Source organism: Triturus cristatus, chromosome 2_2 (assembly GCF_964204655.1).
Source record: "Triturus cristatus chromosome 2_2, aTriCri1.1, whole genome shotgun sequence".
Lineage (NCBI taxonomy): Eukaryota > Metazoa > Chordata > Amphibia > Caudata > Salamandridae > Triturus > Triturus cristatus.
Genome location: NC_140582.1, coordinates 661,690,295 through 662,843,727, shown reverse-complemented (window position 1 = coordinate 662,843,727; position 1,153,433 = coordinate 661,690,295). Strand labels below are relative to the sequence as shown.

At 43.8% G+C, this 1,153,433-nt stretch overlaps 1 protein-coding gene across 2 annotated transcripts; it reads left to right on the top strand.

The window, feature by feature from the left end:
* The first annotated feature begins 246,262 nt into the window (after nt 1-246,262).
* GLRA3 (glycine receptor alpha 3) lies at nt 246,263-940,108 on the top strand. 2 transcript variants are annotated; one of them, XM_085641854.1, is made up of 9 exons: nt 246,263-246,650; nt 463,244-463,371; nt 553,271-553,338; nt 745,815-746,038; nt 802,301-802,383; nt 835,413-835,550; nt 878,415-878,629; nt 893,752-893,898; nt 931,952-940,108. In XM_085641854.1, the coding sequence occupies exons 1-9, from the start codon at nt 246,580-246,582 to the stop codon at nt 932,228-932,230; spliced, it is 1,353 nt and encodes a 450-aa protein (XP_085497980.1). In that variant the 5' UTR covers nt 246,263-246,579; the 3' UTR covers nt 932,231-940,108. The 2 variants fall into 2 exon arrangements, with proteins under 2 accessions (XP_085497980.1, XP_085497981.1); XM_085641855.1 differs by lacking the exons at nt 246,263-246,650; nt 463,244-463,371; nt 553,271-553,338 and adding an exon at nt 734,477-734,603.
* Nucleotides 940,109-1,153,433: the final 213,325 nt, after the last annotated feature.

Sequence of the window (1,153,433 nt, the reverse complement as noted above, 5' to 3'; positions counted from 1 at the left end):
GGTAGATGCATATTTACCGCTACTAATAATCCCCTTTCCAACAGCCTGCACTTTGGTGTGCCTACCATGGTCTGTTATTGAGGTCTTGACAATCCATTCTTTGCTGCTGGCGTCAAGATGCCCCTCTGAAGGTGGTGGCACCTCATGGAACCAAAGCTCAACCGCTGTGGTCTGAAGCAGCAGTTGAAACAAAAGAGGGTACTGTAATGTATTGTCACACATTGAATACATATCAGCTCTATATTCATAATTGAGGCAGACTTTATATTATTCCAGTTGTAATCTCCCCAGTACAACGTGTATCATGTATTTACTGTGTGGCAGTGGCTGAGTGGGTACCGGGTTATGTAGGATGAAGCTGAGTGGTTGCAGGTTGTCTCCTATTTAAGTCTCTTTATAACATTGTGCAGGAGTTTCGTAACAGATGTGCTTTGTTAAATGTTGTACAATAATCAGCACACACTTATTATCAAGATATGTAGGATCAGAAGGTATATTTAGGTATAAGCCACAGATTTAGGATACAGGCTAGTCTTTGTCTCAGTCACACATTTGATGGCAGTTGTCATGAGCATCACCAATGTAGTTATTGGGTCAGTCAATGGAAAATGAGATTTTTTTTATGGGAGGTGGTCACTGGTCCTCCTCCAACTGTGTCACTGTGACCGGAGGGTCCTCCCACCATAGCAGCCCTGCAGCTCTGTTGTACTGATGTGAGAAATTGGGTTGTCTGTTGACTGAGGTGTGAGCCCTAGTTAAGCAGCAACCACAATTCTTCTCAGGGTGAAGTCACAAGCAACCCTAAAATTAGCCTTTTCTCAACCCTTGCGTAGCTTGGCACAGAACAGTCAGGCTTAACTCAGAGGCAAGTATTTGTGCAACACCTATAACAGTAACACAGTGAAATCACATCACAAAAAGATTCCATACCAATAATGAGATATATAGAGCAACTCTTAATACATAAAACAATATCAAAACTATAAAACTCCAATCAGTAGAACCAGATTTATGAATTTTGCAATATTTAAGTGTAAAATAGCAGCAAATAGCACAAAGCGCCAACTGCACCTATCCGGTTGTGTGGGACCAGAAGAAAATCACAAGTTCAGGCCAACTGCGATGGAGTGTGGTACGAATACAGAGACATGTTAGTCCCACTGAAAAAATATCTTCTCAGTCGAGCACCAACAGTCCCGTACATGGTGGAGGGAGCCATAAAGAGAAGGGAAACATCATGGATGATTGTTGATGCAACACGAAGATCTGGCCTGGCATTACGTTGGGTCTTCGCTGTAGTGTGAAGATCCAGTTGGCGTCACAGAAGATCAGGCCAGAGATTTGTGGTGCCGCTCAATGCAAACAGTTGATACTGTAGCATTAAGGGTTGGGCTGACAGAACTTTGCATTGCCGGCTGTGCAAGTGACAAGCATTTGGCACCACAGGGTCTGTGGCTCAGAACAGGAAGTCAGCAGATTAGCCATTAGAGTAACTCTGAGTTCTGGGATCAAGAGATGCATGTGCAGTACTTCTCTCTTAGACAAGAAGGCAACAGGTCAGAATAGCAAGACAGCAGTCCAGCAAGGCAGTAGTCCAGGAGGGCAGCAGTCCAGCAGAGTGGCAGTCCTTCAGCAGCACAGCAGTCTTTCTTCCTGGCAGAGAATACAAGGTCTAGAAGTGTACTGCAGGGTTGGTGCTTCGAGGTCCAATATTTATGCCCAGTTGTACTTTTTGAAGTGGGGGAGAAGCTTCCTGAGGTTTCCCTTTGAATTCCTGCCTTCCCTGTCCAGGTTTCCAGACAAACTGCTGGGGGGCATGCAGCCCTTTGTGCGGAGGCAGTAAACAGCCTATTCAGGTGTAGGTGGGGCTATGCCCAGCTTTTCCCTCCCATCCTGACAGTGATGGTCCATTCAGGCCCACCTCAGCTTCTTATTGTATGTGGTTGTCTAAGAGGATTACTCAAAGCTCAACTCTCAACTGCACCAAGTCAAGTGACCCAGGGACAGGTTACAGGAACTAAACGGCTAAGGAAGGAAAATGCCAACTTTCTAAAAATGTTTATCAAAATGTTTTTCTAGCTGTCAGTTAACAACATTCTGCACTTCTAAGAATGAGGACCAATCACTCAATTACCTTGGCCTTGCTTTTATTTGCTATGATTCTTTCATTAATTTTCATGAAGTCGCAATACATTTTTGTCAGAAAAGGGACCACAATCAACATTTCAGATTCATACACAAACATTTTCAGTGCATCAAACCGAAATTCTAAAGAAATTGTATCACAAAACAAACACAAAACCATGAAAAACGAATTTGACAGATTAAAAACAGTGTATGTATACAATCTCACAAATACTTCATCCAGTCCTATATTTATATTATCAAACAGCGGAGGCCAGAGTTCCCTTAATCCAGAATGGTTCTGTTCTGCTGTTAATAACTCTTTGGAACTGTTTGCTCAATTCTTGGGGTTGAGAAATTGTAACTAATCCCCCAGATAGTCCTATTCATGCAGATGTATTCCCAAGAGCTTATGCCATGCCGACGTGTTTGGTACCCTCTTGACATTATTGGGATTCTCCTCGGGACAACAACTGGATTTATTCTGTGAATAATAATAAATGAATTTCAATTTTTTTACTTTTTCACTAACCGTCTATCCACACTTGTATGGTTAGTTCTAGTTACTGGTCAACAGTACCTTATTTATACTGGTACTCTTCGGCCGATCGTAACAACTAGATTTTCAAAACGTTTTTTCAAAAAGTTTCATGTATTTCTCAAGTGGTTGGTTGAAGAACTTCTTACTTAAGACCAAATTCTCTTTGTGTTTAATTGTCTGTAAGGGCAAACACATTAAATTATGTTCATTTTGGAGTTTATACAATGTAGAAGATAATATTATGCTCCTTTATGCGGTGTTTACAAGCCATTCAGCTGTTTACTACTGTGTCACAAAGGCCTATGGTGTGACCCATCAATTCTAAAATTTGCGAACCGAGGCGTGAATGAGTGGTATTTCAATGAGTAAAATTGTATTGAGGCCTGCGACTGGACTTGAAACATTAGTTCTTACTGGGGTAAAGTCAACTAATGCCGTGGTTACTTTCAGACTGGCTGAAGTTTTGTAACGTACAAGAAATTTATGATTTTTGTGTGTTGCTTCACTTTTAGGATGTTGCTCTAACGGTTACTGCGCACGTCAGTTCTCAACTCCGACAGAAAATCTGTTCAGAGCGTCTTCCAGTTGTAATGGAATCTGAACCTGCCGAGTGTGAACCTCTTCTTGTATGCTGGGATATGTAGTTTTCAGAATCATGACAGGTCCTTCTCGTTGGAGCTAGCCCAATTCAGACAGTTCAATTATAGAATTATAGAATTTCAGAATATGCCTATCTCCTGCATTTCATTCAAGCTGTTTATTGTACTGTTAAATATGAGAGGCAAGTAGGTTTCTGTTTTGGTGAGGGCAGCCTCTAGGTCGCCCCCTCTTGTGTTCGATTTGATCAAGCTCAATAGCGTCCATTTTAAATCCTTTTCAGAGTAGTTCTTTTCTATTTAATGGTTAACCATTGGCGCAGATACAATCTTAGGGGCAATATCAGCAACAACCGGCGATAATTATCGCTAAGCGCACTTAGCGCTAGGATAATTATCGCCGGCTAGTGTGGATTTTTATCGCTGAGATAGCGTGCTATTAGCAACGCTTATCTCAAAAGCGATAAAATCCTCTCGCTAACTGCCTAACGTGAGATTATCGCTGGAAATCCAGCGATAATCTCACGCAATGTGGTGTTAGCTTGATGATAGGGACTCACAAACTTAGCCATGATATCCACCTTCCATAGGATATCATGGCTAAGCCAGTCCTGAAGCAGGCGTAAGGAAAGTAGTGATAACAGGGGTTATCGCTAATTTTCTTGCCGCTATGCTTCATAGCGTGGGGCTTGATGATAGGAGAAATGTCGCTTAGCGACATTTCTCCTGTCATGTCAGGTCAGGAACGCCCACTTTTCATCTCATTAGAGATGCAAAGCTGGGCGTTAGGAATTCCTACGCTAACGCAAGTTTTCACGCGTTAGCGTGAGCTTGCTAATTAGGCGATAAAATTATCGCCGCTTTCCGGCCAAAAACGGCCACAAAAGCGGCGATATTTCTATCGCCTCGCCTTGCTGATATGCCCCTTAGTTTTTATACAGGACCGATGTTGCACCACATGCTGTTTGACCTCTTGATTGGTTTTACCAATGTACAATTTTTGACATCAGCAAATGAATGAATACACCACAATGTTTGTTTTGCAGTTTGTAAATTCATTATCATTCCATGTGACATTGCTATTCATGAATGAAGAACATTCGATCGTGAGGCTGCAAACTGAATAATTTCCACAGTTATGGTGACCTTCAATGGGTTTGAAATTCCATTATGACCTTAAGTTGTTAGGTTTATTTTCCTGGAAGACGTTAGCCCTTATGATCTGTTGTCCAATACTAGCATTTTTAGTCAAAGCAAATAATGGTGCTTCTAGGGACATTCTGAAGTTTTTTATAAGGTGCCAGTTGTTGTGGATGATTTGTCGGAATTTATTCGAATGGGAACTATAGGTGGAACACAAACTAGTTTGTCCACTGACTGTTTTTCTGTTTTTTACAAGAAGGTGTTTCCTTGGTGTGTACTAGGCCCTTTTCATAGAATGTTTCAGTATTTTTTTGAGATATCCTCTCTCTTTTAGTTTATACCTCCATGTCAATGCATGTAACTCGAATCTTCTTTCTGAGAACAATTGCGCCTTATTCCTAGGAATTGTCCATAGGGCAAATTATCTTTCAGATTGCGAGGATGAAAGCTCTTATAATGAAGTACGTTATTCTTGTCTGTGGGCTTTTTATACAATGTAGTAACCAATTCATCTTCAAAAGGTCTGACTTCAATGTCTAGGAATGTAAGATTTGTTTTGCTTTTTGTGAGACTGAATTGAATGTCAGGATGTCTGTTGTTTAACCAGTCATGAAATGTCCCAAGGTCTTCTTCAGTACCATTCCATAGTCACCATATATCGTCAATGTACCGGTTCCACTGTACCACGTATTATCCAAATGGATTATCCCGGAGACTAAATTTAAGGTGTTATTTCGATGTTAGAGGACACTCCAGTGATGCATGTCCCGCCTGCTGTACTTAGAATTAATAAAGCACTTGTAATACAGCAGTCGGGACACCGTAAACGTTTTGGACAGAGTACCTTACCCACAAAACTCTTAGTAAGGCCCTTATTATGCATTGCCCAGTAAACTGGCATACTAGGGGCCTCATTTATGGAATTTTGGCATAGGGCAGTGCAGCAAGGCACCTTGCTGTGATGTCCGATGTCAAACTGAAAGGGCAACAATGCACGTTACTTAAGCAATATGTTTCATTTTGCAGCCTAGTGTCAACGTTGGCACCCTTGCACCAAGGGTGCCTCTATTGCAGATAGGATTATTTTTGGCAGGAAGGGGCACCTTAATTTCCTGCATAAAAACAATCCCAATGAGGAAAAAGTTTCTCCTCGTTTCACCTCACCTCGGGAGGCATACGTATTTGATGCATCCCCAGATTTACATCACTTTGAAAATCTGGAGCAGCATCAAATTCCATGGGTGTTGCATGAGAAAACCCACTGCAAGACCCAAAGAATGCCTCCCCAGCGCAGAGAAAGGTCACCCAGTGATTTACGCTGCATCGCATTACTCATGCTTTATGAGGCCACTCAAAGCCACACAGTGTGGCTTTGTGTGGCTTCATAAATCTTTATGAAACCCCTGCTTCATGCATTTTCCACATTACATGTTGCAAAAGTGATGCAGGGCTCTCATAAATAGGCACATAAATCTAAGGTTGGTAAATCCGATACCGGCCAGTATGTCTGGGAGAGTTATAAAGATTTAGAAAGTGTTTTTGGGCTTCTGGCTTAGTTCATTCATAAATTCCAGATGTCATAACTTGTACAAAAACATCGTACTCGGTGTTTGCGGACCAGAATGCCTATGCATTGGCATGAAACAGTAAATCATGTCTGGAAACACCACACCCAGTATTTACTGACCCAAATTTACCACGTAAGCACACAAAATGAGTGAAATAGGAAATGCAACTTTTAAATGTGACGACAGATTGCACATCCTGCTGAAGCATTGGGTGCTTTCATAGCACATGTGCTGAGTCACCTGCGGAAAAACCCCTCTACAAGACCATTTAATTACCTGAGGAGACATATTTGTCTTTTAAAAGAAATAATGATCAAAACACTTACCATTGCCATCCACCTAATGTTTCCAGCACCTACCTCCATACAGGTGAACACAACAACATGAATAGATATGTCAGATAGCATAAACTTACATTTTCTGAAAGTGAACTCCAGGAATTAGAGAATAAGTCAGAAAACAAGGAGGCACATGTGGCAGAATTTCACAGATCATACAAATGCAGTCTCTAGTATTCCACATATGGTGAAAGATTTCAAAATACATTTCATTGACTTTCAGAGGAAGGCAAGGTGGCTCCTTTTCAGGCACGATGGACACTCTGTACCCTGGTGAAGATCTTGCACTTCAATTGAAACTGGAGTTCTGAAAAGAGACTTTGGGGACAATCATAAGTTAAAAAGGCCTGGAAAGGCTTAACATTGGTGTTGGACCTGACCCTCTCTGCAGGCTCACCCTAAAATGCTTTCCCTTCACCCCTTATGCGTTGCAAAATTCATTTTTGTTGGCTTTAGGACTCTGCAAACTTTACTACTGCTAACCCTTGTTAAAGTGCTTGTAGTCTTTCTCCTTTAAACATGGTATTATTGGCTTTCACCCAAGTGCACATTTAATTTACTTGAAGTACCTAGTAAAATGGTCCTACATGTACCCTGGGTCAGTAAACTAAAAAGCTACAGGTAATACTTGTAGTTTGTACACAAAGAACTTCATACTAGCCTATTGTGACTGCAGACAGACTGGTACCAGGACAAGGACGCAGAAAATCCCATTCAACTTTAGAGGGCGAAAAGTCCAGAAGTTTCTCCCACTTCAAAGATAGAACCAGGTATATAGATAGGACCCTCAGGCCCACTATTCAAGTACTCTCCTGGAACTGTGGATACTTCAGAAGGACTGCCCTGCTGCCTGAGGTCTGCCCTGCTGTCTGAGAAGGAAGATTGGATCTGCACCCTTCAAGACTGGACCTGTACCCTGAGGGACTGCAAGGACTTGTTAGCTGGCCTCCCATTCTGAGCTACAGGGACACAGCAAGCTCCGAAGGACTCCGTTAAACTGCCCGATTGACCTGCTGCGCAGGACCTGAAACTGGACCTGCCTGAGCCCTGCTTGCCTCTGCTGGTCTGGGTTCCTGATCCTCAAGAGGTGCTTCCTATGCCCCTGGTGCGGCATTCATTGATCTCTTAGAAAAAAGAATAAATCCTGACGTTTTAGCCTCTTTGCAACATGACCATGCCAGTTCACGCCAAGATCTTGCCGCTTGCTCTGACCACCAACACAAAGCTTTGGTAAACGCGACTTTTTTTGCTACAACGACCATCAGCGACTACCAGCACACAAGATCTTCACTTTGTGCTATAGCCTGCAGTGACTTCCAACACAAAGCTCCAGCTCTAGCAACAACCATACACAACATCCTATAGGATCTTTGCACTACAGCGACAACCATCTGTGATGCCCAGCCTGCTTTTCACACTACAACGACAACCATCCACAAAGCTTTCCCTGCTCTACACAGCCTCCTCCACCACAAACTGCACCTTTTGTGCTAGACTTTAAAAGGCAATTTTTTTGTTGCACCATTCTGGTGAATATGTCTGGCCCCCAGTCTATCATGGTTGGCCTGAACTTTTTACTTTCACCCGTTTTCATCTGACCAGATACCCGTGGGTGACATTTGGTGCTTTTTGGTACAATATTTACCCTAAATCTTTGAAATTGCATATCTCCAGTACTACTGATAGGATTTTTGCCATTTTGCTGTCATACAATTATTAAATGGTATCCTATTCCTCTAAATTGGAGTGGTATTTTTCTTGTGTTGGGTTTTTACTTTATTACTGTTTAAGTGCTTCATAAATATTCTTAGCATGGATATGTTTGAACGTGAGCAAGGTCCCCAATATGAATATCTTTCTTCTGTTCCTGACGTTACTAGATGTTACTGGCTCCTCAGAATTTTGAGGGTTGCAGGAGAACAGCACATCTATTTCTATGTACATGGAGATCTTGGCTGCTGAAACTTTGTGTAAAAATAATGAATTACGAAGGAAATTGGGCCGGGTATTATTGATCTGCAGTAATGCCTCAATTTGAAGGGGGACCACAGAGTGCTACTACTAATAACCCCATAAATATGGTATTGTCAATAGATCAATTGGTGTTGGTAAAGTTCAACTACTCACACGTCAGGGTCTCTTGGCGCTGGAGGAGGAGAGGGGCATCTCCGTTTGGTGCTGAGGTCATCTGAAGAGCCAGGTCTTGAGGTCCTTCCTGAACAGGGGCAAGGTGGAAGATTGCTGGAAGTGGAGGGGGAGGGTGTTCTAGGCTTTGCCTGTGAGGTAGGAAAAGGACTTTCCTTTCATTCTAGTCTTGTTGATATGTGGGACGGTGGTCAGAGAGAACTGGGATGTTTGGAGGTGTCCTTTTGGTGCGAGGAAGGAGAGGCGGCTGTTCAGGTATGCGGGTTCCGTGTTGTGAAGGGCCTTGTATACGTGTGTGAGGAGTTTAAAGGTTATTCTTCTTTCGACTGGAAGCCAGTGGAGATCGCTGAGGTGTTTGGTGATGTGACTGCGACAGGGGATGTCGAGGATCAGGCTGGCTGAGGTGTTCCGCACCGTCTGGAATTTGTGAAGGAGTTTCCTGTTGATTCCAGCATAGAGAGCCTTGCCGTAGTCCAGTCTGTTGCTGGGGAGTGCGTGTATGACAGTTTTTCATGATTCGGTTGAGATCCATCTGAAAGTCTTTCGAAGCATATGGAGGGTGTTGAAGACGGTCGAGGAAACTGCATTGATCTGGCGGTTCACTGTGAGCCATGAGTCTAGTATGATACCGAAATTTGGTGTGTGGTCCGCCTGGGTATGGGGATTTCCGAGGGCTGAGAGCCACCAGGAGTCATTCAATGTGGAGTGGGTGGAGATAGGGATGAGGACTTGTGTCTTTTTTTAGTTGAGTTTCAGGCATCTGTTCTTTATCCAGGTGGTGACGGCTTTCATCCTTTCTTGGAAGATGTGTTTGGTGATGCTGGGTTCATTGGTGTGAGAGAGGATCAGCTGAGTGTCGTCGGCATAAGAGATGATGTTGAGGCCATGGTTCCTGATGATAGTTGCGAGGGGGGCCGTGTAGATGTTGAAGACGGTGGGGCTGAGGGAGGAGCCCTTGGGCACTCCACAGTTGGTATCTGTCAGTCTCGAGAGGTTGGGAGGGAGTCTGACCCACTAAGTTCTGCTGGTGAGGAAGGAGCATATTCAGTTGAGGGCTGTGTCGTGGATGCCAGCGTAGTGGAGTCTGGTGGCTAGGGTGCGATGGGAGATGGTGTCAAATGCAGCTGAGAGGTACAGGAGGATGATGGCTGCCATTTTGCCCTGCTCGAGGAGGAATCGGATGTCATCGGTGGCAGTGAGTAGGGCAGTCTTAATATTGCGGTTGCTTCAGAATTCAGATTGGGAGCTGTCCAAGACGTTGTTAGCTTTGTTGAAGTTTGCTAGCTGGGTGTTGACGGCCTTTTCAATTACCTAAGGCTGCGAATGAAAGCAGGGAGATGGGGCTGAAGTTCTTGAGGTCCATCAGGCCAATACATGGTTTCTTCAAGAGGGGGTTGACTCCAGAATATTTCCTTCATCGGGGAAGGTGGCGGTCTCGAAAGAGCAATTGATCATCCAACGTAATTCGGCTGCAATGGCAGAGGTGGCTCTGTGGAGGATGTGGTTTGGGCAGGGTCCGAGGGTGCTCCAGAGTGGATGCTTTTCATGGTCTTCAAGGAGTTTTCTGCTGTGAGCAGGATATGTTGGGTGGCTCCGCATGAGGGAGGAGCTGGAATGGTGAGGTAGTCTTGGTAGTCGAAGTTGTCATAGATCATCTTAATCTTGTGGTGGAAGAAGGTGCTGAGTCTGTTGCAGAGGTCATGGGAGGGTGGGACGTGTGTTGTTTTGCTGCAGGGTTTGGCAAATTCCTTGATTATGGAGAATAGCTCATTGGTGTTGTGTGCATTGGTTATTGTTATTGTTTAGCATACTTGTAAAGCACACTGTAACCCTGCGGGCATCCTGGTTCTGAGAAACATATATACTACCATCATTGGTGAGGATTAGGTCTTGCAAGGATTTCTTCCTTGTGGATTTGATGTATTGGTGGTTTGCAGTGGGGGCTGTTTTGTAAGCGGCATGTGTTTCCAGGGTTTGTTGTTCTTCCATGTCTTTTTGAGTTGTCTGCAGGAGCGTTTGGATTCTTGGTGCTTTCTTGTTTTGTCTTGCGTAGCTTTCATGAGGGCGGCGAGTGTGTCGGCGCAGTTCATGATTAACGGTGGAGGTTGCATGCTGAGGTGTTTGTGTCTGATGTAGTCAGTGGTGAGGTGCTGACGAGGGTGGAGATGACCTTGTCTTCGGTGACTTTGTTCCAGCTTCTGCAAGGGAGGCGGTGTGCATGCTTGTGTACGCAGGTTTTTTTTTAGGAGAAGTGGATGCAGTGGTGATCTTTCAAGAGGAGTTCCATAGTGTGGCTGGAGGAGATGCTGTGGCTGGAGGAGATGCTGTTTCCTCTGGTAAAGACGGTAAACAGCGCTTACAATTAATCCTTTTCTCTGCATGTAATTACAATGACTGCGATGTAACAACGCATACCATGACCTCGCATGTTGCAACAACGACTTGAGGAGGGGGCAGAAGGTGTTGGATTTAAGATCCAACACCTTCCTTACTGTTGCACAGACTGGAGTTCGAATAGTAAAATAATACATCCTGCGCCACCCCTAGAGCAAGTTGTTGTTAAGACTTGCAGGGTAATTTTATGCGTTGTTACAAAACGGTCATTGTAATGACCGCATTGTAATTGCATGCGGAGAAAAGGCATGCATTCTAATAAGGAATAGGGTCAAGTGTGTGTCCTGCTGTGTGCATGGGGACAGTGACTAGTTTTTTTCAGTCCTATGTTGATGAGGTTCCGTAGGAGGGAAGCACTGTTTGATTTGTTGTGGTTATCCAGGTGGATGTTTAGGTCTACGAGTAGGATGTAGTCTGTTGATGCAAGGGCATGGGGGCGATCAGGTCAGTGATGGCATCGGTAAAGGGAGCATGGGGACGGGCAGCCTGTAGATGAGGGCTCCACGGAGAGTCGTTTTGGGGTTGGTCTGGATCGGGAAGTGGAGGTTGTTGTGTTGTCCGGGAGGGTGGTAATGCGGAGGGTGGTTTTGTGAATGATGATGATGCCTCCTCCTGGACGGGGGTGCGGTCCTTGCGTAAGATCTTTTATCCGTTGGCAATGGAGGTGGGGATGTCGTGTGCAGAGGTGGCGTTGGTCCAGGTTTCCGTGAGGAAGGCAACGTCAGGCGAGTAGGTGTTGAGGAGGTCCCAGTTTTCTATGGCATGTTTGTGTAGGTAATATACAATGAAGAAGATGCAGTTGAGTGGTTTGTGAGCGGTGATGTCAGGTAGGTTGGGAAATGCTGCTTGGGTACAGATTTGGCTGAAGGTGCGGCGACAGTGTCGACAAGAGAGAGAGCCGTGGGTGTTGGTCGACGTCGAGAGCTGGCAGATGTTGTTGTGTCCAGAGTTGAGATCGTGGATGGTGCTGGAGTTGTAGTGGATGCAGGTCAGAGAACCAGGGTCCCTGGTGCAGATCGCGGTTGGGTCACAGATGGGCACAGATGGGCTTGCCTTTGGCATGCCTGCAGACTACCAGTGGCACAACAGCAATCGAGTAGGGATTGGGGAAAGGCAGGTCAGCTAGGAGGTGGGAGCGGGAAGGATACAGTGGAGGGGGAGGAGCACGTGGAAAGAAGTGGCGGGGAAAACAAAGCAAAGATTGAGAAGTGAAAAGGAGAAAAGTGGCAGAAGGGAAAAATGAAGGAAAGAAAACTAGAGTCACAAAAGGAAACAGGCAAGAGAGGCAGAGCAGCAGAAGAGCAGAGTGCTCTCCCACTAGACCACCAGGGATAAGGATCAGGAAGGAGGCTGCTGGTGGAGGAGGGCCTCGAACATCCCGCAACAGAGCTCAGGGAGCTCAGGGGGTGCCACTTAGTGGTGGAGCTGTGCAGAGGAGAGCAGTCAGACTGACTAGGTCAGTGGTCTTGCTCTTCTTGCCACGCAGCGGCTGCCATTATGTAGGGATTGGGGGACGGTGGGTCAGCTGGGAGTGGAAGCGAAACACTGGAAGGGGGAGGGGCTGTTGGGGCAGCAGCGACAGTGGAAAACAGTGAGAAGTGAAAATGAAGAAAACCGAAGGAGAGAGTGAGGAGTGAAAAAGAGGAAAGTGACAGTGAAGCAGAATGAAGGAAAAGGGGCACAAATTGACAGAGGCACGAGAGGCACAGTCAGAGCAGCAGAAAAGCAGAGTGCTCTCCCACTGGACCACCAGGAATGAGGCACAGGCATGAGCCTGCGGGTGGAGGAGGGCTTTAAACACCCTGCAATAGAGCTCAGGGGGCAGCACTTAGTGGTGGAGCTGCACGGGGAAAGCAGTCATACCAACCAGGTTATTAGCTCTTAAATGAGGAAGTTACTGAAGGATTAACCAGCTGCTCACAAAGAGTAACTTAAAAAGTAAAAATCAGGAAGTCAATCAATCAGGATTTGTAGAGCATGCAAATCACCGGAAAGGGTGTTCAGGTGCCTGCAAGTTGCAAAGGCTCATTTGAACAGCCAGGTATTGCGGGCCCTTTAGAGTTCCAAAAGTGAGCAGATGGTCTGGAGGTTTGTGGGGAGGCTGCACAAAAAATGGGGATAAAAGAAGAAGGCACACAAAAATAGGGGGAAAAGCAGGAGAGAGCAGTGAAAATGAGGGAAAAGTAAGAAGACATACAAAAAACTGAGGAAAAAGCAGTAAAAGCAAGGAAAATGCACACAAAAACAGGGGGAAATGCAAGGATAAAGCATTGAGAACAAGAGAAAAGCAAGGAGAAGGCATTCAAAAACAGGGGGGAAAGCAAGGAGAAGACAGAAGCAAGAGTGATGCAGCAGTACCATGAGAGCTGGGTCTTGAACCTGCTCAATGGTGTCACACTGTGGTCTCCATTATGTAGGTCCAGGGAGGAGAGAGGGGCACCGGAAAGTGGTGGGTGGGGCTAGGAGGATGGCAGGAAATACTAGGTACATTAAGCGAGTGGCAATAAAGTAAAAAGAAAGAAGAAACTGTGAAAACGAGGGAAAAGCAAGGAGGAGGTGCACAAAAATGGGGGGAAAGGCAGACATAGCATTGAAAACGAGGGAAACCAAGGAGAAGCATACAAAAAAATGTGAGAAAAGTCAGAGAAAGCATTGAAAATAAGGGAGAAGCAAGGAGAAGGCATGCAAAGAATGGAGGAAAAACAAGGAGAAAGCAGTGGGAATGAGGTAAAAGCAAAGAGAAGGCATTAAAAATGGAGAAAAAAGCAAGGAGAAGAAAGGAGCAAGAGCAATTAAGCAAGGGGAGAGCTTGGCCTGGGACCTGCTTAATGGGGTCGGGCTGCGACCTCCATAAAGTAGATCCTACGATGAGGGAGGGATGCTGGGAGGTGATGTGCGGGGCTAGGCGCGAGGCAGGAAATAATAGGTAGTATCTGCAAGTGGCAATTAGGGAAATAAAAAGGAGAAAGCAATGAAAATGAGGAAAAAGCAAGAAGGAGGCGCACGAAAAATGGGGGGAAAGCAGAGAAAACAGTAAAAACAAGGGAAAAGCAAGGAGAAGGCACACAAAAACTGTGGAAAAAGCAGGAGAAAGCAGCAAGAACGAGGGACATCAAGGAGAAGCCACGCAAACAGTGGAAAACACAAAGAGAAAGCAGTGAAAATAAGGGAAAAGCAAGGATAAGGCACTCGAAAAACATGAGGTAAAAGCTAGGAGAAAGCAATGAAAAACAAGGGAAAAGGAAGGAGAAAGCAGTGAAAAGAGGGTGAAAGCAAGGAAAAGGTACTCAAATAATGGGCCTAAAATTAAGTAGAACACAGGAGCAAGAGTGATGTAGCAGCATCGGGAGAGCTGGGCCTGGGATCTGCTCAGTGGGGTCATGCTACAGCCTCCATTAAGTAGGTCCTGGGAGGAGTGCTGGGAGGTGGGGGACAGAGCTGGGCGGGAAATAATGGGCAGTGCGTGCAAGCGGCAATGAGGGAAACAGAATGGAGAAAGCAGGAAAATGGGGACTGCGGAGGCTAATGTTACATCACTTGCCTCTCCCGTAAGTGAGATGGCCTTTAATAGACAGCTAACAACAGCGGACAGGATATCCGCCATGTTTTTGATGGAAAATCCCATCCTCCAAAATTTAAATAAGGACTTAAGGCTGCTTTGGAGGTTTTTCTTAATTAGCCATCTCACGGCCAGTAAGTCATTGTCCTCTTTATGCCACAATTTTCTAAAAATGTAAAAAAAATCTAATTGTAATTCAGGTCAACTGTGTGTGGTCAGTAATCAAACTGAACAATATTTCTGCTTTAGTCGATATCTTATTTCAGAATAAAACAATGTAGAACTTCATGAAAAGATCGACATATCTTCCACTTACCCGTTTTTAAGAATTCTTCTATTTTTTAAGATGCCAAAATCTATTTCTGCATATGAAAGTACTGCACAGTTAGCCACCAAGAGGTGCTCTATTGGGACAGATGACTTAATAAGAAATATTAAGACAGCTTTTAGTTCACAAATTTGTATATGTCAACATTTTGTTTAAACACACAGTGAGATATAAACAGTAAGATTTTGAGTCTTTTCAAGTAAACCTGCCATTTTCTTTAATTGATACACCAAGACAAATGAACAATTACGATGTGTTAAGTATGTCAGACAGTTGCACTTTCTGTCCTTTCCCTTATGATGCAGTGAAACCATTAAACTGAGTGCTGGGATGTTTCGAGAATGTTCGAAGAACATCCTCTCCTGAATGCCAATAGAAGAATAAAATGCACTTCTCTCTGTTTGGTATTCAGCACCACTCTGAGCAGTAATTCATAAAACCATCACTGTGACAAAAACGGCATTTCTCTTTTAAGAGGAACTCTAAAACTGAGCCAGCCATTAGGAACTCTATTGCATCTCTTCACCTTGACAAAGGTTATCTCCGAGCTCAAGGTTAGAACTGGTCATCATTACTCCTTATCTTTGCAAATGAAGGGAGGAATCTGTTCAGATCAAAATGAACGATGGTGCATGCACTTTCATCAGTGAATGTATGGAAGACTTTTTAAATGTGTGTCTTGCAAAGTTATTTTATTTCATTTTATGATCGTTATCATAGTGTTAATTGTTGCATGCTGTTTAAACTCTGTTCTAAAACAGTAGCAAAAAAAAATAACAAAACTAGTATTGTCTTCTTCCCTCCAACTAGCTTGGGATCCCTTTTGGCTCATATGCAAATTTAGAGGTTCTGGAGGAGAAGCAGACACTCGTTTACTAATAAATCGAATGTTAAACACACCTAGGGGCATATTATCAAGAAACGGCTTTAAAATTATCGCTAAAAGCGGCAGAAAACTGCCGCTAAAGCGGCGATAATGGGCTTGATAATATGCCCTTGAGAATTCCCATAGAAGGTTCTGGTGTCAACATGGGCTTCTATGGGAATTCTCTGCGGCATATTATCAAGCCCATTATCGCCGCTTTAGCGGCAGTTTTCTGCCGCTAAAGCAGCGATAATTTTAACGCCGTGCTTGATAATATGCCCCTTGGTACCTTTGGTATATGGAAAGGTAGAGTGAAACTTATTATACAGAATATAGACGTAAAAGATGAAACAACTGTGAGCCATGTTGACAGAGTCAGCTTTAGCGCTGGTGCGTCCCAGTGTGATAATGTTTGTTGGCGCCCTCCATTGACCACCTCTGCCACGGATTCCATCACTGCCACCCTTTAACAGTGCCCCTCAAATCTGCACAACCACTCTCTCTCAGATGCATTTAATTCATTTTATAGCGCCGCCGCCACTCATACCAGTGTAGGCTGTCAGAGCACTGTACATCACACACACTACACTGAGACAATCAATCATACAGTAGCGGCCAGTGCAGGTAAGCGCGGTGGAGCGGAGGGGAGCGGGGCGTGAAAGTGTCCAACAACGGGATAGGGAATGTAAGATAAATAAATAAATAAATAAATATAACCGCTTACCTTCCACTCTCCACATTGTGAGCACAAGGTTAGTTGTTTCAATTTTTTTTACATTCTCTATCCTGTCGTTTGTCACTTTAACCCTCCCCCATGCCCACTCTACTCCCGCCCCACCCCACTGCACTTTCTGCACAGGCTGCTACTCCAATCATACGATGTAAATCAGTGAATAGGAAATGTTACATAAGACAGAGGACTACAAGGTGCTCCTGAGTCACATGTCAACCATAATGGTAGGTAGGATAGTTTAAGAGTGCTGGGTCTGGAGAAGCACAAACAAAGAATTTAAAACATAACACTATGGTTGGCAGTTCTCTTTAATATTCAGAATTGATTTCTATTCAAATGAAGCCTTTTTCCAAAAATTAGGATAACTACAGACTGGGGAAAAAATCACAATGCTTGCAGTTTGCATGCAGCTCTTTGATGACTGTTAATAGCTCACTGTTCTATGTTAGAATTGTACCTTATATATAAACTGCAAGTAACAAAGGATCTCTCAGACAAAAGCAGTAACTCACTGACCTATTTACATTAGATGCACTTTGTGATCTGAATTTTACATGTTCTTTGCAGCAGGCATATTAACCTTCTGCGCTACCTTGACATGAGTCAAAACCTCCACTAGACAAAACTCCTATCTCTCGCTAGGAAGAACATTAATTACTGGAGTTATCTTGACATTTTTATTGTTGCCTGAAAATTGCTGGCAGCCAGGAATGCAGCAGCAAGTGCTTTTAAAACCATAATACTTCAAACATGACACCCCCACCTGAAGTCAGCGCCCGGTCATGCCACCTTAGAGCCAGCCCTGCACGTTAATATGATTACACTAAAATTTGCTATAGTGCATCTGAACATGGAATGCCCTTATTACCCAATCAAAGGGTTAACAATACAGACACTAACAAATGATAAGTGACGTGAAGGCAACGTAAAGTTTCTAAGTGGTCACCCCAGATTTTTGTGTTTTTATGTGCCATACATTTGAATTTTGATTCAATACACTGTGACACTGCTAATCAACATGACAGTGTGTTAGAAATCGGGGTCTCTAGTTGGCAGAGGTAGGTACCTTTGTCCAAATTGGGACCCTTGCTTTTAGTCATGGTAAGGGGGCTACACACTTTAGATAACCCCTGATCACCCCCTTGGTAGCTTGGCACGAGCAGACAGGCTTATCCCAAAGGCATTGTGTAAAGTATTAGTACCAACACTCACAGTAACACAGTGAAGACACCACAAATGGACACCATACCAGTTTAGAAAAATACAATATCTTTATTTAAACTTAACAAGACCAAAACGACAAAAATCCAAACATACACAGTTAAAAATAAGACTTTCAAAAGGTTTCAAGAACTTGTACCATAAAAAACCATGGATGCGTGATTTTTACAAAAAGTACCTGCAGATGTGTCAAACTTCACAAGGCCAAACAGCCGCAGAGGAAGAAAGCGTTGGAAAACACAGTGATGCATCAGTTCTGAGTCCTTGGGGAGGCGAGGCGATAGTTCTGCTGCACACAGGAGTGATGCATCGAATCCGGACGGTAGGGGGAAGTGAAGCATCGAAATCCAAGATGGTTTGGTCTGCAGGTGATGCGTGAAAAATGTGGTGCACAGGTAGGATGCGTGACACACCGGAGGTGATGCATCACTTTGCAAGGCTATGCGCCATCTGGCGTCGGTGCTGGGGGCTGTGCGGCAAGACTTTTTGTCACCCCTTGAGAATCAGCGAGGCTGCTCGTCGTCCGCTGCCAGTTCTGAGAGACTTTGCATGGCTTAGCGATGCTTCGCGCCAGTTCTTGCAGAGATCAGCTACAAAACCCAGCTCTGAGGTCCTGTAACTGGAAGGAGGCACCTCAGGCAAGGGTAGGACTCACAGATGGCAGGAGCCAGCAGCACCAGCAGATTTTCAGGAAGTCTTTTGTGTCCCTGAGACTTCAGAACAGGAGGCCAGGACACTTAAGGCCCTTGGAGATCTCCTTCAGTTTCAAGAACTTGTACCATAAAAAACCATGGATGCGTGATTTTTACAAAAAGTACCTGCAGATGTGTCAAACTTCACAAGGCCAAACAGCCGCAGAGGAAGAAAGCGTTGGAAAACACAGTGATGCATCAGTTCTGAGTCCTTGGGGAGGCGAGGCGATAGTTCTGTTGCACACAGGAGTGATGCATCGAATCCGGACGGTAGGGGGAAGTGAAGCATCGAAATCCAAGATGGTTTGGTCTGCAGGTGATGCGTGAAAAATGTGGTGCACAGGTACGATGCGTGACACACCGGAGGTGATGCATCACTTTGCAAGGCTATGCGCCATCTGGTGTCGGTGCTGGGGGCTGTGCGGCAAGACTTTTTGTCACCCCTTGAGAATCAGCGAGGCTGCTCGTCGTCCGCTGCCAGTTCTGAGAGACTTTGCATGGCTTAGCGATGCTTCGCGCCAGTTCTTGCAGAGATCAGCTACAAAACCCAGCTCTGAGGTCCTGTAACTGGAAGGAGGCACCTCAGGCAAGGGTAGGACTCACAGATGGCAGGAGCCAGCAGCACCAGCAGATTTTCAGGAAGTCTTTTGTGTCCCTGAGACTTCAGAACAGGAGGCCAGGACACTTAAGGCCCTTGGAGATCTCCTTCAAGCAGGGGACACATCACACATCAAAGACCTTCTTCTTTCCTTGGCAGGAACAGCAACTACAGGCTAACCCCAGATACACAGCAAGGGCAGTATTTCTCCTCAGTCTCTCCAGCTCTTCTCCTTGGCAAGGGTTTCTCTTCAATTCCAGGAATGATCTAAAGTCTGGGGTTTTGGGTCTGATTTATACCCCAAAATGTCTTTGTTCTCTTCGTGCAGGGGGCTCTGAGCCCAGTTCAGACCAGTTCTGGGGTCTCTCTGCAAGTTCACAACAAAATCCATTGTCAGTGTGAGCCTTGGCTCCAGACACACCACAGGGGGGCAGAGCCAGCATTGTGGAAGGCAGGCACAGCCCTATTCAGGTACGGGTGCAGACACAGCCCTATTCAGGAACAGGTGCTACTCCTCCCACCACTTCAAATGCAGATCAAGCCTATTCAGCATAGTAGTGACTCATCCAGACTCCTGGAGCCATTGCACCTCTCCAGCCCCTGTCACGCCAAAGCCAGACAGTCAATCCACAAACAGGGAGAGGAACACAGGATGGTTGAACAAGAAAATAGCCCCTTTCTAAAAAGTGGTATTTTCAAACACACAATTTAAAAACCATCTTGACTAAAAGATGTGTTATTAAATCCTGAGTTCAGGGATACTAAACTCATTTTTTCTATCTTATCCCTACGGGAAGATATGCTTGTAAAATGTTACAAAGCATTCTCCATTCAGTCCTATGGGGCAAGATAGCCTTTCAATAGTGAAAAATGAAATTGGCAGTGTTTCACTATCAGGACATGTAACACACACCAGTACATGTCCTACCTTTCACATACACTGTACCCTGCCCAGAGGGGTACCTTGGGCCTACCATAGGGGTGTCCTATGTGTAAGAAAAGGGAAGGGTAGGGCCTGGCAAATGGGTGCACTTGCCAAGTCGACATGGCAGTTAACAAACCGCGGTGGCAGGCCTGAGTCCTCTTTTCAGGGCTACTCATGTGGGTGGCACAATCTGCCCTGCAAGCCCACTAGCAGCATTTGATTTACCAGCCCTACCATTATTTAGACCAATAACCCGACACTTCAAACTCAAAAAGCCTGGCTGTGCTTCCAAACTCACACTCTTTTTTATCACCGCCCAATGAAGACAGCTTTCTTTCCATCCTGGTTCTGCTCACAGCACAAGCTTGATAACACAGTGAGTCTCACACAAGACTAAGGCCAATCCATGGATTTAATCTTCTCATTTCTCGACCATCATGAGGCCAGCTAAAGTACCTCCATTCCAACAAAGGATGACCCAGCATCACAAAGATATGACATTTTGCCACTAGAATAGCCATATCCGAATGCGCCCAATCTCCAGCTAGCAAACTGCTTTAGCCCTAACTTACAGTGACAATCATTCCCCACTTACAACTGGGTCTCATCAGCACCAACTCTAATCAAGTATTGGAAAAAAAATGCTCATTCATATTTCTGATCTTCAACTCGGCCCGGAAACACACCATGGACGCCTATGGCCCTAAAATGCATAATAATTCAAGATGTGTTGCACAAAATGGTATAACGTTTTCATGATTTCCACAAAAATGTATGGAAATTATGTGAAAGAATACTTTCAGAGTGAAATATGGCTTGCGTTACTTATTTTTTTTTTAGCAAGGGCATAATTTGAATTTAAAAGATACCAGCAGGAGAGTGGATTCAAGCAGAAATTTTTGTTGGTGAGACATATTTTGTGGAGTTTCCCACTGGCATCTAGGAAGACAGACGTGCAAACTCACATGTTACCACTTTGTGATACACAACATCAACGCCCATTACACTGTCACCTGGTGAGGAGCCGATATCACTCAGTTGCAGGGAAGCAGTGGGTTTTCTGCTTGTTTTCACATGCTTTGAACTACCAACATCCATGAAGGGGTGTGAAAACACCCCAGGACAGCTGCAACAGCCTTGGAAAGCATATTTCTTTTTGGAGGAGAGGGTTACAGAGTGGTTTGGGGGCACAAGGTCTGCTTAGGTACCTGTCAGCACGAGGCCCTGCTTCTGCCCCATCCTCACAAAGTATGATTTTTAATTTAGTTGACAGATCTAGGAAGACATTTTATGTGAGGTGTGCTCTCACTTCGCACATTTTATGTAACACAAAATTCACATATTTCGCCAGTGTAATTAAATTTTACATAGGCCTAGCTATAACCCAACGTACTATGTCACTACCCCACAATATATTGCCCTTAGTCATAACATCCATTTCTCATAAATATTTTCATGACATACAGACCACATTCACTGGAATTTCTTGACCACATGCTGGCTATGGGCTTTCACGAAGTAGAAAGATATACTTTTTGTTAGTTGTCCAAGTGAAAATTGTATACGAGCACAGACCTTGGTAACAAAAAGCACATGAGATACTAGTGGGAGACTGGTTCTTACTAATAATGTCTTGCAGCGGCGGAACTCATCAGTTTCACAGCTCCTGTGAGACATTTTCTGCACAATCCAGCCTCTTGTGGGTGAAATTTATGCAAAAACTTGGGGTTGCAGAATGTTTTATTCTGCGCAGGAAATTGGTGGAAATTGGTAACTAATTTCACCCAAATTCCACCAATTGCCATGTGCCGAATTTTTCAAGTGATTGTTCGGAAATGCAAGGGAGATTTGGCATCCCCTGGCACCATTTTTAAGAAGGGTGGTCGCAGGAGGCCACAAGCAGTTGCGCTCAGAGGGTTGCTTCTCAAGTAGATTTGCTGCCGCTCAAGTTTATTTTTTAATGGAGTGGCAGCAAAATAAACTCAAGAGGCTACGCCCTCTTGTGAGTTGCACGGTGCTGTTCACACTAATTTTTCAGCGCTGCTTGCACTACTGGCGCTAAGTTGCAGTGCGCCGTGCACATTTCCGCCTGTTGGCAGAACTCAGTAGAATCTTTCATAGTTTTTATTTAACTCCGTGGAATTCTGCAGAGTGAAACTCTGCGAGTTCTGCCGACCCATAGCAAAAATGTGTAAACAGGAAGTGAAGACACCTAAAATATTGCAAGATTTTAATCGTGTAATAACATTTTTGTCCCAACCTTCTTTCACCTCATATTTCCTGTTTCTTTTTTGTTCATGTTATATCATGCTTTCAAGCAAACTAGCCCATGCCTGTGCACATACCTGTGTGTTTTCCATAGCTGGCAACTCAAAATCCCGATATCTGAACATAAGCAATATCCAACTTTAGTGTGTAGTACCGAGATAACATATGAGCAACTTGAATTAAAATTAATTAGCAGCGCTAGGATAACTCATTTGTGAATGCAATTTAAATATACTGAGATGAAAGGTGTGGAGAGAATGAAACAGTGACTCACGCAATAACTCCCATTTGTGACTGCTCAATAGAAGACTATAATTAACAGGAAGTGCAAACATCCTAATAGCCACAGCATCATGTGGCACGCACCCCACTTGCCCCTAAATCGTCAAAACTCAGATTTGCCTGGTACTAACATCATGCCAAGTTCTGTGAGCTACACAGGCAACATCTTTGTTATAGGACCTTTCTTTAAAAAAGCCAAGGATCTTGACTTTGGGAGGCATGATCACGAGAGAGGCGCTAGTAATTCCCTCTTTTTTTTTTGCAGAACATGAAGAAATTTGGAGAGAGCGAGATCTCACGAGAATGGGCCAAATCTTGGCTGCCATTTTGAAAAACAGAGAAATATTTTAGGTGACCACGGGGCATATCATCAATAGACGGTGATAAATATCGCAAAGCGTGCTTAGCGCTTTTTTATTTCTCGCCATCTATCGCTGGAATTTATCGCCCAGTTAGCGCATTATTAAGAACGCGTATCACCGAGGCGATAAAAATTCCAGCGATAGCGGGGATATCACCGTTTTCCATGGAACAACTCTGGCTTTCCAGCGATGTTCCGTGGAAAACGGCGATATGGTTGATGATTGGGCCCTGTGGTCTTAGCCCCACAATCCACCTCCCATGTTAGGTATACCTTAGTGAGGAATTTAACAGATGTTAAATTCCTGCGTTAAGGCATAGTTAACGCAATTTCAAATATCGCTACCCCTCGTTGATGATATCATGAAGCTGGGTTAGCAATATTTTCCCATGGAGTTTTGTCAGGCACGCCTCCTTTGCATCTCATTAACGATGCGATGCGAGGCATGCTGACAACAGCATGTCCTTGTTGATAATGCAATAAAATTATTGCCGCTTTCTGCCCGAAAACGGACGCTAAAGCGGCGATAATGTTATCGCCAGCCCTTGATAATATGCCCCCACATTCGAGCTGCTTGCTTGTTATTCACGCGAGGTGTACAGGTTGTCAAAAGTGTGCTTTTTTGTGGCAAGTCTAAATCATTTAATCAATACAACAGGCCAATGTAGCATTTGGGAGAGTAAAGAACCATAAGTGTTCTGAATTACAATAAGATGCCTCTTTTATAAAGTGAGAATATTTGAAGTGATAAGTATGCTATAACTAAATCACAGAATAATTTGAGCAGTCATGAATGGAAATTTTAAACGTTATGTTGTAACGTGACCAGGTCTTTGAAGAACCTCATTTAAAGACACACAAACTTTCTTGGTCATTAACAAAAACTAAGCTGATTTATGTTTTTGGAAAAAGACTGCTTGTGAATAGTGAATAGACTATTTACACCAGAACTGACCACTGAAAGTACGAACACTATGAAATTAACAGAAACTTGAATATGATATTAGACTCACCAGTGTTTTTTCCCTCAAGTAACAATTTATTAAAGAAACTTTTTGTGAGATTATTGATGTGCTATTGTCGCAAGAATACCCAACAGTGTCATTACTGATTGTTCCAGGTCTCACTCCACACAGTAACCTCACTAATTCAGTTCTCCTGATTCCACAACTATGAGCCTGTGTTAACTGCAGAGTCAGTGCTGCTGGAAGTTGGGTACATTGAGCGTACGGCCCCTGAGGAACCTAGGGTCCTTGTCAAATGGGTAAAGAAACTCTGGGAATCATGCAGCTCTTGATTAAGCAAATGTTGCAACCACTATGCATATTGATTCTTCTATTTCCTTTGAATTATGCATTTAAACTCATTTATTTCTACAGTTTTAAGTCTTCTGTTTCTACTGTTTAAACTCTTCTGTATCTCTCATAGAAAGCGTGAAGATTTTGACATGCATATAAATGCTTGTATCTCTTGCATCCACTTTATAGGATTGTTTGCTATTACTAGAATATATCCGCTAAAGGTGATAATGGAGATGATGTGTTTATCTCCATCCTCCATGATCGTTTGTACTCTTTTGAACTGTGTTCATTATAAGAAATAAACATAACTAAGATAAGGATTTTTCAACAAATCTTTTGATTACATCCTATATAAACTCAGGTATTAGTCTATAGGTTGGAGTAGAGCTTCAGCAGGAACATTGCAGATGAGGTTATGCCAGATTGCAGTACCTGCTTTAACCAAAATCGACAAATAACAGAGTGGCCTTCATGGGTTGCTATTTGTGTTCCAGAGCTGCTAAAAGGTGATAGGAAATAACTACTCTCCTATTTCAGAATGACACAACAGCTCCTTGCTGTTTTGAAAACAGGGATGCTGTGCACACCATCTCTGAAACTCAGAAGTAGGCTTATTATTTGCTAATTTAGCTAAAGCTAGCATAGTGCCTAGAAGTAGCAGCACAATGGTGTTAGGACTATGGGCTTCATTGAACATGTTAGAATATGACCGCAGTTCTCCCCATTGAGGTAGCAGCGTATGAACAGGCGGTCATCCTTCAAGAACCTCACTAAACATGAAAAGGAAGCTTTGTACCAACTAAGGAATAACCCTGACATCGTGATAAAACCAGCAGATAAAGGGTGAGCCATTGTTATCCAGACGAAAAGAACCTATGAAGCAGAGTGCTTCAGACCGCTCTCAGACGCGAGGAATTACAGTGTCCTCCCAAGAGACCCTACCCCAGACATCAAGATGGAAATAGCCTCTGTGGTAGAGAAAGGAGTGAACAACGACTAGATTACTGAAAAGGTAGGGAAATTCCTATGTCAAGAAGACCCAGTGACCCCGTATTTTTATACTATACCAAAAGTGCACAACCCAACCAGACCACCACCAGGCAGACCGATCATGTCTGGGATTGGCTCAATCCTTGAACTCCTTTCACAGTTTTGTGAATTTTTTCGAAAACCCCTGGTACAGAACAGAACGGGCTACCTAAAGGACACTACGGATATTCTCAACCTTCTGAAGGACCTCACATTTGACCCTGCAAATGAGATTTTGGTGGGAATAGACATTGAATCACTCAACATGAATATACCCCAGAGGGTAACACTACAAGTGGTAGAAGAGTTTCTATTTGACCAAGAGTTGTCTTTCTGCACACTGAGACCGTTTATTCTGCATCTCGCAGAAATTGCACTTATGAAGAACTTTTTTGAATTTCTGGGCACCTTTTACATCCAGACCCATGGTACTTCTATGGGTAGTACGTTTGCTCCCAGCCTTGTGGGACTTTACGTGCCATCTTTTGAAGAACAGTTCATCTTCACCCCCACCAGCGCCTGTAGTGGAAATATTGAATTGTGGAAGCGATTCATCGATGATGTGCTCTTGATTTCGGAGGGTAATATCCAGTCTATCACGGATTTTCTCGACTGGCTCAACAGCCGAAATCCCCTCCTGCACTTCACATCAACAGTGACAACGGAATGTCTGCCCTTCTTGGACCTGGAAATTGTCCAGATGGAAGGCAAACTACAAACACAGGTGTTTCACAAACCAACAGATAGGAATAGCCTCCTTTTGTTTGACAGTTTCTACCCTAAATTGATAAGGGACAACCTCCCAGTGGGCCAATTCTTACACCTCCGGAGAAACCGCTCACTCACGGGGGACTTCGGGAAGAAGCTAACAATCTAGCTGGTAAACAGCAGAACAGGAAATACCCAAAGAGAATCATCAGATGGGCACAGAAGAGGGCACTTAACCGCCAAGAGTCTGCCCTGCCAAGTGTGTGCGCTAGACACTCCCAATTGTGATCTGTTCGCCGGCTATATTACTGGAGAGAACCGTATAACAGCCTTCGGGGTCTGACCAATGCTGTGTAACCTGGAGTGGCACTCTGCGATGAACAAGAACTGCCATGCCCCATGTTCCCCTAGTAAAGCCCGAATGATACACTGTGGCGAAACCATAACGGGAGAAGCAAGGGGCCGTGGTGCTTAGGAGATGTTTCTCCTGCAATAGCAGGACATCGGCCGAGTAAAGCTTTGCCAACTGGAGTACCGCCCCCCGTTTAACCTTATTCAGTAAGCCTCACACGTTCCAGGCTAAGATGTTGAGTTCCCCCAGCAGAGAATTAACTGTTGTGTGGGCCATTTCTAGGAGTTACCGTGCATAGTGTTGGACGAAGTGAAGGTGACAATGTAATGGTTTGCGTGCATGGTGCGTAAAACTTAGAACAAACAACAAGTAGCCCCTAAGACCCTCCTACCTTCCCCTACCCCCATACTTCCAAGAACAAGGAGTATATGTTGCGGTGGAATTCCGTCCCAGGCCCCAAACACGATGGCCCATCGGGTTCCTCCAATGAATCCCCCCACCCAACATTACCCAACATTACCCAAAACAGTCAGTGCGTGCTATGTCCGACTCCTTTCAGGGCTGGAATGAGACCCCAACCATAGGATTGGGATCAACCCAATACGGGGCCATCACCACCATCTGCAACCAACGATTGAAGAGGAATAGAATACTGTAGGTCTGGAAGCCCAGGCTGCTCAGTCTCCGGGGCCTCCGGGGCCTGCCTGGCTCTGAGCACACCAGTTGGATCGAGCTCGATCGCGCCTTGTAGCTGTGTCCCTGCCCTGCCGACCACTCCGGTGCGAGCCCTGGGAGGAGTCAGAGTCTACAGGGGTGGCGAGTGCGACTTGAGGTTTCATCTCTCATCAGTCCACACGAAAACCTCCTCCGGCGTGTCAAAGAAAAATGTCTTGGCGTTATACATGACTTTTATCCGGGTGGGAAACATCAGCGCGTAGGATAAATTCAATTCTCGAAGTCGTCGCCTGGCCACCACGAAAGACTGCTGCTGGACCAACCTAGTATAGTCCGGAAAGACCATGATGGGCTGAGAGTCAAAGATCATCTTGTCCTTGTGGAGCAGGGCAAACCAAAGGATGGCATCTCGATCGGTATAATTGAGGAGCCGAGCGATTACCGGCCTTGGATGCTCCCCTGGAGGCAGCTTCTTGGTCAGAGCCCGATGGGCCCTCTCGATCACAAAGCAGGGGGACATGTCTTCAGGTGGCAACAGCGCCCTGAGCCAACCCGAGAGGAAGTTGTCCATCGACATCCCCTCGCAACCTTCCGGAAAACCCACCAAACGAATATTGTTGCTGCGGGCCCTACCTTCTGCATCCTCGACCCAACAGCTCCCGAAAACCATGGTGAGCTTATCCACTTTCTGCTGGAGGATGGATACAGTGTTCTTCACAGTAGAGACCCTTGTCTCTGCTTCGGTGATCCGGTCCACCGCCTTCCGGAGGTCCTGACAAAAAAAACACACCTCTGAGCCCACAGCCCCGGGCAAGGATAAGGGCACTTAACCGCCAAGAGCTTGCATTTGATTGCATTTAAACACAATACTTTTCTGGACATCATATTTTTTATGGACAGGAGGCATGCTGCCAGATATTTATTAATACTTTAACCGTCACAAAAGTTAACTAAAATTTGATAAATCAATTGATTAGGGCACACTGCTGCCACGTTAGCTCCCATTCTAGCGTGCCATTAGTCTGCTCCCTCAGAGCAATATATGGAAGCCCTTCAGAAACCGAAGGTCATAACCTGATGTAATCTTTACAAGAGGAACCATGTAGATATTACATATAAGCAGTGATTGAGGTTATCCCTGGGTATGCCACATCCCAGGAAATAGACTTTAAGCATAAACAAATCTAGATGTATCTGCTTATGGCTATTTGTAAGAAAAGATTGATTTCAGTTTAAAGTTGCTCCACATGCCCCAAAGCAATGTTTCAATTAGACCAGAAGTAGCTCGTGATCAACAGAGTCAAAGGCTGCTAACAGATTGTAAGGTATCAAAGCAGCAGCATGACTCTTGTCCCCAATCTCAATCAATTGTTCCCTAATGCGGGTTACCAGTCTTGGTGCCCCACATGGGACTAAAACACGAATGGAAATATGAAACTAGGCAATTTGGCTGGAAACAGTCAGCAGGGTGACCACCACTAGTGTGATTGTTTTGGCAATATAGAAATCAGTCTATAATTCTTTAGGACATTTTACTTTATATCAAAAGGAAGGCTGTCAAACCATGATACAATCTAATAGCTCATTATTACCCTTTTTGTAAAAATGCAATTTTTCCATTTACCAACCACCACCATAACTCATCCACAACATTAAATATTCAAACACAATCTCAGCAAATGCACACTACTCATTCACAAGAAACACACTCAATCCAGAATTCTGTCTTTAAAAAAACAGTACACAACACCACAAGACATAGCTATATACCTTTCTACACAAACTGCCACGCAACAGCACCTTTACTCTCACACATACCACTTTCAAACACACATATCACCAACACAACACAAAATCGCATTACACATAATCTTAAGACCCTCAAACACACCCTCCCTTTTCATTATCAAAAACACCTCTGCCCTTCTCCTAACAGACCCCATTCCAGCACCAACAACCCTTTACTCAACCCTCTCTCATATTATCCTTCTACAATGACGAATCCTATCTTTAAAAAAAATAAAGAAACAAACACTTCAGACCCTATTCCAGCAACCCTTTACTCAACCCTTGCTCATATTATCCTTCTACGACTCCTATTTTTTTACCAGCAATGAAGAAACAACCCTTCCTTACACTCCACTTCACCACAAATATTGCCACCAAATCAAATAAAAACACTCATAACCCCTGTTTATCTCCTCTCAACCCTCACATACACTCTCCTCCAACACACATCACCACCGCCTTTCCACTTCAACATCCATTCCCCACCAGTACTTTAGAACCAAATCCTACACACAAACTAACTACACCAATATCACATGACTACTCAACAAAAACCGAACACCACACACACGCACAATTTCCTACTACCTTCCATCACAAAATACAAACACTGACTCATTCCTCATGCCATACATTTAATACACATCCTACACCTACTGTGCACTCAGATTTTCAATCAATTACACCAAACACAAACTACCCAAATACACAACAATACTTTCCCACTCATATTTTATTAAGTGCACACCTTAGAGCCATAAAACATGACCCACATGCTCTACCACCACCTCTCACACATCTTTCATGCTCTGCATACGCAAACGCATAAACAACACACCTCTGTTCTCATCCTTGCATCTCCTTAGGCATTACACAGGAAGACTACACCACAAAAACAACTGCATAGCCCACCACCTCACCCTCAACCACTATCCCCACCACTTGCACACACGGACTAACCAAATACCTTCTAAGCCTGTTGGATGAGGATAACAACATTGAAAAACCCTATTTATATTTCAGTACAGTTAATATCAGCAATAGTCCACCTACCACAAGCCTAATGGATACTACTTGCTCTTCCAGAAAATAAATCCACACAACCATCAAAATACAATCTCTAAACTGCCTACTAATAAATGCATGATTCCTTTCCAAAAAGAAGCATCATATCTACCACCTACCCACAGACACACAGACGGACTTGTTCGTCATAAACAAATCATGGTTTGGGATGACATGGCATCAGTAATACATGAAGCTGGTCCTCCAGCATACCAACCTTTCACACATAATTGCATAGGCAAAAGAGGAAGCAGACTAGCTGTCAAATTATACAAAATAATAAATCACACCAAAGCTGCGGACGTTTCCATACAAGCGTGTAATGCCCTCATCACTAGATGCAACCCTACACTAACTTTCGCTGGTAACTTCCTCCTCCTTTACAGACCACTACCTAGCAATGCAACATTCCCAGACACATTTCTAGACAACATTAGTAACCTTCTGACACTACACTCCAACCTATGCATCCTAGTTGACCTAAACATGTGGTTTGATTACCCTAATATTACCCATCCCAGAACTATCATCACTAACCTAGATACACCACACCTACATCAAACCCACACACACACACACATCGCTGACACATCCTAGATGTAATTTGTGTCAATCAAGAATGAATCACTTTCCAAAGAATTAATCCACTCACTTGGTCAGAACACTATCTGGTAGCTTCCCAACACCAGACAGCACAACTCTCTGCACCTAAGGCCACCTTACCAGCAAGCACTTATCAACCTTGGAACAAACTGAATTTTGAGGTCCTAGAAAAAAAACTAGCATCCAGCACAGATCTGGACACAATATATTCATTTAAACAACTCTATAGGTTAGCTTTTGATATTCAACTTCCACTAAAATAAAAAAAAATGTCAAAAGGAATCAGGCACTTTATATGAATCTGTAACTAAAATAGGTAAAATAACAAATTGCAAAGCTGCAATGAACGTGGCTCAAAACAAACAACACTCAAGACAAGCTTTGCCTACACAAACACAACAGAACGTACAAGTCATCTAGCAATAAAAACATTTTTTTAAAAAGCTACTATTTATACAGAATTCAGAATGCAAAATGCAGAAATAAAGAATTTTATAAAATTCTCACTGAATTTCATAAACCTAAATGCACTGAAGAAAACCATCCTCTATCCCAAACATTTCCAGACAAACTGGCAAATGATGACACAACAAACACAAAATGTTGCATTCCTATTAAACCAAAAGCAAACCATCACCATCAGCCCTTTTCCAAAAATTCCCCAAGGTTAATTAACATAGCCTCTGACTTCCTTCAAGCAACTATTAGAAACTGAATGTAAGGATCTTGTCAAAACAAGCAGGCCATCTGGCTGTCCCTCTAACTCTTATCTACCACAGATGTTCAAGAATATCCTTTTAACAAGCTCTCCTGCCACCCAGTGACAACACCCCACACACTGGTTCCCCCCCACTCACACTGGCTTACCCCTGCAGTGGCATTCTCAACACGCACGGGCGAGATGACGCTCTCTCCCTAGCCCTCTACCAGGACCCCCTACTAATTTGGCTACCTATCCACCCTATATTCTTATGGGCGCCTTTAATCGCTGCCTACTACGTTCCTCAGTCAACATGTCACAAAATATCTATCATGCCTCTAACCCATTTGTCCAATCTGGCGTAAACTCAGTTAATATTATCTACCCCCCAACCTATCGTTAAAGGATAAGAAGAACTTTAAGCACAATATCCTCACGAGATGGCCCGAAACACTGATATCGGACACATATGTCTCAAATAAGGACACCACAGTGACCAATCTCATCTTCCACACAAACAGAAGAGCGCAGTGGAGAAAGGCCCTCACCTCTATGCTGTGCTCAAACAGACCAAAACTCCACATGTCTTTCGTTTAAACAAGCTTCCATCCACTGCCCTTATGGCGGAGCTGACTATCTCCCTTTACAGTAATAGTAATGTCCTTATCCAAGCATCAGTCCTGAACCTCAAGCAATTCGATCATGCCTTTTAAGGTTTAAGAACACTCTAACGAACTCCAACACCTCCACCGGCAGTCATAATATGCCACTCACTGGCTCTGATCCCGAGGCGATTGACGGACCCTCCTCCCTACTGCCCACACACCTGTCTGTTAAGACGTTCCCCACAGCTCGACCCAAATTAACAGATGCTATCCCAACCCCCCACACCATGAACCCGAAAAACCCACGTCTGTCTCGTGCTGAGGAACGTTTGACTGACCAGAGTACCTCCCACCTTGTTGCTATCCACACCAATGCTCCTCCTCTACCTTGCCTCACCTCCTATGCTCAATCCCCTGTATCACACACTACTCATCCCAATAACAGGAGTGATGAGTGATGACCCCTCTACCAACCCTAAGAGTCAGGTAGGATTGGATACTTGCCCCTTAGGCCCTGTATCTCCAATCTCAGGGCCAGGAACCTTGTTGATGTCGCCTATATGTTGACCTATAACAGACACTCACCCACACTATCACTACACGCTTCACCACCCTCCACTCCTCCTAATTCTACTCCGCCTCTCCCCATTCCCACTCCAAGCTCTGATCCCTATCTCGAGTATGACCCTATCTCCCTATGTAACTGTGCCAATGGTCCTACCCAACCATCTACGAACCCTACAACAGCGGAACTTATCCAACCTGCGCGGGCTACTCCTGCGAATAAGTGCTTGAACAATCATGGCCTTGAGAAGAAGATTGAGGACCTCAAGCATGATATTTCGGTAGTCAAAGAGTTGGTGCAAAGCATTCTGCAGTTCTCCTAGAAGAGGGAGAAGCATAGGGTTTCACCCCCCGTTCAGAGGAATGATATCCACAATTCACAGAAGTTGTACTCTACCAAAGACATTGACTCCTTCTGCTCCTATCTTAGCTCTAGCTGGAGCTCGAGGCCTCTAACTAACCACCACTCTCGGCCCCACAGACCCCTACCTCAGCTTTCTGATGAAGACATTCTCGCCCTGCTTGGGTCCTACACTGACTCTAAGACGGTCTCCCAACCCAACACTACTCTCAACATCCCCTCAATCATTGCAGACCCTGACAGGGAACCGAGCCTTAATCTCAGAAAGTTGAACTTAGAGAACCTATGTCACATAAACACCTTGACTCAAGAAGTGGTCCCTTCCAACCTGCACATCAACGCGATGCTTCTCAATTGTAGATCAGCTGTGAAACATGCAACTGATATTTCTGATCTCATCATGGCATATAACTTGGACCTTCTGATTGTCACTGAAACCTGGCTCAATGATACTTCCTCCCCAATTCCTGACACCTTAACCCCTCTCAAATACTCTATTCTCAGAAGTGATCGACTGGAAAAAACAGGAGGGGGCGTTGCCTGCATTCATAGCTCCAACCTCACAGTAAAACAATCTTCTTGTACTGTCTTATCCGCCTGTGAACAGCTAGTCTCTGAAATCTGGAAAAAAGGCAAGAAGATTTGTGTGCTGCACTCGATCTATCACCCTCCTGGTGACAATCTAGTCTTCACAGAGCAAATCATGGAGGTCATTAGCTCGTGCTCGGATCAACTCTGCCACATATTCCTCGGAGACTTCAACCTTCATTGGAATGACACAAATGATCCAATTGTCTATTCCTTTAAGACTTTCCTCTCTGACCTCAATTTCTCACAGCTCTGTAAAGGCCATACTCACATTAAAGGTGTCACTCTAGACCTCATCATTGCCAAAGACAACTTCGTACAAATTGTAGAAATCCTACCCTGTGACTGGTCTGATAATTTTCAAATTCCCTTCCTCTTCCTACACAAGGGCCTGGGTCGACAGGGTCAACCCCTTATAGTGAAACAAATGACTCGCAAAATGAGAGACCTCGACATTAACATGATAACCTCAATCACCACAAATAGACTACAGCCCCCCCTAATTTGACCAACATTGCCCATCTTTCCGAGCATTACATTAACACTTTTTCTTGACTCGGTTGCTCCAAAACAGCTCAAAAGGATCCCAGTCAAACTTTCTAAACCATGGTTTAATGGTGCCCTAAATGATGAAAGGCGCATTCTAAGACTCGCTGAGAGACTATGGAGAAACTCGCCTTCCACCACAAATCTCTCTCAACTGAGGAAAATGAGAAGCATTTACAACAAACACATACGTTTGGCGAAAATCGAACACTTCAGATTTCAACTGGATTGTTAGAATTGGGGGTCTCTAGTTGGCACAGGTAGGTACTTGTGACAAATAGGGACCCTCGCCTCTAGTCAGGGTAAGGGGGTACACTTCCAAAATAACCCCTGCTCACCCCCTTGGTAGCTTGCCACGAGCAGACAGGCTTATCGCAGAGGCAGTGTGTAAAGCATTTGTGAACACATACAGTAATCAAGTGACAACACTACAAATGGACACCACACAGGTGTCCTCCTGAGGCGGAAGCCGGGAGCTTACAGCAATTTTTAAACATTTGGTGTGACTGATTGCATTTTGTTTATTTTAAATCTGCACTCACCCCACGGCTTGACGTGGACACAGCGACCTCCAGCTCAGCTGATACTCGCTACCGCTGGTTGTGGTGGGACACGCCTATAGGCGCTGGACACGCCCCCCCTCCCTTACTTAAACGCGCGCTGTTCCTAGCCCCGTGTTCTTCGAACTCCTCCTGAGGCGGAAGCCGGGAGCTTACAGCAATTTTTAAACATTTGGTGTGACTGATTGCATTTTGTTTATTTTAAATCTGCACTCACCCCACGGCTTGACGTGGACACAGCGACCTCCAGCTCAGCTGATACTCGCTACCGCTGGTTGTGGTGGGACACGCCTACTGGCGCTGGACACGCCCCCCCCCTCCCTTACTTAAACGCGCGCTGTTCCTAGCCCCGTGTTCTTCTAACTCCTCCTGAGGCGGAAGCCGGGAGCTTACAGCAATTTGTAAACATTTGGTGTGACTGATTGCATTTTGTTTATTTTAAATCTGCACTCACCCCACGGCTTGATGTGGACACAGCGACCTCCAGCTCAGCTGATACTCGCTACCGCTGGTTTGTGGTGGGACACGCCTATTGGCGCTGGACACGCCCCCCCCTCCCTTACTTAAACGCGCGCTGTTCCTAGCCCCGTGTTCTTCGAACTCCTCCTGAGGCGGAAGCCGGGAGCTTACAGCAATTTTTAAACATTTGGTGTGACTGATTGCATTTTGTTTATTTTAAATCTGCACTCACCCCACGGCTTGACGTGGACACAGCGACCTCCAGCTCAGCTGATACTCGCTACCGCTGGTTGTGGTGGGACACGCCTATTGGCGCTGGACACGACCCCCCCTCCCTTACTTAAACGCTCGCTGTTCCTAGCCCCGTGTTCTTCGAACTCCTCCTGAGGCGGAAGCCGGGAGCTTACAGCAATTTTTAAACATTTGGTGTGACTGATTGCATTTTGTTTATTTTAAATCTGCACTCACCCCACGGCTTGACGTGGACACAGCGACCTCCAGCTCAGCTGATACTCGCTACCGCTGGTTGTGGTGGGACACGCCTATTGGCGCTGGACACGCCCCCCCCCTCCCTTACTTAAACGCACGCTGTTCCTAGCCCCGTGTTCTTCGAACTCCTCCTGAGGCGGAAGCCGGGAGCTTACAGCAATTTTTAAACATTTGGTGTGACTGATTGCATTTTGTTTATTTTAAATCTGCACTCACCCCACGGCTCGACGTGGACACAGCGACCTCCAGCTCAGCTGATACTCGCTACCGCTGGTTGTGGTGGGACACGCCTACTGGCGCTGGACACGCCCCCCCCCCCCACCCTTACTTAAACGCACGCTGTTCCTAGCCCTGTGTTCTTCGAACTCCTCCTGAGGCGGAAGCCGGGAGCTTACAGCAATTTTTAAACATTTGGTGTGACTGATTGCATTTTGTCTATTTTAAATCTGCACTCACCCCACGGCTTGACGTGGACACAGCGACCTCCAGCTCAGCTGATACTCGCTACCGCTGGTTGTGGTGGGACACGCCTATTGGCGCTGGACATGCCCCCCCCCTCCCTTACTTAAACGCGCGCTGTTCCTAGCCCCGTGTTCTTCGAACTCCTCCTGAGGCGGAAGCCGGGAGCTTACAGCAATTTTTAAACATTTGGTTTGACTGATTGCATTTTGTTTATTTTAAATCTGCACTCACCCCACGGCTTGACGTGGACACAGCGACCTCCAGCTCAGCTGATACTCGCTACCGCTGGTTGTGGTGGGACACGCCTACTGGCGCTGGACACGCCCCCTCCCCCACCATCCAGGATATAATATGCTTCGCTACCGGAGGCGCAGCGGACGAGCGCAGCGGGCGCGCCGATTGCGCGCCGAAGGCGCGCTTAAGGCAAGCTCGTCTGCGCTCGTCCGCGTCGAGACCGGGGCGAGGCTCATTCCCCCGGCCCCGGAGAGGCCAGAAACCGCCCAAAATGTAAGCACATACAAATATACTACCAACCAACTTTGTGCAATAAATATGTCGACAGATGCACCTCATTGTGTACCTCATTTCTTATATTCTAACCCTATTATCGGTCCTCACAAATGTTCTCTTTGCATCGCTACTACCATCTCTATTGCTTCCTCCCCTCATGTTCTAGCAGCACTTACCAATGTGCGTTCAGTTTCTAAGCACAAATTCGAAATTCTAGAACTTATAGAGACTCACAATTTAGACTTGTTATTCATCACTGAAACCTGGGGTGACGACTCTTCAGGCCCAGACTTCAAAGCAGCCATCCCGGAAAACTATTGCGTCTACAAGCTTGACAGAACTAATAAAAAGGGTGGTGGAATAGCCATTATCTACAAAAATCTGTACAAAGTTAAAGCAACAGACGCTAATCACACTGACTGCGATGCATTTTCCTTTACCATTAGTCTATCAGTTAAACAATCACTTACAGGTATTCTACTCTACCGCCCTCCAGGGTCCAGACCCAAATTCCTTAACAACCTAAATAACCTAATTGAAGCCTCAGCAGGAGCCCCTCACTTTACCATACTGGGCGATTTTAATTTCCATCTGGAATCCATCTCTGATCCTGATACCTTGGCATTAATTAACGACCTAGCAGCGGCCGGCCTCCATCAATTAGTTAATCAGCCAACTCACAAAGCGGGGCATACTCTAGATGGGTTATTTACCAGCAACCCTCACATTTCTGTTTCCAAATTGATTCCGCTTATATGGACTGACCATGCGGCTGTCATTTTTTCTATAAAATTAACTTCCCCTCCATCCTCGTCTACTTCTTTTTCTCCTATCACTTACCGAAATTGGAAAAATGTTAACCCTTCCCTTCTTGCGGCTTCACCGTCCGATAATATCATTACCACTGACAATGATCCCTCACTAGCCTCCATTAATTATCTGAACAGTTTAAATACGGCTTGCCACAACTAAGCTCCCCTAAAAACCTTTAACCGTAACAGAAAATGCCCCTCGGCTCCTTGGTTTACGGAATCTCTGCGTTTGCAGAGACAACACTGCAGAAATTTGGAAAGGCACTGGCGCCGTCATTACAATCTTACTGACAAATTAATGTACAAATGCGCCCTCTCCAAATACAAAGAGCTGATAGGTGCCGAAAAAACGCTCTATTTTACTTCTCAAATCAACCTAGCCAAAAATTCATCAAAAAAACTGTTTCAGGTAGTTACCCACCTCTCCAACCCTTCAGTCTCTCACTTCGAAGGAACCCAATCACTTTGTGATTCCCTTGCTAACTTTTTTACAGATAAAGTTATGGCCATTTCTTCAGCCTTCACTCACGCTTCTTCCACAACCACTATGAGTTCACCCTCAAATATCCTTACACCTAGCTTCCCGGTTTTTGAAGCTGTTACGGAGGAACAAGTCCATCGGCTTGTCTTGGGTACCAAATCAGGATCACCCCTAGACCCCTGCCCCCCTGCTGTCCTCAATTTAATCCCGGAAGCTGTTTCGCCTGCCTTGACAAACATCTGTAACGCTATGTTTACGACGGGCGTCTATCCGTCAGTCTGGAAAAGGGCCATTATCAAACCACTACTTAAAAAGCCCACCCTTGATCCCCTCCTTCCTGCTAGCTACCGACCCATTGCATGTCTTCCATTCCCTGCAAAAAATTTTGAAAATATTATGAACACTCAACTATCAAAATTCATTGACAATAACAACCTACTGGACGACACCCAATTTGGGTTTCGACAGGGTCATGGTACAGAGACTGCATTATTAAAAGCTGCAGATGAAATTAGAATGACACTTGACACTGGAGGAGCGGCTGTACTGATTCTATTGGATCTTTCTGCAGCTTTCGACACGGTCAGTCATGCAATCCTGATTGACCGTGTCTCAGCCTTTGGAATTCAAAATAAAGCTAAACAACTTCTTACAGCTTTCCTCGCCGATCGTTCGCAAAAAGTAAAAATGGGCCATTTCATCTCCCACTCCTTCACCCTCCCATGTGGTGTTCCACAAGGATCATCGCTAAGTCCGACACTATTTAACATTTATGTTTCGGACTTGGCGAGGGTAATAAAATCTTACGGAATTGCTCTTACCACATACGCGGACGACACTCAACTTGTGTTGTCTATACATAACGACGGCCAAGCGGTTGCTGCAAACTTTCAAGAGGGTATGCGGGCCATCAGTTCCTGGATGTCATCAAACTCTCTCAAATTAAATTCTGATAAAACAGAGGTGATGACATTCGGGAAACTGCAGCCTGTCTGGTCCCCTCAATGGTGGCCACCAGAGATGGGAGCCCCCCCTGAACCAGTTACTAGGGTTCGCAACCTTGGGGTTATTTTTGTCAACAAACTGACGTTTGTCCACCACGTCAACTCTGTGGTTTCTTCATCCTTCTTCATTTTAAAAATGATCAAAAAGCTACTGCCATACCTCCCACCTTCAGCTGGCAAAACTTTAATCAGTATCTTGGTTTTTTCGAAAACGGATTACTGTAATGCCCTCTTGATGAATGCCCAGGAAAAGGTCCTAAACAAACTACAATTAGTTCAAAACGCGTCAGCCCGAATTTTACTGGGAATCCCGAAGTTCAAATCTATCACACCATACATCAGACAGCTACACTGGCTCCCAGTCAGAAGCCGGACAAAGTTTAAGGCACTATGCATCGCGTACAAAGCAGTTAATAACGTTGGCCCACAGTTTCTCAGAAGTGCTTTTCGCCCTCTTGAACACTCCAGAACACTCCGTTCCTCGTCAGCTCACCTACTCAAAGTGGCACGAACCAGGAAGGTCAACTGGGGTGACAGATGCTTTACGGTCTCCACAGCAAAAATCTGGAACACACTGCCTAGTCATGTCAAAACTGCTCCTACTCTCTTGAGTTTTAGGAAGAAAGTGAAAACATGGCTATTTTCACCTTGATTTACTTGCTGTAGCACCATTTCCGTCCCTTGAGCGCCGAGACACCTTTGGGTAGTTGCGCGCTTTAAAAATTGCATTAACATAAACATACCAAAAATAAGTATCTTTTATATAGAGTTACCACAAGACCATAAACGACAAAAATAATCCACAATACTATTAGAAATCAAGAGTTCTTGTTAAAAAGGCTTAAATAAAAGTTCTGTGTGAGTCGGTAGCCCTGTCTGGCTACAGCGTTGCTGAAATAACACAGAGTCTAACAAATCCAGCGGACCGCGTCGGTCCGGGCCCACTCAAATGTTGACAGACTCAGTTACAGTACCATTACTTGAGGCGTTCGTCGCGATGCAGAAAAGAAAGCGTTGCAGGACGCGTTGTCCCTCGATGCGGTGCAGGCAACGGCCCGTTGACGGAGTCGGTGGGTCCGAGGCGTACGTTGCAGGGTGAGACAGTGCTTCGATGCGATGCTTGCAGCTTGTGGTGTGGCGACAGAGCCGGATTGCGGGAGCTGGCCTCGATCAGTCCTGACAGCGGTACGAGTCGGGTGGTGATTCGCGAAGGGTGCGAGCGGTGCCCAACTCCGATGTGTTCACAGGACTCGAAGTCAGCAAAAGTGATCATGTCGGTCAGACCAGTTCGATTTGGTGTAGCGAGATGTTGCACGTCGCGGTGTCCACAGGTTACGGTGCAGGCAACAGCTCGGTGATGGCATCAGGATGGTGACGGTGAGCACAGGGCTTGCGTTGTTCGATGTGGACGTTGTTCGATGCAGTGCCTACAGGACATCGGGCCGATCATGAGAGTCGGTCACAGCTCCCTGCCTCTGTAGCCACTGAAACAGCGTTTCCAGCAGCAATCCACAAAGGCTGGTGAAGTCTACTGGTCCTGAGACTTCGGTCAGGGGCAAGCTCTCTTCCTAGCCCTTGGAGATCTTTGCACAAGTTGATGAGGGTAAACACACAGTTCTCCTGCCTCTCTTAGGCAGTAAGACAACCACTGCAGGCCAATTTCCCAAAACAGCAACCAGGTGGGGATAGCCTCTCCTTCAGTCTTCGCGGGTTCCTTCCTCAGCAGAGGTTTCTTCTTGTCTTCCCAAAAGTGATCTAATTTCTTTAGATCAGGGTCCCAATATTTATACCCCAAAATCCTTTGTCTTCTGAGGGCAGAGGGGCCTTTGCCCAGTCCAAACCAGTTCTGGACCACTCTGTTTACATGACTCCTTCTTTCCTTTCACAGTGCAGGGCAGAAACATCAGACACCCCACAGGAGGTGGAGCCAGCCTTGTGGAGGGAAAGCACAGCCCTGGAGCAATTTGTTGACATGATTCCTTCTCTCCTTTCACAGTTTAGGGCAGAGACATCAGACGCACCACAGGGGGTGGAGCCAGCACAGTGGGGGGCAGGCACTGTCCTATTCAGGTCCCAGGTGCAACTCCTCCCTCCCATCTAGATACCGATCTCTCTATTCAGCCCTGTGCTGACTCACCCTGTCCCTGGGAATTCCCCAGCCCCGTGGACTTCCCCAGCCCCTGTCACTCAAACTCCAGACAAGGAATACACAGCCTAGCAAAGACAGGCCTGGATAGTTAGACAAGAAAATACCTACTTTCTAAAAGTGGTATTTTCAAACACAGAATGTTAAAACCAACTTCACTAAAAGATGTATTTTATCAGTCTGAGTTCAGGCATACTAAACTTGGATTTCTACCATGTTCCCTGAGTCAGTTAGGATTATAACATGTAATAATCTAACTGCCCATTCTGGCCTATGGAGAGCAGGTAGCCTTGCAATAGTGAAAAACAAAAATGGCTGTAATTCACTATTAGGACATGCCACAGACACCAGGGCATCTCCTCCCTTATACTTACAATGCACCCTGCCCTTGGGCCTACCATAGGGGTGTCTGATATGAAGAAAAGGGAAGGTTTAGGGACTGGCAAGTGGGTGCACTTGCCCAGTCACCATGGCAGTACCAGACTGCACACAGGCTCTGCAATGGCAGGCCTTAGACACATTTTACAAGGCTGCTTCTGTGGGTGGCACAACCGGTGCTGCAAGCCCACCAGCAGCATTTGGATTTACAAGCCCTGGGCATACTCAGTGCACTGTACTAGGGTCTGCCAAGTAAACCAAACAAGCCAATCATGGAATCAATAATCCATACATCAATTTACAATAGGGAACACTTGCACTGTGGCACTGAACAGCAGTGGCACAGTGCCCAAAGCATCTAACACCAGCAAAAACACATGAGGCAAAAGCAAAAAATGGAAGGGACACCCACGCCAATGGTGCCAGGTCTAACATGGATGGAGCCAAAAATGGACCAAAAGAACTCTTCAAAATCATTAAGGAACAATCTGACCAATCTTCTAACCAGATCTCTACTCTGTTAACCCTGCTCCCTAGTGGTGATGATTTTACATTTCACTTCGCTGAAAAACCAATGAAAATAGAGCTGAAGCTATTACCCACCCCCCCAACTTAGTTATCCAAGATACCGCCTGCAGGACCAGGGGAGACGGCAGAATCCATGACAATACACTCGCCTTTGAGCCTCAAAAACAACTCCCCTTGGAGCAGTTTTCTCCTACCAGACTGCACTGAGATAATTCGCAACATGACATCCATCAAACCCTCCAACCACTTTGATGATCCTCTACCCGCCAAGCTCTATAAAGATTTAATCTCAGCCGTTATCCCTCTTTGGTCCAGGATCATTCATGAATCCCTCTTACAGGGAAAGATTCCGGACTGCCTAAAAGTTGGAAAAGTTACTCCCATTCCTAAGAAGCCCAATGCGGACATATCAGATCAAAACATCTTCCGACCTATCACCAGTAGCATGACTCTAGCGAACATGCTTGAAAAATGCTTTCATTCGCAGCTCTGCAAACATATTGAGAAATATCAACTCCTGGATCCTCATCAGTCAGGATTCAGAGCAGGGCACAGCACTGAAATGGCACTAACTCACATTGTTGATGACGCCGTGAGAGCCCTTGACTAAAATGTCCCTTGCCTCCTGATCCTTCTAGACGTGTCCTCAGCCTTCGATACCATCAAACACGAAAACTTGATAGATCTCCTACAACACAGGATGGGATTGGCCGCCCGGTCCTAAATTGGTTTGCCTCCTTCCTTCACAAACGCACGCAAAGGATCAAAGTTAATCATGCCCTCGCTTCCAGTACCCCTGTCCTGATTGGAGTCCCCCAAGGCTCTACGCTCTTGCCCACTCGATTTACGGAGCACCTTGCAGTCATTCTGAACAGATCCAGCATTCAATACCACATGTATGTGGATGACACGCAATTGTACCTGAAGATCTCCTCGCAAGAAGACATAAAAACAATAAATGCTGCACTTGCTCAAACTCAACAATGGCTAGCTCAGAACCATCTCCTACTAAATACTCTCAAAACGGAATTTCTTTTGATCACCCCACCTAATCACTCAGCTCCTACCCTTGACTGGATTAAACTCCTAACTGCTCTGAACTGCACTCCTCACGTTGTAGACTCTGCCAAATCTTTAGGTATCACCTTAGGTAAACACCTAAACATGCAAGCACACATCAGTGCTACAACTAGGGGAGCGAATATTCAACTCAACACACTGAAGAAAATCAAACATTTCCTACCCCCCAAAGATCTCAGGCCGGCGGTTTAATCCCTGATTATCCCTAGATTGGAATATGGGCTGGCGAACCTCGCAGGACTTGTCAAAACTAGCTTGGCCCCACTCAGAGCTACCTTAAATGCATCTGCCAGGCTTTGAACAGGTTCTAGGAAATTTGATCACATTTCACCCAACGTTTTGCAGCTAAACCGGTTATCTATTGAAGCTAGAATCCGACTCAAGATAGCCATACGCCACAATATCCCATACTACCTAGCAAATAAACTTGAGCTATCGGGCTCCAGCCGGAATCTCAGAAGTACGTCCACCATTCTCTTGAAACCTCCAAGATTCAAAAAGAAAAGTTCGTACAACCATGCGTTCACCGGTCTTGCTCCAAGAATCTGGAACTCCTTGCCATCCGAGAACAGATCAAATCCTTCCACTAATTCCTTTAAAAAACTGGTCAAAAGAATACTAATGAACGAACATTAACGTGTTGATCATACTCGTGTGTTTTGTTAATAACCAAAATCTTGAAGTATTTTAACTGATGTTCTATAATATGTTTTTACATTCTTTTTGTTCTAGTCCTCGATACCTCCTTTAACTGCATCAACTGTTGATTTTTGCTTGTTCCCTTTTTGTTAATATTCCTTGATGCAGACCACACATCTTTGTTCTTTCTATTGTATGAAGTTTTACTTGGAGCGCTCTATGGCACTTCTGATACACCCTACTCTTTATTAGTGTAGGGTGACGACTGCTGACGACAACGCCGTACAGCACTCTGATACCCCTTTGGGTCTTGTTCGCGCTCTATAAAACCTTTCAAATAATAAATAAATAAACATCCATCAATCATTCCTGATGGTTGGAGATTTCCAAAAGAATTAAAAGAGACATGCATATACCTTTATTAAAGAAACCAAACCTGGACCCCAAAGACCCAAACAACTACAGACCTATTGCAAATGAACCATCATCGGCAAGCTGATCGAAAGAGCAGCATTCTACCAGATGTCTAAATGTATTGAATATAACTCCATTCTTTCGGACTTTGAAAAAGGTTTCCATCCAGGAAGAGACACAGAATCTGCCCTAATCGCCTACTGGGATAACCTTAAAAACCAAGTAGACTACGACAGGGTCACTGCACTACTTCGCTTGGACTTTCCAGCTGCCTACGACACAGTTGATCATGACACTGTAATCCAAAGACTTCGCAAAGCCAGCAAAAAAGGGACTGCTCTCGACTGGTTCACTCCCTACATTCAAAACAGAACCAATGGCATCCACACTCCTTCTTTCATATCCAAAGCCTACGTCATAATTGCAGGTGATATGATAGACCCTTGAGGGTATATAATCTCACCCATGCTTTTTAATATCTGCATGAAGTCATTTAGGGCAGCGATCAATGAATTTCAGCTCACCTGTTATTTGTGTTTGTAGCATTTATAGAATGCATTAGAAGAATCAAGGCATCAAAGCTCAATGCAGGAGGGAGAACTGATATACTTCTTAAACCGGAAAGTACCAAACCCATTAGTAACTCAAAAATGTTTAGTTGTCTCTGAGCCATTGATCAGTGGATAACATGGTGCCATCTAAAATTGAATGCATTCAAAACTGGAATAATCACCTGTGGGGATTGGAAAAATGCTGACTCACTCTCTGGCTGACTATCTGGGACTACATCATAAAATATCCAAGGAAGTAAGAAAACTTAGAATTTCCATGGCCTCTAAGCTATCAATGAATGCCCAAGTGGATAAGTTAGCAAGATCATGCTTCAATACTATGAAAACTATGCGACACATCTTCCCCCACCTGTGATTTCCACATATATTCCAAGCCACTATCTCTCTTGTATTGTCTAAACTTGATTACACCAATGGCCTCTACCATGGATCATTTCTATCAAATATGAAAAGACCGCAATGAATTTGAAACTCTGCGGCCAGGCGACTCCTACAAGGCAGAAGCCCCCATCTCCCATGCCTTAAGGGCCCTAAATTAGTTACAGGGTGCCAGGAGATCGACTTTCAGGCTGTTTTGTATCACCCACAATGCAATACATGGAACAGGACCACATTTCATCAGAAAGAAAATCCCAAAATACATACAACAAAGAAACCTCAGCTCCAGATTGGTGCCCTGCCTCAAAATCCCAGCATACAAGAATAAACCACTAATTTCTCTGTTCAAGCAGCCACACTTGGGAATTCATTACCCCCAAACATAAGATGCACAGATAATCAATAATATATATACTCTCATATTTATGTTTAACAAATGTATATACTGCTTATGGTTAAAATATATACATTATTTATATCTATGCTTAAATGCATATAGGCCATTACATTTTAACATATACGTATTTGACTAAATACTTATGGTTTTCTATTTATTATGATCATTCATATCTCAACATATAAATATGATTATACAGCTAGTATGTCTAAATGTTGACTATTCAATATACTTATTAACTAAAAATATCATTAATACATACATGGAAATAATTAAATAATACAAAATACTAATTATTTAATAGAAAACAAACTAAAAATGTATGAGTATGTGATCTATATATATTTATATCTACTACAGGAAGGATAATAAATAAATAAATATATTTAAAAAATATTATCTACAAATTATTATATACATACATACATACATAAATCCAAAAAAACATGTACCGAAAAGTACTCGCTCTGCTCCACCAAGAACGAACGTATCTTGTGATTTTTTTTAAATTAATTATGGCAATAGCGGTACACAATTTATTATCATAAAACTATCGCTATCAAGTAAACTAACATGCTGTTTGGCAAAAGAAGCAAATATGGTGTCAGTTATGGGGCCATAAATGTGAATAGAAATACTATGGCACAATCGTGAATGAAATACAATCAAAACCTGAAATCTGGAGTTTAAAATTATGTATTTTAATTTCCTAATGATCAACATAACTGTTGTGTTTTCGTTCTGAGGGCTGCATTTTTCAATGGATAATATCGCATCATAGGATACAAGATCATTGCGGGATGTGATTTGATGGCTCGACACAATCTTGTGCTATTAGCTTCCAATATATTTTCAACAGCTCTGACGAATAATTGTGAGTCCTTTTGGCTGCAAAATGAATTTCTTAGTAAGTTCCTAATAGATTTTACGGTAATTTTGTGTCGTAGTCTCATATAGCTTTGGGGACTTTGCTTTGCTCTATTTCTCATAAGCAGATAGTCTTCGAAAGGGAGAAGTTCCCATATTTCTTCTGTTCTTATAAACATGAAAATGTTTGCATTTTCAACAGCAATTCATTAAAGTGGCGCAGATTTTGCTATTTAATGTGGCATTGAGATATTTAAACTTGATTTTGGAGGTTATTGCATGGCAAGCAAACCATTCACCCACTGAAAAACAAATTAATTATGTAACATTATCTTCAGCTAAAGTTGAAAAGATGGGGCCATTAGGGTTTAATTTGCCTGGAGAAAATCAGGTTTATTCCAGGCATGCCTGGATGAAGGTATGCTGCCAATCAATCATCAGCATCACTAATTACCAAATGTTCAGTAGAACGAGAGACTGTAAATACCATCATATACTGTACATTGCAGTCCATAGATTCAGGAACATGCTATCCGATGGAACAGAAGTGTATTAATAAAAGATGGGGTGAAAGCTAGAAAAACAGAGCAAGAAACACACTTACTGAATTATCCGGTAGTGAGAACAATACACACAAACATGCAGCCATGGAACCAGCAACAAAGGGTGAAGCAAATCCATAACAGTATGTAACCCGCCTTTGTGTCGCATGTGCACCTCAAAGGTTTAAAGATATATGTGTGACACACTGGAAAATCAAAGGACAGCATTACCGAGCACCGAAAACCCCAGCTTGGAAGGAAATGTCAGGAGTACAGTAGAAGCAGGCTACGTGAAGATGGAGACAAATCAATAGCGAAGTACATTTGGGAGGAGAAAAGGTCAGCCTCTGTAGGAAACCGGAAATTACATATTAAAACGTTGGCACTCGCAGTCTGGTTGGATTAATGAGGTTGTTACACTAGAAAAGTGGAATTCATTAACCCGATAACCTAATACCAATTAGAAGTGAGTTCAGCATTTTAAATACTGCTTCGTTTGAAGTATTGAAATGTTGCTTATTTAGCAGTGTTTTATTTATATGTTCAAAATGTAATTAATTTTACAATGTGACAACTAAATTGAAAACATCGCATAAATACATCCGTTTGTTTAGGTGGCACTCTCATTTTCTTTCTAGTGAAAATGTAGTTAAAATCTCAGGCCTGTTCAATCATGTCTGTCTAATGCCAACAAGGGAATCACTGTTAATGTTTTATCGATGTCATCTGAACGCCCGAGGAACTAATGATGGTTGGGAAGAGTCAGTTCCTTTTCAACACATTAGTTGAAGGAAAGAGGCATGTCTGGGGGTCACTCTATGATTCTCAAGGGCATTTCCGCGGTCTTGAAGGACATCTTGGCGAGCCCAAGAGTTGCGCCACTCTACACACATGCTGCCCTTACCTGCTCCACTTCACTCGCCAGTGTCGCCACCAATACTCGTGGGGCTTTGAGCCTAAAGTTAGTTATTGCGTCTCACCATTCTCGTGTGGTGACAGGAGCGTGCTTATGTCAGCACGTCTCTGACTCCCTCCACCCACGTGAGGGATACACGTGAAGTACAGAGGACATACTTAGAAGTGTGTTACATTTCTCCACCTCAAACTTGGGAGTAAAATCTGTGTAGATACCTTCATGTAGTGCATTAGCTTAGCAGGCTGTGCAAGTCAGACAGGGGTCGCCTGTGACTCAAGCCTTGTGTTTTCCTATGCGAAAAAGGAGAAACACATTCCTCGATGGAAATTGGGATGTGCACACAAATGCATGGGATACTCTCGTTGGACTGGCTCAGTCATGCGTATATACGCAGTCACCTTTTTACAAGGCCTGGTGTTAGCTTCATGTTTTATGGACACAAAATTGCCTTGAGAAAATTGAGCTTGCACATGCCTGGGAATCTAGAAATACCCTGCATTAAGTTTGGAAGCCTTTTTCCAGTGAAGTAAGATTGGTAATTTCTTGAAGCCTAATGCCCAGATTTAGTAGGGGCTTGCATTGCCCAAGGTAAGTAAGATTTACTTTGCCAAGCAGAACCACTTTGCGTAGCTCTGTATGGCATAATGCAATCTAGTGTACTACAAGGCAGTCACAAGTTGCTGCCGTGTTTTACTTTGCCCTGAGAAGGCGTTCCATGGGTGGAGCATTGGTGTTCCCACATTAACTCATATTCACAAAAAATGTGTAAATATATGCTGACATTTACATCTCTGCCTGAATGTACTTTTATGTCTTTCTCAAATCCAGAAGACCTGGGAAGCAGCACCATTTGTAGGGTTCCACACATACTTCTGGAACCAGCCTCCTTGTCCCCCTTGGTGCGACTGTATATAATGTAGTTTTAAACGTGGAATGGAGCCAACTGTGCAAATGAACTTTTTTGTCCACTTTATTCTGCCAAATCCTGGGTGATCCTTTTCCCTTCACATCCTAAAATGAGAATTGCTGAGCCCCTTGGCTGGGGTAAATTTCCACGGTAGAAAATGGCGGGACTGAGTTTGAGAATAGCCACAAATAGACAAGTCTGTTGGCGTGCCCAAACGAACAAAGCTAGTCATGCCTTGTAACACTCACTTCCCACCACTTTTGTGGAATTTAGTGCCATAGATTTCTCTGGACTGTGACGGAGGAATCCACATTAGTATATCTATTTACACCTGCTAGTACTCCAGTTGTGATCTCTTTGCAGGCATAACTGGATTATTTTCAGCTGCAAATGTACATTTATGGCTGAAAAGACCGTTGTCGATAGGACCCTTTAATCTTGCTTAATGTGATCCATACATGGTTAAAACCACTCTAATTTTTTATTTGCCTATTTTTATGTTTTCCTTTTTTGACCTGACTTAGTAGCTGAGCTGTTGTCAGATCTTATATGATCAAACAAAATGGTGTGTGAAGAAGCACTACTGAGAGATGGAGTTTCGTTCAAACCACTTTTTGGTTACCTGGAGCACAGCATTTGATCTGGCAAAAGGTGTGGGCTTACACAAAAGGGTACCGGTATTGCACTCCAATTTGTTATTGAAGAGAGGTTTCCCTCAACTTACATGACTTCGCTGTTGAAATGTGATGGCAAGGCAGTGTGAAAGGGTACTATTCAACAAGCGGCACTACTATTATCTGTATTACTGTTGGTATCTCCTGACCTAAGTGCTGGGAATTGTATCTGTGCATGTGGTTGAAAATGGGCACTTGTATAATATTTGCATAATCAGTATATATATTTAGACTGCCTATTGTTCACTATTGATCTTGTAATCGATTATGTTTATCAGTAATGCGAGTATTTCCAGGTTTCTAGGCAGTCATTCCCATGTTAGACATTTTCTGGGAGTGGGAGGGAGAGTAACTCGTAATGTGCAAAGCAGACTATGGCTACAAAAGAAAGGCCGGAGATATCAGGTAAAGTAATCAATATAGTCTGCCGAGTAGCCGGCACTGCTGGAGTGGCCACCGACCCGCTCAGTTTCTGGTTCTCATGTTCTGCCTCCTGCACCACCATCTCCTTCGCTATGTCTTTGTTATTGCATGGCTTGGAAGAAATGCTTGACAAGTCTTGGTAAGTACCCTCCTGCCACAAAGCATCAAACACCCCAGGGCCTGACTCAGCTCCTTCACAGGTGGCATTCTTCAATACAAGATTTTGCAATGTTTGAGCCCATTTTACACGCACCCAGATAGTTGAAAAAAGTCAGAAAGAGTATTTTGTGTAGGCTCGGAAGCAGGAGTGGGCCCACCCAGATGAATAGCAGAAATGCCATGTATGAAATGTATTCTGCTTGCAGGTAACTGAGGCTAAGAAGTGCTGCTAAACAATGATTGTGGCAGGAGCAGCATGGGCAAATAAATATCTGCAAAGAAATGTCAACACCAATAATATTAGAAGGAGCAGAATTTACCTCTCTCTATGCTGGTCTCTCAGCTGTCCATTCTGCTCCATTCTGTACATCAACCACTTCTGCCTGCATGATATTGTTGATTGTACAAACACATCGGGTTCCACCTCTTCTGTGGGAGGATGGGCCCCCTCAATTGAGTTTCTTGCACCATTTGTGCAGACGGATCACTGGAAACCACAGTCACCAAGCTGAACCAAAGATCTCTCTGTGGCTAAAGGCGCGACAGCATGCTTAATCACTCCGCCCCTCTGCTCATCTGCTTTCCGGGTAAGCGGTCAGGCTGCCCATCCTCTTGCAGTCCTACTGTCTCACCGCTCTGCCATGGAGGAAAGTAGAAACTACGCTCAGCACCCTCTGCATCTGCAAAAGTAGCTTCTCAAATGAACAGCCCATGCTGAGGGAAGTGAGCAAACGTAGACCTCAGAATGAAATATGCTAACAGGCCATGAGCTGGTTGCAGCCATCCAGTGAGTGCTGCCAAAGATGCATGTTGTTGTACCACGTCTCTGCCTTATGGGTCTCAGTGATCTGCCTGCATGCTGGCAAAGCTGGTCAAGTTCTTACAAGTTCCTGCTATTATCTTCTCACATGTCCAATTATAAAAATCAGTGAATGGGAGACTGGACCCTGGAGATGGTAGGGCGATCAGCTATGCGCTGTCATCTTGCACCAATACCTCCTGGGTGCACTGCGGGATGGCGCCATGGCATTTGATTTTCAAGAGGGCTCTTCCTCTGGCTCTGATGCTTGTTCTGCTCAGAGTAATGATTGGGCCTCCCTGACTTTTTTAGTGAACTCAGTGCTAATTAAAGAATTAAGAAGCTGGTTTGGGCCACAAAAAAATGGAGAAGTGGGCCAAGGAGAGGTCTGTTCAGGTGCACCACCGAGATTATGAGCATTCTGTCAAAAGAACTGTTTTGGGAACAGGGCAAGTAGGGAAACTTGTTAATAAAACAAAAGAGGATCTTATCTGGGGCCTTTTTTACATGGCATTGATGTCCACTAATGCCTCTAGAGCTGGGTTCAAGAAGAATGACGGTGGTGGCTCTATGAGTAAGTTTGAGATGTCTAGAGGCACCGCAGTTGCTGCATCTATACTACAAGATGTTGGCTTAGAGGCCAGTGCTAACATGGAAACTTTGTTAGCAACTAATCCCACTCAGAGTAGGGATTCTTCCTCATCATCCACTCGGGCTACCATCTATGAGTAGCTACAGGTACATCCGCAAGAATGCATGAAGGACTCTGTCTCTCTAAAAACTCCACCTATTAAGACACAAGTGGTTCTGCGTAAAATGTCAGAGAACATGGACATACTTCAGGGCAGGTCAAAGGATATGGAATGCTGCTCAACTCAAGTGCATACAATAGTACAGCAAACCCAGGCCCGAGTGGGAGAAAACGAGTCAAAGCTTAAAAGTACTGAGTATAAGACGGAGGACATGGAAAATGTTATGCGCTGTAATAACTTACGGGTGTTTGGTATACCTGACGTCGAGGAGGGTATATATTCAAGCAACCATTCCCACAACTTAATGACTGAGACATTGACAGTCAGGTACGGAGGGCACACCAGTTCCCCTTTAGGAAACTGACCAAGGGGAGAGCATCCCAATTTCCTCAGGCAGGTTTTGATTTATAAGGTCAATTACATTTTGAATCAACTCATTTACCATCATGCATGCCCCCACAGCCCAATTAATCCTGTGGGCTGGAGTTCTATGTGTGTTTAAACATGTCATGAGACGGTAGAGCATAGAAAGAAGTTCTGAGAATTGATTCCTGTCTTTAATCTGGGGTCCTTCACCTATTTGGCTCTCATATTAGGGATAAACATGATTTTGCCAGGATACTGAAAAAGCTCAGGATCTTTTGAAACCTTGGGGCACTGGCACCACAACATTAAGATTATAAAAAGCAGTTTAGGTGCCTGTTTCTAAAAAAACATTTTTTCTTATCCATTTTTCTTATGCTGGGTCTGTCCGGATGCATCCTTAATCTGCATTATATATTGCTTGTCAATTGGGATGGGTGTTAATGGTGTATGATAACTGCTGTAAGGTTTCTCCTTTCACTGTTTCTATTAGCATTTTTGCTTCTCTTCTTTTCTCTCGTTCTCGTAGGCAGGCTCTAGTATTATTAGGTAGTGGTCAGGATCTTTGGATTGCCAGGGATGGCTTTCTGATCAGTGACTATCCAAAATAGTACTGCCATCATATGGAGGGCTAGGGCAGGGTTGGGCAGAGGGGTAAATTTCCCTATTTCCTTTGGAAACCTGAGATAGGTGAAGGTTCATGCTGTAGAGAGAGGGCAATGGGTGGCTGTGGTTGGGGGGAGGGTTTCTTAGGGGGGAGCTTGTTTTTACTGAGTTTGGTCATGCATAGGTTTCGCAAATATCAGAAAATGTGAAAGTTTCAGATGTATGATGTTAAATATTTTGTCATACATAGAAATCTGATTTATTAGAATGGCTGAGAGCTGTAGCTAGGGTACCCAGGATATTTATATTCTCAATTGGAATGCGAATAATTTGCGAACTGCTGCTAAATTTAGATATGTTAAGGAAGAGCTGATTATGCTGAAACCACAGCTCCTATGCTTACAGGAGATGCATTTAAGTTTACAGGAGACCAAGAAAATGGAGTCTGGGCTAAAAGATACTTGCTACTTATGGCTATGTAAGGTCACAGAGAGGAGCTGCACTGCTAGAAAGTAGCAGTGGGTGGTTGGCTACTAAAGCCAATATTGACAAAGGTGGCCACTGGTTTAGAATGCATATCATGAAAACCAATTTTCAGGTCACTATTTATGGGCTGCATGCACTAATACGGATGAGCCCTCATTTTAGCCCTCTTTCCATTTATAATTGAGTCAATTGGAGGACCCAATTATAATTTGTGGGGACTTTAATCTGATATGAGTGCCAGGGTTAGATTATATGTCTCAGATAGGATGCGTGGCAGGTTTGGTGAGGGTTTGAGTCGGGCTTTGCTTTTTATTCTGCTCTGCATGATATGATGTCCTGAATTTACATATTTTTATCTGGTTGCTCAATTATTATTTCACTTAGAATTACACAGCACCTGTGGATTGTCTCAGGTCACAGAACCCTTTCACTGTTTGCCAGTCACAAACTTGTTGCTGGAGGGACCATGCACTCCTGGTGGCCATTTGACTGCAAATTATTAAGGGATCTGCCATACATTACCATTATGATTTGCTGTTTGAAAGAATTCTTTGTTTTTAATGACAAGCTAACCACTCCTCTTGTTATATGGAATGCACTGAATGCTACAATTTAGGAACATGTTTTAGTGTTACGATACAGTGGGACTGCACATAGCGAAATCTGGATTCCCGACTTTGGAATGAGCTTCTGAACCTGGAAATAGTGTACTCTCAATGTTTTGTCAGTCTACATGTTGCTAAAGCAAGTTGATTTTTGAGCAGCTAATGTCCATGCGCATGGTGATCCAGAAAAGGATTTGGGAGAGGACAAAAATGGTGGTCCAGTCAGGCATCCTTTATTGCTCACATACTTGCTTACCAGCTATGGGCTCACAATTCTATGAATGCTATCTCTAGTATTAGGAGCTCTTCGGGCCAGGTTGTGTCTGGTATAGTCGAGTTTTTAGATGTTTTTCATGACTTCTATATAGCTTTATACTCTGGGGATATTCAGACCTACTCACCAGGGGTGAGTGAGTATTTGCAGGCAGTCAGACTGCCCACGGTGACCGCCACCCAGCAACAAGTACTGGGTGCACCAATTACAATAGCAAAAATTAGGAAAGCTCTATTCCATTTGGCTCACTGTTAAGCACCTGGTCCAGACTCCATTCTGACTGAGTTTTAGAAGATCTTCTTCAATATAGACATCCCTTGCTTTGTGGAGCTAGTTAATTCTCCCTTCGTTTATCTTCCATACCTTCCTCTTGGAGGGAAGTGCATACTGTACTGTTTTTTAAAAAGGTTAAAGAGCCCCTCAATTGTGGCTCGTATTGCCCCATCTCATTGACATACTTGTGTGCTTGGTAATCAGCTCTAATCTATCAATTCAGCATGGTGGATCCCATATAGCATGGATTTATTCCCTCATGGAACACTTCCTCCCATATTTATCTTGCTATATCTCCCTTAGAGGTTGAGGAAGAACTAAGTACACCTGCCTGGATAATCCTGTTGAACACTGAGCAAGCATTCAACAGGGCCTCTGGTACGTCTTGTGGGCAGCGATGACCCAGATGGGGCTAGGTGAAAACTCTGTAACTGCTGTTAAATCCCTTTATCATGCATTGGCGCCCTGTATTGTGTGTATGGGGGAAGTTTCTGACAAAATTAACATTGATAGGGGTACGAGACAGGGATGTCACCTGACTTCCCAGCTTTTTTCTTTATATTTAAAACCATGTATTCAAAAACATAAAGATGCGGATTTCATATCTCACATTTAGTGCCAAAGTCCTTGCATATGCTGATGACATTGTCATTCTGACTTCCCCCATCTAAGGACATCCCCAATATTGAAAGTCTTGATAGTCCATTCAACAAGGTCTCTGGTTATGAACTGAATGTGGAAAAAAACGGTCATTGTAAGCCTTAAGCAATATCCCCTGTGTTATTGATATGTTAAAAAGGCTACAAACCTAGGGTTTCAATTTACTTCTGTTATTTGGGATACAGTGAATCTTAATTATGATACACTGTTCCAAGAATCCTTAGCCATGTATAGAAAATGGGATCAACTCCATTTGGGGATTGTAGGAAGATGTAACATAATCAAAATGCTTATTTTGCCAAGATTACTTTATCTATTTCAAGCTTCTCCATTGTTCATCGCAAAAGCATATTTCAAAAAGTTTGAAGACTTCTGGCAGCAATTTGTATGGTGCTATAAAAAAAACTTGTTATGCTATTCATTATTTGCAGCTTCCACAGGATATTGGTGGTATTGCACTCCCATTGCTTTAACTTTATTTTTTTTATCTCGTTCTGTTTTTTTAACTCTCTGTTGTAATGAGTTTACATGAGTGACAACTCTTGCATCTTTATCCATGTTATCTTCTTTTTCAGCACGTGAGCCAGCCCTTGCCAAGAGTTATCGGCACTGTTGGAGATTAGGTTACTGGTTGAAGGGGGTTTAACCCTACCCAACTAGGACCCACAATCTCTGACCGGGTGAAACACAAGCAAACACTAAATTAACCTGTTCTTAACCCTCTGGTAGCCTGGCACAAAAGCGGAAAGGATTAATTTGGAGGCAATGCATAAAGTATTTAGGCGGCACACAAACAGTATTAAACTGAAAAATCAACACAAGAAAAAACCCACACAAATTTAGTAACATTTACTAAATCTTTAGAGAGTAAAATGATAAAAAATCCAGTCAGTACAACCAGAGATTTGCGATTTTAAGTATTTAAGTGAAAATAGCGCAGAATAAGCACAAAGCACCAATTGCACTTATTTGATTGCATTGGACCGAGGCAAACTTACAGGTTCAGGCTGACTGTGTTGGAATGCAAGCCAGATACAGTGGCCAAGTGAGACCTGAAGAACAGGAGTACCTCAAATCAGGGATGCGAAGCATTGCAATATCTCGTGTTGAGGATGTGTCTCACAGTGGGAGATGATGCAAGGTCCTGGTGGGGAGATGCAGTGGCAGTCCAGAGGTGCTGCGAGGGTGCTACATGAAGCCCTGCATCATCGTTGAGGATGCCATCAATGAGGAGGTGGCGATGCGCAGTCCCGAGGAGCTTCCAATGGTCTACATTGGGAATACGTATACAGTGGTGGTTCCGATGAAGCTGCGGGATACGAAGTGAAGTTTTGTGTTGGAAATGCATTGCACAGCAGTTCTGATGCAGATTTCTGTGTGGAGATGCGTCATGCTGCATCGGTCCTGTCAGGACCATAGCTGGGATGTCAGAGCACCTTCGGCCCATTTCCAAGGGCCATGGCCGGGTGTGGCACCACTTGGGAGAGTAGGACTTGCAAAAGACCAAATCCAGGTGCTGGGTTTATGGTGGTTCAAGCCTTGTGTCCCTGAGGCTCTTGTCAGGAGGCCAATACACTGGCCCTTGAAGTCAATCTAGTAATCCATGGTTCAAGATGCAGGTCCAGTCCTGCACTCAGGCAGTGGGGCAGCAGAGCATCACAGAATCAGAGCATCAGGGCAACAGAGTAGCAGTCCTTCTGACAGAGCTGCACAACAGTCCTAAGTCTTCCACAGGTCCACAGTTGGTCTGAAGAGGTGGGTCTGAGAGTCAATATGTATACCTGGTAAGCACTTTGATGTAGGAGAAGGTTCTGTAGGTTTCTGCCCCCAGAAATGCTTGGAATTTCCTGCCTCCCAGCCCTTACCCAGATTTTCTGGGGTCACAATAGATTAGTGTCAAACTATTTGTGAATGTGCTCAGGCAGAGCTTAAATGATGTGCAAGTGTGGTAGGTGACATTACCTCTCCCTCGTCAAGTCAGAGATGACCCCTACTGCCAACACCTATGGCCCTTTGTTTCACTGTCTGGGAGCAATTCACAAAGACCAACTGTCAGCTATACCTAGCCATGTGACCCAGTAAACAGGCTGCAGGCACCAAATGGTTAGGACAGGAAAATTCTGACTTTCTAAAAGTGGCATTTTCAGAATTGTGAATAAAAATCCAACTTCACCAAAACGTGGCATTCCAACTAGCTCCCAATTGAAAGTATTCACTTATTTAATGTAATAAGGAAACGCAATATTATCCTATGGGCAAGATAAGCCATACAGTAGTGAAAAATGGATTTAGGAGTTTTTCACTAACAGGACATGAAAAACTTAAATGTACCTGTCTAACTTTTTAAATACACTGCACCTGTCCTCTGGGCTGTTCAGGGCCTATCCTAGAGCTGACTTATATGAAATAAAAAGGGAGGTTTGGGCTGTCAAGCTGTTTACTAGGTCAAAATGGCAGCATAAAACTGCACACAAGCTGCAATGACAGGCACAAGACATGTTTAAAGGGCTAGTTAAGTGGGTGGCACAATTAGTGCTGCAGGCCCACTTGTAGCATTAATTCACAAGCCCTAGGTACATGTTATACCACTGAACTAGGGACTTACAGTAAGTTAAATGTATCAATTGGGGCTATGTTACCATGTTTGAGGGAGAGATCACACACACTTTAGCACTGGTTAGTAGTGGTAAAGAGTGCGGAGTCCTAAAGCCAGCAACAATGAAGTCAGCAAAAATAGGTGGCTGGAAGGCAAAGTGTTGGGGGAAAACCACACCAAAAAGGATGTCAAGTCCAACAGGCACTATCTATTTCAAAAGTACTACATTTAGATTTTGTATGTTTTTGAGATTGTCTGGTTGGACATTCGCACTCGCTGTGAAATGTTCAGGTTTTATTGTCCTATGCTTTAGGGGTTACCCCCAATATTCCATCGATTATTAATTATAGATATATTCAGCTCTGTGTGCCCATGGGCATAGAAAGTCTCGGTCGGAATTTCAGCGAGGGCAGTCTCATCTCATTTGAAGCGCTCCAGAGGTCTTTTGGAGGGCATAGACGGATATTTTTTCAATTATCTTTAGCTGAGAGGCTATTTTATTCACCTCCTTGTTAATGAGCTCTGTACACAGTAGTAACTGTTCTTGCATTGTCTTTGCAGAGAGTCTAAAATGGGTGGCACTGGCACCTTTTATCATTTTTTTTTAAATGATAAGCTGCATGAGCATTATTTTGATCTTTGGGTGACTAAGTGGGCAAGAAAAATTGAGCTTCATGTCTATTTGAAAGGCATTAGGATTTGTAATCTGTTGGCTCAAAAGTCCCTCAGTGTATCTCGTGTAAAGATTCATTCATTTAAAATTCTCTATGATCTATATCATACACCCTATCATTTATTTAAAAGGGGCTGCAGGGAGACCTCTAACTGTTTTTGGTGCACAGGTTCAGATGCGGATAACACCCCTCCTTGTTACCTGCACTGATCTCATCATTTTGGGCAACCCTTGCCAATAAAGTGAACAACTTGTTGCAGGTAGATGTTACTTGGGAACTGAAGTTGACTTTGCTGGGCCACTCTCATAATATACATGTCAACCTTTTTTCGAAACTAGGATCGCAGGGTTGGGCATCGCTAGGGCTTAGCTTCAGAGTGAACCCACGGATCCTAAGCTTGCTGTAAGGACTCTATCTTTGCCTGTGGGCTGGAGTTTAAATTGCTCAAAAACACCCAAAAAGATGTCAATTGCATCAACTGTGGCATCCAGTCAGGGAACGGCTGTGTACTTTCATGTCTGGCTACCAACATGACATTTTATGAATTTCATATTTCTGTTTCAGATTTTACTTTCACTCATAATATTCATGTCTGTTCTAGGTGTATGACAAAAGATGTTTTTTAAGATAATCATTTAATCTTGCTTATTTATATATGGAGCTGTGTTCCTAACTTTCCCTGTCATTTTTATCTTTTGAAACTCCCCCCCCCCCCCAAAAAAAAAACAACTAGGACTGGCACATTAGCAGAGCCTCTGTCAATCCTTGTGTGTGAAGTGCTTCTTGACTTCAGAGTCATTGCCCATTTAGTAAACTAGAGGTAGCCTGTGACAATCACTGTCCACAGGTCAGCCCTCACTATGGCTTCCACTTACATTAGCAGTGTGAGGACACATGGATGAAGGAAAATAGGGTGGTGCAGTGGCAGCTTGGAGTTGGGATGGCCACTATGGGAAGAGTGAGTGATAGGAAACGTAGGGTACGTGGTCCCCGCGGAGACTAATCAAGTGGAAAATGGACCACAGCCCCAGATTGGCTGTGCACTGCCTGCCAGCTGCTGCTGGTCGTAGTGCTCAAGCTTCCGTGGCACAGGCTAGTGCAGAGATTGAGATAGAAGGTCTGACTGGTGACAGGCAGAATATAGTAGGCAGTTCTCTTAGACATGTGCACGGGCCTGTCATTTGGAGTGACATTTATGGTGGAACCCCCCACCTAATAGTTTGCTGACATGCCTGTCTATCAGCGCCAGGTCTGGTCACCAACGAACGTTGTCAGAGGTGGGGCACAGTGCTGCAGGCCTGAACTTCCATGGCTACCAATGTGCGTTGTCTCCATCAACAGTCAATGTAGTGCATGCAGTAAGAGTAGCCCTTCCAGCCCCTTTGTTGCTGCCAGGCCTGGGACAGGCTCCATCTTCCTTCAACAACAGCTCACTTCTCACAGATGTCATTTGCAGGCAGCTTCAGATTGACTAATTTATGATTTAGAAAATAAGATCTGCATGGTGGTGAATAGAATGGCCAGGACAGATGAACAGTTTGTCTTCCTTTTTACATCTAAGTCTAAGTCTAAAGTGAGATGTGTGTTAATGAAGGATGAGCAGTATAGGAAGGTACAGTGAGTAATGTGTTAGTGTTGGGTATGTGAGTGCAGAGTGAGCAGTTCGAGAGGGCAGTGTGAGCTAGGTGCCTGTCTAAATGCAGGGGTGGGTCCAAATAAGGCCAGGGTGAGATTTGTACCTATTTGAGTGCAGGGTGAGCGGTGCTTGAGCGCATTGTAAGCGTTTGAGTGAAGTGTCCGTGTGAGTGTATGTTAAGTGGTGTGTAACATGATGTTATGTTTCCATTTAGATGTCCGTACATAGGTTATCCTAAATCATGTCCTTATATAGGCACAATTCGCATTGCCCTTACTTAGGCATAGAATCTCAGTCTGTATTTAGGCATTAGCTATGCTATCCAAATACAGGCATGGTCACCTACATCCGTCCATCCCCACGTCACAACGAGTTCTTAGAAACCAGACCCTTAAGCCATTGGGACTTTCCCTAGCTTGGATTATTGATTTCTCCAAGAACTCATCTATTATGCATGAACTAATATTCCTTAGGGGTTCATTCATGATGTCGTCCTCTGCCTGACTTTACGTCAATGCTAACATTCCTAAGCACCTTCCAAGTATAAATATACCTTCCCTTACCATGGCAAACCACGGCTCGGCTACACAGCTCGATATGGTTCACCACGGCAAGTTCGGAAGAATTCGAGTCCCCGCCTGATGCACTCACCAGACGCTGTCATCCCTGCTCGCAGAGAATCCAGCTTCCAGTGTTCTGACTCCCTTCGCGGTGTGTATGAGTTTGACACCCGGAACGAGATTCCCACCTCTCTCATTCTAAGGTATGGAGCTGACTAGAACCTAGAGGGACTCTTGGCATACAAACTTGGCATAAAAATTTGGCATATGAAATACTATAGCATACAGCACCTACTTCTTACCTTGCGCTACACTTAGCTTAGGTTAGGTACACTGGGGTAGAACGATTTAGAAGTATCAAATGGGTATCCACTTTTTAGCCTATGTTATTTATGTATATGTATATGAATATATGTCATAGTTAGAAGACAATGCTATTGCAGTATTATTTCTTCTTACTGCTTACGCTGTGCGTATTTTATCTCGCATATTGTCTTGCGGTTGTAACAGCTCATGTCTCTTACATGAGAAACAAGACTGTTCAATAAATTCTTTTATCGAAACGCCCATCTATCTGTTTCTGTGTAACTCTGAAGAAACTAAGCATGCACGATTGACTGAGTGAAACTGTTATCTGTTGTGTCCACGATTCTGAGACATGTTCCGATTCTAGGGAAACAAAGTTGTCATGTTTATGCGGTTGCCAGAAACTACTCCCTTCTTGTTTATTCAAGGAGTTTCTAGTGGCCTCTGAGTTAGCTGCCACACAAAGTAATTAAGTTTAATGTACTCGATAGAGGCATACTGACCTCAGTCCTATGCTACAACAATAGTGTATATTAGTCCAATGGGCAGAGCCTATAAGGTAAATAGGAACTACACTTTATGGCGCCCAACGGGATTGGTAAGGCACTAATTTAATGCTAGATACTGAAGTAACTCAGTCGCGCTTTTCTCAGAGACCCCTATTCACAAACTCCATAAGACGTCTGGAGTGGCTAGGGTTAATATCCACCATCGCTGAGTAGGACGAAAATCCTATGAATTAGCTGTTTGGTTTGTTCAATGTTGAAGGATACAGTATTCCAAAATATTGTGCCCCTTATCTTTGTTTCCTTGAAACTTGTTCTACATTTTTCAAAAAACAATGTCCCAAAACAGGAATAATAATACCGTGACCGGTGAGGCTGCGACTAACCAAGTTGTAACAGCTTTTAATCTTACAAGTTTAAATGAAACCGATGAGGGTGTTATAAACATCCATCCAAATTTAAGGAGAGCCATCACCATAAAACTTAGAAAACATGACCTAACACCAAGAGGTGGTAGAGCAGTTTTTGTGATAGAGGCACACAAATCTTTTCAGAAAGAGGTTTTCTATTCATGGATTGTATTCCCAGACTCAAATCCAGTAACAAAAGTGTTTCAAGAAGATGAACCACCTGAGGAATATATTCCTTTCGAGGATGTTGAAATTCCACTCACATACCAGGAACATAATCTCTGGTTTATAGGTGCCCTAAAATATTACAATCGCATTACCAGGCTCGGTCCACTAGGTAGACCAGGAGAAACATGGCCGATTTTTAGCCGCCTACACACCTCATCCTGACATTGAAGTAATGTCAGACAAGGAATTACTTAATAGAATTACACAGTTAAACCACAACTGTCTGAAGGTCCTGAGAAGGACACTATTAAACAAAATCCTACATATTCTAAAAAGAAGTGGGAAAATAACAAACAACATTCAAAAGAGAAACATTCTCAATCCTGATGTAGGTCTCCTCAAAAGGAGCCCTCTGAAAGGAGGTATACCTCAGGAATAGGGATAATTTGAGGAAACCTGACGGGTATCAAGATACTGATACACGTTCCTCTCGTACCTTTCAGATATCGTCACAGACATCTGAAACAAGAGGACGGTCAGATCACAAAGAAGAACGCGAGAAGTCCAAAGACGTTCAACACGTTGAGAAAAACAAACCAAAACCTCATTTCACTAAGAAGAAGGTAGCAGGTCTGAAGGAACTTCTGGAGATAGTGGACTTGAAGGAGCACATCACAGTTGAGACTGTAGACACCAGGGTTAGTACTCCACAAAGGCTATATGAAATAACACTCCGTATGGAGGGAGACATACCAAGAAAAGTGAGAGCACTCCTTTGGGAAAAACTTTCAAGGGGTTATGATATTCTTCTAGCAGAACAGGAATGGCCACTAGAATTTGTCAGGGAATGCCAACATGGCGAAGACATCTTTATGCCAGCCTTCTCCAACCATGTTCCAATACATTTAAAATATACATATGCCAAGAAATGGGCTGTTGCCCAGGCCCCAGCATTATACAAAAATCATGTAGGATGGGATGAGGACTAATCTCACAACAAGATACAGTTAAAAAATCAACCTACTGCACAAAGGCAGTACCCACTTAAGCAAGAAGCTAAAAAACAGGTCAGGGAGATCTTAGATCAACTTGAATACCAAGGGGTGATTGAAACATGCACCTCATCAATGAACAATCCTTTGTTTCCTATCTCCAAACCAGACAATACATATCGTCTAGTTTTGGATTACAGACACCTGAACACTTGTTCTAAGACATTTGCTGTGCAAAATGCACACAGTACATCATTAATGAATAACATTGTGCATAAAAAATATTAAACCACATTAGACATTTCAAATGGTTTCTTTTGTCAAAACATAGCACCTGAAAGTAGGTACTTGACAGCTTTCTCAATAATGGGGACCCAGAGTCACTTTTGTCGACTCCCTCAGGGGTTAAAGAACAGCCAGGGGTTATTCTCAGCAAGAGTAACAGAGTTACTACAAATTTATGATGACGAGGCATTGTCATATGTCGATGATATCTATCTGACAGACAATGACCTGGATAGGCATTTGAAAAGGGTGAATACCATTATACTGGGCTTCGCCTCTGAGGGCTATAAATGTAACTTTAAAAAATCCAGAATTGCACATGTCAATGTCCTTTTCCTAGGATATGACCTTTCAAGTGAAGGCAAAAGCCTGGCAGCTAACTTTTTAGAAAAGTGTATGCTGCTCCAACCTCTAAAAACGCTGAAAATCTTACAGTCGATTCTAGGTTTCCTGAATTTTGGAAGAACTTACATTCTAAATTACGCAGAAAGGGTTAAACCTCTCTACGAATTTATCAAACCTGATTTCAAAATCGAAAATTGGACATAGGAACACACAGATATCCTGCGTTCACTTCAAGCTGACATGTTATCAACAAATCACTTACAAATACGCGTAAATACACGCAATTTAGTGATCCGAATAATTTCAGGTCAAAGCGGATTCACCTACTTAACTTTTAATGAAGGTGAAAAAGTACCAATTGCATAAAAATCACATTTGTATACATAAGCGGAAATGCGCTTCACTTCGACAGAAAAAATTCTGACAGCAGTTCAAACCGCTGTAGCAAAAGAAAGAGCTTTAGCTCAGGGGAAACGCATCATTGTCGTGACTCCGGTACCAGCCTTAGAGGCAGTTACCAAAGCAAGCATTCCAAATACAAAAGCTTTACATCCATGATGGATACAATGGGTTAAGTCTCTTGCTGCAACGGATGTTGAATATGTTTTTGATCCTTATTTAAAAACACAAGCATTCCTACAATATGAACATGAATGTACTCTGCCTATTGAGATTCTCCCTCTTGATCAGTACGAATTTATAATTTATACTGACGGATCAGCACAACCCGTAACGGAGAGTAAGCAAGCTTACAGTGCAGCGCACGCAATCGTTAAAGGTCGCATGTGCGATGGTAAAATCCAACCAATGGTCACTAAAACACAATCTCTAGGAGATTTTACAGTTCAGCGAGCTGAACTACAAGCATTCAAATTGGCACTAGAAAATATGGATCGCGAATTCCCCACATTCATAGTGTGCGATTCTTTTTACTGTGTTCAATCATATAATTAATATTTATAGAATTGGCTTCTAAATGGTTTCAAAGATGCAAAAGTTGGCACAATCAAGCATAAAACGCTTTGGGAACAAGTAGTTCTGTTGCGAAACGGACTACAAAACACTCACGTGATACACACGCTGAGTCTTCAACGTGATGGCGTTCACGTTGCAGGGAATTCAATGGCTGACGAAGCCGTGAAGGGGCTGTGCAAACGGCTTCCGTAGCTGCGATCACTCGTTCAAAAGTGAGAATAGACAGGGAGATATTATAGGCTGTCAATGCTTCAAGCAAAGGCAGTGGTACAGCGTTACCTAAAAAGTTTCCACTCAAAAACTCGAATATAATTGATGAGAACAACGTTCCGTTTGCTTGAATCCCTGGAGTGGGGGATAGCGTAATTCCAAACATGGAATGTAGAGCAGCTTTGTTTTATGAAGCACATCTGGGAGAGGGTCTGGCACATCAGGGGATCTCTAAAACCATATTAACATTAAAAGAGATGTACTGGTGGCCTGGAATGAATACACTGATTCACATCTTCATCAATAACTGCATAGACTGCAATAGAGATCGCATTGCAGAATGCCACCAGATACCAGGCTGCGAAATAGCCTGCCCAGTACAGAAACCATTGTTAGACAGCATTAGACTATCTACACACAGGCATCCGTTTGGACAAATGCAATCCCAAAAACACTAAATCAAGGTTCCTATGGATGTGGCCTCAGCTCACGGCGGATGCTCGAACTGTTATAAAAGATTTGCAAGTCTTTATCGGCACATACACAATTAGAACACTACATTCTGACCAGGGCCCTGCTTTTAGCTCTCGAGCTTACAAAGAAGCCATGGCCAGTTTGGGCATTGCATTGCGGTGCTGCTCTCCATTCCATCCTGAGGGAAATTCCGTTGTGGAAAGGAAAAACCGGGACATAAAGCAGTCTATAACAGCTAGGGTATTAGGTTCGGGTGATGGGTGGGTCAAACATCTTTATGGGGTCCAATGCTCATTAAACAATTTTCCAAGAAGTTCTCGGGGGGTCACTCCATATGAGGTCCTATTTGGGACAAGAATGTGGGTTCTAGATCTCGAATGTAAAGTCACAGTGGTGGAAAATAAACCATTTGATATCAAATATTGTTTGGCTTTTTTACAGGACTTAAATGGACTAAGATCGAAACAAAGCAACGTGTTCCTGAATCCAACCACCACTGGGTAAAATCCAGTTGTCTCAGCAAGGCCTGTCTGGATCCCAAAGCTTGGGGATCTAGTCAGAGAGAAGATCGCGGACAAGAAGGAATTTGGGCCTTCTTACAGACAACCAGTACCTGTCCTAGCCATCCACGGAACAAGAAGAGTTCTTCTGCCGCCCCTTGCTGGAAAAAAGGAGAAAAGATCAACCTCATCAAAGCACACTATGTGGCAAATACTAAGCAGTAGGCCTTGTGGACTCCGGCCAAGTAGCAGACGCCCTCCTCTAGCTACCATTCCAGAGGTTCAAACTGAAAGACTCATCACCATTGAGGAGTCAGTAGTAAGAAATGAAGGACTAAGCAACAATGCTATGGAACTCATTCCTCTTGAAACCCAAATATGAGTTCTGTCTACACCAACGTAACACATGATCAACTGGTGCCAGCGATTTCAACAAATTTTGATGCAATTTCAACCATTGACAGAACGGCCTCTGGCCATTTCATTAACTTTGATACGTTTTCTGAGGGTGCAAGCAAGCCTAAAACGACGCCAGCCAATAGAACTTTCAAAGAACAAGCCCAAAACTTTTTTCATGTCTTGTAAAAGACTTATCTGGCTTCACCATGGATTGAACTATGGATTATTTCTGGAATACTTTTCTTTCTGCTTTGGCTAGCTTTAGTAATGACTCTGAGCATGCTGATAAATGGAAGATATATTCACTTGGACACAGAAAGTAAAAATGTGAACTTACTTTTGAAACCACACAAGTCATCATAGTGAAGCGAGAGACTTGTCAGCAGTGAACATCACAGCCGTTCCTATACAAGATGGCACCGTTTGGGACAAAACGGATTATGATATATTCGGCCCGTCTGAACTTTTGAAGATTTCACACTTATTTAAGATTTCATTAAGTGACTTTATTACCTCCAGTACCTATTCTGATGACTGGGACTTTGAGACTGTTAATAACATGATGTCTGATCTAGAAAGGTCTGCTGCATTCTCTAACCATGAATACTTAGAGGGTTCAACAGACTATGAACAGCTTTATTGTTACAACCACTATGGTCATCCTTTCTTGCATAGATCTGCAATATCTAGAAATGTATTATGTATAACCAATGGGAACATTGTCCTACACCACAAAGGGGTAGCTCAAAAACGTTTGCAATGAAGTTTCCATATTTTTCAGGGTACAATACATCCAATCCGGAAACGTTTCACTTTAAAAATGTGAACAAAACTGGAACGAAAAATATGTTAACTAATACAAAGCAGATTTATTCTGCAGCCTTTATTGCCCAACTGTCTAGACAAGGTTTAGACTTTTTGAAAGACACAAGTGACACAAAATCTGTCTGGGGTACAAAAGATTGGCAAGTGCAGGGGATAGAAGCTTTGTTTAGAGCCTGCATCATCCCACCGCAAATAATCTTTTTGAATGACACTGTCCAACAAACAACTTGCCTTGGGTTAGCCAAGATCAAAGACATGAACACACCGTCCATACCTACACCTGCAAGTAATAGTACTACACATAGGGAGGTCGATGTAGATACAATTTTACAAAATAACAGATCAGATTCTGAATGGAAAACTGGTTGCTCTGGCCCACAGACACAAACATCTGTCAAGAAAGATTCCTGAACAGAATACAAGGTTTTACAATCAATAGGCCAGACCCACGTTATGTTCAAAGACAACATCCAGGGGTAGTAACAACATACAGTGTAGGGAAATTATGCCTTGATTGTCTACAGACATCTACACTAGAGGATGTGAAACAACACTTATCTTTACTTAAAGAAGGCACAGACCTTAGGGATTTCTTGCTAGGTCCAAGGAAACTGTGTCAAAAACGTTTCATATATGCCGGCATCTATGCTGCTTATAATGAAATATGGAAGGTTACCCAAGCAGACACCACAAAATAATATGAGAAATTGATCGTATTAATTTAGAGAAATCTCTCGCTGTGGTCGACAGTGGGTTGACGACTCTGTCATCCAAGAAATATTCACTGGGCAACATTGTATCCTCTGCTATAGACATTGCAGAACAAGATTTGGTCCTGCTGCGTCAAGGCCAGTCTCAATTACATTCTATTCTGTCATTAGGCTGGACGCAACAAAACTTGCGTGCAGGCTATGTGCCTTGGTATTTCATCAACACATCGTCTCTGTTTTCAGAATCTCACTGATAAACAGATCGACTGGCAAACAGGGGAGCAAAGTATACAGTGTTGAGCATTGAAAAACTAGAAAAATTGCCATTTACAGTAGCAGAAAAACCAGCTACCAAATGGATCATTCATGGCAAAATAAATCTGCCTGTTACAACTTTCCATTTTCAGTATTGCCTCAAACAAATGCAAGCATGGAAATATGAAAGGTTGGGTAAAGAATACATTGGGATTTACCTTACACACACAGATGTTGGAGTGGGGGGCGTGAAGTGTTTCTTAGCAGTACACACTGTGAAAATGCACTGAGCGATTCACTCATATTTTGGGATATTAGTTTACACAGGGCCTGTTGCGGTTCCACTGCAAATTTATCCTGCCACCTGTAAGGGTGACCAGCTGCTGTGATTAATCCATTTGGCCAACTTTCAAATGGGAGTTACCTCATGTTGAATGATCAGAGCTGTTGTGGCATGTTGCCAGGTATCCCATATCTAGTAACGGTTGGCTCCAGGGTCACTTGCTGTATGCAAGTAGCCTAGGAGCCCCACACTCCCTCCTGTCTACATCTGTCACACTTATCATTATCACGCAGTTGGAGCGTGTGCATTTTTACAGTGGTGTAATACATCCTATGGAGAAATTTAAAATGTATAATCCGAAATCTGCTGCTCGCTGTGATGATCTCCATTTCCTAGCAGTAGTATGCCCAGATCCCATCCGCCAACTAATATCCTAATTCTAGTAAAAGTCCAATTGGTCGCACACTGCTCTACCTACCAGCGTGTTGCCCCAAAGAATTGTGGTCCCTGAAGTCAGCGTCGGCGGGTACGCCTATGCCAGAGTCATGAGTGCAAGTAAGTGTAGCGTTAGCCATCCCTGGACACGTGTTTTGAGGTAGTTGCCTCTCGTCAGCAGGGAGTAGGTGAGTGTGTAGGGTTGCTGTGTAGGCTGCTAAAATAAGTGTTCTCAGGTAAAGTACCTCTCGTAGCGCGCAGGTGCGTAACCATGAGCTCGTCAGCTCCACCGGCTCAAGGAGCCTGAATATTAACAAAAGTCCAATTGGTCGCACACTGCTCTACCTACCAGCGTGTTGCCCCAAAGAATTGTGGTCCCTGAAGTCAGCGTCGGCGGGTACGCCTATGCCAGAGTCATGAGTGCAAGTAAGTGTAGCGTTAGCCATCCCTGGACACGTGTTTCGAGGTAGTTGCCTCTCGTCAGCAGGGAGTAGGTGAGTGTGTAGGGTTGCTGTGTAAGCTGCTAAAATAAGTGTTCTCAGGTAAAGTACCTCTCGTAGCGCGCAGGTGCGTAACCATGAGCTCGTCAGCTCCACCGGCTCAAGGAGCCTGAATATTAACAAAAGTCCAATTGGTCACACACTGCTCTACCTACCAGCGTGTTGCCCCAAAGAATTGTGGTCCCTGAAGTCAGCGTCGGCGGGTACGCTTATGCCAGAGTCATGAGTGCAAGTAAGTGTAGCGTTAGCCATCCCTGGACACGTGTTTCGAGGTAGTTGCCTCTCGTCAGCAGGGAGTAGGTGAGTGTGTAGGGTTGCTGTGTAGGCTGCTAAAATAAGTGTTCTCAGGTAAAGTACCTCTCGTAGCGCGCAGGTGCGTAACCATGAGCTCGTCAGCTCCACCGGCTCAAGGAGCCTGAATATTAACAAAAGTCCAATTGGTCGCACACTGCTCTACCTACCAGCGTGTTGCCCCAAAGAATTGTGGTCCCTGAAGTCAGCGTCGGCGGGTACGCCTATGCCAGAGTCATGAGTGCAAGTAAGTGTAGCGTTAGCCATCCCTGGACACGTGTTTCGAGGTAGTTGCCTCTCGTCAGCAGGGAGTAGGTGAGTGTGTAGGGTTGCTGTGTAGGCTGCTAAAATAAGTGTTCTCAGGTAAAGTACCTCTCGTAGCGCGCAGGTGCGTAACCATGAGCTCGTCAGCTCCACCGGCTCAAGGAGCCTGAATATTAACAAAAGTCCAATTGGTCGCACACTGCTCTACCTACCAGCGTGTTGCCCCAAAGAATTGTGGTCCCTGAAGTCAGCGTCGGCGGGTACGCCTATGCCAGAGTCATGAGTGCAAGTAAGTGTAGCGTTAGCCATCCCTGGACACGTGTTTCGAGGTAGTTGCCTCTCGTCAGCAGGGAGTAGGTGAGTGTGTAGGGTTGCTGTGTAGGCTGCTAAAATAAGTGTTCTCAGGTAAAGTACCTCTCGTAGCGCACAGGTGCGTAACCATGAGCTCGTCAGCTCCACCGGCTCAAGGAGCCTGAATATTAACAAAAGTCCAATTGGTCGCACACTGCTCTACCTACCAGCGTGTTGCCCCAAAGAATTGTGGTCCCTGAAGTCAGCGTCGGCGGGTACGCCTATGCCAGAGTCATGAGTGCAAGTAAGTGTAGCGTTAGCCATCCCTGGACACGTGTTTCGAGGTAGTTGCCTCTCGTCAGCAGGGAGTAGGTGAGTGTGTAGGGTTGCTGTGTAGGCTGCTAAAATAAGTGTTCTCAGGTAAAGTACCTCTCGTAGCGCGCAGGTGCGTAACCATGAGCTCGTCATCTCCACCGGCTCAAGGAGCCTGATTATTAACAAAAGTCAAATTGGTCGCACACTGCTCTACCTACCAGCGTGTTGCCCCAAAGAATTGTGGTCCCTGAAGTCAGCGTCGGCGGGTACGCCTATGCCAGAGTCATGAGTGCAAGTAAGTGTAGGGTTAGCCATCCCTGGACACGTGTTTCGAGGTAGTTGCCTCTCATCAGCAGGGAGTAGGTGAGTGTGTAGGGTTGCTGTGTAGGCTGCTAAAATGAGTGTTCTCAGGTAAAGTACCTCTCGTAGCGCGCAGGTGCGTAACCATGAGCTCGTCAGCTCCACCGGCTCAAGGAGCCTGAATATTAACAAAAGTCCAATTGGTCGCACACTGCTCTACCTACCAGCGTGTTGCCCCAAAGAATTGTGGTCCCTGAAGTCAGCGTCGGCGGGTACGGTTATGCCAGAGTCATGAGTGCAAGTAAGTGTAGCGTTAGCCATCCCTGGACACGTGTTTCGAGGTAGTTGCCTCTCGTCAGCAGGGAGTAGGTAAGTGTGTAGGGTTGCTGTGTAGGCTGCTAAAATAAGTGTTCTCAGGTAAAGTACCTCTCGTAGCGCGCAGGTGCGTAACCATGAGCTCGTCAGCTCCACCGGCTCAAGGAGCCTGAATATTAAAAGTCCAATTGGTCGCACACTGCTCTACCTACCAGCGTGTTGCCCCAAAGAATTGTGGTCCCTGAAGTCAGCGTCGGCGGGTACGCCTATGCCAGAGTCATGAGTGCAAGTAAGTGTAGCGTTAGCCATCCCTGGACACGTGTTTCGAGGTAGTTGCCTCTCGTCAGCAGGGAGTAGGTGAGTGTGTAGGGTTGCTGTGTAGGCTGCTAAAATAAGTGTTCTCAGGTAAAGTACCTCTCGTAGCGCGCAGGTGCGTAACCATGAGCTCGTCAGCTCCACCGGCTCAAGGAGCCTGAATATTAACAAAAGTCCAATTGGTCGCACACTGCTCTACCTACCAGCGTGTTGCCCCAAAGAATTGTGGTCCCTGAAGTCAGCGTCGGCGGGTACGCTTATGCCAGAGTCATGAGTGTAAGTAAGTGTAGCGTTAGCCATCCCTGGACACGTGTTTCGAGGTAGTTGCCTCTCGTCAGCAGGGAGTAGGTGAGTGTGTAGGGTTGCTGTGTAGGCTGCTAAAATAAGTGTTCTCAGGTAAAGTACCTCTCGTAGCGCGCAGGTGCGTAACCATGAGCTCGTCAGCTCCACCGGCTCAAGGAGCCTGAATATTAACAAAAGTCCAATTGGTCGCACACTGCTCTACCTACCAGCGTGTTGCCCCAAAGAATTGTGGTCCCTGAAGTCAGCGTCGGCGGGTACGCCTATGCCACAGTCATGAGTGCAAATAAGTGTAGCGTTAGCCATCCCTGGACACGTGTTTCGAGGTAGTTGCCTCTCGTCAGCAGGGAGTAGGTGAGTGTGTAGGGTTGCTGTGTAGGCTGCTAAAATAAGTGTTCTCAGGTAAAGTACCTCTCGTAGCGCGCAGGTGCGTAACCATGAGCTCGTCAGCTCCACCGGCTCAAGGAGCCTGAATATTAGCAAAAGTCCAATTGGTCGCACACTGCTCTACCTACCAGCGTGTTGCCCCAAAGAATTGTGGTCCCTGAAGTCAGCGTCGGCGGGTACGTCTATGCCAGAGTCATGAGTGCAAGTAAGTGTAGCGTTAGCCATCCCTGGACACGTGTTTCGAGGTAGTTGCCTCTCATCAGCAGGGAGTAGGTGAGTGTGTAGGGTTGCTGTGTAGGCTGCTAAAATAAGTGTTCTCAGGTAAAGTACCTCTCGTAGCGCGCAGGTGCGTAACCATGAGCTCGAAACACGTGTCCAGGGATGGCTAACGCTATTCACACTTGCACTCACGACACGAGCATAGGTGTATCCGCCGACGCTAACTACAGGGACCACAGTTCTTTGGGGTAACACGCAGGTAGGTCAGCAGTGTGCGACCATTTTGTTGTAACTATTTAGTGGCTCTCTGAGCCGGGGAGTCGACGGACTCAGGTTACGCACCTGCGTTGCTACGAGAGGTACTAGACGTGATAATGATTTTAGCAGCTTACATTGCAACCCTACACTCTTTCCTACTCCCTGCTGACGAGCGGCAACTACCTCGAAACACGTGTCCAGGGATGGCTAACGCTATTCACACTTGCACTCACGACACGAGCATAGATGTATCCGCCGACGCTAACTACAGGGACCACAGTTCTTTGGGGTAACACGCAGGTAGGTCAGCAGTGTGCGACCATTTTGTTGTAACTATTTAGTGGCTCTCTGAGCCGGGGAGTCGACGGACTCAGGTTACGCACCTGCGTTGCTACGAGAGGTACTAGACTTGATAATGATTTTAGCAGCTTACATTGCAACCCTACACTCTTTCCTACTCCCTGCTGACGAGAGGCAACTACCTCGAAACACGTGTCCAGGGATGGCTAACGCTGTTCACACTTGCACTCACGACACGAGCATAGGTGTATCCGCCGACGCTAACTACAGGGACCACAATTCTTTGGGGTAACACGCAGGTAGGTCAGCAGTGTGTGACCATTTTGTTGTAACTATTTAGTGGCTCTCTGAGCCGGGGAGTCGACGGACTCAGGTTACGCACCTGCGTTGCTACGAGAGGTACTAGACCTGATAATGATTTTAGCAGCTTACATTGCAACCCTACACTCTTTCCTACTCCCTGCTGACGAGAGGCAACTACCTCGAAACACGTGTCCAGGGATGGCTAACGCTATAAACACTTGCACTCACGACACGAGCATAGGTGTATCCGCCGACGCTAACTACAGGGACCACAGTTGTTTGGGGTAACACGCAGGTAGGTCAGCAGTGTGCGACCACTTTGTTGTAACTATTTAGTGGCTCTCTGAGCCGGGGAGTCGACGGACTCAGGTTACGCACCTGCGTTGCTACGAGAGGTACTAGACCTGATAATGATTTTAGCAGCTTACATTGCAACCCTACACTCTTTCCTACTCCCTGCTGACGAGAGGCAACTACCTCGAAACACGTGTCCAGGGATGGCTAACGCTATTCACACTTGCACTCACGACACGAGCATAGGTGTATCCGCCGATGCTAACTACAGGGACCACAGTTCTTTGGGGTAACACGCAGGTAGGTCAGCAGTGTGCGACCATTTTGTTGTAACTATTTAGTGGCTCTCTGAGCCGGGGAGTCGACGGACTCAGGTTACGCACCTGCGTTTCTACGAGAGGTACTAGACCTGATCATGATTTTAGCAGCTTACATTGCAACCCTACACTCTTTCCTACTCCCTGCTGACGAGAGGCAACTACCTCGAAACACGTGTCCAGGGATGGCTAACGCTATTCACACTTGCACTCACGACACGAGCATAGGTGTATCCGCCGACGCTAACTACAGGGACCACAGTTCTTTGGGGTAACACGCAGGTAGGTCAGCAGTGTGCGACCATTTTGTTGTAACTATTTAGTGGCTCTCTGAGCTGGGGAGTCGACGGACTCTGGTTACGCACCTGCGTTGCTACGAGAGGTACTAGACCTGATAATGATTTTAGCAGCTTACATTGCAACCCTACACTCTTTCCTACTCCCTGCTGACGAGAGGCAACTACCTCGAAACACGTGTCCAGGGATGGCTAACGCTATTCACACTTGCACTCACGACACGGGCATAGGTGTATCCGCCGACGCTAACTACAGGGACCACAGTTCTTTGGGGTAACACGCAGGTAGGTCAGCAGTGTGCGACCATTTTGTTGTAACTATTTAGTGGCTCTCTGAGCCGGGGAGTCGACGGACTCAGGTTACGCACCTGCGTTGCTACGAGAGGTACTAGACCTGATAATGATTTTAGCAGCTTACATTGCAACCCTACACTCTTTCCTACTCCCTGCTGACGAGAGGCAACTACCTCGAAACACGTGTCCAGGGATGGCTAACGCTATTCACACTTGCACTCACGACACGAGCATAGGTGTATCCGCCGACGCTAACTACAGGGACCACAGTTCTTTGGGGTAACACGCAGGTAGGTCAGCAGTGTGCGACCATTTTGTTGTAACTATTTAGTGGCTCTCTGAGCCGGGGAGTCGACGGACTCAGGTTACGCACCTGCGTTGCTACGAGAGGTACTAGACCTGATAATGATTTTAGCAGCTTACTTTGCAACCCTACACTCTTTCCTACTCCCTGCTGACGAGAGGCAACTACCTCGAAACACGTGTCCAGGGATGGCTAACGCTATTCACACTTGCACTCACGACACGAGCATAGGTGTATCCGCCGACGCTAACTACAGGGACCACAGTTCTTTGGGGTAACACGCAGGTAGGTCAGCAGTGTGCGACCATTTTGTTGTAACTATTTAGTGGCTCTCTGAGCCGGGGAGTCGACGGACTCAGGTTACGCACCTGCGTTGCTACGAGACGTACTAGACCTGATAATGATTTTAGCAGCTTACATTGCAACCCTACACTCTTTCCTACTCCCTGCTGACGAGAGGCAACTACCTCGAAACACGTGTCCAGGGATGGCTAACGCTATGCACACTTGCACTCACGACACGAGCATAGGTGTATCCGCCGACGCTAACTACAGGGACCACAGTTCTTTGGGGTAACACGCAGGTAGGTCAGCAGTGTGCGACCATTTTGTTGTAACTATTTAGTGGCTCTCTGAGCCGGGGAGTCGACGGACTCAGGTTACGCACCTGCGTTGCTACGAGAGGTACTAGACCTGATAATGATTTTAGCAGCTTACATTGCAACCCTACACTCTTTCCTACTCCCTGCTGACGAGAGGCAACTACCTCGAAACACGTGTCCAGAGATGGCTAACGCTTTTCACACTTGCACTCACGACACGAGCATAGGTGTATCCGCCGACGCTAACTACAGGGACCACAGTTCTTTGGGGTAACACGCAGGTAGGTCAGTAGTGTGCGACCATTTTGTTGTAACTATTTAGTGGCTCTCTGAGCCGGGGAGTCGACGGACTCAGGTTACGCACCTGCGTTGCTACAAGAGGTACTAGACCTGATAATGATTTTAGCAGTTTACATTGCAACCCTACACTCTTTCCTACTCACTGCTGATGAGAGGCAACTACCTCGAAACACGTGTCCAGGGATGGCTAACGCTATTCACACTTGCACTCACGACACGAGCATAGGTGTATCCGCCGACGCTAACTACAGGGACCACAGTTCTTTGGGGTAACACGCAGGTAGGTCAGCAGTGTGCGACCATTTTTTTGTAACTATTTAGTGGCTCTCTGAGCCGGGGAGTCGACGGACTCAGGTTACGCACCTGCGTTGCTACGAGAGGTACTAGACCTGATAATGATTTTAGCAGCTTACATTGCAGCCCTACACTCTTTCCTACTCCCTGCTGACGAGAGGCAACTACCTCGAAACACGTGTCCAGGGATGGCTAACGCTATTCACACTTGCACTCACGACACGAGCATAGGTGTATCCGCCGACGCTAACTACAGGGACCACAGTTCTTTGGGGTAACACGCAGGTAGGTCAGCAGTGTGCGACCATTTTGTTGTAACTATTTAGTGGCTCTCTGAGCCGGGGAGTCGACGGACTCAGGTTACGCACCTGCGTTGCTACGAGAGGTACTAGACCTGATAATGATTTTAGCAGCTTACATTGCAACCCTACACTCTTTCCTACTCCCTGCTGACGAGAGGCAACTACCTCGAAACACGTGTCCAGAGATGGCTAACGCTATTCACACTTGCACTCACGACACGAGCATAGGTGTATCCGCCGACGCTAACTACAGGGACCACAGTTGTTTGGGGTAACACGCAGGTAGGTCAGCAGTGTGCGACCATTTTGTTGTAACTATTTAGTGGCTCTCTTAGCCGGGGAGTCGACGGACTCAGGTTACGCACCTGCGTTGCTACGAGAGGTACTAGACCTGATAATGATTTTAGCAGCTTACATTGCAACCCTACACTCTTTCCTACTCCCTGCTGACGAGAGGCAACTACCTCGAAACACGTGTCCAGGGATGGCTAACGCTTTTCACACTTGCACTCACGACACGAGCATAGGTGTATCCGCCGACGCTAACTACAGGGACCACAGTTCTTTGGGGTAACACGCAGGTAGGTCAGTAGTGTGCGACCATTTTGTTGTAACTATTTAGTGGCTCTCTGAGCCGGGGAGTCGACGGACTCAGGTTACGCACCTGCGTTGCTACAAGAGGTACTAGACCTGATAATGATTTTAGCAGTTTACATTGCAACCCTACACTCTTTCCTACTCACTGCTGATGAGAGGCAACTACCTCGAAACACGTGTCCAGGGATGGCTAACGCTATTCACACTTGCACTCACGACACGAGCATAGGTGTATCCGCCGACGCTAACTACAGGGACCACAGTTCTTTGGGGTAACACGCAGGTAGGTCAGTAGTGTGCGACCATTTTGTTGTAACTATTTAGTGGCTCTCTGAGCCGGGGAGTCGACGGACTCAGGTTACGCACCTGCGTTGCTACAAGAGGTACTAGACCTGATAATGATTTTAGCAGTTTACATTGCAACCCTACACTCTTTCCTACTCACTGCTGATGAGAGGCAACTACCTCGAAACACGTGTCCAGGGATGGCTAACGCTATTCACACTTGCACTCACGACACGAGCATAGGTGTATCCGCCGACGCTAACTACAGGGACCACAGTTCTTTGGGGTAACACGCAGGTAGGTCAGCAGTGTGCGACCATTTTTTTGTAACTATTTAGTGGCTCTCTGAGCCGGGGAGTCGACGGACTCAGGTTACGCACCTGCGTTGCTACGAGAGGTACTAGACCTGATAATGATTTTAGCAGCTTACATTGCAGCCCTACACTCTTTCCTACTCCCTGCTGACGAGAGGCAACTACCTCGAAACACGTGTCCAGGGATGGCTAACGCTATTCACACTTGCACTCACGACACGAGCATAGGTGTATCCGCCGACGCTAACTACAGGGACCACAGTTCTTTGGGGTAACACGCAGGTAGGTCAGCAGTGTGCGACCATTTTGTTGTAACTATTTAGTGGCTCTCTGAGCCGGGGAGTCGACGGACTCAGGTTACGCACCTGCGTTGCTACGAGAGGTACTAGACCTGATAATGATTTTAGCAGCTTACATTGCAACCCTACACTCTTTCCTACTCCCTGCTGACGAGAGGCAACTACCTCGAAACACGTGTCCAGGGATGGCTAACGCTATTCACACTTGCACTCACGACACGAGCATAGGTGTATCCGCCGACGCTAACTACAGGGACCACAGTTGTTTGGGGTAACACGCAGGTAGGTCAGCAGTGTGCGACCATTTTGTTGTAACTATTTAGTGGCTCTCTTAGCCGGGGAGTCGACGGACTCAGGTTACGCACCTGCGTTGCTACGAGAGGTACTAGACCTGATAATGATTTTAGCAGCTTACATTGCAACCCTACACTCTTTCCTACTCCTTGCTGACGAGAGGCATCTACCTCGAAACACGTGTCCAGGGATGGCTAACGCTATTCACACTTGCACTCACGACACGAGCATAGGTGTATCCGCCGACGCTAATTACAGGGACCACAGTTCTTTGGGGTAACATGCAGGTAGGTCAGCAGTGTGCGACCATTTTGTTGTAACTATTTAGTGGCTCTCTGAACCGGGGAGTCGACGGACTCAGGTTACGCACCTGCATTGCTACGAGAGGTACTAGACCTGATAATGATTTTAGCAGCTTACATTGCAACCCTACACTCTTTCCTACTCCCTGCTGACGAGAGGCAACTACCTCGAAACACGTGTCCAGGGATGGCTAACGCTATTCACACTTGCACTCACGACACGAGCATAGGTGTATCCGCCGACGCTAACTACAGGGACCACAGTTCTTTGGGGTAACACGCAGGTAGGTCAGCAGTGTGCGACCATTTTGTTGTAACTATTTAGTGGCTCTCTGAGCCGGGGAGTCGACGGACTCAGGTTACGCACCTGCGTTGCTACGAGAGGTACTAGACCTGATAATGATTTTAGCAGCTTACATTGCAACCCTACACTCTTTCCTACTCCCTGCTGACGAGAGGCAACTACCTCGAAACACGTGTCCAGGGATGGCTAACGCTATTCACACTTGCACTCACGACACAAGCATAGGTGTATCCGCCGACGCTAACTACAGGGACCACAGTTCTTTGGGGTAACACGCAGGTAGGTCAGCAGTGTGCGACCATTTTTTTGTAACTATTTAGTGGCTCTCTGAGCTGGGGAGTCGACGGACTCAGGTTACGCACCTGCGTTGCTACGAGAGGTACTAGACCTGATAATGATTTTAGCAGCTTACATTGCAACCCTACACTCTTTCCTACTCCCTGCTGACGAGAGGCAACTACCTCGAAACACGTGTCCAGGGATGGCTAACGCTATTCACACTTGCACTCACGACACGAGCATAGGTGTATCCGCCAACGCTAACTACAGGGACCACAGTTCTTTGGGGTAACACGCAGGTAGGTCAGCAGTGTGCGACCATTTTGTTGTAACTATTTAGTGGCTCTCTGAGCCGGGGAGTCGACGGACTCAGGTTACGCACCTGCATTGCTACGAGAGGTACTAGACCTGATAATGATTTTAGCAGCTTACATTGCAACCCTACACTCTTTCCTACTCCCTGCTGACGAGAGGCAACTACCTCGAAACACGTGTCCAGGGATGTCTAATGCTATTCACACTTGCACTCACGACACGAGCATAGGTGTATCCGCCGACGCTAACTACAGGGACCACAGTTCTTTGGGGTAACACGCAGGTAGGTCAGCAGTGTGCGACCATTTTGTTGTAACTATTTAGTGGCTCTCTGAGCCGGGGAGTCGACGGACTCGGGTTACGCACCTGCGTTGCTACAAGAGGTACTAGACCTGATAATGATTTTAGCAGCTTACATTGCAACCCTACACTCTTTCCTACTCCCTGCTGACGAGAGGCAACTACCTCGAAACACGTGTCCAGGGATGGCTAACGCTATTCACACTTGCACTCACGACACGAGCATAGGTGTATCCGCCAACGCTAACTACAGGGACCACAGTTCTTTGGGGTAACACGCAGGTAGGTCAGCAGTGTGCGACCATTTTGTTGTAACTATTTAGTGGCTCTCTGAGCCGGGGAGTCGACGGACTCAGGTTACGCACCTGCATTGCTACGAGAGGTACTAGACCTGATAATGATTTTAGCAGCTTACATTGCAACCCTACACTCTTTCCTACTCCCTGCTGACGAGAGGCAACTACCTCGAAACACGTGTCCAGGGATGGCTAATGCTATTCACACTTGCACTCACGACACGAGCATAGGTGTATCCGCCGACGCTAACTACAGGGACCACAGTTCTTTGGGGTAACACGCAGGTAGGTCAGCAGTGTGCGACCATTTTGTTGTAACTATTTAGTGGCTCTCTGAGCCGGGGAGTCGACGGACTCGGGTTACGCACCTGCGTTGCTACAAGAGGTACTAGACCTGATAATGATTTTAGCAGCTTACATTGCAACCCTACACTCTTTCCTACTCCCTGCTGACGAGAGGCAACTACCTCGAAACACGTGTCCAGGGATGGCTAACGCTATTCACACTTGCACTCACGACACGAGCATAGGTGTATCCGCCGACGCTAACTACAGGGACCACAGTTCTTTGGGGTAACATGCAGGTAGGTAAGCAGTGTGCGACCATTTTGTTGTAACTATTTAGTGGCTCTCTGAGCCGGGGAGTCGACGGACTCAGGTTACGCACCTGCATTGCTACGAGAGGTACTAGACCTGATAATGATTTTAGCAGCTTACATTGCAACCCTACACTCTTTCCTACTCCCTGCTGACGAGAGGCAACTACCTTGAAACACGTGTCCAGGGATGGCTAACGCTATTCACACTTGCACTCACGACACGAGCATAGGTGTATCCGCCGACGCTAATTACAGGGACCACAGTTCTTTGGGGTAACATGCAGGTAGGTCAGCAGTGTGCGACCATTTTGTTGTAACTATTTAGTGGCTCTCTGAACCGGGGAGTCGACGGACTCAGGTTACGCACCTGCATTGCTACGAGAGGTACTAGACCTGATAATGATTTTAGCAGCTTACATTGCAACCCTACACTCTTTCCTACTCCCTGCTGACGAGAGGCAACTACCTCGAAACACGTGTCCAGGGATGGCTAACGCTATTCACACTTGCACTCACGACACGAGCATAGGTGTATCCGCCGACGCTAACTACAGGGACCACAGTTCTTTGGGGTAACACGCAGGTAGGTCAGCAGTGTGCGACCATTTTGTTGAAACTATTTAGTGGCTCTCTGAGCCGGGGAGTCGACGGACTCAGGTTACGCACCTGCGTTGCTACGAGAGGTACTAGACCTGATAATGATTTTAGCAGCTTACATTGCAACCCTACACTCTTTCCTACTCCCTGCTGACGAGAGGCAACTACCTTGAAACACGTGTCCAGGGATGGCTAACGCTATTCACACTTGCACTCACGACACAAGCATAGGTGTATCCGCCGACGCTAACTACAGGGACCACAGTTCTTTGGGGTAACACGCAGGTAGGTCAGCAGTGTGCGACCATTTTTTTGTAACTATTTAGTGGCTCTCTGAGCTGGGGAGTCGACGGACTCAGGTTACGCACCTGCGTTGCTACGAGAGGTACTAGACCTGATAATGATTTTAGCAGCTTACATTGCAACCCTACACTCTTTCCTACTCCCTGCTGACGAGAGGCAACTACCTCGAAACACGTGTCCAGGGATGGCTAACGCTATTCACACTTGCACTCACGACACGAGCATAGGTGTATCCGCCAACGCTAACTACAGGGACCACAGTTCTTTGGGGTAACACGCAGGTAGGTCAGCAGTGTGCGACCATTTTGTTGTAACTATTTAGTGGCTCTCTGAGCCGGGGAGTCGACGGACTCAGGTTACGCACCTGCATTGCTACGAGAGGTACTAGACCTGATAATGATTTTAGCAGCTTACATTGCAACCCTACACTCTTTCCTACTCCCTGCTGACGAGAGGCAACTACCTCGAAACACGTGTCCAGGGATGGCTAATGCTATTCACACTTGCACTCACGACACGAGCATAGGTGTATCCGCCGACGCTAACTACAGGGACCACAGTTCTTTGGGGTAACACGCAGGTAGGTCAGCAGTGTGCGACCATTTTGTTGTAACTATTTAGTGGCTCTCTGAGCCGGGGAGTCGACGGACTCGGGTTACGCACCTGCGTTGCTACAAGAGGTACTAGACCTGATAATGATTTTAGCAGCTTACATTGCAACCCTACACTCTTTCCTACTCCCTGCTGACGAGAGGCAACTACCTCGAAACACGTGTCCAGGGATGGCTAACGCTATTCACACTTGCACTCACGACACGAGCATAGGTGTATCCGCCGACGCTAACTACAGGGACCACAGTTCTTTGGGGTAACATGCAGGTAGGTAAGCAGTGTGCGACCATTTTGTTGTAACTATTTAGTGGCTCTCTGAGCCGGGGAGTCGACGGACTCAGGTTACGCACCTGCATTGCTACGAGAGGTACTAGACCTGATAATGATTTTAGCAGCTTACATTGCAACCCTACACTCTTTCCTACTCCCTGCTGACGAGAGGCAACTACCTTGAAACACGTGTCCAGGGATGGCTAACGCTATTCACACTTGCACTCACGACACGAGCATAGGTGTATCCGCCGACGCTAACTACAGGGACCACAGTTCTTTGGGGTAACATGCAGGTAGGTCAGCAGTGTGCGACCATTTTGTTGTAACTATTTAGTGGCTCTCTGAACCGGGGAGTCGACGGACTCAGGTTACGCACCTGCGTTGCTACGAGAGGTACTAGACCTGATAATGATTTTAGCAGCTTACATTGCAACCCTACACTCTTTCCTACTCCCTGCTGACGAGAGGCAACTACCTCGAAACACGTGTCCAGGGATGGCTAACGCTATTCACACTTGCACTCACGACACGAGCATCGGTGTATCCGCCGACGCTAACTACAGGGACCACAGTTCTTTGGGGTAACACGCAGATAGGTCAGCAGTGTGCGACCATTTTTTTGTAACTATTTAGTGGCTCTCTGAGCCGGGGAGTCGACGGTCTCAGGTTACGCACCTGCGTTGCTACGAGAGGTACTAGACCTGATAATGATTTTAGCAGCTTACATTGCAACCCTACACTCTTTCCTACTCCCTGCTGACGAGAGGCAACTACCTCGAAACACGTGTCCAGGGATGGCTAACGCTATTCACACTTGCACTCACAACACGAGCATAGGTGTATCCGCCAACGCTAACTACAGGGACCACAGTTCTTTGGGGTAACACGCAGGTAGGTCAGCAGTGTGCGACCATTTTAGTTGTAACTATTTAGTGGCTCTCTGAGCCGGGGAGTCGACGGACTCAGGTTACGCACCTGCATTGCTACGAGAGGTACTAGACCTGATAATGATTTTAGCAGCTTTTATTGCAACCCTACACTCTTTCCTACTCCCTGCTGACGAGAGGCAACTACCTCGAAACACGTGTCCAGGGATGGCTAACGCTATTCACACTTGCACTCACGACACGAGCATGGGTGTATCCGCCGACGCTAACTACAGGGACCACAGTTCTTTGGGGTAACACGCAGGTAGGTCAGCAGTGTGCGACCATTTTGTTGTAACTATTTAGTGGCTCTCTTAGCCAGGGAGTCGACGGACTCAGGTTACGCACCTGCGTTGCTACGAGAGGTACTAGACCTGATAATGATTTTAGCAGCTTACATTGCAACCCTACACTCTTTCCTACTCCTTGCTGACGAGAGGCATCTACCTCGAAACACGTGTCCAGGGATGGCTAACGCTATTCACACTTGCACTCACGACACGAGCATAGGTGTATCCGCCGACGCTAACTACAGGGACCACAGTTCTTTGGGGTAACATGCAGGTAGGTCAGCAGTGTGCGACCATTTTGTTGTAACTATTTAGTGGCTCTCTGAACCGGGGAGTCGACGGACTCAGGTTACGCACCTGCATTGCTACGAGAGGTACTAGACCTGATAATGATTTTAGCAGCTTACATTGCAACCCTACACTCTTTCCTACTCCCTGCTGACGAGAGGCAACTACCTCGAAACACGTGTCCAGGGATGGCTAACGCTATTCACACTTGCACTCACGACACGAGCATAGGTGTATCCGCCGACGCTAACTACAGGGACCACAGTTCTTTGGGGTAACACGCAGGTAGGTCAGCAGTGTGCGACCATTTTGTTGTAACTATTTAGTGGCTCTCTGAGCCGGGGAGTCGACGGACTCAGGTTACGCACCTGCATTGCTACGAGAGGTACTAGACCTGATAATGATTTTAGCAGCTTACATTGCAACCCTACACTCTTTCCTACTCCCTGCTGACGAGAGGCAACTACCTCGAAACACGTGTCCAGGGATGGCTAACGTTATTCACACTTGCACTCACGACACAAGCATAGGTGTATCCGCCGACGCTAACTACAGGGACCACAGTTCTTTGGGGTAACAGGCAGGTAGGTCAGCAGTGTGCGACCATTTTTTTGTAACTATTTAGTGGCTCTCTGAGCCGGGGAGTCGACGGACTCAGGTTACGCACCTGCGTTGCTACGAGAGGTACTAGACCTGATAATGATTTTAGCAGCTTACATTGCAACCCTACACTCTTTCCTACTCCCTGCTGACGAGAGGCAACTACCTCGAAACACGTGTCCAGGGATGGCTAACGCTATTCACACTTGCACTCACGACACGAGCATAGGTGTATCCGCCAACGCTAACTACAGGGACCACAGTTCTTTGGGGTAACACGCAGGTAGGTCAGCAGTGTGCGACCATTTTGTTGTAACTATTTAGTGGCTCTCTGAGCCGGGGAGTCGACGGACTCAGGTTACGCACCTGCATTGCTACGAGAGGTACTAGACCTGATAATGATTTTAGCAGCTTACATTGCAACCCTACACTCTTTCCTACTCCCTGCTGACGAGAGGCAACTACCTCGAAACACGTGTCCAGGGATGGCTAACGCTATTCACACTTGCACTCACGACACGAGCATAGGTGTATCCGCCGACGCTAACTACAGGGACCACAGTTCTTTGGGGTAACACGCAGGTAGGTCAGCAGTGTGCGACCATTTTGTTGTAACTATTTAGTGGCTCTCTGAACCGGGGAGTCGACGGACTCAGGTTACGCACCTGCGTTGCTACGAGAGGTACTAGACCTGATAATGATTTTAGCAGCTTACATTGCAACCCTACACTCTTTCCTACTCCCTGCTGACGAGAGGCAACTACCTCGAAACACGTGTCCAGGGATGGCTAACGCTATTCACACTTGCACTCACGACACGAGCATAGGTGTATCCGCCGACGCTAACTACAGGGACCACAGTTCTTTGGGGTAACACGCAGGTAGGTCAGCAGTGTGCGACCATTTTTTTGTAACTATTTAGTGGCTCTCTGAGCCGGGGAGTCGACGGACTCAGGTTACGCACCTGCGTTGCTACGAGAGGTACTAGACCTGATAATGATTTTAGCAGCTTACATTGCAACCCTACACTCTTTCCTACTCCCTGCTGACGAGAGGCAACTACCTCGAAACACGTGTCCAGGGATGGCTAACGCTATTCACACTTGCACTCACAACACGAGCATAGGTGTATCCGCCAATGCTAACTACAGGGACCACTGTTCTTTGGGGTAACACGCAGGTAGGTCAGCAGTGTGCGACCATTTTTTTGTAACTATTTAGTGGCTCTCTGAGCCGGGGAGTCGACAGACTCAGGTTACGCACCTGCGTTGCTACGAGAGGTACTAGACCTGATAATGATTTTAGCAGCTTACATTGCAACCCTACACTCTTTCCTACTCCCTGCTGACGAGAGGCAACTACCTCGAAACACATGTCCAGGGATGGCTAACGCTATTCACACTTGCACTCACGACACGAGCATAGGTGTATCCGCCAACGCTAACTACAGGGACCACAGTTCTTTGGGGTAACACGCAGGTAGGTCAGCAGTGTGCGACCATTTTGTTGTAACTATTTAGTGGCTCTCTGAGCCGGGGAGTCGACGGACTCAGGTTACGCACCTGCATTGCTACGAGAGGTACTAGACCTGATAATGATTTTAGCAGCTTACATTGCAACCCTACACTCTTTCCTACTCCCTGCTGACGAGAGGCAACTACCTCGAAACACGTGTCCAGGGATGGCTAACGCTATTCACACTTGCACTCACGACACGAGCATAGGTGTATCCGCCGACGCTAACTACAGGGACCACAGTTCTTTGGGGTAACACGCAGGTAGGTCAGCAGTGTGCGACCATTTTGTTGTAACTATTTAGTGGCTCTCTGAACCGGGGAGTCGACGGACTCAGGTTACGCACCTGCGTTGCTACGAGAGGTACTAGACCTGATAATGATTTTAGCAGCTTACATTGCAACCCTACACTCTTTCCTACTCCCTGCTGACGAGAGGCAACTACCTCGAAACACGTGTCCAGGGATGGCTAACGCTATTCACACTTGCACTCACGACACGAGCATAGGTGTATCCGCCGACGCTAACTACAGGGACCACAGTTCTTTGGGGTAACACGCAGGTAGGTCAGCAGTGTGCGACCATTTTTTTGTAACTATTTAGTGGCTCTCTGAGCCGGGGAGTCAACGGACTCAGGTTACGCACCTGCGTTGCTACGAGAGGTACTAGACCTGATAATGATTTTAGCAGCTTACATTGCAACCCTACACTCTTTCCTACTCCCTGCTGACGAGAGGCAACTACCTCGAAACACGTGTCCAGGGATGGCTAACGCTATTCACACTTGCACTCACGACACGAGCATAGGTGTATCCGCCAACGCTAACTACAGGGACCACAGTTCTTTGGGGTAACACGCAGGTAGGTCAGCAGTGTGCGACCATTTTGTTGTAACTATTTAGTGGCTCTCTGAGCCGGGGAGTCGACGGACTCAGGTTACGCACCTGCATTGCTACGAGAGGTACTAGACCTGATAATGATTTTAGCAGCTTACATTGCAACCCTACACTCTTTCCTACTCCCTGCTGACGAGAGGCAACTACCTCGAAACACGTGTCCAGGGATGGCTAACGCTATTCACACTTGCACTCACGACACGAGCATAGGTGTATCCGCCGACGCTAACTACAGGGACCACAGTTCTTTGGGGTAACACGCAGGTAGGTCAGCAGTGTGCGACCATTTTGTTGTAACTATTTAGTGGCTCTCTGAACCGGGGAGTCGACGGACTCAGGTTACGCACCTGCGTTGCTACGAGAGGTACTAGACCTGATAATGATTTTAGCAGCTTACATTGCAACCCTACACTCTTTCCTACTCCCTGCTGACGAGAGGCAACTACCTCGAAACACGTGTCCAGGGATGGCTAACGCTATTCACACTTGCACTCACGACACGAGCATAGGTGTATCCGCCGACGCTAACTACAGGGACCACAGTTCTTTGGGGTAACACGCAGGTAGGTCAGCAGTGTGCGACCATTTTTTTGTAACTATTTAGTGGCTCTCTGAGCCGGGGAGTCGACGGACTCAGGTTACGCACCTGCGTTGCTACGAGAGGTACTAGACCTGATAATGATTTTAGCAGCTTACATTGCAACCCTACACTCTTTCCTACTCCCTGCTGACGAGAGGCAACTACCTCGAAACACGTGTCCAGGGATGGCTAACGCTATTCACACTTGCACTCACAACACGAGCATAGGTGTATCCGCCAATGCTAACTACAGGGACCACTGTTCTTTGGGGTAACACGCAGGTAGGTCAGCAGTGTGCGACCATTTTTTTGTAACTATTTAGTGGCTCTCTGAGCCGGGGAGTCGACAGACTCAGGTTACGCACCTGCGTTGCTACGAGAGGTACTAGACCTGATAATGATTTTAGCAGCTTACATTGCAACCCTACACTCTTTCCTACTCCCTGCTGACGAGAGGCAACTACCTCGAAACACATGTCCAGGGATGGCTAACGCTATTCACACTTGCACTCACGACACGAGCATAGGTGTATCCGCCAACGCTAACTACAGGGACCACAGTTCTTTGGGGTAACACGCAGGTAGGTCAGCAGTGTGCGACCATTTTGTTGTAACTATTTAGTGGCTCTCTGAGCCGGGGAGTCGACGGACTCAGGTTACGCACCTGCATTGCTACGAGAGGTACTAGACCTGATAATGATTTTAGCAGCTTACATTGCAACCCTACACTCTTTCCTACTCCCTGCTGACGAGAGGCAACTACCTCGAAACACGTGTCCAGGGATGGCTAACGCTATTCACACTTGCACTCACGACACGAGCATAGGTGTATCCGCCGACGCTAACTACAGGGACCACAGTTCTTTGGGGTAACACGCAGGTAGGTCAGCAGTGTGCGACCATTTTGTTGTAACTATTTAGTGGCTCTCTGAACCGGGGAGTCGACGGACTCAGGTTACGCACCTGCGTTGCTACGAGAGGTACTAGACCTGATAATGATTTTAGCAGCTTACATTGCAACCCTACACTCTTTCCTACTCCCTGCTGACGAGAGGCAACTACCTCGAAACACGTGTCCAGGGATGGCTAACGCTATTCACACTTGCACTCACGACACGAGCATAGGTGTATCCGCCGACGCTAACTACAGGGACCACAGTTCTTTGGGGTAACACGCAGGTAGGTCAGCAGTGTGCGACCATTTTTTTGTAACTATTTAGTGGCTCTCTGAGCCGGGGAGTCAACGGACTCAGGTTACGCACCTGCGTTGCTACGAGAGGTACTAGACCTGATAATGATTTTAGCAGCTTACATTGCAACCCTACACTCTTTCCTACTCCCTGCTGACGAGAGGCAACTACCTCGAAACACGTGTCCAGGGATGGCTAACGCTATTCACACTTGCACTCACAACACGAGCATAGGTGTATCCGCCAATGCTAACTACAGGGACCACTGTTCTTTGGGGTAACACGCAGGTAGGTCAGCAGTGTGCGACCATTTTAGTTGTAACTATTTAGTGGCTCTCTGAGCCGGGGAGTCGACGGACGCAGGTTACGCACCTGCATTGCTACGAGAGGTACTAGACCTGATAATGATTTTAGCAGCTTACATTGCAACCCTACACTCTTTCCTACTCCCTGCTGACGAGAGGCAACTACCTCGAAACACGTGTCCAGGGATGGCTAACGCTATTCACACTTGCACTCACGACACGAGCATAGGTGTATCCGCCGACGCTAACTACAGGGACCACAGTTCTTTGGGGTAACACGCAGGTAGGTCAGCAGTGTGCGACCATTTTGTTGTAACTATTTAGTGGCTCTCTGAGCCGGGGAGTCGACGGACTCAGGTTACGCACCTGCGTTGCTACGAGAGGTACTAGACCTGATAATGATTTTAGCAGCTTACATTGCAACCCTACACTCTTTCCTACTCCCTGCTGACGAGAGGCAACTACCTCGAAACACGTGTCCAGGGATGGCTAACGCTATTCACACTTGCACTCACGACACGAGCATAGGTGTATCCGCCGACGCTAACTACAGGGACCACAGTTCTTTGGGGTAACACGCAGGTAGGTCAGCAGTGTGCGACCATTTTGTTGTAACTATTTAGTGGCTCTCCGAGCCGGGGAGTCGACGGACTCAGGTTACGCACCTGCGTTGCTACGAGAGGTACTAGACCTGATAATGATTTTAGCAGCTTACATTGCAACCCTACACTCTTTCCTACTCCCTGCTGACGAGAGGCAACTACCTCGAAACACGTGTCCAGGGATGGCTAACGCTATTCACACTTGCACTCACGACACGAGCATAGGTGTATCCGCCAACGCTAACTACAGGGACCACAGTTCTTTGGGGTAACACGCAGGTAGGTCAGCAGTGTGCGACCATTTTGTTGTAACTATTTAGTGGCTCTCTGAGCCGGGGAGTCGACGGACTCAGGTTACGCACCTGCGTTGCTACGAGAGGTACTAGACCTGATAATGATTTTAGCAGCTTACATTGCAACCCTACACTCTTTCCTACTCCCTGCTGACGAGAGGCAACTACCTCGAAACACGTGTCCAGGGATGGCTAACGCTATTCACACTTGCACTCACGACACGAGCATAGGTGTATCCGCCGACGCTAACTACAGGGACCACAGTTCTTTGGGGTAACACGCAGGTAGGTCAGCAGTGTGCGACCATTTTGTTGTAACTATTTAGTGGCTCTCTGAGCCGGGGAGTCGACGGACTCGGGTTACGCACCTGCGTTGCTACAAGAGGTACTAGACCTGATAATGATTTTAGCAGCTTACATTGCAACCCTACACTCTTTCCTACTCCCTGCTGACGAGAGGCAACTACCTCGAAACACGTGTCCAGGGATGGCTAACGCTATTCACACTTGCACTCACGACACGAGCATAGGTGTATCCGCCGACGCTAACTACAGGGACCACAGTTCTTTGGGGTAACATGCAGGTAGGTAAGCAGTGTGCGACCATTTTGTTGTAACTATTTAGTGGCTCTCTGAGCCGGGGAGTCGACGGACTCAGGTTACGCACCTGCATTGCTACGAGAGGTACTAGACCTGATAATGATTTTAGCAGCTTACATTGCAACCCTACACTCTTTCCTACTCCCTGCTGACGAGAGGCAACTACCTTGAAACACGTGTCCAGGGATGGCTAACGCTATTCACACTTGCACTCACGACACGAGCATAGGTGTATCCGCCGACGCTAACTACAGGGACCACAGTTCTTTGGGGTAACATGCAGGTAGGTCAGCAGTGTGCGACCATTTTGTTGTAACTATTTAGTGGCTCTCTGAACCGGGGAGTCGACGGACTCAGGTTACGCACCTGCGTTGCTACGAGAGGTACTAGACCTGATAATGATTTTAGCAGCTTACATTGCAACCCTACACTCTTTCCTACTCCCTGCTGACGAGAGGCAACTACCTCGAAACACGTGTCCAGGGATGGCTAACGCTATTCACACTTGCACTCACGACACGAGCATCGGTGTATCCGCCGACGCTAACTACAGGGACCACAGTTCTTTGGGGTAACACGCAGATAGGTCAGCAGTGTGCGACCATTTTTTTGTAACTATTTAGTGGCTCTCTGAGCCGGGGAGTCGACGGTCTCAGGTTACGCACCTGCGTTGCTACGAGAGGTACTAGACCTGATAATGATTTTAGCAGCTTACATTGCAACCCTACACTCTTTCTTACTCCCTGCTGACGAGAGGCAACTACCTCGAAACACGTGTCCAGGGATGGCTAACGCTATTCACACTTGCACTCACAACACGAGCATAGGTGTATCCGCCAACGCTAACTACAGGGACCACAGTTCTTTGGGGTAACACGCAGGTAGGTCAGCAGTGTGCGACCATTTTAGTTGTAACTATTTAGTGGCTCTCTGGGCCGGGGAGTCGACGGACTCAGTTTACGCACCTGCATTGCTACGAGAGGTACTAGACCTGATAATGATTTTAGCAGCTTACATTGCAACCCTACACTCTTTCCTACTCCCTGCTGACGAGAGGCAACTACCTCGAAACACGTGTCCAGGGATGGCTAACGCTATTCACACTTGCACTCACGACACGAGCATGGGTGTATCCGCTGACGCTAACTACAGGGACCACAGTTCTTTGGGGTAACACGCAGGTAGGTCAGCAGTGTGCGACCATTTTGTTGTAACTATTTAGTGGCTCTCTTAGCCAGGGAGTCGACGGACTCAGGTTACGCACCTGCGTTGCTACGAGAGGTACTAGACCTGATAATGATTTTAGCAGCTTACATTGCAACCCTACACTCTTTCCTACTCCTTGCTGACGAGAGGCATCTACCTCGAAACACGTGTCCAGGGATGGCTAACGCTATTCACACTTGCACTCACGACACGAGCATAGGTGTATCCGCCGACGCTAACTACAGGGACCACAGTTCTTTGGGGTAACATGCAGGTAGGTCAGCAGTGTGCGACCATTTTGTTGTAACTATTTAGTGGCTCTCTGAACCGGGGAGTCGACGGACTCAGGTTACGCACCTGCATTGCTACGAGAGGTACTAGACCTGATAATGATTTTAGCAGCTTACATTGCAACCCTACACTCTTTCCTACTCCCTGCTGACGAGAGGCAACTACCTCGAAACACGTGTCCAGGGATGGCTAACGCTATTCACACTTGCACTCACGACACGAGCATAGGTGTATCCGCCGACGCTAACTACAGGGACCACAGTTCTTTGGGGTAACACGCAGGTAGGTCAGCAGTGTGCGACCATTTTGTTGTAACTATTTAGTGGCTCTCTGAGCCGGGGAGTCGACGGACTCAGGTTACGCACCTGCATTGCTACGAGAGGTACTAGACCTGATAATGATTTTAGCAGCTTACATTGCAACCCTACACTCTTTCCTACTCCCTGCTGACGAGAGGCAACTACCTCGAAACACGTGTCCAGGGATGGCTAACGTTATTCACACTTGCACTCACGACACACGCATAGGTGTATCCGCCGACGCTAACTACAGGGACCACAGTTCTTTGGGGTAACAGGCAGGTAGGTCAGCAGTGTGCGACCATTTTTTTGTAACTATTTAGTGGCTCTCTGAGCCGGGGAGTCGACGGACTCAGGTTACGCACCTGCGTTGCTACGAGAGGTACTAGACCTGATAATGATTTTAGCAGCTTACATTGCAACCCTACACTCTTTCCTACTCCCTGCTGACGAGAGGCAACTACCTCGAAACACGTGTCCAGGGATGGCTAACGCTATTCACACTTGCACTCACGACACGAGCATAGGTGTATCCGCCAACGCTAACTACAGGGACCACAGTTCTTTGGGGTAACACGCAGGTAGGTCAGCAGTGTGCGACCATTTTGTTGTAACTATTTAGTGGCTCTCTGAGCCGGGGAGTCGACGGACTCAGGTTACGCACCTGCATTGCTACGAGAGGTACTAGACCTGATAATGATTTTAGCAGCTTACATTGCAACCCTACACTCTTTCCTACTCCCTGCTGACGAGAGGCAACTACCTCGAAACACGTGTCCAGGGATGGCTAACGCTATTCACACTTGCACTCACGACACGAGCATAGGTGTATCCGCCGACGCTAACTACAGGGACCACAGTTCTTTGGGGTAACACGCAGGTAGGTCAGCAGTGTGCGACCATTTTGTTGTAACTATTTAGTGGCTCTCTGAACCGGGGAGTCGACGGACTCAGGTTACGCACCTGCGTTGCTACGAGAGGTACTAGACCTGATAATGATTTTAGCAGCTTACATTGCAACCCTACACTCTTTCCTACTCCCTGCTGACGAGAGGCATCTACCTCGAAACACGTGTCCAGGGATGGCTAACGCTATTCACACTTGCACTCACGACACGAGCATAGGTGTATCCGCCGACGCTAACTACAGGGACCACAGTTCTTTGGGGTAACACGCAGGTAGGTCAGCAGTGTGCGACCATTTTTTTGTAACTATTTAGTGGCTCTCTGAGCCGGGGAGTCGACGGACTCAGGTTACGCACCTGCGTTGCTACGAGAGGTACTAGACCTGATAATGATTTTAGCAGCTTACATTGCAACCCTACACTCTTTCCTACTCCCTGCTGACGAGAGGCAACTACCTCGAAACACGTGTCCAGGGATGGCTAACGCTATTCACACTTGCACTCACAACACGAGCATAGGTGTATCCGCCAATGCTAACTACAGGGACCACTGTTCTTTGGGGTAACACGCAGGTAGGTCAGCAGTGTGCGACCATTTTTTTGTAACTATTTAGTGGCTCTCTGAGCCGGGGAGTCGACAGACTCAGGTTACGCACCTGCGTTGCTACGAGAGGTACTAGACCTGATAATGATTTTAGCAGCTTACATTGCAACCCTACACTCTTTCCTACTCCCTGCTGACGAGAGGCAACTACCTCGAAACACATGTCCAGGGATGGCTAACGCTATTCACACTTGCACTCACGACACGAGCATAGGTGTATCCGCCAACGCTAACTACAGGGACCACAGTTCTTTGGGGTAACACGCAGGTAGGTCAGCAGTGTGCGACCATTTTGTTGTAACTATTTAGTGGCTCTCTGAGCCGGGGAGTCGACGGACTCAGGTTACGCACCTGCATTGCTACGAGAGGTACTAGACCTGATAATGATTTTAGCAGCTTACATTGCAACCCTACACTCTTTCCTACTCCCTGCTGACGAGAGGCAACTACCTCGAAACACGTGTCCAGGGATGGCTAACGCTATTCACACTTGCACTCACGACACGAGCATAGGTGTATCCGCCGACGCTAACTACAGGGACCACAGTTCTTTGGGGTAACACGCAGGTAGGTCAGCAGTGTGCGACCATTTTGTTGTAACTATTTAGTGGCTCTCTGAACCGGGGAGTCGACGGACTCAGGTTACGCACCTGCGTTGCTACGAGAGGTACTAGACCTGATAATGATTTTAGCAGCTTACATTGCAACCCTACACTCTTTCCTACTCCCTGCTGACGAGAGGCAACTACCTCGAAACACGTGTCCAGGGATGGCTAACGCTATTCACACTTGCACTCACGACACGAGCATAGGTGTATCCGCCGACGCTAACTACAGGGACCACAGTTCTTTGGGGTAACACGCAGGTAGGTCAGCAGTGTGCGACCATTTTTTTGTAACTATTTAGTGGCTCTCTGAGCCGGGGAGTCAACGGACTCAGGTTACGCACCTGCGTTGCTACGAGAGGTACTAGACCTGATAATGATTTTAGCAGCTTACATTGCAACCCTACACTCTTTCCTACTCCCTGCTGACGAGAGGCAACTACCTCGAAACACGTGTCCAGGGATGGCTAACGCTATTCACACTTGCACTCACAACACGAGCATAGGTGTATCCGCCAATGCTAACTACAGGGACCACTGTTCTTTGGGGTAACACGCAGGTAGGTCAGCAGTGTGCGACCATTTTAGTTGTAACTATTTAGTGGCTCTCTGAGCCGGGGAGTCGACGGACGCAGGTTACGCACCTGCATTGCTACGAGAGGTACTAGACCTGATAATGATTTTAGCAGCTTACATTGCAACCCTACACTCTTTCCTACTCCCTGCTGACGAGAGGCAACTACCTCGAAACACGTGTCCAGGGATGGCTAACGCTATTCACACTTGCACTCACGACACGAGCATAGGTGTATCCGCCGACGCTAACTACAGGGACCACAGTTCTTTGGGGTAACACGCAGGTAGGTCAGCAGTGTGCGACCATTTTGTTGTAACTATTTAGTGGCTCTCTGAGCCGGGGAGTCGACGGACTCAGGTTACGCACCTGCGTTGCTACGAGAGGTACTAGACCTGATAATGATTTTAGCAGCTTACATTGCAACCCTACACTCTTTCCTACTCCCTGCTGACGAGAGGCAACTACCTCGAAACACGTGTCCAGGGATGGCTAACGCTATTCACACTTGCACTCACGACACGAGCATAGGTGTATCCGCCGACGCTAACTACAGGGACCACAGTTCTTTGGGGTAACACGCAGGTAGGTCAGCAGTGTGCGACCATTTTGTTGTAACTATTTAGTGGCTCTCTGAGCCGGGGAGTCGACGGACTCAGGTTACGCACCTGCGTTGCTACGAGAGGTACTAGACCTGATAATGATTTTAGCAGCTTACATTGCAACCCTACACTCTTTCCTACTCCCTGCTGACGAGAGGCAACTACCTCGAAACACGTGTCCAGGGATGGCTAACGCTATTCACACTTGCACTCACGACACGAGCATAGGTGTATCCGCCAACGCTAACTACAGGGACCACAGTTCTTTGGGGTAACACGCAGGTAGGTCAGCAGTGTGCGACCATTTTGTTGTAACTATTTAGTGGCTCTCTGAGCCGGGGAGTCGACGGACTCAGGTTACGCACCTGCGTTGCTACGAGAGGTACTAGACCTGATAATGATTTTAGCAGCTTACATTGCAACCCTACACTCTTTCCTACTCCCTGCTGACGAGAGGCAACTACCTCGAAACACGTGTCCAGGGATGGCTAACGCTATTCACACTTGCACTCACGACACGAGCATAGGTGTATCCGCCGACGCTAACTACAGGGACCACAGTTCTTTGGGGTAACACGCAGGTAGGTCAGCAGTGTGCGACCATTTTGTTGTAATATCCTAATTCTGTTTCCCACCCTGTTTTGGCCTTCAATGGGTTGTGTGTCCCTGCTCCTATTGTCGCCTTGTATGTACGGGACATTGCATGAGATGCCCAGCCAGCAACAGTTGGTGCAATGGAAGCAATGTGGGGGATTCCTCAGGGAACTTGGTAGTAGCGGCTTTAACATCTTGGCACCGTCTAATATATAGGAATCGTTCCATGGTAGTGGGAGTGTTTTCCCCAAAAAAACTATCTGCCCCTTTGAATTGCCCATGGGCATACATGTCCCCTCCTGTGTTCATGCCATATTTGAGGAGCATGCGCTTATAAATACCTTCTTGTGTAACTGGTAGTCCCTGCATATCCCTGAGGGGAAGCAATGGAGGGTATAGCATGGGAACTTGTGACCGTTTTGCGAGAGCTCGCCATCACTGGTAGTGCAAGCTACCGTGGATCTTCGCCCTCCTGCCGTCTTCTCATCAGCTCACAAAAACCCTGTTAGCGGGATGGGTGCCATATACCCCTGTTCCACCACTAAGTGCGTCATGGACGGTCGGAGGCCCAAACCAGTATGCGGCATAATGTGCTTGAGCGCTCAGATAGTAAAGTTTGGGATCCGGCACCTCAAACCCACCTTGCACAAAAGGCAGCGTGAGAATGCTCCATTTAATCCGGGGCTGTTTCCCACCCCACGCTAGCCGTATGAGGTGGCTCTTGAGTCATGTGAAAAAAGACCGGCCTGGGGAGAGGGGAATGTTTTTGAATAGGTATAAGAATTTGGGCATGATGACCATTTTTATTAAGACAATCCGGCCAGCAAATGAGAGCGGTAGGGCGATCGACCTGGTGATTGATTCCTCCACTTTATTGAGGACCGTCCCATAGTTTGCCCTTATGAGTTCCTCCTTATCTTTTACTATGTTGATGCCAAGGTACCGGACCTCGTCATCGCACCATTATAGCGGGTAGTCCAATGGGAAGGGGATTGTGCATCGAGTAAGGAGCATGATCTGAGATTTGCACCAGTTGATGGTGATCCCTGAGAATTCCCCAAATTGTATTATTTTGTGAATCATGGCAATTATCCCATTTGCAGGATCTCTCACATAGAGCCTAATATCGTCCGCGTACATCGAAATTAAAACTGGCCTTGTTGGGTATTCCAGCATATACCTCTTGTGGTGCTGTCGAAGCATGGGGGCCAGCGGCTCCATTGGTATCGCAAACAGCAGGGGTGAGAGGGGACACCCCTGCCATGCACCTCTGAATATGCTAAAGGCCGGGGAGTGTTCCCCATTCAAGAGCAAGGTGATAATATAGCAACTTAAACCGGGTGGGAAACCCATATGTGTTAAAACTGCAATTAAATATTCCCATTCCAAGGAATCGAAGGCTTTGGTGGCGTCCAGAAAGACCACCACTGCCTGCTCCTCATGGTCAATGTCGTGCATGATGGAGAATAGTGTCTGTAAATTGAGAGAAGTGGATCTCCTGGGTATAAAACCCGCTTGGTCTGGTCGAATCAGGTTGCCCATCAAGAGCGTAAGCCTATTGGCCATGACTTTGGCCAATATCTTGACATCACAGTTGATTAAGGACATGGGCCTGTATGAATCCATAGAAGCGGGGGTTATCCTCGGCTTTAACAGCGAGACTATTATTGCCTTACTCATGTTTGGTGGAAGCATCCCTGCTTGGCCCGCGTCTTTATATACCAGTTTTAGAAATGGTGCAAGTGTGTCGATGTAAGTCTTGTAAAATTCAATGGTGAGGCCATCAGGCCCCGGCGCCTTTCCATTCCCTATCAGCATAATGGTCCCCTTATTTCTTCCACTGTGATATCGGCTGCAAGGAATTCCCACTGCCCGTTACTGAGCCAAGCGAGTTCTATCTGCTGCAAATATCGCCATGTTTCAGCTTGCCTTGTCGTGCGGGTCGAATGAAGCACTTTATAGTGTGTGGTAAAAACCGCCATAATGGCGGAGGTGTCCCTGTGTGTCTCGCCTTCCCCATTGCGCATGACCAGAACATGGTTCTCTGTCTTAGGCGGTCTAATGGTCTCTGTGTGCGCTTTGCCGGGGCGTTCCCCTTCTCCGTACCTCCGCGCAGTGTGATATTTGCTACGAAATAGGCACTCCCTCTCTGCTTTGGCTTGATATTCCGTAAGCAGTTCTTGTACCTTGGCTAGCGCGGGGCCTTCATGCACTGTGCGCGTGCTTGTTTCCTGTTGTTTAAGCTGAAGTTCTAGGCGAGTAAGGGTCACACGGATATCTTTAAGTATGCCCCCCGTTTTAGCAATACACAACCCCCGGACAGTAACCTTCAGCGCAACCCAGACAGTGGTTAAGGAGGGGACAGAGTCTGTGTTGAGCCACAGGAATTCTTCTAATGCTTCCCCTAGTTCTGCCCTAAACGCTGTGTCCAAGAGTGCTATGTGCTGCAATTGCCATGCCATGGGTTGGGGCAGCATACCCGGGGGGTCCAGCAGCATAAACAATGGGGAGTGGTTGGAGTAGGTATGTGCTAAGTGGTGGGTGCAAAGGGTTTGTAGTGCTATATCTTGAGAGGTGAGCCACATGTCTAACCTAGACCAATTATTGTGCACTGCAGAGTAAAACATCTCTTCCCTTTTTGTGGGGGGGGGGTGATGCCGCCAGACGTCTACAAGCAGATTGTCTTGTATGATTTTCTGAAGTTGGAGCTGTGCTTTAGTGAAGTTGTGTGGCAGGGGATGCAAGCGGTCAGTAGGCGGGTGAAGCGTTAGGTTAAAATCTCCCCCCAGATTAGGTGTGTCGAGCCTATGCTCGCTATTTGTGCCCATAATTTAATGAAGTACTCTTCATCATCCAGGCTGCATACTAGCGTAACGAATGCTGCCGCTAGCCTGCCCCAGGTCATGCAGAACCTCCCCTGCGGGTCAATTGCAGAGCCTTCCTCAACATAAGGCAGTGTTTTTTTAATGATGATTGCCGTGCCTCTCGAGTAAGCTGAATAAGAGGAGAAGTATCTGTGGGAGGCCCAACGCGCCGCGAACTGGGTCCCCGTAGAAGGGAGGGTATGTGTTTCCTGCAGCATAGCTATGCTCATGTGATGTCTGTCCAGATAGGCCAGTATATGTCTTTTTTTCCTTGGGTCTCCCAGCCCTCTAACGTTCCAGGTCAGAAATCCCATACACGCAGCATGTTTGTCTTGATGTTCCTCACCTGCCATCAACTAATGCTGAGGAGTGCATATTCCCTGCCCACATTTGTCTGTGTCCATGCGGTACCTGTACGAGTGCAACCTAAGTTTGTGGTATATCTATTAATGCCTACTTTGTTGCCCCACTGTCCCCCCACTGTCCCCCCCACAGCAGTGACCCCAACTTGCCGTGTATATTCCCCACCCTCCTACACCCTCACAATAGAACTAAGGAAACCACTTTAGCCTTTATCGCACCCACCCCATCCTTTTGGTACATGCCCTGTGTAGCAGATCTGAAGCATTCAGTCATCTTACAAATATACTGTTGAACAGGTATGATGGCGTTTACAATGTGAAAAACAGAGTGTGGCTTGGTAACGATTCGGTAGGCTAACAATATGCTCAACATTCCCACAACATAAAAGTAAACATAACAGCCAATAAGGACATGCCCCACTACTGGAGGAAAGGGGATCTCCCTTGTAGGTGTGTGACCCAGGGGGCATGGCATCACCTCCTGCACAGTTGTGGCGTACAGGAGGGGGCCCTAGAATGCGAGTTCATTGTCCGGAGGTATCTCGCTGTCTCTAGTCAATATGGTGATGTGACGGGAGGCCATACATTTGGGACAAACGGGTTCCCTGTCAGTAGCGTAATAACTTGTTGAAGGGAAGGTCTATAAGCAAGTAGGTGTCTCTTCATACTCCGTCCGCAGTTCTCACTCCCCTTCGTAATGTGTTGATTCCCCTCTGCTGCCTGAAGGGGAGTGTTCTGCTCTCTTGGAAGCTTTCACCATCTTTTTGAAAAAGTCCGCTGCCTTTTGTGGAGTGTTGCAGATGTGGTGTTTACCGGCATAGGTGAGCCGCAGCCGTGCAGGGTAGAGCATGGCATAGCCTATTCCACTCCCTCTTGCTGCAATGTTTTCTTTATTGCAATGTTTTTTCCGCACATCTTGGACATTGAGCGTGAAGTCAGGATATAATGAGATGGCATTGTTTTTGAAGACTACTTCTTTAATTTCCCTCGCCCTGCGAAGATCCATATCGCGATCTCTATAATTTAGATGTCTTGCGACTATGGGTCGAGGTGGCGCTCCTGGTGGGGCCTTGGTGCAAGTGTTCGGTGTGCCCTTTCCACGATAAGCATTTTGGAGAAGGCTTTCTGGCTGAAACACATGATGTGCAGCTTCTCCACGTAATCTTCCAGCATTCCTGTGTTGGTGGCCTCTGGGATACCGGTAATTCGGATATTATTACGTGTCGAGCAGGCTTCGAGATCTTCATTTTTCGCCGCTATCACCTTGAGCAGTTTGTCCATATCCGTGAGTTGCCCCGCCGATTGTGCATGGTGGTCTTTGAGTGTAGAAATTCTGGTTTCAGCTTCCTAGATTCTACCATCTTGTCTCTTGAGCTTCTGGGTGATTTGGTCCATTCTGGCACACATTGAGTCAATTTTCCCTTTGATGGATGCTAGGCTGTTCTTTATCATGAGAAGAAGCATTTTCATGTCCTCGTCGTCAGTGCCTTGGACTGCCGGACCTGTCCCGTTCTGCTCTGCCTCAGGCGGTTGCCCTCTAGGTCTTCTGCGAGTGGCGAATGATAATTTGGCTTGTTTTCCATCTGGTTTCCCCATTACGACGAATGTCTTGTCAGGCGTGCTGGTAAATTGTGGGTATGCTGGTGTTTGTAGAAGAGCAGGGCATCCGCCGCTGCCTCACACTGCCATCCAGGCCGGGGCACGTGCGCTGCATTGTGTAACATTTGAGTGAGTGGTCTGTACCTTCCCAGATGCCTGCCATTGTGCGTATTTCACGCAATGTATGCACTGCGCCTTCCTGCTTGGCGGAGGAGACCCCACGGGACCGTGCAGTCAATTATGCCAGTTTATGCTGATGCGCTCCTCGGCCTCTCCCCACACCCAGCAGCGTGCTTCGATTTGGTGGCACAGTATCTGTGTGTCGGAATCAATAGCACCCCGTGTTATGTACAGGATGTACTTGGGCTTCCTTGTGGGTTTCACGCACTTGCTTCCATGATGCTCCTCCAACGGAAGCCCGGGACGTTCACACCACCGAAGTGCGGTGTGGCGGTCACTGTCGACAGAGGGTGTGGAGGAGCCTCCTCTCTTGACTGGTCCAGCTCCACAATGAGTGGGTTGGCGCTTCAATGCCCGTGCTGCTCAGTCCCGAGGCAAATGTGAGGTGAGGCACAAGTTATGGAGTTAGCCTGCTGCGTAGCTTCAGCCCAGTGACAGGGTTTGGGCAGAGCACCCATGCGCACTTCAGTAATCGGGTACGTATACCAGGCAACTTCAGCTGTGGCACCTCAGCAGCCGGGGGTGAGAGCTCCGCGAAAGAGGAACCAGGAAATGCACCCCGCTGTGAGCGCTAGGTGAGCATTAATAGGGTTTGCGGGCCTGCACTGCCTCATCGCGAGGCGCTCACGGCTCTCCGAGATGCGCCGCCGCAGCCTCCCGGCTCCGTTGGGATAGCGATGGAACAGTCGTCGATACTGGGCTCGAGGCCCAGCCGCTGCCTGCCCTCCTTACAGGTGTTGTGGCATGGGTGAACCTCAAAGTATGTCTGGCGCCAGGATCGATGGCAGAGTCTTAACCCAGCCTGGTCTCAGCAACGTTTAAGGCGGTGCTTGGAAGGTCCGAATCCCCCAGCCTTGCGCAGTGGCAACCTGCATTTGGGCCGTTTCAGGGTTTCACGCAGCCTATGTTCGCAGGCACACGCCCGACCAGGTCGCTGTTTTCCCTCCTTACGTGATTATTCACAGTCAAGTCTCGGGTTCTCCCTTCTGGAGAATGCCGTCAGCTCCCCGCCAACACTGGCGCACTTGCACAATGGGTGACGGCGGGCCCTCGCCTCCCTCGGCCCGATCGTTGGCACCTTGTTTCTGAAGCCTCAACCAGACCCGGCTCACGGCAGGCTCACAGCTGTTATGGGTGTGCTGTGAGTGGGTGATGCCGATTCTCCGGATCTTCCGTCACTATATTCTACAGGTTGCAGCACAATTACCTCTGCCAAGTCAGGATTTTTATGGGTATTTGTCTCCAGGGCTGACGGAGCCTCACTACAGTGCGGCCATCTTGTGAGCCCGCCCTCTAGCAAACCCCAGGTTGATCTGTGTGATTGATTGAGTGCAGGTTATGGGAGATGTGCCTGTGTGAGTTTAGGCTGAAAGGAATGCAGTCTGAGCGGCTTCCCTTTAAAAGTGCACCAGAAGGGTTGCGATTGTCCAAATGCAGGATGAAGGTGTGCCCATGTGCAGGGCGAGCTGTGTGAATGTGTGATTGCAGGGTGAGCACTACTTCTTGTGACTGCAGGGCAGTGGTGTGCCCCTTAAAGCCAGACCTATTGCTTAATTTAAATTTAAAACAAGGGCAAAACTAAACATCTGTCATTTTGTTTTTGGAAATTACATTGAGGTTCAGCATCTTAATGGCATATAATGTCATCTACCTTCCATCATAACAACCGATGTTTTTGGGTGGTACACAATATGCATGGAAGCCTGATATTTTGATGCAGCTTTAATGCATAATGTAGTTTATGCTCTATCCCTATTTCTGAGATGCATGACACAAATACTAATCTGCATATTATTCAAATATACTCAAAGTGTGATTCTCAAGTTAAGTTAGCCATAGTTAATGTAGGTCTCAGTTTAAATGACTCACCGTTGCCTGAAAATGAATTTTTGGCTGCTGTGTTTTTCTCTCTTTCTCTCATATCAGGAGCTAGAATGCAGTAGTTAGAGGTAATTAAGTATTGCAAATGTTTTGGTTTATGTGAGAAATATTATCCATATGTGTTCTGTAGACACCTGTGTCTGGACAAGCTGACCACGATGTACTCTTCTGCCACAAGATACCTCTTGAAAGTTGTGCAGCTGAAACAATCCATTGCGCAATGCCTCGGGAGACTGAAAGAGCCATATTGAAACTGTTCGATTTTGATTGGTCCATTCTCCCTGAGAACGATGAGGAGGGCTTCATGTTGTTGAGAATTGTATTTTTATATTGTGCACTGCTGAGCAAGTTATATTTAGATGTCCCTTTCCTCTCTCTTAAGACTAGGGGGCATATGTATCAAAATCTCTTTTTGCGAATCTCAAATAGCGAGTTTTTGAGAATCGCTATTTGAGAATTGCAAAACGGGATGTATTTAAAATTTCGCACAGATTTTGCGAATTCTTTATATTCCTTAATTGTGATTAGCAAATTGCGAAATCACAATTAAGGAATACCTTCCCATTCATTCCTATGGGCCAGGAGGCCCATAGCAATGAATGGGAAGTGATTCCAAATTGCGAATCGCAATTTTCTAATCGCAAATTGAGAATAATTTCAAAGTTGCACGGGTGTCATGATGACACCCTGATGCACCCCTGAAATTAGCATGTGTGCGCATACTTGCCCTATGTATGTGCGCCACATGGCACTTTGAAAAATGCCAAAAAGTGCATTTTTCAAAGAAATCGAAAATTACCACCAACTTAAAGTTGGTGGTAATTGGCGATTTCTTAAGGAGAAATCGCACAACTTGGGTGCGTGTTACATAGCATTTAAGGAATCGCAATTTGCGATTCCTTAAATGCTTACACAAAATTAAGGAATCGCAAAATTAGCGATTCCTTAATAATGCGATGCGAAAATGGCTCATACATATACCCCTTGATGTCTTAATTTGCTCCTGCTCAAAGCGTTGGACTCCTGAAAGAATCTTTTCTTTTACCTGACTGAATCTTCTTTTGATTCTGCCTTTTAGTTGCTTCTTTCACTGAAATCTTCATCATTCCCCACATTCTTTCAGCTTCTTAGCTTTAGTATGTTAAGGAATTTCCCTTCCAGGGAAACTGAAACTTGCTCGATTTGCTTATGACAACTTTAAATACTCTGTCTTTGTATTTGCTGCTTGAATTGTTTGAATTATACTGACCAATATACTTATACTATAATCACCAACTTCTGACAAACTGAATTATTTGAGTTTGTAACTTTGCTAATCTGCTAATAAACCTTAATGTTTTGCAAATCTTTTACTCCTGGTCATCCTTGTGGGACCCAATGTGTTTCACTGTTATTGATATGTTGTTGAATTGTTAAAATTAAACCTCAGCCTGGGACTACTGGTCCTTCCAATTGAATGAACCTTGTACTTAAATTTGCTCCATGGATCTGCAAAAATCCTGTCATGCTGCAACAATATCACAAGGTAAAAATGCAATACAGCATGCCCCATTCTCTACCCTCAAATGCGGGTGGTAAAAGCAGAGCTACACATTTAACTGTGTATGATAAGGGATTGCCACATGCCATATGTATTTTTTTAATCCCTTGCATGCGTGGGACAGATGGGAGCAGTCCCACACCACAGTGCTCATGTGCGTCAAATGGCTCCCTACCGTCCTCGCACATGGCACAGGAAATCCCTCTGGTGCGGGCACCAGAGGGATTTCCTTTCAGTTGAAACCCCCTTGGGACCTGGGGAAGAGCTTCCCCAGTTCCCAAGATGGTTCTGATAATTTGTCCGAAATGATGATCGGCGAGCATGTTGCGCTGATGTCATTTAGGAGAAATCGAAACTGAAACTCAGTTTCAGTTCACTGCCTCAGTGCTGAGAGGCTCTCTCAGGCCTCTGAGCACCGAGGCAGATAGCAGAGGTATCATTAGAAAGGGTAGGATCTCCTCTTTCCAATGGTACCCCTCCCTAGTGGATTGCTGTTTGGGCATTACCTCCGGAGGGCAATCCCCTAGCAGGGATCCACCACTAGACACCAGGGAGGGAGGAGCAGCTCCTTGGGCAAGGGTCTTTGCTTCCCCCAAAATAATTTGGCCAAATTCAATCTTTCGGCCCCACTAGGTGGCAGTAGCCACCAATCTGCCACCCTAGGGGTGCAAAAAGCGCACTAGATAACAGGGATTATTTTTATAGTGTTTAGGGGTGGGGTCTACCCTAAATCAGCATGCCAATGCCCCCCAATCAACCTCCAAAGACTTTCTGCCCCTAAGGGGGCTAATGAGGGGTATTATCATCAATCTCTCCCCGGGGGGGGCAGAAAGCCCACTAGACACCAGGGTTTTTTTTAAATATAAAAGTGGGGTGGGGGCTGCCCACAAAGGGCAAGTCCATGCCCCCACCCAAATATATTTGGGAACTGCCCCCCCCCTCATGGGGGGCAGTAGCCCCTTCTTCCCCCCCAGGGGTCAGAAAGCAAACTAGATACCAGAGATGATTTTTTTATGGTATTTAGGGTCTGGGACTGCTCTAAATGGTGTGCCTAGATTGGCGCTTGCCTGGAGGTGTGCGTGGAGTGGCGCTAGGCTTGCCTAGTATGCTGATTGGCGCTTGGCTGATGGCGTGCATGGATGGTGGTTGGCTGCAGGGCAGGACTGGCAATAGTGAGAATCGGGCATTTCCCCAGTGGGCCGGAGGGGTGAGGGCTGGTTTACTGGCCGTGGCGGGTGGTTTTGTCACTGGTGGCCAGTTTTGCAGCAGTGCTGTAATACCGCCCCCCAGTAAATAAAAGCGGTAGCAGTGCTTTTTACTAGTACACCCCCCTCCCAGGGCCGGTCGACCAGCAATCTGCCAGGGCTGTTTGCTGTCCCCAGTCTGGCCCTGCTTGGCTCGCAGTGTGCGGGGATGGTGCTTGGCTGGTGGAGTGCATGGATGGCATTTGGCTGGTGGTGTACATGGATGGCACTTTGCTGGCAGTGTGCATGGCTGGCGATTGGCTACCAGTATATGTGGATTGTGCTTGTCTGGCGGTGTGCGTGGATGGTTCTTTGCTAGTGGTGTGCATGGATGGTGGTGTGCGTGTACTGACTCTTGGCTGGCGGTGTGGCTTGCATCGATCCCCCAGCGTTTTCTTACCCAGAATTCCCTGCACACCTCAAAATTTACTTACAAAGTCACATTTCCCTCACATTTCTGTGTGGGTAAGTTGTAGGACCAATGCACAGGCACAAATGTTCTACCAGCCAGCATTCCCGTTGGTCTCCAAAGAAAATGATACCTCACTTGTGAGAGTGCCAAAAGTAACATCAACCCAAACATTTATAAACAAATTGCCCTTTTTGACCCACTTTGGACCCCCCTCAAGCTCTACACGTTCATGGCCCTTCCATGTCATAGGCACGTGGCCCATCCACACAAGTAAGGTATCTTTTTTATTGGAAGACTGAGGGGAACGCTGAGAAGTAGGAAATTTGTGCTGTGTGGTGATCCCATAACTTTCCCACACAGATATTAGAGGAAAAGTGCCTTTCAGCTAAATTTGAGGTTTGCAGAGGATTCTGAGAAGGAAAATGTTGCGGAAGCAACACAAACCACACCTCCCTGGACTCCCACGGGTAGTAGGACATTTGTGACGGTACGGTGATCCCACACACAAATGTAAGTAAAATGTGATTTTTTTCCAGTTAAATTAGAGGTTTGCAGAGGATTCTGGGTCAGAAAACATTGGGGGATCTATGCAAGCCACACATCTTTTGACTCCCCCCAGTGTCTAGATTTTCATAACTGTGTGGGTTTGGTAGGGTTCCCTGAATGGCCACCAAGCCCAGGGCCAAAAAACCCAGGTGACTCCCTTTGCAAAACCAGGTCGTTTTGTGATTGGTAATTGTGATGTCTTCACAGTACGTTTTAAGCCCTTCCCTGCCGCAGGTGCTTGGCCCACCCACACAAGTGAGGTGCTATTTTTATTGAGAGACCTTGTGGAAAGCTGGGTGGTGGGAAATTTGTGTCAGCCCCACAACTTGCCCACAAAGAAACATGAGAAAAATAGGATTTTTTCAGCTAAATTTGAGGTTTGCAGGGGATTCTGGGAAGTGAAATGTTGGGGGATCAATGCAAGTCATACCTCCCTAGACTCCCCAGGGTATCTAGTTTTCAGAAATGTCTTGGATTGATAGGTTCACCTAGATGGCCGCCGAGCCCGGGGCCAAAAACCCAAGTGACCCTCACTTCCTAAACCAGGTTGTTTTGTGATTGGCAAATTTGATGTCTCCACAATACGTTTTGGGCCCTTCTCTGCTGCGGGCACTTGGCCCACCCACACAAGTGAGGAACCATTTTTATTGGGAGACTTCGGGGAATGCAACCTGCGTGGAAGTATGAGGAACCACACAGATTCCAGAACTTTCCATCACAGAAATGTGAGGAAAATGTGTCTTTTTTGACAAAGTTTGAGGTTTGCAAGGGATTCTGGGTAACTGAACCTGGTGAGAGCCACACAAGTCACCTCATCCTTGATTTGCCTTAGTGTCTAGTTTAAACAAGTGTATAGGTTTGCTAGGTTTCCCTATGTGCCAGCTGAGCTAGGGTTCAAAATCCACAGCTAAGCAGATTGCAACAAAAGGGTCAGTTCTCACTGGAAAAATTTGATGTGTCCATGTTGAGTTTTGGGCCGTTTCCTGTCACGGGCACTAGGCCTACCTACACAAGTGAGATACCATTTTTATAGGGAGGCTTTGGGACATACGGTTGGGTGGAAGTTTGTGGATTCACGCAGATTTCAAAACTTTCATCACAGAAATTTTAGAAAAATGTGGGTTTTGTAAAGAAAGTTTGCGGTTTGGAAGGGATTCTGGGTAACAGAACCTGTTGAGAGCCACACAAGTCACACCATCATGGATTCACCTGGGTCTCTAGTTTTGAAAAATATACAGGTTTGCTAGGTTTTCCGAGGTGCTGACTGAGCTTGGGTCCAAAATCCAAAGCTAGGCACATAGCGAAAAATGGTCAGTTTTCCCTAGAAAAAATGTGATATGGCCATGTTGCGTTCCGGGACATTTCCTGTCGCAGGCACTAGGCCAACCCCCACAAGTCAGGTACCATATTTATCAAAAAACTTATGGGAACACAGAATTGTTGAACAACTGTTATTACCTATTGGCTTTCTATGCATTTCTGCCTTCCAAATGTAAGACAATGTGTAAAAAAGAAGTCACTTTGAAAAATGTCCTACAATTCACATGCTAGTATGGGTACCCACAATTTCTGAGGCGTGCAAATAACTACTGCATCTAAACTCTATATTGTATCCCCATTTCAGAAGTACATATATGTCCTTGAAACCTATTTTTTACTCTTTATGTTTTACCAAATGAATTGCTTTATACCCTGCTTTATACCCTGTACACATTAGAAACCCACTGCAAGGCACAGCTTGGTTATTTGCTCTGGGTACCTCGGGGTCTTGGTGAACCTACAAGTCCTATATATCAGCACAACCACAAGGGTCCAGCGGATGTAATGCTATATTGCTTTAAAAAATCTGCCATACTTAGAAGAAGTTACTGGTGAAAATGTTGGCAAATATGGCAAATGACCACTTGCTAAATTCAGAATTTTGTCAAATGGTATGGCATGTATAGCTTTCCATGATCCTTTATTCCTTGTATAGCCATTTCTACCACTAACTGAAAGGAGGTTGAAAGCCCCCAAAAAATAGTAAAAATAGGCTATGTCCCAGTAAAATGCCAAAACTGTGTAGAACATTTTGGTTTTCTGACAAAGGTCTGCTTGTCCCTGAAAGCTGGGAAGATGGTGATTTCAGCACCACAACCCCTTTGTTGATATCATTTGCAGGGGAAAAACAGATGCTTTGTTCTGCAGCACTTTTTCCTGATTTTCCCCCTCAAAAACAAAATGTTGCCCTTTTTTGCCTAATTTCTCGGTCCCCTCAAAGGGAATATAAAAACCGTGGGTACCTTTAAAGTCCTCAGGATGTTGGGAGAAAAGGACGCAAATTTGGCATGGATACCTTATGTGGACAAAGAATTACAGGGGCTTAAGCGTGACCTAACCCAAATAGCCTAAAAAAGGCTTATCAGAGGGGAAGGCCTAGCAGTGAAGGGATTAAAGAAAATACTGATTCGAGAGCTAACATCCAGTGAACTGTTATGTCTGATGTAGGTTCATTTCTGGATTTAGCACTGTGCTCCAAATGAGCACCTTTAGGATTCTTTTAACTTTGAAATCTTAAATGATGTGTTTCAGTGTGACATGTGTCACGCCTTATTTTGACTTATGGCATTTTTCTGTCTTTTAAATATTCTGACATCTTTACAGGAGGTTCAATAACCCAACACATTACATGCAAATATTTTTCCCTAATCCACTGGTTAAGACTTTTTTCCTGATACTTTACTCTTATGTTTTGATTTTCTGAGTTCTTTGTTGTTAGGGGGATATCAGATGTACAGTGCCTCCTAAACTCTGCACATTGTTAATTGCAACAACGAATAACCTAATCCAAATCAGAATCTGTATTATAAATGTTGCTTATGGAAGGTTAATGAAATACTTCTTTAAATGATACTTTTAAAAGCTAGTGAAGTCTCACATTAAATATTGGATGACACTAGCTTATGAGTAAATGGACTACCTCAAGCATTGTTACTATCTGACAGAAAGTTACATTAATCAAATAATGTACAATTAACCACATCTTACCTGGAAGATGGTAAGGCTTGGAAGGTGACAAGGCTGAGTGAGTTGGTAAGTGACAGACTCGGTGCAGCTCACATTACAAGTACGAGATTAGACATACGCCATGACTGTTGCAGATATCAAGCTATAATTGCCTAAAGTGAGGGAATTAAGCGATTATACTGCACAACATAGAGCCTATGCTGCAAATGCCTTAAAAGGCAACAGTCTGTACACTGTTAGGGATGGGGTGCCATGTCACTGTACATTGTCCCTTAAGAAAGCAGTGCATTTTATGAGTTTTCTTCCTCATTGGAGTTCAATGTACCCTTGGGGCTGACTAACCGGTTAACAATGATTTATACAAAGACAAGTGCGGTAGCAGTGGCCCTCGTACCGATATTTATATCCAGATCAGTTTGTCAGTGAGAATACTTCTAGTAAAATTGTATATATACAGAGGTGCACTCGCAGTTGGGTTACCCTACTACCAAAGGTAGCCTCTGTACATTTAAAAAACCAATGTAAAACATATAAACGTTTAATGGCACTGCACCCAGCACCCTCCTAAGCAGTTGTTTTATCCAAATCAGTAATGGATATTGATAAACACAAGCACATAGCTAGTATAGATCATAAGTCCTTGTACAATAACAAGCAGGAATTTCTTCACAAATAACAGTAATAGAATCCAGTTTCTATTTCAAGTTTTCAATGTTGATTTATTCTGTGCAACAACTCTTCCAGCAAGACATCAACCAACATGTGTTTCGCCTCTTTAGACTTTTTCAAGGCTGGAAATACAGATATAGTACATATTGTTAGTGCTTATATACAAATTGTAACTAAACCTAAAATACAAATTACTGTTGTTATATATTTTAGTGTTTCAAATATACATGGAGATAATCCCCAAAATTTCTAGCATTTTATTTAAAAAAAGGGATTAAACAGATGGTAGAGAGAATATGCAGAAAAATTGGAGATAAAGAAGAAATATTCAAGTGACCGATGCTTATACAAAAAAGTCAGTGACTAAGTAAAACCAAGCCTTTACCAAGAGTACTGTCCGTATCTTATTTGTTACCTATATGTGATATCAAATACAATCACTGTCACCCAGTTGTGAGAGGTGTAGTAGTACTTATATACAATCCACCGGAGCGGTATTCTTGATCCTTATGTTATATAGTCCTTTGCCCAAATCGTAGCACAAAGGTTTTCAAGAAAATTTCAAAAGGTTGCAAATGCCCAAAAGTAAAGTAAAGTAAAGTTTGGAGCTGTACAGCTCTCCAACATATCTGTAATAATGAAAAAGACAATATCCAAAAATGGTAACAAGTAGTTCCCTGTTCTTACGTGCGATAATTTTGGATTTGAGTTACACTTACTACAGATTAGAAATAAAATATAGTATTTGAGGTACACTAACTCCAGATTAGAAAACAAAGGGCCCGATTCACAGAATTAACTTAAGACAAAATCCTAAACTGGATTCCGGAAGTCCCACCTCCAGGCCGGAATCTCCGCCTCCAGGCCAGAATCTCTGGCCCGAGGGCGGACGTGAAGTTAGTAGTCGTAAATACATTCTGTGAATACCAGAAGTAGTAAGTGCATTCTGTGAATACCAAAAGTAGTAAGTTTACGATCTTGTCTTAAATTAGTTCTGTGAATCAGGCCCAATAATCCTGGTTCCAATGAATGATAAAGTCCAAGAATAGGCATTCAATATGTTGAGCTGCTGTCTAGAAACGCAAAATAAAAATTATGCCTAGTCTAGAGAATGACAACGGGTACACCAATTTCACACAGTGACTCCTGCTGTCACACCATAAATCAGTGTCTCATGAGCGTTGACCCCAATAATCAAACCATAAAGCATGACAGTGCCATGTGCTCAATCCAAACAAACAACTTATAACCCAACTCTTATGCTGACCCAACCTGTATATGCACAAAATATAAACCAGTAGACACATAGTGATCATCTGTGTGGCAAAACGAAAGTGATCAAAGTCAAATAGGAATGGAGAAAAAAGGCAAAATAAAAGTTTTTCTTTTTGCTTCGATACAACCCAGAAATAAGTGATGTATAATTACCAAAATTCAAGTCGATTCACATACTATTTTGTATGTAATGACTGGTCACTCTATTTAGCAACTGAAGGAGTATTGTGCTTAATGGGTAAGTTACAAGCCAATATTAGAATTGTACTAACAATCTAGAATTATAGAATAGTCTTAAGTGGTTAGAATTCTCTTGGCTGTCATTACTGCTGGGAGACGGTTCGTGTTGGATGTTCCTGTATACGGGGGCTGGAAATAAAGAATCCTACCTAAATCTACTCTACTGGACTTGAGTCTCCTGTGAGATACTACATTGTTTTGGCGACTACTGATGGTCCAACCCCTTCCAACTGCTCACAATAAAATCTTCCACAATGAAGATTCTTCTTTCTGCATTTTATTCTACGTGTGTATTCATTTGAAACCCACACACAACTACCAGAATAAAAACCTTGCTGAAACTCCACTAATTCGTGAGTTTTAAATATTATATTTTGTTCCTCCTTCTGCAACTGTAAACGCGACGCTGGCTTACTTTCAACTTGCGATCAACTGCTATTCCACGCGCTGCTTTCTTGAACGCGAGGACGTGCATTCTACAGATCTCCTCCTGCGTTTAACCGATTGTTTTTCCTGGCTTACTGTACTCCACAACTTTCAGCGTCACAGCTTTTAATTGCGAGGTCACGTTGCATGACCCCAGCTGCCAGCTTTCATTCCTGTTCCCCAAAAAAACACTGAGTGCTACATTATTCATTTACTCCAACGTACCCAGTGATTTTCTACCGCTCTCTGAAGAAAATTCAGCAGTTGGTGCTAGCAGTTTGCGTGCTACTCAGATATTGCAGTAAGATTTTTTTTACATTTACTTATAATTCCTTTGCTCAGTATTTATTATTGTACAACTCCTTGATACCTAATGGAAGGTAATTCCAACACAACGTCTACAGCAACCAACTCTACACAAAGGGTTAGTATCAATCTTAATAATCTCAAAGAATTCTTAACTGGTCCAGAAGAGCCTAATGTAAAATGGCAAGAGTGGAAAGAGTATTTTGTTAATTACATTGTCACTCTTGAAGACAATGGAAGTGTCATGTCTCCTGAAAGGAAAAAAAGAATTTTAATGCATTGTTTAGGACCTGAAGGTCTCAGAGTTTATAATCAAATGCAGAAAATAAAAGAAGCGGTGACTTAGATGTTCTCAAATGCGCATTTGCAGATCTTGATGACCATTATTCACCAGTTGTATGTGTGGCTGTATCTAGACACACATTCTATAAACGTAAACAAAACACCAATGAGTCAATCGAAGATTATGTATATGCATTAAAGAATTTAGCTATTAAATGTAAATTCGGCACTTTACACAATGACATGATCAGGTATCAAGTTGTTATGTGCACCATAAACAAAAGTATCCAAGACAGACTATGGATTGAAGGTGAAGCGAGCCTCAAGGATGTCATTAATTTGGTTAAAAAAGCGGAACATTCTGAAAGATGTGCTAAAGCGGTAACGCTTTCCAATGAAGCTGTATATGTTAACTAGATCAGTGACAATAGAAAAGAAAAAAACTCCTACTTACAAACAGCAAAGGCCATAGCAAAATACCAACCTGAGATCATATCAAAACACCAACTTTAGAAAGGAAGAGAATATTACTCAATCAGGTTTCGTGTGTTATAGATGTGGTAGCACATCTCACACTGCAACATTTGACAGATGTCCCGCAAAATTAGCTAAATGTCTTGAATGTGGAATTATAGGTCATTTCTCTAAAGTTTGCCGAAGGAAACGTTCCAAAAAACCTTGTGTTACCTGCATTACGAACAATGGTTCAGATGAATCTCCGGAGAACTCTGACATTATTTCCGCCGGTACTGTGAGACATGTTGTTGTAAATATTACAAGTAACAAACCATTATGCATTATATCTTTTGGTGGTATAATTTTGCAGGTTGCAGCTGATTCGGGATCTCCTTTCACCATCATTGCTCAATACATTTGCGATTAAAAATTTGCTAACACTATTGGCTCTTATTTACAGCCTAATGATGTGAATCCAGATAGTTTTACAGGACAGAAAATTGAAATGCTAAGCTTTAGGTCTCTAATGTTTGAATTTAAAGGTAGAAGAGCATTATGCAAATTGTATGTAGCTACTGATGGACCTTCTGTTCTAGGGTGGAAGGATCAACGTTCACTCAATATTATTTTAGATCCTAACAGTCCTCAACAAGTTTTAGTTATGTGTGATGCTGAAAATACAAAAAAGTGGGTTCTGGAGGAATTTCCTAAAGTTTTTGCTGGTGGCATTGGGAAACTTGATGGTTTTTCACACAAGTTTTGGATCAATCCTAAAGCTATTTCCAAAATTTACAAAGAACGTCATATTCCTGTAATTGTGCGAGATGAAGTAAAAAAGGATCTCAAAAAATTACAGGATGCTGATGTAATTGAACTAGTAGAGGCTTCTGACTGGATTTCTCCCATCGCGATAGCCAGACGTGCCAATGGGAAAATTCACATGTGTATTGACTTAAGATATTTAAATGATTATATCATTATTGATCAATTTCCTCTTCCAAGGATTGATGAAATGTTTTCATTAACTAAAGGTGCTAAATGTTTTTCAACCATCGATCTTTCCTGTGCATATCGCCAGATCTCTTTGCATCCCATGAGTCAACATTTCACAGCTTTCTGTACCCCCTTTGGTTGTTTTCAGTTTCTTCGCATGCCATTCGGGTAGGCATGCTGCGGTATTCCAAAGACTCATGTATTAATTGTTTGGTGATGTTTGGTGATATGCAAGGGGTAGTGTTTTTCCAGGATGATATCCTGGTTATGGGAGCTAATAAGAACATCCACGATGAGCGTTTATGAGAAGTAATGAGCATATTACAGGACAAAGGAGTGACAGCAGAACTCTCTAATTGCAAATATGCAGAAAAAAAGTTACTTACTTGGGACATGAAGTCAGTGCTTTGGGCATCAGACCTAAATCCAGTTTGGTGAATGCCATCATTAATGCTCCAATCAAGATACTAACAACAGCTGTAGTGCACTCAAATGTAACCTCTTCAACTGAAATACCTAGTATTCAAAATGTAATCTCACTTGGTGTGCACTTCCTGAGGTGGTTCCACCCTGCCACCAATTCTGAAAGAAGAACAAAACTAGAGCAAAATGTTCTAGACAGAGTGCGCACTACCTTATATACTCATGAATGAGTGCGTATAACAAATCTTCAATGGTAATTTTCACTAGAAGTAAACAATTTTAAACACAATTATCAACACAATTATGCAATAATTAATCTCAATAAATCATGAACTATATCTGTCATGCTGTGTGCTTCTTTTTATTTTTCATGAAGTGTAATCAAAATTGGTTTCAAAAGTCCATTCAGTAGAATATGAAAAACATAGATTGACTCATTCCCCAATCCCAATGCATTTCGGGTGTATCCAACACCCTTCGTCAGGGGGTATCTACAAACAAATAGATCCAATTATAAACCAATATTTCATCATTCAAAACATATATATAACTGGGTAATGGACCCATATTATCCGGAAAGGTTTGTAAAGTCCAACGTGAAATGAAATGATCAGTAGGTAGCAGTGTTCGTGGTAAGTGGGGCATAAAGCGATACTGGAACATCAAAGCCCATAGAAAGTAATCAAGAAACGAAAAGAAAAAATAAATAAAGATCCCAAATCCACCAGTGCACCATCAATGAATGTGCGGCTGCTGCCATAACTGTCTAAGTTGAATAAGACACGAATCAGTGAAAGTGACTGTACCAACAATAATAAATAGTGAGAGAATCTACCTTTCCAAAATCCGCCTGAGTTCTGAAACCAGATTCAGAGGAAAACCGCGGTGCGGTAGTGCCTGTAAATGTAAATGTATTAAGGCCTTAATTCTGGGTAACACTGTGTATTAAAGAAAGGTGCAAAAAAGAAAAGGGCAAATGTATGATGGTGACACAGGTGTGTGATAAAAAATAAATACAAACAAAACTCACCAGGCGTCCAAATACGCCGCAAACAACCAAGATCCTTCATTATAAATAGTTCAATAAAACTTGCCAGGTCGGTGCGGAGCGTTATTCTGTGAATAATACACGCCGGTAAATGGAGGCCGTAGTGCAAAGGTTACAAGAATGTGTGTTGAATAAATGGGACTAAACTCACCAGGCGTCCGGTTATGCTGAAAACAGCCTAAATCCTTCCTTATTGATAGTTCATAGAAACGTGCCAAACCGGCCCTTAACATGGTTCTGTGAACAATACACATGAATAAATAGAGGCATAATAGTAGCAACTCACCCATTAAGTCAACTTGTCCCCCATAAGTGATACTCGCAGAAACCGCCTTTTCAATCGGACTACATCAATTGCAGCCGCTCGTCATTTAACTCCAAACGCCAAAGAACCGAAGACTGACAGCCACGCAACTCTCGAGTCACCGACTCGAGTTCTCCCTATCACAACCTACATGAAGCACGTAACGTGCTAATACGAGAAATAAAAAAAGGACTCATGTCTACTTAAATCGCTCCAGAATAAAGGTGGCCATATTTAAGAAGTGAACGATGAGATGATCAGTAACTACTCGAAATAGTAGTACGCAAGTGCTCACCGAAACAAAGTGAGATTAGTGTAAAAAAGGAATGTAAAAAGAAAAAAAGAATGTAAAAAGGAAAAAATAATATTTTGCAGAATCATTAGGAAATTGCAATCATAATCGGTGACTAATAGAATCACAGTAAATACATAAGTCAATTAATGGGCAACTAACAGTGATGCCATTCAACAAGACTAATAACATGATACTCAAAGGATGGTTGAAACAATAATGACACCTAAATCCATCTTAAATAACATCAAACCATATTACATGCAAGATAATGTTGACACATGTTTTTGCTTATATTGCATCATAGATTTTCACAGCATGTCCTATACATGAATGTTACATAAATCATTCACATTACAACCATTACCCGTGGTGAACATTACAATGATTGACTGTTCAGGATGCATTAAAGGTTATATATACATACAAAACTGTTAATGTTCATGTTATTCAAATCAAGCAGGTGAGTATTGTCAATGTACTCAAAACTAAACTTCAAAGTGTCAAAAAATATCTTGTTTTGTACATAAATATTACATAGATCACTCACATTACAACCGTACACCGTGGTGAACATTACAATAATCGACTGTTCAAAGTGGCATTAGAGGTTGCACAAATATGCGCAAGCTGTTTCTGCTCATGTTATTCAAATCAAGCAGGTAAATATTACCAATGTGCTCAAAACTGAATTTCAAAGTGTCAAGAAAAGAATATTTACTTGAAAACTTATGTGCTTGTGTAACAAGTATCGCCTTACTGCAAAATATATCTATTGGTCACAATACAAAGTAACAGAATCCCAATGCATACTCAATGTATATCCTTACAGAAAGCAGGATAGCTCCAGCTTGTCATTCAAACCCTTAGGGTTCATGGTGTCTTAATATCTGATCCAAAATGTCTCCGTCTGAGTGATGTATTTAGACATATCTCTGTCATTACGATTCTCCACAGTTTCTAGTACAGTAAACCTCAGTTGTGCAATTGTGTGATGTGCATCAACCTAATGACTTGCTAAAGGTGAACTCAACGTTCTCGTTCTGATCCTGCTTTTGTGCTCTGTTAGGCGAATCCGCGATGCTCTTTCAGTTTTCCCCACATAATACATGCCACATGGACATCGTATTATGTAAATAACATTTTGCGTGTTACAGTTAGATGTGATATGCAATTTGATGGGTTTACCTGACCAAGGGTGTGAGATAGATGTGCCTATGATCACATTATTACAATGGGAGCAATTGTGACATTTCAACATCCCCTTGTGTTGATGTGTTCCATGTGCTTCTTTCTTCTCAATAGCTCTCTGAGGTTATTGGATCGTTTGTAGGCAAAGATCGGCCAATCCTTATAAATATTACCAAAATCGGGTTCTGTTTGTAACAGATCCCATCTATTCAAGATCACTTACTTGATAGCAGGTGATAGGGTTGAGAATGTGGAAACAAATACTTCTCTTTTCTCTGTGACTTTCAATTTATTTTCCAATAGCATTGGTCTAGAGAACTCTTCTAGTCTATCTGCTGATGCTTCCACTACTTCACTAGGGTATCCCCGTTCAAGAAAATTCTGTTTTGCGACTTCCAAAGTCTCTTTTAATTGTGCTGGGTTCAATGTGATGTGTTTAATCCTCAGAATTTGAGAGAAAGGAAGATGTCTTTTTAAAGACTCAGGATGGAAACTATCAAAGAGTAGTGTGTTTTTGCGATCTGTATCATCATTGATGCTCCGGCACCAAAGTCCAAAGAAGCTCTCAGATCTTTCTTGGGACTTGTGGAATTTTACTCTAAGTTTGTGGATAACTTTTCAGAAAAAACTCATGTCATGAGATCCTTACTTAAAAATAAGGTACAATTTATGTGGTGTGCTTCCTGTCAATGATCCTTTGAAGAGATAAAGAAGGCTATTGCTCAGACACCTAATCTTCAGGGTTTTGACCCTTTTGCAAATACTATTGTAACTACTGATACTAGTAGCAAAGGCTTAGAAAGTGTTTTAACCCAATTAGATGACAATAAGAAGGAGGTCATTATCCCCTTTGCATCACGTTCTCTAACTCCCACTGACAAATGTTATTCAGTAATAGAATGTGAGACATTAGCATGTGTGTGGGCCCTAGAACATTTCAGCAAATTTCTATGGGGCAGGAAATTTGTCTTGCGTTGTGACCACAAGCCCCTTACTAAGCTGCTTACCACTGCTTACCACTGAGGGTATGACTAATGCCATTGCTAGAATTGCTAGACTCTCTATGAGATTACAAGATTTCATGTATGATATACAATATGTACCTGGTGTCAAAAACATTAGTGCTGATTTTTTAAGCCGTATGACTCTCCCATTAACTGAAGTGGATAATAATTCTTGGAATGATTTTGCTGTTACCTCATTTTCATTTGACAAAACACGAAGTATTTTTAGTAAAGAAGAGTGGCTTCTTGAATTCTGATCAAAATCCTACTGGAATTTAAACAATTGATTGTGAAAGGTTGGAGTGGTGTGGAAAAAAAGTTTGTCAATGATAAACTTAGAGGTTTCTTGGAGGTGCATGATGAACTCAGCTTATGTGATTCATTAGTCTTACGAGGTGATAAGGTAATTCCGCTGAAGGGTTTAAGAAACAGAATACTTGATTTATGTCACGAAAGTCATTCTGGTATTACACGCACCAAATTCCGCTTAAAAGAGCTATATTGGTGGCCTTGAATTGACATTGATGTAGAGAGATGTGTGAGGTCTTGCATCAAATGTGAAATGTCTGATGACACTCTTAAAACGTTCAATCCACCATTGGCTTCTCTTCATTGCCCAAAATGTCCCTGGGAATTAGTCGCTATAGACTTCATGGTACCAGTCTCCTGGCAAGATGGTTCTCAGAAGTACATTTTAGTTCTTGCAGACACCTTTTCCAAATGGTGAGAAGTATGTGTAGTGAATGTTATAAAAACTGTAATCTCATTCTTAGATGATATTTTCTTGAGGGAAGTGTTTACTAAGTTTATATTAACTTATAATGGTGTACAATTTAAATCTTTTGAAATGAACAATTATTTAGCCTTTTCTGGTATTCAACAAAGGTTCACTGCTTTATATCATCCCAGCAGAAATGGTATTGTTGAAAGGGCCAACCGCTATATTAAAGGGGTTCTTCAACTTGCCACTAAAATTAATTTATCTTGGGAGGAGGAGTTAAAGAAGTTACTTTGGGCCTACAGAAGCACTATCCATAGTGCTATTGGCAAAAGCCCTTTCTCCTTAATGAGAGGCAGGATTCCGCATTCTAAAATTAATCCTGATTGGTTGGATAGGAATTGTATGATTCAGTGTGATATATCGGCGGTGAGAGAATGTATCAAAGAATCTCAATTGAAAAACAAAATCTATTATGACCAAAAGCATGGCACCAAGCAACTAAATTTGTGTGAGGGTCAATGGGTCCGTGTAAAGAATGCTAAAAAGTTCCCAAAAGAGATAGTAAATTTAGCGAGTCCAAACTTGCTGTAAAGGTCATGAATAACACTGCTTTGTTACAGAATGGTGAAGTTTGGCACTTTAGCCGCCTGGCACCAGTTACATCTAATAGTAATATAGAAAATGTGTGTGAAAATAAAAAAAATGGTGTTTGGCTATCTTAGACACCACTCAGAATATTGAAAATTCAAATTTTACTTATGTTGTTCCTGAACTTGCTGACACACAAGATGTTTTTTCCAATCTCGGGGGTGCTAGGTGGCGAGCGACCAAGATGGCCGCACACCAGTGAGGCTCTCACCAAGCGGGCGGATAAATATCCTTTAGTCCCATCCTGAGATGAATTCAGTGTTTTAATTCCAGCTGAATCGCTGCTGGAATCCCCTGAGGTCACATCGGTGAAGTGTGCTTTGCACCAGTGCGGTGATTCGAGCAGCTGAGAGCCGTAGATCCCCACGCCTGATCCTGCGATTGGGGCCTGGAGCTGGAGCGTAAGCCCGAGCCCGGTGATGCCTGCGGCGCGAGAGGCGGCCAGCGGCGCCACTGCGACCTCAGAGGCCACAGCGATCCACAGGAGTCCAGCAAGCTCACGGCCTGAGGTGAGGTATTGCGGAGGGGGATAGTGACATGCGCCTGCTGGGATTATTCCATCAGATGACCACCCCAGCGAACCTGCCCCCGAGCTAAGCTGATCTATTGTGTGGGCTGGAGCCAGAACCTCGCGGAGCCTTGTCGGGTGCCCAGTGGCTTTGTGGCAGAGAGTGGGTGGTGTAAAGCCTCCCGCCTTTACTGTGACGGCTGCAGCGCTGGGGGCCCGGTGTGGGGGAAAGGAGCCAAACCTGTGTGCATACTGAAGCCCAGGGTGCTGGAGCGGGCCCTGCTACCTCAGGAGCACTCGGTTTTGCCGCATATTTGGCCCAGAGGAGGGTGTATATTTTGCCTGTCAACATACCCCAGAGGTGCGGAGCTGCGGGGCGCCATTTTCCCTACTTCTGCAGGACCAGCAATCACTGCCTGCACACGGTGAGGCCGGGTCTGGCACGGGGAATGGGAGCAGACTTCAAAGCCCATCTCCATACTGTCTGGTCGCCTGGTTCTACTACACGACTGCCCAATCTACCGCAGGCGCTAGTGACAGCTGCCGGGCCCTTTACTGCCAAAAAGATGAGTTTGTGAGGTACAGATCTTGGTGGCAAGTAGGTGTGACAAAGGAGGGGAGACAGCAAGTCGTGTGCCCCTAGTATCTTCCCCGTGTGGGTGAACCCCCATACGACTTTTTCTGAGCTTTATTGAAAGTTTTTTTTTTAGGTTGTGTCTGCTCAGGGAGGGTGATAATGTCCAACAAGTTGAGGATGTTGGTGTGGGAGGGGGGAGGTGGGCCTTGCCCTGTAATGTCTGATTTAGTTCAACATTCCAGTCTTCACAGTGTGAGAGTAATACAAACCAATTTATGGTGGGGAAATGACAGATACTCCAGACACCAATAACAAGTTCCTCATCCTATCATGGAACGTCCGGGATTAAATAACCCACGGAAGAAGAGGCAGGACATAGGATACCTTGAGAGGCACCACATTCACATAGCCCTACTGCAGGAAACCCACCTTGACCCTGCGACCACACCTCTGTTTGCTCCAAGATGGGCTTCCCACCGCTGCTTTTTATCCTATTCCACGTACTCCAGGGGGGTTGCCATCCTTATCAGACGTAATGTGGCTTTTCTGCTGGGAGGGACTGAGGTGGACCCTCAGGGTAGATATTGCTTGATCTGGGGGCGACTAGCTTCACAAGACATTACAATTGCTAAATATTATGGTCCCAATGTAGATGACCCACAGACTCTAAATCTGCTATGGAGTAAGATCCATACTCTTGGCTCCACTTACTTGCTATGGGGGGACTTTAATATGACTGTGTGCCCAATGATGGACAGATCCCAAGCTACTGCATCACATTATACGGCCACTCAGAAACTGTTAGCACACCTAGTGACCACCAACTATCTCCTTGACACATGGCGTTACAAGCATCCTGCACAGAAAGAAGGTACACACTTCTCTGCAGTCCACTCTACATGGTCCAGGCTTGACTACCTGTTTGTCTCAGTGGGTATGGCGCACTGGGTAGATACAGTCACCCACCTAGCGCGTACATACTTGGACCACTCGCCCGTCAAATTGGTGTTAACACCCCCAGTGGACCGGGCCCCTTATGCCAGATGGCGTCTGAACCCCATGCACCTCCTAGATATGGTCTTTAGGACTGAGCTTGAACAGGAAATTCAGGACTTTTTCGTGTGCAACGTCGAGTCAGTGCCTAGCCGTACTACGGTCTGGGAACCTTTTAAGGTTGCTGTCAGGGGATGGTGTATTTCTAAAGGCGGGGAGATACTTAAGGATGTCTGGAGGGAACTCGGCTGGAGGGTGACATCAAAGAGATCTTACTACCATGGGGCAGGGGGAGGAGAGCCGTGCCAAACTTGGTGACAAGTTGACAGAGTATACAACTGCAGCGGAACGAGAATGTAAATTCTGAGGGAAATATCATGAAGCGAGAGTATACTGGGAAGGGGATGGCCCGGGGAAGGTCCTGGCAAATTTAGTTCGCCCACCCAAGTTCTCCAACTATATAGCCGAGATCCAGGACTCAGGGGGAGATTCACAGGAACCTCCCTGATCAATTGCATACATTTGTGAAGTTCTACAAAGCATTATACACCTCACAGAGGGGGTAGCCACTTGACCTCCCACAGTACTTTGAGGATACGGCCTCATGATTGGCTTGGTAATACCCAGCGGGAATTCTTCAGTACCGAGTTAGGGATAGACGCAATTACTGAGGCCATAATGCAAATGAAGTCAGGGCGAGCACCAGGGTCGGACGGCCTCCCTATAGAATTTTACAAAGCCTACATGACACAATTGTCCCCCATATTGATAGAGGTCTTTTATGAAGCTCGAGAAGAGGGTTCCCTCCCGAGAACCATGAGAGAAGCGCAGATAGTCTCACTACTCAAACCAGACAAGCCCCCACTCCACTCTGAATCCTATCGCCCCCTTTTGCTGCTAAATTGCGATACAAAAATACTTGCGAAGGTACTCTCTAACCGCCTTAACCTCCTGATGGAGCGGCTAGTCCTGCCGGACCAATCTGGGTTCATCCCTAATCGTGCAACATCACACAACCTTAGAACGCTATTAGCCGTCCTGCTGGACATAGATCCCAATAGCTCTGCGGTGGCGGTGTTTCTTGATGCCACCAAGGCCTTTGATTCTGTGGCGTGGGACTACCTTGTTGGCACCCTACGGTATATGGGAATGCCCCCTGCTTTTCTGGGCTGGGTGGAGTTGTTGTACAGGCCCTCCCCACCAGATCAGTATAAACACTCTGCCTTTCTCATTACCGCTGATTGCCAGTTTGTGTACGTTACGGTCCTGAGGTGGAAGCCGGGACCTTATGCTCCGTGACATTGCCGTTGTATGTGATATTTTGCTTTTACATATTGCTGCTTGTTTTTAAAATACTCGTTTTAATCTCTACTGCTCGTTTTTATTTAACCTGCACACTTTGTAGATTTGCACTCTTTGCACATTTGGGGCTCGAACCCGTGTCTTGTAGCCCTTGTCCCGCCCTCTTCTCAGACGAGCTGGGCGATCAGACTAGTACTCCGCCCCTCCCCACCAGATCAGTATAAGATGGCCACCTTTTCCAGGAAGCGCAGCCTACCTGGTGGAAGGACGCTCCGCTGCGCACTCTGCATTGCCCAGGGGTCGGAGGTCGCTGAGAACGCGCTGAGACCGCGCTGGACGCCGTGAAAGGGACTACAGCCCCCAGAGTCCCTAGCGGTATCTTCCGCTTCCGCTGCCCTGCGTGCCCTGAGGCGCTTATAACTGTGAGGCTCCCTCCGCGTCGCGGGACGCGCGCGGGCGGCGCGGGGCTAAGCCCGGGCAAAGGGCGGGCCCTCTGTGGCCCTCAGAGGCCTGAGGAGACTGGGCTGGGCCTGAGAGGCTGGTCCTGTTTAAAGAGCTGTAAGAAGCAGCGGGGGAGATATTGAGTATTTGCTATTATTTGTTTGTGATGAAAAAATGTGTTATATAAGTAATTTTTAGCGGCCAAAACGTTATATCAATTCAGCAGGCTTTTGACGAGGGTGTGACTGCTTACAATATGTCTAGATCTAAACCCTCTTCGGGGCCACGTACAATGGATAACTATTTGGTTCAGAGGGTCAACAAGATAAATTCAGAAAGACGACAGTCGTTGGGGAAAAATAGTACCCCGCCTCAAGAGAGCCTTTCAGGAGGGTTATCAACATCCGGTATGGAGGATGCAAACAATCACTCTGATACTATTACCCCAGATGTGATCGAGTTAACTGAGCTGGGACACCTTGAATCTGTACAAATTAGCCCCAATGAGTTAATAGTAGATGACTGCCATGACACGGTGGAACAATGTCTACCTCCCCCGAAAAAACGAACAGTTAGAACATGTAGGAAAATTACGACTAAAAAAGGGACATCACGTAGCGGACAGAAACCTGCAGTTTCACCAGATAAAGACATGGGGAATACTGCTTTGAGCAAAATTAATAAGGTGGGAGAAGAGGATAATTTTGTTAGTAACATTGAGGAGATTATTGGTACCAAGATTAAGGACATAATAGATCCACTGGTTTTAAAAATAGAGGAGTTAACGGAAGAAGTTGTCAGATTGGGTGGCTTGCTAAATAAGGCCTTAGGCAAATTGGGAGAAGTGTCTGCTGCTACTTCTGTTACAGATGCGGTAACCAACACTACTAACACCCAAAATAAGATACAAGGACAGGGAGACCCTGCTAAGAAAGCCACAGGGAATAAAGGGAAGGATAGTGCTACCATGGCAATACCACAAATGAGCACCGACCCACCAGGCATTGATTTGCCTGATAAAGATAACATAAACAGATGGGAGGGAAACATAATAAAGGGCGCTGTTAATCTCCCACCTGAGTGTGCTCCTTATGTGGTGGTACTTACAAATGTGCCACCGCTGGATAATAAGGGTCTTCAAGAAACTCATGATTCCTTAAAAAACAAATGTTTGTCGTGGTTGAACAGACAATGTGGTTTCCCATTGAATTTTTCTGACAATATTTTGACAACCAGGAGAGCCAACTGGATTGGGAGTGACAGAAAAAGATTAAAGGGGGATTGTGTAATTATTAACTTTAAATATCCACAGCATGTTAATACCGTCCTTTTAAGAGCGGCATCTCTCCCAATCTTAGATGGCAATGTATGTGCTCGAGCACTAGGATACTTTTATAATCACCTTAATGATAAAGGGAGGGCTAACACTAGAAATCCCACTTATCCACTTACTTGCAAACCTCATTTTGATATCCCTTCACAGAATAGATTTCTGGCACTTAGTACTCTGGACTCTAATGACTGACGCATAAAGGAGACGGAGATAGGTACAGGAAGGGAAGAGGAACCGGATTTAGAGGACCAGAGAGATGATTGTATATCCGTAACATCTGGTTTAACAACTTTGGTCCCCAGATTGGTGCCTGAACAGGATGAGGCTGAGATCATACCAGATGGTTGTATGAACACTGGTGATTTGGGCCAAATTATTGAGGATGATACTACGGAGGGAGATACCCGAGGTACCATTAGTGGGAGTACGATCAGAGCAGGTATATGTTCCAGGATGGTATGCTGGAACGTGGCCGGTCTGAAATCTAAAAGTAGGGACCCGGGCTGGAACTCCTTTATTAATAGATATGATATCCTATGTTTTCAGGAAACCTGGTGCAAAGATAATATTGATTATGAGGGGTTCGTTTCATACAACCTGCCAGCATATGGAGAGGGACCGGGAAGAGCTAAGGGGGGTTTACTCACTCTTGTATCGGTACACCGCCAGATGACGGTGATAAAATATGTGCCGGTAGGTGACCTAATACAGATGATTTGGATCCGAGAAGGTAAAAGTCGTAATATCCTTCTCATCAATTACTATAACAACATTTTTGATAGTACCAGGGGCAGAATTGTTACCGAATTGACCAATGCTATTGAGAACCTAAGTTCGAATTCTCATGAAGTATTTGATATCATTTGGTGTGGGGATTTTAATGTCTCATTATGTGAATTACTATCCACAAAAGCATGTGGGGTTACAAATAATGCTGGATGGGAGGCCCCACATTTTGGGCATGATACGTATGGGGAAAAAGTGAATACATTAATGGGGTGCCTTGACCTGGAAATTTTGGACTGTTGCAGGGATAGTAATGGTTCACCTATCCCCACATTTAGGAATTGGCGCGCCAATTCTATAATTGATCATGTGTTGGTATCCTCCAGTATTGCTGATTGTTTTGGTCCACTGGAAATTGAAATAATGGATACCAGCGATCATAATTGTATTATTGTGCCCATGACTCTGTGGGAGGAGAATGATGTAGAGTTAGGGGCTACGGTTGAGAACATTGAAGCGCACCGGGCTAATGGGGAAGGTTGAGGTGGATAGGTGCTAAAGCATCTGAATTAACCAAGTCTATTATCATGAAGAATTTAGCAGACATTGTCTTTATTTTAGAAAATAGATTAGATCATGAGCGGGTCTTATCTAGTTTTAAAGATATCAACATTGCCATTAACGACAAGTTCACAAGTGGTAGTAGGGGCAGTAAAAAATCTGGCTTTGCTTGGTTTGATAAAACTTGTTCTGCTGCCCTGACCGACCTTAAGCAAGCCCTAGCAATAAGACCTAGGGACAAAAAACTAGTAACTACTCTGAGGCTAGAATACAAAAAGGCTATTAAAGCACGGAAGAAGGTTCTGCAGCAACAAGCGTGGGAATCTCTTAACCAGGCTTCAGAACTTTCGAATTCTGGATTATTTTGGACAACAGTCAATTCCCCGTTCCTCAAGGAGACAAATATGCCTGAGATAACAGCAAATGTCTCCTGTGAAGGATGGATTACCCATTTTTCAAGTATTTTTGACTCAAATAAAAATAATAATGTCGGGTCAGATAGCTGGCCTATTATACCACTAGATATCACTGTGGAAGAAGTGGAAAGAGGGATAAGGGCAAGTAAGGGAGGAAAGGCCCAAGGCCCGGATGGGGTTCCAAGTGATGTATATAAGGAGACGCCAGAAGTATGGGGCCCTTTGTTGGCTGTTGTTTTTAACGCCGCGGTTTGTATAGACCCCCCGCTAACTTGGGAGGAGTCTATAATTGTACCTATATACAAGAAAGGATCCAGGTCCGATGCAAAAAATTACCGCCCAGTTTCTTTATTGGATGCTTCAGTAAAAGTCATGAGTAGGATTATGCTGGTTAGACTGGAAGAATGGGTAGAACAGGATCATATTCTGACAGATAGCCAATATGGCTTTAGGAAAGGTAGGGGCACACTCGATCAATGCATTAATTTAGAATTATTGATCGGGAAATACAGCGAAGCCAAATCTGGCCATATTTATATGTGCTTTGCTGATTTAAGTAGCGCATTCGACATGGTCGACCACTCTATTTTGTGGCCGACCCTGTTGGAATTAGGGGCGCCAAAGAGCATAATTTATTTTCTTGCCAGAATGTACGAGAGATTAAAAACATGCGTACGTTTTGGTAGAAAGGGTGAATGCACCAGGAACTTTAGCGTTAAACGCGGTATAAGGCAGGGTTGTGTTTTAGCTCCTCTTTTATTCATTTTATTTATAAATAATGTTGATGCAATTTTAAAGGGAGTACCCGCAGATGCTCCAATGATTAATGGTACCCCCGTTCCGGTGTTACTATACGCCGACGATGCTGTATTGCTGTCAAGAACACCGATAGGGTTACAACGATTAATGGATAGCTTTGCTTCTTTTATTGAAGCTAAAAAACTAGTCATTAATGAAAGCAAAACTTATACAATGATCTGTGGCCCAAAGAAAATCAAACATGCAGCAAAAGGGTATTTTATAGACAAGTTAAAAGTACAGCAGGTGGACAAATTCTGTTATTTAGGCATAACTTTTGCTGAGGATAAAAAGTGGACACATGAATTTAATAATATACGCAATAAAATGGCTAGAAATGCACACAGAATTTTTAGATTTGCCCAGAAAATTGGGGATCGTAGGACCAGAGATATGGTAAAAATTGATCAGGCTAGATGTGTTTCGATTGCATTATATGGGGCAGGAATTTGGGGTTACAGTGGCGTACATGAACTGCAACTGGAACAGAATTCTTTCCTTAAAAAAGTTTTGTGTTTACCCACTTCGGCCTCCAATGCATTATGTCATCATGAATTAAATGTTAATTATTTATCCGATCTTTTGTCACTTAGACCTCTGATGTTGTGGAGATCAATTTGGCTGAATGAAGAAAAATCTTTCACTAGGTCTATAATCCAGGATTGTATGCGATTAGATAAAGTTATAGCAATACCCTGGATTAAATACATTATTATGTGTTTTTCGGATATTTTTAACCTGAATATTGTAACTGATCCGAACGCTGTTTTATCGATCCCCAAGATTGAGTTGAAAAGGGTTTTTCTGGCCTATGCGGAGAGGAAAAGAATAGTAATTGCAGGTTCTTTGTCCACTGTTATGTTTTACAACAGATATTTGTCCATGGATGGATTTCCCGTCTATCTAACTCTTGTCACCAGACCAACACATAAATTTGTACTAACCAGATTGAGATTTGGAATAGTGCATCATCTGGTGGCACATCCTGTAATGAGAAAATACCCTATAGGCCCTTGTAGATGTGACGGTTTTTCCAAGCAGAGCACAATGCACTTTATATTATTTTGTAAGCTGTACTCTAACTTTCGTGTTATCCTGCTAAAGCCTATGTTTGTTAAATATGGTACACGTACGGTTGAGCAGGCTATGAAACTGATTTTTAACCTACAATCTGCTGATATTTGTTTTTATACTGCTTCCTTTTTAAACAAATGCATTAACTTGAGGAAAAGTATGTGTTTTTCAGATGTAGATATGTAATTTTAAGGTGTAATTAATGTTTTTAATTATTAATATTGTCTATGAAGTGAGATTATGTCTGCTATAAGTGTTCATGTTTTGTATTCGTGATTGTGATTGTGTTTGCTTTTATGGACATTAACTTGTTCCGAATAAAGCTGAATTGAATTGAATTGGCAAGCCCGTCTGCGCCCGTCCGCGCCGGTCCCGCGCCCAGTGCCGGAACCCCTGGTCCAGGGTCAAGGAACAACTCAAACGGTCACATTTACAGCCGTGACACTCTTCTGGCACTGCGGCGCAAATGCAGGAGGCCGGGTTGCGTGATCCTGGAACTGCGGGAGGATTTGCTGCCCCCTCAGCGTTGCATCAATTGTAGGCAGGCCCTCCCCTTGTCTGGTGGGCAAACCAGTAATTCTCTCACGGCCCTATCTATTCCTAGGAAGAGGAAAGAATACGCTGCAATTAAATTCATACTATTGAACGCCAGATCTCTGGTGAAACACAGTTCAGAGTTAGCGGAGCTCATAGTTGAAACCAAATCTCTGATAGCATTCGTTACTGAGTCCTGGACAGATGCAGCCTCAGGTCCAGATGTTGTTAAAGCCACCCCCCCTGAGTACCAGTGCTTTGTCCAAAACAGAGATAGTAAAAGGGGAGGAGGTCTTGTTGTTATCTATCATAACTCGATCAGAGGATCCTTCCAGTCGGCCACCACGGACCTAGTCGAATCACTTATCTACAACTTTACCCTGTCCAACCATCAAACTCTCAAGGGTGGCCTAATCTACAGGCCCCCAGGACCCAAAGCCCCGTTCCTCCCTGCACTCAGTTGTCTGCTAGAAGAAGCGCTTTGCGCTAAGACATTCACTATGCTGGGAGACTTTAACTTCCATCTGGAGTGCGATTCAGACTCGGACACGAGAGACCTTATAGAACTGATGCATGGGGTAGAGTTAAACCAAAGGGTCATTGGCCCGACCCATAGGGCAGGACACACCCTAGACGGGATCTTTTCCAATCTTCCCAACTGAGAAATCATTGCAGTTCAACCGGTCTCTTGGTCTGACCATGCGGTGGTGCAATTTGAAATTACCTTGGTCACGCTTCCCAGACTTAGTAAAGTCTTGAACCCACCCAGAATGATCAGGAGGTGGAAAAATATAGATGGAGAGGCCCTAGAGAACTTGCTTAAAACCTCCATGGGGCCCCTCCCAGTCAACGTGGAAGATGCTGCCACTGCCTATACGAACTGGCTGGAGGCAGCCTGCCTTAATCTAGCCCCTCCTAAAACGTATCACTTTACACGCTCTAACCCCTCGGCACCCTGGTTCTCTGAACATATCAGGGACCACAAAATGCTCTGCAAAAAACAGGAAAGGCTCTGGCGGAAAAACTATAAAGAGGAGGATAGGAAGCTTCTCAACGCAGAGTTGAAAAGGTATAAACTCGCGATTCAAGAGGCTAAATATGAGTTTTTCTCAAAACGCATTAGGGAGGCTAGTAATTCCTCCAAGGAACTTTTTCGCACAGTATCGTCCCTGGCTGCCCCCAAACCAGTGGAGATACCTCCCAGTCGCAAACTATGTGAAGACCTGGAGAAATTCTTCCAGGATAAGGTAGAAAACATTTTCCTTCCATTAGACACTCGTGCCAAGATGGCCACTCCAGAAACCAACTTAGAGGCAGACAACAACTCACCAAGGCTACTCAACTTCTTCCCCATCAGGGAGGAGGAGGTGAAAAACCGACTTCAACGGATAAAATCAGGCTCCCCTAATGACCCCTGCCCGGCCAGTGTGGCCAAATTAGCCTCATCGACTGTGGCCGCAGGACTCACCCCACTGTTCAATGCCATGCTGGACAGTGGGGAGTTCCCTTCACGCTGGAAACAAGCTTCCATTCTTCCCTTGCTGAAGAAACCGAATCTGGAGCTGACCGACTTGAACAACTATCGGCCAATTGCCAGGCTGCCACTTCCGGCAAAAGTCCTAGAGGGTATTCTAAATTCACAGCTGAGCGCCTTTTTGGGGGCAGGCCAGAGCCTGGATCCATCTCAACATGGATTTCGGGCGGGCCACAGTACCAAATCTGCACTGATTAAATCAGCAGAGGACGTGAGAACAGTGATGGATGCAGGTGGCAGAGCCGCCTTGATCCTGTTGGACTTCTCCGCGGCCTTTGATACGGTCCACCACAAGATACTAGTGGATCGGCTCAGGGCTAGCGGCATTCAAGGAAATGCGCTTAAAATCTTGAATGCCTTTCTGTCCAGCAGGACTCAAAAGGTGGCACTTGGGGATTATGAATCTGACCCGTTCGTGCTTCCCTGCGGAGTCCCTCAGGGGTCCTCCTTGAGCCCCACCCTTTTTAATGTATATGTCTCCACCCTGGCACCAGTCATCAGATCCTTTGGCTTCAAGTTAACATCATATGCTGATGACACTCAGATAGTGGTGTCATTACTTCCGGGGGAAACAGACAGCACCGCGGAAAGGTTCAGAGGCTGTATGCGGGAAGTCAGTAATTGGATGGCTGAAAACTGTCTCAAGCTTAATTCAGCTAAAACCGAAGTGTTGCTTTTTGGGTCCAGAGATAACTTCTGGTCCCCACGTTGGTGGCCGGAGGAAATGGGCACCCCCCCAGCTCCGGTCTTGAAGGCTAAAAATCTGGGCGTTCTGATGGACGACTTGTTGTCCTTCAGGCCTCAAATCAATGCACTCTCCTCAGCAACTCACTTCGTCCTAAAAACGATTCGGAAAGTTTTGCCTTTTCTTGCGGACGAATACAAGAAGACTCTGGTCATAGGTCTAGTGATGTCCCGACTAGACTACTGCAACATCCTACTGTTGAATGCCCAACAGGGGCTCCTCAACAAACTCCAAATTTTGCAGAATGCGGCAGCCCGACTGATTACAGGCACACCTAAATTTGCCTCAGTGTCACAGGATCTGGTGAAGTTACACTGGCTACCAGTTCGCAAAAGAATTATTTTTAAATCTCTTTGCATAGCTTTTAAGGCCCTGCATGGCCTGGGACCTCACTGCATTTCTCAACTTTTTCAATGGCACAGACCGATAAGACTGCCGAGGTCAGCGGAGCAGGGTCTGGTAGTCATCCCCTGAGTCAGGAAAGCTCGTTGGGGAGGGAGGAGTTTCTCCCTAGGTGCAGCTAAGGCATGGAATACGCTGCTGCTGCACCTTAGGCAAATGCCGGACCTCCTGTCCTTTAGGAGGGCTTTAAAGACGTGGCTCTTTACACACTAATCTCTTATTCATACACTCTCTGTCAATCAGCACCAGGACACCTCTGGGTAACAGTGTGCTCTACAAATGTGAAAAATAAATAAATAAACAAACCGATTGCGACAATGCTGCTGAACGGGGCCAGATCCACTAGTTTTGCCATCTCTAGAGGCACGAGACAGGGCTGTCCCCTCTCCCCATCTTGTTTGCCCTAGCACTAGAACCCCTTGCTGCGAAAATTAGACAGCATCATAAAGAAAAGGCACTGGTGTATCCCTCTAGGCAGCTTATTGTCTCCCTCTACGCAGACGATATTACATTATACATCAAAAACCCCAAGGACAATCTTAATCCTGTTCTGCAAGAAACAACCAAATTTGGCACCATCTCAGGTATCCATATTAACTGGGCCAAATCTGCGGTATTCCCATTAACAGATTCAATCAATCAATCAGTAAAGCGCACTACTCACCCGTTAGGGTCTCAAGGCACTGGAAGGAGGGGGGCAACCACTATTGCTCGAACAGCCAGGTCTTGAGTTGCTTCCTGAAGGAGAGGTGGTCCTGGTTCGTCTGTGGGTGGGTGGGGAGGGAGTTCCATGTCTTGGCTGCTAGGTAGGAGAAGGAGTATTCGACTAAGCCGCACCAATTAGACTATCCTTTAGTCTGGAAATGTGATGAAGTTAAATATCTGGGCATCCGCTTTACCATAGATAAGGAGGTACTGATGCGCAACAATTATGGAGCTACAATAGATAAAGTGACGGACACCATCACCCGGTGACTGACCTTGCCCCTTTCGATGGCCAGGAGAATCTCGCTAGTTAAAATGGTTCTCTTACCAATATTTCTATATCTTTTTATTAATATCCCGCAAAACCCCGTTTTTTTTTTATAAGACACTAAAAATGCAAGTCACCCGGCTTAATTGGGGGGGGAAGGCAGGCGCGGCTTAGCCTCACCACGCTGATGCTACCCTACTCCCTAGGGGGGTTTGATGTCCCCAATTTTGAATACTATTACTACTGTGCCCAGGCACACTTCGCAGTGTATTGTTTTCACCTGCCTCCCTTTATGCCGCATTTAGTGGTAGAAGATGGCCATATGACCCCTGTCCCACCCTTGGGCTACCTGTTCACGTTAGGAGGGGGCCGTGAACATGATCCGTCCACGGTTGACTGTACCAATATGGCCTGGAGAAAGATTACAGCCAAGCTAGAGGTCCCAATGATGTACTCCCCCAAAATGCCCTTGGTATACCACCCATCATTACAGGTCACTTATGAGGGGTTATGCCGTTCGCTGTTAGAAAAACTCAAATACACTACATGGGGAGACCTCTATATAGAAGGCACCTTCCGAACCAGGCAACAATTTTTTAGCACTTATGATCCTACTACTATGGACCTATTCATGTATATTAGGCTTCAGCAAAGTGTGAAGGTTGCCACCCCAACATTACCCTTAGAACCACCCCCCTTGCCACCCCTACACGCGATTTTACAACCAAGACCCCTAGACATGTCATCTCGTTTCCGTATAAACACACACAAAAGGCACCATTACCTTACACCCCAATTGCCCGGGCAGAATGGGACAAAGACCTAGAGACACCCATAACGGATGAGCAGTGGGAATTCAGCTGCTAGCAGTCGGCTGCGACTTATTCATTATAAGTTCCTGCATAGATTATACTACACCTCTACTAAACTCCACAAATTTAAATTACGGGAGGAGGACAGGTGTGCACGGTGTGGAAGGGGAGGGGCAAACTTTTATCACTTAGCATGGCAATGCCAACAGATATATGACTACTGGTTACAGGTGTTCGAGGTGGATGTCACGTATGCTAGATATACAACTACAGCCGACCCCATTGATCGCACTGCTGGGCTGCACCCAAGACATAGTTATGATACATAAAAAGTTTCTTGCGCTGGGATTCCTCATAGCTAAGCACAGGGTAGCTTGCAAATGGGGAGGGGACGTGCCCCTAAATTTAAGGACTGGATACAGGATTTGACTACCTGGCAGGAACAATTGTTATGTTATGCCAAGTTGCTTCAGTTATCGTCACGTCCGAAAGACATATGGGCCCACTAACCGCATACCTCCTCTCTCAGAGGGCTGCTGTGGATGAGGAACAGGATGGGTATGTGACCGACTGCGGTCTGAGAGGTAAAGCATCCTACTCTCCTCTCCCCCCCCCTGGATGTGACGGGGAGTATGCAATCTTGGAGACTGGCATATGGGAGATGTGTGATGATAACGTAGGGAAGTGTGGTTTCTATCTTATATGTGCAGTGCTCCAGTGGGTCCTATCCCTCTCTGGTGGGACGTTCCTTGAGAGTGCTGGGTGTTACATTTCTCTGGACTGAGGACTTGGTTGTGATGTAACTCATGCTTTTTAAGATATTAAAGGCTTACGGGGTTGGGTGGGGGGGGGGGTTCTGGTTGTTTTTGAGTTCATTTGTTACCCCTGTGGGGGCGGTTCGATAAATACTGAAACTTTATTGTCCACATAATAATAACTCTGTGTTGTAAAACTTGACAATACAATAAAGACATTTATTAAAAAAATAAAATTAAAAAAAATAGGTTTTTTTTCCAATCTCGATCCTGTGTTAGATGAAAATGTACAATATTCTCCAAACTCTGTTGCACCCTCCTGTGATAAGAGTGTTATTAAAACTTCTAGTGGGAGGATCGTTAAGAAACCCAAATGTCTAGAAATGTTCGATTGCAATTAAATGTATTTTCCTTTTTAAGGGGGGGATTGTGTAGTATTGAGCTGAATGGGTAAATTGCAAGCCAATATTAGAATTGTACTAACAATCTAGAATAATAGAATAGTCTTACGTGGTTAGAATTCTCTTGGCTGTCATCAAGGCTGGGAGACTGTTCGTGTTGGATGTTCCTGTATGCGGGGGCTGGAAATAAAAATTCCTTCCTAAATCCACTCTACTGGACTTGAGTCTTCTTCTGTGACACACTAAAGGAGTCCATAATAACCCACCCCCCCACCCCACCTCCCACCCCCCCACCCCACCTCCCACCCCCGCTGAGAAAAGAGATACATACTATATAATGGAATAATCTTGCTAGCAAATTACATATATGTACTTCATCTCACTAAAATCAGCAACCGAGCTACCCGGTATCACTCAAAGGTGCCCAAAACGCCAGTCAGTTCAGAGCAGTAAACCCGAGCATTCGTCATCATACGTGTTTATAGAGCGTCGCAGTCATGTGACCTAATCAGTGCTAGAAAGCGCTAAAAAGAAAGGGGAAGATTATCAGGCCCATGCGCCACTTTTGCGTCACTTTTCCCATGTGAAAAGTGACGCAAGGGGCTTGTAAATTTGCCCCAAAGTATCTAAAGGTATGGTACTGGAGCCCGCACCATATTAGAAAGGCCAAAGTCTTGTATGTCCTCAAGAGAAATTTCCATAGTACACATAATTGTTACACCTTGTTATGTCTTCAGGCATAGTGCAATGCAGTATAACCATTTGGCTACGCAAAGAAAACTCATCCAATCGTATTCAAACAACTTTGTATCCACCCAATTTTGAGGCGGCTTGATCACTTCCGTAAGGGACAAGAACAATGATTTATAAAAAAGGAAAGGACTTAACCTACGGTAATTTTGCTAACATAGAGTAATTTAGCAATCCTGGCACGGGGCATGAGATAGTGTAGGCTACCAGACTATCCTTGGAAAGTACCTACGTCCGACAGAATATTTGTTTATGCTTAGTCTTGGCCGGTATTCCACGAGGCACGCTACCAGTTGGAGAGTTGTACAATGGGACATTATTTAATCTGAGTGAGTAGTGCTTCTGATAGCAGTATTTCTCTGGCAAACGAAGCTTTATACTTTTTTTTTAAACAACCCAGCATTTGTGATGGCCAGCATTTCCCCTGGTATGGTATTTCTTCAGTGGGTCAGTGTTTCAGAAGGACACAATTTCTGGAGTTACACGAATTGGGCACAACATATTTGAAATGTAAATATACGAGCATTGAAGCCATAGGGGAGCAATGCTAATTTCTTGTGGTCACTATCACTTTTTGTCTTTTTTCAGAATTGGAGGAGGGGTTGTGTTTGGACTGGGCAGAGCCCAGATACAATTGAGAGCTATTACACATCTACAAATAGACGTATACAAATCTTTTTCCACAAATCATTACCCTAATGGCTATAGTAAATATCCCTTTTTCATTATATTCACTATGCCTTATTGTAAATAGTGAGCCTTCTTTATAGGGTTCAGAGAGACAGAGAGAGAGAGAGAGAGAGAGGGAGAGAGAGAGAGAGAGGGAGGGAGAGAGAGGAGAGAGAGAGGGAGAGAGTGAAAGATAGAAAGTAGGAAAGAAAAAATAGGAAACTTTTTTACAGTTTTAATGTTGCCTACCCTTTTCTCTGAGTTGCAAAACAATAATTTTCTGCATGTGACAAGCTGGTGAGGAGCATTTTTTAATGGGGTGTATTAGCACCCCAAAAAATAAAGCCTACCAACCGATCCATTTAAAATATTTGCATGGACCAAATACTGGTTCAGGTGGGAATGGACCCTTTGCATCTGATTGAGGAAGGTTTACAGCACAGTGCCTGTTCGGATCCCCCATGTCTCCATGTTGGTCTTAAAACAGAACAACCTCACGGCAAAGCAGTTCAGGTCTTCTTCATCCACCGTAAAACTACATTTCGCCAGTGGTTGTGTCTAGTACTTTAGATGCAGGAACAGGCCATTTTGATGGAGCACATGCTACGTCTAAATAGAAAATGCCGCCAACAAAATATTTACCCACATATTTGTGAAAATGCAGTTCAAATAGTACCAATGGCCACTCCATTGCAGATGGAGGTGCATTTGTTGTCCTCTCCCTCTTTAAGAAGCAGGTCAAAGTTTAAAACCCCTAATTGTTTCACTAGGTGACTTTAGGGCCTGCTTCCTTCTCTCAAAGTTGTTTCAGCACTACTGAATATACATGGTGCACCAGTGTGTTAATATGGGATTAAAGATTGGGCAGCAGACACTTCTGTAATATGTATGATGCTTGCTCTAAATGTGTATCACCATGATTCCAATGCAGCATGCCCTCCTACGCATGGGATTGACTTCATGCAAATGAGGAAATATTTCGCCTTTGCAACCCGCGCAATGATACAGACGGGGTGCAGTGGCAAAGAGGCTGTCATGTGGCGCACTGACTGTGCACGACATAGGGTCTTTCGCCAAAGGTGCCCATTGTGATAACAGTGGGGGTCAAAGAGGCCACCAAATCATCCCTCTGTATGAGAGGGCAGTCACTCACTGCACCCGTTTACAAGGGATCTCTTTCATTTTGAAATGGAGACCTGGCCACTGACTTCAAACAGCAAATCTGTCTTTTATTGATGCACTGTTCCAAGGCGCTGCTTGGCACCTGCACTGGTGCATTGTCCCAGTCTCTGCCTGGTGAACACACATGAGGTTGCACTGTACAACAGAGAGGGACAGAGCATCACTATATGTGTAATGAGGCTCCTGGTTGTGATCCATGTACTGATTTATGTCTTGGTTTGTATGTTATTTTCATATTAAACATTGTGCCTGATAATTATACCACCACTGCATTCAAGCTTCAAATGCAAATCTAGTCTCTTTTGTATCTTGAGATTAATCGCTTACATGTACAGCTAGATAGTTTCCTACTAACGAGGAAGTGTCCTCATTTGCTGGAAGGTGTCGTTAAAATAAGTGGAATACATTAAAGCAGGTTTTAAGATTTAAAAAATGCAGGTGTTGTTTTTTAGTGTTTATTGTGACAGTGCCAAATATTTTAATGAAATGTGAACACAGTAACAAAAAATAAATCACAAAAAGCACAAGTTATTCTATATATTACCTTGAAGAGGCATTCCTGAATGCAAATTGTTGGGCTTACTGCATTTGTGTGCCATTAGACATGAATGTGTACACTAATGATGTCTTGTCACGCTCTTCAAATAGGCATTCTCATTATTTGATGGAGGAGTTTGACAGTTATTTTTGAATAATCTCTGTATTTCATAGATCTTCTCCTCCTTTTTTTCCACACCCTTCTTTCATCTCTTGGCCCCTGATGACAAATGCAGGTGGGCCAAAACCTTGAGTGGACACAACGGGGGCTCGTGGGTAACATGTCCAGATGTCCGGCAAGAGGGGCACATGATTACTGTACTGGGCGTGCTGTGTTCTGATTGGCTATGTGTTCCTAACTTCATGTGGCATCTGACTTTATGATGTTTTGGGATTGTGCAAACCCCTCTGGTCATGTGTGCTTTATTGGGGCAAATATCCTTGGACCATTGTGGTGTTGCGGCACTTATCTGGGGGATTGACCTGAGTGTCCTGTTGGCACGTTTGTCTGCCAGATGCATCCCAACCCACCTGTGATCTGTTAATCAGTAACCTCCAGCTGAGGTCACAGAGCCTGCCTGACCACATATTTCTGAGTCGGGTTGATGGAGAGTTCATGACAGCCGAGTTTGATAATAGTGGTGTGACTTTGCCTGTATATGTTAGTGTATCATTCTAAACATTGGCGTCAATTGTATCAGTATTAACAAGGTTCTCAGTAAATCACACATAAATGAATTAAAATATCATGCATGTGTAGCTGAGTATGTTTCTCACTAAGGTTAGGAAAGTGCAGAAACCCATTGCACGTAATCATAACTGTTTTATTTTACAAAGGTTTTATTCATGCGAAGGCATGACTTACTTCTAAAAATTCCGAAGTACGTAAGGAGTATGTCATGTCTAACCACAGAAATAAACTTTGTGAATTTGATGTCATAATTTTCCAGTATTGAATCTTTCATAGATTCACAAGCTTGAATCTTTGCCGTCGTCATGGTGGGAGCCCCACGGTATTGAAAATAAGTAGTACCGACAAAGTACATTCGTTGAAAGAACATAGAAAAAGCTAGTGACATTGTTAACCAATTCACATTGTTCTAATAGACTCAATTTTCAGCCAATTAGAAGCTGGACCCTCTCCACTGCAGAGCCACCATACCCCAGATTTCTAACCTCACTACAGTTGGTGAACTTTTGACCCCTTTTTCCTCTCAAGGATTTCTTTGGATTCAGCTTTAAAGTACTGTGTTTTACCTTTAATATGACAGAAGATTCTAAGACATGGCTCTTGAGGACATGCAGGTCTTGTGGAAAGGCAAGACTATTTTCTGAGGATCCTCATAATGGGTGCCTATATTGTTTACATCCTAACCATACATCTAAGGATAGTAAGCACTGCAGAACCTTTTCTGCAAAAACTCTTAAGGACAAGAAAGCCAGACTACTTCTATGGCTCCAAAAGACAACATCCAGATCCCAATCTGGTTCAGACAAGGAAGAGGTTCCTAGTCGCTCTACACCAAAGCAAAACTGCAATAATGAAGGCTCTACCTCAAATGTGAAAGACTCTAAAAGACTGAAGGCTGTAGAAACATCTAAATAGGACAAATTTGACTCTAAGGACTCCTCTACAGGCTCTGGGCAGAAGAAACCATCCACCTCATCTTCTTTTGGGCCTGTCACTCCTCAGAAAAAAGCCCAGTCAACAACAATGGGACCATCTATGGACCCTCCGTGGAAGACGTCGACATCGACGAAGTTCTATTTCTTCTACATCTGTGAAGACAGTCACTTCAATGATGATGTCTTCCTCAACAAGGGGCATGACGACCACCACTTCGTTGACGATGGCCATTCCATCGTCGACTGCTCCATCGACAACCACATTGACGACCACTCCGTTGATGACTGTTTTCAAGTCACCTACAATTACCAAACCAGATGCACCACTTTTAGAACTATAAATTAAATCCAAATCAAATTCATAAACAGTTTTTATGTTTTTACAAAAGATTCACTTTTATTCTTCGATAAATTTCACACTTTAAAACTCAAGGTTATCCAAAACAGCCGGAACAGCCGACGCGTTTCGTCCACCAAAGGACTTCTTCAGGGCTGTAATAGATATATACAAAGACGTTTTTTTAAAAACCTTATTTTAACAAAAGGACAAGACACAAGAAGACATTAAAACAAAACAATTATTATGCTTAGAGTTCTAGCTAATCATTTTAAGACGTCTCTATAAGTGTTCACTTAAAAGGGTTGTGCACTCCAACATCAATGCAGTCATAACATATTAGGTGTTAAACCATTGCATTTCGAAGTTTATACTTGTACAAAATGACACAATCAAAGACATTCATAAATAAGTACATAAAGTCAGTATACATATAGCCATCTATGTGAGGCTTTTTGTCAATGGACATTTTTTGCGTTGGAGCACTCCTCTCGAGATATTACAAAATTAGCATGGTTAAGGGAACTCCCAACCCGAGATGGGATGACAAAGGGAAGGAAAAAGAAAACCCAAGTAAGATCAGAAAAGTCTGAAATTGGGGGAGGACGGGGAAGGGGGAGAGGGGAGGGAACGCAAGTAAGGATCAAATATCAACATCACGTTTAATTATCTCAAAGCCTGAAGTGGGCATGAAGGAAATGTAAAATGTATACACACCAAAAAAAGATTGTTCACTGTGATGTACAAGGTATTTTTCATAAATTGATCTTGATCTTGTAAAACCTCACAATTGCCAACGTCCACAGTATTGAGGTTCAAGGTAAATATATCTAAGAAGAAAAATATAATATATATGTGTCCGCAATTATGTCAAAGGCCTAATAGAAAATAAAGAGTCAGCGTATAAGCATGTAAGTCAAGTGAACGGTACTTACTTTATATCAGAAATACAAGTATCGCAAACGTTAATGCCAATTTAAGTGTAGTAAAAAACACTTCCAACAGAGAACGGGCAGTGAAGGCCTGTCAGATTCGATATTCGTCCATTAGGTAAAGCATATGTAGAAGGATAAAGATACCTATAATAGAGAAGTGAACAACATGTATATATCCCAAGTGACCTTGGTTGTGAGTTTTCAAGCATAGAAAACTTAACAATTTTATCAATTGATAATGGTGCGTATAATCTAAATGGATTACTGTGATAAAGGAAACATTTGCCTCAAAATAAGAGGGTGGAAAAAGAAAAAGATAAACAAATGATCAAAGAGCGATCCCTAATAATGGGATTCCCGTCATAATACAATCTGGGGGTTTTGATACACGAAAAAGTACGGTTCTTTGCGCAACGGCCGCCATCTTGGCATATTCTGCAGCGCATTCTCAGTAATTGCCTATCCCATAATATGCTTGCATCTAGCTACACCTTAGCGCCTCTGTTCTGAAGAGTTCAGCAACAGTTGATGGAGGCCCAATATAGAAGCCAAAGGCCACAACAAAAGATGAAAAATTGAAGAAATAAACCATCTCCTAACCCACCAAGTATCCAGAAACAGAAATGAACACTATGGGGCTACTCTCTATCCAGTTAGTAAAGATAATAAGTGTCAATTGACACTCCAGCGCTTACCAAAAATTCGTATCTCCAGGGAGGGTCAGAAATCCACCCATCCCATCAGGCAGCCGTGGGACCTCCAATGGGAGAGTCCCATATATATAGTACATCTAATTTGGCGAACAAGGTTGCACCTGGTTAAGCCAAGTCCCACCCAAAATAGCGCGATGAAGGAAAAGGTAGCAAGATACCGCAAACATGGGCGCCATCTTTAAAAGAGACGACCGTCAGTAGTTGGTGGTTTGTATGTGTAGGGAATGTATTGTGGGTCTAAATTATGCACGAGTCCCCCCTCCCACGTGGGACATTTCTTTTAAACGATAATTGAAAGACATTCGCGAGCCCCCAGCGTTTATACCAGACATATGTTAAGAACCCCGTTTAAAAAAATAAACACTACGCGGTATGATGAGTATATTTTGATAAAATAATGAGAATAGAAAAAAAGGGTGTATAGGCGGAGAAAGAACGAAAAGGAAAGGGGTGGTGAAGATAAATATATACACCACCTCAGTGAGCGCGATCCCCGGAACCCAGGAGGTGTATTCCTTATTCGAGAATCGCCATATTGGAATGGTTAAAGGGTATTGTGATAAACATGAATTCGTAAGACAGCGCCGTCATTCCATGCGGAAAACGACCTCTGTCAAATAAACAGCATCGCGCAGTGCTGGGAATATATATAACGACACAAGAGAACCAGTAAAGAATCATATAAGCACCGATATTAAAGGAAATGAAATTGGATAGACCCTAGCATAGGAACCGCCTGATATAACGGCCGCCATATTGGAATAGTCAAATGTGTCATAAGGGTGTGTATATAACCCGTGCTATGTAACCCCTCCTACACCCCTCAATAAGGCAATGTCCATTTAAAAGGGGATCCATTCAATCAATTCGTAATATATCCCTAAGAGAGGTGTGTTTGTAGGTCTATATTTAAGTATATTGATTTAAACCATGATTATAAAAATACTATTGTGCCATGGTATACGGGCCAATACTTAGAGCTGTTAAAAGGAATAATCTCAACAAAGATCACAGAAGGATAGAAGGAATCCCAAGGTATGTGCAAAAAGCATTCATAGGGATCGGAATGTTACCTCTTAACAAAGAGTGAGGGCCCTACCATATGGGGGACACAAATGAATTCGTGTTGGGAAGAATGAAAAATCGATGAGATCACCAAAATGCTCCCGGGATGGAAGTTAGGACGAAATAGGACACTATAAAAGGGTTTGAGTATACGCGCCCCAGCGGTGGAGAGGGGTAATAAAGATATATATGAGGGGGTAAAATTAAGGTAGCAAATAAAACCCCAAAGACAGCCAAATTGTAAGTACAATCTGGATCGGAGAATGTAACATATAAAGAGGGGTGCCCCTTGACACTGTAACTTAGATCCAGATTTTCGAAACACATACACAAAACCCCTATAGTGAAACATATGGATATACATTAATCATAAGAGGGGAAATATAACCAGTCTAATAATACCCAAGTGTGTGTTCCATAGTCATAAGTAATGCTGGGTTGGGAGTGTCCCAAGACTATATAAAAGAGGTCTGAGGGCATTAGAGAAAATAGTGCATCTCTGATTCACTATTATGTCCCATCTCGACACAGCGGAGTTTACAAATCCAGCTGGCCTCGTTCCTTCTTAAGGCAAGTTCCCTGTTTCCTCCTCGGGGTGACATTGATATATGGTCTATGCCAAAGAACCATAGTTCATTGGGCTTGTGTAGTTTCTCTTGGAAATGGAGAGTAAGGGGGTATCTGGAGTCACCGTTGTTTATTGCTCTTTGGTGTTCCTGTATTCGGATCCTAAGTTCCCTTTTGGTGCTGCCCACATATATTTTGTTACAGGGACATCCTAGGATGTATGTCACAAATGTGGTTCTACATGTTATGATGTGTCTGATCTCGTATGTCCTTTCAGTGTTAAATTGGAAAGTACGCATTCTGTTTTTTCCTATTTTGCAGACACAACATTTAGTACAAGTATAGAAACCCCCTTGGCCCTCTCTCATCCAGTTAGAATTATTCGACGACCTAATCAAGCTAGGGCAGAGCGTGTTTCTCAGGCTTTGACCGCGTCTGTAAGTGATTCTGGGGTTTCGTGTGATCGAGTCCCTGAGGCCCGGGACATCCTCTAGGAGTCTCCAATGTTTGCGGAGGATATTATAAATCCTGCTGCTGTCTCTGTTATACCCTGTAACCAAAGCCACGGGTAAGTTTTCCCCCCTCCTTGTGCGTGGGGTTCTCTCTTCTAGTGTCCTCTCGCGTTTGATGTTCAGTGCCCTCTTTTCTGTTCTGTTCATCAGGGTCACGGGATAACCCCTAGCCAGGAATCTTTTCTTGGTTTCTGTAATGTGGTGTGTGAAAGAGTCTTGGGTGCTACAAATCCTTCTCATTCTTACCATCTCCCCGAAAGGGATATTATTTACCACGTGTCGGGGGTGGGCACTTTCGTAGTGTAAAACACTATTACAGGCGGTGTTTTTTCGATGGACTGTGCTGTGGATCACACTGTTCTTCACGAAAAATTGGATGTCTAAGAAATCTATTTTCTCCTTATTCCAATTTAAAGTGAACTTCACATTGTATGGGTTATCATTAAGATAGGTGAAATATTCCAAGAGGTCTGGGACAGGTCCATTCCAGATGATGATAACATCGTCGATGTACCTGCCCCAGAACAAAACATGTTCAGTCCATGTAGCAGAGTGTCTACCCCAGGCATGCACCCGCTCATACCAGCCCATGAAGAGGCCGGCATAAGCGGGCGCAAACCTGGACCCCATGGCTGTGCCCTGTACCTGCTGATACCACCTGTTGTCATGGAGAAAAAAGTTTTTGGACAGAATTATATCTGTCATCTCCATGAGCATGTCATTGTGAGCCAGGTGGTCAGCCGTCCTCTGACCCAAATAAAATTCCAAGGCCCTGATACCAAACTCCTTCTTTATGCAGGTATAGAGGCTGGTTACGTCCAATGTGACAAAAGTCATGGAATCCTGCCACTCCAATCCCTCAAATTTGGAAAGAATATCTTTGCTGTCCTTGATGTAAGCTGGAAGTCTCTGTACCAAGGGTTGCAGAAAGCCATCCACATATTGCGACAGCCTCTCAGTAGGGGAGTTGATCCCAGCGATTATGGGTCGCCCTGGTGGAAAAGGACCACCCTTGTGAACCTTCCTACCGAAGGTTCACAAGGGTGGTCCTTTTCCACCAGGGCGACCCATAATCGCTGGGATCAACTCCCCTACTGAGAGGCTGTCGCAATATGTGGATGGCTTTCTGCAACCCTTGGTACAGAGACTTCCAGCTTACATCAAGGACAGCAAAGATATTCTTTCCAAATTTGAGGGATTGGAGTGGCAGGATTCCATGACTTTTGTCACATTGGACGTAACCAGCCTCTATACCTGCATAAAGAAGGAGTTTGGTATCAGGGCCTTGGAATTTTATTTGGGTCAGAGGACGGCTGACCACCTGGCTCACAATGACATGCTCATGGAGATGACAGATATAATTCTGTCCAAAAACTTTTTTCTCCATGACAACAGGTGGTATCAGCAGGTACAGGGCACAGCCATGGGGTCCAGGTTTGCGCCCGCTTATGCCGGCCTCTTCATGGGCTGGTATGAGCGGGTGCATGCCTGGGGTAGACACTCTGCTACATGGACTGAACATGTTTTGTTCTGGGGCAGGTACATCGACGATGTTATCATCATCTGGAATGGACCTGTCCCAGACCTCTTGGAATATTTCACCTATCTTAATGATAACCCATACAATGTGAAGTTCACTTTAAATTGGAATAAGGAGAAAATAGATTTCTTAGACATCCAATTTTTCGTGAAGAACAGTGTGATCCACAGCACAGTCCATCGAAAAAACACCGCCTGTAATAGTGTTTTACACTACGAAAGTGCCCACCCCCGACACGTGGTAAATAATATCCCTTTCGGGGAGATGGTAAGAATGAGAAGGATTTGTAGCACCCAAGACTCTTTCACACACCACATTACAGAAACCAAGAAAAGATTCCTGGCTAGGGGTTATCCCGTGACCCTGATGAACAGAACAGAAAAGAGGGCACTGAACATCAAACGCGAGAGGACACTAGAAGAGAGAACCCCACGCACAAGGAGGGGGGAAAACTTACCCGTGGCTTTGGTTACAGGGTATAACAGAGACAGCAGCAGGATTTATAATATCCTCCGCAAACATTGGAGACTCCTAGAGGATGTCCCGGGCCTCAGGGACTCGATCACACGAAACCCCAGAATCACTTACAGACGCGGTCAAAGCCTGAGAAACACGCTCTGCCCTAGCTTGATTAGGTCGTCGAATAATTCTAACTGGATGAGAGAGGGCCAAGGGGGTTTCTATACTTGTACTAAATGTTGTGTCTGCAAAATAGGAAAAAACAGAATGCGTACTTTCCAATTTAACACTGAAAGGACATACGAGATCAGACACATCATAACATGTAGAACCACATTTGTGACATACATCCTAGGATGTCCCTGTAACAAAATATATGTGGGCAGCACCAAAAGGGAACTTAGGATCCGAATACAGGAACACCAAAGAGCAATAAACAACGGTGACTCCAGATACCCCCTTACTCTCCATTTCCAAGAGAAACTACACAAGCCCAATGAACTATGGTTCTTTGGCATAGACCATATATCAATGTCACCCCGAGGAGGAAACAGGGAACTTGCCTTAAGAAGGAACGAGGCCAGCTGGATTTGTAAACTCCGCTGTGTCGAGATGGGACATAATAGTGAATCAGAGATGCACTATTTTCTCTAATGCCCTCAGACCTCTTTTATATAGTCTTGGGACACTCCCAACCCAGCATTACTTATGACTATGGAACACACACTTGGGTATTATTAGACTGGTTATATTTCCCCTCTTATGATTAATGTATATCCATATGTTTCACTATAGGGGTTTTGTGTATGTGTTTCGAAAATCTGGATCTAAGTTACAGTGTCAAGGGGCACCCCTCTTTATATGTTACATTCTCCGATCCAGATTGTACTTACAATTTGGCTGTCTTTGGGGTTTTATTTGCTACCTTAATTTTACCCCCTCATATATATCTTTATTACCCCTCTCCACCGCTGGGGCGCGTATACTCAAACCCTTTTATAGTGTCCTATTTCGTCCTAACTTCCATCCCGGGAGCATTTTGGTGATCTCATCGATTTTTCATTCTTCCCAACACGAATTCATTTGTGTCCCCCATATGGTAGGGCCCTCACTCTTTGTTAAGAGGTAACATTCCGATCCCTATGAATGCTTTTTGCACATACCTTGGGATTCCTTCTATCCTTCTGTGATCTTTGTTGAGATTATTCCTTTTAACAGCTCTAAGTATTGGCCCGTATACCATGGCACAATAGTATTTTTATAATCATGGTTTAAATCAATATACTTAAATATAGACCTACAAACACACCTCTCTTAGGGATATATTACGAATTGATTGAATGGATCCCCTTTTAAATGGACATTGCCTTATTGAGGGGTGTAGGAGGGGTTACATAGCACGGGTTATATACACACCCTTATGACACATTTGACTATTCCAATATGGCGGCCGTTATATCAGGCGGTTCCTATGCTAGGGTCTATCCAATTTCATTTCCTTTAATATCGGTGCTTATATGATTCTTTACTGGTTCTCTTGTGTCGTTATATATATTCCCAGCACTGCGCGATGCTGTTTATTTGACAGAGGTCGTTTTCCGCATGGAATGACGGCGCTGTCTTACGAATTCATGTTTATCACAATACCCTTTAACCATTCCAATATGGCGATTCTCGAATAAGGAATACACCTCCTGGGTTCCGGGGATCGCGCTCACTGAGGTGGTGTATATATTTATCTTCACCACCCCTTTCCTTTTCGTTCTTTCTCCGCCTATACACCCTTTTTTTCTATTCTCATTATTTTATCAAAATATACTCATCATACCGCGTAGTGTTTATTTTTTTAAACGGGGTTCTTAACATATGTCTGGTATAAACGCTGGGGGCTCGCGAATGTCTTTCAATTATCGTTTAAAAGAAATGTCCCACGTGGGAGGGGGGACTCGTGCATAATTTAGACCCACAATACATTCCCTACACATACAAACCACCAACTACTGACGGTCGTCTCTTTTAAAGATGGCGCCCATGTTTGCGGTATCTTGCTACCTTTTCCTTCATCGCGCTATTTTGGGTGGGACTTGGCTTAACCAGGTGCAACCTTGTTCGCCAAATTAGATGTACTATATATATGGGACTCTCCCATTGGAGGTCCCACGGCTGCCTGATGGGATGGGTGGATTTCTGACCCTCCCTGGAGATACGAATTTTTGGTAAGCGCTGGAGTGTCAATTGACACTTATTATCTTTACTAACTGGATAGAGAGTAGCCCCATAGTGTTCATTTCTGTTTCTGGATACTTGGTGGGTTAGGAGATGGTTTATTTCTTCAATTTTTCATCTTTTGTTGTGGCCTTTGGCTTCTATATTGGGCCTCCATCAACTGTTGCTGAACTCTTCAGAACAGAGGCGCTAAGGTGTAGCTAGATGCAAGCATATTATGGGATAGGCAATTACTGAGAATGCGCTGCAGAATATGCCAAGATGGCGGCCGTTGCGCAAAGAACCGTACTTTTTCGTGTATCAAAACCCCCAGATTGTATTATGACGGGAATCCCATTATTAGGGATCGCTCTTTGATCATTTGTTTATCTTTTTCTTTTTCCACCCTCTTATTTTGAGGCAAATGTTTCCTTTATCACAGTAATCCATTTAGATTATACGCACCATTATCAATTGATAAAATTGTTAAGTTTTCTATGCTTGAAAACTCACAACCAAGGTCACTTGGGATATATACATGTTGTTCACTTCTCTATTATAGGTATCTTTATCCTTCTACATATGCTTTACCTAATGGACGAATATCGAATCTGACAGGCCTTCACTGCCCGTTCTCTGTTGGAAGTGTTTTTTACTACACTTAAATTGGCATTAACGTTTGCGATACTTGTATTTCTGATATAAAGTAAGTACCGTTCACTTGACTTACATGCTTATACGCTGACTCTTTATTTTCTATTAGGCCTTTGACATAATTGCGGACACATATATATTATATTTTTCTTCTTAGATATATTTACCTTGAACCTCAATACTGTGGACGTTGGCAATTGTGAGGTTTTACAAGATCAAGATCAATTTATGAAAAATACCTTGTACATCACAGTGAACAATCTTTTTTTGGTGTGTATACATTTTACATTTCCTTCATGCCCACTTCAGGCTTTGAGATAATTAAACGTGATGTTGATATTTGATCCTTACTTGCGTTCCCTCCCCTCTCCCCCTTCCCCGTCCTCCCCCAATTTCAGACTTTTCTGATCTTACTTGGGTTTTCTTTTTCCTTCCCTTTGTCATCCCATCTCGGGTTGGGAGTTCCCTTAACCATGCTAATTTTGTAATATCTCGAGAGGAGTGCTCCAACGCAAAAAATGTCCATTGACAAAAAGCCTCACATAGATGGCTATATGTATACTGACTTTATGTACTTATTTATGAATGTCTTTGATTGTGTCATTTTGTACAAGTATAAACTTCGAAATGCAATGGTTTAACACCTAATATGTTATGACTGCATTGATGTTGGAGTGCACAACCCTTTTAAGTGAACACTTATAGAGACGTCTTAAAATGATTAGCTAGAACTCTAAGCATAATAATTGTTTTGTTTTAATGTCTTCTTGTGTCTTGTCCTTTTGTTAAAATAAGGTTTTTAAAAAAACGTCTTTGTATATATCTATTACAGCCCTGAAGAAGTCCTTTGGTGGACGAAACGCGTCGGCTGTTCCGGCTGTTTTGGATAACCTTGAGTTTTAAAGTGTGAAATTTATCGAAGAATAAAAGTGAATCTTTTGTAAAAACATAAAAACTGTTTATGAATTTGATTTGGATTTAATTTATAGTTCTAAAAGTGGTGCATCTGGTTTGGTAATTGTACATGTATTTTCCAGCTTCTGGAACGACATTGTGCTGGCGGGTGTCCACCAAGTTTGCACACTTGCGGTGATTAGATTATTTCACCATAACCGACATTGGGTAATTTTCAAATCCGGTGCTGTCCTAGAGGGCCACCGCTAGCTTTGGTTTGGATGATATATATGTTTTCAAGTCACCGTCGACTAGACCAGTGTCAGTGTCTGTGACTTTTATCAAGATTTCTTAATCGACGAGTCACAAAACGTCAGCATTCTTTGCTGAAAAATGTCTCTGCTCAGCTTAGACTGGATTTGACATCACCAAGCAAGGTGTTCACCCTGCCTCTGGCCCACCTTCTCGACACAGAGGAATCAGCAGACAAAGGGATTTTCGAGCCTGCATACAGCCCTTCACAATTGTGAGTTAAATGTCAGGAATCAGAGAATGATGATGAGGATCCTGACAAGAACACTTCCAGTTACTTGAAAGGGGAATATTAGTTCACGGCCTGCCTTCAGCCCATATCCCACCAACACGACTCCTTTCAGGAGCGCTTTCCGTGCGAAGAGGCTGAAGAAGAACAACAAGCTTCAGGGGTTGATACCGTAGCAGTTCCAATATCTTCTGTCATTGACTTAAGGCACATGCTAAATGATTATTATCAGTGCTTTCCAAAACACATGAGTCAGTCCCTTTCACTATGGGACACACAGAGGTACTTGCCCAGGTACCTTTGTCTATAAGTCCTATATCATACCGGACACAGGAAATCAGACCTGTACCTCCCACCATCAGGGATGGGTATATACAAAGCGATCCAGATGATCAGCCTGAGGAAGGAGAATTACTCCAAGACCCAGATACACCAGGTCAGGAATGGGATGACTACATTGCTCCATCATCTCCGTCACCTATTCCTTCTCTGGCATGTTCTCTCCTGAGATATTAGACAATTTGATGAGATACTGGAACCTGCTTCCAAGAGATTTGATCTGTCTATCCCGCTCAAGCAACACAAATGTTTTCTGTATGATTTTAAGGACTTGGCAAGGAAATCTGTCCGATCTATCCCTATTGCTGCTTAGACATGGGAGGAAGGTTTGAAGTTGATAAAGAATCCAGCATCAGTCACTGCTGTGGTTCCTCGCATGGGCAAAATTTATAAGTCACCAGGGGGCATATTTACAAGGAAGTGGTAGACCGCAGCGTTAGCCTCCTTGGCTTAACACCATGATCCACCACTTCTGAAATGCAGGGCTGCACCCTTGTAACACAAATATGGTGCAGTCTTGCATTTCCCCCTGTGCTGGTGCTAATTTAGCTGCCAAGGGCCAACGCAGGCACCGTTGAACCATAGTGCAAGGGTGCCTGCGTTGAGGGAAATGATTGTGTATGTGTAGGGAGGTGTCCCTTCCTGCACATTAACAATCTGAAATGGTGCTTTGAAACTTCTATGTGTGCTGCCTAATGCAGCACACATAGAAGTTGCAAAACATCATTTTTTATGATTGTTTGTGTTATAAACAATCCATTTTTTTTTTGCTGTTTCCATGTGTACTGCATAACGCAGCACACATGGAAACAGGAAAAACTAGCAGAAATAAAGCATTTCTTCTTTTTGTTTCCAGGATAAGACCAGGTTTTCCCTGGTCTTAATTGTGGTCCTGCCCCATATTTATTGCACCTTGTAAATATGGGGCAGCATCAAAATCAATGGGTGTTGTGGTGCAACACCCACCACAACACTGATTGCCAGCCCCTATCACACTAAGTATACAGTGAAAGGGTGCCTTTTTTATAAGGCAGCATTAAGCCACGTTAAGTGGCTTAAGGCGGCCTTGAAAATAAGGCAAAGTGCATATCGCCACAGGCAGCATTAAGCCACGTTAGGTGGCTTAAGGCAGCCTTGAAAATAAGGCAAAGTGCATATCGCCACAGGAACGTCACTTATGCCCCCAGGTTTCCTCACCGGCATATGTGATGGGGCATTCTCATTCAGATTCAAGGATCATGCAAGTGGCAAAAAGACACTCCAGGACCCCGTCTGCCCCTTTTTCAGCTCCACTGGACAAGGAAGGTCGAAGACCTGACAACATTGGCAAACACTTTGCAGTGATGGTAGCCACCTCCTTCAGTACCTCGAATTAAATGACCATCCTGGGTCCCTACGATTGGCAAATGTGGTCAGATTTTGCATCTCTTCTCGACCACCTTCCCGAAGACAAAAAGAAGGAGGTGAAAGTCATTCTGCAGGAGGGTGCCAGTGTCATCAGAGATCATTGATACTGCAATGGACATATCTTCCATTGCATTTAGGCAGATGGCGGGCGCAGCAGTCCCATGCTGACAGGGCTGGTTAAAGGCGACCTTGTTTCGCCCTGAGGTCCAAGCCAAGATATTGGATATGCCCTTTGATAGGGAGAATTTATTCGGCAAGCATATGAATGATGCCCTTCAGGCCATCAAGGCTGACATGGACACAGCTGGTCCCTTGGAACGCTGCAACAGAAGCATTTTCAGTCCTTTTGTGGGGGAAGAGGACAGTGCACAGAGAGATCCTCTAACCAGTCACACAGGTACAAACTATGCACAGCAAGGATATCAACCCCAGTACACCAGCCAACAGCAGCATTACAGAGGCTCCAACACCTTTAACTGCAGGCAGCCAGGTCAAAGGAGACCTTTGCTGGGAGGAAAATCCCAAGATTATGCAAGACGTCAGTCACGTTTCTCCGGCACCAGTCACCTCGTACAACCACTGACAACATTTGAACATCACCTCTCCACTTTTTGCAATCAATGGGAGAGAATCACCACAGACAAATGGGTGCTAGACATCATTCATCAGGGCCACACCCTGGAATTTGTTTAAAACTCCCCATCATCCTCCTCTCAAGAGAGTACATCAACACCTCACTCTCTGAAAGCATGACATTTCTGTACTTCTCATGAAGGGAGATGTAGACGAAGCTTTCTATCTTCTGGATAAAGAAAAAGTCAGGGAAATGGAGACAGGTCATTAATGTCAGACAACTGAATAAGTACATAAAGAAGCAGCCCTTCTGAATACTGTCATTGCAGGAGATTCTGCTGATACCCAACAGAGGAGGTTTTTATGATTACTCTCGATCTCTTAGATGCATATTTCCACATCCCCATCCACATAAACCATTGTTAGTTCTTAACGTTCGAGGTTGTGGGGTGCTACAATCAATTCATGGTTCTCCTTTTTGGGCTACTGTTGGTTCCCAGGGTCTTTACAAAGTGCATGGCGCCAGTAGCTGCTTTCCTGAGAAGACACAGTCACCAGGTATCCCCCTACCAGGACAACAGGTTAGTCAAGAGATTCACATTCTGATTTGCGAAAGAATCTACCATGGCTTGTCAGCAGCTTCATCAATATATGGAAAAGTCTTCTCTCATTCCAACCCAGATGTTGGCATTTCTGGGGGCCATAGAAGACTCCACAGTCACCAGAGCTTACCCGACTGCAGAGAGAGTGCAGAATAATGTGGACTGCTGCTTTCCTTCTAAGAAGAAAGTCCACTTCAGTGAGGATGTACAAATCAATGTTGGGCATGTTATCCTCATGCATCTCATTAATTCCAAACTGTCACCTTTGAATAAGACCTCTACAGGAGCAGCTAGGTGCTCAGTGGATTCAAATTCACGGCTTCTTCAAGGATATCATTGGCATCACTCCTACGATGAGGAAAGCTGTGTCATGGTGGGAAAAGGAAGGCAATATATCTCCAGGTCTCTCCTTCAAAATGGAACAACCAAGTTTCATAATAAGAACGTATGCTTCATTGGAACGTTGGGAAGCACATCTCCAGAGGCTAGAAATCATTGGAAAATGGCCTGTCCTGGAAGTGCACATGCACATTAAGATACTAGAACTGAAGACCGTTTTCTTAGGGCTACAGTCATTTCTACCTCTGTCCTCATATGAACGCACAACACCACCACAGTGTTTTACCTTGCCAAGCAAGGCGGTGCGAGGTGAAAGAACCTCTCATCTCATGCCCAGAAAATGTAGGAGTGGTCACTGTAGGGGGCTGGCTTAGTATATGGTGCTCACTTATTTAAGTGATGTACTTTGCACTAATCCAGATAACCCTTATGGTGATATTAGTGGTCTTTGATAATCATAGAAAACTCTCAAATGGCAGCTGTGGAAAGCAGCCTTCAGGTTTATCTTGAAGGAGTGGTAAGTAGCTTATTTTACCACTTTAATCTATTTGTGTAGGTTAAATGAAACCACTCAGTGTTTATATAAAAAATACTTTTATTCATTACACAATACTCACTAACACATTGTTATATCTCCTACCCGGAGCTATCAACACAATACACAAGAATACTTCAAATGCAATCAGGTAAGTAGCACAAAATACATTGGTCTGCAGGGGGAGACCAAACTATATACTAAGAAATTGGAATGTGAACATTCAAATGAGTACGGGACTTGGACCAAAGGACCTAGAGGGGCCAGGGACACAAGGAACCACTCAAGGTAAGTACCCAGGAACCCCGTGGAGGCTGTGTGCAGAGTGGGAACACAGCCGTGTTATAATGAAAGTCAATGGAGACATAGCGGTTGCAGTTTTACAGAAGAAGGACCTTTCCCAGAGGGCCCCAAAGAATGCCGTTGGAGGACGTAAGGTTGGAGAGCCACCCCACCTGTGGATTGCCCGTAAGCTAGGTTACATATACCAGGGAAGCCAGGTATATAGGGGTGAACAGCTGTCAGAAACCTCCATAGGTGACAATGGAAGACTGGGAAGAAAATGACTCTGGAGAAGATGGTGAAGAAGTCCGATGGAATCCAAGGGTGGATTCTGGAAGTGAGGAGCCTGCAAGCAGAAAGGACAGAGTCTATGTCACTCAGACATGACCAGGAGTCACGAAGACACAATGCCCACCGATGTCGGGAGGTTCAGAAGAGCCAACAGTCACCGTGTCGCTGCAGCTGTGAGGACCAGGCGATGTTGAGGAAGTCTGAAGGCATGCACAAGCTGTCCTACATTGGATGTCAGTGACTAGGTGTCCGGTGTCCAGTGGGAGCATCAACAAGCCTTGGAAGCAGCAACTGGCGTGGAGAATGAAGAAGGGGCAACATTGGGACCAGCAAGGTCCAAGAGACTCACCAGCTGCAGAAGAGTCAGAGCAGGCACTGAGCGAACAGGGGAGCCTACTGAAGCAGAAGAAGACCCTCAGAAGGACTCACAGGCCAAAGGCACAGGAGTCACAAGAGGGCCTGGAGCAGCTAAAAAACAAGGAATGCCCACGGTGCAGAGGAAGTAGGGAGGACACTGAGCTTGGAGCGAAGAGATGCTGGAGGACAGAACTTCTTGTAGTCTGACTCCAACAAGCCTTGGCAACGGTACGTTGACACAGAGCACAGTGGTTCTGACGAGGGATACAGGCCCCAAAATTACCTTGAGGACAGGTCAGGCCCTGAGGGAGATGCATAACCCCCACCTGTGTTGCTGAGCAGCAGGAAGTACATAGGACTACAGGAGCAGCAGACTGGTCACCTTCGTTGCGGTGCCTACAGATGCAGGGGAGTGACTCTTTTATTCCAAGTGAGATTACTTCAGGTGTATTTGATGCCCATAGGTCTGTTGAAGAACCTGACAGTGTCACAGATACAAATGATGAAGAAGACTTGAAGACCAGTGAGACCAGGAGCAGTAGGAGTCTTCCTTGAAACAGTATTGGTTCCGTTCAAAGTCCAGTGAAGTCCAAGTGTCCAGATGGTCAAAGAGCAACATAGTTTTAGGCTTGAGTCTTGTCCCACAACAAATCTGAGGACCCACGAACAGGTAAGTCTTTAAGTACCCTAAGGGAAGGGTTGTAATAACTCAGGGGTCCATTCCAAAGGAGATGCTGGAGAGAGGGTGAGGATACTCCCATGTCCTTTGTCCAGTTTAGTGCCAGAGCAGTAGCCAAAGGCTCCTTAAACGGGCTCAAACTTGAGTAAACAAGGAGGGCACTAAATGTGCCGTCCAAAGCAGTCTGGTGGTATTGACAAGCGCCCCCACACCAGTCCAATACACTAAACCCTGTCTGGGAGGTGGTCACACCTCCCTGTTACCTATTGCTCTACCTTCCCCTGCTTGGTCTTGGCTCTGCAGCAGGAGGCCAGAATCGTGTCTCGGGTCAGCAGACATGATTCTGTGCTCTCACTGTTACCGGGAGTACAGGGGAGTACCACAAGGGGGCCCCCAGTACATGGGATGATACTTCCAACACTAGGTTCAATGTTGGAGTATGATTCCAACATGTTTGATACCAAACATGACTGGGTTTAGTGCAGCCTCTATATAGTTAGAGATCTTGTAATGACTGATGTCCACTATATGTATTAAAATGGCTGACTGCTGTTAAAAAGCCTGGATAATCGACTTTTAGGGGTGTTCTGCTCATACAGGCCCCCTCCCCACACTTATAACCAAGCACTCTGCCATCAGGACTGGAGAGCCTGCCACAGGGGTGACGTGTAGGTTTTAGGTGCAGTGACCTCAGATATAAGGAAACCTATATCTGTTGTGAGAGGTGCAAACACCCACTCACACTGGCTGCAATGGAAAGCCTGTAGTCTGTGTGGACTCCCATGGATTGGCACATTAAATGCTGCTGCCCATGGGAGACTCCTAGTGTACCTATGCCCTGGGTACCTTAGCACCATATATCAGGGACTTTAAAGGGTACACCAGTAGTCACTTGTGGATGTACAAAAGTACTTACCATGGTCAATTTAGGGAGAAAACTGAGGTCCTAATTAGCAGGATTCAAGTCATACTAGGTCAAAAACATACTGACACCAAGCAGAAAGTGGGGGTAACCATGAAAGGAGATCCTACTTTCCTACAGTTACTAAAATATAACATCTCATTGCAAGTCGAACATTTACCAGGCATAGACAATGTATGGGCGGATTCTCTCTGCAGGGTAACCAGTCAATGCCATGAATGGGAAATGCATTACAAACAACTGTCTCATGTCTTCAAAAAATGGGGTACCCCAAAATTCAACCTCTTCGCGACTCTATCCAACAAAAAGTGCAAAAGGTTTATGTAGCAATGTCTAGTTGTACCATGTCATAGCTCTGGTTGCTGAGTGACATATAGAATAGGAGTCAATGAGGATTCCAGGGAGAGCAGTTGATAGAGAGCATTTTATGTGAAAGATGCTGTACTCTGCTGGGATGCTGTATGATCAATAAACTTCAAAGAAGATACCAAAGAAACCTATGAAGGCTCTTCTTTTTATGGTGACGATGACCTGCGCAAGGGGCAGATATCAGCATTCCACCCTTGGATTAACAAGAAAAGATTAAGGCTACACCTGAGTGAGTACAAAGTATTTACTCAACTGAATGGAACTATATTTTATTAATCACTCTTTTGTCCAACAATATAAAGAGTGTATTTCTTTTAAACATCAAGCGATAAGAAAAATATTTTAATTTAGCCAAGAGTGAAACTGAATCCGCTCGTGAGCTTGTGAGATGCGGCCTGCTCGAACGTGTAAGTGACAAGCAATGCCTAGCAACGCACGAGATGCGGCCTACTCCTAGTAAGACACGCATGAAGCCAAGCATGTAAAAGAATAAACATAAATTGAAAGCTGTGTTTAAAACAAATATATCCATGTCTGCCAAGCGTGTATAAAACCAAGCGCGAGAGCTTTATTTCAACAAAGCCTGCTGTGCGCGTGAGAGTTTTATTTCAATAAAGCCTGCTGTGCGCGTGAAGAAAGAATTAGCTAAGCGTGAAGCGTGTATCAGCCTTGAAAAGGTAACTTTCCAACGGTATGCGGTATTTATTTCTTCTAAAGTGAAAATAAGCTCCGTACCTTGCTGGAGTGTCCTCGATTCCTCGATCCTCTCGAGAGTTGTTTTCTGTGCTGCACGCCGCATTGCTGGAGTGTCCTTAGTTCCTCTCAGCAATTGTATTTCTATGCTGTACGCTGGACTGCCTCACGTCTGCCAACGTATTTTCCAGATTGTTTCCTATTGAAAAACGATAAACATGGAAAAAGGACCAAGCTATTGACAAGTATAGTGTGGGAATAAACACTATAAAAGGACTAGTAGAGTAAAACACAAGAAATAGAAGAAACATTTCTGCTTTAAACAACTTACTGAAAACTATTGAAAGTTTTACAGCTAAAATAGAATTTAAAAGAAATAAACATACCTTAACATATCACAACAAAGGATTTTCATGATTTTAACTTATTATTTTAAATTTTTACTTAACATTTTTATTTTAAATGTTTATTTTTATTTTGCATTACAGGTACTATGTTGGATCAATCTATGTCATCCCTACCACCTTTTTTAACATCTCGAGGAGAACAATCCATACCCTGGATACAATAGAAAAAACTATTCATGACTTATCTTTTAGCCATTGGAGGTGATAAGTATGGTCCAGTTAGACGTCATGCGATTATTTAAATCATTTGGGAGTTGAAGGGAGAAGATTATATGAAGAACTACCAGAAATTTCTTTAGGAATGGGTGATGGGCAACCTTGCAACATTTATGATATATCAATGCAAATGTTGGAACTACACTTTACACCCAAAACTAATGTTGTACTTGAACGTCATACATTTTTTACTAGGAATCAAAAGGAAGGTGGAGACATTAAATCTTATGTTTCTACATTAAGAGGTTTAGCTCTGACATGTACATTTGAGAAATTAAATGATTCATTAATAAGGGATCAAATAGTACGCTGTACTAACAATAAAAAGATAAAGGAAAAGTTGTTAACAAAAGAGTATACCTTAGATGAAGCAATCCAAATTGCAAAAGGAATGGAACATACTGACATGTGGATAAAAGAAATAGAAGGTTCTGTTACAAATTTGAATCAAGAAAAAGTTGAAGTTATTGAAAAAAAATATGATAGAAAAACAGAAGTGAAATTAAATGTAGATGTTAAAAGGCATCAATCTCAAATTGAAAAAGGAAGATATCAACCTAGAGAAGTTAGATGTTTTAGATGTGGTGCTCCAGGGCATGTAGCCTCAATTGTATGGCAAGAGGAACCTTATGTAGAAGTAGTGGGAAAAGGGGACATTTTTCCAAAATGTGCGGTACGAAAGTGATTGGGAGAATAAGGTTCAAGAAGTAAAAGATATTTGTGAATATGTTGATGATGTTCTATTAATGTTTGAAGGAGATCAAAAGAATTTGAGATTGAACAAACTGAAGAGTTATGTTCCCATAATGTGAAGATGGAAAGCACGGATAAATTAGAAAAGCACCATTGCAATATCTTGATTGATGAGAGGGAGATAAGAGTATTGGCGGATTCTGGTAGTTTTTATACTCTTCTATCCAACAAGTCTTTTGAAGATAATTGGTCCTAGGAATGTGGTCCAATTGTATACAATCCTGATATTCGTGCTGTGGGGTATGCAGGAAAAAGAATAGAAATGTTGGGAATGTGTTGTATGACTTTAAAATTTAAAGGTGAAGCAATTAGAGGTAGAGTATATATCACAGATTTTGGTTTTGATCTCCTTGGGTGGCGTCATCAGAGAGATTTAAACATAAAATTCATCTTTGTATAGACTTGCGTGCTCTTAACATATTTTTACATATTTGGGTAGATAGAGAACCTCTGCCTAATATATCAGAAATGTTGTCAACTATGGGTGATGGGCATATTTTCAGTGTTTTATATATGTCCACAGCATATCATCAAATTAAATTACATGAGTCATCCAGACACTTGACTTCCTTTGCCACCCCTCCTGGTGCGTTTAGGTACAAAACGATGCCTTTTGGTTTGGCGTCGGCTTTGGCCGTTTTCCAAAGAGCAATGAAAAATATTTTTGGGGACATAAGAAGGGTTTGGTGTTTCCAAGACAATATTTTAATTGCTGGGAATGATTATTCTGATCATGATATGTTGCTTGAAGAAGTGATGACTAGACTTGAGAAACATAATTTAACAATAAAAAAAGAAAAGTGTCAATTGAGGAAAACAAAAGTTGATTATTTGGGACATGAAATAAGTTCAGACGGTATACGACCTAAGAAAAGCTTTGAATTTGGAGCCCTGCTGAATGCGTTTGACCTGCTGCTGGTCGGGGGTCGTAATCCGTGCTCTCCTTACCTCATCGGAATCCTGCTGTTCCTCTCCTGGGCTGCCACGCTGACATCGCCGCAACGAAACGCCATCTCGCGGCCTGGAAAGCGGAGCGTACTACAGCTCCCAGCTGCCCTAGCGACCCGTGACGCTACCTGCGTGCCCAGAGGCGCTTAAAAGGACGCTGATCTCCCGCGCCGCGGGATGCGCGCGGGCGGTCGCCGGGCTAAGCCCGGGCAAAGGGCGGGCCCTCTTAGGCCCTCAGAGGCCAATAGAGGTTGGGTTGGGACTGCCCCCTGTAAAGTGACTGTAAACTGCTGTTGGAGTGCCCACCCAACCTCGGGACTGTACAGGTGATTGTGAGGGGGAGTTTATAGCACGAGTTATCGTGCCAATTACTAGTTGGTTGGATATTGCTTTGTACTGCTTGGTGGAAGCATGTTGAAAGGGTCTTCTAAAGCATGCACTAGGGTTGCGGGTATGGGGACTTTGGACAGTTATTTAAAACAGGCAGAATCTGCCATTGTGAAAGAGATCGCTTCGGTCGAACGAAGACTATCTTTGGACCCCATTAGATTATCTGTTCCTTTATCACACGCTGAGGTCTGTTCATCAGATAACGTCCCTTTGGATGATGTGCATCTGCTTGAGAATATGAATGGCTCTTGTATTAATGTTAGTCCTACAATCGTGTCACCCCCCTCAACCATAGTGAGTCCTGTACAACCCTCACCGGTTGTTCGCACCAGACAATTAAGGATTAGGTCTAATCTGAATGTTGGTGGTGGTAAAATTTTATGAATTTAAACACCTAGGCAGTCTAAATACAAAACACTATAATATTCAATAAAAAGACATTAATATTGTTGAAGGAAACACAACATACATAATATTAAAAAAATATATCTGAAATTTATTATAGCCAAATTGCACAATGATGAAAGTAAATTGATAATGAAAGAATATGCAATTTAAGAATATGGTTCAGAAAAATGTCACTAAAATAGACAGTACATTACACAGCATGAAACAAATCACATATGTAATCCATCAAATAACAAAGTGCAAATACAAGAAAATATAAACAGGAGTGGCTAAGGCCGAGATGTTCTCAACGCGCGTTTCGACGCTAGTAAAGCGTCTTCATCAGGAGAGCCACAGTGTCTTTAATCTGTTTCGATAATCGAGCAAGACGATAGATAAATGCGTAAGGTCCAACCAGAGTAAGCAAGCATGAAGAATACTTCCTAATAATAAAAAGCGCGGCTTACAGCAAAGAATAAGCCAAGGTAGTCAAAATGCGTCAAGGGAGAAATACCAGAACGGTCCATTCAAGGCCATGAAGTTCACGAAGGGTTCTGCAGTGCAAATCCAGTGGATATGTATACTGATGTAAGAATTCAAAAAGTTAGCGGAATTTCGAATCCCAAATGACAGAAGTCAAGCAGAGCTAGCAGCTTCATAGCGAGTCAAGGATAATTGCGTGTATTCAACTGGTGACCGTGGATTGAGTCACGCATCAGAAGTATCGGCGCCGATACTTCTGATGCGTGACTCAATCCACGGTCACTAGTTGAATACACGCAATTATCCTTGACTCGCTATGAAGCTGCTAGCTCTGCTTGACTTCTGTCATTTGGGATTCGAAATTCCGCTAACTTTTTGAATTCTTACATCAGTATACATATCCACTGGATTTGCACTGCAGAACCCTTCGTGAACTTCATGGCCTTGAATGGACCGTTCTGGTATTTCTCCCTTGACGCATTTTGACTACCTTGGCTTATTCTTTGCTGTAAGCCGCGCTTTTCATTATTAGGAAGTATTCTTCATGCTTGCTTACTCTGGTTGGACCTTACGCATTTATCTATCGTCTTGCTCGATTATCGAAACAGATTAAAGACACTGTGGCTCTCCTGATGAAGACGCTTTACTAGCGTCGAAACGCGCGTTGAGAACATCTCGGCCTTAGCCACTCCTGTTTATATTTTCTTGTATTTGCACTTTGTTATTTGATGGATTACATATGTGATTTGTTTCATGCTGTGTAATGTACTGTCTATTTTAGTGACATTTTTCTGAACCATATTCTTAAATTGCATATTCTTTCATTATCAATTTACTTTCATCATTGTGCAATTTGGATATAATAAATTTCAGATATATTTTTTTAATATTATGTATGTTGTGTCTCCTTCAACAATATTAATGTCTTTTTATTGAATATTATAGTGTTTTGTATTTAGACTGCCTGGGTGTTTAAATTCATAATGTTATTTACCCTGCCCTAGGAGTACTGTTAGTCCCTGCAGGGGGTCCCTATTTTGAGCATTAGGTGGTGGTAAAATTGCCACGGGGAAAAGAAAGGCGAAGGATAACCCTCAGGGTAGTAGAAAACCGGCAAAATTATCTAAAGCTAGTAATCCCGCTCCTGGATTGAACAAAGTCAATATTGAGGCCCCCCGTTCAGTTAGCGAGACTCTGGGAGTGGTAGGGAATGTTGGCACTAAATCAGCAACTGATATTATTACCGATAGAAATAGCGAAAAATCTATGTTAGATCTTATAAATATTCTCGATGAGCACCTTAAATCATTTACTGCTCCTTTATTGGTCACCTTGAGGCGCATTGAGGAGCGGCTGAATATAATTGAGTCACACCTCACTCCTAAGGCTCCTATTCCCGGCCCTAGTACCCGGGCAATTAACTCTCTTAGTTCAGTCACTGCCTCGGTTAATAACCTGCTGGATACTATAATCACTGTACCCCAACAACCAGTACTTCACGGTACCACCTCGGCCACTGGTGTAAACCCACCAACCCTACCTTTAAATCCTACGGGTACAACTCAAGCGGTGGTTTCGGGTTCTCAGAATTTTGAAGGGAGGCCCGGCTTTTTAGCTAATTATGACAAGAGGGACTCCCTACACTTACCCGTTGAGGCCTGTCCATACACCATTATTTTAGCTAATGTCCCAAAATTGGAAGGGGATAAAAGAGAACACTGGACTTCCATGAAAAACAAGTCCATCCACTTCTTATCTAATAAAACTGTCTTGGGACAACATCTTGCCAACAACTTTATGATGATCAGAAGGGTCCCGTGGGTGGGCAGGACAAACAAGAGTCTGACGGGTGATTGCATTGTTGTAAGTTTCAGATCTCCAAGGTTGGTTGAGGATATACTGAAACAGGCGGGGACAGTGAGAATTCAGACGGATTTTGTTAACGTTCTTCCCTTGGGCTTCTTTTATCCTCCATTTCATGTTGGGCCGTTATTTAGTGACCCCACTAGGGGTATTGGTTTAAACAACTATGCTGTCCCTATTTCTAATAGATTTGACGCTCTTTCAAACCTAGATGATAATGAATGACTAGGGACATTGGTAGAGCGCAATACTCTAGATAGTTGGGTAGCTGGCTGTGATGAAAACATATTGCAGCCATTGGATGACAGTCATGCCGCATCTACTTCTGGTTTATTGGGCAATCTATTTAGATTGGTCAGTTGGAACATATCTGGCCTGAAAAACAAAATTGATGACCCAGCTTGGCGAACACTTATAGGTTCAGGACACATTATTAGTTTACAAGAAACCTGGGACATAGAGAATACCCTGTCCATTGATGGGTACAGGAGTTTTTTTGTTCCAGCCGTACCTTCAAATGCGGGGAGGGCAAAGGGTGGGCTGGCTACCTTAATCTCCGCTAGTATATCGGGTCAACAGACCCAAATAGACACAGGTTCACGGAACAGTTTGGCTGTACAAATTTCCCTGTTAGAAGGAGGTGTTCTTTTAATCGTAAATTTTTACAATTCCTTTGAAAGAGTCACCACAACTGATCATCTCTTAGCTTTAACACGCTTTTTGGCGGCTTACAAGGACGCTAACCAAAATGACTGTTTTATTATAATTTTGGGTGATTTTAATATCCACGGCTGTCCAGACAATTGTCTGTCTTTTGATCCTCTAGGTTCGTCTGCACAAGGTGATGCTCATTTTGAGCATTCTGCTCAGGGAGACTGTCTTGAGTCAATCTTAGCAGATTTTGGTCTTATACTCCCTTCTTTGACGTCTGAGGAAATTCCTACTTTTAAAGGGAATGGCAAACATTCTGTCATTGATTACATTTTTATTAGCTTTGCACTTGGTGATCTGATTCACGGTTACAAGGCGATTTGGTCACATTTCAGTGACCATAACCCTGTGGTCCTTAGCATTTCGGAAACTTTTATCATCCCTACTAAAACTTTGGGCAGGACGGACAAATCTAATATCCGCCCCTCTGATCAGAATCGCAGGATTAGATGGAACAAAATAATTCCGGAGGACTTTCATTTTAATCTAAAAAGGAAGGTGGGTCCTGAGATAAATACTTGTTTGGATTTGGATGCCGGTAATAAGGAAGTACTAGACGCTTACTCGGCAATTTGTTCCCAAATCTCTGCAGACCTTAGTTGCCCAGCCAAGGGTAATGATAATATTGATTTAGGTTGGTTTGATAGAAATTGCTCTTTGGCTAACAGAAGGCTGAAGGCTGCTCTATGCTGCAAACCTATCAATAGGCCGATTATTGCTATGCTTAGGAAAGAATATGACAAAGCCTTGAAAACGAGAAAGCAAAAGATTAGAGAGGATGCATGGGTGGAATTAGCTTCCGTGGATGTTCTTAGAAATAGTGCAAAGTTCTGGTCTGTGGTGAATAAACCCTATTTTCGCGACGCTTGTAATGGCCAATTAGATTGTGGCATAGGGGAAGACTTGTGGTGTACCCATTTTAAGTCAGTCTATGAAGGGGTAAGAAACGGGGCGTTGACCCCGTTGTCCCCTATTGCAAACCAATATACTTTATCGGTTACTAAGACCGAGGTAGTCGAGGCCATTGAAAAGATGACAAGTAATAAGGCCCCGGGCACGGACGGTGTTCCGGTTGACCTTTATAAATCTGACCTTGAGACTTGGTCTGTGGTTTTAATGAATGTTTTTAATAGGGTTTGTGTTTCAGGCATCCCGGACACCTGGTCCGAATCCGTGATTATACCCATTTTTAAAAAAGGTTGCAGGGGGGACCCCAGCTGTTACCGCCCTATCTCCCTTATTGATTCTGCAGTCAAAGTCCTAGGGCGTGTAGTTTTGGGGAAACTAACAGCGTGGTTGGAGGTTAACGAGACCCTTTCTTGTTTACAATATGGGTTCAGAGCAGGTCGAGGTACTATAGACCAAAGTCTGAACCTATATTTATTAATAGGCAAATACACTATTGCCAAAAAAGGGAAGTTATATCTTGCCTTTATGGACCTGTCCTCGGCATTCGACCGAGTGAACCGGTCAAAGCTGTGGGATTTGCTCCTTAAGTGCGGCATTGATGAAAATATTGTATTTTTCCTGGCTGATTTACATAGGGACCTCTCCGCCACCGTCAGATACGATCGCCTGGGTAATTGTACCGGTAGGATTGGAATTTCGAATGGTGTTAGACAGGGCTGTATTTTAGCCCCCCTGCTTTTTACTTTATACATCAATGATTTAGGTGCTGTTTTAACTAGGTCGTGCAAGGACATTCCAAGAGCTGGCAAATTTTCTATTCCGGCACTATTATATGCCCATGATGCCGCCTTGTTAGCACGTACACCTGTGGGTTTGCAACGTTTGCTGGACTCATTTGCAAATTTTATGAAAGCACTCGATCTTAGTGTGAATTTTTCTAAATCACATGTCATGATTATGGGTTGTAAAGCAAAAAAAGTTAAGACCTTGTACTGCGAAGGGCATGTTTTATCCCGCGTTAGTAGATTTCCCTATTTGGGTGTTATCTTTGATGATAAGTTCAATTGGTCTCCGCAATTGGGAGCTAAGCGTAATGTATTTGTTAGGTCCACTTTAGCTGTCTTGGACTTTGCCCGCAAATTGGGGGTGAAGCCCATACAGGCCATTTTGAACATTTATGTTGCTAAATGCCTTTCTATAGCAATGTATGGGGCTGATTTATGGGGAATTAAAGATGTTAAAATTCTTCAAATAGTTGAAGATAAATTTTTAAAATCCATCTTATGTTTACCTCTGTCAACCCCTGCTTTTATTGTTCATCAGGAATGCGGGATAGATTATTTAGTGGACCGTATTGCTCTAGCTCCATTGTTAAAATGGATTACAATTTGGTTAAACCCTGATTTGGAATTAAATCATGTGATTTTAAAGGATTGTTTATCTCTTGAGTATGGCAGCTCCATTCCTTGGATAAATTATATTAAGAACTTATCCAGGGAATTAGGTCGTCCAGAATTATTCGATCTACCTGGCAACTTAACTAAGGGGGACCTAAAATGGGTGAAAGCTGAATATAAACAGCGGATAATTTTAGAAAGAGAAGATAAGGAGCTACTTAAACCTTCAGTCAGGGCCCATCAGCTGGTAATTACTTCCAACAGTATTGAACCCTACTTGGTCACTGATAACAATATGAACCATCGTTTTTTACTGACCAAGTTTAGACTGAACAAATTCCATCTTTTGCTCACCGATTCCCCAGGGTGGTCTAGGGAGAGGGACTTGGGAATCTGTTCTTGTGACGGATTTTCCCTCAAAGACACAGTGCACTTTATCTTCTTTTGTAAACACCTGTCTCCTATTCGCAAAAAAATTATTATCCCCCTTATTAAGGAGAAAGGTTTTAGGCAGGTTAAACCTGCCCTTTTATAATTACAATTGCTGGGATCTACGTGGGAGATTTTTAAGATTGCCAATTTTTTAGCAATCTCAATGAGACAAAGGAAGAACATTTCTTGGATATAATAATTATTTGGGTAACTCATGAATTGAAACCAAGTGTCTTGTATGCCTTTTTAACTCAATTGTAGTGTTTATTGTCAATGTTATTTATGTTGTATGTTTTTCATATTTATATGCTTTTATGGTTTTTGTTATGAACCGAATAAAGTAATTTTGACTGACTGACCTAAGAAAAGTATTGTGATGGCGATTACAATGGCTCCTGAACCATCGAATAAGGATGAACTTCGATCCTTTTTAGGATTAGCAGAGTATTGTGCTAAATATGTAGACAGTTTTACTGAACTTGTTGAGCCCTTAGGGAAAATGATTAAAACAAATGTTTTGTTTGAATGGTCTAATAAGTGCAAGTAGGCTTTCGATCTTATATAAAAAAAAATCTCCGAAGCACCTACATTAGGACGTTTTGAGGTTACTGAAAAAGTTTATTTGACTACTGATGCCAGCGGTGTTGGTGTTGGAGCAGTATTGTCACAAGTGGATAATGGTGCAGAACGAATTATTGGTTTTGCCTCAAGGAGACTGCAAAGGCCAGAGAGGTCTTATTCGGTTATCAAAAGAGAAGCTCTGGCTTGTTGTTGGGGAATGTGTCATTTTAAGTTTTATTTAGGGGGTCTTCCTTTCAAGGTTCGTACAGACCATAAACCTTTATTGTACATTTTCAAAGGTGGAAGGGGATTGGAAGGCAGTATAACACCAAGAATTTCTAGATGGTTGCTATCCGTTATGGAGTTCAATTATGAAACTGAATATGTTAAAAGAAAAAAAAAAATCATTGATGATTTATTTATCAAGAATTCCTCTAGATATAGATTGTAATGAAGTTTGTGGTGATATAAATGGTGACATTGATGTTAACAAAGGAGCCATTGCCTTGTCGTCGGAGGAGTGGAGTAGGGCCAAGGAAGGTGATTCTGTATTGATGAAAGTGGAATCTAAGATCGTTCAAGGTTGGAATTTTAATGATAGCAAGGATATGGAACTGAAGGAATTCTTTAAAGTGAAAGAGGAATTGAGTTTAAGAAATGGAAATGCTATGAGGAGATGGCAAATTGTACCTCCTGAAGGGGTAAGAAAACGTATTCTTGAGATTATTCATGAAGGTCATCAGGGTCAAGGTATGTCAAAACGGAGAGTTAGAGAGTCATTCTGGTGGCCTGGAGTTTATAGTGAAGTTGAAGCTTTAGGGAAGGACTGTTAATTTTGCTTAAACAGTGATACATCTAAAGTTGTGCGTCAACCTCCTTTAGAGTGCACAAAATTTCCATCAAGACCTTGGGAAAAATTGTCTATGGATTTTATTGGCCCAGTCAACAAGTTAGGAACGAGAGATAGGTTTATTCTTGTACTGGTTGACTATCATTCCAAATGGTATGTGGTGGAAACCATGGGAGAAATTAACACTAACAACGTTATGAAAATTTGTTGAAAAGATTTTCCTTGAAGAAGGAATACCTGCTAGTATTGTGACTGATAGTAGAGTACAATTTGTTTCAAGGGAGATGGTAGATTATCTCATAAGGATGGGTATTACTCATGAAAGAGTAGCTCTTTTTCGACCCCAAGCGAATGGTTTGGTAGAAAGAGTTAATCAAATTATAATGGATAATATACAGTTGTCTCTCGCAAACGGTCTATCTTGGAGACAAGAATGAAGGAAAATGATGTGGATGCATAGGATCACTCCACATTCTACTACTCGTGTAGCTCCTTTTGTATCTCTTAAGGGAAGAGAACCAGGAAAAAAAGAATGTCCTGTTTGGTTGTGTAAAAAAGAGAAAATCTGGATTGATCGTGATCAAATGTTGAAGAAAGTTGAGAAAGGTCAAGAAAGGATGACGAGTGTTTACAACTTTCGAAAAGGAGTAAAACAGTTATCTGTTCAAGTGGGTGATTGGGTTGTGGTACGGAACAATGAATGGGTTCGTAAGGGTGAAAGGAAATATATGGGACCTTTTCAAGTTAAAAATGTGAAGTCTAATGTTGTAATTTTGGAAGATGATACAACTTGGAGTTTAGGAAATGTTTGCAAAGTATGTAAGCTGTAGAGTCTAATTTTGGAAATATCTGCAAAATATTAAGATGTAGACTCTTATTGGTTACTCATTATATTCATTATATCTTTATAAGAACAAATTAGTTATTAAGTTGTTAAATGTTATTTTTTTTTATTATTCTCTATGTAATATTTAATTTCCTTATATTGTATAAAAGGGAGATATGTAGAGATGTCTAGTTGTACCATGTCATAGCTCTGGTTGCTTAGTGACATATAGAATGGGAGTCAGTGAGGATTCCAAGGAGAGCAGTTGATAGAGAGCATTTTATGTGAAAGATGCTGTACTCTGCTGGGATGCTGTATGATCAATAAACTTCAAAGAAGATACCAAAGAAACCTGTGAAGGCTCTTCTTTTCAGTTTGCAAGCAGGATTCCCCAGAAAAGCTCTTCAGATACAGTAGACAGGAATGTTTGCCTATGTGTTTCCATACTTCTCTCTAATTCTCAGGCTGTTATGCATTTCATTTCATTCTAATATCCTTGGCATGGCTGAGATAGTTTTGGTATACAGAACTTTTCCTACTGCTGGTGTGTCCATCCATCCAATTTCAGCAGATGGACAACCTGATTTCCATGAGCAAAAGCCAGACATTGCATCCACAATTAAATCTCTCAATTTGTTAGCATATCACCTCATGAACACGAGTTTGGATCTTTATTTATAACAGTCAACAGCTTTTTCCACAAATAAATCTTACATGGCAAAATGTAAGAGATTCTGTTGTTGGTGTATCGAAAATGACCTACATCCTTATCACTGTTCTCCAGAGCAGCTGCTGCCATATCTACTTCACTTGGCAGAGTGAGGCTTGGTACACACTTCCATCAAGGCGCATTTAGCAGCAAACTCCAAATTTGGCAGAAATGCTAGGGAAATGTCTCTATGGTCCACTAGGCTGATAAAGGAATTCATTAAGGGCATGTTTAGGGCCTTCCCATTAATCAAACCCCTGGCTAACCCCTGCAGTTGAATACGTTTTTTTACCAGCTCATGAAGCCACCTTTCAAACCTATTCATAAGGCAGACATAAAGTATGTTTCATGGAAGACAGCCCTACTATCGGCTCTCACATTGGCCAGGAGGGTTAGCAATATTCAGGCCTTTACAATCTCTGAGCCTTTTCTGCAATTCAAAGATGGTAAAGTATTGGTAAGAACCAACCCAATATTCATTCCTAAGGTTCCTACCTCTTTTCACTTGAATGGACCTATAATTTTGACACCATACTCATTCTGCATAGAGAAGGCTCTCCATTCTCTAGCTGTTAAACGGTGCTTGAAAATCTTCATTCAAAGGACGAAACCTTTCAGAAAATCTGATCAGCTTCTTATCTCTTCTGCACCTCCTAGAAAGGGCTATGAACTCTCAAGAAGCATCATAGCTCGCTAGGTATCGACAGTTATTACTTTTTGCCCCAACAAAGCAGGAAGACCACTGTCCAGAAAAGTGGCTCTACACTCGAAAGATGGCTACATCCATAGCCTTATTTACGTGAGTGTCACTACCAGACATATGCAGGGCAGCTACATGGTCGAATGCCCATACTTTCACCAGGCTTTACTGTTTGGATTCAGCTTGAAAAGCAGTTGCAGCTGTCAGGCAGGCAGTGTTGCGGCACTTTTTAAATTAAAGTACAGAGTATCTTTTAGTTTGTTTTCTTGTTCATATGCTCTATGTTAAGGTATTATTGTGATTGATTGCATATGCTCCAGCTGTTTTTGCTAGCTGATAGCTCTATGTTACAATGCTTCATATCTTTTTTCAGGTATACCTTGTTAAGAGTGGTTCTGCCTTTGCGCTTTATGTTTACTTGCTGCTTGCTTCTCTCATTCAAGCATCTGAATCAATGAAAGATTCAATACTGGAGAAATAACAAGTTACTTACCTGTACACTGTGGTTTTCCAGTATTGATATCTTTCATAGATTCACATGTGATCCACCCACCTGCCAGTTTAGGCCTACCACTCTTATACCTTGTGTATGTATATATATATATCTTTATATTCACACTTGTGCTCAAAATCTGTGGTATGGTGGCTCTGCAAGGCAGAATTTTCCTGAGTCCAGCATCTGATTAGCTGAAGTTTTGGACTATTAAAACACTGTGAACTGGTTAACAATATCACTTGCTTTTTCTATGTTCCTCCAATGTACTTTTTAGTACTGCTTATATTGATTACCGTGGGGCTTCCACCATGACAATGGGGAAGATTCAAGCATGTGAATCTATGAAAGATATCAGTACTGGAGAACCACAATGTAGAGGTCATCAACTTGTTTTTTACCTTTTAATCCTCATGTTTTAACTCTATTGATGGTGTTTACAGTAAGTAAATGACTTTAGCATTTTGAAAAACTACCGGGCCTGTCTTTTGAAACACCCCTTCAATTACAGCATAAGAGGCCACCATATCCTGCTCTCTCCTAGCACTTTCAGAACTGCATGCACTACTCAAATATTCACAAAAAGATGCACCCATCCAAGACAGATGAAGATTTTATATTGACAGAATATGAAATAAATACTATACTTTGCTCGGTGTGGAAAGGAAGTGCTATGCAAAGGCGACATTGTAGAATTTACAGATCTGGACAACAGAAAATAAAATAACTCCACCATAACAGATTAGATACCATGCATACTGCAGCCTTTAGGACAAATTAACCACTCTTGCTAAGCTAATGAATAGATCCTTCAGTGCAATAAGTTCACTCCTATATACAGCCTTTATTGATTTCAGTGTTGTATTAAAAACTGGAAGATTTCATATTCTGTATTAGGCCTAATTATTGCCCTATACACAAACATGTGGACAAAAATTTAAATTATCTAAGGAACCACTATATACACAAACAAAGGTCTCAAGCAAACGATTTCTCCTAGCGCCCTTGTTTTTTAAATTATATCTCCTTAGAACAGAATATATAAGTCCACTAAAACCAGGAGAACCAGCCTTCAGTACGGAGATGATACCGTTTTACTTGTTGAGACATGGAAAAACCTCCTGAAATCGCTGAGACGAGCCATTATATATTCCAAAAACCACTGTTTGATAGTGAATACAGATACGTCGGAAATTGAGATTTTTTTATCTTAAATGTAAGAAAAACAGAGATTTTTTTTTATGAATAATGTTCTTGTAGAGTGAGTTATAGCCTACAAATATGTGGGTAGGAAAGAACACCACGTCGGACACCATCACCCTCTGGCCTCATTGAAAACAAAATCAGCTGTTTTAAATGCAGCATCACTAATGAGTATTTATCTAGTCATTCATTATTGCCAATGCTTCATATCATGCTTGCAAAATAGAAGCCCACATGAAACTATGGAGAAATTGTTTTCCTGCCATTGCGGGTGAAATGGATCATTAAAACCCAATGAGCCCAAACTTTTGAATGGAGTCTCTCGAACCGTGCCGGTTTTAGGGCAGTGTGACCGGTGCAGCCACATCAAGCGCTAACCTTGGTGAGGGGCAGGGGGTGGGGCCGCTGTGTTTATAAATAATTTTTGGATTGTTAAAGCACCAGCTGCAGCGTTCCTTGTGTGTCCAGCAGTTTTAATGGAACAATAAAAATGTCAAGATTGCTCTGGTGAGAATGTTGCTGCTGGAGAGAGATCACAGTTTGTCTGGTGGAAGTTTAATCTCATCATAAAGTACCACAAAGAACGTGTACCATGCAGATCACATAACTGTAATTTATGTGGTTAGCTCAGTATGTTATTGCTTCTATCATAGAGAACCTGTTGTTACTTGCTGTTCAGAAGTTACAATCCTAATATTGCACATTGACCTATGAACTGTCCCCAAAAAGCTGCATGCAAACGACATGATATAAATGATATAGGTTAAATATGATGTTTTCCCCAGTCTTTTTTTATCTCAATGTTGCTAAAAAGCGTTAGTTTATGCAGAATTACATTCTTATTAGCAAAGCCAACCACTGTGGTAAATTTTAAATTCTGAGTTTGTGGAGCAGATTGATTAATAACCTGCTGGTGCAGGGGTCACCACTTCGCCACGGGTTCTTATCAAGTAAGGAGGAATCGACAGGTGAGCAAAGTCAAACCATGGATAGTTTATTCAATCATTCATGAATGGGTTTCCATCCAACAAGTACCATCAAGATACCCAAGGATAGAACACACTGAACAATGGTTACATGGATTTATATAGGGAAATTCACAGACTAGGAATGCCCAGAGGTAAATAGAGCTTTGGAAAGAACACACAAATGAGACCATCGGTAAGAATCAACAACCTTGGTGCCTTGTGTAACTGTCGCGTCTTGAAGCTGCATACCAAGATTGGCTTATCTGAACAAACTTTGTCTAAGGCTTTATCATGGTTTAAAATACACACAAAACCCACAGTGTAGACATCAGCTGTTCTTTTGTGCTGACTTTTCATGTTTACGCAGCCTACAATGTCTCAACTTAGATTCGTGACCTAATGTTTATGCAAGTGTGGTGTCAAGGATAGAGTCAGGCTGAAAATGGGACAAAAGTGAGCATGAATGAAGCACAGCTAAATTAGTAAACGAGAGATTCAGATTTTAAGGTTTCACAGTCCTTCCTTTTCAGCTGTACAGAATACATTCTAGAAAGTACATATATTAATCGTGTACATTAATATTCATTAGTTCATGAATTTCGGTGTGCATAATCATTTCTCTATTTAATTCATGAACATTGACTGGGGAAGTTTAAACACTATTACAAATGGCTATACAGGCTGTACATATTGTGGGGGCACATTGTCGCTCCACAAAACTCTACACACCTCAAAATGGGGGAAGAACTCTTTTAATAGAACTTTAGCTGTTGTCAAGGCTGTGTTATCTTTGGTGGGATAGGCTTCAATCCACTTCCTGAAGGAACAAACCACAACTAGTACGTATTTCAATTTTTGTTACAGCGTTCTAGTTGAATATAATCCATTTGGAGTGCTTCAAAGGGAACCTGAGGTGGAGAAAATCCACCAGTAGGGGTTTATACTCCCTTCCCAGGATTGTGCTGTAAGAAGATTATGCAATATTTAATCAAATGCTCAGCCGTTTTCCGGATGAGTGGACTATCCCAGACTGGATTCAATTGGGAAATTATGTTTTTGGCACAAACGTGAGCAGGTCCATGAGCCATAGTCATAAAAGGCAATACATAGGCATAGGGTAATTTCCATTTTAACATGTCTTTTGACCTCCAACATCCCTCATCATCTAATTCTCCTTCCTTTTGCCATTCTGCCCTTAACTGTTCAGTGGCTGACTGCTGTATGTCCTTAATCTCTGTATACATGTTTTCCCATCTTTCAGCTTGGGATTGTAGTACATACATCTTACTTGCTAGTGCACTTGGGGTTTCTCGTGCAACTTCGTCAACAAAAGCATTTCCTTGTCCCACTCTGTCTGTAACTTTCTTGTGGGCACTACATTTGATAATGGCTATACTCTTTGGCAATGTCAAAGCAGTAAGAAGACTGTTTACCAATTCACCATGTTGTATTTTAGATAACCCCAGGCGTAGTACTCCGCTTCGCCCACGGAGTGTACATAGCGCTGCCTGCTTCGCGGTTTATGAAGTAGGCGTAGCAGGCAGCACTACGCACATGCCAGGGCGAAGCAGAGTTGCCTGCCGCCGGCCGCTCGCCCGCCCTCATTATAAAATAAGGTAAACTATGATAAAAAATAAGATAAAATGCCTTACCTGCAGTGTGGCGTCCCGGGGGCTCCCTCTTCCTCATTGACGGCAACTTCATTTCACAAATGCGCATGCGCGGACACCCGCGCATGCTCATTTCTCACGAGAAATGCGCATGCGCGGGCGTCCGCCCTTGCGCATTTGTGAAAAGAAGTTGCCGTCAACGAGGAAGAGGGAGCCCCGGGACGCCGCACTGCAGGTAAGGCATTTTATCTTATATTTTATCATAGTTCAACTTATTTTAAAAGGAGGGCGGGCGGGAGGTGGGCGGCGCATAGTGGGGCTACGCGGAGCGCGCTTTTGTGCGTAGATTTGGCCACACTACGCGATGCTCCACGTAGCCCCACTACGCCCACTACGCCCAGGGTTAATTTTAGAGCCATGGGAGGTTAGGAATCCCCGTTCCTTCCAGAGCTTGCCAAAATTGTGTGCCACACAAAATGCATACTGACTGTTTGTATAAATATTCACTCTTAATCCTTCACTAAGTTCACAAGCCCTCAAAAGCGCAATGAGTTCAGCTGCTTGGGCAGATTTTTGTGGGAAATGGGCTGTCTCTACCACAGTCTGTAAAGTGGTAATGGCATAGGATGCAGAGGTGGTACCATCAGGTAATCTTAAACAAGAGCCATCTACCCTTAGTTCTCCCTCAGGGTCTAACAAAGGTGTATCCTTTAGATCTATTCTTCCCTTAGTCTGTTCTTCTGTTAGGAAAATGCAATCATGCAAATCATGCGCCTGTTCAGCTGTGCAAGGTAGCAATGTAGCTGGGTTCAATGTTAAACATCTCTTAAGTGTGATATGAGGTGCCAAAAGTGTAAGTTCGTAGCCTGTAAGTCTAGCGCTAGTCAATTGCTGGGTTTTAGTCTGATTCAGGAGTGCATCTACCGAATGGGGTACCAAAACCATAAGCTTGTTGCTCAACACTATCCCCTGAGATTGGCGTATAGAAATCGCTGTGGCAGCAACCGCTCTGAGACAACCTGGGAGTCCTCTGGCCACTGGGTCTAATACAGCTGAAAAATAAACACAGGGACGATGCTTATTACCATCTGGTTGTGCCAAAACTGACAATGCACATCCTTCTCTCTCGTGTACATATAGCATGAAAGGTTTTGCATAATCTGGAGTGCCTAACACTGGAGCAGAACAAAGGGATGCACGGAGCTGCTGATATGCTTCCTGACATTCAGATGTCCATGGTAGAGGAGAGGGACTGTCTTTGGTAACAAGGGACAAAAGAGGTTTGATAATAAGGGAGAAATTTGAAATCCACTGTCTACCGTAGGAAGTAATACCAATAAGTGCCCTGACTTCTTTTTGGGTACTTGGAACAGGAATTTTTAGGATAGTTTGAATCCTGTCTTTAGTGAGCGTGCAACCTTCCTTAGACAAGAGGTGCCCTAAATAGGTGACCTCAGATTGATAATATTGTAACTTATTCTTAGAGACCTTATGTCCCTTGACAGCAAGATGATGCAATAGAGAGAGCATGGCTTCTTTACAATGCTCAACTGTGTCTTCGGCTAGCAAAATGTCATCCACATATTGCACCAGTGTTACTCCTGGTGGCAAAAGAAGTTCATCCGACTGTAGTTTAAGTGCTTGACTGTAAATGCTTGGGCTTTCTGTATAGCCTTGTGGAGCCCTACAAAATCTGAATGAGCGGCCCGTAATGAAAATCCAAAAAGATATCGGCTCACTTGATGTATATGAATAGAGAAGAAGGCATTCTTAAGGTCAATGACAGAGAATACAGTAGCTGTAGATGGAATTAATGTCAACAAAGTTGTAATATCTGAGACAACAGGATATTGAGGGATAACTATTTTATTGACTTCTCTCAAGTCAATCACAAATCTGTAAATCTTATCCCCTGTTCCATCGCCCCGTTTTAGAATGGAGAGAATGGGGCTATTGCATACATTAGAGGAAACTTCCTCAACAACTCCTGTACGTATCATATCATCAATGATAGACATCAATTCATCTTCACCTTCTTTTGATATTTTATATTGTGGGACCCTTGGTAAGGAAGCATCCTCCTGAACCTGTATATGTACTGGGGAAATATCCATTCTTCCCACATCTGTATCAGTAGTAGCCCAAACACATGAAGGGACGGAATCAAGGTCCGGACATAAAGAAAAATTATATTGTTTAGGCAAGGCCTTTTCCCCAAAAATGACACGTACTCCAGATGGGGAACAATGTATAGTAGCATGGAAATATTTCAAAAGATCAAGTCCCGTCAGATTATCTGGAGCATGTGGGGGAAGTAAAAAGGGGGCTACAGTGATAACATTCTCAACCTGCAAAGGTAGTTTTTGGGACACAGGGCTAGGAGTTGGTGTTCCATCAAACCCTATCGATGTGATCACTTGGCCAGACAAGGGTGTCCCAGGTACCAGTTTCTGAGATAACGCACTACGTGTTGCCCCTGTATCCACTGAAAATTTCTGATCCTGCCCAAGTATGGTGGCTGTTATATAGGGCCCTGACTTATCTACAGGTATCTCAACTGGTCCTCCTTGTCCTACGCTGTCCTAGGCAAAATGTGTTCCCACAGATTCCTCTGATTCCCAGTCCTCCATAGAATATTGATTATTTTGCAGATCAAAATAATTTCCTGCCCCATTCCTCTCTGAAGCTTGAACCTGCTGTGACTGTTGTCAGGGAGCTGAAGTACCTCAACTACTAGTCACTTGTCCCCTTCCTCTCCCACCAGCATCTAAAACAGGGCATTCAGAACGCCAATGTCCCTTCTCTTTGCAATAAGCACATTGATACAGTCCCAGTGGAGTTTGTCTACGCGGTGGCAGTACTGGAGGCATTTGTCTATAATTTGGACCATAATTTTGGCCACGGCCTCGACCTTGGGGTCCATAGGCCTGAACCACCATCACCTTAGTTTTCAATTCTTTTAATTTTCCTTCTTTTCGTTCTTGCTCAGTGGTAACCTGATTCTGATAATACTGAGCCATATCTAATATAGCTTTTGGAGTCACTGAAGCCCATGTGCTTTTAGAGTTGTTTAAGCGAACTGATATCTCAGGAAGCAAATTTCCCACAAATCTATCTACAAATAAATGTGCACCTGTAGGTGTAGCTGTAGCTTGTCCACTAATATCATGGAACACTTCCCCACGGGAGTAAAGAAATCAGGGACGGCCTCTCCCTGTTTTTGTTTACAAGCAGTAAGGAGTGTCCAATCTATTTTTCTGGCTGGCACTATCGTTTTTATGTAAGTAAGTATGTTACCAGGCAGATCCAGTATAAGCTGACTAGGTTTCTGACCAGGTTTCCTATCCCTATCAGCTGCTAAGATGGCAGTCCAATCTCCTCCCAAATCGACAGCATGATCCTGTTTCCGGGTAAGTCGCCACATATCAGGTGGTAGGATCATACCAAAAAACATATCACTATCTGCTAAGGTCATGATACAAGAATCAATGGCTGCCTGTACATCTTCATAAAATCCCCTAGGATTTTTCCGTATATCAGGTAAAGAGGCTTTTAAAGTGAGTACATCCGTCCTTTTCCAGGGCGTATATAATCAATTTTGCAAAAAATGGGCTCTAGCATTAGCACTATTTGGGTCATCATCGTCTGCATTCCCTTTTCCAGGAATGAACTGTGGTGCAGCTTCCCTCATAGGTCTTATTCGGAGAGAGGAAGAGAGCTCATTACGGTATCCAATTATCATTGCTATGGCAGTGTTAATTCCTTTTTACAGGGAAGGCCCCTATCTGACACTGTCTATTAATTGCTCTAACATCATCTGGGCCATTTCGCCCCGTAGTCATCTCCCATTGAACCATAAGTTGATGAGAAAGCTTACTTATAAGACAAAGTAGCTCACCCTCAGAGAAATCCTGTATCTGATCTATCATTTCTTCTACTTCCATTTCTAGATCACTTAACCAATTTAATACCATCAACCTTATCACATCCTGACGAAACTGAGGTACAGTAGAGCGAAGAACTCGAGGGGTCAGGACAGATGCAGGAACCATAGAATCATTAGTCATTTCAAATGCAGTGGCCTGAGGTGGAGGCGCAGAGGCTTGGGGTGGGGGTGCAGTGGCCTGGGTTGGAGGGGGTAAAGAATGTACCTATACTGGTTGAACATTAGGGAGCTGGACAACCACGGGCAAAGGAGGGGGGGCCGGGGGTACAAGGGGATCAATATTTAGGGGTCCAGGGGGAAGAGGTGTTAAGGGTACATATGGAGGCGGGGGTCGTTCTATCAACAATCCATCAATATCTGAGTCCACATCTTATGGTGGACCTCTACTGCTACTGTTGGTCTAACTATATATTATTTAGATATTAATAATCTATGCTCTCTATCTAAACATTCCTTTTTCTCCTGAACTTCCTTATCCTTCAATTCCTTATACTTCTGATACTCTGTCTTCCTTTCCTGTTTCCTTTGTACCTTCTCTGCCTTGAGCTGCCGCTCCCTCACTTCTTTTCTCCACATACGCAAACTGTCAAACAATGCCTGCCTAACTTTCTTCAAAAACTATTGATTCTCTAAATACTCGAGTTTGTGAGGGTCCATAGTTCCCTCTAATGGCCATCTCAGCTGGGGATCCCCTTTTGTGTATTTGTTCCACAATGTATTAATCATGATGGGACAAATGCCATATTTGATGTACATCTCAAAATTTGGCGTACCTTCAGGTGGCGCCGGCTGATTTGCTTCATAAATGCTCTGCTTATCGCAGCAGCAACAACAAAACTTCCAAAGGGTTCTAAACACAGGCATGTTATATAAGATTAAAAACTTATAAACAGAGAGAAATAAAAAATATTCTCACATTACAGGTAAGAACAAATGTTAGTCAAAACAAACAGCAAGTCTCAAAACAAATCTTAGATCTCTAAATACCAAACAGAACCTAGGTTTCAAAAATCAAAACAGAGTCCGAACGGATTACCCAATTCCAAACAGATTACCAATCAAATACCAAGTCAAGTCAAATACCAAGTCAAGCAAAGATCAAACAGATCCAAACCAAATGAACAAATGAACCGGTTCAATACAGATTTACCTCATGCGTTGTCTTCGCCTCCCACCTGTCGATCCTCCCTGATCCAAAGAAAATCACCAACCTAAGGCCCCAGTCAAGGCTAGCAGCCGCCAGGAAGATCAGAGTTGGAGAGCAGAAAAATCACCTCGGACCACGAGCAACACTAATCTCATCAGGTGGGGCGCTTCCTCAGCGAATTTTGTCTTACCGACCTGATCTCCTGCCCTGGTCCAACTGCAAGCGCTTGATTGGGACCCACGTTTGAGCGCCAATTTGTGGAGCAGATTAATTAATGACCTGCTGGTGCAGGGATCACCACTTCGCCACAGGTTCTTATCAAGTAAGGAGGAATCGACAGGAGAGCAAAGTCAAATCATGGATAGTTTATTCAATCATTCATGAATGGGTTTCCATCCAACAAGTACCATCAAGATACCCAAGGATAGAACACACTGAACAATGGTTACATGGGTTTATATAGGGAAAATCACAGACTAGGAACACCCAGAGGTAAATAGAGCTTTGGGAAGAACACACAAATGAGACCATCGGTAAGAATCAAGAACCTCGTTGCCTTGTGCAACTGTCGCGTCTTGAAGCTGCATAACAAGATAGGCTTATCTGAACAAACTTTGTCTAAGGCTTTATCATTGTTTAAAATACACACAAAACCCACAGTGTAGACATCAGCCGTTCTTTTGTGCTGACTTTGCATGTTTACACAGCCTACAATGTCTCAACTTAGATTCGTGACCTAATGTTTATGCAAGTGTGGTGTCAAGGATAGAGTCAGGCTGAAAACGGGTCAAAGGTGAGCATGAATGAAGCACAGCTAAATTAAAAAACGAGAGATTCAGATTTTAAGGTTTCACAAGTTTGTGCTTCTCCAGACCACACACTCTTAAAACATACTGCCTACTAGTACGCATGACGGATGACGTGATTCCTACACCTTGTAATTTGCATTGTCTTATGTAACATTTCCTATAGACTGATTTACACAAATATGATTTGTTCTCTGTATAATGTGTGTGTTTGATGTTAAGTGCTCAAACCCCTTACACTGGTATGAGTATCTCTATAAAACAAATGAAATGTATGTGAGAGAGGCGCTATAGAGAGATGAGGGCACCATTGGAGGGTGGCAGTGGGGAAATTCGGGAAGAAGGAGGTCATGGAGGGGTGCTAAAGTAGATTATTGCACCAGGTGCTTCCAGTGATAAAGCCCGTCCTGCTCTCGAGTGTCACAGCACATGCATTAATCTGTCTTATTTTTGTTCTATTGATGCATGAAAGTGTTTTTAGAAGTAGGTTCCACATTTATTGTGCCTGAGGGATCATTAAGACACATGATTTGGCAAGAATCAAAAGCTCTTTACTTATAAGCCCTGGAGATTTTATTCAGGGGCTTTCTTTCATAAGTTTCAAATATGCTTAGTGTTAGCAATTGGGTCTCTGATTGGCAGTGGTTCATACCCTGTCCACTCTAATCAGTTTAAGTAAAGTACACACGAAGAATAACCCGTGCTCACCCCCTTGGTAGCTTGGCAAGGGCAGTCAGAGGCAATGGGTAAAGTATTTGCAAACACACATACACACACATTAGTACAGTGAAAACACCACAAAAGTACTCCACACCAGTTTAGAAGAATAGCCAATATTAATCTGAGTACAACAAGACCAAAATGACAAAAGTAATCTAACATACACAAATCAAAATACGGACTTTCCAAGATTAAATCAAGTATGACTTTTATTAAAAAAACAATAGCTCCAACAAGGCTATCTGGTCACGCTTGATGCTTGAGGACTCCACAAAGTCAGTCCGATCTCGTGGAGCGAGGACCAGTATTGGGGGTCATGCATACTCTAGGACAGTACCTTATAGGTGCCGGATAATGAAGCTGGTGCAAGACGAAGGGGAAGTTGAGGCGACATGGAGGCAAGAGTTGCGTTGGTTCCTTACTGCTATGCAGGTCGTTGGAATGTTAGTATTCAAGGACAGTGCATTGTACGAAGGAGGCAAGGTGGCAAGGTGTCACTGAAGCAAGTGAGGTGCCAGTTCATGGCAGCAGTGCAGAGGTGTGGAGTCACTGAATCCCAGGGGCATTGTGGGGCACGTCGGAGTTGGTACAGTGGTTGCCAAGATGACCCTCAGCTCCTTACTGCTATGTGGTGACAATGATGCTGTGGGAGGTCAAGCTGCAAGGATTCAGTCATGCAGCATCAAGGTTGAACCACTGGGCCACTGCTGTGTGTGGCCCAGAAGTCAGGGCGGTGCATCACGGATGTCAGAGGTCCAGTACGTATACCCACTTTGGCCTTTGAAGTAGGGAGACTTCAAACAAAGGTCTTTGTAGGGCCAGGACCCTTCCTTTCCTGGCCCTGGCTCTGGACACACTACATGGGGTGGCGACTTCTTTGCGTGACAACAGGCACAGCCCCATTCAGGTGCCAGTGTCAGCTCCTCCCCTCTCTATAGCTCAGAAAGGTTTATCAGCCTGGTCAGGGCCAATAGGATATGCAGGGTACACCTCAGCTCCCTTGGTGTGTGACTGTCTAAAGTGAATTCACAAAGCCCTACTGTCATCCAACCCAGGCGTGTATTCTAGGGACAAGCAGAGGTACTGAATAGTTAAGTAAAAAAAGCCAACTTTCTAAAAGTAGTGACACCAAGGGGTTGGACCAATTAAATGTTAGTATGGCTAGGCTGCTACCAAATGTTTGGCAGGATACACAAATGCCAGCACTGACCTAATTTCACCTATACCATAGTTTCAATTACTGCGATCACCATTTCATTTAATTGTTATACATAATGATCCTTCAAACAAAGACAACGTTCTACATGTCCTGGTAGTGGAAAGCTTCTAAAGTCGTGTTTCACAACTTTAAGGCCTATCTCTTGTATAGGATAACATTGTGTCACATAATTATACTTAATAAGTTTGGGAGCATATAGGAACGTTATGTTTATAATCAAATGAATTGCAATGTAAAATCCTCTGTCATTGTCAAATTGGATTTTAAGTCACATTTCTGAAAATACTACTTTTAGAAAGTTGACATTTTCTTATCCTATTCATTTGGTGTCTACTGCCTGTGTCCTGGGTCACATGACTTTAAATAGATTGGCAATTGGCCTTTGTGTATTGCTCCTAGACAATAAGACAAAGGGGGACTAAGTGTTGGCAGGATGGGCAATCTTGTCAGGATGGGTGGGGCAGAGTTGTTCCCTGCCACACTTAAATTTCAAAGGACTGCCTCCAGCACATACACAAAGAACCCTGACACCAGCCTTTTATCACCCTAGACTACTTGGGTCCTTGAAAGGGGATGGCAGGAACTTCCCATAAACAGATGTGTGGGTAGTGTAGGGAGTCCCCCAATTCATAGGCTTGCAACACGTATAAATATTGGACCTATTGAACCACTCATCAGCTCACTTCTGGACCTGCGTCAGACTCAGTAGAAGGACTCCCTTGCTGCTGCTTGAAGACCTGCCCTGCTGCCTATAAAAGGAAGCCTGGAACTGCTTCTTGAACCCAGGACCACCAAAGTGACTCTAAGGGGTAGCTGGCTGGCCTTCTGTGTAAGATACAGGAACAAAACAAACTCAGAGGCCTGCTCTGCATCTGTCCAGCTGCCAGACCTGCAAATTGACCTGCTTGAGCCCTGCTAGCCTCTGCTAGAGTGACATGTTGCGGGGTGTTTAAATAGGAACTTAAATCGGTGCTGAGTAATAATGACTCTAACAGATATTCTTTGTTGTTATTTTGAATTTATTTTGATCTGATTATTATACAAGATGGGCAGCAGATATTCAATATTAAATATCCACTGGTTGTTCTGTTGAACTTCAATTCCTAATGATAACAAGATTAGGGAGTGTAGAGGGAAGGCCCAACACGGGCTCTAGAGATGGATATGTCCTCCACTCAGAATTAGTTACTAAACATAAGAATCCATCTCTGTGAGGGGAACAGAAAAACAAAAAACCTGGGCCCAAAAAACTAAGATGAATGGGTTTATGTGTCCCACAATGGTTGGACACACACAAAGTTGTTTAAATACCCCTCACACACCAAGAATGACCCATGGTGTCATGCTTCATCATAGGGGTCTTCCCGCCCGCTGCGGGACGGGGCTTGCTGCAACCTGCAAGTACGCGGGAGCACTGATGATAAAGTGCTATGTGTAATGCAGAGGGAGGGTCTGGGGTAGATGTGAATGTGAGATTAAAAAGGACCTGGCCCCTTCGGACAAAAAAACTTTAATAAGTCTTTGGGGGCTGGTACTAATAAAAAAGTGGTGCGGAGATTCCCTGTTCCCCTCACAGAGATGGATTCTTATGTTTAGGAACTTCAATTCCTGACAGAATATTTTTCTTGTGTTCATTGTAAGCTAGCAATTCCTTTCTAAGTGACATTGAACTTTTGTTCAGAAAATTGGTGGCTTCCCCGTAGAACTGCAGCATAGACGATTTACAAGGAAAACTTGTTTAAACCAGGCATCTACAATGAGTAGCTGTAGCTCTCCAAATGTGCAACCTAGTCTACTAAAGCTTTTGCTTGGTTGATTTAATCTATGTGGTACAAAGCAGTTTAGTGCTTCAGGCACTTATGGATCTTAATTTCACATTTTTTATAGCAATGCTACCATGTGTGCATTGTATGAATCTATAAATGTTAAGTGGCTGCATTTACATATATTAAGTGTTATATATATAACAGTATTATAATTAGGGGTGGGCGGAATTTGCGGAATTAACCTTCGCAAATTATCGCGAGAATGTTTAAAATTATCGCAAACAAGCAGAAATATCGCGAAGATGCGGATGTTTTTTTCCGGCATGTTCGCGAGATTTTCTGCATGGTTGCGGGTCGCCAACTTACCCATGTGGTTGCTTGCGGGCGCGGCCATCTTGTTTTGAGTTGTTCTCGCGGTGCATGATCGCGAGAAGAAAGACGTGATCGCGCGACGCATGACGTCACTGCGGGCGCGAACTGTCGCGAGACAGCGCAAATGGCTAAAAACAATACAACATCTCATGGAGAACGCGACCGGATCAAGAAAACTTGTCGGCGAACGCAGGGATTCAGGTAAGGCGATCGCGCGCGCGCGAGAATGTATCATTTTACAGCGCGAGCAAGAAACAAATTATCGCCAAGCTGCGGAAACCGGAATTTTTGACATTTTCGCGCTCTCCGCGGAACGCAAAAATGTCAAATTATCACAATTTCCGCGAACGGAACGAAATTTTTGCCCAGGCCTAATTATAATCATTGAATTCTCTCATGCTAACTGTATTCATAGGTTGCAATATTTTCTCCTGTGGATGACATTACTTGGGCCTCAGTCACTTGCAAGTTTCATGTTTTTCTCTCCTCTGCAGGTGCCTTATCGAGGAGTGCTTGTTAATAAAAATAAAATCAATGTTTATTGTAGAGAACTGTGAAATTCAGCTTGCTCTATTACATTTTGGCTGTTGATATGTAGCAAGTAGGGATGGGAAAGAGCCAAGGCTCCTGTACGAGGCAGACCAAAATGTTCCTAACCTCAAAGCCAGACGGCTGTACATTCTTTTTGTTTTTACGCTCGGAACCTGGGAATATACCGCCTCCAAGAGAACCTTGCCTTCTCATTGGATGGGAGTCGTGTTTTGGAGAGTCTAGAACCTTCTACTATAGCCTTATAGCCCGCCGTAGCGGGCTATAATATAGCCTTATAGCCCGCCGTAGCGGGCAATACCGGCTGTTAAAGGCCCGCTGCAGCGTTAAAGGCCCGAGCCGAAGGCGAGGGACTTTAACAAAGCAGAGGGACTTTAAAAGCCGGTATAGCCCTGCTACGAAGGGCTATAAGGCTATTAGAACATTCTGCCACTAGAGGGCAGGATGTTCTAACAAAACAAAGCCTTCAGGGAGCGCGAGGGGATTGAAATCCCCTCAGGCTCCCTGAAGTCTTTGTTCACAGCCAGAGCTGTGAACAAAGACACATTGGAATGTTGGTGCTCCGGGCTTATACCAACCATTATAAGCCCGGAGCACTCCATTGTTTTCAATGGAGCTTCCAACATTCCAATGTTCTAATGTTTATTAATTGTTTCTCTTAGAATAGTTTAGCAGATCCTGCCCTGGCTTCATTGACATACATTTCTAATTTCTGAAGATTCCCCCTGCCCAGTGTGTTTTGCTTCATACTTGAATGCACATTTCTTCCCCAAAAACATTCCGTGCCGTTTTTAATGCTTTATTTAGATGAGGGAAGTACCTTTATGAAACCTGTCTATTTTATATTCTCTGCTTTGCACCTTGTCATATTTTTCATTTTCTTCTTGATAATATACACATTCAGATTGCATATTTAACTGGATATGTACTTGTTAGACCTGGCTTTTTTGCAGGTGTATCCCCCAAATGTTATCCTTTTGCCTCCTCTTGTTCTGGCCTTGTTTTGTTGGCTAAATGACTCGGGGCACTTTACCACTGCTAATAAGTGCTGCTAAAGTGCATATGCTTTCTGTGTAAATTGTGATTATGATTGGTTATCCATGATTAGCATATTTAATTTACTGGTAAGTCCCAAGAAAAATGCACTGAGTGTGCCAGGGCCTGTAAATCAAATGCTACTAGTGGACTTGCAGCACTGGTTGTGCTACCCACATGAGTAGCCCTGTAAATATGTCTCAGAACTGTCACTGCAGTGTTTCCAAGCACAGTTCTTTTTTTTTGAGGGGGGGAGTTGTATATAGCGAGCACTAGACCCTAAGGTATCAGAGCGCCTTGCATGAGCACCAGTTGTGTTACAGATGGACACATTCATTTTTGTTAGGCACGAAAAGATTACATGATTTACCAAGAATCACAGGATTGTGAGCGCCCCTGCAGAGACTCGAACCTGGTTCCCCAGCTTTGAGGTCGACAGCTCTAGCCATTAGGCCACATAAACTGCCCTGTTGACCTGGCAGTGCACTCACTTGCCAGGCCCTAACTTTCCCTTTGCTTACATGTAAGGCACCCCTAAGGTAGGCCCAAGGTACCCCCATGGGCAGGGTGCAGTGTAGGCATAAGGTAGGACATGTACTGATGTGTGTTAAATGTCCTGATTGTGAAATACTGTGCATTTCATTTTTCAATATTGAAAGGCTGTCTGTCCCATAGGTTGACATGGAAGCTGCCTTTTGACATCTTACAAGTGTAACTTTCTACTAGGACACAATAGACATTTGGAGATTAGGCTCTCTGAATCCAGAATTTAATACCACACCTTTTAGTGAAGGTAGTTTTTAAACTGTGTGTTTCAAAATGCCACTTTTAGAAAGTGAAGAAAAATGATGTGAGCATAGAAACAATATCGTCCCTACGAGTGTTTGCAGGCCATAGATTACTTGGTTGAACTTTAAAGAAAAGACAGTGAACCTTTACCGGACCGGAGACAGTGAAAAACACAGAACATCTTGGGTCGATTTCATGAAAGGAAGGTGGAACTTAACTGACAAAAATATCTAAAATGTGGGACAGTTCTTTCAAAAATATGTACTTTTAGCTGTTTTTTATAGGTGTAGCACACATATAATTTTCATGATTTTGATATTTCGTTTTTACACTGCAGACAATGTCACATATATTATTTAGGATGTTGGGGAGGGTGGTTGATTTCATGAATGAAAATGTGTTTATGGTTTGTCTTTTACAGTAGATATTGCATTGTGGAATTTTGAGTTTAATTAACATTCTTTCAAGATTCGTAGTCTGAGGAGGGATAGGTCATGGGGTCAGAGCTGAACTTTGAAGATAATAGACTGATTGAGTGCATGTGGTTCAATCTTTATTAGCAATGGTCGTAAAGGCAGTCTGAACACATGCGTTTATAACTATGAAGTTAAGCGAACGTGGAGACTACACTGCCGTTCGTGGCTCCATAAGGTAATCGGCAAGGTTTAGATTCCAAGGATTATGGGGATTTTTTGGCATTAATAGGAAGTAGGTTTTTACCAACAGTGAATCCTGGGGATTGTGACAGAGGTTTGAGGAATTAGTAGAACAGGTGTAGTAGAAGAATTTTTGATGAGCTTTTGTATTTTGCACGTAGTGGGTAAGATTTGGGGAGGTTGTAGCAGAATGGGTGCAACACTAGAGATTTTCATATTAGTTTAGTAATATGCACGGAGAGGATTAATATTGCATCTTGACATGGGGTGGGAGGTTCACGTTAAGGGTAGGGATTTTTTTTTTCCATTGGAGTTTTCATGTCTTCAGGGATTTTTTTAAAGCTGGGTGATGATAGGGTAGAAGACAGGGGGTGAGGGTTGATAAGGTTGGAGGGTCTGGTCAAAGCAACAGAATGGTATAAACTTTGTTAATTTACAGGGAGTGCATATTAAGCAGTTGGTTGAGCTGTTTCTTTCATTTTGTTTCAGAGACCCCTGACGAAGAGCCATAGGGCTCAAAATGCATTGGGTACATTATCATGAGTCTACTTGATGAATTATTTCTCTGCACGTGTCACTGTTCAAGGCCTGGATGGGCATGCAGTGGACATTTGAAACTGTTTAATAAAGCATCTTGGTGGAACTACGCTGTCTCCGCAGTGTTCATAAAACGTTTTGATTAACTGTGAAATAATCAGCATGATCATCGGTATACTATTGACAAACATTGGACAACGCAGCAAGTATGAGTTTATAGTAAGGAAAATTTCTGTATCCAGCAGTGCGACAGATTGGTGCTCAAGTCACGTGCCTTTTTGGATACTTTTAGAAAGTGGGCATTTTCTTGTTTAACCAGCCTATGTGCCTCTGCCTGTTTGTGTACTCACCGTCTGCTTTGGAGTGACAGGTGCTGGGGATGTGCATTCAATTTAGACAGTAACAAGGGTGGGTTGAGGTGTGTCCTGCCTTTCCTGAGTGACTCATAGCCAGGCTGAATAGACCTTTATGCATTTAGAATGGTGGACGGAGTTTTCACTAGCACCTGAATAGGCTGTAGTTACTCTGCGCAATGCTGTCTCCACCCTTATAGTGAAGCCGGACCACGGAGAGACAGAACTGCCTTTTTCTGAGCCCAGAGACTTTTGCAACAAAGACTACAAAGACAAAATGGGGTATAAATATTGAAACTAAAACCCCAGAACTTTAGATTACTTCTGGAATCAAGAGGAGCCTCTGCCAAGGTAGAACAGCTGAAGAGCTGTGAGAAGGAGACTGCCCCTTTGCTGTGTGTTGATTTGCTGGGTTGGCCTGCCATTTCTGCTTCTGCCAAGGAGAAGACGAAGTCTGGAGCTTTGCTGTAAACCTGCCTGTGAAGAATCTGCAAGGGCTTGTGTGTGCTTGCCTCCTGCTCTTAAGTCTCAGGGACACAGAGACTTCACCACCAGCTTCCTTGAACTCCACTGCTATCTTCAATATTTGAGCAAGAAAATCACACAACAGGCTGTGAAGGCTAACCCTGGGCGTAGCTGGCATAGCGGGACTATGTGGAGGTCCACGGAGTTGGGACCGAACTCCGCTCCGCTCCATCACCCGCCTCCATCCCCCCATTAAAAATTAATTAGACATTACATAAAACAACAACAAAAAACACTTACCTGAACTGCGGCGTCCCCCGGCTGCCCTCCTCCTCTACCTCGCCTTCTCTCTCTCGAAACTTGGGTGATCATTTCGAAAACTGCACATGCACGCATGCCCGTGCAAGTGCATTTCTTGCCTGACGGTCACACTATGAAGGACTCTTTGTCAGAGATCTTTTGTCCCAAGCCATTTGGTGCAGTATGGGTAAGGGGCCTAGAGGTTTAGATATGTGAGTGCAGATGTGCAGTGTATGTGTGGGGGTATAAGATTAAAAAGGGTGGACTATAGTACTCCAGAGTAACAATTTTATTCAGATGAGTCCACTGGTTCCTGTTAAAACCAGGTAGTGAGAGCCACTTTTAGGAATAATGTCCAATAGTGGCTATGAGGTCTACATGTTTCTTGCCTGTTGTACCTTAATAAACGTAGAATTGGTGGGGGACGAGGTAGGTGCCAGCTGTCTCAGCAACTGCTGAAAACTGATGCAATAATTAAGCATTATCCCTCCACCATTGACTCGAGAGAGCAAGTCATTCGCCCACAGGTCTACGTTTATTAAGGTACCTCACTGCTAGGTTATTATAAAACTGTTGGATCAACACTGTGATACTACAAGTGATCTAACCAAAGTGTAGATAGAAAATTCTCAATTGGTCCTGAAGAATTGCCATGCGATCATTCTGACACAACAGGCAAGAAACATGTCGACTTCATAGCCACTATTGGACATTATTCCTAAAAGTGGCTCTCACCATCTGGTTTTTCAGTTTTTTATGACGGGCATTAGCCAAGACCTTTTGATTTTACTTACATTTGTATAATATACTTACATATAGGGGCTTTAAGCCTCCTCTCCTTAACCATTGGTCTATTGTTGTGTAATTCATATTTTGCTTCCACCCTCTATATCACATAGCATGGGGCAGTAGGGAAGCCTACTTAAGCCACTGGTTAACTTCACTTTGAGTTACAGAATTTTGCTCTCTCACAAGGATCACATCTGCACACAAGCTAGTTCCCTTCAGTGCAAGTGTATTTGCTTTTACTTTCTAATTACTTTAGTGTTGCCTTTGTGTTTAGAGCCTGATATGACAGCAGGATGTTTCTAATGCATATTCCATCTTTTTCAGATCCCATCTCCTGCCAATGCAGTTGTAAATTCCTTTGGATTATTTTGCTTTTGTGACTGCTGCTATTTCCCTCTTTCTTTCTCTTTATTTCTTTCATTCCTTCTTTCTTTCCTTCTCTTTCCTTCCCTCTTTTTTTTCTCATTTTGTTTCTTTCTTCCTTTCTTTTTTCTTTCTTTCCTTCTTTTCTGTTCTTTTTCATCCTTTTTTTCCCATCTTCCCTTCCCTGTTTTATTCCTTCTCTTTCATTCCTTCTCTCTTTTGTCTTCCCGCTTTATGACCTTCTCTACTTCTTTCCTTCTTTCATTCTTTCTCTTTTCCTCTTCTTTCTTCTTTCTTTCACTCCTTTCCCCCTTTCTTTCTTATTTCTTTCTTTCTTTCTTGCCTTCTATTCCATTTTTTTCCTTCTTTCTTTTCCCATCTTCCCTTTGATCTTTCATTCATTCATTCTCTCTTTTATTCCTTATCTCTTTCTTTCCTTCTCTCTTTCTTTTCTTCACTTCTTCTTTGCTTCTCTTTTCTTCTTTCTTTCTTTCTCTTTTCCTCTTGTTTTTTCTTTCTTTCTCTCCTTCCTCTTTTCCACCTTTCTTTCTTACTTTCATTCATGTCTTTCTATTTTTCTTTCTGTATTTGTTCTTTCTTTCTTCCTCTTTTCGTTCTCTTGCTATTTCTTCTTTCCTTCTTTTCCCTTTTCTTTCCTGCTCTCCATCATCCATCCTTCTTTCTTTCTTTTTGTTTCCTTCCTTCTTTCTGTCTTTCCTGCTCTCTTTCATCCTTTTTCTGTCTTTCTTCCTTTCAATCAATCAATCAATCAATCAATCAATCAATCAATCAATCAATCAATCAATCAGTATTCTTATAAAGTGCAAAGGCTCACCCCTGAGGGTTTCAATAGACTTTCTTTCCTTCTCTCTTTAACCATTTCTGTGCCGAGTACATAATGGTTACGTCCTCGGCAGCAATGTCATCTAGTCCATGGGTGAAGTGCTGGCGCTCCCCCCGTGGGCTGCCCACCTACTTGCCCCACTGGGGACGGCAGTGTAAGTGCTTCCGATGCCACCCCCAAACCCCCCCCTCGGCAATATGATGATGTTGTCTTGCTCACAGAATGCCAACGTCATCATTGGCTGCTGGGGCCGCGCTGGAAGCCATTTGCTTCCAGCATGTCCAGAGAGAGGATGGATTTTGGATAAGTCCTCTTCTTGGGGGTGTTTGTTTGGGGAAAACAGACACAGGAGGAAAGGAAAGAGTTCTTACTTTCCCCATGTGCCTGTTTTGAATGAATTCCTACTCCACGATAGCGGGTGATGCTCACAATAATCCATCCACTGGACCACCAGGGATGTTGCTTTTTGTTGTTGGGGAAGTGACCCCTTAGGCAAGTGTTTCTTCCTTTGGGGGCATGTGTAGCTGTGTTTTGCCTCCACCATGGGCTGTTTTGTAGGCCCTGGGAGGCCAAAACCTACTAGGTGCCAGGAATTAAAATTTTTAGAATTTTGCTCAAGTCACGTGCCTTTTTGGATACTTTTAGAAAGTGGGCATTTTCTTGTTTAACCAGCCTATGTGCCTCTGCCTGTTTGTGTACTCACCGTCTGCTTTGGAGTGACAGGTGCTGGGGATGTGCATTCAATTTAGACAGTAACAAGGGTGGGTTGAGGTGTGTCCTGCCTTTCCTGAGTGACTCATAGCCAGGCTGAATAGACCTTTATGCATTTAGAATGGTGGACGGAGTTTTCACTAGCACCTGAATAGGCTGTAGTTACTCTGCGCAATGCTGTCTCCACCCTTATAGTGAAGCCGGACCACGGAGAGACAGAACTGCCTTTTTCTGAGCCCAGAGACTTTTGCAACAAAGACTACAAAGACAAAATGGGGTATAAATATTGAAACTAAAACCCCAGAACTTTAGATTACTTCTGGAATCAAGAGGAGCCTCTGCCAAGGTAGAACAGCTGAAGAGCTGTGAGAAGGAGACTGCCCCTTTGCTGTGTGTTGATTTGCTGGGTTGGCCTGCCATTTCTGCTTCTGCCAAGGAGAAGACGAAGACTGGAGCTTTGCTGTAAACCTGCCTGTGAAGAATCTGCAAGGGCTTGTGTGTGCTTGCCTCCTGCTCTTAAGTCTCAGGGACACAGAGACTTCACCACCAGCTTCCTTGAACTCCACTGCTATCTTCAATATTTGAGCAAGAAAATCACACAACAGGCTGTGAAGGCTAACCCTGGGCATAGCTGGCATAGCGGGACTATGTGGAGGTCCACGGAGTTGGGACTGAACTCCGCTCCGCTCCATCACCCGCCTCCATCCCCCCATTAAAAATTAATTAGACATTACATAAAACAACAACAAAAAACACTTACCTGAACTGCGGCGTCCCCCGGCTGCCCTCCTCCTCTACCTCGCCTTCTCTCTCTCGAAACTTGGGTGATCATTTCGAAAACTGCACATGCACGCATGCCCGTGCAAGTGCATTTCTTGCCTGACGGTCACACTATGAAGGACTCTTTGTCAGAGATCTTTTGTCCCAAGCCATTTGGTGCAGTATGGGTAAGGGGCCTAGAGGTTTAGATATGTGAGTGCAGATGTGCAGTGTATGTGTGGGCGTATAAGATTAAAAAGGGTGGACTATAGTACTCCAGAGTAACAATTTTATTCAGATGAGTCCACTGGTTCCTGTTAAAACCAGGTAGTGAGAGCCACTTTTAGGAATAATGTCCAATAGTGGCTATGAGGTCTACATGTTTCTTGCCTGTTGTACCTTAATAAACGTAGAATTGGTGGGGGACGAGGTAGGTGCCAGCTGTCTCAGCAACTGCTGAAAACTGATGCAATAATTAAGCATTATCCCTCCACCATTGACTCGAGAGAGCAAGTCATTCGCCCACAGGTCTACGTTTATTAAGGTACCTCACTGCTAGGTTATTATAAAACTGTTGGATCAACACTGTGATACTACAAGTGATCTAACCAAAGTGTAGATAGAAAATTCTCAATTGGTCCTGAAGAATTGCCATGCGATCATTCTGACACAACAGGCAAGAAACATGTCGACTTCATAGCCACTATTGGACATTATTCCTAAAAGTGGCTCTCACCATCTGGTTTTTCAGTTTTTTATGACGGGCATTAGCCAAGACCTTTTGATTTTACTTACATTTGTATAATATACTTACATATAGGGGCTTTAAGCCTCCTCTCTTTAACCATTGGTCTATTGTTGTGTAATTCATATTTTGCTTCCACCCTCTATATCACATAGCATGGGGCAGTAGGGAAGCCTACTTAAGCCACTGGTTAACTTCACTTTGAGTTACAGAATTTTGCTCTCTCACAAGGATCACATCTGCACACAAGCTAGTTCCCTTCAGTGCAAGTGTATTTGCTTTTACTTTCTAATTACTTTAGTGTTGCCTTTGTGTTTAGAGCCTGATATGACAGCAGGATGTTTCTAATGCATATTCCATCTTTTTCAGATCCCATCTCCTGCCAATGCAGTTGTAAATTCCTTTGGATTATTTTGCTTTTGTGACTGCTGCTATTTCCCTCTTTCTTTCTCTTTATTTCTTTCATTCCTTCTTTCTTTCCTTCTCTTTCCTTCCCTCTTTTGTTTCTCATTTTGTTTCTTTCTTCCTTTCTTTTTTCTTTCTTTCCTTCTTTTCTGTTCTTTTTCATCCTTTTTTTCCCATCTTCCCTTCCCTGTTTTATTCCTTCTCTTTCATTCCTTCTCTCTTTTGTCTTCCCGCTTTATGACCTTCTCTACTTCTTTCCTTCTTTCATTCTTTCTCTTTTCCTCTTCTTTCTTCTTTCTTTCACTCCTTTCCCCCTTTCTTTCTTATTTCTTTCTTTCTTTCTTGCCTTCTATTCCATTTTTTTCCTTCTTTCTTTTCCCATCTTCCCTTTGATCTTTCATTCATTCATTCTCTCTTTTATTCCTTATCTCTTTCTTTCCTTCTCTCTTTCTTTTCTTCACTTCTTCTTTGCTTCTCTTTTCTTCTTTCTTTCTTTCTCTTTTCCTCTTGTTTTTTCTTTCTTTCTCTCCTTCCTCTTTTCCACCTTTCTTTCTTACTTTCATTCATGTCTTTCTATTTTTCTTTCTGTATTTGTTCTTTCTTTCTTCCTCTTTTCGTTCTCTTGCTATTTCTTCTTTCCTTCTTTTCCCTTTTCGTTCCTGCTCTCCATCATCCATCCTTCTTTCTTTCTTTTTGTTTCCTTCCTTCTTTCTGTCTTTCCTTCTCTCTTTCATCCTTTTTCTGTCTTTCTTCCTTTCAATCAATCAATCAATCAATCAATCAATCAATCAATCAATCAATCAATCAATCAATCAATCAATCAATCAGTATTCTTATAAAGTGCAAAGGCTCACCCCTGAGGGTTTCAATAGACTTTCTTTCCTTCTCTCTTTAACCATTTCTGTGCCGAGTACATAATGGTTACGTCCTCGGCAGCAATGTCATCTAGTCCATGGGTGAAGTGCTGGCGCTCCCCTCGTGGGCTGCCCACCTACTTGCCCCACTGGGGACGGCAGTGTAAGTGCTTCCGATGCCACCCCCAAAACCCCCCCTCGGCAATATGATGATGTTGTCTTGCTCACAGAATGCCAACGTCATCATTGGCTGCTGGGGCCGCGCTGGAAGCCATTTGCTTCCAGCATGTCCAGAGAGAGGATGGATTTTGGATAAGTCCTCTTCTTGGGGGTGTTTGTTTGGGGAAAACAGACACAGGAGGAAAGGAAAGAGTTCTTACTTTCCCCATGTGCCTGTTTTGAATGAATTCCTACTCCACGATAGCGGGTGATGCTCACAATAATCCATCCACTGGACCACCAGGGATGTTGCTTTTTGTTGTTGGGGCAGTGACCCCTTAGGCAAGTGTTTCTTCCTTTGGGGGCATGTGTAGCTGTGTTTTGCCTCCACCATGGGCTGTTTTGTAGGCCCTGGGAGGCCAAAACCTACTAGGTGCCAGGAATTAAAATTTTTAGAATTTTGGAAGCAACCCCTTGGGCAATGGTCATTCTCCAGGGGGCAATTTTCTTTTTCTGTGATTCTGCCTCCCTCCCCCAGGGCGAAATAGGCTGTTTTTTTAGCTGATCAAGCCCCTGGGGGGTTCAACGCCCACTAGAAGCCATGGATGAATTGTTAATCATTACGGGGAGTGAGCCCTTGTGCAAGGATCACTCCCCTTTTGGGGATAAATGATTTGGCCATTTTCTGCCCCCACTGGGGGCAAATCGGCCTAATATTTTTACGCCCATCTGCCCCCACAGAAACCACTAGACTACCAGAGATTTTTTTGTGTGCAGTGAAAAATGTTTTGGTAAGTGACTCCTTGGGCAAGGTTCACGCCCCTTTTGGGGGTTAATATTTTGGCCATTTCAGCACCTTTTGGGGGCAGGTCGGCCTTATATTTTAGGCCCATCTCCCTCCTTTTCATTTTAGTGCAACACTTTTGTTTTACTTTGGTGTAACTTGTGCTTCTGGCTTTGGCACTGGTAGAGCTGCAGTTTGTGTTGTTGCAAGTGTTTGGTATGGAAAAGTTTTTTCTATATTGTTTACTCCAAATGAGTCTTAGTGACCTGCATAAATGTGTTTTTTGGAAATGTTGCAATAAAAACAGCCGATCTAGCTTCTGTTTGAATGTGTGTGACATTTTCCTTGTATTTGTGCACAATGTGTATTGTGTTGCCTTGTATGTCTGTGCAGAGTAGGTGCTGGTGAATCTAGCAGTCTCTGGCAAGTGAGTGGAATTACTTTACGTGTATAACGGTCTTTGTGTGCTTTGTATTGATTGACTCTACCTTCTAAATGCTATATGGCAGTAGTTTTTCTTTTAGTTTTATAAATTTACACTTTGTTTATTAGTTTTTTTACACAGTGTTGGGTACCATTGACATGTATGTCAAGTTACTTGTATAACTAAGGATTGTGGCTAGCTGCAGGATGATTGTTCAGCAGGTTGTTGGTATGCTTTTCGAGCATCCTTCTGACCATGATTATGAGACTGACTCTGCATCTGGGGCAGAGGAGGAAGGACAGAATTCTAGCAGTGAATTTCTGTCCAAGAGGAATCATCTGATGATGAAGCTACTCTCAGTGCGGATCAAGTGCTGTTTTTAGAGGAAGATAATGGTGTGCCAATAGTGCAGCAAGAGACATGTGAATTGGAGCCTGAGGCTGCAAGGCTTCCCATTGGATGTGCTGGACTCTGGGTTGACCCAAACATGGTGCAGTTGGTGTTGCCTGCCTTTAGTGGTGTTGCAGATTGTAGAGTGAATTGTGAAACTTTTTTGCCTATACATTTTCTTCAGTTGTTTATGAACTATGTATTTTTAGATGAGATTGCTGAACAGACTAATTTGTACGCTGAACAGTATTTGAGGGACAACAGTGCCAGACTTAAGCCCTACTCTAGAGCTACTCGGTGGACTCACACAAATCTGGATGAGTTGAAGAATTTCTTGGGTCTAACTTTTTTGATGGGCCTGATAAGGAAGCCATCAATGTCTTGATATTGGTCTACTAATCCCTTGATGTCAACAGCTAAAGTTTCTGCAGCCATGAGTCATAATCATTATTTGCTTCTTCCTCGGATGTTGCATTTTGTTGATAATGATTTAGCGTTGCCACCAGATCACGCTGATCATGACCTTCTTTTTAAGGTTTGGCCTGCCCTTGATCTCTTGGTAGACTGATTTTCAGAGATCTATCTGCTAGGGAAAGAAACAGCTGTTCAAGGGCCATTTGGTTTTAGGCAGTACATTCCTAGCAAGGGGGCATGTTATTGAATTAAGATGTATATGCCGTCTATGAGTGGTACTGGATATGTCTATAATTTCAGGGTCTACCCTAGTAGGGATTCCAGTATTGACCCCCTGGTTGTCCGTCCACTTTTGGAGTTACAGAGAAAATTGTATGGGAACTTGGGAAAGGACTTTTTAACAAAGGTCAACATTTACACATAGATAACTTTTACACTGGTGTGCCATTGTTCAGGGAATTGTTCAAAGTAGACACTGGGGCTTGTGGCACAATCCGCTCTAGTTGTAAATATTACCCAGAAGCACTTGTTTTTAAAAAAAACTTTTGGAGGGACGGTGCAGTGCCTTGCATAGTGATGAACTTATGGCTCTGAAATATTCTGACAGGAGAGATGTCTATTTGCTGTCTACCATCAATGATGAAAGTACTTCTCCTGAGACTGTTTGGGGTCAGGATACTGAAGTGCGCAAACCTGTGTACATTTTAGACTGCAATAAGCACCTGGGTGGTATAGATCGAGTAGATCAGAGGTTGAAACCTTACAGTGCTGTTCGTAAGGAGTACTTTGGTATAAGAAGTTGGCTATCCATTTATTCCATTTATCAACCTTCAATGCTTTTGTTGTATTTAAGGTTGTTCTCCAGAGTCAAAGATTACATTTGCTCAAATTCAGCAGTCTCTGACAGGCAACCTAGTTGTAGTGTAACATGCAAGAGAGCCTAGAGAAGGAGTGGTGGAGGATGTGACTTGATTGAAAGATCCCCACTTTCCTGATCACATTCCTCCCACAGTAAAAAAAAACGTTCCTGGTAAGAAATGTAGAGTCTGTGCCCAAAGAGGTATCTGGAAGGAGAGTCCTATGTACTGCCCTGATTGTTCTTCTAGTCCTGGGCTGTGTGTGCCTGTTGGACTTGACCCTTCTGGCAGGTTCACCCCTGAAACTTTTTGCTTTTCATTGTGACCTGGTGTTAGTGATTTTTGGCTTCTGCGCACTTTACCACTGTGTCCCAGGGTAAAGTGCGTGCGTGTAGTGAGGTTGGCCTGCCCTCCCACAGGAATGCATGGGGAAATGTATGTGTCCCTGGTAGTTCCTGATGCGTGGGGAGTGCAGGTGCGAGTTTGGTATGTGCGGACTCGTGTGATTAAATGTTGCGCGATGATGTGTGCGGTGTCCATGTAGCTAGTGTGGAAGTGCCACTTCTAGACGCTGGCATAAATGTGCAGTGACTGCCTGGCGCGTGATTGGCTGGCTGAGGTCAAGTGATGGGCTAGGGAATCCCCAGAGTCAGGAGGAGTCACCCAGTGGTGAATGGGGAGATCAGCAGCCAGATGGGTGGGAGGAGTACACCTAGGACCTGAATAGGGCTGGGCTTTCCCCACACAATGCTGGCTCCGCCCCCTGTGGTGTGACTGATGACCCTGGCCTGCTCTGTGAATAGGGAGAGCGACTGAGCAAAACAAAGTGCTCAAGAACCAGTTGCATCTGGTTCGCCCCTCCCCTGCACCTTGAGACAAAGGTAAACCTGTGTATAAGAAGGGGCTGTGACCCTATGTACAATGTTCTCGGCTGATCCTAACTGGGGGGGCCTGCTACTGCTGCTGGGCGCCAGGAGAGACCACCACTGGAGACTGCCTCCCTGCCTGGAGGGCCCTGTGAGCTGGCCCCCGGGCCCAGCCCTTGCCCCCCTGCCTTCCTACAAAGACTTTCTCTGGACCTTGCCTTATGAGGAGGAGCGCCCTGTCTTCCCTTCCCAAGGAGGGCTTTATTTTTATGGCTGAAGGAGCGTCTGTCCGTCCTGAGGAGCAGCGCTTCCAATTTTAGCTGCAGCATGAAGCTGCACCGTGTGGGATTCCTCCCCCCCCAGTGGCGAATTTTCGAGCAGGTGCCCAGCCTGCATCTCGGCGCTAGGAAAACCGAGCGGGAGCCCACCCCACATCGGTACCTTGGAAGCGGGTGCCCACCCCGCCTCCTGCCGCTTTCTTGTAATTTCGGCGGGTGCCCACCCCGCGTTTATGCACCCAAGCGGGAGCCTACCCCGCTACTGAAATGGTTTTATAGAACGCAGGAGCCTACCCCGCAATTGCCGATACCTTTAGCGGGTGCCCACCCCGCGAGTACTTTTATCTAGACCGGGAGCCTACCCCGTATCAAATTCACTGCCGCCAGCCCGAGAGTTCGCTGACGTCACCACCCCCGCGCTGGGATTGGCCCAGTCGTCGCAGTTGCCCAGCAACGTGCGGAAACGACCCCGAGGATCACCGCGTCGGCCCGGGTGAGAGCAGGCGAAGCCGGAAGCCGACGGGAGCCCACCCCGTGCTCCGGTGAACGAAAGGAGGCTGCCGGGTAAGAGAGAGAGCCCCCGAGGAGCGGGAGCTCTCTGGTGCCGGCCGTTCTGACCCCGTCGAGTCCTGCGTGCCTGGAGCCTCGGAGGCTCCACAGGAGAAGCGCCGCATGGACCAAAACAGAGGAGACCGGAAGAGCCGCCCGAGCTGGTGAGTGAGGGATGGGGCGGGATACTTTGGCTGGTAGTTACCTCCCCCATGCGAGCAAGCCCCACGATGGTGTAGTAGTGGTCCTGAGGGCCCGGGGTGCCCAAGCTGACTGAGCGGTCCCGCACCTGACAGCGGATCGCTCCACCGTTGCCCCAGATTGTTCCGAGAGCCCCAAGAAGGCTCCAACGTTACGGGGGCAGATTATTTGTTTAAGAGCCTAGGGAGGCTCCAACGACGGGCAAATTGTTTGTTAACGAGTCCCCCGAGCGGGACTCCAACGAGGCGGGCATTCTGTGTAAAGAGCCTAGAGGGCCCCAACGTGCACCACAGTGTTTGTTTAAGAGCGCGAGTACGCTCCAACACTTGGGGGCATTAGGCATGTCCAGAGCCCTTTGAGGCTCCAACATTGGCCCCCTCACTTGTTTAGAGCCCACGAGGCTCCCCCATTGTCGTGGGGCATTCCAAAGCCCAGAGAGGGCTCCAAAGGCACAGTGGTGCCCAAGCATTTTTCCAGCTGCCCAGCACTTAGTGGGCAGCTGCAATGTTCAGGCTGTGCCCTTTACGCTTTGGCTTGCGCAGCCTGCGCAGTCTTGCCCTGACTCTGCTGGACAAAGGGCGTTTGAGCCCCTGAAAGGCCAAGTTGGCCTGGGGACAGTTTTCTTGTGTTGTGCCCTCTCCTAGGGTACATGGTTATGTTTACCTGTGTACTTTTGCGCAATGTGCCTTTCTTTTATGCTATGTTGATTTCTAACTGTGCCTATGCGTAGGAGAGGGTTTTTCCTAGTATAGGTTACAACTAGTAAGTTCATGTTTCCCTGCGTAATATTTTCCTAAGGTGGTTAGGGTTGCGTAGGTGGTACTTACCTGTTACCAGTGGTTACTGGTTGTGCGCTACATTTTCTAATTGGTGCTACAGTGATTGTATGTGCTATGTTCTAAAGTGTTATTCCTACCAAGTGTTAGTTCTAAAAGTGCTTATTCCTGACAGTGGTCCATGAGGCCCTGTCGCATGTAGATAATCCCCCTGTAAATTCTGCCCGTGCCAGTTGGCACAGTGTATATTGTGTGAATATTATCTAATGTGTTTTGGTATAATACAAAGGCTATTTTTATATAATACCTTGTGTGGAGTTTCTTTTGTGGTGGGCCTTGGGTGTTGTTGCTGGGTGCGCGCGCAAACGCTTTACACATTGCCTCCAGGATAAGCCTGACTGCTCGTGCCAAGCTACCAAGGGGGTGAGCAGGGGTTATCTTTGGCGTGTAACTCCCCAGCCCTGACTTAGAGTGGTGGTTTCTGCCTGACTTTGGTGCAAGCCCTAGCCAACCAGAAATCCCATTTCTAACATTGGTGATCAGCGGTGGGATAGGACTTGCGTTTGCGCTGTACCGCAGCAGCAACTGGCTGCACTACAAAACTCTGCATTTTAGATAATCACATGTTGGGGATTATTGTTCTGAGTTTTTTAATTCTTCTCCTAAAAAGTGTCATTTGAAAATTGTGTACTCTTGCTTCAGCTCAGACGCCTAGGTCTCTTGTGTTGCACCTGTGTTTTAAAAACCTTGCCAGAATGGAACCTACCTTTAGTGCTTATAATCTGTTGGAATACAGTATGTGGGAATTAAGGGAGTTCTGTGAGGAGAGAAGCTTAGCAGTGGGTGAGTAAGACACTCGGTTATCCCTTAGGACAGCCCTGCTACACTGGCAACAGGATAGATGGAGACAGATAGGCAGGGACCAGGCCGCACTCCAAGAGGGTGGTGGGTCTGAGGGGAGCCCTGAAGAGTCTGAAGAGGAGGAGGAAAATGACAGGACAGGGACGCCAGTAGATAGTGAGGACCCTATAGATAGGGAGTCCCTTGCTGGGTCCAGTGTCGGGGGCAGCACCCCATCCCTTTCCCTGTCCCCAGAGGAGTGGGTAGATAGGAGGGAAGAAAGGGAGCATCAGCTGGCCATGGAGAAGCTCAGGTTAGAGCATGCCAAGGAGATAGCGCAGCTGGGTGCGGAGGAGAAAAAGTTTGAGACCGAGAGGGTCTTAGCACAGGAAAGGATGGCAGAGGCAGAGAGGGCCTTTGCCAGAGAGAAATTAGCTCTGGAGGGTAAGTTGTCCCCTGGAGGGTAAGTTATCCAGTGGTAGTTTTCTGGATTCCCCAGGGAGGGTAGAGTCCAGTGGTGGCAGCGAGATAAAGTCCAGTGCAGGAAGTCCCATTTCCAGTTCCCAAAGTATGGTGCCTGTTTCCCAAGAAGAGGAGTCTAGGTTGAAATTCTGGGGCAGTAGGAAGCTGTCTCACCAGTCTTGGGAGGAGTTTGTGGATGAATGTGATGATGCACTGGATGATTGGATAAAGGTTAACACGAAACGGGACTTTGGCGGACTGTATGATCTGGTTATCAAAGAGCAGCTAGTCAGTAGTTGTTATCCCGGGTTGCGCCAACACCTGTTTGGGTGTATCTCCTTGAGTCCTTGGGACCTTGCAGAGGAAGCAGACCGTTGGTAAAGGGCCCAAGGTTCTGATGAGGAATGGGAGAGTACTTCTAACAGTAGTGGCTCAGGTATCTTCCCGACCAGTATTGGGGAAGAGGTTCAGAGTAGCCCAGCTAGGTCCCAGAGTAGTGAGAGGGGTGTAGGGGCTCACGACCTATCTCAGTGGAGTAGGAGTGAGTGTGTGACTTCGAGTCCCCAGATGCCCGAAACCCAGTCTCAGAGCCTGGATGGTTTCTTCAGGGAACACCAGGTTGGGGGCCTAGGCTGTCCTGTTAGTCCCTTTGAGGAGGATCACCTAGTATATGGAGAACCTGGAGCATCTGTAAGTAGAGCTCCAGTGGTTCTGGTGTCTGGCAGTGCCGCTCCAGTAGGGAGGGTACAGAAGTCCAGCGAGAGGAGTGGCATGGGGCTGTGTTCCCCGGTGGAGGAGCCAGTGGGTCAGGGACCAGCCGGGAGGGCTGAGTCTCCTAGAGGTGACCATGGTGACCACACGTCTGTCCTGGGGGATCTTCGCGCACTGTCAGGGGGACTGGGGACGGGAGATCTGCGCCAGGCAGACTGTCACGCAACATATGAGGCATATGTTACTCTCGGGGGATGGTGTGTAAGTCCCCAGAAGTCCTGGAGTGCCAGGCAAGTACTCAGCCACAGGGTTTAGACCCCTGGTTGGGAAGCCAGGTTCAGGATCAGCCTGACCTGGAGGGAAGGACGACTGTAAGTTGGGAGGGTGCCAGACTCTGGAAGGGGGTGCAGAGGGAGGGAGTCCTCGCCTCTGACCCCGGTGCAACCTGAGGGGTTAAACCCTAGGTTGCGAGACCAGTTCTCAGGAAGAGGTCCTGGACTGGTGGGAAAATTGTGTTACGAGGTCGCCTCTCAGAGGAAGAGAGGACGGAACTCTAGAAGAAGAGGTAGGGGGAGGAGAGCCTCGCCCGTGACTGTTGGTCAGCTTGAGGGTACAGACCCTAGGCTGGAGGATCAGTGGCAGTTTAGAACTGCCCTGTTGAGGGGTAGAGTGGAGAATGGTTGCTATGTGCCAGGGGTTACCACCCCCCACTCTGTGGTTAGGCAAGGACCACTGGCCCTTGGATGGCCTAGGGCCTGGTCCTGGCCGCGGACAGCTAAGGAGTACCAGTGGGGTAGCCCAGTTGGTCCGCCGAGTTTTTTCAGATGGAATCACGTGGGTTCAGAGTGGCGTAAAACCGGAGAGTGTCCCTGCCGTTGCGGGCCTGCGTCCGTGTTTTATCGCCCCAAGCAGGGAAGACCATCACGGTGGTGATTGGTCTACCCTGCGTTTTGGCTGGAAGGGGGTTGTGTTGGACTTGGCCCTTCTGGCAGGTTCACCCCTGAAACTTTTTGCTTTTCATTGTGACCTGGTGTTAGTTATTTTTGGCTTCTGCGCACTTTACCACTGTGTCCCAGGGTAAAGTGCGTGCGTGTAGTGAGGTTGGCCTGCCCTCCCATAGGAATGCATGGGGGAATGTATGTGTCCCTGGTAGTTCCTGATGTGTGGGGAGTGCAGGTGCGAGTTTGGTATGTGCGGACTCGTATGATTAAATGCTGCGCGATGATGTGTGCGGTGTCCATGTAGCTAGTGTGGAAGTGCCACTTCTAGACGCTGGCATAAATGTGCAGTGACTGCCTGGCGCGTGATTGGCTGGCTGAGGTCATGTGATGGGCTAGGGAATCCCCAGAGTCAGGAGGAGTCACCCAGTGGTGAATGGGGAGATCAGCAGCCAGATGGGTGGGAGGAGTACACCTAGGACCTGAATAGGGCTGGGCTTTCCCCACACAATGCTGGCTCCGCACCCTGTGGTGTGACTGATGACCCTGGCCTGCTCTGTGAATTGGGAGAGGGGATGAGCAAAACAAAGTGCTCAAGAACCAGTTACATCTGGTTCGCCCCTCCCCTGCACCTTGAGACAAAGGTAAACCTGTGTATAAGAAGGGGCTGTGACCCCATGTACAATGTTCTCGGCTGATCCTAACTGGGGGGGCCTGCTGCTGCTGCTGGGCGCCAGCCCTTGCCCCCCTGCCTTCCTACAAAGACTTACTCTGGACCTTGCCTTATGAGGAGGAGCGCCCTGTCTTCCCTTACCAAGGAGGGCTTTATTTTTATGGCTGAAGGAGTGCTTGTCCGTCCTGAGGAGCAGCGCTTCCAATTTAAGCTACAGCACAAAGCTGCACCGTGTGGGATTCCTCCCCCCCCCCAGTGACTAATTATCGAGCAGGTGCCCACCCTGCATCTCGGCGCTAGGAAAACCGAGCGGGAGCCCATCCCACATCGGTACCTTGGAAGCGGGTGCCCACCCCGCCTCCTGCCGCTTTCTTGTAATTTCGGCGGGTGCCCACCCCGCGTTTATGCGCCCAAGCGGGAGCCTACCCCGCTACTGAAATGGTTTTATAGAACGCGGGAGCCTACCCCACAATTGCCGATACCTTTAGCGGGTACCCACCCCACGAGTACTTTTATCTAGACCGGGAGCCTACCCCGTATCAAATTCACCGCCGCCAGTCGGAGAGTTCGCTGACGTCACCACCCCCGTGCTGGGATTGGCCCAGTCATCGCGGTTGCCCGGCAACGTGAGGAAACGACCCCGAGGATCACTGCGTCGGCCCGGGTGAGAGCAGGCGAAGCCGGAAGCCGACGGGAGCCCACCCCGTGCTCCGGTGAACGAAAGGAGGCCGCCGGGTAAGAGAGAGAGAGCCCCCGAGGAGCAGGAGCTCTCTGGTGCCGGCCGTTCTGACCCCGACGAGTCCTGCGTGCCTGGAGCCTCGGAGGCTCCACAGGAGAAGTGCCGCCCAGACCAAAACAGAGGAGACCGGAAGAGCCGCCCGAGTTGGTGAGTGACGGCTGGGGCGGGATACTCTGGACTCTGGCCGGTAGCTACCTCCCCCATGCGAGCCTGTCCCACGATGGTGTAGTAGTGGTCCTGAGTGCCCGGGTGCCCAAGCTGACTGAGCGGTCCCGCACCTGACAGCGGACCGCTCCACTGGTGCCCCAGATTGTTCCGAGAGCCCCGAGAAGGCTCCAACGTTACGGGGGCAGATTATTTGTTTAAGAGCCTAGGGAGGCTCCAACGACGGGGCAAATTGTTTGTTAACGAGTCCCCCGAGCGGGGCTCCAACGAGGCGGGCATTCTTTGTAAAGAGCCTAGAGGGCCCCAACGTGCACCGCAGTGTTTGTTTAAGAGCGCGAGTACGCTCGGGGGCATTAGGCATGTCCAGAGCCCTTTGAGGCTCCAACGTTGGCCCCCTCACTTGTTTAGAGCCCACGAGGCTCCCCCATTGTCGTGGGGCATTCCAGAGCCCAGAGAGGGCTCCAAAGGCACAGTGGTGCCCAAGCCTTTTCCCAGCTGCCCAGAATTTAGTGGACAACTGCAACGTTTTGGCTGTGACCTTTATGCTTTGGCTTGCGCAGCCTGCGCAGTCTTGCCCTGACTCTGCTGGACAAAGGGCGTTTGAGCCCCTGAAAGGCCAAGTTGGCCTGGGGACAGTTTTCTTGTGTTGTGCCCTCTCCTAGGGTACATGGTTATGTTTACCTGTGTACTTTTGCGCAATGTGCCTTTCTTTTATGCTATGTTGATTTCTAACTGTGCCTATGCGTAGGAGAGGGTTTTTCCTAGTATAGGTTACAACTAGTAAGTTCATGTTTCCCTGCGTAATATTTTCCTAAGGTGGTTAGGGTTGCGTAGGTGGTACTTACCTGTTACCAGTGGTTACTGGTTGTGCGCTACATTTTCTAATTGGTGCTACAGTGATTGTATGTGCTATGTTCTAAAGTGTTATTCCTACCAAGTGTTAGTTCTAAAAGTGCTTATTCCTGACAGTGGTCCATGAGGCCCTGTCGCATGTATATAATCCCCCTGTAAATTCTGCCCGTGCCAGTTGGCACAGTGTATATTGTGTGAATATTTTCTAATGTGTTTTGGTATAATACAAAGGCTATTTTTATGTAATAACTTGTGTGGAGTTTCTTTTGTGGTGGGCCTTGGGTGTTGTTGCCTGGTGCGCGCGCAAACGCTTTACACATTGCCTCCAGGATAAGCCTGACTGCTCGTGCCAAGCTACCAAGGGGGTGAGCAGGGGTTATCTTTGGCGTGTAACTCCCCAGCCCTGACTTAGAGTGGTGGTTTCTGCCTGGCTTTGGCGCAAGCCCTAGCCAACCAGAAATCCCATTTCTAACAGTGCCCATATGTTTTAAACTGTACCACTCGGAACAGAGTTTTTAGTTGCCACCCTGAGCGTAAAAGTAAACTGACTGCTCTGTCGTTTTATAATTTTTGTTCAGAGTTCATGGTTGGCATAAGTGTGATGTATTTAGTTCTTCTCACTTTGAGCATGTCCTCATTGGTACCTTATATGTGGGGATGTTTGAAACCCAATTAAACCCAAGTTAACTCATAGTTGCAGTCCCTCCTGCTCAGTGGTTTATGTTTATAATTATTTCATTTGCATATACAATCATTGTAGGGAGAAAGGCACGGTACAACCTCCCTTCCCATGAATCAGATCTAATTATTGCCTAAAGCTCAGCCAAGGTAAAATATCTTGGTCTCGTCTCCAGGAACCGGGCGGTGGTAGGTGTGAAAAGTTCCTGATACTGGAAGAGGATGCCTTAGTCGAGGATATCATTTTGGTAAGGTGAGAGCAGAACACGCAACAGCCGATGCTCTAAAATGGTGTCAGATTTTCTCAAACATTAGTTCAAGGGAAAACGCTTGTTGTCTGCATCCTAGAAAGCGCCTGCCTTAATTGTGATGGATGTGCAATCTGGTAAAGTGCTTTGGATTCACTCCGCTTGGGAACATGAGGCCAGATGTTGCGATCTCAGGATTACAACAGCGTCCGTGCCGTTTGGAGAAACAGAGACGATCGCAGTGAAATGAAAACATATGATGATCGCGATTTTTATGCAACGAGTGTCTACAATTGTGCGAGTCTCCAGTTGTTTTGAGAAAAATGTACACTGTGGAATCATGACAATGTTAAAAGCAAAATGGCAGACAGCTTATCGCAATATGCTGTTGGATGAAAAACTCGCGTATTGACACACATTTGGCGGCGGTGTAAAACGCAAAATAAAATGTGGTTTGTTTGTTTCTTGCTTTATGTTCTCGAAACAACAACGGTTAAACAGTTAAGTACGGGAGAGTGTAGAGAAGGAATCTAAGTGCACATAGGAGCTTCCACAACTAAATGGCAAACAAATGCATGTATCTTAAACAGTGGTCGACGTCCATTAATAAAAGCATGGGAAATGTGAAACTGTGCGCAATGGGGGCAGGGTGAGTGCCCGTGGGGACCGGGTCAAAGGCGTGGGTAAAAAAAATGTTCTTTAACTTGTTTCCATCTTTCACTTCAAGTAGCTACCTACATGTAAAATAAGGGACAGCTTACATGAAAAATAAATGCAAGTTAAGTTAATCACCTGGAAATGGACTATCCTACATCATGGAACCTATATTTGTTAATGCACTGCACAGATCTAGGTAACCAGAGAACCACAGAATTTAATCCTGTTTAGTGTAGTGGTGAATAGTTACTGGTGTATGTTTAATGCTACGAGTTTCCAGTCTTTGATAGAAAGAACTGTTAATATGTTAATCATAATTTTAAACTTGGATTACACAGTATGTGATAAGCTGCTGCAAAATGTGCTAAATGTTTCGAGATTAAAAAAACATGCTTGCAAAATATAGATTTCAGTAATACCTGCACTGTAAATAGTACATTTATTTTCATAAATACCCTTTAAAAGCACACTTTTTACAGCGTCCCAGTTGGCTCCCTTGCAATACCACTCAAAGAGAATAAATCGATGTCATCAGGATACTTCAAGCGATTCCATCAATTAAAGCTAATACCGGCTTCCAAGCACCCTTTACATTTGCAGATTAACCAGTTGTTCACATTTACATTTCTTTCAGGCAATTAGGGACTACATGCGCTTTGAGATAATTGGACAAGGTCTCACCAGCCACTTTCATGACTCCGTGATTATGTTTTGAAGTAGCACCAGCTACACATGTATGAGGGGTCATGAGAAAAAAAGGTTATTAGGTATGGTATTTATATTTCCAAAGCACTCATACCTTGTAGACTCGAATGCTAGAAGGAAATAAAAGCAAAGCACTAGTTAAGGTGATCATTTCTGATTACAAAGACAGGCTTCAAACTGTTTCTAAAATTTTGAAAGTTTGACTCTGCACTTAAAGTAACAGGAATCCATTTACTTTCCAACATTGCAGACTGACATAGCTGGATGGGTGGACGGCCCAACATTTATATCCATGCCACAGAGCTCTAGGCTGAGATGTCTGAGGAGGTGAGCAGTAGCTGGACTACGTTTAAGGAAATTTGTGGACATCCATTACTGGGTGAAAGATAGGCATTTAACAATGGCATCTGCATTCTACATCATTTCATCTCTTTTGGTTCATGTCTACATGGACATTACTGGCCCTCGATGCAGTAACGTGGTCAGGAGCCACATCTACAGATTGAATTAAAATAGAGATTATTTTAACCAATTTAACAATCTCCACATAATTCCAGCTTCAGATTGTACTCTGATCAAATTACCATTCTGGACAATGTTAAGGGCTGTCAACAAATTTAAAAGAAGCATCACTCTGACGCCACCATCATTTACTAGCCTCGATATATCCTAAAAATCCCTAAGCACCATAATTCTAGTGCAGCAGCCAGGGCAAAAGCTAGACTAGAACGAGACAAGATGCCAAATTGTATTTCCAAATTGTTAGTTGCCCGGAGAGTATTGCGGAGAGGATGTGGCCTTACAGCTAGAGCTGTCGACCTCGACGGTGGGGAACTGGATTCGAGTCTCAGCAGGGATGCTCGACATCCTGTGATTCTGGACAAATCACTTAGGGCCTCATGTAGGTAAATAAATTTTACCGGTTCTTAAATACCGAGCCGTACCGAATCGGTAAATTAGAATCGGTAAGTTATATGTAGGAAAAAATTCGGTAACAGTTACCGATTCGGTAACATTCGGTAAATACGAATCGGAATTCACCGATTCGGTAAATACCGAGGTGATAATTACCGAATCGGAAAATACCGAGGTGGTATCTACCGAATCGGAAAATACCGAGGTGGTATCTACCGAATCGGAAAATACCGAATCTGTATGTACGGATTCGGTAAATAACATCACATGACTTGACGAAACAGCTAATCCTGTGCAACGACAGCCCACCCAACCAGGAACTGCCCACACCCAGGCAGGTGTACACAATTAGCCGACGCTGGAGAGGCTTGGAGTGCAGAGGAGAGGCAGGGAGCAGTTGCATGTGCGAGCGGGAAACGAACAGCATGTCCAGCCAGAGAACACAGAAAGACGGAGGGGAAAGGAGGAGGAAGCTCAAATTCAGCCCCAAGGAACTCCAGGTGCTGGTGGAGGAGGTGGTGAAGCAGCACCAGAAGCTGTTTGGGAGGCAATCCCTGCAAGTGCCTGAGGCCGAAAAGCGCAACATATGGCTGGCCATCCAGGCGCAGGCCAATGCTGTGGGAGTGACCCACAGGGACATTGAGGTCCTCAAAAAGCGCTGGTATGACCTGAGGATTGTGACCAAGAGGAAGATGGGCGACATCCAGAAGGAGGCCAGCCAGACCGGAGGTGGAACCAACAGGGCACCTGCCCTCACCGAACTGGAGGAGCTGGTGGCGGCCACAATCGAGCAAGAGAGCGTCGTGGGTCTTGGGGACGCCGACAGCTCTGCCAGAGCCGCAACACACCAAGGTAAGACGAAAGCACAGCAATGTAGCCTCCCCTACCCCTATCCCACATCCCCCATTGTGAAACGAGAATCACACTGCAGTCCACACGTGTCAGTGCAGACAGGCAATGCATTCCGGGAGATGTAGTCAGGGCAACACTAACCATGACGTAAATGTTACAGGGCAACAAGGCATGTCACGCACTCGAGGCACAAGGAGACAGAGGACAGATTGGAATGTGAAATGATTTATTGTGACGCTTGCAATGCAGCCCTTCGGGAAAACTGAGCCAATGTTGTTTTTCTGTCCACAGATGTGACATCATGCAGTACAGGGCATGCTGCAGGGGAGACGGCACACCGGCCACAAAAATCACCTCTAGCCAGCACGAGTTCAGACCAGGGAGCAGGCCCACTGGCAGCCGCACCACCAACACAGCCAGCCTTGCCGCACACAGAGCCAGCATCACCTCACCGAGAGCCAGCATCACCACAACCACAGCCAGCATCGCCACTCTTGTTCGAATCACCGGCCACATCTCCGCTTGCAGGTGTGAGAATGAGGAGGCGTCCAGCAGCCAGGCTACGAGCCTTCGACACCTCGTCAGACGACAGCATGGGCCCAGAAGACCGCACCGGGCCCCAGGAAGGGAGCCATCCCACTGTGCCCCACACCTCACAGGCAGCACAGACGGGAGCAAGAGGGCGCCGCAGGTCGCGTGTCCAGAGTCCACCAGCACCCACTGACGGCCATGGTGTCTTCTTGGGGCTCGAGGGCCAAATGTTGAAGCAACAGCGCCTGCAATCAAAGGCAGTTATGTCAGTCCAGAGGCACATGCGGGTGATGAAGACAAGCTTAGTCAACATGGACACAAACATTGGCGGCATGGCTGCGGGCATTCGGGACATGTCCCAGTCAATCCAGCAGTTGTGCAGCAAATTAGATGCTGACATCGAAGCACGGCGCCGGGAACGCCAGAGAAGGAACACTACCAGCAGGGCACTCAACCGTCTGGCAACTGCGACTTCCCTACTTTGCCGGCGCTCTGTGACGATGCAGGAGGGCCTAACACAGTGCTGCAGCGACCTGTCTCGGGGGATGGTGCAGGTGACAAGTGCACTAGGGGTGCTATTGACTAGTCAGGCGTCGACAACTGCTGCAGGGGATGCTGCGGAGAGCATCGACACCAGCAGCAGCATCACACCCCCCGTCCCCGAAGCACGCAGGAGCAGCAGGCGGCTTGGGGTTGGCTCTAGTGAGGATGCACAGTCCGTGCAATCCACCACTGCAGCGCGTATGCGCAAACATTGATGTGGCCCTGCTTAGCCACTTCCCCATTGGGTGACGTAACCCTGGACATACTCCTTGTATAGATGGTATATTGCCAGATTGGCCTGTTCATGTGTTCATGGCGTGGTGCCACATTAAACTACGTCATGACTTCTCACAAATCGCTGTGTCCCCTCACTTACTCAGAAATAGTTGCATGTGATCTCTGCCCGTCTCTCTCTCCCATCGATTGCAGTTGGCACTCTAGCTGCGCTGCCCTCTGGCTGGCCTGACTCATCCTCGTTGTCCTCAAAATATGTTAGTTCCACATCTGTACCTTTTTTCGTGGCAAGGTTGTGCAGCATTGCACAAGTGGCAATAATCTTGCAGCAGGTGATGGGTTTGTACTGGCGTGCGCCTCCGCTCTTGTGGAGGCAGCGGAACCTGCTCTTCAGTAGTCCAAACGTGCGCTCCACCACATTGCGTGTTGTTTTGTGGGCCACGTTGTATCGTCTCTCACTCTGGGTTGCTGGGTGTAGGTAGGGAGTGAGGATGAATGAACGGCATGCATATGCACTGTCGCCTGGATGTGTAAAAGGGAACCATCAGTTACATGCCTCTATACACTCTGATTTGCAGGTTTCAAGGGGCGTCACTGTTACTTACCCAGCAGGTATCCCTCTCCGAATTCGCCGGCACTCAGTCGTGTGTAGATCCCACTATTCTGGAAGATGTAAGAGTCGTGGGTGCTCCCAGGAAACTTTGCAACAATATCTGTGATGATGTTCCCTGCATCACAGATCACCTGCACATTGATGGAGTGGGTGGACTTCCTGTTCCTGTAGATGTGCTCTGTATCAGCTGGTGGACAGATTGGGATGTGTGTACCATCAATACAGCCGATGACATGGGGGAACTGTGCCATGTGATAAAAGTCTGTTTTTGTTTTCTGCAGTGCAGCCTGTGTGTTTGGGAAGCTTATGTAGTGGTGCATTCTCTGCATCATGGCATCCAGGAACTTCCTGAAGAAACGGGACAGGCAACTCTGGGATACACCACCCACCGCAGCTATCACCACCTGATAACTGCCGGATGCCAGTAGATGTAGGCTGCAGAGCACCTGCACATGTGGTGGTATGGCGTGCGCCCTTCTTGTTGGCTGGTCCAGGAGTGGGTGCAGGTCCCTTATCAGGTCCATGATGGTTTCGGGGTGTAGCCTGTACCTCTCATGTATCTCTGCATCAGTCAGCTGTAATAGTGTGATGCGCTGTCTGTAGATTTGTTCCTCCCGTCGCCACACCCTCAGTCCTGCTGCCTGTAGACGTAGGCGCCTTGCAATGACGTACATGGCGGCCATGTTGTCCACGCTGTTGCATTTTGGGATTGCTTATGTGCATTGTTGATGGTTACCACCTGCTTTCAATCCGTGTTAATTACCGACTCTTATTTACCGATTTTCCTGGATTTCTTAATTACCGACTGCTCCTACATGTCATTTTACATTTTTACCACTTCATATTTACCACTTCATATTTACCGATTCGTTAATTATGTATTCGGTAAATATGAATCGGTATTTTAGAATTCGGTAACTATGAATCGGTATTTACCGCCTCATATTTACCGAAAAGTGGTTTTTGGACTCCTACATCTCACTTGTCTGAATACCGGTCGGTAACGGCATATTTACCGAAAATCGGCCGTTACCGACCGGTATTTCGCTACCTACATGAGGCCCTTAATCTCCACGTGCCTAAAAAATAAAAAATGAATTTGTCCATCTGTAACGCAACTGGTGCTCATGTAAAGGGCTATGCTACCTTCAGGGTCAAGTTCGAGCTACATAAAACTCTGGGGGAAAAAAATAATTGAAAGAATGTTGCCAAAATATTCTGGGAAGGAAATAGAGCTTAAATTGTCCAAGTCAACTGGTCTTCGAAAAGGTTTTCCAAAAAGCAGCTTTAGCACTTCTAGCTTCAATTCTTGAGGATAAACTGCTTAACAGCAAGAGTCATTCATTCTTGAGTGCCAGGCCCTATTCGTGGTTCTGTTTGAACTTTAGTCGTTTCGAAAGTCAATCATGTCTATGATATTGAATACCAGTTGTAGTTCAAGGATGGATTCAACATTTTCCATATAACTGGAGGACCTACCTAAAGGTAAGTCAATAGAAAACTGGTCAGAAGGGATAGTTTTCCCCTAAATGAGATTTGCTCTAATTTTAGAGATCTTTACGGAAAAAGTCTGAGAGACTTTCTAAGAGTTGCAGTCAATTCACCAGTGGTGACTGACTGTAGCCCAAGGGAGCTCAGTAATTACACAAAGCAATTCTCTGAAACATTAGGGGACTGGCTGATACACTCAGAGACAATGGATTTTTGCCTCTCTAATTTTACTTTTATAGAGTATTGCTAAGGCTACATTGTCCTGTCCTTATTCTAGGGAATAACATGTCATCGTTTCTTTCCACCTGGCTAGCCTCGAAAGTGGAATTGGACATCTCAAAATTAAACCATGTCTGTCTGTGAGCCAGATTCCAAAGGGGCTTTCCACTTCTGTAATGAAATAGCTCTTACTCAGACATATAGGAACACCTTTAATAAAAATGTTGAGCAAGTAGGCAGAGGCAGATTGAAGGCACATACCTCTCATGTAGTGTTTGGTGGTGAAGATGAATGTCTGTAAATCCAGATCCTTTAAACGTGTATTTTTCACGCTCAGTTTTGACTAAGGAGAAACACCAGGTTCACAGTAATGGAGCCTCTGCTACAAACAATGTATAATTATCTCACTAATACCTCATCTTCCAAAGGTTTGTCAGGTCACAGTGACAGTCGACCACCCTTTGAGGCCAGGACAACCAACACTCATTTCCCCTGCCCATGTCCATCCACTATGTGTGATAGAAATAAATATTTTCTGTATTGAGAAAACAAACACCATGTTTTGGGGTTTATTTTCTTAATACATAAACGTTCTCTCAGGGGACTAGGGACTCTGTCCAGTCAGTATATCTAAACTGCTGTGAAAGGAGACGCCATAGCTGTAGCTTCTTTCACAACACAGAGATCATGACCAGGCATATCGACATCTCTCAAAAGTGCAGATGGTAACTGTTAGACCTGGCTTTTACAGCGGGTTAATCCCCGGATTTTTGCTTTGTGGCCTTCTGTTTCTGACCGGTTTTTGTTGGTTTTATGCCTCTGGGCACTTTACCACTGCTGATCAGTGCTAAAGTGCATATGCTGTCCCTGCAAATTGTATGTATGGATTGGTGTTTCCGTAATTGGCATATTTGATTTACTAGTCAGTCCCTAGTACAGTTCGCTGTGTGTGCCCAGGGCCTGTAAATCAAACGATGCTAGTGGGTCTGCAGCACTGATTGTGCCACCCACATAAGCAGCCTGTAAATGTGACCCGGATCTGCCACTGCAGTATCTGTGGGCAGTCCAGTGCAGCCATGTTGACTTGGCAAGTGGACCCTCTTGCCAGGCCTTACCCTTCCCATTTCTTATGTTAGTCACCCCTAAGGTAGTCCCAATGTACCCCTGTGGGCAGGGTGCAGTGTATGTGAAAGGTAGGTCATGCCTTTGTGTGTGTGGCATGTCCTGATAGTGAAATACTGCCAATTTAATTTTTCTCTATTTTAAGGCTACCAGGTTCCCTTAGGATAGAATGGGGAGTTTGCTTATAACATCTTATAATCATAACTACCCCTGGGAATAAGGTAGGAAAATAAAGTTTAGTATACCTGAACTCAGAATGTTAAATGCATCTTTTAGTGTGGGTGCTTTTAACATTCTGTGTTTAAAAATACCACTTTTAGAAAGTAGGTATTTTCTGGCTTAGCCATCCAGTGTGCCTCTGCTAGGATTTATATTGACTGTCTGGCTTTGGAGTGACAGGGGCTGGGGATGTGCAGTGGCTCCAGAGAGAATGGATCAGTCAGGGCTAGGCTGAATAGGCCTGGTCTGCATTTGGAGTGGAGGGAGAAGTAGCACCTGCACCTGAATACGGCTGTGTTTGCCTTCCACAATGATGGCTCTGCCCCCCTGTGGTGTGTCTGGAGCCAGGGCTCACACTGACAATGGAGGTTGTTTTGCACTTGCAAAGTGCCCCCCAGAACTGGTTTTGGCTGGGTAAGAGCTTCTCTGCCACCAGAAAACAAAGGATTTTTCTATATAAATATTGGGGCCCAGACTCCAGAACTTAGGATCACTTCTGAGAATCAAGAGGAACCTTTGCCAAGGAGAAGAGCCGGAGTAGCTGAGGAGGAATACTGCCCCTTTGCTGTTTGCTGTCTGGGGTTGGCCTGCAGTGGCTACTTTCTGGCAATGAAAGGGAAAAGGACTGTGCTGTTTGCAGTGTCCTCTGCTTGAGGAAGATCTCCAATGGCATGAAACTGAGCTTGCCTCCTGTTCTGAAGTCTCAGGGACACAAAGACTTCACCACCAGCTCCCCTGAACTTTCTTGCTGTGTGTTCTGCCCTGCTAAGAGGTGCATGCTGATATCCTAAGCCCAAGATCACCGCACCAATTCCAACGCTAGGCCTGCTGTGCGGCTGCAAGAACCCACGCATCATCCTGGATCGTCGCATCACATCGAGGCGCCAAGAATGTCACATCGTTGGGGGACACAGTAAGAAACCGATGAACCACCTCACCATGCAGTAAGAAACCGACGCATCACCTCCTCTCCAGTAAGGAACAGACACATCACCTCCCCTGAGGAGCAGTAAGGAACCAATGCATCACCTCCCCCAGAGCAAGGAACTGATGCATCACCTTCCCTGAGTGTAAGGAACCAACGCATCACCTACCCTGCGACCCTTATTGTTTGTGTGCGCAATGCATCCAAGGTATTTAGTGTAAAAAGTTTTGCATCTGCAATTCGCTTTCAACTGAACTATTTCTACCATTTGAAAGTCATATTTTTATTACTGGATTGTGGATTTTTGTCGTTTGATCTTGTTTGGTTTAGATAAAGACTACTTATTTTTCTAAAATGGTGTGGTGTCCATATATAGTGTTTTCACTGTATTACAGTATGTGTTCACAAATGCTTTGCACACTGCCTCTAAGACTGGCCTGTCTGCTCGTGCCAAGCTACCAAGAGGGTAAGCAGGGGTTGTTTTAGAGCTGTATCCCCTTACCCTGACTAAGAAGCAAGGGTCCCTATTTGGACAAAGGTACCTACGTCTGCCAACCAGAGACCCCCATTTCTAACAGTAACTCAACCGGGTGATGGAGGGTGTTAGACCTGGCACCTTGACGTGAGTTTCCCTTCCACTTTTTTACTGATGTGCCTCATGTGTTTTGTTGGTGTTGGCTGCACAGAGCACTGTGCCACTGCCAAGCAGTGCCACAGTGCAAGTGCTCCCTTATGAAAAATGTATACATTGATTGGTGTCCATGTTTGGCTTATTTGGTTTACTATCAGCCCCTAGTAAAGTGCACCAGGAGTGCCAGGGCTTGTAAATACAAATGCTGCTGGTGGGCTTGCAGCACTGGTTGTGCCACCCACAGAAGCGGCCTAGCAAAATATGTCTAAGGTCTGCCACTGCAGAACCTGCGGGCAGTCTGGTACTGTTGCGCTGAATGCGCAAGTGCACCCACTTGCCAGTCCCTAAACCTTCCCTTAACTACATATTAGTCACCCCTCTGGTAGGCCCAAGGGCAGGGTGCATTGTAGGCATAAGTTAGGACATGCCCTGATGTGTGTGGCATGTCTTACTAGTGAATTACAGCCATTTTCGTTTTTCACTATTGAAGGCTACCTGCTCTCCATAGGCCAGAATGGGCTGCTGGAATTACTACAAGCTGTAATCCCAGTGGACTCATAGAGCATGGTAGAAAGTCGAGTTTAGTATGCCTGAACTCAGAATAATAAAATACTTCTTTTAGTAAAGTTTATTTTAATATCCTGTGTTTGTAAATACTACTTTTAGAAAGTTAGTATTTACTGACCTGGCCATTTCAGTCCGCCTCTGCTGTGGGTGTGTGTGCTGCCTAGTTTCAGTGGGGAGCAGGGCTGGGGAATTCCAGGAGACAGGCTGGCTGCCTGATGGTGGGTAGAGAGATTACACCAGGATGGATGGGAGGAGTACACCTTGACTCTGAATAGACCTGTGCTCTGCCACCACAATGCTGGCTCCGCCCCCTGTGGAGCGGCTGATGTCTCTGCCCTGCTGCTGAAAGGAAAGAGCAGAGTCACTACAACAAAGTGCTCCAAAACCGGACTGAGCTAGGCCCAGGCCCCCTGGCGACAAAGAACAAAAGAATTGCCGTATAAAAGAAGGATCCCTGCTCCCAAGAAATTAGATCAGATCCTGCTGAAACAAGAAGAACCTCTGCCAGAAGAGAAGGAACTGGGAAAGCTGTAGGAGGAGTAACTGTCCCTGACCTGGGGGAATGGCCTGCAGTGGTTGCCTTGCTGCTGAAGGAGAGGAGAAAAGACTACAAAGACTTTTATTTCAACTTGTGCTTAAAGATCTCCAAGGGCTTGAACTAGGTTTGCCCCCTGAACAAAGTCCCAGGACCAGTGGACTTCATCCCCAGCTCCCAAGTCTTTTGGAAGTGCCTGCTGCTGTTGTTGGGCCTTCTGAGGGACTGTGTGTCGCAAGGAGCTGGAAGCGCGACGCAAGGGAGAGAAGCGTGCCGCCGTCGGAGCTGTTGCCGTCGCATCTCGCAGAGAGTGTCGCTGCTGCAGCATCGCATCGAGCAGAAGCGCCTCGCATCGTTCCAGAAGCATCTCGCAACGCCGAAGAAGCGTGTCGCCATCGCAGCCATCGCAGCTGTCGCATTGCACCGCATCGAGAGGAGAGTCTCGCATCGAGGAGGAAGCGTGTCGCCATCGCAGCCATCGTAGTTGTCGCATTGCACCGCATCCAGAAAAGCTCCTCGCATCCACGGAGAAGCGTGCCGCTGTCGGAGCCGCTGCCGTCGCATCTCGCAGAAGGAGTGTCGCCGCTGTAGCATCGCATCGAGCGGAAGCGTCTCGCAACGTCGGAGAAGAGTGCCGCTGCCAAGGCCGCTGCCGTCGCATCTTGCCAATGATGACGCCGCTGTAGCTGCCGCATCGAGTCGAGCCTTCTCGCAACATCGGAGAAGCGTAACGCATCTGGAAGATCCCGTCTTTATTTCTTTTGCACCAAGAACTTCAATGCAACTGCATCGCTGCAACACTTTCGTTGCCCTGCGTGTTGCAGCTAAGGTACATTGACTTAAAGTGTCGCATTTAAGAACTTAAGAGAAACTAAGCAATCTTCTACCAACTAAGCAACTGTATTGTGTATTTTTAATCGTTTAATGGTCTTGTGATAATCCTATATAAAGATTCCTTATTTTTAATATAACTACCTGTGTGGTGTCCATTTGTAGTGTTGTCACTTGGTTACTGTATGTGTTCACAAATGCTTAACCTATAACGCACTGAGATAAGCCTTGTCTGCTCGCGCCAAGCTACCTAGAGGTTGAGCAATGGGTTGTTTTAGTAGTGTAACCCCTCATCCTGACTAGAGGAACGGTTCCCTGCTTGTCACAAGTACTTACCTGTGCCAACCAGAGAACCCGGATTCTAACATTGGTGGTCAGCGGTGAGGATTCTGGACTTGAATTTGTGACTCATGTACAGTAATTGGTGAACACTACTTAGTGAGTGCAGACCTTAAACGCAACCAATACTTGTTGGTAGATTTCTTTTGGGACTGTCTATTTTTGAGCACTGCCAAGCTTTACCATGGTGGAAAAAGCAGCATCCATAGTCTCTGTTGATACGGAACTCGAATGGGAAGAAGAGGAAATGGATAATTACACTGCCAAGCAGCTAAAGTTCTTTTGCAAAAAGTTTTATGTGTCTACAACAGGATGTAAACACAAGACACAGCTCTACAAGGCGCTGAGGGCCTGGGTAGAAGCAAGGAAAGCCACTGAGGATGAGAATGCAGATGAACAACTGGTTGGGCCAGTGGGCTCAGAAGGAAGGAGAAGCCCTTCCTCTGCTGGTAGCAGTGTTTCTAGGAAAAGTATATCTCCAGAGGAGCTGGCAGACAGACAGGCCACCAAGAATCATGAGATAACATTGGCAAAGCTGAAAGTAAAAAGCCAATTGGAGCTAGAAAGCAAGAAACTGGCTCTGGAAGAAAAGAAAGATTCAGATGGAGCATGACGCAAGAATGAGGGAGTTGGTAATAAAGGAGAAAAGTTTGGAAAACCCTCCCTCTCGTGGCAGCGCAACGCCGGTGCAGGTAGAGTCAAGGGTGTACATGCCAAAAGATGTAGTTAAGGAATACTTTAAGAATGACGACATAGGGCAATGGTTTAAGGCCTATGAGGTAGCCATGTCTTCCCACCGGGTCCCTGAGAGAGATTGGGGAGCGGGGTTGTGGGGGCGGTTCCTCAGTGAGGGGCGGTACACACTTTTAGATTTGCCCTCTGATATCTACAATTCTTACCCCCACATGAAGGAAGCTTTAATGAATAGATTTGGGCTCACTCCTGAATTATATAGACAGAGGTTCAGGGGGTGCACCAAGATTGCAGGGAGTATGTATGTGGAGTATGTAACCTTTTTCTGCAGAGCACTGGATGGCTGGGTGAAGGGTAGCAAAGTGGATGATTACCAAGTTCTCTTTGATTTAATTGCATGGGAGCACTTGTCGCTTAATTGTTTTCCTGAGCTACGCCAACACCTGATAGATTGCAAGCTGACTAACCCTAGGAAGCTTGCTGAAGAGGCGGACTGCTGGGTCAGCACCAGGGTCCACAAGGGTCAAGTGGGAGACTCTGCCAAGGGTGGGCAGGGTCCCCAGCAGAAGAGTGGGGGGGACAGGGGAAAACAGAAAGGGTTTCCAAAAGGCCCCCAAAGTAATACCCAAGGGAACCAGCAGAAAGGTTCTCAGCCTCCCCCATCCCCGAAGCCGACAGGGGCCCCGGCAGGTAAACCTGTTCCCAAGGGGCCCCCTCAATGTTATAAATGTGGTGAACTAGGTCACTTTGCCAGTGATCCCAAGTGTCGCCAGTATGTGAAACCAGCACCCACTGGTGCTCTACCGAAGCAAGTGGCTACAGTAGCCTTTGGGGAGGACGTAGAAGTCCCAGGTGGGTGGGACCCCGTCCAGCTGACCTTAGTTTCACTAGGAGACAGTGAGATGGTCTCTAACGCCGACTTGCCCTCTAAGAAATATGGGCAAGTGGTGACCGTCAATGGGAAGAAGGTAGAGGCTCTTCGAGACACAGGGCCAGCGTGACTGCAGTGCGGCAGCACCTGGTATCTCAAGAGCAGGTTGTACCCCATGCCTATTGTCGGGTTGTCAATGCTGACAACACAGTGAGTCATTGTCCAATGGCTCAAGTTCCCTTTGAGTGGGGGGGGGGTCTCTAGTACTCTGCAAGTCGCTGTGAGAACTGCCATGCCTGTAGACTGTCTCCTAGGGAATGATTTGGAGAGATCCCCTTGGGAAAAGGTGGAGAAGACAGCTCACCTGCGGATGGTGGGTTTACCTCATTGGGCGTGCGTGACCACCCAGTCGATGTCAGCCAGTAGGGGTGTTGAAGGGTCCCTGGAGCCTGAGGGAGAGGCCCAGGAACCGGCCTTAGGGAGAGGGCGCAGGAGGCATGGGAAACCAGCCCCTAAAGTTCCCACGGCCCAGGAGGAAGCAGACCTTGAGGGGGATGCCCTGGAGCCTACCGGGGAACAGATAGCCAAACTGGGGGACCTGCCTGAGCTGACCCATTGGCAGCAAGAAGGAGGCCCCACCAGGGAGGAATTCTGCAGGGAGCAGAAAGAGTGCCCCTCTCTCGTGGGTATGCGGCAGCAGGCTGCAGCCCAGGCCAATGGTGATCAGTCAGGTACTCACTTAATCTACTGGGAGAACGACCTCCTGTACTCAGAGCCTTAGGTTGCTGAACCTGGGTCAGCCCGTGCGCTGGTGATACCCCAGAAGTTGAGAGCCTTCCTACTGGGGCTGGCTCACGATGTTCCATTAGCAGGGCATTTGGGGCAGGACAAGACCTTTGAAAGGCTTGTCACCCACTTTTATTGGCCTCAAATGCGCAGGAGTTCAGACACTCACTGCAGGACCTGCCAGACTTGCCAGATAAGTGGTAAGAGTGGAAGGAAGCTAAAGGCTCCACTCCAACCTTTCCCTGTGGTCAGTACCTCATTCCAGCGAGTGGGGATTGACATTGTGGGGCCACTGGACCCCAAGACGGCCATGGGCAACAGGTTTATCCTGGTCATGGTGGACCATGCCACCCGGTACCCTGAAGCCATCCCTCTGAGGACAGTGACGGCCCCCGTGGTGGGACGGGCACTGATGGGAATTTTCTCACGAGTAGGATTCCCTCTAGAGGTGGTGTCTGACAGGGGGACCAATTTCATATCGAAATATATGAAATCCCTTTGGCAGGAGTGTGGTGTGACATACAAGTTCACCACCCCTTACCATCCCCAAGGAAACGGGTTGGTTGAGAGATTCAACCAAACCCTAAAGGGCATGATTATGGGTCTTGAGGTACCCATAAGGCGTAAGTGGGACGTCCTCTTACCATGCCTTCTGTTTGCGTACCGTGAGGTGCCACAGAAGTCTCTGGGGTTCAGTCCCTTTGAGCTTCTGTACGGCCACCCAGTACGAGGACATCTTAGTCTGGTCAAGGAAGGCTGGGAGCAATCTCCCAGGAAACCTCCCCAGAATGTATATAGTTACATGCTGGCCTTTCGGAACCAGACTAGGCGTTTCAAGCAACTTGCTGAGGCAAATCTGGAAGCCAGCCAGGAGGAAATGAAGCGGTGGTACGACCAGAACGCCACTCTGGTTGAACTTCAACCTGGTCAAAAGGTATGGGTCCTGGCCCCTGTGGAGCCTTGTGCACTCCAGGACAAGTGGACAGGACCCTTTGAGATTGTGGAGCGCAAGAGTTCTGTCACCTAATTGGTGGACTTGCAGTCTCCTAGGAACCCCTTGAGGGTCCTCCATGTCAATCGACTGAAGCCCCACTTGGAGAGGTCCGAAGTGGGCATGCTCTTGGCCACAGATGATGGGACGGAGGAGGAGTCTGAGCCTCTTCCTGACCTCCTGGTAGCCTCAGAGCAAGACGGGTCAGTTGATGGAGTTAACCTCTCACCCACCCTGACCCCTGAGCAACACGATGACTGCCGCCAGCTGCTGGGGCAGTTTCCTGACCTGTCCTCCCTGGTTCCTGGTGTCACAGATTGGAGCGTCCATGATGTGGACACAGGAGACAGCTTGATTGTGAAGCATAAGGCTTACAGGGTAGCTGACAGGGTCAGAGCCTGCATCAAAGAGGAAGTCTCAAAGATGCTTGCTCTTGGGGTGGTTGAGTCCTCCAGCAGTCCTTGGGCCAGCCCAGTGGTCTTGGTCCCAAAGGCTGCAACGCCGAGTGCTACACCCGAACTCCGGTTCTGTGTGGACTACAGAGGACTCAATTCGGTCACCAAGACCGACACGCACCCCATCCCCAGAGCTGATGAGCTCATCGATCGGTTAGGGGCTGCAAGGTACCTCAGCACGTTTGATTTAACGTCTGGGTACTGGCAGATCGCCTTGACTGATGGGGCCAAAGAGAGGTCCGCATTCTCCACACCAGATGGGCATTTCCAGTTCCGGGTTATGCCATTTGGGATAAAGAATGCCCCTGCCACCTTCCAGAGGTTGGTCAACCAGGTGTTGGCTGGGCTGACCGAGTTCAGCGCCGCCTACCTGGATGACATTGCAGTGTTCAGTCGCACATGGAAAGAATACCTGCAACATCTCTGGGAAGTGTTGATGGCACTGCTCAAGGCAGGCCTCACGATCAAGGCAAGCAAGTGTCAGATCGGGCAGGGTTCCGTGGTGTACTTGGGACACCAAGTGGGGAGCGGACAGGTGGCGCCCCTACAACCCAAGATTGATACCGTCCTGGCTTGGGAGCCCCCAAAGACCCAGACAGAGGTGAGGGCCTTTTTAGGACTCACAGGGTACTACAGGAGGTTTGTCAAGGGGTATGGCAGCATCGTTGCCCCCTTGACAGAGCTGACTTCGAAGAAGCAGCCCAGAAAAGTGATGTGGACTGACACCTGTCAGAAGGCTTTTGACACCCTGAAGACTGCCATGTGCACGGCGCCTGTGCTCTTGGCTCCTGACTTCTCCAAAGAATTCCTAGTGCAGACAGACGCATCAGAGCATGGTGTAGGGGCTGTTCTCTCACAGATGACTGAGGAGGGCTGGGACTAACTTGTAGCCTTCATTAGTAGGAGGTTACTGCCACGGGAACAAAGGTGGAGTGCAATCGAGCGAGAAGCATTTGCTGTGGTCTGGGCGCTGAAGAAGCTAAGACTCTACTTGTTTGGGTCTCACTTCTGGGTTCAGACCGACCACAGGCCCCTCAGATGGTTGATTCAAATGAGGGGTGAGAACCCAAAACTGTTGTGGTGGTCCATCTCCCTACAGGGTATGGACTTTACGGTGGAGCATCGCCCTGGCAAGGATCACGCCAATGCTGATGGTCTGTCCAGGTTTTTCCGCCTTAGTGAAGAGGAACTCCCTGGGGTAGGGTAGTTCCCCCCACATTTCAGCTGGAGGGGACACGTGTTAGACCTGGCACCTTGATGTGAGTTTCTCTTCCACTTTTTTACTGATGTGCCTCATGTGTTTTGTTGGTGTTGGCTGCTCAGAGCACTGTGCCATGCCAACCAGTGCCACAGTGCAAGTGCTTCCTTATGAAAAATGTATACATTGATTGGTGTCCATGTTTGGCTTATTTGGTTTACTATCAGCCCCTAGTAAAGTGCACCAGGAGTGCCAGGGCTTGTAAATACAAATGCTGCTGGTGGGCTTGCAGCACTGGTTGTGCCACCCACAGAAGCGGCCTAGCAAAATATGTCTAAGGTCTGCCACTGCAGAACCTGCGTGCAGTCTGGTACTGTTGCGCTGACTGCGCAAGTGCACCCACTTGCCAGTACCTAAACCTTCCCTTAACTACATATTAGTCACCCCTTTGGTAGGCCCAAGGGCAGGGTGCATTGTAGGCATAAGTTAGGACATGCCCTGATGTGTGTGGCATGTCTTAATAGTGAATTACAGCCATTTTCGTTTTTCACTATTGAAGGCTAACTGCTCTCCATAGGCCAGAATGGGCTGCTGGAATTACTACAAGCTGTAATCCCAGTGGACTCATAGAGCATGGTAGAAAGTCAAGTTTAGTATGCCTGAACTCAGAATAATAAAATACTTCTTTTAGTAAAGTTTATTTTAATATCCTGTGTTTGTAAATACTACTTTTAGAAAGTTAGTATTTACTGACCTGGCCATTTCAGTCCGCCTCTGCTGTGGGTGTGTGTGCTGCCTAGTTTCAGTGGGGAGCAGGGCTGGGGAATTCCAGGAGACAGGCTGGCTGTCAGGTGGTGGGTAGAGAGATTACACCAGGATGGGTGGGAGGAGTACACCTTGACTCTGAATAGACCTGTGCTCTGCCACCACAATGCCGGCTCCGCCCCCTGTGAAGCGGCTGATGTCTCTGCCCTGCTGCTGAAAGGAAAGAGCAGAGTCACCACAACAAAGTGCTCCAAAACCGGACTGAGCTATGCCCAGGCCCCCTGGCGAGAAAGAACAAAAGAATTGCCGTATAAAAGAAGGAGCCCTGCTCCCAAGAAATTAGATCAGATCCTGCTGAAACAAGAAGAACCTCTGCCAGAAGAGAAGGAACTGGGAAAGCTGTAGGAGGAGTAACTGTCCCTGACCTGGGGGATTGGCCTGCAGTGGTTGCCTTGCTGCTGAAGGAGAGGAGAAAAGACTACAAAGACTTTTATTTCAACTTGTGCTTAAAGATCTCCAAGGGCTTGAACTGAGCTTGCCCCCTGAACGAATCCCAGGACCAGTGGACTTCATCCCTAGCTCCCCAAAGTCTTTTGGAAGTGCCTGCTGCTGTTGTTGGGCCTTCTGAGGGACTGCGTGTCGCAAGGAGCTGGAAGCGCGACGCAAGGGAGAGAAGCGTGCCGCCGTCGGAGCTGTTGCTGTTGCATCTCGCAGAGAGTGTCGCCGCTGCAGCATCGCATCGAGCGGAAGCGTCTCGCATCGTTCCGGAAGTGTCTCGCAACACCAAAGAAGCGTGTCGCCATCGCAGCCATCGCAGCTGTCGCATTGCACCGCATCGAGAGGAGAGTCTCGCATCGAGGAGGAAGCGTGTCGCCATCGCAGCCATCGTAGTTGTCGCATTGCACCGCATCCAGAAAAGCGCCTCCCATCCACAGAGAAGCGTGCCGCCGTCGGAGCTACTGCCGTCGCATCTCACAGAAGGGGTGTCGCCGCTGTAGCATCGCATCGAGCGGAAGCGTCTCGCGACGTCGGAGAAGAGTGCCGCTGCCAAGGCCGCTGCCGTCGCATCTTGCCAAAGGTGACGCCGCTGTAGATGACGCATCGAGTCGAGCCTTCTCGCAACATCGGAGAAGCGTAATGCATCTGGAAGATCCCGTCTTTATTTCTTTTGCACCAAGAACTTCAACGCAACTGCATCGCTGCAACACTTTCGTTGCCCTGCGTGTCGCATCTAAGCTACATTGACTTAAAGTGTCGCATTTAAGAACTTAAGAGAAACTAAGCAATCTTCTATCAACTAAGCAACCGTATTGTGTATTTTTAATCGTTTAATGGTCTTGTGATAATCCTATATAAAGATTACTTATTTTTAATATAACTACCTGTGTGGTGTCCATTTGTAGTGTTGTCACTTGGTTACTGTATGTGTTCACAAATGCTTAACCTATAACGCTCTGAGAAAAGCCTTGTCTGCTCGCGTCAAGCTACCTAGAGGGTGAGCAAGGGGTTGTTTTAGTAGTGTAACCCCTCATCCTGACTAGAGGAACGGTTCCCTGCTTGCCACAAGTACTTACCTGTGCCAACCAGAGAACCCGGATTCTAACAGAGGGTATGCCCTCCACCATCCCTGGGCCTGAGGCCAATCTGACATATCTAAATGACCTTCATATCCTGCATTCAAAGAAGTTGTTAACCATACATGAATCCATAGCCCTTGAAAGAAAATTCTTTCACCTTCACTCAGAATAAATTATTGATGATCGCTTGAACTTTCAGCAAACAACTGGGTGGCTACTTTAAAATGATCAGTCCATGTAGACTTTGACATAGGCTCCCACAGAATGTTAACTTTCTGAGTAGAGAAAATAGGATAAACAAGTTTGACACTCAAGTGTGCAGGTTTTGTACAAAGCACCTTAAAATGAAATGCCAATAAACAATTTAAAATCTTCATGTTGCTCCTTGAGGTGCCTATTTCCTGAGTTTTATGTGCCAGTTTCCTGGCAGCACTCTTTAATTTGCTGCACTGACGGTGCCTCCATGAAATAGAAACTTGGCTGATGTAGGCTGGTTTTATGTTATGGAGGGACTTGAACGCGTGGGTGAAAATGTTGAAATGGCATCTTTTCTTGATAGGGAGCCAGTGTAGGTCTCTGAGTGTGGGATTATACTTGCACATTTTGGGAGATCCAGTATGAGTCTTGTTGCTGTGTTTTGGATGGTCTGGAGATGCGTCAACAGTTGATTTGTGATTCTGGCATAAAGTGTATTGCCGTAGTCCAATCTACTGGTGAGGAGGGCCTGTGTTACTGTTTTCCTGGTGCTGGGTGGGAGAAACCTGAAGATCTTACAGAGAATTCAGAGGATGTGAAAGCTTGATGAAGTAACTGCGTTCATCTGATGCTTTATTGAGAGCTCGCTGTCCAGTTTGATACCTGGGTTCCTGGCGTAGGTGGTGAGGGTTGATGCAGGTCCGAAGGGGGAAGGCCACCAGGAGATGTCTCAGGGGGTACATCCAAAGATGAGCACTTTTGTCCATGTTCAATTTCAGGCAGTTTGACTTCATCCAGTCTGTGACGTTGGTTATGGCGTTCTGGAAGTTAGCTCTGGTGGTGGAGCTGTCTTTGGTGAGTGAGAAGATAAGTTGAGTGTCATCTGTGTAGGAGTTGATGTTGAGTTCATCGCTGTGGACGATGTTGGCCAGTGGACTCACATAGATGTTGAAGAGGGTGTGGCTGAGTGAAGAACCTTGGGGAATGCCAAAGATGGTGATTTTGGGTTCTAAGGTGAACGATGAGAGGGGTATTCTTTGAGTGCATCCAGAGAAGAATGATATTATGAGTTTGAGTGTGTTTCCACTGATGCCGATGTGATGTGGTCTGTTAATCATGATGTGATGGGATATGGTGTCGAAAGTTGCGGAGAGGTCAAGGAGGATAAGGGAATCTGAATCTCTGCAGTCGAGGACATTCCTGATGTTTTCTGTTACGGCTATGAGGGCTGTTTCGGTGCAGTGGTTAGAGCGGAAGCCTGATTGGGAGGTGTCCAGCAGGTTGTTTATCTTAAGGTGGTCTGTGAGCTAGTGGTTGATGGCTTCTCAAGGACCTTGACTGGGAATGGGAGGAGAAAGATGGGGTGTTAGTTTTTGAAGTCGTTGGGCTCTGCGGTGGGTTTCTTTATTAGGGGTCTTACTTCAACATCTTTCCAGATTTCTGTGAAGGTGGCAGGATTGATGGCCGAGTTGAGGATGTGCATGAGTGGAGGGCAGATCTCTTGTCCTAGGTTGAAGATGTGGTGTGGGCAGGGGTCTGTCGGGGCACCAGAGTGTATGGAGAACATGATAGTCACAGTGGTCTCAGTGTTGAGGGGTGTCCAGTCAGTGAGGTGGTTGCTCTGGGTTTTCATGGTGGATGTGGGTGGAGTGAGCTCACCGGGTTGAGGGTCAAAGATGTCATATATGTCTGCCCTCTTCTTGTGGAAGTAATTCAAGAGGGTGTCACAGAGATCCTGGGATGGAGGGGTAGTATTTTTAAAAGAGGTCGGGCTGACAATTCCCTTATGATGTTAAAAGGTTCCATTGCATGGTTGCTGCTGTTCTCGAGGCATGTGGACAGGGTGGCTTTTTTGCCTTCTTGGAGGAGTGGTATTAGTTTCTGAGGGTGGACTATAGCGCAGAGTGCTCTGTAGGGTTTCTGCTGGAATGCCAATGTCTTTCTAGTTGTGTTCATTGTCTTTTTAATGCTAGGTATTCTGGGGTAAACCAGGAGGAATGTTTGTTGGATTTCCTGGTGTTGAGTTGTTTGATTAGGGTGACGCTATCAGCGCTGGGGGTGATCCAGTTGGTGAGATATTGGGCAACCTGGTTCATGTTGTTCCTGGTGTGGAGGGTTGTGGTGCTGAGGGTGGTTGTTCACTGGACTTGCATAACTTTCTTCCAGCTGTGTTGCGCTGGGGCATGTGGGGTGACTGTGTGTTGAAGGCTTTCTGCTATGGTGAAATGGCTGATGATGTGGTATGAGCTGGTGACTTCTGAGGTGTGGTTGAAATGGATTCTGTTGCTGGTGGTAAAGATGGGGTCGAGGGTGTGTCTGGCCCTGTGGGTGGGGCTCCTAGAGATTTGCGTCAGGCTGATGTTGTGCATGTTGTCTAGGAGGTTGGCAGCGTGGGTGTCGTACGGGTCATCAAGGTGGACGTTGAGGTCACCCAGGAAGAGGTATTGATTGGAATGGCCAGGTGGGGTTGTGGAAATTTAGCTTGTAACTGAACATTATCTGCGCCATCTTGCCTCTCCCCAGCGCCACGCACAGCGACCGCACGGCCGCCATTTTAGGCACCCCACTCTCTCCCCCGTTCATTGTCGATCGCCAGCGCGTTCCCCTGGCGCTGCAAGCATCCCCCGCGTGCCGGTCACCCCCGCTCTCTCATACACGGGCCATAAACCCTCTCCTTCTGCGCGACCCGACCATGGAACCACATCCTACGCCTGACCGACATCCCATACATGGTCATGCATCTCTTTTGATAACCCCCTTCCTCTGCGCCCCATTGTCCGAATCGATCCCAGGCCATCACCTAGCCCTGCGGATGCAGTTTATTGCCCCTACTGTAAGGGAAACACCCCACATCAAAGGGATTACAGTAGATCAAAGCCCCTACCCCCTGAGACCCGGCCGGTCGCACACACCCCCGGGAATTGGCGGAATGTCCAGCTGTGTGATAGCCATCTCCTACTGTGGATGGGGTGGGAACTTCCACTGTAGATATGTGTGGGAACAAGCTCGAAGTGGGGATTCCGAGGATGTTCTTTCATGTTCCAAGACAGTCTCAAGAATGTGCCATGTATGATAACCCTGCAATAAAGTCATAAACCTATGTATAAGAGGCCAGGCCTCAGAGATGCAGTTAGAGCACCTCGTGACGATACCTTGCTGTCTGATCTGATGTGTTCTGCTCCGACGGAATAAAAACTTTGTTTCCTGCCTTCCAGTCTCCGGCGCCTGCCTCTTTCATTGGTAAATTATCGAATGGTATGAGAGGCGATTACCGCCGGGCAATACTTGAAGGGTTATCGACTGAAACTGCCGCTACCATTTAACAATTGGCGTCCCAAACGTGGGGCCCATCAGTGACACGTGGATCCAGTGGGAGAGGTCCTGACGACAGAGTGAACGACTGCAACGATCGGGAGAGCTCCTGCCCGATAGACCCTCGTCTGGCAGCCGATCATCCGAACTTCACTGGTTCCGAGCAGACCTCTCTCGAGTGATCTACGGTCCTGACTGGGAACCATCAGGAGTGCCGCGGCAAATACGGAAAGTAGAGGACGATCGGGCGCTGGAGGCGGAAGACGAGAAACTGTCCATGCGGTCCGGGTAAGGTCGTGAAACACGACAAATTGCGAAATAATTGATTGATTATTTGAAATACTAGTATTGCTCATTGATTGTTCTCTTTGAGATATTCGCTGTCTACAAACGGGGAGGAGTAGAAATACTCTCTCTCTCTCTCTCCCTTTGCAGATAGTGAAGGGTAGGTAACGCAGACTTTTGTCCCCGTTGTAACCCGTCGTGCCTATCTTTATCTCCCCACTGATTGATTGTCCGAACATTGATTGTTTTGAAGAATAGTGCTCTTTGAGATATTCTCTGTTTGCAAATAACGTAGAATAGAAATATTCTGTCTAGTCTTTGCAAATAGTGAAGGGTAGGTAACGCAGACTTTTGTCCCTGTTGAAACCCGTCGTGCCTATCTTTATCTCCCCATTGATTGATTGATTGATTGGTTGTCCGAACACTAGTTGTTGGATATTGGTTCTTTGGAGGTATTCTCTGCTTACAAATAACGAGGAATAGAGATATTCTGTCTAGTCTTTGCAAGCAGTGAAAAGATAGGTAGTGCTGACTTTTGTCCCCGTTGAAACCCGTCATGCCTATCTTCTCCCCACTGATTGGTAGTTGGTTCTGCCCGGACCGCTTATTAGAGGTGAACCATCCGGCTCCTCTGGAAGGCACCCCTAATAAGGACATGTTCACTAAAATACGAACTAATCGCCGTAGTTTATAGCAAGCTATGGCATAAAATATACAAAGGGGGACCCCGAGAGTCAGTGGCCACTGGTAGGATCCTTTTTGACCCTACAAAACTAAAGAAACGCTAGGAAATAGCCCTTTGTAGGATATATGGAACTAGGGGAAGGAACCAAGCTCACGGTCAAGATGGCCACGAGGTAGCCCGGCCCCATCGCTCTCACTGCCTAAACATGTCTGCCCTACCACCCACCCCACCCAATAGACACAACCGGAAGTCTGTTGATACCCACCATCAACGTCGCCGAACTTGACTAGGATCACGCGCAATTGGACAATGCCATTTTCCGATTACACTAACTAGATTGCAAATATGTACAACACTCCAACAGAGTAGTATGGTTAAACATTTTAATAACTTATAGGTATAACAACATTCCGACAAGATGAACAGGTTAAAACACGTTTTAAACAACTATTTACATGACAGTCTGCTGCGACCTGCATCCCAAAGCATTTACGTCCACGTGACACCGTCCTCGCCTCTCCTTCCTCGAAGTTGCAACATTGGCCTGTTTTGGGCGGTCCTTTTAGTCGGTTTTGGGCTATAAAAGCCATGCAAAAATCCATTGACATCAGTGGCGGACGACTGTGCGAATAGGCCGGAGGCTGCACGAAGCGCCGAAGCTCTGGCAGCGCCAAGGCGGAGTCTGCCACGCCGTGCGGATCTTCCCATTTTCTTCTTCTTCCTTCAATAACGAAGGGTGCCCTGGCGGGGGGAAGCGATGCGGACGGGCTTCCCCCGCCTCCCCAGGTGGAGGCTCACCAGCAGATGAGGGCACCCCAACCATTCATTCGCCATTCGGCTGAGTTGCCGCCCCTGCACTCGACCGCCGGACAACCACCCAAGCACGGGTTCACCAGGATTGCCGTTAGCGCTCGACGCGAGGAGTGGGCCCCCGCAGCCGAGTAATCGGGGACCCACCCCGGTGGCGATACCATCCAAACTGCTGCTGTCGCTGCTACTGGACCGACCCCGGTGGCGATACCATCCGAACTGCTGCTGTCGCTGCTACTGGTCCCACCCCGGTGGCTGTACCGAAGAGCTGCTGCTGCTGCTGCCTTTGGACTCCGGCGGTCAGTTCTTCGGATCCAGGCCTAGCCCACCGTGAGACGATTCTGGACTCGAAAGCTTGTCTGCTTGGGCGTGGGCCCCACCCTTGACGAAACGCCCCCTCAGCTTTGCAGAGTCTGTGGGAGTCATTGGCACTCGACTCCCGCGGACTTCCGGTAGGGACAAACCGCCGCCATTGTTCTTTGCCCCGGGCGGCAGCCACCTTGCCTCCGCTTGGTGCAGTGAGACAGACTGATTCAAGACGTCGGCGGAAGAACCCGCCTGCTGCCCCGCCCCAAGAATGGACCACGGCATTGCTACAAGATCGCGGTGACGCCATGCTGACGCAAGCTGACGCTAACGAAAGTTCTCGAACTACCGAAAGGAATTCTGGTCCAACAGCTAATTCATGGAAAGACTTAGACTGTACACTGGCCCGACCTCGCCCCAAAATGGCGCCGATGTAGGAGAGGCCTACAACTCCTTGTGGCGTTCCAGTCACGTGGCATTTGTGTTAAAAGGATATGTATGTGATGTTTCCACACATGATGAGCAGAGGGACGGGAAGGGTACTGACCGAGCATACGTACAACCTTACTGATTGCTGACCTACCCATCTTTATTTAGCTAAGATAGTGTTGCTCATGATATTCGACGCCTCTCACGCCGTGGCCGGCCTGAACGGTTGTAGGCCCGTATTTGTATACTGACATTGTTTTAAATAAAGGGCTTCTTGAAAGGATTACTGAATCAGTGTCATGACAAATCATATAGGTTGATAAAGATTTTTCTTTTGAATAAATGATTGTTACTCCCAATCAATAGGAAACAGATAATGCAGACCCCATTTACATGGATCTTTTTGATTAACGGAATTTGTGCCCGTCACACCTGTCTTTTCCAAGAGTTGTCAGAAAATGGTCAACCATAGCTTAAGGTATATGCCGAATGCAAGGTATGGTATCTTGCACCATAATACACGACCGATTGAGAAATGCATGTACGACCAGAGAACCCGAATTTAGGAGATGAATGAAATAGAGCATCTTTGTCTCGGAAGAAAAGAATAATAGGTCTGTGGTATTACCCACTCCTGCGGCTAGTCTGGTACGTGGTAAGTAGAACTTTTTCGTGTCTACGCACGCTAAGGTACTTTGAATACCGCACATCCCCTCCCCTCTTTTTCCCCTCTATAGGTCACGACGAAGTTCCGACTGAAGAATGGAGTGGACATGGACCGCACCGTGTTCAATATCAGGAAAAACATAGACAAACGTTGTGGGATAGTGCGTAATGTGCAGACCACCATTGGGAACATGAGAAACTGTATGGTATGATTGTGCGTGTGTGCTACGATTATACAGTATGAATGTGTATGCATTTCATGCTTGGGTCACTTGAAGAGGGCGTCACCGTGCGATTGAAGTGCTCGTCCATCGATCAAAGGGAGGAGAGTAAAAGGTCCGACACCCCCCCCCAAGATAAACTACAAAATACTGAAAATACGCAGCATGCATAGGAAAGAGGACAGGAAAGGAGAGGTCCCCATACTCAACGTAGCCCTGAGTCTCCGTCTTAAGTTTCTGCGCTTCATGCATGTACTGTCACACCCTATCCGGTATTTGTGTGTACGTGATCACCGAATTTATGTCTTTTCCCTGCTTGTGTTTTCTTACATAGAACAGACCCATGCCACTCCATGTTGTGTGTGCACCAAGTGGCCTATTATCGTACCCATGTCTCTCTCTCTCTCTCTCGTTTTGTGTCGTACATATGCCAAATAGCCTACTTGATGCACACGTCTCACTCTCACTCTCTCTCTCTCTCTCTCTCTCTCTCTCTCTCTCTCTCTCTCTCTCTCTCTCACTCTCACTCTCCCTCCCTCTCTAAAGGCTTTCTTACCCTCTTTCTTTTTTTGAAATAAATTAACGACACATACCTCTTCGGTAAGTGTATAATTGGCCTGAAACACGGTGGTGTTCGAACAAATTGACAGAAACAAAACGACCATACTTTACCACGTTACTACCTCTCCTTTCTGCAAATGTTGAGCTTAATTGGCTGAGAAAGAAAGGACAGGTAAGACGACTGAGGTCTCCCAATCTGGCCCTCATCACGGGGACTATATGTCAGTGGTTTTCGTTTTTAGAGCTTTAACAACACCATCTCCACCGCCCAGAATTGCCCCCGAAATAGAATGTCTAAAGCACCCCGTTCTCCCAAAATAACCCCAGCCCTATACTAGCCGTCTCAGAGTATTTCGAACGAAACAGCTGATGACCTTATTCTCTAAAAAAAAAAAAAAATACATCGCCTAAACTGATAAGGGTTACCTATTGTCTCCAGCAAGAAAAATGTTTAGCTTATGTCCCTCCCCGAAATAGATACCTATGAACCCATGACAGTAGCACCTCGCACTTTTTTTTTTCATAAACTTAGCAGTCCTCGGAGGAAAAATGTGTATTAACAGAACTTGTGTTGAAATGAACGAGTCTCTACCGGAGAAGCCGGTTCGAATTTTTTAATAGATCAGAAGGTTGACAGATGTCAGGCTTCCTGCAACGATTATAGGGCGCAGGAATCGACACCTAGCAGGCCAGACGATGGACAGGGACACCCACAGAAACCTGCACCACAGCAATGATTAATAGATTAGTAACACGCACACTAACATCAGAGTTAATAGACATCAATCTTACAGCAACCGATAAAAGCATTTCCGCAACTACTCGGTGGTTGGGAGAGAGGATGAAGTGTGTAAATGTCTTCCCTGCCAACTCTCTAAGATTTTGTTTCTTGTACTCATTTAAAGATAACGTGCTGCCATCGGAAGAAAGGGGTCGGACGCGACGCACAGCCTGGCTGCAGACCATGGAACATCTATGACATCGACCAAGGGGGAAGCAACGAAGCAAAAAGGGCGTGAGACGAGGCACCATTATCAGGATGATAAGCGATAGAACGAAGGGCTACATCGAGGCCCCCTGCTCACTGACCAGCGTGCCTGAAGTCCTAACCCGTCGGGCCCGATTGATGGGCCCAGTGCTGGAAGATTCTGCTCTCCTTGGTCCGCATTTTTGATCCGATCCCACTCCACCCCCTCTTCCCTCGGCATCCCGAAGCACGTCACACCCTTCTCTCTCTCTCCCTCTTTTATATGGATTATGAATTTGACCTAACTACAGAAGAACAAAAAGCGGGTACCCTGTCTCAAAGTACCTATGATGAACTGTGTTAGGGAACAGGACTGTGATCGGAGAACAGCGAATGGTCACACCCTGCCACGTGAAAAATTGGATTTGAGCTGGACCTTAGCTCCACCGCCGGTGCTCAACAGTGCCAACGAAAGAAGAACAACAATAAGAGCTTACCAGTGATGGCTCTTTATAATAGGACTCTGGAAAGAAGAACCCATGTTAAGTTGAAAATCCTCTCCCAACCACCTTTTTATATTAACTATCTTCCTATCGAGTTTTCATGATGTTGCGTCAGTCACTTCCGACTGTACACTGAGAAGTTAAGAAAATCTAACTTTGTATAATGACGTTCATACAACACCAGCCATGCACACGACTGCACTGACTATTTTTGATCCACACGAAGTCTGGGCCTTAAGTAATGTACGAAATATCCCTTGTTTTTACAGTATCCTGTTTGTGCTCAAACAAGTTCCCCTCCTCCTATCCCTGGGCCTGACATGCGGCGCAGCTGATGTAATTTTGTATGTACCACCTCCTCGCCTACTTTATCAACTGTATGTAACTATGTACAAATGTGTCAGATTACTCCTGCCTGCCCTAAAAACTCTGTATCTTTAAGAAATGTATGAAAAACATTAACGGTATTATAACTGAAGGGTTAACGAAGGTGAATGTCGGCCAGGCAAGCTGGCGAGATATGTTAAAAGGGAGGACTGTGGAAATTTAGCTTGTAACTGAACATTATCTGCGCCATCTTGCCTCTCCCCAGCGCCACGCACAGCGAACGCACGGCCGCCATTTTAGGCACCTCACTCTCTCCCCCGTTCATTGTCGATCGCCAGCGCGTTCCCCTGGCGCTGCAAGCATCCCCCGCGCGCCGGCCACACCCGCTCTCTCATACACGGGCCATAAACCCTCTCCTTCTGCGCGACCCGACCATGGAACCACATCCTACGCCTGACCGACATCCCATACATGGTCATGCATCTCTTTTGATAACCCCCTTCCTCTGCGCCCCATTGTCCGAATCGATCCCAGGCCATCACCTAGCCCTGCGGATGCAGTTTATTGCCCCTACTGTAAGGGAAACACCCCACATCAAAGGGATTACAGTAGATCAAAGCCCCTACCCCCTGAGACCCGGCCGGTCGCACACACCCCCGGGAATTGGCGGAATGTCCAGCTGTGTGATAGCCATCTCCTACTGTGGATGGGGTGGGAACTTCCACTGTAGATATGTGTGGGAACAAGCTCGAAGTGGGGATTCCGAGGATGTTCTTTCATGTTCCAAGACAATCTCAAGAATGTGCCATGTATGATAACCCTGCAATAAAGTCATAAACCTGTGTATAAGAGGCCAGGCCTCAGAGATGCAGTTAGAGCACCTCGTGACGATACCTTGCTGTCTGATCTGATGTGTTCTGCTCCGACGGAATAAAAACTTTGTTTCCTGCCTTCCAGTCTCCGGCGCCTGCCTCTTTCATTGGTAAATTATCGAATGGTATGAGAGGCGATTACCGCCGGGCAATACTTGAAGGGTTATCGACTGAAACTGCCGCTACCATTTAACAGGGTGATAGTTTCTGAGGAGGCATTGCAGAATTCTGGACGGGCCTGGAGGTCTGTTGGCGAGGGTACCCCTGACAGTTGTGTAGTCATTCACATGCATGTGGAAGTTGAGATATTCCATAATGAGGTTCAGGGCATCCTCGGTGGTGGTGATTCTGATGGAGTCTTCATGGATGATGGTGATCCCTCCTCCGGGTTTGAGTGGATGGTCTTTGTGGATCATTTTGTAGCCATTGGGTAATGCTGTGGCTATGTCCGGGGCACAGCCTTTCACACAATTGTGTCATATCCCATTTTGTTGTTCACTATGTTGCCCAAAGGGAACTAAATATTAATTGGCATGCAATCGGAATTAGACTACCATCGAAAAAATGGCAAATTTGCCAAATGACATGGGTGCATGTTTTGCACCACCATAAGCTCGACACAGCATTCCGTCATGTGTTTGGGAGATGCGTGACTTGCTCCATGCATGTGTCTCACTACTTATGAATTTTAGTTGGTTTCATAAAATCAAGTGACAGTTTAAATGTATACATTTGACACCAATTCACAAAAAATGTCTGTAAAATGTTGTTGGTCTTTTGACCCAGACTATCACTATTAGGATGATGCCCTCATTAGTAAAAATGGTGAGAGCTTTTGCAAGTTGTAGCAGTGTTGTTAATAATTAGGGGGAATGAAGCTTATAAAACGGGAAGCACACTCTCGGGATATCTAGATTAACATTGATGAGTGAGGTCTGTGGAGAGTTACAAATGGGTGGTATTCCACTCACCCACAGTTCTACCATCCTGATGATGACCCTGTCTCAATTGTGACACTGGAGAATAACGCAGTAATTACATTTTACCTGATTGGATACACGTGCAAGGACGATAAAATACTAGCCTAAACCAGTTGAAAGTGTCACATTGCATGTACAAAATTTTAATTGCACTGATGAAATTTGCCAAATAAATTGAATTTTATGGGCACAAAATTTCATGGATCGCTGACAGAATATTGGAACCAAACATACTGTGTGGACAGAATATTGTGTCAAAAATATCGAGGACCAAAATACCGAGAAGGAAGTACAAATAGGTAAGTATAGATTTGCTATTCCTAACTCAACATCTACATATCTTGAAGATATATATATCATCAAGGTACATATATGTGGAGTTATATATTGTAAAACTTTGCTTACTTATCGCAGGTACTTTGTGCTAAAAAGTGACACATCCATAGTTTTATATAGACTGAACTGGTTAAACCTTTTTAAAGTGATATCTTGATTTATGTATTTTAGATTTTTGTCATTTTGGTCTTGTTTTGGTTAGATAAAGATTGGTTATTTTAATAAACTGGTGTGGTGTCCATTTGTGGTGTTTTCACTGTGTTAGTAGGTGTTTATGTGCAAATACTTCACAGATTGCCTCTGAGATAGGCCTGACTACTGGTGTCAAGCTATCAAGGGGGTCAGTATGGGTTATATTGGGTGTGGAACTTCCTTACCCTTACTAGAAGGAAGGGTCTCTACTAGGACAGGGTGCAAACCACTGCCAACTAGAGACCCCCATTTCTAACATTTGTGGTCAGCGGTGAAGATAGGACTTGTGTTTGTACTTGACATGCAGTGATTGGTGAACACTACAACAAGAGCTCACACCATTACGCAACCACATACTGTTTTTGATTTTTTATCTTCATTGCAACTCCTGAGATTATCTACAAATCATGTCTCAGTCTGGGGAGCCATCAGTTTTGCCTGCAGATTTTGATTTTCAGGAGGATTTACTGGAGTTTTATACCGTGCCTCAACTTAAAAGTTTTTGCAAATGTTTTAAGTGTTCCATTCGAGGCCTCACGAGAAAGAAAGAGCAGCAAAATGCACTGAGGGCCTAGTTGGCAGCCAGAAAAGCTGAGAGGGCACCCAGAGGATGAGAATGATGATGGGGGGTGGTGGAGCAGAGCTTGCAAGGAGATGTTATGGATTAGATTCCGCCTTGGAGGAGGGCACCCTCCAGGGCAAGCAGCAATGTTTCCTCCAAGAGTCTGTCTCCAGTGAAGCTGAAGGATAGGCGGGAAGAGAGACCTTTTTAGTTGGGGCTTGTTAAAAGTTGGATGGAAGAAGATAACCTTTGCTCAGGAGGTGAGCTTAGAGGAGTTGGACTTGTAGGGCAAGTCCAGTACAGACAGTGGCAGTGGTAATTCAGTGCAGATGGAGCGAAAAGTTCACATCCCTAAGAGCTTGACACAGGATTACAGCAAGGAGATAGACATACATCTGTGGTTTAGAGGTTGTGAGGGAGCCTTACACACGCACCTGGTCCCTGAGAGAGATTGGAGGGCTGGCCTGTGGAAGCATGTTTTAGCAGAGGCTCAGAGCACTTTGTTGGCATTAGGGTCACCAGAGGCAATTACTTACCCAGAGATTAAGGAAGCCATGATCAATAGGTATGGCCTTACTGCTGAAAGGTACGTGGTCATGCTTGGGGAGAATAAGAAGCTGGAGTCCCAGACATGATTGGAATGTACTGACACTTTTTGCAGAGCACTGGATGGTTGGGTGAAGGGCAGCAGTCACAGGTTTTGAAGGGCTTTATAATTTGATTGCATAGAAGGACTTGACTAGCCTGTGTTCTCCAGAGCTGTCAGAGCACCTTATTGACAGTAAGTTTACTGGCCAAAGGAAGCTTGCTATGGAGGCTGACCACAGGCTCAGCATCCAGGTCAAAAAGAGGTTTGGCCAAGAATGGGCATGGCCCCCAGCAGAAGACTGAGAGGGAGAAGGGTAAACTGCAGGAGTTCTCTAACAGGCCCCAAACTAGTTACCCGAATAAAGATTATCATACCCCAGGTGGGAAGAAACCATGGAACTCTTCAAGGAATCCTGGAGATAGAGCCCCAGGATGTGTTATGCTTGTGATCATGAGGATTAAATTAGAGGGCACCCAAAGTGTCCCAAGCAGGCACAGCCCCCCACCAGTGGGCCGTCACAGGAGTTGGTCATTATCACGTTTGGTGGGGTGTTGGTTCCAAGAGAAGGTGGGAGCCAGCTGAGATGACCTTTGCCTTATTAGGGGACAGTGAGATGAACCAGAGGACCCTTGTGCCTGAGAACACTAAGAAAGTACAGGCAGTGGGTGACCATTAATGGACAGAAGGTGGAGGCTCTGAGAGACACAGGAGCCAGTGCTACTACTGTCAGGTGTCACTTGGTGTCTGACATGCAGGTGGTCCCTAATGTGTTTGACCAAGTAATTGCAGTGGACAACTCTGAGCACCAGTACAAGGTGGCCCATGTTTATTTTGAATTGGGGTTGTCTCCGTTTCGTTAAGGGTAGCTGTGAGTCCATCCATGTCCATTGATTGTCTGCTTGGTAATGACCTGAATGATTTATCTTGGGTTGAAGTGAAACACCGATCAAACTCAAAGATGGTGGGTTTGCCTTAGTGGACATGCGCAACCACTCAGTCTATGGCTGCCGACAAGGATGATCAGAAGGACCAGGAGCCTGAAAGAGTTTTCCAGGATCCTGTCTGAAAGGGGAGAGGCAGGTGACATAGGAAGCCCACCCCAGACGCTCCCATGTTCTGGCAGGAGGTTGACCATGAGGGGAATACCTCAGAACCTACCGGGGATCAAATGACTGAACTGGGAGAGAGCCATTTTAGGTCTAATTGGTTGTTACAGGAGTTTTGTCAAGGTCTATGGCACCATGGTTGCCCCCTTGACCGAGCTGACTTCCAGGATGCAGCCCAAGAAAGTGATCTGGACTGAGGCTTGTTAGATCGCTTTTGATGCCCTGAAGGCAGCCATGCGCCCAGTGCCCATGCTCAAGGCATCCGACTTCTCCAAGGAACTTGTTCTGCAGACAGATGCTTCAGAGCATGGTGTAGGGTTGGTACTCTCTCAGAGGAATGAAGAGGGCCTGGACCAACCTGTAGCCTCAATTAGCAGGAGGTTAATTACCAGGGAACAGAGGTGGAGCACAATTGAAAGGGAAGCTTTTGCTATGGTCTGGGCATGGAAGAAGCAAAGGCCCTACTTGCTTGGGACTCACTTCTGGGTTAAGACAGACCACAGACCCTCTCAGATGGTTAATTCAGATGAGGGGTGAAAACCCAAAACTGTTGAGGTGGTCCATCTCCCTACATAGTATGGTCTTTCTGTTGGAACACTTCCCTGGTACAGAACACACAAATGCTGATGGTCTGTTCAGGTTCTTCCACCTTAGTAAGGAGAACTCTAAGGAGATTGGGTAGTTATCCCTACTGTCAGCTGGAGGGGACACATGTTAGACCTGGCATACTTGGTGTTAGAAATGGAGGTCTCTAGTTGGCAGGCTGTTACCCTGTCCAGGTAGGGACCCTTCTTCCTAGTCCGGATAAGAGGGATCCACTGCTGAAATAACCCCTGCTCACCCCCTTGGTAGCTTGGCACAAGCAGTCAGGCTTATCTCATAGGCATTGTGTGAAGCATTTGCACATAACCAACAGTAATACAGTAAGAACACTATGAAAGGACACCACACCAGTTTTAGAAAAATAAGCAATATTTATCTGTGGAAAACAAGACCAAAACGATAAAAATCCAACATGCAATAATCAGAATCTGCGCTTTGCAAAAATAACCTTAAAAAGGCAGTTACTTGAAGTCGGTAGCTCTGTTTGGTGCTACTGCGGTGCTGAATATAACTAATTCCAACAGTTTCAGCCGACCACGTCGGTGTGGACCGTTGTCAGTGTCAGAAGACTTGTGAACAGTACCTTTTTGTTCCGGCCAATCGCTGCAGTGTAGGCCAGATGGTGGTGGTCGTCGAGGTTGCTATGTTAAGCAATGAGGTGTGGCGTGCGGTGCTCTCAGGGAGCGGTGCAGGTAACAACTCGGTGGTGGTCATCCAGCGGCGTCGGTGAGACCAGGGCTGCATTGTGAAGCAGGGCAGTGCATGTCACGGTGATGATGGTCACAGTACAAGCAGCAGCATCTGTCAAAGATCGGCAGTCGATGGGCCTGACGTTGGTGGCCCACGGCTGTGGTGTGGGATGGGGTGGTGCTTCATGTAGCTTACAAGATGTGTCCCCAGACCACAATACAGACCACGGCAGCAATGTCAGCTGGCAACGGCATTGTCGGTGAGATCAGCATGGGGCAGTGAAGCGTGGAACTACAGAGTGGGGTGCAAGTAGTACCCTGGTGGTGGCGGCGGTCGTCGTCGTCGGTGACACCAGGGTTGCGGTGCGAAGTGTGGCAGTGCCCTCTGCGGTGCCTGCAGGTCACAGAACCTCCAGTGGTATTGGTGGCAGCATCAGGTTGCAGTTTCCCACTGTGGCAACTGAGACAAGCGGTCCTAGAGGTGGTACCCAGAGGAAGGTGAAGTCTTTGCTGTTCCTGAGACTTCTTGAACGGGGGGCAAGCTCTATCTCTAGCCCTTGGAGAAACTCAAACAAAGAAGTTGCAGAAAGTTCAGTCCAGTCATTTCTCTTCCCAAGAAAGAAGCAGCTACTGCAGGCCAACACAGCAAAGCACACTGCAAAGTGGTACTTCCTCTTCAAAGCTTCTCCAGCTCTTCTTCTTGTTAGGTTTATGAGTCCGAAAGAGTTCTAAAATCCTGGGGTCTGGGCCCCAATACTTATCCCACATTTCCCTTTGTTCTCTTGTGGCAGAGAGTGTATGGGCTCAGTGCAAATCAGTTCTGTCCTCTCCGGCCCAGCTTCCTGGCAGGAGGTGAAGACAGCATTGCCCAAGGCAGACCAGGCCCATTCAGGTGAAAGAGAATCTCCTCCCACTACTCTAAATGCAGCCCAGGTCAATTCAGCCCAGCCCTGACTCATCCAGGAGAGGTAGGACACACCTCAACCCTTCCAGTGGCTATCTGAAGAGAATGTGCATCCTCAGTCCCTGTCACTGCAAAGACAGACAGTCAATCCACACCCCAGCAGAGGCACATAGGATGGCTAAGTAAGAAATTACTCACTTTCTAAAAGTGGTATTTTCAAACACACATCATAAAAATTATCTTTACTAAAAGATGCCAATTTACATTCTGAGTTCAGGCATACAAAACTCCATGTCTCTATCTTGTCCCAATGGGAAGTTATACTTATAAGATGTTACAAAGTATATCCCATTCTATACTATGGGACAGATAGCCTTTCAATAATTAAAAACGAATTACACTGTATTTCGCTTTCAGGACATGTCACACACACCCGTATATGTTCTACCTTTCACATACACTGCAGCCTGCCCATAGGGGTACCTCGGGCCTACCTTGGGGGTGACTTTCATGTCATAAAAGGGAAGGTTATGATTTGGCAAGTAGGTGCAAGTGCCAAGTCCACATGGCAGTAAAAACTGTGTGCAGACACTGAAGTGGCAGGTCCGAGAAAGCTTTACAAGGCTACTTCTGTTGGTGGCACAACCAGTGATGCAGGCCCACTAGTAGCATTTGATTTGCAAGCCCTGGCACTCTCAGTGCACTTTACTATGGACTTACTAGTAAATCAAACATGCCAATCATGGAAGTACCAATCCATAACATAATTTACAGTAGGAACACTTGCACTTTAACACTGAACAGCAGTGAGAATGTGTGCAGAGACACTAAACCAGCAAAAACAGATTTGAAACCAGGAGGTCAGAAATCAAAAATACATGCCAAAATATGCCAGGTCTATCACTTGGCATGGTTTTCCCTGTAGTTTTGCTTCTGCCTCCTGTATTTGTGACTCTATGCTGAATTTTGTTTTTAAATCTGGCCATTTTGCCACTGCTGATCAGTGCTAAGGTGTAAGTGCTCCCGGTGTAAATTGTGATTATGATTGGTTATCCATGATTGGCATACTTGATTTACTATAAGTCCCAAGTAAATTGCACTGTGTGTGCTCATTGCCTGTAAATCAAAGGCTACTAGTAGGCCTCTAGCACTGGTTGTACCACCCACATGAGTAGCCCTGCAAACATGAATCAGGCCTGCCTCTGCTGTGTCTGTGAGTGCAGTTTTAAACTGCCATGTCGACCTGCAAAGTGCCCCCACTTGCCAAGTCCAAACCTTCAATTTTACTACATGTAAGTCACCCCTAAGGTAGGTCCAAGTCAGCCCCATGTGCCGGGTGCAGTGTATTTTAAAGGTAGGAAACATACTGGTGTGTTTTACATATCCTGATAGTGAAATACTGCCAATTTTGTTTTTCACAATTGCAAGGACTATCTCTCCTACAGGTTATCATTGGAGCTGCCTTTGTTACATCTTACAAATGTAACTATCAATTGGGAACAGATAAAGATTTGCAGCTTGGGCTCTCATAACTAAGAATTTTAAAATACATATTTTATTGAAGTTGCTTTTAAATGGTGGGTTTGAAAATGCTTCTTTTTTAAGGTGCAAAAAAACAATTGATGGATAGAATGCTGAACAAAGTCAAACATTCACCCCAGTACAGAGATCTGGGCCTACATCGATTTTTTTGCTCCCTATGCCATTCCAGTTTAAATCCCAGCCATATACAAATCAGTCTTGACCCTATTTGCCATGGAAACAGTCCGGCCCGAGATTTCTGGCCAGTTCCTCCCTGGACTGGAAACAAGCCTCCTGGGACCGGTTTCATGGCATTACCCCTCATCAGCCAGGCTACCTTGACTCCAGTGGCATAGAGAGCACCAGACCAACATCTGGGTATACCTGTCCCACTCAGGGTAACAAATGCAAAAAGAACAATTGATGGACAGAATGCTTATCAATGTCAAACATTCACCCCAGTAAAGAGATCTGGGACTAAGTCTTTTGTTTGTTTGCTACCCATGCCATTCCAGTTTAAACTCAGCCATATGCAAATCAGTCTTGACCCTATTCTCCATGAGAATAGTCCAGCCCAAACTGCCTGGCCAGGTCCACCCTGGACTGGAAACAAGCATCCTGGGATCGGTTTCATGGCATTACCCCTCATCAGCCAGGCTACCTTGACTCCAGTGGCATGGAGAGCACCAGACCAACATCTGGGTATAGCTGTCCCACTCAGGGTAACAAATGCAAAAAGAACAATTGATGGACAGAATGCTTATCAATGTCAAAACATTCACCCCAGTAAAGAGATCTGGGCCTAAATCTTTTGTTTCGTTTTCTCCCCATGCCATTCCAGTTTAAACCGAGCCATATGCAAATCAGTCTTGACCCTATTCTCCATGAGAACAGTCCAGCCCAAACTGCCTTACCAGGTCCTCCCTGGACTGGAAACAAGCATCCTGGGACCGGTTTCGTGGTATCACCCCTCTTCGACCAGGCTACCTTGACTCCAGTGGAATGGAGAGCACGAGACCCATGTCTGGGCATACCCATCCCACTCGGGGTGACAAATGCAAAAAGAACAATTGATGGAAAGAATGCTGATCAATGTTAAACATTTACCCCAGTACAGAGATCTGGACCTAAATCCATCGTTTTTGCTCCTCATGAGATTCCAGTTTAAACCCAGCCATATACAAATTAGTCTTGACCCTATTCTCCATTGGAACAGTCCAGCCCGAACTACCTGGCCAAGTCCTCCCTGTACTGGAAACAAGAATCCTAGGACCGGTTTAGGGGCATCACCCCTCATCAGCCAGTCTACCTTGACTCCAGTGGCATGGAGAGCACAAGACCCCCGTCTGGGCCTACCCGTTATGTTATTTTATGGTGATTTTTAAAGTGCGCGATTACCCGATAGGTGACCCGTCCCACTTGGGATGACAAATGGAAAAAGAACAATTGATGGACAGAATGCTAATCAATGTCAAACATTCGCTCCAGTACAGAGATATGGACCTAATTCTATCATTTTTTTGCTCACCATGCCATTCCAGTTTAATACCAGCCATGTGCACATCAGTCTTGACCCTATTCTCCATAGGAACAGTCCAGCCCGAACTGCCTGGCCAGGTCTTCCTTGGACTGGAAACAAGCATCCAGGCACTGGTTTCGGGGCATCACCCCTCCTCAGCGAGGCTACCTTGACTCCAGTGGCAAGGTATGCCCAGACATGGGTCCCCTGCTCACTTTGCCACTGGATTCAAGGTATCCTGGCTGATAAGGGGTGTTAACCCAAAACCGGTCCCAGGATGCCTGTGTCTGGTCCAGGGAGGACCTGGCCTGGCAATTCGGGCTGGACTGTTTTCATGAGGCACAGGGTCAAGGCTGATATGCATATGGCTGGGTCCAAACTGGGGTGGCGAAGTGAACTAAAGAACGATGATGGATTCAACCCAGATCTGTGACTGGAGGTGAGTGTCTGAAAAGTTTCAGCACTCCATCCATCATCTTCTTGTGTTTGCTTTGTTTGCCCTTAGTTGGCAGGGTATGCCCAGACACGGGTCCCTTGCTTACTTTGCCACTGGATTCAAGCTAGCCTGGCTTATGAGGGGTGTTACCCCAAAACCAGTCCTAGGATGCGTGTTTACGGTACAGGAAGGACCTGGCCTGGCAGTTAAGGCTGGACTGTTTCTGTGAGGCACATGGTCAAGGCTGATATAGTTTTATATGAACTGAACTGTTTAAACATTTTCAAAGTGATATCTTGATTTCTGTATATTGGATTTTTGTTGTTTTGGTCTTATTTCGCTTAGGTAAAGATTGGGTAGTTTTCTAAACTAGTATGGTGTTCATGTGTATTGTTTTCACTGTGTTGCTGGTACTTTACATGTTGCCTCTGAGATAGGCCTGACTGCTCATGCCTAGCTACCAAAGGGATGAGCAGGGATTATCTTGGGTGTGTAACTTCCTTACCCTGACTAAATGGAGGGTCCCTACTTGGACAGGGTGCAAGCCACTGCCAACTTGAGACCCCCATTTTTAACAGTATCATAGAGATTATTTGCAGTAATGTTAGTGAGCAATATGGAAAACACATGTCCCTATCACTGACTATTAAATGCAAACACATTTGGAATTTGGATGATTGTGCCTGTGCACTGTCGGTGACTTGGCCAAAGAGGGAATGAAAGAGCTGAAACTGGATCATAAATTCAAAGCTGTTCTGAAGACAGGCCCATAAAATACCTTTAGCCCAGGGGCCTAAAATCCTTAGGATGACTTTTAATGTGATAGCCAACAAATGTCAGTGCACCTTGTAGCCTGCAAAGAATAGAAAGAGAGTTTAAATATTCACAAACCATGGGTACTGGCTGTAGAAAAGTCAGCCACCCTCATGGGTTTGGAGAAGGTGGTTCTAATTGCACAAAATTATGATATTTCACTCCCTTGGATCCCAGTGGTTTGGGTGTCCTACATATCTGCCAGAGGAATAAGAGGCTGTTGGCTCCCGGACTAATGCCCTTATTTGCCCATTTCACGTTGTTAGTTGTCCTCAACCAAGGATAGGTCCATTGCTCTGGGCCAAGAATTTAGCTGTTGACAGTCTCCGAAGACCGTGCAACAAGGAAGTATTGCTCAGAATGCTGAAATTAGTGACTCGTGAGCAGATTAAATATGAGGTTTGTGTATTAAAGAGTGTATGTTAATGATAGAACGCCGCAAAAGCAGACACTAGATAACTGAAACATCACATGTTTCATAACTTGCCAGAGTGTGAATAAAATAACACGTATTTGTTAAGTGCCTGTTCCACGCAAGTGGTTTCTTGGCACTTTTTAACAGCTGTTTAGTGTTACCCAACTCAATGGTGCTCCTTTCATCAACCTCAGAAGAATGTACAGCTGAGTGATTCTTTCACGAACTTCTGGCCATAGGTCAAACACAAAACCCTGCAATAAGTGCACTAGTCCGCCAATCCAGCAGACTCGATATGATGCTTCTTGAAAAAAAAAGAAATTATCCTTGTCTGCATTTTTCAAACACGGGATAGCAAGCTACAAAACCTGTAGAAGGTAAGGATAACGAAAAAGACCATTCGCCGGAGCGCAGCCCTTTCCTGCATCATACTTATACTGTTCATGTAAACACGACTGGTGGGAGTAATGTCTGACTGATACTTCGGCGTTCTCTGTATATCTCCAAGGCTCAGGGTCTGGATTGTTTCTGCCACCAGAAACCCTGACCTTCCTAATCCCTAGAGGATGAAATCAAGTAATTTGACTTCCCTGTGGTGAGTTCGGGGTTTTGTTGAACTCTTACCATTCGGGGTCATATTGTTGGCCTAGGGCGGAAGACTGTACAGCACATAATGACAGAGGTTGCCTCCAGGCTATGGCGGGAAAGCCTTGCCCGGGAAGAAGGCTCTGAAGAAACTCATCTTCCGCTGCTGCATTCCATAACACCGTGTTGACACAAAGCGGCAGCTCGCGCACCGTCCGCCGTCCAGAGCGGTTTCACGGTTCGCCATCCCTGCGCGACTTGCGTTTCCCTGCCAGACCGGACCCTCAGCTGTTAATGGGATGGGGGAGGGGTCGTCTGCAGGGTCCCAGCGCTGCATGTGACTGGCTAGAGTGGAAGTGCAGGGGCGGGTTTTCGTCCCCCTCCCGCTAGCCCCAGCACAACCCCCCACCCCAACGCTGTGGGATTGCGGAGCTGCAACTCTGAGCTCCGGCTGGAATGTGACAAGTGGCACCGAGAAGAGCAGGTCCGGTTGCAGCCCTGGAATTTGCTGGACTTCTCGCCCAGAGCGGGGCTATCGGCCACCTGCATCTGCGGACCGCTCTTCAGGGAAGCTTAAGCCTCCTTCATTGCCTCGTGGCCATGCTGCCCTGTCTGGAAGCAACAGCCTGCTGAGAGGAGCCGTGGCCGCCTCGGACTGCAGCGGGCGCTGTCCGCGGTGCTGAAGTGCAGCAGCTCTCCTGCACGCACTCCCCACAGTGCACAGCAACTCCTCGGGGCACACATGAAACGGTGACCTGGAATTCATGCTTTGCACTCTTGGACCATGGCCCAGCTTAGGAGTTTGCTGTCCGCTCTCTCTGGGTTGTATTTCTGGGAAGCCGCGCTGTTACTCAGGTATGTTTACAACCAAGACAGGCAGGATTTGTATCTCCTTGCCCTGCACAAAATGTGCCCTGCTGGAAGGCTGTGCGTACACGTACGGGTGCATATCCCTCCAGCATCGTGTGAGCGTGCGGTTATTCCGTCTGACACACCTTTGTAGTGTAATGTTTATTCCAGAACATTCGTGCACGTTGGTTGATCTTATTTTCCATGCCTTGTCCCCTGATGCCGTGCCGCCTGTCATAGACCCATACACAAGTACGTTACAGTGGTTAACTTACCACGAACCTTTTAAGCTTTGCTGTGTGTTCAAGTTATGTAAAAACTCACCCACCCAGTCCCCGATTGTATCAAATATGCATGATTGAAAATCCCCGATCAATGTTGCAGAGACAACCCTGCTTGATGAAGTTCACAGAGGTTACATGTCTGTCCTTCGCACCTCATTCCATTAACGATTTAAAAGTAGAACAAGAGCAAGCTCGGCCGCAAATCACAATATAAATGGAGTAACAGGCACATTTCGTCCAATCATAGGTTCCTGGCACTGTACATGCCTTTAATGCAGACTGCGAGGGGTAAACACGTGTGCACTGGACGGGCGATGTTTAGGGGTGTGCGCGCAGTCTGGCGGCGAGGCGCAGCCTAGACTGACACGTCGCCGCTGACAGCGCGTTCTAGAACAACATTGCAGCTCCCAGAGGATCCACACTGCCACTGTCAGGGAACTCTAGAACAGCCCCCCCCCTCCACAGAGAGCCAGCGGATTCTAGAACCTCGCCTCGCAACTGTGGGGGGACTCTAGAACAGCCCCACACCCTCCACAGAGTGCCAGCGGATTCTAGAACCTCGCCTCGCAACTGTGGGGGGACTCTAGAACAGCCCCACCCCTCCACAGAGTGCCTGCGGATTCTAGAACCTCACCTCGCAACTGTGGGGGGACTCTAGAACAGCCCCACCCCTCCACAGAGTGCATGCGGATTCTAGAACCTCGCCTCGCAACTGCGGGGGGACTCTAGAACAGCCCCACCCCCCCTCCACAGAGAGCCAGCGGATTCTAGAACCTCGCCTCGCAACTGTGGGGGGACTCTAGAACAGCCCCACACCCTCCACAGAGTGCCAGCGGATTCTAGAATCTCGCCTCGCAACCGAGGGATGGGGGGTGGGGGGGCTCTAGAACAATGTACTGCAACTGCAAGGAGTATCTAGTATGGCATTCATTAACTGCATGGAGAGTACAACACAACACATTGTCAGGGAATATAGCACAACAATACACTCCCACTGCCCCACTACCAAGCGATTATAAAACAACACTCCCACATGATCAATGAATTCCCAGAACCCACTGCGTTTGACAGAGATTCCACTTCAACACATTGCTAGGATTGTGCAGAATATCACAATTCAAAAACATATTCTTCTCAGGGGGTTCTAGAACAACATACTGCCAGTGCTTTGGCGTTCTAGATCAACGCACTGTCGCTAAGCAGATATTCTTAGACAGCATGGTCCCAGGAGAGACACCCTAAACAAGAAAGCTTGCCCTTGCAAACATTTTTTGGAAGCAAAAGACACACAAATGATAGACGTAATGAGGAACAAATCAAATATAAACCCCCAGTCAAGAGATCTGGGTTAAATTCATTGTTCTTTTGCTCACTATGCCTCCCCAGTTTAGACCCAACCATATTCAAATCACTCTTGACTCTGCTCCTCATGGGAACAGTCCAGTCCGAACTGCCAGGCCAGGTCCTCCCTGGACAAGGAAAAGCATCCTGGGACTGGTTTCGGGTTATCAGCCCTCATCAGCCAGGCTAGCTTGAATCCAGTGGCACAGTGAGCCCTGGATGCAGGTATAGGCATACCCTTGCTCACTGTGCCACTTGATTCAAGTTAGCCTGGCTGATGAGGGGTGATACCCCAAAACCAGTTCCAGGATGCTTGTTTCCAGCCCAGGGAGGTCCCGGGTTGGCAGTTCGGGCTGGACTGTTCCCATGAGGAGCAGGGTCAAGACTGCTTTGCAAATGGCTGGGCCCAAACCGGGGTGTCATAGTCAGCAATAGAACCATGGTTTTCGCTCAGATATCTTGACTGGGGGTGAATGTTTGATTTATTCAGTATTCCCTCCATCATTTGTTGCCACAACATTTTTTGTAAAATAACAATGCACTGTAACCCTGAACTTAGTTTAGATATGGGGTTGGAGTAAAGAGAAATGTTTCAAAAAGTATTGGCTTCATTTGACATACTAATTGTATGGGTCACACACGTATCATTAGATTGGTTGGTTTGCGTCTCGTTTGTGATGCATGCAACAAAGACTAGACAGTGGTTCAGCACGTGGCGATAACGCGGTGCACTGTGATGCTGAATAGTTTCCAACCCAGATATAATACACAATCAATATTGTTTTTTTAATGAAATTAAACTTTTCCTTCTGCGTCCTTCTCAAATTATCCCTTCACACCCATCGCCACTGTATGTCCTTTTCCACACAAATGTTACAGTTTACATTTTAAGACAGCAACTCGAGCTGTTAGGATATTTTTAATAGGAAAGCTACTGAAACAAAGAACCCCCCTATTCGAGCAGCGTTATCGCGAGCGCGCCAGCCCGGGTTCATTTGCGTCCGGGACTCGGTGATGGATTGGCCGCGCGTGCCTTGTTTCTCAAATTCAATCGTGAAAAGTAGCCTTGCAGATTTTCATTCGTTTGGAAAATGCTTCTTGTTGCCCGAGAGAATAGTGTTCAAATCGATGCTATAATTTAACTTGCTTAACAGTGATAGACACCATGTTTGCATTGATCGATTTTAATCGATGGTTCACCAAATACATTAAAAAAGGGGAGTCAAAAAATGGGAAGTGAGCCGTATTGAAACGACCTGAGGAGCCTTTGTTATTGAATTTTCCAAGTACTTACACCTGGGAGGTGGGGGTTGGGACGGGGAAAGTACTTGTTTATAGAGAGACGTCAGAGGTCTTAAAGTGGCTAGGTCGCGAGAAGGAATGATGCCCTGAACATGGTGACGTGGCGATGCGCCGCTCTACTCCAGTCTGAAATTCGTTCGTCGTTGATCTTGTTTCCCTCCTGAATGTAGTTACTGTGCAGTGATTGAAGCCTCTGTGTTCTGATTTGAAGGGGAAAGTTCTGTAAAAGTGTGTCTTCTACCTGTTACTCATCAGGTACATGGCAAGCTGTCTCCGCTACTACCAGTACCGCCCCACGCATTTAGGCCTAAACTGACATTTTCCTGCTGAGCATCACTGATTTTAAACTTAAGAGGGGTACTCCACGTTTTGGAAGGCATAAGTTAAAAGTGCATCTAGCTTCTCAGTGGTTTACTGACTTGTAAGCATCCATGTAACACAAATTCACCTTTTGCATTGCTTTGTACTGTTCATTGTGCAAATAACTCTGATGGCATGATTAGGATGTTGGTGGGACCGCCACCGACAGGCCGTCGGTCCCACCGACATCCAGCTGAGTGGTCCAACCGCCGCATTATGATGCGGTCGGCTGCACTGTGTCAGTCGGATGGATCGACCGATGCGCCATTGGTCGGATTGTAGTTCCTACAATAGGGGGGATGCCTGCTCAGGCACCGCTGTAGGGATTACGATGTCCCTTTCCATGGCAGTTCGACTGTCATAGAAAGGCTGTCGAAGAGGGACTTTGGGGGCCTCTAGCAGGGCCGCCTTTCCACCTGGACCTCCACTATGAGGCCCGGGAGACACCTGTCGTGTCCACCCCCAACAACCATGGCCCATGTGCCAGACACCATGTGGTGCCTGGCAAACAGTGCAGGGATGTTTGTAAACATGCCTTTTGCCATTGAGGGTTGTGCTGTGGTCCATTTGCCTCAATGGCAAAAGGCATGTTTCCGACCACTTTCACTGTGGTCAGATCGTAATTTGTAAGGTGGGACCGGCCACTACCTGTCGACCAGTCCTGTTCCTGCAATGATAGTGGTCGGACGCTCATCCGACCACTATGGTAATCAGCCCCTAAGTGTTTGGCGCTCCATTTGGTAGATTCCTTTGGCTTCCAAAAGTTTATGAATATCTCATTAGCCAGTGTGTTAACAATCACTTTGTAATTTTAGTCATTCAGTTGATTGTCGTCTGATGTGCAGGTGTATAAATGAATAATGTGCCTGGAAAAGCAAAGAAGATGCATTGCTCTAGATTGTTTCAACAACTAGGTAGCCAGTGTTAACTAACTAGAGTTTTCAGATTGGTCAGATCATCCTTGCCCCCCTTAAATTGGTCATTTTTTCCTCTAATACCTTCCTGCTTGGTTCAGCTTTAGGCCCAAGGCTGCAATGGGATTTGTGGATTCTACAATTTCCAGGAATCCGTGAATTTGGCTGAAAAAACAGGATAGGCATGACGATGCTTCTGAGTAGACATGTTCACGCATTGCGCTGTAGATATCGTTGGAGTAAAAAATGGCAGAATAGTATGGCCCTATCGCTCCCTGGATGAGTGCCATATCAAGCAGTGGTGGTTTGTAGAGGCTGACAAAGGAATATTTTCCCTTAAAAGGGGACCAGTCTTTCAAAAGGGGAAAATAAAATGATGTTCTAGTAGGAGGGTGTCAGTTAACATGCAACATCTAGTTAATGTAAGCACATAAACAGGACTTTAATTTTCAGTTCTTTATGACTTCTGAAAATAATTTGCTAGAGTCCTGTGATAGAATGTGAAAGGAGAGTGAGGTAGAAGCACATGTTACTTTTTATAATCTCAGGTCCATGTAGGGAGATGGTGAGGTACAGGTCTTAAATTGGTCAATCTGGAACTAGGAGACAGTTTTTATTTTCAGCCTCTGATCTTTCTGCATTGGTTGATGGTGGACTATTCACTAACTCTTATGTGCATTGATTCCCATATCTTCAAAAACTGTGAGTACTTAGAAACAGGTTAAGGCTGATATGGCTATGTGAAAAGGTACCTTTGCATGTAGCATTTTGTATGGCATGCATCGAATTGGAAGTGGAAAATAACCCTGGAGCAAATAAACCAATTAGATCTGCATACAAAAAGCAGCAACAGGGTGAACGTTTTTCATGAGTACCCCATTAACGTTTGCATATGTGAGAAAGTGGATTATTTTTTGGTGTGATGGTAGTCTATCAAAAACAGTAATGTCCTTATTCCTGGTAGGCCCAGTAAAGTATTCAGTATTTAAACCTGTGCTGAACCCCCGTTAGCTATGGCACACAGCAGACAGGCTTAACTTAAGGAAAGGAGTAAAGCATTTAGAATTATTAAACCAGATAAAAAGTCAAAAACACATCAGAATAAAAATCCCACCCTAGTTTCTGCAAATAGAGAATAATTTAATCAACAAAATGCCACCAGTGTGACAAAAATCCTACAAGGAAATCGGAGATATAAACGTACAGTTTTTAAAATAAAAATAGTGCCAAAAAGCATTAGGAGCCAACTACGGTCATCTAGATGCTCTTGACCAGTATCTAGGTAGAATTTGAGGCCAACAACGATGGAGTGTGGATTGAAAACGGAAACCAGAGTCCCTGTCACAAGTTTTACCTTTTGACTTAGTCTCTGAACTGAAAGTCAAAAAACCTGAGTGGGGCAAGGTAGCAGACTGTGGCTAAGAAGGGATCCACAATGCCTGCTAGCCATCGGATGAGGTCCCAGCTAAGCTGTTACATTTGGATGGCAAAGCTCAGAGCAGGAGAAATTCAAAATTCATGACCAAAGAAGGTCCCTTGCTCAAGTTTGTGCCTTCACCAGGTGAAGTTTGGACTTCATCACTTTTTCAGAGCTCGGTTTCTCCAGTGGGTAACGCTACAAGCTGTAACTGAATATAGTTTCAGGAAGCCTGAAACCCTCTCTGTGACATCAAAATGGATTTGCTGCTGTGGAAAAGTTCTGAGCGGGAGGAACCTGAATTTTTGGCCCAGTGGCAATCCACCTTTGTTGGATTGAATTGGCAGGTTTGGCCCAGTCTCAAAGAGGTCTTTGGAGACAATAAGTTACTAAATCCCAGGTTTTTCCAGATGTTAGAAGGAGTGTACTTTTACCCAGCTAAGGGTCCTATGACCAGATAAAAGCATTTGGGAATGAAGACTCTTTCCAGGCCATATGAAATGTCCAGCGCTGGTTCAGAAGGAACTGGTTAGTTGAGCTCTTCGGAAAAAAAGGTTTCTTGCAACCTTTTGTAGCCCAGTAGCTTAACAGGAGGTCATACAATTGACCTTTGGAGTCCATCTTTGTCCTGGATACAAGTGGGAGCAAGTGCAGCACTTCATGTCTACTCAATATGTCTTAACAACTGGTGCAGCCATTCTTCTGTCTTCCACAGGTCCAGCAGTGTTCAGAGGAGGGTACTGTAGATGCCCAATTAATGCCTGGTGTCAGCCTGTGGGTGAAGATGACTCATGGTCCCTCCCCAACCAACAGGGTAAAAGTTCTCGGGGAAACCCTATCCACCTTTGCTGCACTTCCTGTTTGCCTTCCAGCAAACAATGCCCCTTTCTGCTGACATCCAAGATGGTGAAACCCCTCTCCTATTGTGCAGAGGTTTGGCCAGGGAAATTAGCAACTCTCTCCTCTGTGGTCACTTCAAACCCGATCTAGGGACAACCTCTCTTCCAACAAAATTGATGCCTGCCTTGCTGCACAAACAAAGAAGGACCCTGCCCAGGTGTTAGTTAACATTTGCCTGTGACAGGGTAAACCTCTTCAAAGTTAATAATGTTCCCGGGAACAGCCTAGATGGTCCTCCTGCCGTAGAAACAGAAACACCTCCCCACACCCAAGACCTTTGTCTTGTTCTGTGAGTAGTTTACAGCCTAATCAATGGGGTTGTTCAGCTGTTAGGTGACAGCTGGAACTCATGCAAATAAGCCTCCAGATGCTTTCGGCAGGGAAAGGTACATTTCTAAAAGCACCTGTTCTTTAATAGGTATCCCAAATTCGATTTTGCAATTTAATTGGGTAAGAAATAACTATTAAAAATAGTCTGAGTTATATTTCTAATGGTTTCCTAACCAAAAGTAGCAGTATTAAATGTAATAATATAATCCAGTGCTTTCCTATGGAACAGCCCACCTTGCTACAGTGAAAGTAGCTGTTGGGGCGTTTCACTGTAAGGACATATTTGACAATATACTTGTACATGTCATACTTTTAAATAGTATGCACTCTGCTTTATGGGCAAAAAGGTCTTCTAGAGATGACTTAATACTATTCAGAAGGAAGAGGTTATTTTGACAGGCCAAATTTGCAGTTTAAATCTACAACAGTCAGGCTACAATAATAGGCCTGCAGTCATGTTTGCTCTGTCTCTGTGGTGTGTGGCACAATGGGTGCTGCAGTCTATTAGTGACATTTAACTTACAGACCTTGAGCACACTGTGTAATGTGTACTAGGGGCATATAGTTAAGTTAAATATGACAATTAGAAGTATAACACATTTTCAACATCTTTTAGGGGGTCCAAACACATGCACTAGGGCAGGGTGAGCAAAGTCCAAGTGCACAGATTAAAAAAGACAGCAGCACGAGTCCCCAATAAAATGGGGTGATCCTTCAAAAAGAGGCATGTCCCTAAAGCATATATTTATATCTTTTTAATATTTTGTTTTGTTTTCTATTATCTATGCCACAAATAGACAGCTTTAGAGACTTTGAGTTTTTGGAATAGTGTGGCAGAGATGAGTGAGTAAAATTATGAATGTAGAATGGCGCTGCTAGCTAAATCATTACTGTACACTCCCTGGCTGTTTGTGGATAGGATGGGTTCTTTTGGCAAGATAACTATTGAGTCTGAGTTGGGGAGACATTAGCTGCAAGTTAACATTGAGATAGATACACTCATTAGACCTATATACCGTAAGAGAGTTTCAAAGTAATGGTAGGTACCTCTTAAGAGACAACCTGTTTTTGAAGTGTTGCAAATTCTTGGTAAACATGTTTATAAATACAGAACGTAAGTAAATGATATGAGGAAGAATTCCTAGACTTGCAGCAGCACAGACTGCAGGCCTATCAGACATTATTTTGTACGTTAGAGCTGTAGGTTTAGTGTGCATTCTGCCACAGCTCTTCCCTCTAAGATCTAGCAGACTCTATGTACCTTCCAGACATGGTTTTGAGAGTTCCATCACGGCTGTGTCATCAATGCTGTATTTGTGATTCTGGTATTCTTTACAGCAGTAATGTCTTAATGCTTTGTATTGAGGTCCAATGTAGTGTGTAGTGGGTGTGTTCCAAGGTCTTCCAATTGAGTTGGGTGCACTTGGGTTGTTTGGATTGTGCATTGCCTGGCATGTGGTCTGCGAGTGAGGTAAAGAAGGCAGTATGTGCTGTTGGGAAACAACACCAATCTATTGGCCTGTTGAGACTTTGGTGGGTGGACGTTAAGTGCTCTGTCTGATATTTTCTGTTGGTGATAGGTGTTTGGCTTGACGAGAAGGTGATAGCATTCGAGAGGAAGGTGGCATCCACCTTGAGAGCACACATGTTTTATTGAATGTATGATCTGTCTGATATGTTCTGAAGATGCTGTGAGCATTGTTTCTTTGTGGTTAGGTCTGTTGTCAGTATCGTTGCTACACCAAATTTGATGAGATGTTTTTACCCATATTTAATTCTACCATACAGTCTTGCTGTTATACTATTTAAGACATAGCAGCATACGCTTGGGGTGGACAGAAGATTTAACCAGGGCATCGCCTGTTACTGGTGGTGTTTCACAGAGCGGAGCGGTTTGTGTAGGGAGAGCTTTGGTGCTTCCATTGAGATTTTCAGAAACAAGTTATTCTATCAATGTCCTGAGTTACTTTTATTTATTGTTGTATAGCACATTACCTTTAACACCAGCAGTGCATTTATGACCGTGCACCATGCCCTCTTCATAGCCCCACCTCCTGGGAGTTTTTTTTTTAGGCTCATTCCAGTTTTTAGAGGAGAGCTCAGACTCTGCCTGCCCTGAGTGAGACTAAGCAGCCTCTATCCTTTCTGAAAAGGAGCAGGCATTCTTTCCTCAAAACAGGCAATCCTCAACGTAGTAATATGCATATATCAAATCATATCCTCCACCTCAAATATTAGAACTAAAACAACACTGTGTCTAATTAATATTAAACTGCCCCGCAATTCTTATTCTTTACTCAGTTTGTACATTGTCCAATCCACACAGGGCAGAAATAAATTGTTGAGCCATGCGCTTACATTTCACCGGCAATAGTTTATCAATTTAAATAGTATTGCATGCTGCCACAGTCAGAGCCATATGACAGGAAACACGTAAACTGATGAAATGTGGAACAGACAGAGGTCAGTGGAAGGATAAACAGATATTGGTATTTTTTCCAGAGATTTAGATGTAAGTGAAACCCTGAAATGAAGTGTGCGACTAATAAAGTACACAAATGAAGTAAAGGGAACCCTGACTTCCAGGGCCCGATGCACACACCGCATCCGCATTGGGGCGGAGGCCCCACACTCCAGTGTCTCATTGCCGAGGTCACACACGAGCGCAGGCCCTTTGTGAAGTGGGCCGGATGTATGACGTTACAACGCATGCTGTTACAACGCATGCTGTTACAACGAAAGTTTTACAACGCGAGTGCATTGACAACGCAGGACATTACAACGCAAGTCTTTACATCGACTTGCACTAGATGGCGTGCTAACATTAAAAAAGTGTAATTTACTATTCCAACTCCAGTCCACGTAACAGTAGGGAAGGTGTTGGGATAGTAAACTACACTATTTTTAATATTTTTAATGTTAGCACGCCATCTAGTGCAAGTCGATGTAAAGACTTGCGTTGTAATGTCCTGCGTTGTCAATGCACTCGCGTTGTAACAGTTTCGTTGTAATGGTAGTGCGTTGTAAAAGTTGCGTTGTAAAGGTTGTTCCCCAAGTGGGCCCACAGTGTTTTTCTTATCAATGTCGCCAGAGTCTTGCCAAGCAACACCCTCAAATGGAGTTCCTTAGTTTTATCCAAGGATGTTTACAGATATATGTATGGAGCAACTGTACAATCATTTGGGAACCCCACTGCACGATTAATTCTCTCCACGGCATTGTTCATATAGTATGGCAGGTTGACAAAACAAAGCTGTAAATGATGTATCTATGTGGACACACTATCTGAGGCAAACACATCCATCGCTTGCTAATTTAGGCAGGAGTAACTTATAGTATTTTATTATAAGGATAACTGAACAGCGAAATAAAATAGAGATGGTATGGCAGGCATCAATTGAGAAGCACGTTTAAGTCCTCCTCAAGCAGAGGTTCGGCATGCATCTTGAGAATAACCGAGATTTTTTGGAGAAAAAAAATAGAACAAACATGGAGATCAATGGACACCTCATGGTCAAGTCTCTCTCTTGATCTCTTAGCTCTAGCCCAGTGACAATATTAATAGATGAAGGAAGGTCAGCCTTGCAGTGATAGCATCTAATGTGGTTGCCTTCATTGTGTTTCTATCATCTTGGTGCAATAAACAACATTGAATTAGTACTCTATAGCACTGCATACTTTAACATAAGGTAGCTAAAAATCATCAGTAGATGTTTGAAATAGATAGTCTATTGATCTTTTCAAAGGCTCAGTTCACATCAAAACATGACAATTTACAGGGCACAGTTCCACGACTCCATCTGAACCTATTTCACATATTGCTCAAATCCACCAAATAGGTATAAAAGTGCACCTGATAAACTGCACCTGACACTTTTTCCAGACATATTTTTGCAACTGTCATAGGACTTTTTTTAGGTAACTTACTGTTAGAACTGGGGGTCTCTAGCTGGCTGAGGTAGGTACCTTAGTTCAAATGGGGACCCTTGCTTCTAGTCAGGGAAAGGAGTGACACACTCTTAGATAACCTCTGCTCCCCCTCCGGTAGCTTGGCACGAGCAGCCAGGCTTATCTCCAAGGCAATGTGTAAAGTATTTGCAACCACACTCCCAGTAACACAGTGATAACATCACAAATGGACACCGCACTGATTTAGGAAAATAGCGGCATCTTTATCAAGAAGAAATACGATGAGACCAAACAAAAAAAATATCCAGCATATGTGTATTCGTAATATTTCACTGGGCCGGTAATTAGACCAACAACCACTTGTAGGTTCTTGCGGTATTAATGAGCATTTCACGATGATCTAATGCAGTTCTTATACAATGCTATGCAGTTCATAATGTAGAAATAAGACAGTCCTTAATGCAAGTACTAATGCGGTTCATAAAGCAAGTAATAATGCAGTTCGTAATGCAAGAACTAATGCGGATCGTAAAAGCAAGTAACAATGCAGTTCATAATGCAAGTACTAATGCGGATCGTAAAAGCAAGTAATAATGCAGTTCGTAATGCAAGTACTAATGTGGATCGTAAAGGTAAGTAATAATGCAGTTCGTAGTGCAAGTACTAATGCGGATCGTAAAAGCAATTTGGCACTGATTGCAGTGCTAGTGAAGGTCTCTATGCTACTCTTGGCTGACTTGCGGTCAGCTACTGCCAAAATATGCCCCCAATACTGTTATGAAGTAAACAACGTGCTGCTCCGCAATCCAACCCCAGTACGGGCCGCGATACTGATTTGAGCGTGGGCTCGCTCTGCAAAGATGGAAAAGGCAGAGAGCAGTCTCTCGTAGCCCGCACTCTGCCCCAGGTGGTGACACACGCACACTCGCTGAGCATTACCTGGGGGGGTGCAGTCTCTCTCTCCTCTCCGCGTGGCTTGGATATCATGCTGGGTGGCTTTGGGTTGGCGGCGGCTGCTCCTCACATTGAGAGTCGGGCTACCAGGTGACGGCCTTGCAGCTGATCAGCTCCCGGCGTGACTCCGTTGATTTTGGACAAAAGACCTCAGACCCATGATGGTGAAGGTTCACAGGTCTCTCCTTGGCAAAGGCAGGCTCGGGCCGGCGGCGGTGATTTCTCACAGCTCTCCCTTGGGACGACTGTCCAGTCCGATGGCGATAATGATCACAGCACTTCTGGTAATGCTGTTGATCGAAGCAGAGCACAAGACTGCACCGGGGCAAACGGTCACGGGGCAATTCTCATGAAGGTCTCAGGCAGCAAAAAGCACACTCACACAGCGTTGCTGAGACACTCTTGGAAACTTTGATATTCCTGAGTTTCCACAACAGGGAGCCAGCTCCTCTTGGGCCCTTGGAGACAAGTTACATCAGGACACAGCACACAGTAAAGTCCTTTCAAGCAGGGGGACACAGCACACAGCAAAGTCCCTTGTTGTCTCCTTAGTCAAATCAGCATACTGCAGGCCAGCCCCACAACTCACAGCCAGGGCAGTCCTTCTCTTCAGTCTCTTCAGCTGTTCTTCTTTGGCAGAGGTTCCTCTTGATCACAAAGTAGTTTCAATCCTTTTTCAGGCTTGAGTTCAGTCTTGAGTTCAGGGGTTTCAGCTCTCACATGTATACCCCTAAATACCTTTGAAGTCTTTTTGCTCAGGGGGCTCTGATCCCGGTCCAAACCAGTTCTGGGTTTCTTCCTGCCAGTGCAAACCTTCTTTCTTTGATAGTGGGGGTCTGGGCCTCAGACACTCTGCAGGAGGTGGAGCCATTCTTTTGTGGCAGCAGCACAGCCCTCTTTGCATCAAAGGAGCTACTCCTCCCACCACACCAAATGCAGGCCCGACTGTTGCTGTCTCACCTATTCCTCCCTGGCATCAGGACACCTTCCCAGACCCTATCACATCCAAACTCAGACAGTCAATACACAACCAGGCAGCGACACACAAGATGGTTAGGACAAGAAACCAGCCACTTCTAAAAGCGTGGTTTCTAAACACACAATTTAAAAACCATCTTCACAAAAAGATGTGCTATTAAATTCTGAGTTCAGACACACTAAACTCCATCCCTCCATCTTATGCCTATGGGAAGATATGCTTGAAACCTGTGACACAGCACTCCCCATTCTGTCCTATAGGCAAGATGGCCTTGCAACTGTGAAAAACGAGTTTGGCAGTATTTCACTGTCAGGACATGGTACACACCTCAGTACATGTCCTACCTTTCACATACACTGTACCCTGCCCAGGGGGGTACCTTGGGACTACTATAGGGGTGTCTGATGTGCATTAATGGGAAGGGCAAGGCCTGGCAAGTGGGTGCACTTGTCAGGACAACAAGGCAGTTAACAAACTGCGTGCAGGCACTACAGTGGCAGGCCTGAGATCTCTTTTTAGGGCTACTTGTGTGGGTGGCACAATTAGTGCTGCAGACCCACTAGTAGCATTTGCCTTACCAGCCCGGGCACACATAGTGCACTTTACTAGGGACTTTACTAGTAAGACAAACATACCAATACAGACAACCAATTACCACAACACTTTATACAGGAAGCCCTTGCACTTTGACACTGATCAGCGGTGGCAAAGTGCCAAAAGTATCTAAATCGACAACACAATGTCAGAAAAAGGTCTAGGAGGAAGGTAAAAAGTTTAAGGAACTTTAGCCAAAAAGGGCCAAGTCAAACACTTACCCCTGTGAGAATTGTGTAGATACCATATAATTCTGTGAACCTTGAAGGACAATCGGTTATGCAAAACCTTTTTTGTTTTCCTTAAGGATTTTTTTTTCCTCATTAAGAAAGCCCTTCTTCTTCACCCCCTCCAAACCTGGGTGTGATCTGTTCCCTTTTGTATCCATAAGATGGATAGGAAAGAATCTGTCGAGTCAATCTCTAACTATTTACAGAGAGAGAAGGGAGGAGGGGGGTTTACAGAGTTTATATTGTCCATAAATGTACACATTTGTGGGCGTTCACAAATGTACATGTTTATCCATTTCTTATTCCGTCCTCTACCCGGCTCTTACATGAGATTTACTACTGCAGGTTTTTCCCCATAGTTGATGGATAAGTTTGCAATTGCAAGACCATTTGCACCTGTCAGGAATTCTTCCTTCTGTAAGTTCCTGACAGGCATAAACATAGTCATTGGTGTCACAAATGTATGTTTGTGGCTGAAATAGGCTTTGTGAATCAGGCCCTATGTAGTTTTTATCAAAAGGGGGACCGAGCAGTACACCTTAGAGCTACACGAGAAGATCAAGAATCAACGGAATAACAATATCATCTCGTAATAGCTTGATGTGAAGTAATACGCTGGTAGTCCTGGTCAGATAACAAAGACTGCTCCCTCCACTTTCCCACTGCCTGACAATTAACTTGATACTGTGGACATCCAAACCTACAATTTAAGGCTTTTCTACCAGCTTCATGCAGCTAAATAGTTCACAATGCACTCTGTCCTTCCACCTGGCACCTACCTGGTACCTCCCACCCCTCATGGACTCGGGGACATACAAAATATGGCATGCAACATTTTGCAAAATTACTTAATGAATTATAAACATGAATATACATTATGTCAAATGCAGCAGAGTTATCAGACAAAAATGGCTGCATATCTCCACCCAAGGCCTTCAAGGGATCCTCTTTAATACAGACCACCTTAGTCTCAGTTGTCTGTGTTTTGGTGACCACAGAGGATAGATATATAGTCAAGCTAGTGTTTACACCGGTTGAAGACATCACTCTTGTGATCAAAACAACATGTTAAATTGGATTGTTCACCAAGGGGCGAATGAAATGGCATCTCCATGTTATTTCTTTTTGCGAAGGGTGATTTTTCATGGTATAATAACTTGGGTACTGAGGCTTACTGCATTAGTCAGCAACTGTACAGGGTTCCGGCTGTTAAGTGAACTTAGTGATTCCAATTAAGTAAACACTCAATGTGTAAACAATCAACCAGGCAATATTGTAACATTGGAACCTTACATAAACTAATTGGACACATATCTGAGTTTTCGAATAAATATATTGTTTCACAATTATTCATTTGGCATTTATTCATGAAGAAGAAGCCTCAAAACAAGTATTTCCAGAATACCATGCAGTTGAAGACACAAAAACAATGCATGATTACCCAGAAGCACCCCTTGGCTCATTAACTCACTAGCCTTTTTATCACTCTCTCATGTTGCTCTGTTCGTAGAACCTGGTGTCCGTTATCATCCTTTTAATCACACTTTTCTGTTATTCTTCTAAATTGTACAGACAGCAGAGCTTAGTCTTTCAAGGAGGAAATTCCCTTTTTGTGTACTTACTTAAAACCATTAAAAAATAAACAAAACCATAACACGTATCACATTTCTGTATTACCACACACTATTTTTGTAAAAGTCTAAAACAAATTTAGATATCTAAGAATGGTAAAAACAGAATGAGAGTACACACATTATGATTAAAACTTCCTAAAGAAAACAAAATGTAGTTTTTCCACAACCTGGTGAGCAGAAAATCTGGATTATATTAAAGACAAAGGCTAATTATATGTGATCTCATTTATAGCTACTACAAATAGCAGCCCCTTTAAAGAATGTAGACACAGAAAAAATCCAGGGCAAACAACAGCCCAGCACACAAATACATCTTCTTACTTTTATGATAACTGTAAACATGCAAAATAAATCATAAACTCAACATTATCTGCAGAACATGAACATTTTTAAAATTCAAAGTTCAGAAAAGAAATCCCATGCAAAATCCAACATCACACCTTGATACTAAAGGTGACTAAAGACCTCCAGATAGGTTAACCATTAGCTTGAGCTAGAAGATAATGAACACATTTACTCAATTCGCAAAAATATAAAGAACAAATTATCAAGTTCTAACATAAAGAGCAAACTATGCTCGTTCTAAAGTGTGGGAAATAATGGGAGGGATAATATTATCTTCTATGTCCTTAATGAAATGTATGTTTTCTGCCCACCCGGCTGAGGAAAATGTACATTCTATGACAAGACCCAGAGGCTAACATTTTGCAAGCCCAAGGCTTGTTAAACAAACAACTTGTCACACTCTCAACAGGCTTAAGATAAAACTTTCTGTACAACAAATCATTAGACCAATCAGTACACCTTAAAATGTCCTGTAAACACCCTCCCATCACAAGAGCCTTCGAAGCAGTAGCCCCTCTAACAGAATGAGCATCAAACATGCTTACATCCAACCCTGCTCTCATCCTACCTTCTGCAGCCCATCTTGCAAGGTGGAGGTGACACAGCTTTAAAGGTTTCCTAACAGAAAGAAGAACCTGAGTTACCCCAATAGGTCTGACCTTTCTTGATCTTTCCTCATAAACCTTCTCACAACATATCACACACAATCTCTAATTTTCATTAAAATACCTATAGAAAAAATTAGCAGAATTAGTTTTGGTCCTTTTTAATAAATAGAATGATATTCCTTAAGGAGTAAATATCCCAATGGAAACATCTATAGCCACCACAGCAGAAGCCCTCTTAAAAGATACTAAATATAGTAACAAAGACATCTAAAATGTCAAGTCTTTTACAGACAAATCCTCATTACATTACAAGTAGTCAAATATTCAAATCTCACGAAATATCGCAAACCACATTATATCTAGAAAGTGAAGGATTAGAAATAATAAAACTCTTCAATAAACTTCTTATAAAAACATCCTGTCCCCCAGATAATCCACTTACTAACTAATGGCTAGCTGAAATAGCCGGCATGTGCACATTAATGGTCCTCTAGGACAAATTCTTCTCAAATAACTCATGCAAATAATTAACCACAATGACCATATCAACTGAAAGGGGATCAAAATCATTTCCACACACCAGGATATCCATCTCTGCCAATCTTATACTTTCCTGGTTCCCGGGGGCCATAATGCTTTGATAAGTCTACTAGCCTCTTGTGAAAGACATGGCATCTCTCATGCTCTCTGGAAAAGTCTACTGACAATTCTATCATTATCAGAAACCATGCTCGGGATGCCCAATGAGAAGTTAATGTACAGTCATCTCCTTCCATATGAGAACTATAAAAGTCACCCAGGCAATTATTGCAAATGGCAGAAATGCATAAGAACAAACTCCCTTCCAATACTGAAGAAAGGTGTTACCTGAATATTCCGATCCAGATGCCATATGAAGAACTTCCTCACCTAGGAATTCAATCTGTCTGCAAAGAGATATACCTTGAACGGACCCTAAACATGTTTGACACAAAAAAAAACAATCACTCCAGTCTCCAATCGCTTGAATCAATTAGGATAGCAGACCTATAACACAAGCCAACATTCTCAAAGAAATCTGATCTGCCCTTAAATTATTTTGAATATCCTTCCTGATCTTCTTCAACTTGTCCCTGGGAAGTCTCAGCATTCCCCCATCTGTATCAACCATAAAACATACAAAATTAGTTTTTTGCTAAAAACCTAAAAGTAGAGTTTGCTTACTTGGAATCAAATTCGATTTTGTCAGATTAATACAATAGCTAAACCTTCCAACTGCCAACCTTGAGTATTGCTCCTCCATCTCTTTCGCTTTATCAATCAATCTTCCATGTTGGAGCTGGCCCTTTTGCAGGATCAAACCCCAAATTAAGGCTGTCTGTTGCTGAACCAGTTTTTGGTGGGATTGAGACTCTGTGCACTTTTTTCTTGCTAATTAGTGGTAAAGGGCTTTTGCTCTCTCCCTAAAACATGGTAGAATTGGCATATACCTGATTGGTACATTTAATTTACATATTATCAGTCCCTAGTAAATGGTACTACAGAGCCTGTAGATATAATGTGACTAGTGGACAGAAACACCCATTGTGTTACCCACTAAAGTAGCTTTTTAACACATGTCTCAGGCCTACCACCGCAGACAATCGTGCACTTCTAAAATGTCATTTTAACCTGGCAAGATAAATATTTTGCTAGGAATAAAGGAATAACCCGTCCCTTTTTAATACTTATAGGTCATCCCTAAGGAAGGCCCTAAAGATTCATAGGGGAGGGTGGATTGTGTTTAAAAAGTTGAATATGTGTTCTACATTTCCTGTCAGTGAAAAACATCTAAAGTCGTTTTTCATTGTTGTAAGGCCTATCTCTCAGATTGACTTACATTGGGTTACTTTGCTACACTTGATAATTGATAGTTTCAGATCGGGAGAAGATAGAGATATGCTGGTTAAATTGCAATTAATTGTCATCTGAAATCCTTTCTAATGGTGAACTCGAAATGTAAGTTACAATTCTGAAAATGCCTCTTTTGGAAAGTTGGCACTTTCCTGTCCCAAGCAACTGTGCCTTCCAGCTAGTGTCCTGGGGCATATGACTGTGAATGGCCCTGCTAATGGGGTTTGTTTTTTGCCTCCAGACAGGGAGACAAAGGTGGTTTAGATGTGGACAGGATGGGTCATCCTGACAGGATAACTTGGGAGGAGCTGTACTCGGGTATTGCTCGGCAATGAATTTACCTTGAAAAGATGAAAAGACAAGAGGCGTTTGGCAAAACAGGAACAAGTTGGTTTAATTAAATGCAGCGGTTGGGAGAGCATCAACAGAGTTGTGTCTCAAGACAGTTTTAATGTACATAAATTTTAGCCAGTAATATATACATTTCTTGAGCTACAATAAAATGATTACACATTCCTGTAAAGCATGTAGCTCCGGTACTAGTCATGAACCATAAATACAACCATCTTATAAGGTGGACACAGATGGCTCTCAACCTCCTGGGGAGCTAGTGTGGGCCAGTATGTATGTGTCCAGATGTCCAGCATGGGACGCTCGTGATCACTGCGTGTGGTGTGCATGCTGTGTTCTGATTGGTTAAATGTTCCTAATTACATGTGGCATCTGACTTTGTGGTATATTCGGAAAATGTGTTTCATTGAGGCTAGTCTTCTCAGGGCTGTTTGAGATATAACTGCCTCTCTGGGGGATCGATCAGGGTTTTCCATGTTTGCGTGTTTGTCTTTGAGCTAAGTGTAACTCAATGTGTGACCTATAAATTGATAAACTTGGTTTCGGTTGCAGGGCCTGTCTGACCACATATCTCTGACTAGGGGTTGATGGGAAAGTCATCTTGGTTGAATTCAACAGCAATGATGTGAGTTTGTTATTACTTGTACATATAACATGGAGTCACTGATATCATTTTTACAGACAGTCTCATTATTATACATACATTTGTCATAGCATACATAAACATAATTTTTACTGGTATTGCCATTGCTATGTGTGCATAGATTATGGTGTACACTGACATTGCATTTACTGGTTTTGAAGTTGTTATGTGTGCATATATCTGGGCGCACATTGACGTCACATAAACCAATATTAACACAGGCTTACTTACACCTCAAAGGGCTTTGCGCACAGCACACAAAATAGAACTTTACACCAGACCTGGCCTACTTTTATCACCCCAGACACTTCGAAGCATTGACATGGGGAAGGTGAGGAACTTTCCAGAACCAGTATTGGGGATTGGACCGGGAGACTCTGCACACAAAGGCTGGTGCCAGGTATAAATATTGGACCCCCAGAGCCACTTATCAGAGCACTCTTGAAGCTGTGGAAGATTTAGAAGAAGGACTGCCCTGCTGCCAGAGGGCTACCCTGCTGCTTGAAGGACTGCCTTACTCTCTGAAAAGGAAGATTGGATCCTGCATGCCATCATCCCAGGCCCCTCTGAGTTCCTTAAAGGATCAGTTGGCTGACATCCTGTGTGAGCTACAGGGACACTACAATCTTTGGAGGATCCCCTTCAACTGGCCTGCTGACCTTCGGCAAATGAACTAGGTGGGGCCTGCAACTGGACCTGCCTGAGCCCTCTGGTGGCCAATGCTGGAGTGAGTCCTGATCTCTAAGAAGTGCCCCCAAGTTCCTGGACCCTTAGATGGTATCAGTGGAAGCTCCTCTTGAAAGAAAAAGTAAAAATCCTGAAATCTGAGCTCCTTGCCACTGTGAACAGGCCTGTTCGCAGTAAGACTCTGATGACTTTCAATGCAAAGCTCTGGTGAATTTTGCTCTTTGGACTGATAACAACTGTTCACAGTGACTTGCAATGCAAGAACTGCACTTTGTGCTACAGCAGCGATAGTCTGCAACAACTGCCAACGTGATGCTTCACCAACAACAATCTGCGATGGTGGAGCAGCTCCTCAGGCTACAGTGACAACCATCCACAACGCTCAGCTTCATTTTAGGGCTGGGCAATAAATTTCGCTCAGCCAACGCAGTTTGTGGAGTTTTGCCTACTCCACATTACATCTGTAACAAGGAGTTCCAGCAAAACACCACAAACCCCCGTGTGTCGAAGTTTTATCTTTTGCACAACTCACCAATGTTAAATTGGAGAGCGTTAACGAGAATTTGCGTCCCCTAGTGCAGTTTTAGGCTGCTAGACTGCCCCAGCAAGATTTTCTCCATACGGGCAGTCGTGGCAGGTCGCAACTGTTCTCAATGAGAAAGCTGCCGCTCCACTAGGAAATCTACTCAAGTGACAGAAAGAAGCAGTGCCTTCTGGCATAACTCGTGGTGTGGTTCACACTGATTTTACAGCACTAAACATGCTCCTGGCTCTAAAAATCAGTGAGCAGCACTACATGCCAAATTCCCCTGCTTGCAGAACTCAGTGGAGTCTTGCTGAGTTTTTAGGTAATTCCGTAAAATTCTGTAGAATGAGACTCCGCGCATTCCACCCACCCCTACTCCCTTCTCACTACTTCCTCCAAATCCAACATAAATGGAACTCTTCATGCTGGACTTAAGAAGGTAACTTTTCAGTAGGATTAATCTGGTCCCTACAACCGACCCGTATTCCGTCATGTCAGTCTGAACTTTGCCCCGGTTTTGTTCGACCACATTACCGTGAGTGGCGCTTTGAAAATGTAGGTGCTATTTTCACTTAAAATTTTACATTTGAATATCTCCAGCTTTACTGACTGGATTTTTGTCATTGAGGTATAATTTAATATCACTTACTCTATTTTTCTAATTTGGTATGGGATTTTTCTTGTGTTGTGTTTTCACTTCATTACTGTTTGTGTGTTGCAAAAATACTTCATACATTGCTGTTAAAGGTAAGCCTGACTGCTTTTTTGTGGAGCTGCCAGTGGGTAAAGCACAGTTGCTTTTAGTGACTTTTGTGATCTACACTGACAAGGATTGTGGTTGTTGCCAGAGTGGGACTTCCACCCCACGATGTCTTGCAGTTTGTCTTGCTTTACATTCCCAAATAAAAGAAAGTCAGCACTCCCCAGCAGAGGCATACGGTAAAGCAAGAAAACATCTGAAAAGTTGTTCCACCCTCACCAAATGAGGCACATCAAGAGACAGTTTTCAGAATAAAGCATGGGGGTTTTATGAGTGCAACACTCTCTAACAGAAAGGCTTTCCCAGATCTCAAATGAAAACAACATACACATGTAAATATACTTTTATATATGTGTGCAAGCAAATAATATAAAACACAAGCAGGAAATTATGGTAAACATTAACAAGTGAAATTCATGGGAGAAAACCTAAGCAGATAATAATAATGGATGTCCAATGCAAGAAACAAGCGCTGTCAATTGCAAGTAATCAAATGTAAGAAATACACACTATCGTATGAAAGACTCAAATATAAAGAGCATGTATTCATAGAATGGAAGCAAATAAAATATATACACAGAATGCATCAGATAATGCCATCAAACAAAAACCAATGAATAAAGATATTTCACAGACTGGTCACTCAGCACACAAACAAAGACACATGTATACACATATATCTCACTACCAATGATCAGAATAAATACCTCACCGGCTACAATATCTTCATCTCAACCCACTTAAGACTGAGTGATCCCTAATGACAATCCTGGGGTCAAGAGACTACTCAAGCTGGGGAATGCAGCACTGAGCAGACACGTCCATCTCTTAAGAGAGAAACCTGGTTTCCGTGTTAAGAAATCCCAGTTTTTATAAAATTCTCAATGCACGAGATGACACCATCTACAGCAGGGAAACTTACTGGTGCTGGTCAAGCTCCTGCAAGCCCTCTCACACTACATGGTTCAGTCCCTAATCTCAGTGAAGCTTAAAAGTAGAAAACATCTCAAAGAGTATAAAAAACACCCTCAAAGAGGAAAACAGTCTTGAACGTGAATAACCTTAGTAACTGGGAGTAACCTCGGGGCCAGCTTGTGTGTGCAGAACTCAACCCAAATATCTATTACTTTTTTTAGTAATTACGTTTATACACGAGTATGAAATTGCCTTTTTGTAATGGTATCAACAGTAATTGTAAGACATATCAATTTAAATATCACAGCTCTATAACACCTGTTTTCTTCAAGTCCTCTACTTGACTCTAGCCAGACTACTACAGACAGAATTATAGACAAAATTACCGACTGCATTGAGACCTCTACGACTCTGCTAACCGACATGCACTGGAAGCGAGTCAGGCTACAATTCACTAATAAACAAGGTAAGACCAACCATAATTGTCATACCTGGAGCTTCACAATTTTGACATCTTAAATAAACTGCACTGTAACTCTTTCTTATCCATGTGTTTCCTCCCAGACTGACTCAATCTGCTAAATTCTAAATTTGAGGTACACATAATTTTGTGGATTTGTAGTGCTTTAGGTATAAGACATAGAAGGTTATTCAGAAAAGTAAACTTACAAGTGATGAGCAAATCTAGACATGTAAATTTACTTTTACCATTCCATTCCAACAAACTTTATTTCGGTCGAAATAGACCACAAAAAGTAGAAAATATAAACAGTAGCAGTAATAACACATAACAAAAGCCAATGCGTACCAATAAAATAAAACACAACTTGAATGTTTGACATTAAAATTCATCAGAGGGTGGGGGGTTCGTAAAATTCAAAGCTTGCTCTTGACCTCCACCTACTACCACATCAAGTACCCTGAGCATGGCCAGAGCCATCATAAAAAAAAATGCACATATCATTTTGTAAGTTCAAATTTCAGTTCATCATTATTATAGGTTGTTGGAATGTAGAAAAGGGTTCAAAGTAGGTTAACAAGATTAAAATAAATAAAATGTGACAAAGTATGCACTATGGAAGTTTATAATTGCGGTGGTGACTTTAGCAGCAGCCTACGTCGATGCCACATGGAGTTTAAAAATCGGGACACGGCAAAAACAATGGGTGGGTTCGTATCAGTTCTAAAAATTCTAAATGCCTCCATACTCTGCTTGCACCCCAAATTCCTGCAAAGTGGGACGAGCCGTCGCCGTCTGGCTATTTTATAGCCAGGACAAAAGAAAAAAATCTGAAGCTCAGTCTCATTCACACAATTGCAAGCGGGGCACCCACGGGGAGTCGCTTTTAGCCATTTGTTGGTGAAGACACAAAGCAGTAAGGTCCCTACTCTAAACTGGATGTATAGCTTCCTTACCATAGTGGGTTGGATATCATCCAGAAAAGACTCAATCTGATACTCAGCTTTAATATTTAAGAAATTGGCTGTTAGATGACCAAGTCCAGTGTTCCCCTGGGTGTCGGCTAGTTTGAGCGATCTGCAGGCTCTTACTCTTTCGAGGCGTGAGATTGTCGGGCACACTACCTCGGGGTTACTCCATAAATTTGGATACCTAATCTACAGCATACATCCCTTATGTACAAAAACGATGGTAATTTGCCCACACCCAGGAGGCCCAAAATCTCTTTTAACTCTGACTGATAGACTGCTACACAGCACTGACCGCACCAACAAGGGTGAAAAACTAAAGTCTGAAACCGAATTAAGTGTTATCATGCACTGCATTTACTATGATGCATCAGGGCAAACTGAGTGGTGGGATGTGAGGCAGTGTGTGCCCACACTCCTACTGGTTGAAAAGGCTCCCTTGAGCTAATGAGCTGACGAGCTCTGGTTGATGCACCTGCGCCCAGTGAGTGGTACAGAGACCTGGGTAGACTTTAGGCAGCATTTCCAGCACTCCCAAAAAGAATGTGTTGCTCTCTACTGAAGAAGGACAATTATCCTGAAACACGTGTCTAGAGATACACAGCACTGGCTGCACCAACAAGGCTGAAAAACTAAAGCCTGACACTGAATTAAGTGTTATCATGTACCACATTTATTATGATGCATTGGGGCAATCTGAGTGCTGGGATGTGAGGCAGTGTGTGCCTACCCTCCTTCCGTTTGGAAAGAATAGCAATGTTCGTTAAAATGAATATAATCTTTAGGTATGTTCCCCCCTTCACGTAGCATTAGGCTTCGGAGGCCCATTTCAAAAATTGGAACCCAGAGAAATATATGTACAGCTGCGAGGGAATTAGCAGAAGGTGTATGAGTTCTGTCAATGCAAAAGTGGTGTTGGAATTTTAGAAGGAGGAATTCTCCCATGAAGGAGTTCCCACAACCATCATAACAAATAATGGGGTGCAATGTGTGTTTACAACCAGGACTCAGATTTATTGGATGGGCATTTTGCCAGGTCCCTTTCAGGCCCTAGGGCATCTGTAATGTTCTGGTGGAAACTACCATTGCTTGTTGTGGGAAGGATCACCATTGCTGAAATGGTCTTTATGCTGTGTTTCCTTTATCTGGCCCTGTTTGTCTCCCAGCCATCTTTTCTTCAGAACTGAATATACTCTTGAGAGATCTGATTTAGAGGAGCCCGAGACATAAATGAGCCCTGAGGTCTGTGCTCCATTCAGGTAGGTGGCCTCGCCCTCCCAAACTTAAAAACTATTTAGCAGCTCAGTTGTAGCGGGTAGCACAGGGCAGCTCCTTCACTAAGGGGGAGGAGCATCGCACCACTGAGCATGTCATAAAGGAAAAAATAAATTGAACTCATTCATTGATTTTATCATTTTATTTTTCCGCTGTTGCTCAGCTGGGTTGGGACGGGCTGGGCTCTCACAGAGGAGCTGGAGAAGAAGTTGTTCACACTCTCTTAAGTGCACGTGACAGTTTGGCTGGCCATCTCGGGCCAGCCAAACCGTCATGCGCCACTTTGCATGTTTTCCACCCATGCCCAGGCTCCATATCCCCATCTGAGCACCGAACCACTGCTTTAAGACCAATCACAATGCTGCATTGCAGCATTGTGATTGGCTTAGGGAAGCCTAAAAGCCTGGACGGTTCCTGCTTCCTGCCCTGGAGTCCTGGCAGCAGGCAAAGAGGACCAAGTGGCAGCCGCGGCACACAGGTAAGTAATCGTTTAATTTTTTTTTTTATTCCCTCCCTGCCCTTCCTCCCTGATATGTACACTGCTTTAACACAGATGACCAAACTCGATTTATGTGATTTAAGATCTACTTGCAATTTCACCTTGAACATGGAAATATCAGGACAGAGATGGGACAACATTTTAGCTTGCCATAAAATAATATCAACAATTGACCGGTTTAAATGAATACTACATAACCTCACCCACTGAACGTGCCTAAATCCAACCAAACCAAATCAAATATTTTGCACCGCTCCAGACAGCTTCCCAAGATGTCATGCTAGCAACACAGCTCTTCTATGCATCTTTTGGATGTGTATCAAAATACAACAATTCAGGTAGCACAATAAAAGCAAAAATGCAAAGTGTAACAACATACAGGTAGAGAGATCCATATAATTGCTCTTGTGTGGTTTAAAGTCACACTCCAATAAATGCAATTACAAGACCAGGTTTATTGACTAGTCTCTGGTACTTGGCAAAATTCTTCTGGCTCAGAAGTGGAAGGCTGCTGTTGATCCTTCTATGCAAAAAATATTGGAATAGGAAATTACTCAAAACAATGGAACCCTACCCTTCAACAGTCAGGGTGCTCCTACATGGAGGCCCCTGAGCACAGAGAGATGGGAGAGCAATGACAGTGTGGTTAACTCAATCAATCAATCAGTAGATTTGTAGAGCGTCAGACACTGACAGGGTTCAGGTGATTAGCAAATATCCAGGTCTTCAGGGACTTTTGGGACTCTGGAAGAGATGGGGAGGTCCAAAGATGAAAAGGTAGCTTGTTTCATGTCTTCACTGCTAGGTAGGAGAAGGAGTAACCTCCGCATCAGCTACGTTGGATGTGGGGGTCAGGGTTAGGTTAGAGAAAGAAACGTGGACCAGAGGTGTTTGGTGGGTTGATCAAAGTTCAGGCAGTGGTTCAAGTTGGCGGGTGTACAGTTGTGTTGAGCCTTGTATTTTTATTTTTTTATTTATAAAGTTTTATATAGCGTGGACTTGACCCTAGTAGGGTATCAGAGTGCTTTACAATTGGTTAGGCAAAAGCAAAAATATGACACCCAAGGAACACAGATGCTATCAATACCCTTTGCAAATCAGGAGGAGGTCAATGAGTTAACCACGCAGATAACGAACAGTGAATGTGAGCCCAAGTTTGACATTGTGTCAGTTACATTCCATATGCTGGGTCAGAGAGTTCTAGTGTAGATATTTGTTTATAAGAAACAGTTTGACTTCTTTTTTGAATGAGTTGATTGACGGATTCATTCTAATATCACGGTAAAGGATGTTCCAGATGCTAGGGTGCATTCTGGAGAAAGCTCCATTGTAGGTTTTTTTCCCTGAAATTTCTGTGGTTTTTACAGTAAAGTGCTGGCACTCCTAGAGGATCTGCAGTCGTCGGACAGTTCCAGTTTGTCAGCTATGTACTTCTGTGCATTAAAATATTGCTTTATGTGTCAAGCAAGCAATTTTCAGATGTATCCTTGCCTCATAAGGGAAACAGTTTTGTGTCTTCAGATTGACAGTAATGTGTTTTTTTTTTCTTGGATCCAGTGAGAAGTCTTGCAGCAGAATTAAGAGACACCTTTTGTGGAGCCAGTTTGGATCTAGGCAGGCCACATAAGGTAGTACTTCCATATTCCATATTGCACAGCAGTTTTGAGATCGTTGAAAGGGAGGAAGGGTTTTATTTTTCTTAGTATGTTGACTCCTTTAGTGGCTGTGTTGAGGTGTTCATGCATGTTGAGATTCTTGTTGAGTGTTATTCCCAGTAATATTGTGGAATCATGACTTTTGGAAGGCAATTGAAGGCTGTTAGATGTTTCATCCAATCTTTGATGTTGAGGGATTCTTTTGGTGGTGTGAGTAAGAGGAATTCCGTTTTGAGTGATTTCAGTTTTAGGTGGTTTCTTATCATCCAGATTTGGGTTTTGAAGAGTTGTGTTGAGTGGACAGCTATCTTGCGGGGAGGAGATATTTAGGTGTAGTTGGGTGTCATTTGCATGCATGCGGTATTTGACATTTGATGTTATGTTATGTTAACCCTGATTTATAGAGCGCTCGTTCACCTGTTGGTTTATTGGCGCTAGGAGACCAGTGGATTGCCAGCCCGAGGCAGATCATTTGTAAGCAAGTGTGAATAACCATGTCTTGAGAGACATGAGAGATTTGATAATTTCAGTATGTCTGTTAGGGGCTCCATGAAAGGTTGTAGAGAGTAGGTGATGTATCCATGGGTCAGGAGCTTGAACTGGCATCTTTTCTGTACAGGGAGCTAGTGGAGTTACCTGAGGTAGGGGGTGATGTTTTTTTTAGGGTGATGAAGAACGAGTCTGGCTGTGACATTCTGTAACGTCTGTAGTTAGAGGAGGAGGTGAGCTGCAATCCCTGTGTAGGGAGCATTGCCGTAGTCTAGTCAGCTAGAGATGAGGTCCTAGGTGATGGTTTGTCTTAAGCTTTGGGGTAGTCATTTGAATATCTTATGAAGTATGTAGAGTATGAAAAAGCAGAGGAAGGAGACGAAGTTTACCTGAATTGTCATGGTTAGCTTGTTGTCCAGAATGATGCCTAGGTTCCTAGCATAGTCAGTGAAGGTTGGAGTGGGTCCAAGTTCTGAAGGCCACCAAGATGCACTCCATGGAGAGTAGCTCTGCCTTGTCCACACTTCAGGCAGTTGTGTCAGTTTGTGATATCTGTTATGCAGTGGTGGAAGTTGGTCTTGGTGGTGTCTTTGGAAAGGGAGAGGATGAGTCGTGTGTCATTGGTGTAGAATATGATATTGAGTCTGTGAGTTTTGCCGGTGCTGGCCAGAGGTGTCATATATGTTTTTAAGAGGGTGGGGCTGAGAGAGGATCCTTTGGGTACCCCACACATGATTTACCTGGATTGGGAGGTGATGGGGGTGAAGGTGAACTTTTTGCATTTTACAGAGAGGAAAGAGGCGATCCATCGAATCATACAGCCTTGTGATGAGTGTGTGGTGGGAGACCCTATTGAAGGGTGCCAAGAGGTCAAGGAAGATAAGAGCCACAGTGTTACATCGGTTGAATAAGGCTTGGATGTTGTTGGTAGCTGCAATTAGGTTTGCCTCCTGTTGTGGTTGTTGCGAAATTCAAATTTGGAGGAATCGAGTAGGAGGTTCCATTCCAGATGTGAGGAGAATTTTCGATGATGGCTTTTTTAATACTTTGGACGTGAGCAGGGAGATCGGTCGGTAGTTGTTGAGTTTTCTGGTATCTGCCGATGGTTTCTTTAGTAGGGTGTTGACTTCTGAGTGTTTCCAGTCCTCAGTCAAGGTGGCATTGCAATTGAGGTGTTGAACAAGGTGGTGAGAATGTGGCTGAATCTGGATTCGCCTAGGTTGAAGATGTAGTGAGGGCATGGGTCGGAGTTCATGATGGAGGTGGCATACTGTGGGGCGAGCTGACTCTATTTGGTTAGTCAGATGTCTGTGGTGGTAGCAGCGTTGTTGTGTTGCTTGAAGAAGCTGGTGGCCTTGGTCTAGGAGTTGAAGTTTATGTAGATGTTAGCGATCTTGTCATGGAAAACGTTTACAAGGCTGTCACAGAGTTCCTGTGAGAGGGTAATTTTGTTTGTTGCAGCAGTGGAATTTGAAGGGGTCTTTGCAGTTCTTGGAGCTTGATTCAATGCATCAGGCTAAGCTTTTTTCTCTGATTCTCCTAAATTTCTGTGGTAAAGGTTGAGGGCTGTCTTGAAGGCAGTCTTATCAGCCGTGTCCTGGCTGGTTCACCATCTCATTTCCAGTTGTTTACTGTGTTGTTTAGCAGTTCTGAGGTCAACAGTGTACCAGCTAGCCTGTGTCTAGAGTGACCTGTGATGTGTGTGGGGTCATGGACCATTTAGGTGAGTCCGATGTTATTCATGCTGTTGAAGAGGTTAGTGGAGTTGATATATTTGTAATCGTTGAGATGGAAGCTGAGGTTACAGAGGAACATTTAGTTGTTGTAGGCTATGGTGAGGGGGTCGATTAAGTTAAGAAGGCTGGATGTGGTCTTTAAAGATGGTAGGCAAACGTGCCCCCAATGGTTGTTTTGCTGTCTGCTTGGATTTGGTATGTGAGGTGTTCTAGGGTTGTGCTGCTGGGTGGTTTCTTGGAGCAGATGAGGGCAGATGGGCTTGCCTTTGGTGTGCCCGATGCGCATATCCACTGCGTATTCATGCTGCTGCCTGCATTAAGTAGGTCCTAGGGAGGGCGGGGCTTCTGATGGCGGGAAGAACAGTGACCAGGAAAATCCAGGTGTGATAACCCGGGCAGCAGCAGTGTCACTGGATCGGGCTTGAAGATGCAGGAACTACAGGCCACAGGCAAGTGTCAGTCTAGGTGTCCAGGTTCTGACTGAACAGACAGCACTTCTGCACTTTCTCCTTCCCCGTTATCTCCGTCCTGGCTTAACACATCAATTAATCTGTAGGTATAGCTCTTCTGGGCTCATGTTCTACCCCTGTCAGTTGTCACATTCACACTACCTAAAAAGGATGCCATATCTAAAATTACACAATATGTTATATTAGCATCACTTAGCATAGTGCAGCAAACCATACCCAAAGGAATATCTCGGTGCTTAGCTTAGCTAACATGAAATTCAAAGTTAAAGGCATCCTGTAGTTATCATATACCAAAAGCAAAATTGCCGTGCAAACTGAATGTCTTCAACCCTTTTCGCCTTCTTTTTTCTTTTCTCTGTACTATTTGTTGGCTTGCGTATTTATGTTGCAGTATTAGGTCTAATGGAAGCCTGGTCCCTCACCATGGATATGGCTCAGTGGGGATTTCATCACCGTGGCGTTTCAAGGGACTAAATACCTGGGCCAGGTGCAAAAATTGCTCAGTGACCCCCTGCAATCTGTGCCACAAGGAAACATCTCTTCAAAATTCGAATTCTAAAGACTGTTAGAGATGGGCTGAGCACTTCTGCACTTGAACTAATATCAACACAAACTCAAGGGCATATGTACAATGCCCCTGTGGCACTTTTTTACTCCACCAGAGCGTCACTCTGGAGGCACAGTGGGCCGGACCATATTTATAAGGGCACGCAAAGCCTTGAAAATATGGAGTAAGGCAATACCTTACTCTACGTGGAAGGGGCTTTCCATGGGGGTTGCTGTGGGTGTTCCCAAGCAAAACACCCATGATTTTAACACTGCCCCAGATTCACAACATAGCGTAAATCTGGGGCAGGGCTAAAACTAAAATGCTCACAAAGCAGGCGTAACGAGGAGAAATGTTTACATTCTCCTTGTTGTTTCCTCTTTCCACATGTGCTGCTTTCTCCAGCAAACATAGAATACGGAAAATGTCTCCTTTGATTGTTTTTGTGCAGATAGATGACCCTTCTTGCACAAAAACAATCATGCCAACAACACAACACCCTTGCACTATGGTGCAAGGGTGCCTGCATTGGCGCTCAGTTGCAGTTTGTGGGCCGGGGCTGGCAGAAAGGACAGGAATGTGCCACATCTTGAAGATGCGGCGAATTCCTGTCCTTTTCTTTTGATGTAGATGATGCAGCTAGAAGGCTTACGGCGCTGCCCTACACTAAAATATTGTAAATATGCCCCTCAGTTTCGCAGGTCTCAATGTTTATAAGATTTTAGACAAATGTTGGGGAAATTTTAAAAGTAAAGTTGGATTTATCATTTTATATGCCCAATGAACATGCACTTTGGCTTTTATACAATTTAATAGATGTATGCTTTTCGAAGTAATGCACTTCTAATGTTTGTAAAATTTAAATGCTTTAATTAGTTAATCTATAAAGCATCTAATTACTTACATGTCATAGTTAGCATTCAGTTAATCAGTAGCTATTTCTTACATGTATACTTTGTATTGTGCTGTAATTTAACTGTTTTCCCGCTATGTTTACCAAGTCCTTCACCAAAACTTAAAACTAAATAAATAAGACTAACACAGTAACTACTAAAGACCGTGATGCTAATATGGTGCAGAAAACGATTGAAGTACTAAAGGAAACACATGAGCTGAAAGTAAGGTCTGCTAGTATGCGGCAGTGACGCTTTCTGAGAAAGAAAAATGAACCACAATTGAATCGCTTGAAATGACCATCTGGAAATTGTGGATGGGATTACCACATGGTACACCAGCATTTGCCTTGGGGCTAGAGCTGCGTTTGAACAGTACAGCATTTAGTTAATATAAGAATGTACTGAAGGGCTGGATTAGTGCTACAAAAGCAAGACAGAGCACTCTTCGCTGTGCAGTAAAAACATATATCGAGTATCAGCTATGGGTTGTCAATATCAACGAATTTAGTAAAGTCTGTCTTTAACTTAAAAAAATAATAATATGGTATTTGATGTACTACATCTCGTGAAATAATGATCCATTAAATCGAACCAAAGCCTGTGCATGAGTTTCTTTACTTTTGATCAGATATTTCACAAAGAAATAACCGGCCACGCCCCTTTAATCCAGAGCAATCTGGAGATGGATGGTGAAATTAAGAATGGGTCCATTACACCCCAGGGAAGATCATGACGGAGGGAATGGATGAAAAGTCCGGAATCTGCTGTAAATGCCGCTTTTGCCAGTCCCTTGACATATCTTTGATTCATGTGTTCCTGTTTGGTGAAGCAATGAAAGACCATAGTGGAGTATGGTCACTCCCAGCTCTTAGAAAGGTTCGGCTGCATAAGGTACAAGAGCTTACAGTTAATGTGTAGCATTGTGAAAATATTGGTCCGACTGGATTATTTTTATTGCCTACAAAAACACGATGTAAAAGGTGCTTTTTTCATAAGAGAGGCATCGGGCATGCTGAATATACTATATGCAGAATTTCGAACAAATAAATCTGAAACACCACCACCAATCCTCTAATTCTCTCCTCCTCAAATATCTGATTTTCAAGCATAATTTTTAGGCATACAATTAGCCCATCTGCATTAACGCTGAGTTAAAATAAATTACTACAATCGTCAGAGCAGACTCGCCAGACTAATTCACAGGTTCTGGCAACAAGAGCCAATTCGCAAACATTCTTGCAAGTTGGAGAAATGTGAATTTTCAGTCGGCCCACTAAGAGTCAACATCGTCCTCTATCTCGGCGCCTTTTGAAAGCATTACATTGACCTCATATAGAATATATGCAATATGCCCACTTTACAGACGAGTAATTGGTAACATTAATTTACACAACTAATATTCTTTTCACTTCATATTATCTATTCGAAGGAAAACGTGTTTTTAATAAGCCTTTTGTAACTAAACCTATCGATTGAACACAATTCAAAAGCACATGGTTTAGGTGTAGGTGACAAAATGATTTCCTTTGTTCTGGTACCTATTTATTTTACTATGAGTATCTGAACAGGAGCCTTGCACATAGACCATACATATAGACCAAACACATAGACAGTTGTCTTACCCGAGAGTGTGTAATATTAATGGTGGCACAAGGCACGTTTAGGAGGATATTACCACTGCAGAGGTCCAAACAGAAGATGTCCTGTGAAAAAAATATGGAGGGACATGGCAAAAAGTTGGATTTGCTCCCTGCATTTGGCTAATAAACGGCTTGGTTTGGGAATTCACTGAAATAGGTCTATGCATGCCAAATGTCCACCTAGTGTAAGCTTGAGCAGGCATACATGAATGGATTTGCATGTTTATTGTTTATTTTGTTTCACAAGAGACAATAGGTTTCCAAAGGTGAAACAACCTCTCCAAGACCCATATATTGAGCGTGAAAGCCCCTGCTCATTCCCAAGCTGGAAATGCAATTACTCCTGACTTACACTGAAGTCAATTTGAATGTGTTACCATAGTAGAAAATTGCCTGTAAGAGGTACATCAATACTCACAATTGTGCAGTATTGTGATTTTTCTCCTGCATCTCCAGGTCACCCACAAACATACCCAAAACCCATTGATTTCTCTGAAATTACAAATGCAGGAATTCCAGACTACTGGTGGAATGTTTGCATTTGCAATTATGCTTTTCTCACATACAGTTCAGCCATTTCTAGTTCTATAAATTAGGAATGAGAATTTATGTGTATAAAGAGGACATCTTGTGCATTTAAATTCACCTTAGGTGTGCAAAAGGCTTGTGAATCAGGCAATGTCTTGCTAGACCACCAGGCACAAGGCAACAGTGTACACTGAAAATTGAATCACTAGGGGAGAGGATGTGTTCTCATGGTTAGACTGCCGACCTTGGAGCTGGGAAACCAAGGTTCGAGCCTCGGGGTCTACTCCATATCCTGTGATTCAGGGCAAATCACTTAATCTCCCCGTGCCTACCAAAAATTATTGAGTCCTTGTGTAACATAACTAGTGCTCATGTAAAGTGCTCCAATACCTTCGGGTCGAGTTTGTGCTATATAAATCCGCAAAAGAAAAAAATCAGTAAAATGATTCCCTTTCCAGGATAATTTTCAGGCTTTCATGCCCTTTATCTCGATGACATGAGATCTAATTTTCCCTCAAGCAAGATGAGTATATGCCCTGTTGGAAGCTGTACATCACTTTACTTTATAATAACTTTATCTATTTTGCTTTCTTGCTTACATATTATAAAGCATATTTTTTGGTGACATGATGCAACGTTGGGAGCATGAACTCAGTACCATCTGACTGGTCCAGTCTATTATGCCATCTTTCAAAATAAGCTGCTATTTCTCTGTGTACCTGTCAACTGTTTTCTAAGTAGGTGTATCTTGAGGAATTAGAGGTGTGTATGGACACAGTAACAATCAATCATGTCCCCAAGAGCCTTTATACAATGTCTGGACGCTCCACAGTGTTTGCTTTGCAGACCGCACAAAGGAGTGAAACCCAATGACTATCACTGGGCACACTAAAGTAGAACCAAATATACTTCCTTCTAGTCATTGCAGACATGCACATCCAAAACCATTGTCCGCATCCAACACTGTACTTTTTAACTTCAAGAATTAGGCATCATCTACATTTGCTGCAGATCGGAGTATATCAATTCTCCCTACTTCCACGGACAGAGTAATTCCACAGTCATACGCACATACACTCATCATACGCTAGGGCCCATCACACAAACATTCATTCTATTACTCTATCCACACTGAATATACGAGAGAAATCCTATACAATCTGCATCTAAACCGAGGTCAATGCGACCTAATAGATCTGTCTTGAGTCATGATTTTAAACATTGAATACGCATTTGGAAATTCAATAAATGACAAAGAAATAACCACCCGACACTGTGATTCAAACAAAAGGTTATTTTATCTAAATTAGTTCAAATGAAAGTCAATCAAAAGCAAAATCATTATTCTCATAGTTACCTATTCTAGCTAAATGCCGTAAATGGGTCAGGACAGGTCTCTCAGTAAAGTCTCCCGAGTCGCCGTCCTCTCAATCAGTGTCGATCCTCTCGAGCATAGGTTCGGGAAGAAGTGGCCTTAGACCCTCTCTAGTCTAACAGTATTTATACTTAAACTTACATATTGAAAGTTACAAACAAACTCTAAACGTCCGTTGAGCCATTGAGCAGAGCTAGCAGGAAAGGATGTTGACTTGCAACATTTAGAAAACCTCCGCTCTCGAAATCTCAAAAATAAAAACACGGAAGAAGGAAGCTCCAACTAAAAAATGTTACATCCATGAATGCTCTTCCTCGGAATCATAGTGAAGCCACCGCAAGTTTATCAGAGTTCATTGTGGCTTTATTCTTCTCCAAGGGCAACTGGCAGCAAGCCCAGAGCTGCTGTCCTCACGGAAACTTTTAATACAGTCAGAGGCCGAGGTCAGGTGGTTTCCAACCATATTCTGCGAGGCCTCTCTTCATATTTCATCTACTCAAATGCAGGCTGTAAATATCGTCCATCTTTGATTAGGCCAAAACGGACCATCTTAATTAAAAGAAACACAAAACAGCGTTACCACATCGTAATGATTATACAGTGTTAATTCCCACTAATACCCTTATGTGTATGTAATTATCTAGCCATCTGCAACACAAAGAAGCATTAAAGCACGTTATTTTAAAGCGCAAACACATTACAAAAAGCACTTTAGCCACACATATCTAATTAATCTGCTCACCGACTTAGTTCACGTATTAATAAAGCAACATAAATGCATTCCCACGTGTAATTCTTTCATTAGTAAAGTTGGTTAATCAGAAACTTCAACAAAATTAATATTTAATAATTAATTATCAGTAATTTTAATTATGACATATAAACATAAACTGGAGTTTAAATTTCAATACATTTTCAATAGAAAACCCTGCTCCAGCAATCCCCCCTTTGGTGATATATTATCACCACAAAAACCAACCCAAAAAAAAAAATTTTGTCCCCATTTCTTAGGAGAAATTCAAATGTCTTTTCGAACAACATGAACATGTTACACACCAGTCTCTCTTTCATCCTCTTCTCTCGATTCTAGGTACACACTCTCCCTAAATTTCTCTAATTCAATTTCTTGTGGGTCTCTCTTTGACCTCTTTTGTTTCTTCTCAGTATTCTGTCTTATTATTTTCTTTTTCCCTCCCCTGTTTTTACAACACAAACACCCTAATCTTAGTGTCAATAAAGCAACAATCACACATGTCAAAGGAAATAATATCTTACCAATTATGGTACTACCTATCTTAGCAATAAAGTTCTTAACAGCAACTATCTTATTAGCCAATTTGGTCCAGATACTTTCAGCTTCCAGTGGTACTAATTCTTCATGCAAATCAGTAATATTTTTGATATAGACCTTTAGATCTCTGCTTTCGTCAGGAATGTAAGTGCAACAATGTTGAACTTTCAGTATTCCACAGACTCCACCCTCTTTGGCCAATAGAATATCAAGGGCAAGTTGATTTTGCATAGACATGGCGCGTAAGGCAACCATCTCCGTATCTACCAAAAGAAACCCTCCAGCGGTGCTTGTCGATAAGCAATCCACCACTGTTGACAGTTTCCGAATTCCATATGCATTTAATGAAATTCCCACTGCTGGAATTAAAGCTCCAAAAATATCACCTACAATTTCTGACCAAGCTTCTCTTTTAAAGCGTGTTAGTAAATTAATCTGTTCTGCATCTTCTATCTTATCTATATGGAAAATCTTTGGAAAGACCAGGCCAACGTAACACGTGCCATACCAATGGTCAGGCAACCTGTAATAAGCCTTATTCCCACAAATATAATACACTCCCGGGAAAACTGGATCTTCTCCCCCCTTGAATCCCCATCCTGTTGCAATAAAGTATGTATCATGACACTCACTAGTCCCAACAAAAAAATTATCATATTGAGATTTCCTCCTGGTAAGGCATAGTTTACCCTTCTGTGGTGTATCTAAAGCCAAAGTTGGACTGGCCCCATTCTTCAACTACTTTCTCATCTCAATATCCCATATTGTCTCACTCATTTTATATTTCCCTGCCTTTTCATGCATGCTCACTCTTCTTTTCTCTACCATGTCTAGGAAAACCTTTTCCTCTTCTTTCAAACTGCAAGTTAAATTGTTTCTAAAAATGTAATCTAATGTTAATTCTTCTGTCTCAATAAAAATCTCACCAAAAATGTTAGCTTCTTTAGCTGGATTCAGCTTTCTATTCATAGGCAATTGCCCAAAAATGTTATCTTTGTTAGACATCTCATAATCTATTTTCCCTAACAAATAAAAAACACTACTTAACACACTACATGAAATCCCATACGTAGCTGGAAGATGGTGATAAGTAACTCCTTCTGAAACGGATGCAGGCAATTGCATACAAACGTAGCAATCCCTTACTTCCATTGTCTTTACGTATTCGTACAACAACTTTGAAAAAACATTGCTAGAAAAATCATTAATTGACCTATCTTTATGTATGTAAATGAAACTAATTCTGGTTGGAACTACTTTCTGTGAACTCTTCTCTATATTAGTCACATTCTCAGTATGTATTCCAAAAGTGTCTATTGTAACTCTAAAAGTAACCAGTAAAGCAAGTACACCCCATAGTAGCATTAATAATCCTGTACAGCAGCAGCACATTCTACACCATCTTTTCAAGAAGGTACATTTACTTTGATTATTTTCTGTGTTAACCATGTTATTACTCTGGCAGTGTCTTTTGACTTAGCCTCTACTACTCCACTACTGAATTTCTAGAACTCTAGATTATTTCAAACAGCTAATTTTAGATTTTCTTCTTTTCACTCTTCTCCAAGTGACTCCTTCAGTTCACTCAATTTGGATTTTCATCACTTTTCACTTCTTCTTCAGCAACATCAAATTGTATCAGATCTTCAATATCCTGAGCATCTGACTCTTCTCCAATGTCAGTCAAGATAACTTTCAGGATTCCAACAGTTTTCTCCTCCTCAACCACTTCTCGTAAGGTCCCCTCTGGATTTCCTTGACTTTCTGCCTCTTCTTCTTCAGACAGTGCCACGTACATCCATTCCGGTGACCTATACTTCTGGTTGGGCTTTCTGATTCTTTTAATCTCCTCTGGTTCTTTTGAGACCTTTTGTTTTTCACCTTTTGCTTGATTCTGACTCGACACCTCGTTCACCTGTTCAGCTTTCGATGAATTTGCTCGTGTCAATCTGTACCTTAGCCTCTTTATCTTGTTAGGCCAAAGATCTCCTCTTACACTCCTTTTTGGTCTCACTTCTTTATTATTTCTTTCTCCGATCCAAGTTCTCTTTCTCAGAACTCGACCCTCTGATTTCTCATTCTCACTTTCATCCGATTCTGTTTCATTTGCCTCTGGTCCATGAACAATTTTCTTTTGCTCCACAGTCTTTTCCTCCACCAATTGAGATTTCCCTATTTCTGTCCCTCCTCGGGTCTCCGACACACAATCTTCTTGCTGTCTACTTGTCCCTTCACCTAGCTTATCAGGAATGTTCCCTACACCTCCTCGGGGGTCTTCCGCAATCTGTCCCTCTCTATCTTCTTCTGACCCTACTTCTTCAGGAGTAATCTCAAGTGGATTTTCAATCTCTTCATCTGACTCAGGTGTAGTCTCTGTGGAATTGCTCTTTTCTCCTCTTTCTTCTCCACTGCTTGTTGGAACTTCAGGCACTCTTACAGAATCCGATCTCTCCTCTGAGGCTCTCAATGTTTCTCTTGAAGTCTCTCTCGGGAAGAAAAAAAAATCACCTGACTCTCTTTCTCCTTCCCCCCTTTCAGGATTCTTTTTTCTTCTCACTGGTTCAGTCTCTGCATCATCACTGGAATCTGACTCTTCAAAATACTCTTTACCAGTCCCATCCTTTGGATTCGGAACTCTCAGAGTATGACTTGCATGAACCCAGTTCTTCACACCAGCACACTTTACTGCAGTTGTCGTAGTCCGAATAACTTGTCTTGGCCTTCCCCACCTTGGAACCAAGCAATTTCTTCTTCTGTGCACTTTTATCCTCACCCAGTCCCCTGGACTCAGATCATGGGCTTGCTTCTTTTCAAGTGTGGTGGCGTCTTCTCCAACCTGGTGAAACACAGAATGAACTGCGTCAGCCAGGCCTTTACAGTAATCCAAAATCATGTCATCAGTTATTGTCATCAACTTGTTGACAGGCACGAAAGCATGTCTCATCGCTTGTCCCATCAATATTTCATGTGGACTCAACCCTGTGGTTCTATCTGGAGTAGACCTAATAGTCATTAGTACTAGAGGCAAGACATCAGGCCATTTCATTCCAGTGGCTAAACACATCTTACCAATTCTGTTTTTGATTGTGCCATTCATCTGTTCAACAACACCAGAAGCCTCTGGTCTGTATGCACAATGTAGCTTCTGCTGTATGCTCAATGCTTCACAAATTAAACCCATGAGCTCATTGTAGAAGTGTCCACCTCTGTCTGACTCAATTGTCACTGGGAACCCGTACCTAGGAATCAACTCTCTTAACAGTAACTTTGCCACTGTTATTCCATCATTTCTCCTAGTCGGATAGGCCTCCACCCATCTTGAGAACAAACAGACTACCACTAGAACATACCTCAATCTATTCACTTGGGGCATTTCAATGAAATCTATTTGCATTCTGGTAAAAGGACCTCCTTCTCTGCCTATTGTTCCTAGGCTCACCACTGTCTTCTTTCCAGTATTAAACTGCTGACAAATCAAACATCTTTGACAGATGCTTTCTGCAATCAACCTGAACTTTGCATTGTACCAGGTTTGTTTAAAGGACCTAATCATAGCGTCCCTCCCCAGATGTCCCTGGCCATGATACATTCTTGCCATTGTTGCTAGCATTGAATTTGGCATAACTGGTCTTCCATATCTATAGATCCAAACATGATCTTTCCCTCTTGGGGCACAACCTGCCTTGATCCAATCTCTCATTTCCTCATCTCCTGCTTCATCCTGCAACTGTTTCACCTCATCCCATGTTTCCAGGACATTAGTAAACATCACAGAACAAAAAGACATTTCCCTTTCTCTTCCCCAGTTAATCGAATGATTGTTCTTTGCACAATACTGTGCTATGTCATTAGCAAAACGATTACCAAGAGTAACAAAATCATCTCCTTGTCCATGAGCAGCACATTTTACAACTGCTAGTTCTTTAGGCAGCTGTATCGCCTCAAGCAACTTCCCAATCACTTCAGCATTCTTTAAGGGAGTTCCACTCGACGTCAAGAAACCTCTCTGTAGCCAAAGTTGGCCAAAATCATGAACCACTCCAAATCCATACTGACTATCAGTCATCACAGTCACTCTCAAATTCTTCCCAATCTTGCAAGCTTTTGTCAATGCCACCAATTCAGCCACTTGAGCAGATCTAACTCCCTTCAAAGGCGAAGCTTCCATAACTTCTGAAACCTTGCACACCGCATATGCTGTACTCAGCACACCATCATCAGTTCTCAGACATGATCCATCCACAAACAACACATGATCACTCTCCGGTAGTGGCAGATCTCTTATGTCTGGTCTAGGTTTTGTGCAGTAATCAAGCACATCCAAACAATCATGATCAACATCATCTCCCACATTCACATTTTCAGCATCTGGCAACAGAGTTGCTGGATTCACATTCACACATCTCTCAAGAGTCACATTTGATGCTCCCAGAATGATTTTCTCATATTTAGTCAGCCGACTATGTGACATATATTGAGTTCTGCTTCTTGTCAAAAGAATAGCCACATCATGAGGTACGAATACCCTTACAGGATATCCCATTATTATACCCTCACTCTGTTCCAAGCTTCTGCATGTAGCAGCTACTGCTTTCAGACAACCTGGCAAACCCACAGCTACGGGGTCAAGTGTTGATGAGAAGTACGCAATTGGCCTTCTCAGTCGTCCATGCTTCTGGATTAACACTGAAAGTGCACATCCATTTCTCTCACTACAGTACAACTCAAACTCCTTTTCATAATCTGGCATTCCCAAAGCAGGAGCTTCACACATTCTGCTCTTTAATTCTTCAAATGCTGCCATTTTTTCTGCATTCAGTTCCAATGGGTCTCTCACCTCACTTTTAGTCAATTTAATCAGTGGCTTTGCTATAAGGGAGAAATTACTTATCCACTGACGACAATAACCCACCATCCCCAGAAACATCCTCACTTCTCTCTGGGTCATTGGTTCTCTCATTCCTCTGATAATTTTGATCCTGTCATCGGTCACCTTTCTCAGACCTTTTTCAATATTGTATCCAAGATAATGCACCTCTTTCTTGCAAAATTGCAATTTGGCCGGAGATACTTTTAACCCTCCATCTGCCAGATGATTCAGAAAAGCTATGGTATCTACTTCACAAGCTTCACGTGTCTTCGATGCCACAAGTAGGTCATCGATATACTGCACTAGTACTGAGCTTTCAGGCATGATCAAACTCTCCAAAGATTTCTTCAGTAACTGATTAAATATTGAAGGACTCTCTGTATACCCCTGTGGGATACGGCACCATGCCAAAATACGCTGTCCAAACTGAAATGCAAAAATCAGCTGGCTGTCATGATGTAATGGAATTGAAAAGAAAGCATGACACAAATCAATTACTGTGTACCATTCAGCATCATGAGGAATCTGATACAAAATCACTGACGGATTTGGCACAATGGGACAACATGCTACCACAATTTTGTTAACTTTTCTCAAATCTTGTACAATCCTGAACTTTCCATTGGGTTTCTTTAGCCCCATTATCGGTGAATTACATGGGCTACTCAGTAACTCTCTCAAAACACCCTGTTGAATCATCTTATCAATTATAGGGGTTATTCCCTCAATTATCTCTGGTGTCAATCTGTACTGTGGGATATTAGGATAAGTGATTCCTTCTTTCACTGAAATATTCACTGGATCTACATTATTCATCAATCCCACATCTTCTCCAGTAAAATCCCAAATCGTTGCTTTTACTGTGTCTCAACTCTTGAGGCAAATCATCTGGATTAAACACAGCATATGTTCCAACAATCTCACTTTCTCTATTATCTAGAGTCATCCTGTACAGAACATCCTCATCTGGTGTCTCAAAAGCTATTCCATCCGGAGTACAGAAAATTGTGCAATTCATCTTACACAATAAGTCCCTACCTAACAAGTTCACCGGACTAGTGTCACAGACTACAAATCTGTGCATGTCTGAAAATTTCCCTATTCTTACCCTTACTGGTTCGGTAAGACGAGTCTTAATCTGTGTATTAGCTACACCAACCACTTGGATTGCTTCATCCGAGAGAGGAAGATTTCTTATATCTGCTGACCTGACAGTTGATCTCGTCGCTCCTGTGTCTACCAAAAAAGTAACACTCTCCCCATTTATTTTCCCATCTACAAACGGTCCTGCCTGGTCTATTTCTAGAGTTGCACCAAGTATGCACTCTTCCTCCTCTCTACGGCACCGTCAATAGTCCCCTTCAGACTCACTCCCCTCATTCTTTAGCCAGTACTGTTGTACCGGGTTTGAACGTCTCTGTTTGTTTACCTGCTCATCATTGTAGAATCCTGAGTCCTGGTTATACTTCTGGGACCCTCTATTCTGCGGCAAGGGCGGTTTTGGCTCTTGACTCTGGTGTCTGACAACCTTCTGCTGTTGCTGCTGATGATTACACCCCTCGTTCTGCATCTGTTGATTCAATGATTTATTCTCATTACTCACTAATGGTGGATTGGTACACTCGGATCTCCAATGCCCCAATTGTCCACAGTTGTGACATGGGAACTTCTTCTTGGCTTTTTCTAGATTTCCCTTTCCTTTTCCTGTACCGTATCTAGGCCTATTTCCTGGATTATTTGCCTGTTCCACCAGCTGTGCTTCTTGTCTCTCTGCAACTTTCACCTGTGCCCACATTGCTTTTTCTTTCAGCTTTCTCTGTTTTGCCTCAATCTCATCACTGAAGTACTTTGCATGTCTCAAGATTTCATCAATCTTTTTACTCTGCCAATCAACTGTGTGCTCACGAATCCTTTCACTGATTTCAGGTCTCAAGCCATATACAAACCTGTACACAAAATGACTCAAATCCTTATCACCCAAGTGTTCATCTCCACAAAACTGTTTAAAAGCCAGTATCAGCCTTTCATAAAAAGCATGAACTGATTCTTTTGCTTCCTGATGTGTTCGATCTATCTTAACCCAGTCTGTCTCTTTCGGTGGTACCTTATTTTTCAGGAACACAATAACCTGCTCGTACTTCTTCATGACCTCCGGGTCTGGAGCTCCCGTTTTCTGATCTCTTGGGTACTCCTTAGCAGGCCAATCTACAACTATTTTACACTCTGCCCACAAGTCTGCTGGAACAATTATATCAAACAGACTATTCAGGTCAATCCACAGCACTTTTGACAATTTCACAAACCTGTCTACCTGCCTATACCACTCGACGGGCTTTTCTCTCAGTCGAGGGAAATCATTCGAAATGACAAAATATCCTGTCTAGTCCATGGGACATGTACATATCCTCCTCCAGGAATCTCTCTCATAGGATAAGCATCCACTGTTTTTTCTTTTTCTCTCATAGGAAAAGCTGAGTAAGTCCTGTCCACTGAATCTTCCCTTTTCTTGTACCACCTATCCTTCCACTTTTCCACATCACCCCATTTTCGCAATAAGGAAATCATTTCCTTAATCTGCCCTGTTCTGCCAACATCATTTAGATTCTCGATGTCTTTGTCAGAGAAATCCACCCTGTAAGGCTTCTGCAAAGCTTTCACCTTATCTATGTCAACTCCTAGTTCACTCGCTATTCCTTTTCACCTGTCATGTGTACTCTTAGCCCTCCAGGTGATACTCTTGCACATAAATAACAACTCTCCATCATGATGATTTTTCAACATTTCTGTAGGAATTGTTCCCGCAATAAGCTCCTCCAATTCTATGCGCAACCTGGCTACATCAATTGCCTGTGAATCTTTATCCTTCTTTTGAAGAACTTTCAACCAATCATTCAAATCCTCAGCTGTTATTTCTGTAGACCTTTTCACTGCACCCACTTGTTCTGCCATCCTCTGTGGTTCCAAAATCGATCCTCCTAAACAACCAGTATTCAATCCTGAATTAGGCTGTACATCTGATCCTCCACTACATGTGTCATGTCTCAACTGTCTCAAATGTTTTTCTCCCGTCCTCATTCCTGATTCCTCCAAAGAACAAGAACCAACCAAACCATTTCCTACATAGGGAACTGTCAAACCATTTTCACCCATTCTTTGCTTATCAAAAATAGGCATAACCGGACCTATGGTTACAGGCACTGTAACAGCTTCTAGATTATTTGTTAGCTCTCTAATTTTCTCAGTCAACTCAGATGTCGTTCTGGCTAATTCTCTTGTTTTTTCGTTCCCAATTTGATTCTCTCTCTCTCGCTCTCTCTCTCTCTCTCTTTCCGTGAAAGAGCTACCACTTTTCAGATCAGGTGTCACAATTTCTGTTTTAACAATTCGCAAAGTATCTCTTATGGGAGTAGCAACTGGCCTTCTCTCTTCTGGTTCTGGTCTATATGGAGGTGGTCTCTTGTAAATCATGTCATCCAAGACCTCATCCTCATAATCATTAGCCCCATACCTTCTCAATTCTGTATCAGGCACCATTTCCGTACCCTTCCTCCCTTCCTTCTCTACAACAGTTCTCATAGGATATAGTCCCTCTGACATACTAGCATCTCGCCATCTCCTCATTCGATCATGATGAGTTTCACGATCATATTTCCTCCCAAAAATATACCTATAATTGCCTCCACTCCTCTGCTTTTCTCGCTCATGCACCTCATCTTCCCATTCCACCAACGCCTCAAACTGTGTCGGCCTCGGTCTAGGCTCTAGACACATCATCTTTTCCCGTAAATTTCTCAACACGGCCAGATTAAATGAACCATGTTCCGGGAACGCTAAAACACCATCTTCCTTAGTGTACTTAGCCCAGTTGTCTAACCATATACAGGTATGATACCCATATTTCGCAACCATGAAGGATGCAGGAGTTCTTGTCGGAGGTAGCAATTCACCTTCTCTAGTTATTATGTCCTTATCCTTGTCGAACCACCTTTTAATTTTACCGAACAAGGATTTCTTTTTCTTTTCCTCCGTTTGGTAATACATTTTCACGTTTACTGCAACCTTTTTAGTCCCTTCCGCAACTGTACGATCTCTTATCCAATAACAGCGCGATTCACACCAACGCACCAATCCTGGAGCGTCTACGTCACCCTGTACTCCTTCCAATCCCTGCGCGGCTCACACCAACACACCAATCCCAGCGCGAGCACTGTTCTAATCCACTGTCCAATCACAGCGCGGTCTGTCTCTGACGTCAGTAGTCGCTGCAGTCGCTTCTACTCTTGTCTCCTGTCACTCGTCTACCCCTCCTTTACAAAACCTTCTCAGTAGAATTCGTTTCAGATTCTACAAAATCTATTAGTTACAACATATAAACATCTCCATTGTCTGCTTCGCTAAACACAGAATAGTAAAGAAAGGTCTTTCTCACAAGAATCCCGCTTCTCTCTAGAACAGCGCTTACCTCTGTTCTACTACGGAATTATTACTTTCGTTGACACAGTAGCACATCCCTCTACTCTGCCCTTCTAACATGCATCCATTAACTGTTTCCTCCAGGAATGCTCCAAAGAGTCTCACAATCAACTAAATGCTCATACATTCACGCACTTTCACACCAGAAAAATGTAGCACATCCACACAGAATCCTGCCTTTCCCGAGAACAGCGAACAGTCTGTCCCACTACAGAATTATAACACACGTTAACCAAGCAGCGCTTACCTCTGCCCAGTCCTTCAAACAAGCTCAGAGAATACCTATTACTTCTCCAGCAGTAAGCTTTAACGGCAAACCTTACGGATCCCTGGGACTTAAAACCAGAGTTTCACAGATAACCTTTGCTACCATACGCACTCCTTTTATACTGAAAATATGTCTCTAATAGTAACACACGACGATGTCACTGATTCCGAACCCAGACAATGTGGCGCGCAACTTCAATTATCACGCGTTTTTCCCCGCATACGTACAGGGCCAAGAATCCCGTCTTTCCCGAGAGCAGCACTCACTTCCCTCTGCCCTACTACGGAACCGTCACCAGCTCCCTACATTCTAGAAGCCGTACACACTACATATAACTCAATACGACGACTTCAACATATAGTATTAGTACATATATCAACATCAATCAATAAATCAATGAATCCAAAAGCCTATATATAAGCAATCTATCAGATCAAGACAATAATCTAACCATCATACTGCTACCAGGAAACTGCAGCGGAAGCGTGCTGGGCCCATAACCCAGAGGTCGATGAATCGAAACCATCCTCTGCTACCAGAAAACTGCTGCAGATCCGAGTATATAAATTCTCCCTACTTCCACGGACAGAGTAATTCCACAGTCATACGCACATACACTCATCATACGCTAGGGCCCATCACACAAACATTCATTCTATTACTCTATCCACACTGAATATACAAGAGAAATCCTATACAATCTGCATCTAAACCGAGGTCAATGCGACCTAATAGATCTGTCTTGAGTCATGATTTTAAACATTGAATACGCATTTGGAAATTCAATAAATGACAAAGAAATAACCACCCGACACTGTGATTCAAACAAAAGGTTATTTTATCTAAATTAGTTCAAATTAAAGTCAATCAAAAGCAAAATCATTATTCTCATAGTTACCTATTCTAGCTAAATGCCGTAAATGGGTCAGGACAGGTCTCTCAGTAAAGTCTCCCGAGTCGCCGTTCTCTCAATCAGCGTCGATCCTCTCGAGCATAGGTTCGGGAAGAAGTGGCCTTAGACCCTCTCTAGTCTAACAGTATTTATACTTAAACTTACATATTGAAAGTTACAAACAAACTCTAAACGTCCGTTGAGCCATTGAGCAGAGCTAGCAGGAAAGGATGTTGACTTGCAACATTTAGAAAACCTCCGCTCTCAAAAATATCAAAAAATAAATAAAAGAAGGAAGCTCAAACTAAAACATTTTACATCCATGAATGCTCTTCCTCGGAATCATAGTGAAGCCACCGCAAGTTTATCAGAGTTCATTGTGGCTTTATTTTTCTCCAAGGGCAACTGACAGCAAGCCCAGAGCTGCTGTCCTCACGGAAACTTTTAATACAGTCAGAGGCCGAGGTCAGGTGGTTTCCAACCATATTCAGTGAGGCCTCTCTTCGTATTTCATCTACTCAAATGCAGGCTGTAAATATCGGCCATCTTTGATTAGGCCAAAACGGACCATCTTAATTAAAAGAAACACAAAACAGCGTTACCACATCGTAATGATTATACAGTGTTAATTCCCACTAATACCCTTATGTGTATGTAATTATCTAGCCATCTGCAACACAAAGAAGCATTAAAGCACGTTATTTTAAAGCGCAAACACATTACAAAAAGCACTTTAGCCACACATATCTAATTAATCTGCTCACCGACTTAGTTCACGTATTAATAAAGCAACATAAATGCATTCCCACGTGTAATTCTTTCATTAGTAAAGTTGGTTAATCAGAAACTTCAACAAAATTAATATTTAATAATTAATTATCAGTAATTTTAATTATGACATATAAACATAAACTGGAGTTTAAATTTCAATACATTTTCAATAGAAAACCCTGCTCCAGCACATTCACAGAGCAAACAATAAAAATAACTATTTGCATGCTACCCCCTGCAAGGACTGGTGGACGTTACCTGGCTGCTGTTTCAGCCGAAGCCTCAAGCAATTTAATTGGTTGGATTTTTGGACCATTAAAGTTGGGTCTGGTGCTCTCACACCTGAAAACATCAGGTCAGTCTGATCAGTCAGTGCAGTATCCCACCCAGCGATGCACTTCCACCTGACTTGTAATCAGACCCCCATGTGCTTTAAAACTCACACTCTGATGTTTACCAACCAATCTGTAGAAAATGTATTTAAGAGGATTCACAAAATGTGAATTTATTTCAAATGATAAAAGCATTTCAAGTTGTAAACCACTGAATTGTTTTCAAATGCATAGCAGGAATGGCGCCTGTATGGAAGCAATGTGCTGCCTGTCACCAAATTACTATTCATTTAAAAAAAGATATATATAGCACATAGCTTTCTAAGGCAAATATAGAAAGAAAAACATGACATCGTTAAGCTGTACAGCACATTAAAAAAATCAATTATTGATATTGACATATGGATGAAAGTAGCAAAGGAATGCTCTGCAAGAATCCCTATTGCAAACATGAAGTCTACCTTCTCTTATTCCAGATTCTGTTTAGCAAAGCCCTGTGGAATACACCCCGGAGTGCGTCCAGGAGGCATGAAAAAGAGAAAATAGGACAAGAAATGCAACTATGGAAATACGAAACACTTTTGATGGAATAATTAAACCATCTTTCTGTTGGAAGAAGCCGCATTTGCTGCTGTTACTGCGGATACTCTGCAGTTGTATTCATCCTCCACAACGTGATGCGTTTAGCAAAACATTGGATTCCCCTTCTCAAATGTTTTTTTTTAAAGTGGAACTGAAAAGCTGACTTTGGGTGAAATGGGGTGAAATGGGGTGCACCAAATATAATGGACTCCTTGTATGTGTGGAAAAGCCTGCTTTATTGAAACAGGTGCCTATCACATAAAACAACCTCTGCCTAACGCCTTTCAGAACGAAACCTCACTATACATTTCATAACCTACGCTCCTTACCCCTAACCCTAAATCCTAAATTCCCATGCTTGTCTTACTTTAAATTTCCCCTGCGTTTAACAATGATCCAATTAACATGTGGTCAACTTGATATTCCTATGACATAACCTTTAACTCCATGACTTCTGTTGTGTGCTTGTTGACCGTCTCCCTTTCAGCTTGATTAGTCTATGGTAACCACAATAACCTTAAGTAAAGGCCTGCAAACTTGTGGGCCAGCTGCCACCAGAAAAAGGCACTTTTCTGCTCACCCCCTCCAGTTCCGTTAACGTACTCCTGTCTTTTCAAAGTCCTGACCAAGAACTCCCTCAAATCCATCAGGTAGAGTTCCATTCCTTATTTAGATAAATGGACTCTGTCATCCGTGAAAAATTCAGCATCTTCATAGCACAGGACAGCATGTTCAATTATGCCCATTCCTTCATATCAACAGAAACGGCTCATCTCCCTTTGGACCTTCCTCCTAGACTTATCTACGACGTATGGCTTGGCTGCACCTCTCCAACATCTCCTGGAAAAAAACGCAGTCCAGGCAACAAAACATCCTCACCATTGGGATGTCACGTCCCTTCAATCTTTTTTCATATTGCGCAATAATGCCAGAACCTTCTTAATGACCATGTCATTCTCCCCTAGATGTATGATCCAAATATCCAGGCTAGTATCCCTGACCATGATTCTGTTCAGTTTGGATAAAAGCTCTCACCATCTCATTCCTCCCTTACCGTATAACTCTACTGACAATGTGCAGCTGTGGAAACCAAGATTCCGTCCACATGAACGCTTCCCTCCTGACTGATCTGCCCATTTTATGAAGGAATGATCAACAATCCATCAGCCAATGGACCTGGAACCTAAACTGAAAAGAGAAATTAGTGTACACAAAATAGCACTAGCTAAGAATCAAACCCCTCCCCTTCCTCGGTCTAAACATACCTTTTAAAGTAGTTGGACGACCACCTACCCAGCCGCATTATTTTCACCATTGACCACCCTCTCCTGCCTGCCTCAGTCGATGTCCCAATTCAAAAGGAATGAGCACCAAAATCCGTAGCCACCAGACCCTACATCATTACCGCTTTTCTCAGGACTACCAGCAATAGGAGGCTGTAGCCCTATCTCATTGTTGGTGTGAAAAACCCACAGCTTATGACCCTTTACTTGTGTTCTTAGTCTTTTGGCCACAGGTTACACTGTCCCCCCCCCTTTGAGACTGCATTATTACAGTCGTTGCATTTGACGCTGATAAGTTTAGATCTATGCAGTCACACTACCACACCATCAGACCTAAGGCTAACATCCTTTTTAGACCTGGCACCTTTGCGTGGGTTTCCCTTACATTTTTGCTGTTGCCGCATGTATTTTTGCTAGTGTTAGATGCTTTGGGAACTGTGCCACTGCTGTCCAGTGCCACAGTTCAAGTGCTCCCTATCATAAATTGATGTATGGATTGGTGATTCCATGACTGGCTGATTTGGTTTACTTGTCAGACCCTAGTACAGTGCACAGGAACTGCCCAGGGCTTGTAAATCCAAATGCTGCTAGTGGGCTTGCAGCACTGGTTGTGCCACCCACAGAAGCAGCTTGTAAAAGTGTGTTTAAGGCCTGCGTGCAGTCTGGTACTGTCATGCTGACTGGGCAAGTGCACCCACTTGCCAGTCCCTAAACCTTCCCTTTTCTTCATATCAGACACCCCTATGGGAGGCCCAAGGGCAAGGTGCATTGTAAGTATAAGGTAGGATATGCCCTGGTGTGTGTGGCATGTTCTAATAGTGAATTACAGCCATTGTCGTTTTTCACTATTGCAAGGCTACCTGTTCTCCATAGGCCAGAATGGGCAGTTTGATTATTACATTTTATAATCCTAACTGACTCAGGGAACATTGTAGAAATTCAAATTTAGTATGCCTGAACTCAGAATGATAAAATACATATTTTAGTGAAGTTGGTTTTAATATTCTGTGTTTGAAAATACCACTTTTAGAAAGTAGGTATTTTCTTGTCTAACCACCCAAACCTACCTCTGCTAGGCTGTGTATTCCTTGTCTGGAGTTTGAGTGACAGGGGCTGGGGGATTCCAGGAGACAGGGTGAGTCAGCACAGAGCTGAATAGAGAGATCTGCATATAGATGGGTGGGAGGAGTTGCACCTGGGACCTGAATAGGGCTGTGCCTTCCCTCCACAATGCTGGCTCCACCTCCTGTGGTGCGTCTGATGTCTCTGCCCTGCACTCTGAAAGGAAAGAAGGAGTCATGTAAACAAAGTGCTCCAGGACTGACCCGAACTGGTTTGGACTAGGCAAAGGCCTCTCTGCCTTCAGAGAACAAAGAGAAACTTGATATAAATATTGAGACCCAAACCCAAGAACTTTAGATCACTTTGGGTACAAGAAGAAACCTTTGCTGAGGAGTGGAACCAGAAGAAACTGAGGAGAGACTATCCCTCAGCTGAAGTGCTGCTTGGGGGATTGGCCTGACTGCCAAAGAAAGGAGAAAGGACTTTGTGTGCACTTTTTTTCAACTTGTGAAGGATCTCCAAGGGCCTGGAAAAGAGCTTGCCTCCTGCTGAAGTCTCAGGGCCAACAGACTTCACCCACCAGCTCCCCAAGAGTTCTCTTGAAGTGCCTGCAGTTGTGCTGGACTTTTTGTGGACTTGCGTGTCGAAGGGGCTGGAAGCGCGACTCAAGAACAAGAAGCATGTCGTCGAACTGCCGCTGCCGCTTCACAACACAAAGCTCCTCGCATCGCTGGAGAAGAGGATCGACATTGGAGCAGAGGCCGCCGCATCACTGGGAAGCGTGTCGTAGGACCTGTCGCGGCTCATCACAGGAGACGAGGATCAACGTTGCATCAGACGCCGCCGCATCTCCGGGAAGCGTGTCGCAGAAGAATCGTTGAGTCAACGCAGGTCCACCAAAGCACCTCGCATCGCGAGGGGAAGAGGATTGACGTCACAGCAGATGCCGCATCACTGGGAAGCGTGTCGTAGGGCCTGTCGCGGCTCATCGCAAGAGACGAGGATCGAAGTTGCATCAGACGCCGCCGCATCTCCGAGAAGCGTATCGCGGCTCATCGCCGGAGAAGAGGATCGACGTCGCAGCAGACGCCGCCGTATCACCGGGAAGAGTGTTGCAGGGCCTGTCGCGGCTTGCATCGTTGTGGAAGCAACTCGCATTGCCAGGGGAGAGGATCGAGATCGCCACAGACGCCGCTGCATCACTGGGAAGCGCATCGCAGGGCCTGTCGCGGCTCGCATCGTGAGGAAACATCTCACATCACCGGAGAAGAGGATCGACGTCGCATCAGGTGCCGCCGCATCACCGGGAAGAGTGTCACATCAAGAAGAAAGCTCCATCTTTGTTTATTTGCACCGGATCTTCAACGCATCACCGTCCTTGCAACACCTTCGTTGCCCTGCGTGTTGCATCTTAAGGTACATTGAACTCTGAGTGTCGCATTTACCATTTTAAGAAACCTAAGCTAAATTCTACCATTTTAAAGTAACAGTATTGTGAATTTTTGTCGTTTATGGTCTTGTGTTAAATCTATATAAAGAATACTTATTTTTTATATAAAACTTGTGTGCTGTCCATCTGTAGTGTTGTCACTTGATTACTGTATGTGTTCACAAATGCTTTACACACTGCCTCTGAGATAAGCCTGCCTGCTCGTGCCAAGCTACCAAGGGTGTGAGCAGGTGTTATTTTAGGAGTGTACCCCCTTGCCCTGACTAGACTCAAGGGTCCCTATCTGTCACAGGTACCTACCTATGCCAACTAGAGACCCCCAAATCTAACAATCCTTCCATAGTATACCCATGTAACCCCGATCCCCCAGTAATTCTGAACCCAAAAGGCTCCAAAAACATCCATTTCATCAATGTGGAAAAAAGAACAGTTGCGCTCAGAGATGGTCAAATATCTGGTAATCAAAAAAACAGACACAAAATGGGCCTCCTCTTCTGTCTGACCCGACCTAGTTCCCTAACCCATCCCTCCAAAATTCATTAACCTACCTCCCCTGCTGAAGGTGCATACCCCCACAACAGCTTCCCATGAATGCTATACTCACCAGTTTACCTGTGATCGGGATCCTAAATAAACCTTTTTTGTCAGCCTTATCATGAACTGCACTACATCCTCTTCTCTCTCCCATTACCCTGAACAGCGACAAGCTCCTGAGTCCAGGAACTCACGCCAAACTAGGTAATAGGCCTTACATGTAGAGGCAGTCAATGACCCACTGGCAGCCGAAACATCCGCTGTCTCCCACTGTTCTTAAGTCTGGTGGCATTTTAGTCGTATGCCATGTCTGCCTCCATGGCTAGTGCATGGAACCTCTCCCACTGTGAACGAGACAAAGTGTCTGCATGTCATCTTCCACACCTGGCACCTGGATTTAGACAGAATATCCTGTCTCAAGCATTCAAGGACATACACTCTCAGTAACTTCAGGTCTTGCATGTTTCTTGCTGACTGCCTGTTGACCACTTCTCTACTCTAAAAAGTACTTTTCTGTGTTGCAATAAACCGCCCCCACCAAGTGACTGCCACTGCTATTGGGTACAATTCAAGAAATGCTATACTTCGTCCTCCATTCTTCCAATATTCTGGAAATGTTTCCGCACACCAGCGTCCCTGCCAATACAAGCCAAAGCCTATGCCACTTGAGGCATGGGGTTGAATCAGAACATCCCAGTCAAACTCCTGTTGTGTCGTGAGTGGGATGGCTTTAAAGGAATCCAAAAAGCAATGCCACATTCTCAAGGTTTCCCTCGACCCCGTAAACAACCTGACATGATGATGTGTCAGGAACAATTCCAAGAGTGTGAAACCCAACTTTCTGCAAAATGTCCTTCTGGCCCTTCTGGCCCATAGAAGCAAAGTTAAGTGGCCTAAGAGCACCTGCACTTCCTGAACTATGACTTTGGTTGTGGATCAGCATTGTGTATTTGTATCCCCAACTGTTTTTCAATTGAAAGGTGAGCCAACATCCCCTCAGCATCCAGTTCAATTCGCAATAATGAAATGCTGGTCATCAGTACTACAGTATTTTCCAACACCAGTAGAACACCTACGTCCTCCATGGGCTCTTGAAAATTTACCTCTTTGCTCTTCTCCCCCCCACCTAAATCCCCTGTATTGTGTACTCCAGACCCTGCTGAATTATGTTCCCATTGGGAATTGTGGCCACCAGACTGAGTTCCTGACTTGCCACCCGCATTCTCATAGCAGTTAATGAGGGGATGGCTCCTGAGCACACGGATCATTCATGTCTGAATCTACAATGCTCCCTCATACACAGCCCTTAGTTGAAATCCCAACAGACCCCTTAAATGTTACCCTGTTTCTTACCTGCGGTCCCTACTCCTCCCTGGGTGGGACGGGACTGAAAGTGTTAATATAATATTTTGCTGACCAATCGTTGTGTCTATGGTCTTCCCAAATTTTGCGGGACCCATTGTTTGTTGCCAAAGGTCAGTGTCCAGCTCTCCCCACATTGCATCTGGATCCCAAAGCATGCGCCCCCTGATCTCCTCATTATACTGCACCCAGTTGTTACAGCCAAAAAACATCTGGGCCTTGTGTATGACATCCATGTATCTAAACAGAGCTTCACTCCTCTCCGGTATTTTTCACATTATACGCTGGCATATATAAGAAATGTCGCCATCCAATTTTGAAAGGTCATTGGGACTCGTGGCAGTTTTACCAGCTCATACTCCTCCTCTTTTGAGCTGTCCTTAACCCTCAGTTCCGTGTGCAAGAGTGTAAACATTTCAACATACTCCCCTTTCCAAATTTTCTTCATGGTAGACAACATCAAATGTGTCCTCATTGGACTTCGTAATCCCCATATATGGGAGTTTCTGTTTCTTAAGTTGCTTACTCTCCTTCCCTTCCACTTCTTCTACTTTTTTCTTATTCTCCTGCTTCTCCCCTTCCACTACACCTTGTGCCGTAAACTTGGCAGTCACCTGCCCGAGGTGTGTCACTTTGTGCTTATGTTCTTGGCCATGGTCAGCCACCAACTTCTGTAGTGCCTCTGGCGTCTCTATCTTCATCTCATCTCTCCTCACCCCAGTGTCCCTGATGTACCTACCATGCTGCAATCATGACCCTTCTTGCTCCCACTCACATCCAGCATGCACTGCCGGCGACACCATCACCGGACCATCCACATTATTTGCCTTTGTACTCTTACCTGGCCTTAAGGTTGGCGCTCGCTCCGAAGTCTGTCGCCTTGCCAGACAAAGTTGCCTCCATGCCCTGTGTGTATTTTCTGACCAGTCTGATGTCATCCGTGTAACCTACATACCAGCACTAGAAGTGGATTTAGGTCATGCGCTGTCCCTGTGCCCCCCTGCTGTGCTAGGAGGCCCAGCCTCTCATCCTCAATGAGGCGTCATAGTCCACTTCCACCACCTCTGGACAATTTGTCCCCTCAGGACCAAGCATCAAATCAACCACACCTTGTGGCATCGGTTGTCCTAATATAGGGCTACCTTCTACCTCACCTTGAGGGGCCATACCAAACCCCTCAACCATTCGGCTTGTGCAGGCTGTCGAGACCCGGTTGCTCTGAACCATAGCTGCTCCACACTGGACCTGTGATCTCCATGGTGGGGCCTCCCTGGACCATCTTGCGCCATATTCCACCTGGTCTCACGATGAGGTCCGGCTAACCATTCTGGTCCATGCCTTCTCTTCCCCCCGGGGTGTACGAGACACACTGTGCTCTCCTGAGTCCAAAACCTGTTGAAAGTTTGATACCTGCAATGAAGAATGTAGGCCCAGTGTACAGTGCCATGACATCCCCTCGCAGGGCCCAAATCCCCTTCATTGATCAAAAACTGCCCACCGGATTGCTGCACCCTCCTAGACACTCTCTAACCTGCCTACCACATACTTTTTGTGGTTTTCGTGGAGAGACTTCTCCTCCCTCCCTGCCTCATCCTCCTCACTACATTCGAGCATGGCAGCAATAGTCACCGATGCCCCACCACTCTGAGGTTCATGCGTGTCGTGCACTACTGCAATAATAACATTGGGTTTCCTGAAACCCTCTGCAGACTTGTCCCCTGACTCATCAGTTGATTGAACCTGCGCTTACAATCCCCCTCATCCGGGGCCTCTCCTAACCAATCCCCTTCAGCCACTGCTCCCTTGCTGGGGACCCAGCCCAGCTGTCTTTCTTCACTGTCCTCGGCCTCATACCTGATGTGCCCAGGACTCTCATCACTCATTCAATTGACGCCCTGAGGCCCTGGGCCCTAGTCACACCATTAGGGGTAGAGTCAGAGGCAAGACGTCCTCAAACTCTGTCCCCAGGTTCCCTAACCTATCTGTCTTTTGATCTTGCCCCGTTACTCGCTCAAATCTGGACTCCCTCACCTGCTCCTTCGCTGCATTCCTTAAAGGCATTGCCCCCTCCCTACTCAGTCTTGTGGCACTCCCCGAAGCCCTTCTTCTCCCTGCCTGTCCTACACATAGGTTTTGCCAGACCCCGGCCAGCTGCCTTTGACTCATGTTCATCCCTCCCCAGTCCTTTTTTTACCATGCCCACGGCTCGACCTGCCCTTAAATGAGGATGTGCTCCGCATGTCTTCAAGTGGCCTTTTTGACTCACCTCGGCCTGACTCACACCTCGTTCTCAGGCCCTTGGCAGAGACCAGGCCAATATAGCACCTGCCACTTCCCAAGCCACCCACCTTGCTGGATGCCTTACCAGAGCGGGTACACAACCCTCGGCAAGAAGGTCAAGCTCCTGGCCTCCGACAACAGCTGAAACGCCTGCTCGATGCAATCGTAGCCCATAGCTTTCAAGTATGCAAATGTACAACCGGCTAAACGAAATGCACAACTGCTGTCAACCTTCCCTATCAAGCCTCTGCTAATGCTAGAATCTAATCTTGCTATTAACAGAAAAATGTATGCACCACTATTCACCTAATACCCTTGGGGGACAGACCTCCATTCCCTCGGCTGTCCCCCAAAGCCCTATTAAATCATTCATTTTTACAGTAACTTTATAGAACACAGTCCTTCATATGTAGATACTGTGTGATGTACAGAAAGAACAGATAGCTCTTTGATGTAGTATTTATTTTACAGAAAATAGCCGATCATAAAGATAAAATAACACAAACAAATAAATAAAATCAGCATCATACATTGATTGTAGCAGGTTAGTACTGGAAATTAAGAGCAACAACAACAGTTATAATGATATATTCAATACAATTGGACAGAAAAAACATAACATGCATTTAATTTTGCTATTCACATGAACTAAAAGAATAGTCTTTGGTGTAGGTACGCCCATAACATACCAAAGGTTGTTACCCACTAAGGGCCTCTCCAGGATTTAATACTGATATATAAAGGTCAAACTGTAGGATCCAAATTGCCACACATATAAAAATACAAGTTTATTTTTTAGCCCCTACAAATCAGATAATGTCAATTACCTTGTAAGCAACATGAATTATCAGCCTCAAAGCTTTTTGAAATCAACAAACTATTGAGCAGGCTTTTAAAGAGGGCTTTAAATGAGTGACATTTAAATCTATTTCTTTGAAAGCCCAATGTGTCTATTACATTTGTGGCCATTCTAAAAAAATCTATAACATTTATTATTGACATTAAATTCTGTAAAAAAACATAACGGCTCACAAACATCGTTGCTCATCCAACTTGATACTAGACCATGACTAGATAATCTGTACTTAGCCTCTATAAACACTATCTGCCTTTCCTAATTCAAGTCAAATGTCTACGTTAGGCAGGGAATTTCTTACTGTGAAATAAGATTTCCATTAATATTACAGGAGACACAATCAATTGAAGCTGTCTCCTGTAATGCAAGACACTCAGCGCTATAGGAAAGTACAGATGGCATGAACAGGAGACTCTAGAAGCAGGACCCATCCTGCATCCTTGCATATCTAAACATTAGCCTCTCTCAGGAAGAAATAATCAGTAGCAAAATTACTTTCACCTAAGGAATCCATTTCATCCCAACTTTATTGCTTTATTGGCAGAGTAGTTGTCTCTTTCAAATTAATGAGGCAGAAGAAATGTGTCAGTACCAGTTTCAAAGGGCCATGGGGCACACAGGGGCTACTGGGACTAACCATAGGGTTTAAGGCCTTTTACTCCTGATGTTCTGGGGCCTGACTTACTATGCCTACTACGTAACTGGTCCAAGTACCCCTTCTACACTTGACTCTCAAAGTTGTGTGGTGGGAGAAGTCCAAGAGTCCCCTGGGGAGAAGGGGAGGAGGTGTGAATATAGGATAGTGAACACAGGCTCACAACTCAACATACATGCAGCAGCACAAGTAAATCATTGTCTAGCCCAATACTAACCTTTATGACAAAAGAAAAGTATTTTATGTCTATTGCTATCCACACTAAGGATAACCACAGCATCCACAAACAATTACACAGCCCTCCCCAGAAGCCAGGACTCTTTGGCGGGGCCTGTCCCCCTCATTCCTCGCATTAGCAATCATGGTTATTCCTCTATTGGTAACATTCATGGTATGCCCACACAAGTCCGAGTCTCAAGATTCCACTATGACTCTATCTTCAAGTCAATAGTGTTCCAGAGATATTGTGCTAAATTTGCAGAAAGTTCCTCCCAGGGCTAACATGCCCGAAACCAATCTTACCCACACTGGCAGTGTGAAGCTTTAGAAGTTCCTAAGTGCGCCGCATCCGTGGGCACTCACAATGGCTGTAGCCAAGTTTAAGTAAGCCAGCAGCATGCGATCCAGGCAGCTGCACTCAGTGGGATCAGAGTCTTGCACTTGCAGATGAGCTCCTGAAGTGACAAGAGATCTTCTGCAGCTTCTCCAACAGGGTAAGTGTTCATTCAGCTCCAGATGAGGGCTGGCTACAACGATCCTGTCTTGGGTCCCTCACCTGGTTAAGGGTACAAATGTACTCCTATGGCATCTTCACCACTCTGGCGGGGAGTAGAGAAAAAGTTGTAGTCCTTGGCTGATCCTGGTGATCGCCGCCAACAAATGGGGCAATCACAACTCACTGTTCATGGACTCCGGCCCAATGAACACAATGAAATTCTCCATGGTGGCCCCCTTGTCAAAAAGGGTTGCAACCTCGCTACCACATAGGGCTATGGCCCTTACTGCATTGTCTTTTCCTTGTTGGTGTCTCTTTTGACCACATGGCAGTCTTCTTCCCTCCTGGCACAAGGGGTCACCGACATGCTACTGCATAAAGCTTTGGGCCCTTACTGCATGGCAGTCTTTTCCATGGCAGCCCCTTCTGGCACATAGGGGTTTTACCTCGCTACTATGCAGTGGCTCTGGCCCGATTGGCACACCACAACAAAAAGCTAATTTCACAGTGGCACTCTCCTTGCATATGGAGGTCACCGACTCTGTCCTCCACAAGGGCAAGGAACAGAGAGGTGAAGCAGCCTTTTCCCGACACCTTGCACAGGGAGTTCACTTGACAAGGCTCCCCACTTCACCTCTTTCCCTCCAACGCTCTCCTCTTCCTCTCAGGGCAAACTGGTCATGGCAAACAGGCAGGTGCTGGTGCTTGAGGCTCCAAGGCAGGTGGTCTTGGATTCCCTGAATTATGTCCTCTCACCAAGCAGGCAGACTAGCATGCCTTGACCCCCAGTCATTATCAGAGGCATAAATCTTGCAGAGCTTCCCTTCCTCACATTGCCTTTCTGACTGCTTGGCATATGACAATTTTTGGGATCTCAACTTCCCCTTCTTATAGTCCACTTCCAGACACCAAACATGTTTTAGTATATGAATTTTTGCGTTTTCCGTTGGCCTTCTGCTTTCTTTGAAGTGTCACCTCCTCTGCTCTCTATTCCTCTTCAAAAGCAGAATGTCCCAGCAGGAGTGTCTCCAAAGCAAATAGGCCCACAATATAGGCCACGGGAGCGGCTAGAGTTCACAATTGTATATCAGCCCCAGTGAAATGCGTATTAAAAGGTTAACCAAGGGCCCCCAGCACTATTTATTTATTTTTATTTTGAAAGTTTTATATAGATCTCAAGCAAGACTCTTGCGAGTAACAGAGCGCTTTACAGGTCAAAGGTGCAGTTCTGAAAGTCATAAAGATTAAGCTAAACAGAGGGACAAACTGCAGATATGAAAACATCATACGTCAAACACAAAATACAAAAAGAAAACCGTTACAGAGTTCATGTGAATTTAGCCATGAGGATCGCTTTCACTTCTTTTTTGAATGCGGCAGAAGAAGGGTTCATTCTTGTTTCACTGGGTAAGGCATTCCAGATCCTAGGAGCCATACCAGAAAAGGATCGGTTATAGGTTTTTTTTGTGGCAAATCTTTGAGGTTTCAGAAGGAGAGTCTTGGCACTCCTAGAGGCTCTGTTGCCCGGAGATAGCACCAATTTCTGAGCTAGGTAGTGGGGGGCATTGTGGTGGAGGGCCTTGTGAGTCATACAAGCGATTTTCAGATGAATTCTGGCTTCAAACGGAAGCCAGTTGAGTGTTCTCAAGTCTGGAGAAATGTGGGAGTTTCTCTTTGAGCCAGTGATGAGTCTCGCAGCAGAGTTGATCGTGGCTCTTAGTGGGGCTGTCAATGCCCTCGGAAGGCTGTAAAGGGTAACCGCCCCATATTCCACACGAGGGATTACTAGTGCTTGGACCGCTAGTTTGAAATCTTTTTGTAGCGTGGAGTTGAGTGATTTGATGTCTTCCAGAGAATGAATCTTGATGTATATTTGGGTATCGTCAGCGTACATGTGAAAGTGAATTTTGGCGTGGCTGAGAAGATCGGTGAGTGGTTCCATAAAGAGGTTGAAAAGGGTGGGAGAGAGAGAAGAGCCTTGAGGAATTCCTAACGTGACTGGCATGGGGTTGGACAGAGTTTGGTTGACCTTGAAGCTTTGGGATCTATTTTGCAGGAGAGAGGTGAACCAGTTAAGAACAGAACCAGAAATTCCCATTCTGTTTTTCAGGAGAATGAGCAGGTTGTCATGTTTGACGGTGTCAAAAGCTGAGGATAGATCGAGTAGAATTAGTAAACAGGCTTCGTTTTGGTCTAGGATTTTTAGCGCGTCGTCTAGAATATGTGTCATAGCAGATTCAGTGCTATGATCTGCTCGGAAGCCTGATTGAAACTGGTTAAGTAGGCTGAATTGAACAATGTGGTTGTTCAGCTGTGAGTTAACGCATTTTTCCAGGAGTTTAGCCAGCATAGGGATGTTGGAGATTGGGCAAAAGTTGTTTGGGTCTAAAGGGTCAGCTGTAGGTTTCTTAAGGATCGGTGATACCTGACCTGTTTTCAGGCTGTCCGGGATGGATCCTTGAAAAAGGGACGAGTTGATGATCTTAGTCCAGAGGGGTAGAACTAGGGGAATGAAGTCTTTTAGGTAATTAGCCGGTAACGGGTCTATGAAATGGTTGGAGGGTTTCAGAGAAGTTAGCGTCTTTAATATGTGATCTTCACTGTAAGTGTTAAAATGGGACCAAATTGCGTTGATTTTTAGTTTAAATTTTGGGAGGTCATTTTCTTGAGCCTCTGCCATGGGCAGAGCTGGGTTCTTTTTCCGGTCTGCAATGTCTAAGAGGTCTTTTCTTAGGTCTGATTTAATGGATTCCGTCTTGGTCGCGAAGAAGGTGGCAAATTTGTCATAGTTGGGAAGAGAGGGTGGGATCATGTTAGGGAGATTGGGAGGGTTATTGGTCTGAGCTTTGATAAGATCGAAAAGCTTTTTGGGGTGGTTCCTGGCCCGGTCTAGTTGTGATCTGAAGAAGAAGGTTTTCACTTTTCTGATCTTCTTAAAGTAAGCGTTTCTGGAGAATCTAAGAAGCTTGACGTGATGAGTAGAGGGGTCAGCTCTCCAGCGACGTTGCAATAATCTGAGAGAGCGTCTGTCATCATTTAGTCTCCCATCGTACCAGGGTTTTGACTCTTTTGTAGAAGTACTTTTCAGTTGAAGCGGGGCAATATTGTCAAGTAGGTTGTTCATGGAATGGAAGTAGTGACTGGTCAGCTCATGAACATCCTTGAGGTCTTCGTGGGGGTGGAGATGGTTAGAATTAACTAATGAAATAAGGTTAGAGCCAGCGTTTTTCAGGTTTCTCTTCCAGGTCTTAGTTCTCAAGGGTTGTGTTGGGCGTCGTTTAATCATTTCCAAGATTTGGAAAGAAATGAGATGATGGTCAGACCAGTCGCAAGGGAGAATCGAGACAAGTTGAGTGGCGCCAGCTTTGGAAATGATTAGGTCTAGAGTGGCACCTTTGTCGTCCCTAATCTTTGTGATTCTCTTATTAGCTCCATCTACTTCTAAAATGTGCCCAGGGCCCTTGTGACTTCTCACTGAAAAGCACCTTTTGAATTTTTCAGGGGAGGTCTGGTCCTCCTCTACCCAATGTGTGTCTCAGCCAACTTACAGGAATAGAGCAATACACAAATCTGTCTGGGGGTTCCTTCTACCTCCTCTCCATGTTTCGCCATGCAGGCCTGGATCTCTCAAAATGAAACCCAGGCCCTTCCATTTATTGTACCATTTACAGGCACAAACACACCCAGTGCATGTATACGAAATACATGCACTGCATGATACTGTATTCTCCATGTACTGTACAACTCAGAGGCACACATACATCTATCCAATGTATTTAACATGCACGCACTGCACCCTTCATGTATTGTATCACTCCAAGGTACACATACACCCAACATACATTTTCTCTGCATATACTGCACAACACGATATTCTTCAGTTACTGTTTCACTCTCAAGCACTTATATATCCAGGACATGCCTTCAGCATGCATTCACTGCTCAGTACTGTCTTATCCCTGTACTGTACTCTTACCAGGCACACATACACCCAGCGCAAATACACAACCTCTGCACCGTGCAGAAATTCACACTAATCTGATGTAGGTCAAGGGTGAGTTAAGCACACATCAGCAGAACTTTAAATATGAGTGAGCGTGTAGGCACAGGTTAAAAGGGACCCGTTCAATCCTACTGATCACTACACTGTACTTTGTAACCACAGGGATTGTTCTGCTTAACTCCTGGTGAAGGGAGTCGCCTTCCAACACTATAGGGGAATCTTTTTGATTGCCCTATCCCAGTCCAACAAGACCACAGTCCGTGATACATACCTATTTCATGGCACACACATGATCCTTGTTTGCCTATGACAACAGAAACCAGTATTAGGGATCCAGACATTAGTGCAATAGGGCACTCAAGGCAGGGGTGCACATCTATTACCATGTAGAGGACTTTTATGCCCAACTGAATGTAACCCTACCCTTGAACAAGAGAAACCTTGAGAATATAAGAAGAAAGGTTCATGCGCTGGAATCTTTTAAAAACTGACAAAAACCAAAAACCCTATAGTTACATTTAAGAGATCTCCCATGCTTTAAAGTATTTTAGGATCCAGCAACACAAACTAGTAGAAACCCATCTTGCGAAAAGAGGTGAATTCACAAAACTGCTGGATATTATAACTGCTATAGTTGCTTTTTGCTAATAATGTGAGTCAGATAAAACCATTCCTTTACAGATTGTAAACTGACAAAAATGTTTGAAAAGTAAAACTAACAAACTGTAACAAAATATACTTTTTATGCAATAACTTATTATTCTAAGTAACAGGATGAAGGCTGTACCATCAAACCAGTAAAAGAAAGATGGAAATAGCTCCTCACAGTTCTAAAGAACATAGATGTGAAATCTCCTATGACAACACATTTTATTTTCACCATGAACAAAAATAAATCAGAAATATTAAACTTCAGTGATTTGTATCTGTTAAACTAAAAAGAAGGGGAGGCAATGAAGAGCAGAAATGGTGGGAATGTGAATCTTACTATATATATATACACTAAGAACCATAGATTTGGAGTGAACACAGTTCCCAAACTATAAACTTGTCTACGATAATTGTGGATGCATATTTTCCTTATAAGTTCGAATCTCAAGGAAAAATGCCACAGGGAACTTTCAACCCACCTAATTAGACTATTCTGAATGGACTTTATCTGTGCCACAATATCTTTGCTGTATGTGTTTGACATCATAAACACCATATATCACATAAAAGCAGCTGTACTTTGATAAAGTAATTTGAATATTACAAAACATTTGTTGACTGACGTTTTTTCAGAGTTGTTGCGTGCAACATTTTGAACTATTCTGTCCAAATTGGATTGGAACTGTCCTGGATATTTATTTAGATTAATGACTGAATCCTGAGAACAAATAAATAAAATATTACAGATTATATGAATATGTAATATCTAATTTATTTAATTTTTTACATTTGAACTGAATAGTCACTTTTGATTTTTAGGAGCTTCCCAGACTTTTGTGTCCTGATTGTTATACGTTAAAGTACTGGAGATGCACATATCCTTAAGAGTGCAATATAAAAATTGGGTCATTTTCCAATCTCACTGAGATTCTTTTAAAAACCTAAAAAATCACCTTTCAATGAAGCCATTTCTCAACAATAATTACCCCTACATCCGAGGTCCCTATAACTACACAGCTGTATCCAAAAGATATCTCCAAATCATTCAGCAATATCTACTATATCTGAGTCAATGGAACATATGTTACTTCTTTACATCACCCCATCCTCTCCCACTTCTATCAGGTCTTACGTCTTGATACCACTATTTATACTATTCAACCTTCAGTTTACAATCTTCAACCATAACAGTGCACCCACAGTCCATAACTGAGCTTCCTCTCCTATTATTCAGTGTAAGAAATTGGGTTGTTGATTGACTGGGGTGTGAGCCATGGTCAAGCACCAATCCCAATCCTTGTCAGTGTGAGGCACAAGCCACCCCAAAGGATAAAGCTCCCTCACGACCTAGTCATCTTTTCCTATACTTTCAAACTAATAGTTTTGTAAACAAAGAACATGGGTTAGAATATTCAATTTACCAATACCATTTTTATTTCTTTGTTTTTGCTTAATCTTTTTTTATATATATTATTCTTTGTCATCATTATTCGTTTATAACATTATCAAAATTATACATTTCTGTTGTTTACAATACATCTCCAATACAAAAATATTTTTCTTTAAATAAACCCAGGTAGAGAAAAAACAATTTTTTCATGCACACCACTCATTCATACATCCACACTCCATACATATCTCATAAATCCTAATTAACGCATTTAGATTGATTATAGTCTCAATGACCCTGAAAGAGGGCTACTACTGAAATAGTAGGATTAAAGAGGACTTGGTCGACGCATTTCGGTGGCATAAAGAACCATGGAAGCCACCTTCATCAGGACCCGCCACTTATCACATCAATAGTTCTCAAATCCTGGGATTTCTAGATGAAAGTCTGATACTGGTATAAAGAACTTCCTTATATAAAATAAGGCAGCCACAATAGTACCATGTGTGAGGATATGCCCGTGTCCCCTTTTATCCTAATATATCGGAGTCACTGTCCATTCACTAATTGGTTATACATGTATTCCGTATGCCTCAATATTATGTCCTTTTCCGAAGTCACAATAAGATTCTTGTCTCCTAAATATCGATGGTCAACTCTGCTGCCCCAATGCACGACAACCGGTAAAATGCCAGGGCTTCAAAATTCATCACGATAACACTTCTCTAATCAGCGTGTCCATCCTCCATTTACATGCCTCGATCAACAGGTATCTCTGTAGGAACAAGCCAACCCCAACATTTACCTTTGCTCAATCCTCCGGAAGACTGGCACAGAGCAGTCATGCTTAACTTAGAGGCACTGTGTAAAATATTTTTGAAACACTACAAACATATGTGTATTAAAAGATTAGCTGGGGCCCCCCAGCCCTACTCTTCACGATTCTCCTATCAGCACCATCTCCTTCTGAGGTGTGCCCAGGGCCCTTGTGACTTGTAACTGAAGAGCACCCTTTGAAGTGTACTTAGGAGGCCTTGTGCTCCTCTACCCCGTGTGTGTCTCACCCAACTTACAGGAATGCACCAAATAAAAAGGATCCCACACTACGTTAGAAAAATAGAACTTTCTTTAATAAATAAAACAAGACCAAAATGACAAACATCCAATCAGTAGAACCGGAGATATGCAATTTTAAACATTTTAGTAAAAATAGCTCAAAAAAGCAGAAAGCTCTGCCTGAGGATAGCTGGTCACTCTGGACCGGGACAAAGTAACAAGTTTGGGCCAACCACAATGGAAAATGAGCCAACTGCAGGGACCCAGTTAGGTCAGCTGAGCACAATACCTTGAATCCTGGTTTACGGAGCCTTGTGAGGATCCACATCAGAGGGTTTGTGCAGCCCAAGTGATGCATTGGTTCCGGTTCCGAGATGCGACAAGGCTGTGGTGCAAGAGGTGCATTATTGCTGAGGATCCCATCAACAACGGCTTCAGATAGAAAGCCCAGTGTTGTGGATGCATCATGCAGTCTAGGTGATGCATCGGTTCCGAGGATCTGCGAGGCTGCGATACCTTTGAAGTGTACAGGTGCCCTCCCTTTCTGGCCCTGGTTGAAGACTAACTACAGAGGATTTTCAGCCCTTTGTGTGAAGGCAGGACTCAGCCTATTCAAGTGTAATTGGGGCTAGATCCAGCTTGTCTCCCATCCAGCCATTGGTGACTCATCCAGTCACACATAAGCTCCACATTTAGTCTGGCTGTCTAGGAGGAATACACAAAGCCAGACTGTCAACTACACCCAGGCATGTGACCTAGAGACAGGCTGTGTGCACTAAATGGCTAAGGCAGGACAATGCCAACTTTCTGAATGTGGCAGTTTCAAAATTGTCGATTACCATTCCAGAGACACAAAACATGAACTGGTTTCTTGTTACCATTTGGAAGTTACACTTATAAAATGTAATGAGGTAATCCCAGTATTATCCTTTGGGAGAGGTAGACCTTGCAAGAGTGAAGAATGAATTTAAGAGTTTTTCATTACCATGACATGTAAAACCTAACAGTACATTTCCAACCTATTAAGTACACTGCACACTTCGCTCTGGACTGTCCAGGGCCTGCCCTGAGGGTGACATATATATTATAAAGGAAGGTTTGGGCCAGGCAAAAGGTTTTTCTTCCAGGTTGAAATGGCAGGTTTAACTGCACACACACAAGCTGAATTGGCAGGCCCGAGACATGTTTAAAGTGCTACTTAAGTGGGTGGCACAATCAGTGCTGCAGCCCACTAGCAGCATTTAATGTGCAGACCCGGGCACAGGTACTGCCACTTTCTGAGGGACTTACAAGTAAATTAAATATTTCAATTTGGTATAAGCCAATCTAACATATTTTAAGGAGAGAGCACAAGCAATTTAGCACTTGTTAGCAGTGGTAAAGTGCACAGAATCCTAAAGCCAGCAAAAATTAAGTCAACAAAAACAGGAGACCTGTAAGTAACAACTTAGGGGGGAAACCACGTCAAGGATGCCAGGTCTGACACTCGCCATCTGTAAGCTTGCCTTTGACCACGTACAGCCCTCCACTGCCTTTCGGCTAGGTTTGCGGTATGGTTTTACCATATATATGCATACAGTAATGCAGATTGAGCTATGACATCTTCTGTACAAAACAAGGTATCCTACTTTGCCCTACGTATATTACCTAAAGCCTCACATGTCTCTGTACAAACATATCCCCCCTAACCCTGTGTCTGTCTCTCGTATCACGCATTCATACAGATGCCTTTTAAGCACTCCTATATCTCTGTGGACAACATCTGATTTGTATGAAAACAGTGCAAGTCAAAAATGTTGTTTTTACCTTTTAAAATAAAATCCAAGGAGCATGATAAATTTTCATCCTACTTTGTAATCTGCGTAAAGCCTCTGAACCTGTTATATTTGATCGTTATTGTTGCAGTGTTTGGTCGAATGTTTGTTAGCATGCCAAAAGCACCTAAATGAGTGTTGTTGACCAATGGTTCCTCTGGAAAACCTGAAGGTGTCGTCACACTATGAGTGACTGAGAACCATGTGACCTACCTCGGAGTGAGCGCCTGCCTCCATAGCACAATGGTAATATCTTTACAGCAGCCCTGTGCTTTTTATCAGATTTTTTTGTTCGAAGGCAGTCAAAGAAGGTGCTCATTTATCTCATGATATTTTTTCAAAGATGACTACAATTTGGCCCCATGGGTCCAAGTCTGATGAGCAATGCCCTGCCTCTTCTCTTCAGAATGATCTCTCAGAAGCTGTCAGAGTGACGGTCATTTATTTCAATACTCTATTATAGCACCACATGCTGTCCACAGGGAAACTCGAATTCCAGTAGCAACAGCGAGGAGCATGGTACCAAACACTTTGCAAAGGTATAAGTAAAAAATAGCAAGGAAAGGTTGATTTGATTTGTTCAGACGGGATACCATTTTGTTTTAAAATAAAGTTATAATTAAAGCCTAGTGTGAAAAGGCTGACTGCTCTACCACCTTATCTTTCTGCATTAAAAAACTAAACTTCATAATGGTGAAATTCACATAGTTATAATTCTTTAGAAGATCGAGCGCGCGGTTTCATTGTACACACGCTGGACACGGTTCTGTAATTCCATAGATTTGCCTATAAAAAGGACAAGCTAAAAGTGTAATTGTAATCGCATTACACAACATGATGTTTGATGTGGCATAGTGGGCAAAATATGATGGACGGGAATGCGGCTGTAGGGATTGTTGGTGGGGAAACTTTTTGGAGGCATTCCAACAATCACCTTTGTGTTTTCCTCAGCACCGCAAAGTGAACCAAGTCAACTTGTTATGTTTTGCCTGCACAGTGCTTGCACTTGCAAAATCTTTTGTAACTAAAAAAGAAGACTACAATCTGGCTTTGAGCCCCCCCATTACTTACCTTTACTTACCATTAGTTGACACTGACATCACTCTCTTTTTCTTGCTTCTCATTGGGCAGTGCCTCCTCCTTCCTCTTTCTCTTCAGCTCTTCCTCAGCACTGGGACACTCTTGTAGTAGCCGAGCGCTCTAGATATCCTTTCATTAATTCATTCATTCTTCCTGTCTTCCTTTTCAATTCGTCTGGTCTTCCTTGGAGCTAGGACGAAGTACAGTGTACTGCCTGGGACCAGTGTCCTTCCACTGGCCACTCAATTGCAGTGGTACTTCTATTTATAATTTTAAACTAGCACTTCATAGAAGTGCTTGTGTTTTAAGGCCCTCTCTGTAGCACTATCCACCTCCATTCCGAAAAAAACATCAACACATCCCAGGAGATTTCTTATCTGTGTCTCTTTCACATCATCAGAACCCAAGTGAAGATTGGTGTCTTGCTGGCTTTATTAGGAGACTGTAACTGCACTACAGCTGTAAATGCCGCACCCCTGCTTTGGAGGGCTGTGGATAGATATGGTTGTTTGTCGTTAAGTGTCTTTTACAGGGACGGTCCAGACACACCTCTTTTGTTTCATTTACCACAGATGACCGTTGCCTTCCTCATCACAGGTTTGTCAACACTGGACAGAGCCCTGATCGAGTTCACTGAAAGACATCACAGGTGCTTTTCAAAACACGATTTGATTCCCTTAGATTATCTACTGTGTGATTTGTTCAGTGTGTAACTCCTGGTTTATAAAATGCATATCCGCATGCTTCAGTGCGTGTCCTCAGTCCCAGGGCAGAAAATTGGATTCATCGAATTATCTTCAGCTGAAAGTAGACAGTAATCACATAAAAAAGTTTAGGGCACAATCACCAAACATGTATCTCTACTGTACATGGTGTTTCATGTTTTCTTGCAATCTTATATGGCGCAAACTCGACATGAAGTTCTTGGAGTGCCTTACATAGGTACCATTTAAATTACACAAACTCTCTTTTTAACATATAAGGCAAGGTGAAATTAGGAGATTTGCCTAGAATTATAGGATGTTGAGTAGAGACCGAAAGAAACCTGGTTCCCAGTTTTAACATTAACAGCTCTAATCTTAATACCCCCTCCCACTTGTAATGTTGTGATAGCATTACTTGTAGAGCACCAGACACTGTAGAGAAAGAGAAGGCAGAGTTGGAAAGGGGAAGCCAGGGAACCGGAAACATAGGTGTTAGACAGATAGGATTGGGGGGATAGAGAAGTAAAAGAGCGAGATGATGGCCGTGGCATCCCTCCAACCCCCACCGACCATGCCAAAAACCTCGGCATCATACTCGACTTCTCCCTCTCCATGAACCGACTGGTCAACACCGTCACCTCCAGCTGCTACAACACCCTCCGCATCCTCCGCAAGACCTTCAAATGGATCCCCCCGAGACAAGGAAGACTGTCACTCACGGAGTCATCACCAGCAGGTTGGACTACGGAAACGCCCTCTACGCCGGTATCAACAAGCCTCTACTCCGTAAGCTCCAGATGATACAGAACACTATTGCCACACTCGTCCTCGGTATGCCTCGACACGAACACATCAGTCAACACCTACGCAGGCTCCACTGGCTCTCCGTCGAGAAAAGCATCACCTTCAAGATACTCACCCATGCCTACAAATGCTTACACAACACCGGACCCCAATACCTCAACGAGCCAGAGCAGGTGGACGATCCTTCTCCTACATCGTGGCCAAGACCTGCAACACGCTCCCCACCGACATCAGACGCGCCCCTTCCCTGAGCTTCTTCAGGAAGGCTCAGAAGACCTGGCTTTTCGACTGAACGAGACTGCTCCCCCCCACCCCCCAGCACCTTGCGACACTTACATGTGGGTAGCACACTTACAATTCCCCTGATTGATTGATTGATTGACCGTCGTATGAGAATGAATAATATTAAAATGCATACTTTTTTTCAAGTTGTGTGATTATTTCGTGGGCACTTCAAACACGACAACTGCCGACTAAGGCGGTAATGGCTCCCTTCAACCGTGCACCTGTTTGTGCCCTCCAGTCGTCTCTACTGTGCCGTGTAGTGTGTTTGACGAGGAACGCGGCGTGAGCACTCAGCCTGTGAAGGTGGCCATGGAGAGTCGGGAGCCCACCCTGATCGTGCATCTCACATCTGGAGCTAGGCGCAACTTTGGGAGCCCACCCCTGTCACGTGCACCTTCTGTGGAAATGCAGGAGAGTACTGCTGTGACATGCCTTTGGGGGCCCACCCGGGTGCACGCACATTTTGAAGACTAGGACAGTCCCACAACGTGACTTTGGGAGCCAACCCTGGTGGCATAAATCCCTGGAGGTCACCTGCCTGCGTGTCTTCTTGGCGGTGAGTGGAGCCCTGCTTGCCAGTTGTTTCCCCTGGGAGTCTCTGCTCTTCCCTGAAACCAGCTCCTCTCTGCGGCCATCTTGGAGTCAGGCAGCTCCTCCAAAGAGCATTGGGAAATTAATGGCAGCCATTTTGAAGTCAGGCACCATTGGAATACTGCTCTTTTCTGTGCATCTGGTGCATTTTGTACCATCTACAACTACTGACAGTGACACATCCTCACTCTAAAGGTCTTCTATACGTTGTACAACTTCGTGTTTCAGTGCTGTTACGGCACCACCTCAAACTGCATTGACTGTACCTGGTGACTTGCTTCCCAATTTTCGCCTCCAGGACATCGGTTCTCCTACCGCCCAGTAATTATTATTTTTCTTTTGCAGAGTTTTATATAGCGCGAACTTGACCCGAATCCAATCAGGTATCAGAGCGCTTTACATAGCACCAGTTACTTTACATGAGGACACACATTCAATTTTTAATTTTTTTTTGTTAGGCACGGAGAGATTAAGTGATTTGCCCAGAATCACAGGATGTTTTAGCGTCGTTACCGAGACTCAAACCCAGTTCCCCCAGGTCCGAGGTTGAGCGCCCTAACCGTTAGGCCAACTCCTCTCCCCTTGATTGTCTACGTCTACTAAAGACATGTCTACATTACCGCCCTTGACAAGACGCAGTGGTCATAATGCAGAAGGGGCCATATTGGAGTCCCCAGGCTCTTTGTCGCAGGTGGGTCACAGATCTGCCATGCTAGGAGCTCCTTTCCTGTGCCCGTCAGAACCTCTAGCTCTCATATCTGGTAGTGGTATGGGGCTTTGCTGCCAGGAATGGCTGGAAGATATTGATGAATTCCTGAAAGGGTCACAGGTCTCTGACCCAGATCAACAACTAATCGGCTTGCTCGATCTCATTGCAAAAGAAGTTGGTCAGTTCATCAAGGAACGTCCGGCAGATGTCACGTCCTCCAATTGAGATGTTCATGAGGCACTTAACAGAAAATTCCTTCACAAAAGGAGCTTCGATTATGAATGCTACACCTTCAATTTGGCCTCCCAGGATAAAGATGAATCCATGGGATAGATCATTTCCCAACTCAAGCGGCTAACAAGCTACTGTGCTTTTGACACCTTCATGACTGAAGATGCCATTGGTTAATGAATCATTGAAGGATGTCATTCAGAATCCCTGCGCAGACATCTTCTAAAGTAAAGCTACTCTCTGTATGGAATAGAAGAAATGACGGGAGTCAACGATCAAGCGGAAGAACATGTACAGAAAATGGAGGCTGGAAAAATTAGGAAATGTGAACAGCTTTCCGGCTTCAATCTCGTCATAAAGACCGTCACTCCTCCGAAGGCCTGCAGCCATCCAAATTAATGGATTATCCTCAATGAGCAAGTCTCTGTCGCAGTCCCAAACATGATAAGAGATGAGAGCGCCAGCTGAAATGCTATCACTGTGGACAAAACTTCCCACACACCAAGTCATGCCCTCCTATAGATTAGAAATGTCGGCGGTGTGGCAAAGATATTCACTTTGAGAAGGTATGCTGAGTATCACAAAAAGACATTTATAGAAAGCTGAGGGAATACAGCTGTCATCATCATGTAAAAGCTGTACGCGGCCGACGAGAGCGCTCCACCAGTTCATTGCAATCAAGCCTCTATTTGCATGTCACCTACAGGTTGCGACGCTCCGAATCCCAGGAGTGAAGATCCCTCACGCCAATATCTCAAGACAGCGAGGGGTACACCTGCATGGTGGCAGATTATGACAGACTAAAGAAATACCCAAGATTATATCTCCGGATGGGAGAACACCATGCTTAATTTGTGTTGGACAGTGGAGCGTCTCCTAAATACATCTCCGTCACAGAATACAACAAAGTGACTCCGCAACTTCAACTGCACAAAGCCTCTGTGCGAGTTTACACATGGATGTCTAAAGAACCTCTTCCCTGTCTCGGACAACTTCAGACATCTCTCACTTACAAAGGCAGAACTATTCCAGCCTGCATTCACGTTATTGAGGGATTGTCTCCTCAGCTTGCCTATTGCTGAATGGCTCCAACTGGTAAAATATACTGTACTGTGGTGAACCTGATATTATCCTGAAGCTATTCACAAGAGATGGTAAAATGGCTCATTTTCAAGTTCATTTGCACATCAATGAACAAGGGACATAACAGGACGGTGTCTTTTCATCTCCAACAAACGCGGAGGATGAGTCACGGGGTCTCCACTGGGCGGACATCATTGAGAGAACATCTGGTCCTACCCTCTGGGTGTTCCCAGTGGTCGTGGTGCCCAAAACAGAATCCAAGGGTAAAATACATCTACTTGTAAACATGAGAGCCCCAAATGCTGCCATTGAAAGAGAAAGGCACCCGGGACCCCACATCAGTGATATGATCAAGCTTGTGAGTGGGGCAAAAATCTTTTCCAAGTTGGACCTTAACAAGGGCTATCACCAGCACGAACTCCATGAAAGTTCACAATATACCACCACTTTATCGACTCATCAAGGCCCATTCAGATACAAACAGCTCAGCTTTGGGATTTCATCAGCCGCTGTGATTTTCTAAGAAGCGATCATGAGAGTCATTTATCATATTTCCTACACCCTTAATTACAGTGGTGACATCTTTGTGTTTGGCAGTACTGTATAGGAACACAACAAAGCACTGGATCCGGTATGTCATGCTCTCTTGGAAGGAAACCTGACACTCAACAAAGACAATTGTGGATTCCACAGATCCACATTAAAATTTTATGGATACATCTTTTCGGGTGAAGTAAAAGATCACAGCTCTCAGTGACACCCCTTGTCATCTAGATGCCAGAGATATTAAGACATTTCTAGGAATGGCCAGCTACTGAGCGCACTATATTAAGGACTATGACACTATCAGTTATCCTCTTTGTGAATTGACAAAACAAGGTCACACATTCAAATGCACATCAAGATGTGCTTAAGCGTTCCACACAATCAAGATCTCCATTGAGTCGGCCAGCAATCTGGCTTACTTCAACCCTCGTCGGAAGACCAAAATCACTGTGGATGTTAATCCTCTGGGACTTGGAGCCATATCATACTAGCACAACACGACTAGGAACGTGATCAAAGACACATAGTGGCCTACGACAACCGCAGCCTGACAGATACTGAGAGGGCATATTCACAGCCAGAGAAGGAAAGCCTTGCAGTGGTCTGGGCTTGCATGCATTTTCACATCTTCATCTACGGGAACACCTTTGCATTCATTATAGATCATCAACCTCTAATAACCATATTTGGAAACTCCTGGGCAAAGATGCCACCCAGGATCGAGCAATGGGTCATCCTTCTCCAAGAATACACATTTACAATAATTCACGAGCCTGGAAAAGCAGCACATTGGCTGACTATATGCCAAGACACCCTAGGACATCCTAAATTATCAAACAATCTCTAGCAGAGGAATACATTCACTTTGCCTTTGCTCAAGCAAAATGGCCTGCAGTTCGCCTTGAGGCCATTCTTGATGCCACTGCAGCAGATGCCACCTTACAGGTGGAGACACTTGTAAGAGCCCAGACGCAACCAACACATTGACATTCAAGAACTAACTATCTTTTGAGGCGTAAAGGATGAATTGTCCATTGCTAAAGATGGACTCCTACTAAGGGACAAAAGGATCGTCATTCCAAAACATCTGTGTCGAGGAGTCATTAATCTGGCACACGAAGGGCACAGGGGTATCCTGGTTACAAAAAGGGCATTGCCTGAACATGTTTGGTTCCCCTCTCTTGATCAGATGGTCGAAGTCACGCTGAAAGACTGTCCACAATGTCAGCTTGTCAGTCGAGAAGAGCCACCTTCACCTCTGCAAAAGTCAGAACTGCTGGATGGCTTTTGGCAACATGTTGCAGTAGACTACTTTTGTCCTTTACAATCAAGCAAATACATTCTTGCCATAATCAGCGAGTATTCCTGATTCCTAATTGCTCACCTGGTATCATCCACCAAAGCAGCTTCCATACTAATATTGGATTAAGTCTTTGCAGCATGGGGAATAACTAAAGTGGATAAACAGACAATAGTCCTCTGTGCAACGGGCATGAGTTTGCTGAATTTGCTAATCACCTCAACTTTCAAAATCGGAAAAACACTCCCATGTGGCCACACGCCAATGGGTTGGTGGAGAGGTTTATGGCTACCTTGAAGAAGGCTATACAACTAGCTGAACTGTCAAGGAGAGAAGTCCAGACGGCTCTGAATGAGGTACTACAAGCATACCGAACTATGCCACTCAGCACCAGGGACAAATGTCAAGCTATCCTGATGCTGGGCTGCACTGTTCGCAAGAGAATACCCACATGGGAAGCTCAGATAGCTGTGTCTGTTAAGCTCCTGATCATGAAGAGTTGGCAGAGGTAGACAGAACTAGGAAGTCCAAAATGAAGGAAGGTTGGGCCATCAACTCTCCAGGAAGAAGTTTGGGTATTTGTCCAGCAAGAACACAAAAAAAAGACTGACAGTCGATATCTTGCACATCCACTGCAAGTAACAAATCAAAAAGGTACCATGATCACAACTGCCTCTGATGACAAGAGGATAACTCGGATAACCACCCACTTTTGCAAGTTTACTCTAACAATCAGAGAGCCATCAGCTGTATCAGAAAGTGATGTCATTGAGGACACTCAAGTACCGGTCAGTGAGTCAGTTTTTCCTTCCTCCTCGGCTGAAGGGGAGCGGTCCAACCAAGACTTAATAGGCAGGCCTAAGCGTGGTTGTCAAAGGCCTGCATATCTCATTGAAGAACTTTAAATGATGTTTTCCTGAAATGAGATCGATTTGTGTAAATGGGGGGAGATATAATGTTGTGAGAGCATTACTTGTGGGGCACCAGGACCCTGTAGACAAGGAGAAGGCAGGATAGGATACTTGATTTCAAGGTGTGTGATTCTTTCGTGGGCACTTAAAACACAACACCTCTTCGTCCATACATTGTGAGTTTAGGCAAATGGGCAGAAGATCAGACACGTCTGGATTGGGGAACAACAAGCCTTGGCAAAGCCAATATGTTTCGCCTATGCAGAATCTATTAGCTTTGTCAATGTTTTTTTTACATATTGCACAGCATTTGAGCTGCTGTGGAACATGGCTTAAAGTAAATAAAAAACACTATAATGTTGTAAAAGCTGGCCAAGTCATAGAACGTTTTTTTTTACTTTAAGAAGCAGCAGCCCCTCTTCTATGGTGGATGAGTATCCCTCCGACCCCCTTGCTGGCCAGCTGAGGGAAAGGAAAAATAAAATGATAATGAAATAAGTGTTATTATCATTTTATTTTTCCTCTGGATGGAGCCAAGTCTTTGGGGGCGGGGCCATGCCATGACAGGCACCTAAAGGAAGTACTGCTGTTGGTGTGCATGACAGTTCGGTCGGCTGTCTCAGGATGGACAAACTGTCATACACATTGACATCTCCTTGAACCCGAGCTTCATTGCTGGGTGGAGAGAACAGCAGGCATAGGGTCCCAGTTCCCTTTGGAGCTGAAAAAAGGGTCGCTTAGGCCAATCCCAGTGCTTCTCTCATGCTGGCTAGCATGAGAGAAGCACTGGGATTGGCCGTGGGGATTCTGGGAGCCTCAGCATGTACACAGCAGGAAAGAGAAGAGCAGCAGGGTGGCGATTTACAAGGAGCAGGTAAGGTTTTTATTTTTTATTTTTTTATTTTGCCGTCCCTCCTCCATCCCATACCCCTCGCCCACCCTGCCACTCTGCCACGAGACCAACCGCTAGTGACTTTAAGCTATGTTACACAGCAGGTCAACTGCTGTCGGCAATGTATAAAAAAAATGTATGACGTTTCAATACATACATTCACCACACATGGCTTTGCAACGCGGTCGTTACAATGACTGCGTTGTTTCCACGAGTGGCATTACATCGCAAGCCGTAACAACGACTGGCTGTAGGGGACACGCTGGGCTTAGGAATAGTATTCATTACTATTCCTACTCCAGTTTATGCAACAGCAGGGAAGGTGTTGGATTTAAAATGCAACACATTCCCTGGTGTTGCATGCCCCTACAGCAAGCCGTTGTTACGACTTGCGATGTAATGGCATGCGTGGTAACAATGCGGTCATTGTAACGACCTCGTTGAAAGGCCATGCGTTGTGGAAACAGCGTTGTAAATGCTGTTTCCGGTATAAAAACATCAACAAAGACAATAGATTTTGAATAAGCGCAATCAATTGGCTTTGCCAAAGCTTTTATGCAAAAGATATGGGAGTGGGAGGGATTCAGCGTGACAACTGCTGATGTTTTCTTCGATCCTTCACTCGTACCATTGGCTTTACTGCTGTATCACTCTCGAACATAACACTAATACAACAAAATGTCTACTGTGGCGTCGACGTGTCTCAAAGATTGTAAGTGTGGAGAGTGAGAATCAGGCGGCATGCACGTAAAAAAATGATATAAATACATTTTACAGTTAACAAAATGTGGAACAAACGTGATAACCTTACCTCTCGACCCACCACTTCCTCTCACCAACTCTCGGCAAGCCCTTAAAATGACATTAATGGAGGTATTTCAATGTGGATTTGTGTGCATGTATTTATATTTAGAAAAGCCAAACTGTCCTTTTTTATTGAGAAAACTGAGTGACCGCCATGTTTTCCGCAATCTTATGTCTTCTAGAAATGATAATGCAAGCTAACTATGACAAGCGGTTGCATCACAGCGAGCAGAACGCATCGCACTCTTGAAACGTTTATCTTCCTGTCCTCCTGCACTTCGCCTTCTCCTGTGGAACTAATGTCACAGTTTCCCCTCAGCCAGTTAGCTACCTGTCGCTTTGCCGAATTAACGGTAGCTGATGCTTAAAACAGCCCCGCGGTACACACAGATGTGCAGCCATTTGTGGAAAACACCACGCAGTGCGATAAATGAGAAAAAACCCATTTTAATGGTTGTTGGAAAAGAAATCTTTGGTGCTCATACATCTGTTTGAAAAACATTTCTTTAATGGGCGTTCCATTTTTGAGGCAGTTAAAATCATACTGTCAGCTGTGAAATTGCATTCCCCCGACCCGCTGAAGTTGTTTACTTCTGCCAGTATTCTTTGCTGCAGACAGTGCACATTTCATTTATTTGTTCTTTGGCGCACTACAATTTCCTGCCTTTGCATACAGAGCAACAGAATTATTCCAAAACTAAGAATAAAGTTCAATCTGTCAGTGCACATTTAAAGTGATGAGCATTTATGAACCATAATATATGAAGTATGCATGAACCAGTAAGACACGAAAAACTCTTTCATTATTCAGGCAAGGAATGTACCTTAAGAAAAAAAAACGAGGGATCTCGAATGGAATATCTATGATACTCTCACTTTGAACAAGATAATCCGTGGGACACTAGCCTTAAATCTACACAATCTCAGGTACAATCATAACAGTTCTCCTCCTTGACACTGCAGTTAAGTTATGCCATTATAAGAGCTCCCAGTTTTATGGTATTTATTTTTTTAACATTTCCTTCTGTATTTATCCATATTTCTTTTTTAGCCATCTTACTTTTATAAATCCATATTTATTTTGTGTTTTGAGAATAAATGGAGTCATAAAAAGTTATACTTCTACATTTATTTAACTGATAAACATGCACTCATATTTGCGCTACATGTCACATTTTAGCGGATTAAGCAGGCAAATATAGCGAAACATTACACCCACAGGTACATATAGGCAGTATACTACCAATACATGGTAACATGTGCCTGTATTTAGGGAAATCTGAACCTGTTTTTTAACTTCCCATGCTGTCTATCTGCTCATCTGTTGTATGGAAATCATCAAAGGCTGCATGGAGTGTCACACGCAAGAGGTAACATTTTCTGTATATTTCCACTTCTCAAAGTAAATACAGAGAGAAAACACGTTTTCTGTCTGTTTTAATCTGTAAAAACGGAAATCGCTTTTGTAAAGTCGTTCTTACACAAAGGTAGTCACACTGAGGGGCATATTATCAAGCACGGCGTTAAAATTATCGCCGCTTTAGCGGCAGGTAACTGCCGCTAAGGCGGCGATAATGTGCTTGATAATATGCCGCAGAGAATTCCCATAGAAGTCCATGTTGACACATACACCGAGCGCACGCACTTTACACTGGACCCCAGTGCTAAAGTGCTCAGAGGCCAAAAATCACCAACACCAGGTTACAGAGAAAGGCTAGGAGAACGCAAAAAGTTTCTGGGTGAACCTGCCAAAAGGGCCAAGTCCAACAATGGGCTTCTATGGGAATTCTCAAGGGCATATTTTCAAGCCCATTATCGCTGCTTTAGCCGCAGTTTTCTGCCGCTAAAGCGGCGATCATTTTAACGCAGTTTCTTGATAATATGCCCCTGAGTTCTTTAATATTGGCCTATCTTGATTTTATGTAGTTTGTCATGTTCTATGCCAGGGTTCTCCAAACTCAGTCCTAGAGGGCCTGATCCATGCCAGGTTTTCAGCATATTCCCATTTAAATAAATGTAGTTATCTTAAAAATCTGGCGTGGATCCAGCCCTCCAGGATCGACTTAGAGAACTCTGTTGTACTCTCCTACACACTCAAGTTATTTTTTCTAGAGTGTTAATCTGTGCTTGTATCTCACTAGTATTTTGTATGTGTATGCCTATCTAGCTCAGGTTTTCTCTCAAGTACTCCGATACTGCAATGAGCCTGTAATACACAAGCATTTGTATGGAAGGGTCTCTTTTTACTTGCGAGAACTTTGATAACTGAGTAACTTTGATGTGGTACTCCGGTAACTATTTACCATTGTTTTGTGAATGCATACTTAGGTTCGCTTTTTCTCAAAAGTGGCTCAATAAAAAGTATAATTTTGTACAGTATAATTGGAAAAGTCCAGTTTTTCATGTGAAAGTCCAAATTGAGTGAAACCTTCCTATATTTTTGTATTTGTCGCAAGAAATAAAAAACGTTTGTGAGCATAAAACTTTGCAGATTTGCATACGCCATATTACACTTATAGTTCTTGCAGTTCAGGACAAAGTTTATTTGGACTCCACAGTCCTTAAACATATAAAATCAGCATAAATACAATTCCTACAAACATAACATTTTTACTTAGACTCATCATCTTAAAATTCATGATTTCAAATCCTGTACCATGTTTCGGACCTAGTAATTCACTTTACATACCATGAGTCAAGCATTTCATTACTAACTCTGATCGGGTTTCTTTAGATTTTATATTAACTCCCCCCAGGCACAGGTAATAAATACATCAGTTTACAATTCTGGATGAACATCCTTAAACCTTTATTTGAATCATATATCTTATCTCAAAATGTGCAAACTGGAGGGCATATTGATACTAGACACATTTCAAGTTTTCCTTTGCTCTTTGGATAAACCTCCCCAGGGCACAGACTGTATCGAAATTCTTCATTTCATTTAAAAGTTCTGCTGCCTGTGTCCTATTAGTTATACTACACTTTAAAAAAAATTGGACATAAAATCTCCTTCCATAACTCTAAAACCATATAACAATCCAATAAAATATGTAAAATATCACATGTTGTCCCCAGGATACAGTTGCACTTCCCATTACTACCAATCATACACTTTTTGTCTCATTATTCTGATAGCAAGGGTTGACACCGATTCTCAGCCTTAATACTTCTCTTCTCAGGCGTTGACAGGGCAACCTATCAATGTCGGGATAATGAGCAGCATTTTGCCACGACAAGGCCATAAAGCATACCGATTTTTTCCCCATGAGGTAGTCCTGGTCCTGGGCAGGAGATAATTCTTTTCCCAGGCACCTAAGTTCACTCCTCTCAACTTCAATTTGTTATGTCAAGGGGCTAATTTTGAGTCTCAACAATGTACCTGCTTTAATATTACAGTCTGTAACCCCTATGGCCCATGATAAATCACTCTTCAAGATCTCGTTTCTGTACCATTGGGAAACTTTATAGTCATCTTCTAATCCCTGACGCTGCCAAAATCTTACTAGAGCTATACAGACTGTTATGCTCCATGAAGTAATGCCTGTTTCGAGCCTCACTGCCTGCACCATTGAGGTGAAAATAGGTTTTTCAGGGCTTTTCCTTCCTCAACATCCCAGCCACATCTTCCACTCAAATATAATAGTTCAGCCCCATAAAGGAATTGGGGTGGGATCATGGCTACATAAGCTTTTAAAACTGGTCTTTCTGACTTTTCCACATAGACTCCATTGAATTTCTTTAGGCCACTGACCGAAGCTGATGTGTGTACTTTTAATGCTTTGAGGTGGGTGGCCCGGTTCAGATTTTTCTGAAACCACATGCCCAGGTTCTTGTATTCATCCACTACTTCCAACTTTGTGGAGCGCAAAAACCAGTTAAACCTTAATTTTCTTCTTCCCATCTTTAGAATCTTTGTTTTATCCATGTTAACTACTAGTTTTTTAAGCACGCAGTATTCATTAAATCTATTCAACTTTCTTTGTAACCCAATCTCGGTTTGGTCTATTATTACCGAATCATCCGCATATAAAAGGCATGAAATGTGTCTCCCATTGACCTTTGGGCTGGCCCCCCTTTCTTTCCTTAGAACCAAAGGTAGGTCCGCAATAAATAATGAAAAAAGGAGAGGGGCCAATACACACCCCTGTCGCAATCCATTGTCAATTTCGATCTTCTGGGATAGACATCCCTCTGTGTCCAAGATTATCTGCGCCCAGTTACGAGTATGTAACACTTGTAATAATCTAAGTAAATCTCTAGGGATGTCGTAGCCAATCAACGTCTCCCACAGTGTCCCATGGTCCACCAAATCAAATGCTGCACGGAAGTCCACAAAGCAGCAAAACAAACATCATCTCTGCTCAATGGCATTCCGCGCGATGGACCAGAGCGCAAAACAGTGGTCGATCGTTGAGTGACCCTCCTTGAATCCCCCATGTTCTGGAGGCACCACATGTTTATCTTCTGTCCACTCTTTCAGTCTCTCCAGAATTATTTTGGCAAAAACTTTATCGCCTACATCTAAGAGATTAATTATTCTATAATTTTTCCAGTTTGTTATGTCTCCTTTCTTATGGATGGGTCTTATAACTGCACCTCTCCAGTTTTCTGGAATTATGCCTGTGTTTAGTACCACCCAGAACATTTTTGAGAGGAAATCTGCCCACCACTCTGGCCTATTTTTTATAATCACTGCAGGGAGATTATCTGGGCCCACAGCTTGCGTCAGAGTTAAGTTCGATATTATTTTTTTCACATAGCTAGCGAAAAGTGTACCTTATTTCTTCTCCCAATCCTGGCCGTAGTTTTGAGTTTTAACTCTCTATATCTTTCCAGCTTCCAAAAATGTCACCCAGGTATGAGATCCAATCTGCTTCTGGTACCACACAGGACATAGAGCCCAAAGATTTACCTGAGCTTTCTTGAACCAATTTCCAGAAGCATTTCATATCTTTGGAGTCTATTGCAGTTAACAGTTTAACCCAGCAGCTCTCTTTATAAGATCTTTTTTTGTTCCTTACTAACGTTTTGTAAATTCTCCTTTGCTTTTGAAGTTTAAAGGACAGTTCAACATTAAACTTAACCTTGAGTCTTCTTTCCCATTGTCTAATGCTCACTTTAGATTTACGACATTCTTCGTCAAACCAGTTCTTCTAATTTCTTTGTGGACGGCCTTTCTTCCCACACCCTGGTTTGCAATCTTTAATATTTACTCCTAGACATTCTACTAATTTGCTAATAGAATTTTCAAACCAGGTGATGTCATATATTGGTGAGATGTTCTCTACCGGGAGCATCTGCTGGACCGCTAATAATTTTTCAATACTTTCCTCCGATAAACGGGTTGTGAGGCGCCTTGGGTAATTTACCTGTACCTGTGGCATGGTGTCTCTACATTTTTCCTCTAACCCAGAAATTTCTGTTCTCAGAGGATAATGATCACTTCCTTCCGCACTTACCACTTCAAAGTGCTTGACTAGGTCAAAATTGCAGGCATGTAAAAACACATAATCTATTGGGCAGGGTTGGTGGCCTTGCGTAAAAGTACACGTTGTTGTGTCTGTGTCCATTCTTCCATTCACACAGACCAAACCCATGGCACCCAGAAGTTGTCCAAGGGCCAAGTCTTTTGCTGACTATTTTGTGTGAGGCCAGCAATTCCTTTCACCATGAGTCGATCCTATAAGGGTTTAACTTGTGGTTGAAATCCCCCAACACAAACAAAAAATCATTCTGATACTTGTCGGATACAGATGACAGATTCTCTTTTAGTTTTTCTTAAACTTAAGTTTATAGTACTTGCACAAACTGCCCCCTGCTATATTGTTTGCATTTGCACAGACTGCAACTGCTACGGCTTTCCTATGCTGTGGGTGTCTGAAATGTGTGTTGTTGAACTGCTCGAGATTCCTTCAGATGTGCTTTGCCAGATGACTGTGAGTTCACTGGAATTTCTAATTCTGCACCTGTAGGCGGTACTCTCACAAGATGTGTTCTCAAGAAGTAATATCAAGTGCAAAATTGGTATGGAGTGTTATATTGATGATGTTAGCATATTGCCTCAAAGCTAGGGCAACAAGAACAATTATTAAAACTAAGAAGCATTAATAATATGTGGTATTCTATAAAAAAAAACGATGAAATTAAGCGTCATCTGTGTACCCTGGAACTGTGGGGGCACACGATTAAAAAGAAGAAGCAAAATTGATCTGGACAATGTATACCTGGGATTTAAAATACAAAATGGAAACATCTAAACCAGCATAATGTTGCAATAGAATCTTTATGTCACCCACTATAGTCAAGGAACTGTTCAGTGTAGTTTATGCACTCCAAAGATGCCTGTCAGTGCAAACTGCCTTTCTCTGAAAATTTATCACCTTTTGAAGAACCTAGGGGCCGATTACGATGGCCAGCGTAGAGGGTACGGGACCGCCTGACTTTAATGTGGCGGTCCTGCATTCCAAATCACGATGCGACTGCCACTGTGGCTGTCGTATACAGCGATTTACATTGCAGATGGTGCTGCTGGCTGAAGCACCGCTGAAGTGTTGGAAATCGCGTTTTGTGCATTTCCATGCACATTGTGGCAAGCACCACGCGGTACCTGCCACCTTGTACATGGTAATGTAAGGAGTACCATGGGTACCCCCAGTGCACATACACCCTCTCCCCACACAGGTGGGGGCCAGCAACGGGCCACTGAACCCAGCCTCCACCAGCCTTTTGATGGAGGTTCCACTGACATGGAAAGGCTGGCTGACGCCAGCATTGTGTAATCTGGCGGGCGGTGCCTGCTAGGCACGCCGCCATTTTACCCATGCTGACCGCTCCACCAGGCAATCGTGACGATTGCCTTTGGCGGAAGCGTGGAGGGCAGTCTTTGCAACCGCCGTGGTCACAATGCGAGTCCCCCGGCATACTAATGTGGCAGGGGGAAATGGGAGTCAGATGGCGGAGGGACTGCCACAGCCGGCCCAGCGGTCGTGGTCCCTCCGCCATCATAAAGTGCCACTAAGACTTAACATCCAACCACACTGATTTCTAGCCAATATAGTGGTATTCAAAAATTGATTTACCCGAATTTTCAAAGTTAGATTACCTTATTTGCCTCTCAAGAGCTTGCCCATCAGGTTTAACTCAAGAGAGACCATACCCCTGTTAAAAACTTCAACTCCATAACCTCTACTAACAAGGATACTTACACCCTCAGGTTTTTCCCGTTGTAGCACAGTACACTATTATTAGTCTTAAAGCACATTATTGTGGCTCCTCTGGTAAAAGAAAACACAAAAAAACTGCAACATACCTTTGCTTAGGCCTTGTGGCACTATTGTCCCATCCTACAGCCCACCTACATTGCTAATCTCCTAAAAAGACTGTATATGTACAAATTTGGGAGTTTATTGAATCTAGTATTAGGCTACACCTCAGTCAGGATTATTTACTCTAAATCGAAGTACAGAATGTGTAGCAGTGACTGCTTTAGATTGATCTAAAGTGATCTTTCATACGAGTGGTGTTGCCGTCCTGTTCCTACTTGACTTATCTGTGGCATTATAAACAGTGGTCCATTTTCTGCATATTGGCTTGTTGCTTTCAATTGATTTTAGAGGTCATGTTTGGACAAGGCACCAGGATTTTTCCCCAACCTGTTACTACAGGTTTCTCTCCCCCTTTGTCTTGTAGCTCTGGTAAGTATAAATGGGATTGTGGTGTACCCAATTTTATTTGCTACCTGAGTCTCCTGGCACTCTTAATGTCATCCTTCTGATTACTTTGTTAGTACATACAGATGACAACTAGCTGCTGTTAAAGATGAATTCAAAGATTGAGGTTAACCATTTTCCACTTGTCAGCACTGCCGAAAGCAGTGGATGGCTGGATGTTTCATAATGGGTTTGGGACTAAATGGAGGAAAGCCAGAAATCCTATTCTCAGAGAAAGTAATTCCTCTTTATTCTAATATTTTTGGGCCAGGAGAATTGACTCGGACCCCTACCACCTTTAAGGTGGTAAAACTTTAATCAATTTTTAGAAAGGAGTAGTATTATCATCCCAAATCAGTTATTTAATCTAGTTGTTTTATTTTCAACAACAGCTGCCAAGGTGCATACGACATCTATGTATGTGAAATTACATTTCCAACACTTCTTGTTCTGAGATCTCATGTACAGGGCATTGCAAAATTCCTCACTAATGTGGTAAGCATCATGTCTAAGCATTAATACACATGTAAAATATTATCACCTTGCACCCATCAGGCATATACATATTATCCTCTCCAGTGCCCCTAATACCCTATGAACCTATGTTGGAAAACGGACCTCTCTGAAGGGTCAGCCCAAACATCCTGCCTTCCTCCTCCTCTTTTTGCTGAAATATTTCAGGACCCTGAGATCTTTACCACTGCTGACCAATGCTTAAGTCTACATGCTTCTCCCCCAAACATGGTAACATTGGTGTATACACAATTGACATAATTAATTGACTTGTACATCCCTTGTAAAGTGGTATTCCATATACCTAGGGCCTGTAAATTAAATTCTAATAGTATGCTTGCAGCACTGATTGTGCCACCCACGGACATAGCCCTTTAAAAATGTCTCAGGCCTGCCACTGCATATCCTGTGTGTGCAGTTGTATTGCCACATTGACTTGGCATTCAAAACCCTTTGCCAAGTCATAAGCTTCCCTTTTATTACACATACAACACCCCTAAGGTAGGCCCTAGGTAGCCCATACAGTAGGGTGCTAGGTTGGTAAAAGGTAGGACGTGCACTTTTAAGTTTTACATGTCCTGGTAGTGAAAAACACCCACATTCATTTTTCACTACTGTGAGGCCTACTCCTCTCATATTTAACATTGGGAATTGCTTAATACCCTTTTAAGCTCTAATTCCTGATTAGAAAGGAGTAGTAGTATCATGTTTTATATATTTGGAATAGTATAGATAAATCCTCTCAACTGTTAAAGTTCAATTTACCATTTCTATTTTAGAAATGCCACTTTTAGGAAGTGGACACTTCTCTGCTCTCACTGCTCTGTGTGCCTACAGTCTTCAATCCACATCTAGGGTAGGTGACAGGTACACTTTATGTATTCCCTTTAGACAGCCACAAACACAGCAAGGGTGAGTGTGTCTGAGTACATATCTTCATTCTGGTGGCTCTGATTGAGCAGGAAGGGACTGACACTCACACCAGAATAGGCAAAGCCCTGGCCACACCCAAAAGGCTAATTAGTCCCTATTGATAGTCTCGATCCAGGGCTGTGAAGAAAGGACCTCTGTGCCCTTCAAAGGTGCTTCTTTGAAGTCACCCCCACAACTGGGTAGGAGTACTAGATCTCTGCCCCCACCAAATCAGACACTTCTGGACCTGTGATGAACTATGCCAAGACTGCTGTGCTGTTACAAGGACCTCCACTCTGCTGGGCAGGTGCTCTGGAAGAGCTGCTTTTTTTCTCTGCTGTGCTACCATGCTGCCTGATACCCTCTACCCTGCTGAGGAAAGGACTGTACCCATCTCACTTGAACCAAGAGTGACTCCAATGGCATGCTGGATTGCCCCCTGTTCTGAAGTCTCATGTACATCAAAGACTTCCTACAACCCTGCAACTGCACCTGGGCTGTGCCATCTGTGAGTAATTGCTTTCAATCCAGTGCCGGGCCCTTGGAATTGTGATTTTATGTGCTGCAACTCTCGTCGACAACTCATCGTGTCCGTTGTGCTGATCGGAAATGGATCATTTCACCCGATGACTCATCACCCATTTTCAGCGCTGCTCGATGCCAAAGCTTCACCAAGTTTATCTATAGTGCTGCTCCACAACAAAACTTTGCACAAGTGTGCAGCTAAATGACTATGCACTGCATATGAATCCCTCGGTTCGAAGATGAGGCATCACCTCCCTGCTCTTCGCATCTCGCCCTCAAAGCAGCCTCCATCCAAAGGTACTGTTTCAGGGAGCCCAGACTGGTCCCTGAATCCGTCCCAAACTCCACTGCAATTATCCTGAACTTTTGGCTGTATCCCGGTCAAGAGCGACCACATATCCTCAGTTGGCGCTTTAAAACTCTAAGCACTATATTTTCAAATATTCTTTAAAAATTCAGAACTCCGGTTCTACTTTTCGTGTTTTTGTAGTTTTAGTCTTGTTTTACTCATAACATTTTTGTCTATATTTCTCATCCAGTTTGGAGTCTTTTGGTGCTGTTTTCACTGTGTGTGTGTGTGTGTGTGTGTGTGTTGCACAAATACTTTACACATTGACTCTTTAGCTAAACTTGACTGCTCTGTGCCAAGCTACCAGAGGGTGAGCACAGGTTATCTTTTATTGTGCATCTAGCTTGCCCTGACTAGGATTGTGGTTCCTGCTTGACATGGTGCCTACCTCTGTCAACCAGAAATCCAGTTGCTAACAACCTGTAACAGGATTAAAAGATTTCTAAACATTACCTCAAGCCCACTGACCTTTTCTAACGTGTCTTCTAAGTCAGTGGCTAAACCTACTTTTTTCTGTGCAACAAATACCTGCCACAGAATCGTAGCTCATTTATGATTACATGTTTAAAAGTGGAATGAAGAACCCAGTAGCCAGACAGAGACTAATGGAGGCAATTATAAAATTCTAATAGAGATGACCATTTGAGATGTATATCTTTCCCGTATGCACCTAGGTCAGATTATGGCTGTGGCCTACTTACAGAAATAACCACTGGACTATGCCTAGGCAGAAATTTAAGAGATGCAAAGGTATTCAGAAATATATAACCAATATGTCAGTAGATTCACATAGCATGAGGTAAGCACATTTTGTGCACTTACTAATATTAATTACAAAAAAGACAGAACATTAAACTTTTTGGTAAGCACTTTAATTAGGTGCATGGGCCTACTCCAGAGGAAATCATTATGTGTAACCTGCTGGCCAAATCGAGGCAAGGATCACTCAAACTGTCTTTATTGTTTTAAAGTGGTCAATGAAACAAGTGTAGTTAGAATGGATAAATGAGATTTCAACTTTGGCCTGCACCTATGTGGGATTATATTATTACAATATGCCTGTTTACAATATAAAATGTCCAAACATGTTGCCAAAAACTCCCACCTGACCACCAACATGTAGCTTAGTAAGAGCTAATACATTGAATAACTACATTCTCCTACCAACTGAGCATTAGAATCACTTCAGGGAAGTGTAGGTTTGCTGTAGACTGGAGAGTGATCTAAAACCCCTGTTATGTCCAAAGGGGGGCACCAGACTCACATAGAGGACCCGAAATGTCATGGAGGTAATATTAAGTCAGAACTAGGGTGATTCTATAGTGGAAAAAGCTAACTCCCACAAACTAGTGGAAGGGATGCAATAACAACAAAGGGGGGCTGAGCAGTGAACTAGAAGCAGAAACCTTATCACTTGTCATGGTACAGAATAAATAACTTTATCAGAAATCGTATTGACAATCGCTAGACAAAAGTCTTGACAAATATCAGCAACATGCATGATTTACAGCATGTCTATTCATATTAAACATAGAAAATCCAATGCTTACAGCCTTGCACGTGGCCCCTCTAAATCTAGCAATGTAGAAATCCAATTAAAGCAGGTTTACTCCCTTTTCACACTAAAGAAAGGTTACAATCATCACTATTTTCAGTAGATATATTTCATGCTGAATGCGCACATGCCCTGCAATACTCAACTTGACAATCTCATACAGTAGACTTACAGATGACCTCAACCCCGATAACAAAACATAGAATCTAGGTATCATCAATGACATGAGTTCAATGGCACTGAGCTGAAGTATCTCAAAATTAACAACTCTTTCCCTGAGTTTTCTAGGAGGAAAATCACAGCACAGAATGGATAAGCACCTGAAAGATATTAAAGATGACATGCCGTGAGTCTTTCGATACTCACAAAATAAGAGCCTTCTATACTCAGATCTAATTCTTTCTACAATTAATGTCATTATTTAAAATAGATGACACCCACAGCAAACAATCATTCTACAATCCTACATCAAACATTCCCTGAACTCCAACAAGAAATCCTCCATGCCACACACAATAAAATTGTGAATGTAATTACACACTTCTTTTAAAGACTTGAGGATCCAAGTGGAATTCACTTCCATGCAATTTGAGGATTCCACTTCGGTCTTTCAATGTTTCACCAAAACATGGTAGTTGATAAAAATACTGATCATCAATTAGGCCATCAACAAAGCCTTATGACGCTTTTGTAAACTGCCAAACACAGGCATCTGAATAGTTGCTCCTCTCCTCCTACCATTATGAACATATGAGATCTTGAAAAGGCAGGTCCCCACCCAACAACTTTAAAATCCAGGCAAATGACCCTGATGCTAAAGAAATATAATGTCGACAAGGCAAATTTGAAAAACCACTGTCTCATCCAAAACATAACTATTGTGTATGTTGAATGTTACAGAAAAGACAAGCACAATCGTTTATCGATAAACCACAATGTCATAATTTACTTTCAATCTAGACTGATACCAGAATGGCAAATATAACCCACTACTCTTCAGGCACTGTGAGACATTTTCCATATTCTGGATGATGGTGAAACATTCCTTCTGATAATCATGATCATGCAGTACCTTCTTTTTTAGTGTCTAAAAATGATGATCTTGACCTAATGATCTACATACGAATGATTGCTAGTGATACCGCTAGCGCCAAGGATTGGTCGGTGAAGTTAAATAAATGATTCAGCCCACATACTTACAAATGCACCTCGATTCCTGCTGTGCTTTCTCATCAGGTCAATGGACCTTTGCCACTGTAGTTGAATGAAGCTGTGAACAAATGCATTCCAGGTATCATCAACTTTCAGGCCTTTAATGTTCAGTCAATTATGAAAGGATTGAAATTGTTTTAAACCTTTATTTCTCATTAAGAAATTAGTAATTCTTTTTGCCTTTTTTTCAGATTAGTCTAATTACACAAATATCAAGAAAAGGTTAGTTAGAGACATCATGTAAAATAACAGCATTTTCCATAAGGGAAAAAGTCTTTATCTTAATCTAAAATTACCTAATATATCCGAATGAACACCCATAAAGAGTTTGTTCTGGAAATGAATGAGATTCTGGAGCATAGTCAAGAAAATGAACAGCGGTCCTGGAAACTCAACCGAGTTCCCTCAACAGTTGAAATGTTAACCATTAAATCCAATCAAAGAAAGATGGTAACAGCATTAGCTTTGACCAGTACAAGGAAAAGGTCTCACTGCAAAAAAGGGTCAGGCAAGGGGAAATTATAGTTAGCAGAAGCTTACAGCAATTTAAAGAAATGAAGGACAGAGATGTTGGTGAGCACACATAGCTGGATGGAGATGAAACATGAAGCCTGTAGCCTGAAGCAGAATTGCACAAAAAGCATTGCCCCCTAAATAGGAGCACACATATATACTAAAACATACAATTCATGTTGCGAGCTCAGTAGGCTAAGTCATCTTCGTCCAGGAGCCAGTCATTCGATGGTTTCATCGTCATCTGTCGCATCTCCTCTTAATTCCCACGGTAAACACTCCCGCCAGTGTATAGCTAACCTAAATGTTTCTAATATGTTGTATGTTAGATACTTGGGAGAAAATTCTCATGAGAACCTACATACATACAGCTGCTTTCAGTGTCCCATTGGGAACGCAAAGGGCTAGTCTAATGCAATGAAACATTTCTGCCGACAATGTCCTGGTCACAGCATACACATAATATTTCCAATATGCTGGTTATGATAAAGGCAACAGCAAAGCAGATTGTCTAAGCAAATATGAGCTCTAATGGTGCAATGATGCAAAATATACATTTTGTGAGTCAGCACATTCTGCAGTCAAATGCTGGTGGTGGGGCAAACATTTCTAAAGAGTCTTTTATTAAGAAAAAAAAAGAAGCAAGATTCGAAATAAATCTGGGCCTTGTTATAGATGTACACTGTCTATGGAAGCTTTCTGAATATACATTTTCACATTTTATTGTACATGTTTAAGCAAGCACATTACTTTACGCGTTTTGTATTTATACAATTTTCTACATCAGGTTTAAAAAGAATTTCCTACGGTTCAGGGCACATTTCTAACGTGATTATTTAGGTCTTTTTGGTCTAAAATTTAAAACTCTATCAAAACCTCCCTTCTGATGATTTCAAATCATCACATAATCATGTTTCACAAGCAAATTCAAATCAGAATGCACTTTTGTCCTCAAATGGGTCTCATCTCTTCCTTTTTATCCCCCTAAATTTTAGAGATTTCATAGAGTCATCGTTCATGATGACTTGTAATCCATTGTCTCTTTCAAATAATTTATTTTGTAAGTTTTCCCGTCTCTCGTGAAATATGTATCTGCAGATCAACAGTAGAGCACATAAAGGGTTATTAAACAAAGCCCTACTATTTCTATTGACATCAATATTGCTTTCAGTATACCTTTCCCTGCTGTTGAAAACCTGTTTCCTATTTGAGAGATCACTTTCCCAAAGTTTTCATATAAGATTGGTGTTTGCAAATCATGCACTTCAGGTTCTAATCCTGAAATATTCCTTGCAAAAATCCCTTTATTGTTTTACTTTCGTCCTTTATGGATGAGCAGCAGTGAGTCTATGCCTTTTTTGGCAAGCAATATGTCTAAAGCAAGACAGTCCTTCGAAACCATGGACCATATAGCAACTAGCTCTGTATTAATTTCAAGCAAAGCTCCAGATGATGTGCTGGTTGCCATTTTATTGACAACTGTTGCTGGCTTTCTAATCTTTTCATCATTTAGGATGACTCCTATGGGTGGTATCACTGCTCCAAATATGTCTCCCACTGATCTAGTTCCTTTCTCTGTACCACGTTTCTGTCTGTGTTCTGGTGTTAATGTAAGTGCATCTAAACTTGTTACATGGTACTGTTTCTGAATTAGTATGCCTAAATAGCAACTACCTTCCCAATCTGTATGCAATCGGACGAAAGTGATCTGGCCACAAATTTATTAAGCCCTTGACATTGCATTTCTGTCTCCCTGTAATATTTGCAAAGATCCCCAGTCAACTCAAAAGTGTGTTTGCAACTACTAATTCCCACATGACTGGTTCTTTTTGATGTCCGTCTTTCTGTATATGCAAACTTTCCCTTTGTGTCGGCTGTGTTTGGGGTAAATCTTTTAAACAACATGGTAACTGGGTGGTTGGCCAATGTTTCCCTGTAATTGGACTCTTACGAAAAGTTTTTCTAATATTACCGGACTCCACCAGAAAAACTCTGGTACAGGCAATAGTATTGAGTCGCCTGGATTATTGCAATGGACTCCTGTTGTCAGCCTATGAGGGTGTCCTAGCAAAACTCCAGGTGATACAAAATACTGCAGCGAGGCTAGTGTTGAATGCCCCTCCAAGAACGCCATCGAAACCCCTCCTTTATAAATTACATTGGCTCTCAGTCCGTAAGAGGATCAATTTTAAGATTTGCCGCCTGATCCATAAGAGCCTACATGGATGTGGGCCCTCCTATTGGAAGGATAAATTTGTCCCATATAATCCCACACGATCTCTCAGGTCAAGCAGACAACTTTTATTGAGAGTACCAACCACAAAGAAGGCCAGACAAGGTGGCAAAGCTTTGTCGGTTGTCGGACCAATTTCTTGGAATAAACTTCCTCTCGAGCTTAGGCAATGTCCAGAACATCTTAATTTTAGAAAAAAACTTAAAACATTTTTATTTTAGATTTAATTCATGTACCCTATGTCCATACTGAACTGAACTATAAGCTAAACTGTTGCTGCTGGTATCCTTCTTTCTCTCTCTCTCTTCGCTTTCTGTGCGCAGAGATACTTTGTATAGAGTCGATTCTAGCGCGTTACAAACCATAAATAATAATAATAATAAATCATCTTCTTTCTAAATTCATATTCTTCCTTCTCCTAAACATTTCTAAAACCTCACTCCTTTTGTCTGCTGTCCGTGTTATGTTAGTATATCATTTTTCTAAAGATAATATATAAGCCTTTTCCGCAGGTCACATTAGAAAGGCTTGATTAGTTTTGTAAGCCTTTATACGTGTATGTGGAAAGAATACAAAGATGTGCCCATCTGTTTAGCTTACGGGTGTAAATTCATGCTTTCTATTAGTCACACTCTAGAAAGTACTACATCATAGTTAGAATAGAATTATTCATAATGTCCTTGCCCTTTAACCATCAACAATTAAATGCTACAAGAAACAGCATCAGATAGGGGTATGTGGTAGTATGGAAACAGAAGTGGGCAAGTGTGCACATACATAGCAGTACGTAGCATCCATAGCTTCAGTGTATTCTTGGACTAGTCTAGATTAAACGTTTGTGGAATATTTCTCCTTTTTATAACTCACAAAAGAGTGACTAAATAAGCGTTCTTTAGTATACATGTGTGTAACTCTATCAGTACTATTGTGAATTTTAATATTTAAATACATCAAGTTTTTAAATGCAGTGGCCTCTAAATATGCTGATAGGTGGTATTGTGCAAAACTCTATCATTGCCTCCACTGCCTTCAACTGACAGTCGCTGCTTCACTAGTTGATAGGATAAGCAACATCACCATTTACTTATTTGCAAATGATATTCAGCTCTACATAAGAGTCACTCCCTTCAGGTAAAAGGGTATTTGAATGCTCCACTTACAGATTTGAAAAAAGGATGAATTCATTCTCTTTGAATCACACCCCTTCCACAATTACATTTATCTGCCTATGTATCAAAAGGACCCTTTTCAATGATTTCGCAGGCCCCAAAATCTGTCACTACTTGGAATCTCACCTAGCATGGGTAGGCATGCAAAATCCATTGGCTTCTTCTTAGATGCCCAGAAAATGAGCCAGGATTACCAAATCAGATCTCTATAAGCTTCACCATCTAAAAAATTGGAAAGTATAAACCACAAGCGAAGACATTAAAAAATTATAAAATTCATTAGAGATTTCAAAAATGCTTCACAGACTATAATTGTCTGACCTCTAGATAAAATTAAAATAAAATCAGGGAGAGTTTAAAAAATATTCTTCATTCACAACAAATGCTATTGTGTACTCTGTTGTGTGCCAACAGACAGGAAAAAAGATAATGTTTCCCCTTAAAAATCCTGTTCGCTGTCGACCCCTTGATGCCAAGAGTACCTGTAGGAGTTGCAATATAAACAACTTTGTCGAATAGTGAGGGTCATCACTCTTTGAGAGAAACAATTTCTCCATTACTATTGGCCTCCGGAACACCAGAATCTAGTCTTGCTCCATTCTAGAAGTAAAATGAAGAAAATAATCAAAGGGTCTCTCACGTGTATTCGCATAACTCATACCAAGTACATACAAATGTCTCCCAGATGAATTGTACCTTCAGAAAAGCCTACTTAACATCTGTAGTTTTAAGAATCCCTTGCACAGTAACCCCTTACTGCCTTAACATCAATGGTAAAATTTATGGTGGACCTGGGATGTTTCACTGCACACGAAACTCACATGCCAAGTCTACTGATTTGCATGTTCTGTGATTACTGTATAACTTGCTCATCAGCGGAATGTAACAAAGTAAATTGTGCTCAAAGAAGGGATCAACCAACGCTTAACTCCTTTCAACCAGACTGCCTACTCGCTCTCCCTATAAAATGTCATGGTCTATCGGGACTGAGGCTCCCTACCTACGCCTACATTGTTAAATGTATAATAACAGTGTATTGCGGTGTACATGAGGGTATGGGGTTCAAATGCCTGGGGTTTCAGCCATATATCATTGACCCCAAGAAGGTGGGTTAACATGATAAGAGAGATTTTGAGATAGCTACCTCCTTTGCCAAACTTGATTATCCTTGGCTGCTCAATCTCTCTCCCTTCACTGGACGGATCATTGTGGGAAGCTATTAGTCCTCTGACTTTGGATTAACAATTTAGCAATGGAAAAGTGAACAATCCTTTCTGCTTAATTCATTGGATCAGACCAGTTTAGGCAGATAAGCTTGGGGTCTAAAAAGAGACAATTCCTTGACACTGCTAGTACATAATCAAAGGCGATGAACCCAACGTGTTCCCTTCCCTTCTGTAGTAGCCCTTGGAGGAAGAGAACTGAACATCACTGAAGTACACAATTGGTGAAAATATCATGGGCTGTTGGTTACTAAGAAACTGAATAGTATATTGTTTATAATGTACTTTAACCTAATTGAAGCTTCCTCAAAAAATAAAGGTTGTACCAGTCCTGGGTGTCATGTTGGCCATCAGTCATTACTATTTTAGAATATAAGCTGGATCTGTGAGCTACATTTTATCTTATGACTTTCACTGTAACCTGTGGGCCCAACCAAAGAAAGCATGCTTTTTCTGACTGGAAGCAGAGACATTTTACAGTGGCTGTTCCAGAAAATAACATAGAGGGACTTTATTTATTTATTTAGAGTGTTTTATAAAGCGCGCACGTGACCCAACGGTATCAGGCGCTGTACATAGGGTTAAATGAACAAAGTGATCGGTATAGACAGGTACATCAAAAGTAAAGAGCCACAGTAGGCTGTTGCAACAGATATCACATAAAACACCCGTCAGTCCATTGATATTGCCTCAGTCTGCATTGCTCTAGCATCTTCATAGTGGTTATTTTGCTGCTCCTCTGAAACTATTCAGATCTAGGTACCCAGGGAAGCAACGTTTAAAGCGTTCACTTGTAAACGACGTGCTTCTGACTGATTTAGAGAATGCTGCCATTGTGACAACCCTTGTGCCCTGGGGAGGGGCTCTACGAGTCTATGCAAGGAATCTATTCAGTAGGATATTTTTCACCTCTTTTTTGAAAAAGTGGGATGATGGGTTTGAGCACACCTCTGGTGGTAAGGAGTTTCAGATCCTTGGCGCCACCCCAGAGATGGAGCGTGTGTACGTTTTTTTGGGGGGAATCCAGGGGGTTCAAGCCTGAGGGAGTTAGAACTTGTCAAATAGTGAGGGTCATCACTTCTTGAGAACTGCCAGGTAACTTGGCTCATTACAATGTAATGCTTTGTGTGTGAGGCAGGCAATTTTCAGATGGGTTCTTGCGTCGAGGGGCAGCCAGTTTAGATACCTGAGTGAAGGTGTGATGTAGTCAAAGTGTTGAGTTTCTGTTGCAAGTCTTGCTGCAGCATTAAGAGTCGATTTGAGTTGAGCCGTTCTTGCTTTGGGTAGACCTGACAGGGTCGCTGAACCATATTTTAGTCTGGAGACCACATGTGATTGTCCTACTTGTTTGAAGTCTGAAGGTGTCAGAAATGGTTTCAGTTTCTTCAGTAATCAGAGTTGGAATGTTGCACTGCGTTTGGTAGCCCTGATGTGAGCTCTCACGTTTAAATTCTTGTCTAGTGTTATTCCAAAGGATTTTGTGGCGTCAATTATGGTAGGTTTGCAATTGAGGGCATCTATGTGCTTTAGCCAGTCTTGGATGAATGTGGAGCTGTTTTGCGGGAGAAAGGAAGGAATTCAGGTTTTTCAGAGAGTTCAGCTTGAAGTTGTTTTGAGAAAGCCAGGACTAACTTTTGACAAGCGTATTATTTAGTTGAATGGCGTCGTCTAGGGAGGAAATCTTTAAATATAGTTGTGTGTCATCCACGTACATGTGGTATGCAATGTTCAATTGATTTAGGATTTCAGTTAGTGGTTTCATATATAGGTTAAAGAGTGTGGGGGGAACGGTTGACCCTTGGGGGACTCCGCACCTCACTGGTAAGTCGCCTGAGAATGAGTTGCCTAGTTTGATACATTGTGAGCGATTTGGCAGGAAGGAAACTAACCAAGAAAGCACTTTCCCAGACAATTCCATTCTGTGTTCTAGTACTTTTATTAGGATATTGTGATTGACTGTGCCAAACGCTGAGGAGAGGTCTAGGAGGATGAGTAGGTATGAGTCATCATTGTCTAGTATCTTAAGGGTGTCATCCATTATGTGCACAATGGCTGATTCAGTGCTGTGTCCTGTTCTAAATCCTGACTGAAATTTGTTAAGTAGATTGAATTGGTCAATGTGCTTGCTCAGTTGGTTGTGCACACACTTTTCCAGCAATTTTGCTAGAAAGGGGATATTTGACACCGGGCGAAAGTTGCTCAGGATTGTAGGGTTATCACCCACTTTTTCAAGAGGTGTGTCAGTTGTCCAATCTTCAGGCATTCTGGGATATTGCCTTGTTTTAGCGATGAGTTTACAATTTTTGTTAATATAGGTGAGAAGAGGTGACTTAGTTCCTTTAGTGTTGTTGAGGGGATGGGGTCATTGAAATGTGGAGTTGGTTTAATGGATAGTAAGACCTTGCGTACTTCTTCCTCTGTTATTGTTTTGAACTCACTACAGATGGGACTAAGGAACATGTTTTTTGATCTGAAGGAGATGCACTACCTAGTGAGGTGATATTCTGCCTCACATCAGGTCAAGTACTCAAGGCTCAGCTGCCCGGGTGCTACTGTGAGAGTCACTGAGTAATAGGTGCAAAAACTAGCCTTGCTGTGGCTGCCTATTTCAACATGGAAGATTACATCTGGACAGCAGAAGACTTGTCATCTGCTGAGAGTGAAGAAAATATCTAAAGCTCTCTTGTGCATTACATGCATGGGCCTGCTTCCAAAAGTAAGAGGAAAAATATCAAGAATCTCTAAGGCTAACCACTGTGCTGTGTGGCTTTCCATAATCTTGTTAGCTCTTACTAAAATCAGCATTTGCCTAAGTTTGCCAACCAATTTCTTTTTCTTTTTTTTTTTTTATTATTTTAGGACTTGGTCCCATTTGCAGGGTCTTCCCAGAACGTGTTGCCTTCCTTCTGTATTTTTTCTGACCTGATGTTTGTGGTTTTGTGGTTTTATGACTCTGGGCACCTTACCACTGCTGATCAGTGCTAAAGTGCATGTGCTCTCTCTTATAAACCTGGTAAAGTTGGTCTACAGTTGTTTGGCATATTTAATGTACCTGTAAGTCCCTTGTACAGTGGTATCCTATACACCCAGGGCCTGTAAATTAATTGTTACTAGCGGGCTTGCAGCGCTGCTTGTGTCACCCACCAAAGCAGCATTTGAAACCTGTCTCAGGCCTCTGCCACTGCAGGGTCTGTGTGCACAGTTCACTACCGCAGTGACGTGGCATGTAAAGTGGTTGCCCCACCCAGACGCCCCTTTTACTACATATAAGACACTCTATAAGGTAGGCCCTAGCTAGCCCTATGGGAATGGTGCTATGTAGATAAAAAGTAGGACATGTGCCTTAACTGTGAGGCATGTCCTGGGAGTGGCAAACAGTCTATTTGGTTTCTCACTACTGTGAGGCTGCCCTCTCATATGGTTGCATTGGGAATTTTCTGATATGTGCTTCAGTGGTAATTCCTGACATGAGAGGGGCAGCGTGCCCATGTTTGGTATGTTTGGAATGGTAGTGATAAATCCTGATTATTGGTGAAAGCGGATTTATTATTACTATGTAAGGGATGCCACTTTTAGAAGTGGGCAATTCTATGTGCTTATGTGTCTTTATGCCCTGCCTGAATGTGTATTGACCATTTGGTTTTGACTGACTGGAGAAAGTCGATGTGCAGTCACTCGAGCCAATCACAAGGGGCCCGATTCACATAACTAACTTAAGACAAGATCCTAAACTTACTACAATTTTGGTATTCACAGAAGGCACTTACTCATTTTGGTATTCACAGAAGGCACTTACTCATTGATGAGTAAGTGCCTTCTGTGAATACCAAAATGAGTGGGTGCCTTCTGTGAATACCAAAATGAGTAAGTGCCTCAGAAGGCACTTACTCATTGATGAGTAAGTGCCTTCTGTGAATACCAAAATGAGTGGGTGCCTTCTGTGAATACCAAAATGAGTAAGTGCCTTCTCTGAATACCAAAATGGGGATGTATGACGTTACAACGCATGCTTTTACAACGCATGCTGTTACAACGAAAGTTTTACAACGCATGCGATGTTACAACGTATGCTTTTACAACGCAAGTCTTTACATCGACATACACTAGATGGCGTGCTGACATTAGAAATGTGTAATTTACTATTCTAACTCCAGTCCACGTTGCAGTAGGGAAGGTGTTTGGATAGTAAACTACACTATTTCTAATGTTAGCACGCCATCTAGTGCAAGTCGATGTAAAGACTTGCGTTGTAAAAGCATGCGTTGTAACATCGCATGCGTTGTAAAAATTTTGTTGTAATGGTAGTGCGGTGTAAAAGTTGCGTTGTAAAGGTTGTTCCCCCCAAAATGGTAGTAATTTAGGATTTTGTTTTAAGTTAGTTCTGTGAATCGGGCCCATGGGGTTGAGGTGTGTCCTGCCTTTCCTGGGTGACTCAGCGCTAGGCTCAATAGACCGTGGCTGAATTTAGAGTAGCAGGAGGAGTTTCCCTTGCACCTGAATAGGGCTTGTCTGTATTTGGAGTGGTAGGAGGAGTTGCACCTGCACCTGAATAGGGCTGTGCCTGGCTTCTACAATGCTGTCTCTGCCCCCCTGTGGTGTGTCTGGGGCCAGGACTCACAATGTAAATGGGGTGTGTTGTGCACTTCTACAATGTGTCTGAAGTGTCCCCAGAACAAAGACGTTGGCACTATAAGTACAGGGGCAGTGATCCACTGAAAATGAGAAGACACTGCGTGGGGCTTGTCGCCACAGCACCGCTGTGTGCCAGTTAGAACCCCTATTTGGGACTAACCACTCCCTGCTGGGTGGCTTAAGCGACTGACATTCTTTTGGGTGACCCTGTGTGTTGCCTGCCTGTGTCCTAGTTTTCTCTAGGGACTAAGTGGCGAGTCCCCCTTATACAGCTCACAAGGAGCACTTAACTTATGTTTGCTGCGCTTGGTGAGCGCTTTCTGGTGCTTCCACTTTAAGGGAAAACCTCCCTGTTCAGGACCTTGAGATCCAAGGGAGTCTACGCTCTGTGGGACATTCTGGGATGAGACCCACCCCTTTGTATGCAGAGCCCAAGGGAGATCTGCCTGTGTCAGTGCGGCTGCTTGTCAGCAAGACCAGCAAAAGGGAGTCACTAGCGTTGCTGAGCAACCGGCATGGCTGACCGGAGTTCTCGGCATTTCCCTGCAATGCCCTCAGAAGCCAGCGAGGATGGCGTCAGCCAGATAGTGCACCGACAGAGAACTGTGTGCCCAGTCGGGGATGGGTGAGTGTCTTCCCCCATCTCCTCTTTGGAAACAGGCTCCCCTGCACAGTCCGAACGCAGGCCTCTGCGGGCTTTTGCCTCCTGTTGGGGGAAAGCATGAAGATGGCAGGCATACGGGGAGAGGGGGCACGACTAGCCATGTTGGCCTGAAGTAGATTGCCCAACCCCACTCCAGTGTTATTGGCAGCTGTGCACCGGGTCGTAGGCAGTTTCCCCATAACTTCTTGGGGTATAAAGGAGACATCACGACAGAGGCCCCCTCTCCTCATTGTGAAAGAAGAGTAGTATTCGAGAATCCTGAGTGGGAAGGAACCCTCCCGAATAACCACATTTCATGGCTTAGACATGCATGTAGCTGCATGATGGTTACTGCTTACTGTGTCGTAGGAGCACAGGTGCCACTTTTACTGTTGTTCAAACACATGATAATGAGTACACTGGTAATTTATAATTGTTGTGCCCTAATATTATGAGTTATATGTTTTCCCTCATCACATGTTTCATGTGTTTATGCCCATATTAGGGGATGAGATGTGTCATGACGTATTGGTGCTTTCATAATGTGTGCAACTTACAAGTGTTTACCTGCTTGCACTCAACTGTAATGTTGTGACAGTGGCCCGATTGGCCAAGTGATTTATGAATCTATGTGATGCCATGACAAGTGCCTAGAGGCACAGTGATTTATGTGATTAAGATCTAATGCATTTTTATGAATAATACTAAGGATATTTTTATATCACCTTGTGTGGAGTCTCTTTTTGTGGTGTGCCTAGTGTGTCACTGGTGTGTATGTGTGTGTTGTGTAAACACTTTGCACATTGCGTCTGGTATAAGCCTGACTGCTCTGCCAAGCTACCAAGTGGGTGAGCAGGGGTTATCTTCAGTGTGTAACTCCCTTACCCTGACTAGAGTGGTGGGTTCTGCCTGGATTAGGTGCATACCCTAGCCAACCAGAGACCCCATTTCTAACAATAATTATTGACTTCTCAGTTTTGAAAAGCACTGCTTGCCTCCTTGCTTGCTCCGGGCACTTGCAAAAGGAAAAGTATACTTTGTTGATAGGAGGAAAGGCCCGATTCCATTCTTATATGATAAGTTCAGGTAATGGCCAGTCTCAGAATTTCAGATTTCAGATGTTTCCCCAGGTGCATGTGGTTGGTTTAGATCCAATATGTGGATTTAATGCATTCCGGACTCAGCCCTTGATTGGCCAGCAATCTGCCTCTGTGTTTCAGCAATTTGAGTGATGTTTCCATGATTAAATGGGCAGACAATGAACTGAGAATTCTGGCGAAGAGTGTATTGTGGGGTCAGTTTCTGCAAGTACGCCGGGCTTACCCCATTGTAAGTTGTAGAAACATAACCAGGATCATTTGTTTCACCCTTACAATAACTGGGTGTAAGGGAGTAGCCAGAAAATAAAAATACCCCCTACTTTGAACCAAAGCTCTTACAGCAACAAGCAAGTGAAGCAAGTCATCACAACCCTTCCCAGAAGTGGTTGCTTGTCTCTTCAGTCCCAGCATCTATCTATTCATCCTTACATCTACCCGCTGATATCCACCATTTGAGCTTTACATTCTGTCACCCATTCAATATTTCACCCATCATTCAGTCTGTCACCATTCTGTCAATCCATCCATCCACCCTTCCATATCCAAACCTATCTATCTATCTCAGTCAATCAGGACTTGTAAAGTGCTGCAAATCACCAGTGAAGGTCTCAAAGCTCTGGAGTTTCTAGGTGCTTCGTGGTTCTCTGTTCAGTCAAACAGCCAGGTCTTGATTCCCTTCATAAATTCCTGGAGTGATGAGAAGGCCCTCAGGTGTAGAGGAAGGTCATTCCAGGACTTGGCCGCCACGTGAGAGAAGGAGCTTCCTCCACTGTTGCTTCGGTGGGTCTGGGGGTGGCTGCAAGGAAGAGGGAGGCGGATTTCAGGTGTCTGGTCAGTTGACAGAAGGTCATTTGTTTGATAATGTATGCTGGTCCTTTGTTGTGCAGGGCTTTGTATGCACGGGTCAGGATTTTGAAATGGCATTTCTTCTGGATTGGGAGTCATTGTAACTTCTTGAGGTGTGGTGTGATGTGGGTCTGTCTGGGGAGGTCGAGGGTTAGTCTTGCCACGTAGAGTGTGACAAGAAACTGAACAGGCAGCAAGAGGACAAGTCATTAAAGTTTAAACACTAAAATAAAGATACAAGCTAAATAGTTAAAACTGAGCAAATAAAGATATCAGGGAAAAACACTGACTACATTTAAAAAGAATGCATAAATAGTTAAATCGAAAACAATACATGATAGACTGCTGCAGTAAACAAAATAAGAAAGGAATAGGAGTGAATGATAGTCTAAAACCCAAGAAGAGCATATTCTAGACCACTAACATATAAAGAGAAACTAGTCTCCAGAAGAGATAGGGTAATTGATCTAAACAGGGGTTTAATAGCTGAAAATGGAAGGAAAGTTTGCATTATCGACACACAAAAGGAAACAGGAGAGTAGTAGTTTAATGGCATCATGAGACGGTGCACATAACTGAGTGGTGTGCTCCACTGGTGATTTCCTTTTTCTGACTTGACAAATCATTTTGCTGCACCTGGTATTTTGTGCTACATTAGCACATGTTAATCTTAATGCAAAAGCATACCAACTGTCTCATTCTGCACAGAAGAAGACTACCTACGAAAGAAGAATCCCTGTACCATCACAAACCCATGGAGGAGGTGTGTGTTTCTACTGCCATTAGGAGTTGAGATATCTACCATAATTCTACCCTAAAGGAGTAATGTGAGATTTACTTTTTTTTCATAAAACACAGCAAAACAACCGAATATGTTGTTCTGCATTCCACAATGGGGGAAAACATAGTGCAGAGCCATTGGGCAAATACAAGGGCTACTCTGTCTGTCACTAAAGGTGCTTTCTAAGGTGGTAATTGCCAACTACCACCAGCAAATTAGAAATCAAGAAATAAATCTAGGAGGCACTTTGGAAAAGATCAACTATATATGACACATCCTTCTTATACAATGCTCACAAAGAGGACCAGCACAGATCACATACTCATTTAATTGTGTGAAAAAGGCTGCTTTATTGAAGACAAGTGGAAATCGCAACAATAAACCCTAGGCCTACGCCTTACAAAACAAAACCTTACTATACAACAAGTCACCTACAGTCACTTACCTCCACCCATAAGATTCCTGTCCCCTTACATATTTATCTTGCAAATGTCTAACTCCTACCCTGGTGTTGGATTGATGAACTTTAACTCCCATAACATTTAACCTACATCTACTAACATATATCTTTCAAAATACCCTAAATCTTAACTTTAAATTTCTTGCTTCATACAGGTGTAACTTCATTGCCACCCCCCAATTTCCTGATTCACCTATGTTCACAACTATACCCTTAATATAGAACCATGACAACTTATCTGCCAACCACCCCTCAGAAAATGCACCATTGACTTTTCTGAACCCCCAGGACCTGCTGTCTCACCTGTGAACATTCACTGTCCTAGCCAGAACTTCCTTCAACTGCCACAAGTATAGTGCCATCCCTTAGCGAGACAAATGAACCCAGTCCCACTGCAAAATTCTGTGATGTGATATTTCAAATCAGTGTGTTCCACCCGACCAAAACCTTCCTCCCTGCAAAAAACATGCACGTCCGTGTTAATTTTACATCCGCGCTTAATCAATGGTAAATGATTTAATTGCCCTCTTCACTCTTCTTGGAATTAATGTTGTCCACAGGACGAAACATCCTGCTCATTGCAGCTTGATTTCCATCATATCATTCTTCATCTCCTTTAACAACTTTTTGCCTATGAGAATCAGTAAAACATCTGGGCATCTATGTCTTCTCAACAGATTGTTTAAACATTACAACACATGTTGACATCTCATACCCCCTTTAGCATGTCAGGTTACTTTAAACAAACTTTAGCGGACCCCAAGGTTAGCACCTTGACCTTTTTGAAGTTCGTGCCTTTCCGCCCACTTAATAAAGAAATGTCCTACAATCCGAATAGACAGCTTAACTGCCTCTGGACCAGCAACTGCACCTGAAAATCAACATATGTGAGACACAACAGAATATTACTGACCATCAACAATTCCCCCCACCGCATTTACAAGTGAAAATACTGAGAAGACATCTACCCACTTGCCTGTCCCAACCATGTTTTGCTGCCTTGGTGGACTCCCAAATCCAGAATAAATGAGTTCCGAATTAGCTGGGGCTTCCCCCATGGTTGCCAACGCTGTCTGCAACACACAAAGCAGCTGAAAAGAAGTCGCCAGCACCCCAGTAGCATGTCAAAAAACCGCTCTCTGGCGTCCCCGCTGATCACCTGAAAGTTTTTGCCCCAGCTCACCGGGCACAGACCCTGCATAGGGAATTCCTGCATCTCGAGCAGCCACTGTTTCCTACCTGTGCCTGCATTGCCTCCTTAGACAGACCCCGCAGTGATGAACGCGTAATGACCACTGCAGCAACTCCACTTGCCACCTGACATGCCGGGCATGCCACAACACCCTCCGTGCGACCTGCCATTCATTCAGTCGCATCGCCTCCCGAACATGTGCGTCTTCCATGAGCCTAAATAAATGCACCAACAATGCTGAAGGTAAGTGATACGATTTTACCGTGCTAGCATTCCGGCCACAGTCTCACCTTCCCGAAATGGTGACAAATTACCCAAAATGGCTGCATTTATGCAGGCTTCAAATAAAAGGCTCTAGCCCAAATATAGCCCAAAAGGAAATGGGCTGGTCCATTTCCAAAATACTCCTGGGGGCAAACCACCCTACGGTCGGCTGATCCCCAAAACCTATTCCATCGTGTTTTATGTGGTCACCTTATAGATCCTACATATAATTTACCATGAGAGCAGAATACTCTATATACTGAAAAACATTGATTGCCAATTCATAAAGGTACTTCTGTGTCACACATCTGTGGGAAACAGAAAGAAATGGCAAAAACATTGATTTGATGGGCAGAGAGACATTCTTTGCTTTCAAACTAGGGAATATCTATGAAGCTTATTGTGATGATTTAGTAAGCATTTAATATATTGTTTTTTCTCTCTTCAATCTATAGAAACATGGGTATCATAAAGTAATAGCCTTCAGACATGTTAGAGAATGTTGTTAATGTGTTAATGTGCCACTGTTCGATCTAAGGTAGTTTTTCTGGGTACAAGAGGTCGTAAGCGACATGTTTTTCAATTTTGTATTCGCTAGTAGTGAGTAATAACATGAAATCTGTCTTTAGGATTTACTGGTGATGTGTACTGATGAAGTCTATAGCGAATAAACTGTTATCTTTTATTTGATTATGTAGTCTCTTTTAGTATCATGTCATTGCAGCCTAGAGAAAGAGACAAGAGCCGGGAAATAAGTGTTGGCTGTACCATTAGTTGAATTGAATGTGTTACAATTCTATATTGATCCATTGATTTTATGGAATTATTTTGTAATTGATTTCTTTCTGTAATGTAGTCTCTTTTTTTGGTTATGTCAGATATATTTATGGTCTGAGAAGATCATGTGTATCTGTTTTGAAATGAACTGTTGCTAAAAATAAAAATGTACAAATGGAACTCAAAAGCAGTTGCTTTTTTTTCTCAAGCGTCTCCTACATTTCTTTATTGATCTCTATTAGTGTAGTGTCATAGTTTCTAAGACGGGCCTATTGCTTCCATCATCCTCTGGACTGGCAGTCTAACAAGGCTGTTTTGCATAACGCACAGTCTTGCACCATGATGCAGAGATGAGTGTTCACCACCTAACATCGGACTAGTACTAGAAGTCTACTCTTTCAATAAAATTGCACTACTATAAAAAAAAACTTTTCTCCCGGCCGGGCAGCTGGCCGGCCGCTGCCTCTCCCACGTCCTCTTCCTGCCTCCTTGTGAGTAGCAGGAAGTACCAGGGCTCCCACGCTCCCTGCAGTCAATCACAATGCTGCAATGCAGTGTTGTGATGTACATGGGACTAACACCCAAGACAACACACTCTGTGAAGGACGAACGTGCGGTACCTGGTGGCTTATGCACACAAGGAACAAGATCTTGCAACAAATGGAACTAAAAACCTATTCTCTGTGTAAAAAAAAAAACCCTGTAGGATAACCCTCATGTAAGGGTGCAGTGACGGAATGTATGGACATGGGACTAAAACCCATTCCTAGAGTGAAAGGGAACAGACCCCTTAAGCCAACCCTCAAGTAAGGGTACCATGGCTTACAGCAAAGAAATAGGACTAATGACCCATCCCTGCGTGAACTGGAAACAAATTTGAAAGGGAAACAAAACCCTCAATCCAACCCTCCTGTGAGGGTACAGTGTTTTAAAGTGAGGCTATGGGACTAAACCCCATTCCCATCCCAAAGTAAGGGGTACATAAATTGTAAAAGTGAGGATATGGGACAAAACAGTGACTGCCACCCACTAGAAGACTAGGACCTCCCGTGCGCTGAAAAAGATAATAATTCTCCAGCTTAAAATCTAGACAGCGCAAACTCTTATGTTTTCATTTTGTAAGGAAACGCTCAAACCAAGTAAAATACAAACTGTTGTAATTTGTAAAATCTGTATAACTATGCCGGTGAGCAGACTCTCACCAAGCAGTAGCTGTGGCATCGTCAAAAGTTTCTCCAGCATAAACTTTAAATAATGCGCAATACATCCAAATCAATTACTGATGAAATTTGTAAAACCAGTAACCACGCCGGTAAGCGAACCCTCACCGGAGTAGAACTCACTTTTTAAAAAAAACACACGACAGAACTGTACTGTCAATGCATAAACTTAAGAGAAAATGCAACATTGTAGAAATTGACACATAACGCAATAGCGCACAGGCAGCTACTCCAAAAACAACACATTGGAAGTAGTGTTGAGTCTCAGCAGACGCATGTAGAGTGTCTTGTAGGCCAGTTGTTGATGTAGAAGAGAACACAACTAAAGCTAACATCACAGCGCTCAGCCAGGGGCTGTAGGTGTGTGCATGTTGTCCATGCATGGAGAAGGGGGAACGTGTGCATTACTAGTTTGTGAGTCCCGAGAGGGCCGACTAAACAGTCATTGCACACTTTGGAGGGTTGCACCACTCCTCCCCTACTCTTCAGCCCTGCCCCCTCCCAGTCACCATCAGATGCTTCACCACTCTGAACACGTTCAGGAAAAGCCTCAAGACCTGGCTGTTTGACTGATCTGGAGCTGCACCACTCCCCCCCCAGTGCCTTTAGATCCTCACGGGTGAGTAGCACGCTTAATAAACCCCTGATTGATTGATTGAAAAGCTGCCGCAGCAGGGGGAGAAAATAAATTGATAATAACATTAGTTACTATCATTTTACTTTTTCCTTTATTTTGCTGCTCCGAGGCAGTGGGGCGATGTTCCTCTGCCTTAGCAGAGGAGACGTCACTGTCCTTAAAGGGACTATGGGGCATATTATCAAGACAGGCGATAAAATTATCGCCGCTTTAGCGGCAGAAAACTGCCGCTAAAACGGCAATAATGGGCTTGATAATATGCCGCAGAGAATTCCAATAGAAGCCCATGTTAGATGTGAAGGACGTCTAACCTGAGCTTCAATTGGAATTCCATAGAGCATATTATCAAGCCCATTATCGCCGCTTTGGCGGCAGTTTTCTGCCTCTAAAGAGGCGATAATTTTATCGCCGGTCTTGATAATATGCCCCCATATTCTTTTACTCTGGGAAGCCACTGACATCTATTAAGGCCGCACTATGAGTCCACGATCAAGACTCTGGGACTGAACTTAATATTCAACGGTGGTTCCGTGCTTGGTGCTCGGGCAAGGATATATCAAGCTGCTTCCTGAAAATCATCTGTTCTGCCGTAGAAGAGAATGAATAAAGGACAAATGAACGTCTGACCCGTCCCCGCTTCTTTTTGTTGAATCTGAGCTCGTGCTTATTAAAACAATGCGTGCTGTGCCTCTTAGTAAACATTTTTTTTAGAAATGGCCTTTGGGTTTTCGGACTCAGCAGCAAAGTTATTGATGGACGTTGCATGTCCCTAATGATCAGTCTGCAGTAATGTTCCAGGAAAGGCCGCAAGCGCCCGTTAATATTCGCAGGCTTATTTTCTGCTATTTTTTGTTCGCATGTTTCTCGCTCTTGTAATGATTTCAAGCCGCGATACTGCCCTAGAAGCTTTAGCAAACCCACGTTATTATGTTTGCTAGAGTCCTCCCGTTATACTGTAGCACACATCACATGGTGACGCCAAGAATGCATTTCTTGTGATATATGAAAAGAATGTAATTAGTTTCTGAGTTGCATGATATCCCATGTTGGTTGTTACTGCTCTGAAATACCCTGCAGGTATTTAACCAGTGATTAATGGAACATATACTGTGTGATTGATTTCTAGCCCAGGTCCATGGCGAAAACTAAAGATTGGAGACTGAGTTGAGACTTTTCTTTATTATGGTTTGTACAAATTAAAGTGTATCCCACTGAGTTAATACCAGAATGTAGCCCGAGTCATGATTCTGTGTGAGGTATCTTGGTTAGTACAGGATTTGTTTGTGAATCTTGTGAGTGTAGTCTACTCATAAAAGCAGACTCTTCGTGCAAGGCCATTTGAGTCTTTTGCCTGTGACACTAAACTCAAGTATTAGCCACTTCACTGTGTATGCTGCCAGTTGCCCCCGGCCAGGGACCTCGTTGCAGTCTGCTTGTGCAATATTTCTCTGTATAAAATCTTCCTCTATCTTTCTCACCTTCTTTCCAAAAGTGATTCGTCTCTTCCACACATTATACTCAACGATTTTGCTTATCTTTATGCTTCCCCTACATAGCCCAATATTTATCTCTCTCTCAAAGTGACTCTCTCTCCACCTTTTTACTTGTTCCCCTCCTTGGTCCCAATGCCAGAGAATACACAGTCGTAACATTATTCTGCTGCTCTGTGACTCCTTGTCTCAATTGTTTGATCATCGTTCATACACTGCTCCAAGGCTTCACTGCTTACTGCCACTCCCCTCTCCCACTGCTCCCCGCCTCTACAGCTGCGGTCACGGTATGATCTTTTAGGCCTTCTTGGACCTACTACTCTGGTCAGGACTTGTTAACTAACGCCCACTGAAGGCAGTTCGGCTGCCGGGTGTCCTCTGCTGGGCCTTTCGGGCTTGATTTCTGTGGCCCCAAGGCAGCAGCAGTCGGGGATGTGTTGCTGTCCATGCTGTTTAAGCAAACGCACATTGAGGTTTTGCCCCTATGGAGAGCATCGGGGTGGGCCTGTGGAGGCGCAGAGGAATGTGCGCAAGGCTGAAAGTCCTGAAATTGCAAAGCTGTAAATTGGCAACTGTAGAGTAGGAGGAGTGAGATCTCCAACATAATAAAACAGAGTTGCACTAAATAGAAAGTGATAAGCACATCAAGGGTCACCGTAGAATTGAATGGAGTAACCTGAGGTTATGTGATTTAAACTTAGAAGAACAATCGGAGCACATAAACAAAGAGGTGAGGCAGCACTATTAAAACCTTCCTTTTGTAATGGCACGTAAAAATGGCAAGAGGGAAAGCATTAACTTACTGACACATCGAAATAAAACAAGCCATTAGAAGATGCCGGAAGCGCCCATTTAACCATGGTGTAGAAAGCCACCCAGCACCTGATAAAAGCTTTTTAAGCTTTGGAATTGGGAAGCAGGTTGGCCACACTGCTGTTTTTCGATTATAAACTGGAAAGAGAAATACAATCAACCTGGATCACAATAAAAATATTACTTGGGCCCATATTTATCATTTTGTCATGCAATGCAACACAACGAGAACATCCACGCTCCACCCATGTAACGCCTTCCCGGCGCAGTGTAAAGCAAATGCAGCAACTTGCACTGTCTTGCTTACACCAGATTTACCAAGCCACACAGGGCCACGTGAGATTTATCTTTGAGCTACATTCACAATTAATATGAAGCTATGGGAGAGCTATCTCATTTAGTGAATCTGCAACATTGGCAAATATGAATTGCTGCATAGGATATGGTGACACAAGCAAAATATTTTAACTCAGTAAATATCATTTTTATGAATATTTTTGGTACTAGCATTTATTACAGAATCACTGCTAGCATATTAGACAGTGGCAACTAGTTCAAGTCACAACATTTTAAATATTAACAAGGGATTCAGCATGTGGCAAATCCATTTGAGAGCAAAGATCCAAAAGGCAAACATGAAATTAGGAAGCCAACCAGGAGGAAGGGAGAATCTAGTATTATTTCAAAAACACTGTCCTCAACAAGCAATGGTAATTAAGTCTTCGAAGTTACAGTTACCTACAAATTAATCTTTAAAAACTTCTATGTTAAATGTTTATAAGTCATCCTAAATAAGCCGTACTACACATAAGGTAGGGTGCATGCTATGTAAAAGTAGGAAATGTAAAAGTTTAATGTAAAACATGTCCTGATAGTGAAAAGGTCCTAAAAGCTATTTTCACTGTAGCAGGAATCACTGTTCCAAAGGAAATCCTTGGGATACAATATTAAAGTTAATAATGTTATCTGGGGCTAAGAAACACCTGCAAAATATTTTCTTGGACTTTTTGAATTATTTAGAACAAGCCCATTTCACTGGTGAAGTAAAATTTGTAATAAATATTTTGGGAAATGTACTTTTAGAAAGTTCCCTTTCACCTGCCTAAAGCCATTGGAGGCTCATTTGCATGATCTCCAACAGTCATCTGGCAGCTTAATAGCCCCCTTAAAGAGGTAGAACTTACTCCCAAAATTGAGAAAAAGGCCTTGGGTGTGAAGAGGTATTCTGATCCTCTGGCTGGATGACCGTCTGGGCTGTGCGCAAGAAATTAATTAACTTCAGATGGACCTACACTGTCACAGGTAAATCCTAGCAGAGATCTGGCCATGGCCCTTCCTTTTTCCTTCAGTCAGGCAGGCATGAATCCCAAGGGAAGAAGAGCTGTACCCTGAACTGGTTAATAGTGATCACAGAGGAGGTGTGGCTCATTTCCTTTGCCAAACCTCTGGTAATAGGGCACACAGGCTCTGCACAAGGGGAGAAGGGTTTCCCTGTCATGGAATTAGACAGAGAAGGGCACTGCGGTATTTTTGTAGTAGGGCATATAGAAAGGGCTGCAAAAGAGAGTAGCGTTCGTCCTAAGAACGTTTACTCTGTTGGTTAGGAAGGAACCGGGAGAGCTTGCTCCTACCCACAGTCTGGTGCTAGGCATTAATGTGGCATCCACTGAAGCCTTGTCAGGCAAATTTCTAGGCATTTAGAAGAACAGAAGAGGACCTGCTGTCTGGGACCTGCTCTCCCTCTTGCACCCAGGACATAGAAGTGAACACCAAGTAACATAAGGCTGATCTGCAGCTCATGCTTTTGGGACACAACAAGCTACAAGAGGCTTTTTTTGCAACTGTCCAGCTGACCAGTTCCACCTGGAACTGACCTGGACAATGCTGCTAGGCTCTGCTGGGGTGTGTCTTGACCCCATAGAGCTCTGCCCAAGGTCCTGGACTCTTATCTAGTGGCAATTGTACCCTAACTAACTTTCCTTAAACTTAGAAACATTTTGGCTCCAAAGATCTTTGGAAGACTGTGACCAACCTGCAAAACCAATCCAAAAAAGGTGCACTGCTCCTGGGTCAAACATTCAGATTGCTCAAACTTGGAGCTTTTTCAGCAGGACCTCGCAGAGGAGGTATCTAGTCTTGTATTCCCTCTTCAGCTACAACCTGAAGCCTCGCCATGATGAAAGAATCTAAACGTCAAAAATGTGGCTAAATCTGAAGGTAAGAATCTTCACCTAACGAAGGAGTTCAAAGTGTCTGGCCGGTGAGAGACGTTCCCTGTGTGCAAAGTTCAAATTTCTCCCACTCAGAGCTTTCCCTGCAAAAGTCAGTGGCTTCATTAGAACCTCATCCAGTGGCAATCAGATGATGTAGATCCCTCTTCAGCCACAGCCTGCAGCCTTGCCTCGCTGAGGATTTTGGCTTTCATTTCAGAGACTTTGTGGCTGATTATAAGTTTGGCGGTGTGGGAGTTGGCCGCCATGCCACAATCCCACTCCCAAACTGCCCAGATTACAAGTTATAGCGTGGTCTGGTGGGCTGTCCTTTGGCGTTCCCACAACGGTGCCTGTCAAAAAGGCATCGCAATGAGAGCACCAAAGCCTGTTGCTGCACGGCATGGACTGTTCAGTCAATGCTGTGCAGGAAAAGTGGTACATTCTGACTGGGGGGCTCACCATGTGCCCCCCTGTGTACATCCCATGGCCCTGAGGCAACAGGTGGCCCTGTTTCCTCCCTGCCACATTTTCATGGCGAACAGGTGGTCAGGAACCTTGTAATATGCTTGGCAGTGCTACAGCATATTACGGCCTCAGACTGCCACACCACAACCAGGGATCTTGGATCCCTTTAGGTTGCAGTGATCCTATGGGGTTCTGACATCTGAAGTTGTAATATGGCGGTCGGACCACCGGTGCAACAGTCCCCGAATGCCACCGCATCTCCACCGTGGGTTTAGAAATCCTATGGACCACCAAACTCGTAATTGAGCCCTAAGTATGAATGTAAACCTTTCTACCAGGTCAAACCTTGTTTCTGTAAGCAATCTGCACTCTATTGCAATCAGCTTTAATGTGTGCTTAGGTATCAGTCACAAGCAATCAGATGACCATTGTTGGCACTTAACAGTTTTTGGCACTTAAAAATGAATAGATCAGGTCTCCCTTATTTGATTTTTGTTGTTTTATTGACATTTATTTATTCCAATGAACTATGTATTTGTAATTTGGTTTTGGATTGTTCTTGCATTGTCTTTTGACTCTATTACTGTTTTGGTACTGCATGCATTCTTTAGACATTACCTCTCAGTTAAGTCTGTCTGCTGTGGGTCCTAGCTATTGGGGGTTGAGCTCAGATTAATTTAGTTACTTTAAGGGTTCACACTCACAAGTGTTGTAGTTATTCCTTCAGGTGTGTACTCACCCTTCTCAACTAATACCCCGGTTTCTTGCAATGTGCTTTCCAGTAGGTTAAATTTGTGCCATGACAGATTAAAAGCACATTCACAAAGTGGGGAAATAGTCTGTTAGAAATTGTATCTGTGAGCTATACTGTTCCTCCAAGGAGGCAGTCGTTAAATGAAAAAAGCAAAGAGAAAATGGATTGAAGGAAAAAACTTCTATATTTAAAATGCTCAAGGTCTGTGATATAATAAAGATCACATGGAGAACATTGAGTGAGTTATTCAACTGTAGGAAGAAGAATCTGCAAAACTATCCGAACCTAAAATAAGACAATTCAAAAAAAGAAGATTGGTCATAGATAGTGAGTGCACTAATAATCTCCATATTAAGACTGTAACTACAGAAGCCTTGTCAATTGATAAATACAGTCCTAAAAAATGAAACACTGTGTACATCTGCAACCATCTCGTGTTTACGTTTGTCAAAGAATGTAGTGGGATATGTATATTAGCTCAAAGCAAATTAACAAAATTGCTTATTTAAATGTTTGAACTGTTGTCTTCAAGAGATGTGGTCCAAAGATCAGATTGTACTTTAACAGTACAACTCATGGATCGAGCCTGCCGTAACATTAGATGAAAATGGCAGACACTCTGCAAGACCAGAACATTTAATATCAACAAATTATAAATATATTGATCATTTAATAATATCCATCGATTCAGATTGCATCATGACACTGAAAAGAAAAATATCATGAAATGTATTGTCTATACCATCTATCTATAGTACTCCAGACAAAGTACTTAAATTGCTAATTCAAACAACCTTATTGAAACTCATTAAAAAACAACTAGTAAGTTAAGAAAAGTCTTAACCTGGCTGTGACAGGTGACTTTATTAAAACGTTGGACCTAAGTGACAACCCTGTAGATCTTTTTGAAGAACATTTAACTGAGTGGGACATCCCACAAATGAGTCAATATTCACAGCAAAACCAAAGAAAAGGTAGAACTTTGGACCAAATTGCTCTTAGCCCTATTAATAAAGCAAATGTTTAGATTTCCCCAGATATCACACATTGTGTAGAATCTAAATGATACCTTCTGGATTAAACCTTTGCTACACTATCTTTGTTACAACAAATTGCTTTCAGATTATTAGGAGAGTGACCATCATTCTTTAGAGGTTAATTGTAAGTGGAAGTAAATCAACTTCAACCATATAAAGCTAAACATCAGGAGGAAGACTCAATTGTAATGAGGAAGCTTAAATGGTCAAAGGCCTCTTGGAAATAATATGCAAGACAAATCAAAGTGTATTGCTCACCTACTCACTTTTGATTAGTGAAACTTTAATTAATAAATTGCATATGTGGGAAAAAATATTAACATCACTATTGAATGTTTCTGTAAAATAAACCGTTAAGAAAAAAATTATGAATAAACAATCTCAATGAGGTTGTAATAACTCAATGGCATATGCCAGAATTGAAACTGAAGAAGAAAAATGTAAAGCAATCACTATGGAGAAGGTGGAAAATATATAATCCAGAGGACTTAAATCGAGATGTTATCAAATGTAAGATGTTCTATACAAAAAGAATGCTGGGAGGAAAAAACATTTTTGAATTAAAATGATTGGAAGATATAAGAAGGTGGCAAAACGTCATGATTCAAAGAACTTCTAGCATTCAACAGCAAAATCGTACAATTTGAAAGCAATTATGATATGAATACAATACAAGTAGAGACACGAATAGAGTATACGATGGGTCTGTACCGTCATGTGTAAGCAGATACTGGGAAACTCCCTAAGAATACTAGCACAACCATTTGAATATTGGAAAATATGCTTTTTCTTTGAAAAATTAACACTGTCACAAACCACCAGGTCACCAGGCCCGAACGGAATCCACTGAATAGTAATAAACGCAGAATCAGATTTTTTGGGCAAAACCTCTTTCATCATTGTTCTCTACCTGCCTACAATCTGAACTGATACCAGAATTCTAGAAAAAGTATTTTCTACATCCAGTCTTCAAAATGAAACAAGAAAAGAACCAAAAACTAGAACTATAGCTGTACCGGACATTGGGGCTAAATTATTTGCTAACATTTCCCTTGACATCCAGAGCAATGGGTATGTCAAAATATGAAGTATCAAATTCTCAAAGAGGTTATAGAAGAGCATACATAACCAAGAAGTGGCAGGGTAAAATCTGTGCACAATTGTGTGTGTCAGTGTTTCAGATTATCTATTCCTAAATGGTGCTCCAAGGACTGGAAGCGGCCACTCAACTCTTCCAACGGTGAAGACCAAACTGCCTCCAAATAACAATCAATAATATCGTGAGCACCAAATCAGTGTCCAAAATTCAAAAGCCCATCAGATTTCGTAGTTATTGTTTCCACTTTATTTTTGGTCTTCACATATATCTGACGGAATTACAACATGAACTCATAGCCAACACGTTTCATATCAAGGTAAATATACCATTGACTTCATCAGGGCTACAAAATAAATAATAACCAACTTAAGTTACACTCTTTCATTGTTCTAACTACTCCTAAAATACCACCGCGGTGATTGGTAGTTACTGCAAAACAGCGTCAGATTGGTAACGAGGGCACTCGGGCCATGCCCGAGGGGCCGGTATCCGAATTCTAGCTGTGGGCTGCTTTTTTTAGCAGTCTGGGGGCTGATTTGGTCGGTTTCTGTATTGTTGATGCTGCCAGCGGCCCAGTGGGTGCCTGAGTGACCTTTCTGGAGGCAGATGGACGTCCATTACCTGCCTTTTATCAAGGGGCAGAGGTGTCACTCCCTTTCTGTGGCTTGGCCATCCCATTAATGTATGCAGATTGTGCGGGGGCCTGAACAGAAGTGCCTCACTTGTTTTCAGGTGTGTTTCATCAGTGTAAACTATTCCCTGCATTTTTTTTTACCCCCCTCCACCCCCTTTTTAAATAAAATTTCGCCGAAGCAGTGTTTTGCAGAAAGGCAATATGCAAATGTGGCCCACTTTTTTTAATATTGCCCGGGCCGATTTTTAATCCCAATCCAACCCTGCTGTGAAAACCTGGTGTTCATCATGATTTCTACACATCCAAAATAGCGAGCCCCCAACTGAAATGAAAAGTAAAACATAGGTGCAAGGTGTTTTCCCAATTGAACGGTAATATTGTATCTCAGTCCATCCAATAATATCATTTTAACTCCAATGTGAGAAAAAATGTGAAACAGAGGAAAGAATAAAAGTAATTCTGAAATAACACAAACCAGATCCTCATCCTGTGAGTGCAACAAATTTCCTATTGCAAAATATTGACCTCATCTCTCAATGCCATCCAGCACTCAAAATAAATCCCCATGTAACTTGTGCTACTCACCCCAAAAAAATCCAGACAAAAGTGTATATTGTTTTCGTCTTAATTTTCCTATACAGACAAAAAGAAATGTAGGCTATATTAACCAGTTCCTGCAAAGATGCCAAACACACCATAAATGTTAAATTAATACCAAGAAACCTTACCGAATCACTTTATGTGACCGCCAACCCATAACTGGCCAGGTTCCAACTCCCAGTTTTATTTTAAAAAATCTGTAACAAAATATTAGATTTAGCTATCTAATTGCCTTGTAGAGAGTCATGTTTAAACTTGAGAGATCTCTGCCATGCAGTGCCTCACTTCCATAGGCAATACTCTGCAATAGCTTTGCAGACATCACTTTTAGCAATGGTAAATAGCTTGGACCATCTAATCATCTCTGTAGTGTGTGAAACGTGGGGGGCAGCATGTTTCCCTTACTCTGCAGGTCATATTTATACTGCTGGAAGGAGCCCCTGTCATCAAATAGTACTCCCAGGTATCTGTATGTTCTGACCTTGTCCAATTGTTGGCCTTGTAGATACCATTTGTGCTTTTACTGTAATCTACTGCTCACTTCCATGATATTGATTTCTGTTCATTAATTGTCATGCTGGCATTGTAAGCCTATTTTAGTTTGACTTAAAAGGATCACGTCATCTGCATAGAGGAGATTCGATATCTGCTTATCTCACAGCTTAGGGGGATGCACGTTTACTTCCTCCAGTGCTTGAGTCAAATCGGCCAGAAATAGGTTAATCAAGTATGGTGCTAGAATGCATCCTTGCTTCAGACTCTGGGAGGACTGCATTTACCTAGAGAGGAATGAGCCATCCCCTATTTTCACCCTTACCCACGTGTCTGAATACAGCAGCTGAATTGCTTTTAGAAGACAGGAGAGACAACTGCGTTAACCAGCTTTTGCCAGAGAATATTGAATTGTACACAGTCAAACACCAACTTAAAGTCCACAAAGCACAAGTATATTGGTTGCTTGTTCAACTTGTATTTACCAATAAGTACAGAGAGCGCTAGAATATTTGTCACCATCCCTGGTCCGCAGATGAACCCTGTTTGGTAGGGGGGGATAATTTGTTTTTATTCTACCCAGCATGAGAGTTCCACTAGGAGAAGACTTGCAGAGAGTTTTGCGTCAGTGTCTTGTAACAGGATTAGGTGGTCATTTTCTGGTCGATGCCAGCCTTTCGCATTAAAAATAGGTATTTTTGATGATTCACAAGCCCACTGATTAGAAGTAAAGTATTTTATTTGGCAGAAAGACGCTTTTCGACCACAGCCATGGTCTTGATCACATGACCCCCACAGGGGCCACGGAGTTCTTAAAGGTAAAGAAATCAGTTTCACTTACGATGTAACAATTAATAAACGCAAAATGTGGTATTAAACATCAATACCTACAGCAAATCTTAATAAGAATCGCACTTACAGAAATGATATTTGATCAAACTGGGAATATCCCACACCAAGTTGACATATTGAAGTATTCACTAGTGTTCATGTACACAATCGGTGTCATCATGCATCGCTGCACCCAATAAAGTTGCGACCTTTTGAATAAAACTTTATACAAACTGAGCAGGAGACAAAGTGACAGAGCAACCAAACACATCACTACTGGTACTCTCGATATGTTATTATATCTAGTGTTAAAGAAGTATGCACTCATAATGTAGTTATTGTATCCATTTTAGAAAAAAATGCATACAATCAGGGTGTAAAAGCCTCAATGTTTCAACTTTGTATTCTTTGTCACTCGGGATGACTCCCCAGTAATGCTGGTAAAATACCTCATTCTATTCAGGATATATTACCTAGAATCAATGAACCGTGTGACTACTAGTTATCCAAATGATTGCATCCACAATTACGGTATAGTACCCAAGGTCTCCCATGGTAGCAGGACTCAAAACATATGCATTGTAAATACTGACCAAATGGCGTACAAATCTTTGCATTGATTTTGAAACTCATGGGGCGAAAAGCGAATGGCAAATAATAGTCAAAGTAAAAAATGAAACAAGGAAGAAATATTTCCCTAGTTGACTATGATTACTAGAAGCAGTGGTTGTTCACTGGAACATCTTTCCACTTTATTATCGACAACACTAATACCGTACAACAAAAATTGTGTGTAAAAAATATTGATTTACAATATTTATAATGTGAGTGACAAAAATATCAAAAGGAAATCTCACTGTCACTAATAATATCATTGTCAAAAATATAGTTTTTTTCTATGTATATATAAACATAAATAGTAAACATTACATATGTTAAAACATAACAGTAATATAATATACATTAACTATATTTTATCAATTTGAAAATATATACAACTATTATAATTATTTGAAAAAACTATACAACATATATATTAATATATACATTAACTTACATATACTTACTTTAAAAATATTACAAACTGATATGTTTGTATATATATATATTCACTGAAAAAACCATAGGTTTCACACATGTTATAGTTAGCTGGACATTTTACTGATAAAAAACCAATGAAATTCCCCCGTTATAGTTACTGTAGGCAACTATAACTCACGCGACCGCAATCCTCTGCTGATGCTAATACTGTATTTAGACACTTATTTGCCCATATCTTCTTCCATTAAATTTTAGCTATACATATATTACAAATATTTTTTTTTCATAAAGACACATATGTCATCAGCAGAGGATTACGGTCGCGTGAGTTATAGTTGCCTACAGTAACTATAACGGGGGAATTTCATTGGTTTTTTATCAGTAAAATGTCCAGCTAACTATAACATGTGTGAAACCTATGGTTTTTTCAGTGAATTAGCAAGGTTTTTTAAATGCTATTTCCTAACTATAACGTGTGTGAAACCTATGGTTTTTTCAGTGAATTTGTACGGTTTTTTAAATGCTAAGTTACTTTACGCCATTTGTGGCGTGCGCGCCCACTTAACGCAGTTCGTTCCGTGCACGGTTTTTATCAACTTTAATAAGCCCTGTCCATTTGGTGGCCTTCGGCCACCAAAAGCACAGGGGGTGAGGTCAATGTGGATAGTGTTTTTTTTATTTCGATTTTATAATTTCATGTTGCCAAAATTACGTTTTTTTTCTCTATTAATAAGCCCTGCACATTTGGTGGCCTGCGGCCACCAAAAGCACAGGGGGTGGGGTAAGTGTGGATAGTGTTTTTTTTATTTTTATTTTTTTACCGTAAGCGTACGGTAAGCTTACGGTAAGCGTACGGTAAGCGTACGGTAAGCGTACCCCGCGAAATTGCCGAAAAAAAAATAAAACCGTTTTTGCTCTTGGGGGATGTTTGGGGACTCCCTCAACATGACTATGTGGGAGGGAGTTGTCAAAACAGCCCCGTAACATGTTTTTGGCCATCATGTTTGATAAACAACACTCAGTGCGAGAGACAAAATGGCGGACGCCGCTTCCTGGTTTCGGCCGATTCGAATGTTTACTAAGATCTAAGAGCCAATCAGAATCGCGCTCGCGCACGCCACCGTAAGCTTACGGTAAGCGTACGGTAAGCGTACGGTAAGCGTACCGTAAGCGGGCTCAGATATATATATTGATTTAAAGGCTATTTTCTCAGAATCTACTGAACAGATTTACACCAAACCTACAAAAGGCACTTCCTTGACCTAGGGACTACCTCTCTGCCAAATTTCTAGTAATTCTGTTCAGCCGTTCGGGCTGTAGCTCGTTCTAAAGGTCCTATGGAAAAATGCATGGGAAAAACGCGTTTTGGGACCCCCCTTTTATCTCAGCCCCCGCTTGACGAATCCCCCCGAGACTTTCAGGGTAGGAGCGTAGCGTAGCGCCCCACCTATTTTGAGAAATTCGCGAGGATTCGTCGACCGGCGCCAAAGTTATTCAAAATAGAATGTTGAGGTTTTCCTATGGAAACGTGGTCCTAACTATAACTACCTACTGGCGACCGCCAGTAGGTAATATATATATATATATATAAAATATATATATATATATATATATATATATGTATATATATATATATATCTTCCACCAAACGCCCAAGCTTTCAGAGGCGCACACTCAGCAAATTTTACCATCCGGTATATTTCAAAAGGAAGGAGCTTGCATCGTTGTTCCTTGGTAGCAGTGTTGAGACCTGACGCGTTTCGAGGCTGCCGCCTCTTTTTCAAAGGTCGCTTATGCGATGACACTGTCGCAGAGAGTTCTGATTTATTTAATTATCTGCATGCTCCACCCTCAGTGCTTTTGAAATATACCGGATGGTAAAATTTGCTGAGTGTGCGCCTCTGAAAGCTTGGGCGTTTGGTGGAAGATGAACGGCACGGCAGCCCTGCCGTGAGGGGCAGCAACATCCTAGAAATACAAAGGAGGCCGCGGGTTGGAACTGGATCCAAACCCTTGAAGCGGCACAGCGAATTAAGGCTAAATTGAACTTGCACTCTGTTCTGGGGCCCACTGAGGGTAAAATAACAGGCTTTTAATAAATTAACATGTACGCAGAACTTACTACAAGTGGACAATTGTTTCTAATGGGACCACAAGTCCCAGCATGCAATCGGCATTATCGAGCACTAAGCAAGTCCCACTGAGGGTGGAGCATGCAGATAATTAAATAAATCAGAACTCTCTGCGACAGTGTCATCGCATAAGCGACCTTTGAAAAAGACGCGGCAGCCTCGAAACAGGTCAGGTCTCAACACTGCTACCAAGGAACAACGAGGCAAGCTCCTTCCTTTGGAAATATACCGGATGGTAAAATTTGCTGAGTGTGCGCCTCTGAAAGCTTGGGCGTTTGGTGGAATATATATCGACTGGATTGAAAAGCAGCAGGCAGTTGTCAGTACGTACTGAAAATAAAGGCTTGCCACCTTTCGCCGGTGTCCGAGTGCAACTCAATCGTGGGGGCAATCAGAGCTTGAATATTTGGCGGCTGCCCAGTCGCCGAGTTTGCACCACCCCTAGAACGGAGGGGGCCACGCGTACGGATATACGCCGAATCGCCTTGTGGGACATTGGCCTGGGATTAGCGCTGACACTGCTGGTTGGGGGCCCATCTGAGGGCGCGGACTGTGTTTTCCCCAGTAACAAGTGCGTCCATCTATGGATTTTAATTCAGGACCATGTAGACCACAATGCCATCTGGTTATGGAACCCGCCCATCTGGGGGCGTGTCAAGTAGCATTGAATAAGAAGCAACATGGTTCGGTGAGCACAAATCTTACCTGCAACATCTCATAGCCTCAGAAGAAGGAAGCAAATTTCCGAAACGCGTCAGGCATGCTGCGGGAGAGACTGGATTGAAAAGCAGCAGGCAGTTGTCAGCACGTACTGAAAATAAAGGCTTGCCACCTTTCGCCGGTGTCCGAGTGCAACTCAATCGTGGGGGCAATCAGAGCTTGAATATTTGGCGGCGGCCCAGTCGCCGAGTTTGCACCACCCCTAGAACGGAGGGGGCCACGCGTACGGATATACGCCGAATCGCCTTGTGGGACATTGGCTTGGGATTAGCGCTGACACTGCTGGTTGGGGGCCCATCTGAGGGCGCGGACTGTGTTTTCCCCAGTAACAAGTGCGTCCATCTATGGATTTTAATTCAGGACCATGTAGACCACAATGCCATCTGGTTATGGAACCCGCCCATCTGGGGGCGTGTCAAGTAGCATTGAATAAGAAGCAACATGGTTCGGTGAGCACAAATCTTACCTGCAACATCTCATAGCCTCAGAAGAAGGAAGCAAATTTCCGAAACGCGTCAGGCATGCTGCGGGAGAGACTGGATTGAAAAGCAGCAGGCAGTTGTCAGCACGTACTGAAAATAAAGGCTTGCCACCTTTCGCCGGTGTCCGAGTGCAACTCAATCGTGGGGGCAATCAGAGCTTGAATATTTGGCGGCGGCCCAGTCGCCGAGTTTGCACTACCCCTAGAACGGAGGGGGCCACGCGTACGGATATACGCCGAATCGCCTTGTGGGACATTGGCTTGGCATTAGCGCTGACACTGCTGGTTGGGGGCCCATCTGAGGGCGCGGACTGTGTTTTCCCCAGTAACAAGTGCGTCCATCTATGGATTTTAATTCAGGACCATGTAGACCACAATGCCATCTGGTTATGGAACCCGCCCATCTGGGGGCGTGTCAAGTAGCATTGAATAAGAAGCAACATGGTTCGGTGAGCACAAATCTTACCTGCAACATCTCATAGCCTCAGAAGAAGGAAGCAAATTTCCGAAACGCGTCAGGCATGCTGCGGGAGAGACTGGATTGAAAAGCAGCAGGCAGTTGTCAGCACGTACTGAAAATAAAGGCTTGCCACCTTTCGCCGGTGTCCGAGTGCAACTCAATCGTGGGGGCAATCAGAGCTTGAATATTTGGCGGCGGCCCAGTCGCCGAGTTTGCACCACCCCTAGATCGGAGAGGGCCACGCGTACGGATATACGCCGAATCGCCTTGTGGGACATTGGCTTGGGATTAGCGCTGACACTGCTGGTTGGGGGCCCATCTGAGGGCGCGGACTGTGTTTTCCCCAGTAACAAGTGCGTCCATCTATGGATTTTAATTCAGGACCATGTAGACCACAATGCCATCTGGTTATGGAACCCGCCCATCTGGGGGCGTGTCAAGTAGCATTGAATAAGAAGCAACATTGTTCGGTGAGCACAAATCTTACCTGCAACATCTCATAGCCTCAGAAGAAGGAAGCAAATTTCCGAAACGCGTCAGGCATTCTGCGGGAGAGACTGGATTGAAAAGCAGCAGGCAGTTGTCAGCAGGTACTGAAAATAAAGGCTTGCCACCTTTCGCCGGTGTCCGAGTGCAACTCAATCGTGGGGGCAATCAGAGCTTGAATATTTGGCGGCGGCCCAGTCGCCGAGTTTGCACCACCCCTAGAACGGAGGGGGCCACGCGTACGGATATACGCCGAATCGCCTTGTGGGACATTGGCTTGGGATTAGCGCTGACACTGCTGGTTGGGGGCCCATCTGAGGGCGCGGACTGTGTTTTCCCCAGTAACAAGTGCGTCCATCTATGGATTTTAATTCAGGACCATGTAGACCACAATGCCATCTGGTTATGGAACCCGCCCATCTGGGGGCGTGTCAAGTAGCATTGAATAAGAAGCAACATGGTTCGGTGAGCACAAATCTTACCTGCAACATCTCATAGCCTCAGAAGAAGGAAGCAAATTTCCGAAACGCGTCAGGCATGCTGCGGGAGAGACTGGATTGAAAAGCAGCAGGCAGTTGTCAGCACGTACTGAAAATAAAGGCTTGCCACCTTTCGCCGGTGTCCGAGTGCAACTCAATCGTGGGGGCAATCAGAGCTTGAATATATATATACATATATATAAATCCACCGGTTGCGCTCCTTCCGTCTTCCTTCGCCCTACGCAGCAGATCGCATGTAGCCGGCGAAGCAAACCGGACATCAATATTCCCAAAAGGTTCAAATAAAGCGATCACTCAGATTTCTTGCAAATACCAGAAAGTTGGTTTATTCCAGGTAACGCACATGTGACCAAGCTTGCTGTGCAAGCGAAACGCGTTACCTGGAATAAACCAACTTTCCGGTATTTGCAAGAATTCTGAGTGATCGCTTTATTTGAACCTTGTGGGAATATATATATATATATATATATATATATATATATATATATATATATATATATATATATATATATATATATATATATATATATATTATCTACTGGCAGTCGCCAGCAGATAGTTATAGTTACAACCTAGTTTCCATAGGAAATCTCAAAATTATATTTTGAATAACTTTGGCGCCGGTTGACTAATCCTCGCGAAATTTTCAAAACTAATGGGGCGCTCCGTTCAGCTCCTACCATGAAAGTCTCGGGGTGATTTGTCAAGCGGGGGCCGAGAAAAAAGGGGGGTCCCAAAACGCGTTTTCCACATGCGTTTTTCCATAGGACCTTTAGACACAGCTACAGCCAGAACGGCTGAACAGAATTACTTGAAATTTGGCAAAGAGGTAGTCCTCAGGTCAGGCATGTGCCTTTTGCATATATAGTGTAAATCCATTCAGTAGTTCCTGAGAAAATCAAAAGTAAAATCATATACATATCTGGGCGGAGCCTAACCACACATCTCATTGTGAGATCTGATTGGCTGTCAGCACTTCATCCAAGAAGTGTTGGCAGCCATCTTGGGATCAATATACATGATAGCACCTCATTAAAAAGCATTGCAGTTAATAGAAGGTTTTAAGACCTTAGTTACATTATAAATCATTTGTTGATGGTACCATACTCATTTTAGGAATTGTAGTATGTTCTAAGGTGATTTTACCATGTGAAAAAGCCTTCTGCTGGGATATCATGAATCATGTTTGAGAGAAAACTATTTTCACATGCTTTTCCCACAGAGGTTTGGAAGGTGATCTATAAGCTAAACTGAGAGCATATTTTCTGTAAATTCACATTATCTTTCTCAGTCATGTGAGAATGAAGTCTGACATTCTCAGTAAAACATGTACATCCAACAAGGGCAGAGACTGTCAGTTGATTCCTTTGTGTTCTACTGCAGCTTCCCAGAGTGTTCCGAAGAACAACTAGAGCGCTAACAGTCTTACTTATGACAAAGGTATGGCACACCTGAAGCCATCTTGATTGGAATAAAGTGGTAACATTTAAAACATTTAATTTAAAAAGGAACAACATGAGAGGGTTCATTTTGCCATAGAATGTATGATTAGTGCTGCAGAAAGAAAAATTAGGGCACATTTTGAGTGACTTCTCAAATCCTCTTCTATTTCATTAAAGAATTCTGACATGCAGACTGAAACATGCACTTTCAATACCAGCAGCAGACTTCCCTGGTGAGCAGTAGCTTTACTACAGTGATCTAATGAGCAACTAGAGTGCTAACATTCTGAATTTATGGCAAATGTGTGACACATCTGAATGCCTTATTCATTGAATCAAAGTAAAAAACTGACAGTATGCCTACTGAGGAGACTGCAGTAAATGAGGAAATTAGGAAACTTCATAACAAGTCTCCCAAGATGGCCACCAGAGACAAAAGAGCCCAAATGTAGCACAAATATCACCGAGATGTAGCCCAAGTATAGCCCAATGACAGAAATCCCAGAGTGTTTCAAAGAACAACTAGAGCGCTAACAGTCTTACTTATGACCAAAGTATGGCACACCTGCAGCCATCTTGATTGGAATAAAGTGGTAACATTTAAAACATTTAATTTGCAAAGGAACAAATTGAGGGGGTTCATTTTGCCATAGAAATTATGACTAGTGCTGCAGAAAGAAAACTTAGGGCACATTTTGACTTCTCAAATCCTCTTCTATTTGATTAAAAAGTTCTGACATGCAGACTGAAACATGCACTTTGAATACCAGCAGCAGACTTCCCTGGTGAGCAGTAGCTTTACTACAGTGATCTAATGAGGAACTAGAGTGCTACCATTCAGAATTTATGGCAAATGTGTCACATCTGAATGCCTTCTTGATGGAACCAAAGTAAACAAGCACTGAAAATGCAATAGGTCTCGCCCTCGTTTAAGTTAAAGCAATTCTGTTTGTAATTAGGTGGCTTTTTAGCTTTGCTTTTATTAGTGTTTTTCAAAATTTCATGTAAATAAGATGCATATCTGTATATGTATGCATGCATTTATATTTGTATTTATATAGATATGCAGATTATATATATGTTTATATATGTATGTATATACATATATATACACATATATATATATATAAAGGCATATATGTGCATATGTGTGCGTGTAGAGAGAGGTAGAGAGGAAGAGATGTAGAGGTAGAGACGTAGAGGTAGAGAGGTAGAGGTAGAGAGGTAGAGGTAAAGAGGTAGAGGTAGAGAGGTAGAGGTAGAGAGGTAGAGAGTAGTAGAGAGAGAGGTAGAGAAAGGTAGAGAGGTAGAGAGTAGAGGATGAGTAATAGAGAGTAGAGAGTAGAGAGAGAGTAGTAGAGAGAGTAGTACAGAGTAGTAGAGAGAGTAGCAGAGAGTGAGTAGGAGAGAGTAGTAGTGAGTAGTAGAGAGTGAGTAGTGGAGAGTAGTAGTGAGTGAGAAGTAGAGAGTAGTAGAGAGTAGTAGAGAGTGAGTAGTAGAGGGAGTAGTAGAGAGTGAGTAGTAGAGGGAGTAGTAGAGAGTGAGTATTAGAGAGTGAGTAGTAGAGAGTAGTAGAGAGTGAGTAGTGGAGACTGAGTAGAAGAGAGAGAGTAGTAGAGAATGAGTAGTAGAGAATGAGTAGTAGAGTGAGTAGTAGAGAGTAGTAGAGAGTGAGTAGTAGAGAGTAGTAGAGAGTGAGTAGTAGAGAGTAGTAGAGAGAGAGTAGTAGAGAGTGAGTAGTAGAGAGTGAGTAGTAGAGAGTGAGTAGTAGAGAGAGAGTAGTAGAGAGTAGTACAGAGTGAGTAGTAGAGAGTGATTAGTAGAGAGTAGTGGAGAAGTAGAGAGTGAGTAGTAGAGAGTAGTAGAGAGTGAGTAGTAGAGAGTGTGTAGTAGAGAGAGAGTAGTAGAGAGTAGTAGAGGGTGAGTAGTAGAGAGTGAGTAGTAGAGAGAGTAGTAGAGAGTAGTAGAGTAGTAGAGAGTGAGTAGTAGAGAGTGAGTAGTAGAGAGTGAGTAGTAGAGAGTAGTAGAAAGTGAGTAGCAGAGAGAGTAGTAGAGAGTAGTAGAGAGTAGTAGAGTGAGTAGTGGAGAGTGAGTAGTAGAGAGAGAGAGTAGTAGAGAGTGAGTGGTAGAGAGTAGTAGAGTGAGTAGTAGAGTGAGTAGTAGAGAGAGTAGTAGAGTGAGTAGTTGAGAGTGAGTAGTAGAGAGTAGTAGAGAGTGAGTAGTAGAGAGTGAGTAGTAGAGAGAGTAGTAGAGAGGGAGTAGCAGAGAGAGAGAGTAGTAGAGAGAGAGTAGTAGAGAGTAGTAGAGAGTGAGTAGTAGAGTAGTAGAGAGTGAGTGGTAGAGAGTAGTAGAGAGTAGTAGAGAGTGAGTAGTAGAGAGTGAGTAGTAGAGAGTAGTAGAGTAGTAGAGAGTAGTAGAAAGTGAGTAGTAGAGAGTGAGTAGTAGAAAGTAGTAGCGAGTGAGTAGTTTAATTTAAAAGGAACACAACGAGGAGGTTCATTTTGCCATAGAAATTATGATTAGTGAGGAAAAAAGAAAAATTAGGGCACATTTTGAGTGACTTATCAAATCCTCTTCTATTTCATTAAAAAATTCTGACATGCAGACTGAAACATGCACTTTCAATACCAGCAGCAGACTTCCCTGGTGAGCAGTAGCTTTACTACAGTGATCTAATGAGCAACTAGAGTGCTACCATTCAGAATTTATGGAAAATGTGGGACACATCTGAATGCTTTCTTGATGGAATCAAAGTAAACAAGCATTTTAAATGCAATAGGTCTCGCCCTCGTTTAAGTTAAAGCAATTCTGTTTGTAATTAGGTGGCTTTTTAGCTTTGCTTGTATTAGAGTTTTTCAAACTTTCATGTACATACCATGCATATGTATGCATATATGTATATGTTTGCATGAATTTATATTTATATAGATATGCAGATTATATTTATATGTTTATATATTCACTGAAAAAACCATAGGTTTCACACACGTTATAGTTACGAATTAGCATTTAAAAAACATTGCAAATTCACTTAAAAAACCATAGGTTTCACACATGTTATAGTTAGCTGGACATTTCACTCGTAAAAAACCAATGAAATTCCCCCGTTTTAGTTAGTGCAGGCAACTATAACTCACGCGACCGCAATCCTCTGCTGATGACGTCAGATATTACATCACTGTATTTAGACACTTATTTACCCATGTCTTCTTCCATTAATCTTTAGCTATACATATATTACAAATATTTATTTTTCATAAAGACACATATGTCATCAGTGATGTAATATCTGACGTCATCAGCAGAGGATTGCGGCCGCGTGAGTTATAGTTGCCTGCACTAACTATAACGGGGGAATTTCATTGGTTTTTTACGAGTGAAATGTCCAGCTAACTATAACATGTGTGAAACCTATGGTTTTTTAAGTGAATATATATATATATATATATTCACTGAAATACTATAGGTTTCAGAGACGTTATAGTTAGAAATTAGCATTTAAAAAAACCATAGAAATTAACAGAAAAAACATAGGTTTCAGGGGTGTTATAGTTAGCTGGACATTTCACTTGTACAAAACCATAGAAATTCTTCCATCATAGTTAGTTCTGCTAACTATAACTTGCCCGCAATGCACTGCTGATGATGTCACATATTACATCATTCATGAAATGGTCAGTGACATCACTGATGACATCACTGATGACATCTCAAATTACATCACTGATGACATCATCCAGTGAATGTTGTTTAGTTTGAAATTTAAATATGTATTATATATATACCAATCTGTATTGAAGATTGAGTGGATGGATGGAGGATTTAGTAGCTGTCTGACTGTCTGTTTAAGTGTGTAAACAAAATGTCTCACTTAATACATGGATTAGTAACTAAACTATGTGAATGTGTGCATCACTGTCTCTGTTGTTGTATAACATGCTGCATCAGTTGGTCAATAACTACATGAGTGGAATATTAGTTATTGATTAGTTGGGTGACTATTTGTATGGGACACTGAGTTTGTGTGTGGTTGGATGGGGTGTGTTTAACTCTATGCATAGTTGTGTGAATGGTTGATTGACTAGCTGTATAGGTTTAAGAGTACATGTGGAAACAGTTGTTTGGGTGACTGAGTGCATTTATTTGTGTGTTGGTGAGCGAATATATGTTTTAGTTGTAAATCTTCAACAAAGTAAAAAAACTAAAAGGCATTGTATGTGAGAGTTGGTGTATATAAATAAGTATATATGAGAGTCAGTGATTGTGAGAGTAACTAATGAATGAGTGTAGAATTGTAATGGTGATTTTTTAACATATTAACTATGAGTTACTATGTGTTTGAATGAATGAGGTGTTGTGTATATAATTGTGTAAGTGAGTAAATGTAACTGTGATTAATTTTTTTCATGAGTGAGTAGGATGACTGCATAACCGACTAAGATGAATGCTGATGTGTCAATGTCTATATATGTGTATAAGTGCATTTGATAGTGTTCTATTAATTAGTGACTGCATGTATAAGTGATTCTGTTGTTGAATGGGCAGTTGTGTGTGTAGACTTAGGAATCAGTGAGTGGGTATGTAGTAACTGGCATTGGTGTGTCAGTGGTTTCAAATATGGTACTCTCTATTTTACAGTGAGTGATGAAAGGTTATACTAGTGTATGAGGAGGTGTATCAGATTGTCACGTGGATGATATCATCAGTGATGTCATCAGTGATGTAATTTGAGATGTCATCAGTGATGTCATCAGTGATGTCACTGACCATGTCATGAATGTTGTAATATGTGACATCATCAGCTGTGCATTGCGGGCGCGCAAGTTATAGTTAGCAGAACTAACTATAATGGAGGGATTTCTATGGTTTTGTACGAGTGAAGTGTCCAGCTAGCTATAACACCCCTGAAACCTATGTTTTTTCTGTGAATTTCTAAGGTTTTTTTAAATGCTAATTTCTAACTATAACATCTCTGAAACCTATTTTTTTCAGTGAATTTTAAAGCTTTTTTAAACGCTAACTTCTAACTATAACGTCTCTGAAACCTATGGTTTTTTTCAGTGAATTTCAAAGCTTTTTTAAATGCTAATTTTGAAGTGTAATAGTAGTTATACCTATTTTTTTGTACTGATTTTCTACAGTTTTTCAACTGTTTATTTATAAATATTTTATTCATTAAATAACATTATATATTTTTCTGAAAATTGCACAAAAAAATAAAAAAATTAAAACTGAAATATTTGTTAATTTTTATTTTATTTTTTATTTTAATATATTTATATTAGTTTCTTTTTTAATTATTTTTTTTCAAAAATGTTTTTGGAGTCGCCCACCCAAAGCGTACACATCACGGTGGGTGTGCGGATTCTAGCCGCCATTTTAGAAACGTTGTGAAAGATCCCATATGGTGTGCGACGGCTGCGTGTTTTTCAGTTACATCATATACATTTAATATTATGTGATGTGTGCGATTTTTATGCAACCAGTCTGCGACTCCAGCTCCCGCGCATTCACGAACATGCGCATTACGGTACGTGACGCTTGCGCGGTGGCGGGTCCCGCGTGACTTCATATATGTGCTGGGGCGCGCTGGGTGCGTGACTCCCGCAAACACTTTTTTAATGTTCTAAAATGATATGTATTTGTGTTCAATATACCTATTAGGTCAAGAGACTATCTAAGATATTCATAAAAATAATATATTTGTACTTATAATAAACTTATATTATTTTTAAATATAGTTTCGCGAAGTCGTGTCGGGTGCGTGCTTCGTGAGCGCAGAGTGCGCGGATCCCATGTGCCCTAAAAAAAAAGATTTCATTGGTTCATAACGTTTTCCACTGTAACTATTGAAGGACCCCACCTATTTAAATCATTCTTGTTGGAGCATCTTTAGAGAGACATCTCTTTTCCTACAAGAACCCTTTTTGCTTGTTTTATTTTGGTTTTTCAAAAATATCAAACAAAATGGCATCTGGACAGCAGTAGCAGCAAGAGGAAGTATGTTCTGAAGAAGAATTCTTGCAGGAGGCACCACATCCACAGAGGCCGGAATCTGTCGTGTGGAAATTCTTCATTTTTGCACCTGGAGAGAAGAAAGTAAATGCGAGAAAGGTGACGTGCAAAATTTGTGACCGAGTCCTGTCAAGAGGCAGTGAAAAAAAATACTCTTGTGGCACTGCTTCTATGTACAAGCATCTCCGGACCACACATCCTCTCAAACTTGCTCGGGAGGAAATGAGGCGAGCTGCTTTGAACCCCTCACCTGGTGTGGCAAGTACGTCTGGAGCGTCCTCAGGAACACCTGCAATGGACATTAGACCAGAATTCGCCTTTCTCGAGCAACACTGCATGAAGTGTAAGAAACTTATATGCTTCGGTGAGCAGTCGGTGGATGCATTTTGTGCTGCGCAACGCAACCATCGTTTATTGATTTTTTATTTTTTTTTGGAATGATAAGTAATTCCAAATGTTTCCTGTTGTATTCGTTCTGTTTATTGTTCATTTTTTGAAAAAGCACCAAAAAAATACAAAATTGTTAAAAAAAAATACAAAAGAAAAAAGAAGAAAAAAGTAAGAACTACAATTGCAAGGTAATGTGTGAAAGTTTGGTTGAATATATGTATACAGCATGATTGACTGAAAGAATGCATTAGTAGTGTATAGTGAATTTATAGTTGAAGATTTATGAGGAAGTACTGCAGCGTGACACTGCAAGCTCTTTAGCTGCACTGTGGCACTTCCGAAAAACAGGGATGTGACATATGTACATGAATATGTTGCAACTCTGTGCTTCCCTCTGCACTGCTGCACAAACTGCAGCCATGCGGTGACACAGGCACCCTTGCAACATGGTGCAAGGATGTCTGTGTCGTGTGTAGATTGTTTTTGTGCAGGAAGGGACACCAGTAAAGGCATTTTCCTCTTTCAATGTATGCTGTGGAATGCAGCATGCATTGAAAGAGGAAAAAATGAGGAGAAATGAAAACAATTCTCCATGTTGCGCCTTGCTACACCAACTCTAGGATGGCACAGCATTCACACACATCTTCAGATTTACGATTTCTCATAAATCTGGAGATGTGTCTTGTTCTATGGGTGTTACATGGGAACACCCACAGCAACACCTATGGGACGGCCCTTCAACGCAAAGTTCTGTGTATGAAGGGGTCGTATTTACAAGGATGGCTTTTCCTCTCCTTGTAAATATGAAGGAGTACCTGGCGCCATCACTACGTTACAAAAAGTAATGTACTGGTGGCGCAGGGTGCTTGTAAGTCTGCCCCATAAATGCTTAGGTATTGGCAGACTGATACAATAAGAAGATAGTGCTGGATCGGTGATTGAAGAATTGCATGAGACTGACAGGAGGTATCCTATGCTGCATGGGTACTACTTCAGTATTTAATGGAGTAGACCAATAGTATGTATCTGCTTAGAGATTTGTAGGGATTATGCACACAATATTTTATGTGTACTTGTGTTGGTGCCTAGGTCATTTTATAAGAATACCACTAGTAACTGGAATGATGACAGTGCTGCAAACAGAGTGAACACTTAATTTATATGTGCTTACGTATTGGTGGAGTGATAGGTTAAGTAGATAGTGGTAGATAAGTGATTAAAGAAGAGCTTGGCACAGACTGGACGATTCCTACACTGCATGAGTACTAACTGGGTATTTAGAAGAGTGTATCAATGGTATGTAGCTAGTTAGAGGTCTGCTTGGATAGTGCACAAAATATTATAGATGTACTTGTGTTAGTAGCTAGGCCATTCCATAAGTTCATGACTAGTAACTAGAATAATTACAGTATTACAAACAGAGTGTATAGTAAATTTATAAGTGCTTAGGTATTGGTGGAGTAATAGGATAAGTCGATAGGGCTGGATGGGTGATTGGAGAAATGCATGGGACAGACTGGAGGATTCCTACACTATATATATATATATATATATATGTATATTGAAATTCCTCCAAAGCTCCTTTCCACTCCTGGAACTTGGCGAAGGATCACAGTACAACAGCCGATAAACAATTCAAAGTGCTTTATTAAACTATTGTGCAATCACGAACGGTAGAGGGCTGTGTACGTGTTTCGGCTCCCAGCCTTCTACTGGACCATAGAGTCCTAGAGCCCAGAGTGTCTCTTTTAAAGTGCTAGTGCAATTACCCACGTGTTTTTTAGAAGACAGACTAGACAAAAGGTCAATCCAGAATTTAAAATTGCTAAATTCAATAATCCATAATTTTTTATTTAAAACAATATTCTAAATTCATTAGATTTAAAGTGCGAGCTATTAATCAAGTGGGGAGGGGAGAGTGCGATCTTTTAAACAATGGTGAGCATCATGGATTTGATCATGTGCTGTCTTGTTGTTTACTCTCTTTTCTCTCTAATTGTTACCATGTGTCTTGTGGTGTCCCTTATTCGGAAGATACACAAGTCTGATTTTAGTTATCAGTTATTTTGTTTTTTAAACGGTACATGGTTGAAATAAGATCATATTTCACAACGGCCAATCATTGTAAAGCACATTTGTGGGATATTTGTGTGCCCAACAATTATTGAATCATTATTAAAGTGCGGTTTTGCCCATGCGTTAATGAGATGACTAGTACATTAATTATTATTTGGATATGATAAGTGAGCAATAGTGAGGTACAATTTTGCTCTCCAACATTCAATATAAAACAAATCCTCCTAAATAAATAAAGTGACTAATGCATTCATTGTTGATCATATTTGTTGACTGGACAGAGGTAAAGTACACATTGCTCTTTAAAATTAATTATAAGTCGGATTCATAATTCATTAATATTTGTGAATTCACTAAATGTCCAGTTTAAAAATTGCTTAATGTATCTAAAATCAGTAACAAAAACTCATTTCATAGTATAATTTGGAAAAAAGGGGGGACAGTGTTCCATGTGTTCATCTCTCATTGTCTCCCCAATTGTTAAAAGAATTCTCAGCAGCAGATACATAATGTCAGTGGTGGTATGCCAGATGTTGACTCTCCCATGTTTCTCTGTCTTTGTGCACCCATTGCAGTTTTTGTCATGAATAGTCCAGCTATTATATCCCTGATGTTTCTCACTGATGTAAGTAATGACAAGTCCACTCCCGATTTTCATCCTCTTTTTTCATTCCATTTTATAGATGAATGTGTAGTTCGGCATCTGGGTTGTGGCCAAATGGATTCTCTGTGTCAATGGCTAGAATTAATCTAGACTCTGCTCAATGTAAATTGAGGGTTCTGTCTCCACCTCTTTCTTTTTGTTTCACTATTTTGATTCCAGAGTATTTCAACTGTTGAGAATCACTTGAATGGAATTCATGAAAGTGCTTCATGAATGGGATAGGTGAAATCATTGTTTTTTATGGCTCGCAGGTGTAGTAATATTTGTAACTTGAGTTTGTTGATGGTGCTGCCTATATATTGTTTTTTACATGGGCATTCCAATAAGTATACCACAAATTTTGATTCACATGTGATGTGATTGTCAATTCTTTCAGTCTGGCCATTTTGAAGTCGATATGAAGTTATGTTTGTGCCATGTTCACATGCTCTACACTTGGAGCATTTCCAAAATCCTGGAGTGTTAAGCCATGACGTTGTAACTGTTTTCTTCAGTTCAAAGTGGCTCTGGGTGAGGATGTCTCCCAGGGATGATGTTTTCCTGTACGGGATGTTAGGGTGGGGAGACAGTACCCTTTGGAGTGTTTCATGTAACATCAGTATGCCCCAGTTTTTTTTAATGATCTTTTTTAGTTCTTTGCTTTGGTTTTTGAAATCCATGATTAAACTAATTATTATTTCTTCTTTTTTGCCTGTTTCTGACTTTTCTTTATTCGATCGCAATAGATCTTCTCTTGTTTTCAAGGCGACTTTGGCTTTTGCAGTTGTGATCACATCAGTGGGATATCCTTGTTCTAGAAAGAAGTCAATCATTTCTTTTATTTGGAGATTCAGGTCTGTTGTTTCAGAGCAGTTCCTCTTTGCTCACAGCATTTCCCCATAGGCGATGTTCCATTTCATGATTTTTGGGTGCCCACTATTGGCATGCAAGATACTGTTGCATGAGGTGGGTTTCCTGTGCATTTTTGTGCACAGTCTTTGATCTTGTATGAAAACTTCTATGTCTAGAAAGATGATATTTGTTGTACTTATTGTAGACGTGAAAGATAAATTGTACTTGTTTTCATTGAGTGTATTTATGAAGTTCTGAAGGTTATTCTGGTCACCCTCCCATACATTGAAAAGGTCATTGATGAATCTTGATCAAAACTTGATACTACTAGATTTTTCATTTTTCAGTACCTCTGTCTCCCAAACCGCCATCAGTAGATTGGCCTAAGTTGGCACAAAAGATGTCCCCATAGCGGTCCCTTGCTTTTGTAAGAAAAGATCACCTTTGAATAAAAAGATGTTGTGTGTTAAACAGTAAGTGAGCATTTCTATTAACATTTCAGAATGATCAAGGTAGCTAATAGATCTTGTCTGTAGAAACTGTCTTACTGCTGCTATCCCATCTGAGTAAAGGATATATATGTATATATATATATATATATCATGACAAATCAATCCTTTCTTCTTTCAAAGACTGCGCCGAGCCCCAATTTTACTTTCAAAAGCGTGCTTTATTGATTAAAGCAAGGACAAACAATATCCCCGACGCGTTTCAGAACCTCAGTTCCTTGGTCACGGGTCGTAAGACATTCTACGTGCATCATGTGATATAGTGCAAATCATAATGGCAAAACAAACAAAGGACTACGGTATCGCCTAGGTTTGCAGTCAAATACAGCACCATATTGGAATGGTTGATAATTCACATTTGAAAGTGTAACTTATTTCGAAATTAATCACATCAATAAACAAAGGTTGCCAACCAAAAAACATGATTTAAGCATTCATATATACAATTCAATAAATTTAAACGTTTTACAAAAGTGTAGATCATTTCTGAAACAAACACTGAAATTGAAACGTGGTTTCCTGTTTCACCAAAAACTGTAACCCCAGTGGGTTAAATGAATATAATATGGTGCCCAATTGGTAACCACACTCAACTGCATTCGAATGCAATGAATTGTAGACTGGCCATCTGTTTGACTGTGAGTCCAATGTGTTCAAAACTCATTCAAGTGATAACACAGTATTACCCTAGTGGGTCTACATGATAAAGATAGAAATCGTGCCCAAGTGGGCTGGTTTTTCAATCCATAATTGTTACAAAAATATCAATTAGTGGTGTATAACGCTGCAAGTCATCACCATAAGGCATACTCTCCGTCTCCTATAAAAAATAAACCAAAATGCACTAATCAATACAATGGTTCTAAATAACCTGTTAAAAGCACAACAAACATCATACCAGCAGAATGACACAGCGAGGTTTAAGAGTTAAAAAATTAGTTAAAATTCACATCCAAGATGATCAGATCAAAGCTACTTATTCAGTGTTTTTCAATTGCAATGTAGATATTGGAAACTTACTTCAACCAAGATGGACTGATAATTCTTCGTCTTTATTAATCCCTCCTGGGGACCTTGTTCCATATTTGATTATCAGTCGTGATTCTAGTCTACGCAATTCTTGCGTTCTATTTCCTCCTCCTTCAGAAATACCAATTCTATCCAGAGCACAATATCTCAATAAACTAATATCCTTATTGTGACATTCTTTAAAGTGTCTAGCAATAGGATATTGCTTATCTTCGTTTGTTATCGCACGCATATGTTCCAGAATGCGTAGTTTTACTTGGTTAATGGTACTGCCTATGTAAACAAGCTCACAAGGGCATACCAAGGCATATACACAAAAATCTGACTTGCAACCCAGATGTTTAGTGATAATAAATGGTTTCATGCTTTTTGATAAAATTATTTGTTTACAATTGACACTGTTTCTACATGCTTTGCATGAGGTGCAGGTATAGAATCCTTGAATACTGGGTCTGCTGTCTACTTCCGGCAAAGTGTTTTTACAAAGGACATCTTTTAAGTCAGGACATCTACGAAAAGTAATTTTCGGAAATTCATCAATGTGCTGTCTTAAAGTTTGATCGATTCTTAACACATTCCAAAATTTATTCAGGCATTTTCTTACATCATTTGCCTGATTACTGAAAGTCGTAATGAATCGTATTGCATCATTTTCCACTTCTGTGATGGCCTTGGTTTCAAATAGATCTTCTCTGTTAATTTTTATAACTTTCTCACAAGCTTTTCTAATTACTTTTTGGGAATAACCCCTTTCTTCAAATCTTTGTTTCATCGTGTTCATTTCCTGTGTGAAAGCTATACCTGAGCTACAATTTCTTCTCGCCCTTAAAAGTTCTCCGTAAGGTATACTGTTGACAAGATTAACCGGATGACAGCTTGCCGCATGCAAGATGCTGTTCCCGGCCGTAGCTTTACGGAAAAGTTTACTTTCCAACCGGTTTCCAACTGCCAACACTTCCACATCTAAGAACTCAATCATGTTCTCACTCATAGTACTAGTAAACTTGAGGTTCAAGTTATTGTCATTAAGAGAGTCTACAAACACCTCTGCCTCTTTTTCGTCACCTTGCCAAATGCAAAAAATATCATCGATATATCTAGCCCAGAGGACGACATGACGGTTGAAGGCAATGATGTTCTTAGCCACCTGCTCCTCCCACCAGCCAAGATACAATCCTGCATAACTAGGGGCGAAGCAGGTCCCCATCGCCGGCCCCCGGGCTTGGCGATATATCACATGATTAAAAATGAAAAAATTGTTTTTCAAACACGTTGACATCATGCACAATAACATCTCAGTGTGCAAGAGATAGCAAATTGGACGATCTTTTCAGTAATAGCTACACGCTTCTAGTCCCAAATCATGTGGTATGCAGGTGTACAGACTGTTAACGTCTAATGTTAGCAAAAGGTAATTTGATTCCCATGTAACTTTGTCAATTAATTTCAAAAAGTGCCCTGTATCTTTGACGTACGAGGGCAAAGCCTGTACATATGGTCTCAAGAAATAATCAATGTATTTGGAAGTGTTTTCAAACATACTTCCAATAGAAGAAACGATAGGGCGTCCAGGAGGAACATCTTTGTTTTACTTTTTATGCACTTTTGGTAATAAGTACATAGCTGCTAATTTGGGAAATTTGCAACATAAAAATTTATACTCATCAGAGGAAATCAAATTATCATTTTTCCACTTGTCTGATTCATTAGTATAAATTTCATTACTTGTTTCATAACATTTCCTGTCACTTTTAATGTAACTGTTCTCATCATCAAGTTGGCGTCTACCTTCTTCCAAATACATAGTTACCGGCCATACAACAACATTCCCACCTTTATCTGCTTTTTTAATTACTATCTGTCTGTTGTTTTGCAGATCCATGATAGCTCTTTGTTGTCTCCTGGTTAGATTGCTGTTGTATCGAATTTTACTTTTGGCTAGTTTTTTGAATTCATTAAGTACACCCTTTTCAAATACCTCTATTGAATCATTGTAAATCTGAGGCAAAAAAACAGATTTAGGTTTGAAACCACTTTTACAAGAATGATCAATCTTTACTTCTTCTTGTGCTAAACTGTGTAGTGGATCGTCTACCCAATTATCATCCACTAATTCTCTCAGTGTGTGCAGATCTTCTATGTCACCAATAGATAATATGGGTTCCTTGACCTGGGATGTATGCAACATGGGTTTTACTTTATTTTCATGCCATTTTTTTAGTTTTAATTTCCGTGTGAAATAGAATAAGTCAATCCTACTTGTAGTATAGTTAAAACTTAATGTTGGGCAAAAAGTCAATCCTAATGAAAGTACATCAATTTGTTCATTAGTTAGCAAACAATTAGAAAGGTTCAGTACCGTGAGGGTGTTCTTCATGGTGTGGCTGTTTTGCCCCTTGTCACCATTCCCAAAAGGCTTTGTATATTTCCTTGCTGCTTTGCGCCCCGCTTGCCTCCTCTGGTGCCGCGACCTCGACCTCGACCTCTTAATGCCTGGGGACTTGCTGCTTCCTGTCTTCCCTTGGCAATGATGTCGTACTCCTTTAAAATGCTGGATTTTACTCCCTCCGGGGTTTTGCTTTTTGCCATTTCCGGGAGTTCTAATTCTTGTGGTCGTGACGTTACTGCCGCATCTGTCTGAACTTCATTACCAATAGCTTCGGTAGTGGCAATATCTTGTATTTGAACACTATTTGACGTAGTTTTCTCAAGTAGATGATCGAATTTCTTGCCAAAAGTAAGAATTTGACTTAATTTATAATCCATTTCATCACGGTAAAATTTTCGCTGTTTTTTTATTTTAATTTCATCTTCCGCTTTTGCCAAACGTGTTTTCAATTTTCCCATTTCTGTTTCCAATTCACTTGTTGTGCATTTGTTTTTTAACACTTCAGAAAGCTTTTCTATTTCCAATGCCAGACGTTCTGTATCTCTTAGTGCATATTTAATCAACAGTTTAGCATAACTGTGGAACATTCATGATTATTTGTCATCCATTCTTCAATTAAGTTGGGATCAGGGTCTTGGAAAGTGGGGGTGATGAAAATTCGTAACCCTCTTGGCACTCTTCCAAAATCGACATATTTTTGGAGGGCAGTTGCCTCCCACCATTTTGCCTGTTCCATTTTGGCTGCCTTCCATAGTTTGTCCCACAATTCTTTCTTGTTCCGCGATTCATTCGTGATTGCACTACCCACATAGTTCGCTCCATCTTGATCATCTTTGGTAGGTATAAATAGCAGCTCCGCCGCTTCTCGTCGTGTCACATCCCTGTTTGTCAACATCTTGCTTGAATAGAGTGGAACGTGTCATACAACCAGTTCCCTTAAGATGTAATTTCTTTGCACGCTTGAAAACCGTGACGCGCCCGTCACGGTTTATTCCACCAGCTTGAACTCACGCAGTGCACGCGATCCGTCGGGAAGTGACGGGTTTCAAACAGCTACTCACGGAAGGGTTGCAATCCACCGTTAGAGAGGTCAGCCGACCTCCCCTGCGTGTTCGTCGCAAAATCCTTCACTTCGCTTGAGCTTCACCCTTCCCTAAGTGGATACGCAGCGTAACGTTCAGCAGGCAGAGAAGTAATGCAAACCATGGTTTGAATATATATATATATATACATATATATTACCTACTGGCGGTCGCCAGTAGGTAGTTATAGTTAGGACCACGTTTCCATAGGAAAACCTCAACATTCTATTTTGAATTACTTTGGCGCCGGTCGACGAATCGTCGCGAATTTCTCAAAATAGGTGGGGCGCTACGCTCCGCTCCTACCCTGAAAGTCTCGGGGGGATTCGTCAAGCGGGGGCTGAGATAAAAGGGGGGTCCCAAAACGCGTTTTTCCCATGCATTTTTCCATAGGACCTTTAGAACGAGCTACAGCCCGAACGGCTGAACAGAATTACTAGAAATTTGGCAGAGAGGTAGTCCCTAGGTCAAGGAAGTGCCTTTTGTAGGTTTGGTGTAAATCTGTTCAGTAGATTCTGAGAAAATAGCCTTTAAATCAATATATATATCTGAGCCCGCTTACGGTACGCTTACCGTACGCTTACCGTACGCTTACCGTAAGCTTACGGTGGCGTGCGCGAGCGCGATTCTGATTGGCTCTTAGATCTTAGTAAACATTCGAATCGGCCGAAACCAGGAAGCGGCGTCCGCCATTTTGTCTCTCGCACTGAGTGTTGTTTATCAAACATGATGGCCAAAAACATGTTACGGGGCTGTTTTGACAACTCCCTCCCACATAGTCATGTTGAGGGAGTCCCCAAACATCCCCCAAGAGCAAAAACGGTTTTATTTTTTTTTCGGCAATTTCGCGGGGTACGCTTACCGTACGCTTACCGTACGCTTACCGTAAGCTTACCGTACGCTTACGGTAAAAAAATAAAAATAAAAAAAACACTATCCACACTTACCCCACCCCCTGTGCTTTTGGTGGCCGCAGGCCACCAAATGTGCAGGGCTTATTAATAGAGAAAAAAAACGTAATTTTGGCAACATGAAATTATAAAATCGAAATAAAAAAAACACTATCCACATTGACCTCACCCTCTGTGCTTTTGGTGGCCGAAGGCCACCAAATGTACAGGGCTTATTAAAGTTGATAAAAACCGTGCACGGAACGAACTGCGTTAAGTGGGCGCGCACGCCACAAATGGCGTAAAGTAACTTAGCATTTAAAAAACCGTACAAATTCACTGAAAAAACCATAGGTTTCACACACGTTATAGTTAGGAAATAGCATTTAAAAAACCTTGCTAATTCACTGAAAAAACCATAGGTTTCACACATGTTATAGTTAGCTGGACATTTTACTGATAAAAAAACCAATGAAATTCCCCCGTTATAGTTACTGTAGGCAACTATAACTCACGCGACCGTAATCCTCTGCTGATGACATATGTGTCTTTATGAAAAAAAAATATTTGTAATATATGTATAGCTAAAATTTAATGGAAGAAGATATGGGCAAATAAGTGTCTAAATACAGTATTAGCATCAGCAGAGGATTGCGGTCGCGTGAGTTATAGTTGCCTACAGTAACTATAACGGGGGAATTTCATTGGTTTTTTATCAGTAAAATGTCCAGCTAACTATAACATGTGTGAAACCTATGGTTTTTTCAGTGAATATATATATGTATATATATATATATATATTTTTTTTTTTACATATATACACATACATACATGCACACATATACCCACTAACAAACATTTTTAGAAACATACCTATTTAATTACAAATAAAAAATAAACAATATAAAAATGTAGATCTACAAAAAATATATTACATATGAAAATCATTACTAATCAAAAATATATATTCAACTAGACAAAAACATATTATAAATGTAATTAATATAAACTAAACTATACAATTCTACAAATAATACATACAGCATACCCACTCCAATTTATGAAAACAGTAGAGAATTCATTGGACTCAGGAAAAGTACAAATGACTATTCTCACTACAATAAATGCAGCAGTAGAAAAAGTGTTGGATTCTGCAGGGGTAAGATCTACTATTCCCCGCCAGTTTGTGCAACAGTAGGGAAGGTGTTGGATAGCGGATGGTTACAATTTACTACTACTACTCCAGTCAGTGCAACAGTATGGAAAGTGTTGGATTATGGTGGGGTAAAATGTACTATTCACACTCCACTCTTTACAACAGAAGGGAAAGTGTTGGATTCTAAAGGGATAAAATGTACTATTCCCACTTCAGTCACTGCAACAGTAGGGAAAGTGTTGGTTTGCGGAGGGATAACATTTACTATTCCCACTCCACTTAGTGGAACAGAAGGGAAAGTGTTGGATTGCAGAGGGGTGACATTGACTAATTTACTCTTCCTGTTCCAATAAGTGCAACAGTAGGGAAAGTGTTGGATTGGTGTGGTTGTGTTATTTGTAACTCTGTAATTCTTGGCTTCCTCAATCCCAGGACAACAGATTCCCTCCAGGTCAGAAATTCCCAAGTCATCTGCTATTCTCTTCTTTGGTGGTCGTAGTGCTCTGTCTTTCTAGGTTCCTGCATTTTTCAGCCTGTGATGTTTCCTACCATTGCCTTATGTGTTGCCCTCATCCTGTTTCAGCTGGAGGTGTCTTTGCTCCGGCGTGCTCCATGGTGACTTTTGCTTTTTGCTCTGGGAAAATCTTGGTCTATGTATGACTATGTATTACTTCTCTCTACCAGTGGCTTCTCTTGCTGTTGCAGGTCTTTCAGGATTTCAGGTCTTACGGGCCCTGTGACTGCCTTCTCTTTGATCCTTATTCAGGCATTTGTGCTCAATCTATGCATTTCACCATTTGGGATGTTCTCTTCCTGGCCCTGGGTTCATTCTTATCTGTTTGCCATCATTGGTTTGTATTGTCTTGATTTGCTGTCTGGGCTATGTTGGTTTGGTTGACCATCCTATTGTCTTCTTGTTTAGGTTTGGGTCCCCTGCAGTTAATGTCAGGGGTGCTTGACTTGGATACTCTTGCAAGACATTGTTTAGCTGTGGATTTGGTGTTAAAAGGCATAATTGACTTTCTCTCAACCTGAAAGCTTTAGGTCCCTGGCACTCTACTTTTGGGGGCTTTGCTTGTGTATTTTCCCTGCACTGAAACCTTTAGGCCTTCATACAGCCTTCTTTGTCATGTTGATTGTGATGCTTGGAGTCAGGCTGGTGGCTTGGTACATCCCCATGCATGTATGAACTGTGGTGAGGAATATGAATTAAGTGTTCATGGCATGATTACTTGCTAGTAATCTCCTTTAGTCTGAGCCCTAATTTTCCTTGCCACAGTATCCATTATCGGATGCCCTCAACTACTTTTCCTAAATTGTAATTTCTTATTTGGAAAATGCTATTTTGCAATTTGCAAATTATTGATTTCCTAATTGCGGTTGCGAATTTGTAGAAATCGCAATTAGTAGAATGCACACCTGCGTACAGTTAATTTTACAATTCCCTAATAGTGATTTCTACAAATTCACTATTTGAAAATCGCAAAACCTTTCTTATGTACCTATAGCCCTTAATATCACTGAGTCTAAAAAAAAAAATGTGCCCTTGTGTAATGTTACTCGTGCTCATGTAACGTGCTCCAATCAGTACCATCTGGAGTTTGCAGGTCAGCGTTTATTTTGTATAACAATTGCTGGAAAGCTGTGAGGGCCACCAGTTCTTGAGAGATTTAGGAATGTATTAGTTCCCTTTATTACAATTTCAGTAAACAGTGTAAAGATCTCTTCTCCACAGACATTTCTGTCTGTGGCTCAGTGTACCCATTGCTATACAATTCTTCCAAATAATGCATCCAGGATTCGTCAAGGATCGTACATATCACAGTGGGACTTTGTCCCCTCATAACTTGCAGTACTAACCTCCAGAATATTTTTTTATGTTTTTGTAGGTTATAGCTGCCAACTTATTATTCCAGCACGTTTTATAAAACAATAAATTTGTATATACATATCAAAATGAACAAGCATGTTATAAGACTTCTTACTTTTGTTCAATTGTTTCCTTAATTACCTTTTTGCCACTTGACAGTCAAGATCAAACCACCCACATTTTCTTTGGGTACTTCTTACCCTCATTTGACCACATTACTATAATTTTCCAGTTGGTTAAATAGAAATGCATTGCTTTTTTATCTTTCAGTTGTATTTATGAATTCAATAGTGGCTAGAGCATATTCTCAACCTGCTAGCATACTGTGAGAAAGATTTTGAAAAGGCAAAGCCCGAGCTTATTCAGAACGTTAGCAAGTGTGATCTAAAGTTGAGTATTGCCACCGCAAAGGAACATGATAGAATGGAAAATATAAGTCACAAACAAAGTGTAACTAATTATTGTGAAATCCCCTCCACATTGGGCACCCAAATATATCTGTCTATTGTAAGTAAGACTCAACACAGATTTTACTTAACAAGACTTAGACTTGGTACCCTGCATTATATAGTAGCGTTTCCAAGTAGGGAAAAGTGGTTGTACAAATTCCCTAACTGTCCATGCGATGGAAAAACTCCACAGACTACTTTGCATTTCTTACTGTTCTGTAATTTCTATACTGAGATCAGGAAAAAAAAATTTAAACCACTATTCATGACTAATAGACTTTATCAGTACAAATACGCTTTTTTCTATCTATGCAAACTTGAAAATGTAAAAACTGTATATTCTGTAATCTCTTTAATACAAAGGGAAATCAAGATTAGAAATGAACTGTCTTATCTAGATGCCTTACTATATGAAGATTTTAATGATTGAATTTAATGATACTTTAAAAATGTATATAATATACCGCTCTGCTTATGTGGAATTTTAAGAATGCGTATTTTTAACTTGAGCATGAGAAAGAAATGAATTTTTGACATTTTTAACACTGTATAGGTTTAAAGTATTTTTTCTTATTTTAAATGATTAGATATATTTGTCGAATGCTTTTATGGCTGTAAAATTACTCCGAATAAAGCGGTTTTGACTTGACTTGACTTGAATTCAATAGTTATCATTATCATCTAGCCTGGTCAGCGTAAACATATCCTGGAAATAAGATAACAATTCTATCAGTTTTCCACCAATACAAATTGTCAATTGCTTGATGAATCCCATATTTAAGTATTATTTTTTCTCAAGTAACCTCAGTATGATGTGGAGTGATTCTTAAAGGTTAAAACTATTTAGAAGGGCGGTTGTCATCGCTCTTGCACCACGCAACATGGTGCAAGAGCAACACAAACCTTAAGACAGGTTTTTCAAGACACACAAAGCCACTTAGCTTGGCTCTGAGTGGCTCCAAAATCTGGAGTGAGGCAATGCAGTGCAAATCGTTGCATTGGGTTACTCTGCCCTGGGAAGGCATTCAATGGGCATTACTTGGGTGTTGCGAGCAACTCCAATAGATTTTGGTGAATCCCCAGATTTACAAGGGCTTGTAAACCTGGCGTTAAATCAAAATTTACACCTTCCTAGGAGAGGCGAATTGAGGAAAAACATCTCCATTTCTCCTTCTTTCTTCCTCTTTCTAACTGTGGTTGGTTCTGCAGCACACACAGAAAGAGGAATATGTCGCCCAAGATTGTTTTTGTGCAGGAAGGTCCCTTCCTACACAAAATGGGGCAAGGGTGCCTGCATTGGCACTAGGCTTCCAAAAAGGCGCAAGTACAAAGAAAAGGACAGGTTTCTGCTGTCTGCTGATTTGCCTTAAATATGGCTCATCACTACTATTCCTCTGTCATGCAATGCTGCAGAGCAGAGCACAGCACTGCATGAATTTACAATAAAGGAGCCACTTAGTCTATTGAACATCTCTGGGTACCATTACAGACAGGTTGGCAGCAGGTGTATCTGAACTAAGGCAACCATTCAAACCGACTATGACGCAGGAGGTTAGAGCTTTCGGCAGATCTTGTGTATATTTAGAACAAATGACATCTGGAAAAACTGCTGGTGGTATTTTAAAAGCTATATAGTAAGTCATCATGTTTTTCATTGCATTTCCTAAGATCTAAACAAAGGTTAATATCACCCATCCGTAGCGGTCTGTGGAGGGAGTTCGGTGGGGCAGTAAGGTGGGGCGGGGGAGGGGCAGTGTGGGGAAATGTAAACACCGGAATATGGATGAACGGAGGTAAGTAAACATTTAAATAAATAAAACAAATTTCGTTGCGCGCGCTGCATCACATTTTGCGATGCAGCGCGCGCAAAGGAATTCGTTTTATTTATTTAAATGTGTACTTACCTCCGTTCATCCATATTCCGGTGTTTACATTTCCCCACCCTGCACCTCCCCCGCCCCGCCTCTCTGCCCCACCGAACTCCCTCCACGGACCGCTATTGTCACCCATTATAATTACTGCACTCATACTAAACTTATTAGTTAGCAGTGAAAAGTCTTCGATGAAATGCGTTCGTTATTTCTTGCGAGATGCTTTATCTGAAGCATTTATATTTACTTTAATGGCAGCTAGTGCATCTACACGTGGTAAAGCAGTATGCATTTTGACTATAAAGGTCCACAAACAATCACATTAAGGGCCTTATTATGATAAGCCTCGGAAAGCCTCCGACTGCAGGTCAGAGGCTTTCCAAGTCACATCGATGGTTTCATTTTCGACCGCCACATTACAATGCAGGCGGTCGAAAGTGAAACCAGCCGGTAATTCCGGCTGGATTTTGTCCGGCTTAAGGAGCCAGTCGGCCAGTCAGAGTCCTCACCGTAATCCATATGCACAGTGTTTCCGCCACAGGGGTTACGATGTCGGTTTCTGACAGGCTTTCCATGTTGGGCTTTCCAACATTGAAAGCCTGTCAGAAAGCGACTTTGGGGTCCCCTAGCAGGGCGCCCTTCTCCATGTGGCCTCCTCCTGTTAATCCCTGCATCACGTGGCAGGCACCTTAGGGTGCCTGCCACGCGTTACAGGGGCAACAGTTTCTCCCATTTCTCTATGAGAGCTTGTGCTACAACCTGTTCACGGCTGCAGCACAAGCTCCCATAGAAAAATGGAAGTATGCGACCACACCATGTGCGGTCACAATGTAATGCTGCGGAAGGCACCGCCCACCGGAGGTTAGTCGGTCCTGACAACTGTGACTCACATCGTAATAAGGCCCCTAGTGTTTATAGCACGTACATATTTAGCAATTTTTAAAGAAATTATTTTTTGCCTCATGGAGGGTGGCCGAAATTATAAGTTTTGCATGCCCATTTATTTCCGTCAAACCTTTACACAAGGAATCCTCCTCACGCAACCATGTCTCTTGTAAAAAGATAATGTTGTTTTGATTGAGCAGATCTTCCAAATATTTAGCTTTTAATAGTCTATTTAAACCCCTGGCATTTCATGAAATAACAGGTAGGTTTTGCTAAGGGCTTCTATCCTTCTCTAGAATACTTACACAGGAGTTATTTCCTACCACTTCCTAATCGAAACTCAAAGTGATAAAAAAGACTACCTAGAATGGCGAAACAATGGCTCCTGCAGCCCCCTAGCACAGGGGGGCCCAAGCTCCAGGGTCCCCCTCCGGCACTGTGCATGGGCAGGCCTGAGAGTTCCTGAATGGGTCTGGAGTGTGGGGGGCCCTCCATTTACTTTGCAGGGGGCCCCCACTATCTACCAATTATATGATACTTTCTTGACTTGCCTTTGATTTCACACTCGTTTCTATCCCTAGGCGGGGTTATTCTTGATTTGATCTTTCCTGTGCCGCCTTTGGTTTGTCATTTTACTTTAATTTAAATATTAAGTCCTTTATAAAGTTGGAATATAGAAAGATTTTTGTCACTTCTCTGTCTTTCAGATTCCCTACCTATCCCACTTGTTTCACATCCTCTTTGGAGATAGTGATAAAAAACCCTGCAGTAAATATAAATGTGAATGATTCTGTGGTTTTAGGTTTGGTTTCCTTGTTCCAGTAGTAAAACCAGTGGTTAGATCCAAGATTGCTATTCTTTGTCTTTGCATTATCAAGGTTGCTTTTTCTCTTTCCACTTAAGTCCATATTTGATAAGCTGTTTTTCCAAGTATTAGAATTGAAAGGAAGCTCGGTATTCCCGTAACATCATGTCCTTCTGAGGAGTTTTACTTTTACTCTTTTTAATTCTCATTTGATCCTTTTCTATATTTGCTACAGAATCCTCATCAATTGATTTTTTTATTTTTATGTTAGCTACATCTGCTTTCTGTCTATCTGGTGTCAACTATTTCACTGTTTTTTACACATCACATTCTGGGCAAGCACTTCAGCTGGTCACTTGCTTCATCTTACTAGATCCTTGATTTTCCTTTCCCCTTATGAATTCCATTTGTGTTTAACTGAGATTGAATGCCAATAATAAACCCTATCTCCTAGTTTTCTACCCAACATCAATATATGGAAAAAATATAAAGTAAAGATTCTGGGCCTGCTTTTAATGTGGACATTTGAGGTATGTTGGACGTGGCCTTCTCTGCAGGGTCATGCCCAAACATTTTGCCTTAACCCTCCAGTTTTCTGAACCCAATTTTTGTTGACCATAGAACTCTGTACACTTTATCACTGCTAATCAGTGCCAAAGTGTTTGTTCTCTCTCCTTCAAACATGATGAGATTAGCTTACAGCCAATTAGCACAATTGATTTACTTGTAAATCGCTCGTAAAGTGGTACTACAGGTACCCAGGGCCTGTAAATGAAATGGTACTAGTGGGCCTGCAGCTCATATTTTGCCACCCGCTTAAGTAGCCTTTTCAAACACGTCAATTTGACTTGACAAAATAACCCCTTGCCAGGCTTAAATCTCCCTTTTTATGTCATGTAAGTCACTCCAAAGATAGGCCCTAGAAAGCCTACAAAGCAGTGTGCATTGTAATTAAAACCTTTGACATGTACTTTTAAGTTTTACATATCCAGGTATTGAAAAGACTCACAAATCTATTTTTCATTACTGTTAGGCCTACCTCTCCCATAGGATTTCATTGGGTTACCTTATTACATTTAATACGTGCTAACTTTTGATTGGGAGCAGATGGAAACATCATGTTGGGTGCCTGATGAATTATAATTTAAAATTCTCTTTAATGGTAAAGTTGGATTGTAAGCCATAATTATAAACGTGGCACTTTTAGAAGTTGGCATTTTCCTACCTTATCTATTTGGTGCCTGCAGCCTGATCCTGGATCACATGCCTATGCGTGAATGGCAGTTGGTATTTGCATTTCCTCTCTGACAGCCACACAATAGAGAGGCTAGGTGCCTCAATGGCCCATCTTGAGCTGGATGGGGAAGCAGAGCTGCGCCGAGCCCCACTAAAACTTCAATAGCTATGCCCTGCTCTAACACAAAGAAATTCACACTACCCTTGTGTGCCTGCAGATGGGCTGAGGGCAGGGAGGCATGATTTTCCAGACACTTCTGTGGAAGGAAGCCTCCAGAAGGTTCTTCTACTTCAAAGTAGGCACCAGTTATAAAAATGGGACCCTCAAACCCACTCTTCAGAGCACACCTAAACCTGTGGATACTACAGAAGAAACTGCTTGAGGCCTGTCCTGCTTGTTGAAAAGGAAGACTGGACCTACATCCTTCATCCCAGGCTGAAGTGACTCCATGGGTCAGCTGATTGACCTCTTGTTCTGAACTACAGGGACATAACAAGCTCCTGAGGTCTCCCTAAATCTGTCCAGCTGAGCTGCTGCTGGGCCTGCAACTGTAACAACCGAAGCCCAGCTGGCCTCTTCTGGAATTAATTCCTGATCCCCAAGAGGTGCCCTCAGCTTATAGACCCTTCGTGTGGCATCAGTTGATTTCCACTGTGAGAAAGGATAGCAACCTGAAGTTTTGGACTCCTTGCAAAAGTGAATGTGCATGTATGCTGGAAGACCTTGCTGTCCTTGCCGACCTCCAAGGCAAAGAGTCAGTGAACCTGACTTTTCTCACTACATCAACCACCAGTAACAACTGGAAAGTCGAGATCTGCACTTTGTGCTACAGCATCGGCAGCCCACGGTGACTGCCAATGCAAATCTCCAGCAAAGACTGTACCCAATAGAATCTTCACACTACAACAACAACTGTCCACAATGCCAGGCCTGCTCTTTGTGCTACAGCGATGACCATCCACAGCGCTGTCCCTGCTAATCTCGGCCACCTCCACCAGTTACTGGACTCTTTGCTCTAGACTTTAGAAGATAACTCTTTCAGCTGGACTAAATTGGTCTCTGTACCTGGCCCGTGCTCCATCACTGTTGGCCTGAACTTGTGAACTTCACCTGGTCTCACACTACCAGGTGAGCACAAGTGGTGCTTTGTGCTTACCTTAAATATTTGAAATTGCATATCTTTGGTTCTACTGATTGGATTTTTGTCATTTGGGTGACAAATAATTTATAAAATTGTACTCTATTTTTTGTGTTTTCACTTTATTAATGTTTGTGTGCTGCATATATTGCCTCTAAGGTAATCCTAACTGCTTCTCTGACAACCTACCTGGGGGTTAAGCACTGGCTAATTTAATTACTTTTGTTGTTCACCCTGACCAAGGATTGTCACTGTTGCTTAAGAAGGGCTCACCAGAAACCCTATTTCTCACAAGGTACATTTTCAATTAGGAGGTGGAGTATCTGTGACCAAACTTATTTGTGAGAGCATTCAAGTATTTATTTTCTTTAATTGAGTCGCTATGGATTTTAGATATCCTGTACGTCAAAGTGTTTTTATTCAGCACTAATCTCTCAAACATTCTCTGAAGAGTATTTTTCATTAGAAGAAAAACATCCAGCATTGACGACAATGCTGCAGTCAAGATGTCGCTGTTGCTAAACATTGATGTATTTCAGTTTGTTCATCCGATCCAATTATGCACAGTCTCTTCCACTGTTTGAAAATCTAGTTCTGAGGCGTATCGACCAATACAAGAGAGGGGCCTCAGAATATATATTAGGTGACACAAAATCATGAGGTGAGGCGACAATGAGAGGTGAGGTTCCAAATACTCAACTCCTACCTGAGGGGCACAGGGAGAGAAAAAGTCGTACTTGATCTATTAGTTCATCTAAAACTTCCTTCTCATTTCTGACACCATGTTGGGTTCCCCTTATGGGGAATTTTATTTTATGCAAAGCTAACTCCCTAGTGGGCCAGCTTTTCTAATGGTATAAGATGAATAGTTGTAAGAACTAAGCAGAAGTGCTATTAATGCTCAATTTCACACTGGTTACATAATTTCTAGGATTCTAGACCACCACAGTTTTGCACCTCTTCCAGGAGTTAAGGCCACAATTGCAAGAAACTAGGGGTAAAACTAAGGCATGGCAAGACTAAGGGGCATATTCTCAAAGAGCTATCGCCGAGTTATTGGCACTTTATCGCAGCCAAAGTGGCGATAAATTTGCCGCTACATTCACAAGCCGCTGCTAACAGCCCATACCAACAGTTTTCCGGCAATAGCAGCCTCAAAAAACATCGCTAGGGATGACCCCGGCAACTATCGCTAATGAGATGCAGAGTAGGCATTCCCGAGCAAAAAGCCATGACAGCACCACTCCACAACATTCTCAACGACTAGCCACATTGGCAATAAGATCACAAAACAGGCGAAAAGGCACGGTAGCAGCAGGAAATGAACACCTGCTCTTACCTGGTGTAAAGTCGGACAAAAACCGGCAGCAGCCAAGGGACCAAAGCCCATAGCCAAACATGAAGAACAACAGATGCCCCCGAGCAACTGAACATGCAGCCCGGAGCACCAATAGGGCAACAACACCCACCGCCACCACCCCCAGGACCCCCACCACCCGCCCCCTCCCTCCCTTTGGACAAAGAGAATGCACATCAACACCACGAAACCATGAACCAAACAAATCGCCTGAAGTCACACAATCACAACACCTAACATACAGGTGCGGCCAGAAAAATGGAAATCATACATTTAAATCATATAATCCCAATAAAAACTTTCTTTCAGATTCAACAAAAAACAACAATCTTGAGGAGCCATGGCGGGTCTTCTCTGGGCATTCTGTAAGTCACAGCCTGCAAGACAGAAATCCAGATAAGAAGGTGTGTCATGCACCCATCAAAGTACAGAGAGAGCACAAGAGAGAGAGAGAGAGGGGGGGGAGAGGGGGAGAGAGAAGGAGAGGGAGAGAGAAAGAGAGGGAGAGAAAGAGAAAGAGAAAGAGAGAAAAAGAGGGAGAGAGAAACAGAGGGAGGGAGAAAGAGAGAGAGAGAGAGAGAGAGAGAAAGAGAGGGAAAGAAAGAGAAGGAGAGGGAGAGAAAGAGAGGGAGAGAGAATGAGCAGGAGAGAGAAAGAGAGGGAGAGAGAAAGAGAGGGAGAGAGAGTTCCGACACTGCAGACCCAGGCCTCACTGCTCACCTGCAGCCACCTGTGTGTCTCCAACCACGTGCCGGTACACACTGCAGTCCCCCAGGTCCCTCATCTGAAACAGAGACATGAATGGCAGAGTCCATACAGTAGCACACGCCATCCGCGCTTGCCTGCCCCTGCGCACACAGGCTGCTGCACCCCAGCCCCTCCGGCTGCCCTGCAGTGATTGCCCGCCCCTGTGCAACCAGGCCTCCCTGCTCACTTTCTGCCACTGGCGTGTCTCCGAGAGGGCCCACCACGTGACGCTGGGAGCACCAAGCCCGGGGCCCATGACCATGGCACCCTCCACATCATGCAGCCCCACACCGCGGGCCACCAGGTCACACACTTGATTCTGGGTCTTGATTTTGCTATGGCAGAGAACATATCAGTGCACCTGACCTCATCGCAGGCTGCACACCCGCTCAGCACTAGAGGTGCCACTAACTCTGTGAACTGAGAGGCGATGCCACATGGCAGTAGGCCCGTACTACCCGCTGGCTCAGGCCTACACTGCGGTCCAGCAGGGCTCACACTAATGCCACCATTTCGGACCGCCTGGACGGCGTATCATCTCGGGCTGTACACCCGCTCAGCACTTTAGGTGCCCCTACCTCAGTTCACTGAAAGACACCGTCCCGTGGCGGTGTGCCTGTGCCTGCCGCAGTGTATTCGGCGCCACCAAGTCTGTGCACCACAAGCCATGGACCCTTTATGATTGAGTCTCGTGGTGCGGACGCCATCATGTCACCACTGGCACCAGGCAATATGCTGTGCCCGGGCCCTCGGCCCTCAGGCAGAAATGATACCCACACAGAGAAAGCCAGTTACAGAGTGGAAACGGCGTCCAGCACGTGCGCCAGACCCTTTTTATTGGCAGGGTCACATGTCCTGTGATGCCAGTGCTGAATGGGTGTGGTGTGGGTGTGAACGAGCCGTGAGGGAGTGGCTGTGCCATGCTGACAACTAGACCTGTGAGCAGCAGATCCCTACAGGGAAGACCTGGGACATGTAGCGTTGTTGTCGTCCCTGTGAGTGTAAGCGGAGTGGGCTGGCCTGGCGAATGCCAGTCCAGCGTAAGTGTGTGAACAATGACCTCAGGGCTCTGGGCGTGCTTTCGTTCTGGGCTGGACAGGGAAGTGACTAATGTGTGTGTGTCTCCGTTCTAGTGTCAGTGCCACCCGGAACGCAATCAGCAATGTGTCACCCTGTGGCCCAAGTCCCATAACATGAGCAACATGGACATAAGGGGGAATCATTGACCCTACATTCATCCATACCTCCACACTTGCAAGATCATAGACATGACACAGCGGTGTGATAATGAATGTTTAATGCACATTCAATGGAGTGTCATAGCTGGAGCAGTACAGGGCCATGCAAACCCCACGTTACATTGATAGCCCGTGGAGGGACAGCCAGAGTCCTTCAGGGAATGACAAGTACATCATAAGAGGAGGAGTCCAGTCCGCAGTCTGATAGCTGCGTTATTGGTGACCAAACAGAATATGGCAGTCCATGTCGAGGTCCAAGGTGAGTGTCGCAGAGTGCATCGGGGGACAGTGGAAGGTAATGATGCAAAGGACAGAACCAAGCAGAAACAAGCCATATGGCAGAGATGAATGCTACCGCTTCCTTCTGACCACGAGTGCAGATTCAACCGCATCTTCGCCCTCTACTGTTTCAGGTGCCTCATATGTGGGTGGTGGTGTTCTGTCTCCAGCACTGTGTGGCACTGACACATCAGGGGCCGGGGATGTGGATGGGGTGGTAGCAGCAGCATGCATCAGTGCCAGGGCTTGTGGCAGCAATGCCATGAGGAGGTTCTTTATGGCATTGAGCGACCCAGCTACCTCTCGCTTGTGTGCAGCCATGGCAGCCGATCTTTCCGCCCGCGTCCGCTCCATGAGCCTCCGCATGAGTCCCAACTCCCGTGCAAGCTCGCTGGAGCCACTCTGACTAGACAGTCGTTCTTGTCACAGAGTCAGAACTCTGACGATGTTAGCCATGGTCCAATGGAGGGCATGGAGAGGACTGTCGGTGTCTGTTAGGGACTGTGAGTGGTCCCTGATGGGACTTAGACACCCAAGTATGGTGTCTAGTTTGTCTGCCATGCAATCGAACCCCACCTGCACCTGTTCAGTCAGCTTCTCCTGGCACCCCAACAGACGGTGTTGGAAGGCCATGTGTTCGTCTTGGGCGTCCTGGGAGGCAGCCGTGGTGGTGGGTGCTGCCTGCTGTGTGTTCTGTGCAGGGGGTGGGTTCTCCTCGTAGCAGCTGGGCTGCCCTGCTCCTGGAAGTGGGCTGCGGAAGCCATCCACGAGCTGTTGGAGGGCGTCGGAGTCAAAGGTGTCGTGGTCCTCTTCGTCATCAAAGAAGAGAGGTTGGGACTGCTCTGCAGAAGGTGTTGAATTTCCCTCTGCAATGTGAAGGAGAGATGCAGTTTAACATTGTGTTCACATGTATGTTGTTGCATTGTACATGTTTACATTCAGACTGCATGACAGTGTACATTGTGACTGTTTGTGGGGAGCTGCCTATATGATGCGGGACAGTGGACCTTCCGATAACATCACAGATGTGTGTTTGTATTTGTACATTGTCAACTCACATTTCCCTGCTATGTGATTGACCAGTTTCTGCACACAAGCGACACCACTTGTGTTCTCTGTTCTGTGGTGGAGGTGTTGCGGATTGTGCCACATTGTTGTCAATGTTGATGTGCTCTGCAAGTGATGTGTGTGTGCCACATTTTGGCAGCGACGTCCCTGCAGCTCTGATTTGGCTGCCCCTTATCCCTTACATGCGGTGTGCCTCTGACTTCTGTGCTTATACTGTGCTGAGATGTTGCATACTTGGATGCATTGGTCTCTTAGTGGGAGTTTGGGGTCTGTGGCATGGTTTGTCCGCAGATGTGCTATGTTTACTTGTGCATGTGTGACATTGTGGACAGCTCCCCCGTCCCCCCAGTCCCTGGTCGTTACTCACTCTTTTGCTGTTGTGTCCGGTCATGTTGAGCAGTGTCCTGGCCCCCAACTCCTGCCACCGTCTCCCCACTGATGACTGTGGACACCATTTCCTCCATCTCCTCCAGCTCCTCCTGTGGCAATAGGCTCCCACCTCCAGTCTGCATTGCTGCCTTCCGGTTGTTTGCGAGTTTCTGCTTGGTTTTGCGCTTGACATCATTCCAGCGACTCTTGACCTCTTCAATTGACTACTTCAGCACTCTGACTGCATTCACCTTGTCCACAATGGTCAGCCATATTCCATTTTTAGTTTCCAGTGACACAGTGGAGGTGACGAACAGTAGTTGATGGTGTTCTATCACCTCCGTTATCAGGATACTGTTTTCCTGTGGACTGAACCTTTTCGTCCTACTCTTCTTCTCCTTGCTCTTCCCTGACCCCAAGGTCCCAGGCTGGTCCTCCGGGGGGCTTGTGGGGTTCTGGTTGTCCTCTACACTTGCTACGGCTGGCTCCATTGTGCGTTGCCGTTGTTTGGCTTTTGTATGTGTTTTTTTTTACATTTATAGTGCATTTTCCCGCATGTCGCGTGGGGATTGCAGGCCTAGGGCAGGTTTTCGCTGATTTCTGTATCTCGATTTGCATCATCGCCACTTTTTTCATGTTGGTGTTTTGCATTTTTGCGGCGTCGCTTTGATTTTAACTTGTTCATTTGCCGTGTTGTGGTGGGTCTATAGCATGGTGCCGCCGTGTTGACAATAGCACGTTAACACAGAGTTATTTTCCAATGATAGACTGCGATGTGAAGAGTTGCGTTAAGCTACTTTTGTGGCAGTTATCACACGTTCTTCAGAATATCCCCCTAAAAGTTTGTAAACAATAAATGATGTGAAAAAAGACACACAGGCTATACTAATACTACAAAAGCACAATATGCATACACACATCAACTGCTCTGTTGCTGCCTCTACCCTTTTTTGTTCATCTCTCTTCCTTCCATTTAATATCAAAAAAAGAATAATAAATAATGTTTCACAATTATTTAAGGCTAGTGCCCACTTTAAAGTACTGTATGGTAGTGGGAAGGCAAACTTTAACATTAGCAGCTCAACTTTTCAGACCTGCAGAGCCTACACACTGCCTGTTGAAGCCCCAATGTAGAGGATGTGGGCACAGTGAGGACCATCAGTCCCATGAGAGGGGAGGCACAATTTGGGTGAAGGGTTAATCTGAACTCTGATAAAGAGCTAGTCAAACCCTGCTTCCAGGATAGTCAGATAAAAATGGCGTTGGCTTCTTCTTCTTCCTCAAGCAGCCTTGCCGTCCTCCGGCAGTAAGAAATTGGGTTTTTGGTTGAGGGCAGGTGGAAGCCCCACTTAGGCAACAACCACAATCCTTGTCAGGGTGAATCCCAAAAGTCACTAAATTAACCTGTACTTAACGCTAAAGTAGCTTGCTACAAAAGTAGTCCGGCAGGGGTGTGACACAGGCCACTGCTGCCCCTGTGGTCCAGGTGGCCCCCAGCCCACCAGAGCGCCCAACCTTTCAAGGGGGCCCCTATTCACCCAAAGGCCAATGAATATCTCTACAATATAGGAGACTCTGGGCACCCTCATCAGTCTCCCCAGGGAGACCCCATCATTTATTGTTACAGCACTGCAGTCAGGTTGAATTTGGGGCAACGTGTAAAATATTTATGCAGCACACAAATAGCCATAAAGTGAAAACACAGCACAGGTAGAATTCCAAACCAATGTAGAAAACAAAAGTACATGAAGTTAATTAATTGTTTTAGGGTTTTAGTGAAAATTGCACAAAGAGCCACTCATGGTCATTTGGTTGTGCTAGATTAAGGTAACGTAACAAATTTATGCCGGCCGCAATGGACCATGAATCGAATACAAGAACCTGATTAGTCCTGCTGAAACATGAACTTTTAAGTCTGGCACGCAGAGTTCTTTTAGCATTGGAGGAGCCACAAGGAGCAGGTAGAGCAACTCAGATGGTCATCACTGTTGCATGAAGAGCAGGATGGACATTGTGTACTGTCATAGTTGTAGAGCAAAAAAACAGGAAGGGTATCATGAATGGTCATTGCTGTAGCTTCACATTGAAAGTGACTGTCGTTGTAGTGCAAAGTGCAGCTCTCATGCTGCTGGTCGTCACTGAAGCTCTCTGTATTGCGAGAAGCATGTCTCACTGGACCTATGTGTTAGCGGTCTTCATGGGTGGCAGAGTCTTGGCATGAATGGGCCTGTTCATGGTTGCAAGCATCTCAGACTTCAGTGTTTTTACCTTTTCATCAAGAGGAGTACACTCTGATGCCAGCAAAGGGTAAGGGACCTGGGGATCAGGGACTCATTCCAGCAGAAGCCAGCAGGGCTCAGGCAGGCTCGGTTGAAGGTCCAGGGAAGGTCCAGTTCCAGTTGCAAAGAGACCTCTTAAGCGTGTTGTATCCATCGAGCTCACACAGGAGGTCAGCGACTCTGGTTAGCCTGGGATGATGGCAAGCAGGTCCAGTCTTCCTTTTCAGAGAGCAAAGAAATCATGTAAGTAGTAGGGAAGTCCTCTGGTAGCAGGCGGTCCTTCTTCGGTAACTTCCACAGGTCCAGGAGGGTTCCAGTGAGTGGCTCTTTAGGTTCAATATATATTCCATGTGCAACCCCACATCCGGTTCGGGAATGTTCTCCCCTTCCCCTGTCAAGGCTCCAAACTGTCTGGGGTGGCAAAAGGCCGTGCGGCTTAGTGTCAGATTCCTTTGTGTGTGAAAAGTCCATTGAAGTGTAAGTGGGGCTAGGTACAGATCCTCCCAGTTACCCTGCCAGGATGGCTTATCCTGTCCACACCTAAGCCCCCTTTGTGTTACTATCTTGTAGTAATACATAACCCCCTACTATAGAGCCATTCATAGTCATGTGAGCCAGGGGACTGACAAAAAGAAAAGCACAAATGGCTAGCACAATAAAATGCCAACTTTTAAAAGTGACATTTTCAGAATTGAGACTTAAAATCTAACTTTACTATTAAAAGGGATTTTAAATTACAATTCAGCTGACTGCAAACAGCATATCTCTACCTTCTCCCAATTCAAAGTTATCATTTATTAAATGCAATAAGGTAACAGTGTTAGTCAGTGGGAAAGATGGGCCTTGCAGCAGTGAATAATGACTTTAGGAGTTCTTACCCTGCCAATACATGTAAAACTTAACCACACTTGTCTTTTATTTTGCCAGGTTGAAATGGCAGTTTAAAACTGCTCTACATGCTGCAGTGGCAGGCCTGAGACCTGATTTAAAAAGGCCACTTTGGTGTGTGGCACAATGAGTGCTGCAGGCCCACTAGTAGTAAATTTAATGTGCCAATTAGGTTTAAGCCAATTTTATCCTGTTTGAAGGAGAGAGTACAAGAACTTTACTTCTACGCTGGTTAGCAGCGGTAGAGAGTACAGAGTCCTGAAGCCAACAAAAACTAAATCAGCAAAACAGGAGGAGTGAAGGCAAAACGTTTGGAGGTACCATAACAAGGATGCCAGGTCGAACATGGACTACCTGCAATCCTCATGACTCCACCACCTTCTGCATCTTTAGGGGAGGCACCGCACTATCAAAGTTCCAGAGCTGAGAAAAATGGAAAGCTGAGTCACCATTGCAGGGATTCAATCTTCTGACTTTCAGATCGATCACCATATGTTGCAGTACTGAATACTCAGCCCTGTAAGTCATCCAACATAAATTGTTACAGTTGGTATAATCAGTTTTGGGCAGGTGTTCCTGACATCCAGCTCCTCCCACAATCAGTGATATCCTTAAGCACAGTTGTTTTCACTTTTCAAAACCAATCGGCCTCATTTACGAGGTTTTGGTGCAGGGCAGTGCCTGCAAGGAATTTTGTGGCACAGCCGTGCATTAAAAGAAAAGGGCAGGAATGCACCGTATCTAATAAATACGGCGAATTACTGTCCTTTTCACCTGCGCTGGCACGCAATGGGCTTCCATGCACCAATGCAGGCACCCTTGTACCATGGTGCATGCGTGTCTGCGTTGTAGGAGTGATGGTTTTTGTGCAGGAAGGGGCACCTTCCTGCACAAAAACAATCACAAGAGGTGCTTTCCTCTTTCTTTGTGTAGTGCAGAATGTAGCACTATAGAAATAGGAGAAAAGTTATGAGAATTAAGGATATTTCTCCTCGGTGCGCCTCCTTAATGTCACCCCTGGGTAGCGGTAGAATGTGATGTATTCCCAGGTTTACGATAGGAACACCCACAGCAACACCCATTGAATGCCCCTTTCACGCAGTGTTCTGAGTAAAAAGGGCACATATTTACAAGGCCATGAAAAGCTATGTAAAGTGGCTTTGTCTGGCTTGTAAATATGCTTCGGCACATTGCGCCACCGGACAGGACCGGACTGGCCATAGCGGGCACCGGTTGCTTTCCCGGTGCGCAGCTAGGGTGGGGACTGGTTTTGGGCCTCTGGGGGCCATTTCTGTTACAGGGACCTTTTTGCAGCATAGCTGTAATATCAGCCCTGTAACAAAAAGGCCGAAACCGGCCCTGGCAAACAGCTCGGTCGCACCCCCACGTGACCCCCTCCCCCCTGGGGGGGCCGGCCGAGCACTTTGCCAGGGCCGGTTTTGGTTCCCAGTCTGGCACTGCCACCGAAGCATCAATAAAGTGACGTTCTGGTGGCGCAAAAGTGCCGCTAGGGGTCTCGTGCATGATGCCCAGTGTGTGCAGCCATACTTTGAATCTCCATTACGGGATCTATAGCAACAGTAGTTGGCTATGCAGAGAACTACTTACTGAATGAGTTGAAAAGCTGCAGTTTGCGCATGCTTGCACATAGCACCAACTAGTTTCTGTATATTGTTGAAAAGAAACATTACGCTATAGAATTCTTGGGGTTGCTGCGCATTCATATGCTATCTTGGGAGTTGGGCCGATGAGCTAAGAATAATATTGATTTTAAGAAGCTTGTTCACTTTTTGTTAAATGATTGGTGGCTATTTTGTCATCTCAAAGACATGGAACATTACTGAAGCACCTTCACACATGAAGTGAACCCGTATTTAAAACAGAGGGCTGAATATCAATGTGTTGTATTACCTGTTCACAAAAACATGCTGCAAACATATTTTGTAAGTTTAGTGTTTGATCGCTGGGTAGAAGGAACAGCTAGAGAAAAAGAAATGAATGGAAATGTGTTTTGCTGCATGTGGAAATAATGTTATGGATTGTATTGTGAGCCTCAAGGAAATAAAAACATTCTAAACAGATTACAAAAAAATGCTCCAGGTGGCAGGCCGCTTTCTAACCTGCAAGTGACGCAAACGTGGCGCAAGTGGCTTGTAAATCTGCCCCATAGTGTTCGGTTTTTGGCGAAGCAAATAGACCCTGCACGAGCTAAAATCATAGACAAGTGCACAGCGCAAAAAGAAGCATAATCCACTGCTATCACAAACAAACGCAACCACCAGGGAATACTCACTGCCAGAATGAGAAAACGCATCAAAGGTAATCGTGTTTGTCCGACAATATTTGTTTTTCTCTGAAACGCTTACTGTTTATCCACAAAACAATATTTTGGGCTGACAAAAGGATAAGATACGCCACTGCCAATAACAATTACTGTGTGACATTGCCAGCCCATTTTCATTTGAGAGGCTCCTTATTTCAGTGATATGTAGATCAGGTGAAAAGGGAACAGACTGTGCAGGTGGCTGAGCTGCACAAAATGCTTCTCTGAAAATAAAACCTATTTGTAGCTTTCTGCTGATGAAAATGCTAGGTCTCGCCTGGCATGCGGAGACTGAAAATATCTGTTGTAATGCGCATGTTTAAGACACTCAATCACTCCCATAACATCGGGGATGTTTTTTTCTGCAATCAATGGGCCAGTGTGCTTTACCATCCTACCTCATGTAAATATTAAGCCAATGTGTTTTCCGGGGCTGCTATAAATTGTACTATCATCCGAAGCAGAAGGTTGGGAGTTAGCCAACCTTCCTTTGTGGACTACAAGTGCCACATACAAATACATACAAGAAGCGCTCCCCTGAAATATCAGCTTCTTAGCCCAAGGCACTCCCGATGCTCTCTCCACACCAGTGACGAGGGAAGGTGCTGGTTCCACCATGTGGCTGATACGAGACCAGTAGGAATAAATAAACAAACATGGAAGGTTTTTTTTTTCAACTTCTTATGGAACTCAGTTGGGATTTTCCTCATCAAAAACAGTGGTGAAGCAGGGATATAATGTCGGCAGCCGAAGATAAGGCTCGTGTCTGTGCAGCATTTTCCGTGTGCTGCTGGTGGGCCGCAGCTCCTGCTCACTAATGTTTTGAGGCGCTAATAGGGTTCCTGCTCTTAGATGCAGGGCAATAATTACTGTAAATTGCCAGCTTCCTCTTTATGTGTAATCATGGGGCCTGGTAATTAACAGCAGGTGATGCCAACAATGCTTAATTATATTTGTGTTCATTTTAGAGAGGTAATTAACCTAAAGAGTTTGTATACATTATTGAGAAGGCGACAACAGTAATTTGATTATGTTCTGAGAATTAATTTAATTGGGTGAACTGGATTACCTGAAATATTTTTAGTTAGATTTGAAGGCAGTATACATATTCTCAATATATTGTGGGTCCGGTTTTCAGAGGCTTGCTAATGGCATGATTTCTGAAAGATTCCGACTAAAGAGTGATAATCATCTCAGATCTCTTTTGTTATCATCTTATATCACTTAGGGGTATGTTTACTAGTGTTTGCATGGACTCTTGTGCAGCGTAATGCACTTTGACCCGTACTCACAGGCCTTCATAATGTATAGTAAATGGGCATGTTGAACTTGGCCCTTTGCAGGGTCATCCCTAAAATGTTTGCCTTTCTTATAGCCTTTTTTAGGTCTCGGCTGGCGTTGGAGCGCGCATGCGCTCCTCGTCTCGAGACTTATAGTGATCAAGTCAGTTTTAGAAAAGGGCTTCAAGCCCCGCCCCTTATTCCCATTGGCTTGAATCACCGTTTATGTTAAATGGTGCTCCGCCATTGGAAATAAGGTGCCCAGGGTGCCTCCTTTTGGCTTTTTAGTCCGTCCCCTCCGGACACGGTCGCCTGCTTTACGTGTGCCGTGAAGACTTTTCTTATCTGCTTGTTTATTTAACAAGCAGATAAGAAATGTCTTTACAACAGGCACGGAGCTCAGAGGCGCACGGGGAGGACAAGGCAATGCTTCAGTTAGGTCCACCCCATCCCATCTTTTCAGATCTGGTTATAAATGTTTTAAGTCCCCGATATCACAAAGCCGTTGTTATTTTATTAAAGTGATACAAGACAAGAAAATCTGCATTCCAGACACACATCACATCCCTTCACATGCAGGCTTTCAAAATAAAACTCACTTTCGCAGTTGTCGCTCTAGAGGTAGGTCTCGCAAGAGCAGGATCACAACACAGAGCTCCTCCTTCACCCCTCTCCCAATGCCTGGACTGTGTAACATCAGGAGCATGGGGTCTGGATCCAGTTAGTAAGGGAGCCCGGAGTCTGCACCACATGCGCACAGCATGGAGTCCACCACCCACACCGACGTGCAGACACGGAAACACGAAGGACGGCCTCTCTCGGCCACAAGACTAAACCACAGTGCACGTGGACTCACTAATGAGCAGCAAGTGCAAATCAAAGCCACACGGTGTGGGTGTGTGGCGAGAGCAAGCCAACCCACGTTTATGCACCGACTGGTGCCACAGGGGGGCACAAGACAGATGGTGACCCACAGAGGCGAGAGAGACATCACTGCTCGTGCCTGCACCCACTGGTACAACAGCAAACCACAGGGAGGATGGTAACCCACTCAGATGCACAAGAGAGTCACTGCTCGTGTCTGCACAAACTGGTGCCACAGCAAACCACAGGACAGATGGCAAACCCACTGAGAGGCGAGAGAGAGAGTCACTGCTCTTGCCTGCACCGACTGGTGCCACAGAACTACACAGGACAGATGGTGACCCACTGAGAGGCGGGAGAGAGAGTCACTACTCTCTACTACTCTCTACTACTCACTCCCTACTACTCACTCTCTACTACTCTCTCTCTCTACTACTCTCTACTACTCACTCACTACTACTCACTCTCTACTATTCTCTACTACTGTCTACTCTCTACTACTCTCTCTCTACTACTCTCTACTATTCATTCACTACTACTAACTCTCTGCTACTCTCTACTACTCACTCTCTACTACTCACTCTCTATCTCTACTACTCTGTACTACTCTACTACTCTCTACTACTCTCTCTCTACTACTCACTCTCTACTACTCTCTACTCCCCTCTACTACTCTCTACTCTCTACTACTCTCTACTACTCTCTCTCTACTACTCTCTACTACTCACTCACTACTGCTCATTCTCTACTGCTCTCTACTATCTCTACTTCTCTCTACTACTCTCTACTACTCTCTCTCTACTACTCTCTACTACTCTCTACTACTCACTCACTACTACTCACTCTCTACTACTCACTCTCTACTACTCTCTCTCTACTACTCTCTCTCTACTACTCACTCTCTACTACTAATCATTCTCTACTACTCACTCTCTACTACTATCTACTACTCACTCTCTACTACTCAACTACACTACTCTCTACTGCTCACTCACTACTACTCACTCTCTACTACTCACTCTCTACTACTCTCTACTACTCTCTACTACTCACTCTCCACTACTCCTTTCACTCTCTACTACTCTACTACTCTCTACTCTCTACTACTCTACTACTCTGTACTACTCTTTACTCTCTGCTACTCACTCTCTACTCTCTACTACTCTACTACTCTGTACTACTCTTTACTCTCTGCTACTCACTCTCTACTCTCTACTCACTCTCTACTCTCTCTACTACTCACTCTCTACTACTCTCTACTACTCCCTACTACTCTAATCACTCTCTACTCACTCGCTACTACTCACTCTCTACTACTCACTCTACTACGCTCTACTACTCTTTACTACTCACTCTCTACCACTCACTTTCTGCTACTCACTCTCTACTACTCACTCTATACTACTCTCTACTACTCTCTACTACTCACTCTCTACTACTCACTCTCTACTACTCTCTACTACTCTCTACTACTCTACTCTCTACTACTCTCTACTACTCTCTACTACTCACTCTCTACTACTCTCCACTACTCACTCTCTACTACTCACTCTCTACTACTCACTCTCTACTACTCATCACTCTCTACTACTCACTCTCTACTACTCTCTACTACTCACTCTCTACCACTCTCCACTACTCACTCTCTACTACTCACTCTCTACTACTCACTCTCTACTACTCATCACTCTCTACTACTCACTCTCTACCACTCTCTACTACTCACTCTCTACTACTCTCTACTCTTTACTCACTCTCTACTCTCTCTACTACTCACTCTCTACTACTCTCTACTACTCACTCTCTACTACTCACTCTACCACTCTCTACTGCTCTCTACTACTCTCTTCTCTCTAATCACTCTCTACTCACTCTCTACTACTCACTCTACTACTCTCTACTACTCTTTACTACTCACTCTCTACCACTCTCTACTACTCACTCTCTACTACTCACTCTACTACTCTCTACTACTTTTTACTACTTACTCTCTACTACTCACTCTCTACTACTCACTCTCTACTACTCTCTACTACTCTCTACTACTCACTCTCCACTACTCACTCTCTACTACTCACTCTCTACTACTCACTCTCTACTACTCATCACTCTCTACTACTCACTCTCTACTACTCTCTACTACTCACTCTCTACCACTCTCCACTACTCACTCTCTACTACTCACTCTCTACTACTCACTCTCTACTACTCATCACTCTCTACTACTCACTCTCTACCACTCTCTACTACTCACTCTCTACTACTCTCTACTCTTTACTCACTCTCTACTCTCTCTACTACTCACTCTCTACTACTCTCTAGTACTCACTCTCTACTACTCACTCTACCACTCTCTACTGCTCTCTACTACTCTCTTCTCTCTAATCACTCTCTACTCACTCTCTACTACTCACTCTACTACTCTCTACTACTCTTTACTACTCACTCTCTACCACTCTCTACTACTCACTCTCTACTACTCACTCTACTACTCTCTACTACTTTTTACTACTTACTCTCTACTACTCACTCTCTACTACTCACTCTCTACTACTCTCTACTACTCTCTACTACTCACTCTCTACTACTCACTCTACTACTCTCTACTACACTCTAATACTCACTCTCTACTACTCACTCTACCACTCTTTACTCTCTACTACTCTCTACTATTCACTCTCTACTGCTCTCTACTCTCTACTCACTCTCTACTACTCTCTACTCTCTAATCACTCTCTACCCACTCTCTACTACTCACTCTACTACTCTCTACTACTCACTCTCTACCACTCACTCTCTACTACTCACTATCTACTACTCTCTACTCTCTACTCACTTTCTACTACTCACTCTCTTCTACTCCCTCTACTACTCTCTTCTACTCACTCTCTACTCTCTACTACTCACTCTCTACTACTCACTCTCTACTCTCTACTCTCTACCTCGCTACCTCTCTCTCTACCTCTCTCTCTACTACTCTCTACCTCTCTACCACTCTCTACCCCTCTCTACCCCTCTCTACCACTCTCTACCTCTCTCTACCGCTCTCTACCTCTCTACCACTCTCTACCACTTTACCTCTTAACTCTACCTCTCTACCTCTCTACCTCTACCTCTCTACCACTACCTCTCTACCTCTCTACCTCTACCTCTCTCTACCTCTCTACACGCACACATATGCACACATATATATATGTATATATATGCATATGCATTTATATATATGTGTGTGTATATATTTACATACATACATAGATAAACATATATATACATCTGCATATCTATATAAATACAAATATAAATGCATGCATACATATACATACTTCCACACTGTTTGCGAACAGCCACCGCGCTCCTAATCAGCAGGTGCGTCGTCGAGTAGACCTCGCAAACCAAGTCCAAAATATGAATGAATACTCCTCTCACACCAGGAATGACAGCGTAAATACGCACAAAAGAACAGTGCTGCTTGTTATGTTTCTCACATACGGTAAACCCTGAATAAAGCCCTTGTGGGCATACGCAATGATTCTTACTGTTGTCTAACTAATTAACAAGCAGCACTGTTCTTTTGTGCGTATTTACGCTGAAATATCTGTGATATTAGTTAAATTTGAATTGAGATTAATTCCGCAAATGTCTGCTTTTGTTTTCACATTAACCTAAATGAACTACGAGTCTGTCTTTCAATGCACTTTATTTGTAGTTCATCATGTGATTTATCATGTGCACGGCTTTAAAATGGTGTTTTTTTGACAAAACTTTGTTGGTGAACAAGCCTGCTGGTTCAGGCGAAACGCGTCCGACATTGCCGTTGATTAAAATCTGAGCGATATTGTCAAGACATGGCGTCGTCATTCCTGGTGTGAGAGGAGTATTCATTCATATTTTGGACTTGGTTTGCGAGGTCTACTCGACGACGCACCTGCTGATTAGGAGCGTGGTGACTGTTCGCAAACAGTGTGGAAGTATTGTTTGCCACCGCCCCCCCCTTCACGTGCAGAAATTGGAGAAAAATAACCTGAGGAAACCAGCTTGTGTGGCACGGTGGTCCGGTCGAGTCGGAGGGCCCGCGGAAACACCGTAACCCCAGGTGAGTGATCCTCTTGGTGTATAAGAAAACGCGAAGGGAAGCAGGGAAGCCAGCGAAGATACAGTGTATCCGCATTCAGAAAGTTTTGCGGACGCCGGCGGTTCTTGACGGTGTTAAATTTGGGATTTAATCATGTCGGCCACAGAGATGCAAGAAAGAGAAGCAGCAGCATTATCGATTTTTGACGATAGTCAACAAGTCAGAAAGAAAGGCAAACATATAGGAGGCCTGACTAACAGTGACAAAGTATCGGATGTAATGGCCAGACTGAAACGCCTAGAAAAATTAAAACGTGGGGAATTATCGAAATGGTGGGAATCGAAATCCCTTCAAAGATACCTGGAAGTTAAAAGAATTCCGAGAGGATTGAGAATCCTGGTGGCTCCAACCTACGAGGACCCTAATCCCAACATGCTGGCCGAGTGGGCGGAAAACAATCAGGAATCATCGCGCAGAATGCTTGCGATATTAATTAAATATGCTGACATAGACCGCACCAAGATTGTGGAAGAAATTGGTCAAATAACTGAAATGTTGGATAAGGAAGCTGACCAAGAAACTATTTTGAAATACAAGAAGGATATGATGGAACGGTTGCAGAAACTTGAAATCTCCATCAGAGAGCGTAAAGCGGAAAAGTTTTTGCGAGAAAAGGCGACTACGAGAGAGGTCAAATTTACACGTTCGCCAAAAAATTTGAGAATGTCCGCAGACAAAAACTGAATCCGGAACCTGGGTTTGCAAACGAAATACAATCAGGCGTGAGCAGCCTTTTAAGTTCAGAGGTGGAGACATCAGCAGACGAAGGTGCAAGCAGCGTTCTCGGTAACAAAATACCCTCGGTTATAGAAGAGTTTGGTTTTTTACAAGACGAACGGAGGTTCAACCTCCGACCAAGAACCACAACGAATTATGGAGGTCAAAGAAGGGGAAAAGGCAGAGGAAACAGAGGCGGAAAGGGGCCAAACAACGCCAATTCAGATGGGAAGAGAAAGTAATGAATGATTCACAGAATATGAACCAAGCAGCTGTGATTAATCTAACAACTATTCCGCTCTCCGAAAAAGAACAGAAGATCCTACAATTGGGTCTTTCCTTTTGCCCACCACAAGAATTTGATTATGTGTCAACGAGAATCGACACATTTAAATACACCCGTATGCTAAAATTGAAAAAACATTTTGCGTTAGACTTTGGTAAATACAAAACAACGGGTATTCAGAGAAGAGTGGCTACACAAAGTGATCTGTGTAATTTACAAGTTCATGATATGGATTTAATGTGTGATTTGGAACATATGGGATCTGTGAATATCAATGATGAAGTTCTGCCATTGAATGAAAGACATTCCAACATAGAAGAAATTGCCAACGAACAGGGTATTGATATTGGCGCAAGTGAAACCACGCCCTTTCGGCCACGATCCAAATTCGTTCCGATATCTGCTAGAGACTCGATAGATGTTTTCAATGAACTGGTAGTAAATGACTTAAAAAATCTGGAAAAATGTACTGGCGCAAAATACATAAAATGGTCACAGCAGCAAAAATATTGTATGGATTTGATTAAAAAATTGTCCATGAATAGCAATTGTGTTGTACAAAATGCTGATAAAGGGGGCAATATAGTCCTGTGGGGTAGACAACAATACCTGGACGAAGCATATAAGCAATTAAACAACAAAGCTAATTATGTGAGAGTTCCCTCTAATGTTATGCTAACACAACATCAGCTGTATAACACGCAATTACAACAATGGTTTGAACAAAATTTGCTGACACGGGAAGAATTTTTATATTTAAAGATTAGCAATCCAGTTGTACCGGTTTTCTATTTAATACCTAAGGTACACAAAAGTCTTACTAACCCGCCAGGAAGGCCCATTATTTCAGCTATCAGGAGTGCCTTTGAGAACACCTCCAAGTTCATTGATTCTTTTCTATGCCCAATGGTAAAATTGTTGCCCTCTTATATACAAGATACGGGTGACTTCTTGAAAAGCATTTACGATATACCATGGGAGGAGGACATGCTTTTAATAACTATCGATGTCACTACATTATACACTAGCATTAGACATGCAGATGGCCTGAATGCCGTGAAACACTTTCTAGGCACACGGCATATTTCATTATAGGCCCATACACAAATGTTGATCTCCATGACAGAAACTTGTTTAAAAAATATTTTTTTTCTTTTTAATGGTGAATTATTTCACCAGCAATGCAGGACTGCTATGGGCACCTGCTTCGCCCCCAAGCTATGCGAATTTGCATATGGGCTGGTGGGAGGAGCAGGTGCTACTGCTAGAACATCAGGAGATTTGGCATAACAACATATTGCAATGGAGTCGGTATATAGACGACTTGTTTGTCGTCTGGAAAGGTCCCGAGACACTAGCCAGGCAATTTGTGAATCAACTGCAAACCAATAATCTAAATTTGAAATTCACTAGTAACATCAGTGATTCTGAAGTCAATTTCCTTGATCTTACAGTTTATGTAAAAAATGCCAAGCTACAAACTAAAATTTATCGAAAACCGACGGCAGGCAACACGTTGCTTCATGCAACTAGTTTCCATCCGTACAGCTTGATTAGAAGCATTCCCTATGGGGAATGCTTGAGAACTAAACGTAACTGTAGTGATCCTGAAGTCAGGGAGATTGAATTAATAAACTTACAATCTCGCTTCAAATCCCGAGGCTATGGAGATGATTGTATTGATGCAGCGATTCACAAGATCAAGAACAAAACGAGGGAAGATATTTTGTTTAAAAACACAAGGCCCAACAAGAAAGTAAAGAATAGGGAAATTATATCGAACGATTGCAGAATGATAACAACATATAATAAACAGCATGGACAAGTAAGGAATATATTGTCGAGACATTGGCATTTAATTCGTAATGACGCTATTCTGAACAAAATAGTATCGGCCAGACCCTTAATAACTTTCCGTAGGGCCAGATCATTCAAGCAAATGTTAGTGAGTAACATGGCACCCAAACCCATTGTTGTATCTTCCAAAGCTGCTTGGCTGCAACGTAAAAATGGTTTTATCAAATGCACTAAGTGCAAAGCGTGTCATCATGGCAAGAACACCTCTAAATATGTAACGGGCTGCTCGAAAAAAGAAAAGAACATCAAAGGACAATATGACTGTAAAACTGATTTTGCCGTCTATGTACTTAATTGTCCATGCAATCTATCTTACGTGGGCAGTACTATTTTACCTGTCCACAAAAGAATTTTGCAGCATCTTCGAGCTATCAAGAATGGGGCCAAGACGTACCCTGTGGCTCGTCATTTTGCAAAATACCATGAAAATAATGATGCAGGCCTCACGTACTTTGTCATTGATGCGATTGCGCCCAATATTAGAGGGGGCAATAGGGAGAAAGATCTTAGAAAATTGGAGTCCCGCTATATCCTAGAGCTTAATAGCAGAGCCCCGACAGGCCTCAACATGGAAGAGGACCTGTTTACACACCTATGAAGGCTTGAAACCCAAGTCATTAGGATTATGTTGTTGCTGCTCTCTTTCTGCATTCTCTTTTTATGTCAATTTTAAATGTAGGTATTGTATAAATTGTATGTTTTGTGAGGTTACACGGGGCAGCACTTTACTCTATATAATAAGAAAAGTCATGATGTGCTTTTAAGAGGTTGGAAAATCATGTAGTGTATGCCCACTGGGGCTTAATTAGTTAGACAACAGTAAGAATCATTGCGCATGCCCACAAGGGCTTTATTCAGGGTTTACCGTATGTGAGAAACATAACAAGCAGCACTGTTCTTTTGTGCGTATTTACGCTGAAATATCTGTGATATTAGTTAAATTTGAATTGAGATTAATTCCGCAAATGTCTGCTTTTGTTTTCACATTAACCTAAATGAACAACGAGTCTGTCTTTCAATGCACTTTATTTGTAGTTCATCATGTGATTGATCATGTGCACGGCTTTAAAATGGTGTTTTTTTGACAAAACTTTGTTGGTGAACAAGCCTGCTGGTTCAGGCGAAACGCGTCCGACATTGCCGTTGATTAAAATCTGAGCGATATTGTCAAGACATGGCGTCGTCATTCCTGGTGTGAGAGGAGTATTCATGCATACATATACATATACATATATGCCCCGAGTGACCTGCTGCATTTTCCGCGTCTGCCAGAGGCGCGTCAAGAGGCCCCGCTCAAGTTGGCTAGCTCCAATTCTGGTTCCTGCTTCTGCAGTTTCTTGACGTCCGAGGTATTGGACCGGCACCAGCCCACCTCGGAGTGTGAGTTTTACATGGGCCGCCGCCAGCGGTGGCTTGTGACTGCACATGGAGTTTTGACTAATTTATAGTCATCTCACGGCCCGGCAAACTTGCTCCTTCGGGGTTGGAGCGTATGCGGGGACGCAAGGCGCCTTAAGGAGTGTAGCTTGGTACACAGCGCTTCGCCTTGCAAGACGCCTGCCCACATGGATTTATCTCTTTTCCCCACACAACACCGTCCCAACAGTGAAGCATCTTGGGACTTGTAGTGCCTACAGCGCTGCTAATGGTGTGTGATCACATGATTGGGGGATGGTGTTTGTTCTCACCAATGAGAGGGCTGCAAGATCAATTTAAGCGAGGGTGAGACTGTGTTCCTTCTCAAAACCGGCATCTGAGGAAGGCCCCAGCGGCCAAAATGCATCATGCTTACCTGTTGCTTCAATAAAGTCTCAAAACCGGATTCCCCGTGTGGCCTCTTCCTTTCTCTCTGAGGGAGGTTCCTGCTGCATTTTCCGCGTCTGCCAGAGGCGCGTCAAGAGGCCCCGCTCTTTCAAGTTGGCTGGCTGCAATTCTGGTTCCTGCTTCTGCAGTTTCTTGTCGTCCGAGGTATTGGACCGGCACCAGCCCACCTCGGAGTGTGAGTTTTGCATGGGCCGCCGCCAGCGGTGGCTTGTGACTGCACATGGAGTTTTGATTAATTTATAGTCATCTCACGGACCGGCAAACTTGCTCCTTCGGGGTTGGAGCATATGCGGGGACGCAAGGAGCCTTAAGGAGTGTAGCTTGGTACACAGCGCTTCGCCTTGCAAGACGCCTGCCCACATGGATTTATCTCTTTTCCCCACCCAACACACTCCCAACAGTGAAGCATCTTGGGACTTGTAGTGCCTACAGCGCTGCTTATGGTGTGTGATCAAATGATTGAGGGATGGTGTTTGTTCTCACCAATGAGAGGACTGCAAGATCAATTTAAGCGAGGGTGAGACTGTGTTCCTTCTCAAAAGCGGCATCTGAGGAAGGCCCCACCGGCCGAAATGCATCATGCTTACCTGTTGCTTGAATAAAGTCTCCAAACCTGATTCCCCGTGCGGCCTCTTCCTTTCTCTCTGAGGGAGGTTCCTGCTGCTATATATGCATACATATGCATGTTATGTACATAAAAGTTTAAAAACCACTAATAATAGCAAAGCGAGAAAGCCACCTAATTACAAACAGAATTGCTTTAACTTAAACGAGGCCGAGACCTATTGCATTTTCAATGCTTGTTCTGACATTGTGTTGGTGGTTTTAGGACTCTGGGCACTTTAGTACTGCTGTTGAGTGTAAAGTGGGTGCGCTTTCTGTGCTACATTTGATAAGATTGGTCTACACCTGTTTGGCATATTTGATTTACCTGCCAGTCCCTTGTAAGATTGTATCTCATATACCCAGGGCTGGTAAATTAAATGCTACTGGTGGGCTTGCAGCACTGTTTGTGATACCCACCAAAGTAGCCTTTCAAACCTATCCCAGGCCTCTGCCATTGCAGGGCCTGTGCACGCAGTGTCACTCTGTCACGTGGCACCTAAAGTGTGTTCCATGTCCGTGACCCCCCTTTTACTACATGTCAGTCACCCCTAAGGTAGACCTTGCATTGTAGGTAAAACATAGGACATGCACATTAAATAATAATAATAATAATACAGCATTTTCATTTTCTAGAGCGCGAACAGCTACCTCACAAGGAGGTGTCCCGGCGCTAAACGCAGGCATAGATACAGATACCAATTTAAGCAATTAGCGTGGTTGGGTGAAGAGCCAAGTCTTTAACATCTGCTTAAAGCAGGGTTCGGAGGGGGCCTGCTAAAGCTCTGGGGGCAGTGCATTCCATAACGCCGCCACGTTGGCCGAGAAGGTTCTCCCTCCCAGCCGAGCCCTATTTATTCGAGGGACTGCTAACTGAACACGGCAGTTGGAGCGAAGGGAGCGGGCCTGAGAGTATCGCGGTAGCCGAACTCTCAGGTAGTTAGGACAGGTACCATACAAAGATCTAAAGGCCAGCGTAAGTGCCTTAAATTTGATCCTATTGGCTACTGGTAACCAGTGAAGTGAGCGAAGATGCAGAGAGACTGAATGCTTGAATGGAATACGCATTAACAGTCTCGCAGCCGCATTCTGGACCATTTGTAAATGCTGAATTAGGTACTTTGGCAAGCCCAGATAGAGGCCGTTAGCGTAATCCAGTCTTGATGTTACTGTCGCATGGATTACTGTTTTTCGGCAACTCTCTGGAAGCAGTCGCAGAATCTTCCGAAGATTCCTCAACTTACCTAGACAGCACCCAACTAGCTGTTGGGTATGCGAGGCGAAGGACAAATTATTGTCCCAATGCACCCCCAGGTTTTTTGCCGTTTGGCTGGGAGAAGGGGCCCGTCTCATTGCCGTCGGCCACCAAAACTCGGAGGGGGGAGGGGAGCCTTTACCGAAGAAAATAACCTCCGTCTTATCCGCGTTAAGTTTTAATTTGTTGGTGTTCATCCAACACGCAATGTCTTGAAGACAGCCCTTGAAGCTTGACAAGGCCGCCTCTGACACCTCCGAATATGGAAACACCAGTTGGGTATCATCGGCATAGGATATTGCCTTGATCCCCCAATTGGCAATCAACGTAAAGAGCGAAGCCAGGTAAATATTGAATAGTAATGGGCTGAGTGCCGATCCCTGAGGAACACCACAACTGAGAACCTTAGGTGCAGACGAAACGGTCCCCAGTGCCACCTTCTGGGTTCTCTGAGACAGATACGACTGAATCCAGCCCAGCGCTTGATCCTGGAGGCCAACCTCTGCCAGTCGCTTTAACAGCCTTGCGTGGTCGACTGTATCGAAAGCTGCCGATAGATCCAGGAGCACCAGCATAGCTGAGTCTCCCGAATCCATCGACCACCTTACTGACTCTGCCACCTCGATCAGCGCTGTCTCGGTACTAAAGCCAGGTCTAAAACCTGACTGCGTCTCATGCAGAATCCTGTTTTCCTCTATAAATTTACTTAGCTGCCGCTGGATTACTTTCTCAAGCATTTTACCCGGGGCAGCCAGCAGAGAAATTGGACAAAGGTTACTGAGGTCCGTGGGATCCCCATTAGGCTTTTTCTTTAATGGGAGGAGGGTGGCGTGTTTCCATATCTCCGGTAACGTATTCCGGGGACGTATTCCAGATGTGGTGTAAAGTGGGAGCCACAAAATCAGTCATTGTGCTCCAAAGCTTTGGGGGACATGGGTCGTCAGGTGAACCTGACTTACAGCGTCTTAATTCCTGCTTGACAGAGGACAGAGCTATAGGCTGAAAATGGGTCATAGAGTTACCGGTCATCTCTTTGATAGTCCAATCTGTCTTTACCGTCCTCCTCTCTGGGCCAAATGACTCATAAACTCGCCTAATTTTTTTGTCAAAAAAGTCAGAGATGCTATCACACAGCGTAACCGACGGAGGTATCTCCCTCTCAATGCACCTGGGTTTAAAAAAGGACTGGACCACCTTAAAGATTTCCTTACTTGAGTGTTCTGCCTGCTGAATCGAAGCCGCAAAGAACTGTTTTTTAGCCTTTCTAACAGTCTTCTTCAATTTATGGGAGGCTTCCTTGTATTGTGCTTTTTCCAGAGTCCCGTAATTTACCCTCCATTGCCTCTCTAGCCTCTTACACGCTGCTTTCTCTACTCTAAGGTCCTGCGAGAACCAGGGAGCAGAGGGGGATTCCCTCTTGGACAATGTGCGTTTTGCTGGGGCAATGGATGACACCATATTCCCAATCCAGTCATTAAACCGCTGTGCATCAGTATTGGCATTCAAGGTTAAAATAGGTTTATTCTGAGCCAATACTGGGCCCATGTTGGCAGGGACTAGCTTCTTTTAGTGTCTCCTCATAAAAACGCGCTTGCTTGGCGCAGGTCTATCAGCCGCTAAGTTTATTATAAATGGAATAAGCAAGTGGTCTGACCAGAGTAAAGGCAGTGCCACTTCCATCGTCACATTTTCAATATTAGAAAGAATTAAATCAAGCGTATGACCCGCTCTATGTGTGGGGCCATCATTGATTAATCTCAGATTGGCCGCCTTCAGAGCGGCCCTCAATGTCTCTGCAGGGGCGCAGCCCTCCTTATCCATATGGATGTTAAAATCCCCTACTACGAGGAAATAAGGATGAAGAAGGGAACTCTGCACTATCACATCCAGCAGAGCTATCAGGTTGGGCTCATCCCCGCCGGGAGGGCGGTATATGACTAGTCCCGCTAGTGATAGCTGCGGTCCCACCTGAAAGCAAAAGTGTAATCCCTCCAGTCCTGGAATCAAGGTAGGGGCAGAGGATGTGTGTGACATGTCCTGGTAGTGACAATCAGTCATTTTGGTTTCTCAGTACTGTGGGTCTGCCCTCCCATAGGAATGCATTGGGGGTTTCCTGATAAGTGTTTCAGTGATAATCCCTGATATGAGAGGCGCAGGGGGTCAAGTTTGGTATGGTTGGAATAGTGATAATAAATGCTACGCAATGGTGTGCGCTGATTTATTATAACTATTTTAGAAATGCCACTTTTAGAAGTTGGCATTTCTGTGTGCTATGTGTCTGCCTGCCTGATGTGAATTGCATGTTTGGCTTGTGAGTGACAGGGGGTGGGAGGTGTGTGTGGCTCCAGGAAAGCCAGTGTGAGTCAACATTAGGCTGAATGGGACATCTGCATTGGGAGTAGTGGGAGGAGTAATCAACCCTGACTCTGAATAGGACTGTGCCCAGCTGTACAATGCTGGCTCCGCACCCTGTGGTGAGTCTGATCACCTAGCCCCCACCTGACAAAGGGGAAGAGGAGCTTAACAAACAAAGTGCTCCAAATCCCCCCTGAACCAGATGCATCTGATTCCCTCATGCCCTGTACTGCAGACAAAGGAAAATGTGGTATAAATGTAGGGGCTGTGACCCCATGAAATTGTTCTGTGCTTATGCTTACTTGGGGGGGACCTTCTGCCAGGAGGAACTGCCGTGGGACCCAGCTGATGTCTCCTGGGGGTCCCTGCGTGCTGGCCTGCCTGGCTGAGCTGTGATCTACCCAGCACCAAGGACTCTTTTTTTCTGCCTGCTTTTTAGCGCCTTGCGAGTGCTATATTTTGACTATCTGGGGAAAAGGAGCGTGGTGGCCTTGCACCACTGAGCTGCGTCCTCTACCGATGGAATCCCGACGTGGAAGGAGAGCGGGAGCCTACCCCGCTTTGTGCGTCTTTGCACCTGAGGAGCGGCTGGTGCCCACCCCGCACTGGTGCTTATCTGGCGGGTGCCTACCCCACTTGTGTGTGTTGTAATAGGCGGGAGCCCACCTCACACTGCACCGTAAGAGAGAATCACCGCCGCGGCCTGGGGAGCACCAAAAGTGGAAGACAGGCGTCCACGCCTGTCTGTGCGTGGGGTCTGCTACGGCAACTGGACTGAGTCTCGCGGGCTCCATTTCTGCCTCCCCCTGCCTTGGGGAAGCAATCCGGAGCCTCGTGGGCTCCGCATCGAAAGCCCAGGTAAAGTGAGGAGAGGCCCGGTGGGGGCCCTTCGTCGAAGCCCAGAGATGACTGCAGGGACCGCCCGCGGCAGCCGGAGGAGACCGGAGTCAATTTGGAGAGGTCCGGTGGGAGACCAAAGGAGTTCCCCCCGCAGCCCCGGTGAGTGGGTCTTCTTCATTATTTAAGGTCCTGAGGCACTACGAGTGCTAGTCTTTGTTTGTTTTCTACAGCTGCACCACAATCACTGGCAGCTGCATCTTGGGGGCATTTCTCGGCACTCGGCTGATAGTGTCAGTCAATGCACAGTGCCTGAGCGATCCCGCCGTTGCGGGCCGCTCCAACGTTGGAGGCATTTGTTTTGCAAAGTACTGGAGTGGGGCTTCACAAGGGCACAGTGGTACAGATCGGGGCACATTGTCGGTGCCCATTGGACTACATTTATTGGGAGAGCCCCAGAGCGGAAGCCCAGCGCCGTTTTCCCAGTGCCCACATTTTTGCCTGCACAGCTGCACCGCAATTAGCAGCAGCTGCTATGTTTAAGCCAGTGCATTGCACACTTTTTTATTATTGCTGCATTGGCAGCTGAGCCCTGACTTTGCTGGACATAGGGCATTGGAGCCCTAGAAAAGGCCGGTTGCCCTGGGGTTCATGTCAGGGTGTGATTGGGGTATACTGGGTTTATGCTGGTTATGCTTATCCCCTAATGTGATTTATACGCCCTGATTTATGCCTAATGTGATTTCTGGTTATGAGGCCTATTGCGTAATGTGTTTATGCTTAGGAGGTTTGGGTCTAATGTGTTTTATGCCTGACGTAATAATGCTGAGGTCATTATTGTACCAGTAGTTACTGGTTGTGTTATGCAGTTACTTACCTGTTCTGATGGTTCTAACAGTGGCCCGATTGGCCTGGTTTTGTATATAGTCCCCTGTGAATATTGCCTGTGCCAGATGGCACAGTGTAAATGTGTAATTAGGTTTCTAATGTGTTTATGATAATACAAAGGCTATTTTTTATATAACCTTGTGTGGAATTTCTTTTGTGGTGTACCTAGTTTGTTGCTGCTGTGTGTGTGTGTTGCGCAAACGCTTTACACATTGCCTCTGGGATAAGCCTGACTGCTCGTGCCAAGCTACCAAGGAGGTGAGCAGGGGTTATCTTCAGCGTGTAACTCCCTTGCCGTGACTAGAGTGGTGGTTTCTGCCTGGCTTTGGCGCAAGCCTTAGCCAACCAGAAATCCCATTTCTAACAGTGCACAATATAGTATTTCACAATTTGGCACCCAAGTCCCTATACACATTCTTTTATTAAGTATACCAACTGCTGTTGGAACATCTTGTTTGATATATAAGACAAGAAGACAGATTGCATGAAATTAAGTGGGAAAAAACATATTGGAAGATAGGGCATTGAAATCCTCTATGAACAATGTTGGCATGTTGCTCTTAATTACCAAACCAGAAGCATTGTGTGATGCCATACTTGATGTGACTCCTGCTGTTGGGTGCATTTTGAGGCGGAAGATTAATTGTGATAAATCAGAGGTCAAATGCTGAACACTTATTTTCAACAGCACTTTAATGGATGTGCCATTGGGTAGTTGAAAGATGGTGAAGATTATTTAGGGATTCAAATGTTAAGAGAAATGCATTACTATAAAGAGTTTAGTTTTAGGCTTCATCATAGATAAGGGATGAAATAATATGGCTGATGGGAGTGATTGTATTTGAATTTGTAGTTTAAATAAAGACAGTAATCTATTATCCATGGTGCATTTCAACATCTGCCTTGACCCTATTATCAACTTAACAAATATTCTAAAGAATGACAATGCTATTTGGACAACAACAAACTTTATATGAGTGTTTTGAGGTCAGAAGATGATTTTTCCCAACTGCAAAATGAGAGTAGTTGTCCTGTCACTATTTTGCAACTGTTTCTCTAGGTGAAAATGTTGCCTATCCTGTGTTTCCAGCATGAAGCCATCACAGCCCACAGATGAATTGTATGGAAGCCTGTTGCAAAGTCACCCTGTGCCCTGGGCACCCCCCAACCTTTTGCGGACTGGTACTGGTGGTAACTGACTCTGACTGACCCTGGGCTCTACAGAATCAGGCCCAAGTCCAGTGCTATGCTGAAAGAGAGAATTAGAATACAGTGAACATACCTACATACACTAGGGTACACTATGGGTTGGGTTACCCCTGTGGTTGGCATTACCTACCCTACTAGGCCCTAGTACATAATAGGGTAGGGGAATTGGAACTACCTCAAAGTCCCTAGTATATAATAGGGCATGGCAGTTTAGAGGCCAGCAGCCCTTTCTGCACTTGCATGTGTGCACTGCTTAAGTCTGAGGTCAGTTTAAAAGTAGCTCTGTGTTGCAGGACTGCTTTTAAAAAGTCAATTGTGCCTAAACTCGACTTTGGCATTTGGGGCACTTATAAATGGATAACCTAAAATGTTGTGGCATATTAGGTACCCCAAGGGTCTCCCCTAGGTGTCCCATGGGTGGGGGCCGGTATTTATAAGGAGGGTTAAGTGAAATTGCACATTTCACTCCCTACATTGTGATAAAGTGCTGCACAAAATTGACTTTGGTGCTAGGAGCACTGTGGAGGGAGGTTCTGCAATGTTTCTACATATTAAGAACCCCTAAAGTCTCCCCTAGGTGTTCCAGGGGTGGGGGTCCTGTAGATATAGGCAGAGTACTTATAAAATGTGTTTTATGAGCCCAGGTGCTGGAAAAATTACCCAAGTCATAGTTCGTATTGCAAATCCCCTACCACATAGGTTAACATGGCCAGAAGTTATTAACTAATAAGTCCTGATAGGAGAATGATAAAAATAGCATTCAAAGACTTCCAAGAATGGTATGGATAAATCCAACAATGTGATATTGTTGAATTTCTCCTAAAATGTAGAGACAAGAGGTTATAAAACTTTCTTGTCTGTAAGCCCAGATTCAGCCTTCCTGTGGTCTGTCCTGATTGGTCAGAGATAAGTGGATTAGCCAGGCTCCTTTGAAGAGGTGATAAAGAGCCCCTGGGGTTAACAAGCTCTGCTGGGAGGGCAGTGTTCTGTTACACAATTATGCCAGAGCAGGGGGAGGAGTCATAAACAATGGACTTCAATGGAAGGGGAAGACACCAGTGTCATTTACAACTTTACTCTTTTGAACCCAGTCAGATGCTAGGCTTAAGGAAGGAATGAGCAGATGCAAGAGGGAGAAACTATGGAGATCGCCATCCTAGGGGTGTGTTTAGCCAGCTCTTCTCTCCTTGCTGGAAAATCAGCATTGATGACTTTGGAAGAATTGCTGCACTCTGTGACAAAATAGTACCACACTCTGAAGGATATTGTCATATCTTGGGGCATTACCCTGCCTTTATGCTTGACCCAGAGAACTTGCAATAAGTATCTGAGAGAGGTAGAGCCTCTCAGATCTGCTGCTTGAAAACTAACAAAGCAAGAAGGGCCCTGCTGAGAAGTTTGATGTGCAATCACTAAGGCCTGCAATCTGAAGATTGCGCCTTCTGCACCATCTGGAACTACAGTCTGTGGACTACGTTTCTGTAAAAGGACTAAAGAGTGGACTCCCTGCAAGCTACAGGTTAACAGAGCTCACCTGGAACATCACCATCAAGAATCCTCAACCTGGAGCTTTACCATTGGATTTCTAAGGGTTTTGTCCAAGTGGATTGGGGGAACTGAAGTCCTCAACTTTCAAGGACCATCTTGGAACTTCCAGACCCTTGGAGCAAGTTTGAGACACTTTGGGACCCTTTGGGGAACTTCAGGAAGAAGTTCTAGAAGTTTGGAGAACTTTGGAGCAACTTTGGGAAAAAGCTCCATAAGTGGATCGACACAACCTGGCCAGCCAAGCTGCCTGCCTGCAACCTCGAGTCGGCCTGCCATCTGGGTTCCTCCCGTTGAAAAGCTCCATAGGTCCAACTTCCAGAGTTTGAACAGGAGTAGGTGAAATCCGAGGCTGGCAAACCCTCACCAAATCCGGCCTGGTGGAGAGCATCGAGGGACCCCGCAAGAAAATGTTTGTTAAAAGTTTCCAAGTCCAAACAAATAAAAGGTGAAAGAGTTGGCCTTCAACCGCGAGTTGGCATGGATCCCTGGTTTGTCCCGCTAGAATGCTATGGAGGTTGGACTTCCATAAGTTTGACCAGGAGATTGTCGCAAGGCAATCTGGCGAACCGTCACCGAATCCGGACTGATTGAGAGCTTCGAGAGACCCCGGGAAGAAAAGCTCCAGAAATGTTTCTAAGTCAGAAGGTAAAACCTTTGACCAAGACCTACTGCGAGGGATAGCAGAGCAGCGCTCCATCGTGGTCAGCCTGATACTTTGACTTTGACCTAGTCTATTGCGATCAGATGTCCCGATAAGGCGCTGTAGGTTTCTATGTGCTTATAATCCTAAATCTTTAAAAATTCATATCTCCGGTTACCTACATTGGCATTTTGTTGTTTTGGTTTCATTCTAAAGATAAAAATATTTCCTATTTTTATAAATTGGTGTTTGATTTTTATTGTGCATTGTGGCTTAATCGTTTACAGAATTGGTGTTTTTACATGCTTTACATGTCTTTGAAGTTAAGCCTGTGTGCTCGCAGCAAAGATTTCAAGGGTGGAGCATGGGAATATTTTTCTAAGACCTATTCTGAGCCCTACACTGTGTTAGTGGCCTTGTTGCCAGCAACAGATATATATTTGCCCCACTTTCCAACAATGCCCTTCATCAATAAACTGAGGAAACTCAACTTGATTTTAAAGTCTCCTCTGCTTCAGACATCAATGTTCAAACACTGCCTGCACATCATCCAGATCTGAATTTCCAGTGCCTAACTGAAGCTTATCTTAACCAAGATATATTTTATGTTATTTTCCAAGAACAACAATCAAGAAACAGTACAAACCCTGCTCAATGACATGCAATTTGACGGCTTTGAATACAGACTTTCACTGAATGCTAAGTCACTTGAATTCACCCTGGACATCAACCTCACCCTCAAGGAACACATTGCCAAAATCGAAGACGGCTTGGCACCAGCTCTCTTTGCCAAAGAAAGTGAAATAATTTCTTCCAGAAAGTAACATCAGAACTGCTGATAAAGCCCTTGTATTCTCACATCTGGTTGACGGTTAAGTCATACTCCATGGCCTCCTGACTCCACAGTGGCATCTCTTAATTGCACCCTACACTACACAGCACATCTCATCCAGGGCCTGAAGAAATACGATCACAACACCCTCATCTTGATGGGCCTTCATTGGATTTCTTCGCTAGCCAGCACCATCTTTAATCCAGCAACATCATTTACAAAGCCATCACAATGTGCACCCCTGCTTACCTTGAGGACTATTTTACCATCTCTGGTGGTTCTTGGCACATCTCAGCCAGGACATCAAAGTGAAGACTTAGAAGTGTAAAAAGCAAAAAAAACAAGGCAGCAGGGCTTTTCCAGCTGTGCAGCTAGGATCTGGAACAGTCTTGCCATATCCATCACGACTACTAAAAATGCAGCTGCACTTTATGAAAGAGTTGAAGATTCATCTCTTTAAAGAGCACTACGTCGCCACCCACTAGCAGTCCTTTGAGGTTACCATTAATGTCCAACAAGAACTTCTGAAATATAGAAGCTATCATTGTGTTTATTTAGCGAAGTTTTCCTCTGGTGGAAACCAGCTTGTAGATGAGTAACAGGAAGTTGGTTTGGAAGAGGTAGGTATGCATAAAAATGTTTGGACCACGTGATCAATACTTTTCTTTTGGATACCTTAAGTTCAGATATAGGTTGTCAGTTAAAGAACTCCGCCTGATGTGATTACGTGGAGGATCCATTGAACTCTTTGTCTCAGCTGATTCTGAGCTGCCCTGTTTGTACAAGATCTATATTCTCCTGTCAGCAATTTTGGTCTTCGTCCATCCAGCCTACTTAGATTTCTGCACACAGGCTCAGGCACATGCTCAAAGCAATGTGTGAATAGTAACATCTTGAAATGAATACAAATCTATTGGTCAGCAGATGCATCTACCATGCATTATGGAGTGTTACAAGTAAAGAATAGCCTTGCAAGTTAGTCTCCAACTATTCACATAAGCCAGCAAAAACCAAATTTGTAGGACCTAATATCTCACAGGAATAATTACGGAGCCTGGTTTGATTTTGCATTGTTTCTGTTAGCCATGTCAATATGTGAATGGGCCTTTGGGCCTCCGGATTTGAAATTCTATGGGAGGTTCCATTATTCGCCAAAATGGTTCCCACCTTTGAGACTTAGCCACTTTGGAAAGAAACCAGGTGTCTTTTCCAACCACAAGCTTTTGTGAGTCTGTGCCTTCACCACACCTGCAGACGGGGTGGGGAGGGGGGGTGGGGGCAGCCTGTCAAACTAATGATGCCACCGAATTACGTAAGATCATGCTATTCTGTATGCTCTGTTATTAACTTCGTTTTCTTGATTAGTTTAAAAAAAATTAAAGACTTTAACAAATACGTCCGTTGTGTTTGAACCGCTAAAATATTATTTCTGTGAGACACCCAAGTCATTCTCAACAATAAAGCTCTGAATCAGTGTACTGGCCCAATATCTTTTTTTGTAAACCTTGTTCACCCATCACCATTGACACTTAATCAAGTAAAATGATTTGATCGGAATCCGCTCCAACCATCAATCGGTCCCGTGCCACTTTGAGATACAACGCGCTCTTCAGTTTTTCGCTGGCTTTCTGCAGTGTATTTACAGGGCAGCTAAACAAGTGTGGCCCTTTAACCTGGCTCAAGCGTCCAGCAGCGCACAGTCGCTTTTTAAACAAAATGCAGTAATTCTAACTATGCTAACTTCTCTAAGACAATCATTCACTCCCAGATGTGTGGGATAAAAACATTTCAAAGCACTTCAGAGCGCTAATTGCATAATTTTAAAGTAACAAGTAACCTCATTTCGCGTCATCATGAGAGTATGAAGGCAGAGACAGAGACAACGCACACATACACTGTCTTCTCTGTCAGCTGTTTCGTATTTTGCAATATGTTTGAAATTGTAGAACTATAAATACTGCTTCTCTTTTGAAGGCGGCAGTCAGAGGCAGGGATGCTATTTAAAGACACCGCGTCATCCAATCTACGACCAATCCAAGAAGTGGCACATCATGCTGTCCTTGGACACTGAAAGACACGCGCATGGGAGAGCGCACTGGTACAGGGATGCGTCTGTCTGCAGATGTGTGTGTGCTCTGTCCCTGTGATTCAGTGCTGGTGCCCAACAGAAATAAACTCTCGGCATCAAGATAAACTCGCAGAAGGATGCGGGAATGTGATTAAAGCCTGGAACGCATCGGGAACTTGGAAGAGTGGCGACGCTAAATAATTCACAGCCAGGCTTGCTTCTGCTCATCCTGCTTCATGTTGCATGCTACTTTAAATGCACTTATTGCCACGAATTCTATTTCCGGTGCAGCGTGACTCTCCATTCACAGACTGCCCAGCATTATGCATGGACATGATTGTGCTATTGAAAAGATGGGCGGCATGTTCTGCAATACATCCTGCTGACACTTGGACAGAGATGACAAAAAGTATGATTAATGAGGCTCGGTAATATGAGGAACAATAGGAACACTCCATTCAGTGCTGGTATTTCGATCCCGCGTCAGGCTTTTATTCAAATTAGTCATCCCAGTGTCAATAATGTAAGTCAAAAATTGTGCCCCAATTAAGGAAAGTTTTTATTTTTTTACATTGTTACAAAAACTTACAATTTTCATCAGAACTTTTTTAACATGTACATGCAATTCCTATACAAGTCAAATGAAGAAAGCAGTGCATTGATTTCCAATAATGTAGGAAGTAGTTGCGATTTCTGGGAAATATCTAGGATCACGTGAATAAAATGGGACAGTAGAGGAGACATGGACAGTCATAAAGTTCAGGCTCATGGTGTCGAGCAAACATCTTGTAGGGCTGTGCCCATGCCAAGAAGCATGGGGTGCAGGTGTGAGTATCAGTTCATGGGAGGGAGTCTGTGTAGGCTGGACCCACTCAAGCAGCATGGCATCCAAAGTGAGACGTAGCCATGAATTTACAAAGGCCTGCCTTCTTCCATGAAGCTGTGAAAGAGATGAGTAGGAACAAGCCAGGTTTGTTATTGTTGCAGATAGAGGATTTTATGAGAAGAAGGTGAGCAGAACTTGCAAGGACTATAGACAGTCTTATTTTTACATCGCATTTGTATCATGATAAACAGACCCCCAGGTCCACTTAGACGGCTGGAGTGCGATCACATACAGTGTACCACTGTACACACCCACAGTCACAAAGTGAACAGCCATTGTATACACATATCCTTCATGTTGTCTGAGGGCTAAAGATTCATTCTTTCATGGGCCAGGCAGTGTATCATTTCCATCCCCCACGGACACCCTATCTGTGATGTCGTGACACTGACGCGATACGCTGGGGCGTACGCATCAGGTCACATGTGCATGTATAATAAAAGTCGGGCACGCACACACGTACGCCAGAACGGCTGCGGCGGCGGACCAAGAAACATATACCGCTGTCCCCGTGTCTCATTGTCAGGGTAGACCGTGAGCCAGCGTTACCTACCGCCTAGCGCTCATGAGCTTAGGCACCCCCAACGACACTACACCTATCCAGTATGATGTCATGAACTCTAATGGGACATATATTGAACCTCCCAAGGTTGATCAGACATGCATCTTGCATGTGTATACAGTCATAGCTTTATTTGTCGTGATACCACTTAGAAAAATAAACTTGCCATCCTCCTTATTGACATACAATTGTAATCTTCACAGCTAAAAGCGTGAAGAAAATTGAGATTTTATTAGACACAGGGCTCAGGTTCGATCCCCCTGAATAACCCTCCCTTGTTGAGGACATTCAGATTGACATTTAGTTGGATAATTTTGTTTACACAAATGTTTTGTACTTCTCTGGTAGGTTTTGAAAACTATTCATCTTGGGTGTTCCAATAGATTTTTTCATTTTGGGTAAAGCTTGGAGGTTAACTCCCCAGTTCTTCATTCTTCAATGCAGGCGACATATCCGGATTTAAAATGACAAATGACCTCAGATTGCAAGTTAAAGAAAGTCGTGACTTTAGAAGACCCGGTAAAGAGGGTGGCACATAGAGCTGCGGAATGTTCTAAAATGATCTTCAGTGTCGATGGATCTGTGCTGCTCCAAGGAGCAAGCAGTAAAGGAAACTGCACATAATTAGAGCCTCCCTTCTGAACACAACTAGTCATTTTCTGTGTCTGTGGCAAACACCTAGTAGAAGAAAGTCAGGCAGCCTCGATGTAGAGCTTCACATCTGAAGCCAGGCCTTTCTGAACTCTAGTGCACAGAAAAGTGCTGCATGTCGAGTAGCTTCAAGAACCTATAGTTCTTTTATTTAGGTTGATTGTGATTGCAATCTGCTTCCATGCCTGCTTTCCTCAGTTGATAATGTGTGCGAAATATTTTCATATAATGGCTTTTTAGCAGAGAACAATTTGAGTCTGTGTGGGTGTAACAGTCCGGTCCACTTGTAAACCGGTCTGTTGCCTTGGGGCTGGTTCATGTTTTACATAACAGCTAAACGTCCCAATTCTTTCATTGATGTGTACTCAAGCCAGCCCGTCACGCTTACAAGGAATTCTAGTGGTAGTGTGACGGGAACGGTGATGGAGGACATGCAGAGACAAAAACCATGTTACTGTTAAACCCCTACAACTTTTGGAATTGTATACATCTTGGGTGCCTCCGCCACCCACCTCATGCATCCAAACCCTACACTCGGCAGAATCCGAGGTGCAGTCGTGATACCCGATTAATCACAGGTTGCAAGTAAACACCGCAACCCACTCTCTACCCCAAGAACCGAAAGTGAAGGAAAGTCCTGGCAATGAGAATCACCAAAATGTCTCACGTTAATGACAACACTAGGGGGCTTATTTAGGAGCCCTTGAGCCACTTTTGTGCCACTGGTGCGTCACTTTTTGTGATGCTTTAGCGGCATAAAAAATGCACTATGTTGCGTCATATTTACAAAGTGACACATCTTGGTAGATGCGTCACTTTGTAAACTCCTGCGCCACATTATACCTCCGTCAGGTATAATGTATGCAGGGTGGGCGATCCGACGCAAGTAAGCTTCGTAGAAGTGACTCAATGAAATCTATGAGATTTCACTGCACAACTTCTAGGATGCAAATGCGTCAATATCTTACGCCTGCCTCGCAGCAGGCGTAAGACTGATGCAGGCACATTTGAAATGGGACTTCCCCATGTGAAATTACCCATTGCTGAAGTTGCGTCACTTTTGTGACACACTCCAGCAATGCGTCATTTTTGCGCCTACAGATACGTCAGAAATAATGATGTATCTGTAACTCCTTGCGACATGATGCATCATACTGTAAACATGATGCATCCAGCATGTCTCAAGGAGGGCGCAATGAAAAGTGAAGCGTCACTTTTCATAAATGAGACCCTAGATTTTTTCATTCTATGTACTAAGTCAATTACATTTTCAGCCCACTCTGAGCCTCGAGCGGAGACTACACCGCTCACTCCCATCAGGAGGGCACCTGGGCGCCTGCACAAGACCGGCATGAGAATGGCACCGCCAGAGAGCACGAGACTGGCAACTTGTGGGCATTGACATGCATGTCCCGGCACTGGAATCATGTCAGGGGGCCCTCGTCATATGAAGGGCCCGCAGATGGGACGGAACTCCTCCTCCCCTCGCTATAAGCAGAGCAGCAGATGTCAAGAGTGATGGAATATGTAAGGTCCTTATCAGGGCATGGCCGGTAGTTGTTGCTTCAGTTAACTGAAACAGGTACATTTCAGAATGTTGGTGTTTGTTATTTCAACATCCAGCTATAACCTCACTTGCCTGTGGTTTTATTGCTGGAGCGGGTAATTCAAAAACATTTTGTATACCCTCCCCATTTTGCATGTTTATGCTAATTAAATTAATTACTCAATTATAATCGAACTAATGGATTGAAGTGGAAATTATTAATCAATCTTATTAATAACTGAAATACACGTGGGATTGCTTTGCATGACTTTAATAATTCGTAAACTAAATTATGTACGCATACTAATGATAGACAATTAGAATATTGCATGATACATGTTGCTTTTGTGATGTATTTGTGATTTGTGCTTTATGTAGTAAGTATAAACCGCTTGAGTGTTGCTTATTGCTAGATAAATACATACACATATGGGTATTGGCGAAGGAATAACATTTTATTAGTTATTTCTATGTATTAATTGCGTTTTGTGTTTCTTTTGCTTAAGTTGACCATTTGGGCCTGCCACAAAATGGCTGCCTCCGGTATCTAACTTGACCGTCGACGCTACACGAGGTTTTGGGTGAAGTGCGCCTGCGCTAAGGCCAGCTACAGTGGCCTCGTCATGACCCTAACCAGACTGTACCCACCAAGGTCGCCCTGGGAACCAAGCCAACTTTTCAGAAGAACAATAAGACGCCTCTTAAAACCGGAACAAGCAAGACTGATGATCTAAGAGACATTATTTCGTGAGAACCCTGTCAGACGATCTTCGATTGTCCAATCAGAGGAGCTGGAAACCAATACTTGTTACATTTTGTCAATGATTTTTACTATAAATTATGGTAGAATAGAGAGGTTGGGGCGGGTTCGATTTTGGCTTTTCTCGATTTCCTGACGTTATGCTGACGGAGAGGACGGTGACGCTGCAGGACAGCTGTTTCCCTGAATCTTTGACGGACTGAATTAATGCCTAAAGTCCTGATGAACTGAAATTACTAAATTTGATGGGCATAGATTTGCGAGACTACCAGATTTGACTTAGAGGACGACAATTAGCCAGAATAGGTAAATATGATTGGCGACTTGATCAAATGAATGATTTAATTTGCATTAATTAGATAAAGATTGAATTGATTAACTACAGAATGAGTCGGGTTATTTATTCATTGAAAATGTATTAATTTAAAGGTAAATTAGAGAATTGGATGTCAACCTAAACCTGCAACTAACTGATCCACCCCAATTTATGAGAGGAATACTAAAGGTGAAGTTCAGGGCCTAATGAGTATCAGAAGGTTGCGTAGATTTGTTGCTCATTAGGGTAAAGAGGTAATTCCTTTCATGTCAGCGTCTGGAAGATAATCGCCTCCCGAGAAACACAGATTGCTGGTGAGTGAATGTTGGTGTTATGGGCCCCACCAGCGAATGTATGGATAGTGTATGTTTGTGAGATCTTTGGTCTGTGGCGGAGGGAGGGATTTTGTACTCCACGCTGCAGCAGTTTTATCACTGTATTAGCAAGTTAAAATTAAGTTATTTCAGTCTATTAAAAATAATTTACCTAGAAAGTAAAGACCTGTTCAGTAATGAGATGTATACATACACACAGTGACCCTAAATATGTTCAGTGTAGTCCTTTTGCTACCTTCATCCAGGCCCGACCAAGACATAGCCTGATTTCTATGTCTATAGCCGCCCCCGGTTTTTCATTCTGAAAATCTGGTCACCCTAGTCTGGCACAAACTGTCCTGTCGCGGGGGGGAATCGGAGAGGGGAGCAGGGCTTGCAAATGGGCAATCTCCAATGTCAGTCACACAGCAGGGACCCTACACTTAAGCAGCCTCATCATAGAGGGAGGGGCGTCTCCCCCAAAGGCAGGTACCTAACCTTCTAGGAGTGGTAATCAATTACCCCAATCTACACTGTTACCGGAGTTGTGGCTACTTCAATCTGCACCTACACTCCACCTTTGGCACCTCTCACTGCCAAGAGAGACCCGCAGACCACCGTTTAATATGTAACATATTTCACAGTTCCCTATGGAATGTGGGTTTCATCGTTGTAAGGATGAACCCCCACCCTTTCCCATTCGGCCAGGCTTTACCACTGCCTGCAGGGCCGGCTCTAGGGCGGTGCGACCGGTGCCACCGCACCGGGTGCTTGCTTCACAAGGGGGCGCCTGTTTGCTTAAAAGCAGCTGCTGCCTCGTTCCAGGCGTCCAGCACTTTTCAGTCGACAATTAAAATGTCAAGGAAACGCCAGTAATTAATGTTCTTCCTGGCAAGATCGGAGTTTTTTTCTAGTAGAAGTTTTAACTTGTGGAAGTTTTGAAAGTAGTGCAGAGGGTTAATTTGCTTGCTGCAAGAACATGTACCATGCAGATCAAAAAATGACTGTAATGTAAACAGGTCAGTGGGTTACTGCTTTTGTCAGAGGCTTCCTTTTGTTAGTTGCAGTTTTCAGTGAGCTCTTAACTGTCATCAAAGAACTGCGTGCAGACTTTAAGGTATAGATTAGAGCGTATGGTTCTTTTTGGCTAGACTTTTATCATTGTAATGTTGCAAAAAGGGTTCATTTGGGTACAAAATCAGTTCTTGTTATTAAAGAGAGCCCCAATCCATGGTGTTACATTTTAAATTCAGAGTGGGTGCTTCTCCATACCAAGGACTCGTCATCTGTACTGCCCACCTGTATGGATCACATGTGAATCCACCCCTTGCTGTCATCTGTCTTATGTAACATTTACTATACACTGATTTACACACCTATGGTTGAATGTCTCTGTGTAATGCGTGTGTTATCCAAAGTGCTCTGACACCATTCACTTTTATGAGTGACGCTATAAAATTAATTAAATGCATCTGCGAGAGAGGTTATAGAGAGTGTTAAAGGGTGGTAGTGAGGGTATCCGTGACTGAGGGGGTCTTTGGGGGCACCAAAAAACATTGTCGCACTGGGCGCCACAAGTGCTAAAGCCGGCCCTGACTGCCTGGGTCACCAGGAGGCACTAGAGTACCGAATTATCTCCATTATACAATGTAGCACATTCTGGAAGCATTTTTTTGCTCTGAGCTAGAAAGGTAATTTGTTGAAATCTATACATCAATGCAGCAAATGCATAATTATATAGTAAACCCCGAATCCGCCGCAGAATCAATTCCACTGGCGCCGCCCACCGTACAATCTTTTACCTGCAGATCTATTTGTGAAAGGTAAACAAAAAGTAAACATAATTCCAGTCAACCTGCGCCTCTGAAAATTTCAAATTCTATTTTTAAATGCAGGTCACTTTGGAAATGTTCTTCACAGGAGGTAGCAGTCCCAAAATAAACAAAATTACAGAGCAGGAAACAGTTGCAATCTCCTGTCATTTGCAAACCAGGTGGCCTGTTGGATCGAAGGCGCATTTGCTTCAGAAATAACGTGTTCATTATATCATCAGGCAGCAGGTGCTGTGCAGGGAAGGCAGGGGAGTGCTAGACACTGCACTGTCCCAGCCATTTCATTCTCTCAGTGCCTTAGGCAGACAAAGGAATCGGCCATAGATCGCTCATGGCGCTCTCCCTGACCTCAACCTGTGCCGGGAGGCACGGGAGCAAGCCTTTCCTGCCCCAATATCCCCCTTCACCCACCTCGACAATAACATTGATTGCTCAAGCGCCTAGAGGCAGGTCGCAATGAGGCGCTATCAATGGCATTTCAAAATTTGTTAAGTCACACCCTTTAGTGAAAGCATCTCAGATTCGACCACACCCTTCGGGCTTGTATTATGCCTCTGCCTCGCCGCAGGTCCAGTCCTGAGACTTTTTTTGACCAGTCATTATTCACAGTGCTGCGAGACGAGGTGGGGGTTGCCAGCGCAACATACAAACATAATATTCTTACATTAAAGACCCAGACTGGAAATGGTATCCCGTTGACACATTGCGAGGACTCAACATTTTTGGGTACACGAAGCATGAATTCCCAACTCGTATCATCTTAAAGCAGAATCTACAGTGGATTAGAAGGCAAGGAAGACCGTATTCAGCAAAAAAAAAAACAAGCAATTGCAATGCAATAAGACTCCCATTTACGCGAGACCTATTGCATTGCAAACGGGAGTGCGGGCGGGCAGGCGTGGGTCAGGGGGCGAGAAGGCACGAACAACAGGCGTGTGGGCAGGTGGGGGGCAGTAAGCAATAGGAAGAAAATAGTGCTCACAATCTAAATAACACATACCATGTAACACTCGAAGTAAAGGGGGCAGTAGCCATGGAAGGATACAAATGACGACATGGCCGTCATAAGAAAGGACTAGCAGCCTATAAACCAATGGGAAGGCAGCATTTAGAAAGGACAAAGACACAATGCAATGAAAAAGATGGGCGGGGGAGTTGCCGGAGCTTCCACTCCATACTCCATTACTGCATGCGCGCTGCCGCTATAGGCTCGACCTAAAAAAGGTGTTGGCAAGGCTTGCACGGGGCTACTAAAGATGTTTAAAATTTTCTTTTTAATTCTGCCACTGTTTGATTGATCATTATCAGACGCGGTTTCTTGGAAAATTACCAGAAACACATAATAAAAGTAAACGGATATTTCAGTGCAGTAAAGTCAAGGGCCTCAGTGTTTGGAGAAAAATGATCTGAACTTGAACCGTGCTTTGTCTCTTGGTTGATGATTATGGTTTGAGAGTGCATCTAATATGCATGACACGCGATCCAAATATTATAGTAACAACAAGGCAATGGCTCCACAAGCATGTGCAAGGTGCATATTTGTAAACAAACAAGTGTATTCTACTATAGAATGAAATATTTTTTAATGGGCACAATATATTTTGTTTTTCATTAAGAAAAAATAGCAAAGTGGGAAAACCACCATTCTATGACCATTGTAGGGTTTAAGGCAGATCAAATGTTGTTCTTTTTGTTGAATTGTATTTGAAGAAGCTTTGCCTGGAGTATTTGTTCTCAGTCTCAGTGCAAGGGATGTATCTGAAAATAAATATTCATTTTTTGTCTGCGCAAAGAAGTGTTCATGTTTCTCAAGCGGTCCAATGATGAAACACTGCATTAGAGGTGTGTTTGCAACTGTTATGCTAGGATCGTGGCTTTTTAATAGGTCAGGGTCTGAAAGGCCCTCCTATGAAACCCCCCTCAGGCAAGCACACATATGACCAAAATCGCATACAGATCCCACACGTTCACGTCTTCACCACACTTTGCAAATGTTCCCTGAATGATTCAGCACCGCCAGGGGAACATTTGTTTCCTTATCTCTTCAGCAGGACATCGCGTGCGATATTAAATCTCCCATTGGCTCTTATCGGTAACACAGCATCAAAAATAGTCAGTAACTCTGCTTTTTTAGTAAATGTCACCAGCGAGCGGCACATGTTGCTGCTTCTCTGATAATTTTTCTGTGACCTTTAGATTCAGGATGATATCTGGCAATACAACTCACCTCACTGTGTCTGATGAGTTCCATCTTGGGTGTAAACATCTACAAGAGGCTGGTATTGCTGTTGCCTTCACACCCTCTGAGCCTGATGCAATATTTTTTCCTTCTTCAAAAGCATAATCTCCCATCAGGCTTTGCCCGCCAGAGCAGGGACGTACAATGTGCTGCACAAATTATTACATGTCCAGGCTCGGCCAGATTCAGTGACTGACGAATGCCAACGAAAGAGGAAGTAAATAATGCAACCGAGCTAATGAGTTACTATAACACTCTCTGACCACATGTGAATCACATGTAATTTGGATAACCATGGATGCGGTTGGTGGTGCGTTCACTATGGTAGTCTGTGATGAGCCTAAACTTTCTTGAGTCAGTGTCTCGGCGCTGCCAGAGTACCTGTCAAGGGTCTATATAATGACAGAAAGTGATATCACATGACCTTTGACCCGATGACAACATAAGAAGTTATGGGATCTTTGACCTTGATGACATTACACGATGTGAACAAACTGAAGTAAAATTTACAACAGTAAGTGCAGGAGTAATTAAATCACAAACATAGTACTACAACAGACACGCGGATATTTTTGGTGGTGACTAGAAAATAACTATCGCACTACCATGGTATGCCCGGAGCAGAGACTTGATATGTTAGGTCATAGCCATCATGTACGCTAGTACAGGCATAATATGCTTAACAAATTCATAGGAAATTACAAACTAAAATGACGAAGTCAACATCAAACAAACTTGCATAAACATCATATGCCCATTCTTAACCAACACATGCACAGGTAAAGCCTCATCTCGTCACATGTAGCTGCACACGTCATGCACCACCACGCAAGTGACAGTGCAACTTTGAATGCTCCAGTTTAGCCACATTAGGTTTCCACTATCTCAGTATGTTTAGACATGGCCTCAAATGCCCACTGTATCCACTTCATGAATAAACCTGTCCTTGAGCTGGGTACTTATAGTCTGAAATAAACAGTGCCACCCCCACATGCACCAGTCTAGCCCGAAATGCTCAGTGCAGCTCGCATGTAGGTATAAAGTATGCCCAGCACATTGTGAATAAATTCACTTCAAATGACCAGTGCCTTAATGCATATGTTTGGTGTCTCTAATACTGCGCTTCATTCCCTCTTGCATGGGTTTGGTTTCAAATGGCCAGTGAAGTACACTCATCGCACATGGAATTTTGTGGGAATTTAGGCAAATGGTGGCAGGACATCATTTTTGAAGCTTGCTTTCTTTTCCAAATCATTTTTAGCAGGTGTGCTAGTTCAGTTCGCTCAATTGAAGCACACCAACAATATAACACCCTGTTGGACTTGGCCCTTCTGGCAGGTTCACCCCGAAACTTTTTGCGTTCTCCTAGCCTTTTTCTGTAACCTGGTGTTTGTGATTTTAGGCCTCTGAGCACTTTAGCACTGGGGTCCAGTGTAAAGTGCATGCGCTCTGTGTATGTTTTAGTGAGTCTGACCTGCCCTCCCATAGGAATGCATGGGGATCTGGGTGACCGTGTTAAGTCCTGATGTGAGAGGAGTGCAGGGTCGAGTTTGGTATGTGCGAACTCGTGAGATTGAATGCTGCGCGATGATGTGTGTCTCGTGTAGAAGTGCCACTTCTAGAAGCTGGCATGTCTGTGTAATAAATGTGCAGTGACTGTCTGGCTTGTGATTGGCTGGTGTGTCTGGCTCCAGGAGTCAGGATGGGTCTGCCCCGGTGGTGAGTGGAGAGATCTGCATGTTGATGGCAGGGAGGAGTACACCTGGGACCTGAATGTTATGTTATGTTATGTTATTCTTCATTTATATGGCGCACAGATGCCACAGCCAAGCGGCGTCCTGGCGCTACAAAGGACAAGCAACACAACCAACACATGTAACAAGCTAACCAAGATTGCTAGACCAAAGGAAACAAGAATGTTTTCACCGCTTTCCGAAAGGGAAGCAAGTCCGGAATGGATCTAACACTGAACGGCAGTGTGTTCCAAAGGCTGGCCGCCAAGACACCAAATGAGCGTCCGCCCATTCTGGCTTTTTTAAAGCGAGGGACTGTGGCCAAAAATTGACCGGTAGAACGAAGTGTTCTAGCCGGTGTGTAGTAGGAGATGGTCTGAGACAGAATAGGAGGGGAGGCCAGTTTCAGAATCTTAAAAACCAGGCACAGTACTTTAAATTTTATCCTCTGCCTAACGGGCAGCCAGTGAAGATCTAAAATGGCGCTCCTAACTGAGCAAAATTTAGGCAAACCTATCAGCATACGGGCAGCCGCGTTTTGTACGCGCTGAAGGCGTGTGAGTTCTGCTTGATTGGTGCCCAATAAGAGTGCACTGGCATAATCCAGTCTGGAAAGGATCGTGGCCTGCACTATAAGTTGCCTGGTAGAGGCGTCAAAAAATTTAAGGATAGGCCTGAGGCTCTGAAGAACGCCATAGCAGGTGCCCGCAACTTTCTTTGTGTGGGGGGTGAATGAAAGATTAGCATCAAGCAGAATTCCAAGATTCTTCACCTGGGTGACTGGTGTGGGAGTTGGACCGAGCTCTGAAGGCCACCAGTCGTCTCCCCAAAGATGGATTTCCTTGCCAAGCACTAAGACTTCTGTTTTTGTGGCGTTAAGTTAAAGACGATTGTCGGTCATCCAACTTGCCACCTCTCTAAGAGCTTGTTGAAAATTAGAGGAATTCAGCGTGGTAGTGCCATTGAGGGCTGGGCTTTCCCTACACAATGCTGGCTCCACCCCATGTGGTGCGTCTGATGTCCCTGGCCTGTCCTGTGAATAGGCAGAGGGGCTGAGCAAAACAAAGTGCTCAGGAACCAGTTGCATCTGGATTGCCACTTCCCTGCACCTTTGGAGACAAAGCATTTGGTGCATAAAAGAGGGGCTGTGACCCCATGAAAATGTTCAGTGTGCTGATCCTACGGGGGCGTGCTGCTGCTGGGGCCCAGGGGAAGGCTGTCCTCCCTGGGCCCTGCATTGCCCCTTCCTTCCTAGGGACTTGCTCTCTTTGTTCCTGGACTTTTGTTTCAGCTAGCGCCTGGGAGCGCTATCTTTTGATTTGCCTAGCTGATGGAAAGCGCATAGCTGCAGCCCCTTTTGGGAGACAATCCCCAGCGCAGGGATCCCCCTGCCTTGTGCCTGCTGCGGGTGCCCACCCCACTTATTTCTTTGTTTGCGGGCAGGTGCCCACCCCGCACTTTGCTAATATCGCGGGTGCCCACCCCGCTCATGCTTTTCTTTAAATAGAGGGTGCCTACCCCTCCTGGTCCACGTTTTGGCCACCTCCTGCATGCTTATTTTCAGAAGAACGGGTGCCCACCCCACTTCCGTGTTATTTCCTTAGCGGGTGCCCACCCCGCATGGCCACAAGAGGAGGAGAAAAGAGAAACAGCCGCCGCAATCGCACGGCGACCCAGCAGCCCGTCGCGTTTGCTTGCTGGTGGGCGGGGCCTGCTCTCGCCTTGGAGCTTCGAGGGCTCCACTTCCGCATTTGTCCCATGGTGAGAGGGACCGGCCGAGTGAGGTGCGCGCAGTCCGGGGCTCCTGTGAAGCAGAAGAGAGCCCCGGCGAAGAACAGTGGAGGGGAGCCTACCCCACCTCCACCGAAAACCGCTGTAGAGTCCCGGGTCACAGGAGGGGGCCCGGGTGAAGAGAAAATGCGGCTGAGGCCGCCAACGGCAGAGCGGGGCTCCCAGGAGAAAAGGGAAGCCCCACGAGAGAAGTGCTGCCACCGCTGCTAAGGGGAGAATCCTGCCTCTGCCCCAGCCGGTGAGTGGAGCTCGAGGGAGTTCGGGTTGGGAGAGACAGAGCGGCCCCATCTGGCAGCGGGCCGCTCCAACGTTGTTGAACCGCTTCTTGGGTGCAAGGAAGAGCCCCAGTGGGCCCCACAGTTCATTGGGGGCAAGTTTGTTTTGGACCTGGTGAGTGCCCCACTAGATCTTCCCAGCTGCGCCACAAAAAAACGTGGGCAGCTGCAACAAGGGCACAAGTTGGATTCCCTGAGTCCCAGGGGGGCCCACAAGGCACGGTCAGTGCCAGTGTTTCATTTGTTTCACCCTACACAACTGCCCCACCTGATAGCGGGCAGCTGCGCTGTTTGGGCAATTTAGTATTCCAGAGTCCCCAGGGGGGGCTCCTACAGCACGTATAGTGCCAGTGCTAGTCCTCATGGCTGACCCCAGCTGTCCTGCGAGAGCGCAGCCAGCTGCAACGTTGGGGCAAGTTTTATTTGGTCCCTGAGGGGGGGGACAGAAGGAGCACAGTGGTGCCATGCTTTGCTTTGAGATACACAGCTGCCCAGCAAGTAGTGGGCAGCTGCACCGTTTAGGTTTGCGCAGTGGCGCAATTGGATTCCGCTGCTAGGCAGCGCGCCCTGACTTTGGGGACAAGGGCATTTGAGCCCCTTTTTAGATGGCCAGTTGGCCAAGGGAGATGGGGAGGTTTGTAGTGCGCCAGGCCCTAATGTAATGTATGCCTCTACTATGGTCTTTGTAGGAGACCCTGTGCTAATGTGATGTGGTGCTAGGAAATGTAATTCATGTAGTATGTTTTATGCACCCTGTGTTATACCTCTAAATGTGGTCTTTTATGATTATGAGGTTGTTTCGCATATCATGGTTTATGCTAGTGATATTATGTCTCTGTGTGATTTATGCCCCTAATGTGAGTTGCGCTTAGGAGGTTAGGGTCTAATGTGTTTAGACTTGTGAGAGGACTGCATAATGTGTTTATGCTGGTGAGGTTGGCGCAGAATGTAATTTGCGCCTGATGTGATGTTGTGCATAATGTAGATTATGTTACAGGCTGATGCTAAGTACAGTGATTACTAGTGTTTACTGGTTGTATGTTTATGATCTGTTTTACTTTTACTAAGTTCACTTTGTGATGGTACTGTTAGGTGTAAATAATCCCTTGTAAATATTGCCCGTTGCCAATTGGCACAGTGTATATTGTGTGATTACTATTCTAATGTGTTATGAGAATACAAAGGCTATTTTTGATATAACCTTGTGTGGAGTTCCTTTTGTGGTGTGCCTGGGATGTTGTTGCTGTGTGCGTGCGCAAATGCTTTACACATTACCACCGGGATAAGCCTGACTGGTCGTGCCAAGCTACCAAGGGGGTGAGCAGGGGTTATCTTTGGCGTGTAACTCCCTTGCCCTGACTAGAGTGGTGGTTTCTGCCTGGCTTTGGGGCAAGCCTTAGCCAACCAGAAATCCCATTTCTAACACACCCACAATGCATTGATTAGTTAAATGAAAACCCAGGAATGGAGTAAATCTCATTCCTTAGTGGATCATTCCCTGATTTAGTGGGGGTGTTGAGGAAGAGGCTTCTCCATGGGGAAAATATTTTCCCCTCAGAGAAGGAAATGTGTGTTTCCCATAGTGATTTCTAGTCCCCTTCTTAGAATTCCACAGATTGGAAACAAAAGCCTGCTGGAAAAATCGCCTGACATTGCCTGACCTTCCCAGGGGTACTCCTGGAAACTAGTACCTGGTGCAGATTTTCAGGCACACTGCTTGTAATGTTGATCAATAGCAAGAAGTCAGAAAACTATGTTAAGACGCAGACATAGAGCGTTGACAGAATATCCCGTAGTTTTGGTGAAAACAGCTCTTGTGTTGCGGATCCGTACAAGACATACCAACGAAGTAAACTTCATTGATCGCACTCTGACTCTCCTGAGTGGACATTTCCCAATAGTCCTACTATTTGACGTCCGCCCTCAGCCCTTATGTCACCTCTGTGGAGGGAAACAGGTATACGGTTCAACAATGTTATCCCCAAACCACATTTCACTGAGGGTGCATTTTTAATAATACAAAATATTTGCTTTGCATCCATACTCATAAACGCCGTCCACTGTTTATCTCTGGGCACTCAATAGTTGCCATACTGTATTAAGCACACTCAAACGCACCAATATGGCTGTGCAAAATGTGCCCAATCAGCAGACCTCATTCTATCCTCCACTGTCCCACCTTAGACAAAGGCGACCAGTGCAATGAAAAAAACGGGCGCTGATCCTGCAGTTCTCAGCAACTATCGTCCCATCTCTCTGCTACCCTATCTGGGCAAGGTCCTAGAGACCCATGTAGCCAACTGCTTGAGCTCCTTTGTTGAACAGTCCCAGATCCTGGACCCCCACCAGGCCGGATTCAGACCTGCTCATTCTGCCGAGTCAGTCATCCTCTCTGTTATGGATGTACTCAGGGAAGGGGCAGACTCTAGCACTCCCCAAGCCCTGATTCTTTTGGACTTGTCAGCAGCATTTGACACGATCGATCATGACGTTTTGATCGACCGTGTCGCCAATGCTGGAATTCGGGGTTTGGCCTTGGGGTGGCTCTCCTCCTTTCTGAGAAATCGGTCTCAAGCGGTGTACCTCGACGGTTTTCTTCTAAAAAAAGGGATATCACCTGTGGGGTCCCCCAAGGCTCCTCCCTTTCCCTGCTCCTCTTCAACCTCTATCTTCTTCCCCTAATCCACTCACTGAGGAAAAAAAATGTTGAAATTTTTAATTATGCAGATGATCTCCAATTGGTGTTTAATATTAATACCTCTGCCTCATCCGAAGCCAACGTCCAAGATACAATGGTTTTCATTAGTGACTGGATGAATAACAATCAGCTGAAGCTGAATCCCGATAAAACGGAGCTGATCCTGGCAGGAGGTGCTGCAAACCCCTGGCACTCTAATTTTTGGCCCCCTAAACTTGGTAATCCTCCTATGCCTACTGCCTCCGCCAAGAGCCTGGGGATCATTATCAGTAATGATCTCTCGATGAAGGCTCAGATCGGCTCGGTGGTTTCAGCTGGCTTCTTTCAGTTACGTAGACTGAAGAAGATTTGTAAATTCTTGAGCAGGGAGGCTCTGACCCTGGCCACCCTTGCCCTTGTGATCTCCCGCCTGGATTATGCCAACTCATTGTATGTTGGCATTCCAGCCTATCAACTCAGGCATCTCCAACTGGTTCAGAATCAGGCAGCTAGGCTGATTTTCTCTCAGCCTAAATGGCATCATGTCAGTCCCCTCATGAAAAGCCTACATTGGCTCCCAGTGAGTATGCGCGGCCTCTTTAAGATGGGTTGTACCATTTTCAAAGCTCTACAAGGCACTGGTCCGATTTTTATCTCAGTGCGTCTGTATCGCTATACCCCCTCCCGTAATCTTAGATCCTCCCATCTGAATTTGTTGAAAGTCCCCACAGCCAAGCGAAAGAAGCATGGTGGACTAAGATTCTCTGTTCTCGCTCCTCAATTCTGGAACTCCCTTCCGGTTGAGCTTAGGTCTTTGACTTCCTTGGCCCAATTCAGAAAACAGCTTAAGACTTGGTTGTTCACGCAGGCCTACACCGATTGAAGCTACCCTTCTGTTCTCTGCTATGACCTCTCCCTGAGCGCCAAGAAACCGTTGGTGTATGTGCGCTTAACAAATATTTTTAACATAACATAACATAACAGTGCAGTGGCTGACATAGGCACTGAAACTCACCTCATTTGCATATCTATTACTCCAATGAGCATTGAGCATGTGTTTCTATTTACAGTCAGCAGCAGCCTGGTATTTATATTTCTCTGTAAGAGATCTGTCCTCAGACCCTCCTGGGGTTCTAATCCAGATGTTTTTGGACATTTAAATTATGTGCCTATGGCTGATCTACTCTGACTGGTATTGCATATTTATGTTGCCCTGCAAACCAGGTGCCCTGAACTGTGAAGCTGTAAAGTGAAACTGAATTTCAGTGGATTGGGAGTAGTTTTAGTTCAAAGTCCGACAGAGTAAATAAATGACTCTAATTAATTCTCAAGATTTGTTGAGTTCATAACAAAATAAACACACAGTATTTTACCCACACAGACTCTCTCACTCTTAAAAATGAAACCTTTGTCAAGGCCATAATACTATGTAGCTGTGTCAGGTGCAGCCAAAGGGGAGCTTCCTGGAGCCTGGGGCCAGAAAGTGGGTTGCTGGGTGAAGAAACATATTATACCATATTCAGTCTGGAAACTATTCACGGTCTACAGTGAGCCCAGCCTGGGGATGCTGTTATTTTAAAAGAAGTCGATGCACAGTGTGAAAAGGTTTGTCGTTTGCTCTTCATGTGACTCCATAAGTGAGGGGTCTCATGAACAGTGCCACGACTGCATGTGGCAAGCCAAGGGTCGCAACTGCAATCCCTGGTCACCCGTAAATGCTGTCCATCACGGAGCACCAATCGTATCAATGGCAATCTTTTGCCTAGTGTGTCATGGGGAGTCCATACCGTGGACCCAAAATCCGCGGACCAAGTACGAGGTAGAGCCTTCCAAGGCTAACTCAGGATGCCTTGCTGGTTAGAAACTCAAAACTCAGCAGCACACAACAATACTCCACAAATCAATGTTCAGTCGATGGTTTTGCATTTAGAATGGAAAAGTACTTTAATGCACACCTAGCTAAAGAGTACATACACAATTACAATGGTATACATGATTTCAGATGGAATAACAGTTTGGCAATCCTGGTGGGCCTCTAAAAATAACCAAAGTGAAAATCACCTAATAATTTGTCACATAGGGTAACTATCACTGAACACCATGTCTGTTATCTATGACATTTCATTTGACAATTCGTGTACCCTCATAAAAACATTTTGTATTGCCATGTAGTTTTTCACATTCACACATTTAGACATACAGGCTTGGTAAAGGTATTCTTGATTTAAATAAAAGCCTACAGTATTTTGGTGTGTTCTGTGATCTCTTAGTTCATTGCTGCTCAGCCTGTGCGAATGTGATGTAATCGAATATTCATGAGTGCATGGTTTGGATGAGTGGTCAGTTGGAATGAGTGGAGCTGAGCAGCAGGATACTGCTCCCGGTGGGGCAGCCTCCCTACCATCTTACTTGTAACTGAATAATCCTACATATATGATCTACACTACTGGCTATTGGATTGATTACCTACAAGGGCCGTACTTCGTTTACAAAAGGGGCAATGATTGTAAAAGAAGAACCACGTGTGAAATGCCAAAAAATTACGCAAGAAACAACCCCGCCCTGCCTCACCGCCCCGCAGCACTCCCACCACGAGCCGCTACTGCGTGTGGGTGATGTCAGGTTACACTTTAACCCGTTCAGCGCGGCGCGGATTTCCGCGCTGCGCTGAAGATTCCGTGCGCGGGCGGGGCCATGACGGAGCGGTTCCGTCATGCGCACAGCGCAACCGACGCACGTGACGGAACCGCTCCGTCACAAGCGTCGAAGGGGTTAATGGGTTGATGTGCTACCATTCAGAGCTCGGGTTTGAACCTCGGTAACACGCATGTAAGCATCCATGTTATGTTTTGAATTGATGCTGCACGTCTCTTACCATAGTGGAGTGCATTCTGATGTACATGCAGGAGCTTATGGCAGGTACCAATGCATTATTTTCTTTGAACCCAGTAGGGGCTCGTGGTGGGAGTGCTGCGGGGCAGTGGGGCGGGGCAGGGAAGAACAGGGTGGGGGGTAGTAAAATACGGAATACGGCCCATCGGAGGTAATTGGCAATACAGCGAGCGCAATTAAATTTATTTTATTTATTTATTTGTTTACTTACCTCTGTTTGGCCGTATGCCAAAGTTTACTTCCCCCCACCCTGCTCCTCCCCCGCCGCCCGCAGCATTCCCACTACGAGCCGCTACTGTTCGAGCCTCCACTATTTGGGTTGTAAACATGCTGCGTGGGTGTTTGGTCAGCCAGAAGTCATTATCTATGTTATGAGGACGTTACGGCAAGCAGAGGATTGTAGTGAAGCCAGAGAGCCGTGCTCCAGTCACTGACAAGAACATCGTGTTTTGAAGGAACGTGGGAAAAGTGGAATTAGCTTTCCCGTGCACAGCCAAGGATGAATGAGCTATTAGCTGGGGATTCCACGGTGACTGTATATTTTCTTTATGTGTTTTGTTGTTGTTGTTTTGCATTAACTTAACAGGCACTTCCTGCATACAAATATGATCGGCGGTGACTACATTATTTATTTCAGTTTGCTTGGTTGCAGAGCCACTAATTCACAATTGTATTTATTATTGTTAGCAAGCATGTGCATTGGTGATACACATTAGTTGGTAACAGGAAAGGTACAAATGTATAACAGATACCACTGTGTTAACTCTGATTGAAGGCAGTTTCTCTTATATGGACATGTCATCAATAATAGGATCTCAAAATTCTTACAGAACCCTGTGGTGCCTGCCACAGTGTGCGAGTATTTATTGTGTGCCATGCTTAATGAGCTCTTTGCAGTTGTGAGAGTTACACTTTTGGATGAGCGCATGTGTTTTTTCTTTGCAGTATGGGTGCATTTTACTTTTTGAGGTGCACAGTGAAATTTCTTAATATGTAGGTGTGTGTTTGGATTAAGTACTACTTTGTGACCGTGGGTGGTTAGTGGGTTGAAATATACCCTGTATACCCTGCATAATACCCTGTACACTATACATAATTCCCTGTGTGTGGGGATGGGTTGGGTTGGATGATTATTATTATTATTATTATTTGGAATTTTATATTGCGCACGGTTACCATTGAGCATCCCAGCGCTATCCAGAGACCAACCACAGCCAACCGTGACACACTAGACTGGGAAAAGATGAGTTTTTAATAGTTTGCGAAAACGCAGAGTACTGATCTCTGCCCGCAATACAAGTGGAAGCGCATTCCAAGCGGAGGCCGTATTCACTGAGAACCTTCTCCCTCCAGTGCGGGCTCGTCTTACTCTAGGAGACTGGAGGAGGAACTTATGATCCGAACGGAGAGGCCTTGCTGCTTTATAGGGTTTGATCATGTTTCTTAAGACCCTGAGCATGCAAAGAGTTCCTTTTATGTTGAAATGTCTATGGTTGCAAGATACCTATAATTTGCAGTAGTGGGAATGTGAGGGTTCCTTTGTCCTGCAGTGACGTGTGAGTTCCTTTGTCCTGCAAGGTGCGAGATGGATATATGTACAACTTGTATCCTGCTATATTTATATATCTGGTGTTCTCTTCCTTTACAGTTTAAGGAGGCTAATGATTTATGTAATGCAATCATATGTGATCTTACTTTACAATTCAAGGAGTGTAATCATTCATACAATATGATTGAGGTGATTTTATTTTACAATATGATCTTTCTTTACAATCTAAGGAGTGGACTAATTAATTAAATGTGATCTTTCTTGTAAATGACGATTGGTTAAATTTTTACAGGACGTACATTTTCTTCCACTCTGCATCCTGTTGTTTATTTGGTTTTCTGAAGAAAGGAGATATGTTGTATTCTGTTATCTCTTAGTTCCTTGTTGCTCAGCCTATGTGAATGTGATGTAATGGAATGCTCATCAGTGCATGATTTGGATAAGTGGAATGAGTGGGGTTGAGCAGCAGGATGCTGCTCCCGGTGGGGCAACTTTCTTACCATCTTACTTGTAACTGAATAAACCTACTTATATGATCTACACTACTGGCTACATGAGCCTTAAGTCGTGCACAAAACCTTTGACAGTGTTTATAATAAGCATTAGAACCAAGACTAAAAGCCTTAACCTAATCATGAACAAAAGGTTTCTTTCTCAAATACCATTTAACTTTAAAGCCGATCTAAAACATAAGCGTGCAAAAATTAATCTGCCGTCTGGGGACACCATATTTCAAATAGCCAGACCTTACAGAAGAATCTGAAAATTATTTGGCAGCCTCTAACTAAAGAGACCTCCTAAACCTTTAGCCAGATGTATTCTTCTTAATGAAGCTTAAATAACTCAGCCCGCCATAAAGCAGGAATCTGTCAATGAGGTGCACTCTACTGCAGTTTGAAGCTGCTACATACCTTTTCCATCATATTTCTCAGCTGTCCCAGACGTTTTGTATGTCTTTCATTCGTCCCTCTGAATTCTTGATGCACACGTCACAAACATGAAATACCAACTAACCTCACAGAGGAAAAGCAGCAAGCAATTCTGGGTCCAGCACAAGGTGTGCAAGGCAACAACACTGATCTTGGTACCATCTGTCAACCCAAAGTTCCAGTTTAACCTTTCAGTGCACAAACTGAAAATAAAACTACTCATCATGCACACTTTCCAAAAGGGATGGTGCTGCTTCTTTCCACACCCAATTCATTTATAGCAATTTAGAATGGTAGTGGCAGGCTAGGTCTGCCAATAGTTTGTCTTGTTCAGCCTTCTTGTGCTCACAAGCATGTGGGAGCCTGTCATGTGTAACCTGCTTATGGCCATAGTAGTGCACAGAAACTGACCCTACTTTGAAACTTTGGTACTGGAGGTTGCAGCTGAAAACCATTTTAAACAGAGTAGTGCACTGACTGAAACTCCATTAATGGTCACACACCTCAGCACAGGCCCAATAAATAGATGTGTAAAAGTGAGAACAGGGGCCATATAAGACAATGGGGCATATTATCAAGAAACGGCATTAAAATTGTTGCCGCTTTAGTGGCAGAAAACTGCCACTAAAGCGGCAATAATGGGCTTGGTAATATGCCCTTGAGAATTCCCACAGAAGACCATGTTCTGGTGTCAACATGGGCTTCTATTGGAATTCTCTGCGGCATATTATCAAGCCCATTATCGCTGCTTTAGCGGCAGTTTTCTTCCGCTAAAGCGGCAATAATTTTAATGCCATGCTTGATAATATTCCCCAATGTGCTTTAGGCAAGTGCACCCAATTTCTGTGCTCCTGCAGCACTTTGGAATTGCAGAAAGGCTTGCAAACACTTGCATAGCCCATTCACTGAATGCATATCATGCCAGCATACATGCAGCATTGGCACACTCTCTAGGGGCCATACCCTCATTTGCCTGGATGCATGGTCCCATACAAATGAGGGTACACTTTGCTTCTGCACTCTCACTTTATTAGAGACACATAGGCAAAGGAGCTGTCAGGGAGAGTACTAACTGAACGCACAAAGAAGTGTCATATAGTCAGTGCACCCCTTCGAGGGTACCTCCTGAAAAGGGGAAAAGGGGTCCCATAGACCTCCAGGCATACCTATGCAAGGGAATCTCTGTACCCCTCTGCAAAGCAGGCCATGTTGCCATCTGGAAAGTGAAAGATGAACTGACTGCTTCAAACAGCTGGTCTGCCTTTCACTAATGTGCTGCTCTCAGGGCAGGTGCAAGTTTGCAGTTGCCCAAGGGACATTGAATTATCTGTAATAGAACAAAGTGACTGGGTCTGATCGCAGTGCACCCAGTTCAAGTTGCACCATGGTTCAGACCAAGCTATGCACCCTTTAAATCATGTAGGCCCCAGGGATTTGATGAACAGATCATGGCCAAAAACTGTCCAATCATATCTTGAGAAATTATATGTTAATACTTTTTAGTAGATAACTCCAGGGTGTGATGTGCATGTGGAAATAAAATTTGTTATCTGTTTGACTGTTCTTGCACCAGATTGTATGACCAGAGAGCTCTCCATGTAGTGACAAAGCAGCATGTGGCCAGATTCGATCTAAGTTTTCGTTTCAGTGTGCCACCAATCACCAAATTGGAACTGTGGATGGGTATTCTATGTTTCTAGTGCACCTGTTTATACCTGCTTCTTACAATACTGTGAAAATATGAAAGAATAAATGGTTTAGATTTTAAAATGTTTTATGCTAACATTTCCCTCACAGCATCAAGCCATAGGTTTGAATCGGTGCCACATGTGTACAGGAGTTGGGAATATGGCGATATTTTAGAGTTTGGCATAGGCAGGATATCTGCCAAAAAGTGTAAGATGTCCCATCTGCTGCCTTATGAGTGCATTGAAATCAAAGGCACTCCAAATACAGCAGACAGGAGATATCGGGCACCTACACACATATGTTCCACTTTCCAAAACTGTTGGAAATGGTCCTTTTTGCAGGGTTACCCCAAAGCTTTTGCCTTCCTCATCCTACTTTTTTCTGACCTTGTTTTTGTTGGCTTGAAGATTCTGGGCACTTTACCGCTGTTAACTAGTGCTAAAGAACATGTGGTCTCTCCTCTAATAATGATACAATTGGTATACACTTGTTTGGCATATTTGATTTACTTCTAAGTCTCTCATAAGGGTGTACAATAAATACCTAAAAATCCATTCAGGAGTCGTGGATGGTCATTGCTGGATCTTTGTAATGGTGGTCACCGTGGGCTGTCATTCTGTGGTGCAAAGAGCAGATCTTGCATTGCAGGTCATCATGATGGTCGTTGTAGCACATAGAGTCAGGTTTACTGGAGCTTCACACTGGTAGTTGTCAAGGGCGGCAGAGTGTTGGCGTGAAAGGTCCCGTTCAATGTCCCAAAAAGCCCAAAACTTCAGGATTTATCCTTTCTTAACAGTAAAGTGCACTTGGATGCCAGCCAATGGTCCAGAACGCGAGGAGGCACCTCTTGGGGATCTAGCAGAGACAGCAGGACACAGGCAGGTGCACATACAGGTCCAGGCAGGTCAAATTGCAACAGGTCAGCAGGGCCATTGCAAGCAGGCTTCTGGGGCTTATTATGTTCCTGTAGCTCTGAACAAGAGATCATATAATTGGCCCTTAGAGTCACTCCAGTCAGCTTGAGATTAAGGGAACAGGTCCAGTCTTCCTTCTCAGAAAGCAGAACAGGCCTCAAGCAGCAGGGAAGTCCTCCGGGAACAAGGTGGTCGTTCTTCTATAGTCGACAATCCAAAAGGGTACTGAAAAGATGGTTCAGGAGGTTGAATATTTATTCCTGGTGCTAGCCTTTGAAAAGGGCATGATATCCTGGCTACCCTTTATCTGGTTTTGTAAAGATCTTCTCTTGCTCTGCAAAGGCTCCATGTAGTCTGGGGGGACAAACAACTGTTGTCAGTTTCCTTTGTGTGTGTGCTGGAGACAGCTCTTTGAAATGTAAGTGTGGCAGGGAAAAACTCCACCCCAACGATCCTGGCAGGGTGTCCCATCCTGTCAAACCCTAGTCCCCGTTTTAGTCCAAACTTGACATCCCTATCTGTTCCCAATCAAATGTGAACACTTAATATAATAAGGTAACCCAATCCAATGGGAGAGGTAAGCCTTGCAGTAGTGAAAAACAAATGTAGGATATTTTCACTTCCAGGACATGTAAAACGTAGCTACACATGCCCCACTTTTTAAAAACAATGCACCATGCGCTATAGGCTTTTAGGGCCTACCTTAGGGGTGACTTTTATGCATTTAAAAAGAAGGTCTAGGTCTGTCAAAATGTTTATTTCACTAGGTTGAATTGGCAGTTTTGCTGGAGAGTTGCTGGAGTAACGGTGCAGGGGGAGGTTGTTCCAAGCCTTAGCTGCCAGCTGCGAGAAGGAGCGCCCTCTTCTGTTGGCTCGATTGATCTGTGGGGTGTTTGTGAGGGAGAGGGAAGCTGATCAAAGGTGATGGTAGGTTGGTGGAGAGTCAGGCATTTGTTGATGTATGTTGGTCCTTCCTTGTGCAGGGCCTTGAAGGCATAGGTCAGCATCTTGAACAGGCATCTCTTCTGATCGGGAGCCAGTGTAGTTTCTTGAGATGTGGTGTGATATGAGTCCTTTTGCAGAGGTCGAGTATGAGTCTTGCCGCCAAATTCTATATTGTCTAGAGTCTCTTCAGGAGGTGTGTTGTATTTCCAATGTACAGCATACTTCCGTAGTCCAGTCTGCTGGTGATGAGGGCATGCATGACGGTCCTTCTGGTGTCTGCCAGAAGCCACCTGAAGATCAGTGTGGAAGGGTGTGGAAGAAAGTGTATGAGACTTCGTTGAGTTGCTTCTCCATAAATAGCTCGCTATCCAGAAAGATGCAGAGGTTGTGGGTATCGCTTGATGGGGCAGGGGGTGTGCCGAGCTCCATGGGCCATTATGTGTCAGTCCATGGTGAGGTGTTGTTCTCAAAGACGAGGATTTTTTTTTTTTGGTATTGAGTTTGAGATAGTTGGCCTTTATCTAGGCCATGATGTTCATCATGCATCTGTGGAAGTTATCTTTAATGGTGGAGGGATCCTCGAACAGTGAGAGGAGGAGCTGTGTGTCATCGGCATAGAAGATGATGTTGAGTCTGTGTGATCTGACAGTGGAGGCCAGTGGACTCATATAGGTGTTGAAGAGAAAAGGTTTGAGAGACAATCCTAGGGGGACTCCGCAAATGCCTTCTTAGGCTCTGAGGTTAAAGGTGGGAGGCAGATCCTTTGGGTTCTGCTGGTTAGGTATGAGCTGATACATTTGAGGGCATCTCCTTGAATCCCGATGTGGTGGAGTCTGTTGATCAGGATGTGGTGGAAGAAGGTGTCAAACACAGCAGACAGGTCCATGAGGATGAGCGGTGCTGTTTCCCCGCTGTCCAGGAGGGCTCTGATGTAGTCTGTGGCTGCAATCAGGGCTGTCTCAGGGCTGTGGCTAGCTCACAATCCAGACTGGGAGGGACCTAGGAGGTTATGTCCTTCTAGATGTTGGGTGAGTATCTGGTTGATTGCTTTCTCAAGGACATTTGCTGGATAGGGGAGCACAGAGATGTGCTGGTAGTTCTTTATTTCGGCTGGGTTGGTGGATGGTTATTCAGGAGGGGCCTCACTTCAGTGTGTTTCCAATCCTCAAGGAAGGATGCTGCAGTGATGGAGGTGTTCACGACCATCCTGAGCTTGTTACAATTGTCTTGCTTCTGAGGTTTAAGATGTGGGGGGCATGGGTTTGAATGTGCTCCTTAATGCACAGAGTTCATGACGGAGATATTGTCTTGCGCGGTGAAGAGTTTCCAGTTGGTGAGAAGGGGGTCAGGGTTTGTGTTCATGGATGTGAGCTGATTGATGCTCTCTGTAGTGGAGAGTTGGTGTTCAAAGTTTCATAGATGGCCGAGATCTTTTCATGGAGAAGTCTGCGAGGTTGTCCAACAGTTCCTGGAAATGAGTTATGTCGTTCTCGGTGACTACGGGATTGGTGAACTTCTTCAAGATTGGCAAAGAGTTCTTTGCTGTGATTTGCACTGGCCTTGCTTGCGGTCTGCTAGCGTGTTCTTCTTGGTGTCTTTCAGGAGGCGGGGTACTGGTTCAGAGCAGACCGGAAGGCAGTGTGGTCTTCTGCCTTTTTGCTAATGCGCCACTTTCTTTCAAGTTGTCGGCAGTTGCATTTGGTGGAGTGCAGTTCCTTGGTGAACCAGCTTTTCGCTTTGTTCTTTGCTCCTGACTGTCTTGGCGGGGCTGATGGTGTCTGCACAGTCTGTGATCCACTGGGAGAAGCTCACAGCTGCTCATTCAGAGTTGTGTGTAGAGTCTGGGCACGGAAAGTGTCATTCCACAGGTCTTCTGATACATTTTACTAGTCTCTTCATGTGGATCTGGGGGGCACAATGCCGGGAGGGTGGGTGCTGAGATGGTGAAGTGTAAACTGTGATGGTCAGAACAGGTGAGTGGTGTGTTGTGGATGTACCTGTTCCTGTCGCTGGAGAAGAAGATGGGTTCAAGCATGTGTCCTGCGATGTGGGTTTGGTTGGTGATGAGCTACGTGAGGTGGATGTTGCTCATGCTTTCCAGGAGGTCAGTGGAGTTGGTGTCATCGGGGTTATCGAGGTAGAAGTTAAGGTGTAAAATGTAGTGCTCAGAGTTGATTGTGAGTGGAGTCACTTTCATAGTCCTGGGGTCAAGTGAAGATGCAGGGCTCAAAAGCAGGGCTGCAGGGACAACATGCAGTTGTTAGGTCCTTTGTGTGAAAGCAGAGCACACCCTATTCAGTTTGAAATGGGACTGTGCTCAGCTCAACCCCTAATCCTGCCAGTAGACAGCCCATTGAGGTACTGCTAATCCCTTTATTCTGTGACTGCCTGGGAGGAATTCACAAAGTCCAATTGTCAGCTACACCCACTCATGTGACACAAGACAAGCTGCAGGCACAAAGGGATAAGAACAGGAAAATGACAACTTCTTAAATTTGCCATTTTCAAAATTGTAATGTAAAATCCAACTTCACCATTAAAGTGGATTTATCATTACAATTCCATAGCTACCTGATCCCAAATGAAAATTATAGCATATTAAATGTAAGGAGGATGCTATCCTAAGGGAGTGGTAGACCTCACAATAGTGAACAATTAATTTAGCAGTTTTTCACTACCAGGACATGTAAAACGTAATTGTAAATGCCCAATCTTCTAGTTAGATAGCGCCCTTCCCAATAGGCTACCAAGTACCTACCTTATGAGTGGCTTCTATGTAATAAAAGGGGAGTGCCCTTCCCAATAGGATACCAAGTACCTACCTTAGGAGTGACGCCTGTGTAATTAAAGGGGAGTTTAAGGCTTGGCAAGCGGGTTTAAATGCCAAGTCGACATGGCAATTTGAAAATGCATTCAGGCTGCACTGACAGGTCTGGGACATGTTTTAAGGTGCTACTTAAAAGAATGGCACAACAAGTGCTGCAGAGCCACTGGTTGCATTTAATCTACAAGCTGGTATGTGGTGCACCAATCTACAAGGGATGTATAAGTAAATTAAATTGTCAATCAGGTGTGAGCCAATGTAACCATGATCATGGAAGGGGGCATAAGTACTTTAGCACTGGTTAGCAAGAATTAAGTGCACAGTCCTATGGCCAACAAAATGAATTTAAGCACCAAAAATGGAGGTAAGTAAGCAAAATGTTTGGGGAACACGACCCTAAGACTAACGGGTCTAACACATGTCCCACCAGCTGAAAGTGAGGAGAAATACCAAACCTCCTAAGAGTTCTTATCACTAAGGTAGAAGGGCCTGATTCACAAAAGTAGTCTGAGACAAAATCCTAACTTTACGACTTTCGGTATTCACAAAAGGCATTTAGGAGTAGTGAAGTTAGGATTCCTAACTTTACTACTCCTAAATGCCTTTTGTGAATACCAAAAGTTTTAAAGTTAGGATTTTGTCTCAGTTTAGGAGTAATAAAGCTAGGAATCCTAACGTTACTACTCCTAAAACCCTTTTGTGAATACCGAAGTCATAAAGTTAGGATTTTGTCTCAGATTACTTTTGTGAATCGGGCCTGAAGTACCCAGATAGACCATTAGCATTGGAGTAATCTGCCTCAGGCGGTATTGCACCGTAAAGTCAATTCCCTGTAGGGAGATGGGCCACCTCAACAATTTCTCACCCCTCATTTGCATTAGCCACCTGAAGTGCATGTGGTCTGCCTGAACCCGGAAATGTGTCCCAAAAAAACATGGTCACAGCATCTTCAGTGCCCAGACTACAGCAAAGGCTTCTCTTTCAATAGCACCCCTCCTCTATTGCCTGGGAATTAACCTATTAGAGATGAAAGCTCCAGGTTGGTTTATGCCCTCTTCATTGAGCTGTGATAGAACTGCCACTATGCAATGCCCTGAGGCATCTGTTTGAACTATGAGTTCCTTAGAAAGTTCAGGGGCTTCAACACAGGGGCAGTGCAAATGGCAAGTTTGAGGCAGTCGAAGGCTTTCTGGCAAGTCTCCGTCCAGATCACCTTCTTAGACTGCTTCTTAGAAGTCAGCTCAGTAAAGGGGGCAACACCCTTTGGGAAATAAAGCTCCTGTAGTATCCTGTGAGGCCCTGAAAAGCCATCACCTCAGTCCAAGTTTTTGGGGGCTCCCACACCAGAATAGTTTCTATTTTGGACTGGAGGGGCTGCACCTTACCCCTGCCCACAAGGTATACCAAGTATACCACAGACTCCTGCCGTATCTGGCACTTACTGGTCTTGATTGTCAGGCCTGCATGTTGTAGGGTCTAGAGCACTTCATGCAGGTGAAACAGGCGGTCCTCTCAGCTGCTACTGAAAACAGCTATGTCATCCAAGTAACCAGCACTGAAGGCATCCTTCCCAGCCAAGACCTGGTTCATCAGCCTCTGAAAGGTGGCAGGGGAATTTTTCAGCCCAAAGGGCATCACTTTAAACTCATCACTATCCTCCTCCTCCCCATCATATGGCACCAGCAGCCTGTAGACCTCTGCCCTCTCATAGTGTGGCTTGAAGCAGCTGATATGGAGTACCCTTAAGGGGTGTTTTGGGGTCTTGAGATCCACCAGGTGGGTGGCCTCCCCCTTCCTGTCAACCACCTCATAAGGTCCAGCCTAACAGTCTTGGAAGGCCCTGGGCTCTACAGGCTCCATTACCCACACTTTTTGCCCAGTTTAAAATTCCACAGGGGTAATTGTCTGGTTATACCACTGTTTCATAATTTCCAGGCTTGCGTTCAAGTTCTCAGATGTTTTCTTCTAGAACTTGGTTTTCTGGTTCCTGAGGGCTAACACATAGCTAGCCACATCATGGTGGGGTTTCTTGAGAGCTTGCTCCCATCACTCATTGACCAGACTGAGATGCCCCCTGGCACTAACAGGCTGTCCATACAGAAGTTCAAAGGGGTTGATTCCAATCCATTCTGTGGCACCTCCATGTAGGTAAGGAGCAGGAATAGTAAAAACACCTCCCACTTTTGCCTCATGGGCTTGGGCAGGCCCATAGTCCTATAATCATGTATTTTAGGGTATTATTAAATCTTTCAACAAGCCCATTTGTTTGTGGATGGTAAGGTGTGGAGGAATTGTAAGTTACTCCACACTCCTTCCACATCAACTTCATATATGCATACATGACGTTGCTGCCCCTGTCAGACACCACTTCTTTAGGGAACCCCACCCATGTGAAAATCCCCATCAGGGCCCTAGCCACTACAGTCCTCATAGGTGTGGCCTCTGGGCATCTAGTGGCATGGCACCAAGACCAGTATAAACATGTTGCCTAAGACTGTCTTGGGTACCAAGGGCCCTACAAGTGTAATGCCTACCCTTTCAAACAGGGTGCCAATGACAGATAATTGATCAGGACAGCCTTCAGCTTTTTCCCTGTCTTCCCACTGGTCTGGCAGGCTAGGCAAGTGCTGCAGAATGCATCTGAGGAGATCTTTATCCGGGGCTTATAGAAGTGGGAGACAAGCCTGGCAAAGGTTTTGTCTTGTCTCAGATGTCCAGCCAGGGGTATCTCATGAACCAGCCCAAGTAGGAAGACCCTGTAGCATTGTGGGATTACCAATGCATGTGTTGTTCCAATTAAGGATGCCTTAGGCTCAAAAGGCAGGAGGTAAGTCTCCCAGTATATATCAGGTGATCTGCAGAGGTATCACCAGCTGCCTGTCCTTCAGCTTGCCGCCTCATGCCTTCCAAGGTTGGGTACTCCTCTGCCTTACAGAACTCTTCCCTGGTAGGTCCCCCTTCAGCTTCCCATCCAGCAAGCTCAGGCAGGTCACCAAGGGAGGTAATGTCCTTCCTGGTAGACTCTGGGGCAGCATCCTCTGGTGCCTCATCCATCTGTACCATGGGATATTGCCCTTCTCTCTCTTGGCAGTTGTCTGGACTATTTTCTCAGGCTCCACACCTCCTCAACTCCCCTCCAGGGCAGCCAGGGACCTGGTGGTCAAACAGACCCTCTCAGGCAACTCCAACATTTACATGTATGACCTGAGCTCCACTTTCTTCTAGATAGTGTACTCTTGATCATTCCCTAATAGACAGTCATCAGGCATGGCAGGGCTCACAGCAACTTTCAGGGGACCTGAGACCACCCCCTATTCAAAAGGAATCATACTTGTCTACCACTACAACCTGGTGAAATGTATTGAGAATCACATACTCCGAGAAAACCAGATGACACCTGACAGTAGACATACTGGCTCTTATGTCCCTCAGAGCCTCTACCCCTGCCCATTAATGGCGACCCACTGCCTATTCTTGAAAGTATTGAAGTCATGTGGGATTTGGGCACCATGTTGTTGTCACCCAGGGACACTAGTGTGTTTTCACTGACCCCCCTCCACTACCTGGGGCCATCTCCTCCCTAGGCACTACCCTAGACAACCCAAAGGTCTACCCACCACTGGGAGGCTGTGCCCGTTTGGGACATTTGGGATCACCCTTGGTGTGCCAATTCTAATAGCACTCATAGCACTTGGGGACAAACTTGCCAGTGTTCAAATAAGACTTTTTTTCTGGTGGTCAGATTTAGATTGAGACCCTTGCCCCTGAAAAAATTTGGGGGACCTTGAGGGAACTCTTTCTTGTTCTTATCTTCCCCCTCTTTCTTCTGGTGGAACCCTGACCAACCTTTTCGGGAGTCCTGGGACATGTTTTGAGGTGCTACTTAAGTGGGTGGCACAATAAATACTGCAGGCCCACTTGTAACATTTAATCTACAGGCCCTGGGTATATGGTATACCACTCTATAAGGTACATATAAGTAAATTAAATATGCCAATCAAATGTAAGCCAATCAAGCCTTGTTTAGGGAAGTGAGCACATTCACTTTAGCTCTGGTTAGCAGTGGTAAAGTGCAGAGTCCTAAGGCCAACAAAAACGAATTGCAGCACAAAGAATGGAGGTAAGTAAGCACAAAGTTTGCGAGATGACCCTAAGGCTGACAGGTCTAACAGGTGGCCTACAGAACGATAATGGAAGTGATGCGCCATTATTTCATTAGATTTCTGCTCTGAAAACTGAATGGTAGTTACTGCAACAAAGAAAGCATTTTTCCACAACCGGATCTGAAATAACTGCTTAGATGAAGACTGAAAAATTAAATGAAAAATCCACAGCCTGCCTCTGACTGCTCTGGGCACTATTTGATGCCACACTCATGTGGTTCGTAGACTGAGTATGGCTTCGATCTGTGTTTATGTTAATAAACTAGAGGACTTATTCCCCTCTGAATCATCTTTCGCACAGGATGTTATAATCTTAGATAATAATATTTGATTTATCTATGTGCATTTACTACATTGAAAGGCCAGTATATTGCACTGGAAGGGTACCATTCCCTGACTGAATCTGTGGTTGATGATGTGTAACTTTGGTGTAAGGTTATGTTAGTGCATAGCAGCCTTAAGTGAGCCAGCACAGGGTTGGAGGAAAATAGTGCCATATTTTAGTACATATGCACATATTCTGCTCTGTCCCTTTCATGCAAAGTAGCATACACACTGGGTTGCTCCTCGCATTGTGTGAAAAGGTAGTAATCCTGCACTACTGTGTGTTATATTATAATGGTCAAATCATTGATTTTAATGTGTCCTAGAATGAAAATTAGAACTAGTTAAAATGAGATTAGGTAAAAGAAGGGGACCTTCAATATTCACTCCTTCTCTCAATTATAATCTACTATAAAGAGCACCTTCATAAACGGTACTACTCCAATTATACTGTCATAAACTACATGAACTTTCACATGTATGGTTAAGTTGTGCAACTCAAATAACGAAGAAAGCACAGTAATGTTATGATGGTACTTTTTTCAACATAAGGCAAACATAAACTGGTACTACATGTCTCTAATATGAAATTGCAGTTGCTGAAAAATGTAGGATATGTGTTGCTGAATTGCTGCTGAACAACTTTGTAAAGGGCCGTTCTTTCTTTTTTCTACCTAGTTTGGTAACCACAAAGGAATCAGACAGTGCAAGGCCACGTGCTTCACCTTTGTCGCCTTCGGATTTTCTGGATAAATTAATGGGCAGAACATCAGGATATGATGCGAGAATCAGACCAAATTTTAAAGGTATCTTCTAAGTTTCATCTTGCATCGCTACAGTCATATTTCCACCTGTAAAACTATCAAGCATGCCATAAAAATTAATTTGACGAGCAGTGAATACGTCTTTGAGTTGTTTCATATTCGGTTTTTTGAACATATTGCAACCCCACCGTAAAGGAGTTAGTCAACCATTCAATGGATCATTTCTATGAATTGTTGCAGTTGCTAGGGCCAATCTCCATAGAATGTTAGAAAACATTCACACTTCACTTCTCACAGATTTATTATTAGATACCTGGCTCGCCAATATACCTTATTCTGCATGCTTTGTTTTCCTTACACCTATTCTCATAACTCTATTTTGTTGCTACTGAATTTGCAACTCTTTTGTTATATTCTAGATATGCTTACTCTGGTTTGGGTGCTCTTTAACACTGCCATGCCATTGTGTTTGGTCTCGTTTCCTGCATTCAAATCAATTAAAGACAAACATCATAAATTGGTCTAAAGTCCTCAGGGGTGTGGTGCTCAGACTATGAAAGGATCAGACACTTGCTACTGCAAAATCTAAATTCTATTAAATCTGCTCGAAAATATCATCAATTTACCCTTATCTAATTATTATTCCGTGTATTCAGTCATGTGCATTGTTCTTTGTAGCAGCTCTTTGTATCAGTTCAATCCTTTCCTGTGACCTGTGCACTACCTGGAATGTAGTACCTCAAATCTCACTTTATCCTAGTTTATCTCTCACTGCCTGCTCCCTAGTACCTCCACATAGGCTGGAGTAACTCACCTTTCATGATGTTAGGGGAAGGGATCACTTCCAGGTTGGGCAGAAGTGTAGAGGGAAGGTCGTCCTCGATGTGGAAAAATGTTTCTCTCTGAAAAGAATAAGAAAAAATGTGTGTTTCATTTCCTTTGTGCAAACATATCCACTATGGAGAACTTTGTAACAGGGGAACAGAAGACTAAAAGATTTTGTTTTTAAAAACACACCTGTCATCTTTAGATGTACACTAGGAAACGTGTACTTTGCATAGCCTTTCAGTGATGTTAGTAAATTGGAAATACATGGGAAAATGTTCTCAACAGAGATGTAACTCTATGCACATACGTGTCCATTTATTTTCGTGAGTTAGGCCTTTTTCTTCTAACATACTATGGTTTATGAGCCAAAAACAAAAAAGATTAAAAACAAAATTAGCAGATTTATCTGGCACAGCAAAATGTTCAAGTATACTTCTAAACAAATAACGTGCGCGTCATTCACTTTTTGACTGTTCTTAATAAATGTCACTATAGTACAACCCGTTCTTCATCCTGACGAACTGAGTGGATTTCGGTATAACTTCTCTTTCCCCCAAAAAATGCCTTCCATAATATGTGTCTGAAAATTGTGAGCACCTTGCAACATAAATCTATTACAAATATTAAATAGCTCCCTTTTGTAGATTATGAAATAATCTGCAGTTGCCTGAAAACATTACTATTGCCCTTTTGCACTCATCCCCAAAAAGTCAGCTTGCATTTATTTAACATTTCTTCTTCATAAGCGATTTCATGAAAGACATAGATCAATGAAATAATCATAATGAATTTATTGGAATGCAAATTAGAACTTCTTTTGGCAATTTATGCCGTACCTCCATCTTAGTGAATGGGCCATTTCATTCTTTTCAGTCATAAACATTAAATGATGCCCAGTGGGTCTCCTCAGACACCAGGATTGCCATTGGGCCTTGAGAATACTGCACCTTGTCCTCTGTCATAACTGTTTTGAAAAATCTCTGTTGTTCTATATTAATTGTGTTTTCGAATGAGAAATTTAATTTGTTAAAGGGTTCCTAACAGGTTTTCCATGAGATCTTGCATCTGCCAAGATTTTGGCCGCAATATTGAGTGCATTTATTGATTTAAACTATACTTACTCTATCTGCCTTGCTTAACTTTGAGTAGTCCCGATGGTGGTGACCACCTTCTATACTTTCTGAAAAAGGCTACAAATTCCTGGAAAAATGCATTTTGTGCTGCCAACACCTCTATCAGGATTCCTTGCAGAGTTACAGCAATCCAGTAAATGTTCGCCTGCAGGGCAAGAAATAACCTGGTTATCTCACACAAATAAGACAATACTCTCAGAGACAGTAAAATATTGTAAATCCTCATGATTCTTCTACAGTTCTTCAATAATTTCTATACGTTCAGTGGAGAGAGTATCAGAAGACCTGTATCTCCAGTTTGCATATTCCGATTCCTCATGCTCACCAAGGCCCTACAGGAATAGAAGCTCAAAAAGGTAGTTTCCGCTGTTCCTCAAAGTGGAAAGAGGGGAGAAGAGTCAGGTGAAAGGCTAGAACCAATTGTATCCACTTTGTATTGGAAATTGGTAATCCATTTGTCGGATAATAATGCCCTCACACACCCTTGCAGGTGTCATGCTTCATCATATGGGCTAGCTCCTCGTCGGGCCGGCGGTGCAATGCCCGACGGGCTCCCTTTATAAGGGGCACTTTGTCGGAGATCTTCAATCCGACAGCCGTATGGTGAAGTGCGGGTGAGGGGGCCTAAGTGGTGTAGATGTGACTATGTGGTATAAAACAGGGTTAAAGTGCCAGCTGGGAATCAATTTTATTCTTGGGGCCTTCTTCCCTGATTAAAAACGTGAAAAGGTGGCACTCAACGGAGTATAATGTCTCATGTGTGAGTGAACTAAAAGATGGTCAACATGTTTCTCGCTATGAGTGTGTGTACTCGCGATTCTTCAGGACCTAAGAAAAAAACACTATCTACAAAACAGTAAAACTAATAATAACAGTATTCTGAACTGGGTCGTGTCACACCAGATGATGACTACTATTGAAGTACCTGTCAGTGTCTGGTATTACCTGTAAGGGAAATGATGCCAGTTAGAGTAGAACACCGTTGACACATTGGTACAGAAAAATATATAGCCAATAGGTGACTCTTCAACCATGCTAAAGGTAAAAACTGTGGTGGTTTCCTAAAGCCAAAAGAAATATTTTTAGCAACTCTACAAGTACATTCGTGATGTGTCCCAAAGGTGAACTAGAAGTGGCTATTCACCTGTGTGGACGATTTAAAAATGCAGTAGGGAATACGCGGGAACTGACTTACCCTATTCGGTAACAGTTAAGACAGCAGCAGTACTCGGTGGGTGTACATGGAGCTAGAATCTCTCATAAAGTAGAACTGCGCACGAGACCAAAGAATGATATGGGTAAAACAACAATTAAGAGCAGGCACTAAGTAAGGCAGTACAGTTGTGGTCTAATGTATTAATGTAATGGCAAGCTTATCCTTTAGATGTAGGAAATATATATACATTGAGGTGACAATGGAGATATAAAGGCAGTCAACCTGTAAAGTGTATCGATTGCATCACATAGATAAATACATAAATAAATAAATAAAGAAACAACACAATTCCAAGGTTGTAGGCATAAAGTGTTGTGACTTGATGTCCGTGGATAAGGAAAGTAAACTGCGTGAAAGGCAGTCTGCTGGAGAGCCTTCATGTTTATACGTGGTCTAAGCTGTGCGTGCAGTCATCCTATGCAGAGGATTAATGGATGGGTGGAGGCCGGTGTTGCAAAAGCCCGGGGGCATGTCCTGTAAACCCCAACCATGATAAGCGGAAGGAGCTAAGCCGCCGCAAGTTAGTAAGAACGGTCACCAAAGGAGACCGATCGGTGCGACTGGGATGAATGAGAGTATATTCAAAAAGAAGCGTCAGTTACCAGTCGAGGACCTAAGTGTGCCTGGTGTTCCCAAGTTAACTACTAGGGGGAATAAGAGGGGAAAGCAGGTCCCTGAAAAGGTGAAGCTCAAAGTTAGCGGCAATGTGATAGAGCGTAAATCTACTTACATTGCGTGCCGCTCATGTCCGCCGTATTGACCTACCCTCTCCACCGAGTCCGGAAGGTGACTCGTGCCTCAGGAAGGTGTGCTTAAAAAGAGGAAGTCGAAGTCAGGTGACTGTGGGCGGGGGTGGAGGTGGAGGTGGGACTGTGGTAGAATGGCGGCCATCATGGATTGGTGTGTGATCTCAGCCAGTAGACCAGGAAAGATTGTAAATGTGGCGGCCATCTTAAAACGGAGGGTTGAACACTAACTTCATAGTCACAGTAGCATATTAGCTGGGAAAACCAGTAGACAGATGGCTATTTTTAAAGCACTCAGTGTGAGTTTTGGTGGTACCACTCGGAGGGCAATGTGGGTGGTATATATCGTGTCTGGGAATGTATGCCAATATACAGTAGTGAAGGTCTCTTGTTGGGACTGAAGTCTCAACCAACAGTGGGGGTCATGCTCCTGGTATAGTATAGAATTGCTCAGGTTCTTATCGAGCTCCACGGGATATCGTCGTTGAGTCCCCCAGTATCAGAGGATAAACGGTGTATCCATCTCTGCTCTCTTGCGAAAAGGCTCGATTTAGTAAGAAGGGGATTGGCTTCTAAAATAAGCCATTTCACCGAGTCCGGTGAGTGTCCCTTCTCGTGAAAATGAGCATAAAGTTTGGTGTTATTTTTGTGGCACCGGAAACTGCTGCGATGCTCAGAAATGCGCAGTTTGATGGGGCGTGTTGTCATCCCCACGTAGTAGAGATCGCAAGGACAGATAAGTAGGTAAATACAGTTTGGTGTGTTACAATTTGTGTGGGTTCTCAATTCCCAAACAAAAGTGCTATTCAGTGTGACTGTCTTATGTACTGAAGTGAAGGTGCAAGCACTACATGTGCCACAAGGGTGGTGTCCCTTCACAGGAGGTAGTTGCCAGAGTGTGCGTTGTAGGGACTTGATCTCGGGTTTAGGCCTTGTGCGTATGAGAATATCCTTAATGTTCTTAGATCGCTTGTATGCAAAGCGTGGTGTTTCAAGGTGTAAAGTTCCTGTATTAAGGATATCCCAGTGTTTCTTTAACACGCGGGTCAGTTGTGTAGAAACCGGTGTAAAGGTAGTGACACAGGTTAGTGTTGTAGAAACACTTGGCTCGGTTCTATGTTCAAGGAGTCCTTCTCTATTGTTGTTGCGGGCACGTTTATTAGACAGAGTGATGCTCCTCTGTGGGTAGTTCCTCGCTTTCAGGTTCTGGGCCAGGATAGCTGATTCACTTTTGTATGAATCTAAAGTGCTGCAATTTCTCCTAACTCTTAGAAATTGCCCAAAGGGCAAATTTTCTCTGAGTGATCTAGGATGGTGGCTCTGAAAGTGTAACAGGCTATTGCGGTCAGTTGCCTTCCTGTACATGGTTGTTGAGAAGTGACCCTGTGTCAACTTAATAGTCAAATCAAGGAAGGCAATCTGTGTTGGAGACGCTGTTATAGTGAACTGTAAGTAGGGATTCAGGTTATTAATCCAGGTAAAAAACTCAGTGTAGCTCACGCTGTCTCCTGTCCAAAAGATGAGGATGTCGTCTATAAAACGCTTCCATAGGCGGATGTTATCGCGATAAGGATTGGTGTCACAGAAGATGTGTTCCCCCTCAAAGGAAGCCATATACAAACAAGCTACACTAGGAGCAAAGGTACTCCCCATGGAAGTACCTTGTGTCTGGTGATAGAGTTTGCCCTTGAACTCGAAAAAGTTTTCAGTTAGTGCCAGTGTAGCACAGGCTGTGATGAAGGATGGAGGGGTGGGAGACTCCCAAGGGGTTGCATTCAAAACATCCTCTATCACCTCCAGTGTGGCCCTTTGGGGGATGTTTGTGTAAAGGGCCACAACGTCGAGGGTAATGAGGAAGTTGATGTCATCAGACCCCTGAATCTGGTCAAGTAGGCGTAATACATCAGTTGTGTCCTGTATGTATAATGGGGTATCTTTGACCAAGGGTTGCAAGAAATAGTCGCAGAATTGTGAAAGAGGCTCCAGGATGGAGTCAATGCCTGATACTATCGGACGGCCTGGTACTGGTGTGACCCCTTTATGGATTTTAGGTAAAACATAAAAGTAGGGGGTTTTAGGTTCTTTCTTAATTAGAAAGGACGCCTCATTCTCACTCAGCCATCCTTGGCTTTCGGCTGAATCTATCAGGCTGGTAATAGATTTTTTCAAGCGTTCTGTTGGGTTTTTGGAATTCCTCATTCCTACACTTTTTTCTACACCTCCACCTCAATTCCTCCCATCCACAAATGGAGGGCCAGGGCTTGAGCTATGGTGACGACCATGCAGCGGAAATACTTAGGACCCCCTCTATTCTGGGTCTTGATTACGAGACTGCCACAGGAAGCCAATCGGCCGATTGGCAATCCTTATCAGACATGAAACGAGAGTGGGTACGGATTACATTACATGGTGCCCTGATGACAGAATACTTTAGGGCCAACATTTCACCTAATGGCCTCATTGTGAAAAACTTCCCCAGGATCTTCTGGGAGGATGGGCAATTCAAAGTTGAATGGTCCCAAATCTCCTGGAAGTGTACAAGAGATCTCCTCATCCTCATTGTTAACACAGCCAAAAGACTAGCGGATGAGCTGTTGATACGGATTCAAGCAGCGGAAAGCACGTTAAAACAATCTAACCCTGGCTCAAGTTTCAAGTCCAAATTGACTGAACTTAATAACGAGATCGCTGAACATAAAGAGTATCTGATGAAACAAAAAGTAGTAAAGTTACAAAAGGACATTAAACGCTTTGAGAAAGAGAAAGTGTACCCATATCTTAAAGCTGATTATGTCCCATCTAACACTAATTATTCATCAGACACCGATACCAACTCTTCCAGAAGAGGGTCCTCTACCGGCAGTGACTCCAGTACTGAATACTCAAGACCCAATCAATACAGAGGAAAGAAGGGCAGACAAGGATATAATACCTTTCCTCCACCTATGTACCAAGGACCATCTTTTTGGCCATATCCGATGTACCAGCAAGGCCCCCCACAATTTAGCCAACACTGCCCACCCCCTTTTGTACCCCAAGGCATGAGCCAGCCTTTTTTAGGCAGAGGTTGGGGCAGAGGGCGAGGGCGAAGAAGAGGGCCCTCGCAGGAAGGCAAAAGAGTACAGTGGGAAGAACCTCCCCAACGAGGGATGGAGACCAGGAGCCACAGCAACAAGAAACAAACCTAGTCGTTAATCTATCGACCAGGCAATTGACACAGACAGAAGATGACGTCCTCCAAAAAGGACTTGGTTTTGTCCCCACCCCCAGAGTTGATCCATTCATGCAGATCTGCGAATTACACCAATTTTTTCGCAAGATCCGCCTCAGATTTTTCTTCGAAGGAAAAACAAGGATAACCGAAATGGATTCAGGTCTTCGTAATCCTTCTACTTTCACCCCACATGCGGGAATGGTACCAAATGAAGTCCTGACCTATGAACAGGCAGTACTGAAGGAAGTGAAAACGATTCAAGGACGCCAAATTTTCAAAAACATCAGTAACAAAGAAAAATTGGCTCTTGAGTCATTGGCCAATGACCCGAGTATCACCATTAAGCAAGCTGACAAGGGTGGGGCCACTGTCATAATGAATACAACAGATTACGACACTGAATGCCTACGACAGTTGGGGGATAGGAAATACTATACTCCTATTTCCAAAAACCCTACAGAACGCTTGAAAAAATCTATTACCAGCCTGATAGATTCAGCCGAAAGCCAAGGATGGCTGAGTGAGAATGAGGCGTCCTTTCTAATTAAGAAAGAACCTAAAACCCCCTACTTTTATGTTTTACCTAAAATCCATAAAGGGGTCACACCAGTACCAGGCCGTCCGATAGTATCAGGCATTGACTCCATCCTGGAGCCTCTTTCACAATTCTGCGACTATTTCTTGCAACCCTTGGTCAAAGATACCCCATTATACATACAGGACACAACTGATGTATTACGCCTACTTGACCAGATTCAGGGGTCTGATGACATCAACTTCCTCATTACCCTCGACGTTGTGGCCCTTTACACAAACATCCCCCAAAGGGCCACACTGGAGGTGATAGAGGATGTTTTGAATGCAACCCCTTGGGAGTCTCCCACCCCTCCATCCTTCATCACAGCCTGTGCTACACTGGCACTAACTGAAAACTTTTTCGAGTTCAAGGGCAAACTCTATCACCAGACACAAGGTACTTCCATGGGGAGTACCTTTGCTCCTAGTGTAGCTTGTTTGTATATGGCTTCCTTTGAGGGGGAACACATCTTCTGTGACACCAATCCTTATCGCGATAACATCCGCCTATGGAAGCGTTTTATAGACGACATCCTCATCTTTTGGACAGGAGACAGCGTGAGCTACACTGAGTTTTTTACCTGGATTAATAACCTGAATCCCTACTTACAGTTCACTATAACAGCGTCTCCAACACAGATTGCCTTCCTTGATTTGACTATTAAGTTGACACAGGGTCACTTCTCAACAACCATGTACAGGAAGGCAACTGACCGCAATAGCCTGTTACACTTTCAGAGCCACCATCCTAGATCACTCAGAGAAAATTTGCCCTTTGGGCAATTTCTAAGAGTTAGGAGAAATTGCAGCACTTTAGATTCATACAAAAGTGAATCAGCTATCCTGGCCCAGAACCTGAAAGCGAGGAACTACCCACAGAGGAGCATCACTCTGTCTAATAAACGTGCCCGCAACAACAATAGAGAAGGACTCCTTGAACATAGAACCGAGCCAAGTGTTTCTACAACACTAACCTGTGTCACTACATTTACACCGGTTTCTACACAACTGACCCGCGTGTTAAAGAAACACTGGGATATCCTTAATACAGGAACTTTACACCTTGAAACACCACGCTTTGCATACAAGCGATCTAAGAACATTAAGGATATTCTCATACGCACAAGGCCTAAACCCGAGATCAAGTCCCTACAACGCACACTCTGGCAACTACCTCCTGTGAAGGGACACCACCCTTGTGGCACATGTAGTGCTTGCACCTTCACTTCAGTACATAAGACAGTCACACTGAATAGCACTTTTGTTTGGGAATTGAGAACCCACACAAATTGTAACACACCAAACTGTATTTACCTACTTATCTGTCCTTGCGATCTCTACTACGTGGGGATGACAACACGCCCCATCAAACTGCGCATTTCTGAGCATCGCAGCAGTTTCCGGTGCCACAAAAATAACACCAAACTTTATGCTCATTTTCACGAGAAGGGACACTCACCGGACTCGGTGAAATGGCTTATTTTAGAAGCCAATCCCCTTCTTACTAAATCGAGCCTTTTCGCAAGAGAGCAGAGATGGATACACCGTTTATCCTCTGATACTGGGGGACTCAACGACGATATCCCGTGGAGCTCGATAAGAACCTGAGCAATTCTACACTATACCAGGAGCATGACCCCCACTGTTGGTTGAGACTTCAGTCCCAACAAGAGACCTTCACTACTGTATATTGGCATACATTCCCAGACACGATATATACCACCCACATTGCCCTCCGAGTGGTACCACCAAAACTCACACTGAGTGCTTTAAAAATAGCCATCTGTCTACTGGTTTTCCCAGCTAATATGCTACTGTGACTATGAAGTTAGTGTTCAACCCTCCGTTTTAAGATGGCCGCCACATTTACAATCTTTCCTGGTCTACTGGCTGAGATCACACACCAATCCATGATGGCCGCCATTCTACCACAGTCCCACCTCCACCTCCACCCCCGCCCACAGTCACCTGACTTCGACTTCCTCTTTTTAAGCACACCTTCCTGAGGCACGAGTCACCTTCCGGACTCGGTGGAGAGGGTAGGTCAATACGGCGGACATGAGCGGCACGCAATGTAAGTAGATTTACGCTCTATCACATTGCCGCTAACTTTGAGCTTCACCTTTTCAGGGACCTGCTTTCCCCTCTTATTCCCCCTAGTAGTTAACTTGGGAACACCAGGCACACTTAGGTCCTCGACTGGTAACTGACGCTTCTTTTTGAATATACTCTCATTCATCCCAGTCGCACCGATCGGTCTCCTTTGGTGACCGTTCTTACTAACTTGCGGCGGCTTAGCTCCTTCCGCTTATCATGGTTGGGGTTTACAGGACATGCCCCCGGGCTTTTGCAACACCGGCCTCCACCCATCCATTAATCCTCTGCATAGGATGACTGCACGCACAGCTTAGACCACGTATAAACATGAAGGCTCTCCAGCAGACTGCCTTTCACGCAGTTTACTTTCCTTATCCACGGACATCAAGTCACAACACTTTATGCCTACAACCTTGGAATTGTGTTGTTTCTTTATTTATTTATTTATGTATTTATCTATGTGATGCAATCGATACACTTTACAGGTTGACTGCCTTTATATCTCCATTGTCACCTCAATGTATATATATTTCCTACATCTAAAGGATAAGCTTGCCATTACATTAATACATTAGACCACAACTGTACTGCCTTACTTAGTGCCTGCTCTTAATTGTTGTTTTACCCATATCATTCTTTGGTCTCGTGCGCAGTTCTACTTTATGAGAGATTCTAGCTCCATGTACACCCACCGAGTACTGCTGCTGTCTTAACTGTTACCGAATAGGGTAAGTCAGTTCCCGCGTATTCCCTACTGCATTTTTAAATCGTCCACACAGGTGAATAGCCACTTCTAGTTCACCTTTGGGACACATCACGAATGTACTTGTAGAGTTGCTAAAAATATTTCTTTTGGCTTTAGGAAACCACCACAGTTTTTACCTTTAGCATGGTTGAAGAGTCACCTATTGGCTATATATTTTTCTGTACCAATGTGTCAACGGTGTTCTACTCTAACTGGCATCATTTCCCTTACAGGTAATACCAGACACTGACAGGTACTTCAATAGTAGTCATCATCTGGTGTGACACGACCCAGTTCAGAATACTGTTATTATTAGTTTTACTGTTTTGTAGATAGTGTTTTTTTCTTAGGTCCTGAAGAATCGCGAGTACACACACTCATAGCGAGAAACATGTTGACCATCTTTTAGTTCACTCACACATGAGACATTATACTCCGTTGAGTGCCACCTTTTCACGTTTTTAATCAGGGAAGAAGGCCCCAAGAATAAAATTGATTCCCAGCTGGCACTTTAACCCTGTTTTATACCACATAGTCACATCTACACCACTTAGGCCCCCTCACCCGCACTTCACCATACGGCTGTCGGATTGAAGATCTCCGACAAAGTGCCCCTTATAAAGGGAGCCCGTCGGGCATTGCACCGCCGGCCCGACGAGGAGCTAGCCCATATGATGAAGCATGACACCTGCAAGGGTGTGTGAGGGCATTATTATCCGACAAATGGATTACCAATTTCCAATACAAAGTGGATACAATTGGTTCTAGCCTTTCACCTGACTCTTCTCCCCTCTTTCCACTTTGAGGAACAGCGGAAACTACCTTTTTGAGCTTGTATACCCTAGGGGCATCTACTTCTGCTGGACCTCCCGCTCCCCTGAGAACGGAAATAGCCCCATTGTGTCCCTCTTTTTTGGAATTCATACTTTGCACGGCTTAAAACCCCGTGGGACCCTTACTGGTGGGTAAGATCTGTTCTATCCCCCTCATTCCTACACTTTTTTCTACACCTCCACCTCAATTCCTCCCATCCACAAATGGAGGGCCAGGGCTTGAGCTATGGTGACGACCATGCAGCGGAAATACTTAGGACCCCCTCTATTCTGGGTCTTGATTACGAGACTGCCACAGGAAGCCAATCGGCCGATTGGCAATCCTTATCAGACATGAAACGAGAGTGGGTACGGATTACATTACATGGTGCCCTGATGACAGAATACTTTAGGGCCAACATTTCACCTAATGGCCTCATTGTGAAAAACTTCCCCAGGATCTTCTGGGAGGATGGGCAATTCAAAGTTGAATGGTCCCAAATCTCCTGGAAGTGTACAAGAGATCTCCTCATCCTCATTGTTAACACAGCCAAAAGACTAGCGGATGAGCTGTTGATACGGATTCAAGCAGCGGAAAGCACGTTAAAACAATCTAACCCTGGCTCAAGTTTCAAGTCCAAATTGACTGAACTTAATAACGAGATCGCTGAACATAAAGAGTATCTGATGAAACAAAAAGTAGTAAAGTTACAAAAGGACATTAAACGCTTTGAGAAAGAGAAAGTGTACCCATATCTTAAAGCTGATTATGTCCCATCTAACACTAATTATTCATCAGACACCGATACCAACTCTTCCAGAAGAGGGTCCTCTACCGGCAGTGACTCCAGTACTGAATACTCAAGACCCAATCAATACAGAGGAAAGAAGGGCAGACAAGGATATAATACCTTTCCTCCACCTATGTACCAAGGACCATCTTTTTGGCCATATCCGATGTACCAGCAAGGCCCCCCACAATTTAGCCAACACTGCCCACCCCCTTTTGTACCCCAAGGCATGAGCCAGCCTTTTTTAGGCAGAGGTTGGGGCAGAGGGCGAGGGCGAAGAAGAGGGCCCTCGCAGGAAGGCAAAAGAGTACAGTGGGAAGAACCTCCCCAACGAGGGATGGAGACCAGGAGCCACAGCAACAAGAAACAAACCTAGTCGTTAATCTATCGACCAGGCAATTGACACAGACAGAAGATGACGTCCTCCAAAAAGGACTTGGTTTTGTCCCCACCCCCAGAGTTGATCCATTCATGCAGATCTGCGAATTACACCAATTTTTTCGCAAGATCCGCCTCAGATTTTTCTTCGAAGGAAAAACAAGGATAACCGAAATGGATTCAGGTCTTCGTAATCCTTCTACTTTCACCCCACATGCGGGAATGGTACCAAATGAAGTCCTGACCTATGAACAGGCAGTACTGAAGGAAGTGAAAACGATTCAAGGACGCCAAATTTTCAAAAACATCAGTAACAAAGAAAAATTGGCTCTTGAGTCATTGGCCAATGACCCGAGTATCACCATTAAGCAAGCTGACAAGGGTGGGGCCACTGTCATAATGAATACAACAGATTACGACACTGAATGCCTACGACAGTTGGGGGATAGGAAATACTATACTCCTATTTCCAAAAACCCTACAGAACGCTTGAAAAAATCTATTACCAGCCTGATAGATTCAGCCGAAAGCCAAGGATGGCTGAGTGAGAATGAGGCGTCCTTTCTAATTAAGAAAGAACCTAAAACCCCCTACTTTTATGTTTTACCTAAAATCCATAAAGGGGTCACACCAGTACCAGGCCGTCCGATAGTATCAGGCATTGACTCCATCCTGGAGCCTCTTTCACAATTCTGCGACTATTTCTTGCAACCCTTGGTCAAAGATACCCCATTATACATACAGGACACAACTGATGTATTACGCCTACTTGACCAGATTCAGGGGTCTGATGACATCAACTTCCTCATTACCCTCGACGTTGTGGCCCTTTACACAAACATCCCCCAAAGGGCCACACTGGAGGTGATAGAGGATGTTTTGAATGCAACCCCTTGGGAGTCTCCCACCCCTCCATCCTTCATCACAGCCTGTGCTACACTGGCACTAACTGAAAACTTTTTCGAGTTCAAGGGCAAACTCTATCACCAGACACAAGGTACTTCCATGGGGTGTACCTTTGCTCCTAGTGAAGCTTGTTTGTATATGGCTTCCTTTGAGGGGGAACACATCTTCTGTGACACCAATCCTTATCGCGATAACATCCGCCTATGGAAGCGTTTTATAGACGACATCCTCATCTTTTGGACAGGAGACAGCGTGAGCTACACTGAGTTTTTTACCTGGATTAATAACCTGAATCCCTACTTACAGTTCACTATAACAGCGTCTCCAACACAGATTGCCTTCCTTGATTTGACTATTAAGTTGACACAGGGTCACTTCTCAACAACCATGTACAGGAAGGCAACTGACCGCAATAGCCTGTTACACTTTCAGAGCCACCATCCTAGATCACTCAGAGAAAATTTGCCCTTTGGGCAATTTCTAAGAGTTAGGAGAAATTGCAGCACTTTAGATTCATACAAAAGTGAATCAGCTATCCTGGCCCAGAACCTGAAAGCGAGGAACTACCCACAGAGGAGCATCACTCTGTCTAATAAACGTGCCCGCAACAACAATAGAGAAGGACTCCTTGAACATAGAACCGAGCCAAGTGTTTCTACAACACTAACCTGTGTCACTACCTTTACACCGGTTTCTACACAACTGACCCGCGTGTTAAAGAAACACTGGGATATCCTTAATACAGGAACTTTACACCTTGAAACACCACGCTTTGCATACAAGCGATCTAAGAACATTAAGGATATTCTCATACGCACAAGGCCTAAACCCGAGATCAAGTCCCTACAACGCACACTCTGGCAACTACCTCCTGTGAAGGGACACCACCCTTGTGGCACATGTAGTGCTTGCACCTTCACTTCAGTACATAAGACAGTCACACTGAATAGCACTTTTGTTTGGGAATTGAGAACCCACACAAATTGTAACACACCAAACTGTATTTACCTACTTATCTGTCCTTGCGATCTCTACTACGTGGGGATGACAACACGCCCCATCAAACTGCGCATTTCTGAGCATCGCAGCAGTTTCCGGTGCCACAAAAATAACACCAAACTTTATGCTCATTTTCACGAGAAGGGACACTCACCGGACTCGGTGAAATGGCTTATTTTAGAAGCCAATCCCCTTCTTACTAAATCGAGCCTTTTCGCAAGAGAGCAGAGATGGATACACCGTTTATCCTCTGATACTGGGGGACTCAACGACGATATCCCGTGGAGCTCGATAAGAACCTGAGCAATTCTACACTATACCAGGAGCATGACCCCCACTGTTGGTTGAGACTTCAGTCCCAACAAGAGACCTTCACTACTGTATATTGGCATACATTCCCAGACACGATATATACCACCCACATTGCCCTCCGAGTGGTACCACCAAAACTCACACTGAGTGCTTTAAAAATAGCCATCTGTCTACTGGTTTTCCCAGCTAATATGCTACTGTGACTATGAAGTTAGTGTTCAACCCTCCGTTTTAAGATGGCCGCCACATTTACAATCTTTCCTGGTCTACTGGCTGAGATCACACACCAATCCATGATGGCCGCCATTCTACCACAGTCCCACCTCCACCTCCACCCCCGCCCACAGTCACCTGACTTCGACTTCCTCTTTTTAAGCACACCTTCCTGAGGCACGAGTCACCTTCCGGACTCGGTGGAGAGGGTAGGTCAATACGGCGGACATGAGCGGCACGCAATGTAAGTAGATTTACGCTCTATCACATTGCCGCTAACTTTGAGCTTCACCTTTTCAGGGACCTGCTTTCCCCTCTTATTCCCCCTAGTAGTTAACTTGGGAACACCAGGCACACTTAGGTCCTCGACTGGTAACTGACGCTTCTTTTTGAATATACTCTCATTCATCCCAGTCGCACCGATCGGTCTCCTTTGGTGACCGTTCTTACTAACTTGCGGCGGCTTAGCTCCTTCCGCTTATCATGGTTGGGGTTTACAGGACATGCCCCCGGGCTTTTGCAACACCGGCCTCCACCCATCCATTAATCCTCTGCATAGGATGACTGCACGCACAGCTTAGACCACGTATAAACATGAAGGCTCTCCAGCAGACTGCCTTTCACGCAGTTTACTTTCCTTATCCACGGACATCAAGTCACAACACTTTATGCCTACAACCTTGGAATTGTGTTGTTTCTTTATTTATTTATTTATGTATTTATCTATGTGATGCAATCGATACACTTTACAGGTTGACTGCCTTTATATCTCCATTGTCACCTCAATGTATATATATTTCCTACATCTAAAGGATAAGCTTGCCATTACATTAATACATTAGACCACAACTGTACTGCCTTACTTAGTGCCTGCTCTTAATTGTTGTTTTACCCATATCATTCTTTGGTCTCGTGCGCAGTTCTACTTTATGAGAGATTCTAGCTCCATGTACACCCACCGAGTACTGCTGCTGTCTTAACTGTTACCGAATAGGGTAAGTCAGTTCCCGCGTATTCCCTACTGCATTTTTAAATCGTCCACACAGGTGAATAGCCACTTCTAGTTCACCTTTGGGACACATCACGAATGTACTTGTAGAGTTGCTAAAAATATTTCTTTTGGCTTTAGGAAACCACCACAGTTTTTACCTTTAGCATGGTTGAAGAGTCACCTATTGGCTATATATTTTTCTGTACCAATGTGTCAACGGTGTTCTACTCTAACTGGCATCATTTCCCTTACAGGTAATACCAGACACTGACAGGTACTTCAATAGTAGTCATCATCTGGTGTGACACGACCCAGTTCAGAATACTGTTATTATTAGTTTTACTGTTTTGTAGATAGTGTTTTTTTCTTAGGTCCTGAAGAATCGCGAGTACACACACTCATAGCGAGAAACATGTTGACCATCTTTTAGTTCACTCACACATGAGACATTATACTCCGTTGAGTGCCACCTTTTCACGTTTTTAATCAGGGAAGAAGGCCCCAAGAATAAAATTGATTCCCAGCTGGCACTTTAACCCTGTTTTATACCACATAGTCACATCTACACCACTTAGGCCCCCTCACCCGCACTTCACCATACGGCTGTCGGATTGAAGATCTCCGACAAAGTGCCCCTTATAAAGGGAGCCCGTCGGGCATTGCACCGCCGGCCCGACGAGGAGCTAGCCCATATGATGAAGCATGACACCTGCAAGGGTGTGTGAGGGCATTATTATCCGACAAATGGATTACCAATTTCCAATACAAAGTGGATACAATTGGTTCTAGCCTTTCACCTGACTCTTCTCCCCTCTTTCCACTTTGAGGAACAGCGGAAACTACCTTTTTGAGCTTGTATACCCTAGGGGCATCTACTTCTGCTGGACCTCCCGCTCCCCTGAGAACGGAAATAGCCCCATTGTGTCCCTCTTTTTTGGAATTCCTACAGGAATAGAGTCACAGCAGAAGAGCCAAAGTCATTCATCTTTTCTTTGGATCTGATAGACACATTGAAGACAGAATTAGTGCAGGCACCACAATGCCCCACTGTCACTGGTGTCTGCATGCTATTTATTTTTGTGTGCACATCCATGCACACCTGTGTGGACAGCCTGTTGTGCAGTACAAGCCTTTGGGTTTCTTAAATAGGTATTATGCTTATGCTATAGGTTCGTTTTAAAGGTTATATTCCACATATGTTGTTGATTTGTCTTTGAAATTGACTTGTAAGATGGGGCACAGTTGTGTTAAATGGTAGTGGCAGTTTCAGTCGATAACCTTTCAAGTATTGCCCGGCGGTAATCGCCTCTCATACCACTCAATAATTTACCAATGAAAGAGGCAGGCGCCGGAGACTGGAAGGCAGGAAAGAAAGTTTTATTCCGTCGGAGCAGAACACATCAGATCAGACAGCAAGGTATCATCACGAGGTGCTCTAACTGCATCTCTGAGACCTGGTCTCTTATACACAGGTTTATTGCTTTATTACACATAGTACATTCTTGAGATTCCCTTGATGCATGAGAGAACATCCCCTGAAGCCCCGACTCAGATCCGATCCCACACATAGCTACAGTAGAAGTCCCCGCCTTACCCGCAGTAGGAGATGGCTATCGCGCAGCAGGGTATTCCGCCAATTCCCGGGGGTGTGTGTGACCGGTCGGGTCTCAGGGGGTAGGGGCTTTGATCTACTGTAATCCCTTTGATGTGGGGTGTTTCCCTTACAGTAGGGGCAATAAACTGCATCCGCAGGGCTAGGTGATGGCCTGGGACCAGTTCGGACAATGGGGCGCAGAGGAAGGGGGTTATCAAAGGAGAGGCATGACCATGTATGGGATGTCGGTCGGATGTGGTTCCGTAGCAGGGTCGCGCAGAATGAGAGGGTTTATGGCCCGTGTATGGGAGAGCGGGGGCGGCCGGCGCGCGGGGGATGCTCGCAGCGCCAGGGGAAAGCGCTGGCGATCGAGAATGAGCGGGGAGAGAGTGGGGTGCCTAAAATGGCGGCCGTACATTCGCTGTGCGTAGCGCTGGGGAGAGGCAAGATGGCGCAGATAATGTTCAGTTTGCAAGCTAAATTTCCACAGTTGTCCTGTGATCGTATTAAAAAAATATGTTCAATATGGTGCAGTGTTAAATATTTTGGTGCTATTGGAATAACGTCATTATTTTTATGAAACTAACTTTTGACTTATTATCAGAAAATGGTGCTGTTTAGAAAAGGTTGACCATGTGCATGGGCATCCTCAAATTGCACATTTTAAAGTACAGCAAGACATGCCTTTTTTCAAAACTGGATGGAATTTAGAATCTTTACAAGGAACTTTGGGCCAGATGTGCAAAGTATTTTTCTGGTCACAACCAGCTCGATTTTCAGAATCAGGCCGTTTGTTACTGGAAAAATGCTTTTTTTAATGTACAAAATGAGATTCGGTAACTTGTTACGCATCACAATTTTCATTTGCGATTCAGTATTTAAAAGGGGCCTGCTTTGGGCATCCCTTCCAAATATTGATTCGCAACGGTATATATCACTGTTTTGTGACCGAACTCCAAGAGCAAAACAGTAATACTTTACCACCATTTTAAAAGTGGTGGCAGCGCATTCACAAATGAAAAAAGGGGCCCCCTTCGGGACACCTTTCCCTTTGAGAATGTTGAAAAAATATTTTGTAAGTGCAGGCAGTAGTTTTGCGGACAGAAATAAAAATGCTTTATTAAAAATAAATCACAGACATGGTGGTCTACTGACCACAGTAGGCCACCATCCCTGTGATGGCAATGATTGCTAACGGGTTGCAAATCGAAACCTACCTCTTTATTATTCATGCAGTAGGTTTATTTCCGTTCTACTAGGAACTGCTATTAGGGAATAAAGCATTTCATACATTAGGCATACCGATTTCCTAATTGTGATTCGGAGTTAAGCAAAATCAGGAAATCGGTATTCCTAATGTAAGTACATCTGGCCCTTGGTGTTTAAAGCTTATCAGACTGATATCATAAAACAGAAGTATTGCATGAGAGGTTTTTCTCCATTCAGTTGTTTATTTTGGGTAAGGACCAATAAAACACAATAAAAATAAAATACAATCACATAATAGCCAATATTTACAATTAATTATTCCTGCTTAAATTAAAACTAGATAGAATGCATTATATTGCAGAAGGTGTACAATATTAAAATCAGTTTCTGAATTCATCACTGTGGACAACTTCAGGCATACAGTACTTTCTTATGGATGTCAACATGATTGATACAAATTTAGCCACACTATAGACAATATTTTTGATATACAGTTACTTAGCAGTATGGTGGACAAAATGATCTAAAAACGGTTCAAAGGCTGGCATACATTTGTGATACAAAAATTTGTCAGAGAGGCTTCAGTGAATGCACTTCAGATACTCTACCTCCCTTACTTGGTCCCTGTATTTGGCTTTTCTTAATTCTTTAATGGTTCAAATATGTTAAATGAACCCATACAATTTGCAAAATTCACTAATTTTACAAAAGGTTTGCAAACTTTCACAAGATTTGGAAGGAACTGAATTTCATTAAACTCTTTCACGGAGGAGACTGGTTGAAGTAGGAGAAATGCTCTCTTTGAACTAATTCCCTCCAAGGAAGTCGCCGTGAAGTTGAATAGGCATTGGATGAGGTATCGATACTTATAGAACTTTTGCCAGTCAAGATTTCTAACTTTCGACTTAGACTCTTTTTTGGAGGCTGGGATCATTCAGTGGGGCAAGGAGGATGCAGGTATATTCAATATTGAATTCCATGAGGCCATAGACCTCACCGAGGGTCCACTGAACAAGAGTTGTTGTTGCTGTTAATCTCCAGGTGGGAGAAATCTGATTTCTTAGCCCGGCAAGATTGTGCCTTGGTAGATTAGGTTGGGGTGCTTTGTACCAGTCCTCAAGAGGTCTAAAAGTCTAAAAAAAGTCCCAGGTTTTCATGGATGGAGGGTGAAGACATGTTAGAAACAGCTAAGTGTTCCAGGTCCTTGGGAACAGCAATTAGGGTTCAAGATTCACTCCAGCACAGACCACCATCAGGGTCCAGGTCAGATCCAGTTGGTACTGGTCATCTGAAAGCTTCAGTAAAACACCTCTTTCTGCTTTTGGCAGCACTGTAGCCATACAGAAGGTCAACCAACTGATCCTTGGAGTCCACTTATTTGTCCTGCCTACAAGAGGGAACAGGGCTCTTTTCAGGTCACAGACAGCAGGTCCAGTCCTTTTCATCCTCAGGTTCATAAAGTGTTTTGAATAGAGTGCCTGTGCCTGGGAATGTCAGATTCACCTTTGCCATTAGCTAGTGGATGAGGAAACTCCTGGCCGCTCCATAACCAACTGGTTAAACGATGCCAGGGCCTGCCCTACCCACCTTTTCAGCAGTTCCTGTTTATCCTAATTCAAACAATCCCATAGTGCCCCTCACTCCTAAAATCCAGGATTGAGAAGCCCTTCTTCCCTGTGCAGAGACGGTGTGCCCACTCAGATGTGTGGTCAGGGTAATGAGAAGTCCCCTACTCTGTGGTCACTTCAAGCCAGTTCTGGGTACAGCTCTCCCCACACTGGGTCTGGTGCCTGGCTGACTGAGAGGACAACATCTGGGGCCTTTCTATGTGTCACCTAACATTTGCTTGTGATAGGGGATGCCCCTTTAAAGTAAATTAAATTCCTATATACACCCTAAATGGTCTTCCTGCCAGGGGAAGAGAAAACACCCACTGGGCGACTGCTGAAGATCTAATGCAGATTAGCCTCCACAAGCGAACCTTCAGGCAGGGAAAAAATAACTATCTAAAAGTTTAATTTCCTAAATATTTATTAAAAATCAAAACGCGTTCTTTAATCAATTTCAAAATAACTTTATTTGGCGCCAAGACCACAAAAGTTTAATAAGCAGACAATACATTTTTAAAATGTTAATAAAAATCCTTATTAAGAGATAAAATCACAATCAAAAATAAATGCCTCACCGACCATAAAATTTCATATTGGTTAAAATTAAACTATACAAAGTATTTCTTCTCCCATCCAATTACTCTGGTTCATAACGCTTCCTGATAGCCATTGCAGTCTTGATAAAGTTTGACACCGCACTGCAAATAACAGAACTAGTCAGCGATTGCAGAAAATAAAACTATACTAAGTATTTCTTCTCCCAACCAATTACTCTGGTCAGAACGTTTCCTGATAGCCATTGCAGTCTTGATAAAGTTTGACACCGCACTGCAAATAACAGAACAAGTCAGCGATTGCAGATGTCTGAAGCCTTCAATATATGTACATGGACGAGTATTCTTTAGTAGGGGTACCAAAAATCTTCTCCTCGGGTTCTTGTAAAGTGCACAAAAAAGAATAAAGTGCATGGTGCTCTGGGTTGCCATATTGTCACAAGGACAGGGAGTGAGATTGTCCATCCACCCAGATTGTCTGGGAAATGCCACTAAAACGTGCAAAGTGCCTAAACGGAATCTTGTTAAAAAGAAATGTGTCTGACTGTTCGTTGTGAAGGATAGGTAAAATTGCTGTTTAGGCATAAAAAAAAGCAGCTTGGAACTGACGCCTCCAATTTAGAATGACGCAGGTTGCCCAGATGTGGTGCGCCTCTTTTATAACAGCCTTAGTGTTTGTAGGAATACTCAATGGGGTGTCAAAGTACTCGCCCAAACCAATCTCAAATAACATATGCCTCACAAAACGAAGCCAGAGGATCTTCAAAGACTTGTTGAAATTAATACAGTTTTCAATGACCTCCCTGGAGAACGGTAACTCTTCAGACACACATATTTTGGTCCATAAAAGCAGGGGGGCAGACCCAATGAGGTCTTCTACATGTTCCATCCCCACATCTTAGTGAGAGAAAGAAGAGGCAGAGCTATTTGGAATCATCAATAGGCGTTTAAAAAAACTTAATTTCCACCACTTGTAACAGGCGATTTTTTTGGTAGCCCCACACAATTGACAAGCATTTTGCTTTGTATAAAGTAACAAGCTCGGACACTGGCTTATGGCCTAACTTACAGTCTACCCTAAATAGCCCCTCCACAACTCTACTTGTTTGCTGAGCCCTTGCTGTGACCAAGGGATCCCACTTCATCTCCTTATTGAAATATATTCCACAAATATGTAAAGGAATCCACCTTTTTTCGATAATCTTGCCCCTTACAGTAAAACTGTGGGTTTTAGTCTTTTTTGGGCCACATGACATTATATAAGATTTTGAAAAATTGACCTTAAGGTCAAGGGACGACATAAAATCCGTAAAGGCATCCAATGGCATTTGCAAACTGTTGGCCGTCAGAGCCATAAGTACGGTATCATCCGCATACGAGAGTAGCAGGACTGGGTTGCCTCTGATATGGAGAAAATCAATTTTCTTACCCAATAAAAATGCTTCCAAACCATTATTGTAATTCAGGAAAAGAAAGGGAGCTAAAATGCACCCCTGCCGAACTCCTTCAGTGGAGGCAATGGGCTTAGTCCTTTCCCCTTGTGGGCCGAATCTTATGGAGATGGAGGTGTTAGCATGGAGTCTACTTAAAAGTTGGACCAGTGCCTTTTCAAAGCCCATTTCTCCCATTGACGCCCACAATTTCTCCCTGGTAACGGTTATAAAAGGAACTTGACAAGTTCATGAAGGCAAGGTGGATAGAATCAATAAATCAAATAGGGTTAGGCACTAAGGAGGGAAATGATTTCTGCCAGTGTTAAGGCCCAACAGAACTTCGAGACAATACTTATGTGTCTTCTACTACTGGTATTATATCCAGAAAATTGTGGTCCTATTCCCCTCAAACGTTAGAAGCAACAGCAACCCTCCAGCAACCAACACCGTCACAAAGAAAAATCATAAGTACTTATAGAAGAGTGAAGGTGAAAAGAGTGAGTGGGCCCCTCACGTACGCACCACCAGGGAGGCTGCTAGCCGGTTCTCGCTAGTATGCCCACGTTTCTCATCATCGGATGCCCACTCACAGGAAACAAGAATTTGGAAACCAGTGAGGAGAAAAGAGAGGGAACAGACCCTTAAAGAATGCTGTTTTACTGTTCCCATCAAAAGAAAGAGAAGAAAAAGCAGAAACCCGTGTATTGCAAGGAACAAATGTTCGAAGCAATATTTAAAATTGAGTTAAAGACTCCCGTTATAGTTGCCCTCTTTATTCAAATCGGTGAGCCTACTCAAACTAAAAACACTCAATGTTGTAAACCTTTGTGAAGAAGGCCAACATGTTTCATTGCCACTTAGCTTCGTTCTGGCAAATTCGTCAGGGCAAGGGTTTCAATCACCTCACTGGAAGTATGTTTGTATGTTGCGGGAGGGCTGTTGAAGAATAAAAACCAGAAACAGAATCAAACATGTCCTGTTTCATTGTCAATTGGCATACACCAACCAGCTGTGATTATGGTTACAGATTAATGTACAGTGCTTACTCATGTTACCACACCAATGGAATATTTACCATAGGGAGGCGGAGGGCATTCGTACCTGCCTCCACTAAGCCACTGGGGGTTCAATTAAAAACTTTACCCCTGCTTTTTACGGCAGCACTCTTGTCAGCTCATAAAGCACCTGCGGAAAAAGAGACGTATATCAGAATGCACATCCCCCAATAGTACACTCTGTGTAATGTATCTGCGCCGCATTCCATTCATTATATGGTCCTTGCTCTTAACATCAGAGCTTTCCACAATCCTTTATAGGGACTCGCTTCTAGCACACGAGATTGCGATGCCCCCGGGCAATCTACTGTAATTAATCCAGAAGCCCAGGTCTCTGCGCAAACTCCCTGCATTGTTTTTTAAAAAAAACCCAAGGTGATCCGTATTTAAAGTAGTGTCCCGGGGAAAATCTATCTGTCTGCAAACTGCCCCGTTCAGACCCTACCACCTCAGATGGGCAAAAAACCCCTCTTTATATAGGATTTAGGATGAATAAAGCTCCCTCGTATCCAACTCACCGCAAACATCAACTAGATGAGCCGTGTCTCATCCCTGCTTCACTCTTCTCATGTCGGACGGCATCTGATATTCACCGCGCTATGGCCCGCCCCTCACCCGGCCCACGCCTCACGCTGCAAGGCTCAGCAGTCCTACGTGCTGTAGTGCTACAATGGCGGCCATATTGGAATGTATAGAGGGGAAGCCGGAAAGCTCAAAAACGACATCCACAAAGGTGAAAAACATCGGTAGAAAGGTGCCGCGGGAGCTTAAGCATCATCTAACAAGTGCTCGCAGACCAATATTCCCAAAATTATTAAGGTGGATAGAATCCCCTTTTGCCTTCATGTACTTGCCCATAATCAGGGACAAATTTAGGCATTGCTCGGTAGTAACCAGCCCCCTTTGTAGACCATACTGGGTTTTCAAAATAATCCCCTTGTTAGATACCCAGGACTCTAGTCGAGCAAGAATTCCCCTACCCAGCAGCTTGACGGTAGCGTGGATAAGGGAAATAGGCCTATAACAGGCAGGGTAATTTCTATTCCCTTTTTTGAACACAGGTACAACTATGGCCTCTTTTCAGGTGCCTGGGATTGGACCAATCACAACTGATTTAAAAACATTAGTCAGCAGGCGTGCCCAAAGATTAGTATTTTGTTTAAACAGGTCTAATGGAACTCCGTCTGGACCTGGGACCTTCTTACAAATTCCTTTCACCAGAGCTTCTTCAACACCTGCCACTGTAAATGAGGCACTAAGCTCAGCTGCTTGTGCTAAATCTACGGAGAGCTCCTCATTGCACGCCATTAGCTCCCTACCACTTTGGTTAAAAATGGTTGCAAAACGGTATTCCAAAATGTCTGCCAGAATCATTGAGTCAATTTTTTTCACTTCCTCAGCGAATTGAGGTCGATTAATAATGGCCCAAAAACTTTTGCTGTCTGTGAGAGCACTTGCTCTCTCCAAATCCTTGCATGCTAGGTGCCTCAACTCCTCTTTTCTTTTATTGATGGTACTTTTGTATAGTCGTCTAGCACTTTTTATTTGTTTTCTATGACGGGGGATAGATTGGAGGGCAACTTTTGGGCTCTAGGGCATTTGGCATTAAACCATTGTGTCTCTAGGTGCTGCTTGGGCCTGGCCGGACGTGTTAGTCTATTAGCTACATTGATAAAAATTCTTTTGAAATGTTGTACAATCGTTGCTGAGGGAGAGGCCTGTTGGAGGCATTCCATAATCAGGTAAAGATTTGCTTTGAGTATTCTCCCCTCAAGTAGTGGCGGATTTATCGCACCCCAGTTTATTCTTACACCTTGGTTCCGGCGACCGTCACCCACGTTGTCCTAGCCATTACTTTAAGTGAGACAATGAGTGGGTTGTGGTGACTCGATGGTTTAGGCTCTAAATTGAAATCACACACAAGTGAAGAACACTCCCTAGAGATAAAGATAAAATCAATTAAACTTTCCCTACCTCCGCCAACAAAGTGGGGCACTGGAGAAACTATTGGTCAAACAATCCAGATCATTCTCAATAATGATGGTATTTAGTGCCTCACCCTGCAGGGTGTGGATGAAATGCATCAAAGGCTGTCCATCTGTATCCACGAGACCACAAAAACCTTCATTACTGTGCTCACAAGACATGCAATTAAAATCCCCACCCACAGAACACACAAAGGCTGCCACTTCCCAGGCACATTGGCGATTTCCGATTGCAGGGCTTCTATGACATGACAGTTCTTTGGGTCAAAGATATTATAGTACCAAACATCTAACCTGCATCATATTAACAATCATAATCAATTGGAACCACTGTGACGATCCTACACAGTGAGCTTTTATAGAACAGAATTTAACTGTGAGTAAGGTTACCAACCCTCCTTTTGCCCTCCCAGCTTAAGATGGTGTGGCAGGCATGTTAAAGGTGTGATAGCCATCCATCACTATGCTCTCTTTAGTCCAATTTTCCTGCAAACAAATAACATCAAACTCCCTGATATATTCCAGCCAAACCTCATCCAATAATTTAGAGCAGATGCCTGCAATGTTCCAGGAGATTAGTTTAACAGAGGGTATAGAATGACCCTGGCCAGTATCCAATGGTATAACAAATGAAGCAAATGGGCTGACCACAGGTATCTGGGTCGTCCCCTCATCCTCAAAATTGAGCTCAGTGGCTACATTTGTGACCTGGGAGCAGATTCTAGAATCATTCATGTTCTCCTTAGCAATCAAACCAATGAAGGTTAAAATAGGGGTTTTTGGGGGTTTTATGTTGCCAAATACCTCTTTAGTCGCTACTCCCCCTGGATCAACATATAAGAGACCCCTACTTCTGTTATCTGGTTGACGTCCAGATTGTCTAATTAGTCAATCGATCGCAGTTAGGTCTGAGAGTGCCTCATAACGATTAGGATGGAAAGAAGAGGTGCGGTAGGGACATCTATGTTTTGTCTAGGCTGGATGGGCCGTATGCCAAAGGAGAAAAACCTGGTCAGGGGGGTAAATAAACCCAATGGTCGGGCCTTTATCTGCTCGCTAGGTGAGTCTCTAAGCTCTTTTAGGGCAAGGCGCACGCACTTCGCGTCACTGAAATTTAGCACGACACAATCCCCCTCAATACTTTTCTTTTTGCAACCTACCCAACTCACCCGCCTGGCCATGATGATATATTCAAACCAGTTAAAATAGGGTGAAGTTTTCACAGAGCAACAATGTGCAGATTTATTCATGAGGCTCTGACAGCTTTCTTGTTGGCCGGGAAGTAACCTCGGAATCCCAGTTAAATTCAGAGTGTAGTGTGTACTTTCTGGGGGCACATTTAGTGGGTCGATGGTCCCCCTCCCACCTAATGGGCCATATAGGGGACTGTGGGATGTTGGGTCCCCCAAAAGGGATCTACCCCCGCCCCCTGGATTAGATGTTTTAGGATACAAGAAACCTTGACCCAGGTGTTGACTCTGCAGGGGGGATTTCCATCGGAAACAGAATCCTATGATATCCTAGCCGGTGTGCTAATATCAATATTATCCTGAGTACAACAACGGGGCGGGGAATAACATTGAGATTAGATGTAACCCTCCTCGGGGCCACCCCATCAGGCATCCGATAAATTGACACCCTGCCCTTCGGCTATATCACTTGGTGGTAAATTTCTCTCAATTGGTTTGTGTACTGGAGTCTTTTCTACTGGCAGTAGGACATGGCGGACAACAGTTAGTTGCTCCTGTATATTGGTTAGTCTTAACAGAATGGGAGCTAGGGCCTCCTGGACTAACTTACTGAATATTCCGGTTAAAATATCAGACCCATCCTGCCCGGCATTGGTTACCCCTCCTGTACATGATTTACCAACTTTTGCTGATGTGTTGGTTTGTTTAGATCTTTTTATCTTGGGCGAATGACTATTAACATTATGAACAGTCCCCGCTCTCTCAGTTCATTTCCTCTTTCCTCCAGTTGCAATCAATGGGACAGCCTTCATCGATGACTTCTGCGTTTGGCTCACTTCACCATCCTGTGTGCCACAGGGTTCACCCTGGCTCAGGACTATCATGGTGGGAGAAATAGGGACTTGAGGCCTGTCAACAGTAACAGTTTCTGGTATATCCACTTGGGAGTCATTATTAGAGGATGGTGATAGCGAAACTTTATTTACCCTCCCTTCTCGTTATTTCCTACAGCCCATCTAGGGATTCCTACAAAGAAAATAGCTTTTGGGTGCTAGTCACTATGAGGACATGCTAACTTTAAATTTGTAAATGCCTTACTTTTAAAATCCATGCACCATACATAGTGGTAAGATATTAAAATTTAAAAGTAAGTTTTGTTTCCTGTCAAAAAGGGTAATTTTCAGGTTACACAGGGTAGGCCATAAATCATGTTTGCCTTGTCACTGTAGTGGATGGCAACATTGGTGCGGCAGTCCACAAGTGACATTTAACTTTCAGACTTTGGGTGCACTTTCTACACCACATCCTCGGGACTCAAAGACAAGTTCAATGTGGCAATTAGGGTAAGCTAAATCAACCATGATTAAATGCGGAACAAAGGCCCTTTACTAATGGGGCAGCTGTAAGGTGGACAAAGAACTAAAGACAGCACAGAAGATCGGGCAAAAATCTGTGTGATCACTCCGGTCATTCCGTCGCTTAATTCTAGCTTTAAGATTTTCGTTCTATGAATTAGGGGTGTATCTTTTTTTTAATATCTAACTGCCACTGTAAATCATACTGCTGTGTTATACCACATTGCTACATATTGATTAACTCCTAACTGGTCAAACTGGAAAGTCATTGAAACTTAAGAGGCATTACAAACTTAACCCATGTAACCAGGTGCCTTTTTGCCATAACTCTTGTTTATGAATTTCATAGAGTTCTGATGAAAAACTAGAGTTCTTACACAACTCAATGATTGTGCCAGCATTATGTGTTATGCTAATGAAACCAGCAGCTGTAGAATCCTTCAATTTCCATGAAAAGGCACCAACAAAACACCATTAAATTCTTTAACTTGAAATGTATACATTTAAAATATTTTTCAATCGGTCAAACCTGTTCCAACCTTTTCAATCATTAGAGCTTCCATTCTGTTATGAAACAGCTGCAACCTTCATTGAACTCTCACTGAGTGAGAGTGTATTATCTGAAACTTGCAGTGTCTTCAGACAAGAGACGTCCAAAATATGCATCACCCAAAGTAGGCAAAAATTTGATTATTCATTGTTTAATTTTATGCAGTCACAGAAGTGCCATAGAAAGAACATTTTTCGTTGTGTTAATAACATTGTCACTGTTTCACATATCTTCACAAAGCTCTAAAAAATGGTTCATCCATCTCAGCTTAGGGGGTGTTTCATTAAGCAAGGGCCAAGAAAAAGGTGGGGTCCTAAAAAGCATGTTTTCCATGAAAATTTCCCATAGGAATTGTAAGAAACAATACAGAAAAATTACAGAATTATACCTAATTTGGCCAAACCTAGATTTTCACTCAGCTTGCTTTTTTTCTGATTTGGTATTATTCTTTTCTGTTTTTGAGAAATTAAAGGTTAAAGTATAGTAATATGAAGACAGTTGCTTCTGTGGTTTTTCCCTGGCACTACAAAATAAAAAAATATATAACTCTGATTGACCGAGAGGGCTGTTTAACATGTCTGACCCTTCAGTACCTCAGGACCGGTCCCAGTCCTGCGGTACTGAGCAATCTGATTGGTTGGTCACAACATCAACATGACTATTGTGACTGACTTTTTATGGCCTGGGGACTCGGTCGCCAAGTCCTGAGATTCTTAAACCTATAAACGGACATGATAGGGGTACTCTGACCTCTTGTGGCCCTTGTGGTGGGGTGCCAGAAGGGCCCCTGGGGCCAACATATATATTTTGCTATGCTACTGGTACCGGGGCACTCTGGCCAAATCAAGCAAGGCCTACCCGTGAGTTCACTCAGAACTCCTATGAGATTCCTCAAGGCCCTAATGTTTGATCCTGCAGAGATACCTTGGGGGACCGTGGAATTGTGAAAGCATTAAAAGGTGATGCTTGCACTTTTCCACTATACTTTGGGTACTGTTTGTGTAGCGGTACAGTGGAGTTCCCTGGTACAGCAAAAACAAATAAATGGAAAATGCGGAGTAGGGTGTCTGTTGGTACGGGGTTAGATAAATGCAGGAGACTGTCCTCAGGTGTTTGGATGCAGTGCCTGTCACTGTGTGGGAGTTTGCAGGAGTTGGACCCAGGGCCTGGCAGCAGGCCAGGCCCAACAGCCGACTGAGTGTCATGCACAACCAAACAGTGTCCATGGCGGGAATTTGCTGGTAGTGGGGAGGGAAAGCCACTAGTGAGTGGTTGGGCCTTGTGTGCAACACCCTACTGTTCCCAATAAAAATGTATACTCAGTGAGGCAGTTGAATAAATATGATTTAAAAAGTCAGACATGCACAGTAGAAAATAAAGGTTAAAGTGGCGTTATAGTTAGGTAATGTAATATCTTATTTTATGTTTCAAAACCTAGATATTCCCTGGAAAGCGATCGTATAGTTAGGTAAGGTAATAGGATTTTAGGTTACATTTGAAAAACCCTTATAATTCATTGAAAAAAACAAAGGCTAAAGTGATGTTCTATTTAGGTGTTGTAGAAATATAATTAAGTAAAATTTCAAAACCAAAATTACATAAGAATTCACCAGTTATAGTTTACTGAACTAACTACAACCTGCACCCCCTCAATGCCCTGCTTATGATCTCACATATTTCATCACTCACGACATATAAATAAATAATTTCATTAATAACATCACTGATGACATCTCAAATGACATTATTAATAATATTTGTATATTGTCTCTGTTTTTTAGGGTAAATTAGAATTTACTTTTATTTTAATGTAAACTAAGATATTAATACAATTTCTAACTGTAATGTCATTTTAACATTTAACTATTTTTTTTTGATTTTCCATTTTTTTAAATGTAAAGTAAGGTGCTCCTCACTGTGTGTGGTGGGGTGGCCAATCCCAGTGGACTGCCAAACGCACTCTGCCCATTCATGTAACAATATAAAGGGAGTAAGACAGACAAACTGGCTTTGTCAAAGGATTAGAACACCAGAGTATAACAAGTGGGACTATTGGCTTTATCAAGGGGTCAACACATTAACACATATAAAACTGACTTATTTGTTTTGTGAATAAATCAACATATTAGTTTATCAATAACTATCATTCAATGTACTTCCCTTCACTGCTTCACTTCACTGATATATACTAAAGTATTTATCTTCAACACAACAATAAACATGGGTTGAGTTTTAGTATTTTTTTTAACATTCTTCAAGCCTCAAAATGAATCTATAGAATAATCCAGAAGGGGTCCCAACAAACCAGCTTAAGAGCATGCAGCTACAGCTCGGAGTTCTTAAAAATATATATTGTTCACCCTCTTAGGTTAATGGCCTAGGAGACTTACTGCATCTTTTTTTTAATGTTCCTAGGGTAGCTGCTGTGCTCCCTGCACATGGTGTTCTCCAAAGCTGGAGAAGTGAATGTGAAATATTTGGCTAATTTACTCATTTAACATTCCCTGATTTACATTTTAATTTTTCATTTGGAGAGAGGGGCATTTGGTACCCCTCCCTGAGCTTTATCAAGGCCCTGGTGTCCCCATCCACTGAGCCAATCAGTTTTGTTATGGGAGGGGGGCTTGCTCCCCAACTCCCAAACCTTTATAAGGCCCTGGGTACACTTTTGCTGAGGCTGATCTCTCATTTTAATAAAAGGACTGTGTGTGATCCCTCCCTAAGCCTTCTTAAGGCCCCTGGGATCCCATCACCCGGGAATAATCACTATGTTTAATTGCTAGTGGGCATGAGGGCCCTCTCCTCAAGCCTTTCCCAGGCCCCTGGAATCCCATTTCTAGGGTTGACACCTGTTTTAATGGGGTAGGGGGCATAAGGCCCCCTCTCTAAGCCTTTTAGGGCCCCAGGAACCCCATTCCTCAGGGCTGTAGTATTTTCTTTTTCATTTGAGGAGGGGGCCTGATCCAGATAATAGCCTTGGGGACCTCATTTCCAGGGTCCAGATAGCATCAGTGTTCTGGTGAACTCATCACTGGAACATTGTGTGGTTCCCTGCCAGGGAGGTTGCGGGGCAAGAGGACTTCAACTCCCTGCCCTCATTTTCCTGAGCAAGGAACACAGGTTTTCTCCTACCATGGGTGCAGATAGAAAACCTGCTCCTGTCAGGTGGGAACCAACATATGCTGCTGACTCCCACCACACCTAAGATGGGCATAGACATGTGATAAAAGCAGGGTAGAAGGGGGCCTACCACCCCATGGCTTTCATTGCTGTGTATGCCCCAGGAGAGACCAGGACACCCACAGCAACTTTAATCTATTTAGGCCCCAGTGGATAGGGTGCCCGTGGCTATGTAATGGCTTGTGAAGGTGTGTTGCTTGAGTCGCTTCCCTTCAATAAGCATAATGCAGGCCTGGAGGATTTGGTCCCCAGGGCCATGTACTGGCTCAGGGAGAGGGGCAATACACCTCCTCCGCTATATTAACACAACACAGCCCAAGGAGATGAGGTCCCTGGCGCATGCCCCTCTCCCTTATAATAATAAAGAAGAATCTTCCCCTGCCACACCTGGGGGGGGGTGTTAAAACTGACAAAAACTGGAGCCTACCCTTTTTTAATGGAATCTCAGACCCACAGTTCCTCCTCGGATCTGCAGTCCTATAAAAATACATTAGTTTATGGCCCCTTAGGGGGTTCCCCTGCCTCCCACCCATGCTGAGGGGGTCAAGGTATCCTTACCAGATCCCCCTATACATTTTTGTAATCTTTTTTTAGGAGAGGGAACTGAGGCTCCAAGTCCTAAAATTGCTGCTACAACATTGTTGTTGATATTGTGGCAGCCAATCAGATCTTATTTTTTTGATCTCTCGGTTCAGCAGATCCTCTGGAGTGTAAAATATATATACATTTTGGACCCTATTTTCTCAAAAACTTCTGAACAGAATTAACACCAAATTACAAAAGACTCACATTTTTGATCAAGATCTGTTTTTCTACCAAATTTGGTGTAATTTCGTTCGATCATTATTGCAGTACCATTCTTCAATTTCCCTATGGAAAATTGTGAGTGAAAAATGCATTTATCACTTGACGGATCACCCCAAAACATTCCAGGAGGAAGCTGAGGTGAATGAGACTATTTTTAGGAAAGTTTCATGAAGATCCGTCAAATAACTTAAAAGTTATTAAACAAAAAATTAATTTCCTATGAAAACGTGATCCTAACTGTAACTTCCCAGTGGCAACTGCCACTGGATACTTTATGTAGTACATGACCAAAGAGAGGAAAAAGGCCGGAGTTCCATTATATAGTGGTAGAACTCTTCAGAACCATACAGGTGGAAACATGCATGTCAATATTCAAGGTTCTACATCTTTTATTTATGTATTTGATTTGTTTCATTTAATGTATATTTTTAACTTTTATTTTTGATACAAATATTTTAAAAACATACATTTTCACGTGTTACAGTAATATAATGTTGATATCATTTGTATGCTTTATACATAGATGATACATAATTATTTTCTCATACATATAATTAATTGTACACAAAGTACATTGTATATATACATTTTAATACTGCACTTTTAGAAATATTACTATTCAGTTTCTATTTTACAAATACATTTGTATTTGTGAAATACACTGTTTAAAGATTTTTGAACTTTTTAACAAATGTTTTACATACATTGTAACACTTTTAAATCATTTTTCTAAACATTTTTATTGATTTCTTTAGGAAAATAGTGTTTTTTTATTTTCAGGTAGTGGCCATTTCTTTTATCCCTACCAGTGTTTTGTAGTTCATTAGTGTCATTTTGAGGTGGATTTCAATCCTGTTGGTCAAGCTTCTGTGTCCTTTTTGATGGATAAGGTAGGAGTTTTTAACAATTTTTATTGAGGATTTTCAAGGTGGGGAATGTTAGTAAGTTTTATTTAGTGTGGGTTATGTTTTTTAATGTTATTTCCTAACTATAACCTGTAACTTTGAGAGTGAGTGTGTGCATGAATATATGAGTGTCTCAGTGTGTGTGTGAGTGAGTCTGAGTTTCTCACTGGGTGTGTGAGTGGGTGCATGAGTGGGTCTGTGAGTGGGTGCGTGAGTATTTGAGTGGGTGTGTTGGTGTGTGTGTGTGTGAGTGTTGGAGTTGTTCTGTGAGTGGGTGCATGAGTGCCTGTCTGAGTTATGCTCGTTCTGCCTTTTTTATGCTCACATATGACATTTATTTTGCCTCTTTCAGCTCATTGCTGACATTTATTTTTCTTCTTTCTGCTAGGCCTGGGCAACACTTGCGGAGTTTCACTCCATGGAATTCTGCTGAGTTACTGAAAAATTCTTTCAAATTACGTGGAGTTCTGTGAGTGGCCAGGGTATTGCTCCACCACCCCTAATTAAGTCCTTTGGATGCTGAGAGTAGTTAGGGGCCAAGAACACCTTCTATTACCACCAGTAAGTCCCCCACAGTGGTAATGATGAGACCTCGTCAGAGGCCGTGCCCCCTTTCTCAACCACTCTGCAAATGCACACCCTGGCACACTACTGTTTGGGGAATTAAGTCCCCTTGGCTGCTGAGGGACCTTGGGGGCCAATAACCCTATTATTGCCACGGGTAAGCCCCCAAAGTAGGATTGCTGAGACCTCATTGGAGGCTCTGCCCCTTTCTCAGCCGATCTGCACACATGCCTCCTGACACACCCCTAGTTATGGGATGAAGTCCGCTTGGCTGTGGGGGTACTTGGGGGCCAGGAACCCCTTTTGTTGCCACCAGTACATTCCCCTCATCAGAGGCCCCACCCCTTACTCAAATACCCTGCAAATACACTTTCTGGCACACTACTGTTTCAGGGATGAAGTCTCCTTGGCTGCTGACGGTCCTTGGGGGCCAAATAGCCCTGATTGTTGCCACCAGTAACCCACCCACAGCAGGATTGTTGACACCTCATCAGAGGCCCTGCCCCTTTTCTCAACCACTCTGCAAACAGACCTCCTGGCATATTAATGGCTGGGGAATGAAGTCCCCTTGATTGCTGAGGGTCCTTGTGGGCTAAGAACCCCCATTGTTGCCAGCAGTAACTTCCCCAAAGCAGAATTGCTGAGACCTCGTCAGCGGCCCCACCCCCTTTCTCAACCACTCGGCAATCACGCCTCCTGGTGCACTGTAGGTTGGGAGATGAATTCCCCTTGGCTGCTGAGGGTCGATGCTCACCTTTATTTTGCCTCATTGCTGACATTTTTTCAGCATCTTCCTGCTCGTTTATGACCTTTAGCCGCTTCTTTCTGCTCGTTACTCACCTTTTTTTGCCTCTTTCTGCTTGTTGCTCACCTTTATTCTGCCTCTTTCAGCTTGTTGCGGACCATTATTCGACCTTTTCTACTCGTTTCTCACCTTTATTTGGCCTCTTTCTGCTCATAGCTCACCTTTATTCTGCCCTTTTCTGCTTGCTTCTTACCTTTATTCTACCTCTTTCTGCTCATTTCTCACATTTATGTTTCCTCTTTCTGCTCGTTGCTGACCTTTATTCTGTCTCTTCCTGCTCATTACTCACCTTCATTAAGCCTCTGGCTACTCTTTTCCCCGGGAACCCGAGGAGAGCCTCAAGGCCCCCACGTTCCCTGCTGGTACCTCGTCTCCTGTGGGAGCCAGCATTGCTCTCACAGACAGGAATCTGCTAAACATGAAGCTCTCTCTCTGTGAGAGTAATTGTTTTGTCTCTTTCCCTGCCCTCAGGGAAACAGATGAAACCTCTGTGTCCAGCAAGCAAGAGCATTTATTGGGAGCTGTCAATGCTCTTGCCATTTCACAGCAAACAGGTATGTTCCAGGGGTGGGCACCCTTGGACATAGCAGGAGCCGGCCCTTTTGGGTGGCGGTCCCTATGGTCACTATTGGCTCCAGGAGAGGGGCCAAGCACCAGTTTTATTTACATTTTAGGCCCCAGTGAGGTGGTGGTCCCCAGGGTCTACGAGTGTCTGTGCGCGGCCCTCCATTGTTTTCAATCTAGCCCCAGGAAGGTGGTGATCCCCGGTGCTTGAACACACCCCAGCAGGGGGCCCGATACAGCCCTCTCCAAAATGAAAACAAAGTCCTGGGAAATTGGTGGCTTTGGATTTGTAAAATATCATCCAAGCAAACCTGGAATGAATACCAGCAACCAATGACATGCATTTCACTCTAGCTAGAGTTCTTCAGAGAGGTACAGATTTGTCCAATTACAAGGAAGTTCCCAGTATAACTCAAGACAATACCCTTTCAGGCTTTGAGTGCTGCATAAACAGTTGGTGGGTATGCTTACTGATGGCTGTTGATCTGTTTGCGTGTATGTCTACATATGGCTCTAAATGGTAAATGCCTTTGTGTATGCACTATACAAAACTCAAAACTGCTAGCTGTGCAATTAAGTACGTATTCCAGGTTTGCAAGTGTCATGCACCTTTATTCACTATGGTCCTTTATTGGGTTCAATCTAGAATAATTGGCATGTCCAATCATGCAATTGTGTCAGAACACTTTGCCAGTCATAAAGGGATGGCAAACCAGCGGCCAGAGGATAAATCACATATATGTCCATGCCCACTATTTTGTACTACACATATACGAAAAGTCTGATTTTTGTTTATTCCTTCTAGTTTTCAATTTATTTTTAGGACATAGTTTGCTGGCATTTTTGGACCTCTGGGAGATAAGAGGCTTTTGAAAAACCTCTTGGTGCCTACGATCTAACATTAAAATTAGGCAGGTGATGAGCAAACACAAGTTGACTTATTTGATTTTTAGCTAGGTCTACAGTTAAAAAGCTAATTCTCAGAAATGTTAAGTAGCAAATACAGTGTGGTCTTGTGCCACTCGAGTGTGAGAGTTTAAAAGCATAACATATGAGTTAACAAGTAGTGCTGTATGATGTTGAATTGCTTTACTACACAGCAAACACATAGTTAATATGAGAACTATATGTGTTTTTATTGTACTTTAAAAAAAATATTGTCCACATGCACAAATCTGTAGTTTACAACATTTTTGTTTGCAAAGTTTGTTTTTTGACTGCCTGTTTGTGACAGAGACAATTGAATATCAAAATGCAACATCTGGAAGAAGTCATGTTGCAAGCACATCACAAGCATTACATCTATACTTTGCTACAATTATACACTGGAATAGGCCAAACAAACACTAGTTGCACACAAACAAAAAAGCTTAAATTAAGTTAATGGAATAACTCTGACAACTGCACATAAATCCTTTAAGGAGTTCCATGAGAAATGAAACTCATGTAATAAGAATTATGCACATCTTTACTGACAAGCTGCTCCCTGGCACTGCTGGGAAAGCTGCACTAGACTGGAAATAATAATGAACTATAATTATTATTCCTGAAAACATTAATTTTTATCTACAGGTAGTAGGATTGATGATGGGTTAAAATGCAACTCAAGTGTTTGTAACTTTGATGTATATGGTTTTAGAATGAGTATATTCTTCAACATATTACATTGACTGAGTGTTAAAATTGTATATGTGGTTCATTGATGGTGACCTCTTAGTATAGTGTGGCACAAGCAGATTACAGTCCAGAATAAGGGTCAGATGTATCATCCAAATAAGTAAATTCATGTAATTGGATGTTCTACAATCTCAGCTAAAAATGATGTTTTTCCAGTTTTCCCACACAATATGGCCCAGTTTTAGGACCAATAAAATCTCTAGCTAACCTCAGGCTTAATGCTCATCCTGGGCAATGATCAGCCCTGTGGGACTTGAAAGGATTATGTGTTAGTTAGTAACACCATGGATGGACACACACAAGAAACCACACTATATATTTTAAGACTTTATAAAATACAATGCCCTAATGTAGTGGAGATAATGTGCATAGATGTACCTATAGAAACAGACAATATAGAAGCATTGTAAGCAAATAATAAGCAAGATATAAAAAAGAATTGCAGCACTGTGACAGTGTTTCATACATTCATTTCACTGTATGATGAAACCAGTCTTAGTATACCTACCCCTCCCTTCTAGCTCCTAGCTAAACTGTCTTAGCATCAAAAGTGAATGTCTGAATTTCTTGAGGTGGCCTCTAACTATCTAACTTAGGAAAATAACAAGCCAGTTGTTCTGTACTCACGGATGGTTGCTTTAGCCTGTTGTTCTGTAATTACATAGGGTTGGTTTGCATCTCAGTTGTGGCATTCCCTATTGAGCGGGTACGGCAAGGCTGTCTCCAATAAGCCAATGGCATTTACTTAGGATGTTTGCAGATAAGCTTGCATGATCCAAATCTCCCATTGAGGTGAAGATTGCTCTCTGCCTAATATATGTGTGTTGCAAGATCAGATACACTTTTTGGGTTGTTTTGAAAAGGGCAGACATCTTGCTGAATGAGGTAAAATGCAAAAATTAACACATTTATCTTGTTCCACATTCACTGAACTCTATCATGTAGTTTAAATCCTATGAATTTATATGTGAGAATAATTGATGCACTATAGAACTATTATGAAGTGAATGTTATTCTTTGCACCTGCAAATTCAGTACTAGATTTAACATGTCTTTACAAATGAAACTGTGCACTCATATGCATAAATATATGAAATGCAATCAGAGGATATAAACAGAAAAATGCAAATGTTAAGTCACACACGTGGGCCTCCATTTATCCACCAATTTGTGTATGAATGTCTTTATATCTGTCAGTACATGTGCTGATATGTGCATGTATGTTTTTCCCTATTTTATTTCTATATGTTTGCCGCAGTATTTTGTCTATTTGCATGGGTGCTATTTCACTGGTACGCATGTTTGTATGGGTGGATATATCTATTTTTCATGGTTTAAAGTTGGTAGGTATGCCTACTAATGGCTTTAATCTGTTTGCAAGTATGCCTACATGTGGTGTCAATGTTAGATGCCTATGTGTACGCACTATACAAAAGCAAAAATTACTAGCTTTGCCTTCATGTAGGTATTCCGGGTTTGCACGTGTCATGCACCTTCACTTTCAATGGCTTTTTTTGGTTTCAATGTAGAATTATTTGGTCTGTCCCATCAAACAATTCAGTCAGAACTGTCTGCCAGTTATAAAGGGATGGCAAACACTATATGTCTGTGCCCACTATTTTCTACTACACACATAGGAAAAGACAGATTTTTGGGAGGATTCCTTCTAGATTTTCGTTTATTTTCAGGACCTAGATTGCTCGCATTTTTGGACCTCGGACAAAAAAGAGGCTAATAAAAAGCTCTTCCTGCATACGTTCTAACAATAAAACCTGGTAGGTAGCAAATACCAGTTGAAATATTTGATTTATAGCTAGGTCCAAAATTTAAAAGCTAAGTCTCAGAAAAGTCAACTATCCAATTTGAAATACAGTGTCACCTTGTGCCACTCATAGGTGAGATTTTAAAAGCATAACAGAGGAGCTAACAAGTAGTGCTGTACAAAGTCAAATTGTTTTATTTACAGAGCACACAAAAAGTTTATGCGTCGAGGTCATGGTATCGACAGTTCTTTATTCCAATATCCAGTCCCACCCTTATACTTGGACTTTCCACTTGCCAACACGTGTTTTGTCATAACAGCAGACTTCCTCAGGGTAAGACATATATGTGTAACACTTCATCTTATAGTGTGTGTGAGCAAAGCCTGTACCATGTATACATTAGAATGATCAGGTACAAGAATATGTCGCGAGATCTGGTATAGTGGTTGGGTGCTTGCGTGTGATGCAGTTGAAATTTGTAAGGACACCAATCCTGCCAAATTACAGTTGTGTGGCGTGCTTCATGCTCCTGATCATTGGCATGTATACATTGGTACAGACTTTGCTCACGCGCACTATAAGATGAGGTGTTACACATATATGTCTAGTCCCAAGGAAGTCTGGTGTTACGCCAACAGGATATAGGTGAAACACGTGTTAGCAAGTGGAAATTCCAAGTATAAGGGCAAACTGAATATTGGAATAAAGAACTGTTGATAGCAAGACCTCGACACCTAAAAATTTGGTTGTGTGCTTGGAGAATATAATTCTGTTCGGACTTCCCCTGGTAAAGGAAGATTACGTGGCTCTTCCTCCTCCAGAGCACCAACTGAGATATGGACTCTTGTTGTATGAACTGTATTGTGCATCTACTTCTCACATTGATTATGTTGTGTGCGCCCACATTCCCAGCCACCATTCTTACATTGTCACTGTTTTACTTGCACATCGTTCAGGTGATAACTATACATTGTAGGTGTTTTTGGTCAAAATATTGTTCTCATGCAAAAATCTGTGATTGGCAAAAGTTTTGTTGGCAAAGTTTGTTTTTTGAGTGGTTGTTTACGACAAAAAAGGAGGTGATTCACCAACAAAATTCAAAGCCTGAAAGAAATCATGTTGCAAGCACAACCCAAGAATTTCATCTATACAGTAATACATATACAACATTAGAATAGGCCAGACACACACCAGTTGCACACAAAATTACACAACTGCATAAATGAAGTTAATGGAATAACACTGCAAACTACAGATAAACAGGGCAAGGAGTTCCATGAGAAATTAAACTCACGAAAACTATGCACATCCTTACTGACAAGCAGCCCAGTGGCAGTGCTGGGAAGGTGCACTACACTGGAAATAATATTGAACTATAATTATTATAATTCGAGAGAGGATGTGAAGTAACCACCAGAGCTGGTGACTTTGGAATTGGTGAACCAGGTTCAAGTCTCAGCATCAGCTCAACATCCGGTGGACAGAAAGACCGCCCGCCAGTTTTCCTCCAGTAGGCAATCCGCCCGATTGCCTACCGGGCAGAAAAGCTGTTAATATGGTGGCGGTGTCTGGTAGACACCGCTATACATATTAGTATGCAGGCGGGCACATGCTTTTCCGTGGTGGCAACGCCGCCACAGAAAGGCATGCGGTCTTCGACATTGGGGGCCCATAGCGGGCCCCCAGGGATTCTGGGGAGTGGGGGTGCACATGGGGGGTACCTATGGTACCCCCTGCATTTTAATGTACAACGTGGCAGGCACCGCGCAGTGCCTGTCACGTTGTGCATTGAAAGGCACAATTTGCTTTTGTGGCATTGCGGTGGGCGGTGCTATCAGCACCGCCCACTGCATTGTTACAAATACTGGATGTGCCCGCCAGTGTGCGGGTGCATCCTAATTGTAGGTGCGAGACCACCGCAAGCATTGTGGGCGGTCCCATTTCCAGGGGGTATCCGCCCGCATACTAATGACCCCCTTAATCTCCATGTGCCTAAAAAAGCCAAAATGAACGTGTCCTTGTGTAATGTAACTGGTGGTCATGTAAAGCATTCGGATACCTTCGGGTCAAGCTTGCCTTATAAAAATCTGCAAAAAGTATATATATTATTCATAAAAACAGTCATTTTTGCCTACAAGCAAGAGGAAAAAAGATGGGTTAAAATGCACTCCAAGTGTTTGTAAATTTTATATGCGTTATTTGAGAATGAGTATATGATTAAACATATGGTATTGACTGAGTGTTAACATTTTCTATACATGGTTCGTTGATGGTGTCCTATGAGTATAGTCTGGCACAAAAAGATTACAGTCCCGAATAAGTGTCAGATATATAATTTAAATAAGTAAATTAATGTGTTTGTCTGTCCTAAAATCTAAGTAGAGTAATCACTTGAAGACTAATATCTAAGTGAAACCTACAGATAGAAGCAACTTGGTTTTAGTAACTAGTTTTCACCCGAAGTGATATTTCCAGACTGTCAGATGGTGTACTTCAAGAGGCTTTGTACTGGAATAGAAATAATTTGAAAAAGAATGACAGAACTGAAAAGTAAGTTCAGAGCAACAGGTTACCAGTATTAATTGTGAAATGTATGAAACACAATTTGGGGGAATTATCTAGAGGCGCATTACTTAATGATCTGATAAAGACAAAGAGAGAAAGATATACATTATGAAATATTGTTAACAAAAAGGTATAATTTACACATTTTACTGAAAAACATGTTTGATTGTTCATCCATGGTGATACAATGACCCATGCAAAATGATAGGCAATATTTAACAGTTATTGCATAGAAAAGAGACATGTCACTCTTTAAATTATTGCATTTGCTTCTACATTACAAAAGGTGACATAGTACATCACATATATTCAGTGGAGAAAATCAAGTTAACAGACTTTGATATTTGCAACACACAGTGTTGTAAATGGTGCTACTAAATGAGGTTAGGGCATCGCTAATATGTTAGTTGCAAGGCAAAAAGTTAGAATGCTGTAGAGTTAGCATATTTTAAGCGTTTTTTGAATAATGAGTAGTTGCCCAAAGGGAAGCATTTATAGCAAAGTGATTATAAACAGAATCAATTTAGCTTCCAGATTTTGAAGAAGGAAACAACTGACGTGAGACAGATATAATGACAGAGGGAGAAAGACTGATACAGATGTTAGAGTCATTACATATAATGGGTCTAAAATATTATCAATGTTTTGTATGTTATGTTAGAAGACATTAGGAATGGCACATTGAACAAAAGCAATTGAAAAACTAATCCTTGAGAGGATGAATACATTTTGCAGGCTTGAGACATGACCTTAGAGAAGTGATGTATTACAAAATAGATATGCCAGTCATTGTTATTGCTATCTGCGAACAAGCCAATGGAGCACCTTTGAGCTCTGTAAGAACAAATTTATTTGGGACTAAAAAGAAAGATTTGAATGTTTGAAAATTTTAATGTGTTAGTAAGGCAGTTAGATAAAGTATTCTTTGAAAATAAACATAATATATTATGCTTCTGTTGTCATTCAATAAATTGTTTTGAATATTGATGTGTTCTCCTCATGAAGAGATTTATTAACCAAAAAGCATTAGGGTCAAGGAAAATCTATATTGATAACTCAATGAAAGTTAAAATATTTTTTCAAAATGCAGAATTAATTAAAAATCAATATTCCTTTACAATTGGAAAGTGTTACTGTTAGCTCCCTAAAATGAAAAATGACTACTGAAGATACATTAAGGATTTTAATGAAATATTGTTCTCCCAGAGTGCAGCACATTTCAGGAAAGTGATTTTCTTCATCGTTTGATTGAAATATAAAAAAAGGTTTGGTATTTTTGTAGGCTAGTGCTATGAACCGGTTACGGATATATTGCTAAATATTATCCTGACCATTGAGAGCGAGGAGTTAGACTTCGACAAACATCTCAGACTGAAAAATTTTGACTTGTATACGCCTAACTCTGATATTAAGTTCACTGTAAAGTGTGCATGTTAGATCTTAAGAAATAGCTGCATAATGCTCAGTAGAAAAACACAAAAGTTGTACTATGTGGCGTATCTGCAGTAATACACACTGAAGTGCTTCCACTTAAAGGCTTATTGCAGTAGTCTACACTATATTTAAAAGGATATTTTTGTATCATGACCTGTGAAAAAAATATATATTTTCTTTTTGCAGCATTATACTAATCTGTACATCAAATGTGTAAAATAGAATTTCAGTATAAATGCCTTTAAAATGATTTTCAGAAAGGTTGTGATATTCTGCCACCACTGAACTGGAGAAAAAATCGAACCAACCAGACAAGGAGGATTCTATGGCGACTGTAATGATACTTTCCTCACATCTAGAGCTCTTGCACAAAGTGGGCAGTGTTGCAATTAGGCCTGGGTGGAGCATCCGGATTTACTTAAAAACTCTGCTGAATTCCGCGGAGTTCTGTGGGTGGAGTATTGCATGTGTTTATCCCTTTAGGTATTACCATGTTATGTATATTGTACAGAGCAAGACCACTGACTCATTGTCAGTGAAATTGCTCTACCCCCTCGCAGCTCCACCATCAAGTGAGGCCGTCCCCCTAGCCCCTGCACTCTCAAATGCTGGTGTTCGAGGCCCTCCTCGGCCTGGAATTTTTACCTGCGCCTCAACCCTGGTGGGCCAGTGGACCTCTGTCTCCTTTCTCTTGCTCCGCTCTTTCTCTCCGTTTCCACTTGTTTTTCACTGATTTCATTCATTTCATTTCAAAATACTTTATTCGGTTTTAAAATAAAACCATAAAAGTTGCACACTCCATATAAAAATATAAAATCATACATTTCATGACAAAAAAGGCCGTTTTAACTAATCCAATAAAAAGAGAGAAATATATATACATTATGATCAATAATAAAAAAAAGAAAGAGATGGGGAAAAGAGGACAACCAATAACCGGGCACACAACTTGATGATAATTGGTGGGATGCCAGCTGATATTAGGGGTTTGTTAGTTCTCCATACAATTTCTTGATCTCAATGAGGATTTCAAAAAACCTACTAGAAATGGAATACATTCTGGTTTCAACAATTGTAGATAAAACAGAGCTGGGCGGACCTGGATAAAATTCTACTTTTTTAAAAGGGGTATTAAAAATAATCTGCGCGGTACTTCATAGAAGTTACAAAAAACATAAAGTGCAGCAAATCCTGAGGAGACACTCCGTCACAGCCACAGGATGCTAACACCTGGCCTCTACAGCTCCCTTTTGGTACAGCCAGTAAAAAGTGAAAATAATCCAAACGGAACGTGATCAATAAAAAACGCTCGTGGGTCGACAGGGGCCACAAAAGATATGGCTCAATAGATGGAGTCGTTTTAAGTATCACAAATTTGCGGACGCTTGGTTTACACAATTCTACCCCATCTCTGCCAAGCTTTTTCAGGGAAATAAAAGTGTTCTATACAAATTTCACATCCACTGCGGTAATGAGTTCAGGCTTTAAAAAAAGATCTGGTCGCCCCAGCTCCTCAAAAATACCCTTTATAAATTTTAACCAAGGAATGCGTAACATGTGGTCAAGGCTCAGAACTTCTTTCAGAATCTGGTGATTAAGAACTGAGTCTTTGTTTAACCAGCAGTTGAGCCAAAACAGCAAAGGACGCATGGCCAAAATAAATGGCAACCCTGTTTCTTCATGTACCACCAGGTTTGGTGTTCCTCTAGGCACCCCAAAAAGTTGTTATAGGAAGGTGTTCTCCGCCACCTGTAAAACATCTATTGCTGCATAGCCCCATAATTCAATCCCATAGCTGGCGATAGCGACACTTTTGGCCTGGTATATTTTCAACATTGCCGCGATAGGGCGCTTACCCATCTTTGCGGCAAGGTTGAAAATAGCTGTGTTTGCCCTTATAACCCCCCCCCTTCTTTCTCTGGATAAGGGTCCCCCAGTCCAAATGATCGTCTAATAAAACACCCAGGTATGAGAATGTCATGGTCAAAGGCACTTTGGCACCACCCACTTTGAAGGGGTACTGCTTCATTGGTCGTGTCACGACCTGCACAATATAAGATTTAGAGTTGTTAATAGCTAGGTCACGATCGGCCATGAAGCTCCGAAAGGCATCGAGCAGGGTCTGGAGGCCCCTTGCCGTCCTGGCAATGAGGACCGTGTCATCCGCATATAGCAGGACGGACAATCCTCGTCGCCCCACATAAGGGAATTCAGCCCCTGTTTCTACCAAGGTCTTATCCAGGTCGTTAATATATAAGTTGAATAGAAATGGGGCCAGAATACATCCCTGCCGTACTCCCCTTTCAATTTTAAAGTCCCTAGAAACCCGAAGATCCTGGGCAAATCTGATGTTAGCTTTAGTATCCCTATGCAGGTCCTTCAGGAAGTTAACCAAGCCGTCCTCCACCCCCATGGCCCTCATGGATTGCCACAGTTTCCCCCGGTTGACACAGTCAAAGGCGGAGGAAAGATCCATGAAGGCCATGTAGATCGTACCTTGGCGGGCAACTGTATACTTCCCCAGGATCATACATAGGTTAAGGCATTGGGCTAGAGTAGAATGCCCTGGTCGGAACCCATATTGTATATCAGAGACAATGTTATTCTCCTCCGCCCAAGAGGCTAATCTGTTCAATAAAACCCCCGTCCAGAACCTTGACCACGGAATCAATAAGGGCAATTGGTCTATAACACATCATTACGATCGCCCTTCTTGAAAACCGGTACAATCATTGAGGCGCCCCAGGACTCCGGACATCCGGCACTGGCCGCCGCGTTAAGCACGGCGACCAGTACCAGAGCCCAAAAAAGTGGGTTTGATTTAAAAAGATCCGGAGGGATGCCATCCGGACCTGGAGCCTTGTTACATGACAGTCCTGAAATGCCTTTCTCCATCTTTTTCTGTGCAAATCTTACTGAGACATTAGTATGAACTCTGGTTTGGGCTTGTTGTTGATCTGTAGCACTTTTAAAAATGGATCTAAAATGAGACACCCATTCATCCTCTGTTATAATAGTGTCTACTTCTCCGGCCCCAGTCTTCCCAAATAAGGGTTGATTAATAATAATACCCCAGAACCTAGAGCTGCTCCCTAATGTGCTTGGCTCCAGTAATTCTCGCCACGTTGCTTCCTTTAGTTCACTCTTGCGGATGGCCATTGCCCGTTTATACTTGAGACGGAGGGCACGAATCAGAGTTCGGTCTCTCAAAGTAGCTCTTAAGGCTTCCTTTAAATCTCTAGCAGCTTTGGAACATAAAGGATCAAACCATCTGGGGTCACAAAACATCGTTCTATGAGAAGGGGCACTTAACAATGCCCCTATCTTTCAAGTAATACCCTCAAAAGCCTTGAGAACACCCTCAGGAAGGGAGCCGGGAGACACACAGGATGCTATTTCAGCTGCGCATAACACTTGCACCTTGCCATAAAATAGGTCCGGGGCTACCTGGGACCATTTTAGGCGGCGCCTTCCATCCGTATGTCTCAGCGTGCCTGGCACTTTAGCCCTGGCATGAGTTGTCAGCAAACCTCCTCCCAGATACACACAGATGGGGTTGTGATCACTAAATACACTATCCACAATTGTAAACCTCCGGAGGTTAGACTGAAGCCCAGCTGAGATCAAAATATAATCAATAAAAGAACCGTCACTCAAGTCCTTTAAAAGACGGGACGGACTGTTTACTAAGGGGGGCAGAAAGAGACATTGATGGAATCAGGTCGAATTCATTAAGCATAGTATTAAGTACGTCCCCCTGAGCTGAATGCTCAAAGTGAAAGCCCCACATCCTAGCACAACCCAACTCTCTCATACAAGTGGTTTTGGGATCACCACAAGGGTGCACATTAAAGTCCCCCGCCACCATAAGTCTGTGTGCAACAGAGCCACAGGACAGCCTAATTTGGCAGCTCAACTGGGTAATCTTACACTCCCCTTGTGCATTCACTGTGTTATAAAATTTTTAAATTAATGATACCCATGCTATAGGCGATAGCTTGAAGGTCTCTATAGGCAGTGGGGAGTTGCTGAATCCTACAGTTCACGGCCACCGCTATAAATATAACCAGACCACCCCTTGCTCTACCACAAGCTGACAGGGACGCAGGGACAAAAAAAGCTTCATATCCCTCCAAAAGGATCACTGACATAATAAATCGACTTCAAAAATATAGACTTACAAAAATATCGATGCCAAAATATAGAATACCAAAATATCGACTCCCTATCTCCAAACAGGAAAGTACAAAAATATAGAATCCAAAATATCGTTGTAAATAATATAGTTAGTCAAAATATCGAATTTTTTAAATGTTTTAAAAGTAATGTAAAATTAATGAAATAATACATATAATTAACTGACACATACTTAAAAATACTTAAATAACATTAAAATTAATAAATAATTAATGTAAGTAAAAATAAAAATTAATACATATATATTAACGTAATATTTATTAAAAATATTCAATATTTTCTGCGTAGGATAGCGGGCGGGTAAAATTTACTATTACCACTCCAGTAAGTGCAATAGTAGGGAACGCGTTGGATAGCGGGAGGGTAAAAACTTACTATTCCCACTCCAGAGAGTGCAACAGTAGGGAAAGCGTTGGATAGCGGGAGGGTAAAATTTACTATTCCCACTCCACTGAGTGCAACAGTAGGGAAAGCGTTGGATAGCGTAGGGGTAAAAATTACTATTCCCACTCCAGAGAGTGCAACAGTAGGGAAAGCATTGGATAGCGTAGGGATAAAAATTACTATTACCACTCCAGAGAGTGCAACAGTAGGGAAAGCGTTGGATAGCGGGAGTGTCAAATTTACTATTCCCACTCCAGTGAGTGCAACAGTAGGGAAAGCGTTGGATAGCGGTAGGGTAAAAAATTACTATTCCCACTCCAGAGAACGCAACAGTAGGGAAAGCGTTGGATAGCGGGAGGGTAAAAATTACTATTCCCACTCCAGAGAATGCAACAGTACGGAAAGCGTTGGATAGCGGGAGGGAAAAAATTACTATTCCCACTCCAGAGAGTGCAATAATAGGGAAAGTATTGGATAGCGTAGGGGTAAAAATTACTATTCCCACTCCAGAGAGTGCAACAGTAGGGAAAGTGTTGGATAGCGGGAGAGTAAAATTTACTATTCCCACTCCAGTGAGTGCAACAGTAGGGAAAGCGTTGGACAGCGTAGGGGTAAAAATTACTATTCCCACTCCAGAGAGTGCAACAGTAGGGAAAGCGTTCAATAGCGTAGGGATAAAAAATACTATTCCCACTCCAGAGAGTGCAACAGTAGGGAAAGCGTTGGATAGCGGGAGTTCAAAATTTACTATTCCCACTCCAGTGATTACAACAGTAGAGAAAACGTCTAATGGCGTAGGGGTAAAAATTACTATTCCCACTCCAAAGAGTGCAACAGTAGGGAAAGCGTTGGATAGCATAGGGATAAAAATTACTATTCCCACTCCAGAGAGTGCAACAGTAGGGAAAGCGTTGGATAGCGGGAGGGTAAAATTTACTATTCCCACTCCAGTGAGTGCAACAGTAGGGAAAGCGTTGGATAGCGTAGGGGTAAAAATTACTATTCCCACTCCAGAGAGTGCAACAGTAGGGAAAGCACTGGATAGCGTAGGGATAAAAATTACTATTCCCACTCCAGAGAGTGCAACAGTAGGGAAAGCGTTGGATAGCGGTAGGGTAAAAATTACTATTCCCACTCCAGAGAGTGCAATAATAGGGAAAGCATTGGATAGCGTAGGGGTAAAAATTACTATTCCCACTCAAGTAAGTGCAAAAGTAGGGAAAATAATAAATTAATATTTTGTTAAAAATTAATTAATTATTAATACCAAAACAAGTATTACAATTAATTACCAATCACACAAGATTTAATAATTGATTATTTATAAATACCAATATATTTTTGTTTAATTAATTACCTATTAATAATTAATTAACAACCAATTGTTTTTCAATAACAAACATTAATAAATGCTAATAATACCAATTAATCATTAATTAATAATATATTGATTAACGATATACACAAATTATTTAAATAAATAATTTTTTACAATTATATTACTTCCCACCATATTCCCCTATAAACACACTACCCGCTACAAATATTAAATGAATACAATTAACATAATTATCAATTAAACAATTAATACAAATTAATTACCAATTAATACAAATTATTTACCAATTAATAATTAATCAACAACCAATTAATTTTCAATACCAATTAATAATTAACTAATAACAATTAAATTACTTCCCACCCTATTCCCCTATAAACCCACAACCCGCTACAGAAGTAAAACGCTAAATTAAATTAAAGATATATTAATTAACAATATACACACATCAATTAAATAATTAATTATTTATAATTATATTACTTCCCACCATATTCCCCTATAAACACACTACCCGCTACAAATATTAAATGAATACAATTAACATAATTATCAATTAAACAATTAATACAAATTAATTACCAATTAATACAAATTATTTACCAATTAATAATTAATCAACAACCAATTAATTTTCAATACCAATTAATAATTAACTAATAACAATTAAATTACTTCCCACCCTATTCCCCTATAAACCCACAACCCGCTACAGAAGTAAAACACAAAATTAAATTAAAAATAATTAATAATTCCTATAAATTATTATTTAATGTACTATAATTAAATTACTTCCCACCCTACTCCCCTATAAACCCACAACCCGCTATGGAATTAAATTACACAAAAATAAAATAACATAAAATTCATTACTTTAAAAATATACTAACATACATTACAATATTAATACATACTTTTAACACATATACTAACACTTAAAACACTATAAAGAATTCGATATTTTTAACAACTATATTATGACTGTCGATATTACTTACTTCTATATTATTGCAATCGATATTTCTTACCTGTTTTTCGATATTCTTCACCACTATATTTTGGCAATTCGATATTCTGTCCATTCTATATTTAAAACTCGATATTCTGTCTACTCGATATTTTTTTTTTGATATTATGTCTATTTACCCTCCAAAAATAGGTTACAGTTCACCAGGCAAGTCTCCTGGAAACAAATCACAGAGAATTGCCTGCTGAACTGCACCCACGAGGGATCCTGAAATTTCCCCGCCATACCTGCAATGTTCCAAGACAGGACATTATAGGCATCTAATTTGGTGATCGCCCCTTGGAGTACAACTGGTGACAACACCTGCTGCTGAGGGCTAGGCGTCCTAGGCAGCTCCGTGCTACTGGGCACAACACTACAAATGAAAGGACAGGGGGACTCCTGTTGTTGGAGTAAGCCTCCTATGGGCTTTAAGTTCTTGTGCAGTCATCCAACCTTGAAAGAGCTGAGAATCTATTCGATGACTCTGGCCAAGGAGTAGGGTAATGCCCAGCCAAACGGAGCATCCCCCCAAAAGACTGAAGATGGCCACCCCCTGGAGCCTCCAGAGGTCTTTGAATCCACCCATTACTTGAAATACTTAGTTTGTGGCGCCTTATGTGGTCTGCCTTGTAGAAAAAACCCAGAGGCAGAATCTGGATACCAGAATCCCTGGGAGTCAGTTCAAGATAAACGTCCCAAAAGATTTTCTCCGCAAGGAATGAACTATTAAATTTCACAATAATACAATCACCCCCTCCGGATTTCCTCGAACTACCTATCCAGCACACACGGCGAACCATAATGATATTGCGTGCCGCCATTGGGCCCACAGAGGTATTGCTCGATAGCCAATGAGTAACCTTATTCTTAAGTTGAGTGATGTCTTCCTGCAAGCCTTGTGTAAGTGGAGGGGGATTCCCCAAAATTACTACCAATGGTGCGGATTGGGGTGGAAGATTGATATCCGCTAAATTCGGAGGGACATTGGTTGAGTATCACTGAGACTCTGCCAAGCTTTTTCCTGCTCTATAAATAGCTTGGCCCTGGTGATTTGTCGACAAAACCCCATTAGATACCTGCCTAGCACGTGTACCATCAGCCAGCCCCCCTAGCTCTCTTGGAGACACATTATCACCACAGAACTGGGCTCCGCTAGAAGATCGAGAATCAGCAGCTACCCCAGACAATGGCAAAGTACCTGGCACAGTATTAACCTTAGGCAAGTCCGGGGCCACAAGTGGAAGATAATGGGTGGCTTCTAAAGACTTATGGTGTTCAACTAGGATTTGCTCTATACGGTTTAACTTGGCCACAATAGGGCTCAACGTATCCTCCAACATGCAACACATAGTGGATTCAAAGGCTTCCAATGTGGCCATGTTAATTATATTAGATGCTGGCAACACGGGTACCTTATTTTTAGGGGCAGGCTTGGAGGACTCGTTAGGTTTAGTTTTTTTGGCTTGACTCCCCATTGGCAGCAGCAGAAAGGTTTTCCCCATACCCTCTACAATAACATTGAACTGAGTAAATGAAGGGTAGCCACACACTTCTCTCTGAAGGAGTGGACTTGCAGCATCCAACGATTTAGAGGCCCAAAGTAAGTGCACCAGTCTATCTGCTGAATTCCAGGAAGTAGAATGAGCTGTAAGGGCAAAATAGTTTTCCTCCACGGGAAGAATCTCCACTGGGAACTTTAGGACAGTTACAGGAAGTGAATAAACAATTTCAATCTTCCCCTTTACTCTCTTTCTGTGTCTTTCCTCCGTTTTCTACTGATTTCAATCTCCCCTTTCACTTCCCCTCTGTGTCTCTCCTCTGTTTTCACTTGTTTTTTACTGATTTAAATCTCCTCCTTTCACTACCCCTCTGTGTCTTTCCTCCATTTTCACTTGTTTTTTACTGATTTAATCTTCCCCTCTCACTCTCCTTCTGTGTCTTTCCCCCACTTTTCTTGCACCTTTCACTGCCTCATTTTCACTCTTTCCTCTCTTTTTGCCTTTTCTGCCCGTTTTCTCCAATCCAGCTCCCCTCCGCCTCCCAGCTGTCTAGCCCTCCCTGACCCCTACTTAATGGCGGACGTTGTGGGGAAAGGCGAGCAAGACCACTGATTCAATGTCAGTGAAATAGCACCACCCCGGACGTAGCGTTCTTCACCAAAACATGGACCAACACCACCTTGGGACTGGACATAGCCATTCCCCAAGGATACAAGATCTCCAGGAAGGACTGCCCTACCCGCCCGGAAGGAGGAATCGCCATTGTCCACAAATCCAACCTCCTCCTGAGCACGCTCCCTGACGAGCCCACAGACCTGATGGAACACCTTCACTTCAAGATACTGGCCAGCCCTACCACCACCCTCCGAGGAATCCTCATCTAACGACCCCCTGGACCCCGCGGACCTTTCGCCAACTCCATCACGGACATCATCTCCCCACATTTCATCGTGTCCACCAACTACACCCTACTGGGAGACCTTAACTTCCACCTGGACAATCAACTGGACCCCAGCACCACATCCCTCTTGGACAACCTCCACAACATTGGACTCCGCCAGATCGTGACCGAACCCACGCACTCAGCAGGACACACCCTCGACCCCCTCTTCACAACAGGTAACTCCATCACCTTCAGCCACACCACCAAACTCCCATGGACTGACCATCGATGCGTCCACTTCACCCCAGAACACCCACCATCCACAGACACCTGCACCTGCTCCCATGAAGAAACTGGACCAGAATCACCAACGACCAGCTAACCTCATCACTCAGCAACTCCACTCCAACCATCGCGGAAAACGACGACCCCAACACCGTAGCCCGAACCCTGCACAGATGGATCTCAGACAGCGGCAACTCCATAGCCCCCCTCAAAAAAAACAACAACACCCACGCCAAGAAAGCCAGATGGTTTACCACCGAACTTCAACAGTCCAGACGCACTTGCCGCCACCTTGAAAAGGCCTCGAGGAACACCAAATCCACAGAAGCCTACAACAACTTCAGAGCCGCCACCAACGCCCACCACCAACTCAGAAAAACAAGGAAAAAAGCAATTGAAGACAGAATCTCCACTCACGCATGCAACATCAAAGAACTCTTCAACATCATCAAGGAGTTCGCCCAACCCACCAGCGAGTCCACCGACATCCCTCCCTCACAAGACCTCTGGGATAAACTCAGCGGGCCCGATTCACAGAACTGACTTAAGACAAAATCCTAAACTTAATACCATTTTGGTATTCACAGAAGGCACTTACTCATTTTGGTATTCACAGAAGGCACTTACTCATTTCGGTATTCACAGAAGTTAGGAGTCCTAACTTTAGGACTCCTAAATGCCTTCTGTGAATACCGAAAGTCTTAAAATTAGGATTGTTCTCAGTTTAGTAGTAGTATAGTTAGGACTCCTAACTTTAGGACTCCTAAATGCCTTCTGTGAATACCGAAAGCCTTAAAATTAGGATTTTTCTCAGTTTAGTAGTAGTATAGTTAGGACTCCTAACTTTAGGACTCCTAAATACCTTCTGTGAATACCGAAAGTCTTACAATAAGGATTTTTCTCAATTTAGTAGTAGTAAAGTTAGGACTCCTAACTTTAGGACTCCTAAATGCCTTCTGTGAATACCGAAAGCCTTAAAATTAGGATTTTTCTCAGTTTATTAGTAGTAAAGTTAGGAGTCCTAACTTTAGGACTCCTAAACTGAGAAAAATCCTAATTTTAAGACTTTCGGTATTCACAGAAGGCATTTAGGAGTCCTAAAGTTAGGACTCCTAACTTCTGTGAATACCGAAGTGAGTAAGTGTCTTCTGTGAATACCAAAATGAATAAGTGCCTTCTGTGAATACGAAAATGGTAGTATGTTTAGGATTTCGTCTTAAGTTAATTCTGTGAATCGGGCCCAGCACCTTTTTCCGCCACAAAATCAAGAGCATCTATGATAACGTTGATGAAGACAACCAACACACTGAACCCTCACCAACCACCCCCGACACCCTGAAGCCAGCGATCGACAACTGGACAGCCCTCACCACCGAAGACACACTGAAGACGAAAAGGTCAATCCACTCCGGGTCCCCAGCGGACCCTGCCCTCATCACATTTTCAACAGAGCCGTTGACACCATCGCACCCATGCTCTGCCACACCATCAACACCTCCCTGGCAACTGCTACATTCCCCGACTACTGGAAACACGCCGAGGTCAACCTCGTCCTGAAGAAACCCTCGGCGGACCCCACCGACCTCAGAAACTACAGACCCATCTCCCTGCTCCCGTTCCCAGCGAAAGTCATCAAGAAAGCCATCAACAGCCAACTCGCCACATTCATTGAAGAGCACAACATCCTCGACTCCTCTCAATCCGGCTTCAGAAAAAAACACAGTACGGAAACCGCCATCCTCGCTGCAACAGACAACATCCGCACCCTACTGGACAAAGGAGAAACAGCAGCCCTCATCCTCCTCGACCTCTCAGCGGCGTTCAACACAGTCTCTCACCGCACCCTAATACGCAGACTCCACAATGCAGGGATCCAAGACTAGGCCCTCAACTGGATCTGCACCTTCCTCTCCGGCAGAACGCAGCGGGTCAGACTCCTCCCTTTCCTCTCTGACCCTACACCTACCACCTGCGGAGTCCCTCATGGGTCCTCCATCAGCCCTACACTCTTCAACGTCTACATGGCTCCGCTCTCCCCCATCATCAGAACCTACGGACTCAACAATGTGTCATTCGCAGACAACACCCAACTCATACTCTCCCTATCCAACTAACCCAATACCGCCAGACACAATTTTCGAGAAGGCATGGAAGCCGTCGCCAAATGGATGAAAAACAGCTGCCTACAACTAAATACCAACAAAACAGAAGTACTCATCATGAGCCCAAACCCCGACGCATGGAACGACACCTGGTGGCCCCCTGCCCTCGGAAGCCCGCCCACCCCCACAGACCACGCACGCAACCTGGGAATCATCCTGGACTACGAGCTCAAAATGGACCGCCAGATCAACTCCGTCTCGTCCACCTGCTTCCACACCCTCCGCCATCTATGTAAGAACTTCAAACGGATCCCCTCGAACACAGAAAGACCATCACTCACGCCCTGGTCACCAGCAGACTCGACTACAGCAACGCACTCTATGCCAGAATAAACAAAAACCTCCCCCGCAAGCTACAGAACATCCAGAACCCCGCCGCAAGACTGGTCCTCGACCTGCCAAGACACTGCCACTTCTCCCAGCACCTGCTCACACTCCACTGGCTCCCCATCGAAGCTAGAGTCACCTTCAAGATGCTCACCCACGCCCACAAGGCCATCCACGACACTGGACCAGCATACCTGAACAGCCGACTCAAATTCCACGCACCCTAGAGGAACCTACGATCTGCCCAGCTCTCCCTCGCTGTGGTGCCCCGCACCAGAAAGACTAGATCGGGAGGCCGATCCTTCTCCTTCCTTGCAGCCCGAGTCTGGAACGCCCTGCTGCTCCACCTCAGACAGACAACATCGCTCCCCATCTTCGCAAGAAACCTCAAAACCTGGGTGATGTTATTGATCTCTGAAGGATGAAAGGTGGAGTTGTGCATTCCACTGCGTTTACATTTAGGATACTAGTGACACAGCTTCACAGCAGACACTCCCTCACCACACTATCTGCACTCGAGCATTACAGGAGCAGACTGTTGTTGTGACACATCACAGCACACAGTCCTATGTGTGACACACAAACCGCTGTAGCTCGCTCATTAGAAATCAAATGCATACTGGTACCTTGTTGTATCAATTTCAAATAAACTCTTCTTTGTAAGGAATGAGGCTAAGCTGATCTCTGATCTGCTGCTCCCCAGTCTCATTATGAACTGGCATAGTGCCACTGTAACATGGTAATAATCACCCACAAATCCCTGCACCCCATTGCTAGCAGATTTCTGTCCTACCTACACTGTGTTTAGAACTCATGTTTCAAAATGAAACACATTGCTCATCTTCAAACTGAAAGGCGCCTTTCAGAGAGTTTGGAGGTAGGGAGCAATTAATTATTTAACACCCCGTCGCATGGTCAGTGATCAAGGAGTCCTGTGTTCGGCGAGCAAACAAACACCCCCAGTTTAGTACATTCCGATCGAATAGTTGAGAGGAGGGCTGTCTTTCTCAAGGCAAAGTCAACCATGAAAATGAAACTGAACTATTTTTATGTGCTTTTAAATTAATTAAACTTTTAAGTGCACCGTAAGGGAAGCAATTTCTCTCACAAGAGCAGATCACCAGCCATCGCAACACATTGCGATCTTGAAAGTGAATTTTTATTTAATGGAGGATGTCGCTATGAACTATAATAATTATTTAAACACATCATTTAAATGAACTTTGTGGTCAAGACACTCGCCTGTTGGAAGACAAATTTTTAATGTCCATTGTTTACCATATCCGACAACAGCCAACTGCAGATGTTGGGCCTGGAACTCCAGTCACACAGCAGAGCTCCCTACTGGTTTACTTGTTACACACTGGGCTACAGTTTCAGGCATTCTCGTGACTAATTTACAACGCATGCCAAGAAAACAAAACACTGGTCTTCAAGACATGCCCAAATCTGCTGTCTCTTTACGCATGCATAGAGAAAAAGGGACAGGTGCAACACAAAAACACGACACAAGCAACCTTTGGAAAGTTGGAAACTGGATATGTGGGCTTCCAACCAAGCATGCATAGTGAGTAATGTTTTTTCCCTGAGCATCATCACCCATTATTCACGTAATTTACAAACTACCAACAACAAAATGCAAGGTTTGAGTGAATCGGTGGGCGGTACACTTCGCTATGCAGCGGTATCGGAGTTTTTGCTGAACTCCGCGCTCCAAGCAGAGCGCTGAGTGGGCGAAACTCCACCCACGGAGCGGAGTTCACCGCCCACCCCTACTTGCAATGAGTGGTTTGCCTGGAAGACAGTTGCCCTTTCTTTCTCAGTGGCTCCTCTTGGAGGCCACTGAGCAAGAAAAAGAAATAGCATTGTAGGAGCTGAGACTGAGAGAGAATATCTCCCTGTACTTGACATATAGGCGCTCAATATGATGTTGGGCCATTTGACAGCTCATTGGAGACTTTCTGCCCGACATCATGGGTTTTCCTCCAACCACCGCATTATTATATTGGCGGTCGGAAGAAAAACTGTGGGGGAATTTCCCTCCGCTTCCGACGGGCTCACAGAGCCTGTTGGGGTGATGGGCGGAATTGTAATCCCAAAATGACAGCGGTGTCAGCCTTGGCTCCACTGTCGAATTTGCAATGTCACTTTCCGCCTGCCCTTTCATTGGATTCCACCCGCCATGAAAATGCAGGTAAAAAGTGACATTGGGGGCCCAAAGCAGTGTCCCCTTTCCCCCGGCCCTCTGCTATGGGGTTTGGAAACATACATTTTTCTAATGCGGGTTGTGCAGCAGCCCTTTTCTGGCTGCTGCACAAGCCGCAATGGAGAAAAGGATGTTTATGACTGCTCCATGGGCGGTCACATCCAAATTCATTGGATGGAGCTTGCCCAACCGGCATAGTAATTAGGGCCATAATTATGAAGGGTTGATGGGACATTTAGGGCGGGCTGTCCCATGCAAAAGTAGGCATGGGCCTCTATTATTTTTACTCATGTTATAGACAGGACACAGTAAACAGCAGTTAAAGGCTTCTCAAGCCAACCTTTCCATAGACATGACAACTCTCTATGAGTGGGGCAATAAAAGGATGGCCAGCTAAAATGTGTTTTTCTTTGAAGGAGGTATAGGCAAGTATAGGTGCTTATTGTGATAGCTTCTGTCTGAAAGGGCAAGAATTGCAGGAAAATATGGGAGGAAACCAAGTGGGATTAAGCCAGGTTAGCCAATCCCCATTGTGGTACTCTTATGAATTGAAAATCAAAACGCTGCCTAGTGGAAGACAGATGAAAAAAATTGCCCATGTGAAGCAATTTCTGAAGAATTATTGACTTCACCTCACTTGAATCTCGAATGTAAGACCTGTTAGCTATTCTGAGGACAGGGTAGCTGCTCTCTTGCACCACACAATAGGAAAAGGCACAAATGGTGTGATCCATTTCTGTTGCTAGAGCAAGGGCTAGCCAAACAAGTGGGGTAACGTTTTTACCAGGAGACGTGTGGGAATGCTCGGTAGTCAGACTTCTGTGGCTTTCCGCAGTTTCCAGAACTTTCTCTCACAGAAAGTAGAGGAAAAGTTGTGTTTTAGACAAATGTTGAGAATTGCAAGGCCTTATGGTGTGTCGGATAGGTTTTCTTAGAGGCTATTCACTACTCAAGTACACACTCTACTAGTTGGTTTCAGCACCTTCATTAGTGGGAGATTCAAAGGGAAAATACAGTATCAGAGTATTGAACTCAAGACCACTGGAGGTGGGCGTTAAATCCTAATCAAGGTACCAAACACTTTAAAGGACATTTACATGCCTTTTGCACAGCACACACAATGCCGTTAACGCCAACAGCCATGGGTCCAACAAAACCCAAGACTTGCAGAGTTTGCCGCACTGTGTAGTCTGTGACAACATAGCATGTGTAACCTGGTATGTGCTTTGCTTTCATTGTAATGCATTTGTTATACAGTGAACAGAATACCTACCATGTTCTGATGGAGAATGGAGGGGTATTTGACCCAGGTAGTGTTTTGTGCGTCACTCGTACCTTCACCTTCAGCCTTCTACCTTCAGGAGATCCCTATAAAAAAAAACTTAGGATAAGCTTTTACTACCTGTTTATATCTCTATTTCCTTTGGGGTTCTGACTAATACTGTAGGCATGCCAAATGAACCGTCTCTAACACCTCCTCGAGGGACCTAACTGAGACTCTAGATATATTTTTCAAGCACCTTTAGTCCACTCGCTGTGCTAAATCCTACTCCTACCAGTATGTGGATGTAAGTTGGGAGATATCCAAGGATGCGTTGGGGATTTGGCCTACATTCTTCAGATTGTGAGAACATAATTAACTTTAAATTAAGGTAAATATCCCGGAGCAGACTGTCTGAAATTCCTTCCGGGAATCGTGTGGAGATTCGGAACGCCAGCGGGAGACTTCGAATATTTTTGCAAGATTTTTTAAGAAAAATATACGCCAGTGCGGGGTTGGTGATTCATACGCCCCCAGTGCATTTGTTTGACCCGGATGGCCATGGCCTAATAGAACAGTACTCGCCATGGATTCTATGCCGCTGGGTAATTAGACATCTCGGACGGCTGCGGAATTGATGTTGTGCCAGGAGATAAATCCTTATATACCCTTGTCCTGATGAGGCCCGCAAACAAGTTGGGCTGAAACGCGTCGACTACTGTTGAATATTAAGTGCCCCGGAAGAATTTAAATCATTGTTTGAATTGAAATATATAGTACTAATAAATTGTGGAAGAGGTATAACGGTTACTACCTCCGAGTACTATCCAATGGGGCGACTTCAAACAATGGAATGCTCACGATAATAGTGTCAACATCCATTATTATTTGTAGGGGAATAAGGAAAGGAGTAAATGCCTTTTGTTTGTGTTTATGCTCTTTGTTTGAGTAATGGACCGATGTTCACTGAATTACGTATGAAATGAATATTTGGAACTTTATTTATATGTTGATAAAAGAGATTTATCAAATGAAACTGTGTCCAGACAATGATATGATTAGCAGATGATTAATTTCAATATATAAATAACTTTCTGTGAAGGAGTAATTTGAGGTTTCCTTCATATGTTGTGAAAAATATTATTTGATCGGTTCCTTCGCATCATCTTGTTTTTTGTTATGATTGTTTTACCCAGATGCGGTTGGAATATTGGGTACCCCCTTATTATACACTATGAAATTCCTTAAAGAGCACTTTCAAAAATACTAGAGGCTTTAGGTTTTGGAACACATAGTACTCTTTAAGAACAAGGCATATGTTCTAGCCAGCATTATGTGCAGTGCTTTTACTGTAATACACTTGTCGTAGGTTGAACAGAACAGCTGACATGTTTTCAGGGAGGATAAATGGGGAAACAGTCCATAAGCAATATCTAGTTGTAAAGGTTTTCTAAACTAGATGGAATCATTTGAAAGGCTGCTTGCCTGGTCAAGTCGTGGCCCATGGAAGGTACATACTCATTCACAGTCATTGAACGGTACAGTCTGACAGTTCCACTTTAGTCGAAAGTTTGACAAGTTGGAAAACATCTAGGAGTGGCTGAGATGGTCACTGCGGACTGTCCTACAGATTCTCCTGCCTCTATTTTTGCTTAGAGCAAACTCTGCATTGATGACATGGTCAACACTTTTTCTCTGCTGCAGGAAAGCAGTCAGCAATGTGCCTATCCGACAGCTTTGCAACATTCTCCACAGTAGAGAAAGTAAACGGTACTGCTTCTACAGCATTAAGACTTTCAATTACGGCCAACTAAAAGTCAAGGAAAGACATTAGTCTTCCTGGCGTGGTCTGAGGGTAGACAAAATATACATTGTATGTTGTCATCTGGATCAGGTGGATGGATACATTTTTATACCATAAGCAATTTTTATGACTCACATTATATGACTGAAGTACCTGGACATTTTTATCCACTCCCCCCATGAACTTGTTGTAATCAAGTACATGACTTGTGAAGTTCTGACAACTAACCTCAACTGTTACCGGGGGAAGTGCTCTCATCATGGATTATAGTATCCCGTCTATCTGAGAAGTTGACTAGAAGCAGTTCATTGGAATGCAACACAGTGCTTTGTCATTTTTGGAGCTTCTCATAAACAAGCTCCTGTGGGACTCCTTTACGGCGATATTAAAATGTAATGCTTGCTGCATTGCCAGCTTTGTACATCTTGCTGAATGACTCACCTCCTATATAGAAGGTGAACATAGTAAAAGTTATAACCTTTATGAAGGAGTGATTGGACAAGCTCCCACACAATATTTGCTAAGATTCCTAGTGTGGAAGCGCCTACCGATTTATAGCAGTCATTCCCTGCATATATTTTCAAGCTGTTCACATAACTGGTGAAGGTCTCAAACAGCATGTACATCTTATTGCTATAGTGAACTCTTGTGCATGGTATTTACTATCTAAACAGCAGTTGCCCTTTATTCTGGACTCGTCAACTGCTATATACTTTCCAGGAGCATAACTCTAGAAACCTGGTAGACAAATGTTCCACAATATGCCAAATGTAAACAACCTGTTGTGGTCTGAATGGACCTGGGGCAAAGTTGCAGTATTAATAAAAAGCAGCATATTATGCAAAATAAAAAACCCATCTACTCATGACAGTTTCAAATCTGGGTGTTGCCCAAACCATATGAATAGACAAGTAAGACTGTACTCTTGGTTTGTGCACTATTCCCATGTTGAGCATAAGGCCCACCTACCCAAGTGAAATAGATCACCTGTGCACCCTGGAACAAGGTCAAGAGGGCCTCCATGACCCCTCAGAAACTGTCTTACATGTAGATTTGTTTAGCGTATCCAGAAAGATTAGACCTGGGTCAATAGGCAATAAAATGTGCAATATTAGATTTATGTCTGCTGTCTGGTGTGAAGGGGGGTTTTGGGGCTGGACTAAATTGGGGGCTGTCAACAGAGCACTCTGTCCTTGGTGCTCTGCCTGCCTGCTATATGGATCAGGCTGCCCTGCTACTGTCTCTCCACTGCACAGATTGTATTTGCAAATGGACATCACGACTATCATGAACATGTTCCTCAGAATCGCTGGAAGATGAGTCACATTAAAGATGGAAATCTACTGACTGAAAACTGTGCTTCCAAATTCTGCTCCATTATCCTCACCCTCTGATGCTGTCTCAGTAAAAAATTCTCCCTCGGAGCTGTCCTCTATTACTAGAGTTATCGCCTGGGTAGCACTCACCCAGTGAGATTCCAACTCTGTTAACTGTCTAAAACGTTCCTCTTGAAATACTATGTCCTACTGAGAAGGCAGAAGTATGCTTCCAAAACTGTGAGTTCATGGTTGTCTGCGTGAGATATGTCAAAGAAAAACAAAGCTTAAAAACACTTAGCTCTCAATGTTGTGATTGAAAGTACTTCTCAAAAGAATTCCTCCAAAGGCACTAAAAAAGGCAAAAAAGAACAACTTATTACTTCAACTTGATACAAGTGCAGTACCACAGCAACTATCATGGATCGAAGAGTGAGCCCATTCCGCCACTCTTCATTTATTTTGACACTGATAGGGTTGCCACCTTTCTTTCAGAAAATACCAGGCATTTATTAATATTTCGCTGTTCTGGAACAACCAGCAGCTGTTAGGTAAAGTGAATGCATATAAAATTATCAGAATTCTTTTTAAATTCAATTATATTACAGTTTGCTCTGAGAGCACAAAACTATTCCTAATAACCAACAATAACTGGATTATCCACCAATATGGGTTCCGGAGCAGCATGCTACCTAATGTAAAGTGTTTCAATGCCTCTCCAGGGGTAGCACATGCTATATAAATGCAATAAAAATAAATGCCACACGTCAACATTTTTAAACTTAAAAAGGAAGAGTTTGAAAAATAATTCTAGGGAATCTTTTTTCCCCATTCGCTTATATTGCAGTGGAGACAATTTTTAGGAGAGCTACAGCTAAAATAATATCAAAGTCAGATTGGCACAGAAACTAGTCCAAAATTAAAGTGGCCCCCATTAATAAATCAGATAGCTAAGAAGGTGGCTCACATATTCACCTTGGAGCTTTTTTGAAGTTGCAAAGAAACACCGTATAGGCATTTTTCAAGGCTTGGCAGGCTGCATGCATTTGTGGTTGCTGCAGGCAAGGTTGTGGTAATATTGGGGAAATCAACAGTGGAAACAAGCCTATCAGACCAGAAACAGGCTCAGATACTTGCGAGTCAGACCAGCCCTTCATGAACTGCCCAGATTGTCTTACGCCTTTCTGACCTTGCTGCTATTTTGCTGCCTTTAATTCCTTTTACAGGTGGGGGACATCTCACTCATCCCCTGCCCCAGGGTGCGGGGGGGGGGGGGGGGGAAATAAACATTTATTTGATAAAATATGCACTAGTCACCCACTCCATGGAAAATAAATATTTATATATAAAAAAATATTCCAGCAGCCACAGTGGGGAGAATTTGGGGTTGTCAGCCACTGGCTGATGCTCAAACTGAAAGGGTTGAATTAAATGTATTTATATTTTTACAGGTAAAATAATTTAATTCAACATAAGTTTCTATGGGATTGTGTTTAACCTCTTCAGCGCTGCGCGGATTCCCGCGCAGTGCTGAAAGATCTGAGCGCGGGCGGGGCCATGACGGAACGGTTCCGTCATAAGCACAGCCCAACCGGCGTGCATGACGGAACCGTTCCGTCATCGGCATCGAAGAGGTTAAGTAATTATTTCTATTGGAGGGTGCTGCACTACCAGTGCTTGGCCATGTTTGGGGCTGGACTTATCCTATCTCTAAGCTGAAGTACATTTACTGCTTATTTGGGTCCTTTTTGGTTGTACTAAGTATAGAATTGCAGTTTGTGTATAGGGGTTGGCTTTCTACTTTATGAGTGGATGCGTGTCTCTCTCTAAACCCCTCTTTAACCCTCCCTAAATCCTTCCGTACACCTCCCTTGGGGGCATATTATCATGGACGGCATTAAAATTATCTCCGGTTTAGCGGCAGAAAACTGTCGCTAAAGCGGCGATAATGGACTTGATAATATGCCCTGGAGAATTCCAATAGAAGCCCATGTTCACACCAGAACATGGGCTTCTATTGGACTTCTCCAGGGCATATTATCAAGCCCATTATCGCCGCTTTAGTGGCAATTTTGTGCCGCTAAACCGGCGATAGGTTTTTAACGCCGTCCTTGTTAATATGCCCCTTAATCTCTTCTGTTTAGTGGTAAGTATTCTCCATTTTCCAGTCACTCCTCCATCCTCCCATATTTACTACTATAATGTGTACCAGCTTATGCCGAGATCTCTGCGCATAAAAGATAAGAGAGGGCAAGGCAGAGGCCTAGTCCTCCAAATGTAGGTTAGTGAATAGCATTTTGTAGTGCATTAGTATTACTATTGCAGTACTATTAAAGGTACTATAGAATGTAGTTTGTGAATAGGCCCTTGTGTGTTTTTCTCTGTTTTAACTCCGGGCTCTTAATGCACACCACCGTCTCTAGAGTTCCTGATGGAGTAAAGCACTCCTACTTGGCCCCTCTTTTTTTGCTGGAGGGCGATCCTAGTCAGATATGAATCGGGTACGCCTTGAAACAAGAGCCTTTCAGACTGCGTAGGTGAAAACAGATTTAGCCTTTGCTGGCATATCTTAGGCATGGGGTTGCATAGAAATACCCATTGGTTCCCATAACCTCTTGGTCCAAGAAGTGTTTCTGGCAACAGTTTCTCTGTCACACATGGCTGGACCAATAGTGCTATCTAGGCATGTTTATCATGGCAATTCTCTTCCTACAACTACTCTCCCTTTTACTGATCCTGGATTCAACTTTCACAATATTCACCAGATGGGAAATTTGATGTTTTTCCAACAGTGTAAAATATTTTTCACTTTAAGCTCAATGTCTCTACTTTTCCCAGACGTGGGAAGGGTCAACCTTTTATATAAAAGGGCATGTATTTTTCTATAAAACAGAGGTGAAATCGTCCTTTCAGTGATGACAGGTTATAAAATGCATTCAACCTTCTGGTGTGAAAACCTTACTTCCAAACTGTATGTTATTGTGGGCTACATACTCATCCTTCCCATACTAAGCCTAATATCGGGTGAGCCCAGAAATCATTTTAACTTCTTTCTCGCATATTAGCTGTGGCTAGTCTGTGTCTGCAAATGGCAGCCCTTTGAAGCAACAGCAGCTTATGGTATCTCTGGGTCCACACTTGGCCTAAGGCTCTGGGGTCCCAATGTTACCATTGTGATTTGCAACAACAAAGGTAGTGTCACCTGGGGTAGGCATGGCTCCAGGAGTCTGTCATTGCTATCATAAAAGCGGCAATGGTTAGGACTTTATGCAAGCACTACCCAGGCTTTATTTCTAGAAGAAGGCCCTCATTCAGGCACATTTTGAGATGGGGGCATACTCCTGTCACCCTCCGTCCTTAGGCTCCGCCGTCCTGCTCCCTAGGCTGCCAGGAGACAATTTCTAGCCAGTCTGCCCATTTTACCATAGTTTCATAAGCAAACAGGCATGTGCAGCTAGCCACATGATCAGCTTATTGAAGTTTACCAGCACACCCATTCTGTACACACAAACACAGCAGCAACATAAATCAATAACCAAAAAGAACAAGCATTTGCAATGCAATCAGTCTCACCTTTGGGACATTATAAAGTATTTAGCAAGGGGGAACAAGAGGCACTTCAGGCATGTCCTTGGGCACTCAGACGAGGCTCCCAGGAACTCGTGTAATAGCTGCAGTGCAGAGCTACCAACTCGCTGACCATTGAGATGGTTATAACAAATACTTTTTATTCATCTGTATTTTATTCTTCCTATCTGCGCACAGTGTCAGGTTGTTTCTTGCACGGGAGTCAACCTGTAATGTCCTGAAATAACATGCAAACAAGCATCACGTGATGAGAAAAAAGGCTTGTGCATGTGCAGTGTATCTCACTACACGTCCTCCGCTCCAGCCCGCCCATCCAGATACCCAGACACAACATCTACATTAATATAAAATAACAAAAAGTAAACACATTGTTTTGCCTCTTCTCTACATTGAGTTGTATAGTACTGCAACTTCAAATGGCTTTATATAGTATTTACGACCCATGGCGAGGCCTTTGTAGTGCTTCAAATGTTGATCTCTGGTACCTGCAGGGCACCTATTGATGAGACACTACACCCCCTTGCTTATGTGTCTCTGTGTGAGAACGGCACCGTGTGCTTCCGTGTATGTTGCTTTCAAGTTTTCAGAATTCCCAAGAGGGAAAGGTAATTAGCATGCTTGATGACAACATGGGAAGTAATGTCACAGAGATGTCGACATCCCTAACATAGCAGTGGACATTAGTTAAATGATAAAACAATCACAATGAATGCAACATTAACAGAACACCACTACAGCTCACTAAGGTAGGTAGATGAATTGCTGACGGAAGCTGAGGATCACAACTCAGATTGTAGTATCATACACCAATCCATGTGTCAACCATATAATGTGTCTTATTTCCCCATATTGTAACTTCCCTGTTCGTATACCTCCTGTGTCTGTGTGAGTGGCACCAGGGCAATGCCAAGGGATTTAAAAAACGATGTACATCTGGGCATCAAGAAACTGTACAGCACACCTCCCACATACATTCCTCAGGGTAAACATCACACATTACTCAAACCATGCTTCGTCCTTACCCCCACAAAACACCAACGCTCACTCACTGAGGCACTGAAAACACATTCTGCAGAGTAAATATAACAGACCTTATCAACAAGCATCATACCTGTTAATAAAAGTGCTTACTTAGAACTGCTGCTAATTAGCCCTGCTTTGGAACACCTAAAAAAGTGTCTCTCCCTGTTTTCAGTTGAACCCTCTCTAAAAACGGACACAAGCCAATTATGCCGAAATCTCGAGATAGCTGGTGAAAATCGGGGCTGTCCCGGCAAATACGGGGCGCCTGGTCACCCTATGATATTACAGTGGGGATTAGGAGAGTGCCGGGGCAGCAGTCCTGCCACTTTCCTGCACCATGCCCCCGCACATGACTCCTGGGAATGGTGTCTGTTAAAAGGAGGTGAACACCCCTTGTTTAAACTGGGGGTAGGGGCTATTACAATGAGGGTGAGAAAAGTGCAGGGTCAGCAGTTCTGCCAGCTTCCTTGCACTGGTTGCCGCCGCACAGGACACCTGTAAATGCAGCGTATTCACAGGAGGAGGACACGCGTGTTTACATGGAGCCTGGGGGGTGAGGTTGGATATTATAATGAGGGGTAGAGTTGTGCCAGGGTTAGGGTGACCAACCGTCCGTAAATTTCACGGACAGTCCGTAATTTCGGCCGTCTGTCCGTTGTCCGTGAAGGATTCTTTAACGGACGCCATTTGTCCGTAATTTTAACCGGGCACCGGTCGCCCCACCCTAAAGCCGGCACAGCTTCCACCCACCTCCCTGCTTGACTCCGATGCTGCTGAGGTGGGTGTAACAGACTCCGATGCAGCACCAGAGCTCAGATCCCCAGCAGCATTGGAGAGGCACAGCGGGACGGCAACCCTCACACCTTCCGCCCTTGATGAGCTGCTAAGAGGGGCTCGAAGGTGACTGAGAGGGAGGGGCTGTAGCTTCAGGCACAGGGGCATCTATTCAGATGCTAATAGCCCTGAATGCGTCATGTCTCTGCAATTTAGAGGGGCCTCACACATTCCCTTCCTGCCCAGGGCCCCAAAAATCGTAGAACCGGCCCTGATTACAATTGCTGTTACTAAATTGTAAGCAAACCTCGGTTCTTCAAACATGCAGTCTATAATGTAATAAAATAAAGAAATAGCACAATCGCACCCAAACTGATTAACAAAGTATGGAGGACAATCAGTTAAATCAGTTCTCTTGGAGTATCTCCTTTAAGTACTGTACATCACAGTGGGGGGTGGCAAAACGAACATTTTAGAAAGAGAGCCTGTCGTCTCGTCTTGTCCAGGAGGAGGTGAGGAGCCCTACCCCACCCTGGAAGAGACCAAGAGGATACTAGAATACTGCATGCCCACCCCTGTGCCCACCCTCGTGGAGCCTGTTCCCCCCCCCCGTGATGGCTCCTCTCCCCCCATGTGGTGGCTCCTGTCCCCCCCTCCGCCTGTGATGGCTCCTGACCCCCCGCCCCCCGTGGTGGATCCTGTCTCCGCCCCGGGTGGCTTCTGTCCCAGTCCTGGAATGGCTCCTGCAGTTAGGGTGAAGTTCTTGATGGGCCTCTTCTCAAAAAGGCTCAGCTCAAAATTAATATGAAAAGGTGAGCGAGTGAGTAAGTGAAGGGATGGGTGGATGGCTGGATGAATTAGTGAAAGGGTGAATGGATGAATGAAAGATTGAATAAATGGATAATGAGAGAGGATGGATGGATTGAGTGAGTGGAAGGATGGATGAGAGAAAAGGTAAATAGATGGATGTATGGGTGGAAGGGTAGCTGGATGGGTAAAACGGTGGATGGATGAGTGAAAGGATGGATGAGTGAAAAGGTGCATGATGAGTGAGTGAGTGGGTGGATGGATGAGTGAAATGATGGATGGATTGATGAATTGATAAGTGCAAGGGTGAATGGATGGACGGATGAGTGAAAGGGTGGATGTAAGAAAGGATGAGTGAGTGAAAAGGAGGGTAGGTAGACAAAAGGATGAATAGATGAGTGAAGGAGTGAAAGGCTAAATAGATGAGAGAAAGGATGGATGAGTGGTAGGGTCAATGGATGGATTCATGAGTGGATGAGTAGATGGATGGGTGGATGGATGGAAGGAAGGATGGCTAAGTGAAAGGGTCGATGGAGAGAGAAAGGGAGGATGGATGGATGACAAAGGGTGGATGGGTGGAAGGATGAGTGACTGGGTGGATGGATAAGTAAGTGAAAAGATGGCTGGATGGGTGAAAGGGTAAATGGCTGGATGGATGAGTGAATGGATGGATGGGTAGAAGAGTGGATGGATGAGTGTACAGATGGATAGGGTGGAAGGGTGGATGGATAATGGATGGATGAGTGAAATGATAGATGGAAGGATACATGATGGATAGGTTTGTAAACGGTTGAATATATTTGGATATGGCTGGGCTTACTTAAATACTATTGTGCGACCTCCTCTGATGTGTCTGTAAAACTTACCTATTGTCCTGAAGTTTTGTCCTGAATTTTGACCTCCTGTCCTGAATTTGTGTCCTGAATTTTGACCCTTTGTCCTGAATTTTTACACTCACCGTCCTGAATTTGCACCAATGCCAGTTGGTCACCCTAGCCAGGGTAGCAGGTCTACACCGGAGCCCCCGCACATGACTCCTGTTAATGGTCACTGTTGGCAGGAGGCAAACACGGCCTGGGGGCAGGTGGCATTATAATGCGGGTGAGTATAGAACTAGGGCAGCAGTTCTGCCAGCCAGCCTGCACCGTGCCCCCGCACAGGACACCTGTACATGCAGTATATTCACAGTGCTGCAGATCCTCTACTTTGGTGGTGGTGGCCAGCTCTAATATAGGAGGAAGCCAGTTATACCTTCAGGAGACCCACAGCATCAAGCTCAACTGCGCCTGCCCACGCCAATAGTCGGAACCTCCAGCATGGTTGGCTCACTCCTTTCCCCTTCTTCCAGACCACATTCTCCAGGCACTAATCCTTTGAATCATGAATCGAAATGAAAGCTAGAAATGCATGCTGGAACCGTTTGACAGTGAGAAGAGTTCTCATTATGCCCAGTGAAAAGACATTTGTCGTAGATATGTCTATTTACTGAAAATGTAAATTAGGGGGGCTGTTCAAAATGCTTTTCGTGCACGTTTTACCTTCGTGTTGGTTTTCATACACCATTAGTGCTGGGTTACTTGCTCCATTACATGTGCAGAGTTTTTTTTTTTTTTAAGTTTGTTTTACATATCGGGCATACAGAGGATGAAATAACTTAACAAAGGAATGTTTTCTCCCTCGTTTTAATGCATGGTAATGGCAATCCAATGTTTATGACAATAAAAGATTCTTCTTAGCACATTTTGTGCAGCAGTGCATTGGTATTGACCGTTTCACGACATTGCCTACTTAAAGATTTGGACAATTATCTGAAGAGAACAACAAATTGGATTTCTTGGTCATGTTATTTTGACTTATTGTATTGCCTGGTGATACAGTAGTGTGATTGATACAGAGTGTATTGATTGCATGGAATTTTCGCTGGACGTAATTAAATGAAATTAAGATTTCTTAAGTGGAGAGTTATCTTGTACATGGCAGAAAAAAAATCATGTGGTGATTCGCAAACATTTTCATGCGCATCCTGCATATAAATGACGAGGTTCGTGACGCAAGATGTGCAAGAAATGTATATAATTCTTGAAAAGGATACCTAATGTGAGAAACTGAGTTACTGGTTGACTGGGGTGTAGGCCCTAGTCAAGCAGCAACCACAATCCTAGTCAGGGCAAGGCACAAGAAAGCCCCAAATTAACCTGTGCTCCCCCCGGCAGATTGGCACTGAGCAGTCAGGTGTAACTAAGGGGCAATGTGCAAAGTACTTATGCAACACTTCAAACAGTAAAACAGGGAAAACACCCCACAAAAAGATCCCACACCTGATTGGAAAAATATAGGTTAGTTTAATAAATACAACAGACCAAAACAAAATAAATCAAACCAGTAGAACCGTAGTTGTGAATTATTAAAGAATAAACTGTAAAATAGCATCTAAAAGCATAAAGCGCCAACAGCAGGTATCTGATTGCGCTGGACGGGGTCAAAGACAAAAGTTCAGGAGATCGATGCTTGCTGTGCGAAGAGATGGGCTGGCAGCAGCTCAGGCTCAATTTTGTTGGTTCAGTTCTGGTTGCGAAGGGGCCCGTTCGTGGTTGGAAAGCGACAAAAGCTTGATTTTAAGAACGCGTGAGCCACACCAAGGGTAAAGGACCTGAGAGGCACCACTTTGGGCGTCACGTGACACTTGTGCCATTTCTCTGCAGCTGGGTCCCGGAGATATTTAGGGAGCCATTTACGTCCCAGAGGCTCTGATCACAAGGCCCGAAGAAATGAAAAGAAATGAAACAAAACAAAAGGAATTTATAGAGCATGCCCATACTCCAGAGAGAGTGTCCCAGCGGTGAAGATAGGGAATCTAGCCAGCAGAAAATGATTGTCTTATTCAATTAGTTGGAAAATACAGGTTTTTAGCTTGTTCCTGAAAACAGGAAGCTCTGAGGTGGCACAGAGTTCCCTTGGGAGTTTATTCCATGCCTTCAAACCAAGAAAGGAGAAATATCTTTCAACAATTCTGGCCTGTCGAATTTTAGGAACATTGGCTAAGTCACTGTGTGTACATCGCAAACCCTGGGAGGGGTATACGCACATATCCTCCTCCTCAGGTATCCAGCTCCCTTTTTATGAAGGGCTTTATGAGCCATAGAGTCACTCTGGGGTCCTGAGTTCAAGATGAAGCTGCAGGTCCAGTTCTTCTTCCCCAGGCAAGAAAGCAGCAGGCCAACACAGCAGGGCAGCAGATCCTCTAGAGCAACAGTCCAGCAGAGTGGCAGTCCTTTTAGCAGCAGAGCAGTCCTTCTACCTGGCAGGGTATCCACAGGTCCATACATTTGCTGGAAGGTTTGTATCTGAGGTCCTTCATTTATATTCTGGTGTCCTGGTTCTGGAAGGTAGGAGAAGCTTCTAGACAGTGGCTTTTAAGTCCTTGGAATGTCCTGCTCCCCCTGCTCTGTCTGCAAACTGGCTTATTGGACAATGCAGGGTCGCTAGGCCCTTTTTGTGAAGGCAGAGCACAGGCTATATAGGTTTAAGTTGAGTTGTGCTCAGCTCCAGCCCCACATCATGCCGACAGATGGCCAACTCAGGCACACCTAATCCCTCTATTGTGTGGTTGTCTGGGAAGAATGCACAAAGCCCAACTGTCAGCAGCACTCAGTCATGTGACCCAGGGCAGGCATTAGACAGAAAAGAGCTAAGGGCATAAAAATGGCAACTTTTTAAACGAGGCGTTTTTAAAATCATGATCAAAACCCAAATTCACCACTAATTAGAGCTTTTCACCCCAGTTAAAAAAACACCAAACATGAACTGGTTATCTCTTCACATTTGGAAATTACTTGTATAGAATGTAATAACGCAACACCAATGTTATCCTATGGGAGAGATAGGCTTGCAGTGGTGAAAAACACATTTAAGAGTTTTTAACTACCGGGACATGTACAACTTAAAAGTACATGTCCAACTCTTTTAATACACCTTAGGGGTGACTTAAATGAATTTAAAAGGTAGGTTAGGCCTGGCAAAAGGTTTATTATGCCCAGTCAACATAGCAGTTTTAAAGCTGCGCACACACATGCTGCAATGGCAGGCCTGAGACATGCTTAAAGGGCTACTTAAGTGGGTGGCAGAATTAGTGCTGCAGGCCCACTAGTAGCATTTAATTTGCAGACCCTATGTACATGTAGAACCATTTTACTAGGGACTTAAAAGTCAATTATGAATGCCAATTGGGAATAAGCCAATCTAACATGTTTTAGGGAGACGGCACAAACACTTCAGCACTGGTTAGCAGTGGTAAAGAGCCCAGAGCCCTAAGGGTAAAAACATAGGTTCTGGAAAATGGAGGAGGAGAGGCAAAATGGTTGGGGGAAGACCACCCTAAGGCTGACAGATCTAACACTCTATATGAAAAATCATTCGTACCTTGCATATTTTTCTTTACTTTTCCTGGAAAAATGCTTAGCTGCTAAATACATCCTTATCAAACCAGAACCAGTTGAGCACTTCATCACTTTTTGAACCTGACACGGGCAAGGACGGTTTTGGACAAATGGAAATTATAGCAAATAAGTTTAATCCTTTGTTGATGAGCACCTCTTTCTGTTGAATTGTTAGACTTGGGACTTGGCCCTCTCTGCCAGGTAACGCCAAAACATTTTGCCTTCACCCCTCCTGCTCCACTAAATTCATTTTTGTTTGCTTTAGAACTTTATGTTCTTTACCACTGCTAACAAGTGCTAAGTGCTTCTGCTCTCTCCTTTAAACATGGTAGAAGTGACTTACATCCACGTAGTATATGTGATTTACTTGTACGTCCCTTGTAAACTTGTACTTCATGTACACAGGGCATGGTATTTAGTTGCTACTTGTGGGCCTGTAGCACTGATTGTGCTACCCACTATAATAGTCCATGTAAACATGCCTCAGGTCTGCCATTGCTGCCTTTGTGTGCAGTTTTAGTCTTCCATTTTGGCCTGAGAAATTTAACATTTTGCCAGGCCTTAAGGTTTCTTTTTAATAACATAAGTCACCCCTAGTATAGGCCCTAAACAGGCCATATGGCAGGGTGCAGTGTATTAAAAAGTTGAACATGCATTGTTTGAGTTTTACTTGTCCTGGAAGTGAAATACTCATAAATTTGTTTTTCACTTCTGTGAGGCCTCTCTCTCACATAGGATAACATTGGGTTACCTTATTACATTTTTAAAGTGATAACTTTTGTTTGGGGGTAGGTAAGAATCTCATGTTTAGTGTCTGAGAAATTGTAATATAAAACTCTCTTTAAAGGTAAGGTGGGATTTTAAGTCACAATTCTTAAAACACCACTTTTAGAAAGTTTATATTTTCTTGTCCTTACCCTTTGGTGCCTGCAGCCTGTATCCTGGGCCACATGGCTAGGTGTAGTTGGCAGCTAGTCTTTATGTAGCCCTCCCGGACAGTATTACAATAGAGGGCCTGGGTGTTGGCAGGATGGGCCATCCTGACTTGATGGGCGGGAGAAGCTGTTCCCTTACACACTTGCACTTCAAAGACACTCCATCAGCTCACACACAGAAAACTTTACACTAGACTATTGAGACTGCAGACAGAATGGGACTAGGAGAGGGTGGCAGGAAATCCATACACCTGTGTGGGCAGGGGGACTCGAGAAGCTTTTCCCATTCAAAGCTAGCACGGGGTATAAAAATGAGACCCTCAGACCCACTTTTCAGTCCAACCTTGACCTGTGGATCCTACAGAACAAGGACTGCACTGCTGCCAGCGGACTACCCTGCTGCATGAGGCCTGTCCTGCTCTCTGAGAAGGAAGACTGTGCCTGCTCCCTTCATCCCAGGTTGAGTGACTCCAAGGGTCAGCTTACTGACCTCCTGCTTTGAGCTACAGAGACACAACAAGCCCCAGAGTTCTCCCTGCATCTTCCAAGCTGACTGATGCACTGAAACTGCCTGGACCTGGAACTGGACCAGCTTGAGCCCTGCTGGCCTCTGTTGGAGTGAGATCCTGAACCCCAAGTGGTGCCTTTCTAGGTCCCAGGCCCTTAGCTGGCATCAGAGAGCTCCCCTTAACCTAACTGAAGGTTATAAAAAGCCTGGTGTGAAGTGATGTGAACCCGTCAAAGCCCGCCACACAGCCTCAAGCTTCATTGGAACCGACAGCGAGGACGCAAAGCCCCACAAAGCCTCACTCCAAAACTGCCAGCTTGATTTGGATTGGCATGAAGCAACGCAAAGCCTCACTGCACAGATATCAGCTTCATCGGGACCGACATCTAGCGATACAAAGCCTTAATTCACAGCTCATCAGAACCAATGCAGAGTGAAGTAAAGACCCACAAAGCCTCAATTCATAGCTTCAACAGAACCACTGCCAGACAACATGAAGGCTTGCAAAGCAATGCTGTGCAGACTGTGCGCCAAGGGCATAAGATACAATTCTTAGTGGTGCCCAGCCTGTGCTTCATTGCGGTCGGCTTGAACTTGTGCCTTTTTCTCGGTCCAGAGCGACCAGACACTATCACTTGATGCTTTGTGCCATTTGGCTCGTCCTTGATCTGAAATCTTTAAAATTGCATATCTCCAGTTCCACCTATTGGCTTTTTGTTGCTTTGATCTTAAATAATGTATTTCAAATTGGTGTGGGATTTTCCTTTTGTTGTATTTTCTATTTATTACTGTGTAACACAGTAATACACATTGCCCCTAAGTTAAGCCTGACTGCTTTGTGCCAAGCTACTAGAGGGTTAATAACAGGTTAATTGAGTGACTTTTTGTGGTTCACCTTGCCAAGGATTGTGGCTGTTGCTTGAGTAGGGTTTCACCCCCCTTAACTAATAACTCAATTTCTCAAATGAAAGATCTCTTTTTTTGGTAAAACCTCACTTTCATTGTTTTTCCTTGCCTATTCTTTGCATACTGCATATATGCAAATGTGTTGATTTTGCTTTTCCAGTCCTTCATCAACTTCTCTTCTTGCATACTCTCCAAGTTCATTAGTCTTTCAGCTTTACACATAATGTAGCACTTTTTCCATGCATAGTTTGCATTTACACAAGTTGAGCCTTTCAGGAGCGCAATGACATTTTCGACTACGAAACTCTTTGCAATTTAATTTAGTGAGTGCTAGTATCTTCACTTGTTTTTATTTTCAAAAGCCTGTTTATTAATGTGTTGAATTTGAGTGAATGCTTGGTTTGTTGATGGCTCCTTGTATCTTTCTTCGCTTCCCTTTAATAGGGAATCATTATCTCAAAAATTAAAATAGATCAAGTACGGTGAAAGGCTGAGATTAATTCACAGACTGTCATCTGATTTTTCTATAGTCACATTAACCTACCAATAACCATATTTACAGGAATTACACAACTACACGTGGAAATATATCAGTGCTGTAAATTGTTATTTATATTTTTGTTATCTGGCTGTCGGCCAATTCTTTGAACTTTAATAAGGAATCATAATAGGACTGTCAAGAAGTCATTTTCTCTTGGGATATAGTTTTCAAACGACATCATGTTAAACACTCCAGCAACACCTCAATCAACAGAAGTTCTCTTGTGCACCATCGATGTTGTGTCATTATACACGTCGATTCCTCATAATGAGGGCATTGATGCCATTGAATGGGCCCTACTAAGGCATGATCCTGTTAGGGCCAACAAAGTATTTTTGGTCGAATTGTTGCACTTTTGTTTGTTTCATAGTTATTTCCAGTGGAAAGGCCAATACTATCTTCAAGCCTATGGCACATCCATGGGCTTTTCCGGGGCACCGAGCTATGGCAATATTTTCATGAGTAAATTTGAAACTGAAAATATTCTGGTTGATCCACAGTGGACATCTAAGCTCATCTTACATCGTCGATACATTGATGATATTTTGATAATTTGGAATGGTGCACGTACAGAACTTGAAACATGCATTTATCAAATGAATATGGTTAATCCCAGGATTCAGTTCACACATTCGATTGATTCTCTGAGCATCTCTTATTTGGATGTTGTGGAGACACTATTGAAACATCTGTGTTCAAAAAATCCACTGATCGGAATAATGCATTGCAATATCAGAGCTTCCACCCATGGTCTTTGAAAAGGCACCTACCTTTTTCTCAATTTCTAAGAATCAAGCGTATTTCTTCTGATTCTGCGTCTTGCGTGCAAACCATTCAGGATTCCAAGATTAAGTTCTTAGCGAGGGGCTATCCTCCCAAAGTGGTTAACGAAGCAGAAACAAGAGCGCTGAAAAAAAGCCGTAAGGCTTTACTTCTTAAGCAACACAAGCCTACAGGCACAAATCGTGAAGTCTTTGTATCCACTTTTTCCAGCAGTTCAGATTTGGTCAAAAAAAGTATCCTCAAAAGATGGGATTTGCTTCAAACTGAAGCGGATTTCAAGGGAATTTTTGCTGAGCCACCCTTGTTTGCATATAGGAGATCTCACAACCTTAAAGAAATACTGAATCAGCCATCAACAAGGCCTGATAATGTGTTTAGAGGTATGACAACTTGCATGAACTGTTCACATTGTCACAACGTGATGACTGGTAGACATGTTGCTCACCCATGGTCTGGCAAAAAGATAATGTTAAATTTTGATGCCAACTGCAATAGTCATCATGTGATTTACTGCATAAAATGTCCATGTGATCTCTATTATGTCGGTAAAACTGAGAGGGTTATACGTACTCGTATCACCAAACATAAGAGTAGAATTCGAACGAAAACCACGAGTTCACCTCTAGCGGTACATTGGACTGAGAAAAAGCACTCTATCGCACAACTGAAATTTTGTGTTCTTGAAAAAGTTGAATTACGACCTGATAGAGACATAACTAAATTGTTGTCGCAACGTGAATCCCACTGGATTTGGTTCATGCAAAGCCTGTTACCGAAGGGGCTCAATGATAAATTTGAACTAGCCTGTTTTCTGTAATTGGATTCCCTGTATGGTTTATTTCTCTGCACGTGTTTGTTGTATGCATTATGTTTCTACATTCATTACATGTTATGCAGTAGACTTTACATTGTGATTATGACGTGCTCCTTGCACATCTTGTGAAATTTCCATATTGTACCCGGCTGATTGTCATGTATTTATTTTTTTCTCCATTTCTCTTTTTTATATTTTTCTTTGCTCATTTTGTACTTTTCTAATCTTCTCCAATTGTGTTCACATTTTTTATTGCTCACTTTGTACTTTCCTAATCTTCTCCAATTGTGTTGCATGTTGGTACTTTCGGCACGTTTACTTGCACTTTTTGTGGGTGATTGTTTTGCCCGTTCTATTATGGCGGTGAATTCCAGGTTTTACTGATCAACCTGAACAGGTAGTCCTGTTTCCATGTTTGTGGCATTGTGTTTATTACACACGCCTTCGCGCTTAGTGCGTTCAACCTGGGATCGACTGGATGCACCAGCGTTTCTCTGTCTATGTGGTAAGCTGTTCGCAGCTGTAATTTAGATTACAGTTAACTCTGGGATAACGTAGTCGCTTGTATTTTGAGCTTGAATCTTTTTGAAGCTCAGTTTGACGGTTTGCGATCTTTCGTTACAGATCATCGCATTTGGAGCTTGTTTATCACCGTGTATCGTGTGGTTTCTACATATCCCCCACTCACATTTGACAGGAGGTTTAGTACCTCTTTCTCCTTTTGTGGACTTTGGTGTGATCATTAATCTCAATTTTGACGCCATCAGCGGTTTTCATGTGGTAAGCGCACTTCAAGTTTATTTGTGAGCACGTGAGACTGACGTTTTTTTAGGTTTTTAGTATTTTCACTATGTTCTTTTGATTCTCCTCAGTGATTATTCATTTGTTGCTGGTGCCGTATAGGATTTTACGGACATTCTCATAGCAAAACGTTCAAGGTATTTTCGTGCACTTGTCGTCATGGTGGTGTTTTTTGACACACGTGTGGTTTATAAGGTGAACTCGGATCTACTTTTGGTTGTGGGCCTGTCATTTCCACTTGATCAATCGGGTATTTCTCTGAACCTCTGACTTTCCTCGAGCCCTCTTCATTTTTCATTTTTCATTCTTCCATTTTTTGCATTTATGTACTAAGTCATCAAGTTTGAATCTTATACAGTCATTGTTTGTATCCCACAGACTCCCCTGACAAAGGGCTTTTCCTTTAAGACCGAAATGCATTGGGATTTTTAGTCTGGAAGCTGTTTGAATGTATGACTGCTGACCACAAGCAAATCTTTTTGTTCAATTTCAACATCTTTATTTCAAAAGAATAAAAGACTGAAGACAATATTCTGCACTTGGAATTTTCTCATTCATCATCATTTTCATCATCTGGATTGTTCACTTCATTGTTTAAAGTTCTTAAATGTATGAATTTAACCATGATTAGTGTCAAAATGGTTACATATATATTTTTGTATGAATTGTAAAAGCTGGAGTACGCCTTTCTGGAGGCATTGTCATAGTGCACTTGTTATTTCCAGTCATTGGTCTGGAATTTTTTTCTTGCAAAACACTCCAGCAGAACATTTAGCAAATTTATTATTGGCAAGTTAGTCAACAATCGCTCTAATGTTAACATGGTAGAAGGAAGGGGCTTTTCAGGCATTGTCTATCAGTTATGTACCACAAATAATCAATTTTAGCATTTTTTTCTGGTGCTAAGTTGGTACCGGCCGAGATTTTCTCAATGCAGGCAGTCCCCACCATTTGCGGTGAGAAAGCTGGTGCTCGAGTAGAAAATCTACATGAGTGACAGCAAAGAAACAGCCCCCTATGGCACGCCGTGTGGTGCCATTAGCACTGATTGTGCATCTCGAACAAGCTCCAGCTGCTAATAATCAGTGCAACATGCTGATTCTGCCAACTCATGGAACTCAGCGGTATCTCGTAGAGTTTTTGGGTAACTGTTCAAAGGTTTTGCCCAGGGTCTTGAAGGAATTGGCAATTTATTTACACAACATTATAGGCTTATTCAAAAGTAACTAAACAAAACAAATCTTCATTAAATACTTCATTAGATCTTCTTGTATGTGTTGTAACTACAATAACACAGTACATGTAGCATTAAAAGGAGCTGTGCACTTTTCGAAGCTTGTGTTGATGGCTCTTACGTGTGAAAATGCGCAAGTTATTCTTTATTTGTGAATCAGACATGAACACGCACGTCCTATGTCTTCTTGTTGCTGAAAGGCCTCACATGTAACATTTGGAAAAATATGTTTTCTCTTTTTTGTATTTTTGATTTTGTTGTTTATTCAGACTCCTTGTAACATGCTGTTATGTTATGTTATGTTATGTTATGTTATGTTAATAGGAACTTGTATAGCGCTCAACCAGTTTGTCTTCTGGCTATGTCAGGGTGTGTCGAAGTTTGCAGATTCTCTGTGGTATTATGTGTGTTCCCACATTTATATTCTTATTGCAGTCTAAAAAAACATAATTGTCATAGTCCACAGTAATTTGGTGTTGAGAGCCACATGGACTTGCTGTCTGAAGAGGAAAAAGTGCTGGACTGTGACAATGAAGGTCATGAGGTCCAGGGGGTTCAGAGTGTTCTGACAGATAGAGGTTCCTGACAGACAAAGTGTCATGTAGTTCCTACTAATCCTAGGATCTGTGCATTGTTAGGACAACATAAACTAAGCACTTGGTGCATAGACTGTTTCCAGACACCCCCGCAGGATTTGTTGGCCTATAGACCAGCTAGCTCACAGTGCCACTGTAGCCCTCCTAACATACCAGGGAGCCAACAGTTTTTGACAACCACTGAACATGACAACCCTGATTCCTCAGGAATCGTGGAAACAGTACAGAACCTTTTTGCTCACTTGTTCTCAGAGAAATATACAGAGAATACACAGTGGGAAGTTTTCAATAATATTTATTGAACCAATGTTATTCTTGAATACAATACATGTGCTACAATTAGGAGACAGAAGCAAATAAAGGAGATTACAAGCACCAAAAGAGTGAACAGTAGATACATTTCTACCATGGTGCTGAAGCAATGAGAATATGCAGGCATATATGTAATATGGTAATCTAACGTACTCCCATGATGCGGACCCTCATCTAAGTGTACCTTAAGTGTGTGTAGGTGTAGAGCCAATAATCCCCCTAGGGATAATCCAACCCCCTCACCTAAAAGGGGGAGAGTGAAGGACCCCGTCTTGGTCTCGAGTTGGACACCCATCACGTAATGTCAGATGTGGTGATTTCTCAATATGCAGGGACCTTCGGTGTCAGCAGAAGTGCCTCCTCTACCAAGGTGCCTATTATTTATAATAGAAAGCAGCCTTCATGATGTGCGCGCTACATTAGTGATGTTATTGATATGTGGATAGCGCTGTCGCCTCGTGGATGAAGATAGGACGACTTTTGTACCTAGTGTGTAGAGAGTCCTGGATCATGCTTATCTTGTGTGAAGCTGGATGTGAAAACAAAATAGTTTCAGAGAAACTAATCCAACATTGTCATGCATGCAAATGTGTGCAAAAGGTCACAACTGAAATGTTATTTTCTAGGACAATGGAAGGACTAAGCTGCCTCGCTACGTGGGCCTAACTCGGGAATATAACACCCACTACTCATCCTAAGATTCGATATATAAAAGCTATCGAAAAAGCCAGTATATCACAATGTCATACAAATGGAAAATGGTAAAAACTACTCTTAACATCATCTAAAAGCAAGCTTCCCTTAAAAATATCCATAATAAAAGGTAAAAACTACTCTTAACATTGTCTAAAAGCAAGCTTCTCCTTAAAATATTCATAAAATCTTTTAAGTCATTATACTACTTGAAATCTCAAGCACTCTGAAAGCCATGGTGCCTAGAAAAAATAAATAACACAAATCTGTTTTGGATGAATTTAGTTTATAAAACAAGCCAATTTGTTCCCACATTGGAAAGGCCAATTATTTCATGTGTTCCGGGTAGCATACACATTATTGTTGTTGTCCATGATGGGAGATGACGATCCCAGAGGCGCACCTCGAAGCAGATTTATAGAGCAACTGTGATTCAATCCAATTCCCACAGCAGCCGCTGAGGGATAGACTGCATTTGTTTGCATATTGTGGAGCCGTTGTCCAAGTCACTAGGAGCCGAAGCTTCCCAGGGTGGCTCAAGAAATGCATTCATCAGCAATGGAAGACTCTGGGGACAACAATACCCATGTGCCATTCATGGGTCCAGCAGTACATCAATGTCCAATGGCGCAACCATTTGTGATCCAAGGCATATGTCTTATGTGCATCTGTATTGTATGCAGTTAAGCCAAACAGGCCTGAAGGACAAGAACCAGTACTAGTCCAGTTCTTGAAGATGAAGTGTGCCAAATGTGTGAACCATGTGCTCATAGCAGCATAGCACAAGCAGTGCTGTCTCCATTCCGAATCAAACTGGAATGTCCATTGCGGAGCAGAAAAATAAAATCAGGATTTCCGCCAAAAGTAGAAGGACAAGCGGGGGCCCTCCAAAAACGCGCCCCAGCATGGAGTGAAGGAATGATGGAATAACTCCAAAGATTGTCTGAAAGGTGCTAACCACTCCAGATACGATACATTAAAAAAAACACTATTTCTCTAGTATCAGAAATGTTAAAGATATGATAGACTTGCTCCCCAAAATGCAGCGGGAAGTTAGTGTGGAGTAGTGCCTGTATCTCAGATGAGGACCTTGCAACCTGGAGATCAAACGTCTTTCTTGCCGAAGTTAAGGCCACATCCTGTTGAAAAATCTTGGCTCTCCATCTGCTAAGGGAATCAAAGCAAATGTTGGAAATATTTATTGAAGGCTACAGCGCTGCCTCCTGAATTTTGCGGTCAGGTGGAAACAGTACTTGTGTACAACAAGTGACGAAGGAATTAGCCATCACCAGAATAGTGAAGCCCGGTTCCATTCCACAGCTACCTTGATCATTCAGCATCAAGTAGCTCCCATTCGAGAGCAGTTTGAAAACCAGATGTATCATAGCAGTTAGGGAACCCTTCAGATAACAAGTCTAATTTGCAACAGAAGCATTGCATTCCGCATGAAGAGAAATGTCCGTGCAAACTAACGATCCACTTAGGGCATCCTCACAGTTGTAACCACTAAGAAAAACTTCTGTGTACTCTTTCCTGCACTTAACCCCAAACGTTAATTCCCAATACTCATGCACATAACCTTCCCCTAGCGCTTCTTATCTGCCTACCTGTTGGTATTAGTTGGTATCTGTCTTTCCAACAAATTATATTCAGAAAACAGACTTGTTGTGTTGATGTAATGCCACGGTACATGGCCAGAATGTAGTGTTTACAACGTCCAGCTCAGCATTACGATGGAACATAACTCTGACTGCCCATGTTTTAAAATAGACATGTTCTGCTGTATTATGTCAATTGCAGAAGACACAATGTTGCCCAGTGAATAAATTCTGGATGATAAAGTGGTCATACCGCTGTTAACCACAGCCAAAGCCTTTTCCATATTTACCCTGTTGATCTCACAAAATCTCTCTGCAGCTTCCTGCTGAGAAATCTTCAATAGCTTGTTGTATATTCCATACAAGAAGCGCTTTTGAAGTGTGTTTCTGGGACCTAGCAAACATCCCTGAGATCCCGGTCATCAGAATGAAGGGACAATTGTCATTTCACCTGGGAAAGGGTTATGTCATTACCTATTCTAAGGAATAACTTCCCAACACTGAATGATGTCACCACCACTCCTGAGTGTTCTGTTTGTACATAGCGTAGTCTGGTCTGTTGATCTTAAACCCTTCTGTGTTACCCAGGAACCTAGACTGACATTTATCTGTGTCTAGAGGCCAAACCAACCAACCCTGATGATCGGGGTCTGATGTATTGTATGATGCATTGCGGAGCATGGCGTCTAATGTAGCCTAACTGTACTTTGTGCAAATGAGGGAATGCAAGGTATGTTAAAATCATTTGCCTTAGCTAAACTAAGACAGGAAGACTTTTGCGTTGTTTTAATCAGAAAAATCATTTGATGTGGTATGAGGCATGCTCTAAATAATGCATCTTTTCCCTGAAACTACCAACCTTTTGCTCTGCAGACCGATTTTGTGTCTATTGCGAACTTCCAAAAGTTGAAACCCTGTATAGACAGTTGGGAAATAAAGGAAGCAGAGTAAATCAACTTGGTGTTTGTGAGCATATTCTTCTTTGCAGGTGAAGGTGCAAGCCTATAGTAATAAGAGGTTGGGTCTGATGGGTCAAAACCAGAAAAATATGCAAATTGTTGCACAAATGCTTTTGATCTACCTTCAATCAATCAATCGGGGGTATTATAAGCACGCTACTCACCCGTGAGGGTCTCAAGGCGCTGGGGGTCCACAGATCTGTTCAGCGGAAGAGCCAGGTCTTGAGAGTCTTCCTGAAGGTGTTCAAGGAGGGGGCGCGCCTGACCAAACCAAATTATGCACGGTTTCAATGTCCCAATCATCAGAGAATGTACTAGAGGTGATGATTTCATTTAAAGAAATCTTAAACAAATATGGAATTTGCAAAAGTTTAGTAGGACCATATATATCATACGGTACCCTGGCCACACTATTCCTTAAGGATCTGGAACCACTGTAATGTTCACCAGGGACAGATCCATCAGTTCACGGTGCGATGATGATTGTGATTTGAAAACCAAGTTCACATGTTGGACAGCAGAGCGTTCTGGGAGAAAATGTCCGTTCAGAAGTGGAAAAAGACAGTCACCAAACCAATCCAGAGTACCAGGAATAACAATCCATTTGTAACCCAGAGAAGTATCCAGGGAGCAACAAGGTATGTCTTTTTCAGACAAACATCGAAAGAATAAACTCGTAGCTTAAAAAGGAGTGGTGGTGTTGGCAGTTCAGGTTTACTTGGAGCCAGTGAAAAGTCGTCATAATGCACAAAGTAGCCAGATGCCATCCGGTCTATTTTTGACAGCTCAGCAGGTTTTGTAGAACTGGGAGATGAGGACTCGATCTGTGGTATATTGACATAGACGTGGTAAAGTTTTCGAATTTAAATTTCTGTATTGGATGACTGTACAGTTGTAGTTGTTTCAATGGGGGGAAGCATCATCAAATTTTCGTTGACAGCCTTTCTTTGCAAACTGAAGTTTTCAGTCGTTATTAAAGATTCCATCTCAACTTCCTGTATGGTAGAGAAAGGAGATTGTCGACTACCCATGAGCCCATGCGGCCTACTGTTGAGAATTGGCCACATAGTGTGGTTTGATCAGATCGATGGAGACAAACCTTTTGTCTCGGCGACCGGCAAGAGGTGGAAGAAGTACAGTTCTGGTACAATCAACAGCCAGGAGAGGTACAGGAGCTCTGTAAGATGGCCCAAATTCTTTCTTGTCCCGTATTTTTTCTCCGACTAGATCCCCAATCTTTGGGACCCAGGCAGGTCTTGCCAATACTACTTTCACTTCCCCAGTGGCAGTGCCTTTCACTTGGACGCAGCTTTGTAAAGCTCTGTATTCTGTTATGTCCTATAAAACATCCAAATGATCATTGAGGTCAAATGGGGTTTCAGCCACCACTGCACTTACACTATTGAGGTCTGGTAACCATATCCTCACCCCAAACAGGATCTCATAAGGAATACGACCCTCCAGGGATTTTCTTGGCATGTCATCAAGTGCCCTCTGGGCCCCATATGGGTGATTGACCCAACTGCCACCCAAGCCTAGTACATTTAATGTTAAGGATTGCTTTAAGCCCCGGTTCTTCCTCTCAGCAACTGAATTTCCCTCAGGGTGGTAGGAGGAAGAGTACTGCAAGGCCACCCCCAAGCTTCCCATGGCTTCTTTGTAAGCCAGAGAGTGAAGCATCAGACCCTGGTCAAAATATAGTGTGCCAATTGCGTATGTCCCGATAAAGACTCACAAATACTTTATAACAGTCAGCCAAGCGCTGAGGTCAAACCCATAGGAATCTAGAGCATGAATCCACTGCCACCAAGATGTACTAATAAGCCCCAGTTGAGTGTAAGGGGCAGCAGTGATCCAAATAGATACAAGCAAGAGGTTTGTCTGAGATCAATAAAGGTGTTTGCGGTGGACGTGCTATGGTGGAGCCTTTGATCTGCTGGCAGATGATTCATTTAAGGACAAAGTCCTTGGTCTGTTTAGTAAGACATGGCCACCAGTAGCGTTGCTTCAGTAATTTAACTTTGGCAGTAATCCCTGAATGTGCTGAACCCAGACCTTCATGTGCAGCTACTATCAATCCCAATCTGCGATCAGTGTTTGGTATTACTCAATCCCCACTCCTGGAATTTGAGCATACTTAATATTTTGTGCATCTAACATGTAAGAGTACTTGAGTGGAAAATCTTTCAGTGGTGCTGAGCTGTTGCATGTGGCATTGACAGTTATCATAGTTGTTCCATCTATAATATTACTAGAACTAGTGATTGCAGCAATGGCAGCAGTTAGCACTGTTGCCATGGCGGATTCATCCAACATTGAATTCCCTTCAACGTGAACGCCAACACGCAGATGACTCAATATATAAATTACATGACCCCGGGACAGGCCTTCTTTCAGCTTTGCCACTTGTTCCCAAAGCATCTTGTGTTTGATTGTACAACCCTTCAAATCTTAAAAAGCCATTTTTGCCCCAATAGTAAAGGTATTCATTGTAAGACAGGACACAGTAAAATTAATTATGCACGATAAGTGTGGGGAATTCGCGATCCGTATTTTGTAGGGCCAGTATCAGGGCTATTAGTTATGCGAGCTTTGCTGTGCAGTCCCATAGGGACTGTGTATGTGTAATTCCAGGAAGAAACTTTCCTTCTGGCATGTGCCCTTTTGCAATTGTGCATGCCTCGGAATATTGCTGTTTCAATCCTACAGCAGGTTGAGCAGATCCATCGGTATAAATGATACATTCATATCGATCTGAAGGCATTATTTAATTCGGCATAGGATATTTTTGTTCATACTGCAGGAATGCTTGTATTTGCAGCATAGTGTCAAATCTGTAGTCTACATCTGTTGCAGTGAGAGAATTAGCCACTGAATCCATCTTGGATGTAGAGCTTTGGCATTTGAAATGCTCGCTTAAGTAACCGCCTCTAGGGTCGGCACTGGTGTGATGACAATTATGAGTTTTTCCTGAGCCAGGGCTCTGTCTCTCATTACAGCAGTCTGTACAGCTATGAGAATTTTCTCAGTGGATGCAAAACGCATTTCAGCGTTTGTGTACAGATGTAGTTTGTATGCTATGGGTACCCTATTACCTTCATTGAAAGTATTGTAGGTGTACCCGGTTGGTCCAACAACTACGCAGCTCACCAGGTTAGTTGTGTTGACACATGTATAAATGTCTGGAAACAAGCATGTTAGTGGAACGTAAAATATCAGTATGTTCTTGTGTCCAGTGTTGCACTGAAAAGTCAGGCCTAATTAAGTCATAGAATGATTTCACCCTTTCTGAGTAATACAAAATGTAAGTTCTGCCAAAATTTAAAAATCCTAAAATGGATTGTAGTCTCTTCAGAGTTGTTGGAGGTTGGAGTAATCCATATTTTTCTAAAAAATATGTCGCCAGGCTTTTGCCTTCTTTCGATAACTTGTATCCCAAAAACAGGACACTGAGGTGGGCTATTTTAGATGTTTTGAAATTGAATTTGTAGCCCAGGTAAGCAAACTCCACTATTATGCTCTTTACTCTAGCCAAATGTTCCATCAATTCATTGTCCGACAGATAAATATCATCTACATAGGACACCGCCTCCTCATCAATACTTTGAAGTAACACTGTTAATCTGGCTGAGAACAGCCCAGGGCTATTTTTATACCCTTGGGGCAAATGACAAAATTGCTGCTAACACCCTAGCACTGATAATGCGGTCAAATATCTACTTCTAGGTGCTATATTCTGGCAGAAAAAAACATCTGAGATGTCTAGTGTTGTTTTGCATTTCTTCCGCACGATGTTATTCATCAGTATAGCAATGTGCACATTTTGTACTGCAAATGTGCGTGTGGATGCATTAAAATGTCTGTAATCTAAGACTAAATAATATGAATTGTCGGATTCAATTACGGAAAACAAAGGATTATTCATAGATGAGGTGCAAGTCTTTATCACACACTAGAACTCAAGTTGATTTAAGATTTATCTGACTTGTTTCTTTGCTTCATGTTCAATTGAGTCCTGTCTCTGCTGTTGAGGGATTGTTTTTAATGGGATCTCCTGATGAGGAGACTCATCATCCCACCCAACATGATTGCGGTATAGAGCAGGCGCTAAAGCTGACGCCCACTCCTGCGCATATACATTTTTAACAGATTCTTCTACTAGGTCGGAGAAAGCAGGTAAAATTACTTCTTCCCACAATGGGCTATCTATTGTGATCTCAGGTGGCCAATCCTTTTCAGCCAAAAGAATGTCGCAACCATATGTCCGGTTCTCCCAAAAGAGACCCTTCACTTCTCAGTGCATGTCACCTTCTATCTGAAGCGTTATTCTGTGTAAACAATGTGGGACATTCACTCTTGAATCAAGTGTTTCTACCATGATATACTCACTCAGTGCTACTACTTCCAGATCATCCATCATGTTCTGGCGAGCTATTGTGATTTCTGCTGCGCTGTCCAACATCGTCGCTGCCCATTCCCCATTCAGAAGCAGAGTCCTCAGCAGCCTGGGCATCTCTGATCTTAATCCCTGCTACTTTCTTATTTTTAAATAAGGTTTCGTTGATTTTTGTTTATCTTCTTGTTTGATGATGTAGTCTGAAGCGCGATGTGTCTCCATTTTTGGCTTGGTTCGCTCTTCTGATCTTTGCTCTGACCGTCCTTCTCTCTCCGAGCATTTCTCAGATTGATCCTGAAAGGAACGAGAGGAACGTGTATCATTATCCTGATATCTGTACAGCTTTTAATGTTATCACTGTTTCTGAGATTCTGATTTCTGTTGCAAAAATACTTTACACATTGCCTCTAAGTTATGCCTAACTGCTCTGTGCCAAGCTATCAGTGGGTTGAGCACACGTTAATTTAGGGTTGGCTTGTACCTTTCCCTGACAAAGATTGTGATGGCTGCTTGACCAGGGCTTACACCCCAGTCAACCCACAACTCACTTTCTTAGAAGCAGAATATACATTTTTCATTTTGTTACGAATTGTTATGATCTCTTTTATAAATCCATATAACAGGGAAAGGGGTGAGGTTTAATGCAGACCTTCGTGAAATTTGATTTATGCCTATGAAATGTGTGCAATTCATGAAATTTCATGACATTTTGCCTTCTGTAATTTTTTGATCCTGGTTGTGGTTGCCCAAGGATAGGCACCCAAGGCTCCAACTTGATACGCAGACATTCTTCAAGTAGCTGAAGGCCTGGGTACAGTGTGAGTAGCTTGTGTTTGAGGACCTTGGATTGCTGCTCACAAGAAGACCTCACATCCGGGGACTAATGGCTGGACAGAAGGGCAAGGCCAGACTACTACAGTAAACTGCTAGTGTAATGGATGAAGCACCAGTGTTAGTGGCTGCACAAAGGCTCCAATAGGCCTTCCAAAAAACATGTACATTTTGAGGCCAGGAGCCCTCATGAAAATACTCCTAGGGATTGGAGCCCCATGCAGTATATTGGAAGACACAACATTTTTCGTGAACTTGCAGCCAGCCAATCAGAGAACTTCAGGTCCATGCACTCAACTTTGGCTTCAAGGACCCAAAATGAACAATGGGTAAAAAAATCTCTATCATAAACTCTTATTTAAATATATTTTTTTAATTTTGGGATCGTGGAGGTCAGAAAAACCTGTTTGTTTGTGATCCACAGCAAAGTAATGGTCTAGATATCACTAAATTTTAACTCCATCAGACGTTGCTTGATGGATCTGCAACATATTCTGTGCAGGTGGATGATTTTTGATTTTTTTAGAAAGTTTTTGGGAGAAGAGTAACACACCAAAGTTGTTAAGAAAACCAAAACTTCAAGTTCCCATGGAAACTCTGACCTGTCAATACATACACACAAGCTGTCTCCAAAATGTAATATACACACACAAACTCAAATGCACACACAGACAGCCACACACAAACATTCACACACAAATGACATTAAAGTTATATTATTGTTCCAAAGGAAATTTTAAAATCCTAAAGTGTGCCAGTTGTGGTCTGCTACACAAACCATAACTCGCTGTCCACCATAATAATAATAACTTGCCTCTAAAATAAACTCATGTATTACACATGATGTGACTGATCACATCACGAATTATATCGAATACATAATTTGTGACATTACGTATTACATTACTATTTACATTATCAAATGACATCGCTGTGGTTACAGTATAATTTCTTTGTTTGGCTATATGTTGCTATTTAATGATATTGGTTCTTAAGTTCAGTATTAGGGGACATTTTGTGAGTTTACAAGCACTCTACTTGGGCGTGGGGGGTGAGACAAAATTGATATTCCAAACCTCAGAGGAGAAAAAATTGCTAAATCATTATCATTGTTAACAATGTGAATATAACTATTTCTTCAGTAGTGTCTGCATGTGGTTTCGTAAAAATGAGTGGAAAGACCTATAACATTCATACACTCTGCCTCCTGGCCAACTACCTGTGGTGCAGTAGCAAGACCCGAATATCAGGTCACTTCTGCTTCTTCAATTTTTGCAAAACGATGCGGAGTGGAAAGAAAAAGGAATAGTTCCCATTTAGGATGAGTTCACGTCTGCCTCCATGTCCATGACCAGGTTCAAAACAAAGATGCTGCAGAGCAGACTCTGAGGCTAAAAACTACGGGGTCAAGTCTACAGTTACAAGCAAATAAATTTTGTGGCAAGTTCCAAGAACAATATTTTTATTAATAACATAAAGTATTAAAGAGAAGTGGAGCTTTTAAAAATGCAACTGTACTCTAGATGTGCATTAAACAGAAGGAAGTGACATTGGAGAAGTCTAAACCCAAGCCTGTTTTAGGGACTGGTGTAGAGAGGGCAATTTTCTTTCATGAGTACCAAGGATCCTAATTTACAGTTGAAGTTATAAAGAAATGTTGTATGTGTTTTTGTCTCTGGCTGTGTGGCACACAGGTATGCTGTGGAGTAAAGTCTCCATCTTGCGACAGCTATTTGTATTTCCATGCTGTCGCTGGACTTCACCAGAAATGCAGGCATTCCTTCAATTCTTCATTTCTCTGAGAAAGAATGTCAGCTCTGTAATGTATTAACATATTAGAGTATTTGGCCATTCTCACTAGAGTACCAATTTCTATAGTGTATTCTACTCTCTGAAATGTGCATGGATTCAAACCATTTTCTTATATATTTCATTTGACCTACATCTGATACATTAACGTATCTCCTATTTTTTGCAGGTCCTCCAGTGAATGTTACATGCAACATATTTGTAAACAGCTTTGGGTCCATTGCAGAGACTACTATGGTAATCCCTTTACTACAATGGCTTTCAATGTTTGCATTTGCGTTAATTTTGAAAGCTTTGAATCCCTAATGGTTGTGACCTTGTTAATGGCTATGTCATTCAGAGATTCTTTTTTTTCGGACTGATGTTCGCTCCAGTTGTTAATCTGGCCTAGCATGACAGCAGCACTTAAACCATTGATGGAAAAGGAAAGAAATAGTGGGATATAATGTGCTGAAATATGTGGGATTGAGGAGAAACACTGCGCATGCCGTTCTAGAGGGTGGAATACGGGCTCAAGACTAGGACAATTATGACATTCGCCTTCAAGTCAATGATGTCAAAATGGATCTCATAACCTAATCACATATAAGAAACTGGAGTACTGCAATCCAAGGTTGTTGACCAGTGCAAGCTGTACGTGACTGAGTAGAGGGCATTGCATTGGTTTACTTTTTATATCACTGTCCATTTGTACACCAGGGACCACTTGTAACAGAGCAAAATCATTTTAACCGGATGGCCGGCCCCTTTAAAAATATCCTGCACATTGGCGCTCTAATTGAAGACATAGCACACTTTGGGGTTGCACCGCCTTCAGTCTCTGGGTCAGACATTAAAATCAAAGCCACGCTGCCTTCAGTCAGTCGTTTATCAATCAATGTATAATTTAATCAGGACAGGCCATGGGTTTCCCGGGTGAAAGCGTGTGTGTAGCTGCGGCGTTCTTTGTAGTTCTATTGAGTGTGTGACCTCTACAGACGTGGCGGGCACCTTCACGGTGATTGAAATGCATAAGGTCGAAAAAACCAACGTGTGTGACTGAGTCTTTGCTTCAGCAGAAGACGATGTGTCACTGGGAGTCAGATGTGTTGTGGTATTTTATGCCTTAAGTCTTTTAAAAATGAAGCATTGAACATGTTACCTTGCTGGTGTTTAGAAACCTTTCCTGTTGCTACTAAATCCATTGCTTCCGATTGGAAATCATCAGAAACATTATCAATACATGCATGTTATTTTTATTACACCTGGTGCTCAATTATCTTACAAGGGACCATTAAAAAATACTTTGTATTTTCAACAGTTATGGAAACCAATTGAGGATTATATTAAAATGTATTTATAGAATGTTTAATAATACTAATTGCTTTGGGTTAACAGTTCTGTATAATTAATGTTTTGTGGAGTAGTCTTGTGTGTTCCCTTTTTCAGCTTTTATAATTTAACTGCTTTTATGACAAATGTCCACTTTTTGGTATATGGATATTTTTAGATAATATTAATTGTACTACTTTATTACATATACCAACACTGTTTTTTGTTTGTCATGTCTACAAAAAATCCTAATAAAATATTTTGAACACAAAAAAAGAAACCTTCCTGTTGTTAACAGCAGGAAATGAGACCTCTGCAAAGCACATCTTCGACTATTGAACGCTGCCTTAAAATGAGCTGAAATGGTCTTGCAGCAAACCTGTTTCAGTGAATCTTAACCAAACACCCCTAGCTGGAAGTATGCTGCTGACACGCCTTGACTGTAATACTAAGAATGCACGATGTGCTGCCCTAACAGAAGGAAGTTGTGCCCCTCAAACGGGAAGGTTCCTTCTTCCACCAATATATGCACATTTTAATTTCAATGTAATAGTTGTTTCCTTTATGCTTCTCTTACTTTAGGTCGACAAGCATTGTTCTTACCACATAAAGCAACAACTTTTTAGTAACTGCAAATACTTTGCTAATATACTAATGGTTTTATAATATTTCCCTTCTATTGGAAAAGGTAGCAGACATCACATTTTAAAACAATGTTAGCTGAGAGATGTATTTGGGACATAGACATGTTTAACATGTTAGCATATTGGCCGAAGCCTGAGGGCTTGTCATCCACTCTAATGGTGCAGCTCAGTATTGCACAACGGACAACGATTTTAATATACCGAAGAGTCGCTTTTCCAAGACATTGAAAAATTGTGAATTTGTTTTACTTGTTGTACCCACCACCTTCGTTACAAAAAAAGTATCAATTGTATTAGCGCAAAACGCAAAATAAAATTATTATTTTTCACATATTTGTGATCGTTCGCTAGTTAGACTCTAAGAATTACGTTGGTAAATACATGCAAAAAAATAATCAATATGTATACCAACGATTCCACTGCACTGTTTAAAAAATAAAACAATCAGGGGGCTATTTCTGAAAGACTTGCATCACTTTTGCACCATGTAAAGTGCTACATGCGTGACGCAGGGCGCTAAATAAGATTTATGAAGCCACACAAAGCCAACCTGCGTTGCTTTGAGTGCCCTCACAAATCTTTAGTAAGACGACGCAGCACACATCACTGTGTCCTCTTACTCTGCACCTGGAATGAGTTCTATGCGCTGGGTGTTTACACGCAACACCCAAGGCTTTTGACGCTACCACAGATTTACAAAATCATGTAAACCTGGGGAAGCGCTAAACCCTTACGCCTCCTGAGGTGAGGAGTAAGGGTAAGAGTTGTTACTCCTCTTTATATGTGTAGAAAGAGGAAAACATCTCTTAGGATTGTTTCAGTGCAGGAAGGTGCCCCTTCCTGTAGAAAGACAATCCTGAATGAACAGAGCCACCCTTGCACTATGGTGCAAGGGGCCATGCTAGACTGCTGAAATGGCGCCAGTGCAGAGAGTAAGGACAGAAATGCACTTAGACTTTGGCATAGGGCAGTACAGCAAGATGACTTGTTTTGCCCTATGCCACAATCTCGTAAATGAGGGCCTTAGAATTTATTGTTGGAATGTGCGTAACTTATTCTCAAAAAATGCCATTTCAAAATGGATCCAACTTATGCTGTTCCCTCTTGTCACATAGTACGCACATTCAGGCTGTTGACCTGGAACATTTTTCAGAGTAGGGGGCGGCAATCAAAGTTACATCAATGAAGTCATAAGGATTGTGAAAATCCAAGCATCACACAAAGTACAAGTATGCAGCTGGTGGTGCATTTTTGAGCACACTGATGTAAATATATCACTAAAGCATGGTCCGGTAGTGCACTGTTGTTTATAAACAGCACATTTTCCATTGAAGTGGGCATTAAATGCACACTGACATGCAGTTTTACCTATATATAGGGCACTAATGATAATGTGTGAAAATTGGTTTCAGTAAATATTTATCATTTGCATATGACCAAGAAAAGTCTCTTGATTGTTTTGATCCTATTAAAAACTTTATTTCCATCATGCAGTCACAAATGCAAAAAATGTGTTTCATTTTTGCTTTCCTAATTACTGATATAATGTGAAATATTTGTACATTCAATTACAGTTATTTACATTTTATTGTATGCTAGAAAAAAACTGGCATATTACAAACTTTCCTTTCACACGCCTTGCATCCCATCAAGATTGTCAGATTGTTCACCTTATAAAATCCTCTAACTTTGCAGTCAGATGAAGAAAATATCAATGAAATATCAATTTCTATGTTAAATGAAAAAGAAGCAATTTTTCAGAAGACATAGCCTGATATTTGACCTGTCTTTGAACACACAAAAAATATGACAAGATAAAAACAAAACTTAAAGGCATCTTTATTGCTCATTCATGTTCTGAACTCCAGCATGGTTGTTTTGGGGGTGCTGCAGCACCGCCACGCACCTCTACTTTCAGCGCCTATGCACTCAGGTGTTTATCACACACTATAGACCCAATTACGATGCTGTTAGGAAACTGTTCCAAACTAATCGGTCTCTGACTCATTTGCAAACGAATCGGGGTCTGCGAGTCCAGACGACTGATTATGATGCTTCCCAACATCGTTCGGTCGGACTCGTATTTACTTCAATTGTGTTTTCCGAACGAGAACACTGGCTCCGATTGAAAGAAGGGGTGGTTGGGGAAAACCTAGCACCTTGTGGCGGGCACCCCCTGGTGCCTGGCACATTTGCATGGTTGGGAAGAGGGGTGCCTTGGGTATCCCCACGGGCCACATTCGGAAGCCTCTGGGTGAGAGGGGGCCTGCAACAGATCCCCAAAGACAGATTCCGACAGCCGTTTAACTTTGGGTAGACCAAATCGGAACAGCTGTCCGAATCGGTCAACGTAATCGCTCATCCGAAAACCATCTCGATTGAGCTGTACGAATCGACTCTGAAAGACTCGGGCTGTCCAAATGCCTTTCGGAACCGATTTGGATTGCTCGAAAGGTTTCCAGGCATCGTAATCGGTCGTTGGGAAATGTGTACGATTTGTTCAGAGACAAGGGTTCTGAATCGGATTTTGCAAAACAGAATCCCATTCTGAGCCTTTCCTAACGACATCGTAATAGGGGCCAGAGTGATAATAAATCTTTCAGACTTTGACATCGTGACAACATTGTAAGTTTTAAGATCTTGAGTAGCTTGACGTAACTTTCTTTTTCTATCATTGTCAAAAATATAATCATTTTTTCATCATGTCATTTCTTTGCATTGTGGCATACACAACATTTACAAGACTGACACAAAATAACCAGGGAGAGCCACCCATGATAAAGCCATATAACATGCCTCCCAGAAATGAAGACACCATGATGTGAGCAACCAAGGCTAGAGCTAGAAGGCAAAGCCTAACAGCAGCCCCCTCTTCCCCTTAAGCCAGCCTCTAACCTACATCAAAATTAGTTTAGCTGTATCTTAATTCAACAGCAGGCATTATATGCTTGTCCATGATCTTTATTTTTGCCATATTTTTGATGAAGTTAAAAATCGTATGCCATGAGGAATCAAAGAGATGGGTGGGTGGTAAATTTCTGCTTCATATAGGAGTAGACAACTTCAGAGATAAAGTGGGCTCAACTGGGGTTGAATGGACTTATAAACCTCTTGTCCCTTTTCATTAAGGACCGCCCACTGTGTTAGCCCTTGTAGTCGAAACCTCTCCTCCCTTCTTTCAGAGAATGCCGTTACCTCAGACCATCTTGAGACAAACAAGGAAAGGAGCCCATAGGAGGGAAGCAAAATACTCCTTCAAGGGAAACTTGTTAGTCAGTCTCCTTTTTGAGTGAGAAGAAAAATATGGGCCAGTGTAATAAAACCTTTGGTGTGTCTAAGGCTGTACCCTCTCTAATTGTGGGTACAGGCTACACTTTTGGGTTGAACCCCAACATTTAAGAGAGGGGAGAGCAGACAAGGCCCAAATTAGCATTTAGAGATTATTTGTTGGTGATTGTTATTAAACAGTTATACTCTTTTTTATCACAGTCATAATATCAGACAGCATCACTGCACATGCACTACCGAGAATTTCCCATTACAAAGATTCAACAAAATCACAATTTCCACTGCTAAGAATGCCACTACTGGAAGTACAATTGCATTAAATGAGGTAAAGGTATTGTTAAAGCAATGGGTCTTGGTACATTTAGGATTAGGGCTTGGGAGTGGGAGAAGTAGGTTTATTGGAGGGTGGAGGGTTAAGGTTTGTATTAGACATATACTAAGATGGGGTATGCATAGCCTTAGTCTTGAGGGTAAGGCAAGGGATATTATTACATTTAGTATTAGGGGTTAGGTTGAGATCGGGGTTATTTGGAAAGTTTTGTCTTAGGTGTAGTTACAGGCACGTCATTATGGTCAGTGCAACAAAGATCTAGTGTGTATGTTGTAGTGATCTAACAATGTCTTTATTGCCTGTGTAATCATCCAACCACAACATTCACCTGCTTGAAAGGTTCCTCATCTTTTGCCTTGTGGAATGCTGGGTTAGTAGCTCCACTATTGGCTTGAGCTTGTAAATCAGTCCTCAACTTCTATATGCTCTGATTAAAATTGTATTTTCTACTCACATTAACCTGTTAAAGTGGGACTGGCCTAATGTGTTTCCCAATTCTTTGAAAAATTAAAAAACAAACACACTGGGTTTACCTCTACATTTTGGTATAGAGTTACACATTTTTCAAATTCACAAATGTTTCCAAGAGTATTCTTTGGCAAATGAGACCTATGTAGCTTTCCAAAAGTACTGTTTGGAAATCTTGGTAAATGACGCCATACACACATGCAAAGGTGGATAGGTATGTATGTAGTGCACAATTACAAATGTGAAAATCTCTTCCATAAGTGCGATTACACTTGGCAATTTTTTCACTATGAAGCAGATATTTTTTGGCATGAAGAAATTCTTTCCACTAAACTTCTGTCAATTGTATCTTTGTGTTCTTCCCGTTATGAAGTTGTTTTACTTTATTTATTTATTTAATTATAAAGTTTTATATAGCACAAACTTGACCCTAGAAGGGTATCAGAGAGCTTCACAAATAGTTCAAAAAGTAGAAAATATATAACCAAGAAACATAAACGTTGACACTGTTCGTTGCAGACAGGAGTGGGACAGTGAGTTATAAATCAATTCTCAGACGGCGAGTGCAAGCCCTGGTTGGAGAACTGTGTCACATCAGTATCCAGAGAATGAGTCAGTGGGTTCAGAGTAGAGATTTGTTCATTAAAAGCACTTTGACTTCATTTTTCAATGAAGTGATTGAAGGGATCAGTCTGGTTTCAGGAGGCAGGCAGTTCCAGATTCTAGGGAACAATCCGAAGAAGGCTTGGTTGTAGGTTATCTCTTTCTGAAATGTTTGAGGTTTCAACAGCAAGGTGCTGGTGCTTCTAGATGATCTGCAACCGCCGGACAGTTCCAGTTTGTCAGCTAGGTACTTCGGTGTCTTGAAGTGTAGTTCTTTTGTTGGTCAATTAAGAAATTTTCAACTGAATCCTTACCTCATAAGGGATCAAGTTTAGTGTCTTCAGATCTGGAGTGATGTGGTTGTACCTTCTCGATCCAGTAATGAGCCGTAAAGTAAAGTAATGTTTATTGTTTAGTTAGTTAAAACCATAACAATTTAAAACAGGTAGCAAAAGCACAAAATTACAGTAAGCAGTTAAAACAGAAATTTAATTATAAAATCATTTTGTTTCTTAAAAGTTCAATGCAGAAAATTAAACCTCATTTGCCCAGCTTCAGACCCTTTTAGCAATGCTTTTTAAAGGGGCTTAGGCACGCCATTATTGCGGCTCTGCAGGATCTAATACCTCTTTCGTTGAAACTTGTCTTTAGAAAGATTACTCGTTCGATCCGCAGTTTTTTACATGTGCAAATTATTTGAATAAAGTCTTCTTTATGATGGTTGCACAGCCGGCACGTTTTAGGGCCTGTATGCTGCCAGGCCGGCTGCTCAGCCAGGGATGGTAATGATCCAAAACGCAGTGCCATAAGTTGTTTTTTTATATTAATCGAGTAAGTTTCACATAGATAAGCCGCCGGAACGAGGGACTTATAGTGGTTTATCACCATCCAGGCGTGCGACCTTGATCTTAGAATATTTTTGTCCAGTAGCAGAGAGTGAGTTTTTGACGCTTTATTTACAACTTGTTTAAACGTTTGGTACGGCAAGTTTTTATTCCATATTTCTGTCGTGCATGTATCCGAAAGGGAGTTACAAAGGTATTGATTAAACGGAGAGGATTTGTCTTGATTTAGATCAGACCAGATGGCCTCGTTAATTTTTGAGGTAGCAGCATTTAGCTTAAAGTGGTACCAGTTTTTCACCGTCGCATACATTCTGCCAACTTCTTCATTTGTAAGGCCAAATTCCAGCCAAACCTGGGCTGGGGAAGCTGACCTTGGAATCTGGAATACTTTTTTGTATATGCAAGCTATTAGTTGGTTTAGGAGCTCTCCATCCTCGCCGCACTGGCATAAGTTAGAGTAGGCAGGATTTTTGCCTTCATTACGGCGAGCAACGGTTTGTAAGAGGGGCCCTTCAGCTTTTTAGCTAATAGGCTAAGAGCAAATGTTAGTGCACTTGATCTCTGGGACATATATTTTTTGTGTTCCGTAAGATTTCTTGAGTTGTCGATATAGAGGCCTAAATATTTGTATTTTTTTACCTCCTCGAGTTGAATTCCATTAAGCCAGATTGTCTGTTTTCTTAACTGTTTTTTCCCAATCACCATAGTTTTTGTTTTGGATGAATTTATTTCAAGTTTGTTTTCTGAAATGTAAACGGACATTTCATTCAGGCATCTTTGCAGGCCGATCTTTGTTTGGCTCATTAATACCACATCATCCGCGTATGAGAGATGCGAAATTCTCAGTTCGCCAAGTTTTGGTGGATGGGAATTGATAAAGTCCAGCCTTGGAGAGAGGTCAGATAAAAACAAATTAAAAAGATGGGGGGCCAAAACACACCCTTGTTTCAAGCCTCTAGTGGTTGTCAGCTTCCTTGAGAGTCTGGACCCGTCACCTATCTTAATCCTTATCCAGGTGTTAGAGTAGAATAACAGGATGCCTTTTAAAACCCTTTCAGGGATACCCCAGGCTCGCAGCTTTTTCCACAGAAGGTCGCGGTCAACGCTGTCAAAGGCGGCTTTTAGGTCTATAAAGCAGAGGTAAAGTTGCAATTTCCTCTGCTTACACTTGTTTGTAATTAGCGAGAGACCTAAAATATTCGTCGTCGTGCCAAGGCCTTGTCTGAAGCCCGTCTGGTTTTCCGGAATTAGGTTTAGGTCGTCAGACCATGCCTTAAGCTCTTCTAGTACCAGGGAGGCATAATATTTGGCCTCTACGTCAAGCAATGCTATCAATCTGTAGTGCGCCGGATTTGCTCTGTCTCCTCCTTTAAATAGAGGTGTCAAAATCGAACCTTGCCAGTTTACTGGTATGATGTTTACTTTTTCTATTTCTTGATATAAGTTGGAAAGGTGATTGCCCCAAAATGGAATATCATATTTAAAGATTGCTTGAGGAATTCCGTTGGGGCCTGGTGCGCCATCATTTCTGCCTTTCTTAATTATACGTCTGACTCCTTCAATCGAAGAGGACGAGTAACTTGTGGCTGAGCTCTGGGAGAAATTTTCCTCCATTGGAATTATGACCACGTTCAATTGCTCCTTCTGCTTTAAAGTGGCGGCATCTTCTGGGCGGGTGCTTTCCAATAACCCAGTGGACTTTACTTGAACTGCCCCTTGACCATAGGTGTTTCCCACGATTGGTTCTGACAAGTGGACATTTTCCTCCATTGGATTTATGATCACGTCCAATTGCTCCTTCTGCTTTGAAGTGGTGACATCTACTGGGCTGGTACTTTTCAATAACCCAGTGGACTTTACATGAACCGCCCCTTGATCAAAGGTGTTTCCCACGATTAGTTCTGTCAAGGGAGCTTCCCAAAACCTCCTAGATAGAAATTCAACCCACTCCAATTCTTGTATATTTGAGGATAAAACTGTAACCGGTCGATTCAGGTTATTTATAATGGTCCAGAACTGTTTTGAGTTGGAATTATTTGAACTACAGAGGAGTTCGGCCCAGAATTTGTCGTTGCTCTTTCTTTTTTCTTTCCAGAGATCTTTTTTATAACATTTCCTGAGCTGTCTTACACTGTCCCATGCTGCTGTGTCAGGAGTTGTTCTTTTTAGCATCCTAATACATTTTTTGAGTTTACGTTTCAGGATTCGCAGACCTAACGTTGATGTTTTTTCCCGAACGTTGGGCTGCTTTTGTCCTGACGGCATTAGTGTTTTTAGCTCAGCTGTGAAGCTTTCCCATGCTTGTATTTTGTCCTCGGCACCGATTTTGCTGGTAATTAACATGTTTTTTACTTTTAACTGTAATGTTTCAATTGTATCGTTTGACCATTTTAAACGTTTTAGGTCCACTGTATGTATGTTACCATCAATGGTTGTATTTACCTGATGTTTGGTAATTTTTGACCTAAAGTGTATCAGCTGATATGAATGGTCACTCCTGGTTGTAAACTCTATCGAAAAATGCGATAGGGATGGAATCAACGATACTGAGATGGCTGTGTAATCCAGTCTTGACCTTATCCTCCCCCCATGGAATGTAAACTTAGGGGGGAAGTCATCTGGAGTTCTACCATTCAATACTCTTAGCCCAAGAAACTCTAAGGCATTTACCAACTCTTGTCCTATGCGGTCCACTTTTGGCCTCAATGGCTGATATTGATGTGGAACGGACCAATATATGTTGTCTGCTGATGTAGAATCGTCCTCGTCCGGAGTATGAATCAGGTTTGAATTAAAGTCCCCTGTGAGTATCAAGTCCCACGAGGGAAAGGTGCTCCGGATGTTGGTAATGATTCCGACTAGTTGTTTATTATGGACCAGTTTTTTCCTGGCCGAGGGATGTGTGTATGTATTTATCAAGAGGACGATTTTTAATCTGTTAGCAGGCCCTAATGTCAATTTGATCAATTGAATATTTGGTCCTTCTGAATCCATTTGTTCACTTTCCATTTTTAGCTCCGAGGAGATATAGACTGCCAAGCCCCCTTTTGGGCGACCAAAGGTTTTGGTTTTGGTTGCTGGAACTGTATAGTGAACATAATTTGCTAATGGGAGAGATTCTAGAGCCCAAGTTTCCTGTAGAGCTATTATGTCGTAATTTTCCCATTTTTTTGGGAGATCTCCGTTCTCCAACCATTTTTTTGCCCCCGCGATGTTCCACGAGAGCACCTGTATGTTACTTGTCTCTTGAGTTGATGAATTGTTTTCCGTTGGTCAGAGACTTGTTTTCGAAGTTAGTGCTCATGGCAACCATCCCCAATTGACCATAGACCTATCCATTCCATTTACCCGATCATATTGTGGCCCCTCTTTCTGTGTTATAGAGGGGTTACCGCCAATTGCCCCTTTGAGTAATGTATGAGTGTTAGGTGTGTTAACATTTCGCCTTTGAGCTCTTCCTTTACTACGATTAAGAGTAATGTTTAGGGGGCCGGGATAACGGGGGGTCGCTGGTTTTAGCAATTTGATTCCCCAGGCTTCAAATTGCGCCTTAGAATCCATGATGTACTGTACATCTTCTTCAGTCAGCCAGGTGGTCAGTGTTTGCTCCTTACTCTTTTGATGTTCCATTCCTATGAATTCTACTGCCAGTAGATTTACTGATGTTAAGTATTTTAATGCCGGAATATTTGATGTTAACTGCAAAATGTTCCCTCTATTCAATATATCATGGGGCCCTTAATGAGCCTTGCAGCAGAGTTAAGGGATGCCTTTAGTGAAGCTAACTTGGATCTCGGCAGACCACATAGGGTAGCACTCCTATAGTCTAATCTGGGGATCACTGAAGCTTGCACTGCTGATTTAAAGTTGTTGAAGGGAAGGAAGGATCTTATTTTTCATAGAATGCTCATTTGAAAGTTTGCTCCTCTGGTGGCTGTGCTGATGTGCATGATGAGATTCTTGTCAAGTGTAATTCCTAGTGATCTTGTGGAACCAATAATGCGTCGAAGGCAGTTGAAGGCTGTTAAATGCTTCATCCAATCTTTGATGTTGAGGGATCGTTTTGGTGGGGCAATTAAGAGGAATTCGGTTTTGAGCAAGTTGAATTTAAGGTGGTTTCTGGTTAGCCAGTTTGGGGTTTTTAGCTGAGTTGTGTTGAGTAGACGGGTATCTTCAGGGGAGGAGATTTTAAAAGTATAGTTGGTTTTCATCTGCATACATGTGGTATTGTACATTGGAAAATGTCAGAATTTCAGTTAGCGGCTCCATGAACATGTTACAGAGAGTAGGAAATGGATTTGCTACTTCCTGTGATAAGAATAAATGTCCTAATATTTCAAGTGTGACAACTTGCTGTGAAAACGATTGCTGACACCCATTCTGGAATGGGCAGAAAACTCATGAATAACGTGAATAGCCAGAATGTGAGCATCTGATTGTCATGCCACTTGTGTTTTTTGTACTACTTTTTTTTTACCACAAAAGCATTCTTGTGCCAAAAATGGACAAGGAGATTCATTTTGCTCTTAAATATAACACTAAGGGACAGATTACGATTTTGGCGATGAGGCGTCACCGCCAAACCTGCTTGAGAACAGCCCACCGTAATATGACTTTTTTAGTCACTGTAGGGCAGTACTTTTGGCTTTCCCACAGTAGTGCCTATAAAATAGGCGCCACAATGGAGATGTCAAAGAAAGTTCCAGCACTGCATGGACTCTGAAGTACATGCTCTGCTGGAACTGGGGGTGGATGCACACAGGTGGGCACATGTTGTGCCCCCCTGTGTGCATCCACATAGAGTGAGGCACAAGGGGCCCTGTAGGGCCCCTTTCTTTACTCACTACCTCTGTTTTCATGGAGGAAGGACCTCCATCAAATCAGTGGCCGTAAGGAAAGCCATAATATCCTTGGCAGGACCGCAGAGATCCTATGAAGCATATTATTGCCTTAAGACCGCCATGCCACTGTCAGGGAACGGCAGCTCCCTAGCCGCGGTCCCAAGGTGGCACGACCGCCAAGGTCGTAATGTGGCGGTCAGAACATTGCCACCTCTCCCCCACCACCAGTCTGGCAGTCCGAGGACCACCAGGCTCGTAATTAGGCCCTTAATGATTGATTCGCCTCTCGCGTAACTTTGTGTATCCACTCAGGTTCCCCAGCATTTTGTGTAACCATGCAAAAGAAAAGTACACAAAGTTTACACACCCCTACTTTACACTAAAGAATTCACTTGTACAAATGAGAAGAGCTTTTATGTGCAGTTTTGAGAGTCAGGCCCATTGTGTCTAGTCACTAGTCTGCAGGATGACACTGAGAGCCAACAAAAATTAGTAAAACAATGCTCCCAGGTAACTGTGGGGTTATAGGTTCCCCTGTGTGCAGTTATATATGATCTACATTATGTGATTGTGAGCTTGGCAGTTTTCTCAAGAGGCACACTTGTAATATTGAGAGGAGCAGTGGAATCTTACGACTCGGACCCTCAGTGTTTATTTCTCCTATTCAATCTACCACACAAACCCTCTTCCATGAACATAAATAGAATCTGTATGCAAGCATGGAGAAATAGGAATGCCAACAGGCAGAGAAAAGAACACTGCGCCTAATCATCTTCAAAAATCATCAGAAAAATGTCAAAGCGTGAAGTTAAACATTAATCAGCTAAATAGACTTCGAAACTTTTTGCAAGGCCCCCTGCTCCCACTAATTTTTATTGAAATTACATTATCGATGTTTCTAATGGAATGCACAGTATTTCATATGCCATGAACTCTCTCATTCTAAATCTAATTTGCGCCATTTTTGTGCCCATGCTTAAAAATGTGTACCTTTTAAATTCAACTTGACATGGACCATTAAGTCTGTTGTGTCAGTATTTTATAAACTGTGTGGCTATTCGTTTGATTTTCTTTTTCTTGGTTTGTTTAGCTAACAGCTTACATGTATTTCTGCGGAAGTCTGTCATGCTGCTCAAGTTGAGTATATCAACAGTGAAAAACATTAGGGTATACTGGTTTTACTCTTGTGAGAGCTTTTATCTAGGCCGTGGGAATCTCAGTCACATCTCAAATCAAGCCTGTCAAAACTTGCCACTCAGATAAACTAAATGTGGGATGGAGCTTGCTTAACAGGCCGAAATCCTGCATACCTTGTATGCTATTGATATATTAGTTAGTAGATTGATGGCCAAGATCTCATCTGTAGATGTGCCAAATCAACTGAATTCTCATTTGTCTGGGTTTATTTCAGGGACAGAAAATAATGTATGTTAAACTTTGCGTCCACAATCATCACCCTTTCTCTTCTTAGCCAAAAAAATAGGTTTATACCCATACTGTGATAACAAAGAACATGAACAATGTTATTGGATATCATAGTGTAAAGCGGTTATTGTTAAATGTGTATGCAATTATTTGTAAAGTATCTCCGACACAGACGTTCAAAGATTACACTATTTACAAACTTTGGGGCAGATGTACGTCTCATTTTGCCGGTTGCAAACAACCCTTTTATGTGAATCATTAACCTATTGGCCACTCACAAAATAGGGTTTTTGAATTGCTATTAGGAAGGGGCGTGCCAAGGTGTCCCTTCCTAATAGTGAGTCGGACTGAAATGTAGGATTGTTTTGCGACCATAAATGTGGTCACAAAACATTTGCAGCTTACCATTAATTTCAAATTGGTGGTAAACCATTTGCAAACCTTTGTAAATGGGGGTGCCAAATTTTTTTGAGAGCAGGCAGTGGCCCCGAGGACCACTGCCCACTCTGAAAAAATGAAAAGAAAACTTTTCATTTTTACTTTTGAAAATCATAGTGTTTTGCTTTTAGGAAAATGGCATCATTTAAAAAGCAGTCATAGAAATGGTGGTCTGCTGACCCCAGCAGGTCACCATCTCTGTGAGTGCCAGCCACTCCCAATGGGTCACAAATTGCGACCTGCTCCATGAATATTAATGAGGCAGGTCCATTGCGACCATTTTGGGAATAGCACAGTGTCTCAGACACTGTTGTACATCAGGTTTTGCAACTCACAAATTGCGAGTAGCTAAAATTCGGAATTTTTGAGTTGCAAACCCTGATGGTTGTGCATCTGGCCCTTGGACCCTTGTTCTGATATGGCGAACTCTCATTTGCACACACATATGGAGAACAAGTAGTGTAAAATACGGTGCTTCCTCCTAAAATATCGAAGCCTTTAGAATTGATTGGTAAAAGAAAGTCAGTGTTATGGCAAGATATGCACTGGATGACGATTGCAGCAGGTACATTTGTCAATTTGATTAAAGTGCGACAATGAACTTGATGCAGTGCCATATTTAGGTGACATGACATTTGTATCTTCAAGCGGGGATATAGAATGCAAGCTGACAAGCATTGTGATATGTTTCTCATATTAGTTTAATACGCTCATGGGAGTTAGACTTCCTGCTAAAATGTGTTACATTTGTTAACTAGGTACAGTGTTTTCACGGTGTTACTAGCAGTGAGCTGTGTTTTAATAGCGACGTTGCTCCCTCAGCTAATCGCGCGCATTCGTGTTAGTAGTTAGTACGGTGAATGGGCATTCTCTTCCGCCTCCAGCATTCGGCATCCCGCGCAGTCCTCGGAGCCTAGAGCAAAAGGCTCATCTCCAGGACTGAGATTGCAGAAAAACCTCTGGGGCAGCAGCTGCTTTGCTTACCGCTTGGGCAAATTAATCTAGTGAAATCCCACCGCTCAACCTATTTTCGCTTTTCTAATCTGCCCATTTCATCTTTATCCACCGCAGAGAAGCGAGGGCGCACGCGAGCGGAGGCAGCCAGATGCCGCACAAGCGATCAGCGTAGTGCGCGCAGACGCACGCTCGTAGAATTACGTGAGCATTGGCCCATGACATGGCATGAGGGCAATGATTCATCACAGTGCTTGCATCTTTCGACAAGCGTGACACCAGTGTTCAAGCCCCTTTAAATCTCGTTGAGGGCGGCGCCGAGTGTGCTACCTCTCTATTCACAGGCGCAACTAGAGCCAAATTTCGGGGGGGGGGGGGCTAAGAATTGTTTTTGGGGGGGCAGAAAGTTTAAGCAATAGGCAGAGTGGAGCTGGAGGGGCGCTTAGAAGGGGTGAAACAACAGCGAGGCCTCATTAACATGCAAATTGTCTTTTAAAGACCTGTAAAGTGCTCGGGTGCGGCTGTGTCTGTGCCCGGAAAGCTGTCTCATCCCGGGCTGCCACACGCCTCAGCGAAAATATAACTGCTGGAGTGTTTTTCCTTAATTAGAAGCAAGCATGTAAGTGATTTACACACGTTTAAAATGTTACTTGTAAGTATGAGATTAGCACGGCATCCCAGATTTAGAATGCTGCAGCACAAAGACACAAAGACAATATGGCCAGCAATCTATGTATTTTGCTGGTGATGGTTGTTTATCAATGTTCATGTTTTATTTTCTACGAAGACCACCAGAGCACTTTGAAGATAACATTTATTGCAGCTCCATGGGCCCGACGTGTTCAATGCGAGGTCATAGTACAGTTTGTGTGTTTTTTTACCCAGCGACCTATTTGAGTCTAGGCCTTCATTTTGCCATGTAACCAGTGGTGGAAGGCACGGATCGGGAGTAGCGGGGCGGGGAGGGGGAGCAGGGGGGGGCTAGTGGGGGCAGGATGAAGATGAAAGTAAAAAACACTTACCTTGTCATCGCATCCAGCGTTGTGATTGGTCTGAACGCCGTGGTTCAGCGCTCAGCCAGGGAATGGGGGCCTCAGCATGTTCTCCACGCAGGTTGGCAAAGTGCGCATAAATCTTTGGCCTGTGGTCGGTCCAAGATAGGCTGGCCAAGCATTCATGCACACTGAGAGCAGAGCAGGCTCGCCGCTGGCCCGCAAATTATCTGGAAACAATAAAATGATAATAACAAGTTATTATCATTTTTATTTATCCTTTCCTCACACTGCTTAAAAGCAGTGAGGTGACGCTCCTCCCCCTTAGCGGAGGAGCCGCCACTGCATGTAACTGATGTACATACTAATTAAACGCTTCACAAAATGCGGATTAATGAGTAGGCCTGGGCAAAAATTTCGTTCCGTTCGCGGAAATTGCGATAATTTGACATTTTTGCGTTCCGCGGAGAGCGCGAAAATGTCAAAAATTCCGGTTTCCGCAGCTTGGCGATAATTTGTTTCTTGCTCGCGCTGTAAAATGATACATTCTCGCGCGCGCGCGATCGCCTTACCTGAATCCCTGCGTTCGCCGACAAGTTTTCTTGATCCGGTCGCGTTCTCCATGAGATGTTGTATTGTTTTTAGCCATTTGCGCTGTCTCGCGACAGTTCGCGCCCGCAGTGACGTCATGCGTCGCGCGATCACGTCTTTCTTCTCGCGATCATGCACCGCGAGAACAACTCAAAACAAGATGGCCGCGCCCGCAAGCAACCACATGGGTAAGTTGGCGACCCGCAACCATGCAGAAAATCTCGCGAACATGCCGGAAAAAAACTTCCGCATCTTTGCGATATTTCTGCTTGTTTGCGATAATTTTAAACATTCTCGCGATAATTTGCGAAGGTTAATTCCGCAAATTCCGCCCACCCCTATTAATGAGAGGTTGCAAATAACTCTAACTAATGAATTTTGATTAGGCAGGAGGCATTCTGTGACCCTCTGTGAATGCCTACAGAGAACAGCACTGGACAACAGATGCCGGGGGTCGCTGGGCAACTGCGCAGCTCTTGATTAATGGTTTAACTCTGACAGTGTGCACCGTGTATAATTCAAACTTTGACGATCCTGAATTACTAGATTTCCTAAATATCGAGCTGGCTCTCTGGCCCCAACCCATTTGCCTTTGCGGAGACTTCAATATCAATATGTCAGCTAATTTCAATATATTAGGAGGGCAGATTTACTGTGGTCAAAAACCTAGAGTATATAGAGCTCTACAAGCCCTTGTCCAAGAACATCTCATGACTGATTTATGGTTCTATTATTGCAAAGATAAGGAGGGGTCCACTTATTTTTCTGCCCCCCATAAAAAAATGGTTCGATTAGATTATTTTTTTGTTTCGGATCAGTTGGCACCTTCTTCCTCAATTTCAATTCTTCCTAGAATATTGTCAGATCATAACCCCTTGGTTATCAAATGCATTATAGCAGCTGATAGGAGTACTTTAAGGCCTTGGACTTTTGAGCGGAAGCTGCTCTTAGATTCAAAATATATTGATTATATGAGACCTTGGGTAACTGAATTTTTGAATATTAACAGAGGCTCGGCCCCCGATAACATACTTTGGGATTCGCTCAAGGCTGCCATTCGCGGGGAAACTAAAAGCTTTTCCTTTTTTCGGCAAAAACAAATAAGAGATCAAATCAAGGATCGGCTTGATGAATTACGTAGAGCTGAAATCCTGCTTACTACCACAATTAGGGAGGGAGGCGCCATAACTTTAATCCAAACTCAGGTAGCACGTATTAAAGTTTCAGTGCAGGAGTTTTTCGGGCAGGACCTGGCGGCCAAATACCTGCAGTTTCGCTCGACAATGTTTGAGTATGGGGAGAAGTCTGGGCGGGTTCTAGCCAAGTGGCTTCAGCAGCGCGGATTAGCCAACCGCATTATCAGGATTCTTTGGGGGTTACTCATGAGACCCCTGAAGGGGTCCTATCAGTTTTTTTTTAATTCTACTGCTCCATATACACCGAGGACGCTATTCTGCACACACTGGATGGCGAATTTGCTGGTTTTTTTTGAGGGACTTGACACAGTTAGAATTTCGGACCATCAGAATATGGTTCTGGCGGCCCCAATCCAATGGGATGAAGTGGTTTCAGCAATGAATTCACTGGCTAGTGGCAAGGCTGCGGGACCTGACCTTATTCCTTTGGAGTTTTACTGCACATTTCGATCAGAAATACAGGAGGATTTTTTACGGATTTTGAGTGACGCCCAACGTGGGATTATTCCAGATTCTTGGCGCTTTACTTCTATGATTCTGTTAAAAAAAAAGGACAAACCCGAGCTGGACCCCGCCTCTTTCCGTCCGATCTCGTTAATAAATACGGACAGCAAAATCTACTCAACAATTTTGGCGGCTAGATTGGCTCTGGTTATATCCCCCTTGGTTTCTATTCGCCAACATGGATTTATCCCCGGAAGGGACACGGCGGATCATGTCCGCCGTGTTATTGCCCTCCTGGATTGGGCGCAGGTTCCCCATTCCCCTCTTGCAGCAATCCTGTTGGATGCTGAAAAGGCGTTCGACAGGGTAGCTTGGGAATTCCTATGGAGGGTTCTTCGGTGGAAGGGCATCTCCCCGGATTTTGTTCAGGCTCTTCAATCACTTTATATTGCCCCTCAAGCTTGTTTGTCAATTTCAGGGAACCTTTCAAGATCATTTGCAATAAACAGAGGTACTAGACAGGGTTGTCTCTGTTCACCCTTGTTATTTGCTCTTTATATCGATCCTTTCCTAAGTACAATAGAGCTTTCTAGTAAGATCTTACCTGTCGAGATCAATGCGGTTGATTTTAAGGCATTAGCTTATGCTGATGATATTATAGTCATAACGAGGAACGTGACATCGGCGTTCCCTGCTATTAAGACTTTAGAGCACACTTTTGGGCGGCTCTCAGGGTACAAACTTAATGTCCAGAAAACCCAGATTATTCAGCCATCAATTATGGTACCCACGGAAATTCCGGTGGTACAAACTGCAATGTATTTGGGGGTTAAAATCTCGGCAGCAGTAGAACAGATACCAGACATGAATATTCTACCAATTATTGATGCCGCCAATTCTACTTTATGTAGGTTAGATAACTTACATCTCTCCCTATTTGGTAGAAGGAACGTGTTAAAGATGTTGATCCTGCCGAAATTTCTATACATTTTCAGGACTATACCCCTGGAATTTTCGCAGGCTAGCCTTAACAGTGCAGGCAATAGATTTTTGTGGAGTTATCATATGCTCCGTAGAGCCGCTAAATGGATGGTCCTTACATTGGACAGAGGAGGGTGGTCAGTCCCTAGTCTCTCTTTATATTATTGGGCTGCCCTACTTCAGCACTTGGCTCCCCCACTGTTTGGCCTCCGTGGTTCACTTCCTTTATCCTGCAGTCCCTCTATTTTTGAGATTAGCTTAGGACAAGAGGCTAGGGGGCTGCTCCTCAAGGTTCTTGAGCCAACCTATTATAAGAAAACTAAATTTAAGGTTATAGCAGCTATGTATTTTGTTTGGAGGAAGGTTTGTCGGAAATGGTCGATACCTAAAATACATTTTTACACTCCATTTATTGCTGCTAGGCTGTTACCATCAATCTTTCAAGACTTAGTTACAATAAGGTGGGGATCTCATGGTATTCTTACGTTGGGGGCCCTACTCTATGAGGGTAAAATGGCCTCTTTCGCATTCCTAAAAGATAAATATGCTTTGGCATCATGCAACTTTTTCAAGTACTTGCAGCTACGTAGCTACATAGATCGCCTTGTTATTAATTCCCCTAACGCATTAAGTAAGAACTCTCTCATGGAGTTAATTCTAAGGAGGGCCCGTTTGAGCGCCCTTTATCAAACCCTTTTAAAGGGCCTTCCCGACGATCTTTCCTTTCAGATGGCAAAATTAGAAGGTAAATTTGGCAAGGCAGATGTAGATATTATCCATGCACTGGATCTGTCTAATTCTGTATTGATTTCTGGAAGTTTACGTTCACAAAGTTACATGGCTATGTTTGATTTATATTTTACTCCAGCCAAAATTTCTAAATGGAGAGCGAGTGGTGCTCAGGGGTGTCCTAGATGCGGGCTGGTGGCAGCCAACGATGTCCATATGTTTTTTTCATGTGTTAAATTGCATAATTTTCTTTATGATATTCAAGTATTTATTAATAACTCACTTAATATTCAGATAGAACTTTCCTCTGAATTAGTAATAATGGGGTGTGTGACAGATCCAAGTCTGGATAGACCATTTTTTGAATCAGCTTTTCTCTGTATTGCAATGTCCGTAGTTCGTCTATGCATAACCTCCGAATGGATTAACCACTCACCCCCGACTTTCTTGAATTGGAGGGCGAGAATTCTTGCCCTTTATAATCTGGAATCAGCGGTGTTTCTAAAAAGCGGGAAAAGGAGGCGGGATAAGGGTTTAAGGATTTGGGCCTCTTTATCGGTTTGGTACAACAAGTAATATTCTTTGGGCTTCTTGTTACTGCCTGATGAGACTATCTGTATTTGTGCTTTTGCTTGCAAATTTATATTTTGTACTGATTACCAAGATTGTCTAAGTTATGTGTTTTTCCTTAGGCTTTTGTATTGTCAAGCGGAAATAAAAAAAATAAAGTAAAAAAAAAGTAAGTATGAGATTAGCACGGCATCACATATTTAGAATGCTGCAGCACAAAGACACAAAGACAATATGGCCAGCAATCTATGTATTTTGCTGGTTATGGTTCTTTATCAATGTTCATGTTTTATTTTCTACGAAGACCACCAGAGCACTTTGAAGATAACATTTATTGCAGCTCCATGGGTCCGACGTCTTCAATGCGAGGTCATAGTACAGTCTGTGTGTTTTTTTACCCAGCGACCTATTTGAGTCTAGGCCTTCATTTTGCCATGTAACCAGTGGCGGAAGGCACGGATCGGGAGTAGCGGGGCGGGGAGGGGGAGGAGGGGGGGGCTAATGGGGGCAGGATGAAGATGAAAGTAAAAAACACTTACCTTGTCATCGCATCCAGCGTTGTGATTGGTCTGAATGCCGTGGTTCAGCGCTCAGCCAGGGAATGGGGGCCTCGGCATGTTCTCCACGCAGGTTGGCAAAGTGTGCATGAATCTTTGGCCTGTGGTCGGCCCAAGATAGGCCGGCCAAGCATTCATGCACACTGAGAGCAGAGCAGGCTCGCCGCTGGCCCGCAAATTATCTGGAAACAATAAAATGATAATAACAAGTTATTATCATTTTTATTTTTCCTTTCCTCACACTGCTTAAAAGCAGTGAGGTGACGCTCCTCCCCCTTAGCGGAGGAGCCGCCACTGCATGTAACTGATGTACATACTAATCAATCGCTTCACAAAATGCGGATTAATGAGAGGTTGCAAATAACTCTAACTAATGAATTTTGATTAGGCAGGAGGCATTCTGTGACCCTCTGTGAATGCCTACAGAGGACAGCACTGGACAACAGACCTCCATCCCTGTGTTCACATTCCTAGAAGTGAAGCAATTTTTAAAGTAACCCATATCCGCCAGAGGGATATCTGTTACCTTAAAAAACATGCTCCTGTAGGAATGACATTGGAGAGCTTCCAATGGTCCCATAGACCACAGTCTGTTTCCACAAAGCGGGCATTAATGAATCTCCTTTGAGAATCAGTTGCTAAGCGAGCTTAGTGAGCTGTAATAGACTAATGGCTCGTACCACAATATATTTATTTGATACAAACCTTTGTAACAAAAAATAGGAGGGGAATGTCCCTTACTCATCCTTTTCATTTGAGGTTTGAAAAGAATCACAATGTGTTACCCCTGTGCTGGGGAACCCGGCGAGTCAGTGGAAGATTTGTGCACAATTTGGGATGTGAAATTGGCCACAAAAATCGTTTTCACCTGATTTGACAAACTCGAATGTCCTTGAATGTTCAGGAACAATAATGAACCTGGATACCAACTACTAGTATTCGATGAAAAAGACTAAAAACAAGTTGAGTGTACATTTATTCTGGCTTTTCCAGCAAGAACAAATAAATCACTGATATTTATTTAATAGATCAAAATGTAGCAAATATACTTTTAACTGTTTGGTATATCCTTTGGACCTGGCCGGAGGGTCACGCCCAAGCCTTTTGCCTGTTATCTGAACCAGTTTTTATTTTGGCTTTTAGGACTCTGTGCACTTTACCACTGGTCACCAGTTGTCAGGGCTCGGGTTGCAAGAACCCATGTGCTGCCCTGCATATTCGTAACATCAGTCAAACAATTCCTGAGCTCCGTATCAATCTACGGAGACCTCGGGTTATTGTGACTAAATGCCGATCGATTGGACGGGCACTCGTAAAATGGAGGCGTGCCAGTGCAATCCCGAGTCTAGTCTCTCGCGCATGGTCGCGAGTGCAAGGACAGGACCAGGTGTGAAGTGCGGTGGCAACGTTCCAAGCCTTGCATTTCACCAACGCTTTTGATGAGGAAACACCTTGTGCGCATCCGTAGTCAGTCGGTTTTAGTCCTAGAGTTTTTGCCAGGTTGGGAGCAGGTTAGAGATCCATTTTGTTTCCCTCGCCGGTCAGTTAGTGAGGCAGTTCCCCGTGAACATTAAATATTCACTTTATAGCCTGCATACTTACCAGAGTCCCGAGCAGTTCTGAGATGGCCGTCTTCTCACGGCGGGTTCAGCTGAATCCCTGGAGACAGCATTTTCCGGCTGAGACATCAAACCGCAAGTATTCTCCTGTTGGAGTAAAGAGTATAGTGTGCATAAGAGTATTGATATGCTTATGCTAAAAAAGAGTGAGTTACAGTAGTCTAGTGAAATACTTACCGCAATAGAAGTCTTCTACCCTGTGGAGTATAGAACGCCTGTGAAAAAAAAAAAGTCAATTAAAACTTAACTTCATATAATTCTATCAACTTATGAAGAAGAGCTAACGCCTGAGGCTTAGAGGATGTGGAAGCCAGAGTTTAGCAAACAGTTCAGAGAGAGCCAAGGAGGGATATTTTAGGAGGTATTAATGATATCATTTGTTTTCCAGTTCACCCACTAAGAGAGAGAGTAGAGAGAAAAGCCAATTGCAGACAACTGAGAGAAAGACGAAGTGAGAGATTGGAGAACCAAAGACAAGCCAGGGAGTCTCTTCTCTGTCCCCTACCCCTTTCCCCCGGCAGGGTTCACACAACCTCCTGTGCAATTGGGGGTTCATGGGAAGGCCTGTAGTGAGAATTGGGCAATTCTAGACATTCTGCTCCAGAGAGTACCGGAACTAGAAGTGAGTACGCATTGAGCACTGACAGCAGTGCTAAAACACTTGTGTTCTCTCCTTTAACCATGGTAAAATTGTTTTAAACCCATTTGGCACATTTATTTTACTTAAAAGCCCCTAGTAACGTGGTTCTAAATGTGCCCAGGGCCTGTACATTAAATGCTGCTAATGGGGCTGTAGCGCTTATTGTGCCATCCTCTTAAGTAGCTTTAAAAACATGTCCCAAGCTTGCCATTTCAGACTCTGTGTGCAATATTACAGTGCCATTTCCATCTGGCAAAATAAATCTTTTGCTAGGCCTAAACCTTCCTTTCACATACATATAATTCACCCCTAAGGTAGCCTTTACACAACCCATTTGATGGTGTGCTTTGTATTTTAAAAAATGTGCATGTACTTTTAAGTTTAAAATGTCCTGGTAGGAAAAACTCTCAGATTAATTGTTTGCTATTGCAAGGCCTACCTTTTCCAAATGATGAGTGTGTTGCCTTATTTCATTTAATAAGTAATAAAGTCTGCATGGGAACAGGTATGAATGTCATGTTTGGTGTCTAAGGAATTGTAATTTAAAACCCTCTTTATTGGTAAAGTCAGATTTTAAGTCAAAATTCTGAATATGCCACTTTTAGAAATTTGGCATTACCTGTCTTACCCATTTGGCACCTGCAGCCTGTATCCTGGGTCATGTGACAGGTGTTGTAGGCAATTGGCCTTTGTGTATTCCTTCCAGACTGTATTATAATATGTGGCATGGGTGTTGGCAGAATGGGCCATGCTGATTTATTCAGGTGTGGAGCTGTCACCTCCCATACTTGCACTTTAAAGTCAAAGGCCCAGTACACTCACGAAGGACTTCACACTAGCCTATTTTAACCTCAGACAGACTGGGTCAAGAGCAGGAAAGCATGACATTCCAGACACCTCTATAGGGTGATCATTCAAGAATCTTTTAGTACTAAAAAGTGGGCACCAGGTATAAAAGAGGACCCACAGACCCACTCTTAAGTACAATCCTGGACCTGTGGATTCTTCATAAGTAGGACACCATGCTGCGATGCTGCTTGAGGCCTGCCCTACTTGCTGAGAAGGAGGACTGGACCTGCACCCTTCATCCTAAGCTGAAGTAACTCCAACGGTCAGATGACTGACATCCTGTTCTGTGAGACAGGGACACAACAAGCTCCAGAGGTCTCTTGCCAACTGCCAACGTGACCTGCTGCAACTGGACCTGCCTGTACAGCAACTGGACCTGCCTGTGCCCTGCTGGCTTCTGCTGGAGTGAGTTCCTGATCATCGAGAGGTGCCTTGCAGGTCTTGGACTCTTGGTGTGGCATCAGTTGAGCTCCTCCAGAAAGGGAAGAAGAAATCCTGAAGCTTTGGCCTCTTTGTGACTGCAACTGGGCCCATTCGTGCTAAGATCAGCCACTTGTGCCAATCTTCAATACAGCACTCCGGTGAACCCGACTCTTCGTGCTACAGCAAATGCCAGCAACAACCGGCAATACAACATCTGCACTTCATGCTACAGCATTGATACCCCACGGTGACCGCCATTACAAATATCAAGGAACAACTGCTTCAGTGCCGACCATCCGTGACGCCCACCTGCTCTTCCCGTTATAGCGACGACAATCCGCAATGCTTCCCTTGCTTTCGCGACCTCCTCCACCATGAACTGGACTCTCTGTGCTAGACTTTAGAAGGTAACTTTTTCCGCAAGACTAACCTAGTCCTGGTATTCTTCCCTGGCTCTATTGCAATCGGCCTGAACTAGTGACTTTCACCCAATCGCGCATGACAAGTTAACCCAGAGTGGCACTTTTTGCTTTTAGACGCTATACTTACCTTAAGTCTTTGAAATTGCAGATCTCCAGTTCTACTGATTAGATTTTTGTCATTTTGGTGGCAAATAATGTATTCGAATTAGATCTAGTTTCCTACTTTAGTGTGGGATTTTTCTTGTGTTGTGTTTTCATTTTATTACTGTTCATGTATGCCATAAATACTTTACACATTGGCTCCAAGTTAAGCCTGACTGCTTTTGTGCCAGTCTACCAGAGGATTAAACACAGGTTAATTTGGTGATTTTTGTGATTCAACCTGACAAGGATTGTGGCTATTGCTTGAGTAGGGTTTCGCCCCACCCAGCCAGAAACTCAATTCTCACAGTATCTATTAAGAGTGAAAGGAATTACACATAGCATAATAGTGTGTATAAGTGGCAGGTTATAGTAACATTTTAGATTTTATGGATTAGGAGTATGACCCTTTTCCAATTTCGATGACCGAATTATAGAAAGAAGTAACCAGGAATGAATCTTGGCCCCCTTATGCTGTCATCACCAATTACAATGGGTAAACATTTTGAGTGGATAATAATACTGTGCATATAGGAAAGGTGCTTGTTCAAATGACCAAAATGTGTAACTTTGCATTGATACATGCCTAGCAGGATGTACACTACTCCTAGAAAAATGTCTGTTAGCTGGACTTTCCTAACTCCTCTGGCCCTTGATTTTAAAAGACGCTGTGTATGTGTTGGCCATATGTGGGCTCTATAGACTATTCAGTTTCATATTATTTCATCAATGAAATTGTTCTCAATGCTTCCTTCATTGAAGTAATTCTATCAATTTATTTTGCTGAGGTGAACATTCATCATAAAGTTTGCATCATCAAGGGTATCGTTTAGAGGATCACTATTAACTGTAGGTGCTTCCATCCAACCAAACCAATGCTTCGCCTTCCCTTTTTAGAGGTGAATGTTTCACATGGTTTCCACTGGCAGATCCTCAGCTGGCTCTGCCTAAGGAAACCCTGGACCTGATGACACACCCACCAATGGGCCACCATGTCACAGAGATGGTCCAATAGCCCTGTTTAGACTATCACTGGTCTTCGCTGTTAAGGGCCGCTATGTGAGACATGGCAGGCTTAGTCATGTCTACCAAATAAATGACCAGTGGTGGACGGTGTCCCTCAACACCGGAGGGGCATCGGGGGGACCAAGAGACAAATTAAGTCAGGGGGCAAAAAAATAATAAAAACAAAATTAAAATGTACTTACCTGTGTTTCGCTCTCCTTTCTTCTTCCTTCTGGTGTCAGTGCAATGGCTCTAACAACCTCCTTCTGCAAATCCTGATACTGCTCTCATGCTGCATTTGAACAACATGAGAGCTGCACTAGGATTGGCTGTAGCAGGCTGCCTCAACACTCCAACAGGCACAGGAGGCCTGTGCCTGCTCTCCACCCATCTACCTGAGACAGCTAGGTGGAGAGGTTTACACTGCGCATGTCAGGCTGGCCATCGCAAGACTGCCTGCCAAAGTGATTTGCCCAGTGTAAACTGGTGGAGTGAGCACCACTTCCCTGCTGCCTGCTCAGCAGCAATGCTATGCCCCTCAAACACTGCTTGGGCAGAGGACAGTGAAAAATAAAATGGGAGTTCATTTTATGACCGTTTTATTTTTCACTTTTGCTGCACTAGCAGCAGGAGGGTGATGCTCCCCTGCCCTAACGGGGAGGGGGCAGCTGTAAATGACCCATAGGCACATGAAGACAACTGCCCCATATTGAGGGTTTGTTTCTGAAAATGAAAAACAACTGTTCAGCAGCGATAAAAAAGACAGGGGCCCACTACGCAGTAAAAAACACATTCACAATACCAGCATATAAAATTTGAACACAGTGATCCCTATCAGAATCATGGGGAATTCTAATTATGATGGGCAATCCTCCACCAAGGGATGGGGTGGCCTCCACTGACCTGGCAGATCGGTGGCCTCAAACCATTTGCTAAACAAGGCCCTTAGTCTCCAGCATGGTGAAAGTTAACTTGTGGCAGGTTGGTTTTGATGTAACAGGAGCAGATTGTAAAACATTCGGTCACTCACCTCTTGTGGGAAACTGAGAACAGGAAAGCAAGAAGAATAGAGCAGAAAGACATCAGCCCCATTTTTCTGGACCCACTTGCATACAGTAGCTTTGTGGTTGCCACTGCTAAGTTATGGAATTCTCTTCCTGCTCAGATTAGAGTCCTTCCTACCCTATTGGCTTCCTACCCTATTGACAATTAAAAACCTGGCTTTTTAACAAGTAGGTTATCATTTAGTCCTAGGAGCAGTCAATGCCGAGACACCTTCTGGTATTTGTGCGCTCTACAAATCGTTTTAACAAAATATAACATGCTACTTCTCTTTTTAACTTCATTAATCAGCCCAGCTCCTTTCTCTGACTCCATTATCAGGAGACATTTGGTGCGCTTCTTTCTTATGAGTTAAGTTTCAGATACATTTCTGAAGAACATAGCCCCCTGCGAATCTGTATGAACTTTTCAATTGAGATAAACAAGGAAAGAAGCAGAAACATAAAGTTCACAGCTGCCCAATGTGTACATTTTCATATTGCGGCATTATCCACTGGAGGAAGATACCAGTCGGGCCTTCTGAAAGGGCTAGGTTGTCTGTAGAAGATGTGGATCCGCAAGGTAAGCACGTAAGAGTGAAGTAAAAGCACAAAATAGGTCTTGAGTTTGTTAACAACTTTTCAGAAGATTTTTGATGAATCAGATCTTTCATTTGCTAGCACTCTTAAGTAGAGGGAGCAGGATCGAAAGACCTATCCCTGGAGCTGTGTAGTAAGATGATAAGATGCTGAGATCTGGGAAGTCGCACAGAGTGAACATCAGAGGCCCCAGTAGAAGGGGTTCTTTGTGAGTGAAGGACTGCTACCTGCTATCTACCGAAAATCAATAGAACTTCATTTCTTTAACTCCATTTTAATGAGGTTAAAGAGTCTGTCTCTGTGATATTTGCCACTATCTCATGTTTCCTACATTGTGAAAGTCCACTAATCACTCACCTCGACATATATACAGATTCCAAGACTGTGGCTTTCTATTCACCTCATGGTAGTCAAAGTTGTAGTTGACATACATATGAGGACAATTTATCTGGTTTTCTGAACTAGTGGAGGGGATTCCAGCAGTGTGAGTACATCACTGATAGGTTGGAGTCCTCTGGCATAGGCATGGTGTGTGCTGGGGTCCAACGGGGCCCTAAAGTGGATGGATATTGTTTGATAACAATTGAATCGATCACACATTTGGGGAAGCACCTACAAGGGACTGAGCAGATCTTCTCAGTGACACATTTTTGTAGCCATAAGAGACCATGTTTTAATAAGTAGATAAGGGCACTCCCTCCAAAATGATGACCTGCTCCCGACAGATTTGGATTGCGCCAGTCTTCATATTGACCTTCATTCTTTTCTCAAGTGACGTGGTGTAAGGCGCTTCTAAGAGGCAATTGGCAGCACAGCGTCTAGTGCAGTGTCCTTGTCAGGACACCCAAGTCTGCTTTGAGATCTTGGCAGGGCTACATCAAGTGGAAGTGCAGCTTATGACTGCACAGCTTCCTGGAGGAAGTGTGGAGTATTGCTAGTACCCCTTTTATGCCCTCCCAAAAAGCCATTTGGTGGGATTTACATTAAATGTGCACCACCTCAAGTGAAACCCCACATTTAGGATGTTATCAACATCATTTTACCCATGTTCATAATTCAAGCACAACGTACAAGTGCATGGGCAACATGATTCACTTATTTTTATGGTGCTACGTATCAAAGGAAACTGTAGTTGGTTGCTCATCATCTATTGAAGGAACACTCAATTATCAGGCTTCCAAACTCACTGTAACATTTATATTACAACGTAAACTCTGTCTCTTGATTTTTCACAGACATAATTCTCTTCATCAGATCGTGACATTGCTTGAATCCCAGAACATTCATCACCCATAACATTCTTCAAAAAATGTATATGTTAGATGCATTCCGTTAATCACAGTTCCATACATTTCGGGTTTAATCTTGACCCTTCTTCACAAGCCTATATACTCCCTTTCTACAAAAGTAGATATTGAGTACACAAAACAGAGGGGATGAGCAACAGCAAAAATTGTATGCATTTGTGACTTAACTACTCGCTTTTCATTAGCCAAATTGAGCATCTTATTGTAAAACAGTATCAAGATTTTTATGGGGCAGGAAGTGTGGAAACGCCTCTGCTCATAGATAAACTAAGTACAGCTTGAGCGAAATATCTAAATGAGTGGCAAAAATGTTTATGCTTTCAGTGAAAAAAGTAAGAACAAAATGTATATTTTTTTTCACAGTAGGGTTTGCTTAATGTGCATTTGATATCTATAATGTAGAAGAAAATATTCATTACAACACAGAAGTAGAGGTGAAGAAAAGACACATTTTCAAGTAATCAAGTATATAACGATTTACTGAATATAATAGTTTCTGTAGTGTTGAATTGACCCTCTCTGCAGGGTCACCCCCAAGGTTTTTGCCTTCAGCCCTCGTGTTTTTCTGAATTAATAGTTTTTGGCATTAGGATTCTATGCACTTCACTGCTGCTAATCAGTGGTAAAGTGGACGTGCTCTCTCCCTAAAAATTGGTAAAATTGGTCTGCACCTAAATGACACTTTTAACTTGCTAACAAGTCCCTAGTATATGGCACTATATGTAACCAGGGCCTGTAAAATAAATGCTCTTAGTAGGACTACAGCAATATTGTGCCACCCACTAAAGTAGAACCTTAAAACCTGTATTTGCAGCCTGTAGTGCAGTTTTAAAATGCCATTTCAACTTGGCACAATGAACCTTTTGCCAGGCCTAAACCTTCCTTTTAAATACATATATGTCATCCCTGAGGTAGGCCCTGAAAACCCTTAGCGCGGAGTACATTGTATAAAAAACGTAGGAAAGGTGGGTTTACGCTTTGGGTGCCCTGATAGTGTAAAACTCCTAAATTCGTTTTTCACTACTGAAAGGCCTATCTCTCCCACTGGAAGGCAGGTAGAAATATCATGTTAAGACTCATATGAATTGCAATTTAATATGTCTTTAATGGTACAGTTGGATTTTAGGACATAATCTGAAAATGTCACTTTCAGAAAGTATGCATTTTCTTGGATTAAACATTTGTGCCTTTGGCCAGTGTCCTGGGTCACATGAACATAAATGGTTCTGCTATTGGTCTTTGTGTATTCCACCCAGACTGTGAGACAAAAAGGGACTAGATTTTGGCAGGATGGGCCATCAAGCCAGGATTTCTGGGACCGGAGATGTTGCTGACCCCAAATACACTTCAAAAGGCTTGCCTGCAGTACACACATAGGAACCTGGCACTAGTCCTTGTCACCCCAGACTTCTTGAAGCCTAGACAGGGGAAGGAAATACTTTTCCAGAAACACATTTAGGGAGCATAGGGAATCCCCTCACTTCAAAGACTTGCACCAGGTATAACTATTTAACCCTCAGAAGACGTCTTCACTATGCTCCTTAACCTGTGGAAAACTTAGAAGGACTGACTAGACCTACCGAGGACTACTCAGCTGCTAGTAGAGGACTGTTCTGCACTTTAAAGTCCTATCTTGCTGCTTGAAGGAGAACTGGACCATCACCTTGAACCTAGGACCACCAGAAAGGACTCTGAGAGCTAGTTGGCTGGGCTACTGTGTGAGCTACTGGGACATAACATGCTCATGAGGGCTGGTACTCTGCATATGGCCACTGTTGGAGTGAATCCTAAACCCCTAGGTCCTGGAAATTTGGAAGTGGTGTTAAAGGTACTGCTCCTGCCTAACTTTAAAATCTGGGACTTGGCCTGCTCCTGGAAGCCTGACTTGAACCCTCAGAGGACTGCCCTGCGCTTTGAGGTCTGCCTTGCTGCTCGAACCCAGGACTACCAGAGCAACTTCGAGGGCTAGTTGGCTGGCCAACTTATCTGAGGTACAGGGACACAAAAAGCTCCAACAATTTAAACCCTGCACCTAGACCCTGCCTGAAGTGTGTTCTAACCTCCAAGTGGTGCCCAACCAGTCCTGGACCCTTGGAAGTGGTGTTAAACATGCTCAAGCAGTCAAAACCCAACATTTTATACATTTTCAGCCAAAAAGTGCTCAGAGAACAGACAGGAGACCGGGATCTGCAGAGGCAAATCCTGTTGAGCAGGACCTCTCAATTACTGTATCCGGCCTCGTGAAGCTCTCATTGGCTACAGCCTGCAATTTCGTTCCACTGAAGGTTTTTGACTTCCGAAAAGTTGTCTGACTCCAAGGGTAAAAATCTGGGATTGGAAATCTGGCTTTTCCAGCTTGGACGTTTCTCCCCCATCGTCGATATAGTTTTACTCCCCGTTGATGATGACTCCTCTTTGCATGTAGCCTGCTGCATTGCGCTGCTGAACTCTACCTTCTCCTGGACTGTTCTTAAAGAAATGCTCTCAATCTGAAAGTAAACCAAAACCAGGCGCAATGAACCTCGCATTTTTGGCACACGCTCTATCGTGATCAGCCTTAAATTTTAACTTCACCCTGGTCTTGTGCGACCAGACACCCGCATTTGGTGCTTTCTATCTTTTAGGTGCCATTTTGCACTAAAAAGGTTTTTACAAATCAGGGTCAAGACTGATTTGCATATGGCTGGGTCTGCACTGGGGTGGCGAAGTGAGCTAAAGAACGATGTTGGATTCAACCTAGATCTGTGACTGGAGGTGGGTGTCTGAAAAGGTTCAGCGCTCTGTCCATCATCTCCTTATGTTTGCATAGAAAAATATAAGTCACAAATATATCTTTGTTAAGTCCATAGAAACACAATATAATGCACAAAAAGTAGATATTTGTAATCTACGTGTATTCTCTTTTATTTACATTAACACCTTCAGCGGTAAATCACACACATTTAAATTCACAATCAAAAAAGGGGAATTCGAAATCGCCTCTGCTCTTCTAATACATTATCAATTCCTGTCATCATTCTTTACACATTACCTCTAACTTATGCCTGACTGCTTTTGTGCCAAGCTACTGGAGGGTTTAGCACAAGTCAATTTAGTGAATCTTTTGGTTCACCCAGAGAAGGATTTTGGTTGTTGTGTGAATGGTCTTCCATGCCTCTGAACCAATAACCAAATTTCTTTCTTATAAAAAATCAAATATATTGAATTTCTAAAGCAAATGTTGCAAAGAGCTTCGTAGCCCAGTAATTGAGTGTGCTATGGATTCCTCATGGATAACCACTCAGGGCCTCATTTACAACATTATGACATGGTGCAGCACTGCAAGGCTTCTTGCAGCACTGCCCTGTGTACAAAAAAAGGGCAGGAATGTGCTGTATGAGATACAACGCATTCCTGTCTTCTTTCACAGAGCTGGTGCACAAATGGCTGCCATGCACCAACACAGGCACCCTTGCATCATGGTGCAAGTGTGTCTGTGATAAAATCTGTGATGAAATCAGATTGTTTTTGTGGAGGAAGGAACTCCTTTCTTCACAAAAATAACCTGTACCCCACCCATAGGGAGGCAGAGGGTTTTCACGCATTCCCATATTTCCGCTTTGTTGTAAATCTGGGAACGTGTGGGCGTTGAGTGGCATGCCTCCCCGGGGCAGTGTAATCCAACTTAGCGACTTGTGCTGCATTGCCTTACACCATATCTACGATGTCATAAAAAGCCACGCAGGGTGGCTTTCCATGGCCTAATAGATATGGATAAGCCCAGTGCACTGCTGGAACATCAAAAAAAGTGATGTTACAACAGCACACTGGGCTTGTAAATATTAAGTCCCTAACTGTTTCTCTTGTCCATGCAATCAGCAGACCGCAAGGTGGCATTCTGGAAATTAAAAAATATGAGACATGAATGACAAAACCCCTGTCCCAATAAGGGAACATCTACCTGAGATTACTGTGGGCGCTAACATCGAAGCACTAAAACGTACCTTCAGGATAAAAGCTGAGGGTACATGTGGGTGGATGGCATCTACCAGTGGCATAGCTAGGGGTGGCAGTATGCATCGGGCGGCATGAGTTTTAGGGGAGGCAGCCTCCCCCGCTCTCACCTGCCATCTCAGGGCAGCAATAGCAAGCACCCCCTGCTCCTCACTGCATTTGCCGCAGGGCGGCAAATGAAGAAAACTCCCCAGCACCCCCCTCTCTTTGCAGCCATATGGCGGCAAACGCAGGGACGCCCATGGGCGGCCAGAGGGATAGCTATGGTATCTACCCATTCTTTTCCCAGGGTGGACACCATCTGCCCTGCCAAGAAGTTGGGGCACACTGAAATATGCTGATTTTGTGGACAGAGTTAGCAGCACATGCACATTATCTGCTTTCCTTCCAGCAATGTGCATGTGGCTGAGGGGTTTGATCTTTTAAATTCCAGCTAGGCCCACAACAAAGACTGAATTTAAGGGGTCATCAGGTTTCCTTTTCTTCGAGTATCCTGGCTGAGAGCTATCTGGAGCCTCTCACCCAGATGCAAATTCAGTGGAGGGGCACAGCTTGTTATCACTTCAGGTAATTAGGAGAGGTATGCTTTTGACTTGTTCAGTCCCTGTAAATAAGAGATATTCATGCACTGTAAGAATGTCACAATTGAAATACCACTATTTTGTTTTATTTATTTTATAACACTACTCACCCCAATGTAGGGTGCCCAAGCACTTTACATCACACATAAACATTGTATGACAATAAATCATATAGGCGGGTAAATTATTGTACAGGATGTGTTACATAAGAAAGAGAGGGTTACAATGTGTTGCAGTCATGTCTGTTGTAGCTTACTGTGCTATATTGGAAGGATATCAAATTATGAACTACAAGTAACAAAAGGATATATGTGTTTAAAGCGGTAAACTACTTACCCATCTACATAAAATAAAAATCTGTCATCTGCATGTTACATGTTGTGCTTTGCAGCAGACATATAACCATCTATGATACTTTGAATCAAAACTTGGACTAGGCAAGATACAGATCTCTCCAGCAAATTAGTTAGCCTCCAGAGTTACCTTCCCATTATTATTATTCCATGAGATTTACTGGGCACCCAAAGATCTGTCCAGCAGGTGCCTTAATCCCATAAAATATGTTAAAATGCAGACTTTGCAACCAATTAGGCAGAAGAAATTTACTGCCAGGTTTCTCCTTGTTGCCAATTTCTTTTTGGTACAGTTTTAAAAACAAAAGAGTCACTCCCCAGAAGCAAAATATAATGTGTTACATAATATAATCAACTCAAATGCACTTATGATAGACCTGCTAAACATATGTGTGAGGTCCTGAGATCTGATTTCACTATCTTGTGATGTCACTTCCTGTGAGGTCATGGGTTGTGATGCAACCTCCTATGATGCAATTGGCGATGTCACAAGCTGTGATGTCCCTCTCCATGATTTCATTTGCATACTACTTGAGTTGGTTAGACCCCACACTTCTTTTTTTACGACGTGTGCCCTGCGTACCACAAAAAACAACAGCTTTTTTGGTGTAGAAAGTGATACTAAATCAGCTACTACCTCTTGTGTTAGAGAAAATTGTCATAAGGACAAAAAGAGGCTGGCGAGCTTCAGGGACGTTTTTTTTATGCAGTTCCCGTTTTCTTCAAACTTGGACAATGGAGCATTAGACAAAATCCAGTTAAGCAAAGGGTTTTTAAATACGATCCTTGTGATATCTTGATTCCTGTTTCATGCCAAAAGAGTGTACGTTTAAAAAATGTACAGTTTTGCGTATTGCTACACCAGTCAATCTTTCTAGTTAATAAGTAATACTTTCCATGTGATTCAAATATGTACTGCATCCCTTTACACATAAACTGTGTGTGTTCCTCGATGCCCATACTCTTCGGAAGAAAAGGTATTTTCTTATATTTTAAATTCTGCCCTACTTTAAGAAAGAATTGTATCACTTAATTGTAATTCCAAGAGTGATAGATGCACCTGTCTGCCGAAGTACAGCGTTTTATGAACATCATTTACAAAGGGCGATAAAGGCCTGGTGGGATTAATATTTTAATGAGACACTTAAGCAATTTTTCAGTATCAACTACTTGGTTGTTTAGATTGTTTTACTTTACAATGGAACGTCTGCTGAATGAGATAATGAGGTGAAATTGTGCAAGGGAAATGACTCTGCAATCCAGTTGGTATCATAACATTTAAACAATGGGAGAGTTAGGTACTTGAAAGATGGTTTAATTAAGTAAGCCAGTGGAGGACTGCAATCCTCAAACTTAATTTGGAACACGAAAAGAATACATAATGTGTTGGTCTGTAAGGATGCTACTCACATGCCTCTTGTTTCCTCCAACAGCTCGTCTGACTCCCCATCTCAATCTGCATTCAAGCAATTTTGTTTCGATATTTCTATTTCTTGTTGGAATTCTTTTGTCTTTTTACTACAGTGGAAGTAGCAAATTGATAATTGAGTTACTATTTTTTTCTCTCTGGTCTCAGTACAGGCTCCATGTAATTCTGATTCGAACCCAAACTGTGCATCCATCTCAATCGAGAATTACCGACTATAAGAATATCGCGCTTCCAGTAATTCACCCCCGGACATTTGATTTGTAAGGTGGAAATGTCCCTCAAAACAGAGAATTCATCAAGCATTTGGGTGCTGTATTGTTAGAAATGGGGGTCTCTAGATGGCAATGGTTTGCACCTTTGTCCAAGTAGAGACCCTTCATTCTAGTAAGGATAAGGGAGTTACACTGCTAAAATAACCCCAGCTCTCAACCCCTTGGTAGCTTGGCACGAGCAGTCAGGCTTATCTCAGAGGCATTTGCACATAACCAACAGTAATATAGTGAAAACACTAAAAAAGGACACCGCACCAGTTTAAAAGAATATCCAATATTTTTAGATATCCAAATCAAGACCAAAATGATAAGAATCCAACATACATTACTCAAAAATATATACTTTGCAAGATATACTTTAAAATTGCAGAAATATCTCAAAACATAGTTCTTCCGAGTCTTTAGATCCATCTGGGGCTACCGCAATACTGAAAACAACAGAATCCAATAGTTCCGTCTGATCCCGTCAGTCTGGGGTGTTGGCAGATTCATAATCAGTACCTATTGTGTTATGGCCAATATGTCGGCGTGAGTGGGTCATGGCAAATGTTGTGGTTGCGATGTGAAGTGAAGGAGTGCAGCGTGCAGTGCCCTGTGCCATCAAGGTGCAGTGTAGGCACTGGCTCGTTCAGCAGCGTTGGTGAAACCAGGGCTACGATGCGGAGTGAGCCAGTGCTCGTTGTGGTGCTGCCAGGTCACAGTGCAAGCAACAGAGCCAGTTAGTGGGAACTGGCGTTGGTCGGCCCAGACTGCAGTGTGGGACGAGGCGGTGCATCATGAAACTTACGAGCAGTGTCCCCAGCCACAATGTGTTTACGGGTGTTGAAGTCAGTAGGCAGTCACGGTGTCGGTGAGACCATGGCGATGAAGTGAAGCGAGGCGGTGCGGAGTGCGGTGCCCAAAGGTCATGGTGCAAGCAGCGGTTTGGTGGTGGCAGCATCGGTCGTCGTCATCATCGGTGAGACCAGGGTAGAGGTACGAGATGCAGCGGTGCCCTCTGCAGTGTCTACAGGATATGGAGAGAGCAACGGAGTCGGTTACGGAGTTGGTTGCTTTTTCCTTCTCTGTGGCAACTGAAACAGTGGTTCCAGAAGTGGTACCCAGAGGTTGGTGAAGTATTTGAGACATCAGAACAGAAGGCAAGCTCTACTTCAAGCCCTTGGAGATACTCAGCACAAGTAAAGAAAGTTCAGTACAGTTCTTTCACTGCCCAAGGCAGAAGCAGCAACTATAGGCCAACCCAAAAAAGCAACAACACAGCAAAGGGCAGTACTCCTCCTGGCAGCTCTTCCAGCTCTTCTCCTTGGCAGGTTCCTGAGACTTCCAACAGGAGGCAAGCTCTATTTCAAGCCCTTGGAGAAAACTCTAACAGCAGGATGATCAGAGTGCACCCCAGACCTTTCCCTGCCCAAGACAGATGCAGCAAGCAGCAGGCCAACACAGCAGCGCACTTAGTCAGTGGCAGTTCCTCCTGACAGCTTTTCCAGCTCTTCTTCCTGGCAGGTTCCTTAGCTCAGCAGTAATATAAAGTTCTGGGGACTGGCCCCAATATTTATACTCAGTTTCTCTTCGTTCTTTTATGGCAGAGAGTGTCTGTGCTCAGCCCAAACCAGTTCTATCCTCTCTGGTCTAGCTTCACGGCAGGAGTTGGAGACATCATTGACCAAGGCAGACAGGACCTATTCAGGTGCTGTTGGAAATACTCCACTCCCACACCGGAAAGGGTGGTGGTAACGGGGTCTCTCCAGACATACACAGTGGTAGCTTGGCTCGAGTGGTCAGGAATCAGGCACCGTGCTAAGCATACGTCAAACCCATACAATAACCATGCGTGCATCCGTTCCAAAAACGACACTACACCTTAAAAATTATGAAAATATCTCTGTGTGTATCTTCTTTTCTCTTAGTTGCTGATTAAATAAATAATAACACAATCACCATATACAAGGCTTTTTCTGTGGAAGGGTACGTCAAATAAATACTGTCTTAATGATTCAATAAATAGGGGAGATCATAAATAATTAAGGCATAAATATAAGTGCATTACATACAGGCAATTAAATATTATGAGGCAATAAATACTGCAAGCCAATAAATATTGTGCGACAATAAATACTGTGGAACAATAAATACAGTGAAGCAATAAATAGGTTAAATACAATAAATACAGTGCTCTCAATAAATAATTAAAAGCTGACAGTGACACTCATAGAATCAGATCACATTTAGATTTCTATGGGCTGATTTGGCCCAGTCACAGCTTGTGGTTAGATGGATGGCTTGAGGGTGTCTACTCCCTGGCTTGGACAAGGCTGAGGCCTAAACTGAGGTAGATCATGGGGGGAATTCTAGAGACCTAGCTCCCTTACTCTACACAACCCCTCTGAGTTAGTCTCAGCTCACCCCTGGCACAATCAAGCTGGTTCCAGCACCTCTCTAGCCCCTAGGGTAGTCTCTCAGGATTCCACAGGGCCTTAGGCGCCCTCTATTCCACTTACTGCCCTTTTTCTGAAGCTCCGACGCCGCTGGAGTCGTGTCGACGCCGTGAGGCGGTTCCGGTTCGATGTCGGCGGCCTCGGCGCAATGTCAGTTCTTGACGACGCCGGTAGGCGGTTCCGGTTCGATGTCGGCGGCCTCGGCTCGATCTCGTCCTCCGGTTCGATGACGTCGGGCAGTCTTGGCTCGATGTCGACTTCAGGCGGCTCCGGTCCGATGGCGACCTCAGGTTCGATGACGTCGGCCGGCCTTGACTCGATGTCGACTTCAGGCGGCTCCGGAGTGCGATCCCCACTCCCGACCTCCGGTGCTCCTCTCCTCAGGTTCCGGCGACTCCGGAGTGCGACCTCCACTCCCGACCTCCGGTGCTCCTCTCCTCAGGTTCCGGCGACTCCGGAGTGCGATCTCCACTCCCGACCTCCGGCACGCTTCACCTCGGTCTCCGGCGACTCCGGAGGGCGGACTTCACTCCCCCGTCGACGCCGCTCACTCGACCTCGGGTGACTTCCTCCTCGACCTCTGGTACTCTCTACGACCTCCGTCGGCGCCCTCTCTCGACCTCTGGCGGCTCCGGGTACGACGTCTGCTTTTCCAGTCAGCGCCGCTTCTCCACCTCGGGCTCCGGGTCTCTAGGCTTCTCGACGTCGGACTCCAGGAAAACCAATAATCAGGTCAGGACTTTGCTGTTCTTTGCTTCTAAGGCCTGTTCCTGCTGTCCAGGTCCTTAAGATGGTTTTTCTTCCCACACAGGGCTCCAGGCTGGGCTCAGTCAGTAGGGACTAGTATCAAGGGTGGGTTTATGGACCCCACTCCAGGCACAAGTTTCCACCCCTGCTGCCTCACTCCTTCCTCCTTCAGGTTTCTGCTGCTCTCTCTTCACCAGTCAGGTGCCAACTGCCAGCTCCAACTGCCAACTCTCTGTCTTAGCTTCCCAACATTCTAAACCGCCTCCAACTGTCACAGGGCTCCAGAATGTTGCAGAAGGTTCTAGTAGGTTCCAGTGGGTTCTGATGATGTCACAGGTGGCCACCATTTTGTGCTCCAGGCCCTCAGACAGAAGTTCCAGGGGTAGATAAAATGGCTCCCTGAATCTGCATCAATACTAAAAAGTCTGGTGGTTCCCAAAAAGGAAAAATACTAACAGGGCTTGAGGCAAAAGTGGGACAAAATAAATAATGGAGAGGAGGGACCACCCAAAGGGCTGACAGGTCTAACACGCGTCCCCCCCAGCTGAAAGTGGGGAGAGCTACCCAACCCCTTGGGAGTTCTCATCACTAAGGCGGAAATACCTTGAGAGACCGTCTGCATTGGCGTGTTCCACTCCAGGCCGATGTTCCACCTGAAAGTCCATTCCCTGTAGGGAAATAGACCACCTCAACAACTTGGGATTCTCCCCCTTCATCTGCATCAGCCAACGAAGGGGTCTGTGGTCGGTCTGAACCAGGAAGTGCGAGCCAAACAGGTATGGCCGCAACTTCTTCAGAGCCCATACCACTGCAAAGGCTTCACGCTCTATTGCACTCCACTTCTGTTCCCTGGGAAGTAGTCTCCGGGATAGGAAGACCACGGGTTGATCCAGACCCTCTTCATTGAGTTGCGATAACACTGCCCCAATGCCATGTTCTGATGCATCCGTCTGGACAATGAACTCCTTGGAAAAGTCTGGGGCCCTTAAGACCGGGGCCTCGCACATGGCTTTCTTCAGTCTCACAAAGGCCTGCTGACAAGCCTCCGTCCAGACTACCCGTCGAGGTTGTTTCTTGGACGTGAGCTCCGTGAGGGGGGCTACAATGGTACCGTACCCCTTCACGAAGCGGCGGTAATATCCCGTGAGGCCCAGAAAAGCTCGGACCTCAGTCTGTGTCTTGGGGGGTTCCCAGGCCATGATGGCCTCGATCTTCGCCTGGAGGGTTTGCACCGCTCCCCTACCCACCAAGTGTCCAAGGTACACTACCGACCCCTGCCCGATCTGGCACTTGCTGGCCTTGATCGTCAATCCAGCTTGTCTCAGGGCCTGGAGAACAGCTTGCAGGTGACGCAAGTGATCCTCCCAGCTGTTACTGAAGACGGCTATGTCATCCAGATAAGCAGCAGAGAAACTCTCCATTCCGGTGAGGATCTGGTTTACCAGGCGCTGAAACGTGGCAGGTGCGTTCTTGAGCCCAAAGGGCATCACACAGAACTGGTAGTGGCCATTGGGCGTGGAGAAGGCTGACCTTTCCCTTGCTCCATCAGTCAAAGAGATCTGCCAGTACCCAGAAGTAAGGTCAAAGGTACTTAGATATTGGGCAGCTCCCAGCCGGTCAATCAATTCATCCGCCCTAGGGATCGGATGAGCATCAGTTTTGGTCACTGAATTCAGTCCCCGGTAGTCCACACAGAACCTCAGTTCCGGTTGGGCACCCGGTGGTGCAGCTTTTGGTACTAGTACCACCGGACTGGACCAGGGGCTGCTAGTAGGTTCGATCACTCCTAGCTCCAGCATCTTAGTGACTTCACTGTGAATGCTGGCCTTCACCTTGTCTGACATCCGGTAGATCTTGGACTTCACAGGTGGGCTGTCTCCTGTGTCCACGTCATGGACGCACAGGTGAGTCCTACCCGGGACAAGGGAGAACAACGAAGAGTACTGTCCCAGGACCTGGCGGCAGTCCTCCTGCTGTTCAGGAGTTAGAGATGGGGAGAGAATCACTCCCTCCACCGACCCATCCTTCTCTTGAGACGCAAACAAATCGGGGAGAGGCTCGCTTTCCACGTCCTCTGCTCCGTCAGTCATCATCATCAAGATGACTTCGGGCCTCTCGTGGTGGGGTTTGAGGCGGTTGGCGTGCAGCACCCGTAGGGGCTGACGAGGGGTTTTAAGATCCACCAAGTAGGTAGTCTTACCCTTCTTCTCCAACACCTCAAAGGGTCCTGACCAGCGATCCTGGAGGGCGCTAAGCTCTCCTGGTTCTTTCACCCACACCTTCTGGCCAGGCTCCAATTCCACCGGGTGAGCATTGTGGTCATACCACGCCTTCATCACTGCTTGGCTGGCTTCCAAGTTGTCAGAAGCTTGCTTCCACAACTTAGCCATTTGGCTCCGGAAGGCCAGCATGTAGCTCACCACGTCCTGGGGAAGCTTTCTGGGAGTTCTTTCCCATCCGTCTCTCACCAGGTTGAGAGGTCCACGTACAGGGTGCCCATACAGAAGCTCGAAGGGGCTGAAGCCCACTCACTTCTGTGGCACTTCCCTGTAAGAAAAGAGTAGACAGGGTAGGAGGACGTCCCATTTCCTCCGCAGGCTTTCAGGCAGACTTCTGATCATGCCTTTCAAGGTTTTGTTAAACCTCTCCACCAGACCATTGGTCTGGGGGTGGTAAGGAGTTGTGAACCGGTAGGTCACTCCACACTCCTTCCACATCGCCCGCATGTACGCTGACATGAAGTTGGTCCCCCTGTCGGACACAACTTCCTTGGGAAAACCCACTCGGGTAAAGATTCCCATCAGGGCCCTAGCCACAACAGGTGCTGTTATGGTCCTCAGAGGTATTGCCTCTGGGTACCGTGTGGCATGATCCACCAGAACCAGGATAAACCTGTGACCAGCTGACGTTGGCGGATCTAACGGACCCACAATGTCGATGCCCACCCTTTCAAAGGGGGTGCTAACGACAGGAAGTGGTTCCAGGGGAGCTTTCAGCTTCACCCCTGTTTTCCCACTGGCTTGGCAAGACACACATGTCCGGCAGTAGGTATCGGACGACACTTTCATTTGAGGCCAATAAAAGTGTGGGACAAGACGGGCGAAGGTCTTGTCTTGCCCCAGGTGTCCTGCCAATGGGATCTCGTGAGCCAACTCCAGAAGGAAGGCTCGATAACGTTGAGGGACTACCAAGGCTCGTGACGATCCGTGTAGGGGTGCCTTGGGTTCACTGTAGAGGAGGCCATCCTCCCAGTAAACACTGTAGTTCCCTTCAACGTTCCCTGCTGCCTGGGCTTGGGCCTGACGCCTTAGCCCCTCAAGGGTAGGGCACTCCCTCTGGCCCTGGCAGAATTCCTCCCTGGTCGGGCCTCCCTCCACGTGCCACTCGGCCGGGATGGGTAGGTCCTCCAGTTTGGTAACGTCCCCCACCGCAGACTCCTGGTCCACCACCTCCGGTGGCCTATCCGTCCTACGGGGTGTGGACGCCGAGGCAGGCTCCTCCTGTCCTCGGTTCTTCCCTTGACTGGCAGCTGGCTGGGCCTTTGTTCCAGGCTCCAGCCGAAACGAACTCCCTCTCCGGGTAGTCGCGGACCCTGTGCTCACACAGGCCCAGTCAGGTGTACCCAGCATCTCAGTATGAGTCCGGTATTCCACCTCCTTCCAAGCATTGTGCTCCATGTCATTCCCCAGTAGACAATCGACTGGCACGGCAGGGCTTACGGCAACTCGAAGTGAACCTGCAACCCCCCCCATTCAAAGGGAACCTCGGCCACTGGATAGTGGCCTGTTCTGCCGTCAGCCATCGCGGCTGGGTGGAGTACATCGGGAATTACCTGCTCTGGAGACACCAGTTGACTACGTACCATAGTCATACTGGCTCCTGTGTCTCTCAGAGCCTCCCCTCTTTGGCCGTTGATGGTGACCCACTGCCCATACTTTACGGTATTTGCGGGCACCTGGATCTTAGGAACCATCTCCCGTTCTCCCAGGGACACTAAAGTGACACCCGCCCACTCCCTTCCCTTAGTTAAGGGCATCTCCTCCCCGAGCACTGCACTAGCTACTCCGGGGGTCTTTCCTCCAATGGGAGGGGGTGGTCGTTTCGGGCACTTCGCATCTCCCTTGTAGTGTCCAACGCCACCGCACTCGAAGCAATGGACAACCCTTGGCTGCTGACTCTGGCCAGGATTAGGGTTTCTGGGTGGGTTAGCCCTAGGGGTGAATCCTGTTCCCTTCCCTTGGAAGTTATTTTGGGGGCCTTTGGAGAACTCCTTTTTCTTTTCCCCTCCCTCTTTCTTCTGGGGGGCGCCCTGTCCGGCCTTTTGAGTATCCCCTCCAGTCCCCCTTGTGGACACCCGGGTACTAGCCCAAATGTCCGCCTCCTCAGCAAGCTTCCGGGGACTGGTCAGCTTGCTATCCACCAGGTGTTGACGCAGTTCAGGGAAACATTTCTCGAGCAGGTGTTCCTTCAGTACTAGATCAAACAACCCCTCGTAGTTCCTCACTTCACTGCCCTGAATCCAACCCTCTAGTGCCTTCTTTGCATAGTCCAGGAAGTCCACCCAATTCTGTGTGCCCAGTTTGTGACTACCCCTGAACTTCTGTCTGTACTTTTCGGGTGTTAGTCCAAACTTTCTTATGAGCGCCCGTTTCATGGTGGGGTAGTGGGTCTGCTCATCCTCCTCGAGGGCCAATAATGCATCCCTACCAGCTGGAGGCATGTACTTGTACAATCCCCCTCCCCAGTACTTCTCTGGAACCCCATGGGCCCTTAACGAGACCTCATAGGCCGCTAGCCACTTGGCGATATCGTCACCCACCCCATAGCTAGCTACTATGTCCTTTGGCAGGTAGGGTTTGGGTTCCCTGGTGTACTCTCGTTCTTCGCTGCCACCGTTAGGTACAGGGTGTGCCCCGATTCTCAGGATCTGAAGATCTATCTCTTTCAGCCTTATCTCATGAGCCATCCTCTGTTCCTCCTTCTCTTTCTCCAGCCTTGCTAAGTCCCATGTGAGCTGTCTTTTCTCCCTCCGGTCTGTTAACTCCACTTCAGACAAGCCACCGCTAGAGGCACTGCTGCCCTTCCTGGAAAGTGTCCTGGGCCCCGCTAACAGGTTCCCCACCTCAGGTTGGTACAAACCAGCTCCCTCACTGTCGGGCTCTCTATCCCTGTCCTCCTCCTCAGCCTTGCTTTCTCGGCGTGCCTCCCCCCAAGCCCTTAAGCTGGTTTGGAGTGCACCCTTCTTTGCTCCTGGGGGACAATACACCCCCTCCCGCTGACAAAACTCCCTGAGTTGGGCCACAGTGTACGTTTCTAAATTCTCCAGTACAAACTCCATCTTGCCCACTCAGGTCAGAGGACAGTTATTTGCAGTAACTATGCAGGGGGGTACCTTATATAATACCTCCTCCCACCACCAGAGTAAATTTGGAAAAACAAAAACTCACAATTAGGAAGGCCGCTTTGAGAAAACTCCCGGTGTAGGCCTATGGACTACCCACAGTTATTGTTGAGTATACGTAGGCACAGCTCTATCCCACCACTGAACACCAATTATGTTGGAAATACTCCACTCCCACACCGGAAAGGGTGGTGGTAACGGGGTCTCTCCAGACATACACAGTGGTAGCTTGGCTCGAGTGGTCAGGAATCAGGCACCGTGCTAAGCATACGTCATACCCATACAATAACCATGCGTGCATCCGTTCCAAAAACGACACTACACCTTAAAAATTATGAAAATATCTCTGTGTTTATCTTCTTTTCTCTTAGTTGCTGATTAAATAAATAATAACACAATCACCATATACAAGGCTTTTTCTGTGGAAGGGTACGTCAAATAAATACTGTCTTAATGATTCAATAAATAGGGGAGATCATAAATAATTAAGGCATAAATATAAGTGCATTACATACAGGCAATTAAATATTATGAGGCAATAAATACTGCAAGCCAATAAATATTGTGCGACAATAAATACTGTGGAACAATAAATACAGTGAAGCAATAAATAGGTTAAATACAATAAATACAGTGCTCTCAATAAATAATTAAAAGCTGACAGTGACACTCATAGAATCAGATCACATTTAGATTTCTATGGGCTGATTTGGCCCAGTCACAGCTTGTGGTTAGATGGATGGCTTGAGGGTGTCTACTCCCTGGCTTGGACAAGGCTGAGGCCTAAACTGAGATAGATCAAGGGGGGAATTCTAGAGACCTGACTCCCTTACTCTACACAACCCCTCTGAGTTAGTCTCAGCTCACCCCTGGCACAATCAAGCTGGTTCCAGCACCTCTCTAGCCCCTAGGGTAGTCTCTCAGGATTCCACAGGGCCTTAGGCGCCCTCTATTCCACTTACTGCCCTTTTTCTGAAGCTCCGACGCCACTGGAGTCGTGTCGACGCCGTGAGGCGGTTCCGGTTCGATGTCGGTGGCCTCGGCGCAATGTCAGTTCTTGACGACGCCGGTAGGCGGTTCCGGTTCGATGTCGGCGGCCTCGGCTCGATCTCGTCCTCCGGTTCGATGACGTCGGGCAGTCTTGGCTCGATGTCGACTTCAGGCGGCTCCGGTCCGATGGCGACCTCAGGTTCGATGACGTCGGCCGGCCTTGACTCGATGTCGACTTCCGGCGGCTCCGGAGTGCGATCCCCACTCCCGACCTCCGGTGCTCCTCTCCTCAGGTTCCGGCGACTCCGGAGTGCGACCTCCACTCCCGACCTCCGGTGCTCCTCTCCTCGGTCTCCGGCGACTCCGGAGGGTGGACTTCACTCCCCCGTCGACGCCGCTCACTCGACCTCGGGTGACTTCCTCCTCGACCTCTGGTACTCTCTACGACCTCCGTCGGCGCCCTCTCTCGACCTCTGGCGGCTCCGGGTACGACGTCTGCTTTTCCAGTCAGCGCCGCTTCTCCACCTCGGGCTCCGGGTCTCTAGGCTTCTCGACGTCGGACTCCAGGAAAACCAATAATCAGGTCAGGACTTTGCTGTTCTTTGCTTCTAAGGCCTGTTCCTGCTGTCCAGGTCCTTAAGATGGTTTTTCTTGCTTCTTCCCACACAGGGCTCCAGGCTGGGCTCAGTCAGTAGGGACTAGTATCAAGGGTGGGTTTATGGACCCCACTCCAGGCACAAGTTTCCACCCCTGCTGCCTCACTCCTTCCTCCTTCAGGTTTCTGCTGCTCTCTCTTCACCAGTCAGGTGCCAACTGCCAGCTCCAACTGCCAACTCTCTGTCTTAGCTTCCCAACATTCTAAACCGCCTCCAACTGTCACAGGGCTCCAGAATGTTGCAGAAGGTTCTAGTAGGTTCCAGTGGGTTCTGATGATGTCACAGGTGGCCACCATTTTGTGCTCCAGGCCCTCAGACAGAAGTTCCAGGGGTAGATAAAATGGCTCCCTGAATCTGCATCAATACTAAAAAGTCTGGTGGTTCCCAAAAAGGAAAAATACTAACAGGGCTTGAGGCAAAAGTGGGACAAAATAAATAATGGAGAGGAGGGACCACCCAAAGGGCTGACAGGTCTAACAGGTGCAATCTCCCCTTACCACTCTAAATGCAGACCAGGTCTATTCAGATGCTATTGAAAACTTTCCCCACTACTCTGAATACAGCCCAGGTCTATTGAGCCCAGCCCTGACTCATTCAGGAAAGGCAGGACACGCATCAACCCCCGTGTGGCCATCTGAAAGAATGCACATCCCCAGCCCCTGTCACTCCTAAGACAGACAGTCAATCCACAAACCAGCAGAGGCACACAGGATGGCTAAGCAAGAAAATACCCACTTTCTAAAAGTGGTATTTTCAAAATATAAAAATGATCTTTATTAAAAAACGCACGTTTACATTCTGAGTCCAGGCATACTAAACTCCACTTCCCTATCTTGTCCCAGTGGGAAGTTATATTTATAAGATGTTATAAATAAACTCCCATTCTATCCCATGGGACAGATAGCCTTTCAATAGTGAAAAACTAAATACACTGTATTTCACTATCAGGACATGTCACACACCTCAGTACACGTCCTACCTTTCGCATACACTGCACCCTGTCCATGGGTCGACTTTGGGCCAACCTTATGGATGTCTTACACGTAAGAAAAGGGAGGATTAGGTCCTGGCAAGTGGGTGCCCTTGCCAGGCCTGCAGGGCAGCAGCAAACTGCACACAGACACTGCAGAGGCAGGTCTGAGTTACATTTAGAGTCTGCTCATGTAGGTGGCACAATCAGTGCTGCAGTCCCACTAGCAGCATTTGATTTACAGGCCCTGGGCACACACAGTGCACTGTACTAGGGACTTACCCATAAATCAAATATGCCAATCATGGGATCACCAATCCATAAACACAATTTACAGGGAGAGCATATGCACTTAAGCACTGAATAGCAGTGGTATAGTGCCCAGAGTCCTAAAACCAACAAAAACAGCGTCAAAAACAGGAGGCCAAAAAGCAAAAAGTCTGTAGGTAAACCCGCTGAAAAAGCCAAGACTAACACGTATCTCAGAGTCTTTTGTGAATTTCCTGTTTTAGGGATAATCAGGTTCCCATTCATGATCGGAATGTAAATATCCTGGAATTACTGACATGTATGGTACATGTTTCTGTGCAAAATATACCGTGCTGGATTATTGCACTAGTTTCAATGGAGCCCTCTATTCTACTTCATAATAAAAAATATCACACTTGTAGGGGTGAGAGTGAGTCTGCAGTCATCCCACATTCTGCACCAAATGTTTATACTTATTTTTTCCCACAAGATTATGATGCAGCGTAAAGAGTGAGTACAAATATTTATCATATACTTACCCTCATTTACTGGGCACTTTTACGATTAGACAAGCTGAATCAATTTCATTTACCAGAGAGGCAATGATCCTCTAATGAATCTTTCTCCACCGAAATGAGGGGTGGAAATCAGGGTGGCCAAACACCACGTTAACTGTCCAATGAGGTAGCTTAGGTACACCACTTTTAAGACCATACTATAGAAATAAAGAATTGCAACAGGAAGACCCAACCTCCTACAAAGTTGTAGAGTGAAGATTATATAAACAAAAAGCTCTGTGACAGCAGCACAAAACAAGAGAGTAACACCTGATGTTGAGTCAGAGTTCACTGATTCTCCCAGCACATTTAAATAATTAACAACAGCACAGTTTAAATGGAAATATCATCAAGACTCAATAATAGACTCAGACAGATATTTAATTACATATGGTTTTTATATCAGAGATTCAAAGTTCATAGCCACAAGCAATTTCTTAAGAAGTTTAGTTAAGACTATAACAGTTTTTTTAATAGTGCCAAGCATTTAAGCAGGCATCACATCAGTAACAGCCACAGAGTTGCAGAGTTACAGAGTCCTACCACAATGAAGGCCTAAAGGAGAGTTTGTTGTCTAAGAGCTCAAATCCTAAGAAGATGGGGAAGGGTTCAGTTTAGAGTCCATTAAGGGCGAGTCCATTAGCATAAAAAGAAATAGGGAAAATGGAAAAAAATGAAATGTTTCTGCAAAGAAGGCACAGTCCATCTGTTACTAAAGTTCAAAAAGCGATCAGCATAGCATCCAGGTCTTGAGAAGGAAAACCGAATGGCATCCAGTAGCCCCTCCTTTAGCGTTTCTTTTATAAGGTTTTTGAGATCATCCCAATGAGGTGGCATCACACTACCATCGGAAGACTATCACGTGTCCATAGTCACATAGTGCCACCTAAAACACTCGCAACATTGAGATGGTTTCCTATGCTACTCATGGGAAACGAAAACTTGAGAGTCCACATTAGCCTAGTATAAAAATAATAGATACAAATGAGTCTGTGCATGACAATTGCTGAGATTCTATTCCCACAGAACATTTCACTGTGCATGTTGAAGAAACATTCAGGAATGTCAGGATGTAGGCATGTATGGGCAAATAAGCGACATTTCACTTGTAGTAAAACAACCCATTGTATTAAATCAGGGGAAATGTTAGCACTAGAGAAAAATCATTTTGAAAAATGCCTTTGAGTTAGCATTACATGCTTAAATGAAATGAGCTCTGATTTTGCTTCATTGCAATGAAATTAAATCAAATCCAGTAAGAAAATCTATAGCTTTCACAAATTAGTATTACATTGAAATGGCTAATATTAGAAATACATTACTACCACAAATTTTCATAATGTTCATATAAATGCATGTTTTTCAAATTTCATAGTACTACATTTGTTTTTATTATGTCATAAACAATAGAGTCACTAGTATCATGTTGTGAAATATCAATCAAATTTGTAGTTTATTGCTACACAATTTTGAACCTATCTGGTGCACACTGACAAGAAGCATCAGAAAAACTAGGTCACTTCACTTAACATCAAAACCTCATCAATGCACGTTAATAAGCAACATGTGCATAAGAAAATCATTAGTGCAACTTTGTTTATATGTATTAGTATTATTTTATATGTGTGTTTTCTTAATCTCACACTTTAAAGCACGCTTTAACAGCGCTTCTACTACACGTGTCTCAATTTCATGTGTCACTGTGTCTAACATGTGCAACATGTTCTTTTAACTTTTCGTGTCTGTGTATAAACATGTTATGTATTATGATTTTTACAATTGTGCTGCATCAGGCCCCCCCCTCTGATTGCGGATCAAGCCATCACCTTATCTACCGCATCAGATCTAGTCACAGATTATGGGTGTGCTTTGTGCTGTCTTTAACCTCTTTCTTCTACTCACTTCTAAGACATTTATCTCATCATAAAGTTTGCATGCTGGATCCTCCAGTTCAAGATTAGCCCTTATGTTTCTTATTGCTTGATTTTTACTCTTTTGCTATCTGAAAAATATAATTGATAATATCAGCAGTATTATAACAAGGAGATCACCACTACAGGTCTCAAGATGGAAATCACTAATCTATTTCCCAGGTTTCCCAACCAATTGGTAACACTCGATAATTCCTTACCAGTGGTTTCCCGGACACCAAATGCTTTCAGGTATTTCAAGTCCTTGTTTAAGCCAGTAATGTTTCAAATGTAAGTCTTCACTCCTGTCCGGTATCTAAGTGCAACAATGTTAAACCTTCAATAATCTGCAGACTCTGCATTATCTTCCATGATAAGAATATCAAGGGCAGGTCGATTTTGAATCATCATCAATCTTATCGATATCATTTTTTCTTTCATGACAGAAAAATCCACATTTGCACTGGTGGCAAATTTGTCAACAATAGTAGAAAGCTTTTTAATTTTCTAAGAATGTGATGCTACTCCCACAGAAGGTATCAGGACTCCAAATATGTCTCCTTCTATTTCAGTTGCACTTCACTTCATTCTCTCATTGTAATCCATTAATTCTTTTTTAATGATACATTTTTGAGAAATAAATTCCCATATTGCATCTTCAATACCATCTTTTCGGTAACTTGTAATATGCACTCTTTCCACAAATATAGTACAATCCAGGGAAAATGGAATCTACACCTTCTAAATTTCTTTGCCAGTTTTCATACAATTCAAGTGTTGGCTCACATTCACTAAATCCTACAAAAACAGTATTAATGTTTGATTTCTTTCTGTGCCTACAAAGTTTACCTTTATGTTGACAGTCTACAGCTGATGAAACCCTTCCCTTCTGATTTTATTTTCTCCGTGCTGTAGGCTCCAAGGAGTTAATTTAGGCAGTAAACTAATGTTTGTGGTTTTGCCTACTCTGTACTAAATCTATACAATTATTTACAGTTATCGCTAATTTACATGCTACGTTATTTCTAATTGCATAAGCCATGTCAAGATATTGAGTTGGTCTAAATATGCAATTCATAGTCTAAATTTTTAAAACCTCAGGTGAAGGATTTAACTGTCTAAGCACAGAAATTTCAGAAAAGATCAGATCTTGATTAGAGTAATGAAAATGCAATTGATCAGTACCATAAAATAAGCTAGCTAGCGCACTGCATGACATCCCATGTTAACGGTAAGCTGTAGTATGGCACATCTTCAGCAATTGATGAAGGTATTTGCATACAAACGTAGCAATCATTCACATCCGTAGTATTAGTGTACACATTAGGCAAAATAGCGTAGAAATTTGAACAGAAAACTATCTTTGAAGTATTATTGTGTGCAGAGTTGTCATTCATGTCAATTAATTCAGAAACATTTCTTTTATTGGCTCAGGAAGAAATAGTAAGTTTAGAATCCTTTACAAAAACATAATGTGGCAGATCTAGTAAAATAAGCATTGCAATTTATATCAAAACAGTAATAGAAAGAATCTCAGTAGATACACATTTGCATTTGGAAGAGATTCAAGAGCCAAACTGCACGGCTACTCAAAATTCAAACCATTTGACTAAAGATTAATCACAAAATACCAGCTATGGTTTGAGCAATTTAGCTCATTCTTGGCACAGGAAATATTTATGGCATAAGTAGAAATGTTCTTATATAAGGAGAAACTCTCATATCCGACTGTTGATGAGTAAGTTCAGGAAAAACTGTGTCAGTCTATTAGTTGGTACATCCACAGTAAAATTCAACTCAGTAACACAGTTCGCTTCAGGGAGGTTCAGGTGGACATGTATTGTTAGCAGAAAACTCGTAAAATTGTTGTTCTCACTCATTAGCAGCCAAATACGTCCATACAGGAGATATGTACCTCTGAGTTGGTATTTTTGCTCTTTTTGATCTCTTCACAGCTGTTTGCTCATCATCAGTGTCACTTTGACCTAAGGGTGCAGAGCTTTCAGGAATAGTTGGTGATACTCGTCCTGTGGTCAGACAGCTTCTCAGAACACCACCTCTTTTGGGGCAATGTTCTCCAGGTACATCTCAATTTTACTGCACTATGCCCTCTGTTGGTGTCTGTACCACTCGTTGTCAACTCTGCTGGTCATGACCTTGTGGTACCTATTGTTGACTCTCTCAAACCAGCCTCAGGCAAAGGAGTGCTGTCTCAGTAGCTTGCTGGTCCCCATCATCTTGGCTAACCTGATCCTTCTGTCTAACTGTTATCACAGGCACATCAGGAACAGGTGCTGCTGTATCTGCATGAGTTGTGTGGACCCAGTTCGGAAGACCCCCGCACTTTACTGTGGTGTTGATGACTGAGATCACTTGGAAAGGCCCCTTCCAGCAAGGTTCCAGGCACATTCTGCACATGTGCTTCTTCACCATTACCTAGTCCCCCGGACTGAGGCATGGCACTGCTCCTGCTGGACCGCAAGGGTAGCTTCTCCAACCAGGTGGAAGACCGAAAGTACCATATCAGCAATGATCTTGCAGAAGTCTCAAATAAGGTCATCTGTATTATTGACTAATGCATTAGGAGGAAAAGCTGGAAGCCTCATCACCTATCCCATGATCACTTAGTGAAGCGACAATCCTGTCCTCCTTTCTGGAGTACTTCTCAAACTCATCAATAACAAGAGGCAAGGCATCTAGAAGGTTCTAGTAGGTTCCAGTGGGTTCTGATGATGTCACAGGTGGCCACCATTTTGTGCTCCAGGCCCTCAGACAGAAGTTCCAGGGGTAGATAAAATGGCTCCCTGAATCTGCATCAATACTAAAAAGTCTGGTGGTTCCCAAAAAGGAAAAATACTAACAGGGCTTGAGGCAAAAGTGGGACAAAATAAATAATGGAGAGGAGGGACCACCCAAAGGGCTGACAGGTCTAACAGGTGCAATCTCCCCTTACCACTCTAAATGCAGACCAGGTCTATTCAGATGCTATTGAAAACTTTCCCCACTACTCTGAATACAGCCCAGGTCTATTGAGCCCAGCCCTGACTCATTCAGGAAAGGCAGGACACGCATCAACCCCCGTGTGGCCATCTGAAAGAATGCACATCCCCAGCCCCTGTCACTCCTAAGACAGACAGTCAATCCACAAACCAGCAGAGGCACACAGGATGGCTAAGCAAGAAAATACCCACTTTCTAAAAGTGGTATTTTCAAAATATAAAAATGATCTTTATTAAAAAACGCACGTTTACATTCTGAGTCCAGGCATACTAAACTCCACTTCCCTATCTTGTCCCAGTGGGAAGTTATATTTATAAGATGTTATAAATAAACTCCCATTCTATCCCATGGGACAGATAGCCTTTCAATAGTGAAAAACTAAATACACTGTATTTCACTATCAGGACATGTCACACACCTCAGTACACGTCCTACCTTTCGCATACACTGCACCCTGTCCATGGGTCGACTTTGGGCCAACCTTATGGATGTCTTACACGTAAGAAAAGGGAGGATTAGGTCCTGGCAAGTGGGTGCCCTTGCCAGGCCTGCAGGGCAGCAGCAAACTGCACACAGACACTGCAGAGGCAGGTCTGAGTTACATTTAGAGTCTGCTCATGTAGGTGGCACAATCAGTGCTGCAGTCCCACTAGCAGCATTTGATTTACAGGCCCTGGGCACACACAGTGCACTGTACTAGGGACTTACCCATAAATCAAATATGCCAATCATGGGATCACCAATCCATAAACACAATTTACAGGGAGAGCATATGCACTTAAGCACTGAATAGCAGTGGTATAGTGCCCAGAGTCCTAAAACCAACAAAAACAGCGTCAAAAACAGGAGGCCAAAAAGCAAAAAGTCTGTAGGTAAACCCGCTGAAAAAGCCAAGACTAACACGTATCTCAGAGTCTTTTGTGAATTTCCTGTTTTAGGGATAATCAGGTTCCCATTCATGATCGGAATGTAAATATCCTGGAATTACTGACATGTATGGTACATGTTTCTGTGCAAAATATACCGTGCTGGATTATTGCACTAGTTTCAATGGAGCCCTCTATTCTACTTCATAATAAAAAATATCACACTTGTAGGGGTGAGAGTGAGTCTGCAGTCATCCCACATTCTGCACCAAATGTTTATACTTATTTTTTCCCACAAGATTATGATGCAGCGTAAAGAGTGAGTACAAATATTTATCATATACTTACCCTCATTTACTGGGCACTTTTACGATTAGACAAGCTGAATCAATTTCATTTACCAGAGAGGCAATGATCCTCTAATGAATCTTTCTCCACCGAAATGAGGGGTGGAAATCAGGGTGGCCAAACACCACGTTAACTGTCCAATGAGGTAGCTTAGGTACACCACTTTTAAGACCATACTATAGAAATAAAGAATTGCAACAGGAAGACCCAACCTCCTACAAAGTTGTAGAGTGAAGATTATATAAACAAAAAGCTCTGTGACAGCAGCACAAAACAAGAGAGTAACACCTGATGTTGAGTCAGAGTTCACTGATTCTCCCAGCACATTTAAATAATTAACAACAGCACAGTTTAAATGGAAATATCATCAAGACTCAATAATAGACTCAGACAGATATTTAATTACATATGGTTTTTATATCAGAGATTCAAAGTTCATAGCCACAAGCAATTTCTTAAGAAGTTTAGTTAAGACTATAACAGTTTTTTTAATAGTGCCAAGCATTTAAGCAGGCATCACATCAGTAACAGCCACAGAGTTGCAGAGTTACAGAGTCCTACCACAATGAAGGCCTAAAGGAGAGTTTGTTGTCTAAGAGCTCAAATCCTAAGAAGATGGGGAAGGGTTCAGTTTAGAGTCCATTAAGGGCGAGTCCATTAGCATAAAAAGAAATAGGGAAAATGGAAAAAAATGAAATGTTTCTGCAAAGAAGGCACAGTCCATCTGCTACTAAAGTTCAAAAAGCGATCAGCATAGCATCCAGGTCTTGAGAAGGAAAACCGAATGGCATCCAGTAGCCCCTCCTTTAGCGTTTCTTTTATAAGGTTTTTGAGATCATCCCAATGAGGTGGCATCACACTACCATCGGAAGACTATCACGTGTCCATAGTCACATAGTGCCACCTAAAACACTCGCAACATTGAGATGGTTTCCTATGCTACTCATGGGAAACGAAAACTTGAGAGTCCACATTAGCCTAGTATAAAAATAATAGATACAAATGAGTCTGTGCATGACAATTGCTGAGATTCTATTCCCACAGAACATTTCACTGTGCATGTTGAAGAAACATTCAGGAATGTCAGGATGTAGGCATGTATGGGCAAATAAGCGACATTTCACTTGTAGTAAAACAACCCATTGTATTAAATCAGGGGAAATGTTAGCACTAGAGAAAAATCATTTTGAAAAATGCCTTTGAGTTAGCATTACATGCTTAAATGAAATGAGCTCTGATTTTGCTTCATTGCAATGAAATTAAATCAAATCCAGTAAGAAAATCTATAGCTTTCACAAATTAGTATTACATTGAAATGGCTAATATTAGAAATACATTACTACCACAAATTTTCATAATGTTCATATAAATGCATGTTTTTCAAATTTCATAGTACTACATTTGTTTTTATTATGTCATAAACAATAGAGTCACTAGTATCATGTTGTGAAATATCAATCAAATTTGTAGTTTATTGCTACACAATTTTGAACCTATCTGGTGCACACTGACAAGAAGCATCAGAAAAACTAGGTCACTTCACTTAACATCAAAACCTCATCAATGCACGTTAATAAGCAACATGTGCATAAGAAAATCATTAGTGCAACTTTGTTTATATGTATTAGTATTATTTTATATGTGTGTTTTCTTAATCTCACACTTTAAAGCACGCTTTAACAGCGCTTCTACTACACGTGTCTCAATTTCATGTGTCACTGTGTCTAACATGTGCAACATGTTCTTTTAACTTTTCGTGTCTGTGTATAAACATGTTATGTATTATGATTTTTACAATTGTGCTGCATCAGGCCCCCCCCTCTGATTGCGGATCAAGCCATCACCTTATCTACCACATCAGATCTAGTCACAGATTATGGGTGTGCTTTGTGCTGTCTTTAACCTCTTTCTTCTACTCACTTCTAAGACATTTATCTCATCATAAAGTTTGCATGCTGGATCCTCCAGTTCAAGATTAGCCCTTATGTTTCTTATTGCTTGATTTTTACTCTTTTGCTATCTGAAAAATATAATTGATAATATCAGCAGTATTATAACAAGGAGATCACCACTACAGGTCTCAAGATGGAAATCACTAATCTATTTCCCAGGTTTCCCAACCAATTGGTAACACTCGATAATTCCTTACCAGTGGTTTCCCGGACACCAAATGCTTTCAGGTATTTCAAGTCCTTGTTTAAGCCAGTAATGTTTCAAATGTAAGTCTTCACTCCTGTCCGGTATCTAAGTGCAACAATGTTAAACCTTCAATAATCTGCAGACTCTGCATTATCTTCCATGATAAGAATATCAAGGGCAGGTCGATTTTGAATCATCATCAATCTTATCGATATCATTTTTTCTTTCATGACAGAAAAATCCACATTTGCACTGGTGGCAAATTTGTCAACAATAGTAGAAAGCTTTTTAATTTTCTAAGAATGTGATGCTACTCCCACAGAAGGTATCAGGACTCCAAATATGTCTCCTTCTATTTCAGTTGCACTTCACTTCATTCTCTCATTGTAATCCATTAATTCTTTTTTAATGATACATTTTTGAGAAATAAATTCCCATATTGCATCTTCAATACCATCTTTTCGGTAACTTGTAATATGCACTCTTTCCACAAATATAGTACAATCCAGGGAAAATGGAATCTACACCTTCTAAATTTCTTTGCCAGTTTTCATACAATTCAAGTGTTGGCTCACATTCACTAAATCCTACAAAAACAGTATTAATGTTTGATTTCTTTCTGTGCCTACAAAGTTTACCTTTATGTTGACAGTCTACAGATGATGAAACCCTTCCCTTCTGATTTTATTTTCTCCGTGCTGTAGGCTCCAAGGAGTTAATTTAGGCAGTAAACTAATGTTTGTGGTTTTGCCTACTCTGTACTAAATCTATACAATTATTTACAGTTATCGCTAATTTACATGCTACGTTATTTCTAATTGCATAAGCCATGTCAAGATATTGAGTTGGTCTAAATATGCAATTCATAGTCTAAATTTTTAAAACCTCAGGTTAAGGATTTAACTGTCTAAGCACAGAAATTTCAGAAAAGATCAGATCTTGATTAGAGTAATGAAAATGCAATTGATCAGTACCATAAAATAAGCTAGCTAGCGCACTGCATGACATCCCATGTTAACGGTAAGCTGTAGTATGGCACATCTTCAGCAATTGATGAAGGTATTTGCATACAAACGTAGCAATCATTCACATCCGTAGTATTAGTGTACACATTAGGCAAAATAGCGTAGAAATTTGAACAGAAAACTATCTTTGAAGTATTATTGTGTGCAGAGTTGTCATTCATGTCAATTAATTCAGAAACATTTCTTTTATTGGCTCAGGAAGAAATAGTAAGTTTAGAATCCTTTACAAAAACATAATGTGGCAGATCTAGTAAAATAAGCATTGCAATTTATATCAAAACAGTAATAGAAAGAATCTCAGTAGATACACATTTGCATTTGGAAGAGATTCAAGAGCCAAACTGCACGGCTACTCAAAATTCAAACCATTTGACTAAAGATTAATCACAAAATACCAGCTATGGTTTGAGCAATTTAGCTCATTCTTGGCACAGGAAATATTTATGGCATAAGTAGAAATGTTCTTATATAAGGAGAAACTCTCATATCCGACTGTTGATGAGTAAGTTCAGGAAAAACTGTGTCAGTCTATTAGTTGGTACATCCACAGTAAAATTCAACTCAGTAACACAGTTCGCTTCAGGGAGGTTCAGGTGGACATGTATTGTTAGCAGAAAACTCGTAAAATTGTTGTTCTCACTCATTAGCAGCCAAATACGTCCATACAGGAGATATGTACCTCTGAGTTGGTATTTTTGCTCTTTTTGATCTCTTCACAGCTGTTTGCTCATCATCAGTGTCACTTTGACCTAAGGGTGCAGAGCTTTCAGGAATAGTTGGTGATACTCGTCCTGTGGTCAGACAGCTTCTCAGAACACCACCTCTTTTGGGGCAATGTTCTCCAGGTACATCTCAATTTTACTGCACTATGCCCTCTGTTGGTGTCTGTACCACTCGTTGTCAACTCTGCTGGTCATGACCTTGTGGTACCTATTGTTGACTCTCTCAAACCAGCCTCAGGCAAAGGAGTGCTGTCTCAGTAGCTTGCTGGTCCCCATCATCTTGGCTAACCTGATCCTTCTGTCTAACTGTTATCACAGGCACATCAGGAACAGGTGCTGCTGTATCTGCATGAGTTGTGTGGACCCAGTTCGGAAGACCCCCGCACTTTACTGTGGTGTTGATGACTGAGATCACTTGGAAAGGCCCCTTCCAGCAAGGTTCCAGGCACATTCTGCACATGTGCTTCTTCACCATTACCTAGTCCCCCGGACTGAGGCATGGCACTGCTCCTGCTGGACCGCAAGGGTAGCTTCTCCAACCAGGTGGAAGACCGAAAGTACCATATCAGCAATGATCTTGCAGAAGTCTCAAATAAGGTCATCTGTATTATTGACTAATGCATTAGGAGGAAAAGCTGGAAGCCTCATCACCTATCCCATGATCACTTAGTGAAGCGACAATCCTGTCCTCCTTTCTGGAGTACTTCTCAAACTCATCAATAACAAGAGGCAAGGCATCTGGCCACTTCAAAGATATAGAAGCACATATTTTTGCCAGTCTGGATTTCAACTTGACATTAACTTCTTTGACCAATCCAGAAGCCTCCAGTCGGTAACTGCAATAAAGCTTCTGCTCAGTCTGTAGTGCTGCGCATAACATTGTCACGTCCTCTTTGCTAAAATGAGTTCCACTGTCTTACTCAAGGGAAGCTGGAAAACCGAATTGCGGAATCAACTCCTGTAACAGTAACTTGGCCACAGTCACACAATTGTTTCTATGAATATGATAAGCTTCAACCCATTTTGAGAAAATGCACACAATGAGCAAAACATATCTTAAACTGTTGCAAAGGGGCATTTCTATGAAGTCCATTTGTATCAGGCTAAAAGGACTTGCAGATTTAACAATCAATCAATAAATCAATCGATCAAGGGTTTGTAAAGAGCACTACTCACCCGTGAGGGTCTCAAGGGGTGGGGGCAGTTCCGGATCAGTCGCCGCTTCGGATCATTCGAAGAGCCAGGTCCTGAGTTCCTTCCTGAATGTTTGCAGGGTTGAGGAGTGTCTGATGTGCATGGGGAGCTTGTTCCAGGTCTTGGCTGCGATGTAGGAGAAGACTCTCCCGCCTGTTCTGGTTCTGTGGATGCGGGTGACTTCTGCCAGGGTGAGGTCAGCAGAGCAGAGGTTCCTTTTGGGTACATGGAAGGAAACTCTCTTGTTGTGGTCACGTGACTCATGAGAACCTGTGTTGTTCTTCCTGGGTTCTGTTGTTGACATATTATACAGCGATTACATGAAATCTCTGCAGTTGTTGTAAATCTGGGATTGTACCACACCAGTTGAAAAAAGTGCATCACTGCATCTCTCCCAACATGTGCAAATCATGGTAGTGCCTTGCCATTGGTGACAATAAGCTGTAAAGCAATACCGGTCTGCCATCAATGTAAATCCGCACATCATCTTTCCTTTTGATACAGCCTACTCACACCCAACCCTGGCTTTCTGCTTCTGCCACATCATCCTGTAGCTTCCTAACATCCTCCCATGTGTCTAAAGCTGACAACATCAAGGTACAATCTGTGATGTCAGATGTGTTTTTCACAGATCTCTCCATTAAATTTGTGCACATTCCAAGCACAATAACTTGCCATTTCATCTGTATACCAGTTGCCGACTTTAATATAGCCGGTACCTTGTCAGTAAACAACACACTTCACAGCAGCAATTTGGGCAGGCAATTGTAGGGACTGCAAAGGTTTCCTAACATTTCTAATGGATCTCATGAATCAACGTTGTGACCACAATTTCCCACAGTCATGTATGACTCCAAAGCCATACCGACTATTGGTGTAAATTGTAACAAGGAGCTGTTTTGAAATAGAGCATGCTTGTCTCAGAGCTATACGCTCTGCAACATGTGCAGAAAACACTCTTTGCAACCATGAAGCTTCCATGACACCTCCTACTGTGCATACAGCATACACAGCTTACAGATTTCGTTCATCAAGCAATACATGATCAGATTCAGGCAATGGCTCATCAGAGATATCAGGACACAGCTTCATACACAACTCAGTCACATCCTAGGAATGATGCTCGACCTCATCCACCACACTCTAATTTCCAGGCAATTGCATCAAAGTAGCTGGGTTCAGCACTGTAAGTCTTTTCAGAGTCACTTTCTTAACCGACTATTGGTCAGATACTGTGTTTGCATACGATTCAACAGTATCTCCACTGTATGGGGCATGAATGCTGTCAGTGGGTGACCCATCATAATACTTTCACACTGCTCAAGATGTACACACGCAGACGCAACTGCTTTCAAACATCCAGGCAAAGTAGCCGCAACAGGATCAAGGGTCGCTGAGAAGTAGGTGATAGCCCTGAGATTGCTTCCATGCATTTGTGCCAAAACTGAGAGAGTGCAGCCTTCACTTTCAATAAAAAATAATACAAACCATTTATCATAATCAGAAATTCCCATAGCTGGTGCCCTGCAAAGGCATTCTTAAAGCCCAGTGAAGGTAGTCATGCAATTGCCATCCCAGGGTACCAGATCTGACACATCTTTGTGTCAACCTTTCTGTTAAGGAAAAACTTAGAATCGACTGTCTGCAATAGCTCACCATTTCTAAGGAACATGGGGGCTTCCTTTTGGGGGATTGGAAGATTCATGTTAAGAACTGCTGAGATTCTTTCCTGTGACACTTTCATTGCTCCTTTCTCAATGTAATGTCATAAGTGCAGGATTTCCGTTTTGATACTTTATGTCCATTTTCTGAGAGTTGATTCAACAAGGCAAATGTGTCAGTTTTGCAAGCTTCTTTTATAGTTAATGCTACCTATAGGTCATTAATACATTGAACCAAAACTGAGTGATTCAGCATTCTCAGAGATTCAAGATTCTTTTGAGTATGTGATTGAAGATTGAGGGGCTTTCCGGATACCCCTTTGGGACTTGGCACCATGCTAAACATGGATGTGGAAATGGAAAGTGAATAAAAATTGTCTGTCTTCATGCAATGGAATAGAAAAGAATGCCTAGCACAAGTGAATGACTGAAAACAATTTGGCCTCACGTGGAATCTGAAATAAAATCCCAGCTGGATTTGTTACCACAGGACAACATGGAACAACAATGGCATTTACCTTCCACAGATCCTGCACAACGCAATACTTGCCATTCGGCTTCTGCAAACCCATGATAGGAGAATTACATGGACTCCCCCTTAGCTCCTCAGGTTCCTTGCTTAATCTTTGAGTCAATCACATGAGTTATTCCGGCACCAGTATCTGGAAACAAATTGTATGGCCGGATTCTTAGAAACTTTACATTTGGTATAATCTTGATTTGGACTGGGTCGACACTTTTGATTAGTCCGATATATCTTTCCCTGCAAAGTCCCAGACTTCAGGTAGCACAGTGTCTCTCAATTCAATGAGTAAATCGTCATTTGTCAGGAGAGGATGCATCCCAACATCTGGCTTCTGTAGGGAAAGTCTGAAAACAACATCTTCATCATTCATATGGCATTCAATTCCTGTAGGTGTGCAATAAATTGAACAAGTCAATTTACAAAGTAAAACACATCCAAGCCTGGGTACCTTGGAGCGACCGCGATGGGAGCCTAGCTGTCTACAATACCTGGGTGTTCAAATCTACCATGATGCATCGGACCTCTTGGAATGTAATGTAGGCAAGGGAGTGAAGGCGGCAAAAGCAACAATGGATTTCTGGAGCACACTCCCACTTTCCGCAGCTGGAAGAGTGGCAGTCCTAAAGATGATAACGTTGCCACGCCTCTTATATTATTTCGGGACACTGCCAGTGTGGATACCATGGGCGATGTTTAAAGAATTGGACTCGATGGTCACTTCCTTTATTTAGGGCACAGGCAGACGGAGAGTAGCACTGTCGTCATTGAGACGCCCTACAGCAGAGGGCGGGCTCGCGGTGCCTGACCTTGAGAGCAATTATCTTGCTGCACAGCTATACTGGCTGATCCAGTGGCTAGCAACAGACCGCAATCCTGACAGAGAATGCTGCCCGGGTGCACCAGATACTGCCAACCTAACAAAAATCCTTTTACGAGTCCGCCGCACCGCGCCAGCAGACACAATTGCAACCAAGGTGGTAATACGCTGTTGGTCCAGATACCTGAGGAAGGTGGGCACTGTGACTCACTATTCCCTTGCCATTCAACTGACAAAGTTGCGGTATCTCCCACAGGGAGAACACTGGGCAGGGTATAAGCGGGACTGAGAGACATGGGAGACCTATACAGAGACTCTGCACTAATACCCTTTGAAGACCTGCAGGCTACATATGACATCCCTGAGGGCCACTTCCTGAAGCATAGGGCCTGACTCGCAAGATTAGGGCATATTAGAGGGGTGGGGGCACGGACCCGTGAGCGCTGGTGGGGTGCATGTAAGTGGCGCTCTCAGTGGGAAGAATTAAAACTGTGTCCTGCCTGTACAAAGCCATACAGGCAGATGCACGGCGGCCACTAGAGCCCCTGAAATTACAATGGGAGGAAGACCTGGGTAAGCAAATACCAGAGAGGGACTGGGAAAAAATTCTAGAACTCGTACCAAAGGCGTCCATGAACGCACGTTTTAAATTAATGAAATATTATATACTGCACAGAGCATATCTAACGCCGGCCCGCATTAGGAGGTACTTTGGTGCGGAATCAGTGGCCTGCCCGAGATGCAGTGAGAGGGAGGCACACATACTCCACATGTTGTGGGACTGCCCCCTACTGCAGACCTTCTGGGGAGACATACGGCAGATAATAGGCGACTTGATTGATAAAGAGCTGCCACAGACACCAGAGCACTTCCTCTTGGGATCGTTTCCACATATGGCCAGGAATAAAGTGACGGGAAAGTTTCAGGACCTTGCGTACGTCCTAGCCAAGAGGGAGATAGCTAGAAACTTGAAGGCCCTGAGAGGCCCACAGATCGCCACCTGGAGAAGGTAACTAGAGAAGTGGGCGGGTGCAGAAAGTAAGCTACTGTTTCGGGAAGCCAGCCAGGGGATTGGTAAGATGGACAGGGCCAAAGCCTCAGAAACCTTAGTGGATGAACTAATAGCTTCTGGACAGGAAGACGTTGAGGAGGTGGACTTCCATGGAGCAGCTGATGCGGCCCTAGGCAGTGGACTGGGAGGGCACTAAACTTAACGCACTCCTACCAGGCCACCACCACACGCGACAGATGAGCCCCACTTGTACGAGCAGCTACTAACAAACTGCCCTTATGGATTACTTGTTCGATTGCAACCCAGGGGAGGAAGGGAGGTGGGGGGAATTGTTTCACTTCTTGAGAACACTGATTGTAAGAATTTACAAATGGTAACTGTTCATCTGACGTGTATGTCACAGACTTACACAACATGAAGTATTGTATGTGGTAATAAGGATTAAATGCCAATAAAAAATGGTTAAAAAAGAAAAACACATCCAAGCAGATTCACTGAACTTGTTCCGCACATTAATTTTTTAACTGTTACTGGTTCTGAAACTGGTGTAGGCAACTTTTTGTTAGTACCTCCTATAACTTGGATACTTTGTCCTGAGAAGGGTAGGTTTGGAACCCCTGCTGTTCTTACAGTGGAGCTTGTGGCACCAGTGTTGACAAGGAATGAGATAGGATTCCCATCCACTTCTCCGTCCACTTAGGGTTCACTTTGGTCTACCTTAAGAGCTGCACCAAGCACACAGCCCTCCTCCCCCTCAGGCACCATCATTCCAATGGGTCCTGGTCACTTTCATCCAACTCAATAAAATATTGCTGTGCTACATTCTAATTTTGGTAAGAATTTTGATTTGCATTGTGCCTTTGTATCTGACCGTTCTGTTGTGGCATAGGAGCTTGGGGTATTTGCATTTCTGTGAGACATTAGAATTCTGCATTCTCTATCCTTGCATCTGCTGAGTCTGTCCCATGTTATTCCCTTGAGACTGTGCATAATCCATGTTCTGCATCTGGTTTCCCACATTATTCAAAACAGACTTACACTTAGGGTCCCAATGTCCAAGCTTACAGCACATGTGCCGTGGAGTTGTCTTTTTCATAAGCAACACCTCAATACCAGTTCTAAGATCCACAGGATTACCAAGACCTCTACGTTGTGACAGGAGTGTTTGCAATTGTAACCCATTAACCTGCATCATTGGCACCTGATTATAACCTCTCTGTGTCTGTACTGTGTTCTTAAACCTCACCTGATTCTGTGCTTTCTGCAGCTCTTTTATCTGGGCAGTCATTAACTTCTCTTTGAGTTTCTTGTGTCTCAAGTCAATATTATCTGCACGATATTTTGCAAAACTCAAAATTCCATCCACTGAGCTACTCTGCCTCCAGAGTATTTGTTGTCCAAACAAGTTAGAAATCCCAGGTCTCAAACCCATAACATCTATGCAAACAAATTGTCCCACATCTCTCTCAGCAATAGAGTCTGATCCACTAGACGGTTTGAAAACCTACACTAAGCTATCATAAAATTCATGTACTGATTCTTTCAGCTCTTGATTCATCCTGCCAATCTGCAACAAATCAATTTCATTCAGGGACATTTTTGTGTTTAAGGGGCATATGTATCAAAGGATTTTGTATTTGCAAACGCTGTGAATCGCAAAAAAACAGCGTTTGCGAATACAAAATCGCAAAAGGAGATGTATGAGGCATTTCAGCCTCACAATCTTAAGGAATCGCTAAATTTGCGATTTCCTAAGTTTGCGTAAGCATTTAAGGAATCGCAAATTGCGATTTCTTAAATGCAATGTAACACGCACCCAAGTTGTGCGATTTCTCCTTAAGAAATCGCAAATTACCACCAACTTCAAGTTGGTGGTAAGTTGCGATTTCTTTGAAATATGCACTTTTTTGCATATTTCAAAGTGCCATGTGGTGCACATACATGCCCTTAGGGCATGTATGTGCGCCATATGTGCACACATGCTGATTTCAGGGGTGCATCAGGGTGTCATCATGACACCCTTGCACCTTTGAAAATATTCTCAATTTGCGATTAGCAAATAGCGATTCGCAAATTGAGCAGTACTTCCCATTCATTGCTATGGGCCTCCTGGCATGAATGGGAAGGTATTCCTTAATTGCGATTTCGTAATTTGCTAATCGCAATTAAGGAATTTTAAAAAATCGCAAAATTTGTGCGATTTTTTAAATACATCCCGTTTTGCAATTCTCAAATAGCGATTCTCAAAAAATCGCTATTTGAGAATTGCAAATGGAGATGATGATACATATGCCCCTAAGTGGGTTATCACCTGTTGGTATTTTCTCATTACTTCTGGAGATTGTGAACTTGTTCTAGGACCCCTTTCTGGTTCTCCCGCTGGCCAATCCATAGTAATCTTCCATTCAGCCCATACATCTACTGGAACAACAATTTCAAATAAAGTATTCAGATCAATTCACAAAACCTTTGAAATCTTTTCCCAAATCATTTAACTTGCCTGCATAGTTTCCACTGGCTATTCTCTCAATTTAGGGAAATTGTAAAGGACATAATATCCTGTCTATTCCATGGTACATGGACATAACCTCCTCTAGGTACTTCTCTCATAGGTAGTAATTGTGCGTCACCTATTCCACCACCAGATCATGTGGTGACTGCATTGTAGCTCACCTCTTTCCTTCTTTTTCAAACATCTGTCTTCCCACTTTTCTCTTTCTTCCAATTTTCTAATTAGTGCCATCAGCTATTTTATCTGTAATTTCTTTCCTGGTGCTCTCATGTTTTCAACAGCTTTGTCAGAAAAGTCCATCCTGCAAGAGCTTTGCAAAATCTTTGACTTTCAGATATCTCCACCATATTTCTGAGCGAATTAAAAAAAAATCCCTCATAAATTGCATTTGCTCATTGCATAACTTTCTAATATAGAAACCATAGGTCATCATCTTGGTAAGTCTCTAACCTTGATGGACTAAATGTTTCCTGAATCATTTCTTCTAATTCAACTTTTGATTAGGTCACATCCATGAGCGGTTTAATTGTCTGAATTGAACTTTGAGCTGAACTTGGACCTGCATCCAAATATGAAGTATGGACTGGATTAGCAACTGAAGGTTGAGGTGGAATGGTATTTATAGATAAAGCTAAACCAAAACTGGATGTTCTTGAGGAGAAATCCCTGATTACACTGTATTATTTAAATGTAAGCGTTCATTTACAAAAATTGTACTCATTCCACGTTGTACATTTAGTACAGACTTATCTGGAACTGAAATACCCATTGCCACATATAGAAGCGTAAAAATTCACACGAGGAAGTCGACTGGGTTTGGAACAATAAAAAGGTGAAAACTTCTGCACCATCCCTTGTGTCAAATCAACGTGTGTCTGCAGCAGCAGCATGATTAGTTGGAATCAGAACTTTGGGTGTGTGAATTAGTGAGTTTACTATCAAATGTGATGAGATTCAATGTACTGTATTTAATCCAGCAAGTACAGTCAAACTTTGAATCGTATTTACATGTAACCCAAACTAGTAAAGGGGTACCATAGGTCCAATAGTAACTGGAACAGTGAAGGCAGCTGGAGTATTTGAATCAGTCAGATTTATAGGAGCTGACATTTCTGTTCTTCCACTCACAGGAGAAATAGGCATCGGTTCCTTTGGTACGTCAGGCATCAAGGGAGCATTCGGTCCCTCAGGTGTACTCATTTGCATTGTGTCTCTATTCGGCAACTCAATTTAAGGTGGTGGGCGACTTAGTAATAAGTCACTCAAAAGTTCATCATCTATGTCACTCTGTTATCTCTCTTTTGCCTTATCAATTTTGTCTGTCTATAAATGCTTCTTATTATCCTTTCTCTTGCCCTCGACTTCACCAACCACTCTCAACACTGGATACAATCATGTCATGTGTATTATATCTGCTCTCCACATTTTCTGTTATGCATTCCAACTAGCTTCTGCATAATAATCCATTATTCTCCAATATGTTCCTTGGTATTTCTCTCTATCTTTCTCTCATGCAGTGTGCTCCCGGGTATGTGAAGCCTCAAGAACTGTGGTTCTAACAGGCTTTTTCATTTTGTATATTCTTTTCCTTACTGTTTTTAAAATCCTCAAACTAAATTTTCCATAACGAGGGAACTGTAATTCCTCACCCTTCACAGTAAGGGTATGCCAGAACCCAAACCAAAAGACATAGATGTAATTTTGTGTCTGTCATGACACTGTTTCCTGGGGTACTCTCGGGTGGTATCTCTTCCACTGTTATGGCAAATGTGGTCTGATCTTTCTTACAAGTTTTTGTAATGACTGGAAAAACTTCATCTTTATTGAGATCTGCATTCACAAACGATTTCTGAAAATCCAAGAAATACTATTCTCCTACAATTCTCCTGTTCGGCATCATCAACCAATGACAGCACAACTCTTAGGACATAGTTACCCAATCCCAGGACGAATTTAAACAAACTGAACAATCACAGCGTACCACACTGTGACATCAAACTCACTCCTTGCAGCAGCTCACCCTCCTTCACAATTTCTCCTGCGTGTTTTTCTTTAAAAAGTACAATACAATGCAAGAAAAAAATAAACTGTCCACTCCACTAAAGTATATTTGTACTCACAAGGTGACTAAACTTTCTACACTCTTTTGCCACAATGGAACCATGTCAAGTGGGATTTTACCCTTAAATGATGCATTTGTTCCCCATGCTCCTAAATCAACCGTACCAATCATTTATCACTAACACACATAGAGAACACTTACCAATGTGTTGTTGATGATGCCTCACGATCAACATCACAAACCAGCAGACAACTTACTCAGTTTCTTCTACACTGAGAAAACCCGTAGGTAAATATCTCGAGATCTTAGGTCACAATGGACCTGTTTACAACTTCAACTTTGCATTAAATCGTCACACTCATACATGGACTTTAACCCTTTTGTTCCACTCAATAACACAACTGAGATGCTGAAAACCTTCTTGAGATACCTACTAGGTCAGGTGAGTTATTGCTCACAAGTTAAACCCTGGAAAAATAGTATTCCCACTTCTTCATATATTAATAAACCAGCAAAATCCCCAGGTTTAATAAAAGATCAAAATAGTTCCATCTCTGCATATAATATTAAACTAGGGAAAGCAACAGAAATTCAGGTCCATCTTCAGAAACTGAAGTTGTGTGTTCTGCCTGAAGATTTAATGTCTACAGTCAATCAAGTAGCTTGTAGAGCGTGACTACTCCCCCATAAGGTTATCAAGGCACTGGGGGGGGGGGGGGTGACTGCAGATCTGTTGCAAGGCACTGTGGTTCAGTCAAAGAGCCAGGTCTTACGGTCCTCTCTAAATTGGAGCAGTGACAGTGATTGCCTTAGGGAGAGAGGCAGGGTGTGCCAGGTCTTTGTGACAAAGTAGGAGAAGGATCTTCCCCCAGCCGTAGTCTTGTGGATATGTGGGATGGCGGCTAGGGCCAGTTGAGCAGAGCTGGTATCTCTGGTGGGTATGTGGAATGAGAGGCAGTGGTTGAGGTATGCAGGATCCGTGTCATGTAGGACTTGGCAGGCATGTATCAGGAGCTTGAAGGTGACCCTTTTGTTGACTGGGAGCCAGCGGAGGTCCCTCAGGTGGCTGGTGATGTGACTGCGGAGGGGGGATGGTGAGGATGACTCTGGCAGAGGTGTTCTGGATGATCTGCAGTTTCTTGAGGAGTTTCTGGGTGATGCTGGCGTATAGTGCCTTGCCATAGTCAAATCTGCTGCTAATGAATGCGTGTGTGACCCTCTTTATGGACTTGGTGGGGATCCACTTGAAGATCTTTCGGAGCAGGCTTAGCATGAGGAAGCAGTAAAGGCATTAGTCATCTCTCACTTAGACGAAGGGCAATGCTATTATCACAAGTCTACCCCATGTTTTATACAATGGCATGGCTAGTGAGATTTAGAAATCAGACCAGATAACCTATAGTTTGAGAGACCTCACCTGGCTACCTTTGGAGACCAGATTACAGTTCAAGACATGATGCCATTACCCTTGGATGCTCCAGCTGCTTGAAAGACAAATGTATTTTATCAGGAAGGGACAGTAATACTAGGACCTAATCCTGTATTAAACTAGAGCATTCCCTAAAGTAAAGAAGACTTAAACAAATAATTAAGATCCAAAGAGTCCCTATTCTTGTTTAGGAAAATGAACCTGTAAACTTTAAAATACCATTGAAAATCCAGTTTTTACCTTCACAGAATTATTCATCAGCATCCTACCTCTATCCTTTTATTCTGGCCTTTCTTTGTACTTATCCTGTCAGTACTTCCAAACAGCGCTTCTGTAGTACATCCGGTTCAATGTTAATTACTCTACAACATGCATAAGGCTAGGTCTATTTGGTATAAATTCATGAAATAAATAAATAAAAATATAAAGAGTCTTTGATCACCAGTGTGTCAGTCACACCTCTTCTGGCTTGCTGCTTGTGAGGACTTTGAGTATTAGTTAAGGGGGGTGACTACCCACTTCAAGTAATAATCACAACCATTGTCAGCAATAAAAACACATAAGTCACTACATAAACCAGAGAGCAACCGCCTGGTATCTATAGCACAGGGCAAACAGGCTTAGAGGCAATGTGTAAAATATGTATAGAGTACCAAACAGATATAAAGTCAAAGCACAACACAAAAAGCCAATAAGGGAAACCAGAGTTATGCATTTTTAAAGTTTACTTCTAAAAAGAGCTCCAAAAATCATTAAGTGACAACTATGTTCAGCTGATTGTGCTTAACTGGTCCCTATGTGCAGGTTAAGGCCAGCAAGATTGAGAACCGATCAGATACAGAATCAAGGACTTTGGACTTAGGGCCTGGTTTAATTCATGGCAACGGAGTATCCTTGGTGCCAAGAATATGGTCTGCCTGACAAATTTAGATGCGGATGGTCCTTTTGTTTAATCACGAGGGAGACTATTCCATCTCTGCCGTGATTAAATCCCTATGACGGGTTTGCGTATTAAGTTCCATAAGTGGCAGATCAGTAATTTAACCCACCTAATTTAGATGAGTGGAATTATAGGATAGTTTTCACTGCCTGTCATCGTCAGGAAAACCTTGGCAGTAAGGGGAAGTGAAAACTGTAAATGCTCTCCTTGCCATGGATGAGGACCTCAATGGTGATTGGAAAATTTTATTTTTGAAAATACAAAAGAAAACCGTTTGGTGCAAGGCTCCGTCATGTTGACGAAGCAGTGCAGCAAAGTTCACAAAGCATTGATAGGAACCTCCATAGAGGCAGTTCCTGCCAATGCTTTAAGAAATTACCACCTGCTTGGTAGACATTTCTCGATTTGTTGTGTACCACCTCCGTCAGGGTGATGGAGACTTTTTATCCATTGCCCTGATGGACAAATGGGCCACCTGCCATCATACAAATTAGGCCCTTAGTCTCTGAAATTGAAATTGAAAAAAGTATTCAGTGGCATAAGGCAGCAGGCTGTGGCAAGGAGGGCTAAATAATGTTGGATAGCCATTGAAAAAGGTCCTAGAGAAGTCATTGACCTTTGGAGAGAAAGCTCCAGGTGGGAGGAATTTTAATTTCATGCTGAGAGAAGGTCCCTGTCAATCTGGATACTTTCTGCTCCTCACCGAGTGGACATTTTTATGTTTGGACATAGTCACATTTTTTATGGGGTTTTGATTTTTTTCAGTGCTGCAAGGGTGCAGGCTGTAGCCAAACAGGGCTTCACGAGGCTGGATTCAATCTCAGCAAAACCCTGCTAAAAAGGATTTTGTGCTGTGGAAAAGTTGTACTTGGGAGCAACCTGAATCTTTGGCCAAGGTAAAACACATCTTTGTCGGATCAGCTTGGCAGGTTGGCCCCATTCCGCTGGAAGTTCTTAGAGCCAAAGTGTTTCTAAGCTTCAGGTTTTTGGAGATAATAGGAGGAATACACTTTGACACCGGCCAAGGGGCCAGGACTTTAGGGACAGCACTTGGGGACCCAGAATCACGGAAGTAGAGGTCAGTAGCCGGTCCATGGCAGATCCAGTTGGGACTGGTCATTTAGGCAGTAGCAGAAAAGTCCTGCTTGTAGCATGTTGTGTGCCTGCAGATTGAAGAGGAGATCAGCCTTATGACCTTTGGATTCCACTTCTTTGTCCTGGGTACAAAAGGGAAAGTAGGTCCAGAGTCATCTCAGGTCACAGAATGAGGCCAAATCCTCTTCTGTTGATAACAGGTCTGAAAAGTGTCCAGAGGAGGGTATTATGGATGTCACTTATGTTCCTGACTCTAGCCTGTGGGTGAAGGAAACTGTGCCTCCCTAACCAATGCAATAAATGTTCCCAGCAGTAAGCTTATCCACTATGCAGCATTCCCTGTATGCCCTATGGCAAACAGTTCCACAATACTCTCTTTAGCTAAAACCAACATGGAAGGTTCCCTCCCTCTGGGATTGGTGCCTGCCTGGATGGGGGGACAAAGGAAAGGGGCAGGCCTGCTGTCAGCTAACAATTTCTCATGACAGCGGAGGTCTCTTTGAAATGATTCTACTTCCTGGAACCAGACATCAGGCCATCCTGTCAAGATGAGATAACACCTCCCCAAAGCTAATACCATTTTAGTGTGTACTGGTAACAATTTCACATCTCATCTAGGGGGCTATTCAGCAGCTAGGTGGCAGCTGGCTAAGCCAATAGGCTTCCATGTGCTTTAGTCAGGGAAGAGGTAACTTTCGAAAGTACATTTTCCAAAATATTTAATGTAAATCCAACTTCACCAGCGTATCGAGCTTGTAATAAATATTTCAAGAACTCCAAGAACGAAATGTGCAGGGATTTCCCATTTGGAGATTGTTGAAAAGTCATCCTGTGCCCTGGGCACACCCAACTTTTTGCTGACTCCTTCTGGTGGTACGTGACTGTGACTGACTCTGGGCTCTGCCTAACCAGGCCCAGGGCCAGTGTTATGCTGAAAGAGACACATTAGAATATAGTTAAAACACCTACATACACTAGGGTACATAATGGTATGGTGGGGTACCCATGTGATTGGCATGACCTACCCTAAGCCCCTAGTATATAATCGGGCAGGGGGATTGAAACTACCTAGAAGTCCGTAGTGCCCTGGGGCATAGCAGTTTAGAGGCCAGCAGCTCTTTTTGCATCTGCATGTGTGCACTGCTGAGGCCTGAGGTCAGTTTAAAAGCAGCACTGGGTGCCAGGACTGCTTTTAAAAAGTAAATTGTGCCCAAACTCAACTTTGGTGTTTGGGGTGCTTAAAACTTGATAACCTGCAATGTTGTGACATCTTAGGGACCCCAGGGCATCCCCTAGGTATCCCAGGGGTGGGGGGTCAGGTATTTATAAGGTAAAACCTTATAAAATGAGTTTTTATATGCCTGGGTAAAGTGAAATTTCACATTTCACTCCCCACATTGTGGTACAGTGCTACTCAAATTCAACTTTGATGCTAGGAGCACTGTGGAGGGAGGATCCACAATATTGCTACAAATTCAGAACCCCTAAAGTCTCCCCTAGTTGCACATGGGGTGGGGTTCCTGTAGATTTAATACAAGTACTTATAAAATATATTTTTGTAAGTCCTGGTGCTGGAAAAATGGCCCAAGTCATTTTTCCCATTGCAAATCCCCTGCTACATAGGTTAACATGGTAGGAAGTTATTGATTAATAACTATGGATAGGAGAGGGCTAGACATGCCATTCAAAGACTTCCCAGGATGGTATTATTAAATCCAACAATATCATATTGTTGATTTTCTCCTAAAGCGCACATACAAGAAGTTATAAGACCTTCTTGTTTGCAAGTCCAAATTCAGCCTTCCAGTGGTCTGTCCTGATTGGTCAGAGTTAAGTGGATTAGCCAGGCTGCCTTGTAGAGGTGATAAAGAGCCCCTGGGGTTGACCAGCTCTGCTGGGAGGGCAGTGTGCTGTTCCATAGGAATGCCGGGCCAGAGGGAGGAGTCGTAAACCATGGTCTTCAAAGAGGAGAGCTGAGACCAGTGTCATTTATGGCTCTGAACTTGCCACCTCAGGCAGATGGTAAGAGTAAGGAAGGTATGACCAGATGCAGGGGGAAAGTCTAAGTAAATTAGCCATCCTAGGGGTGTGTTTAGCCAGCTCTTACCTCCTTGCTGGAAAATCAGCCATTATGGATTTGGAAGATTTGATGCACTCTGGGACAAAATAAGGCCACACTCTACAGGATGTGGTCATAACTTTGAGGAGTTACCCTGCTCCCATTGGTCAGAGGTGACCTCCTGCATGACCCAGAGAACTTGGAACAAGTATCTGAGAGGGGCAGAGCTTCTCAGATCTGCTGCTTGAAACTTACTGAAGCAAGAAGTGCCCTGCTGAGAAGTTTTGCTGTGCAAAGATTTCTAAGGCCTGACCTCTGAAAACTCAACATCTGAAACTACAGCCCTGTGGATTATTTTGCTGAACAGGAAACTAAAGAGTGGACTCCCTGAAAGCTACAGGTTAAAAGAGCTCAATTGGAACATCACCAACTAAATCTACACCATGGAGAACCATCAGTGGATTTGAAAGGGTTTTGTACCAGTGGATTGTGGGAACTGATGTTCTCAACTTTCAAGGACCATCTTGGAGCTTCCAGACCCTTGGAGTAAGTTAGAGACACATTGGGACCAATTGAGGAACTCCAGGAAGAAGTTAAAGAAGTTTGGAGAACTTTGAAGCAACTTTGAAAAAAAGCTCCATCGAGGGACCGACTCAATCTGACCAGCCAGGCCACCTGCCTTCAACCATGAGCCGGCCTAGCCAACCAGGTTTGTCCCGCTAAAAGCTCCATCACTTCAACTTCCAGAGATTGACCAGGGCTAGAAGAACTCTGAAGCCGGCGAACCCTCACCAGATCCGGCTACATGAGGAGCATCGAGAGACCCCACGAGAAAAAGCTCCAAAAAAGTTTCTAAGTCCGCTCGTAGAAAAGGTGACCGGGAGCAACCGTGAGAGCCAAGCCACCTGCCTTCCATCGCGTATCAGCCTGGATTCCTGGGTTGTCCCACTGAAGCAATCTTGAAATATTTTCTAAGTCTGCTCCAGGGAAGTTGACCAGGACCTCGTCACAAGTCAAGCTGGCGAACTCTCACCGGATCCGGACTGGCTGGGAGCTTTGAGGACCCTCTGGAAGAAAAGCTCCAGAAAAGTTTCTAAGTGTGAAGGTAGAAATTGAGACCAGGACCAGCCGGGAGCTGTAGCCACTCAGGGCTCCATTGCGCCCGGCCTGAAACGTTGACTTTGGCCCGGTCTATTGTGAGCAGGTATCACAATATGATGCTATAATCTTCTAAGTGCTATATTTGATTAAATATTTTGAAAATTCATATCTCCGGTTCCCTACGTTGGATTTTTGTCGTTTTGATGTCATTTCAAAGATAAAAATATTTTCTATTGTTATAAATTGGTGTTGGATTTTTATTATGTGTTGTGTCTTAATTATTCACTGAAATTGTGCTCGCAGCCACGTTACCATGGGTTGAGCATAGGAGTAATTTTCCAAGACCTATGCTGAGTCCTATCGTGTGTTAGTGGCCTGATTGCTAGTATCAGACCTTTATTTGCCCCTACCAATAACCCACTTTCCAACAGAGATACCATGACTAAATCTAATATTGTATCCCAATGCTCCAGCCACCCTTGCTACAGTGAAAATAGCTTTAGGGTATGTGTAGCATTAAGCGTTTACATGTCATACTTTTGAATACCATGGACCCTGCCTTTTGGGCAGTAAGGCCTAGTTAGGAGTGGCTTATTAATATTTAAAATAAATGAATAAACTGGCTACAAATGATAGGTGTGCAGTGATGTTTGAACTGTCATTGTGATGGGTGACAGAATGAGTGTGGCAGTTCACTAATGACATTTAAATTACAGGCCCTGAGACCACTTTGTACCATATACTTAGAATGTATAGGTATGTTTAATATTCCAGTTAAGTTTATACCAATTCATCTTGTTGAAAGAGGGAACACAGACACCAAACTACTGGTTAGAATGGGAAAAGTGCACAGAGTTTTAAAGCCAGCAAAAGCGAAGGCCACCATCTGCGGGTACACCATGCACAAGATGGTCTTTTCCAACTTCCTGCCATTTGACGAATTGCACTTTTCCTGCTCCAGTCCTGCAGCTCTGTTCCAGCTCCTCCTCTTCCCCACCTTCTGGTTTGCTTCAGCTCTGCCTGCTCCAACTCCAATTCAGCTCCACGTTTACTCCAGTCCTGCCTGCTCCACCTCAGTTCCAGAACTGCCAGATTCACCTCTGCATCAGGCCTTTCAGCTCCAGCTCTGTCCCACTATTGATCTTACCTAAATCCCAAACTTAAGCTTTGGAAGAATTGCAGCCCAGCATCTTGGAGGTGCAGCCATGCACTATTATGTACATTGTCTCTGTCACTCCTTTTTTACCCAGGATGGATATTGTAGCTTCTGAGCTGAGCTTGAGTATTGGCTTTCAGCTTCTTTTCTTCTATGAGAATGTGTTTTTGTACAATGAATGTGGTTTCAAGGATCTTTGAATACGAAATAAACTCTTTTGTTGTTAAATTGCATTTGGTTGGTACTATTCCTCTTAGGAGGGGGATGTTTCGTAGTTCATAGTGGGGCTATGTTGCCAAAGAGCCTTGAGATATATACGTTTTATTGGTCAAATTATCTCTTAACCGTGGGACTTTTAAGAGTGAAAAATCTAGTTACGGATTTAATTAGGACATTAATTCTTCACAATGTTGTAGTGCAGTTGTGTTGTGGCTTTCACTAAGATTCCAATTAAATAGAATGTAGAAGGTGTGGTTGCTGATTTACTCACTGGGGATTTTCAAACCAGTTTTCTTGGTGGGGCAGGAGTCAGACACCTTGAAGGGAGTGGTGAGTAGAATACATGTGGAGCAGAAGACCAAGTAAAAGTTATAGTAGCGTGGAGGTGTCTAGATGTTTAAGAAGTTCATCTTTAAAACATGTCAGTGCACTCCTGCCGTAAAAAGGAGTCTGGTATGAAAGTCTTTACTAAAGTGACTTTATAGAAAAATTTAATTTACCAATGCCTTTATGATGTTGAAATTATGCATTCTTTGAGGCTATCTATCTCTTGTATTAAATCTCCAGAATGTAATATCTGAATCAAAAACACAAAGTAACCACATATGTGTTCCATTCATTTCGTGACCTGATGAAGGGCATAGCACAGCTGTGCTGGCTGAAACAGTGCTGTGACCAAAGAATGACACATTAAATCTGTTGCAATTTTAGATGACTGATTCTCGAAACTGCTGGCTGAAACCGTGCTGTGTCCATAAGTAATGACAAATTAATATATTGCAATTTTAGATGACTGATTAGGGAAACCCCCACTGTTAGGACTTAAGTTCCAATGTACAACCTGCTGTACTGAATAATTATGTTGAGAAACGAGGATGGCTATACATAAATTTAACTGTAAAAATATAACTCTACATGCGACAGGATGGAGATCGATATGACAGAACTAGGATATAATATGAAGACTACAAAAATGTAAAGATCATGCATTATTAGTTATCCCATGAGAGAATAAAAAATACAACCTGAAGTGGGATATTATTCATGTGATTTGACTGCTCCGAGGTCGTCAAGATTTATTGCATGTTTCAGACAACATGAACAACTCGGATTTAATGGCTGATACAAGATCACTTTTACATTTACATCAAACAAATTATGGGCAAAACTTACTGAGGTGAGATTGTTTCGGAACACTACTGATTAAGAACCTTGCCGTCATTCTGCAACTTGACTAATGTACTTACTATAAGTAGTAGCACAAAATGCCCTTTCACAGAGAGTCACAACAGCTTTTAGCTCATTAATATATGAGTTAGAAATTATTTTGCGACTCCCTTTGTATTGGCAGCAAACGCAGGATTTACGCCTGTGAAGAACATCCTATCTGTATCGCTGCATTCACATTCCCTGAATGTCAACATCTTTTTTACAGCCCCTATCCCTTTAAGGGATAGAGTCTTCGTCCAAAAAATAAATGTTAGCATTCATGAATGACATAATGAGGAGATATAGCTGTCATCTGGAGCACTAGCTGCTCCTGCCAATGTCGTAAGATGAAATTCACAAAGTGGAAACTGTCCCTGGTGGACAGCTTGCACTTTGTGAATGTTTTACCACCCCTTTTAGGCTCTCATGAAAGATTACTTACAAACCGTAGCTACATTGCAAGCTGGCCTGCCAAGTAGAAGGGGGTGCTAAATGCATGCACCCTTTCTATTGTAATTCGCCATATCACTGATGTTATCACTGCAATGTCGTTTTATACTTCCGGCCATTGTTTCTACAGTTTATATCTCTGCAGAATGTTTTGTTTCTATGATAAGGCTCTAGTATTTGCGTGTCCTAATAACATTTTAAGCAATACTGACTATTCATGGCATGCACTATCTATTATGTACATTTTTCTTCAGCAGTTGCTGCAAATGCACATGCACAATTCATCACATTTGTAGATGTTAAATCTCTATATTCCAGAGGCATTTAGGAGCTATGTTGGTCTGATGTTTTACTTGTCTTTGGAATGCTAAGCTAATGCGTTAATTGTTAGTTGTTTTTCCCCTATATTACTATAAAATGTATTTTGTGTGGAATGCACCATTTCCTTACACTGTCTCTTTTGATTCATAATGAATGGGCTGAAAAGAAATATGATGTGTTACAGTCTAAGTGCCATTTTAAATTGTTACGTGTGTTTTTTGTATTGCAGTGTAGGAGCGTAGAAGTGGAAATTGAAACAAACATAGAATTCCAAAGACCACCACTATTTTTTAAGAAAAAACTAAGTGCAAATCGCAAAAAACATTATTCTGAAAAAAAGGTCAAGCAATAAGATAATCAATAAAATATAATATTTGTTTTTGTTTCTTAAATAATTAAAATCCTTGAAAGTGCTTAAAAAAGTTAGCATTTTGAAGTGGAAGGTTTTTAAGACCCTGCACTTAAACATCCTTCTAGTTTTCATTCCTGATGTTCAGCATGGGAAAATGTGTTTGAGATATGCGCTTAGGCCTCTATATAAGTACCTCTTGATTTCCAATGAGGACAATTTTTTAATAAGTGCTTTCATGAAATGTAAAATCTTTCTTTGCGTAGTTTTTTTTAAGTTCAAAAAGATTTTATTGAGAAAAAATATAAGGCATCACATCATTGTACAACAAGTAAAATACAAATCGCACGAAAAAGGAGTTGCAATACAATTAATGAATTGGGTTGAAAGATAAAAGCAAAAATAATAATTAAAATAATGGTGCACATACTGAAGTATCAAATAATAGAGGAACAATTAGGGGTATTTTAGGGGGGTTTTGAAACTTCCTGTTGGGCTGGATGAAGCATAAAAGAACGAAGAGCACTAGCATTTAAATACAATGTAATAGGCGACCATAAATCCAGTCTTTTCGACGCCAAATGTAAAGGGTATACAAAAGATGTATCCAACCTGTGGTTATGGCAAACAGCGTACCACCATGCTCTGTAGGAGATCTTAGAAAAGTCTTTCCAGTTTGCTGTGATCTGGAATGCAATTGCGAGTAGTAAATCAACAATTTTAACATTAGACCAACTGTTCGCCCAACAAGGTGCTAGACTCCCTAGGAAATCATGAGTGTAAGAAAAGGGAAATGCAGTACCAAAAATCAAGTTAATTTGAGACCAAATTCGCTTCCAAAAATGAAGTACAAAAGGACAAGAAAATAACATATGAAATAGATCAGCTTTTTCAGAAGAACAGGTCCAACAAGTATCAGGTAACGTGGTGTAATTTTTGCTCAGAACCTTAGGTGACAACAAGAGTCTATTATACACAAAAAAACAGTGTTTGTGTCGTGTTTGCGGCTCTGGAAGATTTATGTATCTTAATCCATAACTTATCCCATAAAGACACTGACCAAGAGATCATGAAGTCCCGTTCCCAAGCCTCTTCAGTTATAGATTTCTGCCGGACTTTGCCCTCAACATGCAGAAAGTTATACAAAGTGGAAGCTTTGGGAGCTGTGACTAATAGAGTTCGCAGTTGTGATGAGGAGGCTGGGAGATTTGAAGCAATGGGTGCCGCTGTCAAATGAGCCAATGCGTCCAACACAGCTTGTTTGAGAATGAAATACTTGTGCAAGAATGAGGCAGGTAAGTTGAAAGAATGACTGAGTAAGGAAAAGGGTAAAAAATTTGAGTTTGAAAAAAGTTGAGAAATCCAAATGAGGCCTCTTCGGTGCCAAGTCTTCCAGTAAAATGGTTTGTTCCTGATAAGCAAATTCTTATTATGCCATATTGTTGAACCAAGAAATGAGTCAACAGTATTATGGGGAAAAGGGAATAAAGGTGATAAAAGCTTGGAAGTCGTTTTAATAATGGGAGTAGATAGGGTCTGAGGTTTGCGTGAAAAAGAAAGGTATTCATTGAACGAAAAAGGGGATACAAACTGGCGTTCAATTGTGGTCCACATAGGGCAATTCTCTTTAGGATCGAGCAACCAAAAAGAAGCTTGACGTAAAAGGAATGCCTTTTGATATGTCGGGAAATCGGGAAAATTGATTCCGCCTTCAGTTTTGGGACGAGATAGCCTAAGTATTGACATTCGGGGTTTCTTCTTATTCCAAAGAAAAGAAGAAAGAATGGAATTGATCTTCCTGAAGAACTTTGCTGGGATAAGAATTGGGATGTTGGAAATGGTGTAAATAATTATAGGTGATAACATCATTTTAATAGTATCTAGTCGACCCCACCATGATAGAAAGAGGGGGTGCCATTTAGTAGTGAGGTCCTAAATCTTTTGTATGCATTTATCCATGAACAAGGATATTGTATCTGAAAGTGAATGTGTGATATGAAGCCCCAAGTATTTGATATGATTAGGACTCCAAGTAAAATGAGAGGCCATAAAGTCAGGTTTAAAGGTGTATTTTGTTAACGGCAGAATCTCACACTTATCGTTGTTTAATTTATAACCCGAAATACGAGAATAAGCTTGTACTTCCAATAAAAAAGCAGGAATTGAATCAATTGGTTGAGAAATAAAGAGCAAGATGTCGTCTGCATAAGCTGCTAATTTAATATGCGACTGGAGTATTTCAAAACCATGCAAATTGGGATTCTGACGTAATTTTGAAAGGAATGGTTCCAAAGCCAAATTAAAAAGGAAAGGTGAAAGAGGACAGCCTTGACACACCCCCCTCCCTAGATCAAAAAAATGGGGATACCAATCCATTGGCACAGACAGCCGCTCTAGAATTAGAATAGAGAAGAGAGATCAAGGCAATAAAATTGGAACCAAAGCCAAACCATTTGAGAGTATAAAACAGGTATCTCCATTCGAACGCCTTTTCAGCGTCTAAAGGTATAGCAGCAAGACAATCTTTAATACGTGAAGATTTCGATAATACATTAAACACAAGGCGAGTGTTATCAGTTATATAGCGGCCTTTAACAAATCCAGATTGTTCTATCCCTAGGAGATCTGGTAAAAATGAGTCTAATCGTAAGGCTAATGCTTTAGAGAAGATCTTATAGTCAATGTTTACCAAAGAAATAGGCCTATAATTCTTACAATACTTAGAGTCTTTACCCTCCTTGGGAATTAAACAAATTTGAGCATCTGAGAAGGAGCCAGACGAGTGTCCTGACATGGTGAAGAAATGTAGTAGCAAATACAGTTTAGGCAATAAAAGTTTAGAGAAATGGGAATAAAATTCAACAGTGAAACCATCAGGGCCAGGTGCTTTGTCATGTTTGAGAGACTGCAGCGTGGTCATCAATGCTTGCTGTGTTAAATCTAATTCTAGTGAAGATAAATCCGGTAAAGTGCCGTGGGGTTTTTGAATAGTAGAGAAAAATTCCGATAAAGCTTGGTCAGAGGGTTGCGTTTCAGAAGTGTATGGTGTTTTATAAACAATAGAAAATTCGTGCAGAATATCATCATCTTTAAACTTTACATCTAAATTTGCATCATAAATAGAGTCGATGTTTAGTTTATTGTGCTTGACTTTCAGGTAATTAGCCAAAATTCTCCCAGCCTTATTCTTACCCCCATAAAATTTGGCGCTAGATTTTAACAGATAAAGAGAAGCATCCTCCGTAGAGCTCTTGTTAAATTGCATTTTGGCTTTGATCAAAGCATTTAAACAATCTTTTGAATGTTAAGTATATTAGGAGTGCTCCAGTCTCTTGATGTCTTTAAGAAGAATTGCAGTCTGTTTACCTGCAACCTTGCGCTTTCTCGCAACAAAGGATAGTATAAAATCTCTAGCTGAGGCCTTAAAGGCATCCCACAGAGTAGGAAAGGGCATGGAATCAGTTTGATTTATCGCGTAAAATTCCAGGAAGAAATTGGTGAAAGAGGCAGTGAATTTTGGATCTAAAAGAAGGGAATTATTAAAGCGCCATCTCCTTGGGCCTACGGTGTTGGGCAATATGTCAAGACCAATTGAAACTGGGGCATGGTCAGACAATAAAATGGGGCCAATGTCTGCATGAGTGAGAGTCTGTGAAATGTGATGGGAGACAAAAATATAGTCGATTCTTGATTGAGAATGATGAGACGGGGAATAGAAGGTGAATTCCCTGATGGTCGGATTACACAATCGCCATGCATCAAGGAGTTTATGTTGAGTTATGGTGTGGACAAAGGATTTGTGAGGCTTGTTGGGTACAAAAGGAATTTTTGAATTCCTATCGATGAATAAACCAAAAACTTGATTACAGTCACCAGCGAGAATAAAGTTATCGCTGATGCAGAGAGAAATTTGTTTGGCAAGTGTGGGCCAAAAGGAAGGCTCTCCACAAGTAGGGGCATAGACATTTAGAAGAGAGACTGGAACACCCTTAAAAGATAACTTAACATTTATCCATCTACCACAAGTGTCCGATTCCTGAGACAAGAGTGAAAATGAAAGAGATTTGCGACACAGTATCATTACACCATTACGTTTGCCATCACCCGGGGAAAAGAAAACCTCACCAACCCAACCCCTCTGTAACTTCAAGGACTCGACATCTGAAAGGTGAGTTTCTTGTAAAAAGACAATGTCCGCATTCAATTTGGCTAAGTGAGTCAAAACCCGTTGTCTTTTAATGGGAGAATTCAAACCCCTTACGTTCCAGGTAATAAAATTTAAAGACATGACTTAATAGTGGCACAATAAGTGAACCATAGTAAATAAAAACCCAATTCAAACAGAGAAAAATTTAACCTACTAGAAAATGAAAAAACAACAATCAATCCATTTTCAAAAAAGGGGAGGAGACGAGAACTGTGAGGAAAAAGCCGAAGAAAAAGCAAGTTTAATAGATTACTACCAGGAACAAGAAAAATCGTATCTGAGAAGGAGAAAGAATAGAAAAAAGTGGTAATGAGTAGGCAAGTAAGAATGAATAGAGAAAATAAATAAAGAATATAGCCAAAGAAAATATTGAGGACATCAGAGAAGCAAATGTATAAGAGTTGTGGAACAAACTGAAAAAATACAATGAATGTGACACAGAAAACACTAAAGAACAAAATAGAAAACATACCTAAGAAGGGAGGATATGGAGGAGGGGGAGTTGAGACCACAGGGACATACGGGACATCCGAACGTGGACACACAGGAAACCAGGGGTGAACCACGCCATAAGAAGAGAGGATCTATGGGAGCAATGAACAGTCAGTTAAACAGATGAATATTAAAAAACAAAACATATCTTTCAAATTAAATCAAGACCATAACGGAACATAACCTACGAACAACCATCTAAGGGAAGTGAACCATAACAATAGACTATAGGACCAATGCAAAACCTTGGAAGCACTGTCCAGACAATCATTAATGACAAGAAAAAATCAAGTATTAAAGGACGATGAAGAGGCTGAGGAATCCATGTTGACTGGTCTGCAGGAGTTAATGAAGCTCTGTAATCTCACCGGATCTTCATATGTAGTAGTCTTGTTGTTGTAAGTAACCTTGAAGAGGCAAGGATGAAACAGACCATAGCGAGCCCCTAGAGAACGAAGATCGGGTCTCATATTTAAAAATGCTTTACGCCTATTTGCTGTGGCTTTGGCGTAATCTTGAGCAAAAAATACAGTAGAACCAGACCATGTGATTTTTGGGATGGCTTTGGCAGCTGATAACACTTTGATCAAATCCGTATACTCCAAGAAGTACAGGATTACACCTCTCGGCCGCTGCGATAACGAAGCATTAGAAGCAACTCTGCCCAGTCTATGTGCCCTTTGGATATTAAGTGCAGTATCATCTGGTAGGTGAAGCAATTGAGGAAGAAAAGACTTAAAAAAGGAGACAGCGTCCGACCCTTCAAGTCCTTCAACCAAACCATAAATTCGGAGGTTGTTTCGCCGATTACGATTTTCAAGGTCCTCAACTTGGCGCTGGAGCACAGAGACTTGGGAATGCAATTGAGAAACACCTTCGCACGAAGCCTTGAGTGAGGAAACGCTGTGCTCAACTGCCGAGACTCTAGTATCCAACTGTGACCAGTTATCCATAAGGATTTGCAGCTTAACATTAGTCTCCTCCATGAAGGGACGGAGAGCTCTAATTTCCTCTAACAAGAGCTCCATAGAGACTGGTGAGGCAGATTTAGGCGGGGAGGGAGGGTCTTTTTTCAATCGCTTCGTGACAGATTTCCCTGAAACTGCTGAAGGAGGATCCATTTTAGAATCGAGAGCCGGCTGCGTAGATAAAAGTGAATCCTCAAACTTAGAAAATTGCGTAAAGATTCTTGAGTTTTTGCCAAAAGATTGCTTCACTTTAGCAGAATTTCTGATTCTGCCCATCAAAAAATAGAAATTAATGAAAACCCCAAGTGAAAAAATTAGGGATCAATAATGAAGATGCACCCAGACGAGTTACGTGTTCCAAGGTGACCAGGAAATCCTATCGTTCCCCAGACGGTTGATGCAAAAAATAATGCTTAAAAATTAAGGTTACACACAAAGCAAAGGAGAGGAAAACCAATAACAGGACAGCAGAAGGCTCACAGCTGTCTGCAACACTCCTCAGAAAATAGGTATCTCAAAAAAATAAAAAATAAAAAAGATGCTATTCACTCCCTGTCATAGAAGGGCTTATGTGGCTCAGGTAACGTGAGGACGTGAGGACGAGGATGACAGAAACTCCATTCGAAATGACCAGGAAAAATCAATCCAGGATGCAACAGATAGAGCAAAAAATAGCTATGAACCTTTTAACTAAAAATTAATGTTAAAAGTGGTGTAAAAATCGGCAAGCAACATTCTATCAATTTTGCAGACAGGACTCCTTGTAGATGAGCGTCGTAAAATGGCGGCCACTAGTACCTTGACTCAATGAGGAGAAGCACACAGAAATGCTGTTAAATGTAGCTGGAGCGAGGAAGTTAAATGAGGAGGAGGAACATTAAATTAGCCCCGTTCACTGTTCTGCAGCAAGTTGAGGCAGCCAGCATTCAAAAACGAGCCTCATTTCCCGTAAGCTCCAGACACGGCAGAGAGCTAAAATGGCGGCCGCTACAGAGCACCACTTCTGAGAGATTTTCGAGGCAAATAATATCACGGAGTCAGCATGCGAGCGAAGATGGCATTGCGCGCATTACAAGCAGCATACCTTCAAGTGTCCATTTCTAAAGGAAGACTCCCAGATGAAAGGCGAAAAGCGCGGTTTCGCCGAGGTGAGCCCGGAGCCTCACTCGGACGCCGCCATACTCCGCGGGCGCAAGCCACACCCCCCTCTTTGCGTAGTTTTAATATACGTTGACAAGCAAGCGCACTCGTCCATAACATACACATGCACACGTGCTATTCGCTCAGAAAATCTATTGCTCCCTATGCAAAATGGCGATTTTCTGTTGGACATGAAAGCTGTGATGAGTTTTTCTATCCTGCTTTGGGCTGGGTTGTTATGTTTGTTGTGATGCATTTCCCCACAAGAATAATATATTTTGGAATCAAGGATCACAGTCTTCCCATTAAACAGAAATACACTGCATCAACAGTACATGTTGAGATCCATGACTCTAGCAATTTATGAACATCTGAAAAAACGATAAACCATGGAAACCACAATAGCAAGTATAATGACTGTGGCACATGCAAAGATTGGGGGCAGTGTATGGGAGTCTGTGTGTTTTAACTGGGGGGCACGCTAGGGACGCCAGGGTACCAAAGACGCAGAGTACAACAACCTTGGAGCACATAAATAAATTACCACAAAAGTCACCGGTCAGATAACCAGGTCCCGGACCATCATGGAGGCTGTGTCAAGGAAGCAATATAGAAATGCATAAAAATATTAAAACTTAGTGCAGAGAGAGGGTGCTTGTCTGGCTGCATTTACTGCTATCTGAACCGTACTTTAAGCCATCAATCTCTTGGGCTGCACATCTTTGTCTTAGTGCATGTCTTCAAGGTCAATTCAAGAGTAGCTCTTCTCTCCCTGATGGTAAGGAGTAATCTAGTACCCCCTTGGCTGGCTAAGGGCTGCCACACAGTCTAAGGTGAGCAGCAGGGCATGCAAGCAGGTATTCAGCAGCCCTAGATCCTCATTCTGAACTGGAACTGGATGGACTGAGCAGTATGATAGCTCCACCCTCAGGATGCACCACAGCAATAATGTTGCACATCAGCCAAATCCAAGGGAAGTAGTGCATGCCATGCTATCGACTACAAACATATTGTGCTACAAGGATGTAGTAGCACAATATCAACTAGCAATATATCATCAAGGTAAATTTATATTGGCAAGTATAGATTTATTACTCCTGATCTATGAAGATATCTATCATCATGGTACATATATGTGGAATGAAGACAATCAAATCTATACTTACCTATATGTGATTTCCTAAACAATATTTTTGGTAGACAATATTGACTAAAACATTTTCTAGCACGTTATTTAGGACTCATTCTGCAACCAATCCCAAAATCTGAAAAGTAGCTGCTGGGAAGCTTCAAATTCTTTCCCTAAAGCTGGGCAGTTATTCAGATGCCAATACCATTACTTGGCATCCTTAAACTTTCGAAGGCCCAGGCATTCAGACTGCGCCAGAGTTTACATCCTCACAGAAGGGTTGGGTAGCAGGCACCTCTGCCAACATGCGGGTGCTGAAGAAAATCCTCGAAAGACAGCATGTCTATTCTCTCCATCAAGGATAAAACAAAGGGCAGCTGGAAGATGTCGGTCATCAGGATATATACCTGGGCAGCACTCAGCCTCAATTTTGTACACACCATTCTTACAGAAGAGTAAATTATTTTAAACATTCACAGGTAACGCTAGCAAGAAGTGCCCACACAGTGTCTGTGAATCCCTTCGCTTTTGTTACTCATTGTAAAATTCGTAGAGGTTTATCCTACAGATGACGGTGCTGCATAAGGTCTGCAAAAATCACATTTAATCAAATAAACAGATAGGTGGCCGCAATCAGCCCCGCGCTGTTGCTCCACTCAGGTTGGCAACTCTTTTTGGTGCAATTCGGTGCACTAAAAATGATAACCAAATATCTGGGGACATGAGAGTGACAGCCCCCACTCCAAAATGGCCATGCAAGTGAGTGTAGTCACACCCTGCACACTGCTGCGAGAAGGATCCTGCCCCATCTCTACTAACAGGCAGGTTCCCCTAAAATTATAGTGATCAGTTTAAAACAATCGGTCTTTCAGTGCAAACCACCCCCAGTGAAAGCACAGGCTTGTGCCTGGAATGTTCCATTTTGTAGTGTGACGACAGGGGGTGACTAAGTGAGTCACCCGCCTACGTCGTACAGTTGGTTCTACAGGGCCTTCACTAGAAACAGTGCATTTTCTTTCTTTTTTGGCAGGTGGTCTCATTCTGTGCTTAATTAATATAACACACCCATGTATCTGAAGGATAAGGCCTCATTGGGGGTAAGGGACCCAATAAACTCTGCCCACAACATGCCCTTCATTACTTTGTCTCACTCCATTTTGTTTCCTTTTCTTCTTCATTCCTTTCTTCTTTCCTTCCTTTTACCCTCCCGCCTTTCCGCCCGGTGTGGAAGTATAATGACCCCCAGGTCCCTTATGTCCTCGTCCCATTCATGTACAAAGTGGAGATAATCATCTCCCGACAGAAAAAAAGACCAGAGGAATGCTGGGACCCTAATACTGCCCCTCCCACCGGGAGTACATAAGCAGTATTTACCCAGCATCCCGCCTGTTGTTTTTTTTCTGTCTGTCGGCAGAATGGACGTAGATTTGCTGGTGCTGCTCCTGCTGGACTGGAGTGGCGGTCTACTCTCCTCCCCCTGCCCGGCTGCCTGGCTGTGCGGGCGTGGGGTTTCCTGGACTGCCGGGCTTGCTGGGTTTCAGTCGGTGTTCTCTGCTGGAATCCTGCCTGGCCGCCCGCCCTTTGGGCTGGGGCTTGGTGTCCCAGGTCCTTCCGGGTCGCGGGCACGTCTTCCTGAGCCTGGCTGGGTGAGGCATGCCGTGCTTGCGGTGTTCCGGCTGTTTCCTCGGTTGCAGTGGGTGCCTTCTTGCTGGTGATGGCCCCCGCTCCAGGTGAGTTCCGCTTGGCGGCTTTGTTTTTCTTCCCCTGACATTCGTTTTCTGTGTTTCTGCCTGCTCCTCGATGGTGGCCTCCACGGCGCTTCTGCTCTCACCTGGGTTTCTCACAGCAAGGTGCTACGGTTCCTCCTTTGCAGAGTTACGGGACATTGCAGTGGCTTGCTGCTATGCCACCCTGAGCGCTCCTGATCTCGTGTGCTCTCAGAAGTTGCGCGGGGTCAGGCCTGGTTAGCGGCTGAATAGGAGACTGCCTGGAAGAATACCAGACGCTTGCATCTGGCTCACGTCGGATAGTGCTGGGGGGCACTTTTCCGGCTACGGGCTGTCTGGACTGGGGACTCGGATCAGGGCCTTTCTTTGCCCTGGCTCGCTTGGGGATGTTGCCCAGTGCCGGATCGAGCCCCTTAAGTCCCCATGGGGGCGGGGCTTTGTGCCTTGCTTCGCTGCAGGCTTGTTCTCTGCGTGGACCTTGAGGGAGCGTCCTTTTGGGGTGCTACGGGAGCTGTGCGCTGTGCAGGGATCCTGGTGTTGTTTGCTCTGCTGCTCTGGTGTTTGCCTTCCATAGGCAGCTGTGGCTCGTGGGGGTGCCAGGGTTTGTCCTGGGGCCTCATGTCTGCTTGCTTGCGATCTGCCACCTGCTGCTTGCTTTGCGGGGTGGGGTCGCCTCTCACATTCCCGGATGCCGCCTGTTGGAGTGTGCTTCTGGTCCTCCCTGCTCCGGGCTCCTCCGCGGCTCCCAGACCCCAGCTGGTGGTGGGGCAGTGTTCCTGCTCCTTTGGCAGCTGCGTGGGGGGTCCTGCAGGCTCCCCTGGGTTCCTATTGGCCTGTTGGGGTCTGCCCCGCTTTTCTTTGCTGTCCCTGTGCATCCCTGCTCCTAGGGGGTCGCTGGTGCAGGTGCTGTGGCCTGGCCTTGGGTGTGCTGGGTCTGTCTGTCTGACCCGCCCTTTCTTGGGCAGCCTTGCCTCTGCTGCTTGTGGTCTGTTTCGTTGTGGCGTGTGCTCCGCTTGGGTGTACTGTGTGTTCGCCTCCACTTCCTGGCTTCTGCGTGGCTGGTCGGGGTCGGTGCACGGGGTGCTCCTGGTTCCTGTTTGGCTTTGTTGCCTCTTTTCGGGGGTGCTCCTTCTTTCCGTTGGGGGGGGTTTACTTCCTCCCCTCACATGGGCTGCACCTGGTTCCTCTCGGGCATTCCTGGTGCTGTGCCTGGTGCTCTCTGCGGCGCTCTGCCCCCACTGCCTGCGGGTCTGGTTTGCTCTTTTTTGTCTGCCTCCGTCCCGTTCTGTGGGTTGGCCGCTCTGTGTTCCAGGGTTGCCTTGCGCTGGGCTGCTTCTTTCACTCGTGCTGCCTCATGTGCAGCTATTCGGTTCTCCTTTGCTCCGGCCTGGGGCTTCAGGTGTTTGTCCCGGGGCCTTCTGTGTGCTTGGGTTGCTTTGGGGGACTGGCTGGCTGGTGCTGTCTCCGGCTGCTTGCCTAATCCTTGCTGGGTGCTGCTGTATTTGGTTGCTCCTGGCTCTGGCCATGCTGTTCCTGGCTTCTGGGGTTTCCTTGGTGTTGGCCTTGTGTTCCCCTGTTTCTGCTGCGCCCCTGCTCTGTTTCCTGTGCTTGCCTTTGGCTTGCTTCAGTGGGTCCTGGTTGCCCCTCCTGGTTCCGCCGACGATCCTGCTCTCGTCTGGTCTCTGTGGTTCCACTTGGGCGGACCTGGTTTGTTCCTAGTTGGGGCCACCTGGGGGTGCCTAGTGCTGTGGGCTTCTCAGGCTGCTGTGGTTGGGCGCCTGCTCTTCCTTTCCTTTGCATCCCCCTGGGGTGTGTTTCCGGTGGCGAGTCACTTTTTGGTCCTTGGGGATCGTGCCACTGCTGTTTGGGCCTGGCTGTCTTTCGCTGCTGCCGTGTCCTTGGCATGGCACCTGTTTTCCCCTCTTCTGTTCTGCGGTTCTCCCGGTTGGGGGTCCGTCTCGGCTCCGGGTGCATTTGCTCCCTGGGGGGCCCTGGTCTCATCTGGTTCCCGTCAAGGATGCCTGGCTGGGAGTCTGCTGGGGCTTTTCCGGCTCCTGTGGGTTTTGAGCACTATTGGTCGACTTTTTCATCCCTGCGTCCTTGCCTGTGCTCTCTCTGGGTGTCCTGGCGGGGCGCTCTGCTGGTTTTGGGCCGTGTCCTGGTGGGTCCTTCTGGGCCTGCTCCTGCCAGCGGTTCTCTTCCTGGGCTTGTTCGCCTCTGGCTGGGTGTCTATGTTTCTGCCTGGCCCTGGGGTTTCTGTTGGGTTCTGTTGGGCTTCGGGTTTCCCCGTTGCCCCAGTGCTCCTTCTTCGTTGGTCCTCTCCCCTTTTAAACCCTGGGCTGCGGTTCCCCTGTACGGGCCTGTGTGGGGTCCTGGTGTTCAGTGCTTCTGGGTTGGTGTGTATGGGGTTGCCTCCTGTTGCTCCGGGTCTGCCGGCTTCTGCTGGTTTGGAGTGGCCTCGGGCTGTGCCTCCTTGGCTTGCTGGTTGTGCGTTCACTTCTCGACCAGCTCTGGGGTGTGTTTTTCTGGGCGTTCCTAATTATTTCCTGGTTCCGGTGTCCTGGCTCGCTCTTGTCTTCCCTTGCTTCCCCGAGCTCTGTTCCCGGTGTGTGTCTGTTTGGGTGCCCCCCCTTCTCTGGTTGGAGTGCGGTTCTGTGGTGTTCCTCTTGCCTCTGTGGGGTCTACCCTCCTGGCTGGGGGTTGTCTGGGGTTTGCTGCTGCTTGGCCCTCTGCCCTCTCTGCTTCCTCCGGTTTCCGCTTTGGCATTTTCCTCTGTTTGTTTTTCTTCCGGCCTTCTGTGTGGTCCGGCGGTGGTGTGCTGGGGGTTTTTGTTGGCCTCCCTGCCCTTTGTTTTGGCCTGGGCACTGCGTGGGTTCCTTCCGGGGGCTGGTTTGGCCTGCGGGTCCTCCTGCATCGGTGGGTTACTTGGCTCCGATCCTGGCTTCCTGGTTCCTTTTACGTTTGTTGCCCTGGTATGAGCTGTTTTCTTGGCTCCTCTCCGGTGTTGGCTGTGGTCGGGCCTGGTGGGTTTCTGGTCTGGGTGCTGTGCGCCCTGGGGCCTTTTCCGCTGCTCCTGCCCTTGCTGCATGCTTGGCCTGGGTTGTGGGTGCCTGTGCGGTCCTCCCCCCTGTTGGCACCTGTTTTTGTCTGCCCTCTGTGGTTTGGCGGGTTTGTGCCTGGTTGTTTTCTGTTTGGGGGCTGCCGGGGGTTCCCGGTTGACCTGGGCTTCCGCCCTGCCTTGATTTCCCTCCCTTTGGGGTTGGGGGTTTTTGGTGTTGTGGTCGGTGGTCCTGACCCCGCCTTTGCTGGGCCTGTTCGATTCTGCATTGTTGGTTTCCGGTCATTGTTGGCCTCTCTGTTGTTTGGTCGACTGTCGGCTGGTTCTTTCTGGGGGCATCTCTGGCCCGTGGTCTTCTGGGTTGGCCTGCTCTGCCCTTGCTGTTCTGGGTTTTGTGGCCGTCCTGGTTTGGTTTGCGGCCTCCTTTCCTGTGGGGCTTTTGGCCTCCTGGGGTTTTGGGTCTCTGTCTCCTTCCCTGTCCTTTTCAGTTTGGTTGGGGTCTGGCTCCTGTTTCGGCTCCTGGGCTCTTGCTGCGGCTCCTCCCTCTGGGCTGGGTGCTTGGTGGTTTATTGTTTGGTGGTCCTGGGGGTGCTGGCTTTTCTTTCCTGGGTCCTGGGCCTCCTCTGCGGGGTTTGGTTGGCTTTCTCCTCTGGGCGCGGGTCGTTCGGTTTGGTGGTGTGGGCCGGTTTCTGGTCTGTGCTTCGTTCCTTCCTTGCTTGGTGTGGGTACTTGTGCCTGCACCCTGTTGGCCGGTCTTGGCTTCTTTCATTGGCCTTCTCCGGGGCGGTCGGGGTTTGCTTAGTGTATGTGCGGCTGCCAGGTCCGGTGTGCCTTCCTGGTGGTTCGGGGCTTTGTGGCCTTGATGGTGGATTCCTTGGCCGTGTCCTTTGGGTCTTTGTCCTGGTTGCCCTGTCTCCAGTTTCTCTGGTTGGCGGCCTCCTTGTTGTGGCCCTGGCCTTCTGTTTTTTTCTTGGTTGTCTCCGGTCCTTGTTTGGTCCCTGCTGTCCCGTTCTGGATTGCTGGCCGGTTGCTTCCTGCGGTCCCTCCTTCTCGGTGCTCCCTTGTGTTGCTGCATTTGGTGTGGTTTCCTGGGTGCGCTTGTGGGTTCGGAAGGCCGGGTTTCTGCTTTGGTATTCTCCACTTTGTACATGAATGGGACGAGGACATAAGGGACCTGGGGGTAATGCTCTATTACTTACCGGTAATCTTCATTAATACGGGTCCCGTTGTCCTCGTCCCATTCATATGCCCCTTCCTCCCTCCCGGGCGGCCGGCCTTCCTCTTTGGGCTTGGTTCTATTGGCGGGATGCTGGGTAAGTTCTGCTTATGTACTCCCGGTGGGAGGGGCGTTATTAGGGTCCCAGCATTCCTCTGGTCTTTTTTTCTGTCGGGAGATGGTTATCTACACTTTGTATATGAATGGAACGAGAACAACGGGACCCGGAGTAATGAAGATTACCGGTAAGTAATAGAGCATTAAAAATGACCTGAATATCTCAAGTTTCCTTCTGTGCACTTGCATAAGTGTGAGGAATAGTTTGGAAAATGTGCTTTATCTTGTTATTGCAATGAATGCACGTTTTAGCATTAATCTAACTTCCAAAGAAAGAATACAGCATTCATTCCCATTCTTTTTGCTCTGTCCCTTGAAATTGGTTGCCTTTCTCCACTTCCCCACAGCAGCCATCTTAAAATTAAAAAATAAAAGTTGGTAAAGCCCATACGCTTCATTGGGAAAACCTATTAGCTTTGCTAATACCTATTTCTATAGATGCATTTCTGTTACGTTTTGTTTCTTAAGTCCAACTAAAAGTGATTCAACACCCTCTCTACTGCAAAATGTAATTATTATTAGTAATAGAAGTAATACAGACATCATGACAGTGCCCCTATTCTGCTTGAATGCTACCTTAAAATAAACAGGAAAACATGTTTTATTTTAGATCTTAAGTGTGTGATCCCCAGTCCCCTGTTTTTTAAGGTTTGCAGTTCCCCTTGATGTTGACTGTCAGTATTGTGTCTCATGGAAATGGCAAAATCATAAAGAACAGAACCTTACTACGAAAGGGTCAGATGGCAGAGCATACCTTTATGTACGCTGCCCTGAGACACAACTGTGGGATGACGAATGGGAGGAATCTGCAGGGACAGGAACTCTCAAGCAGAACATAAAATAACATAACATAACATAGCATTGCATAATATACCATAACATAACATAGTATACCATAACAAAACATACCATAACAGTACATAACATAACGTAACATAGCATAGCATAACATAACGTAACATAGCATAGTAGAACATAACATACTACATCATAACATAACATAACGTAACATACCATAGCATAACATAACATACCATAAAATACATTATTTAACATAGCGTAACATAGCATAGCATAGCATAACATAACATTCCATATTATAACATAACGTAACGTAACATAGCATAACATAACATACCATATCCTAACATAACGTAACATAGCATTGCATAACATAACATACCATGCCATAGCATAACGTAACATAGCGTAACATAGCATATTGTAATTGTAATTGTAATTTGCATTTGTAGAGCGCATTATCACCGTCAGGTCCCTAAGCATAGCATAGCATAACATTACAAAACATACCAAAACATAACTTAACATACCAGGTTTGTTTATGAAGTGCATGTTCACCGCTCTCGGGCATCTTGGTGCTAAATAAGAAATATTTATCGCTTGCGGACCACTCTGCTAAACAACATTCATGAATATTCTACTGCAGCGCTGCTCAGCCTACTGTAGTTATGACACAAAAAACAATGGGGAAACCCTGCGTCCCTCAGAACCTGGGTATGAAACAACAAAGCTACAGTGGTTCCGCAGGGTGTAAAACTGATTTCTTCACAGTATTATATAATTTTTCAATAGTATCTCAAATGAAAATCTTCTTCTTGAGTCTGACAAATATCTGATATGAATCAGTGACCAACGTAATACTTATTTGCGCTATAGATGAAGACTGGGAACTAAATAAATTATCCCTTTTTCCAAAGGCTTGAAATTTCTAATGGTACGTCCTCCGTGAAGGCAGTCTTCACGGAGGACATACCATTAGAAATTGCAAATAAGGATTACGTTGGCCACTGATTCATATCAGATTTTCGCCAGATTCAAGAAGAAGAGTTTCATTTGAGAAATTCAGACCTCAATTTGGGTTGTCTGCTCCTACTCCCTAGCCTTGAGGAAGACCCGCCATGGCATCTATGAAATAGGCTGTCGTCAGGGTGGAAACATCAGCGTTACAATGTTGGCTCAGCAATATCAAGTCTCTTGGTTTTGAATAATGAGCATTCTTGACCTTTACCGGAGACATTGATTACACTTGTTCTGACCCCTTCTCTTGTCAAATTGTAGACCTATTGTGAATATTTGTACATATTTTATCTGCACCTGTATATATTGCATTCACTTCACTACAGTCACTGAGCACTTATTTCACTGGACTATATGTCACTGTTTGTCTTTGACAGCCTGAGAAATTTAGTTAAAATAAATATTCTGATTGAATTTGACATACATGAAGTATCTTTCGCATGTGTTCCTTTTGGGTATCTAAACTGAGTGATACCATTGAAAAATTATATAATGCTGTGAATAAATCAGTCTTACACCCTATGGAACCACTGTAGCTTTGTTACTGTAGTTATGAGTCAGGGCTCTACATGATACAGTACAGGAGCTTAATCACTGATTATATGTCTGTCTTGTAGGGCACACTGGCCGCCTCTCCAAGCCCCGAGAATGCATCTTAGAAGCAGAGATTCAATGGAGACCTGAAGTCAAGCACTCCACCGTCCTCTCCCAGGCACCTTTTGCTCTCTGTTGCATGCAGCATTCTGCCTTCCTCATGCCTGTAGCCCTAAATTATAGGATTAGTACAATAGTGGTTAGTTCTCAGCCTGCCTCATTCAAGTGTTGCACCTGTTATGGCCTGTGGGCCGTTCCTACCTTCTCATGCTCGACCTGCGCGAGTGCAATAATCCGAAATGTCAGCTGGTGCACATACTCAGAAGAAGGAAACGCTGACAGTACTCCTGGATGGAGTGTTGGCAGCATCTCGAGAGAGATGGTGAATGTGTGAATATCTTTGGATTGGTACCGCGGTGTTACTTTCCATTTTGTTGTTTAAACAGGACTGTAATGGAGAGGATGTTAAGCTGTATGGTTTAATATTTTCTTTTTTCCCGTCTCCTCATTCTTTCTCTTTTACTGTTAGATTGTTAAATGTATTTTGCTTTTGGCATTCTGCAATATGATATTATCATTAACATGTGAATATGTCGCCAGTAGATAGTTATAGTTAGGACCTATTTTCCATAGGAAACCCGCAACATTCTATTTCCAATAACTTTGACGCCGGTCGACGAATCTTCGCGAAATTTTCCAAACTCGTGGGGCGCTCCGGTCCGCTCCTATCCTAAAAGTTTCGGGGTGATTCGGCAAGCGGGGGCTGAGAAAAACGGGGTGTCCCAAAACTCGTTTTCCCAATGCAATTTTCCAAAGGGATCATTAGCCGTGGCTACAGCCCGAACTGCTGAACGGAATTACTCCAAATTTGGCAAAGAGGTAGCCCTTGGTTCAGACTCATGCCTTTTTGTTAAATGGTTTAAATCCGTTCAGTAGTTGCTGAGAAAATCAAAAGTAAAAACATATATAAATCTATGGCTGCGCTGGATCCGCGCACCCTCCAGATCACGAGCTGTATGCTAATTGGCTGTCAACACTCCAAACCAGGAAGTGTTGGCAGTCATCTTGTGCCTTGGTAGAACCGAGGCACAAGAAAGCAGAGAAAAAAATGCACAAAACGCAAAAAGGGGGCTGGGTAGAAACACCCTGACCCCTTAGGCCAGGGTCAAAAACAGCATTTAAAAAAAAAAAAAATCAGCAAAATCCGCACTGGTTGCGCGGATCCTGGCGATAAAACAAAAAAATGAAGCACGGGCTCCCACGCTTCGTTAATATTCAGCCCGCAGGTGGGCCAAATCCCGGGGGCAATGTAAGAATTGGGTGGGGGGCCCCCTAAGCCCCGTGGACCACCACCCCCGGGGCTTTATCACAATATATGCGGGGGGCTCACGGCCCCCCACAACCCTGGGGACCACCACCCCCGGGGCTTGTTTTTGCAACATTAAAAAAAAAACATAACCTGTGTGGGGGAGCTTGAGCCCCCCCACACGCCCCAGGGACTGCCACCTCCCCAGGGCACTAAGTATTTAAATTGGGGGGTCCGCTATGGACCCCCAGCCCCGTGGACCACCACCCCCAGGGCTTTGTAAATGTTGGGAGGGGGGTCACACGGTCCCCCTCCTGAAGCCCTTGATGGCCCTGGGGACCACCATCCCCCAGGGCCGGCTCCTGCAGTGTCCCGGGGTGCCCACCCCCAGGACACTGTAGTTTGCTATGGCAGGGTGGGAGCCTCGCGGCTCCCGCCCTGCCATAGCAAACTTGGTTTGCATTTTGAAAGAGAGAGCAGGAAACCTGCTCTCTCTTTCAAAATTCAAATCAAATTTCTTTTCCACACGGGGAGCTGCATCTTAGCAGCTCCCCATGTGGAAAAGCAATGCCGGCTCCCGCAGGACGCAGGGAGCCAGTGGGACCGTGCGGAGAGGGCCAACCCTGGGGGATGGGGTCCCCGGGGCTACAAGTGGACCGGGAGGGGGGCCATGCGGCCCCCTCCTCAAATTTTAAAAATGATTTTTTTAAAAAGGCCGGCCTAAGGAGGGGGGCAAGGCAGCCCCCCTCCAAAAAGAAAAAAACTGAAAATGGGGGCCCAGGGCAGATTATGGCTTCGGGAGGGGGGCCACGTGGCCCCCTTCCCGATTTAAAAAAAAAAAAATACATTTGGGGGCAGGCCCTGGGGGATGGGGTCCCCAGGGCCAAGAATATTAGGAAAGAAGGGTGGCCACACAACCCCCTTCTTAAAAAATAAAAATTGCGCCGGAGGCCACGCCCCCTCCTTTCAGCACTCTGCAAACGCACCCCTGGCGCATTTGCAGATGGGGAACAAATTCCCCTTGAATACTGGGGGTCCCTGGGGGCCAATTAGCCCACCAGGAACCTCCAATATGCGCCAGTGGGCTGCATTGCAGAGAGGTGTTCTGAGGCCATGCCCCTTTTTACACCTCTCTGCAACGCAGCTCTGTGGCACTTAATGGAGGTAGCTGGTGGGCTAGTTGCACCCCAGGGACCCTCAGGATTCAAGGGGACTTAATCCCCCAACTTAATTTTGCACAGTGGTGAAGGGAGGGGGCGGGGCTTGAGGGGACATGTGTGCAAACATGCCCTGTGGCACATTTTAAGTTGGGGAATTAATTCCTCTTCAATCCTGAAGTCCCCTGGGGGCCAACTATCCCACCAGGCACCTCCAATAAGCGCCACAGAGCTGCGTTGCAGAGAGGTGTAAAAAGGGGCGTGGCCTCTGAACACCTCTCTGCAACGCAGCTCCCTGGCACATACAGGAGGTACCTGGTGGGCTAGTTGGCCCCCAGGAACCCTCAGGATTGAAGAGGAATTAATTCCCCAACTTGAAAGGTGCCACAGGGCGTGTTTGCACATATGTCACCTCAGGCCCCGCCCCCTCCCTTCACCACTGTGCAAACGCACCCCGTGGCACATTTTAAGTTGGCAGATTAACTGACCTTGAATCCTGAGGGTCCCTGGGGGCCAACTAGCCCACCAGGTACCTCCGGTAAGTGCCACGGAGCTGCGTTGTAGAGTGTTGCAAAAAGGGGCATGGTCTCTGAATACCTCTTTGCAACGCAGCTTTCTGGTGCATACTGGAGGTACCTGGTGGGCTAGTTGACCCTCAGGGACCCTAAGGATTGAGGAGGAATTAATTCTCCAACTTAAAACGCGCCACAGGGCGAGTTTGCAGACATGTCACCTCAGGCCACGCCCCCTTCCGTCACCATTGTGCAAATGCACCCCGTGCCGAGTTGTAAGTTGGGGAATTAATTCTCTTTCAATACTGAGGGTCTATGAGGGCCAACTAGACCAACAGGTATCTCGAGTATGCACCAGGGAGCTGCGTTGCAGACAGGTGTTCAGAGGCCATGCCCCTTTTTACACCTCTCTGCAATGCAGATCTGTGGCGCTTACTGGAGGTACCTAGTTGGCTAGTTTGACCCTAGGTACCCTTAGGATTCATGGGGACTTAATCTCTCTAATTAGAACGGCCACAGGGCACGTTTACACAGTGGTGAAGGGAAGGTACGGGCCTGAGGTGACGTGTGCAAACACGCCCTGTGGCGCGTTTTAAGTTGGAGAAATAATTCCCCTTCAATTCAGAGGGACCCTGGGGGCCAACTAGCCCACCAGGTGCTTCCAGTAAGCGCCACTGCGCAGCGTTGCAGAGAGGTGGTGCTGGCTGTGCCCCTCTTTACACCTGTCTACAATGGCGCTTACTGGAGGTACCTAGTGGGCTAATTTGACCCTATGGACCCTTAGGATTCAAGGGGACTTAATCTCCCAACTTAATATGGCCACAGGATGTGTTTACACAGTGGGGAAGGGAGGGGACGGGGCCTGAGGTGACGTGTGCAAACTCGCCCTGTGGCGCATTTTAAGTTGGGGGAATAATTCCCCTTCAATTTTGAGGACCCCTGGGGGCCAACTAGCCCACCAGGTGCTTCCAGTAAGCACTACTGCGCTGCGCTGCGTTGCAGAGAGGTGGTCTAGGCCGTGCCCGTTTTTACACCTCTCTGCAACGCAGCTATGTGGCGCTTACTGGAGGTACCTAGTGGGCTAGTTGGACCCTAGGGACCCTCAGGATTCAAGGGGACTTAATCTCCCAACTTAAAATGGCCACAGAGCGTGTTTGCACAGTGGTGAAGGGAGGGGACGGGGCCTGAGGTGACGTGTGCAAACACGCCCTGTGGCGCTTTTAAAAGACGTAGTTTTAATCCCCCTGCCCTATTATATACTAGGGGCTTACAGAGGAGGTCATGCTAATCACAGGGAGACTCCAACAGATAGTGTTCCCTAGTGTATGTAGGTGTTTTCACTGTATTCTAATTGTCTTTTAACATAGCACTGGCCCTAGGACTGGTTACTCAGACTCAGTTACCACCAGTATCCGTCTGAAAAAGTTGAGGGTACAGGATGATTTTGCAACAAGGCTTCTTTCTGCTCTTCGGTTTGTTCTTTCTGCATGTTTTCCTACTTCCTGCACTTTTCTTCGTCTATGAAGACTCCTGTTGCTTCTTTCTGCATTTCTTTTTTTTCTTTCTGTGCGTTTTTTATTCTTTCTTCACATGTCCTTTCTCTGTAGGCATAGTTAGAAACTAGCATTTAAAAAACCTTTGAAATTCACATAAAATACCATAGGTTTCAGGCATGTTATACTTACAAATTAGCATTTAAAAAAGCTTTGAAATTCACTGAAAAAAACATAGGTTTCAGACATGTTATAGTTAGGAATTAGCAGTTAAAAAACCTTAAAAATTCACTGAAAAAACCATAGGTTTCAGGGGCGTTATAGTTAGCTGGACATTTCACTCGTACAAAACCATTGAAATTCCACCGTTATAGTTAGTTCAGCTAACTATAACTCACGCGCCCGCAATGCACTGCTGATGACGTCACATATTACATCACTGCACATGGACAATAGAAAAAAAGTGAGAATGAAGTGCTAAGAAAAAACGTACATACATGTGCAACCTGGCATTAAAGATAATACAGAGGAGTGAACATGGAGATAGACATGGAGGAAAAGGATAACCATTTACAGTTGTAGTCTTTCCTCCTTTTTTAATTCACCTTTCTTAAATTTCTTCCCAGGTGAGCCCTTCAGCAGCCCATTGATATTCCTTCAGTGTTCATCATAACAAATTCAGGAGAGGCCCAGCTGGGCCGCTTCATTTGATACTTCTGTACATTAGCTTTAGCATCCATCTTTGAGCCAATGAATATGGTGCCACACATCTGCGGGCTATAGTCTTGCCACAGCTTCAAGGCCAAAGTCGACTTACATCAAGGAGTAGTTCAAACAATCCATCCATCCAAATGATTACTGGTACTGTTAGAAATGGGGGTCTCTATTTGGCCGAGGTTGGTACCTTTCCAAATAGGGATCCATTCTTCTAGTCAGGGTAAGGGGGATACACACTTCAGATAACCCCTGCTCACCCCCTGGGTAGCTTGGCATGAGCAGATAGGCTTTTCCCAAAGGCAATGGGTAAAGTATTTGTGCTCAAAACACACAGTAATACAGTGCTAACACCACAAATGGACACCACACCAGTTTAGGAAAAATAAAGTATCTTTGTCTAAAGTCAGCAAGACCAAAACGACCAAAATCGAACATACATGTAATAAGAATATGATTTTTAAAAGGTTTTAGGCAACTTGGTCCATAGAAAAAAATAGATGCATGATTCTACACAAAGTACCTGTAGATATGTTAAAATTCACAAGGCCAAACAGCCGCAGAGAAGGGAAGCATTGAGAAACAAAGAGATTTGTCAGTTCCTGAGTCCTTGGGGAGGCGATGCGACAGTTCTGCTGCACGCAGCAGAATTGAGGCATCGGATCCAGACAGTAAGGGGAAGTGATGTGTTGACTCTGGTTCTGGTCTGCGGGTGATGCATCGGGAAAACTTGCGTCAAAATCCGAGAGGCGCTGGCGATCAATGCAACGGTTGCAAGCAGCGCTGCGTTGGTTTCTTCAGATGCGATTCCACTATGCATCAGTTCTTGCAGCTGCAACAGGCGCTGCATCATCTTGGCAGCAGCACGCGGTGCGTGGAGATTCTTATCTCAAGGCAGTGCTGCATCGGGAAAAACAGCCTCAAAAAGGGCAATGCATCAATTTTCTCAACTCTTCAGGTTTCTTCCAGCTCCCATCATTCCATCAGCCCGAACAACCTCCAGTGGCCCCAAACTAGAATAGGAACCTCCTGGCAGGTCAGAACTCTCAGCAGCAGTGTTCAAGGGAGCTGGGGGTGAAGTCCTTTTGTCCCTGAGACTTCAGAACAGGAGGCCAGCACACGCAGGCCCTTGGAGATTCTTCTCCAAGCAGGTTCGCAGCAAAGTTCCAGTCTTTGGCCTTTCCTTGGCAGAAACAGCAACTGCAGACCAACCCCACACAGCACGCAGCAAAGGGGCAATACTCCTCCTCACAGCTCTTCAGCTCTTCTCATTGGCAAATATTCCTCTTGAGTCCAGAAGTGATCTAAAGATCTGGGGTTAAGGTCTACTACTTATACTCCATTTTGTCTTTGTTCTCTTTGGGCAAGGGTCTCTGAGCCCAGTCCAAACCAGTTCAATCCTCTATGGTGCAGTATGACCACAGGGGAAGAAGACAGCATTGTGCAAGGGAGACAGGTCCTATTCAGGTGCAAGGAAAACTCCTCACACTACTCTAAATACAGCCAAGCCCCATTCAGCTGAGCTCTGAGTCATACAGGAAAGGCCAGGCACACCTCCACCCCTGGTAGCTGTCTATACTGAATGAACATCCTCAGCCCCTGTCACTCCAAAACCAGACAGTCAATCCACAAACAGGCAGAGGCACACAGAATGGTTACACAAGAAAATACCTACTTTCTAAAAGTGGCATTTTCAAACACACAATATAAAAAACATCTTTACTAAAAGATGTGTTATTAAAGTCTGAGTTCAGAGAGCCTAAACTTTATTTATCTATCATGTCCCAATGCGAAGTTATACTCTTAAGATGTTACAAAGTATCTCCCATCCTATCCTATGGGTCATATAGCCCTTCAATAGTGAAAAATTAAATTGACAGTATTTCACCAGGACATGTCACACACACCAGTACATGTCATACCTTTTTATATACACTGCACCCTGCCAATGTGGGTACTTCGGGCCTACCATACGGGTGCCTTACATGTAAGAAAAGGGAAGGTTAGGGCCTGGCAAGTGGGTGCACTTGCTAGGTTGACATGGCGGTGGCAGTTATGAGATACCTTTTCAGGGGTACTCATGTGGGTGGCACAACAAGAGCTGCAGGCCCACTAGTAGCATTTGATTTACAAGCCCTGGCATACTCAGTGCACTTTACAAGGGACTTACCAGTAAACCAAATATGCCAATCAAGGAGAACCAATTGTAATAACAATTTACACAAGGAGCACTTGAACTTTGACTATGATCAGCAGTGGTTAAGTGCCCAAAGCATCTAAGCCTGCAAAAAAAGAAATCCAGCACAGCATTAAATAGACAGAAGGTAGAGGGAAAAAGTCTGGGGAAACCAAACCTAAAATGCCAAGTCTAACAGGTACCATACTCTCTATAACAGTAAACTACATTGACCTGACCCAGGCCACCAAGGATGGGACAAACAGCATTGTATATGGTTGCTGCTTCTGCCTGGCTTTCTGGCGTATGGGGCATTGTTCTTTGAAGCTGGCACTAATGTCTTTCTCTATGATGCTTAAAATAGCATATCAGTTTATATTCATGGACGAGCTTAACAATATACTTTTGCTATTTAGAGCTAGTTCAAACTGGGGCCTATGTCCCTTCTTTGATGCAAGTTTGTATCTTCCGTCATGCTGCTGTATTTCACTAAATACTACACACTGAATTCCTGTCTATAAATAAAGTTGGAGGAGGCAAGTCTAATTTATGTGGACTGAATATTTAAAACCTATAGCCACGTACAATAATACAATAAAGCATTTCTTCTGCGAGGAATGATATGTCTTTACTCTTAGCATCATCTTTAAATATTAAATGTAGATGGTCAAGCTTGTATCACTGCCTCTGCATTGTGCTTGTTGATACGGTGCACCATTGTATATGGTTAAAAAAAAAGTCTGTACAATTTTTTTCTGGCACGGAATGGCCCCGAATATGCTGCTTTCACCCATCAGTTTCTAACTCACTTTAAATCCATGGTAGTTTTGCCCTAAGTGCAACTATGAAATATATAGTCTGACACCTGACAGAGCCAGTGATGGACATATATTGTTTGACAAGTGTGGAACCTGAGATTTGCCTGCTGGGTATTGAGAGTTTATTTAATTTTTTCTTTACCACAGACGGCCAATCAGAACAAGACTTAGGAATTCTCGGCCAATCAGAACAAGACTTAGGAATTCGTCCCAAAGTAGAGTCAGCTAACAGGTTTGTGTATAGGTTACAGTTAGGCTTGATGGGTATCCAAACCACCAGCAAATAAATTGGAATTTTAAAAGGCGCAAATGCTTTTTGTTGCGAAATATGTGAAAAATATAATATCAAACAGAAAGCTATTATGCATTTCTCAGAACTAAAAAATGCCAAAAAAATATGACATAGATGACTCTAGTGAAATAAAATAGAAGCCACTGTGGATTCAAAACAAAACATGATTTTCTAAAAACGTCATACATTGTGTAGAACTAGGCGCTTCCTTGTCTAATAGGGCATATGCATTGCCACAATTACACCGTCAGCTTACCACCAATATGCATCATTAGAAAATATTTGAGTATAAGTGGACCAGAAGTTCTGTTCAATACAATGAGCAGTATCAAAGCAAAAGTAGTGTCCCTGTGCAGGTGCAAATCCGCACCAGCACTGGAAACAGCAAATTAGTGAACAAGCATTTGCAATGCAATAGGTCTCACTATTGGCATTGTAAATGACAATGCCTTTTATTTAAGCTGCTCTGGTTCAGAGTGGTGTCCCTGAAACGGGCTCCTTGCTTATTATGAAAGTTAAAAAAAAAAGAGAGAGTGCAGCGCCCGCTTTAGGGACACCGCTTAGAATTAAAGTAAAAAAAAATGCAGCCAAGCGCTGTGTCCATGAAGCGGGCGCCGTGCTCCGTATTGAAGTTAAAAGAAAAAAATGCCACTAAGCGGTGTCCCTGGAGCGGACGCAGCGCTCAGGATTAAAGTTAGCAAAACAACAACAAAAAAAATGAGCACGGTGCCCCTAAAGTGGGCGCCTCGCTCAGCATGCAGAAACAAAAAAAAGCAGCCACCATTGTCCCCTATGTCAATAAATAAAATAGTGCTCACCCACTTATAAGGCAGACTTTGTGACAAGCCAAGTAAAAGGTCCAGTGGTTATGGGCAGTAACTAAAGGAGACAAGGCGGTATCAAGGAGGGACTAATCAGAAGCCAGCTTTTAAGAAGTACAATGACACAAGCCAATGACAAATATGGGTGGAGAGTGAGTGGGGCTTCCACTACATACTCTATTAAAGCATGCCTCGCAAAGTGAGCAGTGCTTGCACGCTGCAGCTATGCTCAACCTAATAATATACAAGCTGATTGAAGTTGCGAGTCTGCCTTTTACTGTGCAATCTACAAGTAGCCTGACATTAAAAGGGGGTACAGATTCCTCGGCAGGTGGGTGAAGTGAGTGACTGCATCTGCTTGCAGAGGCAAGGCTGGTGGGTCCATGGGACCAACTTTTCTCACTTGAAAGTGGCACAGGTGGATGCATCTCTGTGGTCTTGGTCCTGTAAGTCCTGAGCCCAAACAAATCTTCTCTCATAACCCGAAAAAGCATAGTGTCTTCTTCCTGAGGGCCTTCATTAGTTCCTTTTTTTTAACATCTATGCACCTTTGCTACCGCAATATTCCTAGAGTCCCAAGGACCATGCCTTACTATTTCTGATTGGTAGAACAGACTACTTAAAATCTTCCAGAGGAGTTTCATGCTTTTTACCCTCCACCTATGTGACAGTCTTTGGTTTTGCTCTATGCTTGGCTCTCCTAATGGGTAGATCATTTTCTATCTTACTTTCTGTTCTGAGAGAAGGCTGTTTATCACTCCTACCTCTTCTTGCTTCATGTCGGTTGCCTTTAGAGACTTTGAGGGGGTATTGAGTTCCTGCTGGCAATGATGAAGAGCTTTTAATCTATTCTCCTTCTCTTAGCGTCTGATCTCGGCCAGTGAAGCTCTGGTCCTCTTAAAAAACTTTTGAATTCCCATATTTTTAAGTTTGTACTTCAGTTCTCTAGATTCACCCACATGATTAGCAATTCGTGCCTAAAGTACCGTGATTATTTCTAATAATTTACAGAAGGCTTGCAGGTGCTTCTCAAAATGCAGTAAGGCCACATACTCACTTGGAAATGCATTTATTTTCTGCCAAAGTAGAGAACTGGGTTGGCTCACCTCTAACCCTTCCATCTCTGATTCTCCATTTTCAGACTCTAGCCTAACATAACACCTTGGCCCAGTCGAGACAGGAAAACCCTGATTTGAGGTTTGAAAAGCCCTGGAAATACTTGTGGTTGCCACCAACAGCCTTGAACCTGAGTCTTCTGTACTCACTTCAACTTCTAGTAAATGAGACAAGTATGCCATATCTCTGGCATACAAGCCCTGGAGACCAACTGAGGGCATCGTTATTTTGTTTCCGTTTTATATAGCGGTAACTACATCTGACGGTATGAGAGCACTGTACAACTTGTGAGCATGGTAACTCAAGCTACATGCGAGGATACTATGACTGAATTGGGTTTTTTGATGGATATAAGGCACTCACAGAAAGACCACATACAATCCCAATACTATGGTTTTTCAACCGTGGTGCTCTCAGAGGGGGAAAATATACCCAACTCCCCCAACCCCAATCCCAGGATTTGTACACAAATATATCACTTTGAGGCACTTGCAACTTAATGCACTCATAAGTACAATGTAAATCAATGCTCAAATGTTTTCTTTGTTTGATGTTTTCATTTATTCGGCCCATTGGCCTCTTCTCTTTGACGTCCATGTGCTTTAGCCTTTTGCCAACATGTGTTTCGTCGTCCATGGGGAATAACCCCACAACTTCGTCAGGGCTAAGACAATAAAACAAAAAACAAATGAAATGTTACACACCATAATATCTATTTATCATGTCACACCATCCCTCATGTGGTGACAAGAGTGTATTCGACCTTGCAGAATTGTTACATACAGGTGAAAACCCATGCGTAGAAAGCACAAATGCAACAGAAGAAATCCAAAGGATATCATTGTGATTATCTCTCATCATCTGTATAAGTAGTTGTATTATACAATATTGTAATTCGCAAAATGGGATGAATACGATTCTTAGGTCATTAAATTATTTATCATGCACAATGTAGTTATCTATTGGTGTGGTGGGGAACATAATCAAAGTCAAAGTTGCCCAATATCTCCCAATGCCTCAAAGCAGAACAACATAATTGTGTATAGAACAATAGTAACACCTTGTGTGATCCCTTCATCGTAAATCAGAAACTCATTATAAGGAGGCACCTGTGAGCCTCAGAAATCTTTCCAAGTCAGTTCTAAACAAAAAGAAAAAAAAATCAGTAATCTCAGCCAACTGCTTAAATAAAAAAATGAATGTGTGTCCTCATGTAACGTAACTGGTGCTATGTAAAGCGCTTTGATACCTGATTGGTTTCGGGTTAAGTTCGCGCTATATAAAACTCTGCAAAAAAAAAAAATCTGTTCAAAACCTACATATAGTACAAACAGTCACAAATCTTGGCCACATTCATAGTAAGCTAATGCCTACCTCGCTTCCGGTTTTATTTCCGAAGCTCATGGTGTGGCTCAATTTTCCAATCTATATACAAAAAAAACATATTTATTTAAACCAACATTTCATCCCTGTCTTAATCTCCATAGTTATGGATAGCATTAGCATGCTTATAGTTGGTGCCAGCATTTAGGGTTTACCAATTTGCGAGTATTAATCTAAATTTAAAGTGTCCAAGCAACCGCGGTCTGTCAGCAATTCTTCGCTGTCCCGTGAGAGTTCTGTAGGGGTGGGCGGAATTTGCGTAATCGCGTTACGCAAATCTCCGCGAAACGGTAAAAAATCTCCGCGAACACGCAGAAATTCCGCGAACACGCGGAATTGCTTGTTCGCGATACTTTTTGCCTGTTCGCGATCGCTGTTTGCGTGCTCGGGGTGAAATATCTCGCGAACACGCATATTGAGAACGTGAACAAGCAAAAAATTTCGCGAAGTCGCGGAACGCAGATTTTTGGGCAATTTCGCGTTCTCCGCGGAACGCGAAATTACCCAAATTCCGCAAATTCCGCGAACGGAACGGAATTTACCGCCCAGGCCTAGAGTTCTGTAGACAACACATGTTAACTCAAAAAAATTAAAACATGAAACAAAGAAAAAACTTTTGAGCATTAATTTACATTGTACTTATGAGTGTATTAAGTTGTGTGTACCTCAAAGTGATATATGTGTGCGAGGATGCGTGTGGGCCAATTGCAGTTCTAATAGTATAAACAATGGAGCATTAAAATAGTGAGGACAATCAAAAACGTACAGAATACAGCATTAAGGTAATGATAATAGGGCCAAAATAGAGACTGGTTGGACAGTGGTAGTTCCAACTCCAGGGCAGAGGAGCGTCGCCCGCCTGCTGTAAGTGCCGTAAGTGCCGTAAGTGCAGCAGTAAGCCAACAATGAATACATTTTCACATTCCAGTTTTTATTCTGTGCGTGTCACCAGCCAGTATGTGGGCGGGGAAGGGATGATTTCTGTTGCAATAGGGGTGACACATAATGTGCAGAGTACGCATGTCGGATTGACCGGTTGCCTTGCAGCAGACAGCCCGACATGATCACATCTGCCTGCACCATCCCAACAGCTGTGTCAACACCTGGGGGCTTGGAAGCAGGCACCCATAACAAACGGAACGCTTGGTTAGCCTGCTCCATCCAATCGTGATGCTGCTGTCAGCATGAGAGCAGCTGCAGGATTGGTTAGGTTTGCGTCTCAATCATTTTAGCTAGGAATCGAAGGTTGGTGATCCATCTGATGTTACCGAAGTCATTGGCGTCAGGTGAGGTTATTGGCATGAGTACTAAGGGCGACTTGTTTTTGAAACAATTTTCCTATCAGAGTTATAGAAGGAATTTGAACATATTTTTTCTTTTTCTCTAGGCTCTTTCCAGTCTTGGTGATTCTTTTCAAAATATCTTGTAAATTGTGCACAACCTGGAGTGGTAATGCATAGGGAGATAGCCGATAGCCGGGCCTGTTATACAGAGCATTGCTTCCCAGTGTGGGTGGTCTGTTTAGTACTGAAAAAGGACTTTTGTTTGTCAAGGATAAAATATCTTTTACAGTATTTCATCACTTCTTTCAAGTTTCCTAAATTTTCTACAGTGACTAAAGCCAGTAAAGTGATACTTGATGTGACTACACAGGACTCGTACTGGACTTACAAAGAGGGATGCAATGAACCCTCTGTGCTCATTGTAGGAGGTGCTAGATTTTACAGTTCTCCAAACCACTCCCAAACTACAATGGGGCTGTGCCATAATGCACCGTGAAGCAAGGCATCGGGCATTCTAAACAGGTCTTTTGGGAGGGTAATCTGCTGATGTCCTGTAAGAAATCAAGGGCTCACACTATCCCTTTAACACTCTCCACGTGGTTCTATTTTGTGACATTTTCCTCTTAACCCATAGGAGCACAGTAGTAGACGAAGGCTAGAGAGAAAAAGGGCAGTTTAGGACTGGAAAAGCAGTGAGAATAAAGTATATCAGGTGGCAGAGAGATGTGATGATTGAGCAAATTATATACTCCTTGCCCCAGAAATACTTCACTGAAAGAGCTGCAAAGCAGGAGGAAAAGATGGAGAATGGGTCTCACAGTGCCAACACCCAACATCGAAGGATCACACCCCAGGAATTTTAGGTATTGACCTCCTTTTTCCGCTTCCGGAACTACTAAGCATGACAAGAGACATTGTGCAGCAGGCAGCAATTCAGGACAGCTCTGGACCACTGCTACACTCCTGAAGATGCTGCAGAATCACCAGGATGCTGCTATGCCTTGCATCCAGCTACCAGTGGTGGCTGGGGACATGTGAAAATGGTGAGTGAGCGTAGAAAGAAGTGGGCATATGGTGCATTTTCAAGCATATTTCAGAAAACAAGAAGGCTAATAAAGCAATTGTTAAAGTGTAGTTAGGACATCAATAAAGAGATTTCATATGATAATGATGTAGGAAGCTGAACCACAGAACATCATAACAGACTTTGAGATAACAATGCTGAACACCTCAAACATTTCTTCATTTATTGACAGTGAACATTAGTGATACGTATGTTTTCATGATTTGATTTGCGATTGTGAAGGTCTGTCTTACACTACTACCTAGGTTCACACCTCCTACAGCAGCAGCATCATTGCTATGCTACGCTACTCTGATTTGAAATAAGAATCTTTGATGCCACAGCTCTAGCTTCAGCTCAGTCATGACTCCTGGTATATTTCTGCTACACTGAGAACCTTAAGGCCGCATCGCAGAGTAGAGTACATACAAGTAAATAAATGGGAAAATGAACTAAATAATAAAACCAACAGTACACACGTCATAATATAAAAATATATAAAATATAACCCCTCTATTACCACCAGTACAGCTGGCAGGCAATACATGGGGCATAAAGGTGCTTAAAAGTGCCACCTTTAAACACACAGATGGCAAAGCATAGTGCATTGCTCAGGCACCCCTCTCAGACTTCTCACTGCAGTGTCAGCTGACACACACACACACAAGCTGGCAGCACTTGCTGCTTTATAGAGTGAGTAGAGACCCCCCTCTCCCTCCACTTTCCAACACTGGCCCCAGGTTATGCCTCGCCAGGGGCAACAAAATAAACAGGGGGGCAACGCCTACATGCCCCAATAAAAAAAACACCGCTGCCAACAACGTATTTTTCTCAGCCCACCATGGGCCTGGCCTGGAGAGACAATGGTATTCACAACATTTGCATTTACTTGTTAAGTGCACACTTGTGACTTATTTGCTTCACTACTCCCTCTGTATGATTTTCAAATGTATAATGCAGTTGTTTAGTGCATTATAGAAGAAAAACATTCTTGATACTTTTATTTTCCAATTTATTTTTTGGCAGTCTATGATGATAACATAAATTGCGTAACAGAGAGGAACATGATAATGTGGGTAATAACAACCGTCACTGGGTGCTTTATTCATTTGCCTACGGCTACTCCTCCTACAATATTAATCCTCTTATTATTGTGACTTATGAGGCACCCATATGTCAGGTCTGGTCAGTTATAAACATGCCAGAGTTTAGGCCTTTGCCTGGAACCAGATATCAAATGAATGATTCATTCATCAAATGGACATTCCGTCCCAGCTGATGTTTTTACAATCTATTAATAGTGCATTTACTCAGCATTTAAAAGCAGACTCCGAGCTGTTTTGTATGGAGTTAAAATCATGGACGTCAATTCACCCAAACTGCCAGGGGTAGCGGAAGTGACATTGCACGCCATTGGACCTATACTTTGACTCGCACACACTTGCCTACTCATACTAACACATTCACACACTCTCTCACACAAAAATACACACTCACCCGAAGCATGCATACATCATACATTTAACAACACTTTTTACTTATCTTAGCTTCCAGAGAGAGTCATACTCCATCTAATGTATGCCACTTGTGATAACACTAATGGAAAATAATATCATCCAGTATTTGTATAATACATCATTTTACAGAAACCAGGCAAGTGGAGCTCAACCAGGTTCTATTGGGAGTATCTACCCCTGTGTTCCAGGCACTGATTTGTCACCTCTGAGGGCAGGGATTGCAAAAGCAGTGCCATGGGTAGCAAAGGGCAAGCCAGGGTTCGCAGCTGTGACCCCTGATGACCCCTAAATGACGTCAATGGTTAAAATTAGAATCTTACAATCATACTAAAACTTTTCAGCAGAGTCAAACAAGCTTCTAAAAACACTATCTTTAACCATTAAACAGGCGGTCAGTATAAGCATTTTTCTGAACTAAAATATGTAATACTTGACAGACTGGTGTACGATGCCACTTACAGAGTGTGTTTTGTTCAATTGTGCTGTTTTAAGTTGGCTTGAAATGCTGGAACTAGAGGACTTTTACTGACCGAAACAATAAGTGAGCTAGTGGGTTTTCAAGAGAGTTAAGTACTTGCACAGCACATAAGCCTACAAAGAACAGGTATGTGAAACAAAGACAACTGAGTGGATCGTGATGCATTTATCAATATATCCATTTCAGTGAATTCTGTTGTGTTATTCATAAGATATCATATAATTTCTATTCTACCAATCTTTGTGAATTGGGGCAGTGTGTTTTCCAAAACAACAGATGATGGACGGAATGCTGAACAAATCAAATTTTCACCCAGGGCACAGATCTGGATTAAGTCGATCTTTTTTTGCTCGCTATGCCATTCCAGTTTGGCTGGGTCCAAACTGGGGTGGCATAGTGAGCAAAAGAATGATGGATTCAATCCAAATCTCTTGACTGGAGGTGATTGGTTGAAAAGTTTCAGCACTTCATCCATCATCTTGTTGTGTTTGCTGTGTTTGTCAGGAGTGCGCCGGGTATGCCCAGACGTGGATCCCTTGCTTGCTGTGCCGTTGGAGTCAAGCTAGCTTGGCTGATGAGGGGCAGCCGCGGTCGGTAGTGGGACTAGCAGCAGGGTGGTGACGTGGGGAGGGGGAGGGGCAGGGTGGGTGGTAGTAAACTATGGATTATGGAGGTTTACAGGTAAGTTAACATATAAATTAATAAAACGAATTTCGTTGCGTGCACTGCATCGCATTTGGGGATGCAGTGCACGCAACGAAATTCGTTTTATTAATTTATATGTTAACTTACCTGTAAACCTCCGTAATCCATAGTTTACTACCCCCCAGCCTGCCCTTCCCCCTCCCCACGTCACCGCCCTGCTGCTACTCCTAATACCGACCGCGGCTGATGAGGGGTGATACCCCGAAACCAGTCCCAGGATGCTTGTTTCCAGTCCATGGAGGACTAGGCCTGGTAGTTCAGGCTGGACTGTTTGCATGAGGAGCAGGGTCAAGACTGATTTGCATATGGCTTGGTGCAAACTGTGATGACATGGTGAGCAAACGAACGATGCATTCAACCCAGATCTCTTGACTGGGAGTGAGAGGTTGAAATGTTTCAGCACCTCATCCATCATTTTGTTGTGTTTACCCTAATTGGCCAAGGGTATGCCCAGATGTGGATCCCTTGCTCGCTGTGCCAGTGGATTCAAGCTAGCCTGACTGATATGGGGTGATACCCTGAAACCGGTCACAGGATTCTTGTTTCTGATCCAGGGAGGACCTGGCATGGCAGTTTGGGCTGGATTGTTCCCATGAGAAGCAGCGTCAAGACTGATTTGTATATGGCTGGGTCCAAACTGGGGTAGCATAGTGAGCGAAAGAACAATGGATTCAACCCAGATTTCTCGACTGGGGATGAGTGATTTTAGAAAACCAGCACTCTGTCCATCATCTTGTTGTGTTTGCTATGTTTGCTCTAAGTAGCCAAGGTTATCCCCAGACATTAGTCCTAGCTTGCTGTGCCACTGGATTCAAGCTAGCCTGACTGATGAGGGGTGATACCCCAACGCTGGTTACAGGATGCTTGTTTCCGTTCCAGGGAGGACCTGACCTGGCAGTTTGGGCTGGACTGTTCCCATGAGGAGCAGGGTCAAGACTGATTTCCATATAGCTGGGTCCAAACTGGGGTGGCATAATGAGCAAAAGACAATGGATTCTCTGTTGACTTGGGGTGAGTGGTTGAGAAGTTTCAGCACTCCATCCATCATCTTGTGTTCGACAGTTTGTTTTCTCCTGGCAAACATTTTCCCTGTGATGTCATACACCGGGGATTTAGTAGTAAGACAACAATACTAGCAAGACTACGTAACACCTACTCTCAGCACTTCTTAACTTGGAATGGAGAGTTAAACTTCACTGGTAAACCGTACTCTGATTTATAGATATTTCCATGGGAGAGTTAATTTCACTCAAATGCTTGAGGAAAGAGGCCTTTATTTTTAGTGCACCCTATCCAATTCTGATGAAAGTGATCTATATGGAACAGCTGCCAAAAAATATATGCTAAAAGGTATACCTAGGTAGGAGAGCGCTTTGAAACACTTTGCTATTGTATTTACCATAAGTTTCCTGCTATAAATTTATCGGGAAATGCTATCCAATAACCAGAGATAAAAACGAACCAGGTACATTTCTTTATTGGACATGCCAGATTTTAACGTGGATTATATTCACAGATGCAGAGTTCCAAATGTAAGAATGAGGCTTCACTTGAAATTTTAGGCCTGGGTGAAATTTATATTACACAGGCATAAATTGTGTAATTTGAGAATTTAGTGTTCCGGTTCTAACACGAAATTCTGAAAATTTCTCCATTAGGCCGCTATGCATAATTACATGCCGTCTTCAGTAAAAATTAACTGCAAATGGCGGAATTTGTAGCAAACGTTTCTGCAAACGCATGGAAACAATAGAACGTGAGAAGCTGTTCGCAGTGCATCCTCATGGCAAGAACTGACACGAAGAGTCATTTTGCATAATTACATGTAATTTGTCGCAATTTTGCTGACATTTTGCATAAATATTCTAAACCTAGTTACGCAAATTTTGCACATCCCTAGACATGTTCCGTTTTGCATCTATCTGAACTGTTTTCAAAGCACTATTTTCCTAGATATCACTTTGCGAAATTTCACAAGTGAAAAATTGCATGTGTGTGTGAAATTCCTAAACAATTCGGTATATGAGGTTTGTGCCCAATTTGATAATTACTTGCCTACTCAAAATGACTATCATAGGGGCATATGTATGAGGAAGTGGCGGAGTGAGGTGTTAGCCGTCATGGCTTAAAGCCTCACTCTGCCACTTCTGAAACGCAAGGCTGCATCACATTTACAAGGATATAGTGTAGCCTTGCATTTGCCCCTGCGCTGGCGCTACACTTTGTAGTGTAGCGCCAACGCAGGCACCCGTGCACCATGGTGTAAGGGTGTCTGCGTGCAAGGGAGGATTGTTTATGTGTAAGAAGGTGTCCCTTCCTGCACATAAGCATTCCTAAAATGCAATTTTGCCACTTTTATGTGTGCTGCTTCATGGAGCACAAATGAAAGCCACAAAATGGCATCTTTTTTTTACAGATTGTTTATGTACAGAAAAGGAGACCTTCCTGTACATAAACAATACATGGCAGTTTGCTTTTCCATGTGTACTGCACAAGGCAGCATACATGGAAAAAGCAAAAATGAAGAAAAATAATGCATTTCTCCTAGTTTAGCTAAGTTAAGACCAGGTTTTCCCTGGTCTTATTTTGACGCTGCCTCCTATGTACACTGCCCTTGTACATAGGGCAAAAACCAAAGGAAATGATGGACGGAGTGTTGAACATTGCAAGCACTCACCCCCAGTCAACTGATCTGGGTTTAATCCATCACCGTTCTTTAGCCCACACTGCCACCCCAGTTCAGACATGGCCATATGCAAATCAGTCTGACCCTGTGCCTCATGGGAACAGTCCAGCCCGAACTGCCAAGCCATGTCTTCCCTGGACCGGAAACAAGCTTCCTAGGACCGGTTTCTGGCATTTCAGCCGTCTTCAGCCAGGCTTGCTTGAATCCAGTGGCAAAGTGAGCAAGGGACTCACGTCTGAGCATACCCTGCAAACTTATGGCGAACAAAGCAAAAACCAAAGGAAATGATGGACGGAGTGTTGAAAATTGCAAGCAAGGATTCAAGCAAGCCTGGCTGAAGACGGCTGAAATGCCAGAAACCGGTCCTAGGAAGCTTGTTTCCGGTCCAGGGAAGACATGGCTTGGCAGTTCGGGCTGGACTGTTCCCATGAGGCACAGGGTCAGACTGATTTGCATATGGCCATGTCTGAACTGGGGTGGCAGAGTGGGCTAAAGAACGGTGATGGATTAAACCCAGATCAGTTGACTGGGGGTGAGTGCTTGCAATGTTCAGCACTCCGTCCATCATTTCCTTTGGTTTTTGCCTTGTACATAGAGGGCAGCGTCAAAATCAATGGGCGTTGCGGTGTAACCCCCACTGCAACACTCACTGCCCACCACTTTCAAGCCAACCATAGCCTGAAAGGGGAATCAATGGGTGTTGCGATGTAACTCCCACTGCAACACTCACTGCCCACCTCTTTCACGCCAACCATAGCCTGAAAGGGGAATCAATGGGTGTTGCGATGTAACTCCCACTGCAACACTCACTGCCCACCTCTTTTGACGCCAACCATAGCCTGAAAGGGGGCCTTATTTACAAGGCAGTGTTAAGCCACGTTAAGTGGCTTAATGTTGCCTTGTAAATGAGGCTAAGCCCCTATCACCACCACAACATCAGAAAAAGTGACGTTGTGATGGCAATGGGGGCTTGTACATATGTCCCATAGTTTCCTGGACAACAGCAGTAAATAAAGAGTGATGGCCATATGTGAAGAGGTATCACTGGCTCCTCACAGTCTGCAAAAAGGTATCCCACGGCATGTGCTGATTCATGATCTGCCACAGTGAACTACCCACAATCCAGCCAAGCTATGCTAACTACGCGGTTCGGCCCTGGGTTCCTCCTCATGTCACTTAATTATCCCCTCCCAACAGGGCCGTAGCTTAAGGGTCAGTGTTTGAGGTGTTACACCCTCCAGATAAATGCATTATTGGCTTAGTAGTTAGATCTGTGGCCCCCCATAGTCGGGTCTGCTTCATCTGTGTTGGTTTTTCCTGCTTTTTTAGTTGGAGTATTTGAGATTCCTACCCTTCAATCTCAGCGACTAAGCTATGCCTCTGCGCTTTTAGCAAAATAATGACTACTTGAATACATATCTCTTCTTAGCTTGTTTGAAAAATAAGTATAGGAACGGTTGCACTTTAAAAAACAAACAAAAAAAAAACGTAGAGGAGCACCGTTTCCCATCAGCCCCACCGCCACCTCTGCCTCTAAACCAGGATTGAGGCTACACAAAAGAGGGAAGGTGGGTTGGACCTGACTGCCCAAAGGGCAATACAGCCATGCATTTTGGAGCCCCTGGGACCCCGTGATGTAAATATTAGAAGAAAGACATGCCTAAATCAGTCAAGTGAATTTATGAATTGGCTGACTGCGTGGAAATAATGCAGCACCTGAATGGAGTGCAGTTTATTCACTCCTAGTGGGTCAAGCGAGAATGAGTACCACTGAGAATATTGATGTTATTTCCAGATATTTTAGCACGATTTGCAAGCAGCAGGTCCTCATTTTTCATAGTATATCAGTATTATCAAAATAGACAGACATCGATGTTGCAGTGGTAAAGGAAGAGCAAAGGTTGTGAACGCGCCTTCGCAGTGGAATGTTTTATTCATGACACGGCTGAAGGTTATAGTTTTGCTGGTATGAAAGTCATTCATCTTTTTAATGGCCACCTTAATATACAGGGGGATGTTTTAATCTCGCAGGCAGTCCGCACTGCCGAGCTCCTTACCATGCACGTGCACAGATGCCTGTGTGATAAACTACTCCAGCACGCCATTTAAATGCAAGATGAACCTGCTACTGAAATATTGAGATTGTAATCTTGTGTTTCTTGTGCTCCTACATTGCCTTTATCGTTACTTTCATCAGGACGTTTTCCCTAACAATTCATCAGTTAAGAAGAATCATATGGTCAACGCAGTTTCATAATATCCTCCTTGAAGATCGCGGACAATTAATACTTGGGGGTATATTCACAAGAACGTGTGATAACTACCGCAAGAGTAGCATAATGTAACTTCCAATTTCACAGCCCATCGCGGGAAAATAACCCCGTGCCAAAGTGGAATTCATAACAAGGCAGTACCATGCGATAGTCCGTTGACATGGCGGACAATGTCCGCGATACAACCACCACGGCGGAGATAAAATCACAAACCACAACACCAAAAAACACGCGATGGGCCAAAGCGTGATGAGGAAATCAGTGATAAGCAGTGCCAGGCATGCAACACACACCTGGAAGGCCGAAAAAATCACCATAAAAGTAGGAAAAACACCCACACCCAAACTGACCTACACCCAAGCACCATGGAGGCAGCCGGAGCAGGCGCAGAGGACGAGCACAAACCCATCAAGCACCCCGGACGACCAGCCAGGTACATCAGGGACAGGGAAGGGCAAGGACAAGAAGACAAGGAAGACGAATTTCAGTCCGCAGGCGAACAGGATCATAGTCACGGAGGTGATAGAACACCATCAACAAGTCTTGGTCACCTCCAACGTGCCATTGGGTACCAAAACTGGAATATGGCGGGTCGTTGACAAGGTGAATGCCATCGGAAAGCACAAGTGAACAATGAATGAGGTCAAGAGACGATGGAATGACATCAAGCGGAAGACCAAGGAGAAACTCTTCACCAACCAGAAGGCAGCAACGCAGACCGGAGATGGGGGCCCAGCGCCACAGTTCGTGCTGGATGACATGGAGGAGCTGGTGTCGACAGTCATCAGTGTGGATATTGTGGCCAGAGTCGGTGGACCGGACACTGCTCGACAGGACACAACACAACCACAACAGGGTGAGTGACCACCAGGTACTGGGGGGACGGGTGGAGATGGGCACGATGGCACACATGCACAATCAAGCAGGGCACAGTACACACCCACAATGACCCAGGCTCCTCGCACAGACCCACAGACTGTCACAATGTACAATGCCATGCTGTCAGAATGTCAACCTGTACCATGCGGCTACATACATGTGGACGCATTGTAATACACCATCTCCCCTTCACATTGCAGGGGCATCGTCAACACCTCCTGCAGAGCAGTCCCAGCCACTCTTCACTGATGACGAGGAGGACAACACCAGCATCGACGCACAAGCCCTCCTAGACATCATTGACCTCATCCGCGACTCACCTCCAGGATCAGGGCAGCCCAGCTACATCAAGGAGACCCCACCCACCACCCAAACCACCCAGCAGGAGGCACCCATAGCCTCGGCACCCTCCCAAGTCCCCCAGGAACATCAAATGGCCTCCCAACACCGTGTGCTGGAGGGCCAGAAGGAGACAGCTGAGCAGGTGCGGTGGGGTTCAAACTCATGGCTGCCAAACTGGATGCCGTCCTTGGGTGTCTATGTCCACCCCATGGTCTCCAACGAGCCCTGACTGACATTGCTGGAGTCATGACGTGGAGACTAGAACAGCTGTCCGCTCAGAGTGGCTCCAGCGATACCTGCCTTGAGCTGGCACACATGCGGAGGCTCATGGAGGACATGGTGCAGACCACCATCATGGCATTGCTGCCACAAGGCGCGGCACTGATGAATGCTGCTACCCCCACACCATCCAAATCCCCGCCCCCTGGTGTGTCAGTGCCTCCCAGTGCGGCAGGCATATCCACTCAGGCACCTGATGTGTCAGTGGCACACAGTGCTGCCGACAATCCCTCTCCGGCTACTGATGTGTCAGTGGCACACAGTGCCGCAGCTGGTACTGCAACACCCACGGGGGCAAGGCACACATCCGAGGACGTGGATGGGTTTGTGATCAGGAGGCACTAGCATTCATTTCCGCCACCTGGCCTGTTTCTGCTTGGTGCTGCACATGGCCTCATGATCTTCCACTGACCCCCGATACACTCCTATGCACTCACCTTGGACAGTGACATGGACTGCCACATCCTGTTCGACGACCAATGACACGGCGGACAGACTGCGGACTGTACCCTTCCTCTTACGTAGTACATGTCATCCCCGGATGGACTCTGGCTGGCCCTCCACGGGCCCATTTTGTGTAGTGTGCTCGGCATTGCCCTGTACCGCTCCAGCTGCAGAACTGCAGTGGATATGCAAATAAACATGCAGTGATGCACTGCTGTTTAATGTCTTACATCTATCATGTATGAATGTGTGGATGAATGTAGGGACAGTGATTTCCCTGTGTCAATGATGCTCATCCTGTGGGATGCCAGTCAGAGGTTGGTACATTGCATATTGTCTACCGGGTCCCTTGAACACTACAACAGGGACACACGCATCAGTCACTTCCATGTCCGGACATGGACTGAACCACGCCCAGAGCCCACAACTCATTGTTGCAAGCCCTGCACTGGTCCGGTGTACGGCAGGCCAGACCACTCCGCTTATGCTCCAAGGGGGGCCCTCATTGCTACCCGTCGCAGGCGTACTCGCTAGTGGTGTGCAGGTCACTGGTCTAGTTGTCAGCATGTCACAGCCACTCCCTGAGGGCAGGTTTGCACACACACCACACCCATCCGGCACAGGTGTCACTGGCCATGTGACTCCGCCAACATAAGGGACAGACAACGTCATATTCCCCTCTTCTGGTGGTGACTGGATGGCGGCCGCTCCACGCTTCTCATTCATAAAGGGCCCATGAGTTGTTGAGCACAGGGTTGGTGGCATCCGAGGCCTGGGGCACGACACGAGCCTACCGCCACGTGGCGCTGACTGGGCTTGCACAGGGTTAGTGGCACCCTAGGCCTTGCGGCCGGCATGGGCCTACCACCACGTGGTGCTGACTGGGGTTGCACAGGGTTAGTGGCACTCAGAGCATTGCGGCTGGCACAGGCACCCCACCACGGGACGGTAACTTTGGGCGCACTGAGTCAGTGGCATCTTAAGCTGCTGAGCAGGTGTGCAGCCTGCGATGATGCCCTGTCCCGGCGGTCTGGACAGCTCAAGTTTAGTGTGCCCTGCTGGACCGCAGTGTAGGCCAGTGCCAGCGGGCAGCTCGGGCCTACTGCCACATGGCGTTGCTTCCGGGATCCACGAGTAAGTGGCACCCATTGGGCTCAGCAGGTGTGCAGCCTGCCATGGAGTAATCAAGACCCAGCACCAAATGTGAGACCTGTTGGCCTGCGGAGTGCGGCTGCATGGTGTGGAGGGTTCCATGTCCGCGGGCCCCGGGCTTGTGGCTTGCAGTAGCACGGTGTGGGACCCCCTGTCTACGCGCCGGTGGCAGAAGGTGAGCAGTGAGGCCTGGGTGTGCATGGATGGGCATGCTCCGATGGGCAGCAGGAGGGGTTGGGGTTACTCTGCCTGGGTGTGCATGGGCAGGTAGGCGATGTTGTCTTGTGCAGATGTGTGTACTGTGCCAGTCATATATCTGGGCTCTGTTTCAACTGACGGCTCTGACTGAGATCTGTGACCTGGTGAACTGTGATACATACCGGCAAGTGGTTGGAGACACACCTGTGGCAGCAGGTGAACAGTGTGGCCTGGGTGCGCAGGGGCGGCACTCTTTCTCTCTCCCCCTCTCTTCTTCTCTCTCTCCCTCTCTTCTTCTCTCTCTCTCCCCCTCTCTTCTTCTCTCTCTCCCTCTCTCTCCCCCTCTCTTCTCTCTCTTTCTCTCCCCCTCTCTTCTTCTCTCTCTCCCCTTCGCTCGCTTTCTGTCCTTTGATGTGCGGAAGACACACCTTCGCATCATGTTTTTTGTCTTGCAGCCTTGGACCTACGGATTGTCCCGAGGGGAGCAGCCATGTGTCTTCATTTCATTTCAGTGTTCATTTTAATATAGTTTCATTTGTTGCTTCGAAAGTGAATGTGTGCTGCTCATTTCTGTGTCTACACATGCATGTCACCAGTTGTGAATATGCGGCATCAGGTGAACTATTTTGTGCATGTTTAGGTGAAGCTGATGTGGCATGTCTTTGGTTGGGGGGTGCTAGGGAGGGGTGGTCGTGGGGGTGGTGTCAGTGAGTGTTGTGGCCCTCTTGGGTGTCTGGGCCGCATGATGGGTGGCTCCATGGCATCTGTTGCCCTTCTAATGTGGCTGTGGGCTGTGCTCCCTTTTGTTGTGCAGGCTGCCTTCTGACTTTACACCAGGGCAGAGCAGGTGTAGATGTCCTGGTGTTAACGTGCCTTATCACCTGTTTTGTGTTTTCATCGCAGTTCTGTCTGGCCGTTGTGAAAGTTGAGGTGTGATGTTGTCGCGACTTTTGGCACGGGAACCCCCACTCTGCATTTCACTAGCGATAGTTGCAGGGGGCCTCTGTGGCGATGTTTTTTGCGGCTGCTATCGCGGGTATACTGGTGCTGTGGGCTGTTAACACCAGCTTGTGAATGGGGCAATAGATTTATCGCGACTTTGGCTGCGATAAAGTGCAGTTGACTCGGCGATAGTTTCTTGTGAATATGCCTCTTAATCTCTGGTCGAAATTCATATGTGTTAAGTCAATGGAACTGTGTGTTTATTACGTCTGTGCATATTGTGCTACGGGTAGCCATAGTTTCAGGCGAACTATAAATGTGCAGTGAATTTGGGCATCAGGAGCAGTAAATTGAGTAGGAGTGACGTGCTTGTGGATTAGAACCTGCGTGTGATTGCTCTTCGTAAAGGGCATACATTTTCCATAGGTGCATGTGGAACCTATAGACAGCAAGCAGCATGTGTATTATTAGTTGTGGTGAAGATGGTAGTCCACCAAAAGTAATGATGTTTCTATTTTTGTTAGGTCTAGTAAAGGTTTCAGTAATTTAAACCATAGCGCTGGTAGCTATGGCAGAGAGCGGACAGGCTGAACTTAAGAAAATATGTAAAGGATTTAGAAGGAGCAAAACAGTTAAAAAGTCAAAAACACAGATCAATTAAAAAAATCCCACTCCAATTTATAAACCTAGAGAATAATTTAATAAACAAAATTACACAAAAACAAAAAAAATCTAATAAGGATAACGAAGATAAGAATTAAAAAATATTTGCATACATTTAGCACCAAAAAGTGTTAAGCTTCACCCAGTTGCTCTTGACCCGTACCTAGGCATGATTTGGAGTCATCCAAGTTACAGTGCTGGTTGGATACAGAAACCAGGTTCAGCCCATTTTGAATTTTTACCTGCAAACAAAGGGGTATATTTACTAATCTTTCAAGCAATGCAGGACAGCAAGCAAAGTTTCTGTGCTATGTTGAGTGAAAGGAAGAAAGCAGAAATGCTCCATATTTATAAAGATGTGGAGCATTTCTGCTCTCTGTGCTGGCACACTGTGTGCTGCCTGGCGCCAACTGAGTCCCTCTTGCAACATAGTGCAAATGTGACTGCGTCACAGGGAGTATTGTTTTTGTGCAGGAAAGGAAACCTTTTGAGGACTGCTGACTGAGAAGCGCAGACATCCATGGACGTTTTGTCTGGATTTTCTTCGAATTATCTTCAGTTTCCCTGATCCACGACCAACTCGACATAGGGCACAACCTTGCTGTGCTGCTTTAATGCAAATTATTTGTTTAACCTCATCTCAGAGGGCACAACCTTGCTGTGTTGCTTTAAGGCAAACTATTCATTTAACCTCATCTCAGAGATTTGACTTACTTGAGCATTCTGACAAGTGCAGATCTTTCTGGCAGCCTCCACTCAGCGAGAGTCGCCTAGGGATACTTACACCTGCTGGGCTGTACTTTTTGTCCTGAAGAAGACCCGCTTTAACACCAATAGAACACATTATCAGGGTCGAAACGTCGACGATAACACATGGCTCAGTCTTAACAAATCTCTTGGTGTATACTATTGAGCGGCCCTGCCACAACCAGAGATATTGTTTTCGTTGTTGTTCTGACCATTTATCATACTTGTATATAGCTTCACTCTTGTATATGTGCACTGCACTACCAGGCCTGAGCACCCATTGTCACTTTGAAACTCTGATCACTTCACAATTGCGCCTCACCTTGACAGCCCTTGAAAAATGTGTTTTTAGAAATGTTTCGTGAAAAATCAAGAATAAGAAATAATAATAATTTTTGCAATCAATTTGGAGTTTCGTGTTGTATGGTTGTGTTCCAATATTCATGTTGTTGCGCGCTGTGATTTATCCTACTTGTACTTTCTGGCATATTGGTTACGTAGAGAGTCATGCAAAGTAGTCGTAACAAGATTCGTCTTTATTAGTGATGTAATTGTTGTCTCCCCGACAGAACCATTGTAGCTCTACTCACACTGTGTGCTGCCCGGCGCCAACTGAGTCACTCTTGCACCATAGTGCAAAGGTGACTGCGTTACAGGGAGTATTGTTTTTGTGCAGGAAGGAAAACCTTCCTGCACAAAAACAATCTTTAGAGAAATTTTCCTTATGTGTTGCAGAATGCAGCTCATTTAGAAAGAGGAAATAATGAGGAGAAGTTGAGATATTTCTCCTCTGTACACCTCTTTGAGGTCCACTCGTGTTCTGAACAGGGTGTCCAGGGGTGGCACATTTATACCTGGCACTAGCCTGTGTACTCCTGACCCCTCCCTAACCAATAGGGAAGGTTCCTGGGGTTCTTCTACTCATATCTGCAGCAGTTCCTGTGTGCCCTACTGTAAACAACCCCACAGTACACGTCTCTGTCCACATCCAAGATGGTGAAACTTCCCTTGTGCAGAGCCTGTGTGCCCATTACAGAGGTGTATCAGGGAAATTAACATCCTCTCCTCTGTAGTCAATTCAAAACAGTTCTTGAAGCAGATTCTTTACCACTAGGATTGGTGTCTGACTGACTGGGGAACAAAGAAGAGCCCTGCCGAGGTATTAGCTAACATTTGTCGGGGTAAGCCTCTTTGAAGTTACTCAAGTTCTTGGGCACAGCCCAGATGGCCATCCTGCCAGAGGTGTTCACCTGAGGTCTTTGATCTGCTCTGCGACCCATTTTCACAGCTAATCTGGAGGGCTATTTAGCTACCAGGTGACAATTGGAGCTCATGCAAATGGAACTCCAGTAGCCTTTGGCAGGGAAATGGTAAGTTTCTAAAGGAACCTTTTTCCAAAATATTTTTACAAATTGGACTTTCACCTTTGGCGAGGAACTTTAATTCCCAGGATTCATCTGACAGCACTTGCACCTGAAAGGGGAGGAACTCCCTGAGCACTGCTTGACAGCACAGGCACACTATCACCATTGGTGCGGGATTTCACGTCTCAGATTTAATCTGGAAGCATTTATATCTGAGGGGGAAAGAGCTCTCTGATAAAGGCTCTGAAGTGCTGATTGACTCATGCAGCATTGAATGCATCCGAGGGCTAAACCTGGGCCAAGATCGGGCCTTTGCTCCTGATTGCCCAGAAGACGCTAGGCCACCCTGTTAAGTTTTGCTCATTGGGGAAATATCAAATGTCTGGATGGCAAGTTGTTTCAGGCTTAACTATCTCCTTGTTCTCCCAGCCTGAAGAGTGAGCCACTGCTGTATGTTTTTTTTTCTTGCCTTGTGTTAGATTACCATGCCAGTCCTTAAGAGAACTTGCAAGATTTTCTTTTTATCTCCTGATTTGAAAGCGCAATACAGCTGAATCCAGACAAGGGACTAACATTGCAGACTAAAATTGCTAAAAAGGTAACAGGAAAATAGTACTGAACAAGATTGATAAATTGATTGAGGAAGTGGAAACTATGATAAATAGCGACAAAGGCTTGAGGCATTTGAAACTCTAACTGCTTCCCTCAGTCGCTGATATATTGATGAGCAAGGCCGCCAAGGCAAAATCTGAGCAAACATAACCACTGGTAAAAACCACATGCTGCGAATGTCCACAGCACAGGGACCCAGGCAAGCGCTCACTCTTTTTTTACACTTCCAGGTGTCCTGTTAGAGTCTGTCATTTTCTGATTAAATAGTTCCAAAAGTTTAGATCATGAATACTTTGGAATAGGCTTAATGAGGCTATCAAGTATAAGGTACAGGAGCCAATTACATTGGCCTTTTAACCAAGGACAAAATAGTGTCCCACAATACTCTGGTACAAGATTTGCAGGGTGAAGGGAATGAGCTGAAAGCTATTGTGGCTAATTTAACCTGTTCCATCAATGATCTTTTAGATTTAAAGAGACACCAAAGTTCAACTGATGTACAACGTATGAGAGAAATCATATTTGAAGCTTGTACATTTCTGGCTAGAGCAGGTGGATAGATGAGCTGGGGCACTAGAAGCAAGAGTTGACCTATTTTATCCATGGTACCCACCCCTGGTCCATAGGCCAGTTATCAATGCAGCAATGAGAAACAATAGAAATGAGATCCAAACATGAGCTACTGAAATGCCCATAAGAGGGGCTGTGGGTCAATGACAATGAGACATCCAAAACAGCAAGAGCACAGGTTCCATAAAGCAAAGAGGTGGAATCACTAAGGCGCATGCTAAGAAGAACACATGTAAAACAAAATAATTCCCAAGTGCAGAGAGCAAGGGGGAGGGACCATAGGAATATGCACGAAACTGAGCATAGCTCTGTTTTCCTGGTGAACATTTCAAAAGCCACTACCCCTAGAGAGGATGAAGATTCACTAATTAACAAATGCATTGATTGGATAAGATCTGTGAGTAAGTGTAACTCACTGATTCTATCAGATATTTTAGGGTCCAGGCACCACCCTCATCACTTCCCAAAAGCAAATCATTTTGATTACATCAAATTGTGGCTAACAAACTGGAAGGATGTAGATGGGCTGGTGGGCTAGATATGAGAACAAGCCATGCTGGCAATTCTATAATCTAGTATATGTACAGCTGACCCATGGGTCCTATGCCTATACAAATTGCTCCCAAAACCGATATAAGTGGCAGAACAAAATGTGAGTGGGAATCATCTGGATTGACTCGAAGGAAAAAAATTACCCCTCTCCCCCTATCATCCCTTTAATAGCTCAAGATATTGAAACACATTCACCAATGATCTTTACCAATGAACTTCAGGCTAAGAGTAATGCTCAGGGTGCAGTACTAAGGATGAAAGCTACAAGGGCATCCAACCATACTGTCATGCGGTCAGGCACTTTGAACATATTGTTCTGGAATTTAGCAGGTCTAAAATCTAAAGTAGAGCTACCAGAGTGGGGAACTTTTATTGACCAGTATGCCGTTTCCATTTTTCGAGTCCTGGAGTACTATTCTGTTATTCTTACCAGCTCATAGAAAGGGAACAGGTCGCCAATATTGAAGTTTAGTGATCTGGATAAAAACTTTGCTGAACTGCCAAATTAAAAAACAATATGTAGACTCTTTAGACATCATAGGAGTCACTGTAATCCCTTTAATAGGACTGAAAATATAATTTATTACCTCTATAATCGATCTATAAGGGGCAGAGGTGAATCCGTAATGCTAAACCAATTTGAGGCACATAAGTACTCCTGTGTAGAGTCAGCGCTCTTTTTCTGTGGCAGGTGATTTTAGCACCACTTTTGAATCGCTATCTAGTAGTGAGAATGTAATTACAGAAGAAGAAGATGAGAGGTGGGCTACAACACAGCTTGGCCTTCTCCCAATAAAATAATAGACTACTTCTGCTCTGCAGGTGACCTCTCTTACACTGACCCTTGAACTCCCATTCAGACCATTTAGGTTAACAAACTTATAGTAAATTAAATTACACAAGAATGGATTGTATTCTAGTAGACCTTCTACTATGGGAAGATGCATTATACATGAAGGTAATAGCCAGGAGTGATAGCAACCATGACGCTCTGCACCATACTATGAAACACACCTCTTGACGCATTCAGGGCCTTACAGCCCAATTATGGTTCTCTAATTATAAACAGACTGTAAAATTAGACAAAATAGAGCAGCATGCCAAAGCATTAGATTACATCTATAGAGAACTGATGAAGCCTATTCGTCAAGTAATTTAGGATTTTACTACAGGAGTCTATCACAGTGCAGTGGCAAACATACTCTCCATTTTCTTTGCATTTCAGTATATGCATTGTATGAGAAATATTAATAGCACTAGCAGAAACTTCAGAACGGCCTGCTTATGGTATAGTAAGAATGCATAGTGCCCAAAATATAGTGCAAGCATTTAAAACTAAACATCTAATAAGAGCAGATAAAAAATCATATAAATTAACTCAAAAAGTGGGTCGGAAAGAATGGGATGATCAAAACCAGCAAGATTTGTTTATGTCTGTTACAAAAAACAATATTAGAATGTGTTGTCATATAGTAGCCACCGACAGCCATGGTGCCAAGAGTAGTGTTGATAACTGTATTCAGCCACCTACCTGGTATAGCCATTTTGATACATTATATGTATCAATACAGGAGAATTGCCACAGTGAGGATTTTTTATGTTTGAGCCAGCTTTTAAAGATTGATGAATATCTTGAAATAGAGTATAAAGATGCCTTACTTGCAATAAAATGTATAGTACCAGGGAAGGCTCTTGGTCTCAATGGGATATCTGTGGATGTCTTCCTAAAGAATTCTGAAGGATGACCACTTACATCCATTACTTAATGAATGCTATAATAGTGGGTGCAGGTATACTAACTACGTGCTATGGGGCAGAAATAATTCCAATACATAAGAAGGGGGAAGAGATAACCCGAGCAACTGTAGACTGATCTGTCTAATCGATAGTTTAGAGAGCATTTTCTGCCAGCATGTTTTAAACACATTATATTATTGGATGGATGATAAGGACATTCTTTTGACCCATTAACTGTGTTTTAGAAATAACATTAGTGCTATCGACCAAATTATTCGATTTTTATCTACATATTGAAAAAATTTAGTAATTAACAAGTAGCACCTACCTACATGTCCCTTTTAATGAATTTAATGTTTACTTTTGACCTAGTCCCACATAGCAAACTATGGGCTGTTCTGGGGAGAATGTGGGTGCCTAATAATGTATTATCAAATCTTGTATGACTACGCAATGAAAATTATGCTCAGGTTCGCTTGGGAAGCTAGGGCGAACTGACAAACACAGCCCTATAAAAAAGGGGGTACTTCAGGGATGCACTCTTACCACTACATTATTTTCATTGTACCTAAACAATGTGATTGAACAAAGCAATCTTGCACTAATGATTCCCCAATACTCAGAGGCTGCAAAGTCCCTGAGCCAATTTTTGTTGACGGCACCTTTCTTGAGTCGAAAACCCGCATTGGGCACCAATCTCCTGGACCAGTTTGAGGACTTTTGCAACAAGCGTGGGCTGGAGGTAAACACCTCAAAAGCAAAATACATGTTAATAAACCCATATAAAACATATAGGGGTATGTGAGCATGGTAGGAACCATCCTTGAAAAGGTCTTCCACTTTGAGTATCTGTGGATAAAATTAACAGCACATTTGTCTTGGGCCAAACATACACATAGCATTTCTTGTATTCACAGAGCTTATAAATTATCAAAATTCCTGTCCCTATATCTCAATATGTTTTAATGTTAAGGCAATAGAAAGTGCCGGCAATGGAGTATAGTATAGATGAATGGCCTCACAGTTATCGAAAATAATTTTTTAAGATCTTTGACCAATCTGCCATAGAGTGCCCAATTGCTATCACTCTTTATGGACATGGGTATAAATTCTGTATCTTCAAAGGTATATATTAGACCACTCCGTGTCTAGCACAGATTAAGATATATGCAGGAACTAGAATTTACTAAGCAGGCCCCTAACTGTGCATTCTTGGGTTTTAAATGCATTTGTTTCATTGTGCTGTATTTTGCATTTTTTACCATTCCAGCAGCTAGGCAGCTATATGCAAAATTTAGATAGGGTGTTCTACTGATTAGCAATTTGTGTACAAGTTGGGCAAACAATAACCATTTGTCCAGCCTGTGCCTGGCTTTTAAATTGTCTGAAAGCAATTTGCTATTCCTTTGCACTGTCTATGTTATACCAAGAAGATAATGGATAATCCCAATTTGTTGGTCATTGGGGAGTTCACACCACACTGATGCTTTAAGGATATTTAGCTATGATACAAGATCATTAATTAATTGTCTGTGGTGCAGCCAAGTTCCTTTATAGTTCTTGGTATATAAGTAGAAACATTTATGTTAACTTTGAAAAGTAATTATCTTGTTTAAACCTGCTTTTATGATTGATTTAATTTGAGATTGGGTGGCAGGAGCTTCGCAGCCACAACGGCCAAGCTCTGGAACGCCATGCCTGCAGCACTAAAGAAGGAAACTAATCTGTTAAGATTTAGAAAGGGCTTGAAATCCTGGCTATTCAGACATTGATCTTCAACCAAGTCTACTCAGTCTTTTCTGTCTGAAGGTAGCGCTTAGACACCTCAGGGTACATGTCGCGCTTTAATAAATTCTCAGTTCATTTCATTTTAGATATTATCTTTTGCTAAGCTTACTGCTAGGAGTTTTAACCTGTAAGTGATGTTTTAGCCATTGTATAGATGTCTTTTATGAATTCATGGAATTGGACAATTGGGTATTAACTTATGTGAATGTTTTGTCGTTTTGGGTTTTAATTAACAAAAATGAAGATTTTAAAACTGAAGCCGAAACCGCACTTGCGCATTGAAATGGGCTAGTAATAAATATTTCAAAAAGTCTGAGAATTACATTTTTAAGTGTTTTATAGCCAGAGGTTACATTAATAAATGTAAGCTTGAATCCCAATACTTTCCAATGGAACAGCCAATCCTGCTTCAGCCAAAATAGCTTTTGAGGTCTTTTCACTGTAAGTGCATGTTTAACATTAAAAGTTTACATATCCTACTTTTCAATACTATGCACCCTGCCTTAAGGGCAGTATGTCCTACACAGAGGTGACTTAATATTATTTTAATTAGAGATTTAGGCCTGTCAAAGTGTTTATTTTGACATTTCAAATTTGCAGTTTTAAAGCTGCACAGCCAGGCTACAATGGTAGGCATACTACTATCACAAATCAGTGCGGTAGCTGTTGGTAGAATACAAGTTACAGTGTTCCTACCTCAAAACAGGCAGAGGTTAGTCCAATTTGGATGTTACAGAACTCCTGTCCATGTGCATGAAGAAGGGAATATCATTTTTATGGAAGAGGAAGCCTCACACACGTAATTGTGTCATGTTTCATCATCGGCAACCTCTCCCCACCCTAGTTGGACAGTGCCACCACAGTGGAATCGACCTCTTGTTGGACTCAGGGCAGGAAGGAGTTCTTAGATAAAAATCTACTGGATAAAAATAGGAAGCAGATTAGTTGGTTAAGAATACCTTGCAGTTCCCCGCTGGGATTCACAGATATGATTTTAAAAAAAATGTGAGGTGAAATGGTTATTGAGAGCAATGATTTACACTGTCTCTATACATAGCCCAACATGTTTCTGCCCTACTAAATAGCCTTAACAGGTCTGGGGTATTCTTCAGGGCCTAGGAACCCTAAAGACCTCCTTGCAGTCACTATGCCAAGTATTGTGATATTAAACCCGGAGACAAAATATACTAATGATACATCCAGGTGAGTCCTACTTGTGGGGAACAGATTAACTATTAATAGTAGCTGCATCATGCTTGCGCTGTCACTGAAATTTTATTCACACAAATGTTCGCACTGTTGCTGTAGTGGTGGCACAATGGGTGCTGCAGTTCACTATTTACATTTAACTTACTGGCCCTAGGTACATTTGTACAATATACTAGGGACGTCTAGTTGATTTAAAATTACCAATTAGGTATAAACCAATTCAACATGATTTTAGGGGCCAGAGCACATACACTGGCCACTGGTTAGCAGACTCTCAATGAATAGAGTGACAAAAACAGCAATAAAATCCAACAAAAATTGGAGGTGGCCACACATAATGGGGAATTTTCTACAGCATGTATGCCACACAAATTAATGTGAAAACTTCTGGTCTGGGAATATAGTTAACATGAGCATAAATTAAGTTCTTTAGGGTACCAGAAGTGTTTCAAAGACAGATGGATGACAAAATGAGCATGTGTGTGTGTGTTTGCATGCAGCAAACATAGCTGTCTGTAGTGTCACGAATATGCAAATGTAGGAGGGGTTTGATTTACCATTGTAGCACTCCTGGGTTACTCCTGAATAAGCCAGGAAGGCAACATTAATTTGTTACAGAGTTTTGCATTTTGTTCAACAATGACACAAGATAATGAATGTAAGATGTTGATTGCACATGAATGCATGAACAGTGTGTGGAGAACTTACAAGTGCTGGCATATGTGTGAAAGGCTTTTAGCAATTGACTGTAAAGGGCTCATGAAAGGTGAAGTCTATGGCTATCACATGAATACCAAGATAATGTGCAGGGCCTAATGCACCAGATTAACTTTTCAGTTGTCATTTTTTATTTTGTCAGAGTTTGCACTGATGATGATGATAATGTCATTGATAATGTCCTGTGATATCACCAGTCATATCAACATTAGCAGCTGTATTTGTCACATGACATCATCAATGATATCTTTACATCTGCAATGTCTTGTGTGGTGTCACAGACAGTGTATGGTTTCATTAATGTTCTGTTGCTAGCTTAAATGGCTAACTAATAACCTTTTCAAGTTTTACAGTGTCATTTTAAAATCCCTTCATGTGAATTTTGCGGCATGTCCCAAATATTTGACTCCCATCAGAGGATGTTCTAACCCAATTTAAGCTGTCTGTAATGAATTTTCCAAGGCCTCTCTGCCATCACCAAAATACTTTGGTTTCCAGAAAGGACATATGTGACTTCAAAACCTGTAATAACAATACTTTGCATATGTGTTAGCAATGTTGTTTCTGTTTGTCAGTGTACGTACCCTGTATGAGCAGGAACCCCCCACTCTAATCAGGATAAGCTAGATAGACACTAAAAGATAACCTGTATTCACCCTCTGGTAGATCGGCACAGAGCAGTCAGGCTTATCCTAAGAGGCAATGTGTAAAGTAATTGGACAGCACACAGTAAAACAATGAAAACACCACAAAAAGAGTCCACACATGGATAGAAAAATAGATTATATCTATAGGAATACAACAATACCAAAATAACAAAAGTCTAATAAGTAGAACCGGAGTTATCAATTTTAAAAGATCAAAATCTAATGCTTAGAATCAAATAGCGCTTAGGGGTTACTTGAGGTTGCGCTGGACCGGTGTAAATCCAAAGTTCAGGCCGATTGCAAAGGAGGTCAGGCCAGCAATAGTATTCATGAAGGTCCCTCTGAAAGCCCTGGATGGGTCAAGCGCCGTTGTTGAAGACTCAATGCATTGGTTCTGATGCGCGCAGGCGATGAAGGCTTCATCGACGAATGCATTTACAATGGGCTATGCAGTCTATCAAAGCAATATTGTCGATCAGCTCTTGCCTCAGGCACTAAGGGAAATGCGTTGGTTCTGATCAGAGCAAAGTCGTCACTGCGTGGAGTTTGATGGTTCTGTACAGCAGAAGTCACATTTCAAGGGGCCAGGACTGGATTGGCACCACTTGACATGGCAGGACTCCCATATGGCAGAGTTCAGGTGAAGTAAGTCTTTGATCACCCTGAGACTAGGGGTGGGCGGAATTTGCGTAGTCGCGCTACGCAAAGCTCCGTGGAACGGTAGAAAATCTCCGCGAGCATGTGGAAGTTCCGCTAACACGCGGAATTGCTTGTTCGCGATGCTTTTTTCCTGTTCATGAATTATGTTTGCGTGCTTGGGGGGAAATATCTCCCGAACACGCATTTATAGAACGCGAACAAGCAAAAAATTCCACAAAGCTGCAGAACGCAGAATTTTGTGCAATTCCGCGTTCTCCACAGAGCATGAAATTACCCAAATTCCGCAAATTCCGCGAGCGGAACGGAATTTACTGCCCAGGCTTACCTGAGACTTCAGAACAGGGGATTTGCCGGCAAACTCTTGGAGTCACTCTGGGTTCAAGAGAAACGGGTCCAACCCTTGTGCTAAGCAGGGCAGAGGTCGGCAGGCCAGCACAGCAAAACAGAAAAACAGTTCGTACATAGTACCAGTCAAGCAGAGTAGCCATCCTTGTAGCACAGCAGTCTTTACTATTGACAGAGTTCTTCACAGGTCCAGTGGTGTACTGTCTTGGTACGGTCAGAGCCCCAGTACGTCTACCCAGTTGTGCCTTTGAAGTGAGGGTGACTTCAGAGCAGGTCCTTAAAGTGCCCAGTTCCCCCATTCTTGCCAGCCTTGGCTCCAGAATATCAGTAGGGCATAATCTGCCCTTTGGTTGGGAAACAGGAAACTGCCTATGTAAGTGAAAGATCCCCCCTCTCTTTCTGCCCAGGAAGAGCTATCAGAATGCAAATGAGTGTCTGTCATACCCCCCTTCCTATGTTTGTGGCTGTCAGTACATAATACACAAAGTGTGGCTGTCACCCACCCCTGGCGTGTATTGGAGGCACACTTCAAGGCACACAGAGCAGTAAGGGGAGAGAAATTTCTACTTTCTAAAAGTGGCATTTCTAAAACAGTAATGTTATATCCAATTTTACCAATAAAGGAGATTTATATTTACCATTCCAAAGACATGTAATTTGATGCAGATACTCCTTTCTAGTTAGGAATTACAGCTTAAAGGTATTTTGAGGAATTCCCAATGTTAGCCTATGAGAGGAGTAGGCCTCACAGTAATGAAAAACACATTTAGATGTTTGTCACTACTAGGACATGCAAACCCTACAGGCATACGACCTATCTTTTATTTACACCACACCCTGCCCTTTGGGCTACCTACGGCCCACCTAATAATGTGTAATAAAAGGGGATTTTAAGGCTTGGCAAGTAGTTTTAAATGCCACGTCGAAATGGCAGTAAACTGCACACTCAGGCCTTGTAATGGCAGACCTAAGACAGGTTTGAAAGGCTACTTGTGTGGGTGACACAATAAGTGCTGCCAGGAAGGCAACATTAATTTGTTACAGAGTTTTGCATTTTGTTCAACAATGACACAAGATAATGAATGTAAGATGTTGATTGCACATGAATGCATGAACAGTGTGTGGAGAACTTACAAGTGCTGGCATATGTGTGAAAGGCTTTTAGCAATTGACTGTAAAGGGCTCATGAAAGGTGAAGTCTATGGCTATCACATGAATACCAAGATAATGTGCAGGGCCTAATGCACCAGATTAACTTTTCAGTTGTCATTTTTTATTTTGTCAGAGTTTGCACTGATGATGATGATAATGTCATTGATAATGTCCTGTGATATCACCAGTCATATCAACATTAGCAGCTGTATTTGTTACATGACATCATCAATGATATCTTTACATCTGCAATGTCTTGTGTGGTGTCACAGACAGTGTATGGTTTCATTAATGTTCTGTTGCTAGCTTAAATGGCTAACTAATAACCTTTTCAAGTTTTACAGTGTCATTTTAAAATCCCTTCATGTGAATTTTGCGGCATGTCCCAAATATTTGACTCCCATCAGAGGATGTTCTAACCCAATTTAAGCTGTCTGTAATGAATTTTCCAAGGCCTCTCTGCCATCACCAAAATACTTTGGTTTCCAGAAAGGACATATGTGACTTCAAAACCTGTAATAACAATACTTTGCATATGTGTTAGCAATGTTGTTTCTGTTTGTCAGTGTACGTACCCTGTATGAGCAGGAACCCCCCACTCTAATCAGGATAAGCTAGATAGACACTAAAAGATAACCTGTATTCACCCTCTGGTAGATCGGCACAGAGCAGTCAGGCTTATCCTAAGAGGCAATGTGTAAAGTAATTGGACAGCACACAGTAAAACAATGAAAACACCACAAAAAGAGTCCACACATGGATAGAAAAATAGATTATATCTATAGGAATACAACAATACCAAAATAACAAAAGTCTAATAAGTAGAACCGGAGTTATCAATTTTAAAAGATCAAAATCTAATGCTTAGAATCAAATAGCGCTTAGGGGTTACTTGAGGTTGCGCTGGACCGGTGTAAATCCAAAGTTCAGGCCGATTGCAAAGGAGGTCAGGCCAGCAATAGTATTCATGAAGGTCCCTCTGAAAGCCCTGGATGGGTCAAGCGCCGTTGTTGAAGACTCAATGCATTGGTTCTGATGCGCGCAGGCGATGAAGGCTTCATCGACGAATGCATTTACAATGGGCTATGCAGTCTATCAAAGCAATATTGTCGATCAGCTCTTGCCTCAGGCACTAAGGGAAATGCGTTGGTTCTGATCAGAGCAAAGTCGTCACTGCGTGGAGTTTGATGGTTCTGTACAGCAGAAGTCACATTTCAAGGGGCCAGGACTGGATTGGCACCACTTGACATGGCAGGACTCCCATATGGCAGAGTTCAGGTGAAGTAAGTCTTTGATCACCCTGAGACTAGGGGTGGGCGGAATTTGCGTAGTCGCGCTACGCAAAGCTCCGTGGAACGGTAGAAAATCTCCGCGAGCATGTGGAAGTTCCGCTAACACGCGGAATTGCTTGTTCGCGATGCTTTTTTCCTGTTCATGAATTATGTTTGCGTGCTTGGGGGGAAATATCTCCCGAACACGCATTTATAGAACGCGAACAAGCAAAAAATTCCACAAAGCTGCAGAACGCAGAATTTTGTGCAATTCCGCGTTCTCCACAGAGCATGAAATTACCCAAATTCCGCAAATTCCGCGAGCGGAACGGAATTTACTGCCCAGGCTTACCTGAGACTTCAGAACAGGGGATTTGCCGGCAAACTCTTGGAGTCACTCTGGGTTCAAGAGAAACGGGTCCAACCCTTGTGCTAAGCAGGGCAGAGGTCGGCAGGCCAGCACAGCAAAACAGAAAAACAGTTCGTACATAGTACCAGTCAAGCAGAGTAGCCATCCTTGTAGCACAGCAGTCTTTACTATTGACAGAGTTCTTCACAGGTCCAGTGGTGTACTGTCTTGGTACGGTCAGAGCCCCAGTACGTCTACCCAGTTGTGCCTTTGAAGTGAGGGTGACTTCAGAGCAGGTCCTTAAAGTGCCCAGTTCCCCCATTCTTGCCAGCCTTGGCTCCAGAATATCAGTAGGGCATAATCTGCCCTTTGGTTGGGAAACAGGAAACTGCCTATGTAAGTGAAAGATCCCCCCTCTCTTTCTGCCCAGGAAGAGCTATCAGAATGCAAATGAGTGTCTGTCATACCCCCCTTCCTATGTTTGTGGCTGTCAGTACATAATACACAAAGTGTGGCTGTCACCCACCCCTGGCGTGTATTGGAGGCACACTTCAAGGCACACAGAGCAGTAAGGGGAGAGAAATTTCTACTTTCTAAAAGTGGCATTTCTAAAACAGTAATGTTATATCCAATTTTACCAATAAAGGAGATTTATATTTACCATTCCAAAGACATGTAATTTGATGCAGATACTCCTTTCTAGTTAGGAATTACAGCTTAAAGGTATTTTGAGGAATTCCCAATGTTAGCCTATGAGAGGAGTAGGCCTCACAGTAATGAAAAACACATTTAGATGTTTGTCACTACTAGGACATGCAAACCCTACAGGCATACGACCTATCTTTTATTTACACCACACCCTGCCCTTTGGGCAACCTACGGCCCACCTAATAATGTGTAATAAAAGGGGATTTTAAGGCTTGGCAAGTAGTTTTAAATGCCACGTCGAAATGGCAGTAAACTGCACACTCAGGCCTTGTAATGGCAGACCTAAGACAGGTTTGAAAGGCTACTTGTGTGGGTGACACAATAAGTGCTGCAGGCACACTAGTAGCTTTTAGGTTACAGGCCCCTGGTATATGGTATACCACTTCACAAGGGATTTACAAGTAAACTAAATATACCAATTGTGTGTACACCAATGTTACCATGTTTAGGGGAGAAGCACATGCACTTTAGCACTGGTCAGCTGTGTTAAAGTGCCCAGAGTCCTAAAGCCAACAAAAAGAAGGTCAGAGAAAAAGAAAGGCAAAACGTTTGGGGTAACTCTTCAGAGAGGGCCATTTTCCAACAGTATGTATCTCAAAATTGTCACAGACATGAAAAGCAAATGTATAATCTTTAAATATAATACAAGATCAAAACTGGTTAGGGGAATATATCTGTCATTGCTTCACACAATACATGTATTTAGTGCTAAACAATGCTTTACAGGTGACATGTTGAACACTGTATGGTGTTTGTATCTGTTTTTGGTAAATATTTTTATTGAGCCAAAACATACATACTGCACAAAGGAGAGCTACTAACAGGTAGTTGGACAGCTACCGTTAGTTCAAGAGCTACTCATTAGAAAAGCCTGCTATTCTTATTCTGCTAGCATGACTGAATACATATTTTGATGCTGCACTAAATGTACATGGGCATTTTCAGATTTCCAGCCTGTGGTAATCAAAGAATGAACCAATAAAATACAAAACAGAATCAAACTAACAATGTTGCAAGGTGTTCTTAAAGGCTTTTCTATATACTTCCAGCACAGCCACCCTGGACGTATGTGGAGCAGAGTTATACAAAAGGTTCTCAAAAATACTTGACAAAATTTGCAACAACAAAGGACAGTAAAAAAATGATCTCAGTCTCCTGTTGAAATTTTTAAATTGAGGGAAATGATTGCTAATGTTAGGATAACGTTTTTAAACATGAGCAGGGGGTCCAACTCATGGCAAAATACATCATAAATTATTCCGTGTGACAATGACAATTAAAGGTATGCCATTATGTCTAATATGATCCCCATTCCAATCTGCAAATTCCATTTAAATTGTACTCTCCATTTGGCAACAATTCCCATCATGGTATGAAAGATTATCAAAAAGTATTAAATTGTAGGTAGTGGAATAAATCTTTTATTAGGAAAAGTATGCACAAAGATATCCACTATTGTGGTTAAATGTATGCAAATGTTGGAGCCGAAGACTGTAGGAATTAAAAATAAATAAATAAATAAATCAGACATGCCTTACAAATTCAAAATTCCAGCAGTAGTACTTCAAAGCTTCTACACCGGTCAGAATGAAACAGTGGATAAAACTGTCAAGTGCTTTTGAAGCGCTTATTATTTGAACATCTTAATAGAAAAAAACACTACTAATAGGGTTCTGCCATATTTGTTTGTACCTTTAGGTGGTATGTACTAACTGGATGCCTGTGGTTCGATTCATCTTTAAAGGTATTAACCTTTAGCTGCATAGTAAATGCATTTGAAATGTGGCAAGGCCCACCCATAGGCCTCCCAGGACCTTTGTAGTTTCCATGTTGTAAATCTGTGAATTTAGCCTCTATATATACAATCAAAAGCCACTAAATTGAAGTCCTGAAAGAAACAACAAGCCATGAAATATAGCACAGATTGAGATAAATAAATACGATGGGGAAAAGTGTTCATTTCAACAATACCAGTTCTTCTTATAAATAATAGTGGAATTCTCCCTAACTAAGACTTACATTTAATATAGATGCTTTCCTACTAACCCTGCTACAAGAAATATAACTCGGTCAGTGTTAAGGAATGTATAATATTTAATGTTTACATGTCCTGTTTTTATATATCATGCACCCTTCCTTATGGCTTGGATTCAAATAAAGAAAATGGTGGAGAGTGTTAATTTCAACAAAGAACGATGATGGATTCAACCCAGATCTGTGACTGGGGGTGAGTCTCTGAAATGTTTCACTGCTCCGTCTATCATTTCATTGTGTTTGCTTCATTTAAACAGTGCCAATTCTTCTCACAAATAATAGTGGGAGTCTCTTCTGAGCTAATACTTGCCCTTTTTTATACATTAATTATTCATTAACTAATTGAAATATCTTTGAGCTATTGATTGAAAAATAAATACCAAGGTATTTAAATGTAGAGGTTATGAACTTTATAGTTAATGCTAAGGAAACTGTGCATAATCCAGCATTAACCTTTATGGCCTCCATTTTTAATTTACTAATCTCATATCTTGTGACTGACCTGACCCTAATAATATGTTCCAATTTTAATTTTGAATTAGAATGAGTTGGAGACCAGTGCAAAATAACGTCACCCAAATATTGATGAATTTTGGATTTCCACAAAACTCTGCTCAAGGAAATATGCCCCAATACTGTGAATAAAGGTGGTCAGTGGTTCCATGAACAAAGCAAAGAGGAGTGTGGAAAGGCTTCCTCTACAATTCCTATTTTAGCCATCTCCCTGTACATTGATAATGTACAGGGATCCTCATAGAAATTAACTAACAATCAGGTGGATGGGTAAAAGCTAATTTTCTGTAACAAGAATCATATTTACACCTAGTTCAAAGTATCCAATGCTTTTCTGTTTCCAGCTTCATTGTGGCGAGCTGAATCAGTTGCACAGTTGAAATATCAAGTATTTCTGCCAACTAAAACATTTGCTCATATATAAATTCTGTATGGCTACAACCAATGACATCCCAAATTTCACTTGAACACTTATTAGCTAGGATTTTCATCAGTAGTTTGTAAATGTTGAGCAGCATTACCGAACAGTAAGAGTCAGACACCAGCAGATGTTTACTAGGCTCTGGGCAGACAACTAGTCTTCCAGATTGCAATCGGAACTGAAAAGCACTGCCATGTAAAATACTATTACATTCCATGGTCTAGTTGGAAGCAATTTCTAATCTGTAATGTGTGAACTATTAAGTGGAAATATTGTCTTAATTGGTGATTTTCCTGAGGGAAGTGAGTTAATCACAGCATTCACTTCAGCAAGAGTAATTTCTCTATTCATTAAGGCGTGCCTTACATTAATTGGTCCTGGGAGAGGAAGAACTGCAAAGAAAACCCTCTCACTCTGAATAGTACAGCAATTACCTTGAGCAAATAGACTCTGGTCGAAATCTTCAATAGCATTCCCAAAAGTAGATTTGTCATGTACTGCCTGATGTGGGGGTTGTGCTTATTTTGACATATAAAAGTGTCAGCCATGTCACCTCAGCCTTGTTAGGCTAATAGACTTATTAAGATTTAAAAAGAAGGGTTTATACTTGTCCAAATGGTTTTTTTGACAGGTCAAATTTGCAGTTTAAACCTGCAGAGCAAGGTTACTGGTGGCAGGCCTGCAGTCATGTTGTGCATTGTCACTTTAGTGGTAGCACAATATGTGTGCAGTCCACTAGTGACATTTCACATACAGGTCCTGGGTACATTTTGTATCATAGTTTGTGCCAATTATGTATTAGCAATTTGACATGTTTTTAGGGGTCACAGTGCATACACTAGGCACTGGACAGAAATGTCCAAGTGAGCATAATCCAAGAACCAGCAAATAAAGGAAGCAGAAACTGGGGGTGACCATGCACAAAGGGGATTTTCCAACACAATGCTAATATTTGTCAACTCAAGATATATTTAAATGCCTTTCAGACACTGCTTAATGGGGTTATACCATTGTTGATATTAAAGTATGTTGATTTTGCCTCACTTAACCATTTATCTGCCAATAGCTTAGGTATATAATATATACTGTATTGTCTTGTTACTTTAAGTATGGATTTGATAGTGTTTCTAAAGTCACCATATGATAGTCTGAGAATTTAAATGGACAAATCTCTGCCTTTGTACTGGTAAGATTCAGAGAAGTCAATTTGATATCTGCGGGCAATGCCAATGGCTTGAACAAGTACACCCCTGAAGAGATGGGTAATGGTCAGGCCAGATATCAATGAGTATTAGAATTGGTACGTTCGAGAATAGGTCTCTTGCCCATGAGTTGTATATATCACTAGTCTTAAGTCTTCAACTGTATTGTAAATAGGAGGATATGTAGGTAGGATAATTACAAAAATTTGAAGATTGGCGTGGTCATCAAGCATAAATGCTTGAAAAGGTGCCAGTGTCAAAACAACGGTCTCCTACTCCTTTGCCAGTGAAACTATTATCTATCTACTTTGAAAGTCTATTTTGTTGAGATCCAGCCTGTTTGACTTACTCATCTGTATGTACACTGTTCAAGATGTCAAGTCTACCCTGGCTATGTTTACAATTTGGCCATAGCTATACAGCTGCTTTACATGATCGAACATGAATGGTGCTACATGGATTTTCATCCTTATACATATATATATATATATATATATATATATATATATATATATATATATATATATATATATATATATATATATATATATATATATATATATATATATATATATCCTCCTCTGTTGTTTGCCCAGATACGAGGACGCACTCCACATCAGGTAGGTAACAACCATTTATTGCACAAGCAGACGGCTTCCCATCCCCATTAAAAGTCCTGTGGCCTGACGCGTTTCTGAAGCTTTTGTGCTTCGTCTTCAGAGGCCGGGCGTGAGCAGCCATTCAGTGAGTTCTGCATCTTCCTTCTGCGTGCTTTCATTAATAGGCCTCCGGCGTGCCTTCATAGTGATTTTATCGTAGAGCACACTGGGACATGCAGTTCCAATCCATACAATTCTTACCCATTAGTGGGTTGTGTTGCACCACGCAATTTAAAGAACCAAATCTTCGGCCCCCCAGTGAGCCCAGATGGGATTACGTCTGCTTTAATTAGTCTCTCTGCTGTGCCTCACCAAAAGGTATTATATCTTTCGTACGGACCCGATTTATTTACAAGGGCGGTGCGATCAACTCCACGGTCTGCAGCCGCCGTGATATCATCTTCCTCTGTTGTTTTCCCAGATACGAGGACGCACTCCACATCAGGTAGGTAACAACCATTTATTGCACAAGCAGACGGCTTCCCATCCCCATTAAAAGTCCTGTGGCCTGACGCGTTTCTGAAGCTTTTGTGCTTCGTCTTCAGAGAAGCCATTCAGTGAGTTCTGCTTCTTCCTTCTGCGTGCTTTAATTAATAGGCCTCCGGTGTGCCTTCATAGTGATTTTATCGTAGAGCTTCAGAAACGCGTCAGGCCACAGGACTTTTAATGGGGATGGGAAGCCGTCTGCTTGTGCAATAAATGGTTGTTACCTACCTGATGTGGAGTGCGTCCTCGTATCCGGGCAAACAACAGAGGAAGATGATATCACGGCGGCTCCAGGCCGTGGAGTTGATCGCACCGCCCTTGTAAATAAATCGGGTCCGTACGAAAGATATAATACCTTTTGGTGAGGCACAGCAGAGAGACTAATTAAAGCAGACGTAATCCCATCTGGGCTCACTGGGGGGCCGAAGATTTGGTTCTTTAAATTGTGTGGTGCAACACAACCCACTAATGGGTAAGAATTGTATGGATTGGAACTGCATGTCCCAGCGTGCTCTACGATAAAATCACTATGAAGGAACACAGGAGGCCTATTAATGAAAGCACGCAGAAGGAAGATGCAGAACTCACTGAATGGCTGCTCACGCCCGGTCTCTGAAGACGAAGCACAAAAGCTTCAGAAACGTGTCAGGCCACAGGACTTTTAATGGGGATGGGAAGCCGTCTGCTTGTGCAATAAATGGTTGTTACTTACCCGATGTGGAGTGCGTCCTCGTATCCGGGCAAACAACAGAGGAAGATGATATCACGGCGGCTCCAGGCCGTGGAGTTGATCGCACCGCCCTTGTAAATAAATCGGGTCCGTACGAAAGATATAATACCTTTTGGTGAGGCACAGCAGAGAGACTAATTAAAGCAGACGTAATCCCATCTGGGCTCACTGGGGGGCCGAAGATTTGGTTCTTTAAATTGCGTGGTGCAACACAACCCACTAATGTGGAGTGCGTCCTCGTATCTGGGCAAAAAACAGAGGAAGATATATATATATATATATATATATATATATATATATATATATATATAGATATATATATATATATATATATAATTCACTGAAAAAACCATGGGTTTCACACACGTTATAGTTAGGAATTAGCATTTAAAAAACCTTAGAAATTCAATGAAAAAACCAAAGGTTTCACACATGTTATAGTTAGCTGGACATTTCACTCGTAAAAAACCAATGAAATTCCCCCGTTATAGTTAGTTCAGCTAACTATAACTTGCGCGCCCGCAATGCACTACTGATGACGTCACATATTACATCACTCATGACATGGTCAGTGACATCACTCATGACATCACTGATGACATCTCAAATGACATCACTGATGACATCATCCAGTGAATGTGTGTTTTTCTGAAAATTAAATATGTTTTATATATGTATATCTCAAGGTCGATGGAAGAATAAATGAGTATATAAGTGTCTAAATTGATGATTTGTTTCTGAAAAATTGATTGTATAACTGACTGATTAAGTGTATCTTTTTGAATACATGGCTTAGTGAGTAATGTTTAAATGTGTAAATACCTGTATCAGTCTCTCACTTTGTATATAAGTGGCTGCATGGGTCGGTGAGTAGCTACATGAGTGTCTATATAGGTTAATAGTTGTTTTTTTGAGTATCAGTATGAGTGTCTGAGTGTCTTCATGGTGCGGTGGGGGGTATTACGTAGTGCATAGATGCATGAATGAGTGACTCACTGTTTGTATGTGTTGAAGACAGCATGTGTGCAGGACTGTATGGGTGGATGAGTGTGTGCATGGGTGTGTTAGTGAGTGAATGACTGTCTCAATAGTGTCTTCATAAGTAACTACATATGTTTTAAACTAGTATATGTGACTATTGGTGTTTATAAGTGAGTATATGTGAGAGTGAGAGATTGGAAGAGTTCATGTATGAATAAGTATGTGTTTCTATAAGTGATTGTTTAAAAGACTAAGTATGTGTAAGTTTCTGTAAAAGTAAGTGTGGTGGTGTGTGTATAACTGTATATGCAAGTAAATGGATGTTTGATTCTTTATTAGCATGAGTGACTATGTGTGAGTAACTCTATAGATGAGTGGCATTGTGTTACAGGATGTTTAGGTGTATGAGTACATATGATGTGTGAGTACATGTTTGAGTGACTGTATAGGATTGTTGGTGGATGAGTGGATGTGTATGTGGATCTTAGAATTACTGAATAGGTTGTTGTAACTGTTATTGGTATGTCCATTTTTTTGAAAATGTTAGTCTCTATTTTTGAATGTTTGTATCAAAGGTTATATTAGGGTGAGAGGAGGTCTACCACTCTGTCACAAGGATAATGTCATCAGTGATGTCATTTGAGATGTCATCAGTGATGTCATGAGTGATGTCACTGACCATGTCATGAGTGATGTAATATGTGACGTCATCAGTAGTGCATTGCGGGCGCACGAGTTATAGTTAGCTGAACTAACTATAACGGGGGAATTTCATTGGTTTTTTACGAGTGAAATGTCCAGCTAACTATAACATGTGTGAAACCTTTGGTTTTTTCATTGAATTTCTAAGGTTTTTTAAATGCTAATTCCTAACTATAACGTGTGTGAAACCCATGGTTTTTTCAGTGAATTTCAAAGGTTTTTTTAACGCTAATTCCTAACTATAACGTGTGTGAAACCCATGGTTTTTTCAGTGAATTTGCAAGGTTTTTTAAATGCTAATTTTTTTTTTTTCTTCTTTTTTTTTTTACATATTTTAATTTTAATTTTCTATCCTTTTTTAAAGACTATGGTTAAATTTTTTAAATTCTACAATATGTTTTTTTTAAACATTTTTTATAAAATAAACAGGTAAAATTTATTAGCAATACATTTTTTCCTTTTTTTTAAATTTTTTTTTAGTGCGCGTACGGTAAGCTTACGGTAAGCGTACGGTTTACGCAATGTCCGTAATTTATCTACGCTGTTTGCGTATAGTTACGCAATTTGCGTAGCCGCGCGTACTCCGCGTGGGGCGCGTACGCGTGTACGCTACACGTGCACGTTACGCGGAAGTGTCGGGGAGTGACTGTTATGCGCATGCGCGCGAGCGCGTGTCTTTTTTACGCGCATGCGTACTTTTGCCGTAAGCGTACCGTAAGCGTACGGTAGGTCATGTGATCATGAAACACAACTTTTGATTGGTTGAAACTACTTTCAGTTCTAGAACTCTCCTACACCACACCCATTCCCCTCATTTCTGCTTGTGATCCCTTAGGAGAAGGAGCTGGGTTGTCTTTGTGATACGATGGCAGAACAGCAGAGCTCTTCTGAGAGTGAGGCTAGCAGCACTACCTTGAGGCAGAGAGCGAGGAAACAAAAGACCTCTTACGTATGGGAGTATTTTACTTTTCCAGAAGGCCAGCAAAAGGTAAATGCACCCTTAGTGACTTGCAAGCTGTGTAAGCGTGTACTTTCAAGAGGTAATCCTGACAGGAAGTATTCCTTTGGGAATCACACCATGATGAGACACCTTAAGGATGTACACAGAAGGACACATGCTCGACTTACTGAAGGTAACCCTTCAGTAAATCAACCAAGCACATCCACAGCAGCTCAGCCTGGACCATCATCTGCAGGGCCGAGTCCTTCTTCTGCAGGTCAGGTGAGCCCTTCATCTGTGGGGGGAGCATCTCCTTTTTCTGGTCCTCTGGAAATTAAACCTCGGTTTGCGAGGGTTGAAGTACGGTGCGCCACTTGTCACGATCTAATTACTTATAGGGAGACCAGTATTTCCCTAGTGAACAGTAAAATAGATCAGCACACTTGTCGTACCGTCTAATATTCCCAATCTTTCTTTCCTCTGTCCCTGCATGAACACAACGGCTCTTTTAAGAGCCAACCTTACCTTTCATCTATTTTTATATATTTTTTTAAAAACTTTTTTTTTTTTTTTTTTACCGTACGCTTAATTTTTTTTTTTTTTTTTTAAAACACTAAAAATCAACTATCACATTACAAGGTCCATGAGAGACTACAATTAAAAACTGAAAATGTGATTGTAGAGAAGTGGAAAAAAGGGACCATGACATTATTGACTTACCATACCCACTCAAAAAAAGATTTATTCATTTAATTTTTTTTTTAATTGCTTTAAAAATGGTTCTAGTTTTCGAAAATTTTCTATCTCAATCTGAAAAAAAAGAAAAAAGTATTAATATTTAATAAAACATTTAATAATACAGTACACATATTTACATATTTTTCAAAAAATATTTTTGCCTTTTTTTTGCTGTTTTCAGAAAATATTGCATTTCACTATATATTGTGAAAGCAATTGCATTCATCATTTAACAGCAGGCAAAAAAAAAATTAACAATCTCAAAGATTGTTTTTAAAAAAGCCCACAATCTCTTTTTGCATAAACATAACTTTATAGAAATGCATAATATTCTTAAAAAATATCATCTAATATCAATACTTATTTCTTTAAAATACCGTCTGATATTTTTGTTTCAGAAGTATAATCACAATAATATATGTCAAATAACTCCACAATACATCTGGTTCCATTTCCTTTAGGCCAAATAGTAATTTTAAAATTCTTTTTTTGTTTAATTTCCAATGGTAATCCAATAAAAAACAAAAGTTTAAATTGTACAGATGTCACCGATTCTCTGTAACATTTTGGTTTCCGACAGATTAATTAATAATTAAATAAGTCCACAATAGAATTGTTTACTTTTCCGCATGGCCAAATAGTAATTTTAAAAATCTTTTTTGAAAAAATTTCCAATGGCAATCCAATAACATTCCAAAATTTAAATTGTGCAGATGTTACCGATTTTTTCTAAATTTTTGGTTTTCCAAAGTTTCCTTAAAAAATGGAAAAATTCCACATTACAATTGGTTACCTTTCCATTAGGCCAAATGATAATTTGTTAAATCTTTTTATTTGTAAATTCCAATGGTAATCCAATAAAATGGTAAAATTGTTTTGTCCAGATGTTGCCAAGTCTCATACCATTTGTTATTCGTTTTCAAATACAAATTTGCTCTTTGTACTTTCCGTACATCTACCAGCTCCTGCCAAATCTTCTTATTCTTTGTAGGTACACCATTAACCAGAATAATTAATGGTTCAGTTTCCAAAGTATCTGCATCAATAGTTTCCATATTTTTTTTCAAATCCAAGGGCAAATACACCACTCTACCTTTTAAACCTCTCAGTAAATCTGAAGGAGGTAATTTACCAGTTTTGGGCTCCATACGTACTATGGTCTGGAACGGATGAACACATTGAATAAGTATAGACTCATAAGTATTTAATTCAGAAAGTTCAGCAGGAATAGCATCCAATTCTAAATTATTATGTACAGCTCTGGTCGGCATTCTATTTTCCTCTAACTTGTTGTAACAGTATTTACAAATACGCTGATCTTCACCCAATTCAAAACAATTTTCAAGAAATATATATGTGGCAAAATCCTTCCACTTATAATTATCTTCATTTTCACTTTTTCTGTAGAGATCAACATACCTGGTTTGTTTTCTATAATGAGTTCTGCGGCAACAAATACAAGTAATATTTGGTCTTTCATTAGAGATTATTGCAAATTTTGTTATGTGATCATTAAATGTCTTACTTACAAAGGGTTCTACATTCTCTTCCACTTCTTCCTCATTTACTGTGTCCTTCTCTGCACTGTTTTGTTCAGGACCAAAGTAACAAAACTGAATTTCATCAACAACCTTCTCTACATCTGATACCGTTCCACGGAACAGAGCCCTATTCAATTCATCTAACTTTGTTGCTGGACTTTTAGCAAAATACAACCGTCTCACAAACTTTCTCATTTCAGTATGATGAACAGCCAGCATCCTAAAATGATGGAAAACACTATTACACACTTTTCTAGATAGACAAGCCAGAGAATGACCCTGCAAACCAGTATTCTCTCTCACTCTGCATGGATCCAAACTTTGAAGCACCTTAATCTTCTGTTTTACACTTTTTTTGCTATATTCTCTTAGAAACTCACGAAATTTATCAATAGATTCCTGACGCACAGTGCAAATACTACTACAATTCCAAGTGTACACTGGGGCTTTAGGACGTCTCCCCATAGCCTCATCCGCCATCACTTGTACCTCATCTCTTGGAACCATTATCTCCTTCTCCATTATGCAACCATTTTTCACTTCATAAGCACGACCTCTGGTGTCAACTGCATGCAGCAAACTATTACTTTGAAAATAACTCTCTTCATTAAAAAAAGGTTCACTACTTGAACTATGCATCCATTTTCCTAAAAACACTTTAGAAAAGTTTGTCCTGTTCACTACTCTTTTCCTTTTGCTATGTGATTTCAGTACATTAACCATTTTGTCTAATGTACGCATCCTATTCAAAATTAAAATGAATAGTTTCCTTTTTAATTCTAATGCCTTTGCTGCAATGGCTTCAATTTCTTTTTTTCTCTTATAAAACTTAGTCTTTTGCTTATATTTCTTCACATCCTTTATCAAATTGGACATAACTCTTCTCTGAAACATTTTTCTACGTATCTCTTTAAACGCTGTTTTTCTGTTTAAGTTAATCTTTTTAGTTGCAGAAGGTATATTTGCATTAACTAAATTCTCAATTTTTTCCTGTGCTTTTCGATTGAAATCATTCTTTCCAGTACAGACATTTTGTACATTTTTCCTTTTTTTTAATATGTTTTTTAGAAAATTTTTTGTCTGCTTACCAGAAGATTTTTTCTTTTTCCCAACATGAGCATCTTCAAGTAACTTAGGTCCTCCAGTTGTCTTCAAATATAGGTTTTTTTTGTGGTCTTTTTTTACTCTGGATTTTGTAGGCATCTTAAATTTTGTTCACTGCTCTTCAGCAATACCTGAAAAAAACTAAAAAAAAATTCCTTTATTTTATTTAAATATATTACTACATTTGTTTTCACATTAGTCACAAAACGAAATTTCTTTGCCAATTTGAAAGCACACTTACTGCTCTTTTTTTTGGCAAGTGATAAACACTTTTACAGACTGACACATTATGAATCCACTTTTCAGATTTTTTAAAAAGCACATGTCCAAACTGCTTTTTCAGACCATCACCATTTGTAACCTGGGTGACTGCCTACACTCCAGCAAGGGCAACCAGCCTTAGTGATGCTGAATGTATTTGCATTACTGACTGAAACCTCAAACCCCACTCGCTTGTGAATACTGTGCATGATTCCACATGGTAAGCAGCTGGGTGTGTGCTAAGAGTCTGCTTCTGCACCAAAAAAAGGCTCCCCCTTTCCATCTAATGCAACTTTGAAATCACCAGAGCAATACGCAATAAATCTCACCCTGTAATTCCTATTTGCACACAGAGTCATGTTTTCACATTAGTCACAAAACGAAATTTCTTTGCCAATTTGAAAGCACACTTACTGCTCTTTTTTTTGGCAAGTGATAATCACTTTTACAGACTGACACATTATGAATCCACTTTTCAGATTTTTTAAAAAGCACATGTCCAAACTGCTTTTTCAGACCAGCACCATTTGTAACCTGGGTGACTGCCTACATTCCAGCAAGGGCAACCAGCCTTAGTGATGCTGAATGTGTTTGCATTACTGACTGAAACCTCAAACCCCACTCGCTTGTGAATACTGTGCATGATTCCACATGGTAAGTAGCTGGCTGTGTGCTAAGAGTCTGCTTCTGCACCAAAAAATGGCTCCCCCTTTCCATCTAATGCAACTGTGAAATCACCAGAGCAATACGCAATAAATCTCTGCCTGTAATTCCTATTTGCACACAGAGTCATGTTTTCACATTAGTCACAAAACGAAATTTCTTTGCCAATTTGAAAGCACACTTACTGCTCTTTTTTTTGGCAAGTGATAAACACTTTTACAGACTAACACATTATGAATCCACTTTTCATATTTTTTAAAAAGCACATGTCCAAACTGCTTTTTCAGACCAGCACCATTTGTAACCTGGGTGACTGCCTACACTCCAGCAAGGGCAACCAGCCTTAGTGATGCTGAATGTATTTGCATTACTGACTGAAACCTCAAACCCCACTCGCTTGTGAATACTGTGCATGATTCCACATGGTAAGTAGCTGGCTGTGTGCTAAGAGTCAGCTTCTGCACCAAAAAATGGCTCCCCCTTTCCATCTAATGCAACTGTGAAATCACCAGAGCAATACGCAATAAATCTCTGCCTATAATTCCTCTTTGCACACAGAGTCATGTTTTCACATTAGTCACAAAACAAAATTTCTTTGCCAATTTGAAAGCACACTTACTGCCCTTTTTTTTGGCAAGTGATAAACACTTTTACAGACTGACACATTATGAATCCACTTTTCATATTTTTTAAAAAGCACATGTCCAAACTGCTTTTTCAGACCAGCACCATTTGTAACCTGGGTGTCTGCCTACACTCCAGCAAGGGCAACCAGCCTTAGTGATGCTGAATGTATTTGCATTACTGACTGAAACCTCAAACCCCACTCGCTTGTGAATACTGTGCATGATTCCACATGGTAAGTAGCTGGCTGTGTGCTAAGAGTCTGCTTCTGCACCAAAAAATGGCTCCCCCTTTCCATCTAATGCAACTGTGAAATCACCAGAGCAATACGCAATAAATCTCTGCCTGTAATTCCTATTTGCACACAGAGTCATGTTTTCACATTAGTCACAAAACGAAATTTCACATTTTCCAACCTCAAACCCTTAAACTATTCTTTTATCATACCAGTACACCTTAATTTATTGTGAAAACATAGTCCATATTATTTTACTTGTTCCTCACATTTAAATTTCTCCCAAAACAGAAAATAATAAACACAACTTCAACAAAAAGAATTGCATTTTTATTATTCATTTCTTAATTTACCATATACATCCCCTCTCAAACTCTAAACTCACCTTTAAAATTAGTTAGTTGTGAAAGAAATGTGGCACTTAAACAGCAGATTATCAGAGCCAGGATCTCTGTTCTTTACACCTCTCTCCTCTCAGCAGAACCAGATAATGGCAAACTTTCCCTCTCTTTTTCCACACATATACATGTTAGTTTCAAATCTCAGTGCTTGCCCCTTTTTTTCAAATGTAATCACACATTTCTATTGGTTGAAAACCAACCCTTTTCCAAAAGTACCCTTCCCCCAACTTGACTTCTGCCTAGTACCCTTCCCCCAACTTGACTTCTGCCTGCTACCATAGCAACAGCTCATGGAACACTGCTGTGTGGAGTCAGGTCAGAAGTTCGCCAAACAATGTTTCAATTCCACAGAGCAAGAGTGCTTGACTTTTCAAACCTAACAGCAAATCCATAGTACTGTTCTTTGGTAACACATTTTTCTGTACCAATACAAAACATGCTTCTATTAATTTACACATACAGCCTAGTTTTTATTCTAGAATGGTATGAAACAGCCAATCAGTTCTTTTTTATATGAAAAAAATATGTATGCCTCCATTTCCAAACTGTCTTTCTTTTCATATTGCCATTCTACTGAATTACACCTCCTGAGTGCATCCAGTTCTCCTTTGAAGATGTTCACAGTGTGGATTGTAGGGCACAGCTATGTCTTCTGGAGTGAAAAGTATGCAGAGAAAACAGGTATGGTGAGAGACCTTGCTTTGCCAAATGTAGACATTAAATGGATTGGTCAGAGAGGGTTAAAGTGGCACCAATTGATGCCATTGGTGAAATCCTTCATGCACATCCAACACCCTGACCTCATAATAGTGCACTGTGGTGGCAATGACCTAGGCACTTTGACTGGGGTAGGTCTGGAAATGCTTATGAAGGACACCTTTGCACAACTGTTTTCACTTTTCCCTAAAACTGCCTTTGTGTTTTCTAACATATGCCAAAGGCAAAAATGGAACTGGTCCAATCATTTCTGTCCGCAGATTGACAAAGCAAGAAAGCACGTCAACAAATCTGTTTCTGCTTTCCTCCGTGACTATGGTATGGGTTCCATTTACCACAACAACTTGCGTTATGACATGCAAGACATTTATAGAGGAGATGGTGTGCACTTCAATGATGAAGGGAACAGAGTCTTCCTCTTGAACCTTAGACTCTGCATCGGTACTTACTTGTAGGTACCACTAAAAAATCACTTCATAAACACAACGGCTCTTTTTAGAGCCCCCTAATATCTAAACACTTAAATCTGATTTTCATTTCTTTTTTTATTTTTTTTTTACCGAACGCTTACCGTACGCGTACCCCGCGATTTTTTTTAAAATCAATAAATGTTTTCTTTGTACTTTTCTGTCCTTCTTTGACCCCCTTACAAATGTTAGGGGGTCTGTAACTCTCCTCCTTGCCCCCTTTTCTTGTTATCACTCTTTTTTTTCTGAGTGAAACACACGAAATGGCGGCCGCCGCTTCCTGGTTTCGACCGATTCGAATGTTTACTAAGATCTAAGAGCCAATCAGAATCGCGCTCGCGCACGCCACCGTACGCGTACGGTAAGCGTACCGTAAGCGCACCGTAAGCTGGCTCAGATATATATATTGATTTAAAGGCTATTTTCTCAGAATCTACTGAACAGATTTACACCAAACCTACAAAAGGCACTTCCTTGACCTGAGGACTACCTCTCTGCCAAATTTCTAGTAATTCTGTTCAGCCGTTCGGGCTGTAGCCCTGTCTAAAGGTCCTATGGAAAAATGCATGGGAAAAACGCGAATGTTTACTAAGATCTAAGAGCCAATCAGAATCGCGCTCGCGCACGCCACCGTACGCGTACGGTAAGCGTACCGTAAGCGCACCGTAAGCTGGCTCAGATATATATATTGATTTAAAGGCTATTTTCTCAGAATCTACTGAACAGATTTACACCAAACCTACAAAAGGCACTTCCTTGACCTGAGGACTACCTTTCTGCCAAATTTCTAGTAATTCTGTTCAGCCGTTCAGGCTGTAGCCCTGTCTAAAGGTCCTATGGAAAAATGCATGGGAAAAACGCGTTTTGGGACCCCCCTTTTATCTCAGCCCCCGCTTGACGAATCCCCCCGAGACTTTCAGGGAAGGAGCGGAGCGTAGCGCCCCACCTATTTTGAAAAATTCGCGAGGATTCGTCGACCGGCGCCAAAGTTATTCAAAATAGAATGTTGCGGATTTCCTATGGAAACGTGGTCCTAACTATAACTACCTACTGGCGACCGCCAGTAGGTAATAAATGTATATATATATATATACTGAAGCTGCTTTTCTTCCAATTAATTGATTACCAAAAGCAACTTACAGGGATTGTGAAGTATGTTCACATTTACTGAGACAATTCTAAATGTTACTCTAGACAGATAGCTTTTACTGCTATCTCTCCTTACCCATCGCATATTTTCCATTCGTTTCTGGCTTGCGGGTTGGTTGTATGAATTTTATTTAGTAAAATGAAGACTAAAATTGGCAGTTTATTATTTTTTTTAAAACAGTTTATATAAGTTGAAACTTTGTATTGCTTCTTGAAGGGCATGTGTCTGTTTAACTGTTAAGAACATTTGCATGTAGATAGATGAGAATACATTATTTGTAAATTGTAATTGTGGAGTTCTTTAACTATAGTTTAAGACAACAGATGTACCACATGTGGAAGGTGGCATGATATGCATGTGCCAGAAATGTATCTGTCAAACAACCAAATAACCAAAGTAACAGAGTTTTGCGGCTGTTTGCTATTTGCATTCACCAAACCGATTAAACTTTCAAGGTGTTAGTACAATCGAGTTTATGCAGGCTGATTCATTGGGCTAGAAAAGACCCAGCAATCAGCATCTTCTCAGTAGTCTTGAAAAACCTTGCAAAGAGGAAGGAAGGCAGCAATGACTGCTGGATTCTTGACCCAGTGTATATTATTGATCTTATTCTAAATTTTTGGATCATTTACATTGATCTAGTCTTGGATATTTTGCCACACGCTCCACTCTGAACATATTTTTGCACAAATATCATAGAACCATTACTTTGGTAAATCTTAGGAGTTTTTGAAACGGAATTGGTTTGGAAAGGTTGGAAATATTGTGACATATTAGAACTTCCTACTACTTTTTTTGTTTGCAGGTGTGCACTTTGTTTCCAATGACTACATCCTCCGACTTGCCCTCTTGAAGCATACATGCTTCCACCCCTAATATAAAATGGCAGATTTGCAATAGTAGTAGTGTCTTCATAACCTGGTTTTGTGCAAAAGAATATTAGAGTTTTATGCATCTGGCTTTCTCCATATTTGCAGATTCTGACCAGTGAAAGTCCACCGGTATGTGGTAGAGTTGAAGTGCAAATACACCTTAAACCTTTTATTATCCACTCAAAAAATAATTTGTTTAGATCAAGGTCACCCATCTAAAGTGAAGATTATAGAGACAGGTCAGGCTAAATGCCAAACGCTATGACCACCACCTGTCTAGAGCTGACAATCATAACCACTCTTGCTGCAACACACTGAAAACCACAATGCTACCTGAGAAGGAAGATCGACTTCAAAACATTTGCCAGATTTGATCAGCAAATAGTAATTGAAGGTCTAATAGTGGACAATAAGCAGACTCTAGCATTCTGCTCCATAAAATTCTAATTTGTGACCACTCTGGATGGCTTACCTAGATGTGTCTAAACATGTTTCTAAATGTTTTTCCATATATGTGCTAAACAAAGATGCCTCATACAAGATTAAAAAGCAGATCTGTTGAAAATCCACAGCTGTAATCGTTTGCATTTAGGCGAAAATTAAATGAATGGCTATTCCAAAACCCAGTAATTGTATGGCTTAGTTGTAAAATAAATTAGCTGTTTGGATATTTTTGCATATTCCTTTGATGAATATCCATAAACTAAACATCCTATAATGTACATCTGTAAGTGAATTGCTAGTCATCTACCTGGGAGCCATACTGCTTTGAATTCTGTCTTGACAGTACAGAAGTTGTTATATGTAACATGCTCTAACTAAAAAAAGAGCTTTCATGAGAACTACAGAGAGGGGCATTGGTTCTGCCAACATATTAGTCAGGAGTAATTGTTTTCATTGGGCATAAGTTGTAGGTGCTTTCATAAAAACAAGTGCTTCTCCTCCATGTATATGTGAATATTATGTTTATTTATCCAGCTCACTGACCCAATTGACGTATGGATGCCTGAGCATGTACTTTCAGGGGCACACAAATGACATTGTAATGCTTTCAAAGTCTTAGATAACTATATCAGTTACAGTGTTTACTTTTCTCTGGAGGTGGCACTGATGGATGGAGGATTGTCATGAGGAATGTATTGCAGTCCTAGTACCCTCTTCTTCCAACATTACATATAGACTTCAGAGCACAGTTTTTTGTTTAATAGCAGCATGGATATCCAGAGTTACACTAATCTAAAGGGATGTTTTGGTCTAGCTTGACAGTGCAACTGTTGCACGACCTTATGTGATCAACAAAAAACAGCTTTTAGAGTACTATTGAGAGAGGGGATTCGGCTCTACCCACAGGTATGTATTTTTCTTAGCCAACTGTAATTTTCCTTTCCTTTCTAATTGTATGGCTTTGTCTCCGACAGTTGCCTTGTGGAAAAGCTTACACTCAAAACTGTAGGCTAGAGTTAGTTATAGTGTCAAGTCATAGACCTGATTGTTGCACTGGGAAACATGTTGCCTGATGCTATTGTACTGGTCTGCTTATTGTGAAACGTTATCAGAAAGGCAGTTGGTCTAGCTTATTAATTGTGAAATGCATTTGTTAAAGCTAGTGTATGTTTAATGCTTGTCATTGCATGCTCCTGCAGGCTATAGACAGGTATTTTTGTTAACACGTAATCGCTGAGATTACTGTACTAGGGAAGGGTTTTAGCATTGGCCACTCACTCTGACAAACCCTGGGTATTTTCACTGTGATGATTTTTGTTAGGCCCTGTTGAGAGGGGTTGACTACGGTTTTGCAATCTGAATTTTTCTATTAACTGTGTGCATGATGCTTGGCAGTTTATGTGCACTTGAATAGGCCGGTGTTGGAAATGGTGTAAAGCCAATGGTAAAGGGTAAAGTTTTCATTGGTTCATTGGGAAACGTCATATCACACTTCATTACAAAAGCTATCAAACAATCCAACTCAGCCTGACGGACAAAGAGAATCCCAAAAAAGCACCGATCCTGCGATAGAAGAAAACAGGGTGTCGAGAACGGACGCAATCTGGCAAATGACCACTAATCACTACGTCAACGAAGATCAGATAAACAACATCCCAAACCACAATATTAAAAAACTTGTTTTACGAAGTAAAGAAAAACAAATATGGAAGGCCCCAGATCAGCTATCTCACGGCTCACTCTACCTGCAGGATTCGAGGCCACCCAGCCAACTAACACTAACAAGAAACAACGTAACCAATTACAGCCCCCCTAAAGAGGGGCAACTACTAAGGGAGGACGTACAACTTAACAATCAGCAAGACCGCTCATTGTACGCTGGAGAATCCACAAATCAAGTGGAGGCCTCAAAAAGATCGCCAATCAGCTCGAGTCTCACATTGCTCAAATCCAAGTATACATCAAAAGGGTACCAAGACATACTGAACAGGGGTAATGTTTTGAAACTATTAAGGGCCATTCCCAATCTAGCAGATCTGAATATAACTGATCTTCTTGCAATAGAGTTTCTTACACCCGAAAATCCAGCAATGCCTGAGGCAACAAGGGTGTCGTGGAAAACAGTTGCTATTGTTCAAAAAGTATTAAATGAACACCACACTTTCGAAGCTTGGGGAATCAAGGCTACCTCTTACCAAAATCCAGCTTACCCAGCGCCACTTCTAAACCCCATTCCAAGGCTTGGCATCAATCGCCACCCAAGACCCCCAATCTCCATTCTCAGATGGGCACTGGGCTCCTCTCCTCAATCAAGGCCTCTCTTCCAGGGTTCTCACCGCTCGCCTTTTGTCAAAGAAGTAGCACCTGGAGATAGTCTTCGGTTTGCTGAGCCTATCACAAGAATTCTAACCCTCTTTCCAGCAATTCAATGGCATCATAGCCAAATGGACACAGGCAACAGTCAACAAAAAGGAAGTGAGATTTGTCTCTGCTCATGGAACATCAATGGTCTTGCTTCAAAAGCTTCTGATCCAGACTTTCTGCAATACTTCAAAACCTTTGACATAATCCTGTTGCAGGAAACATGGTTGACAGACCCATTACATATACACAGGTTCCATTGCTTCACCGCACCAGCTACAAAAGGTGGAAAAACCGGTCACTGTTCAGGTGGGCTGGCAACTTATACATCGACAGCTACCATATCAACAGCAGCTGCAGTAGACCCTGAAACAGAGGTTGCCTTAGCAACCAAACTCATTATTTCTTTGGTGGGTGTACAACGATCGTTAACGCATACATCCACCCGATACGTTTAGCAACTGATTCGGCGTAGCTATTTGGCCAAATAATTACCCATATAGGCAGTACTGAATCATCAAATATCATACTATCGGGGGACCTGAATCAATACTTATTGGAATCATCAGATGGATGTGAAGCAAGATTTCAGTCTTCAAATTGCAATATACCAACGCAAGGCGTCTTCACTCATGGGAAAACCAACAAGATAAAGCAAAACCAAAGGAAATGATGGACGGAGTGTTGAACAATGCAAACACTCACCCCCAGTCAACTGATCTGGGTTTAATCCACCACCGTTCTTTAGCCCACTCTGCCACCCCAGTTCAGACATGGCCATATGCAAATCCGTCTGACCCTGTGCCTCATGGGAACAGTCCAGCCCGAACTGCCAAGCCATGTCTTCCCTGGACCGGAAACAAGCTTCCTAGGACCGGTTTCTGGCATTCCAGCCGTCTTCAGCCAGGCTTGCTTGAATCCAGTGGCAAAGTGAGCAAGGGACTCACGTCTGAGCATACCCTGCCAACTTATGGCGAACAAAGCAAAACCAAAGGAAATGATGGACGGAGTGTTGAACAATGCAAACACTCACCCCCAGTCAACTGATCTGGGTTTAATCCACCACCGTTCTTTAGCCCACTCTGCCACCCCAGTTCAGACATGGCCATATGCAAATCAGTCTGACCCTGTGCCTCATGGGAACAGTCCAGCCCGAACTGCCAAGCCATGTCTTCCCTGGACCGGAAACAAGCTTCCTAGGACCGGTATCTGGCATTCCAGCCGTCTTCAGCCAGGCTTGCTTGAATCCAGTGGCAAAGTGAGCAAGGGACTCACGTCTGAGCATACCCTGCCAACTTATGGCGAACAAAGCAAAACCAAAGGAAATGATGGACGGAGTGTTGAACAATGCAAACACTCACCCCCAGTCAACTGATCTGGGTTTAATCCACCACCGTTCTTTAGCCCACTCTGCCACCCCAGTTCAGACATGGCCATATGCAAATCAGTCTGACCCTGTGCCTCATGGGAACAGTCCAGCCCGAACTGCCAAGCCATGTCTTCCCTGGACCGGAAACAAGCTTCCTAGGACCGGTTTAACAAGATAAACTGAGGCCTTCTCGAGGATTTGGAACACGCCAATCTCAGGGCCCTCAATGGAAGAATTGCAGGCGACATTGCTCCTATAGCCAGTTACTATACTGCAACAGCTTCCTCGATTTTGGACTATACCTTTACTAGTCTCTCGTTGTTTTCATTTATTATTAATTTATAGAATGGGGGACAAGGGAGATAACGACCACCACCCACAAGTAATGACTTTAGATGCAATTGCTCCCTCTGGCATCCAGCCGCCCCAGTCTCTGGCACCATCTACACGTCAGATTATAATAGAATTAAATTCACAGCAGATTATAATAGAATTAAATTCACAGCAGATAACATCGAATCCTTCTCAGAATCGGCATTGAACCTTATACTCTCATACTAGATCAACATGGATTACATTCAAATCTGGGAATGTTTTACCAAGACGCTCAGAGAACTACACGTGTTGCAAATAAAAATAAAGCACACTCGAGCTAGTGAAAAGGCTAACTGCAGCACAAGTCGCGCAAATTAAAAGCCTGAAAAGAACTATGGGGACACGAAATATATCATTCCACTAAATCAGACAGGTGTCCGTAAGAAAACAGTTACAGCAACAAACATTTTGACATTATCCCTGCTTATAAATGCAACAATTTCGAAGAAAATGCAACTGCACCTTTGTTTTATTGATTTTAGTGCCGCCTTCGATAATGTGGACAGATCAAGACTGTAGGCAAAGCTAGCCAGCTGGGGTATCCCAAATGCTCTTTTAAAAATGATAATGCTCCTACATACAGACACCTGGGTACAGGTCAAACTTGGCACAGGGGCGCATTTGACAAGGAAAGTAAAAACAACGAAGGGCCTCAAACAGGGCTGCATGCTGGCATCCATGTTATTCAATTTATGCATGGCAGACCTACCACAATTACTCAATACCAGCAATTCTAACACACCCATGATGGGGGGTACGATTCAGTCCAACCTCCTTTGCGCTGACGACGTGATCTTGCTCAGCCACACAGCAGTGGGCTTGCAACATCTTCTCAATAGCATGCAGGATTACGCTGAAGCAAATAATCTGTCAATTAACTTTAAAAAAAACAAGAACTATGTCAATCAACAACAAAAGGAAGGAAGTGAGAAGCTGCCATCTGGGCGGTACACGGATAGATTCAGCGGGAGACTACAAGTACCTAGGTGTATACATTGACAAAGAAGGATCATTTGCTCGACACCTGGAAGAGATTAATAGGAGGGGGCTGGTACTAACCATGAAAAGCCTAACATCTAAATTATCGGCCCAACATTGAGTCCCCTACTGAATTTAGCACAGGCTAAAATCCTACCCACAATACCTTATGGCAGTGAAGCCTTAAGAGGCAGAGATGCTAAACTGCTGGATACAACTTTAGTAAAAGCATACAGCACCACGTTTAGCCTTCCAAACTATACTTTCCCGGCGCAAATCAGGCTGTAATTCGGCCTACTGAAGCAATCATGGGCCAGATATGGCGCATACATCAACCGCTGGAACAAAATCAGACTATCGGCCCCTAAAACTCAAAATCAGTTTCAATGGCAAGATCTCCAACAGAGGGAGGATTCTCCTGCAAGAAGCTATCTCCAGGAGGCTCTAGCAAGCTCTGGACTCTTGGCCCTTTGGAACATACAGACCCACCATCCAGCTTTTAAGAAACTATTTTGGAAATCCTTGAAAAAACTGGCGTTGGTGGAGGACAAAGCAGCCTTCTCTGCAAGATCGCATGCCTGGATAACTGTGAACAATTACAATGTCCTAGCTTCCCAAAAATATTTTAATTTGGGCTACCCGAAATCACAGAAATTAAAATTCTTAAAACTTTACCTTGGCTTGATCCCGTGCACTCAGAACCTTCCACCATGGAAGAGGGAGCCATTTCGAGCATCTTGGAGTCTGTGCAAAAATGGCCAGGGTGACATTATTCATTCATTATGTTCCTGCAAGGAGCTGATACAGGAAAGGAGACAGCTGCGAAGAGTCCCCCTAAACCAAAGGCATATTCGCTCAAGGAGACAAGCAGTTTTGGCATGATTTGACCCAGCAACACCTCAATTAAACTGTAGACTAGTGAGATTCCTAGATGCAGCCGAGAAACAAATGGCATTGAACACCTAAAATCCTTCCAGGCTAACTCATGTAGGGGCTCGGAAACCAAGATAACTGGGACTACTGTCTCCAACCTTTTAACTATGATACGAGACTGCCCCCAATAAGGTCGACTTGGGAAGCCTCCATATAAGCGCTTGGAGTGGTCTTTTCATAACATCCTCTCTTGGTTAATAGTACTGCACAGACAGAGTAATGAAGCCAGGCAGAACGCACAATTTATATTGAGAGCTATCCGCATGAAGAACAAAGCATTTTTAATCTGATAGCAATATAACTGTTTTTAAGCTGTTATGGAACATGAATTTTGCGAATGTGTAATTAATATCTCATCATGATTTTATTGTCTTATTTGCAATTTGTACTGCAATGGTTTTAAGTAACTATGCAAATGTAATAAACGTTCAAACGTTCATATCACATTTCATCGGCTTGATCTGTTTATTATGAAACATTATGAGGAAGCCAGTAAGCCTCATTTACTTAGTGTGAAAAGAATGTGTTAAATACAATATGCTTTAAAGGATGACTCGTTGTCACAATATGCTAAAGCCTTATGCTGCCATTTTATTACATCACATTTCACAATTTACTGCAGACGGCAAGGGTTTTCATGCTGGTGATCCAGCCGAACAAACTATGAGGATAGAAGATGTACATTACAATAATCCTTGTTAAGCTCCTTTAAGAAAGATAGTATTTTGCTTTGCCAACTGCAATTTTCCATATATTTGTGCTTTTATGATATTATGCTGGATGATTGCATTGTGTAAAGCGTACACTCAGTACAGTAGGCTTGAGTAGGTTATGGTGACAAGCCAATGAAAAAGGCTCTAGTCTGATTGTTTATTATGAAAAGGTATGATAAAGGCAGTTGGCCTGGCATATTGTTTGTGAAAAGCATATGTTAAACTCAATAACCATTTAAGGTTGTACAGTCATTACAATGAATTAAAGCTAACAAATAGGTATTTTGCTACAAGGAAACTCACAGGTTAGTACCCTGAGTATTGAATTTTATTGGGCTGAATTTGTGTGCTACTAATAAAAAGACTGCCTGTATTGCACTTTTTGGCTTTTGACCAAGTTTATGCATGCTACAGTAGGAAAGAGTTTGTAATGGCAGCAATCCAATAATTACGGCACTGCATGGAGTAATGGTTCAGTACACCTCAATCATTGGTTCTCTTGCCCTGTGAATGACGGCATTTTCAAATCACATGTGTGCATTCACCTGAAAATGACTGCACTTTAATGTCAGGGCTGGATGGCCAGTCCTTTAGTTTTCTGTTATCTCCTTTTACAGTTCCCCTTTAATGTCTTTGGTTCTGCTCATTTAATTTTAATGTTTCTTAAGAGAATCCTGCAGTTCTGCAGGCAGTGCTAACCAGTTGCTTGCTAATAGCTCATTTAATCTACAGTGCACTACATTCCCATGTTGCCAGTATCTCTAAACCAGGTGGCCATTATATAAAACTGTTGTTCATAGTGTATCATTGTTTTACCATTCCAAGACAGCCAACATTTTGGTTCTGACTGCGGCTCCTGTGCTGGAACCTTCGAACAATTGTAGACTATTTACAATACCTCTGCAGGACAGACACCACTTGCAATGTTTATGTTCATTATTGCAAGCATATTCCCACCGTGTTTAGATGGTGGCATGTTTTTTTCATTCTGCTTGTTCTCTCTTAATTTAGCCTCCATAAGTCATTGAGATTTTGTGTGTTTTTTTGAGGTTGTGTCAGAGGCTGAATGCTAGAATGAGTCAGTGAATGGATAAATGGATGCATGAGTGTGAAGCTGAGTACAGAGTGCAGGTATGGTGACTTAGTGAGTGCCTAAACCCAGTGGCGTAGCAAGGTCAGGTGGTACCAGGTGCGGAACATTTCTTGCACTCCCCCCACATTGAAATTATTAAAATACACATATTTTTGCCATTTTGTCACCCCACCTCAGTGATGACACCTGGGGCGGCCCGCACCCACCGCACCACCTTCTTACTCCACTGCCTAAACCCATCAATGACAGAGGCACTTTCATTCATAAGCCAAACCTATTAGCATTCCTAATGCTTGGTTTAAAATTATGCATGTATTCTGTATAAACTGCATTTAGTAGAAATGAAGTAAGGTAGAATTTTGAGATTCAACTGATATTGACTGTACTCTACTGTAAGTAGATTTTAATTGTTACTATGTCACCCACAATAACAACCTAAGCAGTCTGGTGGTTAACATGTTATGTTATGTTATGTTAAGGGGTTTTGTGGAGCACTCGATTGCCCAGCAGGTGTCTTGATGCTAGCTGAAAGGACCGCAGTGAAAGTGAAACCCTAGAAGGCAGGCTCAGCAGGACCTAAACAGCCAGGTTTATAGAGCTTTCCTAAAAGCCAAAAAATTTGGCATAGATTTAATGACGAGGGGGTGTTTGTTGCAGGCTTTAGAGACACCCACCAGGAAACCCCTACCACCCTAGGAGGCGCACCTATATCTGGGAACTAGCACCAGCTTAGCTGAGGCGGATCTCAGCACCTATAAGGCAGATACCACCGGAAACTGTTTATAAGAAACTCTGGGCCTTGATTATGCAGAGCCTCATACACAGTGCAGAGAGCCTTAAAAAGCACTCTCTTTCTGACTGGAAGCCAATGTAGCTTCTTGATAGAGTTGGCAGCAGAGTGAAATCTAGGAATTTTGAATTAAATCCTAGCCGCCACAATCAGCAATGTCTGCAATTTAATTAACCACTGCTGGGGGGCATTTAGGTACAAGCCGTTCGCGGAGTCAATTCTTGACAGAGCTAAAGAGGTGACTACTGTTTTCTGAAGGTTGCTAGGAATAAAGGGGGGAATTTTTTTAATTAGTATCAGGATGTAAAAAGCGGCAGAAGTGACAGCTTTAGCCTGATCTAACAAGGAGAGCGAATCATTGATGATTACACCTACGATTTTAGCTTTCCTGACGGGAACGGGGAGATGGCCCAACTCTACAGGCCACCATTGCATAGACCAGAAGGCCCAAACATGAGCACCTCTGTCTGTCCAGAGTTTAATTTCAGACAGTTCTTGGCCATCCACAAGATGACAGCCTGCACACAATTGCAAAAGTTAGAACCATCTACTACAGCTCCACTACCTAGGGAGATGATAATCTGCATGTCGTCCGCATAGGAAGTGAGAGTGAAGCCGAATATGGCAGACATACAGTATTGAGTCACATTTATTTGTCATATATAGTAACCTTCATAACTGTGATTAGTAATCATGTGGCCCTCCACTTATCCTGAACATTCAGAAGAAATAATCTTAATGTATTTATTTTGAAGGTATTTGTAAGAAATAAGGTTTTTAGTTGAGGCGGGTGGATCCCCACTCATGCAAAAACTACAATCCTTGTCAGAGTGAACCATGAAAAGTCACTAAATTAACCTGTGCTTAAACCTCTGGTGCAACGCAGTCAGGATTACCTCAAGACAATGAGAAAAGTATTTATGCAGCATGCAAACAGTGATAGAGTGAAAATATAACATAATAAAAATCCCAAACCAATTTAGAAAAATAGACTACCTTTAAATAAATAAAATGATACCAGAACAAACAAATCCAATCAGTAGATTTGGAGATTGCAATTCAAAAAAAATTGTGTGTGAAAATTGCTCCAAAAACCACAAAGCATCACTGAAGGTCATCTGGTTGTGCTAGACTGTGGCAAAGTCACAAATTCAGGCCGACCACAAAAGAGCATGGATCGGTTGCAGAGACCAGGTTAGTCCCACTGAAAACAATACCTTCGGGCGCTAAGTGTTCTGTTCACATTGAGGGGGCCGTGAAAAGGAAGCTGTGTGTTGTGCTGTAGCGCAAAGGATAGTTTGGGTGTTGCAGATGGTCTTAGCTGTAGCACAAAGTGCCAGTTATGTGCCGCGGATAGTCGTTGCTGTAGTTGGTGGTCTCACACTGTTGGTCATAACTGGTGGTCGCTGTTGAAGCAAAGAGCATTTCCTACTGGAACTTTGTTTTGGAGGCCGGTGCAGACGGCAAAGTTTTGATGCAAATGGTCTAGTTCCCTATTGGGAGGAGCCCAAACTTCAGGATTTTTGCCTTTTCTTTTGGAGGAGTACATTCCTATGCCAGACAATGGTTCAGAAGTCAGGGGAGGCACTTCTTGGGGATCTGGACTCACTCCAGCAGAGGCCAGCAGAAAGACTTAGGCAGATCCATCGGCAGGTCCAGGCAGATCAAGCTGCAACAGGTCAGCTGGAAAGTTGTAGGGAACTGACCCTTGGTGTCACTCTGGGTAGCCTGGGATAGAGGCAAGCAGGTCCAGTCTTCTTTCTCAGACAGCAAGGTAGTTTCACGTAAGGACCATAAAGCCAGACTCCATTTTGACCAGGCAGAGACTCCATGCTTCTCTATGTTTTGAGGAATCATCCACATGTTTGCTTTGATATAGGTGTCATCTGTCGTCATCTTTCCAAGAACCAGTGAAAGTTTCAAGTCATTCAGACAATGACATTGATAAGACACCTGATGTGAGATCAATGTGGAACAAGTGCTTTGCTATCTCTATTTCAAGGCCAAACAAGAACAATAGCCAAAACAGGGTAGTATGAATTGTTATATGTTTACCTAATTTGTTTATAAAAATCTGTCTTAGCATTTTGTTTCACATTGATTACGTCAGACATTACTATGGTGATTTTGGAAATTCCTATCTTAAATAAGATATGGTGTAAAAAGCCCAAAACGTAACCACTTGTTAGGAGAGGTCCTTCACCCCAATAATCATGCCAGAAAATGCCAGAAATTATCTGGACTGCCAAAGGTGCTGCAGCATTGTACTCTCTACTGAAAGCTGATATCAAGCCCAAGTCCGGGAAGAAGGGAGCTGAAGCTATGTGTGTTTACCTTTCGCAAGAAACATGGCCTTCCCAACTTTTGACAACTCCAATGCTTTGCTGTAAACAAGTTTCCAGTGCGTTGATTCTCCCTAAGAAACTCTGAATGCAAGTTATACTATGCCATGCTCTGCTAGTGTAGCACAGAGAAGTAGGTTTTTAGGGTGTTAGGTCTTTAGATGACATTTTAACTATGAAAGAAAATTTAATTTTATTCTCCTTGTTAGCAGTGTTTACATGTGCTAATTTCATGATATTTTATGTGGTTATTTTAGATGTGCTAAGCAACAGATTGAGACTGTTGAAATAAAACACTTTTTAGTTAAAGTGACTTTTTCTTAGCAGAGTTTGTATGTGTGTGATATTGAGGAGAATGAAATAGATTTGTTTTCAATCAGCACAGCATTCCTGGATCCCTGTTTAGGCACAGTTAGTAACTCAAAAGCATTGACACTATTCCAACTATTTATTGGGTGGGGTTCTGCAGGGCAACAGTAAACTTACTTTCACGTTTAAGCATTCGATGGATTGAACTAAATAGAATTGTGTCACGCTGGGTGTAAAAGCAAACCTTGGAGAGCCAGGGCCAAAGTCTTACTTTACTCAACAAGTCTTTCAAGCAGCTGGGCAAACCTCTAACAGCAGAGCAGCCTTTCTTTTGTAACTTTCACAGATACAGAAGTGTTCTGAAAACTGACTCTGGAGGTCCAATATTTACACCTGGTGCTAGTCTTTGTGTGGGGAGGCTCCCTACCCTATCACCACATCTGGCTCTGAAACGTTCTTCCTCTGTCAATGCTCCAAACTGTCTGGAGGTGACAAAGGCAGTGCAGGCACCGTGTCAGTTTCCTTTGTGTGTGCAGGAGGCAAATCCCTTTGAAGTGTAAGTGGGGCTGGTTGCTGCCTCTCCCCAGTCATCCTGCCAGCACCTAAACTCCCTTTGTGTTCCTGTCTGGAAATTATACACACACCATTGACAACCATTCACAGTCATGCGACCCAGGACACTGGCAGAAGGCACAAATTGTTGGGACAACAAAATGCCAACTTTACAAAAGTAGAATTTTCTGAAGTGTAACTTACAATCTGACTTTACCATTAAAGAGGATTACAATCAATTTGAGCATACCTCTATTTGCTCCCAATCTAAACTTAACACTTATTAAATGTAATAAAGTAACCCAATGTTAGTCAAAAGTAGAGATGGACCATTCAACAGTAAAAAACTCTTTTAGGAGATTTTCACTGGCAGGATATGTAAAATCTAATTATTCATGTCCTACTTTTTAAATACAACGCACCCTGTCCTATGATGCATTAGGGCCTACCTTAGGGTGTCTATAAGTATTAAAAAGGCCTGGTATTAGAAATTGGGTTGTAGGTTGACTAGGGTATGGGCCCTGGTCAACCAGCAACTACAGTCCTAGTCAGGGTAAGAAGCAAGCGAACCCCAAATTAAGCTGTGATCAACATCTGGTAGCTTGAAACAGAGCAGTCAGGCCTAACTTTAGAGGAAGTGTGTAAAGTATTTTTGCATCACTTCAAACAGTAAATCATTGAACACATCACACAAATAGATTCCACACCAAGTTAGAAAATTAACTCAGATTGTAATAAAAAAAACAAGAGCAGAAGGATAAAAATCCAGTTAGTGGAACTCATTCCACTCAGCAGCAGCAATGCAGCGGTTCTGTTCAGGGATGTGGCACTCAGCAGAGAAGATGTGTTGATTCTGTTGGCACACCCCTCAGGCACAATTTCCAAGGGCCCAGAACTGGGGTGGCGCTACTTTGCAGGGTAGACCTACGGATGGTGGAGTCCAGAGAATGGGTTGTAAGCTTGTTATGTCCCTGAGGATTCAGATCAGGAGGCCAGCCAGCTAGCCCATGGAGTCACTCTGGGTTCTGGTGTCAAGACATTCAGGTCTATTCCTTATCACTCAGGCAAGAGGGCAGCAGGCAGCAGATCAGCAGAGCAAGCAGGAAATTTGCAGAGTGCAGTCCATCAGCAGCATAACAGTCCTCTACCTGGCAGAGTATCCACAGGTCCAGAAGTGTTCTGAAGCGGTGGTGTCTGAGGTTTAGTATTTACAGCCAGGTGTGCCTTTGAAGTGGGGGAGATTTCAAAGACATGCCTTTGAAGTGGAAAATGTCCTCCCTTTCTGACCTGGCTCCAGACTCACTACAGGGGGTTATGCAGTCCTTTGTGTGTAGGCAGGACATTGACTATTCAGGTATAAGTGAGGATGTGCCCAGCTCCCCCCTTCCATCCTGCCAGTGATGTCCCATTGAGACACACCTCATTTCCCGTTGTGTGTGGCTATCTAGGAGGACTACACCAAGCCCAACTGTCAACTACACCTAGTCATGGGATCAGAAACAGGCTACAAGCACCAAATGGCTGAGGCAAGAAAATGCCAACTTTCTAAAAGTAGCATTTTCGGAATTGTAATTTAAAATCCGACTTCACCATAAATTAGGATTTTAAATTAGGATTCCAGAGACACCAAACTTGAATCAGTTATATCTTCCCATTTGGGAATTACATTTATGAAATGTAACAAGGTAAACTCAAAGTTATCCTATGGGACATAAAAGCCTTGCCTTAGTGAAAAATGAATTTAAGTGGTTTACACTACCACGACATGCAAAACATATAGGTACATATCCAACCTTAGGGTTGACTTTGAATAAAAAAGGGAAGGTTTGAGAATGGAAAAAGGCTTATTTAGGCAGGTCAGCATGGCAGTGTAAACTGCACACACAGGCTCTGCGGTGGCAGGCCTGAGACCTTGGTAAAGGGCTACTTAAGTGGGTGGCACAATCAGTGATGCAGGCCCACCAGTAGCATTTACTATATCAACTCAGGGGACAGCGACCACAACTTTATTAGGGACTTATAAGTAAATTAAATATGCCAATGAGGGATGATCCAATATTACCATATATAGGGGAGAGTGCACAAGCCCTGTAGCAATGGTTAACAGTGGTAAAGTGTGCAGAGTACCAATAACAGTACAAACTAGGTCAGAAAAGTGGAGGAGGAAGGCAAAAGGTTGGGAGGAAGACCACCCTAGGGCTGTCAGGTCTAATACATGTCAAATGATGCATTTTGCCTGATTGAAATGGCAGTTTAAACTGGTCTCAAGGCTAGAGTGGCAGGCCTGAGACATGTTTTAATGTGCTACTTTAGTGAATGACACAATATGTGCTGTAGGCCCACTAGTGCAAAAACAACAGTTGTTGGACAGAATGCAGAACAATGTCATACATTCACCCCAGTACAGAGATCTGGGCCTAAATCCATCGTTTTTTTGCTCACCATGTCGTTCCAGTTTGAACCCAGCCATATGCAAATCAGTCTTGACCCTGCGCCTCATGGGAACAGTCCAGCCCGAACTGCCAAGCCAGGCCCTCCCTGGATTGGAAACAAGCATCCTAGGACCAGTTTCAGGGTTTTACCCCTCTTCAGCCAGGATAGCTTGATTCCAGTGGCATGGAGAGCACGGGACCCACGTCTAGGCATACCCATCCCACTCGGGGTGACGAATGCAAAAACAACAATTGATGGACAGAATGCAGAACAATGTCATACATTCACCCCAGTACAGAGATCTGGGCCTAAATCCATCGTTTTTTTGCTCACCATGCCATTCCAGTTTGAACCCAGCCATATGCAAATCAGTCTTGACCCTGTGCCTCACGGGAACAGTCCAGCCCGAACTGCCAAGCCAGGCCCTCCCTGGACTGGAAACAAGCATCCTAGGACCGGTTTCAGGGTTTCACCCCTCTTCAGCCAGGATAGCTTGATTCCAGAGCGCACGGGACCCACATCTGGGCATACCCGTTCCACTTGGGTGACAAATGCAAAAACAACAATTGATGGACAGAATGCAGAACAATGTCATACATTCACCCTAGTACTTTGCCACTGGATTCAAGCTAGCCTGGCTGATGACGACTGATTAACCAGAAACTGTTCTCAGGATGCTTTTTTCCGGTCCAGGAGAAGGCATGGCTTGGCCGTTCGGGCTGGACTGATCCCATGAGGCACAGGGTCAGACTGATTTGCATATGGCCATGTCTGAACAGGGGTGGCGGAGTGAGCTAAAGAATGATGATGGATTAAACCCAGATCAGTTGACTGGGGGTGAGTGCTTGCAATGTTCAACACTCTAACCATCATTCCCTTTGGTTTCGCTTTGTTCACCCTAAGTTGGCAGGGCATGCCCAGACGTGGGTCCCTTGCGCACTTTGCCACTGGATTCAAGCTAGCCTGACTGATGACGGCTGATTAGCCAGAAACCGGTCCCTGGATGCTTGTTACCGGTCAGGGAAGGCATGGCTTGGCAGTTCGGGCTGGACTGTTCCCCTGAGGGACAGGGTCAGACTAATTTCCATATGGCCATGTCTGAACTGGGGTGGCGGAATGAGCTAAAGAATGATGATGGATTAAACCCCCAGCAGTTGACTGGGGGTGAGTGCTTGCAATTTTCAACAATCCGTCCATCATCCCCTTTGGTTTTGCTTTATTCGCCCTAAGTTGGCAGGGTATGCCCAGACGTGGGTCCCTTGCTCACTTTGCCACTGGATTCAAGCTAGCCTGGCTGATGATTGCTGATTAGCCAGAAACTGTTCTCAGGATGCTTGTTTCTGGTCCAGGGAAGGCATGGCTTGGCAGTTCGGGCTGGACTCTTCCCATGAGGCACAGGGTCAGACTGATTTGCATATGGCCATGTCTGAACTGGGGTGGCGGAGTGAGCTAAAGAATGATGATGGATTAAATCCAGATCAGTTGACTGGAGATGAGTGCTTACAATGTTCAACACTCCATCCATCATCCCCTTTGGTTTTGCTTTGTTCGCCATAAGTTGACAGGGTATGCCCAGACGTGGGTCCCTTGCGCACTTTGTCGCTGGATTCAAGCTAGCCTGGCTGTTGACGGCTGATTAGCCAGAAACCGGTCCCAGGATGCTTGTTACCGGTCAGGGAAGGCATGGCTTGGCAGTTCGGGCTGGACTGTTCCCATGAGGCACAGGGTCAGACTGATTTGCATATGGCCATATCTGAACTGGGGTGGCGGAGTGAGCTAAAGCATGATGATGGATTAAACCCAGATCAGTTGACTGGGGGTGAGTGCTTGCAATTTTCAACACTCCGTCCATCATCCCCTTTGGTTTTGCTTTGTTCGCCCTAAGTTGGCAGGGTATGCCCAGATGTGGGTCCCTTGCTCACTTTGCCACTGGATTCAAGCTAGCCTGTCTGATGACGGCTGATTAGCCAGAAACCGGTCCTAGGATGCTTGTTTCCGGTCGAGGGAAGGCATGACTTGGCAGTTCGGGCTGGACTGTTCGCATGAGGGACAGAGTCAGACTAATTTCCATATGGCCATGTCTGAACTGGGGTGGCGGAATGAACTAAAGAATGATGATGGATTAAACCCACAGCAGTTGACTGGGGGTGAGTGCTTGCAATTTTCAACAATCCGTCCATCATCCCCTTTGGTTTTGCTTTATTCGCCCTAAGTTGGCAGGGTATGCCCAGACGTGGGTCCCTTGCCCACTTTGCCACTGGATTCAAGCTAGCCTGGCTGATGATTGCTGATTAGCCAGAAACTGTTCTCAGGATGCTTGTTTCTGGTCCAGGGAAGGCATGGCTTGGCAGTTCGGGCTGGACTCTTTCCATGAGGCACAGGGTCAGACTGATTTGCATATGGCCATGTCTGAACTGGGTGGCGGACTGAGCTAAAGAATGATGATGGATTAAATCCAGATCAGTTGACTGGAGATGAGTGCTTGCAATGTCCAACACTCCATCCATCATCCCCTTTGGTTTTGCTTTGTTCGCCATAAGTTGACAGGGTATGCCCAGACGTGGGTCCCTTGCGCACTTTGTCACTGGATTCAAGCTAGCCTGGCTGATGACGGCTGATTAGCCAGAAACCGGTCCCAGGATGCTTTTTACCGGTCCAGGGAAGGCATGGCTTGGCAGTTCGGGCTGGACTTTTCCCATGAGGCACAGGGTCAGACTGATATGCATATGGCCATATCTGAACTGGGGTGGCGGAGTGAGCTAAAGAATGATGATGGATTAACCCAGATCAGTTGACTGGGGGTGAGTGCTTGGAATTTTCAACACTCCGTCCATCATCCCCTTTGGTTTTGCTTTGTTCGCCCTAATTTGACAGGGTATGCCCAGACGTGGGTCTCTTGCTCACTTTGCCACTGGATTCAAGCTAGCCTGGCTGTTGATGGCTGATTAGCCGGAAACTGGTCCCAGGATGCTTGTTTCCGGTCCAGGGAAGGCATGGCTTGGTAGTTCGGGGTGGACTGTTCCCATGAGGCACAGGGTCAGACTAATTTGCATATATGGCCATGTCTGAACTGGGGTGGCGGAGTGAGCTAAAGAATGTGTCACGTTACGGCGCTTGCCGTTCCTCGCCACTGCAAACACACACACAGATACGACCCGGAATACTCACTTCCGGGTGGAAGTCGAGGACCGGTCTAGTCGTTCGTTCAGCGCAAGGGTCGCAGAAGCGCTTCCGGGGGAAACGCTTAAACACCGCGTTTCCCGCCGGCTCGGCGCTTCGTATTCCTTTGGATTCCCCGAGCGCGAGACAGCGTCCCGAAGCTGACCTGCGGAAAGCGAACGCTTTCACTCCCCGCGGGAAACCTGCAACGACCATCGTCCTCTCTCTGGAAACCATTCCAGGTACCAGGTTCCCCAACCCTTGCCCCTCCCGTGACACTCCGTTCCTTTGAAAGGGTTCTCCTCTTTTGTTTTCCATTGATGATTTTGCCAGCGCACTGCGCCAGTTCTGATTTACCCTGAATGTTTTTGCCCCTGATGATTTTGCCAGCGCATCGCGCCTGTTCTGCTTTACCCTAGATGATTTTGCACCTGATGATTTTGCCAGCGCATCGCGCCAGTTCTGCTTTACCCTAGATGATTTTTCACCTGATGATTTTGCCAGCGCATCGCGCCAGTTCTGCTTTACCCTAGATGATTTTGCACTTGATGATTTTGCCAGCGCACCGCGCCAGTTCTGCTTTACCCTAGATGATTTTGCCCTTGATGATTTTGCCTTTGATGACCTTTTGCCTTTTCGCGCAGAAGCGCCTTGATGTTTTGTTTTCTCTACACTGGAGCAGCGTTTAACATTGCATTCGTCCTCCAGGATTGTTATTGGGAAATAGCGTTTCATACCATTGACCTTTGTGCAAGAGCACTGAAGTTTGATTTGCTGCATAACCTGTCCTAAACACCTCACCTGAACAACTGCCGTGCTGCGACCTTCCTCACCGCAGTAGGGTGAGTTCCCTGAGTCTAGGACAGGAAAATTATCTGTGTGTGTGTCTACGGTGTGTTGGGGTTCTTCACTGATCTTAGTTTCCTTGTTTATAGGCCACTCCGAGATACCCTACGCACCTACCTACCGCTGTTGTTCAGGCTCCTTTCCCTGCGTCCATCTCATCCCTGCGGGGTTCTACTGTCCGCGAGGGTCAGGTGGGTACAGGGACGGGCGCTCTTGTCGTCTCTGCGGAATCGCTGCACAAGCAGAGGTAAGTCTTGTGGAGCACCTGACAGAATACGAAGCCCACGTTTACCATTCTGCCTAGACGACATGGGCGACCCAGAGGTCACCTTGCAAGACATTGCCTCCATGCTAACTGCCATACAGGCAGAAAACCTCAGCTTACGTCACGACATGACTACCCTACAGGGCCAGATGTCAACTGGGGTCGCCAACCCTTGGGGACCCACCCCGAGCCACAGGGGCATGCAGGACGGAATATTACGACCGCCGACGTTTACGTTTGGGGGGCCCTCCGCTGCCAGCGACCCGAACCCTGCAGTTCAAGTTATCACTCCTCATCCAGTACAGCTGGCACCACCGGAACGGTTCTATGGCGACAGTACCAAGTACGGCATTTTTATCCATCAATGCCACCTGCATTTTATGGCCAGGAATACTGCCTTTCCTGACGATGCATCTAAAGTAGCCTACATCCTGTCGTACATGGGCGGAGACGCCGCTCAGTGGTCGATAGCGTTGGTTGAACACAACGACCCCATGCTGCACCACCTGCCGACCTTTAAGGAAGCTATGCGACGTATGTTCGCTCGGCACACCTTCGTGCAAGCCGCTGATAACGCGTTGCTCAGCCTCAAGCAAGGCAACCAAGACCTCCTTCACTACATAACCACATTTAGTAGACTGGTGATTGAGTCCCAGTGGCCTGAGGACAAGAAGGTGTCGGTGTTTTATCGGGGATTACGAGATGAACTAAAGGACCTCATTTCACAGTTCCCCAACCCACCCGAGGAAATCGGCCCCTTCATCGACCTGGTGGTGAAGATGAAATTTCGTTTGCAGGAAAGAAGGACAGATAAAGGACGAAGCGGCGACAACTGCTTCCTGTCCATGGGGGAGAAGGAGACCCGGAAGACGAAGGAAGAGCTCGGTCCCCAGAGCGAAGCAACAGAACCTATGCAAATCGGGGGCATCAGAGGTCCTTTGTCAAGTCAGGAAAGGGAACGACGGAGGAAACAGAATCAATGCCTGTACTGCGGTAAAAGCGGACACTTCGTCAGGGAATGCCCGGTGAAGCCCACGAAGCCCCGGAGCAGGAGGCCGTTCACGTTGCCCATCACCAAAACGGAGAAGGCAGGAAACGAGACAACCCAGTAGATAAGGGGATCCGTCCTCTGGGTTCTTCGTATGGCAATGCCGCGATCCCTGCTGTATTCGACGGTACTCACCATATAGGGATGGATGTTTCCTTACAAAACCAGGAAGGCAGAACCTGGCAAGTAACGGCTATGTTGGACTCCGGTGCTACAGGCTGTTTCATAGACACCGCATTCTCACGTGCCTTAGGCATAACCACAATATCAAAGGCCCAACCCGAAACCGTCAAGGCAGTGGATGGAACGGATCTAACATCCGGCCCTATCAGGCACCACACCGAGAACATGACTATGTCCTTTATCAATCAGCACGCCGAAGTCATCAGCTTTGACGTCATTGATGCCCCTCAATTCAAGGTGATATTGGGGTTGCCGTGGTTGGTAAAGCACAATCCTCGCGTTGATTGGGTGTCCAGAATCATCCACTTGGACTCGGAGCATTGTTGTGACTCCTGTTATACCAAAGACCACCTCCTCGGGAAACGCTCCATACAAGCGAGATCGCTGCCTTTGCAGGGAATGGGGTTGGTTTCCCAAGCAGCTGTGCCCAAGGAATACCTGGACCTAGCCGACGTGTTCGACAAAAAAGGAGCCAACACCTTGCCACCGCATCGCTCGTTCGATTGCCGGATAGACCTGATTCCCGGTTCCACGTTGCCCTGCAGCAGGATATACTCTCTCACGGAGAAAGAGAACGTCCACCTTCGCTCCTACTTGGACGAGTATTTGGACAACGGATTCATTCGTCATTCCAGGTCTCCAGTCTCCTCTCCTCTGTTTTTCGTAGCTAAGAAGGAGGGCGATCTGAGGACATGCATCGACTTCCGAGCGATGAACAACATCACCGTGAAAAACCGTTACCCACTGCCTTTGATTACTAATCTCCTGGAACAGGTAAAAGACGCCTCAGTGTATACTAAGCTCGACCTGCGGGGTGCGTACCATCTAGTCAGAGTCCGAAAAGGCGACGAATGGAAGACTGCCTTCCGAACAAAATTCGGTTTATTCGAATACCAGGTCATGCCTTTCGGACTCTGTAACGCCCCCGCAGCGTTCCAGTTCTTTATCGACGAGGTGTTACGGGACTTCATTGACGTCTTTTGCATTGTCTACATAGACGATATCTTGATCTATTCGCAGACCATCGCAGAACACGTGCAGCACGTGCGTTCTGTCCTTCAGCAGCTGAGTAGACACCGTCTGTACGTGAAGCTGGAAAAGAGCGTCTTTCACGTCACCACTGTCGAGTTCCTGGGGCATGTCATCACTCCAGCGGGCATTCAAATGGACAACAAGAAGGTGGAAGCCATCCTGTCTTGGCCCCCCCCGGAGTCCGTTAAAGGGGTACAACGGTTCCTGGGCTTTTCCAATTACTACCGCCGATTCATTACGGGCTTCTCCGAGATGGTAGCCCCGATTACCCGGTTGTTACGTAAAGGAGTGCGCTTCTGTTGGGATCAGAAGGCGGACGACGCCTTCCAAGAACTGAAGAGACGTTTCACCGTTGCCCCGGTTCTGATGCACCCCGACACCGAGCAGCCCTTCGTAGTGGAGGCGGATGCCTCTAAGGATGCCATTGGGGGCGTGCTGTCTCATCGGAGCACCCACACAGGTCTACTGCATCCGGTGGCATTCTATTCCAAGAAGCTCCAACCAGCGGAACGCAACTATTCGGTGTCGGACAGGGAACTCCTTGCCATCAAGACCGCTTTTGAGGAATGGCGCCACTTCCTGAAAGACGCCAAACACACCGTTACCATCTACACGGACCACAGGAACCTTCAGTTTCTCCGGTCAGCACGTGCCCTCACCGCCCGACAGCTCCGGTGGACCCTTTTCTTCAATGACTACGATTTCGTGATTACGTTTCGTCCAGGGAGAGAAAACGCCAAAGCCGATGCCCTCTCGCGGTTGGAGGAAACCGACGAGGAGGCCGAGAACACCGAGCCTCTTCCTATCATTGCCGAGAAACACTTCCAGGGTGTGGTGACGTCTTCAGGCTTCTTATCACAAGTACGGAAGGACACGAAGCAAGTCGACCCGGAGGGTATGGCAGAAGGACGCAAAGAAGTGTCCTACGAGGATGGTTTGCTGTTTCATGGGGAGCGGCTGTATCTACCTGGGGTGCCCAGTCAGCAGGAAGCGGTCCGCCTGTGTCATGATCACGTTTTGTCCAGCCATCCCGGTTTCCATAAGACACTAGAGCTCCTGCAAAGACAATTCTGGTGGCCGAACATAGTTACCGACGCAAGACAACATGTAAGGAGCTGTACCATCTGTCTCTTGAGTAAGAACACATCTGAACCTCCGGTGGGCCTTCTGCGTCTCATTCCTGTACCACCATATCCGTGGCACACCGTCTCCATGGATTTTGTGGTAGAACTCCCTATCACTAAGACGGGGCACACCACGATTCTCACCATCGTCGACCACCTCTCCAAAATGGCGCATTTCGTACCTTTGTTGAAGGTGCCCACGGCTGCGAACCTGGCCGGGATCTTTGTGCAAGAGGTGGTCCGCCTTCATGGCATCCCATCGGTGGTCATAACAGACCGGGGACCGCAATTCGTGTCCCGCTTTTGGAAGGAGGTGTGCAGTATCCTCGAGATGGACGTACGCTTGTCCACAGCGTACCACCCACAGACGGACGGTCAGGCGGAAAGAACTAACCACACCATGGAACAGTACCTCCGTTGCCTGCTGCTTATGGTCGACAAAAACTGGTTCGAGGTTCTCTGGATGGCTGAGTACGCGTACAACAACAGTAGGCATTCGGCCATCGGCATGTCTCCCTTCTTTTGTCTCCAAGGCCGTCACCCCCGCACCTCTGCCTGGGAAGTACCCCGGGACTGCTGCCTGCCGTCAGTACGTTCTTATCATGATTCCTTACGCGCCATCTGGCAGCGCGCTCGGTTTGAGTTGGCCAAGGCGAAGGACACCTACAAGGCGCATGCAGACGCCCATAGGCAGAAAGAACCCGATTACCGCTTGGGTGACCAAGTGTGGTTGTCTATAAGACATCTCAACGTGCATGGTCCCAAGAAACTGTTACCCCGGTATGTGGGTCCATTTGTCATTGAAAAGGTGGTCAATCCTGTGGCTATGAGACTTACGCTCCCTCCGCACATGAAGATCCACCCCGTCTTCCACGTCTCTCTTCTGCAGGCGGTCCGTCCTGGTGGCGGGGCTCCCTCTCCTCCTTCTCCGGTAGTAGTGGAGGACCATGTGGAGTATGAAGTCCGGGCCATCCTGGGTTCTCGCCGCACCAAGGGGAAGTTATTCTACCTGGTCGATTGGAAAGGGTACGGCCCAGATGAGCGGTCCTGGGAGCCTTTGTCCCATGTTCGCCATGCTCCTGCTCTGGTCCGTGCGTTTCATCTAAGTCATCCTTTCTGCCCTCGCCCTGCTGTCCCTTTTTGAGCCCCTGGGGAGGATGGGGGGGGGGACCTGTTTTGAGGGGGGGTTCTGTCACGTTACGGCGCTTGCCGTTCCTCGCCACTGCAAACACACACACAGATACGACCCGGAATACTCACTTCCGGGTGGAAGTCGAGGACCGGTCTAGTCGTTCGTTCAGCGCAAGGGTCGCAGAAGCGCTTCCGGGGGAAACGCTTAAACACCGCGTTTCCCGCCGGCTCGGCGCTTCGTATTCCTTTGGATTCCCCGAGCGCGAGACAGCGTCCCGAAGCTGACCTGCGGAAAGCGAACGCTTTCACTCCCCGCGGGAAACCTGCAACGACCATCGTCCTCTCTCTGGAAACCATTCCAGGTACCAGGTTCCCCAACCCTTGCCCCTCCCGTGACACTCGGTTCCTTTGAAGGGGTTCTCCTCTTTTGTTTTCCATTGATGCTTTTGCCAGCGCACTGCGCCAGTTCTGATTTACCCTGAATGTTTTTGCCCCTGATGATTTTGCCAGCGCATCACGCCTGTTCTGCTTTACCCTAGATGATTTTGCACCTGATGATTTTGCCAGCGCATCGCGCCAGTTCTGCTTTACCCTAGATGATTTTTCACCTGATGATTTTGCCAGCGCATCGCGCCAGTTCTGCTTTACCCTAGATGATTTTGCACTTGATGATTTTGCCAGCGCACCGCGCCAGTTCTGCTTTACCCTAGATGATTTTGCCCTTGATGATTTTGCCTTTGATGACCTTTTGCCTTTTCGCGCAGAAGCGCCTTGATGTTTTGTTTTCTCTACACTGGAGCAGCGTTTAACATTGCATTCGTCCTCCAGGAGTGTTATTGGGAAATAGCGTTTCATACCATTGACCTTTGTGCAAGAGCACTGAAGATTGATTTGCTGCATAACCTGTCCTAAACACCTCACCTGAACAACTGCCGTGCTGCGACCTTCCTCACCGCAGTAGGGTGAGTTCCCTGAGTCTAGGACAGGAAAATTATCTGTGTGTGTGTCTACGGTGTGTTGGGGTTCTTCACTGACCTTAGTTTCCCTGTTTATAGGCCACTCCGAGATACCCTACGCACCTACCTACCGCTGTTGTTCAGGCTCCTTTCCCTGCGTCCATCTCATCCCTGCGGGGTTCTACTGTCCGCGAGGGTCAGGTGGGTACAGGGACGGGCGCTCTTGTCGTCTCTGCGGAATCGCTGCACAAGCAGAGGTAAGTCTTGTGGAGCACCTGACAGAATGATGATGGATTAAACCCAGATCAGTTGACTGGGAGTGAGTGCTTGCAATGTTCAACACTCCGTCCATCATCCCCTTTGGTTAAACTTTCTAAAATTGGCATTTTCAAAATTGTAATAAAAAAATCTGACTTTATCATTAAAGAGGGTTTTTTATTCCAATGTTATACAACAAACCATGAGCTCCAAATTGAGAATTACAGCTTATTAAACGCAATAAAGGATCCCAAATGTGATACTCTGGGAGGGGTAAGCCTCACTGCTGTGAAAAACAGATTTTAGAGTTTTTCACTACCAGGACGTGTAAAACTTAACGGTACATTTCCAGCCTTTTAATTACACAGCACCTTGCCCTATGGGCCACCCAGGGCCTACCTCGGGGTGACATATGTAATAAAAGGGGAGTTTAAGACTTGGCACAAGAATTTAAAATCCAAGTTGACATGGCAGTTTAAGACTACACTCAGGTTGCAGTGGCAGGCCTGAGACATGTTTTACAGTGCTATCTAAGTGGGTGGCACAATAGGTGCTGCAGGCCCACTGGTGGCATTTAAATTACAGGCCCTGGATATATGGTATACCACTCTACAAGGGACGTATAAGTAAATTAAATATGCCAATTAGGTATGAGCCAATTTAATCATGTTTTAGGGTAGGGAGCACAAGCACTTTAGCACTGGGTGGCAGAGGTAAAGTGAACAGAGTCCTAAGGACAGCAAAAATAGGTTCAGCAAAATAGAAGAGGAGACACAAAATGTTTGGGGATGACCACTCTAACTCTGACAGGTCTAACAGATCAAACATTTAGGACATCTAACTGGTCAACTAGGTTATGAATAATCCACAAAAGCGTTCATGAGTAGAGGAAGCAGTACTACTGGAGTACTCTTTTACATATGATTACATGCCTTTGTGAATTGGCTCTGAAATGTGGGCATAGTTCTTTATATTTCTATTAATTGTACTAATTGTACATCAACTTTCCCCTAATATTCACATTGTATGCCCATTTTAGACATTTCACAAAGGCATGTAAGACTATGTAAAAGAGTATCACATGATTACTATGTACTTCAAAATGCCTTTGCAAATGGGACCCAGAGAGAGAAAACATGAGGTTTAAATGTGTACTGCAGTTTATCACGCAAAGCCAATGGCACATAGGACTTGCCTAGTTGCTATTGCCTATATTAGGGGATTTCTTTATTGCTTGTTCTCAGTGTCACCATTTGTGTTGTGTGATTATATTACCATGGGATTCTTTCTTTATTATCCTTATTATTTGTATGAGGATGATTATTATTATTATTAGTCATGGTTCCCTTTTCGGATTATCTGATCGCTAATCTTAAAAGCAATACAAATATTTGAACATCACAAGGTTGGAAAACTAATGAATTCCTACACCTCCACGGGTGCCAGTATATTTATCAAGGCTATATTCATGGATTGACCATATGTACATTTTACACAATTTCGCTGCCTATCTATCTAGTTAATTTGATTGATAGAGTGCCTACCGTCCAGTTACAAATCTATATTGAATCAACAGATCTGTTGGGTGACTTTCAGGCTGGCTTATTGCAAAATGCTGAAGTGGCACTTCAAAGGTTTTGTATTAGTCAATCTCAGCTAGGTCTCTGATATTCTTACAGTTTCCTTCATCTGAGTAACATTTCCAGTTACAAATGTTTAATGAATCACAGATCTGTTGGGTGACTTTCAGGCTGGCTTGCGCACTGGAATTAGGGTCGTTTAATGTCACTTTCCCCATTCAGGTTGAGAGAAGTTGCTGGTGAATTCAGTTTCCTTTTTCACCAGATTGCTGTCACTAACAAATGTTTTCACTTACTAATAGGTTTCAGAAGATGTTTTCCATTCCTTGACTTTTTTGGACGTTTCATGCCTGAGAATGCTTTAAAACAATTATATATTGGCATTGTCCCTTCCACAAACAGTATTTCAAAATATATTCATAATTCAGTGGCCGTGGCTCTTTATTCTCAAAAAAGTGAGTATATATCTCTGTCACCTACCTACATTGGCTACTTGTAATGAAAGTGCAGTATTCAGCGTTTGCTGCACTGTGAACTGAATTTTCTATGATAGAGTCCACGGATTTAATGTGAAACATATTTGTAAAGAGAAGGGCTATTGGGTCACACATATCTGTTCCCAAAATTCTCTTTGTAGTCCTCTTGTTTAAGGTCAAAGCCTATGGCGACAAAGCATTTTATGTACTAGGAGCAGTGGTCTGGAACTCGGTCCCCCTAAATAGTTTACCAGAAGCGGATCATCTAAAATGTACAAAGCTACTAAAATCTGGCTATTGGCTTACTAATCTACATTCTCGGTCAGTTCCTAGTACTGGTTCTTCTGTTCAGTTGTTCCAACAGTACCAATACACCCTGTCCAGGATAAATGCTTTGCGTTCAAAAACCCCAAAATAAATTAAAAATTCACAATACATCAATAAACAATGTCTCAAAACATCTTTCTCTGTAATATATTCACCTGTTTCAGATTTGTTGATGTTAGTTCCGAGGTTAAAAGGTATTAATCAATACAAAGCTTTTACAACTCTTCTTCAATCGTACGAGCAAGCAGTTTTTTTCCTAATACGAATCCATTCATACATCCTTAATGATTCATACATGAAAATGAATCCACATCCAAAGAGTGAGCCAATATGTCCCTGCTCACAATATCACTTATGTTTAGGATCCTCATTATGTTTTGCAGATCAAAACAGATCTGTTAAGAAGCTATCCTCATCAAAATATCCTTATGTATGTAGAATTCCGATCTTTTTTGTTTGTTATAGTTAAGGATTCCATTTATAACACCGAAAAAATATTTTCCTTCATTTTACAATAAAAATGCAATTATTATTTGTTATAACGCCATAACAAGCTGAAATGTTATCCTGGTTATTGCACTTAATATCATTTTCTCTTTACTGCAAACTCATGATGTTCTTAATAACGAAAAAAGCTATCTTTAATGATGTGCATTAGAAAATATGGCAATTCATAGAATAGTATCAATACCAAACAATCTCCTTGCAGCCTCGTGAGTCTAAGGGCAAATGAGACCTAGATAAATTAAGTTGAATATGCATATTTTTTCAGCTTGTTTTTTACAACAACGTTATGTGGAATAACGAGGGTCCTTCACATCACTACTTGAATGCAGTTGTTTGGTATGTTGTGAGAAATATCAAAAATTTGCTTTTTTAATTTACTTGGTCAATGTCATATTTGATTTTGATACATGTAAGATGAAAATGCATTTCATAGGCATAAATCCATTTACATTTTTCAGATTTTTCAATACGCGTCAAGGATTACATTAATAGTGTTGAAGTTGTATCAAATGGGCTCCTCCACCTGATCATGAAACCACTGTGATCCATTTCATTCCAAATTAATGATTTTGTTTGTCTTCATTCAATATCTCCTTAACACATTTTGTAGATTCCTGATGAACCTTTGTATTATCAATGAACAAGTATCATCATATATAGATATATTTTTTAAAACATGTGTTTCACTCCCTATTACTTCAGAACCTTCTGATCCACAGTGACAGGCACTATCATCTCATTGCATCCAGTGTTTCATTTGTCTCAGCATTTGTCACCATCTCACCGACATTGTTACAGAGGCTGTTTTGCTGAATGTCGTATTGCAAGGAAATGCAATGTATTCCTTCTTTTGGAGGACCATTCCATCCATTCAACAGCCAAGTAAGTCTTACAACTTATGTCTGTTGCATGATCGGTCATCAACATGTGTATGTAATCAATGTGTGTTAATGGACATATGGTGTATCCACTCCAGCAGTAAGACCGGTGAAATCACAGTGTGAATTCCACTATCAATGAATTTCATCAACTTCCAAAATGTACCAACTTTATTCATACGTCAGAATGCATTTATTTTATATATTTTTTCATTAAATACAGCAACATAATAGTTGTCCACGGTGCTTCTGTTAAAATTACCTTGCATTAAATATTGATGCGAGAGCTCATTTCGAATCCAAATATAGCATTAATTGACAGATGCGCATTTCACCTAATTACCCATAATTTGGCAAATTTGTGCCGTAATATTATGAAACCAAATTTGCTAATTTTGCATACCCCTACAAGTAACAAAGGCACAGAAGGCAAGCACAAATCCAATCTCATTTCATGAATTTCCAACATAATGCAGGTGGGACTTTATCTTGGTGCAGATTTCACGTATCTTCCTATCAACCTCACAATTTCTCAAGCGCATCCTTTACCATTCATAGCTCTAAAATCGGGAACCAGAATGTGATCTCTTATTTACTTTTTTGGAAGATTTTCTCATAAAGGGAAAAGTAATAGTGTTAGCCAGAGAGAAGAGATGCATAACAACTACCCTGATTTAACCTGGGAAACCAGTACATTTGTACGACATATGAGATCTCTAATCATAGAGCTGAGAGGGCTCTTTATTCCGGCACTGCTTGTCTCTGGCTCAACGTTAAAGATCATCTGGTATGGAACTGTAGGAAAGCCATTCTTTTTTGCCCTGATTACCCTCATTTTTTATATGATGATGGTTGTTACTGACTCTGAAAGTGCCCTGGGTTCTGCTAACCAGGACCAGTGCTCTGTTCTCTGAGGGTAAATGGTAATTGGTGTAATTCTAACTGTCAAAGACAACCTACCTGTAAGTCCCTAGTATATGGCAGGGTATATAGGTCTTGAGACCCCAGTGGATTTAATGCACTCAAGTGTGTACTGATCTAGTGTCTGATGTCATTTTAAAGCCAGGCCTGCCTTGCAGGCTAGTTTTAAAATAAACCTATGTCCAAATTCGACTTTGGAATTAATAGTACTTCCAAAGTCCAAAACTACCTTTTTATTACTTATATCACCCCTATGGTCTCCCCTAGGTTCCCCAAGGGTAGTGCACGTAAGTATAAAAACGTGTTATATGCCCTGGTAAGGAAAAACATCCAAAGTCATTTTTTTCTTTATTTTAGTGCTTCTAGTCTCATAGGCTAGCATGGTTAAAGGCTTTCTTAAGTTTAATAATGTATATATTTGCATTAGAGCTAGCTAACAAAACCATTCAACCTATCATTAATGGTCACATTAAATCCACCAACAATTTCCCAAAGTTGGATTTAATATAAATGATAGGAATTATAGAATGTATTATCCTGAAGTTTCCTAATACAGCCCTATAGCAGCCTCTTCTGATTGTTCAGCTGTTGAAAGCCTGAGCCAAGCTGCTCCATGAGTGGGTGTGAAGAGGCCTGAGGCTACAGCAATAGAGCCATTTTGTGGAAGGATATTTACTACCTGGAGTGGACAGGGAAAGGAAAGGGGCTGCAGAGATAAGCTGGATTACAAAGGCGGGAGAACAGATGTCACAGGACCCAGGCCATGCCCCCACTTCCTCAGTCCCCAGCCAGATAGGAGCCTCCCTCAATTAGATTAGGAGAGGGGTTGTAAGGGGATTGTAGTCAGTAGTTAGGCACACCTCTGGGTTGGGTCACACAGACACAAACACCAAGGAGAGATTTTTTCCATCGGATTTTTTGGAGTCTGGTGTATTCTGGGCCAAACGTTTGACACACTTCACAGGAAGTTGTCACACTAGAGGGAAGTAGCTTATTCACTATTGGTTAGGGTCGCCCATTCTCTCAAGCCCAGAAATAAGAAATTATTAAGGCAGTTCTAAGGAGCTCACCAGAACACTGCCTGGAGCAAAAGAAGAAGGACTGACCTGCCCAGCCCTTGGACTGCACCACAGAGGGCTTGCACTCAACAAGACTGCACCTGCTGCACTCATAAGAAAGGACTGTGTCTGACTCGAAGTAAATGGAGTGAACATCCTGATCAGCAACAGGTACAGCAAAGCTGGAAGAAGTCATCTACCAAACCAAAGAGAGAATCACACCAGTTCCAACTAGATTTTTTCTCAACTCTGTAGGTGCATTCTGGTAAATTGAATCCTAGCCCCCAAGAGGCAATCCAATGTTTATCCCTTTGATAACTCCCAAGTGTACCTCAACTCGACGTCGAAAGGGGAGCTGTCTGTGCCATAGACACTGAGGATTCAACACCCATCTTTTCACTGAGTCATCAAGCTGCAGCAGTTGACGCCGGATCCAGCAAGCCGAGGACCCGCCCATGAGCCTGTCATCGAGACAAACAACCAAGAAAAAGACTAAGGCCGCCATTAGGATCGGACTTCAGTCCGCCCACCACCCGGGCGGTGGTGGGAACGGCTGCCAGTGGTGCGGCGGTCCTGCACTGCAAATTAGGATGCGACTGCAACCCTGGCAGTTGCATCCCACATATTCAACATTGTGTAGGGCGGGCTGTAAGCAGCACCCGCCACAATGTTGAAAATGCATGTTGTGTATTGACAGGCACAACGTGACAGGCACCGTGCAGTGCCTGCCACCTTGTGAATGCCAATGTAGGCGGGACCCAGGGGGGTACCATGGGTACCCACCAAGTGCAGCCCCCCACCCCTCCGGGGGCCCGCAACAGGCCCCCAAAGTAAACTCCGCATGCCTTTCCATGGCGGAATCTACGACATGGAAAGGCATTCCACCGCACACATAATAATATGGATGGCGGTGCCTGCAAGGCACCACCTGCATATTATGGGCCTTTTCCGCCCGGCAGGCAATCGTGCAGGCAATCGTGACAATTGCCTACCGGCGGAAAAGCAGCAGATGGTCATCCCGTCCACCGCGGTACCCCCACCATGTAAATGTAAATGGCCATCCGGCGGGGTGTTTTGGCGGGAGGATCGCCACCGCCCGCCATGGTAATAGGCCCCTAAGTTCGAAGGCAAAACTTTGACCAGGGCGTATCCCACAGCCTAGCCAGCCCGCGCTCCATCGTGGTCGGCCTGAAACTTTGACTTTTTCCAGGTAGAGCGCCCACTACTGGTCGCAAGTGTTACTATAGGTTTTTTGACTTTATAAAGTGCAATATTTGTATTTAATCCTTAAAAATTCATATCTCTGTTTCCCTACATTGGATTTGTGTTGGTTTGGTGGCATGTTAAAGATAAGAATGCTTCCTATGTTTATAAATTGGTGTTGGATTTTTATTGTGTTGTGTCTTTTACTTATTTACCATTTTGGTGGTATTACATTTTTTGCATACACAATCTCCTAAGTTAGGCCTGACTGCTCATTTGCCAAGCTATCAAGGGTTGAGCAAAGATTAATTTACAGAGATTGTAGTATTATTACTAGTTGAGAGTGGATACCCCCACCTGCTAATAGCCCACCTTCCAACAGGAACCCTTTATATTTTTACTTAATCCAAACGCTTATGTTCTTTTATAGCTCAGCACAAAGTTATGAACATGAAAGCCTCCCCTTTTTCCTTTATTCTACTCTCTTTTCATGTGGTCCAGATGTTGATGATATTCCCTATCTTTCAGGATGCATATTAATAAGTAGCTGGTAAACAGGTTACCCGTCTGCAGATTTTTTCCCAATGTTTTAAGATGGTTTATAATAAGGCAAAAGTGCTTCATAAATGATCTGTGATGATGATGATGATGGTGGTCGAGATTCAGACTCCGTCTGAATGCTAAGCATATGCATGCACTGCAAATTTCACTAATAACGGGGAATGTTATGCTTCTATTGTGTGTCGCTCTGTGCCTCAAAGCGGAAGCTCAAATGTGCACCAATATTAGTTCACCCAACACAGGTACTTAGCATTCAATCCTTATTAGCCCTTATCACAAAACAAAGACGTGCAATGTCATTGTGTTAACCATTAAATAAAAGGAAAGGTGGCCAGCAAAATGTGAATTCAGAAGGAGGCTGCCACTGCTTAGGGATGCAAAGAGTTCTTAAGATTCGCCTAACAGTTCATATCTTGGTTAAGCTATTACTGAAGGTGCTTTACTTTCTTCATGGACAGAATGGAGTATCTCAACAGGTATATTTCCTGGTACGAAAAGCCACTTATGGGCAGAAACCTATTTTTATGGCTTAAAATGGCTTCATTCACACGGCTATCCATTAAATTAACCCTGGGCGTAGTTCGCGAAGTAGCACTTCGCGAAGCTACGCAAAGTGAAGTTCGCACTACGCGAGCTACGCGTAGCACTTCGCGAACTGCGTAGTACCTTGTTCGAACTGTGCCAGATGTCGTTTTCAATGATTGCACAGTGCGGACAAGCAACCGGCACTGTGCAATCATTGAAAATGGCATCTTGCACAGTGCGAGCTGTAGTTTTCTGCTGCTAGAGTAGATTTTTACTCGAGCTTCAGCTTTCTCAACGCGAACTGGTAGTTTCTCATCGCGAGCGGTCGCGAGCATACGCGACCACTCGCAATGAGAAACCTGACCTCCTTGCGTTGGTAATCTCGCCGGGAGGTTTATTTCCATGCTCGCGATCGCCAACTTCAAGTTGCTGATCGCGAACAAGAAAAAAGTCTCGCCGGGATGTCATTTTGCTTGCTCGTGGTCGCCAACTTGACGTTGAGGACCGCGAGCAAGCAAAAAATGACTGCAGCACTACGCAACACTACGCTACGCGTGTTCGCACTGTGCTACATGCAGTTCACGTAGTGCGAAGTAGCGCGAACTTCGCAAACTACGCGAGCGTAGCGTAGTGCTTTGCCCAGGCTTACACTAAATAATATCTACTAGGCGTAAATAGGTCTACTATAATGTACTTGTAAGCTGCAACTGTGGGAGTAGGAATTGTGAGGTTTAAGGAGCTTTTTGCCTTGATAAATTGTAGATGGCCACAAACTAATGACTTGATTGGAATCTCCAAGCTCCAATGTGGCCCATTTGTAAAGTGGAAATGGGCACAGGTTTACTCTCCTTTTCTGGTGGTGAAAAGGAAGAAAACCCTTATAAACGTTTCGTAGATGTAAGATAATTGGTGTCTCCACAGGAAAACAATGTTTAGCTTGTCGAGAAAGAACAACATGTGTGCATTTGCATATTGGGCTACTTGTACCCCAATGCAGAGTTATACTGTGTGCATAACTAAATCTTAATTGAAGATGTCACATGATATTCCCAGTATTTGCTCACAGCAAGGAGCGAGAAGGGTAAGACCCCATTATGCAGTAATGTTAGCAGCACTCTAAACAGTTACACTAGATAAGTCATAGCAGCTTATTGCAAGCCAAATTAATAAATGTGGTAGCTCAAAACATGTTCAGACATCCAAAGAGACTCTATATTGTCTGTAATGACCAATAGCAGGCAAAAAATAAACATGTTGCCATAAATATATCCTTTATGCTGAGAACTATTCAAATTGAAAAATAGGTCAGAAGGATGGGAAGCCGGTTCTCTTTTACCTTGTTTAATCAAACCTCAGGTGTAATTATGCTCTGCAATCTGCCTTTCACCTTGACTGCTCGCTCTAACAGCAGGCATTTTGACTTTACAATAAACTGTAATAACTTATTACAGCTGAGCAACTAATCGGTTTGCTATTACAGGTGACTAGAGATGTCACAATACAACTGCAATAAAAAACTAGACAGGCTTTTATACAGAGATTTCAGTCTACCACTTAATAAAATGTAATGTAATCCAAGTGGAGATAATTTATTCCTCAGCATGAATTGCAAAGATATAACCCCCCCCCCCTTCACTTGTGCACAGCCTACAACCTCGTATCCTTCTATCATCTTCTGTGACGGAGGTTCTGATTATACCTGTGAGACTGTTTAACAGTGACGCTGCAAATTATTACAGTGTACCACAAGTATTAGTCTTCCGTAGAGCATCAGATCAAAAAGTGAATATTGAGATGAGTCATACAAATTTCAGCTTATTTTCTGTGTTTTTTTCCCCCACTTTCATGCCAGGAAAGCAGCAACTGGTGCACTTCTCCAGGCATGCACCTGGGAATATTTGTGAATAAAAGGTCAACAGGAGCAGGCCCCGGCCCAGCTCTCATGTGCTGTTTCACCGCTCTTCTTCCTCACCGTTTTTAATGAGGGATTTCTCCTGCTTTCCCTATTTTTGTAATGCTTTCTCCTTCCTTATCCCCATTTTTCTGAGTGCTGTTTCCTTTTTTTTAGGTCGGGCCTATAGCGGTAGCGTGAATGCGCTGCTCACTTTGCGAGGCATGTAGTATTCAGTACGGAGTGGAGCTTCGTGGAAGCTCCTTCCACTCTCCGCCCATTGGCTTGTGTCTTTGTCCTCCATAAACGCTGTCTTCTGATTGATTTTGGGGCTTGTTAGTCCCTCCTTATGATGGCTATATTGTCATTTGTCACCTCCCATGTCTACTGGCCCCTTTACTTCGAGTGTATGCCCTACGTGGACTGTCAACACTCCTTTGTGCCCCTTTCTTGCCCCGCCTGTGGCACTCAGTGATTGTGTTAGTTTGCTCCGTTGCTGTGGTCCAGTTACGTTCTGGTCAGCGTGCGCAGCGCCACTTTTGCTCCATGACAGGCTTTTTACCTTCAGCAAGTGTTTATTTACTGTTCTTAATGATGTTTTGCAATTTTCTGCACCTGCTTTAAGGCTCTTGCGTTAACCTGTTCCACCGCTCAACTTCTGCTCGGAACAATTAAAGTTTTGTACTCATTCGTACCAAAAGAAATGTGGCATTTTTTAAATGAAACAGACACCAGGTGGATGATGGTGACGTCACTCAAGCAATATAATATCCCTTGTTCATATTTCTCCCCTTTCATCCTTCTTAGAAACTGCAGTAGTTGGGAGGAAGAGAGCTCCACACAGCTCCTTCACTCTCGCTGCCCCACTCGCTTCCTCCTCCGTCCCCCGCCCTGCTCCGGCACATTCACTTCGGCTGTTTATAGCTTAACAAAGGTGGCACAGAAGCAGTTCAGGCTGGTTCTCTGGTGCTCAGTTACACCCTGTAACGCCCCACCTTATTTTCTCATAAGACCCCCGTCCCATTGCCACAATCAATCAATCAATTATGGAATTGTAAGCGCGCTACTCACCTGTGAGGGTCTCAAGGCGCTGAGGGGGGGGGCCCGCTGATCTGAGGGGGCACGTCTGATGTCTGCCGGTAGCTCGTTCCAGGTCTTGGCAATGTGAGAGAAGGATCTTCTGCCTGCTCTGGCTCTGTGGATGCGCAGGGTTTTGGCCAGTGCGAGGTTGGAAGATCGCAGGTTTCTTTTGGGTACGTGGAAATTGATTCTGTCGTTGAGGTATTTGGGTCTGATGATGTGTAGGCATTTGTAGGCGTGAGTCAGGATTTTGGAAGTGACTCTTTTCTCCACGGGGAGCCAGTGGAGACTTCATAGGTGTTGGCTGATGGGTTTGTGTCGGGGGATGCCAAGGACAAGTCTGGTGGCGGTGTTCTGTATCGTCTGGAGTTTGAGGAGTAGGGACTTGTTGATGCCGGCGTAGAGTGCGTTTCCATAGTCCAGTCTGCTAGTGATGAGTGCGTGGGTGACTGTCTTCCTTGACTCAGGGGGGATCAACTTGAAGGTCTTGCGGAGGTTGCGAGGGTGTTGAAGCAGTTGGAGGTGCTGGTGTTGACCTGTCGGTTCATGGTGAGTGATGCGTCGAGTATGATGACGAGGTTCTTGGTGTGGTCTGAGGGTGTAGGTGGGCTTCCGAGGGTGGTCAGCCACCAGGTGCTGTCCCATGCAGAAGGGTGGTACAGAGGACAAGGACTTCTGTCTTCTCTGCATTGAGCTTCAGACAGCTGTTGGTCATCCAGACTACGACGTCTTGCATTCCTTTCCAGAAGATGAGTTTGGCCGTGGTGGGATCTTTTGTGAAGGAGAGGATGAGCTGGGTGTCGTTGGCGTAGGATACGATGTTGAGGCTGTGTTGTCGGATGAAGGCTGTGAGGGGGCAATGTAGATGTTGAAGAGGGTGGGGCTCAGTGATGAACGTTGTGGGACTCCACAGGTGATTTTCGTGGGGTCAGAGAGGAAGGGTGGGAGTCTGATCCTTTAGCTTCTTCCGGGGAGGAATTATCGGACCCAGTCCAGGGCTGTTTCTTGTATGCCTGCGTCGTGTAGTCTGGCGACTAGTGTGCGGTGGGAGACGGTGTCGAAGGCCGCTGATAGGTCGAGTAGGATAAGGGCTGCGTAGTGGCCTTGGTCCAGGAGGGTGCAGATGTAATCTGGGGCGGCAAGTAGGGTGATCTCTGTGCTGTGGTTGCTTCGGAATCGGATTGGGACGGGTCGAGGAAGGCATTCTCTTCAATGAATCGTGGCAGTTTCCTGTTGAATGTTTTCTCTGCAACTTTGGCTGCAAAGGGAAAGAGCAAGATGGGCCGATAGTTCTTGAGGTCGGTGGGGTCATCTGTGGGCTTCTTGAGCAAGGGTCTGACTTATGCGCACTTCCAGTCGTCTGTTTTGAAGGTGGTGTTGATGGTGTGTTGTAGTTCGGGTGCGATCGGCCACGGCTCTGTGGTAGTTGTGAGGGGGCAGGGGTTGGCGTGAGCCCCCGAGTGGATGCTTTTCATGGTTGAGGTGGTGTCTTCAGCCGTGATTGGTGTCCAGTTGGAGATGGTGGGCTGGCTGGTGATTCAGGGGTGCGGGAGGCCGTCTGTGGCGCCTGGTGGATGGTCGATGAAGTGGTCATAGAGGTTTTTGATCTTGAGTCCCATTCACCTGCTGCGTACCGCGTGCGCCGGTCTGACCTCACAGGACACTGGTCATCACCCAGTGAATCCAGAGCTCAAGGTAAGACATTTATGAGTCGCTTCCTCCTCTTAAAATGTTGTCTTCGACTGTTAAATAAAATAAGTCGTTTATGGCATGTTAAACAGGTCCATTAATGGCTCTATGTTGTGTCCAGAGTAGCAGTTTTAACAGACGATATTGTAAATGCAATGCAGAGTTGTTATTATTTCTTATGATAGCTGTTAATCTGATTAAAATAATAGCAGTCATGCTCATTTCCGGAATGACTGATGTTCACCTATGACTGTCACCGACAATCTATTTAAAAGAAATTAATTAAATCTCGCGGATACTGCAGGTGTATAAGGCGATCGGACAAGGCAGAAGTATGGCATAGCACCGTGTACCAGGCTGTGTTATTCCACAACTTGGATGGTAGGAGCTGCACCTCCCTCATGTGACCTGCTGACAGGGGCGTGACGCAAACTCCTGCAGTGCAGGGTCCCCCCACTCTTCAGAGGGGCCCTTTTAGCCTAAGGCCTATGAATCTCTGTGAAATATGGGATTCTCAGGGGCCCCTCACCACTTTCGGCAAGGTGACCCCATCACTTTACCGAACGCCACTGACTGTTGACTGAATACAGTGTTCTCAATTCAAATGAGATTAAGTAGGTTATTGCTTTGGGCAGTCGCAGATTTTTTTTTCAAAGTGAAAATGATAGGGTAAGTAAGGTAAAATGCAGCACAGTAAAACAGGAGAACTACAAAGCAGAACAAGAATTACGAGGAACTTCCAGGGCTGCGAGCTAACTAATGTGCACTGAGCAGCATATTTATGAGCACTTTGGGCTGCCAGAGTGTTGCTTTTTGTGACACTGTGGTGGCACAAACTACACAATTATATTATATTTATGTTCACGCAAAGCCACTTTGCAAGGCTTTGAATGGCCTCCTAGATATGGAGTAGGCAATGCAGCACAAATCGCTGTGTTGCCTAATTTTGAGCAAGGGAGTGCCCTCCATGGGTGTTGCAGTGAGTTTACCCACTCAGCACCCAAGGATTTTGACATTTCCCCAGATTTGCAAAACAATGTAAACTTGGGGATGCACAAAAACCTAACACCTCCCTAGGGGAGGCCTAACAAGGAGAACTTCTCCTTGTTTTTTCTACTTTCTATGTGTGCAGCACACGTTAAAAAAAGGAAAAAGCCTCCTAGGATTGTTTTTGTGCAGAACGGTTCTCCTTCCTGCACAAAAACAATACTGCTGACAACACAGACACCCTTGCTCCATGGTGCCTGTGTAGGGCAGCGCAGCGAGGTGACTTGCTGCACTGCCCTACGCCAAAACCCCATAAATGAGTCCCTGAGTGTTGCACAGATGCAGCGGGGACAGGTGCAGGACAGCAGCTGTCATTACTAGAGCAGGTACAGTGGCACCAAGTCTCATGGTTAAGAAAGGATTACTGTATACTTGCACTAGGGGCCCCTTGACAGATGTTCGCGTGGCTTCAAAAGTTATTTCTATGTGCTTAGCAAGGGTTGGAGGTCATGCTGTCATTGCAAAATCTGGACAATATATTACTTAACAACCATTTGCAATGCAATAGGTCTTGCATTTACGCGAGTTTGAGCTATTGGCATTGTAAATGACAATGCCTTTTTTTTCTTTTTTGGTTTTTAAAACCAAAATAAAAGGCATTGTCATTTACAATGCCAGCCAATAGCTTAAACTCGCGTAATTGCGAGACCTATTGCATTGCAAATGCTTGTTCTCATTTTTTACTGCTTTCTCCTTCCTTTCCCCACGTTTTTCACAGTGCTTTCTCCTGCTTTTGCCTCACTTTTTACTGCTCTCCCCTTTCTTTCGCCTTGTTTTTCTGAGTGCTTTCTCCTGCTTATCCCCCGTTTTTACTGCTTTCTCCTTCCTTCCCCCATTTTTGAGTGCTTTCTCCTGCTTTTTCCTAATTTTTTACTGCTTTCTCCTTACTCTCCCTCATTTTTCTGAGTGCGTTCTCCTGCTTTTGCCTTGTTTTTCTTTACTTTCTCTGCAAAGCAGCTAGCAACGTCAGCACCTTGAGACCCTCACGGGTAATTTGCTGCACTTTATAAATCCTGATTGATTGATTTACACCCCTTTGCAGAAGTATATCTATACATTTATTTGTATTACTTTTTTGTGAATGCAAATTAATTCCAGCCTGTCCTTTGGAGGTGGCCCACGTTATCAAAATTAAGTTTATGTGGAACAGGTTACATAATGACATATTTGCTAATAATTTTTAAATATTGTTACTTTTAACGAATGTTTTACGCATTGCTCTTCATCTTCTTGAAATTAGGATTACCGTCTAAATATCTTCCTGCGTCAGAAGTGGAATGACCCGCGTCTTGCGTACAGCGAATACCCTGATGACTCTTTAGACTTAGATCCATCCATGTTGGATTCCATATGGAAGCCTGATTTGTTCTTCGCCAATGAGAAGGGAGCCAATTTTCATGAGGTTACAACAGACAACAAGTTGTTGCGCATCTTCAAAGATGGGAATGTGCTTTATTCCATAAGGTAAGACACTGAAAGATGTATTGTATCTTACTAAGTACAAAACTGTTGTATGTCAAAATAGTGTATACAAAACTATCCTAGCATATAAATACTGAGCTATTAATATCGTTTACAAAACAATCCTCCCATTAGAAGCAGATTTTTTTATTTTTATCGAAAAGGGTGATATTTTGAAAAGGATATATAGGTCATAATATTTACATCAAAAATGTCTGACTACAATATTCTGGTACTACACCATACATGAGGATTAAAACAGACTTTGCACTTAAATAATAGCAGAATGTGATTTTTCTTTGGCTTTGTTCACGGGTTGACCTAGTTTACAAGTACAAAGTCTTAATCAAGCTTTTATTATGGCTTTCGTTTTTTTTGCATGCTTCCACTTTACTAGAGTCAAATGAGAGCATCCTTTACATTACAGCCATACCGATACTAAGGTAAAAAGTTAGCCATATGTTGTGCAACTTCCAAGGCAGATTCTAAACAGTGTGCCAAGCTGTAATAGTTAAACAAATACACACTATGGGGCGATTCCGATTTCGGTCGGAAGGGCTCCAACCGACGGTCGAAGCCCTTCCGCCCGCATCGGAATGTGTCGTTCGGAATTCTTTCTGACCGAGCCATTCTGATGGAGAGCCCGTCCGTCATCCGGAAACCCTTCAGTACTGTTCCAGCCGGCTCTTTACGACCAAGGGAGTACGATGGCAGTTTCCCACTAACTTTTTCATGCTGGTCTTTCAGGCATGAAAAGGCAGTCAGAAACTGTCTGTGGGGGCCCCCAGTAGGGCCCCATGGGTGCCAGGCTGCTGAATGGCAGCCTGGGGGCACTTATGGTGCCCCCCTGTTGATCCCTGCACCCGGTGGCAGGCATCTTGTAGTGCCTGCCACCGGGTGCAGGGATGAACTGCACCCCTGCATTTCACAATGCGAGCTTGCATTCCGTTTGGAATGCATGCTCCCATTGTGAAGTTTACAAGTGCAACCGAACAGGGTTCAGTCGCATCGTACTTGCAGGTCCGTAACCGACGACAGTAGGTCGGTTGGTTACAGTTCCTGACCGATGTCGGACGGACTCCAGTCTGTCCGACATCGAAATCCGCCCCTAAGAAGTTAATGTACAAAATTAAAAGTTTAATTTACTTGTATATTATTGGAAATAGGTGCACTTGAGAGGTTGTTAAACTAATGTTAATTGAGTAGGAAAAGAGGAAACTTTATTTGAAGCAGTATATTATGTATGAGAAATTGTAAGCTCGCTATGCTGCCTTGTGCATTATTTTCTTATTACAGGTATGCCCGAGTGCCAGAACGCACCTATTACAAGAAACTGATCCACCTAATCAATAATTTATTCTATGCACCGGTCTCAAATACTGTCTGCATTCACTTGGCGTGAGGAAAGCTGAAATGTGTCAGGTCAAAAATTGTCACTGTGCCCTGGCATCACTGTGTAAAGCACTCAGGGGTTTATTTACAAGCCCCTGTGTGCAGCCGGAGCATCAATTTTATTGATGATTCGGCAGCACACAGTGCAGTGTCATATCTACAAGGTCACATAAAGCTATCCTGCATGGCTTTTCATGGCCTTGTAGATATGATGTGACGCAAGGCAGCACAAGGCGTTGCATTGCCTCACACTGCGATGGGAGGCATGCCATGATTGTTAGGGTGGGAGATCCCACATAACACCCATGGCATTTGAAACATTGCCAGATTTACAACATTTTTCAAACCTGACAATGCATCAAAAAGCCTAAGCCTCCCCAGGGCTAGCGTGGGGGAAGTGCAATAAAGAGAAATAACTTTATTTCTCCTCTTTCATTCCTCTGCAACAAACATAGATGGAGAAAATTACCTCCATTGATTGTTTTTGTGCAGGAAGACGCCCCTTCCTGCACAAAGACAATCATTCCCACAATACACACACCTTTGCACCATGGTTCAAGGGTGCCTGCTTTGGTGCAACGCAGCCAATTGAGCACCAGCGCTGGGGAAGAGGACAGGAAAAACAGGCAGTGCTGTCTGTCCTGCACATAGCACATGAAATGGCAAAGCTGCACCTCCTCTTTTAAAAGCAAAACAACCTAATGAGGGATAATGTGCAGGTATGAGTAGCAGAGCGACAGATGAGAGACCATATCTTGATGACCAAAAAAATCAACAGCAGCTCTGGTCAGAGTTAAATCAACATGAGAAGGGTAGAAAGAGGAGCTCTAAAAGTAGGTAGCCACTCTCTGCAGACAAAATATATGTTTAACAAATTTCGGTCAAGGTGTATAAAGGGATTATTTTAAAAGCAGAAATTCTACATATTATATGTCACTATATGCCCTCTATTATTAGATATCTTACAAATCACATTGGTGTTGCATGACTGTGAGGAATTGGGAATTTAGTTGGGAGGGGTGAGTACCCCACAAAATAACCACAATCCTTGTCAGGGTGAACCACTAAAGGCACTAAACCAACCTTAGCTGAACCCCCTAGTTGCTACAGCACAGAGCACACAGGCCTAACTTAAAGGCAATGTGTAAAGTATGTGTGCAGTAATCAAACATTAATAAAGTCACCACAAGTAAAAATCCAAACCAATTTAAAACCATAGAAAATATATTTATAATAATAAATGACACAAAAACAACAAAAAACAAATAAATAGAACCAGTGTTGTGATTTTTTAAAGTTTGAATTTAGAAATAGCGTTATAAACTGTTAAGCGTCAACTGCGGTTGTCTGGTTGAGCTTGACTGGGAAAGTTTTAAGGCCAACCACGATAGAGCAAGGGTCAGATGCAAGAATCAGCTTTGACCTGGTCAAGAATTTACCTTTGCACTAAGAAACCTTTCTGTAGCAAAAGGTTTTCAGTGAGGGAAAGCAGCAGGCTGTGGTCATCATCACTGAAGATGGGAAGCTGAAGTTCAAGGTCTTTTGTGGTCACTCAAAAAGGTTTCTGGGGGCAGGTATTCTCCCACTGGGCATGGTGCCTGACTGGCTATGGGGAAAAAGCAAGGGGACAGGCCCAGGTGTTGGCTGCATCTGCATGTGACATGGTATGCCCTTTGGAAATTAATTATGTTCATAGACACAGTCCAGATGGTCAGCTTAGCAGAGAAACAGAACACCTCCCCACACCCCAGGCCTTTATCTCAGCTTTGAGAGCAATTTTGAACCTCACCAGGGGAGCTTTTCAGCTCCTGAGTGACATTTGGAAGCTCATACAAATGGGCTTCGAGAGACATTAAGCAGATTAATAGGCAATATTTTAAAATAACCTGTTCTAAAATATGTATTTGAAATCTGACTTTATCAAAGAATTGGGTTTATAATCAATATTTTAAAAAGTCCAAAAATGAACTCTCTGGCTGTTTTCTAAACGGAATGTTAATATTAAATGTAATATTGTATTCATATTCTTTCGTATGAAACAGCTAAGCCTGCTGAAATAAATATAGCTTTGAAGGCTTTTTTACTATATCAACATGATTAACATTAAACTTTTACCTGTCTTACTTTTAAATATCATGCACCCTGCATTATTGGTATTTAAGGCCACTTCGTGGTGAATTATTAATATTTATAAGAAGGGTTTATAACTGTCTAGTGGGATTGTTTTTATTGGTTGAATGTGCAGTTTGAGCCTGCAGAGCCAGGCTACTGGAGGCAGGCCTGCAGTCATGTTTACCTTGCCACTAAAGTGGATGCTACAATGGATTCACTAGTGACAGATAACTTACAGAACCTGGGTAAACGATGCTACTATATTCTATGCTGATATCATCATGTTGAAAGGGAAACCGCAGGCACTTTGCCGCTGCTTAGCAGGGGTAAAGTGTACAGAGTTACAGAGCCAGCAAAAACAGACAAGGCAAAACCTTGGTGGTCATACCACAAAAAGATGGTCATTTTGAACTATTACCTTTATAACTGCACCCAAACATGTGCTTCGGCATGATCACTGAACTCCTCCCCTAATGCCTGTCATGAAGATGGAGCTTGCAGTATACTCATATTATACAGTATAAAGCACTTTATCTCATATAAAAATACATAAGCCATACACAAATACTTCAAAAGGAGCTACAAAGAGCTATTTGGATACGTTTCAGCCAAGGGAACTAATTTCTTTCAAGAGAAATGAGCCTGCCATTATCTAGGTAGCTAGTGTAGCCATCCAAATTGGCTCATCTGGTATGTTTGCTCAATATTAGAGGAACATTAGACAAGCCTACATTACCTACTTTATACATCCTTGGATAGGAAGGACCACTTTTCCACTCCCTTCAACATACTGTATACAACCCAACAGAATTCTGGCCAATCAGAAATTGTACAAAGCATCTGCTGACTTTTCAAAAATCATAGATTTGTGCTCTACAAATACTCTTTCATACTTACATACATACCTAAATACATACTTACATTATTTAATTGTGCAAACAAAATTAAAATAGAGTCATCAACATACCAATAATTATTTATGAAAACTAGTTAATTGTGTAGGGCCACAAAACCGAAATATGCATTCATTTGAAATCTGAAAGTGAACATTTCAAGGCAACCAGTTTTTATTCACATACATTAAGTTCTTTGGTGTGCTATGCTATGCTATGCTAGGGCATTTGTAAAGCATGCTTTCACCCATAAGGCACCCTGGCACTCAGGGGAGTAACTGCACCCAGAAATACAGAACTTGAAGAGAGGTAAGCAGGCAAAAAGCCTTCAATGCTTTATGACAGGTAAGATGATTGTTGACCAATTAAAGGTGAACAGGTAGAATGTTTTATGCCTTTGCCACAATTAAAGAGATAGAGCTACCCCAATGCTGTTTTGATGTCTACTAATGATCACCTTGAGACAACTAGAGGTTTATGTAAGGGGTTGGAAACTGTTATGGACATGATTCTGTTGAAGAAAACTTGGGCCAGAATGGTGAAAGTGTGGGAATCTTTGTAGAATGCTTGGAACTTAATGAACTGGAAAATGAAAGCCAATGAAAGAAGCCATGATAAGAAACAAGTTAAGAGTGGCAGTGGGTATGCAAGGTGAATAATTGCATAGACAGCTGTATTTTGAATGTTGGTCAGTTTGGCAGTGGAACAGCATTGAAGATGCAGCTAAAGAAATTTTCAGTAGTCCAGACATGATAGAATAGGGGCTTCGACAACTGCCTGACTTGCTGGTTGGAGCAAAAACAGCATAATTATATAGAATAGTACAATGTAACTAAGCAAGAGGATGAAATTCTGTGCATTTGATAGGATCGAATGAATAGTCAAAGGTGAATCCTGACAACAGACACCGGGTAGCGCCAGGAAGCATCATTTACCCGGCGGTCTTTAAAACAACCAGCCTTTACAGCTAGGTTGGTACCCCATGCAAAATTACCATGCATTACTTTAGCACGTAAGTCCTTACAATGACTTGCTGTAGGGAGGGTGCATTTTTGGACTGGTGTTTAATTTTTAAGTCTATCACCTTCCCTACTGTTGCGTAGAATGGAGTTGGAATAGTAATTTATACTATTCCAAAGTCCATCATCCCTAAAGCAAGTTGTTGTAATAACTTGTGTGGTAAAGTAATGTATGGTAACGTGGCGCACAGGGTACTGACTGCATTGTAAAGGCGTGCAAGGTAAATGCCTGCTGGGTTTCACCATAAAACCACCGGTGCCCAGTTCAGTAGGGCAACAGCTAGAGGAACAGGTAGAAGGGTCCTTGCTCACTATGAGCAGTTTGGTATTGTTGGTGTTAAATCTCTAGGAGTAGTGAAGCATTCAGATGACCCCTGCAGAAAATTATGTTTACAGTAGGGATAGCTACAAATAAATCCAAATGAACAATCTAAGTGTCATCAGTGTAAGTCTTGAACGAAAGTCTATAGGAATGGATGGGATGACCCAAAGGAATGACATAAAGAAGACACATCCTCAGCACAGGCCCTTGCATCCCTCGTCAACTGCCACCTTGTTGACAATGTCAGACTCTGCATCACAGCCTTGGAGCTCCTTGGAACTGACGTATTGCCCCAACTATGCAACACATTCCTGGCGCTGGACTACGCATCGCAAGCCCTAGTCAACGGGATCCTCGATGACAACACCGGACCTCGAACCACAGCCTCACCACACCTCAGAATCAATGCATCACTTCAGCTACACTGCGTAACTTCGATACAGACCTTCACAATGCCCCTCAAATCAGTAATTATGGTTCTTTGCTCAGCTGCCCAACTGGGTCCCATTAGGCGGCCCATGCTCCATGGACATTGGCTTGAACTTGTGACTTTGTCCCGGTCCAGTCAGGCGTGACCAGAGATCCACAATTGGCAATTTGTGCCTTTAGGTGGTATTTTCCCTGAAATCTTTAAAATTGCAGATTTCTCTTTCTACTCATTGGATTTTGTTAATTTTGGCCTTGTTTGATTTATAAAAAATAACTCTATTTCATAATCTAGTATGGGATCCTTTTTGTGTAGTGATTCCATTTTATAACTGTTTAAAGTGTTGCACAAATGCAATGCCTCTGAATTAAGCCTGACTGCTCTGTTCCAATCTACCAGGGGTTTGAGCACAGATTAACCGGCTGTGCGATGCATACATTAAGTCAGCGAAACAGGATGTCTAAAGGCAAACAGTTAGGTGGTTAAACCACACTAAGGATGCATACAGGGAGGAGGCAGTAAGGTTGATCGATGAAGATGGAAAGCCTCTAAATTGGGTAGGGTAAAAGGAGAGGCTCAGAAAGGAGAAGTCAAGGACAGTCAAATGCTAATGAAATGCACAGTGATAAATCAATGCCAAACCGTTAGGCCTGTCAGCCTTAGGGTATACTTCCCCTAAACATTTTACTGATATCGTATTTTTGGCCTTATGCACTTTACCACTGCTTACATGCTTTTGCTCTCTCCTCTAAATATGGTGTAATTGGCTTACACCCAATTGCCACATTTAATTTAGTTGCAAGTTCCTAGTAAAGTTATACCACATATACCAGGTGCCAGTAAATTAAATGCTACTAGTGGGCCTGCAACACTGATTGTGCCATCCACCTAAGCAGCCATTGAAACATGTCTCAGACCTGCCATTGCAGCCTCTGTGGACAGTTTAAACTACCATTTTAACCTGGCAAAATAAACCTTTTGCTTAGGTAATACATATGTCACCCCTAGGGTAGGCTGCACACAGCCCTAAGTATGCGGTGCAGTGTATTTAAAAAGTTAGACATGTACTCCTAACTTTTTCTTGCCCTGGTATTAAACATTTCTTAAATTAGTTTTTCACAACTGCAAGACCTGTCTCTCCGATAGGATAAAATTGGGTTATTACATTTAATAAGAGATAACTTTCAATGGGGAGTGGGTAGGAATATCGAGTTTGATGTCTAATGAATTGTAATTTGAAAGCCTCTTTTATGGTAAAGCCAGATTTTATGAGAATTTGCACTAATCCAAATGAGTAGTGTCCCTCTAAGCACAGCCAAAGGGCAACGAAGTTGCAGGGTAAGTCGCAAAGTAGTGCAGAGTTTTCAAAGAAAATTCCAATATGCAATTTTATTAACAAATGTCTGATCAATGTTCAATTCCTCGTTACATTCACGGGATTGTAGATTAGACACAAAGGTTCAACACAGGACTTTTTTAACATGCGCTCAATGCATTTCGGGTCATGCACGACCCTTCATCAGGAGAAGTCCTAAAAGAATCCAAAAGGAGAGTTTTAACGACCTGCTCGAATGTATGGATAACAGTAAGTGAAAAAAAGTCCACCAGTTTAAAAAAAGATCCGAAATGGAGTGACGGTGAAAGTGAAGAAAACGTAGTTGGCGGTAGAGAGAACGGAGACCCACAGAGGAATCCCAAAAGTGATTTGTTAAAAGAAAAAACAACCAAGAAATGATTAGTTGATCCTATAATAAGAGTGTGTGTAAAGCGATGTTTAGAATCGATAAGAACTTCGGGTCAACCCGTTATGGAGAACCGCTTGTGAAAAGGAAAAAAAATTACGTGATACGCTATAAGAAGCCCAATAACATGTGTTTGAAAACAAAGCATACCTGAAAGTTGAGTAATCAAAAGTTTCAAACGTCCGAAAGACGAACAGCATATACGCGTGTAGTCTAACACCAACAGCTGTAGTGGATGGTAAAGAGAAAAAAGGAACACGCTAATAACCGTTGCGTGAGAAGAGAAAGCGAAAAGGAGTTAAATGATAAATAATCCTAGCGGCAGCCATATTGAAATGGAGTCCTAACATAATGATGTTAATACAATGATAATATAATGGTAACAAGAGGAAGGTAAAGGGGCTAAGAGAAGTTTTGAAAACATTAAAAGTAAGACAGAAAAAGGTGAGGGCTGGAGGGGTTTTGAAACAATAAAAAGACGAAAAAATATACGAAGACAAAAACAAAAGTTTACTGATAGTGTAAACAAATTGGAAGAAACGATTTTAAGACATAATTCGGAAAGTGGCCTTTTAGAAATGTCAATAACTTACAAGGGGTTGGTCCTATTTAACGTCACTAAGGCTAAGCCACTATAACGTAAAAAGAAAAAACAAATGTCAGTGCTGACTCTATTTTGACAACACAGTGGCTTCAATATGTGAATGTAGAACTTAATATATTGTGATCACCCTTTAATTTTTCATTGTACAAATGATTGTACCATTTTGCGTTCAACTGTCAGTGACAGAGGAACAACATCTTCATGTAACAAATACAATGAAATACATCTACATAGCCCAGATCAAATAAACATCAAAGCATTGAGACAATAGTGGCTAATCGATTGCTCACGCATCGCTGGAAGTCCCCCGACCCCCCGGTGGCTAAGGCCTGGTATCACTCCCTCCTGTGCTGGGTGTAGGCGGAGAGCATTGCACTCCGCCACGAGGACGCAGTTGGGATGCGTAGGCAATCACTAGTGCCAGTATGGGACGCAATATTGTCAGATTTCCGCATGGCAGAGCAAGATTCAGACGTGCTACCTAACACAGAAGTAAGTGGCGATGAACGCATCGCACCACAAATGGCGCCCACTTAGACATTCTAGGACGTAAACTTAAAGTGCCTGGCTACTGATAATCCCTGGCACTCAACCTTGCATAACAGTCACGCAGACATGAGTGTTTATCACTGCTCTATCACCTGTCGCTAGGCTGGCATTTCTTTTGGCTGACCGGGTCCATATCTCCTACTTATGTGGTTAGGACAAATACAGTGTATTGTTACCCAGCACAATAGTATATATATGAATACCGGTTGAGAATTTCTTTCTGTCTCATCCTTTGTCCTCCCCCGTTCTTTTTTTTTGTGGTATTTTCTTTATATATTCTCTGGACAGTGTCACCTCGTAATGTGTTGGATTTACAACAAAGCGACGGTCATATAATTGTACATTGTCATAAAATGTATTGCAATATGTAATGCTCACCTGAGACGGGTTATATGTAATATGTATTGGGGCTATTCTACTCTGTTTTGTTTTAAAGTTCTAAGAAATAGCAATAAAACAAACGAAAAAAACTGTGAATTAATATGCAAAACATAAAAACACATGGTTATCTCAGCCTGGATTTCTCTTTTACATAGACACACTCCCTAGATGTCAAGCTACCGATGTGTTTCGAACCCAGTGTTGGGTTTGGGTTTTCTTCAGGACCCAGAACTGTAGAAAAATGAGTTTTAGTAGTGTCCTGTGACAAAATTCTTCTTCCCTGTGTTTTTTTTTACTTTTTGAGATTGTTTTGGTTTCAGTTTGAGGCATGGAGTATGCAACTCACATTCAAGTTTCCTCTGAAATAAGTTGTTTGCAGTGCAGGACTTTTGCTTTATCTCAGTAATAAATTCCTTACCGTCTCGATTTTCAAGCGTGTTGGTTAGCATCTCAGTATTACTCCTGCTGCTATTCACACCATGGTGTCAAGTTTCAAACCCAGCATTGATTTGTGGTTCTCTTCAGGACCCAGAACTGTAAAAAAATTGAAAATTTAAAAAATACATATAATGAGCCAATTAGCAAAAAATCTGATTAATTCTAAATGTGGGTCTTTAAATAGCACATCACTTTTTTACCACATGAGTTTCAGTAGTGTCCTGTGACAGAATTCTTCTTGCAAATGTTTTTTTCTTTTTGAGACTGAATACAAAAGTGAAATGAAAGAGGCTTGTTTTAGATGAAATGTGAATGCACCATTATTTACAGTGAGCAACCAAATTGTGAAACTCACTTGTTCTGTTTCTGGTTGAGGCATGGAACATGCGGATAATTGAAGTCTCCTCTCAATTATCTTTAGAAATGAAATTGCACAATTGATTGTAAAAGAAACCCGGGAGGCATATTATCGTTATTTTATGTAAAATGGAAACAGAGCTGGTCATTTTGTATTTAAAAATTGTACAGCAAGCTTGAACCACATTCTGTGGTTTGAGAACAAATTCCACTCACTTAAATGATGTTAGGAAATGGAGCACTTAATTTTGTTTTGAAATTGTAGTGTAAGCTTAAATGAAGTTCTGTGGTTTGAAAAAAAATGGTAAATGAATTCCACTCACTTTGGTAATGTTGTTTGCAGTGCAGGATGTCTGCTTTATCTTAGTAATGAATTCCTTTCTGTCTCAATTCTAAAACACAAGTGCAGTCGTAATAAATACATGTCCAATTGAGGGCGGGTGCACAAAATGTGTTACATTGTGACTGCTAAGCTGGTTCAATGGTGAAAAACTCAAGATGTATCTAGCGCGATTAACTTGACACAGAATGACAATAAACTGAAATGCTGCTGTAGAAAAAATAAATGAACTTGCAACTTGGTCAACCTGTTGTTTATCTTCATAGCCACTCTGATTACATTTGAAACTAAGTTAAGCTTCCCGCTTACTTCAAACGTGTTGGTTAGCGTCTCAATATTACTCCTGCTATTCACGCCATGACACAAACTGCCATTACGGTACTTCAAGGGCCCTTCTTTTATGTTGCCATCTCATATTTGATTGATTTAAATAACTCAGGCCAATGGAGGGGCTTAAGAGCTAGGCCCTCACTGGTTCCCATTGATCGTAGTGGGTTTTTGGATTTGTAGTGCTCAATTGATGAGACTAGTTTGTAATTTATTGTGATGGATTTCTCATGTTATACACTGGTTGGCAATAGTGGTTTCATTGTGGAATATGTGCAGCTCATATAACGGCTCATTTCTGTTTCAAAAGTTTAAGGCATTTCTCCTTACATTAGATGGCCAGGCTGTGTGTGTTGCACCACATGAAATGAAGTGTTACTTCTATATTGGCTTATTCCTGAAAATACAGAATGGCAAGCTTCTACTTCTAAGTGTGAGCAACCTCTGAGAAATATGTGGTGCATGAAGTCGCTTTCTCCGTGTGTCTTCTGATACATCTCATCCCACATTTTTAATTGGATAAAAGTGTCTTTCGGTGTATGGAGGTTAGTGTTCAAGGACCTCTCAGTATATTAGGGCTCGCAAACTTGACTGGTGTTTTTCAAAGATATGAATATCAAATTGCTTAAATTTGGGATTTATGTCATTTTATTAGGCCAATCTGTAACAGTGTTACAGCAAAACATGAGGTATGCCTCTTTTTTGGATCCATAGTTTTCAGTGTTTCCTCATCTAGGAACCAGTTGTATGACTGTTAATACCATCCATTAGAACTCATTCTCTGAATGCTGCTTCTTATTGAAATGGTTCCCTAATGGAGCATCATGACTTTTCGACGTATACGGGATTTGTGCTGCATGATTCATTGATGAATCACTTGATTAGTTTTCCCTAATACAGTCTGCTGCATGGGAAAATGATACCATACACTAGATTTTTAGTTTTACAATTAGAGAAGATAGTATGTTTCCATGTGACCATCTTATAGTGGAATATACTCAATCGTTTGGTTGCAATTAATGCATGTGTCACATTTGTGGTGTCCTTTGCCTGGTTTTAAATTCCAAAGCTGTCTTAAAATGCTTTTGGATGGTGATGGCAGGGTGTACGCCCGCACAATTTGTCATCCTATGCTTCTGTCCTTTTTTAATGCAAAAAGGGGTCATTGGAAATATTCGTCCTGCTGTGAAAGTAATTTTCTTTAAATGATTTGTTTGTAAGCAAAATGTTGTAACACAAACCAAACGTTCACTCGATGTTTTGTTTTTCTTTGTCACAAGGGGCTCCCGGGGGAGTGAACCAGACTCGCTTCATAGAATGTTTTTACAATTTTTTGGGATACCCCGAATCCTTGAGTTTGTCAAGCGAATTCTGTGCATGATAGAAGTAGTCTCCTTTCACAGATGAATTCAGACTTATTCTTAAAAATTGACCATAAGGCAAGTTGTACCGAAGGCTCTGTGGGTGCTGGCTAGAGTAGTGGAGGGCTTTGTTCCATTCTATGCGTTTCATGTGTAATGTAGGCCCGGATTAAGAGTTTGGCAGTCCATAGGACCACCAAACTTATGGTGGAAGTGCGTGGCAGTCGTGGACCGCCGCACCAGTGGGTCAACAGCCATATTATGAGTATGGCAATTAGATAGCAATAGGATTGTCGCAACTGCCAGGGATCCGCGATCACTGGCGGTGGCACAGCAGTCAGGGGCCACAACATCCACGCTTTTCATGGCAGTGAGTCCACCATGAAAAGGGTGGAGGTGAGGAAACTTAGGGTGCCCTAAAGGGACCCCTGTTCCCTCAGAGCCATGGGATGCATGCATGGAGGCATATGGTGTACCCCTCTGTCTGCATGACCCTCTTTTGTGCACGGCATAGACTGTACAGTCAATGCCATGCAGGAACGGTCTTTGGTGCTCCCATTGCAGTGCCGTTTTAATAGGTACTGCCATGGGAATGACAAAGGACCACCTGCCAGACCACGAGGTAGCTCCTAATCTAGTGGGTGGGCGGCAGTGAGTTTTGGCAGTGTGGGAGTGGGGCTGTGGTGGCCCACTCACACACCACCAAACTCATAACCAGGCCTTTAGCCTTCACTCTGTCATCTTTAGCAACCACTTCAACATCTAAGAAAGTAAGTGAGTGGAATTCATTGTCAAACCACAGAATGTTGTTCAAGCTTGACCTACAATTTCTTTTAACAAAATGGCAAGCTCTGTTTCCCTTTAGCATAAAATAACGGAAAATATGCCCCCTGGGTCTCTTCCAATCAATTGTTCAATTTAATTTCTACAGATAATTAAAAGGAGACTTGAATGATCCGCATGCTCTGTGCCTCAACCTGAAACAAAAACAAGTGAGTTGCATAATTTGTTTGGCAAAATGGTATAATAATTTGTCATGTATAATGAAAAATTAAAGGGTGATCACAATAATTAAGCTGTGTGCTCACAAATTGAAATCACTGTGTTGTTGAAACAGAGTCAGCACTGAAGTTTGTTGGTTCTTTTTACTTTTAGAAATGTGGCCTTTTCTTGTCCCAACCATTTGGTGCCTGCAGCCTGTATCCTGGGGCACATGACTAGGTGTAGCTGGCAGTTGGTCTCTGTGTATTACTCCCAGACAGTGAGACACAGGGGGAATCGGTGTTGGCAGGATGGGCCATCTTTAACTTGATGAGAGGGAGGAGCAGTCACCTACCACCTTTACACATCACAAAGCCTCTGCCTGGGCACAATCACAATAGGTTTTACACAAGTCTTTTGTATCCTCAGACAAGCTAGGGCCAGGGCAGAGAGGCAAGAAATTTAAAGCATCTCTGGGGTGGAAGACTCTAGAATGTTTTCCTACTTCAAAGTGGGCATCAAGAATAAATAATGGACCCTCAGACACAATTCTTGGGGGGAGGATGTGGCCTAACAGCTAGATTGGAAGGCCTCGTAGTTGGGGAACTGGGTTCAACATCCTTTTTCCCCGTAATCTCCCCGTGCCTTACAAAAATGAATATGTCCATCTTTAACGCAACTGATGATCATGTAAAATGCTCCGATACCTTTATCTAGTCTAGATCTAGTTTACGCTACATAAAACTGCCCCCTAAAAAACCCTTCAGAACATCTATGGACCTGTGGAAGACTCAACTCAACAGGACTGCTGTTCTGCTCTCAAGAAGGACTGGTACTCTGCCACTCTGCTGCCTCAGCAAAAAGTATTGGACCTTCATCTTGAACCCAGTACCACCAGAGAGTGTCCAGGGACTACTTGGCTGACTTCCTGATCAGATCCTCAGGCACAGAAAAAGATCCAACCACCTTGAAGCCAGCGCCTATAGTCTGCTGTGAGTCATGGCCCCCTGCCAAGTGGTGCCATCCCAAACCTGGACCCTTGGAAGTGGGCCTGAAGTTACTCTGACAGCCCACTTGTGGCAGGGCGACACATTTTTGCAGCTGCATCGGAAACTGCCGCTGTGTGACGCATCCTCGACGCAGGCCTTCGCAAGCCCCTCGTCCACGGTATCCTCAAATATGACATCAGACTTCGCATTGCAGCCGTGCAGCTTCCTCAACACTTTTGCTGCATGATTCAACCTCAGCAGAGGACGTTGCATTGCAAGTCCCTCACCAATGGCTTCCTTGTGACGCTGAACGACTCAGCATCGCAGCCCCACAGCTTCTTCGGAACCACCAATTTGTAATGCATCCTCAACGCAGGATCTTGCAATGCTCCATGACAAAGATTTAAGGTACTTTGTTTAGCGGATCTAACTTGGTCCCTGTTTACAGCCCGCACTCCATCCCGGTTGGCCTGCACTTGTGAATTTGACCCAGTCAGATGCAACAGATAACCACAGTTAGCACTTTGTGCTTTTAGTGACTATTTTGTACATAAATCAATAAATTGCGTATCTCCAGTATTACTGATTAGATTTTAGTTTTTTTGGTCTCAAATAATTTATTACATTTTACTCTATTTTACTGAATTGGTGTGAGATTTTTCTAGTGTTTTCACTTTATTACTGTTTGAAGTGCTGCATCAATACTTTACTCATTGCCTCAAAGTTAAGTCTGACTGCTTTGTGCCAACCTACCAGAGGGTTAAGCACATGTTAATTTGGGGTTTGCTAGTGACTTCACTAAGACAAGAATTGCGATTGCTGTCGAGTCCCAGTTCCCTCAACCAGCAACCTAATTTCCTACACTATTAAAGTGACAACTAGGTAAATCTAAATGGTGATAAAACTGGAATCTTAAACTTCTCAATTGGGAGAATTTCCCATTTGAGTAGCCTGTGTTGTTAGGAATGCCTCCTGTGCCAGTGGACCAGAAATGGACTATGGAGCCGTTTACATCCTAAACTCTCTTTTTGCTCATTAAGATTGTGCATGAAGGGATCAGTGATACTTTAAGATACCTTTCCAGAAAACACCACTTCTGACAAAAATAACAGTAATGATTTGTAGTCGATCGGTGGAATTATTAGATTTAGGAAACAAGGATAATTAAGTGGATCACCACTTTTGGGATTATGGGACATAATACTCATGATTCAGTTCAGCCACTGTTTGCAGTCAGCCATCCTGAATCATTTCATAAAGAATCAATATTTTGTAGTGTTTCCATAGTACTGCAACTAATTTCTTCTCAGCCTATAGTAATGGTTGTATTATGATACAGAGGGCATTTGCAATGTATATGCTCTGCAGTAGACATCAGCATTTGGGCCCTCTATCACACAGAGAGATGGCAAGGATAGGGTTAGTAGATTTTGTATTCAAAGGCTGATTTGTGTAGTACATGCATTTGCTTCCTTTCACTCTTAAAGCATGGTTCTCCATCTGCACCTATTTCAGTGTTTCCCAATATGTTTTTAAAATATAAATTTAGTAAGCCAATTGGTGTGCACACCAGTCGTTTTCCTTGTGTGGTAAGCAGGCCCCTCTCTTGGTGGTCAGGATAAAGTGTACATGCCAACAAGGGATTTAGTTATAGAAAATCTTTTTGATTCAGAGAACTATATCGATGAAGCCCTGAATAGTGACTTCAAGCAAACAAATTGTCAAAAATCTCATTAATCCGGGGCGTAGTTTGTTTAGAAGCGCTACGCTACGCGGAGTGCACTTTGCACTACGCAAGCTAGACGTAGCTACGTGAGCTGTGTAGTGCGGTAGGGAAAATGATGTTCGCAACGATTGCACAGTGCCGGATGCTTGTCCGTACTGTGCAATCATTGCAAACGGCATCTTGCACAGTGCAAGTGGTCGTTTTCTGTCGCTCGAGTAGATTTGTACTCGAGCGGCAGTTTTCTCAATGCATACTGGTGGTTTCTCATCGCAAGCGGTCGCGAGCATACGCGACCACTCGCAATGAGAAACCTGACCTGGGAATTTTATTTTCCACGCCCGCGATCGGCAACGTGATGTTGCTGATCGCGAACGAGGAAAAAGTCTTGCCGGGATGTCATTTTGCTCGCTCGCGGTCGCCAACTTGACGTTGAGGACCATGAGCAAGCAAAAAATGCCCGCTACTCTACACGTTTTTGCACTGTGCTACGTGAAATTCACGTAGCGCATAGTTGAGCAAACTACGCGAGCATAGCGTAGTCCTACGCCCGGGGTTAATACTCACTCAAAGCGAATATATCAACAGAAAAACAAAACAGGTGTATACTTTAAAAGTACAAATTTATGTAGAAAAAAACATTTTATGAATATGGGTACAAATTGCAAATCACATAAATACAAAAAGTGGCTGAGGTTGATTATTTATACATCAACTCATTTCTCATAAACACTTTCGGTAAAAAACATCTCAAAATATTGTCAGTGAGGAGAACATCATTGAACAAACAATGAATTTTTCTAAAACGTTTTTCTTTCGACAAAAAAATGAGTAAAGTTGTCAACGTTTCGATCTTATTTCATGTTTTTATCTGTAAGACTATCTTCAGGATGAGATATTCATAAGTGGACTGAAGACCCTAGATAAATGAATGAATGCAAAATTTCTGAAATGAAGCAGGAAAAGTCTCCAAAGTCTAGACTAATAGTGTGGCAACAATTTTATTATCCAAGCTTGCCACAGGTGCTTCAAAAAGGAAGATGAACGACACCCCCCTAATCAACCTACGGGTGGTGTCAAGGCAAATGGCAAAATCAATTTGATCACTGAATCGCGTTGCTGCTTCGGGATACCGTCTCAGATTGTTTTCAGAGTTGAGAAGCCAGGAATCTGCTAAAACTTCTCCTTTTTCATAAAATCTTTGCCATAGATAGGAAAATGATTTCCCTATGGCCACCAAGTATACTTCTTATTTTCATTTTGTAAATCTCGCAGGGATGTTGGTGTTGGGGTTTTGGAAAAGGCAGATGTCACTTGTGAGAAGTTATGTTATGTTATGTTAAAAGCACTTTTATAGCGCACAGCTGCCCCAGCTAAGGGGCGTCCCGGCGCTTGGAAAAGAAGGCCCAACACAACAAAGCAGAAAGAGGGAAAGGCACGCACAAATCGGAATACTAGCATAAGGGAGGGAACAGATGCGTCTTTATAGCCTTCCTAAATTTCAAAAGCTCGTCTATTTCACGCAAATCGGGCGGAAGAGAGTTCCACAGCTTTGCGGCCAAGACCCGAAAGGACCGGCCTCCGGCCCTGCATAGCCTAAACTGCGGAACGACCACCAGGTTGTGACCCAAAGATCTCAGGGGTCGTGAAGGCACATAAGGCACCAAAAAAGTTGAGAGGATCTGGGGAGAAGCCTTCCTGAGGATTTTGAAAGAGAGACATAAGATCTTAAAGTGAATCCTCTGAACCATAGGCAGCCAGTGCAAAGCACGAATGGTGGTTTCCGCAGAGCAGAACCTCGGTAAACCTACCAGGGCTCTTGCAGCGGCGTTCTGAACACGTTGCATCCGAGCAATTTCAGCCTGATTAGCCCCCAACAAGAGTGAGCTAGCATAGTCAAGCCGCGATAAAAATGGAGGCCTGAATGACCAGCTGTCTGGTAGGGGCATCAAAGAACCTCAGGATTGGACGCAACCCTCGCAGAATACCAAAACAGGTGGCCGCCACTTTTTTTGTGTGCACACTAATACTCAAAACGGAGTCTAAGTTGGCCTGGTATATGCTGTCCACTAGTTAAAGTGGGCACCTTGTACCAGTCCAAACAACCCCTTATGGTGATAGGCTAAAGACAACCTTTATTGAAAGCTATCCTAGTGATAGCTATGGAGAGCAGCCTTCAGGCTAAGTCTTGAAGGAATGTAAAGCAGCTTGTTTCACCAGTCTATAAACTCTTGAATGACCAAATGAAAGGACAACCACACCAGGTATATGTTCAAAATATATGTATTTAAGAACAAACACACCCCTCTAGTCTCTTTATGAGGCTGGAGCTTGAAGTACTTAAGTTACAAGTCAGTATTCAGCAGTAAAAGCACAAATACACGTTTGGGCCCTAGGGTCGTACCAAACCATATACCAATTAAGTGGTATAAGAACCATGACTGAACTAGACACAAGGCCTAGAGCCTTTAGAAGTGCTTGGACCCCAAGGAACCACCCAAGGTAGTGACGTAGGGGACCAACGGGGGACACATGCAGTTTTAGAACACAGGCGCAAATCGCCGTTAACTTCTATGGGGAAAGTCGCGGTTGGATAATTACAAGTTAAGGACACTTAGAGGACGACTACAAGCAAACCCTTTTGGACTTAGAGGTGTTTAGGGCCAACACCCACGGGAGCACGGGAGCACCAGAGTACTCGAGTTACCTCACCAAAGAAGCCGGGTGCATAGGTGTCTTTTGGTGTCGGGTCGCGGCGTCGTTTTCAATGGAACCTGGCAAAGAAGTGCTGCTGCCGTGAAGAGGAGAAGTGTCTGAAGAGATCCAAGCCTGGATCGAGGATGGAAGGAACCTGAAAGCAGAGGGGACAGAGTCTGGGTCACTTACCAGTGACCAGGGGCACGATAGTCCAATGCCCACAGATGTCGGGTGCTTCAGGTGAGTTGACGGGTGTCTTGACTCTTCAGCTGTGAGGTCCAGGAGGTGTCGACAATGACCAGGAGCTGGATTCGAGCCGTCCCACATAGTCTGTCGAGTGCTGCGGTGTCGGCGACCAGAATAGACCCAACAAGCCTTGGCAACGACAAGTGGAAATAGAAGAAAGACTTTGGTGCAGACCAGTAAGGTCTGGGGGACTCACCCAGCAAGGGTAAGTCAGGGCACATCTGGAGCAACCAGGAAAGCCCAAGCAGCAAAGGAGTTGCCTTCATGGGGACCCTCTAGCAAATGGGCTATCGATCGCGAAGGAGCCTCAAGCAGTCGCACTGGAAACTGGCCCCCTGCACCCAAGAACTCAACCTGATCAGGCTAAAGCTCCTGTGGGACAGTTCCTTCTTCAGGAATGTGATCATCTCCCTCAAGAGACTAATCCTCCTTTTGAGTCAGGGGGGAAGGCTCTGCCTTAACCCTTCTGCTCCTCCTCTTGGATGGCACTTGGTCCATTGTTCCAGAATCCAAGGGCTATTCAATGTCAGACATTTCGGCCTGTGACCTGGTCACAGCAAACACATCTGCAGGGATGTCCAGCATTTCCGCATAAGTCCTGAGCTCTACTTCTGTCCAAGCTGAAGTCTCTAGATCATTGCCAAGCAAGCATTCGACTGGTAGGTCTGCACTCACTACAACCTTCTTAAGGCCAGTTACCCCTCCCCAGGAGAAGTTAACAACTGCCAGAGAATGGTTGGTTCTGACATTGCTAGCATTGGTCACTTGGTACATTTCACCAAGTATAATCTGCCCAGGATCCACAAGATCTTTTGTCACCATAGTGACACTTGCTCTTGTGTCCCTGAATGCCAAAGCCTGTACTCCATTGATTAAAGGCTGTTGCCTGTACTTGCCCAAGTTACTGGGACTCACAGAGGGGGGCATATCCATGCCCCCATCACAGACAAGAACAGCCTGAGTGGTTTCTCTGACTAGGCCAGAGCCCAACTCAGTACCCAGGGTCAACCCTACTAAACCCTTGGCTTGTGTACTGCCACCACCAATTGTAACTGCACTAGGTGGAGCAGGTGCCTGAGGGGCATTGGTGGGGGCTGGAGTATTCTCTTTGGACTTGGTGCAATCACTGGTCCAGTGTGTCTTTTGCTTACAGACTTTGCACCATGGTTTCTTTTGGCCTTTCCCTTTGTTAGACTGTGAATCCCCACCTGAAGAAGATTTTTGGGGCACTTGTGAAGACTTCTGGTCTTTACCCTTGTCCCCACTCTTATCAGAGTTCTTAGAATCTTGCTTCTTAGGGTCACCACCTTGGTTATGTACCTTCTGCCTCACCCTGGTTCTGACCCATTGGACTGCCTTCTTTCCCAGTTCTTCACGAGAGGTCAGATCAGAGTCTACCAGGTACTGGTGAAACAGCTGATTTTGACAGTTATTTAGAATCTGCTCCCTCATTATCAGATTGTACAATCCTGTGAAGTCACACACCTTACTGCCCAATAAGCAACCTTCCAGAACCTTAGCAGAACAGTCAACAAAGTCCACCCAGTCTTGATTTTGTGCCTTTTGGGTATCCCTGAACTTCAACCTGTATTGTTCAGTGGTTAGGCCAAACCTATCTATCAGTGCACTTTTCAAGACCTGGTAATCATCAGCATCCTCTTCTCTTACAGTAAGGAGCGTATCTCTACCTTTGTCTGCAAAGGAGAGCCACAAGATTGCTGCCCACTGCCCTTGGGGGACCCTCTGTACTTTACAGGCCCTCCCCAAGGCAGTTATCCATTTGTGGATGTCATCCCCACTCTGGTAGGGAGGGACAATCTTACTTAGGTTTCTATGGTCATAAGACCTCTCCCTATCTCTAGGGAAGTTGCTGCCACCAGGGACTCTAGTCCCTTCTTTCTTCTAGCTCTGTAGAGCTCTAGGGCTTCCTTATCTAGGGCCATCTGCTGTTTTCTGAGGTGAAGCTGAGCTTGCTCATACTTCAGCAGTCTCTCTCTCCTCTACTGGGAGGTTTCCCTCACTCTGTGAGAAGAAATAGACGTCCCTATAGATGAGGTAGACTGGACAGACTCCCTTGAGAGAGATCTATCCCTTCTAACCCTACTTTCAACTCTTCCTGGAGGGACAAAGAGGGGAGCATTGTGCTCATCCTCATCATCCTCATCCAGTGGAGCTGGGTTTTCCAGATTCTGATCATTGTCATCAGTCTGGTCAGCAGCAGAGGTTGGACCAGGGGGAGTTCCACACCTAGGTCCACCCTCAACTGCTGCCCCACCCACTCTGCCTACCCCTTCAGACCCACTAGGCCCTCACAGATCATCCAGCCTGAGTATCTGCAAGAGATGATGGGTGGTTGGGCGTTTGCCTGTCTTCAGCTTCCTAATAGAACATAAGGCCCTAATCTGAGCAAAGGTGAGATCCTCATACTTATAGGGTAGAAGCCCACTGGATTCTGGCAGGGACCCACTGGTTCCTGACTGATTAGACATTACTAGTGTGGTGTGGTGTATTGCACCACCTACACTAGTGTGGCCTACGAAACACTCTTGAGTTGTAGAAAGGGTGTGCTAAGCCCTTGACACACAACTCTAAGTTCAGTAGAACTTACTGTATACAAAGCTTGATATTATATGTACCTAAGATACCTTTAGTGGTTTTCAGTTGATCAATTCAATTGAGATTATCTGGTAAAACAATAGCAAGCTGGAATCCCACACGCTGCACACCAATGTGAGAAGTTGGCCTGGTATATGCTGTCCAATAATTAAAGTGGGCACCTTGTACCAGTCCAAACAACCCCTTATGGTGATAGGTTAAAGACAACCTTTATTGAAAGCTATGCTAGTGGTAGCTATGGAGAACAACCTTCAGGCTAAGTCTTGAAGGCATGTAAAGCAGCTTGTTTCACCAGTCTATAATCTCTTGAATGACCAAATGAAAGGACAACCACACCAGGTATATATTCAAAATATATGTATTTGAGATAAAACACATCCCTCTAGTCTCTTTATGAGGCTGGAGTTTGAAGTACTTAAGTTACAAGTCAGTATTCAACAGTAAAAGCACAAATACACGTTTGGGCCCTAGGGGCGTACCAAACCATATACAAATAAAGTGGTATAAGAACCACGACTGAACTAGACACAAGGCCTAGAGCCTTTTGAAGTGCTTGGGCCCCAAGGAACCACCCAAGGTAGTGACGTTGGGGACCCACGGGGGACGCGTGCAGTGTTAGAACACTGGTGTGAATCGCCGTTAACTTCTATGGGGAAAGTCACGGTTGGAAAATTACAAGTTAAGGACGACTACAAGCAAACCCTTTTGGACTTAGAGGTGTCTAGGGCCAACACCCACGGGAGCACCGGAGTACTCGAGTTACCTCACCCAGGGAAGCCCGGTGCATAGGTGTCTTTTGGTGTCGGGTCGCGGCGTCGTTTTCAATGGAAGCTGGCAAAGAAGTGCTGCTGCCGTGAAGAGGAGAAGTGTCCGAAGAGATCCAAGCTTGGATCGAGGATGGAAGGAACCTGAAAGCAGAGGGGACAGAGCCTGGGTCACTTACCAGTGACCAGGGGCACGATAGTCCAATGCCCACAGATATTGGGTGCTTCAGGTGAGTTGATGGGTGTCTTGACTCTTCAGCCGCGAGGTCCAGGAGGTGTTGACACAACCAGGAGCTGGATTCGAGCTGTTCCATAAAGTCTGCCGAGTGCTGCGGTGTCGGCGACCAGAATGGACCCAACAAGCCTTGGCAACGGCAAGTCAAGAGGAAATAGAAGAAAGACATTGGTGCAGACCAGTAAAATCTGGGGGACTCACCCAGCAAGGGTAAGTCAGGGCACGTCTGGAGCAACCAGGAAAGCCCAAGCATAAAAGGAGTTGCCTTCGTGGGGACCCACTAGCCATTGGGCTAGCGATCGCAAAGGAGCCTCAAGCCATCGCACTGGAAACTGGTCCACGGGTCACTCATGGAGTGGAAGCCAGAGATCTTCAGTGCTGTAAGTGCCCAAGGCTGGGGCTAATCAGAGCCCAAAGCACAATTTCAAGGAAGACCAGGAAGATGATGTACCAGCAAAAGTTCATGGTGTCCAGGGGTCACAGTTCCACATCACCCACGATAGCCACAGGCATCAGCTTTGCTGTGGAGTCAGGGTAGCCTCGAGGAAATCTGGAAATCCACCTCTGGTGATGCAAAGACTTCGGTGTCCGGCCAGAGCTTCAGAGTTGCAGACCGGACGGTTGCTTCATTGGTGCCTGCCAAGCAGGGGAGTAACTCCTTGACACCAAGGGAGATTCCTTTCATTTTCTAGTTGAAATAGAAAGTCAAAGGTCCAGGATATATGTTGCAGAGTTTCATCCAGGGTAATCTAAAGTCTCAAGGACTGGGTTCCTATACTTATACTAAGATAGGGGGTTGGACATACTATGGGGACCCACCAATGGGAGGGTTTGGAAAGAGGGGTGGTTACACCCATTTCCTTTGTCCAGGTTTGCGCCAGAGCAGGGGCAGGTAGCCCCTGCAACCGGTTTGAACTGGACTATGCACAGGGACACCAAGTGTGCCACCAGTGCAGGACATCAAAGCACCAGAGAGGGCTCCTGCCCAGCCCCAATACACATCAGCCTGTCTGGGGAGGTGGTTACACCTCCCTGTGACAGGAAACCTATTGTCCAGGCCTCCCCTGCCAGAGTTTCGGTCAGCAGCAGGAGGCCAGACCCGTGTCTGTGGCAGTGGCATTCATTTTGTGATGCCAGGGCTCTAGAAAGTCCTTACCGGGTAGACCAGTGTGAACATGTCTCTCCCTCTAGAAGGGTGGAATGCTACCCCCGCCGCCAGAACTGGAAGGGGGGATAGCATTCCAAAGTGTTTGACACCAAACACGATATGTTTCCGTGCAGCCAGTCCAAAGTTAGCATTTACCACGAGGTTATAATGCACTTAAGAGTATATGGTCAGGCTGCACCACAAACAGCATCAGAAGAGGTACTCCGAACACTGCAGAGGGGCTCTGCTCACATAAAAATCAAGCACTCTGCCTTCAAGATTATTAAGGCCTGCCATAGGAGTGACTTGTAGGTTTTATATGTGTGTGCAATGGTAGTGATATAGGTAGCCTATACCACAGTAAGGGGTGCATGCACCACCTTACCCAGGCTGCAGTAGCAGACCTGTGGTGTCATTTTGGAGTGCTTCCCAGGGGTGGCATAATACATGCTGCAGCCCCTGGTTGGCCTCTGAGGTACCTATGCCCTGGGTACATAGTACACCATATTCTAGGGACTTATAAGGCACTCCAGAATCCAATTAGAGATGTACCTAATGTTCATGGAAACCATTTTAGAGAGGAAGCAGCTAGGCTGGGGTCCTGAATAGCAGGACCACAGCCAGACTAAGGTCGAAAAACAGTGAAACACCAGCAGAAAGTGGGGGTACCCATGTGAAGCAGATCCTACTCTCCTACATCACTGTATGTGTGTCAGTTTCCAAATGTCATCTAGTTGGTTGCACCATCTTTTTTTCTATGGTTGAGTCTCTTATTATGGCTCCACTGATGCAAGCCATTACCACCCCCCATAGTGTTGGTGCAGTGGTGAACGAGTCTTTGTTATCAGCTTGGAATTTTTCTACATGTTGTCGCAGTCTGGTTTTGTCATGTGTGTATTTGAATCTAGATATGTTGATATGCCAAGAGTCTTGAGAGGGCCATCAGGTCCATGTCTAACTGGAGGTCAATAGGTCTTAAACAGAAGCCACATTTGGTGTAGTCACCACCGCATGAAACACCAGATTTGATGTCAAAAGAAACTATTTGATCCCAGTGTGAATACTGTGGGTGTAAGAGGAGAATCTATAATTCCTTTCTTAAGGCTGTAGTAACCGCCATGATTCCCTCAAGGCGTTATGCTGAATTATGTCTTTCAGAATGTTTCTGTCGTTATCCTACCATATGTCCGGTTTCCCAGACTTATCTAAGATCAGGTCCAAAGAGATGTTCCAGTCCCCTCTATCAGTACTTTGGACTACCTAAATTAGGTAAGTAGCCTTCCCAGCTTGGAAAGAAAATATGTTTCATTCCCCAACAGGGCATACAGGGATCCCACTATGATACATGTGGCAAGTTTTACAAAAATGATCCTCCCATCTTTGTCTGTCTATGTCCGTAAAACTTTGTCTTTCAGTTATTTATGCAGTAGTTTCGCAAAACCTCTCTTTTTAAGAGACGTGGTAGCATATTGGGGAGGGGTGCTTCACCTTGTGTATGGAGATGGCATGGAATACTTTTCCCACCCAATCTTTGCACCTTCTTCCGATTTCAAGCGTGTCTCTTCTAGCAGGGAGATGTCAGGTCTGTTGAAGCCTAGGAGTGTTCGAGTTTTCTTTCTTTTAATATAGTGTGTTAGGTTGTTATCATCTCGGTATGCCACTAATAATGCATTCGTAGTGTGAGTCTGAATGGTCTTGCACAGCATTGTGTTGTATCCAGTAAAGTATCTTATCTGTGGTGATGCTTAGAATGTCTGAGAGGGTGCACTTAGAAATATATCAATGTATGTTTATGAAGGGAGATCCTAGCTGTCAATAGTGGTGTAAGTGTATCTACTCTTCAAGTCAGTTATTATCAATGTGCTGTTGTTATGTGTTATGTATAAACAGTGAATGTATGAGCCTTAACTGTGACCCGGATAGAATGGGTTATGCAGCCACAAATTGACTATTGCACTAGTAGAATCAGTCCATACAGCCCTTTCAGTCAGAGTTAATTTGTGATGTCCCAGGAAAATCAGGTGTCATTTCTAGGGTTAGCCTTGTGCCGTAGGACAGCGCAGCAAGGCAGCATGCTGCTCTGCCCTATGCCAAAAAGAAAGGGGAGGAATGCAACGTATTTAAGAAATACAGTGCATTTCTGTCCTTTCCTGCTGCACTGGTGCCATTTACGCAACCTAGCGCCAACGTAGGTACCCAGGAACCATGGTGCATGGGTGCCTCCATTGCAAGCAGGATTGCTTTTGTGCAGGAAGGGGCAACTTCCTGCACTAAAACAACTCTAAGAGGCATTTTCCTCTTTCCATGTGTGCTGCGTTTTGCAGAACACATGGAAAGAGGAAAGAATGAGGAGAAGTAAAGTTATTTCTCTTTGTTACCCCTCGGGAGGTGATTGGTTTTGGTGCTTCCCTAGGTATACATGTTGTTGTAAATCTGGGGCAGCTTCAAATTTCTTAGGTGTTGCAAGGGAAAACCCACCACAATGCCTATGAAACGCCTTCTAAGTGCAGAGTAAGGTGAAGCAGCGATTTGAGTTTGTTGGAAAGTGGGTAATCAGTAGTGATAAATGTGAATCTATCACTGGCATTAAGGCCACTAACAAGGTCTAGGTCTCAGTATAAGTCCCAATACATTTCTCAATTCCCAGGGCATATAAAAAATGTTTTATAAGAACCCTGCTTATAAATACATAACCACCCACCTCTGGAACACCTAGGTGAGACCCTGGGGGTACCTAATATGTAAAAATAATGCTGAGTACTACCTTTTAAAGGCCCTTACCACCAAAGTCGAGTTTGGGCACAATTTACATTTAAAAGCAGTGTTGCAGGGCATGGGCTGCTTTTAAAATGACCTCAGGTACTCAGCAGTGCACACATGCAAGCGCAACAAAAGCTGCAAGCCTCTAAACTTCCATGCCCTATCATGTACTATGGTCTTATAGGTAGTTTCAATCCCCCTGTCGTATTATCTACTAGGGACTTATAGGATAGGTCATGCCAATTATTGGTGTACACTAACACATAGCGTACACTCATGCATGTGTGTGTTTTCATTTGTGTTTTCAACATAGTACTGGCCTGGACCTGTCAACAGAGCCCAGAGCACAGTCAGAGTCCGTTGCCACCAGTAGCCTCCAGCAAAAAATACAGGTGCACACTGCACACAGGATGACTTTGCAACATAGCTCCTCCCAATGAAAGGTGATGAGTCACTGACCTGCACCCTGGTTGCCCTCATCAGCTCAGTAGTAAACCTGGAACATCCAACCGCATTAGCATGGGCATCCTCAGGTCTGTGTTCCTCTGTAAATTACATCCCCTGTGAGGAAATGGACCACCTTAACAGCTTCAGATTCTCAATTCTCATCTGCATGAGCCACCTGAGTGGTCTGTAGTCATTTTGAACATAAAAGTGAGTACCAAAGAGGTAGGGTCTCAGCTTTTTCAGGTACCAAACTACAGCAAAGGCTTCTCTCTCAATGGCACTCCATTTCCGCTCTCTGGGGAGAAGTCGCCTTCTAATGGCAACTGGCTGATCAAGGCCCTTTTCATTTACCTTTGCCAATACTGCCTCAATCACCTGTTCTGAAGCATCCATCTGAACCACAAATTCCTTTGTGTTGTCGGGCCCGTAACCGTGGTGCTGAACACATAGTAGATTTCAGAGTGTCAAAAGCCTTCTTACACTCTGGGGTCCAAGCCACTTTCTTGGGCCTCTTCTTAGATGTGAGGTCTGCCAGAGCAGCCACAATGGTCCCATAGTTCTGAAGAAATCTTCTATAGTACCCAGTCAGTCCAAAGAATGCCCTGACCTGATTCTGGTCAGCAAGAGCTGTCCAATCCAGAAATGGTTTTAGTTTTGGCCTGGAGAGGCTGTACATGGCCTCTACCTACAAGGTGGCCCAGGTACACAACAGAACTCTTCCCTTTTTGGCATGTACTGACTCCAATAATCAGGCCTACCTGTTGCATGGCCTGAAGCATTTCCCTTGGGTGGCTTAAGTGATCCTCCCAGGAAGAACTGTATACAGATATATTATCTAGATATAATGCACTGAGCTTCTCCAGCCCAGCCAGGGCTTTGGAAAGTGGCAGGAGCATTCATTAAGCCAAAGGGCATTACCTTGAACTGATAATGTCCCTCTGGTGTAGAGAATGCTGACCTCTTTTTTGATCCTTCAGTGAGGGCAATCCGCCAGTAGCCTGAAGCCTGAAGTCAAATCACATATACTCAGATACTTAGCAGCCCCTAACCCATCAATGAGGTAATGAGGTCAAGGTATACGGTAAGTATCAGTCTTAGTCAATCAATCAGGTGGTTTGTAAAGCTCAACTGTTCACCGGAAAGGGTCTCAAGGCGCGGAGGGGGGCGCAGCTCCTGGGTGATCATGGTGATTCTCCGAAGAGCCAAGTCTTGAGATCCTTCAAGAACTTGGAGAGTGTAGGTGTCTGTTGGAGGCAGAGAGAGAGGGTATTCTATGCCTTGGCCACGAGGAGGGAGAAGTAGCGTCCTCCTATTGTGGACTTCTTGATGTGTGTTACCGTTGTAAGAGATAGCTGGGCTGAGCGGAGGGTGCTCTTTGATGTATGGAACGAGAGACCGTGGTTCATGTAGGCGGGTCCAGTGTTGTGGAGGGCCTTGTGGGCATGGGTGAGAAGCTTGAAGGTGATTCTCTTCTCTACATGGAGCCAGTTTAGTGACCGTAGGTGTTGGCTGGTGTGGCAGTGGCGCGGTAGGTTGAGGACTAGTCTGGCACCGGCATTCTGGACGTACTGGAGTTTGCGGGAGAGGTTCTTCTTGATCCCGGCGTAGAGTGCATTGCCGTAGTCTAGTCTGCTGCTGATGAGGGTGTGTGTGATGGTTTTCCTGTGTTTGAGGGGAATCCAGTTGAAGGTCTTCTGGAGTAGGCAAAGGGTGTGGTAGCATGAGGAGGTGACAGCGTTGATCTGGTGGTCCATTTTGAGTTCGGAGTCCAGGATGATTCCGAGATTGTGTGCATGGTCTGTGTGGACGGGAGGGTTCCCAAATGCAGGGGGCCACCAGGTGTCATACCAGGCGTTGGGGTGTGGGCCCATGATGAGTACTTTTGTTTTGGCCAAGTGAGTTGTAGGCAGCTGTTCTTCATCCACGTGGCGACTGCTTCCATTGCTTCTCGGAAGTTGTGTTTGGAGATGTTGGGTTCATTGGATATGGGGAGGATGAGTTGGGTGTCATCTGTGTACGATACAATGTTGAATCCGCGTGATCTGACGATGGATGCGAGTGGGGCCATGTAGATGTTGAACAGGGTGGGAATGATGGAGGATCCAGGGTGGACTCCACAGGTGGTTGTTTTGGGTTCGGAGAGGAAAGGAGGGAGTCTGACCCCCAGCTCCCTTTCGGAGAAGTGGAGAGGGCCCTGTACCGGATTCCTGTGTTGTGGAGTGTACTGGCTCGGGTGCAGTGTGAGACTCTGTTGAAGGCAGCAGAGAGGTCCAGTAGGATGAGGGCCAAAGTCTCTCCTCTGTCGAGGAGAGAGCGGACGTCATCTGTCACGACGAGAAGGGTGGTTTCGGTGCTATGATTCTTCCTGAAGCCTGATTGGGAGGGGTCGAGGACAATGTTTTATTCTATGAAGGAGGCAAGTTGATTGTTGACTGCTTTTTCCATGACTTTCACTGGATATGGGAGTAAGGAAATTGGTCTGACATTCTTGAGGTCGTTGAGGTCCACAGGGTTTTTTTTCGGAAGAGGGTTGATCTCGGCGGGGAAGGTGGCGGTCTCGAATGAGCAGTTGATGATTATTTGGAGCTTGGGGCGATGATGTTTGCTGCATTGTGGTAGATGTGGGGGGTAGGGGTCTGTTGGGGCCCCAGAGTGGGTTGTCTTCATATTCTTTTGGGTGTCTTCGATGCTGAGGGTGGTCCAGCTGTCCATTGTCGGCTGCATGTTGTGGTGAGCGATGTGTGTGGGTTCCTCATGAGAGTTGTTGTTGTTGAAGTTGTCATAGATGGTCTTGATTTTGTGATGGGAGAAGGCACTGAGTCTGTCGCAGCGGTCCTGGGATGGTGGGCTGTCAGTGGACTCACTGTTGGGTTGGGCGAATTCTTTGATGATGCTGAAGAGGTCCTTGTTGTTGTGTGCGTGGTTGGAGATTCTGTCCTGGAGAGCTTTCTTCCTTGAGTGTCTGAGGAGTTTATGGTGGGCGGTGGTGGCTGCTCTGAAGTTGTAGAGGGTTTTTGGAGAGCATCCATAGCTTTTCGAGGCATCTGCAGGTTTGTCTGGATTCTCAGAGGAGTTTGGTGGAGAACCTACTGGATTTCTTGGTTTGTGGGTTGGATGATTTCTTGAGGGGGGCGATGGTGTTGATACAGCTGAAGTTCCAGTTGTGTAGGGAGCGGGCTGCAGAGGTAGGGTCATCGTCTGGGGTGGTGGGAGCGGAGCTGCTGAGGGAGGCAGCGTGCTGGTCGTCGGAGATCTTGTTTCAATTCCTGCACTGGTGTTGATGTTGGCATCTGTGGGAGATGTTTGTTTTGAAGGTGAAATGGATGCAGTGGTGGTCCGTCTATGGGAGTTTGGAAGTGTGGCTGAAGGTGATGGAGTTTAACTTCTTGAAGATGGTGTCGAGGATGTACCCTACTGAGCATGTTGATTCTGGTATGATCTGTTTAAGTCTGATGTTATGGCGGTTGTCCATGAGGGAGTAGAAGTCGGGGTCTTGTCAGTTTTCAAGGTGAAAGTTGAGGTCTCCCAGTATGGTGTATTCGGTGGAGGTGATGGCTTGTGGGGAGATGACGTCTGTTATGGAGTCGGAAAAAGGTGCACAGGGTCCAGAGGGTCTGTAGATGAGGGTGCCTCGGTGGTAGACGGGTTGGTTTGTAACTTGAAATGGAGGTGTTCTATCAGGTCTGTGGGCCTGTCCATGTAGATGCTTACACGAAGGTTGGCCTTGTGGGCGATGGCGATGCCTCACTCGGGCGATTGGGGTGGTCCTTCTGGGTGATCTTGTAGCCTTGGGGGTGGCAATCGCGATGCCAGGTCCCGAGACTGCATTCGTCCAGGTTTTGGTTAGTAAGGCTACGTCGGGGTGGTGCTGTGAAGGAGGTCCCAGATTACTGTGGCATGTCTGTGGAGGGAGAGGACGTTGAGGAGGATGCATTGCATTGTTTGCGGTGCGATGGAGTTGTTGCTGGAGGGGGGAGGTGGGTCCTGGGTCTCAGCGAAGATGAAGTCGTGGCGGCACTGTTGGCAGGTGAATGGTCTGTGGGTGTCGAGAGGTGAGGAGAGATTGCAGATGTTGTTTTTGCCAGCGTTGAGTGCGTAGAGGAGCTGTAGTACTGGCGGGTCAGAAGACCAGGGTTCCTGGTGCTGGTTGCGGACAGGTGCAGATGTGCTTGCCTTTGGCTGCATTAAATCCTCTGTAGTCCACACAGAACATTAACTCCTTCTTTCCCCCCTGGGGATTAGGTTTGGGCACGAGCAACACTGGACTGGTCCATGGACTGTCAGAAGGCTCAATTACCCCCAACTCCAGCATCTTAGCTACCTCAGCCTTGATGCTAGCTCTGACATGGTCAGAAAACCTGTACAGCTTATGTTTGACAAGTGAGCTGTTCCCAGTGTCAATGTGGTGCACACATCACTCAGTGAGACCTGGGCTCAAAGAGAATAAATAGACCAGCAAACTGTTCTGGCACCTGCTTGCAATCTCTGTGCTGCTGGTCTCCTGGGAGAGAGTACAACCCCATACACTGGCCCAGCTTGCACATTGTTGGAGAGGAGGTCAGGCACTGGCTCAGTCTCCTCCCCCACTTCCTCATCTATGACCAGTAACATGGTCATATCTGCCATGTCATGGAATGGTTTCAATCTATTGCCAAGCAAGACCCTATGAGTGTTTCTGGGGGTGCTGAGGTTAACCAGCTAAGTAACCTCACCCTTTTTCTAAATATGTGGATAGTGCCCAGTCCACTTGTTATAGAGGGCCCTAGGGGGCCACAGATTCCACCACCCACACCAACTGTCCTAGAGTATACTCAATCATTGCAGCCTTTTGATAATACCAGTGCTTCCTGAGCTCCTGGCTGGCCTCTAGTTTCCTGCCTGCCTTGTACATGTACTCCCAGATCTCAGGCCTAGCACATAGTCAAGTTCCTTGGCCTTTGCTCCCTTAAGAGGCTTCTCAAAAGACTCACGCAACAGGCACAATGCCCCCCGCCCTACAAGGTGTCCAAACAACAGTTCAAATGGACTGAAACCAACCCCTTTTTGTAGAACCTCCCTGTAGACAAACAGTAGGCACAAGAGGAGAACATCCCATCTCCTCCTGAGTTTGTCAGTCAACCCATTGTTCATGCCCTTCATTGAACCTGACTATTATTCTGGGTGTGATATTGGGTGGTGAATTTGTGTTTAACACCACATTCTTCCAACATCACTTTCAGATACCTGGACATGAAATTCATGCCCCTATTTGGAATAATCTGTTTTGAAAAGCATACTCTGGTGTAGGCCTGGGCGGTAAATTCTGTTCCGCTCGCGGAATTTGCGGAATTTGGGTAATTTCGCGTTCCGCGGAGAACGCGAAATTGCCCAAAATTCCGCTTTCCGCGGCTTCGCGAAATTTTTGCTTGTTCGCGTTCTCAAAATGCGTGTTCGCGAGATATTTCTCCCCGAGCATGCAAACAGCGATTGTGAACAGGAAAAAAGCATCACGAAAAAGCAATTCCGCGTGTTCACGGAATTTCTGCGTGTTCGCGGAGATTTTTTACCGTTTCGCGGAGATTTGCGTAATGCGATTACGCAAATTCCGCCCACCCCTACTCTGGTGAGCATACCAAGTAGGGCCCTAGCCACTACAGGAGCAGTGACTGTCCTGAGGGGTATTGTCTCGGAGTATCTTGTGGCATGATCCGCTACCACCATGATGTACTTATTCCCTGATGCAGTTGGGAGTTTCAGGGGACCCACAATGCCCAACCTATCCTCTTAAAGAAAGTCCCAACCTCTGCAAGTGGTACCAAGAGGTCCTTTGACTTACCCCCTGTCTTGCCACAGGCCTGACAGGTGTTATAAGAGATGCAAAACTCCTTTACCTTATCAGACCTATGGCACCAATAGAAATGGTTCACCAACCAGTTCCAAGTCTTGCACTGTCCCAAATGACCTGCCAAAAGGGTTATCATGACCCAAAGTCAGTATGAACTCTCTGTACTTCTGGGCCACCACCAACCTCCTTGTGACCCCTCTTTGATGTTTCTGGCCTCAGTATAGAGCAGCCCCTCTTCTCAGTAGATTCTGTGGAACCCACTGTCAGCCCCTTCTTCTTGCTTTAAGGCAACTCGCCTCAAGCCCTCATAGGCGGGACAGTCTCTATGTCCTGACAAAACTCCTTTCTAAAGGGTCCACCAGCTCCTGTCAGTACTGCTAAGTCTGACAGAACTTGCACGGATGGAATCCCTTCCTCAAAGGTCAGATCCCACCCATCAGGATCAGATTTCTCCTGCATCTCTGGAGTGCTCTTGAATGCCTGGTCCTTTGTTCCTGTGTCCATGCATCCAGTCTTTCCCTTTCGGATAGTCTGTGACCTGGTCACAGCTCATACCAACTCAGAGAGCTCCAATATTCTCATATGGAGCCCTCTCTCATCTCTGACCACTCAGATACTTCACGATCATTGTGCAGTCAACACTGGAGTGGGAGTACATGAGACACAGCTATCTTTATAGGGCCTGTCACACCTCCCATTCCAAATACACCTCAGTCATGGGATGGAGTTTGGTACTGCACTCATCAGCTGCTTCCCCCAGCTCCCTGGGGTCTGTCAGCTTGGAGTCTACTAGGTACTGGCGTAACTTCTCTTCAGCACAATGAGTCAAGATGTGTTCTTGCAGAAACAAATTATACAAACCCTGGTATGTGTTTTACTGCCTTACCAAAAATCCAGCCTTCTAGTGCCTTCGTTGAAATGTTCACAAAGTCCACCCAGGACTATGTGCTCACTTTCGGGGTGTCTCTGATCTTCACCCTGTACTGTTCTCGAGTCAGGCCAAACCTCTTGACTTAGCATTGGCTCATGTGAGAGTAGGATTTTGCCTCTTCCTCCTGCAGGGTCAGGAGCCTATCTCCCCCCAGCTACTGGAATCAGTTCTCATAAGAGTGAACCCTAATGCTTAGGGTGGATCCCAAACTTCTCAAGGGCCCTTTCAAATGCAGTCAGCCATTTATCAAAGTTGGCCCCTTCTGTGTACCTGGGTCCAATACCCTTGTAAAGCTTGTAGTTAAACACACCACTGCTGGCCATCTCAACCTCTTCATCATTATCACTGCCACTATTTCTTTTCTCCTCCCGCCTTTCCCACTTCTTCTCAGCCAATTCCAGTTTCCTCTGCTCCAAAGCTATTAAAGCTAGTTGGACCTCAAGATGCCTCTCTGCAAGGGACAGTGGTGGTGCCAGAGTAAGGGACCCTGCCCTCCTCCCACCATATAGAATTACATAGTTAACACTAGAAACAATGGAGACGGCATCCTCCTCACCATCCTCCTGGGTGACATTAGGGGAGTCAGCTTCTCCCCGCCCTTCATTCACCAGGGCTGGCCTGACCCAGGCCTTCAGAGGCCTAATCAACTCTGCCTTCCTAATCTTGATAGTAGTAGGTAGCCCTCTAGCCTTACACAAAACCCTATGCTCAGCATAGCAGAGTTGAATCAGGTTAGCCAGATCCAGCTCCATGGTATACCTAGTTTTGGATCACTACAACTATCAATCAGACTTAGATCAACTTTAGAAAAATCAAAACAATGGATAAAAAAATCAGCTTAGTTCAAATTTCAAAAATTGTAAATAAAAAGCTTTGTTCTAAGAAAATTCTGAGGATTTTTCAGATCATAATGTATTTTACTGTAAGGTGTACTTTTAAATACAAGTCTGTATCCATACTGCTGAACACCAAAATGTTGGAAATTGGGGTATTAGTAGAGGTAAATGTGCATTAACCACTGACAATAAGGACACTAACATGGTTTAGGGCTCAATATAGGTCTTAATAAATTATTCCCATGCTCAACCCTTGGTAGCTTGGGAGCGAGCAAGCAGGCTTAACGTAGAAGACAGATATGTAAATCATTTAAAAAAATTAAAAATTCAGTTAGAAAATAAGACACAACACACAAAAAAAACCACACTGATTGACTAAAATAGGAAATATTTTTATCTTTAAAATGACCCCAAAATGACATCTGGTTGTGCTTGATCGGTACAAAGTCAAAGTTTCAGTATAACTGCGATGAAGCCCTGGCCAGATACACTAAGCAGTCAAAAGTTTACATTCACATTTAGAAAAAGTTTCTAGAGCTTTTTCCCAAATATTCTCCAAACTTCAGGAGATGTTTTCTGAAGTTCTCCTTGTGGGCTCAAAGTGTCCAAAGAATAAACAGATAGTGCAGCAGGAGCAGTAAGTCAGAATGCAAGGGCTGGTGGTGCAAATCAGGTTTCGAGCATGGCAATCCTTCTTCTTCAGCAAATCTGAGAGGCTCTGCACCTCTCACATATTTATTCAGTGTTCTCTGGGGTCAAGTAGGAGAGCACTCCTGTCCAATGAGGTGCAAGTCAACACCCCAAAGCACGATTCCTCCAAAATTCATGATGGCTGAAATCTCAGCATGGGAGCTGGAACTAGCTAAACCAACCTCCATGTAGCTCATTTCAATAGCTCTCCTCGCACTAACATCTGCAGATTTCTTCCTCAAGTCTGCTATCTGACTGGGACAGAGGGGGTGGGGTAAATAGGCCTGTCATTCCCTGCCTGCCTTTTTCCTCCTTTAAAGCCTCCTGCTTTACAACCCTTGCCCCTTGCTCTGGCATTCCTGTGTAGCAGCGCCCGCTCCAGCAGATAGCCTATTCCCGGTGAGCCACTTATCACTTCATCAAAGCAGCCTGGCTAAAACTGTTAACTCCGACAAATCAGGTAAGACTGTAGGAAGGCTGAGTTTTAGCTTACAGATGAGAAAGTCTTATAACTTCTTTTCTCTACAATTTAGGATAAATTCATCAATGGCATATTGATGGATTTATCAATATCATTCTTCTAAGTCTTTGAATAATATTCATTCAAATCCTAGCAATATGTATACGTTCATAAATTGTTTCAATGTTATTCTATGTGGCTATGTATCTACAATGGGGAAACTAAAATGTGCAATTTCTCCATCACCAGTTGATGACGTTTCGACCCTCTTGCGGTATGGGGTCTCTTCAGGACAGGAATTCTGGGGACAAGTGGTAGCACATGGGTTGTTCTGAGCGTAGATGTCTTCTGGGATGAGAATTAGATAATTCCAAGTGGTCCAGATGGTAGAATCCTGATCTAGTTCCGATGATGAGTGTTAATAACTTCTTCCAAAGATCCCATTATATTGGTGACTGCGCAGCACCTGGTTAAGACCCAATAATTGCCTCGGTGTGACTAAATCAATATCAGTATTCTCACCGTCACAATTATTTAGGTGATGGTGTGGTGCCACCACGATGGTAACGGGACCCATCGTGCAGGCACCACACCGAGGGAATTATCGGGTCTTAACCAGGTGCTGCGCAGGAACTACCCATTTGCTACCCCTTGTCCCCAGAATTCCTGTCCTGAAGAGACCCCGTACCATGTGAGGGTCGAAACATTGTCGACTAATTTTTAAGGGAGAGCTGAAAAATATATATACAATTACTATACTGGTATTGTGAAGAGTTCCCCTTCGTTTACCACAAATAACCAATACCCCTCTTGTTTTCACCTATTTTGTACAGCACTGTTAGGTTATGGTCACATCACTGGGGTTCACCAAGTCACATATAAACTGCTGACTAAATGTAAATATCCAATACACATCTTTGGAAAGGTGTATGCTTATTAAGAACTGTGTAATAAATGATACTCATTTCGGCTGAAGTGAGCATGACCATGAGACATTGTCGTGTGGGCTCTCTGGAATCGACTCTATACTATATTTGTGTTGACTGAATTTAATTAAGGTCTACATTGTTTAATTGTCTTTCTTTCTGATTTAGTCAAGCTAGTTATTTACTCTCGCATAGCTCTTACTACCTTTATTTTAGTTTTTTTAATTAACCATGTTTCCTTTTTGACCAGCTTTTTCATCCCTTGACCAATAATGTGCATTTATTTTGTATACCTTATCCTGCATTATGCATACTATTATTTAAACTTGCCCACTTATATGGAGTATTTATTTGTGCACTCAGCTAACTCATTCAAAACTGACATCAAAACTGGTGCCCCTCTCTCTTCCACAGCCAACCAGTTGATGTACCTAGAGTAAATTAATGATTTGGGGTTTTCTGGGCATAAGGAACCTAACAATCTCTATATTCCAATTCTCTATAAGACACTTGTGTCTGGTAAGACATACTTGGTCTTCTGGGTGATTTGTTTGAAAAAACTGTTGAATAGCCTTTCTGTTAGAATTGGTCCAACGTTCAAATACGGTGACAATTAATTTCATATAGTTTAAAGCAAACTTTAGACTTGATCAACTGGTAAATTAATATGATGGGATTTGCTTAATTCCAAGTTGAATGAATCCTCTTAGGATTTTACTGTTAGTTTTATGCAGAAAAGCTCATTTTTCGAATAGATAACATTCTAGACTGTATAATAGAGTTGGTGGGATATTTGAACTGTAAAGTTTTTATTGTATACCCACAATGTCGTTTTCCTTCACTGTATAGAGAGCACGTAGACTGGCAACAGCGGCACTCATTTTTCCTATGTTTTGCTTTTTTAAAGTTATGTGACACAGCTACATCCAGATATGTGCAACTGGAGACAGTTTCCAGACTTGTATTGCCTATTTTCCGGTTAAAAGCCAATCTGTTGTTGATTGTGTGAAACACCATGATCTTCCTTTCATCTGTATTGATTTTTAAGGCATGTGTATCAGCATAATGAGAGAGAGCATGTAGGCACAGTTGAAAACCAACTGCCATTTGATCCAGAACAAAAATGCCATCCACATAAAACAATGTGCCTAGTCGGTGACAGCAAAAAACTGAACAGAAATTGTTGGATATGGTGAGAATGACAGAATGACACACATGTCATAAAGATATACAGAGAAAAGCAAGGGTGTTAAATGCATCACTGGTTTAGACCTTTCACAGCTTCAATTTCCCTAGACAGAACCAGTCTCATACTTCGTAATACTCAAAACCAGGTGTTTATAGTCAATGCTGTTAGGATTCTTAGGATACAGGATGAAATCTTTAAGGAGGACAGTTTACCCTACAATGAGGGTCTATCCACTCTGGAAAAGGTACTCAAGACATCAACAAAGGCAGAAAAGTTCATCTACTTTTAATGTTGAATATATGTTTTCAGTATTTCATTGAGGGCAATCCGATTATCCAGACAGGAAGACCATTTCAATGTATTGAGGTCAACAAAGTCTCTAAGACTGCTTTAGCAAATACCTTCTCCGAAGCATATGCCTATTATTTTGATGAACTTTTTGGGGCTCTTTTTATGTATCAGCATCAATATGCTGCCCCTCCAGGAGACTGGGTTATGATCTGAAGATAGTATTTATAAAGTGGAACAAGTATTGCCTTCCAGCTTTATTTATCACATTTTATCACAGCTATAGATAATTTGTCGGAGCCTTGTGCCCCTGAGTTGCTCACTGATCTAAGTAGATCCACGAACTGTAGGAAACTGTGAAGTCAACATAAACAAATGAGTACAAATTTGGACAATACTTTAATATTAGGAGGGAGAGATTGCCTCTGGATCTACAGAGTACAGTGCTGTTTAATATATGATCCAGAATTGTTCCAGGATTGAAAACTGTAGAGGTGATTTGGACTCAACGTTGTAAAAATAGAGTTTTAATAAGAAAACCTAGGCTGAACCCCAGATAGCTGTAGCACAAGCAGCAGGATTTTCAACAGAGAAATATGTAAACTATTAAGCAGCAACAAGCAATGTTATTGTCATTGCAATAATTAACATTATTCTCTAACCGATTTAGTGGAAATGTGAAAAGGTGATAAACAAAATGGTGAAATAATTGTCAAAAGTGGATGAAGGGAACTAGAGATATACATTTTAAAACTATGAATTAAAAAGCCTATGGATAAAATGATGCTTTACAAGTCATTACTAGTGTCTGTGCATTACCAAAAGTGCCCCTTGAAGCCACTTTTGCAACAAGCATCTATTACTATATGTTCGCAATTTCAAAAAAAATTTAAACTGGAAAAAACGGGAAAAAACTAAAGTTACTAGATGTACTTCAGATAGTGCAGCTTGGAATCGAAGGCGATCACTGATCACTGTTTCCACCTTGCGTAGAACATGATTTAACTGAGAGAAATCCTGAGTTATAGGTATGAACTTTAAACAGTACAAATGCAGAAAACCAACACACCGTTCTGCTCTTTTCAGGACACCGTTTCATAATACAAAATCTGCATCTTTCGTTCTCAAAGAGGTCAGGAGGATTGGACAGTGTCAGTACTTTCCAGGCTGGTTCCCATCAAATGCCTTCAGTCTTCCCGGTGTTCTTCTAAAGGACTCCAGCAATCAGTCTCAGGTGGAAACAAGCCTCTCTGACTTTGCTTCCTTTTACAGTCAAGAGTCTAAATGTCTTCCAAATGCTCTGCCTGCTGAATCCCATAGCTACCAAACAATTTAGACAGCCTTCCAGTGACCAATCCATGGTTCAACAGTAGGTGACATGCTCAACAGCTTACTTTAACTAGGGACCTAGTAAATTCCAGTCCACCTGAAGTGGTCAGCTGATTCTTCTACAGAGAAAACTGTTTCATTAGTCTTTTATTGCTCTGAGCCTATGAGAGGCCATCCATTGAAAAATGTGAGATGACAGCTAACCCAAGGGTACCAGGAGAAGCAGGTTTATTCCCAGTCCTTCTCAAGGAACATAACAGACATCCCTTTTTGAATCAGTTGTTCCCAAGTTGAGGTGCACTCTGTTTATGGTGAGAAGTTTTTTTATAGGGCACACTAGTCAGCGATTGATGTCAACCCCACAGTAGAATCATAAGACAGTCTTATGCCAAAATCACATTTCTGTTTTTCTTTAATGATTTTTTTATGATTTCATGTTTTTTTGGGGGTAAAATATCACAGGAAACCTTAGTCTCAGAGTCTTTTGGAACTTGTAGAAACCCAGGGGGATATTCTCAAGAACATGTGATAACTACTGTAAAAGTTGCATAACGCAACTCTTCACATCACAGTCTATCGAGGGAAAATTACCCTGTGGTAACGTGGTATTCTAAAGCCGGCGGAACCATGCGATAGGCCCACGATAACGCAGCAAATGTCAGCGATAAAGTGAATGCGACGCCCCAAAACCGCGAAACACGAATGGCCAAAAAGTTGCGATGAGGCCAATCGCGATACAAAAAACAGCGAAAAAAAGCCACAGGCCTGCAAATCCGACGCGTCATGCAGGAAAATGCACTATAAAAGCAACAGAAAGAAAGGGGGAAAAAAGGAACTGCGAAGCACCATGGATGCACCGGGACTGAATGCAGAGGCCAACGCGAACCCCACAAGCCCCACAGACCATCAGCAAGGAACCCCATGGTCATGGAAGGCCAAGGAGAAGAGAAGGTGACAGAACCCCATCATCCACTGAACGACAATATGACAAACATGAATGCAGTCAGAGTGTCGAGGACGCCCATGGAGGAGGACAAGAGGCACTGGCACGATGTGAAAAGCCAACCTAAGTACAAACCTGCTGCAAACAGGAAGGCAGCAACGGCGAGAGGAGGTGGGAGTCCTGTGCCACAGTCATCATGGTGGAGACGGCGTGAGAAGTCGGGAGTCCGGATGCAGCTCGATAGGAACTGACACAACATCAACCGGGTGTGTAATGACCAGGGACTGGGGGGAAAGGGGGAGATAGGTACAATGGCACATACACACGACGATGTGTAGCACACTGCACAACCACGATGACCCTGGATCATGTCCCTGATCCCCGTGGCACACCACAGCACACACACATAGCAAGAACAGCACATCCCACGACAATGTGGAACAAAGTGCAACACCGACACTGCAGAACAGGGGACACAACTGGGTCTGCCCATGTGCAGAAACAGGCCAATCACATCTAACATAGCAGGAAACTGCGAGATGGAAATGTACGTGTACAACCTCACCTACGTCATGTAGTCCAAATGTCCACTGTCCCACATCAAACATACTGCACCTCCCAAACAGTCACAATGAACATCATCATACAAACTGCTTGTAAACCAGAAGGATGCGCCAACACACTTGTCAACCCAATGTCAACATGCTTATCCCCTTCACATTGCAGAGGGACAAACAACACCTCCAGCAGAGCAGACCAGACTACTTATCAGTGATGTTGGAGAGGACCAGCACACCGTCGACACCGATGCCCTACAACAGTCCATGGACATCCTAGGCAACCCACCACCAGGAGCAGTGCAGAGAAGCCACATAGAAGAGACACCAACCCCTGCACAGACCACACAGCAGGGAGCACCCGCTTCCACGTCAGGCTCCCAACACTCCACCTCAGTACACATTGCATTCCAACGCCAGGTGTCAGAATGCCAAAAGGAGGTGGCAGCACAGGTGCGGGTGGGGTCGGAGCACATGGAAGCTAAACTAGATCACACACGTGTGTGTTAAAGTCCCACCAGGGACCTCCTACACCCCACAAAGGAGACCCACACCTCGACAGAGACACATGCATACTTCCTGCAATGAACCACGCCCAGAGCCCAGGAATGATCATACACACCCCCATGCAGGACCTCCGTATGATGGCCCAGAACACTCCTCCCACGCATTGAGCGGGTGGCGACAAAGCTGCATGTTCAAGGTCTTACCCGCTGCCAGAGGTGACATGGTTCCGCCCGCTGTACACAGCACAATGTAATGTTGTAGTCCCAGGGACCCTCATGCATACATCATGACCACACGGACACACGCAGATAGTTCGTGGGACTGGCTATGGGCATGTGCACTCGGATCCTGTATTGGCAGGGACACATGTACAGTGGTGCCTGTGCTGGATGTGTGTGGGGTGAGTGTAAGCCAGCCCGCAGGGAGTGGCTGGTGCTGGCAACAACTTGTACAGTCAACACTATGGAAACGGAAACAGAAAACACCAGCATTACAGAGACAAGCGTGGAGCATCATGGTGGTAGCCAGAGCAAGTACAGAGGTCACCCAACATGCAAACAGAAGTGTACGTGAGTTGCAGTGCACTGATTTTGGGGCACTAGAGCTGAGCTTGCTTATGTGAAGAAAATGTCTAGGATTGTTTTCCTTTGGGAAACACCTGATGCAGCTGCAGTGGAGTGTGTTACACCTGCATCATCTTCCTCATCATCATCCCAGGTCTCCCACACTGCCTGAGGTGACAATGCTGCATGACCTCTCCACAGCACAACTCAATCAGAAATGGTCCATGACTCGTGGTGCTCTTAGTCATGGGCACCTGGAGTGCAGAGCAGGGTATCAGGCAGATGATGGCATCCACCCACAACAGGTGTGAACAACTCTGATAGTCTGGCAGCAAGACACTTTTGACTCTGGCAGTTGTCCCTGGAGGTGGCCCTGGTGGTGGTGGCGTGTGCCTCCTGTGGTGATGCGACATCCGGTCCGGTCAGGACTCAAATAGATGTGTGAGCCCTGGTGGACCGCAGTTGAGGCCGGAGGATGGGGACAGCACAGGGCCACAGACATATGGCATTGATGACCCAAGCCCACCGTCTCAGAGGCCATCCAATATCTCAGCAGACAGCATTCCTGACTTGTGCTGCCCAGACTTAGTGGCCCTGGATGCACTGCGGGCGGCACAGGCACACCCACAAGGAACGGTGACTTGTGATGCACTGAGAAAGGGGTACATGAAGTGCTGAGAGGGTCCCCGTCGATGTCCAAGGTGGATGTGACAGAGGCTTGTGGGGGACAGTGGAAGGTGTCCTCCAGGGCATGATGCAGAGGGCAGAAGCCGGCCGGAAGCAGCAAATTGAGGAGTGGAATGCTACACCATCACTTTTGCAACAAAGTTTGCATCACCGACATGATGATGAAGACAACCCCCAGTCCATAGACTCAGTTACCACCAAAGTTCAACGAGAAAGTGCCCATGGATGTCGGGGAACAGACTTAGTGGCCCTCGAGCTGAAAGGGGATGCAGTCTGCGATGTGGCCAGTGCAAAGATTTACAATCTGCCATGAATTAATCAAGACTGAGTTCCCAATGTGTGGCCTACTGGAACGCAGTGTCAGCCCGAGGCAGCGGTCAGCAGGGGCACACAGGCACGTGTTGTTGGCCCGCGATGCACAGAGTTAGTGACACCAGAGCAGTTGTCGGCAGTGTTCGATCTCCTCTGTAACGATGATCATTGTCTACTCCGGACTGAACCGCATCTTCCACTTCCACCTCTCCCTGCGTGCAATGATATGAACTTTGGCATACATGGATCAAGACTCAGTTCCAATTGTGTGACCTACTCGGACTCGGTGTAGTCCGAAGGCGGTAGTCAGCAAGGGACCACAGACAGGAGTAGTTTGAATGCTATGCACGGAGTTGGTGGCCCCACATCGAAGGGAGAACACAGATATGACTCAGCCATGATGTGTGTACTCTGCTATTGCATAATCAAGATTCAATTCCAAATGTGTGACCTACTTGACCGTAGTGTAGGCCGGAGGCAGCAGTAGGGTACGTCAATGAGAAAGGAGTAAAGCGGGCCTGTGTCGCAGAGGCTGTGATGGTCTGAGGAGCCTGCCAAGGTCGCAGGCCTTGGGCTTAGAACTTGCGCCTGCACATGGTGGACCCTCCTTGATACATGCCGGTGTCGGCAGGTGGGCAGTGTGGTCTGACTGCGCCGGGGCGGGCCTGACGGGATTGAGGTCCAGCGGCCCGGGGTACAGCAGGCACACAGGATCGCAGGCAACTCTGCCACGATGAAGGTGTGTGCCTCGTGGCGGTGTGAGAGGTGCCGCACTGGCAGAGATGTTGGGCATTCCAGGAGAGAACCACGCCCAGGGCTACGTGCTTTTTATTCAAACCCCTACGATGGCCTGTCGTACACTGGAACAGCCCACTCCGCTCACGGGGGGGACGTAACAGGCTACATTTCCGCGAACTCCCTCACTGGCTGGGGTGACATGGGTGACATGGTTGCGTCCACTGTCCACTACACTCCATACACCAGCGGTGTATGTCGCCATGAATATGGGTGTGTTGTGCATACTGCGGTCTGTCCAGCATATCACCGCCACACTTGGCATTGTGTACTTACCCATTCATGGCTCACTTACCTACTTCACACATGCCTGGTTCCCACCTCTCCCCACATTCCGCTATTCTGTGGCTGAGGTGCCTTGACGTTGATGGCTCATGTTCACGGCTTGCCTAGGTTACCTTAGTAAGTTGTGCTGTCGTGTCTGGTGGGTGGGCATGTTGCTTTGTATGTTGTATGTGAGTTTGTGACGTGTGCATTGCCAGACTTGTGATTTGCATGGTTGTGGAGTTGAGGTGTGTGGGGTGTTCATTCGGTACTTGCCAAGGGGCTGTGCATTTCCATTGGTGCCATCCTGGAAGCGCAGGTTGATGATGGACTGTCAAACGATTAAGGAATAATGCACACTGCCTGGGTAGTTGGCGACGACGTTGGTGGTGATTCCACGGTGTTCGGATGTTGCCTGCACATTGATGGAATGCGTGTGCTTTCTGTTGCGGTAATTGTGTGCAGTGTCACCAGGGGGCACAAGGAGGACGTGTGTGCTGTCGGTTACCCGCAACACGTGCGTTCATCAAGCTATGGCATATGGTCCTTGCTTGGTCTCCAGCTGTTCATGCATATTGTGGGGGACGTATAGGTACTGGGGTACCAAGCTGATGATGGCATCCAGGACAGGTGTGAGGGACTTGGATGTGTTTGGCTGTGAGACTCCTCCGACTCTGGCGGTTGTTGGTTGGGAGGTACTGGAGGCCAACAGGTGCGGCACAGCCAGCAGTTATGTCTGGGGTGGGATGTTGGTTGTCTGCTGTGTTGGTGCCGTGGCCTGTTGGGAGGTGATGGTCAGGATGCGTAGGATGGTTGTCCTTTGGACCCTGTAGTGGGCAATGACATTGTCAGGTGTTAGGTCTGTGAGGCTGGTGCGTTTCCTGGGGGTCCGCTGTCTTTGTCCGCACTGCCTCTGTGGTGGTCCGGTCCGGGGGGGGTTCCCGGGGGTTGCGGTCCTGAGTGTGGTGGGGGTGGGTGTTGGGGCCCTGTTGGGGGTCCGAGCTGCATGATCAGTGGCTCCATGGTGTCTGTTGGTCTTCATGTGTGGCTGTGGTCTGGGCTCCCTTTTCTGTTGACGGTTGTTGTCTGACTTTGCACCAGGTCAGAGCAGGTGTTAGATTCCTGCTGCTAACGCGCCTTATCGCATGTTTTGTGATCTTATCGCCTATGTGGCTGGTCGTTGAGAATATTGAGGTGTGGTGTTGCCTCAGGTTTTTGCTCAGGAACGCCTACTCTGCATCTTATTAGTGATAGTTGCCGTGGTCATCCGTGGCGATGTTTTTTGAGGATGCTATTGCAGGAAATCTGGTGATAATGGTTGTTGGCACCAGCTTGTGAACGGGGCGGTATTTTTATCGCGACTTTGGCTGTGATAAAGTGCCAATAACTCGGCGTTAGCTTCTTGAGAATATGCCCCCCAGTTGACTCAGATTGTCAGATTTAGATTAGGGACCACACTCTGACAAAACAACCCTGGATGGTTCTGAAGCCAAACCCTAGCTTGCTCTTAACTAAAACAGGTTATGAGTAGACCAGCTTCAAAAACCCATTGACTCTACAACACTGTATTAATATGGGAAGTTCCAGCCACTTCTTTTGTGGGCTACCTGTTGTTGTTATCAACTCCTTCAACCCTCTCAGCATCTAGGCACAAGCCTATTATTTTCTCTAAGGAAGAGTTTTTCACATTTCCTCAAAATGTTAATTACTGCTACTTGAGAAAAAAACACAATTAACGTTGAGTCTCACACACAATATCTTTTCTTAAAATGATCTTATATATAACAAAAATCTACGTTTATCATTGAATTATATTTTTGATAAATACCAGATGATCTTGGTATATTTATCCTAGCCTGAAGTATGAAAACCTCAGTGGAGGATCGCCACCTTTCATTGGTCAAGAGGTCTGCGTGTCTCAGTGACCTGGAGAGCTAAGCTGGTGGGAGCTTAGTCTCCTGGCAAGGTCACCCAAATAGCGAGGTCAAAGGGTAGATTCCAGACAAAGTGAAATAAACTTGTCTGCCAGGTTGGGAGTTGGGCACAAGGCTAACAATCTTGTTCCATAAAAAGCATTTGTTAAGGAAACAGCAGCAATAACCATTGAATCTTCTGGGCACAAAGGACTTCCAGATTCTCTGCATCAGAGATGCATGATTGGCAATAGTCAAAGCGGCAAGAATGCTCCTGACAGGATGACAGAAATTCTGAGTGCCAAGGGCAAGACCGGATTTTTTATTTTGGATCTTAATAGAAACTTGCCCAAGACAGACAGAAGTTGAGGTCCTTCATTGCTGCCCTATATGCTACTCAACATACCGGGCAGTAAGTAGGTAAGAAATATGAAAAATATAGATTTGTATTCACAAGAAGGCTTTTGCCACAGGATGTAAAACTTCTACTTTTCTCCTAATTAATTGCTTGAATTCTGTATCAAGAAGGCATAATTTCATGACAGAACACCAGGTCTGACTATCATTGCATAGCTGGCTTTACATCAAAATCCATCAGTGGTAGCATTAGAAAGCCCAAGTTCCGTACATGGAATGCTCTCTGGATTAAAGTAGTGCACAGTAGCACAAAACAGAGCAAAGTAATATTTGCTCCACTTTAAGAGCAACTTTTGAGCACATAAAAATGTTTTGAACTAAAAACTAAATACGTTATCACAGCTTTGTGTTACCTTCCATGGACTTTGGTGCAGCGCAGTATGAAAATCTGACCCTGTGTATGCAATTCGCCCAAAAATCGTGAAAAACTGGAAAGCTGATATTTTTCTTCTTTGCAGTTTTATACATGGGATGAATTGCTAGTAAGGCACTAGTAAGATGTTTTTAGAGTTCCTTTTAGTTGATGTTCATTTGTGCAATGCTGATGCCTTCTCAATCAAAAGAAAGGACAAGGTGTAGGTGAGAATACGTAGTTTGTTACCCATATCATGGATATGGCACTCTGCTGATTGTAAATCTGGTCTCAATCATTAGCAGTAACTTTAGTTCTTTTGTTGCAAACTTAGGACCGCAGAATATGTTATGTTTTTATATCTCCTCGAACACCAGCAGAGACCACAGGAACATACTAGTTTTCAAATGTGATCAGGTGCTCTTCACCTGCTTAAACTGACATTGGCTAAATCTCTGGGAAAATGTCTGTGACACTATGGAGTCACAGGATATCGAGCTATACTCCTAAACCTGTATCCTAACAGGAACTTGTAGCCTAGCAGCCTAAATGATAATCTGAAGAACAACAGCAAGATGGTCGATTTCATGCAAATTGTGCAAATCAGTGTCTCTAAATTGCCAATCATACTAAGAAGAATTAAGGCCAGATTCAAATAACAGAATTTGTGATTGAATGGTTTCATGCTGACTTCAAATAGATGAAGCAAGGAAGTGTATTGGCATCATGAAGATCTAAACCTCAAGTAGCCTGAGACTTGAATCTCATTTTAGATTGAGTCTTACAATTAGAAATAAAAATATAAACATTGTTGCAGTAAGAGCCACACTATTACTGTGTTGGAATTTGATGCCTGTGAATTTGCCACTTGAAGAAACAGTTTCACCAACATGCAGCAAGGCTTGAGTCGTGTTCTAAATGTTAGGCACTTTATAACATCACCTCGACTCTGCTACTTCATCTGACAGATTTCCCCAGTAATTATTCAACTTTAAAACAATTCTCCAAAGGAAAGGTTGATACTGTTTTGTCTTCCATAGTTACTAGCAAGACCTGTTGCAGATATGGTCCTGGAGACTTCTTTCATTCTATGAAACTCTTTATGCTTTCTGTTCTATGGGCCAGCCAATTTGATTTATTTTGCCTAACAAGATTGTTATACCAGCTTGAGTTAGTGGCGGCTAGTTATCCCCTCGTTAGTTTGCCGGATGTGACCTCCAAGAAATTTAATAAATGTGTTTTAATTTATGCATCTTGAAGACTTTCAAAAGCAAAAACAGATTTTCATGATCACCAAGTGTAGATCATTGTTTTTTTCTGCAGGACCTCATCAACGGTATTACAAGGATATATTTTTTTTCTATTTTCTTGGACTTACGCACAGTTGTTAAATAGGAACAGACTTAAGGACTTATTTGGAGTTTGACAGACAGGTTAGTCCATCACAAAAACAATGGAGTACCCTGTCCACCAAACTCTCAGTCCGCCCGCCTCGTTTAGAGACCCAAGCATTCTGACGACAGAGCTTCCATTGGCTCCATTGATTGAAAGCTTCCTCAAAGTTTCCTCCAACAGTCCAACAGAGTGGGGACCATAAGGGGAATGGATTGCACCATCCGCTCTAGTGAAGGTGAATGGTATAATGTATTTTTCCTGTCTGATACTGCCAGGTGAAATTTGGTGGTGAGAGAAAGAAAAACCAATTAATCACTCCACATCCTGGGAAAATACTGCCAGGGTGTTTACATCATTAGTTTTTTGTTTTGAAGAAACAAACTCCCTATTTGGGAGTTTGTTTCACATTAACAAAATAATTGTAAATGTTTGCTGGATGGTCCTCAAAACCGATGGAGGCCTTCTGTTGTGATCTCTGTAGAAAGACACCTGGAGCCAGGAGGTATTCTTAAGTCTTCTTTATTCAGTCTCCAGTACAGGTCACATCTGTCTTGACCCCAGCCAGCCTAGTGTGGTACCAGCCCCACCAGGAGCAGCCTCCCTAGCTGCTCAGCCCATCTTCAACTGCCAACACTCATCCACTCAGACACCCAGGCATTCCATGCATCACAGGCACACCAACATTCTATGACCATCTCACGCTCTGGCTGAGCAGCTAGTGGCAGCAGTGCTGGACTACAATGTTAATCAAATAAGTAGGATATAACACCTTCCATCATACATTTTGTTCTTTGGAGGGAACTGCAGTGATGGTGGTGCCTATCAATGTACATACATGACAGTTGAGCAGGCGTAAGCTTTAATTTTGATGGTAGGAGTACTGTCCGGATGGTGGAAGTAATATGCTTGCCTCTTAAAATGTAAGAATAAAAGAACTGAGGTTGATATGTGCCAAGAACAGGAAAAACATCTCATTTTAAATTTGTTTAAACATTTCCATTTAGAAGTTCAGAAAGGAATAAAAGATCATCTCATTCAAAAAGTAGTTCCTCCTTAGTCATATATGAGGATGTCAGGTACAGACCTTCTGCTCTAAAATTCCTATATTTGTCTTTTTCTCCCTTTTTTATTCACAACATTTTGCCCCCAGTGCAGGGAATATTGTTATAACCTCATAGCTCGTCTGCCTGAGGCTATACTGGTTATTAAAGGCTATCACCCTCCTTATAGGTCCTCACCTATGGCTCAGGCCTATAACTTTGATCAACCATTATTGCACTTAGCAGCAGTCTATAACCATTATCCTAATTCAAATGAAGAAATGAGATGGCCCTATCGAAACCCTGTAACAAAGGAAAATATCACCATAATTTAATGCACACGGCCCCTTGCAGCCATGGGCCCTGGTGCCATTACACCTGCTGCTCCACTGATACCTATGCCCCTTTGCAATGCTTAACTGAGATGCACTCTCCCTTCCCATACATCCTATAATGCACAACGTTGAATAGGTAACCAACAATTCACCTCAGTTCTACAGTTGTACAACTCTCGAGGTACAAAGTGCAGTTATTCGTCCCTCTCAAGCCATGTACTCATTTTTTAAGTATTTAAGGTCTTCTATTACCTGATGCCTCTCCACTGGAACTCTCTCCTGGCTGTAATAAGCTCTCTCTCCATGCAAATTGCCTTCAATACTCTACTCATAGAGCATCCCATATTAGAGAATCCAAATTTTTAACCACTCATCAACCTCATTTTTACACTAAAGGGGTGATTACTATGTAGGTCGTAAAGGCTCCGATGTTAGGTCGCATCATAATTAGGTGATTGGGACCACCGACTGGCAGGTGGCGCCATGGTGTAGGTCGGAGAAAACTCCGACTGACATCGTGATAGGCCCCTAAATCCGACACTTTTGACCATGCACAAATGAAACAATTGTTTTTACTGTCATGTCAAAAATCTACCACCCATTAACTCCATTATCCCCTCTAAATGTTCACATGATAACAGATAATTGATTATTTACTCTGTAACTGTTGCTATGTACATCATTTCTTTTTTTAATGCTCTGGCATCATTATTAAATACATTTAAAAACATCAATGCAGACCAGTATATAGTTACAATGTAGGTGCAATTTTCTCTTAAAAGAAAAAGAATTAAGAGGTGGAATTAAATTGGATGACACAATAATTATGTGAATAGGAAAATCAGTAATTGTATCTTGGATGAAGAGTTTGGTGCAAAGGGATTAAGTAATCTGCATCTTCCATAGATGTGGCCTAATGGCTAAAGCAGTCAACCTCAAAGCTGGGAACCCGGGTTCGAGGCATGAAAGGGACGCTCAACATCCTGTGATTCTTAGTAAATCACTTAATCTCCCTGTGCCTCACAAACAAAAGTGTTTGCCTGTAATGCAGCTGGTGGTCATGTGAAGTGCTCTGATACCTTCGGGTCGAGCTAGTGCTATATAAAATTCCCCCCCCCCAAAAAAAAGGATGGACAGTGATGGGGCATCACATTTTGATCTGCATTGATGGCAATACATTTTTGCATGTTCCTCTTATTTGAATTGGGAAATATAGTATGAATAGCTGAACAGAGTTGATTGTGCAGGGTTATTGTGGCAGGACTCTCCAGTGTTTGGAATATGAACCGAAGTGCTGTTTCCAAAGCCGGCTATCTTTGAGGGCACACATTTTGTAATTCCTAGAGCTAAGTTTGAGTGCATTCTGATAGAGTTTTTGGCAATTTGGTAGGTGAACCGAAAGTCTTACTCATATGATAATGTATAGCAGGTTGTTTTAAGTATGCTATCTAATGAATTAGTAAATTGTGTTTTATGATTTTGCAATAGGATGTATGTGTGATGTCAACATTCTGAACTATCATTTTTATCACCTGATTTTTTTACAAAGTTTAGCTTTTTATAGTTTTGCTTGAGCATCCAGTATTTACAGATTAATGTATTTGTATGTGTATATTTATATGATGTTATATAGAGCAACCAAGGACGAATGGAATTAGAGTGCTTAACAGTAAAACAAAGTTACAAGGGTACAGTTAAATAGCCAAATACATATATACCTACACACACAGGCGCTTTATAGGTACAAAATCATAACTGCAAGTAGAAACTCAATTAACCCTGCAAAGTGGAAAATAGACAAGCATGAGGAGTAATACAGGAGTAAGTGCCTGAATAACTCATAATGGTGCAATTTCATCGAGTGCAGAACTAATTACTAATAAGGAGCTAATGTGGGAGTGATGTGAGAGTGTAACAATTACAGAGTTGAGCAATAAGTACAAGCATGATACAGAAAGCAGAATAATCATCACTGAAAATAAGGACCCCAATTTTGATGAAGTAGAAATAGAGAGAGGAAATGTATGAGGATCTAAGGAAGAGTTAACATGAGTAAGAAAAGAGTGTCACGTTGCTCTGTGGTTCCGTTGAGTCGAGTAAAGCACAAGGGTTCCACCTCCCGACGTCCCCGGCTCTGAATATAGAAACACAGAGTACCAGGGCAATCAGGCGAGGGAAAGGGATTCAGGATGGGAACAGCGGGGATTGGGATACCTGGAACATAACGAAATCATAACACACATTACAATAAACACAAGGCAACCTACTCTCATTAGGTCTCACTACGTATGCCTCACCAATGTGTCTCCTCAGACATACCCATGCAACAATAACCTTGCCTTCCTATGCAATGTGTTTCAACAAGGGGCCACTCCCCTTCCAATTATGACATTCCAGGTAGGGGATAGCGCTATAGGAAAGCCCCTGTCTGTTCCCTTCAAAGTAAAGGAGTAGTGCGAAGCGTTCTCTCACCACATTGTCCTGGACCTACTCTACTCGAAAGGTCCCAGAGAGTATGTCATTCACTGATACCCTAGCGCAGTGTGAGCGGGGAGTCAAGTTACAGTCATGCTCTCCCCAGTACCCGACACTCGTGGTATCTTTCTGCTACCAACTATTGTCCCGCAAAAAGCAGCCCCTCCTTTCCTGGTGAAGCTACCTGAACGTTGTGCAGGCTGCAGCTCCGGTGGTCCCACCGCTCCTACTTCCTCGTCGGTCCGGGGCTTGGAAAACGCGGCAACGCTTTGCTCAGCGTCCCGCGAGAAAGGAATGCTCCTCTTTCTCCGTCAATCCCGGTTACATGAAAACGCGGCGACGCTTACGTCAGCGTCCCGCAAACTAAGTCCTCAGCTCTGGAAACAGATTACCTCTTGCTCAGCGTCCCGCGAGAAAGGAATGCTCCTCTTTCTCCGTCAATCCCGGTTACATGAAAACACGGCGACGCTTATGTCAGCGTCCCGCGAACTAAGTCCTCGGCTCTGGAAACAGATTACCTCTGGCCACACGTACCCCCCGATGGATCCTGGGTACAGCGGGGCACGCATGTATATCAATCTCGTGTTTGCGAGCTCCGACGATTCCTCGCTTCCTTCGTTCGGTCTCCACCAAACCAAATCCAATTAGGTAGTACTACGCGCTCCGATTGGTTCTCGTCGCCCGTACTTATCAGCTGTGGCCACACCTTCTTACCATCGAGTTTTCTGGGAGTTGTGGTCCAGCTGTATCTTCGGTAGGCGCCTTGGATCAGCGCCTGACAAAGAGACACTGCTCAAGATAAAGAAGGAAGGACAATCATAGTGCAGGGAGCACGGAATAGACAATGGATTGGGATGAGTAGGAAAAACTTTGTAAAAAAAGCCTAAAAAGTGAAACAATATGACAGTAATTAATTACATCAGTAGAATTACCTACGTTAGAAGCTATGCAGTAACGTGATGAGAAAAGCATCCATCAATTAAGGCAATAATTACAAAAGTATTACTGAAAGCAAAGGAATAATCATGGGAAATTGAGCCTCATTTTTGTTGAAGTAGATGGACAGTAAATGTGTGGTGAGGTAGGTTAGAAATCAACACGAGAAAGAATAGAGAGTTATGTCAAGAAAATGAAGGAGGGATGGTGAAGAAGTAAGTCCAGATAACAATCCCGTAGCAAATGAGTAGTATGAATAGGTGATAGTGTATAGGGCCATAACCAAAAAGTGAAGAAGATTACAGCGGTCAATTACCTCAGCAGAACTAATTACAAGTTAAGAGTTAGGCAGTGAAATCGGATCAAAAACAACAAATGAGTAAGGCATTACAGAAAGCAAAAAAAAATTGCATAGAAAATAAGGTCTTGATTAAGTTGTAAGATGAAGCTGAAATATATGCTGTATGAAAAGAAAAATAACAAACAATAGAAACGCCAACAAAAAAAGTTTAAGGGAGAAACAGGCCATCAGAAAAGGGGTATTAGCAGTAAGAGATACTACATAGCTAAGACTGAAAAGTGAAAGGATATGCTAGTGATCAAAAGACAAGTAGGAAAATCTAGTTAGGAAGCATTTTCCAAAAATAGGAAGTTTTCAATTGAGCCAGGTCTAATTGAGCCATAGTAATCAATAGGATAGGACCCATAGAGGTTGAATGTGAAGGATTAATCACTTTCTAAAAACCATTAGCCTAAAAAATATTTAAATAAAACCTATACAGCATATGACTCCTTATTGGGGCACAAACACCCAGCAATGAAAACCTCCAAACAGTGCACGGCTCCTTTCACACAGACTCTCAGTTTCTTTGTCCCAAAATCTCATGATCAGCGTGTTCTACTGATCAGTCAATAAGGTCAGGGGAGGTCTGGCACCTAGTAATAAATAAAAGCTAAGATGTGTAGATGCAGAATATATATGGTTATGATATGTTTCCACGCTGAACAGTTGATAAGTGTGACCATAAGATTGGTACTCAAAACAGGCGTTTCACTTTCAGTCGCTTTCACAATTTCCTAAACGTACTGTACCCATTGTATCATATGTGGACACCTGGAAATCGTAGAAAACTGATATTTCTTCAAACACTGGAGGCCCATAAGAACACAGATGATGATCAAAAGAAAGAACATTGCTAAAACTCTGGCAAAAGTCATTTTCATGTTCAGCGTGTTCTACCAGCCAGTCAGGTAAAAGGAGGTCTGGCTTGCACAAATAAATTCCTTACATCATGCAGAATTATAAAATGTCTATATGTGAAATTCTTCTTATATCTACAGTTATATGTTTTTCTTGATGTCTTTCTCAGAATGAACACTGCATCATAAAACAATAGTTGTGCCGCAGTTTAGTCATTATTTAGTTGAATGTACAGTCCACATTCTCCAGGAAAACCATCATGTAATGACTATTAACAAACTTCAGACATTCAAGGCAACATTTTTTTCATTAATGTTTCAGGGTGTATGTTTGTCCATTTGAGAAATTCTTATAAAGAAGACAATTTCTAAACATTTCGTCAAGAGCTTTTTTGGAAAACGATTTATTGAAAATAGATTTATCAAGGTGAGCATTTGGCCAGACCTCTTTATCTATTGATCTGTTCAGTTCACATTTGACTTCCTTCCACACATTACAGTTTACAACATAGCCAGTGGGTAAGCCCACTTGAGCCATGGGCTCCTTTCTCTGTGCCCAAGTATAATGTATCCCACGGACAAAGTAGTCTCTTTCAGTCATCAGTACATTGGGGCTAGTGTGGGCATTTTGAAAGATATACTTGTGAATTATTTCAATTTTTGTGAGGGCCCATCAGCTCCTCTGACTGTGTTACCAGGCCCTTGTAGCATCTTGCAGTGCACTGCATCACACTGCTTGCAGTGGCTATATTTTAAACTGAACTTTATACCTTTTCCAAAAGGCCACCCTTGCATGGTCTTGTGTATGTGAAGGCATGCAAGCGCACAGATACCAGTGGCCATTCAGTAATGGACTCTATCACCATTCCAAAAGTGGCCAATCATGTGCACACCACTGCAGTGACCTTCTAATGTTTTCATTCACAAAAACCTCTAAAGACATTGGCCTTTCGATGTGCTGCATGTGTGGCCCTTTTTTACTGTTTTGTTAAAAATGTATTGCTACATCAATAAAAGACAATGGCTTGTATGTGCTCATGTGTATGTGTACATGAGCTTATGATTTATTGCTTTTTATAAAAGCATTGCAGAAACTTAGAAAAATCATCATTGACCAAGATAATAGACTGGGTGTCAACTTCAAATATAATGGCTTCAACAGAGCTTGTTCATTTTACCTTCGTGCTGCAATTAGATATTGATGCAGGGTTTGCACCAATACATAGACCTGAAATTCCATGAAAATTGGTGTACAAAAAACGAAAGAGGTACATGTATTTAAACAATCTAATACAGATTTATTTTTAAAGCTCCGATACAAAGGTGCACAAACACGACAGCAGTGAAAGAGTTAAGCCTAAAAAGAGCGCTTACAAAGACTGTCATGAATTATATGCCAGAGATTTTCAATTTTGGGAAAGACACTGAGGAATTCTTTCTTAATTTCCCTCTTAGCGCTTCCTCTCACCCATTCTATATGCAGTTCAAATTCTTCCAGACCATCTCAAACTGAAGTAGGCAGTGTGTTTTAACTTTTGTAGAGTGTCTCATATTACTCTGATGCATGTTGTGTTAAACCGGAAAAACTAAAATATCAGTTATAAAGATTACAAAGTGTAAGGGATGTCTGTTCAGAGGTGCTCTAGAAAGAGCACTTCACAATGATACACATTGGCATCATTAGTCCCCATTAGTATAAGGTTCAATAAGTCGATAGTGCATTGTAGATAACAGCCTTTAAACCGTGGCTCGAACCACGCTGTGCCTTAACAACGCAGTCCTAACCACGGGTGCGTCTTCACAAACCATTCCTTTACCCCGCAAATTGTTACAACAACATGCCATAGGCAAAGCGTTGTTGAATTGTTCTTGGACTTTAATTACAATACTTTCTCAACTGTTGTACAGATTGGAGTTGGAATAGTAAATTATACTATTTCAAATCCTGTGCTTTCCCTAAGCCAAGACATTGTAATGACTTGTGTGGTAACGGAATGCGCTGTAAAGATGTATTCGTTGTTCAGACCTTGTTATTAAGACAGGCGGGATTAATGCCTATTTGGTTCCGCCATACAACCGGGCAGAGCTTATTTAATTTGTGCAGTGCTGTTTTCCTAACATTCAAACTAGTAAAAGAATGAAACTGCATAACTATACCGTCCATATGGTCCTCTGCTATTTAATAAACAATAATTGTTAAGTAATTACTTTGTGTGCGCTTATATTTTACAGATTGACACTGACACTTTCGTGCCCGATGGACCTCAAAAACTTTCCTATGGATGTGCAAACATGCATAATGCAGCTGGAGAGTTGTAAGTAAACAATAACTATTTTTAATGAATTGTATTTAGAATATGTAAAACTGCATTTTATTTTCCTGAGCATACGGTTCCTTCTGTGTATTTGCTCGAAGTTTAAAGAACACATTTAGGATCAATTGTTATATTTAATCATTTCCAAACTACCTGCCTCACTCCTTTTTAGGTACTTTTCAATATATTTTCGTTGAACATTAAACAAAAATACAGAAAGAGCTTTAGATCTTATTCCATGTATGTTCAGGGTCCCCATTTAGTATGTGTGCAACTTTCTATACTATGACTGCTTTTTCCAAGACCATCAAGTCCCAAGGCCAAATTAAGCATACTGTGCAAATGTGGTGATCAATGCTGACATATGTTAGTAAAAAGAAGCAGGATTTAGCATAAAAGGTGCTTTATGGGGAAGAAATATCAGTAGAAAACGCACTTCACACAAACACAAGTGTAGGACACTGTCAATGAAAGTTTAGTTGTTTGTAAAGACAACAATGGTTACACAAGGGCCCTATACATTTGTTATGTACTTTAATAGGTTGTGAGGATTAAGTTCCTACAGCCTTAGATTCCAATAAAGTGATTAAAGTGGATTATGAAGCTTTGAGTGCATTCTCATTTAAAAAAATCCACGGCAACCTTATGAGGGCCTTAAAGGCCTATGAAACTGTGTTTCAAAGTCTCTTTGACTAATGGAGTACACTCGGGCAGATTTCACTGCCCTGATTCAGGCGCTGCTAGTATCAGAGGAGCAATTTGAATGGTGCAAACTGCACCTTTGTGAACCATCTGGATGTTGTTGGTTCCCAAATAAAAAAAGAGACTTTGAAACGCAGATTTCTCGGCACTTGGATAACTTTTCAGCTAGAACCCATGCTGGACCCCATTACCAGACCCTCTTTTCGCGGCCTTGTTTGAAATTTGTACAGACTATACTCAAACTAACATACCGCCGATGTCTAAGGTAGGCAAGACATGAGAAGCAAAGTGAGGTCTTCAATTGTGGCATACCTGAAGAATGAATTTTCCTGCCGAAACACGCTTTGAAGAGATTTAATCTAAGCCACAACAGTGTGAAAAAATTGAGTTGTTTCCATTACATGGAAACACATATAAAGGAAAAGAAGGATTAAGAAAAATGCTGAAGTATTCAAATTCTGAATGATTTTATATTAATGCACAAGACTAATATTGTTATAGTTTCAAGACAATGTTAGCATGTGTTGGGATGATTGACAAGTGTCTGGGATGTGTAAGAAGAGTATTGAATGAACATGATTTTAAATGGAATAGTATTCTTGGCCATGCAGACCTGTTTTTGAGCAATGTTTGATGAGATTCTAGAAGTGTTGATGAAATACACAAACACAATGACAAATAATTTATACTACATAACCCTTTGGGCCATACATGTATGTGGGGATGTGAGACTTATGACCTTGGAGGAAAGGATAAGGTTGCCTTGAGGGTTTGTTTCTAATGAACTTTATCTCCTGCCCTAGGAACCGGAAAGTGACGCACGAGGTCCCGTGCTAAATATTCGCTTCGAGTGCACTCGACATTGACAATATGGTTTGTAAAGAACATACTAGACAACTCACACAAAACATCAGTGCTGCTGAGCCCTTTGTAAACTGAGGGGTTCTGGCCATTGATGCCACTTCACTAAAGTTAACTAAGCTCAATAAGATTGTTAGACCAAATAAGGTGCATATTGGCCAGAAAAGCACAGAGAAATTAATATATATATATCTATATATATATATTTTCACTTAAAAATCCATAGGTTTCACACACGTTATAGTTAGGAATTAGCATTTAAAAAACCTTGCAAATTCACTGAAAAAAACATAGGTTTCACACATGTTATAGTTAGGAATTAGCATTTAAAAAACCTTGCAAATTCACTGAAAAAACCATAGGTTTCACACATGTTATAGTTAGCTGGACATTTCACTCGTAAAAAACCATTGAAATTCCCCCGTTATAGTTAGTTCAGCTAACTATAACTCGCGCGACCGCAATCCACTGCTGATGACGTCACATATTACATCACTGTATTCACTAAGATACTGTTAATAAGTCAGTTATACAATTAATTTTTTCCATTAACCTTTAGATATACATATATAAAAAATATTTATTTTTCAGAAAGACACATATTCACTGGATGATGTCATCAGTGATGTCATCAGTGATATCATTTGAGATATCATCAGTGATGTCATGAGTGATGTCACTGACCATGTCATGAGTGATGTGATATGTGACGTCATCAGCAGTGGATTGCGGTAGCGCGAGTTATGGTTAGCTGAACTAACTATAACGGGGGAATTTCAATGGTTTTTTACGAGTGAAATGTCCAGCTAACTATAACATGTGTGAAACCTATGGTTTTTTCAGTGAATTTGCAAGGTTTTTTAAATGCTAATTCCTATCTATAACCTGTGTGAAACCTATGATTTTTTAAGTGAATTTGCAAGGTTTTTTAAATGCTAATTTATGTATGTATTATTATATTTTTTATATATTTATTTTACAATAAACTACCTATGTATATAGTTATAGATTGACTGTATCCTGTAATATGGAATGGCTCAGTTTTTTTTTTTTATTTGGATAAAGTTGAACAGCATAGTTAATATCTTCTATAAACTTATAAACAGTTTAAAATGTTTTTTTTTTTAAGGGTTTTTCACCGTGCGCGCACCCCGCGATTTTTTGAAAAAAAATAAAGTGTTTTTTTCACCCTTGGGGTCCTTCAGGGACCCCCTGACAAAGGCTAGGGGGTCAGGAACTCTCTACCCTGCCCCCTTTTCACATTCTCCACCTTTCTTTTTCACTGCCACACACAAAATGGCGTCCGACACTTCCTGATTTTGACCGATTCGAATGTTGACTGACATCTAACCACCAATCAGAATTACGCTCGTGCACATTTGGTGTGCGCATATAGATATTTATGTACTTTTAACTGCAATTTTCTCAGGAACTACTGAACAGATTGACACCATATATGCAAAAGGCACATGCCTGACCTGAGGACTACCTCTTTGCCAAATTTCAAGTAATTCTGTTCAGCCGTTCGGGCTGTACCTTCGACTAAAGGTCCTATGGGAAAATGCATGGGGAAAACGCGTTTTGGGACCCCCCTTTTTTCTCAGCCCCCGCTTGACGAATCACCCCGAGACTTTCAGGGTACGAGCTGACCGGAGCGCCCCATTAGTTTTGAAAATTTTACAAACATAAGTCAACCGGCGCCAAAGTTATTCAAAATAGAATTTTCAGATTCCCTATGGGAACTCGGTCCTAACTATAACTATCTACTGGCGACCGCCAGTAGATAATATATATATATATATATATATATATATATATATATGTAGCTATATATATTCACTGAAAAAAAACATAGGTTTCAGGCATGTTATAGTTAGAAATTAGCATTTAAAAAACCTTAAAAATTCACTGAAAAAAACATTGGTTTTAGGAAAAGTTATAGTTAGTTGGACATTTCACTCGTACGAAACCCGTGAAATTCCCCCGTTATAGTTCAGCTAACTATAACTTGAGCCCCCGCAATGCCCTGCTGATGACGTCACATATTATATCACTCATGACATGGTCAGTGACATCACTGCTGACATCACTGATGACATCTCAAATGACATCACTGATGACATCATCCATGTGATAATTTCATGCATCTTCTCACACCCTAATATAACTTTAGATACACCCACTGTTTTTTTCAGTGAATTTCTAAGGTTTTTTAAAGCTAATTTCTAACTATAACGTGCCTGAAACCTATGGTTTTTTCAGTAAATTTCAAAGGTTTTTTAAATGCTAATTTCTAACTATAACGTGCCTGAAACCTATCTTTTTTCAGTGAATTTCAAAGGTTTTTCAAATGCTAGTTTCTAACTATGCCTACAGAGGTAGGACATGTGGAGAAATAAGAAAAAACGCACAGAAAGAAGCAAAAGAAATGCAGAAAGAAGCTACAGAAGTCCACAAAGACAAAGAAAAGTGCAGGAAGAAGCAAGACATGTGCAGAAAGACCAACAGAGGAGTAGAAAGAGGCCTTGTTCCAAAATCATCCTTTGCCCACAACTTTTTCAGACAGGTACTGGTAGTAACTGACTCTGACTAACCAGGCCTAGAGCCAGTGCTATGCTAAAAGACACTTTCTACCGAGGCACAAAATGGCTGCCAACACTTCCTGGTTTTAAGTGTTGACAAACAATTAGAATGCAGCTCGTGATCAGCAGGGGTGCGCGGTTCCACCGCGGCCATTGATATCGAAACTTTTATTCTTTTAATTTCCCAGCAACTGCTGAACAGATTTACACCATTTAAAAAAAGGTCTCTCTCGTAACCAAGGGCTACCTTTTTGCCAAATTTGGTGTAATTCCATTCAGCAGTTTTGGCTATAACCGTGTCTAAAGTTTCCCATGGGAAATTGATTTTTTTACCTCTAGTTTTTGAATTTCTCAGGAACCACTGAACGGATTTACACCATTTTAAAAAAAGGTCTCTTTCTGAATCAAGGGCTACCTTTATGCAAAATTTGACATAATTCCGTTCAGCAGTTCAGGCTGTAGGGGTGTCTAAAATTTCCTATGGGAAAGAACATGGAGAAAACGCGTTTTGTGACCCCCCTTTTGTCTCGGCCCCCGCTTTGCGAATCAGCCAGAAACTTTCAAGGTAGGAGCTGACCGTAACGGGCCATAAGTTTTGAAAATTTCGCAAAGATTCGTCAACTGGTGCCAAAGTTATTGCGAAAACAAAAAATGCTTTGAATAGAAACAATGTCATAACTATAACTATATATATATATTTAAAATATTAAAATGTCTATTTAAAATATTAAAATATGAAAAACAGATAGTGTAACAGCAATAAAATACCTAACATACAATAAATAATTATATTTTAAACACAGTACAACCAGGTTGACTGTAAAACATGGGACCCCTTTAAAATGATTGCTACCCCATCACAATTACTCATAGTTTTATAAAAAAGGTGATCCAAGACCTCACCACCTGGAGGATAACCTTTTTTGCCTGAGCTCCATATATTTAATAAAAACCTGAAACAGCAAATACAATAATTTGGTTGACATCGCTTCTGAGGATCCTGTTTGCTGTTCTAAACTCTCTAATACCCAAATTGTGACAAAGTGGTATGATCCACTTCCTTCTGTGCCCCGCAATAAAGCCATGACGTGATCAATTGTCCCAGACACCTGGGGACTGAAGTGGCAATTCCCATCTGACTTATCAGATGTAGGCTGCCTTTTAACTATGGCTGAGCAAAGAGGCAGGGTCCCATACCCACATTTCATAAATAAGGTTTTGGCTAAGGGAGGTTCGATGCCATCTAAATAACTTGCTGCAGGATAGCCATCCTTAAATTCAACAAAGGCAACAGTAAGTGTGCCCACCTTGGTGTGACTTAAAGTAATATTATCTATTAATTGCCAGTACAAACACTTAAGTGATTTTTTCAAAATCCCAATAGCTTCCGCAGGGGTAGTCCAGAAGTTCCCACACCCCATCTCAGTCAGTCGGCTTTAGACAAATTTCAGCTAGGGAATTCTAGAAGTGCTAGTCAGACTCATGGCATCCTCCAATCTATGCTGGTATGGCAATACATTTGAAGTTACCCAGATTCTGCACCAGTACAAAATTGGTCTGAGATCCACTTTGTCAGAGAAGGGTCTACGGCCCACATCAAGCCATAAGGGAGTAAGCGGGGTGCTAACAGGGAAATAATAAGAAGTCGTAGGTACAATTTTTCAATTTTCTCCAAGCTTCTTTCTTCCATGTGTCCCCAGAGTTCCCATCCATAAAATGTTGCCCCTAAGTCTTGAAGATTATAAATTTGGAGTGGTGTGGACACTGGTTGAAAAGGTAAACCCTGTTGAGACCTTAACCTTATAATACCTTCTGTATATTGCTCCATCTTAAGTCTACACTTTTGGATATGGGGGTTCCAATCAGACTGTTCTGTGCTCATGACCCCCAGGTAGTCAAATGTGTGGGCTCTTCCCAGAGGGACATCATTGAGGGTCAGGAGGGAACGAGCCAATGAACAAGGTTTGAATACCATATACTTGGTCATACTGAAATTAATCTCCAGTCCTCTGTTTGCAGAATATTCTAAATTGGTCCAAAAGCTTCTGAATACCCATTGAAAATTTGGAGATCAGAAGTGTGTCATCTGCAAACAAGAGAGCCGGGACCTTCCTATTTATGAGATTCGGGGCATTGTTGTCATATTTGCGGGTATTTTATCCTAAATATCATTGTTCTGTAAACCAGATATACATCCCGGAATGCAAGATTCACTAAATATAAGGTACTACGGAGAAAATGCAGCCTCCTTTAAGGATCCCACAGGCATTAGATGGTTGTGACTTCCCACGAATGCATTTCTTAACAGATAAGTTGAGTAATTAAATACAGTTTGGTATCAAAACTCGATAAGAAAATAATTTGAACTGAGAAATATTTTAAGAATTTTCAGCACTTTAGCAAGACTCCATAGAGTACTACTGGTGGCCCTTGCTCTACAGCCTCAAAAAATACATGGGGGTGTTTCCTATTTTTTCCACTCTTTTAAGTTTCTGTGTGTTTCCAAGGTTGAGTTTACCCGTTTGGAGTATGTGAATACCTGGAAAAGTATGTAATTTAAGAAAATCCCACAAACATGCACCAAACCTTAAAGTTCTAAAAATCCACTAAAGTGGCAGAATTTGCATATTCATGAATCTACAAATCCCATTTTCAAAGTTAAAATGCCATCAATCCCAATTCTGTGAATTCCGACTGGAATTCTGCTTTTGCAAATATACATATTTGGTTCCCTAAATTGCGTTTACCCTGGAAAATCTGTTCATGAATTGAGTCCACAATTTGTTTTATTAATTAGGTAGTACTAGTCTGACCTATTAACAAACTATCTGTAGAAATCCTAATGAAGTTAAAATCCACGTGGGATGTTCATGGCACAACATGTCACAACTTCTCATTGCCTGGTCCCTGCACCAACCCATTGGACTCTGAAGCCAAACACTTTGCAAAGAATTGTAATCCTGCAGCACCAATTTTCTTTCATTTTGTTGAAGCACATTTCACAGAGGCCAGCAGTTGCAGAGGAGATGACATTGTCTAAACACATAATTGTGCTAGAAATAAGATCAATTCTTCTCAATCGCCACCTACTCAGAAGAAGGCTAGTAAAAAAAAAAGACCAACATAAAGGAAATCGTCACAGTTTAAACTGGATCAATTCAATAAGCTGTTGCTTGAACATGTGTCTTTTGTAGCAAATATGTGAAATGTGATAGCTGTGAGAGATGGTTATTTGATGTCCAATTTCCTACTATTATAGGCGAAGACGCAGAATGCCTTTTTGTGACCTCGAGCTTGTTCAATTGCAACAAATTTAACCGTGCAACTTAACTAATAACACGATACAGTAAGAACCGGTTATCCTTTAAATCACGATGGATTCTCTGGATGTAAGTATACATATTAGATGGCTGAAATGAGAAAATAGGGTAACCACTCATACGGAGGCAGTTCTCAACTGTCAATTTCAAAATTCTATCAAAGAAAAATGTGTGTATATAATTTGGTTAAGTAACTCTAATACGGAAATGAACTGGACACCTGAAACATACAATCATACACTATGTAATACAATTGACAGAAAACTAAGGGCCATATTTGTGACTGGTTTGCGCCGCCCTTGCACCACGCAACGTGGTGCAAGACTGACGCAAACCTTAAATCATATTTTTGAAGCAATGCAAAGCCACTTTGTGCAGCTTAAAAAATATGGAATAACCCAAAGCAGCGCAAATCGCTGAGCTGCGTTACTCTGTCATGGGAAGGCATTTCTTGGGCATTGCGTGGGTGTTCTCACGCAACTTCCTTGGTACATTGATGCATTCCCAGATTTACAAGACTTTGTAAACCTGGGAATGTGCCAAAAAGATACACGCCTCCCCAAGTGAGACGTAACAAGTAGAAGTGTCCTTATTTCTCCTTGTCGTTTGCTCTTTCTCTATGTGCTGCTGTATGCAGCACACACAGAAAGGGGAAAAAGCCTCTCAGGATTGTTGTTGTGCAGGAAGGGATTCCTTCCTGTACAAACAATCCTGGCTACAACCCAGGCACGCTGGCACCATGGTGCAAGGTTGCCTGTATTTGCGCTAGGCTGCTAAAATGGCACCAGCGCACGAAAAATGACAGGAATGCACCATATTGGACAAAAAAGGCCCATTCCCTGTGACACAGGGCAGCGCAGCAAGGTGACTTACTTCACTGCCCTGCACCAGAAAGGTCATAAATATGGACCTATGAGTATTGGTCAATTTAAATATAAATGATGGACATAGGACTGCTATATTTTCCATTGATTTGGCTCATGAATGTCTTTGTCTCAGACCTGGAAGGATTATTGGAGAAAATATATATCTTGCAACAAAAACAGAAACATGGGTGCTTCATTAAATAAAAAATGGGGCACCAATGATAGCTTGTAAGTTGTAGTCTGACAGCACTGTTCATGTTCTGGAGCTTTTCTGCACTGAAGAACTCCATATATAGGAGTCAAAAATAGTTGTGACACATGCTTCAAGATAAACCAACACTGACTATCTCCTGCAGGATATTTAGGACTCCCCCTTTTGATTTGTGCCTATGTGAAAATGAAGAGGAGAGTGGAAAATGAAACACCACTGACAGAATATCAAAACCACAAATATTGTATGGACAGAATAGCATATCAAAAATGTTGAGGAACAAAATATTGAGAAGTTAAGTGCAAATAGGTACATTTAGATTTACTATTTTTAACCCACATCTCTGTAACGTGAAGGTATATATTATCAAGGTACATATATGTGGTATTATATATAGTAATACATTACTTACCTATAGAACCTTACCTTCATAATATGTTTCTTGACATAATATTTTGTCCCACAATATTTTAAGTCAGTTATTCTGTGAAATACCAAATGAACATATCCTACAGCATTTTTATGTTAAAGGCAATGTGTAAGAGAAGACCTCAGAAGAGTCTGGGAAAGAGTAGGTTATCATCGATTGAGAAGCAACATGAAAATTGAGTTTGAAGGTTTAACAGCAAAAGAGTGGGAACTGGATTCTGAAACTCAGCTAATTGCACATTCTCTTGAAATGGCAGACACTCATTTATACCCAATGACTATAAATTGTCTCCTTCAGATGTATGTTAACCTTTTGGACTCTCTGCCACCAAATGTCTCCTGAAATGTTACCTGCATCTTTTTTCCGAATAAGGATCATGTAAGGATATACCAATTACAAGTTAAAACATTTAAAGAAACACCTCAAAACTGGTGTGAAAACAAAACTTAGGGGCCCATTAGGATGGCGGGTGGATTGCCACTGCTGGGCCGGCGGTAGGCACCGCTGGCCCGGCGGGGGCGATCTGCCCGCCATCCACACCTCAAAGACCCCATATTAGGATGGCTGGGGGGTCTGTGGCGGACAGAAAGACCGTCAGACGCTTTTCTGCTGGTCGACTCATCGACTGGGCGGAAAACATGGTTAATATGGTGGTGGTGTCTACAAGACACCGCCAAACATATAAGGGCAGAGATCAGCCTTTCCATGGCGGTGTTGCCGCCATGGAAAGGCATGCGGTCTTTGCTATAAGGGGCCCATAGCTGGCCCCAGGAGGTTGGGGGGTGGGGGGTACACATGGAGGGTACCTATGGTACCCCTCTGCATTGGCATGGACAATGTGGCAGGCACCGCGCCTTGCCTGTCACCTTGTGCATGCCTGTCACCTTGTGCATGCCAATTCCCAGGGGCAGGCGGTGCTGTGAGCACCGCCCGCCCTAATGCTGGGAATAGGTGATGACACCGCCACGGTGGCATCCTAATTGCAGGTGCGGGACCGCCGCACCCCTGGCAGACGGTCCCGCATTCCGTTACGGTGGTCGTTATGGACCCCATAGTGTTCACAATGACATTTTCTACAAAATATGTACAATAAGTGAAATATTCCAACAATTGTGATGTGGGAGAGCAGTCAGTATGGGATACAATAGGAAGGTCAAAGAGATAATATGTAAGACTTCTTGGATGGGGTTTTTGAGAGATGAAAGTTTATCAAGCTAAGTAATAACTCAAGTATAAAAGAATTGGCACTAACTAAAACGGGCACTCTCACTCAAGAGGAGGAGATACTCAGCAAAATGAGTACTTTTCAGTGTATACACATTATCCAGATAGATGGCAGTTTATAGTTACATTTAGGATTAATCTGCAGGAAATAAGATTGCCTGCCCTAGTTTGTGTACATATTCTTCAGTTCATGGCAAAACTAGTTTGAAGGAATCCTGTGGAATACAATCACTGTCATGGGTACTGATTTGGTGTCAAATAACTCTGTCCAGTTTCTAACTTCTCAAACAAAATGACAGTAGCCAATTTCTTACTGAAAATGGTCATCAGTGATACAGCACCTGGTAGTTCTGTAGCTCATCATTGAAGGAATTGCTTTTGTAGGTGAGAATATTTTTATATACAGAACGATAAACTAGTGTTATCCTAATCTGGCATATCTTGTACAGCTATTACAGACATAAGTAGAGTTTGCTAAGATTGGCAAAAGACATTGAGGATGATTCCTGAAAATGTTGAGTGCTTATTGGACTGGATGAAATCACAAGCTATGTGGATATAAAAATAAATGAGGGGTAGGAAATACAACATAACATCTTTAATGAAAAAGTAAAACTAGAGTTCGATTGGTGGAATCTGTTAAAAAAAAGATGTTGGGCAAAATCAATTTAAAAAATATGATAGTTTTACCAAAAAATAACAAATTAAACAAATGCTTTTCATGGCCTATTAAATATTACAGGAATTTCGAAACCATTTATTCAGATCAACTATTAAATGAACAGAGAGTTCTTGTTCATAGTAAACCTCCTTGTTGTCCTTTTGGTTGGAAAATTAAACAATGCCAATAGTCCAGATAATCTGGTATTTTTTAACTAGAGTTTGTTTTTATAGCTGAAATGCAGAGTGGAGGACTACTGAGAAGAGGGGATTTCCCCCCACTTAGAACTAATCCAGAGATTCAGATCAACCACGAAATGCTTAACTAGGAAATATTGATCACAGAAAGGTGTAATAGAAATTGGGCAATTGCATATGGGAAGAGGATTGCTCCGTTTTCAATGTTTGTATTGCATGATAAGTATGTAGAGTTATTGATTGGTCACAATTTCAGAGACTCCTTGGTCCTCTGCTTTGTATCTTGCCTGTATGAAGACATGGACAGTACTAAGATGTGATTGTTTGAAAGGAGACCTAAATTGGTTAATGAACTATATACTGAGATTTCAGATTTGGAATGGCAGATGGCCTTGGTCGTCCTAATATGTCTTTGGGACCACAGCAGCAAAAGAAGCACTGCACCGACTAAAGTTATGAGATAAGAGGACTTTTTAGAAATTGAATTCTGAGATGGGGCTATAGAATCAAATGTTGCTCAAGGGTCATAGACATTTGAGATTTTGTGAGTTGGTGATGGGGAGAATTCTTTCAGTTGTAGGATATTAAATGCCCTTTGTAGAGAAATTAATTTTCTTTAATAACACCTCAGGTGTTTCTAGGTCAAATACCCTCTCAAAGTTTTTGACCCAGAACATAGTGATGGCAGCTAAAATGTAAATTTTATAAATGTGGATAATTGAGCTGCTCATCTTTCTACATTAGGCATTCTAGAAAAAGTTTCAATTTTTTATAGGAAGAGGATGGATGCTTTTGCTGGAACTTTGAATGTTTTGTTTGAGTGCTATATTTAACTGAGTATTATAATGCAGTTCTGTAAGTTAAGTTTTGAAATTTGACTCAGTCTAGATCTGTGTTGTATTATTATATGATTATATTCCAAATGTGTCACTGGATATAATGTGATTTAATTGGGGAAATTCAAGAAAGAAAATATAAAAAAGTATACACTAAGCACTGTTCATCTATTTACATGTGCAAAGTCTTTCAACTGATAAATGTGCCTAAATTGCCTTAGATTAAATTTTGCGAAAACAAAGTTATATGTTTGAGAAACCATATGAAGAGGTGATAGATATTTTCCAGTATATCAGAAAGGCAAAATACCTACTGACAAAAAAATCATATGATAAATGTAGGTCTCAGGTTTGATTAATTCCATTCTCATAAAATACAAATCTAGCTACCAAGGCAATCTTTCACTTCAAAATACTGAAGCAAAAATGTCGCCTTTAGCTTTGAAGGACACTGAATATAGATGGTACAAAAATCTTCAGTAGATGTGTTACTCAAATGAAGGGATAAAGCTATATCCCCTTATTTGAACTTCATTAATTGTTTTCAGGTGGCAAATCAGTGAAGATGTAAGGTCTTATTCATCATATCTCAACCTTCCTGTAATAAAGAACAGCAATATTTTAATTATCAGACAGGTTGTTTCTTCTTTCTTCTGAAAATCAACACTAAACCAGATTCATAAATGTCCAGAATCAATACTTTTGAGAAATGCTGCACTCTACAAATTCAAAATGGCACAATCTAGTATAACAGTTGGCATAAAGCAACATTACAATACATGATGAGGGTGGGTGAATATAAACAAACCTTTTAAATATCAAACAGACATCCAGTCTCACTTTTATTCTGAAGTGAAACATGTTATGGAGCATGTGCTACCAGACTTCTCTCAGAAAGCTTCATTAGTTTAGATTCAAGATGACGCGGGCTAGTTTTAGTGCTAAGGACCTCTTCCTCAACCCCTGAGTATAGCCACTACTAAAAATGTGCTTAAGATGTGTGAAGTGATTTTCCATGAATTTGAATTTTTTTTATTTATAGTTCTGCTTTTGAATCAAACAATGCAATAAAATTCCAGTTCAGAGCCAGTTTCAAAATAAGTGTTAATTTTGCACAAATAAATGTGAAAGAACAAGCGCAAACACTGTTTTTTATATGACTACCAAATTAATTGTGCATTTCTTGTAATATTGCAATCAATAGTTGCAGTTACACAATTATTTGAATTGCGATATTATCACAAGGGCCCAATAGTCTCAGCTGAATAGGCCCAGAAGCTGACTGCCACAAACCATCGGTTCTCACCTGGTTTTCGGTCATCAGAAAATGGTATGACGTATAATATAAAGAGGACGGATGACAATGAAGACCACACAACGAAAGGACAGTATAGAATAACAATTGAGGTAGAAGAATTGATTTATTGTGTTTTTATGAATTAATGAGTGGGACTTGATTCTAGGGCAGATATTCATCTGAGGAAATGTTATAATATTTCGTTATTATGTATTATTTGCACTTCACGCTATACAATCGTAGACACAGCCAAGTTCTCCTCACTTTTCCATTACCCCAAACAATACGTGCATGCTGACACATAAACGTGCTGACTTGAATACATTATGCATATAACCATTAGTAATTCGGATTCATTCCCAAATAAATCACTAATCTAAATGATGTCAATTTAATTTGACTTGTCTCACTCTGTTGCAGTCCTTTTAGATGGTAGAATACAAAATGCACATTTTCATTAATTAATGTGACTAAGTGAAATGCAATTTGACACAGCAGTTGTTTCCTGTCAGTTTAATTATTTTGGTTCTGGGATATTTCTTCCGGCAACAAACAACATGCTTGAAATGATAATCTCTTTGCACCCAGCTGATTTTCTTTTGAACAACTGCTTCAATTTATAGCAGTTCTCCTGTTAAGGTTTTCCCACCTAAGGCTATTTTGTACTAAATTTAAATGTGGAGGCACCGTTGGACATGCCATAATCGACTTTGACAATGCACATTCAATGACTTAATGAAGGCAGAGCAGACATCCTGGTAAACAGACCCTTGTCATTTAAAGTAGAGACTGTGCAACTGCAATTCAAGTAGCCAGCCTTTTTGTAATATAGTAAAAGCGACATAGAATGTAGACACATATGTGCCTACTGAAGGCCTCCTTTACGAGGTTTTGGTGCAGGGCAGCGACAAAGGAATATTCTGCGTTGTCCTGCGTCAAAAGAAAAGGGCAGGATAGCACCGTATCTCTGAGATTTAGCGCATTCCTGTGCTTTGCCCCTGCGCCGGCGCACAATGGGCTGTCATGCACCAACGCAGGGACCCTTGCGACATGGTGCACGGGTGCCTGAATTTTAGAGGCGAATGTTTTTGTGCAGGAAGAGACACCTTTCTGCACAAAAAAATGTACTAGAGTTGTTATCCTCTTTCTATGTGTGCTGCATTCTACAGCATCATAGAAAAAGGAAAAACATGGTACCTCCCTTACGCCTCCCCTGGGGAGGCGTAGGAATCTGAGCATTTCCAGGTTTACGAAACCTTGTAAATCTGTGAATGCACCAGATTCCATGGATTTTGCGTGGGAACACCCGTAGCAATACCCATGGAAAACCACTTTCATGCAGTGTAAGGTGTGAAAGGGGGCCATGAAAGCCACACAGGGTGGCTTTACGTGGCATTGTAAATAAGGGCCGGCACACTGCGCCTCTGGTGCGTCTAAAAACATGACGCAGCGGCAGTGCAATAAGCTTATAAATAAGCCCCTGTGTTCTTTTCTGCGGATGGGTTTGCTTTGTAAATGCATGAGGCAAATACAGTTATATTTAGAGATGTAGAAAGTAATTTTTTTGCCTACAGTTTCTTGTGAACATCCAAAATGTTGGCTACTACATAGACTGCAAAGTTTCACAATTTTCTTTGACACAGTACAAGAATCTTATAGTAATAGTGCTCTTTAAAGCAAATAAATAAATACATAAATAAATAAATAAATTAAATATATAAACATATTTTCTTTTGCTGCTGATATAGGGTGACCATTGTTTGTACACAATCCTTCAAGCTGTTTTTAAGTATCACAGATGCTTTTTGCAAGACTGTGGTCTCTACTGCTTCTGCTGAAATGTATGTCCTTTAATATTTTCACACAAGTGTTCAGTTTTGCCCTGAAACTGGATTGAGAGACGATTATTTACTAATTGTTGTATGAATGATCCTGAGCAGTCTTTTCTAATGGTAAGTAAATCAACACAATGATTTTCTTGTTTTGTGCCAAACCTTAGTAAACGACACCCAGTATTTTCACACATATTTACTTAACATATGAAAAGATTTTCTCCCGTCAAGCCAGTTGTTCTCTTCCTAAGGTTTCTTTAGGACTTTTAATCTGGACCTATGTGTACAAGCCTTTGCTCAGACCTTTTTTGCTTACAAATTCATATTTGGTAGATATAGTGTCTAAAGGGAATTATTACGAATTAAACAGTGACATATTTTACCCGAAAAAGGCACAGAAAAGGAAGCAGGCATTACACATAAAGAGCTGACACTGCAAAGACACAGATGCACAAAACCATTTTGTAACCCCTGATATCCAAGAAATCACAGGATTCATGATGCAAAATGGCTTCTTTGTGTGTACAAAACTCATTTTGCGTTATCATTTTGCAAAGTGCGTTTACCAACCCTACCGATACCAAATCACAATCAATAAGGCGCAGGATGTTCCTTCATAAATGCAGTTCCTGTATGCATTGACAGTTTGTGATCACAATTGTGGTTGCAAACCATTGTTTAGTTACTGATAACATAAAGGAAATTGGAGGACTTCCCATTTGTGAATGGTGTCGGCTGCCTTGAGTCATGCAGTGAACCCATAGACCACCCCAAAGGAGGAGATCTCCCAATGAGGAAAGTAAAAAAGTTCATCAAACTTGAAAATAATTTAACAAATATTTTTTGTGTGAGATGCTTTTGTAAAATATGTAAGTTTTTCCTAAATGTCGAATTAAATAAACAAAAATGCTACAGCATGAATAACTTAATTTAAAATTATAAAGTAATTATTTTGAATATGTAAAATTAAATGACAATTCTTTTGTGAAGTTTAAGAAAAAATGTAATCGTTTTTATGCATTATATTATTAAAAGTGATGTACAGAATAAATAATGTGATTTCATTATATCTTAGTAAACATAATGTTGCATTATGTTTTAATTCGAAAAAGGTCATTAAAATATGTTAAAATGAAATAAAAATAGTTTTACTTTCCGTCAATTTTATAACACTAAACTGCATTCATTTATATATTTAACTATTTTAAATAATTAGATTTAATTAAAATATTTCCTATGGCATCTTATTTTATATCCATAACTCCATTATTTCTAATGAAAACGTGTTGCAGTACCAGTGGTTGGCCATGTGTTGTGCTGGACTTACTCCACCCCTGAGCTGGAGTACACTTACAACTGTTTTGGGTTATTTTTAGCTATAGTTACTTTAAAAGTTCAGCTTGTGAATAGGAATGGGCTTACTCTTTTGTTGGTGGGTTTTTGTTCCTCCCTAAGCCCTGCATAACCCTTCCTTAAGTCCCTCCTTACTCATCCCTAAACCTCACCTACATTGTACTAAATATGCCCTATTTTTCAAAAATTTACTCTTTCCCACATTTACTACCAAGGGTCCGATTATGATGCCGTAGGAAACGGCTCTGACCCTCGGTCGGAGCTGTTCCTACAGCATCGTAATTGGATGTTCGGATTCTTTTCCGACTGACCCTCGGTCGGACCTGTTCCTACAGCATCGTAATTGGATGTTCGGATTCATTTCCCACTGACCCATTTTGATAAGGTCAGTCAGAAATGAATCTTAACCGGACTTCCGAATGGCCTCCAAGGGGCCATTCAGAAAGCCTCCAGTTATCCCTCGGGGACTCTCTCCGCCCGAGGGTTTACACGGCAGATTCTAACAGCCTTTCTGTGCTGGCCTTTCCAGCACAGAAAGGCTGTTGGAATTTGACTTTGGGGGCCTCCAGCAGGTCCCCCATTGGTGCAAGAACTCCAGATGGTGGCCATCCCTGCACCCCGTGGCAGGTGTTTGCCACGGGGTGCAGGGATGAACTGCACCTTAGCTCTTTACAATGAGAGCATGCATTCTGTTCGGAATGTATGCTCCCAATGTAAAGAATAGGAATGCGACTGAACAGTGTACGGTCGCTTTCTAATTACTGGGTTTAGACCAAAGACAGGAGGTCGTTCAGTTCCAGTTCCAAAACAGGCCTGTCCGACATCATAATCTGCATTCAATTATTGAGTTTATTTTGTTGTGGCCATCATGTGTCTAAGATAATGTGTAGGACCTGTGACCAGTCACAATTTTCATACTGTAATTTTCAGAATAGAGTTGTGCTGTAATTAGATCAGAACTGTTGCCTCTTGTGGATTGATGTTGTAGTCCTGAACCTTAGATTTGCTTCTCACATTTGAAGTCATTTTTCTGAGCAGCAATTTCATTTGGGCATTTGTTTTTGTTCCTGTCACAAGACTGACCTCAGCTTGTTCGAGGTTGGTGATTTTATAACATGTGATTCTTCATGAGTGTTGTGGGATAGGTATTAACATTTTGTCTGCAATGCTAGTGATCATTTGTTTGCTGGGCTAGGCAGCCGTTTTTTCTATTATGTTACTCGTTTTGTGCCTTCTAAAGCAGGCAGTCATTTTTCTACTTTTGCTACTGTCTATAAATTAAGTTGAATGCCAATTTTCCTTCATTGTTCTGCCATTTTCTTATGTGCTTGATGGGATCTTGGATATTGTCTCCTTGATTTCTTTGCCATTTGTGTTCGTCTGCTGATGTCTATGGTGTGCATTTTCAACATGTATCTGTTTTATAGGAGCTCTAGAGTGGCCACAGATTTTCAGTCTGCTACTTTTCATGTACTTGCCCATTAGGCTATCTTTACCGTAGGGCTTTATATGAGTGTGGGTAAAAAACCTAATTATTGTCATATGCATTGTATGCCAGGCTAGACTATTGGTAGTGTGTCATACTAGAAATGCATTTATAAAAAATGTTGCGTTAAGTCTACATCATATTACATTATGCATAATACCATCAATGCCTAAGAATGGCAGATACTCTCTGTTACTATTTATTTAAGTGTGCAAGCTGAAGAGAAAGAGGGTCTTTTCTGGTTCCTGAATCATCTGAACAGTAATTTGAACATGTGCCCTAATAGTCTAGAACTACCATCAAGTGGTCAGTGCCACCACAACTACCTCCCAAAAGACCAAAACCAATATGGCATGACTTAGGATCACTGCCTCAATAGTCTTAGACAGGGGTACACAGCATTAAGGGTGGGCTGGTAACTGCAGTTTGCGGAACTTTGTGACTCCGTGCTCCACTGGCAAACACAGGTTCGGCATAAAACTCCGACGCCCACCATATTTTGTTTACTCTTTCATCAAAATAAATAACTGGGAATATAAAACTATGTTTAACCCTTCCATGGCCGACGAAGAGATAAAGCAAATCACATAATAGAGAGCGGGTGTCGGGGAGAGAGGCAGGTCGGATTGAAAGGGTAGACCGCATTGTGCATCAGTAAGTAAAAAAACAAAAAGATGACTGGTGCACATAAATGTTCATTTATTTAATATGTACTATTCATGTGTAAAACCGGACGGCTAACAAATAAGGGTGCTCCGTGACAACACCATGGGTTAGGGGCAGTATGCGGCTGCAGACCGAGTGCCATTTTACACATGTTGATGGAACATGGAAGCGCAACTAATCGTGAAGACCCCCATACTGCTGGGAGCGTGCTTCCTGATGGTATCTCCTAGCAACTTCACCAGCTAATCACAGCGCGGCCTTCTCACGCTTCTCTTACCTAATAAAAAAGAAAAAAGACTCATTCCAATAATGTACCTGAAATGCTTTTGGTCAGAGGACCATTCAAAGGGAGAGAGGCAGGAAAAAAGAGGGAGAGAGTGCGGAGGATAGAGAGTCTCCAATGGGAGCAGCCTGGATGAGATCCTGTCGGCTGTGGCCTCTGCTGCCTTTCTAGGAATGAGGAGATCGGCAACCTGGATAATGGGTCAGCTGCATTACAGACATAGGATGGAGTACTGTGGTGCAGCTTTCTGTTGGAAGCTTGAGGCACCCTATGGAGGTAGGGGTCAAGTGGACTTCTTTTATGTTTTTAACAGTGCTGTTTGCTACTAAGTTGTGATTGTGAATATAATGATTGGTGAAAATAAGGTGGAGTGGAACTCTGCGGAATCACACAAGAGTTTTTATGCAACTCTGTAGAATTCAGCCTAGTGCAACTCCATAATCTCCGCCCATCCTTACACAGCATGGTGCATGCAGTGCTCTCAATGTTTCCTGCCTCAAGAAGTACAAAGTGTTGCATCTGAGGCACCATTATCACCGGACCTTGAGACAAAGACAACACTTCTGCCTACACTTTTATAGGAGAATTAATCATGAGTGAAACAGAATTGTCTCAGCAAACAGTGCCAGAGAAACAACAGCTAGCATTATCTGAGAAAGAGCTTCCAAGAATATGTTACCAGACCCTTTCAGTTGATGGTTACCAGAATTGGGTTGAGTGTCAAGGAAGTCATATCAAAAGCATTTTCAAGACATTATACCTGTCAGTGGTGCTAGTTGTGATGATATATCTGTGATTGTTTGTGAGATTGGCACAGTGCATACACCGTCCACCCTGCTTTTAGTGGAACCAAAAGATGGCCCTGATATCCCAAAGTATGCATGTAACACCAACAGCAACTTCCACTCTTGTACTTTGAGTTGATAAGCCCTTTTAACCTTCCACCACCAAAAAACTAATTCCTGCTAACACTGCCAGAATGTTACATTCGCAAGAACCACATCCATATTTCAGTTTGCACCATCTGCCATGCCCAAGGTTTCTGTTGGAAGCCAAATAAGCATCCTTGCATCAACAGACAAAATAGGTACTTGCCGGAAAAACATGGATCAATATAGGAACCACACCTACAGAAACTAAAAATAGCGAGAGATGTTTTTCATTTTCGACTTCAATGACAGTAGATGATGGTGCTCCACAAGTTCATGCATCTTCATATTCAAATATCCACAGCCTGCTCCTGTAAGGCTGGCTTCAGCAAACTCTGCCTGATACAGCAATGTTACTCCAGTACAAAAGAAAATCCACTTCTAATGGTCAGTTCAACAAGAAAACAGACTATGATGAGAACAACCCAATGGTTCATTTACTCAGTTGGTTGTTTGGTGAATGGCATCCTTTTTTGGTAGAAGGAATTATGGTCCTAGTATCTAAGTCGAATGAAAAATTACACAATTCGCCTGGCAACAGACATGTGAAGCAGTGCATTACTGCCAATTGTGCTACTTTGAAAGAGGTTGACCCAAGTGCAACCTGTACTGATATTTGAGATATTCACTTTTCATTCAATCAGTGTTATAGCTGTCAATAGTTCAGCCGATGCAGTGGCAAATTTCCTTCTTTCCTTCTTTGAATTAAGGCCTGTAATGCCCATGCTATGCCACTGCATGCAGCCATCTCATTGTTCAGAATAGAGGATGCACACACAGCCATCAAAATCGTGGTGGATTCAATGGCAATGTTTTTGAATGGGATTAACCGGTTAGTATTGTTGCCACTGGCAATACCATTGTTTATGCAAAGGCAGATAGAGAATAGATACATATTCTCTGCTTAGCCTGTTGTATAACCCTGTTTGCAGACAATCCTCCAAAAAGGAGAGGTTCATCAAGTATTGGCAATCCATAGCAATATTGTTATTCATTGCATAATTCCATTAAATTCCCAGAAACTGCTGAGTGTGATAAAGCAAGAAATCTGATTTCCTCCCCTTACATTAAACATTACAAGATTTTATGACCCAATGTAACACAATCATATGTATGCCTCAGTGCTTGTTTGAATGATACAAGCTATGTTGTTGATGTCTGAGGAATAACAGTTTGCAAAGTGCATGATCAATGATTTTCCTTTTGAGTATGTCAACAAGCAGTGAGTAGGAACAATGGTGCTGCGTACCAATGCTATCCCACTGCTCCTTACACAGACGTTTCCGATACATGTGATGGGAATATTTCTAACAAATAATGATAAAGCTGTTTCGATAGTTTACTCCTTCATTTGGAGTCAAATCCTGTATAAATGTAAAGATGGTGGATGCCAATTACTACATCTGTTCTACTTTTTGGATCCCCGATATTGATCTGTACTATTTACTTTTTGTACTTTTCAGATGAGAATGTCATTAAGCAGCGATCTCGGTTCTGAAAAGAGAGTTTGTACATGAAATATAAAGGCTGCAAATTCAAGGACAAAGAACAGTTAAATGGTTCTCTGATTGACCCCTGCAGAGAACAGTGGCAGCAATGGTAGTATTGTTCTTCTGTCACAGTAGTAACCACAAATAATTCATTCATCTGCTGGCAGTCAGACCTGAGTCAGCAGCTCATTGTATGCTTCTTTTCTTATGCCCCTGGTTCATCAGTAACAAAAAAACGTGTTGGGTGAAATACTGGACATAATCCAAGCATTTTTTGTGATCCAATACCCACATTTAACTCTGCACAGGCACAGAGACAAGCTCTTCTGAGATTCTTGGGTGCTTGAGCCTTCCACAGCAGAAGAGGTAAGTGACAGGGGCAGCTCTTCTGCTAAGCCAAATCACTCCACAACTTCGGACCCACATACCTCAACGAAAGAGTTTTATTCTACATACCCAAAAGAAACCTCCGCTCAGCCGACCTCACCCTAGCAGAAACCCCGCGTATCTGTAGAACCAGAGCAGGTGGAAGAGCCTTCTCCTACATCACTGCAAAGGCCTGGAACGAACTCCCAGTCGATATCAGACGCTCCCCTACAATGCACACCTTCAAGAAGAGCCTAAAGACCTGGCTTTTTGGCTAACCCGGAGCTGCACTCATCCTCCCAGCACCTTGAGACCCTCACAGGTAAGTAGCGTGCTTCAAGTTTCCCTGATTGATTGATTGAAGGTGGAGGAGCGTCGCACCACTGAGCTGGTCAAGAAGGACAAAATTAAATGATAATAATGTATTGTTATCATTTTATTTTTCCGTGCTTGCTCATTTGGGTAGGGGTGGGGCTGCTCTGCTCACAGAGGAGGAGTGGTTTGTCCACTCCAAGTGCGCATGTGGCTTTGCACAGCAGTCTCAGGCCGGCCAAACCGTCATGCACACTTTGCATGTTCTCCACCCAGACTGCATTACAGCCTAGGTGGAGAACATGCCCAGACTCCCATTCCCTGGTTGAGTGCCGAACCACAGCACTCAGACCAATCACAGCGCTGCATTGCAGTGTTGTGATTGGCTATGGGGAGCCTGGGAGCCAGGTGCTTCCTGCTTCCTGCCCTGTAGTCCTGGACGCGGGTGAAGAGGACCGAGAGGCAGCGGCGGTAGCACACAGATAAGTGTTTCAGTATATTTTTTTTATTCCCTCCCTCCTCCACTCTTGCAATTCACCCCCCACCGCCAATAAATATCAGCCGCCACTGGTCAGTGGTGCACGCAGAGTGTGAGTGCTGCATAAGGTAAGGTTTGCATCTATGTGGAGTCAAGACAGACTACATGCTCAAGAAAGCCACGGGTTGCTCACTGACATGCAAAGTTGGCAGCCAAGTTAAATTTGCAGAGTATAAGTTCCTCATGTTTCAGGGAATTCCTTGATAAACAATCACACTCCTTAGTTGCTGCAGACAGACCCCTGTGGCCTTGTACTGTAACTCAAAGAATTATTGCCTGAAGTAAACAATAAACTTTCTAGCTACAGAGACGGATTTCAGAATGATACTTGAGGCAAGGATTTAGGCTTTTATAACTTCATGTTATTTCTGAAGTTAACGTTCGAGAGATTGCAAACTCTAATTTGGATTTGTTATTCCATGAGAGGAACGAAAAGAATCCTCATTTTGAGCAGACTTTGTGTGCCTATTTTTAAGATCATATACAGAATGAGAGTATTGCTACGGGTAGGGAATTAATTCTTACGGTGGTAATGTTCCTTCATTATGTTGCAGTTCGCGAACTTGTTACACTGAGAATCATCACAGAGTGTATTTACAAAGTACAGAAGTTAGTTCCCTAAAGTGGGAAATGTATTACAGTTAGGGCTATTTCTTGCACATGTTACAGAAGATCTATTTGCGTTGCAGCTCCAGGAAGTCACAGAGTTTCCTTTATGGAGAGTTGGAAAAGTAGATATTGCCATAGGTTATATCAAACGTTTTCTTAGGGTTAGTGAATTGCAATCAGGATGCAGTTACGTCAATGGTGCAATTCCACCAGGTGTTGATGTCAGTTGCTAGTATTTGGATATGGCAATTTTGGAAAGCAGTGGTGTCTTGTATGTATGACTTCCATTTTTGAACAAAAGGTTGAAAGAAGGTGTCCAAATGTTTTCCAAGTAGTTTGTGCTATGATCTGCAGGCTGGTACTATTGGTCTAAAGGGTGGATCTGTTGGGTGTTTATGTGTCTTAGGTAAGATATACTTCTCCGGTCTGTGAGAAACATCAGTGGTTAGAAACTGTTTAGTGGTGTTCTTATTGATACATTCAAAGGAAGTGTCTTCTTTAAAATTTCTGACAAAGTGGTGGAGATTTCCATGGTGGGGTCTCGCTCCAGGTGGATGTAAGTGTTCTCATCTGATACGTGGGCCATAAAGCATCAACTGTGGCTATCTGGTTGAGCCAGACTGGGACTGACTCACAGGTTCAGGCTGACCGTAATGGAGTATCTTTAATCCTGGTTTAGTGAGAGCTACATGAATCTGCGCTGAAGATGCGTTGCCCAACCAAACCAGTGCATCGGTTCTGAGATATGGCGATTTTGCGGTGAGAGGGCCTGCATCATCATTGAGGATCCTGTCGAGGCAGCTAGTGATCCGAAGTGCGGCATCATGGATGCAGGGTGCAGTCAGTGCTATGTGTTGGTTCCAAAGAGCTACGAGGCTGCGATGGGAAGCCTGATATCGTCGTTGAGGCTGCCGTCAATGAGGGATGCAGGGACCTGCTGAGGATGGGTCATGCAGCAGCGGTTTTGAAGGTGATGCGGGCTGCAGTGGCGATGCAAGTCTTTGTGACAGGTTCAATCCACGCAGAAGCAGAGATGTGTTAGTTCTGCTTGGGGTTGCGCCATGCAGCAAAGGAGTTGCATCAGTTCTGCTGCGTCGACAAAGACTGGTATGCACCCTAATCCCACTTTCAAAGGTCCAGGACTGGGATGACACCACTTGGCAGGGTAGACTGACAGATGGCAAAATATAGGTGCAGAGGCAAGGTTGTTGGAAGCCTAATATGTCCCTGAGTCTTCAGATCAGAAGGCCAGCCAACTAGCTCTTTGAGTTTATCTGGGTTCAGGATTCAAGAGAGGCAGATCCAGTGATTTTCACCCTGGCAAGAGGGCAGCAGAAGGGCCTAGTCCAACATATTAGCACTAGAGTGTCTGGATTTAATTATGATTTTATTTCCAGCAGTGGAATTGGCATGGCTGGCAGGCAGTGTCATAACAAAAAATAATGCCCTCCCAGCAGTATGTGGTGAGGGTCCCTTGAACCTGTTACATCTGATAAATATTCACTAAACTCAATAGGGCCCACCCGAAGAGTTAGCGTACTGTTCAAGGGTTGGGGACCCCACGGACCACAGGAGTGGCAGTGGCCTGTGTTTCACTCATGCTACCAAGGCAGGTCTCATCTGCCTCCTGGCTCTTCTCTGTGCTACTGAGTTGCAGATCTTCAGTCAAGGCCCCTTCCATATATGTAAATCTCCAGCTGTCCATCTGAGCGACCGTTTGCAAACTCAAACCAGTAAAAGTCTATTTGACAAATTGCATTTATACAATTAAAGAAGTGGAAAAATATTTATAGATCTGTACGAAGGTCAGAGCAAATAAAGGCAAAGGCGAAAGATCTGATTTATGCACTCATCATCCTTGGCTTGACATTCAGCTTTCTATCCATTCATCCACCCAATGCTTGAAATGGAAATATAAAAGTGCAGGTATTTACGATCCCAGAGTACATATTAACTGATGAGAAGTACTTTGCCATAAAATATATTAAACTCTTCTGAGAAGTACCCCTTCATATCTGAAGCAGTTTCCTATTTAAAGCACTCCTAAATTCATTCTTCCATTTATTCACTTGCCCACCGAAACTACCACAAGCACACAGTTGCAGACCTGAGCTATTGTATTTGCCAGTGCTTGTTTTAACCTCTTAGTCTGCATGTGTGAAGTAAGCATTTAATGTGAATCTTTGTCTTCTACCATTGATGCATTCTTTGAAAATATTTAAGGGAAGCATTCAAGGCAGACTGCAAAACAGTGTGTAGGAGGCAGCAATAAATGAAGTGATAAATAGGCAATTTATTGTTAGCTTGGCACATTTATTGTGAGAGTGCTGCATTTCCACGGTGATGTCGACCATCACAATATATCTCTCTCCTAAAATACTGAAGCCACCTAACATAAAAGTGCTCCTCTCTCCCTGTAAATACACATTTGTGTAAAGAAAGCCATTTGACTTAAGTACATTGTCAAACAGCGTGATGCCTGGGTGCCTTCCTTGGTGCTAGGCAGCCAAACGGCGCCATCACAGCGGAAAGGGCAGGAATGTGCTGTATTCTTTTAATACAGCACACTCCTTCCCTTTCTCTTTCACGCAGCACAGTGCAGTAAGGTAGCTTGCTGCACTGCACTGCATGACAAATCTCATAAAGATGCCCCTTATGAGCTACACAGATAGAATGGAGATGTGTGCTGGGCTGACCAGGAGAGGAGTGCTGGGCTGACCAGGAGAGGAGTGCTGGGCTAGCCAGGAGAGGAGTGCTGGGCTGACCAGGAGAGGAGTGCTGGGCTGACCATGAGAGGAGGGCTGGGCTGACCAGGAGAGGAGTGCTGGGCTAGCCAGGAGAGGAGTGCTGGGCTGACCAGGAGAGGAGTGCTGGCCTCGCCAAGAGAGGAGAGCTGGGCTATATATATTTGCAAATGAATCATAAAATGATTTGAGTATTTGTGAGGATTAGGTAATTTCACATATTTTCAATCCTGTGTATTTCTCCCACATTTCAAAAAGCACCTTCCTGCGGGGTGTGTGTCAAACACTAATCTTTGAAAAATAGCAAAGTTTATGCACTGAAATAGCATTTGTCATTTGCATCCTATTTCACACATGTGCACTGCGAGAAAGGGGTCTAAATGAGGGTTGCAGACCTGCCAACTAAAACAATGACATAGCATGAATAGGGGACTGGGCCTTGGAGGAGGCGGGTCCTCGTGCCGAGATGTACCTAAGAGGCACCTTAGCCCCTGTTTCTCCTCAAGACCCCTCCTCCAAAAAAGAAAAAGCCAACTGAGGCTGATACTGACGTCCTGGGGTGTTTTCACATCCTTTAATGGATGTCGGCAGATTAAAGCCTCAAAAAACAGACTGGAAGTCCACCGTTTACAGTGGTTTTCAGCTTGATTTGGCTGTCACCATGTGATATTGGCTCATCACCAGTTGACTGTGTGAAGGGAGGCAATATCTTGTGTCACATTGTGGCACACTGTGAGTTTGAAAGTCTGGGGTTGGGTGCTGGTAATGTGACATCAGCCATACATTGATGGGCACCGAGAACCTACTCATCATAATTTCAGTGTTAGCAGCAGGAAACGTGTCCTACATTAAGTTTGCAGAAACAGTGACAAAATCATTGAATGTAAACACCATCATCATAGTCTTTATTCGAATTTTAAAAGTTCATAAAAGACACAAACAAAGAAAACAAAATGAAACAACTATTAATGTACCCTATAAAATACATAAAATCCATCAATAAATACTTAAGAAATTTAGGTTAAAATGCATTAAACAAATCAATAGACTAGAAGATAAGATAGTATATAAGAAACTACAAATGCAAAGAAAGGGAAGGAAATATCAATTAAACAGGGGTCGAGTCGAAATGCAAAGGGAAAAAAGACCCACAACCCAACAATACAAAACCTCAAGGGGGTACTACGGGTGTTTGCATGGGAGCTTTATTCCTTAAAAACCATGCCCAGCCCAGGAATTTGGCTAAAGCGATGGAAATAATCGGTAGGGTGCTTGTACGTAAAATTCTTAAAGCAATAGCACTACTCCTTGTGCCAAAAGTTTTGCACATTGGGGACAACCAATCTCGTCTTGGAATAGCATATGCAGGACAAACAAACAGAAAGTGGGCAATTGATTCAGCTTGCAAGCCACAAGCAGGACATGTTTTCACGCCTACACTGGACCACCTACTTGTAAGGGACATAAGTGGTAGAGAACCAGCTCTTAGCTGAAAGTAAAGTTTCCTGTCACCAGGTTTGATAATCAAGTCCCAGTAGGGTTCTAGAGCGGGTGTAACTTTTGCCTCCAGGTACCAACTGGTCATCCTGGAGCGATTTGCTCTGCTACCGACTTGGTAGTCAACCTGTTCCCAATAAATCATTCTCAAGGATCTCTTTGAAGGGAACAAGACAGCCACTGGGTCACTCCACATCCCCTCCAGACCCAGGTCTATCAAGGACTCACGGAGATTCCTCTACCATCCGATCTTATGGAACATGTCGGATTTTATAACGTCCATGAGACCCTTGGCGTATAGAGAAAGCTCCTGAGTAGTCCAAAGCTTCCGCCAGTATAAAACCGGACGGAGTTTGGCTTGGTCCTTAATGGCCTTCCTGCCTAAATCATATCTTAAGGGAACCAAAGGTGTACTCTGTGGGAGGCCAGTTATACTACGGAAGAATTTATTTTCAACTACTGTTAAAGAAGTTAACACGTCGAAACCCCATAGCTCAGCCCCGTACAACACAGAACTCAAAGCCTTGGCCTCAAAAACTTGGAGCACTGGTTTAATTGGTTTAGTGAGATATTTTTTATGCTCACTAGATAGGGCTCCCGACATCTGCCTAAATTTCATGGCAGTCATCTCAATGTGCTTGCTCCACTTGTTGTCATTTGTTACATCCATACCTAGATAGACGAAATTTTTGACCACTTCAAGCGGTTGTCCATTCATAAAAAACTTTCTCGCTTTATAGCTTGGGTGTGAATTAAAAACCATAAGTTTAGTCTTGGCAACGTTTACCTCCAAACCATGTCCAAGACAAAAGTCTTCAAACACTAACAAAGCTCTTTGCAGACCACTCAGAGTTTTTGATACAATAAGGGTGTCGTCCGCAAACATCAATATCGGGGTAATAACCCCAGCCAGCTTAGGAGCGTCAATGTTGACACTAAGCATGCGTTCTACTATCCCATTGATGTACAAAGAAAAGAGCGTGGGGGCCATGGTACAGCCTTGGCGCACACCACGCTCTACCGGAACTCAGAGGTAACATCACCAGGACCTCCCCACTGTATTTTGGCAAAATTAGAATCGTGCAACCTCATAACCAAGGTCAAGATTTCCGCAGGAAGCCCTAACTTTTCAAGGACTGACCACAACCGCAAACGGGGCACTAGGTCGAAGGCAGCTCTTAAGTCCACAAAAGCGACGTAGAGACTACCTTTCCCCAGGGTAACTACCTTCCAGTGTAGTTGAACGAAACGAAAAACCTGGTCCACTGTACTAGTTAATTTACGAAAACCAGCTTGAAAAGGGGACAAAATCCTATTGTCTTCAATCCAATCCAATTTCAAGTTCAAGACCATCCTCCCAATGATCTTCTGGATTGTATCTATCAAACTGATAGGTCTGTAGTTTCCTGGAAGTGCCTTATCTCCCTTCTTGAAAACTGGGATTATGACAGCACCCCCCCATGATTTAGGAACTGAGGCACCTTCAGCCACGGCGTTAGCCACTAATGCGATGTACTTGCTCCAACAAGTTTTATTGTGGAGAAAGACATCGGATGGAACCCCGTCTAATCCCGGGGCACGCCCAGTTGCTACAGATCCCAAAGCTGTTAAGGCGTCTTTGGTACTAAAAGGACCTTGGCGATAAAAAACGTGGGATATCGCCCCAGATGGATTATATGGGAGGTTACATGCGTATTGAGGCTTAAAGTACTTTAACCACTCCTCTTGGGTAACATGATTTGATGGTCTGTCAGGCAGACCTCCTCTGTTCCACTTAATAACATTCCAGAACAATCTAGAGTCCCTGGCGTAGCTTGCTCCCTTCAGGTCTTGCCAATAAAGTTCATCCCATTTCTTTTTTGCCTGGCCAAGACATTTTTTATAAAACTGTCTGGCCTTTTGGACACAAGTCTTATGACCACTGGAAAGGGCTACAGCCAGATTAGCTCTGGCTCTTCTGCAATCACCGTCATACCAACATAGCCGCTTGAGTGGGGGCTTTTTACCTTTATTCACTGGTTTCAGGAAGTACCTGCGTAATCCCTCAAAAAAAGTCTCATGAAGCCCAGTGACTTGAACGCTACCTTCTTCGGTGGCCATCACACCCTCTAATTTCAGCGTAACTCCAGCTAGCACCAAACAACAAGACTGATGAAGATACATTATATTTATTTACAAATCGAAACATGTTCTTGAATGATTAGTTGAGTAAAATTAGTTCAAATCTATGAAGCAACCTATATAGAAAAGGGCACATAAAGTCAATTCTAAATAGAAAATAAAAAAAAGGCAAACAACTTAGAAGAATTTTCATCAAAATACTTCTTCTAACCACACACACACACACTATACAGGCAGCCTTTCTTGGCAACATATCTCCTCTCTTCCAAATCTATCTTACCTTACTTTGAAATGTAAAAGTAAGTTACATAATTGACTCAGCTTCAAGAGGTCGCTGACTGATGCCTTTGACAGTAATGTAAACCAAGGGTTTAGTGAAACATTGGGCTGTTGAGAGCTCTATTAAAGGCAGAGAAGTAGCATTGGACCATGAACACTGGTATTGGCAAGCTGCCGTCACCCTTGCAATGCTTTAATTCATAGCCTTTGTGTCCCCCGAACATCTATTGGTCTTTGGGAAGTGCCAAGTTGTGTAGAGGAGTGAAAGAGACAGAGGTTGTAGCTGAGGGAAAACAGTGAAAAGTTCCCACCTCTCCTACCACAGCTCCTGTTGTCACTGGTATGCAGGTGCCATGAAATGTGGAGCTGCAGAGGAAAGCAGAACGTGGTTGTATCTCCCTCTGCATTGCTAAATGAAGTGAAGCCATTTGGCAGAGAGAGGGCAATGCTCTTGTAGGTTTTGCCCTCCCTTTAGACAACTCATGCCATCATTTTATGTCAGTTACTACTGCGTCACATAAATTGGCCTGCTAGTAAGTATCATGAATGGACAATAGGAGCTATCAGAATGAAGAGAGATGCTGTTGAGATTCACAAGGGATTATAAACACCAGTTTCTTTTCTTCAGCCTATTTGGGCAATATTTTCTACTATCAAACCACAGTTACCAAACACCACCACCTCATCAAATCAACTAAGAAAACGTACATACAAGTACGTATCAATGCCAACTCACACAACAGGAAACTACTCTGGTCAAAGAGTTCACCAAACCCCGCAAGGAGACGACAGGCATCCCCCCTCCCAAGACCTCTGCAACAATCTTACCACCTACTTCCATCGCAAGATCAAGGCGATCTATGACAGGTTCACTAACCAAAACCCATTGACCCCATGTGAAACCACTACTTCCAATGGACCCAGAACCCAGCAGGCCCTACTCAACTGGACCTCCCTCACCACCAACGATACCCTCAAGTTCATGAAGAGCATCCACTCCGGAACCCCCTCGGATCCCTACCTCATCACATATTCAACAGAGCCTGTGCCTGCACTGCACCCAAACTCTGCTGCACAATCAACTGCTCCATCGAATCCACCAGCTTCCGAGAAGACTAGAAACACACCAAGATCAATCCCCTACTGAAGAAACCATCTACCAACCCGACGGACCTCAATAACTACAGACCCAGCTCACTGTTCCCCTTCCGAGCCAAAGTCCTTGAGAAAGCCATCAACACCCAACTCTCTGAGCTCATGGAATCAAATAACATCCTTGACCTCTCTCAATCTGGATTCAGAAGAGACTATAGCACCAGGACCAATCTCCTCGTCGCCACAGACAACACCAGCATCCTCCTTGACAGAGGCAAAACCACCTCCTTCATCCTCTTGGACCTCTTGGCCACTTTCGACACCATCTCCCACAACACCCTCTGAGCTAGACTTCACAAAGTCTGCATCCACAACAAAGCCCTTGACCGGATCCACTCCTTTCTCACAGACCTTACACAGAGAGTCAGACTTCTACCTTTTCTCTCAAATCCCACATAAATCAGCTGCGGAGTGCCATAGGGCTCCTCCCTGACCCCCAACCTTTTCAACATCTACATGGCCCCACTTGCAACCAACATTAACAACCACAGACTCAACTTATGCCGATGACCCCCAGCTGATCCTTTCCCTCTCTGACGAACCCACAGCCTCCAAGAACAACATCCACAGCAGAATGAAGGCAGTAGCCACCTGGATGAAGTACAGCTGCCCAAGCTCAACTCAGACAAGACTTATGTCCTCATCATGGGCCCGACCCCTCTGTCTGGGACGAGTCGTGGTGGCCTGCAGAGCTTTGAAACCCCAATACACCCATGGGCCATGCACAAAACCTCTGCATCATCCTGAACTTCTCACCTACAATGAACCATCAGATCAATGCTGTCTCGTCATCCTGCTTCCACAAGCTTCGCCTGCTCTGAAAAATCCCCAAGTGGATTCCCACTGAGAAAAGGAAAACAGTCACCCATGCACTAGTCAGCAGCAGACTCAACTATGGCAACACACTCTAAGCCGGCACCACAAAAAAACTCCAAAGTAAGCTGCCAAACATCCAAAATCCTCAATCCTGAAAATACCTCACTGCAGCTACATCACCGACCACCTGAGAGACCTCCAATGGCTCCCAGTCTACAAAAGGGTCACCTACAAGCACATCATGCACGCCTACAAAGCCCTCCACAATGCCGGATCCGCATACCCAACCACCACTTCTCCTTCCACACCCCCACCAGACATCTCCGCTCGCCCATCAGGCCTGGTCACCATCCCACAGATCCACAGGGCCACCGCTGGAGGAAGATCCTTCTGCTACCTCGCTGCAAGGACCTGGAACTCCTTTCCTATGCATCTCAGGCATTCTCTGTCTCGATTGAGCAAGGACCTCAATATCTGGCTTTTTCACTGAATAACAGACAGCATTTCTGAAATGAGTGGCTGTGGGCCAATAACACCTGGTATTGATCTACTCCAACATTCCAATGCTCACGTTTCTGTTTCTCCTTGTGTAATGGAGAACATTTTTCCCTCGGTGAGCAGAATGTTCTTCCACCTTTATCCCTTAGTAATTGCCTTCTGCGTCATTATAGAACTTCCCCTACACCTTGGGACTTTAAAACTGGTATAACACTCAGCAGCCAACAATAATTGCAACAAACTATCACAAGTGCTCATTTGAAAGGCCCTCTACCCACACATATATATTAGATGAAAGGGTTTTCAAAAAGGTCAAATATTTTCCCTACTTAGGCACACATTTGACCGTGACTACCAGATTTAAGAAGTGTAAAGTAGATTATCAAAAGTTATGTGGCATTAGCTAGCAAAGAGGGAGTTTTGTGAGTCCTTGCTTATCAAATATCATTCCCTCCACACATTAACCCTCTCATACATCTACCTCCCAACATTTGATAACATCCATCTGTTTTCCTCACAGCTCCACAAATTACAGAAATGCTTGATACTGGAACCCACAAACCTAAATATATCTCTGACCTGGACACGTTCTTACACTTCGGAGTCCACCATGGGAGTGTCCATGATGGCACAATATGCAGATATCTAACCCGCATCTCTGTACTGTTTAGCATTAATTTGTTGGAGGATTTCGCTTCTAACTCAGTGTATTTATTGGAGATTGACTGATGCTTTGCTTGTGAACAGATACACAGAATATCATATTGCATTCACTTTTGTACTTGTAAAATGCACTATTGTGTCTCTGAGTACTTAGAAAGCACTTTATTTATTGGAAGACATTTTAAAAGGGCTTCCTCTTTTGCAGTTGGATATACAATGAATGATCTCATTTTTGAATGGCAAGAGCAGGGTCCTGTACAGATAGCCGATGGACTCACATTGCCACAGTTCCTTTTGAAAGAAGAAAAGGACTTACGTTACTGCACCAAGAACTACAATACAGGTATGATTAAGAACCCTCTTCTCCTTTGTAGTTGTAAGGTGTTGTAAGCTGTTGAAATGACATATGACAGGTTAGTCATGCATTTAATTTCCCATAAAATAAATAAATGCTCAGTTAATTGACAGATACACAACTAACCACAGAGGCATAGATTACGTGCATGCTGGTGCAATTATAGCCCAACATTTTTAGTTTAAATAGATTAAACCTGTCCTGGTGCATTTTTGCATCAACTATACCAATTTATGTAGATTGCAAAAGTACTGGTGAAATCTTACACAAATGTTTCCAGTTTACATCGATTATACCTGCGCACTTATGCAACAAAATGTCAGTTTTTCATCGATTTTACCGGTGTATTTAGGGAACTTTATGACAAATTAGCTCACTTCTTTCTCATCAATGGTTGATTGGCTGAGTGAGTGAGCCCCAAAATTGCCTTTGTTTTATATGACGTCATATAGAATAGTCATCTAAAATCCGAAGATAAGAAATACGTTTTCTTCTTCAGAAAATGACCAAAAATAATTTCCTTGTATCACCTTTCATTCATGAAGCCCTCTTGATTTCAATGATTAATTGTAGTGAAGAGTCACACGAAAAGGTAAGTTGAAAGCTTGATTTAGGAAGATCTGAAAGCACCCTCTGCTTGCTGGAGTAAGAAAAACGTATATATTTGAAAAAAAGGGGACCCCTACAAAACCAATGAGGTTGTTATACGTAGTGAATATTAAACAAGATTAGAAAAAATTATAACAACCATGAATGAAAAAATGCCATTAATTGCCAGGTATATATCTATATGAGGTGAATGCTTTCAATTGAATTGGATTCACAAGTGCAACTGAAACAAATTGAAGTATTTAAAATCATTTATTTAATACATTTTTTTATATAAAAATTGTGACATGAATGACAATTAATTGAAAATATGATATAAAACACATATACACATGGAGAGAATGATACTCAGTTCAAAACAAAATTGATGAAAGCAAAGCGGTGGATGTAAGAAAAACGTATAACAGGTCCACCTCATCAACATTCTAAGGCAGCCTTCATTCAAGATTCTAAGGGTGAACCATGGGAAAGGAGGGGAGGGGGTGGAAGGAATAGACCATAGGAAAAATTACAACACATCTTCCTCCCTGAAGGAAAAGAAAGGAAGGGAGGGAAGGCAGGGGAATGAGGTACAATAAAACAACAGAAGAATAGCATAAATAGTGTCTTACGCAGAAGACAAAAATGTATATACAGATGAAAAATGTGGCTAGTTCACCCTACTTTGTAATCTTTGTGCCAATCAGGAGCACTTCTAAATCTTATTCCTCTTCTCGCTTGTGCGTCTCTAGACCCGTCACCAAAGTCGAGGGGCAAACTGTCCTTTCTAGGTCCTTTCACTTCAGGGCTTATGGCTACACGATCCATGCTCCATTTTTTCCCATCTTCCATAATGACCACATTCTTCTTAACCTCTCTTATTTTCTCAGGAGCAAAATATTTGTCGCCTTTACCACCAATGCCAATAGGTTTTCTTATGTTAACTTTTTGCCCTGGTCTGAGAAATCTATCCTTCACACCCCATTCCTTGTCATACTATTCCTTGTACCTCTTTTGTTTGGATTCCACACTCGCACAGTATTCTTCCTGATTGATTATTACCTTATCTTTCGGGCAAAACCAGTTGGGAGACAACTTTGATCCCGCCTGTCTCCCCCTAAGCAACTCAAAGGGAGAATGACCGGTGGTGAGACTGGGTGCGGTATGGTACGAACACAGCATGTCTCTTATTGCAGACTCAATGTGCTTTCCTGATTTTACAACAAGTTGGATACACTCCTTTAACATACGATTTGCCCTCTCAACTTTACCATTTGCTTTCAGACAATACAAAGGAGTTCTAATGTGGGTAATGGACATGTCTTTTAAAAACTCTTTCATTTTCTCCGAGACCAACTGGACACCATTGTCCGTAATTATGGTGGAGGGAATACCTTCTTTAGAAAATACTTCACTCAGAAACACAATAAGACTTTTCGTGTTGATATGATTCACAAATTTATATGTGATCCAGTCCGAGTAGTAGTCGATGAGCACTAACAGGTACCAATCCTGCGGTCCCCTAGCAGGTATTGGGCCTGAAATGTCAAAACCCAGCTTGTCCCAAGGAAACTTGGGAACTTCTACAGGTATGAGAGGGGTATGTCTTGTGCTTCTTGATTTATCACTCAAACCACAGGCATAACACTCCTTAACCTTATCTTCCATTAAATGATCCATGCCAGGGAACCAATATTCTGCTCTTAATCTCGCTTTGCATAAACTCCTCACTAAATGTCCCTCGTGAGTGAGCTCAATTATTGGGATTCTCATCCCTTTAGGTGGAACAATTTTCCCTGATTTGAGAAGATTTTCATCAATTGACAGATCATCTCTTACATTCCAAAACAGTTGTATTTCTTCAGGAAGACATTTACATTTGTTGGGCCAACCATTGGTGACATATCTTTTCACTTTGCCATTGACCTCATCTCTTTCCATGTGATGATCCCTTTGAGCTTTTGATACAGCAGGAAGACTAACCTCCATCACACTCTCAATACCAGTAGCATCTACATTATCTTTCTCGATGGGTGCTCTAGATAAGAAGTCTGCAACTTTATTAAGATGTCCACGAACATACACCATCTTAAAATTGTAGCGTGGAAGACCCAGCTCCCATTTTGCAATGCGGGGAGTCATGCTTTCCATTTCTTTTTTCGTAAACAAAGACAGTAGAGGTTTGTGATCTGTGCATACTTTAAAAGGTACACCCCACACATAGAATCTGAAGTGTTTTATTGCCCAATACACGGCTAACGCTTCTTTTTCCACTGTTGAATAGTTTGTTTCAGCTTTGGACAAAGTTCTGGAAGCAAAAGCCACAAATTTTATCTTGTTGTCAACTCTTTGTGATAAGGTGGCACCATAACCTCTACCACTTGCATCTGTGGAGATGATGGTGTCCTTTCCTACATCAAAATTTCCAATGAATGGGGCCGAAATTATCTCTTCCTTTATACTCTCAAACGCTTCCATTTGATCATTACCCCAAATGAACATGCTGTTTTTCTTTATGAGATCTCTGAGAGGTTGTGAAAGCATTGCAAAATTTCTAATGTACTTAGCCATATATTCAGCTAAATCTAAAAAAGACAATATGTCATCTCTACGCTTGGGGATAGGCGCTTTTCTCACCGCATCTACAAGATCAATTTTTGGTTTTATGCCTTCTTCCGAAATTGTGTGACCTAGGTAGTCGACTGAGGTGACACCTATTTTACATTTGCTCGCTTTAGTGGTAAACCCCACTTCTCTTAATCTCTTGAGAACCAAAGTTGCATTGGAGTTGGGTTCAGTCTCACTTGAACCGTAGATCAAAATATCATCCTGAAAACACATAGGGCCTCATGTAGGTAGCCAAATACCGGTCGGTAACGGCCGATTTTCGGTAAATATGCCGTTACCGACCGGTATTCAGACAAGTGAGATGTAGGAGTCCAAAAACGACTTTTCGGTAAATATGAGGCGGTAAATACCGAATCATATTTACCGAATTCTAAAATACCGATTCATATTTACCGAAGACATAATTAACGAATCGGTAAACATGAAGTGGTAAATATGAAGTGGTAAAATCTAAAATGACATGTAGGAGCACTCGGTAATTAAGAAATCCAGTAAAATCGGTAAATAAGAGTCGGTAATTAACACGGATTGAAAGCAGGTGGTAACCATCAACAATGCATATAATCAAACCCAAAATGCAACAGCGTGGACAACATGGCCGCTATGTACGTCATTGCAAGGCGCCTACGTCTACAGGCAGCAGGACTGAGGGTGTGGCGACGGGAGGAACAAATCTACAGACAGCGCATCACACTATTCCAGCTGACTGATGCAGAGATACATGAGAGGTACAGGCTAGACCCCGAAACCATCATGGACTTAATCAGGGACCTACACCCACTCCTGGACCATCCAATAAGAAGGGCGCACGCCATACCCCCACATGTGCAGGTGCTCTGCAGCCTACATCTGTTGGCATCCGGCAGTTATCAGGTGGTGATAGCTGCGGTGGGTGGGGTATCCCAGAGTTGCCTGTCACGTTTCTTCATGAAGTTCCTGGATGCCATGATGCAGAGAATGCACCACTACATAAGCTTCCCGAACACACAGGCTGCACTGCAGAAAACAAAAACTGACTTTTATCACATGGCACAGTTCCCCCATGTCATCGGCTGTATTGATGGTACACACATCCCAATCTGTCCTCCAGCTGATACAGAGCACATCTACAGGAACAGGAAGTCCACCCACTCCATCAATGTGCAGGTGATCTGTGATGCAGGGAACATCATCACAGATATAGTTGCAAAGTTTCCGGGGAGCACCCACGACTCTTACATCTTCCAGAATAGTGGGATCTACACACGACTGAGTGCCGGAGAATTCGGAGAGGGATACCTGCTAGGTAAGTAACAGTGACGCCCCTTGAAACCTGCAAATCATAGTGTATAGAGGCTTGTTACTGATGGTTCCCTTTTACTCATCCAGGCGACAGTGCATATGCATGCCGGTCATTCATCCTCACTCCCTACCTACACCCAGCAACCCAGAGTGAGAGACGATACAACGTGGCACACAAAACAACACGCAATGTGGTGGAGCGCACGTTTGGACTACTGAAGAGCAGGTTCCGCTGCCTCCACAAGAGCGGAGGCGCACGCCAGTACAAACCCATCACCTGCTGCAAGATTATTGCCACTTGTGCAATGCTGCACAACCTTGCCACGAAAAAAGGTACAGATGTGGAACTGACATATTTTGAGGACAACGAGGATGAGTCAGGCCAGCCAGAGGGCAACGCAGCTAGAGTGCCAACTGCAATCGATGGGAGAGAGAGACGGGCAGTGATCACATGCAACTATTTCTGAGTAAGTAAGGGGACACAGCGAGTTGTGAGAAGTCCTGACGTAGTTTTAATGTGGCACCACGCCATGAACACATGAACAGGCCAATCTGGCAATATACCATCTATACAAGGAGTATGTCCAGGGTTACGTCACCCAATGGGAAGTGGCTAAGCAGGGCCACATCAATGTTTGCGCATACGCGCTGCAGTGGTGGATTGCACGGCCTGTGCATCCTCACTAGAGCCAACCCCAAGCCGCCTGCTGCTCCTGCGTGCTTCTGGGACGGGGGGTGTGATGCTGCTGCTGGTGTCGATGCTCTCCGCAGCATCCCCTGCAGCAGTTGTCGACGCCTGACTAGTCAATAGCACCCCTAGTGCACTTGTCACCTGCACCATCCCCCGAGACAGGTCGCTGCAGCACTGTGTTAGGCCCTCCTGCATCGTCACAGAGCGCCGGCACAGCAGAGAAGTCGCAGTTGCCAGACGGTTGAGTGCCCTGCTGGTGGTGTCCCGTCTCTGGCGTTCCCGGCGCCGTGCTTCGATGTCAGCATCTAATTTGCTGCACAACTGCTGGATTGACTGGGACATGTCCCGAATGCCCGCAGCCATGCCGCTAATGTTAGTGTCCATGTTGACTAATGTCGTCTTCATCACCCGCATGTGCCTCTGGACTGACATGACTGCCTTTGATTGCAGGCGCTGTTGCTTCAACATTTGGCCCTCGAGCCCCAAGAAGACACCATGGCCGTCAGTGGGTGCTGGTGGACTCTGGACACGCGACCTGCGGCGCCCTCTTGCTTTCGTCTGTGCTGCCTGTGAGGTGTGGGGCACAGTGGCATGGCTCCCTTCCTGGGGCCCGGTGCGGTCTTCTGGGCCCATGCTGTCATCTGACGAGGTGTCTAAGGCTCGTAGCCTGGCTGCTGGACACCTCCTCATTCTCACACCTGCAAGCGGAGATGTGGCCGGTGAATCGAACATGAGTGGCGATGCTGGCTCTGGTGGTGGTGATGCTGGCTCTCGGTGAGGTGATGCTGGCTCTGTGTGCGGCGAGGCTGGCTGTGTTGGTGGTGCGGCTGCCAGTGGGCCTGCTCCCTGGTCTGCACTTGTGCTGGCTAGAGGTGATTTATGTGGCCGGTGTGCCGTCTCTCCTGCAGCATGCCCTGTCCTGCATGGTGTCACATCTGTGGACAGAAATACAACATTGGCTCAGTGTCCCCGAAGGGCTGCATTGCAAGCGTCACAATAAATCATTTCACATTCCAATATGTCCCCTGTCTCCTTGTGCCTCGAGTGCGTGACATGCCTTGTTGCCCTGTAACATTTACGTCATGGTTAGTGTTGCCCTGACTACATCTCCCGGAATGCATTGCCTGTCTGCACTGACACGTGTGGACTGCAGTGTGATTCTCGTTTCACAATGGGGGATGTGGGATAGGGGTAGGGGGGGCAACACTGCTGTGCTTTCGTCTTACCTTGGTGTGTTGCGGCTCTGGCAGAGCTGTCGGCGTCCCCAAGACCCACAACGCTCTCTTGCTCGATTGTGGCCGCCACCAGCTCCTCCAGTTCGGTGAGGGCAGGTGCCCTGTTGGTTCCACCTCCGGTCTGGCTGGCCTCCTTCTGGATGTCGCCCATCTTCCTCTTGGTTACAATCCTGAGGTCATACCAGCGCTTTTTGAGGACCTCAATGTCCCTGTGGGTCACTCCCACAGCATTGACCTGCGCCTGGATGGCCAGCCATATGTTGCGCTTTTCAGCCTCAGGCACTTGCAGGGATTGCCTTCCAAACAGCTTCTGGTGCTGCTTCACCACCTCCTCCACCAGCACCTGGAGTTCCTTGGGGCTAAATTTCAGCTTCCTCCTCCTTTCCCCTCCGTCTTTCTGTGTTCTCTGGCTGGACATGCTGTTCGTTTACCCGCTCGCACATGCAACGGCTCCCTGCCTCTCCTCTGCACTCCAAGCCTCTCCAGGGTCGGCTGATTATGTACACCTGCCTGGGTGTGGCCACTTCGGCTAATGATGTACACCTGCCTGGGTGTGGGCACTTCCTGGTTGGGTGGGCTGTCGTTGCACTGGATTGGCTGTTTCGTCAAGTCATGTGATTTGATTTACCGAATCCGTACATACCGATTCGGTATTTACCGATTCGGTAAATACCACCTCGGTATTTACCGATTCGGTAAATACCACCTCGGTATTTACCGATTCGGTGATTTCCGATTCGTATTTACCGACTGTTACCGAATCGGTAACTGTTACCGAATTTTTACCTACATATAACTTACCGATTCTAATTTACCGATTCGGTACGGCTCGGTATTTACGAACCGGTAAAATTTATTTACCTACATGAGGCCCATAGTCTTAGGACAATCTTTTAATACATGTTGCATAGCTCTTTGAAATGCAGAGGCAGCAGACGCGAGCCCAAAAGGCATCCTTAAAGATTTATAGTTGCCAAACGGGGTAGTGAATGCTGTCAATGGTTGCGAATCCGGGTGTAATTTAATTTGATCGTATGCCAAGGAAAGATCAAGCACGCTAAAAAACTTGGCTCCTTGAATCGTGCTCACCATCTCATGGATCCTCGGTAATTGATGTCTATCTACAACAATGTTTGCATTTAAGGTTCTTAAGTCCACACAAAGTCTAATGCTTTGTCCTTTGTCCTTGGTTGTGATAACAATGGGCGCCAACCATGCAGAACTTTCAATTTCCTGAATGACACCTTGGCTGACTAATTTCTCTAATTCTACTCTTAATGGCTCTCTCATGAGCAAAGGTATTGAACGTGTTTTGTGTATCACAAGGATAGCCCCATCTTTTAGGACAATTTTGTGCATATAGTTTTTCAACAAACCCAATTGTTCAGTAAAAACATCAGGAAAATCTTTGGTAAGATTGTCACCAATTACTGGGGGATCAATTAATAGAACTTGTTCAAGATCATTAGGGTCCAGTGTAATCCCTAAATCTTTTTGATGTTTCCATCCGAAAAGATTCGAACCTTTCTTGGTAATGTACACCTTCCCTACAGTGTATCTGTCCGTAAATGAAATTCTCATTCTCACCATTCCTTCCAAGGGTATTGGTTCTCTGTTGTACCCTGACGGACTTATATCAGCTTTTTCCAAATGTATGTTGTGTCTAGAGAATTTCTCATCAAACATGCTCTTATCTATTAGGGTAAAAGGATAACATGAGTCCACATACACAGTGAATTTTTCATCATCTAGTCCAATCTCACATGTGGGATACTGAATTTTTTCCTCCGTGCACCCTTCCTCAATTTGAAAAACAAATACCTTATCCTCCCTTTCCTCTTCCACCTGATTCTCAACAACATGTACTTTGGGGCTAAATGCTTTACATACTTTAGAAAAGTGACCCCTCTTGTTACATTTCCTACATAACATGTTTCTAGCAGGACACTTCCAATTGTTAGCCAAACTCACAAGTGGCGGCCATGCCTCTCAGGACAGCAACTTAAGAAGAAACCCTCTCATCCTTTTTTTGACATCTTTTAAAAAATGTATGTCTTTCAAGTACTACATTTACTTTTACTCTAAAGTTTTCCTCTAACTTCCTTAACGTATATTCATATACATCAACACCAGCTTCCTCCTCCACAGGTTCATCCTCTACAAACCTTCCAGTAATATCCTCATACATTTTTCTTACCTGTACTCCTAGATTGTGCAATAAAATGTGTTGTTTCCTTAAATTTGAAAAATTACCACCTCCTATAGCTATCAGGTACGATTTAAAAATTCCTTCCCACCTTCTCCAAGGTATTTCTGGCTCACCTAATTCATTTAAAAAGGGGGGTGGCTGACTCATACCTGCACCTGCCATGACTAAAACAAGAGTGTATAATAGTGCACCAAAAATAATATAAAGAAAGTAAACGTGGCTTTATAAAGAAAAGCTGTTGAGAAAAAGGTTAATAACCATTCTCAATTGAATACAAATATAATAATATCCAGTAATAATGGAAACTACACACGTTGTAACTAAATAAATCAAATTGTTCCCTTTGTATGCAATAGTCCGCTTTCTATTACCATGAAAAACTAGATTACCATTACCCAACAAGCAGTCTTAACAATAGAGCGGAAACGGTCGCACAGTGATGAGGGAAGCATCGAAGTTTACCTCAGAAGCAGTTCCTGCAAAGCGTTAAGTAAACAAAGATGCAGTCCCGCTTGACTATAAAAACGTCTCACCAAATGCTGCAGAAACTAAAGAACAGTTCGCCAATGCTGCGTTATCGCTGGGATGGACGGTATTTCCAAAGTCGAAGAGTGGACGGCACACTCTCAAAAATGTCCCCGTGAATCAGGACTTTACTCTTGTTCACCACTCTACTTAGGGAACTTGTGCACCACGATGTGAAAAGTAACGACGCTTCCTCAGAGACAGTTCCTTTCGCCCGTCAAGTATAGCAGACTTACGATCCTCTGGAAAACAAAAGAAATGCGTCTTACACAATGCTCCAGATGCCAAAGGATGGTCCGCTCAGACTCCGTAACCGCTGGTAGGCATAACGTCTCTATTTTCGAAAAGTGGACGGCACGCTTTTAATGATGTACTTTCCCTTGCTCTCCAATCCTCGACGAACACCTCACACATGTGTAAGGAGCAGCTAAACGTGTTGATACTTCCCTTTTCCTTCGAGTGGGTGACAGATTAAAAACTGCCAAAATATTCATTAAAATGTCCTAAGCTTTCAAAACTGCCTCACCGCTATGCCTGTAGAAGACACCTGTAAAGACCATCCATTAAAAATTGAGTCCACTTCTGCTCGATTCGTTCCCATCTCAAGCACACATCCAGCAAGTCGAAAATCAACAAGGGGGGGGGGGGGGTGCAGCGCTGTCCCTGTTACAGCATCCCTTTCGCTCATCGCCAAAATGTAGTGAAGAGTCACACGAAAAGGTAAGTTGAAAGCTTTATTTAAGAAGATCTGAAAGCACCCTCTGCTTGCTGGAGTAAGAAAACCGTATAACAGGTCCACCTCATCAACATTCTAAGGCAGCCTTCATTCAAGATTCTAAGGGTGAACCATGGGAAAGGAGGGGAGGGGAGAGGGTGGAAGGAATTAACCATAGGAAAAATTACATCAATCCCAAACCAAAAGTCATATAGAAGGTTGGTAGGACTGATGGAGATAAAATGCAAGAAGAAACTCACAGTTGGCAGGACTGATCGGCAGACAGGTGGGAGGACTGACTGATGGATGGAAAAACACATGGACGAAGGGAAAAATGGGTCAAAAAGTTGGATGGATGGATGTGTTGTTTTTTGGGTAGATGAATTGATGGATGAATGGAATTATGGATGCATGCAGAGAGGACTGAAGTGTGGGTTGCGCAAATGTATGGAAGGTGGATGGACAATCCAACAAGTGGACATACAGATCAAGAGTTGTCCGATGGACCCAGGAATTGAAAAGCAGGGAGGAGTAGCAAAATAATGAACAGCGGAAGAGTGATATAGGTTGAGACAGCCTTCAAAAATCTGTGTAAAAAATGTTATGTAGTGTGGATGTGCATTCATTAATTATGAAAGTATCTAGCGAGAATCACACATTTAAGGACCTTAAATGGCGGTTCTAATTATTTTTCCACAGTTACCAACATACTTAACCAGGATACACTCCACCCTTTGAATTATGTGCAAACCAACTTAACAAGCATGGAGCTCTATAGAAATTAGCAGATAATTGTTTGAGTTAGATAACTGCTTTAATATTTGTGAAAGCCATTGAAAGTTATTTACCGTACTAAGATATTTTTGAAGAATGAGCCACTAATCAAAGACTTACAATTGACAAAATATTTTCTATTAACATGGTTTTTAGTTTAAATATTGATACAGAAGCCATGCTTTCATGCATTCAAATAAATCACATGATGGCCTCCAGCATATATCATAGTGCTATCATATTTAAGAAAAATATAATATCCTATTCTAATAAATAGAATTTCTATCCCATCATAAGCAACTAGGATTGGCAAACATTTCTACGTACTTTAGATCAATCACGATAATTAAGTAGTAAAATATGCATGAAAATAATTTAGGAGGCAAACTGTATAGGCTACATTAACTATGGAGAAACCTACAATTGTAACATATATTAATTTCACGGACCGTGTTTTTATACTGAAACTTAAGCCAGAGTCCCCATATTTGCAAAGCTGCTTAAGAAAGGGAGGGATATTACGGACATTCCCAGACTGCTCTGTGTTTCACGTTGTTCAATTAATGGGATTTGTTAGCCGTGCAAGCCAGACATGCACCTTATCTTTTATATGCTTAAATTTGCATTTCATCCTCACAATTACATTATTTTAGAAATAAACGTAATGTTTAAAGCCAACCCTAAGGCCAGTCTTTGGCTAAGACCTCTCACAAACGGTTTCGGATGACATTAGGGCCTCATTACAATGTGGTTCGGACTCATTTACTGCTGCAGTCCGACCGACGCATTAGGATGCATGCGATCAGAAGCTGCAGTAAGAGGGCAGAGCGACAAACTCTGACGGGCTGGTTGCAAACTCCTCATATTCCTTCAAGAATGGCATTTCCACATTCAGGATTATGATGTCAGTTTCTGACAGCCTTTCCTTATTGGCCTTTCCGACATGGAAACTCTGTCGGAAAATGACTTTGGGGGCCCCTAGCATGGACCCCTTCCCCCTTAGCCCTCTGAATGTGGGCCTGGGGGCACCACTTAACATCCATGCACCATGTGGAAAGCACCCTGAGGTGCCTGCCACACGTGCAGGGATGTTTAAAAACTTACATCTTTTAATGGGTGCTTGTGCTGCGAGCGATTTCGGCCCGCCGCACAAGCTCCCATTGAAAAATTTACATCTGCGACCGCACCATGTGCAGTTGCATCCTAGTTGTGGGGTGTGGATCTCAGACCTGAGGTCAGTCGGTTCCCAATCTGCAGCGATGTCTGTCAGAGGCAACTCGGACCAACATCGTTATTAGAGCCTATATATTGTTTTAATTTTTATAGCATAACCCACCATTGTAATGGCACCATAGTGCATTAGGAGCATGCACACCAGACTGGGAACCAAATGCAGCCCTGGCAAACATTTTCAAACCAGCCCGGTACCTTACCCCGTCTCACCATCTCCTCTCTCCTTCTCTCTCTCTTTCTCTCTCCCAAAACATCTGCTGTGTGGTGCCTGCTACAATTAACCTGGGGGGCAGTGGCAGAGGCGCCAGCAGCAGTCCTCTACCTTTAAAAAGGACCTCAAAAGGCTCCAGCTCTCCAAGCAAGTGCCAGATGGACTCACTTGGTAGTCTGGCCCTGCTGAGTGCCCATTCAAGCCGACCTGGGAAGAGCATCCTTCGACCTGGATGAACATTGCTTGGTAGTTCAGTTTTAATGGTGTTTGGTTGTACTTAGCTAGTAAAAAATATGTTCAGTGTTATGTTTCGAAATGGTTTGTTTCATTTGGTGTGAAATTAAAGGAGTTCACTCTCGAGGATATTTGGGATGTTTTACATGAATGAGTAGGAGGGCTGAAGGGATCTCTGTCTATAAAAATCTGACCCTCTCCTTTTTCCTTGCATGGAGATGTAACGGGTTGCCATGTGCAGATTGCAAGCTCAGGTTTGTTAACTCCAAGGCAAGTGATATCCAAACATATGAATTAACATGGTAGACAGAATCCAGCCCAAACTCCACGCTGGGCTGGAGGCTCAGTTCCCCAGCTGCCAGATAGCTCCCTCAATGTAACTAATAATGCCACATGAGAGAAGAGATAACTGTAATGTGTGGAGCAGGGGAGGGCGCATGGGGCCTGGCGCACTTGGCAGACGCGCAGCATAAATAACTGGAGACCCACACACTGCTTGGGTCAGCGGCGGACTGCCTAGCGCGGTCACGCCCCCATTTTTTTTATTTTGCGCTCCGCCATCCAGCACGAGCGCTGGGGCCGGACATTTCCGGTGTGTGCGTCAGTGCCAAAAGCTGGCATGCTAACTCACCACATCCCTTCCCAACTCAGTCCTTGACTGGATCCCAAGTGTCTCATAGTTCACTTACTTGACAGGCAAAGTCTCTCAGGCGAGTGCTCGGCTGGGGGTTGCTCCTCAGAGCATACCTGTGCTGGCCATGGCTGGACCTGGGCTCTGCGGCTGATTCGCTGGGTGGGGGTGGTGTCTCTGGGGGCCTCTGGGTTGCTTCTGGGGCTCTTGGTGGGGAGGCAGACTCTGGATTGTAGTCCTCTGCCTCTCCCTAACCACAGTGTCGCCCTCAGCTTTCCAGGATCGCGGGTTTCTTCAGAACAGTGTTCAGGGTTGACCACCTGTTTGAACCATGAGATGTTGCGGGTTACGTCTTCCCCTTCCTTGCCAACTGTCACCATGGTTCCCTTTACGTCGGTCACAGTCCAGTAGCCCTGTTCATAGCGGGTATGGATCTTTCCCCCTGTCCTCCAGTCCCTCATGATGACGGTGTCTCTCCGTTGCAGCTGACGAGACACAGCTCTTCTGGTATGGCTGGCTGTGATGTTGGGTTGCTTCCTCCTCTGGATGGTGCCTTCTTCATCAAAGGGAGGGGGGTCCACCCTGGGGTGATAGGGAAGCCATCACAGCAGGAACCATTGAACATTAGCGACCCTGGTGCCTGTCGCGTGGAGCTTTGAGGGGTGCTCCGGTATTCCCGCAGGAACATCTGTAGGTGCTGTTCCGGATTGGCTTGCTCAGCCATGGCGATGCGTAGGGCTTTGTTGATTGTCCTCATATATCATTTAATCTCACAGTTAGCTTGGGGCCACTGCTGAGTGATGTGTCTGTGCCGGATGCCATGGCGTTGCATGAACTCCTGGAACTCAAGCCCTTGGAACAGGGGCCCGTTGTCGCTTCGGAGTTCTTCTGGGCATCCACACATAGTGAATATTTTATCCAGCGCGGGGACGACGTGGGAGAAGGTTGTTGAGGGGACAACCTCTACGGTTGGGTACTTCGAGTAGCTGTCAATCAGAGCTAGGGTAACTCTGCCATCCGGGAAGATCCCGAAGTCCACGCTCAGTTTCTCCCATGGATTCTTCCCATGCTCTTCAGTGTAGATGGGCTTTTTTGGGCCACTTTTCACCTGACAGGAGGGGCACCGCCGGACTGTCTCATCGACACGGGCATCCATACCCAGGAACCAGACTTTCTTCTGTATGCGGGCCTTCATCTTCTCTACGCCTTGGTTTCCTCCGTGGGTGAGCTGTGTCGCTTGTGACTGGAGTGATGCTGGGATCACAATCCGAGAGCTTCTCAGCAGGATTCCTTGTTGGGTAACGCTCAGTTCATTCCTGACCCTCCACATTTGTATTAGATTCTGTTTCTCTGGGCCCGCCAATGATTTGGCTGATTGTAGGAACTGATGCCAGTGCCCTCCTTAGACGGATGCTCGGACCATGGCAATGACTGGGTCTGCCTCACCTGCAGATGCCATCTCCTCAAGGGTCAGCACTCGAGGTCACGTGAGTGCCGAGATCATGTTCAGGTGGGCCTCCGTGGGGTCAGTGCTCTGTTCTTCACATCCATCTTCCGATGGCCCTGGGTGTCCTGAGAGGAAATCGGCAGAGTTCTTAGTGCCCTTTGGCCTACGGGACTGGCGTCTACTAGTATTTCAGTCTGTTTAGTGGGGTTGAAATAAACCAGCGTGGTGGGATCGAGGAGAGCACTCTTGACTGCTTGAAACGCTGCATCTTCGCCTGGGCCCCACTGCCACATGGCATTGGCTCGCATGAGATTCCGGAGTGGCTACGTGATGGTGGCTAGGTCCGGGATGAAGCGCCACAGTAGGTGGCCATCCAGAGGAAGCTGCGAAATTCAGCTACTGTGAGGGGTGCTGCTGTGTTTTTGATGGCCTAGGATTTCCGGGGGTTGACCTGGATTCCACCCTGCGTGAATGTGTAGCTGTAGAATTCTATTCGTTGTTGGAACCGCAGACACTTCTCCCGATGTAGTGTGACCCCATGGTCCTGTAGCCTTTGCAGCGTGGTTCTCAGGGGCCGAGGTGTTCCTCGGGTATCTGTGAGTGGATGAGGTTGTCGTCACTCACGTTTAGTACACCCGGTAGCCCAACCAGGATCTCTTTGACTGCATTCTGGAAGATTTCGTCCGCTGAAAATATGCCGAAATTCAGGACCTTGTATCTTCTGAGTCCTAGGTGCGTGCTGAAAGTTGTTATCAGCTGATGATAGCCCGCATTCAGGTCTAATTTCTAAAACCACCTAGACCCATTCAGGTCAACCACAATTTCGTCTATAGTCGGAGTGATGTGGCGTTCTCTTCAAATGGCCTTGTTGGGAAGGCGCATGTCAATGCAGAGTCTTATTAGCCCTGGTTGGCGAGGCTTTTCAGTGATCACCATGGGGGACACATATGGTGTGGGCCCTGAGACCTTTTCGATGACCCCTTGGTCTTCTAGCTGCGGCACCTCTTCTTCAACCAGCGGTCGGAGGTGGAAGGTAATCCTCCTGTGCCTCAGTGATGTCGGCAAGACGGTTGGGTCTATGTGCAGTTTGGAGGTTTTTTTATCCGTCCCAGTCCCTCGAACAGATCCTTAAATTGAGTAGTTCTTTGGTCTGGTCATCTTGCATGCTCTGGCAAACTTTACTAGTCCTAGGTCTTCTGCTACGTGGCTGCTCCGTAGTGTGTCTGCCTCTTGGTTGATGACATGGATGTCAACTGTGATTTCGGTGTCTTCTGACCGCACAGGCACGGTCATTTTGCCTCGGAGGGGTAATGGCGAATCACTCCCATAGGCTAAGATTTTTGTCTTTGAGGGTCCCAGCTCTGGCTTGGGCTTCAATTTGTTGTATTGTTGAATTCCCATGATGGTGATGGACACTCCTGTGTCTATCACTGCATTGACTTCTGACCCTGCTATCGGCACCGTGCATCGGGGTTGGGGACGTCTCTGTCTTTTCAGGGCTTGGGTGAAAGAGACTAGGTACGTCTCTCCTTCCTCATCTGATGAGGTGTCGTCTGCTTGGTAGCCGGTTGTGCCCGTCACCTTCCTTCCTGGCGAGGACGATATCGAGACGCTTGATAGTTGACGGACCATTCTTCGCATAGGCTTGGGTCACTTGCCTTCTTTTTGCGGTGCTTTCTTTCTGCACACTGAGGCAAATTGGTTCGTAATTCCGCAGTTGGTGCATGTCTTTTGTGCTGGACATGACCGCGGGGGATGTTCCTCGTAACCACAGTACCCACATTGGCTTTTTCGGGTTGGCGGTGGGCGATCTCTTGGTTTGTTTGTCCTGTCCCGCATCCTGACGTCATGGGCACGTTCAGTCTTGACAGCGAAGCCTTTTTCTGTGTTGTGCATAAGCGCAAGGTCCATTCCTTCTGCACACGTGGCTGAAAGATCATGGGACCATGCCAACACCAGAATGTTGTTCATTATATGTTCGGCTGCCTTAGGATGAGGCCTTGCAGGACTTTACTGCGGATCCCCAGAATCAGTTGTGCCCTTATTTCTTCTGCGGCTCTGTCCCCTACGAGGTGAGTACTAACAAGATCCCTCAGCCTTGCGTGAAAAGAGTCCACTGATTCTCCTTCTCTTTGCCTCGCTTGCCTCAACTTGAAATGTCCGAAATCAGGATTCAGTTGCGGGTCAAAATGTGCATTCAATGCAGCTACCGCTGCTGCGTCGGGGGTCCGGTGGCAGGTCCGGTGTGTCAAGAATTCCGGTCATACAAGGGAAACACGCCCTTATGTAAACAGGAGAGCTGTTACATAACTCAAGGAAAACACGCCCTATAAAGGGAGGAACCGGGAGGTACAAGGCTGTCGGATATTGTGTTTACACCGACGTACCTGCTTCGTGAAGAGCAGTGTTCCGGAGTGGTGCTCCAGTAAGGCAAGAACGGAGGTAGGTCGAGTCGTTACTCCCTGGGCCGTGTCTTGCCCCATCGTCACCTGTGAAGGACCCGGAAGCTCTACCGGTCAACCATTGAGCTTCGCTTTTTGACTCGGCTGAGTCCAAGCGCAGTGGCGCTTTTGCTGGTTGGAGTCGTAACTCCCAGCCCGACCAGAGACACAGGGACTGCCAGCTGTAACGCACACCAGGAGGTGTTTGCCGCGTTACAGATTTGGAAGTCCACAGGATCGATCGAGCGGCTGCTCTCGGTTCAGTCTTCTTGCTTGTGATTGGGGTATCGGTGACGCATCACCAGGAGGTGACTCCGCGTCCCGGTGCAGTCTGAGGAAGAGGTTGAGCGGCTGCTCCCTTCAGGTAGAGACCCCGGCTGGGTGTTTCCCTGACTCCTCGATTCTCCCCAACACTCTTCGTGCCCCTCACCGCCTACCGATTGGCATTGTCGGCCATTTCATTTCTGCCCTCTGTTGGCATACGCCGGGATCGGCGTATATGCAGAGGACGGTTAGGACCATCCGTGCTGTGGGCTGGTAACGTACTTAGCCTGGAGGATTCCAGTGAATATAACTTTTGTTTGTTCTTTGTATTTTATTTGCCTTCATTAAAAGAACTAACCCTTCACAAGTGGTTGCGTCCTCATTGTCGTGTCTGTTAAACGATCCTGAGACGTTCAGGGCGTTACAAAATATCCGACCATAATAACACTAACTGTCTCCCGGTCGATAACAGACATGGCAACACTTGATGATGTGCTGGCTGCTTTAGCGGCCATGCAAGTTGAAGTGGCTGCCTCTAGGCAAGAAACAGCCGATGTAAAAGCCAGACTGGATGCTATCCAATTGGACCCGCTCACGCCCAGCACCTCCCTCACGAACCAGACCCCTGCGGTAGTAGTGGAAATGCCGGTAGCCATCCCCTTGGCAACACCAGAGAGGTACAGTGGGGATCCTAACACAGTGCAGGTATTCCTCACACAAGTGGCGCTACATTTATCGTGCAAACCAAAGGCGTTCCCCACGAGTCAGGCTCGTGTGGCTTTCCTTATATCCTATTTGGCTGGAAACGCGGCACAATGGGCCGTACCTCTGGTGAGCAGGGACGACCCCCTCTTATGTGATTGGGGTGCTTTTCGCGAGGAATTCCTGAAGGTATTCGACAGAAGGGCTGACTCGTACACGGCGGACCGTGAAATGCTTGAGTTGAGACAGGGATCCAACGACCTGGTGCAGTATCTCAACGCGTTCCGAAGGCTGGTTGCGGAAACCAAGTGGCCTGTTGCTAAACAGACGGCGCTCTTCCATCAAGGGCTGTGCGATGAGCTCAAGGACGCCGTGGCTCATATTGACCCTCAACCCAAGACATGTGAGGGCCTTATCAACCTGGTATTACGGCTGGAACATAGGCTAAGTGAAAGAAAGGGGGATCATGGGAGAAAAGGAAAATCCCTTCCATCCTATGTGACGGTGGGAAGTCCTGAAACTTCCACCGCATCCAAGGGAGAACCCATGGACATCAGCGCAATACGAGCGAGCCTCACAGCCACGGAGAAAGAGTCACGCCGTAAACAAGGATTGTGCCTATATTGTGGCAAAAAAGGCCACTACGTACGTGAATGCCCTGCCAAACCGAAGACGTCACGTTATCGGGCCAACCGGTCGGTAACAGCCGTGGTGGACATACCGGCGGAAAACTAGAGGACTCTAAGACCAGAGAAGGGGCATCTCGGAGTCACTCATCCATCCCTTCACTTTCCAACTCGGTCACTAAGGGACAACGACACCTGTTTATCACGGTGCACGTGGGAGTGCATGACCAGTGGATACCCGTTGTGGCCATGGTGGATTCAGGGGCCACTGGCATGTTTATGGACCACAACGAGGCATGCAGGCTAGGGCTAGTGCTTCTTCCCAAAGCAGTACCCGAAGACGTCTATGCGGTAGACGGAAGGCGATTGGTGACGGGGCCCATCGGACAGCACACGGGGGTCCTTCCGATGAGATATGGGAGGAACCATTTGGAACAAATCGATTTTAACATCTTCCGAGCGCCCCAATATGGCGTCATATTGGGATTGCCGTGGCTACAGAAACACAACCCCTTTGTGGATTGGCCAACACATCGCATCGAAATGACGTCACCGTATTGCATCCTGCATTGTGGAATAAGAACGGAATCCCTTGACGCAGATGAGAGCGGGAGTCAGACGGTGGCTACAGCGGCAGAAAAAGATGTGGCTCTCCCCCAGGCTTATCACAGTTTTGAGGATGTATTTGATGAGGTGAAGGCGGAAGTGCTACCACCACATAGACAGTTTGACTGCCAGATCGACCTGGTGCCAGGGGCCAGCGTTCCCAGCGGCAGGCTGTATGCCCTGACGGAGCCTGAAAACGTGCATCTCCGGGGGTACCTGGATAAACTCCTCAAGCTAGGATTCATCCGCCCGTCCAAGTCTCCGGCCGCCTCGCCACTCTTCTTCATCCCGAAGGCTAATGGGGAGCTGAGAGCCTGTGTGGACTTTAGGGCATTGAATGCGATAACCATAAAAAATCGGTACCCCTTGCCTCTCATCAGTGTACTTCTGGAACAGGTCAAGAAAGCTCGTATCTACACCAAGTTGGATTTGAAAGGGGCATACCATCTGGTGCGCATGAGGGACGGAGACGAGTGGAAGACCGCCTTTAAGACCAGGTTCGGCCTTTTTGAGTACCTCGTCATGCCGTTCGGTCTGTGCAACGCCCCGGCAGCCTTTCAGTACTTTTTGAATGAGGTATTCAGAGAGGAGTTGGATATCTACGTGGTCGTATATATCGACGACATCCTCATCTATTCGTCCAGTGTGGAGGAGCACGTACACCACGTCAAAGCTGTGCTCCAAAAGCTGAGGGAAAACATGCTGTTTTGTAAACTCAGCAAGTGTGACTTCCACGTCACATCCGTGGAATTCCTCGGAGTGATGCTGAGTCCAGAGGGACAGGAGATGGCAGAACGAAAGATCAAGGCGGTGAAAGAATGGCCGGTGCCCCAAAGCGTGAAGGACGTCCAAAGTTTCATTGGCTTCGCCAACTTTTACAGGCGGTTTATAGATGGATTTTCAGGAGTGGTGGCCCCAATCACACAGCTACTGAGGAAGTACAAGGAGTTTGTCTGGTCCCCTGAAGCGAACAAAGCCTTTGAGGCCCTGAAAAGCGCCTTTGGTAAGGCGCCGGTGTTGGCTCACCCCGATCCGGATCTCCCCTACGTGGTGGAAGCGGACGCGTCGGATGTGGCGCTGGGGGCTATCTTGTCCCAACGCAACCACGACACAGGGGTGCTTCATCCCGTTGCGTACATGTCCCGCAAACTCAACGACGCCGAACGCAACTACCATATTGCGGAGAAGGAGCTTCTCGCAATCAAGGACGCCTTCACCGAATGGAGGCATTGGTTGATGGGGGCAAGACATGTGGTATCGGTGTACACGGACCATCGGAACCTACAGTTCATGACGGCCACTAGACACCTTTCTCCCAGGCAGCTACGGTGGATGATCTTCTTTGCGGGGTTCAACTTCCGCATCACATATCGGCCGGGGACGGAAAACCGGAAGGCGGACGCCCTGTCCCGTCAATCTGCAGTTAAGGAACCATTGCCTGCAACCGAGCGTTCCATCATTTCCCCGAGGATGGTATTGGGGGTTATCCAACCGGATACTTTCCTGAGGGGAATAAAGAGAGGGATCAGGTCATTCGCATGGCGGAGGTGGCTCCTCAGTCACAGAGAATGGCAGCTGAAGGACGGGATACCCCTGAAGGGCAGGTGCCTATTGATACCCACGCCTAGGCTAAGGAAACAAGCATTCATCTGGTGCCATGACTCTCCATGCGCAGGTCATTTGGGCTTTGAAAAAACGGTGGCTAGCATGGGACGGCATTTCTGGTGGCCAACCATGAGAGTGGATGTCAGGAGCTGGGGACAGGAGTGTCCTACGTGTGCTACCATGAAGGCCGACCATGGCCGAACCCAAGGGCTCTTACATCCACTTCCGACCCCGGATAGACCATGGGATAGCATATCACTGGACTTCGTGGTGGGCCTACCGGTAGACCAGGGGATGACGGCAATACTGGTGGTGGTGGATTACTTGACGAAAATGGGGCACTTCATCCCCTGCAAGAGAGTCCCTACGGCCGGGGAATTGGCGTCACTACTCCTAAAGAATGTGGTACGACTGCATGGATTACCTGGGGTGATCGTGTCGGACCGGGGGTCGCAGTTTACTGCGCAATTCTGGAAGACTTGGTGCACTGCGCTGCATGTTAAGACCGCCCTGTCCACCAGCTACCACCCTCAAACGGACGGCCAAACCGAGCGCCTGAACCAAACGCTCAAACAGTATCTGCGATGTTTTGTGGACCAGGGCAGGGAAGAATGGGTCGACTTGCTATGGGTTGCAGAGATAGCCTATAACAACGCCACTCACAGCTCCACACAGTCATCTCCGTTCTATAGCAACTATGGCCAACATCCCAGGTTCTTGCCATTTCTACATCCGTTCAGAGAGGACAGGATTCCCGCCACAGCGGACAGGGTGGCACACATAAAAGACACGTTGATGCGCTCAAGGGCTGTCCTAATAGAGGCCAAGAGAAGATACAAGGCTGCGGCAGATAGGAAGAGAAGGCCCGGGCCACTGTACCGCACTGGAGACTACGTCTGGATATCCACAAGAAACATGAGGTTTCGAAAGAACAGTGTGTTCCATCCCAAGTACATGGGCCCCTATCGAATTACCAAGTGTATGGGTCCCGTGAACGTGAAGGTGTGCTTGCCCCAGTCATTGCGGATACACCCTGTCTTTCATGTATCATTGCTCAAACCAGCACCCTCCAAGCCGTCTGGGACACCTAGGCCGGTATGCGTGGAGTCGGAGGTGGAGTATGAAGTGTCGGGCATACGGGCGTCCAAATGGCGCAGGGGGAAGCTGTGGTACCTGGTTGCGTGGAAAGGCTATGGCCCGGAGGAGCATTCATGGGAACCGGCTGAAGGGGTTCATGCTCCGCGCTTGGTCTCCTTGTTCCATCGGCGTTTTCCTGCCAGCGCTGGACCCGTGGGGAGCCGCTGAGAGGGAGGATGTACTGTCAAGAATTCCGGTCATACAAGGGAAACACGCCCTTATGTAAACAGGAGAGCTGTTACATAACTCAAGGAAAACACGCCCTATAAAGGGAGGAACCGGGAGGTACAAGGCTGTCGGATATTGTGTTTACACCGACGTACCTGCTTCGTGAAGAGCAGTGTTCCGGAGTGGTGCTCCAGTAAGGCAAGAACGGAGGTAGGTCGAGTCGTTACTCCCTGGGCCGTGTCTTGCCCCATCGTCACCTGTGAAGGACCCGGAAGCTCTACCGGTCAACCATTGAGCTTCGCTTTTTGACTCGGCTGAGTCCAAGCGCAGTGGCGCTTTTGCTGGTTGGAGTCGTAACTCCCAGCCCGACCAGAGACACAGGGACTGCCAGCTGTAACGCACACCAGGAGGTGTTTGCCGCGTTACAGACTCGGAAGTCCACAGGATCGATCGAGCGGCTGCTCTCGGTTCAGTCTTCTTGCTTGTGATTGGGGTATTGGTGACGCATCACCAGGAGGTGACTCCGCGTCCCGGTGCAGTCTGAGGAAGAGGTTGAGCGGCTGCTCCCTTCAGGTAGAGACCCCGGCTGGGTGTTTCCCTGACTCCTCGATTCTCCCCAACACTCTTCGTGCCCCTCACCGCCTACCGATTGGCATTGTCGGCCATTTCATTTCTGCCCTCTGTTGGCATACGCCGGGATCGGCGTATATGCAGAGGACGGTTAGGACCATCCGTGCTGTGGGCTGGTAACGTACTTAGCCTGGAGGATTCCAGTGAATATAACTTTTGTTTGTTCTTTGTATTTTATTTGCCTTCATTAAAAGAACTAACCCTTCACAAGTGGTTGCGTCCTCATTGTCGTGTCTGTTAAACGATCCTGAGACGTTCAGGGCGTTACACGGTGGCAGGGAGGTGTTTGAAGAGCAGATATATTTCCTCTCCTATGTAGTGGAGAAGTAGTGAGCATTTGACAGCACCATCCGACTCCCTAGTGGCGATGAAGTAATTCTCTAGGCGGCCGAGCCAGACCTGCCACCTCGGCGAGGCCATAGAGGGATCTGCCGATTCACTAAAAGGAGGTAGAACTCCTAAAGGAGGGTGTTGTGGCTCTCACTGGGGGTTGCGCCCCTTCTCCCTGGTCTCCCATAATGCTGGCTAATGGGATGCCTGTATGTCTGAGCGAGGAAGAAGTCCCCAAAGGAATGGACCAGGTGTGTTGGCTAGAGGGAGTATTCTCTGCCAAGCGGGAAAATGCCTTTGCGCCTCACTTGCGCGTCGTGCATGACTCACCACCGTTGGTGTGGGTGTGTCTTGCTGTGCCCCTGTCAGGTACTCCTTGAGGGCAGACGAGAGGCCTACTTCCTCGTGGTGCCTTCTGTGACGTCTGTCCTGCTTAATGGTGGTCCTCAGTGTGGGCTGCACACTGTTGGGGACGTGTTGCAGCAACCGTCAGCAGGGCGCCCCTGGAGCATGGGCCGTTCCACTCCTTGTCACCAGTGTGATGTGTGGAGCCAGGGGAGGGGGCGCGTGGGGCCTGGCGCGCTTGGCAGATGCGCAGCATAAATACCTGGACACCCACACACTGCTCGGGTCAGCGGCGGACTGCCTAGCGCGGTCACGCCCCGTTTATTTAACTACACGCTTCGCCTTCCAGCGCGAGCGCTTGGGCTGGACATTAACGGCATGTGCGTCAGCGCCAAAAGCTGGCATGCTAACTCACCACAATAACATTAATCTAAGTCTGCCAGCCAGAGAGGCAACAATTCACATAAATAGATGCAATTCTTCATTAATTGACCTCAAGGATAACAAAAGTAAAGAGTTTTTTTCGTAGATCTGAATAATACTCAGTAGGGCCAGTGGATCCTGAAGCATCAAAGGAAAGAGTTAATTTCCAATTAATTAAACGATATGTGCAATCGTTTGGAAATGTATTTCAGCTTACCCTCCATAGGCAACTCTCTATGACTGCATCATTAAATTAAATTTGGGATGATTCAGTCCAGTCCTGTCCCGCAGCACCCAGAGTCTTTTCAGAGAAGAGATAGTTCGAAGAGTTCTTTGGTCTGCATTCATTGATCACAAAGCCAGAGATCTGTTCCCTTTAGGCTTAGAGGTAAAGAGACTGGAACACAACGTGTACAACAAATGAGCGCCAACATCTATGTATAGTTCGCTACAGATGACTATCAGTTGATTTGCCCTATGAAAGTACAGGCAGAGACCTGTGTGTTCTGCGTTTTGTTCAAGAAGAGCACTTTATCGGAGCTTACAGATGATAGGGAGACAGCATGATGGCTGACGGCAAGCCAGTGACCTAGGCGGGTGCCCAAAGATTTGCCTCAGAGCTGCACACTGCAAGCAACTTCATTAGGGTAACTGGCAGAGCATATTTTTAAGCCACAAGTATTTATCTTTGTTTAGACTCTATTCCTAGACATTAGAAACTATTCTAACTTCTGTAAAGCAGATCGAAACTGATCTTTTAAATGCCCGCCACTGTTACCTTCTGTTTCATTACTGGTATTTAAAGGTGCTGGAAATTCGTTTTTGTAAAGTGCAGGAAAGATATTCATTTGTCACTGGGCTCTTTGGAATCTGGTAGAGCTCATTAATCCTATGAGGCAAATTTACAAACGTCTACCACAATGCTGCACTGCAACCAAAATTGCTGTGGTGTGTTGGACTAGTGCACTGTAAACTTCCAAGTGACAATGCACATATCCTTGCACTATAGAGTGCTTTGACATAATTTAACACTTTCCTCAGATTATGTGTACTGTACAGTGCAGCACACATGCAAACATTTGGAGACTTTTGAAACTTGCTTCATTGTTCTGCCTGCCTCAAGGAGTCACCTGTTTAAAAATGTTAGCAGATAGGTCTTTGTGTCAAAAACCATGGATGGGTGCATTTGATCGCCCATGTTACTCCCATGGGACGTCCTCTTGAGCCAACGTAATGTATAGAGCTATTTTGTGTTAATGTAGGCAACTGTCCAGTGCAAATCATGATTTGCAATGGAACATAAATCCTAAAAGAACACTTTACATGGTGTGCACCCTTACTATAAAAAACAGAATTTCGATGGGATACAATATGGAGGAAAGAATATCGAAAATAAAACATCAACAGGTAAGTAAGTCTTGATTCTCTGCACCTAACTCCACATACCTATGAGATATATATAATCTTAAGGACCATAGGGGCATATTATCAAGAAACAGCGTTAAAATTATCGCCGCTTTAGCGGCAGAAAACTGCCGCTAAAGCGGCGATAATGGGCTTGATAATATGCCCTTGAGAATTCCCATAGAAGCCCATGTTCTGGTGTCAACATGGGCTTCTATGGGAATTTTCTGCGGCATATTATCAAGCCCATTATCGCCGCTTTAGCGGCAGTTTTCTGCCGCTAAGGCGGCGATAATTTTAACACCGTGCTTGATAATATGCCCCTCAGATGTGGAGTTGGAAATAGTAAATTAGTCCTTCCCTATACACCCTTACCTTGTGATATTTTTGCTCTCAATATTCTGTACTCGATATTAGCGTATCATAAAATTCTGGGGGTTGATATTCAATAGTACAACCCTTTGTTTTGTGTTTGTGTCTCTTTTGAAATACAAACCTGGTGCAAAGTGTTAGTACATTTTCCCCTAAGTCTTGGATTGTATTCCTATCCTGCAAGTAGCATCCTCTAAAAGAAATTCTGCTGACAGCAAAGGAAAGATTTTCAAACAGTACTTTTACTGTTCACTTTTAAAATCCTGTAATGACATTTGAGTTGTAAGAGATTCCAAAATGTAGACATCAGTATTTGCAAATGTTACATTCTAGTAAGTTAGCATGTTTTCCCCAAAAAATATCTGGCTAAAACATAATGCCAGACCTGAGTTCTAACAGTGTAGATTGTGATTGATGGAATGCCTGATAACAACAAAATACTCAAACTTTGAGGACTCATTAGAGAGCCGAATAATAATCACATCTCGTTCCTATATTCCTTGGAAATCACAGCAAAGCAATGGGCTACATTTCCTAAGATGCAGAGAAGGCAACCCACGTTCTATGTATCAGAAAGCGGAATGAACTTAAATCATTAGTTCATGGGAGAAGTTCCTTTTTATATGAATGAACCTCATCAGTGACACCATTAGTCTGGTGCATTGTAGAAAAGTTCAATGTATGTGCCTCTAAAGAGTAGAGAACCCACCTGTCCCTGGGTTGGAATTCCACATGAAGTGTGCCAGCTGAGTGGAATCAAATTCAACTATCTAGGATGTCAATGACCATTTAACGCCTAATGGCTGATGGTTATCTGGTATACTATAAAACAACATGCCTTCAAATATACTAAGTTTCAAGCATCATTTTTTTGTTTTCTGACATTTTCTAGGAGGGAGGAAGATGGGAAAATCCCTGCCAAATAAGATTAAAACTTCAATACAAGTTGTTAGTTGTCGGAGGCATACACCATGTCTAAGTATGGACCCTTCCTTCTAGTCAAAATAAGGGAGTTACAAACCCAGATAACCCCTGCTCACTCCCTTGGTAACTTGGCAAGAGCAGGTTTATCTCAGACACAATGTATAAAGTATTTGTACATAACACATACAGTAGCACAGTGAAAGCCCTACAAAGAGACACCACACCAGAACTCAATGGATTTGGTGATTTTATACAAAGTACCTCCAGTGAGTAAAAATCCAGAAGGCAAAGACCGCAGAAGTGGGAAGCATTGGACAATGCTGTGTTGCGTCAGTTCCTAAGCCCTTGGGCGGTCATGAATCAGTTCTGCTGCACTCAGAAGTGTTGCATCGAATAGGGACTGTAGGGGGAAGTGGTGTGTCAAAATCCAAGACGGTTGTGGTCTTCAGGTGATGCGTCGGGAAACCTGTCACACAGGTGGGATACATGAAAATCTGGACACGCTGGAGATCAATTGGCGGCGGCAAAAAGATGCTGCATCGGTTTCTTCAGCTGAGGTCCCATGAATCATCGATCTTGTCAGTCACACAGCAGGGCCTGTGTCGGAGTCAGTGCAGTGGTCTTGGACTGTGGAGACATGGTGCGCTGAACTTGGGCTGAAGTGGTTTCTTCGGCTGCAGGCAGGTGCTGTGTTGATTTCTTTGGATGCATGGCAGCAGTGCATGGACATTTATATAGCACTGCGGTGCTGCATTGAAAGAAATGGGTCTGGAAGGACAATACATCCATTTTGATGGTTTCCAGTAGTTCTTTGCAGCAGGAGCAACCTTCAAGGGCCCAGAACTGGAATTAGCACCACTTGGCAGGTCAGAACTCTCAGCAGTGGAGTTCAGGGATGCTGCAGGTAAAGTCTTTGCTGTCTCTGAGATTTCTTAACAGGAGACAAGCACACACAAGCCCTTAGAGAAACTTCACAAGCAGGAGACAGAGCAAAGGTCTAGTCCTTTACCGCTTGAAAGCAGAAGCAGCAACTGAGAGGCATATTCCTCTTTGCAGCACGCATAGAAAGAGGAAGTATCAAGGAGAAATAAAGATATTTATCCTTGTTATGCCTCACCTGAAAAGACATTTCTTTTTAGTGCATTCCCAGTTCTACCCACACAAGCCCATGGACCACTTTCCCAGCACAGAGTAAGGCAACACAGAAATTTGCGCTGCATTGCCTTACTGCAGAATTATGGAGCCACTCAGGGCCACGGAAAGTGGCCTTACGTGTCTTCATAAATCCCATGTACTGTTTGTGTCACTCTTGCACCATGTTGCATGGTGCAAGAGTGACTCAAACCAGCTCATAAATAGGCCCCAAGTGTTTAAAAATTCATATATTTTTTGCGCACTCACATTTTATTTGATTTTTATAAACCACTGGTGTATCTCAAAAAATACCTATTTTCACATAATAAATCTGAATCATTCACCCTTTGACAATTACCAGGTTGGAAGAGTAGTTATCAATGAATGCTTCCAGTTCTGAAAATACAAAGCACAAATCTATTTGAACACAGCCCGACATGCAGGAAGAAATATGAGTATTAAAAGATAGTTGCCTTGCAAATAGTGATATATCTGAAGTTAAAATTGAAGTCTAGCTACACTACAAAATAATTGTACTAGCACCATCACTCCCGCCACCCTGGTCCTGCCTCTGGTACCCTTTCTTTATGTTAAAAAATATTTAAATTAGGCTAGTAAAACTATCAACATTCAAAGAATCTTTAATTCGTATCATTTCAAATGGGCTAGAGGAGTATTTGAGATTGTCATTCCATGCCAATAAGTGATGACGGAGGCCCGTAATATGAAAGTGCATTGAAGTTCTTAAAAAATCTTATTATTTAAGGAATTCTTACAATTGCAAAAATGTACAATAGGAAGGAAATAAAGATTTTAATGATGCACACCACCTCCTAATATAGATTATTCGCATCACTGTGGTGAGTACCTGTATTCATAACTAGTCTCCTAGGGCCAGCATCACTGCTAATTCCAGTCATAAGGTCATCATCTTCATTCACTGCTGGGTGCATTTTGTCTCCTTTGCTTAGTCATAGCCCATAGAGTGTCAAGGGCTAGATGTAGGGGTAAATCTGTCATCTCTTTCTTAGAAACTTTGGTGCAAGTGTGACCCCATTCCAGAAGCCACGCCACCTAACCTGAGTATGCTAGAGATTAAAGTGAGGAACTCTGTGTAAGGCAGAGTCTGACAGCATAACAAGGAAAACTCTCAATAGCACAAAACAACTCCATAGATCTGAGTCCAAACTGAATGTCAATTCATGTAAGGGAGAAATGATGGATCTGAGAAGAGTAGGACTGGAGCATAACTGGAGCAGGAGCTCTCAGGACTGGAGGATAGCTGTATTTGGGACTAAGAGGACTGGAGCAGAGCTGGAGCTTGAGCTGATCTGATCTGGAGCTTGAGCGGGAAGGAAGAATACAACAGCAGGAGAAACGTGGAGGAGTTGCTGTGCACTGGTGAACTGATCACTGGCTATTTATATACTGGCAGGACAAGATGCACCTGATAAGAAGAGACTACTCTGAACAAGGAGCACCTAACAGTAGGGGTCTGGTCTCAGATGGGGACATACTGGAATGGTGCTGATGTTTGGTGGTCATCTTGAAATGGAGCCTGTTTTGATTGTCATCTCAGAAACAAGCTTCATCAAAAGAGGATGGACTGTAGCTTCCCACATAAGCCATACATGTTGTTAGTCTGGAACCATGACTTTAGGGCTCCTAGCTTCCTCTTACTGGTGAGACTCAGGAATGTAGGTATTTTCTGTAAGTAGGTGAAGTCCGATAACAAAATATGCTGCTTATTTCTTACCAAGATGTCAGCACAAGGATGGGCTCTCAGAGACACAAACGACACCAGCCTATGCTGATTTCTCCAGTTTAAAATAAATATGTATGTTCCCTCAATTGGAGTCTCAAGGCGGTCCATCTCAGAGTATTTGTAGAATATATGGAGAGTTCACAGAGTGTATAGAAAAAGGAAGGGTGGATAATTGCATAAAGGATATATGCAACTTTACCTTTCAAGAACAAAGCATTTTTTGTCTGAGGTAAGTTTGAAAAAGTGTTCTGCAACATAGAGTGAATTTGGAGAGTAATGTTTAACTTCTCTCCCTTACTTATCCTATTACAATAAAGCCTCAATACAAGTAGTCTGTAAAATGAGCCTAATAGTCCATGTTCCCAGAATTACTGATGCTGGGCATACTGATAACTCCAGGGGCGGGGGAAATTAAACCAATAAGAGTTTGACCCCAATGGTCAACTAAGAAAAAAAAATTGGGGGGCGCTAATGGTAATTCTAGGCCTGATTCTCCCGGTAATTTCATATTCACCGCAGACTTTTACACAGTCATCTGTTACCAGCCCCACTGGAATTAGGAGGCCATTAATAGTGAGGTACTAGGTCCTTTCTTTTCACTGCCGTCTTTCAGTCTTCTTTCCCACTCCCTTATCAGTTATTAGTGGTATGAATGCCACCTAAAATGCATATTGAAGGCCTAAGATTTTTCTAAATGCACTTATTTATTTGGAGACTAAAAAACCCAAATGGCGCAGAAAGAAGTCTAAGAGGGTGTACATTTCAATGCTAGGTGAGAAATTGGGTTATTGGTTGGGGCGTTCTCAAGAAATAACCGCAATCTCTTTCAGGTTGAACCACAAAAAGTCACTAAGTTAACCTGTGCTTAACATTCTGGTAGCTTGGCACAAAAGCAGTCAGGCTCAACGTAGAGGCATTGTGAAAAGTATTCAGGCAGCACTTAAACAGTAATGAAGTAAAAACACAACATAAGAAAAATTCCCACACAAATTTAGAAAATGTTGGTATAATTTAATAGATTATTTGATACCAAAATGACAAAAATCAAATCAGTAGCACAAGAGGTATGCAATTTTAAAGGTTTTTGAAGACTTCAAGCTCTAAGAAGTCAAAAGCGCCAACAATGGTCATCTTGTCGCAGTTGACTTGGTCCCAGATACAAGTACCGGCCAGCAATGATGGAGCATGGACCGGATACAGGACTGAACTCAATCGAAACCTTGTGGCCTGAACTTCGAGCTTTTAAGTTGATGCGTAGAGCTGTGGGGGCCAGCGCTCAGGAGTCATGGAGGAGGAGCTGCAAAGCAAGTTCTGACATCGACATGTGTTGTGCAACTGAGGAGTCTATGATGCCTTCGACAGGAGCTTGAGATGCGAGGTTATGTCATCATCGAGGACGCCGTCCAAGGGTGCTTGCGAAAACGTGCTCTGCGATGCTTTAGCGACGAGGACGAGATACATCTTGTTGGGTGTGAGTCGGTGGTGAGCTGCATCACAATGTGTGAAGATGAGTGGAGCTGCGCTGACATCAAAGAATCCTGTTATGTCCCTGTGGTTTGGAACATGGGGCCAGTTGACTGACCCTTGGATATTCCTGGGAGCCCTTGGTCCACACAAACAGGCTGGGTTCAGTAGGGCGGCTCACAGCAGTAGAAGAGTCCTGATGCAACAATAGCAGACCTTTGCAGCACAGAAGTCCTTGGTCAGCAAATCAAAGCATGGGTAGCAGGGCAGACTTCCCAGCTGGGAAGTCCTTCTTCCTGATGGAGTCCTTAGTTCCAGAAGTTTTCTGAAGAGGTGGGTCTGAGGGTCCACTTCTTACACCTGGTACCCACTTTGAAGTGGGCGAGGATTTTAGACCACTTACGCCTGGGATATCCTTCCTCCCTATTCTGGCTCCAGACTATCTGGGGTAACAATAGGCTAGTGTGGAATCCTTTGTGAGTGTGCTGGCAAGGTGGTAGGTGAGAGCTCCATCCCCTCAACCTGCTAGAGATGGCCCATCGTGCTAACTACCAGACCCTTTATGGTGCTGTACAGGAGGAACACACAAAGGCCAACTGACAGCTACACTTAGTTATGTGTCCTAGGAACAGGCTTCAGGCACCAAATGGTTAGGACAAAAAAATGCCACCTTTTTGAAAGCACCATTTTCAGAATTGTGACTTAGAATCCAACTTTACCATTAAAGAGGGTTTAAAGTGCAATTCCTCATACATCAAACATGACTTTCTTGACTGCTCCCAATCAAACGTTAGCACTTAATAAGTGTAATAAGGTAACCCAATGTTATCATAAGAGAGAGGTAAGCTGTGCAGTAGTGAAACACAAATGTAAGGGTTTTTCACTACCAGGACATTTAAAATGTAAAAGTACATGTCCAGCGTTTTAGATTTACTGTAATATGTCCTATGGGCTGTTTAGGCCCTCCCTAGGGGTGTATTGAAAGTAAGGTTTAGGTCTGGTAAAAGCTTTATTTTGTCCGGTTGAAATGGCAGTTTAACACTGCACACACAGACTGCAATGGCAGGCCTGAGACATGTTTAAACAATACCTAGGTGGGTGGCATAATTAGTGCGGCAGGCCCAATAATAGCATTTAATTTGCAGGTCCTGGTTACATGTAGTACCACGTTACAAGGGACTTACAGGTAAATTAAATGTACTAATTGGGAGTAAGCCAATTTCACCATGTTTTGAGGAGAGAACACAAGCACTTTAGCACTGATTATCAGTGGTATAGTGCACATGGTCCTTAAAGCCAACAAAAACAGGTCCAAAAAACAGGAGGGTGCAGGCAAAACGTTTGGGGTGACTCTACACAGAGGGCCAAGTCCAACAGCATGTCCTTATTTCCACTAAGCCAATCCCTGCATATTTACCACAGGCAGACATAAAATACTCTTAAATATTGTTCACTGGTAGGCAAGACCCTTCTTTAGGGAATTTTTTACATTCCGCTCTCACCATCCTTGTTTTTGTACTTTCTTGAAGAAGTTAAAACATTTCTTCCTAAAAACCTCTAAAAATATGACAGTGTTATCTCCCACCCTCTAACTGCTCACTTACTCCAACATTTTTTCAAGACATGTTTGATGTGCATTTAGGGGTGGAAGGCCATTGGTAGCGTTCGTGAATACCCACAATGCTATGATTGATTTGTGTTCCCATCATTCTCAATACACAGCTGCTGCCTCCCCCTTGGTAACTCTCATTATCCTACACTTTTGCATGTTTTCCACATTTATAATCAACAACTGCACAGATGACACTGACACCCCCCTATGTCTCATTTAGGTACACACAACATTCTGAGAATCAGGTTCTTAGTTTTGTACAGCTAAGCATATGTAAGTTGTTAAAGGCCATCAAAATGAGTTATAGGCTCAATACTCATGTGCAGGAGAATATTGAGGGAATGGGCCTCTAATTATTGGTATAACGACTTAAAAGAGCTATACTGTAATTGGCACATTTCATGCACTGATGGTCGAACGTTCTTAATTAAACAAGGACAGACATAAAGACATACAATGGAATGTTCTAGAAGGAGGTCTATTCAGGGATGTCAAATGTTAGTGCTGGGCACCAGTCAGCAATGTCACAGCATTTGGCATCACAAAAGAAGCACAGCACCTGGAGCGTATTGAACCTCCCAGAAATCTCCTTTTGACAGGCTCGGATCTATGCTAGATATTATAGTCTTTCTGCCACTGCACATTTTTCAGTGGAGTTAATTAAACTGTTCTCATCAGTTTTTCAGCTTAAGTCGAATTTGTTTGAATATTTTTCATTGCGGTATATTCTAAGATAATGTCAATGGCCTTTACCTTTTGTCTTTCATGTGAAAAAACGAGAAACTGTGTCCATAATGTGACTTTGTGTAATATACTTTGTTAAAATTACACAAAATGCCCGAATTATTATGTGAATTTGTGTGTGCTATCTGAAATGCTGTTCGAGTATTTTGCACTATTTTGTGTCCAAAATGTGGCTTAGTGTGCACTTTGGACAGTGGGATGCATTTTGTGCTAAAACAACACTATGAAAGTAACAGTTTCCACTTTCAGCTGGTACGTTTGCATTCTGACTGTGCTCCAGTGATGAAATCTAAATTACGCAATGTGGTGTTATGGTGTAATCTCAGGCGTTGTTTTTTAAACATCTGTAACAGGAAATGCTGGCAATTAAGTGTGAGTACATCATCATAAACAAAATGTCACCCAAGGCTAATTTAAAGAACACTCATTAAAATTATTATGAAAGTTGTTTGTAAAGGCCTTGGATGATATTAAAATGCAGAGGACTATTACAAGCACAGCTGCCAATTTTTAGCACCAACATTTCTCAATTCCATAGATGGCAGTAGAGCAGTTTTGCATAGACCTTTGCACCAACCATTTTCATCATACAAAATGTCAGTTTTGCTCTTATGAGTGAGTGTAAAATTGCAGTTATTCCTATGCAATCAACTTTAGGCATAGATTTCAGAAAGGCATTTGACTTCTTGGAATGACCTTTTACGCTAGAGGTGCTGGAGAAAAGCTGTGTGTGGTAGGATTTCATTCAATTGTTTACATTATTGTATTCTTTACCCTCAGTGCGGGTTGGAGTGAATGTACTACTTTCAAATCCTTTTGAGGTAGAAAGGGGCCAGAGGCAGGATTGTCCCCATCACTCTTCCTATTTGCCCTGGCTACTTCTAGTATGCTTGTTATAGAAATTACATGTTCAGCGAGCATTTATATGAGGAGACATCAATTACTTATCTCTCTCACTGTATGCTGATGACAACATGTTCCAGGTACAGCCAAAGACAAACAATATTGAATCCATAATCAAAAAAGTATCTAGATTTGGGATGAGTTGCAAATTACCTGGGCAAAGTCTGACATCTTCTCACTATCTGATATCACTATTGAAGTTAGCAGTGAATATCCCCTGCTGAGTAGATCAGACAAAGTGGTGGTAGTATTGGTGGTGGTGGTATTGGTGTTGCTGGTGGTATTGGTTGTGGTAGTGGTGGTATTGGTGGTGGTGGTGATATTACTGGTGCTGGTATTGCTGGGTTTTTGGGTGGTGATATTGGTGGTGGTGGAGGTGGTGATATTGATGGTGGTGGTGCTGGTATTAGTGGTGGTAATGGGATTGGTGGTATTGGTGGTGGTGGTATTAGTGGTGGTGGTGGTATTGGTGGTGGTGGTGGTATTGGTGGTACTGGTATTGGTGGTGGTGGTATTGGTGGTGGTGGTATTGGTGGTGGTGGTGGTATTGGTGGTGGGTTTATTGGTGGTGCTGGTATTGGTGCTGTTGGTGGTGGTGATGGTGGTGGTGGTGGTATTGGTGGTGGTGGCATTGGTGGTATTGGTGGTGGTGGGATTGGTGGTGGCAGTATTGGTATTGGTGCTGGTGGTATTGGTGGTGGTGATATGTATGGGTGGTGGTGGTATTGGTGGTGGTATCAGTGATGGTATTGGTGGTGGTATTGGTGGTGGTATTGGTGGTATTGGTTGTGGTATTGTGGTATTGGTGGTGGTGGCATTGGTGGTGATGGTATTGGTGGTGGTATTGATATTGGCAGTGGCATTGGAATTGGTGGTGGTGGTGGTGTTGGTGGTGGTATTGGTGGTGCTGGTGGTGGTGGTGGTATTGGTGGTGGTGGTGTTTGTATTGATGGTGGTGTTGGTGGTGTTGGTGGTGGTAGTGGTATTGGTATTGATGGTGGTATTGGTGGAGGTATTGGTGGTGGTGGTATTGGTGGTGGTGGTATTGTTGGTATTGGTAGTGGTGGTATTGGTGGTGGTGGTATTGGTGGTGGTGGTGGTGGTGGTAGTGGTATTGGTGGAGGCGGTGGTATTGATGGTGGTAGTATTGGTGGTGGTGGTATTGGTGGTGGTGTTGGTATTGGTGGTGGTGGTATTGTTGGTGGTGTTGTTGTTAATAAAACAGACTTTTGAAAACAACCCGTCATGTGGCTTTAGTACAGATGACATGTAACACAGATGTGCTGTTGCCAGCCTCAGCCCATTAGCACAGGATTATGTGCTACCTGGATTTCACATGACTTAATTTGCTAATCATTTCTAGGGGTGGGCGGAATTTGCATTGTCGCACTACGCAAAGCTCCGCGAAACGGTAAAAAATGTCCACGAGCACGCAAAAGATCCCCAAACACGCAGAATTGCTTGTTCCGCCCATTTGTGATGCTTTTTTCCTGTTCGCGAATGCTGTTTGCGTGCTCGGGGAGAAATATCTCGCGTACATACATTTTGAAAGCACGAACAAGCAAATAATTCCGCGAAGCCGCGGGTCGTGGAATTTTGGGCAATTCGCGTTCTCCACGGAACGTGAAATTACCCAAATTCTGCAAATTCCGTGAGCGGAACGGAATTTACCACCCAGGCCTAATCATTTCTAAATCCATTTTACTTTACTTGGGGGGTTTAAAACACAACATAATGCCAGGTGAAAGTGATCGAAAGCAGGTGCCTGTGTTACGGGAGCGCCCATGCCGCTTAAAAAAACACAAGCGGTTGCAGCTGAAGCTGCGCATGTCCTGCCTGCAGTAACAGAAACTCAATAAAGTAAATAGTGCCTACAGACTTAATAACAGGTCCTGTGTAACAACTGAAGTTAAAGGGCCAGTCGCCATGGGCGGGGGACAAATTAAGACAAGGCTGTACTAAGGAGGGACTAACAAGTCTATTAACAAATCCAAAGGCAGCATTTACCAAAGACAATGATACAAGCCAATGAAAAATATAGTAGGAGATTGGGTGCGGCTTCTCTCCCATACTCTCCTGCAACAGTCTCGCAGAGCGTGCAGTGCATGCGCGCTGCCGCTAGGCTCAACCTAAAAATTGATGTTGGGAGGGGGCCAGGCAAGAAGTCTTTGAGATGTTCTAGCTCTGTCTATGGAAAAAGAAGGGCTTGCTGTATTGAACTTGCAGGTGTATCACCTGGCAACAAAGACTAAGGGGTTCATTTATTAAAAAGGCATGCAGTGCAGCAAATCACCTTGCTGCACTACACTGCATGACAAGGAAAGGGCAGGAATGGGCCATATCTAAGGCAATAAGGCCCATTTTTGTCCTTTCCAGGGCTGCCCGCGAGCAGAGTTTTGCCAATTCCACATTCCATTGGGAACACAGAGTTGAGGCAAAAACTCCGGCTCCCTACATAGCTGAGTTAGTATCTACACTAGCACCCCCTAACATACCTTAGATAAAGCATCTTTACATGATAAAGAGCATATAAGCACCTCACAAAAGTGAGCTTTGAAACATAGCAGGCAGTGAGAGAGGTGATGATTTTGGGTTCCCCCTAACCTAGGGAGAGGAGCAAGCAGATGCCTTGAACACAAAGAGCATATCAGGCTGAATGATTCAGTGGTGGTACCAGCCTCCTAGGACCACCCACGCAAAGTTATGGGCAAAAATACAATGCCAACCAAAGGCCCCGCAAAGCATTATGGGGCGAGATTCTGAAGTGCAGTGAATATTATAGTATCGGCTCTCCTACTGAGCCGGGAGAGCACTGCAGCTTTAAGAATGGTTTTCTCTAAGTATGGTGGGTCTAATGGGGGTGCCCATCCCACCAGGCACCTCAACAGTGATCCTTGGTGGAGGGCAGCTCAGGAAGCCCACCCCCGGCAGTCCTTGCTGGCTCCCTGCCCCAGCAGCACCCATGCGTGCTGCCTCAGGAGCCGGCATGGAGGTCTACCGCTCCAGCAACGGCAGCCCTCTGCAGTCGTCTCCTGCTCCCCCCAGACACAAGAACAGGGAGCAGGGAGAGCGGAACACATGGGGATGCTTTGGCCTGCCCCTGTCCTTACTCCTGGGAAATGCCACAGCGGGGAGAGCCGATACTTTAATATTCACTGCACTCTAGAATCTCGTCCCATAATGCTTTGCAGGGCCTTTGGTTGGGATTGTATGTTTGCCCCATAACTTTTCTTGGGGTGGTCCTAGGAGGATGGGACCACCACAGAATCGTTCAGCATGCTGTGCTCTTGGTGTTCAAGACATCTGCTTGGTCCTCTCCCTCGGTTAGGGGGCCACACAATCATCACCTCTCTCACTGCTTGCTTAATTTCTAATCTCATTTTGGTGAGGTGATTATGTGCTCTCTAGCATGTAAAGTTAGAGTTGCTGTACCAAATGTGTGTGAGGTTCCCATTTTATTAACTGGGGTAGAATGGGATGGGGCTTCACTGAGTTTATTTCCATCTCTGTGGAGCACAACATAGTGGCTTTCCACCCACCCTTAATTCAATGTAACTTGTAATATCCCGGATGGGAACTTGTAATATCCCGGATGGGATATCTGTCGGCCTGTTGGGGTACTATAATGAGACGATAGATAGCTATACTGCGAAAAAAAACACCAATTGTGATCCTGAGACTTCTAGCATTCTCTCTGGAAATCACTTGAGAAAGGAAAAAGTGCTGTTATCGTGAAGCTTTGGAAAGAGTGATCCCCTTACACCACCCCTTTTGGCAAGTAATTCAGGGGCATATTCACAAGGATCTATCACTGAGTTAACAGCACTTTATCGCAGCCAAAGTTGCGATAAACTTATCGCCCCAATCACAAGCTGGTGTTAACATCCCACAGCACCAGTTTACCCACGATAGCAGCCGCAAAAAACATTGCCACAGATGACCCCCACAACTATCACTAATGAGGTGCAGAGTAGGCGTTCCTGTGCCAAAAACCGCGACAACACCACTCCACAACATTCACAACGACCAGCCAGAATTGTGATAAGAACACAAAATAGGCGATAAGGTGCGTTAGCAGCAGGAAAATAATACCTGCTCCGACCTGGTGCAAATTCAGACCACAGCCTGCACCACAAAAGGGAGCACAGCCCAGAGATACACCTGAAGAACAACAGATGCACCCGGGCAACTGAACATGCAGCCCGGAGGGCCGAAAGGGCAACAACACCCAATGCCACCACCCTCAGGACCCCCCTCCCCGGAACCCCCTGACCAAAGACATGTCACATCAGCTACACCTAAACATGTACAAAATAATCTGCTTGATGTCGCACAATCACAACTGGTGACATGCATTTGTCGTCACAAAAATGAGCATCACACATTCACTTTCGAAGCAACAAATGAAACTTTATTAAAATGAACACTGAAATGAAATGAACACACATGGCGACTCCCCTCGGGCCATCTGTAGGTCGCAGCCTGAAAGACAAAAATCATGATGAGAAGGTGTGTCCTGCGTACATCAAAGGACAGAGAGAGAGCGAAGGAGAGAGAGAGGAAGAGAGGGGGAGAGAGATAAGAAGAGGGGGAGAGAGAGAAGAAGAGAGGGGGAGAAAGAGAGATAACAAGAGAGGGGGAGAGAGAGAGAAGAAGAGAGGGGAGAGAGAGAGATAAGAAGAGAGGGGGAGAGAGAGAGAAGAAGAGAGGGTGAGAGAGATAAGAGATAGAGTGCCGCCCCTGCGCAACCAGGCCACACTGCTCACCTGCTGCCACCGGTGTGTCTCCAACCACTTGCCGGTATTTGTAGCAGTTCACCAGGTCACACATCTGAGACTGACCCTTCATCTGAAACAGAGTCCAGATACATGATTGGCACAGTACACACAATTGCACAAGACAACATCACCGCCCATGCACACCCAGACAGAGGGACCCCAGCCCCTCCCACTGCTCATCGAAGCATGCCCGCCCATGCACACCCAGGCCCCACTACTCAACTTCTGCCACCGGCGTGCAGACAGGAGGTCCCACCACGTGCCGCTGCAAGCCACAATCCCGGGGCCCATGGATATGGCACCATCCACACCATGCAGCCCTGCTCCACAGGCCACCAGGTATCACATTTGGTGCTGGGTCTTGATTACTCCATGGCAGAGGACCTACCAATGCACCCGGCCTCATCACAGGCTGCACATCCACTCAGCCCAATAGGTGCCACTAACTCTGGGATCCCGGAAGCAACGCCACATGGTGGTAGGCTCATGCTGCCCGCTGGCTCTGGCCTACACTGCAGTCCAGCAGGGCACACAAAACCTGAGCTGTCCGGACCGCCAGGACGGGGCATCATCGCAGGCTGCAGACCCGCTAAGCAGATTAAGGTGCCCCTACCTCAGTGAACCCAAAGTCAACGTCCCGTGGTGGGGTGCCTGTGCCAGCCGCAATGATCCGGGTGCCACTAACCCTGTGCAACCCCAGTCAGCGCCACGTGGTGGTAGTCCCGTGATGGCCGCAATGCCTCAGGTGCCACTAACTCTGTGCACAACAACTCATGGGCCCTTTATGATTGAGAACCCTGGAGAGTCCGTCATCCAGTCACCACCGGCAGAGGGGAATGTGATGTCGTCGGCCCATAATGTTGGCGGGGTCACATGGCCTGTGACGCCTGTGCCAGATGTGTTTGTTGTGCATTCAAACCTGCCCTCAGGGAGTGGCTGTAACATGCTGACTAGACCACTGTCCTGCACACCACCAGCGAGTACGCCTGCGACGGGTAGCAATGAGGGCCTCCCCTTGAGCATAAGTGTAGTGGTCTGGCCTGCTGTACACCGGACCAGCGCAGGGCTTGCAACAATGACTCGTGGGCTCTGGGCATGGTTCAGTCGATGTCCGGACATGGAAGTGACTGATGAGTGTGTCCCTGTTGTAGTGTCCACGGCACTCGGTACGCAATATGCAAAGTAGCACCCTCTGACTGGCATCACACAGGATGAGCATCATTGACGCCAGGGAAATCACTGTCCCTACATTCATCCACACATTCATACATGAATGATGAAAGACACAACACAGCAGTGCATCACTGGATGTTTATTGCACATCTAGTGCAGTTCTTCAGCTGAAGCGGAACAGGGCAATGCCGAGCACACTACACAATATGGGCCCGTGGCGGGCCAGCCAGAGTCCATCCGGGGATGACAAGTACTGTGGAAGAGGAAGGGTACAGTCTGCAGTCTGGTGGCCGTGTGATTGGTCATCAAACAGGATATGTCAGTCCATGTCGCTGTCCAAGGTGAGTGCATCGGAGTGTATCGGGGGTCAGTGGAAGGTCATGGGGCCATGTGCAGCACCAAACACAAATAGGCCAGGTGGCAGAAATGAATGCTAGTGCCTCCTGATCACCAACCCATCCACGTCCTCGGATGTGTGCCCTGCCCCACCTGTGGGTGTTGCAGTACCGGCTGTGGCACTGTGTGCCACTGACACATCAGGTGCCGGAGTGGATATGTTTGCCGCACTGTGAGGCAATGGCGCACAAAGGGGCGGAGATGTGGATGGTGTAGGGGCAGCAGCATTCATCATCTCTACGCCTTGTGGCAGCAATGCCATGATGATGATCTGCAGGGCATGGTAGATCCCAGCTACATTTCGCTGGTGTGCAGCGGTGGCTGCCATCCTTACCACCTCTATCCGCACCATGTCCTCCATGAGCCTCTGCATGTGTGCCAGCTCACGACTGGTATCGCTGGTGCCTCTCTGAACCGACAGGTGTTCATCTCTCCAATGTCAGTCAGGGCTCGTTGAAGACCATGGAGCGGGCCTAGGCACCCACGGATGGCGTCCAGTTTGGTAGCCATGAGGTCGAACCCCACCCGCACCTGCTCAGCCGTCTCCCTCTGGCCCTCCAGCACACGGCGTTGGAAGGCCGTGTGTTGTTCCTGGGGGTCTTGGGAGACTGCCGGGCCATGGGTGCCTCCAGCTGGGTGGTTTGGGTGGTGGGTGGGGTCTCCTGGATGCAGCTGGTCAGCCCTGATCCTGGAGGGGAGTCGCGGATGATGTCAATGATGTCTAGGAGGGCTTGTGCATCGATGCTGGGGTTGTCATCCTCGTCATCAGTGAAGAGTGGCTGGGACTGCTCTGCAGGGGGTGTTGACGGTGGCCCTGCAAAGTGAAGGGGAGATGGTGTATTGCAATATGTCCACATGTATGTAGCCGCATGGTACATGTTGACATTCAGACAGCATGGCATTGTACATTGTGACAGTCTATATATCTGGGCAATAACCCAGAGTCATTGAGGGTGTGCACTGTGCTCTGCTTGATTGTGCATGTGTGCCATCGTGGCCATCTCCACATGTCCCCCCAGTATCTGGTGGTCACTCACCCTGTTGCGGTTGTGTTGTGTCCTGTCGAGCAATGTCCGGTCCTCCGACTCCGGCCACAGTATCCACACTGATGACTGTCGACACCAGCTCCTCCATGTCATCCAGCACGAGCTGTGGCTCTGGGCCCCCACCTCCAGTCTGCATTGCTGCCTTCTGGTTGGCTGCGAGTTTCTCCTTAATATTTCGCTTGATGTCATTCCATCACCTCTTGACCTCGTCCATTGTCCTCTTGTGCTCTCCAAAGGCATTCACCTTGTCCACGATGTCCCGCCATATTCCAGTTTTGGTGCCCAATGACACGTTGGAGGTGAAGAACACTTGTTGATGGTGTTCCATCACCTCCGTGACTATGATCCTGAGAACTGAACTTTGGCTTCCTCTTCTTCTTGTCCTTGTCCCCGAGGTCCTGGGCTGGTCGTCCGGGATGCTTGTGGGGTTGCGCTCGTCATCTGGGCCTTCTCCGGCTGCCTCCATGGTGCTTGGGTGTTGGTCAGTTTGTGTTTGGGTGTTTGTTCAAATTTTATGGTGATTTTTCCCGCCTGCCAGGTGTGTGTTGCAGGCATGGCGCTGCTTATCGCTGATTTCCTCATCGCGCTTTGGTTCATCGCAGGTTTTTTTGTGTTGTGGTTTTATCTCCATCGAGGTGGTTGTATTGTATCGCGGACATTGGCCGCGGTTTCAGCAGACTATCACATGGTACCGCCTTGTTGTGAATTCCACGTTGACACAGGGTTATTTTCCTGTGATAGGCTGCGATTTGTAAAGTTGCGTTAACATTTTTTGGTGATGTTTAGCACACGTTCTTGTGTATATACCCCTCAATGTCTATACCCATGTTTAGAAGCTTTGGTGTGTATCTCTTGCTCCTTTCCACTCATATGACATGTGACAACAACCCCATGGAATTAATTTATGTTATGTGACTATGGATTATTTTTCTTGGTCAAAGTTACTCCTCTTTCCTTCTGCACGTCACTGTGCTTGAGTAAATAATAATGTTATGTGAAAATGTGCTCTGAGACGAATCTGGAGAAATATATGTGTGAAAATTTTAGGCGATAAATATATAACGTTTTTTTAAAATATATATATATAATTCAACAATGTTGGTGCACATTTGCAGTTTATGTAGTCTGGCCCCAAGAAAATGTGTGTGCCTATTTACTATTCTGATTGCAGATTTTGTATCATTCCCATTCCAGTGGGGTGCATGTTACATTAATTGTTGTCAGAACAGTTAGCTACGTTCAAACGATGTTATCAATTTTCAAAATAATAGCAGTCAAAAGTCATCTGTCCTTTCACTTCAAAATAGCAAAACTGAAACTGAAAGGATTGTTAGTATAATTTGATCAAACATTTTTCTGAGATATTGATTTAATAACAGTTGAAAGCATGTTTTAATTACAAGTCGGCAGCCGGTTGAAACATTACAATTTGTGCTAATATTTGTTTTTAATTCTTAGGAAAGTTCACGTGCATAGAAGTGAGATTTCATCTTGAAAGGCAAATGGGCTACTATTTGATTCAGATGTACATCCCCAGCTTGCTGATTGTCATTCTGTCCTGGGTTTCATTTTGGATCAATATGGATGCGGCACCAGCTAGGGTGGCTTTGGGTATCACCACGGTACTGACAATGACGACTCAAAGTTCAGGTTCTCGTGCATCACTGCCAAAGGTAAGGAAAATAGGAAATATGTCTTCTTGATTCCAAAGAATATTGTAAAATGTGCATATTTCTGATGTCCTAATTCTAGAAGCATGTACTGATGTTCAAAACATTTATACAGACCATACACACACATAGACACCGGAAAAGAACCAATGGATAATTCCATATGTATTTGATTATCACTGCTGCGTGAGTAATGGCCATCAAACTCATTTGGTAGGATGGCCTTGGGTGACTTATGTGCAGTAAGACCCTCGTTGCTATTATGTGACGGTACACAATCAATATATCAATATATTTTATACTGTTGTTCGTGTTACCAATGGATTCCTCAAATTCATTTTTCATTTCTTTTAAATATAAATTTATGAAGCTTCCATTCAACTCCTCTCAGAAAATACGACAATATCTCTTCTTTCCGGAATCGTAGTATAGACTGCCACAGTGACAAAGATTTTAAGGCAGTCTTCCCAATCTTGGAAATTATTTATTTCAATGAGTAAAGAGGGCCCCGTGTGTTACATGGCAGTTGAAATCCAGATATTCTGGTTTAAAAAGAAGGAGGTCTAAAATGTTTCCACTTTACCAATCTCTATCATTGCCATTGTCAATTTGCTTGAAAAAATCTTCATTAAAAAAGGATGGCTGTCATTCCAAAAGACAACATAGGATATAAAGTGTTAAGAGCCTTTTATTGATTATGGCAACATTGTAACAGTGATGGAGACTTCATCAGCATAGATTAACATTCTTTGCAAGCAGTGATAAAAAATAGTAGTGAGATATAAGGAGAGGAGTCATAGATGATGCCCTCTCAGTGAATGCGCAAGGGATCCAAACTTCGCTCAGGTCGAATATATTTGCATGGTCTTCTAAAATTAATGCTCAAATCAAAATATCTAAAGGAGTGAAAAATTGTATATCTCAGGTCAGTTTCATTGATTTCTCTCTTACTGTGATTGTTTTATTATGTTAAACCTGACGCCCCCTGGAAAACAAGTTAACCGGGCTGACCACCATCTAGCATATGAAGAGATCTTGGTGGGTGTAAGACCACGGTCGAGAGAATTTCATCGTCTTTCATGTCACATGCAGCTTTGCTACAGACCACTTTTTGAAATCACGCTTTTGGAGAGACCACAAATCCAAAAATGAACAACCGGAAAACAGTGAATTTTTCATGGAGAAATCAGTGGCAGCGTACAGAACTTCAGAAAAGTATTTTTCAATTGCCTACCTTAGTCAGCAGAAAGGCATAGAGGTAGGAAAATGGACAAGGACTGTAGACAGCAGCTCTTCCAACGCATTTGCATAAAGGAAGAGTTAACAGTCATGTAAGGCTTGAATTAGTGGAGGGTCCACTTTATAAAGCCCAGTTTTTTCTATCTAGGCAGAATAGCAGTGACCAGGTGACTGGTGAGGGTTATCTATTCACTGCACTGCGGTAACATCACCACCGGAAATTTACCAGTAGTCAGTTCACCAAGATAAAAGTTGTAGGTAATTGCTCAGTGGGCATATGTGTAATGTCAAATTTATCACAGTTTGTACAGGATTTATAGGTCTTCACAATAATATACATAACATAACATAAACAATATATTTATTTGCAAGCCAGAGGCACCTCCATATATTATTTTAACTGTACTTTCAAAGAGTGGATTTTTTTAGGTCCAAGCTATAGATAACTTTAGCTGTCTGTTGGCCAGTCAATTTGTTTCCAATACATTATGTATACTCAGAGTGCACTTTTGATCTGCTCACTGCATATGTTTTAATGGCTTTGTTGTCAATCTCAGTTCTCTGCTCCTGATTGTTTGTCTTTCTTCACTAGCCTTGCTTTTTGGCCACCCAGGAGCATTTAGGTCTCACGATGATCTGACTAGATGAGGTATCCTTCTACTGCTGACATCAGAACTTGCTGCTACTATTTTATGTCCCTGTTTCTCCCTGCTTCCCTCCCTTCCCTTTCCCCCTCTTAATTCCTCACTGAGTTTCTTCTTGCCCCCTTTTTTATTTTATTAAGTTTTGCCGTGCATCGTGCACTTGACAGGCAGCTATACCGGAAAATGTTTTTCACGATTTCAAGGTAGCCGCTTCTGTGTGTGCATGCACATGCATACACATCAGGGATCTTTAAATGGTTTTGTTTCATTTTAACAAATCACATTTAAAGATGGCTTCTGCAGATATGTGCACCACCATGACCACCATCTTTGATCAGTATTTGTTAAAACATTACAAACACCAAAACGTAAAATAATCCAATCAGTAGAACTGGAGATATGCAATTAAAGATTTAATTGAAAATAGTGTCTAGAGGCACAAAGCGCCGACTGCGGTTTTTTAGTCGCTCCGGACCTGGACAAAGACACATGTTCAGGCTGACCACTGTAGAGTGCGCGCCAGATACTGGTACTCAGATAGGCTTCCTGAACAAGATTACCCTAAATCCTGGTTGTGTTGCGAGATCCCGCATCAAGGGTGCATCGCACAGTAGAGGTATTGTGCAATCTGGGTGTGGAAATGCAAGGCGTTGATGTGAAGTCCTGCATCATTGTTGAGGAAACCGTTGATGACGGACCTGCGTTGGGTAGTCCTGCAATGAAGATGCAACGCATACATCCTGCTTCCCTAGAAGCTGAGGGCTTACAATACGGAGTCCTGTGTCATTGTTGATGATGTTGCTGACAAGGGGCTTGTGATGAAAAGGCCTGTGTCAAGGATGCATTGCACGGAGGTGGTCCTGATGAGGCTGCAGGCTGCAATGAGAATTCCTGCATTGGAGATGTATCACGAAGCAGTTCCAATTTGACGTTTAGTGAGGTGATGCGTTATGCTGAATAGATTCTGCTGGGACCACTGCTGGACTAGCAGAGCACCTTCAGGACCACTTCTGAGGGTCCAGGACTGGGGTGGCACTTAGAGGAGACAGAGTCCAGGTACTAGGTTCAAGGTGCTTGGAGCTTCTGTCCCTGAGCATCTGGTCAGGAGACCAGGCAAATAGCCCTTAGAGTCACTGTGGTCGTCATGGGTTCAGGATGAAGGTCCAGTCCTTCGCTAAGGCAACAGAGCAGAAGGACAATAGATTAGTAGTCCTTCTTGTAGAGCTGCACATCAGTCCTTCTGAGCCTTCCAAACATCCAGAGGTGTACTTAAGTGTTGGTTCTGAGGGTCCAATATTTATACTCAGTGCTCACTTTGAAGTAGTAGAACGTTTTGAGAATTTCCAACCCAGAGGTCTTTGGCATTCCCTGTCTCCTTGCCCTAACCCCAGGTTGTCTGGGGTCACGACATACTAGTGTCAAACTCCAAATATGGTCAGGTAGAGCTTTTGTAATGTGCAAGTGCGGTAGGTCCACTCATCCAGTTTGAGATGGCCCATCCTGCCAACACCAATGGCTGTTTGTTTCACTGTCGAGCAGTAATACATAAAGACCAACTGCCAGCTACACCTAGCCATATGACCAAAGGTACAGGCAGCAGACACCACCAAAATGGTGGATATCACTTGCGACCAGCTGGAGACGGGGGACACAAACGTGGGCATGCAAAGTCTGCACCCACCTCTGCAATAGAGGACCTAATGACTAAAGAAGAGGCCACTATTGAAGAATCCTTTTAAAGAACAAGCCGAGGCATGATACACAAGGAGGAGGTCCACAGATACCCATTAGTGATCGCCGTTGATGAACCAGTAAAGGGACTGTATCAATACCAGTGGTCGTGAAGAAATTTCTTGTTACTGCACCATAGGACGCAAATAACTTTTACCTCGGCTATAGAACTGAGTTTCTTGCCATGAATATTATGGGATTATGACAAGATTCCACCTATCCCACTCACCTGCAAATTTGCTTAAAAGAGTGGTCCTGATGAAGTTTCCAGCTATCTAATTCCACCAAAACGTGCATTGACCAATCTGCTGGGAACTCAAACAAGACAACACCAAAGCTGTTGCATACCGTGATGTATTCAGCCCACTAAATCTCTGGTATTGGTGGATGTCACAAAAAATATTTGGTTTCCCATTTGTCATTTTGTTGTTTTGACTGGTGTGAATTTTGAGATGGATGAGCTAGTTTGCTGGTTGAGAGAGTGTGTTATGTGAGTTGAGTCTGATGTGGTTGTGAGGACAGTTAATAGGGGTCTTTTAGTTATTCTGTGTGATTGCATTATAAGGAGTATACTTATGTGTGTATTGTTGTATTTTATTTGCAAATCCCATTATCTGTAGATGTTCACTAAGTACGATAATGAATGAACTGTTTAACATGTTTGTGCTGATATTTTTATCTACGTATCTGCTACAATGAAAATCAACCTGTTTTAAAAAAAGATGAATAAATAATAAGAAATATATGTTTGCACATATGAATATGGTGAGATTGATTTGTGGGGACTGCCTGATTTGAGCCCTTAGCTGACAAGTTAAGATAGGTCTGAAAGGAGCATTAGTTCATGATATTTTCCAGTCCTTCACTAAGGCAGCAGAGCAGCAGGTCAGCAGATTAGAAGTCCTCCGTGAAGAGCTGCACAGCAGTCCTTCTGCGTCTTCCACAGGTCCAGAGGTGTACTGAAGTGTTGGGTATGAGGGTCCAATATTTATACTTAGTGCTCACTTTGAAGTAGGAGAAGGTTTTGGGAATTTCCATCCCAGAGGTGTTTGGCATTTCCTGCCTCCTTGCCTTCACCCCAGGTTGTCTGGGGTCATGACATACTAGTGTCAAACTCTTCGCAAATGTGGTCAGTTACAGCCTTTGTGATGTGCAAGTGTGGTAGGCCCTCTCATCCAGTCAGTGATGGCCCAACCTGCCAACACCAATGGATGTTTGTTTAACTGTCTGTTTCACTATCTAGCAGCAATACATAACGACCAACTGCCAGCTACACCTAGTCATATGACCCAAGGTACAGTCAGCAGACACCACCAAATGGTTAGGACAAGAAAATGGTAACTTTCAAAGAGTGATGATTTCGAGCACTCCTCTCGCGCTCTTCTGTCGCACTGCGAAATAGGGAACTTTGCCCTCATTTATCCATAAATTCATTATTATCCAATTTCATCAGTAGCAACCTGCCTTTATCGTCATTTACTTATGGGTTTAGAAAATCACTGCAGAGACAGCGCCTTGCCACTAATATGAATTTTATTTCCAAAACTCCAAATGTATACTGTGTGCCCATCCAGGCTTTGCGCAGCTACACGTAATTCAAACAGTGGGATGTACATAAAATAGGCTCATCACGTCATTTCCCAATGCATTTCGAGTCTACTATGACTCTTCGTCAGGGGTCACTGCAATGAAACAAAAAACAGCTGAACTAACTCATCACAACAAGCCTATAATTAAATTTGAATAAACATAAAAGCCATGACATTTCCCTAGAATAAAGACATATCATATTCAGTGGAAAAGAATGCTGTTTGGTTAGTGCTAATTATATGATAAATGATACTGCATAGAGAAATATTTTGATTTCCTGGTTCAAGAAGGGAACACTTTGTAGGGAAAACTGCATTACTAATCTTTGTTCCAGTTGCAATAAATTTGCTGTAAGGTAGATGGCAGGAGGTTCTAGGACTCAAGTTCAGTTTCATACAGCGCTACAAACCAAGGCTTGTAAGTCAGCTCTCACTATGTCTTTTATATCCTTGTGTGCTTTCATTCTAAAGTAGGGGTATCTAACCTGTTATGTAATAGGAGCTACTTATGTTCAATGAAAATCATCCTGAGCTACTATTGCTTTAAGAGTAACAACATCAGACAAGATTACAGTAGTGGTCACCATATGCAAACCGTGATCACCTCAGGGCATTAGGCAAGGTTACCAGCATTAATCTAAACCAGGCTTTGTAATTTCAAATTCCTCGGCATGGGTAATGCATAACAACAATAGTTGCACAGCCCCTGATGCCAACCTAACAATATTACTAATAAGTCTCCAGAACGCTAAATGATTTATCAGGCGCATGTCAGTTTTTGAACATGATGAGTTCTGAAAACATACATATTGTCTAGCAAACATAGTCTTAGTTTTGGTGTACATAAATTGACTATGCCAAACAAACGTTTCTCATTTAGTAGGGTGGGCTGGACACAGGAGAGCTACTTACGGGGAAGTTGAGAGCTACCAGTAGCTCATGAGCTACTCATTGGAGAAGTCTGTTCTAAAGCCACACACTGAAACTGATTAACAATTATCTTTCTATTAGTAGCTATGAGTTACCCATGTAGTGCTACTGGCTTTCTCCTGATTTTTCAGCGTAAGCTCCAGGGCTGACGGACCCATTTACGCCAGGATTTGTTCCTGGAGTAAACCATTAATTCAAAGTAATTTGTTTGTGAAGCTCACTGTGTGCTTATGTTGTGGCCACTGTGTCTGCACATTAGTGAGTTGTTTTTCTTAAACACCCAAAATCACTGCTCCCAGAATTTGACGTGAGTGTTTGCTGGACCCCAACTCCTGTGTGCTCACTTAAACAGGGCACAATGCATTTTTAATAGAGAAAAATAAAGATTAGTGGAGTGGTTTGCAGAGATCCCTTTATGGCAACGTCAGATGGGAGTGGTGAAAGGTAGTGGAACAATCACTCTTGGTCCTTGGACATAATGGCCAATCCTCTCTCTTCTTTAACCAATTGTTTTGTCATTTCACATTGTTCCCACTTAATCCTTATGTAAGGATCCTTTACATGTACCTCCAGGCTCTCACCTTAATCTTCAGCTTCATTGATCCCTTCACCTGTATCCTCTGCTTGTTCCTCTCCGAAATTTGAAATTGAATTATGGTTTCACATAAGCACTATAGAACATTGTAGTCCCTTCTTTTCTCTCCTCACCCTCAGTCTGTCAATCACATTCCATCCCCTGATCTCATGTTTATCATCTCCTCTACGTATTTCTTTCTCCTTAATGCACTGATGTAACCAAAGCACAGAGTAAGCACTAACAAAACTGCCAGCACGACCAACATGAAATAACATTGTGCTATTTAATTTCCTCCTCCTCAAATATTTATTCCTTCTCTCATCCTCCTCCTCTCGTCATTCATCCTTTTCTGACTGCCTGAAGTCAGTCTAACTACTATAAAAGCAATGACCTGCCAAACAACGCTGAAACACTGGATCTATTGTTGAAACTGATATGGACTTGGTCACAGGTGGAACAACTTTGCAACCTGTAAACAGTCAGCACACTAAAATACTCAGAAGTTCCAAGAATCCTGTGAATGGGAAAACTGTGAAAAATAAAAATCATGTGATATATCTTTACTGGGGATTTAAGAGCATGAAAACAATAATGTAAGTGCTTTGCCCACCTCAATAAATACGTATTATGAGATAAGGAAGGGGAACAGGATCAAAGTGTGTTACACCTGCATATTTTGGATGATTTGTCCATAATTAACCGACTCTCAGTTAATGAATGAATGACCAACTTATAAAGCGTGTACAAATGACAAGAAATAGATTAATACAATATTTGAGACTTGGGTCATTATTTAAAGTTTGGCGGATGGGATTCTCCATCATAAACTTGACGAATATCACATCCACTGTATTACAAGTACTTTATAGCCTATGACACTTATAATACTGCAGACAGGATATCCGCCACATTTTGACAGGGTATCCTGTCTGTCAAAGTCTAAATAAGGCCTTCAGTAAATATATAGCTTGTTTACTTCCAGTAGGATGTTCATAAAGTCGGTCATTATATATGTTAATGATTTGAGATAACACCTATTTAATGTAAACATTATTAATTTGAGTGATATACAATTGTCCAGTGATGCCATGTCAGTACTAACCAAAGGAATGAATTTTTGCCCTAAAATTACTGGAAATATATGTGATGTAAAAATTGATTTGTTCAAGTTTGTCAGACGCATGAAACTGAAGAAACATTTTGAATCCACAAATACTGTCAATAAAAGTGTGATTAAGCATTTGGGCATGTCTACACTGAGTGAGAATTCAATACAAGACATCTTAGATACTAGATTACTCCTGTCAATAACAGATTGTGAAGACGAAGTGATAACTACACATACCATCATGAAGGATTTAGACATCACTACTGACTATAACATATCTAGTAACTTAAAAGACAAGTCCAAATGGACTCCAACACTTATTGCTGGCAACAACGTTGATATATTTCATAAATTAGTACTGGCAGACCTAGACAAACAGGAAGATACACACACCTCCACCCACTCAAGGTTTGACAACCTATCTAGAAACGAACGTATTGCACTTAAGGACTTAAGTGACAATAATGACGTTATTATCCGTGAAGCAGACAAGGGGGGTAACATGGTGATAATGTGAAGTACAGATTATAACAATGAAATCAGATCACAACTCGCAAATCAAGAATGTTATGAACCACTGAGTACTAATCCTATTTGGGCCCTCACGGATCACATAAACACACATCTCAAGCGTTGGCATGGGCAAGGCTTGATTGATGAAGATGAATTGACCTTTCTGAGAGTAGACAGGCCAAGGTTCCCATGCCTATACACTCTACCTAAAATCCACAAGGCTTGTCCATTTCCCCCTGGAAGACCCATTATATCGGGCATTGGGGGACCAACAGAAAAAATCTCAGAATACGTAGACACATTCTTAAAACCTATGGTAGTGAACCTTCCATCTTACATCAGGGACACAAAACATATTCTGAGTACCTTGGCAGACCTTACCTGGGAAGATGAAATGATTATGGTAACGCTAGATGTTACAGCGCTGTACACCAGCATTAAGAGAGAGGCAGGGATGATGGCGGTGAGAAGAATGCTATACAATAGATCAGCGACCACCTGGGAACATACTGAAATGCTAATGGAAATGGTGACGTTATTACTTGATAACAATGTATTCCTATTTTAGGGAGAATGGTATAGACAAAAACAGGGTGTCGCAATGGGCTCCAGATTTTCTCCCTCGTACGCCAACCTCTTCATAGGGTGGTTCGAGGCGACGATGATCTGGGGCCCCTTGGGCACGAAATGGAATGACTCAATACTATACTGGGGAAGGTACATTGATGACTGTTTTATGATATGGACAGGATCCCAAGCCAAACTTACTGAATTCATCATATATCTGAACTCCAATGATCACAATATCCACCTCACCTCAGAGCAAAGCAAAGATAACATTTCCTTTTTAGATGTGGAATTTTATGTAGAGGATGGATGTTTACAAAGCAGACTGTTCAGAAAAGCCACGGCATGCAACTCTGTACTCCATGCTTCCAGCTCACACCCACAACATCAGATTCGGTCCATCCCATATGGAGAACTAGTAAGGGTGAGACGGAACTGCAGCACTAACATCGACTTTGAGACACATAAGAGAAGTACTCTAAACAGATTTAAGAACCGTGGTTATAATCACGAAACCCTAACAAGAGCTGAACGGAGAATAGATACAATCACAAGAGCAGACACTCTGAGAGAAAGAACGGCGGAAACCAAAGAGGACAACAGGATCAGACTGGTGACTAGTTACAGTGACTGGTCAGAAATCTTGAAACGAAGTCTCAACAAACATTGGCACTTATTGAAGGCAGACGGATCCCTTAGGGACTACATCACTGAAAAACCAGATATCTCATTTAGACGGGGCATCTCCCTTAGGAACCTCCTAAGTCCAAGTTACCCCACACCTAGAAACAGAGATAACTGGCTAACTACCTACTCTTGCGGCTTTTCTGGCTGTAGACAATGCACAGCATGTAAATGGGCACACTCCAGAATCACAGAATTTCAGGGTCCAGGTGGCAGGACTTACAAGATCAGGACCAATATCACATGTCTCACTAAATTTGTAATCTATGTTATAGAATGCAAATGTCGAAAGAAATACATTGGCAGCACCATCAGGCCATTACGAGACAGGATCAGAGAACACATCAGAGCAGTCAGGAATGGGGATATGAGATACCCCATAGCTGCCCACATTTCTATCTGTACAGAACAAACGACCAGTAAATGCTTTGAATTCTACGGAATTGATCATATACCCAGACACCACAGAGGTGGGAATAGGGAACTGACACTGAGACGCAAAGAGGCACTATGGATTTTAAAATTGAGAAGTACAGAATGCGGCTTAAATATTGACCATGAGCTACATTATTTCCTGGGCAGGTAGGCTGTCATTAGACTCTGCTAAAAGACCAGAAATGTATATATCTATGAATGACACACTGAAACACAATGGTAAACTCTGTATGTACAGACGAACTGTCTGGTATCATTTAAGGCACACAAAGTGACGTCGATATTGTTTCGCTATGACTCCAACGTCTTTGTTTTTGTTTTTTTGAATTGTGTTTTTTTTTAATTGTGTTTTTTTTTTTTGAATTGGGTTTTTTTTTTTTTTTTTTAATTGGGTTTCTTGACACAGGTACATACTCATACTGTAAATATGGTTTGTTTATGATTTGGCCAGACAATAATACCCCTTATCTGTGTTACCTTCTCTCATAAGTAGACTATCTTTCGACCCAACTAGTGGAGAGACTTAAGGGCACACGAGATTCACTGTTTTAAATGTACCAACCGGCACAACGGCAACCATTGCGCATATACGGAGCGTTCACAATCCGATTCACTCACTAACCGAATATTCCTGACCCTGTTTTAAATACAATACGGACGAACTTAGGCATTGATAGATTTTCACTGATAAAACCGTAATCCAGGGTCACTGGCACATGTACAATAAACACCCATATCTGGGTTTTCGTTATTAGACTGCGGACTGACTTTAGAAATGTTGTCTGCACATTTTGCATTTTTACAATTAGGTCCCGAGGTCATTAAAAATTATCGTTGCCAGTTGAGCATAGCATCTTTGATCTGAATAGTACACGTTAGGTCCATTGAGACAGACATCTAGGATTGGGCAGCAAAAATGTAGAGTCTTCTCTCTAGTTCTATGCATGCGACGCGCATTCGACGGGAGACCCGAATGCACTTATACCATGGCCGCCATCGCACGGAACCGACACTCTACTCACGGGCTGCTGTACTCGGCTGACCCGGCAAACCGGAGGACGAGGGGACTAGAACACGGATAATATTTGAGGTGAGGATTGAGTCACGGATATGGGTAGAGCAGATTAACTCACGAGACACAGATGGTATTTGTTAGCATTTGGATCGTTTATTTGATAGTGACGAGGGATATTCATTGGTTACTGGGTGATTATGTATATTTAATTACGTTCCTGAGTGGATGACAGACTAGCCTGAAACGGCTACTCTTTTAGACCCCATGGTGTACATAATGAGAATTGGCTTTACCTCGAGATGGTCTTGTCAGATATCGTGTATTCTGAAACATGATTCCTATATTATTTACAGAGCGATGCCAAACTCGGGCTCCTCGTCAAGGAAACTGTGATAGTCCTCGTTCCCCGCTCCTTTCACAGAACCCCATGTGGGACGGAATTACAACCACAATTGAAGTAGGTCCGGTTAATGTGATATTTAGAAGATTATTTATATATTCACATGACTCGGGATTGTTTTGGCATTAGATCGCTCTTATTTCTCTTCTTAACAGAGATTTCTACAGTACGAAGATAGGTAATTATTCGAACTTGGTGCTTTATGTTCTTTGCCTGTCACTTTTAGGTTGTAGGTGACACGACGGTTATTTTCTCACGACGGTGTCAATCTTTTAACTATCGTTTCACTTAAACTGGAACAGTCACATGGAATTCACGCTTCACTTACGACCGGGACGTCTTCTCTCTCCATTCGTTTAGGCGTTTATTGATAATTTCAACCTATACTTCATTGGTTCACTTCTTTCTTCGTCTTGAATATCACATGTAACAGCTCACCTTTACTTGGAATTTAATTACAAATGTTGTTGACTGCTGATAATCAATGACCTGTAATGACCTTCATGACAAGAGTTGGTATCTATCTGTTTGTTTGCACAGCCTTGAGGAAGTCGTGGGACTACATTCCCGATACGACGAAACACGTGTTGGCTGTGACCGGTTGTAACCTTGATGCTCCAATTGAACACTTCTTAATAAAGAAGATATGAAGAAGATATCACTTTGATATATGGTCTTGCCTTTAATGTATACATGTTCTTACATACTAAATAGATAACCTAATCTATATTATTTACGTGTGCTGAGGTTTTGAAAATAGATTTGAGATAACAATTAATGATTTTTTTTCCATATATTTCAGGCCTGATATGTAGATTTACACTTTATTTTAAGTTCCTATCATATAAATAAGCTTGACATAGTGATACTTTATAAAGGCAGCGGTTACCTATGTACTCTGAGTCCAAGAACTCTCCACCCACTTCTTTTTTTTCATGAGCCTAGCTGTTGGCAATCCAGTGGCATGCAATCTCACAAAATAAGGCAGCAGACCTCTGATAGAGTAAACTAAGAATATATTATTATTTGATTTTCTGAGGCGGGTCCTCAATAGACAATGTTTGTGCAGAAAGAGAGCACATTGACTCCATTGTGTGAACATTATTACCAACGTCTGGGCACAAACCCTCTGACCAACCATTCTCTTGAGTCAAGGCATCAACATTGCTATTTTGAGTCTTTCACAGATTGCCATTATCATCATTATCATCTTTCTTTCCCTGCATTGTAGTATTTATTAGTCTTTAAGGCATAGTATAATTGGGTAGGTAAACTCCAGTAGACATGACATATGATGATCAGTTTTAACAGTAAGTTTCTAAAGGAAAGCTTTGAGGCAAAAATATTACAGCTAAGAAACACTCCAATAGATGAATATATCACAATGTAACCAATATTGGACCTGATTCACAAAGGTAACTTACACTTTTGAGTAGGTTTACACTTTTGAGTATGTTTACTACTTTTTGGTATTAACAAACTTCAAGTGCTGAAAAAAAACAGTAGCGAGCCCAGCACATGGTCAACCATTGGTATCATCACCCTCCCACAGAAAATAAAGAAGGTATTGGCCTAAAATAAAACCCCATAGGAAATATTGTTAAATTAAATTACACTGTTTAAAATAATTAACAAAATAAAATATAACTACATTTATGCTAATGTTTGAAAGATATATTAAAATAGAGCATAATTGCTAGTTGATTATAAAAGTTTTATTAACCTATTTGGAATTTAAAAAATAATGAAACAATATTGTTTATTGAAAACTAATGAAATTCGTTTTCGCTTATATATTTTGCTTTTAATAATTATTAGTGAAAATGAAAACTTATTTTTTTCTTTAGGTCAGAATGTATTTTTAATTTAAACTTCAGAAAAATAATTTTCGTTTAATTTAATATATTTCTATTTATTGAGGTTTTCATTTAAAATAAATCCAATAGTGCTTTTAATATTTTTTTCTACATCTAAAATACATACATAAAATTAATAAAAATTAATTTATATTAATATTTAACTCTTAGAATTGTAAAATATAAGGAAAAATAAAAAAAAAGCTATTTAGCTCAGAATATGGAAAATATTTTTAAGTTAACTGTAGTTTTTGGTTAGTGAATGTGTCTTATTCGGATCCATGGGCCATCTAGCATGGGTCTGATGTAGCCTTTGGAATTCCATGTTCTGACTGAACTCAATATTTAGGAGACTACGCAGTAGCTTAGTCCTGCCTTTCGGCACACTTTCAGTTACTCTATAATCCTGAAGTTCTCCTGTCTGGGCTGGTTCACCATATCATAATTCTTGCCTTGCATCACTCAAACATACATCTCACAGCCCAGTATTCTGTCCAATCTGTCCTCCATGCTGACAAATGTTTTTCTTCTGATTACATCCCTGTGTTGAAAGTGGTCAGGTATACTCTAGCTGATTTTACTTCAGGTGATTGTTATGATATTCAGCATTCCACTTTTTGATAGACAGACTTATTAGTAATACCTAATTTATTATGCAGTCAACATGATTTCTGAGAAATTTGACATGATATGTATGCTGCCATGTTTTTGCCGAAAAGTGCTTCAGAAAACACTAATTGGCATATGTGCTTAGGTTTAGACATGAATTAAGCTGGCACCTTTGTGGATGCAGCACCCACAGTCTGCGAAGTAAATAGCAAGGGCAATTGAATTATGCCATATGGTTTTCATTCCATTTAACTCTGGACAGGTGAGTTGAGTGATTGTTCTCCTACTGACCTCCAACTGCATCACATGCGTGAGGCAACATGGTGGTTACTTGCATCTGGGATACAAGTCAATTGGAAGTTGATACTTTGCGTGATGCTAAGATTTATTGCTCAAAGGAGAGTTCATGGTTGACCCAGGTTATGAAGGTTTTCAGGACTCAGTGATGTTAGCAGGGCTCCTTAAGGAACCCGAGGCCTGAATGTTGTCATTGCTGCCCCCAAACCAATCAGGATCTCAGTTCCGGCACCATTAGGGTACAAAACTATTACTATCATCCAGTCGCTAATGTCATTTTAGCACCTGAGATGTTGTTTTGGTGTCCTTATTGTTTCACAAACAGATGTGTGTCTGTGAGATATGTGTGTGTACATTTAGAATTATAGTTGGTGTAACACATTTTTTTACACCAGGGGCTGTATATAAACATTGAAGAGGTAAAGTGACCGCATATCAGTACAAAACAATGTGTTTCATCGCTGAGATGAATGGACCATTTCTGATCTGTTCTCTCCACTCTAGCATGAAAAAGCAAAATTCTGTGTATTCAGTACGTCTCCTACTTTTAAATCTTGAAGAAAAGGTCATGGAAAATTAAATTAGATTACAATGGTCATGGATTTGATGTCAACTCTCCATGATCAGGAGTTAAAAGATCATGACTTTCTTGGTACCTGGTCTGCCTAGGTTTCCATCTAGCCATAATGTCAATGCATTTTTTAGGCTTCCCTCTATTGATCCATAGGTGTAAGGATGCAAATATTACTTCAGCCAGATTGAAGCTAAGGTATTACTGTACTCCTTGATTATCCCCGCAGTGATTGATTCTAGTGGAACCTTCAAGGCTTTAGTCAATTGTAATGCAAGGATGAATTTGTCATTTTAAATTGCTGAAGAGGACAAAGTTCTTGAAGATACAAGTTTCAAATAAGGTTTTTTTCTCGCCCAGGTGTCTTACGTGAAGGCTATTGATATATGGATGGCAGTCTGCTTGCTCTTTGTATTTTCTGCACTCCTGGAATACGCAGCTGTGAACTTTGTGTCCAGACAGCACAAGGAACTTCTGCGATTCCGTCGCAAAAGAAAGAAGAATAAGGTAAGAATGCCTAAAAAGTGCCAAAAGAGACTGACACATCTTGCATTGCTTCAGATGATACAAAACTATTCAATTCTATGCCAACTCATTTGAATATCAAAGCATCACCACATTGGTCTTAAACAATAAGCGAATGTGTTTTTATTCTGTTTTTTATAACTTATTCTTTATCTCCCGCATTCTTCTGCAAAGTCCAAGCAATCTACATTTCTTCTGAAAGAACTAATACCTTATCACAAAAACGTACACAATGACCCGCAATTTCCCTACCATCTTTCTTTTTGGGGTCCCTTTTTCAATATTCTACAATAGTCAACAATTCAGACATGTGAAATAAAAAGCCATAAACTACACGAACAATGGTTTATTGAAACATCACTGTCAACAATACATTGGCTTTGAATGCACCTGAAGTGCGATGAATCGCACCCGTTACAACTTTAGCCCGGAAAATGGGTTACATCATGTGGATGCATGAGCACATTTGTCGGGGATGTGGACTCGCTGCATTCAGTGAATATCATGTGCAGTAAAGCAACCACTGTCAAACAGGTGTTTGTGAATCAGGCATTAATTACTAGACCAAGAATAATTGAGGATTTGAATTTAAAAATGTAGTTAACATACAGATAAACAATGTCTTTCTACTCTTAGAACCAGTTTGTTTCCCACAGATTGAGTTAGAAGTAACACATATTATTGGAACAATGTGTTGTGTTTTATGCCAATGAACATGTAGAAAGAACAAGTTGTTTAACTGGGTCTTGCATGATTATAGTAACAGACAGGGCGGGATTTTGGGTGATGCGACCTGTGTGGTCGCAGTGGGCTATTACCTGGAGGGGGGCACTGACATCAGGGGGTGCTGTGCAGCAATAACTTATGGTTTAAAAGCCCTTGCTGTAGAGTTCTTTGTGCATCCAGCTTTCAGGTAGCAAAAAAAATGTCAAAATAACTCGTGTGATTAATGTTCCTGCTAGAGAGAGAGATCGGAGTGTTGTCGCTTGGCAGTTTGACTCACCATAAAATGGTGCACAGGGTTAATTTGGCTGCTGCAAAGAACAGACCTGTATTCTATTTGGATAGCTGAGTATATTAGTATAGCCAGCCTTTACCAGTGCTTTAAAACAAATGAAATGTATGTGAAAGAGGGGCTATGGAGAACTGAGGGGCACTTTTCCCAGGCAGTAGTGAGGGAAACCGAAAAGGAGGTTGGGTGGTACCAAAAACATTGTCACATCAGGCGCCACCATGGCTAAAGCTGTCCCTAGTAACAGGACTAGGTGAGTAACTTCCAGCTAAAGAAATGCAACATCTGTGCAGCTTCTACATATAAAATGAAAAGGGGTGAGCAATGGTGAACATTTCCATTGCTGAATCTGCCTGGAGTGACTTATAATACTCTGGTAGTTTCAGTTTTTGAACGCTGAGTCTTAGACAATTAAGTTCCTGTCTTAACTCAGCTCTAGATGGATGCACACAAGAACCTTCTTCCTCTAAGGCCCAAGTGCAGATGCAAAGAGGAGTTCGAGCCCAAATTCAGGATTCCGGGTTTTCCAGAAAGTCTTGCACATTCTCAGTTTTCTCAAGATTCATGTCAACAGGATAAACCTGCTTACATTTATTTTAGCATACAGTTGTATAACAATATGGTCAACTAAGTTAATACCACATTATGCTGTATTTGGACATGTGGGATGGGTGGATAATACTGCACCTAGTAAACAGTGCGCAGTTTTGTTAAGTGTGATATTACTACCCAGAACACCAGTGTAGTTGTAAAAAGGGCCTCAGCACTTTTTATACTCCAGTCTTGAGAGTGCCGTGGAGAAAATTGACTGAACCAAATTCTGAAATAAAACAGTTCAAACTGCACTCATTTTGATCATTGCTAGCACCTCCTTCCAATGAAGTTGTGGTAGGAAAACAAAGTGAAATAGGTGATGTATGGAACCTTAAATTGTCAACACTTCACTGTCACTAGAAATCATTTCTCTTGTTTGGCTTTTTTTGCATAGTTGTTGATGCCAAAGCTGGATTTAACATTCATTATGCTGTTCGCTTTACCAAAGAGTTCAATGTAATGTAGATTTTGGCATGTCTTCGCCTGCTCTACCTCATCAGCACCAGCTTATAGTAGCAATCCGACTCAATGTGCTGATGCCTACATATACATTTGTTGGAAAAAAAGACCAGGTCTACCAGTCTGCTAACTGAAGTTTGGCAAACATGCAAACAAATAGGTTTGCTGAAAAAGAAAAAAAGAGAATTGAGTTTGACAGGAACAAGTTTGGTTCTCTCTTTTCTCTTAACACCTTGTGCCATCTTTGTCCTGAGCACCCAACTGACTTTAATTCCAATTCTCACAGGTTTGAATCTATTGAGTATTTAATTATCCCTGAAATTATCCCGCAACCATTTAATTGTTAAGACGGTACCCTCTCAAGAAAACTCCTACCCTCAGTGCTGGCCCTCTGAAGTTCATAGCTGAAGCTCACTATCCCAGAAGCTCACAGTAGGAAAGTAGGATCTTCTCCCATGGTTACCCCCACTTTTTGCTTGATGTAAAGCTGTTTCTGACTAGCCTGACTGGGATCCTGCTAATCAGCACCCCAGTCACTATGCTTTCTCCCCTAAATTGGTATGGTAAGTACTTAGGTACATCCCAGATTGGATACTGGGGAACCCTTATCAGTCCCTAGTATATGGTACTAAGGTACCCAGGGCATATGAACTCCAGAGGTTGCCCATAGGCTGAAGCATGTATTATGCCACCTATGGAACACCATTCAAACTATCACTAAAGGCCGGCTATTGCAGCCTTTGTAAGCTGGAGCAAGCACCACTTACGAAAGAAAAAGGTTTACCTATATCTAGGGTCACTACACCTAAAACATATAAGTCACCCCTACAGAAGGCCTGTTCAATCCTGAAGGCAGGGTGCTTGGTTCTAAGTGTGAGGGTGCCCCTGCATAAGCAGGACACCCCTACAGTCTTTGGAGTCCATTCTCCCTGGTTGTAAGTGAGTTAGCCATATAACATATAGAGGGGCACCGCGTCATTTTGTGATGACCACCTCGAAACTGCCTTTAACAAACCCTGTCATGTTTGGTATCAAACACGTTGGAAGCATACCCCCACACCGTGCCCTCCTGCTGCTGAGCCAAGCTCGATCAGGGGAAGGAAGAACAATAGGCATCCTGTCACAGGGAGGTGTGACCTCCTCCCAGACAGGGTTTAGTGTATGGGGACAGGGTGGGAGTGCTTGCCAGTGTCACATAGTCTGCATGCCGGGCACATTTGGTCTGCTTCTTTGGTAGCTGCTCGAGGTCCTCTTGCAACTCCAGTGCCTTCGGCTTCTGGGTCCTGTTGAGGGTCACTTTTAGAATTCTTTGGGCTCCCTGACTGCCCAGGGTCTGCCCTGACTCTCTTGCTTGTGTTGAGTCTCCTGGACCTTGCTGGTTCCGACATTGCACCTTCTTCTACTCCCTCGTTGGTTGCAGTTGTCAAGGCTTGATGGTGCTCCTGCCGGACATTGATGCCTCAACTCTCTACACCCAACAAGGGACTGCTTGTGTATGGCTCCTGGTCTTCCACACAGCTGCAGTGTCAAGGTCACTGCCAGCTCACCAGCAACATCTGACATCGGTGGGCATTCGTCTTCCGTGCCTACTGGTCACTCCTGAGTGGCATAGTCTTTGTCTCCTCTGCTTGAATCCACCTTTGTTTTCCACCGGACACTTTCACCTATCCCAGCAGGGGCATCTTTCTGAAGTCTTCCATTGAGTTCAATGAGGTTTCCAATGCCACTTCACACCTATGCACCCAGCTTCCCTGGTGCAGGTATCTTGGTCCCTAAGGTATCCATGGGTGGGGTGGCTCTCCAGCTTCTTGTCTTCCATGGGGTCCACTGGGAAGGGTCCTCTATTTTTAAAATAGCAACCACGACTTACCCATTGACTTGCATTGATCATGTGGTCGTGTTCCCACTCTGTACACGTCCTCCGTGGAGCTCATTGTTACTTACCTTAGGTGGTTCCTTGGGTTCCCAGCACTTCTACGTCTTCTGGGTATAGTCATGACTCGAGTTGTGGTTCGCATACCACTCTTTTAGTATATGGTTTAGTCTCCCCCTGATGACCACTGTATATTCTGTTCTACTTACCTGTTTCTATCCTAAAGTATTTTATGCATTGCATATATCTCCAGCTAGGAGGTATCTGTATTTGTTAGTGAGTGTCTTAGAATATATACATATTTTTATAAATACACTCTGTGGTTCTTTTTCACTTAATCAATACCTGTAAGATTATGTTCTGGTAGAACAAGCTGCTTTACACTCATTCTGGACTAAGCCTGAAGGCTGCTCTCCACAGCTACCACTTAGAGAGCTTTCTAAGGTTGTCTAAGACCACTAAAATCACCATAAGGGTTGTCTGGATCAGTGCAAGGTGTCCACTTACAAAAGTGTACATAATATACTGAGCCAGCCTCTCACACTCACTCTGGGAGTCACTGCTACGGGACCTCTCCCTCAAATGTGACTGCATGTTTTTCATAGAATTGCTAAAGATCCTGTGTTATGCTTTTCATGTAAACCAACCATGTGAAATCAATTAAGTCATATGAGATGTCATCACTGATGTCATCAATTATGTCATAGACCTGAGAGAGGTAATATTTGAGGTCACAAGCAGTAAATGGCGTGGGAGCAAGTTATAGTTAGCTCTGATAACTATAACTGGCAAATGTCTGTGTATTTTTTTAGTTCAAAACGTTGTGTTGTCACTGACACTATCACCTAACTATAACATCACTTTAACTTTTGCTTTTTTCAGTGAATTTATGTCTAACTCCATGCCGTGCATAGCCTTCAGCCATGCGCAAAGTTATGTTGGTCACAGGCCATAACCTGAGCCCAACTCCCCGCTGCACATGCCTTATGCATAGTAGTTGGTTGAGCACAGGGTCTTGCGTCCAAACTCCCTCAGGTACACATGGCTGAATATAAGTGGTGTAATTTTAAAGGGATGGGTGCATGTAGACACCCTCCCGAGCCTCAATGAGGCCCTCCAGGAACCCATCCTCTGGGGCAAATATTTTGATAAAGGGGAGAGGCTATGCTGTTCACATCTCCAAACCCATACCCCAAGCCAATATTGAAAAGAAAATGGAGTTCAGCCCCTCTCCTCAAGCTTCTTAAGGACCAAGAACCCCATCCCACAAGGCCAATGTTTAAAATAGGGCAGTGGCCCGCTCACCGTGAGCCTCAATGAGGCCACAGGGACCACATGTCCTGGGTCCAATATTTTATAAAAGGGGAGATGGGCACAGCCACTCTCCCCAAGCCTCTTAAGACATCGGGATCCCCATACCATGGGCCCAAGTTTAAAAAAGGCAAAGGGGCCTGTGGCCCTTCATCACAAACCCCTCTGTCTCTTTTTTCTGTCTTTGCCTTTATGTCTGCTTCTTTATTCTGCTTCTGCCCTTATTCTGTTTTTCTGTTTTCCTCTGCTTTTTCCTTTTTTACCCCTGCGATCCCCCATGGCCAGCCTTCTCCCAGTGACCCTTCCGCTCCCGCGTTTTCCACCTTTCAGCTGTCCAGCTCCCCCTGCAGCACTACTTAATGGTGTCTGTTGCGCGGATGCACCGCGGGCGCACCAAAGGCAAGCCCTTCTGCCCAATCCATGCCTGGACCGCGCCCAATGCAGGGACCCTGGTTCTCGGACCTTTCACCGCTATTTTGCCAGCACACTCCTCACATTCAACTCCAGATGCCAAACCACCTACAACCTTGTGATGCTGCAAGAGACCCATGGACCCTTTGCCTGCCGGATCCTCTCGCCGCCCAGCCGACCAACATGGCACCTGACCGGCTCAGCTGCCTCCTTCTCAATGTGCGATCCCTCCACAAACATGCCACAGAAATCTGGGACCTCCTCGATGCCGCCTCTGCCGACATTGCCTTCTTCACAGACACCTGGACAAACAACTGTTCTGGAATGGACATTGCCATCCCCGATGGCAAAAAAATCATCCGCAAGGACCACGCCGACCGGCCAGGAGGAGGCATCGCCATCGTCCAGAAAAACACCCTCTGACCCAACAACGACCAGATCCCCTATGAGATCCACACCAACCCCAACAACACCCTCTATGGCACCCTCGTCTACAGGCCCCCGGCCACCGCCCGCCCTTCACCGACACCATCGTAGACCTCTTCGCAACCCAGGCTCTCGCATCTACTGATTTCATACTAATCGTCAACCTCAACTTCCACCTGGACAAACCCAGTGATCAAAACACTGCCTCATTACTCGAGAACCTCTCCAACATTGGACTCAAGCAGCTAGTCGCCACACCGACCCATGCAGCCAGACACATGCTTGACCCCATTTTCTATGCCCGCAGGAACATCACCTACATCCACACCACCGAACTCCTCTGGACCGACCACCACTGCATGCATCTCGCCTTTGCCACACCCACCAAACACCGCCACCCTCCTCACCACGCCGTCGCAGCTGGTATAAGGCCACTGAAGAACTTCTTTTTGACTTCCTTGGCTCGACTACTCTGCCAACACCAACAGATGCCAACAACACAGCACGCAACCTTCACTGATGGATCTCCAATTGCACCAACACTCTGATGCCCAGTCAAGAAAACACCAGGCAGGCAACACTCCAAAAAGCCAGCTGGTTCACTCCCGTCATCCATGATTCAAGATGCACCTGCAATTTGAGAAGAGATGGAGAAACCCAAGCAACCTTCAAAACCGCCATCAACGCACACCGCCTTCTCAACAAAACCGCAAAGAAAATGGTCTTCCAAGACAGAATCAATGCCAACACAGGCAACAGAACTCTTCGACATCCTCAAAGAGTTCACCAGGCTCAATAGCGAAACAACTGATGTCCCACCCTTCCAAGACCTCTGCAACAAACTCTGCACCTTCTTTAATCACAAGATCAGGAAGATCTACGACAGCTTCTACACCCAAACCCTGCTACTATGCCCACCACCACCACATGCAACCATGCTGCACGCAAACTAATCGTGCTCAACTGGAATCTGCTCATCACAGACGACACAATCAAGACCATGAAGAGCATCTACTCAGAAGCCCCATCGGACCCTTGCCCATACCACATCTTCCATAAAGTATACGCCTCCAACGCCGTCCAGCTTTGCCACACCATCAACTGCTCCACTGTAACCTCCACCTTCCCTGATGACTGGAAACATACCGAGACCAACCCCTGCTGAAGAAGCCATCCGCTGAGCTAACAGACCTAAAAAACTTCAGACCTGTCCCCCTCCTCCCCTTCCCAGCCAAGGTCATTGAGAAGACCATCAATGCCCAACTCTCCGATTTCATCTAAGAGAACCACTTCCGGGTCACCTCCAAATCCGGCATCCAAAGCAGCCACAGCACTGAGACTGCTCTCCTCGCTGCCACCGAAGACATCCACTCCCTCCTGGACCTGGGCAAAACCGCAGCTCTTATCCTATTGGACTGCTTGGCTCCATTCAACACCGTCTCCCACTGCACCCCAATCACGAGACTCCATGATGCTGACATTCGTGACAGGGACCTGGACTGGATTGACTCCTTCCTTACCGGCCAAACAAAGCAAGTCAGACTACCTCTGTTCCTCTCGGATCCTACAGAGATCAGCTGCGGAGTGCCCCAAGGCTCCTCCCTAAGCCCCACACTCTTCAACATCTACATGGCCCACCTTGCAGCCATCGTCGGAAGCCATGAACTCAACATCGTCTCCTATGCTGACAACACCCAGCTGATCCATTCCCTCACCAACGAGCCCACAGTCTCCAGAATCAACTTTCACATTGGAATGAAGGCCGTTGCTACTTGGATGATAGACAGCTGCCTCAAACTCACCTCAGACAAGACCGAAGTACTCAGCCTGGGACCCAAACCCTCAGCCTGGGATAACTCCTAGCGGCCTGCCACACTAGGAACCCCTCCCACCCCTACGGACCACACACGCAACCTCAGCATCATACTGGACTCCTCACTCACAACTAGGCCTGGGCTAAATATCCGTTCCGCTCGCGGAAATTGCGATCATTTGACATTTTCGCGTTCCGCGGAGAGCGAAAAAATGTCAAAATTTCCACATTCCGCAGCTTAGCGATAATTTGTTTCTTGCTCGCGCTGTAAAATAATACATTCTCGCACGTGCGCGATTGCCTTACCTGAATCCCCGCGTTGGCCGACAAGTTTTCCCAATCCGGTCGCGTTCTCCACGAGATGTTGGATTGTTGGTAGCCATTTGTGCTGTCTCGCGACAGTTCGCGCCCGCAGTAATGTCATTGGTCGCGCGATCACGTCTTTCTTCTCGCGATCATGCACCGCGAGAAGAGTGAAAACAAGATGTTCGCGCACGCGAGCAACCGCATGGGTAAGTTGGCGAGCCGCGACCACGCAGAAAATACCGCAAACGGGCGGGAAAAAAACTTCTGCATCTTCGCGATATTTCCGTGTGTTTGGGGAGATTTTTAACATTTTCGCGATAATTTGCGAAAGTCACTTTTGCAAATTCCGCCCACCCCTACTCACAACGAACCAAATCAATGCAGTATCCTCATCCTGCTTCCACATGCTCCTCCTTCTCTGAAAGACATTCAGATGGATCCCCACAGAATCAGAAAGATGGTCACCAACGCACTCATCACCAGCAGACTTGACTATGTCAACGCACTATACGCCGATGTTACCCAGAAACAGCTCAGAGAAATGCAGCAGCCAGACTGGTCCTCAACATCCCCCTCCACTGGCTCCCAATCAACAGGGGAGATTCACGTTGAGGCTCCTCACACATGCAGACACAGCTCTCCACGACACAGGATCAGAATATCTGAACCACTGCATCACATTCCACATACTCACAGACATCTCCGCTCCACCCAGCTTGCCCTGGCCTCCGTCCCACGAATTCACAAGACCAGAACCAGAGGAAAATCCTTCTCCTACCTCACCGCCAAGACCTGGAGCACCCTGCCCCTATACCTCAGGTAATCCACGTCTCTGACCCAATTCAGGAAGGACCTCAAGAATTGGCTCTTCGACTGAACCTTCACACCCAGACAGATCAGCAGCCCTCCCAGTGTCTTGAGACCCTGACTGGTGAGTAGCAGCGCTATACAAACTCCTGGGTGAAGGAGGCCCCAGATATCCTATCTCCAGGGCCCAATATTTAACAAATGGGGAGACGGGACACATGGCCCCTCTCCCTGAGCCTCTTAAAGCCCTTGGAAAACCATCGCCTGGAGCTAATGTCAATGTGACCCCACAGACCACAACCCTGGGGCCAGTTTTTATAAAAGGGGAAGAGGCTGTGCGCCTCCCCTCCCCGAGCCACTTAAGGCCCTGGGGATACCATTTCCCCAGGCTAATTTTATAAAGGGGAACAGGCATGTGGACCCCCTCTCCAATCCTCAATAAGATGCCAGGGATCCCTTGCTGAAGGCCTCAATATAAAGAAAGGAACGGGGGCCACGCAACCCCCTCCCAACGGCTCTTAAGAGCCTAGGGACCCCAACCCCTAGGGCCAATGCTTTAAAAAAAGTGAGGGTGCAAGCGGCCTTTCTTCCCATGCCTCAATAAGGCCCCAGGGGCCCCATGTCCTGGGTCCAAAGGGGGCACCCACTACAAAATACGTTTGAGGCCCTCACAGCCCCTCCGGCTCCTCACAAACACCCAGACACGGGGGCAGTGAAAGCTGGCATTGTTCCAAACCAGTGGGAGCAGGTATTTTCTTTGCCTCCCACCGGGCGGGAGCAAGGTTTGTTTCCCTGCCGGCAAGCACATTATTGCTGCTGCAGGAAGGGCAACTGTGTGCCGGGCGTCGGCCCCAGAACACAGTTAGTGGAGCTGGGCCTCACAAAATGGGGCCCTCCAGCTTTAAGTGTACCAGGGAGGGGGGCCATACACCCATTTTACTTAAAGCTGTAAAGCAGGTCCCTAAGGCATGGGGTTTCGCAATCGCCCCTCCCCTTTATTACTATTGGCCCGAGGGATGGAGTTTCTGGGATTTTAGAAGCTTTGGGAGGGGGTTTCATCCCCCCTCCTTCATTACATTTTGGTCCCAGAAATTGGGTCCTTGGAGCACGATCAGCTCGGCTTGAGGGCGTGCACCCCCTCCCTTAGTTATTGTAGCGGGCCCCAAACCGTGGCCTCTTCCCTTAATTAAACTACCTGGCCCTTGGAGATGGGGTCCCCAGGGTGTTTAAAGGAACAGAGGTTGAACTGCATGCACCCCACCGCTACTTATTAAATGTTGGCCCTGAGGGATGGGGTCCCTGGGGCCTAAATCATCTTGGGGAGGGAGCCCAACACACGCCAACCCTCCTAAAGATTTTTTTGAAACTGGCAGGTGCAAGAAGCTAGTACCTTCCTCCCTAAGATAGCAAGCAACAAAATCCAAATGTCGCAATAGGCAGATAACACAGTGCTAACTGACCAGGCACCAATTGGGTTATGGAGATCACTAGACTCTTTGGCCAGTAATTGTCAAACAGCCTATTGATCAATATTGTTGAAACAAAGCTCATGATCATGGGCCGTAAGTTAATAAAAAAAGGATCTTTGTTCATCTGAAGTAGCCTGATGGAGAACATTGCCTCCTATAAATATCTAGGAATATGACTAGACAGCCATGGTCAAATCATGCCACACATACATGTACAGCAATCCTTGGCCTATTCCCTTGACCTGGGCCTTCTGCAAACTGCATAAGTCTTTGCGTTCCCCCTTTGTAAGAGCAGTATTAAGGTGGCCACAAGCAATCTAACGCCTGCTATTGCCTATTGCCTATGCCTGCCTATGCCTATTGCCCAAATCAACTGCTACACAAAAGTATTTTCATTAACTGATTGTACAACACATCTTCAAGTCCAACTAGAATTCAACTTGACACTCCAATGGCTGACCTTGAACGTGAAGTTCTTGTCCTGTTGTCCAAAAGTGAAATGAGCACAGGGCGGCATATTAAAACATATCCCGTGGCCCATACTAAATAGGGAACAATCCATCTGGGTTCAGTATCTGAGCCGCTGGCTGACCACATTTTAAGTGCAGGATACATGGGCTGCTGATCTCCCTGTGAAGCACATGTTGAAATTATTATTAAAGCAAGTGAAAATAATTTCCATGGACTGGGACTGGAAGACTTTGAAGGAGAAATTTCACAGCAGCTGTCAACCTTTATGACCCCGGGACATATCCAGTCTATTTTGTCTCAGCCTCCGGCTTAGAGACCAGTTGATGAGACTAAGATTTGGACTGATCCCCCTAAGAGCTCGCAGGAATGGCAGGTGGGCAGCGATAAGGATAATCAGGGCAGGCTGTGTGCCGCTGCTGGGTTCCTGCTTCACAAAATCTGCATTTGCAAACCACTACTAACACATGGAAAATGCTACTTACCACCCATCTAGGGGTCCTTAAATATCTGGACCTGTAGCAAAGCTTTGCAGTGCTGTTTAAAGGGGGAAACCCCTCAGATGTCAGCCAGTGTCCTGAAATTTCTAAGAGTTTTGCTGTCATCCCTTCAGGTGACTACAGAAACCTCGAGCTTCTCAGGTTCTGCTTGCTCCTAGTGCTGTCTGCTTTTCAATCAAACAATCAATCAGGGGTTTAAAAGTGCGTTACTCTCTCATGAGGGTCTCAAGGTGCTTGGAGGATGGGGGGAGTGCAGCTCCGGTTTGGCCGAAGAGCCAGGTCTCGAGGCTCTTCCTAAAGGTGTGAAGAGTAGGGGTGCACCTGATGTTGACAAGGAGCAAGTTCCAGGCTTTGGCCACAATGCAGGAGAAGGCTCTTCCACCTGCTCTGGTTCTGCAGATGCATGATGTTTTTGCCAGGGAGTGGTCGCCGGAGCTGAGGTTCCTTTTGGGTACATGGAAGGAGACTCTTTCAATTAGGTATTTGGGTCTGATATTGTGGAGGGATTTGTAGGTGTGGGTGAGTAGCTTAAAGGTTACTCTCTTGTCGACGGGGAGCCAGTGGAGGCCTTGCAGGTATTGGGTGATGTGCTCATGTTGTGGGAACAAGTCTAGCCATGGTGTTTTGGATGGTCTGGAGTTTATGTAGCAGGGATTTGTTGATTCCAACCTAGAGGGCGTTTCCATAGTCCAGTCTGCTAGTTATGTGTGCGTGGGTGACAGTCTTTTTTGCTTTAGGGGGATCCACTTGAAGGTTTTGAAGGGGATGCGGAGGGTGTTGAAGCAGGTGGAGGTGACAGTGTTTGTTAGACTTGGCATCTTTTGGCGTGTTTCCCCTGAGTTTTTGCTTTCTGACCTCCCGGTTTTGACCCTGTTTTTGCTGGTGTAATGATTCTGCACACTTTTTTCACTGCTGATCAGTGGTAAAGTGCAAGTGCTCCTGCAGTAAAATGTGTTATGGATTGGTGTTTCCATGATTGGCCTATCTGATTTATGTGTCAATCCCTAGTAAAGTGCATTGCGCGTGCCAGGGCCCATAAATCAAATGCTGTTGGTGGGCTGCAGCACTGGATTGTGCCACCCACGCAAACAGCCCGTAAAGTGTAACTCTGGCCTACCATTGCAGAGCCTGTGTGCAGTCTGGGACTGCCATGTCGACTTGGCAAGTGCACCCACTTGCCAGTCCCTAAACCTTCCCTTTTCTACATGTTAATCACCCCTAAGGTAGGCCCAAGGTACCCAAGTGGACAGGGTGCATTGTACGTGATAGGTAGGACATGCCCTGGTGTGTGTGGCATGTCCTGATAGTGAATTAGAGCCAATTTCGTTTTTCACTATTGCAAGGCTACCTGTTCCCATAGGCCAAAATGGGCAGTTTGATTATAACACCTTATAATCCTAATGGACCCAGGGAACATGGTCGAAATTCGAGTTTAGTATGCCTGAACTCAGAATGATAAAATACATCTTTTAGTGAAGTTGGTTTTAACATTCTGTGTTTGAAAATACCACTTTTAGAAAGTAGGTATTTTCTTACCTAACCATCCAGCCTGCCTCTGCTAGCTTGTGTATTGTCTGTCTGGTTTGCGAGTGGCAGGACAGAGGCTGGGGAGACTCCAGGGGACAGGGTGAGTCAGCACAGGGCTGAATAGACCTATCTGCATGTAGAGTGTTGGGAGGAGTGGCACCTGGGTCTGAATAGGGCTGTGCCTGTCTTCACCAATGCTGGCTCCATCTCCTGTGGTGCATCTGATGACCCTGGCCCACTCTGACAAAGGAAGAAGGTGCACACTGGCAGAATGCACCCAGAACTGGTTTGAGCTAGGTACAGGACCCTCTACCTTCAGAGGACAACGGATATGCTAGTATAAATATTGGGGCCCAGACCCCAAGACTTTAGAATTCATTTGGATCAAGAAGACTGCCAAGAAGAAGAGCTGGGGAAAGCTGTGAGGAGGAACTACCACTTTGCTGTGTGCTTTGCTGTGTTGGCCTGCAGTGGCTGCTTCTGTCTTGGGCAGTGAAAGGACTGGACTGAACTTTCTGCAATCTAATTTTGTGAGTTTCTCCAAGGACTTGAGGTAGAACGTGCCCCCTGTTCAAGATGTCTCAGAAACAGCAAAGACTTCAAACTCTTCTGCCCTCAGCACTGGGGACTGTGTGTTTTGTGCTGCAACAGAAGAAAAGCAAGTTGACGATGTCTATGATGCCGCTGCCGACTCCGTGTCCTGACAACACCGCAGAGGGCACCGCGACCCTGGTCTCACTGACGACGCCTGCTGACACCACCACCGAGCCGCTGCTCGCACCGCAACCTGTGGGCACCGCACTCCCTCACCGCCTCGCTTCACGATGACGCCTTGGTATCCCCGACAATGCCACTCCATGTCGGAATCAATGCCGCTGAAGTTACATGACACACCGCCCTCATCCCGCACCGCAGCCTTGGCCTACCGACACCGTTGCCAACGACTCCAGTTCATCAGCCGACGACAGTGCTTCAGCAACGATGACGCCGTTGCTTGTACCGTGACATGCCAGCACTGTGACGAGCACCGCCTTCATCTCACACCGCGACCCTGGCCAACTGATGCCGCAACCGAACTGCTGCTCACACCGTGACCTTAGGGCACCGCACGCTGCACCGATGCACTTCGCACAGCAGTACCCGACGTCTGCCGACGCCAGCGCTCCTGACTTCAACAAAGAGGAGTTCGATCAGCAACGCGTGTGACTTCGAGGGCCCTGATGACTCCTGCACCGACATCCGCAACCGACACCTACGGACGCCGTGTTTTTGGAAGCTCAACGAGAGGTCATCAACGCCCTGCATTTCTTAAAGGTACTGTTTGCAGGTCTTCCCGACACCGTAGCTGGCCCGCGACACTGCGGTCAGCGAGAACTGTTTGGATTTGTTTGCTCACGACGCCCTGATAGCCCCGGACGGAGCTATCGACATCAAGGAACTGTTTTACAAGGTTATTTTGATAACTGAAGAATTTTAAGTAATGTATTGTGCATTTTTATTGTTTTGGTCTTGTCTTAAGTGTATAAAAACTGTTGGATATTTTTCTAAACTGGTGTGGTGTCCGTTTGTAGTGCTTACACTCTATTACTGTTGGATATGTGCAAATGCTTTACACACTGCCTCTAAGATAAGCCTGACTGCTCGTGCCAAGCTACTAAGAGGGTGAGCAGGGGTTATTTTATGAGTGTAACTCCCTTATCCTGACTAGGAAGAGAGGTCTCTATTTGGACAAAGGTGCAAGCCCTTGCCAAATAGAGATCCCCATTTCTAACATTGGTGGCAGCGGTGGGATAGGACTTGTGCTTGCAATTTACTTACAGTGATTGGTGTGCACTACTACCATATCGCAGACCATTACGTACCACATACTAGTTCTTTTTCTTTTTCGCCTATTTTTGAGCTTGCCAGTTTAAACTTGCTACTTAATCATGCCTGAATAAAGAGGAACATCTGTTGCATCCCTGGAAATTGCCTTTGAGGAGGATAGGTTGTAATCCTACCATGTGAAAGAATTGAAAGCGATTTGCAAGAACCTGAAAGTCCAAGTCAGGGGCCTCACTAGAAAGGCAAGCTACAAAATGCGCTGAGGGCCTGGGTAGCAACCAGACAGGCCAGCGAGCAGTCTGGTAGTCTCAGTGGAGAGGCGGAGGAGCCTATTTCTAGGGTTGATGTGCTTTTTGGGGGGGGAACCCCCAGGCTAGGCAACAGTAACTTGTCCCCAGAGTAGCAAGGAAGGTAGCGAATGAGTTAGAGAAGCTCAAGCTAGCCATGGAAGAGAAAAGAATGTTGTTAGATTATGAGATCAGAATGAAGGAGCTGGATCAAAGGAGTAGACCCAGCTCAGATGGTGGCAGTAATTCATCAGGACAGGCAGACAGAATCGTACACATCCTTAAATAGGTGGGCAGGGAGTTCAAAAACGGGTATGACATCCAGAGGTGGTTTCAGAGTTACGAGGCAGCTATACACCTGAATGGGGTCCCTGAGAAGAATTGGGGAGCAGGATTGTGGCCTCTGTTTCCAGAGGAAGCCAGGGATACTTTGACAGCTTTGGGTAAGGGGCCTAACCTCACCTATGCTGATATGAAGGAAACCCTTCTCACTAGGTATGGTCTCACACTGTAAGTACAGGGATCAGTTTAGGTCCAGTAAGAAGTCTGAGGTCAACACTTGGTTGGAATGTGTGGATATGTTTTGCAGGTCGCTGGATGGCTGTTTGAAAGGCAGTAATGTGACAGATTTTCAGGGGCTCTACAATTTGATTGCGTGGGAGCACTTGTCTAGTCTATGTTTTGCAGATCTGCGCCAGCACCTGGTTGATAGTAAGCTGACTGACCCCAGGAAGCTTGCTATGGATGCGGACACCTGGGTGAGTACCCGGGTCCACAAGAAAGCGTTTGGGGGAGATTCAGCCAAAGGTGGGCAGGGTCCCCAGCAGAAAAGTGGGGGGGGGCAAGGGTAAAGCACATGAATTCTCTAAAGGGCCCCAAACTAATACCCAGGGTAAAGGTTCCCATCCCCCATGAGATAAGAAGAAAGGGGTCTCTACAGGAAAGCCTGCTGAGAACGGCCCCGCAAGTGTTTTTCATGTGACCAGGTGGGTCACCTGAAGGGGGACCCCAGGTGCCCAAAGAGGACGCAGCCACCCACCGGTGGGCAGACCAAGGTGTTGGCTCGTGTAGCTCTTGGGGAGGAGGGGTACCCACAGGAGGGTGGGGATCCCGCAGAAATGACCCTCGTCTCACTAGGGGACAGTGAGATGGTCCCAGGAAACCAGGTGCCCCCTAACACAAAGAAATACAGCACGTGGGTGTCCATCAATGGGAAAAGGGTAGAGGCTCTCAGAGATACTGGAGCCAAGTAGTTGCTGTTGACAACTCAGAGTGCCAGTGTATGGTGGCACAGGTTCCCTTTGAGTGGGGGGTCTCAGGTCCCTTGAGGGTGGCTGTGAGCCCTACCATGCCTGTAGATTGTCTGCTAGGTAATGACCTGGAGCAATCCTTATGGAAGGATGTTGAGCTCAGGTCTCACTTGGAGATGCTTGGGTTGCCAGAGTGAGCATGCATGTCTACTCAGTCAATGGCAGCCAGAAAGGGTGATCAAGAGGACTTGGAGCCTGAAACAGTGGCCCAAGTCCCTGCCAAGAGAAAGGGCAGGGGGTGCGGGAAACTGCCCCCTGAAGTTCCCACGGACCAGGAGGAGGCTGACATTGAGGGGGACACCCCGGTGCCTACAGGGGAACAAGTAGCCGAGCTGGGACACATCTCTGAGCTGACCCATTGGCAGCAAGAAAGGGGTCCCACCAGGGAGGAATTCTGCAAGGAGCAGAAAGAGTGCCCTTCTCTGGAAGGTCTGCGGTGGCAGGCTGCAGACCAGGCAGCTGGTGATCAGACCGGATCACATCTGATCTACTGGGAGAATGGTCTCCTGTATAGTGAGCCTAAGGTTGCTGAGCCTGGGTCAGCCCGTGTGCTGGTGGTATCCCAGCACTTCAGGACCTTCCTACTGGGTCTGGCTCATGAAGTGCCTTTGCAGGACATGTGGGGTGGGATAAGACCTTTGACAGGTTTGTCACCCACTTCTTTTGGCCCCAAATGTGAAGGCAGTCAGATGGACACTGCAAGTCTTGCCAAACTTGCCAGGCAAGTGGCAAGAGTGGGAGGAAGATCAAAGCTCCTCTCTAACCTTTTCCAGTTGTTGGAACACCCTTTGAAAGGGTAGGGATGGACATTTTGGGGCCACTGGATCCCAAGACAGCCATGGGCAACAGGTATATCCTGGTCTTGGTGGACTATGTCACCCGGTACCCAGAGGCAATCCCTCTCAGGACCACCAGGTGCCAGTGGTGGGCCGGTCATTGATGGGGATCTTTTACCACATGGGGTTCCCCAGAGAGGTGGTTTCTGACAGGGGGACCAATTTCATATCCAAGTATATGACATCCCTGTGGAAGGAGTGTGATGTATCCTACAAGTTCACCACTCCTTACCACCCACAAGGTAACGGTCTGGTGGAGAGATTCAACCAGACCTTGAAGGGCATGATTAAAGGTCTAACAGAACCCATGAGGCGTAAGTGGGACGTCCTCTTGCCATGCCTTCTCTTTGCATACAGGGAGGTGCCTCAGAATTCTCTTGGGCTCAGTCCCTTTGAGCTCCTGTATAGCCACCCTATCAGAGGACCTCTGAGTGAAGGAAGGCTGGGACGCAGCTCGCAGGGAAACTCCCCAGGATGTGTTTAGTTACATGCTGGCCTTCAGAAACCAAACTGCCCGCTTCAGGAAACTTGCTCAGGCGAACCTAAAAGCAAGCCGGGAAGAAATGAAGAAGTGGTATGACCAGAATGCCACTCTGGTCGAATTTCAACCTGGGCAAAAAGTGTGGGTCATGGCCCCAGTGGAACCTTGTGCCTTGCAGGACAAGTGGACTTGACCATTTGAGGTGGTGGAGCACAAAAGTGATGTCACCTATCTGGTGGATTTGCAGACTCCAAGGAACCCTTTGCGGGTCCTCCACCTGAACAGCCTCAAGCCCCACTTCGAGAGGTCTGAAGTGAGCATGTTCTTGGCGACAGATGATGGGGTGGAAGAGGAGAGTGAGCCTCTCCCTGACCTCCTGTCTACCAAGCAGCATAATGGGTCAGTGGAAGGTGTGGTCCTCTTCCCTACACTGACCCAAGAGCAGCAGGGGACTATCGCCAGTTGTTGGGACAGTTCGCCCCACTGTTCTCTCTGACCCCAGGTGTTACTCACTGGTGTACCCATGACGTGGACACTGGTGACAGCCCCCCTGTAAAACACAAGATTTACAGGTTGACTGACCGGGTCATGGCCAGCATCAGGGAGGAGGTCTCTAAGATGTTGCCGTTAGGGGTGATCGAGCACTCCAACAGTCCTTGGGCCAGCCCAGTGGTCTTGGTCCCAAAGGCTGCTGCACCCGGTGCCACTCCAGAACTACGGTTTTGTGTGGACTACTGTAGGCTTAATTCCATCACCAGGACTGACGCGCACCCCATCCCCTTAGCTGATGAGCTCATTGATCAGTTGGGAGCTGCCCGGTTCCTCAGCACCTTTGATCATTTTGTAATGATTTTAATTAACTGCACAATACATTCTATTCTGAGTCTGTGGCAAGGCCTTGCGCTTAACCGCCTGCATGTGGACAACCCACCACAGTCATCCACGCCCCCTTTAAAAAAGAAAAAAAGTTTTTTCCAAACTTGCCAAGCTCTTGCAGTGCGCCCCTGTGCTCCAGCAAGACTCTGGGGCATATGTACAAGGGGCTAACGCCACCTTAGCGGCACTTTTCTGATGGTTTTGCGGCAAAATTGTTATTGCCGTATGTGCAAGCTGTCGCTAACCTCTGTTAGCTGCAGTTTTCCCGCAAAAACATCTATTCTAAAGTTTTCCACATCTGTTAGCGATAATGACATACAAGGGAGGCGTTCTCAGGCAAAAACGGCCGCTAATCTCACTTTGCGATATTTACAAGGGGATTCCTGAAGTTTGGAGGATCAAAAAAACTGCCTTTGACTGCAGTTAGAGGCAGTTTTTTAAGACCAGAAAATAGCTGGTCTTATAAATGGAGATAACACTTGGGACCTCTTTCCAGCAGGTTTTGGTGCTAAACAGCGCTGCAAGCAATGTTGAAGTGCTGCCCTGTGATAAAACTACAGGGCAGGAATGTGCACCATCAATAAGATAGTGTGCATTCCTGGGCCTCAGTCATGAAAAGTGTTGCAGCGCTGCGACAACACAGCGTTGCACCACTTTTCACTACACCCTTCTTGAGACACCACAGATGCACTGTATTCACTGGGCAGCACTCCATGATGCAAGTAATGACGTCCTACAAGTTTCGCAGTAAAATCTGAGGGATTTCACTGTGCCACTCCTATGAGGCCTTGCCACGTGGGAACGCACACCCTGGGTACATCATACCTGATGCAGGTATGATGTGGCACAGGGCTTTACAAGGTCACGCTCATGCCTACATGTGTCACTTTGCAAATACAGCGCAACATGGAGCTAGTTTTGCCTGATCCATTCTTGAGGGGTGCCAGGTTGTCGGCACAGTTGGAGATCCATTGGTGGTGGTTGCGCGCTGTGATATCATCGTCTATAAGAGTTGGCTGAATGGTGGTGCTGAGGGAGTTGACAAGATGTTGTTCCATGGCCTTGATCCAGCTGTGAGGGGGGGCGATGATGGTGGTGGTGTACGGTGGGCATAGTGAAGACGTGATGTATACAATGATGGTTGGTCCAGGAATGTCCGGTGCTGTGGATGTAGTTGAAGTGCCCGCTGGCTGAGGAGACTTGGTCGACTGTGTGTCCTGCTATGTGGCTTACTGCAGTGACTAGCTCCTTGAGTCTGATGGTGGGGAGCTTCCCCAGGAGGGTCTGGTGTTCTGGCCAATGGGGTTGTCGAGGTGGAACTTGAGCTAGCCAAGTAGGATGTCATCGGTGGATGGGAGAGTCTGGTGTGCAATGAGGTCTACAATGGTATCGGAGAATGGGTGCCCATGGCCCGGGCAGCCTGCAGATGAGGGTGCCGCAGAGGATTGGGTTGGGGTTGGTCCGGATCTGGAAGTTGAGGTGTTACATGGTCACCGTTGGGTCATTAGAGTGCGAGGTCAGTCGGACTGTGCTTGTGTAGGTGATGACATTGCCTCCTCCTGAACGGTCGGGGTGGTCCTTGCGGGTGATTTAGTAGCCGTCAGTGATGGCGATGTCCGGTCTAGAGCAGATGTTGGTCCTGGCAAGCGATGTGGTGTCCAGGATTGATGGCGAGGAGGGTGCTGGCGTCGTAGTGGTGGAGCGTCTGAGAGGAAGGGTCTTTGGTGCTGAGAAGTGTCCAGGGGCAGACAGATGCAGACGGGCGAGCCTATGGCTTGCCTTTGGCATGGGGGATGTCCATTACAATGCAGGCATTACATTGTAATGCCTTTACAACGCAACTCCAACAACACAGATGCCTTTACATTGCATTCCATTACAACGCATTGTGAGGTCAGTAATGGGGTATTTTAAGTTTTAGGGTGGGTATGGGTTTCGGGTGTCCAAGATGAAATTTGGTAAAATTTGAAAATTGGGGTGTCTTATGAGATAAAATTTGAAAATTGGGGTGTGTTTTGGGGTCAATCATGAAAATTGGGGTGAACATTTAGGTCAAATATGATTTTTAGGGGTGTGTTTTGGGGGCTCAAAGATGAATTTTAGAATTGAGGGCTTTCTTTGGGGCGCAAGGGTTAGTTTTAGGGCTGCACTCACTGAAGTGGGAATAGTAATGTTTACATCTCTGCAATCCAACACCGTCACTACTGATGCAATATGCCTAGTATTAGTATGCATTGTAATGGAATGCGATGTAATGATATGCATCGTAACTCCATATATACCTTTGGCACACCAGTGGTACGCCCGCTGTGCATGACTGCACATCGGCCGGCAGTGAGAAATACTGCGGGGAGACTGGACAGCTGGGAGGTGGGAAACGCCGGAAAGAACACTGGATGGGGAGTGGATGTGGGGGTGTGTGTGTGAGCGGGTGTTGTAAATATTTAAATGAGAGAAACCTGAGTCTGCTACTAGAGACAGGAAGTAGGCCGCGTGCCTCCCTCCCCTAAGCCAATCACAACACTGCAATGCGGCATTGGGCTTGGTCATTGGCGCCAGGACAAGGCGTTCAGCCAAGGGCTGGAAGGGTGGGCATTTTCTCCATGCAGGTTGTAATGCAGCCTGCATTGTGAACAGGACAATGCATATGACTGCTTTGGGCGGCCTAAGTGGGCTGACCAAACAGTCACTGCGCACTTGAGTGGGCATGCCACTCTGCCCTTCTCCATGAGTGGAGCAGCCCTAGTAAAGGAAACAGAGAACGATCGCATCAGAAAGCAGTGGTGTGACGCTCTTCCACCATAGTGGATGAGCCGCCACTGGGGGTGCGTCATCTACACGTGCTAGGCCTGGGCAACTCGACCCCCGGGCCTCCTCCGCTACGCGTCCCACCTTCTCCTTACCTGGACATTGACACCATGGCACAATCCGCTGCACTGTCTCCAAATCTGTGACTCAGCCAGCAGGAGCCTCATCCAGGTAGGATTTCACAAACCTGGGTAAAGTAGTCGACGCCAAGTACGCTGGTGAACCTCTCGATGCAGTTGATGCAGCAGGGCTCCCTTAGACGTGAAGTTGCTGCGCTCCCACCACACAAGTTTGGCACAGCTCAGGGACCTCACCCTCCACAGCGTCTGGCCAGGTCTACATCATCCGGCCTGTGATGCAGAGAGGCGCAGTCCACTGTTGGTAATCCTCTACGTGTACCCCGGTATAGTGGTGCATCGTAGTATGCGACGCAGAACTCCCTACGTTGGTGCGCAGGAGCGCCTCTACCATTCACAGCTCCAAGGGGAGCAAGGCAGTCTTCTCACACAGGTCAGCAACGTGTCTCCATGCGACCTGCCAGACTTCACCACCAGGTACAATCAATTGCAGCACCTCAATGTCTACCGCCATGGCTCATCGACTCCACAGCCACTCCAGGCTCCAGGCGCAGGTCCAGCGAGGCATCCAGGCTCCAGGCGCAGGTCCAGTGAGCCATCCAGGCTCTCATCCTGGTCATCCTGGATGTTGGGTGGCTTGAGGAGGTTGTTGATGTGTGCTGCACTTGGCCCTGGCTGCTCCATTCTGCATTTCATTGTTTTTTTTGCCTATTTTCTATTGGAGGTCGAATGATAGGCTCATTTTTCCTATAGAGGCAAAAAAACTCTCATTGGTCTGACTAACGTGCGTTTTTTTTGCCGCTAATGGGCCTTTCATTGGTTTTCGCCCGCTAACGCCGGAACTCCTATTGCCATCCAGGCGAAGGTGAGCGAGGCATCCAGGCTCCAGACGCAGATCCAGCGAGGCATCCAGACTCCAGGCGCAGGTCCAGTGAGCCATCCAGGCTCTCATCCTGGCCATCCTGGATGTTGGGTGGCTTGAGGAGGTTGTTGATGTGTGCTGCACTTGGCCCTGGCTACTCCATTCTGCATTTCATTGTTTTTTTTTGCCTATTTTCTTTTGGAGGTCGAATGATAGGCTAATTTTTCCTATAGAGGCAAAAAAACACTTGTTGGGCTGACTAACGTGCGTTTTTTTTGCCGCTAATGGTCCTTTCATTGGTTTTCGCCCGCTAACGCCGGAATTCCTATTGCCATCACGCTAATGTTAGCGGCAGATTTCACCACTGATCCATGAAGTTATCGCCATTTAGCGACGTCTTGCACATACATCGCTAACAAGGCAATCGTTTTCAGCAGTATACAGCGGTAAGAAAACCGCTGCTAACTAGCGTTAGCGGTAGTTTTCACCAGTCCTTGTACATATGGCCCTCTGTGTGTTATTTTTCAGGACTAGATTTTTCCAGGATATTATTGTATCCCTTTATTTATTGCTTTTTTAAACTTGCATTTAGATTCACAACTCTCACATCTCCAGATGAAAAAAATCATATTTGATTTAAGAAACACCACCCTTTTCAGGTTCTTAATGAGAATCTCAAAGGTGAGGCCACAACCTGCACAAAATTTCTTACTCAAATATGGCTAAAAATATATAGATTTTCATAAAGATTTGTCCTTTTTCTTTTGGGAATTTTTCCTTTAAATATGTAGATTAACAGTGGGCATGCATCAAACTCAAGCAGAAATAATCCAAACACAGGCTTTTTGGGCCTTGATTATGTAGTAAGAAACTAAGAAGCATTTTGAGAACTAAAATAAACAGCGCATTTAGTTTGTGTAGGGTCTTACTTATTTACTTTTTCTATTTTCTTTTGCCACTGAAAGAATGTTGAGGGAGTGCTTGATGAAAAGGAAACCGTTGAATCATTGCGACGAAGCAATGGCTTGAGAAGTACAGAACCCATATACGGGACTTTGGCTCAAATCTACAATACAAATTTAAGGGTAAACTATGTTTCAGATGTCCCATTTGTCAAGATGTGACACCGACACATTTTTACAAAGGCGTTGTCCTTGTGTCTTCCCATGTGAAATGTGTTTGCCTTGATCAATTCCTGTTTGTGACGTCCAGTGTTATCCAAAGGTACCTATCTTGATAAACATGCTATAAATGCTCATTTTTTGCAACATACATGTTAGTGTTATTCTTCCTAGACATATAATTTTAAATAAAAATTGGGAGAAAGTTAAAAGATTTATTACCATGAAAAAAACAAATAGGGTGCAGGAAAATATGTTCAGTAGTTTAGTGCAAATCCTATTTTCCACTACCTTATATCTATTAGGAAATTACAAACTATTTTGGGGCAGATCTACAAGGAAGTGCAGCAGCGCGACAATGCACGCCCTTTGGCTGTGCCACGCTGCGGCACTTCCGAAGCACAGGGATGCAACATATTTACAAGAATATGTCGCATCTCTGTGCTTCCCCCTGTGCTGGCGCACAAACTGCAGCCATGCGCTGGCGCAGGCACCCTTGCACCATGGTGCAAGGATGCCTGCGTTGTGGGGAGATTGTTTTTGTAAAGGAAGGGGCTCCTTCCAGCACAAAAACAATCACTACAGGCATTTCCCTGTTTCAATGCGTGCTGTAGAATGCAGCACGCATTGAAAGAGGAAAAAACGAGGAGAAATGAAAACAATTCTCCTCGTTGCGCCTCGCTACGCCACATAGCATTCAGACGCATCTCCAGAGTTACGATTTCTTGTAAATCCCACAACAACCCCTATGGAATGCCCCTTCAAGTGCTGCGTTTAAAGGGGCTGTACAAGGAGAGGGAAAGTCACTCAGGGCGGCTTTTCCTGTCCTTGTAAATATTGAGGAGCCCCCTGCGCCACCAGTACGTCATGAAAAGTCATGTACTGGTGGCAGGGGGCTTGTAAAACTGCCCCTTAGTATTTATGAAACTACACGCCAATTCATAACTGCTATATTCAGTTATAGCACAATGTTTTGCAGCAAATGATCCTATGACAACTATTAGACTAAGAATCAATTGTAATTGATATACACACTGATCATTGTATTTAATTTATTGGGAGTAGCGCAAGAGCTGTTGAAGTGTTCCCTCAAAGTGGCATCCCTTATATTGTGTTATTTTCATGATTTTTTTTTATAATGCATTGTTAACTATGCCACAGAACGAGTAAATGTGTTCTTTATTGTGAAGTTAGACCAATTTTTTATCCTGAAGCAATGTATGGTAGAATTGCAAAAAATAGCCATAAAACACATTAGGAGTCCCATTTTCATGTGTACTTGGGATTTTGAAATTCACAGTGCACGTTCCATGGCTTAACATATTAGCATGTAAGTGGATTTTTTGTAAACTTGTAGTTATGGCTTTGAAGTGGATTATAGTAGGTGGCCATGCAAAAATTAAACATCTTAATAACATGCACAGTAAATACATTAATGATTGTTCCATGATTATGATTTCTTTATGCTCAACAATATTTGATTGAATTTTGAATATAGGATACAGGGGGAAATCATAATTGAACAAATAAGTAACAAATTGAACGAATAAGTAATTAAATACATAAGCAATATTAAAAAGGGGTAAAAAGGTTACAGGGTCTTTTCAGACATTGCGTCGTAAGAGGTGCAGGGTCTAATATGTGCAGTGAAATGATACAAAGCTTGCCTTATCATCCAAATATAGGCATGTTTAGGTTATACACAGAGCAGTCTACATTGCTTAGGTATGCCCAACATACAGCCATGATTGTGATTTTAAAGCAAGAAAGGTACCTTTTTTGTAGTTTCAAGAGAACTTTTCTGTCAGAAATGGACTTTCTGTTTGTGTTTTGTTTTCCTGTTACTACGCCAAATGTGTGCACTGACGTTTTCCTGCTCTGCATGAGTGTTTATTAAAGTTACTTTTATAATTGTTGTAATTGACTAGAATGGTGAATTTCAGATTTGACACGTTTCTTTCTGTCTCTCCTGCGATTACATGCCAGTCTCTCTACAACAGATAAAAGGCTTCATAAATGCCGTAAAGGCAGAAAGCTGTATTCTGCGAAATTTCTAACTTTCCCCTACATAACACCCCAAAAAACATCAATGGCCAAACTTATAAAAAGGTCGAATTTATCATATGTTTGCCTAATTCCTAACACTCCCCATGGTTCAAAATATGCTGGTAGACTGGCTATTGCAAAATGACAGTGTTTTTTATACTGAAGGCATACATACATGTGAAGTTTGCTCTTCCTCGACCATCCTTTTTTAATCGAACAGGGTTGTAATCGCCCTTACGTCAACTCAACACATATAACCGGGTTCATTCATGAATGAGTTTAGAAGTGCTGGTGAATGTGGGCGAGATACTGCAAATGCTCTGAATTCCCACAAGGCTACTATGTTGTGGTTTTTCATACACAATGACTCCCAAGGCATTCTCCAGACAGCACCACCTTCTTCACCTGTGTATAGTTAGATGACAATGTCTGTTTGAACATAACATTTTAAACTACAAACAACACTGAAATTGCTCAGTTATAGTTAACGGAATCCACAATGTGATTCTGGCTCAAATGTGCAAAAACGCAAATACTCGTCAGTTATGGGCATGCAACACACTGAAATCTGCTCTTGAAGCACCCTGCTGTTCTTGGAAACAGCTGCTTGGCACTGATATGGACTAACAAACGAATACACCAAATAGCCACAATTGTGATGGTGACAGAGAAATTCCTTCATGGCCTAATCTTAACATTTGATTTTTCTCAAGAAAAGTTTGGGCCAAGCAAGCCAATGGCTGGCGGGGTCTGACGCGCAGCCCAATCTCTTGGTATTGTTTACACAACTCTTCGGTTGCACAGTACCAAAAGTGAGTATAATATTTAAACAATTAACCTAAGCAAGTGCGCTGTATTGTATTGTATTGTACTGACGAGGCGTTGAAGCGCTTTTTTGACGAGTTGCACGCTACTCTGGAACCCAAGAAGGATTAGTGTTGAATTAGTATAGTGAAATATAAAAGTAATTTGGGTAGAGGATAGGTTATATGCTCAGAAGCGTGGCTAGATTGCACTTTGCGCAAAACCAATATGTAAGTAACAAGAATTCTCTCAAGAAGTGCTCTAGGGAACAAAATAGGAATGGCCACCCACGTCCCAAACAACCTCTGTGATCAAAGGGCACAGAGTATACACAATATACAAGATTATCGCTCCCGAGCAAAAGATCATTCAGCATTCATAAGTAAACCATATCTGGTCAGTCCAATAAATTCCCAAATGCAAAGTGTACTCAAGATACATTTTCTTCTTTATTTTCTTCTTTTCTTTTTTGGTTCTTGTCAAAGCAGTAGTTACATTGTACAAGCATTCACAGTAGTTTGTTGTAGGCAACATCGCCCAAAAAATAGCCAGTAGCCGACACGTGTTTCGTCTTGGGGAATTTCACCCGACAACTTCCTCAGGGCAAGCACAAAATCTCTGAAAGCGAGTTTACCACATTCCAGGTAATACCTGTGTGTGGTCCCGTATAATATGGGTCTTGAACGGACTCGCAGTATGGCCCAAAACGATATATGTAAAGTAATTTTCAGGAAAAGGAGAGTACTCCCGCCGTCAGCATGGGTTCTAATATCCGTGGATAGGTTAGTCAGTTATTTGGATTCAGAAGGATAGCGCAGGAATAGAAGAGGGAAAAAGGCTTGCATTTATGTAGCGCTTGTTACCCCTGATGGAGTGTTGAAGCGCTTTTTTGGGCGAGTAGCACGCTACTCCGGAACCAATAAAGGATTAGTGGTGAATTAGTATAGTGAAATATGAAAGTGATTTCAGTGCTGGCCAATCAAAGTCCACCTGCAAACATCAACCAGCGACAGATTTTTTCAGTATATGTGCCATACAGTTATGGTAAATATCGGTGTCTGAGATAAACTGTAACATAGGCATTTAACGTTTGATTGCCTGACTGGGCGTTTTTCACGCCATGACTGCCATCGAAAGTGTTCACTTTTGCACTTACTCTGTTTGGCCACTAAAGGGCACCACATGCCTAGCATGAAAATTGTGATGCATTTAATCTCAACGTGTGTAGCACTGGATAACACTGAAAATGATGTGTAAAATTATTTCCAAAATTTCCAGGCACACAGCCATAAAACTGCTGTTGTATAAAAAATAATTAACGCGACAGGCTGGCTTTTTTCACTATGTGTGATTGCATGATTGCTGGTTACACATTAAAAACCACTAAACGTATTTTCTAGTTGAATGAAAAATAACTACAAATAAGTAATAATGTTACAGCACTCGTATTGATATTATAGAATAATCAGTTCGTACTATACCTTTTCTTGATACGGACAAATACTGCATTTTGGATAATGTTTGATCCCGCGCGTTCGCGTTTTCTGAATCCCGCAAATAGCTTTAGCTAATTACCCAGTTTAGTGGAGCTGAGTTTATCTCAATCTCTATTATCCTTAATTTCGAGTGAAGTTCCCATTAATATGGACACGCACGCCACAGCAACAATAAAACGACACAGATAGGCTGCACGAAGAATGGAATGAAACGGTTCAAATTAAATGGAAATGAAAAATTTTATAAGAGGTATGTTTCTCCATGCCATTAGAAAGGAGCTGAACTCGAGCACACAGTAAACATATTCAAATTGGAAAAGTGCAAAACCTAATGCACCATAATTTTCAAGCAGTATCCAATTGCATGAAGGATAAAACATTAGTATAAACTCTTGAGATGATCACGTTTGGTGGCAAAGTGACTTGTGTTCATTAATAAGTGGAGTTAGCACTTTCACTGTTCAACAACCATTTTTTCACACCAACAGAAAATTATGTACGACCTTTTTGCAGGTCCAAAATGGCACAAGGCCATGTGCAATTCCTAAATAGCGAGTCGCAATTTATTGGCGACTCACTTTTTAGGAATTACGAGTCGCTATTAGGAAGAGGCGTTACCGTCTTAATAGTAACCCCAAAGTCATGTATGAATGTTTTGCGACTGCACTTGCGGTGGCAAAACGCTCGCAAATTGCCACCCTCGTAGTGCACTTGCAAAAGGGAAGGGGTCCCAAGAGGACCTCTTACCCTTTGCAAATAAAGGGGAAAATATTTTTTAGGGGCAGGCAATGGTTCCAGGGACCACTGCCTGCACTTAAAAAACATAACACGAAACCGTTAATTTTTTTTGTTAAAATGCATCCCGTTTTCCTTTAAGGAAAACGGGCTGCATTTAAAAAAAAATGCTTTATTGAAAAGCAGTCTCAGACATGGTGTTCTGCTGAGCCTAGCAGGCCACCATTCCTGGGAGGGCCAGCCATTCCCAATGGGGTCGGAAATTGCGAGTGGCTCATTAATATTCATCAGCCTCGCATTTTGCGACCCCATTGGGAATCGAAATCAGTGTCTCTGAAGTGTCTCTGAAGTGTCTCTGTAGTACACTGTAGTACATCGCAATCAAGCGCAAATTGCAAGGCGCAATTTACAAGGGTCGTACATCTGGCCCTAGATTCCATGTGTCATTTATGCTTACTCTATCATTTTCAAGTGCTTTTTACTATTACATCAACTTACAATTCACTTATTTTACAAGTAGGCATCAGATAATATAATGCCTCCACAAGAAAACCATCAGCTCCGCCCCTATTCTTGGTGCCATAATTGTGCAAAAGTTCAATAATCCACCACCTCTTTCCTGTGTGCAAAAGAGAATCAACATCGGACGTATGAAAAGTAAAATTTCCTTTCTGAACTTTAACTCGTTGTGTACAGGTCGAAGATACTGATATCAGTAGAGTAAACCACAGATCTATCATTCAAATCTTATTTCACCTTAATTGTAACACATAGAAGAAAGGGGTATTTGTACAAAATTGATTATTTTTTATGTAAAATGTTTGCATTGCATGTAGGCTCCAGGTATAGCATACACAACAACGTTTTTATTGGCAACAGCAAATTCAAAAGAGTAAGAACGGCGAGGGAAAGAGGACTGAGTGGCAAACAGTGCGTAATTTGAGTAGGAGTTTTCCGGTGCTCGGCACCGGCACTTAATTGTCAACAGCGGCGCTTGTGACAGTCTGCCACAAGGTGGCACTGTCTTGCTAATTCAGAGATGACAACAACAACATTAAATTTAGTTAAGTAAAAATATATATTAAAATGACTATTAAAAAATATGATGGCAATTTATGAAGCAAGATGTCTTTCTGCTGCCCTTTACGGTGCTGGCGTCTGGGGACACACTCAAGCGATTTCTCTTTTACAAGCAGAAAATGCCTTTTTAAAACGCTTGCTGTGTGCCCCCCCTTCCGCCTCAACGTAATTTATTCACCGGGAAGTGGGCATTGCCTATATATCAGACATTGTTTCATTACGACCTCTCCTCCTATGGAAATCAATTTGGTCAAAGGAAGAGACTAGGTTCAGCCAATCTATTATATGGGACTGTGTTAAAATGGAAAATTGTTTAAAAATACCATGGCTTAAATACATCTCGCACTGGTACTAAACTCTTTTCAATTGTGATATACGGCTGGACCCCGGGTCTATAGCCTCTGTTTCTAAAAATGAGATAAAATCAACCTTCCCTACAGAGCAATTGAAGGCCCGTTTTAGTGTACTCAATAAACAAACTACTTTTATGCTCTACCAACAACTGGAAGTTAAAGAGGGTTTCCAATCTTATCTGTCAGTTGTGACCAGAGCATCACACCGATATGTGCTGACACGTTTAAGATTGGGTACATTACATCACCTTGTTAACAGAGTACTGCCCAACGATGCCCATGTGATGGTACATCTCATCAAAGCTGCTGCCATTTTTTATTAATTTGTAATTTTTACTCAAATTTTAGAAAGTTTTATCTGAAACCTTTTTTCCTATTTTATAATATCAGGTCGGTTAAAGATGCCATGAAGTTGCTTTTCAAATTAGAAGATCCAGGATTGTGTTTTTATTTAGCTACTTTTATCCTGAAATCCATTGGTATTAGGAAATCTATGTCCACTTATTTTTGATACTGAGTCTATTTGGATTTCATATGTACTGTATTATTGCATTTGCACTTTTGTCCCTGCCTAGTTACATCTCCCATAAAACCTATTTGTAATAGGCAATTTGTACTTAATGTTTCTGTCTGCCAGTAAATAAGGATACTCTTTTGTACTGTATTAATGCATTTGCACCTTACGTATTAAGACTATTATATGCCTGTGAATTCCTATGTATTTATATCAAGGATAGCTTTGCTTTTAAATGTTGTCCGTTATTATGTCTGTGCTTATATGGCTGATGTATATCAACCGCATAAAAGTCATTTGAGACTATTATCTGCCTCCCAAGCCATTCTTATAGCTTTGGGGGCCTGTACTAGCCCAAACTGTCACACGTGTAGGAGTGTGGTGGTTAGTAGTTGTGTTTTTACTATAACTGGCAGCATGGCAGGGGCAATGTGTGGTGCAATCTGCAGTGGCCTCCTGACGAGTCCTGGCACTTATTTTTTCACTGGTGGCAAAGTCTTCCAAATAATTGCCATTCAAATACTACCCATGTTCAGAGCGTATGCTGAGTTGGCTCCCACTCATCACGGATGTACAGATGCATTAAAGTGTATTGTTCATAATTGTAACAGCACACCACTAGGGCAAGGTCCTTCGCTGTGAACTTTATCTATACCTTGCAGGGGCCTGACTGTAGCAGGATGAGACAGATTCCTTAAAGCTAAGAACATCAATCAGAGACTAAAATGGTTTCTTTTTTAATTATTTTCATACAAACATGATTTAAGAAGCATCATCCTTATTTGACACTTTAAAAAAAAGTAAGGACTGCATATCAAAGTTTCTTACTTTCATCTTCACAAAACCAATATTATCAATAAAAGCTATTCCATTGGTCCACTTACTGTCTCGAACCGCAAAGTCTATTAGTGAACAAAACACTTTGCCCCACTTCTGTATTTTGATGTGTTGATTATTGATCTATAATCAAGTATATTACTTAAACATGGACCTGACTCGAGGTATTTTCACTGTATGCATAGTTTATAAGTTCCCTGAAGGATAGAGCAACAAACTCAGCATATTGAGCAGAACATTTTACCTCCTCGTCTGTCTTCCTTGCCACGGTAATTAGACATGAGCTTCAGTGTCCCAAAGAAACTCTAAGTAAAAGTTAGCATACTAGCCTCCTATCCCTCCAAGATGGCCACCTCCTCTAATCACTAATCATATAAAAGAAGTAACCACCCATTTTTTTGTTTCTGCACTGCTCTGAGTGCTGCGTGGATGAGATTGCAGGTAAGTGGGGAGTGTTGTCCTGTTATAGCGGACTCGAGCTCCCGTGGGGGTCGTGGTATTGCTGAGAATGCCTGGGTGACATTTCATTGATATTGTTTTTTTTTGTTTATTGTCTCGCGCTCCCCGGAGTTAACAGTCCTGCTGGAGCAGACTCGTGGGGAGCACGGTTGCGGTCTCGTGGCTGTGCTGCTGGCCACGGGGGTGGGTCTTTGGTTATGCCCTTCCCCTGGTGGTTCTGCTCGAGTGGGAGCGGATTTGGGGGATGGACCCTGATTGTTCATGTCTGTCCAGGCTGAGGTGTAGGCAGTCTTACTTGGGTGTCCGTAGGCCCGAGTAGGGTCACGGTTTTTCCTTGATAGGTGGGTTAGCACAGCTTCATGCTTGTTTGTGTGAATGGGCGTGGCAGTTGGCCAGGCCTGTGTTCTTGCAGGTGGTCTCATTCAGGGTTTTCAGTTTGTTTTGCTGATATGCACGCTGCCCTTATTTGGCGGAATTTACCGCATTGTATTCTGGGCCGGTCTCCTTGGCTGCCATGGCATTTTAGGCCTCATTGGTTTACCGGTTCTTTTTTGTTTTCACAGTTTGCAGTTCAGTGTCTCTGTTGTGCTGCAGCATGGAGTCAGAGGGCACGATGTATAAGAAGTTCCATAATGTGGAGGAGGCCCTTGCTTCTGTGCCTCTCTTTTCTTTGACTACTATCCTGCAGTCGATCAAGGCTTCTGTTTGCTGCTGCATTTATGGCCAGGGAGCCTGGTTCTCCTGCTAAGTGGTCAGGGGTTGACCCTGGTCCATCGCCTGAATCTAATGGTGTGGAGGATATAGTTTTGGAATCTGAATGGAAAGATGTGGAACATGGGTGTCCATGTTTCTCGGCGTAATGCTGTCCTTTGCAGGACTTTGCAGTTGAAATCAGTAAGGGTGGATGCATTCTTGTGGGAATGGCTTCCCTGGGGGGGGATAATTTCTAAGATTGAGTTGCCTGCAAGCCCTATTTAAGTAAGAGTGGATGCTGCTGTTATGCATATTTGTTTCCATTTTGAATTTTGCTATTTAGGCTGTGACCTTTTCTATGTTTGCTTTTCGGTCCTTGCTGTAGGATTCCACTCTTGGCTGAGCTGATGGACCATGGGTGGGTCATTCTCCTACTTTGGCGCTTATGGAACTTCAGGTCTAGCACTTGTCAGACATTTACTATGATAGTTGGGGGGCGGCTGCGTTACGTCTGGGTCTTTTGTGGTGGTTCAGCGCAGATGGTAGGCGGATGCGGCCCTGAAAAGTTTGTTGTTGAAGTTCAATTCCTTTGGGGTGTGGTTGTTTGGTCCTCCCTTGGAGGATGTGGTTCAGACATCTGAGGAAGATCACTGGTTCTGGCCCTGGTGGAATTGGTCCTGGTTCTTTATGTTCTTGGATGGCTTTTGGTCCTGCTCGTCAAGGTACATCTCACCTACCCTTTCATGGCAGGGGCATAGCCGGGGTGCTCCTTCCGCTGCCATGTCCCGGTTCCATTCCAATTCTTCCCCTGTTGTCTCTACCCCCTAACTATATGGCAGTGAATGGTGCCTAGGTGGGGGGAGCACCTGTCTCTCTTTTCGGTAGTATGGCAGTGTTCGGTTTTGGATTGTTTTTTCAGTGAACCCACCAACGTTTTTCGAGTCTCGCCTTGTCCTCAGGAAGGGGTGATAAGGCAGGCCCTTTTGGAGGGGGACAAGGTCTCTTGGACATGGGGGCTGTGGTTCTGTTGACTCCTTTGCAGGCAGGTTTCCGTGTGTATACAGTTCTCTTTCTTGTCATGGTGCATACAAGCGATCTCAGGTCTGTGTTGGTTCTAATGTGGCTTTCTCAGTTCATTCCCTATGTCAAGTTCCAGATGGTCTCTTTTGTACTCATTCTACCCTTGATCAATTAGGGTTTTTTCTAGCGTCCTTGGGTCTGCTGAATGTTTATCTCCATATCCCAGTTCATCTGGCTTTCCTGCGTTTTCGGCACTTCTGTTTCCTGGTTTGCCATTGCCAGCCCTTGGTATTACCTTTTTTTGTCTTTGTTTGTCTCCCAGGGTTTTTACTGAGGTGTCTTGCATGGTTGGTTGTTTAAAGTATTTCCGTAATTTGGATGATCTCTTGATTTATGCCTCTTTTTTCCCTATGGCCGTGGGCCATGTCCAGGAGGTTTGCCAGGTGCTGAGGACCCATGAGATTTTGGTGCATCGAATTTCTCTTCCCTCACCCCACCTTCAGGATCTGTCTCACATATGTGGCAGGTTCATGTCTCTATTGGGGTGGGTGTTCCTGCCCCCTTCTCGGATATTGGCTTCTTTGTCCTGCATTCATTGTTTTTTGTATCTGCGCTTTTACTGTGTGAGAAGTTGGTTGTGGTTAGAGTGGCTTATGTCTGCCACTCTGATGATACTTCCTTGTGCCCGCCTGCATATGTACCCTGTGATCATCCATATTCTGTCACCCTGGAATCCGTGTGGTCTGGGTTTTCGCTAGGGGGTACCTATCACTCCCCATTTCAGGGTGGATCTGGGGTGGTGGTTGGAAAAGGAGCCTCTGTCTCTGGGTCGGCTGTTTCAGGTGGTTCCTACCCATGTAGTGTCGACCAATGCCAGTCTGTTGGGTTGGTGTGCTACCCTGGGATATTTTTCGGTGCTGGGTCAGTGATTCAGTGTTCTGGTGGCTTGCCCTTCCTCTTTCAGGTGGCCGATGGTGGTTCCCTTGGGTCTATTGCTGTTTGCTCCGCTCCTGGCAGATCAGCATGTGCAGGTCTGGCCGGACGACCTGGTTGTCATGAGTTACTTGCTTCATCAGAGGGGTGCCAGGTGAAGTCCCTCAGTTGTCTCAGTCGTGGTGTTTGCTCCTCAGTGAAGAAAGGTTTTGGGGGTCCTTGTCTGCCATTTTCTTGCCGAGAAAGTTGAATGTGCTGGCAAGCAGTATCAGCAGGGTGTTCCCTGCCATGGGATCCTTGCGTTGACCTGGGAGGTGTTCCTAAGTTTGTGGCGAAGGTTTGGATCTCTGAGGGTGGACTTGTTTGCCTCCCAGGAGAATGTCCACCTTCCTTGTTTTTGCACGGTTAGACTTTGCCTTGATGCGGGGAATGTGGATGCGATGTCCTTCCGCTGGCCAAGGGGTCTTTAGTATGCCTTTGCCCCTGTTCGTCTGATTCTGGCTGTATCACGGATGATCAGTGTGGATGAGGCATTGGTGTTTCTGGTGGATCAGGGGTGGAGGCAACACCCTTAGTTTTGCCCTGTTGGTGGATTTGGCTGTTCGTCCATGTTAGGTGCTCCCTTGTCATCTTTATCCATTATTGGTCCCATGATTCAGTTCCTAGTGTGCCAGACGATGCGTCTTCAAGCATGGTTCTTGGGTGGCAGAGTCTGTTGATTGGGGTTGTTCCCTGGTGGTGGCAGAGCTGCTTCTACATTCTAGGCATCCTGCCCTCTGGAATTTTTTCCACAAGAAATAACAAATGACCAAGATTCACCCTGACACCCCTTTGGAACTCTCTTAACACCAGTAGGACAGGGGTTTCCCCACTGTTATGGGCAAATACTTCACCTATATTCAACTCAATAATACGGTTACTAAGGGATTGGGACCTTTTTTTCCCCCTTTTTTCCTCCGATGATCTCACACATGCCATCACATGTGCCAATGACATTTGAATTGTATATATGTACATGGGGGCCTATTTGTGAAAAAGTCACGCTGCGCTGCACTGCATGACAGGGAAGGGCAGGAATGTGCTGTATTTAAGACAATACAGCACATTCCTGCACAAAAACAATCCAGAGAGGCATTTTCTTCTTGGTATGTGTGCTGCAGAATGCAGCATTCATAGAAAGAGGAAGTAACAAGGAGAAATAAGATATTCCTCATTGTTACGTCTCTTCTGGGAAGGCATATCTTTTTGGCACATTCCCAAGTTTACCAGTTCTGGCAAATTTGGGAATACATAAAAAACCATGGGAGTTGTGTGGGAACACCCACGTAATGCCCAAGGAACTCCTTCCTGTAGGCAGAGTAAGGGAACTCAGTGATTTGTGCTGTGTTGCCCTACTCCAGATCTATGGGGCCACTAAGAGCAACCCAAAGTGGGCGTGTGTGACTTTAGAAATCTAACTTAATGTTTGCATCTCTCTTGCACCATGTTAAATGGTGCAAGAGTGACACAAACCAGCTCATAAATTGGCCCCTTGGTTGCTGTATTACCAACACTAAGGTATTGAGATAGATAAAAGGAAAATGGAATGAGACATCAAAGGACCTTTACTATCCCATCAATGTACTTCATGGAAGTATATTAACGGTCCTAATGAATATTTCAGTATTCATATGCAAATGGCAAATTTAAGATCCATATTGCACAAATTATTCAAATGAGCATATAGTATGGAAACTCAGAACAAGGATTGTATTAGTTTTCCAGGACAGTCACCTTGTAATTAGAATTTAGTATGCTCTGAGCATACCAAATTCAGCCATTGCAGAGCTTGTGTGTTGTGAAGTTGGATTTTAAATTGCAATTCTGAAAATGCCACTTTTATAAAGTTGGCATTTTCTTGCCTTAAGCAATTGGTGCCTCCAGCCTGTCTCCGATTCACATGACTGCATGTAGTTGGCAGTTAGCTTTGTGTATTCCTCAGAGACTGACACATACAGTGGGATCTTAGATGTGACTGAGTGGACCATCACGGGCAGGATGGGAGGGAAGAGCTGGGCCCAGCCTCACTTACGCGTGATCAGGATGTCTCCTGTCCCCACTTCAAAGCCACAACTGTGTATAAAAGAAGGACCTCAGACACCACCACTTTAGTACACTTCTGGACCTGTGGATACTCTGCCAGGAAGAAGGACTGCTGTGAGCAACTGAAAGACTGCCACTCTGTTGAACTGCACTATGCTGGACTCATGCTTTGCTGTGCTGACCTGCTGCCCTCTTGTCTGGGTGGGAAGGACTGGACCTTTATCTCTTGAACCTAGAACCCAGAGTGACTCCAAGGCCTAGTAGGAAGGCTCACGAACATAACAGGCTTCCTTTGCAACTGTACCTGGACTCTGCCATCTGTGAGTCTACCCTGCCAAGTAGTGTCACCCCAGTCCTGGACTCTTGGAAGTGGGCCTAAGGTGCTTGCTAGCAGAACCAATGCATCTTCTCTGCTGAGTGACACATCCTTGAGCTGAACCGACACATCTCCTCAGGTGAGAAGCGCATCCCTGTGCAGAATTGACGTATTGTAACTGCCTCATAGATTAGACCCATCAAAATTACCTGGATTGCCCTCCGAAATCCTCGTAACCGATGCATCAACACAAAGGTTCAGTGAATCCAAAGCCTAGGACCTGGTATCTCCCACCAATAGCAGCCTTGATGACGATGCCAGACTCTACTTTGTAGCTTCGCAACTCGTCAGAACCGCCAAATCTCCAGCTGCATGCTGCATCCCAGACCCCCGACTCAACATTGCAAGCCCGGTCGATGGAATCCACAGCAATGTAACAGGACCTCACTCTGCAGCATCACTGCATCTAGGAACTGACACATCTTCAACACAGATCCAAGCACCGCTCCACAACCAGGATTTGAGGTACTCCATGCACTGGGTCCCTGTAACTGGCCTGCACTCTATTGCGCTCGGCCTGAACTGGAGATTTTGTTCCGGTCCGGCACAACCAAATATTCCCAGTTAGAACTTTGGGCTTTTTGGTGCTGTCTTCACTCAAAATGTAATACCTCTGGTTCTACTAATTTAATATTTGTTGTTTTGGTCTATTTTGTTTACTAAAACTTACTCTACTTTTCAAAATCTTTTGTGGGCTCCTTTTTTCACTGTTTTACTGTTTGAAGTATTGCCAAAATATTTTACACTTTGCCTCTCGGTTAAGCCAGGCTGCTCTGTGCCAAGCTACCAAGGGGGTGAGCACACGTTAGTTTGGTGTTTGCCTATGCCTTGCCCTGACAAGGATTGCGGTTGCTGCTTGACCAGGGCTTACATCCCAGTCAACCAACAACCCAATTTCATACTCTTGTAGACTACTTTCAAAGGAAACATCACAAATTAAGATCTGTTGTATATTTTGACCAGACAATAAAGGATTGATTGCTTATGTGTTGTAATCAAATAAAATACTTATAACAACAAAAAATAGACCAAGTTAAGTCTGAGTGTTCCTTAAAATGATCAGGCAATGCATGCCACCATTATTTTCATTTGTGTTGTGCTTCACACAATTAGAATGTTTTCTTAATTTCTAAATTCTCTCTTTAACAGGATGATGAAGTGAGGGAAAGTCGGTTCAGTTTCACTGCCTATGGAATGGGGCCCTGTTTGCAGGCAAAAGATGGAGTGACCCAAAGGGGATCTAGTCACCCTGCTCAAGTCATACCAAAAACACACGACGAGATGAGGAAGATATTTATCGACCGGGCCAAGAAGATTGACACAATTTCTCGTGCTGGCTTTCCATTGGCCTTCTTAATTTTCAATATTTTCTACTGGGTTATCTACAAAATTCTTAGGCATGAGGACCTCCACCAGCAGCTAGATTAGAGGATAGAAATGGGTACCCTATGTTACCTGCAGCGGGATGTCTCCCAATACACTTGTATATGTACATATAAAGATGTGAAACTAAGAGAATATAAAATGTGAGTGGACAGAGCTTGACTTGCTATGCGAAGTTAAAGCAGGATGTGTTAAGCTAAACAATGAAAGTAAATGTCTTTGAGTACACTGTATCTAATGCATATTAGAATGCAGAACAGACAGCATCTTACAATGACATACACAGAACAAATATTCACATACAAACGCGCTCACATGAATAAGATACATAGAAAAACATATTTATTTAATATATCCTACCACAAGTCCTAATATCAGCATTTGTACATTGAGTTTAGGTATTGGAGGACTTGAGGCATGAAGACTGAATGCCTTACACCCTTGCAAAGTAGTATTATGACTGAATGTACCGACATGTTGAAGGTCTAAAATGCCTTTAAAATTCATGGGATAATTTCTAATTGAGAGATATAGAATATGATATTTTTGAAAATAATTTCCTTGCCAATGCCTATAACCCATGTTAATCTGTGCAACACATTTTCTGTGAGTATTTTCTACAATGCTTATCTCAATAGATGATTTTCCAACATTTTGAAATTAAAACTATATGGGGATAGGTCAGGGACAAACAGAATCCTAGTCATTGTTGCAAAGTTGTTAATCAAAAAACTGTCTTTGTCACCAACGAGCACATAGACTTTTTTCTGAATCCTCTGCTACCAAATAATTGATAATTCCCATGAATATTATGTCAGTGTACGAATTTCCTGAAAATCCTTGTGAGCAGTCTGCTCTAGACCTTTCTACAGTGCACAGCAACAATAACATATTTCAGCCCTGTTGGAAGTATGGATTGAAATATAGGCATGTGTACCCTGATAAATATGTACCCCGAGGGATATGGACTATTTCTTGGATTATCTGAACAATTTTAGAATGAATCTAAAAGAGTGAAAAACAATACAAAAACCTAAATAGCCATCATTGTTCACAGTGCAGGAGACGATAACCTGAGGGTAACATCAATTTTCTGTTGCTAATGAAAATTAGATTACATTGAGAACCATGAAGGCTACTATTTGAAATGTAATCAGATAGATACATTTGTAACATCTACTGTAAATTCTGTACAACTACCTAATGCACACACAAGATGCACACATACAAATATGTATATAGATCCAGGAACACTTAAAAACCTATTTACAAACAGCAACACTGCCGACTCGTTTACATGTACTCTTACATCCCTATATGGAGGTACAACACAATGAAATTCCAAACAATTTTTTAAGTCACAATGTATTTTTAAACTATGTCACACACTGGGACCAAAAGTTTTTATTAAGCCTTTTAAATGCTGATAGCTTACTTTGCAACCTACATACCACTTCTCAAATTTGTGTTATAATGTTGTGGAAATACTGCCAATCATTGATTAATTTAATCAGGAATGTAAATTGTTTTGGTTACGATTAAATCAACTACACATTTTGAAGTACATGCCAAATTTCAATGGACAATGTATGTACGTGGAGCCAGGAAAATGAATACATATATGGGTCTTTTCCTGGAATATGTATGGATTTGTAAAAATACCTGAATGAATAGTTGTTGTTGGAAAGTATTGCCTGTCACAAGGTGAACTTAATCCAGAAATGGGTATATTGTTAAAATATCTGGAAAAAAATACTGCTAATGTTTGAGTAATTCTTACATCTGAAAATATTGTGTATAATTGTATGATACTGATGTGCTAGGTTTCAATTGTATAAAAAGGAAATTGTACAGCATAAACTCCACATTCACTACTAACATTTTCCCACTAAGACGTGTTTCTTCATCTTTAATTCTTTTTTCGCTTTATTCACTTCCCCGCTGTATCTTTCAGATACTGCACAGAAACACACAATCTCCAAGTGAGTTTTTGAGCCTTCCACGACAGAAATTTCAAGTACAAATCTTATTTTTAATTGAATGTTGGTGTCAGGATACACTGATTTGTACTCAAGACATCAAGGACAATGTTTTGCAAAACTCTAATGTTTCTACTCCACAGCACAAGATAACATAACAGTGAATGTGGAACTTTAAAAACATATTAGTCACATTGAATATTTCTTATGTCAATGACTATGCGTTTCTTTTTTTCAGTCTTTCTTTGACAATGTCCGAACTGGATACATAGTGGCAGATTTATTAACTTTTCATGCAATGCCGCACAGCACCAAAACTGCTGCACTGCATTGTATGAGAGAGAGAAAGAGCAGAATAGCGCCATTTCATTTAGGCTATGGCACTGTTTTTCTCTCTCCCTGCACTGATGCTCTTTGGGCTGCCATTTGCCAATGCACACACCCTTGCTCCATAGTGCAAGGGTGTGTGAGTTCTGTCAAGTATAGGTTTTGTACTGTAAGTAGGTCTTTCATGTACAAAAACCATGCTTTAATACTTTTACCGCGTTCTATGTGTGCTGTACAGTGCAGCATGAAAAATGAGGAGTTGGTTAAAAGTTACTCTATTGACTGTTTTGAGGAGGAGTACCTTTTTGCACAAACCCCTGTCTACAAATATTAGTATATAGGAATTTGACTATAAATGTATATACATCACTATGTACCCAAATGTGCCTCTAGTCATCACTGCTCATCATGGCCACATCAAGCTGCAGTGGGAGAATTACCTTCACTACAAGGAAGAGTGCTGTATAGAAAAATATTGTTTGCCTCTATGTCTTTAATTAAATCAAGACACCTCAGTAAAACGTATTGTTTGGCAAGACAAAGAGGCAAGCAATGTGAAAGTTCAAATTCTTGAAACCACTGAAATACAGAGATGCTCTCTTATCTTAAACCCAGAATTTAAGAATAATCTGCACACTTCATATTTATTCCGAAGTCCTCCACCACCTGAGATATCTGCAAATATCAATCAATTGCTGCTAGAGACACACTACTGCTTGCATAATCCAGTACAGCTATCTGACTAAAGAAGATTACAAAATTAGGTTTACAAAGTGGCTATGTAGATAATAAGCCCATTCTTGAATGTTTGGCGGAAGGTTTCATGGTGATTTCAACATTTTAAGAATAATTTCTTTTGGAAAAGATGGATACAATATTAAGTTTAAAGACTTGACTCCGTTGCTTAAAATTAAACACTTTGTCTGTTTCACTTGACCTATCATTTACATCTAATGTTCTCATTTCAGAAACTTTTCGAGATGATCTTAAACATGAAAAAGTTATATGGTGATAGAAAGACAAGTTAATGGGGCCAAGTTGTCTGTCACACTAAAAACAAATGAGTTCATTTACAGACAAGCCATCCATCGAGCAATGTCCTGTAACATAACTCAAACGTTCAAACAATAATCTATAAACCTTACCTATCTCAAAAGCTGGGACAACAATCTACTACTACCACTGAGGATGCTGAAAATAATTCATAAACCCTACTGCAAACATGCAAACTGACATTAATTCAAAAATAGCAGTCAACAAGTCACAGACCACTTGACTGGCTGTCAAGGGTTAAATCCATCTTCAAAAGCTCAGTACCAAACTGTTAGGATCCGTGTTATTTTTCCTCAACAGATAATGTAAATTTAGAGGCACTGGAAATTAAATAGGGCACAGAGTCCTTGCAGGGTACTTTCATAAGATCATGGAACTCTATGGAGCTAGCCCTTTAATAGCCATCTCCTTTCTCATAACATCCCTTCCACATTGATTGTCTGTGACCTCTCCATTATGTTCAACATGGATGACCAAAACAATGGCTAACAAACAAGTCTAATTATACTATTGCTGGCACAGAATTGGCATCATTCAGATTCCACCGAATCCCTTTCCAAGGCATTATGCTCCCTTTTGCCTGAGTGCAACCTTCAATCTTTTGACATTCCTCAGGGTACAGTTCTCTGCCCTGTGCTATACAAGTTCTATACTTTGAAATCTGATCTCATTCTTGACTTTTTCGAGCACCAATTTGCAAATAACACAAAAATTAGCCCTGGTGTTCTTCCACCACGTATCTCAAGAGATAATGACCATGTGTTTGAAAACGACTGAGTACTGACTGCCTTACATTCTTTGGAACTCTGTCAAATAAACAAATCACAGATGTCCCCTCTTTCAAGGATTCTGATGACATGACCCTTCAAATATCATCCTATCATTCAACCATAACAGCTATAATATTACAACACTGTGCTGGCATAGTGCTAAAGCAGCAATATGTATTTCCTGAAGTGGGAAAACACCCTGTAAACTGATCTCTGGTCAGTCTAGATTAAATTAAATTGGACAACGTAGGCAAGGGTTGGTCAGTGCAATATTATGAGCAAAGCAGAAGTAGATTGAGCCTGTCTATGTCATAGAAAGCATAGGATGACACAACCTGGATCATTTGCAGTTTATTAGAGGGCAGTGCAGTACCCAAAATGGAGTAAATAGCCATATATCAAAATAATCTTCAGATGGTTGTGGTAACTGAGTCTGAGTTGGGGACCACAGAACACAAATATGATACAAATGTATCAGCAGACACAGATATTAAAACTGCATGAAGATGTGTCTATGAACTAAAACCTAAAACAAATAGAGTCAAATTTCTGATATTCCTAATTTATTCCTTCAAAAATGTATTCAGTTGCTGTTGCACTCTTCAGATACAGATACGACAGGTGGCATTCAAGACCATTAATGTTAATTTAAGATTGCTCCTTTGTGTTTAAGTCATTGTATTTTGTGAAATTATCTCGTAGGTATATGCAAAATAAGACGCGGAGATACTGAATTATACTGTGCCCCTACTTAGCCCCTGAAGGGCTATATCAGAAAAAAAAAACAATTTTCTTTTTCTTTAGGATGTCAGTCAAGACATTTTGAGGTGACTGAGGTTCAGTTCATTCTGGCGGGCTATTGCAAACAGACGTCTACTCCTTATCTGCACATATCACTGTTTCCTGTGAAATACCGTACCTCCTCCCTTTCCTGTACAGTACCTTTACCCATGGAGGGGTAAAATACCTGACTTTTGTTTTTATGGTCTTAGGGACTTGTTGAAGATGTCAATCTAAATATCCGATCACAATAGAATTATTATTTGATTAGTATTTCATATTTAAATCTAGATGAGCTATAATGGGAATGATTTGTTTTTTTAAAAAGTTCAAGTTTTTAATTTTTTGCAGTTTCATATAGCACAAACTCAACCTACGGGGATTGTCGTGCTTTATTTGAGCACCGGAATACATTGTGCAAGGTTAGAATTTCTTTAATTACATGGAGATAAAGTGATTTGCCCCGAATCACAGGATGTTGACAGAACACCAGTACTCACACCTGGTTTCCCAGTTATGAAGTTGACAGGTCTGGCCATTAGGCCACATCTCCTCCATAGTTAATGTCAGAGTTCAACTGCACTATAGCACTACAGGAAAGGTGAAGGCCATCTTGGACCAGTCCAGCACTATTAGATTATCAAGGGGACCGGCTGCTCTGCTGACTCTAATTACCAACAGTTTGCATATTAGAATGCAATGCAATGTGAAAGCATGGGCACCTACTGGGGCAGAAACTCTGATTGCTGTTCTGCTGACCGATAGGGTTGAATTAGAATTCTGATATGCATATCTAGAAACATTTCCAGCAGAATTCACTATATTGTGCAAGTCAACTTCAGATGTTATATGTGGAGTCTTTGAGGACACCATATCCTGCATTAGCTGTTTGTTTAAGTCATATCAGTTTGCATATTCACCTGTGGCCTGTGAGGATGGTCGAGTGAATCAGACTGAAGGGTCAACAACCATAGATTGGATTGCTACCCTTACATAGTGCTCTGTGTGGTAGCCCAGACAAAGGCAAGCCGCCAAATACATATGTCTAAATGATTTGTTCAAGTAAGTAGTTAACCAATGTAAACAACCATTATCCAGCTCCCTGAACAGATGTTTTTAGAAAAGAACCATCTGTGCATGCAACAACATGCTCTTGTCAACTTAATTTGTTCCAGATTTATGTATTCTAACAGTAGTGCTTTGACCATTGTAGTGGGATTTAAAATTCCCACTTCTAAGATTGGCTGTGGCAGTGTGGAAAAGTACTTGTGTGTCACCTCAAAGCTAATTACAGCAAAAACCTATAGGGCAGATGGATGAGCTCTGGACAGGTGAGTGTCAGGTCAGCTGGTTGCAGGGATTGTGTGAGAGTAGAATTAAAGGAAATTTCCTGCCACGGAAACTGGACTGTTACCAGAGAGATCATACTGTGCTAGCGAACAGCGAAAGGTAGGTGCGTATTGCAAGCCAGTAATCATTCATACCCAGACAAGTCAGCTGCCCTTGTGTCTGAATTCCAAATGTAGGTCTGCTCCAAAACTGAACATCTAGATCCCTATTCGCAAAGGTAAACCTAAACATGTAGCTTTCTTAGAAGGAAATATACTCCTATAAGTTTGAGTAACTTTACTACTTTTGGCAGTTCACCATTTTAGAGTACAACATTAGTGAAAAAGGGGGCAGGATCAGTAAAAAGGTCAAACATGACTGTACTTCATGTTCTACATATTTGGTAGAGACTTTGATGATCGTGGCGGCCATTTCCCTATGATTAAGCATAATTAAAAGTTTAAAGATTTATTAAACTTTTGAAAGAATTATTAAAAATATTTCTGGTTAATATTAATGTTAATTTATGTGTTTTATTTTTAAATCTAGAATAATATTTTAAAAGTTACAGCATTAATACCTTAATTTAAACTTAAAAATGTCACTATTTTGACTAAATTATATTAAAAGTAATTTTTTTGAAGTTTATGTAAAAAAATCTACCTAACGTAAACAATATTAAAGTTAAATATGAGTATAATATACTAAAGTATTGTGGAGAAATTATTGAAAACATAATGTAATTATTTTTTAATAAATATTAATGTTAATAAAATACTGTAAAATAAAATAATAATTGTTTTATTTCTAGACAATTTGTAACTTTAAATAAAATGTATTCATATTTCTAAATGGTTTAAATATTTAATTTATTTTAAAATTTCTTCCTATGGATTTGTTTGTCAGTCCCTACTTCCAATCATTTGCATGGGAGGATGTTGCAGTAACAGTGGGTGGCCGTGTGTGGTACTGGGCTTACTTCAGCTCTGAGCTGGAGTACTTTATGACTATTTTGGGCCATTTTGGGCTGTTTAAACTAAAGAATGTCAGTTTGTGAATAACAATGGGCTTACTCTTTTGTGGATGGGTGTTTTTCCCTCCCTAAGCTCCTTCACAATTCCTCGCCAAACCTCCCCTTATCCCTCCCTTAAATACCCCTTTTCAGTTGTAAATATTTCCCGTTTTTCAGCCAGTCCCCTCTGTCCCTCAAACATTTGCATCTAAAACATATACTTATGTGTGCGGTGAACTCCCCAGTCAGGGTGGAGACCTCTGCCTGGGGAAGATAGGAGAGACAGCGACCTCCACATATAATTATGTGAATAGCATGTTGCAGTTTGTTAGTGCTGAAAAATGCAGTTCGTGAATAAGGCTGTAGTAACTGGCAGAACAATCAATATCTTTCAACGAAAACAATGCTATATTAACTTCTAAAATCCTGCCAAAGAATACTTCCATAGAGAAAAACAAATGCGTCTCTCTAACCCAATCCAATATGCCTGCATACTATTAACCATAATGAGAAGCTTTTCTTTAGGTATGTAATGTAAGTAAGGAATGTAAACAGGAAGAATACTTGTTTTTTCTATTTCCATATCACGGCGAAGGAAATGAAATGGTCCTTATCTCCGCGGAAGCAGAAAAGAACGAAAAAGTTATGCATGTCCTACAACATGATAAATATAAAGGGGCAGATTTATGAGCCCCTTGCGCCACTTTTGCGTCACTTTTCCCATGTTAAAAGTGACGCAAAAGTGGCGCAAGGGGCTCATAAATCTGCCCCAAAGTTTGGCTTGTTTTCAAGGTTTCATTAATCTGGCGTTGCAATGGAGTAGTGAACCAAGAGTTTTGCATAACGTTTTCTTTTTAAACTTAAATACAATTAAACTGTGTGCTCTGCAGTCATGTTTCCCACAGAACTTTTAAATCTTTAATACACATTCTGCACACAAAGCCTCATTTTAAACTTTCATAGAGAATCAAAAAAGTAAACATTAATTCTATGAACCCTCTGCATTAAGCATTCTGTACGTGGAAAATGTTATGGTTGAAAACATGGAGGTGAACAATGATACTGCTGTCATTCAGAAGTGTAAATTGTTGTACAAAAAGTGAGAAAAAAAGAAGCATGTAAATGTTGAATAACAAAATGGACTTGGATTTGCGACATACATTTGCTGTCATTGTACTACAACTGTCTTCCTAGACGTTGTTCTACTACCACTTCTGTGTGCATGCGTGAGACCAATTAATATGTTGGATTAGCACAAACCCTAAAAAGACGAGGACAATGCATAGAGATTTTCAGTCACTAATCACCAGGTACCCATTGCACGCCTGTGGCCATATTACAGAAATTTTGCACTGGGGAAAACCCATGACAAATCCATTTTTGATGCAATAACTAATTAAGGAAATTGGAATTGCGCCAGGGAAATATAGCACAAACCGATTTAGCTTTGTTGTTGTATTCTAACAAAATAGATGGGACACGTTTAAGACAACATATACTTGTTTAATTTTTATTACTTAAACAGTGCAAACTCGGTTTGCTCATGTTTTTATGTTTTCTTATAGGAAGATGTGTGCATAGGCTACATGGATTACGTATCAAAATGTAAATGACATGCATGAATTGATTTATCTGCAAATTATATTGTGTGGAGTGGGCCAAATTTATCAAGGTTTTCATCACACTTGGGCTATGCAAAGGGGCATAAGTGTGACACAAAACCTAAGTGATATTTGTCAAGCACACAAGCCTACCTTGCATGGCCCTGCACTACTTGATAAATCTGGAGTAATGTAAGGCAGTGCACACCTCTGCCTTGCATTACTATGCACCAAGGAGGCGTTCCAAGGATAGAACATGGATATTCCTATGAATCGACCCATGGATTTTGCCCAGTCCCAGATTCATCATTAGTGGTAGATCTGGGAATGCATCAAAATGCTATGCTTCCCCAGGTGGGGAGTAACGAGAAGAAATATCTTTATTTCTCCTTCTTTTTTCTCTTTGTATATGTTCAGCAGTCTGCAGCACACATATAAACAGGAAAATGCCTCTGAGGTATGGTTTTGTGTTGGAAGGTGTCCATTCCTGCACACAAACAATCCTGCCTTCCAGGCAGGCACCCTTGCACCATGACCTAAGGGTGCCTGCATTGGCACTAAGCAGCAAAAGTGTGCCAGTGCTAGGAAAGGACAGAAATGCACTGTATAATGTTAAATAGGGCTCATTCCTACCCTTTCTTTCATGCAGTGCAGCAAAGTAAGGTGGCTTCCTGCATTGCGCCACATGAAAAAATTATAAATATGGGCCCGTATGTTTAGAAATGGTGCCACAACCTTTTCTTTTGCCCTGTTGTAAAAATCGTTCTATAATTTGAAGTCACTCAATTCCTTTTTGCACGGTATCATATTATAGAAGCAGCAACATAGTGCACAATGGTTTTAGCTGGATTTTGCCCCTGTGCAGCATTTTTGTAATCTTGCCCTGAAGTCCAATCCATTGGCAATATATTCAGTAGATATATTACCACAATTTTTTGTTCCAGTGTCTATTCAGCACATAGCTATGCACCAGAAGATGTGTGCCTTTAAATGCAAGATATGATACTGTATGCAACGCTACAAGCTCAGCTGTAGCCTTTGAGCTGTGGAAAACAGTGCATGGTTGAAAACATACACATTTGTAGATACTACATTGTTCAGAGACTTCATCATGGTTCTTTTCTCATCAGATGTGCTAAAACAACATATACACAAAATCCATAAAATTGTATTCTCTGATATGTAAATAAGAAACCAAACGAATATAATATGATGTATGTATTTTATTTTATGGTAACTGCCTACCCTGCCCTGCGGCGTCTTCTGGGTGCTTTTGGTGCATGAGGAGTGAAATAGAAGTTACAATTCTGGATTGTAAACAAAAGAAGGAAAGGTAGGAGAAATCAAACAGCATACAAAGTATGCTCGGTAGACGAGGAAGTTAGCGGGCCTTCTTTATATTTCTGTCTCTGGAGCAGGTGCAAGGAGAAGAACCAAAGGCTGAAGTCTTGTTTTGCATTGTGCCTGGTGGGGTTGATAGTTAGAGGCTGAAATATCACCTTTGACAGACAATAAAGAGTTGCTTTTTCACTCCCTTAGGTATGAGAAGTAGGAGTTTGCACTTAACCTCTTTCTTAGGGCCAGCCAATAAAACGCCTTCAATGCTGGGGTGACATAATTACTTCCTTGTTGACCAAGTAAGAGGCAAGAAGGCAAGATAGTTTTACATAGTTCCGAATGTTGGCGAATTCCTGTATAAATATCCTTTCAGTAGTCAACATAGGAAAGAGTCAGTGCAAATATGAGAGTGATGCAGTGGTTTATATTTGTCTTGCTTGAATATCTGTCTTCTGGAGTAGCTTCCAGGCATCCATTCCCCAATCTGAACCTACCCATAAAAATGTGAACTAACCATGCATGAGGCCCTTCTGAATGCCTAGTTTGGAAAATATCTCTAATATTAACTGGAAAATGAAAGTTCCATACATCTCATTTGTGCTAGCACATGCACTCAATTAGACTAGGGTTTATGATGTGCCCCACTACATCTGCATCTCGTTTTGTATCAATTTCTGTGCCCCCTATGATGCAGTATTGTGATGCCCATTTCCCTATCACTATATCGTCCTCTGCAGTCGGACAACCTAGTTTAAGGTATGTCTCTATGTTGCCTCTGATTGGACTGCTTCCATAGGATGTTCATGGTCATGCTCTCTTTCCATTTGTGTTACCACTAGTCTTCTCTTGGGTCAACATTAGGGTTTATGTGTAAAAGCAATGTGTTTTATATCATATTTATGTATTGTGCCACATGCTAAAAAGGAATATGGTAACGAAAGAAAATATTATTGTTAACTGCAACTTTTCATGTAACTTATGAAGAAAATGAGTACAACAGATCACCAAAAACAATACAAAATCTGTAAGGTATAAATACATGCAATCATGACGAAATAGTTCATGCTCCATGTTGCAGGTTAAAGAGGTAGATGAGGAGAAACAGGGGGCACATGAGAAGGAGAAATCTAGAGTTTTAGATGGGTAACAGTAAATGATATGGATGTTTTTCACCAAGTGGTTCTGAGTGACATTGCAGAAAAAACAACAGTGAAGCTCAGGTTTTCTATCATGTCAGTCAGAACCTCGAGATGAAAAACAATGCAGTATTCACTTTTTATACAATCTTATGCTATGTATGGCCACCAAAATCATCTACCTCTCGTATTAACTGCTGTGCAGGGCAGATGTGATGTGCAATAGCAGAGTCATACTTTAAATGGCCCCCCCTCCATCTCAAATGTATACCTGAACGTTTACCATTCCTCCACACCACCTTTTGTGTCGTCCCTTCCCTACCCTAATCTGTACTATCTGCTCTTGCTCGGAACACAACAATCAGTGCTGCACTGACAGGGTCTCAGAGCGCCCCCTTAGAGAAGCCTGTCATTCCTGTACAAAACATGAGAAACAACGTGTGTTTCCCATTGTTGCTACATCATTGCAGTAAATAATCAAATTTAGATTCTGGTATTCACACTAGTGGCTCTCAGTGAGAGTCATACATAACATTTAGTTCCACTATAAGTGGCTATAGGTAGAGGTGTGGCATGTAATATAAAGTAGTAAAGTAAGATCTTGGACCGGTGGATTATTTACAAAAGAGGAGTTTGGCCACCTTAAGCCTTGATGAGAATGATACAATGAGAAAGGCACATATATCTATCTTAAGCATGTGTTTTTTCTAAAATTAGACCATCCGTGTCTACTAAGTCTATGAAGACACAGACTGGTCCATTCTCAGACATAGATAGCTGAATCTAGGCAGCCTTTCCAATGTTGTGTACCTCACTCTGTTTTAATATTGACAAACAAGTAGCCTATTTAAAGAAAGGGGTTGTGTGTTATGTATTCTGACGAACGTCTAGCTCCCTCAATATTAAACAGTTTTATGTAATCAGTGCTTAATTTCTTACATTTGGTGTCATTATCAGAACATATCCTTACCTACTTTCTTTTTGTCACATGCAGTGCAGATTGTTGCCATTCTTCTTAAGCATCCCACCTGGTACATCTCTCCCTGTCTGCACCTATCACTTCTTGTGCACATATAGCTTAGGTCAAGCTGTGGTGGTGACAGTCTGAATCCCTTTGTTATGCCCAAATCCATGCTTTTCTTGACAATGTTGATATTCACCTTAAAATGTCTTGCTTTTCTTGTACCACTTCCTAACCATGCAACTGTAAAAGGTGTTTAGCATTTTTCCTTTGATGCAAAGCATATAAATAACAAAAATATTTATTTTCAATTTTAATTACGATTAGAGTAAGCAGTAATAACAATAACATGTGTACAAAATGCATACTATGTTCTAATACATTCCAGCAGGATAACATCATTTGAGGGTAAAGGCTGGGCAGGGTTATGCCTTGCTTCACTTTTTCAATAAATGTTTTTATCCATGTGTTTAGACAGTAAAAGCTACACTGCTGACTTGTTTACAGAGGCTTTTTATATCATTATATGGAGGTGCAGGACCATGAGGTACTAAGCAATGTGTTAATGGACAATTTACTCTTTGTATTTATTGCTGTTAACCATTCATATCTGGAACATTAAAAAGTGTGATGGTTCCAATGTGTCCTTGCCATACTTTAAAATGTAAAAAATATTCTGAAAGCCGCTCATTTCCTATATTAAGATTTTCTCACCTCTTTATCATTGTTTCACACCCCGACTCATGTTTATGGTTCTAGACTCAACTCCATTTCAAACATGCAAACACATCATTTCTTTCCTTCTCTCCCTCTTTAATGTTACAAAACGCTTGCAAACACATCCTAATTTCTAAGGATGTGGAAAGGAAAATGGAAACAATGGCCAGGAACATGAGCAAACTCTCCCCTGACGTAACTTTAAACCAGTTCTCGGGGCAGCTCCTCTACCACTTATCGATGACTGACTGGCTTGGTATATGAAAGTGCCCGGGTGTCAGCTAACATTTGCCTTTGACAGTGTGTGCTTCTTTGAAATTAGCCAATTTCCTGGGCAAAACCTAGATTGTCATCCTGCCAGACAATACCTTCCCACATCCAAGGCCTTTGCACCAGCTCTGGAAGCATGTTCACACCTCATTAAAGGGGCCATTCTGCTCCTGGGTCGCAGTTGAAGCTCATGTAAATACGTTTCTGGAGGCTTTAGGCAGAGAAGAGGTAACTTTCTAATGGTACGTTTTCCAGACTATTTATTACAAATCCATTTTGCAAGTCAATTGAGTTTGTAAGAAATATTTTAAAAAGTGCAAGAATGTAGTTTGTCACTGTTATCTAGCCAAAGATATTATTACATCTAATAATGTATCCCTCTGCTTTCTTGTGGAACAATTATCCCTGCTAAAGTAAAAATAGCTTTTAGGGCATTTTCATTTTAAGGACATTTATAACATTGAAGTTTAGCATGACCTACTTTTAAAAATCAAACACCCTGTCTTATAAGCAGTAAGGCTAATAAGGGGTGACATATTAACATTTAAAATGGAAGTTTAAGCCTGTCAAAATGGTATAATTCTGCAAGCAGAATTTGCAGTTTTTTAACTACACTGACACGTTACAGTGGTAGACCTGCAGTCATGTGGTCATGTGGTCACTGTCACAGTAGCCCTCCAAGCATTTGTCGGGCCTGTCTGTCAAGTTTTTAAACTGCCATTTTGAACTGGCAAAAAACATTTCCAGACCCAAACCATTCTTTTTAATATATATAAGTCTCCCCCGGTATAGCCCCTAAATTGACTGAGGGGCAGGGTACAGTGTATTTAAGAAGTTGGACTTGTACTTTCAAGTCTTACATGTCAGGAAGACATGTTGAATTTGGTGTCTATAGAATTAAAATTAAAAGACCTCTTTAATGGTAAGATTAGATTTTCAATCACAATTCTGAAAATGCCACTTTTCGAAAGTGAACCATTTGGTAACTGCTGCCTGTATCCTCGGTCACATAACTAGGTGTATTTGGCAGTTGGTCTTTGTGTATTTCTCCCAAACAGTGAGCTAAAGGGAAGCAAGGTGTTCGTAGGACAGGCCACACTGAGTTAACCAGGTGAAGGAGCTATCACCTACCAGACTTGCACATCACAACACAGTGCCCGATCACCCTCACAAAGAGGTTTGACACTAGTCTATTATGACCACAGACAATCTAGGGCTAGGGCAGGGAGGCAGGAAATTCCAAGCATCTCTGAAGGGTGGAGCCCTCTGGATGTTTCTCCTGCTTGCTTCAAAGTGGGCACCATGTATAAATATTGGACCTCAGACCCAACTCTTCAGATCACTTCTGGACCGGTGGACCCTGCCAGGCAGAAGGACTGCCCTGCTGTGAAGTCTGCCCTGCTGACCTGCTTTGTAAGGACTACTTGGCTGCCCAAGGATTGCTGTTTCTGCACCAGGACTCTTTTGCTGTGAGCTGCACTACTGAAACCAGCCTGCCTTTGTTTCCCAGGACTCCAAGATCTCTAAGGGTCAGTTGGCTGACCTCCTGTTCTCAAGCCACAGGAAAACAACAGGTGTCTCTGCCCCGTGCATCTTCAACACAGGACTATGCATCACCTCGGCAGCTCTGCAAACATGATCCAGAGTTATGCATGTCAATGCTGACAATCAAGGCAGCGCCTTGCAGCTTCATCACGGGATCACTCATCACCTTGGGGCTCAGCCGAGCCAACTCAGTGCAACGCATCGCAACACCGACAACTAGCCCCACATTTAAAAGCGTGGTCAACCTTAATACAAGTCCTTGCAAGCCCCAGTGGGTTCAGCAGCACCGTCCCAGCATGACGCACCATGACCTCAGCACAGGCAGATGGCAACACAAGTCTTCGCCAGACTCAGGGCTCCCTCGATGATGCTGCAGGACCTCACAAAGCAAGCTCCACATCAGCAGCTTCTCAATGCCGGCCAGTGCAACACTGAGCAAAGACTCTGCATTGCCCCGCAGCCAGTATTTAAGGTACTCTTGTTCAGCTGGCCTAACAGGGTCCCTGTAGCTGGCCTGTGCTTTTCCGGGGTTGGCCTGAACTTGTGACTTTGTGCTGGCCCAGCACGACAAGATACCTGCAATTGGCGATTTGTGCTTTTTGATGCTATATCCACTGAAACCTGAAACAAATGCATATCTTCAGTTCTACTGATTGGATTTTGGGCGTTTTGGTCTTTTTTTATTTAGGACATTTTACTTTACATTCCCTGTGTGGGATTTTTCATGTTGTGTTTTCACTTTATTACTGTTTGAAGTGCTGCATAAATACTTTACACATTGCCTCTAAGTTAAGGCTGACTGCTCTGTGCCAAGCTATCAGAGAGTTTAACACAGGTTAATTTAGCATTTGCTTATAACTTCACCCTAACAGAATTGTGGTTGCTGCTTGAGTAGGGGTGCACCCCCCTCAACCAGTAACCCAATTTGAAACATTGTTCTGCGGTGAGGATTTGGACTTTTTGTTTGTTTTACACTAAAATCCCTGTTAAATAAAAGTCAATTTTTGCTTTTTTCAAATCTACTCTCATTGCTTCTTGACTGTCTGTAACCATTGAGCTGGACAACTTGAAAAGTTACACCATGGTTCAAATAGTTCGGTAAGGAAAGAGGACTGCAAATAAAGAAGGGCACTCAGAAGAAGGAGATTAGGATGGCTCTGAGGGCCTGAATGCAGATACACCAGTTACTGACAGCAACGGGGGATCGGAATGAGGAGAATGATGTGGAGGAGCCAGAGCAGGTCCTGGATACCAACCCTGAGATGCATCCCTCAGGGGAGGGAGATGATTCATCTCCTGAGTTGGAGTTATCTGCCAGAGTGGGAAGCAGTATATCTTCACATGGCCTGCACCAAGAGGAGCTGGCGGACAGTAAGACAGGAAGGGAGTTTCAGCTGCAGATGGCCAAACTAAAAATGGAGACAGAACTAGTACTGGAGGAAAATAAACTGGCCATGGAGGAGAAATTGCTTTAGAGTGATTAGCTCATAAAAGAAGCCTCAGAGAGCTGGATATGAGGCTAAACAAGCAGAGTCCAGTAGCAATGGTGGCAGCATACTTACAGTGTCTGAAGAAGACAAGAAGGTCCGCATCCCTAAAGATCTGGTGCCCAACTATGTGGTAGGGGATGACACAGACAAGTGGTTTCCAGCATATGAAGTAATTCTAAAGGTGCACAAGATTCCAGAGGAGTGCTGGGGGGGTTAGCTTGTGGAGACATATTCGCCAAGTGGGGAGGGACACTGTACTCACACTGCAGGTAGAAGATCAGACAATATATGCCCCCATGAAAGCCATCCTTGCCACTAAATTCGGACTCCAGAGAAATACTGCATCAGGTACAGGGATAGTCAAAAGATGCAGAACCAGTCTTGGGTGGATTTTCTTCATTATGTCAGAATAATAGTAAGCTCCATGACCCCAGGGAGCTTGCAAAAGAGCTGGATGTCTGGGTCACCACCAGAGTGTCCCAAAAAATCTTTGTGGAGGAATTGACAGAAGGGTGGTCAATGGGGGAGAAAAACAAAAAATAAGGAATTATCTAAAGGTCTCCAAAATAATTCCCCAGGGGGCCAAAGTAGCCAATCCCAATCCGAGCCAAAGAAGAAAGGGTTCTTTGGTAAGCAAACATTGAGTTTTGTCCCCCAGGGTATAAGTATGGGCATTCCAAGGGAGACTCCAAATATCCCAAGAGTACACAGCCCCCCACCTGTGGGCAGACACCAGGGTTGGCGAGTGTAGAGCTTGGTAAGGAGGTGCTCCCAGTTAGCTTGGAGAAGAGGACAGATGTTACCTTAGCTTCCCTGGGGGATAAAGAGATGGTGCCAAAACCCCATATGACATACAATGCTTTGAGTATAGACAGTGGGCTACCAGTAATGGGCAAAGGGTGGAGGGTCTGAGAGACAGAGGAGCCAGCATGACTACTGTGTATTCAGTTCAGGTGCTCCCTAATACATTCAATCAGGTCATAGTCATAGACAACAGTGGAAGTCACTACCCAGTTGCTCTGGTTCCCTTTGAGTGGGGGTCTTAGGTAGTGTAAATGTAGCTGTGAGCCCTGCTGTGCCTGTAGATTATCTGTTGGACAATGACCTAGAGCACATTGTCTGGAAGGAAGAACAGCTCAGGTCACATCTGGCGATGTTTAGATTGCCTGAATGGGCATGTATGACCACAAAGTCAATGGCTGCGAAGTCAAGGAAGTCTGGAGCTTGGAAAATTTACCCTGGCCAATGACAAAAGGAGGAAGATCAAGGGTCATGAGAAACCAGCCCATAAAGTTCCCATGGTTCAGGTTGAACGGGCACCTGAGGAAGATGCCATGAGCCTACTTTGGAATACATTGCCACCCTGGGAGACCTGCCTGAGCTTTAGGTATGGCAAGATGAAGGTGGGCCCACCGGGAAGGGATTATGCAAAGTGGAGAAAGACCGCCCAACTCTAGAGGGCTTGAGGCTGCAAACTAAGACCCAGGCAGTATGTGATTCCTCTGGTGATCACCTTATCTATTTGGGAGAATGACCTCCAACACTGTGAGCCTTAGCTTCCTGGACTTGGGAAGCCCCTGTGCTGGTGGACCCCTAGTTTTACAGGTCCTTCCTACTGGGTTTAGCTCATGAAATACCCCTAGCAGGACATCTGGTGCAGGACAAGATCTTAACCAGGCTAGTAACCCATTTCTCTTGACCCCGGATGAAGACAGTCTTAGAAACAGTAAGTGGGACTTGTCCCATTTTCCAGGCCAGTGGGACAGCAGGGAAAAAGCTAAAGGCTCCCCTGCACCCATTACCTGTGGATGGCACTCCCTTTGAGAGGGTGGGCTCTGACATTGTTGGACCCTTGGATCTCAAGTCAGCTTTATATAACCGGTTCATCCTCTCTTTGGTGGACCATGCAACCCGCTACCCAAAGGTCATCTCTCTGAGGTTGGTGGCTGCACCCATGGTGGCTAGGGCCATGATGGGGATTTCCACAAATGTGGGATTCCCTAAAGAAGTAGTGTCTGACAGAGGTACTAACTTCATATCTGTGTAAATGACGTCAATTAGGATGAGCATGGGGTAACCAAAATGGTTTGCATACCCTATCACCCTCAAACAAATGGACTTGTTAAGATATTCAACAAGACCCTGAAGGGCAGGTTAATAGGCCTACCAGAGCCCATAAGTGGGACATCCTTTTACCATGCCTACTGTTTGCTTACAGCTCCTATATGGACACCCTGTCAGGGGACCTTCCAGCCTTGTGAAAGAGGTGTGGGAATAAGCTCCTAGAAAACCCCTTCATGATGTAGTCAGAAACATGCTGGCTCTCCGCAACTAGATGCAATGCTTCTGGAGGTAGGCGAAAGACAATTGTGAGGCCAGTAAAGAAGTCATGAAACTCTGGTATGATCAGAATACCATCCTGGTAGATTTTCAAACTGGCCAGAAAGTGTGGGTTATGGAGCCGTAGAGCCAGAGCTCTCTTTGACTGAAGGACAGTCCAAGATGTGGTGAAGGAGTAGTAGGGGGATCCACCAACCTGGTGGATCCTAAGACCCCTAGAAACCACTTAAGGGTGCTCTACATTAACTTCCTCAAACCACACTGGGAAAGGTCTGAGATGACTATTCTCCAGGTGACTGAAGATGGGGTGGAAAAGGCCAGTAAACCTCTCCCTGACCTCTGGTCTAACCAGAAACATGACAGGTCAGTAGAGGGTATTGACCTCTCTCCTACTCTGACTCAGAACATCAGTTTTCCTCTCTTTTCTCCCTCATGACTGGGGTTACACATTTGTGTAACCATAATATAGACACTGGAGATAATTCCTCTGTCAAAAATGAAATTTACAGGCTGTCAGATAGGGTGAGGGCCAGTATCAGTATCATTAAGCTGTTGCGGGGGTCCATCTCTCTTCAGAGGTTGGACTTTATGGTGAAATACCATCCTGGGTTAGGCCACGCCAGTGCTGATGGTATCTCCAGGTTTGTCTACCTTAGTGATGAGAAATCTTAGGAGGTTGGGTAGTTCTCCCCACTTTCAGCTGGGGGACATGTGTTACACCTGTCAACCTTACAGTGGTTTTCCAAAAACGTTTGCCTTTCTCCTCCATTTTTTTACTGATCTTGTTTTTTCTGGCTTTCGGGCTCTTGAAAATTTGACACTGCTAATCAGAGTTAAAAGGATTGTGCTCTCTCTTCTAAAGATGATAAAATTGGCGTATTCACAATTGGCATACATAATTTACTTGAAAATGGTACTACATGTACACGGGGCCTTTAAATTAAATGCTATTAGTGGGCCTGCAACATTTATTGTGCCATCCACTTGAGTCGCCCTTTAAACATGGCAAAATAAACCTTTTGCCCGGCCCAAACTTTCCTTTTTAATACATATAAGTCACCCTTATGGTAGTGGTAGGCCCTGAACAGCCCGGAAGATAGGGTTCAGTATACTTAAAACGTTGAACATGTACTTTTAAGTTTGACATGTCCTGGTTGTGAAAAACTCTTACATTCATTGGTCACCACTCCAAGGCCTACCTCACCCTTAGGATAACATTGGGTTAACTTTTATGATTTCATAAGTAATAACTTTCAATTGGGATCAGATAGACAGTTTGAGTTTGGTGCCTCAGAATTGTAATTAAAAGCCCTCTTTAATGGTAAGGTCAGATTTTTAATCAACATTCCGAAAATTTAACTTTTAGAAAATTGGCATTGCCTGTCCCAACCATTTGGTGTCTACTTCCAGTAGCCTGGGTCATATGACTAGGTGTAGTTGGCAGTTGGTCTTTGTGTATTACTCCCAGAGAGTGAGACAAAGGGAGGGTTGGTGTTGGCAGAATAGGTCACAGTGAATTAATTGGGGGAGGACCTGTCACTTCCACACCTGCACATCACAAAGGCCCTGCCTCAGCACTCCCACAAAGGGGTTTGGGAGCGTGCTAAGTCCATTGTAACTCCAGAATATCTGGGACCAGGGCAGAGTGGGCGGAAATTCCAAACACCTCTGGTGGGTGGAAACCGCTGGACATTTTTCTACTTCAAAATGGGCTACAGGTATAAATATTGGGCCTAAGACCCCATCTCTTCAGGTCACTTCTGGACCTATGGACTTCTTCTGCCAGGAAGGATTACCCAGCTGTGAATGCTGCCCTGCTGACCTGCTTTGCTACCCAAAGGACTGTTCTGTGTCCCAAGGACTGCTGGTGCTGCACCAGAACGCTCCTGCTGTAAGCTGTCCTGCTTAAACTAGCCTGCCGGTGTATTCCAGGACTCCAAGATCTCTAAGGGCCAGTCGGGAGACTTCCTGTTAAAAAACCACAGGGACACGACAGGCTTCTACCCATGTATCGGGATCTTCTGAGGGACCATTTTGGGAATCCTCACAGGTTGGCTCGAGAAGGAACTCTAAGCCTATTGGCTTAGAGGATTACAGAAGACAATGGCAAGTCCCAGGCCTTTTAGAGCAAGCTCAGGCTCTCCTTGCCAAAGCTTGGGCTTTTTTCACTGTCCAATGATACAAATCTGCCTGGGCTAGATGCATTTGTTGCCATGTGCAATAGGGACTTGGACCCCGTGGGTTCCAATGTTGTCCTGTTAGAGTTGGTGCCTAGAGATATTGCTTACAGGTCAGAAATTTTTTTTAGATCGATAATCTCAGTTGGTCAGAATCCCATCAAGGATCATCTGGTGGGAGAATACTGAATACTGAATACTGAAATATTTGTAGAGCGCACGAATGCCGAGGCGTCTTGGCGCTATAGAGACATTGAGAGCGGTGGAAGCAGATCTCAATCGGAAGAAAAAAGCCAGGTCTTTAATGCCTTTCTGAAACATTGTTTGGATTTTTGTGAGCGCAGGTGAGAGGGCAGAGAATTCCATAATCTAGAGGCCTGGTGCGAAAAGGACCTGCCACCCCACCGCGCTCTTCTAATTCTTGGGTGGCATATCAGATCATGATTGGCTGATCTTAATGTACGCGATGGTACATAGCGAGGAAGAAGTTTGGACAGGTCATCTGATCCTGTGCCATATAAGGATTTATGTACCAGGCAGAGAGCCTTGAATTGTATTCTGGCTCTAACTGGGAGCCAGTGAAGTTCCCTGATGGCTTTTGACGTTGGATGACGGTAGGGCAGGTTGAGCAGAACCCTAGCGGCGGCGTTTTGAATTGCCTGGAGTTTGTTAATTTGTTTTTCCCCTGTGCCCAAGTAGAGTGCATTACAGTAATCTACTCGGGACATTATCAGTGCGCCCATTACAGTCTTTTTTAAAGTAATAGGAATATAGGGTAAAATTTTTCTAAGAATCTTGATGGTGTAAAAGCAAGTTGAGGTGATCTGGTTGATCTGCGCTTTACAGGAGAGATCTTTATCAACCAGGAAACCGAGATTTCTGACTTTGTCAACCGGATTCGGGCAGGCGCCTGCCTCCTGAGGCCACCATAGGCTGCTCCAGACAGGTGGTTTTTGACCAAATTCGATTATCTCGGTTTTATCCGCGTTTAGTTTTAGGAAGTTACAGCTCATCCAATTTTTCACATCAAGAAGGCAGTTTTTAAATCGTTCTGCCGTGGCTTCGATGGTCTGGGATACTGACACTACAATTTGAGTGTCGTCGGCGTAGGACACTAATTGTAGGCCATGAGATTGAATAAGGGCAGCTAAAGGAGTGACATATAGGTTAAAAAGGGTGGGCGATAATGCCGAGCCCTGAGGGACCCCGCCAGGAAGGGAAAATTCATCAGATCGTAGACTTTCCCAAAATACCTGTTGGATTCTAGAGTCCAAGAAGGAAGTTAACAGAGCAAGAGCCGTTCCAGTAAATCCTAGAGTTTTTAGTCTGTTTAATAGGATTGAATGGTTGACGGTATCAAATGCCGCTGTAAGATCTAATAGGATCAGGGCTGTTCTACTGCCCTCGTCCATCTTCATTCGAATGTTTTCTGTGGCCATGATTAGAGCGGTCTCTGTTGAGTGGAAGGGACGAAATCCATGTTGAGAGGGATCCAAGAGCTTATTTTGGTCAACATATTTCATCATTTCTTGATTCATAGCTTTTTCAAGAATTTTAGCTGGCAGGGGCAGGCAGGATATTGGCCGGTAATTCTTAAGTACCGTTGGATCTAATGAATCCTTCTTGAGGATCGGACGAATACATGCTTTTTTCCAGCATTTGGGGAAATCACCAGACGAGATGATGTTATTTAGTAGAGGGGTCAGAACAGCTGCCACCGTCAGTGGAATCAGGTGTAGAATGCGTGGCGGGCATGGATCTAATGGGGATCCTGACTTCATCTGTGCAATTAACTCTGCCACCCGAGTTTCCTCTAGCAGCGGAAAGCAAGGATAAGTAGGCCCTGTCAGATGGACAGTGTCTGTGTGGTCATTGGGTATAGTCAGTGCAGATGAGCTCAGATCATCGTATACATTCTGCACCTTTTGCTGGAAGAAGGTTGCAATATTGGTAACGAAGTTCTGATCAGGATTAAAAACAGTATCACGGGGGCTCTTGGTCAGATGCGTAACCGTCTTAAATAGCTCTCTGGTGGTATTAGAGGCTGTCTGAATTTTGTTTGTGAAATATACTGACTTGGCCTGAATTATTGCTGACTTGTACTCTTGTAGGGCTTTTGTGTATACGGATTTGTTTAGGGTACTATAATCCGAACGCCACAACCGCTCAAGTCGTCGACATTTCATTTTTATATGTTTCACCTCTGCGGAATACCACAGTGCAGTTGCTGATCGCCTTCGTGCTTTTTTTATTTCAGCAGGCGCCAGCAGATTAACTGCATGACTAATCCAGTTTTGAAATTCAATTGCTCCCTTATTAGTGTTACCAGAACCAAGGGGGGGTGGATTATTCGAAAGTGTGTCAGCTAGGCTGATGGGTTCAAGTTTATTCCATGGGTGGGTTTTTTCAGGTAGTGAGCATCCTCTTCGATGATTAATCAGGTTATTTTGAGGTAAGTTAAAAAAGATGGCACTGTGATCGACCAAGGGACTGCTAAAATCGAGGTGACATTAATAAGGCTATTGTTGGTAAAAATGCCATCAAGAGTGTGGCCCGCCGTGTGGGTGGGGCCAGATATTAACTGATTCATGCCAAAACTATGAAAGTTGTCTTTTAAGGTGGCTGAGTCGGAGTCATTATTTGCTTCTAAGTGAAAGTTAAAATCACCCAAGATAGTGTAAGAAGCAGAATCCGATGTGGATTCAAGAAAAGTGAGCAATGCCGTAGTGAATGGTGCTCTCAATCCGGGGGGGCGATACACAAGGAGGCCTGTGAAAATTAGGCAGTTGTTGCTTTTGATTTTGAAGCTCATGGCTTCTGCTTCTAGACCCGGTTCTGATAGTGAAAATACTTTTAAATGGGATTTATAAATAATCCCAATGCCACCTCCCACTGCTCCTGACCTATTTAGGAACTCTACCAGGTATCCTTCCGGAACTGCATCATTCCAGTCTGGTCCTGAGATTTCAGATGCCCATGTTTCTGTTAGACACATCAGATCTATAGTATGATCTGTGATGAGAGTAGAAATTTCATGCTTATGTTTTGGCATTGATCTGGTGTTCAACAGAATACACTTTAAAGAGCTATTCCGGCTCGTTGGGCGGCTGGTTCCACCGTAGCCGTTAATTTTGGGCTGTGGGCAGGTGTAGGTATCGCAACAAACAAGATTGCGAGATCGAGGCGGGGGGTTGTTAAGCCTTAGTCGTTCACAGGAGTCACAGCTAAATGAGGAAGGGAGGTCGACTACATTTATCGTGTGCATCCGAGTGCAGCGGAACTGATTCAGTTCTAACAGTTGGGTGTTAGAGTATTGGAGAGGCTGGGTAGAATTAAGAAGGCCAGGATCTCTGGCGCTAAGCGCGGATCTGGCGCGGACGGGCGCAGACGGGCTTGCCTTTGGCGCGGCTTCGGCGCGCCGCCGGCGCGCCCGCTGCGCACGTCCGCTGCGCTCCCTATAGAGGGGAGCCATTTTATGCTGTAGTGCGAGGGAGGGGCCGAAGACTGGACCGCTGTTAAGATTCACCCCCAAGATGGCGGAAGCAGAGGCGAGTCACACCCCCAACAGCGTCTACCCAGCTGCTAAGGAGCAAGAAGCCTAAGCAGGTAAGCACCAAATGGCGGTATGAGAAAGCGGTAACTCCCAATGGATTAGGGTTAAAAAAACAGTCTAAGTGCCCAAGAGTATTTATAGTGAATTAAAAATGCAGCGATTACAATCCTTACAAACAGCATACAGTCCCGGCTTTCCGCCTCAGGACACACTTCACACAGCGCTCGTAGTCAGCGGAGTGGGAGGGAAGTGGAGGTTTTATGCTGTAGTGCGAGGGAGGGGCCGAAGACTGGACCGCTGTTAAGATTCACCCCCAAGATGGCGGAAGCAGAAGCGAGTCACACCCCCAACAGCGTCTACCCAGCTGCTAAGGAGCAAGAAGCCTAAGCAGGTAAGCACCAAATGGCGGTATGAGAAAGCGGTAACTCCCAATGGATTAGGGTTAAAAAAACAGTCTAAGTGCCCAAGAGTATTTATAGTGAATTAAAAATGCAGCGATTACAATCCTTACAAACAGCATACAGTCCCGGCTTTCCGCCTCAGGACACACTTCACACAGCGCTCGTAGTCCACTGTGTGAACACCTTCTGGTGAGAAAACTGACAAGAGGTGCTAGGTTGGCACTCCATCCGGAAGAGAGATTTTCATCTCTCTCTTGATTTAGCACAACGCTTCTCAAGGCCCAGTGCCTCACAGCTCCTACTACAAAATTCTACTATTCGATGTTCCCACAAGTCTTCCGATGAAAATGGTACCTCACTTGTGTGGGTAGGCCTTGTGCCCACAACAGGAAACATTTTTCCACTCAAAACCTTTTTTTTGCATCAGTAGAAGTGGATTTTGGACCCTAGCTCAGGTAAACCTAGCAAACATCCACATTTTTGAAAACTAGACACTTGGGGGAAGTCAGGGTGGGGTTGCTTCCATGGCTCTCACAATCTTTTTTTACCCAGAATATTTTGCAAACCTCAAACTTTAACTAAAACACATTTTCCTCACATTTCTGTGATGGAAAGTTCCTGAGTCTGTGAGGAGCCACAAACGTCTTTCCACCTGGCATTTCCCCAACTCTCCCAATATGCATGTGGGAAGGCCTAGTGCCTGTAACAGGAAACAGTCCAAAACTCAACATGGAGACATCAAATTCTTCAACTCAAAACTGACCCTATTTTTGGAAAGCGGGTAGTTGTGGATTGTGGGCCCTAGCTCAGCTGGCAACTGGGGAAACCTAGCAAAAGTGTACATTTTTAAAAACTAGACACCTTGGGAAATTAAGGGTGGGTGATTTTTGTGGCTCTTACCAGGTTTGCTTCCCCAAAATCCCTTACAAACCTCAAACTTTGACTAAAAAATATATTTTCCTCACATTTCTGTGATGGGAGCCTCAAAATCCCTTCCAACCAGCATTCTCTCAAAACTCCTAATACAAATAATACCTTGCTTGCGGGTGTAAGCCTAGTGCCCGCAACAGGAACCGGCCAAAACACAACATGTACACATGAACACATCACATTTTTCAACAGAAAACTGGCCCTATTTTTCCATTGTGGGTAGCTGTAGATTTTGCACTCTGGCTAAGCGAGGACCTAGGGAACACCTAGCAAACTTGTAAGTACCTGGGTGGGATGACTTGCATGACTCTCACTAGATTTTCGTACCTAGAATCCCTTGCAAACTTCAAACTTTGACTAAGGGAAACACATTTTCCTCACATTTCTATGGTGGAAAGTTCTGGAATCTGCAGGGAGTCACACACTTTATTCCACTCGGCATTCCCCCAAGTCTCCTGATAAAAATGGTGCCTCACTTGTGTGGGTAGACCTAGTGCTCGCAGCAGGAAACAGCCCAAAACACAATACGGATACATCACATTTTTCCACGCAAAACTGACACACTTTTTGCAAAGTTGATAGCTGTGGATTTCGGACCCCAGCTCAGCTGGCACCCAGGGAAACCTAGCAAACCTGTAACATTTTGAAAATTAGATACCTATTTAATTCACGCACTTCTTGCATAAAGTATGAGTTTAGTAAATGCCCCTCGTATTCACATCTCTAAATGGTCCCCTTTGCATCCTACATCTCCCCTTTATCTCTATGTCCTAATATGCGTGGCTATCTGCAATCTTCATGACTTTCCATTTTCCATGTCTTTCCATGCTCATGTATTTTTATATGCATATCTTCCCATGTCCATTCGTATGTTTGCATCTACCCAGATGTACCTGCTGTCTATGTCTCTGCAGGGTTCATGTCACCCATGCCTGTGTACTCCAATGTCAACAAATGTATGCTCTTCTCATATGCAGTTTGCGTCTCCTCAGTGTCCATGTCTCCTTACTGTCTGTATCTCTGTTTTTCCCTATGTCTGCATCGCCCTGGTGCTTGTGCTGTTGGTGTGTTTTGGACTGGGTGAGCTTATACTATTTGGGTGCTAGTCAGTGTAATGTACATGGTGGCACATGTCACTTGCTGTAAGCAGGGGTGGGCGTAATTGGAGTTTCATTCCACAGAATTACATTAAAATTCCACAAGATTGTGCGGAATTCCATGATGGGGGGAGAGGCCATTTGGCCCTATTGCATTTGTTAACTGTCCAAGCGCCAGATATCCGACCCTTATTTGCGCTCGCAAATGGGAGATTGGCCCATTTGTGAGAGCAAAAATGGGTAATGGCATGTACGACTTTCGCTATTAGGAAGGGGCGTCCCTTCCTAATAGCGAAACTCACTGCTATGTACTATTGTTTTGCGACTTGAACTTCCTGTATGTGGTAGACCACTCGCAAATGGGAAGGGGTCCCCAGGGGAACCCTTCCCCTGTGTGAGTGTGTGAGAAAATATTTTTTAAGAGCCTGCCTGCCCTTAAAAATGAAACTGAAAAGTTTCACTTTTCTTTTTTAAATGCATCCCGTTTTCCGTTGAGGGAAACAGGCTCCATTAAAAAAACCTGCTTTATTTAAAAAGCAGTCCCAGACATGGTGGTCTGATGACCCCAGCAGGCCACTATCCCTGGGAGTGCTAGCCATTCCCAATGGGGTCACAAATTGCGCTTGCCTCATGAATATTGATGAGGCATGCACATTGTGACTCCATTGGGAATTGCTAACAGTGTTTGTGACACTGTTGTACATTGTATTTTGCGAGTCGCAAATTGCGAGTCGCAAACCGATGCAATTTGCGAGTCGCAAAATATAAGGGTCATACATCTTGCCCCAAATTTCTATTTCAGGCCATTGAGAAATGCAAAATTGCCTTTCTGTATGTATGAAAGGAATATGCAGGGTCTCAAAATGCAATTTGTACCCTGTAGAAATCGCATTTTTCAATTCACAAGAAAAGGAAATTGCAAATAGGAATTCTTATTTGCGATTTAGTACCATATGTACATTGCATTTCCTAATTGCGGCTAGTCGAAAAATGTCCCTTTAGGAAATGCTATTTCCATCTAGTCTGATCTGATGGTAACCAGGTGCAAACATTAAAAAGGTACCCAAAATGCATCATGATCACTCAAAATTGGCCAGGGGCGTAGCTTAGTGAATAATAATTGGGGTGTGTGAGCCATAGATTTCCCAACAAGCACCATTGTGTTTCCCACTTCAAAGGGCAAGTGGTGGACAGAAGCATTGAGTCAGCCCTTATTTATCGATCCTCTAAGTTGTGTGTTACAGAGCTGTGGTGCAACACTGAACATAACAGTCCAGTTTTACTCAGGACAAACACAGTGAAAGTTTATAGAGGATTCCATTGTGTTGATACAGGGTTTAATCATACTATTTGTGGATATCTAGATTAGGCTCTAGCATTGCACTTTGCAGACCTCCTCGCGCCACCAATTCTGATTTGGACCGTCACTGGTCCCTTAATTTAAGCAGCTGCATCCGGTTACTGCTTAGAAGCTTATGGGGCGAGGTGTAGAAATAGTTCATGTTGACAGAGGACTGCTGATGAACTATGCAGTTGTATGTCACTAAATAGAGAGCCACTATATCATGGCGTGGTATATATTGACAGCTGTACATCATGGGGATTACATCTTCTCAAGGGCAAATCCCTGAGCCACCTCCTTCTTAATTCAATTAAGTAATCCAAACCCTCTTTTCAAATTCATGAACATTTCAGGTTCATTTATTTATAATACTTAAGCTTGACAACGTAATGTCCCATGATGTAGTGCTGATGCTTCATGAAGTTGGGTCAATATTTTGGAGCTATCCCACCATGACTCCTGCACAGATTATCCAGAACACCTTAGGTTTATTGTGGACTCTACAGTCAGTGTGAAGCAGATCAGTGAGTTGGAGAGTGACTAAAAAAGGTCCAATAGTAAAGATTCACACACATGACAATTTTAGGGAATTCTCTCACAACCTTGGTCCAAACCGTGATAATGCTCTCCTTCTCTCCTGGAAACAGGGTCACATTTGCTACTTGTGTGGGCAATCTGAACCCTTCAGAGGAAAGGTTGTAAGTTGTCCTCTAGCATTGCCCTACAAAATTGCACCACCACCATTGCCATATATGTAACATGGAAATATAGGGGAAAATGTACAGCATGGTGCTACCAATGAAATCTGGAAAGGCTGGATGGCATATTCTATGTAAACTTGAAATATATGTGCAAAATTGCACCTGCACAGTTTATGGTATCCAGTCATTTCACTTTATTTAAAATAGATTTTTGAGCATTAACATGCATTTAAAGCACTTTTTAGAATAGACAGCTAGTCTTTGTGTGACTTGTCTCTTTATTTCTTCCATGATGTTCTTCTTCTACTATTGGTCAGACATCTCTGCTGGTTCTTTTTATTTCACAGTTTCCTGTGTCTGAAATGTATCTCTGACTATGCCTCGCCACCTGAGCTCTATTTCACTATTTTCCTTCCACTAAGTACTAGAGTTCCCAGACACTTAACAGTGAGTTTGGCTGGTGGGGGACAGGTGTTAGAGATGCGCTACTTAAAAAAGTAAAATAAATGAATAGATGCGTTTAAGTTGAACGTCTTCATTCTGATTTTCCCACTCCATCAAATTGGCCCAGTATACTCTGTTATTGATACATGTATCATATTTCTGTTTTCTTCCTGTTTGTGTAGCATCTATTGTGCTGCATTACCTTTGTGTCTGGGACCCAACGCATTTAGGTAATGTGCCAGTGAACCACAAAGGGCCTGATTTAGATTTGGGCGGACAGGTTACTCCATCACAACAGTGACAGATATCCCGTCCCCCAAAATTGAAATCCCGTAGGATATTCTTGGATATATCTTTCGGCAGACAGGATATCGCCCACAGTTGTGACGGAGTAACCCATCTGCTGAAATCTAAATCAGACCCTAAATGTCAGTAGACATTTGTCCACGAGCCAGTTCCCAGTAAAGGCATGCATTATAAGAACATGTGTGTTAATGTGCTTGCACGTGTTCTACAAGCTTGCTTCCTTCTTACTTACCTTCCTCTTCTTTTTAACAGCATTAAGGGCTGGACTTCAGTTTTAGTGCAAGCTGCAGGGGTTCTTGGCTTGGGATTGGCAACTCTCACCATCTCTTCTCAGCCACTCATTAACTTTGCTTCTTAACAATATGTCTTTTTGAATGAAAAGTAGTTTGTGATTTCCTAATAGCGAATGCGAATCCGTAGGAATCGCTATTAGGAAATCGCAGGTTACATTAATTCCCTTTTGCAATCCCCAAATAGTGATTTCTATGAATTTGCTATACGTGAATCGCTATATGTGAATAGCTTACATATGAGCCTTTATTCTGAGAGCAAAATGAATCCGGCACACCCAAAAATGGATGAAAGGATGAATTTTGCACTAACAAAGTAGCGCAGTCAATCAATCAATCAATCACGAACATTTATAGAGCGCGCTACTCACCTCCTGTGAGGGTCTCAAGGCGCTGGGGGGTGGGAGCTGCTACTGCTCGAAGAGCCATGTCTTGAGGTGCTTCCTGAAGGAGAGATGGTCCTTGGTAAGTCGTAGGTGGGTGGGGAGGGAGTTCCACGTCTTGGCAGCCAGGTAGAAGAACGATCTTCCTCCGGTGGTGGTTCTCCGAATCCGAGGGATGGTGGCGAGGGCGAGGCTGGCGGAGCGGAGCTGGCGGGTAGGTGTGTAGAACGTGAGGCGGTTGTTGAGGTATTCGGGGCCCATGTTGTGGAGAGCTTTGTGTGTGTGGGTGAGGAGCCTGAACGTGATCCTCTTGCTGATGGGGAGCCAGTGCAGGTCTCTTAGGTGGGCAGAGATGTGGCTGTGTCGGGTTATATCCAGGATGAGCCGTGCGGATGCGTTCTGTATGCAGTCAAATACCACTTGGCAACCTGCCTACTCTGCAGTAACTAAAACGTTTCATAACTTCAGAGTAGGTTAGGGTGCACCTACCGAGTGGTATGCAGTGGTTTCGAAACTTTAGAAACCACTGCAAATAATTCTGCAATGCATACCCCTCCGCGTCCTTACATACTCTTCAGTAATCACTGCAGAGTATGTAAGGGTGCTGTAGGGTATGCACTGCAGCAGTTTCAAAACAGGGACGGAAGAGGGAGCAGTCCCTCTATGTTTAAAAACGACTCCAGAGTAAATTCTAAACTGAAGTGATTTTTAAATATAAAGGGACCGCTCCCATTTCCAGCCCTGTTTAGCAACCAGCTAATGGAGATCAGTTCTGCCTGGTAAGCGTAGGAACTTATCAGTTATTCCGTGTTACAAGAGTAATGCAGATTTACCAAATTCCTCCTATTCTGATGGCAGAATTCAAAATTCCACCCAGGCCTAGCTGTAAGCTATAATGGTTCTTAGTAGCAGAGAGTATTGGGAGACGCCGGTTGGTGCAGTGAGATGGGTGCCAGTGTAAGGTGTTTCAGGTACAGAGGGAACAAATGCCAACGGGTGCAGGGATTTGGGGGTTCGAGTGCACAGGCATACAAATACATTGCAGGAGCTGCTGATGACAGCCTACTATACGCACCATTGTGTGTAGGAGCTTATGAATGTATGGCAACCTAGATGACAGTAGGCGTGGCTGCTACTTAAGTGGAAGATATAACACATTTGTTATCCATTTTTGGGTGTCATTTTTTCTCATGTACCTTTTCAGTGATGTGCCTTGATGGTACATCACTGTATTGTCAACTGAGACGTGGCTCAATCAATATACTAACTTGGAGGTAGTGTTAGCTTTTCCAGCGGGCTATGGTATTAGAAGATGAGACAGAATATCAGACTGAGGGTTGGCAGTGGCGGCTGGTGAAGAGTGTAAGTGGTAGGCTGGGTTTGGTTGGGGCAGGTAGGGGGTAGCGCGTAAGAGGTGAGGAATTGAGAATTAACTCCAGCCTCCCTGAAGACTTCTTTCGGTCCCCCTAAAATAAATGACTCTTAGTCATGTTATTCTGTCTGAGGCAAGCTTCTGACATGCTCCTCCATCCACGTGGTAAATACAATCAACTTGTGCACAGGGACAGATAGTAACAGTCCTTACCGTCCATGAAATGTATAACTAAGGTAATACTACACTTATCCAAGCATCACTTGGCCATGTGTATCACACTGTCTTCTTAAACAGCTAATGCGAGCATGCACAGATGTTATTAACTCTCTAAACAGTAACACCCATTTATCTGGCCTTGTCTCAAGAGACACCAGAATACTCACTCTGTTGGGAGTGACCTCTTTTTGAAGGCACTAGAAATGTTTTCACAGTTAACCTTTTAACATTACAAGAAATGTCTAAGACGTGTTTCAATACCACATCTGGTCAGTCACTTCCTTCTTTGCCAGCCTCCGTCTCTCCTTTTCCAATTCACCCAGTGTGCACCTGCCTTGGGTCCTAAATTTTCCCGGGTGGGAGTGAAAGGGAGAGGTGTGGCGCAATGGCCGGAGTTGCCAATGTTGAAGCTGGGGAACCTGCTAAATCACTTAGGGGCATATCAACAACAACCGGCGATAATTATCGCTCAGCGCTCTTAGCGTGAGGTTAATTATCGCCGGCTAGCGTGAATTTTTATCGCTGAGATAGCGTGCTATTAGCAACTCTTATCTCAATAGTGATAAAAATCTACACGCTAACAGGCTAACGTGAGATTATCGCTGGAAACCCAGCGATAATCACACGTTACCTTGTTGATAGGGACAGGCAAACTTAGCCATGATATCCTCCTTCCATAGGATATCATGGCTAAGTCTGAAAATTAGCAGACGTAAAAAAGCAGCGTTAACCGCGGTTAGCGCTGCTTTTTTTGTCTCTAACAGGGCTAGCGACATTCTTGATAATAGGAGAAATGTCGCTTAGCGACATTTCTCCTAATATTTTACTCTGGAACGCCCCCTTTGCATCTCATTAGAGATGCAAGGGGAAGCGTAGAGTAAAAGGGTGCTAACATGCAAATTTGCGTGTTAGCACCCTGTTGTTGATAGGGCGCTAATTTTATCTCTGCTTTTTTGGCTTTTAAAGCTAAAAAAGCAGAGATAAAGCCCTTGTTGATATGCCCCCAAATCTCTCCATGTGAAAATGTCCATCTGTAGTGCACTCTAAAGCACTCCAATACCTTCGGGTCAAGTTCGCGCTATATAAAACTGCAAAACAAGAGATCATTGTGTGCTGTTTGTGAGGGTGGGAATGAGGCCTTACTGGCTTTACCACTCCGCGCGCAACTCGCCTTCACTCTAAAAAGATCTGTATCTTTCATCAGGTACTCCCTGCCGCTACCCCTGCAAAGCCCCTCTTAGTATCATTTACTTAAAGCCATTGTAGTGGAAACATTTGATGGACCTAATTACCACTAACCGAATGGCCTGGGCCCGGCAGATGGCACTTCTTTAGCTGCACCTAGACTTAAAGCTGCCTTCCACTTGCCAGAATATGCAACACCAACCCCGACTTCTTCACAACATGACTTGGAGTGCGCAAAACTTATACCTTGTCCTTGACTCCCCACAAGTCTAGCTGTAACATCACACTGGAGCTAAAACAACGCTCAGCTTCAGCATCAAAATGTGCGTGAGAACCAAGTAAAGTCCAAGTCTGCGCATTATGTCATAAATCCTGATGTCAAACTGCGCAGACTCGATGTACTGGCTTCTTGTCAGCAGCCTTTGCCACGCCCTTTCCCAACTCGTGACAGGTTAGGTCCAACCCTATGCACTGTGACAAGTTGGGAAAGGGTGGGGTTGCAATGCTCTCCACTCTCTGATCGACGTGGAGGGTTAGAGATACAGAGCTTCAGTTTGAAACGCCCAGGGCCAATTTTGCCCGCACGTGATCAGAGGGTGGAGACTGGCCTTTTATTCTAGTTCTTTGTCAAGCTTATGACCTCACAGTCCTCAGGGCTGTAAGATTGCCGCTGGCCGCGTCCCACGCAGTGGGACATTAGCAGGTCAGCCTTCTGGTGGCCACCCGTCCGAGCCTCCCCCCCCTGGTTCCACCTCTCTCAGGACAGGATGCCGCGCCTCGGGAGGGGAGGCCCCAATCTTTGGCCCTGCCGGGGTGGCGGGTCACTGGGCGGGGCTAGGTCTATTTATGCCTCCCGCCTCTGCAGATCGCCCTCTGCTTCCTGTTTCCCTCCTGGCCGCGCGAGATCCCGTCGACCTGCAGCACCGCCGCCGCCGGGGTCGTCGTCGTCGCGGTCGTTGTGGTCGTCGTTGTCACCACTGGGTGCCATTTTGTGCTGCTCTTGGTGGCCCGGGATTTCTTCCTTACGGTGAGTCCTCATTTTGCCCCTTCCGCCCCTCCTTCACCTCGTGTGCGGCAGCCAACCGGCCATTGCCTGGGGGACTTGCATGGAGGGGAGGGGGTGAGGACCCCCCCCCCCCACATCGGGGGACATGTGTCGCGGTCTTGTGGGGACGCATACGGCACAGTTGGGGTCGGAGGCTTTGTGGCGCGCTTTTTCAGAGTTTGTACAGTTTCCTGCGGTGGGGGCCTGGCGCGAGCCCTGTGTGCTGCTCGGCTCCGAGTGGACACCATGTACAGAGGGCACTTCGTGGAGCGCCTGGAGTGCGATGCCATGGTGAGCGGCGCACAGCGCCTTCGGTGTATTGGGCGAATCACCTGCGGGCAATTGCATTTTGGAATAGCTGTGCACCGGAAGGGCCTTGAAGTCGTTCCGAGATGGATGTTTTGCGTTGCTTGGGTTAATTTGGTCGGACTTTAGTAGCTTTTGTTGCTGTGCTGTTGAAGGTCTGGGGGAATGAAAGAAGTACATTTTCGGCTATTCTCGATGGTCTGATTTCTTCTCTGCTGCTCAGGAGCTGATTTTGCGATGTCTTCGCCCCCATTACACTGTGTCAACGGTGGTACATATATAGTGTCCCCGGCGGGGCCGTTCGTGTTCTCCATCTCCACACAGGCCATGAATAGCTGTCCAGAGTGTTTTTTCCGTTGTTTGCCGTTGAAGGTCAGTTCCTTCCGTTTGTCGCTAACATATAACTTTAAAAGGGCAAATGAATGCTTTTTCCTTGCATCCCGGGTATCTTCCCTGAGAGACTCGGATGAAATTAGCTGGCCTGTCACTTAATTCACTGCTTCCATGGGGGTGCCTGTTGTCGAGAACCAGCAAGAGTCGTGTAAAGGATCCAGAGATACTGGTACAGAACGCGTTTAAGGGAATTTGTGTATCTGATCTACAGAGTCCTTCTGTAAGAACATAAACAAATGTGTCTGTCAACTACTGTAAATTGCACAAGTTGAACCCCCCTCTTTCACAATTTTGGGGTTGTCTTGAGCCTGCTTGTAAAACAGTTCGAGGATATAAAACGTACAGCTTGCCTTCGTAGGAGCCTTTCTCGACTGCTGCTTGATTTGTGTTTTTTAAAAAAAAGCTCAGGTTCCAAAACGTTTTGTTTGGAGCCCAGAGCTAGCATAGCCAAAGACTGGGGTTGCTGAATACAAAGGTACCATGTCACTCCACCGCATAATTATTTCTTCCTGCAGTCTACAATCATTTACTCTTTATCTACATAATTGCAATTATGAACATGCTGTAAAACAAGCTAGAATTACATACTTTAGGGGTCATTGCAGGAATTGAAGGCCATGTGGGTTTGTCAGCACCCAGAGACATACGTTTATGGGGATATATATGTATATATGGAGCGGCGGCGTGATGCGCTTGGTGTGGTTGCGTGGCGGAGAGGGCCCTGTGCGGTGGGCCATCGCGCCGAGTGCGTGCTTCTTGGGGGCGCCAGGTTTGGAAGTCTATTATGCCTTTTGTAGCACCGGATGCTGCGTTTGTTTCTGCGGCAATTACCAGGCCTCACATAAATGTCAAGATACCTCGTGTGATTCATTATCTGCCAGGAGAGCGTGTAGAATTTTTGTACAATTGAGGTTTTGACTTCGGCGAAGTTCGGCCAGACGATTAATATGCCTGCTGATAAGAACGTGTGCCAAGTAGAGTAGAGAGTGCGTATGATGTAAATAGGTCATCTGGTTACTAGTTCAAAAGAGGCATCCTTTTGTTATCTACAATTGTGTCCTAATATTCACCAGTGAGCTACAAACGCTCATCTAAATCTGCAGTCACTCCGCAATGCATACATTATTAGAACATGGTTAATGTGGCGCGCGCAGCGTTGGGGCAAGTGCTTTAGCAGCCCAATGCCGGTTTGGTTGGGCGATGATACTGGGTGGATCTGGTGCGTTGGGGCACCGAGGAGAGTTCCTGTGGGGGCAGTGGTTATCGTCGTGAGCCTCTCTCCCTGGTTGAACTGTGGCGGTGCTTCCAGCTAGGGGGTGGGACCCGGGCTTCGTTCATGGCCGTATGCTTACTACACAAGGGGGGTGCCACGCTCACTGAGTATTTAGGGACACGGCAGACCTACACGGGAGCATAAGGTAGTACCTGAACGTGCGCCACTTGGGCGCACTTCGCAGCCTGTTGCCTGGGCCTCAGTTGTGTTTAGGGCAGGCCGGGGGCCATCAGGTCGGGGGCAGGTAGAAGTACTTTTAATGTTGGGGAGGGGAAGCCGAGTGGGGCGGGTACAACTGTCCCTGCAAGTGCAAATGATATCATTCCCTGACTAGTCAACGGTTTGGGGTCGGTTCGAGAGCAATTTATTGTGGGGAAAAGACCTCTAGCTGGTGGATTCTCCACTCTCCACCTTATTCGTCCTTCAGGTGGCCACCCGTCGGAGCCTCCTCCCCCTGCCACCATGTTCCGCTATCTTGTCCTCTGCCGCGGTTCCCTGCCGTCTCCTCCTGCCGGGTTTGGAAGTTTATTATGCTTTGAAGCACCGGATGCTGCGTTTCTTTCCACGGCAACTCCAGGCCTCACATAAATGTCAAGATAACTCGTGTGATTCGTAATCTTCCTGGAGAGAGATCAGGAATTTGTATAGTGGAGGTTTGGACTTCGGTGTAGTTAGTGCAGAGGGTCTATATGCCCGCTGCAAAGAACGCGTGCCAAGTAGATTTCAGAGTGCGTATGATGTAAATAGGTCAGCAGGTTTCTGTGTTCAAAAGAGGCATCCTTTTGTTACTTGCAAGGTATATCTGAAAGCCCTAATAGTCAACAGTGAGCTACGAACGCTCATCCTAGAGCTGCAGACACACCGCCAAGCATACATTATTAGAACATTGATTAATGTTGCAAAGAGGGTTAATTTGGCTAGAAATCGACTGAGCTTGTGCTTCTCCACACCAGGCAGCCTTAAACTATACTGCCTGCCTTGTTTTAGCCTTTGGCCAATGGTAGTTTTCGTTAGCCAAATCCGGAAGAGCTGATATTGCAGGACACTTGAAGCGGTTGTGTGTATGTCCAAGTTGGGGAAGGTTTTCTTGTGATACAGGCAAGCGTTGCATGGTGGTGCACCAGTAAACTGGTACTTTTACCCCCACTTTCATCGCACATAACGGCGTGCCAAAACAGCATGGTTTTCAGAGTCTGATGTAAGATATATAGGCCTTGGTGTCCACACATCATGCTCATATTGGTCCCTGTAATGTATTTCTTATTGCAGCCCACACGCTGGTCTCTCTTAACTTAACGGATGTTTCATTCCGGAAAACCCTGAACCAGAGGCCACCAGCACTATTCACACTATTGTCCCCAAGCTTTCCTTCGATTCCTGGCTTCAGGTTTGAAAATGCATGGTTTTACATTTCAAATGTACTCTGTTGCGGCCCACTCGCCAGTTTAATACGGAAGCTGGCCCAGGCTGATGGTGATTAAGATAGTCACATGTGATCAAATATTGGTTAAATGTTTGGATTTGGAATACCGATGTTATTATTGCGAGACCCACGCTTGAGTCATGAGGTGCTGCTGTCTTTCATCTTTGCCTTCCTATTCGACAACAGCTGGTGTAATGTTTTCTTTCAAATCATGGGTTTGTGTGTCATACACAACATCTTTAAGGTCATTGAGACGTTTGTCGGACCTCATGTGTGCCTTACACTTCCAGGTTCAGCATCATAGGTACTAGTGGGGAAATCCCGGCATATGGAATTTTGTTTCTCACAAAGGCGCAAGAACTGGTTGATATGTCGCTTACATCATTGAATTGGATGACATCTGCATAGCAACAGATGATAGGGCATGGATGCAGGTGGCACATTTGATACTGGTGCAAGATAATTATGGTTTTACCGTAGGAAACAGGGAGGGTATGCCCAGGTTCTGTCTTTCTTTGCCACCGGCTTCCAGCACATTGATGGGAAAGTTTAATTTTACACTTACTCTGGGCAATTACAACGCAAAAAGAGGTGCTGCGAAATATTGTGGAGACTGCATTGTGCAATTGGCTACATCAGCGGGCACCATATAGAAACAGGTACCATGTACACCCGGGGGGCGTTTCTAGCTCTAAAAGGAAAGTTGAGACAACCCAGTTAAGTTTCAGTGCAAGGCCACATTTGCTGGGGCAATTCCAGGCGTAAAACATTAAACCAGTCAGCCCTGGGAATTAGGCAGGCGTACGATTAGCTAAGATTTTGTTCAAACTGAGGGTGATCATATCAACCATAATTAATAAGTGGAACCAGAAAAAGCTTTACAAAGCAATACTGTAGATTTCCGGTAGAATGCTGTATGGATAGGCTTCAGGGATAAGGCCATGACCTTTCTGGAAGGGGCATCTTCCCCGACCTGTGTCGAACTGGGGAAGTAAGGCGGGCTTGATAACTCTTTATTCCACCTGCGTTGGCACATCTTGCAGGAGTGATTGTCAAAGGTTTTGCACTTCAGCCAGGCTAGGTTAACACCCATCCACTCCAAGCTAATTGTTCATGGTGATATTGGGCCGCATATACACAGCCCAGTATTAGGCCCCTGGGGTTGTCAGTGTCGTGAATTACTAAATTCTACTGAACTGGAGGTGTGACCGGGTTTTACACTAGCAGAAGTTTGGGAGTGCAAGCCTCCACCTAGGGGGGTGGCTGGCTGAATTTGATAAACTACTTCAAACGTTTCACAGCACTGCACGTGGGAGAGTGTCAATTACCTGTGTATACTTCAACCAGACACCCCAGAATGGCATGCCCTCATCTACATGGTAATAATTGAGAGAGCGACCTTACCTCTTGAACTTTGCACTTTAACTTTCTAGTAATGGAACGGGCTTAACACCTTCTGAAATGAGCATGACCAGTGATGTGCTGCTTTCCAACGACATTTGACAGGTTAAATGGGCAAAGCTAGCGGAAAAGCCAGATGTATTGTCATCATTTAAGGCAGACATGACCCAGGTATTGGCAAGATAGAAACACTGCCAACTATGAAGATGTGAACGAAATCATAACTGGGGCTCACAATAAATTATTTGATAAAATAAGAAGTTTCTTTTTCAAACCACTATGTCAGGTGCCACGAAATACCTATAGCGCAGCAACACCGGTATAACAAGGACTGTAGGCAAACCTATTAGCTCCTTGCAGCAGCAATAAAGTCTAAAAGCTAGCTTCTATCCAACAAGCAAGGAAATTGGATACGCTGTCCCAGGGGAGAGCAAGAAAAGATTGGGATGAACAGCGGGACTAGTATAAGACTCGATCATCCAATTTAATGTAACTTAATTTGCAAGTAGAAAGGCTAAAACGAGGTGATGTTGCTAAGATAGGGGTCAGTTTGTAGTAAACAATAGGATAATACAATGTGAAAGGAAGCAAACGTAGGGAGTTAATGGCCGAAAAGGTAAACATGGCAGAGTTAGCAGTTTTATCGATTCTTCATTTATTTGGACTGGCATGCTGTAGGAAGGTGAGATTGTCTCAACGAATCATTTGCCAACAATGCTGTCACCAGCTAGGGTTTGTGGCAGTAACCATTCAGAGACAGTGACATGAAGCAGCCAGGGACAGTGAGCATATGTTTCCCGTGTGCTGGGTGTGAGTACATAGACTTTAAGGGCCCACCCCCTCATTAGATACCCGTGATGTCAGCTTGTGTTTATATACGTAGGGAAAGTGGTTAACTAGCACGTTACCTTCACCCTGCTTATTGTGCTGTAGCTGTTGGGAACACACACTTCTAAGCCAGGAAGGCCACCAATTTGGCCAATTGAAAAATCATAATAGGATTGCAGGTCCATAAGCGCTTATTTCACCAATGCCTTGTTACCCATGCCATATTTTCCAGCCTGAGAAACAGATTTAGGTGTTGCTCTTCCCGCTCAGCCTGTCCTTGGAGCCAGGGAGTTGGGAAACGTTCACAAATTTGGGTCATCGAGCTGACAGATGTATTCTTCGGCAGCTCAGTCAGACATATTGGCTTTATCCGGAGTCATGAAAAGGCATCCATATAGCAGTTACGTTAAATGTTTTGCCCTGCCGAGAAATCATGCAATCCTCGAAGCAGCAGCAATTCGGGCACCATGACGCTATCAATACATCACCTTTGTAGACAAAGTGGAAATTAGAACCTTCTTCGTGCTAGGATATAAAGGGTATCGATGGATTGAAGAATTTCAGCCATGGATAAGTTCTGGCTCCATATGTAGGTGCTAGATCTTCCCATAATTACGCCAGGAAGATCTGCAGTCGCATCGCTAAGAAAGTTAGGAACACCATTCACGTCTAAGCTGAACGGCAGTGGGGCCAAAAGACATCCTTTGTCAGTCTGCCCTGGGCTCCTGAGTAATGTTGCAAATTAATGCAGTCATGTACGGGTTACAGAACAGGACCCATAATTTAGCCCAGTAACAGCTAGCTCGCACCTATAACAGCGAAGGGAGGAAGGGGGGGCTCTGGCAGCGACGGAAGCCTCCCCAGAGCTGTGGCGGAGTTACAGGGCGATCTGGAGGCAGAACGGTACAGTAAGGGTACCTCTGCGACAGTCGGTACAGTAAGGGTACCCCTGTCCGGCACAGTAAGGGTGCCCGAGCCAAGGTCCAGGAGCCGAAGGAGGTTCTGGGAAGACCGCGACGGCGCCCCGTTAGTCCTTCGGGCGGTTGGGGGGCCTGACCAACCGGGGGTGTGCCATAACACGCTCCGCCCCCCGTAAAAAGGGGGCGGGAGTATTAGACAGATCACGTGATCCAAAGGAGGATCTGAAAAGTGGATCTGAAAAGTATGTGCCGCACTGCCGGGCATCGACCCACCGTGTGTGCTGGCTCGTAAGGCGGGCGGAGCAGCGAGGGGCTGCTTGCCCTGGATCGCCCGTAAGATAACCCACTCTATCGTCATACTTATGTTGTATGAAATAAACCTGCAGCAGTTCTTCACCCATAACGAATGTGTCAGTGTAATCCTTGGGTGACGTCTGTGCATGCGTGTTGAGTGGAGCGGATGACGGTGTGGTCACTATGCCGCTGGCCGCGTCGCACGCAGTGGGACATTAGCAGGTCAGCCTTCTAGTGGCCACCCGTCGGAGCCTCCCCCCCCTGGTTCCACCTCTCTCAGGACAGGATGCCGCGCCTCGGGAGGGGAGGCCCCAATCTTTGGCCCTGCCGGGGTGGCGGGTCACTGGGCGGGGCTAGGTCCATTTATGCCTCCCGCCTCTGCAGATCGCCCTCTGCTTCCTGTTTCCCTCCTGGCCGCGCGAGATAGCACCCTTTCCGCTTACCCTGCGCGGCGTAGGCATCGCACTACTGGAATGTTATAATGTTTTTTCTTGTGTTGCAGGCGGAGTTACAGGGCGATCTGGAGGCAGAACGGTACAGTAAGGGTACCTCTGCGACAGTCGGTACAGTAAAGGTACCCCTGTCCGGCACAGTAAGGGTGCCCGAGCCAAGGTCCAGGACACGAAGGAGGTTCTGGGAAGACCGCGATGGCGCCCCGTTAGTCCTTCGGGCGGTTGGGGGGCCTGACCAACAGGGGGTGTGCCATAACACGCTCTGCCCCCCATAAAAAGGGGGCGGGAGTATTAGACAGATCACGTGATCCAAAGGAGGATCTGAAAAGTGGATCTGAAAAGTATGTGCCGCACTGCCGGGCATCGACCCACCGAGCGTGCTGGCTCGTAAGGCGGGCGGAGCAGCGAGGGGCTGCTTGCCCTGGATCGCCCGTAAGATAACCCACTCTACCCTTTCCCAACTCGTGACAGGTTAGGTCCAACCCTATGCACTGTGACAAGTTGGGAAAGAGTGGGGTTGCAATGCTCTCCACTCTCTGATCGACGTGGAGGGTTAGAGATACAGGGCTTCAGTTTGAAACGCCCAGGGCCAATTTTGCCCGCACGTGATCAGAGGGTGGAGACTGGCCTTTTATTCTAGTTCTTTGTCAAGCTTATGACCTCACAGTCCTCAGGGCTGTAAGATTGTCAGCCCGGCAAACACTCCCACCCACCCACGCCCGCCCAGGGGAGTAAATTTAGGCAAAGCCCTACCATGACACAAGTTCAGCACGTACAGCAGACCCCAGTTCAAGAACAAGTGTGTATACAATATATATATATATATTATTTTTTATAAAGCAGAATTAGCATTGCTTCATTTTTACGGTAATTTCGGTAAATGCAAAGGGAGCGGAGCCCCACCACCCTCACACAGAAACCGCCGCTGAGGGTTGGGTTAACTATCATTCATAACATGTTTATTTACTGGATCAATTCAGCATCTCAGAGTGCAAAAACGCTCTGTTTCAGATTTGAGTGAGCAATAGCTTCACAATTTCAAGACATTAGTTTACAGACCCCCTGACCCTGAAAAACGCTTCTGGGAAATATTGGTCAAAAATATTTCACTGTTTGTTTTGAAATTGGCTAATTTTAATGTGATTTGTAATCCTAGCCTCCATTTGGATGCGTGGGTAACTCCACCCAAATATTGACTTTATTCCAGGATTAAAAAAAATCCCACACACATGGCTGGCTATCTGCTGGATCCTGTATTTTTCAACCTGCTCAATCTAGGTGTGCTTCGACTTTTCCAGCAGTAGGGTGTTTGCCTAAGCATGGTAGTACATTCTGCGGCGAGGGTGGAAGAAGGTAAAACATACCTTGGCAGACATAGGCACAAATTAGATAGCACTAATATTTGTAACCTGTTATACGATCATTTTCATATGTTTAACTCAATTATTGATGTGGAAGTACAGAATGTGATTTCCTGGCTAGTATCAACATTGGATGTTCTGATCCCTAAACAAACTATGAGGCAGAAAAATAATCCACCTGCCCTCTGGTTTAACTGGCATTTAATTGAGCAAAAAAATGTTGCAAGGTTCTGGAACACATATGGAAAAAAACATATGAACTTGAGGTGAAAAATAATTATATGAATACCATTAAAGTTTATCACAAAATGATTATACAGGTACGTGTTGATTTTTTCGCAAATAAAATTGAGAGGAGTGGTAACACTTTCAAAGAGATTCATGGAATTGTTCAAAGCTAATCCCACTCTTTTTGAAGTGTTACATGATTAATGCAACAGGCTTGCAGATTAATTCAGTAAGAAAGCTAATGAAATATACTCACACTTTTTGGATAACAATACGAGTCCTGGCCCCAGGCGACCCAGTCCGGAGGTCAGAGCCTTGCCACATAGGGTCTGTCTAACCGAGTTTGAATTGTTGGATTGTTAGTCCTTTAGGGCCTTTACTTAAAAGATAAAGGGCCAGAAGTACGACCCGTCAATTGGCGAGTCGCAAATTGCATTGCATTTGCGACTCGCAATTTGCGACTCGCTAATTGACTCGCTATTTGGGATGCACAACAGTGTCTGAGACACTGTTTGTGATTCCCAATGGGGTCACAAATCGCATGCCTCATGCATATTAATGGGGATGTCGCAATTTGCGACCCCATTGGGAAGGGCTGGCACTCCCAGGGTTGGTGGACTGCTTTGAAATAAAGAAGTTTTTTTTTTTTAAATGCAGCCCGTTTTCCTTTAAGGAAAATGGGATGATTTAAAAAAATTAAAATGAAACTTTTCAGTTTCATTTTTTAAGGACAGGCAGTGGACACTGGGACCACTGTCTACCCTTAAAAAATATTTGAGCACGCATTTACAAATAGGAAGGGTTCCCCTGGGGACCTCTTTCCATTTGCGAGAGCTTTACCACCCTTCTGAAAAGGGTGGTAAACTGCGAGTGTTGTGCAACCGTGATTGCGGTCGCAATACGTTCTTACTTAGCGAGTCACTATTAGGAAAGGATGTCTTTGGAATGCCCCTTCTTAATAGCGAGTCGCTAATCTATTTTGAGAGTCACAAATTGAGTTGCAACTTGCAAAATAGGATGAGTACATGGGCCACAGGCGGTATGCGGGCGCAAAAAGATCTAAAACCCATTTGCGCCCGCAAATAACCTTTGTACATCTGGCCCAAAGTTGGGCTCTCTCAATGATCCTGCAATGCCAGATTTATTGAAGAGAGTCAGTAAAGCTCTTTTATCTAATTTTTTAAGTCTAGCTAATCTTTTGAGTTCCACGGCTGTGGTGCCAAATGATTAGTAGAATCATATGAAAGTCATACAGCGCTTTAAAAAAATCCACCATAGACCCAGCCCTGGATGAAAACTGCTGGCCCATTTTTCTTTCTGCCCTTTTTGATGAAAGTGGTGGAGAAAAATGTAAATACTCTCTTGGTGAAATTCCTAGAGGACCACCAACTGCTTCAGTTTGCACAGAATAGTTCTAGACTGGCCCGCAGTACAGAGACTGCCCTACTTAAGGTGAAGGAAGAGCTTCAGCAGTTGGTTGATGATTAAGAATCTGCTGTGCTATTACACCTGTGGGCCGTAGGGTGGTTTTCCCCCAAACCTTTTGCCTTCATCCTCCTTTTTTGCTAATTTTAGTTTTTGTTGGCCTTAGGACTCTGTGCACTTTAGAACTCCTTACCAGTGCTAAAGTGCTTGACGCTCTCTTTCTAAGACATGGTAGAACTGGTTTACACCTGATTTGCATATTTAATTTACTTCCCTAGTATACCATGTACACAGGGCCTGTATATTAAATGCTACTAGTGGGCCTGCATCATGTAATTTGCCTTCCACTTAAGCGGCCCCTCAAAACAGGTCCCAGGTCTGCCACTGCAGCCTAAATGCAGTTTTAAACTACCAATTTGACCTGGCGAAATAAACTCATTGGCAAGCTTTTTATTTAGGCTTGGCAATGACTTTACATTATATGTAATGTTTTATTACTTATAAGTCATCCATAAGGAAGGCCCTAGGTAACCCATGGGAAGGGGGAGTTGTAATAAAAAGATTGGGCATCCGCTAGCAGGTTTTGTATGTCTTGGTAGCAAAAAACTCCTAAATTTGTTTTTCACTTCTGTGAGCCCTCTATCTCTCTCTCATTAGATAACATTGAGCTGCCTTATTACATTTAATATGTGCTAACATTTGATTGGGAAGAGATAAGAGTTTCATGTTTGGTGTCTGCAAAATTGTAATTTAAAATTCTCTTTAATGGTAAATCTGGATTTTAAGTCACAATTCTGAAAATGGTATTTTTAGAAAGTTGGCATTTTTCTGCCCTATTTGTTGGCTTCAGCCTCTCCCCGAGTCACATGACTGGACATAGATGCAAGTTGAACTTTTTTGATTACTCCCAGACAGCCACACACTAGAGGGATTATATATGCCTGGATGGGCCATCACTGGCAGGATGAGGTGGCAATCAATAGGGTGTGCCCAACCTTTACACAAAGGACATCACACTACTTCATTGGTCATTCAAGCAGCCTGGAGCCAGGGCAGGGGAGGCAGGAAACCCAAAGGGGATGCTCTATAAACTTCATCCACTTCAAAGAAAGCACCAGGTATAAAATAGAACCCTGAGACCTGCTCTTCTGTTCACTTTCTGGACTACAGAAGGACTCTCAGAGGACATGTATGTTGTTCTTCTCCTTGCATTTTCTTGAAGTCTGTGTCTCCCCAGTGTCCCTATCCCCTTAGTGTCTGTATCTCTGCTTTTCCATATATCTGTATCACCCCAGTGTTTGTGGCGTTGGCATGCTTTGGACCCTGTGAGCCTATACTATTTGGGTGCCAGTTAGTGTGATGACATGGTGGCAAGTTCACAAAATAATATGGTAGAACACGCACAGCGGGAATGTTCTTCAAGGGAATGAAACGTTAATGCGTGCTTCAGGAGTGTCACTCTCTGATCTGTAGTTGTGATGAATATATGAATATTGGTAGCGTCCCCTAGATTAGGGGACATCCCCCTGAACACCACTAAAGACCCCCAGTCGGCTGAGTGAGGGATCTAAAATGTTAATCTTTTTGATGTGATAGTGAAGACAAGTCCTCTGTGGATTTACATCATTGTGAAATATTTATTCTTATGTCGATATTTCATTTTTCATATCGAATGCAGATAAATCAAAATGAATTCATGGAATCTTTCGTAGTTTCAAACGTGTCTCCCGATGCATTTCGGGCATCAAAATAGCCCTTCGTCAGGGGAGATTATCTGTAAAATGAACATGGCAGAGCTAACATGAGGATACCGTCACCTTGTTAGAAAATGTGCAGATGGTTGTGACTGAAAAAATCAAATGGACGCGAGTGACAACAAACAAATTGTGTGTGAGTGAAATTACTGTGTGGACATGAAAATCAATATTAAAAGCTGAAGTGTGCAGGGTGCATCAATGACAATAATAGACAATTAAAAATTACAAGTGAGTCATCTCAATCAGAACGTAAAATCCGGTAACCGGTATACAGCCAATATTTCACACTGTCCATTGATGATAGTAACGTTTTTTAGTTGCAGGTGAAGCTGTTCATAATCGAAACCCAACAGTATGTAGGCTGCTGAAGAATCTATATCGGTGTGTATGCAGGTGCATTCAGTGATCGGAGGCCGGTTGTGAGGTAAAGCGGTCTCAATAAAGCAGTGACAACGGATGTACTTGTACATTAAAGTAAGAGCATGCAATAAGAAACCGCCGAAGCGGGCATTTGTGACAAAATTGTGCGGAATTCAATCCGGGTAATCAGTGTTTACTTACTCTTATCGACGTGTGAGGGCATCTAATGGTGCTTGGAAACGAGTGTTCAAACGCGGAGTGAGGCGTGTAAAAAGATCATGCGGAAGAGAAAGTGAAGAAGGGACTATCACTGGGTGGTGAAATGCAGTGAAATGATTGGTGCCATTTTGTAATGGGAAAATGAAATGCAGGTAGAAATTCTGCAGTGAAAAGGGGTGAAAGTAGGGTGAGTAAGGAGGAAGAACTGCAAGTGAAACCTTCTGTAACAATAAACATGAAAAAAATCACGAAACAAGAATGTTGCGTGTAAATCTAAGGTAGGTAACACGGATGGTTGATCACAAATAAAACACAGTAACACAAATAGTCACTACAAAGTGAGTGTGAGTTCTATGACTGCTGAAAGGTAGATAACGAAGAGAGAATGTGACACATATATGAAGTACAAAGGCACAAAATGATAGGTCATGTGAATCATATAATTATAATTAACATGAAAATTCCACCTGGTCATTAAGACTGTGGTTTCAATGAGGTTAATAATTTTATCCAATAGTTCTCTCTCTGTAAGAGGTACTTGTTATTGGCCCTTCATACTGTTTTCGTGATGGTTTCCAGAATGATGAATTGCAATTGGCTAATGTTGCAACAACTGATTTAGAGTTTGTGGTCTGAATGTTGCTCTTGTGTTCGTGTATTCTCGTTTTGACCACTCTTTCAGTCTTACCGATATAAACCAAACTGCAAGGGCATTTTAACATATATGTATTCATGATGGAACTATTACAATTCACGCTGTACCAGAGTTATTTCAGGTGGAATGATCAGTGTTACTTACAACTTACCGGGACTTGGATGGGCAATTGCGCCGCCCCCTCGTATGCCAATATCTTTATGAACAAAAGGGGGGTTGGTAGCACACTGCCTCACAGTCCCAGCACAGTTCGCCCCTTTGCACCCTGATAAATAAAGTACACAGTTCAAACTTACTTCAAAATTAGCTTTTAGTTTTTCACCAAAGTTGGTGCAGACATTGCTGTATATCTCTAGACACATGTTACTGGGTTGAGCCCTTCATCAGTGGAGAGCAGAAGTGTGAGGCATTGTGCAAGTGGTACTGAGACCTGAGACGACTTTGGGCAGCATCTCCAGCATCCCCCAAAAAAGTGTTGTTCTCTACTGAAGAAGGACAATTACCCTGAAAAACGTGTCTAGAGATACACAGCCCTGGCTGCACCAACAAGGGTGAAAAACTAAAGCCTGACACCGAAGAAAGTATTATCATGCACTGCATTTATTATAATGCATCGGGGCAAACAGAATGCTGGAATGTGAGGCAGTGTGCGCCCACCCCCACCTATTTGAAAATGCTCCCTTGAGCTAACGAGCTGACGAGCTCTGCTTGATGCACCTGCACCCAGCGAGTGGTACTGTGACCTGAGAAGACTTTGGGCAGTATCTCCAGCCCCCCAAAAAACGTTTTGCTCTCTACTGAAGAAGGACAATTATCCTGACACACGTGCCTAGAGGTACACAGCACTGGCAGCACCAACAAGGGTGAAAAACTAAAGCCTGACACCGAAGAAAGTATTATCATGCACTGCATTTATTATGATGCATCGGGGCAAACAGAGAGCTGGAGTGTGAGGCAGAGTGCGCCCACCCCCACCTATTTGAAAATGCTCCCTTGAGCTAACGAGCTGACGAGCTCTGCTTGATGCACCTGCACCCAGCGAGTGGTACTGTGACCTGAGAAGACTTTGGGCAGCATCTCCAGCCCCCCAAAAAACGTTTTGCTCTCTACTGAAGAAGGACAATTATCCTGACACACGTGCCTAGAGGTACACAGCACTGGCAGCACCAACAAGGGTGAAAAACTAAAGCCTGACACCGAAGAAAGTATTATCATGCACTGCATTTATTATGATGCATCGGGGCAAACAGAGAGCTGGAGTGTGAGGCAGAGTGCGCCCACCCCCTCCTATTTGAAAAGGCTCCCTTGAGCTAACGAGCTGACGAGCTCTGTTTGATGCACCTGCGCCCAGAGAGTGGTACTGAGACCTGAGCAGACTTTGGACAGCATCTCCAACACCCCCAAAAAAAGTGTTGCGCTCTACTGAAGATGGACTATTATCCTGAAACATGTGTCTAGAGATACGCAGCACTGGCTGAACCAACAAGGGTGAAAAACTAAAGCCTGACACCGAAGAAAGTGTTATCATGCACTGCATTTATTATGATGCATCGGGGCAAACAGAGTGCTGGAGTATGAGGCAGTGTGCGCCCACCCCCCTCCTATTTGAAAAGGGTCCCCTGAGCTAACAAGCTGACGAACTCTGTTTGATGCACCTGCACACAGCAAGTGGTACTGAGACCTGAGAAGACTTTGGGCAGCATCTCCAGCACCCCCAAAAAAAGTGTTGCTCTCTACCGAAGAAGGACAATTATCCTGAAACACGTGTCTAGAGGTACACTGCACTGGCTGCACCAACAAGGGTGAAAAAGTTAAAGCCTGACACCGAAGAAAGTGTTATCATGCACTGCATTTATTATGATGCATGAGGGCAAACAGAGTGCTGGAGTATGAGGCAGTGTGCACCCACCCCCCTCCAATTTGAAAAGGGTCCCTTGAGCTAACGAGCTGACGAGCTCTCTTTAATGCACCTGCACCCAGCGAGTGGTACTGAGACCTGAGAAGAGTTTGGGCAGCATATCCAGCACCCCCAAAAAAAGTGTTGCTCTCTACCGAAGAAGGACAATTATCCTGAAACATGTGTCTAGAGATACACAGCACTGGCTACACCAACAAGGGTGGAAAACTAAAGCCTGACACCGAAGAAAGTGTTATCATGCACTGCATTTACTATGATGCATCGGGGCAAACAGAGTGCTGGAGTGTGAGGCAGAGTGCGCTCTCCCCCCTCCTATTTGAAAAGCCCTCTTGAGCTAATGAGCTGACGAGCTCTGGTTGACGCACCTGCGCCCACGAGTGGTACTGAGATCTGAGAAACTTTGGGCAGCATCTCCAGCACCCCCAAAAAATGTTTTGCTCTCTACTGAAAAAGGACAATTATCCTGAAACACATGCCTAGAGGTACACAGCCCTGGCAGCACCAACAAGGGTGAAAAACTGAAGCCTGATACCAAAGAAAGTATTATCATGCACTGCATTTATTATGATGCAACGGGGCAAACAAAGTGCTGGAGTGTGAGGCAGTGTGCGCTCTCCCCCCTCCTATTTGAAACGCCCCCTTGAGCTAATGAGCTGAAGAGCTCTGTTTGATGCACCTGCACCCAGCGAGTGGTGCTGAGACCTGAGAAGACTTTGGCAGCATCTCCAGCACCCCCAAAAAAAGTGTTGCTCTCTACTGAAGAAGGACAATTATCCTGAAACACGTGTCTAGAGATACACAGCACTGGCTGCACCAACAAGGGTGAAAAACTAAAGCCTGACTCCCAAGAAAGTGTTATTATGCACTGCATTTATTATGATGCATCAGGGCAAACAGAGTGCTGGAGTGCGAGGCAGTGTGCTCCCACCCCCCTCCTATTTGAAAAGGGTACCTTGAGCTAACGAGCTAACGAGCTCTGGTTGATGCCTTGGCCCAGCGAGGGGTACTGAGACCTTAGAAGACTTTGGGCAGCATCTCCAGCACCCCCAAAAAGAGTGTTGCTCTCTACTGAAGAAGGACAATTATCCTGAAACACGTGTCTAGAGATACACAGCATTGGCGGCACCAACAAGGGTGAAAAACTAAAGCCTGACACCGAAGAAAGTGTTATCATGCACTGCATTAATTATGATGCATCGTTGCAAAAAGAGTGCTCGAGTGTGAGGCAGTGTCCGCCCACCCCCTCCTATCTTTATGAACAAGTTTGAGGAGAACCACATACTCAACACCACTGTTTGGAAAGACCAGATCATCAAATTTTTCAGATAAATTGATGACATCTTCATCATCTGGAAGGGTTCATACGACAGCTTAATCGAATCATTGAACGCCTTGAACACCATCAATGACAGAATTCAATTTACCTATGAAGTCAATGCCAAATCCACAACTTTCTTGAATGTGCTCATCAGCAGAACTAACATTTCTTTAGAGACCAACCATTACAGAAAAAAACACCGACAGAAATAATACATTGCATTATCACAGCTTTCTCAATAACGCTCTCAAGAATCATCTTCCTTACTCTCAACTTATAAGAGTGAAAAGAATTGTATCCAACCCAGCCAACTATGAGCAACAACCTAAAGACATGCTTGATCGTTTCAGTCTAAGAGGTTATCCCGGTAATGTTTTGGAACAGGCCAAAAACCGTTGTTCTAATAAATCTTGTTCCAACTTGTTCATCAATTCAAAGAGGCCAGAAGAAATACGTACAGTCATTGTGTCCAAATTTTCAACCATGAGTCAACGATACAAGAATTCCATTATAAGCTAATGGTCTATACTTACCTCGGTACCTGATTTCAAAGGCATTTTTAAAGATCCACCAATGTTCACATACACCACGGGTAGGAATTTGAAAGAACTCATAACACCGAGACCCAAAGACAACATGCATATCAATTTTAAAGGAGCTGTACCTTGCCACAACTGCAGTAACTGCAATAATGTCATCAAGGGGGCTATTATCACTCATCCCATGAAGGGCACCAACATCAGACTCAGAGTCAATGGGAAATGTGACACTGCCATTGTTGTATATATGTTAAAATGCCCTTGCAGTTTGGTTTATGTTGGCAAGACTGAAAGGAAGGTCAAAACGAGAACACACAAACACAAGAGCAACATCCGGACCAGAAAATCTAAATCAGTCGTTGCAACACATTTCATGGACAATCATCACAACATTAGCCAATTGCAATTCCTCTTTCTGGAAACCATCAAGAAAACAGAAGGAAGGGACAGTAACAAGTACCTCTTACAGAGAGAGAACTATTGGATTAAATTCTTAAACTCATTGAAACCACGCGGTCTTAATGACCGGATGGAATTTTCATGTTACTTATAATTCTATGATTCACATGACCTATCATTTTGTGCCTTTGTACTTCATATATGTGTCACGTTCTCTCTTCATTATCTACCTTTCAGCAGTCATAGAACTCACACTCACTTTGTAGTATTTGTGTTACTGTGTTTTATTTGTGATCAACCATCAGTTTTACCTACCTTAGATTTACACGCAACATTCTTGTTTCGTAATTTGTTTTCATGTTTATTGTAACAGAAAGTTTCACTTGCAGTTCTTCCTCCTTACTCACTCTACTTTCACCTGTTTTCACTGCAGAATTTCTACCTGCATTTCATTTTCCCATTACAAAATGGCACCTATCATTTCACTGCATTTCACCACCCAGCGTTAGTCCCTGATTCACTGTCTATTCCGCACGATCTTTTTACACGCCTCACTCCGCGTTTGAACACTCATTTCCACAGTGCTTTTAGATGCCCTCACACTCCGATAGAAGTAAGTAAACACTGATTACCCGATTGAATTCCACACGCTTTTGTCACAAATGCCCACTTTGGCGGTTTCTTATTGCATGCTCTTACTTTAGTGTACACGTACACCCGTTGTCACTGTTTTATTTAGACCGCTTTACCTCACGACCGGACTCAGATCACTGAATGTGCCAGCATACACACAGATATAGATTCTTCAGCAGCCTACTTACTGTTGGGTTTTGATTTAAACGGCCTCACCTGCAAATAAAAAACTTTACTAACATCAAGGGACAGTGTGAAATATTGGCTGTATACCGGTTACCGGATTTTAAGTTTTGATTGAGATGACTCATTTGTAATTTTTTATTCTCCATTATCGTCATTCACACACCCTGCGCACTTCGGCTTTTAATATTGATTTTCATGTCCACTCAGTAATTTCACTCACACACAATGTGTTTGTTGTCACTCACGTCCATTTGATTTTTTCAGTCACAACCATTTGCACATTTTTTTAAACAGTGACGGTTTCAACTTCCCAGGAGTGGTATCCTCATATTATCTCTGCCATGTTCATTCTACAGACAATCCCCCCTGACGAAGGGCTATTTGGTGCCCGAAATGCATCAGGAGACACGTTTGAAACTACGAAAGATTCATTTAAATCATTTTGATTTATCTTCATTCGATATGAAAAATGAAATATCGACATAAAAATAAATATTTCACCATGATGTAAATTCACAGAAGACTTGTCATCACTGACCACATCAATAAAATTAACATTTTAGATCCCTCACTCAGCTGACTGGGGGTCTTTAGCGGTGCTCAGGGGGACGCCCCCTCATCTAGGGGATGCTACCAATATTCATGGTGGCAAGTGCCACAAGCTTTACCTAGGGATGGGCGGAATTGGTGAGGTTTTATTCCACATAATTATATTAAAATTCAGAAAGATTCTGTGGAATTCCACAATGGGATGGAGTACCACTTGGCGCCCTGCATACTCTGCAGTAACTAAAACTATTAACCGCTTCTGAGCAAGTAAGGCATGGCATGCAGTAGTTTCTAAAGTTTAGAAACCACTGCATATCACTCTGCTGTGGCCTGCTGTGTACTGCAGAGGACTGTTTTGTTGCAGCTGAAAGAACTATTGGGCTGTCTGAAGCCTACCTTGAACCCTCAGAGGCCTTCCCTGCTGCTTGAGCCCTGTTCCACTGCATGACCTCAGGGCTACCAGAGTGACTCCAGAGCCTGAGAGTCAGAAAAGGGTCCAACCATCTTGAACCTGCCCATGGAATTAACGCGAGTGAATTCCCAGTCCTGGACCCTTGGAAGTGGTGCTTAGAGTGCCCAAATAGGCAAAATCCAAAATGTAGGACTTTGAAAATGTTTGGCTAAATACTGCTCCAAGAGGAGAACGCGATTCCTCCCTCATCCGTAGAAAATATTTACTGGTTACTGGACATGCTGCCAATTTTCTCAGGTATGATCCCACTCATACCGTGCAGGCGTTCCAAAGCTCATCAGCTTGGGGGCGCCTCACGAGAGCCTTTTTCAGTGAAAGTGGGTAGGAATGCACTAACAGCATGTAACAGCGCCATTACCCCATAGCGTCTTGGTAGCTGTTGTTCAGTTTTTCACACAAAGTTCATATTATTTTTCAGCTAATGCCATCTTTTGAAATCGTATCTCTAGACACCAGTGTTTCAGGATTCCTCCCTCATCATTAGAGAATATTTACGGGTTGCTGGACATGCTGCCAATTTTCTCAGGTATAATCTCACTCATAGCATGCAGGTAACTGCTCTGGGACCCTTCCCATTGCATTCTCTATTTGTGAAAATCTAGCATGCAGCAAAGCAATCTCTTGTGTCTGAATCATCCGCAATTCTTTGATCTCTGCTAGAATCACATCAAACATATCCTTAACCTAAGGGTTCGCATTTGTTTCCACCCCCCGTTTCCTAGGAGAGTTTTTTGTTGTATATGGAAACAGGTTGAAGATCAGGTTGAAAAACAATTTGAGTGGTCGTTGCTGTCTCTTTTTGCCTTACCCCCTGCTGTGCTGAGACTGGTGTAACTAATGTTATCATGGAACTTGGTGCTTGATCAACAATATTATTGGTTTTGGTGGCTGCTACAACCATTTGGTATTTTACGAACAAAGGATATTGTTTACAGCAGGTGGGGGTGGAAAAAGGTTCAGCGGGCTCGGATATGAACATCCCATTGAGATCACGAACCTCCGTATTGCTGTTAGACTCATTGGTACTTCTCAAACTCCCAGAGGAGCTCCCGATCTGGGGTGGTTTGGTTACATTGTTCACATTACCATCACCATTTTCTGCATCTGGCTGAGGGTCTGTGGCCTGCAGCTTTTAGGCTTCGAGCAGCTGTTGTACCTTAAGATCCACCTTTTGCTGTGTGTTACATGAGGCCTCCACTATCTTCTCTAACCCACCCTAGTCTTGTAGCTTTTGAACAGGGGTAAATTGACTGGCCAGGAGAGGGTTGATGGTTAGAGGCTTTTGTTTAAATGTGTGCATGCTTAAAATTTCGATATCTTTGATTTTCCTTGCCCCCTCCGTAAAATCACTTTCATACAGCTCACCTCTTAACAGTCAGTGCCAACTTGCAAATACCAACTCAGAGGCACAGAGAGAAGGTGAACTGGCACCCAATTCCCAAAAGGCTTATAAAATAGTGCCAGCAGGAGCTCAGCTCCTTACGTTGTGAAGTCTTATCCTCTGTTTACTGCACCTATATAATTCTGTTGCCAAAACATAAGCCACTGAGACATAGGGCACCTGCCAAATGTGGGCTCTTCCACTCCCTTTTCTCTTCAAAATGAACCAGTTCAAAAGAAAGTTTCAGTGTACGAAAAGCAAGAAAGAGCGAGGCCCCCCAGCTGGTTACCGCAAGTCACCTTGAAAGCTGAAAATTTAAAAAAAGCAGCCAGTGATACATAAGTGACTCACCAGGACACAACGAGTTTGCACTTGTACGTTCCACTATTGTATTCTAATGGGGGAGAGGAGCTTTGTTGTCTTAAATTGGGATCGGGAGCAGAACAGGTAGTGAAACGGCCACTAATACACGCAGCCCTGTGCAGCCGGTACTTATCCACATCTTTGTTCATGCTTCTACGTCTTTTTACTGCCTCCCTCTCCACAAAAAAGGAAAAAACCTCATAGTAGCAAAAGAAGACAGTACTTCATTCCAGCAGAGAGCCCGTCATCACCGCTAATATTTCAGTGTCTTCTCTGTCCGTCTTCATTTCTGGGGGCGTGACAGGTGGTGAGCGCATTAGCCATGACGCATGTGTGCAGTGTTAGAATCCTAGTTACAAGACATGGAAAACTTCAATTGATGTTCCAATCTGCAGCTAGTGGGGATTGCAGAAGCAGCAGAAGGGCCACTGGTGCAGGACTGGGTTGAGTCCCTGTTGAAAAAAGCCATCCCAGAAACATCAGACGATCTAACGATCACAAGATCCCAACGGGAACCATTCCATCACCCCGATAACACAAAGTTTCCGCGTACCATTCTGATACATTTTTCTGACTTTCAAATTAAGGAAAAAATCCTTTACAAGGCAATCAAAAAGAGAATTTTGTCTACTCAAGAAATCTCACAATTCAAAATATTTCCCGATATGTCAGCAATAGCAGCTAAAAGGCGAAGAGGATTTATCCGGATGATTGATTTCTTCAAATCGAAGGGGCGCAGGCAACCATCGTCCAACAATCATGGGTACTGAAAAGAGTATTTAACCAGTCGTTATGAAGGTAGTTTTCCATGACACAATTTAAATCTTTTAAAATGTATTTTTTTCCCATTTTTTTACAATGTGGCAATGCATAAGAATTGCTTTCAGCTGATTAGAGAGTCTAATTAGCAGCCAGAATGTTGTTTGCTGCGCCATGATCTAATTCCTTTTCATCTTCTTTTTTTTGGGGGGCATGACGGGGCCCCGGGGAACTTGCTCCCCTGGCAAAAGGTGAGATGCATCAAGGGGTGCAGCGCCATGGCACCGAGTGCACTAGCAGGGGGTTGGGAGGAGATGTGGGCCATTCTCCCACAGTGTAGGGTGGGGAATGATGAGCACTTGGGTAGGGACATTTGGGATCCGAGGGTAAGGGGGATTGAGATTGTGTGAGGGGGATAGCCAGATGAAAAAATGGGATAGTTCTTCTAAACATCAATATGTCCACATGATATTGGGAACCAATACAATACAAATAGGATCAATAAATGAAAAGATTCGGTGAGGGCTCCAAACACTATTGTTACATCATTATGCACTTTATTTGCTAATTGCACTGCACTGTCACTTTACTTGGTCTATACGCACAGACATTTTAAACAAGTTATGTCTATTATAGATGTGTATTCTACTGCATTGTCACTTTACTGTATCTACTGTATAGGTGCATAGACACTTTAAATGTCAAATATTGCAACGATTTCGACAAGTTATCTAAGCACTTTATATTCAATTTGTAGTGTACTGCCACTTTATTCTTCTCTTATGCTCGAACACTCTTTTTAGTTAAACAAGGTATTGTCAGATGTGAGCTGCCTAAGGAGGATAAGCAGCAGCAAGAATATCCTATTTAGTTAGGTATTTCTACCGATTGTCTTTGTATTTTGTACTTGTATCCTATTTTTGTGTCGATCAGATAAATATGCAGATACAAGGTAGTCTGAATATATTCTGTTCCTGTCGATGATGTCTCAATAGACAGTTAAGAATTCTCTATTTTAATGCTAATGATTTGAATAAAAAACTTAAAGCTCGGGCTCTTGAAGAATGGATGAAAAGCAACTCCCCAGATATCATATTGGTACAGGAAACACAATATGTAGCTAAGAGGAAACTCTCATTCAACATGTTTCAGCAGTGAGCAGGTAGTAGCCATTTTTCATCAGCAAGTACGGCCCAAAGAGGGGTAGCAATCTTTTTTAACAAATCTTTTCCTTTTCAGATGATATATTCCCATATAGATAAAGAGGGTAGATGGGGATTTGTAACCAGCTCAATTAAGAATATCAAGCTGACTATAGCCATGATTTATGCCCCAGTAGAGGATAATCCTGCATCTCTTTTGGATTTGTATCACGCGTTGTTGCTATTCCCCGGTATGGACATTATAGGAGGGGATTTGAATTATTTACAGAATCCCGTTCTGGATTCATCTCCCGGGGTAAGAAAACAAAATTAGCCATGCACAGGTGAGGCAGTAACTATATGATAGACAGCTGGCGGGCAAGATTTCCTACAAAAAAAGAGTATACGTGCTTTTTAGCCAAATATAAATTTTCCCACCAGGCTGGACTACTTTTTAATCTCTAGGAGTTTAAATCTGGTGGATTGTACCTAAATACAAAACAGCTTCTCAGACCACGCTTTAGTAAAACTCAAACAATCCGGACTTGGGAGCGACAAAAACACCCATAAATGGACATTTATTAGAATACACCTAGAAGATGAAGATTGGTGCAGGGAAATCCAGAGGGAGATTGAACGTTCTTTCAGATAAATAGAAATGCGGCTTCAGGATAGAATTTGTAGGAGGCCTTTAAATCTACAATTCGTGGCATTATGTCATCAAAACAGATTGCAATTAGACGTGCCATATAGCGAGAAAACATCTTGAACTCAAAGTTAGGCACACTAACAAACAATATTTAAGGGAGAAAAATAGTAAGAATAAATCTGCTTTTGAATCAGCCCGAAAGGACATGCAAGACTACTACTATACTCAATTATATACAGTCAATTCTGATTATCTCCAGAGAGTCTACGAAGAGAGTGAATTTACTGGTAAATTATTAGCTTGGCAAATAAAAGATAAACAGGCCCAGAACAGAGTCCATGCTTTGTCCAATAAAATTGCTAAAACCCGCATTATCAATGAAGAGCTAATTCAAAATGCTTTTTTAAAGCACTACGAAAACATCTATTTAGTCAGGCAAGAGGTGGATAGTTTTAATTAAAAGAAATTTTTAATGGATTGCAAATTACAGCCAAATCAAAGTACAAATCTAACTGCTACTGCTACATTACAAGAAATTGAAGCGGTTGTTCAATTTATAGCTAATGGTAAATGTGGGGAAGATAGCATTCCGGCAGAATTTGTTATAAAATTGAATGTACTTTTAAATCAGGAATTCGTTCTGTTAGCTAAATATATTTTGCAAGGTGGAGAAATACCATCCTCCTTTCGAGATATTGGGTAGTCAGTTTCTTTAAATAAAGATAAGGAGGATGTACATTCTTATAGGCCTATCAGCCTCTTGAATACAGACCATAAAATCATAGTTAAATTTAGCAAACAGAATGAGCAGCTACGTAGGGTCAATTATTCATAAAGACCAATGCGGATTTGTCACAGGTTGTAGCAGCCACCAACACAATCGTTTTTTTGCTCACCATGCCATTCCAGTTTAAACCCAGCCATATGCAAATCCAATGGGAACAGTCCAGCCTGAACTGCTTGGCCAGGTCCTCCCTGGACTGGAAACAAGCATCCTAGGACCAGTTTCAGGGTTTCACCCCTCTTCAGCCAGGATAGCTTGACTCCAGTGGCATGGAGAGCATGGGACCCACATCTGGGCACACCTGTCCCACTCGGGGTGACAAATGCAAAATGAACAGTTGATGGACAGAATGCAGAACAATGTCATAAATTCACCCCAGTTCAGAGATCTGGGCCTAAATCCACCGTTGTTTGCGTTGCACTATTCACCCTAAGTGGGATGGGTATGCCCAGACGTGGGTCCCTTGCTCACTGTGCCACTGGATTCAAGCTAGACTGGCTGATGAAGGGTAATACCCAGAAACTGGTCCCATGGTGCTTGTTTCCGGTCCAGGGAGGTCCTGGCTTGGCAGTTCGGTCTGGACTGTTCCCATGAGGCACAGGGTCTAGACTGATTTGCATATGACTGGGTCTAAACTGGGGTGGCATGGTGAGCAAAAGAACGATGGATTTAACCCAGATCTCTTGACTGCGTTGAATGTATGATTTATTCAGCATTCCGTCCATCATTTGTTTGCGTAGCACTTTCCACCCTAAGTGGGATGGGTATGCCCAGACATGGGTCCCTTGCTCACTGTTCCACTGGATTTAAGCTAGCCGGGCTGATGAAGGGTAATACCCAGAAACCGGTCCCAGGATGGTTGTTTCCAGTCCAGGGAGGACCTGGTTTGGCAGTTCGGTCTGGATGGTCCCCATGAGGCACAGGGTCAAGACTGATTTGCATATGGCTGGGTCTAAACTGGGGTGGCATGGTGAGCAAAACAACAATGGATTTAACCCAGATCTCTTGACTTGGGGTGAATGTATGACCAATTCAGCATTTTGTGCATCATTTGTTTGCGTAGAAACTTTCACCCTAAGTGGGATGGGTATGCCCAGACGTGGGTCCCTTGCTCACTGTGCTACTGGATTCAGGATAGGCTGGCTGATCAGGGGTAATACCCAGAAATTGGTCCCAGGATGCATGTTTCCTGTCCAGGGAGGACCTGGCTTGGCAGTTTGGTATGGACTGTTCCCATGAGGCACAGGGTCAAGACTGATTTGCATATGGCCAGGTCTAAACTGGGGTGGCATTGTGAGCAAAAGAATGATGGATTTAACCCAGATCTCTTGACTGGGGGTGAATCTATGATTTATTCAGCATTCTGTCCATCATAGGTTTGCATAGCACTTTTCACCCTAAGTGGGATGGGTATACCCAGACGTGTGTCTCTTGCTCACTGTGCCACTGGATTCAACTTGCCTGGCTGATGAAGGGTAATACCCAGAAACTGGTCCCAGGATGCTTGTTTCCAGTCCAGGGAGGACCTGGCTTGGCGGTTTTGGTCTGGACTGTTCCCATGAGGCACAGGGTCAAGACTGATTTGCATGTGGCTGGGTCTAAACTGGGGTGGCATGGTGAGCAAAAGAACGATGGATATAACCCAGATCTCTTGACTGGGGGTGAATGTATGATTTATTAATTATTCAGTGAATCATTTGTTTGCGTAACACTTTTCACCCTAAGTGGGATGGGTATGCCCAGACGTAGGTCCCTTGCTCACTGTGCCACTGGATTCAAGCTAGCCCAGCTGATGAAGGGTAATACCCAGACCCGGGCCTAGAATACTTGTTTCCGGTCCAGGGAGAATCTGGCTTGGCAATTCGGTCTGGACTGTTCCCATGAGGCACAGGGTCAAGACTGATTTGCATATGGCTGGGTCTAAACTGGAGTAGCATGGTGAGCAAAAGAACAATGGATTTAACCCAGATCTCTTGACTGGGGGTGAATGTTTGATTTATTCAGCATTCCGTCCATCATTTGCTTGCGTAGCACTTTTTTAGTCGAGGCCTTGGACTATTTTACTCAAAATAAAATCCCGACTCATGTTATGCTGCTAGACGCCGAAAAGGCTTTTGACGTTGTATGCTGGGAAAGTCTGTTCTATATATTGGCCACATTCAGATTCCCCTCTGCACTGATTGCTGTGATTTCTAAATTCTTTGAGGGGGCTACGACATAAATAATTATAAATGCCAATAAGGTTGGCATTTTCAGGGTAGTAAGAGGGACGAGAGAGGGCTGCCCTCTATCGCCTCTCCTTTTTGAGTGTTTTATAGAGCCCCTTGCCATAGACATCCATTCAATCAGCAGTTCAACATCTCCAATGTCTGATATGACAAACATCAAACTTTATGCTGATGATATTGCCCTCTTTTTAAGACCTAATATTGAAGTCCAAGTCCAAAATCAAATATTTAATATATTTCAGGAATTCCAATCCATTGGGGGATATAAAATAAACAAATATAAGACAGAGATACTGCTTTGCAATTGTATGCCTGATTTCCTTATTAGCAGAATTGTCCCCACTGGTAAATACTCAGCCTAATAGGTACTTAGGCGTGTAGGTTACGGAGAATATCAATGATCTCTATGCCCTAAATTATATCCCCCCATACAATAAGATAAAAGACAAACTGATAAAATGGAAAGATCTTTCAATATCCATAATAGGACGAGTAGCTATAATTTGTATGATGATTTTACCATTAAGTAATTTTCTCTTTTTAGCTATTCCAAATGCGGTTCAAATGAAAGTTTTTTAAAGAAGTGCAAGGCCTGTTTTCCACTTTTATTTGGGCAAATAAGTCTTACAGGCTGGCAATGGATGCACTTTTAAGACCTGTGGCAGAAGGGAGACTAGCTCTCCCTGACCTGAAAGAATACTACTTTGCAAACTTTGAACGTATACAGAACAATGAAGGTCTTACATATAAATAGATCTGATATTTTTTTGTTTAGATCTAATCCACAAAGAATATCTAATTAGAGATTTTATGCGCCTAATAAAAACTATCAAAAACGTCAGATACAAAACTCGGCAATGGAGTCCTAAGTGAAACAAAACAGCTCTTTGGTCACTATACAATACCCAATGTAAATGAAGAAACTCTCCTCTCTGACGTACAATTGGTCAAGACCCATTGCTAGTTCCAGTAATGATAGCTAATTGGAGAATTCAGGGCTTTTGCAAATTAGGGGACTTTTGAATTGGGGACTGGAAAACCTGGAATGAAATAGAACTGTGTATTAAACACAGTAAAATAATTTTACAATGTTCTTATGTTAGGGTCAGACACTTTTTACAGGAACTTAATTTAATGCATATTAATGAGGCCAGTGAACTAGCTGGGCAACTATTAGATCCTAAACACCATATATAAATTAGTAGCAGAGCCTCTACCTTTCGAGCTCGAGGGATAGGTAAATTATATCTGAAAGCACTGAGTAAATAGGAAACCCATGAAGGGTTGCAGATCTCCACCATAGCATGGAGTCAGCTAAATGAGTTTGGCGTCTCTATGCTGAAAGCGGCCAAATTAAAACTAATGCAATGTTACTCCAAGTAGCTGCTTTATCGAACGCCAGATTTTCTGCATCAAATAAACCATCAGATCTCTGCAAACTGTTTCCGTTGCAATATGGAGGGAGAAGGTAAGTGAACACATATCATCTGCGAGTGTCCAAAGTTAAATAGATTCTGGAGCATGACTAATCAATACTGTTTTAATATTTTAAAAGAATTGCAGGTGTTATGTATACAAACAGTGGTTCTAGGATAATCGCCCACCTTAATAGCTTCTCCATTTCTGAAACAAAACAGATACACATTTTGGTTCGGGTAGCCCGGTCACTGATTCTTCAAAGGTGGAGCTCTAAGCATACACCGACTTTTCAACAGCTACTCTGTAAACTAGATAGGATTAAGGAATGTGAAAGAAAATATGCTTTAAGATCAGGCTCATATAGGAAGTTTAGGATTTAATGGGAAAATATAAGTTAAGACACAATAGGCGATTGTTACGCTGCTATGTTAGATATATACAATAATCATGTTTTTAGAACTATGCCATATGATCTTGGTTCTGAAATGGTATACTATATAAATATCGCTGTTTTTACTGGATATGGTTTTTATATTTTCAATCATGTGGAAGCGTATGATGCTATAATAATGTATTATTTTATTAAGCACTGATGATCTATCCCTAAATAAAAATATTTAATAAACAAAAAAAGCTTACAGATGCCTTCCCTGCAACTACTCTGCTGACCATCACCACCTCGACCTACCCGAGCCTTCGTATGTGCCTCTGCTGCAGTGAATCCTGATCCCAAAGTGGCTTACCCCAGGTCCTGGACCTTTGGCTAGCATCAAAGTGTATTCCTTGAGCCTCACAGCTAAACTTCCTGATGTCTGAGGCTGTCCGCTCTGTCAATGAAAAAAACAGCTGACTCCTGGACCTTCTGCCCTTTTTTGCTCTAGACAGTTTTTGAGCCCAACCCAGCCGAAGGGGCTAAACTGACCAGCACCAGGAGGTAGACAAAGATAGGGACCCCCACGCACACGCTGGCACTTTCTATAAAAGTGTCACCTTCAGAATCTTTGCTCAGACCACTCTTGGACCTCTGGGCCATTGTGAAGAACTGCTCTGTTGTCTGAAGAAGTAAGACTGGATCTGCTTGCCTTGAACACAGGATCCTCGGAAGTGACTCCAAGGGTCAGCTGGCTGCCCTCCTGTTTGAGCTACAGGGACACAACAATCTTCCAGAGGCCTTCCCTGCAACTGTCCAGATAACCTGTAACACCTGGACAAACTTGAACTTTGTTGCATGCCTCTGCTTGAGTGAGTACTGATCTCCAAGGGGTGCCCCCAGATCTTGGATCCTTGGCTTGCATCGGAGTGAACTCTTCATGCCTCACAATTGAACTACGGGTGAAAACCCAGAGGTTTGAGGCTCTTCGTAACTGTGAATTGGCTACACACATCAGCAACAATTGCATCATCACCCGGCAATGTGAAGTTTGCCTGGGAACCTGCTCTTCATGATAAACAGCAACAGCCTGCATCTCCCACCAAAGCAAATCTCCAGGGACGATATGCTCCTTGTGCCAACAATGATCTCCTTGTGACCATCACCAAGGCAAAGCTCCAGTTGAGGCTCACATTAACTGCACTCAGAGAAGGTAAACCCTCCACTAGGATGAACCTGGACTCGGTAACGAACACATCCTCCCTCATTGTCAGCCTGAACTTGTGACTTTGACCAGTCCAGCTGGACCAAATAATCACAGATAATACTTTTTGCTATTTTTACCTGAAAGTTGAAACATTTATAACTCTAGTTCTAGTTATTGGATTTGTGTCATTTTGGTGTCCCTTTATTTTCTTAATTTTCTCTATTTCTTTAAATTTGTGTGGGATTTTTCTCATATTGTGTTTTTACTTTATTACTGTTTGAGTGCTGCATAAAAACCTGGCACATTGCATCTAAGTTAAACCTGTCTACATTTGTGCCAAGCTACCAGAGGGTTAAGCACAGGTTCATCTAGTGGCTTTTCTGGTTCACCCTGACAAGGACTGTGTTTATAGTTAGAGTGGGTCTCTCATTCCTCTCAACTAATAACCCTGGACCTGATTTACAAAGGCTTGTGTTGGCCTTGTGTTAGGCAAGGTGATGCAAGTCAATGCAAGCCCTTTTGTGGGATTTGCTGAGCCATGCAAAGCCACTTTGCATAGCTCTGCGTGGCTCAGTAAATCGAAAGTAATGCAAGGTAGTGTAAATCGCTGCCTTGCATTACTCTGCATTGAGAAGATGTTCCATGGCTGGAGCGTGGGCATTCCCATGCATCCACCCTTGGATTTTGATGCAATCCCAGATTTATTAAAGTGAGTACACCTGGGCCTCAAAATGGTATACCTTCCCAACACAAGCGTAATGAGGAGAAATATCTTTATTTCTCCTTGTCACTTACTTTTTCTACGTGTGATGCATTTTGCAGCACACGTAAAAAGAGGATAATGCCTCATAGGATTGTTTTTGTGCAGAAAGGTACCCTTTCCTGTAAAAACAATCCTGCCTGTAACACAGACACACTTGCACAATGGCACGAAGATGCCTGCGTAGCGCTAAACAGCACTCAGTGCTACAGCACTAAGACAGAGCAGGAATGTGTCATATCTTGATATATATTGTGCATTTGTGGTCTCTCCCTGTCACGTAATGCAGCGCAGCAAGTCGCCCTGCAGCTGTGTGTTGCGTGACTGATAAATTTACCCTCAGCCCAATTACGTACATTACTTTCTGTGCACATGGCGCAAACTAGTGCTCTAAACCCTTTCGAAAATGTTGTAACACAACAGATAAAATGTCTCCAATCTGAATCTTTTCTTAGAGGTTCATAGAAAGCAAATTTCGTAGAAAATGACATTAAATAAGACCACCAGGCACGTTAAGTCCGCCTTTCAGTGGCTTTGGGTATGGACTCAAAAGGGACGTGATTAAATAATTAGACACTGCATGCTCCTGTAATCTGATCAAGCTGAAGGCAAATATCTGCTCCATTGCTTGTAGCAAAATGTGCATTAAATACGACAGTGCATAATATCATAGCAGATTAAGCACAGCATGTAGATTGATGGAACGCCAACCAGGGGACATTAATATACACATTGCGGTTCAATATAAATTTCTCATTCAAAACAGGCTCTTAAAAAAAATATTTTGTTGACTGTTATAAAAATTACCGTCCCCAGGTTACCATAATGTTGTTAAATATAATATTCTCAATACAATAAAGTGCACCTTTGATGAGAACAATATTACACATCTGCTTACTGATAAGTGGACATAACCTAAATTTTCTCTGCTGTAATCAAAATGTAAAAGTTTAAAGAATGTATCTTTTATGGTAAGGTTCAACAAATGTCTAATAAAGATCTTTTTACAAACACTTCAACAGTAATGCATTTTTATATTTGCAAGTGCAGTAAGCAACAAAACATCAACTGCGATGTCATTACAAATTGTCCAGTGTTTATTTTGAGCCGGTGGTTTAGGGTGCTCAGCACCGTAAATAATTGCCTGAACCTTCACTCATGACAGCTGTGTAATTTAAAGATAAGCAGAAAAACAGTTGTTTGTTAAAATACATGAAAAACAACTAATACCTGCCACCCAAGCCATTCTAAAAGCTTTGTAAGCCTTGAACAGTCTGAATTGTCATACTTCAGTTCTGATGGTTAGTAGTTGTGTATGTACAGAGGCATTGTGTTGTGCAAACTGGTGGCCCGACACTTGTTTCTTTCCAAATTAAGCTCTGACAAATACATTAAAAAAATATAACCAAAAATCAGCAGTCTTCTTAACCCCTTTGCTGCTAGGCCTTTTCCCCCCCTGTGCTAAGCCTTTTTTTGGCTATTTGGGGTAGCGCGCGCTTAGGCCCCTGTAACTTTTTGACCACATAAGGTATCCACGCCAAATTTGCGTCCTTTTCTTCCAACATCATGGGTATTGTAAAGGTACCCAGGGTTTGTGGATTCCCCTGGAGGGGCCCCAGAAATTAGCCAAAATACAGCTAACTTTTGTTGTTTCTGGGAAAAATGGGAAAAAGGGCTGCAAATGAAAGCGTCTGGGTTTTTCCCTGCAAATGGTATCAAAAAAGGGGTTGTGGGGCTTGTGGGGCTTGTGGGGCTTGTGGGGCTTGTGGGGCCGAAATCACCATTTTGGACTCGTCATGAGCACACGAGCACTGTGTTCCATGACGAGTCCAGCTCGTCATGAGCACGCAAGGGGTTAAAGCACCAAATCTACATGTGAATGCAATATAATAGACATGATGGTTATCAGGGGCCCGCGTTACGTCCCTGTTCAATAGAATAATTTGCAGCAACCAAAAACCACATTAATGAGAGTCAACGCTTGGGGGCCGGCAATATTGAAATAATGCAATGTTTAAGCTGTTTTGGATACTTTTGAGGGAAAAAACATGGATGAAGATAAATGAATCAGTCCTCCCAGTGCAGTAGTTTCGCCATAATGGTCACTTATCCCACTCATCTTCAAACATCTCTCACCTTCATTCCCATGATGGAGGAGAAAGTCACACATTTATCGAAAAAATAGAAACCTCCAACAAACCACAAAAACCTTGCTAAGTAGAATGTATGAAAAGTTGTACTGAGTCTTACGAATCATGCTACAAATTAAGCAGGGATCAGCTAAAGCCTGCTAGAATCACCCCCTCTAGAAACAAGCATTTGCAATGCAATCGGGCTCGCCTTTGGGACCTTATATGTATTTAGCAATGCAACACATTAGCCTGGATACTGAAACATCTACTGTTCTTTAACATGGAGAGAAAGTAAGCACCAAACTGCATGACACACCAGGTATGGGAACACATGGAGAGAAATATTGCTTTCAGCTGGAAATGGTGTGGTCCAAAGCTCTGTTTTTAATATAAAATCAGGGTCTTTGGTGGTCATATCACTGAAAATACAAGATTTGAAAAATTACTATTGTTTACGGGTAGACGTGGAAGACACTTTCTATGGACTGGAATCTAGAGAATGCTAAAGTGATTCTGGTATTTTACTGACCACTGCTGGTCTTTTTCTATCAAGAAAGTTAAATCGAGGCAGTTGCCAGAAAAATTAAAAAAAGAAAGTCCCTCAGTACAAAGAAATTCTGGTATTTTACTGACCTCTACGAGTCGTTTTCTATCAAGACAGTTAAATAGAGGCAGTTGAACAAGCAGAAAGCAATTTTGGTATTTTACTGACCTCTACTGGTCGTTTTCTATCAAGACAGCTAAATAGAGGCAGTTGAACAGAAAAAAGTCCCTAAGCAGAATCAGACAAGTCCTAGGGCTGGTCTCCAGAGCCCACAAAGTACATACACATTTAAGTATATACTAAAGTATATACAAGAGGTCTCGAATGCTCGACCTAAAAACCATAGACAACCTCCCATGCACTTTCCAATTACTATCTGATGGCCATCTCCATTGTCAAGCTAAATCTTGGAAACAGAAGTTATTAATATTTTTCTAGAGGCTATGAAAGAGAACGTAGTTACCGCAAGACAGACTTTATGCTACAACGTGGCACAGAACCACCCTGGTAGGTGCCAAGGAAAGACAGAAGTCTGCCGGGGTGGCTCTTTAATTTGTTCATCATCCCTCGCACCTCTTCCCCTCAATACATGTAAGTTCTCCAAAGCATATACTTGACTGACAACAGGTACTGGTCCAAATGCATGTTGGCAATATCAATTTTAAAATCCATCTCAGGACTAAATCGTAGCAGCATGCAGATAGCACACAGGGCTATATTAATGACCCAGTTTCCGTTGAGCCGAACACAAGATCAGTAAGTTTCAGTTAAACAGAGAAACATAAATAACAAGCTTTGAAAGAGTTTATGATTACAGTTCATAGCATGTACCTGTACTCCCATCCTTGACAGAGATGCGTTTCAAGCTAGATACGAAACCCTGAGAGCTGCAGAACAAGACACACATCCGGGGAGGGGAGGGTAAAGTGTAATGAGCTTCAAAAGTTTATTCGGGTCCCAGGATAAGGGCAACTGGTCAGGTAGAGACACAAGGTCACGAATGCAGGTGGTATCGGGTATGTGGTAATATATAATTAACTCATTCTATTCTGTGACTTGTTTCCTACTTGTTCATGTAAGCTAAAGTCATGTTGATTTTTGTGAATAAAACAAGCTGCCTGCATTCAGCAAGTTGACACAGTTTCCACTACAGGGTTGACTGTCTCCCAGCTGTATTGTGGGTAAACCAATGACATATTGCCAATGACATGTGTCTTTGATTTTTTTCCTACTTAGCAGTTGGCTAACCAGAGAGGACTCAATTCCAGTCTACACCGATGATGCCCAAAGGTATAAAGGCCTACCTAGATTGAATAGAATTGAACATAATCTAGGTAAGCAGATACCTTGGGCCACACCCAGGACATCTAGCTTGTCACTTGCCTATGGCCTCCAGTTCCTGCTTGTTCCAGACTGATCCAGTGACACCTCAGCTGCCTGGGTTTTACCGCTGAGCTTTTCCTGCCAGGTTTTCCTTCTCACTGTTCTTCCTGCCGACAGAAGCCCTGCCCACCCTAGGACCTACTTAATGCAGGTGATCCACTGGCCTACCAAAGGCAAGCCTGTCCGTGCCTGTCTGCACCTGAACCACACCCAGTACCACAACCACAACCCCTTGCCCTCCCATCCCCTGAAAATATGCCATCGCAGAGCTCTACACCCTCGACCTCGGACACCGCAACAAACAGTGCCACCGCACTGACCCACACTCAATGGTAGGGCCTTTGACCTGCAACCACTGCCATTTCACCTGCCACTGCTCCCACACCAGCCCCACCCTGAACACATGACAGACATCACCTGAACAAAAAAACAACTGGCAAGTTCCCTTCTCAACACACGCTCACTATGCATTCATTCCACTGAATTATGGGACCTCATCACCACCCTTGCACTCAACATCATCTACCTCAATGAGACCTGGCTCAAACCCACATCCACCCCAGACATTGCCACAGCGATCCCTGATGAATAGAAAATCACTCACCAGGCCCGCACCAACAAGACCGGAGGAGAAACAGCCATCATCCACAAAGAGACTATACAGTGTACCACCAACACCAACAATACCACCACCCCCATAGAACATCTCAACTTCAAGCTCTACACAGACAGCAAGACAGCCATCAGAGGCAGCCTCGCATACTGAACCCCAGGCACGTGCTCCAGCTTCTGCAACACCATCGCAGACTCCATTGCGCCCCTAGCCTTAGACTCCAAGGACTACATATTCCTCTGCGACCCTGATCGAGGATCGCAACAACAAAAACACTGCACACCTCCTCAACAGTATCAGCAGCCTCGGATTGACCCAAATTATCCACGATCCTTCACGCACCGCAGGACGCACGCTATACCCAGTTTTCACCTCCAGCATCAGTGTCAAATACAGCCATGTCACAGAACTCACATGGACCGATCACTCTATTATCCACATCAGCATCACCAGCCCCCACACTGCCACCTCCAAGATGATCAACGCCTCCCAATGGAGGTGGAACAAAATCTCAGAGATCAACTAGGCGAATACACAGGACATCTCCAACCCTGCTACAGCCATGAACCTTGAACAGGGAGTGAAAAACTTCAACACCTGGATCGCCAGTTGTGTAGACAGCATCATCCCCATAAAGAGCAACATAAATAGAAAATCCTCCAAAAAGGAAAGCTGGTACGAGAGTAAATGGCGCACAAGAAAGGACCCTCAGACAGGACAGTCTCCAAGACCTCTGTCAACCTTAACCACTGCCTGCTGATGGCAACAAAGAAGACAGCCCTTGCTGCACGCATCAAAAACAGTGCCCACAACACCAAGGAATTTTTAACATCGTTAAGGAATTCTCCATCCCGGTTACCAGCGAAAACAACATAACACCCTGACAGGAACTGTGCAACAATTTTGCCCACTTCTTCCATGACAAGATCTCAACCATTTACAAAAACTTTGAACCCCAGACCACACTTACAGACTTCCTCCACAGATATGCCACCACCCTAACCTACACCGACACAATCAACTCATGACACACCTGGAGCAGAACCAGCTACCCGACACATCCCAATCGGCTTCCGCGACAATCACAGCAACAAAACCAACCTGATTACAGCCATGATGACATCTGAACCCTCCTTGAATGAGGAGAAACAGCAGCTTTGATCCTCCTTGACTTCTCAGCCACCTTCAACACTGTATCCCATCACACACTGATCAAAAAACTCCTACCTTTCCTCAATGAGCCCAAGGATATAACATGAGGTGTCCCCCAGGGCTCATATCTCAGCCACATGCTCTTCAACGCATTTATGACCCCGCTGGCCAACATCATCTGATCCCACGGTCTCAACATAATTTCCTACCCAGAGGACACCCAACTTATCCTCTCACTCACGATCAACCCTACCACAACCAAAACTAACTTCCACAGATGAATGACAAATGTCACCTACTGGATGAAGAACAACTGCCTGCAGCTTAACACAGACAAGATAGAAGAACGGATCTTTTGCAACAACCGGAACATGGAATTAATATTTTTCGCCATCAGACGTAGGACCCACACCCACTCCCTACAACCACACCAGAAACCCTGGAATCATCATTAACAACAAGCTCACCATGAAATCACAGATCAACACCGTCTGTTCCGCCTGCTTCCTCACTCTGCACCTGCTACGTAGGATCTTCAAGTGGCTACCCCTAGATATGAGACGCACCCTGACACAAGCCCTCATCACCAGCTGACTGGACTATGATAATACCCTCTATGTAGAACTCACAGCACACCTTCTACAGAAACTTCAAACCACACAGAACAACGCAGCCGGACTCATCCTTGGCCTTCCCCAATGAACCCACATCACACTCCACTTCAGAAAAGTCCACTGGCTCCCCATACATATATGATGCCAGTTCAATCTGCTGACCCACACACTCAAGGCTCTCCACAACAAAGGACCTATCTACATTTAACACCGTCTGTACTTCCACCAACCATCAAGAAGATTACGCTCCACCTCCCTTTCATTTACCCATACTCCCTGCATCTACTAACGCAGAAGTGAAAGACGCTGCTTCTCCCACATCACAGCAAAAACCCCGAAAAGCCTCCACATGCACCTTCAGACCATCACCTCACTTCCAGAATTCTGAATGGCCCTCAAGACCTGGCTGTTCCATTAATCCTTCAAGCCTGCAAGTGCCTGGATACCCTATTGGGTGATTAGCCACAAATTATAAATCCTGATCGATTGATGTACAACCATATTGAACAGTTGCCAATGGCAAATCAGGCCATATATGACTGCTAAAATTGCCTGTAACATGTGTCAACCCTATTTTGCGAGTCGGTAACCTGTTACCGAATCGCAAAACAGCATTAGAAAGTTGCTATTAGGAATGGACGTGCCAAGGGTGTCAATAGCAGGTTACCGCCTACTTCAAGAAAGTGGCAAGCCTGTCACAAACATAAAGAGGTCCTCAGGAGACCTCTTCCCCCTTGTGATTAGAGGCAAAAACATTGTTTAAGAGCGCTTAAAAAATTAAAAAGAAACCTTTCATTTTTCTTTTTCAAATGCATTTGTTTTTAAACTGCATTATTGAAAAGCAGTCACAGCCATGGTGGTCTGCTGACCCCAGCAGGTCAACATCCCTGTGAGTGCCGGCTTTTCCCAATGGGTCTGCAAATTCTGAACTGCCTCAAGAATATTAATTAGGAAGGTCCATTGGCACCTATTTTGGAATCGTAATCTCAATTGCAAGTCACAAAATAAAATGGCCGCACATGTGGCCCCTTGTTTGACTAAAGTCTATCTATTCATACGGGTGGATCGCCCTGAGGTTGTGCCAGCACATAGGTGAGAATGACTCAGACTCTGTACCTCTTTGATTATGTGACACAAAGACAGGATTGTGGCTTCCTAATATTCTAGAAAATATAAGATGAGGCATTACCCCGTTTAGATCAGAAGATTAATTATTCTGTGGTTTGTAGATTTCTCATATTATAGAAAAATATGAGATGAGGCATTTACCGGGTTAGACCAGAAGATTTTATATTTTGTGGTTTGTGGATTCCTTGTGGTTGTGGATTCCTCATATTCTAGAAAAATGTGAGATGAGGCATTACAAGAGTAAGACTGGAATATTAAAGACATAGTATATATTGTGAATTACCCAGTGCTAAACACTGGAAGACCTAGGTTGAAGTATTGCCAAGTGTTACACTGGAGTTATAACCTCCATGGACTTAACCGAGATTGGGCAACCAGTGTAGTCCGACGTCTTGGTAAGGAAACAGTCACAAGACTGGTGTCAGTAGACTTCACTATGAGCACGGTCAGACACTAGGGAAAGGACGAGGAGATGATATAGACTTAGTTTTAAAGATGGGACCCCTCTTGAATGCTTGAGGACGACATATCCATTAGAGATAAAGGGTGTAGAAAAACATTACAAGGATTGGTAGAAGGATACACTGATGCCAGTCTTTGGAACAATAAGGGATAATAGTGGGACTCAGTAGAATAAAGTGCAGTATAAAAGTATGTTATTTTTGAGATTGCAATCACATTTCAACATAAATATAAAAGTAAAATAACATATATTTATTATACACTTCTACATATTGTTTAGAGTCTAGGATGCTAGACCAGTCTCAACCAAACACCACCTAAAGGCTCACCAGTGTGGTATGTTATGAGGAATAAAGGGTTTGTGACACAGGGCTGTACTTGCATTACTATGTCCACATCATAGCAAAAGATCTAACACAAAAATTCCCCAATGGTGGGACATTGGGGAGAAAAGAAACTGGATTATTTAGAACAATGTATGAGAGTAAGTGAGTTTAAAGGGAAAAAGATGAGGCTAATGATATGGGATGCATTGCATTCAGGGGGAATGTATGCCGCCAGTAGGAGACCGGTGGATCCCCAGGGAAATAAAGAATGAATGGAAATATGTGATCAGATAAAAAGAATTGACAAATACATAGAGCTAAAACGAGATTACGAAGGCTACAGGCCACCCCGCCTGTCAGAGGTAAGGGGTTTGGAGGTCGAGGAGACAGAGTGAGAAGTGGACAACAGAAGTCATGGTCAGTTTCTTCCCCTAGATAGAACCCTAACTACAATGCTGCTTCTAACTTACACAACATTGTTATAATTATGGGGGTAGTAACCACTGGAGGCGCAATAGTCCTAAAACATTCAGAAAATAAGGGAGGAGTGTAAATAGAGGAGGCCCAAATAAAGCTGATGAACGGAGAAAGAATATTTATCAGTTAGCCATACAACAGTAAAATAATTACAATTGATTTTAACACCAGAATACCTTAGATAGGGATGATGTAAATTGATTATGATTGTCAAATGTTTGACGAGACAGGATATGTCCAATACAGTTGTTTATACGGTTGCCTAATTGCAAAGGCACAATGGACCATGATCTCAGTAGACAACAAGTGTTCATATGGACAAGGAAAGGTTCTAGGGTCATGTGTTAAACTCCTCCGTGATACAGGAATTGCAAATTCTTCTCTTAGCAAGAACCAATCACAAAAGTTCCATTCCCAGAAAACAATGTGGGGTTTACTAAAGTTTTGGTGTCCAACCCCATGTTAGTCCCTCTTAATCATATGATAGGCCCAATAGCAAATAAACAGTCATTTCTAATGATAGACAAATGTGCATATTATTTGTTAGGACAGGCCTCATGGAGTATATTTGTTGGAAAATGGTGATTGTTTAATTATTTGGGTATTTTTAGATTAGGATTACAGACTATACAACTACGTATACTATCTATGATAGATGAAAGAGTATGGGTCAAACACTAAACTAACATAGTGAAAATACTTATCAACCCACAAAGGATTAATGTCAAGCAGAATTTTACCCTACCAAGAACACTACAGTACAAATATTTGCCAGAAGGGTTGCAAAGACAGAGAATATTACACATAAGAATCTGAACATTCGGCTTCAGAAGCCGGAAGATCCATTAATGAAGTATATATTTGTGCATTACCCAGAGTAACCTCACTATTCAAATTTGAAGGGTCCTTAGAAAACGTAAGCAGTGACTGTCTTATTGGTTAAATTGGAAATGATAATAGCAAGGCATCAAATTGATTGGGCCAAAATAAAACACTACTAATGACACAACACAAAATACTTTTTGGATTTGTCTCACTTAAGGTGGAAGGGGCCAGAGAAAATTCTGCTCACCAGACAGACAGTCATTAAATGCACCAACCATCAGGGCCTGATATACACATCCCATGTCAAGAGAATACCATGGTCCATAGCAGTATCACTATTAGACATCACAGTGGCTCTGAAGGAAAACAAGCATCCATACAAATTGAGATTATTTAACAGGAATGTTTTGAAAGATCTCTGTGATATCGTCGGGTCTGGTGAAGGCACCATTGCTTTTGATTTAGAGAACGTAACTGTAAAGATTGAATGCACTATGCAAAGATTTCAATAGGCAGCAAACGAATAATCGCCAAATTAGTTATCTATCTTTATAACCGTCAGATTGTCACCTTCTCCAATAGCAATGACCCCAGCAGTGCACCAATATCAGCACCATCCAATAACCTATTAATGTGAGAGATACTAGAACACCTAGGTATTGACTGTACATCACCTTCAGGTGTCCAGACAACAAATATCAACATGACAGGAGTAGATCCCATGGGTAATTCGATGAACTCTTAGACGGACTATTTTAAACACCTCTAAAACCAAGTGCTTGCGCGACTGCATCTTTCAGCAAAGGACATTGTCATCGACATCAGAGAACTGTAGTAGTGTAGTAAGCTCATGAACACAAATAGTGACAATGCAAATTATCCTCCCCACAATAGAACTGTAATTGCACCCTGTTGGACTTGGCCCTTTTTTTGGCTAAAGTTCCTTAAACTTTTTGCTTTCCCCCTAGACCTTTTTTCTGACATGGTGTTGTCAACTTAGATGCTTTGGGTACTTTGCCACTGCTGATCAGTGTCAAAGTGCAAGTGCTCCCTTTGTAAAGTGTAATGGTATTTGGTTGTCCATGATTGGTATGTTTGCCTTACTTGTGAAGTCCCTAGTAAAGTGCACTATGTGTGCCAGGGCAAATGCTACTAGTGGGTCTGCAGCACTAATTGTGCCACTTACACAAGTAGCCTTAAAGAGAGAACTCAGGCCTGCCACTGCAGTGCCTACACGCAGTTTGTTAAAGTGCCATGTTGTCCTGACAAGTGCACCCACTTGCCATGCCTTACCCTTCCCTTTCTATGTACATCAGACCCCCCTATGGTAGGCCCAAGATACCCCTGGGCAGGGTTCAGTGTATGTGAAAGGTAGGACAGGTACTGAGGTGCGCACCATGTCCTGCCAGTCTTGCCCATAGGACAGAATGGGGAGGCTGTGTAATATGTTTCCAGCCTCTCTTTCCAAAGGCTTAACATGGAGAGGTGAGGTTTAGAATGTCTGAACTCACAATTCAATAACACATCTTTTTGTGAAGGTGTTTTTTGCATTGTGTGTTTAGAAATCACTCTTTTAAAGTGGCTGGGTCTTTGTGCTCTGACATTTCTGTGTGTCTCTTCCTGGCTGTGGATTGACTGTCTGGATCTGAAAGTGATAGGATCTGGGGAATGTCTTGACCCAGGTGAGGAGGAGAAACAGCAACAGGCTGACCTGCATCTGGAGTGTAGGGGGGAGGAGTAGCCCCTGGAGGTGAAGAGCTGGGGCTGCCGCCATAAACAATGGCTACATCCTCTGCTGAATGATTAAGGATCCAGACCCCCACTATCAAAGGAATAAGGTGTCACTGGCAGGGAGACACCCAGAACTGGTTTATACAGGGATCAGAGCCCCCCTGAACACAAAGACCTCAAATACATTTAGGGGTATAACTATGAGAGCTGAAACCCCTGAACTTTGGAATGGAACTGAGCAAGACTGAACAGGAGTGGACCTGTTCAAGACTGTAAAGGACTGAAATTACTTTGTGGTCAAGAGGAACCTTTGCCTAGGAAGAAACAGCTGACTAGACTGAAGGAAAGGACTGACCCTTGCTGTGTGTTCTGGGGCTGGCCTGCAGTTTGCTGCTTTAACCAAGGAGAGGCTAAAGGGACTTTGCTGTGTGCTGTGTCCCCCTGCTTGAAAGGACTTTGCTGTGCTGTGTCCTGAAGTAACGTAACCCCAAGGGCCCGAGGTGAGCTGGCTTCCTGTTGTGGAAACTCAGGAACACAAACTTTTCCAGAAGTGTCTCAGCGACGCTGTGTGCGTGTGCTTTGTGCAGCCTGAGACCTTCGTAAGCCATGCCCTGTGATTGTGGGCACCTGGAGTCCAAGCGATTCTCAGTGACGCTGTGTGCGTGTGTTTTTTGCAGCCTGAGTCCTTCATTAGGATTGTCCTGTGATCATGTGCACCTGGAGTCCAAGTGAGTCTCAGCGACGCTGTGTGCATGTGCTTTTTGCAGCCTGAGACCTTTGTGAGGATTGCCCTGTGACTGTGCACACCAGAAGTTTGAGTGTCTCAGCGACGCTGTGTGCGTGTGCTTTTTGCAGCCTGGGACCCTCGAAAGAATTGTCCTGTGATCGTGGGCACCAGAAGTCCAAGTGTCTCAGCGACTCTGTGTGCGTGTGCTTCTTGCAGCCTGAGACCCTCGAAAGAATTGCCCTGTAATCGAGTGCACCAGAAGTTCAAATGTCTCAGTAACGCTGTGTGCGTGTGCTTCTTGCAGCCTGAGACCCTCGAAAGAATTACCCTGTAATTGTGCGCACCTGGAGTCCAAGTGAGTCTCAGCGACACTGTGTGCATGTGCTTTGTGCAGCCTGAGACCTTCGTGAGGATAGCCCTGTGATCGTGTGCACCAGGAACTCAAGTGAGTCTCAGTGACTCTGTGTGCGTGTGCTTTGTGCATCCTGGGACCTTCGTGACAATTGCCCTGTGACCGTGCACTCCCAAGGCTCAAGGGAGTCTCAGCGACGCTGTGTGCGTGTGCCCTGTTACAGCCTGAGATCTTCGTTATCGTCATCGGCCCAGAATCAACCAAGTTGCATCGGAGGCCCAAGTCGCGAGACGCGGAGAGGAGAGCGAGGTCGCACCCCCCAGGTAACTTGTGTCAGTGCTTGGGGTGGGGTGCAGGCTTGGAGAGAGATGCTCTCGGCCTCTCCCCTTCTTGCAGTGCAAGTCTCTGTTCCAGCTCGTATCGCGGCCCGTGCATGCCAAGGAGTGACAGTACCGGGGCCGGAGCGTGAAGCTGCACTGTGGTTTCCACCAGACCCGTGTTGGGGGCATATGTTGACGGAAACTGACCATGAGTCAGTAAGAGGGGCAGAGAGACCGTCTGAAGCACCATGATCGGTGCTGGAGTATTATGCATTGCATTATTTCTGCATAACGAACTGCCTGATTGTTGTATTACGCATTGCATTAGTTTGCAGAATGAACTACCTGAGTGTTGCATTACGCATTGCATTATTTCTGCACAACGAACTGCCTGATTGTTGTATTACGCATTGCATTAGTTTGCAGAATGAACTACCTGAGTGTTGCATTACGCATTGCATTATTTCTGCACAACGAACTGCCTGATTGTTGTATTACGCATTGCATTAGTTTGCAGAACGAACTACCTGATTGTTGCATTACACATTGCATTATTTCTGCATAACATTCTGCCTGATTGTTGTATTAGGCATTGCATTAGTTTGCATAACAAACTGCATTATTTTTACATTGCAAAGTGCCTGATTCTTGCATCACGAACTGCATAGCATTGCATTAGGACTGAATAGGATCACCTAGAATTACTCATTAATATCGCCAGAGCTTACAAGAGCTGGCTGTCCTATTAACTGAGCGATACCAAAGGGGATGATGGACGGAGCGCCTGAGCAAATCAAACACTCACCGCCAGTCAACTGATGTGGGTTTAATCCATCATCATTCTTTAGCTCACTCCACCACCCCAGTTCAGACATGGCCATATGCAAATCAGTCTGACCCTGTGCCTCATGGGAACAGTCCAGCCCGAACTGCCAAGCCATGTCTTCCCTGGACCAGAAACAAGCATCTTGGGACCGGTTTCGGGTTCATAACCCTCATCAGCCAGGCTATCTTGAATCCAGTGGCAAAGTGAGCAAGGGACCCACGTCTGGGCATACCCTGCCAACTTAGGGCGAACAAAGCGATACCAATGGAGCAAATCAAACACTCACACCCAGTCAACTGATCTGGGTTTAATCCATCATCATTCTTTAGCTCACTCCACCACCCCAGTTCAGACATGGCCATATGCAAATCAGTCTGACCCTGTGCCTCATGAGAACAGTCCAACCTGAACTGCCAAGCCATGTCTTCCCTGGACCAGAAACAAGCATCCTGGGACCGGTTTCGGGTTCATAACCCTCATCAGCCAGGCTATCTTGAATCCAGTGGCAAAGTGAGCAAGGGACCCACGTCTGGGCATACCCTGCCAACTTAGGGTGAACAAAGCGATATCAAAGGGGATGATGGACGGAGCGCCTGAGCAAATCAAGCACTCACCCCCAGTCAACTGATCTGGATTTAATCCATCATCATTCTTTAGCTCACTCCACCACCCCAGTTCAGACACGGCCATATGGAAATCAGTCTGACACTGTGCCTCATGGGAACAGTCCAGCCCGAACTGCCAAGCCATGTCTTCCCTGGACCAGAAACAAGCCTCCTGGGACCGGTTTTGGGTTCATAACCCTCATCAGCCAGGCTATCTTGAATCCAGTGGCAAAGTGAGCAAGGGACCCACATCTGGGCCCACCCTGCCAACTTAGGGCGAACAAAGCGATACCAAAGGGGATAATGGATGCAAATCAGACACTCACCCCCAGTCAACTGATCTGGGTTCAAACTGGAATGAAATGGTGAGCAAAAAAACTATGAATTTAGGCCCAGTACTCTGTACTGGGGTGAATGTATGACATTGTTCTGCATTCTGTCCATCAACTGTTGTTTTTGCATTTGTCACCCCGAGTGGGACGGTTATGCTCAGACGTGAGTTCCGTGCTCTCCATGCCACTGGATTCAAGCTATCCTGGCTGAAGAGGGGTGAAACCCCGAAACCGGTCCTAGGATGCTTGGTTTCAGTCCAGGGAGGACCTGGATTGGCAGTTCGTGCTGGACTGTTCCCATGAGGCACAGGGTCAAGACTGATTTGCATATGGCTGGGTTCAAACTGGAATGGCATGGTGAGCAAAAAAACGATGGATTTAGGCCCAGAGCTCTGCACTGGGGTGAATGTATGACATTGTTCTGCATTCTGTCCATCAACTGTTGTTTTTGCATTTGTCCCATTAAGCAGCCAGAAGGTATATTACAAATACGCATTTGGTGGATTTTTATCGTGTGGTCTCATCGTAAATGTTATTATATAAACGTATACTTTTTTTTATATGAAACTCATGTGGAGTCCTTTTGTAGTGTGACCATTGGGTCACTGGGAGCGTGGTTGCAAATACTTTACACGTTTGCCTTGAAGATGAGCCTGGCTGCTCGTGCCAAGCTACCAAGGGGGTGAGCAGGAGTTATCTGATAAGGTATCCTTCCTTTCCCTGATGTAGAGGTGAGGGTCCCTACTTGGCCTAAGGTACCTACCTCAGCCACCTAGGGATTCCGGTTCTAACACACACCCTCATGATTGGTGGCAAGGAAAATTGACACCCAATGACACACAGTCAGAGTAAAAATTATGGGGCAGTATAGGCAAGACAATGCAGGATATAGTTCGCTTTCTTGAGGGTGCCTTTGAGTGGACTTTGATACAACAGGGATAGAGGAGCTCTTAAAACAGAGAAAAGGAATGTAACTTTGATACATCTAAAATAGAGGAGTCTCTGCAAATTGTACAAAGCTTACTGTAGATGTCCAACCAATGGTGAGGTATCCTCTAGAGTAGCCATCAGATTAGTAACAGAGAGGAAGGGTAAATATGAGTTCATTGATCCACTCACCCCTGTGCCACCTTGACCTGGAACAGTGGTCATCCTGCCCACTAAGAAATGGTTACAAAGGACATTGTAGGGAAAGTCATTGATTACTACAGTACTGGCATAGCTTCTCTTTCTGCTGTTTCATGTACATAACTGAAATGCTTTTTTACACAGGGACAAGTGGAAAGAAATGAAACTGAGGTAAATAATACAGACTTATTCCCCTACACATAATGGTTACATGACTTATCCCAGGAGGGTAGGCCTGGGCTAAAATTCCGTTCCGCTCGTGGAAATTGCGCTAATTTGACATTTTCGCGTTCCGCGGAGAGCGCGAAAATGTCAAAATTTCCGCAATCTGCATTTTACCAGAAATTTTTGGCTTGCTCGCGCTGTAAAATAATACATTCTCGCATGAGCGCAATCGCCTTACCTGAATCCCCGCAATCGCCGACAAGTTTTCCCGATCCGGTCGCGTTCTCCACGAGATGTTGGATTGTTGGTAGCCATTTGTGCTGTCTCGCGACAGTTCACACCCGCAGTAACGTCATTCGTTGCACGATCACGTCTTTCTTCTCGCGATCATGCACCGCGAGACAAGTGAAAACAAGATGGCCGCGCCCGCGAGCAACCGCATGGGTAAGTTGGCGAGCCGCGACCACGCAGCAAATACCGTGAACGGGCGGGAAAACAACTTCAGCATCTATTATTTCCGCGTGTTTGCGGAGATTTTTAACATTTTCGTGATAATTTGCGAAAGTGAATTTCGCAAATTCCGCCCACCCCTACATGAGGGTCCATGAGAATCGTCATGAACATCATTAAAAGGAAAGGCATGAAAAAGCAGCAGTACGAATGATGAATGTATATAGTAATCTTTTGAATGCAACCAATTAAGAATTGTACTTGGCGATGTCTTGTTGAAAGGGCAAAGACAATTGGATTTGGAGCACATGAAAACTATTTTTAGGGGTCCCAGATTTCTCAAAAGCATTGCTGGCTCAAAACTACAAGGACACACCTGAGCCACTGCTGTTGACACCAGAACACAAAACCAGCTTTCTTGCATTTTGTCAAGTTCTGTGCAAATCTCCCACTTGGGATCTACATGACTATACAAACAGTTTTCACCTCTTTGTTCATAAATCTGAAAGGTGTTCTCTAGTGGGACTTACCCAGCAGGAGGGCAAGCATAAAAAAAATATATCTATTGGTGTAAATTTCTCTGCGTTTAAGATACAGGTGTCAAAATGTCTTTGTAGATTAAGCACCACAGACTCACACAGCACAGCGGATGTACTAGGAAGTGAAATGGAGGCATACTTGTCTGCGGTAGCAAAGGCTACTAAGGAGCATATTATCAAGGTCCGGTGTTAAAATTATCGCCACTTTATCGGCAGCAAACTGCAGCTAAAGTGGCGATAATGGGCTTGATAATATGCCGTTGTGAATTCCCATAGAAGCCCATGTTCACACCAGAACATGGGCCTCTATTGGAATTCTCAAGGGCATATTATCAAGCCCATTATCGCCGCTTTAGCGGCAGTTTTCTGCTGATAAAGCGACAATAATTTTAACGCCGGACCTTGATAATATGCTTCTAAGTTCTTCCCTAAATAGGTATCCCAGAGAAGGGTACCCATCGATGACAACAGGTCTACACTGTGAAACTGGCCAACAAGTCTACATCTGTGACTATTTTCGCAAGTGGAAGATCAAAAATTGGAAGATCGTTTCACAGTGGCATTAACCATGCCCCTCAGCTATCAAAGTGGCTGGAAGGAAGCAATGGATCTACCTCACAGATGTTCACCTGGATACATCAATACAAGCTGCTCAACAGACACAAAAGGCAAAAGAGGGGGGGAAGAGAGGTTCACATGTAACCCCCTCCACCACACTTGGACAATTTCTTTGACTCTACCAATGGCCAGTTGTATTTTTCTATTTTCTTTTTCGTTTTTGTCTGGTTGTTTTAATGATGTCTATTTTATATCTTGTATGGTTTTTTTCAGTGATCTGTTTAGTTTTCCCCATCAGAAGGAGGGACCCATAGGGGACACCTCCACAAGTGTAATGAAGATCGAGCTTCACAGCACACTGCTAGATAATATGTGGTATCAGCACCTGTTTGAGATAGGATGAAAATCTCTGGATAAATAATGTGTAGTGTGTTCCCTCATGCCACTGCATCAGATAGGTTGCAGTCACCAAGAGAAGTTATTATTATTATTAATAACATTTGTAAAGCGCAGCATTCACCTAACAGGTATCCTGGCATTATGTAAACCTTCCCGGGTGAGCAACAAAGACACTTTCCTCCCTATTTATGAAACATCTTTCATGACCCTTCCTGATGTAGATCTAGCTTTTTAGGGAAAAAACTGGTTATTTTATCCCTCCTAAAGTGCATAAGACTCTTACTGGCTGTGAGCCAGGCTGGCAGCTTATTCCACAGCAGAGCTGCCCTCACCTCAAAAGGCCCAGCCTCCATCATTCACTTTCTGAAATGTTAGTGTGCATAGTAGGTTGACAGAGGAGGAACGCAGATTCCTCATTAGCCTGGAGTGCCTAAACAAATGTCCCCGAACATCGCTCCTTGCCTATTACATTTCTTCCTGAGTAGGATCAGGGCCAGAAACAGCCTGTAAAAATATGGCCCATATCATTTAGAGTGAATACTACTAGATATGATAAGAAGGCAGAAGTACTATACATTCCCATAGACAAACAAAGACCTATTGAATGAGTTTGCCCAAATGAAACTTGATGTGCTGCACTGAGCAATATTAATCGAGCTGGTCTGTATGAACCAGAAGACTAACGGGTGGGAAGACAAAATGTTAGCATGAGGCAGGTATTTTCAGTGTCCCCCAGCTCTTTTCCAACTGTAGTGACTAAACTGCCAACCTAATGCCTCCGGACTCCGCTGAAAGCCCAGCATTCAATGTCATTGGGACAGTTTACGCCCATGATCAGCAGCACCCCAAAATCATATTTCTTTTAGAACCATATACCTATGGGATGGGACCCACATCAGTAAAGGCACCAATGGGAAGTTTGAAAGTACATGGGACAACAACATTGCATGATACACTTGGGTGGATGGGATAGTAGGCCCCTGATCAGTTATGAAACTAAAATCCGTTATTTTATGTGCCAAAGGGAATGGGACCATCATTGTAGGGAAACACACCAACTGGAATCCCACATGAGATAACCCTTACATGAAGGGGTACATCTCCAGTTTCATGGATTTCTTTTGGCAAATGTGGGGAGACACTTCATGTACAACTACCTCCAAACTACGGAAGCCTCTGGATACCTGGCAAACACCCATTCTAGTCATCCCATGGGTGATCTGACGTCAAATGGTACGCTCACTCCATGAGCTGTCCGTTCGCTCTTCTTCAACAACACCGTCATAAAAGGGCTGCAGAGTGCCATGGGACCACCTGTTGGGGTGCTGTATCCCAAGAGTTCAGACCATTCAGTGATGATCAACTGTTCTTTGGAAATGTTTTGTCATTCATCCAAGCAAAGGCAACAGCTCGATGGCTCCCAAAGAAATGCTGGGCACTAATGAAGATCAATACCACCAGAAAAGGGTTCAATGGATTTACAAAGCAGTGAGAATAAAATATAATGAGCTTTAAAGTTTTGTCTGGGTTTCAGGATAAAGTGAACTGATCAGGTAGTGACACAAGATCACGAATGCAAGTGGTGTGGGGTATGTGGAAATATATCATTAACTTGCCCTATTCTGTGACTTGTTTATTTCTTGTTTGTGTAAGATAAAGTGCATGAAATCATGGTGAAATTTTTGTGAATTAAAGGAGCTTCCTGCGTGCAGCAAGTTGACACAATTTTCAGTCTTATAAGGCTGACTTTCTCCCAGCCGTATTTTGGATAAGCCTATTTCCCATTGCAAAAGACCTGTGTCTTTAATTTCTTTCCTACTTAACAGTTCTTTGAGTGTTCTCACAAAACTCCTATAGTTTTTGACATATTTCCAGATTTACAAGACGTTTGAACCTGGAAATGCACCCAAAAGGCACGCCTCCCCATGAGAGGTGCAACTTTCGTTTTTCTATGTGTGCTGCGTTCAAGCACAATCTTCCGGTGAAGCATTCTATAAAGACAATTCAAAACATAATTATTGCTCCACTTCAATGAATATTAATTGAGGCAGCCTCAATGTACCTTCAGCTACATAGATACAGCCACATCAATGCAGTCCTGAAAATGTGCCACAGTTTCCAAGTGGAATCAATATTACAATTTAAGAAACTTTTTGTCATGCACAAAGTTTACTATGGCAAATTTCCTGTTTACACTAAAAAATAGTCTCACCTTTACGCACTCTCCAGAAATTAATCCCTGTGCAAAAGCCTTAAGCATGTGGGGAAAATCACAAAAACCCCAACACAGTAACAGATTTAAAAATCAAGATGGAGAGGCCTATTTATGAGCCGGTTTGCGTCGGTCTTGCACCATGCAACATGGTGCAAGAGCGATGCAAACCTTACATGTGATTTTTGATGCCACTCAAGGCCACAATGCGTGGCCCAGAGTGTCTCCATAAATCTGAAGTAACGCAACGCAGCGCAGCGCACATCGCTGAGTTGCCTTACTCTTCCCTGGGACGGCATTCCATGAGGATGTTTTCACTCAACTCTTATGGTTTTTGATGCATTCGCAAATTTACCAAAACTAGCAGGCCTGGGAATGCACTAAAAAGATACGCTTTCTCAGGTGAGACGTAACAGGGAAATATCTTTATTTCTCCTCGTTCCTTCCTCTTTCTTTGTGTGCTGCATTCTGCAACACGTATAGAAAGAGGAATATGCCTCTCAGGGTTTTCTGGGCAGGAAGGTGTATGATGTTTGCACTTTCGGAAGGTGTGCAGGTGGCCCTGCATGCATACGTCATGTCACACCAATATTATTGGGGTCATACCCAGAAGAAAATGCACCCTTTTCAGAGGACTGACATGTGCCCCTTACCCCCCCACCCTCCCTTCCACCTACCACCCCATTTAGCGACTTATGCTGCTAGGCACTGAGTGTCAGCACTCTGCAAACCTATCGGAGAGTAGCTTGTCTGCTGGGGATGAAGAAATGGAGCCCTGCCATAGACTCCCAAATCAGAATACACCCATGATGCTCGCTCTTTTTCTAACATACGAATATATATTTTGCAACATTTGTATCAGAATTATATTCATTAGAAACAACTTGATAGATAATATACAGATCAGGGTTAATAATATTTCATCATACATCCCTAAGGTCAGTTTAATCCCTACTTGAAGTGCCTAATTGTTGTCAGCCGTCCATCATACATCGCTGTATTAATTACTGAGACTAAATGATGCCAGGCTTCGTATTTATTTCACACATATTCTCTAACGTCATGGGGTCAGCAGCTGGAATTCAGCCCTACAGCATTTCCCCACAGGAAGCACGCTAAAGTTCTTCCCTCGGCCCTCCACCAGCACCAATGATGTCGTGAAGCGAGGAAGGGTCACTGGTGCTTAGCTCCTGCTTTGCTACAAACATACGCAAACAGCGCCACTTTACAGCTAACAAAGGTAATGCTACTTTTTTTGTATTCCTTCTGAGAATGATCTCTAGCATCACAAAGTCTTCCAAATAAGATTAGGACGTAATGTCTTCAACGTTTTGAAGCCGAAGTTGTAACAGTGTCATGTGCTTAACCAAAGCTATAGTCCACTATTACTTTAATTAGGATGAGATGGAAATATATCTTTTTGTTAGAGAAATTATCCTGAACATATGTGGTATTTGTTAGGTCATTCACTGCAAAGTTATACTTCAAAATGTGTCCCTTGGTAAATTAATTGTTTATTTGCTTTAAGTTCTTACTGAGGCTTGTTAAAATAAGTTTGGACAAAAGCAAATTCTGTCAATCTTAGCCCATAATTTGTCCAGTGCTAAAATCCATAGTGGTTCTATGTTCCCTCAACAGCCCCCTCTCCCACAAAATGGGAAGTAAATGAACTGTAAAAAATAATTGATTCTGAAGTTAGTCCAAGAAAAATTCCTATGAATTCTGTTCGAGGAAAAAATTTTTTTTTTTTAAAAATCAATAAAAAAATAAAAAAAATACATATATATATATATTGCCCCGCCGCATCAGTGCGGACCTGCGATGTTGGGAGGACCCGGCTCGCACAAGGGACGAGAACGCTCAACAGTTGGCCCATTGTTTGACAGCAGCAGGCCCGGCGCTCCCATAGACACTGACCCACTTGGGATTTTATTTTTTCACGTTTTGTCATTGGCAGCACCCACTGGGGTTTCATCTTTTGGTTTGGACTGCATTAACCAGAGAGCCTAGCGGCACAGAGAATCTGCAATGAAAGGCGGGACTCTGTTTTAATAAATAGCAGGTGTTCCAAATCACGCTGTCTCTGCTTTCTTTGTGAACGGCTCCAAGAAGAAGGATTCACCTCCGAAACGCGTTGAGCTTGCTACAGTGTTTGTTTGCAAAGCTGTTGACTGCTGCATGGCCAGGCTGTATGAGGATACGTGATCGTGAGGGCTTTCCCACCGAGGGCAACTTTGAATGTGTTGGATTTTTTGCGGCTTGGCCCAAGTCGCGGGATTGCCCCGCCGCATCAGTGCGGACCTGCGATGTTGGGAGGACCCGGCTCGCACAAGGGACGAGAACGCTCAACAGTTGGCCCATTGTTTGACAGCAGCAGGCCCGGCGCTCCCATAGACACTGACCCACTTGGGATTTTATTTTTTCACGTTTTGTCATTGGCAGCACCCACTGGGGTTTCATCTTTTGGGTTGGACTGCATTAACCAGAGAGCCTAGCGGCACAGAGAATCTGCAATGAAAGGCGGGACTCTGTTTTAATAAATAGCAGGTGTTCCAAATCACGCTGTCTCTGCTTTCTTTGTGAACGGCTCCAAGAAGAAGGATTCACCTCCGAAACGCGTTGAGCTTGCTACAGTGTTTGTTTGGAAAGCTGTTGACTGCTGCATGGCCAGGCTGTATGGGGATACGTGATCGTGAGGGCTTTCCCACCGAGGGCAACTTTGAATGTGTTGGATTTTTTGCGGCTTGGCCCAAGTCGCGGGATTGCCCCGCCGCATCAGTGCGGACCTGCGATGTTGGGAGGACCCGGCTCGCACAAGGGACGAGAACGCTCAACAGTTGGCCCATTGTTTGACAGCAGCAGGCCCGGCGCTCCCATAGACACTGACCCACTTGGGATTTTATTTTTTCACGTTTTGTCATTGGCAGCACCCACTGGGGTTTCATCTTTTGGTTTGGACTGCATTAACCAGAGAGCCTAGCGGCACAGAGAATCTGCAATGAAAGGCGGGACTCTGTTTTAATAAATAGCAGGTGTTCCAAATCACGCTGTCTCTGCTTTCTTTGTGAACGGCTCCAAGAAGAAGGATTCACCTCCGAAACGCGTTGAGCTTGCTACAGTGTTTGTTTGGAAAGCTGTTGACTGCTGCATGGCCAGGCTGTATGGGGATACGTGATCGTGAGGGCTTTCCCACCGAGGGCAACTTTGAATGTGTTGGATTTTTTGCGGCTTGGCCCAAGTCGCGGGATTGCCCCGCCGCATCAGTGCGGACCTGCGATGTTGGGAGGACCCGGCTCGCACAAGGGACGAGAACGCTCAACAGTTGGCCCATTGTTTGACAGCAGCAGGCCCGGCGCTCCCATAGACACTGACCCACTTGGGATTTTATTTTTTCACGTTTTGTCATTGGCAGCACCCACTGGGGTTTCATCTTTTGGTTTGGACTGCATTAACCAGAGAGCCTAGCGGCACAGAGAATCTGCAATGAAAGGCGGGACTCTGTTTTAATAAATAGCAGGTGTTCCAAATCACGCTGTCTCTGCTTTCTTTGTGAACGGCTCCAAGAAGAAGGATTCACCTCCGAAACGCGTTGAGCTTGCTACAGTGTTTGTTTGGAAAGCTGTTGACTGCTGCATGGCCAGGCTGTATGGGGATACGTGATCGTGAGGGCTTTCCCACCGAGGGCAACTTTGAATGTGTTGGATTTTTTGCGGCTTGGCCCAAGTCGCGGGATTGCCCCGCCGCATCAGTGCGGACCTGCGATGTTGGGAGGACCCGGCTCGCACAAGGGACGAGAACGCTCAACAGTTGGCCCATTGTTTGACAGCAGCAGGCCCGGCGCTCCCATAGACACTGACCCACTTGGGATTTTATTTTTTCACGTTTTGTCATTGGCAGCACCCACTGGGGTTTCATCTTTTGGTTTGGACTGCATTAACCAGAGAGCCTAGCGGCACAGAGAATCTGCAATGAAAGGCGGGACTCTGTTTTAATAAATAGCAGGTGTTCCAAATCACGCTGTCTCTGCTTTCTTTGTGAACGGCTCCAAGAAGAAGGATTCACCTCCGAAACGCGTTGAGCTTGCTACAGTGTTTGTTTGGAAAGCTGTTGACTGCTGCATGGCCAGGCTGTATGGGGATACGTGATCGTGAGGGCTTTCCCACCGAGGGCAACTTTGAATGTGTTGGATTTTTTGCGGCTTGGCCCAAGTCGCGGGATTGCCCCGCCGCATCAGTGCGGACCTGCGATGTTGGGAGGACCCGGCTCGCACAAGGGACGAGAACGCTCAACAGTTGGCCCATTGTTTGACAGCAGCAGGCCCAGCGCTCCCATAGACACTGACCCACTTGGGATTTTATTTTTTCACGTTTTGTCATTGGCAGCACCCACTGGGGTTTCATCTTTTGGTTTGGACTGCATTAACCAGAGAGCCTAGCGGCACAGAGAATCTGCAATGAAAGGCGGGACTCTGTTTTAATAAATAGCAGGTGTTCCAAATCACGCTGTCTCTGCTTTCTTTGTGAACGGCTCCAAGAAGAAGGATTCACCTCCGAAACGCGTTGAGCTTGCTACAGTGTTTGTTTGGAAAGCTGTTGACTGCTGCATGGCCAGGCTGTATGGGGATACGTGATCGTGAGGGCTTTCCCACCGAGGGCAACTTTGAATGTGTTGGATTTTTTGCGGCTTGGCCCAAGTCGCGGGATTGCCCCGCCGCATCAGTGCGGACCTGCGATGTTGGGAGGACCCGGCTCGCACAAGGGACGAGAACGCTCAACAGTTGGCCCATTGTTTGACAGCAGCAGGCCCGGCGCTCCCATAGACACTGACCCACTTGGGATTTTATTTTTTCACGTTTTGTCATTGGCAGCACCCACTGGGGTTTCATCTTTTGGTTTGGACTGCATTAACCAGAGAGCCTAGCGGCACAGAGAATCTGCAATGAAAGGCGGGACTCTGTTTTAATAAATAGCAGGTGTTCCAAATCACGCTGTCTCTGCTTTCTTTGTGAACGGCTCCAAGAAGAAGGATTCACCTCCGAAACGCGTTGAGCTTGCTACAGTGTTTGTTTGGAAAGCTGTTGACTGCTGCATGGCCAGGCTGTATGGGGATACGTGATCGTGAGGGCTTTCCCACCGAGGGCAACTTTGAATGTGTTGGATATATATATATATATATATATATATATATATATATATATATATATATATATATATATATATATATATGATATTATCTACTGGCGGTCGCCAGTAGATAGTTATAGTTAGGACCACGTTTCCATAGGAAATCCGCAACATTCTATTTTGAATAACTTTGGCGCCGGTCGACGAATCCTCGCGAATTTTTCAAAATAGGTGGGGCGCTACGCTCCGCTCCTACCCTGAAAGTCTCGGGGGGATTCGTCAAGCGGGGGCTGAGATAAAAGGGGGGTCCCAAAACGCGTTTTTCCCATGCATTTTTCCATAGGACCTTTAGACAGAGCTACAGCCCGAACGGCTGAACAGAATTTAATGAAATTTGGCAGAGAGGTAGTCCTCAGGTCAAGGAAGTGCCTTTTGTCGATTTGGTGTAAATCTGTTCAGTAGATTCTGAGAAAATAGCCTTTAAATCAATATATATATCTGAGCCAGCTTACGGTGCGCTTACGGTGCGCTTACCGTACGCGTACGGTGACGTGCGCGAGCGCGATTCTGATTGGCCGTTAGATCTTAGTAAACATTCGAATCGGTCGAAACCAGGAAGCGGCGGCCGCCATTTTCTCTCTCGCACTCTGACAGGGGGTTGAAAAACAAAGTGCAAAAACATGTAAAGGGGCTGTTTAGACAGCTCCCAAGCACCTAGCCATGTCGAGGGAGTCCCCAACGATCCCCCAAGTGTAAAAAGGGAATTTTAATTTTTTCGAAACTTTCGCCGATTACGCTTACCGTACGCGTACGGTAATAAATAATTTAAAAAAAAAAAAAATATCCACATTCTCACCACCCCGTGTGCAAATGGTGCCCGAAGGTGCACCATTTGTGCATGGCATATTACAGATGAACAAAATATATATTTTATCTGTCACAACGATGCTCATCATATGTCCTCCATGTGCGCACGGTGCGCGAAGCGCATCGTGCGTTCATGGCCTATCTAGCGTAACGTGAGCACGCGGTGCGCGAAGCGCACCGCGTGCTCACTGTGCGCGCACGGTGCGCGAAGCGCACCGTGTGCGCACGGAACGAACTGCGTTAAGTGGGCGCGCACGCCACAAATGGCGTAAAGTAATTTAGCATTTAAAAAACCGTACAAATTCACTGAAAAAACCATAGGTTTCACACACGTTATAGTTAGGAATTAGCATTTAAAAAACCTTGCAAATTCACTGAAAAAACCATTGGTTTCACACATCTTATAGTTAGCTGGACATTTTACTGATAAAAAACCAATGAAATTCCCCCGTTATAGTTACTGTTGGCAACTATAACTCACGCGACCGTAATCCTCTGCTGATGACATATGTGTCTTTATGAGAAAAAAATATTTGTAATATATGTATAGCTAAAATTTAATGGAAGAAGACATGGGCAAATAAGTGTCTAAATACAGTATTAGCATCAGCAGAGGATTACGGTCGCGTGAGTTATAGTTGCCTACAGTAACTATAACGGGGGAATTTCATTGGTTTTTTATCAGTAAAATGTCCAGCTAACTATAACATGTGTGAAACCTATGGTTTTTTCAGTGAATATAGATATATATAACTATATATTATTTTGCTGCAACATTGAATTACATATTGTGATCAAAATCAGGCTTACACAACAGAGGGCTTCTTAAAAATGTTTGCTTGATAAAAAGAATCACAAAATAAATGACTCACCACTAAAATTATGATTTATTATTTGAAAATCTAAACCTCAGATACATTTCTCTATTTGACATCATTACGTCATTACCACTTCTACAATGTAGCCCAAATTATGCCTAATATTTGAAGACCCAAATGAAATATTTGCCCTTGCCCATCTTCAGCCCTTGATGCGCTTTTTCAAGAAGCAATTGCAAAGCCAATAAATCTGGCCTAGAAGTGCAGTGTTTAGTGCAAGATCAGTGTATGATACAAACGTAGGGTTGGGAGTCTGGGACAGAAAGTGGATCGCTGTGAGCAGTCTATGAGGTAATGGTAATAAATAGGCGAGTCACTGATTGTTTGGATGAAATAGTGAATGTTTAAATAGGTTAGTCGCTGATTGACTGGATGAATGGATGAATGGTTTAGTGCATAAACAGATAAAAGATATAAGTTAAGATAAATGAACTCCGCAAGAGGAAGAAATTGTGAACGGTAGACTATAGAGACCATGAAAATGATACAAAGATGGAATTGGGGATCCGCATAGAACAGCAACAAAGTGAGAGAGTGTGTGAAACTAAGTCAGAAGGAGAGGGAACTATACAGTTGTAGAAATAAAGACCTAGAGAATATGAGTGGTGTTTATGGATGAAGGGGTTTGACAGATAGACAAGGCGTGTATGATTGAAAGTGAGCCTAGGAGAAATAGAAGAAAGGAGAGCCCATGAGAAAAAGGACAGTTTTAGATAGCTAGAGGTGTTATATTTCCAAGTTAGGCCAATGTAGCGAAATTGTCCTCACAAATAACATTTTCAGCTGTGACCTTTTGTACATATTTGTCTGCACGACAATGTTGGATTAGTTTCCCTGAAACTACACTTGTTTACACATCTAGCTTCGCACATTATCACAGCGCCCTGAACATCATGTACAAGGTCTCAGTTCATACTGTACATATGTCATCACTATCTTCACCCACGGGGCGACAGGGCTATCTACATATCCATAACATCACTAATCTTTATGCACATCGCAAGGCTGCTTTCTATTATAAAAGATGAGCAACCTGATGGATTTGCAGAGGAGGCACTTCCGCTGACACCGAGGTCCATGCATGCTGAGAAATCAACATGCAGCGGTCTGACATCTCTTGAGGGGTGCCCGGTTCATGACCAAGATGGGGTCCTTCATTCTATCCCATCAGGTAATGGGATTGGTTTGTACCGTGGGGGAATTCTTGGCTCTACACCTACATGCACTCTAGGTACATTTAGAGTAGGGCTCGCATCGTGAGAGTACGCTAGATTACTGTCTCTCCTTGTATTTTCTTTGTTTCATATGCCTGCATATATGCCTGCATGTATACCTTGTTTCAGCACCATGGTAGAACTATATCTACTGTTTATGATTTTGATACTTGTCATCACGCTTGTCCGCTTCTGTCTACTAATCATTGCAGCACACGTATTTTATTTAAGAAGAACATTGGTTCAATAAATTTTATCGAAAACGTCCCACTTTGTATTATCTGTATATTTCTCTGAGAATAAGTGAGCATGAGTGACTGAGCAAAAGGTTCTGTACTGTTTCCATGATCCCTGAGGGGTCAAGGTTGTCATGTTCAGTGGTTGCCAAAAAAACAATTGCTCCCTGATAGGTTAGGGGGACTTACGGTGGCACTGTGAGCTAGCTGGACTCTATGCCCACATATCCTGTGGGGCAGTCAGTTGAGACACTAAGGCCTTAGTTTATGTTGTCCAAACAATGGGCAGATCCAACGGATTGGTAGGGACTACACAACATGGCGCCACCATAATTGGTTAGGCTCTTATTTAACAGTAAAATCTTAGTAGTTCAGTCATGCTTTCCCAGAGATCCCTTCTCACATTTAAACCAGAGATGTGTGAAGTGTGAAGGTAAACAAATCAGCCTCAGCTGAGTATATATTCCCTATGTATTGGTTGTAGGTTACTTGAGCTTGGAGGATTAGAAGTTTTCACATTGTGCATACCATATCTCTATTAAAATGTTATCTAAGTACTCCTCCTCTGACAATGACTGAAAAAGCTGAGAACGTTGATGAGAAGGTGGCAGCTCTAAATATTCCTGAAAATAGCAAACAGATAGTTGCCATGAAATTATTACAACATGGTCTCCCAGCAATGGATGGAGATGTTACCTTCGTGGTTGAGGCACACAGATCCTTCAGAACAGAGGTATTCTATTCTTGCGTTTATTTCCCACCTGCAAATGCACACACACGGTTATTTCATGAATACAAGTTGAACCACCTGATGAGTTTTTCCCATACGTGAACTTAAACGTCCAATTAACTTACCGAGAACACATTAATTGGTTGAAAGGCGCCCTACCCCATATTACAGAACACGTAAGACCCGGTCCACTCAGCAGAGAAGGAGAAACCTGGCCGATCTTAGCATCATGTACACCACATCCAGACATTACTGCTTTAACAGCAGAAGGAAAGCGTACACTCTACAGAGATTTAGTACAAATCTACATAAATCTTCCACAATACATAATGAGAACATTAGCAGTTCAACCTGCAAGGGCTGCTCAGGCTACACAACTACATATGGCTACTACAGGTATAAGCCCACAAACACTGAATGCCATTATGGTAAAGGTTCCCCCAGCCGGGAGCATATCCCATTTTGGATAGCACAAAAAACAGAAAAGCTTGCAGCAGTTTTTCCCCATATGGGTCAACAGGAAAAACACAAAATACTGACAATTTGCTTGCCAATGGGAACAGCTCTCTGTATAAAAGATTGTGTCACTTGGGGTACAATCTTCACTGCCGTATATACCAGAACATATGGTACCCCTTCAAAAGCAGTCATACCAGATATACTGAAACAGATTCAGAATGAATATGGGACAAAGCCTGCGTTAGATCTGGGCATGAAACTAACGGGCAATTTTGGCCAGATATTAGCCATTATGTTGAGTAACATAAAAGGGGAAGCAGCAGCAATGGCTATATGCAAGAATTGCTTAAGATTATCGAAGATACATATGTTTCGCTTGGTAGAGATAATCTGGGAGCCAGACCTGGGAAATCAAAAGTTAAGAGCAATTCTGAAAACGATAACTCTAAGCAAGCCCCCAATTTTTCTAAGAAGCAATGGGATAACAAACAAAAAAAATAAACAGAACAAAACACAGTCACGGGGTGGATTTTCCCTGAAGGAGCACACCAAAAGAAAATATAATTTGAGGAACCGTGACAAAATTAGGAAGTCTGGCAGGTATCAGGATACTGATGCACGTTCATCTCGTTCCTTTCAGGAGACATCCGAAAAGCGTTCAGCGATAGACGGAGGGTCAGAGCACAGATCGGAAGAGAAAGTCAAGCTGAAGAGGGAGACACATTGCACGTCAGACTACATCAATAAAGAAGAAGATAAACAAAAGACTTCTAAACCACAATTAAAAAAAAAAGGCAGCAAGGATTACAATTAGAAATGCCCAGGCTACTGAGGAATTCTGAATGGGGAATGGGCAGTGGCAATGTTGAACAGCGTGGCAGAAATCACAATAGGTCGCCAGAACCTGATGGATTATCTGGGGGTAGTAGTGCTGAATTTGCATATCACAGTGGAAACAACTGTTACAAGGGTAAGTGTCCCACATCATCGTTTATAAGAAATAATGCTCCAAATGGAGGGAGACATACCCAGGCAAGTAAAGTGTCTCTTTTAGGAGAACTTGACATATGGTAATGATATTCTTTTGAGCAAAAAGGATTTAGGACCTGATTTCGTGATGGATTGCCCACTGGGGGAAGAAGGTATTTTATCTGCTTTCTCCTTCCTCGTACCAAAATGAGTTAAAAATTCCTACACACTAGAGTGGGTTAGCATTAGCTCCTGCACTTTACTGTAATCATGTTAGGTGGGATGATTAGTGAGATCATCACAAAATCCCAATTAAATCGATTCCTTAACCACAGAGACAATAACCGATAAAACATGAGGCAAAGAAACAAGTCAGGGAGATCCTAGATCAACTTGAATACCGGGGAGTGATAGAGATTTGCACCTCAGCTATGAATAACCCCTATTTCCAGTAATGAAACCTGATAATTTATATAGTCTGGTATTAGATTATAGACATTTAAACACATCCACACGCACGTTTGCAGTAAAAAAAATGCACATAGTGTTGCACTAATGAGTAACATTATGCAGAAAAAAATAGAAAACAACACTAGAAATCTCAAATAGATTTTCAGCCAAAATACAGCTCCTGGGAGCAGATATTTGACGGCATTCTTGGTGCTAAGCTCTTAACGCCAATTTTGTTGATTACCATAAGTGTATAAGAACAACCCCAGACTGTTTTCAGCCAGGGTAACAGAGTTACTTCAAAATCTTGAGGATGAGACATTTTACTATGTAGATGACATTTATCTGACAGATGATGAATTAATGGAACACTTGTCTAGGTTGAACCACATAATTCTGAGGTTTGCCCACCTAGGATACAAATTTATTTAAAAAAATCCAAAATTGCCTGCCTCAGTGTCCTCATTTTGGGTACAAATTGTTTAGTGAAGGCAAAAGCCTGGCAGCACAATTTTAAGAAAAATTTGCAATTGCTCTGAGAAGACTACAATCTATTTTAGGAGTTTTGAATGTTGGCAAAACATACATTTTGGACACGCAAAAAGTGTGAAACCTTTCTACAACTTAATTAGACCTGATAACTCAGTACATCATTGGACAAAGGAACATACTAATATTCTGCATTCCATTCAAGCTGACATGATAGCTTCTAAACATTTACATGCACCTGTTAAGACAACTAACCTGGTGTTCCGCTTAGTCGCTGGACCAACCGGATACACTAACATCACTTTCAATGAAAGCGCTTCAGTCCCTATTGTATTCAAATCGCATCTGTACATGAACTCTGAAATATGTTATGCACCAACTGAGAAGATACTAACAGCGGTACAGACTGCTGTAGTGAGAGAGAGAGCACTTGCGCAGGAGAAACACAAAATTGTCATGACCCCAGTACCGACCCTAGAAGCTGTTACAAAGGAAAACATCCCGAATGCTAAAGCATTGCGTCCAGGATGGATTTAATGGTCAACTCTCTCACTGCAACAGATGTAGCTTACAGATTTAACTCTACATTACAAACACAAGCATTCTTGCAGTACGAACAAGAATATCCTCTGCCAAATGAAATAATGCCTCTAGATCGAAATGAATGTTTCATTTATACAGATGGATCTGCCCATCTGGCCGTAGGATTGAAACACCAATATTCTGAGGCATGCGTGATAGTGAAAGGGCGCATGCATGACAGAAAATTCCATCCTAGGAAAACACACACTCAATCTGTAGGAGATTGCACTGCGCAGCTGGCAGAACTAGAAGCGCTGATACTGGCACTACAAAATACGGATCGTGAATTCCCCACACTAATTGTGTGTGATTCATTTGACTGTGTCCAGTCGTATAATGAATATTTACATTATTGGGGACAGAATGGATTTAGGGATTCCAAAGGTTGCACAGTAAAGCACAAGATACTTTGGGAACAAGTGGCAAAGCTGAAAGAAGGACTTCCATGGGCTCATGGTATTCATACATTGAGTCATCAATCAGTGTTAGCGTTCAAGTTGAAGGGAATTAAATGGTGGATGAAGCTGCCAAGGCCACATAACACACTGCTGCCATTGCAGCAATAACTCTCTCCAGTACAATGATAAATGGAACAACTATGATAGCTGTCAATGCCACGAGCAACAGCTCAGCTCCACTCAAGTCCTCCTACAAGTTAGATGAACAGAACATTCTAGGAGTTGGGGATAGAGTAATACGCAGATTGGGAGCAAGACTAGCTGCACACGAGGATCTGTGTTCAGCTCATGAAGGGATCACTGCTACAGTTTCACTGCTAAAGCAGTGCTATTGGTGGCCATGTCTTACTAAGCAGACCAAGGACTTTGTCCGCAAATGTGACATTTTCCAGCAGATAAAGGGCTCCACCGTAGCATGTCCACCACAAACACTGTTATTGATCTCAGACAAACCTCTTACATGTGTATATTTGGATCACCGGAGACTTCTACACTCAGGCGGGGCTTACAAGTACATTTTTGTGGCAGTAGATTCATGCTGCAGATTGCTATGGGTTAGTCCCCGGAGCTCGGCTGACACTCAAACTGTTATAAAGGATTTGCGAGTCTTTATTGGAACATATGCAATTGGCACAGTACATTCTGACCAGGGTCCAGCATTTAGTTCTCGGGCTTACAAAGAAGCCAGGGGAAGTTTGGGTGTGGCTTTGCGGTACTCCTCCCCAAACCATCATAAGGAAAATTTGGTTGTTAACAGGAAAAAGCATCACTTAAGGCAATCCTTGACAGCATAGGTAATAGACTTGGGTGGCAATTGGGTCAATCATCGATACGGGGTCCAGTGAGCACTTAACAACATGTAGCCCATCTTACAGAGCTACTGTACCTGTCCTGGTTGTCTTCTTCTGCCAGTTGCTGAGACAAGAGGTTTGTCTCAATTGACCTGATCAAACCTGACAGTGTAACCAATTCTCAACAGTAGGCCACGTGGGCTCCTAGGTAGCCATTGCTACCGTACAGGAGGTTCAGTTGGAAGCTTTAATAACGACTGAAGACTCCACTTTCCAATTGGAATCTATAAATGACAATTAAATCACACTTCTCCCTGTTGAAACAACTGCAACTGTACAATCAACAAGTACAGATGTTTCAATTTGATTTTTGTTTTTTACGTCTACCTAAACATGATGCAGATCGAGACATCTACCAGTTCTACGAAACCTGCTGAGCAGCCAAAAATAGGCCGGACGGTGTCTGGCTACTTCATGCATATAACGATTTTTCATCAGATCCAGGTGAACCTGAACTGCCAACACCATCTCTCCCCTTACAGTTACGAGTGTATGCTTTCTACCTTTGGCTCAAAAACTCTTACTTCATTGTTCCCTGGATACATCTCTGGATTGCAATTGGATTACATTTTGCGGTACTTTGTATTGGTATAGTGACTGGCTTTTTTCTATTTCTGAATAAATACTTTCTTCCAGAATGTTCCGCAGTACAACTCGTGAACTTGGTTCTTGAACCAAATGCATCATCACACCGTGAACTAAAAGACTTGTCCCTGGTGAACATCGCAGCAGTTCAAGTTACTGAAGGAATTGCATGGGACAGGGTATCATGTGATGTATATGGTCCTGCTGAATTATTGCAAATTCCCTATTTGTTTAACATTCCTATAAATTATATCATCACTGCTAGTACTTTTTCTGATGATTGCGACACTGAAACTGTGCATAAGTTTCTGGCAGATCTAGAGCAATCAGTTGCCTTTTCTAATGATGAATTGTATGATGGTGTAATTATTTTTGAGACAAGTTCTGTTACCCGCATTATGGTCATCATATATTACTTAAGCTAGTATCCCCCTTGCTGATTATAATTACACACAATGGGAAAACTGCCCAACACCGCTGAAAGGTAGCTCAAAGACTTTGCACAGAAGTTTGCTTATTTTTCAGGTTTTGAAACATCAGACCCAGCCTCCTATTACTTTAGGCTTGCAGCCACACCTGCAAAGAAAACATATGTTAAGAATCACCAAGCTGATATACTCTGCCAACTTTATTTCCCAGTTGTCCATTCAGGGTTGCGACTTTTGGAAAGAAACCATAGACACAAAGTCTGTATGGAGGACACAAAATTGATAGGTTCAAGGTACGGAGGCCTTATTTTGAGCATGCCTCATTCCACATCAATTGAATTTCCTGAACAAAACAGTGCAACAAACTTCATATCTTGGTTTATCAAAAATTAAGGATTTGAACACACCACGTATTTCCCCATTTTCACGCTTTGAGAATTGACAGCACTCAACAGTGAGATACGTTAGATACCATGAGACGTGATGGTTCTTTCAATTCATGAGACCTTAATTGGAAGGGATGGTTGGTTTGGCCTGTGGCCACAAACAAGTGTCAATCTAGTTTCCTGGGTAACACAGAAGGGTTTAGGATCAATAGGCCTGATCGGCGATATGTACAAACAGAAAACTTGGGTGGTGACATCATATAGTTTTGGGAATTAATGACTAGATTTGCTACAAACCTCAACACTCTCCTAGGTGAAACAACACTTGACCCTTCTTTGTGATGACATGGATCGCAGGTATTTTTTATTAGGCCCCCGTAATCCATTTCAAGAGCACTTTTTGTATGGAATATACAATGAGCTGTGGAAGATTTCTCAACAGGAAGCTGCTGAGAGATTACGCAACATTGATAGGGTTAATTAAGAAAAGGCTCTGGCTGTGGTTGACAATGGTATGACCACATTACCATCCAGAATTTATTCACTGGGCAACATAGTGTCTTCCGCAATTGGCATAATACAGCAAGAAATGTCTGTATTACAATATAGACAGTCACAATTACGGTCAATATTGAAATTGAGCTGGACATTTCAAAAGTTATGTTCTCTGGCCACATGCCATGGTGTTATATCAACAGTACAGGTATGTTTTTGGCATACGATCTAACAGAAAGACAGATAACAATGGATAAGGAATATACCATGTTGCACATTGAAAAATTAAACCAATTACCTTTCACAGTGGCTGAGAAACCATCCACTGACTGGATTAACCTTGGTTACATCACCCTACCGGTCACAACCTTTCAATTCCAACATTGCTTCCAATACCAACAAGTAGGCAGATATGAAGCGCTCGGAGAAGGATATGTGCAAGAGTATTGGGAACAACCGTTCAGGTTTAGATGCAGGAATGGGGACACAGATGTTTTTCTTAGTGGCTCCGACTGTGAAGATGCTTTCAGCTGCTCCTTGGTTTGTAAGGACAATTCGATCCATGGGGCATGCAATGCTTCAGTGGTAAGCTTGTCTTGTTAGCTGAAGGGTTCCCCAGCTGCCGTGAATCATCCTGTGTTCAGGCTGCTCTTGAATGGGAGCTATTTGATGCTTAGTGATCAAGGTTGCTGCAGAATGGAACTGGGCATCGCTTATCTAATGATGGTTAATTCCAGAGTCACTTGTTGTACACAAGTACTGTTTCTACGTGCCCGCACAGTTAGGGAGGCAGAGCTTTGGCCTTCAATAAACGTTTCTAACATAAAATTTGATTCCCTAAGCAAACTGAAAGTCATGCTCTCACAAAAGATGTGACCTTAACTTCAGCCAAAGAGATTTTTGATCTCCAGTTTGCAATATCCTCGTCTGAGATACACACACTACTCCACATTAACTTCCCACCACATTTTGGGGAGCTGGTCCATTGTATCTTTAACATGTCTGAAACAAAACGAATAGTTCACGTTTTCAATTTTATTGAATCGGGTTTGGTTAGCACCTTTCACATGATTTTTGAAGCTATACCATCTTTCATTACACTCCTTGTTGTAAATCATTTTTGGACGGCTCCTGCTAGTCCTGCTACTTGTGGCAGGAATCCTGATTTTATTTTATCTGCTCTGCAATGGACGTCCCAGTTCATCTCAGTATGGTGACAGAACTTCTAGTGCTGCATTGCCGTGAGCGCCTGATACACTGCTTCGGCACACCTCGGGTCAAGAACTAAATGAGCATTTGTTCTTATCATTCAGGCCGGTATGGCTTGACTGCATACAACCTGTCTTCCGTTGTCTGCTTTGCAGCCCACAAATGGGTCCTGGTTATATGTCTTGGATCAGAATTGGTTGTGTCACCAGACATTGAAATAATGATGGACCCCCTGAAGGCCCATGGTTATTGCTGACTTCAGCGTATTCCATTGATAATGAATACATTCTTAGAGCTACCCTGAGATGCTTCAGCACCTAATGATGTGAACAACGGCTCTGCAGAAAACTGGTGGTATATGACACCCCCCTCAATTGGTGCTGTGGGAACTGGATGCAATCACCTTTGCTCCATAAACATGATACAAGGTGCACCTCTGGGAACATCTGCGGATGTGGGCAACAGAACTTTTGCGCCTCTGACTCGGAACACATAAACAATTTACCTTTTTCATGTGTGAACAAATTGACCTCTTTTTTTAAACAATATTAATTCAAACAGCGTTGTCTTTTTCTAGGCACCGTGCCTTTCTGAGTGCTTGCGATCTCAAATGATATATTGACTTAAAGACTTTTAAATAAATATTTTAAAGCTAAGCACACTTTTAGATGCTTTCAAAAGTAGCTTTTCACATTTTTAAAATTGTCTGTAGGCTTTTTAGATAGCTTTTTAGATATCGTCCCTTAGTATGAGTAGTGGGTGTTACTTTCCCAAGTTAGGCCCATGCAGCAAAGCAGCTTATTTATTACATTGTCCTCACAAATAACATTTTCAGCTGTGACATTTTGTACATATTTGCGTGAACAACAATGTTGGATTAGTTTCCCTGAAATTAAACTTGTTTACACATCTAGCTTTGCACAATATTCCAACGCCCTAAACATCAGGTACAAGGTCTTGTTTTGCACTATGCACAAATGTCATCACTATCGTCATCCCTGGGGCAACAGGGCCATCTACATACATATAACATCACTAATGTATATGCACATCGCAAGGCTACTGTCTATCATAAAAGATGAGCATCCTGATAGATTACCAGAGGAGGCACTTCAGGTGACACCGAGGTCCTTGCATGCTGAGAAATCACCACGCAGCAGTCTAACATTTCACGAGGGTTGTACGGTTCATGACCAAGAAGGGGTCATTCACTCTGTCCCATCAGGTAATGGGGTTGGTTTGTCCCTTGGAAAGATTCTTGGCTCTACACCTACTCACACTCTAGGAACACTTAGAGTAGGGTTTGCATCATGCTAGCTTTCTTTTATATGCCTGCATATCTACCTTGTCTCAGCGCCATGGCAGAATTATATCTACTATTTACGCTTTTGGTGCTTGTAATCACACTTATCTGCTACTAATCATTGTAGCACACGTATTTTATGCAAAAATAACTTTGGTTCAATAAATATAAATGAAAACGTCCCACTGTGGATTCTCTGTACATTTCTCTGAGACTAACTGAGCATGAGTGACAGAGCGAAAAGTTCTGTACTGTTTCCATGATCCATGAGAGGTCAGGGCTGTCATGTTCAGTGATTGTCAGAAAACTATTTGCTCCCTGATAGGTTAGGGGGGCTTACGGTGGCACTGTGAGCTAGCTGCTCTCTAGGCCAACATATCCTGCAGGGGAGTCCGGTATCAGTCTAGACACAAAGCCCTTATTATATGTTGTCCAAGAAATGCACAGATCCTACGGATTGGTAGTAACTACACAACAGAAGTAGAGTAAAAAAGTTCTAGTGCAAAAGAAAAAGTGAAAAAGATCCCCTTGAGAGATTCACAGATTTAATAATGGGAATGTTAAGACATAGCAGAACAAGATTAAGGCTGTGGAAACCATTCTCTTTGCTCCCTGGCACTTTGATCAGCTTCGCTGTCACAAATGTGGACAGAAGACACAAGTGTTGGAAGACTGATGGCTGAAAATCATGTGTCTTCACAGGAATTCAGAAGAGAGTGATACGCACAGTTGACTTCTGATCCCCCCCTCCAGTTCATACTCCACCATCCTTCTCCATCATCTCAGGTTATGTCATATTTACAGCAGGCACACTAATAATGTAGCAGCTGGTGATGATATTGTCATATGCCAAGACTAAGAGGACATCATGACTCCACCATCCGGTATTCCATACCCCTTATATTGTATCGCAATGTATCAGATATTATTATGAGCTAGATGCTTGTCCTGATCTTGCCCGGAGGGTTGGAGCTAGACGCATTAATGTGAGGCGGGAAGTTGTAATGGAGGGAAGGAGAAGATATCGAAAAAGAGAAAGGTGGAAAATGCAAACGTGGGGAGAAGGGACAATTAAAGAGACAGGACTTCTAAAAGGGCAGAGCAAGGACATTTTAAATAGGAGGTCAATGTGAGGTTTCAGTTTCTGCCTGGTAGCATAAGTGCAACTGTGACAGAGGCTTGAAGTAGAAAATAACTTTCTGTACTGCAGTGGCATTTACCTTACTTAATTTGGGGGCGACAAACACTAGGACAGGTATATTTTTATCAACCACAAGAAACTAATGTGAGATGTATGATTCAGCAAAACTGATTCCCCTAAATTATTATTGCCAATTCTTTTTCACTTATCACCCAATCATGACACAGCTCATTACAACAGAATATAAGTCCATGCTACCAGGCTCAGAAAACAGAAAGTTGGTTTAATAAAGAAACCAGATGTGTGAATAACTGTAGCGATGGATACATGCTTACTGACTTTAAATGTATAATTTACTATCCATCAAAGGCCAAACACTTCAGAAGCAGCAGACATGAATAGCCTTCCTTGTAGCACGTCAAACATCTTCTCTCCCACCAGCTCCCTCCCCTACATTCTAAGTTATATCACAGTTTATCTGGCACTACAGAGTAACATCAGGGACACTGAATGACATCAGTACATTTCCATATATATTGCAACACATCACTGCCCCATATGATGATCTAGAGCATCAATAGATCAAAAAAGATTTGAACTAGTAATATAATTTGCAAAATAATTAATTCAGCTATCAATAAATAATGATAACCCATTCTGTCCACTTCTTAAAAATGTGCTTTTTTTTTAATACCTACACATGTAGGGGCTCATGACAATGTCGGGCGACTCAGTCATGAGACCGACCGACACCCGGTCGGCGGTCCCAACCACCCCATGAGGATGCGACCGAACACTGTTCGGTCTCATTAATATTTTTCACTATGAAGCATGCATTACGGCTGTAAACCAGCCATAATGCATGCTCCCATAGTGAAATGTGAGGTGCAATTAATCTCTGCACCCTGTGGCAGCCACCACAAGGTGCCTGACACAAGGTGCAGAGATCAACAAGGGGGCACCATAGGTGACCTCTTGGCCTCCAACCGGAGGCTGTGCACCAAAGTGGGCACTGCTGGGGACCCCCAAACATGCTTTCTGACATTGTTTTCATGTCAGACAGACCGACATGGAAACCATGTTCGAAACTGTGATCGTAATCTCGAGGGCGGAAAGACCCACCCATGAGATTACAGGCTGGATTCCCACTGATGGATGGGCTCTCTGGAATGACAGGCCAGTTTCCTTTCCGACCGCCTCCACCGTAATGAGTCACTTAGAAAGGAGACCGACCAGTCCATTATGATTACTTCTTTGACAATTACGATACCATTTTCTAATAATAGCAGCACTATAATTTAGAAAGAGGTAGCACCACTCAGGGCTGCTAACTATACACCAGGAAAAATATTGAGGACAAAGATTGAGTCCTTATAGTACAACACTATTGTACAGTGGAGGAAGTTGTCATACAGTAGATGTATATAAAGTCAATGACTATACTGTCCTAATTGCAGCTAACTTCCTTTAAAGGATGCCGCTGTAAATAATATAATATCAGTCCTGTGAGACTTAGTGCAATGTTTCTTCCTGTCTTTGGAGTACCTGTCTGAACATTTGTCACACCCTTGTTCTTGTAGTTATTGGGGAAAGTGCTCTTCAGAATAGTAAAACCTCTCTGGGGTCCAATATTTATGCAGTGGAATAAAAAGTGTATGTTTAATGTCTTTTTCTGCTCATGTCCATTGGTGGTAGGAGTTCTCTTTTTCAGTTTTAGGCATAAACTGAGTTTTATCTCGTTGAGTGCCCACATTATCTCTAAGCTTGAGATAGCTTGTACATCTCTGCTCCCCTTTGGACAACTTATACAATGGGTGTTTGTTTTTGATATGTAATGGAGAAAAGTTCTGGTCTAAGTTTACTTGCCAGATGCCTTTGAGAGAAGACAGATGATCTGCTTCACAATGAAACAGAATATGAACTCTGATGACATTGCAAATTACCATTTGATTTATCTCTCCTCCATTCATGGGGAAGAACACTGAAACTACAATTCAATTGCACAATGGATTTTATCATGTAAATCAATTGCACTGTAAGATCAAAAGCTGCACTTCCCGTCAAGACTATCGATCTTAGAATTGATATCAGCTCACTGCAGAAACAGAAACCATCCGAGTGTTTGAAACAAAACAATAGTGACCTTTGTCTTTTTACCCTTCTCATCCTCTCTGCAGATTTTGGCACCCCAGACCATCTAGCCATACTTGACATTTCTGATTTCCAAAAGAGCTATGAAGGTAGTTTCCTTCAATTGTTTGAGTCATCTGTGAGTACCCGATGAACAAAGTCCAGCTAGCACATTTACTTTCTGATCTGAATCCAAGCTTGTCTCCAGTGGTGTCTCCATTAGCTCCACCCACTTTTTTGTGATCTTCAACAACTTTTTCAAAACACTGGGGGCCCCATTTACAAAGGGACTTACGGCTTGTAATGTTGCGATTTTGGAGTCTCCACACTCGGGTGACATCTCCACACTTAGCACTGCAGTGCGGAGAATCTGCCACAAATGCAGAGACTCTGCACATGTAAATTTACAAGTTGTTGAGTCCCTTTGTGAATCGGGCCCCAAGAGTCCTGTCAGATAATAATGATGTCGGAATTCACAGATTCTAGCTTCTCCAACTCTATGTAAAAGCCTCACATTCAATGACATTGATCACCTCAATAATTGCATTTTGACAGTTAATGCCTTAATGTCCATGAACTAAATCAAAATGAGCACCACCATTATAGAATACATGCTCATATCCAGTGATTCCATGGAACAACAACTACATGTTTGAGCCTCTGTGATGAATCTTAATAGCTCCCTCATTCACTCATTAACAGTATCGAAAAACCTGTGATTTTTAATTGCCAGCAACCTCAATTTTAGGGCTCAGATTGCAAGCAAGGCAAAGAGAGTCTGAATTCGATTGTCCCTGTTCCACATAGTGAAATTCTATGTAATTTGAAGCAGAGCTCAGAAATGTCATTCAGGCTCTTTCTTTCCCTATCTTACAGCAAGCAGATTCTCCTTGCCATCTTCTCCGAGATCCACAAGACTACTTGTGTCCTAGATACAACAGCACGCATCATCAAAGGTCTTAATTAGTATGGCAGATCACACTAACCTTCAGACAAATCTATTAAGTTCCATTGTCTGCTCATTTCACTTTCAAGACTTGTTGCACTCTTTAATAAACAATCAACTTTGGCCCCTCTGTACCTGTTCACCTAGATAAATCCCATGCATATTTGCTAACCCGAAATCAAGCAGAAAGGGAAGGAGAAAATTATATGTCAGGCATTCTACTGATATGCTCCTAGCAGATGCAGCTCCATCCCAGTGCATATCCACCAGACAGTGGACCTTCTTATCATAATCAAGAATCTGATAGTCCATCTCTTCACTCATCATATTGATAACCACCGGTTCCAGCTCCCAATCTTTCTAGCTGATCCCCTCTTCAACCCTGTGCTCTGTCAATGCTTTGCAACCACAACTCTCCCTCTAAACCTGACCCCAGCATCCTTCCCCTCAATATAGAGTATTTCTGTCCTTGCTTCATCATGCTTAAGCATGTGCATAGGTTCATCTCCATCCTGGACTTACCTGCGACCAGTCTCTCGACCAATCAAGGCCTTTGAGGCCTGTCTCCAGCACCCTGAGATACACGTTTTGCCTCTCTTCCTCTCTCACCTCTTTATTTCTCACTGTGTGTATTTAATGCCACCTCTCACACTCTTCCTGACTTTACTCTCTTTGTGTCTTTTCTGTCACTCTTACTTTGTTTGAGGTGCTGCTCTCTCTTTATGATTCCTTGTGCCATTTCTCTCTTTTATCTCTCTTTCTGTGAATTTTCAGTGCTGTTTCTCTTGCGCTTTTTGCATCTTTGTGCCATTTCTTGCACTACTTATCTGGCCTTTGCCATCCCTCCAGCTTCTCTGCACCCGTTTTGGCCCTCTCTATGCCCCAGCTGTTCTCCCTTCACTCCTTAGCTGCTTATTATGCCTCTGTCCTTCACCTCTATCTCACTCTTCCTCTGCCCCACCCACTATCCCTGCCCGCAACACCAACCAAGAGCATACCCAGTACGTCCACCCCTACACTCACTCAAACACTTACCAACAAATACCCCCACGCACTAATAGCATGAATACTGCTCAACACCCACTCACTCAGCAGGTATTCCATGGACATCTAGGACCTGCTTGAAGACACCCCCCTGGAGACCGTCTTCCTCACAGAAACATAGCTTACCATAGCTTCAACACTAGACACCAGCACCACCATCCCCGATGGACACAAAATCACCAGGCAAGACCACCTGATTGAACCTGGAGGAGGAATCCATTGCCTACAATTACATCTTCATCTGCAGCACCTCTGCCAAAGCCAGAACAAACTACATGGAGCACCTCAACTTCAAATCACAACAAGGTCCCCCCCAGATGGAACCCTTGTCTTCCATTCTCATGCCCCTGTGCCAACTTTGCAAACAAAAACACGGACTTCAAGCTGTACTAGTCATCTGTATTGCTGCGGATCACCTGAGCTAATGTAGCATTTATAAACTTAAGGATATTAGGGTAGATTCTCAAACACTTTTCCCCATTTCGGTGAGTAGTGCAATTTTGGATAGGTCAAAATTCATAGAGTACATTTGTATAATAGTCAAATTTGCTAAGGTTATGTATTTTGCAAAACATCCACATTCCACTGGCAGAAAAATGTGCACAAAATGTGTGTAAATAAGTGCCTGGGTGGTACTAGTGGTGAGTCGGTTGCATCTCGCCACATCTCTTATTCACGGAGTGATGAGGTGAGATCTGTTCATGGTGCACATTCTACTAGTATACAAAAATGCAGACTTGCATTTTGGTTGTTGCAAATGAAATGAATGCTTACCTGAGACCGAAAAGCCTCTGCCTGTGTTACAGAGCTCTGCACTCCACTGTTCAGGAAATGTATGGGCCAAAGTGTTTCACTCCTAGCCCTAATTCTAGGAGCAGAAATGGTATTGACAGTATTGACATGCATGAGCCTTTTATGATCCATATATGTCTGTGTGCTCCCCGATCCACATGGGTCAGGTTGGAGCCTGCAGTTTGATCCATGGACACAGATGCCTTGCTCGACAGCATTTAAAAGGTTGCCGTCCTTCCCTTCACCTGCTTGTCTAGATTGTCATTTGGGCGCTGCAGGCTAATAAAATTCAACATCCCAATTGTAAGATGTACTTTGTTAGTCGCAAATATGTAGAGAAATTGTCACAAATCTGGTTATTATCAATACTAACAGCTAGATACCATAGTTAAGATGCCTTGTCTTTGTCTTGTTAAATGGAAAATGCAGTCTGTTGGTATCTTGTCGGAAACTGCAGAGTGGATAAATGAGTAATGCCCCAATCTGGGAGCAGATTTTCTTTAATCAAGAAATCAGCGGGTTAACTATATAACTTTTGGAATTAAAGGGGTGTTCTATGCTGCCGATAGTATCAATGGATAGTTTTACAAAGATGCATGTTCCATTAAAGACTGTGACTCCGGTTAAGTTTTGAAGAGGATTTATTCCAGATAAGATAAAACGTATAGAGCCCCACTGAAACTCGCCGTGTTGCTCCAATGCTCATTCCCAACTGCCCCCCACACATTCCAACCATTGCCTCCCAACATTCTCAGCACATCGCTCACGCGCTATGCAACGAGATGCAAAGATAGCATACAACACATCCCCCTTCTTAAACAAAAAATAAAAATAAAATAAAAGTTTGAGAAATACAGGTCAGTAAAATACAATTAACAAATCATTTACCCTAACCAACAGAGACTATAACAATATCAACAGTTTGCAATAAATTAGTTATGTACAATAATAATCTTTTCGCCAACAAGGTTTACAGATGATACGTCCAGATAATCTTCTAGTTTCAAGCTTCTGTGCAGTTTCAGGCTTCCGTGCAATTAATGAATGATCTTCTTCATTTCCCTTATCAACAACAGGAGCAGAATTATCAGTATTAGGAACATTAGAACGGGTGTCCTTGCTTATCCATAATTTGCGTTCAAGATCATTGCATAGCGTCACTTTTCTTAAATTCCACCAATGTCCATCACTCAATTTTACACAATTGCCACTAACTTTTAACACTTCTTTTGGTTTGGACCATCTTGACATACCACCTCTCGCAAAATTCTCTTGCGAAGTTCTTACCCAGTCTCCAACTTTGCATATCAATGTGAGTCCTTTAATTTTGTCATTGTGTCTTAATGCATACCTGTTCTGATAATCACTCACCCTTTGTTCCAAAGTCTCTCTTGGAACTAACTTGGAAGAATCCCTACGCATCCATGCAGGTGTGATTTTACTACACGCCACTCTCCCCTTGAGGAGACTGAAAGGAGATTCACGAGTAGCAGAATGTGGTGTATTACGGTAACTCGACAACATATTCTTAATAGTGGACCTGCAATCCACACCTTCATTTACAGCTAACTGTATACATTCCTTTAAAACACGATTGAATCTTTCCACCATCCCATTTTGCCTGGGATTGTAAACAGCAATCACATTATGCTTCATACCATGCTCACACAAATACTGTTGGAATTCATCAGCTAAAAATTGTGGTCCATTATCAGTGGTAATGCTTTCCTGATACCCTTCCCTATGAAAAATTTCTTCACAGAAACTGATCACATTGGCCGCCATAATTTCCTTCACAAAGGCTACCTCAGGCCACTTAGTGTAGTAATCCATTAAAACAAGTGCAAATTTACCAGTTATGTGATTTACATTGAATGGACCACAAATATCCATGGCTAGCCTTTGCCATGGCCTATCAGGAAAAATAGTAGGAGTGATGGTAGTTTCGTGTGATACGTGTGACTTATCACTACACATACATGCAATGCAATTCCTGACACACCTATCAATATCTTTGTCCATACCTGGCCACCAGAAGTCACTCCTCGCCCTCTTTTTCATACTTGTCATCCCAGAATGACCTTCATGTAAAAGTTCTAACAACCTTGACCGTAGTCCTATAGGTACAACTAATTTGTCTGTTCATCTTACAATCCCTGTATCCAATTCAACCGATAATTCAACCCAAATCATTTTGTAATCTGCTAAATCCACATCAATTAATGGTTGGCGAACGGCAGGGTCAATTAGACAAGAAACCACACGTTGTAAAACCTGGTCATCTAGACTGGCTTGTTTCCACTCCTCTAAACGGATTGCACCATTGCAAACTTCATTTACAGAGGCTATCAAACATCCCTCATCATGATCTTCAGATAATGTATCTTCATTGTAAGGTTCAGGAAGAGGTAACTGTGATAGACAATCAGCACTGATATTCTTAAGACCAGGCACATACACTATCTTGCGATTCTGGGTGTTGCTTTTCCATCACCTTTAGTGGTACAAATGTCTACAAGCGGTTTGTGGTCTGTTCTTAATTCAAACTTGGTACCCCAGATGTAGGCTCTAAAATGGTTGACTCCCCAAAAACAAGCTAGGGCCTCCTTCTCAATTACCGAATACTTTGTTTCTGCACCTTTTAGTGTTCGAGAAGCAAAAGCAACCACCCACTCGTGATTGCCTTCCTTTTGCATTAACACTGCTCCCAATCCATATGCACTTGCATCGACCACAATGATAGATTCGTTATGAGGATCATATGGTTTGAGAGCTACAGCTTTGATAATATCGTTCTTTAAATTCTCAAAAACAGATTGACATTCTGTATTCCATTCAAATTTTGAGCCTTTTTTCATTAAGAGTCTCAAACAATAAACTTTTGACGCAAAATGACATACAAATTTCGAATAGTATTCCGCTAGCCCTAGAAAAGAACGCAATTATTCTTTATCTTTAGTGATGTCATCAGTGATGTCATGAGTGATGTCACTGACCATGTCATGAGTGATGTAATATGTGACGTCATCAGCAGTGCATTGCGGGCGCGCGAGTTATAGTTAGCTGAACTAACTATAACGGGGGAATTTCTATGGTTTTGTACGAGTGAAAAGTCCAGCTAACTATAACGCCCCTGAAACCTATGGTTTTTTCAGTGAATTTCTAAGGTTTTTTTAAATGCTAATTTCTAGCTATAACGTGCCTGAAACCTATGTTTTTTTCAGTGAATTTCAAAGGTTTTTTAAATGCTAATTTCTAGCTATGCCTACAGAGATAGGACATGTGAAGAAAGAAGGAAAAACACACAGAAAGAAAAAAAAGAAATGCAGAAAGAAGCAACAGAAGTCCTCAAAGACGAAGAAAAGTGCAGGAAGAAGTATAACGTGCAGAAAGAACAAACAGAAGAGCAGAAAGAAGCCTTGTTGCAAAATCATCCTGTACCCTCAACATTTTCAGACGGATACTGGTGGTAACTGAGTCTGACTAACCAGTCCTAGAGCCAGTGCTATGTTAAAAGACACTCAGAATACAGTGAAAACACCTACATACACTAGGGCACACTATGTGTTGGGGTCCCCCTGTGATTAGCCTGACCTCCTCTGTCAGCCCCTAGTATATAATAGGGCAGGGGATTAAAACTACCTCTTAAAATGCACCACAGGGCGTGTTTGAACACGTCACCTCATGCCCTGTCCCCTCCCTTCCCCACTGTGTAAACACGCCCTGTAGCCGTTTTAAGTTGGGAGATTAAGTCCCCTTGAATCCTGAGGGTCCCTAGGGTCCAACTAGACCACTAGGTACCTCCAGTAAGCGCCACAGAGCTGCGTTGCAGAGAGGTGTAAAAAGTGGCACGGCCTGCACCACCTCTCTGCAATGCAGAGCAGTGGGGCTTACTGGAAGCACCTGGTGGGCTAGTTGGACCCCAGGGTCCCTCAGGATTGAAAGGGAATTATTTCCCCAACCTAAAAATGCGCCACAGGGCCTGTGGGCGTTCTGAGTTGAGAGATTAAGTCCCCTTGAATCCTAAGGGACCCTAGGGTCAAACTAGCCCACTAGGTACCTCCAGTAAGCGCCACAGAGCTGCGTTGCATGGAGGTGTAAAAAGGGGCGTGGCCTCAGAACACCTGTCTGCAACGCAGCTCCCTGGCGCATACTGGAGATACCTGTTGGGCTAGTTGGCCCTCAGGGACCCTCAGTATTGAAGGGGAATTAATTCCTCAACTTACAACTGGCCAGGGGGCGCGTTTGCAGAGTGCTGCAAGGAGGGGGCGTGGCCTCAGGCGCGATGCCGGTCTTTTATGTATTTATTTTTAAGAAGGAGGGCTGTGTGGCCCCCTTTATTTTTCTACTTTATTAGCCCTGGGGACCCCATCCCCCAGGGCCTGCACCCTAATTTTTTTTGTTAAAAAAAATTAATTTGGCCCTCCCAAGGCCTTAATCGGCCCCGGGTCATGGCCTTTTTTTAAAAATGTTATTCTTTAGGAGGGGGGCTGTGTTGCCCCCCTCCTCAGGCCACTTACGGCCCGGCAACCACATCCCCCGGGGCCGGCCTTTGTTTTTTATTTTTTTTTTTAAATATATATTTATAGAAACACCTAGGACATGCTGGACAAACCGTATGTACCTATCACCATGACGATTTGAGTGATATTCATTAAAAGGCGACTATGCATACAATGAATCCACGTAGAATGTATTCACACCGCTAGTGAAGCTCTGACATGTCTAACACCCTACCGTGCCTAATCCCGGCGCCCCCGCTGGTGGGTGCTCTCCAAGTAGACACCCTTGTCGTTTATTTATACAAACACGGGTAGCTATTGACGGACACATTTAATACACATGCACACCAAGCCATTCAAAGGGGATTCGACAAAAATTCGACCAAACTATGCAAGAAACCCCCTCACGGTTAATAAAACACACATCCACCGCCGGATGTGTAATACTTTTTATTTTGCTCTCTGGAAATGCTGTGTTACACCCACCAGTGCCCGCCGAGTGCCACACACCTCTGTGTTGTATTCCACCAGCTAGTGCATATGCTATGACACTCTCTAGCCCATGTGCACTGTAACACCACCCCGTGAATATGTCATGCCAAACTTGCCTTCGCACGGGTTATATTGCCCCATCTAACATGCCTTCCTCGATGCCTATGTTATAAAGCACAGCGCTATGCCATACATATTACAATCTGGGATCCATAACTTTGTCACAGTGCATATGCAATGTTACACTACCCAGCACATATTTTATATTACAACTTTAGAGACTACTTAGGTTACACTGCCCTGTGCATATTACACTCCAAGGCGCATATCACATAGCAAGCGCTAGTGCCTGTGCTATCTCGCGCTCTCCAATGAATCTGTCATTGCGCACAATGTATTGCATATTATATTTCATGCCCGGTTCATCTTATATCACACTTTTTGGTGCATAGTTTATACCATATACTATATCTAGTTTTCATTTTCAATCGTGCTCTCAGGACTATGTTCTATATAACACTGCGTCCACCTACCCTTTTCACGGGCATTACATTTTGCGATGGGGGGGTGGAGGGTCAGGGGATGTTTCTGCCAAGTGAGCCCGGAGTCACAGTCCCAAACGTCCTCTTCTTCCTGAATAAAAGTGAGATTATGCTGCATACTTGTTCATATTTTAAGTAGTTCGCACAGACACACATTTTAAAAACAATAAAGTTCCTAATACCCACCTTCTATGAACAGTTAGCTTGCTGCCCCATCCACCTCCTCCCTATCCTCTGTTGTCTGAATCCATGGACTAGCCTCCTCCCTCCTGCCATGCATGGTCTGATGTGCTGCCACTGCCCTGCATTTAGCATGATGTACCAGTCCACTCATCCTGCCCTCCATTGCCCAATTTTATGGCCCATCATTGACCTCCTGCTTAGCCTCTGTGCTTTGCTTGCTGCCCCTATTCTCCTTACTCCTGCCCTCCGATGTCTTTGTGCATGCCTCTGCTCCATCCTTTTTTACCACCATGTTCCATGGACCTGCCACTCCTATCTACACTGAGTGTTCTGTTGAGCTGCCACTCCCCTACCACCTGCCTAGCATTGTCAGATGACTGTAACCTGTCCCTGCCACCTCCACCCTGCCTGTCCACATGCCATGCCCCTATCCCCTTCCTCCTGTCCTCCATGGTCCATTTTACTGCCACACCCTTCTGCCCTCCCTGGTCTGTTGTGCTGCAACTGCTCCTCCTGCCAGCCCCGCGCAGTCTGTTGTGAGGCCCCTTCCCCTGAACTCTCTTGTCTGTGCCCAGGTCCTGACCCTGCCTTCTATCCTCCATGGTCCTTTGTGCATGCCCCTGCACCCTCCTTCTTGCCCATCATAGCCATTGTGCTGCCACTAACCCTCCCGCTTGCCATGCATGGTCTTCTGTGCTGCCATGGCCCCTCCCACCTTCCCTGTGTGGTCAGCTAGCTGCTCCTGACCCCCTCCCACCTTCCCTCCATGGTCTGTGTGTATGCCATCATAGTCTCACTGTTGCTCTCCATGGTGTGTCTTGTTTCTAGTGCCCATCCTGCCTGACCTCCATGGTCATCTTGCTGCTCCTGCCCTGCCCCCTTGCCCCAGCCCTCTGTTTCCATGTGCAGACCCCTATTCCCTCCCTTCTGGCTTGTCGGTTCCATTTTAATGCCCCTGATCCGTCCCTCCTGCCCTTTATGGTCTGTTATATTGCAGCTTTCTCTCCTGTCTGTCCATTATGGTCAGCTAGCTACCATTGCCTCTTTCCCCTCTGTTGTCTGTTGTCCATGTGCATGTTCCTGTCCGCTCCCTATTGCTTTCTATGGATTGTTGTGCTGCACTCCCGTCCTGCATGCCCTGTGTGGTGTATTGTGCTGCTGCAAACCCTGATGCCTGCCCTGTAGGGTCAGTTTGGTGCACCTCTCAATGTCCCTCCCGTCCTCTGTTATCCGAGTCCATGTCCCTACCCCAATTCCTCCTGCCTACCATGATCCAATGTACCATACTTGCGAACATTTTGAACTTGGTAAGAGGGAGATTTTGAAATAAAACTGGGGTATTGATTTTCCCCTTTGAGTTACATTGAAAAAGAGAAGATTGTAGACAGGAAACAGATCAAGTAAATCCCATTTGAGCTTAAAAACATTGGACGTTTCCTGGCTGAAACGGGTCTGTTGGCATGTATGGTTTTATGACCACTGCCTCTTCCTTCTGCCCACAATGGTCTATTATATTGCCACAGCCTCTTTTGCCAGTCCTGTATTGTTGGTTTGTTGCCCCTGCCCCCCTTTCCACTGCCCTCCATAGTCTGCTGTGCTGCCACTGCCCTTCCTGCCTGCCTAGTGTGGTCAAATTGTTGCCTCTGCACTCTCCTACCTGCCTTCAATTTTCAGAGTCCGTGCCCCTGGCCTCTGCCTCTCAACAGTATCCTAATGAACAACTAGATTGCTAACATTCTATATTTATTACAAAAGTGTGGAATGCCTGACGTCATCTTGATGTAATCAAAACTGTAATGCCTAGAGCATTTCCTTTAGAAATTACATATATGAGAGGGTCTTATTTGCATCAAAATTATGGTTAGTGCTCTAAAAAACTAAAATGAGGACATATTTTCTGAGTTTTCAAATAGCGACAAAGAACTTTTAAATTATTTGTAATCTTAGTTTTTTTATCCAGTTGACCACTTGATTAAATGTTGCATCCAAGGGGAGAGGGTGTGGTGTTACTTCCAGAGCTGCAGACTTTGCAACTGGGGAACCAGGTTTGAGTTTCTGCTTCAGCTCAACATTCTGTGATTCTGGTCAAATCACTTAATCTCCCCATGTCTACAACCAAAATGAATTTGATCTTGTGTGATGTAACCAATGTTCATGTAAAGCACTCCAATACCTGACAAGTCTGCAATATATAAAACTGCAAATACACAAAAAAATAAGTGTTTTGCACACTTCTGTCATTGGGCTACATTTGGGCTACATCTGTGTGATATTTGGGCTACATTTGGGCTCTTTTGTCTCTGGTGGCCATTTTAGGAGATTTATTTGTTATGAAGTTTCCTAATTTCCTCATTTACTGCAGTCTCCTCAGTAGGAAATGCTTTCAGTTTTTTACTTTGATTCCATCAAGAAGGTATTCAGATATGTCACACATTTGCCATAAATTCTGAATGTTAGCACTCTAGTTGCTCATTAGATCACTGTAGTAAAGCTACTGCTCACCACAAAAGTCTGCTGCTGGTATTAAAAGTGCATGTTTCAGTCTGCATGTCAGAATGTTTTTATGAAATAAAAGAGGATTTCAGAAGTCTAAATGTGCCCTAGTTTTTCTTTCTGCAGCACTAATCATAATTTGTATGGCAAAATGAACCCCCTCATTTAGTTCCTTTGTAAATTAAATGTTTTAAGTGTTACCACTTTATTCCAATCAAGATGGCTTCAGGTGTGCCATACTTTTGTCATAAGTAAGACTGTTAGCGCTCTAGTTGTTCTTAAGAACACTCTGGGACATTCTGTCATTGGGCTATACTTGGGCTACATCTGGGTGATATTTGGGCTACATTTGGGCTCTTTTGTCTCTGGTGGCCATCTTGGGAGATTTATTTGTTATGAAGTTTCCTAATTTCCTCATTTACTGCAGTCTCCTCAGTAGGAAATACTTTCAGTTTTTTACTTTGATTCCATCAAGAAGGCATTCAGATGTGTCACACATTTTCCATAAATTCTGAATGTTAGCACTCTAGTTGCTCATTAGATCACTGTAGTAAAGCTACTGCTCAACAGGCAAGTCTGCTGCTGGTATTCAAAGTGCATGTTTCAGTCTGCATGTCAGAATGTTTTTATGAAATAAAAGAGGATTTCAGAAGTCAAAATGTGCCCTAGTTTTTCTTTCTGCAGCACTAATCATAATTTATATGGCAAAATGAACCCCCTCATTTTGTTCCAATACGTTTGTCATCAGTAAGACTGTTAGCGCTCTAGTTGTTCTTTAGAGCACTCTGGGAAGCTGCAGTAGAACACAAAGGAATCAACTGACAGTCTCTGCCCTTGTTGGATGTACATGTTTTACTGAGAATGTCAGACTTCATTCTTACATGACTGAGAAAGATAATGTGAATTTACAAAAAATATGCTCTCAGTTTAGCTTATAGATCACCTTCCAAACCTCTGTGGGAAAAGTATTAGAAAATAGTTTTCTCTCAAACATGGTTCGTGATATCACAGCAGAAGGCTTTTTCACATGGTAAAATCACCTTAGAACACACCACAATTCCTAAAATGATTATGGTACCATCAACAAATGATTTATAATGTAACTAAAGTCTTAAAACCTTCTATTAACTGCAATACTTTTTAATGAGGTGCTATCATGTATATTGGTCTCAAGATGGCTGCCAACACTTCTTGGATGAAGTACTGACAGCCAATCAGATCTCACGATGAGATGTGTGGTTAGGCTCCGCCCACATATATATATGATTTTACTTTTGATTTTCTCAGGGACTTCTGAACAGATTGACACCAGACCTGCAAAAGGCACTTCCCTGAGCTGAGGCCTACCTCTCGGCCAAATTTCAAGTAATTCTGTTCAGCCGTTCGGGCTGTACCCTGGACTAAAGGTCCCTATGGAAAATTGCATGGGGAAAACGCGTTTTGGGACCCCCCTTTTTTCTCGGCCCCCGCTTAACGAATCCCCCCGAGACTTTTAGGGTAGGAGCGGAGCGGAGCGCCCCACCTATTTTGAAAATTTCGCGAGGATTCGTAAATCGGCGCCAAAGTTATTCCAAATAGAATGTTGCAGATTTCCTATGGAAACACGGTCCTAACTATAACTATCTACTGGCGACCGCCAGTAGATAATATATTTATATATATATATATATATATATGAACCAACAACAAAGTCCCCCTCTTTCTTGGGAACAATTTAGGAGCACTCATGGGTTTTGTAATGCTTTCTTTTATCCACCCAGCATGACGCGTTTCGTCTGGCACGACTTTCTCAAATGCTGCTCAGTGGTCAAGAAAGTCTCTGGCATTGCGATGTTTAAAAGCCTCATTAAGCCCCGCCTGCACAGTGTATGGGCAGTGTTTGTATAGCCGCCATCTTGGAGTATGTGACCTTGTATTTATATTCTATAGTAGTATTCATAGTCACAATTGGCATTCTTCCTCGTGAACTTCCATTAAGTAATGGGAAACAAGGTCCACGACTCCTTGATCGTACTCTCTTACTGTGCATTAGAACACGGAGCCTCAGTGTTGTTTTGTACAAGCCCTTCGTCAACCGCTTTTCCGATGGTTATTCTTCTGTGCCTGAGAGCATGGATTCTCGTAATCAGTGCTCTTTCATGTAGTCATGAGCCAATGCAGTATTGGCAGGTACATTAGTTGTAGCCGCGGTGGTTCTGGCAGATCAAATTAAAGTTCCAAACAAATTGCCACAAATCCGCCGAACTCTTTGCGTGACGGGTGCTCCTTCGTGCAAGTGGCATGCACGTAACAATGAACCAACAACAAAGTCCCCCTCTTTCTTGGGAACAATTTAGGAGCACTCATGGGTTTTGTAATGCTTTCTTTTATCCACCCAGCATGACGCGTTTCGTCTGGCACGACTTTCTCAAATGCTGCTCAGTGGTCAAGAAAGTCTCTGGCATTGCGATGTTTAAAATCCTCATTAAGCCCCGCCTGCACAGTGTATGGGCAGTGTTTGTATAGCCGCCATCTTGGAGTATGTGACCTTGTATTTATATTCTATAGTAGTATTCATAGTCACAATTGGCATTCTTCCTCGTGAACTTCCATTAAGTAATGGGAAACAAGGTCCACGACTCCTTGATCATACTCTCTTACTGTGCATTAGAACACGGAGCCTCAGTGTTGTTTTGTACAAGCCCTTCGTCAACCGCTTTTCCGATGGTTATTCTTCTGTGCCTGAGAGCATGGATTCTCGTAATCAGTGCTCTTTCATGTAGTCATGAGCCAATGCAGTATTGGCAGGTACATTAGTTGTGGCCGCGGTGGTTCTGGCAGATCAAATTAAAGTTCCAAACAAATTGCCACAAATCCGCCGAACTCTTTGCGTGACGGGTGCTCCTTCGTGCAAGTGGCATGCACGTAACAATGAACCAACAACAAAGTCCCCCTCTTTCTTGGGAACAATTTAGGAGCACTCATGGGTTTTGTAATGCTTTCTTTTATCCACCCAGCATGACGCGTTTCGTCTGGCACGACTTTCTCAAATGCTGCTCAGTGGTCAAGAAAGTCTCTGGCATTGCGATGTTTAAAAGCCTCATTAAGCCCCGCCTGCACAGTGTATGGGCAGTGTTTGTAAAGCCGCCATCTTGGAGTATGTGACCTTGTATTTATATTCTATAGTAGTATTCATAGTCACAATTGGCATTCTTCCTCGTGAACTTCCATTAAGTAATGGGAAACAAGGTCCACGACTCCTTGATCGTACTCTCTTACTGTGCATTAGAACACGGAGCCTCAGTGTTGTTTTGTACAAGCCCTTCGTCAACCGCTTTTCCGATGGTTATTCTTCTGTGCCTGAGAGCATGGATTCTCGTAATCAGTGCTCTTTCATGTAGTCATGAGCCAATGCAGTATTGGCAGGTACATTAGTTGTGGCCGCGGTGGTTCTGGCAGATCAAATTAAAGTTCCAAACAAATTGCCACAAATCCGCCGAACTCTTTGCGTGACGGGTGCTCCTTCGTGCAAGTGGCATGCACGTAACAATGAACCAACAACAAAGTTCCCCTCTTTCTTGGGAACAATTTAGGAGCACTCATGGGTTTTGTAATGCTTTCTTTTATCCACCCAGCATGACGCGTTTCGTCTGGCACGACTTTCTCAAATGCTGCTCAGTGGTCAAGAAAGTCTCTGGCATTGCGATGTTTAAAAGCCTCATTAAGCCCCGCCTGCACAGTGTATGGGCAGTGTTTGTATAGCCGCCATCTTGGAGTATGTGACCTTGTATTTATATTCTATAGTAGTATTCATAGTCACAATTGGCATTCTTCCTCGTGAACTTCCATTAAGTAATGGGAAACAAGGTCCACGACTCCTTGATCGTACTCTCTTACTGTGCATTAGAACACGGAGCCTCAGTGTTGTTTTGTACAAGCCCTTCGTCAACCGCTTTTCCGATGGTTATTCTTCTGTGCCTGTTGTGACTATGAATACTACTATAGAATATAAATACAAGGTCACATACTCCAAGATGGCAGCTATACAAACACTGCCCATACACTGTGCAGGCGGGGCTTAATGAGGCTTTTAAACATCGCAATGCCAGAGACTTTCTTGACCACTGAGCAGCATTTGAGAAAGTCGTGCCAGACGAAACGCGTCATGCTGGGTGGATAAAAGAAAGCATTACAAAACCCATGAGTGCTCCTAAATTGTTCCCAAGAAAGAGGGGGACTTTGTTGTTGGTTCAGTGTTACGTGCATGCCACTTGCACGAAGGAGCACCCGTCACGCAAAGAGTTCGGCGGATTTGTGGCAATTTGTTTGGAACTTTAATTTGATCTGCCAGAACCACCGCGGCCACAACTAATGTACCTGCCAATACTGCATTGGCTCATGACTACATGAAAGAGCACTGATTACGAGAATCCATGCTCTCAGGCACAGAAGAATAACCATCGGAAAAGCGGTTGACGAAGGGCTTGTACAAAACAACACTGAGGCTCCGTGTTCTAATGCACAGTAAGAGAGTACGATCAAGGAGTCGTGGACCTTGTTTCCCATTACTTAATGGAAGTTCACGAGGAAGAATGCCAATTGTGACTATGAATACTACTATAGAATATAAATACAAGGTCACATACTCCAAGATGGCGGCTATACAAACACTGCCCATACACTGTGCAGGCGGGGCTTAATGAGGCTTTTAAACATCGCAATGCCAGAGACTTTCTTGACCACTGAGCAGCATTTGAGAAAGTCGTGCCAGACGAAACGCGTCATGCTGGGTGGATAAAAGAAAGCATTACAAAACCCATGAGTGCTCCTAAATTGTTCCCAAGAAAGAAGGGGACTTTGTTGTTGGTTCATTGTTACGTGCATGCCACTTGCACGAAGGAGCACCCGTCACGCAAAGAGTTCGGCGGATTTGTGGCAATTTGTTTGGAACTTTAATTTGATCTGCCAGAACCACCGCGGCCACAACTAATGTACCTGCCAATACTGCATTGGCTCATGACTACATGAAAGAGCACTGATTACGAGAATCCATGCTCTCAGGCACAGAAGAATAACCATCGGAAAAGCGGTTGACGAAGGGCTTGTACAAAACAACACTGAGGCTCCGTGTTCTAATGCACAGTAAGAGAGTACGATCAAGGAGTCATGGACCTTGTTTCCCATTACTTAATGGAAGTTCACGAGGAAGAATGCCAATTGTGACTATGAATACTACTATAGAATATAAATACAAGGTCACATACTCCAAGATGGCGGCTATACAAACACTGCCCATACACTGTGCAGGCGGGGCTTAATGAGGCTTTTAAACATCGCAATGCCAGAGACTTTCTTGACCACTGAGCAGCATTTGAGAAAGTCGTGCCAGACGAAACGCGTCATGCTGGGTGGATAAAAGAAAGCATTACAAAACCCATGAGTGCTCCTAAATTGTTCCCAAGAAAGAGGGGGACTTTGTTGTTGGTTCATTGTTACGTGCATGCCACTTGCACGAAGGAGCACCCGTCACGCAAAGAGTTCGGCGGATTTGTGGCAATTTGTTTGGAACTTTAATTTGATCTGCCAGAACCACCGCGGCCACAACTAATGTACCTGCCAATACTGCATTGGCTCATGACTACATGAAAGAGCACTGATTACGAGAATCCATGCTCTCAGGCACAGAAGAATAACCATCGGAAAAGCGGTTGACGAAGGGCTTGTACAAAACAACACTGAGGCTCTGTGTTCTAATGCACAGTAAGAGAGTACGATCAAGGAGTCGTGGACCTTGTTTCCCATTACTTAATGGAAGTTCACAAGGAAGAATGCCAATTGTGACTATGAATACTACTATAGAATATAAATACAAGGTCACATACTCCAAGATGGCAGCTATACAAACACTGCCCATACACTGTGCAGGCGGGGCTTAATGAGGCTTTTAAACATCGCAATGCCAGAGACTTTCTTGACCACTGAGCAGCATTTGAGAAAGTCGTGCCAGACGAAACGCGTCATGCTGGGTGGATAAAAGAAAGCATTACAAAACCCATGAGTGCTCCTAAATTGTTCCCAAGAAAGAGGGGGACTTTGTTGTTGGTTCATTGTTACGTGCATGCCACTTGCACGAAGGAGCACCCGTCACGCAAAGAGTTCGGCGGATTTGTGGCAATTTGTTTGGAACTTTAATTTGATCTGCCAGAACCACCGCGGCCACAACTAATGTACCTGCCAATACTGCATTGGCTCATGACTACATGAAAGAGCACTGATTACGAGAATCCATGCTCTCAGGCACAGAAGAATAACCATCGGAAAAGCGGTTGACGAAGGGCTTGTACAAAACAACACTGAGGCTCCGTGTTCTAATGCACAGTAAGAGAGTACGATCAAGGAGTCGTGGACCTTGTTTCCCATTACTTAATGGAAGTTCACGAGGAAGAATGCCAATTGTGACTATGAATACTACTATAGAATATAAATACAAGGTCACATACTCCAAGATGGCGGCTATACAAACACTGCCCATACACTGTGCAGGCGGGGCTTAATGAGGCTTTTAAACATCGCAATGCCAGAGACTTTCTTGACCACTGAGCAGCATTTGAGAAAGTCGTGCCAGACGAAACGCGTCATGCTGGGTGGATAAAAGAAAGCATTACAAAACCCATGAGTGCTCCTAAATTGTTCCCAAGAAAGAGGGGGACTTTGTTGTTGGTTCATTGTTACGTGCATGCCACTTGCACGAAGGAGCACCCATCACGCAAAGAGTTCGGCGGATTTGTGGCAATTTGTTTGGAACTTTAATTTGATCTGCCAGAACCACCGCGGCCACAACTAATGTACCTGCCAATACTGCATTGGCTCATGACTACATGAAAGAGCACTGATTACGAGAATCCATGCTCTCAGGCACAGAAGAATAACCATCGGAAAAGCGGTTGACGAAGGGCTTGTACAAAACAACACTGAGGCTCCGTGTTCTAATGCACAGTAAGAGAGTACGATCAAGGAGTCGTGGACCTTGTTTCCCATTACTTAATGGAAGTTCACGAGGAAGAATGCCAATTGTGACTATGAATACTACTATAGAATATAAATACAAGGTCACATACTCCAAGATGGCGGCTATACAAACACTGCCCATACACTGTGCAGGCGGGGCTTAATGAGGCTTTTAAACATCGCAATGCCAGAGACTTTCTTGACCACTGAGCAGCATTTGAGAAAGTCGTGCCAGACGAAACGCGTCATGCTGGGTGGATAAAAGAAAGCATTACAAAACCCATGAGTGCTCCTAAATTGTTCCCAAGAAAGAGGGGGACTTTGTTGTTGGTTCATTGTTACGTGCATGCCACTTGCACGAAGGAGCACCCGTCACGCAAAGAGTTCGGCGGATTTGTGGCAATTTGTTTGGAACTTTAATTTGATCTGCCAGAACCACCGCGGCCACAACTAATGTACCTGCCAATACTGCATTGGCTCATGACTACATGAAAGAGCACTGATTACGAGAATCCATGCTCTCAGGCACAGAAGAATAACCATCGGAAAAGCGGTTGATGAAGGGCTTGTACAAAACAACACTGACGCTCCGTGTTCTAATGCACAGTAAGAGAGTACGATCAAGGAGTCGTGGACCTTGTTTCCCATTACTTAATGGAAGTTCACGAGGAAGAATGCCAATTGTGACTATGAATACTACTATAGAATATAAATACAAGGTCACATACTCCAAGATGGCGGCTATACAAACACTGCCCATACACTGTGCAGGCGGGGCTTAATGAGGCTTTTAAACATCGCAATGCCAGAGACTTTCTTGACCACTGAGCAGCATTTGAGAAAGTCGTGCCAGACGAAACGCGTCATGCTGGGTGGATAAAAGAAAGCATTACAAAACCCATGAGTGCTCCTAAATTGTTCCCAAGAAAGAGGGGGACTTTGTTGTTGGTTCATTGTTACGTGCATGCCACTTGCACGAAGGAGCACCCGTCACGCAAAGAGTTCGGCGGATTTGTGGCAATTTGTTTGCAACTTTAATTTGATCTGCCAGAACCACCGCGGCCACAACTAATGTACCTGCCAATACTGCATTGGCTCATGACTACATGAAAGAGCACTGATTACGAGAATCCATGCTCTCAGGCACAGAAGAATAACCATCGGAAAAGCGGTTGACGAAGGGCTTGTACAAAACAACACTGAGGCTCCGTGTTCTAATGCACAGTAAGAGAGTACGATCAAGGAGTCGTGGACCTTGTTTCCCATTACTTAATGGAAGTTCACGAGGAAGAATGCCAATTGTGACTATGAATACTACTATAGAATATAAATACAAGGTCACATACTCCAAGATGGCGGCTATACAAACACTGCCCATACACTGTGCAGGCGGGGCTTAATGAGGCTTTTAAACATCGCAATGCCAGAGACTTTCTTGACCACTGAGCAGCATTTGAGAAAGTCGTGCCAGACGAAACGCGTCATGCTGGGTGGATAAAAGAAAGCATTACAAAACCCATGAGTGCTCCTAAATTGTTCCCAAGAAAGAGGGGGACTTTGTTGTTGGTTCATTGTTACGTGCATGCCACTTGCACGAAGGAGCACCCGTCACGCAAAGAGTTCGGCGGATTTGTGGCAATTTGTTTGGAACTTTAATTTGATCTGCCAGAACCACCGCGGCCACAACTAATGTACCTGCCAATACTGCATTGGCTCATGACTACATGAAAGAGCACTGATTACGAGAATCCATGCTCTCAGGCACAGAAGAATAACCATCGGAAAAGCGGTTGACGAAGGGCTTGTACAAAACAACACTGAGGCTCCGTGTTCTAATGCACAGTAAGAGAGTACGATCAAGGAGTCGTGGACCTTGTTTCCCATTACTTAATGGAAGTTCACGAGGAAGAATGCCAATTGTGACTATGAATACTACTATAGAATATAAATACAAGGTCACATACTCCAAGATGGCGGCTATACAAACACTGCCCATACACTGTGCAGGCGGGGCTTAATGAGGCTTTTAAACATCGCAATGCCAGAGACTTTCTTGACCACTGAGCAGCATTTGAGAAAGTCGTGCCAGACGAAACGCGTCATGCTGGGTGGATAAAAGAAAGCATTACAAAACCCATGAGTGCTCCTAAATTGTTCCCAAGAAAGAGGGGGACTTTGTTGTTGGTTCATTGTTACGTGCATGCCACTTGCACGAAGGAGCACCCGTCACGGAAAGAGTTCGGCGGATTTGTGGCAATTTGTTTGGAACTTTAATTTGATCTGCCAGAACCACCGCGGCCACAACTAATGTACCTGCCAATACTGCATTGGCTCATGACTACATGAAAGAGCACTGATTACGAGAATCCATGCTCTCAGGCACAGAAGAATAACCATCGGAAAAGCGGTTGACGAAGGGCTTGTACAAAACAACACTGAGGCTCCGTGTTCTAATGCACAGTAAGAGAGTACGATCAAGGAGTCGTGGACCTTGTTTCCCATTACTTAATGGAAGTTCAAGAGGAAGAATGCCAATTGTGACTATGAATACTACTATAGAATATAAATACAAGGTCACATACTCCAAGATGGCGGCTATACAAACACTGCCCATACACTGTGCAGGCGGGGCTTAATGAGGCTTTTAAACATCGCAATGCCAGAGACTTTCTTGACCACTGAGCAGCATTTGAGAAAGTCGTGCCAGACGAAACGCGTCATGCTGGGTGGATAAAAGAAAGCATTACAAAACCCATGAGTGCTCCTAAATTGTTCCCAAGAAAGAGGGGGACTTTGTTGTTGGTTCATTGTTACGTGCATGCCACTTGCACGAAGGAGCACCCGTCACGCAAAGAGTTCGGCGGATTTGTGGCAATTTGTTTGGAAAAAAAAAAATATATATATATATATATATATATATATATAATATATATTACCTACTGGCGGTCGCCAGTAGGTAGTTATAGTTAGGACCACGTTTCCTTAGGAAATCCACAATATTCTATTTTGAATAACTTTGGCGCCGGTCGACGAATCCTCGCGAATTTTTCAAAATAGGTGGGGCGCTACGCTCCGCTCCTTCCCTGAAAGTCTCGGGGGGATTCGTCAAGCGGGGGCTGAGATAAAAGGGGAGTCCCAAAACGCGTTTTTCCCATGCATTTTTCCATAGGACCTTTAGACAGGGCTACAGCCCGAACGGCTGAACAGAATTACTAGAAATTTGGCAGAGAGGTAGTCCTCAGGTCAAGGAAGTGCCTTTTGTAGGTTTGGTGTAAATCTGTTCAGTAGATTCTGAGAAAATAGCCTTTAAATCAATATATATATCTGAGCCAGCTTACGGTGCGCTTACGGTACGCTGACCGTACGCGTACGGTGGCGTGCGCGAGCGCGATTCTGATTGGCTCTTAGATCTTAGTAAACATTCGAATCGGTCGAAACCAGGAAGCGGCGGCCGCCATTTCGTGTGTTTCACTCAGAAAAAAAAGAGTGATAACAAGAAAAGGGGGCAAGGAGGAGAGTTACAGACCCCCTAACATTTGTAAGGGGGTCAAAGAAGGACAGAAAAGTACAAAGAAAACATTTATTGATTTTAAAAAAAATCGCAAGGTACGCGTACGGTAAGCGTACGGTAAAAAAAAAAGAAAAAAAGAAATGAAAATCAGATTTAAGTGTTTAGATATTAGGGGGCTCTAAAAAGAGCCGTTGTGTTTATGAAGTGATTTTTTAGTGGTACCTACAAGTAAGTACCGATGCAGAGTCTAAGGTTCAAGAGGAAGACTCTGTTCCCTTCATCATTGAAGTGCACACCATCTCCTCTATAAATGTCTTGCATGTCATAACGCAAGTTGTTGTGGTAAATGGAACCCATACCATAGTCACGGAGGAAAGCAGAAACAGATTTGTTGAAGTTCTTTCTTGCTTTGTCAATCTGCGGACAGAAATGATTGGACCAGTTCAATTTTTGCCTTTGGCATATGTTAGAAAACACAAAGGCAGTTTTAGGGAAAAGTGAAAACAGTTGTGCAAAGGTGTCCTTCATAAGCATTTCCAGACCTACCCCAGTCATAGTGCCTAGGTCATTGCCACCACAGTGCACTATTATGAGGTCAGGGTGTTGGTTTTGCATGAAGGATTTCACCAATGGCATCAATTGGTGCCACTTTAACCCTCTCTGACCAATCCATTTAATGTCTACATTTGGCAAAGCAAGGTCTCTCACCATACCTATTTTCTCTGCATACTTTTCACTCCAGAAGACATAGCTGTGCCCTACAATCCACACTGTGAACATCTTCAAAGGAGAACTGGATGCACTCAGGAGGTGCAATTCAGTAGAATGGCAATATGAAAAGAAAGACAGTTTGGAAATGGAGGCATACATATTTTTTTCATAAAAAAAAGAACTGATTGGCTGTTTCATACCATTCTAGAATAAAAACTAGGCTGTATGTGTAAATTAATAGAAGCATGTTTTGTATTGGTACAGAAAAATGTGTTACCAAAGAACAGTACTATGGATTTGCTGTTAGGTTTGAAAAGTCAAGCACTCTTGCTCTGTGGAATTGAAACATTGTTTGGCGAACTTCTGACCTGACTCCACACAGCAGTGTTCCATGAGCTGTTGCTATGGTAGCAGGCAGAAGTCAAGTTGGGGGAAGGGTACTAGGCAGAAGTCAAGTTGGGGGAAGGGTACTTTTGGAAAAGGGTTCGTTTTCAACCAATAGAAATGTGTGATTACATTTGAAAAAAAGGGGCAAGCACTGAGATTTGAAACTAACATGTATATGTGTGGAAAAAGAGAGGGAAAGTTTGCCATTATCTGGTTCTGCTGAGAGGAGAGAGGTGTAAAGAACAGAGATCCTGGCTCTGATAATCTGCTGTTTGAGTGCCACATTTCTTTCACAACTAACTAATTTTAAAGGTGAGTTTGGAGTTTGAGAGGGGATGTATATGGTAAATTAAGAAATGAATAATAGAAATGCAATTCTTTTTGTTGAAGTTGTGTTTATTATTTTCTGTTTTGGGAGAAATTTAAATGTGAGGAACAAGTAAAATAATATGGACTATGTTTTCACAATAAATTAAGGTGTACTGGTATAATAAAAGAATAGTTTAAGGGTTTGAGGTTGGACTCAGTAATGCAAATACATTCAGCATCACTAAGGCTGTTTGCCCTTGCTGGAGTGTAGGCAGTCACCCAGGTTACAAATGGTGCTGGTCTGAAAAAGCAGTTTAGACATGTGCTTTTTAAAAAATCTGAAAAGTGGATTCATAATGTGTCAGTCTGTAAAAGTGTTTATCACTTGCCAAAAAAAAGAGCAGTAAGTGTGCTTTCAAATTGGCAAAGAAATTTCGTTTTGTGACTAATGTGAAAACATGACTCTGTGTGCAAAGAGGAATTATAGGCAGAGATTTATTGCGTATTGCTCTGGTGATTTCACAGTTGCATTAGATGGAAAGGGGGAGCCATTTTTTGGTGCAGAAGCAGACTCTTAGCACACACCCAGCTGCTTACTATGTGGAATCATGCACAGTATTCACAAGCGAGTGGGGTTTGAGGTTTCAGTCAGTAATGCAAATACATTCAGCATCACTAAGGCTGGTTGCCCTTGCTGGAGTGTAGGCAGTCACCCAGGTTACAAATGGTGCTGGTCTGAAAAAGCAGTTTGGACATGTGCTTTTTAAAAAATCTGAAAAGTGGATTCATAATGTGTCAGTCTGTAAAAGTGTTTATCACTTGCCAAAAAAAAGAGCAGTAAGTGTGCTTTCAAATTGGCAAAGAAATTTCGTTTTGTGACTAATGTGAAAACATGACTCTGTGTGCAAATAGGAATTACAGGCAGAGATTTATTGCGTATTGCTCTGGTGATTTCACAGTTGCATTAGATGGAAAGGGGGAGCCATTTTTTGGTGCAGAAGCTGACTCTTGGCACACAGCCAGCTACTTACCATGTGGAATCATGCACAGTATTCACAAGCGAGTGGGGTTTGAGGTTTCAGTCAGTATTGCAAATACATTCAGCATCACTAAGGCTGGTTGCCCTTGCTGGAGTGTAGGCAGTCACCCAGGTTACAAATGGTGCTGGTCTGAAAAAGCAGTTTGGACATGTGCTTTTTAAAAAATCTGAAAAGTGGATTCATAATGTGTCAGTCTGTAAAAGTGTTTATCACTTGCCAAAAAAAAGAGCAGTAAGTGTGCTTTCAAATTGGCAAAGAAATTTCGTTTTGTGACTAATGTGAAAACATGACTCTGTGTGCAAAGAGGAATTATAGGCAGAGATTTATTGCGTATTGCTCTGGTGATTTCACAGTTGCATTAGATGGAAAGGGGGAGCTATTTTTTTCTGCAGAAGCAGACTCTTAGCACACACCCAGCTCCTGTCCATGTTTAATCATGCACAGTATTTAGAAGCGAGTGGGGTTTGAGGTTTCAGTCAGTAATGCAAATACATTCAGCATCACTAAGGCTGGTTGCCCTTGCTGGAGTGTAGGCAGTCACCCAGGTTACAAATGGTGCTGGTCTGAAAAAGCAGTTTGGACATGTGCTTTTTTAAGAATCTGAAAAGTGGATTCATAATGTGTCAGTCTGTAAAAGTGTTTATCACTTGCCAAAAAAAAGAGTAGGAAGTGTGCTTTCAAATTGGCAAAGAAATTTCGTTTTGTGACTAATGTGAAAACATGACTCTGTGTGCAAATAGGAATTACAGGCAGAGATTTATTGCGTATTGCTCTGGTGATTTCACAGTTGCATTAGATGGAAAGGGGGAGCCACTTTTTGGTGCAGAAGCAGACTCTTAGCACACACCCAGCTGCTTACCATGTGGAATCATGCACAGTATTCACAAGCGAGTGGGGTTTGAGGTTTCAGTCAGTAATGCAAATACATTCAGCATCACTAAGGCTGGTTGCCCTTGCTGGAGTGTTGGCAGTCACCCAGGTTACAAATGGTGATGGTCTGAAAAAGCAGTTTGGACATGTGCTTTTTAAAAAATCTGAAAAGTGGATTCATAATGTGTCAGTCTGTAAAAGTGATTATAACTTGCCAAAAAAAAGAGTAGTAAGTGTGCTTTCAAATTGGCAAAGAAATTTCGTTTTGTGACTAATGTGAAAACATGACTCTGTGTGCAAATAGGAATTACAGGCAGAGATTTATTGCGTATTGCTCTGGTGATTTCACAGTTGTATTAGATGGAAAGGGGGAGCCATTTTTTGGTGCAGAAGCAGACTCTTAGCACACACCCAGCTGCTTACCCTGTGGAATCATGCACAGTATTCACAAGCGAGTGGGGTTTGAGGTTTCAGTCAGTAATGCAAATACATACAGCATCACTAAGGCTGGTTGCCCTTGCTGGAGTGTAGGCAGTCTTTCGGAAACCAAAATGTTACAGAGAATCGGTGACATCTGTACAATTTAAACTTTTGTTTTTTATTGGATTACCATTGGAAATTAAACAAAAAAAGAATTTTAAAATTACTATTTGGCCTAAAGGAAATGGAACCAGATGTGTTGTGGAGTTATTTGACATATATTATTGTGATTATACTTCTGAAACAAAAATATCAGACGGTATTTTAAAGAAATAAGTATTGATATTAGATGATATTTTTTAAGAATATTATGCATTTCTATAAAGTTATGTTTATGCAAAAAGAGATTGTGGGCTTTTTTAAAAACAATCTTTGAGATTGTTAATTTTTTTTTTGCCTGCTGTTAAATGATGAATGCAATTGCTTTCACAATTTATAGTGAAATGCACTATTTTCTGAAAACAGCAAAAAAAGGCAAAAATATTTTTTGAAAAATATGTAAATATGTGTACTGTATTATTAAATGTTTTATTAAATATTAATACTTTTTTCTTTTTTTTCAGATTAAGATAGAACATTTTCGAAAACTAGAACCATTTTTAAAGCAATTAAAAAAAAAATTAAATGAATAAATCTTTTTTTGAGTGGGTATGGTAAGTCAATAATGTCATGGTCCCTTTTTTCCACTTCTCTACAATCACATTTTCAGTTTTTAATTGTAGTCTCTCAAGGACCTTGTAATGTGATAATTGATTTTTAGTGTTTTAAAAAAAAAAGTAATAATTACGCGTACGGTAAAAAAAAAAAACAAAAAAAAAAGTTTAAAAAAAAATATATAAAAAATAGATGAAAGGTAAGGTTGGCTCTTAAAAGAGCCGTTGTGTTCATGCAGGGACAGAGGAAAGAAAGATTGGGAATATTGGACGGTATGACAAGTGTGCTGATCTATTTTACTGTTCACTAGGGAAACACTGGTCTCCCTATAAGTAATTAGATCGTGACAAGTGGCGCACCGTACTTCAACCCTCGCAAACCGAGGGTTAATTTCCAGAGGACCAGAAAAAGGAGATGCTCCCCCCACAGATGAAGGGCTCACCTGACCTGCAGAAGAAGGACTCGGCCCTGCAGATGATGGTCCAGGCTGAGCTGCTGTGGATGTGCTTGGTTGATTTACTGAAGGGTTACCTTCAGTAAGTCGAGCATGTGTCCTTCTGTGTACATCCTTAAGGTGTCTCATCATGGTGTGATTCCCAAAGGAATACTTCCTGTCAGGATTACCTCTTGAAAGTACACGCTTACACAGCTTGCAAGTCACTAAGGGTGCATTTACCTTTTGCTGGCCTTCTGGAAAAGTAAAATACTCCCATACGTAAGAGGTCTTTTGTTTCCTCGCTCTCTGCCTCAAGGTAGTGCTGCTAGCCTCACTCTCAGAAGAGCTCTGCTGTTCTGCCATCGTATCACAAAGACAACCCAGCTCCTTCTCCTAAGGGATCACAAGCAGAAATGAGGGGAATGGGTGTGGTGTAGGAGAGTTCTAGAACTGAAAGTAGTTTCAGCCAATCAAAAGTTGTGTTTCATGATCACATGACCTACCGTACGCTTACGGTACGCTTACGGCAAAAGTACGCATGCGCGTAAAAAAGACACGCGCTCGCGCGCATGCGCATAACAGTCACTCCCCGACACTTCCGCGTAACGTGCGTGTGTAGCGTACACGCGTACGCGCCCCACGCGGAGTACGCGCGGCTACGCAAATTGCCTAACTATACGCAAACAGCGTAGATAAATTACGGACATTGCATAAACCGTACGCTTACCGTAAGCTTACCGTAAGCGTACTAAAAAAAAAATTTTAAAAAAAGGAAAAAATGTATTGCTAATAAATTTTACCTGTTTATTTTATAAAAAATGTTTAAAAAAACATATTGTAGAATTTTAAAAATTTAACCATAGTCTTTAAAAAAGGATAGAAAATTAAAATAAAAATCTGTAAAAAAAAAAAGAAGAAAAAAAAAAAAATTAGCATTTAAAAAACCTTGCAAACTCACTGAAAAAACCATGGGTTTCACACACGTTATAGTTAGGAATTAGCATTTAAAAAACCTTTGAAATTCACTGAAAAAACCATGGGTTTCACACATGTTATAGTTAGGAATTAGCATTTAAAAAACCTTAGAAATTCAATGAAAAAACCAAAGGTTTCACACATGTTATAGTTAGCTGGACATTTCACTCGTAAAAAACCAATGAAATTCCCCCGTTATAGTTAGTTCAGCTAACTATAACTCGCGCGCCCGCAATGCACTACTGATGACGTCACATATTACATCACTCATGACATGGTCAGTGACATCACTCATGACATCACTGATGACATCTCAAATGACATCACTGATGACATTATCCTTGTGACAGAGTGGTAGACCTCCTCTCACCCTAATATAACCTTTGATACAAACATTCAAAAATAGAGACTAAAATTTTCAAAAAAATGGACATTCCAATACCAGTTACAACAACCTATTCAGTAATTCTAAGATCCACATACACATCCACTCATCCACCAACAATCCTATACAGTCACTCATACATGTACTCACACATCATATGTACTCATACACCTAAACATCCTGTAACACAATCCCACTCATCCATAGAGTTACTCACACATAGTCACTCAAGCTAATAAAGAATCACACATCCATTTACTTGCATATACAGTTATACACACACCACCACACTTACTTTTACAGAAACTTACACATACTTAGTCTTTTAAACAATCACTTATAGAAACACATACTTATTCATACAGGAACTCTTCCAATCTCTCACTCTCACATATACTCACTTATAAACACCAATAGTCACATATACTAGTTTAAAACATATGTAGTTACTTATGAAGACACTATTGAGACAGTCATTCACTCACTAACACACCCATGCACACACTCATCCACCCATACAGTCCTGCACACATGCTGTCTTCAACACATACAAACAGTGAGTCACTCATTCATGCATCTATGCACTACGTAATACCCCCCACCGCACCATGAAGACACTCAGACACTCATACTGATACTCAAAAAAACAACTATTAACCTATATAGACACTCATGTAGCTACTCACCAACCCATGCAGCCACTTATATACAAAGTGAGAGACTGATACAGGTATTTACACATTTAAACATTACTCACTAAGCCATGTATTAAAAAAGATACACTTAATCAGTCAGTTATACAATCAATTTTTCAGAAACAAATAATCAATTTAGACACTTATATACTCATTTATTCTTCCATCGACCTTGAGATATACATATATAAAACATATTTAATTTTCAGAAAAACACACATTCACTGGATGATGTCATCAGTGATGTCATTTGAGATGTCATCAGTGATGTCATGAGTGATGTCACTGACCATGTCATGAGTGATGTAATATGTGACGTCATCAGTAGTGCATTGCGGGCGCACGAGTTATAGTTAGCTGAACTAACTATAACGGGGGAATTTCATTGGTTTTTTACGAGTGAAATGTCCAGCTAACTATAACATGTGTGAAACCTTTGGTTTTTTCATTGAATATGTATATATAAATAAATATATTCAAAAAGAAAGCTGCTCGCTGCTTGAGGACGCCACTCACTTTGTTTGATTTCACCCTTCTTTCTTTATTGCGGTAGGTAACAGCAGAATGAACAAGCCCTTCATGCAAACTCTTTCACCAATAACTGCTACGCGTTTCGGAACATTTCCTTCGTCATGGCTTGGTGATTGTGGGGATCGACAGCCGTATACAATGTACAAGTGTTTTATAGTTCTTTTAGTTCCGCCTAGTGGGCGTGCCTTTGCTTGGCATTCTGGACACTGTAGTCCGTCTAATCATAAGTCTCTAGTAGAATCCGCTGTCACTGTTCCTCCAAAATTCGTTAAATGCTGAAGCAGGCAAGATCAGCCCGCTGCTTCTTTTGTGCCTTACCGACTGGGTACAAAGTTCCAACACAGTGCCTCAGAGTCACGGCACATGGATCTGCTCCGTCAGCAGCGGGGCATCCTCGTGGTCAGAGCGGACCACACCATATTCAAAAAGAAAGCTGCTCGCTGCTTGAGGACGCCACTCACTTTGTTTGATTTCACCCTTCTTTATTGCGGTAGGTAACAGCAGAATGAACAAGCCCTTCATGCAAACTCTTTCACCAATAACTGCTACGCATTTCGGAACATTTCCTTCGTCATGGCTTGGTGATTGTGGGGATCGACAGCCGTATACAATGTACAAGTGTTTTATAGTTCTTTTAGTTCCGCCTAGTGGGCGTGTCTTTGCTTGGCATTCTGGACACTGTAGTCCGTCTAATCATAAGTCTCTAGTAGAAGCCGCTGTCACTGTTCCTCCAAAATTCGTTAAATGCTGAAGCAGGCAAGATCAGCCCGCTGCTTCTTTTGTGCCTTACCGACTGGGTACAAAGTTCCAACTCAGTGCCTCAGAGTCACGGCACATGGATCTGCTCCGTCAGCAGCGGGGCATCCTCGTGGTCAGAGCAGACCACACCATATTCAAAAAGAAAGCTGCTCGCTGCTTGAGGACGCCACTCACTTTGTTTGATTTCACCCTTCTTTATTGCGGTAGGTAACAGCAGAACGAACAAGCCCTTCATGCAAACTCTTTCACCAATAACTGCTACGCTTTTCGGAACATTTCCTTCGTCATGGCTTGGTGATTGTGGGGATCGACAGCCGTATACAATGTACAAGTGTTTTATAGTTCTTTTAGTTCCGCCTAGTGGGCGTGTCTTTGCTTGGCATTCTGGACACTGTAGTCCGTCTAATCATAAGTCTCTAGTAGAAGCCGCTGTCACTGTTCCTCCAAAATTCGTTAAATGCTGAAGCAGGCAAGATCAGCCCGCTGCTTCTTTTGTGCCTTTCCGACTGGGTACAAAGTTCCAACACAGTGCCTCAGAGTCACGGCACATGGATCTGCTCCGTCAGCAGCGGGGCATCCTCGTGGTCAGAGCAGACCACACCATATTCAAAAAGAAAGCTGCTCGCTGCTTGAGGACGCCACTCACTTTGTTTGATTTCACCCTTCTTTATTGCGGTAGGTAACAGCAGAACGAACAAGCCCTTCATGCAAACTCTTTCACCAATAACTGCTACGCTTTTCGGAACATTTCCTTCGTCATGGCTTGGTGATTGTGGGGATCGACAGCCGTATACAATGTACAAGTGTTTTATAGTTCTTTTAGTTCCGCCTAGTGGGCGTGTCTTTGCTTGGCATTCTGGACACTGTAGTCCGTCTAATCATAAGTCTCTAGTAGAAGCCGCTGTCACTGTTCCTCCAAAATTCGTTAAATGCTGAAGCAGGCAAGATCAGCCCGCTGCTTCTTTTGTGCCTTACCGACTGGGTACAAAGTTCCAACACAGTGCCTCAGAGTCACGGCACATGGATCTGCTCCGTCAGCAGCGGGGCATCCTCGTGGTCAGAGCGGACCCCGCAATCCTCTGCTGATGACGTCAGATATTACATCACTGATGACATATGTGTCTTTCTGAAAAAAATATATTTGTAATATATGTATAGCTAAAAATTAATGGAAGAAGACATGGGTAAATAAGTGTCTAAATACAGTGATGTAATATCTGACGTCATCAGGAGAGGATTGCGGTCGCGTGAGTTATAGTTGCCTGCACTAACTATAACGGGGGAATTTCAATGGTTTTTCACGAGTGAAATGTCCAGCTAACCATAACATGTGTGAAACCTATGGTTTTTTAAGTGAATTTGCAAGGTTTTTTAAATGCTAATTCCTAACTATAACGTGTGTGAAACCTATGGTTTTTTCAGTGAATATATATATAAATGCAGATATATGCATATATATGTGCATATGTGTGCATGTAGAGAGAGGTAGAGAGAGGTAGAGAGGTAGAGGTGTAGAGGTAGAGAGGTAGCGGTAGAGAGGTAGAGAGGTAGAGAAGTAGAGAGTAGTAGAGAGAGAGGTAGAGAGAGGTAGAGAGGTAGAGAGTAGAGAGTGAGTAATAGAGAGTAGAGAGTGAGTAGTAGAGAGTAGTAGAGAGTAGTAGAGAGCAGCAGAGAGAGTAGCAGAGAGTGAGTAGTAGAGAGTAGTAGAGTGAGTAGTAGAGAGTGAGTAGTAGGGAGTGAGTAGTAGAGAGTGAGTATTAGAGAGTGAGTAGTAGAGAGTAGTAGAGAGTGGTAGAGATTGAGTACTAGAGTGAGTAGAAGAGAGTAGTAGAGAGTGAGTAGTAGAGAGTAGTAGAGAGTGAGTAGCAGAGAGAGAGTAGAAGAGAGTAGTAGAGAGTGAGTAGTAGAGTGAGTAGTAGAGATTAGTAGAGAGAGAGTAGTAGAGAGTGAGTAGTGGAGTAAGTAGTAGAGTAAGTAGTAGAGAGTGAGTAGTAGAGAATAGTAGAGAGAGAGAGTACTAGAGACTGAGTAGTAGAGAGTAGTAGAGAGTGAGTAATAGAGAGAGAGTAGTAGAGAGTGAGTAGTAGAGAATAGTAGAGAGTGAGTAGTAGAGACTGAGTAGTAGAGAGAGAGTAGTATAGAGTACTAGAGTAGTAGAGAGCAGCCACGGCCCCATAGGGCGTGCCACCGGGGTGGTGACGTAGGGCGGGGGGTTGTAACATGCAGCATACAACTGATTTCATGTAAGTAACGAAAAATTAAATAAAACTAATTTTGTTGTGCGCAATGCATTGCATTTGGCGATGCAGCGCGCGCAACAAAATTCTATTTTTTTTTCGTTACTTACCTGAAATCGGCCGTATGCCACATTTTACAACCGCCCCTCCTCGCCCCACATCACTGCCCAGACAGCACGCCCTATACTGGCCGTGGCTGGCAGAGAGTGAGTAGTAGAGAGCAAGTAGTAGAGAGTGTGTAGTAGAGTGTGAGTAGTAGAGAGTAGTAGAGAGTGTGTAGTAGAGAGAGTAGTAGAGTGAGAAGTAGAGAGAGTAGGAGAGAGTAGTAGAGTAGTAGAGAGTGAGTAGTAGAGAGTAGTTGAGAGCGAGTAGTAGAGAATGAGTAGTGGAGAGTGAGCAGTAGAGAATAGTAGAGAGTGAGTAGTAGAGAGTAGTAGAGTGAGTAGTAGAGAGTGAGTAGTAGAGAGAGAGTAGTAGAGAGTGAGTAGTAGAGTAGTAGAGAGTGAGTGGTAGAGAGTAGTAGAGAGTAGTAGAGTGAGTAGTAGAGAATAGTAGAGTGAGTAGTAGAGAGAGAAGTAGAGAGTATGAGAGTAGTAGAGAGTGAGTAGGAGAGAGAGTAGTAGAGAGTGAGTAGTAAAGAGTGAGCAGTCGAGAGAGTAGTAGAGTAGTAGAGAGTGAGTAGTAGAGAGTGAGCAGTCTAGAGAGTAGTAGAGTACTAGAGAGTGAGTAGTAGAGAGTAGTAGAGAGCGAGTACTAGAGAGTGAGTAGTAGAGAGTGAGTAGTAGAGAGTGAATAGTAGAGAGTGAGTAGTAGTGAGAGAGTAGTAGAGAGTGAGTAGTAGAGTGAGCAGTAGAGAGTGAGTAGTAGAGAGAGAGTAGTAGAGAGTAGTAGAGAGTGAGTAGTAGAGTGAGTAATAGAGAGTAGTAGAGAGCGAGTACTAGAGAGCAAGTAGTAGAGAGTGTGTAGTAGAGAGTGAGTAGTAGAGAGTAGTAGAGAGTGAGTAGTAGAGAGAGTAGTAGAGTAAGAAGTAGAGAGAGTAAGAGAGAGTAGTAGAGTAGTAGAGAGTGAGTAGTAGAGAGTAGTTGAGAGCGAGTAGTAGAGAGTGAGTAGTAGAGAGTGAGTAGTAGAGAGTGAGTAGTAGATAGTAGAGAGAGAGTAGTAGAGAGTCAGCAGTAGAGAGTAGTAGCATGAGTAGTAGAGAGTGAGTAGTAGAGAGAGAGTAGTAGAGAGTGAGTAGTAGAGTAGTAGAGAGTGAGTGGTAGAGAGTAGTAGAGTGAGTAGTAGAGAATAGTAGAGAGTGAGCAGTAGAGAGAGAAATAGAGAGTAGTAGAGTAGTAGAGAGTGAGTAGTAGAGAGTGAGTAGTAGAGAGTGAGTAGTAAAGAGTGAGCAGTCGAGAGAGTAGTAGAGAGTAGTAGAGTAGTAGAGAGTGAGTAGTAGAGAGTGAGTAGTAGAGATTGAGCAGTCGAGAGAGTAGTAGAGAGTAGTAGAGTAGTAGAGAGTGAGTAGTAGAGAGTGAGTAGTAGAGAGTGAGTAGTAGAGAGTAGTAGAGAGCGAGTACTAGAGAGTGAGTAGTAGAGAGTGAGTAGTAGAGAGTGAATAGAAGAGAGTGAGTAGTAGAGAGAGAGTAGTAGAGAGTGAGTAGTAGAGAGTAGTAGAGTGAGCAGTAGAGAGTGAGTAGTAGAGAAAGAGTAGTAGAGAGTAGTAGAGAGCGAGTAGTAGAGTAGTAGAGAGTGAGTGTTAGAGATTAGTAGAGAGTATTAGAGTGAGTAGTTGAGAGTAGTAGAGAGTGAGTAGTAGAGAGTGAATAGTAGAGAGTAGTAGTAGAGAGTGGTAGAGAGAGAGTAGTAGAATACAGTAGATAGTGAGTAGTAGAGAGTAGTAGCGAGTGAATAGTAGAGAGTGAGTATTAGAGAGTTGTAGAGAGTGAGTAGTAGAGAGTAGTAGAGTAGTAGAGAGTGAGAAGTAGAGAGAGAGTAGTAGAGAGTAGTAGAGATTGAGTAGTAGAGTAGTAGAGAGTGAGTGGTAGAGAGTAGTAGAGAGAAGTAGAGTGAGTAGTAGAGAGTGAATAGTAGAGAGTGAATAGTAGAGAGTAGTAGAGAGTGAGTAGTGGAGAGAGAGTAGTAGAGAGTGAGTAGTAGAGAGTGATTAGTATAGAGTGAGTAGTAGAGAGTAGTAGAGAGTGAGTAGTAGAGAGAGAGTAGTAGAGAGAAGTAGAGAGTGAGTAGTAGAGTACTAGAGAGTAGTCAGTCAGTGTCAGTCAGTCAGTGTCAGTCAGTCAGTCAGTGTCAGTTACACAGTGTCAGCCAGTCAGTGTCAGTCAGTGTCAGTCAATCAGAGCCAGTCATTGTCAGTCAATCAGTGTCAGTCAATCAGTGTCAGTCAGTGTCAGTCAGTCAGTCAGTGTCAGTGTCAGTCAATCACTGTCAGTCATTGTCAGTCAGTCAGTTTCAGTCAATCAGTGTCAGTCAGTGTCAGTGCTAGTCAGTGTCAGTCAGTCAGTGTCAGCTAGAGCAGCTCTGCTGACCTTGTTCTCTGGCTCTAAAGCAGCTCTGCTGACCTGGTTCTCTCCCTCTAAAACAGCTCTGCTGACCTGGTTCTATGGCTCTAAAGCAGCTCTACTGACCTGGCTTCTCTGGCTCTAGAGCAGCTCTGCTGACCTGATTCTCTCCCTCTAGAGCAGCTCTGCTGACCTGGTTCTCTCCCTCTAAAGCAGCTCTACTGACCTGGCTTCTCTGGCTCTAGATCAGCTCTGCTGACCTAGTTCTTAGGCTACAGAGCAGCTCTGCTGATCTGGTTCTCTGGCTCTACAACAGCTCTGCCGACCTGGTTCTCTGGCTCTAAAGCAGCTCTGCTGACCTGGTTCTATGGCTCTAAAGCAGTTCTGCTGACATGGTTCTCTGGCTCTAGAGCAGCTCTGCTGACCTGATTCTCTCCCTCTAGAGCAGCTCTGCTGACCTGGTTCTCTCCCTCTAAAACAGCTCTACTGACCAGGTTTCTCTGGCTCTACAGTAGCTCAGCTGACATGGTTCTCTGGCTCTAGAGCAACTCTGCTGATCTGGTTCTTAGGCTCTAGAGCAGCTCTGTTGACCTGGGTCTCTGGCTCTAAAGCAGCTCTGCTGACCTGGTTCTATGGCTCTAAAGCAGCTCTGCTGACTTGGTTCTCTGGCTCCAGAGCAGCTCTGCTGACCTGGTTCTCTGGCTCTAAAGGAGATCTGCTGACCTGGTTCTCTGGCTCTAAAGCAGCTCTGCTGGCCTGGTTCTCTGGCTCTAAAGCAGCTCTGCTTACCTAGTTCTCTCCCTCTAAAGCAGCTCTGCTGACCTGGTTTCTCTGGCTCTACAGCAGCTCTGTTGACCTGGTTCTCTGGCTCTACAACAGCTCTGCTGACCTGGTTCTCTAGCTCTAAAGCAGCTCTGCTGACCCGGTGCTATGGCTGTAGAGCAGCTCTGATGACCTGGTTCTCTGGCTCTAAAGGAGCTCTGCTGACCTGGTTCTCTCCCTCTAAATCAGCCCTACTGACCTGGTTCTCTGCCTCTAGAGCAGCTCTGCTGACCTGGTTCTATGGCTCTAAAGCAGCTCTGCTGACCTGGTTCTCTGGCTCTAGAGCAGCACTGCTGACCTGGTTCTCTGGCTCTAAAGCAGCTCTGCTGACCTGGTTCTCTGGCTGTAAAGCAGCTCTGCTGGCCTGGTTCTCTGGCTCTAAAGCAGCTCTGCTACACACATATTCACACTTACACATACACTCTCACATAAACCCACTGTCACCCTCACGCATTCACACAACATACATTTAAAAGCATACCGCAACTGGCAGAGTGGGTAATATTTCAGCTAATTGAACTCCATTTTTACAACACTAATAGTGACAAATATTGTATATATATATATATTCACTGAAAAAACCATAGGTTTCACACATGTTATAGTTAGCTGTACATTTTACTGATAAAAAACCAATGAAATTCCCCGGTTATAGTTACTGTAGGCAACTATAACTCACGCGACCGTAATGCTCTGCTGATGCTAATACTGTATTTAGACACTTATTTGCCCATGTCTTCTTCCATTAAATTTTAGCTATACATATATTACAAATATTTTTTTTTCATAAAGACACATATGTCATCAGCAGAGCATTACAGTCGCGTGAGTTATAGTTGCGCACCGTGCACACATGGGGGACATATTATGCGCATCGTTGTGAAATGTTTTGTTTATTATTTTCGTTTAGTTGTTAAGCCATGCACAAATGGTGCCATTCTGGCACCATTTGAACATGGGGTGGGGAGAGTGTGGATAATTTTTTTTTTTTAAACAAATTTTTACCATACGCGTACGGTAAGCGTAATCGGCGATTTTTCGGACAAAAAAAAATTTTTTTTTTGGCCTTGGGGGTTGTTTGGGGGCCCGTATATCACTGCTGGGTGATTATTATCTCAATATACTGCCCCTTTACACATTTTTGGGCTTCATTTATGCTGCCCCACTCAGAGTGCGAGAGAGAAAATGGCGGCCGCCGCTTCCTGGTTTCGGCCGATTCGAATGTTTACTAAGATCTAAGAGCCAATCAGAATCGCGCTCGCGCACGTCACCGTACGCGTACGGTAAGCGCACCGTAAGCGCACCGTAAGCTGGCTCAGATATATATATTGATTTAAAGGCTATTTTCTCAGAATCTACTGAACAGATTTACACCAAACCTACAAAAGGCACTTCCTTGACCTGAGGACTACCTCTCTGCCAAATTTCAAGTAATTCTGTTCAGCCGTTCGGGCTGTAGCTGTGTCTAAAGGTCCTATGGAAAAATGCATGGGAAAACGCGTTTTGGGACCCCCCTTTTATCTCAGCCCCCGCTTGACGAATCCCCCCGAGACTTTCAGGGTAGGAGCGGAGCGTAGCGCCCCACCTATTTTGAAATATTCGCGAGGATTCGTCGACCGGCGCAAAAGTTATTCAAAATAGAATGTTGCGGATTTCCTATGGAAACATGGTCCTAACTATAACTACCTACTGGCGACCGCCAGTAGGTAATATATAGATAGATATATATATATATATATATATATATATATATATATATATATATATATATATATATTATATATATGCAACAGTCTCTCATGCTCCTCCAGACCGTCAGGGACCCAAGATAAGTTGCGCACACGCCGGCAGAGAGCGCCGGCTGTTTAATCCCAGAATCTCCACAAACAACGTGCGCTCTCAGTAAATACAAACGTCGCACTGGTATATACATGATAGCACCTTATTAAAAAGCATTGCAGTTAATAGAAGGTTTTAAGACTTTAGTTACATTATGAATCATTTGTTGATGGTACCATACTCATTTTAGGAATTGTGGTATGTTCTAAGGTGATTCTACCATGTGAAAAAGCCTTCTGCTGGGATATCATGAATCATGTTTGAGAGAATACTATTTTCTCATGCTTTTCCCACAGAGGTTTGGAAGGTGATCTATAAGCTAAACTGAGAGCATATTTTCTGTAAATTCACATTATCTTTCTCAGTCATGTGAGAATTAAGTCTGACATTCTCAGTAAAACATGTACATCCAACAAGAGCAGAGACTGTCAGTTGATTCCTTTGTGTTCTACTGCAGCTTCCCAGAGTGTTCCAAAGAACAACTAGAGTGCTAACAGTCCTACTTATGACAAACGCATTGCACACCTGAAGCCATCTTGATTGGAATAAAGTGGTAACTCTTAAAACATTTAATATAAAAAGGAACTCAATGAGGGAGTTCATTGTGCCATAGAAAGTATGATTAGTGCTGCAGAAAGAAAAATTAGGGAACATTTTGAGTGACTTCTCAAATTCTGACATACAGACTGAAAGATGCACTTTCCATACCAGCAGCAGATTTCCCTGGTGAGCAGTAGCTTTACTACAGTGATCTAATGTTCCACTAGAGCGCTGACACATCTGAATGCCTTCTTGATGGAATCAAAGTAAAAAACTGCAAGTATTCCTACTGAGGAGACTGTAGTAAATGAGGAAATTAGGAAACTTCATAACAAATAAGTCTCCCAAGATGGCCACCAGAGACAAAAGAGCCCAAATGTAGCACAAATATCACCCAGATGTAGCCCAAGTAAAGCCCAATGACAGAATGTCCCAGAGTGTTCTAAAGAACAACTAGAGCGCTAACAGTCTTACTTATGACAAAAGTATGGCACACCTGAAGCCATCTTGATTGGAATAAAGTGGTAACACTTAAAACATTTAATTTGCAAAGGAACAAAATGAGGGGGTTCATTTTGCCATAGAAATTATGACTAGTGCTGCAGAAAGAAAGATTAGGGCACATTTTGACTTCTCAAATCCTCTTCCATTTCATTAAAAAATTCTGACATGCAAACTGAAACATGCACTTTGAATACCAGCAGCAGACTTCCCTGGTGATCAGTAGCTTTACTACAGTGATGTAATGAGCAACTAGAGTGCTAACATTCAGAATTTATGGAAAATGTGTGACACATCTGAATGCCCTCTTGATGGAATCAAAGTAAACAAGCATTGAAAATGCAATAGGTCTCGCCCTCATTTAAGTTAAATCAATTCTGTTTGTAATTAGGTGGCTTTTTAGCTTTACTTGTATTAGAGTTTTCCAAACTTTCATGTACATAACATGCATATATATGCATATATGTATATGTATATGTTTGCATGCATTTATATTTATATAGATATGCAGATTATATTTATATGTTTATATATGTATATCTATATATATATACACATACATATACATAAATGCATATGCATATATATGCATATATATATGTGCATATGTGTGCATGTTCAGAGAGGTAGAGAGGTAGAGGTGTAGAGGTAGAGAGGTAGAGGTAGAGAGGTAGAGAGTAGTAGAGAGAGAGGTACAGAGGTAGAGAGTAGAGATCGAGTAATAGAGTGAGTAGTAGAGAGTAGTAGAGAGTAGTAGGAAAAGTATCAGAGAGTGAGTAGTAGAGAGTAGTAGAGTGAGTAGTAGAGAGTGAGTAGTAGAGAGTGAGTATTAGAGAGTGAGTATTAGAGAGTGAGTAGTAGAGTAGTAGAGAGTGAGTAGTAGAGTGAGTAGTAGAGAGTAGTAGAGAGTGAGTAGTAGAGAGTAATAGAGAGTGAGTAGTAGAGAGTGAGTAGTAGAGAGTAGTAGAGAGTGAGCAGCAGAGAGAAAGTATTAGAGAGTAGTAGAGAGTGAGTAGCAGAGTGAGTAGCAGAGTGAGTAGTAGAGAGTAGTGGAGAGAGAGTAGTAGAGAGTGAGTAGTAGAGAGTAGTAGAGAGTGAGTAGTAGAGAGTAGTAGAGAGAGCATAGTAGAGAGTGAGTAGTAGAGAATAGTAGAGAGTGAGTAGTAGAGAGTAATAGAGAGTGAGTAGTAGAGAGAGAGTAGTAGAGAGTAGTAGAGTAGTAGAGAGTGAGTAGTAGAGAGTGAGAAGTAGTGAGTAGTGGAGTAGTAGAGAGTGAGTAGTAGAGAGTAGTAGAGAGTGAGTAGTAGAGTGAGTACTAGAGAGTAGTAGAGAGTGAGTAGCAGAGAGCAAGTAGTAGAGAGTGTGTAGTAGAGAGTGAGCAGTAGAGAGTAATAGAGAGTGAGTAGTAGAGAGAGAGTAGTAGAGAGTGAGAAGTAGAGAGAGTAGTAGAGTAGTAGGGAGTGAGTAGTAGAGTGAGTAGTAGAGAGTAGTTGAGAGCGAGTAGTAGAGAATGAGTAGTGGAAAGTGAGAAGTAGAGAGTAGTAGAGAGTGAGTAGTAGAGAGTGAGTAGTAGAGAGTGAGTAGTAGAGAGTAGTAGAGAGTGAGTAGTAGAGAGTGAGTAGTAGAAAGTGAGTAGTAGAAAGTAGTAGAGTGAGTAGTAGAAAGTGAGTAGTAAAGAGAGAGTAGTAGAGAGTGAGTAGTAGAGTAGTAGAGAGTGAGTGGTAGAGAGTAGGAGAGAGTAGTAGAGTGAGTAGTAGAGAATAGGAGAGAGTGAGTAGTAGAGCAAGTACTAGAGAGTAGTAGAGTAGTAGAGAGTGAGTAGTAGAGAGTGAGTAGCAGAGAAAGTAGTAGAGAGTAGTAGAGAGTGAGTAGTAGAGAGTGAGTAGTAGAGAGTAGTAGAGAGCGAGTAGTAGATAGTGAGAAGTAGAGAGTGAATAGTAGAGAGTGAGTAGTAGAGAGAGAGTAGTAGAGAGTGAGTAGTAGATAGTAGTAGAGTGAGTAGTAGAGAGTGAGTAGTAGAGAGTAGTAGAGAGAGAGTAGTAGAGAGTGAGTAGTAGAGAGAGAGTAGTAGAGTAGTAGAGAGTGAGTGGTAGAGAGCAGCAGAGAGTAGTAGAGTGAGTAGTAGAGAGTGAGTAGTAGAGAGTGAATAGTAGAGAGTAGTAGTAGAGAGTAGTAGAGAGAGAGAGTAGTAGAGAGTGTAGTAGAGAGTGAGTAGTAGAGAGTAGTAGCGAGTGAGTAGTAGAGAGTAGTAGAGAGTGAGTAGTAGAGTAGTAGAGAGTGAGTGGTTGAGAGTAGTAGAAAGTAGTAGAGAGTGGAGTAGAGAGTGAGTAGTAGAGTGAATAGTAGAGAGTAGTAGAGAGTGAGTAGTAGAGAGAGTAGTAGTAGACAGTGAGTAGTAGAGAGTAGTAGAGCGTGAGTAGTAGAGTGAGTAGTAGAGAGTGAGTAGTAGAGAGTAGTAGTGAGTGAGTAGTAGAGAGTGAGTAGTAGAGTAGTAGAGAGTAAGTAGTTGAAAGTGAGTAGTAGAGAGTGAGTAGTAGAGAGTATTAGAGTAGTAGAGAGTGAGTAGTAGAGAGTGAGTAGTAGAGAGTGAGTAGTAGAGAGAGAGTAGTAGAGAGTCAGTAGTAGAGTAGTAGAGAGTAGTCAGTCAGTGTCAGTCAGTGTCAGTCAGTCAGTGTCAGTCAGTCAGTCAGTGTCAGTCAATCAGTGTCAGTCAGTCAGTGTCAGTCAATCAGTGTCAGTCAGTGTCAATCAGTGTCAGTCAGTGTCAGTCAGTGTCAGTCAGTCAGTGTCAGTCAATCAGTGTCAGTCAGTGTCAGTGTCAGTCAATCTGTGTCAGTCAGTGTCAATCAGTCAGTGTCAGTCAGTCAGTGTCAGTCAGTCAGTGTCAGCTAGAACAGCTCTGCTGACCTGGTTCTCTGGCTCTAAAGCAGCTTTGCTGACCTGGTTCTCTTTCTCTAAAGCAGCTCTGCTGACCTGGTTTCTCTGGCTCTACAGCAGGTCTGCTGACCTGGTTCTCTGGCTCTAGAGCAGCTCTGCTGACCTAGTTCTTATGCTACAGAGCAGCTCTGCTGATCTAGTTCTCTGGCTCTACAACAGCTCTGCTGACCTGGTTCTCTGGCTCTAAAGCAGCTCCGCTGGCCCAGTTCTATGGCTCTGAAGCAGTTCTGCTGACATGGTTCTCTGGCTCTAGAGCAGCTCTGCTAACCTGGTTCTCTCCCTCTAAAGCAGCTCTACTGACCTGGTTTCTCTGGCTCTGCAGCAGCTCTGCAGACCTGGTTCTCTGGCTCTAGAGCAGCTCTGCTGACCTGGTTCTATGGCTCTAAAGCAGCTCTGCTGATTTGGTTCTCTGGCTCTAGAGTAGCTCTGCTGACCTGGTTCTCTGGCTCTAAAGGAGCTCTGCTAACCTGGTTCTCTGGCTCTAAAGCAGCTCTGCTGGCGTGGTTCTCTGGCTCTAAAGCAGCTCTGCTGACCTGATTCTCTCCCTCTAAAGCAGCTCTGCTGACCTGGTTTCTCTGGCTCTAGAGCAGCTCTGCTGACCTAGTTCTTAGGCTCTAGAGCAGTTCTGCTGACCTGGTTCTCTGGCTCTACAGCAGCTCTGCTGACCTGGTTTTCTGCACTCACGATGCACGCAACCGACTTCTCGAAAATATATTATTTTGATGAATATCTTACATAATCTCTTGCCTTAATATGTATATTAAAGACACATGCGTATCATTTTGAAACATACATTTTTTTTGCGGGAGTCGCGCACCCAGCGCGCCCCAGCACGTATATGATGTCACGCGGGACCCGCAACCACGCAAACATCTCGTACCGTAATGCGCATGTGTCGCGAATGCGCGGGAGCAGGAGTTGCAGACTGGTCGCATACCAATCGCGAATATCACGTGATATTAAATGTATATGATGTAACTGAAAAACACGCAAACGTCGCACACCATACACGGATCCTTCATGACTTTTCTAAAATGGCGGCTAGAATGCGTGCACCCACTGTGATGTGTACACTTTGAGTGCGCGACTCCGAAAAAAATTGGATTTTTTAAATGAAAATAATATAAATATATTAAAATAAAAAATGAAAACAAGAAAATTAATCAATATTTCAGTTTTAATTAAAAAAATTTTTTTTGCACTTTTCAGAAAAATATATAATGTTATTTAATGAATAAAATATTCATAAATAAACAGTTAAAAAACTCTAGAAAATCAGTACAACAAAATAGATATAACTACTATCACTCATTCACAGGTGTTATAGTTAGCTGTCCATTTCACTCATACAAAACCATAGAAATTCCTCCGTTATAGTTAGTTCCTCTAACTATAACTCACACGCCCGCAATGCACTGCTGATGATGCCACATATTGCATCATTCATGACATGGTCAGTGACATCACTGCCAAGAGGTCCAGGAGGATGAGAGCGGCTGTCTCTCCGTTGTCCATCAGGGTCCTGATGTCATCGATGGCTGCGATGAGGGCAGTCTCAGTGCTGTAGTTGGCTCGAAATCCGGACTGGGATGGGTCGAGCGAGTTGTTTGCTTCGAGGAATGCAGTCAGCTGTTTATTGACGGTCTTCTCGATGACTTTAGCCGGGAAGGGGAGAAGAGAGATTGGGCGGAAGTTATTGAGGTCTTTGGGGTCTGCTGTGGGTTTCTTCAGAAGGGCGTTGATTTCTGCGTGTTTCCAGCTTTCAGGGAAGGTTGCTGACGTGAAGGAGCTGTTTTTGACGTTCCGGAGGTGGGGTGCGATGATGGTGTTGGCTTTGAGGGTGGTGGTGGGGGTCGTTGGTTTGGTGGCTGGAGGCGGAGTCTGGGGTCCGAAACTGTCATGTATAGCTGCGATCTTGCGGTGGAAGAATGTGGCGAGGGAGTTGCAGAGGTCTTGCGATGGTGTGATGTCGATGTTGCTGGCGCTGGGGTTGGAGAGCTCTTTGACGACGCTGAAGAGTTCCTTGCTGTTGTGGGAGTTGTTGTCCAGCCGCTCCTTGAACGATGTCCTTTTGGTGGTGCGGATCATCTGGTGGTATTCGCGGCTGGCGTTCTTGAGGGCTGTCATGTTTTCTGATGTTCGTTTGTGGCGCCAAGCTCTTTCGAGGGTTCGGCATGATTTATTTGCAATTTTGAGGGCGTCTGTGAACCATGAGGTTTTTCTGTTGCCAGTCATGCCTGGGGGTTTCTTCAGTGGAGCGAGGTCGTCGGCGCAGTTGGTGATCCACTGTGTGAGATTGTGTGCTGCGTCATTGGTGTCAGGGGGGTCGACAGGTGGATTCTGGCTCAGCGATGTGGTCAGATGGTCTGTGGTGACTTTGCTCCAGCATCTGCGGGGGATCTGTAACGTGTGGTGGTGGGATGTAGTCTTATTAAAGGTGAAATGGATGCAACTGTGGTCGGTCTAGTGTAGTCCGGTGGAGTGGCTGAAGGAGACGTGGTTGCTGACGGAGAAGATGGGGTCGAGCGTGTGGCCAGCGAGGTGGGTGGGCGTGTCCACCAGTTGCTTGAGTCCGAGGTTGGCGAGGTTGTCGAGCAGGGTGGTGGTGTTGTTGTCATTGTTTTTCTCCAGGTGGAAGTTCAGGTCCCCTAGGAGGATGTACTCTGGTGAGGCTAGGGCGTGCGGGCTGATGAAGTCGGTGATGGTTTCGCTGAATTGTGTCTGTAGGCCCGGGGGTCTGTAGATGAGCGTTCCTCTGAGGGTGGTCTGGGGGTCGGTGTGGATCTGGAAGTGTAGGTGTTCGGCGGCTGTGAGTGTGTCTTCGGCGTTGGTCGTGACGCTGATGGAGTTCCTGTAGATGATGGCGATTCCTCCTCCAGTTTTGTTGACGCGGTCCTTCCGGGTGATTTTGTAGCCGTCCGGGATGGCTATGGCGATGTCGGGGGCCGAGGAGGCGTTCATCCAGGTTTCCGTGAGGAAAGCGACATCTGGTGCTGTTGTACCAAGGAGTTCCCAGAGTTCGTCGGCGTGTTTCTGGACGGAGCGGGTGTTGAGGAGGATGCACTTGAGGTGGTTGTTGTTATTGTTGCTGTGTTCAGTGGGCGGGGTGCAGGTTCGGAGGCAGGTGAATTTGCAGGCTTGGCAGGTGAAGGGTCCGTGGGTGCGCTTCGGGGTGGCTCGGTGGCAGGCAGCAGGTCGTCCGGTGTTGAGTGCGATGAGGGTGGCGGTGTCGTATCTCAGTCGGTTGCCCTGGCATCGGCTGGGGCCAGGGGTTCTGGCGCTGGGCGCGGTCCAGGCGCGGACGGGCGCAGACGGGCTTGCCTTTGGCGCGCCACGCCCACTGAGCACGTCCGCTGCGTGGCCTCCATATGAGGGTCAGAGGGAGGGAGGAGCAGCTGGGAGGTGGGAGCGGGGCGGCCAATGGGAGACGAGGGGGCGGGGCCGCAGGGACGCAGTGGCGGGAAACAGAGGCTAGGGGACAACGAAGGAAGGGGGCACAAGGGGGAGGGGGCAAAAATGGGCATAGAGGAAGGGGGTACAAAAGGCAAAAATGGGCACAGAGGAAGGGGGTTCAAAAGATAAAATGGGCACAGAGAAGGAGGCAAAGACAGTACCAGTAGAGACGCAGGTGAGGCGGGGTGAATACGGGCGGCGGCAGCAGAGAGTCACAGGTGACACAGGGGGCTGCGTGGCGGCGAGGGGACCGACCTGCCTGGTGACAGGGTCAAAGGTTGCTCTCTCTACCGCTGCGTGGCCTCCATATGAGGGTCAAAGGGAGGGAGGAGCAGCTGGAGGTGGGAGCGGGGCGGCCAATGGGAGACGAGGGGGCGGGGCTGCAGGGACGCAGCGGCAGAAAACAGAGGCAAGGGGACAACGAAGGAAGGGGGCACAAGGGGGAGGGGGTACAAAAGGCAAAAATGGGCACAGAGGAAGGGGGTACAAAAGGCAAAAATGGGCACAGAGGAAGGGGGTACAAAAGGCAAAATGGGCAGAGAGAAGGAGGCAAAGACAGTACCAGTAGAGACGCAGGCGAGGCGGGCTGAATACGGGTGGCGGCAGCAGAGAGTCACAGGTCAACTGGGGGCTGAGTGGCAGCGAGGGGAGCGACCTGCCTGGTGACAGGGTCAAAGGTCGCTCTCTCTACCACTGCGTGGCCTCCATATGAGGGTCAGAGGGAGGGAGGAGACGCTGGGAGGTGGGAGCGGGGCGGCCAATGGGAGACGAGGGGGCGGGGCCACAGGGACGCAGCGGCGGGAAACAGAGGCAAGGTGACAACGAAGGAAGGGGGCACAAGGGAGAGGGGGTACAAAAGGCAAAAATGAGCACAGAGGAAGGGGATACAAAAGGCAAAAATGGGCACAGAGGAAGGGGGTACAAAAGGCAAAATGGGCACAGAGAAGGAGGCAAAGACAGTACCAGTAGAGACGCAGGTGAGGCGGGCTGAATACGGGCGGCGGCAGCAGAGAGTCACAGGTCACACAGGGGGCTGCGTAGATGCGAGGGGAGCGACCTGCCTGATGACAGGGTCAAACGTCACTCTCTCTACCGCTGCACGGCCTCCATATGAGGGTCAGAGGGAGGGAGGAGCAGCTGGGAGATGGGAGCAGGGCGGCCAATGGGAGATGAGGGGGTGGGGCCGCAGGGACGCAGCGGCGGGAAACAGAGGCAAGGAGACAACGAAGGAAGTGGGCACAAGGCGGCGGCAGCAGAGAGTCACAGGTCACACAGGGGGCTGCCTGGCGGCGAGGGGAGCGACCTGCCTGGTGACAGGGTCAAAGGGTCAAAGGGTGAGTGGCGGTGTGTAAGTGTCCGCATAAGTACATGAGTGCATATGATAGTGCTATATTGATGAGTGACTGCATGTATGAATGACTGTATGGGTGAATGAGTGGATATGTGTGTAGACCTAGGAATCAGTGAGTGGGTATATAGTAGCTGGTATTGGTATGTCTATGGTTTCGAAAATGGTGGTCTGTATTTTAGACTGCGTGTATCAAAGGTTGAATTAGGGCGTGAGGAGGTGCATCAGATTTTCACATGGGTGATGTCATCAGTGATGTCATTTGAGATGCCATCAGTGATGCCATCAGTGATGTCACTGACCATTTCATAAGTAATGTAATATGTGATGTCATCAGCAGTGCATTGTGGCGGCGTGCGTTATAGTTAGCTCAACTAACTATAACGGCTGAATTTCTCTGGTTTTGTATGACTGAAATGTCCAACTAACTATAACATCCCTGAAACCTGTGTTTTTTCAGTGAATTTCAAACATTTTAATGCAAATTTCTAACTACAATGTCCCTGAAACCGATGGTTTTTTCAGTGAATTTCAAGGTAGTTTAAATGCAAATTTCTAACTATAACATCCCTGAAACCTATGTTTTTTTTCAGAAAATTTCTTAAATTTTTTAAATGCTAATTTCTAACTAAAATGTCCATGAAACCTATGGTTATTTCAGTGTATTTCAAAGTTTTGTTAAATGCAAATTTGTAACTATAACGTCCCTCAAACCTATGTTTTTTCAGTAAATATTTAAGTACTATTGTGCTATTCATCATTAAAACTCTTTTCAAAGTTTACCGCTATGTAGAATAAAATAAACCAAAAAACTGTTAAGTAATGTAATGTATTACACAAATTACACTGTTACTTTTTTAAGACTACAACATAATTAAAGATTTACATAACTTTTCTTTTTCCATTTTTTCCTCAGATTCCACTTAACTTCACTATCCACAGTGATGTCGGTATAGTATCATCATGAAACAGTGGAGGAAACAAACAATCAACTAGATTGTTGAAAAGAACACCCAATCAGTATACAACATTATTTTCAATATCTGTGCCTATATGTGTTACTCCTTACAATTTTTTCATTACATTCTTCGACTACAGGATGTCTTTCATTTATCTCAAGAATATTTTCAAAATATACACTCATTTATATCTCCTACAATACACAGAACAAATATATAAGCTATTTGCATTTCAGTGCAATTTTTCCAAATGCAATGCCAATAAGCACAAATAATAGTCCCAACACTAGTTATAATTAGAAATTGTTTCCAGTGCTCTCTACTATCTGTTCACATCCTTCCAATATGCCGAATAATGTATTCAAAACTTTGGTTTGCAAAATATCCAATATGAGTTAATTAAAGAATGTTTACATCTTCCCAATAGGCCGAATGATGTATTCTAGAATTTGGCTTCAAAAGTATCAAATATGAATTTGGTAATTCATAAGGCAATCTCGGTTTTATTTCCAAGTGCACATCATTGCAATGTGTCGATCCTTTATTATACTTTAAACACAGTATAGTGTCCAGATGTTGTAGTAGGTCCTGCATGGAAAATGATAGCCACTGTTGTAAAAGTTCTTCCAGAAATAGATATTTGACTGGCAAACATTTTTTAATTCTGGTTTCCAGTTTTCATCCATTTGCTCTACAATGTTGTAGCATTAAATCAGATATTTTCCATATCTTTCTATATCATATCTGATTTGCAATGAGAACATTTAATCTCGTTATTTGCTGGTTTTACTAATTTGTTAAAAGCTACAGATTTGCAGTCTGGTATTGCTAAGTATATGAAACATTCTGTGTCGACTTCAGTGATTGAAGTTAATGAACACTGTTCACATTTATAATCCCATTTGTAACTTAGTCCAAATAAGTTTTCAATCTGTATTCCTTCATCCCCTAATACTTCAAGCATAAGAATTAGAAATGTGTGTGCATCTTGTTGTATATTAAGACTGAAGGTCAAAGAACCAGTACATATATTCAAGAGATGGCGAATACCACAAGCAGTATGGATTTTAGTTCTGTCAGTTGTCAATTGTTGAAATACATAATGTAGTGCAGAGCAAAATCTTTTTTCTTGATTTCCCATGATTTCCAGATGAAGATCTTGTAGATAAAATACAACAAATACCCCCTTTTTTCCTTTCCCTTTCAACAGCTAAATCGCGTCCGTACCTATTTATCGAAGTTTCGAATTGAAGTTCCAAATGCAATGCCAATAAGCACAAATAATAGTCCCAACACTAGTTATAATTAGAAATTGTTTCCAGTGCTCTCTACTATCTGTTCACATCTTCCCAATATGCCGAATAATGTATTCAAAACTTTGGTTTGCAAAATATCCAATATGAGTTAATTAAAGAATGTTTACATCTTCCCAATAGGCCGAATGATGTATTCTAGAATTTGGCTTCAAAAGTATCAAATATGAATTTGGTAATTCATAAGGCAATCTCGGTTTTATTTCCAAGTGCACATCATTGCAATGTGTCGATCCTTTATTACACTTTAAACACAGTATAGTGTTCAGATGTTGTAGTAGGTCCTGCATGGAAAATAATAGCCACTGTTGTAAAAGTTCTTCCAGAAATAGATATTTGACTGGCAAAAAATTTTTAATTCTGGTTTCCAGTTTTCTTCCATTTGTTCTACAATGTTGTAGCATTAAATCAGATATTTTCCATATCTTTCTATATCATATCTGATTTGCAATGAGAACATTTAATCTCGTGATTTGCTGGTTTTACTAATTTGTTAAAAGCTACAGATTTGCAGTCTGGTATTGCTAAGTATATGAAACGTTCTGTGTCGACTTCAGTGATTGAAGTTAATGAACACTGTTCACATTTATAATCCCATTTGTAACTTAGTCCAAATAAGTTTTCAATCTGTATTCCTTCATCCCCTAATACTTCAAGCATAAGAATTAGAAATGTGTGTGCATCTTGTTGTATATTAAGACTGAAGGTCAAAGAACCAGTACATATATTCACGAGATGGCGAATACCACAAGCAGTATGGATTTTAGTTCTGTCAGTTGTCAATTGTTGAAATACATAATGTAGTGCAGAGCAAAATCTTTTTTCTTGATTTCCCATGATTTCAAGATGAAGATCTTGTAGATAAAATACAACAAATACCCCCTTTTTTCCTTTCCCTTTCAACAGCTAAATCGCGTCCGTACCTATTTATCGAAGTTTCGAATTGAAGTACCAGAAGGTACACGGACGATGCTGTATATCTATATTTATGTTTTCATTTATGTTCTGTCTGTTCCCTTTTTTGACTACTAACACGAATATCGCCATTTAAGCACCTTGTATTGAAGCTCAAGACGCACTATTTAGTAATGATAGAGGGTTATGTTGGACAACAAGCAGCTATTCTAACTGACAACAGCGTATTCCATCGCCGCAGATATACTGAAATTGACAGCATGTTTACTCTCCCCAATCATCCACAACACCACACTGAAGTACTAGATTGTGCCTAGGTTAGGGCGAGTAACAAATAGATATCTCACCCTTGTGCATGATTGCTCCCCGTAAATTTCTGCAATATACTTTTGAAACGCCACACTATGCTAATAACCTTCAGGTTAGTGGTACCAAAAGGGTTGCTATATATCGACTAACATGCCGAGAATGTTTCGTCCTAGTTCATACCAATGAGCTCCACGAGAAACGACTATACCAAAATACACATACAGATATCAGTGAAAAGATTTGCCATTTTTATACTTGCTCTTGTCCCAATTCTGGTCCTTCGAACACCACTTGCTTTTTACTGTATCTACAAGATTTGCCATTTTATGCTTCAACTCAGCATGTTTCATCATTGGTTTTTAACATATGTCCTACTTATTAGGTAAGGACATAGACATATCCTTTATTTTTGTACTCTTTCTCCCCCACAGGTAATAACCTCTGTTCCGGAGCTCAACATATTGAAATTTGAACTCCCTTTTCGATATTGGGTTTTATTCCCTTGTATCACCACCCTTTAACACTCTTAAGGTCCTGACGAAAGCCCCCTCGACCCTGCGGGGAGAATAAAGGGCTGAAACATGTCGACCCACCACTTGGACTGATTGTGCAGTGGACAAATTATACGCCCATTCTGCACAACTTCCTCCTAATTTATTCTTTTCCCATGTACCAGACAATAATAAAAATACAGTCCAGGTATCATGAGGAAATAACCCCTTTTTTAACATATTTTTCCACTGAACACGAGCACTTTATTATAGTTTTTATTTCTGATCACTACTGCAAATATCCAGTGGTTCCCTCCGGGTGGAGGAAGCATAAACAAAACCCAGTGATGATGCTGTCACGTTTTTTAGGCGGAGAATCGAGATATACCGCCATACGAACCACCTAAACGTGAATGAGGGTTTTTTAAGGAATAGATGAAAAACCATATAACCCTGGAAAACAGGTACAAGTGATCCATTCTATTTTTGATTACAAACTACTTACCGGAAGGTGAATGGACCACATCTCCTTCTATCTCCCTCAACTTGATTTACTACATAGATAAAATACAACATTCAGAACTACATTAGCATAACAGTTGATACCTCAACTATTTTTCACTTGGTATCCCACAACCTCATGAACACTTTCCATTTTCTGTGTCTTTACACCTTTCTCTTCAATGTTTTTATTTTTTTCAACCACACTTGATTCTTAAACATATTTTCTTTTCGAACACACAACACGTTTCTCATAAATGGGATATTCACCTAAATTTGGTGTATAAAGTCTTCTTAAACGATTATATTCTCTTACACAACTTACATCAGCACTAATCATTTTGTCATTGAAATCAATTAAATACAAACCAGATAATGTTCTTACTTGAGATAATGCAACATATGCCATTCCCTCTTTGAACACAGTATTTCCAATATTTACCAAAGCACTATCTATACTTAAACCTTGAGATTTTTTAAATAGTTACTGCATATGCTAAAGACAAAGGATACTGTTTTCTGCTAACATACAAGTCTTTTACAAGCAAAAAACATATAGCACAATGCCCAATCCGTCTTACCTCTGTAATCTCATCAAATTTTATTTTCAAGAATTCTATTCCAACTTTGTTCTGATACTTTACAAAATCAACAACTTTCCCAATTGCTCCATTTACTAAACCTTTTTCTACATTCAAATTATGCCTCAAAATAACCTGACAATTTACACATACATCTAAAGTTCTTTCTAACCCAGCAGTTTTAGATATAGAATTTTCCAAAGAATTCAATTTAGTCTGTAGTTTCTCTGAAAGAAGAATGGTCACTCCATGGTGCATTATTTTATCAATAGCTTCAATGTGAACTATTTCTTGTTTTTCCAATTTCAGAAGCTCTTGATTAAATGTACAACACTCTTGCAGTGTAGGCATTAGGCAAACTATGGTCTTCTTTTCTCCAACCTTCTTGTACATTACTTCAGCTGCTCTGTTTTCAGTTGTAAACAAGTTCCTTAGTAGCCGACTTGCTAAAACTTGTTTACCATGTTTCGTTAGGATACCAATTCTTATATCTTTGAGAATTTTTCCATAATCTTCATCAGTTGCTTTCCGCATATTCTTTATAAGTGCTTTATATTCAAAATGTAACCACATGTTCACATTTCCAATACTTCCCAAACATTTCCTACTGTCTTCATACACAAGTGTTTTAAAAGCTGGTTGTCCTTTTACAGGAGTTAGTTGCAGTAGATCTCCAAATACAATTAAATGTTTTCCTTCAAACAGAACATCGTAATCTGTTTTTGAAATATGTTGCATTCTCAAGTGTACAAAAGCAAGCATTAACTTTGAGACCATGCTCACCTCATCAATTATTAAAAGTTTCATTTTCTTCAGCACGCTTGACACTTCATAAGAAGCATCTCCGGACAGCTTCTGATATTCCAATTTATTATCAGGTTCAACTGGTATCATAAGTAATCTATGTAAATCAATTCCTTTAATATTGTGATCTGCTAATCCAGTCAGAGCTATTACAACACAAGATGAATGTGAATCTGTAGTTTTTTGTAGATAACTGGTCCAAACTTTAACTAAATAACTTTTACTTGTCCCAGCTTGACCACTGATATACATAAGCACAGGCATAAATGATGAACATACACATTCTTTTTTTTCATGCTACAAACCATGTTGTATCTGTTCTGTCACTTGTAGATATATTTCTTTCTCTCCAATATTTAGTTGTTCTTCTAAGTTTTCCACTGTAGTATTCTTCTGTTGTGCTTGTTGCATTACAATTTCTACTTCATTCATGGCTATTGCTGCTTCATTTTCCATTATTGGTTGTCCCAGTGGAGCTTGACTAGCTGGACCAGAACTTTGACTATCTTGAGAACTATTGTTAGCTATTTCAGCTGCAATAGTCATTTCTTGTTCAATTTCATCATTTAACATGTGTAGATATGTAGGGAAAATTGTACATGCAATGCTATCTTTACAGGCATTAAAAGAGTCTTCATAGCAGTCGAAATGTCCAAGTAATTCAGTTTTGCTACCCCATGGCTTGAACAGTGGCAGAAGCACTAAATAAAAAAATTCTCTCTTATCTGTAGTTTCACAACTGAGTTTTCTGTGGTTAATAAGATTTCCTTTCGCATGTTTTACTAAACAACCATCACATCCAATTACTGCATATTTTCCTTGTTTTATGTTTGGTATAACTTTTTTTTTAAAGCTGTAATGTTGAAGTATTTCATACATACATAGCTCTTCCAAATGTGGACTCCTTTTGGGATAGTATGTATCCAACAGATTAGTTTTAAGAATTTCTGTACTTTCTGGTTCATTCACTGCTAAGTATTCAATTTCTCCTAATGTTTTCAACACTCTATTTCGGGTGCAGGCAAGACCTAAACTTACCCAAATGATTCCTCGTGACTTTGAATATAAACTGGAAGAGCACAAGTGATCCGAACATTTATTGGATCCAATTTCTCTGTGGTAAAGCATTTTCGAGCTAAAGCTGTACAATTTTTTGCTAAGGCTCTTCTCTTGTGAAAATTCTTCCCACATTTCTTTCATCTCTGTCTTTTCTGATTTTGTTATATATGATGTAACATAGCGTGCAACGGCAATTGAGTAATCTGCAACATATTGAATGTCCATGTTTGCATTCCACATTTTCAAAATAACTGGATTGTAGTAATTAATATACTTTGACTGTTCTGTTCTGTTCTTTTTAAGTTGTGCGTATTCTTTGGAGATTTCCGAGTTATTGTATGCCTTAGAACAGATAAAAAAGAATGTACTCTTCCATTAGAAATTACTGGATGTGGGATTCCAAAGCGACACTTGGTATAAAATGTTCCTTTAGACTTGTATTTTCGTCGACAGAACTTTCCACAACTTTAGAAACGTAAAACTTGTTGTCTCAAGCTTTTTTCTCCTCCTTCTCTTGGAATCTCACAGGTAACATACTGTTCAATGAAATTCAATACTGTTTCATTAGTATCTGTTCCAAATTTTGGAGCATTCCTTATCCTTAATAGCATGTGTATATGTGGAGCACCTCTCACTTGATACTCTCTTCGCCCCAAAAAATCAATAACTTCTCCAAGAGGACAAATATTTTTATTGCAGATAAAATACATCATGGTTTGAAACCTATGATTAAAATACCTGCACACATTTACAGAATCCAATGAACTCAGTTCTCCTGGTGTCTTCATTTCAATAGTTTTTATATTAGACTTTGCTTCTTGTAGAAATTCAAGTAAATCTTCCCATGCATACTCAGCACAGCTAAGAGTTACAAGCCATGTTGGTGTACCTATGTTTCCTAACATACACGTAAGTTCACCATGATGATGAAACCAATACTCATTGGTTCCACGTTGACATGCCATCAAATTAATTAACTGTGTTTCTAAATTTTCATCTGTTCAGTGAACTTTGTCAATTAATTCTTTGGCTAAAACAAGTGATTGATGAACTCCCATTTTAAGTCTGTGGTTCACTGCATACAAAAGAGAAGACAAATCACTTTCAAACAAAAGGTGAAATACATATGGAATGCACTGTCAAAATCTAGGAACTTCAGAGCATAATCTTGTTGAACGATATTCTGAAGCTGGAATCCATACATCAAAGCGTCCTCCATGTCCAGTGGGGAACAGCTGTGGAAAACAATGAGCTTCTAAGCTTTTCTCCCATAGACTCATTGGAGTTACCTTTGCTTTTTTCATTTGAAATAATTCAATACCATTTCCTATTACTTCTTTTGAATGTAGAGGACATATTGTATAATGTTCATAAATCTCTTCACTCTCTGACTTGTCCACTTTCTCTATTTGACCACTTGAAATTTCTGATTAATCTTCTAAACATATTGCCTGCTCTTCAACAATTACACTTTTATAATAAATATTGCTCTCTACAAGATATAACACAGCCTTTTGAAGTTCATTAACATCTACAAACTCTTGCCATATTTTCTGAATCTTTGTTGGTACACCGTTTACTAGAAAAACTACTGGCTCATTTGCCTCTCTGTCTCCACCAACAGTTCTATATTTTTCTTAAAATCTAAAGGTAAATACACAACTCTTCCTTTTAGACCTCTTTGTAAATCTGTTGGTGGAAGTTTACCTGTTGTAGGCTCCATACGAATTATAGCTTGAAATGGGTGAACAGATTGAATAAGAACTGACTCATATGTATTCAAATATGCCAATTCCTCTGGAATAGCTACTAATTCTAAGTTGTTATATACTCCTCTGCCTGGCATTTTGTTCTCTTCTAATTTGTTGTTACAATATTTACAAGTATGTTGATCAGTACCCAACTCAAATTGACCTTCCAGCAACAAGTAGCTCCAAATTTCTGCCACCTATCATTGTTCTCCTTTTCTTTTTAAATATAAATTTACATTCCTAGTTTGACTTTTATAATAAGTACGTTGACAACAAATACAAAACATAGTTTGGTTTTTCAGAACACACTGTCTTAAACTTTCTAATTTCCTCTACAAACTGATCAATGCTAATCTCTTTCCCATACTCTTCAACATCTGCACTTGCCAAGCTTCTACTTTCTACACACTGCTGTTCTGAACCAGAAAAACAAAACTCAATTTCATCACAAATTTTTTCTACATCTGATAAACAACCGTGTAAAGGAACTCTCTTCAATTCACTTAAACATAATGCTGGAGTTATTACATAGTACACTTTCCTTATAAACTTCTGCATTCCTGAGTGGTGTTCTGCTAACTTTCTTAACTGATGAAAACTACTTTTACATACTATTCTTGAAAGACGAGCCAGAGAATGTCCGTGCTTCTTAGTATATTGTCTTACCTTATATAGATCTAGTCCTTGTAACAACCAAATCTTCTATTTAACACTTTTGTTTGCATATTGTCGTAAAACATTTTGCAGTATGTCAATAAATTCCCGTTGAATACTGTAAATACTGCTATAATCCCACTAATATACAGGAGCTTGTGTGTGATTTCCTTACACTTCTTCAGCTATTAATTCTTCTGCTCTCCTAACAGCTATTTCTTCTTTTGCAATAGGACAACCATTACTAAATTCGTAACAGCGACCTCCAGTATCAACTGCAAAGGCTAATGTAGTCTGTTGAAAGTAGCTTTTTTCATTATAGAAAGACTCACTAGTAGGAGTGTTTTTCCATTCACCACTGAAACCTTTACAAAAGTTACTCCTATTAACAAGTCTTTTTCTTTTGCTTTTGTCTCCCAGAAACTTCATTGTTTTGTCCAATTATTTCATTCTTTTCAATATTATAATAAATATTTTTTGTTCCAAATTAAAAGCAGAATCCACTTCAGTTTCTGCTGATATGCTAGTAATCTTCTTTTATACTTCATAGAATCTTTCAATAACTTCGAAAGAGTCGTTGTAGAATCTGTTGAAATAGTTTTTGTCTTCGTGTAACATGTGTTGTGTTCCCCAAAACTATTTTTTTTTCCTATTGGAACTGTCATTCTCCTTCTCCTTAATCAAAAAACTCTTCTTTTTCCTTTCATTCCTATTCTGTTCACATAATTTCTCCACAACTCTTTTAAGAAAGTGTTTGATGCTCTTACCTAAACAAACTTTATCCTAAGTAACATTCTCATTTGTTTGTGACACATTTCTTTTACTTTTCTTTAAGTAGATCTCTTTTTTTTGTTTCCTTCTCTTTTCATCTTTTCTTGGCATCTTGAATTTCTGATCCAAACAAAAAGAAATGCTGAAAAACAAAGAACAGTTTCAATAGTTTCTTAAATCGATTCAATATTTTAAAATAATTACATATGATTACTCATTTTAACTACCAACACATTATTTAGATTACTATTTTCTTGATTTCAAATATCAAATCACTACTCATTCCACTTAAATATAAAGTGCGAACTTCAACAATTCCTTCCTAAACCCTCATACAAAGTACCATAATCACTAATTCCTTTGCCACCATATATTTAACCTCATTCGCCTGTTGCATCTTCACTAATCAGCAACTACTAACAATGTTCGGCCTACCCAAATGCAAACCAGAAACCCTTTATATGTTACAGTCGAAAGTTTCACCAAATTACTGAAGGATGCATGGATCTCCCTCTGACTTTTCCGAGTGGCATCATACTTAACACAAACATATAAATAGATCTATACTTGTGTTTTATAGGTATCGGATCTTCAGATACATAACTCATGTGAAAATACATGTTGAAGCACACACATACCTCAGCAAAGTTAGACTGTTAAGACGAATAGTCGAGCAATGTAAATTGGGGCGATATGTAAGTTGCAACTGAGTGCGGCTTTTTTGTATAGCATTGAAGTCGATTACGACTTTCTCTGTGCTTGTCAGATGCCCCCAGCTCCCAATGATGGTCAACACAGATGGGCCTCTGTTACCTTCCTTTTACAAACGAGAGGAGAGAAACCGTTAGAGAGCGGGAGGAAGGAGGGGGAGGTCAAGAATGTGTCATTCCCAGTCTCTCCATCTGCCACCCCTGTAATGTACGCAGCTTCAGCACGAACAGGAAGCCTGACAAATACCTTAACTAATATTCACCTGTGCTTCGATAGTGTGAGCAAACCCGTGCACTAAGTGTGCACGCAACATCTCATTCTTTTAATCTCCCTGAAGTTATTAAACCATGTGCCTGTTAAAGCCCCCCCCCCAGTATTTTCCCACAAGGTTCACTCTACACAAGGCCATTCCTTTCACACTTCCTTGGCCTATTTTTGACCCCAATTCATCCCTGTACCTTAGTCACAAGACCATGTAGTACTTGCAACATAACACACTGCACTTGTGTAGCATTCAAACCGATTGCGACGCTCTCTGTGCTCTACAGATGCCACCAACAGGCCAGTGAAGGTCTAAGTGCTATTTTCCATGGTAGATGGGCCTCTGTTATTTTTGTTTTAGAAAGAGAAGAGGGAGGAACCATTGGGGGTGAGAAATGCGGAGGGATGGGAGTAAACGTACGTGTCATTCCCAAATTCTTGATCTGCCTGCCCTCTAATACACGCAGATTCAGCACAGGAAGAGACCCTGACAATTACCTTCACTTATATTCACATGTAATTCATCAGTGTGAACAAATATGTACACAAAATATACAGAAAACATTTCCATTTATCTCCCAGACATTCATGAAACGTATCTCTTCTAAAGAAACGCCCCACCTGTATTTTCTGACATGGCAAAATATACAAACATCCCTATTTCTCTTACGTTTACCTGCCAATTTTTTATCTTAATTCAACCCTGCACCTTAGTCACAACACCATGCAGTCCTTTCACCATAAGAGACTGCATTCCTAATTTCACTAAAACACTTAAATATATACGGCGTACTTCAACAATACCTTCCCAAGCACTCATACGATTTACCATTTTCACTAATCCGTTTACCAGCATGTCTTTGACCTCATCTGTCTTTTGCATCTTCACTACTCAGCAACTACTAACAGTGATCACTCTGCCCAAATGCAAAGCAGAAACCCTTTCCACATCACAGTTGAAAGTCTCGCCATATTACTGAAAGCATTCGTACAACTGGCTGTGCCTTTTCCTAGTAGCACATACTTAAAAGAAACATACAAGTAGATATATACCAGTGTTTCATAGGTTTCAGATCTTCAAATGCATAACACGTGAAAAATACATGTAGAAAGGGACATGTCATTCTTAGTTTCTCCATCTGCCCGCATTCTAATGTCTGCACATTCTGCATGGCGAGGGAGTGTGACAGTTGCCTTCACTTATATTCAAATATAGCTCACCAGTGTCAAAAGTCTGAGCACAACGTCTGCATGCAACATTTCCATTTTTTTTTTCATCTCCCTCAACCTAATAAAGCATGTCTCTTCTAAACCCCTCCTCTTCAGTATTTTTTGACAAGGCACAACCTGCAAACGTGCAACATTTCCTTTATGTTGCCTGGGTTGATTTTGGAACCCAAAGTAACCTTGTACCTCACTTTCAAAACCATACACTCCTTTGAACATGACAAACTACACTTTTTCTTTCTTGAAGACACCTAAATATATATGGGGTACTTGCTCACCAACTACTCACACTCTATCCACATTTTGTAACAAATGTGAAACAGCACACTTCGGTAATACTATGTTATTTAAAAAAAATATATATTTTCATACTTTAAAATATCGTCTCAAAGACTTAACCACTGCTACACAATATATAACACACCTTATTAATTTGTAACTCGCCTCTGTTGTTGATATGCAGATTTCAAATTTCACAAACGCATGCAATATTTTCAGTCTCACACAATAAATGTAATTCAAGACTTTCATCATAAATGGAACCAGTAATGGCAACATTTCCCTCTCTTTCCACTCAGAAATAGCTGTAAATAGCAAATCAAAATCCTTCCTTCATTATTTCACAGTGCAAAACACATTTCTATTGGTTACTCATATTAACCCTCTCTAACTACGCCCCAAACTGGTTCTCTTATTTTGTGGTTTGGAGACTCCCCCACACTGCCGCATCGCCATACAGCCTGAACCCTTACCACAATTCAGAAGCCTATTTCTAATAATACTACTGCAAATTTTGAACAACACACTTTTTCTAAACATACTACTCATTTTCATAACCTAACTTTAATAGCTTATCATTTGTAATTCATTTTGAATTTCATATTTTAATACCACAGTTATTTCTACTCCTCCCCCAATCACCTTATTGCCAGTTTCCATCCCAATAGTTTATGCAACATTCGACGGCATTTGCAGGTCACAAGTTCACCAAATTCCATCCCAACACTTTCTGCAACATTCAATGGCAGATGCAGGTCACAATTTTACCATTTTTTAAAGTAGAGAACAGTACCTTCCAAATGCAAGTAGCAGGTGTGGTTGACTTCTGCACGTTTGATCGTATCCTATGTAGTGTACCTTTCAAACATTTCTGATTAACCAATCAGAAACATACATTTTCACGAAACTAACATGCACCCTAGTTTTCACTGCACAATGTTCTTTATCAGCCAATCAGTTGTCATTTTCTCAAAAAAAAGCTTCTTCTCCACCTTTCAACATATCTCTCATTCTACCAATGGACTACATGAGCTACAGACATCTTTTGATTCCTTCCAGCCATACCTTCAAAATGCTAGTGTGGATCGTAGGACACAGCTATGTTTTCTGGTGCAAAAGATATGCTGAACACAGACATATTGACAAAGACCTAGCTTTACAAAATGTGGACATTAAATGGTTTGCACAGAAAGGATTAAAGTGGCACCAATTGATGCCTCTGGTTAAAATGTCTTTGCATCTCCAACACCATGACCTCATGATTATACACTGTGGCAGCAATGACCTAGGCACATTGGCTGGGGTAGGTCTGGAAATGCTCATGAAGGATTCCTTTGCACAATTGATGTTGCTTTTCCTTCAAACTGTCTTTGTATACTCCAATATATGCCAAGGACAGAAGTGGAAATGGTCAAATCAATTCTGTCCTCAGATTGAGAAAGCTAGGAAGAATGTCAATAAAGCTGTGTCTGCATACCTCAGAGATCATAGAATGGGGTCCATCTACAACAACAATCTATGTTTTGATATGCATGACATATACAGAAGTGAAGGTGCTAATTTAACAGGTCAAGTAGACAGAGTTTTTCTCAACAACCTCAAGCCGTGCATCCACACTTACATGTAGCTCCAACAAACTCATAATAAAAACAAGGGCTCTTTTTAGAGCCACCATATACATCAGAGCTCAGCCGGACCATTTTAGGCCCAGGGAACCATATCCCCAGAGCATGCCCAGAATGTTTGGGAACCGCGCAAGGAGCCCCAATCCCCTGCACTCGTGCCGCCTCCTGTGGCAGCCAGCATTCCTTTTGAACAATGCCAGCTACTCCATGCAAGCTCTTTTTCCCCAAAAGCAAATCTGCTTCGCTTCATACAAGCGAGAGCATATTTCCACCTCTCGCTTCCATGAAGCTAAGCATAAATTTGCTATGACAGAGCAGGAACTCTGGATTAATACCTCCCTGCCATAGCAAACTATAATGTCTCAGGGGTAGTCACCACGGGTCATTGTTGAAACCGGCCCGCAGAGATAACGATACTCAGGGCCATGGAAAGCTCCTCAAAGGAAATCGGACGATTTGCCTCCATCCAATTTAAAGGCCTGGGAACATCGTACTCCCCAGGGACGGCAGTCAGGGCCGGACTAACTACCGGGCGTTTTGGAATGCTGCTGAGCTGGGGGCTGATTTTGTTGATGGGGACCTGCGTGTACTGAACGAAATTTGTTTTGCTTTTATTATTTCGAAGTACACACAGGTCTCCATGAACGAAATCAGCCCCCACCGCAGTGAAATCAGCCCCCTGCTCGGCAGAATTGCAAAACGCCCGGTAGTCAGTCCGGTCCTGATGGCAGTCTGCAACAGACCCCCGCATTTTATTTAATAAATTGCCCGGGAAAGTAGTGCCCCCCTGACACAGTATGGGGGAAGCTTCACCCCTCCACTCTTAAATTTTACCTATATCTCTAAAGACGTGCTCCTCCTCGGAGCGGAGGGGGAGGGAAGACGCGTACCCTCCTTCATATCATTATATTTACTCCAAGGAAGTGGTGGTCCCCGTGACAGAAGTAAACCCAGCATCATGACTAAACCTTCCTCCTGGGAACTGGCTCACCCGCGGGCTTAATTAAACTAAGAGCGTGATAGCGCGGTTTGTTTTTCTTTTTCCTGCAGTGATTTCCATGCCCTACGCAGATCATGCGGATCCTGCCCGAAACATATAAAAAGCACCCTAGGGAGGTCAAATTGTTCCTACCCTGCCCTCTTCTACTTTTTTACCCTTTTTCATCCTACTTGTTTCAACTGAGTCACAAGATGGCTGCCAACGCTTCCTACTCTGAAGTGTTGGCAGCCAATCACAGGCAAGCTCGTGCTCGGAACGGCTCAGCCAATCAGATCTCACAATTCTCAAATATCGATATCTGTAAATCTTTACAAATTACTGAACGGATTTACACCATTTACAGAAAAGCATGCTTTCTGGACCAAGAGCAATCTCTGTGCCAAATTTGGTGTAATTCTGTTCAGCAGTTCCGGCTGTGACCGTGTCTGAAGTTTCCAATGAAAATTAACATGGAGAAAACATGTTTTGGGACCCCCCTTTTTTCTCAGCCCCCGCTTGACGAATAACCCCGAAACTTTCAACACAGGAGCCGATCTGAGTACCCAACTATTTTTTAAAAATTTCGCAGAGATTTGTCAAAAGACGACTGCATTCAGAGACGCACTCCTCCAGCTGGTGAGTTTCACAACCATTTATTTACAAAGAACAGGATTACAGCTCTGATTTTTCTGTTCATTTTGCCTTACGCATTTCAGAGCATCCTCGCTCTTTCTTCAGAGGCAATTTAAAAAACTCAACAGTTCTCTTGGAATCCCACATTTCCCCGCGTGCATTAATTGATTTGAGGCTTCCGGTGTACCCCTCATTATAGAATTAATTATGATGCATGCCGGAACTTGTAGTTTTAATTTCATAATGATTTTTAACCTCCAGTGGTCATGAGTATTTCAAATTGTTTTATGGACCAATTATTCCCCTCCAGTGGGTCTCAGGGATGTGAGACTGTTCTGCAATCCTGACATCAGCTGCGCCGTCCTCACAGCCACGATGATTCATGGCAGACAAACCCTTGTAATCTGTATAGGTGGTGCGACCTCTCACGGCTGGACCTGCCGTGTTCACATATTCCCAAAGAATGCCCTGCATTCAGAGACGCACTCCTCCAGCGGGTGAGTTTCACAACCATTTATTTACAAAGAACAGGATTACAGCTCCGATTTTTCTGTCCATTTTGCCTTACGCGTTTCAGAGCGTCCTCGCTCTTTCTTCAGAGGCAATTTAAAAACTCAACACTTCTCTTGGAATCCCACAGTTCCCCGCGTGCATTAATTGATTTGAGGCTTCCGGTGTGCTCCTCTTTATAGAATTAATTATGATGCATGCCGGAACTTGCAGTTCGAATTTCATAATGATTTTAACCTCCAGTAGTCGTGAGTATTTCAAATCGTTTTATGGACCAATTATTCCCCTCCAGTGGGTCTCAGGGTTGTGAGCCTGTTCCGCAATCCTGACATCAGCTGCGCCATCCTCACAGCCACGATGATTCATGGCTGACGAACCCTTGTAATCTTTATAGGTGGTGCGACCTCTCACGGCGGGACCTGCCGTGTTCACATATTCCCAAAGAATGACCTGCATTCATAGACGCACTCCTCCAGCTGGTGAGTTTCACAACCATTTATTTACAAAGAACAGGATTACAGCTCCGATTTTTCTGTCCATTTTGCCTTACGCGTTTCAGAGCGTCCTCGCTCTTTCTTCAGAGGCAATTTAAAAACTCAACAGTTCTCTTGGAATCCCACAGTTCCCTGCGTGCATTAATTGATTTGAGGCTTCTGGTGTGCCCCTCTTTATAGAATTAGTTATGATGCATGCCGGAACTTGTAGTTTTAATTTCATAATGATGTTTAGTGCTGCAGAAAGAAAAATTAGGGCACATTTTGAGTGACTTTTCAAATCCTCTTCTATTTCATTAAAAAATCTGCCATGCAGACTGAAACATGCACTTTGAACACCAGCAGCAGACTTCCCTGGTGAGCAATAGATTTACTACAGTCATCTAATGAGCAACTAGAGTGCTAACATTCAGAATTTATGGCAAATGTGTGACACATCTGAATGCCTTCTTGATGGAACCAAAGCAAAAAACTGAAAGTATTTCCTACTGAGGAGACTGTAGTAAATGAGGAAATTAGGAAACTTCATAACAAATAAATCTCCCAAGATGGCCACCAGAGACAAAAGAGCCCAAATGTAGCCCAAATGTCACCCAGATGTAGCCCAAGTATAGCCCAACGACAGAATGTCCCAGAGTGTTCTAACGAACAACTAGAGCGCTAACGGTCTTACTTATGACAAAAGTATGGCACACCTGAATCCATCTTGATTGGAATAAACTGGTAACACTTAAAACATTTAATTTAAAAAGGAACACAATGAGGGGGTTCATTTTGCCATAGAAATTATGATTAATGCTGAAGAAAGAAAATGAGGGCACATTTTGAGTGACTTCTCAAAACCTCTTCTATTTCATTAAAATATTCTGACATGCAGACTGAAACATGCACTTTGAATACCAGCAGCAGACTTCCCTGGTGAGTAGTAGCTTTACTACAGTGATCTAATGAGCAACTAGAGTGCTAACATTCAGAATTTATGGCAAATGTGTGACACATCTGAATGCCTTCTTGATGGAACCAAATAAAAAACTGCAAATATTTCCTACTGAGGAAACTGCAGTAAATGAGGAAATTAGGAAACTTCATAACAAATAAATCTCCCAAGATGGCCACCAGAGACAAAAGAGCCCAAATGTAGCCCAAATATCACCCAGATGTAGCCCAAGTATAGCCCAATGACAGAATGTCCCAGAGTGTTCTAACGAACAACTAGAGCGCTAACAGTCTTTCTTATGACAAAAGTATGGCACACCTGAAGCCATCTTGATTGGAATAAAGTGGTAACACTTAAAACATTTAATTTACAAAGGGACAAAATGACGAGGTTCATTTTGCCATAGAAATTATGATTAGTGCTGCAGTAAGAAAAATTAGGGCACATTTTGACTTCTCAAATCCTCTTCTATTTCATAAAAAAATTCTGACATGCAGACTGAAACATGCACTTTGAATACCAGCAGCAGACTTACCTGGTGAGCAGTAGCTTTACTACAGTGATCTAATGAGCAACTAGAGTGCTAACATTCAGAATTTATGGCAAATGTGTGACACATCTGAATGCCTTCTTGATGGATCCAAAGTAAAAAACTGAAAGTGTTTCCTACTGAGGAAACTGCAGTAAATGAGGAAATTAGGAAACTTCATAACAAATAAATCTCCCAAGATGGCCACCAGAGACAAAAGAGCCCAAATGTAGCCCAAATATCACCCAAATGTAGCCCAAGTATAGCCCAATGACAGAATGTCCCAGAGTGTTTTTAAGAACAACTAAAGCGCTTACTGTCTTACTTATGACAAAAGTATGGCACACCTGAAACCATCTTGATTGGAATAAACTGGTAACACTTAAAACATTTAATATAAAAAGGAACACAATGAGCGGGTTCATTTTGCCTTAGTAATTATGATTAGTGCTGAAGAAAGAAAAATTAGGGCACATTTTGAGTGACTTCTCAAATCCTCTTCTAGTTCATTAAAATATTCTGATATGCAGACTGAAACATGCACTTTTAATACCAGCAGCAGACTTCTGTGGTGAGCAGTAGCTTTACTACAGTGATCTAATGAGCAACTAGAGTGCTAACATTCAGAATTTATGGCAAATGTGTGACATATCTGTATACCTTCTTGATGGAATCAAAGTAAAAAACTGAAAGCATTTCCTACTGAGGAGACTGCAGTCAATGAGGAAATTAGGAAACTTCATAACAACTAAGTCTCCCAAGATGGCCACCATAGACAAAAGAGCCCAAATGCAGCACAAATATCACCCAGATGTAGCCCACATGTAGCCCAATGACAGAAGTGTGCAAAACACTTATTTTTTGTGTATTTGCAGTTTTATATAGTGCAGACTTGTCAGGTATTGGTGTGCTTTACATGAGCATTGGTTACATCACACACGATCAAATTCATTTTGGTTGTAGACATGGGGAGATTAGGTGATTTGACCAGAATCACAGAATGTTGAGCTGAAGCTGAAACTCCAACCTGGTTCCCCAGTTGCAAAGTCTGCAGCTCTGGAAGTAACACCACATCCTCTCCCCTAGGTGCAACATTTAATCAAGTGGTCAACTGGATAAAAAAACATAAAGATTACAAATAATTTAAAAGTTCTTTGTCGCTATTTGAAAACTCAGAAAATATGTCCTCATTTTAGTTTTTTAGAGCACTAACCATAATTTTGATGCAAATAAGACCCTCTTAGATATGTAATTTCTAAAGGAAATGCTCTAGGTATTACAGTTTTGATTACATCAAGATGACGTCAGGCGTTCCACACTTTTGTAATAAATATAGAATGTTAGCAATCTAGTTCTTCATTGGGATACTGTTGAGAGGCAGAGGCCAGGGGCACGGACTCTGATAATTGAAGGCAGGTAGGAGAGTGCAGAGGCAACAATTTGACCACACTCGGCAGGCAGGAAGGGCAGTGGCAGCACAACAGACTATGGAGGGCAGTGGAAAGGGGGGCAGGGGCAACAAACCAACAATACAGGACTGGCAAGAGAGGCTGTGGAAATATAATAGACCATTGTGGGCAGAAAGAAGAGGCAGTGGTAGTACAACCATACATGTCAACAGACTCGTTTCAGCCAGGAAACGTCCAATGTTTTTAAGCTCAAATGGGCTTTATTTGATCTGTCTCCTGTCTACAATCTCCTCTTTTTCAATGTAACTCAAAGGGGAAAATCAATACCCCAGTTTTTTTTCAAAATCTCCCTCTTACCAAGTTCAAAATGTTCGCAAGTATGGTACATTGGATCATGGTAGGCAGGAGGAATTGGGGTAGGGACATGGACTCGGATAACAGAGGACAGGAGGGACATGGAGAGGTGCACCAAACTGACCCTACAGGGCAGGCATCAGGGTTTGCAGCAGCACAATACACCACACAGGGCATGAGGGACGGGAGTGCAGCACAACAATCCATAGAAAGCAATAGGGAGGGGACAGGACCATGCACATGGACAACAGAGAACAGAGGGGAAAGAGGCAATGGTAGCTAGCTGACCATAATGGAAAGACAGACCGCGCGGGGCAGGCAGGAGGAGCAGTTGCAGCACAACAGACCAGGGAGGGCAGAAGGGTGTGGCAGTAAAATGGACCATGGAGGACTGGAGGAAGGCGATAGGGGCATGGCATGTGGACAGGCAGGGTGGAGGTGGCAGGAAAAGGTTACAGTCATCTGACAATGCTAGGTAGGTGGGAGGGGAGTGGCAGCTCAACAGAACACTCAGAGTAGATAGGAGTGGCAGGTCCATGGAACATGGTGGGCAAAAAGGATGGAGCAAGGGCATGCACAAAGACATCGGAGGGCAGGGGTAAGGAGAATAGGGGCACCAAGCTAAGCACAGAGGCTAAGCAGGAGGTCAATGATGGGCCATAGAATTGGGCAATGGAGGGCAGAAGGAGTGGACTGGTACATCATGCTAAATGGAGGGCAGTGGCAGCACATCAGACCATGCATGGCAGGAGGGAGGAGGCTAGTCCACGGATTCAGACAACAGAGGATAGGGAGGAGGTGGATGGGGCAGCAAGCTAACTGTTCAGAGAAGGTGGGTATTAGGAACTTTATTGTTTTTAAAATGTGTGTCTGTGCGAACTACTTAAAATATGAACAAGTATGCAGCATAATCTCACTTTCATTCAGGAAGAAGAGGACGTTTGTGACTGTGACTCCGAGCTCACTTGGTAGAAACACCCCCTGATCCTCCACCCCCATCGCAAAATGTAATGCCCGTGAAACGGGTAGGTAAACGCAGTGTTATATAGAACATAGTCCTGAGAGCACGATTGAAAATGAAAACTAGAAATAGTATATGGTATAAACTATGCACCAAAAAGTGTGATATAAGATGAACCGGGCGTGAAATATAATATGCAATACATTGTGCGCAATGACAGATTCATTGGAGAGCGCGAGATAGCATAGGCACTAGCGCGTGCTATGCGATATGCTTCTTGGAGTTTAATATGCAGAGGGCAGTGTTGTGTAACCTAACTAGTCTCTAAAGTTGTCATATAAAATATGTGCTGGGGAGTGTAATGTTGCATATGCACTGTGACAAAGATATGGATCCCAGATTGTAATATGTATGGCATAGCGCTGTGTGTTATAACATAGGCATCGAGGAAGGCACGTTAGATGGGGCAATATAACCAATGCGAAGGCAAGTGTGGCATGACATATTCACGAGGTGGTGTTACAGTGCACATGGGCTAGAGAGTGTCATAGCATACGCACTAGCTGGTGGAATACAACACAGAGGTGTGCGACACTCGGCGGGCACCGGTGGGTGTAACACAGCATTGGGCTCAGCCAGGAGCACGCTGTGACTCTCAAGTGAGGTTCGTCTTCTTTCCAGGAGTAAAATAAAAAGTATTACACATCTGGCGGTGGATGTGTGTCTTATTAACCGTGAGGGGGGTTTCTTGCATAGTTTGGTCGAATTTTTGTTGAATCCCCTTTGAATGCCTTGGTGTGCGTGTGTATTAAATGTGCCCGTCAATAGCTACCCATGTTTGTATAAATAAACGACAAGGGTGTCTACTTGGAGAGTACCCACCGGTAGGGGCGCCGGGATTAGGCACGGTAGGGCGTCAGACACGTCAGAGCTTCACTAGAGGTGTAAATACATTCCACGTGGATTCATTGTATGCATAGTCACCGTATAATGAATATCACGCAAATCGTCATGGTGATAGGTACGTATGGTTTGTCCAGCATGTCCTAGGTGTTTCTATAAATATATATTTTTTTTAAATAATAAAAAGCAAAGGCCGGCCCCGGGGGATGGGGTCCCCGGGGCCATAAGTGGCCTGAGGAGGGGAGCAACGCAGCCCCCCTCCTAAAGATTTTTTTTTTAAAAAGGCCATGACCCATGGGTAGGCGTCCCCGGGGCCGATTAAGGCCTTGGGAGGGCCAAATTAATTTTTTTCAACAAAAAAAATTAGGGTGCAGGCCCTGGGGGATGGGGTCCCCAGGTCAAATAAATTAGAAAAAGAAGGGGGGCCACACAGCCCTCCTTAAAAAAATAAAATAAATAAAAGACCGGCATCGCGCCGGAGGCCACGCCCCCTTCTTGCAGCACTCTGCAAATGCGCCCCCTGGCCAGTTGTAAGTTGGGGAATTAATTCCCCTTCAATACTGAGGGTCCCTGAGGGCCAACTAGCCCAACAGGTATCCCCAGTATGTGCCAGGGAGCTGCGTTGCAGACAGGTGTTCTGAGGCCACGCCCCTTTTGACACCTCTATGCAACGCAGCTCTGTGGCGCTTACTGGACGTACCTAGTGGGCTATTTTGCCCCTAGGGACCCTCAGGATTCAAGGGGACTTAATCTCCCAACTTAAAAAACGGCCACAGGGCGTGTTTACACAGTGGGGAAGGGAGGGGATGGGGCCTGAGGTGACGTGTGCAAACACGCCCCGTTGCGTGTTTTAAGTTGGGGAAATAATTCTCTTTCAATCCTGAGGGACCCTGGGGGCCAACTAGCCCACCAGGGGCTTCCAGTAAGCGCCACTGCTCTGTGTTGCAGAGAGGTGGTGCAGGCCGTGCCCCTTTTTACACCTCTCTGCAATGGCGCTTACTGGACATATCTAGTGGGCTATTTTGCCCCTAGGGACCCTCAGGATTCAAGGGGACTTAATCTCCCAACTTAAAAAACGGCCACAGGGCGTGTTTACACAGTGGGGAAGGGAGGGGACGGGGCCTGAGTTAACGTGTGCAAACAAGCCCAATGGCGCGTTTTAAGTTGGGGAAATAATTCCCCTTCAATCCTGAGGGACCCTGGGGGCCAACTAGCCCACCTGGTGCTTTCAGTAAGCGCCACTGCGCTGCGTTGCAGAGAGGTGGTCTAGGGTATGCCCCTTTTTACATATCTCTGCAACGCAGCTCTGTGGCGCTTACTGGAAGTACCTAGTGGTCTAGTTGGACCCTAGGGACCCTCAGGATTCAAGGGGACTTAATCTCCCAACTTAAAACGGCCACTGGGCATTTTTACACAGTGGGGAAGGGAGGGGACGGTGCCTGAGGTGACGTGTGCAAACACGCCCTGTGGCGTGTTTAAAGCAGTAGTTTTAATCCCCTGCCCTATTATATACTAGGGGCTTACAGAAGAGGTCATGCTAATCACAGGGGGACCCCAATGCATAGTGTTCCCTAGTGTATGTAGGTGTTTTCACTGTATTCTGAGTGTCTTTTAACATAGGACTGGCTCTAGAACTGGTTAGTCAGACTCAGTTACCACCAGTATCCATCTGAAAAATTGAGGGTACAGGATAATTTTGCAACAAGGCTTCTTTCTGCTCTTCTATTTGTTCTTTCTGCATGTTATCCTTCTTCCTGCACTTTTCTTCGTCTTTGAGGACTTCTGTTGCTTCTTTCTGCATTTCTTTTTTTTTCTTTCTGTGCATTTTTTCTTCTTTCTTCACATGTCCTATCTCTGTAGGCATAGTTAGAAATTAGCATTTAAAAAACCTTAGAAATTCACTGAAAAAAACATAGGTTTCAGAGGCGTTATAGTTAGCTGGACTTTTCACTCACACAAAACCATTGAAATTCCCCCGTTATAGTTAGTTCAGCTAACTATAACTCGCACACCCGCAATGCACTGCTGATGACGTCACATATTACATCACTCATGACATGGTCAGTGACATCACTGATGACATCACTGATGACGTCTCAAATGACATCAATGATGACATCATCCTTGTGATAGAGTGGCATTCCTCCTCTCCCCTAATATAACCTTTGATACACACATTCAAAAATAGAAACTAAAATTTTCAAAACAATGGACATACCAATACCAGTTACAACTAACCCCGGGCGTAGCACTACGCTTCGCCCACGTAGTGTACGTAGCGCTGCCTGCTTCGCACTTTCTGAAGTAGGCGAAGCAGGGCAGCGGTACGCACACGCCGAGGGCGAAGCGTAGCTGCTTGCCACCCGCCACCCACCTCCCGCCCGCCCTTCTTTTAAATAATATAAGCATTGAAAAATAAATTAAAATAAGTCGACTTACCCGTAAGCGCGGCGTCTCCGGGGCTCCTTCTTTCTGTTTCTAATTTCTTCTGGCAAATGCGCATGCGCGGACACCCGCGCATGCGCATTTCTCGCGAGAAATGCGCATGCGCGGGTGTCCGCGCATGCCCATTTGCCAGAAGAAATTAGAAACAGAAAGAAGGAGCCCCGGAGACGCCGCGCTTACGGGTAAGTCGACTTATTTTAATTTATTTTTCAATGCTTATATTATTTAAAAGAAGGGCGGGCGGGAGGTGGGTGGCACGTAGTGGGGCTACGCGAAGCGCGTAGTGTGCGTAGATTTGGGCACACTACGTGCTGCTTCACGTAGCCCCACTACGCCCACTACGCCCACCCTTAGTTACAACAACAACCTTTTCAGTAATTCTAAGATCCACATACACATCCACTCATTCACCAACAGTCCTATACAGTCACTCATACATGTACTCACTCATCATATGTACTCATACACCTATACATCCTGTTACAGAATGCCACTCATCCATAGAGTTACTCACACACATAGTCACTCATGCTAATAAAGTATCAAACCTCCATTTACTTGCATATACAGTTATACACACACCACCACACTTACTTCTACAGAAACTTACACATACTTAGTCTTTTAAACAATCACTTATAGAAACACATACGTATTCATACAGGAACTCTTTCAATCTCTCACTCTCACATATACTCACTTATATACACCAATAGTCACATATACTAGTTTAAAACATATGTAGTTACTCATAAAGACACTATTGAGACAGTCATTCACTCACTAACACACCTATGCACACACTCATCCACCCATATAGTCCTGCACACATGCTGTCTTCAACATATACAAACAGTGAGTCACTCATTCATGCACCTATGCACTAAGTAATACCCCCCACCAAACCATACAGACACTCAGACACTCATACTAATACTCAAAAAACCAACTAATAACCTATATAGACACTCATGTAGCTACTCACCAACCCATGCAGCCACTTATACACAAAGTGAGAGACTGATCCAGATATTTACATATTTAAACATTACTCACTAAGCCATGTATTCACTAAGATACACTTAATCAGTCAGTTAGACAATCAATTTTTCAAAAACAAATCATGCTTTTAGCCACTTATATACCCATTTATTCCTCCATCGACCTTGAGATATACATATATAAAACAAATGTAATTTTCAGAAAAACACATTCACTGGATGATGTCATCAGTGATGTCATCAGTGATGTCATTTGAAATGTCATGAGGGATGTAATATGTGACGTCATCAGCAGTGCATTGCGGGCACGCAAGTTATAGTTAGCTGAACTAACTATAATGGGGGAATTTCAATGGTTTTGTACGAGTGAAAAGTCCAGCTAACTATAACGCCCCTGAAACCTACGGTTTTTTCAGTGAATATATATATATATATATATTCACTGAAAAAACCATAGGTTTCACACACGTTATAGTTAGCTGGAAATTTCACTCGTACAAAACCAATGAAATTCCACCGTTATAGTTAGTTCAGCTAACTATAACTCGCGCGGTCGCAATCGACTGCTGATGACGTCACATATTACATCACTCATGACATGGTCAGTGACATCACTCATGACATCACTGATGACATCTCAAATGACATCACTGATGACATCACTGATGACGTCATTCATTGAGTATGTGTTTCTGAACAATTTCAATATGTTTAATATATATAGGGAAAGACCTGTTGAAGAATGAGTGGGTGTACAAGTGTGTAAATGGATGTTTTCCAGTGGTGCGTAACTGATTCTTTAAGTGAGTCAATAAATATAACTAACTGCAGACTAGTGACTAAACTGTGTAACTGTCTGTATGTGTCTGTATGTTGGTGTATAAGTGGCTGCATGGTTTTGTGAATAGCTATATGAGTGTCTATATGAGTTATTGATTGCTTGTCTCAGTATCTGTATGGGTTCCTGAGTGTTTGTGTGGGTAGGGTGTGTTTTACTCTGTGACTAGATGTGTGAGTGGGTGATTCTATGGGTGCATGGTTTGAAGAGTGCATCTCTGATGGACTGTATGGTTGAGTGAGTGTATGTATGGGTGTGCTAGTGAGTGAATATATATCTCAGTGGTACATTTGTGACTAACTACATATTTGAAAGGCAGTATATATGCGTGTAAGAGTATATAAGTGGGTACATGTGAGAGTGTGTGATTGTGAGAGTGACTGTATGGATGAGTGTGCACTTGTATCAATGATTCTATAAGAGCGTAAGATTGTGGTTTATTTTTATGATTAAGTGAACTTGAGTGTGTATAACCGCATAGGTGAGTAAATGGGAGTGTGATTATTTGCATGACTGACTAGGTGTGAGAGTACCTCTATGGATGATTGGTGGTGTGTGAGTGTCTATATAGGTTTATAAATGCATATGATAGTCTTGTATGGAGTGACTGTAAGTATGAGTGACTGTACAGGTGAATGAATGGAGGTGTATGTAGACCTAACAGTTAAAAAGTGGGTATGTAGTTATTGGTATTGCAGTATGTATGGTTTTGAGACGGTGTATCAAAGGTTATATTAGGGTGTGAGAAGATGTGGTAATTTATCACATGGAAGACGTCATCAGTGATGTCATTTGAGATGTCATCAGTGATGTCATGAGTGCTGTCACTGACCATGTCATGAGTGATGTAATATGTGACGTCATCAGCAGTGGATTGCAAGCGCGCGAGTTATAGTTAGCTGAACTAACTATAACGGTGGAATTTCATTGGTTTTGTACGAGTGAAATTTCCAGCTAACTATAACGTGTGTGAAACCTATGGTTTTTTCAGTGAATTTGCAAGGTTTTTTAAATGCTAATTCCTAACTATAACGTGTGTGAAACCTATGGTTTTTTCAGTGAATTTTAAAGGTTTTTTAAATGCTAATTTATGAATGTTTTATTTTATTTTTTATATATTTCTTTTACAAAAAGTTACATATGTATATAGTTATAGATTACCTGTATCCTTTAATTTGGAATGGTTCAACTTTTTTTAAAAAAGATTTGGATAAAGTTGAACAGCATAGTTAATATCTTCTATTAACTTATAAACACTTTAATTCTTTCTTTTTTTTTTTAAAGTATTTTTACCGTGCGCGCTCGGTGCGCGCACGGTGATTGCTACGTCATCGTACGCACTCGGTGCTGTGTGCATACGTACGTTCTCCACGTACGCATGCGTACGTCGTGCGTACTTCGCGCGGTACGTTCGCGCATGCGCTTGTTCCATACGCGCTTAGTGCGCGCACTACGTACGCATGCGTACGTTTTTTTTGTGCGCATGCGTACGCTCTCCACGTACGCATGCATACGTCGTGCATGCACCGTGCGCTACATTCGCGGAATTCGCGCATGCGGGAGTGCTTTTTACGCGCTCGGAGCGCGCACTACGTACGCATACGTACGTTCTTCGTGTGCGCATGCATACGTCATGCGTGCTCCGCGCGTTACGTTCATGCATGCGCACGGTTTACAGCACACTACGCGTGCGAAGTTCGCGCATGCGCGCGTGCGAAGTTCGCGCATGCGCGCGTGCCATGTTCGCGTACGCGCGCGTGCATGCGCGCATGCGCTTGTGCTCCGCGCATGCGCCGTGCGCACACGGTGCGCGCACGGCAAGTCATATGATTAACAATGAACACTTTTCATTGGTTCATAGTACTTTCACTTTCAGATTCTTCCAATAACACACCTAGGGAAGTTATGTGATTAAGAAAGAACACTTTTCATTGGTTCAAAGTACTTTCACTTCCAGATTCTTCCAACACCACACCCAGGCAAGTCATGTGATTAGGAAACAACACTTTTTCTTGGTTCATAGTACTTTCAGTTCCAGATTCTTCGAATACCACACCCACTCCCCTCATTATTACTTCTGATTCCCTTGGGAGAAGGAGCTGATCTGTTTTTGTGATACAATGGCAGAGCAGCAGCCATCTTCTAGTAGTGATCAGGAGACTCTTGTGCCACAGAGGCAGAGGAAGCAGAAAGAGTCTTTCATATGGCAGTTTTTCACTTTTCCAGAGGGGCAGAAGAAGGTAAATGCTCCCAAAGTCACCTGCATAATTTGCAAGTGGACCTTATCACGTGGAAATGCTAATAAGAAATACTCTTTTAGTATTCACACGATGTTAAGGCACGTTGAAGGATAACATCCTGTGGCTTTTGCTCGAGCTGCTAGTGAAAACTTACAAGCAGCTCAGCCGAGCACATCCGCAGCAGCTCAGCCGAGCACATCATTGGCAGCTCAGCTGAGTACTTCCTCTGCGGTGGCGCCTTCACCTACTTCTTTACCTCTGGATATACGCCCTTCTTTTCGGAGGCTGTATACACGGTGCGTTGACTATCATACTCTTATTTCTCTTGGTGAAACCAGTATTGATCTCATCGAGAGAAAGTTAGATCAGCACTCATGCACCTGGCCATAGTTTTTTCATTTTTTTGTTTTTCTGTTCCTCTGTCCCTACATTAACACAAGGGCTCTTTTTAGAGCCACCTAAAATCTAAACACAAAAACTTGTTTTTAAAATCTATTTTTCGTTTTTTTTTTTACCGTGCGCACACGTTTTTTTTTTTTTTTAATTAAACTTTATTTTCACCCTTTGTGATCCTTCGGGGACTCCCTGACAAAGACTTGGCGGTCAGGAAGTCTCTACCATGCCCCCTTGCCATGTTCTCCACCTTTGTTTTAAATTGAAACACATTTTTAAATGTTTTTTTTAAAATGGATTACATTTCCTAAATTTTCTTTCAAGATCTGAAAAAAAGAAAAAAATTATTAATATTCAACAATACATTTTCTTAAGCAGTACATGTTTTTTCATATTTAACAAAGCATTTTTTTGCCCTTTTTTTGCTGTTTTCAGAATGTATTGAATTACACTGAAAATAGTGATATCAATTGTTTTCATCATTTAACAGCGGGCAAAAAAAAAAACAATCTGAAAGATTGTTTAAAAAAAGCCCTGAATCTCTTCTCACTAAAACAGACCTTGATAGAAATGTCACAAATATATTAAAAATACCTTCTAAGAACAAAAACTATTTGCAATAAATAACGTCTGTAAATCTTGCTGCTTAAGCACGTACACCAAAATAATATCTGTCAAACAAGTCCACAATTGTTACCTTTACCTTTCCATGAGGCCAAATGGTAATTTTAAAATCCTTTGTAAGTGAAATATCCAATGTTAATCCTATAAAATTGAAATAATGGTTTCTGCAGATGCTGGAATTTGTATCTAAAATTTTGGTTTTAGAAAAATTAAGTAACAATTTGGTAAATCATAAGGCAAACGTTGCTTGAAAATCAATTGAGAATCATTACACAGTGTCCATCCTTTTTCACATTTAAGATAAACTGTGTAATGACCAGAAGTTATAGAAGGTCCATCATGAAAAATAATTGCAACTGCAACAAAAGTTTTACCTGATATTGATAATTGATTTCCTTCAAACTTCTTTAGTAAAGTTTCCAATTTAGTTCCATCTGCTCTACAACGTTGCATCATTAAAATTACATACTGTCCATATTTATTTAAAAATAACATTGATAACATGTCTGATTTACATTGAGAACATTCTATGTTGTGATTAGCATCTTTAACTAATTTACTAAAAGTCACTGATTTACTCTCTGGTAATGTTAAATATATGAACCTTTCAGAATCAACATTACTGCTGCATGTGTTCATACAGTTTTCACAACAATGTTCCCATTTATATGAGACACCAAATAAATTTTCTCTTTCTGCCCCTTCATCTTCCAGTACCATAAGCATATACATTAAAAATTCCTGTGCATCTTGCTGGACATCTTGTGTAAGCTGTGTACATCCAGAACATTCATCTAAAAGATTTCTAACATCAGAAGCACTTTCTATTTTAGTTTTATCATTACTCAGCTTCTCATAAAGGAGACTCAGCAGAGAATAGAATCTTTTTCCATGATTTAGTATTATCTGCTCTTGCAAAATTTGAAGATAAAATACAACATTCAGCACTACATTTGCATAGCAGTTGACACCAGAGCTATTTTCAAAATGACAACCAACAACCTCTTCAACACTGTCCTTTTTCTTTTTGCTTGCAGTCACATCACTCTCTTTTTTTTTCTGTTCTGTACATCCTCATTACAGATATTCTCAAATCTCCTTTTCCGACAAACAACACGTTTTTCAAACACAGGATACTGACCTAAATGAGGAGCATAGATTCTTCTTAATCTATTATACTCCTTTACACAGTTTGCATCAGCACTAACTTTTGAGTCATCAAAGTCTACCATGAATAAACCAGATATTTTTTTCACGCGTGACAAAGCAACATATGCCACACCTTCTTTAAACACAGTAGATCCAATGTTTACAAAAGCACTATCTACAGTTAATCCTTGAGATTTGTGAATAGTTACAGCATATGCTAGAGAAAACGGAAACTGCTTCCTACGTACATATAAGTCTTTCACAAGCAAGAAACGAACTGAACAACGACAAATGTCTTTAACCTCTTCAATCTGATCAAATTTTATTTTTAGAAATTCAATTCCAACTTTTTTCTGGTAATTAACAAAACCCACAACTTTACCCATAGCTCCGTTCACTAAACCTTTCTCTACATCCAAATTACGTCTTAAAATTACTCGACAGTTCATACATACATAAAGATTCTTTTCTAAACCGGCTGTTTTCAAGATGTTTTTCTCTAGAGAATACAATTTACTTGTCAATTTGTTTGTCAATATAATAGTTATTCCTTCATGTTGTATTTTATCCACAGCTTCCAGTTTGACAATCTCTTCATTTTCCAATTTCAAAAGTTCTTTATTGAATATCGAGCATTCATGTAGTGTTGGCATTAAGCAGATTACAGTATTTTTTTCAGCAATGTTCTTGTATATTTTCTCTGGAACTATGTGTTCTGTTGGAAACACATTACATAGCAATTGACGCTGTAAAGCTTTTCTGCCATGTTCTGTGAGTAGTCCAATTCTGATATATTTCAGAATACTTGCATAATCCTCATCATTGGCTTGCCGCATATTGGTAATGAGTTCTTTATACTCAAAGTATGTCCAAATATTCACATTACCTATACTTCCTAATGACTTTTTCGTGTCTTCATGTGTAAGGGTTTGAAATACTGGTTGTCCTTTAACTGGAGTGAGCTGCAACTCTAACTAACTATAACATGTTTTCTTCCAAATAGCACGTCATAGTTTGTCTTTAGAATTTGCTGCATTCTTAAATGCACAAAGGCAAGCATTAAGTTTGATACCATGCTTACCTCATCAATGATGAGAACTTTCATTTTTTTCAATACTCTTGCAACATCAAAACATGCTTCACCTGTTAGCTTGTGGTATTGTATTTTGTTCCTGTGCTCTACTGGTAACATTAGCAAACAATGGAGGGTAATTCCTTTTATGTTATATGCTGCTAACCCAGTTGGAGCAGTAACAACACAAGACAAAGTTGAATCTGTTTTTTGCTGTAGATAGCTTCTAATTACTTTAATCAAGAAACTTTTTCCAGTTCCGGCTTGTCCACTCACATACATTCTGATTGGTTCAAACGATGTGCATGAGCACTCTTTATTTTCATGTAGTAATCCGTGATCAATTTTTTTTCTGACTTCCTCATAAATTTGTTGTTGTTCATCATTCAGTTGTTGTTCCATATTTGGTAAGTTTATTAAATCTTCCTGAGCTTGATTCATAGCTGTTTCGACTTCAGTCATGGCTATTGCAGCTTAATTTTCTACGATTGGTTGTCCTAGAGGATCTTGACTGAACGTCCCAGAACTTTGACTGTCCTGAGAACTGTCTCTAGCTACTTCAGCTGCAATTGTTGCTTCTTGTTCAATTTCTTCATTTAACATTTGAACATAAGTTGAGAAAGTACTGCATTCTATGCTATCTTTGCAAGCATTAAAGGAATCTTCATAGCTCTGAAAATCTCCAAGTAGTTCGTCCTCTGAACGCCATGGTTTAAACAGCTGTAAAAGTGCCAAGTAGTAAAATTCCTTTTTGTCGGTAGTGTCGCAACTCAGCTTCTGGTGATTAATCAAACTTCCTTTTGTTTGTTTTACCAAACATCCTTCCTCACCAGTGACTTTATATTTTCCATTGTTGATGTCTTATGTGGTTTTCCGTTTATAAATGTAGTTCTGCAGCACTTCATATAGACACATGTTCTCAAGATGATGACTTCTTTGTGGGTAATATGTGTCCAACATGTTTGTTCTTAAAATGTCTGTACTTTCAGGTTCGTACTCTGCTAAATATTCAATTTCTCGAACAGATTTCAGTACCCGATTTCTCATTCCTGCAAGGCCTAAACTTACCCAAATTATTCTTCTGGATTTGGAGTACAGACTTGCAGATGATAACCTATCTGAGCATTCGTAGGATCCAATTTCTCAATGCGATAACATCTTTAAACTGAAACTGTATAGCTTTTTACTGACAGTCTTCTCGTGAGAAATCTCTTCCCACATTTCTTTCAATTCCGTTTTCTCAGATTTAGTGATGTAAGATGTGACATACCGAGCAACAGCAATAGAATTGTCAGCTACATACTGTATATCCATGTTAGCATTCCACATGGATAAAATGACTGAGTTGTAGTCATTTATATATTTTGACTCTTCTTTTCTTCTTAGGTTGTAGGTATTCTTAGGCGATTTTCTTGTAATTGTATGTCGCACAGCTGACATAAAACTGTTTACTCTTCCTTTTGAAAGAACTGGTCGTGGAAATCCAAATCGACATTTTGTGTAGAATTTATCTTTACTCTTGAACTTTCGTCGACAGTATTTTCCACACCGATGACTTTGGAAACGTAAAACTTGCTCTTTTAAGTTGTTTTCTTCTGTGCTTTTAGGTATAGCACATGTTGCATATTCTTCAATGAAAGTTAAAACTGCATCATTAGAAACTGTTCCAAATTTTGGGGCATCCTTGATCCACAACAGCATATGAATATGAGGAGCACCTCTTGCTTGGTACTCTTTTCTCCAAAAGAAATCCACAACTTCTCCAAGAGGAGGATTCTTTTTATTGCAGATGAAGGACATCATAGCATCAAATCTATGATTGAAATATCTGCAAACATTAACCGGATCCAATGAGCACAATTCTCCTGCTGTCTTGTATTGAATGTTTTCAATATTTGAATTTGTCTCTCGAAGAAAATCCAGTAAATCATCCCAAGCGTACTCAGCACAGCTTAGGGTAAGGAACCATGTAGGAGTTCCTAAATTCCGTAACATACATTTCAATTCTCCATGGCGTCGGTACCAATATTCATTAGTTCCTCGTTGACAAGCCATCAAATTTATCAATTGAGATTCCAAATGATCATCTCGCTGTTGCACTTTGTTCATAAAATCCTTTGCAGACACATTATGTAGATGTACTCCAGTTTTTAAAATGTGATTTACTGCATAAGATAGTGCAGACAAGTCACTTTCAAATGAAAGATGGAGCAAATAAGGAATACTTTGACGAAATCTTGGATCTTCTGCATCTAACCTTGTAGTCCGATACTCAGAAGCAGGAATCTGTACTGGACGTTCATCATATCGTCCACCTTTTCCTGTAGGAAACAGCTGGGGAAAACAACGAGCTTCCAAGCTCTCCTCCCATACACTCACGGGAGTTCCTTGTGCTTTTTTCATCTGAAACAGATCAATAGTGTTTCCCATAACTTCTTTAGAATGAAGAGGATGTATGCTGAAATGTTCATAAATTTCTTCTTCTTTTGACTTATCCACTTTTTCAATTTGCCCAGCTGGTATTCCTGAGTCTGCTAGTAAAACTTCTTCATCTTCTTCCATATAAATTGATTCATACCATTTATTATTTCTTTTCAAATATAAATTTGCTCTTTGTACTTTTCGTACATCTACCAGCTCCTGCCAAATTTTCTTATTCTTTGTTGGTACACCATTAACCAGAATAACTAATGGTTCAGTTTCCAATCTATCTGCATCAATTGTTTCCATATTTTTTTTCAAATCCAATGGCAAATAGACAACTCTTCCTTTTAAACCTCTTTGTAAATCCGAAGGAGGTAATTTACCTGTTTTGGGCTCCATACGCACTATGGTCTGAAACGGATGGACACACTGAATGAGTATAGACTCATACGTATTTAAATCAGAAAGTTCTGCAGGAATATCAACCAATTCTAAATTATTATGTCCAGCTCTAGCTGGCATTCTATTTTCTTCTAACTTGTTATAACAGTATTTACAAATACGCTGATCTTCACCCAAATCAAAACTATTTTCCAGAAATATATATGTTGCAAAATCCTTCCACTTATAATTATCTTCATTTTCACTTTTTTTATAGAGATCAACATTCCTTGTTTGAATTTTATAATGGCTTCTCCGGCAACAAATAAAAGTAATATTTGGTCTTTCATTAGAGATGATAGTAAATTTTGTCATTTCATCTTCAAAATTTTTACTAACAGTGAGTTCTACATTCTCTTCCACATTTTCCTCAATAACTGTGTCATTTCCTGCACTTTCTTGCTCTGGACCAAAGTAACAAAACTGAATATCATCAGTAACCTTCACTACATCTGATACAGATCTACGGAACAGAGCACTATTCAACTCATTTAACTTTAGTGCTGGACTTTTAGCAAAATACAATGTTCTCACAAACTTTCTCATTTCAGTATGATGAACAGCCAGCATCCTAAAATGGTGAAAAACACTGTGGCAAACTTTCCTAGATAGACAAGCAAGAGAATGTCCTTGCAAACCAGTATTCTCTCTCACTCTGCATGGGTCTAGTCTTTGAAGCACATTAATCTTCTGTTTAACACTCTTTTTACTACATTCTCTTAGAAAGTCACGTAATTTATCAATACATTCCTGTCGCACAGTGCAAATACTACTACAATTCCAAGTGTACACTGGGGCTTTAGGACGTCTCCCCATAACCTCATCAGCTAACACTTCTTCTTGATTTCTTGGAACCATTTTCTCCTTTTCCATTACACAACCATCTTTAACTTCATAAGATCGACCATTGGTGTCAACTGCATGCAACAAACTATTACTTTGAAGATAACTCTCTTCATTAAAAAATGGTTCAGTACTTGAACTATGCTTCCGTTGATCTTCATTCCTGTAAGGACTGTTTGCCGACTGTTTGGGAGAACCACGCTCCTGGTTTGTTCTTTTATTGGCACCCTGCGCCCTGTGAACTTTCGTTGCTGCTGTCACCACTGCCACAACTCGCATTTCCCGCTTCGCGGGAAATGCTCGCAGCAGGGGGGGGGACCGAGGCCAAGAGGCAGGCTGACTACACCGCCCAGAAGTCATCAGGGCCCGTACCCGCCTCCTTGTCCCGCCCATGACAGGTGGAATAAATTAACAGCTACGCGCATCGCGGAACGCGCGCGGGAACGAGCCCGGGCGAAGCCCGGCACAAGGGCGGGGCTGTCTGCGGCCGTCCGAGGCCGGGGGAGGCTGGGCCCCCCCTCTTGCATCTGCAATCATTTGGTACGTTGAGGCAGCACCCGCTCTCCGGGTGCTGCGTCGCCCGTCCCTGCTTTTGGAAGGCTGTTGGGAGCTGGAGTTGCTCACAGCCCTGGTACTTTGAGCTTTGTGGGGCCACCCTGTGGTGTCGGAGGCGGCCAGAGGGAACGGCGATATAGCAGAGACTCGCTCTCCCAGGAGTCCCTGCCTTGGACAGTACCCCCGGTCCGCGCTGCCTCGGGGACACGCCCACAGCCTGTAATACGCAATATTTTAGTGATCTCGATCCCCGCTGTGCGGGAGCCTGGGCAAAGTGCCGCGGCCGTCCGGGGCTGCACGTGGCAGGACTGGGCCACCCCCCTGAAATCGTGACTGTTGTCATCAGGTAGCTCATATTATTAGTTGTCCTTAGCTGTCTTAGGTCATTGCTAGGGGTTTTGTTTCTACATCTGTGCTGGTTTTGTCTTAGCAATGTCAACCCGCTCAGGCAAAAGCCTGAGGAGGGGCGGGGGAAGGGGAGGAGGAAGGGGGGGGGGTATGGTTGGCACCATGGACCAGTTTATTACCCGTGTGGCCAATGTAATTGACAAAGAAATCGCCATGGCTGAGCGGCGGCTATCTCGAGGTCCCTCTGGTTATAGACGGTCATCGTTGGGCTCGATAGCCTTGGTGCCCTCCCCAGAGCGAACACTGGACCCACCTGTCCCTGCCCCTTCTCCCCTGGCCCATCCCCGTGTGGCTGCCCTAAGAGCCAATATAGACGGGCTGGAAATTTTGACGGCCACGGCACTCCATGCTGAAAATATTGTGGCCTCAGATTTAATGGCTAGTGAGGCAGCCATTTCCTTGTTGCCTCTGGCTAATCCTTCTATTCACCCGATGTCGCCCCCCCCATCGGCCCTTGTGGTGCAGGTGGAAATACATCCAGTCTCCACTAAAAGGAAAAGATTGTCCACCCCACGGAAAGGCAGACTGGTTAAAGACCACAAGAGACCCAGGTGGGTTGGCGTCAGGATGGGTGGTTTACACAAGGCAGTGGGGCGGGATCCTAGCCCGCTACAGGGAGAGAAGAGGGAGGGGACATCTGGAGGGCCAGTGGGTAGTGTCTGTAAAGAACAGACTGGTGGCCTTGCAGTGCCTCTGCCCCCAGATTCTCTCCTAATTGTAAACATGGAGAAAATGATGAAATCTTTACTCCTCCCGGTGTTAGATAAAATCAGGGGGCTATCAGAGCGGGTGGATAAAATGGAGCAGGCAACCCTAGACAATTTTTTCTCCCTAAAATCATTTATTAAATTGCAGCTAAGAATTAGGGAGGATGGGCCAGGGGGGGGGAACTGATAGTAGGGAGACCCCTATAGTTCAACAAGGCACAGCTACCACAGCAGGCATTATACCAGTTGTACCCGAGGTGACTGATCGTAATTCGCACCCTACCATTATGGCTGTAAGGATAGCGAGGAAACCTGGGCCGTCAGTAATTAAGCCTGTAGAGAAATTAAAGCCCTCTAAGGCCGCTAATAACCTCTCAGATAAAAAGACGGCATGCACCAGAGCTTCTGGAATCCCTGGTAAAGCAAATTCTATCACCCCAGCCGCCATTCCAGTAGCCCCTAGTACATCTGAGACTTTAACACCTAAACTAGCTAAACCTGCAAAGGCCCATGTGCAGCAGACAGGTGAGGGTCTTAAGGGCGGGAGGGCCCACAATGTTAATCTCCCCCCTGACTGCCAGCCCTTTGTAGCTGTGCTGACTGGGGTGCCTGTGCTTAGTCCGGGCAAGCGTGAGACATTTGCTGAACTGTATAACAAGACCCTATTTTGGCTTAAAGAAAACAGACCCTTGCCCAAACTTTGGGAGGGACGGATCATTCACGTAAGGAGAGTTGGCTGGATTGGCACTACGAAAAAAAATATAAGTGGGGATTGCATCATAGTAAACTTTGAGAAACCAAGGGTTGCTAGCTATGTATGCAGTGGACCTGTGAGGGAGCATAACCTAACAGGTAGCGGGGGACCAATTGGCATTCGTGACCTTAGTTACTTTAATCCCCCAAATTTGCCAGTGAGGCCAGCCGGAACCCCTATGTGGGAGGACTGGGACGGCAGACAGACTCGTGGAAGTCTCTCCCAATTTACCCTATTCAGTAATACCCCTTGCCAGCCGCATGGTCGCTTTTGGCAAGGCTATTGACATGCAATCTGCCCAACACGGGAGATGCATCACGAGGCATCTGGGGAGACATCAATTAATAGTCTAATATTTGGAGAGGAGTTGGTGAGGTCACCTACTAGCACCCTTTTTCCACCAACTATCTCTAGGGGGCACTCACCGGTGGCTTGCCCCGAAACACTTGCGCCGTCTCTGCTCAGTAGGGAGTCGATCGAGGGGGACATTTTAATTACGGATGCTGTGACGTTGCCTATCATTGAGGTGGCTACTGTCACTGTTAATGCCCCCCCTGTAAGTGAATCAGCAATGGGGTGGGGAGGGGCTGGCAGTGTGTCCCTGAAGGTAGCTAGTTGGAATACAGCGGGCCTTGCACGGAACATAAGCATACCAGATTGGAATGTATTTATAGAATCATTTGGGATTTGCCTGTTCCAGGAAACCTGGTGCTTGGAACCTCTACATAAGATGGGTTATACCACCTATTTTGTCCCTGCCATATGACCGAGTGGAGGGAAGGGGCGCCCCTCGAGAGGGTTATTAATCTGGGTAAGCATCTCCCTGCGGTACTCCATTAAACGCATAGCTACTAAGTCACCTGACCTTCAGAGGCTAACAGTGAGAGGGCCATGTGGAGGGAGAGTGCTTTAAATCCTTAATATTTATATCAGAGGCACACGGGGCGGCTCGTCCACTCTGCCCTTAACTGGCATTGACGAGGAACTCAGAAATTGTAGCGCTGATTCCCTCGTCATGCTAGCGGGGGACTTCAACTGTACATTTGAACCCCTTGCCGTGGACGATGTTCTAGGCACCAGAGATGATGATGTAAGGAGAGGTATCCCACCGTTGCAAATCACGCCAATTAGAAGATGGACCCAAAGTGCCATCGACCTTAATGCCCTCTGCCTGGAGCATGGCCTTAGAGCAACAAATGGCAGATCTAATTCAGATCAAATGGGGGCCCATACGTTCAACAGAGTAGGGCATTCCTCACGGATTGACTATATTCTGCTGAACTATCGTTTGTGGGCTCACCTGGTGGATATGGTGGTCCTGCCATCCATTGACAGTGACCACAACCCTCTGTCTCTGTCTTTGTCCCCTCTGTGGATGGGATGTTCCCTACCCCCAATCCCCCACGTGTGGAGAACAACACATGAAGTGTGTCCCTCTAATTGTGGTAGGCACCTGAAATGGAAGAATATTGTTGGTAATGAGGGAAAGATCATGGAGGTAAAATCTACAATGGCTAATATCGTACCTCGCTTAGATTCCCCCTCTATCAGTGCGCAGGAGGTACCCACACTGTTTGCCCAAACTACGAATGCACTAGGCGAACTGTTCTTAGTCCATAATGCGGGAAAAAGGGATAACAAAAGAGGCGGCACGAAGGGCAATGCTGGGTGGTTTTCACCTGCTTGTCGCGACGCCAAAAGGGAATTAATAAAGGCAGTGAAATCCAAGAAGGGAGACCTGATAAGTGTTGCAAGGGGCAATTACAGGAGGGTTATATTTAAGGCAAAGGTAGAATGGGAGAACCAGTTTTGGTACGACCTGAAGGTAGCAAGCCTAAGGAAGGACTCGAAGGGTTTCTGGGACCTATTAAGAGCTAGGGATAAACCCGTGGATACAATGATAACATGTAACATACCGGAGGGCGCGTGGTTAGACCATTTCTCCCAGCTCTATACAATGGTCCTGGGTAAGGGGGTAAGTTTGCCATAACAGCATCCCTTAGTGTCCTGCGAGCTTAATGATGAGCTCCTGTTCACAGCCAAGGAAGTGGTAGGGGCGATTAAATGTCTTGTCCCCAACAAAGCAGCAGGCCCGGATGGCATACCAGGGGATTTGCTACGCATTAATCCGGAGGAATGGGGAAAACTTATTGCTGCCCTACTGAATGCTAGTTTTGATGGGGCAACTTTCCCGGTCTCATGGAAGGGTGCTGAGGTCGTCCCAATTTTTAAAAAAGGGAGCCGGAACGACCCAGCCAATTACCGCCCCATAAGCCTTTTAGACTCTTCGCAGAAGGTGGCGGGAAAAGTGGTCTTGGGCAGGGTATTGCAGTGGGTTGAGGATAAGGGTATTCTTTCTGACTTCCAGGCCGGTTTTAGATCGGGTATTGGGACGATAGAGCAATCCTTCCGGCTTATGATGCTGTATTGGAAAGTGGTTGTACTGGGCAAAGGCAGTCTGTATCTCGCTTTCATAGACCTGCGGACTGCCTTTGACTTGGTCCCACGCAGCCAACTCTGGAGTGTGCTCGATGAACAGGGTATCCCTCCATATCTACTAAGCATGCTGATAAAACTGCATGCTGATAATTTTGCACAGATCAGGTGGGGTAATCAGGGGCAAAAAACAGCACGAATACCTGTAAATAGAGGGGTACGCCAGGGATGTGTTTTAGCCCCCACTCTGTTTTCATTGTATGTCAATGGAGTGGTGGAGCACCTGCTGCAACATCCTGCAGACGCACCATCCCTGGCTGGCAGAAGAATACCTACCCTCCTATTTGCAGATGATACCCTCCTGATCTCTAAAACCCCGGTAGGCCTGCAGAGTCTGCTAACTAGCTTTAAATCCTTTTGTGATGCAAGGGGGTTAGTTATTAATACAGAGAAAACCAAGCACCTGGTCCTAAACCCTCCGAAAAAGATAGCTAAACCACCGACCTTAGATTCTGTTTCCCTCTAGAGGGTTACGGAGTTCGATTACCTTGGCATTCGTCTCTGCGACTCTATGAGTTGGAAATGTCACCACCAAAAGATGCTGCTGACCCACAAGAGGGTGGTGGGTGCCCTTCTTAAGGAACAACGTGCCTCAACCCTCAAACCCATTGCACCTATTCTAGATATCTATAGGGCAAGGGGTGTTAGTGCAGCACTTTATGGGGCCGAACTCTGGGGGGTACATAATGTGGATCAGTTATCCCGTTCAGAAAGTAAATTCCATAAAGATCTAATGGGGCTCCCCTATAGTACCCCAACCCTTCCACTGCTTTTAGATATGGGTACTCGGTCAATTAGTGACCAGGCTAGGCTCCGTCCTCTCCTCTTATGGGCGCGAATCTGGAGATTTCCAGAAATGTCTAGCTACGCGGATGGCTTAACTGATGTGATGGGGTTGCCAGGCTGGCCCAAGATCTGTTGGTTGAGGGAAGTCAAGAGTCTTCTCGTCAATCTTGGCCTTGGCGACGCTTGGAACAATAGAACTGCCCCCCCAAAGTCTGTCCTGAAGAAGATATATTGGAGATGGGTAGCCGATGGTAGAAGTAGTAATGCCAATTTGTGCAGGACCACCTTGGATTTCCTTTTGGTAAAGGAGGTGTCTTTTTGCGAACCATATTTGGATGTCATTACAAACCACAGGGATAGGGCTCTTTATTTCCAATTCAGGGTAGGTCTACTTCCCGTTGGGGAACTGACCTCTAGGTGGAAGGTTCCGGCCCAAACAATTTCTTCTTGCCCATTCTGTGAAAATAGGAGAGAGTCAGTTCCCCATTTGTTGTTCGAATACCCGGCTTATGCAGACCCCCGCAGCAGATGGTTAAAGCCACTCTGTAGAGAACTTGGAATAAGACATTACAAGGAGGCCTTACGTATATTGAAAAACGACCCACGGCCCCTCTTTGCTTGTGGTTTAGCAAAGTTCCTAGGATGGGCTTGGCGCATTAGATCAACTAGGCTTTTGTATCTTGTTTAATCTGTATTTTTAACTGCTCTTATCTAATTTATTGGTGCCACTTGTAGTATGAAATGTATGTTTATTTTCCTATGTATTGGCTCCTTTCATTGTTTTATTGCTTTTTAGTCTATGTACTGCTGTTTAAGATATTCATCATATCGAAATAAAGCCAATTGAAACATATATTAAACATATTCCATTCTCCTAAGAACACTTTACAAAAGTTATCTTTTTTCACTACTGTTTTCCTTTTGCTTTGTGACTTCATTGCTTTGACTAATTTTTCTAATCTACGCATCCTGTTCAAAATTAAAATGAATAGTTTTTGTTTTATTTCCAAAGCCTTAGCAACAATTGTTTCAATATATTTCTTTTTTTTAATAAAATTTGGTTTTCTTCTTATATTTTTTCACATCCTTTAGCAAATTTAACCTCACTCTTCTCTGAAACATTTTTCGACGAATGTTTTTAAAATCTATTTTTCGTGTTAAGTCACTCTTTCTTATTTCTGATTCTACATTGGCTTTTAGTATTTTCTGTCGACTCTGTTGTTGTTTTGTACTTGAAACACTATTTGCAGTGGATATATTTTTAACATTTTTTCTTTGTTTCAAGATATTTTTAAAAAAATCCTTATTCTGCTTACCAGAAGACTTTTTCTTTTTTCCAACATGAGGTTCTTCAACTATTTTTTTCTGTCCAGTTTTCTTCAAATATAGATGTTGTTGCTGTTCTTTTCTCTTTCTTGACTTTATAGGCATCTTTAATTACTTTCACTGTTGTTCAGCAATACCTGAAAGAAAGTAAAAAATAAATACCTTTATGTAATTTTAATACATTACGATTTTTTTTTTAGCTTTTCAAATCCTATCATATGACCTCTCCCTTTCCTACAACTGCAAGTCTGACAGAACAATACCAACACGTATTAAATCTCTTACATCAATTCCTGTGTGCACACAGACTCATGGTGTGATTCTAGGCAAAAAACGATTTTGGTTTGGCAATTTCAAAGCACATTTACTACTGTGGAAGAGTAAGTGATAATTACTATGGCAGCCTGACACATTTTCCTTCAGAAAAGAGCACATGTCCTAACAGCTACTTGAGACCATCAGCATGTGTTACAGGGTGAGTGATTAGAGTAGAGCAAAGGAAATGAGCCTTGGTGACGTTGAATGTGTTAGCATTACACACTGCTATCTGAAATACCACACAGAGCTGAATAGTAAGCATGAGAGTGCAGGAGAAGCACCTGTCTGTGTGCTAAGAGCATGCTTCTGGAGACCGTGTATTGTCAGGTGCAACACAAATCTGCATGGACGTTTGCACAACTGCATGAAGACTGCAGAGATGTATGTAAGAGTACATGTGTCGTAAAGGTTAATTGGCGTTTTGAACATGTAAAAACTACCTCACCCATTACGGGAGTGGAAGGAAAATGTACCATGCTAATTTCAAATGTGTTAGCATTTGCCTCTCATTTGTGAGAAAGTGATTTCTGCTGAATGCTAACCATCACAGTTCAAGAAAACAAGCTGCCCCTTTCCTGCGAGTGCAAGGCTAACAGAGCAAGAGCAACATGAATTAAATCTCTGAGAAGAATTCCTGTGTGCAGACAGACTCATGGTGAGATTCTAGGCACAAAACAGTATTCCTGGGTGATACCAGTACACCTTAACTTATGGTTTAGACATACTCCATAATATCTTTCAAGTTCAAGGCACTTAAATATCTTCCTTAACATAAAATGTAAAAAACAACTTTTAAAGTGGTAGGAAAATGTACCATGCTAATTTCAAATGTGTTAGCATTTGCCTCTCATTTGTGAGAAAGTGATTTCTGCTAAATGCTAACCATCACAGTTCAAGAAATCAAGCTGCCCCTTTCCTGTGAGTGCAAGGCTAACAGAGCAAGAGCAACACAAATTAAATCTCTGAGAAGAATTCCTGTGTGCACACAGACTCATGGTGTGATTCTAGGCACAAAACAGTATTCCTGGGTGATACCAGTACACCTTAACTTATGGTGAAGACATACTCCATAATATCTGACATGTTCAAGGCAGTTAAATATCTTCCTTAACATAAAATGCAAAACATAACTTTAAAAGTGGAAGGAAAATGTACCATGCTAATTTCAAATGTGTTAGCATTTGCCTCTCATTTGTGAGAAAGTGATTTCTGCTAAATGCTAACCATCACAGTTCAAGAAAACAAGCTGCCCCTTTCCTGCGAGTGCAAGTCTAACAGAGCAAGAGCAACACGGATTAAATCTATGAGAAGAATTCCTGTGTGCACACAGACTCATGGTGTGATTCTAGGCACAAAACAGTATCCCTGGGTGATACCAGTACACCTTAACTTATGGTGAAGACATACTCCATAATATCTTTCAAGTTCAAGGCACTTGAATATCTTCCTTTACATAAAATGTAAAACACAATTTTGAAAGTCGAAGGAAAATATACCATGCTAATTTCAAATGTGTTAGCATTTGCCTCTCATTTGTGAGAAAGTGATTTCTGCCGAATGCTAACCATCACAGTTCTTGAAAACAAGCTGCCCCTTTCCTGCGAGTGCAAGGCTAACAGAGCAAGAGCAACACAAATTAAATCTCTGAGAAGAATTCCTGTGTACAGACAGACTCATGGTGTGATTCTAGGCACAAAACAGTATTTCTGGGTGATACCAGTACACCTTAACTTATGGTTTAGACATACTCCATAATATCTTTCAAGTTCAAGGCACTTAACTATCTTCCTTTACATAAAATGTAAAACACAATTTTAAAAGTGGATGGAAAATGTACCATGCTAATTTCAAATGTGTTAGCATTTGCCTCTCATTTGTGAGAAAGTGATTTCTGCCGAATGCTAACCATCACAGTTCTTGAAAACAAGCTGCCCCTTTCCTGCGAGTGCAAGGCTAACAGAGCAAGAGCAACACAAATTAAATCTCTGAGAAGAATTCCTGTGTACAGACAGACTCATTGTGTGATTCTAGGCACAAAACAGTATTTCTGGGTGATACCAGTACACCTTAACTTATGGTTTAGACATACTCCATAATATCTTTCAAGTTCAAGGCACTTAAATATCTTCCTTAACATAAAATGTAAAACACAACTTTTAAAGTGGTAGGAAAATGACCATGCTAATTTCAAATGTGTTAGCATTTGCCTCTCATTTGTGAGAAAGTGATTTCTGCTGAATGCTAACCATCACAGTTCAAGAAAACAAGCTGCCCCTTTCCTGCGAGTGCAAGGCTAACAGAGCAAGAGCAACATGAATTAAATCTCTGAGAAGAATTCCTGTGTGCACACAGAATCATGGTGTGATTCTAGGCACAAAACAGTATTTCTGGGTGATACCAGTACACCTTAACTTATGGTGAAGACATACTCCATAATATCTTTCAAGTTCAAGGCACTTAAATATCTTCCTTAACATAAAATGTAAAACACAACTTTAAAAGAAGAATCACATTTCTATTATTTATATCCAAATACACCACATACATCCCCTCTCAAATTCATAACTCACCTTTTAAAAGTACTTAGTTGAGAAAGAAAAGTGCCACTCACACAGCAGATTATCAGAGCCAGAATCTCTGAACTGTACACCTCTCAGCAGAACCAGTAAATGGCAATGTGTCCCTCTCTTTTTTCACACATATACATGTTTACTTCAAATCACAGTGTTTCCCACATTTTTTCAAATGGAAGCACACATTTCTATTCGTTGCAAATTTCAACCCTTTCCAAATGATCCCTTCCCCCAACATGACTTCTGCCTGCTACCATAGCAACAGGTCATGGAACACTGGTGTGAGCAGAGAGGTCAGAAGTTCAGCACACAATGTTTCAAATCCAAATAGCAAGAGTGCTTGACTTTTCAAACCTAACAGCAAATCCAAACTAATGTTCTGTGGGAACACATTTTTCTGAACCAATACAAAACATGCTTTTAATAATTTAAACATACAGCCTAGTTTTTACTGTTGAATGGTCTGAAACAGCCAATGATTTCTTTTTTTTTTTTTTTTTTTTTTTTTTTTGATTTCTTTTTATTTTAAAAGAAGTATGTAAGCCTCCATTTTACAACTATCTTTCTTTTCATATTGCCATTCTACTGAAAGACACCTTCTGAGTGCATCCAGATCTCCTTGGAAGATGCTCACAGTGTAGATTATAGGTCACAGCTATGTCTTCAGGAGTGAAAAGTTTGCAGAAAAAAGAGGTATTGTGAAAGATCTTGCTTTGCCAGATGTAGACATTAAATGGATTGGTCAGAGAGGGTTAAAGTGGCACCAATTAATGCCTTTGGTGAAAACCTTTCTACATCTCCCACAGCCTAACCTTATTATTGTGCACTGTGGTGGAAATGACCTAGGCACTTTAACTGGGGTAGGTCTGGAAATGCTTATTAAGTACACCTTTGTGCAATTGATGTCACTTTTTCCACAAACTGCCTTTGTATATTCTAATATATGCCAAAGGCAAAAGTGGAACTGGTCCAACCAACATTGTCCGCAGATTGACAAAGCAAGAAAGCACGTCAATAAGTCTGTTTCTGCTTTCCTCAGAGACTATGGTATGGGTTCTATATACCACAACAACTTGCGTTACAACATGCAAGGCATTTATAGAGGAGACGGTGTACATTTCAGTGATGAAGGGAACAGAGTCTTCCTCTTGAACTTTAGACTCTGCATCGGTACTTACTTGTAGGTACCAAAAAACACTCAATAAACACAATGGATCTTTTTAGAGCCACGTAATATCTAAACACTTAATCTTCTTTTTTAAATCTTTTTTTTTTTTTTTTGCCGTGCGCGCACCACTCGAAATTTTAAAAAAATTACAATATTTTTTTGGGCCCTTCGGGGTCCCACTGTGACCTCCTGACACACGCTAGGGGTCAGGAACTCCCTACCCTGCCCCCTTTTCACGTTCTCCACCTTTCCTTTTCAGTGTGACAGACAAAATGGCGGCCGTCACTTCCTGATTTCGACCAATTCGAATGTTTACAGACATATAACAACCAATCAGAATTTCGCTCGCGCACGTTATGGTGCACGCACCGTGCGCTTACGGTGCGCGCACGGTACGCGCTTATAGATATTTATATGCTTTTAAATGCTATTTTCTCAGGAACTACTGAACAGATTGACACCAGAAGGCACTTCCCTGACCTGAGAACTACTTCTCTGCCAAATTTCAAGTAATTCTGTTCAGCCGTTCGGGCTGTACCTTCGACTAAAGGTCCTATGGAAAAATGCATGGGGAAAACGTGTTTTGGGACCCCCCTTTTTTCTCAGCCCCCGCTTGACGAATCACCCCGAGACTTTCGGGGTAGAAGCTGAGCGGAGCGCCCCATTAGTTTTGAAAATTTCGCGAGGATGCGTCAACCGGCGCCAAAGTAATTCAAAATAGAATTTTCAGATTTTCTATGGAAACACGGTCCTAACTATAACTATCTACTGGCAATATATATATATATATATATATATTATCTACTGGCGGTCACCAGTAGATAGTTATAGTTAGGATCGTGTTTCCATAGGAAATCTCAAAATTCTATTTTGAATAACTTTGGCGCCGGTTGACGAATCCTTGCGAAATTTTCAAAACTAATGGGGCGCTCCGCTCAGCTCCTACCCTGAAAGTCTCGAGGTGATTCGTCAAGGGGGGGCCGAGAAAAAAGGGGGGTCTCAAAACGCATTTTCCCCATGCATTTTTCCATAGGACCTTTAGTCGAAGGTACAGCCCGAACGGCTGAACAGAATTACTTGTCAGGTCAGGGAAGTGCCTTTTGCAGGTCTGGTGTCAATCTGTTCAGTATTTCCTGAGAAAATAGCATTTAAAAGCACATAAATATCTAAACGCGCGCACCGTGCGCGCACTGAGCGCGCACGGTCCCGTGAGCGAGTGAAATTCTGATTGGGTGATAGATGTCAGTAAACATTCGAATCGGTCGAAATCAGGAAGTGTCGGCCGCCATTTTGTCTGTCGCACTGAAAAGAAAAGGTGGAAAAATGGTGGAAAATGTGAAAAGGGTGCAGGGAAGAGAGTTCCTGACCCTCTAGCCTTTGTCAGGGGGTCACAGAAGGACCCCCAAGGGTGAAAAAAACATTTTATTATTTTTGAAAAAAATTGCGGGGTGCGCGCACGGTGAAAAACCTTGAAAAAAAAATTCATTAATAAATACATAACTTAGCATTTAAAAAACCGTACAAATTCACTTAAAAAACCATAGGTTTCACACACGTTATAGTTAGGAATTAGCATTTAAAAAACCTTGCAAATTCACTTAAAAAACCATAGGTTTGACACATGTTAAAGTTAGCTGGACATTTCACTCGTAAAAAAACAATGAAATTCCCCCGTTATAGTTAGTTCAGATAACTATAACTCGCACGACCGCCACTCTATCACAAGGATGATGTCATCAGTGATGTCATGAGTGATGCCACTGACCATGTTATGAGTGATGTAATATGTGACGTCATGATCAGTGGATTGCGGGCATGCGAGTTAGTGCGAGAAGTGTGGCTCAATGATTAGAGCGTCAGACCCTGATGCAGAGGTCTAGCCCGGGACCAGGGTTCAATTCTCTGTCTCAACGGGTCTTGGGCTCAAAAATTCCACGGACCTGATAATTCTCGCCTCGGTGCAATTCCAATCATGGAGTCCCACTCTGCAACTCTGGGCAATAGCTTGCTTAATCTCCACAACAGCCCCCACAACGCTAAGGATGCCTGGCCTCCACCTTGGGGGTGCCCAGGAGTGGACACCTCACAGGGAACGCCAGGATGGGTTCCACAGTGGTATTCGTACAAGCGCCTTGAGACCCTTGCGGGTGAGTAGTGCGCTATACAAGTATCAATTTACATTTACATTACAAATATTTGTTACAATTACTGTGCTCATGTACCGTGAGCAACCTCAGATGCTCCCAAAAACTTGAATCTCCCGTTAAATGTGTTTTTTTGTTTTTTATTATAACCAAGGCACCCCTTTCACCGGCAGCCATACACATGTTACATTGCACATTTGCTGCTTTGACTGCGCTTTCCACCGAGGAATGTTGGTTAAAGTGCTCTTTGCAAGAGACATTAGTTTCTTGTTTGTTTTCTTTTTACTATGGCATCGCGGTGCAACCCTTGGGGTCTCCCCTGACTCTTCCTCTGTGTGCAGGACACCTTGCTGCTCAACATAAAATAGCACGCAGAACAAGGGAGCAGTCATGCACCGCTATGTGAGCACCGCATATGCTGCCATATGTGCTCCGGTGCATGCACCAAGCACACCCCGTCCATAAACACAGGGAGATTCAGTGATTTGCAAAGAATTACAGGAGGTTGAGCGTCCCCGCTAAGACTCAAACCCAGTTTCCAAGCATGAAGGTCACCCACTCTAGCCCTTAGGCCGCAGACAGAAAAAGAATGGGTAGCCACATCCAGAGATGTCAATGAGTTACCCACCAACGGCCTGAGAAATCCCGTGGATTGCTCATATTGGGTTTGTGCAAATAAGCAAAGGCGCTGATTGTGAAGTGTCTTGTGGGAGGAGACAAAAATGGCAACAAGGTGTGTCAGCCTCACGCATTATGAACCACCTGCTGCTTGATCGAAGGGCAAAGAATGGGTAGTAACATCCGGAGAGGGCGATGCATTACCCGCCAATGGCTTGAGAAATCCCATTGAATGCTCATATTGGAAATGCACAAATGTATTAGTGCTTACTTGAGACGTGCCTGTTTGAGATCAGAATCAATGTTGTCTAACATGCTGGTGAAGAGGGCATTCCATCAAAATCCCTGTGAATTATAAGCTATAGTCCTCCTGCAAAATAGAGAGAGTTCATTGCGCACCAGTGTTATTGTGGGACAGGGCGGGGCTCAGGAAACCGTCCAGGTGGATTACTACAGTTTTACATACGTATTTTAGCTACTGTTTTCCTGTTGTGACACTACCTCCCATGAACACCTATGATTCACCATTCAGTATTCAGAACCAGGCCCGGATCGGCAATGCCGGGCACCGGGCAATCCCCCGGTAGGCTGCCAGGGGTGGGGGCCGGTTTTTTGGCAGGGGGCCGGTTTCAATGCTGGGGCCGATTTTTTGGTCCGACGACGCGACGCCGCCGATGGCGTTACTAAGATGGAAATCACTACTCTGATCGACTCTCTGTGTGTCACGTCACGTCTCTCCTCACTCCGCGTGGGTGCGGGACAGTCTGCAAAAAGCACAATTTTATTCATCACCAGTCAGAGTTCACTGACATCATCACTTGCCTTCGCCTGCTGCAATAATTTTATTATTTATATCACCTGACCTGCAATGCATTAGTATTAGGGGGTGGGTGGGTGGGTCGTCACTCGGGCGCACAGCGCGCAGTCGCAGAAATCTCCTCCTGCGCCAGCCCGCGCATGTGCGCAGACCGCGGTGTCAGTTCAACCCACCCACTCCTTAGGGTGGGGCGGCCTGGTGACATGCGCATTGGCGTTACACAATAAAAAGTGCGCGTGCCCCCGGCCCGACCAAGGAGCATTCCAGAATCCAGAGACCAACACACAACAGCCAGCCACTAAGAACAAGACAGAGACTACTGAGGGAAAGAGGCACGGGCACCCCATAATTTATTTCTAAATTAATTCTAGCCTCTGTCTGCTGCTGTGACACCTGTCCCTCCCTCACTAGTACACCGACTGTCCGCCGTCGACTCATCGCCCGCCACCCGCCGAGGTGAGTCAGTGACACTGTGACAGTGTCTACATGGCACGCATGGCATTGGTTGGCAAATTGAATGGTATTTGTTTGGCACTACTGTGGGCCGGGCCGGGATTAAACAAAGGGTATAGCGTATAGGCCTTGCTTTCCCGCCCGGCCCAGCTTCCTTGGCCTATCCCTTATTTTTTATTGATGCCCGGCCGGTCAGCGCAGCGCACTAGCACCCTGGGGGCCCCTGGCCTGAGTCTGGATTGTGGATTTACGTAGATTAGAGCCAGCCAGGCAAGGCATTTAGATCACTGAGCACTGCAGGCAGGCCTCCTTGCTTTTCGTGAGCAGGGGCCAGGGGGCGGACAACACAGCGGCCATGCCATTGCCTGGTAGGTAGTGGTGCAGCCTGCTAGCATAGCCGGAGTCTTGCTCGCAGCCTCAGGCACAGGCAGGCCTGGCCGCCTGAGCCAGCCACTGGCTGGCTCAGGCTGCCAGGCCTGCCTGTGCCTGAGGCTGCGAGCAAGACTCCGGCTATGCTAGCAGGCTGCACCACTACCTACCAGGCCCGGTTCTAGAGGGTGGGCCAGGCCCCCCAAACATGAGCCTCCTTAGCCCTCGCAGTCGCAGTGAATCTGCCACCGATGTACAACAACAATAAAAACTGTTAACTTGTGATTTACGATCCTGCTGCAGAGCAACCATTTGTCGGTTGGTAGTTCGTAAATGCAGATAAACTGAATTTTATGGGAATAGCTCAGTGGGTTACTACCTCTGTCACAGATATCCTTGTGTTACTTGCAGTTCAGAAGTTAACATAAGACAGTGACCAATGAACTGTCATCAAAAAACTGCATACAAACTTCGCTTTTTTGTGTTGTGATGTAGTTAGAACTTCTCCATTCTTTCATTGTTCTAATGTTACTAATAAGAGTTTGTTTGGGCAGTTATACATTTTTATCAGTAAGGCCAACACTGACCACTGGAGTACTCTTTAAATCCTGACTTTGTGCTTCTCCGAGTCCCGACCAAACCCCCGTAAAATATACTGCCCACCAGAATGGATGAAGTGATTTCTACACCTTGTAATCCTCATTAGTTTATGTGACATTTCGCGTAAACTGATTTTGATTTATTGTCTCTGTATAATGTGTGCTGCTGTAATGTAAAGTACTGTGACACCTTACACTGATATGAGTAGTGCTATACAACTAATGGAATGGGTATGAGAGAGGGGCAACAGAGAGATAAGGGGCACTAGTGGAGGGTGGCAGTGAGGGAATACCAGAAAGAGGTCATGGGGTGGGGGGAGCTACGGAGAGATGAAGGGTGTGGGTGGCAGACAGTGAGAGAGGGTGGCAGTGAGGGATTCAGAGGAGGAGGTCACGGGGTGGGGGGGAACTACAGAGAGCTGAGGGGCACTAGTGGAGAGTGGCAGTGAGGGAAACCGAGGTGGAGGTCATGAGGTGGGGGAACTACAGGAGAGATGAGGGGTACTAATGGAGGGTGGCAGTGCCAGTGAGGGAAGCCAACGAGGATGTCATGGGGCAGGGGGAACTACAGAGCGATGAGGGGCAATAGTGGAGGGTGGCAGTGAGGGAATCTGAGGAGGAGGTGGGTCACAGGCTGGAAGGGAACTACAGAGAGATGAGGGGCACTGGTGGGGGTGGCAGTGAGGGAATCCGAGGAGGAGGTCACGGGGTAGGGGGGGAACTACAGAGAGATGAGGGGCGCTAGTGAAGGGAGCAGTGAGGGAATCCGAGGAGGTGGTCACGGGATGGAGGGGAAACTACAGACAGATGAGGGGCGCTGGTGGAGGATGGCAGTGAGGGAATCTGAGGAGGAGGTCATGGGGTGGGGGGGCTACAGAGAAATGAGGGGCACTAGTGGAGGATGGCAGTGAGGGATTCCGATGAGGGGGTCATGGGGTGGGGGGAAACTACGGAGTGATGAGGGGTGCTGGTGAAGGTTGGCAGTGAGGGAATCTGAGGAGGAGGTCATGGGGTGTGGGAGCTACGGAGAGATGAGGGGCACTGGTGGAGGGTGGTAGTTAGGGAGTCTGAGGAGGAGGCCATGAGGGGGAGTGGCTACGGAGAGATGAAGAGCACTGTTGGAGGGTGGTTGGTAAGTTATCTACAGAGAAAGAGGTCAAAAAGACTTTTGTACCAGCACTAAAGCCGGCCCTGTCAGGGCCTTTCTGTTTTTGTTTATTTAATTAACAGTCATGTGATTAGGACAACTGTAGAGCATACTTTAACATGCATGCTGATTACATTTACTGCTATTTTCAATGTTTCAAATTTGAAGGTGATTTTACTTTTGTTTTTTACTGGGATTATTGAAAGTGGAACTGAATGGTGGCTGATATGGGGCTGGGTCCCAAGGTCAGCTGTGAGATAAGGTGTAATGTAGAGGGGTGGTAGAAAAGTGGATCATCAAGTCTGTAAGGGAGTGCGCTGCACAGTCAGGGGTCAGGTGGAGGTAGTAATGAAGAGGGTTTCTCCCTGAAGGCTCACACAGAGGGAGCCCGAGTAGAGTCACTTGCTAGATACTCCCACCTTAGATCAAAGGGACATTACATGGAAGAAAAGCACTTTTTTAGAGTGATAACATTTAGAAAGAGAGTGTGTTTTACTGTACCTTGTAAGACTAAGGAGAGATAAGGGCGGTCAACTATGCTGATGACACGCAACTGATTGTTTCCCTGGAGGGATATCATCCGGACTCCTTAACTATTTTTCACAAATGTATGACAGAAATGGTGTCTTGGCTGAAAAATAATGCTTTGCAATTTAATAGTGCTAAAACTGAGATTCTGCACTGTGCAGTGGGCAAAGTGCCGCAGGCTCTGCCTTCTAATTTTTGGTCTCTTCCCCTGGACACACCTCTGGTCCTTGTGAAGACAGTGCGTAACTTCAATGAGAAGCTGAGTCTGGAGTCACATGTTAATAAAGTGGCCTCAAACTGCCATATGATCATCAGAGGCCTACGCAAGGTTTTACCACTTCTTCCCTCTGTTCACTCATAAGCTTGATAAAGGATCCATTTTGCCCTTTAGGAGCAGGTCCATTGCACAGTAACCCAGGCCTGTGAGGTGCAGCACTCGTAGATATTTCAGGCAAGAGTTCTCAAAATGCATTTGTGAGAAAATTCAAGCAGGGGCCCCACTGTTTCTCAAACTGTTGTGGCCGGTGGTTTACTGTAGCTGAGATCTTCTCCATGATCAGGGTGTGGTACAGCTTGTGAAGCCAGTCGATATCTTCTGGCATGTTGCCCACACCCCAATGACCGTTCACTGTTTGCATGTGAATTACAGATGCGCACATTGTAGACGTTGAAACAGCTGGGCGGAAAATGAGAAGCTACAGAAAGTCCCAGCGCCATTAGCACATGTAAAATGTTTTTAGATACATATTGTTCATACTGACTGCTGAGATATGGTTAGCTAAGTCCTTGTTGGCCTCAGATTCCTCCAAATTAAAATCCGGTTCGATCTGCTTTATTACATCAAAAAAGGCCATTTTTTTTGGCTCTTAGGGCTCAGTGCACTTTACCACCATCCGCTAACCAGTACTAAAGTGCTTGCACTCTTTCCTTTCAAACATGGTAAAATTGGCTGACACTGAATTGGCAAATTTAATTTACTTGTAAGTCCCTAGAAATGTGGTTCTGCATATACCCAGGGAGGGACTGTACATGAAATGCTGCTAGTGGGCTTGCAACACTTATTGTGCCACCCACTCGAGTGATATTCCTCATGTAAAGCGCTATGATACCTCTGGGTCTCAACTGCCACATGTGTCATGTCAATGACAGGGCTTTTGGGTTAATTTTTCATGCTTTCTGGCCAGGGTGCCATTTGAGACATTTCCATGCCTTCTGGCAGCCTGGGTGGTTATGTGTGACGTTTACATGCTTTCTGGCCTGGGTGCTTATGTGTGCTATTTCCATAGTTTCTGGCCTCCGTGACCTGGAGGCTCATGTGTGACATTTCCATGCTTACTGGCCTGGGTGCTTATGTGTGATGTTTGCATGCTTACTGGCCTGGTGTGAACACCAGGCCTGAGTCAGTGCCTAGGTGCTTATGTGTGACACTTCCACACTTCCTGGGCTCAGTGGCCTGTGTGCTCATGTGTGACATCACATGTCGGTGCTTAATGTGTGTCAGCGTACAAAATAAAAAAATCAGAATGTAGTTTTTATTCTGGAAAGTTGACGTTGAAACAGTCTTAAAAAGCAACAAAAAAAAAGCCTAAAACACAGCACATTTTGTTGAAAAATCAAGAGTGGCCCGAAGGGTGTTGTGATCATCCCAGTACGGCCCCTTAAAGAGTTCTGGGCAGCAATGTATGCAATTTCAATCTTGTACACCTACTCAGGAAGTAATCTGCAGGTTGTAATTTCACTCTGTACTGTGCTATCTCTGAGCATGTCCTAGGTAGTGGACTCTATTCTTCAGTTGTGATCTTATTCTGTTTCACACCATGCCTCATCCTGACTCTGTTCAACGAAGCAGTTTCTCCTTCTGTTGAGATTTTATTTTCTGTAGTTTCTCTGAGTCTGTCCTAGGAAACACTCTCTTGAAGAGTTATGATCACTCAACATTGTGCAGTCTATTCGTGACACATGATCCGAAACTTTAATATGCTATTTCTTACAACTGCACTGGAGAGAGGCCTCTCACTCTGTCTTGGCCACCACCACTCCCATGCGATCTCACACGACCATGTGCCGTCTCTCAACAAATTCTGACAAGCGATCAGAAAAATAATTTCAGGCCATGTTGATACTTTTGTGGACGCCAGGCATGTGCAGATAGACTGATAGAAAGAACCAAACAGAAGGCACTGACATCATTATTAATGCTGATACCCCAAAAAATAATTTTAGTGTTAATGATAATACTTCCCAATGAAAACGTACATGACTGAAAAGGAGCCAATTGAGACTTCTTGAGTTGGAATTATTTACATGTTTGAAATTCATAACATGTGTCTGCAAGAGAATGGGTCATCATCTATTTGCCACGTTATAGCTGCCTGAATCTGTGGGATTCCCTGTTTAGGAAATGAAATTGTGAAAAGCATGCTCTAGGCACACGTCTCACAACAGTTTCTGTATGCCATATAACCAAGCCCCATGCATTAGATGTGGGATGTCTTGTTTCAAATTTGTTATCAGCTTTGAAAACCCTCTTGTCTATCATTTTAGATTTTCACAATGGATATCAAAGGTGCTGGGAAGAGAAAATCACACCAGAAAGGAGGAGCTGAGAAAGAACGTGAAAGGAAGAAAAAAATGCAAGAGAAAGAAGCAAGCCACTACCAAAAAGTGATGGATATTTTTACTCCCCAAAAAGATTTGATTTCTTTCGAAGGCCGCAGCACGTCCACCAGCCTCAGTACTGAAGGTGCTGAACAAACTGCTGAAGGCCAAAGAACTGAAATAAGCAGTGAAGGCACTGTAACTCAGGACGCTCCCAGGTATATAGACGATTACATTCAATTAGAAAGTGATGTAGATTCCGAAGAGAAGTGTCAAGAAGACCCTGTAGTTGAGAAATCAGCATATGCTGATGTGACTTTAACTCATGCAGCTTTTGGAAAGAGGAAAGTGCACAAGAAAGGAGGAGCTGAGAAAGAACGTGAAAAGAAGAAAAAAATGCAAGAGAAAGAAGCAAGCCGCTACCACAAAGTGACGGATATTTTTACTCCCAAAAAAGATTTGATTTCTTTCGAAGGCGGCAGCACGTCCACCAGCCTCAGTACTGAAGGTGCTGAACAAACTGCTGAAGGCCAAAGAACTGAAATAAGCAGTGAAGGCACTGTAACTCAGGACGCTCCCAGGTATATAGACGATTACATTCAATTAGAAAGTGATGTAGATTCCGAAGAGAAGTGTCAAGAAGACCCTGTAGTTGAGAAATCAGCATATGCTGATGTGACTTTAACTCATGCAGCTTTTGGAAAGAGGAAAGTGCACAAGAAAGGAGAAGCTGAGAAAGAACGTGAAAAGAAGAAAAAAATGCAAGAGAAAGAAGCAAGCCGCTACCACAAAGTGACGGATATTTTTACTCCCAAAAAAGATTTGATTTCTTTCGAAGGCGGCAGCATGTCCACGAGCCTCAGTACTGAAGGTGCTGAACAAACTGCTGAAGGCCAAAGAACTGAAATAAGCAGTGAAGGCACTGTAACTCTGGATGCTCCCAAGCATATAGACGATTCCATTGAATTAGAAAGTCATGTAGATTCCGAAGAAAAGTGTCAAAAAGAGAGCCCTGTAGTTGAGAAATCAGCATGTGCTGATGTGACTTTAACTCATGCAGCTTTTGGAAAGAGAAAAGTGCATAAGAAAGGAGGAGCTGAGAAAGAACGTGAAAAGAAGAAAAAAATGCAAGAGAAAGAAGCAAGCCACTACAACAAAGTGATTGATATTTTTACTCCCAAAAAAGATTTGATTTCTTTCGAAGGTGACATCACGTCTACCAGCTTCAGAAGTGAAGCTGTTGAACAAACTGCTGAAGGCCAAAGGACTGCAATGAGTAGCGATTCCACAGTAAAGGAGGCAGCTCCCAAGTGTTTAGAAGGTGAAATTGAAATAGAAAGTGGGGAAGATTCCAAAGACAAGTGTCAAGAAGACCTCATAGTTGAGAATTCAGCATATGCTGATGTGACTTTGATTGATCCAGCGGAGGCCCAATGGTTTTTGAGGCCAACATCTGAAAATTTGAATGCGTTTTTTAAGTTTCATCCCTGTCAACCTGATGGTCTACGTTGGAATGCTAAAAGATTATATCGGCAAAAAAATGGGAAACCAAGGCAGTGGTTGACTTATTCACACAAAGCCTAAGCCTTTTTCTGTGTAGTATGTCTAGCATTTAGCAAACAGACAGATAGAAGTGCTTTCATTGATGGCTGTTCTGATGAAAGGCATATGTATCAGAGAATCGATGAGCACGAAGATAGCATCACAGTACTTCGGAATCCTTCATGATGAGATCAAGAAACATAGATATATGTGGCCATCTTTTTAAAAAGTACACAACTGCAAAACAAGAGGAAGTCAAGCAAAAACGTGCCATTTTAGAAAGAGTAGTGGACTGGAAACAATAAAACTGATTTGCAAAAGAGGCCTGAGCTATCGAGCAACTACTGAAGCTAGCTACACCTTAGAAGATGAAACATTGGATCATGGACATTTTTTGGAACTTCTTCAGTATCTTAAAAAATTTGATCCATTATGGAAAAGCCATCTTGAGGATGTAATTAAAAAGAGTAAAAAACATCATGAGGTTGCAAAGAGTGGTAAAGGGCGTGGCAATTTGGTTACCCTGATTTCAAAAACAACTGTAAACTCCCTCATAGATATTATTTCCTCATTAATAAAAGAGGGTATTGCTGAAGAAATCAGGGACGCCGAAATGTTCTCAATACAGCTGGATACAACACAGGACATAAATGTTGTAGACCAGTGCTCTATTATAGTCAGATATGTGACCGATGTTGTCCACGAACGTCTTGTGTCTGTTCTTAATTGCACAATGACAACTGGAAAGGCATTGTGTGAGCTAGTTTGCACTGTCCTTGAATCCATGAACATTTGCGTTGCAAATTGTGTTGGTAACTCAACAGATGGAGCCTCCAATATGCAAGGACAGTATAATGGGTTCACAGCATGGCTGAGTAAAAAAGCACCTGATCAGATTCATGTGTGGTGATACGCGCATGTACTTAACCTTGTTATAACTGACGTAACTAAAACCTCTGTATCTGCAGTATCACTGTTTGGGCTGTTAAATTCTTGTGCCGTATTTCTCAGAGATTCATACCTTCGCATGAACGTGTGGCGAGACAAAAGTATTGAAGCACGGTTTCGGTCCATCTCTATAATTGGAGAAACAAGATGGTGGGCCAAGGATGTAGTACTCAAAAAAATCTTTGGTCTATACAATGACCCAAGCAAATCTGTCTACATTGAGGTTCTTCAAACTATGGAAGAGATATCCACATCAGATAACTTCAATGATGAGATCAGATACAAAGCCATTTCATTTCTAAAGTCACTAGTTACATTTGACACCATTTTGACTGCACAGATGTATCTGTTTATTTTTCAAAATACCACTCCTTTATCTTTGTACTTGCAAACACAAGGTCTTGATGTACTGCAGGCATATCGAATGGTGACTAAAACCATTGACTCCCTACAGCAACAAGGTCGGGATTTCAGCAGCATAATGGATGCTACAAATACATTCATCAATTGGGCAAAAGAAAAATTGGTTCAGTGTGATAGCGAAATTTGTATTCAAGTTGACTTCCCAGAGGTTCAAGTACGCAGGAAGAAGATGATGCCCGGCGAAACTGCGACTGATGAACCCATCAGGTCAGCTACTGATAAATACAGGATAGAAGTTTATAATACTGCAATGGACAAAGTAGTTACCAGCCTGCAAAGTCGATTCACAACTCATGGCCAGTTGTTTGCAGATTTGGCATGCCTGGACCCCAGAAACTTTCCAGACATCGTCCAGAACTTTCCCCAAAATGCTCTTCAACGACTAAGTGGCTTGTTAACTAGATTTGATCCGGAAGCATCTGTTGAAAAACTGCAGCATGAGTTGCTTGATTTTGCATCTAAGTGGAGCAGACTAAAACTCAGTATTGAGGAAGAGTACAGTATCATCCAAGAAGTTGAAGATGAGCAAGACTTAGACACCCATTATCTCAACTTTGAGGATGAGATGATACAGTACGCTAATGTTGGGCAAAAAAAGTATAAGTGTAAGACTTGCAAGGACTGTATTGCTTGCTGCTATAGTTTGTTATTGCGTTATAACCTGTACAGAAACACCTACTCTTCCCTCTTTAATGCCTATAAGTTGGCATTGACTCTTTCCTCCTCTCAGGTGGCTTGTGAAAGATCTTTTTCGAAGCTCAAGTACATCTTGAATAGGCTGCGTAATTCTCTCTCTCAGTCACGTTTGGAAGCCTTTATGCTTATGTCTGTGGAAAAAGATGCTTTAATGCGAATAAGCAATAAGAAAAACATTGATCTTTTTGCCTCCAAAAGCAAATTGATGCAAGGCATGTTAACACTTTAAAATGTGAGCTTAAGTTACCACATTTCTAAGCTGAGCACTTCAAAAAAAGTATTTTCTTTGACGGTTGCACTCTGGACATGAAAAGCATTTGACATTTGCACGTTACCTTCAACATTTTGAGGGCCATTTATAAATATTAAACATCGCAGTGCAATAACCAGAGTTGACCTCCTTGCGTTGGCTCTCTTTGAGCCTGCTTTGCACCACGCACACACCTTTGTACCATAGTGAAAGGCTGTGAGCATTACGTTTAGCATAGGTTTTGCACTGAAACAACAAGTAATATACATCCACTACAAAATCCTATGCTTAGGAAAACTTTAAAATGTTTACTGTACTGTATTTATGCTGTAGTGTAGAGTATACATGCATTCTTGGAACACTTCAAGAAGGTGTCAGCTTTTGTCTTAAATCTAGGTCTACCTTTGTTAGTAGGTAGGGCTTTACATCAAAACCCATGGGTGGTTGCTTGGGGACTTGCTCCCACATCTCATCTGTGAAACACCCTCTTGACACAAACTAATGCAAAGTGCAACTGAATATATCACTTGTTTGAGAAGAAGTACGTTATTATGTTTTTACAGTGTTTCATATTAAGGATTTGCTACTACAGGCAGGTCATGTTAACTGTTTACAATGTCAATATGCACACAATCATAATGTTGTGCACTGTTGCACTTTACATAAGATGCTTTATTTTAGCACTATTTACAAAACTCAGGATATAAAAATCATTTAATGTTTGCACATTGTCTTGTACACTTTTTACTCTGAACCTTTGCACAATTGTTTGAAGTTAAGTGCGTTTTTAAATGTCTTTATGCTATTTTATATGAAGAATAAATTGGTTATATTTAAATTCATGTTTTGTGCTCGACATTTCATTTTTTAGTGTTCTCTGTAGGAATGTCTGTGTTTTATGACTGTGTATCTTGGTGCTCCTTAAGGTAATCATTTACTATGCTTTAAAAGTTAATACAATCCAATATGTAATGAAAAATGTGTTGAAAAATACTTTTTTTTTTTGGCCTTTCTGTCTCCCAAATTTCTTGTGTGGGGGGGACAAGTTCAACCCCCCCAAACTCCCCCTAATAGTGGTTGCTCACTGCGCTTGCTCGCTACACACCATGTGGGGGCTGGTCTCACTTTTATTTCTCTCTGATTTACTACTCGTGCCTATTTTTGGTGCTCTCTGAAAGAATGTCTATGGGTACATATGACTGGGTGGGTAACCTGGTGCTCTTGAAGGTCATCATCTACTATTTACTGTGGTTTGAAAGTTGATACAATTGAATATGTAATGAAAAATGTGCTGTAAAATTCACCATTTTGGTCGGTTGTTTTCCAAAATTTTCTTGGGGGGAGAACCCCCCCAAACCACCCTAGTAGCGGTCGGGATCGCTCGCTGCGCTTGCTTGCTACGTGCTGGACGGGGGCTGGTCTGCCAAATTTGACGGGGGCTGGTCTGCCAAATTTTGCCAGGGCTGATTTCAGTTCCCAGGCCGGCCCTGTTCAGAACGTCCTGTTAAAATGTCCGTCTGCCAGGATTCTACACAAAGTACTGCTCCTACCCAATTGTTGAGACTGTCTGTTACTTTAATAAGTTTTCAGCAGCGTGATTTCTTGCTAGCCAAGAACGAAGCAATGCACTCTCACAGGAACACTCCCACGCTGATAGCATTACTCTCCAGTGGCCATTGTGCTCCATCTGAGCCCTGTTTTACAGCTTCGCAACAAAGGCAAAGCTGCAACTGCACTGTCCTGCACATATTTTATTTTTCCTCCTGCCAAGTTCTCACTAAACCAGTTCACTTGGCCCGTAACTATTACGAGCCTGTTGAAAGCATGTTAAATCTTCTAAAAGCAATGCTACTGAGACACGTGTGTGAACTGCTATCAGGCTTAAATAGCCATGGGTTCACTCGACCATTCACTTTTCCCCTGTTAGTAAGGAGAATAGTACCGTGGTGGGGCAGTATCGGGCCGGGGCTGAGTGCCGAGATACTGCACCAGCCTTGATTGAAAACGAATCCATTTCTCATCATAAATAAAACAATTTGCAATATTTTACTTTTCTGTAAAACCAAGTGAAGAATTCATCCTTGTTAATAGATGATGCGAGGAAAATCTTGCTGTCAGCTAACTTGAAAGCCCAACACTTTAAGACACTAATTAATTTGTATCACACACCTTTGAAGATGATGAAATGGGGAGGCACAAATGATGGGAGATCTTTCCGGTGTGCGATGGAGAGGGCGGATATTACTCATATCTTTTTTGGGTGTGTGCAATTAAATCCATATCAGAGACATATTGAGGGGTTTCTATCAGAGATTACGGGGTTAATGTACAGATAACAATGGATATAATGCTTAGAGGAATTGGTGAATCCCTCAAACCATGGGAAGTGTGCTATCCATTTAGATACTTGATATTCATGGCAGTGGCGGTAGCTAGGTTATGTGCAGCATCGCAGTGGCTGCAACAGGAAGCTCCTTCTTTTGAAATGTGGCGGGCAAAATTTGATACATTTTATTATATGGAATCTAGTTTATATTCTTTGAAATCAATGAAAAAACTAAATTTGGGTATTGAGATATGGGGGCCAATGATAGAGCATTTGAAATAAGAAATCTAAATAACGGATATATCATGTACTGGTCTGTCTTTTTTATTTTATTGTTTTATTATTGTGTATATACGGTATGGTGACTTGAGGGCTTATGTAATTATGAAATTGATTTAGATTGTTATTTCTCATGGATTGAATAAATGTCCAAAAAAGAGTTAATCCTTGTTATTTGTTTCTGTTAATACTGCCTTAAGTAGTTCTTAACTCAGCCGTGTTACAACAGGATTTCTAAGAAGCATTAATGACATCTGCAGAAGAGTGATGATGACATTATAAGAACGATATAAACAAATAAATTGAAATATACATCCAATACAAATATCACCGCCGTTTTATGTTTTAGTGTCCATAACCGTTTCATGAGGGAAGAATGTATTCCTGAATCAGACTGCATGATCCAGTGTGTAGTAATTGTAGAGCTCTTCAAACCCTGGTGGCACAGCACCCAGGGTAATGTGTTGCATGGCTAAACACTTATAAGGTCCCAAAGGCGAGACCTATTGGCTATTCCAAGGCTTGTTTTCAATCTTGGGAACTGACATTGAAGGGAGGCTGGGGCACCAATGTGACGTCCTGCATGAAATATGGCTAATATTAACAAGACATTTATTATGTTACATTTTCTTCAGAAACAAAATATTTAATTTTCTTTGAATCACAAATTTTAGTTGTCTTTCAAATTTTATTCAGAACAATTTCTTTTTCTCGCTGACAAAAATAACTTACGGGATTCTGCTGTATATGAGACTTAATAACAAATATGATTTAGCAAAATTTCGATACATTTGTGTATTTCATTGAGTACATCAGTCACCTAAAATATACCAAATATGTTTAAAAATACTCTTTGATCACAAATCGCTCCTTTTTCGCCAAGTCTTCTTCTTTGCAGATCCAACTCCTCACAAGTCACAACAGGATGTGCCCTGAAGGAAATGTTCCATTCCTTCAAGAAGGAAGCCTTAGCCTTTGATTTACGCTTTTCGCTCTGGCAAGTGTTATGTAAAGGAATAATCAAAAATGTCCAAACACATCCTATTTACAAAGAGCATTTAGACATAACTTCCAGCTCAGCAATGTAAGCACATTGTGCTTTGAACATATCTAGTGTTTATCGGGACTGCTGGAGATTAACCATACAAATCAGTGTGCATGAGGTTTTCAGGGATGAATAGTTCTTGTAGTCTAAATACTAATAAAATGAACAATAGTTTTTGCTTTCTATGGAATCTTTTCTTTACTGATATTGTAATCATTTGGAGCATATTTAGATGGGCTAGGAACCAGTCCCATAGTCTATGTCATTTTTCATGTGTGAGAGAGAGAGAGAGAGAGAGAGAGAGAGACCTTTTTGAGACATGGGGCAGATTTACAAGAAAGTGACGCATCTGTAGAGATGCGTCACTTTCCCTGCGCCAACATGCCAAATCCTTGCGTCACCAATCCACCATGGATGCGCCGTATTTACATTACGGCGCACCATGGCGCAAGTATTGACAGATGCGTCAGAAATTCTGACGCATCTGTTGACAGAAAAGTCACGCATTGCTGGAGTCATGTCGCAAGCACAAGCAACTCCACCAATGCTCAGGGCCGCCCTATGCCTAACATGCTGTGTCAATTCTGACGCCTGCTTCAAGCAGGCGCAGGGTTTTGATGCAGCATGGACGTAAAAGTGACTCAGTGAAATCTTGTAGATTTCACTGCGTCACTTTTACGGGGCTTCCTGAGACGGAACGCCGACCCTGCATACATTCAACATGACGCAGGTTTAATGTGGCGCAAGGCTTCACAACATGACGCATCTCCCTAGATGCGTCACCTTGTAAATGGGCCGCAACTTTTACGCTGCCGATTGCGTCACAAAAGTGACGCAACGACGGTGCAAAAGTGATGCAAGGGGCTTGTAAATCTGCCCCATGATTTTTTAACTTGGAAATTGCCAGTAAAGTTAACTTCAGATTCATGGTATTTTTCTCATTTTAAGGTCTCGGGTACAGCATGCATACTGGTTCGAATACATGATATATATTTAGAGTGGGCTTTATGGTAAAGCACTTGCTCATGATTGGATGGCTTCACTGTCTGTCTCAGTTGTCTGCTCGTGATTTGGTGGCTTATCTCCCTATTCTTGTTTTTCCCAGGAGCATTTCAGTTGCATTGTTCTGATTGACACTTCCAGTGGTGATGTCATGAAGCCATTTTCCTTTTGACATTTTCTAAGGCCTTTTACATTTAACATTTAAAGACAGCACATGAGCCACTGTTTCCTCTTTCTCCGTGTGTGTCTACAAAGCTGTGCTGCTTCTCAGCCCGCATGCTGCCTGGTCTCAGCTGTGGTTGCTCCACTAGGTCTCTCAGATTTCATTGGCCCGTCTGCCTACTTCTCCCTCTGCATCTCCCTCTCCATCTCCCTCTCTCTCTCTTTCTCCTATCTTGCCCATTCATCCTGATGCCCAACTGCCTCTCCATGTCTCACTTTTCACCCCCCCCCCCATTCACATGGTAGTGCTTCATACAATCTTTGCTCTTTAGAACCTGACTACAAATTCCATCATACTGGGGTAATGGTAAAATTCAATTTTACTGATACAATAATTTAGGCATGATAAGTAATATACTTAAAATGAGATATTTTGGATTCATGCATAGGTATAACTATGAAATTGGAACTAAAATTCCATGGAATGACAAACGTAAAACCAAATAGAATTCTTAATTTCATGGGGTTGTAATGCACACACGTACCCCCTGCTCTAAACAGGTTTTAAATGTATGCAGGGAAATGCTCTATTACCTACTGGTAATCTTCATTACTCCTATTCCCGTTGTCCTCATCCCACTCATTACTTATGGAGATAACCATCTCCCTGACAGAAAAAAGAACAAAGGAATGCAGGACCCCTAACCCTACCCCCTCCCACTGGGAGTACATAACCAGTACTTACCTAGTATTCTGCCTGAACTGCCACTCCTAGTTTTCTGGCCACAGTCTTGCTGAAACAAGTGGCAACTCTTACCCTATACAAGTTTGGTGCATGCTGGGATTGTGAGTATGTCTTCCTAGTGAGAGAGTGTTCGTTTAGGAGCCAAGGTAATGGTATGTTTGTGTTCTGATTGTTGATACCTCTCTTGCATACATGATTCTGCAGGTAAGGACTATAGTCTAGGGTGTGTTGGTGTGGTACTAAATCCTGGGAGAACTGGCCAGCGAACCTACAGCCCAGCAGAAGTTTATTGTTTTATCCCATGACCCTTTTTCCCTGTGCACTGCTTAGCAGAGGAGTAGAGTCTAATATCCTCTCTGTGGGGCAGTGTGGGAGGGAATTGGGGGTTCTAGCGTCGAGTCCATCATCCCTGTTGGGCTTTCCAGAAGGTTAGTGACTTTTTGCTTGCCAATCCCGACAGGTTGCCCTTCTTTTCTGCTTGTGTGCTGCTGTTACTGCCCAATTCGCTACAGCGTGTTTTTTTATGCCACTGGCTTTTAACTTCTGTGGGCAGTTTTCTTTGAGGACACTCTCCAGCTTCATCCTACATGTCACTGACTGGCTAAGTGACTTTCGCCGAAGATGTTATTATCTTCAAATCCAGGGCATGCTGAGCAAAGAATTTATTTTCACTTCCTGACATAGAGCTTGAAAGGCAGTTACTTTTATTTCTGATATTTCTAATTGGACCTGTAACAATATATTCTCAAACATGTTCTATTAATGCTTATGATGCAGCGGAAGCAGGGAGAAATGTTATTCATCCTTTAAGACTTCACTAATTGTTATACCACTAGAATCTTTTATGATTAGCAGTTCAAGCCCATAAGAACTTAATAAACACTTAGAACAACAGGTCCCCCGATGAATCTTTGTGTAGATCTAATAGGGACTTGGCAATGGAAAGACTGATAAAAATTCCCCTCATGAGGAACCTAATGATGGAAATATCTAACCTAATACCACTGTCATAATATGTACTAATCTGTCAATAAACTCATGATAATGACATACTCTAAATACTTATCAAGTCACTTTTATCTAAGTTTTCAGAATATGAATGGTCAGTACATGAACACATTAGCAAGAATCATAAGTTTCTTCATAAACAAATGGTAGGAAGCTGGCTCTGTATATACTATACCAAAGTGAGGTATAGTGTGCACAGAGTCCAGTGGAACCCAAAAGGCAGGCAGAGGTAAAGTAGATAGCACCTCACTCTCTATTTGCGGTAGTGTGGTTGAGCAGTAAGGCTTTATCAGAGGACAGTGTTAAGCATTTATTGCACACACTCGGACAGCAAATGAATTCACACACTCAAAGTATACAATATTCAAATATTATTTTAGTTATTTTATTTCCTACAACCAAGCAAGCCTGGAATAGGTAAGTGATAAATACTCTGCAGTACTCTGCAGTAAATACACAGTTGTAATACAGTATGGATTGTAATTGTATATGCACTTTGTTTTGATATACAGTACTGTTACTGAGAAATGCAATGCTTTGGAAATAAAGTACATATACTTTGAGCTTTTTAGTAAAATGACCAGTACATTACTTTCAGATTACTTTTCTTACACAGTGTAGTATACCTGGATACTACACTGAGACATTTCCTGTAAACAGGTAAGTAAAAGTATTTTTGTTATTTAGTACAGTTGTAAAAGGTTTTCATAGATTTCTCAACTCCACACTTAAAAACGTTTCATAGAAAAACAGTCAATGTTATCCTATGGAGGAAAATAGTGTTATTGGTTCAAAGATAAGTACTTTGTTGTAGGAGTTGGTATTCTGGGTTTAGACTCAGGGGTCCCCCAGGGTCAAGGATGCGCTCATGTTACATCCTCGGCGGCACTAGGCTGGCCGGGAGCAGAGTGCTGAGGCCCAATGTTATCCAATGGGGGATAGGGGGCCTCCAGTCGGTGGCTGCTGGCGAGCAGGCCACGGGGTTGTAGGAGCAAAGCTCCTGGACTTAAGATAAGGGCAAATGAGGGTTTAGGCCAGCACAAAAGATGCACCCTCAGTGGCACTGGGGTGACCGGGTGCAGAGTGCTGTTTTGGCATCGGGTGCGGTGCCCTGCAGCTTTCAATGGGGAGTCTCCGGTTTGCAAACACACTGCAGGGTAGGGGACGAAGGGCTTCTGGGTGCGACCACCACTTGGAGAGGTAAGTTGGGATGCTGAGGCGAACCACAAGGATCATCACTCAGCCCCACCCTCTTCAACGTCTACATGAGCCCCCTCGCAGCCATCGCACGCCAACACAACCTCAACATCATCTCCTACGCCGACGACACCCAGCTGATCCTCTCCCTCACCAACGACCCCGCCACCGCCAGAACCAACCTACACGAAGGGATGAAAGACATAGCCGAGTGGATGACGAACAGCCGCCTGAAACTGAACTCAGATAAGACGGAAGTCCTCATCCTGGGATCATCACCCTCCGCCTGGGACGACTCCTGGTGGCCCCCTGCCCTTGGCAGTGCACCCAAACCAACAGACCACGCACGCAACCTGGGCTTCGTCCTGGACTCCTCCCTCTCCATGACCAGACAAGTCAACGCCGTCTCCGCATCATGCTTCAACATCCTACGCATGCTACGTAAGATCTTCCAGTGGATCCCCACCGAAACCAGGAAGACGGTCACCCAGGCCCTCGTCACCAGCCGACTGGACTACGGCAACTCCCTCTACGCCGGAACCACAGCCAAACTCCAGAAACGACTCCAGCGCATCCAGAACGCCTCAGCACGCCTCATCCTGGACATTCCCCGACACAGCCACATCTCCGTACACCTGAGAAACCTGCACTGGCTCCCCGTCAGCAATAGAATCACGTTCCGACTCCTCACCCACGCACACAAAGCTCTCCACAACCAAGGCCCAAGATACCTCAACGACCGCTTGACCTTCTACACTCCCACCCGCCAGCTTCGATCAACCAGCCACGCCCTCGCCGCCGTCCCCCGCATCCGAAGAGCCACAACAGGAGGAAGATCCTTCTCCTGCCTGGCTGCCAAGACGTGGAACTCCCTCCCCATCCACCTCCGCCTGACCCAAGACCACCTCTCCTTCAGGAAGCAACTCAAGACCTGGCTGTTCGAGCAGTAGCGGACCCCCCTCCCCCAAGCGCCTTGAGACCCTCCGGGTGAGTAGCGCGCTATACAAATGCTTGATTGATTGATTGATTGAGGGTTGGTTAGTCACTGACGGTTTGGCCACCTAAGGCTGTGGGGTGTCGGGGGCAGGGGTGCCTTTTAGGGTCAGATCTTCTTACCAGCTCCTGGTCGCGGTTGGGGGGACCTTCCGGTTTGAGGCTGCAAGCGTCGGCTGGAGGCTTGAGGCAGGTCAGGGATCACCGGATCTTGGGTCAGGATCGCCGGGTAGACCTCCTCTTGGTGTTGGGCCACTCAAAGTCGGGCTGTCAGGTGCAGGGTGGGGTAGACCCATGGATCTTTGCTGAGCTGGAGTCTGCTGTTGAACAAATAAGGTGTTCACAGAAGACAGAGTCTTTGGGATTAAAGGCAGGCTGGTCCTCTGGGTTTCTTGAGGTTGCTGGCTGCAGGACACACTGGGATTTCGCTGGAGCAGGTTCGAGGTGGGGACAGGCCGGTAGAGCTGGGGCCAAGTCAGTGGGTGTCATCCTCTTGTTAGCTTCGGCATCACTGTTTGGTCCTACTTCTTTTCTTCTTTCCAGTGGGAGGGGGCATAGAACGTTCCTTGGTTGGCTGGGTCCCCCCATCTGCAAGATGTCGGGGACTGAGAGTTGTGCTTCACCTCGCCTACCCCACCTGAGGGGTGGAGTTGGCAGAGGTGGGGACACCTCTCTTCCTCACTTGTTTTTTCCGTGTACTTCTAAGGCACTACCACTCTCCTAGTGGCTCCAGGGTTGGAGTCTCTGGCCTCAGTGTACAGTAGTCCCTCTTCCCAATAAACTCTGTGGGTACCACTAACATCTCCCTTTTTCTGTGCAGCAGCTTGCTGCCTCAGGCCTACAAGAGTTGGACAGTCCTGCTCTCCAAGGCACAGCTCTTCCTTATAGGGTCCCCCTGGGCCTAAGAGTTCAACCTGGTAAGGGTCAAGCTACATGGGCTCATATCCCTTTGGGGTGTTTAATTCCTCTCCCTGAGGATAGGGGTCCTGATACTTTGCTGTACAGAAGCTGGTTTCCCAGTCTTCTTACCTTTCTTCTTGGAAGGTTTGGCCATAATTTCTGGCTCCAACACTTCTTTTTCACCCTGTTTTCGGCCCTGTGCTCTTGTTTTTACACACATCATCTCAGGGATATCCAGCATTGCTGCATGGGTTTTCAATTAAACCTCAGCGCATGCTGAGGTTTCCAGGTCATTGCCAAGCAGACATGCAGCTTGAAGCTTTGGAGAAGCCACTACCTGTTTCAGGCCAGTAACACCCCCCCATTCTAATGTCACCATAGCCATTGCATGGTTAGTGGTAACACTGTCAGCATTGGTGACTGGGTAAGTCTCCCAATTAAGTATTGCTCAGGGGAATCAAGTGTACCTCTCACCAGAGTGACACTGGCACCTTTATCCCTCAGAGCTTCTATCCTAGTTCCATTAATCCGACGGTATTGCAAATACTTCTTTAAGTTGGGTGTCTATACAGCTAAAGTGACAAACTCAACTTCCCCTTCTGAAACTAGAACTGCTTCAGTGTACAACCTGA

Coding starts and splice junctions, on each gene's coding strand:
- GLRA3 (XM_085641854.1), top strand. CDS start 246,580: ATGGCCCAGCTTAGGAGTTTGCTGTCCGCTCTCTCTGGGTTGTATTTC. Junction 802,384..835,412: donor CATAATGCAGCTGGAGAGTT/GTAAGTAAACAA, acceptor CCTCTTTTGCAG/TTGGATATACAATGAATGAT. Junction 893,899..931,951: donor GCAAAAGAAAGAAGAATAAG/GTAAGAATGCCT, acceptor TCTCTTTAACAG/GATGATGAAGTGAGGGAAAG.